General features: G+C 45.9%; 8 protein-coding genes and 1 pseudogene across 33 annotated transcripts; 6 read left to right on the top strand and 3 right to left on the bottom strand.

Moving 5' to 3' along the window:
• Positions 1-16,699: 16,699 nt before the first annotated feature.
• Positions 16,700-51,880, bottom strand: RIMKLA (ribosomal modification protein rimK like family member A). 2 transcript variants are annotated; one of them, XM_086382454.1, is made up of 6 exons: positions 51,718-51,880; positions 35,485-35,715; positions 29,548-29,634; positions 23,766-23,969; positions 21,898-22,005; positions 19,657-20,229 (listed from the first exon to the last, which is right to left on the bottom strand). In XM_086382454.1, exons 1-5 carry the CDS (start codon positions 51,878-51,880, stop codon positions 21,929-21,931), a joined length of 762 nt encoding a protein of 253 aa, XP_086238580.1. In that variant the 3' UTR covers positions 19,657-20,229; positions 21,898-21,928. The 2 variants fall into 2 exon arrangements, with proteins under 2 accessions (XP_086238572.1, XP_086238580.1); XM_086382446.1 differs by lacking the exon at positions 21,898-22,005 and having other exon boundaries at positions 16,700-20,229.
• LOC147375110 (uncharacterized) lies at positions 51,836-58,322 on the top strand. Of its 2 annotated transcripts, none has more exons than XM_086382481.1 (3): positions 51,836-52,290; positions 52,998-53,063; positions 58,256-58,322. In XM_086382481.1, the coding sequence occupies exons 1-2, from the start codon at positions 51,843-51,845 to the stop codon at positions 53,051-53,053; spliced, it is 504 nt and encodes a 167-aa protein (XP_086238607.1). In that variant the 5' UTR covers positions 51,836-51,842; the 3' UTR covers positions 53,054-53,063; positions 58,256-58,322. The 2 variants fall into 2 exon arrangements, with proteins under 2 accessions (XP_086238607.1, XP_086238596.1); XM_086382470.1 differs by lacking the exon at positions 58,256-58,322 and adding an exon at positions 53,666-54,756.
• A 66,104-nt stretch (positions 58,323-124,426) lies between these two features.
• On the top strand, positions 124,427-251,655 carry FOXJ3 (forkhead box J3). Of its 17 annotated transcripts, XM_086382430.1 has the most exons (15): positions 125,819-125,959; positions 147,295-147,355; positions 172,114-172,438; positions 184,759-184,833; positions 188,716-188,785; positions 202,284-202,367; positions 214,393-214,494; positions 222,225-222,278; positions 230,248-230,376; positions 233,664-233,838; positions 235,949-236,374; positions 237,608-237,709; positions 238,064-238,255; positions 248,213-248,320; positions 248,662-251,655. In XM_086382430.1, the coding sequence occupies exons 7-15, from the start codon at positions 214,432-214,434 to the stop codon at positions 248,775-248,777; spliced, it is 1,365 nt and encodes a 454-aa protein (XP_086238556.1). In that variant the 5' UTR covers positions 125,819-125,959; positions 147,295-147,355; positions 172,114-172,438; positions 184,759-184,833; positions 188,716-188,785; positions 202,284-202,367; positions 214,393-214,431; the 3' UTR covers positions 248,778-251,655. The 17 variants fall into 17 exon arrangements, with proteins under 17 accessions (XP_086238472.1, XP_086238524.1, XP_086238440.1 ...); XM_086382314.1 differs by lacking the exons at positions 125,819-125,959; positions 188,716-188,785 and adding an exon at positions 125,213-125,369; XM_086382294.1 differs by lacking the exon at positions 188,716-188,785.
• A 10,050-nt stretch (positions 251,656-261,705) lies between these two features.
• On the top strand, positions 261,706-263,706 carry GUCA2A (guanylate cyclase activator 2A). The gene is made up of 3 exons (XM_086394264.1): positions 261,706-261,834; positions 262,885-263,083; positions 263,448-263,706. Exons 1-3 carry the CDS (start codon positions 261,760-261,762, stop codon positions 263,510-263,512), a joined length of 339 nt encoding a protein of 112 aa, XP_086250390.1. The 5' UTR covers positions 261,706-261,759; the 3' UTR covers positions 263,513-263,706.
• Positions 263,707-267,199: 3,493 nt separating this feature from the next.
• GUCA2B (guanylate cyclase activator 2B) lies at positions 267,200-270,516 on the bottom strand. The gene is made up of 3 exons (XM_086394033.1): positions 270,387-270,516; positions 269,080-269,266; positions 267,200-267,362 (listed from the first exon to the last, which is right to left on the bottom strand). Exons 1-3 carry the CDS (start codon positions 270,477-270,479, stop codon positions 267,301-267,303), a joined length of 342 nt encoding a protein of 113 aa, XP_086250159.1. The 5' UTR covers positions 270,480-270,516; the 3' UTR covers positions 267,200-267,300.
• An 82,016-nt stretch (positions 270,517-352,532) lies between these two features.
• HIVEP3 (HIVEP zinc finger 3) lies at positions 352,533-913,261 on the top strand. Of its 6 annotated transcripts, XM_086382256.1 has the most exons (11): positions 352,559-352,689; positions 439,958-440,037; positions 479,731-479,842; positions 735,870-735,950; positions 811,692-811,889; positions 856,999-862,599; positions 866,958-867,103; positions 898,737-898,912; positions 905,239-905,325; positions 909,580-910,478; positions 912,017-913,261. In XM_086382256.1, exons 6-11 carry the CDS (start codon positions 857,539-857,541, stop codon positions 912,824-912,826), a joined length of 7,179 nt encoding a protein of 2,392 aa, XP_086238382.1. In that variant the 5' UTR covers positions 352,559-352,689; positions 439,958-440,037; positions 479,731-479,842; positions 735,870-735,950; positions 811,692-811,889; positions 856,999-857,538; the 3' UTR covers positions 912,827-913,261. The 6 variants fall into 6 exon arrangements, 4 of the variants coding, with proteins under 4 accessions (XP_086238403.1, XP_086238371.1, XP_086238382.1 ...); XM_086382277.1 differs by lacking the exon at positions 439,958-440,037 and having other exon boundaries at positions 352,533-352,689; positions 912,020-913,261; XM_086382245.1 differs by lacking the exon at positions 439,958-440,037 and having other exon boundaries at positions 352,533-352,689.
• An 8,599-nt stretch (positions 913,262-921,860) lies between these two features.
• On the top strand, positions 921,861-949,520 carry EDN2 (endothelin 2). Of its 2 annotated transcripts, none has more exons than XM_086394262.1 (5): positions 921,861-922,192; positions 944,098-944,260; positions 945,742-945,864; positions 946,920-947,018; positions 948,808-949,520. In XM_086394262.1, the coding sequence occupies exons 1-5, from the start codon at positions 922,111-922,113 to the stop codon at positions 948,899-948,901; spliced, it is 561 nt and encodes a 186-aa protein (XP_086250388.1). In that variant the 5' UTR covers positions 921,861-922,110; the 3' UTR covers positions 948,902-949,520. The 2 variants fall into 2 exon arrangements, with proteins under 2 accessions (XP_086250388.1, XP_086250389.1); XM_086394263.1 differs by lacking the exon at positions 921,861-922,192 and adding an exon at positions 943,470-943,745.
• Positions 949,521-1,057,503: 107,983 nt separating this feature from the next.
• Positions 1,057,504-1,082,377, bottom strand: FOXO6 (forkhead box O6). 2 transcript variants are annotated; one of them, XM_086382229.1, is made up of 3 exons: positions 1,079,062-1,079,306; positions 1,078,385-1,078,964; positions 1,057,504-1,059,700 (listed from the first exon to the last, which is right to left on the bottom strand). In XM_086382229.1, exons 1-3 carry the CDS (start codon positions 1,079,172-1,079,174, stop codon positions 1,058,426-1,058,428), a joined length of 1,968 nt encoding a protein of 655 aa, XP_086238355.1. In that variant the 5' UTR covers positions 1,079,175-1,079,306; the 3' UTR covers positions 1,057,504-1,058,425. The 2 variants fall into 2 exon arrangements, with proteins under 2 accessions (XP_086238355.1, XP_086238345.1); XM_086382219.1 differs by having other exon boundaries at positions 1,078,385-1,082,377.
• LOC147375104 (U2 spliceosomal RNA) lies at positions 1,080,493-1,080,615 on the top strand (annotated as a pseudogene).
• Positions 1,082,378-1,084,735: the final 2,358 nt, after the last annotated feature.

The raw sequence follows: 1,084,735 nt of genomic DNA, 5'->3' as shown, positions 1-1,084,735 counted from the left end.
TGCTGCACTATTTACAATAGTTAGGACCTGGAAGCAACCTAGATGTCCGCTTTAAGATGAGTGAATAAAGAAGCCGTGGTACATATATACAATGGAATATTACTCAGCCACAAGAAAAGAACACATTTGAGTCTGTCCTAATGAGGTGAAAGAACCTAGGGCTTGTTACACAGAGTGAAGTAGGTCAGAAAAACAGGTATCATGTATTAATGCATATTTATGGAATCTAAAATAATGGTACCAATGAATCTATTTGTAGGGCAGCAATAGAGATGCAGATACAGAGAACAGACTTATGGACACAGCGGTGGAAGGAGAGGGTGGGACAAGTTGAGAGAGTAGCATGGAAACATATACATTACCGTACGTAAAACAGTGGGAATTTGCTGGATGTCACAGGGAGCTCTGATGGGTGGAATGGGGGTGGGAGATGTGAGGGAGGCTAAAGAGGGAGGGGACATATGTATACCTATGGCTGATTCGTGTTGCTGTATGGAATCAATCCAACACAATGTTGCAAAGAAATTATCCTCCAATTAAAAAAACTTTTTAAAAAGAAAAAAATGTTACCTCAACATAACTTTAAAAAAATACATACTTACGGAGTGTTCATACTTATGACGGACAGTTATATATAAAGAAGAAATAGAAACCACTCAGAACTCCTCAGAGATGCCATAGCTAACATTTTGGATATTTTTTCTAGACATAAAAATATATCTGATAGAGATCAGTCTTACGTACACTCTGTTTCCTAATTTTTAAATGTATATTGCATCATCTCCCCAGGTGATAAACACAACCTGAAATGGCTCATTTTCCCTCACATATGGTTGTGTAAATGAATCACTTTGCTGTATGTCTGAAATTAACACAATATTATAAATCAACGATACTTCAGTAAAAATTTAACTATCCCCCCCCAAAAAAAGGACCTATCAGAGAGTTTTATATTCCTCACTGAAATTAATTCACCCAGACACATATAATATGAATAAAAATAAGTCCGCTGGCTACCTTGCCCCTTCGGATCTGTAAAATCCCCTTGGGGTGTACTTAGGATTCTCAAAGACTGCGAAGTCCCAGAGGCCTTACTTCTCTACCTGTCTCTTGCTTTCATTTTTACCTTCAGTTACCTTCACACCTCCCACATCTTGTCTTGTAGCTCTTTTTTTCATCTCTTTAGGGACGCAACTCCTTCTTGATTCTCACCTCAAATATGAGCCAGCGCTTCCAAAGAGATCTTTAATGAAGTTTGGGGGAGTGAGGAGAAGGATGAACAGCTCTTCAGCAGATAATTTAAAGGAAAATATTAGAAAGTCCTTATTCTAAAGAAGTCCTTCAACATCCCTTTCGTTAAACTCGAGCTCTCTTCTTTACGATAGTCACTGGCCTCTTTCCCCTCCTCCCTGTTTTCTGTTCTTTCCACACCTGAATTCTTCTTCAAGAATCCTTCTCCACTGCATATATTAATAAAATTATTGCTTCAATTTACTGTTCCTGTTGACTGATTTTCCTTTTGGTTATGGCCCATAATGTTCTGCTTTTTTGCATCATGTCTAGTAATTTATTTTCAGTCTTTTTGCTTTTCTAAGATTTGCGTTTAAAGCTATAATTTTATCTCTAAATACTGCTTTCATTGATCCCACATATTATTAAAAGTATTTTTACTATCATTTGCTCTAAATAGATCTTAATTTTTTATGACTCATGAGCCATTTAGAAGTATGATTCTTAATTTCTAAAAGATGGTGACTTTAATTACCTCTTTGTTGTTTTCCAACTTAATTTTATTGAGATCATAAAATATTCTGTGTACAATTTTGACTGTAAGAAATTATTTGAAGTTTTCTTTCATGGCCCAGGGTATAGTTAATATGTATTTGTAATTGTTTTGTGTGTGCTAGTAAAGAATGGAGTTATTGGGCCCTATATATGTCCATTAAATCAATTTTTTTCCCCACATTTTCAAACTCTGTATCTTATTGATGAATTTTTAATTTATTTCTGAGAGAGGTATATAAAATCCCTCCAATATGATTTTCCTGCAGTTCTATCAATTTTTGCATTACATATTTTTGGACTTGATTATTAGGCAAATACAAATTCAAATATTTTCCTGGTGAATTGAATCCTTATTTTTTGTATTTTGGAGTGATTCTCTTTATCTCCAGGAATGTTTTTGACTTTCAGTTCAGTTGCTCAGTCATGTCCAACTCTTGTGACCAATAGACTGCAGCACGCCAGGCCTCCCTGTCCATCACCAACACCCAGAGTTTACTCAAACTCATGTCCATTGAATCGGTGATACCATCCAACCATCTCATCCTCTGTCGTCCCCTTCCCCTGCTTTCAATCTTTCCCAACATCAGGGTCTTTTCAAATGAGTCAGTTCTTCACATCAGGTGGCCAAAGTATTGGAGTTTTGACTTCAATATCAGTCCTTCCAATGAACACTCAGGACTGATCTCCTTTAGGATGGACTGGTTGGATCTCCTTGCAGTCCAAGGAACTCTCAAGAGTCTTCTCCAACACCACAGTTCAAAAGCATCAATTCTTCAGCACTCAGCTTTCTTTATAGTCCAACTCTCGCATCCATACACGACTACTGGGAAAACCATAGCCATGACCATCCAGACCTTTGTTGGCAAGGTAATGTCTCTGTTTTTTAATATGCTGTCTAGGTTGGTCATAAGTTTCCTTCCAAGGAGTAAGCGTCTTTTAATTTCATGGCTGCAGTCACCATCTGCAGTGATTCCGGAGCCCAAAAATATAAAGTCAGCCACTGTTTCTACTGTTTCCCCATCTATTTGCCATGAAGTGATGGGACCAGATGCCATGATCTTAGTGTTCTGAATGCTGAGCTTTAAGCCAACCTTTTCACTCTCCTCTTTCACTTTCATCAAGAGGCTTAGTTCTTCACTTTCTGCCATAAAGGTGATGTCATCTACATATCTGAGGTTATTGATATTTCTCCTAGCAATCTTGATCCCAGCTTGTACTTCATCCAGCCCAGCATTTCTCATGATGTACTCTGCATATAAGTTAAATAAGCAGGGTGACAATATACAGCCTTGACATACTCCTTTTCCTATTTGGAACCAGTCTGTTGTTCCATGTCCAGTTCTAACTGTTGCTTCCTGACCTGCATATAGATTTCTCAAGAGGCAGATCAGGTGGTCTGGTATTCCCATCTCTTTCAGAATTTTCCACAGTTCATTGTGATCCATGCAGTCAAAGGCTTTGGCATAGTCAATAAAGCAGAAATAGATGTTTTTCTGGAACTCTGTTGCTTTTTTGATGATCCAGGAAATGTTGGCAATTTGATCTCTGGTTCCTCTGCCTTTTCTAAAACCAACTTGAACATCAGGAAGTTCACGGTTCACATATTGCTGAAGCCTGGCTTGGAGAATTTTGAGCATTACTTTATTAGTATGTGAGGTGAGTGCAATTGTGCAGTAGTTTGAGCATTCTTTGGCATTGCCTTTCTTTGGGATTGGAATGAAAACTGACATTTTCCAGTCCTGTGGCCACTGCTGAGTTCTCCAAATTTCTCCATTCACATTCCAGGATGTCTGGCTCTAGGTGAGTGATCACAGCATCATGATTATCTTGGTCGTGAAGCTCTTTTTTGTACAGTTCTTCTGTGTATTCTTGCCACCTCTTCTTAATATCTTCTGCTTCTGTTAGGTCCATACCATTTCTGTCCTTTATCGAGCCCATGTTTGCATGAAATTTTCCCTTGGTATCTCTAATTTTTTTGAAGAGATCTCTAGTCTTTCCCATTCTGTTGTTTTCCTCTATTTCTTTGTATTGATCGCTGAGGAAGGCTTTCTTATCTCTCCTTGCTTTTCTTTGGAACTCTGCATTCAGATGGGTATATCTTTCCTTTTCTTCTTTGCTTTTCACTTCTCTTCTTTTCACCGCTATTTGTAAGGCCTCCCCAGACAGCCATTTTGCTTTTTTGCATTTCTTTTTCTTGGGGATGGTCTTGATCACTGCCTCCTGTACAATGTCATGAACCTCCATCCATAGTTCATCAGGCACTCTGTCTATCAGATCTAGTCCCTTAAATCTATTTCTCATTTCCACTGTATAATCGTAAGGGATTTGATTTAGGTCATACCTGAATGGTCCAGTGTTTTTCTCCACTTTCTTGAATTTAAATCTGAATTTAGCAATAAGGAGTTCAAGATCTGAGCCACAGTCAGCTCCCAGTCTTGTTTCTGCTGACTGTATAGAGCTTCTCCATCTTTGGCTGCAAAGAATATAATCAATCTGATTTCGGTGTTGGCCATCTGGTGATGTCCATGTGTAGTCTTCTCTTGTGTTGTTGGAAGAGGGTGTTTGCTATGACCAGTGCATTCTCTTGGCAAAACTCTATTAGCCTTTGCTCTGCTTCATTCTGTACTCCAAGGCCAAATGTGCCTGTTACTCCAGGTGTTTCTTGACTTCCTACTTTTGCATTCCAGTCCCCTATAATGAAAAGGACATCTTTTTTGGATGTTAGTTCTAAAAGGTCTTGAAGGTCTTCATAGAACCGTTCAGCTTTGGCTTCTTCAGCATTACTAGTTGGGGCATAGACTTGGATTACCAAGTCTATGATATTGAATGGTTTGTCTTGGAACCGAACAGAGATCATTCTGTCATTTTTGAGATTGCATCCAAGTACTGCATTTCAGACTCTTTTGTTTTCTGTGATGGCTACTCCATTTCTTCTAAGGGATTCTTGCCCACAGTAGTAGATATGATGGTCATCTGAGTTAAATTCACTCATTCCAGTCCATTTTGTTCGCTGATTCCTAAAATGTCGACGTTTACTCTTGCCATCTCCTGTTTGACCACTTCCAATTTGCCTAGATTCATGGACCTAACATTCCAGGTTCCTATGTAATAATGCTCTTTATAACATAGGACCTTGCTTCTATCACCAGTCACATCCACAACTGGGTGTTGTTTTTGCTTTGCCTCTGTTTCTTCATTCTTTCTGGAGTTATTTCTCCACTGATCTCCAGTATCATATTGGGCATCTACTGACCTGGGGAGTGCCTCTTTCAGAATACTTTGGTCTGATACTGACATGCTGCTGCTGCTGCTAAGTTGCTTCAGTCGTGTCCGACTCTGTGCAACCCCATAGACGGCAGCCCACCAGGCTTCCCGTCCCTGGGATTCTCCAGGCAAGAACACTGGAGTGGGTTGCCATTTCCTTCTCCAGATACTGATATAACTATGCCTATTTCCTTTGGGGCTGGATAGCTTGTTATCAACTAGGTGTTATCATTTACCTCTGCTTAAGCATTTACCTCTGCTTCAGAGGGGAAGCATGGAACTACAGTTCCCATTATCTCTTTCCTTTGATGAATCTAGAATAAATTCAGCCAATGAGGGGCAATTTGCACAATATTTGGAAGCAAGATGAGAAGGAGGAGCCCTTAATCTTCCTGAGAATCACCCACTGTTGCTTTCCTGAAAGCAGATTTCCTATAAAAGAACCTTTCTGACCTTGGCTTCCTGATTATCCAACCATTTCAAAGATCATGTAAGATTCTAATTCCCTACATAAAATTAGTCTCTTTACTCAAAATGCTTAAGGAAACTACCGTTTTCCCAACTAAACCCTGACTAACACTATTTCTTCTTAAAACCTTTTACTTTCAAGCAATCTGTAACCTTACATTCTGTATGTACCTCTCATACAAATAGTATGGTTAGATATTTTTATATCTGTAGTTTTAAAAACTATCATTTAGTCAATTTACATTTTATTTCTGTGCTAAAGTTTTTGGATTTAAATCTATTATTCTGTGTCTTCTATTTGTATTGCATGTTCTATTTTCCTTCTTCTTTCTTTTAGACTGATAATGTATTTTTTCTCATTCCATTTTCTACCTTCCCCCATCTCCATCTGCTAGTTTGCAGGTTATACACTGTGTTTCTATTCTTTAAGTGATTACTCCAGAAACTCAAATGTTCATCCCTAATTTATCAAAGTCTAAAGTTATTCAGGTTGTTTACCCTCATCCTGAACCATACAAGAACTTTAAAACCTTTAAACTGCATTTTCTTTCCCCAACTTATGTATCACTACTTTTACTTATTTCATGTGTATCTTGAACCCACAAATCACAATTATTATTATTATTTTGTAAATAATAAAGAGTTTGCTGATAGAAAACTCTCAAATTTTGTTTCTTTCACTGATTCAAAAGTGTTTTATTTTGCCCTCTTTTTTGACTCTTCAATGAAAATGTATTTCACTTTCATACATGATACAGTGATGCAGGACATAGTCTAGTTCTGAAGCTCTCTATGAAATGTGATTTGTGTGCATGCATAAATGATCAGTTGTGTTCGATTCTTTGCGATCCCATGGATTGTAGCCCACCAGGTTCCTCTATTCATGTGATTCTCCAGGCAGGAATACTGGAGTGCGTTCCCAGTTCCTACTCAAAGGGATCTTCCCAACCCAGGGATTGAACCCACGTCTCCTGCATCTCCTGCATTAGCAGGCAGATTCTTTACCACTGCACCACTTGGGAAACTAAAATGTGATTTACTTGACCCAAAAAGGTATACACAGGTTCAAGAGAACCAGGAGTTCTTGGGTGCCGGGGACCAGCCCCGGCTGATCCAGGGTATTCGAAGGAGAGACGGCATAGGCGAGGATCAGGAAACAACTGCTTAATTAAATGTTAATTAAGGATATAAAGAGTAATAGAATGAGGATAGCTCAGTGAGGAAATTTAGTGGAGAAAAGAGGCTGAATAATTCAGCCAGAAGGTAAGAGAAAGAACGACATGGTGAGACCAAGTTTCGGTGAACAAGGCCCGCACTTTATTTTCCAAAGTAGTTTTTATACCTTAAGTTATGCATAGAGGATAATGGGGGAAGGGGTAGAGTCTTGCAGCAAGCCAGGCTTTCTTCCTGCAAACTTATCACATGCAAAAGCTTAGGTGATTTGCATCATCTTCTGGCCCGGAGGCCTGTTAACATTTTAAGACCCTTTCTTCAGAAAACTTATTTTTCTCTAAAGGTGATTGGTCAGGAGCCACCCTCCAAAAGCATTAGATAAAGTTGCATTCCTACAGAGCAAAGGTGTGGTGGGCTATAACAAGAAAAAGAATTAACTCAAGGGTCCCAGGTTACAAACATTAAAGCTACTACTTACACCAATTATATTAATCAATACACTGCCAGGGACACAGCAGGTAAGGGATATGGAAACTTAGCAGCAAACATTGGCCCAACAAGTGAAAATCCCTTCACCAATACAATTTCTAATCAATCTTTTAACTACTCAAAAGAATCTGTGTTTAGACAGTTTAGAACATCTCCTGCCTCTCACAGTTGGGAGGCTCTGAACAATCACATGTGGCCGGAAAAACCTATTCAGGCAGGCTAGACGATTTCCAAAGGAGTTTGTAAGTTAAACACCGTCACACCCAGGAATTATTAACTGGAGCTGTAAGCTAACTCTTTTTTCAGAGAGGTAGTGGGGGACAGCCCCCCGTAAAGTCAGAGGTGTAGGTGAAAGCACAAAGCAGAAAGTAGGCAGACTCTGGTTTTGGGGGTATATGCTCGAGAATTTCCAGGGGGACTCCTGAAGCTCGATCCCGCCTTTGCGAATGCCGAGCCTCCTTCCTCATGACCTTTGTCATGGGCGGAGTTCCTCACACTGGCTACCGGCAGTGATAGAATTCCAGTTGAGCTATTCCAGATCCTGAAAGATGATGCTGTGGAAAGTGCTGCACTCAATATGCAATATGCCGGCTCCCGGCACTTGGGAAATAAGATTATCTCTTATCTTGCCACCAGATAACCTTCCCTAAGCCTCTTCAATAGAATTTGCAGGTGTGGAGCTGAGGGATCATTTCTGAAAGGGCTGGATAAATGTTCTCTACTAGCAAGTACATATGCACTGTTACAAATTATGTCATTTTGTCTACGAACCTTTATGTAACAAAGATTGACACTGAGTAGCTGCTCTGAGTACCCACTCACCAATATTTTATCATTGCACAACTTTAGCACACCACAGTGCTCTGCCACCAGTAGGTCCTACTATAGATGTATGCCATGCAAGTGAGGTTTCTGTATTCACAACTGCTCTATGAGGCATAATATATCTCAGGAACAAGAGGTCACACAGAACACACATCTGGCAAAGTAGGTGCTTCAGAAAAGATAATGAAGCATTACTTGAATGACAAACAATGTCATCATTTTGTTTGCTAGAAAAAGTACATCTTTCCTGATATTCATCAGATGGATGATGATGAGATGGAGATAAATATTTTATTTAATATATATGCGTATACAGACAGTTTCAATAATTAATAAATATTTAAATAAACAGCAGATTTGAAAAGCATGTAAGCAATCTTACTATTGAGATCAGGATACAAAACCTAGATTATATATTATAAATGTTGTCCCTTGCTTGCAAACAAGAAACAATCCTAGAACATCTTCAAGAATAAGGAAGAAAAGTTTTCAACGAGCAAAGACTATTCAGGCCTTGAAAGTCAAATTTTACACAAGAAACAAACACTGGATGTTGGGGCAGGAGAGCAGCCATGAATGACTGCTGGGGTGTTTCCCTTTCCTCTGGTCTGAACATGTGGTCAGCATTGTGCCCTCACTTGAGGAGGCCTGGAAAAGGAGCAGGTTTGTGGGAGGGAGAGAAGAATGTGAATTCAGACTGGGTCATGGTGAGTTTAAAGATACTTATGAAACACTGAGGGGCGATGAAAAGGCAGGAAACTGGACATGCCATCTGACATTAGGAAGAGAAGCCTGGGTTTGAGAGATCAAGAGCATCATGTAGATGGTAATTAATACTCTGAAAATGAAGGAGACAACCCAGGGAAGAGAAGAGAAAGAAGGACAAGAGCCTCAGGAAATGCCCTGAAACAGAATGTTTAACGGAGAAGAGGCTGACATAATTTCAGATTTATCCAGAGTATTCATTCAAAGGATTCCCATATGTCTTTCACTCAGATTCCCCAGACATTAACATTTTACCATATTTGCCTTATCATTTTATCTCCATAAATACATGTTATTTTCTGAATTGTTTGAAAGTGAGTTGCAGACATGATGCTCCTTTATCCCTCAATACTTAATATGGATCTTCTAAACACCAGGACACTCTCTTACATATTCTCGTTAGTACAATCATTGAAATTGGGAAATTAATCATTAGTAGGATACTGTCAAAGAATGAAATACAGACTTTAATTCCGATATCACCCATTGTCATAATGATGCTCTTTAGAGCTGTGATCCCCAGCCTTTCTGGCACTAGGGACCATTTTCACGGATAGCAATTTTTCCACAGACAAGAGGGGGTGGAGTGGCTTTGAGATGATTCAAGTGCATTACACATTAATTGTGCACTTTATTTCTATCATTATTATATCAGCTCCACCTCAGACCATCAGGCATTAGATCCCGGAGTTTAGGACCCTCGCTTTAGAGCAAAAGAGCATCCCTGAGCGCAGTGCATCCGGTTGCTGTCTCTTTAGGCCTTTAGATGTGACACAAGGTCCTGCTACTCAAATCTTGTCTGACTTAGAAGGGATTCAGCCAAAATTTCTAACAAATGAAGAAGCCAAGGCCTCTTGGGAGCTCTAAAGAACCGTGATTCACTGAGAGTACCGTAGATTTGAGGCCAGGGGAAGAGCGGTAATCCTTGGGGGAAGCCTGTTCCCTGATTGAGGAAACTCCTGCAGTGAAAAACACAGCTGCAGGGAAAGCAGTGAAACGGGAACCAGCCTGACAGCCAGGTGGGTGTCAGCAGCACAAAGCAGGAACAGTCTCAGGGGATGACAACGGACCATCGGACACCAGGAGGGGAAGTCCCACTGGCTCTTTTCCTCGGGGAGAGGAAATCCCAAGCTAAAACACCAGGGGCAGGTGTCTGCAGCCAGCCTAAAGACCTCTCTGCTGGAGCCTCTTCAGCGTGGTTTCTGCCAGAGCCACAGAAGGGATGGTGGGAAAGCAGGTGCCACCCTTCCCAGGGACCTCAGGCCCCATCGAGCACACTGGTCCACAATGCAGTAAATCCAGTTCTTCTGAGACAACTTGGGGAAGTTTCTATGCACTGGGTATTAGAATCAAGGAATTACTGTTAATTTTGTTGTATGTGGTATAGGCATAAGGGAATCTCGCTCTTTTTTTTTTTAAGTGGAATAGACATTTTAAAATGTTTTAATTGGAGGATAATTGCTTTACAATACGTGCTGATTTCTGCCATACATCAGCATGAATCAGCCATAGGTATACATGTGTTCCCTCCCTCTTAAATCCCCCTCCCAGGTTCCACCCCATCCCACCCCTCTAGGTTGTCACAGAGCACTGGTTTGAGCTCCCTGTGACATGTAGCAAATTCCAACTGGCTATTGAGAGAGTAGCATGGAAATATATATGTTACCATATGTAAAATAGATAGCCAGTGGAATAGACTTTAAAAAAATATATTCATTTGGCTGTGTCGGGTCTTAGCTGCTGCACACGAGATCTTCGTTGCATCCTGAGGAAATTTCTGTTGACTCGGCGCGTGGGCTCTCTAGTTGCTGTGCGTGGGCTTGGTAGGTGCAGTGAGTGGGCTTAGGGGCCCTGTCCCGTGTCCCCTGCATCGGAAGGAAGATCCTTAACCACTGGACCATCAGGGAAGTGCTGGAAATCTGTCTTAAAAATGAGATGCTTGCTGAAGTATGCAGGGGAGAAAAGATATGGTGCGTGGGAACTGTTTTTAAATGCTTAAGAAAAGAAATAGGTAAAAATAGAAAATTTTGATTATTTAAAACTAGAGGGATTCATTAAACCAGCCTCTCTACTTTTATGTCATTTGAAGAATTTCATATAAAATAAAAAAGAAGTTCGGGTCACGTTTCCCAGTGTTTGGTTGAAGGACAATGTGGGTGGCACAGCAGAGCAGCAGCCTGGCTGCCACAGTGAAGCGTTATCCCTGTGCCTCTCTTCCTAGGCAGTGTGGGGTGGGGCTCCCTGACCCTCACCAGTTGGGGAACAGCCTTCGTTCAAGGTCCTCAGGCCTGGGGCTGCCTGGAGTTAGTTCCTGAAGCTCTGATCATTGTTTCTCCCAGGAAGTCTTTGGAAATGTCATGCAAACAAGTTCTAAAGGCTCTTGCGGTGGGTACCCAGATCCTTCCAGTGCCCTGGGACCCTTCCTGCACCACACAGCCATTCCCAATGGCTATCAGCTCTCACTTGCTATTTGCATTCATTCTAAAGTCAGTCCAGGAGAGTATGCTGAGCAGGCCCACGACAAGCTCATACCATCTGCATTAGTATTTTCCTCCATCATCTTGACAGTTGAGAGTTGGCAACATTACAATTCAGACAGCACTCTGCGTTTGAAAGGAAAATTACGGTTTTTCAGAATGCAGCTGGCGTGCAAGTGAATAGGACAAAGTTTCTATGAAGCCTTTTCCTCATTTTATGATATGAAAATAGTAAAATGTAGATTCAGCATGTGACTTTTACTGAAAAAGAACCACCAAAAGGGACAGAGATTTGGGGACAAAGGCAAACAAAGCATTCTGTTCCATGGCAATAATTTTAATCAAAATCGAAACCAGCAAAACAGTCATTTAGAAATGATTTCTTCCCTGTGGGAGAAGTTAACATTGTTATTACTGTTCAAACCACTTGGAAACAAGCTCTTTGGGTGACTAGTTAAGATATATTCTTTTTTTAAATATATTTATTTTTATTTATTTGGCTGCATTGGGTCTTAGTTGCACCCCGCAGGATCTTCATTGCATTGTTCAGGATTTTTCATTGCGGCACATGGAGTCTGGTTGCAGCACATGGCTCAGTAGTTGCGGTGATGCATAGGCTTAGTTGCTCCAAGGCATGTGGGATCTAAGCTCCCTGACAAGGGATCAAAACTCATCCGTCCCCTGCCTTGGAAAGCGGATCCTTAACCTCTGGACCACCAGGGAAATCTGGAGATATATTCTTTGTGGTACATCTTCCGTTTGCTAGTTAGGCAAGAAAAACTACATTCACTTTTCTGGGGGGAACTTAGCTGAAGTATAGCCCACAGGTGAGACAGAGCCTCAAAAACTCCTAAGTTCAGGAGCAAACCAAACAGATTTCTCATGTGTGAAAAAACAGAAAAATAGAACAAGCAGAGAAGCTGTGTTTTCAAGTGTTTTTCTGCAAGTCAGTTCTGCACATTATGACACTGGCTTCTGAGGAATCCATCACACATGCTACCTCCGTGGAACCAAGATGTTTCAGTTCTTCAGTATATCAGTTTCTTTCTTGGTTACCCACTGGCACTGGTATGCTGATAAACACCAGTTTTATCTCCCCAGGGGGGAAAACGATATATTGTGTTTGCCCATCTCTGTGCAGGCGGATATCCCCACCATGGTTGATTTCAGATTACCAATGTGATGTCACTGAACAGTGCAGTTGGGTATAGATGCTCAGCTGCACACCATTCTGTGGCATTTCCACTATACAAACACAATAGATATCAATAACCTCAGGGGCACAGACAATAGTAAAAGGTAGTAAAATAATTATGCAGTGATGAGTTTTGATTATTTTTTACCTATGTTTTAAATATACTTTAATTGTAGGTTTATATAATATATATTTAATTTGGGCTTCCCTGGTAGCTTAGCTGGTAAAGAATCCACCAGCAATGTGGGAGACCTGGGTTTGATCCCTGGGTTGGGAAGATTCCCTGGAGAAGAGCATTGCAACCCACTCCAGTATTCTTGCCTGGAGAATCCCATGGACAGAGGAGCCTGGCAGGCTTGCATGATGGCTGCCTTTAACAACCAGCTCACAAAATTCCTGAAAAGGTAACAATCCGCTCTCATGGGCTGGTCCAATCTGGTACAGCACACCACAGGTACTCTGGGGACCCCTGGGTAGAACTAAACAAATCAGCCACCTGCCTGGTCCTGCCACCATGAAGACCTTTCTTAGTTCTAGACTAAGAGACCATGCTCTCTCCAGATAGTAGAATCAGTGTTCCTTCTAAACAGGCGATCCTGGGGGTCCGATGGGGGCCAGGCCTAGGGCAGCAGAACTTTAGTGCTTTACTGGCTAGTTCCATCTGCTCTCAAGGCTGTCATCCCTGCCAAGTCCAGATGGTGCTGTCGGACTCTCAGAGTTCCCTACACAGTTCACCCCCCTCCCCCAGCCTTCTGACTCCCCTCAGCCTCTGTTTGAGAGATTTAATTCAAATCCCTGGCATCTCCTCCTTCCATTTGATGCAAAGCCAGTAAACCGAATACAGGAAGGGCCAAAGAAGCCAGGTGCTAAATCATCCAAGGTCACGCTGCTTCTCTGCTCTCCAGCCTCCCAGTTGTCTGTGGCAGCCTTTCCTCTAGGATTTTTCTAAGCCAGATACACCCTCTATATCTCACACTAGAGCATCACAGAATCTCAGGGATAGATGGGACCTTTCAGTCATTAAGCCTGAACCACAGCACGCTTGAGCAGCCACCAGCCCTGTGCCCTCCCTCCCCTGCATCTCTTTTCCCAGCTGTAAAGCTGCCGTCTGCCAGCTTTTATCCCTTGGCACTGAGCCATGATCACAAGCGGGAGCTGTTTGTGATTGCTGACAGTGAAGGAAGCAAGAAGAGGAAAACTGCTGAAAGCCAGATCTGTGGTTAAGAGCTTCACATTCAAGACTGTTTATCTACCATATTTACAGGTGACGATGCAAAGGTTAAGCAAGATTAAGTGGCTTTCCTGAGGTCACATAAGCCATAAGTTATCAAGCCAGGATTTGAACCTGGGTAACTCAAACCAGCACCATTTACATCCATCTGTGTTGGCTTCCAAAAAGCATGATGAGCCTGACAGCTAAGGGTGATTATGGTGGTTGTCATGCCTGGCTAGGGTAGTGGGAATGATCAGTGTATCACCCTAAGAGACAGCATTTGAGTTCCTCTTGAGGAGGGAGTGATCTTTGTTCAGGAAGATGCCTCTAATAAGCCACCCATGGTTGAAAGTGAAATCTTGAAGGTAGGGGTGTTGGCAGGAATCAAATTTTAAAAAATCAAATAAAAAAAGGAATGACTCTGCTGCCATCCATGAAAACATAAATGAATTTGGTTGGTCCCAAGAAGGGCTTCCCAGGTGGCGCTAGTTGTAAAGAACCTTCCTGCCAATGCAGAAGATGTAAGAGGTGTGGGTTCTATCCCTGGGTTGGGAAGATTCCCCGGAAGGAATGGCAACCCACTCCAGTATTCTTGCCTGGAGAATCTCATGGACGGGGGAGCCTAATGGGCTACGGTCCATAGCATCACAAAGAGTCGGACACGACTGAAGCGACCTAGAAAGGAGACAGATATTATGTGGGGTGGAAGGTGAGTGGATTCTTCTGTAGGATATCAAATGAGTGTTTTATGAATGGGGGCTCCATGTCTGCATTGCTGTAAAGGCTCCCATTTCCTCCCACATCACCAAAACACACACAGGAACCCACGCCCATGCTGACTCATTTGAAATTTGGTGTGCGTGGAAGTAGGGGTGAGAACTGAGCACGTCTCAGCTGAGGCAGTGCAGAGATGAGACACCACTGCCGCTTAAATGAGGAAGCAGAAGTCTGGAGTCAGCAGTGACTGCCCAAGATGTAAGTCCCTTAGAAATCACGGAGTTCCAAAGGCCCAGTCAGCAGACTTCTCTGGATCTCAAGGAGCAGGGTGTCCTCAGCTGACACATGGGCTACAGCAGGCAAGAATCTCTCCTAGTGGCTGGTTGTAAGGGGGATGTCTGTGGACCTGTGAGTGGAAGGAAACCTTTGACTTTGCAGCTGGTTGCAACTAACATGTTTATCGATCAGGATTCCCCCTCAGGTATGCCTGATGGGAGAAGCTTGGGGCCTTTATGCCCTTGGCATCCATGGGGGGTGGCACTAAGGCCTCTGGAAATCCAAGACATTCTGCAGTGAGGGAACATGAATCAAACTGGGGCCAAGGAAGCCTTCAGTCAGCTTGGCAGGGGCCTTCTCTCACATCCTACCACTGATGGGGTAAGATCTCTTGGCTGGTCGAAAGCACAGGTGATAAGCCAGCATGCACCTGGAAATCTCATATACACCTCTGCAGCTCTTACCTGAAAGTCACATCCAGGAACCGAATCCTTCACACCATGTTGATCCAGAGCAGAGGCTCAGCAGAAGGGGGATGGGTACAGGTTGGCTCCAGGATGGCAGAAAATATTGAGTGCCATGGAAGAACAGAGACACCCCTGGCAGTATGCCAAACCAGTGGGGAACCAGACTGCCTGGGTCCCAGCCTTGCTGCTGACCAGCTAAGTGAACACGGTCTCTAGGATTCAGATTTCCATCTATGGAATAAGACTGAACTGGTTCCAAAGTCCTGCTCTTCTGTGGCCTCAAATCTGGCTCGGTGGGTGACCTTAGTTTCACCTCCGAGCCCCAGTGAATATGAAATGACAGAGCAAGGCTTCCCAATAAGGTTGGAGTGCCAGCACAAGGTTTGGGACCATGCCACAGGTCAGTGTGGGAACTGCACCTGGAGAAGGAAGTGGAAATGCTTGAAGGGACAAGGTTTTCAAACTCAGCTGTGTGTTTCAGAAGGGCGGGCTGCAGTGTAGCCATAGACTTGGAAAGAAAATGCAATGCAGTTTTAAGAAAGGATTAAGACAACATACTCCTGAACTGGGTGGTCTTCTGGGTACAACATTTTAAGCCACAGTCTGAGCTGGAGTTTCAGAAGCAGCCATAACCAGCCCCAGGTTTTCTATTAATACTAGGCTACAGCAGCAGGTCTGGGAACGCTAACTGCAGGGACAGTGACAGGAGGGCTGCTGTCAGGGCTCTTGCCAAAACATCAGCATAAACTAACAGCAGAGAGAAGCCTGCTCAGCCTCGGGCGCAAAAGAAGTGTTAGACCATTTTGCTGACTTTGGACTCACGCTCTGACATGGTTCTGTGATCGCCTGCACGTGGCTTTCTTGGTCATTCACTTCCAGGAGGGTCAGCTCTTACCTGAGTGATTGAAGCTAGCTGCTTCAATCTTCCTCTGATTTACATTAAGAGTGTTCTCAAGACCAGCCTTCATCAGGACTTAAAAAAGGGATGTGTCCCAGTGCACCAGTGGGTTCAGGATGGGGAATGCGGGTATACCTGTGGCGGATTCATTTCGATATTTGGCAAAACTAATACAATATTGTAAAGTTTAAAAATAAAATAAAATTAAAAAAAAAAGAAAAAAAAAAAAGGGATGTGTCTCTCCTACTTCTGCCAAGGTAGATGGGAATCCATGTATCTCATTTTCTTTACACAGAATAGTTTCTAATCTAACAAGTAGGTTAGATCCCTACCTCTAATCAACGCATATTCATGATTCTTTCATTCAAACTCACCAAAGAGCCATTTCTTCCTTTTCCCACTAGAATTTCAGATGATCCCAACTTACCACTTCCACCAAAATGTCACAAAACTATTCCAGACCTTTCTCCTTCTCTTTCTTCCTCATCCTCTCCCCTTCTTCCTCATCCCTTCCCCAGTGGTCATGGAATCCCCTTTGAGTTGCAGGCACTGAGTCTGCAATTGTGACACTAATGGCTTATAATCCACTTACATTGTTGACCAGACCCTCAAGACCTAAAGCCCCAAATCCACCTTCGAGGGGGGATACCCATACCCCTCAGCAATCAGACAAACAGCATGAAGACATTTTTCCCAAGTGCAGAATCATATATATTCTGAGTGACTGAGCTATTGGCATTCAAGTTTTGACCAGTTTCAAGATGCTACTACCAGATAATGGGGAAACTGTATACAGACACCGCAATTTATGTTACATAAGGAAGACTGTTAGTTGATATAGCAGTCAAGAGTTTCAGGTTATATACGATACATCCAGAAGGCTGAATACATTACTCCTTTCAGGTCCTAAGACCTCTGAGAAGCTGCATCCATTTTCAGCCCCCCCACCACTGTTTAGTGTGCTAAAGCCAAGAATTTATGGTCTCTTTCCTTAACTCCTCCCAGAGGAGGGGTGATAGGAAACTGTTAAAAACCAGATGCTATAGGCATCTCTCTACCACCACCCATATAATGCAGTCTCATTAATTAACTCACTTCAACCTCAAAGCACACCGCCCTCAAGAGGTAAATAAAATAGGCATATCCCCTATCAGAAGAATGGAAAAATCGAGGTCAGAGTCAACTTGATTGTATAGGGTTATCAGCTGTTGAAGGGGAGAATCAGAATGAGGAGTTGGCTCTGTGCCCCATGTTCCCTCCAGCAGGCCCTGTGGGCAGCTGTGACGAGGTCGACCCAGCCATCTGGCTGAGGCTCACAGGGCCCACAGCCAGAGTGGGAAATCCTGGAGCAAGGCTACGACCCAGCTGTGCCCCAGCTTTCTCTGCTTCTAGACAGGGCTGGGTTCCGAGCAATGATGCCAATGACTACAGATGTCACTGGCAGCTGGAAAACAGGCCCCTCTTGACAACTCTGGAAGCATCCTCTAGCTGCTCTGCTCAGGATGGGGCCCACTATCATCCCCTTAGTTAAAATGGAGAGACTGAGCTTACACTAAACTGTGGGAAGGGGTGGATGCAGCTTCCAGAAGGTCGTCACTTGGTTCAAAGGTTTACATAGAAAGCATCTGGCCAATTCCAACGAGAACAGACCGAGAACCATTCTGCTAAACCCACCCTGAGTGGTAAAGATAAGGTACATGTCTTAACCTATACTAAAGGTGAAGGATTATCATTTTTCAACTGTACGGACACATGACTGGAGTCGCAGCTCAGTGGCATGCACCTTGTTTGACTGTATTTAAACTACTACTGTGCAGGGCGACATCTCCAGTTTTCAGTTGTACAACTGTTACTTAGTGAGATCTGATTTTAGCCACAGTTATTTTCAAAGCCAGTTTCTATTTAAATGTGTTGTGAAAGAAAACGGACTAGTTTGACTTGACACACATTTTACATTACAGAAGAAGTTCAGGAATTCATACACCCAAATGGGTGTTGCTGCCTTCAAACTAGTCACCTTGGGAAGATGTGTGGTTAGTCGAGGGAAGCTGGCCTTACTCAGAACATTTCTAGAACCCTCCTTGGAGCCATCCACCTGTACGCTTCCTTAATGTTGTTGGTGTTTGTCCTTTAAGGGTAGATTTCTTTTTTGAGGAAGGATTTAACAGCCAAAGAGCATTAGAAGATAAGTCTAAGAAAATGACTGATGGAGCCTGGGATAACCTCTGGGGAGGAGTGATGTAAAAAATGAGGTCTGACTATAAGGTGGTGAGGCCTCTTTTCTTGCATGGCTTCAGAGATAATTCCGAACAGGAAGTCTATGTGGTCTTGGCACATGGAACATTGCAGCTCAAGAGTAAGGTCTTCCAAGGAAGTAAGTACGAACAGGGTGACTCTTGAGTGCATATGTTCTAGTTTATTTGGTTAAAAAGGTAGCCGTGTTCATTTCTGTCATACTTCATACGAGCAGAAATGGAAAACTCCATCTCTGTGATTTCTCCCAAGGGAAGGGTCATCATCTCTGCTAGAAGAGCTAAAATGGAAAGTACTTGGTGTCATGTCAACATTATCTACTTCCCTTCACCATCCCCCCATAAGATGTGCAATGAGTTATCCTTGATACCTGAGTCTCCCCAGTGTGGAAAAGTGAGTAAAGACAGGTCTCTGGAACCTGGGTAAGACTAGTATGTCAATGGGACTGGAGTGTGTTTCCAATGGCTCTATCTACCCAACAGGCCCACAACACCAACTCGTATGAGAAAATCTCCTATAGCTAAGTACACAAAGTTTCAGCAGAGGAAGGGGGAATGATTATTTTTCAGTAGCTCTCTAGGATTAAAAACCCACTGGCTTCTGATGTCAAGTGAACAGGAGCCCACTGAAAAGAAGTCCGTGGTGTTCTAGTGCACGCTGAAGGAAGGAAGTGTGTGGCCACTAGCTCACTGAAATGCATTTCCAGCTGAGGCCAAAGGCAGCAAAGGTGCAAGGGGCTGCTGGGGCTGGCGGTAGTTGAAGCAGGGTCTATATACTTGGCAGTTTGTAGAAAGCTCCAGTTACAGAGCAGGATGTCTGCCAACCACTGAAGTCAAAGGACGCTCAATCTCACTTTCTACAAAGTGCTTCATTGAAGATGCTAATGAGGAAGCTCCCTTTGAAACACCATATCCTGAGTGTCAGAGAAATATGGTCAAGACGGCGATTGATGGGGAGCAGAGACTGATTCTTTTACAGCACTGGGACTGTGTATTCTCTGAGCATCTCTCACACACACACAGGCGCGCGCACACACACACACACACACTCTTAATAAAGAGCACACAACTGCAGTCACATTCCACCTCTTCTGCACGTGCCTCTGTCGGGTGGTTGCTCTTTTGTACAGTATCTCCAGAAGCAGTTCCAACTTAATGGGCTCCACTGCTAAAAGCCAAAGCACAGCACAGAGTTAGTGCCCCAAGTCAGCCGTAACATCCAAGTGCTCGCGGCAGACATCGGTCTCAAATCAATCAGTCGGGATGTTGTTCTCGGTGAGGGTTTTTATATTAGTGTTTCTAAAAACCACAAAGCTAGGCCATTTGCTTAAATCATCATTAGAAAGAATGCCGAGTGCCCAGATGGGATTTCTAGTTTCTGTGCAAATGAAATCACACTAGTCCAGATTTTATTCGCTCAAAACTACTAGGGAAGCAGTAGGATTTGGTTTCAGTGCTGCCAAAAAGCAGGAATTCACTTAAGTTTTAATTCTGAAGCAATCCTGGTGTTAATGTTGTAGCTGGGGTCAGGCAGCATGGGGGCCGGGGCCCCCGCTGTGCTGGCTGAGGAAGCCCGGATCTCTCCCAGTTCAGGCTCACTCTCGCTGGAGGTAGACCCGCTGTTGATGGCATAGACGCTCTCTGCAACTCCCTGAGCTGAAGCACAGCCATCTGGCTCTTTCTTCTCCCTGGGGCTAGCCAAGCCTGGGAGGACGGCCATCTTCCCGGTCTGCCTGTTGGGCAGCAAGGACATGGTGTAGTCTGCAATGATCCCGCCCACGTCTAAGTTGCATGCCTGGTCGAAGGCTAGGAAGCCCACGTTGGCATTTGCCTCACACACCACGAAGGAGCCATCGTCCATGATGAGAAGATCGATGCCACAGAAGTCCATGCCCAGGATGTTAGACACCTGGATAGCCAGCTGCTTGCCTTGTTCCGTCAGCGGGCACATGACGCCCACGCCACCTGTGGGGAAACCACAGTGATGTGACGGTGACACTGTGGCCGAGCAGGACCCTACGGGGCTTCCCAGAATGGACCCTCACCCATGCTCTCCGCTTGCCTTTTGTCTGTAGAAAAACCTTAGTCAAAGAATAAATTTAATCAGAGAAGTGGGAACATGCAGAAAGAAAGGAAAACAGTCCAGCAAGACAAAATAATAATACTTTAGCCATTAAACAAAGCAAGGACTTTAGCTTTCCCTCAAGGACTATAGATAATATTCTGAGCCATGTCCTTTGAGCTGTTTTGCAAATGCTGAAACCCTCACCAGATTGAAGAAGTTAACTATATGCTGTCCACCCCAGCATGTAGACCCCAGACCAGTAGGAACCAGAAGGTTGATGATGCTGAGTCCCCATTATCTCATCACTGATCAATAAGAAGAATGTCCATGAGCTGATCATGCTCAGCTCCCTGAATACTATGAGACTCCTCACTACCCCCTCCAGGCTGGGACACACAGTCCTGTGGGCATTAGCCCACTGTGGCCCCTTTTGCCTGGCAAAGCAATAAAGCTGTTTCTTTTGGTGCTGTGCTGTGCTGAGTTGCTCAGTTGTGTCTGACTCTTTGCAACCCTATGGACTATAGCCCACCAGGCTCCTCTGTCCATAGTGTGCTCCAGACAAGAATACTGGAGTGGGTTGCCATGCCCTCCTCCAGGGGATCCTCTCCTGCATTGCAGGAGGATTCTTTACCATCTGGCCCACCAGGGAAAGTCCAAGAATACTGGAGTGGGTAGCCTATCCGTTTCCCAGGGGAACTTCCTGACCCAGGAATCAAACCAGGGTCTCCTGCATTGCAGGTGGATCTTTACCAACTGAGTTACCTGTAGAATTTCTACTTCTCCCAAAACTCTGTCTCCGAGATTTAATCCGGTCCCAGCGTACAGAGGCCAAATTTTGGCAACAATACCAGACACCAACTGACCTTTCAAAGGTCTCAAATGACCTTTCAAAGGAAGGGGGGTATGCTGGCGAGAGGCAGCGAAATGGGCATTTTTATCACTCACAAAAGGTCTGCATGGAAATCAGGACACTCTTTGAGAGAGTAATATGAAAGCAATACTCTTTTTTAGAGTTTAAAAAAATGTTTATATTCTCTGACCTAGTCGTCACACCATGAAGGGAATAACCTTATATAATAGGGAAAAAAGCTTTATGCACAAATATGCTGACGGCACAATTATTCAAAATACTGGAAAATCAAAATACTGGTATACAGTAGTCATTTGATATTTGTTGATGAGTAAATAAAATATTATCATCTAAGTAGCTCACAGCAGAAGAAAGGAGCATAGTTTACAACCATTACTAAAAATGATGGTGAGTTTGAGATCACATGGGAAAATATTCACACTTAAAAGGTATAAAGGCTGTGCAGCATGACCATGATTATGCAAAAAAAACCCCAAAACCCACTGTCAGAAACAAGACCACCAAAATGTTAACAGTGGTTGTCTCTAGATGGTGGGATTAATTGATAAACATCTTTTTTCATTTGACTCTGCCATATTTCCTAACTTTTCTACATTGAGGATGCATTAGAAGAAACTAGAAGAAACAAAATTAACTTATTGTTTTCTGAGAGAGGCTTGTGAGACAAAAATCCCATACCAAGATAGAATCTACTTACTCGTACTTGTTAAAAAGCTAAGACCTCAGATTTAATTGTCTCCCTTTAGTCTTCCTGCAAAGATAACACTTGGGACTTCCTTCGTGGTCCAGTAGGATAAGAATCCGCCTGCCAATTCAGGGGGCACAGGTTAGATCCCTGGTCCAGGAAGATCTCACGTGCCTCAGGGCAACTAAACTGAAGCTGGCACTCTAGAGCCCGTACTCTGCAACAAGAGAAGCCACTGCAGCGAGACGCCTGCGCACTGTGAGGAGGAGGAGCGCCCACTCACCACAACCAGACAAAGCCCGTGCAAAGCAACCGAGACCCAGCAGAGCCACACCAAATAAATCAAGTGGTTAGAAAAAATGACAAAAACGCAACGCTTGCATTCTCATAAACTGATGACTTAAACCTTAACTCTGCCTCTCCACCACTTACTACATTGTATGAGGAAAAGGTTTTAAACAGCTTTAAAACAGTTCATCAAAAAAAAAAAAAAGTGCAATATGGATAAATTACAAAGCTGTGTATTTTCCAGTTAAAGAATGAATTCTGTGAAAGACAAACTGATAATACATAAGGTTTGACACTGCGGCAAGACACAGGAGTGTCATGAACACTAAATGAGATAATGTACTAGGTACAGTGTCAACCTCAGCCTAGCACTTGCTTCTTTCACAGCACTTCAGTCACTGTATCTTACGATGACCTGTTCGTACGTCTTCTTCTTTACTGGACTATAAACTTCCTGAGGGCAAGGACTCTCATTAATCCTTACGCTATCAGCAACTACCCTGGAGCCCACTCTGGGAGACCGCTCAACCACACTCCAGCTGAAGGACTGGATTCGTGTTTCGGCCTCTTCATTAGTCACCAGACTTGATACACTCATCTGGTGATTTGGAAAATAACAACTAGGTATTTTTTCACAATACCAACAAATTCCACTCATGACAATAGTTGACAATAGCTTTCTGTAACGAACATAAGAATTTCCATGCCCTTGGAACCATCTCCATTCACCACAAGAGAACACAAGCCTTATCAAAAGGTTAATGGGATGGGGTTATGCATTTGACCCAAACAAACTGCAGCTTTCTAATAACATCAAATATAGAAGAAAAACACAATTAAAGAAAAAAAAAAAGAAATACAATGTCAATTATCAATGCAAGGTAAAAGCATATGCTCTGTCTCCTGCCATTACCTTGGTTTACTTCTCACTTTCTTTCTTTTTTTTGTTTTTGGCCATACCACACTGCTCGAGGGAGTCCCAGACCAGGGATTGAACTCATGCCCTCAGCAGTGAAAGTGCAGAGTCTGAGCCACTGGAACCCCAAGGAGTACCCCCACCACCTTAGTTTTAGACTTTCCTTACTTCTGGCCTGAGCTGTTGTCGCAGTTTCCAAACTCAGCTCCGCTGCCTCCCTCCTACGCTTTCAATCCATCCTCTTTCCAGACGTCAGTTTTTCTCAAACACCAGCCCTCCCGTCACTCCCTTGTATAATGGGGACTACCAGGTCTTAACGCCTATGACATAGGGTTCACATCGCAGTGTCCTGACATTTCCTGGTTTGACCTCCGTCACAGCCCGTATACCCACCTGTCCCCCACCTGGACTGCTTCCTGCTAAGGGAAAAGGCTTGCTTCTAATTCCTCTCTGTGATCCTGGCACCTCGCAGAGGGTCTGACCAGATAGGAGGGATCAAGACACCTGGACTGGGTGCAAACATCCTGAGATGGTGAAGGACAGGGAAGCCTGGCACGCTGCAGTCCACGGGGTCACAGACAGGTGGACTGAGCAACTGAACAACAAAAACATCCTGATGAAAAGCCCCGGTGGCTTCCCCCTGACCAAAGTCCCACTCTGAGCTTCAGTGCCTCACCAAGAGAGCAGTTGCTCTGCATCCGTCCATCTGTGGAGCAGCGAAGCATGGAGCCTATCACCTGGCCGCCGACCACCACCACCCGGATATCTTTTCCGTGGGACTCCTTCACGTACTTCTGGAACAGGTAGGGCACGTCGTGGCGGATCAGGTGGCAGATGTCTGAGAGGTGGTGTTTATCTCTTGCAAGAAAAACACCTTTTCCTTTAAGAAGAAAGACAAACAGCAAAAAAAGGAGTTAGACACGCCTCTGAGCACGGTCCTTGCCATCCCACCTCCCGGTCCAGAGTCAACCATTCTTTCCCAACCTGCCTCACTCTGGCCCCTTCAACTTCTCTGAGTTGACTCTTGTGTCTTCTCAAATGGCCATCAAATTTTATTTTCCCTGGGTTTTGCTCACCTCCCTCTCTGTTCACAATGTTTTTTTTTTTTTTTTCCCAAAATGAAATCAAAATGTATCCCAGAAACACACAGAAGAGGCCAAAATAAAATCTTAAGAATCTAGTTAATTCGGTTCCAAAACTGGAGGATGCTGATCTGTCAGAGTCCATGCCTCACTCACTTTTGTTTAAATCCCCCAAACTTACTGTGTCAATCAATGTTTATGGAACATAATTAACTGAACATACTTTAGAGAAATTCCCAGTTGAGATGGAGAGAGACCATGAAAGATAACGACACAGCCTGATATGGCATTAGGAGAGGTCAGTGCTGAATACTATGGGAGTTCAAGAAGTAGCCACTGCCAGATGTCCTGAACTTTCAAACATAAGAAATGTATTATTTGGCTATATCCATTTCATTCTAAAAGGAATGACCCATACTTCTACTGATGTCTGGGGAAAGCATTCCTACTTGATTCCAAATTCTTTATTTTCTGCCTGAATCACTTACGCTTTTGAATTGCTTGACATCTGCCTTTCCATTTGCACATTAGCTAACAGATCTGAGCAGGGGGGCCTGAAGGGTTTCCCCTACAAATCTGACATGAACATACTATACCCTGAACCTTGTTAGCAAATATGGAACAAAGAGATGGTCTTCCTAAGATTTGTTACTACCTTAGAAAGAGTGGGACATTTCTGAAGTCTCAAAAAAAAAAAAAAAAAAAAGAGGGATGGGTATCAGTCCCCAGTGGCGAATAAGATCAAGAAGTAACCTCCAAAACACGGCGTGGTCATTGGACATTTGGCACCAGGAGATCTGGCGTCTGGCAGCAGATGGCTGGGATTCAGTGATAGGAGGATTTTCAGCAGAAATGAGGGCTAAAAACAGGTTCCTTGGTTCCTGGCACAGAGCTTCCAATATGGGGCTTAGTCTGCAGTTAATTAAGGAGCTACAGTTTTAAAGCAAGGAGGGAAAAAACTAGGGTGGTGTGGGGGAAGAGTACTAAGGTTATTTAATCATCTACTGTGCGCCAAATACTTGATATTTTAAAATTATATCTTTCATATTTCATGCTAGCTCTGTGAAGGCATTAGGACAAGTATAGCTATTTTTGTTTGACAGAAAAGGAACATTAGGCCCCACAAGATTAGTAACTTTCTGAAGGGCACATCTTGCATGAGTCCATCGCCTTCTTGAGATTTATTTCCATATACCAGAGCCTAACAGCTGCTGCAACTTTGCTCACTCCCTATCCACTGTCGCTCAGATGCTGCGTGTTACAACCAACCTGAAAATGAAATTAAGAACACCATTCCGCTTACAATAGTATCAAAAGGAATACATTTAGCCAAACAGGTTCAAGACTTATTCACAGAAAAGTACAAAACATTTTTGAAAGTAATTAAAGACTGAAATAAGTGGAAAGACATTCCATGTTCAAAAAACAGAAGACAATATTGTTAAGATGGAAATACTCCTCAAATTGGCCTACAGATTCAATGTAATCCCCACCAAAACTCCAGCTTCCTTTTACTTCAGAAATTGATATACTGGTCCTAAAATTTATATGTAAATTTATGGGACGGGTTTGGGTGGACTCCGGGAGTTGGTGATGGACAGGGAGGCCTGGTGTGCTGCGGTTCATGGGGTCGCAAAGAGCCAGACATGACTGCGTGACTGAACTGAACTGAATAGCCAACACAATCTTGAAAAAGAAGGACAAAGTTGGAGGACTTGAACTTCCCAATTTCAAAATTTTCTACTGGGGGCTCAGATGGTAAAAGAATAGGCCTGCAATGCGGGAGATCCGGGTTCGATCCCTGGGCCGGGAAGATCTCCTTGAGAAGGGAATGGCAACCCACTCCAGTATGGCAACCCACTCCATGCCTGGAGAATCTCATGGATAGAGGAGCCTGCTGGGCTACATACCTTCCACAAGGTCACAGAGAGTCAGACATGACTGTGTGACTGTTACATACATGCACACACAACAGTGTGGCATAAGGATAGACATATAGATCAATGAGACAGAACTGAGAACCCAGAATAAACCCCCCATACAGATGGTCAGTTTTGGATTTTTGACAAGAGTTCCCAGAGCATTCAGTGGGGAATCAACAGTCTCTTCAACAATAATACCCGGAAAACTGGATATTCACAGGCAAATGAATGAAATTTGACTCCATCACACCATATACAAAAATTAATTCAAAATGGATCAAACACTCCAAATGTAAGGGCTAAAACTGTAAAACTCTTAGAAAGAAAAATAGGTGTAAATCTGTATGACCTTGGATTAGGCAAGCACAAAATGACATCAAAAGCACAAGTAATCAAAAGAAAAAATTGGACTTCATCAAAATCAAAACCTTTTGTACATCAAAGGATGCTATCAAAAAAAAAGCAAAAAGACAACCTACAGAGTAGGAAGAAATCATGCTCAAATTATGTATCTGGTAAGAGTGTAGTAACCGCAATACAGCAAGAGCTCTAAAAAATGTAATACAAAGATCAGTAAACCAACTGAAAATGGGCAAAGAATTTGAAAAGTCATCTCTCCAAAGAAGATATACAAATGGGCAATAACCTGAAAAGATGTTCAACATTAGTCATTAGGGAAATACAAATCAAAATTATAGTACAATCCCATAAACACCCACTAGGATGGCTATAATAAAAACAAATTAGACATTTAAAAGTTGCTGAGAGAGTAAATCTTAGACATTTTTACAATAAGGAAAAAAATTCTGTACCTATGACGGATATTAACTTACTGTGATCATTTTGCAATACATACAAATATTGAATCACTATGATGTACACCTGAAACTAATATAATGTTTCACATCAATCATACCTCAATTAAAAAAAGATTTTAAAAATTTAAAAATAAATCTGTAAAACAGACCTATATATTACTAATGCTTGGCAAACATGCATTTTTGTTCTTTTTGCTTTGTGACTTGTTTTTATTGTGGAGGTATGGTGACCATTTAACATCACTTGCCTAGGCCAATTAATATACCTAATATAAAAGTTTTACTTAGTATGTGGTGAAAGTAGAACTCTCATACATTGCTGGTAGGGATATAAAACGGCATAACTGTTGTGGAACACCACTGTAGGGAAGCATTGGTGGTTTCCCTAATGTTAAACACAGAGTGGCCATATGACCCCGCAATTCCCTTCTTAGGTGTACATATACACCCAAGAGAAATGAAAACATATATTCACACATATGTGCACCAATGTTCACATCAGCATTATTCATAATAGCCGCAAAGCAGAACAACCCAAATGCCCATCAATGGATAACAGATAAACAAAATGTGGCATATCCATATAAAATATTACTGAGTCATAAAAAGGGATAAAAACCTGATCCATTCTCCAGCATGGATGATCCTCACAAACATTACACTAAAAGAAACCAGACACAAAAGGCCACATATTGTACAGTTCCATTGATAGGAAACATCCAAGAGGCAAATCCATAGAAACAGAAAGTAGATTAGTGTTGCAAGGGACCAGGGGAGGGACCACTGGGATTGATCTTTGACAAATACAGGGTTTCTTCTGGAGGTGATGAAAATATTGTGGAATTAGATAGTGGGGGCTACCCTGGTGGCTCAGACAGTAAAGAATCTGCCTGCAATGCAGAGGACCTGGGTTCGAGCTCTTGGTCAGGAAGATCCCCTGGCAAAGGAACTGGCTACCTGCTCTACTATTCTTGTCTGGAGAATTCCATGGACAGAGGAGGAGCCTGGCAGTCTACAGTCCATGGGGTTGCAAAGAATCGGGCATGACTGAGTGACTAACATTTATTTACACAATGGTTGTACAGCAGAGTAAAACTACTAAAATCCTCATAATTGTACAACATAAAATGGTACGTTTTTTGTTTTATGAATTATCTCTTAATTTTTAAAACATCTATAAGTACTACATCTGCTATTTAGTTTACTTATCATCTGTCTTACCTTTCTACAGTGTGAGCTCCTTGAGGGCAGGAAGTTTTGTTCTGCTCCTTTCTGTATCCCCCTAGCACTTTGTGGGCACTCAATAAATATCAGCTGAATTTTATTTCACGTATATTTCACCACAATAAAAAAACAAGTTGCGACACTGCATTTTTGCACTGCAGTATATCTGAACAGTATTCAGAGCCCCACCTCACCATCCCAACTCATTTCTCTTACTTCTCAACTCCTTTCCCAGGTTGCTCTGCCCACGCCGGCTTCTGCATGCTGCTTACCCAGTTCAAATTCCAGATTCCAAATGAAGTCTCCTTTCCTTCCACTGAAGCCTTCCCTGCCTCAGGGCAGAGCGGGCCCCTCCCTCCATGAGGCTGAACCAGGCGCTAGGGCCTGCATGGCACAGTGGTCATCGCCTGCAATGCAACGTCTCTACCCTCTACACAGCGAAGACCAAGAGCAGGCTGGGTGTCAGGTTCATGGGAACTGCTCATTCCATGTCCACCCAGGGTACCTCCTGTCACTCCAGATGCCCTGAGCAGTAAAGGATGCCATCTGGGTATCATCAGAAGGTACCCGCTCACATACCACAGGGGAGGGGAACTACTTCTGGCTGCACACATCCTCTTCAACTACTGTGTCCTGAGCACTGTAGGAGGTCCTGGGGACAGAGATGGGCAGGACCAAGTTCCCACCTCTGAGCAGCTGCAGTAGGAAAGGGGAAAAGGCACAGAAATCTATCCCTGTAGTAAAGCGTAGTACTATGCTGGAGGCAAGGATGAAGTGCTTCGGCAACATGAAGGGAAGAGTGATCAACTTTGGAAGAGAGGGAAAGAGACCAGGGTTGTGGAGGGAGAAGAAATGACGTGAAGCTGGCTTTAACACCCAGGCAGAAGCTCACTAGAGCACAGAGGAAGGCAGCATCCCCAGAAAAGGGAAGAGAACAAAGATTTTTTAAGAGAGCAGGAGACAGTCTAGGCTAGAATGGATTGTGGAGTGTTCAGGTAGCCAGAGAAGGCTGCCAAGGTATGTGGACACCCTCCAAGGTGAGGAATAGGAACTGTGTCTAACAGGCAACACAAGCTCTTGGGAAGGTTTTTCAGCAAAGGGGTGACAAGAAGAGATCTATGTTCCAGAGAAACTGTTTCCCACAAAGACGAGCGGATGCACTGGCAGTGGAGTTCAGGAAACCAGTCAGAACCAAGTCAGGAGTCTACTGCGAGAGTCTAGGGAAGGGCCGGGAAGGGTGTGGACAAAGCTACAACAGTGGGAACAGCGAGAAGGGGACAGAGCTAAGGACTACACCACAAGCTCCGCCAGGGGGAGCTCCGTCTCTCTGAGCAGCGCTTCTGCAGCGTGGGGGCGAGGGTCTCGTCCGCAGAGCTGCCGCCCAACCACAAGCCGGGGCAGAGGGCACTGACCCCGGTGTCCGCGCGTGCTCTTCACCACCACGGGGTAGCCCAGCGGCTCGGCTTCATCGATCATTTTCGAAAAGTCTTCATGTCCACCTGTCAAGAAAAGCGAAAGTCAGGGAAGGTGAGGCTGTTGGTGAGGGGCGGGGGGGGGGGGGGGGGGCGGTCTGTGGGAATTCTTTAGAGGCCTTAATTCTCTGATTAAGGCAATTTGAACCCATTCCGTCCGACAGACTATGTATTTGTACCTGTCATCCAAAAGGTGGGAGCAGAGAGAGAAGGTAAGTGGCATTATCAGGGGCTTCTACCTGGCAGAGGCTTCACGTGCTCCAGTCCATGTCATCCTCATGACAAGCCCATGGGCAGGGCAGGGATTTTTTTCCCTTATCATGGCTGGGGTAGGCAGACCTCTAAGGAGGCCCCCGAGATTCCTACCTGCTGGTGTACATGCCCTGGATAATCCCCCTCCTAAGTGTAGGAGGGGCCTGTGACTATGCTGGGACAGCATTCCTGTGATCAGGCTAATAATCAGTTGACTCGAATTAATTAAAAGGGAGATATTCTTGGTGGGCCCTGTCCTAATCAGGTGAGCCCTGTAAAAGAAGGTGAAGCAGCAGAGAAACTCTCCTGCTGGCCTTGGGGGAGTGAACTGCCATGCTGGAGAGAAGTCCATGTGACAGGGCCAGGCGGGCAGCCTCTAGGAGCTGAGAATGGCCCTAAATTAACAACCAGCAGAAAGAGGGGACCTCAGTCCTACAACTACAAGGAACTAAATGCCAACCAGTGAGCCTGGAAAATCCCAGACCTCAGATGAGATCTCAGCCCAGCTGCACCTTGATTTCAGCCTAGTGAGACCTGAGTATAGAACCCGGCTATGCCATAGCTAGACTTCAGACCTTCCAAAACTGTGAGTTGGTAAATGGGTGTTGTCTAAGCTGCCGAGTTTTCAGTAGATTGTTGTACAGAGGTAGAAAACCATTATCCAAAGAAACCAAGTCTGGGATTTGTCTCATCCAAGGTTAAGGCATGACTGAATTGGCTCCACTATACTCCTTTAAGCCTTCATTTAAAAACTGTGAATATATATATTAAAAAAAATAAAAAAAACTGTGAATATTAATATGTATTAAAATCCTTCTAAATTGTTTTATAAGCTTCCTTGATTTCCTACACTTTGCATCTTTGTTGTTGTTGTTTAGTTGCTAACTTGTGTCTGACTCTTTTGTGACCCCATGGACTGTAGCCCACCAGGCTCCTCTGTCCATGGGATTTCCCAGGCAAGAGTACTGGAGTGGGTTGCCATGTCCTTCTCCAGGGGATCTTCCCTACCCAGGGATCAAACCCACGTCTCTGCATTACAGGCAGATTCTTCACCACTGAGCCGCCAGGGAAGCCCCTTTGTATCTTTAGGGGACCATTATTCTTCCTACCACAGGTGTTATAGTTCATCAAATTTTTTGCAAAACAAAATACTCTGAAATACTAATAAGACCTGTCACAAAAGTGCTAATGATTATTAAAAATGAAAAGCAGCATACAGAGGCAGTGCAGATAAAACAGGGGCATCATCACATGAAAACATTTTATAAGAAGAGAACTCCTAGCTTCCTGATACCCACTGATAAAGGTAACTCCTCTCTAACGATCTTTCTGTCCTTCCCTAGAATACAATGCAAGGAAGGCCCTTTATTTATTTATTTATGGCTGATGGTATGTGGACTCTTAGTTCCCCAACCAGGCACTGCACCTGCACCCCTTGCATTGGAAGTATGGAGTCTTAATCACTGGAGTGCCAGCCAAGTCCCAAGAGGGGTTTTTCTTATCTGAGGCCATTCCTGTACCTGGGCCTCAGACTCCTTTCCCTCTCGCCTCCTCAGGGATTTTGCAATATTAAGTGTCCTCCCTCTGCTGTATCTTCAACCTCTCAGTTCAGAATGGCAGCAGTATTTTAAACACGCTCAGTCGTCTCCCATCTTAAACAAATAAAACCCATTCCTTGACCCTGAATCATCCCTTAGTTACAACCTTGAACACAGTAGGGAAAACCGCCAGACCATTCAGGTAAGACCTAAATCAAATCCCTTACGATTATACAGTGGAAGTGAGAAATAGATGTAAGGGACCAGATCTGATAGACAGAATGCCTGATGAACTATGGACGGAGGTTCATGACATTGTACAGGAGACAGGGATCAAGACCACCCTCAAGAAAAAGAAATGCAAAAAAGCAAAATGGCTGTCTGAGGAGGCCTTACAAATAGCTGTGAAAAGAAGAGAAGCGAAAAGCAAAGAAGGAAAGGAAAGATATACCCATTTGAATGCAGAGTTCCAAACAACAGCATGGAGAGATAAGAAAGCCTTCCTCAGCGATCAGTGCAAAGAAATAGAGAAAAACAATAGAATGGGAAAGACTAGAGATCTCTTCGAGGAAATTAGAGATACCAAGGGAACATTTCATGCAAACATGGGCTCAATAAAGCACAGAAATGGTATGGACCTAACAGAAGCAGAAGATATTAAGAAGAGGTGGCAAGAATACACAGAAGAACTGTACAAAAAAGATCTTCACGACCCAGATAATCATGATGGTGTGATCACTCACCTAGAGCCAGACATCCTGAAATGCGAAGTCAAGTGGGCCTTAGAAAGCATCACTACAAACAAAGCTAGTGGAGGTGATGGAATTCCAGTTGAGCTATTTCAAATTCTGAAAGATGATGCTGTGAAAGTGCTGCACTCAATATGCCAGCAAATTTGGAAAACTCAGAAACTCAGCAGTGGCCACAGGACTGGAAAAGGTCAGTTTTCATTCCAATCCCAAAGAAAGGCAATGCCAAAGAATGCTCAAACTACCGCACAATTGCACTCATCTCACACGCTAGTAACGTAATGCTCAAAATTCTCCAAGCCAGGCTTCAGCAATACGTGAACCGTGAGCAAGCTGGTTTTAGAAAAGGCAGAGGAACCAGAGATCAAATTGCCAACATTTTCTGGGTCATCAAAAAAGCAAGAGAGTTCCAGAAAAACATCTATTTCTGCTTTATTGACTATGCCAAAGCCTTTGACTGTGTGGATCACAATGAACTGTGGAAAATTCTGAAAGAGATGGGAATACCAGACCACCTGAGCTGCCTCTTGAGAAATCTGTATGCAGGTCAGGAAGCAACAGTTATAACTGGACTTGGAACAACAGACTGGTTCCAAATAGGAAAAGGCTGTATATTTTTACCCTGCTTATTTAATTTATATGCAGAGTATATAATGAGAAACACTGGGCTGGATGAAGCACAAACTGAATCAAGATTGTGGGAGAAATATCAATAACTTCAGATATGCAGATGACACCACCCTTATGGCAGAAAGTGAAGAAGAACGAAAGAGCCTCTTGATGAAAGTGAAAGTGGAGAGTGAAAAGGTTGGCTTAAAGCTCAACATTCAGAAAACTTAAGATCGTGCCCTGCAGTCTCATCACTTCATGGCAAGTAGATGGGAAAACAGCGAGAGATTTTATTTTGGGGGGCTCCAAAATCACTGCAGACGGTGCCTGAAGCCATGAAATTGAAAGACACTTACTCCTTGGCAGTAAAGTTATAACCAGCCTAGACAACACATTAAAAAGCAGAGACATTACTTTGGCAACAAAGGTCCGTCTAGTCAAGGCTATGGTTTTTCTAGTGGTCATGTTTGGATGTGAGAGTTGGACTATAAATAAAGCTGAGTGCTGAAGAACTGATGCTTTTGAACTGTGGTGTTGGAGAAGACTCTTGAGAGTCCCTTGGACTGCAAGGAGATCCAACCAGTCCATTCTAAAGGAGATCAGTCCTGAGTGTTCAGTGGAAGGACTGATGTTGAAGCTGAAACTCCAATTTTGACCACCTGATGCGAACAGCTGACTCATTTGAAAAGATCCTGATGCTGGGAAAGATTGAAGGTGGGAGGGGAAGGGGATGACAGAGGATGGGATGGTTGGATGGCATCACCAACTCAATGAACGTGAGTTTGAGTAAACTCCCGGAGTTGGTGATAGACAGGGAGGCCTGGCGTGCTGCAGTCCATGGGGTCGCAAAGAGTCAGACACTGCTGAGTTACTGAACTGAACTGATCCCTCTGATCAAACTATCAAAGGGCTTCCATTTCCTCACACCCCACTCACTTCCTCATCCCCGACAGGATGGTTTTTCTTTCCAATGCTAAAGTGAAGCTGTAGTCATTGAACGCCCTGTGCTACATCCAACACACGTCTCTGTGCTTATGTCATGTGTCTTTTTAGAATCAAGCACGACTTTTCGTTATACCACTCTCTGTGGCATGTTCTTCCCATTGGCGTCTGTCGCCTTTCTTCTTTCTCTTCTCACCTTTCCAGTTGCTCTCACTTGGCTTCTTGCATAAGTTCTTCTTCCTTTTCCTATTCCCTAAAGGATTCTCTCCCAAACTCTCTTTTATTAATTATTATTTTATTATGATAAAATAGACATAACAAAATTTACCATTGAACCATTTCATGCAGCTCAGGCCTCTCTTCATTCTGCATATTCTCCACTCTTGTGATTTCACTGAACGTAATGGAAGTTTCCACATCTACTTCCGTAGTCGACACCTCTCTCAGGAGCTCCAGATTCATTTATCTGGTGCCTACTGAATACTTTTACTCGCTTACTGTAGAAACCTCATATAGAATGTGTCCTAAACCCAAATAATCTCTCCCAATAATGCCTTGCCCTACCCACCCGTCTGTTTCTCTTCTTCCCTGGAACACTCATTGAGTTTTTGCTTTCTCATCTGGTGGCCCAAACCAGACACCAGAGTCACTCTTGATTCCTCTCCACTGTGCTAACACCCAAACAATCATCATGTCCTCATATTTGTCTCCTTAAATCTTGAATCTGTTCACTTCATACCTACTCTAACCACCTTATAGTTTCGGCCATCATTGCTCAGCTGCATCATTTATAAAGCCTACCACTGTACACGGCCTCCCTAATAGCTCAGTTGGCAAAGAATCTGCCTGCAATGCAGGAGACCTTGGTTTGATTCCTGGGTCAGGAAGATCCCCTGGAGAAGGGAAAGGCTACCCACTCCAGTATTCTGGCTTGGAGAATTCCATGGACTATATGGGGTCGCAAAGAGTCAGACACGGCTGAGCGACTTTCACTTTCACCACTATATATCCTGTCTCTCCTTTACCTCTGGTCTAATTCCTTCTCTGCAGTGTAGCCAAACTGACATTCTGACCTCTCATCAGGCCATTTCCTTGCTTAAAGCCCTCCAATAACTTCCTGTTAGTCTCAGGATTACCCCAACCTCTTTCATATACTGTAGATGGCAACTTCTTATCTTTCTAGCCATATACCTCAACTCTAGTTCCCTGATATTCTACAAATTACTCAAAATAACACCAATCGGTCATGTTCTCACTTACCTTTAGATCTTTCTATATTCTGCTTGCTTCTTAGACTGCTCCCTTACCCACCTTGCTTTAGCTCAATAATGTCAGCTTTATCTCTTTTGGGAAGTCTTCAATATCCTAAACTAAATTAGGAGCTCTCCTACAAACCCATACCATCTTGCACTAACTCTTATCCTGGCACTTACTACACTGCCCTGAAACTGCCTGCTTACTTGCTGTCCTCTGCCCCTGATGAACTGCAAATGCCTTGAGAGCAGGACTCTCCTGCTTACTGCTAAAGCAGAGTGCCTAGTGTGGTGCTTGGCACACTGCGTGTCCCAGCTACATATTTAATGAACGAATTCCAGAGAAAAAGGAGCAAAGACATTTCAGACAGAGGGAATGACTATGATACAGACTCAAGGTATTGACTCAACTAAGATGAACAGATTCACCTTGAAAGCCAACAAGAGCTACTAGAGGGCTTCTGGGGAGAGAGAACATAAGAGATGTGGGCAATTTGGAAAAACAAGGCTCAATTCTATTTTAAGGACACTCACCATAGGAGAAGGTGTCTGGCATGGGGACCCCATGCCCAGCCAGCTCCTGGAATGTCCAGAATTTGTTGATGCAGTTTAGAATGCTCTGTGGGCGGTTGACTAAGCGGCAACCCAGCTTCTCCAGGTGTCGCAGGACGGTGATGTCACTGTCCGACTGCACGGAGGGCGTGGGCACGCGGACAAGCACCACGTCTGGGAAAGTGGTGAGCGCCTTCTGGTTCAGCTGCAGGCCTGCAATCAAAGGAAGAAGTGAGCTGTGTGCTGGCTGTCATCTAATCCCACCAGAAGCACTGGTTCCAACAGATGCCTCAAGACTGAAGTTAGCAGAAAGAAGAGCCTTGAAAGTGGCACTTGAATATCCTGTTGTAATGAGAGGCTATTGTCCATCTTATACTCTAAGCAAATGAACACTGAGGAAATTCAAAACAGTGAATGGGGGCAGGGGAGGAGGGCAGTATACCGAGAATAACCCAAGTCAGAAAAATCCACAGGAGATAATATAGTGCAGTACCTCCTTCCATATAGCACTATTAATAGTATTCCCTAAAACTTGGTGGCTTAGGAGGCTGGAGACAATGATAGGGAATGCAGTATAAGACACTTAAGGTATTTTTACTACTCTCATGATTTCATCTTTAAAAGTCATCTGGAATATTATGAATATAATGAATGTAAAATGTCAATGTTAAGTGAAAAAGAAACAATACAAAATTATCGATATAAGTGAGAAAAGGTATATCAACATTTTAACAGTGGTAATGGTAATAGATGATTTCCTATAATTATCCATATTTTCCAAAATGCCTCCAACTGTATATTACCTTTATAACAAAAAACTTAAAAAATAATCAATCTACTAAAAGTCAATTTAATATTAAGAAACACTAGAATGCATCACAAAACAATTGATCTGTATAGCCAAAGGACTTAAACCTGCATGATACTGGATGAACTGGGAGTATTAGCTTGTGATGAGGACTCAGAGGAACAGGAGTGCAGTCTTCAATTATCTGTAGGGTTCCATGAAGAAGAATTACTTGGCTTGTCTTCTGTGACCTCAGGAGATAGAGCTGAGGAGCTATCCATAAGAGCATTATTTTGTCTGACTGCTCACTGCTGTGACCCCAGCCCCTAGAACAGTATCTGGTGCGTGGTAGGCACTCCATGTTTGTTTAATTGTATAGAAGCTACATAGAGATAGATATGGGCTCAACAAAAGGGATACTTTTCTGCTGTCTTAGGATGGAATGGGCTGAGGCTCATTAGGTCATTCAAGGATGGCACAGAAGGAATGTCACAGCAACCTGCTTGATCTCTTTCAACCCTGCTAGCCTATGGTTTGTATTACTCTTAGTAGTTAACTGGGCATCTCCAGTGCACTCAGCATTTGGGGATACAATGACAGAGACAGGAAGTGGACTGGAGAGGGCAATGAGAAGTGAGTTCAGGGAATTACTTGGTCTGCCTTAGTGAACCTTAAAGGAGTCTCTAACATGCTCCACAGAAAACCTTTTAAACACAGTTCGAGAACCATGTTATAGACTTTAACCTAAAGCACCTTTGATTTCGTAAGTGATAAAAAGTGCACAACCATATTAATTTCAAGAAAATAAAAGTTACCAAGGAAGTTACTATTTCTCTATACAGGGATGAATTATATCAATACAAAAACTCTAAGCAAAACAAAACAACAGCAACCAAACAGAAAAACCCAAACCACAGAACGACTACATGGATCTAACTTGCACAGTTTCCTCCCATTCTAGATGTTTCACCAATTTAAAGCAAAGAGAGTAAGTGCAATCATTAAGTTAAATTGTTTTCAGTACTTCTGTTGACAGCGTGAACCCAAGGAACTGGAACGTAATTCTCAGGGATGATGTCTAAAGAGCATTCAGGTTATCTTCACTTTGCCATCAGAAAACAGTATCATTTATATGTGCTTTTTCCTTTGCCACTAATAGCCCCTGGGGAAAATAATCTGAAAGGGGGGAAAAAGCAAACCCTGAGTAATATCCTCAAAATTGGTAGGAGAAGAAAGAAAAGTATTCAAGTTGGTGAAAAAGGTGAGGAAATACAGAACAGTCAGGGGAAAAGTGACAGCCCAGAACGACATTACATAATGAGGTAATATATGCAAAAATGCTTTAAGAACTACGAAATGCTATGCATATGCAAGGCACCGGCATTTTTACTGCACAGACATTCTACGGAGCAAGGTAGGACACTTTATGGAGATTTGCACCACCTGATGAGAAAAATGGCTTTGCAACAGAAAAGTGACCTAGAGAGATGAGAAGCAGCAGAAACATCTGGCTTTTAAATCTTAACAGGAGACCACAGACAAACAGTTAAACTTCTAAATGGGAAGAAAAGAATTCAGTCATTTCTGGAAATACCAACCACACGTGGACAGAGACAGCTCAGCCTCGACAAGCAGATTCACGTACACCTAGAAGTCTTACCAGGACTTCATCTCTCTTCTCCAAAGGTAAATCTTTGGGCCTGGCTCATTCCAACTGAAGCCTTTAATAAACGAAGAATGGAATGGATTAACGTGGAGCTGAAAAGGCTCTTGCAAGCAGTTAGACAGATGTGGCCTCTGACTGTGCTGGCCTCCAGCTCTGTGCAGAGAGGAGCATGATGGATTTAGGGAAAACATCAGTACAACCAGTTCTTTCTCTGCCCACTGACCCAGCTCCAGCATCCATGCTATGGGGCAACGTCACCTGCCCCCGATCACTCCCGTTTTCTTTGCTGTCTGTACCTTGGGCTTCCCGTGTGGTGCCAGTGGTAAAGAATCTGCCTGTAATGCAGGAGACGTGGGTTTGATCCCTGCGTAGGGAAGATCCCCTGGAGGAGGACATGGCAACTCATTCCAGTATTCTTGCCTGGAGAATCCTATGCACAGAGGAGCCTGGCAGGCTACAGTCCAGAGAGTCGCACAGAGTCAGACATGACTGAAGCAACTTAGCACAGCAGGTCACGGCACCTTGTCCAAATTAAACATTTCTAGAAGCAGGAGACAAGAGTCTGCAGCTTGTGATGGCATCCATCAGCAGCAACGGCAGTTCCGCACAGCCATGGCCAAGAACAGCTTGGATTTAAGGCTGCTGCTAAGTCACGTCTGTCGTGTTCGACTCTGTGCGACCCCATAGATGGCAGCCCACCAGGCTCCCCCGTCCCTGGGATTCTCCAGGCAAGAACACTGGAGTGGGTTGCCATTTTGTGCTCGGCAAACCTGTCAGTGAATTCTTGAGCCTTTAACCACTTAGTAATCTCTCTCCCTCTTCCCATAAATATCTCCTCTCAGGAAAGGATGGAGCTTAATGTGTCACCTTTCCTGGGATCATTAACATTCCCACTGCAATCTATGGGCCTTACGCCAAGGGAATGAAAGGCTGATGCAGGAACTCAGAGAGGGCAGGCTTCTGCTTTGCTGGCAAGGGATGGAAGGAAAGCCCGAACCATGAGGGGCTCATTCCCTCAATAACAAGCGATTTCATGTGATTAAGTGCCCTAGTGCTCTTGGGTATCACCTTGACCTGGACATCAGGGTGAAGGGAAAGAAGCTGAGTTGCTTCTGGGATATTTGGGATCTCTCAGGCTCCTAGACTGGGCTTGAAATTTACTATTTAGCCTCGAACCAATTTTTTTTTTTTTTTTTAATTAAAATGATCACTCTGTCCCCGAACAGGTCCATAAGATTGTGAGAATGATCCGACCCCAAACTAGTTAGTACAATGATGAATAACCAACCTTGCTTAAATCAACTTTTTGAAACCACAATATTTCCTCCATATTACTTCCAAAAAGAATAATATATTTTCATGGGTAATTACGTTCTGATTTCCTTTCGACTCTATTATTTATATTTGGAGATATGTTTAATGTATTAAAAACAAGATAGAAAAGTGAGTAACTTTTCCAAAGAATTGAGCCTGTTTTTCTTCCTAACCTATATATTGGATTAAATTAATTCTACAGAACTAGACTTTTGCATTTATATGTACAACAGCAGAGAAATGCACATAATAATACAGAGAAATAGCTTTAGAAATAAGTCATTATTGGAAAGCAGAGTTCTAAAAATTAAAACCCATTTTCAATCATTCATACAAATACAGGGAAGAGTCAAGGATAATAAAAGGTAGAATCATTCAGATCTGAATTTGCCTAACATTTTGTGTTTGAGGGACTTGGCTAAGAGCTTTCATATGTATTATCGTATTTAAATTAAAGATGTTTCGTTAAAAAAAAAAACAGAACAGACTTGTAGTTGCTGAGGCAGAGTGATGGCCTGGAGTTTGGGGGTGGTAAATGCAAACTATTACATTTAGAATGAATGAACAAGGTCCTACTGTACAGCACAGGGAACTATATTCAATATCCTATGGATAGTGGGAGTATCCACAGGAAACTATATTCAAAACCATAATGGAAAGGAATATAAAAATAGAATGTATATAAGTGTATAACTCCGTCACTTTGCTGTACAGCAGCGATTGGCAGAACAATGTAAATCAACTATGCTTTAATTTTAAAAAATGACATCTTGTATATGAACCCTTGTACTGGACTGATTATCAAAAGTCTTTGCATTTACACAGACCTGATGCCCAGTGGGTCACCACCCTTTAGATGTGTGGGCACAGAGCACTCATTCATATACACACATGTACATCCCTGGCTTCACAACAAAAATGCAAGCTTCAGAACTAAACTGGCAGGGCTTCCCCGGTGGCTCAGTCTTCAAGAATCTGCCTGCTAATGCAGGAGACGTGGGTTTGATCCCTGATCTGGGAAGATCCTACATGCTGTGGAGGAACTAAGCCTGTGTGCCACAACTATTGAAGTCTGTGCTGTAGAGCCCCAGAGCCACAACTACTGAAGCCCGTGTGCCCTAGAGTCCCTGCTCTGAAACAAGAGAAGCCACCACAAGACCGCACAACTGCAACGAGCAGTGACCCCTGCTCGCCACAACTAGAGAAAAGCCCACGCGACGACGAAGAGCCAGCACGGACAAAAAATAAATAATTGATTAACAACAACAACAAAAAACCCTAAACTGGCTTCTTGAATGCTAGGAAAAAAACACTTCATGTACAAAGCAAGTGGCAGAAATAAGAAAAAGCGCAGAACACCACAGCAGGAAAGCCAGCAAAGGACCTCACTTACGGGAGTTTTTAGAACCACTACATGTGAGTAGGATCAGGTTTACTACTAGCCATGGTTGGCGGTAAAGCTGAGAAAGGAATCAACACTATCAATTAAGTGGATAATAATCCATCAAGTGCTGCGCACTACCATGTCGTGTGAGGAGGAATATGTGTCATCCCAAACATGATCTGGCTCATCCCAATCATTCTCCACATTTTCTCCGGTCTTTTTCTACCCTACCCCCCAGCATTTCCTCATACGGAAGTTATTTTTATTCTTACTATGCCGCTCTTCCTTTCCTTTTAAAGGTCTTTGTTACAATGCTCCAAAGAAAATTGCACCTCCACCCCATTAAGACTCACAGTCATTATGAGGCCACCTTCTCTTTCCGCCAGATGCTATTTTGAGGTCATTTAATTCAGTTCAACCTTTATTGAACTGTTGCAATGAGTCAGACACAGAAATACAAAGATGAGCCAGGTGGTCTCTGCCTACCAGGAGTTTATTGTCTCTTTATGGAGAAAGATACTGACATCATTCAGTCACTCAACACACATTTATCATTTCACATAGTCCTTCAGTGAAGATTTATTGAGCACCTACTTTGGGCCAAACCCAGTGTAAGAGTTGGGTTTCCCCAGCAGGACTCCTGGAGACAAGGACTGAAGTACAGGAGGTTTATCATCAGGGTGGTAATTTCAGGAAACACTGGGAGGGGAGAGGAGAAGACAATGCTGCAAATAAAAGGTGTCTTAGGAAGTGAGTGATGACCTTGGCACCCAGAGCTTAATCCTGCTGGGCAACAATAAGAAATGGTTTAGTGCACACTCCTTGGTTACCACACCCAAGGGGCAAGGGAGCTAGTGATTTATAATTTTATATGTATTCTAAGTCTGGCTGAGAGCGGATCCAGGGGTGTGGTGTTAATTCCCTGGCCCTTCTGGCTTACCATACACGTGTGGACAAAGTGACCTCCTGTAAGCAGAGAAAGCTGTCAGGCAGAGATTCAGGTACTACTGATGGTTAGATGCAGGATGGGGCGGGGCGGGGGGGTAGGGGTGCCATCAAATGTAAGAGCAAAGCACCATGGGAGAGCCTCTGACAGTGAAGGAACATGCATCCAGGCACCGTCTTAAGGGCTGGGCACAGGGGCGGAGGTGTGTGCGTGAGATTTAAGAAGAAAGAAGACAGACAACTGTAATTAATGTCAGTGAGGTTCTACAGAGCACCTGGGTATTAAGAAGAGTTATCAGTCTGGTTTGGGCAGGGGCTGGGGAGATTCTAACACAATATTAGAAGTGCTCTCGCAGGTATATATATCAGGGTACAGTGACAGCAAAGGAGGAGGGGACAGCTAGGTGATTATTTCTAAGAAAATCAGGGCAAGTTTCAGACAGGAGATGTCGACTCACAGTGCTTCTGGCTCAGAAGAAACATGTGTAACTAATAAAAGCTTTATGTCTACCTCTTGTTGCAAAGGCATGACAACCCATACACACTGAGTTCAGGAATATCCCAGGGCTATTTGCAAAGGCCTTTCAAGAAGTTGAGGCCACAAGAGATGAAAGGCAATTATGACAAAGTGGATAAAGTCCTGGCCTCCACGTCAGAGACTTGATTTAACTTGTGCTGTCATTGAACAGCTTGGCAAGACAAAAAATGTCCCTGGGTCTCAGTTTGCTCTTCTGTAAAAGAGAACAACTTGAAAACCTTCCTCTCTCCCTCACCTCACCAACACAATCTTTCCTGCAACCACAAAGACAACCCTCATCAAGCCCTTCCCCCCTTTCACGTCAGTCTCTCAAGACTCCAGTCTCCAAGGCCCTGTCCCTGGACTCTGAGCCACACCCACCCCAGTTCTGACACTGCCTTTTCTACTCCCACCTCCGCCTCCCCTGTGTCCTAGGGGACTCAGTCAATGGGACTCAATGGGCAGCAAATCCCCTATCCTCGACCTTTTCAGTGAGTGTTCCTTTCCTCTTCTTTTTTGAGTCTAATTGACCCCTGCCTCTCCCCAGTGGCACTGCTTCTTACTCCCTCCCAAGCTGTGGTGGTTTTCTCTCTCTCACGCCGGGGGTCACTGGGCCTGGAGGTAGGAGAGACGTGCTCCTTGCTTCTCACTGTGGCTTGACCATCCCCCTTCTCTCCTCCTAAGACACCCAGTCTGACTCTCGTCCAACCACACCACATCTCCCTACTTGTGCAGGTCTTCTAAGGCTCCCAGTCACTCCCCTGTCCTTGAAGCTTTAGCTCCAGATTCACTGACTCTCTTGCACTGTCATAGATACTGGTGACTTCAATATCCCAATGCAGGGGACCTGGGTTTGATACCTGGTGGAGAAGGCAATGGCAACCCACTCCAGTACTCTTGCCTGGGAAATCCCATGGACGGAGGAGCCTGGTAGGCTGCTGTCCATGGGGTCGCTAAGAGTCGGACACAACTGAGCGACTTCACTTTCACTTTTCACTTTCATGCTTTGGAGAAGGAAATGGCAACCCACTCCAGTGTTCTTGCCTGCAGAATCCCAAGGACGGGGGAGCCTGGTGGGCTGCCGTCTATGGGGTTGCACAGAGTTGGACACGACTGAAGCGACTTAGCAGGAGCAGGGAACTAGATCCCACATGCCGCAACTAAGAGTCCGCATGCTGCAGCTAAAGATCCTGCATGCCGCAGGGAAGAGCAAAGATCCCATGTGTTGCAACTAAGACCCAGCGTAGCCAAAGAAAGAAGTCAATTAATTAAAATTTAAAAAAAAGAATTCTTCCGATGCCCAGGTCTCTCCATCTTTTGACTTCCTTTCCTCCAAGGATCCTGTCCATCACCCCAGCCCAGCCACCACTCCCAGTTACATTCCAGACTTTATGCAGTGATCAGAACTCCCATCTCCAACCACTGCGCCCTATATTTCCAGCTCACTCTCTCGTACCCCAACTCCAGCCACAGTTTGATACCATCTGGAACTACCATGCACGGGTCCCCCATCTTTTTACTGCCCTTCACCCGCTTCATGCCCTCACTTCCGCCCTTACACTATTTAAATTCCATAGTGAAGCACCACACATATTACCCTCATGTCCTTGCACCCATTTCTTGCTTGGCTAAACCACAATCCCAGTAACCCTGACCCCACTCTGCGTACTTCATGTGTTCTTCTATGCAATGCAGCATGGCTGGAGAAAAAATACACAAATCTGTTGGCTGGTCTCAAGGGCATCCCTACCGCTGCCTGGTAAGCATTGTTTCCCTAGTCCACTCACTCTCCCTCAACCCCAAACAACTATTTCACACTTTGTCTTCTTGCCTCAAATCTTTACTTCTTCCTACCTCCTTCTCATTCTGACTCTTCCTATTTCAATGATTCTGAAGCAATCAGAAAAGAACTTCTCTGTAAGTTTCCACTATCACATCTACTCACCTAGCTGTTCCTTTGCCAATAGGTTACCTTCTCTATTATACAGCGGCTGAAGTGTCCTTGTTCCTAGCTTAAGCCAACTTCTTGAAATATGCATTCGATCCCAACCCCTCTCAGGCATTTAAGGCAATGCTCCAGCAATTAATCTCCTTCTCCTAAATCTCCCATTTCCCTCTATCAGATCATTCACACTAACATAAAATATGGTGTTATTTCTCTCTTCTTTAATAAAAGCCTCTCAAATTCATCTTTGAGCAATATCTTAGCTCAAGCTGCTATTACAAAATATCATAGCCTGGGTGGCTTAAACAACAGACATTTATCTTGCACAGTTATGGACACTGGAAGTCTGATATTGGGGTCTGATACTGCCTTCTTGCTGTATCCTCACACGGCAAGGAGAAAGAGACAGAGAGAAAGATCAAGTTCTCTCAACTCTTGTTATAAAGGCATTAATTGGATCATGAAGACCCCACCCTCATGATCTCATCTAAATCTCATGACTCAAAGGCTCTACCTCCAGATACCATCACATCAGAAGTTAGGGCTTCAGCATATGAGTTTTGGGAGAACACAATTCAGTCCATACAAGTTATCAATCCATTCTTCACCTTTCCATTATAATAAAACTCCTAAGACAGTGCGTGTATTCACTGTGTTCCATTGCTTCATTGAAACTGCTCTTATCAGAGTCACTAATGCTAAGCCCATAGTTTAAATCCAATGGTCACTTCTCAGTCCTCATCTAACTTGATTTACCAACCACAGCTGAAATAGTCTCATCATGTCTTCCTTCTTTAAATATTTTCTCCACTCAGCTTCCAGCACACCACACTCTCCAGGGTTTACTTCTTTTACCTAGGATTCTTTGCTGGTTCCTCTCCCTCTCCCCAGAGCGTCCCCAATGGCTCGGCAGTAAAGAATACACCTGCAATGCAGGAGAAGTGGGATCCCTGAGTATGGGAGATCCTCTGGAGGAGGAAATGGCAACCCACTCCAGTATTCTTGCCTGGAAAAAACTCCATGGACAGAGGAAGCTGGTGGGCTACAGTCCATGGGGTTGTAAGAGTTGGACACGACTGAGTGACTAAGCATGCTTTCTCCTTCTCCCCAACCAGTGAACAGTGAAGTGTCCCAGAGCTCAGTCCCTGGATCTCTTTTCTGTCTGTAGTCACTCCTGGGAGACCTGTATGGAGATGATTCTACTTTTTATATCCTCAGGCCAGGACTTTCCCCTGAATTGCAACTGATATGACAAACTGCCTACTTACCATTTCCATTTGGATGTCTAATGGGCACCTTAGGCAGTCCTGATCCTCACCACCTACCCAAACCTACTCCCCTCGCACCCTTTGCATATGAATATAGTAAACCTGATTCTCACAGCTGTTTAGGACAAACATTGGAACTTTGAAGGCCTCCTTGATTAGTCTTTCTTACATGTCCAATGTCTGATCCAGTAGGCAAATCCTGACAACTCTGTCTTCAAAACATATCCAAAATCCAGTCTCTTTTCCCCTCCTCCCCTGAAATCATTCTAGTCCAACAATCAGCATCCTCCATCTCTCACCTGAGTTGCAGCAACATCCTCCTAGGGGATCTCTCTACCTCTGCCCTTGCTGCCATCAGTCTATTCTCAGCACTACGGCCAGTGTGGTCCTGTGCACGTAGGGCAGGTCACATCACCCCTCTGCTCAAAAGTCTTCAGCGGATTCCCAGCTCATTCCAGGGTAAGACAGAAAGTGCATCAGTGACTCACAAGGCCCTATATACAGGGTCCCCTCCCACCCTCACCTCTCTGACCTCCTCTCCTAATGCTCATTCTTACTCATTCTGCTCTGGCCACACTGGTTTCCTCGCTGTTCCCTCTCCCTGAACCACCCTATGCCCAGATATCCCAAACAGCTTGTGTCTTTATCTCCTTCAGGTCTTTTACTTGAACCTCATGCTCTGGGTGAAGACCACTCCAGCCACCCTGTCTAAAACTACAATCCCTTCTCTCGCCCCCAGAAATGCACTACTTTTTCTTCCTTCTTCCTTCCTTCCTTTTTTCCTCCTTAGCTCTTTTCACCATATGCTAATATATTTTACCTCCTTTGTATTCTATTTCCCCATCTAGAATGTAATCTCCTCGAGAGGCAGGGATTTCTGTCTGTTTTCTTCTGATGCCTAGATCAATACTCCACACATAGTAGGCAGTCAACAGATATTTATAAAGCAAATGAATGAACAAAATCCTAATAATGAGGGAGACTGTGTCTGTTCTTACTCTCCATTGTGTCTCCAGCACCTAGCACAGCACCTGGCCTGGCACAGAGTGGGCACCCAATTGATATTTGTGGAATGAAGTAAAGAAATGAATAGGATTGTTGTGAAGATTAACTGACACATAAATTATATTAAACTATTAGGAGGAGAAGGGGGCGGCAGATGATGAGATGGTTGGATAGCATTACTGACTCAATGAACATGAGTTTGAGCAAACTCTGGGAGATAGTGAAGGATGGGGAAGCCCGGAGCGCTGCAATTTATGGGGTAGCAAACAGTTGGATACAACTTAGCAACTAAACAATAGCAACAACAATTACAATACCAGAGTTATAGGAACGAGGAACCATTATTCCTGTTTATTCTTCAATGCATAGTAACTTAACTGTATCCCTTCCTCACAACGAAATCTTGAGTTACTTTTTAATAGTGAAGGATCGAGTAGAATTAGATTGAGAATTTTGGATTCTGTTGTAGTTTTGTAACAAAACAATATAAAATTCAAATAAGGTCAAGTCTCTCTGGGAAATAGGTACTGTGGCCTACCTATCTACTGGAGAAGTTGGTGGAGTGGGGATAAGCCTAGCAGTAATGTACCTGGATGTCAGTGGACTCTACTAAGAAGAGGAATGACAAGGGGGATGGATGGATGCAGATGACCTGGATCTCTCTGATGATGGCTGTATCCCTTCTACCAGGCAAGCTTAACCAATTTGGTGGAGGGTATGGTAGTAACAACAAGTGATTCAGAAACCTATAAAGTAGGGCTCTGAGATCCACTAAGGACCCCCATCTATTAGTTCTAGAATGTTTTCCAACACAGTTCATGAGCTGTCCCTAAAAATAGCTGTTAGGAACATCAACATAAACCACACTTCAACCCATCCTCAGTCCTGGAGGTCAGCCCACAGTAATAAATGTGGACCCACGGGGTAGAGCATATCCATTCAGCACTCACGTCAGTCTGGAAACATTATATGGTCGGTGCTTCCACCCACTCCCTGATCTTTCCACTAGTGCTGGATGCTGGTTTATTCGGATTACAGGGTGTCAGGCACAGGCCTTTAGCATGGACTAAGGTTAAAGATCAACCTTTGTGCACAAAGTTGAGCCTGGTATGCTTTCTTGCTAGTGTCTTCTTGCACAGTAATGGGAATCCATCCTTTCTCTACAAGGCCCCTGTCCTCTTTTGGAAGGCTGACAAAAGACCATTTTCTCATTCAAATTTAATTAAGATTTCTCCCCACCCAAACATTTTAAATCGTACACACCTGATTCCTACAAAGAACCATGTGAGAGTCTCGCAGAACAACTTAATGTAAAGAACCTGACCTAGAAACTGCCATATAGCCACCAAGGTTTTAACTCTGAAAGTAAGGGAAGAATGCTGAATCATCCTGCTCCTAGGAGCCAAACTGTAACACATCCTCATTTCCAGGTCAGACTCATCTCTTCTGTCTTGGTATCTGTTCCTGAGTTTGGGGCTATACTTGCTTCTTGAGACAGTTAATTGTAAAGACCTGTGGGTGGTCAAAACACTTGATCTGCACCAATGACTCTGCCCTCAAATAAATAAACATCCTCATCACGAAAACAGTTATGCATCCAGTCATGAAATCTCAGACACAGCACCTAATTACAGCACAAGTCTCACATACCTGCATTAGCCTCTCACACAGCTGCATTAGCCTTTAACAAATGTCAACTGAAGGTCTACTACGTACCTGTTCTGGAGCATACATTTGAGCAATATCCAGTCATTTTGGGGGGTGAGAGAAGATGAACTTTGTAAATACGTAAATTACAATAAAATACAATGAATGCTATCTTACTCGGCAGCAGATGGAAGAGAAAGATGCTTGGGGACCAGGTAAGGAGTCAAGACAGACTTTAGAGAAAAGAAAGACTTGAGATGCATATAAAGGGTGAATAGGAGCTCCCCAAGGGGCAGGGAGCTGGACCAGATGAGCATCTCAGGCAGAAGCAATTTCAGTGCACGGGGCAAGGTGAAGTCAGTACAGCTGATGCATGGGATGGAGTGGAGGCAAGGAAACAGAAAGTGCTGAGCCCAGAATTACTCAGTGTTGGTCCCCAACTGCCAGCCAGCACCATATGCCCAGACACCCTGACTGGGCACATAATTATCAGATTAATATGTAAAAAGAAACTTGGCCTATGGCATATGATAAATGCTCCATGTGTTTCATTTTGAATATTCCTACGTGCATTTTTGTGCATTATTCACCACCACTGTATCCTCACGATTGAGAATAATTAACAAAAATGTGTTGAATGAATGAAGAACTTGTGGTTTCTAAGAAGGACATGGCGATGCACAGATTCTCATAATGCTACATCCAGCAGGAAGGTGAACGGAAAGTGTTTTCTACAGGATTGCTTCAGTCACCTGAAGGTCATTCACTCCTCCCAGTAGTCTCCCCACCCGAATCTATGCTCAGTAGTTCAGACCACTGGGTTAAATAACCATAGAACCTTGCATTTGCAGCATTTCTTCAGTTTACTTGTATTATTCTGTTTAAAATAATTGCAGTGTTTAAATCCAAAACTTTGACCCTCTTGTCTGAATTCTACTTCATATATAACCTGAAATTCTTATCTCTGGATTTGGGTTCCCACTAGCCTCCATGGAGGGAAGATGGGCAATGAATTTAAGGAACTGGCGGAGTCACTGCCCGTTCTTGTCTCAAAATGACCCCTTCATCTACTCCCACATGAATCTAAAGAAAGAATGGAAAGGAGCAAAGATATGAAGCCTGAGTAAAGGTGACACTTTAACTTCCTAAACTATCACATTACTCTGCAACATCACGGTCTAGCCTCAATGTAATGTAATTCTGTTCAATTTCATATCTACTGAGAAAGGTATTGGGCTGGCCAAAAAGTTCATTTGAGTTCTTCTATAACATCTTACAGAAAACCCCAAACTTTTTGGCAATACTATAGGTTGCAGATGTCCAAGGATACACTTATTCCATCATCACTGGCTGGGAATTAGAGTAGGTTGTTAACCGTCACTCCATCTCTCTGATCATTAGGCTTTTCATTTATAAAATGAAGGGGTCAGAATGGATGATCCCAAACTCATTCCCAGCTCCCACAATAATTCTCAAATAGGAAAGGACATCAGTACCATTGTAACTATTTCTGGATTTCAAAGCCAGTAATTTCTAGAGTTTATTTCAGAGGAATACTTTGGCTTAACAAATTACCAACAGTTTTCTATAACTGACTCTAGAAGAAACTGGGAAATAGACTGCATATTTTAATTCATTTAAACACATTTATTGAGTGCCTAGTACGTGAGAGGCGCTATTTAGACACTGTTACAGCATTGAACAAAGCAAAGGAGCCCAGTCTTCTCATGGAACTCACTTGTGCTTTAATTAATCCCCCCACGTACCACGCACCGAATAAGTCTTCTGACTGCTTTGGACAGCAGAAACAGTGATCTAATAGGTTTGTTTTATGTGTTGTGACTTGTGTGGGGCAATCACTGAATTAGCAAAAAGTTAAAACTGCTTCAAAAAGTAACTGTGTTCATTTTCTTGATCGAGTAGGCAAATAACTATGTAGATCTTCTTGTAGTTTAGAAAGAAGTAACTACTGGCTTCTGAATAGATTGAGATACATTCACACATGAATTTCAGCAAAATTTTAAGACACTAAACAAAAGAGTGGAAATGTTTCCTGCAGCATTAGAATTTAATTTTCTATTTTCCTATGACTGTTTAAAATGGGGTTTTAGATACAAAACAGAGAGCATTCCCCTACTCTTTCACGGAATGCATGATGGGTCTATAAAAAGGAAAATGATGTAGGATGATGTGCCCGTATCTCAAAAAAGGCATCTTTACAGGCTGGAAAAAAAAATTTAAAAAGAGCAAACTCTTGGGGGTGGAAAGATGTATATACTAGATCTAGATCAGTAAAATACGACAGATCATTCCATTTAAGTACAGTACTGACAGATATGGCTGGAGGAACCCTAACCCTTAGCTTTATAAATGAGAAAGCTGAGATTCAAAGACATAAAGAGACCTGGTCAAGGCAAAGCCAAGATACTTGTTAGCAGCAAAACTGTAATAATCCAATCCTGCTGATTCCTCGTCTAGCAATCCAGCTCAGCATTAACTAACTGTGAGAATTTTTAGCAAATCAAGACTAGAGAGAGGGAGCCCTTTATGGTTGACAGCCACTCTTTTAGACTAAATGTATATGACACCCAATGTTTGGAGTATATTTCTCCAACAGACTGTTCAATCTGATACTACTTATGAAGGTTTTTGATTAATTTATGGATGAAACATCTGGAACAGATATGGTCCACTTAGAAACAGGTCATATTCAAAATCTCATATGTATGTAGCCTGTTCAGAAGTTGGGACCCCTTTCCCCTGCCAAAGAAAAGTAACAAATTATGAGTTTATTTAACCAGGCATGGTTGAAACAATATAAATGATATTCCAAGAAACACTCTCAGTGGGCCCAAAGCTCCTTGAGTCCTGGACCCCTGTGGATACCACCATTCTGGAGGCTGCAGAGACTCAAACACTGTAAGCCAGGGGAAGGTTCCTAAACCAGGATTCTTAAGCCAGAAACTGTTTATATTAGGATAATTAAGAATATCTAAAAACACACAACCTTTTGAGGTCATGGTCACAGCTGATAACCATGTCTTACCGCCCCTCTCCCATTCCCTACTCCCCAAATCTCTCGAACACAGTAGTGGAGAAATCAATGCAGCCAGAATGGTCTCTACCTGAAATCTTGACTTTTCTGGAATCAGAATTTAATACTTTCAGAGAGGAAGATCAGTTTAAAGAAAACCCATCAAAGGTCTCCTCTCCTACTTTATACTCGAGAGGTAATTCTAATCTTTCTCAGATATCTCCCCATCTGCAAGTTTCTAGCTTGGAAATAATAGTCTATGCAGTGCACTGCTGATGCTTGGACACTCTAGGAAAACTTTTAAAAACATTCATCTTAATGGCAATTTTGTAAATTTAGTGTTGGCTCTTATAAATCTAAACTGGCAGGGTACTGAAGCGAGCAGAATTTGCTAATTTGGGGTTAGCTTCATTTTCCTCGGACCTCCAGGCGACTTCAGGTGAATTCAAGTTCCTTCCAGACTAAGTCTCCTAAGTGAATTAAACCTCGTTCTCAAATCTTGCCCTCAGGGCAGATGCTGGTGGTCAAAAAAGCTTCCAAGATTAGGGAATTTCTCTAAACCAAAGAGGTCTCTCGGGGGAGAGCGGCAGGTTTGGGTGACCCAAAGGAGACTTGGCCGGGGGAGGCCCGATGCGCGGGGCCACCCGCTGGCTCTCGGGGACCCCGGAGCGCCACCCCACCCTCCCGGGCCCACCTAGCTCACCGAGGTTGCCGCCGACGATGGTGACGGCGATCTGGTCCATGAGCACCGCCCGGAAGCGCACGTCCTGCTCGGAGCAGCGCTGCCGGAGGGCGCGCAGGATCTGCACCTGCGGGTAGTCCTCGCGGATGCGCCGGTCCGTCAGGAACCAGAGCTGGGAGCACATGGCGGCCAGGGCGGCGGCGGCGCCCGGTGGGGCGCGGGCCCCCTCGGCGCCCCGGGCCGCTCGCTCGGGTTGGCGGGCGGGCGGCCGGCGTCCCGGCGAGCGCGCGCCGCGGCTCCGCTCCCGCCGGTGCGCCAGGCGCCTCTGCAGCCCTGACCCAGCGAATCTGCCCGGCCACTCAGCGCCGCCGCCGGCCCCGGCCAGCCAATCAGCGCGCGGCGGCGGACGCGGGCCGGCCACGGGGCCAGCTGCAGAGGCGGCCGCGGCGGGCGGCGCCCGGGAGGGGCGGCGGGGCCGAGGCCTGCGGCGGCCGGGGGAGGGGACCCGAGCGGGGCTGGTGGCCGGGGGAGCCCCGAGCGAGACCGGCGGCGGCGAGGCTGAGCGAGGGCATCCCTGCCCCGCGCTGGACCCCGGTGGGCGTGGCGCTGGCGGCCTGGGTGGGGCGACCCGAGCGGGAGGGATCCGGGCTGCTATCCAGGGAAGCGGGGAGGGTGTCCGGGCTGACGGACTAATGGTCCGCAGCGGGCAGCGGGATGCTTCCCAAAGGCCGTCCCGAACACCTAGGGGCTGAGTGCATCGGCGGCCCCTACAGAACCCGGGCAGGGCCCCGAGGACTTCCTAAGGGAGACTCCAGGGCCTGGCGAAGGTCATCCAGCTAGGCCCCCGGTTTAGACCCTGGCCTTGGACTCCTCTGCCCAAATCGTGGCCTTGAGCTAGGGAACGGGGAGAGAAGGAGGGAGTTGGGTTGTTTGGGTTGAGGGTCCAGATAAATTTGAAGGTGCATTTCTGAGGATCTCCGGTTTTCCCTCGGACACCCGCTCCCAGGTTGCAGCAGTTCTGGGTCTGCAGAACCTCAGTGTGAAGAAAACAGATATGAATCCTTTTAGTCAGAAGGATGACTAGCTGGTCTTCCCCCATCCCTCTAGACCATACAACTGAGTCATCATTAAACACTGTCCTTGGCCCTAGCCAATTGCAAATTCTGCCAGCAAACAACAGTGTTTGTAGCCAGACTTTCCTTTCCAAATCACTGCAGGACTGTAAGTTAGCCATCTTTGGAGACTGCATTTGCTCTTCCCTCTCATTAAAATATTTGTCCTTTTTTTTTTTTTTGGCTTAGGGAGGCAAGAGGAATTTCAAAGCAGACCAAGCAATAATAATTTAGAAATGGGGTAAGATATCTCAGGTAAGGTATAGGCTTCACTGCTGCTGCTGCTGCTATGTCGCTTCAGTCGTGTCTGACTCTGTGCGACCCCATAGACGGCAGCCCACCAGGCTCCCCCGTCCCTGGGATTCTCCAGGCAAGAACACTGGAGTGGGTTGCCATTTCCTTCTCCAATGCATGAAAGTAAAAAGTGAAAGTGAAGTCGCTCAGTTGTGTCCAACTCTTAGAGACCCCATGGACTGCAGCCCACCAGGCTCCTCCATCCATGGGATTTTCCAGGCAAGAGTACTGGAGTGGGGTGCCATTGCACTATATATATATATATATTTTTTTTTTTTGCAGGTGTGTGCATTTATTTACCCACTTGATGTGCCTTGTGCCGTTGGAAAAGTTCTAAGTAGAATTTCAAAAATTAATTCTTTTTCAAGCAGTGTTAAGTAAATCCTTTTGTATTGCAAAATACTCCCCACCATGAATGTATTTTCTTAAAGTAGCAGAAATCTAGTGCCCCATGACTTAGTAACTTTCAGAACTATCTTCTAACCACAGATCGACTTGGGCACTAGAGGCTCTATCTTCTACCTTGACCATTTCCTTAATATCCCATGTTATATATTTTGTAGACCCAGGAAGCAACAGTTAGAACTGGACATGGAACAACAGACTGGTTCCAAATAGGAAAAGGAGTACATCAAGGCAGTATATTGTTACCCTGCTTATTTAACTTATATGCAGAGTACATCATGAGAAACCCTGGGCTGGAAGAAGCACAAGCTGGAATCAAGACTGCCGGGAGAAATATCAATTACCTCAGATATGCAGATGACACCACCCTTATGGCAGAAAGTGAAGAAGAACTAAAAAGCCTCTTGATGAAAGTGAAAGTGGAGAGTGAAAAGGTTGGCTTAAAGCTCAACATTCAGAAAACAAAGATCATGGCATCTGGTCCCATCACTTCATGGCAAATAGATGGGGAAACAGTGGAAACAGTGTCAGACTTTATTTTTTGGGGCTCCAAAATCACTGCAGAAGGTGATTTCAGCCATGAAATTAAAAGACACTTACTCCTTGGAAGGAAAGTTATGACCAACCTAGATAGCATATTCAAAAGCAGAGACATTACTTTGCCAACGAAGTTCTGTCTAGTCAAGGCTATGGTTTTTCCAGTGGTCATGTATGGATGTGAGAGTTGGACTGTGAAGAAGGCTGAGTGCCGAAGAATTGATGCTTTTGAACTGTGGTGTTGGAGAAGACTCTTGAGAGTCCCATGGACTGTGAGGAGATCCAACCAGTCCATTCTGAAGGAGATCAGTCCTGGGTGTTCATTGGAAGGACTGATGCTAAAGCTGAAACTCCAGTACTTTGGCCACCTCATGCGAAGAGTTGACTCATTGGAAAAGACTCTGATGCTGGGAGGGATTGGGGGCAGGAGGAGAAGAGGACGACAGAGGATGAGATGGCTGGATGGCGTCACCGACTTGATGCACATGAGTTTGAGTAAACTCTGGGAGTTGGTGATGGACAGGGAGGCCTGGCCTTCTGCAATTCATGGGGTTGCAAAGAGTCGGACACGACTGAACAACTGAACTGAATTGAATGCTTTCTACTTGGCTTCTGCAGTATCCTACATAGGATGGCTATAAGATGATCAGAACCATAGTTGTCTGGAACAATAATGTGTGTATGAGTCAGTAAATTTAGGAATTGCTTACAATCCATTTTCATAGTCATCTTCATAAGTCAAGAATGTTTAATTCATGTGCAAATGGCTACTAAGATCTCCAATTTTCTCCAAAACCCAGGTTTGAGGAGAACATGATCTGGGGATCCAGATGTTGTCATCACTTCTTCACTGTCTTTGCTCACCCTCCCTAGAAGGTTGCTACCACCACTGTGATCTCTCTTTTCTAGGATGGATGATAAGTGAGGCCCTTGATAGTGACATATCCAGTTAGGAGATAGCTAAGCTTATGTTCCCAGGTGGTGCAGTGGTTAAAAAAAAAAAAAATCCGCCTGCCAATGTAGGAGATGCAAGAGATTCGAGTTCAATCCCTGGGTCGGGAAGATCCCCTGGAATAGGAAATGGCAACCCGTTCCAGTATTCTTGCCTAGAAAATTCCATGGACAGAGTACGCTGGTGGTCTACAGTCCATGGGGCCACAAAGAGTCTGACATGATTGAGCAACTGAGCACACAGACAGTATTTCTTCATAAGAAAAGAAAGAAAGAAAGTGAAGTTGCTCAATCGTGTCTGACTCTTTGCGACCCCATGGACTGTAGCCTACCAGGCTTCTCTGCCCATGGGATTTTCCAGGCAAGGGTACTGGACTGGGTTGCCATTTCTTTCTCCAGGGGATCTGCCTGACCCAGGACTCAAACCCAGGTCTCCCAACATTGCAGGCAGATGCTTTACCCTCTGAGCCACCAGCAAAGCCCTGGTGGGGTCTATTTATTTCTCTTTATAGTCTATTTCTTCATAGATGACTCCCAAATTCAGTTTTAACCCTGACATCTCCTGAGCTTCAACCATAAAAGAACATGCTGTCCTGCCATCACCTCCGTGTCCCTAGAGCTAAACTCATTCTTTCCCCCTTCGTTCCTGATTCAGCTGTCTTAAATACTAAGGAAGATGTATTGTCTCATGTAACAAAAGATCTAGAGGTAGGTAGCTCAAAGGTTTGTTCATTTAACAGCTCAGTGACCTTCTTAGGTACTCAAATTCTTTCTGTCTTTCCACTCTGGCTACCTAAGGCCAGTGCCCCTCATCGTTGCAAAATGGCTGCCATAATTCCAGCTGGCACATGAGTGCATATACTACCCAGTGGAAGTAGAGAGACTGTTTCTTGTCTTATTTAGCAGGGAAAACCTGTCTCAGAAGACTTCAAGCAGACTTCTCACACTCTCCCACATCTGAACCAGTCACCAGCAGGGAGTAAGAAGCCATCATGAGTTACTTAATCATGATTTCCCTCTGTGGCTGAGAATTGAAATCCCACCATCCTTAACAAGCACGTTTAGAATTAGGTGAATCCCTGGGCAAAAATTGGGGTTCTCTTAGAGCAGGGAAAATAGATGTTGGGAGGACAAACAGTGGTGTTTGATACAGATGGGTAATAAGGAAAACGTATCAGGAAAAGCCAGGTCAGGCTATGGTAACAAGTGACTCCAAAGTGGCTTACAACAATGAAGTTTTATTTCTGGAAACACTGAACATGGCCATAACAGATCAGTTTGGCATATTTGAGGTTGTCTTCATGCCAGGACTCAGACTGATAGAGTAAGCTTTTCAAAAAAATAATTGCATCTGTTTATTCAGTTTTTTTGGCTCCGCTGGATCTTCATTGCTCTGCGGTCTTTTCTCTAGTTGCTGAGAGTGCAGGCTGCTCTCCAGTTGTGGTGCATGGACTATTGCGCTGGCTTCATTTGTTGCAGAGCACAGGCTAGACAGCACATGGGCTTCAGTGGTTGCAACACATGGGCTCAGTTGTCGCAGTTCCCAGGCTCAATAGCTGTAGCACACGGTCTTAGTTGCTCCACTGCATGAGGGATCTTCCTAGATCAGGGATCAAACCCAAGCCTTCTGCATTGGCAGGCAGACTCTTTACTACTCAACCACCAGGGAAGCCCTAGAGTAAGCTTTATCTGGAACAATGTTGGTCTCATGGAAAGAGGAAAATGACAATAGTGAATCACGTGCTGATTCTTGATACTTCTGCCTGGCACTTCTACATGTTAGAGCTCAGTCTAAGGTTAGGGAAGTATGATCCTTTCCTGGAAAGAGCAGCAAAAATTTGTAAAAAAGAAACAAAACTGTGACCAACAATGTGGACTGCCACACTCAAGGATGAGAAATAGCCAAATCCTACTCCACTGATCATCCCTCTTCTGTTTAGAGTTCCCAAGGGAACTCTACAGAAGAAAGAAATTGAAATAGGAACCAAAGGATCATTTTATTCATAGTTGAGCTAACACCCAATAACCTCCAGAAAAGAACTCTGCCAAAAGACTGAATCACATGGCTTAGGTTTAAGGCTGAAGTGAAGCTTCGTAATTCCCTGCTCCACCTCCACCCTCTAGATTTGGGGACTGTCATGTGTAAGCATTCCTGCAGAAAGAGAGGAGAAGACGACCAGGTATGCTAGCAGACCGGCTTTACTCATCCAGGTGTGCATCAAGTAGAAAGTGGACCGGTCCTACTTGGAGCAAGAGCAGCACTCCTGACCATGTGACCCCTCAAAATAAAGTGACCCCAACCACTGGTGAAATGTGGACTCGTTAGTGTCCTGGGCTCTGACCAATCAGGTTAATAACTTCTTCCTTCTGAAGGTAGCTAGTCACAGGGGAGGGCAGAGGAAAAGGGAATTTCTTCTTGTTCTCACATTCTCACTTCTGTTTTCTCTGAACCATTAGGAAGAGGGGTAAACAAATGAGTATTCGTTGTCTATTTGCCTCCTCATCTGGACTGTAAGCCTCTCAGGAACAAAGGTCAATGTATTGAGCATCATGTTTCCACATGTGGTAGGAACTCAAGTTTATGTTGATGAAGTTACAACTGTCGTGTAAGAGACATCACTGCAATTTCAGTTGACAAAATTGTGGTCAGTTACAGATGTTCTAGGTTTTTGTGACCTGGGACTCTGGAGCCCTATTTCCTGTCTTACTTCCAACCTTTACTATATACTGACACAAAAGGATACTGAAATGTGGGTCCGCCCAGTGGAAAGAAAGTGAAAGTCTTCATAAATTTTACATGTGACCCCAAACAGATTGATATGCCAAGTTAGAAGATTTAATTGACCTCAATAAATTAGAGAAATGATCGTCAATAGCAGGTTAAAAAGATTAATGGAAAGTAGGACATTGAAAGGGCAAAAGAAGCATCACACACTGATAGGTTCAAGAGAGAAAAAACTGGTCACAAAAAACATGTGTCCAAGAAGACCTGATAGATGTGGCAGACCAGTAACAGAACGAATAGAAAATTGGCAGTAGCTTCCCTGGTGGCTCAGGCGGTAAAGAATCTGCCTGCATTGTGGGACCTGGGTTGATCCCTGGGTTGGGAAGGTCCCCTGGAGAAGGGAATGACTACCCACTCCAGTATTCTTACCTGGAGAATTCCATGGATAGAGGTGCCTGGCAGGCTACAGTCTGTGGGATTGCAAAGAGTCGGACACAACTAAGTGACTAAGACTTTCTTTCTTTCATGTTAACAGAAGTCGATGAAACCAAATTCATCTTCTTATCCCTGGGACCTAGCATGGTGCCTGGAATAGAGTGGACATTGATAAGTAGTTACTGGGAAAAAATGTATGGCTTTGGTCAGATTGTTCATGATATTCCATTCCTCTGCAAAGCCTTTGCATGACCAATGCCTCTCTACTCTTCAAGACCCAGCTCAGATGCAACTCTTCCGTGTGATCTTTCCTAAAATTCACCCTACGCTCACCTAGAAGAAAGTGCTCCAGTTCCAAATCCTCATAAGCAATTAATAACTGCTAGCTTACATTAATTAGAGTTAATATGTATTTAATTATAATTATAAAATATGATTAATTTTATTCTAGTCATGGGCTCTCAGTAATTATTGGGTGAATGGTAACTCTCAGATTATGACAATCCAATATACATAATTTCAAAATTATTGAATTAATAACTAAAGGAAAGTGTCTCAAATTCTAGAATTGTTCACCACTGGCACTGACTCTCACTTTTCTGGGTCTAGTAATCCAGATGTCAGCTTTTCCCACATCGTCTATTCAAGCTCCCACTCACTTATTCCTTCTCCCACCAGGGTCTTAGGGAATAAGGCAGAATTTACTGAAGGGGACACATGATGTACACCATGTAAACTGTAGCAATTCACTTGAAAATTACCTACAACATACCTCTTTTTCCCAGAGTACTCTCTGCTTCTGCCACTAGGGATCTTTTTCCACCCTACTCCCCAACCTCCCAGAGCCCGAGGCAGATTCCTCAACCTTTTATTATTGGGAGGAATGCATTTTATCCCAGCTTCTACTTCCAGACCTGCACTCCTGACAAGGTACTTGTTTAGCAAAATAGGCCTTTCAATTAGCAGACCCATCTTCTTCAAGAAATAGAGGGGGGTTACAAATAAATTTTCCCCATTGCAAATATGGTTAATACAAAATGACTAAGTGGGGTTAGTCAATGAGGTCTTCATTAGAAGCTTATTGGAATCAACTTTTTTTTTTCTTTTTAATCAGCTTTTGAAGATGAGAGTAGATACAGCTTTGCAGGGCAGAGTGCAAGGAAAACATTCAGGTGGTTGCTAGCAGCTGTCATGCTGTGGATGAACTGGGTTCTCAGAATCAGGGAGAAGTTTATAGTTTTCAAGGGGCTTTCCCTATCTCTCTTGAGACAAGGCTGCATATTTGCTTATCTTGTTCTTGGCCAGCCTTAGTCTCACTCAGCTGTAATCATTAAAGATAGATGTTTGTTGTCTCAGCCTTTTCTAGCTCCTTCACCATTTCTGACAAGTCAATAATTATTTTAGAAGCCTCAGCACTCTATTTGCTTCCCTCTTATGTTAGGATACAGGCTATACTGCTGTAACAAAGACCCCAAAGACAGTGACTCTACAAGGAATTTATTTCTCTCTCACTTAATAGGCCAGTAAGGTGATGTCCAGGATGAAGAAGTAGCTGTTCTCTCCTTGCTCAACCTGGGACCCAGGTTGCTTTCATCGTAGTGTGCTCCCTGCTCCAGGGGTGGTCATTGTTGGCATATTTGAGGCTGGCTTTATTAACTGCACCTGTATTTCAGACCTCTGGAAGGTGAGGGTAAAGAAAAAGTGGATACAAGTAGTTTCCTTTTAATGCTGTAAATGAACAATATACTCCTAACTTCCATTTACATCCCAAGAACTTGGTCACATGGTGACACCCACTGCAAGGGAGGCTGGAATATATTCCTTAATTGGACAGATATGTGTTCATCTAAAACTCAGTGGAGGAGGAGGGGAAAGTGCAAAAGTGAAAGTGTTAGTTCCTCGTTCGTGTTTGACTCTGCGACCCCATGGACTGTGTAGCCAGTCAGGCTCCTCTGTCAATGGAATTCTCCAGGCAAGAATACTGGAGTGGGTAGCCATTCCTTTCTCCAGGGCGTTGAACCTGCATCTCCTGCGTTGCAGGCAGATTCTTAACCATCGGAACCACCGGGGAAGCCTTGGGTGTCTATTACTAAAAGGAAGAGGAGAACTGGAGGTGGGGATTACGGTCAGTTTCCAACATACCGCTCTATCCCTATATGAGATAAACTTCTTAACATGGCATAAGTGACCCTTTGGACCTTTGGCTTTCCTGTAATAATATCAAATTACTTGAACTGCCCTGAATATGGTTTTATGTGTCTAACCTACATGGCTTTTCATGGTAAATCTTGCTCATCTTTCTTTGCCTGCTACAACCAGCTCAAGCAGCATCTTTTCCAAGAAGTCCTCCTAAACCTTACTTTGTTTGGCGTAAGTGAACCTCCTTTGTGTTCTCATAACAAGCTATGCATTCCTCTCCTCTCCTGTCAAATTCCCCCACTATCTACACAAGTTTAAAATCACCTCTATGATTCTGTCTCCATTTAGATCGTAAGCAACTTGAGAGCAAATATGCTATGTCTCAGTCTCATTTAGATCCTTAGCACCTAATTGAGCTAAATTCCTTTTACCCACCAGGTAAAATAAATTGCACATTCGCCTGATCCTTGCATGTCCACTGAGTTGTAGCTTTCATACATAACAGCCAAGCTGTGTAAGTGGGCACTTTTTCCATTTGAATGGAAGCACTAGCCTGAAACCCCTGCTGTTCTAAGATTCAGATCCTCCTAGATTTGGGAAATTCCTGCCCCTGGAGGCCCGAAGACCTGTTTTGTTACTCCTTAGGGGCCGACTGGTAACACAGAACCAGGGCCATGACAGCCACGGCTAGGTTAGTTTCTCCCAGTTCTACTCCGGGCTCTGGATATTTGCCCCTTATCACTGGTTCATCCTGCTAAGACTTTATTATGCCTGACCTATGAATAAATTTGTCTGTGTTAGGATTAATAAGTGTCATTGATACCTTCTGTTTGAAGCTAACTGGTCCAAGATGGGAATAGAGTCTCAGCTTTGTGACATATCACTGAAACAAAATGCAATCTTTACAGACTTAATTTAGTTGAAGATATTTATTTGTATATCTTTAAATATATGTGTCTTTAAAATATGAATATCTGAGTATGCAAAACCAATATATTGAGAGGGATCCTCATTTGGTAAATGTTCTTTATGTTCCAAAAGGCTTTACCAGAAAGATCTTAGGAATTAATCTCTTTTTTTTTTGGTATAATTTTGTTATTGTTCAGCGAGGCAGCTTATGAGCTTTCCTGGAAAATGTTCTCTGTGCACTTGAAAAGAATGTGTATTCTGTTGCTTTTGGATGGAAATTTCTGCAGATATTTAATAAGTCTATCAGTTCTAATGTGTCATTTAAGTTCAATGTTTCCTTATTGATTTTTCTGTCCATTGATGTAAGTGGGTGTTAAAAGTCCCCTAGTTTTATTATGTTACTGTCCATTTTTCTTTATGTTTGTTAATATTTGCTATGTATCTTGGTATTCCTATGTTGAGTGAATGTGTGTTTACAGCTGTTATATATTCTTGTTGGATTGATTGCTTTACCATTATGTAATGTCCCTCTTTGTCTCTTGTTATAGTCTTTGTTTTAAAGTCTGTTTTATCTGATATCAGTATCGGTACCCCAGATTCCTTTTTCTTTCCAATTTCATGGAATATATTTTCCGTTCTCTCACTTTTCAGTCTTTGTATGTCTTTAGATCTGAAGTGAGTCTCTTGTAGGTGGCATATACGTGGGTCTTGTTTTTATCCATTCAGCCACTCTGTGTCTTTTGATTGGAGCGTTTAGTCCATTTAAATATAATTAGTGATGGACTCCTTATTTCCAAATTCAGACTTAAATTGAAGAAAGTGGGGAAAACCACTAGACCATTCAGGTATGACCTAAATCAAATCCCTTATGACTATACAGTGGAAGTGAGAAATAGATTTAAGGGACTAGATCTGATGGACAGAGTGCCTGATGAACTATGGACGGAGGAGGTTCATGACATTGTACAGGAGACAGGAATCAAGACGATCCCCAAGAAAAAGAAATGCAAAAAAGCAAAATGGCTGTCTGAGGAGGCCTTACAAATGGCTGTGAAATGAAGAGAAGCGAAAAGCAAAGGAGAAAAAGGAAGATATACCCATTTGAATGCAGAGTTCCAAAAAATAGCAATGAGAGATAAGAAAGCCTTCCTCAGCGATCAATGCAAAGAAATAGAGGAAAACAATAGAAAGACTAGCGATCTCTTTGAGGAAATTAGAGATACCAAGTGAACATTTCACGCAAAGATGGGCTCAATAAGGGACAGAAATGGTGTGGACCCGACAGAAGCAGAAGATATTAAGAAGAGGTGGCAAGAATACACAGAACTGTACAAAAAGGATCTTCACGACCCAGATAATCATGATGGTGTGATCACTCACACTCACCCTGAGCCAGACATCCTGGCTATCATTCCAATCTTGAATATGAAGTCAAGTGGACCTTAGGAAGCATCACTACGAACAAAGCTGGTGGAGGTGATGAAATTCCAGTTGAGCTATTTCAAATCCTGAAAGATGATGCTGTGAACGTGTTGCACTCAATATGTCAGCAAATTTGGGAAACTCAGCAGTGGCCACAGGACTGGAAAAGGTCAGTTTTCATTCCAATCCCAAAGAAAGGCAATGCCAAAGAATGCTCAGACTACCGCACAATTGCACTCATCTCACACGCTAGTAAAGTAATGCTCAAAATTCTCCAAGCCAGGCTTCAGCAATACATGAATCATGAACTTCCTGATGTTCAAGCTGGTTTTAGAAAAGGCAGAGGAACCAGAGATCAAATTGCCAATATCAACTAGATCATGGAAAAAGCAAGAGAGTTCCAGAAAAACATCTATTTCTGCTTTATTGACTATCCCAAAGCCTTTGACTGTGTGGATCACAATAAACTGTGGAAAATTCTGAAAGAGATAGGAATCCCAGACCACCTGACCTGCCTCTTGAGAAACCTGTATCAGGTCAGGAAGCAACAGTTAGAACTGGACATGGAACAACAGACTGGTTCCAAATAGGAAAAAGAGTACGTCAAGGCTGTATATTGTCACCCTGCTTATTTAACTTATATACAGAGTACATCATGAGAAATGCTGGGCTGGAAGAAGCACAAGTTGGAATCAAGACTGCCGGGAGAAATATCAATTACCTCAGATATGCAGATGGTACCACCCTCATGGCAGAAAGTGAAGAAGAACTAAAGAGCCTCTTGATGAAAGTGAAAGAGGAGAGTGAAAAAGATGGCTTAAAGCTCAACATTTAGAAAACGAAGATCATGGCATCCAGTCCCATCACTTCATGGCAAATAGATGGGGAAACAGTGTCAGACTTTATTTTTCTGGGCTCTAAAATCACTGCAGATGGTGACTGCAGCCATGAAATTAAAAGACGCTTACTCCTTGGAAGGAAAGTTATGACCAACCTAGACAGCATACTAAAAAACAGAGACATTTCTTTGCCAACAAAGGTCCATCTAGTCAAGGCTATGGTTTTTCCTGTGGTCATGTATGGATGGGAGAGTTGGACTATGAAGAAGGCTGAGCACCAAAGAATTGATGCTTTTGAAGTGTGGTGTTGGAGAAGACTCTTGAGAGTCCCTTGGACTGCAAGGAGATCCAACCAGTCCATTCTGAAGGAGGTCAGTCCTGGGTGTTCATTGGAAGGACTGATGCTGAAGCTGAAACTCCAATACTTGGGCCACCTGACGCGAAGAACTGACTCATTTGAAAAGACCCTGTTGCTGGGAAAGATTGAGGGCAGGAGGAGAAGGGGACGACAGAGGATAAGATGGTTGGATGACATCACTGACTCAATGGACGTGGGTTTGGGTGGACTCTGGGAGTTGGTAATGGACAGGGAGGACTGGAGTGCTGTGATTCAGGGGGTTGCAAAGAGTCAGACATGACTGAGCGACTGAACTGACTGTTGGTGTCCTTATTGTCATTTTGTTAACTGTTTTCTGTTTTTCTAGTTCTTTTTTGTTCCTATCTTCTTGTTTTACACTCTTCCCATTTAATATGATGACTGTGGTCTTCAGTGCTATGTTTGGATTTCTTTCTCCTTTTTTATGTGTATCTCTCATAGATTTTTGATTTGTGGTTACCATACTTCCCAGGTCGTACTTGTGGTAAAGAACCTGCCTGCCAGTATAGGAGATGTAAGAGACACAGTGTCAATCTCTGGGTTGGGAAGATCCCCCTGAAAGAGGGCATGGTAATCCACTCTAGTATTCTTGCCTGGAAAATCCCATGGAGGAGGGCATGGTAATTCACTCCAGTATTCTTGCCTGGAGGTGCCTGGTGGGCTACAGTCAATAGGGTCACACAGTCAGACCCGACTGAAGCAACTTAACATGCATGCATGCATGTGGTATATAACAACCTATATATATATGTGATTATTTTATGTTGATAATCTCTTAAATTCGAATGCATTCTAACAGCCCTGCATTTTTACCCCTGGCCCCACATATAATATTTTTACTGCATATTTTACATCTTTTGATTGTATATTCCTGAACTACTTATTGTGGTTATACATGATTTTACTACTTTTGTCTTACTCTTCTGACTAGCTCTATAATTGGTTAATGTACTGCCTTTACTGTATATTTGCCTTTATCAATGAGATTTTTTCCTTTTGTAATTTTCACATTTCTAGTTTTAGTTTTCTCATTTGCACTTAGAGAAGTCCCTTTAACATTTCTTGTAAAACCAGTTTAGCGATGTGGAACTCTTATAACTTTTGCTTGTCTGTAAAACTCTTTATCTCACTTTCAAATCTGAATGATAGCCTTGTTAGGTAGGGTATTTCTGGTTGTATGTTTCCCCTTTCATCTCTTTGAGTATAATGTGCCACTCCCTACTAACCTACAAAGTTTCTGCTGAAAAGCATCAGGTAGTCTTATGGGAATTCTTTTGTATGTAGCTAGTTGCTTTTCCCTTGCTGCTTTTTAACATTCTCTCTTTATCTTTATTTTTGCCATGTTAATTACATGATGTTTTGGTGTGGATCTCTGGATTCTTCTTACTTAGGACTCTCTTTGATTCTGGACCTCAATATCTGCTTCCTTTCTCAGGTTGGAAGTTCTCAGCTATTATCTTTTCAAATAAGTTCTCTGTCCCTTTCTCTCTCTCTTCTCCTTCTGGGACCCCTATAATGTGAATGTTAGCATGTATACTTGATGTTTTCTCAGAAATTTCTTAAACCGTTCTTTTTAAAATTCTGTTTGTTTGTTTTTTCTGTTCAGCTTGGGTGATTTCTATTACTCTGTCTTCTTTTTACTCTTGATCCAGTCCTCTGTATTATCTCATCTACTGTTGTTTCCTCCTAGTGTATTTTTTATTTGAGTTATGTATTCTTTGTGTCTGTTTGGTTCTTTGTATTTTATTAACTCTTTGTTAACCTTTCCACCGTGTTCATCCATTCTTCTCCCAAGTTCATTGAGCATGTTTATGATCATCACCTTGAACTTTTATTGGGTGGATTGCTTGTCTCCACTTCGTTTAGTTCTTCTGGGATTTTATCTTATTCCTTCACTTGGAATATAGTCTTTGTCACCTCATTTTGCCTAATTCTCTGTTTTTATGTCTACGTATTAGGTAGGTTGGCTTTCTTTTCCAATCTTGAAGTGACCTTTTGTAGGAGACATCCTTTGCTGCACTGCCCCTCTGGTCACCATGCTCTAGGGGTGCCCTCTCTGTGGGCTTTGTTAAAGGGTCAACTGTGTGTGTGTGTATGTACTTAGTCACTCAGTTGTGTCCAACTTTCTACAGCCCCATAGACTGTAGCCCCCCAGGCTCCTCTGTCCATGGAATTCTCCAGGCATGAATACTGGAGTGGGTTGCCATTTCCTTCTCCAGGGTATCTTCCTGACCCAGGAATTGAACCTGCATGTCTTTGCGTCTCCTGCATTATCAGGTGGATTACCATTGTGCCACCTGAGAAGCCCTAAAAGGGTCAACTACTGTGGGCATATTGGTAAGTGCTATATTGGGCATATTGGTCCTGCTTCATGCAGAGGCTTCCAGCCTATTGGTAGGCAGGGCTGGGTCCTGGGGCATCTGGTTGTGTAGCCCAAAGGGCCCCAGGACTGATGCCAACTGACTGGTAGGAAAGTGCTAATAGGGGAGAGAGAGGACTCCAAAATTATGCTTGCCAATACCAGTATCTTAATGGTAGGATGAGCTCCCCAAAATGGCTACCACCAACATTTCTGTCCTAGGGAAAGTCAGTTGCTTTCTGCTTCTCCTGGAGGCTCTCCAAGATCAGCAATTTGGTCTCACCCAGGCTTCTTTCAAATTGGTGCCTCTATACTAAATCTCAGAGCATCAGATTTTGTGGGAGCCCTTTAAGAGTGGAACCTGTATTTCCCACAACCCTCTGACTCTCCCATATTCAAGCCCCCTTTAAAACCAGACGTTCTAGGGGCTCATCACCCCAGTGTAGGACCCCAGATCTAGAGAATCTGGTGTGGGGCTTGCTTCCCTTGCTCCTTGGAAAGAATCTCTGCAATTGTGATTATCCTCCCCTTTGTGGCTCACCTCTCTGAGTCTGGACTCCACTGTACCTCCATCCCTCCTACTTGTCTCATTGTGGTTCCTTCTTTATAGCTTTAGTTGTGGGAAATCTTTTCTGCTTGTCTTTAGGTCATTCTCCTCAATAGTTGTTCTGTGGGTTGTTGCAATTTTGGTGTGCCCATGGGAGGAGATGAGCTCAGGGTCTTCCTACTCTGCCATCCTGACCACACCCTCTCTAGTGTTCTTGATGAGATGAAGATGTATTGGCAATTTGTAATGCATTGAAGATTCCCAGGCTCAAAAGGTCTCTTGAATTAGAGGTAGTTGCATAGCTCAAGTTGCATAACTCAAGGCTCATAGCCCTTCCAAGTCTCCCTGCCTGTATTAGTTAGAAGTCGTTCATTTAGAATGTCAGAAATGCAGTTTAAACTAGTGTAAGTGAAAAGGAAATATACTGGCTTTCAGTCCTGGGAAGTGTAGGAGTAGACTTCAGTCACAGCTACATCTAGGGACTAAAATATATTTTCCAAATTGGTCTTTCTCACCTCTCAACCCCTCTCCCTTCCATTCTCTCTCTCTCTCTGGCTCACTCTCATTCTCTCTCACTCTAACTTTCACTCTCATTCTTCTTACTGTGTGTTGATCCCACTCTCGTCCAAGGATATAACTTCTTCCACATGGCAAGGAAGTTAGATCTCTTCACAGTCTTCTCAGTGTGCTTTATCTGGAAGACCAGATGCCCTTTTTTTTCTGCCTCAAATGAAAAGACTACCCCAGAGAAATTTGATCAACTTACCCCTTATTCTGGCCAAGGCTCCGTGGTACCTTGGTCGGCTTGGCACCATGACTGTGAAGTCAGATGGTATGATTACGAGCTTCACCAGACTCACACAGTTTGTGTAGGTTTGGGCAAACAATATAAGACATAATCACCACATTCTCGTGTGTAATGCCTGAGAGTTCCCAGTAAATATCTTAAGTGTTCCCACCAAACAACCCAGGCTTCATACTATTGCTGTTTGTATCCTTACCGTTCCACACTGACCACTGCTTACTTTCTGTGTGGATCTTTGCTCCAGCGGTTCCCTTAACACTGATACCACTTCTCTGGACCACTGTTGACCACTCTGCCGCTCAGGCCGATGCTCATGCTGCATTTTTTTCGCAGGTCTCCTCTCAGTATGAGCTTCTCAGATGCTCTAACAGGAACCAATACACACAGTTGTACAATTATGCACAGTTGTTCAGGTTGTTCAGTGCACAAGGGCACACACGGGGACTAAAATCTAGTGTGAAATGCAGTTCACTAAGCTCGAATTATACACCTTCCCACATGTATGTTCCAGGAGAATGAAGCACTTTTTCTGCTTGTGCAAGGGCACCAATCTATGCTCCCTAGAACTGTAACTCCCCCCAGACGGTTTTTTCTAATTCAGATGAAGGTTCGCTAAGGGCTTGCAGTAGTTCAGCTCTTGCCTTTTTCTTTGAAAAGGAGACAAACAGCTCCCTCTCCTCTGTTTGCCATTGCATCAGAGAGATGCCAACCACAAGCACAATGTTGGGAGAACAGCAAGGACCACAGGCTCCCCACCGCACCGTCTCACTGTAAAGTCCTCATGTGCCCTCCCAATATGCCAGGGCAAAAAATAGTGAAAAACGGTCACGAATGTGGCAGTGTTATCAAAAGCATACAGAAATTAGCTATGTAAATTGTAAGGCTTGTTGGGTTCTCTGTTTTATGACATTGGCAAATTTTTCATCAAGATAGAAAAGAAAAACTAAGAAAAACTAAGAATCATCTTAGACACTAACCACTACCATGCCCAGGCAACCCATGTTCACACTTAATCACACACTTGGATGGGAATAGCTCTCAAAGGCAGGTCTTTCAGTTTTACCTGCAGCCTAAGTGTACCCCTCACCCTCCTCCCCAGAACTTATGCAAGATACCAGTGGGCAATAGCTGGTTGAGATAAGTTTGGGTAATAAATGTTATGTTGGTTCTAGAACGACCATGCTGACCAGCCATCCAGCCCTGGTGCTGCTTGTGGCTGGGCACACCGCGCTGTTCCTTTGTGATGATTGCTCTCCTAGGAATCTGGAGTCCTGCCTGAAATTGGTTTCTGTCAGCTTCTCCTCCTGCCTGTTTTCCTCAGACATACCTGCATGTGAATTGTGGATCTGGTTTGAGTTCTTTCCCTGGAAGTCTTCTCCACTTGCACAACGGAGAGTGCAGTCGGAAACTGGAAGAGGCATCCTCTCACTCTCTTCTGCTGCTGCTGCTGCTGCTAAGTCGCTTCAGTCATGTCCGACTCTGTGCGACCCCATAGACGCAAGCCCACCAGGCTCCCCCATCCCTGGGATTCTCCAGGCAAGAACACTGGAGTGGGTTGCCATTTCCTTCTCCAATGCATTAAAGTGAAAAGTGAAAAGTGAAAGGGAAGTCGCTCAGTCATGTCACTCTCCTCTAGCCACATCCAAATCACAGTTCCACCCCAGGGGGCACTCCCTTCAGTAGCAGTGGACAAGAATGTGGCTGCTGGTGCCACGTGCTGTGTCCTCTGGACTGCTGACTCAGTGAGATCAAAGGTGGTCAAACACGTGTGCACATTTCTCAACCTGTGTCTCTCATATTGCTGCCCTATGACCCTGTTTTTCTGCAGAAGAACATGAAGCTTAAGAAGTAAGGGTGGTTCTAATCCACCACCCAGAGACTTTTTTTGTTCTCCTTCTGTGTTACCATCAGTAAAACTAGATGGGGGTTCTAGCCAAGGAGAGGCCAAGGGTAAGAGGGGGTGTAGAAGGGATGTATGCTGAGGAGTTCCTGACTATAGCAAAGAAGATTAGAAGGACCTAATGTAAAGATGGCTACCCACTCCAGTATTCTTGCCTGTAGAATTCCATGGACAGAGGAGCCTGGGGGCTCCAGTCCACGGGGTTGCAAAGAATCAGACACGACTGAGAGACTAACACACAATGTAGAGACAGTAAGAACTGTGAAGTAGATGGTCCTAACCACTGGAACTTAGTTCTTACTGCTGGGATGAAAGGAAATAAAAGATAATTTCAGGAATAGAAATGAAACAACTATGCATAATTGACTTTCAAACTGATCTGCTGACTGAGAGTCAGTCCTGTACCTACTGAGCTAAATTCTTGGTAAAAACCAAAGTTAGGTGACTCATTTCTTGGAAAAATTAATAGTGTCTCTTCTTGCCTGGAAAGCTGACAACATATTATCAGTGTTTGGTGTTTATCTTGTCATGTCTTGCTGAAGGCTTCAGATTTTTTTTTTTATCCTGAAGCCAGCTACAGGTTCCTAGGAATGGTTTTTATTTGACAGCATCAAATAAGTTGGTCATGTTCAGTGGAAGTGAATGCACACAGCAGATATCAGCTGGAGTATGGAGGAAGCAGCATAGGAAGTAGGGAAAAAACACTGAATGAGGAGACCTGATTCATGTCCTGTCTCACACTGCCAGCTAGCCAGCAATGTCACGTTAGGAAGGTCACTTAAACCTCACTAGCCTTTAGTGTAAATGAAGGATTTAAAATTATATAACCTATTATTTAAATTAAATAACTTCTTTTTTAAAGAGTGAATACTGTTATTAGAATTATGTTGAACCATTAAATCAATTTGGGAAGAATTAATATCTTTATGATGGCTTCCCTGGTGTCCCAGTGGTAACCTATACCAATGCAGAAGGTTTGATCCCTGGGTAGGGAAGATCCCCTGGAGAAGGAAATGGCAACCTGTTCCAGTATTCTTGCCTGGGAAATCCCATGGACAGAGGAGCCTGATGGACTATAGTCCACGGGATCACAAGAGTTAGACACAACTTAGTGACTAAACAATAACATCTTTATGATAGCTTTCAAATCAAGAGAATGTTTTTAATGGGGAAAAGAACAGCCTATTTCTCTGCCAATTATAATAATAAAGTACACAGGGGGAAATAATGATGCAAGATGGGGAAAACTGCTTGAGCAATATTCTGGAGTGGGCAAGAGTAAGTGGGCTCTGATGCCAAATGGCAGGATTGACATAGGTGGAAACATAGCAAGTTCCTAAATAATAATCTTTAGAACTGACAGAAGTAGTCCACTGGAGAAGGGAATGGCAAACCACTTCAGTATTCTTGCCTTGAGAACCCCATGAACAGTATGAAAATGCAAAATGATAGGATACTGAAAGAGGAACTCCCCAGGTCGGTAAGTGCCCAATGTGCTACTGGAGATGAGTGGAGAAATAACTCCAGAAAGAATGAAGGGATGGAGCCAAAGCAAAAAGAATACCCAGTTGTGGATGTGACTGGTGATAGAAGCAAAGTCCAATGCTGTAAAGAGCAATATTGCATAGGAACCTGGAATGTCAGGTCCATGAATCAAGGCAAATTGGAAGTGGTCAAACAGGAGATGGCAAGAGTGAACGTCGACATCCTAGGAATCAGTGAACTAAAATGGCCTGGAATGGCTGAATTTAACTCAGATGACCATTATATCTACTACTGTGAGCAGGCACCCCTTAGAAGAAATGGAGTAGCCATCATGGTCAACAAAAGAGTCCAAAATGTAATACTTGGATGCAATCTCAAAAACAACACAAAGATCTCTGTTCATTTCCAAGGCAAACCATTCAATATCATGGTAATCCAAGCCTATGCCCCAACCGGTAACGCTGAAAAAGCTGAAGTTGAACTGTTCTATGAAGACATACAAGACCTTTTAGAACCAACACCCAAAAAAGATGTCCTTTTCATTATAGGGGACTGGAATGCAAAAGTAGGAAGTCAAGAAACACCTGGAGTAACAGGCACATTTGGCCTTGGAGTACAGAGAGAAGCAGGGCAAAGGCTAATAGAGTTTTGCCAAGAGAATGCACTGGTCATAGCAAACACCCTCTTCCAACAACACAAGAGAAGACTCTACACATGAACATCACCAGATGGCCACACCAAAATCAGATTGATTATATTCTTTGCAGCCAAAAGTGGAGAAGGTCTATACAGTCAGCAAAAACAAGACCGGGAGCTGACTGTGGCGCAGATCATGAACTCCTTATTGCCAATTCAGACTGAAATTGAAGAAAGTAGGGAAAACCACCAGACCTAAATCGAATCCCTTAAAATTATACAGTGGAAGTGAGAAATAGATTTAAGGGACTAGATCTGATAGACAGAGTGCCTCATGAACTACTATGGATGGAGGTTCGTGACATTGTACAGGAGACAGGGATCAAGACCATCCCCATGGAAAAGAAATGCAAAAAAGCAAAATGGCTGTCTGGGGAGGCCTTACAAATAGCTGTGAAAAGAAGAGAAGCGAAAAGCAAAGGAGAAAAGGAAAGATATAAGCATCTGAATGCAGAGTTCCAAAGAATAGCAAGGAGAGAAAAGAAAGCCTTCCTCAGTGATCAATGCAAAGAAATAGAGGAAAATAACAGAATGGGAAAGACTAGAGATCTCTTCAAGAAAATTAGAAATAACAAGGGAATATTTCATGCAAAGATGGGCTCAATAAAGGACAGAATTGGTATGGACCTAACAGAAGCAGAAGATATTAAGAAGAGGTGGCAAGAATACACAGAAGAACTGTACAAAAAAGATCTTCACGACACAGATAATCATGATGGTGTGATCACTGACCTAGAGCCAGACATCATGGAATGTGAAGTCAAGTGGGCCTTAGAAAGCATCACTATGAACAAAGCTAGTGGAGGTGATGGAATTCCAATGGAACTATTTCAAATCCTGAAAGATGACGCTGTGAAAGTGCTGCACTCAATATGTCAGCAAATTTGGAAAACTCAGCAGTGGCCACAGGACTGGAAAAGGTCAGTTTTCATTCCCATCCCTAAGAAAAGCAATGCCAATGAATGCCCAAGATCAGATCAGATCAGTCGCTCAGTCGTGTCCAACTCTTTGCGACCCCATGAATCGCAGCACGCCAGGCCTCCCTATCCATCACCAACTCCCAGAGTTCACTCAGACTCACATCCATCGAGTTGGTGATGCCATCCAGCCATCTCATCCTCTGTCGCCCCCTTCTCCTCCTGCCCTCAATCCCTGCCAGCATCAGAGTCTTTTCCAACGAGTCAACTCTTCGCATGAGGTGGCCAAAGTACTGGAGTTTCAGCTTTAGCATCAGCCCTTCCAAAGAAATCCCAGGGCTGATTTCCTTCAGAATGGATTGGTTGGATCTCCTTGCAGTTCAAGGGACTCTCAAGAGTCTTGTCCAACACCACACTTCAAAAGCATCAATTCTTCGGCGCTCAGCCTTCTTCACAGTCCATTTCTCACATCCATACATGACCACAGGAAAAACCATAGCTTTGACTAGCCGGAACTTTGTTGGCAAAGTAATGTCTCTGCTTTTGAATATGCTATCTAGGTTGGTCATAACTTTCCTTCCAAGGAGTAAGCATCTTTTAATTTCATGGCTGCACTCACCATCTGCAGTGATTTTGAAGCCTAGAAAAATAAAGTCTGACACTGTTTCCACTGTTTCCACATCTATTTGCCATGAAGTGATGGGACCGGATGCCATGATCTTCGTTTTCTGAATGTTGAGCTTTAAGCCAACTTTTCCACTCTCCACTTTCACTTTTATCAAGAAGCTTTTTAGCTCCTCTTCACTTTCTGCCATAAGGGTGGTGTCATCTGCATATCTGAGGTTATTGATATTTCTCCCCGCAATACTGATTCCAGCTTGTGTTTCTTCCAGTCCAGCATTTCTCATGATGTACTCTGCATATAAGTTAAATAAACAGGGTGACAATATACAGCCTTGACGTACTCCTTTTCCTATTTGGAACCAGTCTGTTGTTCCATGTCCAGTTCTACCTGTTGCTTCCTGACCTGCATACAGATTTCTCAAGAGGCAGGTCAGGTGGTCTGGTATTCCCATCTCTATCAGAATTTTCCACAGTTCATTGTGATCCATGCAGTCAAAGTCTTTGACATAGTCAATAAAGCAGAAATAGATGTTTTTCTGGAACTCTCTTGCTTTTTCCATGATTCAGCAGATGTTGGCAATTTGATCTCTGGCTCCTCTGCCTTTTCTAAAACCAGCTTGAACATCAGGAAGTTCACGGTTCACTTATTGCTGAAGGCTGGCTTGGAGAATTTTGAGCATTACTTTACTAGCGTGTGAGATGAGTGCAATTGTGCGGTAGTTTGAGCATTCTTTGGCATTGCCTTTCTTTGGGATTGGAATGAAAACTGACCTTTTCCAGTCCTGTGGCCACTGCTGAGTTTTCCAAATTTGCTGGCATCTTGAGTGCAGCACTTTCACAGCATCATCTTTCAGGATTTGGAATAGCTCAACTGGAATTTCATCACCTCCACTAGCTTTGTTCGTAGTGATGCTTTCTAAGGCCCACTTGACTTCACATTCCATGATGTCTGGCTCTAGGTCAGTGATCACACCATCATGATTATCTGTGTCATGAAGATCTTTTTTGTACAGTTCTTCTGTGTGTTCTTGCCATCTCTTCTTAATATCTTCTGCTTCTGTTAGGTCCATACCATTTCTGTCCTTTATCGAGCTCATCTTTGCATGAAATGTTCCTTTGGTATCTCTGATTTTCTTGAAGAGATCCCTAGTCTTTCCCATTCTGTTGTTTTCCTCTATTTCTTTGCATTGATCGCTGAAGGAGGCTTTCTTATCTCTTCTTGCTATTCTTTGGAACTCTGCATTCAGATGTTTATATCTTTCCTTTTCTCCTTTGCTTTTCGCTTCTCTTCTTTTCACTGCTATTTGTAAGGCCTCCCCAGATAGCCATTTTGCTTTTTTGCATTTCTTTTCTATGGGAATGGTCTTGATCCCTGTCTCCTGTACAATGTCACGAACCTCATTCCGTAGTTCATCAGGCACTCTATCTATCAGATCTAGGCCCTGCTCAAACTACCCCACAGTTGCACTCATCTCACATACTAGTAAAGTAATGCTCAAAATTCTCCAAGCCAGGCTTCAGCAATACGTGAACCGTGAACTTCCAGATGTTCAAGCTCGTTTTAGAAAAGGCAGAGGAGCCAGAGATCAAATTGCCAACATCTGCTGAATCATGGAAAAAGCAAGAGAGTTCCAGAAAAACATCTATTTCTGCTTTATTGACTACGCCAAACCTTTGACTGTGTGGATCACAATAAACTGTGGAAAGTTCTGAAAGAGATGGGAATACCAGACCACGTGACCTGCTTCTTGAGAAACCTATATGCAGGTCAGGAAGGAATAGTTAGAACTGGACATGAAACAACAGACTGGTTCCAAATAGGAAAAGGAGTACGTCAAGGCTGTATATTGTCACCCTGTTTATTTAACTTATATGCAGAGTACATCATGAAAAACGCTGGACTGGAAGAAGCACAAGCTGGAATCAATATTGCGGGGAGAAATATCAATAACCTCAGATATGCGGATGACACCACCCTCATGGCAGAAAGTGAAGAGGAACTAAAGAGCCTCTTGATGAAAGTGAAAGAGGAGAGTGAAAAGATTGGCTTAAAGCTCAACATTCAGAAAATGAAGATCATGGCATCTAGTCCCATCACTTCATCAGAAATAGATGGAGAAACAGTGGAAACAGTGTCAAACTATTTTGGGGGGCTTCAAAATCACTGCAGACGGTGATTTCAGCCATGAAATTAAAAGACACTTACTTCTTGGAAGGAAAGTTATGACCAACCTAGATAGCATATTCAAAAGCAGAGACATTACTTTGCCAACAAAGGCCCGTCTCATCAAGGCTATGGTTTTTCCAGTGGTCATGTATGGATGTGAGAGTTGGACTGTGAAGAAAGCTGAGCACCTAAGAATTGATGCTTTTGAACTTTGGTGTTAGAGAGGACTCTTGAACGTCCCTGGACTGCAATGAGATCCAACCAGTCCATCTTAAAGGAGATCAGTCCTGGGTGTTCATTGGAGGGACTGATGTTGAAGCTGAAACTCCAATACCTTGGCCATCTCATGCGAAGAGTTGACTCATTGGAAAAGACCCTGATGCTGGGAGGGACTCGGGGAGGAGAAGAAGGGGATGACAGAGGATGAGATGGCTGGATGGCATCACTGACTCGATGGACATGAGTTTGAGTAAACTCCGGGAGTTGGTAATGGACAGGGAGGCCTGGCGTGCTGCGATTCATGGCGTCACAAAGAGTCAGACACGACTAAGCAACTGAACTGAACTGAAATAATAACAGAAAACAAGAAAGAGTAATAGTCATACATACAATTGGGTGAGCAAATTTGTGGTGTTGGGACCTTGTGAACATTCTCTTTTGATTGCTTCAGCTCTGTGAAATAATAGCCTGATTAGATGGTTAGAGTAAATATTCTTACAATGTCTGGCTTCTAATGAGAATGTCTCTTGTGGGGAATCATTAGATATAAAGGTGGCTGCTGGTTTAACAGAATTACTTTGTCGGTTTTTTTTTTTTTTGACATCAGTGATTTTATTTTATTTTTTTTGTTGTTATCTTGCTTATTTAACTTCTTCTTTTTTTAAATTTTATTTTATTTTTAAACTTTACATAATTGTATTAGTTTTGCCAAATATCAAAATGAATCCATCACAGGCATACATGTGTTCCCCATCCTGAACCCTCCTCCCTCCTCCCTCCCCACACCATCCCTCTGGGTCGTCCCAGTGCACCAGCCCCAAGCATCCAGTATCGCGCATCGAACCTGGACTGGCAACTCGTTTCTTACATGATATTCTACATGTTTCAATGTCACTCTCCCAAATCTTCCCACCCTCTCCCTCTCCCACAGAGTCCATAAGACTGTTCTACACATCAGTGTCTCTTTTACTGTCTCGTACACCAGGTTATTGTTACCATCTTTCTAAATTCCATATATATGCGTTAGTATACTGTATTTATGTTTTTCCTTCTGGCTTACTTCACTCTGTATAATAGGCTCCAGTTTCATCCACCTCATTAGAACTGATTCAAATGTATTCTTTTTAATGGCTGAGTAATACTCCATTGTGTATATGTACCACAGCTTTCCTATCCATTCATCTGCTGATGGACATCTAGGTTGCTTCCATGTCCTGGCTATTATAAACAGTGCTGCGATGAACATTGGGGTACACATGTCTCTTTCCCTTCTGGTTTCCTCAGTGTGTATGCCCAGCAGTGGGATTGCTGGATCATAAGGCAGTTCTATTTCCAGTTTTTTAAGGAATCTCCACACTGTTCTCCATAGTGGCTGTATTAGTTTGCATTCCCACCAACAGTGTAAGAGGGTTCCCTTTTCTCCACACCCTCTACTTTGTCGTTTTTTAAAAGTATGTTTTCTAAAAGTCATCAGGAAACTGTGTCTCTTTGCCTGTATCATTTGAGATTGGTGTCCATTTATTTTAAATACTTTTACTTTCTCCTATTAGGAAAAGCTCCTGCCAGAGGTGAAATTTTTTAGCTTCCTTTGGGTTTCCTTGTAACACCAACTCTAAAATGCTAGTCCCATAGTCTCAGTGGAAGTGTCACAAAGTGTTTAAGAAAGTCGTCAACAAACACCTGAATCAGGCACAAATTAGCTGAACTGAGCCAGCTCCCATGAGGAAAAGAACCCACGCTGGGGGAAGACCAGAGGTGTGGCTACAAAGCCCACACGTGTTTTCCAGAAAGGAGTGTGATGGCTGTCACGGGGGCAGTGCAGATAGCACCGTGAAATAGGTTAGTCATGGGCTCAACGAATGTTCCTTTCTATCTAGGTGTAATATACAACTAAACGTTTCCCATGATTTGTTTCATATATATATGTGTATATATTTGGTCTGTTATCACATTTCAAGGGAAATATGTCCACTCAGTAAAGTTCTTTGTGGTCCCTATAGAGGCGGTGTACAAAGATGAGTGGTAACACTAATGTAATAATTATGTTGTGGCCATTCGGGATGTACCAAAATGTGGCCCAAAGTTTACCAAGACCTCCTGGCCTTTCTTAATCTACACTACTGATAGTTTACCATGAATGATGTTGGATTCATGATCCCCGAAAAAGAAGATTTAGCTTCAGGACCAGGGACCAGGCTTGATCACTCAAGAGCTTTTGTGTAGCAGAGTTTTATTAAAGTAAAAAACGGACAGAGAAAGCTGCTGACATAGACATCAGAAGAGGGATGGAGAGTGCCCCCATCGCTAGTCTTAGAAAAGGGAATTATATACTTTTTCAATTGGTTATTACAATAAATCAAAATAATGTCTCAAGGTTGTCAAGGTTTTATAAGACCCACTCCCACAATATACATTTTAAGATAATGGGATTAAAACTAACAGTAGAAAGGTCTTACCAGACCCACTCCAATAATATACATTTGAAAAATGACAGGATTATTCAGAAGGTTCTCAAGAAGGAGAAACAGGTCCTCAAGCAGGATACATTGTTGTTATATAGTCATTGGTACAGAGTTTAAGGAAAAACATATCCTTGAGCAAGAGAGTTCCAGATAAACATCGATTTCTGCTTTACTGACTATGCCAAAGCCTTTGTCTGTGTGGATCACAACAAACTGTGGAAAATTCTGAAAGAGATGGAAATACCAGACCACCTGACCTGCCTCCTGAGAAATCTGTATGCAGGTCAAGAAGCAACAGTTAGAACTGGACATGGAACAACAGACTGGTTCCAAATCGGGAAAGGAGTATATCAAGGATGCATACTGTCACCCTGCTTATTTAACTTATATGCAGAGTACATCATGAGAAATGCTGGGTTGGAAGAAGCACAAACTGGGATCAAGATCTCCGGGAGAAATCTTAATAACCTCAGATATGCAGATGACACCACACTTACGGCAGAAAACAAAGAACTGAAGAGCCTCTTGATGAAAGAATGAAAGTGAAAGAGGAGAGTGAAAAAGTTGGCTTAAAACTCAACATTCAGAAAACTAAGATCATGGCATCTGGTCCCATCACTTCATGGCAAAGAGATGGGGAAACAGTGGGTAACTATTTTTTTGGGCTCCAGAATCACAGCAGATGGTGACTGCAGCCATGAAATTAAAAGATGCTTGCTCCTTGGAAGGAAAGTTATGACCAACTTAGGCAGCATATTAGAAAGTAGAGACATTACTTTGCCAACAAAGATCCATCTAGTCAAAGCTATGGTTTTTCCAGTGGTCATGTATGGATGTGAGAGTTGGACTATAAAGAAAGTTGAGCACCGAAGAATTGATGCTTTTGAAGTGTGGTGTTGGAGAAGACTCTTGAGAGTCCCTTGGACTGCAAGGAGATCCAACCAGTCCATCTTAAAGGAAATCAGTCCTGAATACTCCGAAGGACTGATGCTGAAGCTGAAACTCCAGTACTTTGGCTACCTGATGTGAAGAACTGGCTCATTTGAGAAGACCCTTATGCTGGGAAAGACTGAAGGTGGGAGGAGAAGGGGACAACAGAGGATGAGATGGTTGGATGGCATCACTGACTCAATGGACATGAGTTTGAGTAAGCTCTGGGAGTTGGTGATGGACAGGGAAGCCTGGCGTATTGCAATCCATAGCATTGCAAAGAGTCAGACATGACTAACTGAACTGAACTGAACTTAGAGTTCAGAAGATGAGGTTTTTTTTTCTTGCAGTCATGAGCTCTGGGCTTAAAGAAAAAAAGGTTTTATGTGACTAAGATTAAGGAATGTAGAGACAGAAAAAAAAAAAAAAAGACGTTTGTCCTTCCCTCCTCCTTGAGAATTCCAGACCCCTATCTCCTCTTTGAGAACCCCAAATCCCTTTCTCCTCCTAAGGAACCCCAGACTTCTTATCAACCTGCCTAGAAACTGACTCTCTCATTCCCCCGTTTTCTTTTAGGAGAATTATGTTGCCAAGGGAAAAGGGCGTTGTTTTCCTTCCATAACTATTTCCTGTTGTTGAGGGGCATTGTCCCTAAATTGTTGAGGCAACATATTCTCCTAACTCTCATATTGAGGGTCTCTGATCCAGGGGCCCCAAGTAATAGTTGGAGGAAGTTGTGGCACTTGTAGGGGCCTGGACAACCATTTGTAACTTAGAAGCTTTCAGAAAAAAATCCAGTTAACCAGTTACAGATGTAAGGCAAAATAGTCATTAAACCAAGCTAAAACATAATCAAAATTAAAAGTTACATTATGTCCATAGTTACATCAGTCCATCTGAGAATTGTTAGATGTCATCAAGAAGAGGTTTCACATATGATTTTTGTTGGTGAAGGTAGTTGCAGAGCTGAAGAAAGCCCTTTCTTTGAAGTGGAGAAACCCACCACGGGAAGCCTTCAATCAATGAGGAGGTTGAAAAGCTGAAAGCTGAGGCACATAGTTAATTCTAAGGCTTCAGGATCTATGACAGTTGCTATTGCTAAGTCACTTCAGTCGTGTCCGACTCTGTGTGACCCCATAGACGGCAGCCCACCAGGCTCCCCTGTCCCTGGGATTCTCCAGACAAAAACACTGGAGTGGGTTGCCATTTCCTTCTCCAATGCATAAAACTGAAAAGTGAAAGTGAAGTCGCTCAGTCGTGTCCGACCCTCAGCAACCCCATGGACTGCAGCCTTCCACGCTCCTCCATCCATGGGATTTTCCAGGCAAGAGTACTGGAGTGGGGTGCCATTGCCTTCTCCATCTATGACAGTATCTGTGTACAAAAACAGTCTGTCATTGAGATAATCCCATATTGGGTGGGGGGGGCAGTTCGAGCCCTCATTAAAGGTATGGGTAAAACTTTAAACCTATGGTCTTATGTTTCCTGAGTTAGCTTACACAGATGCCTCATAATAATGTCATTAGACTTTTCAGCTTTCCTGAAGATTGGGGTCTCCAGGAACAGTGTAAGTGATATTCTATTCCTAGAGCTTTTGAGACCCCTTGAGTTACAGCAGCTTTAAAGGTGGAGCATTTTTGCTCTGAGCTTTAGAGTTTAAGATCCCACTTACATCATGAGAACTCAGTACAGTAAGATTTTGCCCATTAGTAAACTTATGAGCTTTCAGTTCAGTTCAGTCACTCAATCGTGTCTGACTCTTTTCAACCCCATGAATTGCAGCACTCCAGGCCTCCCTGTCCATCACCAACTCCCGGAGTTCACCCAGACTCATGTCCATTGATTTGGTGATGCCATCTAGCCATCTCATCCTCTGTTGTCCCCTTCTCCTCCTGCCCCCAATCCCTCCCAGCATCAGAGTCTTTTCCACTGAGTCAACTCTTCGCATGAGGTGGCCAAAGTATTGGAGTTTCAGCTTTAGCATCAGTCCTTCCAATGAACACCCAGGACTGATCTCCTTTAGAATGGACTAGTTGGATCTCCTTGCAGTCCATGGGACTCTCAAGAGTCCTCTCCAACACCACAGTTCAAAAGCATCAATTCTTCGGTGCTCAGCTTTCTTCACAGTCCAACTCTCACATCCATACATGACCACAGGAAAAACCATAGCTTTGATGAGACGGGCCTTTGTTGGCAAAGTAATGTCTCTGCTTTTGAATATGCTATCTAGGTTGGTCATAACTTTCCTTCCAAGGAGTAAGCATCTTTTAATTTCATGGCTGAAATCACCTTCTGCAGTGATTTTGGAGCCCCCAAAAATAAAGTCTGACACTGTTTCCACTGTTTCCCCATCTATTTCCCATGAAGTGGTGGGACCAGATGCCATGATCTTCGTTTTCTAAATGTTGAGCTTTAAGCCAACTGTTTCACTCTCCTTTCACTTTCATCAAGAGGCTTTTTAGCTCCTCTTCACTTTCTGCCATGAGGGTGGTGTCATCTGCATATCTGAGGTTATTGATATTTCTCCCAGAAATCTTTTTTTTTTTTTTTAACTTTACAATATTGTATTGGTTTTGCCATATATCAACACGAATCCGCCAGAGTCTCCCAGCAATCTTGATTCCAGCTTGTGCTTCTTCCAGCCCAGAGTTTCTCATGATGTACTCTGCATATAAGTTAGAGCTTTAGGTATTAGCAAAACAATAGTAGCAATTACCCTTAAGGAATGTGGTCATAACCTTTTTTCAGTAACAAACAAACAAAGCTCTGATCCTGTGGGCAAGCTCAAAGCAGGAGTCTGCAAGAGAGCAGTTTGAACACTCTTAAAAGCCTTTTGAGTCTCTGGGGAGCAAACCAACTTGTTGGTTTGGGCCTACTGAGTCTCAGTTATAAGTTTATATAAAGACCAGGCAAGTTCCCCATAACCCAGAATCCAAATTACAGTAACCTGTAATGCCCAAGAATCCTCTCAATTGTCTTAAAGTCATGTTTGGCTCATTTAGGAATTTCAGATGATAAAGTATAAGGATTAGATACTTATTATTTGTATATCTTGATGAAGTCTCCATTTATCATTTTACTTTTTTTACACCCAAAATAGGAATGTTGCATGGACTATTACAGGAAATTAATAGCCCCTGTTCCTTTAAATTTTCAATGATGGGTTAAAAGGATTTTAACCCTTCCTTAACCTCAGACTTCAGTGGGTACTGCTTTTGATGTGGAAATAAGCGAGATTCATTGAGCTTGATAATGACAGGAACAGCATTTTGTGCTTGACTCACAGTTTTTCATCAGCCCACACTTTAGGATTTGCATTTTGTTCAGTTAAAAGAGTGGGTTCCATATTTATGAAAACAAAGGCCTGGACCTTGTTCAATACATCGTTCCCCAGAAGGAGTGAGGGAGACTCTGGCACAATCAGAAACTCATGAGAAAACAGCGTAGAGTCTCAGTTGCAGCTTAGAAGGTGACTGAAATAATAGCATTTGGCTCATCCAGACAGCCCCATTACAGTAGTGGATCAGGAGTAAAGTGGCCCAGGGACTTCAGTGAGCACAAAGAGAGTTGCGCCAGTGTCCAAAAGAAAATCACCTGATTAGCCCTCCACAGTTATTAATACCCAGGGTTCCTCAGGTGTAATTAGGATGGGAGCTTGTGTAGGGACCCCCAGGCACCTTCAGTCAGTCCTGATTGTCTTAAGAATCCACCCCCTGGGGCCTACACCTTGGAGGGCAGTGTCTTCTCTAGTACGGTCCTTTGCAGACTGGACAGGGAGCTGAGGGCAGCTTAGATGCCTGAGGGCAATCCCGCTTGAGATGCCCCTCCTTTCCTCAGTAATGACAAGTCCATCCCTTTTCACCTGGGTTCCTCTGGGCATTTTTCCTCAGGCTGTTTCAGAGTGGCTCTAACAGCCATTGCTGGGGCTTCAGTCTTTCGTCTGGTTCTTTCTTTGCTTTTTGTTTTCCTTCTTGTATTGTCTACCATAATATACCATCTAAGCCAGCTATAACAATTTTTCTAAAGACTGATTTGGTCCAAACACCTGTTTTTGTAACTTATGGCAGATACCTGGAGCCGACTGAGTGAGACATCTATCTTTTAAGATTATTTCTCCCTCTGAACTTTTGGAATCAATGTCAGTAAACTTGTGGAGAGCCTCCTGTAGTCTATCTAGGAATTTACCAGGAGTTTTTCTTCTCTCTGTTTTATGTCAGTCAACTTAGCAGAATCTAAAGTCTCATCATGCATGCTCACTTGAGTCCTTCAAGAATACATCTGACAAACTGGCTGTTATGGGAACCGCTTGGCTCCCAGTAGGGAGGAGGGCTAATTCGTGTTCCCTCTTTCCCCTTGTCTCAGTTCAAGCCATTCATCTCCAAAAGTAGTAGCTTCCCCCAAAACTCAAGCTCTAGAGTTAGGAGTCAGTGTCTGTCCGAAGACATGCATTATATCTCTCCAAGTAAGGTCATAAAGTAAAGTCAACCCCATAAATACTTCTATGTACTCTTTGAATCCTCTTGATAGTCTCGACTGCAATTGGTACTGTTTGAAATTCTACCAAGACTGAGGCAACCCCTCCTGGAGGGGTACCCTGATTCTCAGCCTGTTCATTTGGGAGCCCCAGATATGGGGCAAAGTAAGAGGACAGAAAGGAGCTGACGGTTTCACACCCAAATCTGCACCCTTAGGACACAAGTCTGGCATGTCTCACAGGGAGATAAAGACCAACACTTATGTCACTTCTACCCATTTCCCTTGTTTCCTACAGAACTGGTCTAATTGTAAAACAGTATTAATTGAGACCTTTCAACCGGCCAGCATTTCTCGTCTTCCAAAGGATACTGTGGCCATTCGATATCACAGAAGAAGATCAGGTGTGTCTTTTAAAGTTTGGGGGATCAAACCTGTCCCAGCTTTTAAAAATACATTTTAAAGGAGTGGTTCTGGAACTGTTAGCTCCCATCTGTAAGACAGAAAAAAGCGGCATCCACAGCTGTGGCTTTTTTCCCACCGGAAACATCCCTTCCTGTTCTAGATGGGGGTGTACACTGACTCTCCACCAAAGCTTTCCTTCCCTGGTCAGACTAAGCCTGTCCCTTACTGATGCAAGCACCATACTTGTCCCTCCCAGTTCTACTGCCGAGGTGGGGTGGAGATGCACAAGGGGTAGACCTGATGGCATACCAGATTGATTTTCAGTTCCTTACCGCCAAGACTTTTGTTTGATTTGCCCTTTTCTCTGATGCCACCCAGAGTGTAAGAGAGTAGCTTTCTGGAAGGTCTACTAGGGGAAGCATCCATGTTCCGTGTGCCAATGCACATTCCCAAGTACAGTCCTGAACACAATAGAACCATAGAGTTACAAAGGGATGAACAAAAAAACCAAAGATGTCTCTTCTGAGTGTCACCACACCAGTATATGTGAGAGCAAAAGGGGTTGTGGAGGGTTGGCCTGCAAGGAAAAAGTGATTTCTGTCCTCAAGTTACTCGGACCAACCCTTCCAGTTCACAGATTCCACAAAAAGACCATCTAGGGAGTTGAGACACAAGCTCTCTAGCCTTCTTTGGTCTGCTAAGAGCTAGTACTACCAAAAGAAGAAACCCATTTCATTTCCAGTCTGACCAGATCCTGAAATTCCCAATCTTTGTCCTCAAAAACCTCATGGTGACCAGCAATGCTTCTATCCACATAGATTGGAGGCACAGCCATGGCAAAGACTCACTTTCAGGTCTCTGGCCCCTGAGGCAGGCAGCCAAGAGAGTGACCTCTAACCTGAGAGACGTTCCTAAAGTCAGAGTTCTGTATCGCTCCCAAATGTACTCCTAGCAGGGCTAGGCCCTTTCATACATGGGGTCTAAGTAATACTACATAGTAACAGCATGGATCACAAGTCCGTCGAAAGTCTATGATCCAACAGATTAGGGTAGTAGTTCTAATTCCCCATGCAATTATGAAACCGTCAAAGAGACCAGGAAAAGCTGACCAAGAAAGGAAAGTTCAGTCCACAGGCTTCGCCCACTTCTGGCCACTCCCCTCGCAAGGATGTTGGGTATCTCTTGGCACTGGCAGGTGGGTATAAACCCCCGACAAGGCTCCCCTTTTGGGGGCTGCCTTCAGTCATTATGAGGCACCACGAAGTCACAGAGCAGGGTTCATCACTTGCTTCACACAGGGTGTGTCATTCATTCATGCAAGCACACGGTAGAGTTAGTAGGTTCAGTTCAGTTCAGTTCAGTTGCTCAGTCGTGTCCAACTCTTTGCAACCCCATGAGCTGCAACACACCAGGCCTCTCTGTCCATCACCAACTCCCGGAGTCCACCCAAACCCATGTCCATCGAGTTGGTGATGCCATCCAACCATCTCACCCTCTGTCGTCCCTTTCTCTTCCTGCTCTCAATCTTTCCCAGCATCAGGGTCCTTTCAAATGAGTCAGCTCTTCTCATCAGGTGGCCAAAGTATTGGAGTTTCAGCTTCAACATCAGTCCCTCCAATGAACACCCAGGACTGATCTCCTTAAGGATCGACTGGTTGGATCTCCTTGCAGTCCAAGGAACTCTCAAGAGTCTTCTCCAACACCACAGTTCAAAAGTATCAATTCTTGGGTGCTCAGCCGTCTTTATAGTCCAACTCTCGTATCCATACATGACCACTGGAAAAACCATAGCCTTGACTAGATGGACCTTTGTTGGCAAAGTAATGTCTCTGCTTTTGAATATGCTGTTTAGATTGGTCATAACTTTTCTTCCAAGGAGTAAGCGTCTTAATGTCATGGCTGCAGTCACCACCTGCAGTGATTCTGGAGCCCCCCACCCCCCACCAAAATAAGTCTGACACTATTTCCACTGATTCCCCATCTATTTGTCATGAAGTGATGGGACCGGATGCTATGATCTTAGTTTTCTGATTGTTGAGTTTTAAGCCTACTTTTTCACTCTCCTCTTTCACTTTCATCAAGAGGCTCTTTAGTTCTTCTTCACTTTCTGCCATAAGGGTGGTGTCATCTGCGTATCTGAAGTTATTGATATTTCTCCTGGAAATCTTGATTCCAGCTTGTGCTTCTTCCAGCCCAGCATTTCTCATGATGTACTCTGCATATACGTTAAATAAGCAGGGTGACAGTATGCAGCCTTGACATACTCCTTTCCTGATTTGGAACCAGTCTGTTGTTCCATGTCCAGTTCTAACTGTTGCTTCTTGACCTACATACAGATTTCTCAGGAGGCAGGTCAGGTGGTCTGGTATTCCCATCTCTTTCAGAATTTTCCACAGTTTATTGTGATCCACACAGTCAAAGGCTTTGGCATAGTCAATAAAGCAGAAGTAGATGTTTTTCTGGAACTCTCTCGCTTTTTCAATGATCCAACAGATATTGGCAGTTTGATCTCTGGTTCCTCTGCTTTTTCTAAAACCAGCTTGAATATCTGGAAGTTCACAGTTCACGTACTGTTGAAGCCTGGCTTGGAGAATTTTGAGCATTACTTTGCTAGCGTGTAAGATGAGTGCAATTGTGTGGTAGTTTGAACATTTTTTGGCATTGCCCTTCTTTGGGATTGGAATGAAAACTGACCTTTTCCAGTCCTGTGGCCACTGCTGAGTTTTCCAAGTTTGCTGGCATATTGAGTGCAACACTTTCACAGCATCATCTTTCAGGATTTGGAATGGCTCAACTGGAATCCCATCATCTCCACTAGCTTTGTTCGTAGTGATGCTTTCTAAGGCCCATTTGACTTTGCATTCCAGGATGTCTGACTGTAGGTGAGTGATCACACCCTAATGGTTATCTGGGTCGTGAAGATCTTTTTTGGATAGTTCTTCTGTGTATTCTTGTAACTTCTTCTTAATATCTTCTCCTTCTATTAGGTCCATACCATTTCTGTCCTTATTGTGTCCATCTTTGCATGAAATATTCCCTGGGTATCTCTAATTTTCTTGAAGAGATCTCTAGTCTTTCCCTTTCTATTGTTTTAGGGAAGTCCCTGGAAGGGACATTTGAAATTGAGAGGAAGTAGTGCTCCACCCAGCCTCCTTTCCCTGCTAACAAAGGCAACAACTTTTTCCCAGGCATGTAGGGAGGCCTAAAGTTTCAGCAGTAAAATGACACATTTCCCCTCATTCTAATCCACCCCTGGAGCAAAACAAATTAAGCACTCATAATACCCAGCAGAAAACTGTTCATTTTGGATTCACTGAACAAAGAAGGAAATAGTGTATCCATCCTGCTTTCTTGTAGCACTGCATCCAGGGGCCCTTCCTCCTTTGGGATATCTGTGGCTAGCACAGGGTATGGGGATGGTAACTCTTAAAGAACAAGTGCTTGGTAGCCTCTGAATTCTTATCCAGAGATTCTTGGGTAGGGGGGGTGGTTTATTTTAGGGAAAAACCAAAGAACAGAGTGGGACCATCCAAGAGTATGGGATTCACATGCCAGGTGACACAAAAGAACTTGCTTATCTTTGGTCCATTCTCCTCATGGATACTACATCGGAAACTAGAATTCATTTTTTTTCTTTTTTCTTTTTTTTTTAAATAAGCTTTCCATTTTATAGTATTAAATTTATAGAAAATTTTAGATGGTTTGCAATGGTAGTAAATAGAATTCCCATATATTCCAAACTCAGTTTCCCCTATTAGTAATATCTTATGTTAGTGTGGTACACTTATTATAATTAACTAAACAATGCTGCTAAGTCACTTCAGTCGTGTCCGACTCTGTGCGACCCCATAGATGGCAGCCCACCAGGCTCCCCCGTCCTTGGGATTCTCCAGGCAAGAACACTGGAGTGGGTTGCCATTTCCTTCTCCAATGCATGAAACTGAAAAGTGAAAGTGAAGTCGCTCAGTCGTGTCCGACTCTTAGCGACCCCATGGACAGCTGCCTACCAGGCTCCTCCATTCATGGTATTTTTCAGGCAAGAGTACTGGAGTGGGGTGCCATTGCCTTCTCCAAACTAAACAATAATGATACATTATTATTAACTAAAGTCTACATGGACTTCCTTGGAAACTCAGCAGTAAAGTAAATGCCTGAAATGCAGGAGACTTGCATGAGATACGGGTTTGATCCCTGGGTCTGGAAGATCCTTGAAGTAGGAAATGGCAACCCACTTCAGTATTCTTGCTTGGGAAAGCCTATGGATAGAAGAGCCTGCAGGCTACAGTCCACGGGGTTGCAAAAGAGGCAGACAGAAATGAGTGACTAAACAACAACAATACCTTATTCAAACCTGTTTTGCTTTTTTCCTTTTAGTTTTATTGAGAAATAGTTGACGTATGTCATTGTATTAGGTTTAAGTTGTACAGCACGATAGTTTGATTTACATGTATTGTGAAGTGATTACCACATATTAGTTAACATCCGTCATCTCATATAGATATGATAAAAACAAAGAAGAAAATTCTCCTTATGATGAGAACTCTTAGGCTCTACTCTCTTAACAGCATATCTATATATCATATAGCAGTATTAACTATAGTCATCATGTTGTACATTACATCCCTAACATTTATTTATCTTATGACTAGAAGTTTGTACCTTTTTACCACTTTTCCTCTAAGTCTCCCTCTCTTTGATCCCTCCCCTGGTAATCACAAATCTGTTTTCTTTTTCTGTGAATTTGGTGTTTTGTTTATTTTGATCTTTTAGATTCCACATATAATTGAGATCACACAGTTTTGGTCTTTCTTTGTCTTCTTTGTTTCACTGAGCATAATGCCTTCAAGATCCATCCATGTTGTCACAAATAGTAGGATTTCCTTGTTTTTTATGTCTTAATAGTATTCCATTGTGTATATATATCACAGTTTATATATTCACCCATTGAATGGACTCTTGGGTTGTTTTTGTGTCTTGGCAACTGTACATAATGCTGCAATGAACATTGGGGGCTGATATCTTTTTGAGTCAATGTCTTCATTTCCTTTGGAAATATTCCCAGAAGTGGAATTGCTAGATCATTTGGTAGTTTTATTTTTAACTTTTTGAGGAACCTCCATACTGTTTATCATAGTGTTTGCAGCAATTTACATTCCCACCAATAGTGAACAAGAGTTCCTTTTTCTCCACATCCATGCCAGCATTTATTATTTCTTGCCTTTTTGATGATGGCCATTCTAACAGGTATGAGGCGATCAGATTTGCTTGTTGTTGCTGTTCAGTTGCTAAGTTATATCTGATTCTTTGCCACCGCATGGACTATAGCACACCATGCTCCACTATCTCCCTGAGTTTGCTAAAATTCACGTCCATTGAGTTGGTGATGCTAGCTAACCATCTCATTGTCTGCCGGCCCCTTCTCCTTTTGCCTTCAATCTTTCCCAGCATCAAGGTCTTTTGCAGTGAGTCAGCTGTGTGCATCAGGTGGTCAAAGTATTCGAGCCTCAGCTTCATCACCAGTCCTTCCAATTTAGTTTTTACCAAATGCCCTTTTTCTGTTCCAGGATTCCATCCAGGATACCTCATTACATTTACTTGTTATAGTTTCTTAGGCTCCTCTTGGCTGCGCCACTTGCTCAGAACTTACCTTGTTTTTGGTGACCTGGACAGTTTTGAGGAGAATTGGTCAAGTATTTTATGGGATGTCTCTCAACTTCTTTGTCTGGTGTTTTTCTCATAATTAGACAGGGATTATGGCCTTTGGGGATGAAGACCAGAGAAGTAAGTTACCATTTTTTGTCACATCATTTCAAGAGTACCTACCATTAACACAACTTATCACTACTAATGTTAACCTTGATCACTTGGCTGAGGTAATATTTGCTAGGTTTTTCCACTGTAACATTACTCTTCCCCTCCCCGCCGCTTTCCATGTTTTTCTGTTTAGGAAGTTACTGTGTGCAGCTTGCATGTAAGGAATGGGAAGTTATGCTCCACCTCCTTGAGGGCAGAATATCTACATAAAGTATTTGGGATATTTTTGCCCAGGAGATGTCTCGTCTCTCTCACTTACTTATTTTTACAGTCACTTATTTATATCACCCAGTGACTTTTGCTTATATGTATCTTTAAAAACTTTATTTATTTTAATTGGAGGATAATTACAATATTGTGATGGCCTCTGCCATACATCTCCAGGAATCGGCCATAGGTGTACATGTGTCCCCTTACATGTGCTTTTTCACCTGGCTGCATGCTTAGAATTTAGAAGGAGGAAACTCAAATTGGATTCTAATGGATATTTGTTTTATATGTTGGTTATACTGATTTGATTATTTTGTTGTTTGCATTGTTCCAACTCCGACCCTGAGGATCTTTTTCAGTTGGTTCCCAATGGTCTCTTTGACATAGCCCCATCTTTGTCTTATTGTGCTTTTCTGTTTTATTTTGTTTGTTTGCATTTTAGCACCTCCTTACTTTCTGGCACTACAAGATGCTGCAGTCACACCTTGTGTATCCTCTTCCAATCCTAGAACGAGTCATTTTTCCAAAGAGCTAGAGATCATTCTTGATTTGCACATTTGCATCTACAACAAACTCATTAGCAAGTGGTGAGAGAGATTTGGAGCAGAAGGGGTAGGACCCTATTTCTTACTGATTTAACTGTTTTACCTTGCTTAATCCCCTGCCAAAGTTTGAAGCCTGTATTTGCTTCCTAGTGTTGCTGTAACATGTTATTTCTTATGGCTGCTGTTGGAGAAGGCAATGGCACCCTACTCCAGTACTCTTGCCTGGAAAATCCCATGGAAGGAGGAGCCTGGCGCACTGCAGTCCATGGGGTCGCTAAGAGTCAGACGTGACTGAAGTGACTTATCAGCAGCAGCAGCAGCATGGCTGGTGTAACAGATTACATGTTGGCAGGGGTGTATTTATTCTGAAGGTTCTAGGGGAGAATCAGTTCTTTGCCTTTTTAAACTTTTCATGGGTATCTGCATTCCTTAGCTCATGGCCCACTTCGCAATGGCATCTTGCTGCTGCTGCTAAGTCGCTTCAGTCGTGTCTGACTCTGTGCGACCCCACGGACGGCAGCCCACCAGGCTCCCCCATCCCTGGGATTCTCCAGGCAAGAACACTGGAGTGGGTTGCCATTTCCTTCTCCAATGCATGAAAGTGAAAAGTGAAAGTAAAGTCGCTCAGTCGTGCCTGACTCTTCGAGACCCCATGGACTGCAGCCTACCAGGCTCCTCCGTCCATGGGATTTTCCAGGCAAGAGTATTGGAGTGGGTTGCCATTGCCTTCTCCAGCATCTCACTAACCTCTGCTTAATCGCTAGCCAGTCTCCTCTTTCTCTCTCTTCAGCCTTCTTCTTCCATCTTTTAAGGACCCTTGTTGTAACACTGATCCCACCTAGATTATCTAGAATAATATTCCTATTTTAAAGTCTTTAAAGTTCCTTCTGCCATATAAGGTAACATATTCACAGGTTCTGGGGATTAAAACATGAACATCTTTGGAGGGTCTTTATTCTGTCTATCACAGAATCCTAAAACCAAAAAGTGACATTTGCTGATGAATCACAGTTTTAGCTGTTTCCTTTATACCATGCAAGATATTCCAAATCTAAACATTTTCAACAGTTTCAAACATTTCTCATTTTCCCCCAAAGAGCTAATAATGTTGTTAATATTATTTAATAAACTTTCCTAAAAACTTATGTCACTTTTTGGTGTTTTGCCCAAAAGAGTAGCACAGTTTTCCTCACTAATTCCAGTGCTATTTTCCCCCAGTAGAAATTTAGAACACGTGGGTTAAGTAGTTTATGTGAGTGACTTCCTACTCTGACCAAATGATCTCTCAACAAGAAAAGCTAAAGCCTTTATCCAAGTACACAGGGTCATTACACATGATGAAATACATTCATTTGGGGGTTTCCCAGGAGGTGCAGCGATAAAGAATCCTCCTCCCAATGTAGGAGACAAAAGAGACTCAGGTTTGATCTCTGGGTCAGGAGGAGGAAATGGCAACCCATTCTAGTATTCTTGCTTGGTAAATGCCATAGACAGAGGAGCCTAGTGGGCTACGGTCCAGGGGGTTGCAAAGAATCAGACATGACTGAGCAAACACGCACACACATGTGCACACTGTATACATGTTACACGTGATGATAGGGTCATGAAGTCTCTCAAAGCCTATTTATTCCTTCTGCATCTTTTCCATACTGCAAGTATAAACCACATCAGTCAATTACATAGATCAGAGAATTTCCAACTATATGTCCTATAAGATGGACCCAATATATTAGACTTAACGTTAAATAATTGTGGAGTTTTTCCCATGGAAAAAAAGTTATAGTAATGAATAGAATGTTATACATTTAAGTGTTTTTCATTAATTTTCCTTAACACTGGTACCTCCTACTGTTTGTCTGTTGGCACATGCTAGCTGACAACAAAAGAAATGAACAAGAAGCCAAGTAATATTACTAGAAAAGTTCAGAGATAAGAGATAACAAATCATGTCTAGATTGATAGCGTATAATGCTTTTCTATAATTTTATGTTGCATACATAGAAATATTTTGCTAGTCAAAATGCTTTCTTATGTACAGAACTCTGTATGCAAAGGATAAATATCTTTCCCTAAATATGATGGAGCCATCTACTATTTCTTCATTGTACTGAAGAGTCTTTACAAAAAGAAGCCATTTCTGTCTTGTAAAAAACTAATATAATTTTGGAGAGGCAAGAATATGGGCTTTGGAGCTAGGTCAATATGAGTATGAACATCTTACCAGCTGCGTGACTTCAAATATATTGCTTAACTAAACAATTTGAATTAGGAATTACGTTAGGTTATTTGCAGAAGATCACAGTTAAAGCAACTTAAATATGAAAGCATCTTATTTCTTCCTCAAAATAGAGAAGTGAAGAGGTAGGCAGTTTGGGACTGGTGTAGTGTCTCTTCAATTATGAAGTTTCTAGGTTCTTCCTTTTGCATCCCCCACCATCTTTAGTACGCAGCTTCCATATTCCAGGTCACTCGTGGTCTGCTGTGACCTCTGATGCTCTAGCCACCTCATCTGCTTTCCAAGCAGCAGGAAGGATAAAGAGCAGACAAAATGTTTCAGGAAGCCCTGCCCAATGACTTCTGCCTCTGTCTATCTGGCTGCTCCTCTCTGCAAGGGCAATGGAAAACAGTTTTTTAACTGGACAGACTGCTCAGAATTTGGAAAGAGAGAATCACATTGGGTTCTGTGGCAGAGATGCCTAAACAACCCCTAACACCCAAGATTTCCTTCTTCTTTTAGTAATAGAATCACCACCATACCTACCCACCACTGGTTTTACCTGGCTAGTGGCTACTAAGTAGAGGCTATATTTTTCAGCCTCTCTTGCAGTTAGTTGTAGCCATGTGACCATGACCTTTCTGGACCATGTGAACTGAAGTGTCTATCTGCAATTTCCTGAGAAAAGGAACTGCCTGTCCTTCAACTTCCCTCTTCCTCCTTCCCACAGGCTTGGACATGCCTGGGTAGCGGTGAGCCAGCTTTTACGATACAGCTGAGGATAACACTCTTGACAGTGATCAAGTAGCAGGAAAGTACTGGGTTCCTGGATAACTGTGTGAGGCAGAGCCACCTGCTATCCTGGACCTTTGGTGTATCTATGTTGTGTTTTATGAGAGAGAAATAAGCCTCCACTTTGTTCAAGTCACAGTATTTTGGTATTTCTTTGTTTTAGCAACTTAGCCTATATCCTATTGTGCCTCAATTTATTTTTCTGTAACATACCAATAGAATTATGTTCTCCAATGAGTTATTGTGAGGAAAGAAATATAAGTAAGACACCTGGGCTGTGGTTATTATATGTGATCGGTATTGACAAGTTTCACAAGAGAGTTCTGAAGAGGTGTCTAAAGAACTTGGGAGGATATAGTACCAGTGTAATGGAGGCCCATTACATGTGATTGGATCTTGATTTAGCAACAAAAGCATAAGAACAATAAATGCCTTGAATTTAAATGTGAGCAAGCTAGTTAAAACGTTTAGAAATACTACCTGAAACATTTTCCCTTCCTAACAATTTGGATTGTTTCCCTGCCTGAGGCTGACATGAGGGAGGGACAGAATGCTTGGAGGATGAATCAGTGGTAGATACCAGACAGATGCTCCAAAGAGAAGGTGGAAACAGCCTTCCCTTGGCAGGCTTCAGAAGTGGGATCCAGGAAGGAGCCTCAGGACAGTGTGGGTTTCTTCCTTTGCTCTTGTGAGGGGGGAAAAACAGTCAGCAGGAAGTGTGAATTCTGCATTGACAAAAATTTAATTTAAATTCAGTTGGGATGATCCCGTGGAGAAGCTAATGGCTACCCGCTCCAGTAATCGTGCCTGAATTCTATGGACAGGGAAGCCTGGAGGGCTACAGCCCATTGGGTTACAAAGCATCGGCCGTGACTTTTACAAAGTCAGAGAGCGACTTTCACAAAGACATAAACACGTTGTTTTCTCTGCTATTAGCAGCAGTAGAGGCTTGAGTCTAAGATAGAATTAGTTGTGAAAAATAACTGGGGTCACAAAGAGTCTGACACAACTCAGCGACTGAACAACAACAATGAACATTATATTCCTTTGCACACCTGAGTCATGGCATGTAAATTTCTATCCTGCTAGATGACACAAGGTTAATACAAAAAAAAAAAAAAAAACCCACTATTATAGGTCAATTTCATTTATGAATATGGATTCCATAATCTTGTAACATTGGCAAATTTAATCCTTTAAGATAGTTTAAAAAAATACATCACATCCAACAAATGCAAATGTGAAAAGATTTTAAATTAGAAGTTTCAGCCAGAAACGCTGAGGCAGTAGATATTAAATAACATGGTTGTCAGTAGACTATATGGTAAGAATTTCAGAGTAGAGTAAAAAACCAGTTTCATAGTTTCCAACTCCTTCACCTTCAGGGTGTAAAGGCTGTTGGTGCAGGACTTTTCAAGAGGACTTTTCTGGACAGAGCTATGCTATTTCTCTCCTCCCCTCTCTCAGTGAGTAGGGGTAGGGCATTCATTCCTGTTCTCAAGTCATGAGAGAGCTATTTCAGGGGGACCATCTGGATACCTTGGTGTAACTCCTCCAGGTAGTAGACCAGTCTCTGACTCATGCCTGGAACGTGTAAGAGGCAGAGATGGCCGGGCTAGGTGATGCTGTCACAAAGTTGAAGGGGTAATGAATCAAGTGGGCTGCATGGAGGGAGAACTGGTTTAAATCCTTTTAAATCCTGCCCAAGAGAACTGTCTGAAGGAGCCAGGGGACCCCCCCAGAAAGACCCAGTGTAGCGTGGGCCACCAAAAAACAAATGCTGAGGTGGGGAGCAGCCAGTGGAAGAGAAATCATGTCACCTGCATTGTGGTAGGAACAACAGAAATGTTCCCTCTGGGGGCCTTTGCAGAATCCTCAAAGCTACTTCAGGAGAGAAAGAGTCATCTTTGAATATCTGCCAATCCCAGAGAGCTTGAAACTGTTTAACTATTTAAATACTATTTATTTGGTTTCTCTCCCAAACCTGAGAGCCAGCTGGAAGAGAAGGAAATAGATACTCTAGGCAGAAAATGAGAATATAACCATGTCCCTACCTCCTTCCATTCCTGCTGTAAATGTTCATGCAGAAGGTCCAAGTTAGGGAAGGAAAGGAGTTTTTACTTTAAGGAAAGCTTGACAATTTGATCAGTATTTAGAATTGGGCATTCTAATGCCTGGACAGGGGATCTTCTCTGGTGGTTCAGACGGTAAAGCGTCTACGACAGAGACTCTCATGACCATGAGAACTTCTATTATCTAAGAGTCATGTGTATGCCCAAGATTTATTGGAACGGAGTGGAAAAATTCCCCAGTGAATAAGATTTAAAGGCACATTGTGAATCAGATCCAAAAAGCATAAACTTTGTAAAAAATTGGTAAATTAAATTCATGAGAATTTGAAATTTGGGGAATGTATCTACACAACAGAATGCTATTCAGCAAAAAAGCGTGTGAGCTACTAGCGACTAAATAACAGGTACAGAAATATGAGTGAATGATAAAAACAATACGCTCAGGGAAAACAGCCAGACACAAAAGCATATGTACTATATGATTTCATTACATAAAATTCTAGAAAAGGGAATATCAAACTACAGTGACAGGAACCAGATCAGTGATTGCTTGGGAGCTACAATGTTCATCATAGCACTATTCATAATCACCCCAAAATAGAAACAACCCAAATGTCCATCAGCTGATGCAGCATAAATAAAATGTGGTATAGCCATACAGTGGCATGTTATTTGATAATAAAAAGGAATAAGACACAGATACATGCTACAACCTAGATAATCACTGAAACATCATGCTAAGTGGAAGGAGCCAATTACATGGACCACATGTGTGACGCCACTTACATGAATTGTCCAGGACAGGCAAATCTGTAGTGACAGAAAGTAGAATCATGGTTGTCTCAGGCTGCAGGAAGAGTTGGGGTAAAAAGGGTTACAAGGTTTCTTTTGGGGGTGATAAAAATGTTCCAAAATTTATTTTAGTGATGATTGTGCTACTCTGTGAATATACTAAAAAAACATTGAATTGTACTTTTTAAATGTGAAATGTCTCTCAATAAAGATGTGGATTATCTCTCAACAAAGTTAATACCCCAAAAATGTTGGAGATGATTGGAAATCCTTTTATAGAAGAGTCAAGTTGAATTCTTACCAATACCACTAAAAATATATATTTCTAATAAATTAAAAACCTAAATATAAAAAAATGCTAAAAGGGACTTCCCTGGTGATCCAGTGGTTAAGATTCTGCACTTCCAATGCAGGGTGTACAGGTTCGATTCCTGGTCTGGGAACTAAGATCCCATATGCCATGAGGTGCCGCCAAAAAAAAAAAAAAAGAATGCTATTTTTTTAAGTCATGAATTTATTAGGAAAAAAATTGTAGAAAAATGTTAATGGCCTTAGGAGTAAGGAACATCTTACAGAAGATTCAAAGAGAAAAAGTGTATAAAAGTGATGCATTTGACTATATAAGTAATAAAAACTTTAAAACAGTAAATACCTTTATGACATCTAAAGCTTAAGGTATATAATAGACCAAGAGAAAATAGTTTTAAGTATCTGAGAATTAAGATTAATAATGCATAAAAAACTGCTGTCATTAATTTAAAAAGGTAAAGAAAATAGGATACCAACAATTTACAAATGGGAAAACACAAGTGCTAATATACATACTAAAATATACATTTGAGCAACTCTCCTAGGAATCAGAGAAATTACATTTAAAATAAAAAATTCTGGGACTTTCTTGGTGGCCCAATGGTTAGGACGCTGCCCTCTCTCTGCCAAATGTCCAGGTTCAGTTGCTGGTTGGGAATTAAAATCCTATAAGCTACATGGCATGGCCAAAAAGTAAATAAATAAAAATTTCACCCATCAGATTCTTGAGAAATTTAAAAGATTATTAAAACTGTTAAGAAGAATATGAAAAACTTTCACAGAGGTCACAGGTAATTTTCAAAAAGACTGCAAGTAGAAATATAAATTGGTGCAGCCTCTTTGGAAGGCAAACTGGCAGCACAGACTGAAATTTTAAATGTGTGTATTCTGTGATTTAGGAAATCCCCCTCTGGGCTTCTCTGGTGGCTCAGATGGTAAAGAATCCACCTGCAATGCAGGAGACCTGGGTTTGATCCCTGGGTTGGGAAGATCCCCTGGAGGAGAGCATGGCAACCCGCTCCAGTATTCTTGCCTGGAGAATCCCCATGGACAGAGAAGCCTTGTCGGCTGCAGTCCATAGTGTCACAAAGAGTCAGACACGACTGAGTGACTAAGCACACACACACACCTCTAGGCATCTACCAGAGTAAAGCATTTACCCAAGTGCACAAAATGCTTGTATAAAGGAGTTTACTGTAGCATTGCCTTCATAGGACAAACTGGGAACAATCTGAAGTCTATTAGAGGTAGACTGGCTATGCAAAATTTAAAAGAAAAGGTTGATTTCTATCTACAGAGAATGACCTCCAGGATTTATAACTGGGTGACAAAACAAAGCTAGGGAACAATGTTTGCTATGATGAAAGTGAAAGTGAAAGTCAACCAGTCCTGTCCAACTCTTTCGGACCTCATGGACTGTAGCCCACCAGGCTCCTCTGTCCATGGAATTCTTCAGGCTAGAATACTGGAGTGGATAGCCTTTCCCTTCTCCAGGGGATCTTCCTAACCCAAGGATTGAACCTGGGTCTCCCACATTGTAGGCAATTCTTTACCAACTGAGCTACCAGAACTACCAGGTTTAGTAAAAGTAAACTCACATAAAACAATGTTATCTGCAGGTTTATCTTATTTAAAACATTAGAGAAAGTCTGATACTATTGAACTGAAAATAATAGCGAATGGTTGCTTAAATTAACATGATATTGAATGTTTTCTAGTAAAGAAATTGCTCTAAGCCCTTTGTAACATTTAACACATTCAAGCTTACAACAACTCTATAAGGTGAAGTGAGGTTAAATAACTTGGCCAGAGTCATGAATAAGTTGCAAAATCCAGATTCAAACTTGGACACTCTAGCTCCAAGAGTTATCAATCTTAACTTTGGTTATGTGTGGGAAGCGGGACTGGGACTGGGGTATGGTTGAAAGCAGCCATGGCCTAATTTGTAATGTCTTTATTTTGTACTAAGTATAAAAACACATAAAGGAAAGCTAAACAATAAATTCAGGATGATTGTTACAGATGGGGAGAGTGAAATAGAAGTAAAATCAGTGTGGAGTGTGCAGAAGGTGCATGAACTTTTTGTATCAATAAAAATTCATTTAAAAAGAAATACGACAATTTACCAATGATTAAGCAGATTAGAGAGTGAACTCTGATCCCACTTAATTCATTATTCTTAGAAAAGACATAAGCGTTAACTTATCAGAATGCTTTGAAAACTGGAGATGACTACTTTCTGACACAACAATGAATAAAATGCTCTTAATTTGCAAACTATAGTATGTTAAAGTTGAGATTCAGACAAAATTTAAGCACCTCTTTCTTAAGTATTATCATAAACTATCTTTCCAACCCTTCCCTCCCCTCCTCCTACAAATGATAGGAGAAATCCATGCTCCATTTCCTGCCCATGTTTTGCTGAGTTCCCATTTTATCCTCTGCTCAAGATGTTTGCACCCCACTTCTTTGGTTCACTTAGTCCTTCGGGAACCATCTGCACCTAATCAATACGCAGCATGCAGGCCTTTAACATGTGTTAACAGATTTGGGAAAGATTGAAGACAAGAGGAGAAGTGGACAACAGAGGATGAGATGATTGGATGGCATCACCAATTCAACGCACATGAGTTTGAGCAAGCTCTGGGACATGGTGAAGGACAGGGAAGCCTGGCATTCTGCAGTCCATGGGGTCTCAAAGAATCGGACATGACTGAGCAACTGAACAACAGCAACAAATAAATCTGGACTGACTGCAGTAGAAATCTCTCTTTTTTTTTTCCTTTGCAGTAGAAATCTTATCCAACAGGAATCAGGACTGGAAATGGAACAATTCAGTTAAAGTCAGAAATCACAAAATGTGATCTATATTTACACTAAATATTTTTGACTTCAAGCATATTTATACATTCATTCACCAATGTTATAATGTAGAGAAAGGTTGAGAAGGAGGATTGAATCCCTGCATTAACTTTCTTGAACATACAGCATTCACAACATGCATTTTTATGATTTAAGTTTGGCTTTCTTTAAAGTGGAGCAAGAACTTAAACACACCTGGGAAAGAAATCTGTGTACAGGACTTTAAATTACTTAGAATTATTTACCCAGCTTCTTACAATTGTTTTACCCACACTTATTTCAATGGTAGCTTTTGTTTTTTTCACTAACACAGTCTTTATTGAATTTTTTCAAAGCATTCCACTAAGTTTAAAAACAATTTAATGAAATGATGCAAACACAGAAGGAAAATAGAAAGGGCACCTGTTCCCACACTCAGCTGTATGATTGTTACCATTTTGCTGTACTTGGTTCAGGTTTTTAAAAAAGGAATTAATATTACAGATAGAATTGGAACCTTCTGCACAGTCCACATTGATTTTATTTCTATGTCACCATCTGTAACAATCATCCTGAATTCACTGTTTAGCTTTCCTTTATGTGTTTTTATACTTAGTACATACATGTACCAATATTTATATAGCTTTGTCTTACATGTTTTGACTCTATGTGTAAATTGTATCATGCTGTGTTTTTCTCTCATCATTATGTGTTTGAGATTTATCCTTGTTGCTATTTGTAGCTCTAGTTTACTCATTTGAACTGTTGCATTGTATTCTATTTTGCAAATATTCCAAAACGTATTTATTTTCTCTCTGGTTGACTATTTGGGTTATTTCCATTTTCTCCCCCAATAAACAATACTGCGCTGATCATTCCTTCATATATCTCCTTGTATATATATGTGAAAGTTTCCCTAGCAAATATAATAAGAAATGGAATATGGGGGATTTCCTGGTGTCTAGTGGCTAAGACGCCACACTCCCAACGCAGGGGCCTCAGGTTCCATCCCTGGTCAGGAAACTAGATTCCACATACTGCAACTTGAACAAAAGATCCTGCATGGTGCAACTAAAGATCTCACATGCTGTAACTAAGACCTAGCACAACCAAATAACATGAATAAATAAATAAATATTTTTTAAAATTTAGTAAAAAAGAAATGGAATTTTGGTGTCAAAGGGCATGCACATCTTCACATATATTGTCAAATTATTTTCTAATATGGTTTTAACAATTTATGCTTTCACTAGCAGTGAGTTCACTGCTCTATAGCCAACACTCATGCTATCAGTCTTTAAAGATTTTTCCCATTTAGATGAGTGTGGAATGGTATCCCAGGTGGTTTTATTTTGATCTGGCTTATCTATAATGAGATGAATGATCTTTCCATACATTTGTTGGCCATCTAGATGTCCTCTTCTCATAATTGCTTGCTTCTCCCCTTGGCCAATCCCTCCATTATTTATAGTTTATTCCTGATCTGCAGAAACCTGGTTAAATTCTAGATACCTATCTTTGTCACTTAAATGAATTGCAAGTGTCTTTCTCAGACTGCAGCTCGTAATTTATCTTTGCTCATGTCATATTTTGTTGCATAAATATTTTTAAAATAGAGGTAATCACATTTAATAGTCTATTCTGTCATGGTTTATGCTTTTGAGGTTTAGGAAATACTTACCTGAGAGAAAGATTCTCCTTACATACTCTTCAAAATGTCTTGAAGCTTTATTTTTTCATATTTAGGTGGCTTGTTTTACTTAGATATGGTTTTCGGTGTGGTGTGGGGATAGGGACCTTCCATCTTTCCTTTCTCTCTCTTTCTTTCTCTTCTCTATATACATACAGTCATCTTACCCTGCTGCTGCGGCTGCTGCTAAGTCACTTCAGTCGTGTCCGACTCTGTGCGACCCCATAGACGGCAGCCCACCGGCTTCCCCGTCCCTGGGATTCTCCGGCAAGAACACTGGAGTGGGTTGCCATTTCCTTCTCCAATGCAGGAAAGTGAAAAGTGAAAGGGAAGTCGCTCAGTCCTGTCCGACTCTTAGCGACCCCATTGACTGCAGCCCACCAGGATCCTCCATCCATGGGATTTTCCAGGCAAGAGTACTGGAGTGGGGTGCCACCGCCTTCTCTGTCATCTTACCCTAGGTTCTCTGAAAAACAGAGCCTGAGGTACCACCTACATGCTGAAGTACAGAGAGGGGCAATCCTAGGGCAGCAATAACTAAGGAAAAGAGAAGTGAGGTGTGGGAGAAAGAAAGCAAGTACAAGCTTGATATGTTACCAACCTTGTCACGGCTTCCCAAGGGAATCCACCCTTGGTCACCCAGGACATTGTCCCAGCAAGTCCTGTGGAGGCACCACACCTCAGAACTGTCAGTCAGAGAGAGGAGGAAGGGGTAACAGCTTATCTGCTGGCTCCTCTTTTCTCCTTCCTCTTCATGGTTGAAAGTTACTCCACTGAAAGTTAAATCACTTCTGGGTTATTATACCAACGTAATGGGGAAGCCAGCCTCCAGAAGCCAAGTACTTGTGTGGTACTTGATGCTTTGTTTGAACTGATAGTGATGGAAGAGCCATATCCCCCATGAGTCCGGTAGGATGAGACCTGAACACCAGAGCCATTGTGTCTTCCGCCCTTTTGGGAGCAGTGGAGGCCACACCAAAGTCAGGCTCTCACTCTATGCTAACACTGAGACAGCTGGAAATATTAGGAGATGAAAAATACTGGTAGTGACTGGGGCTCCCAGTGGGGAAGTGGGTCCAGGTAAATTATTTGGATCCTTAACAACCAATTTTCTACTTATTTAATAGCTAATCTGTAATGACACCAGGACCCAGGAGAAAGAAGCAGTGACCCCACAAGAGACTGACCCAGACTTGCCTGAGAGGGTCCAGGAGTCTTCGGCAGAGACGTGGGTCAGCTTTGGCCCACTGCGGGGGTGGGGGCACTGAGTGTAGCAGGGCCTGCATGGGACCTTTTCAAGGAGGTCCCCATTATCTTCATTACCTCCACCATAGTTTGGCCTCAGGTCAAATAATAGGGACGGAACACAGCCCTGCCCATCAACAGAAAATTGGATTAAAGATTTACTGAGCATGGCCCCACCAATCAGAACAAGATCCAGTTTCCCCCTCAGACAGTCTCTCCCACCAGGAAGCTTCCAAAAGCCTCTTATCCTTCTCCATTAGAGGGCAGACAGACTGAAAACCACATCACAGAAAACTAACCAATCTGATCACATGGACCACAGCCTTGTCTAACTCAAGGAAACTACAAGCCATGCCGTGTCGGGCCACCCAAGACGGACGGGTCACGGTGGAGAGTTCTGACAAAACATGGTCCACTGGAGAAAGGAATGGCAAAGCACTTCAGTATTCTTGCCTTGAGAACCCCGTGAACAGTATGAAAAGGCAAAAAGACAGGACACTGAAGGATGAACTCCCCAGGTCGGTAGGTGCCCAATATGCGACTGGAGATCAGTGGAGAAGTAACTCCAGGATGAATGAAGAGATGGAGCCAAAGCAAAAACAACACCCAGTGGTGGATGAGACTGGTGATGGAAGTAAAGTCTGATGCTGTAAAGAGCAATACTGCATAGGAACCTGGAATGTTAGGTCCATGAATCAAGGCAGATTGGAAGTAGTCAAATAGGAGATGGCAAGAGTGAACATTGACGTTTTAATAATCAGCGAACTAAAATGGCCTGGAATGGGTGAATTTAACTCAGATGACCATCATATCTAGTACTGTGGGCAGGAATCCCTTAGAAGAAATGGAGTAGCCATGATAATCAACAAGAGAGTCTGAAATGCAGTACTTGGGTGCAATCTCACAAATGATAGAATGATCTCTGTTCATTTCCAATGCATTCCATTCAATGTCACAGTGATCCAATTCTACACCCAGACCAGTAATGCTGAAGAAGCTGAAGTTGAACGGTTCTATGAAGACCTATAATACCTTCTAGAACTAACACCCAAAAAAGATATCCTTTTCGTTATGGGGGACTAGAATGTAAAAGTAGGAAGTCAAGAAATACCTGGAGTAACAGGCAAATTTGGCCTTGGAGTACAGAATGAAGCAGGGCAAAGGCTAATAGAATTCTGCCAAGAGAACGCACTGGTCATAGCAAACACCCTCTTCCAACAACACAAGAGAAGACTCTACACATGAACATCACCAGATGGTCAATACCAAAATCAGATTGATTATATTCTTTGCAGCCAAAGGTGGAGAAGCTCTACACAGTCAGCAAAAACAAGACTGGGAGCTGACTGTGGCTCAGATCATGAACTCCTTATTGCCAAATTCAGACTTAAATTGAAGAAAGTAGGGAAAACCACTAGACCATTCAGGTATGACCTAAAGCAAATCACTTGTGATTATATAGTGGAAGTGAGAAATAGATTTAAGGGACTAGATCTGATACACAGAGTGCCTGATGAACTGGATGGATGGATGGAGGTTCATGACATTATATAGGAGGCAGTGATCAAGATCATCTCCAAGAAAAAGAAATGCAAAGGCAAATTGATTGTCTGAGGAGGCCTTACAAATAGCTGTGAAAAGAAAAGTGAAAGGCAAAGGAGAAAGGGAAAGATATAGTCATGTGAATGCAGGGTTCCAAAGAATAGCAAGGAGAGATAAGAAAGCCTTCCTCAGTGATCAATCAATGCAAAGAAATAGAGGAAAACAATAGAATGGGAAAGGCGAGAGAGCTCTTCAAGAAAATTAGAGATACCAAGGGATCATTTCATGCAAAGATGGGCACAATAAAGGACAGAAATGGTATGGACCTAACAGAAGCAGAAGATATTAAGAAGAGGTGGCAAGAATACACAGAAGAACTATACAAAAAAGATCTTCACGACCAAGATAATCACAATGGTGTGATCACTCACACTCACCTAGAACCAGACATCCTGGAATGAGAAGTCAAATAATCCTTAGGAAGCATCACTACGAACAAAGTTAGTGAAGATGGTGGAATTCCATTTGAGCCATTTCAAATCCTGAAAGATGATGCTGTGAAAGTGCTGCACTCAATATGCCAGCAAATTTGGAAAACTCAGCAGTGGCCACAGGACTGGAAAAGGTCAGTTTTCATTCCAATCCCAAAGAAAGGCAATGCCAAAGAATGCTCAAACCTACTGCACAACTGCACTCATCTCACATTATTTTGAGCAAAATAATGCTCAAAATTCTCCAGGCCAGGCTTTAACAGTATGTGAACCATGAACTCTCAGATATTCAAGCTGGATTTAGAAAAGGCAGAGGAACTAGAGATCAAATTGCCAATATCTGTTGGATCATCGAAAAAGCTAGTTCCAGAAAAACATCTACTTCTGCTTAATGGACTATGCTAAAACCTTTGACTGTGGATCATGATAAACTGTGGAAAATTCTGAAAGAGATGGGAATACCAGATCACCTGACCTGCCTCCTGAGAAATCTGTATGCAGGTCAAGAAGCAACAGTTAGAACTGGACATGGAACAACAGACTGGTTCCAAATCAGGAAAGGAGTATGTCAAAGCTGCATACTGTCACCCTGCTTATTTAACTTATATGCAGAGTACATCATGAAAAATGTACTGGATGAAGCACAGGCTGAAATCAAGATTGCTGGGAGAAATATCAATAACCTCAGATATGCAGATGACACCACCCTTATGGCAAAAAGTGAAGAAGAAATAAAGAGCCTCTTGATGAAAGTGAAAGAAGAGAGTGAAAAAGTTGGCTTAAAACTCAACATTCAGAAAACTAAGATCATGGCATCTGGTCCCATCACTTCATGGGAAATAGATGGGGAAACAGTGGAAACATTGTCAGACTTAATTTTGGGGGGGCTCCAAAATCACTGCAGATGGTGACTGCAGCCATGAAATTAAAAGATGCTTGCTCCTTGGAAGGAAACTTATGACCAACCTAGACAGCATATTAAAAAGCAGAGACATTATTTTGCCAACAAAGGTCCATCTAGTCAAAGCTATGGTTTTTCCAGTGGTCATGTATGGATGTGAGAGTTGGACTATAAAGAAAGCTGAACACCAAAGAACTGATTCTTTAGGCCAGTGGTGTGGGAGAATATTCTTGAGAGTTCCTTGGACAGCAAGGAGATCCAACTAGTCCATCCTAAAGGAAATCAGTCCTGAATATTCATTGAAAGAACTGATGCTAAAGCTGAAATTCCAATACTTTGGCCACCTGATGCGAACAGCCGACTCATTTGAAAAGACCCTGATGCTGGGAAAGATTGAAGTGGAAGGAGAAGGAGACGACAGAGGAGTTGATGCTTGGATGGCATCACCGACTCAATGGATGTGAGTTTGAGTAAACTCTGGGAGCTAGTGATGGACAAGGAAGCCTGGCTTGCTGCAGTCCATGGGGTCGCAAAGAGTTGGACACGACTAAGTGACTGAACTGAACTGAAAAGCCACCTTGGAATATATCAAGTCTGTGTATATTATGAATCTCTTTCTGGGGTCTCTTTTCTGTTCCACTGACTAATATGTCTATCCCTATACCAATATGAGGCCATCTTGAAACCTATATTTTTACACTGACATTTGGTGAGACAGTCTTTCTATTTTGTTCTACATCTTCAAAATTTTCTTGTCCTTTCCCTCTTCTATAGAAATTTTAAGATTAGTCTGTTTAGTTCCACAAATAGTCATACTTGGGTTTTATTTAGAATTATATTGAATTTATAAACTAATTACTGAATCTTCCAATTCACAAACATGGTATATCTATTTATTCAGGTGTGTGTGTGTGTGTTTTATTCAATTTTTATACTTTTCTTCATGATGATCTTACACACTTACTGATTAACTCCTAGGAATCTTGTTATTGTTGTTACTATTGTGAATGGGATCTTCTTTCTTCCTACAGTTTCTGATTATTTACTGATGTGAAAGGCTACTGATTTTTTTCATACTGATCTTGAGTAGGGCAAATTTGCTAAACTTCTTTATTAGTTTTTTTTTTCCTGAACTTTATTTTTTTTATTTATTTTAATTGGAGGCTAATTGCCTTACAATATTGTATTGGTTTTGCCATACATCAACATGAATCCACTACAGGTGTACACGTGTTCCCCACCCTGAATCCCCCTCCCACCTCCCTCCCCAAACCATCCCTCTGGATCATCCCAGTGTACCAGCCCCAAGCATCCTGTATCCTGCATCAAACCTGGACTGGTGATTCGTTTCTTATACGATATTTTTCCGAACTTTAAACTATTAGTTTAAACTTATTATTTTTAATAGATTCTATTGTGTGTATTACTTTTGGAATTTGCATGTAATCAGTCATATATTCTGTAACTGAGGATAGTGGCCTTCAGATCCCAGTTTTAAAGATTTGTAAAAATCACGAATGGGCGTTAAATTTTGTTGATGTACTTTTGACATTTATTGGAATGATAAATTTTCTCCTTTACTCTGTTTAAATGTTCAGTAGATTTTAGGATTCTGCACTTCCTAGTATTTCTGGGATAATCAACTTAGTCTTTGTAGAAACAGTTCTTTTGATATTCATATTACATTGTTTCACATAATTTTAATTTAAATTATGTAACTCTAATATCAAATGCACCTTGTATCAATAGGTTATGAACTAAAATACAATCTACCCTGGATGAGCAGAAAAGTGTACAATAGCCCCTTACCGAGCAGGATAACACTGATCGTTCTTCTAAGACAGAATAGGGGGCTTCCCCAGTGGCTCAGTGGTGGAGAGTCTGCCTTCCAATGCAGGAGACATGGGTTCGATCCCAGATCCAAGGTGATTCCACATGCTGTAGAGCAACTAAACCCATACACCACAACTGTTGAGCCTGTGCTCTAGAGCCTGGGAGCTGCAACTGCTGAAGTCCATATGCCTTAGAGCCCATGCTATGGAACAAGAGAAGCCACCACTCACTGCAACTAGAGAAAAGCCCACGCAGTGACAAAGACCCAACAACAACAAAAATGACAGAATGGGGAGTTAAGTAGAAATCAATTAACAAAGTGTTCACTGTTTAAGGAAATCAGTGGTGACAAAGCTCATGCTCTGTAAGTCAACATGAGTTGTCTCCATCCAACCACATTCAAGAAATAGTTATTGAGAAATCACTATATATTAAGTACCATGTTAGGCATCATGGTTACACACAAAAGTGAAAGAGATAGTTCCCTTTCACAAAATATTTTCCAGTCTAGTAGAAAGATTACGACTAAGTGCTTTTATACATCATGAAGAGATAGAAAGAGTAAGACAGATGTCTAAGGAAGCATAAAAGCTATCACGGGAGTAAGTAAGGTATAACTGGGAGGAAACAGTGATCAGGAAAGGAATCTAAGAGGAGGTAGATTCTGCTGTGAGCTATGAAAGGAGTTGGACATTTGATATCCACACCAACTGGCCCCTTTAACTGCTCCCTGTCAGTTGCCTTGAAAGCAGAGCTACCCTCTGATCTGCTCTGATGACCATTTCTTTTCTTGTTGGCCTTGCACACAGATTCTCCCTGTCTGTCCGGCTCTTTGAGATGAGATGTCCACTTTCTAGTCCCTGTAAACTGCCACCATGTTATCTTACATGACAATGGAGAATGAAGACGGAAGATGAAAAAAAAAAAAACTAATCAGCTGATTTTAAGATTGGGAAGTTAGCCTGAATTATCCTGATGGGCCTGGTATAATCAAAAGGGTTCTTTAAAGTGAAAGAGTAAGTGGAAGAATCAGTGCCACTGTGATGCCGTGTGAGGAAGACTTGACGGGTCATCATGAGCCAAAGAATGCTGGTAGCCACTAGAAACTGGAAAAGGAGAGGAAGTGGATTCTCTTCTGAGGCTGCAGCCCTGAGACACTTTGATTTTAGCCCAGTGCAACCCATTTCAGACTTCTGACCTGCAGAACTAGAAGATCATACATTTTGTTTTAAGCCACCAAGCTTGTGGTAATTTGTTACAGCAGCAACGAGAAAGCAATACAAAAGGTTAATAAAGCTGATCAGGAGAAAGAACAGGTTTTGAGAGTAAGTTTCTGGCTTTGTTGTTGCTGAGGAGCTGGTGGTTATCTGTGAAGGGGCCAGAAGGCTGTTGGAAATGCGGGTTTGGAGCTGAGAAAAGAGGTTGGGATCTGAAATTCTAGAATCATTTCATCAAGGAGATACTTGACAGCTACAGCATGGCTGTGATGGCTTTCGGGAGAAAGCTTAAGGCAGTGGTACCCAATAGAAATAAAACATAAGCCACAAATGTGAGCCAGATTTGCAATGTAAATTTTTCAGTAACCACATTAAAAACATATAAAAAATCATATAAAATTAAATTTTAATAATATATTTTATTGTACTCACATATCCAAATTATCATTTCAACATATAATTACTATAAAAATTATTAATGAGACATTTTACTTTCTTTTTCTTGGTTTAAAGTCTTTAATATCTGGTGAGCATTTTACACTCACCACATATCTCTGTTTGGGACTTCTATAATGAATTTCAAGGGCCCAAACCATCATGTGGCTAGTAGATACAATATTGGACAGTGCAGTTTAGAGAAGGTGCACAAAGAGTGGAGACTTGAGAGACTTCTGCCTTTAGGAGATAGGAGGAGGAAAAGGAGCCAGTGAAGGAATAGACAGAGGTAGTGCAATGTTTCAAAATCCAAGGGAATTTTACTTAGGAAAATGTGGTGGCGGAAAAGCATCACATGATTTCTTTCTTCAGTGCTCTGGCTCATTCACCTCTTCCATTTCAGAAGTATTCCCGCTGTCTGTAGTGAAGTTTTGCACTACATTTTCCTTTTCCCTGCCTTTAATGGTCTCATATATATATACATGTAGTCATAAATTTAGGGGCTCAGATAACCTGTTAGGGATAACAGGGTGACTAGCAGAAAGAAGAAAGGCACACTAAGGTGGTATGAGGTGGTTGGAGGATGTGATGATTTGGAACAGGTGCCTGGTGGGAGTAAGATGAAGATCATGTTGCCATGACAACTGATTATTTCATTGGTCCAATGACCAGTTGCTATGGTGACAAAATCTTTGTGTCAGTGTGACATGGATCCCAAGGGAGAGGATGCTTGTGCAAAGGACCCTTTGCTCATTGGTAAAGCTTTTATGTTTGCAATAATTTCTGCACTGTTTGACGAAACCTCCCCCAGGAACTCCAGTCAACATTGAGATCCTCCCTCCTTCCTGTTCATTTACAACAACCATTGCTTGTGAAATGCACACATTTTCATTGTTCATGCTTTATATGGTGCTTCCGTATCTGAGAGTCCTTAATTGTTTATTAATTTAACTCTTTCTTCTCCACAGATATAATCCTATTGAAGGTAGGGATCATTCCTATAATTCAGATGTATTTTCAAAAGCCTGGGGGTTAGTGGAAAAGACAGACTTTTGGGAGCCAGACATATGTGGGTTTACATACCACCTCTGCTTCTGCCATTTGCAAAGTGCGTGGCCTTAGGAAAGTCATTTCATCTTCTTGAGATTTTATTTTATTCTATAAAATGAGGATAATAAAACTTGCACTGTGAGATTGTTGTGATGATTACAGATAACCTACATAAAGTAGCTGGCTTACAGTAGGGACCCAGTAAATAGTCTTAATTATTATAATATCATGTCCAGCCCATGTTATAATGAGCACTCAGTAATACTTGATGAGTAATAAGATAATAATGACAGATGACAGGATAACAATAGGACTAAGTTTAATCTTCAGGATTCTTAAAGATCAGCTGTCCTATGGTAGTCCAACTATATATCACCTACAGTCTGAACTGTCAATCCAAGTTATGCTGGTTGTAACATCTTGGGAGAAAAGAATTTAAAGTATTTCATTAGAAAACATGAGGGAAGAGATAACCAAATATTATGTGCCTCCTGATGGAAGAACATGCAACCAATTAACTATTAATGCTGCTGCTGCTGCTAAGTCGCTTCAGTCGTGTCCGACTCTGTGCGACCCCATAGATGGCAGCCCACCAGGCTCCCCCATCCCTGAGATTCTCCAGGCAAGAACATTGGAGTGGGTTGCCATTTCCTTCTCCAATGCATGAAAGTGAAAAGTGAAAGTGAAGTCGCTCAGTCGTGTCCGACTCCTAGCGACCCCATGGACTGCAGCCCACCAGGCTCCTCCATCCATGGGATTTTCCAGGCAAGAGTACTGGATTGGGGTGCCATTCTAAAACAAAACAAAACATCACACATAAATGTAATTCAGCCTCTTGGCCTAATTACTGATTTCCAAGAAACATAGAGGACAGCGTGTGTGCATATTCAGCTGTGTCTGACTTTCTGCAACCTCATGGACTGTACATGGGATTTTCCAGGGAAGAATACCAGGGTGGGTTGCCATTTCCTCCTCTAGGGGATCTTCCTGACCCAGGGATCGAACCTGCATCTCCTGTGTCTCCTGCCTTGGCAGGTGGATTCTTTACCACTGAGCCACCTGGGCAGAGTCCATGTTAAAAACCAGCATAGGGAAGCAATCAGTAAGATTCAAATTGTAGGAAATACTATAGGAAAAATAATGTAGTTTCTTCGACAAACACATTGGGAAAAAAGAGGCAGAGATGGAACTTAAATATTAATAAGATTTAAGAGATGTATCATTAATTTCCATGTGTTATTTGAGCTCTGATACAAACAAACATTTAAAAAATTCATAAGGCGACTGGAAATTTAAATACTGAAAGAATGGGTCTAAGATATGTCTTAATGCCAGTGACTTCAGAAATTCTCATTAATTTTAGATAAGGGAATGATATGTTTTGATATAATAAGAGCTCTTATCTTTTTGAAATAAGACCCTGACGTTGGGAAAGATTGAAGGCACGAGGAGAAGGGGACGACAGAGGACGAGATGGTTGGATGGCATCACCAACTCAATGGACATGAGTTTGAGCACCCTCCGGGAGATGGTGAAGGACAGGGAAGCCTGGTGTGCTGCAGGCCATGGGGTCACATGGGGTCTCAAAGAGTCGGACACAACTGAGCGACTGAACAGCAAATCTTCTGGAAATACAGATTTAAAATATGTGTGTATTGATGAAGTATGATGTTGGCAATTTGCTTCAAAATAACATTGATGGGACAATGTCAGTGTGAGGGTAGGAATCAAAATTGAAAAAGATTAGCTGCTACTTAGTAATTGTTGAAGCTGAATGATGACTATGGGGGTTTGTTGTGCTATTTGTCTATTTGCACATCTGCTTGATGTTTCACAGAAAATAAAGATGTTTGGAAAACGTTAAGGAATCATATTTAAAACATTAAGTGCATTTATCCAAGACTGTAGGCACAATAAGGGCTTCTCTGGTGTCTCAGCAGTAGAGAATCTGCCTGCAGTGCAGGAGACACAGAAGACATGGATTCAGTCCCTGGGTCAGGAAATTCCCTGGAGGAGGAAATGGCAACCCACTCCAGTATTCTTGCTGGGAAAGCCCAGAGGGCCTTGTGGGCTTCAGTCCGTGGGACCGCAGAGAGTTGGATACAACTGAGCGACTGAGCACAGCACCCACAGCACATGCACAATAAAGATGCTCAAATGTAAGAAAATACAGAATATTCTCTGGTATAGTGGTGGACAAATGCATTTCTATGGCTTAATGAATAAATTCATGTATATTTCACTTAGCTAGTCCTCCAAAGTGCAATTTCTACATTGGACATATCAATATTTTTCTATTTCAAATTACAATCAGTACCATTCATGTGGTTGTAGGTTACATTCCTAGGAAAAAAAAAATTCCCTAAGAAGGAATGTGTAGACAAGATGTTTTTTAGGGGGAAGATAGAGAGGTGTGCTTTTGTGATCAGTCCTAGTCGAGGAGTAAAGAGGAGAGGGCAGAGGAAAGAGTTGAATGGTGGTGATACGGTTGTCAAGCAGATTTCATTTGAAGCAGCCTCCCAAGCCCCTGGGAGCTCAGGAGATGGAAGGGCCCTTTCCAGATGTACCACTTTGAGGAATGGGGGTTTATACTTGGAATCATCCTCCTGCCTACCTTGCCCCAACAAACTAGAACTCATCCTTTGAGGCTGAGTTCAAATGTTTCTGTGTCTGCAAACTCTTCCTTAAAACATTCATCCCCAGTCAGATTCATTTCCTTCCTTCACACTCCTTTCTCTATGAACCATACAGGGGAATAGGAAGAGCTCATATTTGTAACATTTATGATGAGCTAGGCATGGCGTTTGGAGAAGGAAATGGCACCCCACTCCAGTACTCTTGCCTGGAAAATCCCATGGATGGAGGAGCCTGGTAGGCTGCAGTCCATGGGGTCGCGAAGAGTCGGACACAACGGAGCGACTTCACTTTCACTTTTCACTTTCATGCATTGGAGAAGGAAATGGCAACCCACTCCAGTATTCTTGCCTGGAGAATCCCAGGGACGGGGGAGCCTGGTGGGCTGCCGTCCATGGGGTTGCACAGAGTCAGACACACTGAAGCGACTTAGCAGCAGCAGCAGCAGGCACGGCGTTAAGGACTCTAAATGTGCAGCTGCAGTTGGTTCTATTATTCCCATTTCCACATGAGGAAACTGAGTCTCAGAGAAGCTGAGCAATTTTACCTAGCTAAAGCCATTGAGCTAGTAGTGAACAACAGGGCTAGTGAGGGCGATTTAATGCCTAATGAAGGAGCCCATCCATACTCACTCACTTTTCACCATTACTCACTTATCACAGCACATACTCAATCACTATTGTGCTGGACTGCCCCCTAGCTACTGCTTTTATCCTTGTACTCCAAGCCCTGAGCCCAGTTACCCAACCTAGAGTTAGCATTTAATAAATGTTTACCGAATACATGGATAGCCATCTGATCAACATTTGTAGAAAATTTCATTTTGGAAACAAATCAAATCCAGAGGCAATTTACAGGCACAAGGAGGATGACATATTTCCAGGTAACAAGGAACAAGAAATCCCACTTTAAGGACTAAGATTGCTTATACCCAATATGGCAGAAAAAGAGATTGGGTGAAGGGAGTGAGCGTGTAGGCCATAAATTAACTGCTAGGTGGCTAAAAAGGAAAAACTGTACTTAGGTACTTGAGCCAAGGCTTTGTGTTTGTGCATGCTGGTCTTTTGTCATCTCTTGCTTTGAGAATCATTACAAAAAGAAACATTCCACATTCCTTCCACTATGCTGAACAGTGGGAACAAGTCACAGGTAGAGCATGAATTTAGATTAAACAAAATTAAAACTACTTCCTGAGTCAAGACGTATATAAAATAGTTGCTCAAAAGTGGAGATGAGAACCTATAAGGAGAAGAAGATACATGAATTATACATGTTTCTATTATATAGAAAAACAACTCTTCTCCTTTTCCATTAAAATTTTAGAATCTGAGAAAATATATTTAGACAATCAGTGTGGAATATTAGGAAAAGGAAAAATTTGGAAGTCATTGAATTGAGGCTCAAGTTTCTTTTTTTAATTGACTTGGCTGCACCAGATCTTAGTTGTAGCATACAGGATCTAGTTCCTTGACCAGAGATTAAACCCAGGTCCTCTGCATTGGAAGTATGGAATCTTAAACACTGGACCATCAGGGAAGTCCTAAGGCCTAGGTCTTTACATTGCTATTTACTAGGAATGTGACCTCAGTTTGGGGGTGTTTTTTTTTTTTTTTTTTTTTTGCCTGTAAAACGGGGACAGTGATCTCCACCTTTTAGGATCATTATGGGGATTTAAGTAAGGTAAAATATTACCACCTCTAAACTTCTATAGAAATCAGCATTTTGCCTGTCTTCTTTCATAGATCTACCACACATTTTTTCTGGAGTATTTCAAAGCAAATCTCAGTCATCATGTCAATTCACCTTAAGTATTTCAGTTGCAAGGATTTCTGTTATTTTTACCAAAAGAAACCCCAATGTAAATTCCTGACCAAAAAAAAAAAAGAGAGAGAGAATTTTTTTGTACATGTTACTAAGTTTGGTTTACCTGTTGAGTTTAACCCTAACAGGTTCACTGGATCACTCTTCATTTCTCTGCTTTGTGTATGTCCTTTGAATAAACTAATTATGCTCAATGCTGTTATAATTTGGAATCAGCTGCATGTCATGTATGTAGTGTCTTAACTGTTTAAGTGAGTGTTAGTAACGGTTTCTCTTTCTGGTTTTGAAGCACTGATCTGGGTAGTCCTAATTCACTTGCAGGGCTTTCTTCAATGCTTGCTTCAAAGATGTTTCATGGAAGGTTTTACAATTACTGTCCTGTACTCTTTGGAGATGCTCCTTCATTTGCCTGAGTTTAACCTTCACCTGTATATTCTCTTAATCAGGCCCGTTAGGAAACTTGATTCACAGTGCACTTCAAGCTATATTTCTCCTTGCCAAGTCCACTGGGCTCTTTTTCAACGTTTTCCACTCTTCATAATTTCCCTCAGGATATTTGTGCACCTTAATTGTCTATCTTACTCCAGCCCTGCAGATCTCAATGTCCCAGCTATTGTTCATTTAGGTGGCATTTCAAATAAATGAAGTGCATATCACTTGTAAAGTATTATATCAGATCAGATCAGTCGCTCAGTCGTGTCCGACTCTGTGACACCAAGAATTGCAGCACGCCAGGCCTCCCTTGTCCATCACCAACTCCCGGAGTTCGCTCAGACTCACGTCCATCGAGTCAGTGATGCCATCCAGCCATCTCATCCTCTGTCGCCCCCTTCTCCTCCTGCCCCCAATCCCTCCCAGCATCAGAGACTTTTCCAATGAGTCAACTCTTCGCATGAGGTGGCCAAAGTGCTGGAGTTTCAGCTTTAGCATCATTCCTTCCAAAGAAATCCCAGGGCTGATCTCCTTCAGAATGGACTGGTTGGATCTCCTTGCAGTCCAAGAGACTCTCAAGAGTCTTCTCCAACACCACAGTTCAAAAGCATCAATTCTTTGGTGCTCAGCCTTCTTCACAGTCCAACTCTCACATCCATACATGACCACAGGAAAAACCATAGCCTTGACTAGACGAACCTTTGTTGGCAAAGTAATGTCTCTTCTTTTGAATATGCCATCTAGGTTGGTCATAACTTTCCTTCCAAGGAGTAAGCGCCTTTTAATTTCATGGCTGCAGTCACCATCTGCAGTGATTTTGGAGCCCAGAAAAATAAAGTCTGACACTGTTTCCACTGTTTCCCCGTCCACTGTTTCACGTCCGAGGCCAGGGGCGGCGGCCGGGAGGAGCAACCCCACGCCTGAGGCCAGGGGCGGTGGCCAGGAGGACCAATCCCACATCCTGCACGGGAGCAGGAGGGCCTAGAGGAGCTATCCCACGTTGAAGGTCAGGAAGGGCGGTGGTGAGGAGATACCCCTCGTCCAAGGTAAGGAGCAATGGCTGCGCTTTGCTGGAGCAGCCGTGAAGAGATGCCCCACACCCAAGGTAAGAGAAACCCAAGTAAGACGGTAGGTGTTGCAAGAGGGCATCAGAGGGCAAACACACTGAAACCATACTCACAGAAAACTAGTCAATCTAATCACACTAGGACTACAGTCTTGTCTATCTCAATGAAACTAAGCCATGCCCGTGGGGCAACCCAAGATGGGCGGGTCATGGTGGAGAGATCTGACAGAATGTGGTCCACTGGAGAAGGGAATGGCAAACCACTTCAGTATTCTTGCCTTGAGAACCCCATGAACAGTATGAAAAGGAAAAATGATAGGATACTGAAAGAGGAACTCCCCAGGTCAGTAGGTGCCCAATATGCTACTGGAGATCAGTGGAGAAATAACTCCAGAAAGAATGAAGGGATGGAGCCAAAGCAAAAAGAATACCCAGTTGTGGATGTGACTGGTGATAGAAGCAAGGTCCGATGCTGTAAAGAGCAATATTGCATAGGAACCTGGAATGTCAGGTCCATGAATCAAGGCAAATTGGAAGTGGTCAAACAAGAGATGGCAAGAGTGAAAGTATTATATAAAAATTGGCTAATAAAATTACCACAGCCGTCCCCTCGAGATCCCTTAACCCAGTGGGCAATATACTACAATATAGAAGAGCCTTTGTTGGGGAGTTAGGAGACGTTAGTTATTTTCCCAGATAATTCCTTAGCATTAGTTTTAAAAAATTATAAAAATGTATTGAATGCCTAGTCAGTGCCAGGTACCCAGTAGGGTGCTAGGTTTAAAAATGAATGAGGTGGCTGTTGCTTCAAGAACAGGGACTATACTGCAACCCTCTTTGTAACTTCCTCTGGGGTGTGACACAGTCCATGGAACCTATCTTATAAAGGCTTGTCTAAGCCCACAGATCAGGATTGAGCTTCAAATCCTGTATTTTAAAACCTTTCACTATATTATACCATGGACATGAATCTGAGCAAACTCCAGGAGATACTGGAGAATAGATGAGCCTGGTGTACTGCAGTCCGTGGTGTTGCAAAGAGTCAGACACTACTTAGTGACTGAACATCAAGAAACATTACATTAACCATCCATTTCCTCTATTTTCACGTAATTCCCAAACAAACTCTTTTACCTGGGGATGACTCCAGAAATTTGGATCAGCAAAAGAAAAAAAGTTGGGAAAGCCACTAGGCCATTCAGGTATGACCTAAATAAAATTCCTTATGATTATACAGTGGAAGTGACAAATAGATTCAAGGGATTAGAATTGGTAGACAGAATACCTGAAGAACTGTGCACAGAGGTTTGTAACATTGTACAAGAGGCAGTGACCAAAAACCATACCAAAGAAAAAAAAATAAAAGAAAGCAAAGTGATTGTCTGAGGAGGCTTTACAAATAGCAGAGAAAAGAAGAGAAGTGAAAGGCAAGAGAGGAAGGGAAAGATACACCCAACAGAATGCAGGGTTTAAGAGAATAGCAAGAAGAGATAAGAAAGCCTTCTTAAGTGAACAAAGCAAAGAAAAACAGGAAAATAATAGGATGGGAAAGACTAGAGATCTCTTCAAGACAATTGGAGATACAAAGGAACATTTCATGTAAGGACGGGCACAATAATGGACAGAAATGGTATGGACCTAACAGAGGCAGAAGATGTTGAGAAGCGGTGGCAAGAATACACAAAAGAGCTATACAAAAAAGATCTTCAGGACCCAGATAATTACAATGTGTGATCACTCACCTAGAGCCAGACATTTTGGAGTGTGAAGTCAAGTGGGCCTTAGGACGCATCACTGCAAACAAAGCTAATGGAGGTAATGGAATTCTAGCTGAGCTATTTCAAATCCTAAAATATGATGCTGTGAAAGTGCTGCATTCAATATGCCAGCAAATTTGGAAAACTCAGCAGTGGCCACAGAGATGGAAAAGGTCTGTTTTCATTCCAATCCCAAAGAAAGGCAATGCCAAAGAATACTCAAACCACCATACAATTGCATTCATTTCACATGCTAGCAAGGTAATGCTCAAAATCCATTAAGCTAGGCTTCGGCAGTACATGTATTGACAACTTCCAGATGTGCAGGCTGAATTTAGAAAAGGCAGAGGAATGAGAGATCAAATTGCCAACATCCGTTGGATCATAGAAAAAGCAAGAGAATTCCAGAAAAACATCTACTTCTGCTTAATGGACTATGCTAAAGCCTTTGACTGTGTGGATCACAACAAACTGTGGAAAATTCTGAAAGAGATGGGAATACCAGACCACTTTACCTGTCTCCTGAGAAATCTGTATGTGGGTCAAGAAGCAGCAGTTAGAAGTGGACATGGAACAACGGACTGGTTCCAAATTGGGGAAGGAACACAACAAGGCTGTATATTGTCACCTTGTTTATTTAACTTATATGCAGAGTACATCATGCGAAATGCTGGGCTGGATGAGTCACAATCAAGATTGCTGGAAGAAATATCAATGACCTCAGATATGCAGTGATACCACTCTAATGGAAGAAACTGAAGAGAAACTAAAGAGCCTCTTGATGAGGGTGAAAGAGGAGCATGAAAAGGCTAGCTTTAAACTCGGTATTCAAAAAACTAAGATCTTGGCATCCAATCAAAGTGGAAACAGTAACAGATTTTATTTTCTTGGGCTCCAAAATCACTGTGGAGGTGGCTCATACATACAGACACTCCAAAATGACTGTAGCCATGAAATTAAGAGATGCTTGTTCCTTGGAAGAAAAGCTATGACAAACCTAGACAACCTGTTAAAAAGCAGAGACATCACTTTGCTGACAAAGGTCTGTATAGTCAAAGCTATGGTTTTTCAGTCGTGTATGGATGTGAGAGTTGGACCATAAAGAAAGCTGAGTGCCAAAGAATTGATGTTTTCGAATTGTGGTGCTGGAGAAGACTCTTGAGAGTGCCTTTGACTGCAAGGAGATCAAACCAGTCAAATTCTAAAGGAAATCAATCCTGAATATTCATTAGAAAGGACTGATGTTGAAGCTGAAGCTCCAATCCTTTGGCCACCTGACATGAAGAGTCGACTCATTGGAAAAGACCCTGATACTGAGAAAGATTAAGGGCAGGAGGAGAATGGGATGACAGAGGATGAGATGGTTGGATAGCATCACTGACTCAAAGGACCCGAGTTTTAGCAAACTCCGGGATATAACAAAGGACAGGGAAGCCTGGACACTGCAGTCCATAGAGTCACAAAGAGCTGGACGTGACTTATTGACTAAACAATAACAACAAGGCCAGGAGCAACTTCCAGTTTTCAATGGCCCTATCAGCAAAAGTCAGTTTCCTCACTTAGGTTGCATGTCATTCCCAGGTCAGCTTTGCTGCATGTGATCTTCCCGCTAGGATGAAGGCAGATGGATCACTCTCTATCCTGAACGTTGCTGGTCATCAGGGCAGCAGGAAAAGAAAACAAAGTGAAGTGCTCTGACTCAAAGCTTCCAGGTTGACGCAAAGCTTCCACCTGGAGGTGGCTCATCCAGTCACTCACATTTTACTGACTAATTCAAGTCACATAACCAAACCTGTTGCTGAGGGAGCGGGGGAAGTACAATCCACCCTCCCAGAGACACAGGAAATGTTTGGGAACAATAATGTTTGAGCGCTTTACCCTTTCTTGATTGCAAAACAAACAGATTTTTAGCCTTCTGCCCCCTCTCTCAGCAAAGAATATTTGGACTGTGTTTGTTTCAATAGGAAAAATGAAGAGAATTCTTTGGGATTTTTCGTGTAGAGGTTCCCACCTCAGCTGTGTCTCTGATATGGTTTGAAAGGTTTCCTGAAGTGGTACTTGGATGTAAATACACCCTCCTGCAGTGGCTAGCACCCAGGAGGTTACATTTCTCATATTAATGTAAACTGACCGGTTAGAGGGTCTTTGAAGATGAGCTTAGAGCCACAGTCCTGGGTTCAGATTCCCACTCCATCACTCTCAAACCACTGAGCATTTGTTTTCCCCCTTCTTTAAAATGAGGATGACCCACCTCATAGTTTTGCTTTAAGGATTAAGTGAAAATATTTGCAAAGGGCCTACCACATTCCTAATCACACAAGAAACAATAAATATTAGCCACTCCCTACCACTATTCCTCTAGCATAGGGGTTTCTTGATCATTCTTATTTAGCCCATCAGACATGGAGAGGTAAAAGCTCACAACTTGAAATCAAATAGTTTCCTAAATACCATGTTTGTACCCAGAGTTTCAGGATTCTTTGGGCTGCAAATCTTGGCTGCTCTTTCCTGCTCACCAGGTTCCTTTCCTTCTATGATTTCAAGAGATGCTCCTAAGTCACTGGAAGAGAGGCGGGTTCCTCTGCCCCCACTCCACTTGAACATCTTCTGACTCACCCTTTCTAGCATCACCCAAACTTCATCTTCACCATTGCTTGTATGTAATGTACGTACCTTATTTAATCTTTGCATTTGTTCTTGTTTGTTCAGCTGTCTCAGTGCCCTTGTGTCTTTCACTATGCTTTTAATTAGGTCGGTTGATTCTGAGAATGGAGGGAAGCCAAGGTTTAAACCAGGTGGTTACAAGGAAGATGGTTGGAAGGAGAGTATGGGGGAGGTAGGTGGTATGAGCGCACTAGTGTAAATTCATTGCTAAGAAAAAAGATTTAGCCTTCCACTTTCTATTGGTGAGATGTAGTTCAAGTTACTCCTTTCTTGTGAGAATGATTAAGTAGTAGAGTGTTTGGGAAGGATCACATTTTGCCTTAGTGATAAAATCTGAGGTTAACACCAAGCTCCTAGAGGGCAGGAACTCAATTTATGGATGGTTTACATAGAGCGATATGGTCTAGATTCATGAGTTAGCTCTTTTCATTAGCCATTAGTGTTTAATGACCACTTTTAAGACTGTAATTTCTGCGGCCTCTACTTTTCTTGTATCCACCCAATCCCTGACTTTGCACAGGCTTTCCTCCTCTACTCCAAATTTTCTTTCTTTACCCTCAGCCCTGCTTCTGTCCCTGTGGCAAATTCCTACCTATTTATTCAGACTTGGCCTTAATCTTACCTATGGGAGTGAAGCTCTCTTTGGTGCTTCCCCTCCCCAACTAACCTGACAGAGTTGAGTCTTGCTTTTCCTTTGTTCCTGTGGCACAAGTACAAATCTCTACAAACTGCACTGGGATTGACTGTTAACACGTCTGTTTTCCAGAAGCCTAGGAGCCCACTGAAGGTACAGAATTTACTTATCCCCTCTTGACTCCGTAGTGTTCAGCCTAATATCTCTTATAGAGTAGTTGCTTGATAAATGGTTATTGAATGCTATTTAAGTGTGCATAGTGACCAACACCAAACACCCAAGTATTATCATTAAATAGCAGTTAGTGGTGCTAAAAGCCTCCTAGTAGCCTCTGTATAGCTTTTTTTTTTTTTAATCTAGTACATGAAATATAAAGTATTATATAAAGATACCCAGGGAATCTGGAAAGCTCCTCCAGGACTGGGAATGATGGGAAGGGCTCTCTCCCCTTTGCAGGTCTTGTGTGTGTGCTAAGTCACTTCAGTCATGTCTGACTCTTTGTGACTCTATGGACTGTAGCCTGCCAGGCTCCTCTGTCCATGGGATTCTCCAGTAAGACTACTGGAATGGGTTGCCATGCCCTCCTCCAGGGATCTTCCTGACCCAGGGATCGAACCTGTGCCTCTTTTATCTCCTGCATTGGCAAGTGGGTTCTTTACTACTAGCACCACCAATTCATTCCTTATTTTCTGCTTTTGTTTTATAATAAAGAGGGAGAAAGGATCAGGCAAAGCCTCATTAGTCTACTTGGCTGTGGGTCATGTGAAGTGTTGAACATTCTGCTACTGACACATTGCTGGTGCTGAATTAAGGTTTTGTAGGGCTATGGCAGTCCAGTTTGGGATTTTCTTTCAGGAAATTTATAATCAAGGTCGACAGAGGATGAGATGGCTGGATGGCATCACTGACTCGATGGACGTGAGTCTGGGTGAACTCCGGGAGCTGGTGATGGACAGGGAGGCCTGGTGTGCTGCAGTCCATGGGGTCGCAAAGAGTCAGACACGACTGAGCGACTGAACTGAACTGATAATCAAGGTGAGGCTGGGAAAAGATTGCAAACAACACAAAACAATAAAACCTCTATGTCATTTCTCTTAAGGATCATCCCCTGAGTTGGATACCATTTTCTTTCTGAGGGCTCTCCCGCTCCACTCTCTCCCTTCCAGGCCACTCTCATTTCTCAAGACTATGAACTGCTCTTTTCTGTGCCGACACTTGACCTTGTACCTAGTAGTAGCTGTCTTTGGGGGCCTTTATTTCATGGCAACTTGTGCATGATCTCTTTTGCTATGCAACTATGGTTATTTTTCCTATTTAATACACCTGGAAATAGAGACAAAGAGAAACTAAGTAACTTGATGTAGGCACATAGGAAGTAAGATGTAAAACATGAGGTTGAACCCAAGTCTGCATTCCCAATCTGAGCTTTAAGCTTTTCCTGCCCACCCTGCTAACCCTGCCACTACTATTCCAGAACCACCCCACTCCATGCTATGGTCCTTACAACTTTTGGGGGGTGGCATAGGGGATAGGGTGGTCCTCAGCCTTTGACATTCTGGGGCTTGTGATTCTTTCCTTCTCAAAGGCTGCTGATTCCCAAGCCTCCAACCCCATTATGACAGCTATCCAAAATGTCTTTCTACTCTTTTATTCCATCATCTGGCTGACTCAACTCAAGTGGCTCAGAGAGATTCCTGGTTTGAGGACCTTGATTCCAAGTCCAAGTCTCAGATTAAAACCTTGACTATTGGTCTTGTTTTCTTCCTCTGGCAAATAAGGATAATCCCATTTTTGCTCATCTCCTTAAATGCATGACCCAGACTGTTCTTTAGTAACTTTCTGCTCATAGGACCACTCAGATGATAGTGGGGTTCAAGTCCTGAAGGGCTGGGAAGAAGACACATGTTATCTATGTTATCAAGGATCCACCCAGTGACCCAACAAAGAACACAGAACTTTCAACTCCCTTGGCAACTTGGTAGAAGAGGGAATGTCTACTCTGTCAGAAAAACTGGCAAGGGTGGCCTCTTCTTCAGGATACTATTTCCCTTATCACAGTGTATTGTAATTACTTATCTGCTTTCCACTACACTGTGAGTCCTTAAAATATAGAAACTGTATCTTATTTAACCCACTCACTGCTAATAGTTTGGTCCAAGCTATTATCCTGCACCTGACTAATGGAGCCTCTGGCATCCATCAATGTCCACTTGCTATCTACTCTTAGCACATAGCCAGGGTGATCTTCTGAAAGCACGAATCAGATCATATCACTCCTCTGTTCCACGCCCTGTAGTGTGTCCACTTTAGCCAAGATCCTTACAATGCCCGACAAGACCCCACTCTCTGACCTTATCTCCCATTCCTCTTTCATTTGCTTACCTGGTTCCAGTTGTCCTGGCCTCCACTATTTCTAACATTTCCACAAATACTTTCACTTCAGGGCCTTTACCCTAGCTGTCCTTTCTGCCTGGACACTTTTTACTATTCACTGCATGACTCACTCCGTAACCTCTTTCAAGTTTCTCATTAAAGTCGCCTCATGAATTGGGTTCTCCCTGATAGTCCTATTTAAAATCTCATTCTGTAAAACTGGAGTTGGAATTGGAATAAGCTATTATGAATCTACCTTCATTTTTCTTCCACTATATCTTCTTAAAGAAACTATAAAGGACTATAAAGAAAGCTGAGTGCTGAATGAAGGATTGATGCTTTTGAACTGTGGTGTTGGAGAAGACTCTTGAGAATCCCTTGGACCACAAGGAGATCCAACCAGTCCATCCTAAAGGAAATCAGTCCTGAATATTCATTGGAAGGACTGATGTTGAAACTGAAACTCCAGTACTTTGGCCACCTGATGTGAAGAACTGACTCATTTGAAAAGACCCTGATGCTGGGAAAGATTGAAGGCAGGAGAAGAAGGGGACAACAGAGGATGAGATGGTTGGATGGCATCACTGACTCAATGGACATGAGTTTGGGTAAACTCTGGGAGTTGGTGATGGACAGGGAGGCCTGGCGTGCTGCAGTCCATGGGGTCGCAAAGAGTCGGACACGACTGAGCGACTGAACTGAAGTCTTCTTTGCTACCCCTTTTCTTTGTTCTACATGTCTAGATTTTTGATGTCCCCCATGTTTTCCTCTAAATATTTTATTTTCTCCCTCCCTTTAGCCCCAATGCAGATCTAATGTCATTCAACTATATTCATGTATCAGTCTTCTTGATGAAAGAGGTAAGGCATGAAACAGAAAAATATGAGTTCTCAATTGAGGTGAAGCTGGAAAGGGAGCTGGACTCAGAAGACACTGAGTTTGAGTCCCAATTCTCAGCTTCAACTTCATCAGCTGTAAAGATGAACACAGGAGTTCTAACTGAGGGACTTGGTGAAAACACTGAAGGAGAGGGCAAGTGCAAGCACCTGGCATGTGGTCTCTACCAGTGGCAGAGCCTTGGCTTATTGTTCACTGAAGCCCCCCTGCACCTAACATGGTCCAGTTGAAGTAAATGAATTATTGATGAAGAAATGTTTGATGTTAAAAAAAAAAATCCCACTTTTCTTCCTTCCTCCAGATTTTTTCATACCTCTTACCCTGGTCTTTTTTTTTTTTTTTTTTTCTCCATAGCACTAAACACCTTCTATCATACCAAATTCTTTTCTTGTGTTGATCATCTTTCTCTCTATACTTAAGATGATAGCTCCAAGATGGAAGGGTATTCCCACCCTCTTCCTGCTTCTAGTCACTGATCCAACCCAAACACTAAAATGGGGTCTGACAACCTGATCAGCAAGTATTTGTTGGATGGATGAGTGAATGAATCTTTTAATCTTCAGAATCTCGCTGGAGTCTTAGGTATAAAAGGATATAGGAGTAATTTGAATCCTCAGGGCCTAGTACTACTTGGTAAATGGCAGGCGTTCAATGTTGGCTGAAGTTATTGGGTACTCAGCTCTTTACTTGCAGTCTTTATCTGGTTACTACAAGACTACGTCCGTCAAAAGATGTTCCCAAGGTCAATTCACTCAGGCCTCTCCTTTTCATCTCATCCAATCAACCTAGTATTCATCTAACAAGTTATCTGAGTTTCCAAATATTGAACACCTACTGTGAGTTCAAAAGCATACTTGGTGCTATATGTGACTAACATGAAGGAAGCAATAGCAAATAATACGATGTCTGATTGTAATTAAACGTGAAATTACAGGGCAGATACTTTAGAGAAAAACTCAGTAAAGACTGACGTAGAAGTAAATTCCAAAGTTCATAAGTCGCCCAACTACTCTTCTAAGTGCTCCACCTGTTGATAGCAAGGACCATAACCTGAGCAGCGGCTTAACAATCAGAAGGGCCTTTAGAGTTTCATCTCCTTTGTTTTCAAGAGAAGGAAACCAAGGCGAGGCACAGAAGAGGCCCCGGCAGAGAGATGGGTCTAGAACCCGGGACATGTGGCGTTCTGGAAGAAGAGGTGTCGTGAAGGTCCAAGGTGCCTTTGCTGGGGCCGTAGAAGCCGCGGTAACCGGTGTCCCGGAGAGGCTAAGGTACCTGTTGCTACGGTGAGGTAAAGGGAGCTTGGGGGAAAGTCGCAAGGCGCCCTTCCCCCCGGGACACAGGGCCCCGGAGTCCCTGGGGAGGGTTCAAGGCGGAGGTTCCTCTTGTCCTCAACTAAAGGGCCGCCCCAACTGCCTTCACTTCCTGGCCGCCACTCTGAGGGACAGAGAACCCGCTACTCCCCGCCTCAACAAGTCGCTCGGAGCTGTCTGCGGCTGCCTGACACCCGCTTCACGGAAGCCGGGGCCCGCTCGGAGTCCTAGGGTACTATTTGCCCCAGCGGAAGGATCTCGCGCGCATATTCGCAGCAGTGACCGCAGAGGGGCAGTGACGCCGCCGACGCCGTACCGGTGGCGCAGCGACGTCGCGGGAGGCGGGGGCGGGGGAGCTGGTCGGGAAGTAGTTCCGGGTACGCGGCCCCGGATGTTGGCTGCTGCCGCTGCCGCTGCCGCCGCCGCTCTCGGCGCTGCTCCGGGCCTCAGCGGCTCGCACCAGGCGCCGTTGGGACGTTTCCCGGGGGGCGGAGACGCACACAGCGGCCGGGGGCTCGGCCGGGCCGTCCCGGCCTGCGCAGCCTGAGGTGAGCGCCCGCCGCCGGGGCGGTCGGGCCGGGGCGGCGGGCGAGGAGGCGGGGCCGGGGCATCTCCCGGGACGGAGGCAGGGGCTGCCCTCCGCGAGACGCCCTCTCCGTTCTCTCAGCTGCGGCCGCGTCGCGGGGCGGGCGGCGGGCGGGGCAGGGGGCCTGGGCCCAGGCTGAGGCCCGGCGAGCGGCTAGGGCTGGGTTCCTCCCTCCCCCGCGGCGCTTCTCAGCTGCTGCTGCCCCTCAGCAGGGAAGCGGCGGCTCCGCGCCTCCCGCCCCTCCCCCAGGCGGGGCCCGAGGGAGCTAGACGGGATTCCCGGGGGCGTCGAGTCCGAGGACAGTGCCCTCCGTCTTCTCTCCGTGACCTGCCCCTGGCCTGGGCTAGCCCCCCTTCCCCGGCGCGATGCAGCTTCTTCCCTTCAAGCTCCGGGGTGCTTTTTGGCCGGCGAGGCGGCCAGCATCTCGCGCGTCGGGGGTGCCCTTCGGGGTGGGGAGGCCAGTGCGGGGGGCCTATGTTCCCACCCATCCTGTCGCCGTGTCCTCTATCGGCATTGGGCAGAGGCAGCAGTTCCATGCGGACGTGTTGCTGTCCTGTGTGTGTTGCATCCTGCCCACGTGGTAGGGTGTCTCCCCCCCCCCCCCCCCCGCCAACCCCCCTCCAGTTTGCAGCTGGTGAGGAGGGAGGTTAAAGCGGGCTGGTTTTTTCCTCTGTGATTTCCTCCGGGTGGCGTGGAAGGTGTTAGGGTCAATTTGCTGTGCCGAGGCCGCCGGTTGGGCAGCTGGAAGAAGCAAGACTTGTGCTCTCTGAGATTGAGACTAGTAAGGGACTTACTTTCATTGACATTTTCCCCTCTTCCTTGAGCTGCTCTTGTTCTTTTCTCTACAGTTTAATCCTAAACAGAATAATAAGCTCTAGCTGCTGATGCATTGAGGTGTATAGTTTTCACTTCTCCGTTGTACTTTTTTGTGTATGGTTGGCTAAGGTTTTTCTTTTCTGTATTGTGCAATCCACGTCTGTTCCTGGTTGGATTCCTGAATGAGCTTAGTTGGATTGACCAGCGAGTTAGAGATTGATGGGGCATCTGCCTTGTCTTTTTCTGACATTTATTTTTTCTTTCTGTTTTGTTTGCCAGTGAAACAGGCGTGCGTGTCATGGATGTGTTACATGCATAGCTCTTTACTTGCAAGGCAGCACTAGATAAGTTTCAGTGAGTCACCCATTTCGTGGGTGCTTTTTTATTTCACTTTCCCTCTCTTTCTATTGAGTATCATTGTACTGTCTGGTTTTTTAAACATTTGTTTTGAGTAATTTTTTTCCTTAATGTCTCTCCCAGGTTAAGGTTTCCATCTTCCTGTGTTTTGCTCTTTTATGACCACAGATTGCTCCCTTAACAGGGAACAAGCCACAGTAGCAGTGAGGGAAGCCTTTTATTTCTCCTAGGCTATAAACATATTTATAGACGAGCAGTGAGCGCCTTTTCATTTTTATGTTTGGGTAGCATCTAGAGATTTGATTTAATTTTTAATTTTTTTTTTTAGGTTTCTGTTTGCTTTTTGTGTTTCTTGAAGTTAAGGTGAATCTTGTTTTTGGTTTTGTGTTACTGAAGATATGAGGGCTTCCTCATGTTTTTATTAGCTATGTTTTTGGATGAGGTCGGGTGATTTAGACGATTCTCTCTCTTTCTTTTTTTTTTAAATCTGGTACAATTGTTAGTATAGTCTCCTTCTGTGTATGTAAAATAAAAATATTTAAAGACAGATTCTATCTGCCATCACTGTGCTAAGTATGGGTGGGGCAGTGGAAGATAAAGAGGGTTGTTCTGATACATTCTGAGGCATATTTATTAAGTCAGTATTTGTGTACTTCTGCAAAATACTGTGCTGTGTGTGAAGTAGTTTATGTGCTATGTATGAAGAGACACAGGAAATAAAATATGTGGTCTCCTCTCACTTTTGTTAGGGAAAGAACATATAACATGCATCTTTCAGAATTCCATACAACATCAAGCTCCTGGTTGGGATAACAGTGCAGCCAAAATCAAAGGTATAAAGTGAGATTTGGAGAAACTGAAATTTTCAAAAGGCAAGAGATGTATTCCAGGAGAGTGAAGGGGTATTTACCAAGACATACACTGACAGTGCATCAGTACAGAAGATACCGAGCAACTTGATTGGCATAGAGCATCTTATTGGTGAAATATAATAAATGAGTTTAGGCTTGGTAGAGTAGGTATTGATGGAGGACCTTATTAAGGATATATAGTTTAATTTGATGGAGTACCACTGTGGGTTCTAAAGATTGGGAGTAAGATGATATTCCTGAGGAAGATTTTCATAATTAGTTGAGCATTCTGGAGTAGGGAGACTGACTAGAAGGCTCTTGAAGAATTTTAGGAATAAGCTGATGAGGGTCTGAGATAAAATGGTGATGTTTGGAATAAAACAGTAACTAGCATTTATAGAGTACTGTATGCCGGGTACAGTGTTTTAAACTATATACATGTATTTAACTCCTAAAATCTTTATAATAAGCTGTTGTTATCACTGAAGAAACTGAGTTACAGAAAGGTTAAGTAATTTGCCCTAAATCCCATAGAGAGTAGGCAGCAGAGCCAGAATTTGAATCCAGGCAGTTCTACCTTTGAGCTTATGCATTCAGTCTTTAAATTATATTGTCCTGTGAAAGAATGTATAGAATATATGAGGATGTATATTGGAGTAAAAATTAATTTGAACTTAGTGATATCTGGATGTGTGCCAAGGGAAGAGGGCAAATTAAACATTAAAAGATTAAAGGCTAGAATTTTGGGAGAATGGCTGATAATGATGAGGAAATTAGGAAAGTGTCCCTATAAAGATAAATGAGCCAGGGTGGGTAATGGTTAACACTTAGATTGTATACAATCAATTTTTCAATAAAAGATTAGCCTCCTGTAACTCCTGATGGTCTTTTCTGCTTGCTGGTTTGACTTGGAAGTGTAGGCTAGTTTAGTATTAGCCTAAGCGAAACAATTAGAAAAACAGATCTGCTCAAAAGAAAAAATGTATAGGAACTATTTTGGTTGAGCCATATCACTGCTTTCCAGCCTTAGCAAAGATAATCAAGATTTGAATAGAGTAATCCTGTAGGGTATCACTGTAAGATGATATGAAATGTAGATTGTATATTGAGCAGGGCTGTATTTGGTAGTAAAAAAAACAAAACAAAACATGAGTAGATGAGTGTTGGAAGGTTAGTAGTGTGATGGCGAAAGAGCTTTGAGGTTTGGAACTGTGGGTGACATTATAGGCTAATAGATAAAGCATTTCTGAGAAGAACCAGGAAGTACATCAGTGCCACAGAAGCCAAGGATAGGAAGGGTAATATGGTAGACAGTATCAAATGCAGTCTTAAAGTTCAGAAACAATGATCATTATGAAAAGACTATTGAACTGGGACCAGGAGGTGATTTGTAACCTGTGAATTTTGAAAGGAAGGATAAGAGATTCCAGATTTGTTTTCTACAGAAGGCATGTAGAGATGTTATGGTCTAGTGTGGTAATTCTTAGTATTTTCTCCTAATGTTTCCTTCAGTCTCATTCTTGTCCACATGTCAGAGCTGCTCAAATATTAGAAAACTCACTTTTTTTCATTAAAAAAGAAACAACCTTGTGTTCTAAAGCCAGTGATTTTATACTTTAAAGTTTCTCTCAAACTTATTTTTCTTTTTTTAAAACGGTTTTATTGACATAATTCACATACTATACAGTTCACCCATTTGAAGTGTACAGTTCAGTGGCTTTTGTTGTATTCACCAAATTGTGCAGCCGTCATCACAGACATCATCTCAAAAGAGAAAGTCTGTGTCCATTGGCTGTCACTGTCCATTTCCCCTTCATTCCCCAGTCCTAAGCAAGGGCTAGTGTACTTAACATTTCTGTAGATGTGTCTTTTCTGAACATTCTGTATAAATGGAATCATACAACTCATGGTCTTTTGTGTCTGACTTTTTTCACTTAGCGTAGTGTTTCAAGGGTTGTCCATTTTTGTATTGTGTCAATATCTCATTCCTTTTTATTGTTGAATATTCTATTGTATGGGGCTTCCCAGGTGGTGCAATGGTAAAGAATCCACCTGCCAGTGCAGGTGATGTGGGTTCAATCTCTGGGTCAGGAAGATCCCCTGGAGGAGGAAAAGTAACCCAATCCAGGATTCTTGCCTGTAAATCCCATGGACAGAGGAGCCTGGGGGGCTGCAGTGCATGGGCTTGCAAAGAGTTGGGCACGACTAAGCACCAGCACGATTCCATCTTCTGGCTCTACCGCCTTTTGTTTCTCTACTTTTCAGTTGATGGACATTTGAGTTTCTTACTCTTTTATCATTGCAGTCCTCACCCTGTCAACTCCATCCTTCTTACGGCTTTCTTTTAGACTGTAACCTCTGCTATGCATTTTGCTAGGCATCGGGGATATGAAGATGAGTATCACATGGCTCGTGAACATTCATATAGTGTGTTTTTGGCTTACATATGTTTTCTCATGTGTTATCTGTGTATCAGGCAACAGCCCTGTGAGGTAGGCAAAGTGTTTTTTAAGGTGAGCAATTTGAAGTTTAGATTAGGTGACTTGCCCAAGATGAAGTCAGTGATGGAGCAATTAGATCATCTTAGTGCATGTCTGTTGCTATTTCCACTTCTTTATGCTGCTCTTCTAACTTAAAGGAGCCTCATGTGAATTACGGGAGAATTAGAGAGATTGGAAAATCCCGTTGCTTAGGGAATGAGTCGGAGAAGGCAATGGCACCCCATTCCAGTACTCTTGCCTGGAAAATCCCATGGACGGAGGAGCCTGGTGGGCTGCAGTCCATGGGGTCGCTGAGGGTCGGACATGACTGAGCGACTTTACTTTCACTTTTCACTTTCATGCATTGGAGAAGGAAATGGCAACCCACTCCAGTGTTCTTGCCTGAAGAACCCCAGGGATGGGGGAGCCTGGTGGGCTGCAGTCCGTGGGGTCGCACAGAGTCGGACAGGACTGAAGTGACTTAGCAGCAGCAGCAGGGAATGAGTAACTTTTAATATTAAACTTCAGGATTTAAAATGAGATTTTTCTTACTGCATTTTGTCACTTCTTTGTAATTTAGATAAGTCATTTCATATTTCTATCTTTCTTTCAGAACTTTACTGGGAATTAATATGATGATGATAATAGAGGTAGCGATAATAGCTAACATATTCTGAGGCTTTAGTATGGGCTCCAAAGTGTTCTGACTATATTATTCATATATTCCTCACAACAACTCTGGAAGGTAGATCTTATTATTACCAAAATTTTACAGATGATATAGGTACAGAGGTTAGATAAATTGGCTAAGGATATGTAGCTGGGAATGGAAACAGCCAGGATTTGAACCCCTGCAGTCTGTTTTCAGTACTCATTGACTCTTAATCACTGCAGTGTACTGTTATTGTGTTATGAATTAACAGAGGGTAATGTTTCAAATAAGGATATGACCAGAATATGAAGATGTGATTTTGAGTTTGGTTGGGGAAATAAACAGTAAAGTTGACGTTTTATCCACATTTCTTTTAAATACCGGTCTTTAACACTTCAGTGTAGAGAGATACGTGTTGTTAGGCATCCAGGTACCTTTTTTCCTGTTTATCCCTGCTGATAGCCTCTCAAATCAGAAATTGTGTTTTCAGTGTTCTTCACTGTCAGCTTTGCTAGTCACTTAGCTTTTCACATTGCCACTATTCAGAAACCTTGGCTTAGGACAGCTGAAGCTTACTATAACTACTCTCCTCAGCCTTCCTTTAGCTATGAATCTTTTTCATTTTGAACAGTTAGCCTTTCAGTCCTTAATGGAGGTACTCTTTGCCTCCTCCACCCCAAAACTCAGAAAACACCACAGAGGCATTTTATAGTAACTGTCAAAAATTTTGACCATCTTAATTGGCATAAATGGATTTTAGTGCACAAATAACAAGAACCAAAGCTTAATATTTTGGTTAAAGAGATTGACTTATACTGAAATTGGAAAAGGCATCTCCTATACAGGATTTTGGATTTAATAGAATTTGTTATAACCAGATCAGCAAAGCATTACTACTGTGGGCCATCTGCTGGGATATGGAAATAGCTTTGTTATTTGGAACCCCATGTATTTATAACAATGGAATTCTACTTATTTTAAGTAATCTTTTTAGTTAGGTACCTTTGGCTGCTGTTTTACTTGGCATGTCAGCTGATAACCTGAGAATGCAGTGTTTTTCAAAGTGATTATTTTCTATAGAATTGAGACAAAAGAACTGAAATGGAGAGCAAATGAGACTCATATATGGTGTCTAGTACTGTAACAAGAGAAAATATAGGGTAGATATGAATTTGATATAAGATAATTAGGGCCATATTCAGTTAGAACTCTGGCACTGTCAAGGTTAGTTTCTGATAATTATGAAACTGCTCTGGTTGCTCTCAGAATTTTACTGTAATCTAAGTGACTTCATTTTGGTATAATCAGACCTACATTAACATTGTCCTAGTCTGACTTTCTCAGGTAAAGAAGTCTGTTATGGGATGCAATAAGAGACACTATTGCTTAGAACATAGTCCTAGAAAACTCTTTTGAATTGAATGCTAATAATTTTGGAGATGGAGAAAGTCCTTGGGTGGAAGTTTTTAGAGAGTGTCTGTAGAAATCTGGTATTTTGACTGTCTTTGTTTGGGCTGCTGTAACAGAATGCCACAGACTAGGTAACTTATAAACAGCAGAAGTTGCTCACTCTTCTGGAAACTGAAAAGTCTAAGACCAAGTGCCTTCTGGTGAGGGTCTCCTTCCTGGGTCATAACTGATGCTTTCATGCTGTGTGGAAAGGGCAAGGGATCCCTCCTGGAGCCTCTCTCATGAGAGGCTAATCCTATTTATGGAGGCTCTGCCTTCATGACTAGCCACCTCCCAAAGACCCCACCTCCTAATATCATGTTTAGGGGTTAGGATTTCAACATAGAAATTTTGTGGGGGACACAAATATTTAAGCTATAGCATTGGCTATTCTTTCATTATTTTCAAATAATATGTATGTCATGGATTCTATTGAAGAGTTGACTGATGATCCTAGGATGACTGTGTGTCTGAAGGAGACTTTACCCAGTATACTGAGTTTTAGTTGACGTTTTTACCTGGAGTACAAAGCTGAAACCTGTAAATGAATTCTACTAAACAGAGTCCTGCCCAGAGGTGTATAGTGGTGTCAAGGATATAAGATTGATGTTCTGATTGATTGGTAAAATGTGGTGTCAATGTGACTTTATTAAAGATTTCAGAAGTTGGAATTGGCATGTGGTGCCAGTGACCTTATTAAAGATTTCAGAAGTTGGAATTGGCTTTTTCCTAAGGCTGAGACCTGGCCTTACTGTGGAACATAGATTTGTGAGAGAATGGATGAGCAGAGGAAGACTGCTAAAACTCCGTAATAACAATTTCAAATTCTGTTTGCTTATAGAGAGATAGGATTGGGTGTGGGGTGCAGTGTGATCCTAGATTTTGGCTGGTGTGTATATGGGAACTAAAATGTTTCTGTGGCTTGGCTGTACAACTTTGGGAAATTACAGACAGGGCAGTCAAATATGTTGCAGTCATGAGCAGGTTGACTTTTCTGAATGAAGATGGAGCAGACTGTCATGGCAGGAAAACAGTATATGTCATCAGCTTTTGCTAGTGTGATTGGGTCTGTGAATTTGTGACATGCTTTACTACGTGTGTAAGGAGCTGTTGATGGTATTGTCTCATAAGTGTGTACATAGATAGGAATCACTGTCAGAATGGCATCTGTGTGCATCAGGGCAAGTCATGTTTTCTGTTTATTATAGGGCATGTGTGTATTGGAAAGATATCCACCTTAATTTGAATAATACTTTATGAAAAGCTTTTTCTCTGAGCTGTTAGATTTTGGAGCCTCACTCAGTCCTGTGATGTAGGTAAGGCAACTAATACTTCTTTTGACAAATGGAGAAAATGAGACACAGGCTGAGACTGACATAGTGTTACTCAGTTATATAGAGCAGAGACAGTAGCCTGGATCCTGCATTCTGTTTCTAGTCTTGTACTCTGTAGTAGAAAGCTGACAGGATTTTTTATGAAGAACATACATGGATTTTTGAGGTAGAAATTGAAGTTTAAGAACATCAAAGGACCTGGGCTACTTGGAGTAGAACTTGTCTTATGATGATGTCAGACTGAGGGACAAAAACTGTTGGGAGCAGTGTCTTCCTTTGTTAAATTTGGATCCTTTTCCAGTAGTTGGATGTACTTTTACTTCAGCTTGCATTCTTTGTGAATTCTGAAGGTAAGAAGGAGATGGAATCAGAAGGGAAACATCAAAGGATTACTAAATAGATTTGGTCTTATTTTTATGAAAGTATACATCTGTAAAATTTAGAGATTGAGAAATTGTACCTGGAACGTGATTCTACCGAGGATACTTGGGTTACTGCCATAGTGTGAATCTGTTTTCTCTTGTGCAGTGGGTAGGGAGAGTGACAGTATATAAAGAATTTTTAACTCCATCGAAAAAAAGACTGGGAAAGAAAGCATTTTTACATTGGGTAGTCTTATTTTCCAAGTTCTCTACCAGGAGCAGATAATCATTTTTATAACCTTCTGTTTTCTAGTTTTTAACTACAAACAACCTAATTTTTATGGTTCAAATGAGAATTTGAAAAATGTGAAGCATGGCACTTTTGAAGAATAATTTAAGCACTTAGTAGTATTATAAAAGTATTTTGCTTTTTGGTCAGTTATGTTAATAAATCAGTTTTATAAATTATTTGATTATACTCTTATAGGTCAAGTTGTGGGTGTATTAAATGTTTTAGGTTTTTCTTTGCATTAGACATTTGTCATTTAAGCTTTGCTGATCAATAAATTAATTTTAGTCCCCCAGAAGCAACCAAGAACTTGGATTTACATATAAATAAATGACATAAAAATAGCACTTTTATAGTGAAAAACTAGATTTAAGAATCTACTCATTTTCTTTCATTTCCTTGGCAGATTTCTAGTAAGAAAAACAAAACTGTTAGTGATACTTTATAAAGTACTTGTTTTCATCCAGCAACACTGGACTCAGTTTTTCTCATTTGTTTGCTTATTTATTCAGCGTCTAGTATGTCCTGGGCACTGTACTAAAAGCTGGGGACACAAGTAACTGATAGGGTCCCTGCTGGCAAAGACGACCACTTTTGGTTTGGGAGAGACATCAGAGAGATATCCTAGGCATACGGAGACATCTATTTTTTTCTCTTTTCTAGTTTTTAACTTAAAAGGCAGCATGACTAGCTTATTTCTTTGAAGAACTTAATCCTTTTAGTGGTTTGGTTAGATGACTTTGAGAGAAGCTGATGGCTTCATAATTATTTTTTCTTACTGCAAAATACGAAAATCACTGACCTAAAGAATTTCCTTATCTAAGGAGCTCTGCTTACAGAGGTGGATGACCTACCTGTTTGTATCTGTTCTGCTTTGGAAGCATAATTAAGAAACCCTGTGTTGATTCTTCCAGAATGGATACAGTGTCTTTTTTTGTTTGTTTCTTCTATTCTCTCTGCTGGTGATCCTTGAGCAATAAGGGTTTGAATTAACAGGTCCACTTGTACGTGAATACTTTTCAGTAGTGACTGCTGCAGTACTACACGGTCCATGGTTTGAGTTCAGAGATGCAGAGGAACTGCAGATATGGAGGGGCAGCTGTAAGTTATACTCAGGTTAAACCTCACATTATTTGGGGATCAGCTGTACTAATAAATGAAAGGATATTTCATATTTGAGCTTAATTTTAAGAATTTAATGTATCAAAAGTTATCTTTTGTCTAATATACATATCCATATAGACATACATCTTGAGTTAATCTTTTATTCAGGCCAGTGAGATATCCCACTAAAATGCTTGATACAGTCATTCAGCTACTCTTAGAATACCTGTAGTCACTGTAGCTGAAAGGTAACTTGTTTGTTACTAGCTCTAATTGGGGCAAAATTTGCTTCTAACTTCATCTCTTTTTCCTTCTCCTTCTCTGTGCAACATTGGAGACCTAGTTTGCCTTCTTTAACAAGATAACTCTTTAAATATTTGAATGTGATTATTCATTCAGCAAATATTTTTTCAGCACCTACACATTCAAGACATGGTTCCGGGCATTGTGAGAGATCCAAAGGTAGTTAAGAGGCATAGTCTCTTCTCAAAGAACTGATGTAGAGAAAGAGTCAGGGTTTTGTTGAAAAGGGTGGTTTTTGCTTATGACCTGGAAAGCTTCTTGGAAACAATAATGTTTGAAATAAGATAATGAGAGGGTAGTCTACTGTGAGCACATAATTAGAAATCTAGAGGTGAGGAGAAACAATGCAAGTTAGAGAAGTAGCAAGAAGGCTCAGCCTGGCTGTTTCACAAACTGTTCTCAAGGATATTGAAAACGTTCATTATTGTATTCTCAGTGCCTGGAGAAGTGTTGGCAGGTAATAGGGGCTCAGTAAATATTTGTTGAATGAATGGTTACATTTGGGAAATACAGAATTTCTTGAGTCATAAAGTGCTCTAGGATATAGAATATTTTGCTAAAGTCCCTTAGAAAAGTATTTGACTCAAACTTTCTTGATTATGGAATGCCTGTTAACAATTTTTAAAACCCTCTGGAAAATATTATACTGGGGTCTCTATGTTAGAGCTGACATGGAAGGCTGGAAAGTGTTTGTTTTTTTTTTTCAAGCTAAACACACCCATTTTCTTCAGTCATTCTACATTTGACATTTGGCTTCTAAACTCCTTGCCAGTCTGATATCCCTCCCTCCAAACTTTCTAGCTCCTAAGTGTTCTTAAAATGTGGTACTCAGAATACAATATTCCACTTGTGAACTAACCAGTGAAGAGTGAATGGGACTGCTACCTCCCTGATCTCGATACTGTTCTTCTAATGAACCCTAAGATTGTATTTTCTTTTCAGCAGCTGAGTCACTGTCTTGGCTCATACTCAGTCCTCATATTAATTTACAAGAAGTTCTTTGAGTCAATTCAGAGAGATTTCCTATTAGTAGAGCTAACAAATGAATGCCACCCCCCCCTTTTTTTTTCCTGATTGAGTCTAGGCTGTTTTCTCAGAAGTACTAGTCATTCTTAAGCTTCCTGAAATGTGAGGAAAAAAAGAAAAAGAGTTGATTGTACAGTGCTGCTGGAGTAACATTAAAGTCCAGCTGTACTGCTGAGTGCACTCAAAGCTAGATAAGATGTAACGAATCCCCCTATACCTGTTACAGATTTAATAATTATTAAGCTGTTGGCCATATATGCCTCAACTGCCTTTTTTCCTTTTTTCTCTTTTGCTTGAGTATTTTAAAGAAAATTGTAGACATTGTCTTTTCACCCCTACAAAGCTTAGTATGCATGTCTAAAAAATATAGACATTTTCTTACATAACCATGTGCTGCTATTGTAGCTAACAGAATTAGCCGTATTTCCTATTAGTGTTGTCCAGTGTCAGTTCATAGTAAAAATATCCTTGATTGTGTCTTTTTACAGTTTTTAATTGAATCAGGATTCGGACTAGGTCTACACATTACATTTAGTTGTTATTGTTTGTTGTTTCTCTTAACCTGAGTTCCCCCCTTTCTTTTTGGCATAATTTCATTCTGTCCACTTCTTTGGATTTTCACGTTTCTGTACCAAGTTCTGTTACTATTATTTTGGAAATAGCTGTAAGAGTTTTACTTCATTTATAGCAATTTAGTAAACGTTTTGGACTATTACGTACAAAATATGTGCTCAGGATTACGGCAGGTAGAATGGTTAACTTGACATGTCCCTGGCCTACTAGGAGGCCTGCAATCCAGTGGCAGAGACAGGTACATACAGGAACAATAGGAAAGAGATTATTTGTCTTTACATGGAGCATGCCTTGATTATATAACCTCCCATTTATTTTCATGGTAAATGCTGCTAGTGGACATTACTTCAGTCATGTCCTGATCAGAAACCCACAGTTGATTTTTGTCTCTTGATTCAAACTAAACTATACTGTTTCAGGCCTGGCAGTCAGTGCTCCACTAATTCTCACCTTTACCTAAAGTGAAACTCCTCAAAGCACAAATACCTTTTTTTTTTTTTTTAAGACCAAGTGTATATTGTCATGTAGAAATTTTCATTTCTCAAGCAAGATTATAGACATTTTGAGAGCAAAAATCTTTGTATATTATTGGAAAGCTTTATAATTACTTTTGAAGAGTTCTGGCACACATGTTGGTGGGCCTGCTCTTACTGCCTATTACCTTCCCGGAGAGAGCTTCTGCCAGTTAAAAGTAAATAATCCAATTCTGGATCTCTTACCCAGAAGCCTCCTTAAAAAAAGCCCATTCGGTCAGTGATCTGAGTCACGATGGCAGATACATGGTTTGCATGTTATCACTTCCCGATCACCGTGTCCATGGCGAACTACTAATTTCTTGTTTTTTTAAGACATGACATTCTCATTGTAGCACTTTAGGCAACTACTACCTATTGAACATAATTGGCAAGTGATAGGAAACCTTTCTGCTATCCCAGTCCTAAAGCAGTAGTTCCTGAATTAAGCTGTGCAACCAGAATCACCAGATACTTGTAATTAATAGATTTCCTAGGTTTCACCCTAGACTCTTGAATCAGGATTTCCAGGAATAGGATAGAAACGATTCTTAAAAGTTGGCAGTGGTTTGTTGACTGGCTTTGGGGACCAGACAGGCAATTCTTCTTTTGTGAAAAAGCTGTAGCAGTGGAGACTATAGCTTCCCATCTTTCCCAGGTGTAGTACAGTGTCTCATTCCTCTAACAGTCATGATGTTCCGATGTGTTCAATTTACGTTTCAGGAGTATGGTGGATCTCTTGCTTTGAATTATACCAGGCGAAGCACATGAATCAAATGCCTGAGATAAAGATACGGGATCCAGAGAGGTGGCATCTTGGTTTTCTAAATATAACTGAGCATAAATTTAAAGCCTCAAAACTGTTCAGTCCTCTGAGAGCTTCTTCTTTCTCTGTTTAGTGAATACCTTTAGAAGTTTAAAATGAAAGAGTTCAACGTTTTTGGAGTGAACAGGTCTTTAGAATTTTTTTCATATTTCTTGTATATTCTTTAAAGATTTAAACATATAATATGATTTAGTTTCATATACCTTTGTCAGATTTTTCATGAAAGTAAATCTACAAATTGGGGAAACATTCTTTATTAGACCACATGATTTGATTTTGGGACCGGAAATTGTGGTTAAGTTATTGAGCAAAGTAGACAGACTGAAGTTTCAAGATTATCCAGTGAGTTAATAACAGACCCAGAAATAGAATCCTGTGTTATTTACTTGGGTTATGATTTGGTTTGAAGAGGAAGGCCTGTGATCTGTTTACATAAATTTAGGGATTTGGAAGAAGTTATAATTCTGTGATGTTTAGCCAAGAAGCTCCCCTCCCCCACATTTACCACCTGTTTTATTGACACTAATCCTACGCTATAGAGGGTAAAGAGACAGTTCATATTTACACTTCCTACTTCTAAAACAGTCTTGTAAAGCCGAAGCTGATTGTTGGTTTGCCTTCTTTTTTTCATCTTCTGTTATTAGAGAATAACAACACCTTGCCCTAGTTTTTGTTTTGTTTTTTTTTTTTTTTTTTAGGAGAGGTGGTATAGCCTAAGTAGTTGTTTTATAGGTAATGTTAGAGTGGTTTCCTATAGCATTTTTTCAGGGTTTATACGGATGTATACCCAAGTGTATCTTTGTTAAACATGTTTAATTAGTGTGTGGTTTGGAAATGGTGGAGACCACCAGAAAACGAACTTTCCTGAACCACTAATGGTTGAAGGGGTTATAGATTTCAAAGTAATTGCTATAATAGAGTTGCTTTCTGATGAAGTCATTACTTTTACTCTCCCCTTTTCCATTTTGTGGAATAGGGTGGGGGGGAGGGGAGTTTCCTATGGCACCAGTGGGGAAAGAAGCAGGAACTTACAGAACAAGACAATATTTGTGTGTGAATGTGTGCTTAAACTTGTGAGCAAGTTTAAGAAACTTAGGAAAAAACACAAAGGACCCCCCCCCAGCTTTATTGAGATAAAATTCACATACCATACAATATACCTATTTAAAGTGTAAAATTCAATTTTTTCTAAACATTTTCGTAGGGTTGTGTATGTTTTCCTCTCCCTCTAAAACAAGCCCCACACTTATTAGCAGTAAGTCCACTTTACCTGCCTCTCTGTGCTTAGTCACTCAGTTGTGTTCAACTCTTCCACTCCATGGACTGTAGCCCACCAGGCTCCTCTGTCCATGGGGATTCTCTAGGCAAGAATACTGAGTGGCTTGCCATGCCTTCCGCCAGGGGATCTACCCAACCCAGGGATCAAACCTAGGTCTCCCTCATTGCAGGCGGATTCTTTACCATCTGCCTACCAAGGCCACCTGCCTCCCTAGCTCTGCTGCTGCTGCTGCTGCTGCTAAGTCGCTACTAACCCATAATCTAATTTGTCTCGTTTGGACATCTGATATAAATGGAATCGTGTAATATATAGTCTAGTTACTGGCTTCTTTCACTTAGTATGTTTTCACGGGTCATTTATGTCATAGCATGTACCATTCCTTTTTATTGGCAAACAGTATTCTGCTGTATGATTATAACATCTTACTTATCCATTCATCAGTTATTGGGCACTTGGGTTGTTTCCACTATTTTACTGTTATTTAATGCTGCTATGAACATTTGTGTATAGATTTTTCTGTGGTGGTATGTTTTCATTTCATGGGTATATTCCCTGTAGAATGGCTGTGTTATATGGTTACTCGATGTTTAACTTTTTGACAAACTGCCAGACTGTTTTCCAGAGTGGCTGCACTGTTTACATTTCCACTGCCAGTGTATGAGAGCTTCAGTTTCTTCAAATCTTTGCAACTTTTGTTATTGTCTGTTTTTTTTTTTATTATAGCCATCCTAGCTGAAGTAATATCTGATTACTTAGTATCTGATTACCTAGATGAAGTAGTAGTGTGATTCTGATATGCATTTCCCTAATAACTAATTATTTTGAACATCTTTTCGTCTTATCGGACATTTTAATATGTTTTTTTAAGAAATACGTATTCAAGTCTCTGCCCATTTTTTCTTTTTTTACAGTCAAATGCTCTACCCCTTTGCTCTGTCTCCAAATCTTTGGGCGTTTTTAACTTGGGTTGTTTTTGTTGAGTTGTAAGGGTCCTTTATATATTCTGGATACCCAACTTGTTCTTCTAACTGTGAATTTGTCTTAAATTATTTGCTTCAGAGGCAGAGAGAATTAATGGATACAAAGACTACATTTAAAAGATTTGGTGAATTTTCAGTTAGATCTTAGCTGTACTTCTTTTGGGTTTATTCTCTTTCCAATCTAGAGGAACTTGGTTTATTAATTCATTTGAACAAATATGACCGCAGACTACATACTAGCGTTTGGGGATATAACAGAGACTGAAACAGAAACTTAAATCTGCGTTCTAGGGGGACAGAAGCAGACAGTAAAAGAAAAGTCATTATCAAGTCGTATCAGATGACAAGAGCTATGAAGAATAAAACAGGGTAATGGGGATATAGTGTGATGGATGAGCTTTCTAATATGTTCTTCACCTTTCTTGATTTCTTAATCCGTTCCTCTCTGCTCTGTTTGACCTTATTGCACTTTGTTTATTTTCATTTTATGTAGTTTGTAGCTAATTTTTTATTTCACTCTTTCCTGGTTCTTAACACCCTTCCAGTCTAATTTTTGTTCCCACTAGTCTGCAAACCCCACCCTCTATAGTATTAAATGATCTTCCGTTAAAAGCCTGTTTTGTGTTTTCCATTTATGTCCATCTTAATCTGTGTGTAACACTTGCCTTTTTCCCCATTAAATCACTTGCTGCTATTTCCAGTACAGTTTTCTCAAGGGTGTTTTTTAAAACTTGTTCCTCTTCTCTAAATCTGAGTTCTCCAAGTTTAAGTTTTGGCCTTTCTTCTCCCTCTAACATTACCATGGTGAATTGATCATTCTCACATGATTTTGCTTTCTGAGAGCATGTGACTCTGAGTTCTCGCTTTTTAGCTATAGCTGCATCACTGCCTTTAGGTTCAACGAGTGGAGCTGCGATGAACAGCTGATTGCTACTCACTCAGCAAGATTCTTTTCCCTTTACTCCTTCCTCTGGCAGATTTTTCCTGTTTAGAATGATTAAGACACAGGTTATTTCCATGACTGCTTTAATGATTACCTGTGAGTAATGGTATAGCAATTCACGATGTTCAGTCAAGGAACCTGACTCAACAGGGTTGTTCCTTCATGAATGCTAGTAAATTTTTATTTTCAAGTCTTAGGAAAGATAGAGCTGAATTCAGAAGTTTATTATTTTTTTAAGGAATGCTTTCTTGACTTACAGTGCTCTAGAATTTATTTTCAACAGACTTAATTCTTTTATATGCCACGGTGGTGGCTTCATTAAAGCTCCTGTTACAGTAACTTGAGGCATAACTTTTCCCTTTTAACAATATGCCCAAAATCACAGTTGGGATTGCAATCAAGGTCTTGGCTCAAGGTCTTTATAAGGTCTTGGTTACAAGTTCTTTATAAATAAAAATACTTCCATTTCACCTCCTCCTCTCAAATAATATATTTTATACACCTGTTAGTTTGTTAAACATCTGCTTCCTAGATATGAATAGTTTGTAACTCAGTTTAATGTACACTTGATGACTGCTTGTATTAAAAGAAATTCTGAATTCTTCTGTTAGTGATGACATGTAATACAGTAGTTTCTATTGGAGTTTGTGCATCAGTGCATGACTGATTTTTACTCCCCATACTCTGGTTATGTTATGCTACACAAAGTTTCTTGTTTGTTGATTTTCAAAGGGTTTGCAGAAAATGCTAGTTGGTACTGTTGGCAACAACTTAAACTGTATAAATTTTGGATGAAGTTGAATGAATTAATATAATTGTTCAACATAGTTGACTTCAGAAATGTGAGTTTGTGATTTGGAAGAGACTGATTTCACTATGAATCTTAGCCTTCTTCTGTGAGCATTCCATGTTTCTGGACATTTGCCTGGGTAGGGAGAATAATATTGGTGTATTTGTTCTTTCAGCTAACCTGACTGGTGTTCAAGACACCATGTAGGAGCAATAATCTTAAGTTAAAAGAGTGAAGAAAACTGAAATGAAGGCATCAAGGCTGCAGTAGATTAGAAAGATAAAGTTCACCATTTAAAAGTGTAAAATTTGGTGATCTTATACTAAAGGATTTTATTCACAAAGTTGTGCAACTCTCACCTCTATCTAATTGCAGAGCATTTTTATCAACCCTGAAAAAAACCAGTTAGCAGTCACTCTCTATTCTCATCCCTCCTCCCATCCCCCTATCTACTGGCTAATCTACTTTCTGTCTCTTAAGATTTGCCTGTTTTGGACATTTCATATGAATGGAGTCATGCAGTATGTGGTCTTCTGTATCTGACTTCTTTCTTAATGCTAAGATGTTCAAGGTTCATTCATGTTGTGTCATGTAACAGTGTATCATTCCTTTTTATGGCTGGATAATATTCCATAGTATATGGATACTGTGCAGATACACCACGTTTGTGTACGTGTTCATTGGTTGATGGACATTTGGTTTCTTTACACTTTTTGACTTTGTAAATAATACTGCTATGAACATTTGCGTGCAGGTTTCTGTGTGAACATATGTTTTAAGTTCTCTTGGTGGAGAGTGTATATCATATGAGTATATATTATATAGTCCCAAGAGCATTCTATATATATTCATGTATGTATATATTTGTGTGTATATATAATTTATATATGCAGTATAGATATCTCTAAGGGTAGAATTGCTGGGTCATATGGTAACTTTTATAAGAATTTACCTTTGTTCTTTGTAAAGCTGATAATGCAGAATGTAGTTTAGGTTTAAGAGCCAAATGTGCTGGCTAACTTTCCACGTCCTCTTGTCCCTACCCACCCAATATAGACAGCTCCCCTGATGTCTAGATTAACTGTTGGAGTCAATAGGGCAGTCATACTCAGATAACTACCTTGCAGAATCCTGGATATAGAGTCCTGGAGTTAGCTCTACCCACTTGGTGAGGAATGGCCTGAGAGCCCAGGGGTGTTTAAAAGTCATTCCTCATAGAAATCAAGAGTTAAAGTGTTCACCTCTAACAAGGAAAAAGAAAGGTGTTAGGCTAGAAACCTGAAAGCCATTCTTAGATAAAGGACCCTAAAGGTAGGAAATACTACTTTAAAGAAAGAGGATGAATTCAGCTTTGGACATAGTAAATTTGGGATTTCTGGGAGAGAATGTTAGTTATGTGTAGAGATTAGGAGATTGATACCTAATAGGGATGTGGATTTGAAATTCATCTACATGTAGGCATTTGAAATATAAGAATGGGTAAATCATTCATAAAATAAAAACAGTAGGGAAAAGTCTCATAATTCCCATATCTGAAGTCTGAGTTTTTGAGTCTGCCACCTGATGTTTCAACTGTATTTTACTCTTGAGTGGCTTGTTTCCTTCTGGTTTTGTGATTTTTGATTGTGAATTTATTTATCTTGGGACCTTATCCTTGAGAATTCTTCCAAGCCTAGATCAAAGGCAGATTGCCAGAGAGGATTTGCATTTGCATCTGTCAAGGTTGGGGGGCAGATAACACCATTCTAGGACCATTCTAAAATTCTGAGTATGAAGCTTTTTAAACCATAATCTAGGTGAGGGTCAGCTTCTGGTTGTATCTGAGAAGACACTGTTGAACCGCTCTTTTAGCCTCAGTCCCTCACCAACACTCAATGCCAAGGTTAAGAAATTTTCGTTGAGATTCTCTTGGATAACATCTGGACTTTGCCTCTTGGACCTTGAGCCCTAACAAACTTTGGAATTGCAAGCTGAAATTCAGGGTTTGGCGCAGTGCCAAATGAGTGAAAGCTGGTTTCAGTACTCTGCATACTTCTCTGGTTTCCGTCTTTCACTTAGTGTTTAGTCTTGATCATACTTTATTTCCTTTCAAATTATTGATTAATATATAAAGGTTTAAAATTATCCGGTGTTTGTATTTTCACTGGACATGTTGATCAAGCTATCTATTCTGTTGTTCTGGCAGAAGTAGAACATCTCTTGACAATTATTGATAGATGCAGGGAGTGGAGTCAGCCTCTAAAATAAAAGTTATAAACTTGGGATAACCACCAGTGTTTTGTTTGGCCCACATAGTGTTTAGAAAATAAAAATTAGGAGATTTCAAATAAAATTTTGGATATTTTGCTTTTCTTGAAAAATTAGATGTTCTTAACCATATTTTTGGGGCTCCAAAATCACTGCAGATGGTGATTGTAGCCATGAAATTAAAAGACGCTTACTCCTTTGAAAGGAAAGTTATGACCAACCTAGACAGCATATTAAAAAGCAGAGACAGTACTTTGCCAACAAAGGTCCGTCTAGTCAAGGCTGTGGTTTTTCCAGTGGTCATGTATGGATGTGAGAGTTGGACTATAAAGAAAGCTGACCGCCGAAGAATTGATGCTTTTGAACTGTGGTGTGGGAGAATACTCTTGAGAGTCCCTTGGACTGCAAGGAGATCCAACCAGTCCATCCTAAAGCAGATCAGTCCTGGGTGTTCATTGAAAGGACTGACGTTGAAGCTGAAACTCCAATATTTTGGCCACCTGATGAGAAGAGCTGACTCATTTGAAAAGACCCTGATGCTGGGAAAGATTGAGGGCAGGAGGAGAAGGGGACAACAGAGGATAAGATAGTTGTATGGCATCACCGACTCGATGGACGTGAGTTTGAGTGAACTCCGGGAGTTGGTGATGGACAGGGAGGCCTGGCGCGCTGCAGTTCATGGGGTCGCAAAGAGTCGGACACGACTGAGCAACTGAACCCGAACAGTATGGGGCTTACAATCCTGCTCAGCAGCAGTTGGCTAGAACTGGAAAAGGAGCCAATCCTTTTAGAGTGAACCTGTTTTCTTTAGTTGCAAACAATTGTATGCATATTATACTCTTCGATTCCAGCTTCTCTCATTCATATTACTTGTAGACACTGAATGATCCTTGCACTGGAGAGTAGTGCTAATAGATAGTTTCACATTTGTTCAATGATTTAATTCTAATAACAAACCTGCAGTTTATCTCTTGATAAAGATCTAGGTGATACTATCCCCAAGCTACAGATGGAAAAAATGGAGGTTCTCTGCTGCTGCTGTTGTTAAGTCACTTCAGTCGTGTCCAACTCTGTGCGACCCCATAGACGGCAGCCCACCAGGCTCCCCCGTCCCTGGGATTCTCCAGGCAAGAACGCTGGAGTGGGTTGCCATTTCCTTCTCCAGTGCATGAAAGTGAAAAGTGAAAGTGAAGTCGATCAGTTGTGTCCGACTCTTAGCGACCCCATAGACTGCAGCCTACCAGGCTCCTCTGTCCATGGAATTTTCCAGGCAAGAGTACTGGAGTGGGGTGCCATTGCCTTCCCCGGGAGGTTCTCTGAGGCTATGTAATTCTTCAAGATCTCAGTGTCATAGCTAGAATTTGAACAAAGCCTTTTCTGTTCAATGTTATTCTTAACTTTTTAATTAAGCCGTGGAACTGTTCTTCAAATCAAGTCTTATTGAGGTCCATTCTGTGATACCAACAAAGATATCACTGCTTTGATTGAAGGGTAGATGAAGTGGGAGATGGGAACCTGTGAGGATGGGGACCTGCATGCTGAGCTGTTTGGTAGCCTTTAGGCACCTCTCTGGAATCCCTCAGTTCAGTTCAGTTCAGTTCAGTTGCTGAGTCGTGTCTGACTCTTTGCAACCCCATGAATTGCAGCACGCCAGGCCTCCCTGTCCATCATGAACTCCCAGAGTTTACCCAAACTCATGTCCATCGAGTCGGTGATGCCATCCAGCCATCTCATCCTCTGTTGTCCCCTTCTCCTCCTGCCCCCAGTCCCTCCCAGCATCAGGGTCTTTTCCAATGAGTCAGCTCTTTGCGTGAGGTGGCCAAAGTATTGGAGTTTCAGCTTTAGCATCAGTCCTTCCAGTGAACACCCAGGACTGATCTCCTTACACTCTACTAAACCATTTGGACTCTTTATCTGTAACTAAGCTTAATTTGTTAAATTTTGTGAGTTTTTAGCTTCTTTGGGTGTTACAGTTATAGTGTGCCTATTTTTCCTGTGCTTCTTGGTATGTCAGTCTTCCTTAATGTAGTTCATCATATTGCTCAACAGCATTTTCAGTATATTTTGATTTATAGTTTAATTTATTTTGGAGCATCTGATAACTAACTCTTCTTTACTTTTCAGATTCTCTTTGTGGCCAGATGGGTTTGTATGGACAGGCTTGTCCATCTGTAACTTCATTAAGGTGAGTACTGTTTTTTTTGTTTTTTTGTTTTTTATTAGAACATGTAACATTTTAAAAGTTATGCTGGTCAAGTCATATTAGAATCAGTTTCACTGTAAGGTTCACAGTAAAACACTGTAGTTTGTTTTGGGAAGTAGTGCTGTTTTGTGAGATAGGGAGATACTTTGCTTAATAAGACTAGATAATAATCGAAATTCCTTTCTAAAGGATGATATAAACAGGATACCTAAATTATCCTCATTTACAATAAGTAAGTAAAATGTAAAAAAGTAGGAACTAAGTTGTATTCAACCCAGTGGTTTTGTATTTTTTTGAAGTTTCTAAATACTTTCTTCAAATTAAATCTTAAGTGAAATCCTGTGAATAAATAAAATAGGTAAATGCTGGGCTTAGACTTCCATGTTCTACCCCCATAGTTGCCCTTGAGGGATTACTGTAGTTCTCAGAGCACAGTCTGAAAACATGACGTAGATCTAACCTGTTTATTAAAATTTTTCAGACTGGAATGTGAAGTGTTGATGGCAGCACCCACCAGCTGCGTGTGGTGTTGCAGCTAGCTACCATGTGTGGTTGCTGCCATTTCTTTGTTCAGCATATTGATCACCTAATATAGTGTCAGGAGCTGTCTGAATGCTGAGGCTGCAGTAGTGAACATAACGGATTAAAAATCCTGTAATCGTTGGGTTTATAGTTTGGTGAAGGCATAATTAAACAAAATAAGAAGTGTTAGACACTGATAGTGATAAGAGCTAAATGAAAAATAAGAGAATGGGATTAGGAAATTCAGAGATAAAGTGTTATTTTAGATAGGGTAGCCAGGGAAAGCTTTACCAAAAAAATGACATTTGAACGAAGACTTGAAAGAGTGATGGAACAAACCTTTCGTTGGATAGTAGAGGATGAACATTCCGGGCATAGGGAACCTAAGAAGTGCTGGGGCAGGAGCCTTGCTTTGTATATTGGAGGAACAGTGAGGTCATTGTAGCTGGAACAGAGCAAGTGATAAAGAGAGTTGGAATTAACCAACTTTGGAGGGCAGAAGAGAGAGGAGGGGTACAAAATTATTAAGAGTCATTAATGTGGAGTCATGGAATCTTCAGGCTTGAAAGAAATTCTGGTGGTTTAGAATGCCACAAAAGAAAAATAAAGTTGCCTTTTTTGTTTTCATATGCTTGAATTTTTATCAGACTAAGGCTGATATCCTTTTTCCTCAGTGGGAAAGCTTTACCCTATGCTGTTTTGGCATTTCCCTAAGAATACATCTTCCAGCTTATAATGGAAATAGGTGGAGTGATGCGTTTCTACCTTGTTGGAGTCCATATGCCCCCACACCCCCACAATAGACACCTGTACAGTTTTGAAAAGAACTTAAAAAAAAAAAAAAAAGGACTGTTATCTTTAATCTCCAAAGCTGCTGTAGAACTAATTTCATTTAAGAGTGATTTCTGCTTAATATGTTGGGAAGAATCATTTTACCCTTTTTTTTGAATATTTAAAACTTTAGATATGACCAAATCAGGTTATTTTTGTAGACTTTGATTTTCCACTGATCATAGATTTCCTTAAAGACACTCGTTTGTGGGTTATGTTAACCATGTATTAAAGTCATTTACTGAGATTTTATATCCCTCTGTTTGAATAGTTCTGTCTAGGTGAAGCTTATATATGACATTGGATTAGGAATAATAGATACCTAACTTTTTTTGCTTGATAGAATTATATTATTGAAAGGGATGATGAAAGAGAAGAGATACCATGAATTATTTTATAACTTGCTCACTGTGTTTAATTCTTGTGTGTAATACTCTATAATCAAATTTTTATGGATATAGCTATAAATTTAGCATTTAGTTAATAAACTGAGAAGCTCTGTGACATTTGAGCTGAAATACTTAGGATCCTTCTATCCTAATCTTTCATTTTTTTGTAATCTGTATGGTCCAGTCCATCTGGGAGGCAGAGAATTCACATTCTCAGATATATGGGTAGACCATTGTTTGTCATTGATTTTTCTAACTGAAAGCCAGCTTTGGTTTGATATAAGGAGGAGAAGAAAAGAATGACTATTTTTTTGGTGATGGGAAGAGAAACTGAATTACTTAAAACCGCAATCAATTTTTGTCTGCTTTTGCATAGTCTTTCCCAAGCCAGAAATGGCCTCTAACTACACTATCCCAATAGAAGTAGAGTAAGAAGTCTTAAAGTAACTCAAACCCAGTGACCAACACTGCTTATTTGCCATAACTCTTTGTATATATACCTTTATGTCTTGTGTATACTTTCATATGCTACCTATATATCTAGAAGGTGACTAACTTCAAGATAGGAAAGCGTGGGAGTTGTTGGAGAAGAACCACCATATGGCTGGGAATGAGAAAATGGTTAAGCAGGTGGTGGGGAGGGTTGTAGGCATAGATGAGAGTGGGAGTGGATTACTTACGTGAAGTAAAGATAGGGGGTGGAATGAAATCATGTGACAACTAAAAAATTTGTTAGGTAGGAGAAGGTGCTTAGTAAGTGATTTAAAACTCTTCCTCTGCCCTTTAAGGTAAACAAGTTAAATATTGTTTTCTATAGATGATATTTGATCCTTGTTGAATTTGAGCATGTTAGAATTATTTTAAAAATTATGCTCACTGTATTTTCATGATTAAAAAGTAATCATAAAGCAATTATTATAGAAAATTTGGAAAAACAGAGATAGCCATTGTTGATAATGTCTTATCATGTAATTTTATTCCAGTGGATACTGTGTGTGTTAAAAAAGGTGCCCCAAATTTTCTCTAAAAGAATGGTTGCAAAAGATTTTGTTATGATAGCTAAATACACTCAATTTTAGTCCGATTGCTCTTAACTAGCATTTTGTTCTTTACTTTATAGTGTAGGTAAATTGCAGTTTCACAGAAGTTACTATAATAATATCATATACTATTACAGTATAACGAGATTGTTTTCTTTTTATCAGGATTCTGTCAGGCAGAAACCACACCAGTTACATGAACAGAGACTTTAATAGAGTCATTGAGTAGATTTGAAGTTGTTAACTAGATAACAGAATGGATAAAAATAAAACTACTTAAATTATCATGGAGATAGATACTTCCAGAAGCAGCCATGAGCCCTAAGAGCTTGGGCACCAAAGGGGAAACCTAGAGACTTAGAGGAAGGGTCCTGTGGAAACAATTCAGATCTCCAAGGTGAAGGTACTACATGCTAACGCTTGTATTGAGTTCAGAATAGAAATCCCATAGGTTTGAAACCCAGAAATTTGGGGAAAGGGTGCTGGCTGGTGCTGGGGTCTTTGAGTAGGGTATGATTAAACTAGTTTCATAAGTGTTAGAAAAACTGCTATGGGGAAGACTTTCTGTTGTAGGGGTGAAGAAACCTTTGCTGGGATAGTGCTCCTATGAAGCCCAAAGAAGAGATGGGAAAGCACAAGTATTTCTCTTTCTTCTCCAGGTTTGCAGTCCATTTTTAGTGTTTCCTCTTGGCAGACCCTTATAGGAAATCAGCTGGTAAAGCAGAAATGTGGTTTGCAGGCAGAGTTCCACTTCCAGCATCATTAAGGCAGATGGGGAAGAAGCAATGCGGGTTTGAAACTGAGGGGCAGTAACTTAATAAATTGTTTCAGCAAACTACTAAGAAATACAGTGTTAAAAAATGTTTTCTCAGCTCTGTTCTGCAGCCAGTGTTTATGTGATTTTAGTAAGGTATTTGCATGTTGCTAAAAAAGTGCTAATTTTATAAATCATGTGATATATATGAGTTACAGATATTCCTTGCAGTCTGAATCTACTGCATTCATATCCTAAGTTTGAATAGTAGGAGTCTGGATAGTGAATACTGAGTTATGCTACTGCTGCTGCTAAGTCGTGTCAGTCGTGTCCGACTCAGTGCGACCCCATAGATGACAGCCCACCAGGCTCCCCCGTCCCTGGGATTCTCCAGGCAAGACCACTGGAGTGGGTTGCCATTTCCTTCTCCAGCGAGTGAAAGTGAAGTCGCTCAGTCGTGTCCAACTCTTAGCGACCCCATGGACTGCCGCCAACCAGGCTCCTCCGTCCATGGGATTTTCCAGGCAAGAGTACTGGAGTGCCATTGCCTTCCCCACTGAGTCATATACATTATTTAAGTCCTGAGTTTTGAATAGCAAGAGTGAGAGTTCAGGTAATGATGGATATAGTTTCTGTCAGACAGTAGAATCTTAAAAATTTAGCAGAATCTGTTTGCTTACTGAGTTTATATAAGAGGCTTTGAATCCTGAGGTGAATCTCCTTTTTATTTCCAGGTACAGACTCAGTAATAGCAAAAGCTTACTGAAAAAGCCAAAGTTTTCCTTGAACATTTGTTTTATGTAGACAGGTAAACACATATATGTATGTAACATACTACTTTTACATATTGTAGCATTAGATTTTTTATAATTTGGTTTGATTAAAGCAAAATAAAATTTGATATTTCTTTGGACTTGTTAAAGCATATCTGAATTGCCCAGCATTTATGAGGACTGATTTTTTTGGTTCACATGTGCGTTCAGCCTAGGGCACTAGGTTATCAGTAATACTTTCAAGTATCAGTAGTTTTTGACCTTCTGCCTGAGATTTTTCCTTTCATTATCTTTTCTGTTTTTATGGTTCACACTTAAACCTTTTCCTTTTTGTTACGCTTCTCCCTTAAAGATGCCTTTTATTATTGATCCAGTCTGTCTGTTTATGAGGTTAGGGAATAGACAGGGATTTTTAGCACCAGAAAAAGCTTGTGTGTTAGTGTCCCAAATGAATTTCCTGTCCATCCATTTTGTCATTGCCCTCCATTTGATATTGATAACTGTGCAGTTTAGAATGACCAGAGAAGGGTAGATTTATTTTAAGGCTTCTTGCTGCCTGGTTTCTAGTTGCAGATTTGGTATTGTTAAGGCAGTTCTGCTATATAGTTGTAGAATCGGGTAGGTACAGGTTCAGATCTCTGCCACATATTATTCATAAGATCTTGGGTAAGTTACTTAACTTTTCCTAAGTTTTTTTGTAATAGAGTTGTTAAGGTTTACCTCACTGGCCTGTTTGAATTCATGGGATACATACATAAAGCATCTGGCATAATTTTTCCTCTCTTGTGTTTTCCAGTAGTAGAAAGGGCTTCCCAGATGGCGCAGTGGTAAAGAATCCACCTACCAATGTAGGAGACGTGGATTCGAGCCCTGGGTCAGGAAGATCCCCTGGAGAAGGAAATGGCAACCCACTCCAGTATTCTTGTCTGGAAAATTCCATGGACAGAGGAGCCTGGCAGGCTATGGTCAACGGAGTCGCAAAGAGTTGGACACGACTGAGCACGCATTCAAACCCTCAATAGTAGAAAGCAAAAGGGATCATTATTTTTAGAACAAAAGAGGACATATTTGTATCCTTTGCTGTCAGCTCAAGAACGTGGGGTAGAAGAGAATTTCTTTCCTCCTTCTATTTCCCCTTTTCCCTCAATTCTTATTTTTAAAATTTCTTAAAATTTTTTTTTAAGAAGAATGGTTGATTTTCAATGTTTTTGTTTTTAGTATATAGCAAAATGATTCACTAATGCATACATATATAGGTATATTCTTTTTCAGATATTTTTCCCACTATAGTTTATTACAAAATATGTTGAATATAGTTCCCTTTGCTACAGTAGGACCTTGTTGTCTATTTTATATAGAGCAGTGTGTATCTGTTATTCTCAAGCTGCTAATTTATCCTCCCCCATACCTTTCCGACCCTCTGGTAACCATAAGGTTTGTTTTCTATGAGTCTGTTTCTGTTTTGTTAAGTAATTTTTACATGTTTTTTTTAATTGTACATATAAATGATATATATTTACCTTTCTGTCTGGCTTAATTCACTTAATTTGGTACTCTCTAATATGATAATTTACCAGTAGTGTTGAGGTTTGCAACTGACCTTAGGCTAAGGATCTTGCTGACATTGAATATTAGATTTTTATCGTATTTATAATTAATACAGTTTCATGTTTTTATATCAGTTCCACACAGTGGCAGGAATAACTTGTATTATCATAGTCCATTATATTTATCAAACTTTTTGTAATTGAAATCTATTAATTTGTGTGTTTAGTTCTGACATGTTCCAATTAAATGAAGAGTAGTAATTAACCATCTTAATTTTGACCATTACAGAAACTTTTCTAAAATCTGTTTTGAACTTTCTGGCTTATCTTCTAAAGCTTGTGTCTCATGTGGTAGCCAGTAATGTCATGTGGCTCTTTAAATTAATTAATTAAATATCAGTTCCTCAGTCACACTAGCCACATTTTAAGTGCTTGATAGCCACATGGCCACTGACTGTCATATTGGCTAACACACTAACATTTCCATTGTTGTAGAAAGTTCTGTTGGATAGTACTGGTCTAGAGTATCCTAAATGTAATTTAATCTTTGATTTACACTGACTTCTAGGGCTTCCTCTTCTGAGCATCAGGTATTGAAGAGTACCATTGGCTATTCACTGACTTAAGGCTGTATAAAAATTATTATGGGACTAAACATTGACTTTGATAAGGGTGGTGTCATCTGCATATCTGAGGTTATTGATATTTCTCCCGGCGATCTTGATTCCAGCTTGTGCTTCCTCCAGCCCAGTGTTTCTCATGATGTACTCTGCATATAAGTTAAATAAGCAGGGTGACAGTATACAGCCTTGATGTACTCCTTTTCCTATTTAGAACCAGTCTGTTGTTCCATGTCTGGTTCTGTTGCTTCCTGACCTATATAAGGTTTCTCAAGAGGCAGGTCAGGTGGTCTGGTATTCTCATCTCGTTCAGAATTTTCCACAGTTTATTGTGATCCACACAGTCAAAGGCTTTGGCATAGTCAATAAAGCAGAAATAGATGTTTTTCTGGAACTCTGTTGCTTTTTTGATGATCCAGTGGATGTTGGCAATTTGATCTCCGGTTCCTCTGCCTTTTCAAAAACCAGCTTGAACATCTGGAAGTTCATGGTTCACGTATTGCTGAAGCCTGGCTTGGAGAATTTTGAGCATTACTTCACTAGATGAGATGAGTGCAATTGTGCGGTAGTTTGAGCATTCTTTCGCATTGCCTTTCTTTGGGATTGGAATGAAAACTGACCTTTTCCAGTCCTGTGGCCACTGCTGAGTTTCCCAAATTTGCTGACATATTGAGTGCAGCACTTTCACAGCATCATCTTTGAGGATTTGAAATAGCTCAACTGGAATTCCATCACTTCCACTAGCTTTGTTCGTAGTAATGCTTTCTAAGGCCCACTTGACTTCGCATTCCAGGATGTCTGGCTCTAGGTGAGTGATCACACCATCGTAATTATCTGGGTCGTGAAGATCTTTTTTGTACAGTTCTTCTGTGTATTCTTGCCACCTCTTCTTAATATCTTCTGCTTCTGTTAGGTCCATACCATTTCTTTCCTTTATTGAGCCCATCTTTGCATGAAATGTTCCCTTGGTATCTCTAATTTTCTTGATGAAAGTGAAAGAGGAGAGTGAAAAATGTTGGCTTAAAGCTCAACATTCAGAAAACTAAGATATGGCAACCAGTCCCATCACTTCATGGCAAATAGATGGGGAAACAGTAGAAACAGTGTGAAACTTTATTGTTTTGGGCTCCAAAATCACTGCAGATGGTGACTGCAGCCATGAAATTAAAAGATGCTTTACTCCTTGGAAGGAAAGCTATGACCAACCTAGATAGCATATTCAAAAGCAGAGACATTACTTTGCTAACAAAGGTCTGTCTAGTCAAGGCTATGGTTTTTCCAGTGGTCATGTATGGATGTGAGAGTTGGACTGTGAGGAAAGCTGAGCGCCGAAGAATTGATGCTTTTGAACTGTGGTGTTGGAGAAGCCTCTTGAGAGTCCCTTGGACTGCAAGGAGATCCAACCAGTCCATTTTAAAGGAGATCAGTCCTGGGGTGTTCATTGAAAGGAATGATGCTAAAGCTGAAACTCCAGTACTTTGGCCACCTCATGTGAAGAGTTGACTCATTGGAAAAGACTCTGATGCTGGGAGTGATTGAGGGCAGGAGGAGAACGGGACGACAGAGGATGAGATGGCTGGATGGCATCACCGACTCAATGGACGTGAGTTTGAGTGAACTCCAGGAGTTGGTGATGGACAAGGAGGCCTGGCGTGCTGCAATTCTTGGCGTCGCAAAGAGTCGGACACGACTGAGCGACTGCACTGAAATATTGATTTTGATAGCTAGCTTTGTGGTATTCTTACTAATATACTCGACCAGGCATTTAAGAATTTTAAAATACATTAATTAAACTTCCCCTCACAACTCTTTGAGGTTGGTGTGATTATTATTTTCATGTCACAGATGAGAAAACTGAGTAAAAAGCAACTCAAAACATACAGTGAATAAGGGACAGAGCTGGGTTTCATTCACAGGTCTTGCTCCAGGGTCAGTGCTCTTAATCACTAAATTCTACCTCTTGGCTAATCAGTATTTATCATAATTTGAGGCTTTCTCTTAAATGAGGAATGCTAAAAAATATTCTACTTAATTGAAGACACTGTTAAAGAGTAAGTGCAAAGGGGAAATACCAATGCAGGAAACAAGGAAAAATGATAGAAAAATAGTGATTTAATTTTGAAACACATTATCTAAAATTGAAAAAACCTTGAAAGGCAGCAGTTTTTTAAAAGGTGGGTAGAGAAATGTAAATTGTCATGAATTCATATACATGGAGGGAAATAATATCAGAGGTAATAGAGACTACAAAGCATCACTGGATATACTGGCACAGTAAAGGAGGTGTTAAATATAAAATCTGTGCCTACCAACAGTGCACAGAATGTAAAATAATAGTACTGAACGATAAAAAAATTTTATGATTTGATTCAGTAAAACATATTTTAGTCAAGTTTTGCTTAGTTACAAGTAAAGGAAGCCAGCACTGGATATATATCCAAAAGTAAAGGAATTTATGTGGTGAATACTGCAGTATTTCTTGGAATCCAGAGATAGCTGGATCTCATAATAGAACTTACGTTCTTAGGAACCTAGGCAGTGTATTTTCTTCTCTCTTGCTTTTCCCTGAATGTAACGTATTTCTTCATTTTTTACAAACCAACTTTTCTTTGCTTTTCTGGCACATGGCTATCCCATACTTCACAAGTACATAGCTTGTTCATTCAGGAGACCAGCCCAAACTGTTTTAGTCCTAATACTGAATTTCCTGAAGAAGAAAATTCAGGCAAACAATTTGTGTCAGGTACAAATCCTTTAATCTGTTGCTGTGGCACTGACTTATAGGGCCCTGGAAATGGAGCCAACACTGAGAAAGGGCTTGATGAGTTAGGCAAAACTCAACAAAAAGTTTGTGATACAAAGCAGCATGTGTTCAGTGTTGGGTGATAAGAGTTAGGATTTCAAGAGAGGATATTTTTAGGGTTTAGAATTTTCCTTACTATTACATTGGTAGTGAATGAAAAACTTGATTCCCGTCTTCATAGCAGAACAGAATATCCTTAGGATTGTGTATTTGAAATTGGACTCCTGCTTCAGTTTTGTTCGGTTTGACGTATATATGTGTATGTTTATTTTGTGTATGTGTATATATACAGACACACATACATATATATTTTTTGCTCAGGGTTCAGGATCCTAGTCCCCTGAAGGAATTGAACTCATGCCCCCTGCAGTGGAAGCCTGGAGTCTTAACCACTGGACTGCTCTGAAGTCCAGAGTTTGACATGTATATTGAATACTTACTATGTGCTTATTTGTATTCAAGATTCTCATAAAGGCAACAAAAGCAGGGAAAAAAGGTTAGTCTGCTCATAGTAGGGCTTACTTGAGAACCTGAGGGATAGGTGCTATGGACAGGTCTCTGTGGAAGGTTATGTCGCTAAATAGAGATTTTAAGCAGAGGAACCCTTTTCTTTGTAGTATGTTAACATTCTTCCTTCCCACCTTCCGCATAGCTTAAAGTGGGGGACAGCTTAAAGTGATTAGCTGTGTAAAAAAGCATAGTCCATGCAGGTTATGGAAAGATGAGACTATTTGAGTAAATGGAGACTGAGATAAGCATAGTGCTTCTTAATATATTACAGGTAGGTCTGTAGAAAATGGAAAACAGGAAGAAAAAACAAGAAAAACAAGAAGAAAAGCCCATGTAATATAATGAGAGGAATGCTGGTTTGGAAGCCATATAAAATGGAGATAATCATTCATTATTTCCTTGCAACACAAATCAGTTATGTTTGTTTTTGATACCAAGAAGAAACCTAAAGGATATAAATTCATGAAGATTATTACTGCCTTTCAGATTGATTTTAGACATTTTACTGAGTATGGAGTAGTATCTCATTATGATTTTCCTGATGACTGATGATGTTGAACATTTTTAATGTACCTAATGACTACTTGTATGCCTTTGTTCAAATCTTTTGCATATTTTAAAACTATATAGCTTGTCTTCAAATTGCATTGTAAGAGTTCTTTATATATTGTGGATGCAAATTATTTTGTTAAAAAGTAAAATTTTGATAGCATCCAGTTTACCAATTTTTTCTTTCATAGTGTTTTGTTTTATGTCTTAGCTGAGAAATCCTTGTTGTTGTTCAGTCACTCAGTCGTGTCTGACTGTGACCCCATGGACTGCGGCATGCCAGGCTTCCCTGTCCTTCACCATGTCCCGGAGGTTGCTCAAACTCATGTCTTGAGTCGGTGATGCCATCCAGCCATCTTGTCTTCTGTTGTCCCCTTCTCCTCCTGCCTCCAGTCTTTCCCAGTCTCAGGGTCTTTTCTAATGCGTTAGCTCTTCGCATCAGGTGGCCAAAGTTTTGGAGCTTCAGTTTCAGCATCAGTCTTTCCAGTGAATATTCAGGGTTGATTTCCTTTAGGATTGTCTAGTTCGATCTTCTTGCTGTCAAAGGATAAATCCTTACCCACTCCAAATTGCAAAATTTTTTTGTTTTATTGAGATATAATTGACATGGTACAGTTTGATGTTTGACATATATACATACCCATAAAATCATTACCACAACATGTCCATCATTTTTAAAAGTTACCTGGTGTCCCTGTGATTCTTCCCTCTTATCCCTCTCTCTACAAGATAGCAGTTGATCTGTTTTTCTGTTTGTTTCTATTTTCTAGAATTTTATAGAAATGGAATCATACGGTATGTATTCTTTTCTGGTCTGGCATCTTTTATTCAGCACAGTTATTTTAAGATTCATGTATGTCTCTGCAAGTATCAATAGTTTATTCTGTTCCATTGGATTTATGTATAGCAATTTGCATATTCATTTACCTGATGATGGATTTTTAGATTGTTTCCAGCTTTAACTGTTACAAATAAAAATGCTGTGAACATTTGTTTTTATGTCTTTGTGTGGACATATGATTTATTTTGGATAAGTACCTTGGAGTGAAATGACTCTTAGCACTTGGTGGGTGCATGTATAACTTTAGCAACTGTCAAAACTGTTTTAGAAATCGTGGTACCATTTTATATTCCCACCAGCAGTGTATGAGAGTTCCATTTGCTGCATGTCTTTGTTAGTGCTTTGTATGGCCAGTCTTTTGATTTTAGCCATTCTAGCAGGTGTGCAGTGATACCTCAGTGTAGTTTAATTTGCAGTTCCTTAATAACTAATGACGTTGAGTATCTTTTCATGTGCCATAACATACTTACTTTCTTAGTTGAAGTATCTATTCAAATCTTTTGCCCATTTTTAAAAATTGAATTTTCTTTACAGTGAGTTTTGAGAGTTCTTTATATATCTTGGATACAAGTTCTTCTTAAGATACATGCTTTGCAAATGTTTTCTTCCAGTCTGTGGCTTGTCTTTTCGTTCTAACAGTGTGTTTTGAAGAATATAAGTTTTTGATTTGATAAAGTTTGTCAGTTGTTTTATGAATTGTAATTTTTCATGTCATATCTAAAAAATGTTTGCCTAACCAAAAGTTATAAAGATTTTCTATTATGATTTCTTTTGTAAATTTTATAGTTCTAGTTTTTACATTTAGTTCTGGGATTCGTTTATCAAGTTTTTGTGTATGATGTGAGGTAAGGGGTCATTGTTAACTTTTCTTCCCATACAGGTAGCCAGGCAGTTGTTTCAGCACCAATTTTTGGAAGTCTTTCCTTTCCCTGCCAACTTGTCTTGGGACATTTATCAAAAATCACTTGGCTGTATATGTTGGGTCTATTTTTGGATTCTGTTCTGTTGATTTATGTATCTATCCTTTCACCAGAACCACTTGTCTTGATTACTGTAGTTTTTCAGTAAGTCTTGAAATCTGAGTCTTAAGTACTTCATGCTTTACAAGTTGAGGAAAGAGCTCGATAATCCTGTATTTGCTTAGTGATGGGTTAAACATTGAGATAAAGACAGACGTTCATATATATGAATTACCAATTAAATTTTTCAGAGATGATAAAGAACTATGGCTTCCTTGAGCACGTGGGAGGAAATACCACTGAGGAAAGATGGTGGCCATTTATGGAAGAAGTTTCTGTAAGGAGAAGAAGATAAAGTCTATGTTAAAGACAGTAAAGATAGGCTTTAAAGTGATGATGGCAAGAAACAAGAAGTAGAAACAAAGAATATAAAATCCTTATGAGCCAGTAGTGAAATAAGCAAGATAATTCTCCCCTGGAGTCTAAGCTGCAACAACTTGAACAGATTTTATTAGTAAATATTTCACCCTACATTGCGTGCAATTTCTATGAAAATTAATCCTCTTCATACCACAGAATGGTAATCAGTATTAATGTATTATATTAATTGATAATGATTCATGGGCACTTAGAAAAGAAGGTCTTATTTATATATTAACTAATGGATAGTATCTTAAACTTTTTGGTATCAAAAATTAGTGTTGAAAGAGCATGCGTTTGTGAATTTTATCTATCAAAATTGATTGTATTGAAAAGTTAAAACTAAAACAAAATTAAAATATTTATTAATTTACATACATATATAGTAAACTAATTATATGTTAACATAGATAACATTGTATGAAAAATCATTGTATTTTCCAAAACAAAAATTTAGAAGATTAGTGTTGCTTTACATTTTTGCAAATTTTTAAAATGTCTGGCTTCATAGAGATAGCTGGATTATATTCTATGCCTCTTCGTTCAGTCTCTTTTGATAGCACCCATCACATAGCATCTGAACAGCTCCACTGTACACTTTTGAGAGGATCACAATGAAAAAGACAAGTAATATCTTACTCTGAAAACTGTTTTGATCCTTTAGATCCCCTGAAAGGGTTTGGGCTACGCTTGAGGACCACCGAGCCATAAACATCATATGTAGCAGCTTAACCTGTTTCTTTAGCATTTTCTGTGTATCACACTTAACACTTAAAAATTAAATGGGCTCACATTCCATGATTTTAACCTTCTGCTAACATAGATGGCATATTATTGGTATAATGTCATGGAGGCAGTGTGTATGGAGATATCAAGTAAATGTTGTGTATCGTGAGTTGAAGCAGTATGGTTGCAGAGAGGTCAGGATAAACACTTAAATGAATAAATACATGTTACTCAGAGGACGTTTATTATTGCATGAAAGTGAAAGTCACTCAGTCATGTCCTGACTCTTTGCAACCCCACAGAATTCTCCAGGCCAAAATACTGAAGTGGGTAGATTTCCCCTTCTCCAGGGGATCTTCCCAACCCAGGGATCAAACCGAGGTCTCCTGCATTGCAGGCAGATTCTTTACCAGCTGAGCCACAGGGGAAGCCCGAGAATACTGGAGTGCATAGCCTATCCCCTCTCCATCGGATCTTCCTGACCCAGGAATAGAACCTGGATCTCCTGCATTGCAGGTGGGTTCTTCACCAACTGAGCTATGAGGGAAGCCATTATTATTGCATATACACATATTTTTAGAAAACTGAGTATAAGAACTATTGTGATAGCAGATTCTGTCTTGGTTTTTAAGTAACATGTAGAGATGCCTTTGAGTATTCTTATATCAAAGGGATTCTTGTTCCTTAGCTTTCCAGCTGCTCAAGACACATAGAGATTCTAATATGTAGAGTGAAATATAAATGTAAAATACAGTACTTACATGATGACAGAATGTAGTTCAGTGGTTAATGTCCAGAAATAATTGTTTTTTCCTCCTCAAATTGTAGAGTAAAATATTTTTAAGGTGAAAATTACATATATAGCATAAAGGTATCTTTTGAAAGTATGATCCCTAAGCTTTAGCTCAAATGGACTTTAACTTTGAGTATGGCTTGTATGAATTTATGAATCTCAGATTATATATTTGAATAATAGAGTAATTTGGAGAGAATCTAGAGAAGAGCAGTAACTATATTATGGTTCTTAATTCAAATCCTGTTGGAGTTCTGGACATTAAACTTTGAGAAGGAACCCAAATGGTGTTAAAACTGTAAATAATCACAATTCTGACCAGGTCTCATATTCCAAGATAGACTTTAAAGAAGTTTTCTTCTGTAGCGAGGGAGATATAGATTAGCCTGTTAAAATATTGTTATTTCAAACACAATGAATTACTACATACTTTTTGTGAACTTTTCTTCCCTTGGAGATAAAGAATATTGTTGGTTTCCAAAACAGGTCTCCAAACCAGGGCTTTTAAAAATGATATAATGAAGTTCTTTTTCATCTCTGATTTTATGATAGATATCTCTGAAACCACAATTGTGTTTGCAAATGGCAGTTGCCTCACTAAATCCAAGTTTTTGCATAAGCTTTGTTGTGAATATTCTTGGAATTATAAGGGTAAGACAAAAGTTGTGAAGGTCAAGAGTTTTGACTTGTGAACTTGTACTATTTGTGTATTGGATTTCTTATCCTAAATTATGATTCTTCCACCTGTATTCTCACTTCAAACCAGTGAGGATTTTTGTAGCTTGTCTTTTAAAAAGATCATTATTCATTGGAAGTTTAAAGGCTCAGTCATTCATACCTTAGTGGTGATTAGTTTGATGCTGTCCACTTTCCTCCTAAATACAGCAGAGATCAACTGCTTTGAAAAGATGAGAGTGTTTACTGGAAGAGAAGAGCAAGTTATTAATTTTGGAGCTTATAATACCAATTTCAGGGATGAATTTTGGAGGCTTATGTCAGTGTGAGATGGGAGAGCCAAGATAAAGATGCTTCTTAGAAGTATGCCTGATATAAACCATGTACATTGAATTTTATTGGGAACAAACTGGTTCTATACCAGGAAAATGGAAAAATTTATTTCTTTTTTTCCCTTGTTATACTTCTGTCTCTTTGCTCCAAAATATCCAGCTGGGACTTTTATACTTTCAGAACTTTGGATTTTTAGAACTCCTTTATAGAATAAATAAGATTTTGTGGGCTGTTTCAGGAATCATCATTATAGAATCTTATTTCTGTGGGAAGAGCATATTTTCAATTTTCATATGCAGTCTACAAACAAAATTTAAAAACACAACCCTTTCTGGGTCATTTCTTTGGAGTAAATAATTGAATGAGGGGCTCATTTCCATTGAGGTTGATAAATGATTATTGTCCCAAAGAAAGGCAATGCCAAAGAATGCTCAAACTACCGCACGATTGCACTCATCTCACATGCTAGTAAAGTAATGCTCAAAATTCTCCAAGCCATGCTTCAGCAATACGTGAACTGTGAACTTCCTGATGTTCAAGCTGGTTTTAGAAAAGGCAGAGGAACCAGAGATCAAATTGCCAACATCCACTGGATCATGGAAAAAGCAAGAGAATTCCAGAAAAACATCTATTTCTGCTTTATTGACTATGCCAAAGCCTTTGACTGTGTGGATCACAAGAAACTGTGGAAAATTCTGAAAGAGATGGGAATCCCAGACCACCTGACCTGCCTCTTGAGAAATCTGTATGCAGGTCAGGAAGCAACAGTTAGAACTGGACATGGAACAACAGACTGGTTCTAAATAGGAAAAGGAGTACGTCAAGGCTGTATATTGTCACCCTGCTTATTTAACTTCTATGCAGAGTACATCGTGAGAAACGCTGGACTGGAAGAAACACAAGCTGGAATCAAGATTGCTGGGAGAAATATCAATAACCTCAGATATGCAGATGACACCCTTATGGCAGAAAGTGAAGAGGAACTAAAAAGCCTCTTGATGAAAGTGAAAGTGGAGAGTGAAAAAGTTGGCTTAAAGCTCAACATTCAGAAAACGAAGATCATGGCATCCAGTCCCATCACTTCATGGGAAATAGATGTGGAAACAGTGGAAACAGTGTCAGACTTTATTTTTGGGGGCTCCAAAATCACTGCAGATGGTGACTGCAGCCATGAAATGAAAAGACGCTTACTCCGTGGAAGGAAAGTTATGACCAACCTAGATAGCATATTCAAAAGCAGAGACATTACTTTGCCAACAAAGGTCCGTCTAGTCAAGGCTATGGTTTTTCCAGTGGTCATGTATGGATGTGAGAGTTGGACTGTGAAGAAGGCTGAGCGCCGAAGAATTGATGCTTTTGAACTGTGGTGTTGAAGACTCTTGAGAGTCCCTTGGACTGCAAGGAGATCCAACCAGTCCATTCTGAAGGAGATCAGCCCTGGGAGTTCTTTGGAAGGAATGATGCTAAAGCTGAAACTCCAGTACTTTGGCCACCTCATGCGAAGAGTTGACTCACTGGAAAAGACTCTGATGCTGGGAGGGATTGGGGGCAGGAGGAGAAGAGGATGACAGAGGATGAGATGGCTGGATGGCATCACTGACTTGATGGAGGTGAGTCTTGAGTGAACTCTGGGAGTTGGTGATGGACAGGGAGGCCTGGAGTGCTGCAGTCCATGGGGTTGCAATGAGTCGGACACGACTGAGCGGCTGAACTGAACTGAACTTAGGGCATGTCAGATTAAAACCACTGAGTAAGAGTGACAGTCATTTAAAATTTAGAAAATTCTGAAGAGTAGGAATTTGATGATAATAGGTAATATTTATTGAATGATTATTTACAAAATTCTTCTTCAGTCAGTCAGTTCAGTCGCTCAGTCGTGTCTGACTCTGTGACCCCATGGACTGCAGCACGCCAGGCCTTCCTGTCCATCACCAACTCCCGGAGTTCACTCAGACTCACGTCCATTGAGTCGGTAATGCCATCCAGCCATCTCATCCTCTGTCGTCCCCTTCTTCTCCCGCCTTCAGTCTTTCCCAGCATCAGGGTGTTTTCAAATAAGTCAGGTCTACACATCAGGTCTTCTTAATGGTTTGTATATATATCTCACGTAATCCTCACAACAGTTCTTTGGGGTGGGTACTGTTTTTATCCTCACCTTAAGGTCATATAACTAAAAGTGAAAGAACTTGGATTTCAGTACAGGCAGTTTGCTCCAGAGGCTGTGTTCTTTTTTTTTTTTTTAATTAATTTATTTTTAATTGAAGGATAATTGCTTTACAGTATTTTTTTGGTTCTTGCCATACATCAACATGAATCAGCCATAGGTATAGTATGTTCCCTCCCTCTTGTAGGTCCCTCCCATCCCCTACCTCACTCCACCCCTCTAGGTTGTCACAGAGCCTGGGTTTGAGTTATTTCAGTCATAAAACAGAGCCTGTGTTCTTAATTACCATATTTTTTCTAAAGTAGGATGTTGGCCATGTTATTTTGCTGAAATTGAACTAAGAAACTTTGGCTTTGCTGGTATATGATAACTAATTTTGAAAAATAACAGCAGCTCCTTTTGCTTGGAATAACTTAAATTGCTTCACTTGCACATTAAAAAAAAATTTTTTTTTTAATGTCACATGCTTCCAAAATGTAAGGTCAACCTGTAGTAATTATTTTTTTACTTTTTAAGGTTCTGCTGCAATATGCCTTGGGTACCCAAATATCTACATGTACTCTTCTTCCTATAAGTAGAACTCACTTCCCCCTTTCCCAAGAGAAACAACCTAGAATTTTATTCATTTATTATATCCAGCTGAAATTCTAAGCTCTCTGGGTGCTTTCACTTTCATTAGATCCCAGAGTGGCTTCTTGGTTTATGGTAGAGGAGAAGGAATAGAATAAAAGCAATAAAAGCCATTAGTTAGAAAATGGGATAATGAGAAGCACAAAATACTCACTAGGCCATATTGATTATAAAATCTTCCTGGGTAGCAGTGGCAGAGCCTCATGCCATGACAGTATAATAAGTTCCTTGATTCTGCTTTTGGGCTCTGCATTGTTCCCTGTGCCTTCTGAAGGGGCTCACCTTGTGGCCACATCTGAGGTGGGTATGGGTGAAGATGCCCTTTCTGGGAAATGCACAACTTTATAGCTCACTTCTTACTGATTAGCTTGGGTATTATTTTGGATACCTAAGAGACTTTTGCAGTCTAGGCATCCCCCTGCCCTCATACAGTTATTTTAAAAAGCTTAATTTTCTAGACTTTTTGCTACTTTGAGCCAAAGGACATGCCTAGGCAGAATTTTTTAATGTGAAGACTCTGCCCTCTGTGCTTGGAACTTACCCCAGGGACTTCTAACCTTCTGGTGCCATGGAATCCCTTCAAAGTCTGGTGAAACCTGTAGACACTTCTCAGAATAAGGTCTCAAAATTCATAAAATAATATACTTAGGATTATAAAAGAAACCAATTAATTATATTAGCAAAATATTAACTTTATAACAGTAATATATGTATCTTTGAATTAACACATTAAATAAAAAATCTAATGGCAAATCTTAATACACTGTCATAAATTTGAAGTGAATTTAAAAAGTTGAGATTCTGTAACATTTATCACAGTATATGAATATATTAGTGATTTTTGTTGATGGCAGAGTCATGGGTACTGTTAATGCTACTGTGATTTGTTGTCTACTTTCCTAATTAAAGAAAGTGCTTAGTTTCAGTTACAAGTTAGTAGAAATAAAGGTTATATTTTCCCCCGTCCAAGTTCTTTTACCTCCTGAGGGAATGATGGCGCTGGTGAGGCCATTGAAGTGTAATAGTCTTGGGTAGAAAGTCAGCACCTCACAACATTGCTTTTGTTTGGCAAGACAACACTCTTCTCTATTGCTAAGGCTGCAGTTTTGCAGCCATCAGTCAGTTACTTCGGTTGGCTCTTTCAGAAGCAGTATGTGTTTTTTTTTTTTTTCAACCATGTAGGACTTGCAATTGTAGGACTTTTATCTTGAACTGCAGGCCATGAGCAGAGAGTACCTCCCTTAGCAAATCTGCGTTTTCTCCATCTCTGCTTGCAACTCTATTTGAAGTTAATTTTTCTTTTAGGACTTTGTTTTAATTAACTAGAAGGAGGCAACACATGCCAGTATTCTCAATTTTTCCTATAGTAATTCTCTACTTGCTATATAGCCTCAGTTGGCATATGATCTGTTTTCCAGTTACAGTAGGTGACAATTTGACCAAAGCCTTTGTCACTTTAATAAGTGTTACCAACTGTCCATCCTGCAGTTTTAGAGTTCTTAATGTTTACCTCATCCTCTCCTCTAAGAGAGTGTCTTTTTTTTTTTTTCCTATTTTATGTATGTATCATAATTTATTTCTATTGAATATCTAGGTTATTTTCAGTTTTTACTATTATAAATATTTATTTAAAAATTTTTTTTTTTTTAACTTTACAACATTGTTTTGGTCTTATTTTAGGTCCTATTACTTGTATCGCTTCACTTCCGTGTCCCACATTCCATGTTTGTTAGTAGTTGCGTTCACCTGCTGGTAGAGTTCTTTTTATAGTACTTAAACACGTAAAACTTCCCTGGTAGCTCAGCAGTAAAGAATCCGCCTACAGTGCAGGAGATATGGGTTCGATTCCTCACTTGGCATTAAAGGAAATGGCAACGCACTCCAGTATTCTTGCCTGGAAAATACTATGCACAGAGAAGCCTGGCAGACTACAGTCCATGGGGTCGCAACAGTCAGGCATGACTTAGTGACTGAGCAACAGCAAACATATAAAAAGTCTGGAAGGTAGCAGTTCAGGACTAGGATGGCAGCTTCACAGTTGGTTCACCAAAAAATCAGGGACCCAGATCCCTTCTTTCTGCTCCATGCCTTCAGCATATGACTTCCATTTCCATAGATCACTTTATGGCCAAAGATGACTGTTGGCACACTAGCTGTTGTATCCACATTCAGGATAGGGCAAAAGGTGTAATAGTATCCAGAATAAAATTTGGGTTGTAGTCTTAAGGAAGAAGGCCACAACAGGTATTAGGTGGTAGTTAGTGGTCTCTGCCATCGACCTTGCTTCTGATTGCCTTGAGTGCTGAGATGCAGTAACAGGAATTATGTTTTAAAATGTTTAAGTATATATATGTATTTTGACCCCTTGAGATGCATGTGATCAGAATTACTACTGTGGTAATTACAAGGATTTCTTTTAAGTTCCCAGTTGCTCAGTTTTTCACATGATACCAAGTCTTAAGATAAAATGGCAAGTGCTAGGAATGGAGGGGGAACATTCAGGCATATCTAGGTCACAACATCATAATACTCATTACTCTTATTTTCCTTGATGTCTTCCTCTTAGGTCCATTTAGGAAAGCCAACAGTACCTCTACCCATTTCCCACCTTTTCAATCCTATTGAAGTCTTGAACTTTTTCTTTGTAAGCTTTGGTTACTCCTCAGGTATTAGAGAAATTACAGAGGGAAGCCAAGCAACAGGCTGAAGTAGCTAAAATGCGAATTTGTGAGCATATCATTGGCAGTATGTCATTAAGTGAGGTCAGAACCCCTTTCTTCCTCCTGTATGGTGGAGTTGTTAGATCTTGATACTCTTTACCTTTTCATTGTATGCAGAGAAAATTCCTCATGCAACTCCTTTTAAGCAATAGATACCATTATAGATTTAAGAACTTCAGACATAATTTCTTCATGCCTTGCTTTATCCTGCAAGTAACATTATCTTCTTACCTTTACTTCCGTCTCCCCATTTTTCTCTCCTCTTGTAGTAGAACTTTCTGTCTCTGTGTAGTGCTACTTGTCAGTCTGTGCTGAGTCACATTTTTTTCCAGTTCATAAAGGACTTCAGTCCTGTGGTTTTCCTTCCTCATACTGTTGAGTCCTCTTTTCTTTTACCTCTTCCTTTTAGCTTGAAAACATGTTTGATCTTGTTTGTTTGGGGAGGAGCATACCCACCTTCATTGGATAGTCACTATTCTGATCATTTAAGCACCCTTTACCCACTGTATTCATAGGCATTGCAGGAGCAGAAAAGAATCAGAAAGTTCCTTCTTCTAAGGAGCTCATGGCCTCATGAGAGAGTTAAAGATAATTTAATTCTGTGTAAGTTCTGTAATAGAAGTATTTATAATCTGTAGGGGTAAGATCTAGTTCAATTTAGGAGATGGAGAATGAGAAGAGTAGATTGACAAGACTTTCTGGAGGGGGAGGTGGAAAAGGAAGTGAGGATAGAAAGCTTATGATGTAATTGTACATGTGAAAACAGCATGGTTGAGCCAAACTGAGGTTATAATTGCTCTAGAAATTTATCAAGAAGGATTAACAAAAGGCAAATGAAAGCTAATGTAGTTGAAAATGAGGCATTTAGAATTAGTATAATAGGAGAAGAGGAACCATTGAAAGTTTTGGGGCACAGTGGCAGGAAAACATTGCTGACTTCTCTCTTGGAGTATATGCATGGACCCTGGAGGTGCTTAGCAGGGAGGAATCAGAGCCTACAAGGCCAGCTAGGAAGCTTTTGGAATGAGGTGAGGTAATGAGGGCCTGACATTTCTTAACCAGATTTCCATAACCAGATTCCTCAGAGCCTCTCCTGCTGTTTTTAAATCTGCCACCATCTGTTCTCTTATACAAGTGGACTTCTGTCATCACCATTCCATTGAGAGGTTTCTTTCTAAAGTTACTTGATGATCTGGCCAAATCTAATGGTCATTTTTTTGTCTTCTCAGTAGAGAACCACTGCAGCAACCAGCCTAAGCAGCAACAATGGAGACACTTTTTATCTCCCCACCAAGGATATGTAAAATTGAACAAACAGCAAAGAAAACAGAAACCCAGTTTTTCAGATTTTAAATTTAAGAGAGATTTTTATAGTCTACTTCAAATTAGAACTAGTAGACATAAGCACAACAACGGAATACTTTTTACTCATGATGTCTTTGACTAGGCACAAATTCTTTCCAGACTATTTAGATCTTAACTTACTTCAAGTCTTAGGTAAAGTTCTTCTGTTTCTTAAGGCTGCAGCCCATGTTGTCTTCTACTTTTTTCTGAACCATTACAGAACCCATAGCTCTTTTTCAACTCTTTCTTGTATTTGACTTTCCTAATTGGAGTATAGGTTCCTAGAGGATAAAAATTTTATCTTAATTGCTGTGTGTATAAAATTTTACTCTAGAATAATCTTGTATACATGTGTAATCACAAATTCTTATTAAATGTTATAACAGTATTAAGTACCTACTTACTGTATGTTCATGTTTTATTACTGAGATTCTCATAAAGTCAGTGGCACTGGTGGAAGGAAACAGAAGTTAAAGATGATTTTCAATAGGAAGCATCCGCAATATCTGTTATATTCCAGTTTGCAATGTACTTTTACATTATCTTTGAAAATGTATATGACTAGTTGCGTGGGGAATTTGAACAAAACAAAGCTGTTTGGTAGAGACTTAATTGAGACCAATACGATGACAGCCTGGTATAATAGCCAATGCTTGTAGAATAAAATGTGAATGATAATAGCAGCAACTATCAATACTGTTATCACCACCACCAAGAGCTAATATTTATTGCCTGTTTATTGTTTGCCAGTCACTGTACTTTATGTCAGCGAGAGGTAGATACTATTATTCTAATATTACAAGTAAGTATGGTAGAAAAACTGCTAGACTGGGCATCAGGAGCTCTGAGCTCTGGTTTTAGTTCTGCTGTTAACTATTTGTATGAATTTGTTTTTCATCTTTAGATTGAAGCGATTGTTCTCTGATCTCTAGGGTACTTTGCCTACTCTTTGACATTCTGTGATCTCTAAATTATCTTGGCTTCTTATTCCACAAGTTTCTATAACTTATTTCATTCTGGAAACAGACGTTTCTGGCTGAGATTGTAGAACAGGAGGGTGAGGTTTTTTTTTTTAGATCTCTGAAGGTGCTGTATAGAGGAATTTAAAGTTCAGGTTTCAGAGGAATGCATACTGTAGAGATGGGAAGGGAGAATGAAAAATGTAAAACTGTTAATCAGAATATAAGAAAAAGAATATCTGGTAATGCAGATAGAATCCTCATGGCTGTCTCTTGATTGCTTGATCTTGTTTACTTTATGGTTCATTAGTACCTTCCCTAGATACTCCTAGAGCAATATTATTAACTAACACTTATTGAGTGTTTCTTCCTAGTGTAAGTTACCCATTTAATTTTTAATTCTCAAAGTAGTATTTTAACCATAAGCATTATTATTGTTTCATTTCACAGATGAGATGGGGTTTAGAGATACTAACATTTTCATAGTCTCACAGATAGTAACTGGTAGATTATGTACTTGAATTCTGGTCTACTTGACTCTAGAATCTGTTCTTTATCAGTTCTACATTGCCTTCCAGAAGTTCAGATCCTAAGCACCAAGTGTAGATTGTTTTTTGCCTGTGGCCATTTGGAATGAAGGGTATATGTGGGATTTTCTTTGCCACAGTTTTTTTCTTTTTACTGAGATATTTTAAGTTTCCTATTTTGTTTTCTTTTTTCCTTTATTTTCATATCAGTTAGAAGTCTTTCATGCCTCTCTGCTTTGTTGTCAGGCTCACTTTTCCTGCTTCTTTGATCCCAGGATAGGAAAGTTTGTAGCCCTTGTTGAAAGTTAGCCATGCTAGTGTGAAGTGTCAAGCTTTGTTTTATTTTATCTTTCATTCTTAGGGCAGCTTCCTTCTCTCTCCAGAATATGTGTTAACCTGGCAGGTGTTGTTTTTTCTTTCTTTGAGTGGTAATGGTTTGAAATTTTTCGGCCTTGGAGAGAGAGAGATTACAGAATCCAGATTACTGGATGTTTTTGTAAGCCTGTCCTTGAGTTTTTAATGCTTCTTTTCCTGCTTTTCATTTATGTGACTTTATCTCTTATATCCTATACTCCCAGATCTTAGTTTTTTAAAGCTTGTTCTTTGACTTTTTTTTTTTTAAACCGCATGGTGCTGCCTATTCTCCATTTCTGTATTTCATCTGTGTCCTTGAGTTTGCATTCCTCTTTTCGGTCAACTCCCCCAGCTAGCTTGTCTCCTTGCTATTCTTGTCTACCCTGCTTTACTCTTCCTACCTCCCACCTGCTCAGCTATACCTTCTTTCCTCCATGTAAATTCCTGTGCCTATTTCTCAGTTACTTCTCTGACCTCTTGCCTACACTTTACTTTTGGTATTCTTTTGTATGGTTTCCCTAAAATTTATGTAAAAGAAATGCCAGATATGTAGTCTTAAGTTTTAAAAGGGCCTGTGGTGTTGGTGAGTAAAGAGCTGGACTGCAGACAGATTTTTTTTTTTTTCACACTGTGATCCTGTCTATCTGTTCAAAGTGACAGATAGTTGTTTTAAGAAAACTGACATAAAAATTTTTACACTTTGTATGTTTGCATTGTTCTGTCTCTTGTATAGTTTCAAACCAAATTTGTTGTTTTAGAGAGGAAGAAATTAAGAAAAAAAATTGGAAATGTAATCCCTTAAATATTTGGTTTGGTCATTAATATACTCAATCTTTTTCCTCCAGATTTAACTCAGGCTTTCCCTCACTTTGGAAGTCCTAGATTTGTGAATATTGGATATTTTGAGAAGCAGGGGTTCTTTCCTTGATATTGACTAAGGAGTCTATTTACCTTCAGGATGACATCTGAACTGGAGAGCAGCCTAACATCTATGGACTGGTTACCACAGCTCACCATGAGAGCAGCCATCCAAAAATCTGATGCTGCACAAAATGCACATGGAACCGGAATTTCCAAGAAGAACGCACTCCTTGACCCAAATACAACCCTGGACCAGGAAGAAGTCCAACAGCACAAAGATGGGAAACCTCCATACAGCTATGCCAGCCTCATTACATTTGCAATCAATAGCTCACCCAAAAAGAAAATGACTCTGAGTGAGATCTACCAGTGGATTTGTGATAACTTCCCATATTATAGAGAGGCTGGCAGTGGTTGGAAGGTAAGGATTTTATTTAAGTTTTTATTTTTATACTGTGAACAAGAACAATATTGGCTTCTACTGAAGGTAAAGCTTTGTGGAGGTTTATGTAATTAAAGGTGAAATTCTGATTACTAGTCATTTTTAGGATGTAAAAGAAATGTTTTTAGTTTGATGAATAACTATTTTTGGTGGAATATTAATTTGTTAGAACTTTATTGCAAGAGCATAGCATGAAGTGGGAGTAGAGATAAAGTAGCATTCACTGGAAAACCATACCCACAGTTCAGGTAAGTTGAGAGTCTAAGGTTCGAAAAAACCAACATAGTATTGCAACTAGTATTGTTTTCACGACCCAAGATTTTTAAAAAACCTTTATTTTGAAAGAATTCTAGATTTACAGAAGAGTTACATAAGTAGTACAAAGCATTCCTGTATATCCTTCAGCCAGTTCCTCCATGGTAACACCTTATATAACTAACCATTAACAAAACTAAGAAATAATATTTTTGACTTAGCAGTACTGTTAGCTTCTAAGTACATTACAGACTTTATTCAGATTTCACCAATTTTTCCACTTATGTCTTTTTATGTTCCAGGATTCATTTCAGGATCTAATCTAGGATCCCACATTGCATTTTGTTGTCATTGTCATGTCTCCTTAGGCTTCTTCAATCTGTAACTGTTCCTCATCTTTTTTTGCCTATAATGATCTTGACACTTTTGAAGAATACTTGACACTTTTGAAAAGTACTTGTCTGGTATTTTGTAGAATGTTCCTTGGTTTGGATATGTCTTATATTTTCTTGATTAGATTGAGGGTAGTGCATTTTGGGGAGGGATAATACAGAAGTGATGTGTCCTTTTCTGTATATCAGTCATATCGGGGTATCTTGACGTCAGTATATCTTATTACTGATAATGTTGACCTTGGTTCTTTGGTTAAGATGGTGTCTGTCAGGTTTCTCCACTACGAAGTTACTATTTATGACTTTGTAAATTGTGTTTTGGGGGAGATACTTTGGCATGCAAGTACCCTGTTTTTTCCTTAAAACTTTATTCATTTCAGCTTTCATTGGTAGATCATTACAGCAGTTTTTGTTTTTTAGCTGTGATTTTCTCTTTTCTTTTATTCCTCCCATATTAATTGGGATTCTTCTGTAAAAAAAAAACTTATCCCTACTTCCCCTTTTGTTTATTTATTCATTCATTCAATCATTATTTGTAACAGTTGGCATCCATGGATATTTATTTTTTGTATTGCTGTTATTTGTTCTTCAAATTGGTGCTGCTTTTGCCATTGGGAGCTCTTAACAAGTTGGCTCCTGTAACTGTTGATATATGGTTCAATTCTTTTGTTTACTTCTTAACTTTGTGACTCCACAAGATGTTCCAGGCTCATCTTATACCTTTCCTGTCCCAGCTCTAGAATCAGCTACCTTTTTAAGAAGTCCTACTTCCTCACCTAAGCTTTTTCAGGAACCTTCAGGGTAGTTACCTGCCTAACTTACGTTATACAATGGATAATTCAACTTTCTTTTGTATCTACACATGTTGCATTCATATTCTTATGTAGGAGTTACCAAGTTGTGTGCTTTGTGGAGGTGTGTGTATTTGTTTATGTGCATGTGGAAGAAGGGGATTTACAGAGGTGCCATCAGCTGGTAGTTACACTTGCTTCTCTTAATCTTTCCTGTCTTAACATCTTTGTCTTTTTTGTTTAAATGTATTTATTAAAGGCATTTACTAAACTACTGTGTACCAATGATGTGCTCTGTACTGTGCCAGATAACCAAGTGCCTTATGGGAAGGGATTTTTTTTTTAATCTCTTCCTCTATTCCATGCCCCAGCATAGTACTTCTGTTTGCTGCTGCTGCTGCTACTAAGTCACTTCAGTCATGTCCGACTCTGTGTGACCCCATAGACGGCAGCCCACCAGGCTCCTCCGTCCCTGGGATTCTCCAGGCAAGAACACTGGAGTGGGTTGCCATTTCCTTCTCCAATGCATGAAAGTGAAAAGTGAAAGTAAAGTCGCTCAGTCATGTCCAACCCAGAGCGACCCCATGGACTGCAGCCTTCCAGGCTCCTCCGTCCATGAGATTTTCCAGGCAGGAGTACTGGAGTGGGGTGCCATTGCCTTCTTCCATACTTCCATTTAGTAAGCCTTAATAAATGCAGTTTGAATGAAAGCCAGTATCCTGGTTCCAGCTTTCTTTCCTAGCTTTATCTTTTGTTAGTTCCCTCTCATATACTCTTTCTTCTTCTATCTAGTCCCACCTATTAGTTTTCCTAGATAAAGATATTTTGATTTCTTGCTTTTTTCTCTTACTTGTCCTTAGACTTTCTTGCCCTTTTTTCTGTTAGCTTTATTCTGTTTATTCTTTAAGCTCATATGTAACCTCTTTTCTCCATGTAGAAGTCATCTTTTGTGTTTCTATATGTTTTATTAATAACTCTATTACCAGGTGGAACCTGTGGCAAAGAACCCGCCTGCCAGTGCAAGAGATACAAGAGACGTGGGTTCGATCCCTGGGTTGGGAAGATCCCCTGGAAGAGGAAATGGCAACCCACTCCAGTATTCTTGCTTGGAAGAGAATGAATCCCATGGACAGAGGAGCCTTGCGGGCTGCAGTCCGTGGGGTCACAAAGAGCTGGACATGACTAAGAGACTTAGCACACAGCACTATTATAGAACTTAGAGTTTTTTGTTCAGAGATCTTATTTCATCTGAGTCCACCTGTGAGTGCCAGATTCGGTCTGTTGTATTTCTGGCTGCTGGCCAGACCAAGTTATGGTCTGAAACTGGTTTAGAAATAGTGATATTTTACCTGGAAGATACATGGTTTGAATGTAATGAAGGAGAAAAATGGGACTAGGTGGAGAAACGATGCTGCTTTTTAGAACTAAAGGATATGCCGAGGAGATTATCTGGTTCAGTTTGTTATATTAGGAAGCCCTTTAGTATTTCCAGGGATTGCTATTTCATAATTATTCTTTTTTAAAAAGTTTTCTTCGACCCAATTTTAGGAGCCTAGAACTTGCCATAATTACTTTTAAGTTTTATTTTTGTAAACATAGAAATGTAATATTTTGAACATTTGAAATGGAGATACATGGAAAGTGATTTATCTTCTCCTTTGCCAAGGTCTTATCTCTCTTTTCATGTTTAAAAGTTCCCATTCATGGTCTTTAGATTTGTTTAACATTGCTTGTGCAATTTTCTGTTCACTATTTCTTCTTCAGGTATGGAGGAGATGGGTTAGGGAAGGTCATGTAGAATTTGTGAAATTAGCTTGTGTTGCATGAAATGAGAGTTGAATAAAGATCCTAAAGCAGTTGTCATCCATCTTTCCAGAAACATAGAGACAGTTAAAGTTACCCAAAGGAGAAAATGTTGCTGTGCTTGCTTAAAAGATTCAAATAGAATTTTAATATTTAGGTGAAGTGAAAGTCACTTAGTTGTGTCCGACTCTGCGACCCCATGGGCTGTACAGTCCCTGGAATTGTCCAGGCCAGAATACTGGAGTGGGTAGCCTTTCCCTTCTCCAGGGGATCTTCCCAACCCAGGGATCAAACCCAGGTCTCCCGCATTGCAGGCGGATTCTTTACCAGCTGAGCCACAAGGGAAGCCCCCAATTTAGGTGAACTCCCTTTCATTTTGTGCCAAGGCATTGAAGGGAGATTACATATTAAAAACAATCCTTTGAATAATCCATGACAGTTCAAAAAACTATATAAGTTTCTATAATTGAATGATTTTATAATCTGAACTAGAAGAAAAGGAATTTAGATTTTCGTGCTATCCACCTTACTGAAGAAAGCTAACCTGTTACTGGAATTTAAGGTAGTAAAAGAAAAATATGAAAGAGTGGTATTGGTATGTGGGGTATATTCTACTTTTCTGAGTGAAGGAAAAAGAAATAAGAGTATATTATGTATTTGCTTATTGTAAAAAGAAATTTAGGAGTAATAAACTAGAAATACAGTAAATATAGTTATCTATAGGTGTGTATAGAACTGAGGTAGAAGAGAGAGAGAACGGAATGAGATTGTGAGTGTACCTTTTTATATAGTTTTGAGTTTTAAAACATCTTAAGTGTTTCACACATTCAAAAACTATATGTAAGGAAATAAAAAAAGGTTTAAAAAAAATCTTAAAACTGAATAAAAGTAGTAATAGTTGTAACTCAGCTAGTAAATAATCTGCCTGCAATGCAGCAGACTGTGGTTCTATATCTGGGTCGGGAAGATACCCTGGTGAAAAGATAGGTTACTGACTCCAGTATTCTTGGGTTTCCCTGGTGGCTCAGACCATAAAGAATCTGCTTGCAGTTTGGGAGACCTGGGTTCGATCTCTGGGTTGGGAAGATCCCCTGAAGGAGAGCTTGGCAATGCATTCTAGTATTTTTGCCTAAAGATCCCCATGGACAGAGGAGCCTGGCAGGCTACAGTCCATGGGATTGCAAAGAGTCAGACACGACTGAGTGACTAAGCACACAGCACATACACACAGTTGTTGTTCAGTCAGTCTTCTGGATTCTCTCTAGACTGAGATGTTTGCTTATTTTCTTAAAATCCATTGTTCCTAGACTTTTGTGGTCATCTCTTCTTGATCCTTGACCTTGATTATTGTGTTCTGGTTTTTGTTGTTGTTGTTTAGTTGCTCACTTGTGTTCAACTCTGCAATCCCATGGACTGCAGCACGCCAGGCTTCCCTGTCCTTCCCTATCTCCTAAAGTTTGCTCAGACTCATCTGTTGAGTTGATGATGCTGTCCAACCATCTCATCCTTTCTCACTTCCTTCTCCTCCTGCCCTCAGTGTTTTCCAGCATCAGGGTCTTTTCTGATGAGTCAGCTCTTTGCATCAGATGGCCAAAATACTGGAACTTCTGCTTCAGTATCAGTCCTTCCAATGAATATTCAGGGTCAGTGTCCTTTAGGATTGAGTGGTTTGATCTCCTTGCAGTTCAAGGGACTCTCAAGAGTCTCCTCCAATTCTCCTTTTAATCCACAGTTCAAAAGCATCAATTCTTCAGTGCCCAGCTTTCTTTACAGTCCAACTTTCATATCCATACATGACTACTGGAAAAACCATAACTCTGACTAGATGGACCCATTTGTCAGCAAAGTAATGTCTCTGCTTTTTAATATGCTGTCTAGGTTGGTCATAGCTTTTCTTCCAAGGAGTAAGCGTCTTTTAATTTCATAGCTGCAGTCACCATCTGCAGTGATTTGGGAGCCCAAGAAAATAAAGTCTGGCACTGTTTCTATTGTTTCCCCATCTATTTGCCATAAAATGATGGAACCGGATTCCATGATCTTAGTTTTTTGCATGTTGACTTTTAAGCCAGCTTTTTCACTCTCCTCTTTCACTTTTATCAAGAGACTCTTTAATTCCTCTTTGCTTTCTGCCTTAAGGGGGTGTCATCTGCCTAACTGAGGTTATTGATATTTCTCCCGGCAATCTTGATTCCAGCTTGTGCTTCATCCAGCCTGGCATTTCTCATACAGTACCCTGCATATAAGTCAGATAAGTAGGGTGACAATAGACACCTTTCTCGTTTGTGACAGGATGACAATATACATACTCCTTTTCCAACTTGGAACCAGTCAATTGGAAGTGATCAAACAGGAAATGGCAAGATGTGAACATCGACGTTTTAGGAATCAGCGAACTAAAATGGACAGGAATGGGCAAATTTAATTCAGGTGACCATTGTATCTACTATTGTGGGCAAGAATCCCTTAGAAGAAATGGAGTAGCCCTCATAGTCAACAAAAGAGTCTGAAATGCAGTACTTGGGTGCAATCTCAAAAATGACAGAATGATCTCTGTTCGTTTCCAAGGCAAACCATTCAGTATCATGGTAATCCAAGTCTATGCCCAACCACTAATGCTGAAGAACCTGAAGTTGAACGGTTCTGAAGACCTAGAGGACCTTCTAGAACTAACACCCCCAAAAGATGTCCTTTTCATTATAGGGGACTGGAATGCAAAAGTAGGAAGTCAAGAAACACCTGGAGTAACAGGCAAGTTTGCCCTTGGAGCACAAAGTGAAGCAGGGCAAAGGCTAATAGAGTTTTGCCAAGAGAACGCACTGGTCATAACAGACACCCTCTTGCAACAACACAAGAGAAGACTCTACACATGAACATCACCAGATGGTCAATACCGAAATCAGATTGATTATAATCTTTGCAGCTGAAGATGGAGAAGCTATATACAGTCAACAGAAACAAGATTGGGAGCTGACTGTGGCTCAGATCATGAACTCCTTATTGGAAAATTCAGACTTAAATGAAGAAAGTAGAGAAAACCACTAGCCCATTCACTTAGAACCTAAATTAAATCTCTTACGATTATACAGTGGAAGTGACAAACAGATTCAAGGGATTAGATCTGATGGACAGAGTGTCTGAAGAACTATGGACAGAGGTTAAAGACATTGTACAGGAGGCAGTGATCAAGACCATCCCCATGAAAAAGAAGTGCAAAAAGGCAAAATGGTTGTCTGAGGATGTCTTAAAAATAGTTGAGAAAAGAAGAGAAGATAAAGGCAAAGGAGAAAAGGAAAGATATAAGCATCTGAATGCAGAATTCCAAAGAATAGCAAGGAGAGATAAGAAAGCCTTCCTCAGTAATCAGTGTGCGTCGTGGGATAGAACAAATGACTACAGATATTCGTATTTTGGGAGTCCCAGCTCTCACTGTGGGAGAAGAGAAATATATGTGGGAACATGGTGATTGATGGAATTAGAGATGCCAGATTAAACTCAAGTTGAAAATAAAAATCAGTAAGAGTGCTTTTAAAATTCAGATTTCTGGGTCACAAGTCCAGAGATTTTAAATTAGTCATCTTAGAGCCTAGTAATCTGCATTAATATTCATCTCAACTGATTCTAGGGTAAGTAGGCTGTACTTTTGAGAAGCTGCCTTTGAAGATGTGGTTTCCAAGGCCAAGCAGTTTGCCTTTAACAGTTATTTTAGTTCAGTTCAGTCGCTCAGTTGTGTCCGACTCTTTGCAGCTTCATGGACTGCAGCATGCCAGGCTTCCCTGTCCGTTACCAACTCCTGGAGGATGATGCCATCCAACCATCTCATCTTCTGTCATCCCCTTCTCCTTCTCCCTTCAGTCTTTCTGAGCATCAGGGTCTTTTCCAATGAGTCGGCTCTTCACATCAGGTGGCCAAAGTATCGGAGCTTCAGTTTCAGCATCAGTCCTTCCAGTGAATATTCTGGTTTGATTTTCTTTAGGGTTGACTGGTTTGATCTGCTTGCTGTCCAAAGAACTCTAAAGAGTCTTCTCCAGCACTCCAGTTCAAAAGCATCAGTTCTTAAGTGCTCAGGTTTCTGTGGTCTAACTCTCACATCCATACATGACTACTGGAAAAAAAAATCCATCAGTTATTTAACCTGGGCCATTTTTCTCCACCTTTAACTTGGCCATCCTGATTATGTCTGCCTCTACTCTTTGAGCTTTTTTCCTTAGGGTTGTTAGATGTAGTGTGTCTCCAAGTTGTGAGGTCTGAAGTAATCTCTTTTCTCTGTTGTGTACTGTAAATACATGTCATGGCTCTCATAGCTCTCTGGGTGTTTTTATTTTCTGAATATGCTCTTGGTATTTTTCCAGAAGATTCATGATTACCATATGAAAAGCATTATATTCCATTTTCTGAATTGGTAGAAAAGATCCTTACTTAGGAGGAAGAGCATTAAACAATCATTGCGTAATGTGAAATGTACATTTTGCCTGACCTAATCATCTATGAAAGTCAGAAAAGATTTCCTTAAGGAACTAACATTTAAACTAAGAATGAATTGGAGATTGAGTAGACTCAGGTGAAGGGAGTGAAGGAAGGCTGGAGGCCGTAACTTTTGCAGGAGACGGAAAGCCTACAGGTGAGAGAGAACATTGGAGAGGATGAGGGTAGAGTACAGACAGTATAGACTTACAGATAGCAGGTTAGGGTGAGGTCATGAAGACGCTTCTGGAGGCTTTAGGATTTTAGATTTTATCCTAAGTGCAATGAGAATTTACTGAAAGATTTTAATTGAAGCGGTAAAGTCAGATTTGCCTTGTGAGGAGGTAACTGCCTGCTGGGTGGAGAATACTGGAGAGGGGTAAAGAGAGGACTGCAAGGAGATCCAACCAGTCCATTCTGAAGGAGATCAGCCCTGGGATTTCTTTGGAGGGAATGATGCTAAAGCTGAAACTCCAGTACTTTGGCCACCTCATGTGAAGAGTTGACTCATTAGAAAAGACTCTGATGCTGGGAGGGTTTGGGGGCAGGAGGAGAAGGGGACGACAGAGGATGAGATGGCTGGGTGGCATCACTGACTCAATGGACGTGAGTCTGAGTGAACTCCGGGAGTTGGTGATTGACAGGGAGGCCTGGCATGCTGTGATTCATGGGGTCGCAAAGAGTCGGACACGACTGAGTGACTGAACTGAACTGAAATGAAAGAGAGGAACGAAGCTATTGTACTAGTTTTTGGTGCGACTGGTGTCCTAGACTGAGATGGTAACAGAAGAGATGGAATAAAGAAGGTAAATTGAAGGCAGACTTAAAAAATTTGGTGATGGATTTGTTTTAGATGGTAAGGAGGAGGGAGGAGTTAAGGAGGCTTGACAGGTGTCTGATTGGAGCAGTTATATGAATAAGCAGAGAAGAGGAAACTAAAGGAAGACCACATTGGAAATAAAGATTGAGTTTAGTTTTAAACATGTTGGGTTGGAGTTTCTGGCGATGTCTAGTAGATTGTTGAAAATTTATGTTAATTTAGGAGAAAGGTCTGTAACAGATGTTATTGAAGCCATGGCTGTGGATGAGATTGCCTACACAGCAAATGTAGAAATGAAAAAAGAACAGTGGTAGAATCTGGAAGATTTCCAGCTTTTAAGCTTTTTATAGAGGCGGAAGACCCAAGTAGAGATGTGTTCTTACAAAGCCATTTAGAAAACATGACCATTTTGATTTCATCTTGATTTTTTTTTTCCATCTTGAAGTTTTTAGATGGGTAGTTTTTCAGATTAGTTCTTTCTTTCCTTTGTCTTCTTTTGGATTTGGACTGAGTACTTTTTGTGATTTCATTTTATCTTCACTAATATTTTATTAGTTATATCTCTTCCTAAATTTTGTTTTGGGAAGTAATTATTCTAGAACTTACCACCCATATATTTAACTTATCACACTCTACCTTCATTATACTATTTTCTATATGGAGTGAGAACTTTATAAACCTTATACAGTTGATCCTTGAATAGCCCAGGCAGTGCAGGCTGACTCCTCCACAATCGAATGTATAATTTTACAGTTGGTTCTCCATATCTGTGGTTCCACGTCTGCACATTCAACCAACCTTGGATTGTACAGTACTGTAGCGTATTGTGGTGGTGGTTTAGTCACCAAGACATGTCTAACTGTTGCAACTCCATAATTGTGGCTCGCCAGGCTCCTCTGTCCATGTATTTCTCAGGCAAGAATACTCAAGTGGATTGCCATTTTCTTCTTCAGGGGATCTTTCTGACCCAGGGATCAAACCCATGTCTCCTGCATTGCAGGCGGATTCTTTACTTCTGAGCCATCAGGAAAGCCCACTATAGTATGTATTTATTGGAAAAAAGTATGTTTAGTGGACCGGTATAATTCAAACCCATATTGTTCAAGGATCTGCTATACTTCTGATTCCCCTGAGCCAGCCTTTATGTTGTTACCATGTTTTCCTTTTACATGTTATAAACCTCATAATAAGCTGTTATATTTGCTTTAGACAGTCATCTTTTAAAGGCATTACAAATAAGAAAAAGTGATTTTTGAAAATTTGCCTTCATTTTCACAGTTTCTGGAACTCTTCATTTCTTCTTGTAGTTTCAGGTTTCCATTTGGTATCATACTTCTGCCTGAAGAACTTCCATCTGACATTGCCAGCCAACTGGTGGTACAAAAAGTGAATTTTTTCAGCTTTTGTGTCTTGCAGAGTCTTTATTTTGCCTTCATTTTAGAGAGATATTTTCACTGCATATAGAATTGACTTTTTCTTTTATTATTTTAAAGATGTCGCTTTTTTGTCTTCTAACTTGCACAGTTTTTTGAGACATCTGCTATAATTCTGATGTTTATTTCTCGGTACATAATCTTTTTTTTTTCTCTTGCTTCCTTCAAAATGTTCACTTCATTTTGAATTTCAGCATTTGGGCTATAATGAATATAGGTGTGTGGATTTTTAATTCCTTCTGCTTGATGTTCTCTGAGATTCTTGCATCTGTGATGTGTCCTGCATTATTTTTGGAGGACTCTTGACTGTTACTTCTTCAATTTTTTTCTCTGCCCCATTCCATTTCATTTCTTCTTCTGAGACCCTAATTACATGTATTGTTAAACAACTCTTGGATGACTTTTTTTGTATTTGTGCATGTGTACATGCCCGCATGCATATGTGTTAGTCTGGATAATTTCTACTGATCTAGCCTCAAGATATCTGAGCCTTTCCCTAGTTCTGTCCCATCTACTGATGAATCATCTAGGGAATTTTTTATCTTTGACCATGGTTTTTTGAAACATAATCATGTTACATTTGACCCTTTCTTATAGTTTACGCATCTCTGTTGAAATTCCCCATCTTTTGATGCAGTTGTGCACTTTTTCTGCTTGTTGCTTGAACATATAGTTTTCTAAAAGTGCTTGTCTGATATTTCTGACATCTGTGTCATTTCTCAGTGGGGTTTTTCTGATTACTTTATCTTTTGATAGTGGATTTTTTTTTCCCCCTTCTTTTCCATGTCTCTTGCAACTTTTGACAGTTTTAGCTACATGTGTAGAAGAATGGTTGAGATAGAGGTAAATAGTATTTATAACTGTAAATGGACAGTCATCTTTTTTCACAGGCCATTTGTGTCTGGGTTGAATTACTCTTACCAGAAGTTGAGCTGGATTTGAGTTTCGTTGTTGGTACCTTTACCTTTAGTATGCCACAGACTTTACGTTCTTCCACAGTAGACTCCTGTTACCTTGTGCTTGGAGACAGGCTTGGGTATTGTAGAGTTTTCTCAGTGTTCCTGCTTTCTCTTTAGGTTTTAGTTGTCTCTGCCCACCTTGCTGCAGATGGGGGGCTCCATGCTTCTGCCCCTCCTCTGTCAGTAGATTATTACTTCTCATTCCTGCCAGGCTTGTGCTAGGGTCTAGTGGTTTTGTGTTCTTTTTTTTTCGGTCTTGATCCAGACTTAGTCTTACTCAGGCCCTTGGACCTGTGGGGGAGGGGTGTCCTTTTTCAGTGTTTTTTTGCCCCCTCAGCCAGATCAGTTATCCTTGTTTATCCAGTTAAATTTGAGTGGGAGTTTTGTGCCCCTTTCCAAGCTATAGTCAACCTCCAGCTCAGTGTGGTATATTGGAGTAGAGTCCTGGCCCCAGGGCAGTTTCTGACACTTGTCCCATTGTTGTTGCTGTTACTGTTCAGTCTGTCAGTCATGTCCGACTCTTTGCAAACTCAAGGACTGCAGTATGCCAGGCTTCCCTGTTCTTCACTGTCTCCTGGAAATTTTGGAGCATTTCATTAAGAAGAAATGGCCTGTAGGTATTTTCTTTAATAATTGAGGCATAGTCCTGTTTATTCATGAAAGATTACCTGTTTCACAGCTTCTTCAGGTCTCTGTGTTTTCCTTCTGTCCAAGTTGGTTTTCCTTTCCTGCTGTCATTGAGGAACCTGCATGTTCTTGCTGACTTCTGTAGCCCATGTCTTCCCATGTGGTTTTCTTTCTTACATATCGTAGTGAGAACCTAGTTGGTTTTTATGTGCTGCTCTTGTAATGGAGCACATAAACTTTTTAAACTCATTAAAAAGTGGTAATATATGTGCCTTGTGGATCATTTGAACATGATAGAAAAGTGAAAGGAAGAAAATAATCTTCACTTATAATTCCGTGTAGAATAACTCCTAGCATTTTGCATTCTGCCTTGTTTCTAAGAATAAATAAATTAGCTAATAAATATATACCACAATTAAAATCACAATATGCATATAATTTTTTATTTGGTGTTTAACATTGATCATAGACATCTTCTTGCATCATTAAAAGATCTTACTAAACATTTAAAAAGGGACATTTACTCCTTGTTTGGAGTTTTGTAAGATTCACTGGAACTATCTTTTCCAATAACTATTTCCCTTTGCAGCATTCATAATTTGAAAATCAGATTTAAATTTGAAGCTCATTTAAAAAGCTTATTCCATTTGTAATGATATGTCAGCATATAGAGATATTTAGGTTGCTGATTCTGTTTTTAAAGGGGGTTTTGGTTTTTGGATTCCAATGACCCTATAGCTTTTCTTTTTTAATTTCAGAATTCCATCCGACATAATCTGTCACTGAACAAATGTTTCCTTAAAGTGCCTCGATCCAAGGATGACCCTGGAAAGGTAGGATTCATTTTCTTAAAATAATTGGATTCCTCATTGTATCTGTTGGCATGTTTGAATCTGAGTTATACCTATTATATAAAGAAAAAGAATTGGGATTAAAGCTTCAGGACCTTGTGTAGTTCATTGATAAGATACCTTTGTGAAATAGCAAGTCCTCCGTTACCCTATACTCCCTGTTCTACTTCACCTCGCCTTACCCTATTTTAGTTTGTATGCTTCAAGGAAACAGCAGACAGGAAGAGATTTCTTTTCAAGCAGTAAGAAGCTAGCTAGCTACTGAAGAGTTGGTCTTCTGTTCCAGGTTGCTGTTTCTAATCTAGTTTTTGTTTGGTTATTTTTTTAAGTGTTATGTATTAAATTAAACATGACTTTTGAATTTCTTGTTAGAACCACAATTTATTGTTGCATATAAGAAGTGAATCTGGGTCAAGGGGGAAAGGAGTGAATCTATATGTAATTGACTAGTGGAAGTAATTCTTACCCTGAAGTAAAATTTTTCTCTGTTTTATCCTTGTTTTCTTGGTTCTCGTTTTTTCCTCTTCATTCCATTTATCTTCTGCCATTGTTGCATTTTTAATATTTTATCTGCAGAAACTTTCTTTTTTTGAGTTTCAAACTGTATCAACTGAATTGTGGCCTGAACTTGGTACTAGTTGTTTGGTTTCTGAAGCTCAGAGTACTTGCTTGCACCATTTTTCGTTGTCATGATAAATTGATAGATTAGGACTTTTGAGATAGTCTATCTTTTGGAAACCGCACATTCTTTTTCTGTTGGTTAGACTCTTCGTCACCTTCTTCAGGCTACTGTCACTGAAAGAATTTTTCTAAAATGTAAGCCTGATCATGATATCACCCTGTTTAAAAGCACTCTCCAGTGTCCTGGAGGTGTTTCTTACATCCTTTACTATCTTTTCCTTATCTTCCTTTCTAGCTATGATTTTACCTTACTCAATATCCATTGTGAGGAACTACTTGAAGTTTTCCATACATACCTTTCATATAGTTTTCTCCTATTGCACAAACTCCCTCTACTTGTCTTCATACTCCTTGTCTTTTAAGATTGAGCTGCAACATTACCCTGTGAAGTTTTTTTGTTTTCACGTACTTCAATTGAGTTTGTTGTTCCATCTTTTGAGTTCCTGTTACTTTGTCATCACTATAGTAGCTTCTAACTGATTTCTCTATCCTATGCTATGCTATGCTAAGTCACTTCAGTCGTGTCCGACTCTGTGTGACCCCATAGACAACAGCCCACCAGGCTCCCCCGTCCCTGGGATTCTCCAGGCAAGAACACTGGAGTGGGTTGCCATTTCCTTCTCCAATACATGAAAGTGAAAGTGAAGTCGCTCAGTCGTGTCCGACTCTCAGCTACCCCATGGACTGCAGCCTACCAGGCTCCTCCGTCCATGGGATTTTCCAGGCAAGAGTACTGGAGTCGGGTGCCATTGCCTTCTCCGTTCTCTATCCTAGGGCTTACTATCTCCAGTATATAGTAGCCAGCCATCTTTCAAAAATGGCCATATGGTCTATGTTTAAAAATCTTCATTGGTTTATTTACTGCCTTTAGGTTAAAGTCTAAATGTGAAGAGGATGGGGATAGTTTGTATATAGTTCAGTTTTTTAGCCCCAGTTGCTTGCACAGTGACTGGTGGCACTGAGGAGACACTCCTGTTGAATGAATGAATATAAAGCTGACCCCTGAACAATGCATGGGTTAGAGGCATTGACCCTCTGCCAAGTATAATTTGTAGTTAGCCCTTGGTATACATGATTTCTGTGAATCCACAGTTCCACATCTCCCAGATTCAACCAACTGCGATTATGTAATATTGTATTTAATATTGAAAAATGTGTGTATAAGTGGACCCGTTCGGTTCAAACCTGTGTTGTTAACCGTATTGTATCCTCTGTTAGACTGTTGACTTCTTGAGGTTAGGACATGGAGAGTTATTCATCTCAACTGTAAAGCAGGCACTCTTAAATAATGTTTTATGGCATCTTCTATGATCTGCCCCATCAAGTTGATTCTCAATAAGATTGAATAAATTATTGTAATAGTCTTGTTTGACACAATTTACTATTTGTGTTCATAACTCTCTAAGGTTGTGAATAAGAATTGGTAAAATTTTTCTTAGCTTTAAAGCAGGCTTATTATAAAAGAAGAGGAATTGTAATTTATATTTGCTTTATTACAATTTCTGATGAGTAATGAGGGTATATGAATCTGACTAAAAGTCTTCTTAATAGAGTTTCAAGATTATCTGTGTTATTAGAGTTCTATGAAGCTAGTAATTGCAATCAGATTTAATTTTTAAATGATATTTAAATCATTAAAAAATAAAAAACCAACACCCATGAAGCTTAACTATATCATGTACTAAATTTTAACCAGTTGGAGATTTGTTTAGTAAATCTTGTGCTGTCAGCTTTTCTTTTGTGCAGAACTTAAAAGCTTTTCTCCACTTTTAATTAAATAATATCATGGGGGTATGGCAGGTGATTAAGTAATACTACATTATTCTTTGCAACTGTTCTTTTTGAATCAGGATTGTCTTACTATTATGCAGCCAAAACAGTACAGAAATTGAATCCTGGTAGGTTAATAAAGTAGAAGGCAATGGCACCCGACTCCAGTACTCTTGCCTGGAAAATCCCATGGATGGAGGAGCCTGGTAGGCTGTAGTCTTTGGGGTCGATAAGAGTCAGACACGACTGAGCAACTTCCCTTTCACTTTTCACTTTCATGCATTGGAGAAGGAAATGGCAACCCACTCCAGTGTTCTTGCCTGGAGAGTCCCAGGGACGGGGGAGCCTGATGGGCTGCCGTCTGTGGGGTTGCACAGAGTCGGACACGACTGAAGCGACTTAGCAGCAGCAGGTTAATAAAAGCTTTTAACTTTTAGCAGTAGTCTTTTTAAAATTTTGTTTTTATCAAATACATCATTTGGAGAAGGAAATGGCAACTCACTCCAGTTTTTTGCCTGGAGAATCCCATGGACAGAGGAACCTGGCAAGCTACAGTCCATGGGGTTGCAAAGAGTAGGACACGATTGAGCAACTAACACACACAAATACATCATTGTTCTTATTGATTTTAGTCATTGTAGTAAAATATACATTTGATATGATAAATATCATACATTTGATAGTGTATTTATACTAATAGTCATTTTTATTTTCAGTCTCAAGGTGAGATTTAAATACCAGTTCTTAATTGATTTCGGTCAGAAGTAAATGTAAATCTCATAAAGTAGATTTATATGAATAAAATCATTTTGGTTTTTAATATCAAAATAAGATTTTTTTTTTAAATAAGTTCTGTTGCTTAAAACAGTTTGGAAAACGTTAAATTTAGCCCATTTTATAGATGAGGAACTAAGGTCCATAAATGAGGAATGACTCACTCAAGTTCAGTGTGGAATTAGAACCCAGGTGTATTGGCTAGACTTACTTGCAAGTCACAGGAACCTATTACAGACTAACTTAAGGGAGAATATATCTGCAGGAGGGACTGAAATGGGAGCCAGATTCTTCAGTTGTATCACTGGGGATGTCTCTTTATATCTGTTAGTTCTACTAGCTTCTCTCATGGCTTCATTTTTAGCCAGATTTGTGGCAGAGATGGCCGTCAGCAGCTTCTGGCACATATTCACTTAGTTCAGTAACCCTTAGCAGTGTTTGGTGCCCACCCCACCAAATCCCTGGAGTACAGCAAACATCTTAGAATGAATGCCCAACAAGGAGACTACAATTGGTTTCTTGGTTCCTACTACTGGTGCCTTTTCCATTCTACCAGTCAGTCTTCCTTGAAAGGGAAGCCAAAATGTTAGTTAAGTTTTGGTACTTATGAATTGTTTTTTTTTTCTTTTTGTATTACAGTGTTTCCTGGCATTTGAGGAGCTTTTCCAAAACCACCCTCACCACAGTGGGAGAAAACCATTGAGCCAAGGTGGGGTGGGAGTAGTTTTTGGTCTTGGGTAATGGGTGTATTTTAACCCCTTAGGATTTGCAGGCTTCTGCCATGATCCAGATGGGTCCAAAGAGGTTGAGTTAGAAGTAGCTCATACAGCTTTTTTTCCCATAATTCTGTGGTATATAACTCTGTTCAGTGTATCCACCAGAGAGGTGTAGTGACCAACTTAAACTTGAGAAGTTCTTGTTGAATTACAGGTGCTTTTATATGACTACTTATTACTGACTCAATCCTTATTTTCTAGTAATTTTTGTCATAAAAGCCCTTAATATTTGATACTCTCCCAATATACCCTAATGGTCTGAAATCCATTTTTCTTAGTTCCCTGAAACTAAATGCAAACAGCTACTTTATTGCTCTCTTTAAAAAGAAAATCAAAATGAAATTGTATTTTGCACTCATAACTCTGCTGCCTTTTTTGGGACAGATTTGTTTCCTTTCCCCTGATGACAGCCCTGTTTCTGCATCCTGTAATCTGTCTGTCTCCTTTTTTTTTTTTTTTATTCCTGTCTTTTATCTCCTCGCTTACCATTAGCTTTGTATTTTTGTCTGTTTTTTAATCTAATTTTTGCCAAAAGTCTTCTCATTCTGCAGTTCACACATGCCTCTTTATTTTAGAAATAAGTATTTTTGCTCATATTATGAAAAGACAAATTCTATCAGCTAAATTTTGTTTTAAAAAAATAGAGTTCTCTTTTTTTGCTTTCCAGCTTAATCTTTTCTCAACCTTGTTTATTCTTCTCTAAGTCAGGAAAATGATACTTTGACTTTAAAGGAGATAAAAGATTATAAAAGGTAGTTTCAGCAATTGTATAATTAATAGCAGGAGTGGGCTCTGGAGAAATTAGATGATAATTAAGACCCCATGAAGGCCACCTGCCTGGCGTGGGAGAGATAACTGCAATGAATTCATTGTAAGAAGAGTTCTTTGTTTTTTGGTTGGTTTTTCTTACCTGGATTGGGGAGGTTGTAAAATGCTCAACGGCTGTGGAGATTGGGGATCTCCTGATTTGTAAAGAAACAGCAAACTTACTACTAGAGGGTTAATTTTTAAAAGCTCTGAGATAGTGATTATTTTCTACTCCTATCCTCTGTCGTAGTATAGGAGACCATAACATAGTTGACAGATTGCTTTTGTTCAAAGTGTATTCTTTTTTTGGTCCATGTTAGTACTGTATTGTATTTATTTGTAAATTGTCTCTTATTTATTGGAATTCTGTTTGGGTCATTTCATTTGTAAAGCGTTGTAGAAAAACTGGAAAGGTTTGAGAAAACATAAGATACAGCATTGAGTGATAAACAGTGTTGCGAGAATTATAGATATGTACCTTGAAGAAGGAAGATAGTGTAATTTTAATACTAGCCTTAAAATAGATGCATGATTTTTGTGAGGAAGAAGTTGACCTCTTATCTGTGTCTTTGACTAAAACCAAACACGAAGTGGAATTTAAAGATAGGCAAAAGTTTTCTTGGACAAAAATAAGGACGTTACGTTTATTGGGGTGAAAAAAAAAAACCCCAGGGTTCCCAAGGGAGGCTTTAGAGGTTGCCACTTTTAAAGCACCTCAAGGAGAGAAGAAATTAGCAACTTTCGTAGTAGCTTTAACTCATGATAGGTAAGAACACCAGTTGAAGACTGAGAAGAGGACTTGATCAGGTTTAGCTGAGGGACCCATCAGAACACAGCTGAGATAGAATGAGTAATTAAGGGAGCTAATGTAAGTACTAACATGAAGTCAGGAATGAAGAAAATGCGTTGGTACCAAGGGTGCATGTTAAGACAAGAGTAGTTATGAATGTGAGACAGTCCCTTAGACAAACCAAGGTTAGAAAGCCCAGAGTAAGCGTTAAGAGGGGCATTCAGAGAGGGTTTGAAAGATTGGGATAGATAGGAGGTGAGGGTCTGATTCAGAGAGATAGCACTGCAGAAACAGAAAGAAGTACTGGCATACAACGCTGACAAGACACGATTAGTCAAAGCAGTTTAGTTAAGAACTGTGTTTTATTTGCACATAACAGTATTCTCTATTCTCTTCTTAGGAGCAGTATATATAACATTTTGTTGGTGGTGGTCTCCTTTCCATATCTACTTTTTTAAAAAATAATTTTTTGCCCTCAGATTAATTTTTTAATTGCCCCTTGGTAGTCAGCACTGCCTTGTCCCCCACCCCAAGCCCTGGCAACCAACCACTGATCTATTTTCTGTTCTTATAATTTTGCTTTTTCCAGAAATTCAAATAAGTGGGACTCATTCAGTAGGAGGCCTTTTGAGTCTAGCTTCTTTTACTTAGCATAATGCATTCGAGATTGATCTTTGTTGTTTGGAGTATCAGCAGTTCCATTTTGTTTCATATAGCCAGTCTTATGGATTTGCCACAATTCAATCACCATTTGAAGAACATCTGGGTTATTGCCAGTCATAAGTTCATTTGAACGTGAAGTTTTCTTTTAGACTTAGAACAGTAATTAACTTGATAAATCTAAGACACAAGACAGTGTTGAATTTAACCTGAACTAGTAACGTATATGTAATAGTTATTATATGTGAGTCACTCAGTTCAGTTCAGTTGTTCAGTCGTGTTCGACTCTTTGCGACCCCATGGACTGCAGCACGCCAGGCTTCCTTGCCCATCACCAACTCCCGGAGTTTACTCAAACTCATGTCCATTGAGTCAGTGATGCCATCCAACCATCTCATTCTCTGTCGTCCCCTTCTCCTCCTGCCTTCAGTCTTTCCCAGCATCAGGGTCTTTGCAAATGAGTCAGCTCTTCACATCAGGTGGCTAAAATATTGGAGTATCAGCTTTAGCATCAGTCCTTCAGGACTGATTTCCTTTAGGAAGGACTGGTTGGATCTCCTTGCAGTTCAGGGGACTCCCAAGAGTCTTCTCCAGCACCACAGTTTAAAAGCATCAATTCTTCAGCACTCAGCTTTCTTTATAGTCTTAACTCTCATATCCATACATGACTACTGTAAAAACCATAGCGTTCACTAGACGGACGTTTGTTGGCAAAGTAATGTCTTGACTTTTTAATATGCTTTCTAGGTTGGTCATAACATTTCTTCCAAGGAGTAAGCGTCTTTTTATTTCATGGCTGCGGTCACGATCTGCAGTGATTCTGGAGGCCCCACCCCAAAAAATGTCTGCCACTGTTTCCCCATCTATTTGCCATGAAGTGATGGGACCAGATGCTGTGATCTTAGTTTTCTAAATGTTGAGCTTTAAGCCAACTTTTTCACTCTCCTCTTTCACTTTTGTCAAGAGGCTCTTTAGTTCTTCTTCACTTTGTGTCATAAGAGTGTTGTCATCTGCATATCTGAGGGTATTGATATTTCTCTCACATGACCTTCTAAATTTTGTATAAATATACCTCATTTTATTGTGCTTTACAGATATTGCATTTTAAAGAAATTGACGTTTGTGTCAACCCTGTATCAAGCAGGTTTATTTGGCATCATTTTTCCAGCAGCATATGCTCACTTCATGTCTCTGTGTCACATTTTGGTAATTGTTGCAGTATTTCAAACTTATTTTTATTACTTTATTTGTGATGGTGATTTGTGATTGGTGATCTTTGATGTTACTCTTGTGATTGTTTTGGGGTACTAGGAACCACATTCACATAAGACCACAAACTTAATTGATAAATGTTGTTTGTATTCTGTTAAACTTACTGGACTTTCCTCCAATTTTCATTTCTCTTCTTCTCCTTGAGCACCCCTATTCCCTGAGACACCAATATTTAAATTAGGCCAACTGATAACTCTGCAGTGGCTCCCAGGTGTTCACGTGAAAGGAAGAGTTGCATGTCTGTCACTTTAAATCAAAAACTAAAAATGGGCTTCCTTGGTGGCTCAGTGATAAAGAATCCTCCTGCCAGTGCAGGAGACATGGGTTCAATCCCTGGTCCAGGAAGATCCCACATGCCATGGAGCAGCTAAGACCTTTGTACCACAACTTTTGAGCCTGTGCTCTGGAGCCTGGAAACTGCAGCTACTGAGCCCTCGTGCTACAAGCACTGAAGCCTGTGCGCCCTAGAGCCTGTGGTCAGCTACAAGAGAAGCCGCTGCAGTGAGAAGCCCATGTACAGCAGCTAGAGAGTAGTCCCCACTTGCTGCAGCTAGAGAAAATCCTGAGCCAGCACAGCCCAGAAATAAATAAAATTTTTAAAAAGTTTCACATTGAAAGAAAAATGATTAAGCTTAGTGAAAAAAGCATGTCAAAAGCTGAAATAGACTGAAAGCTCTTGTGCCAAACATTTAACCAAGTTGTGAGTGCAAAGGAAAGGTTCCTGAAGGAAATTAAAGTCCTCCTCCACTGAACACACAAATAAATGATAAGAAAGCAAAAATAGTGTTAATATTGATATGGAAAAAGTTTTAGTGTATGGATATAAGATCAAATTAGCTACAACATTCCCCTAAGCCAAAGCCTAATCCAGAGCAAGGCCCTAACTCTCTTCAATTATATGAAGGCTGAGAGCTATAAGGAGGCTGCAGAAGAAAAGTCTGAAGCTAGCAGAGATTTGTTCATGAGGTTTAAGGAATGAAGCTGTCTCCATAACATGAGAGTGCAAGGTGAAGCAGCAAATGCTGATGTAGAAGCTGCAGCAAGTTATCCAGACAGTCTAGCTGAGATAATTCTTTGTGATGGCAACACTAAACAACAGATTTTCAGTGTTGACAGAACAGCCTTCTACTGGAAGATGATGCCATGTAGGACTTCTGTAGCTAAAGAGGAGAAGTCAGTGCCTGGCTGCAAAGCTTCAAAGGACAGACTGACTCTCTTGTTAGGGGCTAATGTAGCTGGTGACTTTAAGTTGAAGCCAGTGCTCATTTATCATTTTGACCACCACAATACGTCTGACAACATGATTTACTCAGTATGTTAAACCCACTGTTGAGAAAGAAGTGTGTTTCGTAAGGATCTAGCTGCCATAGTGATTCCTCTGATGGATCTGGGCAAAGGAAATTGAAAGTGCTCTGGAAAGAATCCAGCATTCTGTATGGTGTTAGAAACACTCACAAATTCATTGGAAGAGGTCAAAATATCAACAGTAACAGAATTTTGAAAGAGGTTAATTCCAACTGTCATGGATGGCTGGGAGGGGTTCTAGACTTCAGTGGAGAGGTAACTGCAGATGTGAAGTGGAAATAGAGAACTAGAATCAGAAGTGGAGCCTGAACTACTGCAAACTTTTGACAAAACTTCAGTGTTGAGGAATTGCTCCTTAGGGATGAGCAAAGAAAATGGCTCCTTGAGATGGAATCTACTCCTGGTGAAGGTGAAGATTGTTGAAACAACAGCAGAGGAATTTAGCATATTACATAAACTTGGTAGAGAAAGCAGCAACAGGATTTGAGAAGATTGATTCTGATTTTAAAAGAGATTCTGTGGGTAAAATCCTATCAAATAGCATTACATGCTACAGAGAAATAGTTCATGAAAGGAAGAGTCAGTTGATGTGGCAGACTTCATGGTTGTCTTATTGCCACACAGCTACCTCAACTTTAGCACCTACTATGTTGAATAGTCAGCAGCCATCAGCATAGAGGCAAGACCCTCCCTCTGCCAGCAAAAAGATTGTAACTACCTGATGGCTCAGTATTGATGGTTAGTATTTTTTAGCAGTAAAATATTTTTAAGTTAAGGTTGTACATTGTTTTTTTTAGACATAATGCTGTTGTACACAATAGACTACAGTATAGTGTAAACATAACTTCTATATGTACTGTGAAACTAAAAAATTCATGATTTGCTTTATTGTGATATTTGTTTTAAATTGTAGTGGTCTGCAACTGAACCTGCAATATTGCTGAGGTATGCTTATAGTACTTTTGTTGGAATTTAACATGGTGTATTACTTAGGAAAACTTTTATAGGGAGCTTGCCTAGCAGTCAGTGAAGGAAGTTAAAGAGACTGATGTCAGTGTGACTTTGATAAGAGTTGAAGTTGCCTCAGCTCCTGAATCAGGTGAAACAAGTGTGGATTTAGCAGACACAGATTTCAAAACAGCCATTATAAATATGTTGAAAGAATTAAAATAAAACATACTCTAATAATTAATTAATGAAGAGAGAGGGAATTTGAATAGAGATGGAAACTAGAAAAGAACCAAAGAAAAATTGTAGAGATGAAAATACAATAACTAAATGAATAATTTACTGAATGGCTTTAACAAAATATTGGATACACCAGAAGAAAAGATCAATTGATCAGGAACATCTGAGAATTATAAATGTATGTGGCCAAAAACAGAGCTTCAAGAAATCAAACAAAAATTATCAGAACTAAAAAGAGAAATCAACAAATCCACAATTTTTAAATTGTGGTGTAGTTGATGTAGTGTATTATAGAAGTTTCAAGTGTATCACATAAATAATAGTGATTCACAATTTTTAGTCATATTTATAGTTATTATAAAATATTGACTATATTCCCTGTGCTGTACAATATATCCTTGTAGCTTATTTATTTTACACATATACCCAGGAGTGGAATTGCTGGATTACATGGTAGTTCTATTTTTAGTTTTTTGGGGGGAACCTCCATACTGTTTTCCACAGTGACTCCACCAATTTACAGTCCCACCAGCAGTGTACAGGAGTCCTCTTTTTTTTCACATTCTTTCAACATTTGTTATCTGTGGTCTTTCTGATGATAGCCATTCTGGGTATGAGGTGGTATCCCATCAGCATTTCCCTGATGATTAGCGATGTTGTGTGAACTGTTAAATTGACATTAATCCCTTCTAAATGATGAAGTCTTTGAGATGTATATTTTTTGACTAGAGGAATTAGATTAGGAAGAAAAAACAAAAAGATACTTAGGAAATTCCAAACATTTAGAAATTAATGTAGTTCTAACATATCTCTGGGTCAAAGACATCATAAGAATATTAGAAAATATTTGAACTGAGTGATGAGAGCAGAAAATATAAAAATTTAAATACTTTTATTTGAAAAATCAGAAGGGTCCAAAATCCATTACTTTAAGCATCTTTCTTAAGAAGTTAACAAATAAGAACAAGTTGAATCCAAAGTAAGTAGAAGGAAGGAAATAATAAAGGTAAATAAATAAAATAGAAAATAAACAAAAAGCAGTGAAACAAGAAGCAACAATGCCAGTCTTACACAAATTCTTACCAAAAAAAACATGAATGAAGAAACAGTTCATTTCGTCAGCATCACCATGATGGCAAAGAAGTAACAGATCTATAGACCAGTATCTTTGTGAACTTAGACCCAGTAATCTTTAACACAATATTAGCAAATTAAATTCATTGATATATAAAAGGGAAAATAGATCATGAGCAGGAAGGATTTGTCCCAAGAATGCATTGCAGGTTGAAATTAAAAAACCAATTGATTTAACTCACCGTGTGAGTAGAAGAAAACTGAAAAAAATAATATCTCAAGTGTAGAAAATTTTTACAAAATTTGATACTTATTCAGCAAGCTAGGTATATAAAGGAATTTCCTTTATTTAAAGACATCTATAAAAAAACCTACATTTTATATCATATTTCATAGTGAGACACTGAATGCTTTTGCTCTGAGATTGAGAAATAAACAAAAATGCTTATATTCACTGTTACCATTGTTCTGTTAAAGGTTCAAGCCAATGAAGGCAAAGAAAAAAAAGACATCCAGGTTGAAAAAGAATATTTCTTATGTTTGCAAGTGACTTTATTGCATATGTAGAAAATCCTAAAGAGTCTGTGGAATAGCTGGTAGAACTAATAAGTGAGTTTCGCAAGTCATAAGATACAAGTCAGTACAGTTTTTTTTTAGTTTTAATTTTTTAATGCTATCAATTAATGGTTGGAAAATGAAGTTTAAAAGAAAAGCAGTTCCATTTACAATAGCATCCAAAATAGTGAAATACTTTAGGGATACATTTTAACAAAATATATTCAGCCGATTTATTGAAAATTGTAAAACACTGCTGAGAGAAATAAAGCAAGACCAAAGTAAATGGAAAGATATAGCATGTTTGTGGAATAGAGGACTCGTAGATGTCCGTCTTCCCCAAATTGGTTTATAGAGTTAATGCAACCCCAATAAAAATCCTAGCAGGCTGCTTTTTAAGAAATTGACAGACTGATTCTCTTAGTCGTATGGAAATACAAAAGACCTAGAATTGGCAAAACAATTTTTTTGGGGGAAAAAAAGATTGTAGGACTATAGTGCTTGATTTCAAGACTTTCTATATAGCTATAGTAATCAAGACAAAAGGGTATTAGCACAGGGGTAGATGTGTAGATCAGTGGAACAGAATAGAGTTCAGAGGTAGACTTACATATATATCCAGTTGATTTTGGTAGAGATGCCAGTGTAATTCACTGGGGAAAGGACATAGTCTTTTTCAAGAACTGTTTATGTCTTGGTGGAAGAAAAATTTATATTGATCCTTAACCTCACACTTACACAGAAAGTTAACTGTATATCTACCTCAGACAAAAGACTTGTTATTTAAAAAGTATAAACAATTCTTAAAAATAATCAAAAGTCTTATATAACCTAAATAAACCATATGGTCAAAGTTATGAATGACTGCTTTGCAAAGGATGATACCTGGATGCCAGTAAGCACATGCAGAGATGCCTGTCAACATTATTCATGATGGAAATGCACGTAAAAATCACTAAGGTACAACTGCACATCCCCTGCTGCTGCTGCTGCTAAGTCGCTTCAGTCCTGTCCGACTCTGTGCGACCCCTAGATGGTTGTAATTGGTAAGACTTAAATACCAAGTGTTGTCAAAGACATGGAGCAGTTCAACTCATATATTGCTAATCAGTTCAGTCGCTCAGTCGTGTCCGACTCTTTGCTACTCCATGAATCGCAGCACGCCAGGCCTCCCTGTCCACCACAACTCATGGAGTTCACTCAGACTCACGTCCATCGAGTCAGTGATGCCATCCAGCCATCTCATCCTCTGTCGTCCCCTTCTCCTCCTGCCCCCAATCCCTCCCAGCATCAGAGTCTTTTCCAGTGAGTCAACTCTTCGCATGAGGTGGCCAAAGTACTGGAGTTTCAGCTTTAGCATCATTCCTTCCAAAGAAATCCCAGGGCTGATCTCCTTCAGAATGGACTGGTTAGATCTCCTTGCAGTCCAAGGGACTCTCAAGAGTCTTCTCCAACACCACAGTTCAAAAGCATCAATTCTTGGGTGCTCAGCCTTCTTCACAGTCCAACTCTCACATCGATACATGACTACTGGAAAATCTACTCACATCCATACATGACTACTGGAAAATCCATAGCCTTAACTAGACAGCCTTTGTTGGCAAAGTAATGTCTCTGCTTTTTAATATGCTGTCTAGGCTTGCAGTTAGTCATTGTCATCTCCAATGGCCAGCCACTGTGCTGCTCATCTCAAGGCTCTTGTCTCCTTTGCAAGGCTTCTTGAACCACCACTGCACTATATGTTAGCAATTCCTGGGCCGATTGCATTGTTGATGTTGCGAGTTGTCTCTGCTGCTTTATGACCCATTTTGAACTTGAATAAAATCACTTGAATTTGCTTTTTGTCTAGCATCATTTCTGTAGTCTAAAATAAATGTAAAATAAACAGCAAGTAATAAATCATTGGTTAAAAAAAATAGAAAAATGCACATTGAAATGATGTATAACATAACCACATTTGTTTAAGAATGTATTCCAATATCAAATGGCAAAGTTCATCAGTGCAAAACCACCATTACGTTTGCACCAACCTAATAAACACGTAGTGGATAGGGTTAGGCTTATGAACAGTTGTTTTCTCTTTTGTTGATCTATTTGTGATAAATTACAGCCAGTCATATTTTGTGTGGAAGGACCGGTACATATTAGTTTTTGTAGTTTTATTAAAATGTTTAATAACAAATCACTGTAATGTTTGGACAGTAAGTGGTTTCTCAGATTAATACAAATATACACACTCATGCAAAACAAACTAAATACTGAAATTCATCATTTCCATGAACAGTGATTTAAACTGTTGTCCATTGAATTTGAGTATTTTTCTTCCTGCTTCACTTTCAACTTTAGTAACAGCTGGGTGTAGAACTTTTTCTTGCTTTGCTTATTTTGAGACCTGCTAGCCTGAACCATAGTTATGAAATTGTTGTTTTAATTGTTAGTGCTTAATTTCTGTAGCATTTACATTTTACATGATTCTTGGCAAGTTTACGTCAGGTCTGGTAGGCTTATTAGCTGAAATGCAGTGACCACTTAGAAAAGATAACGTGGAAGAGTGCCCCAGTATGGCTGTGTGTGAAGTGAGATACACTGCCTAGATTAGGACCTGGGGAAGCCTGATGTTATACCCCGTACTTGGCACGGTTTGTGCATTATCTTCCCTCTACCCCCATTCTAACACATGTTTATTGAGTACTTACTCTGTGTCTGATGTGGTACCTGGCACTGTTGATATAGAAATGAGTTTCTATGCTTTAAGGAATTTGTAGCCTAAAAAGGGTGTGCTGTATGTGCATGTGTGTGTGTGCTCTAAGTCACTTCAGTGGTATATGACTCTGTGACCCTAGGAACTGTAGCCTACCAAGCTCCTCTGTCCATGGGATTCTTCAGGCAGCAATACTGGAGTGGGTTGCCATGCCCTCCTCCAGGGGATCTTCCCAACCCAGGGACTGAACCTGAGTCTCTTATGTCTCCTGCATTGGTAGGTAGTTCTTTACCACTGGTGCCACTTGGGAAGCCCCATAAATAGTATAGAGAGAGCTTGTAGAGAGAGAGATGAATTCTTGAGTATTGTAAAAGGATCAGAGAAGGATTCCTTTAGATAACATCTGAGCTAACATTTGGAGGTGGAATATGAGTTTGTCAGTGGTAAGGTAGCTGTTATAGGCAAGGAGATAAGCATGTAGGACAGGCACAGATGCATGAATGAACATGGTGTATTTAAGGAGGTATATTCAGATAATTCATGCGGGGTACCACAATTGATAGATGAAAGCTGCACTTCCCCTCATTGTCAAATGCCAGTTTCAGTTCAGTCGCTCAGTATCTGACTCTTGGCAACCCCATGAACCCCAACACACCGGGCCTCCCTGTCCATCACCAAATCCTGGAGTCCACCCAAACCTATGTCCATTGAGTCGGTGATGCCATCCAGCCATCTCATCCTCTGTCGTACCCTTCTCCTCCCACCCTCAATCTTTGCCAGAATCAGGGTCTTTTTAAATGAGTCAGCTCTTCGCATCAGGTGGCCAAAGTATTGGAGTTTCAGCTTCAACATCAATCCTTCCAATGAACACCCAGGACTGATCAATCTCCTTTAGGATGGACTGGTTGGATCTCCTTGCAGTCCAAGGGACTCTCAAGAGTCTTCTCCAACACCACAGTTCAAAAGCATCAATTCTTCAGCGCTCAGCTTTCTTCACAGTCCAACTCTCACATCCATACATGACCACTGGAAAAACTATAGCCTTGACTAGACAGACTTTTGTTGGCAAAGTAATGTCTCTGCTCTTTAATATTCTGTCTAGGTTGGTCATAACTTTACTTCCAAGGAGTAAGCGTCTTTTCATTTCATGGCTGTAATCACCATCTGCAGTGATTTTGGAGCCCAGAAAAATAGTCAGCCACTGTTTCCACTGTTTCCCCATCTATTTGCCATGAAGTGATGGGACCGGATGCTATGATCTTAGTTTTCTGAATGTTGAGCTTTAAGCCAACTTTTTCACTCTCCTCTTTCACTTTCATCAAGAGGCTCTTTAGTTCTTCTTCACTTTCTGCCATAAAAGGGTGGTGTCATCTGCATATCTGAAGTTATTGATATTTCTCCCGGCAATCTTGATTCCAGCTTATGCTTCTTCCAGCCCAGCATTTCTCATGATGTACTCTGCATATATGTTAAATAAGCAGGGTGACAATATACAGCCTTGACATACTCCTTTTCCTATTTGGAACCAGTCTGTTGTTCCATGTCCAGTTCTAACTGTTGCTTCCTGACCTGCATACAGGTTTCTCGAGAGGCAGGTCAGGTGGTCTGGTATTCCCATCTCTTCAGAATTTTCCACAGTTTGTTGTGATCCACACAGTCAAAGGCTTTGGCATAGTCAATAAAGCAGAAATAGATGTTTTCCTGGAACTCTTCCTTTTTTGATGATCCAGCAGATGTTGGCAATTTGATCTCTGGTTCCTCTGCCTTTTCTAAATCCAGCTTGAACATCTGGAAGTTCACGGTTCAGGTATTGCTGAAGCCTGGCTTGGAGAATTTTGAGCATTACTTTACTAGCGTGTGAGATTAGTGCAGTTGTGGGGTAGTTTGAGCATTCTTTGGCATTGCCTTTCTTTGGGATTGGAATGTTGTCATTGCATTGTCATTGTCAAACATTGCCTGGAAAAGCAACCTGGGAAGACTAATTAAATAATAGAGGCCAAGATTAAACTTGATTCTGGTCCTGGCTCTCAAATTCTTGGTTGAACAGGCTTTTATTTTTTTGAGCTTGGATCTCCTCGTTTGTATATGTGGAAACTATATAATATTTGCTTTTCAAGATACTTCTCGAGGAAGTCACAATTTGAGGGCCTGGAATACAGTAGGACATCAACATGTATTTTTGAAAGAGTGGTCTGAGAACTTGTATCAAAAAATAAGGGAGAATGAATAGTTAAAATTAGAATAAACAATAAAAGATATATCTATAGACCATTGCTTCCCAGGGTACACTTATTGTATAAAATGTGATCAAGAAAGTTGTTTTATAAAATGTTTCACTTACTTGTTTAGTTTTCGTGAGGTCCCAGGTTGCAGAAACTACACATCAGATTCTGGCAACTTCCCTGGTGGTCCAGTGGTTGAGAATCCTCCTTCCAGTGCATGGGGCGTAGGTTGGATCCCTTGCTGGGAACTAAGATCGTACATGCCATGGGGCAGCTAAGCCTGTGCACCGCAACTAGAGAGCCCTTGTGCTGCGGTGGAGCTTGTGCACTGCAATGAAAAGATACTGACGTAGCCAAATAAATAAATATTTTAAAAAGTTGTGTAGGCATTGCAAGTTATTACTGCAGAGAAAAGCAAGGAAGCTGGGAAGGAAAAGACCATAAAATAGCAAATTAAAAAATAAAATTAAGGGAAAAAATTAAAAGAAACATTCTCTTTCCCTTGAATGTCATGTGCTGTTGTAATGATCACATATGTTCAAATAAGATTTAGTATATGTACATTTTAAATGTCTTTGGATGGTCATTTTCCTGTTTTTATTTGCCTGTGACATATTTCTTGGACTTGGCTTCTTCAGATTGTGATTTTTTTTAATCTTTAATAATTAGTTATAAATGGACTTCTTTTCTTATGTAAATGTTTACTTTTCCCAGTTGAAAATTAGTGTTTCCTCTCACTCTACTCTCCCATTGTATCTGCAGAATGTTTTCTTTTGAAGCACAGGATTGTGAAAGTCCATGTTTAATGTTACAGAATTGCTGTAATATACTGTTAATATTTGTTTCTTTACCTTTAGGGGTCCTATTGGGCAATAGACACCAATCCGAAGGAAGATGCGCTGCCTACTCGGCCAAAGAAGAGAGCACGATCTGTAGAACGGGTAAAAAGCTCTTTATCACTAGTTTAGTATGATGGGGTTATTATTTTGGAAATATAGATCTCAAAAATTCATATTTGTATAATGCTGTAATTTCCAATATTACAGTAAGTATAACTGTAATGAAGGTAATATTTTACTTGGGTGACATTTTCTGTTTTTTTTTTCAAAACATTTTGAGACTTATTTGATCCTGACAGCTCTTGAGTGAGGTGGGCAGTTTAGCAATCAGGTAAAAGGGTTTTTGTTTGTTTATTTGTTTTGTAATTAGGGCACAGTTATCTAACTGAAGGTTGAATCCAGGGCTCTTCATTTGCTACTCTTCCCTCTCTGCATCATTGAGGACTGGTTTTAGGTAACAAAACCATTCACTTTGACTGCAGATAATCAGTCTGATTATATTGAATTTTCCTGATTATCCTCAAAATGCCTTTTCCTGATTCCAACTATGTAATAATTATTTTGTGCACAAAACTGTAAGGACCTCAAGCTGGGCTTAAATTGGGATTGGATGAGCCATGAGGTACGGCAGCAGTGGAATTTAGTCAGGCAAATTTATGGTGCCAGCAGAGGGAATTCAAGTACTCTAGTTACTAAGCTTTGCAAAATTAAAAGTGAACTCTCAGGTCAGAACCCTTTTTGGTTTTTTACAAACCAGAATTTAAAAAGGTTTATATTGATGGTATAGTTTTATGGTAATAGAGTTTTAAGGCTGAGATGATGAGCTCTGTAGGTAATGGTTTGAGAGGAAATGACCTTTGGTTATTGCTGTCAAGCTTTTGTTTTTTTTAAACATGCGACTTGTTTTTTTTTTGGTATCTTTTTAAAAATTTATATTCTATTTTTTAAAGTTTATTTTTAGTTAGAAGAGAATACGGACTTTTATTGTGTGAAAATGTGGAGAACACAGTGTTTAGCAGCTACTGCCAGAATTTGAAGGAAGGGGAGAAGAGTCCACATCATTTAACCCAGAGCGTTAGCATGGATGATTTTATCTTGAGGCTGAAGAATTGTGGTCTCTACCATTTGCTCTCTCCTTCTGAATTTCCTGGAACTTGAATATTTTTGGAAATTTGAATTGGTAGTTGGGTTGACAACTGGGCATTCTGTTTGGATATGAAGCCTGGCTTTTATTCTGTTACCTTGTTTCATAATTCTTAGAGCAATATTTCTTTATTTCTAAAAGCATTCTTTTTTTTTTCTGAAGACCATATTGTCAGTTTTATAATGGAAGTCTATGAAAATATAGTATTCTGATTACAGAATTACATTTTATATACTAAGTATATGTTTTTGAATGTGTATTTGAACATGTATTTTCTATATTTTCTGCTGTTTATATTTTTATCTTTTAAGTTTAAAGCATTTAAAAGATCCAACAATTTGCCTTTGTAATATAGTGCCATAAAATATCCAGTACCAGAGCCTTTCAGTTAATATAGTATATTTTTGCCTGAGCTTTGTGTTGGTTGCTACTGTAGGAGAGGAGCCTAAAGAAAGAGAACAGCTGTGAGCAGAGTATGTCTAATCAGGGAGACAGATGTTGTTTAATACAGAGTACAAGCTCTCACAAATACTCTGAAAGGTAATATTTTTACAAAACATAATTTTGTGCCCTGATAAACTGATGTGTCTGTACTTGTTTATTTAGAGGGTTTTTGGGGAACAGGTAGTATTTTTATTAGGACACAATTTGTATTTAAGTGTACTTGTATTAAAGTAGTTACTGGGTTTTATCTAAGGGAGTACCTATGGTCAAATAGTATGATTGTTAAACATTTAGAACTTTTTGTCAAAAACTAAACATGACCCACAGGTTGAAACTTGAAAGAGTTTTAAAATGTAGATGGTAAAATATGTTGACATCCCTGAAAGCTTATTAAACTTCTGAAATGTTATTTCTTTGTCCATGTGTAAACATCACAGTTCTATGTGAAATATTAATGTATGTCACAAATTTTTGAAGAAAGAAGAGTTTTTAATGTAAGAGAAGCAATTTTTAAAAATGCACGTAATAGTATCTTCATGTCTTAAAGGAAAAGTAAAGCCTGATTGTTATCTCCAGCCTAGTATTCTTAACACAATTGTCTGGACTATCTTCCTGTTCCCTCCATTTACTTGAATAAACCTCTGTTCTCTTTTGTCCATTGTGGTATTACTTTTTTCTTTTCTTAATCCTTGAATATGTATCAATAAATGCCTTTCATTTTACTTTTTCTGTTTTCTTTCATCATCTTACCATGTTTTCTTTATTTATCATAAAGTAGACATGAATACCTAAAAAGAATTATTAATAAAGTTTAGCATGGTGAAGATGAATGGGCTCCATGACTAGGATTCCTGTGTTTTCCTTCTGGCCTTACTATTTACATCTTTTGTGACTTTTGGCAAATTGTTAGAATTTTTGAGCTTCAGAATCCTCAACTGTAAAGGAAAAGGATAGAAGTCTTAACAGCTGCCATGGACTAAATGTGTTCCCCTAAATTCATATGTTGAAACCCTAATCCCAGTGTGATGGTATTTGGAGTTGAGGCCTTTGCTAGGTAATTGGATCAGGACTGTGAAGCCCTCATAAATGGAATCAGCGTCATAATAAGAATAGGCCAGAGAGCTGGCTAGCTCTTTTCTGCCATGTGAGAATACCAATGAGGATACCTGCAAAAGAGCTCTCACAAGAACCTCAGCATGCTGGTACCATGATCTTGGACTTCCAGCCTCCAGAACTGTGAGAAATAAATTTCTGTTTTGATAAGCCACCAGTTTATGGTATTTTGTTATAGCAACCTGAATTAAGATAACACCATAATAAAAATATAATTGAGTTTATGTGGTAGATGTTTTTTAAGAATTTTATGCATATTAAATTATTAATTTTTATAGCAAATCCAAATGATGAAAGTGATAGACACAGATGTTAATTTGTCCAAGGGTACAAAGGACAGTAGTAAGTACCAAGGCCAGAATTACGAACTCAGTCTGCCTTAAGGGTCTGTGCTGTTTACAGTTGCACCACACTGCCTCTAGTATTTGCTGTGCTGAAGATCATAGCACTCAATCAGATTTCTTTTCATCTATACATATCTTATTATGAGATAATGGGCTTTATTTATTTTTGGATCTGAATACTAATTTTTTTCTTTAATGCTATTTAAAAGTATTTTTAAGTCAGTTGATATACAACATTATATTAGTTTCAGGAATATAACATAGTGATTCAATATTTTTATAGATTATACTCCATTTAAAGTTATAAAATAATGGCTATATTGCCCTGTGCTATACAATATACCTTTGTTGCTTATTTATTTTATACATGGTAGTTTCTCTTAATCCCATACCCTTTACCTTGCCCCTGCCTTCTTCATTCATCTCACTGGTAACACTAGTTTGTTCTCTATATCTAAGAGTCTGTTTCTCTTTTGTAATTTATTTTTGTTTGTTTTTGAGATTCAGCATATAAGTGATGACATAGAATGTTTGTCTTTGACTTATTTCACTAAGCATAGTACCCTCTGAGTGCATCCATATTGCTACAAATGGCAGAATTTCATTCTTTTTTATGACTAATATTCCTTCATACACACACAGATTTATATATATATATATATATCTCTCATTTCTTTATCCAGTCACCTGTTGAGGGACACTTACATTGCTTTCATATCTTGACTGTTGTAAATAATGCTGCTATGAACGTTGGGGTGCATGTATCTTTTCAAATTAGTGTTTTCGTTTTCTTCAGGTATATACCCGGGAGTGGAATTGCTGGATCATATGGTAGTTCTTTTTTTATTTTTTGAGGAACTTTCATATTATTTTCTATAGTGCTGTACCAATTTACAATCGGAGAAGGCAGTGGCATCCCACTCCAGTACTCTTGCCTGGAAAATCCCATGGATGGAGGAGCCTGGAAGGCTGCAGTCCATGGGGTTGCTGAGGGTCAGATACGACTGAGCGACTTCACTTTCACTTTTCACTTTCATGCATTGGAGAAGGAAATGGCAACCCACTCCAGTGTTCTTGCCTGGAGAATCCCAGGGACAGGGGAGCCTGGTGGGCTGCTGTCTATGGGGTCACAGAGAGTCACGACTGAAGTGACTTAGCAGCAGTAGCAGCAATTTACAATCTCACCAGCAGTGTACTAGGGTTCCTTTTCCTCCACATCCTTGCCAGCATTTGTTTGTAGACTTTTTGATGATAGCCATATTTACAGGTATGCAGTGATATTGTGATTTTGATTTGTGTTACTCTGATGATTGGTTACTTGTTAAGCATTGTTTCATGTGCCTGTTGTTCATCTGTTTATCTTTTCTGGAAAAGTGTCAATTCAGATCTTTTGCACATTCTTTTAATTGGGTTGTTTGTTTTTTTTGATGTTGAGTTGTTTGAGCTTGTTAATATATTTGGGGTATTAACTCCTTATTGGTCACATCATTTGCAGATGTTTCTCATATTTAGTAGGTCTTCTTTTTGTTTTGTTGATAGGTCCTGTTTGTTTACTTTTGCTTTTGTTTTTGCCTTAGGAAACAGACCCAAAATAATAATGCTATGATTTATGTCAATGAATGTTCTACATATAGCCTTTTCTAGGAGATTTATGTTTTTTGGTCTTACATTTAGTTTTTAATCCATTTAGAGTTTTATTTTGTAATAGAGTTTAAGTTTGTAAATGATGTAAGAAATGTTCTAATTTCTTTTTACATGTAGCTTTCCAGTTTTCCCAGTTTTTCATGTACTGAAGAGACTCTTCTATTGTACAGTATATCCTTGCCTCCTTTATCATAGATTAATTGGCCATAGGTGTATAGGTTTATTTCTGGGCTCTGTTCTGTTCCATTGGTCTTTGTATCTGTTTTTGTGCCAGTGCCATGCTATTCTCATGACTGTAGCTTTGTAGTATAGTTTGAAGCCAGGGAGTGTGATTTCCCAGCTTTGTTTTATTTTTCCCCCTCAAGATTGCTTCGGCAAGTTAGGATCTTTTGTGGTTCTGTATAAATTTTAGGATTAGTTATACTTCTGTGAAAAATGTCATGGGTATTTTGATGAGAATTGCATGAGGGCTGTAGATTGCTTTTGGGTAGTATGGTTATTTTAACAATACTAGTTCTTCCAGTCCATATACATGGGATATCTTTCCCTTTCTTTGTATATATCTTTCGTTTCCTTCATCAGCATTTCATAATTTTCACAGTATATGTATTTCATTTCCTTATTTAAGTATATTCCTAGGTGTTTTTACTGTTTTTGATGCAATTTTAAATGGCATTTTCTTGCTTTTTCCTTCTGATAGTTCATTATTGGTGTCTAGAAAAGCAACAGATGTCTAAATATTGTATCTTACAGCTTTACTGAATTCATTTCCTAGTTCTGAGAGGTTTTTTTTTTTTTTTTTTGGCTACAAACTTTAGGGTTTCTATATATAGTATGATGTTATCTGCAAATAGTGACAGCTTTACTTATTACCTTCCAATTTTTTCCTGTCTGATTCCTGTGGTTAAGGCATCTGGTACTATGTTAAATAAGAAATGGCAAAAGTGCAAATTCTTAGCTTATTCCTGATTTTAAAGGAAAGGTTTTCAGCTTTTCACTATTGAGTATTGGCTGTTAGTTTGTCATGCATGGCCTCCTTTATGCTGATATATTCTTTGTATACTAACTCTGATCAGAGTTATCATTGTATCATAAGTGAATGTTTAGTTTTGTCACATGCTTTTTTTGTGTCTTTATATGTTGTTGAATTTGGCTTGCCAATATTTTGTTGAGTATTTTTGCATCTATATTCGTCAGAGATACTGGCTTGTCATTTTCTTTTTTTGTAGTGTCTTTGTTTGGTTTTGGTTCACCAGATCTCTTCATTTTGAGAGAACCCACCACATTTAATCTATATCTATATATGCGTACACACATATATATAATTCTCATAAATACTATTACAAATGACAACAAATTACTATATAATTAAAGCAACATGTTAGAGCAAGCAGTGGGAACTAAAGTGACTCAAAGTAGAAAATGCTTCTGTGGGAAGGCCTATAGGAAGAGGAGTAAGACTTATAAATTTGATGCAGAAGTATAACTTTTTTACATAGAAAATAGTAAAAGATTGGGGACTAACCTAGTTGGTTCAGTGTTTAAAACCCTGCACTTCCACTTCAAGGGGCACAGGTTTGATCCCTGGTTGGGAAACTAAGATTCTGAATTGTTACACAGAGTGGTTTTGTTGTTTGAAGTGAACTCTTACCACTTGCCTTTCTCTCTGAGGCTGAGTCTGAATGAGGGAGGCTTTAGTTAAAGGTATATATGGGCAGAGGAAGGAATGCAGTCTGCATACTCTCAGAACTCTTAGAACTGGAAAACATTTCAATGGACAAACATATACTGAGTGTACATTGTGTGGGAGGTACTACATGTTGCCTCCATGAGATACATTGAAATATAATTTCTTGAGAAATGCTACTCATTTTTGTAGACCAGAAAGTGTTTCATAAGGGATTATTTTGATCAATGGGTAGGATTTACTTTTTTGTTTTTTAACAGTATTGTTGGAGATAGTTTATGTACAGCTAATTGAATGTTTAAAATTTACAGTTTGAGGATTTTTGTCATGTGAAGTTATTACTAGTTGACAGTATGAACATTTCTTTCACACCCAAAGTTTCCTCATTTCCTGTTGTAACTTGTGCTTCCCGCCAGTCTTATCCCAGACAACCCGATCTGGGGAGAATTAACATCTTAACAATATTATTTCAAGCCATGAAAGTGTGATATCTTTCTATTCATTACATTGTTAATTTTTCTCAGGAATATTTAGTTTTCAGTGTAGAGGATTTGGATGTTTCCAGTTCAATCATGAATATTTTAGATTTGGATGCTATATGTTTAAAGTTCAGTTTTTTGCTGCTAGTGGTAAAAATGTAATTAATTTTTGTACATTAAACTTGTATCCTGCAATCTTGTTAATTCTAGTATTTTTTAAAGATGCCTTGGAATTTCTATAATTATGTTATATGCAAATAGTTTTCCTGTGTCTTTCCTTCCTCCTCCTCTGTCTCTTCCTAGAACCTTACTGCAGTGATGAGAATCTCTCATTTCAAGTCTTTACTTGAAATGAGAAAGTGGGCATCCAGCCTTATTTCCATTCTTAGGAGGAAAGTATCCAGTCTTTCACCCCTAAATATGACATAGTCTGTAGGGCTTTTGTAGATGCTGTTTATCAGATTGAGGAAGTTCTCTAGTAAGCCCAGTTTATTGAGTTTTTATCATGAATGGGTGTAAATTTTTTTAACTGCTCTTTTTGTTCTTATTGAAGTGATTATATGACTTTTCTTTTATTCTGTTTGAGTGTTGAATTACATTGATTGCATTTGAAATGTTGAACTTGTATTCCTTGGATGAACCCTTACTGAGTCATGATATATCATCCCATTAACGTATAGTTGGATTCGTTTGCTAATATCTGAAGGATTTTCATATCTGTGTTCATGAGGGATGTGGACACAACAAAAATCAGGTAGTCAGAACATTAAAAGATTATGTTCAAGAAAACTAGACCTCTCAAGTTAATGAATTTAGCACTTTTCTATGTATGGGAAGATGCAAGAGTCTGGGCTCATTGAAATCATTCCTTTGATAGATTATGCACCTTAGTATCTAGGGTCAGTAGCCTGTTTTTCTCCATCCTGAATCGCCTCAGGGTGCACAGTTGACGGTGGCTGCAGTGGCTGATGGCTTGATGGCCTTATCATCTTCTGTTTACTGATTTGACAGGTGACATTTTTCGTCTCTAGTAATATTGGCTAGGTTTTGATATTAGGGTTATGCTAGCCTCATAAAACTGATAGGGGTATATTCCTTCTATTTTCTGAAAAATTAATTGACTGGTAGATTGATATATCTTCCTTGAATATTTGAGAAAATTCATCAGTGAAATCATCTTGACCTGAAGCTTAAGATTTTTTTATGTGTGTGGAGGCTCAGCTTGTAAAGAATCTGCCTGCAATACGGGAGACCTGGGTTCGGTCCCTGGGTTGGGAAGATATCCTGGAGAAGGGAAAGGCTACCCACTTCAGTATTCTGGCCTGGAGAATTCCATGGACTGTTGTAGTCCATGGGGTGGCAATGAGTTGGACACAACTGAGCAAATTTCCCTTTCAGTTTCACTTTTAATAGTTACTTTGTTATGGGACTGTCACATTTTCTCTTTTTATTCCAGTTTTGGTAACTTATGTTCTTAAGGAATTTTGTCCCTTGTATCTAAATGGTTATATTTGTTAGTATAGAGTGGATCATAATATTCTCTTACTTTAATATATATAGAGTCTGTAGTAATAACTCTTTTCATTCTTGATATTGATTATTTGTTTTCTCTTTTTTCTTCATTGATATAGCTAAAGGTTTGTCAATTTTGTTAGTCTTTTAAGAATCGGGTTTTGTCTTTAAAAGATTTTTTTTCTGTTGGTTTTCTGTTTTTATTTCTATTTTTATCTTTATCATATACTTCTTTTTTATTTCTTTCTCAGTTCAGTTCAGTTCAATCACTCAGTCTTGTCCGACTCTTTGTGACCCCATGGACTGCAATACACCAAGCTTCCCTGTCCATCACCAATTCCTGGAGCTTACTCAAACTCAGGTCCATCGAATCGGTGATGCCATCTAAACATCTCATTCTCTGTCGTCCCCTTCTTCCACCTTCAAGCTCTCCCAGCATCAGGATCTTTTCAAATGAGTCAGCTCTTCGCATCAGGTGGCCAAAGTATTGGAGCTTCAGCTTTAGCATCAGTCCTTCCAATGAAAATTCAGAACTGATTTCCTTTAGGATGGACTGGTTGGACCTCCTTGCAGTCCAAGGGACTCTCAAGAGTCTTCTCCAACACCACAGTTCAAAAGATCAGCTCTTTGGCACTCAGCTTCCTTAATAGTCCAACTCTCCCATCCATATATGACTACTGGAAAAACCATAGCTTTGACTAGACGGACCTTTGTTGACAAAGTACTGTCTTGACTTTTTAATATGCTATCTAGGTTGGTCATAGCTTTTCTTCCAAGGAGTAAGCATCTTTTAATTTCATGGCTTCAGTCACCATCTGCAGTGATTTTGGAGCCAAAAAAAAAAAGTCTGTCACTGTTTCCACTGTTTCTCCATCTATTTCCCATAAAGTGATGGGACCAGATGCCATGATCTTAGTTTTCTGAATGTTGAGTTTTTAGCCAGCTTTTTCACTCTTCTCTTTCATGTTCATCAAGAGGCTTTTTAGTTCCTGTTGACTTTCTGTCATAAGGGTGGTGTCATCTGCATATCTGAGGTTATTGATATTTCTTCTGCAATCTTGATTCCAGCTTGTTCTTCATCCAGCCTGGCATTTCTCATACAGTACCCTGCATATAAGTTGAATAAGCAGAGTGACAATATGCAGCCTTGATGTACTCCTTTCCCAATTTGGAACCACTCTGTTCCATGTACAGTGCTGTTACTTCTTGACCTGCATATAGGAGGTAGGTCAGGTAGTCTGGTATTCCCATCTCTTTCAGAATTTGTCACAGTTTGTTGTGATCCACACAGTCAAAGCCTTCAGCATACATAGAAATAGATGTTTTTCTGGAACTCTCTTACTTTTTCGATGCTCCATCGATGTTGGCAATTTGATCTCTGGTTCCTCTGCCTTTTCTGAATCCAGCTGGAACATCTGGAAGTTCATGGTTCACGTACGTTGAAGCCTGGCTGGAGAATTTTGAGCATTGCTTCACTAGCGTGTGAGATGAGTGCAATCGTCTGGTAGTTTGAACATTCTTTGGCATTGCCTTTGGGATTGAAATGAAAACTGACTTTTTCCAGTCCTGTGGCCACTGCTGAGTTTTCCAAATGTGCTGGCATATTGAGTGCAGCACTTTCACAGCATCATCTTTTAGGATTTGAAATAGCTCAGCTGGAATTCTGTCACCTCCGTTAGCTTTGTTCATAGCTTTGCTTTCTAATGCCCACTTGACTTCACATTCCAGGATGTCTGGCTCTAGGTGAGTGATCACACCACTGTGGTTGTCTGGATCCTGAAGATCTTTCTGTTTTTCTGTGTATTCTTGCCATCTCTTCTTAATATCTTCTGCTTCTGTTAGGTCCATACTGTTTCTGTCCTTTATTGAGCCCATCTTTGCATGAAATGTTCCCTTGGTATCTCTAATTTTCTTCAAGAGATCTCTAGTCTTTCCCATTGTATTGTTTTCCTCTATTTCTTTGCATTGATCGCTGAGGAAGGCTTTCTTATCTCTCTTTTCTATTCTTTGGAACTCTGCATTCAAATGGGTATATCTTTCCTTTTCTCCTTTGCCTTTAGCTTTTTTTCTTTTCTCAGCTGTTTGTAAGGCCTCCTCAGACAATCATTTTACCTTTTTGCATTTCTTTTTCTTGGGGATGGTCTTGATCCCTGTCTCCTGTACAATATCATGAACCTCCATCCATAGTTCTTCAGGCACTCTCGTCTATCAGATCTAATCCCTTGAATCTGTTTGTCACTTCCACTATATAATTGTAAGGGATTTGATTTAGGTCATAACCTGAATGCTTTTTGGTTTTTCCTACTTTCTTCAATTTAAGTCTGAATTTGGCAATAAGGAGTACATGATCTGAGCCACAGTCAGGTCCCAGTCTTGTTTTTGCTGACTGTATAGACCTTCTCCATCTTTGACTGCAAAGAGTATAATCGGTCTGATTTCAGTATTGACCATCTGGTGATGCATGTGTAGCGTCTTCTCTTGTGTTGTTGAAAGAGAGTGTTTGCTATGACCAGTCCATTCTCTTGGCAAAACTCTGTTAGCCTTTGCTCTGCTTCAGTTTGTACTCCAAGGCTAAATTTGCCTGTTACTCCAGGTATTTCTTGACTTCCTACTTTTGCATTCCAGTCCCCTATGATGAAAAGGACATCTCTTTTTGATGTTAGTTGTAGAGGGTCTTGTAGGTCTTCATAGAACCATTTAACTCAGCTTCTTGGGCCTTAGTGGTTGGGGCATTGACTTGTATTACTGTGATATTGAATGCTTTGCTTTAGAAACGAACAGAGATCATTCTGTCTTTTTTGAGATTGTTTTTGAGGGTATTAGCTTCAGCGTGCTGATTATACAGGATCACTACCACCACATCTGTGTCCCAGGGTTGCAGGGAGAGGGAAATAGAATGGGGGATAAGCAAATTCTTTTCAAAGACATGACCCAAAAGTTGCACACTTCACTCTTGCTCAAATCCCATTTGTCACACCTTAGTCCCATCAGTGCAAGTAGTTGCAAATGAGGCTGGAAAAGGTGGTCTTTAGCTGGGCACTGATGAATTAATGACTACAGAGGTCCATTACTAAAAGGTAGAAGAGGGAGGGATTGGCATTAGGGGACTATTAGCAGTATCAGCTACAGAAGTTTCTCTCTCATTGTAAACTCATTCCATAGCCCATGGTGATTATCAGGTCAGTGGGTGTGTGCTACGTCACTTCATTTGTGTCTGACTCTTTGCAACCCTATGAATGATAGCCCACCAGGCTCTTCTGTCCATGGGATTCTCCAGGCAAGAATACTGGATTGGGTTGCCATTTCCTTCTCCATATCCGGTTGCTGCTGCTGCTGCTAAGTTGCTTCAGTCGTGTCCGATCTGTGCGACCCCATAGACGGCAGCCCACCAGGCTCCCCGTCCCTGGGATTCTCCAGGCAAGAACACTGGAGTGGGTTGCCATTTCCTTCTCCAACGCATCAAAGTGAAAAGTGAAAGTGAAGTCGCTCAGTCGTGTCCGACTCTTAGCGACCCCATGGACTGCAGCCCACCAGGCTCCTCTGTCCATGGGATTTTCCAGGCAAGAGTACTGGAGTGGGGTGCCATATCAGGTTAGTAGTAGCCTATTAAAATATAGTAGAAGATAATTCAGCAAGGAATTTATTTTCAGAAACAAAGTACAAAACTGGATGTTGGAGAATTTTGTGAAATAACTTCAAATTGTGTTAAAGTTGGTGGTTTTATGAGCTAATAATTATTTATTTTGTTCTTGTATTTTAGGCCTCAACTCCATATAGCATAGATTCAGATTCTTTGGGAATGGAGTGTATTATTTCGGGAAGTGCCTCTCCAACTCTGGCAATCAACACTGTGACTAACAAAGTAATTCTTTTTTTTTGAACATTTTTGAAATGTCATTGATAATACATTTTATTCACTTATATAGTAACAACAGGTTTCTTTATGGTTGAGGTTCAAGAAGATATCAGTTTGACCAAACCATACATGGCAGTTTGAAAGCTGAATCCTCAATGCTTTTTAGCTTTACGTAAGTTAGAAGTAAATAAATAATGCTCTGGAAAATTGAAAAATACTTATTGGGAAGCTCTATATTAAATCTAAATTCTTGACATTTCCGGTCCCAAAAACTTTTTTTGAGTACAGCATTTTATTGAATCAGTTTGTTTCAATATCATTGGTTACCCCTCTAAATATGTGATTTAAAAAAAGATTGACAAAGTCCCAGGGCATCAACTGAATCCAGTAAGGTAAATAGTTCAGGCAAACTTCTAGAGTTGATTTGAATGTTGGTCAACATCTTTCATGATATTCAAGTCTAGGTACATACCCAGAAATAATATGAGGTAGTCTACTGCAATTTTTTCTTTTTTAGACAAGGGTCAAAACTTTGTGCCAGCTCATTATTAAGTATACCTGCTGCTGCTGCTAAGTCACTTCAGACGTGTCCAACTCTGTGCGACCCCACAGACAGCAGCTCACCAGGCTCCCCCGTCCCTGGGATTCTCCAGGCAAGAACACTGGAGTGGGTTGCCATTTCCTTCTCCAATGCATGAAAGTGAAAAGTGAAAGTGAAGTCTCTCAGTCGTGTCCCGTGTCCGACTGTTCGCAACCCCATGGACTGCAGCCTACCAGGCTTCTCTGTCCATGGGAGTTTCCAGGCAAGAGTACTGGAATGGGGTGCCATTGCCTTCTCCAAGTATACCTAGTGGGATACAAATATCTCTTTGTATCAAGAGATATTTGAAATGAAGGTAATTTCTTAACTTCATATCTCAAAACCCTATAAAGGCTGTGGGAGGTTCATGAAGTAACTCAGTTCTGTGCATTTGTTTCCTCCTTACTGGACCATGATGGGCACCTTGAGGATGTATATTTCCCACACTTGTACTCATATAATCTGTCAGTCTTGCTTTTACCCTCTCCTCTTGTTTCCCTTGTTTTCACTTGCTCTGTTTTTTTATCTCTCATGCTTGTACTCTCTTGTGCACCTACATAAACACAAACACATACACATACTCAATTGCTATATGTAGTATCTTTCTATTTGTTAAAGTTAATGGACTAACAGAAGACAGGTTATATCAGAGTCAGATTTCTAATTTAGATAGGGAACTTGCAGCTGAGATAAAGAGTAATAATTTTTGTCAGATAACAATATACAGGCTGATGGCACCAGAATCACTTAGGAGAGGGGTGAGTATGTTAGTGTGTATGTTTGTTTGGTGATGGTAGTAATTCCTAGATTCCATTGCAGCCCTACCAAATCAATTACTTTATCTTTATGGAGAGGACCCAGAAACCTGTACTTTAAAAAATCATCCCTGAGGGTAGCCAGCTAGACTTGAGTATTTCTGGTGAAATCTATGGGCTGGAATCAGAAGTATCCAGTACTGTTCTTTGCAGTGGTCCAAGTAGGAGATACTGAGTTCTAAACATGGAAGTTGTGGCTGTTAGGAAACAATTAGAAAATAATAATGCTGAGACTTCATGACTATTAGCTGGAGTTTTTGGACTTCTACTTTCAGATATGATAGAATAGCTAGTATCAGATTAACCCTTCTCCCTATCTATATAAAATTACCACTCCATCCCCCACCCCCTGCCTACCAGTTAAAAAGAGGGGAGAGGCATTGGAGAAAAAGATAGAATTTCAGAAGTGAAAATCTCAATAAAAAGGGTAGCACACTGAGATAAGCTATACATATTTTCCTTTGGGACGTTTCCCACTTCTCAGTGCATGGCATAGGGGCTGAACAGAAAACTGCAAACCTTGAGCAGTCATTGAGCTAGGGAGGTAAAAGCTGAAGTTTGAGGTTGCCAAAGAGCCAGGGCTTAAGGACCATTATCCTGAGGAATCTCAAAAGTGAACCTCAACTTTTAGCAAGCAGTATCCACTTAAGGCTTTTGCTGACCACTAACCTGTGTGTGCTTGGACTCGGACACAGACAAATCAGGTAGAGCTGGCACTAGCCAGGATTCAGCAGTCTCACAGAGAAGGGGGAACAAAAATTGTAGTTCTTCCAGAAGGGAGCTATGGTAATCACCCCAGTATTTCAGATCGATAATTCAGAAAGATTATATTCTATGAGTAAGAGCAAACCAAAAATAACACCAGTTTCAAACTGTTATTAGCGTGGTATGCTAATCTACTTGCCAAAAGGAAACTAAATTCTTTCTGGAAGATAACATATCCTCAGCTTTTTCAAGTTTTCATAAGTAAGGTCTCATTTTCAGGAAAGAATTGTCAGACATTCCAGGAAACAAGACCAAATAATTAAATGCCAAGACAGGGGAAAGACAAAGGATATCACAGTATCCACAAGTGATCTAGATACTGATTTTTAAATAACTGTGACTAATATGTTGAAGAAAATAGGCAAATTATAGAAAATTTAATTGGAATCTGTGTGGAAGAATCAAGAGAACTAAGAAGTATAACAACTGAAATTAAGAATTCAATGGATGGGTTTAAGAGAAGATTAGACCCACCAGAGGAGAGAATCAGTGAACTGGAAGATAGTACAAGATATGCATACTGACGCATGATGGAAAATCCTGGACAATTCATAAAATTTAGGAGATAAATGGGATATCGGGAAAAGCTCTACTGAACTTGCCATTAGGGTTCCAGAGGAGAAGAAAAGGAAATAGAGAAGAAGCAGTGTTTTAATTTTTTAAGACTGATAAAAGATAACACAGTACAGATTCAAGAAGTCCTGAGAAGCTCAGGAAAGACCAATTAAAAGAAATCACTATTAGGCAAATAAAAATCAAACTACAGAAAAACAAGAATTAAAAAAAAAACCAACTTAAAATCAGGAAAATAACAGGCAACTTTAAAGAAACACACTGAATTCTGAATAGAAATGATAAAAGACCACCAGAATGAACTTTTTGTAGTGCTGAAAGGAAATACCTGCTAACCCAGAATTCTCAAATTAGAATTTCTATGAAAAAGGGTTAAAAAATAGTCTTTTACAGAAACAAAATGTGAGGGAATGTTACTAGTTCACCCATATTAAAAAAATTAAAGGAGGTTAATTTTTCACATAGAAGGAAAATTGCCCTGTGCAGAAAAGAATGAAGAAAACCAAAAGAATATGTATGTCAGTAAATAGAAATATGTATTCAGTGATTAAAACAATAGCAGTGCTGTTGTATAACACAATGATTTGGAGTCTAAAATGCTTGCAGAAGTTAAAAAGTACATGACAGTACTAGGGTAAGACAGGAAATGCATGTACTTAATGTCTTCACATTGTGTGGCAAGTAGTAAAAGTACTAACTCAAAGACGTGTAGCAAAATAGAGGGTACTGATTCTTAATACTTCAGTATATATCAGAATAACTAGGAAGGCTTGTTAAAAACTCAGATTCCTGGGCCCTACTCTGAGAATTTCTGATTCTCTTAGTCTGGATTGAGATCTGAAAAACTGCATTTCTTTGAAGTTCTCAGGTATTGGTCTTGTATTGGTTCAGGTTGCTTACCTTATAAACCACTGGTCTAGCTTACTACAAGAATAGTAAAAGAATATTACCAAGTAAGGAAAAATAATAAATCCTTGATTAATCCAAAGTATCCAAGAAAGGAGAAAAAAATGAACAGAGAAGAAATGGGAACACAGGAGAATAAATAGTATTTAAATCTAATTGCATTAGGAAATATGTTAAATGTAAATGCACTGAATATTCAATTTAAAAGCCAAAGAATCTTTTCTGACCACAATAGCATGAAACTAGAAATCAACTGTAGAAAGAGAAATGAGAAAAGAAAAAAAAGATTACATGGCAGCTAAACAACCAGTGCATCCACAATGAAATCAAAGAAATTTAAAATACCTTGAGACAAATGACAAACAACCATACAAAATCAATGGGATGCAGCAAAGCAGTTCTTAGAGGGAAGTTCATAGTGATATAGGCGTTCCTCAGAAAAATAAGAAAAGTGTCAAACAACCTACCACCCAAAAGAATTAGGAAAAGAATAAACAAAACCTAAAGTCAGCAGAAAGAAAGAAATAGTAAATAGAAATTTTTAAAAAAAATAGGAAAAAATAAATAAAACCAAGAACTGGTTCTGTGAAAGGGTAGACAATATGAATAAACTTCTGGCCAGGCTCACCAAGCAGAAGAGAGGACCCAAACAAAGTAAGAAGTGAAAGAGAAGTAATAACTGATACTGCAAAAACACAAAAACCCATAAGAGAATACTTTGAACTATACTAAGAAATGGACAAGTTTCTAGAAAAATACACCCTACCAAAACTGAATCAAGAAGAAATACATAATACACCAGAAGTGAAATAGAATCTGTAAAAAAAAAAGAGAAACTCACTGCAGACAACAGTCTAGGACCAGATGGCTTCACTGAAGAAAGCTACCAACCATACCAAGAATTTATACCAGTCCTTCTCAGACTCTTCCAAAAGATTGAAAAGGCGGGGGGAGAACTCTTCTAAAGTCATTCTATGAAGCTCTTATCACTGTGATACCAAAAACAGACATAGACAATAACAAAAAAATTACAGGACAATATCTTTGATTCATATAGATGCAAAAATTCTCAACAAAATATTAGCAAGCCAAATCGAAGAATACATAAAAATTCTTAGGTGGCTCAGAATCTGCTTGCCAATGCAGGAGCCACAGGAGACGTGTGTTTTTATCTGGATTGGGAAGATCCCCTAGAGAAGGAAATAGCTACCCACTCCAGTATTCTTGCCAGGATAATCCCATGGAAAGAGAAGTCAGGCGAGCTACAGTCCCTGATTGTGAAAGAGTTGGACATTGCTAAGCTGAGGATGATACTATGATCAAGTCGGATTCATCTCAGGGTCACAAGAATGGATCAGTATATGCAGTATATTTTTAAAATCGCTATACTATTCAAAGCAGTCTACACACTTAATGTGATCCCTATAAAATTACCCATGATGTTTTCCACAGAACTAGAATAATCCTAAACTTTATGTGGAACCATAAAAGAAACAGAATTGCCAAAGTAAACCTGAGGGAAAAGAACAAAGCTAGAAGCATAACCTTCCCAGACTTCAGACAATACTGCAAAGCTGTTGTAATCAAAACAGCATGATATTGACAGAAAAACATACATATGGATCAGTGGAACGGAATACAGAGCCCAGAAATAAATCCACCCACCATAGTCAATTAATCACAAAGGTCCATCTAGTCAAGGCTATGGTTTTTTCAGTGGTCATGTATGGATGTGAGAGTTGGACTGTGAAGAAAGCTGAGTGCCGAAGAATTGATGCTTTTGAAGTGTGGTGTTGGAGAAGACTCTTGAGAGTCCCTTGGACTGCAAGGAGATCCAACCAGTCCATTCTGAAGATCAGCCCTGGGATTTCTTTGGAAGGAATGATGCTAAAGCTGAAACTCCAGTACTTTGGCCACCTCATGCGAAGAGTTGACTCATTGGAAAAGACTCTGATGCTGGGAGGGATTGGGGGCAGGAGGAGAAGGGGATGACAGAGGATGAGATGGCTGGATGGCATCACTGACTCGATGGACGTGAGTCTGAGTGAACTCTGGGAGTTGGTGATGGACAGGGAGGCCTGGCGTGCTTCAATTCATGGGGTCGCAAAGAGTTGGAGACAACTGAGCAACTGAACTGAACTGAAGGAGGCAAGAATACACAATTGAGAAAAGATAATCTCTTGAGCAATGACAGAAAGGGAAGAGGAACTGAAGAGCCTCTTCATGAGAGTGAGAGAGGAGAGTGAAAAAACTCACTTGAAACTCAACAATAAAGAAACTAAGATCATGGCATCTGGTTCCATCACTTCATGGCAAATAGATGGGGGGAAACTGGAAGCAGTGACAGATTGTATTTTGGGGAACTCCAAAATCACTGCAGATGGTGACTGCAGACATGAAATTAAGGACACTTGCCCTGTCTTGAGAAAGAAAAACGGAACTGGAGGAATCAAGCTCCTTGACTCAGATTATACTACAAAGTTAATTAATCAAAATAATATTGTACTGGGACAAAAATAGAAATATAGATCAATGGAATAGGATAGAAAACCCAGAAATAAACCTTTGCACCTGTGGTCAATTAATCTGTGACAGAGGAGGCAAGACTATACAACAAACAAATGGTGCTGGGGAAACTGGACAGCTACATGTAAAACAATGAAATTAGATCATTCTTTAACTCCATACAGAAAAATAAGCTCAAAATGGATTAAACACCTATTTGTAAGACTGGATGCTATAAAATTAGAGGAAAACATAGGCAGAACACTCTCTGACATAAATCACAGCAATATATTTTTCATTCCATCTCCCAGTATAATGGAAATAAAAACAAAAGGAAACAAATGGGACCTACTTACACTCAGGAGCTTTTGCACAGCAAACAATAAATAAACCGTAAAGACAACCCACAGATTGGGAGAAAATATTTGCAAATGATGTGACAGATAAGGGATTAGTCTCCAAAATTTACAAAGAGCTCATGACACTCAACAGCATCAAAACAACCCACTCAAAAAATGGACAGAAGACCTAAATAGACATTTCTCCAAAGAAGGCATACAGATGGACATTAGGCACATGAAAAGATGTTCAACGTTGCTAATTACTAGAGAAATGTGAATCAGAACTACAATGAGATATCACTTCACACCATCAAAATTTCACAAACAGTAATTGCTGGAGAAGGGTAGAGAGAAGGGAACTCTTGTACACTGATGGTGGGAATGTAAATTTGTACAGCTACTATGGAGAAAAGTATAGAGGTTCCTTAAAAACTGAAAATAGAGCTACCATGTGACCCTGCAATCCCACTCCTAGGCATATATCTGGAGAAGAATGTGATCCAAAAGGATACATGCACTCCAGTATTCGTTCATTGACTGTTTACAATAGCCAAAACCTGGAAGCAACCTAAATGTCCATTGACAGAGGAATGGATAAAGAAGATGTGGTATGTATATACAGTGAAATACTACTCAGTTGTAAAAAAGAATGAAATAATGCCATTTGCAGCAACATGGGTGGACCTAGAAGTTATCGTGCCAAGTGAAGTAAGTCAGAAAGTTCTAGACAAGAATCCTATGATATCACTTACATGTGGAGTCTAAGATACGACATAAATGAACGTATTTGAAACAGACTGACAAATGTGAAAAAGTTATGGTTACCGAAGTGAAAAGAGAGTGGGGAAGGGATAAAACAAGAGTTTTGAATTAGCAGATATACACTACTATATATAAAGTAAATAAACAACAAGATCTTACTGTAAAGCTCAGGGAACTATATTCAATACCCTATAGTAAAGTATAATGAAAAAGAATGTGAAGAAGCATATATGTGTGTGTGTGTATAACAATCACTTTGCTGCACACCAGAAACTAATACAACATTGAAAATTAAATAACTTCAATTTTTTTAAAATGCTAAAATTGTCAGACTGGATGGAAATACAAAAATTAAACTATGTTCTACTTATACAAGATAAATTGTAAAAGAAAGAAGACACGTCACTAAAAACAAAGATTTATTTTTGGAAAAGGACCATTTCAGTAATTAACTGTAACACTACTAAATTTGCATATGCTTAATAACAGCCTCAGAACCTGGCAGGACTGAAAGAAGAAACGGATGGATCTTTGACCAGTGAGGTGGGTTTTAACATGTCTCTGCTGCTGCTGCTTAGTTGCTTCAGTTGTGTCCAATTCTGTGCGACCCTATAGACGGCAGCCCATCAGGCTCCTCTGTCCTTGGGATTCTCCAGGAATCTCCAAGAATACTGGAGTGGGTTGCCATTTCCTTCTCCAATGCATGAAAGTGAAAGTGAAGTTGCTCAGTTGTGTCCGACTCTTAGTGACCCCATGGACTGCAGCCTTACCAAGGTCCTCCATCCATGGGATTTTCCAGGCAAGAGTACTGGAGTGGGTTGCGATTTCCTTCTCCATAACATGTCTCTAGAAATCATAAAACAGCAGATCAATACCAAAACACAAAAATCAGACAAATCCTATTCAAGATATTTAAAAGAATTGAACTACAAAATTAGGAAATTTGACTCAACTGATATATAGAATGTCTTATCCAACGGTTGTAGAATAGACTTTTTTTTTTAACGTATGCATGGAATAATTACCAGAATTGATCATGTTATACTGACTTGTGCTAGAGCATTAAAGTGATTCTCAGCAAATTTCAGAAACCAACAACATACAGTGAGTATTTTCAAATGCAGTGGAATTAAAGGTAGAGATAATAGCAAGGACGTAATGAGAAAATCACCCAAAGTTTGCAAAATAAGCAATATAGTTACACAACCCGTGGATCAAGGAAGAGTCATTACAGAAATTAGAAAATAGTTGGATTGATGAAGAACAGAAATATGAAATATCAAAGCCTGTAGAGCACAAAATATTAGCCTCAATTGCATGTAGTAGAATACAATAAAGATGGAATGTTAACAGTTTAAGCATCTAGAAAAAGAAGAGCAAAATAAATTCTAAGGAGGAGGACATAAAAATAGAGGTCAGTGAAATAGAAAGCAGGTGTACTGAAGCCTGAGTCAACAAACAGACATTCACTTCTTTATAAAAGATTAATAAAGTAGATAATTTGTTTCTAGCCAAGGTGGAAGAGCAGGGTCTAGACTTAATTTGTTACTTCAGACAACTGAAAAAATAGACAATGTATATCAAACAATGGTTTTCAAGAGATTGGGTCATAAAGACAGTTATCCCCTGAGAAATGGTGAACAAAGTGAGTCCTGTGGTTGTACTTACTAGATTACTGCCTGGAGAAAGTTTCCAGGACACAAACTGGAACTAGAACCAGGAGAACTTGGTGGCTGGCGTTGCCAGGGCGGCATGTCAGAGGAGAGAGCTGCACAGAGAGGAATTTCAGAGTTACACAGAGGGTTCCTCTTGAGTCTTCCGGACTGTCGCGTACCAGGCTCCACAGTCCATGGAAGTTTTCCAGGCAAGAGTACTGGAGTGGGTTGCCATTTCCTTCTCCAGGGGATCTTCCCAACCCAGGGATTGAACTTGGGTCTCGGGTCTCCCACATTGCGGGCAGACGCTTTACTGTCTGAGCCACCAGGGAAGCCCTATTAACTGGGTATTTGAAGGTAATTATTGAGACTGAGGAAAGAACCACCTGAAAGTATTGGTGTCGGCAGTCATTGACATTCAATGGGCCAGAAGTAATTACTGTTCCCACCACAGTGAGATGCTTTGTAATTCAGTCTTTTGCCCTCGTAATGGAACAAAATTGGCCCTAGTTTAAAATACTGATCTGGTCCTATTTATACACTTTAAAAGAAAAACCCAGAAGGCTCAAACTGTTTTAAAGTAATAGCCTTTTTCAAATTAATTTTTTTTTTCCCAAATACAATTCAAAGCCCATAAATTCACCCTTTTAAAGTTTACAGTCAGTGGTTTTTGGTATATCCATAAGGTTGTACGACCATTAATTATTATCTAGTTCCAGAACATTTTCATTACTCCCAAAAGAAAATTCCATACCCCTTATCATTCATTTCCCATCTCCTCCATCCCCTGGTAACCATTAATACATCTTCTAAAACTGTATTTGCATATTCTGGACCTTTCATATAAGTGGAATTGCAGAATATATGGCCTTTTATGTCCAACTTCTTTCACTAAATACATTTTCAGAGTTCATCCATGATATAGCTTGTAACCATATTTCATTCCTGTTGTCAGATAATTTAACTGTGTCCCAGAATAAAGCCCAAGAACATTTATAGGAATATAAAAATATAGCACTTAATAATGTAAATTCACAGTAGTCCAGCATTCAATAAAAAGGCCGTCAAAAAAGCAGTAAAAAACAGTCCCTAATGAGAATTACCAGTCACTCAGAACTGACCCAGAAATGTCACGCATGATAGAACTAGTAGAAGAGAACGTTAAACCAGTTACCATGAGCCAAGACATGGACTAACCTAAAAGTGTCCGTCAGCAGATGAATGGATAAAGAAAATGTGGTACATAATTTATAATGGAATAATGCTCAGCCATGAGACAGAAATCCTGCTATTGGTGACAAAATGGATGGACCTTGAAGGCTTATGCTTAGTGAAATAAGTCAGGTAGAGAAAGAAAATACTATATGATGATATTACTTGTATGTGGAGTCTTGAAAGGCCAGACTCAGAAAAACAGAATAGAATGGTGGTTACTGTGGGCCTAGGGGGTGGGGAGAAATGGGGATATGGTCACAGGGAGTTTTTTTTTTTTGTTATAAGATGATAAAGTTTTAGAAATCTAATATATAGCTTTGTGATTACATGCATGGTAATACAGCACTGTTATATACAGAAAAGTTTCTGGGAAATTAGATCTTAAATGTTCTTGCCATTAAAAGGAATGATGATCCTGTGAGGTGATGGAGTTGTTAGCTAACGTTGTGATGGTAGTGATTTTGTAATATATATCAAACTACACCTTAAACTTACACAATGTCATATGTCAGTTATATCTCAATAAAGCCTGAGGCTAGGAGTTAGTGGGAACTGTTATTATATTTTATGGAAGTTCAGGTTGAATATGTATATAGACACTTGGAAGACATTTTAAAAACCCAAATCAAAATCTTTAGGGATAAAATTTATGTTTAGGGAAAAATTATGTTTGAGTTGAAAAATAAGCTAGATGGGAGACCTCCCTGGTGGTCCAGTCATTATGACTGGAGTCATAACACAGAGTATTAACTGAAGTTATGACCCGGAGTCAATCTGTTTAAGAGATAACTGTGTAAAGCAAAAATTCCAAAAACAAATTGTGGATTTGTAACACATAAAAGTAAAATATATGACAGTCATAGTGTTCAGGCAAGGAGAGTAGAAATTAGTTACGAAAAAAGAAAAAGTTTAAAATTCAGGAAGTCAGAAGTAAAGCTGTCACTCACAGATGACATGATTGTTCATACGGAAAACTCAAAAGAATCTATAGATAAACTCTTAGAATTAAAAAATGAATTTACAAAAGTGTCAATATTAGATCATTGTTGGATTTTGGAAGTCATTCGTATTTCTTTGTATTAGCCATAGACAGAAAACAAAATTTGGAAGATAATGCTTACATTAGCATTCAAAAGCATCAGGTATAGAGATACCTTGTTTTATTGTGCTTTGCTGTATTACCCTGCCCAGATACTGCACTTTTTACAAATTGAAGTTTTCTGGCAACACTGTGTTGTCAGCTGATGGTTAGTTTTTTTTTGTTTTTGTTTGAGCTAATAAAGTACTTTTAAATTAAGGTATGTACATTGTTCCTTTAGACATAATGCTGTTAACACACTTCATAGAATTAGTACAGTGTAAACATGACTTTTTTATGTACTAGGAAGCCAAAAAAATGGTGTGACTCACTTTATTTTGATACTTTCTTTATTGCAGTGGTCTGAAACCAAGCCCACAATATCTCAGATATCTAGGATTGAATGCAAGACAAAAAAAACTATAAAGAATTCCTAAGAGAATAAAGGGTATAAATTAGTAGATATGTAGTTTTTGTAAAGAAGATTATTGTAAAGAAGTCAGTAGATTTAATATCCGAGTCAAAATTCCACAATGCTTTTTTTAGGAAAAGGAAGTTAGTAGAAAATGAACAGCTAATTTTGAAATATAAATGAGACTCCAGATGGGAAACAGTAATTGAAGAAAATATTGAAGATAAAGGTAAAAGAGGATTTATACTTCCAGATATCAAGAGTAAAGCTATAATAATTGAAAGTGTAATATTAGCATAAGAACAGACAGACAGACTTATGGAACAGAGTTCAGTGATGTCTTTCAACAAATGATGCTGAATCAGTAGTAAAGTGAGATTTTTTGTTCACAAAAATCAATTTCAGATGGATCAGAGACCTTAATATAAAGTTCTCAATTGTGTGAAAAAAACCCCAAATTTTTAAAAATGGAATGAAGGAAGTAATAAAGATTAAGAGCTGATACTAATGCTGTATGAAACAAAGCTTATGTAATCCTTGAGCTAAATTTGCTGCAAAAGGATAGAAAAGGATATATACATAGTATGAAACTAATCATTAATGGTAGCTGTCTGTATAAAGGTTACCTGTAACAGGAGATAATGTGGATAACTAATGACTGGCTGGTGAATGATGATTGGGGGAGTTTATGAGCAGGTCTTTGGTGTGCCAGTATGTTCTATGTCAGTAGTTCTGTGATCTGTGGACACCTGACTAACAAGTACTCTTTTTGGGATTCCATGATAATACTAAAATATTACTTGCCTTTTTCTTTGTTTTTGTGTTTTCATGGATGTAGCAGGAGCAATACAGGTAAACATCAGCGCAAGGCAAGGCAGTACTGACTGTGCTAGTACTCACTGTATTCTTCACAGCCACACACCCTTCAGATTGTGGGGGGGACATAACGTTTTACCTCAGAATATCCTTGGTGATGCAGGAAAAATAATTTTATTAAAGTATGACCTTTGAGTACATATCTTTTTAAGAGTGTGCAGTGAAGCTGCAGTCCATGGGGTCACTAAGAGTCGGACACGACTGAGTGACTTCACTTTCACTTTTCACTTTCATGCATTGGAGAAGGAAATGGCAACCCACTCCAGTGTTCTTGCCTAGAGAATCCCAGGGACGGGGGAGCCTGGTGGGCTGCCGTCTGTGGGGTCGCACAGAGTCGGACACGACTGAAGCGACTTAGCAGCAGCAGCAGTGAAGTGAGAAGTATGCGTAAAACACGGTGTGATGGCTTCAAGGAAGAGCATTCATGTTGAACTAGCTGCTCTGTTAATGGAGATGTGATTTTACTTGAAAGACCAACTGACACTATTACTCAGATTTGAGTACTTGGCAGATATTTTCTTGAAAATGAATAAGCCTCTCACTTCAAGGAAAACAATTAACAGTGTCTCTTGCCAATAGTAAAAGTTGAGCTTTTAAGCAAAACACATAAGTTTGGAAAACTTGTATCCACTGCAGTGAGTCTGATAACTTCACAGTCTTTTCCAGTGAGATTATTGGTGATGTTAACAAGTGTGATGTTTTGAAATACGTCAGTATTTGGAAGATCTGCAAAGCTTCGTGAACAGTATTTTTCAAATGATCAATGTATAGTGTTATAAAATCATAAATGATGCATTCAGAATACAAAGTGGAAAGTGGATTATAATGCAGAAGAGTATGATAATTTATTCATGTGGTTTCAGGTTCTCCATTGCAACTAATCTTTTAAAAATCGCCATTTGTTGTATTTTAGTGTCGTATCAAAAAAGACTAAAGTTATCTGAAAAAGCTATTAAAATATTCTTCCCTTTTCCATATGTGTGTGTGTGTGATGCCGGGTTTTCTTCCTATCCTTCCACCTGAACAACATATTGCAACAAATGGAACGTAGAAGCAGATATGAGAATCTAGCTGTTCTCCCTTTAAGCCAGGGTTTGAGATTTACAAAAATGTGAAACAGTGACACCCTTCTAATTTTACTTATTTATTGAGAGAAAATTTTTTTATGTTATATAGTTGAGTTTGTGATTATTATTTTTAGATTAATAAATACTTAAAATTGTTAATTTCTGATACGCCAGTTATTGATAAATATATCAAAAACTTGTTGACTGCTTAATTTTTAAGACTGTAAAATGCTTCTATGATCAGAGTTTGAGAACTGTTGATTACATGAGTATGATTCTATGAATATGCCCATTTTTTAATTAACAAACTATAATTTGTATATTTACTCTATGTTACATTTTAGTAAATCTTATCTTCCTTAGTTGTGAGGATTTGTCTAAGATGATGGGAAGTATTTCTGGCTTGAGTAATAGGTAACAGCATAGACAGGAGAGAATGAGCAGCCAACAGAAGGACTATAGAAAGGATGGTTGTAATTTGTTGATATTTTATTGTTTAAGAGCCTGTAAGGTTGATTTTTTTAAAAAATGAAATTTATACTGGAAATACCAGAAAAATCTTTGCCATAGTTTTATTTCCTCTCATTTTCCCTTATCCACTTTAATTAGTTCGTAGACACATAATTATTCCTAGCTGATGTGAAGGTGAGACAGTTTGGTTTTACTTGAAATATAGAGGCATATATGCCTCACCTCCCTGGTAGCTCAGCTGGTAGGAAATCCACCTGCAATGCAGGAGACCCCAGTTCAATCTCTGGGTCAGGAAGATCCCCTGGAGAAGGGATAGGCTACCCACTTAAGTTTTCTTGGGCTTCCCTGGTGGCTCATAAGGTAAAGAATCCACCTGCATTGTGGGAGACCTGGGTTCAGTCCCTGGGTTGGAAAGATCCCATGGAGAAGGGAACAGCTACCCACTCCAGTATTCTTGCCTGAAGAATTCCAGGGACAGAGGAACCTGGCAGGCTACAATCCATGGGGTCACAAAGAGTCGGACATGACTGAACGACCTTCACTTTCAGCTTTTGACAGATGAACATTGGGCTTGACCCCATTTTTAGTTTAGACAGAAGAGTGGTGATAGATCAATTGGTCATTAAATTCAGCAAGTATTATTATTTGTATACTGAGTAGAGAGCATAAGTGTAATGCTTACACTTATTTTGGGGGGAACTCAAGTTGCTAACAGTCTACTGTTGGAGAAACATTTGGGGAAGTGGCTAAGAGTCTGAACTCCCAATACCAGGGGCCCAGATTTGGTCTGTGATCAGGGAGGTACCGCATGCCATGTTAAAGATTGAAGATCCTACATACTGCAGCTAAGACCCTGCACAGCCAAATAAGTATATATATATATTTTTCATTTAACAAGAATTAATTAGCCCATAAAATCAAATGAGGGCTTCCTAGGTGGCACTGGAGTTACTGCCTGCCAGTACAGGAGTAATGGTTCCCACGAAAGCAGGAGCACAGAAAGGAAAGTAGTAGCAGATGAATAGAACTTTAAAGGGTAGTTGGGCTAATTTCCTCTTTTAAAAATATCTTTTTGTTCTTATTTCTAATTAAAAATGATAATGCATATTATATACAGACTTAAGCATTGTAAAAACATATACCATCAGTGATGAAAGTCTTAAGGGATACCCAGCTGCCTACCAGTTAACCATCGATAACAGTTTGATACATAGTTCTTTCATATCTAATGTACATGTTAGCATATTATTTTAAAATCAGATCACATATTTATTGATTGTGCAAATACGTTGGATAGTTAAGTTTCTGCTTTTCAGTATTATAAACACCATGATGCCTAAATTCTGGTTTTTGTATTCTTTTTTTGATGCCTAAGATTTTGAAAGAAGGAAAGATCAGTTTTGCTTAAAGCTTGAGTAAAAATAAGTTTATGCATTATAGAAATATTTAACAATAAAAATCTATTATAATCCCCTTATTAAATGTTGATGAACTAATTGTACCATTTAGAAAGTTGAATTTATGTACCTCTAGATGGGATCTATCCTTCAGTTTGAAAGTATTTTGTGGTGAACATGGAATTAGTGAGTATAGAGCACAGATCACACCAAAGGAAAGACCAGTAATATTTTGCCTTCCTTCCATAGTCCCGGTTAGTTGTATTTTTGTAGAGTTGTTTAAAATGTAATTTTTATAGTGGGAATTGCTCATTCAAATGTTGCTGTTCTTTTCATTGTAGGTAACATTGTACAACACTGATCAGGATGGTAGTGATAGCCCACGCAGTAGCCTTAACAACAGTCTCTCAGATCAGAGTTTGGCATCCGTTAATTTGAACAGTGTTGGAAGTGTGCATAGTTACACACCGGTAAGTCTTAGTGAAGTTAACTCCTTTGTTGAGTACTCATTTAGTGCTTAAAACTGAACAAAATGTAATTGATAATGCAAATAAAAAGTGAATATGTATATTTCTCATTGGTCAGTTCATGATCATTAGCTTAGATAAGTAAAACAGATTTTTATTATACCTTAGCAAGTTAGATACAAACATATTGTTGTACTATGTTATATATTTTGGTCTACTTAATCTGTTCCATGTCCAAGTGAAAAACAATTGGAATAGGAAAAGAATTTTCACTTTACTTTTCTAAAGCTGTGTTTGATGGTATTTTATAGCCCTTGGTTAAAAGTGCTTAGAGGATATGTATATCACCTTGTTTCCCAGAAGTGGATCTGAGAATAGGATTCTACAAACCCCAAAAGTTAGGATGACCTGGTACCCAGTTGCTTACCAGTCTTGTATTTTTAGATTGGGTCTAGAAAACTAAGGTATGCTATAAAGGGACCTGTGTGAGTCTTCTTGTTCCTATGCTGACCCTTGTTATCTGATACTTCTTTTCAAGTCATCTTGAAACTATCTTCCCCAGTAGACAGAAGCCCAGGAGAGTCACACACCAGCCACACTGTTCATGGTACAAATTTGATCTCATCAAATCACTCTCTGTTCCAAGATGAATAAATAGATAAAAGCCTACACAGGGAAAACGTAAAAGGGACAGAGGGGACCCGAATTTAAAAAATAAGAAGAGGGAAACAAAAACTTGTACAGTTCACATTGAATGTAGGAAAAAAGATGACTGAAAACCACTAACAGTGCTCTAGGGGAAAAATATTTTTCAAGAACGCAGAAAAAAACAGATAAAAGAATAACAATTATGTAAAAGAATGCAGTAGGTATGGAGAACTGCAAATTATAGGTGTCCCCAAATAGTTGGTACAGAGCAGTTTTCAAAAGAAAGAAAGAATAAAAGGGTTAATGAGCTCTAAGAAAAGTAAATGGAAAAAACTATCTAGACACATCATGACAAATTTTTAAATGAAGTAATCATAGATACTCTAGCAAAAGAAATAAGGTGCATACAGAGAAACACAAATCATACTTTTCTTCCATAATACTAAATGCCAAAAGATAATGGAACACTTTTATACAGAGTGTTGAGGGTATAGATTGAGAATTACAAATACTATGCCCACCAAATTGTCATTCAGTTGTGAAGTCAAAAAAAGACATTAATTCTTTAATACAGAGTTTGGAAAGCATCCTACCCTTGTTTTCATGCACGCTTCCTGAAAAAAAGTTACATATTTAGCTGATTGGGTGGTGAATTAACTCAGTAATGATGAAGTCATGATAGAAAAGGACTAGTATTGATTGGGAGCATTGACGCAAACTCAGCAAAGATTTAATAATTTTAAGTTGTTTTAAAATAATTAGAGTAGACAATTGTGAAATGAAATCAAAGAACACAGAATTCGGTATTACAGAATATAAGAAGAAAAAGAAGCCTTTATAGAAACAGGTGACAGAAGTGGGAGCAGACAGGTCTGTTATTCCAGTACATGTAAGAGGGTTAAACTCCCCTGTTAAAAACTAGACATTGTAGACTACTTTTTTTTTCTCCTTCATTTAATAAGATAATCAGTCATCAAGAGCTCCTAAAGCAACAATACAATGTGAGCTTCTGGTTGGGCTTATCACGTATCCATAGATTGAGCCTTTAAGGACACAGTAAGGCTAAATGCACTGTGACAGTTTTGTTACTTATGCATACTGTATAAGCCAGATCACTATGGTGTCAGCTCCCTGGGTCCCACAGGATGACACTAAACCAAAGGAACCAGATGAGAAACCGTGCAAGTGATGGGTGCCTGTTGTGGAGGAGTAAATTCCATTCTGTACCTAAATTGTTACACAACTTGCAGCTGTACCTTAGAAAGTACCCCTCCCCCCCACCCCCATTTGGGAACAAGGAGGTAGATGAGAAACCATCTCTTGGCAGATTCCTGCAAGTTAGAGAGATGGACTGCTTTCCTTCAAGTAGAAAAATGGATGAAAAATATCAGATAATAATTTGCTGCTTGTAAGGCCACTCATCATCCCTTGTTCTGGGGTAATCACAGGATTTTCAAAGGCCTAGATTATTCTGCCATTGAGACTGGCTTACATGGCCTGTGTGGAGACAACGTTTAACGTCACCAGAGTGCCAGTTGGTGAAGCCATTGCCCTACACAAAATTCATATTTTTTCAGGTTATTGTAGACTCCTTGTGAGTATCATTTTGAAAAGCTCTATAAACTTACGGTCACTGAAAGTGAAAGTTGCTCAGTCGTATCTGACTCTTTGCGACCTCATGGACAGTATGTAGCCCACAGGCTCCTCTGTCCATGGGATTCTCCAGGCAAGAACACTGGAGTGGGTTGCCATTCCATTCTCCAGGGGATCTTCCTGACCCAGGGATCAAACCCAGGTCTCCTGCATTGCAGGCAGATTCTTCACCATCTGAGCCACCAGGGAAGCCCACTTATAGTCACTGCTCATGTCTTATTTAATTTTGCAAAACACTAAAACATATGGTAGTTTGTCACTGCTTGATACAGTCTTTAAGAGATATTGCTGATCATGTTTCATTAATTTTATTTCTAGTTGTGCTATTTTCAGAGATAATTCTTACTTTAGTGTTCATGGTACTCTTTTTCCCTTTCAGAGCTCAAGGCCCTGATCTGTTTTTCTCAGCATCTCCTTTGTCTTTTATCCTTCACTTCTCATTTCCCCTAAGTTTCATTTAAAAAAGAAAAATTTACCTACAAATGAAGAGTTAGATGAATTGAAGTTCCTTGTTTCTTTGGGCAGTGTCATACAACCTGACTCAGCAATACTCACAGTATATTAAGTACTTAAAGGTTAATTGAATAAACAAATGAGAAATGTTAGTTTCAGAGTATAGTGCGTTTGAGATGAGATTGCTTCTGTGGAAATTGAGATGAAAATTTCACAGAAACTGGAAGAGTTCCAGGCTTGATTTATCACTTATTATGACCTTGGGAATCTCCTTTAATTCCTTTGAATACGTAACTCCTCCTGTGAAATGTGGAGATTGGATTAGATTTCTGTGATTCTTTAAGAGACAAGTTAATAATTTATGGTGTACCCTTTATGTGTATACAATTTAATAGATGATAGGAAAGCCAAAGACAGGGAAGTTAATTCCTTTGGATTCTATTTTCAGTTCTAGTATTTTTAGTTACATATTTTATGTAACAAATCAATTTTGATATAAAGCTACTAAATTAGTAGGTTTTTTCTTTTCCTGTTAGGTGACAAATCATCCAGAGCCAGTTCCTCAGTCATTAACGCCTCAACAGCAGCCACAGTACAACCTTCCAGAGCGAGACAAACAGTTACTTTTCTCAGAATATAATTTTGAAGATCTCAGTGCCTCATTTCGGAGCCTTTATAAGTCAGTTTTTGAGCAGTCACTTAGTCAACAAGGTGAGTTTTAATACTTTTTTGTTAATATTTTATTGAAATTTTTTTAAGAATTATTTTCAGATAACACTGTTATTTTTCCTTAATCTTAGAACATTACCATCATGATAAGGATTGAATGCCTTTTGCGCCTTTACTATAGTCTGTATATATAAGAAATCTATCTTGTCATGCGTGCCTACCTCATTTGATTACTACTGATGTCCTGGAGCACTGTGTTAAAGAATTCTGACACTGCATTTATGGCATATGGGAAGGCCTGTCATGATTAGTTAGTGATGTCTAGCATGTGAAATGTTTTGAGTGGTAAATGTGGCATCACAAGAGTAGATGTTCCTTGCTTTTCTGTCCTGACTGCTGTTATCAAAGAGATAGCTATTAGAGTATGGTAGCACCAAATCTGCGATTTCATGTATGACACTTACAAGTAAACATTGTAGTTGTCATTATTTTGTACAACATACTTAAATCAGATTTCATGCTAAAAGAGATACTGGTTGAGATGCAGTATTTTATTTCAAACAAATACTAGATTGTTGCATTATTGTTGGGGTTTCCCAGGTGCATTTATGTATTAATGTCCTGTCAGCTGCTGGTTTAATCAGAGTCATATGATAGAATCAAGATGTCTCATTATTCGCCCATAGAACACCAGTCAGAAATTGTCGGGAACTCAAACATCGAAGCATTGCTTTGTTTGGCAGGTTAACTGTATTCCAGGTCAGAGAGTATACCTGTTCACAGCAGTAGACAAAATAGACAAAAATCCCTTCCTTTACATTTTAATACATATCACTGACAAATATTATGAAAGTTAATGTTATACATAAATATTACATATATTGGTGAGTATCCGTAGTTTGTATAGGAAGTTAGTTTTCTGGTTAAAGTAAGAGTCACGTGTTTTCTCAAATTTTATATTAAAATTTTTTTCCTATATAAGTACCAAAATAAAAAAACCCATGTAAGACTTTGCTAAGCAGATCCAGCTTTGCTGATCTCAGTACAAAAATACTGGCTTTGAAATATCAGTGGTAAGTTTCTCATGTTTGAGCCCAAGATGGCTAGAATCCTTACGACTAAGCAAAACAAACGAACAAACAACCAGCCATCTCTACTGCTCTGTTTCATTACTTTTATGGAACATTCTTGAGACAGACACAGTTTAGTGGCTTGTAATCCTAGCAACAACTCTTACGAAGCACGTACCATTGTCATCCTATTTATAATTGAGGTGATTGTGACTTGACGAGGTTAATAATGCTCCAGAGTTACAAGTGTATAAATTGTAGTGCAGAGATTTTAATTATTCTTTTCTGGCATTAAGAAATATGTAATCTTAACCCTTAAACTGCCATATTGGACTTAAAGTTTTTGGAGTAGTCAGAGAAAGAGATCAGAAATCAGTGAGCTTTATTTCTACTCTCCTCTTTTGCCGAAGGTCTTCAGACCTGTAGAGAGCCATCTTGAATGTGACTCAATACCTCTTCCTCTTTTCCCTTAACATTTAGTCATCTTCCAAGGGGCTTCCTTGGTGGTTCAGTCAGTAAAGAATCCGCCTGCAGTGCTGGAGACCTGGATCCCTGGGTTAGGAAGATCCTCTGGAGGAGGGCATGGCAACCCACTCCAATATTCTTGCCTGGAGAATCCCCATGGACAGAGCAGCCTAGAGGGCTGCAGTCCATGGGGTTGTAAAGAGTCGGACATGACTAGTGACTAAGGACAGCACAGCACATCTTTCAAGACAACCCAGATACTGCCTTTTCAAGGAGGGCTTCTTTGTATTTCGATGCCCCTTACTAGGTAGAACAGGGAAGAAGAGATTCTGTATTCCCTCTGATTACTTTTGCTTTAGTACTTATAATGTTGACAAAATCTCCTCAAGTGTTTGTCTCTTCCCCTTGACCATGAACTATTGAGGACAGAGAATGATGTTTCTTCTCGGTAACCCCAGAGCCCAGGGTATGGTGGATATTACATCAGCATTTGTTCAACTGAACCAGAATTGCTTCCTGACAGCATATACTTTTGCTCTGTAAATAATTTTGCAAATGTCTGTCATAAAATACAACTGAAATCTGACCATCACTGATCTTGCTTTCTCTGTTCTCAGGTTTGATGAACATCCCTTCCGAATCTTCCCAGCAGTCCCACACTTCTTGTTCGTATCAGCACTCTCCCAGCAGTACAGTGAGCTCTCACCCACACAGCAACCAAAGCAGCCTGACCAACAGTCACGGCAGTGGCCTCAACACCACGGGCAGTAATTCGGTTGCACAGGTCTCACTGTCACATCCCCAGATGCACACACAGCCGTCTCCACATCCGTCCCATCGACCGCATGGTTTACCGCAGCATCCACAGCGTCCCCAGCACCCAGCACCACACCCACAGCAACACAACCAGCTCCAGTCACCTCACCCCCAACACCCCTCTCCACACCAACACATACAGCACCATCCGAACCACCAGCATCAGACGCATCAGACATTGACACATCAGGCGCCTCCACCCCCACAACAGGTATCCTGTAATTCTGGTAAGTTTTTGTCTTCTGACTTGTTGTGTTTGGCTGTGAATTCCAATCTTTTATCTGGGGCTTGTATATATTTTCTGTCTGTACTCATCTGTCTTCTTTTATGTTTCCTTGCTGTGGTCCTGTAGTTGTAAATCGTTTAATCCATAGATTAAACTGGATTATTGTCTTGATTACAGTTTATTAGTATAACATAAGCAAACTCAGCAACCCTTGCAGGTTTTGGTTTTTAACTCTTGTCCTTCTGGAAAATGAGCATTTTAAAGAAGAATGTAATGCACAGTCTGTCTGCAATCTATTGTGATTCATTGTGGTATAGAATAAAGAGTATAGATTTGTGTCTGAAAGACCTGCATTTCAATCCTCATTATGACTCTTAGATCTTTGGTGCAGTAGCTCTTTTAGTCTTGTTATTTTTTTATCTATAAAAATAAAACAGCCCTGGTATACAGTGCTGTTATGAGGATCACATTGGGAATACAGATATAAAATGCCTAGTCTGGCATGTGTGCTTAGTCACTCAGTCATGTCCAACTGAGCGATGCTGTGGACCATAGCCTGCCAGGTTCCTCTGTCTGTGGAATTCTCCAGGCAAGAATACTGGAGTGAGTAGCCATTCCCTTCTCCAGGGGATGTTCCCAACCCAGGGATCCAATCCTGGTCTCTTGGATTCCAGGCAGATTCTTGACTGCCTGAGCCACCAGGGAGGTCTAGTACTTTGTGTTTATGTATTTGGTGAATGTTCCTACTTTTTCTTTCTTCGCATATTCCTGCCAAGTGTTTCCTTTAGAATGATAGATTCATACCCTGAATTTTTTTTTTTTTTAAGTCTGCTGCTCATAAGATAGGTCTTGATGGTTTCTGGTGAGATGTTTAACTGACATAGCTCACAGACCAGGCAGTCTCTGCATTGCAGAACTCCAAAGGGTGCTATGGACTTCTGCAAGGTGAATGGGGCCTCTTGGAATTTTGCAGAATACAACTGGGTTCAATTCTTAGATACATCACAGTGGCCTTGTTAAGTTATGTCACCTCTAGGTTCAATTTCATTTATTTGTAAAGTGCAAAGAAATAATACCTTTCCTTCCTGTCTCACAGAACAGATTGCCCAACACAAGATATAGTGGGTTTGAATCCATTTGTAAAACTGGATTGGGATCATCCAATACCAGGAATAAGGCTAGCTCAAACTTTCGCTGTCCAAGATTTATAATATTGTCAGTATTATTTTTATAGGTGTTTCAAGTGATTGGTATGCAACACTTGATATGCTCAAGGAAAGCTGTCGAATTGCCAGCAGTGTTAATTGGTCAGATGTAGACCTCTCACAGTTCCAAGGTGAGTATTGATTCCTTCTTCCTTATAACCAAATACACATGATCGTGTGTTTTTGAGTACACTGTAAGTTTCTTTGAAGTAAGCGTCTCCTTATGTAGTGTTTCTTTTACAGTTGGTAGTATGCTTAAAAACAACAATTTGTAAAATTCTTAATTAAGTCTTCTGGCCAGTTGATGTAGTAGATGGTCACAGACAAGAGATCTGAGGGAAATAAGAATCAGTCTTTGAATAATTTAGAAAATGTCATAAGCAAAAGATTACCAGTGGAAGTTTTGAGGGCTGGAAAAAAATTGCTGGTTTTTTTGCAATGTTTGCAGGACCATGCTAACAGTATTTTTAATGTTTTCCTCATAGGTTTGATGGAGAGTATGAGACAGGCAGATCTCAAGAACTGGTCTTTAGATCAGGTTCAATTTGCTGATCTCTGTTCTTCTCTTAATCAGTTCTTTACACAAACTGGCCTTATCCACTCACAGAGTAATGTTCAGCAGAATGTCTGTCATGGTGCCATGCATCCAACAAAACCTTCCCAGCACATTGGAACAGGTATGGCTTTAATTTTCTTCTTGATTTTCTCTTTTTCTCATTCATACTTAGTAACTATTTAGGGAAACTTGATATGTTGTTAATGATAGAAGTGATCCATTTATATCTTTTTATTTCTAAGAAATGAAATCAAGTAATTTAAGGTATATCTTAGAAAAAGTAAGATAAAAGAAACTATGTTTTTATCTCGTGATTTACTTGATTATTTTATTGTTTGTGGTCTTTAACCTTTCAAGTTACCAATCGAGAAAATGTCTTAAGGATATGTACATTTTAATTGTACTAAGAACATAGTTTTAAGGTGTTATCAATTTAAATTTGTAGAGACTTGCAATGAAAATCAACACATCTTTTATATCTTCTAAGAATGTTAAAATTAAAGTTAATTTATTTAAATAGTATATACATAATGGAAGTCTCATTTAAGTTTTACTCTGAACTCAAAATTTGTGCTCTGCATTTTTCATCTCACTTTCTTCTTTTATTCTTTCCCCTTATGGCCAATCTCATTTATTCTGTGAAATTGCGGTGCTTACACTTTTCTCAAATTTATGTTCTGTTCTTTGTATCCAGGTTCTTTCTCTCTTCATCTTAATTTCTTGATGTCTTTTATCTCCAAGTTGACTTCTTTCCTGTTTGTTGTCTTGTTTTAAAACTTGATGCTGAAAAGCCCTCTCTTTCTATCCTGAGTTGCTTCATTCAGTTGTTATCCTAGCTTATTTCACATACTTGATCTTTCCATATTCTCTAGAACCCTAGTCCTTTTTGTGAATCTTCATTTCTGTGTCTTTTTTTTTTTTTTTCAGTTTATTTTTTAATTGAAGGGAATTGCTGTACAGAATTTTGTTGTTTTCTGTCGAACCTCAACATGAATCAGCCATAGGCATACATATATCCCCTCCCTCTTGAACCTCCCTCCCATCTCCCTCCCCATCCCACTCCTCTAGGTTGATACAGAGCGCCTGTTTGAGTTTCCTAAGACATAAGCAAATTCCCATTGGCTGTCTATTTTACATATGATAATGTAAGTTTCCGTGTTACTCTCTCCATACATCTCACCTTCTCCTTCCCTCTCCCCATGTACAAAAGTCTGTTGTTCTCTATGTCTGTTTCTCCATTGTTGCCCTGTAAATAAAGTCTTCGGTACCATTTTTCTAGATTCCATATATTTGCGTTAGTATATGATACTTACCTTTCTCTTTCTGACTTACTTCACTCTGTATAATAGGTTCCAGGTTCATCTACCTCATTAGAACTGACTCAAATGTGTTCCTTTTTATGGCTGAGTAATGTTACATTATTCAGTAATTAAGTCTACTGAAGCCACTTAGCAGCAGCAGCAGCAGTGTTACATTGTGTATGTGTACCACAGCTCCTTTATCCATTCATCTGTCAGTGGACATCTAGGTTGCTTCCATGTTCTAGCTATTGTAAATAGTGCTGCAGTGAACACTGGGGTACATGTGTCTTTTTCAGTTTTGGCTTCTTCAGGGTGTATGCCTATGAGTGTGATTGCTAGGTCATATGGTCATTTTATGTATCTATACACATCACATTTATCTGTTCATCTGTTAATAAACACTTGGGTTGCTTCCATGTTTTAGCTATTGTAAATAGTGTTGTGTGAACATGAAAGTACAAATATTTTCTAGGCCCTGCTTTCTGTTATTTTGGGTATATACTCAGAAGTGGAAATGTTGGATCCTGTGCTAATTCTTATGTTTCATTTTCTGAGAAACCATCATCCTGTTTTTCATAGCAACTGTACCATTTTACATTCCCACTAACAGTCAGTAAGGGCTCTAGTTCGTCTACATCCTTGCCAACATTTGTTATTTTCTCTTTTTTTTTAATAGTAGCTATTTCAGTGGGTGTGTGGTGGAGTCTCATTATAGTTTTGATTTGTATGATTAATGATGTTGAGCATCTTTTCATCTTATTGGCCATTTTTTTATCTTCTTTGGGAAATGTTCTTTGCCCATTTTTTGATCAGGTTTGTTTTTTTGTTGCTGAGTTTTAGGAATTCTCTGTATTTGTGGATATTAACTCCTTATGAATTATAAGATTTACATATATTTTCTCCCATTCTTTTGTTTTCTTTTTTACTGTGTTGTTAGTGGGTTTTTTCTTTTGTTCTGTATACCTTCAGTATAATATCCAAGAAATCATTGTCAAATTCAATGTCATGAAGCTCTATTAAAAGAGTTTTAAAGTTTTAGGTCTCACATATAAGTCTAACCATTTTGAGTGAATTTTGTATATGGTTAATATAACAGCCCAATTTCATTCTTTTGTATGTGTGTATACAGTTTTCCTGTTACCATTTGTTGAAAAGACTGTCTTTTGCTCTATTGAATGGTCTTAACACCTTGTCAGAAATCATTCAACTAAATATATATGTGTTGCTGGATTTTTTATTCTGTTCCATTGGTCTTTATGCCAGTACATTGTCCAACTATGGTATCTTTGTAGTAAGTTTTGAAATAAATGTGATGGAACTCTGCTTAATGTTATGTGGCAGCCTGGATGGGAGGGGAGTTCAGGGGAGAATGGATACATGTATGTGTGTGGCTGAATCCCTTCACTGTTCATCTGAAACTATCACAACATTGTTAATCAGTTGTATTGCAATACAAAATAAAAAGCTCAAAAACAACAGAAAAAGAAGTGTGAGTCTACCAGCTTTATTCTTCTTCTGGATAGTTCTGACTGTTCAAGGTCTTTTGAGATTCCATATGAATTTTAGGATGGGATTTTCTATTTCTACAATGGTCATTGAGATTTTTTATATGGATTACATTGAATCTGTAGATTGCTTTAACATATTAAGTCTTGAAGTCCATGAACATGACGTGTGTGTCTATGTCATCTTTAATTTTTTTTCATCAGTGTGTTGTAGTTTTCATTGTACAAGTTTTTAATCTCTGTAAGTAAGTTAATTTATTCCTAAGTATTTTATTCTTTTTGATGTCACTGAAAATCGGATTTATTGTTATTTCCTTTTCAGATTGTTCATATATAGGAATCTGGTTGAATTTTTCATGTTGACTTTGTATCCTGCTATTTTGCTGAATTCATTTCTTATAACAGTTTTTTTGTGTGTAATCTTTAGGGATTTTTACACATGAAATTCTATCTGTGAACAGAGATAAATTTACTTCTTCCTTTTCTGTTTGGATGCCCTTTGTCTCTCTTCCTTGTCTAATTACTCTGGCTAGGATGTCCAGGACTGTGTTGAATAGAAGTGGTGAAAGTGGACATGTTTGCTTTGGCCTTAATAATAGTAGCGGAAAACTTTTTCAGTCTTCTACTGTTGAATATGTTTGTTGTGGGATTTTCATACATGGCTTTTATTATGTTGAAGTGATTTCTTTCTATTCCTGATTTGTTGAGTGTTTTTATCATGAAAGGGCTTCCCTGGTGGCTCAGACAGTAAAGAATCTCCCTGCAATGCAGGAGATGTGGGTTTGATCCCTGGATTGGGAAGATCCCATGGAGAAGGAAATGACTACCCACTCTAGTATCCTTGCCTGGAGAATTCCATGCAAAGAGGAGCCTGGCAGACTACATCCCATGGGGTTTCAAAGAGTCAGACACAACTAAGCAACTAACACCTTCACACTTTTATCATAAAAGGTGTTGACTTTTGTCAAATGCTTTTTCTGCATCAGTTGAGATGATTGTGAGGGCTTTCCCCCCTTCATTCTGTTAATGTGGTTATATTACACTTATCGGTTTTAGTTCTTCTTCAAATATGTGGTAGAATTCACCCATGAAGCCATCAGACCCTGGGATTTTATTTGTACAGGTTTTGCTTTTTTTATGTATTGAATCTTCTTACTCATTATAGGTCTGTTCAGGTTTCTTCTTTTTTCATTATTCACTTTTTGTTGATTTTGTGTTTCTAGTAATTTGTCTGTTTCATCTAGGGTGTCCTGTTTGTTGGTATACAGTTATTAAAAGAGTTCTCATTCTTTTGATTTCCGTAGAATCAGTAGTAATGTTACTATTTTCAGTTCTCATGTTAATAATTTGGATCTTTCTTTCTTAGTCCATTTAGTTAAAGCGTTGTCAGCTTTTTAGTTTTTAATCTGAAGAACCACCTTCTGGTGTTAACAGATTTTTCTGCAATGTTTTACTGTTCTCTGTCTCATTTATCTCTGCTCTAACCTGTACTACTTCTTCTGTCTGCTGGCTTTGGGTTTGGTGTCTTCTTTTTGTAGGTCTGTTTTTTAATGTAAGTCTTTATAGCTATAAATTTCTGTCTTAAAACTGCTTTTGCAGTTTCCTGTAAGTTTTGGTATGTTGTTTTTGTTTGTATTATCTCTTAAGTATATTCTGACTTTCCTTGTGACTTCTTTTTAATCCATTGGTTAAGTGTGTTATTTAATTTCCACAAATTGATAATTTTCCAGTTTTACTTCTGTTTTTGATTAATTTGTCCCACTGTGGTCAGAGAAGACACTTTGTATGGTATCTATCATTTAAAATCTATTGAGGGACTTCCCTGGTGGTCTAGTGGCTAAGACTCCACGCACTGTATGCAGAGGGGCCCAAGTTCAATCCTTGGTCAGGGAACCCATATGCCACAACTAGGACTGAAGATCTTCCATGCAATAGCTAAGACCTGCTGCTGCTAAGTCGCTTCAGTCGTTTCCGACTGTGCGACCCCATAGACGGCAGCCCACCAGGCTCTGCCATCCCTGGGATTCTCTAGGCAAGAACACTGGAGTGGGTTGCCATTTCCTTCTCCAATGCATGAAAGTGAAAAGTGAAAGTGAAGTCGCTCAGTCGTGTCCGACTCTTAGTGACCCCATGGACTGCAGCCCACCAGGCTGCTCCGTCCATGGGGTTTTCCAGGCAAGAGTACTGGAGTTGAGTGCCATCTAGTTCAGCCAAATAAATAAATATTTTTTAGAAATCTGTTGAGACTTGATTTGTAGCCTAACATGGTTTATTCTGGAAAATAACTGATGCACTTGAGAAGAATGTTTATGCTGTTATTATTGGGTAGAATGTTCTATATATGTCTAGTAGATCTAGTTGGCTTATTGTGTTAAATCCTCTGTTTGCTTATCTTCTGTCTGGTTGTTCTATCTATTATTGAAATAATGGGTATTTAAGTCTCCAACTATAATTGTAGAGCTGTTTATTTCTCCTTTCAATTCTGTTGTGCTCCATGATTTTTGCAGCCTGTTATTAGGTGCATAAATGTACATAAACAATTATAAATGTTTATAATTGTTCTGTCTTCTTGCTATTTTGCACCTTTTGTTGATATATAATATCCTTTAGAGGGAGTAAGACTTTACAAGATATCTCTTATAACCTTTTTTGGTTTAAAGTCTTTTGTCCGTTATTAGTACAGCAGTCTCTGCTCTCCTTTGGTTGCTGTTTGCATGGAATATCTTTTCATCCTTTCACTTTCAATCTGTTTGTGTCTTTGGATCTCAAGTGAGTCTCTTATAGTCAGCATATGGTTGGATCATGTGTTCTTATCCATTCTGCCAGTCTCCATCTTTTGATTGAGAGGTTTGATCTGTTTATATTTAAAAGAATTATTGATAAGGAGTGACTTTTATGTTTTACTATTTCTTTGCTATTCCTTGTGGCTTTTTTTTGTCCCTTATTTCCTGCATTACTGTCGTCTTTTGTGTTTAGTTGATTTTTTGTAGTGAAATGTTTAAATTCCTTTCTCATTTCTTTTTGTGTATATTCTGTAGCTGTTTCTTTGTGGTTACCATGGCAACTGAGTTTAACATTCTAAAATTACAACACACTAATTTGAATTTATATCAGTGTAACTTCTGTAACATATGAAAACTCTGTTCCTTTTCATCTTCACCTCTGCCTCTGTTGGTTGTCAGTGTCTCAGAATTACATGATCCTACATTGTATGCCCAAAACATACACTGATAATTATTTTAAATGTGTTAGTCTCTTAAATTATGTATAAAATATGTGAAGCTGCAAGCCAAAGTTACAGTAATATGAACTTTTATACTAATAGCTTTTAGAAACATATTAGCATCTTAAATCATATATAGAACAAAAAGTGGAGTTAAAAATCATTGTTATGATAATGCTGTCTCCATAATTGCCCATGTATTTTACCTTTATTGAGATCTTTATTTTTTCTTATGGCTTTAAGTTACTATTTAGTGTCCTTTGATTTCTTCCTGCAAGACTCTCTTGACCACTATCTTCCAGGACAGGTCTAACAGTAACAAACTGCCTTAGCTTTTACTCATCTGGGAATGTCTTAATTTCTGCCTCACTATTGAAAGTACTCTTTTACCAGCTGTAGGATTCTTTGTTGACAGTTTTTTTTTTTTTTTTTTTTTGGTCTCTTTTGGCACTTTGAATAGATTGACCTTCTGGCCTCTGAAATTTCTGATGAGGAATATGCTTATTGTCTTAATTGAGGATCCCTTGTATGTGACAAGTCACTTCTTTCTTGCTCCTTTCAAAATTTCTCTCTTTATCTTTGGCTTTTGAAAATGTGCTCACAATGTGTCTTGGTGTGGGTTCCTCTGACTTGATCTCACTTGGAGTTCATTGAACTTCCTGGATGTTTATATTCCTGTCTTCCATCAAATTTGGAAGGTTTTCACCTATAATGTGTTCAGATAGTCTTTCTACCCCCTTTTCTCTCTCTTCTTCTGGAACTCCCAGAATGCATAATTGGGCTGCTTGCTAGTGTCTGACAGGTCCCTTAGGCTCTGTTTGCTTTTCTTCAGTCTTTTTTCTGTTAATCTGTCTCAGTAATTTTCATTGTCCTATCCTCTCTTCAAGCCTGTTGATTGTTTTCCTGTGCCTACTCAGGTCTTCTTGAGGCCCATCCACTATTGTCCTGTCAGAGGGGCCAGGCATCTCTTATGGATTCTCTCTTGACTGAGATCCTGGATTATTTTCTTAAAACCCTTTGTTCCTAGACTTCTGTGGTCATTTCTTTTTGATCCTTGATCAAAAGGATCATTTGTTCTGGATCTGTTGTGTTCTGGTTTTTGTTGTTGCTCAGTCGTGTCTGACTCTTTGCAACCCCATGGACTGTGGTACACCAGACTTCTGTCCTTCACTGTCTCCCAGAGTTTGCTCAGACTCATATGTCCATTGAGTCAATGATGCCATCCAACCATCTCATCCTCTTTCACACCCTTCTCCTCCTGCCCTCAATCTTTTCAAATCTCAGGGTCTTTGAGTGGGCTCTTTGCATCAGGTGGCCAGAGTATTGAAACTTCACCATCAGTCCTTCCAATGAATATTCAGGACTGATTTCCTTTAGGATGGATTGGTTTGATCTCCTTGCAGCCCAAGGGACTCTCAAGAGTCTTTTCTAACACCACAGTTCAAAAGCATCTATTCTTCAGCACTCAGCTTTCTTTATAGTCCAGCTCTCACATCCGTACATGACTACTGGAAAAACCATAGCTTTGACTAGACGGACCTTTGTTGGCAAAGTAATGTCTGTGCTTTTTAATGTGTCTAGGTTGGTCATAGCTTTTCTTCCAAAGAGCAAGCGTCTTTTAATTTCATGGCTGTAGTCACCATCTGCAGTGATTTTGGAGCCCAAGAAAATAAAGTCTGTCACTGTTTCCCCATCTATTTCCCATGAAGTGATGGGACTGGATGCCATGATCTTAGATTTTTATTTGTTCCCAATTACTCTCTGACCTTGTCTTCTTTTCCCTTCCCCTCCTGTCACACCCCTGCTTCTGCACTGCTGGCCTCCCTACTGTTACTTGAACACTCTGGACACACACCACCTACCTCAGGGCCTTCACACTTGCTCTTTCCTCTGTCTTGAGTGACTTCCCCAGATAGACACATGACTCAAGTTTTTCCCTAAAAAAGCACCTATTCAAGTGATGACTTCCCTGATCATCTTACTTAAATAACACCTACTGTTCGGCACTCCTTTTCCCCCTCCTTGCCTTATTTTTCTCCATAGTGTATATAATGTACTATTTATTTTCCTCCCTTCCTCCCATCTTCATCCTTCCCAATAATCTGAAAACAAGTTCCACAAAGGCTGGGAATTTTATTTTTCGTTTATTCTTATTAGCACAAATACTTCTTAAATGAATGAATGGTCATTCAACAAAAGTCTGCTTTCAAAAAACACGTTTTGTGATTAGATTTGTTGTTGAAATATAGTTGATTTGCAATATTAGCTTTAGGTGTGAAGTACAGTGTAGATTTTTAAATTCTTATGACTACATTCTAAATATTATAGGATCTCAGAAATCTTTAGAAGCTGCTTTATAAGTTAATTTCTTGCTTAGAAAGTCCAACTACACTCTCATTGTTCAGTCTGTAATGAGAACATGGAGGTGGGGGGAGATGAGAAGTAATGAGAATCTCTACATGAAAATAAAAGTGTTAAGAATGTGACAGTTTCAAAAAGTTAAGGCCATTTGTTTAATTTGGGTGTCAGTTTATGCCCATCGTCTTGTTTATTTTCATGATTCTTCTCTAATTCTCACCTGTCTCCTCCTTTACTCAGAGGAGTGAAGCCCCATAGCCTGATTCAACCTTAAGAAAGAACATGAGCCACAAATGTGAAGGCTGGTCAGCACTTGGCAGAACTTTTTCTCCTGCAAAAATATACTAGAGCTATAACTTCATATAACTTTTCTCTTCTTCTGAAGTCTTCCGTATGGCAGATTGGTCAAAGACCTCAGTTCTGACTTTAAACTTTTCTATAAAAAAGCATGTCATCTTGGGAGGCGGTAGCTGGAAGTCAGAAGTCTTGGGTTGTCTCCCTGGTTCTTTCCCATCTTCTCTCATCTCACTTCCTCACCTACATGAACAGAAGTAGGGCTGGGTTAGATTATCTCTGAGACTGTCTCAAGCTTGGACAGTCTGACTTTCCAGTGGCAGGTGGAGACTCGGAGTGGCCAAAGATAGTGTGCCCTACCTTGAATACAAAAGGAAGACTTTTCTTCTCCTTCTGTTTTCTCTGGGGAAATGATCACTGTTTCCTAGTTTGATTACGGTATTCCTAGAGTGCAAGTGTAGTCTGTGTGAAACACCAGCGTACCTTAGGGGAAAAGCCTTTCCAGGATTCCAGATGTTTCATAATGTAAAACCGATGTTACCATGGTTCTTCCCCAGGAGTTATTGTGGGTGCCTGTGTGATGTATCCTCCCCTCCCTTTCTGTTTTGCATTAGGATGCAGTGTAATTGACATTTTACAAGAATAACAAGAGCTGTTATTCTTGATGACTGCTGTCAATGAAAGCATATTAATATAAGAACCTTCTGAAATGCTATTTAAATAAGATCTATATTTTCCATCTGCACACTTCTAAATAATACATTGTTAATCACTTTGGAGGTGGCTCTTTTACTTCATATAATAAATCTTTCCTATCATTTTGTGCCTTCAGTCACTTTGTTAATCAGGTTGTGTGCACTTAGGTCTGCTTTCAGGATAAGAAAATCAGGGCAGTAGAGACAGCTGTTACTGGAAAGAACCTGTGAATTAGAGCTGAATTGTAGCCCTAGCCTCTGTCAGACTGATGTGTCTTTGGACAAGTCAGCTCAACCTTCTGAGCGTCAGTTGCCTCATCCATAAAATGGGATAATCCCTGTCTTGCCTTCATTGTGGGCCTAGAGGGAGACTCAGATGAACTAACGGATATGAAAATGCTTAAGAACTATGATAAGGTATGTAACAACAATAGACATAATTGGCCTGCAAGCTTCCAGAGAATTAGAGACAGTGCCAGAATTAGTACCAGGGTATCCACCCATCCTGGCACCCTGTCTGAAAATCCAGCATTACCTCTGGCAGAGTTTTAGCATCCAGAAGGAGACATTCTCCCTTCTGTTTTCATCTTCACTTAACCTGCTTAATTTAGTTTTAGGTAACAATTCTATTAAGATTTTTATGCTTGATTGTTTTACTTATGGTAATAGGTTTTCCTTCTTTGTTCTTTTCAATCTGATTAGGAAATCTGTACATAGACTCCAGGCAAAATCTCCCTCCTTCAGTGATGCCGCCCCCTGGTTATCCTCACATCCCACAGGCACTCAGCACTCCAGGAACAACGATTGCAGGTAATTTGAGGCGTGATGTGTTGGGGTTGAGTTTAATACTGAAGTTTTAAACAGAGTTTAATACTGAAGGGCTTTTTTAGCTTTCCCAGCAGTGAATGAAGCTACCTCAGGAGGGAGTGAACTCCCTGTTTCAGAGAGAGGGGTGGGGTGCAGAATACGTATAAAATGAGGATCATTTATAGAGAGACTTTTCATTTATAGAGATCATTTATGTAGAGACTTGAGGGTGGATGAGTGAGAGCATGTGCGTTGAGTTCCTGGCATGAAGGAGTGTTCAGTAGGTGTTTGTTTCGTCTTCCTTCCTTCTCTCGCGAGTCACTGCTGATGTTGGTTCCTTCCAGGCCATCACGGAGCCATGAGCCAGCAGCACATGATGCCTTCCCAAGCCTTCCAGATGCGGCGCTCTCTGCCTCCAGATGACATCCAGGATGACTTTGATTGGGATTCAATTGTGTAGAGCTTGTTTCTCAAGGCTCCAGACCCAGTGTCACCTTTCTGTGCAGTGGAAGGGAAAGGTTTAAGAGAATCCAGTGGAGAAAACAAAGTTGCTAATCATTTTACCAATGTTATCAAAATTTTTTTTGAAGACAATCAAGATTTTAGCTGGATGACTTACTGCTTTTATCTGACCCAGACAAGTACTACATGTTTGTCTCCCTGCCAGCTGCCCTATGTAGCTCCTAACTGTTGTGTGATTTGAACGGCTTTTGCATATTGTGTCAGTTTGATGTTGACCACAAGTGCCAGACTGATTTTTCAGACAGAGCCTGTTTTGCTGCAAGCAGTTTATAGATGCATATGTATAAGTATGTGTACAAACATTACTAAAAGGCTTCAGTTTTTTTCTAATTGGATTATTGTGTCTTGAGAAGAAAGTTACTGTGAGTTTTTATTCCTTGTTAGGCTATTTTATGCAGAATGCTTTTAACTGATGTAGGCAACTGAAAGGAAATAGATTTTTTTCAAAGCCCAGTTCCCCTTATTTAAAATCTTTTTTGGAAATGTGAGTATTAAGTTCTCCTTAGTAAGTCATAGAGAACCCAGAGTTTGATACTCTCCAAACAATCTAAAGGGGCACGTTGTTCCCGAGTAGCAGGAAGGACTGACCGGATGTGTTTTGATGCTTGGGGGATTCTAGAGTTCATGTTATACCTTGTCAGCATCTGTTTTTCTAAGTCTGCACTGTCTGCCAGTTCTAAATGTGTTTGATTGATTAGAATCTGGGCATTCTTGGCTTTTTAAACAAATCAATGTCTCCACATTCACTTACGTATTTATTATTCAAAAGTGTTATTTTAATATTTATTGCTATCTTCTGTGAATGCTCAACTCCTGTTGGGTTCATTAAGAAGAAATGCAGTGTCTGCAAGCACAGAATTAGTTTTCTTGATAAGAGTTTACAGACAAGACAATCAGAGAGAGATTGTGTCTTTCTCTTTGTCATTATTCCTGCCTTGTGAGTATATTCTCTATCTTTGCGTTTCTGCTGATTGAGACATTAGCTCAGTAAGATTTTCTGGAATTTGAATCTGAGCTCATTTGGGCTACAGAACAGCAGGGCAGTGCTTATCAAGCAGCTTTCCCCCATTCTCTTTCCATTTAGGGAGCGCTGAGAGGAGCATAGAGCCACACGTGGGTTCTGTGTGCCTCACTCTCCAGTGCAGTAACTGTCGCGTGGCCTGCTGTTTCTGTTGTCCTGTGTGCCTGTGTATGCATGCCGTTTGGTTCCTTTCTTTGAATGCAGCCTGCATCTTAGGATTTTTTATTAGTTTGGTTTTTTTTTTGTTTTATATCACAGTTATTTTGCATGGATTGATTGTCTTAGTTTTATAATGAAACTGAGAGAAATGAGATTTCTTTTTTCAATGAATAGATTTTGAATTGGTTCTTTAGACCAAAAACAGATTTTTTTTTTCTTTCAGTTCTAATGGTGAAATAAAATGTTCCATGAAATCAAGGAGTACTAACTGCTCACTGGTTGCTCTTTAGCATTACTAGTCTCTGTCAGCCATGCCTAAGTCACTTTAATTACCCTTACTGATTCTGTGATTGAGTAATCTCTACTTGGACTAAGCAAAACATCTTTATTTCTCTGTGTGTATGTGAGAGTGTTTGTGAACGTCTGTGGGTATTTTTTTAATGGAGTGTTGCCTTGAATGAATTACTGGGAAGCCAGCCATGGTAAGGGCTGGTGAGGGTGGGGAGAAAGGAAGGGCTCTATGTTCCTGTTGTTTGGACCCTGCTTGGCATGGGAAAGGAAATTCAGTTCCAGCCCCTTGGATCAGTAAAAATCGGGGGATTCTGGAAAGGCAGCCAATAGGCCCCTCTTAGATGGATCAGAGGCAAGATGAGATAGCGGCCTGCAGAGAAAAAGCTTGGAAAAAAGGGGGGAGGGTGATTCTTAGTCTGCTCAAGTCACTGTTCTCTAGATACCAAAATAGCTGTTTTGAATCTTTAAATCGTGTGGGTAGCAATGTGCACTTTAAACAATTTGAGTATTGGAATGCAGTAGCTTATACTGAGTGATTCAGATAGAAACCACTGATGAAGATTTTACAAATTGTGTGAAGCTAATTTCCCATTCAGCAATCATTTACTGATGTGCAGTGATCCAGATTTTTGTGAGAATTTAAACTTAGCATGAATGGCCCTGGAGGCAGAGCCTCCACCCAGACCCATCCCACTCTAGTTAATGCACAGGACTGGGCAGCCCAGGACGGGCTTCCTGGCAGGTCCGGCCAGCACAGCTACCTGGTGAGGTGCACCGCGTCCCTCTAGTGGCTGTCTCAGTGGGTAGTTGTTAATGCAAAGCAAGTTCTGTCTTGGGCTTAAATTGACTGAAGACTTGGGGAAAAGAATCAAATGCATATAATCAAATGGGGGCACTCTGTCCAGGAGAATAATCCGACTGGCATTTGTGGCAGTTTTTGAAATGTAAATGTATTCATGTGTGTTTTTGTAAATACGTGTCTCTCAGATGTCCTTTGAAGTGGGAGGGAATCAATCTGGGGATTATTTCAAATGGAATAGAGTATTTTGATATTGTTCATTCAGAGGGTGACGTGTACATATCTATATTGTATATATGTGATGAAATGCATTGCTTTCTGTGCACACACAGTCTGCTCTCTGTACTGCTGTTGGCCAGTCAGTGTTTTAATGTTTCTACAGTTTTGCTATTGCACGATTTCATATTTTGCCTCTATGATGAACGGCACCCATTCTTTGTAACTGTTTAGTGCTGTAAAGAAATATTCCAAGTGTCATTAGGATTGTTGCTGCCAGAAGTGATATGCATGAATGGCACTTAAAATAAATATATTATGTTAACTCTATTTACAACACCAGTGGGTCTGTGTCATTTGCTGCAGTTGAGGGAACAAGACTGGAGCTAGTGCAGAAGCAGAAAGCCTGCAGTCTGTCCTTCCTTGGAGTCTCGGAGATCGTGTCCCACATATTGCTATCTCAGAACAGTCATTGCTGCTGTTTACTGACCATCTCACTTGCTCTGTGAACTTGGGAAAATTATTTCCTTTCTCTCAGCCTCATTTTCCTCATTTACAGTTCCTATAAAGTGAGAATAATGCCTGCCTCCTAGAGTTGTAGAGGGATTAAATTAATTAAGGCATTTAGAACAGTACCCGGAACATAAAAAGTACTCAGTATGTGCCAGGTGCTACGCTAAGTAGACCCTGTTATCATCATCTTACCTGTGGGAACAACTCACACAGAGGTGTGAAGGCATCCCCAGATCCTTTGTTGACAAGAGGTAGAGCTAAGGTTTGAATCCAGATCTTTTGACTCCAACCTCATGTTCTCTTAACACCATCCACATTACTCCAGGGGAATTCCCCCGGACCCTAGTCTTGCCCCCAGCACTGCCTTCCCAGAGAGCTCCTTCCAAAAGGTGAAAGTGGAGCTTCTTAATATCTGTGGAGCCCAGAGTGTCAGGCATTCCCCTGCGAAATCCAGAGATGAGAAACCCACAGTTCCTGTCTGTAGGGGGTGCAGACTTCCCATGACAGGGAGCAAATGCCAACACGGGGACACTGCCCAGGGAAGCTACTCTGAAGGTGCCACCTGGCAGGAAGATTCTGGGGGTCAGCAGTTAGGTCATACTGAGGCTGGGGCATTGGCTTAGGGAAAACTTGGAGTGGGTATGGGCTATTTTGAGTCCTTGTAGGATCCTAGATAGACAGGGAAGGCATTTCCATTTATATCACTATGCTGAGCCAGGCTGGGAAGCTAGAGTAGCATGGAGAAGGGGTGGGGTTGAAGCTAGAGAAGTGGCGGATTGCTAGTTAAGAGCCAAGCACCAGCGATTCTATGGGATGAGTGGTAGTGTCCCAACCTGATGATGGAAGCATGCTCGATGACACTGATGGAAGACCAACAACACTGGTGGGAAATAGACATGAAGCTGTGGTCTGTCTCAGGAGCGGGAGGACTTCCTACCAGTCCCATGATCCTGCCCAAGACCTCTCCCTGCTTCTGACTTAACCATACAATGCTGTCTACTTCAGGGTCCCTTTTGTCTGAGCATCTCAACACTGAGTGTCATTCTACTGGGTAAAACATTGCCCTTGGATGCAAGTCAGCTGCTTCCAAGACAGACTGTAAGCAAGAACTGGGAAAAATGGCCATGTTGGGCTTACTGAGACACTGTGTTTATCTCCAGCATGATTTTCCAGAGGATTTTGGACTTAACCTCCTGGTATCTCTCTCACCATATGATAAGCAACTAGTCAACCACACATTTGGTAAGGGACTGCACCAGAGCCAGAGTCCAACCCCAGGTCAAGACTGCTTTGGCCCTGCTCTCAAGCTGTGTCCCCGAGCAACGCTGACCCCAGAAGTCAAGAGTAGGGCAGTCACCATGTATTCCTTGTTTCTTTATGTACTCCAAGTACTTGATACAGGTGATCAGATTTCCCCTTCAGCTGTGTGGTAGACACTCTTGTTATCAACCTACTGCAAAGGAAGAATCTGAGCCGCAAAGTGATTAAGTCACCTGCCCTGGGCCGTCCAGCCCCATATCTCAAACCCAGGTCGTCCAGCCCCAACGCCTGCACTCCGCTGCACTGCTCTGTCAGTCCATACCAGGCAAGGAACGGGAGCCTTAGAACAAAGCCATGAGGCTGCAGTAAGGAGCAGAGGCCGCCAGAGGGCGCAGGGCCACCAGCTGTGTGCTTTTACTTGTTTGGAAGGCTTCCTTTACCACAAGTGCTGTGTTCTATCCTCTGCAGCCCCCACAGAGCTGGGTGCTCCTCCAGATAGATAGGGACCCCCAGGGCCCACCTCTCAGAATCTGTTCTTTCATCATGAAAGCTTGCTGGAGGGAGCCAAGGAGCCCCCTCTAGTCTGGAGTGGGGCCCACTCTAGAGCAGCCTCTGAGCAGAGACATCACTTTGCCAATAAAGGTCCATCTAGTCAAAGCTATGGCTTTTCCAGTAGTCATGTACAGATGTGAGAGTTGGACTATAAGAAGGCTGAGTGCCGAAGAATTGATGCTTTCCAGCAGTGTGCTGGAGAAGACTCTTGAGAGTCCCATGGACGGCAAGGAGATCAAAGCAGTCAATCCTAAAGGAAATCAACCCTGACTATTCATTGGAAGGACTGATGCTGAAGAAGCTCCAATACTTTAGCCATCTGATGTGAAGAGCTGACTCATTAAAAAAGAGCCTGATGCTTGGAAAGATTGAGGACAGGAGGAGAACGGGGCAACAGAGAATGAGATGGTTGGATGGCATCACTGACTGAAAGGACATGAGTTTGAGCAAACTCTGGGCAAGATCGTGAAGGACAAGGAAGCCTGGCGTGCTAGAATCCATGGGGTTGCAAAGAGTTGGACGTAACTTAGCTACTGAACAACAACAATACCTGAGCCTGCTGCCCTGGCTCAGCCCCAGTGGTGCCCACTGTCCCCAACTCCAAGGTTAGGGTGGGGAAGGTCACCCCGCCATCCACCGCAGCTGAGTTTCCTGAGGCTCTGCTCTTCTGGGACCTCAGCTGATGCATTATTTGGGCAGGTGTGGGGAGGGCCGTGGTCAGGCCAGCCACAAGCCTTGCCACTGTACATCCACCCTTGTCCTCCCACCCCTCCCTCCGAGCCCCCCCCCACCTCCGCCCGCACTCACACATCAACCCCTTTGGCCATCACGAACATTATGATTATTGCCACTATTTGCCAGGCCCTGTGCCCAGCACTTGACAGCCGTTATCTGAGTTAGCACTCCCAGTGCCTTGGAGGTTGATGTCATTTATCTCCCTTTTACTGCTGGACATTGCCATTCAGAGAGGTGAAGTCATTTGCCCAAGGTCACCGTCGTGAGAGGTTGGCAAGGGGATGGAAACCCAGAGCTGGCTTACTCCGGTCTGCTCTTGGCACCAAGGCCTATGACCTCTTCCTCAACACTCCCTGGTTGCCCTTGACCTTCCTTGGGGCCAGTCTCCACACCCATCCCAACGCACCCCACCCTAGCCTGAGCTGACGTCACTGGGTGAATGCCACCCCTCTCAGGACGCAGCCCCCAGAAGGTCAGAGAGGCAACTTCCTGTCCCAACAACGGCAATAAAGATGTCCGAGGACACTTCTCACCCTTCCCACGCCTGAGTGACGTCCACGGGCAGAGGCCTTCCTGGGAACGGTCCTCCGAGAGCGTGAGTGTGTGAGCTGTGACTGGGGTGGGGGCAGGGGCCGTGTGTGTGCAGGTCCCGTAAGTCAGGGTAACTGCGGGTGCTGATTGTGCTCGTGTGGCCTTCCGCACATGTGCGCAAGGCCTTGTATGTGTGTGCTTGTGTGTCTGTGCCTGGGTATGTGTGTTGCCTGTATGATTGTGACTGTGTGCCTTGGTGTGCCTGTGTGTGACCACGAACCACAGACAGGAGGGAAGCATTCTGTCGGAAGGGAGGGCCGGATGGCTCCTAACCTCATCAGCCACTCGTGTCTCCCTCTGTGGCCCCCGTCCCGGGAGACAACTTGCCTGGGATAGAGCTGGGCTTAGGACCCTCAGATCTATTCTTCCCCCTTTCTCATCATATTCCTGGCCTGGCCCCTGTCACTGCTCCTCCCTGCTGTGGTCCTTTGGACAGGCACCCAGATCTATCTATACTACCCGTTCCTGCCCCCGGGCAGTTCCTACCCTCCTCCTTGTCCTCCCAGCCCCCAGATTTCCTGGTCAGACCAGAAACTGGTCTACTGTGAGCTGCTGGCCTGTGCCTGAGCATGTTCCCTGCAGGCCTCAAAGGCCAGAATCACACCTGAGACCATGGAAACAACATAGATTCTGCAGTCAGAAGAACATAAAATTCCATCTGGGCAAGACATTGCCCTCTCTGAGCCTCAGTTTCCTCATCTGTATAATGGGATTAAAGTGTTGATGAGACCATCCATGAGCAGTCAGATGGAAGCAGCCAGCCCAGGCCCTGGAATGTTGCAGATCCCAAGGGCCCATCTACCTCCCCTTCTTGCCCCCTTCTCTTGCTTCTCTTCCACAGGTCAAGACCCATCATTCCCCTGCAACACCATCCTTCCAATCACCCCTGGCTCTCTCGGGGCACCATGAGGGTGGGACACACCCCTTTTTTCCTAGACCAGTGCAGCAACCATGCATAGACGGTCCACTCCCAACACCAAGGGCCATGATGGTGTTTCTAAATCACAGCTCCCCTCTTCTCCCTGGCTTCCCACTGTCACCAAGTCGAGGGCAAAACGCCTCCACTTGATGTGTAGAGCCTCCTCTGGACTCCTCACCCACAGCCAGAGGGTGTCACACTCTCTGCTTCAGCCCGTCCTCCTACTTTGGGCTTTTTGATGCCAGCCTTTGCTATGCAGCCCCCATCTCTGTCCATCCAAATCCTCCCATTGATCAAGGCCCAGTTCAAACACCACCTGGTCTGGTAAGTGTCCCCAGACCTGGTCTCAGGGGCACCTTTTTCCCCGAGGAGCCTCAGAGGAACTGTGCCTGTGTCTCCTCCCTCTAGCCTGTGGGCTCTGGGGCCCATGGCAGGAGCTCCAGATGGGTCTCCTTCCGTCCCTGACAGCCTTTGGGAGCAGCGGTTGCTTCTGTGGTCAATGCCCACAGGGGGCCAGGGTTACTGGGGGTAGTTGCTGGGGGGATGAGGCAGCAGCTGGCCTGCCATGTGGGGAGCAGATGGTGAATGGAGCTCCCCAGGTGCCTCATCCTCACCAGGCCACGGGGATGTGAGATGACACTGCCAAGCAAACAACCAGACACACCCTCTGTCCACTCCCCAGCTGCCCCCCCAGAGCATCACGGGAGACATTCTGCCCACCCCAGCACCTGGGAGAGGGAAGGGCACCCTGAACCCCAACCTGGACTTCAGCTCGAGCCCATAGGCTTCACATTCCCACTCTGTTGTCCACTTTCCTTCTCTGTGAAATGGATGTCGCTGTAAAACAGGGTCTGACTCAGAGGCTTCACCCTTCTTCTCCTCCTTCTGCGAAGATGGAAGTCTGAGGGCCAGGAAGACAGGGCAGGAGGTACGAACCAAGCAGAAGTTTCAGCTTTTCTTTGGCACTTGGGAGAACTGGCCTCTGCTCTGGAATTTACAGCTTTGTGACCGCAGCTGCTGCCAAGCCCACCTTGGCAATGAGTCTGAAAAGCTGCGCCTTCCTCTAGGCTGAGCCGGCCTGCCCCATGCCCGTGTCTGTGCCTCCCTCTCTGTTGGCTAGGTGCCCTCATGCCGAGCACCATCAGGGCAACTGTGCCCGAAGCTTCTGCCCGCGCCCTCGGGAAAGTTGTGGCGTCTTAACCTCTCCGGGCCTCTGAGCCTCAGTGTGCACACCTATAAAGTGGGGCTCTACAGTGACTCTTCAGGCATTCCCAGAGCTGGTCGGAGATTCACATACATCCGGCTGTCTTCCTCAGGCAGTTCTGGGCTCTCGGAAGAACGTCCAGGACGTGTTTACAAGCGGGATGGGGAGCCTGTGAACTGTGGGCCGCACCCTGCTCCTGGCCACACAGATCAATATGGGAGTCTCCAGCCTCCCACCTGCGCTCTGCTCCAGGCCTTCCTTCATGGGGTCAGCTGAGGCCTCCCGCCCTCAGGGGAGCAGAGCCAGGCCTGGGAGGACTGGGCCTCGGGGCGCCCAACTTTAACAGGCACACTGGAACCATGCTGAGGTCACCCCAACCCAAGAGTTCAACAACCTCTAGGCCAAAAACGATGGCAGTCGGCAACCTCACAGGGTCCAGAGGGCACCCTAATAACGGGGAATCCCGGCAGCTGCCAGAGTGGGTAAGGGGTGGTTGGGCTGCAGGCCCGGGTCTGGTTTCCACACCCGTAAAGCACGTACCCAGACCGAGTGCTCAATCCTCACTCCCTGTTACTGTTGTGATTAGTTCAAATACCACAGCCTCTCTGGTCTTCAGGCTGCCCTGGTGGCTCAGACGGTAAAGCGTCTGCCTGTAATGCAGGAGACCTGGGTTCAATCCCTGGGTCAGGAAGATCCCCTGGAGAAGGAAATGGCAAACCACTCCAGTACTCTTGCCTGGAAAATTCCATGGATGGAGGAGCCTGGTGGGCTACAGTCCATGGGGTTGCAAAGAGTCGGACACGACTGAGCGACTTCGCTGGCTCACTGGTTCGGGTCTCCTGTGGGATCAGGGGTAGCCACTAAGTACCCAGCCTTGTGTGGGTACTGGGGCCGCTGCGGAGCAAGACATAGGCTCTGCTCTCAGGACTTTGCAGGAGAGGGGGCGGGACAGATTGGTAGATTTTATCAGGGGAAAGAATAGGAAGCTGGTGGAGCCCAGGGGACAGATATGGTCTTAATACAGGCTTGCTGGGGCTGGAAGTCAGTGAGGAAAGTCTTCCAGGCAATCCAAAATCTACAATATAGTTGTCATTGTTTCCATTTTTCTGATGTAGACACTGAGGCTCAGAAAGAGCACACCACTCTTCACTGATGAGCAGGGACTCTACCCCAGGGCTGCCTGGCTCCCAAACTGGAGCTATTCTACCAACATCAGGAATCCCCAACCTCTGGAATCTAATGCCTGATGATCAGAGGTGGAGATGATGTAATAATAATAGAAATAAAGTATACAGTAAACGTAAGCACTTGAATCATCCCTAAGCCTTTCCCCACCCACCCACCCTGGTCCATGGAAAAATTGTCTTTCATGAAACCAGTCCTTGGTGCCAAAAAGGTTGGGACCGCTGACCTACAGGGCCCCAGGTCTGGGCTCCTTCTTTTTGGGCCACTCCTAGGGAGACTTGGGATCCTGGGTGAAAGGTGAGCAGGGAGCTGACCATGATGAGCTTTGAATGCCAGGACAGGGAGTCTGGGCTTCCTTCTGAAGGTGTTGGGCAGCCACTGATGGGTTTTCACATGGGGAGGCAGATAGAGGTGGTATGGCCTGGAAGGCTATGGAGGTTCAGGAGTTTGTCAGAAGAGGTGGCCTTGGATGTGAGCGTCCCCAAACAACCCAGACTGACCCACTTGCCTGTAAGGAATGATGAGGGGTGTTGGGGTGCTGGGGAACCAAGACCACAGGACTCAGGTGTGGGCCTGGGGTGGTCCAGAACCCCAGGCTTCCAAGGGGGCCCCAAGATCCAGCAGCTTCAATGCAGGAGAGGAGGGAGGGGGCCTGGATCCACACCTGGGCCCAGGCTGGGCCAGGGAATTGGCGGGGAGAGAGAGGGAGGGTACTGGTTTCCATTTCCCAGGGAAGATGTCAGAGGCAGGGTTGGGTAGGGTCAGGCCCAAAGGGCTGAGGCCTGGGAGCCATTTCCTCTTTCCCACAGTGCGGAGCTATGTCACTGCCACACACCTAGACCCCCACCCACCCCACCCCTGGTGTGCACCAGGTCAGCCCTGGCTAAGGGCGTATGGGAGAAAGAGGCTGCAGGAACCAAAGCCCCCTCCCTTTACCCCTAATCCCATGGTGCCTCAGGAGGGAAAGGACTGAGAACCAAAGGGAACCAGAGACAGGGCTCCTCAGCTCACAGCAGCCTATTCAACCCCATCCTTGATGCTAAACTGAATCCCAGTCCAGCTCCCCATCCAACCCCAGTCACAGACCTGACCCCCACCCACTCCTCCATCTCCGCTGCAGACTCAACTCCAACCTTAACCAAGCACAGAACCTGAACCTCACTCCAGCCAACCTCCATGTCAGGGACAGTCCCTACATCATCCTAGCCGCACCCCCAGTTCTAACCCTGACCCTGACCCTTACCCCATGCCCAAGCTCAGCTCCACCCTGACCCTGACCCAAACTCGAATTCGAGTCCTAACCTGAACTCCTTTCACTCTCTGCTACTTCATCTTGCCCTAAGGTAACTCCAGCCCCAGCTGGAAACCTATGAGTGGTCTTAACCCAGCTTCTACGCTAGCCCAGCTCAAGTCCACCCAACCCCAGTTCCAAAGGCAGCAGCAACCTCAGCTACACTCCTCCTGGTCTGTACCTGTGCTCACCTCCATCCCAGTCACAATAAATTCTACCCTGATTCTAGCCTTACCTTCAACCCAAACTCCATCCTTAACCCTACTGTACCCTGTCTATACCTAACCCTCCACTGGTGTTCACTCCCACCCAGCTCTCAGCTAGCAGAGGCCACCACATGGCTGTTCTGGATACGTAGACTTCAGCACATATACACACCCCTCATACACACTAACACACTTCAGTCCACACACACACCTCTGTGTACATACACACACACACTCTAGAAAAGGAGGGAAGTTTAGTCCGGTTCTGAGGATTAGCCTGAGAGGGCAAGTTAACCAAGTGTTTCTTGCTCCTCCCTGGGGTTGAACCCCTTTGAAGTTCCCTCCAATTTCCCCTTCAGTGTTGACTCTCCCCACCCAGGGATTCCCACCCCTACCTCTTTGTTTGGAGCCTCCTTGGCTTCCAGCCAGATTGGTTTGTAGATTAGAACAAAGCAGCTCCTGGGGCTGCCCTTCCTCTGTGTCCAGGAGGCTCTGCTTAAAAAGAATACAATAAACATGCACTCTGCTGGAGTACAGAGTTCATGGGGGTCAGAGTCTAGAGGGGCAAAGACGCACACCCAAGTAACTCAACTCGACCAGATCCCAGGTAGGGAATGTTATCTGGTTCTGTGAGAACAAAGAGAGGTTATTTAGCTGAGGATGCAGTGGGGGCTACTGGATCTGGACCTTAACGTTTAAGTAGGAGTTCATCTAGTGATGAGGAAGGAAAAACCTTCCAAGGCAAATGGAACCACATATTCGAAGTCAGAATTGAGCTTGGCAGGAAAGGCCAGGATGGAGGAGATTAGGCTGAGTTAGTTGTGGGAGGGGGAGCAGAAAAAAAAAGGGATGCGGTGGAGGGAGGGGGGAGATGGTGAGAGAAGCAGGGGTCAAGGGAATCAGGAAGGAGGAGAAAAAACACATTTGAGGAAGATATGAACCTGCTGGATGGACAGGGCAGCAGACCCAGCACAGGATGAGAACAGACTGGCTCAGACCAGGAGGCTGATCCCCAGAGGGGCCAAAGGGAACCAGAAGCTGCTGCTACTGTTGACCAAAATAATGATAACTCAGAGGTCTGAACTGTGTGCTTTCTGCGTGCCGGGCATTGAGGTAAGCGTCTTTCTAACCTCATTAATTCTCACTCCCATGAGATATGCATTATCATGTTGGTTCCCAGAGAGAATACAGGGAGCTCTGAAATTCAGAGATGGAAACAATTTGCCCAAATTCACATACATCGAAATGGGGCAGTAGATGGGGCTTGAACCCAGGCCTACGGATGACAGAGCGGAGTCCTCTCTCAAAGTCACAGTGGTTAAACCTTGTACCCGCCTTGGTTGTGTCATCTCTCAGGACTCGAAGCCCCCTTGAAACCTCCTCCTCCCCCCAGGCTGAATTACTCACATTTCCCCACTTCTACCAGGCCTATTTTACTTCCCTGCTATCCCACACGTGGCATTCTCAGCAAAAAATGGCCTTCTACCCTTGGCCCCTTCTCTAAGAAAATTTTCACCCATTCTCTAAAACCAAGTGCTGGCATAACCTCCTTTGGGAAAACTTCCTGAACTGCCCTGCCCCTGGGCTAGGTGAATGGCCCCTCCATTCCCCTTGCCCACCCACTCCCCTAATAACCCTGCACTTGCCCCTGCCTGGGCCACCCTCTTTAAGGGCTGGGTGCAGTCTGCAGCCCCACCCTGGCACAAGGCCTGGTGGTGAATGAATGCAGAACCCAGTCCAGTCGTGGGTTAAAGTGGGAATCCAGGGAGGGGCTGGGGCTCTGACGCTTCCCTGGACTGATCTCTTATCTGCCAGGGCGGTCTTGAGCCTTATCTGATTAGGATTGAATTGACCAGCAAGCAGCTGAGATGCTCATCAAGACTCCTGAGTTACTCAGTAACCCTGCCCTCTTTAAAAGTCCCAGTGTTTCCCCCTGGCATCCAGAACCAGTCACTCTTCTCTCTTGGGTGCTGCCACCATGAACACCTTCCTGCTGTCCGCCCTGTGCCTCCTTGGAGCCTGGGCCACCCTGACAGGAGGAGTCATCGTGAAGGTAAGTTCTCTGTCCCCACCATTTTCCAGACTGCTCTCTACCTATAGGGTGCAGGGCCTGTCCTCTGATAAAGCAACCCCTCCCTGGGGACTGAGGGTGCGGTATGTCTAAGGCTTGGCTCTGCCCCACGGATCTCCTTCTCAGTCCTGCCTCTCACACCTTTCGTTTTCAAACTCATAGAAAGATCAGGAAGAGAGAAGAGAAACAGTCAGGGAAACGCAGGTGACCAGCCAATTTACAGAGTGCTTGCCATGACCAGGCTCCACTGGGGCCCCAGGATCACTTTGGGAAGAAGAGATTGCTAGCCCCATTTCTTAGAGGTGGGGGGAAATGGAGCCTTAGAGTTTGTAATTTGTCATGGGCACGTGGTTGGGAAGTGAAGGAGCTCAGTTTCATTCCAGACCTTACTTCTCAGCCAAAGCCCTGACCTGGGTCTCAGAAATCACCTGGACACCCTGAAGGTCCTGACGGGAGGGTGTCCCTACTGGTGTGGATGCCAGCTAAAAGGCCAGTCTGGCACTCATTAGGGGCCCCACTCTGGCTCCACAGCCAGGCCCCGGGAGGCCTTTTATTGCTTCTCAAACATCAGCCAGGCACCAGGCTGGAGCTGGGGGCCAGGGGATCAGCCCACACTGCTCTCAGGCAGAGGTGAAGACAACCCGGTACAGCCACGTGGATTCGGGAAGCCTGGATCTGGTCCCAGCTCTGGTCCCCACAGATCAACACCATGGCTCCCACTAGTAGACACCTATTGTGTCCCTGACACTTCGTGTCTGTTTTCTCCATTCCTTATATAACATGCAGAACCTAGGCTCCCGGAGTGTAATGACCTGTTCATGATTCCAAAGCAAAACCAGAATCCAAGCCTAGTGTCTGGCTGTAAAGCTTGAACTCTGACTACCTCATATTGCCCCACGGCGGAGTACCTGGCTCCCATATGCCGCAAACACTGCTCAAGTGCCTCTGGGCCGGGAGAGGGGTCACTTCTGGAGGAGGCAGTCAGGGAGCAGGCTGCAGCCTGGCCTCACACTCCGAACATGTCTCTCTCAGGATGGAGACTTCTCCTTTTCTCTGGAGTCGGTGAAGAAGCTCAAGGACCTCCAGGAGCTCCAGGAGCTCCAGGAGCCTAGGATCCCTAGAAATCCTGGTGGACACATCGCTTCCAACCTTTGTAGCTTGCCTACTTTTCCCGAAGAACTCAAGCCTCTTTGCAAGGAGTCCAACGCCCAGGAGATCCTGGACAGGCTGGGTGAGTAACCCTCTCTCTGAAGAGCTGGGGGCCCATGGATTCCCGGATTTGTAGCTCTTGAAGGAGAGGTGTGTTCTGATTGGTGGGATTCCGAGGACGGGCTCTACTCTGATTGGTGGGTCTGTTAAGCCCTCTGTTGTGCTTCTGGGTTCTTCTGGTCTCAGCTGTAGCAGCTGAGTAGACTCTTCTAATTGGCTGGCTTGAGTGGTACTTGTGTCCTGGTTTGTTGCTGAAAGCCCCGCTGGTCAGAAAGGACAGGCCTCGGTTTCTCCTGGATGGCGGGTGTCCAAACTCTGGCTCAAGTGAGGGAGGGAGCTTTGGGGAAGGGAAGCTGCGCTCACGGGGCTCCATCTCTCCCGTCCAGGGGCCATCGCGGCGGATCCAAGCACGTGTGAGATCTGTGCCTACGCGGCCTGTGCTGGATGCTAGAACAGATAGTACTCCCTGCCTCCTGTCCCTTCCCCGCAGGGCGCTCCTCCTCCTCACAGCTCAACCTACCCCGAATGCAGGAGTGAGGAGAGAGCAGCCTGAGGGGTGCCCAGCCCCTGCCCCACCGGAGCTGCTGATGCTTCCTAAGATCCATGCCCACCCGCGGCTAATAAACCAGATTCCAGAGCCCTCTCTGTGTTGCGTTCGTTCCTTCTTTTATCCGTCAGTCTACTCATCATCACACTTTAGGGATGCCTACCCTGCCCTCACCAGCTCAGGATTCAGTGTGCTATGTGCAAGTATGCCACTCTTTCTGCCAAGCCAGCACCCCTTTGGGCTGCCTCCTTGCACAGACGCTGAGGGGACTTAAGTCCACCATCCATCAATGGGCAGGTGGAAACTCTGCTTTTCTTTCACCATCCTCGGAGTCATCAAGCCCACTAAACCACAGGAGAGCACCTGAGCTGCTTTGGATGACCAACACAGGCACGGAGGGGCTATGCGGTCAGCCCCTGGCTGGAGAGTGTTCAAGGGGCCTCACAATCTAGCCCCACATTGACCACTTAAGCGCTGCCTCCTGCCTGCCGCTGCCCCCCAGCCCCCGCCCCACCCCCACCTCCTACCCACCCAGCCCTCCCCGCCCCGCCCCCAGGGCCCACACCCCAAGCCATAGTTCTCACCATATCCTTTGTTCCACTTTTCACATTCCTGACCACATCACTCCTGCTCGGGGCCGAGTCCTCACCCCCGTGCCTCCTCTCAGAGGGCAGCCTTTCCTCACCCCTCCAGGAGGAGTCCTTATGCCCCCTCATCCTTGCTGCTCCCTGGGCCTCCCTGTGGATTAATGGCTTCGGAGTCTGGGGAAGTCCCTCTGAGCCCCGGGGCAGGTGAGGCCCGCCGGGCTGATCCTGTACACAGGGGGCAGGGCAAGCAACAGCTGCACCGTTTCGGCCCTGTGGTCCTGCTCAGGTCTTCCACATCCTGCGTGATGTTTGGAAAGTCGCTTTCCCACTCTGAGCCTCATCTCCTCCTCTGTAAAACCGGAATTGTAATTGTACTGACTTCCCAGGAGGCGCTAGTGGTAAAGAAACCTCCTGCCAGTGCAGGAGGCATAAGAGAATCGGATTCCATCCCTGGGTCAGGAAGATCCCTTGGAGAAGGAAATGGCAAGCCACTCCAGTATTCTTGCCTGGAGAATCCCATGGACAGAGGAGCCTGGTGGTAACAGTCCATGGAGTTGCAAAAAGCTGGACATGACTGAAACGACTTAGTGTGCACACACACAGCACACACCCAGAAATAGTGTGTGTGAATGTGTGTGTAATGCAAGAAAAGTTCAGATGCAAACAGAATGCAATAAGTGGTCAAAACAACAAAACAAAATACAAACAACAGAGAACGGTAGAGGGAATGAGGGAAAAGGAGGCAACCAGGGTCCTTCTTAGGGAAGGAAGAAGTGCCCGGGGTGATTCTGGCAGGATTCCCTGGGCTTCAGGAATCAGAGGGTGAGGCATCTTCAGGGCAGAGGTCAGTAAGGCTCTGTGAATGGGGAGAGAAGGCAGGGCGTTTGCATTGGCCCTTGGAGTTTGCACTGGGATGGATGTAATTTCAAAATCAGTGTGAAGGGAGAGAGGCAGAAGGCATTTCAGAAAATGGATGGGGTTTAATGCAGACACAGAATCAGGAAGGTCCATGGCACTGGCATGGTTCAGCCTGGATGATGTAGAGCCCAGGAGATGCACAGGGCTGGGTTTGAGCCTGATCTTGTCATTGATAGGCTCTGTACCCTTCTCTGAGACTTGGTTTCCTCATCTGAGAATGGAGATGATAACAGATCCCTCCTCCCAAGGTTGCAGGGGCACTTGATGAGAATGGTGGTGGGGCAGAAACACTTAATGCTCCCACTCTGAAGCCACACTCCGTCAATTCAGGCATCGCCCGTTACCAGTTGTGTGACTTTTGGCAGGTTAGTTAACCTATTCATTCCTCAGTTTCCTCATCTGTAAAATGGGAATGACAAGAATCCCTACTTTGTAGGGTTGAGTGAAGACTAAAATGGGTAATAGAGGAAAGGCTTTTAGAGGTCCCTGGGGGCCCATGTGAGCACTTTGCTGACGCTGTTATTATTTCTGTGCAGATGGCTCCACCATGCGCCTCGCATATAGTAGGTGCTCACTCAGTGGCAGTTGCCTTTACTGCCTCCTCCCCTGGCAGGTGGGAGATGAGGCCAGATGGTGCTGGGCTCAGGTTAGATATGAGAGATGGTACTGGGGAGCCTCAGAAGGGTAAGGGGCACTGTCGGAGCAGTGCTATGGTGTACATCTGGCATGGTGGGCATAGAGAGCCTGCAGGGTGCAGGGCAGGGAGGAATCTCTGGGCTGGCAGGGGTTGTAGGAGTTGGGAGGCAGTGATGACAGAGGAAGGAGAGGAGCCCAGAGAGATGTAGGAGGCCTTGCAAAGGCCCCCAGGCCTCCGTGAGGGGAGCAGAGGAAGGAGCCAGAGTGGCCACTGGCCTCAGGCAACTAGTCTGGAGGGATTCACCATGGCCATGGCCCTGGGATCTGTGTTCAGAGGGCACAACCCAAGGGTTTTCTCCTCTCTGGTTACCTGGGACAGAGGCCGAGGAGGAAGCCACCCTGGGAAGCCCTTCTTCCAGGAATCCCCAGCCTCAAGAAGAGCTCGGAAGGCCCTTGGAAGAAGGCGGTGGCTGCAGGGCATCCTCCCTTGGATGTCCTCAGCTGTGGTCAGGGCCTGGGGTCACAGGGAGGCAGTAACATGGCAGTTCAGAGCAGAGACCCTGGCCCAGACTTCCTGGAAGAAGCCTGCTTTGCCATTGTGCTGAGCCTGTGATGCCGGGCTCACTAGCCCTCTCTGTACCTGGGTCCCTCACTCATAAAGTGGATGTGATAATAATGAAGTATCTGCTGCACTGGACTGTTGTGAGAACTCAGTGAGTTAATATCTTCAGAGAGTTCAGAGCAGTGCCTAGGGTGTAGCAGATGCTCAGGAGATGCTGGGATCATTAATATTCCTTGGGGCCACCAGGGTGAAGAGAGGGAAGGAAGGCCTCCCACCTGGAGCTGGCCAGATGGTCCTGGGGAGCCCAGGAAGGGGGACAAGGGTGCACTAAGGCAGAGGGGGTTGGGGGGCATGGGCAGAATCAGCCCAGAAGGTGCACTGAGTGGCTCTTCTCTCCACCTGTCCCACCCCACTCCCACCTTCAGGAGAGAGCCCCGTTCCTCCTCCCATTCTCTCCTCTTCTCCCCTCATCGTCCCCCAACTCCATCAGGAGCACAGAAGCTCTGGCTCTGTAGCTGGGCCAGGCCCTGAGCTTAGCTTGGGGGTCAGATGGGTCTGGGTGCTCTGTGCCTTCCCAACTCTGTGATCCCAGGCGACTCATTTCCATTCACAGCCTCACTCTTCCGATATGAAACAGAGCTTAATGAATCAACTCCACAGACAAGGAAACCAGAAAAATGCCTAACTCAGGGGTTAGGGAAGCTAACCTAGGGAAGTTCTGCTTAAGCCTCCTGGGGATGAACAAATGGACGCCTGCCTCCGAGTGTAGGTGGAGAATCTTTATTCAGCAGCAGGGCTGCTCCAGGAACCAAACTCTTCTCCAACTGTGGTTCCAATTGCTTTGCACCAGATCCAGCTGTCGGGCCCTGGAGGAAAGGGGATGACTGTGGTGGTGGGGACCCCCAGAGCCTGGATGGGAGTGGAGGCTCTGAAGGCAGCGGACTGGTGGGGGCAAGGTTCCTGGATGAGTTCAGGGCACCCAGGCCATCTCAGCTGCAGCCGGTACAGGCAACATTCACACACAGCTCACAGTCGTCGTTAGCGATGGTCCCTGGGTGCAGGAAAACACTTGTCAGCTGAACCTGAAACATCTGTGGTCCAGAGAGTCACTGACCAGGCAGCCAGAGAAGGCCTGCCTCTGAGAGGGTCTGAGGGAGGGGCCTGGTATTTTTGTCACAGGTTGAGAGCAAGAAAGTTTAAAAGCAGAGTGAGAGGCTTGGGCTCAAGTCCCATGTCCTGTCCTCCTAGCAGTGTCTGGGCGAGTCACTCAAACCCTGCCTGAGTTTTCCTGCCTGCTCAACAGACAGTATCAGCCTGGCCAAGGGGTAGTGAGGATAGCAGGCAGGCAAAGGGATTGACCCAGGGCCTGGTACTTAGTAAGTGCTCAGTAAATCCTGGCTACTAGAGATGATCATACTAAGTGAAGTAAGTCAGGCTTCCCTGGTGGCTTAGAGGTAAAGAATCCCCCTGCCAATGCAGGAGATAAATGCTCAATCCCTGGGTTGGGAAGATCCTCTGGAGAAGGAAATGGTAACCTAATCCAGTATTCTTGCCTGGGAAACCCCATGGACAGAGGACCCTGGTGGGTTACAGTCCATGGGGTCACAAAGTGTTGGACAGGACTAAGGGACTAAGCAACGGAACAACACCCATCAGACAAAGACTATCACCACAGAACACCACTTCTATGTGGAATCTAATTTTAAAAAATGATACAAATGAACTTATTCACAAAATAGAAACAGACTTACAGATACCCAAAACAAACTTATAGTTACCAAAGGGGGAATGAGGTGGGAGGGATAAATCAGGAGCTTGGGATGAGCGTATACACACTAGTATACATGCATGCGTGCTCAGTCACTTCAGTCGTGTCCGACTCTGTGACCCCATGGACTGTAGGCCAACAGGCCCCTCTGTCCATGGGATTCTCTAGGCAAGAATACTGGAGTGTGTTGCCATGCCCTCCTCCAGGGCATCTTCCCCACTCAGGGATTGAACCCATGTCCCCTGTGTCTCCTGCACTGCAGATGGATTCTTTGCCCCTGAGCACCACTATATATAGGACAGATAACCAACCAGGACCTGCTGTACAGCATAAGGAACTTTACTCAATATTCTGTGATAACCGATATCAGAATCTATAGGTTATAGATTAACCTATATAGATATAGGTTATAAATTCAGGTTACAGAGAAAAGAATCTGGAAAAGCAAGAGTGAATAGATGTATATGTATAACTGAATCGTTTTGTTGTATACCCAAAGCCAATACAACATTCTAAATCAATGATACTCCAATAAAATCGAAAGGAAAAAAAATAAGTGCTAGCCAGTTCCTGCATTCTCCTGATCAGCTGTTTCATCCCGCACATTTCAGCTTAGATGTCACCCCCTCTTGGAAGCCTTTCAGATTCCCTTTCATGTCCCCAGACATGAGCCATCTCTCTCCTGAGTCCCCGCTGTGCCTCCCTGGTCGCCCCATGTATTGCAGAGATTTTTATGGATCCTTTTCCAGTGTCCCTTCCCCCCGACCTGTTAAGTCTTGGAGGAGGGCTGATTATCCCAGCCAGGTTGCTAGGGACTGAAGGGGCTCCTTGAATGGCTGATTTCAGCGCCCTAGCCGGGAAGGGCAGGGGCTGAGTTTCTTGAATCTCCCTATTCTCAGCCACTAGGTGCTTAACAGAAACCTCATGAGGTAGAGGACCTGGGGTGCAGGGAGGCGAGAACATGAGGGTCAGGTGGCTCCGTGGGGGAGGGGGGACTCACTCAAGGCCTGGAAGATGCTAGCTACATCCTTAGAGGCACAGATGGGCCGGAGGTCCAGCGGCAGGGCCGGGTGATGGCACACAGAGGGCTGGGGACTCTGGTCTTGCAGGCCGGGGCTGGGCACCCATTGACCCACCAGGTCATTCAGCTGCTTCACCGATTCCAGCTGGACCTGGAAGCCTTGGTACTGGAGGAGGAAGGAGACCTCAGGCATCTCAGCCTGAGCAGGGAAGGGGGCAGGGTGCTGCCAGGAGACCAGGGAGCATCCCTGTTCTCATGGAGTTGAAAAGTTGAGGCGTGGAAGACCACCTGGCAGGTGGGAGGTGCTGCCTGACACTTCACATCCCCCTGTGCCACAGGCGAACTGGGAGATAAGGTTGAACAAGGCTGTGATCATGGTGGTTCAAGGCATGGGCTTTGGAGACGGGGCTGGGGGGGACTTTGATTCAAATTCCACCGGCTGCCCGTCTCTTCCCCACTCTGAACCTCATCTGACAGAGACAGTCACACTCCACTCCTCCCAGGTGCCTGGTACCCAGGCACCACCCCCCCCCCACCCCTGTAACTGCGTGATTGCCCCTGAACCAACATGGAAAAATGATGGCAATGCCTAGTCCAGCTGGTTGGCTCCAAGGCCAAGGCTGCAGGGGGAAGCTGACACACCCCACCTCAGAATTTCCTTATTCCTTCCCCAGGATGCCCAGTTGAATGTGCTACCCAGGAGCCCAGTGGCAGCTTGCCACAGTGCAGGCAGGCCCTGCCTCCATCGATGGACTCCTTTTAGCCTCACAGCTGCCCTGCGAGGAGACCTGCACCCCCTGCTGTCTTCTCCTGGGGCCTTTCTGTATGCTGGGGCTTTCTCTTCCTGGAGCAGTCCTGGTCCCTGTGCCTAGATCCCTCCTGCTCATCCTGCAATGTCAGCTCAAGTTAACTCTCTGAGCAAACTTCTCTGGTGGCCATCATCCCCTCTCCACCCACACGTGGGAGGATACACAGAGTCGTGGGAGCATTAAAGAAGTCTCCCTCCCCTTCTGGGCTCTTCAAGGCAGGCACTATGTCTGATTCCCCATCTGACCTCTGACCGGGATGGGCTCTTGAGGAGAGCAACGCAGAATGACCACATTTATTGTTATCATTACTGTCATCGCTGTCATTGGCATTCTAGCTGCTTCCACCCACCTGCTCTTTTGGCCCCTGTGGTGTGATTGGGTGTTGGGCTGAGCCCTGGGTCCTGGACTGTCCTTAGTGAGTTTCCCAGCATTCCCTCTCCATCCCAGCCTCTCGCTGTGGGGACCTTCAGGACAAACCTGGATGTAGACTGACTGTGTGCCCTGCAGCAGCATGAGGAAGACCAGGGCAACCGCACACAGCAGGTACCCTGACACCGCCCTGCTGGCCATCTCGCTCTCTCTGTGTCCCGCCGCCGTCCACCTGGCTCCCACCTGCTTCCTCATCTGGCAGCTTTTTATAGGCTGGCCTCCAGCACCCTGGTCACTCATTAACTGGCCAGTGAGGGCGGGGTTGACAGCTGGCTGGCACCCTGACAAGCCCAGGGCCCACTCCCAGGACGGGGGTTGGGGCTGATGGGGGTAGAGAGGTCCAGAGAACACAGGAGCATGATGCTGGGTTAAGTGCCTGCCTTGTGTGCAAGACATTTTGCAGGTGGAGTGAGGGGAGACCGTTTCATAGCCAGGGAGAGCGAGGCTCCAGAGGTAGAGCACCTGGTCTCAGGTAACAGGGCCAGTCGATAGTAGAGTGGGGACTCAGGCATCTGCCCCAGTTGAGCCTAGGGTTTTTCCTCAGGTCAAAAGGTGCAGGCAGACAGGTGGGCAGATATCAGGCTGACCTCAGGGTTCTCCATCCCTAGATCTTGTGTCTCTCATCTCCTCTCCCCAGTTTTATTGAAGGACCATCCTTGTGATCAGTGCCTGCCCAGCCCCTCATCCTGCCTCTGCTGGCCATCTCCCAAGTGATGGGTACACCTGGGCCTGGTATCGTCCATCTCACCTGTCGATGCCTTTTAGAAGCCGAAGTCCTAACCTGGCCTGGAGGAAAGAGCACCTGCTTTGGGAACAGATTGACCAGGGTTCAAATCCTGATCCTGCTGCAGCCGAGTGATCTTGTCAAGTCGCATCAACTCTAACTGAGCTTAGTTTCCTCTTCCATCACAGGGGCATTGTGACAGGACCCACCACATGAGGCTGCTATGAGAGTGATGAGGCTGGCTCCTCCTGAGCTCGTCCTTGTCTGGGGGTAACGCATGCCACTGAAGGTCCCTTGATCTCACAGCTGCCATTCGAGGCAATGTGTGACCTACCATCTCCGTGATGGAAGGTTGGGTCAAAGTCCGCAAGGGCGTCATCACCACCGCCAGCCAGGACAGCTGTCAACAGTGCCCATCCCATGGCTCTGCCCTGCCAGGCACGGAGCCTGGCATGCAGGAGGTACTCCATGCTTAACGTTGAACTGAAGCCCAGATAGCCCATCTGGGTATTCCGGGCCCACTCTCCAATTTGTGGCTAAAATCTGATGTCACTGTGTTTCCTAAGGCTGATCCTTTTTGCAAAAGCTTAATCCCATCTCATGCTTTCAGGGCTGCTCCCCACCGGTCTGCATGCTCATCCCCTTCTTTCTTATCTTGGGATGAAATGGAAAAAGTTTGAGTGAACTTTGGTATTCCCATTGTCTTGCTTTGAATCCAGACTTTGGCCTACTCTTCTGAGTACAAAGAATTTGATAGACTCTTACATGACTTCTTATCTGTAAACCGAAATAACCGTCAGAAACAACAACTCTCTTCTCAAACACGCAGGCACCATGCTGTTCTATGAGCAGAATCCCCTTCAATCTGTTGCAACAGGTATCACTGTTGTCTTTCTTTTACAAATGAAGTTCATTTTACAAGCCCAGCGAGTTCAAGCATGTGGTGTGTGCAGCACGTTTTCTCTCTGGAATTCTTGTCTCTGCTCAGCTTATGGGAGAAAAAAGGAACATGGGCCTTGGAGATAAGGATATCCATGTTCAAACCCAGACCCCAGCACTTCTGAACTGTGTGACCTTGGGCAGCTTCTCCAAGTCTTCATCAGTAAGTGGAGGGAATAATGGACCACCTCCCAGTGGCTATTGGGAGGAAAACCTGGACAGTCCCATCCCAAAGGAGCCCATGACTCTCCCTTTCCCCAGAACGTGCTTGGCCCTTGGGGCCCACATTGTGAGTCGTGGTCTCCCCGCCTGCCTCTCCTTCCCCATGGCGGCCTCCCTGATAGGCCCCACCTTTGAAGCTGCAGCTGCAACACTTCCGATCTTCAAATCCCCCGTCCCCGCTCTCTCCATCAGGCAAGCTCAGCCTCCCTGGCCTGGCCCCAAGAGACAAGGGCCAGCCTGTAGTATTTAGAGGATCCTATGTCTGTGGCCTTCTTCCCCTCTCTGTCTTCCCCCTCTGCCAGCCAGGGACGTGCCATTCTTTCCCTGGGAACAAGGTGCAACTTCCCCATCTGCCTAGCCTGACTCAGATTCATATTTCAACCCTGTTCTTCCTAATCTCTTCACCAATCCATCATGCCACAGACGCACACTCCTGCCGCTGCCCCCATCAGCCGGCATGTGTTGACATTTCTCAGGGCACTGCCTTCTTGAGGGACATGGGAAGTGACTGTCGGGCCAGCCTGGACTCCGGTCCCTGTGTGGAAGCCTCAGACGTGGAGACAAAGTGAGAAACAGTTTGCCTCTGTGTGTTTTGGGGCTGCTCCTCTCTCCACAATGGATCCCCTGCCCAGTGCCCACCGCCACAGTCCTCCATGACCCCAAACTGACCGTTTCCCAGCAGCATTTGTCACAGCTGACCACGCCATCACTCTTGGAATAAAGCGTCTTCTTGACTTGGCTTCTAGGACACATGCTCTTCACTTTTTCTACCAGTTTCATTGGCCCATTTTCTCAGTTTCCTTGGCTGTTTCTTTCTTCTCTTCTTGACCTCTAGAGCTTAGAATCCCCAGGGGCTCCAGAGCTCAGTCCTTGGATTACTGTCCTCTGTCTATAATCACCCCCTTGGGGATCTTCTCCAATCTTAAGGACTTGAATGCCATAAATACCCTAGCCTGACCTCTCCCCTCGGCTCCAGACTCATTTATCTATCTCCTCAGCATCTCCCAGAACAGGTGTGGGTACTATCATTCATCAAGTTGCTCAGGTCAAAAGTCTCGGGGTCATCCTTGATGCCTGTCTTTGTTTTAACTGCCAAATTCAACTCATTAACCAATCCAGTTTATTCTACCTTTGAAATGTTTCTGGACCCCAACATGTCTCACCATCTCCATTGCAAATGCCAAGGTGCAAACGATCATCATTGATCATTGGTCTCATGGATTATTGCAAGCACTTTGTATTAGAATTCTCCAGAGAAACAGAACTGATTCTGTTAAATATTTATATATATTCTCTTCTCTCTTCTTATCTGTCTTCTATTTCTGTTTAGTTGTTCCATCGTGCCTGACTCTCTTGCAACCCCATTGACTGTAGCCTTCCAGGCTACTCTGTGCATTGGATTTTCCAAGCAAGAATGGTGGAGTGGGTTGCCATTTCCTTCTCCATCTTCTGTCTCTACCTGTCTAGATTTTATTTACTTTCAACAATTTTTATTGGAGAATGGTTGATTTGCAATGTTGTGTTGGTTTCAAGTGTACAACAAAATGAGTCAGTTGTACATATACATATATCTACCCTTTTTTAGATTCTTTCCCCATAAAAGTTATTACAGAGTATTGAATAGAGTTAACCTGTACTATACGGGCTTCCTTGATGGCTCATCTGGTAAAGAATCTGCCTGCAGTGTGGGAGACCTGGGTTCAATCCCTGGGTTGGGAAGATCCCCTGGAGAAGGGGATGGCAACCCACTCCAGTATTCTGGCCTGGAGAATTCCATAGACTGTATAGTCCATTGGGTCTCAAAGAGTCAGACATGACTGAATGACTTTGATGGAGGTTCTTACTAGTCATTTATTTTATATATAATAATGTGTATATGTTGGACTTCCCTGGTGACTCAGCAGTAAAGAGCTCACCTGTCAATGCAGGAGACATAAGAGACTCAGGTTTGATCCCTGGGTTGGGAAGATCCCCTGGAGAAGGGGATGGCAACCCATTCCAGTATTCTTGCTTGAGAAATCCCACAGACAGAAGGGCCTGGCGGGCTACAGTCCATGGGGTTGCAAAGAGTCAGAAACAGCTTTGCTACTAAACAGCAACAACCATGTGTATATGTCAGTTTCAATTTCCCAGTTTATCCCTCCCACCCTCTTACCCCCTGGTAACCATAAATCTGTTTTCTACTCCTGCAACTGTTTTTGTTTTGTAGGTAAACTGCGTAGATTTGTTTTAAAAGATTGGCTCGATTTGCCAGCTGAGGGTGGCAAGTTTGAAATCCGTAGGGCCGGTTGGCAGCTGGAAATGTAGATGCAGTCGTGTGTCTGAATTTTGAAGGTCAAGCCAGCAGGTGGGAAATTCAGGCAGGGTTTCCAGGTTGCAATCTTGAGGCAGGATTCCTTCTTCTTTTTCGGGAAATCTCAGTCTTTCTAAGGCCTTCAGCTGATTGGATGCAGCCCACACACATTATTCACTTGAACTCTACTGACTGTAAACATGAATCACATCTGACAAAAATATCTTCACAACAACATCTAGACTCATGGTTGATCAAACATCTGGGCACCACAACCTGGCCGAGAGCTTTCCAAACAGATCTCTTTCCTGTCTTCAGGCCTCCTTGCAGCAGCCGTCGCAGTGATCCTGTTGAAATCTAAGACCATGTCTCTCCCGGGCTTGTTGAGCACACTAATGATTTTCCACTTTACTCAAGGTAAAATTCAAAGGCTTCCACTGGCCCTGAAGGTCCCTTTGGCCCCCTTCATATCTCTGAACTCATTGCAAAATTCTGCACTTCACCCTCTTGGTTCCAGCCACACCAGCTTCCTTGTTGTCATCCAAACATGTTAAAGGTAGCTTACCTTGGAAGTCTGCTCTTCACTCACGAACTTATATGGCTCTCCTGTCACTTCCTCCACGTCTGCTTAAATGCCACTTCCCCAAAGAGATCCCTCCTGACCATCCTACCTCAGAAAGCCTCCGCATCACTCTGGTCCCCTTACTTTTTTGTAGCACCTGTCATATATGAGCATTTCATTTCTTACATTTCTCTTGCCACTAGAAAGGAATTTGTCTGTTTTCCGCAAACAATACCTGGCACGTGAAAGTGAAAGTGAAAGTCGCTCAGTCGTGTCTGACTCTTTGCGACCCCATACAGTCCATGGAGTTCTCCAGGCCAGAATACTGGAGTGGGTGGCCGTTCCCTTCTCCAGGGGATCTTCTCAGCCCAGGGATCGAACCTGGGTCTCCCACATTGCAGGCAGATTCTTTACCAGCTGAGCCACAAGGGAAGCCCAAGAATACTGGAGTGGGTAGCTTATCCCTTCTCCAGAGGATCTTCCAGACTCAGGAATTGAATCGGGGTCTCCTGCATTGCAGGCGGATTCTTTACCAGCTGAGCAGGGAAGTCTATAATTGGCACATATCTGGCACATAATTGGTGCTTCAGATCAGATCAGATCAGGCGCTTAGTCATGTCCGACTATTTGCGACCCCATGAATCGCAGCACTCCAGGCCTCCCTGTCCATCACTAACTCCCGGAGTTCACTGAGACTCACATCCATCAAGTCAGTGATGCCATCCAGCCATCTCATCCTCTGTCGTCCCCTTCTCCTCTTGCCCCCAATCCCTCCCAGCATCAGAGTCTTTTCCAATGAGTCAACTCTTCGCATGAGGTGGACAAAGTACTGGAGTTTCAGCTTTAGCATCATTCCTTCTAAAGAAATCCCAGGGCTGATCTCCTTCACAATGGACTGGTTGGATCTCCTTGCAGTCCAAGGGATTCTCAAGAGTCTTCTCCAACACCACAGTTCAAAAGCATCAATTCTTCAGCGCTTAGCCTTCTTCACAGTCCAACTCTCACATCCATACATGACCACAGGAAAAACCATAGCCTTGACTAGACGAACCTTTGTTGGCAAAGTCATGTCTCTGCTTTTGAATATGCTATCTAGGTTGGTCATAACTTTCCTTCCAAGGAGTAAGCGTCTTTTAATTTCATGGCTGCAGTCACCATCTGTAGTGATTTTGGAGCCCAGAAAAATAAAGTCTGACACTGTTTCCACTGTTTCCCCATCTATTTCCCATGAAGTGACGGGACCAGATGCCATGATCTTCATTTTCTGAATGTTGAGCTTTAAGCCAACTTTTTCACTCTCCACTTTCACTTTCATCAAGAGGCTTTTTAGTTCCTCTTCACTTTCTGCCATGAGGGTGGTGTCATCTGCATATCTGAGGTTATTGATATTTCTCCTGGCAATCTTGATTCCAGCTTGTGTTTCTTCCAGTCCGGCGTTTCTCATGATGTACTCTGCATGTAAATACCTATTGAATTGAATAAATGAATAGGATTCAAAGATTAACTCCACCAAGCACTAAATGTTTGGCCTTGGAAAACGTTCTACTTCTCTGAGCCTCATTCATCTTGTTAGCATCTTCCTGTCATATGCAAGGGGCCTGGTGACTGTTCAAAAAATGTGAAAACATTGTGAACTAGTGTTCTTAGCTGTGAAATTATTTATCAAGAAACAAAATTCTTTTTGTGCCATATGTGCACATAAATTATTCTAGGGCATACAATAATTTAATCAGCACGTAGTTGCTGGTGGCCCATTATGTTCCAAGCACTATTCTAGGCACAACGGGTACAGTCACCAGCAGACCAGACTAGGCCACGGTCCACAGAGCAGTGCCAGTTGCTTGGATGGGGGGTCAGAATGGAGATGCTGAGAACAGGTTGGATTCTAGACATTCACTGAAGTCAGAGCCCACAGGATTTTCTGTTCTTTTGAATGTGAAGGGTGAATGAAGAGAGGAGTCAAGGACAATTGTAATGTTGACCCACATCAAATGCGGCTGCCACTTACCCAAATGGGAAGGAGGGATGAGCAGGTCAGATGAGGGTCTGGAGAGTTCAGTTTGAACATGTTAAGTATGAAATGCCTACTTGACCTCTGAGTAGAGACGTGGGCCACTGATGTACATGCTGTGGTCACCAGGGAGGATCTGATTCTTAGGGTCTTGGAACTGGACTGAGAGAGGAACTGGAAGGAGAAGAGGCCAGATCCCAGGGCTGAGCTGTGACAGGGTCCTGCAGCATTTGGAGGTAAAGCAGAGCATGAGGAACCAGCTAAGCAGATGGAGAAGGAGCAGTAGGTAGAGCCCCCCAAAGAGAGATCAGTCTTCAAAGCCAAACAAAGAAACATTTCAGCTACAAGAGCCTGCTCTGTGGGGTCAAGTGCTGGGTTTGCTCTGGTAAGATGAAGACAAAACTGCCATGGGATTTGACAACATGGAAGTGGCTGGTGACCTTGACAGGATCAGGTTCAGGAAAGTAGTGGACGAAACCTGATTGGAGTGGGATCGAGAGAGGAGAGGAGGACAGGAAGTGGACACAGTGAGAATGGAGGTCTGGTTCTAGAGCCAGAGTTCTTAATGTTGACCTTAAAGTATGCAATGGAGAGATGACAAATTTAAAGAAAAATCAGTGTATTGGGTCTAGCAGAAGATCCGGTATGGTGAATTGTTTAAACTGAGGTGTAGTGGTTTTCCAGTTTCCCAAATGAAATGGCATTTCCCTGAAGAAGTAGGTGACCTAGTGAATGGTTTCATTTTTTTGCTCTGGTCAGTGGAAGACTCAGAGTAAGCTTGTACCCCAACATTAATGACACCGAAGCTCATTCAACCAGTGGCTTCCCTTTTAATCTATTGATCTATTTCCCCAGTCTACCCATATGGTACTGATCTTGCCGCACCCCCCTCACCTTCCCCACCTCCACACACACAGCCCTTTAAGTCTGTTTGTATTCTCCCCAGCTTCATTGTCTAGATGGACTGGGGGTTGGGTATGGTTTTCAAAAACGCAAATAAGTGGATCAGGGCTGCCCCCTGGTGACAGTCAAGGAACACTGCAGGCAGAGGAAGCCAACTGTCCTTGTTCCTTAGGGCATCATTGTCTCAGCCAACCCTTTAGAGGTAAAGGGTGAGGAGACAGACTGATTTGAGACGCAGTGGGAAGCCCCAGTCCGCATGTCTATGTCTGGCTGTGAGGGGTGTCCTGCAAACATGATTGTGACAGTCTACAGAAGGGGAAGCCTGTGAGGTCGTCAGGAAAAAGTCCCTGCTTGCTAGCTGGGGTCTGAGTTCTGTGGTCTCTAGATAGTGGATGCTGAGGTGAACAAGAGGGCCGCAGTGGGGTGGAGAGGGAGGAGAAAGTTCAGGCCACAGGCAGGACCCAGTACTGACAGCAGGGCTTGGGGGCAGCCAGGGGGCAGCCCGAGGCAGCAAGAGAACCGTGGTGAAGCGGGGGACGCTGGGCCTCCAGGGTCTGGTGAAGCCTGAGCTGCAGACAGAAGCTGGCTCAGACAGAAGACTTGAGTCTTGCCCTCTTGGGAGGGGACGGTGTGCTTCTGACCTTGGCCTCTGTCGGCGTCTCTGCCTTCCTCCCCTTGGGGTCAAAGGTGTGTGTGAGCACGTGTGTGCATGCCTGCCAGCTGTGAACATGTGTATGTATGGGTGCTCTTTGTGTCTATAGGGGAGCAGGTGTGTGCACATGTGGTAGGTGAGTGTGCATGTCCATGTGCATGCGTGTGTAAGAGCACGTGATCACGAGTAGGCTGTCTGCGTAGGCATCTGCATGTTGCTGTGGGTACATGTGCAGACGTAAGCGTGTAGGCATGTGCATGTGAGCATGCGTGTGTGCTTATGTCTCTATGGAAGCGGGGTGTCCCAGTGTGTGCCAGGTGCTGGAAGGGAGGCCTCTATCGCCTGGATGTGCACAGGGGCCGGGTGGTGGCCAGGGTCCCACCTGAGGCAGGCCTGGGCCCGGGGGTGGGGGTTCCGGGATGGAGGGTGGACGCCGGGGCTGGGGGAGCAGCCTTCACACAGCTGCGTGGAAGCTGGGGGACTAATGGAGGACCCGGGAAGGCGTCCAGCCCAGGGCAGCCGGATTGGACTGTTCTCGCTTCTTCACCTCCAGCAGAAGCCCGAGTGCTGTGGCTTTGAAGTCTGTAGAGCCGAGGTCACACGGCTGTGGACTCCTGGGCAAATCCTTCACTTCACTGAAGGCTAGTTGTCTCGATAGTGAGATGGAAACAGCACAGCTTGGTGACCGAAGTGGGGTGATGAGGGCACAGAAAGGCCAGTGAGTGTTCACTGGGGGCTGACAATGAGCCAGCCCTGATCTAAGGGTTTTACAAGTACAAACATATGGCTTTCTCACACAGCCTTCGGTGGTAGAAAACTCTCCTTTTACAGAGAACACAAAGGCACAGAGAGGCTTATTAACTTTCTTGAGAACACACAGCTTATATGTGGCAGAGTTCCTGAGCTGGTGTCACAAACACTATACTGACCTGTATGAGCGGTGAGTGGATATAACGCATCCCTCAAAGTGCTGGGCACATCGTAGACCCTTGATAGCTGTCTCCTCGTTCTCTCTACCCTCTATCTCTCTTAAGGGTTCAGGGCAACAGTTGAAGGAAAGAGTAAGTCCTCTTCATGATTGCTACCTCACAGAAGTTCTTGGGAGTCGTGGAATCCTGATGTATCAAAGAAATGATCTGGATGTTGGTTCCTGTAACCCCACCACCAGCAAGGTGATAATAGCAACATATTGTTATATATGCTGATACATAAAGGTTGGATGTAGTCTTTCATTCAATTGACATTTATTGAGCTTCAGTTCTTTGCTGGACATCAGGGCTCAGAAATAAGGGGCTGCCCTGTTGGCTCAGACAGTAAAGAATCTGCCTACAATGTGGAAGACTTGGGTTTGAACCCTAGGTTGGGAAGATCCCCTCCTGGAGAAGGGGCTGGCTACCTACTCCAGTATTCTAGCCTGGAGAATTCCATGGTCAGAGGAGCATGGCAGGCTACAGTTCACGGGGTTGCAAAGAGTCAGACACGACTGAACGACTAACACTTTCACTTTCACGGCTCAGAAATGGATAAGACGGTCCCTGATCTCAAAGGGCTCATCATGGTCGATGAGGACAGGTGAGGTCAATACTGTGTGGCGGACGTGGGGAGTGGGGAGGCTCAGGAGGCGGCGGGAACCCCGAGGAGGCACCGCCTACCTCCAACGAGGAAGTGGGGAGTTGTCGGCCCCCTCCAGCCCTTTGCTCACGTCTCAGCCCCGGGATGCTTCCCCAGTCCTCTCCCATGTCCGGCCTAGCACCCTTCTTCCGGGAAGCCAGCCCAGACCATGCCCTTCCTCTCCTTCTTGGGAACTCCCGCGGTCCTTGTGCCCCCTCCATGGAATCTAGCTTCTGCTACCTTGTTTCTGGTTTGGGTGCAAGGGACCCACCTCCACAGATAGCATCCTCTCCAGGGCTCAGCCTTCATCTCACATTCCTCAGAGACTCGGTGCTCAGGTGGCCCCACACAAGCCTGGGGCACATCATCTTTACCGATGCTCCAGTTGGGGGTTCTTTGTTTGCAGCACCAGGGTTGAGCCGCTGAGGAAATCCTAACTGCTGAGTCAGGGGCCCCCGCTTTGCCAAGCAGGACTGAGTTTCATTAAGTGAGGATGAAATACAAATTCCCCGCAGCATTCATGGGATTGATGTCCAAGGCGCAGCTGCCATTTATGTTTTGAAATTTGCAGTTGGGGATCATTGTGAAACTTGATTGCTCGGTCTTGGGGACTTCTTAAAGTCCAACTCTCACAATAAGGCCAATCAGACTCCACCATCAAATGTCAAATAGGAGCTAATGAACCATTCACGGGCTGGAGAGAGAAATCAGGCAATCTCTTATTTCGGGATTATCCCTTCCAAATATTGAATCTGAACTGTAAGCAGAATTTGCTATAATTGCATCCCCCTCCTCGCGGGTATGGGGGATCATTGGCATTCGCTTTGTGTCTCAGCTTTCTGGAGAGAGGCTTGACAAGCCGACCCACTGCTGTCTGGAGGCACGTGCTCCTGGGGCACTGTTTAGAGACAGAGTGGGCAAGGCGTGCTGGGAGTCTTCAGCTCCCTTGGCTGAGTCGGTTGAGCCTGATGTTGGCTGGGTGTCCCTAGGTGCCTGTATGGCAGCCTCTTTGTAGGAGAGAGTGGTCCCCAGCAAGGAAGGAGGACACCTTCACATTGGCTCCACTGGGAGCCTGGCTTTGGCTGCAGGAAGGTCATTCTAGCTCAGAGACAAGGGAATGTGTCTGTTGCATTGGGATCTGCAAAGGCTACCCGCTCGGCTGCTGCCCTGTAGGCTGATGCCCAAATACGTATGTTGCTCTCTGACTCCCCTTTGAAACATGTGGCTGGGTGACTTTGGTTATAACAGATGGTTTGCCATCACTTTGACCTGGGACAGTGCTGTGATATGGGAGGCATTTCTTTTCCTCTTGGTTTCTCTTGGAACGGAGGGTAGCAAGTGGTGAGCCACTCCCTGCGGCAGAGGTGGCGGACCGTCTGGCAGTTTCCTCTCCCCTGTCAGACGGCACAGTCCTGGCTGGAAAGCAGCTGTCCGGCCAGCGATGTGCAGTTAGGCTTAGTCACATGGCTGGCTTTCATCACTAAAACGTGAGAGGCGGCGATGTGGGCTACTCACACTCCAAGGATCTTAAGGGGCAGTGCACCTTCTCCACCCCAATTTCCCTCCTTTACTAAGTGGTTTCGGGTGATGACAAGGCTCAGCGGGATGAGCTCACAGATGGGAGGAGCCAGAGTCCCTGAATCACCCACGCTCAGGCTAGGCACCCGTAAGTGGAGTGCATTTAACCGTTCATCCCTCCCTGTAGCTGTTGTCATGTGAACTTGGAGTAACCCCTGTAAAGGTGGAGCGTATTGGTCAAATCAACGGCCTCACAGCTTGTGGGATCTTAGTTCAGCAACCAGATACCTGGGGCCATAACAGTAAAAGCACAGGGTCCTAACAACTCTGGGAATTCCCTCATTATTTTCTTGAATCAGGTTTGCCACAAAATTAAAGGAGATTTCCCCTGGCCCCACATGGGCATAGCCTGTCCCATGATCACCAATGCTCACCAGAGTGTTACTGTTGTAAAACCAAGAGTGAATTGACACTGACACACCCTGATCACCCGAAGTCCATAGTTTCCCTTAGGGTTCACTCTCGGTGTTGTGTATTCTGTGGGTTTGGACAAGTGTATGACATCCATCCATCATGATACTGTACAGAGTATCTTCACTGAACTATTTTGCTTTTCTCTTTTTTTTAACCCCATCATGCCATGCTTGTGTGCTAAGTTGCTTCAGTTGTGTCTGACTCTTTGTAAACCTATGGACTGTAGCCTGCCAGGCTCCTCTGTCCACGGGATTTCCCAGGCAAGAATATTGGAGCGGGTTACCATTTTCTCCTCCAGGGGATCTTCCCAACCCAGGGATTGAACCAGCATCTCTTATGTCGCCTACATTAGCAGGCAGGCAGGCTCTGTACCACTAGCGCCACCTGGGAAGCCCCCATCATGCCGTCAATTCTCAGGAAATGGGTTCCAGTGGCTCAGGCTCCTCTCCATGGGTCTCACAAAGCCTGCCTCTCTGGTTGGCGCAGGCTGGCACTTCCACTAAACCCAGCACCTTCCTCCTTGTCTCATTTCTATCCTGGCTCTTAGAGTGCTTACTGCATTCAATGCATTCACTCCTTCTCTTGGCAAGTATCTTGTCCTTCTCCTGTTTGTTCATAACAATGTCAGCAACAAGCAGGCCCGTGTCATAGGCTCCTCCAGTTTTGCTGTGGTGACACTTACAGTGCATTCCTTTTGAACAGTCCTGTTCTTGGATGTCGACAACATCACCTTCTTTGTAGGTTCACGTGTACGTGGCCGAAAGAAAAACTTCCTGTTTTCTAAAAGCCTGGAGAACATTTAGTGGGTGCCCCTCCTCTTTCCCTTCATGTTGGTCATTTTGGTGAAATTACTGGAAGATGGTGGTTCCGGCTAAAAGGCCATAAATGCTTTTCGAATGAATGAATCAAAAAAAAAAAAAAAGAGTCTTGAAAATAGTATTGGGAAAAAAGATCAGAACATATAGGCTGAAACAGCTGTTCAACAGGGTTCTACTGTACAGCACAGGGAACCATATTCAATATTCTTCAATAAACCATAATGAAAAAGAATATGAAAAACAATATATATATTTGTATAACTGAATCACTTTGCCATACAGCAGAAATTAACACAACTTTGTAAATCAACTATACTTCAATAAAATACATTGGAAAAAAAAAAGAAGCAACCGTTTAAATCCAGAGTGGCTCCTAGTCCACATGTGGCTTAAATCAGCACCATCCTCACGGTATTTCAGTGCAGCGTATTTGGACCTCAGGGGCACCCCAGCTTGGTCCCTGCCTTCCTTCCCACGATTGACAGTGTTGCCTAAAATTCTCAAGCATCGTTGATTAACACACTAGTCCGAGGTGATACACTTGAAGGGGCAGTGTTCTTCGATACATCTTTTGACCTGTTTGCTTAAAAATGCACCACGTTACTGAAACATGCATTGTCCCAGTTCCTCTTCCATCATGATTTGGAAGAAGACTTGGCAGCAAATCTGGATGTTGGAATCTTTCTGGAAATTGTCGTCATCATATTGTCTGTCAGCGGGGGCCGGGCACCTACTCTGCAGGCAGTGGTGAGTCCTTTAGTCCTCTCAACGCCTCTGTGAGGGGTCCCTCCTGCTTGTTGTTTAGTCACTCAGTCGTGTCTGACTCTTTGCGACCCCATGGACTGTAGCCCACCAGGCTCCTCTGTCCGTGGGACTCTTCAGGCAAGAGCACTGGAGTGAGTTGCCATGCCTTCCTCCAGGGAATCTTCCTGACGCAGGGATTGAAGCCACGTTTCCTGCATTGCAGGTGGATTCGTTACTGCTGAGCCACCTGGGAAGCCCCATGCCAACTTTAGAGGTGGATAAACTGAGGCTCTGGGAAATAGAGCCAGGTGCCAAGCTGGCAGAGCAGGAACTGGTACAGCGAGGATCCAACTCCAGAGTACCAGGTGGGGCAGGTATGGTATCTTCTATAGGCCACATGTCTTATTGAAAAGGTCAGGCAGATGCTGCACTAGAAACCCTACTCATTGACACCCCATTGTTCCAGAAACGTTGGCTGAGGGTCTTCCCTGTGTGAGGAGGTTGCAGGGAGGCAGACAAGGTGTCTAACAGTTGAAGCTGGAGAAGTGGAAAGCCTCCTGGGAGGCTGGGGCCTTCCTCTCACCTGAGCAGGGCCAAGTGGCTGACCTGGGGACCCCCAAAGTTCTTTCCTTCTTGAGCCTATGGGCATATGTCTGACTTGTATCCAAGTGACCCTTCAAGCTGTGCCCTTTCTGCTCTAGAAAGGAGCCACGTCTGGTAGGGGCACCCACAGGGGCAGGCTCCCTGCCCTGAAACACTCCTGGAGCTGGTTTGCTGTCCTGTAAGCAAGGTCAGTGGTGGAAGACCCACATGACTTTAGAAACAGCCTGCTCTACTCCTAGGCAAGGAATCCTTTGGTTGATAGCACAGGTTCGAGGCCCAACAGACCTAAGTTTGAATTTTAGCCTAGTTGTTCCCTAACCAGGCTTGGTCCTCCTGTGTAAAATGGGGATAACAGATTGAATCTCCTTCTCTGAGTTGTTATGATGGATGAATGAGTAATGCATTTAGTCCAAGACTGGCACAGAGATGAATATTTACCAAAACAACCAGAATTGTTCAGGTATTTTGCCCAAAGTGGTGTCTTTGGCCTTCGTGGAAATCCTTAGCATGAAGTAATAATCTTGATAACATTTGTTTGGCACAGACTAGGTGCCAGACTCTGTTTTAAGAGTTCTAGGTGTATTAAGTCATTTAATTCCTATGTCAGCTTCATGAAGTGAGTATTATTATTATCTTCATTTCATAGATAAGGAAATTGAGGCACAGAGAGGTCTGTCCTGGAAATCTCTGAGGAGGTTCCATAAGGCTATAGGCTGCTCAACAGGAGGGTGGTTTGGTTTGAGATGGGGAACCCATTCTTAACATCTACCAGAGCAGTCTTTTTAAAACTCTATTATGTGTAAAAAATATATTTTTTGGCTGTGCCCCACAGCATGTGGAATCTCAGTTCCCCAACCAGGGATCAAACCCTGCGCCCTCTGTGTTGAAAGCCAGGAATCTTAACCACTGGACTGCCAGGGAAGTCCCTAGCAAAACAGTCTTAATGATATCCCCAATATTTGTGAGACCACCTCACAGTAAAGTGAGTATTTTTTTAAGTTACAAATTAAGAACTCTTGTCCTTTGTAAGACACTGTTAAGAGAATGAAAAGACATGCAACAGACTGGGAGGAAATATTTGCAAGTCCTATATATGTTAAAATATTTGAATCTGGATTAAATAAACAACTTGTGAAAGGCCATAATAAGAAAACAGCTCAATATTTTACAATGAACAAAAGATTTGAACAAATACTTCAACAAGAAGATAAACAAATGGCAAGTAAGCACATGAAAAAAATGTTTAACATCAGTTGGCATGGTTGTAGTGCAAATTAGGACCACCCTGAGATACTACTTTATACCCCTTAGAATAGCTGGAATTTGAAAGACTGACTACACTATGTGTTGGCAAGGTTGTGGAGCAACAGCTCAAACACTGCTGGTGGGAGTGTAAAATGGTACAATCCCTTTGGAAAACTGTTTGTCAATTTCTCAAAGAGTAAAATTCGCACCTACCTTATGATTCCAGCCACTGCTAGATAACCACACCCAGGTATTTATCCAAGAGAAAGGGAAGGACAAGTCTACGGGAAGACTTGTATCTCAATGCTCACAGCAGCTCTAGTTGCAACAGCTCATCAAGTGATGGATCAACAACTTTGGTACATGCGTGCTATGGAGTACTCTCCAGCAAATGCTGTTCAATGTGGATGAGTCTCAGAATAGTTAGGCTGAGTGAAAGAAGCTTGGTAAAAAAAAAAAAACAAGTAGATCTCTGCTGCTAAGTCGCTTCAGTCGTGTCTGACTCTGTGCGACCCCATAGACGGCAGCCCACCAGGCTCCCCCGTCCCTGGGATTCTCCAGGCAAGAACACTGGAGTGGGTTGCCATTTCCTTCTCCAATGCATGAAAGTGATAAGTGAAAGTGAAGTCGCTCAGTCGTGTCTGACTTTTTTGACCCCGTGGACTGCAGCCTACCAGGCTCCTCCGTCCATGGGATTTTCCAGGCAAAAGTACTGGAGTGGGGTGCCATTGCCTTCTCCGAGTAGATCTCTAAAGTCCCATTTATATAATTTCAGGGAATACAAATGAATCCATAATGACGGGAAGCAGGCAAGTGGTTGCCTGGGGGTGAGGGGAGAGAGGGTTGGATTTCCAAGCTGGGAAGACATATTCCCAAGACAAAGGCCCATAGGCTCAAGAAGGAAGGAACTTTGGGGCTCACCAGTTCAGCTGCTTGGCCCTCCTTAGGTGAGAGGATTTCATTTCCTTAAAGAGGAAACTTTAAGGGAGGAGGACATATTTGCCATCTCAAGTCTGGGGGTGGTTTCACAGGTGTATATATTTGTCAAAACCTACTCAATTCTAAGCTTTAGCTATCTTCAGGCTTTAATGTTAATTATACTTCAATAAGGCTTCCCTGGTGGCTCAGCTGATAAAGAATCTGCCTGCAATGTGGGAGACCTGGGTTCGATCCCTGGGTTGGGAAGATCCCCTGGAGGAAGGAAAGGCTACCCACTCCAGTATTCTGGCCTGGAGAATTTCATGGACTGTATAGTCCGTGGGATCACAAAGAGTCAGACACAACTGAGCGACTTTCACTTTATACCTCAATAAAACTGTTAAAAGTGAGATTTAAGTGTGATGAATAAGGGCTTGAAGAGTTACTAGATACCCTGACTGACTTAACCCAGGGTCTGATGCTTTTAAGAAATTCCTTTTTTTTTTTTTTTCAATTTTTAAGTTAAAAAATTTTTTGGCCATGCCTGCAAGGCATGTGGGAGAAGGCAATGGCACCCCACTCCAGTACTGTTGCCTGGAAAATCCCATGGATGGAGGAGCCTGGTGGGCCGCAGTCCATGGGGTTGCTGAGGGTCGGACACGTCTGAGCGACTTCTTTCACTTTTCACTTTCATGCATTGGAGAAGGAAATGGCAACCCACTCAAGTGTTCTTGCCTGGAGAATCCCATAGACAGAGAAGCCTGGTAGGCTGCAGTCCATGGGGTCGCACAGAGTCGGACACGACTGAAGTGACTTAGCAGCAGCAGCAGCAGCAGCAGCAAGGCATGTGGGGATCTCAGTTTGATCCTCGAGCAGGGATCAAACCTGTGCTTCCTTGTGTTGGTAGCATGAAGTCTTAACCACTGGACCACCAGGGAATTCCCTGGGGAATTATTTTTTAAAAATTAAATCTCCAGTGAAGGGCAGGCCCTGTACTAGGCACTTTCACTTCGTTCTCTCAGGACCTGGTCAGAGCCCATGCAGCCAGTGTCCCTCTAAGGTGCATGGGGTGGGGGTGAGGATGCTGCTCAGAGCTCACATGGGGAAAGCTTGGGGAGATCTCGTCAGATTTCCAGCTTTCCACTTTCCAAATGTGTAGTTTCGGCTCTTTTAGGGCTGGTTCTTCCTTTGAACCTGACACCTCTCCCCTTGGCTCACTGCTATTGCTGTGGAGCTGTGTTCCTTAACTTCCTCCTGGAACGATGGGAGGCAGAGGAAGGATCAGCTCTCCGTCGGCAGCACCAGCCTACCAGTTCAGAGCTGAGTGAGGTGAGGAGGGCAGGGCCCTGGAGTCGTCTCTGCCCCAGGCCGCATGCTCATCCTTTTGAAACAGCCCTGGGGATGCTCAAGCATCTGTCTCATGCATATTCCAGCTGTCTCCTGAGGAGGCAGACTCGGCAGGCAGGCCAGGAAAGGGAGGGACGGTGCATCTGTTCATGGTCTGGTGCTCTCGTTCTCCTTTCACAGACCCAAGTGAAGATTTTAAAAGATGCTCAGAGATGTTTGCAATGGAAATCACTGCTGGGTCCCATCCCCAGTGTCTTGGTGTGCGTGTGCGTGTGCGTGCATGCGTGTGTGTGTGTGTACACAAGCCCAAGGCCAATGCAACTTGGCTCCCTACCTCCTCCCATGATGCAGGTGTGAAAGCCCCTCCTCTCCTGGTTTGGCAGTCTGTTGGGAAGGACCTGCTGGACTGTTGGATAAACGCTGGCTAACCAGGGATGGAGGCTGTGAATCTCAAACAGGCACAGCTGTGAGTGTAGACAGCAGGAGGAACAGGCTCCGGAGGGAATGAGGGGCTGACCAGTGAAGAATGCATGCACACGTCGCAGAGTCTTCACCTCACCCCGGGCGCTACTGGTGTCTTTGGCTGAATTGCTCTTTATTGTGAGGTGCTGCCCTGTGCCTTGTGGAATATTTGGCAGACACCCTAAGATCCCACCCTGGGAAAGTCATGACAATCAAAACTGTCCCTGGCTGTCCCCTGGGGGAGAAATCACCCTGGCTGAGAGCCACGGGACTAGCCATTTTGGATCTCAGTTATACCACCTGAGAAATGGCCACACTTGCTCTCCCTGAGGGCGGGAGATTGGACTAGATTTGCACTGTCCAATGCAGTGGTCACAAGCCACATGCGGTTTGAACACTTGAATGTGGCTAGTTTGCACCTGTGAAATGCAGGCTGAATTTTTAAGATTTAGGGCTTTCTCAGGTGGCACTGGTGGAAAAGAACCTGCCTGCCAGTGCAAGAGACATAAGAGACACAAGTTTGATCCCTGGGTCAGGAAGATCCCCTCGAGGAGGGCATGGGAACCTATTCCAGTATTCCTGCCTGGAGAATCCCATAGATAGAGGAGCCTGGCGGGCTACAATCCATAGGGTCACGCAGAGCTGGACACGACTAATGCAGTTTAGCACAATAGCATGAGTGGGATAGAAATGAAGTAACATATCTCACTCATTTTTGTGTTGCTTACACGTTCAAACGATAATATTTTGGACATATTGGGAAAAATAAAATATATTATTAAAATTAACTTTACCAGTTCCTTTTTACTTTTTAAAATGTAAAACTTTTAAAAATTTCTCTGAGGAAATCTGAAACAACCCACGCTCCTCCCACCATTCCTATTAGACAGTGTTAGCGTGGAGGAGTTGTTTAGTCACTAAGTCGAGTCCAGCTCTTTTGCAACCCCAGGGACTGCAGCCCCCCAGGCTCCTCTGTCCAGGCAAGAATACTGGAGTGTGTTGCCATTTCCTTCTTCAGTGGATCTTGGCTACTCAAGGATCGAACCCACATCTCCTGCACTGGCAGGCAGATTCTTTACCCTTGAGCCACCAGGGAAGCCCCAGTGTGGAGAAGCAACAAACGTCAATCAAAGAATCAGTTGGCGTGAGGATTCTCTGATGAGGAAAGAGACATGGCAGATGCGAGCATGATGGGGGGATGCTCAGGAGTCAGGAAAGGCTCACCTGAGGCAGTGATGATAGCAGATCTGAGGGAAAAGGAGGGGAGGAAAAGGAGGAAAAGAAGAAAGAGAGTGAGGGGGAGTAGGAGGAAAAAAGAGGGACAGGAGAAGGAGAAAAAGGAAATTCACGCAGAGGAAACAGCACCAAGGCACGCTGTGGTGGGAGGAAGCGCGGTGCTGAGACCCGGCCAGCAGCCAGGATGGTGGAACACAGGGCTGGACTTCGTGGGCTGGATGAGGAGCTGGTCTTCATCCTTAGGGCAGTGGGAAACCACGGAAAGGAGTTTAAGCAGTGGGGTGACACCGTCTGATTTGCTTTTTAAAAAGTTCACTTCTTCTTTGATGTTTTACCTCCACTCTGAAGAAGTCACAGAGGGCTCCGGACAGGGACTGCTGGGTCCAGATCTGAACCCTGTCATTCACTCGCTCAGGAATCACCAGCAGGGAACTCAAATGCTCAGTGCCTCAGTTGCCACATCTGGAACATGGGATGATGATGCTAAGAGCATTTACCGCATAGGGTTGCTGTGGCGATTAAGTAAGTTATCATGAGAAGAACACGGTAGAACCGGGCTGGACACACAGTAACCACTCAGAGTTTTCCAACAGTAACTTCCTGAGCTGGGAGAACTATCTTAGAAATCTTGCCTTTCTTTGTCCCGGGTATGAGTACAAATATGCCATATGTATATACATAGTCGGGGCAAGGCTTTTGAGGGCTTAGTTTCCATATCAGGGATGGAACTGGTGCCCTTGGCAGTGAGCGCTCAGAGTCTCAAACCCTGGACTGCTAGGGAATTTCCATGTCTTGTATTCTTACGTTTCTCTTTCCCTTGAGCCTTTTTCCTCTGTTAGGAGGAAATCTCAGCTGTTGGAATTTTTGCCTTCTGTTCCTGGTTCTTGACGCATGAAGGCCTAGAGAACGTGAAGAAAGGAGTTGGGAGGCAGGCTGTCAAGGGACACAGGGAGAGGATGTCATTCAGGGCCACGATTCCAACTTCTCCCCAATGGCAGGATCTCTTACAGCTTCTCCCAGTGTTGCTTCCTTTTAAAGTTAGTCTGAAAAAGAAGTGCTACCCCAGCAGGAAGGAAAAGAAAAGTGAGCTTCCCTTGGCTCCTGCCCACTGGAGAGCCCCAGCTGCTGGGCCAAGGCGGGGAGAAAGTACAGCTTTCACAACTTTATGCACATATTTGGAAAAGTCCTTGATTGTTGAGTTCTTTGACCACCTTCCAAGAACCCAGCAGTGCCTCCTTGGAGGGTGGCCCCTGGGAGCCAAGACTGGTCTAGGATATGCTGCAAATTACCCAAAGGTTTATAGCAGCTTTGGCGGCATGACAGGTATACAGAGGAGCTCAAAATCTTAAAAATCCATCTGGGTAAATAAAACCAAGTTCTTCTGCAGCTCTACATTTTAATTCAACCTGAAGTTTCTTAACAGTGCTGGGTCACGGGCCTGACCTGTCATCAGTGGACAGCTTTGATGACAATCCATTCAACTTGTCTCCTGGGAGGAGGGTGTGCTTACCGTGTGCAGTGAGGCAGGGAAGAGAGGCTCCTGCAGCCAAGACCCAGGAAGACTTGGACTCGGCCATCCATCTTCCTGTTCCCGACACAGTTAAGAGCTGAATTTGGTCCAGCTTTCTTAAGAACTTAGCTCACCCTGGGTTAAAGCTTGGGCGCTGGGCCCTTCAGGAATCCCAGGGGATTCTAGATCAACTTCATTCTCTCTAAGGTAAAGCCTAGGGCTGATGTGATCCAGTGTGTTTCTGAAGCTCCAGGCATCACATCCCCAATATGACAGTTTACCAAGTAGAAAGGAAGGGGCTATGGACAAACCTTCTTGCTTGCTGTGATGTAGTAAGAGATATATTTATCTCTGTCTCTGATTCCTGGTACAGAGCACCTAAAACCCTGGTAATCTCCTGAGTGATGGGAGACTAGGAACATCTTTTATTCTAATATTTGCTCTTTGACCCTGATTCTTGACATAAGGACTTCTAATACCCTTGGAATCTCCAGTGTGATGAGTGTCTCTTTGGATGCTAAGGTGAGGACTTGTGACTGAGGGTCCCTTGATAGCTTCAGAAGTCACCAGAAAGATCAAGTCATGATGCGAAGCTTAGAATTTTCAGCCCTATCTCCCAAGTTCTAAGGAGGCTGGGGGGCTGCAGGTTGAGTTGGCCATTGATTATACCTACATGATGAAGCCTCCATCAACATCTCTAAACTATGGAGTTTGGAGAGCTTCCGGGTTGATGAATACATGGAGGTGGTTGGGAGGGTGGTGTACCCGGGGAGGGCATGGGAGCTCCACTTCAATTCCACATTTACTGCCCTTTGAACATCTTCATCTGGCTGTTCATCTGTATCCTTTGCAATATCCTTGATAATAAACAGTAAACATGAGTAAATGTTTCTCTAAGTTCTGTGAGATGGTCTAGAAAATTATTGATCCTGATGGAGGAAGCTGTGGGAACTCCTGATTTATAGCTGGCTTCCCTGGTGGTTCAGATGGTAGAGAATCTGCCTACAATGCAGCAGATGCAAGAGACCCAGGTTCTATCCCTGGGTTGGAAAGCTCCCCTGGAGAAGGAAATGACAACCCACTCGGAAGGAATGAGGAGCCTTCCGAGCTATGGTCCATGGGGTTGCAAAGAGTTGGATATGACTGAGCACTTTACAGGAGGGTTAGAAGTACAGGGAGATTGAAATTGAGTCAGAAGTGAGGTGTGGCCTTGTGGGACTGAGCCCTTAACCTGTGAGGTCTGCACTAATCCCTGGCATTTAGGGTCAGAATTGAGTTAAGTTGTAGGGCATCCAATCAGTGCCCATTGTGAACTGTAAGTGGAGAATTGCTTGGTATGGAAACCCCCACAGATTTGATGTCAGAAGTGTTCTGAGAGTAGAGGAAAACGTAGTTTTCTTTTACATGCTCTCTCTTAGGTTGGAAGTTTTCCCCAAATCCCCGACACTCTCCTTCGGTCTTAGTGGAACTGTGTCACAAATCCACCTGAGTCACTGGTGTAGGGTTGCTGTGATTGGCTTAGACCAGCCATGGTTCACGCCCTGCAGGCACGCTGGGCTTGGTGGCAAGGAAGAACTGGGCTGCAGCTAGAGAGGAGCTCAGTTGTCCTGCAGAGCCTTTATCCTGAGAGCAATGGGGAGCTATTGTAGAGCTTTAAGCAAGGGAGCGACATGATCAGATTTGTGTTTTTCAAAGACGATCTGGCAAGAGAGTGGAGAATGGGTTGAAAAGAGGCAAGAATAGAAGTGAGGAGATTAGTTCCAAGCTGTCCAAGCTTGTATAACAATGAATCAAGTCAGATAGGATTTCATTCTATTTGCTGTAAAGACTTTTTTTTAAAGGCTTTAATATGTTGCAGGAAAATGCTTTGAAAAACCTCCTGGTATATTTTCCCTTCTTGGTAATTTACTCTTTGCTCTCTCACTGCCCTTAAAGCTGAGCCAGGAGACCAAGTTCATTGCCCCAGGAGAGAGGAGGAAGAACGCTGTCTAGGACAAAGAAGTCCTCGCAAGCTGTAAATTTCAAACTAGACTTTCTAAATCCACAGACAGACAATAGTCTAGGGCAGCAGTCAGCACACTACAGCCTTCGGACCAAATCTGGCGGTTTGTTTCCAGTTAAGTTTTATTGGAGCACAGCCGTGCTCGTTTGTCTACAAACTGTCTATGGCTTATCGGCGCTACAGCAGCAGAGCAGAGTGATGAGGACTGGGAAGTCTGAAAAATTTACCATCTGGTCCTTTAGAGAAAAAAGTTTGTCAACTCTAGTTTAGAAAGGCACAATTTGGAAAGAGGACGTATTTTTAAAAATATATTAATTTTTGAAATTAATTATTTGGCTATGCCGGGTCTTAGTTACGGCCCTCAGGATCTTCGATCTTCATTGCAGAATGCGGGATCTTTTTTAGCTGTAGCATGTGGGATCTAGTTCCCTGACCAGGAATCAAACCTGGGCCTCCTGTATTGGGAACGTGGAGTCTTAGCCACTGGGCCACCAGGGAAGTCCTGAGAGGAGGCATTTTCTTGGAACATGCCTGGAGCTAAATATTTCCTCTCAGGAGCCAAGGCTTGGAAGACGCAGTGTGAAGTAGGAAGAACGAGGGTCTACTGAGAGGCAAGTGTTGACCACATAGGACGGTGGAACGTCCTTCCACAGTGCTGAGGCAGGCAAGGCGGGTGGACCTTAGATGTGACTGTCCTGGCTTCCCCTTAAGGTCGGGACTTCCAACTGTCCAGGCTCACAGCACTGGGAACTTCGAGGTACCCAGAAAATCTTGCATTTTCATGGTGTGGTGCCAATGTGGTTCAGTGACAGTGAGTTGTGGTTCTTAGAAAGGTGCCTGAGAGACTTCCTTGGTGATCCAGTGGCTAAGACTCCACACTCCCAATGCAGGGGGCCTAGGTTTGATCCCCGGTCAGGGAACTAGATCCTGCATGCTGAAACTAAGAGTTGGCATGTCACATCTAAAGATCCCCCACGTGGCACGGAAAAGCCTGAGTGCCACAACTAAGACAAATGCAATGCAGTCCAAAAAAAAAAAAGGAAAGAAAAGAAAAGAAAAAAAAATTCAACCATTAAAAAAAAGAAAGATGCCCAAGAGCAGCCTCACCTGGCCTCCCACACTCTAGTCTCTGTTTGGACAGCTTTCACCTTTCAGGAAAGCCTTGCCTAGCTCCACGAAGCTGTTGCTGCTCCTGCTAAGTTGCTTCAGTCATGTCCGACTCTGTGCGACCCCATAGACGGCAGCCCACCAGGCTCCCCCGTCCCTGGGATTCTCCAGGCAAGAACACTGGAGTGGGTTGCCATTTCCTTCTCCAATGCATGAAAGTGAAAAGTGAAAGTGAAGTTGCTCAGTCGTGTCCGACTCCTAGTGACCCCATGGACTGCAGCCCACCAGGCTCCTCTGTCCATGGGATTTTCCAGGCAAGAGTGCTGGAGTGGGGTGCCATTGCCTTCTCCCCATGAACCTAGCTCCTTCTTTTATATACTTATAAAGAACTCCAGACTTCCCCTTCCAGAACACTTGTTATATCTGTAATTATTAATCCAGTATCTATTTAGCTGACCTGATCATTAATTCTACAAGGTGGGGACCATAACTATTTATGGCTCTAGTGTCATCCTGTAACTCAGTGATTGCACTCAGCAAAGTGGTGAGCAATGAATGAATGAGCATGCGTGCTCGCTAAGTTGCCTCTGGTTCTTTGTGACCCTCACGGACTGTAGCCCATCAGGCTTCTCTGTCCATGGGATTATCCAGACCAGAATACTGGAGTGGGTTGCCATTTCCTCCTCCAGGGAATCTTCCCTACCCAGGGATCCAAACAGCATCTCCTGCGTCTCCTTCCTTGGCAGGCAGATTCTTCACCACTGAGCCACCTGGGGGGCCCAAATGAATGAGGAAGTAACTCTAAAGACCACATCCTGGCTCATCCCTGTCTGGTATTTTATGGTCTAGTTGCGCTTGGCACCATCATTAGGAAAGGCAGGATCACCATCTAAGAGAGGAGATGAGAAAACCATTAACTTTGTGGCTTCATTTGCAGGCAGCACTCAGAAACCACAGAAGGCCTCAGAGCTAAAATGTGCTGTTGACGTTGAAGCGTCTGCATTGACATATACCCACTCCTGGATGCTCAGATAGGCTGTTGTAGGTACCTGCAGGAAATAAGGCTGTTCTACTTCAGTTTCTAGGTCGGAGAAATGAAACCAACAGACCACCATCTAACAACCAATCAACCTAAGGTGTGAGCACGGCACAGATGGTTGGAAACAGTATGTTGCAGAATGGATCAGGTGGCAGAGGTGTCCTTAGACAAACAGAAGTGGAGTTGGGGTGCTGCCAAATAATTCAAATAATGTGCTTTTATGTACACACATTAGATTTCAATAACAAGAAGTGAAAAAAAGAAAACAAAATAATTTTGACAAGTTACTACCCCAATCAATAATGCCGATAAAAAGCAACATTTGTTTCACAGTCAACAAGGGTCAAATGCTCTGCTAGGCACTTGACATGCATTTTCCTGTTTGATCCTGATGACAACCCTATATGATATTCATCATTCATTACAAAATTAGATTCTGGGAGCCTCCTTGTGCCAGGCATTGACCAGCTCCTGAGATAAAGCAGTAATAAGAGAGACAGGTCCCTGCCCTCATGGAGCTAACATTCTGGTGGATAGGGACCATTATCAGCCCCAACTTGTAATTTAAAACCCGAGATTCTAGAAAGTCCAGTCATTTGCCCAAATCCTGTGTCTAGCTGGTAGCTCCTCCTGCAATGCAGGAGACCCTGGTTTGATTCCTGGGTTAGGAAGATCTGCTGGAGAAGGGATAGACTACCCACTACAGTATTCTTGGGCTTCCCTGGTGGCTTACCTGGTAAAGAATCTGCCTGCAATGCAGGAGACCTAGATTCGAACCCTGAGTTGAGAAGATCCCCTGGAGAAGGGAATGGCTTACCCACTGCAGCATTCTGGCCTGGAGAATTCCATGGACTGTATAGTCCATGGGGTTGCAGAGTCGGACCTGACTGAGTGACTTTCACTTTCATTTTCAGCAATTGATTAGGTCAACATTCAGTTCCAGATATCTCTGACTCCAAAACTCCTAACCATTCCACCATGCATTTTCTTCATGTTGATTCCTCCCAAAAGGTTGGGCAGATAGCCCTCTATACCAGCTCAGGCTTTCTTCAGTACATTGTGATACAGACACATTCTTTTTTACTTTGAGTGCCTGATACTTTACTGTTAACTCTGGGCACATGTTTTAAAGCACATCTCTGGGACTTATCCATCCTGTATAACTAGCTTTATACACTTTGAACAATGTTCCATTTCCTCCTCCATCTCTGGGTACATTATAGTGTATATGTCTATACATCTGACTATGCTAGATGCCTCATATGAAAGGAATCATGCAGTATTTGTCATTCTGTGACTGATTTATTTCTCTATGTCTTCAGTGTTGTTGAAAAGAGAAGGATCTCCTTCTGTTTTTAAGACAGAATAATATTCCATTGTATGAATATACCACAGTTTTCATATCCATTCATCTGCAGGTGCCTATTTGAGTTATTTCCATTTATTGGCTGTTGTGAATAAGGTGTAATGTATGTGGGAATGCAGATATCTCTTCAAGATCCTTATTTCAGTTCAGTTCCAGAAGAGGGATTGCTGGATTATCTGGTAGATCTATTTTTAATATTTTGAGGATGCTCCATACCATTTTCCATAGTGGCTCTACCATTTTACATTCCCACCAAAAGTCTACAAGAAAGATCCCAATTTCTTCATATCCATCCTCCCCAACCCTTATTTTTTTAATAACAAATCTTTTCATTGATTTACTATTTTCATTGTTCATGCACTCAGTTTTGGCTGCACTGAGGCTTCACCGCAGTGCGTGGGTTTCTCTGCGGCGGCCTCTCTTGTTGCGGAGCACAGGCTCTAGGCACTCGGGCTTTAGTAGTTGTGGTACACGGGCTTAGCTGTTTCTCGGCACGTGGGATCTTCCTGAACTAGGGATTGAACCCATGTTCCCTGCATTGGCAGGCGGAGTCTTATCCACTGTGCAATCAGGGAAGTCCTATTGAATAAAAATTCTATATTTTTCTTTTCTTATTTTAAAAAAGAAAATGTTCGTGTGCTGGCAAGTGCTGGGAGGCTGGATTGAGGTGCTCCAACATTGTCCCAGGGACACCCCTAGGGCCAGCTTCCTATTCCAGAAGGACTCTACATGGTAGGTGCGTGGTCACAAGAATGACCCTGGTGAGTGGCCATCCTGAGACAGTCAGCGTGCCTCTCTCCTGAACTCTGGGAAATGCTGGGAAATGCAGCGCCTGGCTGGGGCTTATGCCTTTCTGAGAACTGCTCCCAAGGCCAAGGGTGTGGGTATTCTTTTTATAACTATATTTTTTTTTCTTTGAGTATGCTATATATTCACATGGCACAAAGTTCAGGAAGTTAAATAAAAGGTTTACGAGAGAAAGGTGCCCCTCCCACCCTGTCCCCCAGACACCCAGGTTTTCTTCCTGGATCTCCTTGTTTCACATGTGTGCAGCTTGGGAAGATTCTAAGGTAAAAGGAGTGGAGATATCATGGAGTGGCCATGCTTAATAGATAAAGAAATATGAAGAGACTTACTCTGAGGCCTCAAAGACTGTGCTGCCAAAGTGTGAGGGGATCCTAAATTATCTCCTAAATTTGGGCTGAACCACCTTTACTGGAGTCAACTTCTTTCCATGAGGCCTGCATTCCAGAACCTCTGGGAAGTCATGGTCAATGACTAGGAAGAACAGTCCCCTCAGGAAACAGATTGATACTCTGCATCACATTTTGGGGTCTTGTGATTTGGTTTACTAAGTGCTACCTTGGGGCTGGTGCCCAGGCAAGAGTGTCCACAACAGCAGACAAGACCCAGGAATGGAGTGACCACTTAAAATTGTTAAGTCCTTTAAGCTCTTATGAGCAGCAAGTTCTCCTCTCTGTTGGTGTTGGCTACTGTTCAACAAACAACTCTTCAAAACACTGAATTCTCTGTAATACAGTTTTTATTCAGATAAGAGACATTTGAAATATTGAGCTATTGGTTTTAAGAAAAGCCAAGGTAGTCCTAGCCAGAGCAACTAGGCAAGAAAAAGAAATAAAAGGCATTCAGATTGGTAAAGAAGAAATAAAACTGCCACTATTTGTGGATGGCATGATTTTATATTATAGAAAACTCTAGTAGTGAAAGTGTTAGTCACTTAGTCGTGTCCAGATCTCTGCAACCTCGTGGACTGAGTCAGGCTCCTCTGTCCATGGATTCTCCAGGCAAGAATATGCAGAGGAAGCTAGTCAGAAAGAAAAACACCAATTCAGTATATTAATGTATATATATAGAATTTAGAAAGATGGTATAGACAACCCTATATGTGAGATAGCAAAAAGAGACACAGATATAAAGAACAGACTTTTGGGCTCTGTGGGAGAAGGCGGGGTGGGATGATTTGAGAGAATAGCACTGAAACGTGTATATTACCATATGTGAAATAGATGACCTAAGGTCGATGCATGAAACGACACTCAAAGCTAGTGCACTGGGACAACCCTGAGGGATGCAATGGGGAGAGAGGTGGGAGGGGGTGCAGGATGGGGGATGCCTGCACACCCGTGGCTGATTCATGTCAATGTACGGCAAAAACCACTACAATATTGTAAAGCAATTAGCCTCCAATTTAAGTAAATAAATTAATTAAAAAAAAAAAAAAGAATACTGGAGTGGGATACATTCCCTTCTCCAGGGGGTCTTCCTGACCCAGGGATCAAAACTGGATCTCGTGCATTGCAGGCAGATTTTTACCATCTGAGCCATCAGCGAAGCCCAGAAAACTCTCAAGTCCACAAGAAAACTATTAGAAACAATAAATGAAATAGTAAAGTTGCAAAGTACAAGATCAACATGTAAAAATCTGTTGTGTTTCTATACGCTAACAATGAGCTAGCAGAAAGAAAAATTAAGAAAACAATCCCATTTATAATGACAACATAGGCAGAGGAGCTGAATATACACTTTTCCAAAGAAGACATACAGATGGCCAACAAAGACATGAAAAGATGTTTAACGTCACTAGTTATTAGGGAAATGCAAATCAAAACCACAATAAAATATCACCTCAAGCCCGTTAGAATGGCTGTCATCAAAAGAGCAAGAAATAACAAGTGTTGGAGAGGACGTGGAGAAAAGAGAATTCTCATGCACAGTTGGTGGGAATGTAAATTGGTGCCGCCACTATGGAAAACACTATGGAAATTCCTAAAAAAATGAATAGAACTACTATATGATCCAGCTGTCCTGCTTCGGGGAATTTATCCAGACTATGACAACACTGATTTGAAAAGATTTATGTACTCCTAGGTTCACTGAGGCATTGTTTACCATAGCCAACATATGGAAGCAACCTAAGTGCCTAGAAAGAAATGAATAAATACAGATGTGGCATATGTATACAGTAGAATACTACTCAGCGATAAAAAGATGAAACCTTGTCATTTGTGACATCATAAAGGGGCGTTGAGGATATTATGCTAAGTGAAATAAGTCAGAAAGAGACAAATGCTATATGATTTCACTCATATATGGAATATAAAAAACAAACAAATGAGCAAGCCAATCCAGGTCAATACAGAGAACAGAGTAGTGGTTACCAGAGGGGAAGGGGCAGAGGTGGAGGGTTAATTGGATAAAGGGGATCAACTCTACGGTGAAGGATGTAAACTAACTTTTTGGTGGTCAGCACACTGCAGGGTATACAGAAATAGAAATATACATACGAAATTCAAGTAATGTTATAAACCAATGTCACCTCAATTAAAAAAAATTGAATAAAAACTGGAAAAAGGGGCAAAAAAGCCAAGGTAATCCGTCCTCTGAATCTTATGTGTTAGAATATACAGAAGGATTCCACTCACCAACAATAAGCCATCTTCTGGGATTGGGTGGGCTTGTGTGCATTCCACAAGCTCACGGATGGGGTTGATTTACGTGACTGTCAGGCCATTTGGCAGGACAAAGCAATTATTATTCTCAGTGTCTACTGAACTTATCTCTTTCTTCATTTCCAATAGGACCGAGAATATGTGTTGGGAACAGATATCCTTGACCATGTATTTTAACTCAAATGTATAATGAAATAAACATTCAACTTTATAAAGTTGGCCTGCTGCTTTGTTTTATCTATTATTTAAGTGGATATTTTCCTTTGAAATGAAGTGTACTGTGGACAATGACCATTTGGCTCTGTTTCCATACCCCCACTGAATTCTCTAGACTCTTGCTAACCCAGACCCAATATGAATAAATCATATATATATTGGTATTCTGTGGAAACTGGGGTCACAACAAAAGCTGCCCATTTTCCTCTCCTGCCAATCCTCGAAACATTCTCTCTGAGTTCTCTGGCTGTGGCTGCAAGCTATCAGCAAAGGACAAGAGGGGTTTTCCGTAGGAGGAGTGGATGACAGGTCAAGCAGTGGCCTGGCAAGAGGGCTTCCCTGTGGCTCAGCTGGTAAAGAATCCGCCTGCAGTGCGGGAGACCTGGGTTCGATCCTTGGGTTGGGAAGATCCTGTGGAGAAGGGAAAGACTACCACTTCCAATATTCTGGCCCGAAGAATTCCATGGACTGTATAGTCCATGGGGTTGCAAAGAGTTGGACATGACTGAGTGACATTCACTTTCACCAGGCGAGAATCAATGTTCAAGTTCAGAATTATTCAGAGACTGGCTGGAGATCTGGGGCTCTCACAGGGTCAGCTGAAAAGTGTTGATAGGGATGGAAGATGATATCCAATGCTGGGTTAAGAGCTGAGGCACATAAAGATAATTGAGACATGGTTCTATGTTGAGCATCCTACAATTTTGGATGGGAGATGAACATTAACTTGAGAAATATTTATTGCATATCTACTATGTGCCAGGCATTAGGGAAACAGACAGAAAAAGATGGGAGAAGGCTATTCACTTATAGCCTATAAGTTGATGCAGAGACAGACATGCAAACAGAGAACTGTGGTTTCAAATGAGAAGGGAACGCCATTGTATACATATGCCACATCGTCTTTGCTCATTGATTTCTTTATGGTTACTTAGGTTGCGTTCGGATCTTGGCTATTGTAAACAATGCCTCAGTGAACCTAAGGGTACACGTATTTTTTCAAGTCAATGTTTTCATTTGTCCTTGTTGTTGCTGTTCAGTTGCTAAGTTGCAACCCAATGGACTGCAGCATGCCAGGCTCCTCTGTCCACCAATATCTCCCAGAGATTGCTCAAATTCATGCCCATTGAGTCGGTGATGCCATCTAACCATCTCATCCTCTGCCACCCCCTTCTGTTTTTGCCTTCACTCTTTCCCAGCATCAGGGTCTTTTCCAACAAGTCGGCTCTTTGCATCAGGTAGCCAAAGTATTGGAGCTTCAGCTTCAGCATCAGTCCTTCCAGTGAATATTCAGGACTGATTTCCTTCAAGATTGACTGGTTTGATCTCCTTGCTGTCCAAGGGATTCTCAAGAGTCTTTTCCAGCACCACGATTTGAAAGCATCAGTTCTTCGGTGCTCAGCCTTTTTTATGGCTAGGGGCACATATATTTTTTTTTCAAATCAGTGTTATCATAGTCTGGATAAATTCCCAGAATCAAGACAATTGGATCATAGAGTAATTTTTTAAAAGGAATTTCCATACTGTTCTCTATAGTGAAGGCATCAATTTACATTCCCCCAAAAATGTGCATGAGAATTCCCTTTTCTCCACATCCATGGCTGGATAGGAATTTGTTAGGAACATTAAGCAGAAAGGACATTGGGGTGGGGCGGCTGGCAGGGAAAAACAGAGCAACTACAAGCTGGAGAGTTTGGGAATAACCGTAATGATGATAACACTAGTTTACACTTATGACTTATGTAGCCCCATCCTCACACTGTTGTTAGATTTTAGGTATATTGGCTCACTTCATCCCCACAACAGCCTTAGGTACAGATGAGACTGGGTCACTTACCCATGATCAGTGTTTATTGGCAGCAGAGCTGGGATTCAAACCCTGGCAGGCTGGCTCTGAGTTTGTACTCTTCGCCACCACACCGTGTCACCATGTGACACAGAGGTGGAGGGAAGCCCCATAGACGTGATTGGCACATGTGATGGGCCTGAGTGGTGGAGAGCTTTGCCTGCCTGATTTTGGAACTGAAACCTGACCCTATAGCAAAGCATTCTGCATAGCAGAGTTTGCAACCGGATCTGGTCTTTGGAAAAATCACCTTGGTAGTTGCGATGATGAACAAGGGCAGAAAGACCTGGAGGCTGGCTTAAGGCTATTGCAATTGTCTAGGTCAGATTGGTGAGGCCTGAAGGGCAGGAGCCACGGGCTGGAAAGGAGCGAAAGATTTAAGAGCTATTTAAGGAGTAAAATGACGAGGATTAGGAGAGCAATCGGATACTGCACGGTGGGGTCAGTAGTGACCAGAATTGTCGATGACCGAGGCTTGTAACTTAGGCACCATTTGCAGCTGCCAGCTCTGAACTGCTGTTCTGGGCTTGTGGAATGTGGGGTACATTCCTCTACTGAGGTGCTGCTACACCCGAGGCTGTCTCAGTTGTGGACCAGTCAGTTCCCTCAGGGTTGCAGACAGGAGGCTGCAGAAATAACAAAGAAGAAAGGCTATGGATGTAACAGAGAGGCATTATAGCACAGGACTGGCTGTGCCCTCACCTAGGGGTCTAAAGCTCTTCCTTTGTGCCTTGTGCTCAGTCCCCTATCCATGGAATTTTTCAGGCAAGGATACTGGAGTGGGTTGCCATTTCTTCCTCCAGGATATCAGGGTATGGTCTGGACCCAGGGACCTAATGTGAGTCTCCGGTGTCTCCTGCATTGCAGGCAGATTCTTTACCTGCTGAGCCATTGGGGAAGTCCCTTTCCTACTGCAGAGTCTGTTAAACCCAGAACCCTCCTTCTCCAAGTTCTGGGGCCCCAAATCCCCATTTATTTGCACCCAAGAAAGGAAATATTTAGTTTGCATCATTATAAATTCTGCATCCAGGGATATTTTTCGTTTGCTGGCAGTGCAGTTATCTCTTCCTTGTCTCGACCTTTCCTTCCAGGTTAATTTCTGGGCCTCACCTTTGCATACTCAAGAGGCTCATTAAAGCATTTTCCCAAACAAAAGAACAGTCTTCTCCCAAAGATGAATTATGCTGCCACCACTAGAAAGCAGAAACAGCTGCAGGCACCTTTGAAAACTGCAACGTTTTCATTCCTCCCATCATATTTAAATATTGCAAAAAGGCCAAGAATGAAGACCATTAAATTTATTCAGTGTCTCATTGAATAAATATTTATTGAGGGAGAGTGTTCACCTCTGGTAATAGAGGGTCAATCCTCTTGCTGAAGACAGAAAGAAAAACTAGAGATATTAAAATTAGTCTGTTGTATCTGAGAGCTAAACCAGCTCTTGCCTGGGCTCGGTAGCCCATCTCTAAGGCCCCAACAATCTCAGCTCCTGCAAGTGGATTAAAGTGGTTCTGGACTCCAGGTACCCCTCCTCCCTTGCCCCTGCACCTGGCTAAAGCAAATATAAACCTTCTTACTGGAAGTTATCATCATCTGAAACCTTATATTATACTTACAAACAATTTTTGGAATGCAACATTCGACATCAAAGGAGACCAGGCATCAGAGTAAACTTGGTAATATCATGACTGTCATTCATCAGAAAAAAAAAAAAAAAACACAACAAAATAGAAACACAGAAGCTCAGATATTAAAATGATCAGACCCAGATTTAGAATGGTTATTAAGTAACTATTACATGCCAAGCACTTGTGCTAAGCATTGAGGATAAAATAGTGAACAAACAAAACATAATTCCTGCCTTTATAGTGCTTTTTAGTCTCCTGGGTGAGACAGACATTAATCAAATAAATCATCCTGTGGTAGATTGATTGCAAAAATGGGGCCCAGCTTTGAATGTGAAATGGTACAGCTGTTGTGGAAAACAGTATGGAATTTCCTAAAGAAATTAAAACTAGAAATGCCACGCTGCTGCTGCTGCTGCTAAGTCACTTCAGTCGTGTCCGACTCTATGCGACCCCACAGACGGCAGCCCACCAGGCTCCCCTGTCCCTGGGATTCTCCAGGCAAGAACACTGGAGTGGGTTGCCATTTCCTTCTCCATGGAGTGAAAGAAAAGTGAAAGTGTGCTGGTCCTGAGCCCAGATCTCCAGAGGCCCTATACTATCTGCTTATACTCTTGGAAAGCTGACATTAAGAATAATTCTGGGCTATCTTGTTGGAGAAATGCTGTCCTAGCCGAGGCATCAGAGTCGACAAAGAGTCCAGCCAAGATCAGCACACTTGTCTATTTGATCTGCACTGACCACATATGCATGAGTGAGTCCCACCACACATCTGCTGAACTGCCTGAGAGACCCACAGACTTTAGAGAACAAGTATGTATTGTTGCGTACCACTTACACTTGGTGATGGTTGTTATGCAGCATTATTGGGTCAAGGGTGACTGATACAAACATGAGTAACTATGATCAGAGCAATGATTTTTTCACCTTCTTTTGCAACTTTTTGCATCTTTTGAAGGTACAGTGAACTAGAGGAATATTGAATAGGAAAACTTGATCTAGTCTGGAGAGCAAAGGAAGGCTTACCTAAGGAAGTGATGCTTGAAGTGAGATCTAAGCAATGAAGACCGTTAAGTGAACAAAGAGGAAGACAGTGTCCCAGTTGTCCATGACTCACACTCGAGCAGAGACGGTGAAGATAACTGAGGTGCTGAAGGAAACCAGGAGGCACTGCAAGAAGGTTTAAGACTAGATTAAGATGGTAGACAAGGACTGGATCATGAAGGGGCACATCTTTATTTCCTATTCTAACAAATAGAGGCCGTACCTGTTGATTCTCTTCTTTGTCAGATGAGGATATCAGGGTCTGTACTCATCCCTCCAATCCCTTTCCCTCTTTCACACCCCACGTTCTGTCGTTGATATACTTCAATCTTTAGATTGTCAAAGTCACAATGTCAATGGAAAGCTCTTTAATTATAATATCCATGCTTTAGCTCTAGGTTGATTCTAGTAACTGAAGGTCAACAAACTGTTTACATATCAAGGCTTTATACTATTATGACAAAGACCTTATTCCCAGAACAGCTAAGTGATGTATTATAATTTTAACTTTCTCACCTGAATTTAAATATTAAAAATTGCCTTTCACTTTATCTTTTGAAACTATTTATAATAATAAACATACTATCAGGGAAAATATTTCTCTAGAAAATTCCCTCCTGGGACCTCTGTCCCCTTTCTCCAATCTAGAGTGGTTGTCCTGATATCATTCTGAACTTCTCTTCTCTGTATTTATGGGTTATATCACTATTTCTAGAAACTAATATTTCTTCTTGTTTTACTCCTACCTTGTTGAAGAATTTCTTCAAGAAACTTCCTACACAGGGTTGTAGAAGGTGAATTTATTTTTGTTCATCAGTTCAGTTCAGTTCAGTCACTCAGTCGTGTCCGACTCTTTGTGACTCCATGGACTGCAACACGTCAGGCATCCCTGTCCATCACCAATTCCTGGATCTTGCTCAAACTCATTTCCATTGAGTCGGTGATGCCATCTAACCATCTCGTCCTTTGTTGTCCCCTTCTCCTCCTGCCTCAAATCTTTCCCAGCATCAGATGAGTCAGTTCCAATGAGTCAGTTCTTCATATCAGGTGGACAAAGTATTGGAGCTTCAGCTTCAGCATCAGTCCTTCCAATGAATATTCAAGACTGATTTCCTTTAGAATGGACTGGTTGGATCTCCTTGCAGTCCAAGGGACTCTCAAGAGTCTTCTCCAACACCAGTTTAAAAGCATCTGTTCTTTAGTGCTCAGCTTTCTTAATGGTCTAACTCTCACATCCATACATGACTATTGGAAAAACCATAGCTTTGACTAGATGGACTCTGCTTTTTAATATGCTGTCTAAGTTTGTCATAGCTTTTCTTCCAAGGAACAAACATCTTTTAATTTCATGGCTGCAGTCACCATCTGAAGTGATTTTGGAGCTCTGTAAAATAAAGTCTGTCACTGTTTCCATTGTTTCCCCATCTACTTGCCATTTTTGTTCCTTTATGTGTGAAAATATTTTTATAGTACCCATGCTGCTGCTGCTAAGTTGCTTCAGTCATGTCCGACTCTGTGCGACCCCATAGACAGTAGCCCACCAGGCTCCCCCTTCCCTGGGATTGTCCAGGCAAGAACACTACCCATACATTTGATAAATAACTTGTCTGATTGTAATAATGTAATAATCTGCATTGAAAACAATTATCTCTTAGCATTTTGAAGATATCACTCTTGTATTCAGACTTGCTGGTGGAAAGTCTGATGATACTCTTTTTCAGTTACTTAATATTATTTAGTATGGAATATAATGCACAAGCAAAAAAAAAAAGAGTACAGAATTCAGAGATTCATCACAAAGCAAACACTTGTGTAACTACTGGCTTTATCAAGAAAACAAAACATCTCTAGTGTCCCTTGTCACCTGCTCTCCCCAGCCCCTCCTCTCACCAGTTGCTACTCCTTCCTTGCTTCTCACATGGTAATGAATCTGCCTGTAATGCAGGACACCTGGTTCAACTCCCGGGTTGGGAAGATCCCCTGGAGAAAGGAGTGGCACCCCAATCCAGTATTCTTACCTGGAGAATTCCATGGACAGAGGGGCCTGGAGGACTATAGTCCAAAAACCTGGTGGGTTTTCAAAGAGTCAGGCACGACTGAGCAATGAACAGTTTCATGTTTTTACTTTTCCCTTCCACCAAAGGTATCAATTATCTTGACTTTTATGGCAATTGTGTCTTTGCTTCTTTTTAACTTTACCACTTAAACTCATGACTCTAAGTTGCATTGCTTAGTTTTGCCTAAGTAAAAAACTTAAATTTATAGAAGAAAAGAAAGTTTTCTTTGAGTCATAGCTTCTTCCACTTGACATTCTGTAGGTGAGATTATCTATCTTGTGTGTAGCAGTAATTTTTTTCGTTTTTCACTACTGGGTAATATTTTATTGTTTGGATATACCCCAAATGCATTTATCCATTCTATTGCTGATGGAATTTAGGTTGTTCTCAATTGTAGGCCATTACAGGTAAAGCTGCCAGGAACACTGATTATTTATACACACACACACACACACACACACACACACACACACACACACATATATAATAACCATATATGTTTTCTGTTGGGTACGTATCTAGGCAGAGTAAAATTTTTGAGTCACAGGGCTGGTAGGGACATCTTGTAACAATTTGCATTTTCCTGATTATCAGTGATGTTCCGCACTGTTTCACATGTTATTGCTCACTTTCCCTTTTTCGATGTACCTGACAAATTTTTGGGGGGGCCATTTGTTGATTCTAGTTTTTTTCTTATTAATTTGTAGATGTTCTGGATGGAAGCCATTTTGCCACTGATACCGTTGCAAATAATTTCTCCCATCCTGTGTGTACTTTTAGTTTTTCTAATGGTGTCCATTGAGGACGTGAGGGAGCAAAACTTACCACCCTAAAATGTCTCTTCAGCATTCAGATTATGTTGAGCTAAAAATAATCAAGACCCAAAAAACTCAGGGAGAAACATGCACCTTCCCCATAACTGCTTAAAAGAATTTAGACAGAGGGCCTGCCCTGGAATAGAGTTATAACCGGAGATATCTGCAATGAATATGGGCTAGGTGTGCTGGTGAAAATTTTCAGAGATCAGAGTCCACTGTGTCCCATCATCTGTGCATGGCCCAGCAAACATTTATTTACCAAACATTTACTTTTCCATCTTCCTGTTAATTGCCTTCTTCCCTCATGACATCCTAAACCACTACCCCAAATATCCTCTTCTGTCTTTAGCTGAAGTTAGTATTTAAAGTGAAGATTTTGGAAATTTTGACAAGTTACTCAGTTTTTCTGGATCTTTCCTGCGTATACATGTTATTAAACTTTTGTTTGATTTTCTCCTGCTCATCTGTCTCTTGTAAATTTAATTCTTAGGTCAGCCAGAAGAGCCTCAAAGGGTAGAGGAAAATTTCTTCCTCCTCAACAAGGAAGATATGTTTCTAAACAAATGTAGCCAAATTATAAATATTTTATTTTCTTTAGCCCTTCTTATGTCCTATTTCTTAAGCTTTTCTCCACTCAGATATTATGCAGATCTCTTGTATCATCTTCTAAAAGTGCTATTGTTGCCTTTTGCATTTAGATACACAATCCACCTATAATTCTTATTTTGTGTACAATATGATGTAAGGATCAAGATGATTTTTTCCACATGCATATCCAATTAATTTATGTAAAAGCTATTCTTTTTCTGATTCTCTTCACTATCATTATCAATGATTGTCACTATCATTGTCAATGATTAATTGTCATTAATCACTTGTGTGTGTGTGCATGCGTGCACACGCACATGTTTGTGGGCATGTGTATTTCTGGGCTCTCTAATCTTTTCCATTGGTTTATCTAGTCTTGTACCAATATCACACTCTCTTCATTACTCTAGGATTATAATAAACTCTGTAATCTCATAGAGTAAGTGTTCACCACTTTAAGTTAATGAAATAAGAGTTCTTCCCTTCTCAAATCCTGTCTTAGGTTGCAAATTGTTTTAAGGAAAGAATGGTGAAATTAATATTTCACTTGAATTCCTGAAGTTGGACACATAATAGCATAAAGAATTTTTGTAGCTTGACTGCATGGTGATAAATTAAAGCTTTCTTGCAGCAGGGGGATGGTTTGATTGAGGTCATGCTTTCAAGCATGACCACTTGGAGGGATGGAATCACTGAATCAGAGGTAGAGAAGCTCTGAAGATGCTGGGGATGAGGGAACCAGGTTTGCATAGATGCCCACCCAACTCCAAGGTGGTGCAGGGTTGCTGGGTTATTTTCATGGCCACCTGGAGGGGCGTGAGGTGGGTCATTTCACATACAGGGAAAACAGGTTCAAAGAGGGCCACTTACCCAAAGTTACTCCTCTAGTGAATGGAAGAATCTTGAAAGCAGATCTGAGCTTTTCCCAGGAGCCTCATACTTGCCTTGAGTCTTTTATAGATAAGGAGACTGAGGCCCAGAGAGATGGCAAGACTTGTCCAGGGTCAGAGGAAAGAGTAAGCCCAGATGTGGTCACTCTCCTCGGCAGTCTCTCAGTCATTTGTCAGAACTTACCTTTCATCCAATTTGCCTTCATTTTTTAAATTGTTTTTTTATGTCTTCAAATGCAGTAGCACATTATGATTCAAATATTTGATAAATTCACCCCATAAAAAGAGAAAGTTCCCCTTAATTTCCCTTCTAAAGAAAGCCACCATCATCATGAAATTAATCTCCACGATTTTGCTCTAGACACACTTACACGCACATGAGTCATTCTACATGTATAACCCTCTAATCTGCTATTTATACCTCACAGTCTCTTTTGATAATCTTTTTATGCCAACAAATGGTACCACCTCAGTTTAACCATGGCATTGTATTCCATATACAGGTGTACCATGTACCATACTTTAAGAAATTACCTACTGGTGGACATTTACATTTCGATAAACTTCCAAAATATGGAAGTTTTGCTTTTATACATTTAAAAAATTTTTGATTTTTGCCACCATGTAGACAAAGCCCATTTCCTCATACTGTCCCCAAAAACGTGTGTTAGTATGGGAAGAGAATTATGACTCCGGGATCAGCCTGAGGTCAGGAGAATCAGGGGACTCAGGGTACTCTGGAGACTCGGCAGGGATGCGGGCAATGTTGGGCAGGGCCTTTGAGGGGGAGTGTGAGAGCAAGGAGGTGCTGGCAGGCCACCTGGCTATCACCAGCCTCACAGAAAGTGTTCCATCTCTAATTTTTTCACACCACAACTCACAGCTCTCTCACGTTTATAATCCTGCAGGGGCCTGTTACTTTATTGAAAGACACATTCCTGAGCAGAGTCTATGAGGTCCTCTGGTGTAGCCTCTACCCCTCCATCCTTAACCTGCACACTCCTCCAGGCACTCTCCACCTTTGTGTTTCTCAAAGGGGTGCACTGGGGACATTGTTTTCATTTCCTGGTCCCGTCCCAGTGCTGCCATGGGCTCTGCCTCCAACACCTGCTCCAGCCTCCCTGGGAGCAGGAACACCACCCTGTGTTTGGGAGTCTGTGTGTGACCTGGGCTGTTGAGCGTGGGGCAGCTCCAATGAAACTGAGCACTACTTTGGGTCTGGGAGAGTGTCACTTTTCTGGTTCATCATGGGTGATCTGCAGGAGCTGGCAATGAAAGGTCCTCTCCAGAGAGTGGTGATGGCGCTGCTTATGTGACCCCTCAGCTGGGGAGACCCTTCCAGCCCTGGGGCTCCCTGGATGGTGGTCTCTGAGCATTGCTATGGCTTCCACATTGCCTCCTACTGTTGGAGAGAGGCATGCTCTTATCTCCTCCTCTCCTTGCTGTTCCCTTTGCCCAGGACGCTGTCAGTTTTCTTCCTGGAAGATGTCTCATCCAATTTCCCCATCCAGTGCCCAGGGGAAGGTGTGTCTGATCTCTTCTATCCTCTGTCCATTTTGCAGCTAAGGCTTAAATTCGACATCCTTTTCCTTTGGAGTCTAAAGAGATACTCCTTGCCTCTCTCAATGAAACCTAGTTCTATCAAATTCAAAACTTTGGCTTTCAAAACTATCATTTCTGACATGGGGTTCAACACAGGAGCCTATTTTAAGAAATTGAAAAATAGAACATTAAATATTTATCTCTGCATTCCTCATATGAAAATCCTAATTACTTTTGCAGCAACCCAAGATGCTTCTGACTGATTTCGAAATCTTTACAGGTAAGGACATATGCAAAAGAAAAGAAAGGTGATCGTGTCTTGATGTTATCATGTGACAGGCAACTTTCTTTTCACCACAGGCCCTTTGCACATAATTCAGCCTCTGGCTTGATAGGTCTCTATCACTCTACATGGTGATGCTTCCACCCAGTGCTCGCTCCCTCGGGTAAGCTGACCCTGTCTGTACTCCAGCTCTGTGACCTCTAGGCACCATATACTGCCCCTCCTTAGCATTCATCACAGTTATAATTTTACATCTTTTCATAATTTTATCATTGAATGTCTACCTCTCCACTAGACTGTGAGTTCTGAGAGGATGAGGACCAAGTTTTCTTTTCCTTCCTATTTATTCCCAGTATCTAGCACAATGACTGGCTTATAGTGGGGCTTCCTCAGTAACGCAGTGGTAAAGAATCTGCCTGCAATGCAGGAGCTGCAGGAGACACGTGTTCAATCCTTGGGTTCGGAAGATCCCTAGGAGGAGGGCATGACAACCCACTCCAGTGTTCTCACCTGGAGAATCCCCATGGACAGAGGGACTTGGTAGGCTACAGTGCATAGGGTCGCAAAGAATTGGACACAACTGGAGTGACCTAGCACAAACGCATGCCCTGGCTTATAGTAGGCACTTGATATAAGAAAGAATAAATAAATAATCAAGTAGCAGAAACCTCATTATGGTGTGTGCTGGAGCTGCTTCATACCTACTCATGGAACCCATTATCCACAACTTCCCCCATCTCTGCATTCAGTGATGTCACAATAACTTGAAATCAGCCCTGGTGGCAGCATTTCCACTACAGAAATCAGCAACTGCTATGAGCCAGACCTCCTTTGCTCCCCTCCCCAACCCCCACCCTGCCATCTGTCCTTAAAACATTGACCAGCTCTCCACTGGCTGATCTAATTTCTGAGAGGTTCTCCTTAACATCTATATATTTCCTTCTACCCTTTTGACGCAATGTTATGTAAACTTAACATATCGATGGTCAGTTCTTTGCCAGATTTTCTTCTTATTAGCATGCATTCTTTAGTTTAGGCAGGCATGTAAGGTCAAATCAATAGGAATTGAAGTGTGTGATATTTAAACTGCTATAACAGCATCTAAAGACTTTACTGCAGATCAGTAAAGCTTTGGCAGGAGCGGTTTAGCTTCCTTTACTAAGAGAGGCACCAGAGAAAATGCACCTATTTGGTGACAAGAGAGAGGCTGTGATCAAGGATGCAGTGATCAACTCCCTGCCTTGTTCCACCATGTAAGGGCTGTGCAGCTATAGAAAATCACCTAGACTCTCTGGTTCTTTTCCTCAAGTGATACACGAATGGGAGGAATTTAATGACTCAGTGACAGGCTTTACTGAACAAGGTAGGGAAGAGATTAACCATGCAGCCTCCAGGTAGAGAAAAGCTGATGGATTTGGGCAGTTAGACCTCATATTGATGAAGCCATTTGTTCATTTCTGTTTACATCTGCCAGTGTATTTTGTCCTAGGGGAATATTTTGTATTTTGTCCCACTAGGGAGTGTATTTTGTCCATTGAGAGCAGGGGTCCACCTTAGGTATGCTTACTTATTACGTTTTGTGGTATTTTTGTGCATTCAAAATCTAAGTTAAAATGTTTGAGAAAAGGGTCCTGGGCATGGAGGTGGGGTGAGGGAGGCTCCAGACGAAAACCTTAACCATAGTTAGCTCTTGAAGAGATGTGTTCATTCTACAAAGACTATGATTACCTGTCATATGTGGTCTCAGCCATGTTATGGATTTATTCCCGAATTTATGAGATTGTGCATGGGATCTACTGTGCCCAGTTATAGCTATGATTGGCCTCAAAGCAACACAGGGTACAGCTCTGCTTTTTGGGGATCACGGTTGATTCTGTAATGCTGGTGGAGTATTTACCTGGATAAATTTAGGGGAGACATTTCTAAATTGTGTAGGGAAGAGAGATGGAAGAAGAACCATTGATATTTTTAATCATCCGTGAATCTAAATACAAATGAGCTTTGAAAGACTTTAAAAGACTTTTACAGTGAGCCACCTGCGGATGATGGGTGTTAGCTCATGAAGGCCCTGGGAGGTTCAGAGCCATTTTAGAAAGAATACAAATGACACACAAAGGCGTTTCGTACGATCTTCATAAGGAAGGCCTTAGTTAAAAGTGGGAGTCCCTGAACCCTCTTACACTGTTGGCGGGAATATAAATCAGTGCAGTTACTGTGGAGAACAGTATCGAGTTTCCCTAAAAACTAAAAATAGAGTTGTGGTGTGATCCAGGAATTCCACTCTGGAGCGTATATGTGGAGAAAACCAGAATCTTACATATGTACCCCAGTGTTCACTGCAGCACCACTTATTCTAGCCAAGATAAGCAAACTGAATGTCCATCAACAGATGATCAGATAAAGAAGATGGGGCATATATACTCAGTGGAAAACTATTCAGTCACAAAAAGCGTGAAATAATGTCATTTGCAGCAACACAGATGGACCTAGAGGTTATCATACTAAGTGAAATAAGTCGGACAGAGAAAGACAAATATAATATTGCTTATATGTGGAACCTAAAAACTGATACAAATGAACTAATTTACAAAGCAGAAATAGACTCACGGACATAGAAAACAGATTTATGTTTACCAAAGCAGAGCGGGAGAGGGATGAATTCGGAGTTTGGAATTAATAGGTAAAACTATTATGTATGAAATAGATAAACAAGGTCCTACTGTGTAGCACAGGGTACTTTACTCAATGTCTTATAATGACCTATAATAGAATCCAAAAAAGAATACACACACACACATATATACATCTGAGTCATTTTGCTGTATACCAGAAAGTAACACAATATTGTAAATCAACTATACTTCAATAAAAAAATTAAAGGTCCCTAGGTAACGCATGCGAAAGTGAAAGTATTGGTAGCTCAGTCGTGTCTGACTCTTTGCAGTCCCAGGGACTCTCCAGGCATGTGGAATTTTATGATTACAAGTGGCTATGGAAATCACATGTCCTGATCATTAGCAAGTGAGGCAAGCTCTTTGATGGTCTCCTTGAAAATGATCACCCAGTTCCTCCTTAAAAATTTCCAGCAAACTCACCACATTACAAGGGCAGCCTGTAAACTATCTGAAACTCTCAGAATGAGCTGAAGCCAACCTCCCAACAATTTGCATCAACTTTTTAACTGCTCTCACTCACTCAGCCCTCATTTCCCTCTAAGTTTTAGTAAATCACCTTTCCCAAATTCACCCTGAACCCTTATTCCAGCTCTGACCCTTCCTGTCATTTACCATCAAGAGCTGTGACTTAGAATTTTTTACGCTCCAGAAGGCTCCCAGGTACTTCCCCCAGATTCCACGGATTCTTCTATCACAGCTGGTTTGTCTGGCAGCTGAGAGTTGACCAGGGTTTAGAAGAATCATTTCAAGAATGACTTAAGACATCAACATATGTGATTGTTACTGTTATCCATCTCCCTTGGACATCTCCCCACCCCTTTACTTAGGAAACATATGCAAGCCCCAAATGTAGACAATAAAAGTTTTGCTGTATTGGTGCTGACTGTCTATTGAATCTTTAACTTCAACAATATACAACTCTGAGAAATCACACAAATTCTATGAGACTTTTTAAACTGCATAAAGCAGAGTGATTGTTATGCTGCACACTTTGGCTACAGTTTTCTAATTTTCCTTTGGTCTTGGTGCATGTTGCATAGTATCTGGACAATAGGTCATCTCTGGAAGTAAGGCAGGGCTTCCCTGGTAGCTCAGCTGATAAAGAATCTGCCTGCAATGCAGGAGACGCCGGTTCAATTTCTGGGTGGGGAAGATCCCCTGGAGAAGGGATAAGCTACCCACTCCAGTCTTCTCACCTGGAGAATCCCCATGGACAGAGGTGCCTGGTGGATTGCAGTCTGTGGGATGGCAAAAAGTTGGACAGGACTGAAGACTAAGCACAGTACAGGAGTAAGGCAAGTGTATAAAGGTAGGTTCTTTTCACTGTGACTGGCTGGAGAAGTGGCAGGACACTCGTAATCAACCATTAAATAAGTAGTGAGATAGGTCTTGCTCTCAAGGATCTTAAACCCAGTTGGGAAGAGGCTGGCAGGACTTCTTGGGGGGAAAAGTCAATGTAAGCACACTTTAAAAAGTCTTCCCAGTTCCTATCTCAAGTTTTGGGGCTGAAATAAAGAGGTCTCAAAATGCAGTGCCATAAAGAAGGAAGACTTTTTTCTTTTATCATATAAAAACACAGCTGGATGTTCCAGAGCTAGTAGACGGTGATTCTGGAGCATCAAGGATGTGAGATATCCACTATCTTATTTTTTTGCATCCTGAACATTCAGATTCCATCTCATGGTCTAGGATGGCTGCCCCAGTTCCTGCCATTGCATCCATAATCAGCTGCGCAGTCTTCTGCGTCCAACAGTCTAGCAAAAGGGGAAGGGGAGGGAATGCCCCTTCCCTTTAAGAGCACCACATGGACATCACACACTTCTCTTATGCCTCCATCTGGCCACATGTATGGCCAGATCTCAGTGACATGGCTACACACTCAGCTTCAAGAGACTCCAAGGAATATCTCTAGGTGGGTGAACAAATGCTCAGCTAGGAATTGTACTGTGTTGGAAGAGTGGATTAAAGGGATTGGATTCAGGAAAAGAACTGGCATTCTCTGATCCCCACTAAATTTAACAACAACAAAAATTAGAAAAAATCCACCAATTGGAGTGGTTAAAATTAAAGTGATTTCATCTAATATGGGTGAGTGTGCAGGGCAATGGGCGCCCGGTACACTGTTGGCAGGAGTGTAAAGTAGCCCAAGCGTCTTAGGTGGCAACTGGCAGCATCCAGCATTCCATCCAGATGGGCGTCCTCTGGCCCAGCAATCACACTGCCAGAAACTCCTCCCACAGAAGCACTGTACAACATACTGTGATAACTATTGATGAGGGTCTTCATGGAAACAGTGTCAGTGACAACTAATGACCCATCAAGAGGGGGCAAGTTTAAAAAATGATGAAGCATCTGTATAATAGAGTATCATATCATCACTGAAAATAATAAAGTAGATCAATATGTATCGATGCAGAATATGTCCAAGCTATATTTGTAAGTACAAAAGCAGGTTTGAGATGAGCATACATAGAAAGATTCCATTTTTGTGAAAAGTATATATATATATATATATATATATATATGCCTATTACTGATGAGGTATCTTATAATATGTAAGAGTGGTCAGAATCTAAAGGAATAGTGGAAACAAAAATTCCGTTGCTTTGGACACAGATCCTGCTGGTTCAACACACTGTTACATAAAAAACTTTCTGCAAATGAGAGCTCTTTTCGCTCCTGGGCCCTGAGTGCCAAGAGCTCAGGGGTGACACCTGTTTTGCTCATTACTGCATATTCAACTCCTGGTACAGGGTCTGGCGTATGCCACATATTCCATACATATTTGTTGAATGAATCAATGAATGTTAATAAAGCAGAGCAGGCTTCAGTGTGAAGGGGTGAACTTCTTGTGATGAGAAGGATGGAAGCAGGTGGTCCCTGGGGTGGACTGGCAGAGGGGCTCCACTTTGTTGGAAAGACTGGGCAGTTGGTGGCTGTGTTTCTTTCCTGCCTCCAATTTCACGTTCTCAGCTTTGGCATGGCTTTTCCACCCTCCCAATAACAAATTAACACTAAGTCCGGGATAAGCCCCGGGTTTTAGAAAGGATGTGTTTTTGTTTCTACTCTTGCTTTTTGGCAAAAATGAAATTATTGAGCAAAGTGCAAATCTCTGTGCTTAGTGTTATCCTTATCTCTTATCCTTGGGACAAACCTGTACAGCAGGTATTATTTTTAATCCTTAACTTCTGAGAGGTTAAATGATTCACTCAAGGCCATTACCCTAGATAGTAAGTTATCAAGGTGGGATTCAAATAGAGGATGAATCTGCTTAGGAGATGGGGTGTGGGATCTACAATAATCTCTCCTTATTAATGAGGTGGGAAGCTTTTCCAGGCACATGGACCAAAAAGTTCAGATGGTTTAGGGGAAAATCTTGTGTGATTTTAGGACTGGAAGAGGCAGATTTGGAGAAGCAAGAGGCCGTACACTCAGAGGGCTCTGGGGCAAAGAAAGGAAAGAAATCAAATATCAAGCCCCTTATCTGCCTTTGCAGGTAGGTGTTGAGGCACTCTGGACGATCGTAGTCTTGGGGCACAATGCCCTCCAAGTCCGTCCATGTTGCTGCAAATGGCAAAATTTCATTCTTTTTTGGCTGAGCAGTATTCCATTGTGTATGTGTACGTATGTATGTATGTATATGTGGGCATGCTTGTTGAGTTGTGTCTGACTCTTTGGGACCCCATAGACTGTAGCCTGATGGCTCTTCTGTCCATGGGCTTTTCCAGGCAAGAGTACTGGATTGGATTGCCATTTCCTCCTCCAGGGGATCTTTCCAACACAGGGACTGAACCCATGTTCTCTGTGTCTCCTGCATTGTATGCAGATTCTTTACAGCTGAGCCAGAGAGTCAGACATGACTGAGTGACTGACACTTGCATCTATAGTAATATAAGTGATATTGTGTCTATAATTTTCTCTTTTTGTAATGTCTTTATCTGGCTGTGGTATTAGGGTAATACTGGCTTCATAGAATGAGTTGGGAACTATTTCCTCTAGTTCACATGTTTTTGGGAATAGTTTGAGGAGGATTGGGATTAATTTCTCTTTAAACATTAGGTGGATTTAACCAGTAAAATCAGTTGGGCCTGAGCTTTTCTTTGTGGGAAGTTGTCTTTTTTTAAAAATTATTATTACTAATCTAATGTCTTTACTTATAGGTTTATTCAGATCTTTTGTTTCTTCTTGAGTAAGTTTTGGTAGTTTGCATCTTTCTAGGAATTTGTCCATTTCATCTAGGTTATCCTCAAACTTAGCTGATCCTTGGTGTAATGGAGTTTTGAGCAGGCATTAACAATGATTCTGTAAACAAGTATTTAGTGAGAGGGAAAATGTTCACAATAGATTGTTAAGTGAAAAAAAATAGGTTTCAAAATATGATTACATTCTGGTTCTGTTTTTGCAGAAATCATATATTATACATCTATATATGTTTAGGGAGGAAAAGCAGTCCAGAAGAACAGGTTAGTAGGGATTAGCAAGGGGTGATGAGATTATTGGTGCTTTGTTTTGTTTTTCTTCTTACAGGGTGATTTTTATAATCTTTGAACCTCTCTGTACTTACTAAATTAAATATTTCTCAATTAAATATGCCACTTATATGAAATAAACAGTATTTTTTAAAAAAAGTTTTTAAAAAATTCGACTAAAGTTTGTTCATTTGGGTAAGGCTCTGTATCTTCAGTATAACTCATGATTTCAACCCATTTTTCAGGCTGTATCACCTTGACAGAACTCTAGTCTATTAGAAAACTGTCACCTTGGAAACAAGGAAGTGGGCCATCTTGGTCCTAAGAGGACTAAAAAGGACAGGTTGGTTTTGATGAGGTGAAATGGAAGGACCTGTGAGAAGTGACTGTCAAGTAAGTTTGACCTTGGCAATGTCTGGACAGTTAGAAATCAGGATAAGGGTGGGGAGGCAGCAGTTGGAAGAGTTGGCAGAAGGACTTTACAGTTTGTTTATGGTGAGTCCGGATCTCAGTGCACATCCAGAATTTGTGGCGTGCCTGGTAAGTCTCTCAGTCGTGTCTTACTCTTTACAACCCCATGGACTGTAGCCCACCAGGCTCCTCTGTCCATGGGATTCTCCAGGCAAGAATCCTGCAGTGGGTTGCCGTCTTCTCCTCCAGGGGATCTTCCAGACCCAGGGATCAAATTTGTGTCTCTTGCATCTCCTGCATTGGCAGGCAGATTCTTTACCACTGTACCACCTGGGAAGCCCCTCAACTTTTAGTACCAATTCGAAAAACTTACATACCTACGCTCTCTATATTACTAAAAAGAAACATGAAATCCTTGTATTACCAATAGACGCTGGGAACTTCAGACTTCATTCTCTGAGAGGCAGAATTCCATTTGCAAGAGGGCTGTCTAGTCCTCTCACCCTGGATGGGTCAGCTCCCTCCCTGACTTCATGGCTAAGAGCACAGGGGCCATGCGACGGCCTTTCTGAGCCACACGCAGCACATGGTGGATCCTCAATATACACGAAGGAAACATTGCACACAGCAGCCTGAGCACCCAGGGAGGAGCAGGGGCCTGAGTTTGTAAAACTTAAGGATGCCCTCATTAGGAAAAAGAACTTACAAATTACGTACTAAAAGTACTTTAAAAATGCCAAGTATTTTCTTAGAAGTAAACAAAAATCAAGAAATTACTGGGCTCAGGAGTTCTAGGTCCCTTTCTTCTAAGAGTTCTATAGGTAACTGACCAGGGTTTGTGAGTGTGCTAAGTTGCTTCAGTCTTGCTTGTGGGCCCTTCATATCCCAGATGGTTCCACACTCTTAAAGCAGAGGCTTCTATTCCCTTCCTGCTTTCCCTGGAAGAAGAAGGAAAACTTAAAACTAGCATTTGCTAGAGAGGAGGTCAGTGATTCTGTCTGAGACAAAAGCTCTGGAAAGTATGTACCTTCCACTAATTCGTTATTTTCCCCTCCCTGATATGAATGTGGGTGATTCAGAGTTTATGGCAAGTGTCAAATCTTGATTTCACAAGTGGCCAAATTATAAGTCAAGGGGTCACACAGATAGGCCCAGAGTACTAGTTCATATTTAGGTAAAACATGTAGCTGGGCATTCCAAGAGCTCAAGGAAGGTGTCACTGGAATATATATTTCCCTGAGTGGTGAATTTCCAAGTCAGACTGAGTATCATTTGCCATTTTTTTTTTTTAATTTGAGAAATCCAACATGTGTAGTAAACATCTATTACTTAAGCCTCTATTGCTTACGTGAGGAAGGTTCAGCAAACACTGTCTTGCTACACAGGAGCTAAAAAACGGAAGCATGATGCAGTTACAGGGATATACGTCAGGTCCCTGCAGTGAAGCTAGGAGACCTAGGCTGCTCTGCCATCCACTTCCTCTTCTCCCTTCCTTGGCCCATTGCTCAGGGGAGAAAGTGTGAGGACGCTGTGTAACCAGCTCCTTTGCCCAGTTAAGTCAGGGCACCTGGAGTCTTTCTGCTCTTGCTCTTCATGAACTGGAAAATTCAGTAGCGCTCTTTTGGTTGTAAAAAAATAAAAATCCAGTTGAGTAAGCATAACTGGGAAAGGGGGACTTTATTACAAATACAGAGGAGGGCTTCAAGGAACTCCTGAGTGGGCACACGGCCACCCAAGGGACAACTGAAACCAGGCTCTGGAAAGTCCAGGCTCCTTTCACTCCACCCCTCGTCTCTGTTTTAGTATTTATCACTGGAGAGCAGCTTTCTCTATTTCTTCCATTCACGGGAAAGACTATGTTTCTCACTTTCAGCTACAGGCTGAGACTAATCTGCTGGTTTCTCTGAGCTGGTCAGAGAGTCGGATTGCCCCAGGCGCAGATGCTCACTCCTGGTTCAGTCTTACCCTGTCACGTGGCACAAACATGGCTGCCAGCAGCCTGCCCTGGGGGATCAGAGGCAGTTCCGAGACAAAGGGGCTGGGGGATTAGGAGCTGGGCCAAACACTCCCAAAGTGTTTATTTTAGATGGAAATTTTATGAGAGTGCTGAAGGCCTCATTAAGGGCTGCCTTGGGGACATCAATCTTCACTTTAATCAAAATAGCACAGCAGGCTCTTCCCTCAGAAGACTGCCCAGTCCTTCCGGTGCTTTCTAAATATTCACAGTCTGTAAATAGCATTAGTAGTAGCTATACCTTTAAGTTGCCTGGACACCCTTTAAAAGAAGTGGTCCTGATCCTTCAAAGTTCAGGGTGAAACCGCCTTCAGCTATGACGGGACTGGAGAAGCTGGGCAAGATTTTCTGAAAAACTTTATAATGCCTTCAGAATTTAATTATTAATCTTTCTAATAAATACTGCTGAAGCACTGGGAATACAGTAACGGGTGAAATATCATCCCTGCCATCAAGGAACTCACAGTCTATTGGGGGTAAAACAGATGCATAAACAGGAAATTAAAACACAGCATGGCCGGTGCTGGAATGGACGAGTGTACTGGGGAGGGAAGGATTTGACGGGGACAGCGGGGACCCAAAGCACCCCACCAGACTTGGGGTGCGGAGCAGGACTCAGACAGATGGGAGAGCTAGAGGTTACAGGGCAGTCTCTAGGAAGCAAAAGTATTTAAGCTGAGCCTTGAAGGGCACAAGGGATTTCTGAGTCCGCGAGTAGAAATGAGAAGAGTAAGTCAGAGAAATCAGACTAATCCCATAAAAAGGCACATGCATAGAGCTTCTACTCTAAGTAAATCTGTACCGCATACTTAAGACATTTGCTGATAAACACACCATCGAGTTCTCATACATGTACCCACTGACATTTACTCAGCCTAGTTAGTGAAGGAAACTGGAATCAGGGCCAGAGTTTCAGGAACCTTGAATGCTGGGGTTGTTCTAATTGTATTTTCTAATGTAACTTAAGAGAAAATGTGGTTGTCTCATCTGGTCCAGTTAAAAATGGTACGTGAGATGAGCTTGATATTTTTGCAATGATATTGTGTGTGTCGTGTGCTGGTTAATTTCATGTGTTAACTTGGCTAGGCCACAGTAATCAGATATTTGGGCAAATACCAGGTTGCCTGTGGCCATGAAGGGTTTTTTGTTTGTTTGCTTTTTTAGATGAGATGAACATTTAAAGCAGTAGACTCTGAGTGAAGCAGATGACCTTCCATAAAGTAGATAGGCCACATCCAACCAGTTGGAACCTAACAGACAAAAAGACTTCTCAGAAGGAAGAGGGAATTGTGTCTCCAGATAGCTTTCAACTCAAACTGAAACAAACTTGGGCCTCAGCCTGTTGTCCTACCCTGCAGATTTGGGACTCACCACCAGCCAGCCTCCACAACTGCATGAACCAATTCCTTAAAATCTCTCTCTAAAAATATATATATTAGTTAGAGATATAGATCCTTTGGCTCTGTTTCTATCAGATCAGATCAGCTCAGTTGCTCAGTCGTGTCCGACTCTTTGCAACCCCATGAATCGCAGCACACCAGGCCTCCCTGTCCTTCACCAGCTCCCGGAGTTCACTCAGACTCATGTCCATTGAGTCAGTGACGTCATCTAGCCATCTTATCCTCTGTCGTCCCCTTCTCCTCCTGCCTCCAACCCCTCCCAGCATCAGAGTCTTTTCCAATGAGTCAACTCTTTGCATGAGGTGGCCAAAGTACTGGAGTTTCAGCTTTAGCATCATTCCTTCCAAAGAAATCCCAGGGCTGATCTCCTTCAGAATGGACTGGTTGGATCTCCTTGCAGTTCAAGGGACTCTCAAGAGTCTTCTCCAACACCACAGTTCAAGAGCATCAATTCTTCGGCGCTAAGCCTTCTTCACAGTCCAACTCTCACATCCATACATAGAGAAGTCTAATACAGTGTGTCTACTTTCATCCTCTAAAGTGTGGTTTTATTTTAAAAGAGAACTCAATGCTGCCTACTATATTATCTCACTGGTTAGTCACTCAGCCATATCTGACTTTTTTGCGACTCCATGAACTGTAGTGCGCCAGGACCCTCTGTCCATGGGATTCCCCAGGCAAGAATACTGGAGTGGGTTGCCTTGCCTTCCTCCAGGGGATCTTCCCAACCCACGGATCCAACCCAGGGATCGACCCAGGCCTCCTGCATTGAAGGCAGTTTCTTTACCGTCTGGGCCATCAGGGAAGTCCACTATATACTACCTTCGGTTCAGTTCAGTCACTCAGTCGCGTCTGACTCTTTGCGACCCAGGGACTGCAGCATACCAGGCCTTCCTGTCCATCACCAACTCCCGGAGCTTACTCAAACTCATGTCCTTCGTGTTGGTGGTACCATCCAACCATCTCATCCTCTGTTGTCCCTTCTCCTCCCGCCTTCAGTCTTTCCCAGCACCAGGGTCTTTTCTAATGAGTCAGTTCTTCGCATCAGGTGGCCAAAGTATTGGAGCTTCAGCTTCAGCATCAGTCCTTCCAACATATTCAGGACTGATTTCCTTTAGGATGGACTGGTTGGATCTCCTTGCAGTCCAAGGGACTCTCAAGAGTCTTCTCCAACACCACACTTCAAAACCATCAGTTCTTCAGCGCTCAGCTTTCTTTATAGTCCAATTCTCATATCCATACATGACTACTGGAAAAACCATAGCTTTGACTGGACGGATCTTTGTTGGCAAAGTAATGTCTCTGCTTTTTAAAAAGCTGTCTAGGTTGGTCATAACTTTTCTTCCAAGGAGCAAGCGTCTTTTAATTTCATGGCTGCAGTCACCATATGCAGTGATTTTTGGAGCCCCCAAAAATAAAGTCTCTCACTGTTTTCCCATTTGTCATAAAATGATGACCAGATGGCATGATCTTAGTTTTCTGAATGTTCAGTTTTAAGCCAATTTTTTCACTCTCTTCTTTCACCTTCATCAAGAGGCTCTTTAGTTCTTCTTCATTTTCTGCTATAAGTATGGTGTCATCTGCATATCTGAGGTTATTGATATTTGTCTCGGCAATCTTGATTCCAGCTTATGCTTCATTCAGTCCAGCATTTCGCATGATGTACTCTGCAGAGAAGTTAAATAAGCAGGGTGACAATATACAGCCTTGATGTACTCCTTTTCCCATTTGGAGCCAGTCTGTTGATTCATGTCCACTTCTAATTGTTGCTTTCTGACCTGCATACAGATTTCTTACGAGGCAGGTCAGGTGGTCTGGTATTCTCATCTCTTTAAGAATTTTCCACAATTTGTTGTGATCCACACAGTCAAAGGCTTTGATGTAGTCAATAAAGCAGAAGTAGATGTTTTTCTAGAACTCTCTTGCTTTTTTGATGATCCAACTGATGTTGGCAATTTGATCTCTGGTTCCTCTGCCTTTTCTAAATCCAGCTTGGACATCTGGAAGTTCACAGTTCACAAACTGTTGAAACCTGGCTTGGAGAATTTTGAGCATTACTTTACTAGTGTGTGAGATGAGTGCAATTGTGCAGTAGCTTGAGCATTTTTTGGCATTGCCTTTCTTTGGGATTGGAATGAAAACTGACCTTTTCCAGTCCTGTGGCCACTGCTGAGTTTTCCAAATTTGCTGGCATATTGAGTGCAGCACTTTCACAGCATCATCTTTTAGGATTTGAAATAGCTCAACTGGAATTCCATCACCTCCTCTAGATCTGTTCATAGTGACGCTTCCTAAGGCCCACTTGACTTTGCAGTCCAGGATGTCTGGCTCTAGGTGAGTGATCACACCATCATGATTATCTGGGTCGTGAATCTCTTTTCTGTACAGTTCTTCTGTGTATTCTTGCCACCTCTTTTTAATATCTTCTGCTTTTGTTAGGTCCTTACCATTTCTGTCCTTTATTGTGCACATTTGCATGAAATGTTCCCTTGGTATCTCTAATTTTCTTGAAGAGATCTCTAGTCTTTCCCCTTCTATTGTTTTCCTCTATTTCTTTGCATTGGTCACCAAGGAAGGCTTTCTTATCTCTCCTTACTATACTTTCTTGCTTGCTAAGTCACTTCAGTCATGTCTGACTCTTTGCGACCCCTTGGACTGTAGCCTTCCAGGCTCCTCTGTCCATGGGATTCTCCAGGCAAGAATACTGGAGTGGGTTGCCATTTCCTTCTCCAATACTACCTTATTGTACTACCTTGCTGCTGCTGCTGCTGCTGCTAAGTCGCTTCAGTCGTGTCCGATTCTGTGCGACCCCACAGACGGCAGCCCACCAGGCTCCCCCGTCCCTGGGATTCTCCAGGCAAGAACACTGGAGTGAGTTGCCATTTCCTTCTCCAATGCATGAAAGTGAAAAGTGAAAGTGAAGTCACTTAGTCATGTCCTGTGTCCGACTCGTACAACTAAATAGGAAGGATAGAAAGTGGAATCTGATACCAGTCTCTGATTGTGGTGAGATTTAAGTGGTGCAATAGGGGGTGTCATTCAGGTGAGGTTTTGGACTGAACTTCTCCCACTCTGGTGGCATGTCTTCTTGCTTCCCTTTTTTATTTTTTTGTCTTTTTGCTTCCTTAACGGCCCTTTCATAACTTAATTGCCCAAGCTGTCTGTAAGAATGCATTCTTTTTCCCTTTCTTGGTCCTTCTTCCTTCTCCCTTCCAATTTCCTCCTACCCCCTCCTACCTGCAGACAACTCATGTTAATGATCTGCTTATTTATAATTATAAACACACATGCTATTTTTGTCTGTTGTTTTTATTATATAATCCCTACATCTTGCTTCCCACTTATCAGTAACTTATGGAAATCTCTCCAATGAAGTAGGCAGAGAAGCAGCCCATTTTTTATCTGCTGCTCATTTTCCATAGCATGTATGTGACAACACTTACTCAACAAGTCCCTAATGATAGCCTTTCACTCTGTTTTGAGATTTTTTTTTTTTTTCCTCTATAGTGTTGCAAAGAACATCCTTGTACATATTAACTGCAAGAGTTACAGGTAGTAACTGCAAGAGTTGTTACTACCACTTAATTACTTACAAAATATGACCCAATTAACCTACTTTGGCAGAAAAAACAAAATGTGTTGTGATTTTTTAATAAAATTTTATTTAATTATTCACCCTCAAACAGATTTAATATTCATGATCTTGTATTTAGTTTCTCATATTTTATTATTTTTCAACATGTTACTCTTATTTTTTTAATAGTTAAATCTGAAAAAGTTTTAATTTAAAAAAATTTTTTAATTGAAGTATACATCAGTTGCTTTTATTTATTTTTTTCATTTCATATATGATGTTATACATGTTTCAATGCCATTCTCCCAAATCATCCCACCCTAATATGTTCCTCTTATGCTTAAGGAAAGATACAGGGCTCCCCAGCACAGTGTTATCTTTAAAAAGTCAATCTTCAAGAAGTTTACTTATAATAATATAGATTAAAAAATAAAACCTTCCCATCTTGCAGCCCAAATTTTGAACATGGTTTTAAGATGTGCAGATTTAAGGGTATGACCATGAAGTAAGAGTTATTCGTATTTACATAGATGGCATTTGAGATGATATTGTCCCAGATCACCTTTTAGAAAATTTTATAAATAGGTTGAAAGAGGCACTTGTCAGCTTGTCTGCTTGCAATAGACACAAAGATTGCGGCTAACCTTTTAGGAAAAAAACAATTAACCACAGAATTCCAGCTTGTGTCCAGGGCTCCATCAGCCACTCAGGGCCTTCAAACGTTACCACAGGGCAATGGAATCAGCAAGGTCACTTTGGGGAAGCAATTTATGGAAAGGATCATGCTCTGTAACCTAGAAATTCAAGTTCTAAACTAATACAAAATATATACATAAAATACACTTAAAATTTTGTCATGGCCTTTAATTTACATAAATATGAAATTGAAGGAAATCTACATGTTCAAAAATAGGATAAAGGTTAAATAATCATAGAAATATTTGATGAACTATTATGTACATATTATAAAGGAAGTTTAGGAAGAGTAGGAAGACTATGTAGCAATATTGATCTGAGAGGATAACATAGGCTACAAAGTTATGTATGCAAACTAGTTACAATATACACAGGGATAAAAGTCTAGTGAGAGATATACTTAAATCCTAATTGTTGTTTGTTGTTAAATCCTAAGTCCCATATGGAGTTTTGGGGAGAAAAGGATTCTGAGTGACTGAAAATTTTATTTCCCCAAATTTCTATAATTGTGTTATACTACTCCTATACTTCTTTTTTTTTTTCAAGAGAGAACCAATTTAAAAGTTTGATTTCTTATAAGATTAAAAATTCACCTTTGTGAACTTGTGATAATTATCTGAATTCAGTTCAGTTCAGTCGCTCAGTCATGTCTGACTCTTTGCGACCCCATGAATTGCAGCATGCCAGGCCTCCCTGTCCATCACCAACTCCTGGAGTTCTCCCAGACTCACATCCATCGAGTCAGTGATGCCATCCAGCCATCTCATCCTCTGTCATCCCCTTCTCCTCCTGTCCCCAATCCCTCCCAGCATCAGAGTCTTTTCCAATGAGTCAACTCTTCGTATGAGGTGGCCAAAGTACTGGAGTTTCAGCTTTAGCATCATTCCTTCCAAAGAACATCCAGGACTGATCTCCTTTAGAATGGACTGGTTAGATCTCCTTGCAGTCCAAGGGACTCTCAAGAGTCTTTTCCAGCACCACAGTGCAAAAGCACCACTTCTTTGGTGCTCAGCTTTCTTTACTGTTCAACTCTAACATCCATACATGACTATTGGAAAACCATAGCTTAGACTAGATGGACCTTTGTTGGCAAGATAATGTCTCTGCTTTTTAACATGCTGTCTAGGTTAGTCATAGCTTTTCTTCCAAGGAGCAAGCGTCTTTTAATTTCATGGCTGCAGTCACCATCTGCAGTGATTTCAGAGCCCAAGAAAATGAAGTCTGTCACTGTTTCCATCGTTTCCCCATCTATTTGCCATGAAGTGATGGGACCAGATGCCATGATCTTAGTTTTCTGAATGTTGAATTTTAAGCCAGATTTTTCATTCTCCCCTTTCACTTTCATCAAGAGGCTCTTTAGTTCCTCTTCACTTTCTGCCTTAAGGGTGATATCATCTGCATATCTGAGGTTATTGCTATTTCTCCCAGCAATCTTGATTCCAGCTTGTGCTTCATCCAGCCCAGCATTTCACATGATATACTCTGCAGAGAAGTTAAATAAGCAGGGTGACAATATACAACCTTGACATATTCCTTTCCTAAGTTTGAACCAGTCTGTTGTTCCGTGGCTGGTTCTAACTGTTGCTTCTTGACTTGCATAAACCTCTCTCAGGAGACAGGTCAGGTGGTCTGGTATTCCCATCTGTTTAAGAATTTTCCACAGGTTGTTGTGATTCACACAGTTAAAGCCTTTGATGTAGTCAGTGAAGCAGAAGTAGATGTTTTTTTCGAACTCTCTTGCTTTTTCAATGTTCCAATTGATGTTGTCAATTTGATCTCTGGTTCCTCTGCCTTTTCTAAATCCAGCTTGGACATCTGGAAGTTCACGGTTCACAAACTGTTGAAGCCTGGCTCGGAGGATTTTGAGCATTACTTTACTAGTGTGTGAGATGAGTGCAATTGTGTTGCAGTTTGAACGTTCTTTGGCATTGCCTTTCTTTGGGATTGGAATGAAAACTGACCTTTTCCAGTCCTGTGGCCACTGCTGAGTTTTCCAAATTTGCTGGCATATTGAGTGCAGCACTTTCACAGCATCATCTTTTAGGATTTGAAGTAGCTCAACTGGGATTCCATCACCTCCACTAGCTTTGTTTGTAGTGATGCTTCCTAAGGCCCACTTGACTTTGTACTCCAGGATGTCTGGCTCTAGGTGAGTGATCACACCATTGTGGTTATCTGGGTCATAAAGATATTTTTTGTAGAGCTCGTCTATGTATTCTTGCCACCTCTTCTTAATATCTTCTGCTTCTGTTAGGTCCCTACCATTTCTGTCCTTTATTGTGCCCATCTTTGCATGAAATGTTCCCTTGGTATCTCTAATTTTCTTGAAGAGATCTCTAGTCTTTCCTATTCTATTGTTTTCCACTATTTCTTTGTATTGTTTACTTAGGCTTTTTTATCTCTCCTTGCTATTCTTTGGAACTCTGCATTCAGATGGGTATATCTTTCCTTATCTCTTTGCCTCTCTCTTCTCTTCTTTTCTCAGCTATTTGTAAGGCCTCCTTAGACAACAATTTTGCCTTTTTGCATTTCTTTTTCTTGGGGATGGTTTTGATGACAGCCTCTTATACAATGTTACAAACCTCTGTCCATAGTTCTTCAGGCACTCTATCAGATCTAATCCCTTGAATCTATTTGTCACTTCCACCATATCATCGTAAGGGATTTGATTTAGGTCATACCTGAATGGCTTAGTGGTTTTCCCTACTTCCTTCAATTTAAGTCTGAAGTTTGCAATAAGGAGTTCATGATCTGTCAATTTAGTTGACTGCAACTCACATTTTTTAAAAAGAAATAAGAGTAGAATGAAACAAATTGTATCAGAATACATCATTTGTATTAAAGGCGAATTGCTTGTAAAATTCTGTCTCTCTTTGTGCATTTGTCTACTAAATTTTTACATAAAATGATTTCTTAAAGGGACCACATTAAAAAAATTTGCAGATTCTGTATTATATCATAGTTTAAAATTTTGTTATTCAAGGGACTCCTCTGGTGGTTCAGTGGTTAAGACTTTGTGCTTCCGCTGCAGGGGTCATGGGTTTGATCCCTGGTTGGGAACTAAGATTCCACATGCCACACAGCACAGCCAAAACAAACAGACAAAATTTTGTTCTTCAAACTTACTATAACTTTACCAATATTTCGCCTGCTTTATTTATCTGATTCTAACTGTGTGAATAAGTGTTTGACATTTTTGGAGTCTAATTATGAGTTTGTCCTTTTCCTTGTAATTCTATTTTGTTTTACATATTTTGAAGCTATGTTTTTAGATGCATATAAATGCATGATTTTTATATCTTTCTGGTAGATTGTTTGTTAGAGTTATGTAATTCCCCTCTTAATTCCCATTAACTTCTTGCATTAACATCACCTTACTAGTTTTATGTGGATATAACTTTTATCAACTCTTTACTTTCAGTCCATTCAATCCAATATGTTAATCTCTGTTTTGTAATAAATTCATTTACTACAATTGCATTTATTGTGATTACTGACATACTTTAACTTATTTTCTGATTTCTTTTTGTTAGCATTTTCCTTGTGTTCTTCCTTACTCTCCAACCCAGTCCTTTTGGCTTTTTATTAGATTGGCATATTATTTTTCAAATACTTATTTTATTTTATCCTCTGTTGGCTATAAATCTATTCTTTAAGAGATTTTCCTAAAATTTTTAGCATATCCTGTATGAATTTAAAATATTCTAACAAGCATACTGTTTTTTAAAATATTTCTATGCTTCTAAACAGAGCATATGTACAATTAATACTTAATTAATCCTAAAATATATTTAATTAATTTTTTCTCATCATTATTTAACTGTTTCTTCTATTCTTTAGTAATTTCACATTTCTTTGTATTGAAATAAATACTAACTGTGTAAACATGGGAATATATGTGGGAGGACTCCTTCAGTCTTTGTGCCTTGAAAATGTCTCTTTTTTGCCCTCACTCTTAAATAATGACTTAACTGAATTTCAATTCTAGACTGACAGCTATTTGACTTTTGCATGTTAAGGATATTACTACATTGTCTTTTGGCCACAATTATTGCTGAAAAGAAGTCATTGTCAGCCTTATGGTTCCTTCTGGGTATTTTTTGCTTTTTTCTCTCTGGTAGCTTTTAGGAGTTTCTTCTTATCACTAATGATCTCCACTTTCACATAATATGTCAGATTTTGTCCACAGCGTGTCCTTTCGCCAGAGGACACATATCTTTTGCAATCATGACAATTCTCAGCTCTAATGTCTAAACATGACTCTTCCATCATTCTTTTCATTCTCTTATTTTGGAATATTTCTCAGGAATGGGTTGGAGCCTCTCAGGTATCTTCCATGTCTGTTAACAGGCTACTATACGTGAGTCTCAGTGAACTCCCGGAGTTGGTGATGGACAGGGAGGCCTGGCATGCTGCGATTCACGGGGTCACAAAGAGTCGGACACGACTGAGCAACTGATCTGATCTGATATTAAAAATAATCTCATTGTCACTCAAGACTATATTCTGTGTATCCATCTCACAACTTATTCTTAGTTCACTGCTCTTTGGATCTAATCTGTAGTTTATTTAGTCTTTCAAGTTCTTATTTTGGTAACCATTTTTTTTTTAGTTCCAATGTGTATACCTGGTTTTGTTGCGTATATATCTCTTTTCTTTTTCAGAAGTTCTCATTGTTAATGGACATGATGCCTTGGCTTATGGTTTTGAACATTCTAGGCATACTTATTTTAAAGTCTTTGTAAGACCATTTCATTAAATTACTTTTATCTCTAGGCATTTCACGCTTCATTGAATGATTCTGATGGTTTTGTAGGCTATCTTCTGTAGTATTCCACTTTTTCATTTGTTTCGGCAGCCACAGTTTGAATGTGAGTGTGTTTGTGTGTGTATTTCTCTCATCTGCTTTGTCTAGCAGTTTGGGGGACTTGCAGTTGCTTCCATCTAACCCTCCTCCATGTGCCCAGTACAGCATGAGGCAGCAGGTGGCTGGCTCATTTCCTGCCCAGGAAGTCATGTCTACAGCCTGCTTTCCTCAGCCAAGAATTCCCTGTGAAACTGTAGTCTCAAGAAGTGAGTTGATAATCGCTTTTTCTCAGTAGACTTCTTTCTGTAGAGGAAACTTCCCCATCCCAGCCTCTGGCTTCGAGTGGCGAGCCTGATTTTGATTCACTATTGTGCATGAAGCATTTTTAGTTCCCATTACATGGTAGCAGCCAAAATTTGAATGGTCACCATTTGTCTGCAGACTTGGAACAAAACAGACCTGTGCCTTCAAACCCACTCAACACTTGGTAATTCACTGCCAGGTTTGGTCAATGGAGATGTTTCTCCTCCCCCACCTCTCTTGCTTTGTATTTGGAGGAAAGGGGGTGGATCAAAGCATTCATCCTGGATGCTTCATCTCGGCTGGAAGGCCAGCCTACACCGCAAACTTCTTTGTTTTGTTTGAAAATCCATTTTAGTTTCTGAAAGCTACATTATAGCTGTATAGTGACATGCTTGAAGTAACATTTTATTAAATAATTTTACTTATATTTATTATAAAGTTTTTCACAAATGTATGAGCACTTTCATTGCTTTAGTGAGAATAAAGCAACTTAAAGTCTGTTGTTTTGATGGGGGTTTCTGTGCTCTTCGGATTAACATGGCACCTCCCCCAGCCAAACCACTAAAAAAATCTATGACTCCTGCAGAACTTCATGGAAAAAGTGCACGATCTACTTGTTGATGGAAGTCAGCCTACTGGAGTGGCTAAGAACCTTGGGAATCTCTGGGAATCCCTTAGTCCTGGCCACTGATTACTAGATGTATGATTTGGGCAGATTACAGAACATTTTAAGCTTCATTTTCCCCATCCTCAACGTGTTGGTAAAAATAGAAACTCATAGAACTCTTTCCTGAGGATCAAATGACATAACACACGTGATGTATTTCCACACAGCACTTGGCACATAGTCAGTGCCCCATAGATGCTAACCATTGCTATCATTATGATTAAAATCATATGTGTCAGTTAGTTTTGTGAAATAAAACAACCAAATCATGAGGTTAAGGCATAACTGGAAAGTTCACCTGAAAAATATAACAGCAAAATAAGCTCACTCTTTCACAATGGATTCTGTATAGTCCAAACAGTGAAAAACCACATCAATCTGCCCATGAAAATAAAATTACATCGAACCATAGTAACGAGTTTTAGAAAGAAAATTTGACTAAATTGAGTTTTCCAGACTAGTAATTTTAATAAAATATTTATGTCCTAGCCTCTAATGACCAAAATATCACTTTCAAATTTTCCATGGCTATGAGTCAAACCCTTGCCAGGGGAAAATCTAAAAAGTAAGCATCTCAACACTTTTGTACTCTTCTGTTTTTATCAGTAGTTTCTATTAATGAAGAGACCTTCTTTATTTCATCCTTCCTGAGTAAAAAAAAAAAAGATCCCAACAAACTGAAGGATGATCTCAGTCTGAGAAGAGCAGTTCAACTATGCGATGACGCAATGCCTATAAATATTGTCCTATTAGACAAAGGCTCAGTGGCTTAAGTGGCCTAGTTAAACAATTAAAGCTAACCTGCTTGGTCTCTCGGGCTCACAATACTAAGAACCTAGGGACTCAATACAATCCCAGGAGACTCAACTTTAAAGGCACCTTATTTAACTTGCTTTTAAAAATAGCACACCATATTTTCATGTGTTTTTCTTGGCAGACGCACTGACTGGGGGTGGGGTTGGTCTGTCTGCCTGGTTTAGCATCAGCACAACACCTTTCGTTAATGGATGTAAGCGGGAAGTATGCTAAAACGAGGCACTGGTGCATGTGTGAAAGCTTGTCACTTGTTCGCAGAGGAGTGAGACAACTGTAGGGGAAAGGAGAGGTCAAGAGCATGGTTTCTGATGAGAAGAAAAAGAGTTGTGTCTCTAAGGCTGAATTCGTACAATACTTGGAGTGAATGTCAATGTTTGAACACAAAACACCTCTTTCTTTGGGACCTGGATAGGAGCCTTGACATACTGGGATTTTAAGGGCATGGTCAGAGGCTTACATAGGTTCACCTTTAAAACTGGCAGGATGGTTACCAGTTCGCTGTTTCTTGTGTCTCCAACGTGAACTCCACTGAAGAGTAGGCATACTCTCCTCTCCTTGTGCTTAAAGTTAGAAGGAATATACAAGCACCACGGTACGTGGGCGATCAGAGTTATTGACCCTCTGGTCTTGTTATTGACAAGGAAGAATGTCAGGGAAAAAATAGAGATGTTGATTTTTTTTTTTTTTTTTTGTATACTTGTTGACGTTTAGATATCTGCTTTGGAGAAATGCCTGTAAAGTCCTGAGCCCATTTAAAAAATTGGGCTATTAGTTTTTTCCTGTTTAGTTGTAGGAGTTACTTACATATTTTGGAGATTAAACCCTTATCAAATCTATGATTTTCAAATATTTTCTCTCATTCCACAAGTAGGATTTTCACTCTGTCAATTATTTCCTTTATGGAAAAAATGCTTAACATCACTAATGATCAGGGAAATGCAAATCTAAAGCACAATGAGATAGCACCTAACACATGTCAGGATGGCTATTATCACAAACCAAAATACAAGTGCTGGTGAGGGTGTGGATACATTGGAACACGTATGTACTGTTGGTGGGAAGGCAAAGTGGTACAGCTGTTATGGAAAACAGGATGGAGGCTCCTCAAAAGATGAAAAATGAAACCATGAAATGATCCAGTAATCCCACTTCTGGGTATTTATCCAAAAGAAGTAAAATCAGGACCTTGAAGAGCTATTAGCACTCCTGTGTTCATTGTAACTGTACAGTAGCCAAGGACATTTGGGAAACAACCTAAATGGCCATTGACAGATGAATGGATGAGGACAATGTGGTGCATATGTACACAATGGAGCACCATCAGCCTGAAAACAGATGGGCTTCTGCAATATACAACAACATGGATGAACCTTGAAGACAGTATTCCAAATGAAATAATCTAGTCACCAGATAACAAATGCTGTCTGTTTCCCCTTGTATGACGTATCTAAAACAGTCGTATTCATAGAATCAAGGAAAGGAATGGTGGTTGCCAGGGGTTGGGGAAGGGGAGGATGAAGAGTTATTAATCAAGGGACACAAAATTTCAGTTAAGCAAGATGAAAAAGTTCTAGAGATTTCTACACAGCATTGTACCTATGCTATGCTATGCTATGCTAAGTCATTTCAGTCGTGTCCAACTCTGTGTGACCCCATAGACGTTAGCCTACCAGGCTCCCCCGTCCCTGGGATTCTCCAAGCAAGAACACTGGAGTGGATTGCCATTTCCTTCTCCAATGCATGAAAGTGAAAAGTGAAAGTGAAGTCGCCTAGTCGTGCCCGACTCTTCATGACCCCATGGACTGCAGCCTACCAGGCTCCTCCGGCCATGGGATTTTCCAGGCAAGAGTACTGGAGTGGGGTGCCATTGCCTTCTCCAGCATTGTACCTAGAGTCAACAATACTGGATTGTAACTGGAAAATTTATTAAGAGGATTAACAATTTAATTTGTTAAGGTCTCATGTCAAATGTTCTTACCAAAATAAAAATAAAATAAAATAAGAGAAAATAAAGGATCCGAAGAGAGAACCTTGGTGAACTAGAGAACAACCTGAGTTTGTAAATGTGCAAAACAAATCTTCTTATGGTCTGGCATTCCTAACTTTGATGTCTTTGCTTAGACTCTTTTCTCATCTTTGGATTCCTTACCACCTTTTTTTTTTTTTTCTTACCACCATTTTTAAATGTTGGTCTTCCAGTGTCTTGGAAAAGCCTCTTGATGAAAGTGAAAGCGGAGAGTGAAAAAGTTGGCTTAAAGCATCTGGTCCCATCACTTCATGGGAAATAGATGGGGAAACAGTGGAAACAGTGTCAGACTTTATTTTTTTGGGCTCCAAAATCACTACAGATGGTGACTGCAGCCATGAAATTAAAAGATGCTTACTCCTTGGAAGGAAAGTTATGACCAACCTAGATAGCATATTCAAAAGCAGAGACATTACTTTGCCAACAAAGGTCCGTCTAGTCAAGGCTATGGTTTTTCCTATGGTCATGTATGGGTGTGAGAGTTGGACTGTGAAGAAGGCTGAGCACCGAAGAATTGATGCTTTTGAAGTGTGGTGTTGGAGAAGACTCTTGAGAGTCCCTTGGACTGCAAGGAGATTCAACCAGTCCATTCTGAAGGAGATCAGCCCTGGGATTTCTTTGGAAGGAATGATGCTAAAGCTGAAACTCCAGTACTTTGGGCACCTCATGGGAAGAGTTGACTCATTGGAAAAGACTCTGATGCTGGGAGGGATTGGGGGCAAGAGGAGAAGGGGATGGCAGAGGATGAGATGGCTGGATGGCATCACTGACTCGATGGATGTGAATCTGGGAGAACTCTGGGAGTTGGTGATGGACAGGGAGGCCTGGCGTGCTGAGATTCATGGGGTCGCAAAGAGTTGGACACGAGTGAGTGACTGATCTGATCTGAATCCTTCTCAACATGATATTTGCTCCTCTTTATTGGTACTGATTACTGTCTCCTTCATGTTAAGTTATTTGTACCATTACATATATTGTCAGGAGAGTGAAAAAGCTGGCTTAAAACTCAGCATTCAAAAAACCCAAGATCATGGCAACTTGTCCCATCACTGTTTGCAAATAGAAGGGGATAAAGTGGAGATAGTGACAGATTTTATTTTCTTGGGCTCCAAAATCACTGGAAAAATGCTTGCTCCTTAGAAGGAAAGCTATGACAAACCTAGACAGTGTATTAAAAAGAAAAGACATAATTTTGCTGACAAAAGTCCATATAGTCAAAGCTATGGTTTTTCCAGTAGTCATGTATGGATGTGAAAGGTGGGCCATAAAGAAGGCTGAGTGCCGAAGAATTGATGTTTTCAAATTATGGTGCTGGAGAAAGCTCTTGAGAGTCCCTTGGACAGCAAGGAGATCAAACCAGTCAATCCTAAAGGAAATCAACAGTTAATATTCATTGGAAGGACTGATGCTGAAGCTGAAGCCCCAATACTTTGGCTACCTGATGTGAAGAACTGACTCATTGGAAAAGACCCTGATGCTGGGAAAGATTGAAGGCCAAAGGAGAAGAGGGCAGGAGAGGATGAGATGGTTGGATGGCATCACTGACTCAATGGACATGAATTTGAGCACACTCTGGGAGATAGTGAATGACAGGGAAGCCTGGTGTGCTGCAATCCATGGGGTCACAAGGAGTCGGACAGGACTTAGCAACTGACGAACAACAATAATAACAACATATGTGTCAGGGTCTGTGATTTCTAGTGGCCAGGAAACTCAACTTCCTGTTCTGTAGTCCAGATCCTGGCAGCTTGCTTCCTAAAGAGGATGATACTAGTGAGGAGGAAGATAAAGATCATGATGATGATGGTGTCACATCAGAGTAGATATGCAGCTTTGCAAGTAGACCATCCTTGGTTTGAACTTGACCCTGCCATATGCTAATTGTGTAGCACTTGGTAAGTTCCTCAACTTAGCTGAACAGTTATTTTGAGAATTAAATACATTAACCTACACTTATATGTGCTCTATTCTAGGGCACACAATAGATGCTCCAGAAATAGTCAATTCTGTTTTCTTCTCTATACCCAGTCCACAATGGTTCCTAGTTTCCAAAGAAGGTCTATCTTTAATGTACTTGTTAGAATCCTTTCAGTTGTAAGTGACAGAAACTCAGCCTGAGTAAATTAAAAAACAGAACATTTTGCTAGCTTGATCCAGGGCTCAAATGATGTGCTCGGAGCCCAGTTTGTCTCTCTTCACTTGCTAGCTGTGCTTCCTCTGTGATTGTTCACTTCCCAGGCAGGCTCTGTGCCTCATGGCAGACGGCCACCAAAGCTTCGGTTTATGTCCCTGGCAACCTCAGAGGCAGAAAAGCATCCTTTTCCCTAGCTGCCCCAGGCAAATCCCCAGAATTTCATCCTAGTGGTTTTCATTGGCCTGGCTTAGATCCCATGCCCATCCCTGAACCAACACTAGGGCCTGAGGTAGGTGATGTTCTGAGTGGCCAAGCTAGGATCTCTATTTCTTCTGAGTTGAGGGTGAGAAAAGCCCCACCCAATCACACGTACCGAGAGAAGGGATGAGATGGCTCCTCAAGGAAAATCAGGGGATGGTGACCCTAAAAAGGGGGCCAGTGACAGGCAGGCAAAACAACAGATATTGACTGTTTCTACATGACTTCAGTGAATCTGGACACATCAAGGGAAGACGCCTCTTCTGCTTGATGGGATTCCTAAAAACTCTGTGAAGTCATATAGATGCCTCCATACCTCAGTGGTTTGGGGATTCCCTGTGCTATGCATGTGTGTGTGTGTGTGTCTGTGTGTGTGTGTGTGAGTGTGTTCATAGTGAGCTAAGTGACATCTTAAGAATGTGGTGATTTTCTCAGTGTCCTGGAAGCAAGGAGATGGCTCACTCTAAGGGGTTGAGCGTAAACGATCATTTAGATGTGGGCAGGGTTAGTCAGGGTGGGGTGGTGAGGTTCCCAGGGCTAGGCTGGAGCAGTGAGAAGGAGGAAGGGGCTTACCAAAGTCCAGTGAGAGCTGGGCTGTGGTCTTATGGGGAGCTCCCCATAAGTCTTATGCTCCCCATAAGACCACAGCCACTGCCTGAGCTCCAGCAAGCAAGGAAGGAAGATGAGGAGTAATTACTCCAGCCTCTCACTATTTCCACCCTCCCTTTTCATGCTGCTGCCTCTCACTGGCCAAACCCAAACAGAAGCCAGCGTGCAGGAAAATCCAGGTGAGCAGGGCAAAGGGTGGAGAACTACTTGCTGGCTGGAAGGTTTATTATCTGGGAGGAAAGTGTAGTGTGTCAGACATTTAGTGGATGAAAAGTGCAGCTGGGGGGAGGGGGTGTGTAGTCAGCGTCTGGCTAAATTCTGATTTATTCTCTTTGCTTTTGGAAATGTAATAATCTCTCCATCAAAGCTCCATCTATCTGCCAAAATAATGCATGTCCTTTTGTACAAATGAAAGAATTACTGCTATTATGCAAACACTGAAAGGGTACCACATTTGCATGCAAAGGGGAAAAAAAGAAGAATCCTATTTGCAATAAAATTAATTATACCAATGTGGCAAAGAGACACATGAGTATCCATTTAACATTTGGACAGGAGCAGAACTAACTTTCCTTGCCAACCCTGATGAAATAATGGAAGCCAAAAAAAAAAAAAAAAAACCCTCTGAAAATAGAGGCCCAGGGAGGATATACAGGAACTGGGAATTTCTGGCCACTTTAAGACTTCCCCCTCAACAGAAAAAAAAGATTGAAATAAAGGCTTTTTACAAATACTAACCATGAATATTAATGCTCTATAGTGATGCCTGAACTGAGTTCCTCATTAAAATGGCCTTTGGGTAGAGGAGTGTTAGCATGCAGGGTTTGTGACTGGCGCGAGATGCTTGAGAGGATGTTCCTTGTATCTGAAACCAGAAGGAAGGTAGATGCATTAGGGTTAGGACTCGTCAGATGTTTCTTACCTGATTGTGTTTGATCATCAGCAAATAGGAACTATGAAAAGAAGACAAAGGAATCACTTATTCTGGAGAATTAAATCTGAGGGGCATTCAATTCATAAAATTTTGCTCCCCTGTGTTCCAGGATCCTCATGTTATATACATGCTGTTGGTTTGCTTATCTGTCTGCTTATCTGTCTCCATCTCCAACCAGATGGAGAGCTTCCTGGGGTTAAGGAAGGTATCTACCTAGGTCTTATCTACCCTGTATCTCCAGTGCTTGGCACACAGGAAGCACTCAGTAAATGTTGACTTGAGAAGTATATTAATGAATGAACCACAGAATCTTACTCTGAGCTCAACGTAGTTTCAGAGATCATGAATTCCAATGGTTCTGAAAGAATAAATGTATTTGGGGTGAGATGTTGGACAGTAGTGGATGGCAAGGGGGCAGGATAAGGGAGATGAAATAAGTCTGGGAGAGACTTTTAAAAATTTGAATTGTTTTTTTCTTCCAATTTTATTGAGATAATACTGACATGTAGCACTGTATAAGTTTAAGATGTACAGCATAATGATTTGACTTGCATATATTATGAAATGATTATCATAATAAGTTTGGTGAACATCCATCCTCTTATAGAGATACAAGATTAAAGAAATAGAGAAAAATTTTTCCTTGGGGTGAGAACTCTTACAATTGATTCTCAGTAACTTTCATGTATAACATGCAGCAGTGTTAGTTATATTTATCAAGTTGTACATTACATCCCTAGTACTTATTAGTCTTATAACTGGAAGTTGGTACCTTTCATGCAACAGAGTTTTTGAAGCATGTGTCCCTCAAGTTCACTTACCACCTCAGCCTCCACTCAGATATCAGAATCCAGTGAGAGTGAACACTGTATTTTGAGAAGCTGCATTAGGTGACTCTTGACCCAACAAGGCTGAGAACCACTGGCTGCCCACCCACCACCTCCCCGCTCCCTCCAACCCTCTCTGCTTCCAGGGTTCAGCTTAGCACTGCCACAAACAGATGCCATCAATAGTTGCTGGGTGAATGAGTGTCCCAGGTAGACTACTGAGAAGCCTTGATCATTTGCCTAAAGCCACACATTGTCAGACTTTGGTGGTTCAGATATTCTATCAACATGCAGGATCCCTGCAGAGGGAGACCATCTTTTTTCAACACCTTCCCCTCTGTCCCCAAAGTCAGGATTAAAGTTGAAAGTTTCCAAATGAGATAGAGGATGTAGGTCAGCACTTTCTGAAGAAGGGATGTTGTTAAAAGGTGGGACCAGCCCTCGGAGGAAGTGTTCTCTTGCTAGATCCTCCACTGAAACATTAAAATGTGATGGAAACTCATCTTTTGAGATTTATTAAGATTAGATGCAGCCGGGGTTTCCCTGGTGGCTCAGTGGTAAAGAATCTGTCTGCTAATGCAGGAGACATGGGTTTGATCCCTGGGAATATCTCACATGCTGCGAAGCAGCTGAGCCTGTGCACCCCAACTATTGAGCCGGTGCTCTACAGCCTGGAAATCACGACTGCAGCAACTACTGAAGCCTGCATGCCCTAGAGCCTGTGCTCAGCAACAAGAGAGGCCACTGCTGTTAGCAGTCCCCACATAACTAGAGAGTGGCCCCCACTCACTGCAACTAGCGAGAAGCCCACATAGCAATGAAGACCCAGCACAGCCAAAAGATGAATAAAATTATCAAAAAAAGATTAGATGCTGCCTTTACGGAGGCAAAGAGTGGATGAGAAGTAGAAGCTACCTGATACCATGAATCACACCACAGCTCTGTAACTGCCACTGGGAAATTACACTGCTACCATCGAATTTAGGGGAGTGGATGAAAGAACTGACTGCTGCATCTCATAGTCTCTCAGTCTGTAAAACTGAAGGGAAATTGGGTTTATTTATTTGATGACATATATTGTTGTTAAAAATCAAAATATAGCTAATTTACAATGTTGTGTTAGTTTCAAATGTATAGCAAAGTGATTAGTTATATGTACACATATACATCTATCCTTCCTTTTCTACTGTAGATTATTGCTAGATATTGAGTTTGGTTCCCTGAGCTACACAGTAAATCCTTGTTGTTTACCTATTTTGTACATATTAATGTGTACCTGTTAATCCTAAGCTTCTAATTTACGCCTCCCCACTTGCCGCTTTGGTAACCATAAGTTTGTTTTCTACGAATGTGAGTCTATTTCAGTTTTATAAACAAGTTCATTTGTATCATTGTTTTAGACCCCTTACATAAGTGATGTCATACATTTGTTTTCCTCTGGCTTATTTCACTTAATGTGATAATCTCTAGGTCCATCCATGTTGCCGCAAGTGGCATTATTTTATTCTTTTTTAGGCTTAGTCATATGACATATATAATTTTGGCAACATAGTGTTTCATTAAAAGCACGGATTCTATTAGTGTACTAAATGCCACTGAATTGTACACTTTGAAATGGCTAGAATGGTGAATTTTGTGTTCTGTGTATTTTCACACACACTCACACACACACACACACACACACACAGCAGTTGGATTCTGGAGCCAGAACCTTTGAGTTTGAATCCTGGCTCTGTCACCGACTAGCTGTGTGGACCCTGGGCAAATTACCTAACCTCTCTGTGCCTCTGCTACTTCATCTATAAAACAGCACTTGCTCCATGGGGTTATCATAGGGATTAACTGAGAGCTCCACGTGAGAACTCTCACTAGTATGATTACTGCAGATGGTCTACCCCACAGGGAGATGAGACTTTTGTTAACTTCTACTGCTTGTCTGCAAGACTGTGCCTCATTTAATAGATGAAGTCAAGATTGACAACTGAGGTTGTCTTCACTGTATGACACTGACTCAGACAGAACCTCTTTGTGAGAAAGAATGCTTTGTTTTCCCAGGCACATTGCTAATATAAACGATTTCCTTTGCGTTTCCTGAATCACAGAATCTCAAGCACTGGAGAAGGGCTCACAAATCACGTCAGCCCGCATAAAGAAGAAGCTGACTTGCCCGAGGATGCGTTACTGGTGTGGCCTGGTCTTCTAATTGCTGGAGCAATGCTCTTTCTGCCCATCACCATAGTTACAGTGCCTGGAAATGCATTTTGTTTTCACATCTGTAATGTTTAAAGTGAAATACACACACTCTTAGACACACACACAACAATCAAGGTGCAGAGAGCACTTCGGCTTTGCAAGGAGCCGTCTGCATTTAATTGGGACACACCATATTTTCTGTTTGGAAGGGAGGCAGTAAGGCTATACCCATGTTCCAGGGTTCTTAGTTACAAGTAACAGAAACAAGTCCTGGCTAACTGCAGCAGTCAAGGATTTACTGGAAGGGTGTCAGGTAGCTTGAGAATTGAAGGGAGGCTGGCAAACAAGTCTGGGAAGATAACCATGACAAGAGGGCGGGCCGTGGCTACCACAGTCGAGGTCACCCTCAAGGTCAGTGTGGTGGAGATGCTGCTAGGTGCAGATGTCCCTGGACTTCAATCTCAAAGCCCCACGCTCAGTCCAGTGCTGCCTCCAGTGAATTCTCATCCTTGCGCTTGGTGTTGTGAGTCTCCTACTTTTGTGTCTTTGCATCACTCTCCGTGATTTGAAGTTCCAGAAGGAATAGCCCATCAGCTGAGCTGGATGGGATGTCTGAGGTTCAGCATGGTTAGCAGGGGTATGGGGCTTAGAGGAAAAGTCTCTGGCCTTCTCAGACTGAGGACTAGGAGGAAGGTCCCTGCCTCTGGCCAAGATTTACAAAGGAGGAGTCCACCCACCCACCTCCTGCTTGCTTGCTTTGAATTCTTCCCAGATAAGGAGGTGACAGAATGCTGAGGAATCAGAAACAAACAAAGGAACAAAAACTACAGAAAATTCATGACATTAGGAGAATCCAGGAAAGGTGCCTGGCCCAGATGTCTGCTCTTCTCCCCTTTCTGGAGTCAGCATCCTTTACTCATCCCGCTCTCTCCCTAACTCTTATTCATCCCGATTGGTCCCTATGTTCGAGGGAACAGATGCTCCAAGAAGGATTCCGAGGTCCAATAATTCTCTTACAGCTCTGTGTACTTTGGTCTCCATCAGAGTCACCCTGGAACTCCTGAGTGTCTTCTCTGTCCAATTAAAGTCCAACAGCCTATTATTTTTATTGTGATAAAATCCACATAACATGAAATGCACCATTTTAGCCATTTTTAAAGTATACAATTCAGTGGCATTTAGTACGCTCACAGTGTTGTGCAACTATCACCGCTGTCTAGTTCTGGAACATTTTCACCACCCTCCCACCCATGAAGCAGTCACTCCCCATCCCTGCCTCCCTGGAGCCCCTGGAAACCATTCGTCGGCAGGCATTCTTTCTCTTTCCAAAATTGATCTATTTTGGAAATTGCATATAAATGAAATCATATGCTATGCAAACATCTTCCTATTTATCTTCACCTCCTTCTGCTACAGGTTCTTCATGACCTGTCTCCCCACTACCTCTGAAACCTCATCTCAGCACAGGACAGGGAACCAGCACTGGTTACTCAGCTTTTCCCCAACAAAGCCACAGAAGGAAGAAAGAGGATGATGTATCTGAGAAACCATCAGAAAGATGGTGAGGCTCCCCTAGGGAGACAGAACATAGTTGGGTGTCTCTGTAAGGATTAACAACCACACAGAACTGGGGAGGGCTAGGTAGGAGGCTGGGATAGATGAGGAGAAAGCCTTTTAGCTGAGTTGAATTCTTTCTCTCTCTCTCTGGGCAGATCACTGCCCACCCCTTCATCTGTTCAAGACAGAGAAAGAGCAGGACCCCAGGAGTGCTGGCTGAGAGTGGAGAGTCAGTGGACCGGATGGGGCAGGAGTGAGTCAGAGCAGGTTCAAGCAGTAGTACCATCATCTGAGTGTCCCAGTCTTTCCTCCAACATTGAGGGAAAACACTTGACCAACAGCAGTGCCTGAAACTGAAGCCCACGGGAGGTTTGCTGAGGCACAACATTGCCCTGTGGGGAATGTACAGCAAACAGGTGATTTGAGCACGGGTTACAGTGTCAGAGGCTCTCCTCTTTCTATCCTCCCTGCCCCGTACCCGCCACCCCCCCATCATCCCCACCCCTGCAATGCAGTCAAAAAGAGCATAAGCTGGGGCCGTGCTAACAGCCGTGATTGCTATCTTAGAGCCAAAGTGACGCTCCCTCCCCCACTACGCCCCCACCCCCCGCAAAGAGAATGGCTTAAAGAACATAGGCATGTATTTCTTTCATATATAATAATTCTGAAATCTGCAGGCAACTCTGCTCCATATTGTCATACAGGAAAAAAGACTGACAGCATCTTTGTCATCTTCAATATAAGGCTTCTGAGGTGTCTGTAGCGAGGGGCCAGTAAGCCATCTGGGATGTGATCCCATGCAAGGCTTGAGCTTACCTGTAGGATGCAGTATAGGCTTTAAATCAGCAATCAATAGCTGGTGCTGTTACCATGGCAACAAAAAGCACGTGGGCTAGGAACCAAAAGGGAAGGGTTCGGAGTGGTCCTTATAACAATTACAATGAACCCTCTCCTTAATGGAACTTCTTTCTCTGTGATCTTGGACTTCACAGGTTTGGGGTGTTGGTTCTAAGAGAAGAGTATTCCCACCACGGAATGCAGCCTTGGTTCTGATGAATTGGAAGCTGAGCTTGTCTCTGACCATTTGGGGACTCCCCATGCCACTGAATCAACAGGGAAAGAAGTGGATCACTGTCCTGACTGTCAAGGGGAAATCAGGTTTCTGCTATGTGCTAGGGCTGAAAAAACTGCTTGGAACCCAAAGGGTTCATGGGGTCACATTATAGAATCTATTCCAGTAATAAAGTTCAGTGGAAAACTGGCAACCCAGCTCAAAGAGGATTAGTAAGGGTTCAGTTACTTTGAGATGAAGATTGGGTCTCCTTACCAGCTGAGCTGCTGGTAGAGGGTAAGATGAACACAGAATGGATAATTGAAGAAGGAGGTCATGGTTTATTATGAGCTCTGGCTTCAAGACAAGTTACAGAAGTGGTGACTCTAATTGTCATAGTTATGTTAATTTAGTCCTTTTTTCTCTTCCTCCTTACCAACTACTTTATATGAAGAACACTGGTGGTACCTAACCACAAAATTTAGATTCCAGGTGGGGGTAAACTCGACATCCCCAATGATAATACAGTGGCTGATGACACGTGTTTCCTTGTGTTTGGGATGAGATTTTTATCACTCAAGTGAAAAGCAAAAACGGAAGCTGGATGGTAAGTGGGGTGGAGTGAGCTGATTGTTCTATATTTACGCTGCGTATCCATTCTCCTGTCTTCCCTGGTGGCTCACTGGTAAAGAATCTGCCTGCCAATTCAGGAGACACAGGTTTGATCCCTAGGTTAGGAAGATTCCCCTGGAGAAGGAAATGGCAACCCACTCTAGTATCTCCAGTATCCTTGCCTGGGAAATCCCATGGATAGAGGAGCCTGGCGGGCTATAGTCCATGGGGTTGCAGAAGAGCAGACAAGACTTAGTGACTAAATAACATCACTATCCACCTTCTCTGCTTATTCTTTCCCCGGGAGGCTGATCCCTATAAACTGTATCATCTGGACTCCCTTGCTGATGGGTTTTCTGTTCAAATGAGCCAGTGCTGTAACCTGTCTGATCCAGTGGCCATTTCTCGCCCCAGTTTCTGAGCTCCTGGAGAATAGGAACATTGTCTTAGTCGTCTCAGTATACAAAGGGGATCTGGTCATAAAATGTTAAAGGAATGAATCAAAATTGTGCTGAAGACCTTTCCCCATGAATCTTGAAAAGCCAGAACAAAGGACAAACTTCATTAGCAGCATGCTCTTAACTTCCATTTCCAGAAAAGCAACCTGGATTCTTTCCACATCGCCTCTTCCTGGGGTTCCCAGTGCCTTTAGCCCCAGTGGCATACCTAACAAGGACCCAGATAACGCTTTTTCAAATTAGGATGTTGACTACAATTGCATGTCCAAATGCATTATTGTAAATGAGCTACATATCCCGTATGTGAAACCTTTCACACATAATTGCTGGTGCAGTGTATCAAACGATTTGCTCAACCCTTTGGGCTTCCAAGGTGCTTAATCTTTTTTATTAAGTGACTCTCCTCCATTAAATAACCATCCCAGGCTCCTTCCTCTAGGTCCTGTTTCTACAAATAAATGAATCTGTGCTCTGGAATTATTGGTTAATACATCACCACTTCCGGCTGATTGAAGGTTGTCAGGGCTGGGAATGCAGACGTGAGGGAAGGCTGGCAAGTGAAAAATATGACTCAGAGGTCAGAGCTGGGAAGAGAGAAAAGGCACATGGAAGGGCTCAGGTCAAAGAGTTCAAGTAGAAGAGGTTAGAATCTGAACAAGGGGTCCAAAGCTGTGGGCATCACCGCCAAGAATCCAAGGTCTCCTAAAGCAGGGCCACCTAGGTGCATTCTTTCCAGATCGCCCCTTCTTCAATGGGTATTCTCAGAGTATAGGAATAAGTGGCTGAAGTATAGTGGGAGAGGGTGGAGATCAGGGTAACCCTTGGCATAGGTTAAAGATTAAGGATTTTTGTTTGCATTTTTAGTCTCAGCTATCTTTTGTTGCGTTAAATTATAAAGTCTTAATTTCCTTAGTGAAAGTGAAAGTGAAGTCGCTCAGTCGTGTCCGACTCTTTGCGACCCTGTGGACTGTAGCCTACCAGGCTCCTCCGTCCATGAGATTCCCTAGGCAAGAGTACTGGAGTGGGTTGCCATTTCCTTCTCCAGGGGATCTTCCCAACCCAGGGATCGAACCCAGGTCTCCCGCATTGGAGGCAGACGCTTTAACCTCTGAGCCCCCAGGGAAGCAAAATTTGTCCAGATTTTCTTTTTGTCCCCATTAGGAGAATGGGCTTGAGTAATCTGGTCTCCTTTGCAAGACGTTGCAACTGAGGAACACATATTTTTATTGCAAGGTCACACAGCTTAATAAACTTAGAAGTACTATGATAGAAAGTGAAAGGAAAGTGAAGTCGCTCAGTCGTGTCCGACTCTTTGTGACCCGGTGGACTGTAGCCCACCAGGCTCCTCTGTCCATGGGATTCTCCAGGCAAGAATACTGGAGTGGGTTGCCATTTCCTTCTCCAGGGGATCTTCCCAACCCAGGGATTGAACCCCGGTCTCCCGCATTGCAGGCAGACGCTTTATCCTCTGAGCCACCAGGGAACTCATTTCCTTAGTGCTTACTAGTAAATTATAATGCACTTACATATTTATAAATATATTAACCCTTTGGAGACTCAGGATGTGAGAGCTGGCAAATTCCTAGAGATTATTCATATGACCTTTATTTTGTTTATGAGAATATGGAGAGCCACAGAGGTTGTTAACTGTTATTGTTAGGACAATTTATGTTATAGACAGAAAACCAAACTCCAACAATGTAGGGAATTTATTGACTCATATAACTGGAAAGTTTGGGCTAACAGTTTCGGGGTGTGGCTTGATCTAGTTGCTCTCTACTCAACAATGTAGCTGAGGTTCTGTTTATTTTCCATTTTCCCATTATGCATTTCTTAATACTCATCTACTCTCTGGCAATCTAGTCTTTATCCTTGTTGTCACATGTGATTGCATTAATTCTAGACCTTATATATCTGATAGGAGCTATAGCAGGAGAGGAATCTTCTTTTTTTCAGAAGTCCTTGAAACTGTCTTCTCAAATCTCATTTCTTTGACTGAATTTCATGTCTTACTTTGAACTAACTTCTGTAGCTAAATGATGTATAATGATAGATTTAAGCCCCTGGAGTTTGGGGTCAGGTTGTGTGTGCTTAGCCCCTCAGTCATGTTCAACTCTTTGCGACCACATGGACTGTAGCCTGCCAGGCTCCTCTGTCCATGGGGATTTTCCAGGCAAGAATACTGGAGTGGGTTGCCATGCTCTCCTCCAGGGGATCTTCCCAACCCAGGGATTGAACTCAGGTCTCCCACATTGTAGGTGGATTCTTTACCGTCTGAGCCACTAGGGAAGCCTGGGGTCAGGTCAGGTGAGACCATATAGATTTGAATGGAGAAAAAGTGGTTTTCCAAAGAAATTTTGTGGTTCTGGTGGTGGGACAATGGAGGAATAGATATTGGAGAGGCTGACTGCAAGCATCCAGGAGCAATGACTTACCCAAGGTCAAGTAGATGGTCATGGCTAAGTTGAAACTAGAACCCAGCTCTTCCCAGTCAACATCAGCATATGGCTGGTTCTATAATTCCTCTTAAGGTGGCACGTGTTTCACAGTAGACATCAAGATGGAACTATGGATTTGCGTTTCATGTTGTTTATTCTTCAGCTATGATTACAAAAAAAAAATCTTGCTATTTAGTCACAATAATGAATACAATTGTCTAAGTTACTTAATTTTGCATCTCATTAAGCCACCATGAAGGCTTTCAGGAGAAACTGAGTAGATTTTAGAGATGAGAGCTGTGTCATTTAAATAAATACCCTTTAATCATATTGAGATTTTAGCCACCTTCTGGAACATTTTTTGGAGTTGGAATACAGTTTGGGGCCAACTGTACGAGGTGCTTTAGGCCTGAATTTCTGCTTTTCATGTCTCTGGGGAAAATGCTTGTTAATGTCCCTCAGTGAGATCCATTTCATTTATTCAGGAATTACAGTGGCAAAGAAGGAGAAAGGAAAGGTCTGAGCACCTGCCACGCCAGGATATGACAGAGAAGGGTATAGCCCTTAGGAATGCCAAGTTTAGTGGTAGAGGAAGGTAATTAAATGGGTAAGTAAAATACTGCAGCATTAAGTGTAGTAACAGCTGAAAGAACAGGGTGTTTGAGGACATAAAGGAAGCAGAATCTTGAGAGTAGGGAAGGCTTTCTGAAGGAGAACTCCTTAAAGAATGGTTGAAGTTAGCTGGGGGAAAATGGGGAAGGCTCTTCTACAGATGGCACTCAAAAATGTTGAGGCCTGAAGACTTACAGCAAAATTTCATGAAACTCCAAGTAATTCGGAAGGGTCAGGCAGGGAGCAGAGAAAGAAGACATGGGAGGGGCAGGCAGGGACTGGGTCAAGAAACTTGGAGTCTATCCCATGGGGATAGGATGCCTCTAGACTGTTTTAGGTGGGGAAAGGCATGGTTTGTGTCTTAAACATATTACTGTCTGCCTGGGGTTCTCTGGCATAGAACCCAAGGCTGGTTAAATTCCAAAAATGGAATTCATTGGAGAGCTATGGGATTCATTCAGGAAACTGAAGGAAAAGCTACAGCACCCAAGCTCTGAAAGGACTTCCCAGGACAGAATTATCAGGAATTGACGGGCAGTCTCCTTGGTCAGGGAAAATCAGGTGCAAACACTTTCATTTTTTTTCACTATTATTTTATTCAAATTTTAGAAGAAGGATGCTGTATTGCTTGAGGGCACATCCAGCCAGAACCAGGTAAAGCTGGCGTCTTGATTAGCAGTCTCACCAAGGGAGGGGAAGGGTGAGTTCTTGAAGCAAAATCAGAGTATTACCATCATAAGAGGGTTTTCCTGGTGGCTCAGATGGTAAAGAATCTGCCTGTAATGCAGGAGGCCCAGGTTCAATCCCTGGGTCTGGAAGATACTCTGGAGAAGGGAATGGAAACCCACTCCAGTATTCTTGCCTGGAGAACTCCATGGACAGAGGTGCCTGGCAGGGTAGAGTCCATGGAGTTGCAAAGAGCTGGACACGACTGAGTGACTAACCACTATCATAAGAAAGAGGAATGCTCATTATGTCAGCTAAAGCAGTGGGCAACTACCTTAACAGCCGTTTGGGAGCCGAATTTGAAGGAGACAAAAGACGAAGAAAATTAAATTATGAGGGAATGTGGGCCAGTGCTATGGTAGTAGCAACAGAGAAGAACAGTGGGATTTAAGGACATCTACTGGATAAAGTAGACCTATATGCAGGTCAGGAAGCAACAGTTAGAACCAGACATGGAACAACAGACTGGTTCCAAATAGGAAAAGGAGTATGTCAAGACTTTATATTGATTGTCACCCTGCTTATTTAACTTATATGCAGAGTACATCGTGAGAAACGCTGGGCTGGAAGAAGCACAAGCTGGAATCAAGATTGCCGGGAGAAATATCAATAACCTCAGATATGCAGATGACACCACCCTTATGGCAGAAAGTGAAGAGGAACTAAAAAGCCTCTTGATGAAAGTGAAATAGGAGAGTGAAAAAGTTGCGCTCAACATTCAGAAAACTAAGATCATGGCACCTGGTCCCATCACTTTATGGGAAATAGATGGGGAAACAGTGGAAACAGTGTCAGGCTTTATTTTTGGGGGCTCCAAAATCATTGCAGATGGTGATTGTAGCCATGAAATTAAAAGACACTTACTCCTTGGAAGGAAAGTTATGACCGAACTAGATAGCATATTCAAAAGCAGAGACATTACTTTGCCAACAAAGGTCCATCTAGTCAAGGCTATGGTTTTTCCAGTGGTCATGTATGGATGTGAGAGTTGGACTGCGAAGAAAGCTGAGCGCTGAAGAATTGATGCTTTTGAACTGTGGTGTTGGAGAGGACTCTTGAGAGTCCCTTGGACTGCAAGGAGATCCAACCAGTCCATTCTGAAGGAGATCAGTCCTGAATATTCATTGGAAGGACTGATGCTAAAGCTGAAACTCCAGTACTTTGGCCACCTCATGCTAAGAGTTGACTCATTGGAAAAGACCCTGCTTCTGGGAGGGATTGGGGGCAGGAGGAGAAGGGGACGACAGAGGATGAGATGTCTGGATGGCATCACTGATTCGATGGACATGAGTTTGGGTGAACTCCGGGAGTTGGTGATGGACAGGGAGGCCTGGAGTGCTTCGATTCATGGGGTCTCAGAGAGTTGGACACGACTGAGTGACTGAACTGAACTGAACTGGATAAAGACTGGTGCTTGACTCTAGAAGAATGAGGGAAGAATCCAGGATGATTTCCAGGTCCCAGCACGCAGTGATAGATATCACTATTAGAAAGACAGTAGCGTGGGGGATTGGGGGTTGGGGGTTGTCCTAAATTACTTAGGACACATCAAGTTTGAGAAACCTGTGGGACATCAGATGGATGTACAAATTTGAAGCACAGCAACTGGACTCGTGGATGTGGATGGTAGAACCTAGGAAGGATTTTGTGATGAGCCACGGAAAACACCAATATTTAAAATAGGTTTGCCAAGGAAAGGAAGGTCAAAAGATAGAATGGAGAGAAGGGGGAGAACTGGGAATGTTCATAGAAAGCTGCAGGATTTAGGAAGAGAGCAGCTTTGAGCTCTAGTGCAGGCAGAAGCCACATTCTATGGAAATAACATAAATGGGAGATAAGGAAGTAGGAGTAAAAACATGCAGACCACCCTTGCAAGAATCTTGGATGAGAATGGCTGGGAAAGTGCATGGTAACTGGAAGTCATACAGCCTCAAGGTAGTTAGGTGTGGATTTTTAAAAAATTGTTCAGTTTTTTAAAAAATTGAGATAATTCACATACCATAGCATGCACTCTTTCAAAATGTATTATTCAGTGGTTTTTTAATATATCCATAAAATTGTGCCATCATCACTCTTAACTGCAGACCATTTTCATTACTCCAGAAGAAACTCCATGCCCATTTGCAATCACTCTCCATTTTCCCTTCCCCCAGCCTTTGGCAACCACCAACCTATTTCCTGTCTCTATAGATTTGCCTATTCTGGATACTTCATACAAGTGGACTTATATACTATCTGATTTTTTGTGCCCGGCTTCTTTCACTTAGTTTTCAGTTTCGTCCAAATTATAGCAGGGATCAGTTTTTTTTTTCACAGCCCAGAGAAATTCCACTGTATGGATAAATCATTATTTGTTTATCTAGTCATCAAACAATGGACGTTCGAATGTTTGACTTTTGGGTTATTATGAATATGCTTTTGGGTCATTATGAATATGCTTTTGGGTCATTATGACATTTGTGTACAAGTTGTTGGGTAGATATAAGTTTTCAATTCCCTTGAGTAGTACTTAGAAGTGGAATGGCTGGGTCAAAACTGATTCTTGTTGGGAGAGACCTGGTCTTGTTTACAGGCTGAGGGTGGCGCAGAGGGAGCAGTGACAGATATAGGGAGGGGCCGGGGAGAAGGAAGCTGGCGCTGGAGAAGGGTTACTTTCTTCAGCATCCCTCACTTTCTGTTGGCACAACCTTAATGCTCTAACCTCGCTTCACAACTGCTGGACCCTCCGCACACACATCATACTTGTTGACCAGGGATAGAATCCAGAGAGTGAATAAAGCACCCCCAGACCTGGCGCAGATGCATCCGAGCCAGTGGTACGTTTTTTTTGCAGCAGTTTCTAGTTTGGGGGTCTCCTTTGGTTAGAGCCTGGCCCATTCTGTTTTTTTTTCCCGTAGATTCCTTCACAGGTGAATAAAGACAATTCATCGTGGAGTCTGAGTCTGACTTCTGATTCTTCAGGTTACCCACGGCTCCCAGTCGTGCCGGATAAAGTAAGATGCCCAGCACAAGAGATGGGGGACCAACTACGCCAGCACTCAGCGCTATGCGCTGCCCATCGTAGCCACTGCGCACGCGTCGCTTCGCAGCCAAGGATGGAGCGGGGGAGTGGGCGGGGCGGTTACCTCCCGGACCAATCGGAAGCGAAGGCCCCCGCCCCCCGGGCCGGTGGACCGAGCTTGACCCCGGCGGTGGGCGGAGAAGGCGGGGCCAGCTGCGCGGCCGCGGAGGGGGCGGGGCCCGGGGCCTGGAGGCGGGGCCTGGGGCTGTCAGTCCCGCGCCCGCCGCTGCCGCCGAGGTTACTTATATGCCGTGGCTGGGTGGCTGCCGGCGCTGCCGACCGCCGTCCGCCGCCTCGGCATCCCGAACCGCCTTCCGCCGTGCCGGGCCGGCGCGCAGGTAAGGCCGGCCGCACTGCCGAGCCATCGCGTCCCCAAGCTCGGCAGCGGTCCGCCGCGCGGGCGCCCCCTCCGGGCTGTGTCAGCTCCGCGGCTCCCTTTGCCTCCCGGGGGCGGTCCCGGGGGGCGGGACGACCGTTCTCCCCATCCCCCTCACACCTCCCGGCGCCGCGCCTGCAGAAGGGTCCCCGGGCCGCGCCTCCGCATCCCGGCGTGGGGCTGGTCCCGAGAACTCCCTTCTCAGGTCGATTACACAATCGCTGGGGCTGGGAGCGGGGGTCCCTTCCTGAGCCTCGGCCCCACACCTGTCCCTGCGCCGCGCTCGCAGGCAGAGGGCAGACACCCAGCACGACGGTGGGGGCCCGGAAAGTTTCACTTTGTGGTCCGGGTTTGTTGACATCTGAGCGATGCGGGGAGATGGAGGCTGAACGGCGAGGATGCGCCTCTCCAGCAGCTTTGGCTTTGCCCCGGGTGGCCCTGGTCCAGGTTTCCTTTCCAGAAGTCCTGCCGAGAGCCCTGCTCTGGGCTGGAGGCTGCTGCAGGGCACACGGGTCTCTCCGCCTTCACGTTAGCTGGCCCTTGGCTTGCAGCATTCTGGGGACAGCTGAGCCTCTAGCTCTTCCGCCTTTCCTAATTGAGCGTTGATAGAACATGTAGGTGAATTTACTTAGCATTTCCCTGACACTTTATATTTGTGAGGCGCTTTGCCACCCCTGATTAGTTAATTAACAAGGTGGGAAAGCAAAATAGATCCTGAAACGCATGGTTAATGCCTTTAGTCTAGCAACTCTTTTAAGAACCACTGAGAGCTTTAGGCTGTTTGCGGTGAGAGATGCTTTTGGCCGAGGTGCTGCCATGAGAGCTATTCAGTGTCTTCTGGTTGCCTGAGAAGGCTTTGGTGATCACGGCAAGGCTTTCTCTGCCTCTCCCTGCTTATACTGTTTATTAAGGGTCGCCAATCTATGGTGGATTATTTGGATCTCTTCACTTAAGCAAAGGAGCAATTAGAAGTGTTGCTGACAAAGCAGTTAAAAAAACAAAAATCCTGAGATTCAAAAAAGTTGGATGGTTGTGTGCTTTACCAGGTTACCTCTTCTGTGCAGAAAACCTTGGTTCTTCCTAATCTCTCCCCATCTTCCTGGTAGGACTGTATCCAACTGGGCTGGTGTTACTAGTTTCTCATTTAGTCCTTAGACCTCTTGCTGCCTGTGGTTTGTAGACCTGCCTAGGGACATCCTCTAAGAGTGGGCTTAATTAGCACTTTTATCTGCCCATTAAGCAATATAGCTTGAAATCTCTTGTAATCAGGCACTGTTGTAGTGTTGAATCTTTAATAATACCTAATTCATTTTAATAGTGTTTCTTTAATAATCTTTCTATTAGTATGCCAGTTCTGTGACACCAGTACTTTTAGTATAGAAACAGCAATTTACTCGAAATATTATCATGGCAAAAACAATTCTCCAACAGATTTGCAGCCCATTTTACTTAGATAATTACTGCTAGAGGCTGTTAAGGTTTTTTATTCTTTGGCACGGTAGGTATTACAATGCGTTTGATCTATGAGGTCATTATGAGGTCATTTCTCTTTGTAGAAATGATTTCAGTCACTGTGTCACTTAAATTTTTGTGGACTAATAGCATGTGAGTTTTCCCCCATGTGATTTCTTTTTGAACAAGGAACAAATTCAACAAGATTTAATCTTGACTTTCCAGACTTAATTTTAAGAAGGATAATATTTACTGTATTTTGAGGGCTATATTAGAACTATGATGCTGATTTTATTAGCATGGGTAGTAGGCATTGTTTTGGGTGCTTTATAGGTATTAACTTATCTAATTCTCACAACAACCTGTAAGGGAGGTACTATCATTACCCCAGTTTCAGACAATGAAATTGAGGCCCAATTGATTGACTCAGGTCACATAGTTAAGTAAATTTTGCAACCCCATGGACTGTAGCCCGCCAGGCTCCTCTGTCCATGGAATTCTCCAGGCAAGAATGCTAGAGTGGGTTGCCATTTCCTTCTCCAGAGGATCTTCCTGACCCAGGAATCGAACTCCTGTTCTCCTGCATTGCAGGGGGAGTCTTTACTGTCAGAGTCACCAGGGAAGCCCCAAGTAAATGACAGCTACATCCTAATGACAGCAGCCTGAGTTCAGAGTCCATGTACTTAACCCTGTGCTATCCTGCCTCTGTAAGTTATTTTTTTCCCAAGTAATATTTCTACTTGCTTCCTGAACGTGCTCTGCACTGTGTGGAAAAGAGCACTTACAGTGTAATAATGAACACTGGGAAAGGAGTTCTTATTCTGGTTTTAACTATGTTGCCAACTAATCTGTGATTTTAAAGTGGGTACCTGAGTTCCCTGCCTCCCATTTCCTCATTGGTGGGATAATTGCAATTGAAGCAGATGAACTAACCAGGCTTAACCTCTTGGGGAGCTAGAGAGATGAGTCAATGCATGTAAGAATTAAATCTTTTCCTCCCTAAGGCACAGTATAAGATCAAGTATCAAATGAGTAGGGTGTGTATGTGTGTGTGTATGTGTTATGGAGAAGGAGTGGAGGGCACATGTCGTATGCTTGGAAGTTGTCACCATGGGAGTGCAGTTGTTGAGACACTTCATCTTAAAATATTTCAGGACTGTTTTAATTCTGTTACCGCAAAACCATTCCTTTGTAATTGAAAAAAAAAAAAAAAAGACAAGCAGAAAAGAAGTTATCTTATGGAAGTGGGGTACCATGTGCTGGACTACTTCAGGAACATTCACGGGTGATCATTTAGTATCACATTGCAGGATGCTTGGGGTCAGATGGCAGGACCTGAATGGCAGATCTAGGAGTTCCCAGCGTCATGGCAAGTCAGGATTAAAAGGAAACTTTACGGTCCTTGCATCTAACACCCTCTTCGCTTCCTCACTTCACCACCTATCCAGTGGATGAATCCCCCATGGGTGCACACCTGTTTCACTCAATGCTCATTCTGCTCCTGCTTGGACACCTCCTGGGCCATTTATTTGGTGTGCTTTGAAAATGTGCTCCAAAGAAGAAGGGATTGTATCCAGTGATAGGGAGCGAGAAACGGCAGAAGGATTCTGGTCTCTTCTGGCTTGTGCCCTTGAAAGATCATCGTCCATGTGAAACCTGGGTTAGAAGGGAAACTCTCAATCAGGGAGATCAGTTAGGAGGCCTTGGCCAGAATCTAGGACTGAGGGGATCCAGGCTGAGACAGGCAGTGAAGTGGGATTTCAGGAGGAATGGAGCCCAAAAGACAGCATCCCCTGTGCCCAGCACCTGGCTGTCCATAGCATCAGAGAGGAGGAACATGTTAACATCTCCATGGGGTCAGGGGGCCATTGGGAGTAGAGCTGGGAGAGACAGCTTTGTACGTAAATCCTCCGAAGCTGAATAATGGACTGACTAGTGTAAGGCCTGTGCAGAACAGAGAGCAGAGAGCAGATTTTCTTTCTTCTGAAGGGGAGTGTACCACAGGAAACTCCCTCTGTGTAATGAAGTAATAGAATAGTATTTCCCCTTGAGTGTTGTCACCTCGCATGCTGCTTGCTTAGCCTTTTGTTTTGCTTCTTGGCCATGATGGCAATCTATTGATATTTGAAGCTCTACCGGGAGGATGGGTTCTGGGTGCTTTCTTCTGATTTCTTGGGGAAATCTTCTCTTGGGGCTTCTGTTCTCCAGTGACACCTGTTGACTATGTGCTGGAAGGCCAGCACACCTCACTTCATTAGGAGTCTCCCCTCCCAACACAGATGAAATGATGTCTGCATTGGCTTGAAAACAGAATAATCTGGAGGAAACAAATAAGATTTACACAGGAAGCCACAAGACAGAAGAAATAGTTACAAGTGTTATGAGTTCATTTTTCTCTTGTTCCTTTATGTGTTTCTGACTTGGGATGTGATATTTCTTCAGTATTTTTATTTAGAAATATATACATTGAAATATGTTATCTAATAGTGTATGTGGAAATAAACTGTATATCTCAATTTTTTTTTTTTTTTTTTTTTTGCCAGGACCCTATTGATCTTGGTTTTTCACTCTTTTAGACCAGTGGTTTTCAACAAGGAGTGATTTTGCCCCCTAAGGAACTCTTGGCAATGTCTCGAGACATTTTTGGTTGTGGCAGCTGGGGACAGCATATATGCTATGGGCATCCAGTGGGCAGAGACCAGGGAAGCTGCTGAACACCCCACAATGCACAGGTTGGCCCCCTAAACAGGAAATGCTGAGATGTTCATAGGGTTGGGTTGAAAAACTGCACTTTAGATGATGAAAACAACTTCTTATTAGGAGCAAATTGAAGTTAGAAGGAAGAGGAAGAAGAAAATATAAAGTGTTCCTTGGCTCCTTGAAAGTGATAACAGCACCCTTCTGACTCTCAGGAGGGAGAACTAGCTTAACAGACGCTCGTCTGCCACCCAGGAGCTATTTCAATAACTGGATTGCTCAACACGGTAGTTTGGAACAGGAAGTAGAGGCCCTTGGAGTGGGTTGAGGTTGTCAGGGTAATTTGTGGAGGCACAAGGGTTTATAGGTCAAGAAGGGAAGCTGGGTCTTGCCAGAATAATTCTGAAAAGTTCTAGGGAATTTTTCAAAGGTGGTTTGTTGAGGACACTGAGTGTAATGCCTCGAAGATACTATCTCTGTTCTGGGAGTGCAGGAACCCTGGAGGCTGTCGATCTGAGCACTTTCCAGATTCTTCTGTGTCCAGACACAGAATGGAGAGGGTTGAGCACCTGATATTGTTTTCAGGTTGTAGCTGTGTTTTCCTGAAATCTTTGTTTCAAAACTTTTATATTATGGAAAATTTGAAACATACCCCAAAATGGAAAAAAAGAGTATAATGAGCTTCTATTTGCCCAATGCCCAGCTTCAACGATTGCCAGTTCCTGTCTATCTTGATCTATACTCCACTCATGTTAGACTACTCTGCACCCCCACCTTTTAAATCTAGAAAATAGCTTAAATAATTACTGATGGCCTGCCTATCTGGGGAGACTTGACAGTGAAGGAGATAAGTGATTTTCCGGTGCTTGGTACCCCCTGGAGGAAAGCTGATAATGGACGTGCGTGATTATAACAGCCGTGAGGGCCTGAGGAATAGGAATAGGCCCAGGCAGATCTGGGATGGGGGAGGTCAGGTTTCCTTGGTGGGGAAGCACAGCCAATCAGAGACAAAACTCTTTTTAAACCTCATGGAGGGCGAAACCTATTTAGAGTTCCCTGCCAGGAGAAAGGTGTTTCTGATTTCTGCAGTCCAGGGTGCTTTCAGTTCCTGCATTGAGCTTCATTTACATGTTTCATTTTAGGATGACCCCTTTCCTGTTTCATGACCCTTTAAGTGTGCGTTGTGTGGCCCTCCAGCTTGCACCTGGCTCCTTCCTGGAAAGTGCAGGGCAAGGTGGGCGAGAGAGGCATTCCTCCTGATGGCTTTGGGTTCTCTGCCATAGCAGTCGCTCCCCTGCATTTGATGGTGGATGTCGGACAGTCCTGCTCCAGCCCCCTGGCAGCCCACAGCAGATGGAGTCAGCACTGCCCTTTACACCTGGCCAGCAGGGTTCTTTTTTTCCTCCTGGTTATGTCTCCTTGAGCTACAGGATTAAATTTTTTAGGCCATTGGAGAATTGGCATGCATCTACTTGACTCAGTGTTGTGTTGTAATATGCATACAAAACCTGGCTTCAAAAGTTGAGAGAGTTCTTGAATAATCAGATAATTGATGTCTATGAATTTTAATTACTGCTGGTTTCTACAAATGTATTCATTCTGGACTAGGTTCACCAGTATTTCCATTAGTGTGAAGACCTGGGCCCTTGCATGACTGTATTTCTTATCCACATTTTATTTATTAAATGCATCTTTCCCCTCTACTTATCCCACAGAAGATTTAGGTGGTATGAGCTTGTGAACATCCTGTATCACAATTGTAGATTTTCAGCTATCATGCCTTTCTATGGGAAGACTGCCTGCTACTCTATTAATAAAAGTTACCTATTCTGTGCCTCTATTATGTACCAAGCACTTTGCTTATATTCATTCCTTAGAATGCTTCTAGGCAGGAATTAGTATTCTCAGGTTGCAGATGAGGAAACTGAATTTTAGAGAAGTTAAGGAAAGCTAGGAGGTAGCACTGGGTTTTAACCCGATTTATTTGATTCCAAGGCTGTAATTCTTTCCACTAAGCCATGTCTCTCCTGGGTAAAAGTTGGTGGGCATTTGCATCAGGACTGGCAGAGAAGATAGGGCAGGTGCTGTAAAAGGGGACTGAAAGTTCTGGTTACTCCAGCTAATGAAATCTTCACACTGAACCCCTTGGGAAACATTGCTCTTGAGTGTGATAAATTACCTGTGTCCTATTTTTGAGCTGACTGTGTAAAACAGAATTGCTCACAAGTAGCCCTGAGCCAAATTTGATCAGCAAATGTGTTTGATTTGGTCTGCACGGTGTTTTGTTTTTCAAAAATTGGATTAGTTGTCATCATTTTTAAAGTGGGAGATTTCACACTACAATTTCCAAATTTCTTGGCTTCTCTTGAACCATCAGAAGATCTGGCAACTCCAGACCCACATTCCTCCTTGGCAGGAGTTAGTTCTAGTAGCTGCACTTCTTTGGATGTAGCAGAGACTCCTGAGTTGGCCATCTTTACCACCTTGCCCTCTTCACTCATTTATATTACTCACAGGACTCTGAAGACACTTGTTAGAGGCACCCGTGTATCAATAGAATTCATGTACATTCTCTCTGCCATTGTCAGGGATGTGTTCGTGGAGGCTTGTTCTGCATCTGAGTTAAAGATTGCCAGCATTTTCCCCATTTTTAAAGAGTTTGGAGAAGGTGACTCTACTTGGCATGTGAATAGACATATTTACCCCCCACCCCCCATCTGTCCCTCAACAGTGGTTAATTGGATTCTGGGTGGGTTCTTGGACTAAGGCAGACCAGTCAGATATTTGGGATTTAGACACTGAGCCAAGGAACCTCAGGTGGGAAAGACTTGTAGACTCAGCTACAAGGATGTTGGAGGTGCCTGATGAGCAGAGAAGGTGGACGGCAAGTAGTGAGAGACGGTGTGACAGCAAAGATGGAGGAGCTGTGCAATTTCTGCTTTCACTGTACTTCTTGCAGTTGGGTTCCTTTGTAGCCATAGCATTCATTCAGTGGCATTTATTGGGTGCTTACTATGACTCCAGGTACCGTTTACATGCTTGTGATACATCAGTGAGCAAAACAGACAGAGGCCCTGTTCTCATAGAGTTCATATTTTGGTTGTAGAAAACAACTCCAAACAAAAAAGCAAGTATAAGAAAAATAAGGTGGTGATAAGTGCCAAGAAGAGAAATAAACTGGGTAAGGAGATGTGGAGTGGATGTGTGGGGTAGTGATGTGTGAGAGCAGTTGTTCAAGGAAGACCTCCTGACAAAGTTATATTTGAGCAGAGATGTGAAAGAAGTGAGGAGTGAACCATGAGGGAACTAAGGTTGTAACAATTTAGCAAGTGCAAAGGTCCTGAGGTGGGTATATGCTTGACCTGTTTGGAGAGCAGCAAGGAGGATATTGTGGCTGGAATGCAACAATAATGGGAGAGGAGAGAAGGGAGAGAGGGGATTAGGGCCTCACAACTGTGTTAAATACTTTGAATTTTATTCTAGTGAGATAGGAAGCCATTGGAAGATTTTGAGGATAGGTGGCATGGTTTGGCTTATGTCTTAAAAAAATGTAAATGTTGCTATTTATAGTGGCCAAGACATGGAAGCAATCTAAATGTCTTGCAGATGAATGGATAAAGAAGATTTGGTATATAGATATACAATGGAATATTAGTCATAAAAAAGAATGAAATAATGCCATCAGGAACATGGATGGACCTAGAGATTATCATACTAAATGAATGAAGTCAGACAGAGAAAGATGAATACCATATGATATCTCTTATACAATATATGGAGTTTAAAAATAATACGCATGAATTTATTTATAAAGCATAAACAGACTCATAAACATAGGAAATAAACTTAGGATTACCAAAGGGAAACAGAGTGAGGGGAAGGATGAATTAGGAGCTTAGGATTAGCAGATGCAAGCTGCTGCATAGAAAACAGGTAAGCAAGGGCTGCATACACAGGCAACTCAATTCAATATTTTGTAATAACCTAAATGAAAAAAGAATCTGAAATAGGGCATATATGTATTCTCAGTATAACCGAATCACTTTGATGGATACCTAAAACTAACGCAACATTGTGAATCAACTCTACTTCAATTAAAAAATTGAGAAATGTAAATACCTTACAGAGAATCAACCGCAAAGCACCTAAGGTATCTGTAGGACGGCTAGTTAGGAGGCTATGCAATAAACCAGATAAAATACAATGGTGACTCGGACTAGGGTAGAGATGGAGGAGGTCAAATTGGACAAGTTATGAATATATCTCAAAGACTGAGTTGACAGGACTTAATGATGTATTTTTTGTACTGCATATGAGATACAGGAATCAAGATGATTCTGACCTTTGAGGATAAACATTATTTCAGTAGTTAGCAATTTTCCCCTCTCTCCCTTGAAAACGTTCAAAAACAACAAGAAAGGTGAAAAAGTAATAATAAAAATCTTGCAAACTCCATTTCCAGCTCAACTAGGAGAGAAATTTAATCTATAGACTTCAAAATGTGTGTAAAAGACTGTCCCAAATAGATGAGATTGAGGGAAGCCAGGTGGGAAGAAGTGAATGAAGGCGGTACAGAGACAGAGAGAGAGAGAGCAACAACAAAGATCAGATCTTAATAAGTACCATAAACATCACATTCTATAAGGTGAAAAGTGTACCATGATGTGTAAAAGCTATATCCCTTGCTTGCAGTAATTTTTGTGGAAATTGGATGTATAGCTGGTAGAAGCAGTCTCCTGACATAGTTTGATTCAAAGAGGAAAAAGAAGAATGACTGTTAAAGAATCACATAGGAAAGTAGCCATATCTGTAGGAAGTATTCTGTCTCTATGGTAGCAAGGAGGAAGAGAGCCTTTGGGTTGTGAAAACAGGTAATTTGAAAGGGTATCCTGGTTGTCCTCCCCTCTCCTGCCAAGAGGCTGCTGCTGCTGCTAAGTCGCTTCAGTCGTGTCCGACTCTGTGCGACCCCATAGACGGCAGCCCACCAGGCTCCCGTCCCTGGGATTCTCCAGGCAAGAATACTGGAGTGGGTTGTCATTTCCTTCAATGCATGAAAGTGAAAAGTGAAAGTGAAGTCGCTCAGTCGTGTCTGACTCTTAGCGACCCTATGGACTGCAGCCCACCAGGCTCCTCTGTCCATGGGATTTTCCAGGCAAGAGTACTGGAGTGGGGTGCCATTGCCTTCTCCGCCTGCCAAGAGGAACCTCATGCAAATACTGTAGCTGTTAAGGAAAACGAATTCAGTGATCATGAAAATAGGAAATGGTAGACATTTGTTTCTGATAATGATAGGTAAGGTTATTTGGACCACAGTTCCCTTTGAAAAATATTAAAATGTTGGAGATATTTTTTAAAATTTAAAATTAAGACAAAAACTCTAAAGAGCTGAGAAGAGAAAAAAGAACTGTCAGGCCAAAATCTATGATCCAGTGAAATCATAGAGAGAGATGTACAAATCACTAGAGCACTTAAGTAGGTTTTATCCTGAGAAGATTTGTTGATCCTAATAAATACGGGCTTTGGTTTTGGCAGCCTTGAAGACAAGGAATTTAGCGCTCAAAGTTCAGGGGTTGCTCAAGGTGGATAGTCTCATAGGAGACTGTCTCCAAACAAAGCTGGAACTATTCAGGGTAGAGGTGAACCAGAAGTAAAACCATGCCTCCCCATCCTAAGTGGCAACAGGGAAAGTGCTCAGGTACTGAGAAGAGTGAGAGAGAAAAGAAAAGGTAGGTTGTAGTCACTGGCTGGCCTTTGTACAGATTTTGAGGATGGTTTTGTATCACCTTGATTCAGAGAACTTCAAACCATGAATTAGCTTTAAGATACTTCCAGTGCTCCCTTCCCCTACCCTCCCCTACCCTGGCAGAAGATGAATCTTCTCTAAAGGAAGTAATCTTTCTGGTTTTCCAGGTCCAGTGAGCAGTAACAGTCAGAAACAAAACATGATGAGTGAACAAAAAGACTCCTAAATTTTTTATGTATTGAATTATCAGGGACAAATAAATAACTATGCTTATTATGTCCATAATAATTAAAGCAAACTTATAAATGTCTTCAGAGAATGACTAACAGTTAAAAGTTACTTAACAGGTTAGAAAAAGACCAAATTGAACTTCTAGAAATAGAAATACAAAACTGAAATCTAAAAACCGAATGGATTACTGTTAGACAACATATTAGATCAAAGCAAAAAGAGATAGTGAATTGGATGCTATATTATAAGAAATTACCCAAAATGCTGCATAGGGAAACAACAAGACAGAAAATATGGAAGAGATGTTAAAAGACATCTAGAGGAGGAGTTCTAATGTACTTTTAATTGAGGTTCTAAAAGGAAATGGCGAATGGATCAGAAGCAACTATTTGAGGAGATAATGACTGATGTTTTTCCAGAATTAATAAAATATGTCAAGCCAAAAGTTCACAAGAAGAGCACTAAAGGCAAAGAGAAAATTCTAAAAATATCCAGAGAAGAAGACAATTTGCCTTGAAAAGAGTGATTTGCACACTTCCCAACGATGGAAGAGAGAAAGCAGTGGAACGTTTTCTGTAATGAAGTAGCTGATAACCTAGGATTCTATGCACAGAGAAACTGTCTTTCAAGAAGATGACAGTATGAAGACATTTCTATGTAAAGAAAATGTAGTTTGCTAGCACTTTATGAGTTTGCCTCCCATTAACTTCACTGATTCTTTTTCCTTTAGGCAGAATGAAAGTGATTCCAGTGGCAAAAGTTGAGAGATAGTAAGAGGTAAACTACGTAGGTAAACAAAAGAAAGATGAAATATAAAATAGGATTTTAATAGCTTATGCATTAAAATATGGAAAATTGAATATAAGACAACAACAGCATATAAGTTAAGAAAGCATTCTAAGGCCTTGGTATTTCCTTTAAGGAGAGTAAAGATTAATAATTATTCGTAGACTGATAAGTGAATAATGTATGTTGCATTTTCTAGAAGAACCAGGGAAAGAATAGAAACAGAGTATATGATATCCCAGCTAGTTGAGAAAGACTTATCTACAGCTTAAAACTACACAAAGAATGAAAGGGAAAGAAGGTAAATGTATACTGTCAAATGATAAGCACAACATCAGGTGAATCAGATATTATGGTTCAAAACATCACTAGGGATAAAAAGTTATTTTTACCAGGAAAAATATCAGTTTGAAATATTAAATATATGCTCATAGAATAGCACAATATATAAAGAAAAGGATGACAGAACTCTAAGGAGCAATAGAAATATCTGCAATCATAACTAAAACATTTTGAAGAACTAGGTCAGAAGACTTGCTCTATGGATATCAAGTCTCTATGGATATAAGTCTCTAATGATATGGATATCATTGCTCTATGGATATAAAGCTGTAGTAATATCGAAAGAGTGGAATTGATTCAAAGATAGCTTATCAATTAGCACAAAATAGGGTGCCCAGAAACAAAACTGTGCATTTATGGACTTTTTATGTATTGCAAAGTACACATTACAGGTAAGCATTGAGTTTTCTGATAAATGGTATTCGACCCATGGATATGCATATGGAAAAACACAATCTGACTATCACTGTGTATAGTATGTAAAAATAAATTTCAAGGAGATTTAAAAAATTAAACATGAAAGGAAAAACTATAAACATTTTCATAAACAAGAGAATGCTGTCATAATCTCTGCATGGGAAGGACTTCTTAAATAAGATGCAAAGAGTGTTAAATTTAAGAAAGGATTAAGAAAATTGATTCAGTTCAGTTCAGTTGCTCAGTCGTGTCTGACTTTGCGACCCCATGAATTGCAGCACGCCAGGCCTCCCTGTCCATCATCAACTCCCAGAGTTCACTCAACCTCACGTCCATCGAGTAGGTAATGCCATCCAACCATCTCATCCTCTGTCGTCCCCTTCTCCTCCTGCCCCAATCCCTCCCAGCATCAGAGTCTTTTCCAATGAGTCAACTCTTCACATGAGGTGGCCAAAGTACTGGAGTTTCAGCTTTAGCATCATTCCTTCCAAAGAAATCCCAGGGCTGATCTCCTTCACAATGGACTGGTTGGATCTCCTTGCAGTCCAAGGGACTCTCAAGAGTCTTCTCCAACACCACAGTTCAAAAGCATCAATTCTTCGGCGCTCAGCTTTCTTCACAGTCCAACTCTCACATCCATACATGACCACAGGAAAAACCATAGCCTTGACTAGACGGACCTTTGTTGGCAAAATAATGTCTCTGCTTTTGAATATGCTATCTAGGTTGGTCGTAACTTTCCTTCCAAGGAGTAAGTGTCTTTTAATTTCTTGGCTGCAGTCGCCATCTGCAGTGATTTTGGAGCCCCCCAAAATAAAGTCTGACACTGTTTCCACTGTTTCCCCATCTATTTCCCATAAAGTGATGGGACCAGATGCCATGATCTTAGTTTTCTGAATGCTGAGCTTTAAGCCAACTTTTTCACTCTCTTCTTTCACTTTCATCAAGAGGCTTTTTAGTTCCTCTTCACTTTCTGCCATAAGGGTGGTGTCATCTGCATATCTGAGGTTATTGATATTTCTCCCGGCAGTCTTGATTCCAGCTTGAGCTTCTTCCAGCCCAGCATTTCTCATGATGTACTCTGCATATAAGTTAAATAAGCAGGGTGACAATATACAGCCTTGACGAACTCCTTTTCCTATTTGGAACCAGTCTGTTGTTCCATGTCCAGTTCTAACTGTTGCTTCCTGACCTGCATATAGGTTTCTCAAGAGGCAGGTCAGGTGGTCTGGTATTCCCATCTCTTGAAGAATTTTCCACAGTTTATTGTGATCCACACAGTCAAAGGCTTTGGGGTAGTCAATAAAGCAGAAACAGATGTTTTTCTGGAACTCTCTTGCTTTTTCGATGATCCAGCGGATGTTGGCAATTTGATCTCTGGTTTCTCTGCCTTTTCTAAAACCAGCTTGAACATCAGGAAGTTCACGGTTCACGTATTGCTGACGCCTGGCTTGGAGAATTTTGGGCATTACTTTACTAGCGTGTGAGATGAGTGCAATTGTGCGGTAGTTTGAGCATTCTTTGGCATTGATTAGGTTAAAAGTAAGAATTTATTTTAATTAAAACTATTATGAAAATAATGTAATAATTAATGACAGCACTGGAAAAGAAAGTTTTGAGCTTTATGAGGACAGGCACTGTGTCTATATTATCCCTCACTGTTTTCCAGCACCTTGCACGGTATCTAAAACCAAAACTTCAGCATCCAGGGTTCTATTGTAGTAAGTACCTATAACCATTCCCAAATCATGAGGTTCACCTGCAGAGCAGAATCCACATCATAAACCACATGCATTAATTATTACTTTCTTCTACTGCTCTTCATTCTTTTGAAAGGAAGAGGAGAAAATATAGGGGTGATAGCTTAACCAGCCCATGGTTTAAAAATATTCAGTATAGAAACTATGTGTTTAGGGTTGGGCAGATTGCTGAGAAGCTTATATAGAAATATGAAAATAAGGATTTCCTCCTGGATGAATTTATAGTCTAGTTGGGAGACTGACAAATAGGAAAAGATACTTGACAAATCTGGATCATTAAAAAACTGTTTTTTATGCTATTAAGTACATGCGAAGACAGAGATAACAATTCCAGATGTGGTAATTGAGAAAGATATCATGGAGGGGGGGGAGATTTGATCTGTGTATTGACGGAGGGTCAGCTTATCATTAGGAAGAGAGAAAAGGAGAAGGTATTCTAAGAGAGGGATGAGGATGAAGCTTGCTTGTAGGCAAGAAAAACTTAAGGTGCTTTGGGGAAGCAGACCCCTATGACAAGAATGGAAGGAGACAGATTAGAAGTATAGATTCTTTCAGAATAAATATGAGTGAATAGCTGGAAAATTTTTTTTAAAAGAACCATAGTGATGTGAACTTAAAAGCTTTACTAGTTACTAATAGTGTGTCCATAGGTAAAGTAAGTAAACCCCTTTGGTGTTGGCAGAGGAATTGTAATTGTGGTGGACATCTGTGGACTCTGTGCCCAGCAGAATTCACTCTTTTCCTGCTCATGGGACTCCAACTCTGGCATTATTACATGAAGCCGAGGATGAGGCCCCCATGGGGGAGAGCATAACAGACGTTATTGGAGTCACACTTGGTTTTTCTTTCATTGCTGATATAAATTTGAGTTGGGTTGTCTGTTATTTGGAATTAAAAGAATGAAAACGAACACAGAAACAGACAAAAAGATCAGGAGAACAGAGTGGAGAATTCAGAAACAGGCTCAGAATACACATGAGAATTTTACCCCACTGGATGCTCCTCTGTCTTCTTTGTTATAGATCCTCTCTTCCTGGTTTCTGAAGTTGGAGTATCCCAGAGTGAAATGTTGAAAGTTTTCTCCCTGGGGTATCTGCTATCACCACTTTTATTTAATTTTGCATTAGAAGTCCTAGCTATTGCAGCATGGGTGGAGAAAGAAATAAGAGGCATTGGAGAGTAAGAAATAAAATTGTGATTATTAGGAGTAACATGACTGTGTATTTAGAAAAACCAAAGATAAACTCTTAGAATTTATAAATAAATTTAGCAAGGCTGCTGAATATGAGGTCAATACATAAAAATCAATTGTACTCTATGTTTTAGTAACAAAAATAGAAAATGAAAATTAAAAAATGATACCGCTTATCCCCCCCCACACATCACATTTATAGGAATAGACGTAATAATGATGTATAAGATCTCTACACTGAATACAAGAAGATGTATTGAGAGAAATTAAATGAGACTTAAAGAAATGTAGAGATATACCATGTTCATAGAATGGATGACTCAATGTTGTAAAGATGTCAGTTTCCTTCAAATCATTCTATAAATTACATGCACCATTCAAAATTGCATTAGGCTTTTAAAATGGGCATTGGCAAATGGGTTATAAAATTTGTGTGGAAAGGAAAGGGGCCAAAACAAACATGAAGGAAAAGAACAAAATTGAGAGAACTGTCAGATATGTAGATAATTATAAAGCTATAGTAATTAAGACTGTGATGTATATACCAGAATAGACAAATGGCACGGTGGAACAAGGTAGAGGGTTTAGGGAGAAATTCTCACGTGCTCACTGATTTACAAGAAAGGTGAAAGGTGATGCCGAAATGTAGTAGAGAGAGGATATGTTTTCGATAAATTGGTGCTGGTTCAAAATTAATAGCCATGTAGGAAAAATGAATCTCGATCCCCTTCTTCAAACCATTCATAGAATTCAATTCCAGATGCATTGTAGATCTAAATATGGTAGTAAGATAATAAAGCTCTTAGAAGAAAATGTAAAAGAATGTCTGCAACCTTAGAATGGGCAAACGGCTCCTGAGTAAGACACCACAGCACTAACTATAAAGGAAAATATTGATAAACTAGATTAGATTGAAATTAAGAACTCACCATCAAAAGACATCATTAAGAGAATGACAGAACAAGCCACAGAAGTAGCTGGTGCTGCTGCTGCTGCTGCTACTAAGTTGCTACAGTCGTGTCCGACTCTGTGCGACCCCATAAATAGCAGCCCACCAGGCTCCCCCGTCCCTGGGATTCTCCAGGCAAGAACACTGGAGTGGGTTGCCATTTCCTTCTCCAATGCATGAAAGTGAAAAGTGAAAGTGAAGTTGCTCAGTCGTGTCTGACTCTCAGTGACCCCATGGACTGCAGCCCACCAGGCTTCTCCGTCCATGGGATTTTCCAGGCAAGAGTGCTGGAGTGGGTTGCCATTGCCTTCTCCAACAGAGTAGATGATACTGCAAATAACTACAAATCAATGAGAGAAAGGCAAGTAATCCAGACTAAATAGAAAAATGGACAAAAAACTTTACACAGCAGATGTTCAAATGGTCAATAAAAAGTAACCAACATCACTAATTCTCAAGGAAATGTAAATTAAAGCTACAATAAGTATATCTTGGTATCCACCAAAGTGGCTAAAATTAAAAAGTCAGGCAATTCCAAGTGTTGAAAAGAATGTGGAACAATTGGAATCTCATATATTGTTGGTGCCTTTTCATACTATTCATGGGGTTCTCGTGGCAAGAATACTGGAGTGGTTTGCTGTTCCTTTCTCCACTCTAATGGCAGAAAGTGAAGAGGAACTAAAGAGCCTCTTGATGAGGGTGAAAGAGGAGAGTGAAAAGCTGGTTTAAAACTCAACATTCCAAAACCTAAGGTCATGGCAGCCTGTCCCATCACTTCATGGCAAATAGAAGGGGGAAAAGTGGAAGCAGTGACAGGCTTTATTTTCTTGGGTTCCAAAATCACTGCAGATGGTGACTGCAGCCATGAAATTAAAAGATGCTTACTCCTTGGAAGGAAAACTATGACAAACCTAGACAGTGTATTAAAAAGCAAAGATATCACTTTGCTGACCAAGGTCTGTATAATCAAAGCTATGGTTTTTCCAGCAGTCATGTACAGATGTGAGAGTTGGACCATAAAGAAGACTGAGTACCGAAGAATTGATGCTTTTGAACTGTGGTGTTGGAGAAGACTCTAGAGAAAGCCTTGGACAGCTAGGAGATCAAAGCAGTCAATCCTAAAGGAAATCAACCCTGAATATTCAGTGGAAGGAGTAATGCTGAAACTCAAATATTTTGGCCACCTGATGCAATGAGCCAACTCACGGAAAAGACTCTGATGCTGGGAAAGATTGAAGGCAGACAGCAAAGAGTATGGCAGAGAATGAGATAGATAGCATCACTGACTCAATGGACATGAATTTGAGCAAGCTCCAGGAGATAGCAAAGGACAGGAAGCCTACCACGCTGCAGTCTATGGGATCACAAAGAGTCAGACACAACTTAGTGACCAAACAACAAGAACATTATTGGTAGGAGTGTAAACTGACACAACTACATTGGAAAACTGTTTGGTAGTATATACTAAGGCTGAACACTCTATACCCTACCCTAAATTTCATTCCTAGCTATGTACCCAACAAAAATGTATATTTATATATACATATGATTACCAAAAACATGTGTAAGAATGTTTGTAGCATTCACATTATTCACAATAGCTTCAAACTAGAAGCAAATCAAACTGTAGAAAGGATAAATAAATAGTAGTATATTCATACTCTAGCAATATATGTAGAAATAAGAATAAGTAATCAAGCTACATGCAGAAACTCGATGAATCTCACAAGTATAATGCTGAGAAACAGAAGCCAGACACCAAAACAGGCAGAACTAATATCTGGGGTGTATAAACCAGGATAGTGGTTACCCAGAGGTGATAATGACTGGAAGGATAAATGAGGGCACTTCTGAGGTGTGGATTATGTTCCATCTCTTGATCTGGATGGTGTGGTACATGGGGGAGTTTACTTGTGAAAATTCATCCACCTGTACATTTATGTGTTGCACACTTCTCTGTATGTATCTTGTATTGCATTAAAAATTTTACTGAAAGCAACCTGCATCTTTGCTTCATTTCTTAAACTGAAGGAAATTGTAGGTAGATTCAGTATTTAAATATAAAACAAAAGTTACACAATTAAAAATAGATGAACATTTTTACAATCTTAGAAATGTAAATTGGGCTGCATACAATTAAAGTTTTCTTTGTAAAGCAAAATTAAAATTATAGTAATACCAAAATCAAGTGTCAGCCTGAGAAAAGCATTTGTAAAATAATAATATGTGTTGCCAATCATATTAAATATTAAAAGATCAATAATAGCGAGTATTGCTGACATTTGGCTAAAAGCTACTCTCCTCCTCTGTTACTGGAACTCTCTGTTTCCGTAGTATTTTTCAAGGAGTTTGACAACATCCTTTAACATTTAAAATGTGATTCCTATTTGGCCTAACAATTCATTTCTAGGAATTTTATCTTAGGAAATATTTTCATAACTGCATGGAATTATATATATATATATTTATCCATATGTACACATATACATACATATAAAAATATTCACTAAAGCATTTTAAAGTTGGACATGACTGAGCAACTGAACTGAACTGAACTGAAAGCATTTTTTGTAATAGTTAAACCTGGAAATGTTTTTAATTTCTATCAGTGGGCACTAGTTAAATAAGATACATCCCATGTAATAAAACATACTGTGGTAGAAAAACTGAGGTTGATCTCTATCAACTGAAGAAATCAGATGACTGGGGGAAATTGATTGTGAAATGAAAAGAGTAAGTTGGTGAACATTTGTGCAGTGTATTACTGTTTCAATAAACATCTGTTTCATTGGAAAAGTCTGGGAAAATCTATACCAAACTATTAACTATGATGATGAGATTTTGGGAAATTTCACTTTATAAGGTATCTGTTTGAGTTTTTTAATAGTGATGAGCATAATATTTCTGTAAGCAGTAAACAATGTAAATAAAAATCACACAAGAGCAAAATAATTATTTGTACAGAATGACCCCATGAAAGTAAAAATATTTAAGTACATGTATTCAAATTGGTAGAAAATATACTAAAATGTCATCAACATTGGCTATTTCTTGGGAATGAGATTACTAATTATTTTCATATTTCTTTGTATTTTCCAAATCCCCTACAGTAAGTGTGTGTTGATTTAATAATCAGAAGATACTAATCAGGGCCCTCAAATTCTGTCTGTATTTTACCAGCTTTACAATAATGATCAAACTCCTTGTGAAAGCATTTCTTTTCATCTTTCCTGCCTGTCTATCCATCTTTATCTGCCACTCATCTTCCACATGCGTCCTGCTTTTCATTTTTCTACAGAACACAGATTCCTGCTCTTTGGAAATAATGTAAAGAAAATAAAGCATACAGAGAAAAAGCATGGAAGTTCCCTTCCCAATTCCACTGCCCTCCCAAGATCTTTTTCTGTAGCTTCACTCACATGTGTATGTCCATGTACAAATACAGTCTTTTTTTAAAGCATAAAGGAAATACTTGCCCTCTACTTCTTAACCATGTTCTGTTGCTTGCTGTTCCTTGAACTGTTCCTGCTGTTTCACCCCTGCATGACTAGCCAAAAGCCCCCTTTGCCCTTTTCTCTAGTCCCTGTGCAAACAGCAATTACAACACCTAATTATTTTGATGCTTTCACTAAGGACTTTGAATGGGAGAAGTTCAAAAGGGACAAAGCATGAAAGGAAAGCAGACAGAGCCCTAGCCATGTGGACAGCTGAAGGACGATGGGGAAGGTGGCAGGATACCATTTCAAGTTATTCACTGAGGTTTTTGTTCCTCTGGTTCTTCTTAGTCATGGCACATCCCCCTGCCTAGGCAGCTAGGGCATTTCACATTCATTGCCTCAGGGGACAGGTGACACAGTGGAATTTAGAAATGAGTGCCTGACTCTTGCTTTTCCAAAGCCTGGTCCTCTTGGGGGCACCAAAGAACTCAGCACATAGACAACAGATTTTGAAGGATGCCTGATGAGTAAGAGAAGTGCTCCTCAGACATTCCCCCTCCTAGTGGGGTCATTATGCCCTTGGTGAGGGGTGGGGATGGGGGAGAGGAAGGAGTAGAGGACGATGTTTATGACCCTTGAGGAGGTAGGCTGTCCCCTGTGTCTAGGATGAGTCCTAAAGGACAGTGAGTACCAGATGCTGACAAGCCTGGGGAACCAGAGTGCAGTGGAAATCCATGCCCCTGTGTTTAGGCAAAGTCTGGAGAGGAGGTATGACTCTAGTTCCCATCACCAATATGGCCCTGGAGGATTCAAGTAGAAATGGCTTCAAGTCTTAGGGAGGCAGAAAAGCCCCCCAGCACTTCCCAGGGCCCTTGCTCAGCACAGGGGAAAGTGCTCCTAAAGGGGCATGGAAGGCTTGGAGGTTGGCTTAGATAGTGGCAGAGAAATCCCTGTGGTTAGGAGAGAAAGTCTCCATGGTACCCAGAGAAGACCAGTGAAGCCACCCTCTGTAGGCAGATGGGAGTGGGGAAAAATTGCAGGACCAGGCGCCTCTCTGCCTCTGGCACCTTGGCATGCAGTAAGGAAGGCCATGGAATTTGGATGTTACCCTAGGAAGATTGGGTTGGGCAGAGACTTTGAATTGCGTACAATTACCAAATGGAGAATTTCAAAGTACATCAGATTATCAGAGAACAGTAAAGTTGCATTCCTTACACACCTGAGTCTGAGAACAGAGAATTGTCTCCATTATAAATAGAAGAGGTTCAGTTTTATTTCTTTGCTTTCATTTTGGTACTGTTGGGTTTTGATGTAATTGGCCATGATCCCAGGGATTTCCTTAAGTATGGCCTGTGGAGGCTGTCTCACTTTTTGTCCTGATATACTGATTTTAGTGGAGGGAGCTGCCATGGACCTTCGGAGGCCGACACTGATTTGACAGTCACAGATGTCTTTTCTGTCACATCTGTACACGAGTAAAGCAGGGAAAGATGAAATCAGTGGAATGGGACTTTTTAGGGCAAGAGTATAAAGGAACCCAGCTTGGAACTCAAGGAACTCAAAGCACTTGCTGAATAATCCAAGAGATGTAAATGAAAACCAACAAGGAATCATTTCTTAGCTTACAGAATGTCAAGGACAGTGCTTGTCATGGACTTAACATTAATTCAAGGGTTGGTTGAGTAATTTTCAGACTTACACGCAGCACTGATTCATAGAATTTAATTTTGGAAACCACCTGGCAACTTCAGCATCGTCAGTGCCCAGAATCTTCACTCAAGTAGATGTCACAAGACAACAAGCTGATGGAAAGAAGACAGAATAGCACCACTGGACACACAGTAGAGGAAATTGTCCCTCACCCCACCCTGCGACTTGTGGGATCTTAGTTCCCCAACCAGATATTGAACCCATGCCCTTGGCAGGCAGTGAAAGCTTAGAGTCCTAACCACTGGACTTCTAGGGAAATCCCAAGGAAGTTGTTTCCTCGTAGCAGTTCTGGGTACTTTCTGAAGCTCAGGCCGAGGATGTTTTTGCTTGGCTCAGCTGTATCTGTGCTCTGCTGTCCCACTACCATTTCAGACTTTGCTGACCTTTGCCACAGAGTCTAATCTACTCAACCCTTCTTCCCGTGCCCTTTCTGCCTTCTTGCGTATGCTTTGCACACTCTGCTGACTTCTTTGCTTTGTGCTGGGCTTTGCTTTTTCTTCTCCTCCCTGAACTCTTACCCCATTTGCCCCTGGCCCTTCTGTCCCCTGGTTGGTCCCATTCTTTCCCTGTGATGTACTCATCCTTGCTCAAGAGCAGCTCCATTGTTAATTTTGTGGCTGGCCTTTTTCTCTTTACCTCGCAGACTCTTCCCTCAGCTGGGGAGGAACATGTATCTGCTCTTCAGGAAATGCTGTCCTTTGGTGGAAAAGGACTGGTTTCCTGGCAGTACCAGCATGAAGCTCCTTCTCCCCTGGAAACAAACAAAACCCCTTTATCTGTGGAACTTCCTATTTCCTCCACTGAAAGCTGTGCTTTTCAAACATGGGGCATTAAGCCAGGGGCACATGGAATCGTAGGATAAACTGGGCACATCTTCCTGGCTGTCACTTGAAACTTTGAGGGAAAATAGTTTTGCATTTTTCTTCCTCATAAATACGATTGCCACGTATGAGTTGAAGAATATTCTGGAGGGCAACATAAAATTCCAATGGCATTTAAAGATTAAACTGAAGATACAAAAATTTCTTGCTTGGGTAAGCTGCTTTGGGTTATGTCTTCAAGATTCTTGGGGTGTCTTTCCACTCCTCAAGAATATTGAGCAGCACAAAAAGCAGTCCCTGGGAAGTAGCAGATTGTTATGGGTTTGACCCAGTGAATTTGGCACCTCAGCCTGATTTAATGAAGTTGGGGAAAATTTTGAAATATTAATAGAGATTTCTTTTCTTCCCACCCCTTAAAGTTTTCCTATGTCCTGCTTATTCTGTTATTAATTTATTGTTTGGGGAGCACTTGGATTGTTGTGAGGCTTCCCTGGTAGCTCAGCTGGTAAAGAATCCACCTGCCATGCAGAAGACCCCAATTTGATTCCTGGGTTGGAAAGATCCCCTGGAGAAGGGATAGGCTAACCACTCCAGTATTCTTGGGCTTCCCTGGTGGCTCAGCTGGTAAAGAATCTGCCTGCAACATGGGAAACCTGGGTTCGATCCCTGGGTTGGGAAGTTCCCCTGGAGGAGGGAATGGCTACCCACTCCAGTATTCTGGCCTGGAGAATTCCATGGACTGTATAGTACATGTAGTCTCAAAGAGTTGGACGTGACTGAGTGACTTTAACTTTGGATTGTTATAGCAGGAATGTAAGGATAAAGAGACAATCAGAGATCCTAGTGAGATTTATAAATAAATGTAAATTCATAATGACTTCTGATTTGTAAGAGCTGGCATTTGAGCATCAAAAGCAAATCTTTGAGGGAATCACGGTGTTAGGGTTTAAATTATATCCCTCCAAAATTCATATGTCTTAACCCCTAGTACCTGAGAATATGACCTTATCTGGAAATAGAATATTTATAGAAGTATTCAAGTTAAAATGAGATCTTTAGGATTGGCTTTAACTCAGTAAGCCTGGTGTCTTTATAAAAGGGGAAATTTGGATACAGAGATGCTCATAGAAGGAAGGTGATGTGAAGGGACATGGAGATATGGCCATCTATAAGCCAAAGAGAGAGGCTAAAACAGATCTCTTCCTAATTCCTCAGAAGGAACCCCCCTCACTGATACCTTAATCTTGAACTTTAGCTTCCAGAACTATACAGTTAAGTTGCTCAGTCATGTCTGAGTCTTTGCGACCCCGTGGACTGTAGCACTCCAGGCTTCCCTGTCCATCACGAACTCTCTGAGTTTGCTCAAACTCATGTCCATCGAGTCGGTGATGCCATCCAACCATCTCATCCTCTGTCATCCCCTTCTCCTCCTGCCTTCAATCTTTCCCAGCATCAGGGTCTTTCCCAGTGAGTCAGTTCTTAGCATCAGGTGGCCGAAGTATTGGAACTTCAGTTTCAGCATCAGTCCTTCCAATGAGTATTCAGGACTGATTTCCGTTAGGATTGACTGGTTCGATCTTGCAGTCCAAGAGACTCTCAAGAGTCTTCTCCAACAGCACAGTTCAAAAGCATTAATTCTTTGGCACTCAGTTTTCTTTACAGTCCAACTCTCACATCCATACATGACTACTGGAAAAATCATAGCTTTGACTAGACAGACCTTTGTCAGCAAAGTAATGTCTCTGCTTTTGAATATGCTATCTAGGTTGGTCATAGCTTTCCTTCCAAGGAGCAAGCATCTTTTAATTTCATGGCTGCAGTCACGATATGCAGTGATTTTGGAGCCCAAAAAGTCTCTCACTGTTTCCATTGTTTCCCCATCTATTTGCCATGAAGTGATGGGACTGGATGCCATGATCTTCGTTTTTTGAATGTTGAGTGTTAAGCCAACTTTTTCACTCCCCTCTTTCACTTTCATCAAGAGGCTCTTATTTCTTCTTTGCTTTCTGCCATAAGGGTGGTGTCATCTGCATATCTGAGGTTATTGATATTTCTCCCAGCAATCTTGATTCCAGCTTGTGCTTTATCCAGCCCAGCATTTCACATGATGTACTCTGCATATAAGTTAAATAAGCTGGGTGACAATGTACAGCCTTGACGTACTCCTTTTCCAATCTGGAACCAGTCTGTTGTTCCATGTCTGGTTCTAACTGTTACTTATTAACCTGCATACAGATTTCTCAGGAGGTAGGTGAGGTGGTCTGGTATTCCCACCTCTTGAAGAATTTTCCACAGTTTGTTGTGATCCACACAGTCAAAGCCTTTGGTGTAGTCAATAAAGCAGAAGTGGATGTTTTTCTGGAATTCGCTTGCTTTTTCTATGAACTGTAAACTACAGTTTTTCCAGAACTGTTGGCAGTAACTTTCTGTTGTTTAAGACAGTTAATGGGAGCCCTAGCAATGTAAGACACACGATGTAATAGTTATACTAGAAGCAACAGATTGGAAATTGCATGTTTCATCGAAGTTAAGATGTCATCAGTTGGAGGAGCTGTGATAGAGCTTATCTTGCCATGGGTTCAGGGAAGGAGGTCCAGTGTCCTACCTTGATGCAGTAAGGCTGAGCCTTGAAGGTGGCTTGAGGTGAGTCCAAGAGCAAGACTATTACTACTGTACTTCCCGTTCTGGCTGTTTCCTGGGTAAAAGCCCTGTAGAGGGCTGGTACAGGACCAGCAAGTTACAAAACGTCAGAGTGGGATGTTTAAGTCTAATGTGAGACTGTAGCTCAGAACAGCATCCAAAACTCCTGGTCTTCAACGTAGTTTTGAAGTAGCAAAGAGAGCTGTGGACTAAGAGATGGAGTATGAGTGAGCCAGTGAACCCGTGAACCTGAAATTTGTGATTGAGATTAAAAGAATACAGATAACTCCTCTGGACTTGATGCTTAGAGGCTAACATGAGGACCAGACATTAGTGAAGGATTTGGTGAGGAGAGAGACCAGTACCCAAAGATCAGGTGGAAGGAGGTAAGTGTGACGGAGGCCAGAGCAGGCACCATGTTCCCAAATGCTTGAGCCATGCTGGACAGAACCCTGGCAAGAAGGATGATTATGGTGTGATATTTTGAATTGACAAGTTGTAGCTTGAAATGCTTACTTTTACCCAGAAGTGACTGGGCTTACCTGGAAATAACCTAGATTAAATTTCTGACTTTGGAGGGAATTAGGAGAGAGGTAGCTCAAGACAAATTAATTCTGATTAAAATTTATTTGAGAAAAACATATTTGGCTTTATGCATTTCAATCTATATTAAATTTTTTTTACACAGAACATTAATTTTGCTTCTAACCCATTACATTATATAAATTTCACTTGCACCAGAAACACTCGGTTATTTGTCTTATCCATTTCCTCTTGGTTTCCTAATATGTTTTGGATTACAGGCCACTGAGAATGCGATGAAAACTGAGTGCTTTCCCAAGAAAAATGCACATATGCATGTACATATCAAATTTGGCATACAATTTCAGGGACTTCCCAGATACTCTGAAACCTCTCACATTGTCAAAAATGGGAATAAAACATTGGTTTGTGTTAATAGAAATCATTAATAATTCTGGTTTAAGATGATAGACTTGAGCGCATTCATTTTCTTTCCCTGCCTTCCTAGGACCCACTGAAATGACAATTAAAGAAATGTAGAAAACAATGAACCCATGACAGCTCTGAAAATAGGAATGTATGCCATGGGTAGATAAGAAATTTCATCAAATTTCTGGAAGACAGAAGTGAGATGGGCTTGCATTCTGTTATTTCACACGTGCAATGTATAATAGGAATCCACGGCCTAGATCGCAAGTGGGAAATTGTGTTGGAGTGGGAGCCTTTCTTCATAGAGTTAATAGAATTGTTACATGTAGAGGATGAGTAAACTTTGAGGCAGCATCCGGGTGGTTAACTAGAAGGATGTCCTCAGGACATTTTGGCTAAGTAGCTCCTTCCTTTCTTAGGTGTGCATAGAGCAATTTGAATTCTAAGAATTGTTTTCTGAACTTGTAAAAGATTTGCAAAACGACAGTCCAAGTAATGAAGTTGGAACAAGGCAGCAAGGCAGGCTGATATTTGAAGGAGACCCATGGGATAAAATGGAAATTCTGGGGAAGAGCTAGAAGGTTAAACAAGAAAGTCATCTCAGACTAGGAAGGAAATGCACTTTTCTTTGACAGTGGTGGGGTTTCCAAATCCATCTGCTTGTTTCCTACTGAGATACACTGAAAAGAAGGACCTCTGTCTACCCAAAGATTCAGTCTGCCTTCACATTCAGAACAAACAGACCTTCTTAACTACAAAAGGAAGTCAGACATGTTACTCACACTAGCCCACAAAGTCCTTCACCAGTAAATATAAATGGTTAACTAAGGACCACCAAATGTCTGAGGGAAGTCAACATCATAAAAGACAAGGATGAAAATAAACAAGTCACCTGAGCGAATATGAACTTGTAAAAAACAATTCAGGTATTTCACATAGATAAAACAATGACATAGAAGACAAGAAAAAATTCTCAGGAATTAAAAATATAGTTATTGAAAATTTGAAAGCACAGTAAAAATGTCTAAATAATAGAAAGGACACTGATAATTTCCAAATGAGTGAACAGGAAGATTAAGAAAATATTTCAGAATCTAGAGCCCAAAAAGGTGGCAAGATTAAAAGATATGAGAAAAAGACAATAGATATAGTTTGAGAAAGTCTAACATCTATATAACCGATACAAAAAAATAATCAAAGAAAAAATAAACTTTCTCTGAAGAATCAAATTCTTCAATTAAAAGGGGCCATTGAGTATTAAGGGAGAAAAGATCCAAACCAAGACACATTCTGATGAAATTTCACTACCCTGAGAATGAAGGCAAACACTGCAGAAGCACATACAGAGGAAAAACCAGATTATTCACAAGGAAATGAGAGACAGATTGCATATCATTTCAGTAATCAGTGGTAGATGCTAGTATATAATAGAATAATGCTTTCAAAATTCTAAAGGAGAGTGAACCAAGAATTCTATACCCAGCTGTATTAATTAGGGTGTTTTTGACTGTAAGGAACAGAAAGAAAACCTTGAGTGGCTTAAACAAGAAGGAAATGTATTATATTACATTATAGGAAATTCAGACATAGGACAACACCAGGGTTGGTAAATTAATCAGCTTAATAATGGCGAATAACAGTCAAGATTCTTGATTCTTCTCATTCTACTGTGTCATCCTCAGCTTGTTAGCTTTGTACACAGGCTGGTTCCTTTCTGTTGACGAGATGTCCAGTCATTCCAAGCATCACATCCAGAAACAACAGTCTCTAGAGGAAGATGAGAATGTTTCTTGTTCAGAAGCTCCAACAGACTTTCCTTCATGTTTTGGCCAAAATTTTATCACACACTTATTCTAAAACTAATCATTAGGTAATAGGATAGCCATAATTGATTTAGACCAGCCAGGAAGTACCCCTGGTGGATACATGGAGAAGGAGGATACCCTGCATAAGAGAAGAGTCTACTATGAAAAGTGCGGGAGTGGAAGCTTGTGAATATTGTGAGATGCACTAGTGCACCAGATCTTGGTTTCCAGACTAAAATACATTGTGGAAAATTTGTTTATTGTGGTTTGATCATTTGAAGCAAATGGGGAATAGAAAGACTATGGAAACATCTAGCAATGAGCCAATGATATTTCCGAGTTGGTAAACTTTCACTTTTACCCTGTAGTGACCTTAAAGCTATCTGAGTGAAATAATTTTATAGAAAAATATCTAGATCTGGAAATTCCTAGGAAAATCATAGAAAATAAGTTAGTTATGAAAGATGATACCCTACTTCCAAATCATTCCTGTTGAGCCAGCCAAGAAAAGATCATAGGCATTTGGCACTGTGTCACATTTCCCACTTTAAGCTAGAAGCAAGAGCGTTGAATTTCAGTTAACTCTGATGATTGTGCAATTTAGCTAATAGTCTTAACTTTTATTTTATTTATTTTTATTTTTTTAATTTAATTTTATTTTTAAACTTTACAATATTGTATTAGTTTTGCCAAATATTGAAATGGATCTGCCACAGGTATACATGTGTTCCCCATCCTGAACCCTCCTCCCTCCTCCCTCCCCATACCATCCCTCTGGGTCGTCCCAGTGCACCAGCCCCAAGCATCCAGTATTATGCATCGAACCTGGACTGGTGATTCGTTTCATACATGATATTATGCATGTTTCAATGCCATTCTCCCAAATCTTCCCACCCTCTCCCTCTCCCACAGAGTCCATAAGACCGTTCTATACATCAGTGTCTCTTTTGCTGTCTCGTATACAGGGTTATTGTTACCATCTTTCTAAATTCCGTATATATGCGTTAGTATACTGTATTGGTGTTTTTCTTTCTGGCTTACTTCACTCTGTATAATAGGCTCCAGTTTCATCCACCTCATTACAACTGATTCAAATGTATTCTTTTTAATGGCTGAGTAATACTCCATTGTGTATATGTACCACAGCTTTCTTATCCATTCATCTGCTGATGGACATCTAGGTTGCTTCCATGTCCTGGCTATTATAAACAGTGCTGCGATTGGGGTACACGTGTCTCTTTCCCTTCTGGTTTCCTCAGTGTGTATGCCCAGCAGTGGGATTGCTGGATCATAAGGCAGTTCTATTTCCAGTTTTTTAAGGAATCTCCACACTGTTCTCCATAGTGGCTGTACTAGTGTGCATTCCCACCAACAGTGTAAGAGGGTTCCCATTTCTCCACACCCTCTCCAGCATTTATTGCTTCTGGACTTTTGGATTGCAGCCATTCTGACTGGTGTGAAATGGTACCTCATAGTGGTTTTGATTTGCATTCTCTGATAATGAGTGATGTTGAGCATCTTTTCATGTGTTTGTTAGCCATCTGTATGTCTTCTTTGGAGAAATGTCTATTTAGTTCTTTGGCCCATTTTTTGATTGGGTCATTTATTTTTCTGGAATTGAGCTGTAGGAGTTGCTTGTATATTTTTGAGATTAGTTGTTTGTCAGTTGCTTCATTTGCTATTATTTTCTCCCATTCTGAAGGCTGCCTTTTCACCTTGCTAATAGTTTCCTTTGATGTGCAGAAGCTTATAAGTTTAATTAGGTCCCATTTGTTTATTTTTGCTTTTATTTCCAATATTCTGGGAGGTGGGTCATAGAGGATCCTGCTGTGATGTATGTCAGAGAATGTTTTGCCTATGTTCTCCTCTAGGAGTTTTATAGTTTCTGGTCTTACATTGAGATCTTTAATCCATTTTGAGTTTATTTTTGTGTATGGTGTTAGAAAGTGTTCTAGTTTCATTCTTTTACAGGTGGTTGACCAGATTTCCCAGCACCACTTGTTAAAGAGATTGTCTTTAATCCATTGTATATTCTTGCCTCCTTTGTCAAAGATAAGGTGTCCATATGTGTGTGGATTTATCTCTGGGCTTTCTATTTTGTTCCATTGATCAATATTTCTGTCTTTGTGCAAGTACCATACTGTCTTGATAACTGTGGCTTTGTAATAGAGCCTGAAGTCAGTTCCATTCTTCTTTCTCAAGATAGCTTTGGCTATTCGAGGTTTTTTGTATTTCCATACAAATTGTGAGATTATTTGTTCTAGTTCTGTGAAGAATACCGTTGGTAGCTTGATAGGGATTGCATTGAATCTATAAATTGCTTTGGGTAGTATACTCATTTTCACTATATTGATTCTTCCAATCCATGAACACGGTATATTTCTCCATCTATTAGTGTCCTCTTTGATTTCTTTCACCAGTGTTTTATAGTTTTCTATATATAGGTCTTTAGTTTCTTTAGGTAGATATATTCCTAAGTATTTTATTCTTTCCGTTGCAATGGTGAATGGAATTGTTTCCTTAATTTCTCTTTCTGTTTTCTCATTATTAGTGTATAGGAATGCAAGGGATTTCTGTGTGTTGATTTTCTATCCTGCAACTTTACTATAGTCATTGATTAGTTCTAGTAATTTTCTGGTGGAGTCTTTAGGGTTTTCTATGTAGAGGATCATGTCATCTGCAAATAGAGTTTTACTTCTCCTTTTCCAATTTGGATTCCTTTTATTTCTTCTTCTGCTCTGATTGCTGTGGCCAAAACTTCCAAAACTATGTTGAATAGTAATGGTGAAAGTGGGCACCCTTGTCTTGTTCCTGACTTTGGAGGAAATGGTTTCAATTTTTAACCGTTGATGATAATGTTTGCTGTGGGTTTGTCATATATAGCTTTTATTATGTTGAGGTATGTTCCTTCTATTCCTGCTTTCTGGAGAGTTTTTATCATAAATGGATGTTGGATTTTGTCAAAGGCTTTCTCTGCATCTATTGAGATAATCATATGGTTTTTATTTTTCAGTTTGTTAATGTGGTGTATTACATTGATCGATTTGTGGATATTGAAGAATCCTTGCATCCCTGGGATAAAGCCCACTTGGTCATGGTGTATGATCTTTTTAATGTGTTGTTGGATTCTGATTGCTAGAATTTTGTTAAGGATTTTTGCATCTATGTTCATCAGTGATATTGGCCTGTAGTTTTCTTTTTTTTGTGGGATCTTTGTCAGGTTTTGGTATTAGGGTGATGGTGGCTTCATAGAATGAGTTTGGAAGTTTACCTTCCTCTGCAATTTTCTGGCAGAGTTTGAGCAGGATAGGTGTTAGCTCTTCTCTAAATTTTTGGTAGAATTCAGCTGTGAAGCCGTCTGGACCTGGGCTTTTATTCACTGGAAGATTTTTGATTACAGTTTCAATTTCCATGCTTGTGATGGGTCTGTTAAGATTTTCTATTTCTTCCTGGTTCAGTTTTGGAAAGTTGTACTTTTCTAAGAATTTGTCCATTTCTTCCACGTTGTCCATTTTATTGGCATATAATTGTTGATAGTAGTCTCTTATGATCCTTTGTATTTCTGTGTTGTCTGTTGTGATCTCTCCATTTTCATTTCTAATTTTATTGATTTGATTTTTCTCCCTTTGTTTCTTGATGAGTCTGGCTAATGGTTTGTCAATTTTATTTATCCTTTCAAAGAACCAGCTCTTGGCTTTGTTGATTTTTGCTATGGTCTCTTTTGTTTCTTTTGCATTTATTTCTGCCCTAATTTTTAAGATTTCTTTCCTTCTACTAACCCTGGGGTTCTTCATTTCTTCCTTTTCTAGTTGCTTTAGGTGTAGAGTTAGGTTATTTATTTGACTTTTTTCTTGTTTCTTGAGGTATGCCTGTATTGCTATGAACTTACCCCTTAGCACTGCTTTTACAGTGTCCCATAGGTTTTGGGTTGTTGTGTTTTCATTTTCATTCGTTTCTATGCAAATTTTGATTTCTTTTTTGATTTCTTCTGTGATTTGTTGGTTATTCAGCAGCGTATTGCTCAGCCTCCATATGTTGGAATTTTTAATAGTTTTTCTCCTGTAATTGAGATCTAATCTTACTGCACTGTGGTCAGAAAAGATGCTTGGAATGATTTCTATTTTTTTGAATTTACCAAGGCTAGATTTATGGCCCAGGATGTGATCTATCCTGGAGAAGTTTCCATGTGTGCTTGAGAAAAGGTGAAATTCATTGTTTGGGGATGAAATGTCCTATAGATATCAATTAGGTCTAACTGGTCTATTGTATCATTTAAAGTTTGTGTTTCCTTGTTAATTTTCTGTTTAGTTGATCTATCCATAAGTGTGAGTGGGGTATTAAAGTCTCCCACTATTATTGTGTTATTGTTAATTTCTCCTTTCATACTTGTTAGCATTTGTCTTACATATTGCAGTGCTCCCATATTGGGTGCATATATATATTTATAATTGTTTTATATCTTCTTCTTGGATTGATACTTTGATCATTATGTAGTGACCATCTTTGTCTCTTTTCACAGCCTTTGTTTTAAAGTCTATTTTATCTGATATGAGTATTGCTACTCCTGCTTTCTTTTGGTCCCTATTTGCATGGAAAATCTTTTTCCAGCCCTTCACTTTCAGTCTGTATGTGTCCCCTGTTTTGAGGTGGGTCTCTTGTAGATAACATATGTAGGGGTCTTGTTTCTGTATCCATTCAGCCAGTCTTTGTCTTTTGGTTGGGGCATTCAACCCATTTACGTTTAAGGTAATTACTGATAAGTATGATCCTGTTGCCATTTACTTTATTGTTTTGGGTTCGAATTTATACACGGTTTTTGTGTTTCCTGTCTAGAGAATATCCTTTAGTATTTGTTGGAGAGCTGGTTTGGTGGTGCTGAATTCTCTAAGCTTTTGCTTGTCTGAAAAGCTTTTGATTTCTCCTTCATATTTGAATGAATGAGATCCTTGCTGGGTACAATAATCTGGGCTGTAGGTTGTTTTCTTTCATCACTTTAAGTATGTCTTGCCATTCCCTCCTGGCTTGAAGAGTTTCTATTGAAAGATCAGCTGTTATCCTTATGGGAATTCCCTTGTGTGTTATTTGTTGTTTTTCCCTTGCTGCTTTTAATATTTGTTCTTTGTGTTTGATCTTTGTTAATTTGATTAATATGCGTCTTGGGGTGTTTCGCCCTGGGTTTATCCTGTTTGGGACTCTCTGGGTTTCTTGGACTTGAGTGATTATTTCCTTCCCCATTTTAGGGGAGTTTTTTAAAATTTCTTCTAGGTCCTTGTTAAACCTTTCTTGCAAGTTCTCAATCCTTGTCTCCAGGCTATTAATGTGTGATTCCATTTTGATTTCAAGATTTTGGATTAATTTCACTATCATTATTCGGAATTCTTTATCAGGTAGATTCCCTATCTCTTCCTCTTTTGTTTGGTTTGGTGAGCATTTATCCTGTTCCTTTATCTGCTGGGTATTCCTCTGTCTCTTCATCTTGTTTAAATTGCTGAGTTTGGGGTGTCCTTTCTGTATCCTGGCAGTTTGTGGAGTTCTCTTTATTGTGGCGTTTCCTCACTGTGTGTGGGTTTATACAGGTGGCTTGTCAAGGTTTCCTGGTTAGGGAAGCTTGTGTTGGTGTTCTGGTGGGTGGAGCTGTATTTCTTCTCTCTGGAGTGCAATGAAGTGTCCAGTAATGAGTTATGAGATGTCTATGGTTTTGGGGTGACTTTGGGCAGCCTGTATCTTGGAGCTCAGGGCTGTGTTCCTTTGTTGCTGGAGAATTTGCTTGGTATGTCTTGCCCTGGAACTTGTTGGCCCTTGTGTGGTGCTTGGTTTCAGTGTAGGTATGGAGGCGTTTGATGAGCTCCTGTCAATTAATGTTCCTTGGAGTCAGGAGTTCCCTGGAGTCAGGGTTTGGACTTAAGCCTCCTGCTTCCAGTTATTGGTCTTATTTTTACAGTAGTTTCAAAACTTCTCCTTCTATACAGCACCATTGATAAAACATCTACATTAAAGATGAAAAGTTTCTCTACTGTGAGGGTCACCCAGAGAGGTTCACAGCATTACATGGAGAAGAGAAGAGGGAGGAGGGAGAGGTGACCCGAATGAGATGAGGTGGAATCAATAGAGGAGAGAGTGGGCTAGCCCGTAACCACTTCCTTATGTGCACTCCACAACTGGACTGCTCAGAGATGTTCACGGAGTTATACAGAGAAGAGAAGAAGGAGGAAGGAGACAGAGGTGGCCAGGAGGATAAAAGGGGGGAATGAAAATGAGGGAGACAGATCCAGCCAGTAATCAGTTCCCTAAGTGTTCTCCACCATCTGGAACACACAGAAATTCACAGAGTTGGGTAGAGAGGGGTTAGGGAGGAGACACAGGCGACCTGGTGGAGAAAAAGGAGAGTCCAAAGGGAGAGAGAGCAGTCAAGCCAGTAATCTCGCTCCCTAGTGAAAAATGGGTACTGAAGATTGGGTTCTTAAAGGTACAAAATTGGTAACAAATACATAAAAGCAAAAATTAAAAATCTAGAGTAGAGTTTGGAATTTCAAAAATATGATGTTAAAGAAAAGAAGAAGGAAAAGAAAGAGAGAAAAAACAAACAAACAAAACAAACAAGGTCGTGAAAATTATAAAGAAAATATAGGTACAAAATTGATAACTAATACCAAAAAGCAAAAGTTAAAAATCTAGAGTAAAAATACAATGTTAAAAAAAAAAGAAGAAAAAGAAATAGAGAAAAACAAAACGATAAACAAAGATAAACAAAAACAAACAAAGTCACAAAAATTATAAAGAAAATACCAGTACAAAATTGATAACAAATACCAAATAGCATAAATTAAAAATCTAGAGTAGAGTTTGGAATTTCAGATATACAATGTTATATAAAAGAAAAGGAGAAAGAAACAGAGAAAAAAAAAGTCACAGAAATTATAAAAAAAACTATAGGTACAAAATTGATAACAAATACCAAAAAGCTATAATTAAAAATCTAGAGTAGAGTTTGGAATTTCAAAAATACAATGTTAAAGAAAAGAAGAAAAAAAAAAACACAAGGTCAAAAAAATTATAAAAAATATATATATATGAAGTTTGCTTTAAAAAAATAGGGTTTTTTTTTTTTTTTTGCAAAGTAATAGATTATAAAAGTGAAAATTAAAGGAATAATAGAGGACTTAAAATTTTTTTAAAAAATTAAAAGAAAAAAAAGAAAGAAAGAATGATTGTAAAAATAGTAAAAATATATCTAGGACTTTCTCTGGTTTTGTTGTGAGTATTGTGGGTTCAGTTCATTTTTGGCTAGTTCCCTGGTCCGACTTATATTTCTCAAGATCTATAGGCCCCTTACTATGTAGTCGGTACTAACCACAGGGTTTAAATCTATTGCCTGTAGCTTCCAAGGTGGTTCCCTCTGTTATAGCTTCTTCTGTTTGCTGGTCTCTTCAGCGTCTGGTTTCTGCCCTGACACAAAGGGGTCGGTGGAGGACGCTTTTTTTTTTTTTTTTTAGGCTCACTTGTTCAGTTGCGCTGTGGGGAGGGATGGAGGGATGCTGCAAACAAATAACACTGGCGTGTGCTCGCAGTGTCTCAGCCACACTGGATCTGCCCCCGCTCAGGGCACGTGTAGCCTCCCTGCCCACACTGCTCAGGCTCTAGGTTGTTCCGCCAGGAACCATCCGTGGCCGGCCCTGGGCTGCCTGCATCTCCCAGGTCCAAGCCGTTCAGGTTCAGGCACTTGGGTAGTCTTCAGAGGCGCAGACTCGGTTGGGCCTGCGTTTTGTGCCCTTCCCAGGTCCAAGCAGCTCAGGTGATGAGGTGTGTGGTGAGCGTGATTGCTGCGACTTATCGCCTCCCCGCCGCTCAGTTATCTAGGTGTACAACCGGTGCACCTTCTCAGGCAGATGTTGACAGTCCAGACCCCCAAGAAGTTTTAGTTAGCAAAGAAGCCTGCTTACAGTTTTATAGATAATGTCTCTTTGGGGCTGCGATTGCCCCCTTCCGGCTCTGGCTGCCTGTCACCAGAGGGGGATGGTCTGCAGCCGGCTATCTCTGTTCAGTCCTTTGTTCTGTGTGTGGGCCTCGCGGTGTCTTAGGTTAGGGCTGGCTTTTCGCGTGGTAGATATCCCACAGTCTGGTTTGCTAGCCCAAATTATTTCGCTCAGATAGCACTCAGGGTATTCAGGCCCGATCCTTACTCTAAGCGATGCAGCCCGTGCCGCGCCTCCCTGCCAAGCCCCCGCTTGTTAGTGGCGTGTGCAGGCGTCTGTGCTGCTTCTCCGCTGGGGGAGTTACCATAGGGCTCGCAATCTGAAGGTTTTAATTGTTTATTTATTTTCCCTCCCTGTTATGTTGCCCTCTGTGCTTCCAAGGCTCAGCACAGATTCGGCAGTGAGAAGGTTTCCTGGTGTTTGGAAACTTCTCTCTTTTTAAGACTCCCTTCCCGGGATGGAACTCTGTCCCTCCCTCTTTTGTCTCTTTTTTTGTCTTTTATATTATTTCCTACCTGCTTTCGAAGACAATGGGCTGCTTTTCTGGGTGCCTGATGTCCTCTGCCAGCATTCAGAAGTTGTTTTGTGGAATTTACTTGGCGTTTAAATGTTCTTTTGATGAATTTGTGGGGGAGAAAGTGTTCTCCCCGTCCTACTCCTCTGCCATCTTAGCTCCTCCTCCGCCTAGTCTTAACTTTTAAACACTGGAGAATGGGAGAAAGTTTTGTCAGATGCGTGGTGCATTCAATTAATGGCAAAGCTTTCTACACTCAACACCTCAACTACTGATTCATAGTGTGCTTCTAACAATTCACTCTTTCTTAATATTGGCTGAAAAATCAGAAGGATCATCTTCAGAAAGATACACTGTGGCACCAATACTGGGACCTCAGGTGAGGTGCTACAGTACCAGTCTTCCAGTCTTCCAAGGGAAATAGAAACCTCTTGCATTCATAAAGGTAGCCTCTCACTTGAATCTTTACAAAATAAAGGAAGGCTGTGCACCCCCAAGGTTTGTGCTGGGACTTGCTTGATTCATTTATCATTCAACAAATATATGAGGGTCTACTATGTGCCTGACACTATTCCAGGCTCTCCTAATAGATGAAACAAACTACAGTCATGCAACTTACTTTTTAGATAGTGTATTAAAAAGCAGAGACATTGTTTTGCCTACAAGGTCCATATAGTCAAAGCTATGGTTTTTCTAGTATTGATGTATAGATGTGAGAGCTAGATAATAAAAAAGGCTGAGCACTGAAAAACTGATGCCTTCGAACTGTGGAAAAGACTCTTGAGAGTCCCTTGGGCAGCAAGGAGATCAAACTAGTCAATCCTAAAGGAAATCAAGCCTGAATATCCATTGGAAGGACTGATGCTGAAGCTGAAGCTCTGGTACTTTGGCCACCTGATGCAAAGAGCTGACTCATTGGGAAAGACCCTGATGCTGGGAAAGATTGAAGGCGGGAAGAGAAGGGATGACAGAGGATGAGATGGTTGGATGGTGTCACCGACTCAATGGATGTGAGTTTGAGCAAACTGGGGGAGATGGTGAAGGACAGGGAAGCCTGGTGTGCTGCAGTCCATGGACACAGCTGAGCAGCTGAACAACAACATACAGAAAACCCTATATAGTAATAAGGAAGTTTTTTGTTCTTTGGAAGGAGATAAGAACTTTGGGACAAGTAGAGCAGGGTGAAGGGAATCAGAGGTACAGGGTAGGCCTCACTGAGAAGGTGACATTGGAGTCAAGTCCTGTAGGGGATTGGGTGGAGAGGGCAGTTCTCCAGCAAAAGGAATGGCCAGGAGAGAGGCCCTAAGGTGGGAGCATCCAGAACAGCAAGGAGGACTGTTGTGGGGAGGTTTCTCTTCCTCCCTAAAACAGATACTATTGGAGGTAAAGAGTCTAGAACTGTATATGACAGACATGCTGGCAGATAAAGCTAATACTTGAAACAAATGGGTTTCTCAGGTGGTGCTAGTGGTAAAGAACCTGCCTGCCAATACAAGAGACATAAGAGACACAGGTTTGATCCCTGGGTTGGGAAGATCCCCTGGAGGAGGGCATGACAACCCACTTCAGTATTCTTGCCTGGAGAATCCCATGGACAGAGGAGCCTTGTGGGCTACAGTCCATAAGGTTGCAAACAGTCGGACATGACTGAAGCAACTTAGCACATTGCACATGTTTGCTAAGTGAATCACTATATTAGTGCCTCAAGAATTGCAGATTACTGGGCTCCATCCCCAAGGTTTCTGAGCCAATGGGTCTGGGTGGAGGGCTCCAGAATTTGCCTTTCTAGAAAGTTCCCAGGTGTGCTGATGCTGCTTCTTTGGTCACCATTCTTAGAGAACCACTGCTCCATGGACAAAGGGATTTCTCTAATAGTGAAGTCTGCAGTATGTTTTAGGTATAACCTCTTGATGATATGTTTAGGGATATATCTTTCACATGAATAAAGTCAATACCTCAGTAGTTTGTATAGTGATATGTTGTGAAACTCAACGGGTCATCTGGCCAAACCATTTGCCTTTTGGCAATCATTCTTACCGTTTTAGGGCATCCCCAGGTGGCACATGGTAAAGAACCCATCTGCCAGTGCAGGGGGTGCAAGAGCTGTGAGTTCAATCCCTGGGTCGGGAAGATCCCCTGGAGTAGGAAATGGCAACCGGGACTCCAGTATTTGCGCCTGGAAAATTTCATGGACAGAGGAGCCTGGCAGACTACAGTCTATAGAGTCGCAAAGAGTTGGGCACAACTGAATGTGATAACATGACAACCCCATTTTTACTAATGAGGCAGTCAAGACCCAAAGAGGTTATGTCTTGCCCAAGTCACATACTTAAGTTTTAAGATAGAAGTTGCTTATGCAAAAGTAATGAAGATTAAAGTCCCCCCTCCCCACCTTGTTTCTAGAACCAGGAGATGCAAACCTGCATAAGGTTTGCTTTGTGGTTGGGGAAGGGACACATTTTGGTTTTAAAGGAGAAAACCACAGCTCCAAAACCCCTGCTTTCTGTTTGCTACATTTTTAGGCCTGGAATGCACTTTAGGATCTGCTTGTTTGGAGCGCGTGTTCTTCTGGATTTCTCCTCTGGCCCTGGGATTCATGTCCTAGGGTTACTTCTCTCTCCTCCTTGGCTGCGCCCTGGGGCCTGTCCCCTCCCTTGCTTGTCATCGTCTTTGTGAAGGATGTCCTCTGGGCAGGAGGGGTGGCCAGGCTGTATTCTATGACTGGCCTCGTCAGCACTGACAGTATGGAGAGGAAGCCTGCCGCACAGGATGCCTTGTCACTCTGCCCAGCATTTGTGCCCAACCTGGGATGTTGGTGTTGATTTGGCCCTTTTTTGGTGGCAAGATTTGTGAGACAGAAAAATCACATATTTAACAGCAGTTTCAGTTTAGTTCAGTTTAGTCGCTCAGTCGTGTCTGACTCTTTGTGACCCCATGAACCAGAGCACGCCAGGCCTCCCTGTCCATCACCAACTCCCAGAGTTTACCCAAACTCATGTGCCTCGAGTTGGTGATGCCATCCAACCATTGCATCCTCTGTTGTCCCCTTCTCCTCCTGCCTTCAATCTTTCCCAACATCAGGATCTTTTCAGATGAGTCAGCTTTTCGCATCAGGTGGCCAAAATATTGGAGTTTCAACTTTAACATCAGTCTTTCCGATGAACATCCAGGACTGATCTCCTTCAGAATGGACTGGTTGGATCTCCTTGCAGTCCAAGGGACTCTCAAGAGTCTTCTCCAACACCACAGTTCAAAAGCATCAATTCTTCTGCATTCAACTTTCTTTATAGTCCAACTCTCACATCCATACATGACTACTGAAAAAACCATAGCCTTGACTAGAGGGACCTTTGTTGACAAAGTAATGTTTCTGCTTTTTAATGTGCTATCTAGGTTGGTCATAACTTTCCTTCCAAGGAATAAATGTCTTTTAATTTCATGGCTGCAGTCACCATCTGCAGTGATTTTGGAGCCCCCCAAAATAAAGTCAGCCACTGTTTCCACTGTTTCTCCATCTATTCAACATGAAGTGATGGGACTGGATGCCATGATCTTAGTTTTCTGAGTGTTGAGCTTTAAGCCAACTTTTTCACTCTCCTCTTTCACTTTCATCAAGAGGCTTTTTAGTTCCTCTTCACTTTCTGCCATAAGGGTGGTGTCACCTGCATATCTGAGGTTATTGATATTTCTCCCGGCAATCTTGATTCCAGCTTATGCTTCTTCCAGCCCAGCATTTCTCATGATGTACTCTGCATATAAGTTAAATAAGCAGAGTGACAATATACAGCCTTGATGTACTCCTTTTCCAACCAGTCTGTTGTTCCATGTCCAGTTCTAACTGTTGCTTCCTGATCTGCATACAGATTTCTCAAGGGGCAGGTCAGGTGGTCTGGTATTCCCATCTCTTTCAGAATTTTCCACAGTTTGTTGTGATCCACACAGTCAAAGGCTTTGGCATAGTCAATGAAGCAGAAATAGATGTTTTTCTGGAACTCTCTTGCTTTTTCAATGATCCAGCAGATGTTGGCAATTTGATCTCTGGTTCCTCTGCTTTTTCTAAAACAGCAGTTTAATTTAACTGAAATCTCAAGTTTACATCTGCCGAATACACAACAGAGGTTTTTTCTCTCCTGTGCTCTTGAGGTGCTGAAGGTGACATTTTTTGCCCTGAAAAGACATTTGCCCATTGAATCAGTCTCTTTACTTCCTTGAACCTTAGGTTCTTTGTCAGCAAAGCAAGAAACATGATCTTTCTTTAGAAAGGAGACGTTTGAAGGTTCTGGGGCACCATGGCTTGGTTCCCTGCCAATCTGGAAAGCCTCAGGGGAGGGGCAAGATTTCAGGATCTGTGCCAGGAAGGAGTGCCTGAAAGACTCGCTTCCCAGAGCGGGTTCTCTTCCATCGCCTTCACCCTGTCTCTGGATCCATTGGCATCAAGGGTGTGTCAACAAGGAGCCCTTTGCTGAATTAAGCACATTGTGCTTGGCAGAGGGGCTCAGAAGACAACGAGGACTCATTTATACTATGTATTCTTTTCGCCCCTTTTGTATCACATTATCTTTGATAAACCATTTATTTATTTACTTTTATTGATGTGTAGTTCATGTACAATATTATGTTTCAGGTGTACAACTGAGTGATTTACAAGTTTTACAGGTTATCCTTCATTTATAGTTATTATAAAATATTGGCTGTGTTCCTTGTGCTGTACAATATATTTTTGTAGCTTATTTATTTTATACATACTAGTTGGCACTTCTTTTTTTATTCAGTTCAGTTGCTCAGTCGCGTCCGACTCTTTGCGACCCCATGGACTGCAGCACGCCAGGCTTCCCTGTCCATCACCAACTCCCAGAGCTTGCTCAGAATCATGTCCATTGAGTAGGTGATGTCATCCAACCAACTCATCCTCTGTTGTCTCCTTCTCCTTCTGACTTCAATTTAAAAAAAAATTATGTTTAGCTGCACTGGGTCTTTGTTGCTACATTTGGCTTTCTCTAGTTGCAGTGGTGAGTGGGGCCTACTCTTCATTGCTGTGTGCTGGCTTTGTGGAGGGTTCTGTTGTTGCAGAGCATGGGCTTCAGTAGGTGCAGCTTATGGGCTCAGTAGTTTTGGTGCATGGGCATAGTTGCCCTGAGGCATGTGGGATCTTCCCGGACCAGGGATCAAACCTGTGTCCCCTGCACTGGCGGGCAGATTCGCAACCACTGGACCACCAGGGAAGTCCCTAGCTGGTACTTGTCAATCTCCTACCTCTGTCTTGCTCCTCCCCCTTCCCTCTCTACATTGTTAATGGCTAGGTTATTCTCTATATCTGTAAGCCTCTTTAGACGCCAACTATAGTTTCTGTATAGGTCACTAACATTAAAAAATTAAAATATTAGTTGGTGGTTAGGAAAAAAACTCCAAATCCCTGGAAGGCAATAATGAATGATAGTGTTAAAATCTACAATCTCCTCACCCATGATAAGGGCTTCCCAGTTGGTAGTGGTGGTAAAGAGTCTGCCTGTCAATACAGGAGACATAAAAGATGTGGGTTTGATCCCTGGATCGGGAAGATCCCCTGGAGGAGGGCATGGGAACCCACTGCAGTATTCCTGCCTGGAGAATCCCATGGACAGAGCAGCCTATCAGGCTGCAGTCCATAAGGTCACAAAGAGTTGGACACAAATGATGTGACTTGGCACGTACTCATACCCATGATAAAAATCTCTTAACAAATTAGCAATAAATGGGAATTTCCTGTTCTGGTAAAGAGTATCTACTAAAACTCTCTAGCAAACATTTTCCTTAGTGATGGGATCAGAAATGTTACAAGAAAGCCTGTTACCCACCAATTCTATTCAACATTTTACTGGAGGGCCTAGCCAGTAAAATAAAACAAGGAAAAGAATTAGGGACTCCCCATGGTCCAGTGGTTAAGACCCTGAACTTGGAATGCAGGGGCCATAGGTTGGATCCCTGATTAGGAAATTAAGATCCCATACGCTGCATGGCATCACCAAAAAATAAAATAAATAAAAAGAAAAAAGTTAAAAGAAAAAGAATTAAAAAGCATGAATATTGGAAAGGAAGCATAAAGACCACCATTATTTCCAGATAATGTAATAATTATATATTTAGATAATTCAAAAGAATTGTAGAACTTTATCAAAGTTACTGACACAAGGATAATATTTTAAAAATCAATTATGTTTCTGTATGCAAGCCTCGAATAAATAAAAGTTGAATTTAAAAAACAGTATCATTTACAATGGTGTCAAAACCATAATGTAGTTGGTCATAAATCTAATAAAAGATATACAAAATCTCTATATGAAATTACTGTAAGCATTATTGAAATAAAGAAAACCTAGATAAATGGAGGGTTATACCATGTTCACAGATTATAAAGTCAGTATTTTAAAGATGTCACCTCCACATTGATCTACAGGTTTTTGTTGCTGAGTTGCTGAGTTCTGTCTGACTCTTTTGTGACCCCGTGGATTGTAGCCTGCCAGGCTCCTCTGTCCATGGGATCTCCCAGGCAAAGTGGGTTGCCATTTTCTCCTTTAGGGGATCTTCCCAAACAAGAGATGGAACCCACCTCTCTTTGCACTGGTAGGATTTTTTACCACTGAATCACCAGGAAAGCCCCATCTATAGGTTTAGTGCAGTTATAATTTTTAAAAAGAGCTGCATTTTTTAATAGAAATTGACAAGCTTATTCTAATATTTATATAAAAGTAGCCAAGGCAGTCTTGAAGAAGAACAAAACTGGAGTAATTACACTGCTAGGTAATGTGCATGCCTGCATGCTAAGTCATTTCAGTTGTGTCCAACTCTTTGCGACCCTGTGGACCAGAGCCTGCCAGGTTCCTCTGCCTGTGGCATTGATTCTCCAAACAAGAATACTGGAGTAGGTTGACATGCCCTCCTCCAGGGGATATTCCCAACTCCTGGACTGAACCTGCGTCTCTTAGGTCTTCTACATGTCAGATGGGATCTTTACCACTAGCGCAACCTGGGAGTCCTGTGCTAGGTATCAAGATCTATTTTAAAGCTATAGTATGGCGCTAGAAAAGACACATAGACCATCGAAAGAGGGTCTAGTTCAGAGCTAGACTGACACGGAAATGACCACCGGGCTTTTTGACAAAACTGACACTTAAGTGCAGTGGGGAATGGCAGTCTTTTCAATAAATGGTTCTAGGTCATTCACAATCCACTTGGTATCTATCTACCTACCTATCAATCTGTATGGTTGATGTATACTATGACAATCCAGATTAATTACAGTTTTAAATATGAAAGGCAAAGGAAAACATCTTTATGACCTTACAGTAAGCAAAGATAAGTAAACAGGACACAAAATATACTAACCACGATAGGGAATGTTGGCTTCATTAAGAGTAAGAACATCTGTTCATTAAAAGACACCATTAAGAGAATGAAAATGTAATCCTCAGAGTAGGAGAAGATAACATATATTTGACAAAGGATTTGCAACAAGGGTATATAAAGAACTACAAATCAATAAAGAAAAATAGAAAACAGTGGAAATATGGCCAAAATTATTGAACAAGAACTTCAAAATAAGGGCTGTCCCCATGGCCATAGACATTAAGAAAGGTGCTCAATGGCATTAGTCATCAAGGAAATTCAAATACCTGTGTACCCACTAATGTTTAAAATTTTAAAAAGACAAATAACAGCAAGTGTTGGCAAAGATGCAGAACATGTAGAACTCTCATATACCATTGGTGAGAGCATATAATAAATTGGTATAACCATTTTGAAAATCCCTTTGGTGATATCTACCAAAACTTAATATATGCATATTATTCTATGACCAAGCAATTACATCCCTAGATACATATCCAACAGAAGTGTGGACATCTGTTCAACAAAATATAAGTACAAGAAGATTTTTAATAACTCCAAACTGGAAGCCACCCAAATTTCCTTAAACATTAGGGTGGATAAGTAATTTGTGGCACAGAAAATTTGCACTCTCATCTTAGGATCTAAATAAGTATCTCTCTTGTTTTCACTGTCCTGCTACCATGTGTGAGCAAAATGCCAAAATCAGGGAGCCTCCAGACCTTGACCAGGCAGAAGGAGGACACCTCTCATGGCCCATGGCTCAATCTGCTGTATGAGTGCATGGATAGGGTGGGCAGGGAGGACCTGCAGCCAGAATGACATCTGAACACTTTCCACCTGGACTGCAGGCTTGTCTGTAAGAAAGGGGAATTCTTGGGGTATAACTGATCCATGGAGTCAGTTCACAGGTATGGAGCTCTCTACACCACAATAGGTCCCAGTGGATTGGTGGTCAACACGGTGGTGCCCAGCTGTGGCCTGGTCTCTATATTTAAAGCACCTCTAGTTGATTTTATGGGCTTCCCTGGTGGCTCAGACAATAAAGAATCTGCCTGCAATTCAGGAGACCTGGGTTCAATCCCTGGAAGATCCCTTGGAGAAGGGCATGGCAACCCACTCCAGTATTCTTGCCTGGAGAATTCCATGGACACAGGAGCCTGGCGGGCTACAGTCTATGGGGTTGCAAAGAGTTAGACACAACTGAGTGACTATCACACACGAACACAGGTGATTTTAAGGGGCAGCCAGAACTGAGAGTGTAGTAATAACGGGGAACCTGACTGCTTTTTGCAGACCTCTCTTTGCAGAGGTCTGCAAGAGAGTCTGCTTTGCAGACTGCAGGGCCAGTCTTCATCTTTTCTGGCACTGGGCAGGTAGGGGGATATCCCAGTGAGTGAGGCTGTCATGTGAACAGACAGGTAAAACTCTCTGACAGGTGTGATTTGCATTCCTTTGTGACTGATGTAGCCAGTAGGAGTCTGAGCCGTGAGAGGCCCCTCTGGTTACCTTGACTGCTGGGCTATCTGGGTCTGGCTTACCGAAGTCTATTCTGAAGCTGTCTGTTGAGAGGAGCTGCAGTGGGTGGCAGGGGCGGAGGAGGTAATTTGGTCTCATCTTGGCAAGACGTCCTCTGAATCAACAGGCGGTACTCAGACAGTTGCTGATTGTCACATTGTGTGTCTGATGCTTTTCGTTTTTTTTTTTTTTTTTTAAACATAAAGAACTACTGTTTCTAAAGAGAACTGGAAATCAACCAGGAAAGTGTGAGTTTAAAGCTTGTCTAGAGGTGGGGAGACACTTTTTGCAATTTGGCTGTTTTTAGTGCATATGAACAGAGGCATGGGTACCCACCGATCACACTGCATGCAGCTCACGTGCTGGAGAGCATCCTGGAGACCCCTGCTTGGCCTGGGTTAGTCCTCTAGTTAATGGATTGTGAGAACATTCCAGGGGGTCCTGGGAAGGAGGCCAGGTTAGGGCGTGCAATGGTGGGGCAGTTAAGAGATTTAGGTAATGGCTATTTACTAAACAGTGAAAAATATCTGGGCTTCCCTGGTGGTTCAATGGTAAAGAATCCGCCTACAATGCAGGAGATGCAGGTTTGATCCCTGGGTGGGGAAGATCTCCTGAAGAAGGAAATGGCAACCCACACCAGTATTCTTGCCTGGGAAGTCCCATGGACAGAGGAGCCTGGCGGGCTACAGTCCATGGGGTTGCAAAGAGTTGGATACACCTTAGTGACTAAACAACAGTAACAAATTCAGTATTTTACCAACTGTGTACCTGTCAGGTACATACTGTCCAGATCCCAGGTCTGCTTGTAAAAGATGCTAGAAACTCTAGTTAACCTCAGCTAGAATGTGAAGCAAATCGGGGCTAGGTGGAAAGCATTATGAGGGTGTGGCCGTATCTCTCTGGTCATTGTCCTATGTCCTCAGAACCTAGCCCATGGCTGGCACATAATAGGTGCTCAATAAATACGTATTTGATCCCAGAACCTAGTCTCTCTGCCCTTGTGACTCTCCTAATAATAGGTGCCACAATATTCAAGGAACACTATTGCACATGGCAATGAGCTGCCTTGGGTCCTGTGTAAAGAGGTGAGCCTTACATGCGAGGCTGCCTTTGTGGGCCCAGCATCTGTGGCAGGGAGAGGATGTTTTCATGCCTTTGGTGCAGGAGGAGCCCTTAATCTGGATTAGTTAAAGCAGATTGCTTCCAGCTTCTCTTGACAGTGTGTCCTGGTGTCCTAGCCAGTGTTGGGACTATGCCCGTGGGTTCATGCTGTGGAGCTGACAGTTCTGTGTCTAGATTATGTTATTACATCTGCTTGCTTGTTCTCTTGTAGATTACTTCTTTCAGTGTAGTATTCATCACTGTTTTTTTTTTTTTTCTTTCTGTCCCCTGGATCTTCATTTTTACTTTATGATCTGTCTTGAGTGGGGTGACTCCAGGGTTGGGATTAACAGCATGGACTCTGGAGCTGGACTGCCTGGGCTCATATCTGGGTGTGTATGAGTGTGGCCTCTCTCTGGTTTGGCTTCCCCATCCATGATGGAAATAATAATAGATCCTGCCTCATGGATCATTGAAAGTATTACTGTATGTAACAGACTTAGGACAGGGCCTGGCACATATAAAGGGACATATTGAGACAGGCTGGGACCTGAGACCAGGGACCCTTTCCTGCACTACTGCAATGCTTGCATCAGGACAAATGTCTCCTCTAGCAACACAATACAAAGAAACTATAAGGAGCTAAAAATAACCATGTGCCCCTGCAGTTGGGGCGAATTATGGACAACATGTTACAAAAAGACCAAAAAAACTTCAGCTGCCACTTCTGAAGAGCCAGGAGCAAAACCAGGGTGTCAGGAGCAAAAGCAACGGTCTATGCATGTCTGCTGCACTCAACACATCAGGGTGGGCAAACTACCTAAGCCAGCCCTCTGGCCTGACCCCTGATACACTGCTACTTTTACCCCATTTAAGGAACCAGCTCACCCTGACTCAGGGAGCCAGCAAGCAAGGGAACCTGCTCCTTGTTTTCATTCCCTCCTGCTGTAGCAGAAGCCCCAATAAACCCTTGCCTGCATTTCTTATCTGGCCTCTTATCAATTTCTGTTGATGGGGGGAGGCCAGGAACCCTGGTTGGTAACAGTATGAATGCTTGTTCAATCTCTGATCTGATTTAAATGACCATATTTTAAATATTCTAACCTAAGACACAAGAGCTGGACATAGATAGCTCTTATACTTGGGGGTATGGTTAGGGAGTGATTGGATCCTTTGGTTCTCCATTTTGCAATTTGGTGAAGCTTTCTGTTTTGAGTATTTTGTGAAAATCTTTGTCAGGGGAGTTGTTTAGGTGCTAGCTTGAGTGTGTCTTTAGTATACCTCTCAGTAGCATGTATTGTAGGAGAGCCACCATCCACCAGCAGTGAGGCACACTCACACTCAAGTCTGGGGGACTGTGAAGATATTTGAGAAGGAAGAAATCCTCCTAAATATCTGGGAGATAGACTGTGATGGTTAAAGCTGCTATGTGCCAGACATACTCTCCCGTCCTTCTCTTCTTCCATGGGAAGCTGCTCCCTCACTTCATGTGGTCCTGGTGGGGCTGACTATGAAGGTGACATACACCGCTCACGTGGCATGAGCAACTGTCACGTGGGGTATGTGACCTACAGTTGGCTGGGCCGACTGTAGTGCTATGTATCCTTCCAGCCATGGTGGGTGGTTTTAGGGATGGGTCACAGAGATGCCTCCCTGAGGCTCTTCTACCAGATATAGGGAGGAAGACTGTTCTCTTCACTTGTGCCAGCAAGTGGTAAGGATGTTGGCCTGGGGCTGCTAGAAATTCTCTGTCCTGTGTTATGGGAAGAGTCCATTTACAGCAGTAAAGAATGGAGCTAGTCTGCAAAGAGAAGCAGGAACAAGCAGAGTAGAGAAAGATGGAAACATGAGCATCATATAAGCACCTAGATCAAGCTTTACCTGAACCAGTCAGCTCACTAAATTTCTCAATATGTGAGTTAATAAATTCCTATTTTTTGCTAGTTTGAATTGAGTTTCCGTTAACTGCCTTTAGAATAACCCCATCTAGCAGAGTTCGGAAATGTTTGAAGATGCTAGATTTTCTAAAGTGCCCTGACATGGACTCATAAGAAAACACTGGAAAAAAAAAAAAAAAGATGGATCAAATTGCTTTCTGGTTTGACTTTCTTGATGACTGAAGAGTGGGTCACCAAGCCATTTCTTCTGTGACTTGATCACTGTCCTTACTGAACGTCACAACTAACTCTGTGTTTTCCATTGTGTTCCCTGTCCTTTGGAGTGCGTTCCTTTGACTTCTCAGCTTCTTGATAGCTAAGGTCACCATTCACGGGTCCACTCAATGCTTCTTTTCTGACACAGTCTCTGATCCTGCTAGTCAGATCCCTTTTCTTTCTTCTCTGTGTTCTAAGTTTTCTCTATCTGTTTCAACTTGCATTATGTTTTAATGAATTTTCCACATGTCCCATTTGTTCTCTGGAGTTTTCCTGGCTTTGAGATTCTGATGGTACTGGCTTGAATGCCCACTGATGTGGGGAGGGGGGGAATGCTGATAAGATCCTTGGGGTGGGATTGCTGGGGAGGTACTCATAAAAAATCCACCTGTATCTCCCTCCAGCACTTTTATGAGTTAATTTTTATGTTTACCTTTTTGCTCCAATTCTAATTTCTTTTGAATTCAGGGGCTTTAAAAATTATTATGGAGGATTTTTACTTTTTTATTTAGTTGGTTTGTGTTTTCTAAATTTTCTACAATGAGCATGTGTTGCTTTTATAATTAGACAAGAGTATTAAAAACATGAAAAATGATTCCCAATTATGTAGATGAGATCAAAATAAGAGTGGCAAAATAGCCTGAGGGAAGTGCTCAGGACAGCTTTTGTGATCCTCTGGCAATCTTCTTATATGACAGGAGTCATAAGAAAACCATTCATGAACTAATGCTTGATTATTTCAAATATTTCAGGTGGTTTTGAATGGTCAGATCTCAGACAAGGGTTTATGATCTTATTTTCAGCTATTAGCTTTGGCATCTAACACTCTCTAATGTAGATGCTCAACTTTACATTTGACAGAACTAAGCCATATACCAACTACTTAACTCTCAGGATGATTAATATCTGCTGGGTAGTAGACAAACATTCACTTAAGGTAGAAGACAGAGGCCTATTTGCAATACTTAGCATTCTCAAAGAATACATAAAATTGAGCACAAACCATGAAGTCATGAGGGTATACATTTTGCTTGATCTCCCCTTCTCATTTGTGTGAAATAGCCAGGATCAAAAGTGGAAGGAAACAGTGATGCTCCATTTAATGGGGCAAAATTCAGTGTCCAGTCCCCTGAAGGTACAATAGTGAGACAAAAATGATTGAATCCCATACTTAATTTAGAGAAAATTAAGACAGAATAAAGACTTTTTTGATATGAAATGTGAACTTAATGTATTATGTTCATATTTTTATGGTAAACTGACTTTCCTTTTAAATATTAGTCTTATATTTTACCCCATTGCTAATCCTTATTTTTAATAGGCAGGCTTTTAACACCCTAAGGAGCATTTTGTTCACTGAAGTTAAGCCAGAGGACCTTAGCATATTTTAGAAACACATCCACTGAAATTGCTGACTTCTCCAGTTTTGACAGTTTACTAAACTGATACAACAGGTAGTTCAATTTAGCTGCTGTGAGGAGAGCAATTGTTTAGCACAGTTTGATATTTAACACTGCAGCTTAACCATAAAAAATACAATTTATGCTAATATGTTCTATTCAGGCCTGTTTCCAACAAAGCCTACAATTTAGCCACTTCGAGTTCTCACAACTGCTGTTTACTAATAATGCTTGATTTCAACAGCAAAAAACATTCCTTCAATTCAAACAGCATGGGAAACTCGTATTTTGAAGGAAGTTAATCATTTGGTGATTCTTTAATCCTTATGCTGAAAGTTGCTTGTAATTTTCACATCTCCTCTGTTTTCTTTCTTCGTGTTATATTATGTTTTGGACCCTCACAGAATCAAAACAAGTACAGCGTGTTCAGAGTTTATGTAAGGGATGCATTCTGAAAGCACTCATGTAATTCAAAACTCACACAGTTCAAGTCTGATTCTTACAGAGGAATACATTTAAACTAGGATTTGCTTGACTGCATAAAGAGCAGAGGGATTAATTGTTTTACATGACACTGTTTAAAATTAGCCCAAACTGTAACTGCACTGTGTATCTTTCACCTTCTCTCACATGTCTGTGGAATCGTTAGATTGTCCATCTCTTTGCTGTTGCTGAGTGAAGAAAGTAATGGAGCTCCTCCCTGCCCAGGAAGCATGGAGCAGCCACACAGGGGTGGTGGTGGGATGTTAAAAACATGCCACAGAGTCATTGGCACTCTTTCCATTGAGAGGCTGGTCTGTGCCCCTTCCTCTTGAGTCGGGACTGGCTGTGGTTGCGTTGATTACTAGCGTAGAGCAGGAGTGCCAGTGTGACTTCCAATGTGTGGCAGGCAGAATGATGCCCTCCCTCCATCCCTTTGTGGATGTTCATGTCCTAATTAGTCCCTAGAAACTGTGAATATGTTGCCTTACTCACAGAATGGGCTTTGTCAATGTGAGGAAGGATTTTGAGATTTTGGATCCAGTGTAATCACAAGGGTCCTTATGAGAGGGAGGCAAGAGTGTTAGAGGTAAAAAGAGATTTGAAGATGCTATGCTGCTGGCTTTGAAGATGGTGGAAGGGGCCATGGGCCAAGGAATGCAGGTGGTCTCTAGAAGGTGGAAGAGGCAAGGGAACAAGTTCTCCCCTAGAGTCTTCAGAAGAAATTCAGCTCTGCCAGAACCTCAGTTTTAGCTCAGTGAGATCCATTTGGGACTTCTGACCTCTGAAACTATAACCCAACAATGATAATCTCTCTCATCTTTCATTAAACCCACCTGCATCTTTCCTTTTGCTTAAGATAAAGCCTTTGAAACGTACATATTTTGAATGATATATGTGTCTACTCTTGTGTATGTGTCTATATCTATATATTGATATCAAGTTTCATTTGGTATTTGAATTCTATATCTTTTCCAAATTTCTTTATAATTATTTTGCAAATGGCATATATACAGCAGGATTTTTTATGTTCAGTCTGGCAGTCTGATTTTTAGCTGGAATATTTAGCTCATTTATATTTAATTTTACCTCAGATCTGTTTGGCTTCCCTGGTGGCTCAGAGGTTAAAGCATCTGCCTGCAATGCGGGAGACCTGGGTTCGATCCCTGGGTCGGGAAGATCCCTGGAGAAGGAAATGGCAACCCACTCCAGTACTCTTGCCTGAAGAATCCCATGGATGGAGGAGCCTGGTGGGCTACAGACCACAGGGTCGCAAAGAGTCGGACACAACTGAGCGACTTCACTTTCTTTCACTTTCAGATCTGTTTAGGTTTACATCTCTTATTTGGGCCTGCTGTTTTTTCTACCTGTTTCTATGTTTTGTTTTCTTTCCTTTCTTGCCTCATTTTGGTTAGTGGCTCAGGTGATAAAGAATCTGCCTGCAGTGCAGGAGACATAGATGTGATCCCTGGGTCGGGACAATCACCTGGAGAAGGGAATGGCAGTCCAGTCCAATATTCTTGCCTGGATAATCCCATAGACAGAGGAGCCTGGTGGGCTACAGCCCATGGGGTCACAAAGAGTCAGACACGACTGGGTGACTAGCACTTTCACTTTCACTTTCATATTCCATTTGTTTCCCGTTCCTGGTTCTGAATATAGGCACTCCATTTATATTCTTTTAGTGATTCTACATGAAGTTATAACATACATGTTTCACTCATCAAAGTCTAAAATTGATTAATACATTTCTTTATTCTCTTGAATGGTACCCTGACCTCAGAACCCTTTAATTTCATTTACCTCCCTCCTGATTATAATTCATGTCATCATGTATTTTTTTCCTTAAAAAAACAAGAAATTTTTTTAGTTTTAGGCAAATAGTGTTAATTTAGATATATTTGTAACTTTGTTACTTTTTCAGCTTTTCTTCCTTCTTGTTGCTCACATCTTTTACCTGGGGTTACCCTTCTCAGAAAAACATCATTTAGAATGTCTTTCAGCGAGTAACTCTTCATAGCAAATTCTCTCAGTTCTTGTTTGAAAATGCCTTTACTTTGCTCTCATTTTATTATTTTACTTATTTACCAGTTTTTGGCTGTGCTGGATCCTTGTTGCTGCATGTGGGCTTTCTCTAGTTCAGTGAGCAGGTGCCACTCTCTAGATGTGCAAGGGCTTCTCACTGCTCTGGCTTCTCTTGTTGCAGAGCAGACTCTAGAGCATGGGCTCAGTAGTTGGGGCTGCTGCTGCTGCTAAGTCACTTCAGTCGTGTCTGACTCTGTGCGACCCCATAGACGGCAGCCCACCAGGCTCCCCTGTCCCTGGGATTCTCCAGGCAAGAACACTGGAGTGGCTTGCCATTTCCTTCTCCAATGCATGAAAATGAAAAGTGAAAGTGAAGTCGCTCAGTCGTGTCAAGCCCTCAGCGACCCCATGGACTGCAGCTTCCAGGCTCCTCCATCCATGGGATTCTCCAGGCGAGAGCACTGGAGTGGGCAGGCTCCTCCATCCATGGGATTTTCCAGGCGAGAGCACTGGAGTGGGGTGCCCTTGCCTTCTCTGCAGTAGTTGGGGCACACAGGCTTATTTGCTCTGTGTGGAATCTTCCCAGAGCCAGGGATTGAACCCGTGTTCCCTGCATTGGCAGGTGGATTCCTATCCGCTGTACCACTAGGCAAGTCCACTCCTATTTTAAAAAGGTGTTTTCAGTGAGGCTATATTTCTAGATGGGCAATTGTTTTCTCTTAATACACTGAAGATGTCATTCCATTGTCTTTGACCCCCATGGTTTTTACTGGGAAGACAACTGCCAGTGTTTCAAAGTAATCTGTTTTTTCACCCCTGGCTATATTTAAGATGTTTTCTTTGTCTTAATCTTATGAAGTTTCACTATGATGTGTCTGGTAGTGGATTTTTCAGATTGTGTTTCACTGAACCCTTTGAATCTGTGATTGTTCATTTGTCCTGCAAAATTCTCAGTGATTCTCTTAAAATATTGCTTTTACCCCTTTCTCTCTTCTCTACCTGGGACTTGAAATAAATTCATGTAGGACTATATCCTCTCTATATTTTAATATCTTCTCTGTATTTGCTCTGTTATTTTCTCTCTTTGCAGTATTTTGGTTAGTTTCTTTGGACTTTTTCACTAATTCTCTCTCCAACAATGTCTAATCTATTGTTAAACCCAGACATTGATCTTTTGTGCTTTTTTTTTTCTTGGAGATTCTCTTTAGTTATTTTCCAAATCTTTCATGTCATTTCCAGATTCTTGTTCCCTGCAGATATTGTCAGACTTGTGCTTTATTTCTTTAAACAAAGTAAGCATGCTTGTTGTATACTTTGCATTTCATAATTACAGTAATGATAATCTTGGCTTATGTGTTTCTCCTGATGTTGTCTGCTTATAATATATTGTTTACTAGGGTGCTTTGGTGGATTTTTTTTCCTTTTCTCATTGTCCTTTAAAAAATAGTTTGTGAGAATCCTTTGAGATGAAGATGCTCTTCTCCAGATAGATTTTTTTGTTTCTCTCTTTGCCTAGGATTATTCCTGCTCCAATATCATTTTAAAATAAATTTACAGCTTGATTTTTTGGGGGGATAGGGTCCTACACAGGGGAAATACATTTTGGCAGTGAATTCTTGCAAGTACTGCTTTTTCTCTTTCTCTAGTTCTCCTTTCCACTCTTTTCTTAACTCTCCACAGAGCTCTGCTCAAATATCACATCAGGGGAGCCTTCCTTAACCACTCAATATGAAATACTGTTCTGGGGACTTCTCTGGTGGTCCAGTGGCTAAGACTTCATTCTCCCAAGGCAGGGGACCCCAGTTCAATCCCTGGTCAGGGAACTAGATCCCACATGCCTCAGCTAAAGATCCCACATGTCACAGTGAAGACTGAAGATCCCATGAGCTGCAACTAAGACCCTGTGCAGCCAAATAAATAAAAAAAAACAGTAAAATATTAAAAAATTAGGTTGGTGCAAAAATAATTGCAGTTTTTACATTATTGAAATTTGCCGTGATAATTGGAGTACATTCTAAAATACTTTCTAAAGTGTGGTTATTCTAACCACGTTCTAAAATGTGGTTATGTTATATATCATTTTAATGTACACTTATTGCTTTATGTTTTTTTGCTAATGAGTTATTACTTATATTTGTTTTAGACTATGGAAATGATGTTAGACAAAAAGCAAATTCAAGCGACTTTCTTATTCAAGTTCAAAATGGCTCATAAAGCAGCAGAGACAACTTGCAACATCAACAACGCATTTGGCCCAGGAACTGCTAACGAACGTACAGTGCAGTGCTGGCTCAAGAAGTTTTGCAAAGAGATGAGAGCCTTGAAGATGAGGAACATAGTGGCTGGCATTGGAAGTTGACAACAAATTTAGAGGCTCTCAAAGCTGATCCTCTTACAGTTACACCAAAGGTTGTTGATCATTCTATGGTTATTTGGCATTTGAAGTAAATTGGAAAGGTGAAAAAGTTCAATAAGAGGGTGCCTCATGAGCTGACCACAAATAAAAAAATTCGTCCTTTTGAAGTGTCATCTTCTCTTATTCTATACAACAACAATGAACAATTTCTTGATCAGATTGTGACATGCGATGAAAAGTGGATTTTATATGACAATCAGTGACAACTATCTCAATGGTTGGACTGAGAACAAGCTTTAGAACACTTTCTAAAGCCAAACTTGCACCCAGAAAAGGTCATGGTCACTGTTTGGTGGTCTGTTGCTCATTTGATCCACGACAGCTTTCTGCATCCCAGCGAAACCATTACATCTGAGAAGTGTGCTCAGCAAATTGATGCTGCTGCTGCTGCTGCTAAGTCACTTCAGTCGTGTCCGACTCTGTGCGACCCCACAGACGGCATCCCACCAGGCTCCCCTGTCCCTGGGATTCTCCAGGCACGAGTACTGGAGTGGGTTGCCATTTCCTTCTCCAATGCAGGAAAGTGAAAAGTGAAAATGAAGTCGCTCAGCCGTGTCCGACTCTTAGCGACCCCGTGGACTGCAGTCTACCAAGCTCCTCCGTCCATGGGATTCTCCAGGCACGAGTAGTGGAGTGGGGTGCCATTGCCTTCTCCACAGCAAATTGATGAGATGCACCGAAAACAGCTACACCTGCAGCAGGCATCGAATTCTCCACGACAACGCCTGACCACATTGTACAACCAACTCTTTAAAAGTTGAATGAATTGGGCTACAAAGTTTTGCCTCATCCGCCACATTCACCTGACCTCTTGCCAAGTGACTACCACTTCTTCAAGCATCTCGACAACTTTTTGCACGGAAAACGCTTCCACAACCAGCAGGAGGCAGAAAATGCTTTCCAAATTTCATTGAATCAAGCGTGGAGTTTTATGTTACAGGAATGAACAAACATATTTCTCATTGGCCAAAATCTGTTGATTGTAATGGTTCCTATTTTGATTAATAAAGATGCGTTTGAGCCTAGTTGTAATGATTTACAATCCACAGTCCAAAACTGCGGTTGTGTTTGCACCAGCCTAATACTATCCCTGGATAGTGCTGCTTTCCTCCCACCTTATTTTCTTCATGGTGCTCTTTGCTATAGAGGATACTTCAGAATTACTCATTTATGTGCTTGTTGAGACTCTCCTTTCCCTATCACGTATGAGTGAACAAACATTCAGATACTCAGAATCTTTTAGACTTGATTTGATATGATACAGCGTGCCTGTGTGCGTGCAAAGTCACTTCAGTCACGTCCAACTCTTTGTAACCCCATGGACTGTAGCCTGCCAGGCTCCTCTGTCCATGGGATTCTTCAGGCAAGAGTACTGGAGTGGGTTGCTATGCCCTCTTCCAGGCCTCCAGGGGATCTTCCTGACCCAAGGGTCAAACCCTCATTTCTTATGTCTCCTGCATTGGCAGGTGGGTTTTTTTTTAACCACTAGTGCTACCTGGGAAGCCCATAATACAGCAGACAGAAAAAAAAAAATAATACAGCAGACAGATTTTTTAAATCAAATAGCATGTGGAATAATGTATTGCCATATATAGATCTGCTAAACTAAAAAATAAAACCTCTTTATCTCCCCACTACTAACTCAGTTTTTAAAACATCACATTTTAAATATAATTGAATAGTTTGCATTGAATATTCTGCCAGAAGTTGAATGCATATTCTAAATAATAGTTTGTTAAATGGACAATGCTTAATAAATATATTTGTGCTAAAATTTTCCTATTCAACATAGGAAAGCTATGTCACTAGTTCAACAAATATAGAACCTCTGTTATACATGGAAGACTTGCTATTATGGAAATTAATATGATAATGTTTTTGTTAAAATAATATTTAGTATCTTGTGCAAGGAAAAACCTGAGCAGATTACTTCAGTTTGGCATTAAAATTGTCCTCCACTTCTGTCAGCAATAAGCTGTTTATATACAAGTGGGCTCTCCTCTCTTGGAAATTTTCTGTGTTTTAAATTCTAAAGGGGGCTTAGAGACCAGGTTGTTCTCTCTCCCCAGGGCTTTACAGATGAGGAAACTGAGGCACAGGTAGTATGACATGAACGAGGTCACGCTTAAGAGAGGATATTAAGATACAGACATGATACAGTCTGGCAACAGAGAAGAGAGAGCAAGAATGGGATAAAGGATCCAGGTCTCAGCTCAGCAGACTTCCTGTCTGCTATGGCTGCCTCCTCTTCTATAAAGATCTTAACTTTGAACTAACGAGACTATGTGTGTGACAAGGTTAGCATGAATGGATGGATTAAAAAAAATGGTTATTGGAGTATTGTTGCTTTACAATATTGTGTTAGTTTCTGCTATGCAGCGAGGTGGATCAGCCATACATTTATCCCCTCTTTGTTGGATTTTCTTCCCCTTTAGGTCACCACAGACCACTGAATAAAGTTCCCTGTGCTCTACAGTAGGTTCTCATTAGTTACCAATTTTATGCATGGTTGGTGGTGGGTTAGTCATTAAATTGTGTCAAGCTCTTGAGACCCCATGGTCTGTAGCCCACCAGGCTCCTCTGTCCATGGGATTTCCCAAGCAGGAATACTGGAGTGGGTTGCCATTTCCTTCTCCAGGGGATCTTCCTGACCCAGGGATCAAACTTGCGTCTCCTTCCTTGGCAGGCGGATTCTTTACCACTGAGCTAACAGGGAAGGCCCATATATGTCAGTCTCAATCTTATGCATCAGTCCCAATCTCCCAATTCATCCACCCCTCCTCTTCCCCCTCAGTGTTCATACGTTTGTTCTTTGCATCTGTTGTCTCTGTTTCTGCTTTGCAGATAGGTTCTTCTGTACCAGTTTTCTAGATTCCACATATATGTGTTAATATATGATATTTGTTTTTATCTTTCTGACTTACTGTGTATGACAGTCTCTAAGTCCAGAAAGGATTGCTTTTTAAATTCACTTTTGTATTCATAAAAGTGATTTGATACCTTAGCCCTGGGCTGAAAGTTTTGCTAGTGTGACAGTGAAAGTTGTTCAGTCATGTCCGACTCTTTGTGACCCCATGAACTGTAGCCTGTCAGGCTTCTCTGTTCATGGACTTCTCCAGGCCAGAATACTAGAGTGGGTAGCCATTCCCTTCTTCAGAGGATCTTCCCCACCCAGGAATCAAACCTAGGTCTCCAACATTGCAGGCGGATTCTTCACCATCTGAGCCACAAGGGAAGCCCAAGAATACTGGAGTGGGTAGCTTATCCCTTCTCCAGGGGATCTTCCCAACCCAGGAACTGAACTGGGGTCTCCTGCGTTGCAGGCGGATTCTTTACCAACTGAGCAACCAGGAAAGCTGCTAGTGTATTAGGAGGCAAAGTTATAGCCGACTACATCTAACACAGGCAAAGGGGCAAACATCTAACACAGGTCCCTTTGAGCCACTCTCTTTGGTGGCTGGGTGTGATGGCACAAAATCCCCTCCTTCTACCTACTGGTCATCCCCCTGATCCGACAAGCAGGGGGAACTCAGCATTTCTCAGAATAAACATTAAGGAGACCATTCAAATTCTTTACAGTGGCCTCCAAGATTCCATGTGACCAGGATTTCCCTGGTGGTCTGCTGGTTAAGACTGCGCTTCCAATGCAGTTGGCCCAGGTTGGATCCTTGGTCAGTGACCTGGATCCCACATGCCACGGCTGAAGATCCCTCATGGTGCAATGAAGATTGAAGATCCCATGTGCCACAATTAAGACCTGGTGCAGCCAAATAAATAAATGAATGCTAAAAAAAAAACAAAAAAAAAACAAAGATTCCATACGACCCGGCCCCTGCCTGTTGTTGTTTCATCACTAAGTCATGTCTGACTCTTTGTTGCCCCATGGACTGTAGCCTGCCAGGCTCCTCTGTCCATGTTATTTCCCAGGCAAGTTTACTGGAGTGGGTTGCCATTTCCTTCTCCAGGGGATCTTCCCCACCCAGGGGTTGAACCCACTATCCTGCATTGGCAGGCAAGTTCTTTACCCCCGATCCACCAGGGAAGTCTGGCCCCTACCTACTTCTTGCATATTAATTTACACTGCTACAATCTAGCTCCTCCTGGAACTCACCATGCTTTTCATAGTTCATAGCCTGGCCCTAGCTTTCCATTCTTCCCAGGACTGGCTCCTTTTCACCCTTCATTTCCCAGCTTAACGTTGTCTCCTTAGAAGGACCTTCCCTGCTGCTCTGTCAAAAGCAGGCTCTTCTTTTTTGTTTGTTTTCTGTCTCAGCACGTTGTTTGTTTCTTATCTGTGACAGTTGGTAATTGTTTTATTTGTTTCTCTATTATTCGTTCATGAATTTATTCATTCTCTGCTCCTTTACTAGATGATGTGCCCCAGGAGGACAGGAACCTCTTGTGTTTGATTTAGTGAGCCTATGGGCTCCTTGCATATAAAAGGCAACCAGTAAACTCCTACTGAATGAATGAATATATAATTAAATGACCTCAGAGTTACCTCTGAACTCTCTATCCTGTGGCTTGCAGTGAACTTTCCATGAAGCAAAATCAGATTGATGTGTTAGAAGTGAATATACTTTTTCACAATAAACAAAACTTCTATGCCATCTTGTCCTCCATAGTTTCTCTATTTATCCTTTATCTCTTTATCCGTCTCCTCTGCCTTTAAGGTGATTTTTTCCCCCCCTCCTCTGAAGCCAGGCTCCTTACCATGATGATTTGATTTTCTGCAATGTTAATCCTGCTTCTGGATGTTTCTCCAGCATTTTTTCAGTTCTGAATTCATATTGCTTTTTTCTTCATTTCCCATTAGCTCTAGCATGTCAACTTTGACTTTACAGCATTGATATCTTCGTTTTTCTTTTCCACTAAGGTGTGTGCATGCCAGGTTGCTTTCGACTCTATGGACTGTAGCCCTCCAGGCTCCTCTGTCCATGGGATTCTCCAGGAAAGAATACTAGAGTGGGTTACATGCCATCCTCCAGGGGATCTTCCCAACCCAGGGATCGAACCTACTGTTCTTAGGTCTCCTGCATTGGCAGGCAGAGTCTTTATCATTAGCACCACCTGGGAAGCCCCTCCACTAAGGTGATGCTCCTTTTAAGTTTCCTTACGAGAACAAAACATTGTTTAAATTCTTTCTTATATTTTTTCTTGTAGTTTTGAAGGGCCCTTATTTATTGTCTGCTTATTCTTTTTTTTTAACCAAAGAAAATTCTACCAAGACCTAATATTTGGTCTGAAAAATAGTTTGAAGTTTTTTTTCTTGATTCCTCTACTTCCTTACCTGGCTATGCTGGAGTACTCCACTTGGCATGTGAGAGTCTTTATATTTTTGTTAAGTCCTTCCATTGCCCAGGAAAGTGGATTGAGGGCTGAGCCTTTAGATAGCATAGTCATCATCAGTAAACTATGCTTCTATTTTTCTCTCTAGCTAAAAATAAAGCTTCCCCCTTCCCCAAACAAAATAAAACCTCCAGGAGCTATCCAGTCACTCAGAGGGAGGTGAATAACGGTGTCCTAGTGCTTCTCTTTAGCTCTGGTGTCCTGTCCCATCCTACTTGGGGGTGAGCTAGCCACGTGGGAGTGTGTGGAACTTGTGTTTCCAAGGCTTGGCTTGGTGTGATTGTATTTTTTTCTCCACCCAGCTGCACCTCTGTTTGCTGTTGCTGTTTTCTACTGAGACCGTTAATCTTTGTTGGTTATTCTCTCATCCCTTTCCTTCCTTCTCATTTACTTTCCAGACAGGGGTGGATCTATCTATCTGTGTGTCTATACTTAGGGAAAAGGATAGCAGTGTGCACCAAGTTTTGAACTATTGAGTGTGTTCCCTACTATACAGTATTTGCATACTGAGTTTTAAATGCATCACAGGGGACTTCCCTAACAGAAACAGAAGGTTAAGAAGAGGTGGCAAGAATACACAGAACTATACAAAAAAGATCTTAATGATTCAGACAACCATGGTGGTGTGATCATTCACCTAGAGCCAGACATTCTGGAGTGCAAAGTCAGGTGGGCCTTAGAAAGCATCACTACAAACAAAGCTAGTGGAGGTTATGGAATTCCAGTTGAGCTATTTCAAATCCTAAAAGATGATGATGTGAAAGTGCTATACTCAGTATGACAGCAAATTTGGAAAATTCAGCAGGGGCCATAGGACTAGAAAAGGTCGGTTTTCATTCCAGTCCTAAAGAAGGGCAATGCCAAAGAATGTTCAAACTACTGCATGATTGCACTCATCTCATATGCCAGCAAAGTAATATTCAAAATTCTTCAAGCTAGGCTTCAGCAGTACCTGAACCTAGAACTTCCAGGTGTTCAAACTGTAACTAGAAAAGGCAGAGGAACCAGAGATTGAATTGCCAACATCTGTTGGATCATAGAAAAAGTGAGAGAATTCCAGAAAAACATCCACTGCTTCATTGACTATACTAAAGCCTTGGACTGTGTGGATCACAACAAAATGTGGAAAATTCTTCAAGAGATGGGAATACCAGACCACCTTACCTGCCTCCTGAGAAATCTGTATGCAGGTCAAGAAGCAACAGTTAGAACCATATGTGGAACAACAGACTGGTTCCAGATTGGAAAAGGAGTACGTCAAGGCTGTATACTGTTTGTTGCCTTGCTTATTTAACTTATATGCAGAGTACTTCATATGAAATGCCAGGCTGGATGAAGCACAAGCTGGAATCAAGATTGCTGGGAGAAATATCAATAACCTCAGATATGCAGATGACACCACCCTTATGGCAGAAAGTGAAGAGGAACTAAAGAACCTCTTAATGAAGGTGAAAGAGGAGAGTGAAAAAGCTGGCTTAAAACTCAACATTCAGAAAACGAAGATCATGGCATCTGGTCCCATCACTTCATGGCCAATAGTTGGGGAAGCAATGGAAACAGTGACATATTCTATTTTCTTGGTTTGTAAAATCACTGCAGATGGTGACCGCAGCCATGAAATTGAAAGACGCTTGCTCCTTGGAAGAAAAGCTGTAACAAACCTAGACATGATATTAAAAAGTAGAGATATTACTTTGCTGACAAAGGTCTATCTAGTCAAAGGTATGGTTTTTTCCAGTAGTCATGTATGGATGTGAGAGTTGGACCATAAAGAAAGCTGAATGCCGAAGAATTGATGCTTTTGAACTGTGGTGTTGGAGAAGACTCTAGGGAATCCCTTGGACAGCAAGGAGATCAAACCAGTCAATCCTAAAGGAAATCAATCCTGAATATTCATTGGAAGGACTGATGATGAAGCTGAAGCTGCAATACTTTGGCCAATTTATGTGAAGAACTGACTCATTAGAAAAGACCCTGCTACTAGGAAAGATTGAAGGCAGGAGGAGAAGGGGATGACAGAGGCTGAGCTGGTTGAATGGCATCACTGACTTAATGGACATGAGTTTGAGAAAGCTCAGGTGATGGATAGGGAAGTCTAGCATGCTGAAGTCCATAGGGTTGCAAAGAGTCAGACATGACTGAGTGAATGAACTGAACCAAGGGGATTTGCCTAGTGGTCCAGTGGTTAAGACTTTACCTTCCAATGTAGGGGGTGCAGGTTTGATCCCTGGTCAGGGAGCAAAGATCCTGCATGCCTTGTGACAAAAACAAAAACAAAAGCAAAAAAATCCCAAACATAAAACAGAAGCATTGTTGTAGCATATTCAATAAAGACTTCAAAAATGGTCCAAAAGTTAAAAAAAAAAATTTAAATAAACGCATGGTGAAAAGTGAAAGTCACTCAGTTGTGTCCGACTCTTTGTGATTCCATGGACTATACAGTCCATGGAATTCCCTAGGCCAGAATACTGAAATGGGTAGCCTTTCCTTTCTCCAGGGGACCTTCCCAATCCAGGGATCGAACCCAGGTCTCCCACATTGCAGGTGGATTGTTTACCAGCTGAGCCACAAATGCATGGTAGGTATTTATGAAAACTTAAAGAGCATCATTTCCTCCTTCAGGGAATCACTCATGTTGATCTTTTGTTTTGTTGGCATTTATTTAATTCAACCAGCATCTACTGGACACCTGCTTTGTACCAAGCAGAGCCCTGGGAGTACCCAATGGTCCCTCTTTGTCTCCCAATTTATTAACACCTATTTTTATTTTAACTATTTTTTTTCTAAATTGACATGTTTAATGATATACCTCCAATCCTATCACCTGTTCTGTCAGCAAGTAATTAATGAAAATGTTAAATAGTACTGGGCAAGAACTGACCCTTGTGGAACTACATTTGTTAAATTCCCTCAAGCTGACATTTACACTGACCTGTTAATCAATTTTGTGTTCACTGGATACCTAAATTATAGTTTCCCAGTTTCATAATGGGTAGGTCAAAAGAGATAAAACCTTTGGCATTAACCAAATTTCTTTCCTTGAAGGACAAGAATCATCAGATTTATTCTCAAGACCATGTTGATTTTCACTCTAGCTGCTGCTGCTGCTAAGTCGCTTCAGTCATGTCTGACTCTGTGCGACCCCATAGATGGAAGCCCACCAGGCTCCCCTGTCCCTGGGATTCTCCAGGCAAGAACACTAGAGTGGGTTGCCATTTCCTTCTCCAATGCATGAAAGTGAAAAGTGAAAGGGAAGTCGCTCAGTCGTGTCCGACTCTTAGCGACCCCATGGACTACAGCCTACCAGGCTCCTCCATCCATGGGATTTTCCAAGCAAGAGTACTGGAGTGGGGTGCCATTGCCTTCTCCGTCACTCTAGCTAGAGCTGTTTATTAAAGTAAATAAGAGCCGGGTTTCCTTTTTTCCAGACTTTGAGTGCTATAATAGGCAAGGAATTAGTTCCACTAATGCCTTTGACCATTTATATTTATAAGGAGGATTTTGTTATCTTTGAATCCCTTTTAAAATTTCCATTCTGAAAACTTTAGCAATAATTATCACTCAAGTCAATACTGACCTTTCCAGCCCCTTTGACATGAATGACATATTAGGCTCCAATTTCAGTGCTGTGCATTTGTTGCTAATTAGAAATAAGCACGGAGAAGGCAATGGCAACCCACTCCAGCACTCTTGCCTGGAAAATCCCATGGATGGAGGAGCCTGGTGGGCTGCAGTCCATTGGGTTGCGAAGAGTCGGACACAACTGAGTGACTTCCCTTTCACTTTTCACTTTCCTGCATTGGAGAAGGAAATGGCAACCCACTCCAGTGTTCTTGCCTGGAGAATCCCAGGGACAGTGGAGCCTGGTGGGCTGCCATCTATGGGGTCCTACAGAGTTGGACACGACTGAAGCGACTTAGCAGCAGCAGCAGCAGAAATAAGCAAACAAGGAAAGCTTGTAAAATACTACCATGAGGCAATTCACTTTGGAGGTACATGCTTTGATGTATGTGTGGGGGTACTCACAAGAGGAGTAAATAAATTCCCATCCCCTTATCCTTTTGTCCCCAAAGCATTTCTTGACTTTCAGAAATACCTGCTCCTCCCTCTGTTTAAATTTTAGGTAAGAGGCACCTTTGTCATATCTCCTACAGCTGCTAATTGCTAGAAGTTTATGCCCCAAAGTGGGAGGGAACTCTTTGTTGATCTTGGACCTCCATGCATTTCCCATGTGGAATTAAAGTCATAGTTTATAGTAAAGAGGCCTTTTGGGAGTCTTCTAAAATTAAGATGTTTAAGTTTTAAGTATGCAATCTCAGCAGGGAATGGGTTCTATAGCCAGGGACTGTGCTAAGCCAGTTGAGAGAGGGATACTGTCTGAAGAAGAAATACCAACATGTTTTGCAGCCCCATACAATGGGCTTTACCCTCACTGGACTGTTGGCATAAGCAGGACATCTTGACCCAGTGCAGGTTTCTCTTCCTCCAGAGTGGTTGACTTTACTTGCTCACTCACTTCATGCTTACTTTTCTAACTGTTCCTGGATATTGGTTCATGATAATCTTGGCATAATGTGAAATACGATATTTTCTTTCATCTTTATCTTTCTTTTCCATTACCTTTACGGGGATGTAGAGGAATGGGAGTCCCAGCATGATGAATCCAGCGGTGGAACTGTGAAAAACTCTTTACGTTTTCATTAAGATACAATACCCTTTTCTTTCAGTGCCTTATATTCCCTTGTTAATCCCCACAAAGACTTTTTGTAGTGGATAAAATCTCCATTGCACATCTGAGGAGATGGTGGAGGGTGGGTTCCAATGGCCCTGTAAGTTGGGGAAGGTCCCAGAATGAGTCCAGTGTGGAGGAGGATTCATGGTGGCCATTTGAGTCCTGACTCCTCTCTCTACGCGCAGCCCAGCAGACCTGACTCAGCCAAGCCTCTGCCTTCTCTCCCCTTCCTCCCCTCTTCCCATAGTCCAAGGGCCTGCAATCTTTTGATTTTATTTTCTGATGAGGCTCCCATGAGCTTTCTCCAGGTATTTTTCCAACATCATACCCAGCCCAAGAGAAGTCTGAGGTGGTGCCAAGCTCCCTGAGGGAGCTTGCTGCCTGGGGACCACAAGCTTCCTGTCGCTTGCTGTTTGCTTTCCCCCCTCCTGGCTGCTCCCATGTGGGAAGCGCTGCCCGTCTCCCCTCGTTCTTGGGCCCTGCCTGCCATGGCCCACCTGCACCTTGTGATCACTGGGTGCCTCCACTTTTGCAGGCCGTGGATCCCGCCTGTGCTTCTGACCCAGGCTTCTCCAAGACTCGCTCAGCTCAGTCGTGTGGCATGAACCTGGCTGGGCACGGCTCGCCCTGGACTGAGACTCCAGCAGGTCCGTCCCTACCTTGCTTGCATTTGTTCTGGAATATTTGCTCAGCCGCAGAGCTTCTGCCTCCGTGGAACTGTTTCCCCCAGGTTATCTTTCAAGCCATTTATCAGAGAAGAAAATGATGACAACCTTTCCTCTCCCTGGGGCTTACCTGTGTGTTAGCATTAATAAGCCTTAGTTGTACCAAGTCCAACAGCTCACGCCTGTGCACCTCAAGTGTCCCATTGACAGCGCCCTTTGTAAAAACAGCTTTATCAAGATGCAATTTGCATGCCACAAGATTCACCAGTTTCAAATGGGAACATAATGGTTTCATAAGTTGCACAGCCATCACTATAACTGGTTTTACATTATTTCCATCACCCACAAAAGATCTGTTGTTACAGTTACAGTAATCTCCATCCCACTCCCACAAAGTCTAATCTACTTTGTGACTGTGCAGAGCTGCTTTCTCTGGACATTTCGTATAAATGGAATCACACAGTATATACTGTTTCACAGCTGGCTTCTTTGAATAAGCATGTGGTTTTTGAAATTTGTCTGTGTTGTATCCTGTATTGGTAGTCCGTTTCTTTTTATTGCTGAATGGCGTTCCTCTGTATGACTGGCTGACGTTTTGTTTATCCGTTCACCAGCTGATGGACATTTGGGCTGTTTCCATCTTTTGGCAATTGTGAATAAAGCTGCTGTGAACACTCACGTACACGTCTTTATGTGGACACGTCCTCATTTCTCTTGAGTAGATACTTAAGAGGGGGAGTGGCTGGGGTCATAGAATAAGTTTACGATTAGCTTTTTAAGAAACCGCCCAACTGTTTTCCCAAGTGGTTGCACCATTTTATGTTACTATCAGCAATATAGGAAGGGTTCTGTTTCTCCCCATCCTTGCCAATATGTTCCCTTGTGTTTCTGACTCAGACACATTTTGAAAGCCTGCTACTCAGTCTGTTCCTTTTCTGGGCAATGTTCCCTTGCTGGACTAAAGATTTATTCATGTGGGCATTTCTGCTCCCCCAAAGCAAGTCTAAAATGGCCAGGGATAATAAAACTTCCCAACGTTTTTATTCTCGCTTCCCTAACTAGTAGTGGATTCTATTTAGTTTTTTTTCTTTATGGTAGTTTGCTGCCGCTGCTGCTAAGTCGCTTCAGTCATGTCCGACTCTGTGCGACCCCATAGACGGCTCTGCCGTCCCTGGGATTCTCCAGGCAAGAACACTGGAGTGGGTTGCCATTGCCTTCCCCAATGGTAGTTTAGGTTTTTTTTTTGTCCCTTTTCTCCTGTAAAGAAGGGAAAAGTATCCCATTTTCCTGAATAGTATAGTGAACTTAGTAATATACTGTACATGAGAAAGGAGATTTTCGTATTAAATTTTAGATGAGCATTCTGAATGTGTAGACATCAATCAGAATTACTTTCAAAATGCAGACATGGCTAAACCAAGGGAAGGTGAGCTGAATCTCATTAGGTCAGTGGAATCTGACTGTAGGGTGCTGCAAGAGCCTGAAAAAAGAAAGGAAAAGAAGAAAAAAATGTACTGATAGTAATAGGAAGAGAGAACAGGATGGTGAAAGGCCTGAGGAAATGCTTGCATTCTGGCCCTTGCATCGGTACCCTGACTGTGAGTCCTTTAGAAGGGAAAAGGCTTCCTTGAACCCCAGTTTCCTCTTTAGGACCTTGGAGTGACTATGTCCACCTTGTGGACCCTGACAGCTTGGGGCCAGTGTGCAGAGTGCCTTGCACAGAGCCTGGCCCTCAGGGGTGCTAGAAAAGGACTGTGGAGGAGGCAGTAAGGCTGGGTTCTGGGTCAAGGTGAACGCTATGGAGTGTCGACCAGGCATTCTCAAACTTCCACATGCCTAATAATCACCTGGAGGCTCAGGTGGCACCCCTAGTGTTCATGATCTAGGTGGTCAGGGTGAGGCCCGAAAACGGGCATTTCTAGTAAGCTTCTCGTGCCGCTGAGGCCACCATGCCCATGCTGCTTCGGGTGCAGAGGGGAGGAGCTGCTGGGAGCCAGGTGCCTGTTCCCAGGGAAGCGAGGGTGCCTCCTGGTGCCTTCTACACCCCAGACTGTTTAAAAAGATGAGTCAGACACCGTCCCTGCCCTCAACCTGCCATCTAGTGCTGTGAGTTTTTAGTGGAGTGTGGCTGGTTTACAGTGTTGTGTTAGTTTCAGTATACTGCAGAGTGATTTGGTTATAGTATATATGTATATATCTGTATTCTTTTTTCCATTGTACTTTATTGTAAGATATTGAATGTAGTTTCCCTGTGCTGTGCGGTCAGCGCTTGTTGTTTATGTACCATGATTCTCGGGGGCTGGAGGGAGGCCTGAGAAGGCGGTTCCTGACGTCCATGTGAGATCCTTCATGGGGACCCCTCCAAACTCCCCCTGTCCACATCTCCCTCCCCTACAGCTTCGTCTCTTTTGTTCAGTGCTGAATTTTGGTAATCAGAAGAGTGCCTGGCACCTAGTAGGTGCTCCTTAAATATTTGTTGAATAAATGAATGAAGGTTGAGAATTACCATTTGTTATTTGCTTACAAGGCTTGCTGTCACAAAATACTACAGAATATGAGGCTCAAGCAACAGAAATTAATTTATTTTCTCACCTTTCTGGAGCCTGGAAGTCTAAGATCAAGGTGCCAGTAGGTTTGGGTTCTCGTGAAGCTTGTCTCCTTGGCTGGTAGATAGCCACTTGGTCGCCACTGTGTCCTCACATGGCCTCTCCTCTGTGTGTGCATCACTGCTGTCTCATGCTCTTCTTATAAGGGCACCAGTTCTGTTGGATTAGGGCCCCATCCTTATGATCTATTTAACCTAATTATCTCTTTTAAGGCTTCCCTGTGGCTCAGCTCGTAAAGAATGCGCCTGTAATGCAGGAGACCTGGGTTCGATACCTGGGCTGGGAAGATCCCCTGGAGAAGGGAAAGGCTGTCCACTCTAGTATCCTGGCCTGGAGAATTCCATGGACTGTATAGTCCGTGGGGTCGCAAAGAGTTGGACACAACTGAGCGACTTTCACTTCACTTCTCCAAATACAGTCACATTAGGGGGTAGGGCTTCAACATATGAATTTCAGGGGGACAGAATTTCGTCTATATCACCATGAAGCACAGCTGTGGACTGGAGGAGTCATATTTCTAGCTTGGGGTTCCATAAAGGTTGAGAACCTCCAATCTAGTAGATTCCTTTGTTTCTTACTGAAATGCTGAGTAGAGACATAAACTTAGGTTTTAATTGAAAAAAAGAAATAGAAATACCAACAGACAAAATTTTGGTGGGGAACCACTCATTTAAAAAAATTATGTATTTTTGACTGTACTGGATCTTCGTTGCTGCATATGGGCTTTCTCTAGTTGTGGAGAGCGGGGGCTACTCTTTGTTGCAATGTGCAGATTTCTTGTTGGACTGGCTTCTATTGTTGCAGAGTATGGGTTCTAGGATGTATGGGCTTCAGTAGTTGCAGCTTTTGGGCTCCAGAGCTCAGGCTCTGTAGTTGTGGTGCATGGGCTTCGTTGGCCCCCCCCATGTGGGATCTTCCTGAACTAGGGATCGAACCAGTGTCCCCTGCATTGCAAGGTGGATTCTTAACCACTGGACTCCCAGGGCAGCCCCAAACTACTAATTTTTTAAAATTCCAGAGCCATTGCCTATGCGAAGTATAATTAATTTTTCTTGACTATACAACATGAGACTGTGAGATGATTCCTCAGCTACACGTTGTTCACAACCCCAAATTTTCCCATGCTTCTAAAATTTGACTGTAGAGCTAAAGTGCTAAGGAGAAGTGTCTTGCCCTGAATGCAGTTAGGGAAAGCCGGCTTCCTGGAGGAATCAGATGAAGCGTAGACACAGCAGGGAGTCTTACTGTTTTGCCTTTGGGTGGAGGGAGGAAATGTGGAATTTGTCACTTAAGCTTTGAGTCTCTCAGCATCTAGTCCCCCTACAGCATAGCCCTGAACATTGCAGGTTCTTATCAAATCCTTTAAACTGGAGGCCTCTAGTTTATTTGCAAATGTTATGATTAATGACTTTGGTATCACTGGGGTGACAGCCTGATGTTTCCGGAACTGCCTGCTCTCCCTCCCTTGTTCATGCTCCGGTAGGAGCATCAGTCCATCTGGGAGCTACAGGAGGGACAGTGCTCACTTCTTTGCAGGCACCTGCTTCCTCCCCAGACTGGCAGATTGGGACCTCCTGAGGCCAAGAGAGGAAGGAAGGCAGGCAGCTGGGAGGTGGGAGAACTGGGGGTCGCTTCGCTCTCCTAGCGTGGTTATTTCCCTCACTTGGTGGTAGTAGCAGGTGCCAGCTACAACCAGCTGGTGCCTCTGGATCGTACAGTTGCAGGAGCCAAGGATGGTGATCATTCTCATACTGTCCCTGCCAGGCCCTGTACTGAATGCCCATTTGGTTTTGCTTTTGCCCTGCCTCTTTCTCTCTCCTTTTCCACTTGAGTCAACTCACCCTACTTTACAGACTCTACCTGCCCAAGCTCCCTCTTCCCAGTTCTCAGCTCACCTACTTCCTTGATCCTTGAGTCCTAAACAGGTAGCTGTGGGCACCGTCAGGGTTTTAAAGTTGTAACTCTGACACTCTGTACTATGGTCATATTCTTTAGCTAGAGCTGCTGGAGCAAAGTGCCACAAATGGGGTGGCTGAGCTTTTTAGAACAACAAAAATTTATTGTCTCTCATTTCTGGAGGCCAGAAGTCTGAAATCAAGGTGTTGGCAGGGCCATTCTCCCGCTGACGGCAGTAGGGAAAGATCTGTTCCACGCCTCTCTCACAGCTTCTGGAATTCCTTGGCTTGTTGGCAGCGTAACACCAGTCTTCACATGGCATGTGTGTGCGTGTCTGTGTTCAACTTTCTTCTTTATTAACGTTTTTATTTTTTAATTGAAGTATAAATGATTTGCAATGTTGTGTTAGTTTCAGGCACGCATCAAAGTGATTCAGGTATATAGTCTATGTATATTTTTTTTTCAGATTTTTTTCCCTTATAGTTTATTACAAATATTGAGTATAGTTCCTTGTGCTACCCACTAGGTCCTTGTTGGTTATCTATTTTATATATAGTGGTGTGTTCACGTGTATCTCAAACTCCTAATTTATCCCCTTCCCCACCTTTCCCCTTTGGTAACCATAGTTTGTTTTCTATGTCTATGAGTCTGTTGCTCTTTTGTAAATAGGTTCATTTGTACCAGTTTTTAAGATTCCACATGTAAGTGATATCATATGATTTTTGTCTTTCTCTGTCTGACCGACTTAGTTTGATAACCTCTAGGTCCATTCATGTTCCTGCGTAGATGGTTTAGTCGCTAAGTTGTGTCTGACTCTTTGGGACCCCATGAACTGGGGAAGCCCCTCTTGTTGCTGCAAATGGCATTATTTTATTCTATTTGTGGTTGAGTAATATTCCATTATCTATCTATCTCTATCTATCTCTCACATCTTCTTTACCATTCATCTGTTGATGCCCATTTAGGTTGTTTCCATGTATAGTGTTGTAAAGGCTATTGTAAATAGTTAAGTTTCCCGTTTTTTATAAGGACACCAGTCATATTGAATTAGAGGCTCACTCTGCTCCAGCATAATCTCATCTTAATTTAACAAACTACATTGTCAATGACCCTATATTCACAGCAGTTTTGATTTACTATGAGAAATAACTTTAGATAGGCTGAGTCAGGGTTTCTAAGAATATGCTTGTAAATAAGCCTCCTACATTTTTATATCATCCTTACTTTTAAGATAGTAAGAGATGGAAGTTACCTCTCATTTACATTCAGAAGCAGAGAAAGGGGCAGTGACATTTGCAGGTGTGACATCTTGGAGACGGAATTAGAACAGATGATTTCAGGGGATGGAATAACACTGTCTTGGAGAGGAGCAACAGGAATGAATGCGTTATGTGTTTAGGAGATCCTCCCCCAAGACAGAGTCATCTAAAGCTCAGAGAGGATAGCAGTTGCCTCAAGTGGAGACATTTGAAACCAGAAACCCAACTGGGAGCTCCCAATTCATAGCCAGACTTGATGGGCTTGCTTGTTCCAGAATGCTACCCTGAAACAGGCAGCTAAAGGACCACTCAGTCTCTGGTCTGTTCTAATTCTGCCTCCAGGAAGTCACACCTGCAAATGCCACTGCCCCTTTCTTTGCCTCCTAACTGATCTCCCCAACTCCAAACACACTGTCTGCTTCCAGTCCCTCCCACACAGTACTGTGTGATCTCTCTGCAGAGAAACTCTGCTCCTGTCATTCCTGTGCCCCTGAAACTGTCATGGGATCCCCACCGCCTAGTAAAATACAAGTTCCCCTCACTGGTATTCAAGAGTCTGCACAGTATGATGCCATCCCAGACAGACATAAGATGCCCCCCCCAGTGATCTCCATCTCCTCATTCCCTGTGCTGACTGGACCTAGTGACTTGCTTCCAGTGAATAGAATAGGGCAAAAGTGATGGTATTACTTCCAGTATTAGGTTACAAAAGACTGTAGCTTCTGTCTTACCAGCAGACTCTCTTTCTCTCTGTCTTGTTTCTTTGATGAAGTCAGCTGTTAGAGAGGCCCATGTGGCAAGAAACTGAGGATGACCTCTGGTCGATAGCCAGCAAGGCATGGGATCCTGCCAACAGCCTGTGAGTGCCAACAACTGCTGAGTGAACTTGGAGGCAGATCACACCCCGGTTGAGCCTTGAGAAGACTAGGGCCCCAGCAAGTGCCTTGATGGTGGCCTTATGAGAGACCTGGGGTGAAGACCTTGATTGCAGCCTGAAGAGACCCTAAAGCTGATAATGAAGACCAAGCTAAACCTGCCCTGGATTCTTGACCCAGAGAAATGGAAATAATAAATGTGTATTGTTGTAAATTTCTCAGATTGGGGGGTAATTTCTTATTCAACAGTTGATAACTAATGTATGCTCTAATGCCTTTGTCCCTTACCAAGGCCTCATACATCTTTGGAAGTAGAGTCCATGCTGTCTGCTTTCTTGCCTTCATGATTTTCCTGTGGACTTTACTTAGAAGGCTTTCATCTGTCTTCTTCACATGAAAAATTCTTGTTTGCCTTTATGTCTTAAGCACTTAAACACTTGCATATCATAAGGTTTCAATCAATGCTTTTACATTTTAATCGTTGAAAAGGATTTCAAAAGTAACAATTATTATTTGAAAGAACCCACTTATAGACAAGGGGCTTCTTGGGTGGAGTTAGTGGGGCCACAAAGAGTTGGACATGTCTGAGCAACTGAACACACACAGCCCCCGCCCACACACACACACACACACACACACACAGACAAAGTGCTTGAGTTCAGTTCAGTCCAGTCGCTCAGTCGTGTCCGACTGTTTGCGACCCCATGAATCGCAGCACGCCAGGACTCCCTGTCCATCACCAACTCCCGGAGTTCACTCAGACTCACGTCCATCGAGTCAGTGATGCCGTCCAGCTCGGATACTCAAACACTTTAAACAATTTAATTCAGTAGGTGTTTATTTAGAATCTGCCTGAGTCAGGTCCTGTGGATAGGAAGATGCCAAGAACCAGAAAGCTTTGTTTCGAACATGGAGTGCTGCTTTCGTACACGTTCAACCCACAGCTGATTAATTCCTACTTACCTTTCACATCTCATCAGTTATGTGTCACCCATTTAAGGCACTTTTCTTTGACTCTCAAAATAGATCAGGTCTACTTGTTAGATGCATTCATTGATTTGGAAACATGCCCTCCGTTGTAATTAAACAATTAATTGTGTGAGTGAAAGTTTAATATCCATCATCCCTATTGGACTGTGGGCTCCGGGAGGCCAGGGACCTTCCCTTTCCTCATTCATCCTTGAATCTTTATGACTGTTTGGTCCCATGCCTTGACTCTCGTAGGAGGCTAATAAATATTTGCTGGATCACTGTTGACCCAGTTTTCCCTGGACCACAGAAGATTACATTCTGGGTGGGTGGCTCCAACGGCAGTCCAGCATGATGGCAAGAGCCATGACATAGGTCTTGGTACTGGGTGCAGTGGGGGTAGGGGGGATGGCACAGCTGAGGTATGAAAGACATCAGAGATGAAATGGTCATTGAGCTGGATTTTGAAGTAGAAACAGCAGTTTGTGAAGTGGAGGAAGGTGGACTCAGTGAGAGGTAGGGCTTTCCTACATGAGAACAAAGGCAGGGACGATCCTGGTGGATTAGAACAGAACTTCCCAGCACAGAGTGAGCTGTGGTGACCCCGGCTGCCTTGAAGAGGTACGGGTTTGCCTCCTTATTGACCCTTGTCTATTTATCCCCATGTACCCTCAAAGATTATTATTTTCTGAGTGTGCCTTGACCTGAAAAAGTTTGAGAGGCACTGGATCAGCTTCAGATGAAACAGAGCAGGTAGGATACAGGATTTGGCGAAGATGAGCCTAGAGAAAAGGCTGTGAGTGGACTGCAAAGTGCATCCATTCTCTGCTCATGAGTTTGAATTTTGCACCGTGGGAAGTGGTAAGACAGTAGCAGTTGGATCTTCTCTCTTCCAGTCTCCTCCTCAATCTTCTTAAGATTATTCCTAGACTTTGTATATGTGTTGTAGATTTTATTAATGTGGCCAAAATGAATAACTTTTATAAGTTCTACCTGTTGATTCTCAGGGGCACAACACCAAAATCCTGTGCTGTGGCAAATTTCACTCTCGTGTGGTGACACGTTGGTACATTGGATCAGCTATGATTGCATTATTAACACAAGTATTGTGTTAGCCAAAAAGTTTGGGTTTTTCCATAAAATGTTACAGAACTTTTGGCCAACCCAATAATTTACTGCAACTAGTAAAACATTGTTGATGTTTTCACAATATGCCATAATTTTTTTTTAAAGACTTAATTTTTTCTAGAGCATTTTTATGTTTACATCAAAATTGAGAGGAAGGTACAGAAATTTTCCACATACTCCTTGCCTCCTTTATCAACATCCCCCACCTGAGAGGTACATTTGTTACCAAGGATGAACTGACATTGATACAGCATAATTACCCAGAGTCCACGGTGTACCTTAGGGTTCACTCTCGTACATTCTGTGGGTTTGGACGAATGCATGAGGAAATATACTCATCACTATACTATCATGCAAAGTATTTTCAGTGCCCTAAGAATCCTCCCTGCTCTGCCTGTTCATCTCCCCTCCCTTGACTCCTGGCAACCACTTATCTTTTCACTGTCTTCATAGTTTTGCATTTTCTAGGAAGAATGTCATATTGTTGGAATCGTACAGTATGTAGCCTTTTCAGATTGGCTTTGCTCACCTACCAATATGTGTTTAATGTTCTTCCATGTCTTTTCATGACTTGATAGCTCTTTTTTTTTTAGTTCTGAAAAATATTCTATTGTTTGGCTATACCACAATTTATCCACTCACCTACCAAAAGACATCCTGGTTATTTCCACATTTTGATAATTATTAATAAGGTTACTGTAAACTACTATGTGCAGGTTTTCATATGGAAATCACTAAATTTAAAAAATTAAATCAGGTTTACAGTTTTTCCTAGATCAAATCATAGGGCTGCTGTAGTTAAGTATCACAAACCGAGTGGCTTAGAACAACAGAAATATATTATTCCAAAGTTCTGGAGGCTAAAAGTCCAAAATCAAGGTGTCAAGAGGGTCATGCTCCCTCTGAAACCTGTAGAGTTATATTCTATTATATATATATATATATATATATGTCACATCTTTTTTTTTTTTTTTGGCTATACTGCGTGGCTTGCAGGATTTTAATTCTCCAACCAGGGGTTGACCCTGCACCCTTGACAGTGACAGCATGAAGTCCTAACCACAGACAACTAGAGAAGTCGTGTATACTGTATCTTCTTTATCCATTCACCTGCTGATGGACATTAAAGTTGTTTTGGCTATTGTTGATAGTGCTGATATGAACATGGAGGTGTATGTACCTTTTCAAATTAGGCTTTCCTCTGCATATATGCCCAGGAGTGGGATTGCTGTTAGTAGATCAGATGGCAACTCTATTTTTAGTTTTTTAAGAAACCTCCATACTGTAAGGTTTCTTAAAAACCTTCACACTGTTTTCCATAGTGGCCACCCTAATTTACATTCCCACCAACAATGTAGAAGGGTTCTCTTTTCTCCACACCCTCTACACCATTTATTATTTGCAGGTTTTTTGATGACACCCATTCTAACTGGTGTGAGGTGATAAATCATTATAGCTTTGACTTGCATTTCTCTAATAATTAGTGATGTTGAGCATCTATTCATGTGCCTATTGGCCATCTTTATCCACATATCTTTTTTTGAGGGACACTGTTCAATCCATAGAAACAAAATTTTTACCACTTTGGATTTTAATATTCTTTTTTGGTCAGAATAAACTGGTAGAGTTTTGCATTTCACCTACAGTCATAGTATGTCAGAATCTGAATATGTCCATGAAAGTGTTACACTTGTGAATTTGAATCTACTAGGCAGACAAAAAATTTTGAGAACCGGTGCTATAATATAACCTTGTCTAACTGATGATCCCCTTAAATCTTAAAGACTTTTGCTTCTCTTTCATCCATAGGAAGCTGGGCCTTTATGGCTAGGCCACACTGAGGCACTGGTCATCAACTGGAGAGATTTTGCCCGATGGGATATTTGGCAATGTTTGGAGACATTTTTGGCTGTGACAGCCAGTGGCTGGGGTGAAGGGCTACTGGCGTCTAGTTGGTAGATGCCAAGGATACTACTAAATAAACATCAAGCAGTGAACAGGAGAGGCCCCCACAAATAAGCTGTTTGGTTCAGAATGTCAGTCGTGCTGGTATTGAGAAATCCTGAAACGGTGGGTTTTGTGGGCCTCCAGATCTAGGGTGGTCATAATAAAATGGTTGATCTGAATTAGATCAGGCTCTGGTGATTCCTTCTCTTAGAAATGTTTCAAGGTTGACTTTCTAAGAGACTCTGATAGTCTCAATTCATTTGCCAGTCTGGTTAGTGTGATGAAGTGAGTTTGAATGTAGACTCAAGTCAGTATCCCAGAGTCAGTATCTAAAGTTGTTCAAAAATGAGTAAGAGTTTCAGTATCCCATCTGGTCCCACTTTATGGACTAGAGAAAAGTGAAAGTGAAGTCGCTCAGTCATGTCCGACTCTTTGCGACCCCAGGACTGTAGCCTACCAGGCTTCTCCATCCATGGGATTCTCCAGGCAAGAATATTGGAGTGAGTTACCATTTCCTTCTCCAGGGGATCTTCCCCGACCCAGGGATTGAACCCGGGTCTCCCACATTGGAGGCAGACGCTTTATCCTCTGAGCCACCAGGGAAGCAGAAAGATACATAATTACTTTCATATACTCATGGTCCAGTGAAGCCCCAGGGATACTCAGTAAATACAGTTTTGATTAACAACAAGGCTAATGTGAAATTAACATTAACACCAACACATGAGTTGTTGAATAATTTGATATGAAATTTCCTTTCCCAATCAATTTATATTCCATTTTAAAAAGGCACTAGATAATGATTATTCTTTGTATATTGTGAATTATCTTCAAATATTCATTTGGATCACTGGACCCAGGAAAGCTGAGCCCTCATAGCCAAGACTGACCCTGAATAAGCCCCGGATTTGACGTCTACTTTCGTCTGGACACCTGGCCCCTGGTTCCTCTTCTTGTTTTGCATGGCTCTTCACTTTGGTCCTGATCATGTATGGGTAAATATCTACAGTCCTTTCTCTTTTAGGTTTAAGTTTATTTTCTATATTCCTGGCTTAAATGAATCATTGGTGCTTTTTACTTATAACTATTCTTGGATGGATCACTATCTGTCCCTTTTTGAAGGGATTTCTGATCTCTTATCTCAAGGGACTTATAAATTAACTCTTGGCTTCTGTTGCCTCTCATTCTAGGTAATGGCTGCTGAGGAGATTTTCTGTCTATCCATTGTCCTCTTTTTCAGGCACTCAGGGCACCTGACAACATTTCATTCTATGGAGGCTGATTAATGAAAGCCCTTGAGGTCATTTGTTACATGTCTTTAGGGCCTCAGAAAAGGGACCTATATCACCAATTGGGCTTAGTTGAAATGAAAGGAGAGGAATATTGAAATTTCAGGATAAGTGTGTTATTGGAAAATGCTGCTATGCTAAAGCTGAAACTCCAGTACTTTGGCCACCTCATGCGAAGAGCTGACTCATTGGAAAAGACTCTGATGCTGGGAGGGATTGGGGGCAGGAGGAGAAGGGGACGACAGAGGATGCTGGATGGCATCACTGACTCGATGGATGTGAGTCTGAGTGAACTCTGGGAGTTGGTGATGGACAGGGAGGCCTGGCGTGCTGCGATTCATGGGGTCGCAAAGAGTTGGACACGACTGAGTGACTGATCTGATCTGATCTGATCTGGTATTAATAATCATCATGAAGCCCCTTTAATTACAAATTATGAAGTAGCCTATTCTTGGGAACAGGGAATGTTTTCCTCTTTCCTCTTGGATCAGTTATTGCCATCATGCTATATAACAACAACAACAACAACAAAAATCCCACAAAATCTCAGTGGCCTAGAGCTATAAGCATTTATTTCTCATTCATGCATCTGCAAGTCAGTTTGGCTAAAGTTAAACTAATCTGGACTGGCTATAGGTTGCATGTTTTGTTTATGTCTGCTACACACATCTCTCACTTTTCTTGTATCTGTGACTTGTTTGCACCCAAGACATGCTCTTCTTCTGATGATGGCAGAAGTACAAGATGCAAAATCCCATTGGCCAAAACAAGTGATGTGACTAAGCTCAGTATCAGTAGGTATCCTGGTTACTATTGCTATGGAAAAAATTTTCCTAAACCATAGTGGCTTAAGTAGTAGCAATCATTTTATTGTTTCTCATGGTTCCTCTGGGTCAGGAATTCAGGAAGGGTTCCACTGGGTGGTCCTGGCTCAGGGTCACTGGTACAGTTGCAGCCTGAAGATGCTTGGGGTTGGCATAAGAGGGGGCTGGCCATTATTCTTAGGCTTCTGCACATGATCTTTCTCTATGGGCTAGCTTGGCCTTTCTCAGCTTGGTGACTGAAGGGCTGTCAGACTGCTCACAAGGAGGCTTAGAACTCTAGCACAATTGTTCTGGAGAACCAAGTGGAAGCTACGCTGTTCTTTCTGACCAGCCTTGGAAGTCACATAGCATCACTTCTGCCGCTCTTGTTTGGTTAAAACGGTCACGAAAGCCTGCCCACATTCAAGGGGAAGAGATACAGTTCCCAACTCTTGATTCAAAGGGTGTTAAGGTTACATTGTAAGAAGCACATGAGGGATGGGATACAGTGCTGCAGCTATTTTTGGAAAATATAGTCTGCTGCAGTGGAGCAGATGGGATTCTCTGCCCACAGTGGAGGAGAGGAGAGTAGATATTTGCTAAACACAAACCTAGACTATCTTATGTCTTTAGGATTTTATGTGGAATGCACACGGCTTCCCAGGTATCACTAGCTGTTAAGAACCCACCTGCCAGTGCAGGAGACATAAGAGATGCAGGTTCAATCCCTGACTTGGGAAGATTCCCTGGAGGACGGTGTGGCAACCCACTCCAGTATTCTCACCTGGAGAATCCCATGGATAGAGGAGCCTGGAGGGCTGCAGTCCATAGGGTCACAGAGCGCTGGACACGACCGAAGCGACTTAGCCTGCAAGCATGTGGGATGATGCACAGAAATGTACACTGGATAGCTCTACTAGGTTGGGTACCCAGAAGCATGGTGAGATGGGAGCATGTGCAAGAGATTTATTGAGGGATTGCTCTTATGAAACGCCTAATGGGATGAGAGAAGCAGCGTAGGACAGGAAGAAACTAGTGCTGGATTTGGAAGAAGTCTGGCTTCAGCTTATGTTAAGGACTGAAAGTTTGTGTTCCCCCAGCTCATATGTTGAAATCCTAACCCTTAATGTGATGATATTAGGAATGGGGCTTTGGGGAGGGGGGTAATTTAATCATCATCATGATGGTTGGGAATGCGTTTATAATGAGGTTCCAGAGAGTGTTCTAGCTTTTTGTCCCGCCATATGAGGATATAGGAAAAAAGCAGTCTTTAACTTGTTAAGGAGTTACAAGTTGTGTTTCATCAGAACACAACCATGTAGCACCCTGATCTTGGACTCCCAGAGATGTGAGAAATCAATTTCTGTAGTTTATAAGTTATTGCTGACTCATTGGAAAAGACCCTGGTGCTGGGAAAGATTGGGGGCAGGAGGAGAAGGGGACGACAGAGGATGAGATGGTTGGATGGCATCACCGACTCGATGGACATGGGTTTGCGTGGACTCCGGGAGTTGATGATGGACAGGGAGGCCTGGCATGCTGTGGTTCATGGGGTCACAAAGAGTTGGACACGACTGAGCGACTGAACTGAACTGGTAAGTTATCAGTCTATGGGACCTTGTTATATCAGCCTGAACTAAGAACTTAACTCCATGAGGAAGAAGCTCTAGAGTGTGAATTGTACTATAGAGTATTTACTACCTTGAGGCAAAGGGGTTGAACTTTTATTTCCCTGCATCATTCAGTCACGGGTATCCCTTCAGGGAGCAAGGAAATGCATTTCTAGAAAAGGCAGCTCCCATTAGCTAAGAAGAATCCTCTAGAGAGGGGTACAGGTGTGACCCATAAGCAGCCAACACCTGTAGCAGGAGGATGGGTAGACCTGCTGGTGAATGGGGATCGGAGGGGACACCAGTAGTGTCTGCCGCACTGTACCATTCAGATCCTTGCACCTTGTACCATTCAGATCCACTGGTTCTTACTTTAAGTTTACTCTGTCCTCTCACACCTTGTTCAGGATTCTTCTTGGTCAGAATTTGGGGGTTAGTGGGATAAACTACAGCTTCCATTGTTGTGGTGGGTCCTGAGACTCTAACTTGGACCCATCATCTCCCTTGTCTGCTATCCTTTCTAAAATTTCCTCCCTTGGCTAGCACATCTGCTGATTAAGGTGGCTTGTCTGGTAAAGTGAGTCATCCCTGAGGGGTCTGAGCCTCTGGTTACCATGCCCTTGTCAGGCAGTGGTTGATGTACTTGACAATGTGCAGTTAAGGTTGGGCATTGACATACCAAGACATACTCTGTGGATCATCTGTCAGGCTATCACATATCATCCATATTCCTTTCTGTCCTGTTATATAGCAGCATCACGACTTTCTTATGATGGTCATGGTCAAACCCCCTTGCCAGTAACACAACTCAATTTCTTTCTCTGCTTTAGGAATGCATAACCAAGAGTAACCAGGCAGGCAGCAGCTATAGCTTTGTTTATAGCTTTAATTTTAGCAGAAACTGTGTCCTGTGATGGAAGCATCTCTAAGACCCACAAAGGCTAAACTGTTAAATATAAACACAGATTTCACAAGTGCTACTGGGAGTTTTAGTGAGTAGGGTTACTCTCACTCTGCCTCTCTTGGCTCCCAGACCTATATTCTGTTCATTGGGATCAAGCCCCATATTATGGCTCTTATTTAAAGTGTATGTTGTTCAGTCACTCAGTTGTGTCCTACAGTTTGTGATTCAATGGACTGCAGTATGCTGGTCCTCCCTGTCCTTCACTGTCTCCTGGAGTTTGCTCAGACTCATGTCCATTGAGTCAGTGATGCCATCCAACCATCTCATCCTCTGTCACCCCCTTCTCCTCCTGCCCTCAATTTTTCCTAGCATCAGAGTCTTTTCCAATGAGTTGGCTCTTCACATCAGGTGGCCAAAGAATTGAAGCTTCAGCTTCAGCATCAGTCCTTTCAATGAATATTCAAGGTTTATTTCCTTTAGTACTGACTGGTTTGATCTCCTTGATGTCCAAGGGACTCTCAAGAGTCTTCTCCAGAACCATAATTCAAAAGCATCAATTCTTCAGTTCTCAGCCTTCTTTATGGTCCAACTCTTATAACCATACACGACTACTGGGAAAACCATAGCTTTGACTTTACGCATCTCTGCCGGCCAAGCGAGGTCTCTGCTTTTTAATGTGCTATGTAGGTTTGTCATAGCTTTTCTTCCAAGGAGCAAGTGTCTCTTCATTTCATGTCTCCTGTCACCATCCACAGTGATTTTGGAGCCCAAGAAAATAAAATCTGCCATCATATGCTGCCTCCCCCCAAATAGTGTCTCATCTGTGCAGGTATAATGTCTAAGCTTACACCTTAGCTGTGCTGCCACGGTTATTGCAGTGTTCTGGCACGCCAGCAGTTTCTGAAGGATTGCTAAGTAGTGGGACCAGAGGGCCACACAATCCTGTGCCCATGTGCACCTTCTTCGCTGCAGAGTGATTTCTTTGTCCAAAGTGAATTTATGCAGGATCAGGCTTTCGAATCCTTGGATGATGGTGATGGCTGAGGCCTACAGGCAGGAAAAGTAAATTCATATCTAGAATATTTGACAATCAGAAAGTTGAAATATTACCCTTTTCAAGATAGAAGGGAAGCAACTCATTGCCAACTAGCCAGTTGGTCTCCTCTAAGGACATACCATGTTGGGGGCCCAGTACTGGCCTTTATGTTCGGCAGATTGAACATTTAGCAGCAGAGTAGCTAGAGAAGGCTTGGAGAGTGGGAGCCTGTATGTTGGACACATGTGTAGCCTATGTTCCTGTCATCATGGTGGCTCCATTCATGAAACTGCCCCAGCACATTCCTGGGCAACTCTGAAAACTAGTAGCCTTCTATGCCTCCCATTATACAGATGAGAAACGTATGTTCAGAGGAGGTAAATAATTTTTCGAGGTCTTGGAGCCAGTGCACGGTGGCTCAGGAGTTTGTAGGCACCATTTCCGTGGAACCATGTTGCCTCTTCTGTGCTTTCAGACCGATTTCCATGGCATCTATGCACAGAAGGAAAAGTCACCTGTGGTTGATTCAGATAAGATCAGATCAGTCGCTCAGTCATGTCCGACTCTTTGCGACCCCATGAATCGCAGCACACCAGGCCTCCCTGTCCATCACCAACTCCCGGAGTTCACTCAGACTCACGTCCATCGAGTCAGTGATGCCATCCAGCCATCTCATCCTCTGTCGTCCCCTTCTCCTCCTGCCCCCAATCCCTCCCGGCATCAGAGTCTTTTCCAATGAGTCAACTCTTCGCGTGAGGTGGCCAAAGTACTGGAGTTTCAGCTTTAGCATCATTCCTTCCAAGGAAATCCCGGGGCTGATCTCCTTCAGATTGGGCTGGTTGGATCTCCTTGCAGTGGTTGATTGCATGTGGGTAAACTGGCTTGCCCTTGAAATGCCAGATGTAGATCAGTTTTAGCTTTTCAGAATAGGCTCTGACTCAGGTAACTGTACTGTTCAAGGACAGGGGCTGGTGTTGTGTCCTGCCCTGACTCAGGGAGTGATTCAGACTATGAGCTGGCTAAATCTGGGAGGATTTTTTCATTGTATTATAACCTTTTAGGTATTCATCTTATCCCTTAGCTAAAAATAGATCTGAACCATGAACAAACCCTTCTAAAACCCTTCTCCTCCACTACCCTTCTGAGTTTTCTGTGTCCAATCTAGACAATAGGATGACTGCATCTTGAACTTTTCTCTGTTTGCCCAGTTTGTCCTTGAATGGTGAGTTCTCCCAGGTACTTGCAGATGGACTAGAACATTAAGGACATGGTTGGCTCAGAGAGCTTCATTCACTTGCCTGAGCTGTTTGTATGTGGGAACCAGGACTTGACCCCAAATGGCTTGGCTCCAGAGCCCCCACTTTGTTCCGCTGTATCAGACTAGGGCTGTGCAAAATATATTTTATATTTATTGGCAACTATGGATGAGAAACTCCTACCTACTTGTTTAGCAGTGTTTTACAGAATTAATGACTGTTTGGGGATTGGATCAAGATTAGTGTAATACAATTTTGGATAGTATTCCACTTGCTTTGATGGAATGGACTTTTAGTTACCTGCATAAAGATTTTTATGGCAAAAATTTAACTTTTCTTGGGATGTAAGACTTTTTTTTTAACTTTCGTTTATAGTGGCTTATGGATTATTGGGAGGTAAATTTTTAGAAAGGATGGTAAAAACATAAATGATTTCCCTTACTTTATTGAGTAAAGAAAAATAAATCACTGGATCCTTCCATGCTAATATAATTAATTTCACATGTAAGTTTACCTTCTAAGTGTGTCTGTGTGTATATATATGTATCAGTTCAGTTCAGTCGTTCAGTCGTGTCCGACTCTTTGCGACCCCATGAATCGCAGCACGCCAGGCCTCCCTGTCCATCACCAACTCCCGGAGTTCTCCCAGACTCATGTCCATCGAGTCAGTGATGCCATCCAGCCATCTCATCCTCTGTCATCCCCTTCTCCTCCTGTCCCCAATCCCTCCCAGCATCAGAGTCTTTTCCAATGAGTCAACTCTTTGTATGAGGTGGCCAAAGTACTGGAGTTTCAGCTTTAGCATCATTCCTTCCAAAGAAATCCTGGGGCTGATCTCCTTCAGAATGGACTGGTTGGATCTCCTTGCAGTCCAAGGGACTCTCAAGAGTCTTCTCCAACACCACAGTTCAAAAGCATCAATTCTTTGGCGCTCAGCCTTCTTCACAGTCCAACTCTCACATCCATACATGGCCACAGGAAAAACCATAACCTTGACTAGACGAACCTTTGTTGGCAAAGTTATATCTCTGCTTTTGAATATGCTATCTAGGTTGGTCATAACTTTCATTCCAAGGAGTAAGCGTCTTTTAATTTCATGGCTGCAGTCACCATCTGCAGTGATTTTGGAGCCCCCCAAAATAAAGTCTGCCACTGTTTCCACTGTTTCCCCATCTATTTCCCATGAAGTGATGGGACCAGATGCCATGATCTTTGTTTTCTGAATGTTGAGCTTTAAGCCAACTTTTTCACTCTCCACTTTCACTTTCATCAAGAGGCTCTTTAGTTCCTCTTCACTTTCTGCGATAAGGGTGGTGTCATCTGCATATCTGAGATTATTGATATTTCTCCTGGCAATCTTGATTCCAGCTTGTGCTTCTTCCAGCCCAGCATTTCTCATGATGTACTCTGCATAGAAGTTAAATAAGCAGGGTAACATTATACAGCCTTGACGAACTCCTTTTCCTATTTGGAACCAGTCTGTTGTTCCATGTCCAGTTCTAACTGTTGCTTCCTGACCTGCATACAAATTTCTCAAGAGGCAGATCAGGTGGTCTGGTATTCCCATCTCTTTCAGAATTTTCCACAGTTTATTGTGATCCACACAGTCAAAGGCTTTGGCATAGTCAATAAAGCAGAAATAGATGTTTTTCTGGAACTCTCTTGCTTTTTCGATGATCCAGTGGATGTTGGCAATTTGATCTGTGGTTCCTCTGCATTTTCTAAAACCAGCTTGAACATCAGGAAGTTCACGGTTCACGGATTGCTGAAGCCTGGCTTGGAGAATTTTGAGCATTACTCTACTAGCGTGTGAGATGAGTGCAATTGTGCGGTAGTTTGAGCATTCTTTGGCATTGCCTTTCTTTGGGATTGGAATGAAAACTGACCTTTTACAGTCCTGTGGCCACTGCTGAGTTTTCCAAGTTTGCTGGCATATTGAGTGCAGCACTTTCACAGCATCATCTTTCAGGATTTGGAATAGCTCAACTAGAATTCCATCACCTCCACTAGCTTTGTTCGTAGTGATGCTTTCTATGGCCCACTTTACTTCACATTCCAGGATGTCTGGCTCTAGGTCAGTGATCACACCATCGTGATTATCTTTGTCGTGAAGATCTTTTTTGTACAGTTCTTCTGTGTATTCTTGCCATCTCTTCTTAATATCTTCTGCTTCTGTTAGGTCCATACCATTTCTGTCCTTTATCGAGCCCATCTTTGCCTGAAATGTTCCTTTGGTATCTCTAATTTTCTTGAAGAGATATCTAGTCTTTCCCATTCTGTTGTTTTCCTCTATTTCTTTGCATTGATCACTGAAGAAGGCTTTCTTATCTCTTCTTGCTATTCTTTGGAACTCTGCGTTCAGATGCTTATATCTTTCCTTTTCTCCTTTGCTTTTCGCTTCTCTTCTTTTCACAGCTATTTGTAAGGCCTCCCCAGACAGCCATTTTGCTTTTTTGCATATCTTTTCCATGGGGATGGTCTTGATAAAAAAAAAATAAATAAAACATATGTACATATATATGTGTGCACACACACATATATATGTACATATGTTTTATTTTTCTTTTACAAAATGGATATAGGTTTCTTTTGACTAAAAGAAAATTTCAGCCCCCTTCCCCACCCCTTGAAAGGCTTTTTGACAATCTGAGGGATTCACTTCCTGTCAACCTGAACACAGAGAAAGCCATTTGGAAAATGTATGTAAATGACAAAACACAAAAGCAAGAGGACCTTCCCTTTCCTTCAAAGTTGATATTATAGCTTTAGTAATTTGTTTCAAGTACTACTTAAAAACTGTGCCACTGTATAATTAAACAAAAATAAAAATGACTTTTCAACTCTATACATACCTTTTAGGCCCGTATCTCTTTTTATTACCATTAGTGGAAATACTTTTGAGTTGTTCACGCCCCTCCACCTTGCCAAAGCAATTGCTCTGTGTTCTAGAAGAAAAAATAGAGTAGCCTTGGCGCTCTATGAACGCCGAGCACACTTGCATGGGAACAAGACACTAAGATATCATACTTAGATTGATGTTTGGCATGAATTTGTACCTCTGGTGTATTAGCATAGCCGACCTGGAGTGGCTGCAGTTACAGAAGCTCCTGAAATAGTCAAAGGTAGAACCTGCTTTCTGTTGCTTTCATTTTAGAGATCCTGACACAAGGAGTCTTTGAGTTCTTGTTTCAGATCAGCCCACATTTCTCCTAAGAACTCATAGCCCCCTGGACTATTCTATCTCCTCCTGACCATACAAGAATAGATTGTTGGCTACAGACTAGTACGTACTCTTCTGCAGACTACCACAGCTCAGCCTCCTTCTCCTAAAGGCAGAACATGGTCATCTTGCCTGGTTTCTCTCCCCAGCCAGGCGTCCACAGATACAGAATATTTCTAGGTTTGAGCTCAAGAGAGAAAATCCAGTGTGATGCTGCCTTAGCTTTTCATGTTCTCCTAACTTATAATTTCCTGCAGGATATTTACACCAGGGAAGTAATTGATGCTAGAGCCTTGTGCTGTTAGCACCAAAGGGATAATGACTCCCTTGGTGAATTCAGCCTTTGCTATTTTCAACTTCTGCTGGAAGTGACTCCTGGCTACCAATCTAGATCATTTGAGGAGGGAAGGAAGGGATCCCGGGTGGCTCCTCTGTCTCTTTTGAGTGTGGAAGGGTTCCAGAATTTTCCTTTCATTTCCAGATCGTCATCAGAAATAATTTAAGTCCCAGAGGCCCTTTTCTAACCAGCCTAACCCCTGAGTCATTCCTGTGTACTCCCCATCTCCTGCAATGATTGTATTCCTCTGTCCATTCGTAATTTTAATTATGCGTTTACTCAATGGGTTTCCCTTCTGGTGAACTTCTCCTGGTAACTCATTAAACCTCTGAGTCACACATTCATTATTAAAGAGGGGGTGAGGTGGGGGAATGAAAGAACGGAAAGGAGCTGTGCCCTGGGAGGAACTTGGGGAGTATCTCTGTGGTTGAGTGTAGCTGAGTCTCTGGAGGCCTCAGTTAGCTCTTCTCCCGTCTAGGATGTACCCCGCACTGCAGGGCGCTGTTCCGACTGTAGGGAGGTTATTGGTCAGGTTGGCTTGAAATTGAGTTTTTACCATGGTAGGAGACTACTTACAATTTTGGTGAAAGTCCTTCCCTCCTGCTTAACCCTGCCCTTTGGAATTCAGATCAGATCAGATCAGATCAGTCGCTCAGTCGTGTCCGACTCTTTGCGACCCCATGAATCTCAGCACGCCAGGCCTCCCTGTCCATCACCAACTCCCGGAGTTCACTCAGAGTCACGTCCATCGAGTCAGTGATGCCATCCAGCCATCTCATCCTCTGTCGTCCCCTTCTCCTCTTGCCCCCAATCCCTCCCAGCATCAGAGTCTTTTCCAATGAGTCAACTCTTCCCATGAGGTGGCTAAAGTACTGGAATTTCAGCATCATTCCTTCCAAAGAAACCCCAGGGCTGATCTCCTTCAGAATGGACTGGTCGGATCTCCTTGCAGTCCAAGGGACTCTCAAGAGTCTTCTCCAACACCACAGTTCAAAAGCATCAATTCTTCGGTGCTCAGCCTTCTTCATAGTCCAACTCTCACATCCATACATGACCACAGGAAAAACCATAGCCTTGACTAGACGAACCTTTGTTGGCAAAGTCATGTCTCTGCTTTTGAATATGCTATCTAGGTTGGTCATAACTTTCCTTCCAAGCAGTAAGTGTCTTTTAATTTCATGGCTGCAGTCACCATCTGCAGTGATTTTGGAGCCTAGAAAATAAAGTCTGACACCATTTCCACTGTTTCCCCATCTATTTCCCATGAAGTGATGGGACCGGATGCCATGATCTTCGTTTTCTGAATGCTGAGCTTTAAGCCAACTTTTTCACTTAGGTGATCTCAAAACAACGATGGAGCCACTAATTAAAAAGGAATTCCAATCTAAACTTGTGACTCTGAAAGAACATTAAAGGAAACGGATTCGCAACCCACAGAGGCACTTTGTAATATTCCCTTTCCTTTCCACCACAGTTTTTTAAAGAACCACTCCAACTTCCCTGCCCATACCGCTCAGCCCAGGGAACTATCTCCTCTCTCACCCTCTCCTCAAGGTGAGTAATTGTATGCCCTTGAGTAATCTTACACCCCTCCGTAAAATGGGGTCCGTGGTAGTACTTGGATGATATATTGTTGTGAGGATTAACCCAGAGAAAATATGTAAATGTCACCTATACAGTGCCTGGAACATTGTCAATGCTCCTGCTGCTGCTACTGAGTCGTTTCAGTCGTGTCCGACTCTGTGCGACCCCATAGACGGCAGCCCACCAGGCTTCCCTGTCCCTGGGATTCTCCAGCAAGAATATTGGAGTGGGTTGTCAATGCTCCTAACAGTCTGCTATTATTATCATTTCCAATTCTGCATCCTCAGCCTCAGATTTGACTTTCTGTCTCAGTGGAAGCACTAGAGAAAAAAATCTGGAGGCTGAGAAAATGATTCCTAAATAATAGTAACAGTAGCTGTCATTTAGCGAGTGTGCCTGTGTGTTCAAGTGCTGTCCTGCATCCTTTCTACGCATTATCTGTTTAATCCTAACCACCACCCTCAAGGGTGAATGCTATTATTATCCCCATTTCACAAATGAGGAAACTCAGATTTAGAGAGATGAGGCAACTCGCCCCGGGGCCACATAGCTAGTAAGTGGTAGAGCTGGAATTCAAACTCAGGCCTTACTGCCTTCCAAGTCCACGGCTTAATGGTTTTGCAAAAATCTGCAAGCCAGTGGTGCTGCCAGCCACCAGGAAGGCGTGTGTTCTTTCTGTGGATTTTGACCCCTGAGGACTGTGACCCCTGGCTCAGAGACTCCGGGCCTCTGGTGATGAGTGAACTGCCCTTGAGAACAGCTGTTGGCATGGAACCGGCCCCCACACCTGGCATGAAACCATCAGGCCTCAGCCAGGGTGAAGGCCCTGAAGGCCTCTTTGATACTCAATCAGAGACAGAGAGAAATGTATTTTTTCTGCAAAGGTTGGCATTTATTTCTTAATAATCAGTTAAAAATTTATGTAGTCTCCCTAATCAGAAAAACAAAGGCTTTCTGTACTTTTATGTATGGTAGAAACCACTTATGATTTCTTGGGGATTTATCACTGCATCTGGAATAGAAGTAGAAGCCAGGATATCTGGAGTCAGTAAAAGCAGATTTTGCCAAGCTACTTCTGCTGCAAGGGAACCTTAAAATATTCCGCACATATAGTGCTACATCCGTCCCCAGTCACGTGAGGATGAGATTATGCCCTCCACAGGATGCTTGCCGTGCCTTCTTCTTCCCCAGCTGACCCAGAATTTCCTTGGGAGGCCCTGTTCAGTCGTGGTAGACTTGAATCTATCTAAGGGCCTGCTCTCTGGGAAGAGTCCTGGTTATACAATTTGGTTGTCCCAGGGTCCAGAATGTAGTGTGGAGTTTTGTACTAAGCTTAAGGATGAATGTATTCCTGAGTTTCAAGGGGTTAGCAGCAAGAGGCGAGCTGGAGTACTGTGCTGGCTGCTGCCTGTTTTCTGTGCACACAAAACTCAGATACCATTGTTAGTAGTGTCAATTCATGTCAATGTATGGCAAAAACCATCACCGTATTGTAAAGTAATTATCCTCCAATTAAAATATTAGTAAATAAATTGATTACTAATTAATAAATTAATAAAAAAATTCCTTGCTCGCATTTGTTTCTTCCTCCTCCTTTCCACTTTATTTCCACTTCCTCTTCCTCGTCCCCTTTCTCCTCCTCACCTCCTCTTCTTCCTCTGCCTTCCCCTCTTCTTCTTCCTTCCTCTTTTCCTCCCTCTTCTCTCCCTTCTCCCTCTCCCTCTCCTGCTTCTTCTCATCTTTTGTCTCTTCTTCTTCCTTTTTCTCCCCATCTTCCTTCCCCTCTTTTTTTCACTATGGGAGTATGTATAGCAAGAGTATATGTCAGGAAGATTTGACAGATCATTCATTTATTTCTCATACATTTATAAATCACTTCAAACTGAGCATAGGCAGGAGGTAAAAAGACGGAAAAGAAATCCTTCCTGTAGGATGTGCGTGGTGTAGGGGGAGGAGACAGACATTTGACAATGATAATAAGTAACGTTCTGAGGACTTATTATGTGCCTGGCATCGTGCTAAGTGACAAGATCACCTCATTTAGTCTTCGTAGAATTACTCTGAATGGAGTTCTAGTTTTTTATCCTTTTATCCCTGAGGCTGAGGCAAAGACAGAGTAAATAATTGACGCAGTTACATACCTGGCAAGTCACAGATCTGACTTGAACCCAGGCAGTCTGACTCCAGAGTCAGCATTAACGCTGCTTCCCACACAGTTACAGCATGTTGTGACAGGCGTCACGTACGTAGAGTCTAGTAGAAGTGTGATCTTTAACCTGGCCTTGAAAGGTGTTTAAGGATGGAGAGTTGAAGAATGAAGAGGGAAGGGCCCTGTGGACATTGGGGATGGTGTGACCAGAGACAGGGTGGCTCAGAACATCTGCATCCACAGGCCATGACCACTGTCCCTTAGTGGGTGGAATAACTTGATCCCTTCCAAGAAGAGAGGAAAATGATCAGATTTGTGTACTAAAGAGAGAGATATCATTTCAAAAGTTATAAATAAAATGGTCACATTATTAAAAATCTTTGAGTATTAGAAATATGAATGATGGAGTATGAACGATAGTCCTTTATATATTTTCCAAATTTTCTTTAATGAGCTTCTCTTGCTTACTTAAACAGTATGTATGGATTTTACCAATGTGCCCATATTTACATATATGTTGGAGAAGGGAGTTGTGAGTTGGTGGCAGTGCAGAAGGAAGATTGAATTGAGGAGGAAGCTTGTTGGTGAGACTGTGTAGAAAGTTTCATCTATGTAGGAAGCAATTAGAGTCCAGGTGAATTTGGTAAAGTTTCAGGTTACAAAATTAATGCACTGAAATCTGTTGCATATTTATAAACTAACAATAAAAGATCAGAAAGAGAAATTCAAGAAACACTTCCATTTACCATGGCATCAAAAATATATGTATCTGGGAATAAATCTACCTAAGGAGACAGAAGACTGGTACTCTGAAAACCATAAGATGCTGATGAAAGAAATTGAAGAAGGCACAAACAGATGGACACACATACCATGTTTGTAGATTGGAAGAATCAATATTGTCAAAATGACTATACTACTCAAACCAATCTACAGATTCAGTGCAATCCCTATCAAATTACCAGTGGCATTTTTTTTTTTTTCACAGAACTAGAACAAAAAAAAAAATCTCAAAATTTGTGTGGAGGCACAAGAGACCCTGAATAGGCAAAACAATCTTGAGAAAGAAAAACAGAGCTGAAGGAATCAGGCTCCCTGACTTCATACTATACTACAAAGCTACAGTCATCAAAGCAGTATGGTACTGGCAGAAAAATAGAAATATAGATCAATGGAGCAGGATGGAAAACCCAGAAATAAACCCATGCATCTATGGACAATTAATCTGTGACAAAGGAGGTAAGACTACACAATGTTGAAAAGAATCTCTAAAACAAATGGTGCTGGGAAAACTGGACAGCTACGTGTGAAAAATGAAATTAGATCATTCTTTAACATCATACACAAAAATAAGCTCAAAGCAAGTTAAAGAACTAAACATGAGACTGGACACTATAAAACTCCTAGAGGGAAACATAGGCCAGGACACTCTCTGACAAAAATTTCAGCAATATCTTTTTCAATTCATCTCCCAGAATAATGGAAATAAAAATAAACAAATGAAACCTACTTAAACTCAAAAACTTTTGCACAGCAAAGGAAACAATAAACAAAACAAAAACAACTGACAGATTGGGAGAAAATACTTGTAGATGAGGTGACTGACAAAAGATTAGTCTCCAAAATTTATAAATACCTCATGATGCTTAAGAACTTCGAAACAACCAAATCAACAAATGGGCAGAACAACTAAATAGATATTTCTGAAAGAAAACATACAAATGGCCAATATGCATGTGAAAAGGTGTTGAACATTGCTAATTATTAGAGAAATGCAAATCAAAACTATAAAGGGATATCACCTCATACCAGCCAGCATCAGTTAGTCAGTTCAGTCACTCAGGCGTATCCGACTCTTTGCCACCCCATGGACTGTAGCACGCCAGGCTTCCCTGTCCATCACCAATTCCCGGAGCTTGCTCAGACTTGTGTCCATCAAGTTGGTGATGCCATCCAACCATCTCATCCTCTGTTCCCCAAAGGATGGTATCCCCATCTCTTGAAGAATTTTCCACAGTTTGTTGTGATCCACACAGTCAAAAGCTTTAGTGCAGTCAATGAAGCAGAAGTAGATATTTTTGTGGAATTCTCTTGCTTTTTCTGTGGTCCAACGGATGTTGGCAATTTGATCTCTGGTTCCTCTGCCTTTTCTAAATCCAGCTTGAAGTTCTCCACTCACGTACTGTTGAAGTCTGGCTTGGAGAATTTTGGGTATTACTTTGCTAGTGTGTGAGATGAGTGCAATTGTGTGGTAGTCTGAATATTCTTTGACATTGTCTTTCTTTGGGATTGGAATGAAAAATGACCTTTCCCAGTCCTATGGCCACTGCTGAGTTTTCCAAATTTGCTGGCATATTGAATGCAGCACTTTCACAGCATGATCTTTTAGAATTTGAAATAGTTCAGTGTGAATTCCATCACCTCCACTAGCTTTGTTCATAGTGATGCTTCCTAAGGCCCACTTGACTTCACACTCTAGGATATCTGGCTCTAGGTGAGTGACTACACCATTGTGGTTATCTGGGTCATTAAGATCTTTTCGTAGAGTTCTTCTGTGGATTCTTGCCACCTTTTCTTAATATCTTGTCTTTAATATCCCCAACCAGAATGGCTTTCATCAAAAAATTCACAAAAATTAAATGCTGGAAAGGGTGTGGAGAGACAGGAACTCTTCTACACTGTTGATGGGAATGTAAATTGGTACAGCCACTATGAAGAACTGTATGGATGTTCCTTAAAATAAAAATATAGCTATCATATGACCCTGCAATCCAATTCCTAGACATATATCTGGAGAAAAAGGTGATCCAAAAGGATACATGCACCCCTATGTTCTTTTCAGCACTGTTTACAATAGCCAAGGCATGGAAGGAACCTAAATGTCCATTGACAGAGGACTGGATAAAGAAGATGTGGTATACATATATAAAATGGAATATTACTCTGCCAATTAAAAGAATGAAATAATGCCATTTGCAGCAACATGAATGGACAAAGAGATTATCATACCAAATGAAGTAAGTCAGTCAGAGAAGGAGAGATATTGTGAAATCCTAATATGTGAAATCTAAATAGAAACGATACAAATGAAGTTATTTCTATACAAACAGTTATTTCTATATATAATAAATGAAGTTATTTATATAAACAGGAAGAGACTCACAAACTTAGAGAATGAACTTATGATTACTGGCGGAGGGGAAGGATGGTTGAAGGGATAGTTACGGAGTTTGTGATGGACATGTACACACTGCTATGTTTGGAATGGAGAACAAACAAGGATTTGCTGTATTGCACATGGAATTCTGCTTAATGTTATGTGACAGCCTAGATGGGAGGGAAGTCTGGGGGAGAGTGGATACAGGTATATGTATGGCTGAATTCCTTTGCTGTTAACTTGAAACTATCACAGTATTTTTTGTTAAGTGACTATACCCCAATAGCAAATAGAAAGTTAAAAAAGAGAAAGTCATGTCTGACTTGCCTCCACAATCATCAGCCCCTCTCAAAGGGACCAGAATGCTCTCCACATTTCACAAACATACGGTAGGTCAATGAATGAATGAATGGACAAAAGAGGAAAAATGAAAGCAATGTGGCTGGAGAAGAGGGCATAGACCTGAGGAAGGCTTCTGAGGGAGAACCTCTAGAAACTGCATAATGCTGCCCCAGGGATGAGGTTTCTATTAGGTTGGTGCAAATATAATTGCAATTTTGGACCTTAAATTTTAAATCATTATAACTAGCCTCAAACACATCTTTATTAATCAAAATAGGAACCATTACAACCAACACATTTTCACCAAGACATACATTTGTTTATTGCTGCAGTGTAAAAATCTGTGCTTCAGGATTCAGTGAACTCTTGAAAAGCATTTTCTGCCTGCTGGTGGTTGTGGAAGCATTTTCCCTGCAAAAGTTATCAAGATGCTTGAAGAAGTGGTAGCAGTTGGTGAGAGGTCAGGTGACCATGGCAGATGAGGCAAAACTTCATTCAACTTCTGAAGCACTGAAGTTGTGCAATGTGCAGTTGGGTGTTGTCATGGAGAAGAATTGGGCCCTTTCTGTTGACCAGCGCTGTCTGCAGGCATTGCAGTTTTTGTTGCATCTCATCAATTTGCTGAGCATACTTCTCACATGTAATGGTTTCACTGGAATTAAGAAAGCTTTCGTGGATCAGACTGGCAGCAGACTGCCAAGCAGTGATCATGACTCTTTTTAGTGCAAGTTTGGCTTTGGCAAGTGCTTTGGAGCTTCTTCTCAGTCCAGGCACTAAGCTGTCATATAAAATCCACTTTTGGTCACATGTCACAATCTGATGGAGAAATGGTTCATTGTCACTGCATAGAATAAGAGAAGATGAAACTTCAAAAAGACAATTTTTTAAATTTGCGGTCAGCTTACGAGGCAATCACTTATCGAGCTTTTTCATCTTTCCAATTGGCTTCAAAAGCTGAATGACTGTAGAACGGTCAACGTTGAGTTCTTCAGCAACTTGTGTAGTTGTTAAGAGGTTCGATGATTGCTCTCAGTTGGTCGTCAACTTCCAATGGGCGGCCACTACACTCCTCATCTTCAAGGCTCTTGTCTTCTTTACAAAACTTTTGGAACCACCTTGTACTACGTTCATTAGCAGTTTCTGGGCCAAATGCATTGTTGGTGTTGTGAGTTGTCTCTGCTGTTTTATAACACACTTTGAACTTGAATAAGAAAATTGCTCGAATTTGCTTTTTGTCTAACATCATTTCCGTAGTCTAAAATAAATATACCCTTAGACTGACACTGCTATAAAGACTCTGAGGCTTGAGACTAGCAAGAGGGGGAGGCCCAATGCCCCTCGCCATCCCAGCTCAGAAGTAGCCAGGAAGTACATGAAGTAGCCAGAGAGACCTCAATGCCCCTATTCCCAAAGAATTGGGCCTCCTTTCTCTTGAGGGGGGAATATTAGGTAGACAGAATAGAAAAAGGAGTCCAAAATGGCAGCTGCTAAAGGACAGACAAAGAAAGGGGAAAGCCCATGAAAAGGAAACAAAGGAAAAATCCTAGGACTGGAATGGGAATGTCAGGTGAAAAAAAAAAAAAGGAAGAAAAAGCAAACACCCCTCCTTCCTGATGGATGATGGGTATGGGTACTAGCCTTAATTTGCATAGGGCAGGCTCGGGGTGGAGGGGTGGGGAGGAGACAAAAAGTGTAAGAAGAGGGAGCCGAGGCGGTTGAGGCCACTCCTTTGAATTCAGCCACCCTCACACCTTGGGGATGTACTATCCTTTGTTGTTGTCGTTCAGTCCCTCAGTTGTGTCTGACTCTTTGTGATCCCACGGACTGCACCATGCCAGCCTTCTCTGTCTTCCACTATCTCCCAGAGTTTGCTCAAACTTATATCCATTGAGTCGATAATGCCATTCAACCATCTCATCCTCTATCACCCCATTCTCATCCTGCCCTCAATCTTTCCCAGCATCAGAGTCTTTTCCAGCGAGTCAGCTCTTGTTTACCAAATAAAACCCTGAACTATAACCCCCAAAATATATAAAATAAACAGCAAATAATAAGTCATTAGCAAAAAAACCATAAAGCAGTAAGTACGCATTAAAATGATGTATAATATAACCATCTTGATTTAAGAATGTATTCCAGTGTGTTAGTTGCTCAGTTGTGTCTGACTCTTTGTGACCCCAGGGACTGTAGGCCACCAGGCTCCTCTGTCCATGGAATTCTCTAGACAAGTATACTGGAGTGAGTTGCCATTCCCTTCTTCAGGGGATCTACTCAACCCATGGATTGAACCCAGGTCTCCCACATTGCAAGCAGATTCTTTACCATCTGAGCCACCAGAGAAACCCTGTTTTCTTATAGAGAACATCTTAGGTGATACCAAACATTTTCATTAATATTTTCAAATACTTTTAATTTTTTCCTAGTAATTGATGTCTTAGTATCTTTTATATAAATTAACTTGCATCACTTAGCTTAAATTGGAGCAGCTTTAGAATCTTAAGTTACCAAACATCTAGAAAGATCATTTTAAGTAGACTAAAACATGATTAAAGCTTTTATTCAAAAATTTTTATCTCATTTACCTGGACGTTTCATCATGTCCAGTTATTTTCTTGCAAGAGATTAGTAAGGTCTCATTTATTCAAACGAAAAAGGTCAACAGTGTAAGACCGAAATTACTTTTGCACCAACCAAATACCTTCATCAGCAGGAAGTTGATGATCCCCATATTTGTGATAGAGACTATGGGAAGGAAAGCATGAAGGGAGAAATGACAAATGGTGAAGAGTTTAGTCTTGAATATGTTAACTTTGGGGTTAAACTGTTAAAAAATCTAATCACTTGCTGCAAATCCAAATTGGATGTGGAAGACAGGGACCAAAGAGAGAGAGAGATAAGAGCTCCAAAGGGAGCTGCTATGAGTGAATCACAATCGAACATTGTCTCTAGAACCTTGTAGTCCAGGTGCCCTTTGCCCCATTGTTATGGAATGTTTAGTTGTCCAGATAATTTACTTTTCTAACTACTGTGAGTGTTTTGGTTACTTTCTATTCAGGCGCATTATACCTACACAAATCTTAGGTATACAGTTTGTAGTGCTCAGTTCACAAAGTGAACACACTTCTCCACTGTCCACCCCAAAGAAGACTAGAATATTCTGATATCAGAAATCTTGCTTGTGCCTTCTCTCAGTCATTATCTGCTTCCACTGAATATCACCACTATCCTGGGTCACATCACAGTCATCTAATTTTACCTGGTTTTAATCTTTAGAATCATATAGCTTGCTCTCTTTTTTGTCTCGCTTTTTACCTCAATATTATATTTATAAGCTTCTTTTTTATTTTCTTATAGTATTGCATTGGATACAGTGAAAGAGACCATTCTGCTATTGGTGGACATTTGGGCTATTTGCCATTTGTGCACGTGCTCAGTCCCTAAGTCATGTCTGACTCTTTGCAGTCCCATGGACTGTAGCCTACCAGGCTCCTCTGTCTATGGGATTTCCTGGGCAAGAATACTGGAGCAGATTGCCATTTGCTTCTCCAGAGGATCTTCCTGACCCCGGGACTGAGCCTGTGTCTCTTGCACTGTAGGCAGTTTCTTTATCACTGAGCCAGCTAGGAAGTCCATGTTTGCAATTTAGACTATTATAAACAAGGTTTTTATGAATATTCATATCTGTTATCTTTCAGTTGATATAAACACTCATTTTTTTGTTATGTGTACACCCAGGAATGGACTACTGGATCACAGGGTATATGTATGTTTAGCTTCTGTAACTTCTACATAACAACATTTCAAAGTATTTGCATCAATTTACATTTACACCAGCAGTTTTTGCAGTGCAAATTAATTTATGTCCTTATCAATACTTAATGTATTTTTTAAACAAATCTGGAAGATTTGTAGTGCTATCTTGTGATTACTAATGATACTGAGTTTCTTTTCATATACTTATTGACCATTAAAGTATTCTCTTTTTCTTGTGAAGTATTGGTTTAAGTATTTTGGCAGTTAGTGGAAAACCCATGTCTGGTAACTCCAGTATATGGATCACCTTTGACTCAGTTTATCCTGTCTATTTTTCCCCTTGGTTTTCAGTCATTTGGTTCTGTTTTAACTGAAATGTTTGGTATTTTTCTTTGAATGCTGGACATTGTATATGAAAAATTGTAGAGTCTCTGCATAATATCTTCCTTAGAGAGAGTTTAATTTTCCGAGATAGAGCATGGGAAAATCACCTTGAGCCGGTTGAGGCCGGTCCATTTCTAGTTTTTTCTTAGTCATAGGTCATGGCTCTTCTAGAGTCTCAATTGAAAGCCTACTGTTTAATGACCCCCTTACTCCTCAGTTGTCCATAAATCTCAGGTGTTATCTTTCCAGCCCAATGAGACTGCACAGTCTCTAGGCTGCTAATTTCTGATTTCCATGCTCTGCATTGTATAGTATTAAATGTCCTGAGGGAAAAATGTGGCTCTGCGAAAGGGTTCTCTTCAGGGAGCATTTCTGCTCTTTGGGATCTTTGTCCCCCTAGTCTTGGCTGTTTTACTTGTTCTTCATTATCTTCAAGCAGTTGGGGTGTGTGTGTGTGTGTGTGTGTGTGTGTGTGTGTGATATTTCCCTCAGCTTTTATAGATGTTCTTAGCAGGAAGATTAGTCTGATACCAGCTACGCCATCATAGCTGAAAGTGTAAGCTTGTTATCTACATTTTAAATAACTCTTAGAAGGGCATTTCAATAACTTACTCCTTCCAGTATTTAATTGCCTCTAAGGTCAAGGATTTCAACATGTCTGTTTCTATTCTCTAAATGGCAAGAGAAAAGGAAAGCCATGAGTTGGAGATGTGGAGTTTCCAATGCAGACTGGAGCAGAAATTATGGGGTTATAACTTGGGGATTGATTGCATTCTTACAACTTTTTTTCCCCCCTCTCCTAATGTTCAAATATATTTTGAAAAATGACTGGCTAGCAAAATATCCCTTAATTTATAGCCAGATATATTGCATATTAAAGGAGAATGTATTTCCTTATTAAGAAAGCATCATTTTACTTACATGGATCAATATGATTATTTGCTATACCAACAGCAAAGGGAACTTAAGATGCAGAGCTTTAGTTTTTCAATTAATAGACTATGTTTTTTAGAGCAGTTTTAGTTTTACAAAAAATTGATTGAAAAGTGTAGAACCTTCCCACATACCTCTTATCCCCCCGCCAACAATGTCCCCTATTATTTGCATTTTGTATAAGTGTGGTGCAAGATGCAGAGTTTTACCTTGTGAAGGTAAATTCTTCCCAAGGGGTTTCTCAACCTCAGCAGTAACTCACTGTTCAGTGATTTTTTTCTGTGGGAATGGAAAGGAAGGATAGAGCATTGCTCTACTCAGAAGCATCAAAGCAAATATTATGGATCAATGCCAATACAAAGCTTTGATTAGAAACAACTATCAGAGTCTTAGAAACACCTTTTAAAGTAATCAGCTGTGTGTAACTTCTGGTTATACAAAGCCCAGGGGGTAAAGCAGTCCACAGGCAGGATGTTTCTGTTGGAAATACTCCTCTAAGGGGAGAACATGGTACCAAGTTTAAAGCAAAAAGCCAACTTTCTCTTCCCTAGGTCATCTTTAATGGCCCTGGAGGGATCAGTTCAGTTCAGTTCAGTCACTCAGTCCTGTCCAACTCTTTGCGACCCCATGGACTGCAGCATGCCAGGCCTCCCTGTCTATCACCAACTCCTGAAGTTTACTCGAACTCATGCCCATTGAGTCCATGATGCCATTCAACCATCTCATCCTATGTTGTCCCCTTCTCCTCCCACCTTCAGTCTTTTTCAGCATCAGGGTCTTTTCAAATGAGTCAGTTCTTTGCATCAGATCGCCAAAGTATTAGAGTTTCAGCTTCAGCATCAGTCCTTCCAATGAATACTCAGGACTGATTTCCTTTAGGAAATTTGGTTAAACTGTTTTATATTAATATAAGGTATTAAAGGGCTTCCCAGATGGCACTAGTGGTAAAGAACCCACCTGGCAATGCAGGAGACATAAGAGACTTGGGTTCAATCCCTGGGAGGAGGAGGGCATGGAAACCCACTCCAGTATTCTTTCCTGGAGAATCCCATGGACAGAGGAGCCTGGTGGACTACAGTCCATAGGGTTGCAAAGAGTCAGACACGACTGAGCGACTTAGCATGCACCCACACACAAGGTATTAAAAGGTCACCATTAAAATGTTTTCTCGTGGCTCATTTTCTTTGCTTTAAATTTAAAAAAAATTGTGATAAAATATACATAACATAAAATTTACTGTTTTGTCTATTTTTAAGATTACAGTTTAGTGACATTAGGTACATTCACTTTGTGTAACCATCACCACTATCTATCTCCAGAAGTGTTTCCATTTTACAAAATTGAAGTTCTGTACCCTTTAAATAATATTTCCCTACTGCCTGCTACTCCAAGCTTCTGGCAACTAGCATGCTCCTTTCTGTGTCTATGAATTTGACTACTCTGGAAACCTCTTACACATGAACTCACATAGCATTTGTCCTTTTGAGACCCATTTCATTTAGCATAATGTCTTCAAGGTTCTTCCGTGTTGTGGGAGGTGTCAGAATTTCCTTCCTTTCTAAGACTGAATAATCATCCATTGTATGGATATACCATATTTTTATCCATTCACCCGTAGGACCCTTGGGTTACTTCCATTGTTGTCTTTGTTTTGTAACTAGAAAGTTACACTTTAGCCAGATATTTGATATACTATTAATATCAAGGAACTCTGGCTTCCTTGAATTCTCCAAAATAAATACAAAATTTCCAGCCAGTAGCTTTCAGATGCCAGAATTTATCACCAATTTATGTTACCATATGGTAATTCTAGAGATTGAACATTGACGGTTTCCAAAATGGATCAGAGGTGGGTTTCATTTTCAAGAGGTGTATGATCTAACTGGGGAGATAAACTGGGTGCTTGGATATTAGTGGTTAGTCTGTGAGTATGTGATGCCAGGGGTGTGGCAGGGTGGGAAACATCAGAAAGTAAGATGGGGGTGCCTGGCTGGATCAGCCTCGGAGCCCTGAGACAACATTGAGGAGTTTGGATCTAGTGGGTAGGTAGTGGGAAGCCACTGAAGATTTCAGATTTGATGTTTATTGATTGCTTTGTGGTTTTTCTATTTCATTTTATGTTTTGATTATATAGAACATTTTAGTGCTTTTAAAGTAAAAACTATAAAGTATGGCACGTGACTTCCATGCCTATCCCCTCCTTGTTGTTCTTTCCTTTCTGTTATAGGTAATCCTTTTTTTAAGGTTTTGATTTATCCTTACATTTCTTCTTTTTGACAACATAAGGAAATATGTATTACTATTCTTTCTCTTTTTTATTTAAAAAGCAAATAGTATGTATGCTCTTCTGCGTCTTGCATTTTCACTTACATTCTTTCCTATCAGTATGTAGGTAGTATTTTTATGTCTGCATAATACTCCATCATATGAACATATTGTAACTTATTCAGTAGTCCCTTCTTGATGGACATTGAGGCTTGTTTTGAATCATTGGTTATTATAAATCGTGGTACAGTAAATGGGCATGTGTACATATCATTTTATGTGTTGCCAATGTGTTTTTAGGATAGATTCCTAGATCAAAAGTCAAGGTGTAGGTAATTGTGCTATATTATTGCAAAAATCCACTCCATAAGAATTGTGCCATCTTTAATTCTCACTAGCAATGCATGTAAGTCTCTGTTTCTCACAGTCATTCTAGCAGAGTGTCAAACTTTTGAATTTTTGCCTGTAAGCTAAAGGGAAGTGGTATCTTGGTGTAGTTCTAATTTGCATTCACTGAAGTTACTAATACTTTAGGAATAAATCAATGGGTCTTAACAACTTCTTAAATGTAGAAGGCAGAGAGTAAGAAGAATCAATACATTGAAAGACCAAGAAGAAGCAAATATTGGGGGCAATTTGTTGTTTTAATTTCTGGTGGGACACTTATATGGATGTGTCCATTAGGCCTTTGGAGCTAAGAAAGGAGTCATCATATCCACATAAAAATGGCGATTGAAGCTGTGAGATTGTATGATGTTGCCAAGCCTGGAAATGTAGAAGAGAAGAGGGGCAAGAAAAGGTATTTCCAATATAGACACTCCTCCATCTTCTCCATGCTTCCCTCCTTTTTAATTATTATCATTTTAATTTAACTGTTTTTTATTATTTTCAGACTTAGAGGTGACAGACCTGCTCTCTACTTAAGTGCTTGAGAAGAAAATGACAAAGGAATGGGCTCTAGTCCCTTGTCACTTCTCGGACCATCAATACCTTCGTCTTTCCCAGATTATCCCCATCAGTAGGCAAACTTGATCTGATGTCAACTGCCTTTTTGTCTTTCATTTTTTATTGTGGTAAAGTGTACATAACATCGGAGAAGGCAATGGCACCCCACTCCAGTACTCTTGCCTGGAGAATCCCATGGACGGAGGAGCCTGGTGGGCTGCAGTCCATGGGATCGCTAAGAGTCGGACACGACTGAGTGACTTCACTTTCACTTTTCACTTTCATGCATTGGAGAGGGAAATGGCAACCCACTCCAGTGTTCTTGCCTGGAGAATCCCAGGGACGGGGAGCCTGGTGGGCTGCTGTCTATGGGGTTGCACAGAGTCAGACACGACTGAAGCGACTTAGCAGCAGCAGCAGCAGTACATAACATAAAATTTACCATTTGACAATTTTAAGTGTGAAGTTTAGTGGAATTAAATATGTTCAAAATGTGCAACTCTTACCACCATCCACCTCTATAACTCTTTGTACTTATAAAACTGCAGCTCTGGTCCTATTAAACAATAGCTCATTATTCTCCCTTCCCCCCATCTCCTGGAAACTGTGATTTCACTTTTTGTCTCTATGATTTTGACTACTCTCAGTATCTCATATAATTGGAATCATACTGTATTGGTCTTTTTGTGATTGGCTTATTTCACTTAGCATAATAGGCCCAGGTTTCATCCATATTGTAATATAGGTAAGTATTTCCTTCCTTTCTAAGGCTGAATAATATTGTATTGTAGGTATTTACCACATTTGGCTTATCCATTCATCCATCAATGGACACTGGTTGCTTCCATATTGTAACTACTGTGAATAGTGCTGCTATAAAATATGGATATACAAACATTGCTTAGATACCTTACTTTCATTTATTTTGGGTATATATGCTGAAGTGGAATTTCCAGTCTCATGATACTTCTATTTGGAAGTTTTTGAAGAGCTTCTGTTTTAAAGTTTTCCATAGTGACTGCACCACCCATTTTATACTCCCATCAATGGTACATAAGTGTTCCATTTTCTCCACATCTCTTCCAACATTTTTTATTTTCTGTTTTTTTTTTTTTAATAGTAGCCATCCTAAAGTATCTTATGTAGTACCTCAATGTATTTTTTTAATTTAAATTTATTTACTTTAATTGGAGGCTAATTACTTTACAATATTGTATTGGTTTTGCCATACATCAACATGAATCCGCCACGGGTGTACACGTGCTCCCCATCCTGAACCCCCCTCCCACCTCCCTCCCTGTACCATCCCTCTGGGTCATCCCGGTGCACCAGCCCCAAGCATCCTGTATCCTGCATCAAACCTGGACTGGCGATTCATTTCTTATATGATATTATACATGTTTCAATGCCATTCTCCCAAATCATCCCACCCTCTCCCTCTCCTACAGAGTCCAAAAGACTGTTCTACACATCTGTGTCTCTTTTGCTGTCTCACATACAGGGTTATCATTACCATCTTTCTAAATTCCATATATATGCGTTAGTATACTGTATTGGTGTCTTTCTTTCTGGCTTACTTCACTCTGTATAATAGGCTCCAGTTTCATCCACCTCATTAGAACTGATTCAAATGTATTCTTTTTAATGGCTGAGTAATACTCCATTGTGTGTATGTACCACAGCTTTCTTATCTATTCGTCTGCTGATGGACATCTAGGTTGCTTCAATGTATTTTTTAATTTGTGTTTCCCTAATGAACAAAGCTAGTGGAGGTGATAGAATTCCAGTTGAGCTATTTCAAATCCTGAAAGATGATTCTGTGAAAGTGCTACACTCAATATGCGAGCAAATTTGGAAACTCAGCAGTGGCTACAGGACTGGAAAAGGTCAGTTTTAATTCCAATCCCAAAGAAAGGCAATGCCAAAGAATGCTCAAACTACTGCACAATTGCACTCATCTCACACGCTAGTAAAGTAATGCTCAAAATTCTCCAAGCCAGGCTTCAGCAATACGTGAACCGTGGACTTCCAGGTGTTCAAGCTGGTTTTAGAAAAGACAGAGGAACCAGAGATCAAATTGCCAACATACGCTGGATCATCAAAAAAGCAAGAGAGTTCCAGAAAAGCATCTACTTCTGCTTTATTGACTATGCCAAAGCCTTTGACTGTGTGGATCACAATAAACTGTGGAAAATTCTGAAAGAGATGGGAATACCAGACCACCTGATCTGCCTCTTGAGAAACCTATATGCAGGTCAGGAAGCAACAGTTAGAACTGGACATGGAACAACAGACTGGTTCCAAATAGGAAAAGGAGTACGTCCAGGCTGTATATTGTCACCCTGCTTATTTAACTTCTATGCAGAGTACATCATGAGAAATGCTGGGCTGGAAGAAGCACAAGCTGGAATCAAGACTGCCAGGAGAAATATCAATAACCTCAGATATGCAGATGACACCACCCTTATGGCAGAAAGTGAAAAGGAACTAAAGAGCCTCTTGATGAAAGTGAAAGAGAAGAGTGAACATTCAAGCTCAACATTCAGAAGATGAAGATTATGGCATCTGGTCCCATCACTTCATGGCAAATAGATGGGGAAACAGTGGAAGCAGTGTCAGACTTTATTTTTTTTTTTTTTTGGACTCCAAAATCACTGCAGTGGCGATTGCAGCCATGAAATTAAAAGACGTTTACTCCTTGGAAGGAAAGTTATGACCAGCCTAGATAACATATTCAAAAGCAGAGACATGACTTTGCCAACAAAGGTCCGTCTAGTCAAGGCTATGGTTTTTCCAGTGGTCATGCATGGATGTGAGAGTTGGACTGTGAAGAAAGCTGAGCACCGAAGAATTGATGCTTTTGAACTGTGGTGTTGGAGAAGATTCTTGAGAGTCCCTTGGACTGCAGGGAGATCCAACCAGTCCATCCTAAAGGAGATCAGTCCTGGGTATTCATTGGAAGTACTGATGCTGAAGCTGAAACTCCAGTACCTTGGCCACGTCATGCAAAGAGTTGACTCATTGGAAAAGACTCTGACGTGGGAGAGATTGGGGGCAGGAGGAGAAGGGGATGACAGAGGATGAGATGGCTGGATGGCATCACTGACTTGATGGACGTGAGTTTGAGTGAACTCCGGGAGTTGGTGATGGACAGTGAGGCCTGGTGTGCTGCAGTCCATGGGGTCGCAAAGAGTCAGACACGACTGAGCGACTGAACTGAATTGAACTGAATGATTAATGATATTGAGCATCAATTCATGTGTTTATTGGCATTTGTTAATATCAACTGTCTTTTAAAAAACTGCCTTACTTGATAGCTTGTCCCACTTTAATGACTGCCTGATTTCTTTGCGCCCTTCAGAGTAAAACCTCTTAAAAGAGTTGCCTTCATGCTACCTCTATTTTTCTGTTTTCTATCTACTTTTCAAAACATTTCAGCCTGGCCTCCAACTCCAGCACAATGCTGAAACTGCTCTTGTCAAGGGTACCAGTGACCTCAGTGTTGTCAGATCCAGTAGATGCTTTCAGCAAAATTTGACACAGTTGGCCTCCTACTCCATCTTGAAACATTTACACCTTGTGGCTTCTGGGACACCATGCTTTCTTGGCTTTTCTCCTATCACAGTGGTCTCCCTCTACCTGCTTCTTCTACGTGACCTCTCAGTGTTGAAATTCTGGAGTTCCTCATTGTGCAGTCCTGGTCCTTCCCTTTCTTTTCTCTTCCCTCCTCTCACTCTGCACTCTTCTCCCCACCACTCCACCTCTGTCTTCTTCCTCCTATCTTCGCATTGTGTATCTTCTCTTTTTTCATTCTTTCTCCTAAAATAAAAAATAACATTCTCTTCTTCATTGCTTGTTGCCTTACACTCAACTTGTTTCATGCATTTACACTGTCTGCTTGGCTTCTGTATATTGTAGGTATTTAGGTAAACATGTCCCTCTATCTGTTGCTTGTATGTTCTCTAAGAGTTGTTTCTGTATCTGCTTTGTTCTCAGCAGTGCCTACCAAAATGCCTGGAGAACAATGGAAGTAAAATGTGTTGAATAAGATAAATAAACAAATGAATAAATAAAGGCATTCTTAAAAAATCTTAAATTGGAAACATTTTTATCCTGAAGAAGATATATGTCTGGAACAGTGTTGGCAACCTGATAGGCATTCAAAATGTTTGGTTAACTAATTAAATAGTAGCAAGGTGGGTAGGTTCCTGATATGGCAAAGAACTTAATGATTATCATCTCTACCTTTTAAAAGTATGCTAAAGTATCTTTATTTTTGAAGATTCAGCTCAATTTTGTATTTTATTAGAAGTAGAAATAAGGTTGAAGAATGTAAGGATATAAAATAAGTATGATAGAATATTCACTGACTTTTGATTGAAAGCAGAAATGCTGTTATGAATAAGATAAAATGTTTTGCATTGACATGAGTATATATCCCCTTTTTATATACCACTCAAAATTTATTTTTTATTAATATTGTTAAGTGAAAATGCTGATACTTTGTTCCGGCCAGATACCTCAGACTAAAGTAAGATGGTCAATAATGTGATCAAGTTTTTAATAATGAAAATCTATCAATGATGGGAATTAAATAATAGGAAATAAAAATAATTATTTAGAGACTAAAGACATGTATTTAGCTGAATGACTTTGTCAAGTCCTATACCTTGGTTTTCCCAGCTATAAAATGAGAAGATTGGATTTAATTATCTTTAAGATATTTTCCAGCTATCAAATCTGTGTATTTCTGTAATAAATCAATGGTTACCAGCTCTATGATCCTGATGTTTGCTTTCCTAGTGCATATCTGATGTTATTAAGAAAAAATACCTAGTAAACCCTAATGAAAGCCAACCGGTAGAAAACGGAGGAGACAGAATTGCAGGGCTTTGTACCTGCTTCTTCTATAAGTAGACTTCCCTGGTCCTTCCAGCAGAGAGAGGAGGTATGTAATTTTTTAAAAAGTTGAGAGGAGAAAGAGAGAAAGAAGAGGAACACTTCCTTTTCCCTCTAAGAGATGGTAGCTCTCCCAACTTTCTGAAGACTCATCAGCACCTACAGGGTGGACAGCACCAAATCTCTTCCAAAGTTCTCACCCCACTAATCTAAGCCTAGGTGCCTGGGGTTCACTGATTAAGTGGTTTTTATTTCAAAAAATATATGAAACCAGGGAGGGCCATACAGAGGACTTCAAAGGTAGTAGTCTAGATCTTAAATTGGGTGCTTGGTTCAAGAATGTCATTTTTCTCTTGTGATTGTATAATAACATACATTACATGAATTCTGTTGTGTCTATCAATTTTTCATAATAAAAGTAATGCATTAAAAATATGGCTCAGGAAACTCAAACAGGGACTCTGTATCAACTTAGAGGGGTGGGATGAGAAGGGAAATGGAAGTCAGGTTCAAAAGGGAGGGGATATATGTATGAAAGTGAAAGTGAAAGTGAAAGTTAGTCGCTCAGTTGTGTCTGACTCTTTGCGACCCCATGGACAACAGTCCACCAGGCTCCTCCATCCATGGGATTCTCCAGGCAAGAATACTCGAGTGGGTTGCCATTTCCTCCTCCAGGGGATCTTCCCGACCCAGGGATCAGACCCAGGTCTCCCACGTTAGAGGCAGACACTTTAACCTCTGAGCTACCAGGGAAGCCTATACCTATGGCTGATTCATGTTGAAGTTTGACAGAAAACAACAAAATACTGTAAAGCAATTATCCTTCAATAAAAAGTAAATTAAAAATGTATCTCATTAAAGCAAAATGAAAAGACATTCTCATTAAAGAGAGATCTCATATTCAAAGGAATAATTAAGAGGCTTATATATCAATCTTAAAGAGTTTCACTAACTAACCATCCTCCTTCCCTGACAAATAAAGTAAGGTGAGTAAACCAAGCAAGGTAGATCCCATGGGAGAACAAGAATGTGAACAGAAAAAGAGCAGATATTTTCACTTTTATGGAGCCCAAAAAGGCTGGTTGGGATATGGCCAGGTCAGCATTTCAACCAGGCTCATGAGAAGTTCCACAAAGCAGAGGTCAAAAGTGTGATCTCGTCCTTAGAGCAGTCAGATGAGAGCTTTTAGAGTAGACCCTAGATCCTTCCATATTTTTGCAGTCAGGTTATAAAAAGGAGCCTAAGAATCACACTGTCTCTAAATCAGAACAAAACCTTAGGTAGAATTTTTATTGTGTGAAGTTCAGGAATGCTTTGTACTGCAGGCTTTACCTTTTGAGTCTCTGATCATTTACTTTTATGCTTGGGGGAAGGTCCAGGGAGCTGTTAACTGTTGAAATCCTTCCAGACCTGTTGTTCCTTTGTCAGTTCTCATCCTTACTTTCTTTATGGTTCCGCTAGACAGCGTGAACCATAAAGAAGCTTTCCTTAGCTTGGTTATACTGGGTTATCTAGGCTCCCTTACCACATTACTTCACCTTCTCCTGGCCTTCTTGTTTCTCCTGCTCCCTTTAACATCCATGCCTGGCCTTCAGAAAATGTTTATTGAGCACCTACTATGTGTCCAGGTGCTAGGGATGAAAAGAAGAACCACATAGCCATGACATGCTCTAATGCAGGTTATGGTATAACAGGGGGGGGAAAGTAGATGTCAAACAGACATCTAAGAAATTAACATATATTTTGCCCTACAGATATAGAGAAGGTGAAGTGCTATGAGAGGCAAGTACAGGGTATATTCTCTAAATTGAATGACCAGGGAACTCACCTTTGAGGAGATGGCACTGAATTTGCAACTTGAGGGAACAGGCAAATGAGAGGACAGCATGTTCCAGGCAGAAGGGAAAGTGTGTGCAAAGGTCCAAAACAAGAAAGAGCATTGATGCTGCGGGACCTGTAAGAAAGCTGGTGCCATACACTGGGCACATCCAGTGGTGTTAACAGAAACAAATGGCTGATTGGTTCACATATGGAATACTTTGTGCACAAACATGCCCATGATCTTTCAGTCAATGAAGAGTGGTATCCTGGAGACTACTGGGTTAAGTAGTAGGGTTCGTCCAATGGTTTAAGACTCTGTGCTTGCAGTGCAGAGGGTACAGGTTCAATCCCTGGTTGGGGAAGTAGGATCCCACAGGCCATGTGGTATGGAAAAAAAAAAGTTTCCTGAATGTGCAGTATGTTTCTTCATATGACTATACATTATCAGTTAAGACTTTCAAGTGCAAGTCCTAGAAAGCCTAATCAAAATTTACTTAAGCAAAATAATTTGCATTAGTTCACATAGCTGAAAAATCCATGGATAGGGCTACCACTAGGCCTGGCTTTATCAGGAATTCAAATATTTTGGACCAGCCCTGTTTAGTAGTTCACTATGAGCCACATGCATCATCACTTTACCATGTAATCAACAAAAATTATTAGTGAGATATTTTATGTTCCTTTTTCATATTGTCTTTGAAGCCCAGTGTGTCTTGTACACTTACATCACGTCTCACTTTGTACTAGTCCCATTCCAAGGGACTAGTTGGACATGTAATGCACATGTAACGCTCAGTCATGCCATGTAGCTAGTGGCTACCATCTTGGACAGTGCAAGTCAAGGCTTTAGATCCTTTCAATTTCAGTACATGTGAGAGTGAGCTAGAGAATGAGTCTTCAAAGAAGCCCAAGTAAAAGTTGCTTTGTATCTCGGCTCTAAAAGAATTCTGTGACCGTATTGAACCATACAGTTGAACCAACTGTATGCCCAGGGAAAAAAGTGATTCACCTAATGGTTTAGACCTCAAATCACCCAAATCATAAGCTGAACCCCAGAAGTGCAGGAAAGGGGTAGGTCCCGTCTGAACTCAGTATATGGGGTAGACATTTGCAATTTTTGGCCATTTGGTACTCATTCATCTGGTCTCAGATAGTAGTGTTTGGGAATTCTGTCCTTTCTGTGTGGAGGGGGACTGGAAGACAGACTGTTAGTGGAAGTTATATCTGAGGATGAGATTCTAGGGGTTGTAAAGAGCACACTTTTTATTTCCTGCTTTATATAGTTCAGTTTTTACTTTCTTGCTATTATTTTATTTTTATTTTTAAAGAGGAAGATATGTGAACTTAGCTTTCCTTGTTCTAATATGGGAATGTGGTCTCATGCCTGAGTGGCCAAGTGTTTTGGTTACTTAGGAGTTGTTGTTTAGTTACTAAGTCATGTCTGACTCTTTTGCAACCCTATGGACTGTTGTCTACCAGGCTTCTCTATCCGTGCGACTTTCCAGGCAAGAACACTGGAGTGGGTTGCTGTTTCCTTCTCCAGGGGATCTTCCCAACCCAGGGATCAAACCTGCGTCTCCTGCATTGGCAAGAGGATTCTTTACCACTGAGCCACCTGGGAAGCCTAGGAGAGCCCTGGCTTATTCTTGTTATTACAGAGTAATTACTAATAGAACTCTCTTCACCTCTAAAAGTCCCAGCATTGAAGCATATGGTCATTCAATCTAATGCTTTAACTCCATGGTGAGTACTGATAAAGTTGATTCAGATTTTAAAACAATATTTTGAGATAGTAGGCTGTTTTGACAGACAGCCCAATAAAAAGCAGAGTATTCGTATCTGGTGTTTCTGCATCCTCAGGGAGGAAGGCATTCCAAGAGTTAATTTTTCTAATAATTGAACAAAATGCTTGAACATTAATTTCTTTTGATGAAAACATTGCTCTGATGTGTTATATATGCTCCTAACTTTAGTAGAGTAAATCAAACATGCTTGGAGTACCTGTTGACACATGCTATTGCAGAGCTTCCCCTGCTGAGCAGCTGCTCACTGGTGTGTCATGAATGGATTACAGATGTGTGGAGCTATGCTCTCCTCTTCACCCCCTACCATCGTCATTTCTCAGGAAAGCCAGGTGGGGCTTGGGGTGACAGAAGCCCCTGACTGTTTCCCCAATGTGTTGTCTAAATAGACTCATTTTCCATGCATGCATGCATGCAAATTCGCTTCAGTCATGTCTGATTCTTTTAGTCATGTCTGATTCTTTGCAGTCCTACAGACTGTAGCCCTCCAGGCTCCTCTGTCCATGGGATTCTCCAGGCAAGAATACTGGAGTGGGTTGCCATGCCCTTCTCCAGAGGATCTTCCCAACTGAGGGATCCAACCTGTGTCTCTTACATCTCCTGAACTGGCAAGCAGACGCTTTACAACCAGCACCACCTGGGAAGCCTCATTTTCCACGTGTGTCTTTGTGAAAGGTCAGGAAGAGCCAGTTCCTGCTTCGTGTTGTCACTCAGAGATTCCGGCAGGGCTACCTGGTGAGGTTCTCCTTCGTGGGTGAAATCCCCCAGATGGCTACTGCTCTTTGTTTTTTAGGAACTCTTCTTTCCTTGTCTGGTGATTGTCACTACTTCTTACTGTTTTTTTTTTTTTTTTTTGTATTTCACTTACTATCTTGTTTTACACAAGCTTGTTAGGTAAAGATGTGTGGAGCTTGCTTCTTCCAGCTGAAGATTTAGTAGTGGCTGTTTGCATTATTATCTTTGTAACTAACTCATTTCTGTGCTGTTGCTGTACTCCATATATCTAAGATAAGTTTAGGATGTCATGTTATGCCTCCTCATTAGAGATGGTTCTGTTCAATTCAGTCGCTCAGTTGTATCCGACTCTTTGCGACCCCATGAATCGCAGCATGTCAGGCCTCCCTGTCCATCACCAACTCCCAGAGTTCACCCAGACTCACGTCCATCGAGTCAGCGATGCCATCCAGCCATCTCATCCTCTGTCATCCCCTTTTCCTCCTGCCCCCAATCCCTCCCAGCATCAGAGACTTTTCCAATGAGTCAACGCTTTGCATGAGGTGGCCAAAATACTGGAGTTTCAGCTTTAACATCATTCCTTCCAAAGAAATCCCAGGGCTGATCTCCTTCAGAATGGACTGGTTGGATCTCCTTGCAGTCCAAGGGCCTCTCAAGAGTCTTCTCCAACACCACAGTTCAAAAGCATCAATTCTTCGGTGCTCAGCCTTCTTCACAGTCCAACTCTCACATCCATACATGACCACAGGAAAAACCATAGCCTTGACTAGACGAAACTTTGTTGGCAAAGTCATGTCTTTGCTTTTGAATATGCTATCTAGGTTGGTCATAACTTTTCTTCCAAGGAGTAAGCATCTTTTAATTTCATGGCTGCAGTCACCATCTGCAGTGATTTTGGAGCCCAAAAAATAAAGTCTGACACTGTTTCCACTGTTTCCCCATCTATTTCTCATGAAGTGGTGGGACCAGATGCCATGATCTTCGTTTTCTGAATGTTGAGCTTTAAGCCAACTTTTTCACTCTCCTCTTTCACTTTCATCAAGAGGCTCTTTAGTTCCTTTTCACTTTCTGCCATAAGGGTGGTGTCATCTGCATATCTGAGGTTATTGATATTTCTCCCGGCAATCTTGATTCCAGCTTGTGTTTCTTCCAGTCCAGCGTTTCTCATGATGTACTCTGCATAGAATTTAAATAAGCAGGGTGACAATATACAGCCTTGATGTACTCCTTTTCCTATTTGGAACCAGTCTGTTGTTCCATGTCCAGTTCTAACTGTTGCTTCTTGACCTGCATACAAATTTCTCAAGAGGCAGGTCAGGCGGTCTGGTATTCCCATCTCTTGAAGAATTTTCCACAGTTTATTGTGATCTACACAGTCAAAGGCTTTGGATGGTAGATGTCTCATAAAGAGTTCTTTATTCTTTATTTTTTTATACATTAAAAAATAATCTATTTATTTTATTTTTTGACTGTGGTGGACTTCGTTGTTGCATCCAGGCTTTCTCCAGAGGTCAGCAGGGGCTACACTTGTTTGAGCTGTTCAGGCTTTGTTGTGGCGGCTTTTCTGGTTGCAGAGCACAGGCTCTAGGCACGCAGGCTTCGGTAGTTGCGGCGTGTGGGCTCAGTAGTTGTGGAGCACGGGCTTATTTGCTCTGCAGCATGTGGGATCTTCCTAGATCAGGGATTGAAAGGGTGTCCCTTGCCGTGCAAGAGGGATTCTTAGCCACTGGACCACCAGGGAAGCCACTTTATTCTTTATTTTTATTGTTGAATGAACCAATTGATTTTTAGTTAAAATTTTTGTGTATTTTATTTGTTTTTGAGCTCTTTATTCTTAAGAGATAGTTGTGGTTGAGATAGATAAATATAATTTCAAGAAGACTGTAAAGTAAATTACTGATGACAGCATTGTAATGCAGTGTCATGTGGAAGAGAAGAATATTCAATACACACACACACGTGAATAAAGAGGTGGCCAGGGAGAAATTCGAAAAATGTGGAGGACAGTTGTACCCTCCTTTCAAACTAACCGCATAAAGGTCAGTTGTCATCCTCTCTCAAAAACTGATCCCTTATTACCATTCTGAAACAGAGTAACTTTCTGATTGGACAACTGCTGTTAGCCTGTATGGCATTTCTGCTGCTTTTGTGTTTTTATGCTAGGGTGGACGTCTTCCAAACTTTTCGTTGAGAAGGAAATACTCAGTGGGCCACACAAAATCTTAACTAGTATCATTCTAAGGCAGTCTCACTCAAGCTAAAAGCAAGATCTTTTAAGTATGACCTGGGTTTGAATTCTGGTTCTAGCACATACTAGCCCTGTGTATTGGACAACTTTCTTAATCCCTCCGAGTTCCATTTCTTTCATTGAGTTTTGTGATGATGAAATGAGAAAAATCTTGTATTATCTCTGGCTTGTCATAAGTGATCTCTAATTGTATTGTTCCATTGCTGCTGCTAAGTCGCTTCAGTCGTGTCTGACTCTGTGCAACCCCATAGACGGCAGCCCACCAGGCTCCCCCGTCCCTGGGATTCTCCAGGCTAGAACACTGGAGTGGGTTGCCATTTCCTTCTCCAATGCATGAAAGTGAAAAGTGAAAGTGAAGTCGCTCAGTTGTGTCCGACCCTCAGCGACCCTATGGATTATGGTTTATACTCAAAGATGTAGAGAGCTAGAAAGAGAATTACTTCCAAACTTACAATGCGAAAAAAATGGACCAACAGCAGATTCATATCCTTTCTTGAACATATTGAAGTATTGAGGTTGCTGGGAAACCAGAATTTAGGAAGAGACAGGTATCTGCAGGGAAAAATAAAACATAAGCCCTGATTTACCTGGGCAAGAAGCAGCTAGACCCTTGTAAGAATTCAACTAGGGTTGAGTAGGTGGAGTCTGGCTGAATGCACACTGGCAAGAGAAGATGAATCTAGGGGTCACAAATAAAGGGGGGCATACCTTCTTATAGGCATTTTCCCATGAATCCCACCATGAGCTCCCTGAAATGATTTGGAACATCTACAGAAAGTCTCCCTTGTGCTGCACAGGGAGCAAAGCTGCTGTGGGAGGGAAAGAAAACTGCCTGGACCCTTCTTTCCTGTGAACAAAAGCCTTAAATTGTGGTGTGTGTGTGTGTGCATGTGTGTGTGTGTGTGTGTGTAAGGGGATGGACACTATTACCCTTAGGGTACAGATGAAATCCTGTCATTTCTGGAGCAAGGGCACAGGAAAACAACTCTTGACCCCTGGAAAAAGAGCAGGTATAAATGCTGGATTCAGAAGTAACCCAGAGAAAGGGTGGGATCACTGAGAAGGCTCAGTGATGTAGTGCTTGTCTAAGACTAAGTCTTAATCAGAACAACAGGCAGTGTTTCCTCCCTTATTCTACCCTTAAACCAGCCAAATGAAAGAATGCAGAAAAAGAAAAGAAGAAAGAACAGATAAAAGAAAGAAAGAAACAACAAAATAGGTTTTTATCCAACCATATAAAAATCATTGAGTATGAATGGTCTAAACACACTTGTTAGAAGACAGGGATTGTCAAATTGGATAAAAAAGGCAAGAACAAACTATACACTGTCTATAAGAAACTCACTTCAAATATAAAGACAGGTTAAAAGTAAGAGGATGGAAAAGGGCTAACTAAGATAAAGCTGGAGTTGTTCCGGTAATATCAGACAAAGTAAACTCCAGAACAAGGACTATTCTCAGGGATAAAGAGGGACATTAAATTATTGTAAAGGCCCCAATTTTCCAAGAAGTAGGAACCCTAAATATGCATGTACTTTACAACAGAGTTCTGAAGCACATAATGCAAACGCTGATAGAATCGAAAAGCAAGTTAGACAAGTTCACAGTTAAACATGAAAACTTCAGTGCTTTTTTCCTTAGCTAATTATGGCATAAATGGGAAGAATATCAATAAAAGCCTATTGATCTGGACAGCATCATCAAGCAACTTGACCTAATTGACATATAACACTACCCAACAACACATCTTTCTGGAGTGCACATGGAATATTCACCATGGGATACTATATTTTGGGTCATGAAACAGACCTTAACAACTTTAAAAGAATAGTAATTTCAGAAAGTTTGTTCATGAACCATAGTGGAATTAAACCAGAAATCAAAATAGAAATATGTCTGGAAAATCCCCCAATATATGAAAAACAAACAACATCGGTCTAAATATCCTATGTATCAAAGAAGAATAATTAAAAATATTTTGAACTGAATGAAAAGAAAATATAACTTGTCAAATTTGTGAGATGCAGCTGAACAGTGCTTAGGTGGGAAATGATAGTGTTAAATGATTTATATTAGAAAAGAAGAGAGGTCTCCAATTAGTAATAGAAATATCTGTCTTAAAAAAAGCAACACTAGAGAAATAAGAAAAAATTAAAACTAAAGCCATCAGAAGGAGGGAAATAATAAAAATAAGTTCAGCAATCAATGAATTGAAAACAGAAAAGCAATTCAGAATTATTAATCAAACCAAAAGCTGGTTCTTTGAAAAGATAAATGAAATTAATAAACCTCTAGCCAGACTGACAACCACTAATATGGCCTAGAAACAATGCATTCTGGTAGCAGTGAGCACACTCAGTGCTCAAGTCTCGGTTTCTAAATGCCATTATCCAAGAAGAGGATATCCAAGTTTCTTCTTGGAAAAATAAACTCCAGGACTGAGCAGGGAAAATACAAGATGATTGTGGAGCATCTTGTGGTGCTAATCAACAGCAAAAAAACCACAGCAGGATTGTGTCAAATACAGGAACCAACATAAAACAGCTCCCAATGGCCAAAGTTGAGACAATTTTAGCTGAAATAAAATTTTAAAATTTGGTCATAACTCGGAGAATAAAATAACTATCCATGAGTCCATATTTGATAAAAATAAAAGTTGGATGAGCTTTTATTTTATAGGTAGAAAGGACAACTCTTCCTTACAGAAGAATTCCAATTAAGTATAGAGGGATAAGGGGAATAGAAAATCCCATTAGAACCATAGTCAGTGTTGTAGATAGCTCACCTGAAGGATGCTAAAATTAGTGGGTGACAGTGTTAAGGAGTAGCAAGACCATTTCCAAAGTTTCAAAGTGGGGTTGTAGATTCTGACTTGCTTTTTATTATGGCTTTCCCTTGTTTGTTCTTGCGGCATTCTTAGGCGGGCTGTGAGTTGCTGAAAGACAGCCTTTCCCCAACCCTGTACCCTGTACACACATGTAGAGTTGATGTTGCCAGGATATGCAAACAGAAGCCAGGTGGTCACATGGAATGGGAGCTGTGAGGTCTGTCTCAGTGCGAGTTGGCACTCAGAGTACCCATTTGGGGCACCTGGATGCCACGTCACTGGCTGCCCACAGTAGGGTCTCACCAGGTCTGAGAAGTTTGTTTTGTGTTATACTACACTCCTTTCGCACTAGAAACTTTTCCGATCTTCTTCCCTGGTTACTGAAGTCCCAGATGGTGCCTCTCATATCTTAGGTGTAAGAGGTAAAAGAAAGGTTAAGAACCAGTGCCCTAAGGTTTTGTTTGTTTTGCCTGTGTGTGCCTTTAGATTCTGAAAAATGCACTTTTAGGTAACCAGAAGCAAGAAAGGAGATACACATTGACCTTGGCTGGTTTTTTATGTATTGGAAACCACCCTACCAAGATCCAAGACAGGGTGAATGACTGTCAAAAAGGATTGGGTCTTGAGCCAGCACTCTGTTTTTTAAACACCATTCTAGGGTGTTGTTCCACCCTAAGTGATGGAAGCTCTGAAGGAAGTTAGAAGAAAACCTCATTATCCTCAGTTGTCTCTCATCTCAAGTACCACATTAAGAGTTTTCTGACCTTCCCTCTGGTGGGCAGGTCATCTTTTTCAGCATGATTCAGTAACTTTATTTTCTATCTTTCTCTTTGATCATATGGGCATGAGGTGGGAATCAAAAAGACCTAAGGTTTAAGCCTCATGCTGACATTTTACTGGATGATTACTTTCGGACAAGGACATACTCATGATCATATTCATCATCTGCAAAAAAGGGGGTGGAAATCTGCCTTGGAGATGGTTTGGTAAGAATAACATGTCCCCATTTTGCAGATAAGGAAACCTGAGGCAGGAAAGGATTAAGCAGTTGGCTCAAACCCAGAGGGTTTGAATCCGTATAGTCTGACATTACTCAGAGCCTACACACTCTTTCTGCCATCCTGCTTTGTAGAAGGCCAACATGTACTTACTTCTCACCTGTCTTAAAATGGCAGAGGTTTCTGAAAATACTGTCCACTGTTCTACACTGAGCAGTTCCTGAGTTTGGTGCTTGGGATATTTTTATCTTTGACTCTAAATCTTGCAAGGAAAGCCAGCAATAAACTCTTCAGGTGTCCAAAGAGGGTGGGTGCCCATGGTCTTAGATAAAGAGAGCTTTGGATGGGCTCTGTTTTCATCAGTGTTTATGGGTAATAGTTTTCTGCCCCAACTGGGGTATTAGTAGTTACTGTTTCAAAAAATTAAAATTAGTGCTTTAAAAATGAATGAGTGAATGAATGAATGAGTGAAATATTTAATAAATGAGATAATGCTGGATCATTGAAAAAGCAAGAGAGTTCCAGAAAAACGTCGATTTGTATTTTATTTACTATGCCAAAGCCAAAGCCTTTGACTATGTGGATCACAATAAACTGTGGACAATTCTGAAAGAGATGGGAATACCAGACCACCTGACCTGCCCCTTGAGAAACCTATATGCAGGTTAGGAAGCAACAGACTGGTTCCAAATAGGAAAAGGAGTACATCAAGGCTGTATATTGTCACCCTGCTTATTTAACTTATATGCAGAGTACATCATGAGAAACGCTGGGCTGGAAGAAGCACAAGCTGGAATCAAGATTGCTGGGAGAAATATCAATAACCTCAGATATACAGATGACACCACCCTTATGGCAGAAAGTGAGGAAGAACTAAAGAGCCTCTTGATGAAAGTGAAAGAGGAGAGTGAAAAGGTTGGCTTAAAGCTCAACATTCAGAAAACTAAGATCATGGCATCTGGTCCCATCACTTCATGGCAAATAGATGGGGAAACAGTGGAAACAGTGGCTGACTTTATTTTTGGGGGGCTCCAAAATCATGGCAGATGGTGATTGCAGCCATGAAATTAAAAGATGCTTACTCCTTGGCAGGAAAGTTATGACCAACGTAGACAGCATATTAAAAAGCAGAGACATTACTTTGCCAACAAAGGTCTGTCTAGTCAAGGCTATGGTTTTTCCAGTGGTCATGTATGGATGTGAGAGTTGGACTGTGAAGAAAGCTGAGTGCTAAAGAATTGATGCTTTTGAACTGTGGTGTTGGAGAAGACTCTTGAGAGTCCCTTGGACTCCAAGGAGATCCAACCAGTCCATTCTAAAGGAGGTCAGTCCTGGGTGTTCATTGGAAGGACTGATGTTGAAGCTGAAACTCCAATACTTTGGCCACCTGTTGCAAAGAGCTGACTGATTAGAAAAGACTCTGATGGTGAGAAAGATTGAGGGCAGGAGGAGAAGGGGACAACAGAGGATGAGATGGTTGGATGGCATCACCAACTCAATGGACATGAGTCTGGGTGAACTCTGGGAGTTGGTGATGGACAGGGAGGCCTGGTGTGCTGCGGTTCAGTTCAGTCACTCAGTCGTATCCGACTCTTTGCTACCCCATGAAACGCAGCACACCAGGCCTCCCTGTCCATCACCAACTCCAGCTCAGTGTTTCTCATGGGGTCTGAAAGAGTCGAACACAACCGAGAGACTGAACTGAACTGAACACTGAGGAAGTTCACAGAAGAGTGCCTGGAACACAGTAAACTCCTCATAGCTGCTTGTCTCCATCCTCCACACCTTCTCCTTCATTTGACCTTAGTTTAATCTGTTATTTTCTTCCCCCACAAACTGAGGTCACACTCTTCTCCATTACATTATACTTAACATTTATCATGTACTTTGATAAGCACTGTGTTTAGTTAGAGTGCCACACCTAAAGTGCTTCTTGAAAAATGACATGAAATTAGAAAGGACAGTAGCTACTTTGGATGACAGAATTGGGTCCCAGATGTCAGGGTAAAATGATACACCGATTCTTACAAGGTCGATGCAACATCTTGCGATGGTGTCCAGAAAATTAACTGCATGATTGGAGAGTGGAGGAGATGTGTGTCTTAGCGGCCACAAATATATAAAACACTCGGGAGTTAAAATTGATAGTTGTATTGGTTAGGGCATAGATTCGCTTGCTGTCACAAAGATCTAAAATAACAATGGCTTAAGTAAACTACAAGTTTATTTCTCTCTCAGACTGAGAATAAGCAGTATTGGGTAAAATGGCAGCACCAGAGACCCTTGATCCTTCTGTGTTGTTGCTCTGCTAATTCATCACAGGACTGTCAGATCCACATTCCACCCAATGGGAAAGGGGAATGGGAAGGGCATGAGCCTCCCCTTTAAGAGCAGGACTGGAAAATTACACTGGTCATGTCTGGTTACATCCCATTGGCTAGAACTTTGCCTCCTGGCCGCACCTTGTGACAAGGGAGACTGGGAAATGTAGTATTAAACTGGTAGCCATATTCCTAGCTAAGATTTTTATTACTAGGTAAGAAGGGGAGAGAGAATGGGTACTGATTGAATAATTAGCAGCCTTACAGTTAAGTTGGTATGATACAAGAGTGCAAAAGGCTTTTTTGTTTGCACAAATGTCTTGGGTAATCTTACATTGCATTGATAGAAGTATAGGATCTTCTAGAACAGGAATTGGTAAACTTTTTCTGAAAAAGGCCACACAATATTTTCAACTTTGCAGGCCATATATAGTTCATATTGAAAATTCTTTTTTTTTTTTTTTTTTTTCAATTCTTAAGAAATGTAAAAACCATTCTTAGCTCATAGACTATTAAAAAATATAACCTGCATTGAGGGCTAGTTTCCCAACTGCTGTTCTAGAACAAGAATGGTGATAAGTCTGGGATCTTATCTAAAGATATGCAAGAATATGTCCAGAGGAGGTGGTCAGGATGAGAAAGGAGCTATGATGCATTCACAAAAGCGGTGATTGAAGGCATTGGTTACTTTCAGTCTGGAGAAGCTGAGACTTTTTAAAAATTTTTTTAAAAAAATTTATTTATTTAGCTGTACCAGAACTTAGTTTTGGCACACAGGATCTTCAGTCTTTGTTGTTGCATGTGAGGTCTGTTAGTTGTGGCATGTGGGATCCAGTGGACCGAACATGGGCCCCCTGCAGTGGGAGTGTAGACCACCAGAGAAGTTCCCAAAGCTGAGACTCTTAATGAGATGATCATGGGCTTTAGATATTTGATTGACAGTCAGGTGGTTTGGAGAGACTTTTGTTCTATAAGTATCCAAAGGGAAGAACTAGAATCAATGAGAGATGCTCTGGGAGACAGACTGCTGCCTGGCATAAGGAAGAACTTTCCCATTATTAATTATTATTTGTGGAGTCTTTATTGCCAGGCAGTGTTCTAAGCCCTTTACATAGATAGTTTCACTTTATCCTCAACAACCCCGACAGTTAGGTACCACCTCTACTTTATGGATGAGACAAAGCAGCTTTAGAAGTTTATACAGCTTGCCCGGGCATACATGCTACTACGTGGTGGAGCCATATTAACTTCAACTCTCTATTGCCACCTTGCATGTGAATTAAATGAGATTAGATCTGTATATAATTTAACAGTGCCAGGCACACAGTAAGTATTGTTGCTGGTAATCATAATTATTGTAATCCCTAGGAAGTACTGTCTCTCATCATGGTGGATGATGTTTTTGGTGGATGGTGGATACTAATGGTGGATACTAATCACCAGTATTAGTTTATTATGGCTTCTATAACAAATGACCACAGACTTTGGGGCTTAAAACAATATTTTATTTCCTTAGAATTCTGGAGTCCAGAAATATGCAATCAGTTTCACTGGGCTAAGATCAAGGTGTCAGCAGGGCTGTGCTTCCTCCAGAGCCTCTAAGGGAGGATCTGTTCCTTGCCTCTTTCAGCTTCTGGTGCTTCTGGTTTCCTTGGTCTGTAGCTGCATCATGCCAATCTTGGCCTCTGTGGTCACATTTCCTTCTCCTCTCTGCCTTCTGCCTCCCTCTCTGTTTTCCTTTCCTTTTTTTATTATTCATGTGCTTTATTTATGTTTTCAAACTTTAAACTTTTTATGTTGTGTTGTGCGTGTGTGCACTTAGTCACTCAGTCCTGTCTGCCTCTTTGCGACCCCATGGACTGTAGCCCACCAGACTCCTCTGTCCATGGGGATTCTCCAGGCAAGAATGCTGGAGTAGGTTGCCATACCCTCCTCCAGGGGGTCTTCCCAACCCAGGAATCGAATCCGGGTCTCCCGCATTGCAGGTGACTTCTTTACCGTCTGAGCCACCGGGGAAGCCACGTTATAGTGAAGTATAGCCAATTAACAATGTTGTGGTAGTTTCAGTAAAGAAACTCAGCCATACATAAACGTGTATCCATTCTCTCTCAAACCCCCCTCCCATCCAGACTGTCACATAACATAGAGCAGAGTTCCATGTGCTGTACAGGAGGCCCTTTTTGCTTATCCATTTTGAATACAGCAGTGTGGACATGTCCATCCCAAACTCCCTAACTATCCTCCCTAGCCAGAAACCATAAGCTCGTTTTCTAAGTCTGTGGGTCTCTTTTCTGTTTTGTAAGTAGGTTCATTTTGTCATTTCTTTTTAGATTCCATATATAAGGAATGTCATATGATATTTTTCCTTCTCTTCCTGACTTACTTCATTACAGTATGACACTCTGTAGGTGCATCCATGTTGCTGCAGTTGGCATTATTTCATTCTTTTTAATGGTTGAGTAATAGCCCATTGTATATATGTACCACATCTTCTTTATCCATTCCTCTGTTGATGGACACTTAAGTTGCTTTCATGTCTCGGCTATTGTAAAGAGTGCTGCAGTGAATATTGGGGTGCATGTATCCTTTCTGATCATGTTTTTTTTTCTGGATATATGCTCGGGAGTGGGATTGAATTGTCATATGGTAGGTCTGGTTTTAGTTTTTTAAGGAACCTCCATACTGTTCTCAATAGTGGCTGTACCAACAGTGCAGGAGGATTCCCTTCTCTCCACATGTTCTCCAGCTCTTGTTGTGGATTTTTTGATGATAGCCGTTCTGACTGGTGTGAGGTGATAATCTCATTGTAGTTTTGATTTGCGTTTCTCTAGTAATTAGCAATGTTGAACATCTTTTGTGTCTTTGGCCATTTATATGTCCTCGTTGGAGAAATTTCTATTCAGTTCTGCCCATTTTTTGAGTGGGCTGTTTTGATGCTGTTAAGTGTCATAAACTGTTTGTACATTTTAGAGACTAATCGCTTATTGGTCATGACATTTGCAAACATTTCTTCCCCATCTGTAGGTTGTCTTTTTGTTTTGATTATTGTTTCCTTTTTCAGCCCACATCTTATAAGGTTACTCTGATTATATTTAGTACCTTCCCAGGCAATGGCACCCCACTCCAGTACTCTTGCCTGGAAAATCCAATGGATGGAGGAGCCTGGTGGGCTGCAGTCCATGGGGTTGCTAAGGAGTTGGATACGACTGAGCGACTTCACTTTCACTTTTCACTTTCATGCATTGGAGAAGGAAATGGCAACCCACTCAGTGTTCTTGCCTGGAGAATCCCAGGGACAGGGGAGCCTGGTGGGCTGCCATCTATGGGGTTGCATAAAGTTGGACACGACTGAAGTGACTTAGCAGCAGTAGCAGCAGATAATCCAGGATAAACTTCCCATCTCAAGAGTCTCCAATTAGACACATCTTCGCCATATAAGGTGATATTCAGTTTCCATAAGTGAATGTCTCTGGGGGGCCGTTATGTAACCTACCACAATGGTATTTAAATAGACTGAATAACCACTATTTTTCTATTCTTTCCACTATTAGGGAAAAAAAACCCAGCAACTTTATAACATTCCATGATTTATTGGTCAGTCGTAGCACCTGTTTTTCCTTGCAGTATTTTGTGTGTGTGTATGTGTGGAAATAGAATATATTTTGTATAAGATATGAGTTAGAAGCAATACCGAACACCACACTGACACTGTTTATTGGGCAATACATTTTTTCCTCCCATTGATTTGAAATTCAGTTTTTATCACCTATCACATAGCAAACACTATACTTGAAGCTGTTTCTTAACTTTATTCAATTCCATCATCCATTTTTAGGTTTCTGCAATTGTGCTATATTATTTTATTTATTGTAGCATTTAAGTAGATACTCATAGCTGATAAATTCAGTTCCTCTCTATTCTTCTTTTTCAGTTTTCTTGGCTAATGGCTCTTCTACTGTTTTCTTTCTCGTTGTGTATTTGAACTTAAAAAATTCTTTATTACATTTTAATGTGGTCTTGGGAAGAGAGGTGATGATAAATGGAGTTGTGATTGCCTTCCATAATGATCCTCCCACCCTATTTTTTTATTCTAGTGATTTTACTTACCCATCTCCATTGAGATTTTCCAGTATTTTGGATGAAATCATATGGAAATTTAATTCCAGACTTCTTGATTTTTTTCTCTAGTCCTCTCTTTCTACCTATCTTATGTTAACAAGTAAATTAAACTTTACTACCACATGATCAATTGTATTTGTACTCAACCATACATTTTATTGGCTTTATTCATTACATTTTCTTATATATCTTTTTTCTTGAGTTTATTATTCTGGCTTATTTTTTCCATTGTCTGGAACAGATCTTCAAGTAATCTTTTTTTTAAAGTGAATAAAGATATTTCTGTGTCTTTGAACATGCCTTTCTTTTGTCATCACATGTGAGAGAAATTATAATTTGGCAGATGGTTGAATTCTTGAGTTTCAATAAGATTTCCTGAGAATTTTATAAAAATCGTGCCACTGTCTTTTAGCCTCGTGTTGCAGATGTGAGGTATGCTGTCAGCCTGATTTTCTTTCCTTCTAAGCAACCTGATTTTTCTCCTCTATCAGGAAGCCTGTAGTTGTTTCCCTTTGTTCTTGGAGTCAGAGACTGCATCTAGAATTGTGTATTCTTTCAGTAATCCTGCTACTCAGCACTCAGACCCATATGATCTAAGGCCTCCAGTCTCATCAGCTCGAGGAAATGTTCTTCTATTTCTCCCTTGATTGTTGCTTTTCCCCTTTCTTAATGATGTCATCTCCTTCCAGTACTTCTATTAGACTAATATAGGCTGTTCTGGATTTCTCTGTTATGACTTGTGTCTTATTTGATTATAAAGATTTTTCTTCTTTTGTTTTTTCTGTCTTCTTCATCTTTGTGTGTGTGTGTGTGTGTGTGTGTGTGTGTGTGTATGTGCGTGTGTATGTGTGGGATACCTAAATAAAATGGGGTGCTATCCCTATTGAGACTTTGACTTTTTCCTATATTAGGGACAAACTTCCCACTTTCCAAAGATGTTAGGGAATAATTGCTGTTCTGTGTGGAGAGAATCTTCCTAGTTCCTAACGTCCTTTCATTTGCCTCTGAGCTGATGCCTGTGACCCTCATGTGACCTTTGATCCTCTGAGCTTGGGGTTTTCCAGGACCCTTTTCTGGAAGTCTGTGTACTTTCTTCTTAAGGGGCCTAGGCAGAATCATGCGTGGACTTATCAGCACTAATCAGCCTTTCCTAACAGATGTCTCATCCACTTCATATCTTCCCCATATTCTTCAAAATGTTGGCTTTGTTGATGGCGTCTTTCTCTGGGTCCCAGCACAGCCACTATTGTTTCAGTCATGTACATGTGGGGTTTTGTTTTGTTTTGTTTTTGGAGAGAAGGAAGGCGTAAATGTCTGAGCCCAATTTTCTCTCCCCCAAACCCAAAACTCCAGAGTAGAAACAGCCAACACGAGTGAAGCATCACATGCATGGCTTAATGGAATAAGCTTTGAACTACATCAGCTCTGGGAGGCTTGTCTCTGAAGTCTAAAGAACAAAGCAGCATAATTAAAGGTTTGAGAAACAACTTTTACACCACAGTCCAGAGAGATGGGGTTTAATTTAACCAGGAGAACACAGTGAGGTGAGACTGAAATGGTGAGTCACACTGAACCTGCTAAAGATACAGCCGGAGAGACTATGCTTCACTTACAGTCAAAATGACTCAGGTTGGTCACTACAAAGACCAGTTAACTCTGAAACACTTGTGTGGCATCACAAAGCATTGGGTAGCCAAGTTAGGGAGCCTCTTTTTCTGGTGAGTTTTCCTGTAGGGTTAAGAGCTGTTCTATTTAAGGGAAGAGGATGGACTAAATTGTCTTCCGGTTTCCCTTGGGATATTATGGTTATGATACCTTAGTGCATGTGATATTAGGTGTGGGATAAAGAGCAGCAACAGATAAACTGCTGAGGATAAACAATCTTGTTTTCACCAAGCCTTACTGATAAGTTTTCTTTTTCAGTGTGAGGAGAGATAGTTTTTTATCAGGAACACTTTCTCTAAATTTTTAAAACCAAATGGAGACATCTTCCTGCTGGGAAGAACAGGAATTTCAGTGGCTCCCTTCCTCCCTGCAGTTGGAGGCAGTTCAGCTCCTAGCCTGGCTGGAGAGACTGGATCCACATCCCCTGGAGGTCCCCTCCCCCAGGGGGGTGTAGGGAGACCAGCAGGGAGGAGAGGGCCTGAGGCAGATCAGGGAGAAGAGTGACAGGCTCCCGGTGGGAGGTCTTCGCCTTGTCACGGAGCCTCCTGGGCTCAGGTCTGGGGTGGCCGCGGGAGAGTCAGTTCCAAGCTGTGTGGCTGTTGACATTTCCGGCTGCGGGTGCCCAGCCAATCAGTGAAAGGCCCAGCTAGCTTGGGTGATGACACATGAAATATGATAATTTTCTGCTAAAGAGCCCTGGAAGCTGGGAGGGAAGGGAGTGTGTGTGTGTGTGTGTGCGCGCGTGCGTGTGTGTCTGGGAGCAGGCAGTGCAGGCAGTGGCTGTGATGAGGTGAGAGGGTGACAGTGCATTGGTTTTAGTGCTTTGCCCAGGGAGGGTGGGCTCTGAGGCCAGGGCCAGAGGGACTGGCCAGGAGTGGCTGTGGGGACATCGGGGTGGCTTTTCAGGTAAGCTACTAGTGTTGTTGCTGCTGGGCGGGAACCAAGGGACCAACAGCCAGCGCCATTCTGAAGCCCTGGGGTTCTTGGGGTGAAAAAGAAACTGTAAAAGGCATTTTCCTTCCTTCCAAACATACATGAGGTGGGGAGTTTTGGTTTCTTCTCAGTGCTGCTTCTTTAAAAGCCAAAGCAAAACTGGATTAATAAACACCACCTGGGTGGCTAAAGTACTTAATTAAAAAAAAAAAAAAAGAATTAGGGCAGGGTGGGGGTTGTTTATCCTCAATCCCCAGCACCCATTTTTCTATCTTCATCTTAATCTAGCCCTGGTGAAAAAAAAAAAAGAAACAAAAACCCAACAACCAAACAAAACCCTCTTGTTAACAAAATCTTGAAGAAGGACTTACATCTGGATCTTAGAGATGGTGGAGGTTCAGGTTGTGGTTCTGATTTCAGATTCTGGTTGGAAAAAAAAAATGTGTGTTGGAACAAGATCTGGTTCTAGATTACATTATAAGTAGTGCTAGAGGTTTCTTTAATTTGAGGACGTGGCAGTGCCCTGTGGTTAATTTTGAGCTGGCAGGGCCCCCCACTTCCTTCAGCTGCCCTGCCAGGCTTCCTGGTCCTTTCCCAGCAGGTAGGGGCTTCTGAGGGGTGACACTCATGCTGACAAGTGTCCCTGGAACTGTCTCACCCCATGAACGTGTGTGTTCCGAAGTGAAGGATGGTAGTGTTTACATAACATGATTAGTCACTGAGGAACTCCTCACTGCAACAACTATGTGTCTAGTTTTATGGCTTGCCTTTGCTAGTTCTCTGTGTGTGTATGTATATATGTTTGTATGTTTGTAAAAAGGCACCGATGAATGGAATCATTATCTCTGCGTGCAAGCCTGCCCTGTGGCTTTAGGCATGGGACTGGCTTCCTGCTCTTGGAGTGACAGCTATTCAGAAGTGATAATTGGTGTACTGTATCTTTAAAAGGTTAAAACCCCTTTCAAAAAAGGTCTGAACTCATAGTGGAAAAGACAGGGTAGGCAGGGGTTGGCTCTGGATTCAGAAAACAGCTGCTGATTAGATGCCGTGTCTCTGGGCTGCGTTTATTCTGTGTTTTTCAGCAGCAGGAATTCAAGAGGGATGCTGCTGTTTGGGTTTCTGATCGTGATTTATATTTATTCAGAGGAATAACAGAGGGTGGATCTGTTCCCGGCGCGAGCATGCTCACAACCAGCCGACTCTCCCATTATCCAACTGCCTAGTTTGGTGCTTCAATGTACATGTATATTTCGTGTGCATATGTGTGTATACAAACACGCATGCATGCCTGGATGGACATATGTGTGCACAGCTTATTTTTTAAGGACAATTCTTTCAATAAGGTCTTTACCCCTTACTTGAAACAGGTGTTCAGGAAAAAAATGCACAAAATCCTGACTGACCGGAATAATTCATGAAGAAGGGGCTGGATCCGTGGGTCAGAGAACACAGGACCAGTGTGCCATCCCAAGGCCGAAGGTAGGGGACTCTGGATTTTTATTCGGCTGATGGTTGCCTCGCATTTTATTTATTGTTTTTTGCCGGCGGCCGCCACGGGCAAGTGAAATAGCGAGCTGCGATTCCATGTTGTCGTGGCCCTTCTTGGGCGAGGTGTCCGCGGGCAGAGGCGCGGGGAACGACCGGGTGGGCGGCTGCGGGGCCTGCGTTGCCCTCGGTGGGCTGAGCGGGCTGCCCGGTCGGGTGCCGGGGGAGCGGCGGGAGCCTCAAGTGACCCCCGCGCGTCAATCACGGCGGCGGCGGCGGCTGTAACCCTGTGCGCGCCGCGCGCTCGCAGCTCCTGGCGGCCCGGCTGCACCCGCGCACTGGCGGCCGGCTCTGCTGTGAACCTCAGTGGTCCGGCGGATGCCTAGTCCGCCGCAGAACCTGCAGTTTCTTCAGCTGCCCTGGCTGCGGCTCCAGGATTGTTCAGCAACCCCCAATCCCCAGCCCCCCGCGAGCCCTCTCTGTCGCCGAAAATGAAATCCGATCGGAGGATGCTAGGTGCCCAGGCAGATGGGAGATCTCCAGCTCCCTGAAATCCTAGCGCCCCTCTGCAAATGTTCCCAAAGCAAAATCACAACCTCGTGCCCACCCCAAGAAAACCAAAGCAAACCCAAAGTCTTCCTCTGTTGGGGAGTCTTGCCTTACCGATAGCAAAGCAAGTACCCTCTCTCCCAGTTGTGTCCCACATTTTACCATCCTTCAAAATTAGAAACACCGCTGGTGCTAAGTGGCTTCCGCTGAGACGGTAGGAGCTGCTGGAGGACTCTTTTCCTGAGCGTGTCAGACAACCTGAACTCGCCGAGACTTGGACGAAAGTCGTGGCGAGGCGCTGGGGGCCAGGCTTAGATTTGGTTGATCGCGGCTTTTTTGGTTCATGTTGCAGGTTCGCAGGTCTGGATGATTTCTTTGGCTCAGCCCGCCCTTGAACTTTGGGGGTCGAGGATGCAGGCAGGAGGGTCTTCGGGGTCTGGTTGCTGGGTGAGCGGCCGCTTGGCGCTCTTTCTGCTATACACCTCAAGTTTCGGGCCACCATTGGAATTTTAACCTCAGCAGTCGGCTGCTCGCCACCCCCCAGCCGTGTCTGGTGCTTCGGTTGTGGTTGTGTTAAAACTTACTTGCTTTCAGGCTGTCGGGGGAGGGGAAAAGGGGCGCCTGCGGTGTGCGCTAAACTGATCTCCATCTAAGCGGTTCTCCAGCCCTTGTTTGCATGGTTATGTAATTGCAACTAATGATCAGACCATGCGCCCCAGCAGCTCCCACCATCTCCTGGTCCTCCCCCAGACTGAAGAAGTTGGGTCCTATGTTTAAGATGCTTTTATGTAACTGTATGTATTAGGGGGCAGGGAGAGTGTGGGAAAGAGAGAGAATGATTTGAGCAATTTATGTGTGAGGAACGGAGGTGGGGTGGGAGGCAAAAATCACGTGTCCGTTGGGATGAGCTTGGAATTGGGCTTTGGGTTGGTGTTGATCTAAAGATCCTCCCACATCCCTCTTGGCCAGTCATTGCTTGTCTGGACTTTCATGTGGTCATTTCACCCCTGCTTGAACCCTGGAGAAGGTTGACCGTCATCCCTGCAAGAACCCTGAGTGACTAGCTCGATGCACAACCGGAATCCTGAATCCAGGGTGACCACCAGGTTCATTTGTTTTAGGTCCTGGCTGTTCCTCGTGCTTCCTGCTAAGGGAAAGAGTTTCTGCCACGCTTAGAGTTTCAGTTTTGCTCTGGGGTTGGGCCACACTGTATGGCTGAATAGCAGAACCCAGATGCTGGCTGAGCTGCTTGACATATGCTCTTTAAAGTTCTGATAACTTGCAGACACTGGAGGCCCTGTACATTCTTGCATTAAATACTGTGGGATCATTATTACTTTTTGCAAGGTAGGAGAACAACTGTCTCACAGAGATATCTGCAGGCAGAGAGGAAAAGGTGGGTATGACACTTGGCGCTCTCTCCTTCTGTTTTAGCTAAGGCACTCACAGGACACAGAACTGTTGCAAGTTCGTATCACACCCCTTAGTGCCTCAGCCTGGGCAGACATTAATTTAATGAAAAGTCTGGCCCCTTCAGGGGCTTCCCAGGTGGCACAGTTGGTAAAGAATCTACCTGCCAATGCAGGATTCTCGGGTTTGATCCCTGAATTGGGAAGATTCCTTTGGAGGAAGAAGGAAAAGGCAACCCACTCCAGTATTCTTGCCTGGGGAATTCTATGTACAGAGGAACCAGGCACGACATGACTGAGCGTGTGCGTGCGCGCGCGCGCGCACACACACACACACACACACACGGACTGGCCTCTTCAGCCTCAGATGGTTTTACTGTCCTCAGCACCCCGCCGTATCTGCTCTGAGGGCCAATGACAAAGGGTGTGCACTTGGCAGTGGATGATGTGCCCACGGGCGCTGCTACTGAACTGTTTTACCCACTGTCTCAGTGGCAGCCACTCTCCTTAGAGTGGAGAAGCATGTGCTGCCTTTGGGCTTTTGCCAAGTGAGCCATTGAAGCACTCAATGTGTGAAAAATACCGGCAAGCAGAAGATGCATTTAGTCTGAAATCCTGGCAGATTCCAGACCTCGACTTGATGGAAGATAATGTTAAGAAAGCTGTGTGACAACTGGATAGCTTTTAACTTGTCTCTAACTTGCTTTGTGAGTTCTCTGATGCCTCTCAGGTCCTTTTCTGCTCTCCAAGCTGCCCATCAAGGAGACTCAGACATGCTGTTCTTCATTCTCTTTCTGGTGAAATCAAAGCATATTTATAAATCAGCAGATAAATAAGCAGGGCAGGAAACGCTGGCTATATGAATAGACAGCACTGGTATTTCAGACCAGAGTTAGACAAAGCCCTTGACCAAAGTCATTCTTCATTCTGTAAAGAGGGTGTCACCATGATAGCCTTACCGAGTGCAATGAAATATCTTTAAAAGAAAATGAGTTGGGCTAAAAAGAAGCATGTCCCCTATAGTTGCTGGGTGTTAGGATGATACCATGACCATCTGGACTGCACATTGATAGAGTGTCACTTATCCAGTTGGGACCTAAGTGGTAAAGCAAGAGAGATGTCATAAGACATGAGCTCAGGTCAGGTATTATAGCCATTGGAAAATTTCAGTGCAGAAAACTTCATACCCTCTTGCAGGATTCATTTACACAAAGTTCTAAGAGGCTCTGTGATTAGTTTGCAAATACACCCAGCAAATTGGACAAGATTGATAAACTAGTGTACAAGGGTTCTAATAGTTCTTTTGTAAAACATCACTAAGAAGTATCAGTAATGTAAGACAGAAATACTGAACAAGTTTAAAATAAAATTTAAAAGGCACGGGAATTCAAAGCATAGAATTTAATATAAGTATTTAATGGGAGCAATTCAGTGAAATCTTATGCATTTTGATGGGTCTTCAGAACTCTGTTTTGTAGCTTAAAAACTGATGCTTACCGTGACCTATATGCACCAAGAGGAGTTTAATTGACTTTTTGTGTGACTGGTTTCAAAAAGCATAAGAATTTGAAGTATACCCCTAATGACTTTTTTCAACATGATGCTAAAAGAAAAAAACTTCATTTATGCAGGACAACAGAATATCTGAGTTTTCTGGACAGCCAAGGACTTACTGATCAAAATTATAACTGTAATCACCCCCCTCACTGAAATTAATTGAGAACTGTATGATATTTTGCTGAAATTTGGCAGGAAACTATTATGCTAGAATTAGTAGTGCTTATGTTCTCACATTTGATGTTGTAGAAAATTCTAAGAAGGAGGCATGGGAGCCTCAGCCTGTCTTGTGACCAGAGACACACTTAGAACTTTCCAACTTGGCAACTTTAATGCTGGAAATAATTGGAAGAGACTGGATAGTGGAAAAGATGAAGTAGGAGAGGTGTGTGTTTCTTATGTCAATGTAGGGAGTGTGGACTCCCCACCACCAGTGTGCTGTTAAAAAAGTTCAAGGTGTCATGACAACACCCTCATGTTAAACTGTGTTGTTGGCTCAATTCAGACATGGTGCTCAAAACTGGAAGGATGTGTGAGTTACGCAAGCAGTGTTGAGCTTTGTCTAACCCTCTGCCAATTTGCTTAGTTACAGTGTATTCCAAGACGAAGGCAACAGGAAAATCAAAAGTAGAAGAAAATGAATGCTGACACTTTTTAAAGAGTACTGTTTTTTAAGTTTAATGCGTATGTTGAAAAATGTGAAGACCCTAATTAAAAGGAGCGGAAGAGTCTGTCTTGGTTTCTAGACACACAGAAATTCATCATTTTGGTAAATTATTTGAAAAAAGTTTTGAACTTGTTAAAAGAAATTGTCAGTAACAGGCCTTTGAATATAATCAGAAATGTTCAGAACTAGCCAAAGTTTCTATGTATATAAGCAAAAGGATACTGATGTAGTAAGATGGATAAAACACTATTGTCTGAAATTCCTAGGGGCTTGAAAGGCAGAGGAGGTAGGAGTTCGTTGTGGTTGGTTGGTGGTCCTGGGGTAACTGAATCACTCTCTCCAAGGGGCTGCCCGCTTGGGAGGATCACATCTGGGAACTGGGCTTGGGCTATTGATCTGGTCTGTCCATGAAAAACATGCATGCATGAGAGATGTGATTCCTCTCTTTGTTACTTTTAAAAAATACCAGGTGTGACTGGTCACCATCTGAAAAAAAAAGAAGGGTGGAGCTTTACATCTAGATGTTCAGTAGAGGTGAACTGAGAATGTATCTTAGATTCAAGTAGCGAAGCCAGGGAAAAGCATACAGAAGTCAATCTCAAGAATCTTGGAGCTCTCTGGATGTCCATGGGTCCTTGAATTGGAGGTCAGGGCCAACATTTAAAAAAAAAATGAGTACTATACATGACTGGGATCCAAAGAAAAACTTGTAAACAAAAAATAGAGATGGAAAAAAAGAAAAACAGTGTTATAAATACATGGGATGCTCTGCTGAGCCTCTGTTACCAAACTTGGTCTGTTCAGGACTTGCAGGCTCAGTGTTAGATGCTGAAGCTCTCTTTAAATCCGAGGAGCCCTGATAAAAATGAACCAACAATTTTATTAGAAGAAGAATTCTGAAAACCTCCTCATTCAAGATTCTATACAGTAGACTCTTGACATTCTTGATGGATGCACCTCAGACCCTTTTCAAATTCCCAAATTTGCAAATGCAGAAATATTTGCATAGGCTCTTGACTTCCTTCTGAATCAGGTTTCTGTCCAGAGAGGAGAGGTTCCCATAATTATTCACGGCCCTCCAATGATTTGCCTTCTCAACTTGCGCTCAGGGAAGTAATTTCCCATCCAGGGAGTTTCCGTTTCCCTGGTGGTGTGTTGGGAAGGGGAGCTTTGACAAGACTCCTCTCTGACTCATGTCTTGCTCTTGTGCTGTGTAGTTTTGCTACACAGTTCACGTCTGTGCTTTAGGAAAGACAGAGTTGCCGTGTGGTGTGCTCTTAGGAGTGGCTCACAAATAACTGAAAATAGTGAATGGTGAGTCTACAGATGCCAAGCAGCTGTTGGAGTTGCTAAAAAATCACACATGTCTGCACCCTCCCAAACATACTCTTCGGCCCTCGATATAGATTTAATACACTCTTAGAAACTTCCCCTGACTGTCAGCGTATTTCATGAGGAGAACTGGGGCATCACACGGCTGAAGCGTATGGTAAAAGACAAAATGAGAACATCACCATTTGAAATCTAAGCAAGAGAGACAGAATGTAGTCATTTGCACCGTGCTCTCATTTGAAAGATTTCAAAATCTGAGAAGATTCTAGATTAAAAACAACAAAACTCACTATGCTTATGATTATATTAAATAAAAGAGCCAGAGCAGAATGTACTCTGGAGGTTGGACTTTGCTGCTTCTCATCGGAGGGATTCTTACAAGAATGTTTGTGGAGTGATTTGCAGAGAAGCTCATAGAATTTTAAATAGATTTAAGAGTTCCACCAATTACAATTACAATTGAGGAGATCATTTTTGCCAAGCCCCTAGAAGAGTTATATCAGGAACCATAGAGATATGATATGAGAGTTTCTTATTAAATTTTTCCTAATGAATTCCTTTTAAATGATTTTAATGACATAACCACTGGATACAAAAGAACACTTGTATACTATATATAAAGAATAATCATTCTTTATATTATATTAGGACCAACACTCATGTCCTTGCCAGTCAATTTAAGAAAAAAAAAGACAGTTACTTTTACATTGGAAGAGTGGTACCTCTCTCCATCCCATCCTACTTCTCCTTTTTAGGGATAGCCATTTTTCTGGATGCATTTGTATCCTTTCCCCATGCTTTTCTTTATTGTCTCACCCTTTATATTTGCATCTCTAGACCACAGCTTTAGTTGTACTTGTTTTTGAACATTACATCAGTGGAATCATACTGTTTATATACTTGTGTTCCTAGTTAGCCATGCATACCAGAGGCACTGGGTGACAAACAACAGAAATACTGAAATATTTCCATGTTAGTTGGTGGTGAATTGCGGCTTACCTGAGTACTCCCATGAGACTTCAAGTCCCTTCACCTTCCTAAAGGGATTACACCTGGCACAGCAGTGGGTATTGGTCATCTCTGATATTATGTTTGGAGTCCCTTCTGACTATCAATCCCTGTGCCAACTAGTTGTTAAATATTTCACTCCTCAGTTCAGTTCAGTTGCTCAGTCATGTCTAACTCTTTGTGACCCCATGAATCGCAGCACGCCAGGCCTCTCTGTCCATCACCAACTCCCGGAGTTTACCCAAACTCATGTCCATCGAGTCAGTGATGCCATCCAGCCATCTCATCCTCTGTCATCCCCTTCTCCTCCTGCCCCCAATCCCTCCCAACATCAGAGTCTTTTCCAATGAGTCAACTCGTCACATGAGGTGGCCAAAGTACTGGAGTTTCAGCTTCAGCATCAGTCCTTCCAATGAACACCCAGGACTGATCTCCTTTAGGATGGACTGGTTGGATCTCCTTGCAGTCCAAGAGACTCTCAAGAGTCTTCTCCAACACCACAGTTCAAAAGCATCAATTCTTCGGTGCTCAGCTTTCTTCACAGTCCAACTCTCACATCCATACATGACCACTGGAAAAGCCATAGGCTTGACTAGACGGACCTCTGTTGGCAAAGTAATTTCACTCCTAGAGTTGTCCATGTTGTTGAGTACAGCTCGTTATTCATTTTGCTGAACTGTAATTCCATGGAATGAATATAGTATGGTTTATGTATATATTCTGTTATCAATGAACACGAATTATTATTATTTCCAGTTTTTTGCTGCTGTAAATGGTACTGCTGTGAACTTCCCCCAGTGAGCATATATATAAGTTGACTTAGGGAATATACACAGGAGTAGAATTACTAGTCTCAATTATGAACATCTTCAAAGCTTCCAGAATAATTGAAAATTAATTTCCATCGTGTTATGTGAATCTCACCTTGATAAAAAATTTCTGAGCAGTTTCTCAGCTTGTGAGTCATTTTAAAAGATGTTTTCTCTCCAGTATTCAGTTTTCTTAGTTGTTTTCAGTACAATTGCCTGTATACTTGACCTACCATAGCACTGAAAATAAAAGTCTACAGAGTTTTTTCAAATACCACAGTAAACCTTAACTCTTGTTAATTATGAAAGGCAATGCTGAGTCTTTTTACAGAATGTATATATTTACACATGTCGATCCCCTGAAGAAGAGAATGGCAACCCATTCCAGTATTCTGGAGAATCCCATGGACAGAGGAGTCTGGTGGGCTACAGTCCATGGGTTCACAAAGAGTCAGACATGAATGAGCGACTAACACTTTATTCAGTTCAGTTCAGTCACTCAGTCGTGTCCAACTCTTTGTGACCCCATGAATCACAGCACGCCAGGCCTCCCTGTCCATCACCAACTCCCGGAGTTCACTCAGACTCACGTCCATCGAGTCAGTGATGCCATCCAGCCATCTCATCCTCTGTCGTCCCCTTCTCCTCCTGCTCCCAATCCCTCCAGGCATCAGAGTCTTTTCCAATGAGTCAACTCTTCGCATGAGGTGGCCAAAGTTCTGGAGTTTCAGCTTCAGCATCATTCCTTCCAAAGAAATCCCAGGGCTGATCTCCTTCAGAATGGACTGGTTGGATCTCCTTGCAGTCCAAGGGACTCTCAAGAGTCTTCTCCAACACCACAGTTCAAAAGCGTCAATTCTTCAGCACCCAGCTTTCTTCGCAGTTCAACTCTCACATCCATACATGACCACTGGAAAAACCATAGCCTTGACTAGATGAACCTTTGTTGGCAAAGTAATGTCTCTGCTTTTCAATATGCTATCTAGTTCGGTCATAACTTTCCTTCCAAGGAGTAAATGTCTTTTAATTTCTTGGCTGCAGTCGCCATCTGCAGTGATTTTGGAGCCCCCAAAAATAAAGTCAGCCACTGTTTCCACTGTTTCCCCATCTATTTGCCATGAAGTGATGGGACCAGATGCCATGATCTTCGTCTTCTGAATGTTGAGCTTTAAGCTAACTTTTTCACTCTCCTCTTTCACTTTCATCAAAGGCTTTTGAGTTCCTCTTCACTTTCTGCCATAAGGGTGGTGTCATCTGCACATCTGAGGTTATTGATATTTCTCCTGGCAATCTTGATTCCAGCTTGTGTTTCTTCCAGTCCAGCGTTTCTCATGATGTACTCTGCATAGAATTTAAATAAGCAGGGTGACAATATACAGCCTTGACATACTCCTTTTCCTATTTGGAACCAGTCTGTTATTCCATGTCCAGTTCTAACTGTTGCTTCCTGACCTGCATACAGATTTCTCAAGAGGCAGGTCAGGTGGTCTGGTATTCCCATCTCTTGAAGAATTTTCCACAGTTTATTGTGATCCACACAGTCAAAGGCTTTGGCATAGTCAAAAAAGCAGAAATTGATGTTTTTCTGGAACTCTCTTGCTTTTTCCATGATCCAGCGGATGTTGGCAATTTGATCTCTTGTTCCTCTGCCTTTTCTAAAACCAGCTTGAACATCAGGAAGTTCACGGTTCATGGATTGCTGAAGCCTGGCTTGGAGAATTTTGAGCATTACTTTACTAGCATGTGAGATGAGTGCAATAGTGTGTTAGATTGAGCATTCTTTGACATTGCCTTTCTTTGGGATTGGAATGAAAACTGACCTTTTCCAGTCCTGTGGCCATTGCTGAGTTTTCCAAGTTTGCTGGCATATTGAGTGCAGCACTTTCACAGCATCATCTTTCAGGATTTGGAATAGCTCAACTGGAATTCCATCACCTCCACTAGCTTTGTTTGTAGTGATGCTTTCTAAGGCAAACTTGACTTCCCATTCCAGGATGTCTGGCTCTAGATCAGTGATCACACCATCATGATTATCTGAGTCATGAAGATCTTTTTTGTACAGTTCTGTGTATTCTTGCCACCTCTTCTTAATATCTTCTGCTTCTGTTAGGTCTATACCATTTCTGTCCTTTATCGAGCCCATCTTTGCCTGAAATGTTCCCTTGGTATCTCTAATTTTCTTGAAGAGATCTCTAGTCTTTCCCTTTCTGTTGTTTTCCTCTATTTCTTTGCATTGATCGCTGAAGAAGGCTTTCTTATCTCTCCTTGCTATTCTTTGGAACTCTGCATTCAGATGCTTATATCTTTCCTTTTCTCCTTTGCTTTTCGCTTCTCTTCTTTTCACAGCTATTTGTAAGGCCTCCCCAGACAGCCATTTTGCTTTTTTGCATTTCTTTTCCATGGGGATGGTCTTGATCCCTGTCTCCTGTACAATGTCACGAACCTCAGTCCATAGTTCATCAGGCACTTTATCTATCAGATCTAGTCCCTTAAATCTATTTCTCACTTGCACTGTATAATCATAAGGGATTTGATTTAGGTCATACCTGAATGGTCTAGTGGTTTTCCCTACTTTCTTCAATTTCAGTCTGAATTTGGCAATAAGGAGTTCATGATCTGACCCACAGTCAGCTCCCTGTCTTGTTTTTGTTGACTGTACAGAGCTTCTCCATCTTTGGCTGCAAAGAATATAATCAGTCTGATTTCGGTGTTGACCATCTGGTGATGTCCATGTGTAGGGTCTTGTGTTGTTAGAAGAGGGTGTTTGCTATGACCAGTGCATTTTCTTGGCAAAACTCTATTAGTCTTTGCCCTGCTTCAATCCATATTCCAAGGCCAAATTTGCCTGTTACTCCAGGTGTTTCTTGACTTCCTACTTTTGCATTCCAGTCCCCTATAATGAAAAGGACATCTTTGTTGGGTGTTAGTTCTAAAAGGTCTTGTAGGTCTTCATAGAACCGTTCAACTTCAGCTTCTTCAGCGTTGTTGGTTGGGGCATAGACTTGGATTACTGTGATATTGAATGGTTTGCCTTGGAAACAAACAGAGATCATTGTGTCGTTTTTGAGATTGCATCCAGGTACTGCATTTCGGACTCTTTTGTTGACCATGATGGCTACTCCATTTCTTCTGAGGGATTCCTGCCCGCAGTAGTGGATATAATGGTTATCTGAGTTAAATTCACCCATTCCAGTCCATTTTAGTTCGCTGATTCCTAGAATGTCGATGTTCACTCTTGCCTTCTTTTGTTTGACCACTTCCAATTTGCCTTGATTCATGGACCTGACATTCCAGATTCCTATGCAATATTGCTCTTTACAGCATTGGACCTTGCTTCTATCACCAGTCACATCCACAGCTGGGTATTGTTTTTGCTTTGGGTCCATCCCTTCATTCTTTCTGGAGTTATTTCTCCACTGATCTCCAGTAGCATATTGGGCACCTATAGACCTGGGGAGTTCCTCTTTTCAGTATCCTATCATTTTACCTTTTCATACTGTTCATGGGGTTCTCAAGGCAAGAATACTGAAGTGGTTTGCCATTCCCTTCTCCAGTGAACCACATTCTGTCAGATCTCTCCACCATGATTTATTCAGTTTATTCCATGATTCATTCCATAGATTAGGATGGTGTGCTCTTAGTAGTATAACATAGACAGGTTTCTTCCAGGTTTCTTTTTTCTAAGATAGAAGATGAGTTGGTGCTAGTGGGCTGAGTGTGAATATTCTAAACCTGCCAGTAAGAGCCTGGCAAAGTAGAAATGGGTGATATTGAAGAGGTGACAGACAGTTTAGCCTTGTAATGGAGAAGGAAATGGCAACCGACTCCAGGATTCATGCCTGGAAAATCCCATGGACCGAGGAGCCTGGTGGGCTACAGTCCATGGGGTCGCAAAGAGTTGGACATGACTGAGCGACTTCTGTGTGTGTTTATGTGTGTGTGTGTGTGTGTGTGTGTTAGCCTTGTAAATGCAGAAGCGCATCAGCTACTAGGGAATTTGTTCTTTCTTGGTAACCTGGGGGAGCTGATGGTTTTTGGTTGCTTTCCAGTTCCACACCTTGACAGTCCTGTTTTAATAGAACAGTTCCCCGAGATCCAGTTCTGTTCCAAACCTAGAACAGAGTGAATTCAGGTTAGGGACTGCCTCTGCTTTCTTTCATTTACTAAGAACTAGGTGCCTAGAATCACTCACCTCTTCTCCTCTGGATGCCTCTGTGTGTGTGTGTGTGTGTGTGTGTGTGTGTTTTCCCCATGTCTTGGGCTGGAGTTCTACCTTCATGCCACCCTTATGTCTTTATTTTTAGCTTGTTGTTGAATGATAGGTTTCATCACCTGGAGACCAACTCTCTTTGGGGAAAAATAAAAGTGCTGTCATCTTGTTCTCTAAGACTGGCTCGCTCCATTTCCAGCAAAAGGCTCAGATGGCAGCTGGCATGCCCTGCCCCTCCCACTGCCCGTGTGGCTGGTTATGCTTCGCTGAACTCAACTTTCAGGCCTTTTGGCCAAAGGCTTTCATAGCTCTCTGCTGCTGTGAGGGGTTCGTCCCAGAGAGTCCTGATGGATGACTGCGATGTGATTTACCCCGGGCCGGTGGGCCCTCACTTCCCGGTGTGACTTCTGAGCAAAGGGCCTTCAGGTCGTCATTGTCCCCTTCCCTTCCTGTGAAGCTGCTGGTGGTGGGGCACAGCAGATGGACATTCCGGCTGCCTCGAGCCTCCTGCGGGCCCAGGGGAGGGACCCGTGCCAGTCTCGTGTTCTGTTCCCACGCCTGCTGCCTCCCTGCCCTGTCGATGTCTCTGGTCCTTTCTCATCCAGCCTGGGGAAAGGGTACCCTAATGTGGTGCTATCTTAGGTAGCCAGGTGAGAACGGGGTGGGGGCAGGTTTCCTCTTCTACCTCCATCCTTTTCAGGGTTTTGGATGCTAAGAGCTCATCTTGTTGCCACTACAGAGCAGTATGACCCTCTCCACTGCCCTTTCTCCCATGCTGTAGCCCCTCAGCCCCACCCCCTGAGGGTTCTGGAGAGAACAATTCAAGGGTGAGTGAACATTTTTTCTTGGACAGAGACAAATGATCTCCCTCCCTCCCCAGGCCAAGTGAATCTTGGAAAGGTGTTTCCTCTTTTTCATCTAATATATGCATAGTTTCTACCTGGGAGGCCAAAGTCACAGAGGAGCCCAAGGAGAGACTCGTGGGCTTGCCAGCCTTCTCTGTGGGTCACTGGCCAGTCTTGCTGAACATCTGCCCCTCTGAGGTCAGCTGCGAATCAGTCTGCCTGGGTGTCTGATCACTTCCACTAATTTGTAATGGCAGCACTGGGAATGCTCAGAACTCAGCAGCCTGCCACGAGGCTTGGCTTGGAAAGGGCTCTAGAGAGTAGGCTTTCAGGAGAGAGAGAAAGGAAGGAAAGGAGAAAGGAAGGAAAGGAGAAAGGATGAAAGGAAGGAAGGATGGAGAGAAGGAAGGAAGGAGAGAGGGAGGGGGGAAGGAAGGAGAGAGGGAGGGGGAGAAGGATGGAAGAAAGAAGGAAGGGAGAAGGGAGGAAGGAGGGAAGAGAGGAAAGAAAGTGGGAAAGAAAGAAAAGAAAAGAAAAGAAAGAAGCGAAGGAAACAGAACATATACACTGTCACTCCGAGCACCTCAGAGGGGGCTGTATCACATCAGGTCTCTTTTTTGAGTATAATATACAAATAATAAAATTCGCTCTCTTACGTGTCCAATTCAATGAGTTTTGAAAAACGTCTTAACACCCATGTAGCCACATCACAGTTAACATGTAGAACATTTTCATCATCTCCCCAAAAGTTCTCTTGGACCCCTTTCATTCATTTCTTCCCTCCTACTCTCTTCCATTGGCAAGCACTGATCTGTTTCCTGAAATTGGAATGTGCCTTTTCTAGGACTCCATATCTGGAGATGGGAATGGCAACCCACTCCAGTATTCTTGCCTGGAAAATGCCATGGACAGAGGAGCCTGGTGGCTACAGTCCATGGGGTTGCCACGAATTGGACACGACTGAGTGATTAACACACACAGAACTCCATATAGATGGCGTCATAAAATAAAGCATTTTTTTTTTTTTGCTCTTGATTTTGTTCCCTATATGGAATCATAAAATAAAACACCTCCCCTTTTTTAAATTTTGATTTTGTTCCCTCAGCCCAAGGCTTTGAGATTCATTCCTGATGGGAGCATCAGCTATTCATCTTCTGTGTGGCCAAGCAGTGCTCTGTTATATGGATGTACTGCAAATTGTTGATCCATTCATCTCTCGGTAGAAACTCAAGTTGCTTCCAAATTTTTGGCTATAGTAAAAAGAACTGCTGCAAACAATCACATAAGATCTTTTTGTGTACATATATTTTCATTTCTCTTGGGTGAATCAAGTTTCTTTTCTTCTTTATCTCTCCAGCAATTGGAAGGTTCATTTTATCTGCCTTTGTGACTGTCAGGCTGTCACCAGGTGGCTCCTTCCATTTTCTTTCTTATGTTCAGTTCAGTTCAGTTCAGTTGCTCAGTCGTGTCTGACTCTTCGTGACGCCATGAATCGCAGCACGCCAGGCCTCCCTGTCCATCACCAACTCCCGGAGTTCACGCAGACTCACGTCCATCGAGTCGGTGATGCCATCCAACCATCTCATCCTCTGTCGTCCCCTTCTCCTCCTGTCCCCAATCCCTCCCAGCATCAGAGTCTTTTCCAATGAGTCAACTCTTCGCATGAGGTGGCCAAAATACTGGAGTTTCAGCTTTAGCATCATTCCTTCCAAAGAACACCCAGGACTGATCTCCTTTAGAATGGACTGGTTGGATCTCCTTGCAGTCCAAGGGACTCTCAAGAGTCTTCTCCAACACCACAGTTCAAAAGCATCAATTCTTTGGCACTCAGCTTTCTTCACAGTCCAACTCTCCCATCCATACATGACCACTGGAAAAACCATAGCCTTGACTAGACGGACCTTTGTTGGCCAAGTAATGTCTCTGCTTTTCAATATGCTATCTAGGTTGGTCATAACTTTTCTTCCAAGGAGTAAGCATCTTTTAATTTCATGGCTGCAGTCACCATCTGCAGTGATTTTGGAGCCCCCAAAAATAAAGTCTGCCACTGTTTCCACTGTTTCCCCATCTATTTGCCATGAAGTGATGGGACCAGATGCCATGATCTTCGTTTTCTGAATGTTGAGCTTTAAGTCAACTTTTTCACTCTCCTCTTTCACCTTCATCAAGAGGCTTTTGAGTTCCTCTTCACTTTCTGCCATAAGGGTGGTGTCATCTGCATATCTGAGGTGGTTGATATTTCTCCCGACAGTCTTGATTCCAGCTTGTGCTTCTTCCAGCCCAGTGTTTCTCATGATGTACTCTGCATAGAAGTTAAATAAGCAGGGTGACAATATACAGCCTTGACATACTCCTTTTCCTATTTGGAACCAGTCTGTTATTCCATGTCTACTTCTAACTGTTGCTTCCTGACCTGCATACAGATTTCTCAAGAGGCAGGTCAGGCGGTCTGGTATTCCCATGTCTTTCAGAATTTTCCACAGTTTATTGTGATCCACACAGTCAAAGGCTTTGGGATAGTCAATAAAGCAGAAACAGATGTTTTTCTGGAACTCTCTTGCTTTTTCGATGATCCAGCAGATGTTGGCAATTTGATCTCTTGTTCCTCTGCCATTTCTAAAACCAGCTTGAATATCTGGTTTCACGGATTGCTGAAGCCTGGCTTGCAGAATTTTGAGCATTACTTGACTAGCGTGTGAGATGAGTGCAATTGTGCAGTAGGTTGAGCGTTCTTTCTTATGAGTGAGCATTAAATAGTGGGATTTTGGACACCATCACCTATGCTCATCCTTAGTATATCCTGTAGACATGTTATTCTAACTGTCTGTTGACGCCCTTGCTAGACTAAAGACAATGTGGCATAGGATCTGAGAGCACAGGCCTTGGAGCCAGGCTGCCAGATTCATAGTCGAGGGTTTATATTTTACTCTGTCACAGGTTAGCTGTATGACCATGGACACATTACTTAACCTCTACATGCCTCAGTTTCCTCATCTGCAAAGTGAGACAATCAGAGTACGTATTGAATGGGGCTGTGAAATATTGATCAGTTGATCGATAGATGGATATGCTTAGCCTATAGTAAATACAGTGTTCAAAATTCCCCCAACGGTACAATGGTTTGAACTCCATGCTTTCACTACTGTGGGCTGAGGTTTGATCCCTGGTTGGGGAACTATGATCCCACAAGCCATGTGGCTAAATAAAATCAAATAAAAATAATAAATAAATACTGTGTTGTTGAATGGCTTGACAAAAAGGGATTTCAGAATCTGGAACACACATGATCAGATTTCTCTCTTTTTTTTTTTTCAACTCATGGTGAGATTGGAACAGTCTCCATCCAGCTCTGTTGCCTGGCACCCTGGCATCCTAGCTCCCATTGAACCGCAAGCACTCTCTCTCCACTGTTGGGCAGCACTGTTTTCCTTTGTCACCCAGCAGTTCTTCTTCCAGCTAGGATGCTGGCTACCCCCTTTTTATTCCTTGAATTGAAGTTCTGTTCATTTCTCCCAAATGTTTATTTCAGAAAAAACAACTGTATAACTGTAAGTTGCAAGGGATCCCACTTGTTTGCTTTGTCCCAGTTCCTTTTCTGGACACACCAGTAAGGTAGGAAACAAGGCCTGGAAAGGAAAGGCCCCTGCTACACTCTGAAATCCTCACACCCAGGTTTGCACACATCTTCATGTATTACAAGCTTTGAAGCCCTGTGTCAATGAATGATATGGTAGGGGAGCCACAGGCCCAGAACTGTTTTTCCTACAACTCTATTAAGGATGTAACTGTACAGGCAGCCTCCTGGGCAGCCAGGGCTGTGGATGCCCATCCCTGGGCCCTGTCACCCCTGTAAGCCAAGGACTCAGGCTTCCTTTGGATGGTGACTCTCTTATTAGGATGAGGGACAAGAGGTCATTGAGTGCATAATTGGAAATGAGGACGTAGCTTCACAACCCTACATCCAGAGAAACTCTTTCTGGGTCTGACCATTTTCTCTCTTGAAGAATAAGATGATTCAGGGCCAGGATGATCAAAGAACTAGAGATACCACAATGTGGGTTTGATCCTTGATACTTGCCAAAATGAGGCATCTGAACAGAAGTTTCCTGTGGAAAGAATGAAACTCCCAGAGTATGATCCTCTGTGGGTCTGTGCAGAGACCTCTGAGTGGTATGATGTGTTAACCACCTTTGCTTGGACACTGTGTAAAACATGTTATTAAACATTCCCATGAGTAATCTCAGTTAATTCATTCTGATGAGTAGATGATGGCCATGTGCCCTTCAGCAGTGTTTCCCATCTTAGGAATTCTGACTTTATTGGTCTGGGGTAAGTCCTGGGCATTTGGACTTTTAAACACTCCTGCAGTGATTTTAAAGTGTAGCCAAGTCTGGGAACTGTTTTACAGACTAGGGACTCGAGCCTCCAGAGGTCAAAGTCACTGGCCCAAGGTCACACAGCTGGAGTGGAGGTGCAGGATGGAACACACGTATGATCGCATCGCTTGGGCCTGAATGACCCATTCTGTTGCTGATCAGGAACCTGTCAGCACTGGCTCCCAGGTTCTGGGCAGGAAAGCATTGATAAGGATATAAAGATGCTGATGACTTTCCCAGTGCTTCCTTACTGACCCAATGCTCTCTAGAGTCTGAGCATTTATGTGCTTCATGTCTGATAGGCTCCCAGGATGGAAAGCCACCGGCCTCTACCCCAGGCCAGCCCAGGAGAGGTGCATGCCATGTCCCAACTCTTGATCCTTGCTTAGTTTTCACTTGTGTCCAGGAAAACAAGGATGGATGTTTCTTTTCTTTTGTAAAATTAATTTATTTTTTAATTGAAGGATAATTGCTTTACAGAATTTTATTGCTTTCTGTCAAATCTCAACATGAATCAGCCACAAGTATACATTTATCTCCTCCCTTTTGAAACTCCCTCCCATCTTCCTCCCCAAGAAATAAATTTCTTATTTTTAAATTTACTTTTAATTGGAGGATAATTGTTTTACAATTGTGTTGGTTTCTTCAGTGCAACAGTGTGAATCAGCCACAAGTATACATATATCTCCTTCCTCTTGAGCCTCCTTCATTTCTTGATTTCTTGTCTGGTATGGCCCCTAGCCAGGCATAAATGTCTGGGTCCTTCTTGAACAGAGCCAGATAGAAGACAAATCGGGTGATTTTTCCATTCCTCACCTCTGATAATGGCTGCAGCAGTGAAACTCCCAAGGACTGAGTGCTTACTGTATGCATAAGGCGTTGCTCTAAGGGCTTTACACAAATGACTTCATTTTATTCTCAGTAGAACCTTGTGAAGGAAGTACTATTATTACTCCGTTCTGCAGATTGGAAAACTGAGGCAGAAATTCAAGTAATCCCAAGCAGTCTGACTCTGAGGCCCCACTTTTAACCATCAAACTACATTGCCTCCCACAGGTCCTATCTTGTCTTGTTCTTTATTTCAGGAATATCAATTGCTCTCTGGCCTGATGATGAACTTCTAGCACAGAAGTCATTTTTCCACATCACCTTTTCTGGCACAGAGCTGGATGTACAGCAGGTGTTCAGTAAATATTAGTTGGTTGATTTTATTTCAATTGATTTTATTTCTGAGGATGCCATAGTATCACATTCTGCGATAATAGTAAATATGTCCCAGGATTGTAATGCAGGTTCTGCAGTTTCCCCCTTTTTGACTTTTAAGTATTTCTGAACACTCTACATACTTTCTTGAGAATTATACATCATATTCAGTATTAGTAGCAGGACTAATTCTTGTCCTTATCATTTTCCAAGAAGAACACTTTTGTGTGCTCTAGCAGCCTTGATAAGGGCTTTTTGGTGGCTCAGTGGTAAAGAATCCACCTTCAATGCAGGAGATGCGGGTTTGATCCCTGGGTCAGGAAGATCCCTACAGAGGGAAATGGCAATCCACTCCAGTATTCTTGCCTGGGAAATCCCATAGACAGAGGAGTCTGGCGGGGTTGCAAAGAGTTAGATATGAATATGACTTTGGACTAACAATAGCAACAACAAACAGCCTTGATATCTTTCTTTGTAGGATTGTTTTCCAGAACAAAAGTGATTCTAACTGGTAACTAGCCCTGTGCCTTCCAGCCTCCTGGAATGAAGCTGTTTGTTGGGTGGCTCTTCTGGGGTGATCGGGACAGATTTAATAGACATTGTAGTGCTCTGCCTGGACACCCGGGGATCACTTTGACCAGTTTTGTGCTCCCACCCCACAGCTTCTATGGCCTTTGCTGCCCCTTTAAAGAACTGACCTCTTGACATCTTGGTGTCTCGGTAGCCAGTATTAACTGGTGTGGGAATGAGAAACTCAGCTGCCTTGCCTTGGGGAGGAGGGAGCAGATTCGGGAGGAGGCCAAGTTTGTACTCCAGGAGTCTCCTGGGGTCAAGCTGAGGCTGGGACTTCACCTGAGGTTAGAGTGGCTTGGCTTCTCCCCGGACTCTTTTCCTAAGTCCCTTGGGAGCATTCTTTAATGAATCACCTGGCCAGGAATCCTTGTCCTACTCTGGGGGAACATGTCCTCAGGCCAGGGCTATGGGTTAGATGTCATTTAGACCAGAAAGATATCTCTCAGTCTCTGTTTTACCTCTCATGTTGGCGAGGGTGAATGCAAGGCACTGTCTCCCTACACCCAGTACCCTACCGTCTCAGGGGCACCCATCCATCTCTCTCCTCCTCACCAAAGGCTCATTCCATCAGTAGCTTCTGCTTGCAGCCCACTCGTTTTCCAGATCCCCCTCTCACTTTTTATTTACCAAACTATCACTACTGTCTGTTTCTATTTCAGTCGTTCAATTTTCAACAGGTATTTCCTGAGTCCCTGTTTGGCACCAAGCATTCTGCTAGGTGTTGGGGGATACAACTGTGCAGAAAACTAAGTACTTATCCTAACAGACCTTACCCTTCTGGGAGGGAAGAAGGCAGCAAGCAAGCAAACAAGTCAATAAGCAGGATAACCACACATTAAGATCAAGGCTGGGAGGGAGATGCTGAGTGGTGCTGAAGGAGGGTAATGTTGGGGCAGCTGCCTGAGATCTGAGTGCCTGTCTTCCCTCCCACTCCCTCTTCAGCCTTTGTGTGAATCACACCCGCTCCTCATAAGACCTCTGACCTGCATGCCCATCACAACCGGTGGAGTTCAGACTTCATCTTTCTTGCTTTCTGAGCAGCATTTTATTAAGTTTCATTAAAACTCTGCATCCTCTTTTCTGCCCTTGACTTCTGAGCCACCATCCCCTCCTGGTTTCTGTCCCATTTTCCTGGCTTTCTCTGCCTGGTCTCTTTTGCCATGGCTCACACCCCCTCTGCTTTGCCATTAAGGGCCGAAGTAGCCCAGGACCTGTTCTTCCTGTGGACTCCCCGCTGGGTTCAGTTTCCGAACATTCCATCCGGACCACTCTTCGGAACACCTGACTATCTCTACAACTGTCTTCTTGACATCTCTGTTTGGATGACCCCACGTGTGTACAACATGGCTCAATATCTGCTCACACCCACTCCCCGACCCTGTCAGCCCCACCCTCGGCCTTTGAGTCTCTCCTTTTTGACGTCCCCCTATCAGGAAGGTGCACCTCCAGCCGCTTGAGTCAGAAACCAGACTTCCTCCTCTCGTCTTCACTGCTTATCACACCTATCATCACGTCCTCTCCATTCCTCTTCTTAAGGCCATGGGTTTGGATCCATCCACTTGTCTATTCTGACTTCCATCCCTTTGTCCAGGCTTGGCTTTGGCCAAATCTTCCTAACTGGTCCCCCAAGCCCTACCTTGATCCTTTCAGACTGTTCTTTGCCCTGGCCCTGATCATGTCTGCGGTTTCTTGCTGAATGAAAGATGATGGAAAATTCTTAATACGAGCTACACAGCCCTAGAAAATTGACCACTGACTCTTTCCCCAGCCCAGTCCCTCCTTTCCCCCCTCACCCGACCCTGCCACCACCAGCCTTCCTAACCAGCATATTCTTTCCCAGTGATGAGCTTAGCTTTGCATGTACATCTCCCTCTCCCTGGATAGCATTTCAGGGAGGCCCTCTGTGGACAGGCTCACATGTGTATGAAGGATCTGCTGTCTTTATCCCTGAAGTGTTAGGATTGCCATGGCGGGGTGGGGGATATGGCCACTATCTCTCTATTCCCTCTCTGGGGAAACGAAGCCATCTAGGCTGTGTCATGCATCTGGTGGGGAAGGAACTTGGAGCGGGAGGGAGGGAATGGGAGGAATCTCCCACAGGTGCAGGCAAGAAGGAGGTACATTGTCTGTAGAGAATTTAAAAGCAATAATAAAACCCATTAAAAGTCTGTTTGCTTTTTACTCTCACCATGCACCAGAAATTCTAAAAAGTGCTGATAGCAAAATGCTCTCCCCCACTGAGGAGGGCTGCTCTCCTCTTCCCTCAGGTGGATCTAGACATAAGTCTGGGACTCCACCAAGAAATAATAGCAATAATTGCATCATTTACCGACCAGCGTGTGCTAGGCATCTTGTCAGATGTGGAAGGATTCTGCCACTGACTCCTCATGGCAGCCCTCTAGGACAGGCATGATTGTATGTTTAAAGGCAGGCACACCGAGACGGAAAAGGCGAAGTCGACAAAGGCCCCTCTCGAACTGTTGCTGAGGAAGCCCTGAGCAAAGGCAGTTGGTCCTGAAGCACGTGGCTGTGTTTCGCCAGATGCAAAGTAGGCTTCCTGATCTTGTTCTGTTCTTTCTCCTCATGGGTCTCACAAGGCCTGCACTTCCAAGAAATCTGCTCTAGGGAAGGGCTTTGTAATTCAGAACTAACCCAGAAACACTCCTGGGTCCAACCTTGCCAGGATGCCAAGGTTCTGTTGACTGGGGAGAGGACTATGGCCTGGAAGCTTTCTGGTACAGGGCCAAGACCCTAGATTTGGAGAAACTTGGGCTGGATTAGAATTCTGGCCCTACCGCTTTACAGGACCTTGGGAAGACTGTTCTTAGAGCCTCAGTTTCCTCATCTGTAAAATAGGGATAATAATAAAACTTATTTCATAGAGCTCTTGGGAGAGCCAAATGACTCAGTGAGGGTGAAGCCTTTACCACTGTGCTCATTAGATTTTAGACTCTATTGTGTACGTCAAGCTCAGGGTAGAGTAAATGATGTGTAAGGGACATGGGACATACATGTTTTCCTTCCACACAGAGGTCATCAGGAGGAGTTTCAACATCCGTATTCCTAGGAAGACACCCCTCCTCAGCGGGGTCATGAAACAGACAGGAGGGAACTAAAAATGCACAAAACCCATCAAACAAGCAAACAGATTTCTGGTTGAAGCAGTCTCCTGGTGGAAAGAGGGCCTTTCTGTATGAATAATCAGTAAATGGATGTGTTCCCTGAACATAGCACTTTGTTAAAAAAGGAACTCATTGATGCAAATGAAGACATCATGGCAGAGGTTTGATTTTTCCCAGTTTTTATTTGTATCCCCTTACCAGTGATACAAGGAAACATCCACAATGACAGGAGCTGTGTGCTCACCTTCCCTGCCTTGAGAGGTCTCTGTGGCGAGGACGCCACCCCACGGGATGGCCGGCCCTGCATCTCTGCAGAGAGAGCATGGCTGCTGTATTAATTAAGCAGTGGGTATTTAATGCTTGTTGAATGAATAGATCTGGTTTGTCTTCTAGCATGGGAACCAGGACTCTTAGATTTTATGTTATTTCCCCCAAACTGTCAATTCTTACAGCACTCCAGTGAGAAAACAAAGCCTCTATTTGCTCCAGCTGGAAGGCAGCTTCATTTGTGTCTCTTCCTACCTGGAGACAGTTACTTTCAGAGTCAGACATACACACAGCTCTGTGCATCCCTGCTGATGGCTGTCCAGTGCCTTTGTGAATCCTTAGAGCGGTTCTGTTGCTTCTCCTGTGCATCTTCAGTGTGCAGAGGTGTATGTGTGTGTGTGTGCATATGCATATGTGCATGTGGGCTTGATTGTGTGGTCAGGCTGACCTGAAGACACAGCTTAGCCCTGAATGCCAGAGGGTTCTCCTCTGAGCCTGGTCTAGGATGTTGGGGAGAACGTCAGAAATCCTGGGGACAGTTCTGAGCCTTTGCTCTAGGGCCGTGGAAAGGCACTAAGCTGAGACAGGTGCAAGGCAAAGCTTTTTGCTGACATGGTGTCAGCAGTTCTGGGGTGGGACTCCAGCTCACTCCTTCCTCTCGCTCACCCCACCCCATCCCCCGCACCACTCCACTGCAGAGAAAGACCATCTGGGGAGGAGAGGCCTTTTCTCTGTCCTCTTGGCTTTGTGTCCATTGACATTGACTCACTGGAAACCACATTTTTCTTTCTTATGTTGGATTAAAAGAGCCTGAATTAGTTTGGTATCCATACAGTGAAAACTTTGATTCCGACGTGAACCAAGAGGGAAACAAATAAACATGAAACCAAAGGATGAAACCATCCTGGCCTTAGGATGCTGGGAGGCTGAACGACTGCTTTATCCTTTACAGAAGTTGAACCATCTTAAGAGCAAAACTGTCCATGCTGATGGAAGCACTTAGGCTCGGTCTTTCCCCCAGGGCCACGCCCCTTCCCCCATGGCCACGCCCCTCCCCCCTTCTTCCACACCCCCTCCTTCCCAGCCCCTGTATCCTCCTTCTCCCAGCACAGAAGTAGCTCATTCAAAGACTCATATCTCCTTAAGAATGTGGGCCTCATTCACAAACACTGTTCTGGAGGCAGGGCCTGACAAAGATTCTCTTGGTGACCAAACTTTAGGCAGGCCCTTCTTTTTCAATTAGTTTTTGCCTTTCGAACCTCTGTGTTTGTTTCTGCATTGTCCAGTTTTAGCCAGTCTTGCTAAGTTGATTTAATCAGAATCCTTCATTCTGCATGTCTGATCAACCTCAATATCTGATCAGGCTCCTTTTCCTCCATCCCCTTCCCGCCATGATATCTCATCACCCCAGCCTGTCTTCAGCAGGAACCTGTTGGGTTGGCTTAGTCAGAACACCCCCGACCCTTGATGTTTCCTCTTAGTAATTCTCCATCCACTAACCCATGCCTTGCTCTGTGGTTATAACTTTCCCCTTTTCTTTATTGTATTCAGAGTTGAGCCCCACCTCTCTCACCTACTGCAAAACCCCATGACAGTGGTGCCTGCATCTATCATGATGGCTCTCTAATAAAAGTTTGCCTTTTATGCTTTAACAGACGTCATTAAATAGTTTTTATCCAACAGGCCCTACAAGGGTGCTCTCAGGATCGTCTGTCGTGGTGGGGTCACCTCTTCTTGAAGACTTTTTGAGGGACCTTGGGCAGAACAGTAAAATGTAACTAAGAGGCCTGACTTTTGTAGGGATGTTCAGGGGACTTGAAAGTGAGACTTGAGGGGAATTCAGGTCTAGCAGAATAGAGATCAGAAGAACAGTGGGCCAAGCAACTGATATGGTTGCCTCCACAGACAGACAGACAGGAAAGGCTGTGTCCCTGGATGTAACCCAAGCTCATTGGTATGCTTGTATATTAACAACTGAGGGTGCGTTTTGACCAATAAACAGTCTTTCCTTTGGAATGTTGCCTGTTGCTGTCCTTGACTTCTGGAAAAATCACTCTAGAATTGGGAGTGATTTTCTTTTCTTTTTTTAATATAAATTTATTTATTTTAATTGGAGGCTAATTACTTTACAATATTGTATTGGCTTTGCCATACATTGACATGAATCTGCCACGGTGTACATGTGTTCCCCATCCTGAACCCCCCTCCCACCTCCTTCCCCATCCCCTCCCTCTGGGTCATCCCAGTGCACCAGCCCCGAGCACCCTGTATCATGCATCGAACCTGGACTGGTGATTCGTTTCACATATGGTAATATACATGTTTCAATGCCATTCTCCCAAATCATCCCACCTGCACCCTCTCCCACAGAGTCCAAAAGACTGTTCTATACATCTGTGTCTCTTTTGCTGTCTCTCATACAGGGTTATCGTTACTATCATTCTAAATTCCATATATATGTGTTATTATACTGTATTGATGTTTTTCTTTCTTACTTCACTCTGTATAATAGGCTCCAGTTTCATCCACCTCATTAGAACTGATTCAAATGCATTCTTTTTAATGGCTGAGTAATACTCCATTGTGTATATGTACCACAGCTTTCTTATCTATTTGTCTGCTGATGGGCTTCTAGGTTGCTTTCATGTCCTGGCTATTATAAACAGTGCTGCGATGAACATTGGGGTACACGTGTCTCTCAATTTTGGTTTCCTTGGTGTGTATGCCCAGCAGTGGGATTGCTGGGTCATACGGCAGTTCTATTTCCAGTTTTTTAAGGAATCTCCACACTGTTCTCCATAGTGGCTGTACTAGTTTGCATTTCCACCAACAGTGTATGAGGGTTCCCTTTTCTCCACACCCTCTCCAGCATTTATTGCTTGTAGACTTTCAGATAGCAGCCATTCTGACTGGCGTGAAATGGTACCTCATTGTGGTTTTGATTTGCATTTCTCTGATAATGAGTGATGTTGAACATCTTTTCATGTGTTTGTTAGCCATCTGTATATCTTATTTGGAGAAATGTCTGTTTAGTTCTTTGGCCCATTTTTTGATTGGGTCATTTATTTTTCTGAAATTGAACTGCAGGAGTTGCTTGTATATTTTTGAGATTAATTCTTTGTCAATTGCTTCATTTGCCATTATTTTCTCCCATTCTGAAGGCTGTCTTTTCACCTTGCTTATAGTTTCCTTTGTTGTGCAGAAGCTTCTAATTTTAATTAGGTCCCATTTGTTTATTTTTGCTTTTATTTCCATTACTCTGGGAGGTGGGTCATAGAGGATCCTGCTGTGATTTATGTCGGAGAGTGTTTTGCCTATGTTCTCCTCTAGGAGTTGTATAGTTTCTGGTCTTACATTTAGATCTTTAATCCACTTTGAGTTTATTTCTGTGTATGGTGTTAGAAAGTGTTCTAGTTTCATTCTTTTGCAAGTGGTTGACCAGTTTTCCCAGCACCACTTGTTAAAGAGATTGTCTTTTCTCTGTTGTATATTCTTGCCTCCTTTGTCAAAGATAAGGTGTCCATAGGTGTGTGGGTTTATCTGTGGGCTTTCTATTTTGTTCCATTGATCTATATTTCTGTCTTTGTGCCAGTACCATACTGTCTTGATGACTGTGGCTTTGTAGTAGAGCCTGAAGTCAGGCAGGTTGATTCCTCCAGTTCCATTCTTCTTCCTCAAGATTGCTTTGGCTATTTGAGGTTTTTGTATTTCCATACAAATTGTGAAATTATTTGTTCTAGCTCTGTGAAAAATACCATTGGTAGCTTGATAGGGATTGCATTGAATCTATAGACTGCTTTGGGTAATATACTCATTTTCACTATATTGATTCTTCCAACCCATGAACACGGTATATTTCTCCATCTATTTGTGTCCTTTTTGATTTCTTTCACCAGTGTTTTATAGTTTTCTATATATAGGTCTTTTGTTTCTTTAGGTAGATATATTCCTAAGTATTTTATTCTTTTCATTGCAATGGTGAATGGAATTGTTTCCTTAATTTCTCTTTCTATTTTCTAATTATTAGTGTATAGGAATGCAAGGGATTTCTGTGTGTTGATTTTATATCCTGCAACTTTACTATAGTCATTGATTAGTTCTAGTAATTTTCTGGTGGAGTCTTTAGGGTTTTCTATGTAGAGGATCATGTCATCTGCAAACAGTGAGAGTTTTACTTCTTCTTTTCCTATTTGGATTCCTTTTATTTCTTTTTCTGCTCTGATTGCTGTGGCCTAAACTTCCAAAACTATGTTGAATAGTAGTGGTGAGAGTGGGCACCCTTGTCTTGTTCCTGATTTTAGGGGAAATGCTTTCAATTTTTCACCATTGAGGATAGTGTTTGCTGTGGGTTTGTCATATATAGCTTTTATTATGTTGAGGTGTGTTCCTTCTATTCCTGGTTTCTGGAGGGTTTTTATCATAAATGGATGTTGAATTTTGTCAAAGGCTTTCTCTGCATCTATTGAGATAATCATATGGTTTTTATTTTTCAATTTGTTAATGTGGTGTATTACATTGATTGATTTGCAGATATTGAAGAATCCTTGCATCCCTGGGATAAAGCCTACTTGGTCATGATGTATGATTTTTTTAATACATTGTTGAATTCTGTTTGCTAGAAGTTTGTTAAGGATTTTTGTATCTATGTTCATCGGTGATATTGGCCTATAGTTTTCTTTTTTTGTGATATCTTTGTCAGGTTTTGGTATTAGGGTGATGGTGGCCTCATAGAATGAGTTTGGAAGTTTACCTTCCTCTGCAATTTTCTGGAAGAGTTTGCGTCGGATAGGTGTTAGCTCTTCTCTAAATTTTTGGTAGAATTCAGCTGTGAAGCCATCTGGTCCTGGGCTTTTGTTTGCTGGAAGATTTCTGATTACAGTTTCAATTTCTGTGCTTGTGATGGGTCTGTTAAGATTTTCTATTTCTTCCTGGCTCAGTTTTGGAAAGTTGTACTTTTCTAAGAATTTGTCCATTTCTTCCGAGTTGTCCATTTTATTGGCATATAGTTGCTGATAGTAGTCTCTTATGATCCTTTGTATTTCTGTGTTGTCTGTTGTGATCTCTCCATTTTCATTTCTAATTTGATTGATTTGATTTTTCTCCCTTTGTTTCTTGATGAGTCTGGCTAATGGTTTGTCAATTTTATTAATCTTCTCAAAGAACCAGCTTTTGGCTTTGTTGAGTTTTGCTATGGTCTCTTTTGTTTCTTTGCATTTATTTCTGCCCTAATTTTTAAGATTTCTTTCCTTCTACTAACCCTGGGGTTCTTCATTTCTTCCTTTTCTAGTTGCTTTAGGTGTAGAGTTAGGTTATTTATTTGACTTTTTTCTTGTTTCTTGAGATATGCCTGTATTGCTATGAACCTTCCCCTTAGCACTGCTTTTACAGTGTCCCACGGGTTTTGGGTTGTTATGTTTTCATTTTCATTCGCTTCTATGCATATTTTGATTTCTTCTGTGATTCGTTGGTTATTCAGCAGTGTGTTGTTCAGCCTCCATATGTTGGAATTTTTAATAGTTTTTCTCCTGTAATTGAGATCTAATCTTACCGCATTGTGGTCAGAAAAGATACTTGGAATGATTTCTATTTTTTTGAATTTACCAAGGCTAGATTTATGGCTCAGGATGTGATCTATCCTGGAGAAGGTTCCATGTGCACTTGAGAAAAAGGTGAAATTCATTGTTTTGGGGTGAAATGTACTATAGATATCAATTAGGTCTAACTGGTCTATTGTATTGTTTAAAGTCTGTGTTTCCTTGTTAATTTTCTGTTTAGTTGATCTATCCATAGGTGTGAGTGGGGTATTAAAGTCTCCCACTATTATTGTGTTATTGTTAGTTTCCCCTTTCATTCTTGTTAGCATTTATCTTACATATTGTGGTGCTCCTATGTTTTGGTGCATATATATATTTATTATTGTTATATCTTCTTCTTAGATTGATCCTTTGATCATTATATAGTGTCCTTCTTTGTCTCTTTTCACAGCCTTTGTTTTAAAGTCTATTTTATCTGATATGAGTATTGCTACTCCTGCTTTCTTTTGGTCTCTATTTGCATGGAATATCTTTTTCCAGCCCTTCACTTTCAGTCTGTATGTGTCCCCTGTTTCGAGGTGGGTCTCTTGTAGACAACATATACAGGGGTCTTGTTTTTGTATCCATTCAGCCAGTCTTTGTCTTTTGGTTGGGGCATTCAACCCATTTACGTTTAAGGTAATTATTGATAAGTATGATCCCATTGCCATTTCCTTTATTGTTTTGGGTTTGAGTTTATACACCCTTTTTGTGTTTCCTGTCTAGAGAATATCCTTTAGTATTTGTTGGAGAGCTGGTTTGGTGGAGCTGAATTCTCTCAGCTTTTGCTTGTCTGTAAAACTTTTGATTTCTCCTTAATATTTGAATGAGATCCTTGCTGGGTACAGTAATCTGGGCTGTAGGTTGTTTTCTTTCATCACTTTAAGCATGTCCTGCTATTCCCTTCTGGCCTGAAGAGTTTCTATTGAAAGATCAGCTGTGATCCTTATGGAAATCCCCTTGTGTGTTATTTGTTGTTTTTCCCTTGCTGCTTTTAATATTTGTTCTTTGTGTTTGATCTTTGTTGATTTGATTAATATGTGTCTTGGGATGTTTCGCCTTGAGTTTATCCTGTTTGGGACTCTCTGGGTTTCTTGGACTTGGCTGATTATTTCCTTCCCCATTTTAGGGGAGTTTTCAACTATTACCTCCTCAAGTATTGTCTCATGGTCTTTCTTTTTGTCTTCTTCTTCTGGGACTCCTATGATTCGAATGTTGGGGTGTTTAACATTGTTCCAGAGGTCTCTGAGGTTGTCCTTATTTCTTTTAATTCGTTTTTCCTTTTTCCTCTCTGATTCATTAATTTCTACCGTTCTATCTTCTACTTCACTAATCATATCTTCTGCTTCCGTTACTCTACTGTTGGTTCCCTCCAGAGTGTTTTTGATCTCATTTATTGCATTATTCATTATATATCGACTCTTTTTAATTTCTTCTAGGTCCTTGTTAAACCTTTCTTGCATCTTCTCAATCCTTGTCTCCAGGCTATTTATCTGTAACTCCATTTTGTTTTCAAAATTTTGGATCATTTTCACTATCATTATTTGGAATTCTTTATCAGGTAGATTCCCTATCTCTTCCTCTTTTGTTTGGTTTGGTGGGCATTTATCCTGTTCCTTTACCTGCTGGGTATTTCTCTGCCTTTTCATCTTGTTTATATTGCTGTGTTTGGGGTGGCCTTTCCGTATTCTGGCAGTTTGTGGTTCGTCTTTATTGTGGAGGTTCCTTGCTGTAGGTGGGGTTGGACGTGTGGCTTGTCAAGGTTTCCTGGTTAGGGAAGCTTGTGTTGGTGTTCTGGTGGTGGATCTGGATTTCTTCTCTCTGGAGTGCAATGAAGTGTCCTGTAATGAGTTTTGAGATGTCAGTGGGTTTGGTGTGACTTTGGGCCTGTATATTGAAATGGAGGGCTGTGTTCCTGTGTTTGGAGAATTTGCATGGTATGTCTTGCTCTGGAACTTGTTGGCCTTTGGGTGGTGCTTGGTTTCAGTGTAGGTATGGAGGCATTTGATGAGCTCCTTAAATCCCATGGACGGAGGAGCCTGGTAGGCTGTGGTCCATGGGGTCGCAAGGAGTCGGACACAACTGAGCGACTTCACTTTCACTTTATTGATTAATGTTCCCTGGAGTCAGGAATTCTGTGGTGTTCTCAGGATTTGGACTTAAGCCTTCTGCCTCTGGTTTTCAGTTTTATTCTTACAGTAGCCTCAAGAATTCTCCATCTCCTTTCGAAGACAATGGGCTGCCTTTCTGGGTGCCTGATGTCCTCTGCCAGCATTCAGAAGTTGTTCTGTGGAATTTACTCAGCGTTCAAATGTTCTTTTGATGAATATGTGGGAGAGAAAGTGGTCTCCCCGTTCTATTCCTCTGCCATCTTAGGACCACCTCCTGGGAGTGGTTTTCTAAGGATCTGCTACAGCAAGAAAAGTTCCATGTTGCCTTTCTTGTCTTTCTCATTTTACCCAAACCCAGTCTATCTTTAGCCCTTTTTCTTGCCCCAGCACTTCCATTTCTCTGCCCACCATGTCCTTATTCTCCTAATCTAAGACACAGTACACGTTTATCAGCCACCTGCAGCGTCCCCTGAGATGGTTGCAGCCACATCCTGTCCCGCTGTCTGACTTTCTATGCCCAGAACTTCCTCAGCCTTGACTTCTACTCGCTCCTTACCATTGGCCAGAACTGCCTTACCTTGAGGCCACTGCTGCTCATGAGGCCCCCATGGGGAGGGATCCACAGTCACACTCAGCTGGCTGGCCCCTTCAGCATCCCAGGACAGTGTCATTTGTCAGTGAGCAAGAGTAGCAGCCCCTCACCCAGTTTGATTCTATCCTTTTCTGTACCCCAGAATGAAAGATTCTCATCCAGTTGTACTTCTAAACCAATTGCAATCTTCCAAGTCATTAAAAAAAAAGGTATATTTTAATTTAATCAGAGATGTGCCTTTCTGCCAATCAGCACTGCTGATTGGCCTGAGCTTGCATATGCTAGCATGTGGCGGGTGCCAACAGTCCAACCCTGAGTACTGATTCATGTGAATATCTTCATCACAGGTAAAGGTTGGGCAATGTGAAATATTCAGAATAACTATTGGACCTTCAGTTCAGTTCATTTCAGTCACTCAGTTGTGTCTGACTCTTTGCGACCCCATGGACTGCAGCACACCAATCTTCCCTGTCCATCAACAATTCTTGGAGCTTGCTCAAACTCATATCTATTGAGTCAGTGATGCCATCCAACCATCCCATCCTCTGTCATCCCCTTCTCCTCCTGCTTCAATCTTTCCCAACATCAGGGTCTTTTCCAGTGAATCAGTTCTTCACATCAAGTGCCCAAAGTATTGGAGCTTCAGCTTCAATATCAGTCTTTCCAATGAATATTTAGGGCTGATTTCCTTTATGATTGACTAATTTGGTATCCTTTCAGTCCAAGGAACTCTCAGGAGTCTTCTCCAATGCCACAGTTCAAAATCATCAATTCTTGGGCACTCAGCTTTCTGTATGGTCCAACTCTCACATTTATACATAACACTGAAAAAACCATAACTACTTAACTTTGACTAGACAGACCTTTGTTGGCAAAGTAATATCTCTGATTTTTAATATGCTACCCAGGTTGGTCACAGCTTTTCTTCCAAGGAGCAAGTGTCTTTTAATTTCATGGCTGCAGTCACCATCTGCAGTGATTTTGAAGCCCAAGAAAATAAAGCCTGTCACTGTTTTCATTGTTTCCCCATCTATTTGTCATGAAATGATGGGACCAGATGCCATAATCTTAGTTTTTTTAAATGTTTGGTTTTAAGTCAGCTTTTTCACTCTCCTCTTTCACTTTCATCAAGAGGCTCTTTAGTTCCTCTTAGCTTTCTGCCATTGGATGGTGTCATCTGCATATCTGATTATTGATATTTCTCCAGGCAGTCTTGATTTCAGCTTGTGCTTCATCCATCCTGGCATTTTGCATGATGTACTCTGCATACAAGTTAAATAAGCAGGTTGACAATATACAGCCTTGATGTACTCCTTTCCCAACTTGGAACCAGTCCATTGTTCCATGTCCAGTTCTAACTGTTTCTTCTTGAGCTGCATACAGATTTCTCAAGAGGCAGGTAAGGTGGTCTGGTATTTTCCAGTTTGTTGTGATCCACACAGTCAAAGGCTTTAGCATAGTCAATGAAACAGATGTAGTTGTTTTTCTGGAATTCTCTTGCTTTTTCTATGATCCAATGGATGTTGGCAATTTGATCTCTGGTTCCTCTGCCTTTTCTAAATCCAGCTTGAACATCTGGAAGTTCTCGGTTCATGTACTGTTGAAGCCTAACTTGGAGAATTTTGAGCATTACTTTGCTAGCGTGTGAGATGCGTGCGACTGTGTAGTAGTTTTAACATTCTTCGGCATTGCCTTTTTTTGAGATTGGCATGAAAACTGACCTTTTCCAGTCCTGTGGCCACTGCTGAGTTTTCCAAATTTGCTGGCATATTGAGTACAGCACTTTCACAGCATCTTTTAAGATTGGCCCTTACAGATCTAAATAGTGTGGGAACTGTTCTAATGAAAGGGGGTAGAATGAAGGCTTGGACCAGATGTGGGATGTGTGGGGGGAGAGTAAGAGAAGATGGAAGGAAATCCAGATGTGGAAGAGAGGGAGGTGGAGTCCTGGAGCATCCTTCCCACGGCTTAGAGCTGGAGAGAGGAGAGCCTTCATGGGAGGTGTCTGTGCAGGCAGGGTGAGCCCTGTGCTTCTTTCCCACATGAATCAGCTGAAACTGTCTGTCCTCTCATAAAAGTATCCACTTGTCCAATGTTTGGCTTGGCTAATTACTCACTTGCTGTGCTTCCAGACCTGGCCACATTCAGACTTGTTCTGGGTTTTTTTTTTTTTTTTTTTTTGTCCCAACTTGCTGGTGCCAGCTGAATTTCTGCTTCTGTGTAGTGGCTGGCCTGGGTGCCCTGACAGTGTGCTCCTGAGAGCGTGTTTTTCAGATTGTTTAGGAAGGACTGCTTGTCTGTTAAATATAGATGGCGTCTGACAATGTGTTTCCAAAGAGGCACACTTGGGACCTTCTAAGGCCAACGTGTGGAGGAACCAGGGGGCTGGCAGAGAGCAATGTCATGTCTTGGATGTTGTTCTCAGTGACCCTGCAGTGCTGACCCTCCTGGAGCCATGACAATGTTTGGGAACATTGTGTTGGAGTGTGTTAGTGCCAGCCTGGCTAGAGCTCAGTTTGCATTTCTGTTGGTGTTGCTGGCTTTGGGGAAATGGGAGTGTTTGAATGTTTGCCATTTTTTAGATGCTGGAAGGGAAAGAGAAAAAGCGAGTGTCACGATCCTTGGTGTCAGTGTTGAAGACAGTACAAACAACAGGGAGAAAATGCTGAAGGAGGGCTGAGAAGCCCTGCTTGCTTCATGTCTTTGTACCAGGGACTAAGTTAGATAGTAAACATGAGCTCTAATCTATAAGGCAACCTAAGAGTGGAGTAATGTGAGAATGTAGGCTGTGCCTCCACATTGCGAATCCTGGTTCTTCCACCTACTAGTTGAGTAAGCCTGGCCTCAGTCTCCTCATCTGTAAAATGGGGATAAGGATGGTATTGTGGCATGGGGTGGTTAGGAAGATTAAATGAGTTCTGATGTGCAAAGTGCTTTGAATAGTGCCTGGCATTTAAAAATTTCTACATAAGATTTATTAAATATATATGGTACTGGGGCTATGAGAGGAGAAGCAACTTTTCCAAGACCCCTAAACTAGTAAGTAGTGGAGTTGGTATTTGAACCCAGGACTCACTGGCCCTAGAGCAGGGCTTCTCAACCTCAGCATATTGGACCAGATAATCCTTTCTTGTAGGGGCTGGCCTGTGCATCTTAGGGCATATAACAGCATCTCTGGCGTCTGCCCACTAAATACCAGTAGCAAGAGCTTGACCCTAGTTATAACAGCTGGATCTGTCTCCAGATCCACTCCTGGCTGAGAAGCACTAGGTGAGAGGGTCTAATGCCCTGGAGGGAGTAGCAACAGTCTGATGTCTCAGTTAAAAGTCTGATTCCCAGTTATCAAAATTTTTAAAAATTGACCAGTGGTGGGAGAAGAATTGGGACCCTGGTGGCTGGTGTCTACACACACTGCAGCCAGGAAGCCCCTGCATCCAGGCCCAACCAGCAGCTTCTCCGGCATGTTTTTGAGACGTTTGCTGTTCTTTTGGCTATACGTATTTTCACCAGACCACAGGGTAGGCTGAGCCATGCGGCTGGTTTGAGTTTCTCTCTGTGGCAGTGCCAGTGTCTGTGCTGCCAGACTGTCGGAGGCAGGCGCTTCGCAGAAGCACAGCTGGTGGGTTTAATTGGAGTCCGTGCGCGGGTTCCAGAGGGGAAAGGGTCAGCGGACGAGGAGAGGAGAGCTGACATCCATTCCTGCTGTGTCCTGAAGCCACCCCACTTGGTTCCTGCTCTCATGTGCTTCTTTCTGTGTCTTTTTCTCCCCCTCCTCCCCTTCTGGGTGCTCTCTTTCAGTTTCACAAACTTGAACGTGTGGCAGGGATGGGCTGTGCTTCAGAGCGTCAGGGCAGATGCGGGCTGTGAGTGGGGCTGACGCGTTCTTGGCACACAGCTGCTGATTCCGCTCTCTGAGCCTCATTTGCAAGAAATACGTTGGCCAGCCACTCGGGGTCTCTGACCAGCTTCTTAGAAAACTCTGACTTAGCAGCACATGTGGCTTTTGGCGGGTGCAGGGGAGGCTTGGGGGGAGGGCAGATGGGGAACAGATAATTTTTTTTTTTTTTTAAGTAAAGCTCTAGTGTTTGGGCCACTGGTCCTATTCAAATACTTGTTATTGTAGGCTGACGGTTTTACATCAGTATTCACAGGTTGGATGGCCAACATTTTTTGTGCTGATCCAGATCTTGCTTGCCCCTCATTTTGATGCAGGCTATCTTCCCAGCCTGCTCTCGACCTGTCAGCAGAAGGACGATGTTTGCCCTTGTGTTGAACTGCGGTTGGGAAGCAGGCAGTCCTCAAGCGTTGACAGGTCTGGAGGTGCCATTCCCATGAAAATCCCTCTCCAACACTTGCTTCTTGTGAGTTTGACTGCTCCTCTTTTCCCATCGGAACCCGTTGCTTTTTACAAGCTATGAGATCAGGATGCCGGAAGACTTCACTGTGGGATGGACTGTGGAAGACAGCTCCGCAGTAGACACAATTAACCCCTGATCTTCTCTGGGGTGGGGAGGGGGCGCCTTTTGAGTGAGCTTGTATGCTAAACCAGCCCACAGGGATGCTCAGAACAGAGAGAAAAAGTGAATTACCAAAGACTTCTGGAGGGTTCTCTGAGCAAGAGCTTCCCTCCTTACCTGGAGGGAGACTCATTTGTCAAACTGCCAGCTAATATTTGCTGAGTCCCAGCTGGATACTGTGCTGGGGTCACACCCATGACAGCCTGCAGGAGCTCCTGGTCCTGGGGACCCAAGCGGAGTGGGTACCCAGAGCAGGAGAGCGCAGAGCCAGGCAGCTGGTGTAGGCACACACACCATCATGGTTTCTGTCCCCTTGATGTCATCGTTTGGGGGTTGGGATGCGCAGTTAGGGGAAATGAGTTTTGTGTTTTGATGACATTTAATTAAAACTCTCAGTCCCTCCGCTTGAATGTAAACTCTCGTCTGTGAGTAGAAATAAAAGTGAAATGCAAGGTTGGGATTTACATTTGGGGCTCTGAGTGTATGGCCTGCCTACCGTTTCTTTGGTTTTCTATGTGATTTTGAACCTTTCCTGAAATTCTTGTCCCTGTTAGCCCAGGGTTGAAGTTGGGACACATAAATCAGATAGCAGGTGAGTCTCCTGGAAAAGGACCAGATTGGGTGTAAAGCTGGGGCCCCTTCTTCTGGCTAAACGCTGCTGTGAGGTAGGATGGTATGCAGTCTGGGGGGCCTGGAGCCTCCAGCTGAAGAAAGTGTACGTGTCAGCCCGTGTTTCCAATTTGCCTGCTCTTTTCAGGAGTCCCCCACTCCCCGGTTGGAACAGGGCTGTGGAAAACAGGTCTTCAAGCTGGATAATAATTCAAACCTCCTCCTAATAGATTATCCAGTAATGACATAGCGAGGAGCAGGATATGTGCAAGAGTGAACTGTTTGTTTCCAGGTGAGGGCACTAGCTTTTTGGGCCCATGTAGGGCCACTGGGGGAGAAGGCAATGGCACCCCACTCCAGTACTCTTGCCTGGAAAATCCCATGGGCGGAGGAGCCTGGTGGGCTGCAGTCAGCGGGGTCACTAAGAGTCAGACATGACTGAGTGACTTCACCTTCACTTTTCACTTTCATGCATTGGAGAAGGAAATGGCAACCCACTCCAGTATTCTTGCCTGGAGAATCCCAGGGACGAGGGAGTCTGGTGGGCTGCCGTCTATGGGGTCGTACAGAGTCAGACACGACTGAAGTGTCTTAGCAGCAGCAGCAGCAGCAGGACCACTGGGACTTCCCTGGTGGTTCAGATGGTAAAGCATCCACCTCCTATGCAGGAGACCTGGGTTCAATCCCTGGGTTGGGAAGATGCCCTGGAGGAAGGCATGGCAACCCACTCCAGTATTCTTGCTTGGAAAATCCCCATGGACAGAAGAGCCTGGTGGGCTACAGTCCATGGGGCTGCAAAGGGTTGGACACGGCTGAATGACTAAGCACAGCACAGCATAGCACAGGGCCCACTGACATTTCATTTTGCACAGACCAGTGTTAACTAGCCCCATATTTCTCATCACCTTTCCTACCCCGTACTGCTGTAGAGCCCCTTAGAGAACTGTCCTCCAGGCAGCTGCCTGGCTGGTCCCCACATTGAACATGGACTTGAATCTTGGCTCCAGCACTTACCAGCTGGGTGACAGTGGGGAAGTGCCTTAACTTCTTTGAGCCTCACACTCTTTGTCAGATGGGCCAAATATTCAATGAGAAACTGTACTAAAAGGGCCTGGAACAGTAGCTGTCTGTGGTTCTTTGACACTTAACAGAGTTGTTGCTTTGCCCAGAAATCAGGCCCTTTCTGGCTTCAGGGTTCCTCCTTTGTGCCCCCAATCACCCTTACCCTCTAGTACTCATTCCTCTTTCTCTTAAGCTCTAAGTTCCTCGAGGGCAAGTACTGTGTTTAGTTGTCTTCATGTTGCCAGTGCCCGGAACAAGGCAGCCAACACTTCAGGGTTGCTTATCCCACTCCAGGCTCAGTTCTCTGTGCTTTACATATATGCATTTAATCCACACAGCAACCCATGAGGTAGGTCCTGCGATTATGACTCCCATTTCACAGACGAGGAAGCTGAGGCGTGAAGTAAATGAATACCATGCCTAGTGGCACACAGCTAGCAGTTGGCAGAGCCGTGACTTGAACCCACTATGCAAGCTGTCTCTTAGGAGTTGTTCGTTGCGAGGTGAATGGCTGAGCAGTATTATGAGGAGGAAGTGGGCTGATGACTGTCAAGTAAATGCTGCCACCTTGTCCCAGGTGTGGGGAGCCGTTGCTTTAGCAGTGTCACCATAGTAACGAGAGCTCCTTCCTTTTGAGAGCTCCATCCTAGAGTTGCTCATGAGGGCACAGTTTGTTACCATCATCCTTCTCAGGACGGATCTGCGTCTCCATCCCCACACCCTGACATAGTGGAGAAATGTGGGTCCCACACTCTGCCAGGCCCTCTTGCTCTAGAGTTCATTGCACGTGTGCCCCTGGCAGCCAGTGAGAGGAGGTGGAGGCCCCCTGGCTGTCCTTTCATCTCAGAAATAATGGGAGACTGGATGTAGGATTTATTCCCTAAGTCAAACCCAGAAGAAAAATTGAAGTAAGGGGTCCCTTCAGCCTTAGGAGCCTCAAATCTCTGCTGAAGCCTGGAGTTGGTGGTAGCTCTTTGGGAAGTGGGGTGGTGGTGGAGGGAGAGGCCTGAGGTATAGGATGATGTCCTGCCAGTAACCCTGTGGTTCATGCCTGTAGATGTTCCAATTGCACAAAGCTGTCTAACTGAGTCCCCAGTAAAGACTCTCCTTGCTAAGTACACTCTAGAACGTGTGTGTGTGTGTAAAGAGAAAATAACCACGATCCTGGAGCTAATAATATTTCTACTTCTTACTCTTTCTTGGGTGCAATTTGTGTCATTTTCCTGGTGCATGTGTCTAATGATGCCTTTCCTCTGTTTAAGTCTGCACTTCTCGCTAGTCTGGGTTCCCTCTCCTCTCTGGCTCTCCCTTGGCCCTTCTCTGTAAATGAGCTGCCCCACTTTGTTTTCCTTTGTGAAGAGGGCTTCCCTTCTCACGTGTCTGCCACGGACACTTAGATGTGTCTTGCTAATGAAGACTTAAAGCAGTTGAGCGAACAGTAGGACTTATGGGGGCGATGGAAGCAGTCATCTCTGAACTGTCCAGTACAGTCCCCACTAGTCACGTGAGGCTGCTGAGTGCTTCAAGTGCAGCCACTGCAACTAAGACAGTAGATTTTTGATTCTATTTCATTTTAATTGAACTTAAAGAACCACACGTGGCTAGTGGCTGCCATTTTAGTACAAATCTAGGGAATACAACACCTAGAAGAGTCAAATCAGGTTTAATGAGGCTGTGTAGGAATTTGGGATTATTTATCCTTAATCTGGGTGCTTGGTTCTAAAAGAGTCAGATTGCAGATGGGCACTCAAGTCCTCAAAATGCCTCTTGCCCTTGCCTGCCTACCCAGGTGAAGTAGAAACTTAGTGTACTGGGTACGGTAATAAGGGTTTCCCAGTGGCTCAACAGTAAAGAATCTGCCTGCAATGAAGTAGGTTCAATCCTTGAGTAGGGAAGATTTATATTTGCAGTTTACAAATACAAACTTATATACGATCACACAAATTTCCTTAAAATGAGAGAAGAAATCACATCCAACGTAAGCCTTAAGAGCCTGATATATATCACAAATTTTACAAAATCAAGAAAAATAAAATATTTGTATTAGTTATTTGTCTATCAAACCTCTATACTTTTTTCCCCTTAACATCTTTTGGCTGAAAACTCATTGATCACCTCTTCATGCAATAATGATTTTATAATTTTTCTAAATGGAAGCTGAAAAAATCCTTTAATTTTCTTCTGGCATGGTTGATTTTTTTTTTTTTTAATTACTGATAGCCTTAATGCATAAAACATGACTTTGTACACAGATTCACTTTTTTTGTTGTACAGCTATGGGTTTGGGTCCCATAGTGTATAAATTTTGATAAAACCTGTTTTGCATAATTCCCATCAAAAAGAAAGAAGTGTCTAGTATGTTTATAACCATATTTGATGTATTATCAAATATATTTCTGACAGGAGAAAACTTCCCTTTTTGAGTAGGCATCACTGAATGACAACTAAATTCTCCTCCTACAATTCTGCACGCCTGATGAATGGGAGAAATGCCCACCAACTAGCTTCTGGCTCTGTGTATTTCAGTCTTCATCCTTCCTCCACTTCGCACATATCTCAGGTACCAGATGGTGCACCTTCGAGTCTCTGTGACCGTGAGTGGGCCCAGTAGGTGGATTCCTGGAAGCCATGCGGACAGCTGCAGAGGCAGCTAGCAATAACCTGCCCCTGTATTAAAGTGACTAAACCACAGACCTCAAGCCCACTGCACCCAGACTAAATTTATCCCCAAGTCGACTTCTGCTTGGCTGGATCCCCAGTGTCTGTAGCTGCCTTAATATCTCTTGACATAAAGGGAAATGCAACAGGAGGAGACATCAGAATGGAAAGAGACAGTGCTCCTAATAAATTGCAGCTAAAGTACCTTAATTTTATAAATTAAAAAAAAAACAATTATATGATTTTGCAAATACATTGCTAGGGCCTTGAAAGAAATCCATCCAAGAGAGGCCCAAAGCTTTCCTCATTCACCTCCCAGTAAGTCTGCATCTGTTCATTGCTCTGAGCCACAAAGTTTCATCTTTAAAATGGGAAGAATGAGGCCCATTTCATAGTCATAATGAGCATTAAATGAGTTGTATTTGAAACGCCATTAAGACATGCTCAGTGTGGAAGAATGAATGAATGTATGAATGAATGACAGAATCAATGTTTGTTAGCAGCTGTTGCAAGTCTAGTGGCCTGCTTTAATTCACAGTGTGCCCCGGACTGCTGAGCAGTCCTAGGGGAGCCGTCACCCCAACCAGAAATGGGAGTGGAGAGGCAGAAGCTGAAACCAAACTCACGTGAGTGGAAATACTCAAGGTATTTTTTTTTCCTCAAGCTATTTTTTAAGTGGGCAGAATTTGATGATTTTTTTTCTCAACCAAGTCTTGCCGTTCATAACTCTCCCATGTGTTGTGGTTCAGGGGCACTGTGCCTGCATTATCACATTAAGGCTGGAGAACAGTCTTAAACAGCATGAGACTGGAATATAGTTCTCAGCTGGTTCAGAGCCTCCTTTGTATAAAGGCTGTTTGGCCAACAATGTGGGGACCTGATGCTTTTGGAATCCAATAGCCTTGACCAGGATACTCCCCAGCAAAGTTCTATGGCCAGACTTAGATACCCTTGGATCTGAAAATTGGTTGTTGGATCAAGAGCTGTGGTGATGATATTGAGAGACGTTTGAAATTTGAAAGGTGTTTCCTGGGGCCTTGATCCCCACCTGGGCCTGCCCGAGGTAGCTGCTGCCCTCTGTCAAGCCTGGCAGGCAGCAAGGGGAGGGAGGCTGGAGAACAGAATCCAGGCACAGATGGCAGGCCTGGGGGACCCTGAGTATGCTGAGGAGGCATCATGAGAATCCAGCTGAGGCCAGATTTGTCTTGACTCCGGTTTCCTTATTTACAAGTGAGGAAATTAGTCCAGTTAGCCTCTAAGATTTCTTCCTCTGCTAAACTTTTAGGATTAAAAAATATTCAGGCATATTGACCCACCTCCAGGTGGTAGTCTTCTGAGGTTGGCGAGATGGCTAATATCAGCAGAAACACATTTTCAATCCCTTGGCACCCTGACTCCATTTCCCCATCCTCCTTCTGTACCGGTGCTGCTTGCCTGGCATCCTCTGGTGGTCACTGGCAGCCAGAGGACTGTAGGTCAATGGCCTGCAGGACACCCGTGTATCTTTGCAGGTGGGAGAGTCCCACGTGTTCGTGCTTGGCTGCATGAGAGAAGCAGGTCTCTGAACAGTGCAGTTTAAGGCTGTTTATAGGAAAACCGTATCTGTGTCCGTACGCATAGAAAAATGCCAGAAGGAATTAATCCAAAATAATACCTGTGCTTCTCTCTACGTAGTAAAATAGTCAATTAATTTTTTTAAAAAGTTTATATCTACAGCTATCTATAATTTTTAAATGGATTTCTTGATTTTTCAGATTTGGAAACTCAGATAAGAGTTGAATAAAGAAAAATTATTTGATGTGGACTCTGATTTTAAAATATTAAATATTTTTGTAACATTAAAAAACATAACCTAGATGGGTAAAGAACTTGAAAAAGAATAGGGTTAGGGTTAGGGTTAGGGTTAGACATGTATATGCATAACTGGATCACTTTGCTATCTACAATTAGCACAACATTGTTAATCAACTATCAGTTCAGTCCAGTTGTCACTCAGTCGTGTCTGACTCTTTGCGACCCCATGAATCGCAGCACGCCAGGCCTCCCTGTCCATCACCAACTCCCGGAGTTCACTCAAATTCATGTCCATCGAGTCGGTGATGCCATGCAACCGTCTCATCCTCTGTCGTCCCCTTCTCCTCCTGCCCCCAATCCCTCCCAGCATCAGAGTCTTTTCCAATGAGTCAACTCTTCACATGAGGTAGCCAAAGTATTAGAGTTTCAGCTTTAGCAGCAGTCCTTCCAAAGAACACCGAGGACTGATCGCCTTTAGAATGGACTGGTTGGATCTCCTTGCAGTCCAAGGGCCTCTCAAGAGTCTTCTCCAACACCACAGTTCAAAAGCATCAATTCTTCGGTGCTCAGCTTTCTTCACAGTCCAACTCTCACATCCATACATGACCACTGGAAAAACCATAGCCTTGACTAGACGGATCTTTGTTGGCAAAGTAATGTCTCTGCTTTTCAATATGCTATCTAGGTTGGTCATAACTTTCCTTCCAAGGAGTAAGCGTTTTTTGATTTCATGGCCGCAATCACCATTTGCAGTGATTTTGGAGCCCAGAAAAATAAAGTCTGACACTGTTTCCACTGTTTTCCCATCTGTTTCCCATGAAGTGATGGGACCGGATGCCATGATCTTCATTTTCTGAATGTTGAGCTTTAAGCCAACTTTTTCACTCTCCTCTTTCACTTTCATCAAGAGGCTCTTTAGTTCCTCTTCACTTTCTGCCATAAGGGTGGTGTCATCTGCATATCTGAGGTTATTGATATTTCTCCCGGCAATCTTGATTCCAGCTTGTGCTTCTTCCAGCCCAGCATTTCTCATGATGTACTCTGCATATAAGTTAAATAAGCAGGGTGACAATATACAGCCTTGACGAACTCCTTTTCCTATTTGGAACCAGTCTGTTGTTCCATGTCCAGTTCTAACTGTAGCTTCCTGACCTGCATATAGGTTTCTCAAGAGGCAGGTCAGGTGGTGTGCTGTTCCCATCTCTTTCAGAATTTTCCACAGTTTATTGTGATCCACACAGTCAAAGGCTTTGGCATAGTCAATAAAGCAGAAGTAGATGCTTTTCTGGAACTCTCTTGCTTTTTTGATGATCCAGCAGATGTTGGCAATTTGACCTCTGGTTCCTCTGCCTTTTCTAAAACCAGCTTGAATATCTGGAAGTTCACGGTTCACAGATTGCTGAAGCCTGGCTTGGAGAATTTTGAGCATTACTTTACTAGCGTGTGAGATGAATGCAATTGTGCAGTAGTTTGAGCATTCTTTGGCATTGCCTTTCTTTGAGATTGGAATGAAAACTGACCTTTTGCAGTCCTGTGGCCACTGCTGAGTTTTCCAAATTTTCTGGCATATTGAGTGTAGCACTTTCACAGCATCATCTTTCAAGATTTGAAATAGCTCAACTGGAATTCCATCACCTGCACTAGCTTTGTGTGTAGTGATGCTTTCTAAGGCCCACTTGACTTCATATTCCAGGATGTCTGGCTCTAGGTGAGTGATCACACCATTGTGAAATAACTCCAGAAAGAATGAAGGAATGGAGCCAAAGCAAAAACAATACCCAGTTGTTGATGTGACTGGTGATAGAAGCAAGGTCCAATGCTGTAAAGAGCAATATTGCGTAGGAACCTGCAATGTCAGGTCCATGAATCAAGGCAAATTGGAAGTGGTCAAACAGGAGATGGCAAGAGTGAACATCAACATTCTAGGAATCAGTGAACTAAAATGGACTAGAATGGGTGAATTTAACTCAGATGACCCTTATATTTACTACTGTGGGCAGGAATCCCTCAGAAGAAATGGAGTAGCCATCATGGTCAACAAAAGAGTCCAAAATGCAGTACTTGGATGCAATCTCAAAAACGACAGAATGATCTCTGTTCGTTTCCAAGGCAAACCATTCAATATCACGGTAATCCAAGTCTATGCCCCAACCAGTAACGCTGAAGAAGCTGAAGTTGAACGGTTCTGTGAAGACCTACAAGACCTTTTAGAACTAACACTCAACAAAGATGTCCTTTTCATTATAGGGGACTGGAATGCAAAAGTAGGAAGTCAAGAAACACCTGGAGTAATAAGCAAATTTGGCCTTGGAATATGGAATGAAGCAGGGCAAAGGCTAATAGAGTTTTGCCAAGAGAATGCACTGATTATAGCAAACACCCTCTTCTAACAACACAAGAGAAGACCCTACACATGGACATCACCAGATGGTCAACACCGAAATCAGATTGATTATATTCTTTGCAGCCAGAGATGGAGAAGCTCTATACAGTCAACAAAAACAAGATGGGGAGCTGACTGTGGCTCAGATCATGAACTCCTTATTGCCAAATTCAGACTGAAATTGAAGAAAGTAGGGGAAACCACTAGACCATTCAGGTATGACCAAAATCAAATCCCTTATACAGTGGAAGTGAGAAATAGATTTAAGGGACTAGATCTGATAGATAGAGTACCTGATGAACTATGGATGGAGGTTTGTGACATTGTACAGGAGACAGGGATCAAGACCATCCCCATGGAAAAGAAATGCAAAAACACAAAATGGCTGTCTGATGAAGCCTTACAAATAGTTGTGAAAAGAAGAAAAGTGAAAAGCAAAGGAGAAAAGGAAAGATATTAGCATCTGAATGCAGAGTTCCAAAGGATAGCAAGGAGAGATAAGAAAGCCTTCCTCAGAGATCAATGCAAAGAAATAGAGGAAAACAACAGAATGGGAAAGACTAGAGATCTCTTCAAGAAAATTAGAGATACCAAGGGAACATTTCATGCAAAGATGGGCTCAATAAAGGATAGAAATGGTATGGACCTAACAGAAGCAGAAGATATTAAGAAGCGGTGGCAAGAATACACAGAAGAACCGTACAAAAAAGATCTTCACGACCAAGATAATCAACTATACTCCAAGGTAAAATAAAAATTTAAAAAAAAAATTAAAAAAATTTCCCCCAATTTTTCTCTTAAGTATGTACTGTTGCAATTTTGGAAATGGGGGATGAATGGAAGGTGTTCTTGGGGAGTTGGATTTGGGAGACCCTAGGACAGAGGCGCCCCACATTTGCTGGCATAAGGGTCATGCAGGGAACTTGTTACGACTGCAGGTTCCTGGGCCCTTTTCTAGAGATTGTGACTCTGTGGGTGTGGGGTGGGGCCCAAAATCTGCCAGTTACACAAACATCCCAGAGACCACCCTTTGCGGAACACTGGTCTGGGAACTCATCCTTTATGTGGAATTGGGTTAACAGAAGTGTCGGGAGAGATGTAGTTAGAAGCAGACAGGTGAGCTGAACATCTGCTAAATCAAGCTGAGACTCCAATAAGATGATGTCTCCAGATAGAGGTGACTCCAGGACAGAGGTCAGGACAGGCCTGCCAAGTTCTTCAAGGAGCCGGCTGTGCCAGCAGCCTCTTGCTGTCAAGTTCTCCACCCCATCAGGCTGCCTCTGCAGCTGGGAGGGCAGACTGGATCCCATGGGGCCAGAGGTTCTCTTTTGATCCCGGCGAAAATGAAGAGTTCTGGTTCTGCTGCTTCCCAGTTGTCTGCCTGTAGGTGAGTTACAGCTCTCAACTGAGTTTTGTGTAAAGTCAGTGATGCCACCAACTGCATTTTCATGGGAGAAGGAAGTGGCCCATAGCAGGAGGTCATGAACATTCATTGTCTATCCAGGAGGTCATGAACATTCGTTGTCTATCCTTTCTTATTCGCCATCTGCTTGGGAGAAGGAAGTACCAGAGACCTCTTAGCCAAGGGGAAGGACACAGCCCTGCCAACAGTGTGCTGCAGTCAGATTGTCTGCCCGGGTCATTTTCACAACAGCTCCTTCATTACAAGGCACAATATTCCTGGAGGAGGTTTACTGGCAGAACAAATAAGTAGCTGGCCCAGCCTGACCCAGCAGCTTCCTTCTGGCCCTGTCCTGGTCTGTTTGTCTGTGCATCCTCAGAGCTCCTAGGTGGTCTGGACACTGTCCCTACTATTGTCTGTGTGGCTCAGGGTCCCCTTGGATGGTCTCCCTCAGACCACCTCCATTAGGACTTTGCTTTACCCTCCATGCCCCCTAAGCAGCCAGCTGGCTCCTTTCTCCTAGATGGTTCCTTATTGTAATCAGAAGCTTCTAGCAAGTCAGTTCAGCTCTGCTCCTCTTTGGTATTTTTCAAAGTCTGGCTTTATTTATTTAACCCTGCTTACAACATGACAAACCAGAGCTGCATTATAGAGTCTTATCCAATGCCAAGCATTTAGCAAGAGACTTTCCGAATGGAAAGTCATGTTCTTTCATTCCTTTTCTATTTCAGTCCTTCAACAGATATTTCTTGAGAACACACTAGCAATGAGAATTATGTGTTACGCTATATTTAAAATGGATAACCATCAAGGTCCTACCATATAGCACAGGGAACTCTGCTCAGTGTTGTGTGGTAGCCTGGGTGGGAGGAAAGTTTGGGGGAGAATGGATACATGGGTATATTTGGCTAAATCCCTTTGCTGTCTACCTGAAATGATCACATTTTTGTTAATCGGCTATACTCCAATATAAAATAAAAAGTTAAAGAATTATCTTGTATTGGGTATCAATGCAGGAGACTCGGGTTTGATCCCTGAATTGGGAAAATGCCCTGGAGTAGGAAATGGCAACTTACTCCAGTATTATTCTTGCCTAGAAAATTCTATGACAGAGGAGTCTGATGGGCTATAGTCCGTGGGGTCACAAAGAGGTGGACGTGACTAAGCAGGCACACAAACAGGGGCTCTTTATGTGCCCAGGGTGGGTGGTCCCTGCCGAGTAGAAGCTCACCTTCTGCTGAGGATACAGACAGGCAGGTGGTTATTTACAGGATGGTGAGTGGTGTGAGAAGGAAAGAATGGGCTGCCTTGGAGCAAGTAAATATGGCCACTCTTTCCCACCCTCTAGCCCCACTCCTCCAGAGCCCGACTATTGTGTAACATAGCTAACTGCACAATGATCTCTTTTCTGAGTGAAATCTACTTCTGCATCTCCTAGTTTAGCCTGCTCTCACCTGCCTACCTAAAGCACAGAAGACCGTGAGGCCTCCATCCAGAGCTGGGGTGTTGAAGCCCCAGCCCCCGCAGGTCCTGGAATTGGCCTGTCTGCATAGGTGTAGACTGCCTTCTTCCTTTTCAGTTTAAACAGAAAAACAGAAGTGCCAGGCAAACAGGGACAGTCCTGTGCTTCCTTTTCCCCCTGTAAGGCAGCAGGCGGTTGTTTATCACAGAGAAACAGGTTTGCCCAGTGGAACGTTTATTTGGTTTCTCTGGCTGATCCTGGGAACACACCTGCCCCTTTGCCACTTCCTGCGAACCAAGCAGTTTCTTAGAAAAGGGACACATTCCTTAAAGTACATTGTGTGGTTTGGGGGTGTGATATGGCTTCTTGGATTTTTATGATTTAATGTGTCTGCAAAAACATTAAGCCACAGATAAAAATACACTGACTGCCCTTTATGAGAAATTGGACTTTCCTTAGCATTAGGGGACTGGTCATTTTAGCTTTTATGCTGGCTTTTGTTGTTGTTGTTTGTAAGTTTTCATTTGTTCCTCCTCCTGCTTCTCAGCACTTCTTTTAGACACATTATGAGGGGGCGATCATTGGTACAGTTCACTGTTGTGAAACTTCTACTGATTAACCAAAATAATTTGGACTGAACTTTTACAAGAGAAAGGCAAATCATGAAATCAATTTTCTTAGATATATTTTTTAACATGCTATGAGGATGCTCTGAAAGTGGGATATTAAAAAATAGGATATAATATAAATTATAAAAAAATAAGATATAATATAAATTATAAAAAGATGTGAATTATAAAAATAAGATATATAACAAATATATGAAACAATATTTTAAAAATATATTTTGTATACTATTATATAGATCTTTCTTGGGGTTTTCTTGGGGTTTCATCTTGATAAAGCCACCATAATATGAAGATATTGTACCTTGAAAATATATTTAATATACCTAAACTACTGAACATCATAGCTTAGCCTGGCCTATTTTAAATGTGCTCAGTACCCTCACATTAGTCTACAGTTCAGCACAATCATCTAACATAAAATCTGCTCTATCATAAAGTGTTGAATATCTCATGTAAATGATTGAACACTGTACTGAAAGTAAAAACAGAATGGTTGTTAATGTATTGGTTTTCTACCCTTATGATTGTGTGACTGACTGGGAGCTGCCACTACCCAGCGTCATAAGGGGATTGGTCAGCATATCATAGCCCCAGGCAAAGATCCAAATTCAAATTTTGAGGTATGGTTTCTACTGAATGCATATTGCTTTTGCACCATTGTAAGTCAAACCGTTATAAGTCAGATACCATGTGTATGTATTATATATTTATACACACACATACATATAAATATATGTTCGCACACGCACACACATGTATTTATATACACATGTGTATAAATATATGTGCATGCATGTGTGCTAAGTTGCTCCAGTCATATCTGACTCTTTGTGACCCTGAAGACTGAGGCCTACCAGGCTCCTCTCTCCATGGGTTTCTCCAGGCAAGAATACTGGAGTGGGTAGCCACTCCTGTCTTCAGAGGATCTTCCCTAACCAGGGATCAAACCCAGGTCTCCTGCATTGCAGGCAGATTCCTGACAGTCTGAGCCACCTGGGAAACCCATATCTGAAATACTGTACAATCAGACCTGGTTGTTATGGCAAATAGCAAGGAGATAGCCCTGAATGTATCTATTCATAAAGTACAAGTACATTTATATTTAGTATACTATACTCATTAAGACAGGAAAGAGGACCATGAACATTGTGGAACATTTTTAAAATGAGTATTTAGAACTGATTGCCCATATATTTACCAGAAAATGTGAGCAATCAGCAAACCCTGTTTCCAGAAATTTCTACAGTAAGGTTTTTTTTTTTGTAGAAAGACAGTTGAACATTACATAAGAATATGAAATTATAGAGTCAGATTGGCCCAGGTTCATATTGTGATTCCAACCATGACACCTTGACCTCTGGACCTCTCTCATCTGATTCCCCATCTTTAAAATGGGTCTTGTGACATATCTGCCTCTCATGGTTGCTGTGAAGGTTAAGACAGTGCAAGAAGAATCCTCAGCACGGTTCCTGACCCATACTAGATGTGGCACCGATGCTGGCTCTCGTGATTGTGGCTGCCACTGTCTTCTCCATCGTCATCATTGCCATCACCTTTTCAATGATCATCCTCTACCTGTCAGGCCTTTGCTGCAGTCACTTCCTTTCTCCAAAGGGACCTGGGTTTGTGGGACTTGCATTGTGCAATGTTATGATTCAGTGTTTCTAGGAAGTTAGGCTAGGATAACAAGCAAGTTTCTGAGTCTTAGATAGAACTTCTAGAAATAGTTAATTGACCTTGTATGTCTTAGGTTGGTTATCAGTCCATTTAGATAGATGCCACCATGTTAGCACTCGGGAATGTGACATCAGCTGTCACAACCTTCCAAAGCCTAATGGCACTGATACCTGATCCGAGAGGAGGAGGATTTTGGCTCCTCAGCTTTCCTGTTCTCTGTCAGATCTGAAAGCAGCATCTTGAGAGCAAGGAAGCCACACAGAGGTCAGACTCCTGTCATGCTTCCCCTTTCAAATGACCTACCGCCTCAAGTCTGGAGACCTTGAAAACTGATCTTGAAATCCAGGGCTGGATCTGTTCAGTGTTGTTGTTTTTTTTTAATTAAAATAGGATCTTTCAAGGGCAGAAGTCTCTTCCCCCTTCTCCTCACCCTGAGAAACCCTGCTCTTCCTGAAGGTGACATGTAAATACATACAAATGTAGCTTATACATGGCTTGCGAGGTATTCATAGAAGTTAATGCTGCATAAAAGTGCCTTTGCTGTCATGCCAACAGCATTCCCTTCCCAGTGAGCTGCACCACCAAGATGGATGACAAAGGTTCAAATCCTGGCTGTACTAATTATTAATTGGATGACTCTAGGCAAGTTAATTTCTCATAACCTCTTTGAGAGGTCTCACTTTGATTACCTGTAAAATGGGGGTAATAAATAAGACTGCCTTATAGGGCTGTGGTGAGTTTTAGTGGTTAGTATATGTAAAATACTTGGAACCCTACCAGGCACATAAACAAGGCTATATGAGAGTTTGCTGTTGTAGCTAATTTTACTTTTACCAAGTAACTACTTGGGCTGTGACCTTCCCTAATTTTCTAAAAGCTTGAATAAAGGGCCCAGATGTTCTTCAAATACAAGCTGTAGAAATGGGAATAGAAGCAGAGATTTCACACAGTAGTACTCCTTGGTCTGAAGGATGTAAAATATATCAGATGTACTCTTTCAAGTTGGGGAAACAAGAATTTGACAGGGAGCAGTGGTCTGGGGAGACCAAGAGGGGACTATTTGCCAGAGTCCTGGAAACAAAGGGAGATTGGCCCGAGAGGCTGTGGTCTGGAGACCAGCCTTCGTGCTTAATTTAAGGCATGCTGTAAAGCGCTCCAGGGTATGTTAAAACAGAATTGGTTTTCATATACTTCAATTGAGAAGCCTATGGTATTATCACAGGAAGAGAGGAAGAAAAGGTTGTAGGTAATACGCAGCCCAAGCTAACAGATGTAATGCAGGGTTGGGGTCTGTTTATTGTGTGATCCATGGAGGGAAACAATCCTTGCAGGGCTTGAAAGTCTTACTTGAGACTTGGCCCATCAATGGGATGCCCAGGCTTAATGTGGTGAATGGTGCATCCTGTCCAGTTAGGACAGGCAGCCCTTCTTGCCAGGGTAACTGGTGAAGGGGAGGACTCCCCTAGAAAACTTCCGGCACATGGAATAGAGCATGTGAGCAAACTATGATCCCCCATTGATCCCAGAGTGCTTTTTGTCCCACTGAGCTGCTCATCCCATGAGGACTTGAGAACAGATAAGAGTCTGGGCCTTCTTCATCTCTGGATTTCCAGGAGGGCTCAAGAAACGCTTAGGGGCTTGTGTTGTGCATAAATTACAAATTTGGGATAACCTGGAAGTAAAACTTTGAAGTGGGACAGATGCTGGTAAAGGCATTCCCAACCTCTGAAGGTCACATCACTTGCCTTCTCGCATGATCTACCCCCTTGTTACTTGAAGTAGGGTGAGTGTGAGGTGTTTCCACAGTCACCTGGCCTTGTTGATGGAATAGAAAAGGTAGGACACAAAGAAAGGGAGGAAACACTGAAGGTAGGAAGGAAGGGAGGGAGGGAAAAAGGAAACAAGGGAGAGGGAGGGAGGGAGTCTTGTGCACACATTCAACTTGGACCAGTTCTGTGTTCACCTCTGCTTGTTGAATTTGGGTCCTGTGATGTGTGTGAGTCTTATGTGTGTGTTTGTGATGGATGTGTGTTGTTTTCCTTTCCCACCCTCTCCCCATCAGTCAGTTTCAATCTTGTCACTTGCAACAGGGTTGTAAGCTAAAACAAAATGACCAATATCACACATTCAAATTTATGCTAATAGAGTGATTGTTCAGAGATAATCTCACCCATTTTACTTCTGAAATGGTGTCTTTCAGAGCCTTAACCCTTTGGTTCGGAGAAGGCAATGGCACCCCACTCCAGTACTTTTGCCTAGAAAATCCCATGGATAGAGGAGCCTGGTAGGCTGCAGTCCATGGGGTTGCGAAGAGTCAGACACGACTGAGCAACTTCACTTTCACTTTTCACTTACATGCATTGGAGAAGGAAATGGCAACCCACTCCAGTGTTCTTGCCTGGAGAATCCCAGGGACGGGGGAGCCTGGTGGGCTGCCGTCTATGGGGTTGCACAGAGTCGGGCACAACTGAAGCGACTTAGCAGCAGCAACCCTTTGGTTCCATTGAAACACAGCAGGACGCTGATACACTTTTGGAGAGAATGAAGATGAATCCCTACAGAATTAGAATGTCCTTAAAACTGGTAGTTGGGGCCACGGTTTTCTTGTGTTGTAGGGTAAAGTTTCACAAATTGATTGCTCTGTGGGGGCAGAGACCTAAATTCTCCACAGTGCCAACTAACTGGTGATGCTTAATTCATATTTGTGCATTGCTAGATGTACAGTTAATTAAAAAACACTCCTAGTTGCTAGATTCCACAGGAACTTGCCAGGATTCCCTGGTGTATTTTACAAATGAAATTAGGCTTTGTGGGAGTTGTAAAATTATAGATGTATGTATATTTCTTTTGATCTCAAATGCAAGAATATTATTTCAGAATCCAGTTCTGCTTCCTGCCTTTGGTTTATGCTTTTATCTTTTCTCTGTAGCTGTGCTGTTTATTTGTATGTATTCTCCAGGACTTGTTTAGAAATGAGGAAATTTTGTTGATTCTAGTCAGAAAATTTATTGATTTGGTTTTCAGGTTCTATATAATGAACAACATTAAAAAATTACAAAGACTCTTCTATTTTCTCATCTTTTATTTTGGCCTTATTAATATCTACTTAACAATATTATTTAATTTAATACAGGCCCTCTTTAACATGAGGCATTGGCTGTATACCCATGTACATTTGCATACTTGGAATGTGGGTGTGTGATATTACTGAGGGTAGGGAAAAGCATTCTGAGCCTCAGAAAGTCAAAACTTCTGAGTAAGAATTCAGTGGAATTAACTCTGCAAATCGAATGCTAGAATTCATTCACAAATATGGTTTTCAAATGGCCTTGTGTTGAAAGGAAATAGAATTCAGTTAAAATTGCTTGAGTCAGAGTGTAAATGGCTGTGAGGAAGAATGGTGTCTTTGTCCAAGGCTAAATTCAGAAATATCACAGCTTCAAAAGCCAATCCTGCCTCAGGAGCAGCCTGCGGGTGACTTGCCCTATAGGTCATGTGAATACCCCCAGAAAGGAATTCCCTCTGCACAGAGTGTGAGGAGTTGGTGCCCCCTGACATATTAACCCCACTCTTCTAGGCAGGGGCTTGAATGTTTGACAGATCTTTAGGAAGAGACAATTCTGCCGGGAGACCTACATTAACGTGTTAGGTGAATTATAATATAGATGCATTATGATATAATTAACCAAAAAAGAAAGGAGTGTTTTAGGAGCTTGCAGTGTGTGCACCTAACTCATTAGGACTACAGTGATCTCTCAGTACATGTGACCTTCCCACTCAGCAGACAAGGAGAATGAAGCTCAGGGTGTTGAGTGCTTTGTGAGGACAGAGGGAGGCTCCACTGGGGCTGCAGAGCCTCAGACCTGTGGTGTTTTCATTGTGGTGTTTCTGGGATCTGCAGCACCATGCCTTTTTTGTGATGATGCTCCTTTCAAAATTGGTTAAGAAGTAGGAAAGAATAATATGTTTTACAAATGTGTTATTAGGGTGGGCACTTAGTTATCCAGAAAATCTGGTTGGCTGGAATGGGGTAGTTTTCTAAGTGCTGAATTTTGACCTGACATTTAGGAGTGGTTCATTTCAGTTCAGTCGCTCAGTTGTGTCCGACTCTTTGCGACCCCATGAACTGCAACACTCCAGGCCTCCCTGTCCATCACCAACTTCCAAAGTCTACCCAAACCCATGTCCATCAAGTCGGTGATGCCATCCAACCATCTCATCCTCTGTCATCCCCTTCTCCTCCTACTCTCAGTCCCTCCCAGCATCAGGGTCTTTTCAAATGAGTCAGTTCTTCACTGACCAAAGTGAAGTGACCAAGTGGCCAAAGTATTGGAGTTTCAGCTTCAACATCAGTCTTTCCAATGAACACTCAGGACTGATCTCCTTCAGAATGGACTGGTTGGATCTCCTTGCGGTCCAAGGGACTCTCAAGAGTCTTCTCCAACACCACAGTTCAAAAGCATCAATTCTTCGGTGCTCAGCTTTCTTCATAGTACAACTCTCACATCCATACATGACCACTGGAAAAACCATAGCCTTGACTAGATGGTCCTTTGTTGGCAAAGTAATGTCTCTGCTTTTGAATATGCTATCTAGGTTGGTCATAACTTTCCTTCCAAGGAGTAAGTGTCTTTTAGTTTCATGGCTGCAGTCACCATCTACAGTGATTTTGGAGCCCAAAAAAATAGTCTGACACTGTTTCCACTGTTTCCCCATCTATTTGCCATGAAGTGATGGGACCAGATGCCATGATCTTAGTTTTCTAAATGTTGAGCTTTAAGCCAACTTTTTCACTCTCCTCTTTCACTTTCATGAAGAGGCTCTTTAGTTCCTCTTCACTTTCTTCCATAAGGGTGGTGTCATCTGCATATCTGAGGTTATTGATATTTCTCCCCACAATATTGATTCCAGCTTGTGCTTCTTCCAGTCCAGCATTTCTCATGATGTACTCTGCATAGAAGTTAAATAAGCAGGGTGACAATATACAGCCTTGACGTACTCCTTTTCCTATTTGGAACCAGTCTGTTGTTCCATGTCCAGTTCTAACTGTTGCTTCCTGACCTGCATATAGGTTTCTCAAGAGGCAGGTCAGGTGGTCTGGTATTCCCATCTCTTTCAGAATTTTCCACAGTTTATTGTGATCCACACAGTCAAAGTCTTTGGCCTAGTCAATAAAGCAGAAATAGATGTTTTTCTGGAACTCTCTTGCTTTTTCCATGATCCAGTGGATGTTGGCAGGCGTGGTTAGGTAACAGTTGAAGAGAAAATGTTGAGAGATAATATTTTAAAGAGATAACAGTCCTGGTGGGGGATTTAGAAGACCTGGTTTGATGGTGGTGATGGTGGTGGTGGTGATGATGATGGTGGTGGTAATGATAGTGATGATGGTGGTGATGGTAATGATAATTATGATGCTGCTGCTGCTGCTGGTAATAATGAGCATGGTAGTGGTGATGATAGTGAGGGTGATGGTGATGATGGTGGTGGTGGTGATGATGGTGATGATGATGCTGCTGCTGCTGGTGGTAATGAGCATGGTGGTGGTGATGATGGTGATGGTGATGTGATGATGATGATAATGGTGATGAAGGTAGCACTAATATTTGCTGAACATTTTTGTGCTACAAATTTTTTGTTCAACGTTTATTGAACAGTGCCAGGCACTGTTATTAATACTTCACAAGTATTAATTCATTTAATTCTCACAAAAATCCTCTGAAGTAGATTCTATTATCCCTATTTTACAGAAAAGAAAACCAAAACACATAGAGGTTAAATAATCTGCTCAGAGTTTTACAGCTGCCAAACGAGAGTGGGGACTTGAAGTCAGCCCCTGAGTCTGACTGCAGAGCCTGCCTCTTCCCCGTCACTCAGTTCACCTCTCAGGGGCCCAGCACTGTGACCTTTGAAGCTTTGCTTAATCTGGGATAGCATTTGTTGTTGTCGTTTAGTCGTTAAGTCATATCCAACTCTTTTGTGACCCCATGGACTGTAGCCCACCAGGTTTCTCTGTCCATGGGGTTTTACAGGCAAGAATATTGAAGTGGGTTGCCTTTTCCTTCTCCCTTGGATCTTCTCGACTCAGGGATCAAACCTGCATCTCCTGCATTGGCAGGCGAATTCTTTACCACTGTGCCACCTGGGAAGTCCATGGGATATCATAGACTCATAAAATTTCAAAAATATTTTGGGAGAACTTGTATAAGGTTTCCATTTAATATTTTTGATAACTATCATATATTTTTACAGTCATATCATGAAAGAAAGGACCATATTAACAACCTGTCAGCAAAGTAAGGACACAATCTCACTTTAAAGGACAGTCCTTCCATTTATTGAAACATACACTGAGTTGTTCATCTGACAAATGTGCCTGGAGTACCTCTTCTGGGGGCAGAGTTTGAAAAGCCGACCTAGTTCCCACCCATGTGGAACTTCTGTTGTTAGGGTAGGGGAGTTAGTCATTTTAAAAGTAAACAAAAAAATTACATAATCCAGCATTTATGAATTTGTTAAACTCTGGAAGGATGTGAGCACAGTTCAGGGACAGAGAATAAAATGGAAGATGTGCACTGTTAAGGAAGACCTCTTCCAGGAGATGAGGAGATAGCGTTGGGCAGGCAGAGTGGCAAATACCAGGCAGAAGGACCAGCAGGTGTTAAGTCGTAGCGCTGGGAAGCGCCTGGAGTAGAAGGAAGGAGAGGAAGCCTTGTGGCTGCTCAGGGTCCATGAGGAGGCTGCAAAGAACAGCCTGGGTCTAGTGTGCCCTCCGAAGTCAGGGGAAGAGCTTTGATTCTACTAGGGGCTACAGTGGAAATCATTGCGAGATTTGCAGGTGTATGGTGTGATTTGATTTACATTTCATGGATAACTCGGCCTGCTCCAGGGGAGAAAGTTGAGGAAGGGCCAGGAGGAAAGCTGGGAGCCTGTTCAGGAGGCTTTTGTAGCCATCCAGCCTGAAGAGGCCAGGGCTGGAATAAGGGTAGATGGGGACCTGGAGGGGGTCCCATTTAGGTGGGAACAGGAAACAGCCTTTTCATAGGAGGACAGTTCAGGAAGGACCAGCTACAAAGGCAAGGCTGTGGGGGAACTACAGGGATGATGCTGGGTGGTAGGATGGAGCTGTTACTGTGGAGGCCTGAAGGACCGGGGAGAGGGGGAAGTTACTGGAACCCTGAAAGAGGGGCTGCCTTGAAGGAAGCAGTGGCCATCAGGGGAAGGTCAAGCCAGGCCAGTGTCTGACTCTCTCCCTCGAAGGCAGGGAGATGGGGAATTAATCCACTGACCTCCCTCCACCTCCTGTGATCTCCTGTGGGACTGCCCCACTGGCTGCAAGCCAGACTGCAGAGCTGCCCATTGATGTGGTCCTCCCACGTCAGCCCGTGGGCCAAGAGCAGAGAAGGTGGAGGGCAGATCTGGTGAGAAGCAGGACATAGCCAGCACCAAGACGACTCCCAGACCTGTGTCTGAACAGCCAGGTGGAGGGAAGGCCTTCTCCTGTCGTGGAAAGACTGGGAAAGGCAGTCAGGGAGAGGAGTCAAGGTGTCCTGTCCCCGTGGAGGGCTGAATCCCTCCAGGGCTCGGAGCTCTCCTCTGTAAAAGCAGTCACTGGACTGAATAACCTGGACAGTCCTTCCAGCTGTCTTCCTAGAGCACCCTACAAGGCCTCTCTGAGCATTTCTCATAGAGAGTCCCTCTGAGTCTCCAGAATCCAGCCCTCCTCGCCCTCTACCCATCACCCAGAGAAAGGTCAGGGAGGACAGTGATGGGGAGTCTGGGCCTGGCTTTCTGTCAGAGCAGAAGAGCATTTGGCAGCAGCCTCACTTGGGAAGCCTCATGTCAAGTCTGTTGCTGTGTGTGGCCATCCTGCTCATAGAAACCATATCTCTGAGGCTCTGCGTGGTCAATACAACGAGCCAAGAAAGAGAAAGACTTTTGTCTTTACAGATTATGTGCAAGTCAGCCAAGCCTAACTCAGGCAGAATTCTCTGAGTAAGAGGGAATTAGTGGGAAATCTTGCACCTTTATTTTGCTTTCCAAATGGACAGCCCATGAAATCCATGCAGGTATTGGGTTAGCCAAAAATTTCGTTTGGGTTTTTCCCTAACATCTTACATGGGCTTCCCTGGTGGCTCAGTGGTAAAGAATCTGCCTGCATTGTAGGAGATCCAGTTTCAATACCTGGATTAGGAAGACCCCCTGGAGGAGAGCATGGCACCCCACTCCACTATTCTTGCCTGGAGAATCCCATGGACAGAGGAGCCTGGTGGGCTAGAGTCCATAGGATTGCAAAGAGCTGGACATAACTGAAGCGAGGACAGCATAGCATATTCTCTTCCATTATGCACACACGTTCTCTTCCATCATAGGGTATTACAAGACATTGAGCATTGTTGCCTGTGCTATATATTAGGTTCTTGTTGGTTATTTATTTTAGATATAGTAGTGTGTATATTTCAATACCAAACTCCTAATTTATCCTTCTCCTGCGTCTCCTTTGGTAATCACAAGTTTGTTTTCTTTGTCTGTGATTCTCTTTCTATTTTGTAAGTAAGTTCATTTGTATCCTTTTTTAGATTCCACTTATAAGTAATATTATATGATATTTGTCTTTCCTTTGTCTGTCTTACTTCACTTAGTATGATAATCTTTAGATCCATCCATGTTGCTGCAAATAGCATTATTTCATTCTTTTTTATGGCTAAGTAATATTCCATTGTATGTATGTAACATACTTTCTTTATCCATTCCTCTGTTGATGGACATTTAGGTTGCTCCTTGTCTTGGCTGTTGTAAACAGTGCTGCAATGAACATTGGGATGCATATATCTTTTCAAATTATGTTTTTCTTTGGGTATATTTGGCTCCCTTTTAAAAACACAGTGAATAAGATGAAAATTGCAAATAGGCACTTTGCAATCTGCTCATTTCAGGGACAAGGGAATTTTAAGCCACCTTAACTACATTTCTGGTTACTTAGCAAGGCAAGAAAGAACAGCTTCAGTGAAGTCAGGGGAGTCTGCTGTACAAATAGTTGTTTCAGGCTCAGGAGGTGGTGAGTTGGGGCAGGGATAGGAGAAGGGAGGGGAGGATGGGAATGGGGTTCCTGACCCCAGCACAAGGCCAATATGAGGTCCCCAGAGCCAGCAGCTCTGAGAAGCTTCTTTACATTCCAAGGGGTCTTTGTTCCCCTTGGGCCCGCAATTTGATCTCTTTGATCCCTGAGTATCCTGACTTTTTAAGCTTCAAAGCTCTAAGATCCCTGCCTTTGGGGAATTACAACCCACCCCCTTATCATTTTCTCTTCTTTCTTCTTTTCTGAAGGTGATGGGAATTCTGGTAGGATTTTAAGGGGAGTTTATTATCTCTTAGAAAACAAGATAAAGCCTGTGTGAAAAATATATGTCAATGAATAAATAGAAAACCTACAGTTATCAAATTTCAGTTTGGTGTCTTGGGAATTTATCTTGTATAGAAGAATGAAAGGCCTCTGAAATAATAAAAACAGGCACCTGATTGTTAACATATAGGTTTTTGTAGTTCAGATGCAATTTTTGTAACATGACATTAAATGAGACATTTCCTGGCCTGACTAGGGATGTGGCTGTTGGGATCCCCCGTGTTCTCAAAAACATGCTAGGTTGTGGGCAGGCCTCACTGACAGGTGGCTGATGCTGGGTCCTGTCAGGCAGAGGGAAATGCTGGAGTCCCCACTGTGAGCTTTGCCTGGCCCCTCTCAAGGGGGAGAAGTCGGGAAATACCCCTTGCATATGCCTTACGCTAATGAGAGGGCTCCATAGCCTGTTGCCGTTACGGCAGTGGAACCGGGTAGGGGCCGGGCTGATGGCCCCTCCAAGTGCTAACTCTCCTAGAAGACTCTGTCAGTGACATACCAGTCAGGACTTCCCCTGAAGACAGAGTGAAGAGACAACACTGAGGGGGAACACATATCCACTGAAGGTGGGGCAAAAGTAGCCATTATCCTGGGGTGAAGTGGGCACAGGGGAGGTGGCCAGTAGAGCTGTCTGGAGAAGATCCTGCCAGCTCCCCCAGCAAAGCAGCTGAATGTGTTTTTGAATGCTCTTCTTGGCCTTCCCTACTCTAGATTCCTCTCTTATTTTTTGTGTATAACTATTTGTGACCCCACGAACTGTAGCCTGCCAGGCTCCTGTGTCCATGGAATTCTCCAGGCAAGAGTGGGTAGCCATTCCTTCTCCAAAATCTCTTTAATTAGAGCTTTAAGAGTGAATCTATTGATGATTTCTGTTACTCAGGATAAGTTTGGCATTTTCCTATGAAGTTAAACAGCTAACAGCATATGACCCAGCAATTTTTCACCTAGGTATTTACTCAAGAGAAATTTATGTTGGCAAAAAGACTGGTACATGGATTTTCATAATAGCTTTATTCACAATAATCCAAAATTTGGAAGTAATCTAAAGCCAAACACCCATCAACTAGGGAAATGTATAAGCAACTTACTATACACTCACATGCAGGAATCCAATCAGCAATAAAAGGAATAAATTGTGAATACAGGCAAGGACAGGCATGAGTTTTCTTTTTGTTTAAAGAGCTGATATAAAAGAGTGTATATTGCATAATTCTACTTATATGAAATCTTATAATAGTCAAAACTACTCTGTGAGGGGAAAGTGGAAGAATGGTTGTCCTGGTGTAGGGTGGGGGAGATAGGACCAGGGGCTCACCAGGAAGGGGTATCCGGGAATTTTCTGGGATTATGGAAATTGCTGCATCTTGATTGCAGATAATAGTTACCCCAGTGTGTGCATTTGTCAAAAACATCCAACTGTTCACTTGAAATATATAGATTGTATTATGTGTAAGTTATACCTCAGTAAAGTTGATTTTTATGAAAGGACCCAATAAGTATAATATAAAAGTTTTCTTTAAAAGTTATGTAGTATATAGAGCGGAGAAGGCAATGGCACCCCACTCCAGTACTCCTGCCTGGAAAATCCCATGGATGGAGGAGCCTGGTAGGCTGCAGTCCATGGGGTCGCTACGAGTCGGATACGGCTGAGCGACTTCAGTTTCACTTTTCACTTTCATGCATTGCAGAAGGAAATGGCAACCCACTCCAGTATTCTTGCCTGGAGAATCCCAGGGACGGGGGAGCCTGGTGGGCTGCCGTCTGTGGGGTCACACAGAGTCAGACACGCCTGAAGTGACTTAGCAGCAGAAGTATATAGAGATTTGCTTGTTGACAGTCTGGGTTCACTGATTTGCCTGGGTTTTGCCATAATTGCAGTTGAGGATTTTGAGCTTCTTGACTTTGAGTCTCTCCTATCTGTTCACAATATTTTCTATTGACTCACTGAAGGTGTTCTGAAATCATTGATAAGACTATTATTTTATTGCTTGAGTTGTCAGATAATGCACAGATCACTGAAAGCTGGTTGTTTCAGCAGGTGAGACTGATGCTGTCCTCTGTGGGATTGTGTTCATCATTGAATTCATTATCAAGGGGATTCTGCATTCACTTTTCTATCGTCCACTTAACATCTGAAGATCTCAGAGATAATTATGTATAGTTACCTTCAGTTTCATCAAGCAGCTCTTCCTCACTACTGCATTTTGTTCTCCTGGGAGTGTGTGTGTGCGTGTGTCTATACACATGCCCACATATACATATATGGTGAACAATAAGATGTATAGACTTTGGAAGGTACAGTTTTCTCAGCCTTAAATAGTGTTCATTATAAATTAATACAGTGAGCATTTTCTAAACTTTAAACATATGCTTTTCATTGTACTGGGCACCTTGGGATGTGCAAAATAAAATTTTAGACTCTAGGTCTAAAAACACCTTGAGGGGGTTATTTAGTTCAGCTTTTAGTTTAGATGGGCATAGCATTCTTAGGGCTTCCCCGATGGCTCAGTGGGTAAAGAATCTGCCCACAGGTGACATGGTTTCAATCCCTGGGTTGGAGAGATCCCCTGGAGAAGGAAATGGTGACCTGCTCCAGTATCCTTGCCTGAAAAATCCCACAAACAGAGGAACCTGGTGGGCTACAATCCAAAGGGTCTCAAAGAGTCGGACAGGACTGAGTGACTAAGCACATACAAGCACACACGTGGCATTCTTACCATTTCAACTGTTAGGGATTAGATTATGCCCTCCTCCCAAATTCATGTGCTGAAGCCTTAACCTCTGTGTAACTGTATTTGGATATAGGGCCTTGAAAGAGGTAATTAAAGTTAAATTAGGTCGTGAGGGGGCGGGGACTAGTCCAATAGGATTGGTGTTCTTAAGAGGAAGGGACAGCAGGGCTGCAGTGCTCAAAGGACAGGCCGCATGAGGACACAGCAAGAAGGTGGCTGCCTGCAAGCTGAGGAGAGAGGCTTCAGAACAAATCAACCTGCTTGCACCTTGATCTTGGACTTCCAGCTTCCAGAACTGTGAGAAAATAAACACCTGTTGTTTAAGCCACTCAGTCTGTGGCATTTTATTATGATAGTTTGACTATGACCGCAACTGAGGCTGAAAAGTTGGAGTAAATAAACCATCACTTGCCCTTGACTTACTTAATTTAAGTACTAGGGGTATCTTGGAGATTTGTTCGGAGTGGTTTGCGGACTTAATGAAAGCACATCAAACTCATTGGTTTTAACCTACCTTTCTGCTCATTCTTCAAAAGCATAAAAATAACTAACATTGTGTGCACTTAGCACGTGCAAGGCACTGTTCTAAGCAGTTCATATGTTCAAACTCATTTCATTATTCATTCAGTTATCTGAAGATAATATTCTTATTATTTCCAATTTCCAGTTTGGAAACTGGAAGACAGAGAGGCTCCATAGCTTGCCCAGAGTCATACAGCTAGTCAGTGGTGGGGTCAAGACCCTACCCCAGGCAGTCTGGCTCTTTCCACCTTCCCCTTAACCACTTCTCTTCACTACCTCTACCAATCCCAGGAGAACACCCACAGTCCTGTTCTCTAGTCTTTCCCATGGGGCTGCCTTTCAGGGAAAATAACCTTCTGCCAGTTGCTATAGATCCTATTGTTTTCCTTTATTCCTAAATTTATACATAAATTAACTTCCTTTAGTAGATTTACAAGTCCTGCAAAAGCAGTTCTAAGGGGGAGGTTTATAGCAATACAAACCTACCTCAAGAAATGAAGAAAAACATCAAATAAACAACCTAACCTTACACCTACAACAACTAAAAAAATAACAAAAACCCCCAAAGTTAGTAGAAAGAAAGAAATTGCAAAGATAAGAGCAGAAATAAATGAAAAAGAAATGCAGGAAACAATAGAAAAGATCAATAAAACTAAAAGCTGATTCTTCGAGAATATAAACAAAATTGACAGAATCATCAAGAAAAAAAGGTAGAAGACTCAAATCAATAAAATTATAAATGAAATGAAGAAGTTACAACAGACAACACAGAAATACAAAGGATCATAGGAGACTACTACGAGCAACTCTATACCAATAAAATGGACAACCTGGAAGCAATGGACAGGTTTTTAGAAAAGTGCAATCTTCCAAAACTGAACCAAGAAGAAACTGAAATCATGAAGAAACAGCAAAATTGAAACCGTGATCAAAAATACTCCAAGAAATGAAAGCCCAGGGCCAGATGGCTTCACAGATGAATTCTATCAAATGTTTAGAGAAGAATTAACACCTATCCTCAAACTCTTCTAAAAAATTGCAGAGGGAGGAACACTCCCAAACTCATTCTATGAGACCACTATTATCTGATACCAAAATCAGACAAAGATATCACAGAAAAGAAAATTACAGGCCAATATCACTGATGAATATAGACACAAAAATCCTCAACAAAATACTAGTAAACAGAATCCAACAACACATTAAAAGGATCACACACCATGATCAAGTGGAGTTTATCCTCGGGATGCAAAAGTTCTTTAATATGCACAAATCAATCAATGTGATATACCATATAAACAAATTAAAAGATAAAAACCAAACGATAATCTCAATAGATGCAGAAAAAGCTTTTGCCAAAATTCAACACCCATTTATGATAAAAACTCTCCAGAAAATGGTCATAGATGGAACCTATCTCAACATAATAAAGGTCATATGTGACAAATCCACAGCAAACATTATTCTCAAGGGTGAAAAACTGAAAGCATTTCCTCTCAGTTCAGGAATAAGACAAGGGTTCCCACTCTCATCACTACTATTCAACATAATTTTGGAAGTCCTAGCCACAACAGAGAAGAAAAAGAAATAAATTGAATCCATATGGGAAAAGAAGCAGTAAAATTCTCACTGTTTGCAGATGACTTGATACTATACATAGAAAATCCTAAAGATGCCACCAGAAAATTACTAGAGTTAATCAATGAATAGTAAAGTTTCAGGATACAAAATTAATACACAGAAATCTCTGGCATCCCTGTATGCTACCAATGAAAAATCTGAAAGAGAAATTAAGGAAACAATCCCATTCACCATTGCAACAAAAAGAATAAAATACCTAGGTATAAACCTACCCAAGGAGACAAAAGACCTGTATACCGAAAACTATAAGACACTAATGAAGGAAATTAAAGACAACACAAACAGATGGAGAGATGTATCATGTTCTTGGATTGGCAGAATCAATATTGTGAAAATGACTATACTACCCAAAGCAATCTACAGTTTCAATGTAATCCCCATCAAATTACCAATGGCATTTTTATAGAATTATAAAACAATGGAATTAAAAACAATTTCACAATCTGTATAGAAACATAAAAGACCCCAAATAGCCAAAGGAATCTTGAGAAAGAAAAATGGAGCTAGAGGAAAAGTTACAGTAATCAAGACAGTGTGGTACTGGCACAAAGCCAGAAATATAGATCTGTGGAGCAGGAATGAAAGTCCAGAGATAAACTCATGCACCTGTGGGCACCTTATCTTTGACAAAGGAGGCAAAAATACACAATGGAAAAAAGACAGCCTCTTCAGTAAGTGGTGCTGAGAAAACCAGACAGTTATATGTAAAAGAATGAAATTAAAACACTTCCTAACACCATATACAAAGATAAAGTCAAAATAAATTAAAGACCTAAATGTAAGGCCATAAACTATAAAACTCTTAAGAGGAAAACATAGACAAAAACAGTCTTTGACATAAATCACTGCAATATCCTCTTCGACCCACCTCCTAGAGTAATGGAAATAAAAACCAAAAGTAAATAAGTGGGATTTAATTAAACTGAAAAGCTTTTGCACAGCAAAAGAAACTATAAACTAGATGAAAAAACAACCCTCAGACTGGGAGAAAATAATTGCAAATGAAACAACTGACAAAGGAGTAATCTCCAAAATATGTAAGCAGCTCATGGAGCTCAATACCATAAAAACAAACAACCCAATCAAAAAGTGGGAGAAGACCTAAACAGACATTTCTACAAAGAAGACATACAGATGGCCAACAAACATGTGAAAGGATGCTCAACATCACTCATTATTAGAAAGCAGAAAGTATTAGTCACCCAGTCATGTCCAACTCTTTGGACACCAGGCTTCTCTGTCCATGGGATTCTACAGGTAAGAATACTGGAGTGGGTTGCCATGAGCTTCTCCAGGGTATCTTTCTGACCCAGGGATTGAACCCGGGTCTCCCACATTGCAGATGGATTTTTTACCATCTGAGCCACCAGGGAAATCCATTCATTATTAGAGAAATGTGAATCAAGACTACAATGAGGTATTACCTCACTCTGGTCAGAATGACTGTCATTAAAACATATAAAACATATAAAACAATGGAATTTAAAACAATTTCACAATCTGTATAGAAACATAAAAGACCCCAAATAGCCAAAGGCATCTTGAGAAAGAAAAATGGAGCTAGAGAATGTTGTCAATGTTGTCAAAAATGTTGTCGAATGTTGTCAAAAAATGTACAAACAATAAATGCTGGAAAGGATATGGAAAAAAGGGAACCCTCTTGTACTGTTGGTGGAAATGCAAATTGATACAGCCGCTATGGAGAACAGTATGGAGAGTCCTTAAAAAACTAGGAATAAAACTACCATATGACCCAGCAATCTCACAAATGGGCATATACCCCGAGAGAACCATAGTTGAAAAAGACACATGTACCCCAATGTTCATAGCAGCACTATTTACAGTAGCCAGGGCATAGAAGCAACCCAGATGTATATCAACAGATGAATGAATAAAGAAGCTGTACATATATACAATGGAATATGAACTTTCTGCATTTGAGTTGGTTCTAGTGAAGTGGATGAGTCTAGAGCCTATTATACAGAATGGAGTAAGTCAGAAAGAGAAAACCAAATTTCACATATAAAAGCATATATATATGAAATCTAGAAAATGGTAATGATTAACCTATTGGCAGGGCAGGAATAGAGACACAGACATAGAGAATAAACTTTGGATACAACAGGGGAAGGAGAGACTGGGAGGACTTGAGAGAGTAACACTGAAACATATACATTACCATGTATAAAATAGAGAGCTAATGGGAAGCTGCCCTATAACACAAGGAGCTCAACCCAGTGCTCTGAGACAACCTAGAGGGGTGGGATGGGGTGGGGGTGAGGGTGGTAGGGAGGGGGTTCAAGAGGGAGGGGACATATGTACACTTGTGGCTGATCCATGTTGTGGTATGGCAGAGGCCAACAGAATATTGTAAAGCAATTAAAAATAAAGAAAATTCCCATTGATTACATTATCAGTTATAGCTGTGTAAGGCAGACAGCAGGATGCATTTTGGTTTGGGCATAGGAAGGGGAGCTTTTGAATGCTTTGACTCATTTATACATTCATGTGATGAATGCTTACAGAATGCCTGCTCTGTTCCAGGCACTGTGCCAGGCGCTGGGGATGAAATTTGGGAGCTGAGAGTCTAGTGAAAGGGAGTGCAAGTAAATTGGAGGGTTGTGCATAAAATTATTTAATTGTAAAGTTGAAAGTAGAGAGTAATAAGGAGACTCTGACCCATAGTAGGTGCTTAGTAATTATTTGTTGAATGAGTGAGGCAATGAATGAATGACCTGACCTAGTGTTGGGAGGCTTCTTTGAAGAAGGGGTGTTTCGGCAAAGGTCTGAGGCATGGGTGGGGTCAGTGGGGCGGGGATGGTGGGGTGGAGAGTGGGATTTAGGAGAGCGGCATCTTTCTTCTTGGAGGAGCAGAGGCACTGCTTTTGGGCAGCAAGAACCTCAGGTCTTGGACTTTCGACTCACATCTTAAGCAAAGCTTTCTTGTCTTACTGTCACCCATACTCATGTTCTGCTTCTTTTCAAAGCTGTTTAGATGTTGTTTGGGCTGTCTCCTCATTATTTGTTCTCTAAATTTCTTACCTAAAATGTCTATTCCTTAATAATTCGTGTTTTCATAGCATCTGAGGCCAATTGTCTTTTTCTCCAGAAGGAACACGTTTTCAGATTTATGATGATGGCACTAGTATAGTATAAAAATTTACTTTATAGGTAGGATTGTTGAATTTTTTCCAGTAGTCATGTATGGATTCGAGAGTTGGACTGTGAAGAAAGCTGAGCGCCAAAGAATTGATGCTTTTGAACTGTGGTGTTGGAGAAGACTCTTGAGAGTCCCTTGGACTGCCAGGAGATCCAACCAGTCCATCCTAAAGAAGATCAGTCCTGGGTGTTCACTGGAAGGACTGATGCTGAAACTGAAGCTCCAGTACTTTGGCCACCGGGTGCAAAGAATTGACTCACTGGAAAAGACCCTGATGCTGGGAAAGATTGAAGGTGGGAGGAGAAGGGGATGACAGAAGATGAGATGGTTAGATAGCGTTACTGACTCAATGGACATGAGTTTGAGCAAACTCCAGGAGACAGTGGAGGACAGAAGAGCCTGGCATGCCACAGTCCATGGGGTTGCAAAGAGTCAGACATGACTTATCACCTGAACAGTGGTAACAACAACATCTCCATTTAACAGATGAGATAACTGAGGCCCAGAGAGCTTGGTACCACATCCAGATCAGACTACTTGTACAGGCAGCTCTAGGATTTGAAATCTAACCTGCCACCAAAACTGGAGCCCCCCCTGCCCTTTCTGGGCCTGCCGTTTGGTTGTGGTGAGTGAGGAAGAGCCACGAGCACGTGTGTTCTAAACCTTGAAGCGATCGTTTGTTTTTTCCTGTGGATAGGTGGTTAGTTTGGCTGAAATCTGAGTTTTTTGCTGCTTTAGGATTGAATATAAACAGTTTGAGACTGCTGGCTCCAGGGGTTTATCTGTTTTCATTGTTTTGTCCTGAGGGGGCTTCAGAGCCAGATGTTCATTTGCATAAAGGTATCCAAGTGCGGCTGAATACGTAGTGTCATGGCAAGGCTGCCATCTCTCCCCCATCAGCAGGGGACCTGTCCCCGTGCATTCTACAGATATTTGTGGAGCCCCTCCTCTGTGGTGAGCACTTGGCCCTAGGGTACCACATTGTAGAAGTTAAACTTCTCGCTGATGGAGCTTATATTCTAGTGAGAAAAGCAAAAAGTAAGACAAAAAAAACATGAAAAATTATGTGAACCGTTGGTGATCAGTGCTAAGAGGAAAAAGAAAACCTGGGTAAAGAAGGAGGCCAGCGTGGTTAGAGTTGGCATTAGCCAGGAGGAGATGGGAGGTGAGGCCAGGCAGGTAGCCATGCAGACCCAGGGGACTTAGTGAGCCAGTGGAGGGGCCTCGACGTTGGGTTTATTTTCACTGTCCATGTGTGCGTGCTAAGTCGCTTCAGTTGTGTCCGACTCTTTGTGACCCTGTGGACTGTAGCCCACCAGGCTCTCTGTCCTTGGGATTCTCCAGGCAAGAATACTGGAGTGGGCTGCCATGCCCTTCTCCAGGGGATCTTTCGGACCCAAGGATTGAACCCACATCTCTTATGTCTCCTGCATTGGCAAGCAGGTTCTTGAACACTAGCGCCACCTGGGAAGCGCCTTCATTGTTCGTAGGCATTGATTTTACTGGGAATGAGATGGGAAACCCTTGAGGCTTTAAGAAAGAGGGAGGGAGAAGGGCAGGGATGGAAGGAGTGGGCTTAGTTGGGAGCCTGGCAGTGGTACCGGGAGAAGTGGTGGGGCCTAGTGATAGCAGTGGACACGTGGGAAGTGATGGCTCCTGACCATGTTCCAAGATGGAACTGGTGGGATTTGCCATGCTCTGGGTCTGCCGGTCCTGTGCTATATAGGAGGTAGAGTAGAACGAACCCAAGCTAAGTCGTTTACTAGATGGGACCACCGTGGCAGGGAGATGGATGAACAGGGGTGATCAGGCGAGACTGCACAGTGCAGGATGGAGCTGCCTGGGCCTTCAGCATCTTGGTGTTAACCACACGGAGGACAGGCTAGCTTACCATCTGCATCTGTACTGTGCTTTCTCAGTGAAATGCGTGCTGCAGAGAGGCTACCCTCGGTCTGAGCACAGATGCCAGGTGCAGCTGGAGCAGTGTCAGGGGCAGTCCCTTGGCTTGCAGGAGGGTCTAGAGACATCCGGGCAGGGAGGGAAGGTGGCAAGGGGCTGCTGGGTGGAGACCAGTAAAAAAATGTTCCAGCTTCTTCCTGTTTGCCAGGGCTCTACAAACTGCAGCCTGTCTGTTGGCCAAATCTGCCTACCGCCTGTGTTTGCTCAGTCCCTCAAGCTAAGAATGGTTCTTACATTTTTCAAAGAGTTGTTTAAAAAAAAAAAAAAAGACCCTGAAGGGATAGAGTTTGCAGCAGAAGTGGCATATGACCCTGCCAAGTCTAAAATATTTCCTATTGGCCCTTTATAGGAAACGCTTGTTGTAGGCAGATGATGGCTTGGAGAAACTGGGGTCAAGACAGGAATGCCCCATCCATTCCACTTCTTACAGATCCTAGGAAGATGGTGTTCCAGGATGCTGGGGGCGCATCTGGTCCAGGAGTACCCAGTACAGAACAGCGTGCTCCCTAAGAGGGAATCTTGAGTAGCATTTAAAGACTGAATGATTGGGACTTCCCTGGTGGTCCAGTGATTAAACATCCACCTGCCAATGCAGGGCACACAGGTTTAATCCGTGGTCCGGGAAGACCCCATATGCCCTGGGGCAACTAAGCACGTGTACCATGACTACTGAAGCCCACACCCTGTGCTGCACAAGAGAAACCACCTCGACGAAAACCCCGAGCACCGCAGTGAAGAACGGTCCCCAGCTGCAACTAGAGAAAGCCCATGAGCGGCAAGCAATACATCCAAAAATAAATAAATAAATTAAAAGCCTGATTAGAAAGACCTGTCCTCGCTGTCCATCAGGTTGGCTGTGAGGAATCGAATCTGGGGGGAGATAGTGTTGGAGAAACCCTGCGGGTCATAGTTTTGCCCATTGTGTTTGAAATACTCAGAGGCCGCCCTTCCTCTCATAGGTCTCCCAGCAGTGATCACCCTTGAGAGAGAGTCTGCCTTTAAGGCAGGATGTATATGGTGAGTCAGGACTTTTAGAGTCTTGTCCAGCTCTTCAGGTGACCTCTGAACTAACTGTAAGACATCAGGAACTCACTGTGCGGCTGACTGTCCAGGGGTGGTTAGTTAGCTGGGGGAAAAGACCAGCCTCCTGCCTCTCAGAGTGCCTTATGGATCAGCTGTGTTCCTCCAATAAATACCCAGCATCCCAGAGGTCAGTCAAAGTCAGAGAGAAACTGATCGAAAGGCTGATTTGGAGCTGGAAAGGTAGTTGGGGAAGGAAAAATTAGGGGACAGGGGCTACCTTGTTGAGCCTGCTTGACCTTCTACATCAGGCAAGACAGAGGGGTTCTGGGTCCAGACCCAGTGAACCCCACAAGGAGCAGCCAAGCTCACTGTGACTCCTTGGCAAGGAGCCTGCCGTTGGGACCAGCCGTGCTTCAGAGGCCAGGAGGCAGGCCAGGCAGCAGTCGGTCTGGGTTGGACCCAGAGCTGCAGCTCAGCCTGACCTCTCTGGTGTCCAGCTCTGGATCGAGAAGGGAGGGTCTTTTGCACCTACTACTGCTGAGGCAGTGGCACCAGTGGTTTCTATTGATTTATTTTTATTGGAGTATAATTTCTTTATAAGGTTGTGTTAGTTTCTGTTGTACAATGAAGCAAATTGGCTATATGTATACCTATATTCCCTCCCTCTTGAGCCTCCCTCCCAACCTCCCCTCCCACCCCTCTAGGTCATCACAGAGCAAGAACTGATCTTCCTGTGCTATTCAGCAGGTTCCCACTAGCTATCTATTTCACACATGATAGTGTGTATATGTTAATCCTAGTCTCCCACTTTGTCCCACCCCCCCCTTCCCCACCCCGTGTCCACATACCCATTCTCTACATCCACATCTCTATTCCTGCTCTGCAGGTAGGTTCATCTGTACCATTTTTTTTAGCTTCCATATATATGTGTTAATATATGATACTTGTTTTTCTCTTTCTGACTTACGTCACTCTGTAGGACAGACTCTAGGTTAGGGTTAGAGTCTACATCTCTACAAATGACCCAATTTCATTCTTTTTTATGGCTGGATGTACCATACCTTCTTTATCCATTCCTCTGCCAATGGACATTTCGTTGGCTTCCATGTCCTGGCTATTGTAAATAGTGCTGCAATGAACATTGGGATACGTGTGTCTTTTTGAATTATGGTTTTCTCAGGGTATATGCCCATGACCCCCAGCCCTGGGGACTGGCCAGAAAACAAGCCTCTGAAGAGCAGTGGCCTAGATGTAAGGGCTGGGATCTTCATCCCCTCCCCTGACCAAGGCATGTTCATCCCCCATTCCCCCAGTTCATTGTCCACAGACTTAGGGCATCTGCACCCCATACTCTGAGAACTGTCGGTGTTAGTGGGACTGAAGATTCCTAGACAGTTGGCCTTGTATCTTCCTCTGATGGTGAACTTTGACTCAGCTGGGTAGTTATCCATCTTCCTGCCTGTTCACAGGCAGCAGGAGGGCTGAGATGCCAGCTGCAGTCACAGCAGGGAGGAGGGCAGGCACAGAGGGGCTCAGATTTTGACTGTCTTTTCTACCGCAGAAGCCTTTGTTAGTTGACTTGTCAGCTCCTTCAGGCCTGTTTGTGAGCCTAGAGTTCTGTGTTATGTTTTCCCCCACATCCTGAAGTGATGTGTGATAGACAGATATTGTCAGCATTGGCAGTCACCGTAGTAGAAGCTGCTGCCTCTGCTCATCCACCTCCTTCTTGCCCCAGCTGTAACTTTTCATTTTTAAGACTATTTCCTCCTAGCAAATATAAGGTTCTACCAACTACTTAAGACTGATTTTACTCCTGTCTAATAATCCACAAGGGCTTCCCAGGTGGCACAGTGGTAAAGAATCTGCCTGCAATGCAGGAGATACAGGAACGTGGGATCAATCCCTGGGTCAGGAAGATGCCCTAGAGTAGGAAACAGCAACCCACTCCAGTATTCTTGCCTGGAAAATTCCATAGACAGAGGAGCTTGGCAGGCTATAGTCCATGGGGTTGCAGGACGACTTCAGATGACTGAAGCGACTGAGCACACATACAATAATTTACCAACTGAATTCGAATCTAAAGTTGCCTGGTCATGTCTTTCTCTGCTTTAAAATAATTCCCATCTGTCCAGAGTACAATCCAGAAAATGTTCCCGGATCATTTCTAACAGGGAACACAGCACCCAGAGTCGCCCTATTTTAAAGGCAATTGGAGGAGACAGTGGCAATGCCCAGAGCAGACCATCCCTGTGGTTTGGGGTGTGGCAACTCAGCAGAGCATCCTCTGAGGGCAGGGCCCGGGTGGCCGGTGCTGGCTGCGCTTCTGTAAGGCCATAGGGTTCTGGGTTCCAGCCCCAGCTTCCCTACTACCACCACCTAAGAGGGCGTAGCCAGAGAGCTTTTGGTGGGAGGGTCGCAAGGCGGGTCTAACTCATTGCTTGTGCCCTTGGTCCTACCAGATCTCTTCTCTGTCGCTGTCCTTCCTACCCTCTTGTCTCCTAATCTTTGTTTAGCTCCAGATGCTGTTATGGCTCTGGACTAAAAGCTGGTGTCCAGGAGGGTATGAGCCAGGGCTTTAATTTCCCTGGATACCAAGGAAAAAGTGGATTAAAAAAAAATAGACCCAAGTGTTTAAATGGAAAAGATACTTGACCTCACCTCTCGTGGAGTCAAGTCCAGAGATGAGAAAGTTTGTGCACCTATGACACATCCTTTCCCTTCTGCTGTTTAACTGCCCCAGCCTCCAGAGCTGGCAGGAGGCACGCTGCTTTCATTAATCTCTGCAAGACTTCTCTGGGAACCCAGATTAAGTAGCTCTGTGAAGGGAATCTACTTATCAAAATACTGATGAATGGTCTGGGTCAAGGGTGAGAGTCAGAGGCAGCCAGCACTGAAGCATAAACCCCTTGGATTAGTGTGAGTTGCTCTATCTTTATGCCTGTTTTAGCTGCTAAAGCAATTTGCAATCTGGATCTGATGCTCCTTTGATAGTTTTTCTTATACGGAGTTTTTCCAGGGATCAGCTGCCACTCAGCTATGTCTGAGGGTAGCTGCTATCAAGACATCTTCTGGGAATTCTTTTCCATCCTGACAGAAGCCATTGCTCCATCCTGTATATCTGAACTCTCTCCCCATGTCTCAAAGTCCTTCTGAGAAGAGAATCAGGTGAGCTGCGTAGTCACCCGGATATGCTTCAGTGCCTATTCATGGTTGATCCAGTCCCTTTGTCCAGAGGTCACCCATTTGTGGAGTAAGAGATGCAACTCACTGTGAGAAGACCAGCCTGAGGTTAGCCAGAGGCCGCTTCATTGTTCTGTTCTTTGGGGGGGCTTTAGAAATGGTAAGAAGTGATACCACCTTTCTGGGTCTTCATTTTCTTATCCATAAGAAGGGTGATAGGGATATTGGCTGGCTGGTTCTCACATCCTCAAAGTCTTTGCAACTATCCAGCTCTCTCTGGATGGTGTCTGCACCCAAGCATGAATCGTTTTTCTCCTCCCCTCCCAGGATGAGCCCTGCTGCAGGCACCTGGACATCACAAACCCAGAGGGAGTTTGGAAGCAAGGGAAGAGAACTGTGTGTCCCAATCTTGAGGCCACTAGGGAATTTCAGGAGGAAGAGGTTAAGAGAGCCTGTAGGGACAGGTGATACTGCAAAGGGAGTGATTGTTGGCCTCTTTCCTTGATGTGGAGGATGGCATCTTCACCTCTATCCACATTTGGTTCCAGGATGGATGATTTTGGAGGAGTTTTCTGCAGGCAGCAAATCTCATTCATAAATTCTTAGCTTGCATCGATGATTGTCATGCTTCTTAATCTGAATGTACTGCACATTTCCTGCCACAACCAGCTCTTACAATTATAAATTTTACAGCCATGTGGCACTTAGAGGCTGGCTTCTTAGTTTCAATTTGACAGATGGGGAACTTTGGGCCACAGAAGGTTAAATGACTCATCCAAGGTCACATAATCAGTTAATTGGGAGAGCCAGATTTACTGGTATCTAAGGAATATAGAAAAGACCCTGATGCTGGGAAAGATTGAAGGCAGGAGGAGAAGGGGTGACAGAGGACGAGATGGTTGGATGGCATCACTGACTCAATGGACATGAGTTTGAGCAAGCTCCGGGAGATGGTGAAGGACAGGGAGTGAAGCTGCAGTCCATGGGATTGCGAAGAGTCAGACCTGACTGAGCAACTGAACAACAATTACACGGAATGTACAGTGGAATATACAGATCAGTTTTGACAAATCCACGCACCTGTGTAATCCACACCCTCAGCAGCAAACTAGAATTAGAATCATTCTGTTGGCCACAAATGCAAGAATACTGAAAGCATGAACCTAATGGGAATTCAGTTTCCCTTTAGGAAAACCCCCCTTTCTCTGCTTGTCCCCATTCCCTGAAGTGGCATGTGGCATCATCTTCTTGCCTTTCCTATTTTGTCCCATTCCCAGGACCTGTATTATTTTCCAAGCAGGAGTTCCAATTTCCACCTGGTTTAGGCAGAGTTGTCTAGGAAACTAGAAATAACAGCAGGTTCCAGGCTGTGCAGTTGGAGTGATGCTCGGCTCCTTCAGAACAACGTCAGACCAGCCTTCTCTGCTTTTTCTCCTGTGCTCAGCTCACCTGCCCTCAGGTCCCTAGAATCATCCCCACGTGGCCTAGTTTGTTTTCAACTCCCCAGCGGCAATGGAGCTGTCCCTCCAGCTTAATTTACAAGGAGGTGGTGGCTGGTAGCTCTAGATGCTGGGTGACATGGGGATGGATGAGTCTGTGTCTGGGAATGTGTGTGACGAGCGGAGGAGGAAAGCCTGTGAAATTAAGCTTCTGCTTGACTCATCTTTGTTTTCCAGGAACTGGAGGAGGTGTGCATTTCAGACTGTTCACATCCATTCCACCTTAAGCATTGCCCTTTTTTTTTTTCTCGCATTCATTGTTTCCTTCCCTCCCGGTGTCATTCAGAGCAACTGCAGCTGTGAGCACTGCACTTGGGGTTACCTCCCTGAAAGGGAGCTGCTTATCACCCATCTGTATCTGTGGAGGGAGAAAACTTGTCTACGCCAGCAGAGCTGGGGAATCATGAGCCCCTGGTCCCTAAGGATCTTTATCTGATTCCCTTGCTTGACTCTCCAAACTCAAGTCTCCTGACTTGTCTCAATGCTCTTTTCACAACAAGCCACCTGTCTTTGTTGAAATCTGTGGTTCTCTGTCCTGTCGAATCTGGAGTTCATCTCCTACTAGACTCCCAGCATTTCTAAAGAAGAAGACAAGCTCGGAGGGAATGGGAGGTGCACAGGGTCACATAGCAGTGTGATGGAGAAAACCGTGTGCAGTGGTTTAGGGGGTGGAGGATGAGGTGCTGGTACTGGTGGGAGGGGAAGACGGAGTCGAGAGGGGAAGGGAAAAGGAAGAAGTGACTCAGTACTTACACACTGAGCTCAAAGCATGTGCCTAAGTGTGAGAATATGGCGTGTCCTCATCTACTGGAGGCATAGCCTGAACTTTTCTTTCTGATGTAATGTGGGCATCCTTATGCAGAGGCTCCTGGTGGAAGTTTAGGTATTAAATCTATCCTGGGAAAGCATGGGGACCACTGATCTCAGACGGGTTTGTCAGCAGAAGAGAGGATTAGAAATCTGGATTTCTGCATTTTCTAGGTACTGTTCTCTATGGCCGATCACTGCTTCTAGCCTGAGAAACTGTCTGGGGAGGCTTGCAGGCAGGGGAGGCAGAAAGAGTGCACAGAACCCACACTAACTGGTTATTTGTTTGGACAGACAGCTGTTTCATTGACACTGGATAAAAACTTCAGTCATATTTTTAATTCCCTTGAACAGAAATTACAAAAATCTGTGGCCTTCTGCTTCCAGTTTTGCTGCCTGTCTTTTGGACATGTGGGCCTTTTTAAGTTCTTGTAAGACGGCTGTTACTCTCCAGAGCTGAGCCCATCACTTCTTACCTCCTCAGCTGCAACCTGTTTCTTTGCCTTTGACAAGGCCACCTCTACTTCACAGCTACCAAGTTGCAAAATTCACAACTGCCTCTGACTCATCCTCAAGCCCTCTTGCCAGACTCTTCTCCCTTAGAGATTCGCTTTGTGGTACCTTTCAGATCTCTTTCTCTCCCATGGTCCAGCTCGATCACAGCCACTGTGAAAAAATTTCTAGCATGCTCCTTACCCTAGCCTGTTCTGCAGCCCCACAGAAAGCTTGAAGCCTTTAAGATCCTCCTTTAAGTGTGTTAATCTGCTATTCACATGTCTCCAACTGCTCCCTACTGCTTACTGGATAAAACCCAGACTTCTCTGTGTGGATTCAGACCTCTCTGAAATCTGGCCTCCTCCCTCCCTGTGTCTGCCTTGCAGGAACCTTCCTCCAAGGGCTGGGAATGCAGGCAGCTTGTGCCTGTGCTCAGCTGCTCTCCCCGTCTGTGCTCTCCCCCACAAACCAGCTCACTTCTTATCAGCTGGCCTGAACTCCACCCCGCCTACACTCCAAGGTGAAAGCACCCGCTTTCCCGGAAAGGCCAGGCAGCCTCCTCCTGAGTCTGCCAGCCTCCCTCAGGGGTGTTTAGTGGCGCCCACTGCTGAGATCTCTTTCTGGCACCTGACTTGCGAGCTACTGTTATGAACATAATCTCCTCAGTGAAATCACAAGCCTTTAGAGTGACTTGATTTCTTACCAACCCCAGTGCTTGGCCCAGTGTAGCACATTCACCGCTGGATATGGCTTTGGTGGATTAGCATGCATTGCTAAAGCAAGCCACCAAGTGACTCTGTATCCTCTGCTACAATGTGATCCCAGACTGGATGGAGAAGGGTCTTCTTTGGGGTCATCAGCCAGTCTGCCCATCTCTGAGGGTCACATGCACAGCACCCAGCTCCCCACACCCTGTCTGCCTCCAAGGGGTGTGCTAAGTAAGAGGCTGGCAAGAAGCACTCCCCTCCAAGTTTGGGGTTTCACTCATATTGCCAAGAACCTAGTCCTGGCTTTGCCTCCATCTGATTCCACCTCCCTCCTGGAAGATGGTCTTCTTTTTGCTTTATTTTGGCTGCTGATTTTACTACTCTGCAGCTTTCAGGTTTGTGGGCTTACCATGTGCCCGCAGGAAAATTCGCCAGGGTTTTCACCCCACACGTGACTCCTCCTGCAGAGCAGTCATTTAAGAGATGCGAGTGTTCTGCTTCCAACTGCCGTTAGGCCAGTGGGGCCAAACCCAGCAAGAAACTCCAACTGTGACAGCAGAAATGGGGGAGGTTTTAGAGGAGGAAAGTCCCCTTGGTGAAAATGAAGAGGTCCTCTGAAAACAGTGCAGAATTCTGGCTGGAGGAGTCAGATACTTTCAGGCCCATTTCTAATCCAAGAACAGTAATGCTTTAAGAGCAGACAACTAGCAAATCTGGGTCCAGGTGTCTGCTTACTGCAAACACAGTAGACTCTCCAAGTCTGGTGGATTTTTGGCCAGCTTAGGAGAAAAGTTCTGCGTAAATATTAATACCCGTCGGGGGGTGAGATACAGAGGAGGTTATATGTCAAATTATTGTCCCAAAGCCAATGCAGAGCAACAAGGAAAATTATATAGATATGGCTTGAGATAAGCAGGCCACAGCCACACCTTGGAAATCTTGTGTTCCATCAGCCTGGAGTGTGAAGGTGTGTGTTGTAGCAAGGTTTGGTCTGTGGCCCTCAAAGGTTTCATTCTTGGCAAGGGGGAGAGTTAGGGAGCTTCCCCTATTGTGGTGTGTGCTCATCTACTCGAGGCATAGCCTCATCACCTGAACTTTTCTTTCTGATGTAATGTGGGCATCCTTATGCAGACGCTCCTGGCGGAAGTTTAGCTATTAAATCTATCCTGGGAAAGCATGGGGACCACTGGTCTCAGAGGGGCCTAGAGTCCAGCTGTTGATTTGCAGGGATTTTTTTCCTATCAGGTTTGGTGACTCCCCTTGCTGGTTTGAACCAGAGTTAAATCTCAGGGTTAGGGAGGACTGTGGAGCTCGCCTAGTTTGACTCTCCACAAGATAAAGAGATGTGAAAGTTCCATAGTGTACAACCACTTGGCTCAGTGTGACTGTTCCCCGTAGCAGGGAATTCACTTTAAGCTGCTTATTCTGCTGCTTCTAATTACTAGAATGGACTTCCATTTTAAACATTAGCAGGCAATTCACAAGAGAAGCAACACAAATGAAAACTGTTCCACATCCCTGGTAATTAAAAAAAAGGCAAATTAAAACAATAAAATGTCCTTCTTTCCCCCAACAAATTGGCACAGATTTTCTTAAAGTCTAGTACTGAGCATAGATGAAAATTTGAGGAAATGGATCCATACTTGTATTTTGAGGACAGTGTGGCAGCTGTGTTAAAAGCCTGAAAATCTGTATAACCTTTGATTTGGCAATGCCATTTCTAGTGCTTTCTCTTGAGGAGAGAAATTCTGTTTATGTTACAAGAGTTTAGCTATAAGGATATTTCTAGTGTGATGTTTATTATAAAACCTGAGAAGTAGTCATGCCTCTAACAAAAGGGGATTGGTTGAGTCAGTGGTGCCACAGTCCAAGAAGTACTTAGGCATTTTGTATCAACTCAATTTTCATGATACTACAACAAGGTTGGCCTGTTATTTAGGAGGTTTTACAGATAAAAATAACTGAGCCATGAAAAGGACAAGTAACTTCAGTGAAATGATATAGATGGCCAATGATGGGGGCAGGATGTACATCCCAGCAGTCTCTCTAGATCCCACACATTCTTAACCCATATGATCCACTACTTCTCATATCAACATATGAAGCAGAAAATACATCTTAAGTGGTGTGTAGAATAAGCTTCTATATTGGTTTCAAATATCATAGACTCACAGAATATACATAACATTATTTTTATAATTAGAAAAAAGTTTAGTTAAAACAAAATCTATCTTTTGTATTCTATAGCCTTTTCCCATTTTTCAACTCATTCATTTACTAAATTTTCATTGAGCTCTTTCAATTGGCAAAGCATGATGACAGCTGCTCTGGATAAGCAGAGTAGAAGACTGGCTGTGCCCAACTGGTAGAGAACTTCCATGCTATCGGGAGATCAATGTTAAAGAAGTGAACAGATACCAAAGGCTGCCATTTATTGACATAAGCTGTGTGCTGTGCATGCTTCTAATTAATATTGATGCTTCATATGTTTATTCTTTTCATCTTTTACCTGTGTGTATTAGCCACTCAATCATGTCTGACTCTTTGCAACCCATGGACTATGGCCTGCCAGGCTCCTCTGTCCATGAAATTCTCCAGGCAAGAATACTGGAGTGGGTAGCCATTCCCTTGTCTAGAGGATCTTCCTGACCCAGGGATTGATTGAGCCTGGGTCTCTTGCATTGCAGGCAGATTCTTGATGGTCTGAGCCACCAGGGAAGCCTATCTTTTACAGAAGTCTTTTATAACCCTGAGCAGCATGTGGCATTCATCTCTAAGTTCACTCAGTTAGTAGGCACTGTGGCTAGGCTTTGTCTCTGGCAGGGACTTTCCACCCATAGCTTCTAACTTCTCCAGCCTGTCTTACTACAAACTCATTATAGTCCAGCCACCCTGGCCTCCTCTCCTGCCCCGGGACCTTACACTTGACGTTCTCTCTGCCCAGGGCACTTACTCTCCAAGTAGACCTTAGCAAGGTGGTCTCCTCATCATGCAACTTGCAGAGACCTTCCTCGAGGTCCCTATGTGTCTTTCCTCTCACTCCCACAGTCATTCACTATCGTTTTCTATCACGACACCCTGTTTTATTTACTTTGTGGCTATTATCACTAGCGGACATGATCTGACATTGTTTCATGGACTGCACTGTAAGCTCCATGGAAGACAAGATCTTTGTCCTTTTTTTTTGATATAAGAGGTCTCATTTTACTTATTTATTAAAATATATTTATCAATGTTATGTATTTAATACAATGTATTACGATATAGTACATGGCAACCCACTCCAGTATTCTTGCCTGGGAAATCCTGTGGACAAGGAGCCTGGTGGGCTACAGTCCGTGGGGTCACCAAGAGTCAGTCCCAACTTAGTGACTAAACAACAACATGGTGTTATTACTGTTCCTGACAGTGTGAGCATGGAGCATTGTCAAGGCAACATACAGAGGGCTACCTAACTTGTCTTGGGGGATTGAATAATTGTGAATACTTACATTTTCAAAAATTGCTTTGTTAATATTAGTAATGATTGTTTTTAAGTCTTTATTGAATTTGTTACAATATTGCTTCTTTTTTATGTTTTGGTGTTTTGGTCATAGGGCATGTGGTATCTTAGCTCCCCAACCAGGGGTTGAACTCACACCCCCTACATTGGAAGGTGAGGTCTTAACCACTAGACCACTGAGGAAGTCTCAGTAATTATTGTTTCTAAAATTATTCAAGAGTACACAAGCTCTTATTATTAGACCATTAAAGCAACATAGTCAGTCGCAAAGAGCCGGACAAGACTGAGTGACTGAACAGCAGCAGAGCAACCAGTGGCTGTGGCCCTGATGGTCATTTTCCTAATAGATGCTGGAAGAGTGGCCGCCGAAGAGCTCACAGTTGACTAGCTAGAGAGAGTAGTTTCCAGGGAGTTTAAATAAGCTGTTAATGAGTGTGGTTAAATATCCAAGTTGCCCTTGCTTTCTGAGCTGCAAAAGTAACCTGAAGAATAGAAAAATAAATGTCTTCAGACTCTGGTCTCCTAGCTAGACGGGCAACGGGGCACGGCAGTGGAAGAACGTGGGCTTTGGAGTCTGGCCAACTTGGGTCTCCCTGAATACCAGGGGTCTCCCTGAATATCATTTCCTTCCTAGTTCCTCTGTTTAAAGAGAAAGTGCCATGCACTTAGAAAGGACTTCTCCATCCTTCCGAACACCACCAAGAACATACTTTTTTCTTTTTGTACTTGATTAAACTGAGTCCTGCTTGAATATGTTCTTCTTTAAATAATTTAAGTTGACTTCGTGGAAGCCACAGCCATCCTTCCTGAGGCTGTATTGACCTTTGATATTTTGCTGGTGATGCTATCAGGCTAACCTTCTTTTCCTTCCTTGGCTGAAGTTTGGCTACGGCGGCAGCTGGGCTTCTGCACGACAAATAACTCCCGTCTTCTGAGCATGGAGGACTGCTGTTGGCTTGAAGCAGAGTAAACAGAGAGAAGCTGGGACCTTGGCCGGGGAACCACCTGTGTCCAGGCAGCGAGGCCTCTTGTGGAGTGGGGGTGGGGGGCTGAGTGGCCTGTTTGGAGGAGAGGAATTGGATCAGGAAGGGGAGGATTGAGTTGGGCAGAACTCAGCAGATTCCTTGGCATGCACTGCAGAAGGATTCCCTGAAGGGCTGCACAGAAAAGAAATGTGCTGTGTGTTTGGCAGGCCAGAAACCACAGAGAAACTGGCAGTGCTTCTGGAGGATTTGGGAGCAGAAACGCAGCCTCCCTGGGCGGTTATTTATAGAGCCGGCAGCAGTAATGATCGGTTAGAAGAAATAAATTATAACTCAGTTGAACCTGAAATAACTTTTCTTTTGCAACCCCAGGCATTCCACCCGGGCAGCTTGCACACCACTCCCTCCTGATAGAGTTCCTGGAGGCTGAGGGTCCAAGCCAGGCTCACTCATGGCCACCCCCACCCGAGGCTTCAGTGCTATCCACAGGCGGCAGAGAAGGAGTTTTCTAGCTAGAGGCAGAATTCTGGCTGGATGACTCTTTTCTTTCCACCTTGCTCCCCTCAAATTGCAAAATCGCCTCTTCTTTCTTCCCTTGGCAGAAGGTGGACATCTCTGGGAATGTGGAATCTGCGGCATGCCTGAGCCTCCACTTTTGCACACCTTGTACAGTGAGTGTGTGCACACCAGTTTGTTTGCTGTGTCTGTGTTTTGGCTGAAGTGAGAGTGCCTTCTGAGAACTGGATGCTGACTCTGAGTTCACAGGCTCCGAGTCTCTCATCCCCGCCCCCCAACCCCAGTCAGCCAGCAAGACCACCATGATGTTCACACTGACAGCTTGGCACTGGGGTCACCTTGAGCTGCCCGACCTGCCACTTGGCATCTTGACTCCTGGGCATCCATCCTGTTTCCCCTCTCTCAGCCATCTGCTCCTTCTTTTCTATTCATTCATTCATTTGCTCATTTGCGTTTCAATCAACAAGCATTTATTGAGCGTCTACAATGTGCCAGGCACTGGCAATGTGCAAGAAATCTAGAGGCTGCAAATGGGTGGCACTCAAGTCAGTCTGGCCTGCAGATGCATTCATTTGGCTCACAACGTGGTGTCTTAAATTTGAATTTACTGCTGACACTAAAGATGTGATTTCGCATGAGAATGCTGATACCTTCTTCTCCCTGAATATCTGAAGTTCTGGCAATATGTGCCCACACTCCCACATGGTAGTATTTTCAACGAGAGCAGTTACCCCTTTAGGTGAGGCAGGTCCCCTCCCCCATTCATTACAGATCCTGAGACTCCCAGTTTTCTGGCCCACACCAGGATACATACCATCCTGGCCCCATAAAAGAACTGCATCTCCCATTTATGGGATCTGCCTGGCTGCCTGTGCATTTGAATCTGATGTGGACCCTCATCTGAGGGATTTTCTGGTCCAGTGGGGGAGGGAGACAGATCCACAAGTAATTTTAGGAGATGAAGAGTGTTACAAGAACTGTGTCCTTTGGGAGAATGTGAAAAGGAAAGATTGTTATTGCTGAAAAGAATCAGGGACTTGATGGGGAAAGTGAATTTAGACCCTGACTTCGGGCTTCCCTGGTGGCCCAGATGGTAAAGAATCTGCCTGAAGTGCGGGAGACCTGGGTTCGATCCCTGGGTCAGGAAGATCCCCTGGAGAAGGAAATGGCAACCCACTCTAGTGTTCTTGCCTGGAGAATCCCATGGACAGAGCATGGGATTCTGTCCATGGGGCCACAAAGAGTCAGACATGACTGAGCAACTTTCACTTTGAAAATACAGTGAGAGTATGCCAAGATGTAGCTGTGAAGGGCACCCCCGACACAAGGATCGGTCTGTACAGCAGCTCAGAGAATGAAGGAGCATAGAAGTCCAGTGGGATGCTCTCAGCCAACCCTGCCTAAACCCAAACCAGAGACCCCAGGGCCCTTCACACCTGTTTCTGACTAGCAGACATCCCTCCCCCAGCACCTGTCCCAGGTAGCTGGGTGGCCTGTGAGCAGGTCCCAACCTGCCCACCAAAATTTGGAGTAACAGAGCCCTGCTGTTTCTCTCTGCCCCAGAACAGAACTCAGGGAGGGGAGGGAGAGAAGGAAAGAACAAGGCAGGCCTGTCTTCACCCTCAGGGGCAGTAGATGGCCCTAGGTACAGGCCCAGGAATTGGACAGACTGAATAAGCCTCCATGGTCCCCTCCCTCTATGGCACCTTTTCTCCTCATCCCTTGAAAGCCAGAGAGCCTTAACATGTGCATTCCCTTGGTCCTCCCTTGGCACTGCCACATTCATCATCACTTACAGTGGTCTGGTGTCTCCCCAGGTGGCATCCTCAACCTAGAGTGGGGAGGGGTGGGGGAGACTTGTATCAATAGCTTCTGTATGATTCTCCTTAGAGAGTTCATAAGAGCCTCCCATTCTACTAGCTCTCATCCCTCCGCATCCCAGTCCTGACTTTGCCCTGGGCACACTCTTCGCCCCATCTTTGCTTTTCTCACCTCCCTCTGCCTGGACCTCCCTTTCTCGCCCTTCTGACTTGTTGAAATCTTTCCTTCTTTAAGCCCCTTGATGCATGATGCCTCCCTGAACATCTCTGATTTGGGATCCACCAGCATCAATCACTTCATAACATTGCCAGAAAGAAAAGAATTCACCTGTGATCCAGATGACCCAATCAATGCAGCATTTCAGAGCCAAAAGAGAACTCAGCCACTGAAGATGACCCCCTGGCTTTATTCCCCACCCTGTGTGGCTTTTTCCTGGTGATGAACATAGGGGTTCACAGTGAGGGTAATGAATTCTGTGCCTCCAACCAGGTCATGTAGTGCTCCAAGGTGGGAGCAAGCTGTTGTGTGTGTTTTCCTGAGGATGTACTCACTGCTGTGTGACAAATATGCCCAGTTGTATGTGGTTAGTAGCCAGTTGCCCCATGAATTGAATTCTTGGTAGAAGGGATGAGAAATTACTCTTTGCATGCAGATTTGTCATTAAGGTAACCACTGGAGGAAGAATGATTAATGATTTGGGAGTGACTGGGTCAGAGGAGGTGACACTTGCAATGTGAGGGCACCTTGTGGCCAAGAACTTTTTTGCCTGCAGTGTGAAAATTTGACTCTGTAATGAACTATATGGGAAAAAAAATCTAGGAAAAAAGTGGATATACATGTATGTATAACTGATTCAATCTGCTATACACTTGAAACTAACACAACATTGTAAATCAACTACATTCCAATATTTTTTTTTTAATTGGCGAATGGGAAATTGGTTCATGCAGCACCCAGGTTAACATAGGGTTGGAGAAAGGAAGGAGTGTAGACCCTGCACTACCCCCCATCCCACCCCCCAACCAAGGATGTCGAGAAGTCAGGGTGATAAGCGGCAATCTTGGCTACTCTGAAGTCGCCATCTATGGGACTCTAGGTTATCCAGAGATTTTGGCCAGGGATCTCAGACTATTTTCTACCACTTGCCCTGGTTCAGTTCCACTGACGGTTTCCCCAGGCTCCTCTGTGGCTTCCCACAGTGGTCTTCTCCTGGGCTTCCTTCTGGCCGCACCATCTGTGGCTGTGATGCTGCTGGCAGCTGCACCAGGGCTTTGAGTGGCCCGTGCCAGCACCCCAAGATGGCTACTGTTGGGCTAGGGTTTCCACCCAGCAGCCTGAGACCTGGAGGCACTGGGGAGAACTATGAGGGGACAGAGCAGGAACCAGTGGACATTTCTGCCCTGGTACGTTTCATCAGCTTGGATCCCTCCAGAGACTACCTGGTCTTATTATTGATCAGCGAATAGCAAGTTATAGTCTTTTACTGTTTACAGAGAGTTTCTATTTATGCTAATTTCCTTGAAACTCACAAGTACCCCATGTCTTAGGTATTTTTTAATCTATTTATTAAAAAATTTGAAAAAAAATTTTGGCCATACCACGCAACATGTGGGATCTTAGTTCACCAGCCAGGGATCAAACCTGCACCCCTGCCTTGGAAGCACAAAATCCTAACCAATGGACCATGATAGAAGTCCTGTCTTGAGTATTTTTACTATTCCTATTTAACAGATAAAGAAACTAATGAACCTCAGAGAGATTGAAATGACTTGCCTCGGGTTGGAGCCCAAAGTCCTTGACTCTAATGCGTCTCATCCTTCTGTTACACCCTTTGCCTCCCAAATCCTGTGCCCAGACAGACTCACCAGCATCCTTTCTATGTGAAGGGGCACCAGCGCTGGGAAGTGATTCAGCACCAGCCCCCATCCCTGGAATTTCCTGTCTTTTTGCTCTTGTCATCAAGGACACCAGCCTAAGGGGACATTTTCTCCCTCCACATCCTGTTGAAGCACAAGGGGTCCAACTCCTACTGTGCAAAGGGAGAGAAGAGGAAAATCTCAGATTCCAACTTTGGGAACCACTTGGGAAGAAGATGCTCCTGGTGCTTTAGGGGCTTTTGTTCTCTGTGCACTTATTTATTTAACAGAAATGTATAAATAACTGGCTCTGTGCCGGGCACAGTTGCAGGTGGTGGGATCACAGTGGTGAATGAGACAGGCCGAGTCCCCACCCGCTTGGAGCTCACATGCTAGTGAATGATGAACACTGTTTCACACCATGCTGGGGCCTGTAAAGAAAATAGAGAAGGTGACGGGGTAGGAAGAGTGGGAGTGAGATCTGCTTGGATTAGTTTCTCAGGAGTGACTCTTGAAGAAGAAACATATAAGCTGAGACTTGGGTGACAGAAGGAGCCTGGCATGAGAAAAGTGGGTCAGGAAGAGGGACCAGGAAGGGCAAAGGCCCACGTGGGAGCTCAGAATGAGATTTTCAGTTCAGTTCAGTTCAGTCGCTCAGTCGTGTCCGACTCTTTGCGACCCCATGAATCGCAGTACGCCAGGCCTCCCGGTCCATCACCAACTCCCGGAGTTCACTCAGACTCACGTCCATCGAGTCAGTGATGCCATCCAGCCATCTCATCCTCTGTCGTCCCCTTCTCCTCCTGCCCCCAATCCCTCCCAGCATCAGAGACTTTTCCAATGAGTCAACTCTTCGCATGAGGTGGCCAAAGTACTGGAGTTTCAGCTTTAACATCATTCCTTCCAAAGAAATCCCAGGGCTGATCTCCTTCAGAATGGACTGGTTGGATCTCCTTGCAGTCCAAGGGACTCTCAAAGAGACTTCTCCAACACCACACTTCAAAAGCATCAATTCTTTGGCACTCAGCCTTCTTCACATATTCTTCATGGTGTTAGATCACTGTGGTTCAGTAATACTGTGCCTACTGGGAGGAGTTATCCCCAGGCCCTACACATGTAATAAGGGGATTTCTGTGAGAAAACCAGTCTAAGTGCCAGACAATGGACTCATGGTTGACTTTGGAGACCCAGAAACTGCTTCTATCATAGGTTTACTAAGAAATGACCATGGCATGGAATGAGTGCTTTGTTGGGGAGGACAGGAAGAAAGCCCAAATTCACCAATTGTAGAAACTCTTGATCCTTGTAGTCCAGGTTTTCTGAGACTCCATGTTTATGATTTGACCTTGTGCTGTGGGGGTTTCAAGTTTGGGTTCTGCTTTCGATTATCTGTGTTTTATTGTTTTTTGGGTGAGTCATTTAATCTCTGTAAACTTAGAACTATTAAATGAAGCGAAGGAGAGAGATGAAATGAACTCTGAGGTACTTCTTTCCCTTTTGATGCCTTAAAATGAATGCATTGACCAGCAGTTAGTTTTCTCTTTGTCACAGGCTTTTCTGTGCCTCTGCTTTGAGTGAGGTTAGAGTACTAAGTCTGAGTCATTTGTGATGGTAGTGATTCCTTAACATAAGCCAGTGCTACTGTTGACTTCTCTTGGTATAGTAGACCAGTGGCTCCCGAAGTGTAGTCCCTGAATCAGTGGCCCCTGGGAATTTGTTAGAAATACAGATTCTCAGCCTCCACCCCAGACCTACTGAATCAGAAACTGTGAGTGTGTCACCCCAACATCTAGATTTAACAAGGCCTCCAGCTGATTCTGAGGTATGGTAAAGTCTAGTATGAAATGTGTACTCTTTGGGGACTACCTGTGATAGATTCTTATATTTCAGTCATTCTGGTGGCCACAGGAAATGCTTGCATTTGTAAGATGTTTATCCAACTTGGCTTAGCAAACACTCCTGTGGCTGAAAGGCAGAAGGAAGGCTCATGGCTTTTGCTGGGATTGGGTCCAAGGTCTTCTGTTGGCATTGTGTCCTGTCCACTACTCCAGGCAAGGGCCTGCTAGGAGGAGGGTGTTGGCAAGGGGGCATGCTCATCCTAGAGGAAGCCTTGGCAGAGGGACTGCGGGACCTGCCTCCATGGAGGCTGATTCAAACTGAGCTGGTTGTTGATTACATTAGTGTTCACGTGGTTTTAAAGCATGAAACTGTCCTGCTTGCACCTGTGAAGATCCATGGTGATGAAAGGTCTTGGGTGCCAAGTAAAAAGTAATCTGGTGGCCCCGTACACTTCTGTACACTGGATCTAGAATTCTGATCCCCCTTAGTCTCCTTGTCTAAATGTCCACTCATAAAACTAGAATGAGGTGACCAGATGGTCCAGATCACCCAGGACTGTCCCATGTTTCCCCTTCCTGTCCTCTCAGTCTGGTGTCTCGGATTTGACCCCGCGTTGCCCACTCCTGCTGGATCTTGTCCTGTCGAAGGACAGAACATGCTGACGCCCTCCTGAAGAATGGGAAGAGAGGAGATTTTGAAAGCACAGATTGCAATACTCTGCCAGAGGCCAAGGAAACCGATGCCTGGAGGGATTGCCTCCACACCAAGAGGAGCATCAAGGATACTGGAGCTGGAGGCACACAGGCCCAAGAAGGGCAGAAGTAAGTTTATTTTCCCGGTAGGGCCTAGAGGAGGGTTAGTACTAGGTAGGGGTTGGGAGTGGGGCTGGGACGGACTCTACTGACCAGAAGGCAAGGCATGGGAGGCAGATGGGCAAAGCAGGAGGTGACAAGGGCATGGCAAGGAGTATGATGAGCCTTCCAGCCCAAGCTGGCCTTGCCTCTCTCCTCCTGCCTTCTGCCCCTCTTCCTGATCCTCCTGCCTTCTGCCCCTCTTCCTGAATTCTTTCATCTCTGACCATGTCATTCCATCCTGGGGTCCTTCCTTCCTCCTGCCATCCTGGCAGCCCTGATACCCTTGTTATCCTCTTGCCTGGCTCCCTCCCCAGGCTCCTGCTGTACCCTGCCCACTGCCCACTCCATCCTCCTCGTCCTGCGCCTGTGTGTCGTTGACATGATGGAAATGGGAGAATGGTAGAGTCCCATCGTGATAAGCACTCTCCCTGTTCACAGATGCCAGCAATGACCAAGGGCCACCCATAACAGTTCCCTGGCTGTCTACCCAGGACCCACCGAACGGAGGTCATGTACTCACTTTGCAACCACAAAAGCTGGAACAAAGGCCAGAGAAGCCGAAGAAGCAGCAGGAGTCCAGAAGCTTTCAGAATAACCCTGAGAAAAGTATCTATTGACTTACAACCACTTGTGTGGATGGATAGTATGAGAAGACATCCTCCCTCCACCACTGGGTTCCACCCTACCCGGATGCCCGTCCTTACGGACTTTGATCTCCTATCTACCCTGAAGCATGTGGTTCCTGCTTCAGCTGTGGTAGTTCTGGTTAATCATCTCTATGAGAAAATGTTAATTTTTTCCCCTCCCTCCACATTCTGGATTGAATTGTCTTCTTATCTGCTGCTGCTGCTGCTGCGTCGCTTCAGTCATGTCCGACTCTATGCGACCCCATAGACGGCAGCCCACCAGGCTCCCCCGTCCCTGGGATTCTCCAGGCAAGAACACTGGAGTGGGTTGCCATTTCCTTCTCCAATGCATGAAAGTGAAAAGTGAAAGTGAAGTTGCTCAGTCATGTCTGACTCCTAGTGACCCCATGGACTGCAGCCCACCAGGCTCCATGGGATTTCCAGGCAAGAGTACTGGAGTGGGTTGCCGTTGCCTTCTGCACTTCTTACCTGAAACTGGGTTATTTTAGGCTAGAAGCACCTCTGGACATGCCTGTTTCTCAGAAGTTGCCATGTGCATGTCACAGTTGTTTCATTTGTGAACAGGGGTCCGTTTCTGACAGATGCTGCCTGGTCTGGGCAGTGTGTCTCCTGGCAGCTCCCTGGTACCTTTCTCCCTCCCGCACCCTGTTCCAAGGGAGACTCAGTAATGATCCTGCCACTCCTGGTGAGGACCACATGTGTGGTAGATGTGCTTGGACTTGAGGTGTGAGGGCAAGTGTGGTCTGGTGGAACTGATATCTTTGTAAATTTGGAGGTGACTGGAGCAGGGCTTTATCTCAGGGAGAAGGCAGCTTCAGCGAGGCTGGCTCTTTTTTCCATGTTCCTCTTAACTCTTTTTCTCACCTTTTAGTGTCTTTCTTAATCCAGGGTAGTTGTTCTTTTCTTTTTTCAATTAGAAGTAACTTTGGTTGTTATTTTTCTTTTTTTTTTTTTTTTTATTCTTCCAATTTTATTTTATTTTTAAACTTTACATAATTGTATTAGTTTTGCCAAATATCAAAATGAATCCGCCACAGGTATACATGTGTTCCCCATCCCGAACCCTCCTCCCTCCTCCCTCCCCATACCATCCCTCTGGGCCGTCCCAGTGCACCAGCCCCAAGCATCCAGCATCATGCATCGAACCTGGACTGGCAACTCGTTTCCTACATGATATTTTACATGTTTCATTGCCATTCTCCCAAATCTTCCCACCCTCTCCCTCTCCCACAGAGTCCATAAGACTGTTCTATACAACAGTGTCTCTTTTGCTGTCTCGTACACCGGGTTATTGTTACCATCTTTCTAAATTCCATATATGTGCCTTAGTATACTGTATTTATGTTTTTCCTTCTGGCTTACTTCACTCTGTATAATAGGCTCCAGTTTCATCCACCTCATTAGAACTGATTCAAATGTATTCTTTTTAATGGCTGAGTAATACTCCATTGTGTATATGTACCACAGCTTTCTTATCCATTCATCTGCTGATGGACATCTAGGTTGCTTCCATGTCTTGGCTATTATAAACAGTGCTGCGATGAACATTGGGGTACACGTGTCTCTTTCCCTTCTGGTTTCCTCAGTGTGTATGCCCAGCAGTGGGGTTGCTGGATCATAAGGCAGTTCTATTTCCAGTTTTTTAAGGAATCTCCACACTGTTCTCCATAGTGGCTGTACTAGTTTGCATTCCCACCAACAGCCAGGCCCGCGCACGGAACAATGGTTGTTATTTTTCATCATTGCAAAGCACCACATGCTTATTATGAAGGAATCAGAAATGTAAGACAAACGAAAGAAGGAAAAACCAGGCCCAGATCCTATTTACCCCAAAGACAACCACTGAGCCTTCTAGATCCCTCTCTAGACATATAGTATCATATATATTAATATATATCATATGTCAATATGACTTCTCATATTGTGATATCATGATACCACATATATTCTTTAATAACATATATTGTCATTTAATGTCAATGTGAACAGCTTTTCTATGTCAACGAACTGTTTTTTAATGATTAAGTACTTTGCCAACAAAGGTCCGTCTAGTCAAGGCTATGGTTTTTCCTGTGGTCATGCACGGATGTGAGAGTTGGACTGTGAAGAAGGCTGAGCGCCGAAGAATTGATGCTTTTGAACTGTGGTGTTGGAGAAGACTCTTGAGAGTCCCTTGGACCGCAAGGAGATCCAACCAGTCCATTCTGAAGGAGATCAGCCCTGGGATTTCTTTGGAAGGAATGATGCTAAAGCTGAAACTCCAGTACTTTGGCCACCTCATGCGAAGAGTTGACTCATTGGAAAAGACTCTGATGCTGGGAGGGATTGGGGGCAGAAGGAGAAGGGGACGACAGAGGATGAGATGGCTGGATGGCATCACTGACTCGATGGACATGAGTTGAGTAAACTCTGGGAGTTGGTGATGGACAGGGAGGCCTGGCGTGCTGCGATTCATGGGGTTGCAAAGAGTTGGACATGACTGAGCGACTCAGCTGAACTGAACTGAATGCCTTTAATTACAGAAGAGAAAATGTAGGCCAAAATGTAAAGTAATTTACAAAAAAATGAGACTGTTAAGTCATTTGGTATAAGGGAATAAAACCAGGCAGATATAGCTCAAAGAATGCACACCGCCAGTTTCTGGGCTGTGAGTTATGTGAGTCTACAGCAACTGTCATGTAAGAGTACTCAATTATAGAGTTATCCTATCGTTTATTTATTTAATCTCATATGGTTCCATGTTTAGGTTATTTCCAGATTTTCTCTATTTTAAAATGTTCTATAATGAACATGGTTCTGGTTTAATCTATATATAGTTATTTCCTTGAGGTGAATGCCCAGAAGGAGATCAGAGGACAGTTAGTGAAAGTTACTAAGACCTCTAAGCATGAAACCAGCATTAACTGCTTGGCATCCAATTACGTTAAAGGCTGGGCCACTGAAAGGCTGCATACACTCTTTCTTAGATGATGTCACATATCCATGCTTGGGTAGCTCTGGGCTCCTTTCCCTTGCCCAGAACAGAACTCACCCATGAATGATGGCTAAAGTAAACAGATGGGAAACAGAGAGTAGGCATTGGCTCTTTAGGTTAGGTACTGGGGTATGTCTTGCAATTCCTCACTGGATGCTGAAAGATAGTCCTTCATTCATTCATTATCCACTTACGGAGTAGCCACTGTTGCAAAGTGCCAAGTTGGAGTCTGAGAACACAAAGATGAAGTAAACATTCTCAGGAAGGTCACAGCCTAGAGACCTTGTTTCCTTGTTCCTCTCTTAACTCTTACTCTCACCTTTTAGTGTCTTTCTAAATCCAGGGCAGTTGTTCTTTTCTTTTTTTAATTAAAAGTAACTTTGGTTGTTATTTTTCGTCTCAGATCACAGCCTAGAGAAGGTCAGTGATGAATAACATATGTTTACTCCACAGTATACTCTTCCTGGGGAAGCTTAAATGGTGAAGAATCTGCTTGCATTGTGGGAGACATGAGTTCAATCCTTGGGTCGGGAAGATCCCCTGAAGAAGGACATGGCAACCCTCTCCAGTATTCTTGCCTGGAGAATTCCATGGATAGAGGAGCCTGGTGGGCTACCGTCCATGGTACCCACAAAGAGTTGGATACAACTGAGGGACTAACACTTCCACTCCACAGTATAGTAAGGGAGAAAAGTTGTAAGTTCAGTTGTACATCTCAGGGCAGAACATTTGGGACAATTTGAACACCCCAAAGGGAGAACATGAAAATTGCACATAAACCACTGGCCTGTTCATGACAGCTGTCCTCTTCAAGTGTGTTCTTTGGGTCTTGCTTGCTTGTGATTGTCCTCATTGGGTGAAACCTCCGTGAAGGCACTGTCTGTTCTTCATCTGCACCTCCAGAGACTCTGGCACCATCTTAGACAACTTATTCAGAAATCTGTTCCATGTGAAATCCAAATGGGAGGAAACAAAATTAAAGGTAAAGGGATTCAGGAATTGAAACAGAGTCTCAATGTTTTATGTATGCAGAGAAATTTGCATTAATTCATATCCTTCTGTTGATGAAAACTTTTTCAAATATTTCATTATGAAAGTAACAATCTCATTTAAGAAAATATGGAAACTAGAGAAAAGAACCACTTTCCACCCTGTCTCACCATCCTAACCCATGGCTGGTGGTGTTTGGGTCAGCTTTACCCAGAAAAATGTGTATTAAGATGATATTGAGGATAAGAGTGGAGGAATATGTGAGCGGTTTTTTTTTTTTTAGTTTTTTTTTTGTTATTTTAATTTTTAATTTAACATGTTTAAAAGTTAATTATATTCATGTAGTTTAAAGTTCAAATAGTATAGAAGTATAGAGAATGAAAAGTCTATGCCCCAGCCACCTAGGTTCCTGGAGAGACCCAAGAGGATCAGTTTCTTGAATATCCTTCTAGAGTTTTTTCATGCATACAAAACCATGTGTGTGTGTGTGCTCAGTTGCTCAGATATGTCCAACTCTTTGCGACCTTATGGACTGTGGCCTGCCAGGCTCTTCTGTCCATGGGATTTTCTCAGCAAGGATACTGGAGTGGGTTGCCATTTGCTCCTCCAGGGGGATCTTCCCAACCCAGGGATCAAACCCACATTTCCTGCATTACAGGCAGATTCCTTACCACTCAGTCAATGAGAAGTCTATACAAAACCATATATGCATATAAAATATGAATTTCTAATGGAGGACTTGGTAATATCAGTATCTTTACTGACTGTTTTAAGTTTAGTCTAAACTACCCTGTGGCTCTTAGTGGCAGGCCTGAGATATAGCTGGCAAAGAGGAGAAAGGGGCAGACTGGGTTATGTGTGTATATGTGTGTGTGAGTGTGTGTGTGTGAGAGAGAGAGAGAGTGTGTGTTGTGAGGGGAGTAGGTAGTTGTTGCTAAAGGAGAAAGGGAAGGGACAAGGAGCAGAGGGAAAGAGTAAGCATTCTTTCATTTATTCCACCAGTATTTATTGAGCATCTATTATATGCCAGACACTATTCTAGACCCAGGGGAATCAGGAGTAAACCAAAAGAAAATTCCTCTTCCTCATGCATATTTATTAGAAACGGAAGGTGGTAGATAATAAATGTAATAAATACATAAAGTGTATAGCCTGGTTAGAATGTGAAATTACTATGGGGAAAAATTGAGTAGGGTTCAGAAGATTGGGAGTATCAGGGAACGATTTAAAAGTGAGTGGTCAGGGTGAGCTTGAGAAGGCAGCGTTTGAGTACAGACTTGAAGGAGGCAAGAGAGTGAGCCCTGTGGATATCCAGGGAAGGAGCATCTGTGGAGGGAAGAGGCAGTGCAAAGGCCCTGAGGCAGAAGAGTGAGTCCTGGCGGTTGTCAGCAGCATCCACTCCCAGGCTGTTCCTGGGGACCTCTGCCCTGACGCTGGGTGCCCTCAGGTCCTGAAGAAGCAAAGGTCAGGCTGGTGGGTTCTGTCTGCAGTGCTGAGATTATTGTATACTGGATGTTAACGTTTCCTTTATCTAAATTTTGATCCTAATGTTTAATTTTACTCCTTTCAAGATAATTCTGTGGTTTGGGTGTTAATTTAGTCCAAATAAAGAAAGAAGGGGAATAGCATCATTGTAGTAGAAAAAGCAAGGTTAAGACTCCCAGGGTCTTAGGTTATATAAACAAATACTGCCACATAGTTTAAAGCCTTGGGACACACTTCTCTATCTCTCTGATCCTCGGTTTCCTCATTTAGAAATTGCAGGGGGCATACTTAGATGGCTTTAGGGCTGTCCTCAGACTCTGTAACCAGTTAAGATAGGAAGTGGTGTTGGGTGATGTCTAGTGATACTGCAGGAGAGGCGGTGGGGGCTTCTGCCTGCGGAGGACTCTGTGCACGTGCTGTGTGCTGCCACCCGATTTTCCATCTTGGACTAGAAGAGCTCAACTTCACCCTTAAAATAGAATATTGCATCTGAGCAAGTCCAGAATCCCTGATGATAACAGGGGAGATTCAGCAACACTGCTAATTGCATTCCTCTCCTTGTTTCCTCTGCGCCCTTGAAGGGTTGGTTTTCCCCGTGCCCCTGAGCTGCACTGGTTCTCTGTCTGCAGTGGACGTCACCGTGGCGGGTCCAGGGCTCCTTCTTTTGTTCTTTCTCACCTCAGAGGTCCCCTCCCCATCTCACTCTACTCAGTTTGGATGCCTGGAGTCTTTTGTCTGTGCTGCTGAATTAGGCAGTGGGGAGGAGAGGGAGTGTGTCATTGATATCACCGTTGTTCTATGTGGAGCAAAATTGCTGTGAATTTCAAAGTGGGAATGTGTGTTAAAGGTTGTGGGGGCAGAGCTGGAGTCTTTAGGAATCTTAAGGAGCAATCTTTCCTCCTCACTTAGGAGGAAAAATGTTAAACATGAATAGGAGCCTTTTCTCTTTCACTCTTAAAATGTGAGTCACTTTGGTTGTCATTCCTTCCTTGCTTATTCCTCAGTGCTACCTGTGGTTTTTCTTAAACTACCCATCTTTATTAGCATCCTTGGCTGCCGTTAAGCAGGGCTTTTTGGAAGAGTGGCTTCCAAAACCAGGCTTCTCTTCTCTTGTGTGTGTGTGCGCTAAGTCTCTTCAGTTGTGTCCAATTCTTTGTGACCCTATGAACTGTAGCCCACCAGGCTCCTCTGGCCATGGGATTCTGTAATTAAGGATATTAGAGTGGGTTGCCATGCCCTCCTCCAGGGGGTCTTCCCGACCCAGGGATTGAGCCCGCATTTCTTATTGGCAGGTGGGTTCTCTACTAGAGCCACCTGGATTTTTTTTAACGAGGGAGGACCATGTTCCCTCAGCATTGTGTGAGAAATGTACACACCCATGTGCCTTTCGTTGAGGATGGATTCTGAGATTGTTTAATTTGTTGAACTTCGGATTTATGCTGTTTTCCCAATGCCTGTTTAAGATATATATGTATGTATGTACACACATACACACATATAAATACAAAAATCCCTCTGTCACTTCTCACATTTCCTGTGATGCCCTTTGTCTCTATCAACTGTCGTGGAGAGAAATGTTATTCGGAATATTCATAACAAGTCTATCGCTAATTATCACTTTAACAATGTGTGATGGAGTGTATCCATGCAGTCATCTGGAAAGGCACATATGCCATGAAATTTGGGATTTGCTGTGTAGGGCATGTGCCCACTTTTAGTGTTTCACCAGCTCTTTGGTCTGGGAGGAAGTCGAGGTGCTTTGTGAGTGAGACTGGAGTACCGACTTTGTAGCTGAATGCACGCATCCTTCCTTCCTGTTCTCATAGCAGCAATTTCCAGGGTGAATCGTTTTCCAGTGTAAGAAAAGCCTTAACTTTCTCGCACCTAAGTCCCATTCTGGAGAGCCACAGATCAGGTCCGAGGTCACCACCCAGGATCAACGAGGTCACTACCCAGGATCAACGCCGGGCGGACAGATCCCAGCCATAGTTCCTATCGCAGGTGAAGGAGAGGTTACTGGCCTTAATACCTTCTTGATGCTCTGGCAAGAAGGATGGTGCCAAAATCCCCATCCAGTTAGCAGACCTCAGAAGCAAATGCAAAGGAACGTTACCCTCTCAGGAGAGGACAAGAATGAATGCTTATCTTTTTTCTCTCTTTCCTCTTGGGAAGAATGAACTCATGCTGGGTTGCTTCCTCAGGATCCTCAGTGGGTCTGCATCTTGAGAATCGAGAATTATATTATCACGGGGGTGCATGGAACTCTTCCCACCAAGACTTCCTGATGGAAGTGGATGAAGCCCCAGAGGCTGCCTGCAAATGAGGTTGAGAGTAATGGAGCATAATGGAGCTGAGCTCCTGGTCGAAGAACTCAGTCCTAGTGTGGTAATAAATCAAATGGCCTCTATGAGGTCCCGGTAATGGGACGGTAGGGAGCGATCTGCCAAACCTGGCTCCCTGGGACTCTGTGGATCTTTGTGGTCCTGCTTTTAACATGAGTGGGCGATTCAGTCTCAGTCTTTTTGGGGGTGTTCTTGGAACGTTTTTAGGGATGTAATTTAGATGGATGTTGAGTTGAATCTATTATAATGAGCTGTTTATAATGAGTTTTTATTGCACTTGGAACCTGGTTTTGCTAGATGTTACTTTAGAAATAATAACAGTAATTATTGTTTTTGCTGAGTACTTACTATATGCTGGGCACATTATTCATCAAAATCATTAACAAGCAACATTAATGGAGCATTTATGATGTAGCAAACTTAGGCACTTTAGATACTTATCTTCCTAGGTATTCCTAGAAGGAAGGTCCCGTTGGAGTCATCATTTACATGGGAAGAGTCTGAGGCACCAAGCATTTGATCAGCTATCCAGAGCAGCAGTGCTAGTAAGCTCCAGGAAGGAAAACAGTGGTTCCAGGCCTGTCTGTTCAGAGCGGAGCCCTTCTTTTCCATTTTAAAGCAGTGGGAAAAAGCACTCCAGAGAGTAGCCACAGGAAGGTAGGGTGAGGGGCAGAAAGAGCCAGGGGTGTTTTCTGGCCCTGTGTGGTCAGAGGGCGATGCTGGATCAGGGCTCAGCTTACCCATGCTGCCCAGCATTGGGCTCTGGGGGCCTTGCACCTGTTTATAATGTGTTGTAAAAACTTAGGGCTGGCTGCTTCCTTGAAGGATGAATTCAATAAACCCTGGATTTCTGGATGTTTGGTTTCTTTGTGTTTCTTTGGGGTCGTGGAAGAGTTGGGTGGGAGTGTATTTGAGAGCGATAATTCTGGGTGTATTTAAAAAGCAAGCCAAGGCAAACAGTCTGCTGCAGCCTTCATCCACAGGCGGGGGGCTGCGGCAGGTGGAGGGAGGTGGAAATGCAGGCCGGCTTTGTTGTGGTCCGGCCTGAGCCCGGCCAGGTCACATCCATTAACCACGCCAACCCCACGCTAATAGGTGGGTGATTCAGCTCCTTCCTGACTTTTATTACCGGACAGAGACTATAACAGCCCTTTGATTTAGCAAGTTAATAAAGTAAGCTATCAGGCTCCACTGTTTAACCACCGACTGGATCGCCTGGGGCTTTTTGCTTTCTGGGAACCTTGTGATATTGTTTTAGAATGGAAAAGAGTGAGCGTGTGGGATTTGCAGGCTCTACAGGAGTCTCCTGGCTCCTTCGTGGGCAGCCCCGGCCAGGCCCACCAGCCCGCGCCCCTCCAGTGCCAGGCTTCCTCACCTTGTGCAGTGACTGGCTGGCTGGTGTGGTTGAGGAAATGTTTGACTCTGTGGGTGTCATGTCTAGAGGTTAATATCCGAAGGAGCCAGTGGTCTGAGATGTCTGGGAAGGAGGGAGCGCTGTATGAGAATGTGGAGGTCTCCAGGGAGAGGCCTGTGTTAGTTTCCTGTGGCTGCTGTAATAAATTACTGCAATCTGGGTGGCTTTAAACAACGAGTTTATTCTCTCTCAGTTCTGGAGGCTGAAGTCCAAGGTCAAGGGTATCAGGAGAAGCATGGTCTCTTCCTAGCTTCTGGTGGCTGCAGGCGGTGCTTGGCTTTCCTTGTAGATATGTCCTCCAGTTTCTGCCTCTGTCATCACATGGCCTTCTCCTGCTGTGTCTCTTCTTATAAATCCTCCTGGATTTGGGCCCCGTTCTAATCCACTGTGACCTCATCTTAACTGGTTACATCTGCAAAGACCCTCTTCCAGAATAAGGTCATAGTTTGGGTGAACATGAATTTAGAGGGGCACCATTCACCCCAGTCCAAGCCCTTTAGGAACAAGTGGTAAAGATGTGGGGACCATGGTGGTGACGGATTCATAGGAGGAAATTTGGAGAAGGCTGAGCTCAGGCAGCACTGTCCAGATGAACTTAGGGTGATGATGGAAATGTTCTGTAACTGTCTACTAGGGTATCCACAATTGAAATAGGCCTAATGCAACTGGGGAACTGGATTTTAAATTGTATTTAATTTAAATTTAGCTTAAAACGACAAGTGGCTACCCTAACAGACTTGGGCAGTCATTTGCATCGATGATGATTACCAAGTGTTAACGAAGTTGAGCAAGATGGACTGTTACGTCTTTGCCCTTCTGGATTAGGAAAGGATGTCACACAAAGTCTTCTGCAGTGACTGTGTCACAAAGTAAGCCATGCTACAATTCACGTGGGGTCCTCTCACTCCCAGTGGTGCCCATTTGTCGGGGCTTGGTCAGCCCCTCACGGGTATTCACACACACAGAGCATCCCCATCACCTTGCTGTTGAGGTGCTCAGGCTCTGGACCTTGAGATACCTTAGTTCTACACCTAGAATGCTCCAGTGGGCAAGTGATTGCCATGCATGTGGCCACAGGTGACCCTACCTTTATCTGCGAGTCAGAGAAGTTCTCTTGGAGGACTTGGTGCTGAAGCTGAGACCTGTTTCTTCTTTAGAGAACCCCGTGCTTATTCACGAGAGCAAGTACTCAGGATCACACACCTTTAGAGCTAGAAGCAGTGTTAGTGTTAGTCGCTCAGTCATGTCTAACTCTTTGCAACCCCATGGACTATAGCCTGCTAGGCTCCCCTGTCCATGGAATTCTCCAGGCAAGAATACTGGCATGGGTAGCTATTCCCTTCTAGGGAATAGAAGGGGCTTTTCCCAACCCAGGGATTGAATCCAGGTCTTCTGTATTGCAGGCAGATTTCTTTACTGTCTGAACTACCAGGGAAGCCCAGGTAGAGAAACTTCAGCAATTATCAGGATGTGGTCTCAAAAGTTCTTAAACCACCAGAGCTTTTTCAAAGGAAAACTCTCCTGGACTCTTTTTTTTTTTAAGTAAAGAAATGTTTATTTTGATATTGTGAATGATGGAAAAAATTAGAATCCAGCATTACAGACTGAGTTAATAATGTGACATCAACACAATGAAACATTATAAAGCCATAACTACAGTTTTTCTATAGGAAAATCTAAAATATTTATGATGAAACATTAAATGAAATCACAAAGAAACTTTAAGTGTGTATAATATGGATAAAATTATGACAAAATATATACGATTTTCAAATTATTTGTACTAAAGTAATGGATTTTCTTTCCTTTTTAAAATAAATAATTTATTTTTTATTGAAGTATAATTGCTTTACAGAATTTTGCTGTTTTCTGTCAAACCTCAGCATGAATCAGCCATAGGTATACATGTATCCCCTCCCTTTTGAAACTCTCCCATTTCCCTCCCCATCCCACCCCTCTAGGTTGATACAGAGCCCCTGTTTGAGTTTTCTGAGCCATACAGCAAATTCCCCTTGGCTATCTATTTTATGTATGGTAATATAAGTGTCCATGTTACTCTTTCCATACATCTCACCCTCTCCTCCCCTGTCCCTATGTCCATAAGTCTATTCTTTATGTCTGCTTCTCCTTTGGTGCCCTGTAAATAAATTATTCAGTACTGAAAGTGAAAAGTGAAAGGGAAGTCTCTCAGTCATGTCCGACTCCTAGCAACCCCATGGACTGCAGCCTACCAGGCTCCTCCGTCCATGGGATTTTCCAGGCAAGACTACTACAATATCTGTCTTTCTCTTTCTGACTCACTTCACTCTGTATAATAGATTCTAGGTTCATCCACCTCATTAGAACTGACTCAAATGTGTTCCTTTTAATGGCTGAGTAATACAGATGACACCACCCTTATGGCAGAAAGTGAAGAAGAATTAAAGAGCCTCTTGATGAAAGTGAAAGGGGAGAGTGAAAAACGTTGAGGAAAGCTCAACGTTCAGAAAACTAAGATCATGGCATCTGGTCCCATCACTTCATGGCAAATAGATGGGGAAACAGTGGAAAGAGTGTCAGGCTTTATTTTTGGGGGCTCCAAAATCACTGCAGATGGTGACTGCAGCCAAGAAATTAAAAGATGCTTACTTTGTGGAAGGAAAGTTATGACCAACCTAGACAGCATATTAAAAAGCAGAGACATTACTTTGCCAAAAAAGGTCCATCTAGTCAAGGTTATGGTTTTTCCAATAGTCATGTATGGATGTGAGAGTTGGATGGATAAAGAAAGCTGAGTGCTGAAGAATTGATGCTTTTGAACTGTGGTGTTGGAGAAGACTCTTGAGAGTCCCTTGGACTACAAGGAGATCTAGCCAGTCCATCCTAAAGGAGATCAGTCCTGAGTGTTCATTGGAAGGACTGATGTTGAAGCTGAAACTCCAATACTTTGGCTACCTGATGTGAAGAGCTGACTCATTTGAAAAGACCCTGATGCTGGGAATGATTGAAGGCAGGAGGAGAAGGGGACGACAGAGGATGAGATGGTTGGATGGCATCACCTACTCAATGGACATGAGTTTGGGTAAACTCCGGAAGTTGGTGGTGGACAGGGAGGCCTGGTGTACTGCAGTCCATGGGGTCGCAAAAAGTCGGACATGACTGAGCAACTGAATTGAACTGAACTGAATGTTCCATTGTGTATATATACCATAACTTCTTTATCCATTCATCTGTCGATGGGCATCTAGGTTGCTTCCATGTTCTAGCTATTGTAAATAGTGCTGCAGTGAATGGTGGGATACGTGTGTTTCTTTCAGTCTTGGCTTCCTCGGGGTATACGCTTAGGAGTGGGATTGCTGGGTCATATAGTGGTTTTATTCCTAGTTTTTTAAGAAATCTCCATACCATCTTCCAAGTAGCTGTATCAATTTACATTCCCACCAACAGTGCAGGAGTGTTCCCTTTTCTCCATATCCTTTCCAGCAGTTATTGTTCGTAGACTTTTTGATGAGGGCCATTCTGACCGGTGTAAGGTGATATCTCAGTGTAGTTTTGATTTGCATTTCTCTACTAATTAGCAATGTTGAGCATCTTTTCATGTGTTTGTTAGCCATCTGTATGTCTTCTTTGGAGAAATGTCTGTTTAGGTCTTTTTCCCACTTTTTGATTGGGTTGTTTGTTTTTCTGGTATTGAGTTGTATGAGATGCTTGTATATTATAGAAATTAATCCTTTGTCAGTTGTTTCATTCGCTATTATTTTCTCCCATTCTGAGGGTTGTCTTTCACCTTGCTTATAGTTTCCTTTGCTGTGCAAAAGCTTTTAAGTTTAATCAGGTCCCACTTGTTTACTTTTGTTTTTATTTCCATTACTCTAGGAGGTGGGTCATGGAGGATCTTCCTTTGATTTATGTCATGGAGTGTTCTGCCTATGTTTTCCTCTAAGAATTTTACAGTTTCTGGTCTTACATTTAGGTCTTTAATCCATTTTGAGTTTATCTTTGTGTATAGTTGTAGGAAGTGTTCTAATTTCATTCTTTTACATGTAGCTGTCCAGTTTTCCCAGCACCATTTTTTGAAGAAGCTGTCTTTGCCCCACTGTATATTCTTGCCTCCTTTGTAAAAAAAATAAGGTACCCATAAGTGCATGGGTTTATTTCTGGGCTTTATGTCTTGTTCCATTGGTCTATATTTCTGTTTTTTTGTGCCAGTACCATACTGTCTTGATGACTGTAGTTTTGTAGTATAACATGAAGTCAGGAAGGTTGCTTCCTCCAGCTCCATTCTTCTTTCTCAAGACTGATTTGACTATTAGGGGTCTTTTGTGTTTGCATATGAATTGTGAAATTTTTTGTTCTAGTTCTGTGAAAAATGCCATTGGTAATTTGATAGGGATCACATTAAATCTGTAGATTGCATTTGGTAGTAGAGTCATTTTCATAATATTGATTCTTCCTGCCCAGGAGCTTGGAATACCTCTCCACCTGTTTATGTCGTCTTTGATTTCTTTCATTTAGTGTCTTATAATTTTCTGTATACAGTTTTTTCTTCTCCTTAGGTAAGTTTATTCCTAGATATTTAATTCTTTTTGTTGTAATGGTAAATGGGATTGATTCCTTAATTGCTCTTTCTGATTTTTCATTGTTAGTATATAGAAATGCAAGTGATTTCTGTGTATTGATTTTGTATCCTGCAACTTTGCATAATGTCACTGATTAGCTCTAGTAATTTTCTGATACTATCTTTAGGGTTTTCTATGTACAGAATCATGTCATCTGCAAACAGTGAGAACTTTACTTCTTCTTTTCCGATCTGGATTCCTTTTATTTCTTTTTCTTCTCTGATTGCTGTAGCTAGGACTTCCAGAACTATATTGAATAATATTGGTGAAAGTGGACACCCTTGTCTTGCTCCTGATCTTAGGGGGAAAGCTTTCAGTTTTTCACCATTGAAAATAATGTTTGCTGTAAGCTTATCATATATGGCCTTTACTATGTTGAGGTAAGTTCCTTCTATGCCCATTTTTCAAGAGTTTCAATCATAAATGTGTCTGAATTTTGTCAAAGGCTTTTTCTGCATCTATTGAGATGATCATACGGTTTTTTATCTTTCAATTTGTTAATATGGTGTATCACCATATCACCATATTTGATTGATTTGCATATACTGAAGAATACTTGCATCCCTGGAATAAACCCGACTTGATCATGATGTATGAGCTTTTTGATGTGTTGCTGAATTCTGTTTGCAAATATTTTGTTGAGGATTTTTGCATCTATGTTCATCAGTGATATTTACCTGTAGTTTTCTTTTTTTGTGTTGTCTTTAATTTTGGTATCAGGGTGATGGTAGCCTTGTAGAATGAGTTTGGAGGCATTCCTTCCTTTGCAATTTTTTAAAAGAGTTTTAGAAGGATAGGCATTAGCTCTTCTCTAAATGTTTTATAGATATCTCCTGTGAAGCCATCTGGTCCTGGGCTTTTGTTTTTTGGGAGATTTTTGATCACAGCTTCAATTTCAGTGCTTGTAATTCAGTTGTTCTTAGTTTCTATTTCTTCCTGGTTCAGACTTGGAAGATTGAACTTTCCTAAGAACCATTTTTCCAGGTTATCTATTTTATTGCCATATAGTTGTTCATAATAGTCTCTTATAATCCTTTCTATTTCTGCATTGTCTGTTGTAACCTCTCCTTTTTCATTTCTAATTTTGTTGATTTGCTTCTTCTCTTTTTCTTGTTGAGTCTGGCTAAGGGTTTGTCAATTTTGTTTCTCTTCTCAAAGAATCAGCTTTTAGTTTTATTAATCTTTACTATTGTTTCTTTCATTTCTTTTTAATTTATTTCTGCTTGGATATTTATGATTTCTTTCCTTCTACTAATTTTGGGGTTTTTTTTCTTTCTTCTTTTTCCAGTTGCTTTAGGTGTAAAATTAAGTTGTCTGTTCAATATTTTCCTTGTTTCTTGAAGTAGGATTGTGTTGCTATAAACTTCCCTCTTAGAACTGCTTTTGCTGCATCCCATAGGTTTTAAGTTGTCATGTTTTCATTGTCATTTGTTTCTAGAAATTTTTATTTCCCTTTTGATTTCTTCAGTAACCTGTTGATTATTTAGAAACATGTTTAATCTCCATGTATTTGTGTTTCTTACAGTTTTTTTCTTGTAGTTGATATGCAGTCTCATAGTGTTGTGGTTGGAGAAGATGCTTGATATGATTTCAGTTTTCTTAAATTTACTGAGGTTTGATTTGTGATCCAAGATGTGGTCTATCCTAGAGAATGTTCCATGTGCACTTGAAAAGAAGATATTCTTCTGCATTTGGATGGAATGTTCTGAAGATATCAATGAGATCCATCTCATCTAATATATCATTTTAGACTTATGTTTCCTTATTAATTTTCTGTTTTGATGATCTGTCCATTGGTTTGAGTGAGATGTTAACGTCTCCTACTATTATTGTGTTACTGTTAGTTTCTCCTTTTATGTCTGTTAGTGTTTGTCTTATGTATTGAGGTGCTACTATGTTGGGAGCATAGATATTTGCAATTGTTATGTCTTCCTCTTGGATTGATCCCTTGATCATTATGTAGTGTCCTTCCTTATCTCTTGTAATCTCTTTATTTTAAGGTCTATTTTGCCTGATATGAGGATTGCTATTCCAGCTTTCTTTTGCTTCCCATTTGCATGGAATATATTTTTCCATCCTCTCACTTTCAGTCTATATGTGTCTTGAGGTCTGAAGTGGGTTTCTTGTAGACAGCATATATATGGGTCTTGTTTTTGTATCCATTCAGCCAGTCTGTATCTTTTGGTTGGAGCATTTAATCCATTTACATTTAAAGTGATTATTGACATATATGTTCCTATTGCCATTTTCTAAATGTTTGGAGTTGATTTTGTAGATCTTTTTCTTCTGTTGTATTTGTTGACTATATAAGTCCATTTAACATTTGTTGTAAAGCTGGTTTGGTGGTGCTGAATTCTCTTAACTTTGGCTTGTCTGAAAAGCTTTTTATTTCTCCATCAATTTTGAATAAGATCCTTGCTGGGTACAGAAATCTTGGTTGTAGATTTTTTCCCTTTCAGTACTTTAAATATATCCTGCCATTCCCTTCTGGCCTGCAGAGTTTCTGCTGAAATATCATCTGTTAAGCTTATGGGGTTTCCCTTGTATGTTACTTGTTGCTTCTCCCTTGCTACTTTTAATATTCTTTCTTTGTGTTTAGTCTTTGTTAGTTTGATTAGTATGTGTCTTGGTGCATTTCTCCTTGGGTTTATCCTGTATGGGATTCTTTGTGCCTCTTGGACTTGATTGGCTATTTCCTTTTCCATGTTGGGGAAATTTTCAACTATAATCGCTTCAAAAAATTTCTCATACCCTTTCTTTTTCTCTTCTTCTGAGATCCCTATAATTCGAATGTTGGTGCATTTTATATGGTCCCAGAGATCTCTGAGACCGTCCTAAACTCTTTTCATTCTTTTTACTTTATTCTGCTCTTCAGAAGTTATTTCCACCATTTTATCTTCCAGCTCACTGATTCGTTCTTCTGCTTCAGATATTCTGCTATTGATTCCTTCTAGAGTATTTTTAACTCAGTAATTGTACTGTTTGTCTCTGTATCCTTATTCTTTAATTCTTCTAGGTCTTTGTTAATTGATTCTTGCATTTCCTCCATTTTGTTTTGAAGGTTTTTAATCATCTTTACTATCATTATTCTGAATTCTTTTCCAGGTAATTTCCCTATTTCCTCTATATTTATTTGGGCTTCTGTGTTTCTCGTTTGCTCCTTCATTTGTGTAGTATTTCTCTGCCTTTTCTTTTTTTTTAAGTTGTGTTTGAGGTCTCCTTTTCCCAGGCTTCAGGGAAAGTTGAATTCTCTCCTTGAAGGTTGAATTCTTTCTTCCTTTTGGTTTCTGCCCTCCTAAGGTTGGTCCAGTGGTTTGTGTGAGCTTTGTGTAGGGTGAGATTGTGCTGAGCCTTTGTTTGTGTGTTTGTTTTCCCTCCGATGGGCGAAGCTGAGTGAGGTGGTACTTCTGTCTGCTGATGATTGGGTTTGCATTTTTGTTTTGTTTGTTGTTTAGATGAGGTGTCCTGCATAGGGTGCTACTGGTGGTTGGGTGATGCCAGGTCTTGTATTCAAGTGGTTTCCTTTGTGTGAGTTCTCACTATTTGATACCCCCTAGGGTTAGTTCTCTGGCAGTCTAGGGTCTCAGAGTCAGTGCTCCCACTCCAAAGGCTCAGGGGTTGATCTCTGGTCAGGAATGAAGATTCCACAAGTGGTTTGTTATGGCATTGAGGGAGAGTAAAACAAATATCCAAAAACGAGAAACCAAAGATGAACCCCCAGGCCAATGGCAGTTACCAAATCAGGCAAATAATAATTAAAATAATGGAATATACACGTATACATATACACCCATGAGCAAAGTGAAAACACTCCAACAAAAATAAAGTACAGTAGATTGATCCAGCAAACAAAGGAAATAAAAAGTTGTATTTACCAGTTAAGTACAAAACTAACTTAAGCACAAACTGGGAAAATAAGGCAAGGTGCCAAGTGGGGAGAAGAGCAATAAAAACATAACTAACAAATATGTTGAGAGGAAAGGAAAGAAAAGAAAAGAAAGAATAGATATGGAAAGTTAAATAGAGGTAGATGAAGAAGATTTATATACATTAAAGATTAACTGCAAGGGGAAAAGAACAGTAGGAAAGGCAAATGAAAGAATAAGTATAGAAAAAGTATAATAGGTTTAAAAAATTAAAAATATAAAAAGAGAAAAAAACAGAAGAAGAAAGAAAAAAGTGGGGAAAAAAGGAAAACTCCACAGAACCGCAAAGCCCAATGTAGAGGCAGAGGTTTATAACAACAGTAGAAAATGTTACTGAATATACACATATACATATACACTCCTAAGCAAAATCAAAACAGTCCAACAAAAATTACGTACAATAGATTGACCTGGCGAACAAAGGAAACTAGAAAAATTATATCTACCAGAATAAAACTAACGAAAGCACGAACTGGAAAGCAAAACTAAATCAAGGTGCCAACTGGGGAATAAAGCAATGAAAATAAAGCTAAGCTAACAAATATGTTGAGAGGAAAGGAGAGAAAGTAAAGAAAGAAAGAATAGATATGCAGAATTAAATAGAGGTAGACAAAGGAGATTTATATATGTTAAAGATAAACTGCAAGGAGAAAAGAACAGTAGGAAAGGCAAACAAAGGAATAAATGTAGAAAAAATAATAATAGGCTTAAAAAATTAAAATTAAAAAAAGAGAAAGAAAAAAAAGAGGAAAGCTCCACAGAACTAATACATAGGATCAGTAATAGAAGGCTGCTTTGGGTTGGTGGGTGAGGGGAGCAGGAGGCCAGAGTTCTTCGTAGGACCCTGCCTTGCCCTCCCCTGTGGACTCTGAAGCACAGGTTGAGGAAACCATAGATCAAGACGGGCTTCACCTGTGGCAGACCAAGAAGTGGAGGTTCAGAAAAGTAGAGAAACTTGACAAGGGCACACAGCAAGTTGTGTGATGAATGTTATTTATCGGTGGATTTTCTAATAATCCATTCCTTTCCAAAATCTTGGATACCCTTTTTGAGAGAAGATAACAGCCCAGTTTTCAGCTACGGTGTGTAAACTGTAGGAATTCTGCACCAGGATGATCCTTTCTGACTTTAATCCCATCAGGAAATGGCGTTTTGTTTAGTTATTATTTTATTTTGCAGACTGGCTGAGATTTGTAAGTGTAATTTATAAATTACATACAGTTGACCCTCCCACCTACCAGGCATTAAATGTCCACTGTGTGCTAGGTAATGGGAAGTTCCTTCCTTATGTCATTTAATCTCCATGGTTCAAGGAGGTTGGTATTACTGACCCCATTGTGCAGATGAGGAAACTGAGGCTGAAAGAAGTGGAGACAGTATTCAGAGCTCCTGCTTTTTATACAGAGATATACTGTCCACCCAGAAAGATGGAGACACATGTGAAATACCCTGAATACAGTAGAAAGAAGTTGCTAAAAAAAAATCAGAGTGCCATTTAAGGGTGAAGATTGGACAGTGTGACTCAGGAGGAAGAGGGGGCCAGACCTGAGGCTGACCACAAGCGGATGCGAGACAGCCAGCATCCAGCAGCAATGACGTGGGGTCTGAAAGTGTGGTAAGAGCACCAGGAGGGAAATGACAAAATTATAGAAAAGGGGGCCTTCAGGGGTTGTCAGAGTCGGAGAGGGCAGTGGTTGTGTTCTGAAAGGGCCACCTGAGTGATTGTGCGGTGACAGAAAGGCTGTGTATCATGCAGTATTGATGACAATATCCAGACACTGAGATATTATGACATAGTTTTGCAGGATGTTACCACTGGGGGGAACTGGGTGAAGCGGATGTGGGATCTCTTCGTGTTATTTCTTTAAGCTCCCTGTGAATCTACGATGATCTCAACAAGTTTACTTAAAAATATGTCTACTCAATACTCTGTGATGACATACATGGGAAAAGAATCTAAAAAAAGAGTGGGTATATGTATATGTATAAATGATTCACTTTGTTGTACATCTGAAACTAACACAATATTGTAAATCAATTATATGCCAATAAAAATTATTTTTTTTAATGTATATAAATCCTGAAACAAAGAAAGCAAGGAATTCATGGGGCCATCTGTGTCAAAGGAGCAGAATCCTGATGCCTTTCATGCCCTGGATGCAAAACCTGATCATTTTGTTCTGCAGCAATCTGTACCAGAGGCATTAAGGCTTGATTTGGGTGCTTCAGAGCCAATGGAGCCACCCCTGAGTGGAAGCTGTCATGACCCAAAGAAGTGAATAAGACAGAGTGAGGAAGGCCACTTATAACCCCCAGAGGTGGTGGGATGTTTGGTCAATACCAGTAAGGCAGGTAACAAACCCTCACTGAGTACCTTCTGAGGCATCAGGCCCTGTTCCAGGGCCGGTGACTCAGCAGTAAGAAAACCAGCATGCCTCTCTGTAATTCTTATATTGTAGAATGGGAGACAGGCACTAAACACAGAAAAAGTGAATCCGGCTTGTCAGCTGCTGACAGGTGCTTTGAGGAAGATGGAAAGGCAAAGTGTGACTAAGTGACTGAGGGGCTGCTTTAGCTAGAGTGGTCAGGGCAGGCTCCTCAGAGGAGGGGACATTTGAGGGAAGGCCTGAATGAAGAGGTTGAAGAGATGGGCAAGGGTGAGATCCTGAGGTTCTTGTAGGCTGGGCTAAAGAGTTGGTATTGGGAAGCCCCTGGAAGTTTCTAAGTATGTGAGCGACATGATCTGCCACATGGGGATGGATTTCAGAGGAGCAAGAGTAGAAAAAAGGAGAACATTTATGCTACTGGAATAGTCCAGGCAAGATGGTGATTGTGTGATAGGCCTTCGGCAGTGGACATGGAAAGAGCTGTCGGTTTGAGGATACTTTGGAAGTAAGGCCATCAGGGCTTTCCTGGTAGTCTGAACATGGGCGGAGTGGAAACGAAAGAAGCCAGGGTGACTTCCTAGGTATGTCAGCCATATCCTACCACAGTTGACCCCAGGGACCTGGTCATATTCTTCTGGATCTTACGAGTTGCCGTCTGGGCACAGCACAGGAGGAAGCAGAGGATCAGCTGAGACTCAGTAAGTTTGCAGTGGTGTGGGAATCTATGCCACCAATTTCACTGGTCTTAGTTCTTAGGCTCATTCTTGCTGCAGAGAACAGAGGACACACTCAGATTGTCTTGTTGATGGGGTTAATTGTAACGATGGTGAGGTTTACTGAAAACATCCTGGCAGCTGCCGCTTGAGCACCAAGGAGAATTACAGCACGTTCTTCATCACCCAGGGCCATCGGCAGCTCTTCCAAATCAGTACATCTCTACACAATGGCTCCTGGGAGCATCTGCTTGGATTGGCTGGTATACCATAGGGCATGTCTGCAGGGCAGAGGGCTCAGGCAGCTGGAGTCCTTGAATTTCTCCTGAAGGTCATTGTCTATGGCTTCTTCACATATTCTTAGCCTAGTCCTGGGCAGAGGATTATGGTACATGAAACATGGCAGCATAGGTGCCAAGGTCCAGCTATGGCCCTGCGAGGACATGCAGGCACCAGTGTTTGTAGACGCACTGGTTCATGGATTATCCTATGTACAAACATCATACAATCTAGTGAGACAAGTGTCAGGTGGATGAGAAGGAGTTAACATGGCAGGTTAGGTTAAAGCATTTTTGTTGAAAGTATGAGGAACACAAAATCACCTTTTATTTGCATACTCTATCTCTAGGGACTTGGAATCAACTTTATTATTGGTGCTGCTTCTTAGTATGGCCCAGGGAGAGTTGTAGTCATCCACCATCCATCAGTCCATTGAGGATGCTTGTTAACATGTACTTTCCCTGGGCCCCGTCTGTGCTTCTGAATTAGAACCACCCCAAGGTAGAGAACTGCTGCCCTAGGGTTACTGCAGAGATCTGCTTCCTTTCTCTGTGTATTTGGCTGACTCTGACTTTAGCATTGATTTTCTCCATCAGCTCTTCTGAAGCTAACCATGAAGGAACAGAAAGGATTTTTTTCCTCTAGTTCTTTAGGAGTACAGTTGCCATGGGAGGAATTGTGTACTCCTCAACTCCCATTGTGACTGTATTGGAAATAGGATCTTTAGGAGGTAATAGGAACTGGCAACCCACTCCAGTACGCTTGCCTTGAAAATCTCATGGACGGAGAAGCCTGGTAGGCTACACAGTCTATGGGGTCTCAAGGAGTCGGACAGGACTGAGGGACTTTGCTAGTTCACTATGGTTAAATGAGGTCCTAAGGGTGGGGCCCTGATCTGATAGGATTAGCATCCTTGAAAAATACCAGAGAGGTTGCTTTCTCTCTGGCTCACCCCCTGGAGTGCATGCACTGAGGAAAGGCCGTGTGAGGACACTGTGAGAAGGTCACCATCTGCTCTCACCAGAAACAAAATTGGCTGGCACCTTGATCTTGGACCTTCCAACATCCAGAACCATGAAAAATTAATTTCTGTTGTTTAAGCCACCCAGTCTGTTATTTTTTATTGTGACAGCCTAAGCAGACTGTGACAATTTATTTTCAAAACAAATTGCTTTCTGTACAAGGGTTCCTCTAATGCCTCTAGATGTCCTTGGAGCTCACACGGGAGATCAGTTATTCTGGTCCCCAAACCATGTGGACTGGATAGTATCAGTGCTGTGCTCAGGGTTCTCCAGTGTCTCCCATGGCGCTTAGAGTAAAATCCAGAGATCTTACTAGGGAAAGTATAATCCTGCATGTTGCACCAGCTTCACTTCTCAGCCCTTCAACTTTTATCACTGCTTTCTGGCTCTAAGAGCATTCCCACCTCAGGGCCCTTTGCACTTGCTATTCTCTCTGTCTGGAATACCGTCTCTGGCCATCCCATTTCAAATAACATTCCTTAAAACTCTTTATTCTCATGTGTGCGTAGTCACTCAGTCGTGTCTGACTCTTTGCGACCCCATGGACTGAAGCCTGCCAGGCTCCTCTGTCCATGGGGATTCTCCAGGCAAGAGTACTAGAGTGGGTTGCCATGCCCTCCTCCAGGGGATCTTCCCAACCCAGGGACTGAACCCTAGTTTCCTGCATTGCAGATGGATTCTTTACCGTCTGAGCCACAGTGTCACTTTATTGCCTTTATTACCTTCCTTTCGTATTTTTTAAGTGCATTTGTCACTACCTGACACTATATAACATCTTTGTTTATCTCTTCCCCTAGAATGTAAGTGCCGTGAAGACGAGGACTAGTGTCTGTTTTGTAGATTGTCAAATCCCCACATAGTGCCTGCTCCTAATAGATGATCAGTAAGTACTTAATGAGTCGGTGCACGCCCCCAGTAGAATTCTAGCCTGGCTTTGTGAAGGAGCTCCAGCATCATTGTCTTGTGCTGTTAAGACCGGAGAACTGTTTCTTCCCCAGTGTTCTCCTGAGTCAGACTCTTCACACTGTTGCTGTCATTGAGCCAGCATTTACTGAGCACTTGTTGTGCCAGAGAATGAATAGACTAGGTGCTGATGAAAGCTGCATTTTGTTCTCTGTATTGTACAGGGTAAAGGGGTAAGGGGCAGCCAGACAGAGCCCACAGAGCAATGGCAGTGACAAGGCCCCCTGGGGAAGGGGCCAGGGAACTGTCGACTCAGAGCAGGGCAGTGGGGGTGTTGGTGAAGAGTCCCCATCTCTGCCGAGAGCTGAGCAAGGAGCAGTTGGTTCTAGGTAGAACAAGAGAGGTTCTGATAATATCAGAAGGCTGACAGGGCTCCCAGATGGCCACCACGCAGCCTGTCCTCCATAGCTTCAGGCTTTTCCGACCCATTTGTGAGAGGGTTAAATGAGGGGACATGTTATGTAAGGTCCTAGGGCTCAGCTGATAAAGAATCAGACTGCAATGCAGGAGACCCTGGTTCGATTCCTGGATCCAGAGGATCCCCTGGAGAAGGGATAGGCTACCCACTCTAGTATTCTTGGGCTTCTCTGGTGGCTCAGATGATAAAGAATCTGTCAGCAGTGTGGGAGACGTGGGCTTGATCCCTAGGTTGGGAAGATCGCATGAAGAAGGGAACGGGCTATCCACTCCAGTATTCTGACCTGGAGAATTCCATGGACAGAGAAGCCTGGTGGGCTACCGTCCATGGGGTTACAAGGAGTTGGCACAGCTGAGCAACTTTCACCTTTCACTCCATGTAAGGTCCAGACACAGGCCCAGAGGAACAGGGTCAGCTGGTCTCATGACCTTCCAGCCTCCTGACCTTCCTTATTCTGTGATTGTGCCGGGCCTGCTGGCCACACCTCTGACACAGAGGACAGCAGACCCCTGGGATCAGGGTTCTTTCTGGGGTGAGAGCACCGCTTCCTGCTCCTGATGTTGTGTCCCCATCTGGGGCTTACTGCCCCACTGGTTCATGTGCTGGAGGCTCCCACGTTGAACGGGTTCGGCAGCATCTCCTCTGAAGTGATTTCCTTTGAGGGTTTTTCTCTCTGTGGCCGGCTTGTGTTTAGTCCTTGTCCATAGGCGCTGGGGGCCACCAGCAGAAGGAGCCATGAAAGCGGAAGTGCCTTTTCACTGTGGCCGCAGGTGAGGCACTGGTCACCATTATACTTGAAGCCTGCAGTGTTTGGGGGAGCCTCTAGAGCCCCACCCAGCTCTTTCCTGGGCTCCGGGGTCCTACTGCCCTTTTACAGATAGAGGGAGACAGAGGAAAGGACATAGACTTTGGAGTCATGTGGCCCTGGATTCAAGTCTCACCTCTACCATTCACTCCTTTGTGCTTTGGACTAAACTCCTTAGCCTCTCTGAGCATCCATTCCCTGCCTCTAAGATAAGGATGGAAATGGCTGCCCATTCCAGTATTCTTGCCTGGAGATTTCCATAGACAGATGAGCCTGGTGAGCTATGGTCTTTGGGGTCACAAAGTCAGACATGACTGAATGACTTTCACTTTCACACACACACAAAATAAGGATAATGTCATCCTCTCATATTACTTTCTTCCTGCCTTAAGCCACTGGGCCTTAAATATATTTGGTTAGTGGACGATTGACCTCAAAAACCAGGCTTCCCTTGTGGCATTGTCTTGTGTGGGAAGCTGGACTCAGTGACCTCTGCATTTCCTGCCAGGGCCAGAGCTTTATATCAGTGTCAAGGACAAATATCGTGGACAGTGGGGCCATCGGGAGACCCTGATGACCACTTTAAGAACAACTGTTTCAAGTATTTGCTCCTTTTAACCTTTTAACTTGTCATTGGCTTTTGGGGTCCCTGATAATAAGCCTTTGACTTGGTTTCTCATTGCAGAATACTTAAAGAGTTTATTTTAACCAGATAATTGTTCCACGCCTTCTCCAACCCCTAAAATGAATCTGTCCCCAGGCCAGAGCCCACCTTTTAGGGTCCTCATTTGTTCTATGTGCAAGTGACTTAGACAGCAGAAGTAAAATCTGACTGACTTAGGTGCAGCAGTAAAATCTGGGTCCATTGGGAGAGTTCAGCCAAGCCTCTCAGCTAAAGGGGTAACAGGAGTGAGGGTGTAAACAGCCTTGGTATAGGAACCAGGCAGACCTCAGCTTGAGTCCAGGGTTCAGCATGGATGGTTTGGGGTGTGGTCAGTAATGTCTGTTTCCTTATCTGTAAAAATGGGCATCAAAGATGTTTGGGGAGATTAAATTAGATAATCTCTTAAAGTGTTTGGCTCTCTGATTGAACACTAATTACCTACTATGTGCCAGGCACTCTGCTGGTGACTCCTCAAGGACCTGTGTCCTAGGGAACTAGAGACTAGTGGACAAGCACATTCCTGCCCCTAGCTTATTCTTATGAGTTTTCTGGTTTATGATGTGCTTACACACACACACACACACACACACACACACACACACCCTATGCTTTGGTCACCAGGAGCATCTTGGGCTGTGGGTGCAAAGGTGAGTTCAACTCTACATTGTAGGCAAGGATTCTGAGTCCCAGAGAGGTGAGGTGCTTCCTGGCTATGGTCTCATCACCAGGGTTTGCCCGGGCTGGGCCAGCAGCTAGTCTCTGACTTTTAAAAGGAGTTCCTTCTTCTACACTTTTGCTACTCAAAGTCTGGTGGCAGTGGCATGAAGGGCACCTGGAAGCAGTTAGGAATGCAGGTTTCAGTCCCCAAATCTTCTGAATCGGAACCTTCCTTTTGAGAAGATCACTCAGCTGATTTGTGTGCACATAAACGTTTGAGAAAGTTGTCTCTAGAACAGACCCGTTACCCCTAGTTGAGAGTCAGGTGGTGACTTATCCCCAGGCCAGGATTCCCGTCTTTAAAAAAGAGAATAAACCTCCTGTGGCTGACAGCATTGTTCTGGGGCTAAATGGCAAAGCTCTGGACCAGACTATCCAGGTTCAAACCCTGACTCCACTGCTTATAGGCTGTATGACATGGATGACTGTGCTTCAGTCTCTGTAACTCCAGGATGCCTAATAAGAGTCCCTGCCTCAAAATGACTGTTGTTTGCCTTCAGAGAACTAGACTTTCAGAGCCAGCATCCCTTGAGGGCTTGCTCCGGGCCAGGCACTGCTCCTAGGGCTTCATGTGAGCACAGATTCCCACTGGCTCTCAGGCAGCCTCCTGCACTGCTTTCTTTTTGCCTTTACCTCACAGGACTTGAGAAAGAGACTTCACACGTCTCTCCTGGTGTTTATGGAAAGACGAAAATAGTTATTTCCTGGTGTTTAATGCTTTGATGACCCGTATGTTAAGTATATTGTTTAATGCAGGGTCTCCCATGGAAATTTCTCTAGCACTTATAAAATCATGAAATTGGCATTTGAAAACACAGGAAATGGCAACCCACTCCAGTGTTCTTGCCCGGAGAATCCCAGGGACGGCGGAGCCTGGTGGGCTGGCGTCTATGGGGTCGCACAGAGTTGGACATGGCTGAAGTGACTTAGCAGCAGCAGCAGCAGCAGCAGCAGCAGTCATTGGATATGGTGAAATGCTCTGGGAAGCTTCTTTCCAGCTAAAACATTCTATGATTCCTATGTAGTTTATAGACAGAGTAATTCCAAGTTGCATAATCATATAAAATTATAGCATGCTAGAGCTGCCAGAATCCCTAGTGATTACCACATTCGGCCAGCTCATTCTACAGATGAGACTGTTGGGTTTCAGAGAGGTCAAGGCACTTGACTGGAGTCACACAGGTGGTTAATGGCAGTCACAGAGCTAGAGGTAAGGGCTGTTCACTCTCAGCCCAGTGCTTTCCACTGAGAATGTGTATACATCTTCTCATTCATTCATTCATTCACGCAGCAAATATTTATTAAGGGTTTACATTGTGCTGGGTGTAGCTTAGAAGCCGGGCATGTACTGGTGAGCCACCTAGCAAGGTTTCTGTCCTCTGGAGCTTCCATCTGGCAGGAGAGCAGGGGAAAGACCATGATCAAGTAAGAAAGCAAAGAGTAAGAACAAGGCAGTTTCAGATGTGATGACTGTAGAGGAGATAAAGTGAGATAATGTGCTAACATTTGATATAGGTGGAGAAGCATTAGACAGGATGTTAGAGAAGTCTTTTTGAGGTGGTGCATCTGGGATGAGCCCTGAATAAAGTAAGGCAGTCAGTCGTGTGAGTATGGGGATGAGAAACTTCCCGGAAAAGCCAACCTGCTTCCACCTCCTAGCTCTTAACCCTGGTACCAACTGTCACAGGCCATGCTCCCCAGGAAACAGACTTGGAGATGGAGATCTGTGTGCAGAAGGCTTGCTGGGAGTGAGGGAGCAGGGTTAGGCAAAGGGAAAAGTTAGACTGTGATGCAGTTGCAACAAGGTCAATTCCATACAGTTCGTTCTGGAGCTGAAACGGAACTTCACAGAGTTGGTCCACGTGGAGGCCAAGGGGCCAGGCTTTGTCTCTGTGCAACTGACCGGTCACAGGATTCAGGCTGCTCGTGGGGAGGGTTGTGGTGGGTCATTTTAGGTAATGCAGTTCCCTTTGGTGAAGGCACTTCCTAAGGAGGGATTCAACTGTGAGCTGTCAGCTAGCAACACTCCTGGCATCTGGGAGAATGAGTACCTTTATCTTTAAGGGGCATCAAAGCAGTGTCGCAGCCTGTCACTCAGGCGCCAAGACTTATTGCTGGCAAGACTGTTCCTCAAACCAAAATAAAGAATCTTTATCTTGGTTTGTATTTGCCTTGTCTGAATATTCGTTTCTGTATCTCAACATTGGCGTTGTTTACTGACTTCCAACTATGGGACTGGACACTGAAGGTGCAGGAAGGAATTAGGCACATTTCCCATCCTGGAGTTTATAGGCTTTTGTGGGGAGAAAGAAAAGTAGACAGAGAGAGAGTTAGACAAGTATCTCCATGTAGCTCTTCCAACCAGTGAATTGTACACAAATGCTTCTTCTGTAATAGACACGATAGTTATGTAAACCTTTAAATCTGTGGGTTCAACAAGAACTTTGCCCAAAGTGTGCCACAGCTGAACATGTTCACCTTTACTTAATGGACAGAAGTCATGGGCATTCCATAGACCCATTTGATCAGCTTCTTTTGGGCAAAGGAAGGAGAAAAGGGAGAGCTGCATTGCCTTAGATACCTTAATAATAATAATAATTGCAGATACTAATTGAGTCCTTTACTCTGTCCCAGAGCTCTTCTCAGTGTTGCATATGCATTAACCCTTTCAGTTCTCTCAACATTTCTGCACAACAGATACCATTGTTATTCCATTTTACATGGAAAACATGTAAAATATGAGCACAGATTCCCACTGGCATTCAGGCTTGAGGCTTTTTTTTTTTTTTAAATTAGGAACATAAAGGAAACATTTTTGAAAGAGGCTAATTAACCAATCTAAAATTATGTGGATCCCTGAAATTTCCTTCTGACTTTTGTTGACTGTATATGAATATGTTTCATAGTTTCTATCTGTATGTGCGAGATTACATGCTGCCCCTTGATATCCTTATTATATGTTAGAATCACATTTTCTCTTTTAATTCTGCATCTCTGAGGATTATTCTGAGAAGCAATAGGACCAATGCTTCCTATGCTCATGGCTTTCTGTTTCGACTGTCTAGTGGCCACTGATCTGGATTTATATCCAGACTGTTTTCAGGATGTGGTTAAGCAATAGAGTTAGATGGAGACAGAGAGGGAAGGATTTTTCTAACTCAAGTAAGTTAAGGTGCATGAAAGTAGTTTGAGAATGATAAAACACTGTCATTGTGGTATTTTCCTTCTGTCATTATAATCTGAATTTCTGTGTATCGGGTCTCATTCCCATTTCTTTAGGTAAGAGCAAAGACTGATTTTTCCTGAAATCATGAGATATCTAAGATATCTTCCTGTTTTGTGAAGCATCACCTCTATTCGTGATATAAAGCAGAGGTCACAAAAGTGGATGTAACATGAGCAGACATGTCAAATCAACGGCCATGCAGGATGGGGAGAGGGTAGCCTTCAGAGAGCCTGAAGGGGGGTGTCCCAGGAGGGGATCAGCAAGCCAGCAACAGGTGAGCTCTGCCTTGTGGGGGTGCTGCATAGTGGTGGCCCCAAATCCAGAGTTTTAATGTAAAATCTTTTTCTGAGCCAACGAATTCAGACTTTTATAAAGGCCTGTGAATGTCAGATAAAACAGATGCACAGACTGGATTGCCTGGGTGCACTGGATGTAAACTCTGGTACTGTGGCTGGGATCCTGGTTGGGGATTAGGAGATTGACCAGGGCACAGGTGCTCAACAAATACCCCTGAAGGAGCCTAGCTGGCACTTTTAGCTCTGAGATCTTGGGCAAGTCATCTATTCTTGATCAGCTTCTACAATGAGGGCTTCGCAAATTTACAAAATTCATAACATTCAAGTAGGCATCTAACACCAGCAGAGTGGGGTACCCAGCTTCTGGGTTTACAGTCCCAGTGCTAAGCAGTGGTTCCCCAACTTGGCTACACATTAGAATCACCTGGGGAGTAAAAATACCTCCATCATGCTGTGCCCCAGACTTCTTACACCAGAGTCTCTGGGAGTAAGATTTTGGATCTGTATTTTTTTTTTTTTTTTAGTCTTCCCAGTTGGTCCTATGGTGGACAAGGTGGAGGAGAGTCACTGCCTTAATTACCTCCCAGAAATGCCTCCAGAGTCTATGATTCTTTCCTAGGATTCCCCAGGGAAGGCCATTCTATATCTTTTAAGTAATGGTCATGTTTTGGAAATGGTTGAAAGGCAAAAGTCCATCAAATTGGTAAAGCTCTTTGGATTGTTTCAAAATGTGAGTTAGGAATTATTCTGAATAAGGAGAGTCAGTCCCTGGTGCGGTTAAGAATTAGCTCTGATGAAGGCAGTTCCTTCCAGAGACCTTTGTGAGCATCTGTGGATTGCAGGCCTGATGGAACATCAATGAGGGGCCTTGAGGAGTCCCCCAGTCCAGGGAGGGGCATGGTCTATGCCCACCCAGTGGGTGCCCTGACCTCCAGAACATTCCAGCTGCCTTTATCAGAGTCCAGAGTGCACTTGAAAGAATTAAAAGCATTCTTGCCTGCTATGTACAGGGGGGTGAGAGGTCTGGGATGTAGAGGAATTCTGTGAAGTGGAAAGAGCCTTATGAAAAGGGAGTGTCATCTCAAGGAGGGTATTATGCAGACAGGGTGAGTTTTGGGTAGAGATCACCCCCCTGCATTCACTTGCTCCCCCGCTTCCCATTCTTTCTCACTAGCTTTACAGCCTGGGACTTCTGCCCCTCTTGGGTCTCAGCAGTCTTGCCAGATGGTTGGGTTGGGCCAGGCAGGTTCACCTGTTAGTGAGGAGTCCCTCTTCAGAACTGCTGTCTGGATGGAGCTGCCCGTTTTCCCCTGCGCTTCCAGTCAACGCAACTGCCAAGAGGACCATATAGCCCTGTCGTGTTTCTGAGACACACAAACTGGCTGGACGGGAGTGGTTGAAGAACTGTGAGTCTGGAGAACGCTCTTCCTGTGGTTTAGTCAGGAAGCTGCCGTGTCTGACTCTGTGGCCCTGTGGACTGTAGCCTGCCAGACTCTTATGTCCACAGGATTCTCCAGGCAAGAATACTGGAGTGGGTTGCCATTTCCTTCTCTAGGGGATCTTCCCTACCTGCCTGCATTGCAGGCAGTCTCTTGTATTACAGGTGGATTCTCTACTAATTGAACCATAAGGGAAGCCCTATTCCTGTGGGAATCAACTTTTTTCTTTCTTTCTTTTTTTTTTTTTTTTGAGCAGCTCCTGTTATTGCTCTTCTTTTTTTATTTTTGCCCATTTTAAGCTTTATTTTTCTTTTTATTTTTATTTTATTTTTTTATAATATATTTTTTATATATTTTTATATATATATTTTTTATATATTTTTATATATATTTATATATATATATATTTTTTTATATATATAATTTATAATATAAATTATTATATTTCTTTTTATTATTGATTTGTAAGAGTTCGGGGATCACTTTCTGATTTTATTTCAATGTGGTAAGAACACTTAACATGAGATCTACCCTTTTAACACTTTTTTGGTGTACTATAGAGTATTGTTGACTATAGATGCAGTGTTCTGCAGCAGATCCCTAGAGCTTACTCATTTAACTGAAGCTTTGTACCTATTGAACCACAACTCCCTGTACCCCGCTCCCAGGTTCCTGGCAACCAACATTCCATTCTTTGAATCTATGAATTTGACTGTTTTAGATATCCCATATAAGTGGAATCATGTAGTGTTTGTCCTTCTGTGACTGGCTTATTGCCCCTTAGCATAATGTCCTCAAGGTTCACTCATGTTGCCACATAGGGGAGGGTTTTCTTTTTTTAAGGCTAAATAGTAGTCCACTGTATGGATATATCACATTTTGCTTATCTATTCATCCACAGATGGACACGTAGGTTCTTTCTACCTCTTGGCTATTGTGAATAATGCTGCAATGAATATGAGTATGCGTATATCTCTTTGAGATCCTGTTTTCAATTCTTTAGGATAGATATCCAGAAGTAGGATCACTGGATCATATGGTAGTTTTATTTTTAATTTTTTTGAGGAAACTACATACTGTTTTCCTTAGCAGCCATACCACTTTGCATTCCCACTGATGGTGTGCAGGCTTCTGATTTTACGTGGGTCACTTCTAATTGCTCCACCAACTTCCTCCTTACTCTTCTTGTGACAGTCTGCTGTGCTGGGGGAGCTGGAGGGTCATTGGCTAGAACACTTTCTCTCTCCGTTGTGAGTACAGTCACAGGGTCAGGCATTGCTTGAGGGGCTGCCCATGTATATATTCAGTCCATTCACTCATGCAACGATGTGTATGGAGCACCTACGGTGCCAGTTCCTGTTGCATGACATCCCTGCCTCCTTGTGAGGGAAGACAGCCAACAGATAAACAAGATAATATGCCATTCATCAGATGGTGATGGGTACTATGGAGATAAATAAAGGTAGGGAGGCCAGTCAGTCCCCCCAACCACCCTCTGGTGGGTGGCATTATACCCATTTTATAGGTCATGGAACTGAGGCTCTGGGGATTAAGCAACATTCTAAGGTCCTGCACCTAATGAGTAGCTGAGCCCAGACTCAAACATGGGACTGTCTGACTCTGCAAGAAAGCTGTATGGCCAGGTGTCAGGCCTGGATCTGGGCTTGGAGTGCAGAGACGACAAGGAGGACTCACGTTCTCAAGGAGACTTCAGTCTAGCATGGAGAACAAGCAAAGGGTCATCCAGCTAACTCGCAACTGTGACCATTTCCACTGGGGTTTGCACATGGAGGTGGCTCCCACGGGGTTGGGGGTGGGGGTCGGGGGTAGGATCTGAGCCAGGTGAGGTCTGAGCAGTTTACAGGCTGAGCCAGTGCAGAAAGGACTTTCTAGGCAGAGGAAATAGCACCTGCAAAGGCAGAGAGGTCAGAGTCATGGCTTTTTGAGAAATTGCAAATAAAAATTATGGACCTTCTTAAAAGTGCTCTTTGGTATCAGTGTTTGAAGAAGTTCTCCTGGGTCCCTGACTTCCCTCCTGTCCCCTCCCTCTTTTCCCCTCTCTCCTTCCTGGTCCTCTCCACCCTCCCCCTCATTTCACTCACCTCCCGTGCCCTGTGGGCTTCCCAGGTGGTGCAGTGGTCAAGAATCCAGTTGCTAGTGCAGATGTGGAAGACGTGGATTCAACCCCTGGGTTGGGAAGATCCCCCAGAGGAGGAAATGGCAGCCCACTCCAGTATTCTTGCTTGGAAAATTCCACAGACAGAGGAGCCTAGCAGGCTACAGTCCATGAGGTCCCAAAGAATTAGACGTGACTGAACGACTGAGCATGCACCCACACACCCATCCCTCCTACCCCACACACACTTTCCCCAATAAGCCTTTAGAAAAGGTAGGCCTTGCTATAATTGTCCAGTGAATTAGAATCAATGAGGTTTAAGTGCAGCCTTGAAAAGAACCATCCTCATGTTCTGTACTGTGATTTAGTTTTACAGGAACAGTTTAATTACTGGAGTGTTTACTGATCTATTAATGATCTAGACCTGTTTGTAGCCTCCGGTCACTCTCAGGTCCCTTTTGCAAACAAAGCCCAGTATTCACCCAAAGATGGATAATGGCTGCTCTGCTGGGGTGGGGGAGGGGAGAGCAGGCCCAGGCTAGCCCTTGTCACTGTCCCCAGCCCATACTTTCCCAGTGGTGCCTTGGATGTCCTTTGTGGAACCTGTATAGTACCCTGAAACAATGTTAAAAACAGCTTATCTAGGATTAGGCAAAAGCGGGTATTTGTTTGCAGGTGATGGTAAATTAGTAAAGTTGGCAACAGCAATGAGGAAGAGGTGTCACAAAGCCGGCCAAGAGGAAAAGGCATGGACACTGATTCAGGAAAAAAAAAATCGAGTTGTTTTTAGGTTTTAGGTGTTGTCAGTGAGGACATGCAGTGAAGTGCTCTAGTCAAAAAGCTAGTGGGGGACTTCCGTCGTGGTCCATGGTTAAGACCACACTCCCAGCGCAGGGAGCCTGGGTTTAATCCCTGGTCATGGAGCTAGATGCCACGACTAAGAGTTTGCACGTGCAACTGAAAAGATCCCACGTGCTGCCATGAAGACCAGAGATCACTTGCGGCAACTAAAACCTGTGGTGGCCAAAGAAATTAATAAATAAAATATTTTTTTTTTAAAGCGAGTGGAAAAGCTGAATGTCATGTGGATTTTGTCTGAGACGAGAAAGCACTTCTCCATCCATCCAGGCTCATGTCTCTTACCTATTTCAGGAAGAATTCCCTAATCTGTTGTCAGCAGCACCTGAGCTTTGGGGCACCTTCACTGGTGACACTTCTCCTTGCTAAAGTGATACATATTCACTATAGAAAAGTTGAAAAGGATACACATGAATAAAGAAGAAAAATCTCCCCATTGTCTTAACACCTAGTGACAGCTGCTATTAATGTTTTGGTGCATTTCTTTCTACTGTTTCTTGTGTGTATCCACACATATACTTTTAAATCAATTTTTACTATATATAGTTTTAGATTCTTATATCACAAACATTTTCCCACGTCACAATCATCTTGAAAACCTGAGTACTAGTGACCGCATGATATCCTATTATTTGGATCCACCGTAATTGACTTGGCCATTTCCCCAGTGGTCATTTAAGATGTTCCTTATTTTTTGCCATTCTCAATTATAGTTAATAGCAATATCAATGATTAATGTTGTGATGAATTTCCCTCTACACATTTAGGCCAGTCTCATTATTTTATTAGAGTAAATTGCAAGGAGTATATTACTGTGTCAAAAGGAAAATACGACTCCTGCTATTTGTTGCCAAACAGAAAGGTTGTATCAGTTCACACCTTTGAGCTGGGTTTTGAAGGATAAGCCATTTTTGAAGTTATGTTTCCTCCTCTGTAAAATGTAGACAGTGGTATGGATTAGGCAGTGTTTTCTTTGGTGTTGAATGATTTTGAATGGCACAAGAATAGTGAAGTCCCTCTCCTGGTGCCCTTCTCCCTTTATCTTCTCTAATTCCCAGCCTAATTATTGTATGAGATAAACCATACTGTAATTACGTGTTCCTTAAAAGCCTGGGACATCTCATACCCGTGCACACATACGGAATGAGAGCTGCTACACATCCAAGGCCAGGTACTCTGTGTAGAATCTCCTATTTCCTCAAGTCCCTAAATTCCTCATTCATCCTCTCCCAAGGGGAGTGTACCCTCGTTGCTGTGATGGTGACTCCTGGGAAAGCAACTGCAAAAGAGAAATAAGGCGTTTACAAAATATTTATTAATGAATGATAAGATATGCAGATGGCTCACAGACTGGGAAAGAAGGGAAGCAGCCTTATCTGTGAGAGAGAAGGCCTAAAGTAAGCCCTGTACCAGAGCAAGGAGGGTAACAGTGGCATAGGCCAGCAGGGCGGTCATGTTCAGTTGCACAGGCTGTGTGCTGCGTGACAAGGGTGAATCATTCACATTACAGCCCGTCACTCTTTTAGGGTTTCAGGAAGGTGAAACTGCTATGGGACCAAGGGGTCTCTGGAGGTCACATCAAAAGTAGTGAGATTTAAATGTTACTACCTGCCAAGCATTTGAAACAGGGGACACAGAATCTGGTGATCACCAGTACACGTTAACTCTGATTTCTTTGAGTTACTGTTCCTCATGTTCCTGAGAAGGACTAGCTTGTCACAAACAATACAGACGGGTGCAAAAGATCTTTCCTAGTTGGTTAGGTGTGAATGGACTTCCCTGGTGGTAAAGCGTCTGTCTACAGTGCAGGAGACCTGGGTTCAATCCCTGGGTCGGGAAGATCTCCTGGAGAAGGAAATGGCAACCCACTCCAGTATTCTTGCCTGGAAAATCCCATGGACGGAGAAGCCTGGTAGGCTGTAGTCTATGGGGTCTCAGAGAGTTGGACATGCCTGAGTGACCTCGCTCAGGTATGAGAGGGTTTTTAATGAAGGTTTGGGGTGGTTGAGGTTAATTGGAAGGTGGGTTGTGTGGATTGCATGGAAAAATGGCAGGACTAGAGCCTAGGCCACTTATAACATTAGCTGTGTGATCCTGGCCTCAATTGAAAAGGGGGTATTACTTTTCCTTTATTGACTACGCCAAAGCCTTTGACTGTGTGGGTCACAACAAACTGGAAAATTCTTTGAGATGGGAATACTAGACAACCTTACCTGCCTCCTGAGAAATCTGTGTGCACGTCAAGAAGTAACAGTTAAAACTGGACATGAAACAATGAACTGGTTCCAGTAGGTCAAGGCTGTATATTGTCATCCTGCTTATTTAACTTATATGCAGAGTACATCGTGCCAGTTTGAATGAAGCCCAAGCTGGAACCAAGATTGCCAGTAGAAATATCAATAACTTCAGATACACAGATACCACCACCTTTATGGCAGAAAGTAAAGAGGACTTGAGGAGCCTCTTGATGAAAGTAAAAGAGGAGAGTGAAAAATCTGGTGTAAAACTCAACATTCAAAAAAACTAAGATCATGGCATCTGATCCCATCACTTTATGGCAAATAGATGGGGAAACAATGGAAACATTGACATACTTTATTTTCCTGGGCTCAAAAATCACTGCAGATGGTGACTGCAGCCATGAAATTAAGAGATACTTGCTCTGCTCCTTGGAAGAAAAGCTATGACAAACCTAGACAGCATATTAAAACCTAGACAGCATATTAAAAAGCAGAGACATCACTTTGCTGACAAGGGTCCATCTAGTCAAAGCTATGGTTTTTCCAGTAGTCATGTATGGATGTGAGAGTTGGACTGTAAAGAAATCTGAGTGCCAAAGAATTGATGCTTTTGAACTGTGGTTTTGGAGAAGACTCTTGAGAGTCCCTTGGACAGCAAGGAGATCAAACCAATCAATCCTAAAGGAATGTTCATTGGAAGGACTGATGCTGAAGCTGAAGCTCCAATACTTTGACCACCTGATGTGAAGAACTGACTCACTGGAAGAGACCCTGATGCTGGGAAAGATTGAAGACAGGAGGAGAAGGGGACAACAGAAGATGAGATGGTTGAATGGCATTACCTACTCGATGGCCATGAGTTTGAGCAAGCTCTGGGAGTTGGTGATGGACAAGGAAGCCTGGGGTGCGGCAGTCCATGGGGTGGCAAAGAGTCGGACACAACTGAGTGACTAAACTGAACTGAACTGATGATTAAGTTACAAGATGGTAGGTGGTAGCTTTGATAAAGCAAGAAGATGATTAGTGGAAAGTAATAGAGATTTCTATTTGAAGTAGTTAGGAAACAGGTGATGACCATCTCGATGTTAGAGCCTTCTAAGATGGAAAGTTGAGAAGGCGATGGCACCCCACTCCAGTACTCTTGCCTAGAAAATCCCATGGACAGAGGAGCCTGGTAGGCTGCAGTCCATGGGGTCGCTAAGAGTCGGACACGACTGAGCGACTTCACTTTCACTTTTCACTTTCATGCATTGGAGAAGGAAATGGCAACCCACTCCAATGTTCTTGCCTGGAGAATCCCAGGGATGGGGGAGCCTGGTGGGCTGCTGTCTATGGGGTCGCACAGAGTTGGACACGACTGAAGTGACTTAGCAGCAGCAGCAGCAGCAAGATGGAAAGAGTGTTACACTCTGAATGAGAGGCTCTGGGATGGATTCTTGGTGCTTTCTTGGGCTATTAATAGCATCTTACTTCCTATGTATTCATTTCCTCTCTATGAAATGGGGATCATAATACTCAAATACTCACCTTACTCATGCCTGATGTGAGCATAAAGCTCAATTGGTATAAACATGCCCCGAATTCTGAAAAGTCTTGTACAATGGTGGTTTTTACTAGAGATTAAATCTGTCACTAGAGCTAACAAACCAGCTTCTTTGCTTCTGCTGCCTACTTTGAAATAGCAAGTAACCAGACTTTTATGTGCCAAGAGAGAAATAAATGGATTTTAAAAATATTTGGTTCCAGGGCTTTTGAATCACTGACATGAGTGTGTATGCTGGTGTCCTTGCGCCCTCTCGGAATGACCAGGACCTAGAAAGAAGCTGTGTGTGTACTTCCCCAGAAAGGAAGACAAAAGCTGCTGTCTCCCCGCCCACTTACATACTCCGTGCTAATTGGGCTTCTTTGTTGCCCTCCCCAAAGGCTGGGAAGGAATGTGCAGCCCAAGCAGAATTCCTCTTCTCTCTGTCCCCCCAAGGTCAATACTCTGGGATGGCCTGTTCCTAAGAAGAGGGTAGAATGAAGCAGAGGGCAGGGCCAGTCCTTCCCTAAACTACAAGTTACCAGGAGATACACTGGAGGCAAAAAGGTGACGCTTGAGTCTTGGGACCAGGCATTCTGGGTTCTGATCTGTCACTCATCGGGTGGCCTTGGTCAACTTACAGTAGTTAAAACAGGTCTCATTTTTCATCTGTGAGGTGTGATACCTGTCTTGTTGGGTCCCTGTGAGGAGATTTAAGCCACTGATGCAGTGTTGTAATCTGCTCAAGCTGACTTAACAACATACCACAGGCTGGGTGGCTTAAACAGCAGACATTTTCCCCCTAAAAATTAGGGAGGCTGAAAGATCTCTTTCACTTCCTCTTCTAGGAATACCACCAGTCCTATCGGATTAGGGCCCCACCCTTCTGACCTGGGTTTCCCTGGTGGCTCAGATGGTAAAGAATCCCCCCGCAACACGGAGACCTGGTTTCGACCCCTGGGTTGTGAAGATCTCCTGGAAGAGGGCACGGCAACCCACTCCAGTATTCTTGCCTGGAGAATCCCTATGGACAGAAGAGCCCCCAAGCTACAGTTCAGGGGGTTGCAAAGAGTCAGACACGACTGAACAACTAAGGATGGCACTTCTGACCTCATTTAACCTTAATTACTTCCTAAAGACCCTATCTCCATATACATTCCCATTGGGGGTTAGGATTGTTTTTATTTTTTTTATGGTTTTTTTTGTGTGTGGGTGGGCCATTTTATTAAGTCTTTATTGAATTTGTTTCAGTATTGCTTCTGTTTTATGTTTTGTTTTGTTTTTTTTGGCCACAAGGTATGTGGAATCTTGGTTCCCCGACCAGGGATTGAATCTTCACCCCTTGCATTGAAAGGTGAAGTCTTAACCACTGGACCACCAGGGAAGTCCCAGTGGTTAGGGTTTTAACACACTGATTTGAGGGACATAAATCAGCCCTTAGCATCAGGGAAAGTGAAACTGGACAAAATCATCAAAAGGATGTGAAAATGGCAAAGAATAGAATATAAATGCTTGAACTAAGGGCAAGTCTCTACTGCATTCTGCAAACATTAGCAGGCCTCTTTCAGGCTCAGAGCAGTTGTGCACCAAATGGTAGGAAGATGCTTGAGTTGATGGAGAGCTTCAGTTCAGTTCAGTTCAGTCACTCAGTCGTGTCTGACTCTTTGCGACCCCATGAATTGCAGCACGCCAGGCCTCCCTGTCCATCACCAACTCCTGGAGTTCACTCAGACTCACGTCCATCGAGTCAGTGATGCCATCCAGCCATCTCATCCTCTGTTGTCCCCTTCTCCTCCTGCCCCCAATCCCTCCCAGCATCAGAGTCTTCCAATGAGTCAACTTTCGATGAGGTGGCCAAAGTACTGGAGTTTCAGCTTTAGCATCATTCCTTCCAAGGAACACCCAGGGCTGATCTCCTTTAGAATGGACTGGTTGGATCTCCTTGCAGTCCAAGGGACTCTCAAGAGTCTTCTCCAACACCACAGTTGAAAAGCATCAATTCTTCAGCACTCAGCTTTCTTGACAGTCCAACTCTCACATCCATATATGACTACTGGAAAAACCATAGCCTTGATTAGATAGACCTTTGTTGGCAAAGTAATGTCTCTGCTTTTGAATATCCTATCTAGGTTAGTCATAACTTTCCTTCCAAGGAGTTAAGTGTCTTTTAATTTCATGGCTGCAATCACCATCTGCAGTGATTTTGGAGCCCCCCAAAATAAAGTCTGCCACTGTTTCCACTGTTTCTGCATCTATTTCCCATGAAGCGATGGGACCAGATGCCATGATCTTCGTTTTCTGAATGTTGAGCTTTAAGCCAACTTTTTCATTCTCCTCTTTCACTTTCATCAAGAGGCTCTTTAGCTTCTCTTCACTTTCTGCCATGAGGGTGGTGTCATCTGAATATCTGAGGTGATTGATATTTCTCCCGGCAATCTTGATTCCAGCTTGTGCTTCTTCCAGCCCAGCATTTCTTATGATGGATTCTGTATATAAGTTAAATAAGCAGGGTGACAATATACAGCCTTGACGTACTCCTTTTCCTATTTGAAACCAGTCTGTTGTTCCATGTCCAGTTCTAACTGTTGCTTTCTGACCTGCATATAGGTTTCTCAAGAGCTTGCTCTTCCACGAAAAGCAGTTTTGTGTGATGAAAAGTCAGTGGAGGAAATTTTGAGAAAACCCCACTGTTACTCCCAAATATGGGGACTCTGGTAGTGTAGCTGAACTGGGAAAAATGCAGAGCAGCCTTCTTGGAGCCCCTCCTCCAGTTAATATTACCATCCTAAGGCCTAGGCCAGGTGAACCTCTAACCACACCATTATTTTCTTTGTCCCATGCAAAGGATGGAAAGTAATCTCTAAGGAATTAGCAAGAAGTATGAGCAGAAGGCCAGCACTAATTCTAGCTGGCTGTCCACACTTTCTCCCAGCCCCCTATGTACCCACTCTTCCTCCCATCCAGAAGCCAGTTCTATGAATCTGGACTGGCTTTTGACTTGCTTTGTTCAATCGGATGCAGTAGAAGTGAGGCCTGGCAACTTCTACCTTTGTTTTCTCAGGACTCAACTGCGAAGTGAAGAAATCCAGGGTCTCTTGCTAGAGAGAAAGGCCCTGGAGGAAAAGAAGCCCCATAGAGAGAGAGAGACCACACAGAGAATCCCGGGGCCCATGGTTTGTGGAAAGGGCTCATCAACAGGAAATGCTGCTGCTTGCTCTGCTGCCGCTGCTGCTCAGTCACTCAGTTGTATCCGACTCTTTGGGACCCCATGGACCCCACCAGGCTCCTCTGTCTGTGGAGTTTTACCTGCACGAGTACTGGAGTGGGTTGCCATTTCCTCCTCCAGGGGATTGAACCCACATCTCTTGCTCTTCTGAATTGAAAGTGGTTTCTGTACCACTGAGCCACCGGGAAAGGCAATAGGAAATGAGAAGCTTAATTCCATTCATCAAGTATGTATGGAGCTCCAAGCACTGTGTGGGGCTCTGGGGATACCAAGAAAAATGATTTGGAGCCGGAGCCTGTCTTCATGAATTGTATTGATATTAAACATGATTATAGTACCCACTGAGTGTTACTGTGGGAAATGGACAAGGTGCCCTGGAAACACATTGTGGGGAGAGATTGGGGCGATGGCCAAGTCTCCAGGTCAGGGAGCATTTCCTCCCTACCCCGCCCCTCTGAACACCCCTCCTGTCCATTTGCAGTTCATCTTTGTTCCTATCCCCAGCCCCAGGCAACCACTAACCTACTTTCTGGCTCTATAAATCTGCCTTTTTCGGATATTTTGTTTAAATGGGTGCATACATTACGTGGTCTCTGGGTTGGCTTCTTTTACTTAACATAGTGTGTTTGGGTCATTTTCATTCTTAAAGGATATTTTCACTTGATACAGAGTTCAATTTTTTTTTTCTTTCAGTATTTTAAGGATGCTGTTCCATTATCTGGCTGCCATTTCACTTTTTTTCTAATGAACAGTTGCCTGAAATTTGAAGTTTGACCCTCTGTATGAGATGTGCCATTTTTCTGTGGCTCCTTTTAAGATTTTCTATCTTTGGTTTTCAGCAGTTTTTCTATGACAAAAGGAGGCATCATTTTCTTCATATTCTACCTACCTGAAGTTCTGCCTGAGGTTCCTAAGTCTAAAATGTATGTCTTTTACAAAATTTGGGAAAGTTTAAGCCAATATTTTTTCAAATTTTTTTCCTACCCTGATTATTTCACTTCTATCCTTCCTGGACTCCAAATACATATACATAGGTCTTTTCATATTATTACTCTAGCCCCTGAGGCTCTCTTTTTTTGGCATTTCTTTTATTAAACTTTTTTTTTAAATTTCAGCTTACCACGGGTGGGCTTTTTTAGCTGATATAATTAACATATAATATTATATTAGTTTTAGGCGTACAACATAATAATTTGTTATATGTATACACTGTGACAGAGAAGACAATGGCACCCCACTCCAGTACTCTTGCCTGGAAAATCCCATGGACGGAGGAGCCTGGTAGGCTGCAGTCCATGGGGTCGCTAAGAGTCGGACACGACTGAGCGACTTCACTTTCACTTTCCACTTTCATGCATTGGAGAAGGAAATGGCAACCCACTCCAGTGTTCTTGCCTGGAGAATCCCAGGGACGGGGGAGCCTGGTGGGCTGCTGTCTATGGGGTCACAGAGAGTCACGACTGAAGTGACTTAGCAGCAGTAGCAGCAGCATACACTGTGAAACAATTATCACAATAAGTTTAGCCAGCAGTTAGTTACAATTTTTTCCCTTGTGTTGAGAACCTTTAAGTCTACTCTCTTCGCAACTTTCAAACAAACAATAGAGTGTTGTTAACTATAGTCACCATGCTCCTCGATTCATTCTCAGGATTTATTCCTCTTATAATTGGAAGTTTGTGTTTTTTGACCACCTTCACTCATTTCATCACCACCACCACCACACCCCCCACCCCCATCCTGTGGGAACGAATCTATTCTATCTGTGAGTTTGATTTTTTTTTTTTTTTAGGTTCCACATGTAAGTGATGTCATACAGTATTTGTCTTTCTAAATCTGACTTATTTCCCTTAATGTAATGCCTTCCATTTTTATCCATGTTGTTGTGAATGGCAGGATTTCCATCTTTTCTATGACTGGATAGTATCCCACTGGATATATTCACCACATTTTCTTTATCCATTCATTCTTTAATGAACACTTAGGTTGCTTCTGTGACCTGGCTATTGTAAATAATGCTGCAATGAACATGGGATACAGATATCTTTTTAAGATGGTGATTTCATTTCCTTTGGATAAATACCCAGAAGTAAAAGTGCTGGATCATATGCTAGTTTTATTTTTAATTTTTTGAGGAAACCCCACACTGTTTTCTATAGTGGCTGCCCCAGTTTGCATCCTCACCAACAGTGCACAAAGTTTTCCTTGTCTCCACATGTTTACCAACACTTGTTATTTCTTAATGTTTTGATAATGGTTTGATTAGCATTTCCCTAATGATTAGTGATGCTGTTCACCTTTTCATGCACCTGTTGGCCACTTGTATGTCTTTATTATAGAAATGTCTATTCAGATCCTCTACTTATTTTTTAATCAAATTGTTTATTTTTGTTATTGTGTTATATGAGTTATTTTTATATTTTAGATATTAACCTCTTATCAGATATATGACTTGCAAATATTTTCTTCCACTAAGTAGGTTACCTTTTCACTTTGCTGATGATTTTTTTTTTTTTTTTTGCCCTACAAAAAACTTTTTGGTTTCATGTAGTCCCACTTGTTTAGTTTTACTTCCGTTTTTGGTATCAAATGCAAAAAAAAATTATGGCCAAGTCTGATGTCAAGAAACTTTCCCACTAAATTTTCTTGGAGTTTTATGGTTTCAAGTCTTATATTCAAGTCTTTAATCCATTTTCACTTGATTTTTGGGTATAATGTAAGAGAGCAGCCCAGATGAATTCTTTTGCATGTAGCTGTCCAGTTTTCCCATTACTATGTATTAAAGATACCATCCGTTCCCCTAGTGTATATTTTTGGCTCTTGTGTCATAAGTTTATTGACCATATGTACATGAGTTTATTTCTGAGATCCCTAGTCAGTCTTTGTGTCTGTTTGATTGTTGCATCAGTTTTGATGCTAATACCATACTGTTTTGATTATTATAGCTTTGCAATATAGTTTGAAAGCAGGTAGTATGATGCCTCCAGCTTTGTTGTTTTTCTAAGACTGCAGTGGCTATTCAAAGTCTTCTGTGATTCCATACAGATATTAGGATTATTTTTTCTACTTCTGTGAAAAATGTCACTGGAATTTTGATAAGGATTGTATTGAATTTGCAGATTGCTTTAGGTAGTATGGATATTAATTCTCCCAATTCATGGGCATGACTATCTTTCCATTTCTTTGAACCCGCATTTTCTTTTATCAGTGTCTTAGAGTTTTCAGGAATTTCTGCTCCTTGGTCAAATTTATTCCTAGATATTTTATTCATTTTTGATGCAACTGTAAGTGGATTGCTCCTTAAATTTTTCTTTCTGATAGTTTGGTAGTAATTTGTATAAATGCATGTCTGATTTTTGTATATTGAATTTTTATCTTACAACTTTACCAAATTCATTTATTAGTTCACTCTGTTCATTTAAAAAAAATCTTTTTCTCTTTATTCTTGAGATTTGAATATTTTCTGTTGATCTGTCTTTGAATTCACTGTCTCTTCTGTCATCTCCATATGCTGCCAAGTTTAGACAATGAATTTTTATTGCAGATATTGTGTTTTACAGTTCTAGAGTTTTCATTTTGTCCTTCTTTTATAGCTCATGTTTCTTCAGTGATGTTTCCTATCTTCTTCACTGTGATTGCATTTTCTTTTACATTATCAAATATAATTATAAAAGCTGCTTTAAAATTCTTGTCTGGTGGTTCCAGCATCTTGCTTATCTTGATGTTGATCTTGTTGATTGCCTTTTCTCTTGAAAATGGATCATTTTTTCCTGCTTTCATATATCAGGTAATTCTGAACAAGTATCAAGAATCCTAGACATTGTTAATGTTTTACAGACTTGGCCCTTCAGTATTCTTCCAAAAATTGTGTCAATTTTATTTGTTTGTTGGGTGGTTTTAGCAGGCAATTAGCTTGGTTGGATCCAAGCTAAAAACTTAATCTCTTGGGTTGCAGTTTAAATATCCATCTAGTGAATATCTGGCAGAAGAATAGAGCTAACTTAAGTCTTTTTGTGCATAAAAAAATCTTAATTTATTATGAGGCACTTATAAGTCATAGGTCAAATTCATAGACTCAGAAAAAATACTTTTCTAGATGCCAGGGGCTGGTATGGCAGGATGAGGGTGGGTGGGATGGGGACTTAGAGTTTAATAGGGACAGAGTTTCAGTTTAGGAAAGTGAAAAATTTGGGAGATGGATGATGGTGAGGGTTGCACAACAGTGTAACCACTAAAATGTACAGTTAAATATGGTTAAAATAGTATGTCTTATGTTATGTGACTTTTACCACAATAAAAAAACATTTAAAAAATCTTAAGATAAACAATAAAAAAGGCATTAGGAAATACAACTCAAATAGGATGTTAAATGCAAGTTTTGACAGAGGCCAAGATATAATAATCTGCTCCTTTCAAAACAAGGTGCTTGATCAAGATGCAGAATTTCCAGTGGAAATGTTGATCCCCCACTCCATGACTCTGAGACCCAAGAACAAGCCCCAGGACTCACCCAGAGGGTGAAGATTTAGGAGCGGGGATCTTATGAGGCGGCTTTGAAGTCCATCCCCTAAGGATCAATTCAACCTGAGTATCTATGGTGCTGGAATGGGGGTAGGGCAGAGACTTCAACCAGGCAACTCAGAGAGCCTGACTTTGTCTCCTGCAGGTGGGAGGCACCTGCTCTGACGTCTGACATTGGACTGAGACACCAAAGTGGAGTTTGGCCAAGAGGAGAGTGTAGAGGATTGCGTTTGGGAAGTACCTAAGACACTACTACCAGCTGAGGATGGCTTCCATGGATGAGATATAGATCATGCAGAGAGTCAGATGGGAATCTTAACATTTAAGACCCACTGGAAAAGACAGAGTGAGATCCTGTGATATGGACCTCTGGAGGTCTGGGGGCAGAGGGGTGGGGCAGTCAGCGGGATGGGATGCAGCCCCCACCTCAGGGGACTCGCAGCCAGAGGAACCCAGCTGTAACTTCTGCTTGGCTCAGAGAGTGTCGAGTCTCTCGGACCACCTAGTAGCCAAGTAAGAGAGTCACTGCCCCTGCTTCTCCCCTCGGCACCCAACTCCTTCTGAGGCTTAGAGCCCTGCTTAATAGACTAGGTAGGGGCAAGAGGGTGAGAGGAAAAAGAGGCTCATCATACTTTCCTTCTCTGATCCTGTATTCCCACCTGCCACAGGCCCTGTTTAGGGAAGGGAGAAATCACCTTTAACCAGCCAATTTGGGGACAGAAGAGCTTTTACTTTGAAATGGAGATTCAAAAGTTCGGTCTTGAAATAAATATGTATTGAGTGCCTATTCTGTGCCAGGTATTGCTCAACACTGGGGATTTCTTAGTGAACAAGATACATAAAAATATCTTCCTTCATGGAGCTAACAATTTAATGGATTAATATCTAGGACTAGACATTTTGAAGTTGATATTTTATGTTGTGATTTAAAGTGACCACAAAACTGTTTGTTACCAAAAACAAAATAGAAATTTGAGGAGGTAAGTAAATATAAAATAAACATTTGAATTTTAATGGATGGTTATTTACCAGACAAATACTGCCAAAAGAAAGTATATTATGATCAGAAAACAGTCTGTAAACAAAGAATGTTGTTAAGGACTTTTAAAAAGTTCATGAAGCTATAACAATTCTAAACTTGTTTCTACCTAATAACATAACTTCAGCAAACATAAAACAAAAATTTGTAGAATGATAAGGAGAAATGAACAGATCCAGTATAATAAAGGGGTATTTAAACATCACTCATAACTCTGTAACTGACAGAGTAAACAGACAAAGAATTTATTAAGGTTGGTTACAGAATATTTTAACGCACATCTGACAAACTTGGTCTAAAGTCAAGATTGACATGTTATGACCCGTGGGCAAATTTCAGCCCATTGCCTGTTTCTATAAATAAAGTTTTATTGGAAGAAGCCTTGTTCATCTATTTAGTATTGACAACAGCTGCCTTTGTGCTGCAATGGCAGCGTCGAATAGCTGTGACAGACAGTATTTGCAAAACTGAAAATATTTACTAGCTGGCCCTTTACTGGACGTTTGTTGACCTCTGATAGAAAGCATTTAACAAAATCCTGCTTCTAACAATTGAAGAATACATGTTCTTTTCAAGCATGCATGAACATTTGTAAAAATTAATAATGTAGCAAATATTGACTAATAAAAAAATGGCATATATATCACTAACCACAGGGAAAAAGCCAGTATCATATAATCTCTTATTACAAAGCAATTAAATCTGATAATGAAAAGATAACCAACCCTGTCAAGTTAGAAATTTTCAAAAATTTTCTAAATCGTGAATCGAAGAAGAAATCATAATAGAAATTATATGTTTAAACTGAATGAGAGTAAAAATGCTGTGTTTCAAAAGTGAGTGGGAAATGGCTGAAACAATTCTGAGAGGAAAAGGTAGAACTATCATTATTTATATTTGAAAAGAAGAATCCAAGTCCAAAAGTAAGGGAAAGAACAGAAGAGCAAACTCAAAGAAAGAGGAAAGGAAATGTTAAAGACTGAATTAATAAAATAGAAAATAAAGAACCAATAGAAAAGATCCAGTAAATCAGAAAACAAAAGATAAAGAATCCTTCAGTAACACAGACCAAGGCGGGGAAAAAAGACAAGAACAAATAAACACGATTGAGAATGAAACGCTTTGTAGTCAAATGGCTGTGGACTGGATAGACCCGGGAGATAGGCACAATGTATTCTTTTTATTTGTCTCTGTACATTTCTGTATGTTTGAGAGATTTCCTTATACACATGCGCACACATAAAATCTGCAAACAAAGAGAGTGGATTCAAACTGCCTGAGCTTTGAGACCAGTTCTAGAATTTGATAGTGAGTGCCTTGGAGAAGGAAATGGCAACCCACTCCAGTGTTCTTGCCTGGAGAATCCCAGGGATGGGGGAGCCTGGTGGGCTTCCATCTACGAGGCTGCACAGAGTCGGACAGGACTGAAGCGACTTAGCAGCAGCAGCCTTGGGGCAAGTTTCTTAAATCCTCTCCATCCCCTCCTGTTCCTGTCTGTAAAATGGAGATAATCCCAATATCTGCTCACAGGCCCTTCTTGAGATGCTGGGCTTTCATGCCAAGGTTTCACTGACATTGTTTTTCAAAACTCTTTCTCTAGTCTTAAGCTTGCCCCAGAATCACTTAATCCATCTCCCTCACCTTGAGACAAGAGTGTTTAAACTACTCTGGAGACTTTAGGAAGTTCTCTTGTTGCGCTAGACCTGACCTGGGAGGAAGGGGAGGGCTTGTCAAGGGAGGCTGTAGAAGGAGAACCAGAGCTGGGAAGTTGCCAAGAGCTTAGATGCTTAGTCGTGTCTGACTTTTCGTGACCCCATGAACTGTAGCCTGCCAGGCTCCTCTGACCATGGGATTCTCCAGGCAGGAATACTGTGGGTTGCCATGCCCTCCTCCAGAGGATCTTCCTAACCCAAGGATCGAATCCAGGTCTCCCACATTGCAGGTGGATTCTTTACCATCTGAGCCACCAAGGAAGTCCAAGAACACTGGAGTGGGTAGCCTATTCCTTCTCCAGGGGAACTTCCTGACCCAGGAATTGGACTGTGGTCTCCTGCACTGCAGGCGGATTCTTTACCAGTTGAGCTACCAGAGAAGTCCAGGTAAAGAACCAGTATTTACGGAATCCCCACAGTGCATCAGCTGGTGTGCTAGATGTGAACACCTACTTCCTCCTATGAAAGGTGATAACTGTGTTATCTACCACTGGCTCTATTTATTTTCATTGGCATTACTCATCAAGTTATCTCTGTGCAGCCATGCATCTAGTTAGGGCCTCTAATGACTGTGTGATACTTTAGTGGTGAGCCAGATCCTGCCACAACCTCTTCTTACCCTTTCCCCTAGTCTCAGGAACCTAGATTGCCTTTAATTCCTGGCCACAAGAAACAATACTTGGGAATGTCTTCATAGATGACCTCTTGTGGAACCTCTTATGTGAACATTTCTCTGGGATTGATAGCTGGGGGTGAACTCTCTGGGTCACAAGGAAGATAAACACCGACTTACAGTAAGAATTTTCATGTGTTTTTCCAGAATGTCAGCAGGGACTCGAGCACCTGCAGACATGGGTATCCTCAGGGTGTCCTGCAACCAAGACCCCACAGATACTGAGGGGTGATATTGCATTGCCAGCAAGTGCTGTAGGGATGGATGTTGTTAGTTGTTATTAGACTAAAAATTTGCCTCTGGGGTTTGTCTGAAGTAAGAGAAATGCTGGACTCCTGTCTCACCAGGTTTGGGTGGTCTGCTTTCACGTACCCACCCAACTGTACATAAGGAATGCGCTACATAAGACTACACTCTGCATTCAGCGTTGTGATTCCTTTTTCCATATTATCTTTACGTGTGTTCCATGTCTAAACTTTACATGGGAGCCTGGAGCAGAGAGAGACTCAAGATTTTGGAGTCAGGCTGATAGGAGCTCACATGATGGGTGTGCCAATTTCTATTACACTTACCAGTTCTGACTCTGCCTCCAAGGCCACCTTGATTAGTTTGGGGTGCTTTGCAGTTCTTTGGATACTCACTCCAGGAACCAACAGGTGGCTGGTTACATCAACTGTGTGTAGGTTTTATGGTTTAATTCTGAAGATGATTTTATTCCTTAATTCTGGGTGCACATGCTACATTTAACTAAAAGAAAAGCCAGGCCTCTTCCCTTGGCCCAGAGTCTTCTGTGGATGGACATACCTCAGCTTCCACTGCTTTCTCTGAGCTCTCCAAGTCCCATTAACACTGGCCAAGGTCATTGCTGCCTCCGGGATTTTGTGCTTACTGTTCTTTCTGCCTGCAACTTTCTTTCACCTGATTTTTATAGGGTTTGCTTCTTCTTCATTATCAGTTCAAACGTTATCTCTTGCTGCCTCCCTGGTCACCTGTTTTTATTGTAGCACTTATTACCTGAAATCGTCTTATTTATTTATTCACTTCTCTCCTCTGCTAGAATGTAAGTTCTGCCTGAGCAGGGATCTCATCTGTCTTGATCACTATTATATCCCCAGAACAGTGCTGTGTACACACTCTTCACTCAATAAATGTATAAAATTTGAATGCATGGGAGATGGAGTACATAGACTTACTGTAAGAAGAAGCAGCTGTCCATTTAAAAAATATGGAAACTAACTTCTTCGGTGCCTATCAATATGTGTCGAATTGAAACATAAATATTTGTGGAACTGAAACACATTAATGCTTAATAAAGCTTTTGGTTGAGAGCACCATGGAAAGTGGTCATAAATGAGTAATAATTACCAGATTAGCATGCTGTGGGAGGCACTGGGGATTGAGCCTAGCATATTTTAGGACAACTCTTGATTCTGAAATAGAGTTTGAGAAAGTGTTTCACCCAGGTTATATAAGCTCTGTGGCTATAATGTGGTGGGAGGCACTGGCCTTAGAGAATAAGGCCCGAGTTGAAGTTCTGCTTCTGTATCTTCTTAGCTGTATGGCTTTGAGCATTTCCCTTCAGCTTTGGGGGGCTGTATTTTCTCATCTGCGAAATGGGAGCATTCTAATTTGAATTTCTGCCAAATTCAGAATTTGACATCCTGAACAAAGTGATGGATATGGTGCATGTGAAACAAACGTCGGGAGGGAGCAGGGATTGTGATCACATGATCCTGCTCTGGGCAGCTCTGGCCCTGGCAGTGTGAGCTCAGAGGTCATGCCAGATAAGTGTCTGCTGAGTGCTGGCTGAGGGCACTCTTCTCCACCCTCTGAGGTCCGAAGCCAGCTTTCTACAACTTCATAGACATGACATCTTGGGGCTTGAATTTTATTCATGGCTGAAAAGACAATCCAGGTCAGGAAGGCTCTTGCTGTGTCTTCTGGGGATTTTTCTTAGAACAAGGTTGTCAAGAAATGAAGCGCCCCACCATGGGAGGATGAGCTGAGTGGGGGTCAGCAGGTGGCTGCCATGGGTCGCTGCAGGCAGGCACAGGAGTCCCAGACACCCCTTAAGTGGGAAGGCCCAGATCGCCATCCAAATGGTTAAGGAATCTGGGAGACAGATAAATGATGGTTCTTTGCTATTTGTGCCCCTTTTGGGGAATAAAGGTAGGGGCTGACTAGGAAAGACCCCATGTGCAGACCTGCTGCTCTGACCTAGAATTAAAGGGAAGGTGTTAAGTGGCCTGATGTCAGCTTTCCAGTTTTAATATCATCTCTCATGTGTTAGAATTACTTGTTGGACATCGTGCACAGAGTTGGAGGGCACTTGCTGACTTCTGACAGCCATTCCTATTTGATGGCTCTGTAACTCTAATCCATCTCCTTTTGGCCTAGAAGATACATTCTTTCTGGTCAGCAGCAAAGAAGAGATTTCCATAGCAGTTTCTGTTCACTGTGGTCCTAGGGAGAGAAATAGCACCTTGGTACATGGTGAGAGGGAGATAGCTGGGAGAGAGCATCTCTGAAGCTCCCTCCGGGTAACCGAGTCTTGGTTGTGGTGTTCGGGAGGAGGACCAGCTGGTGGTGACTGCCTGGCACATGTGTGAGTCACTGTTTGGGGGCTGCCATGGCAGTGCTGCTTCTGGGTCACCAGAGAGACAAGATGTGCTTGACATGTAGTGGCTGCCCCTGCCGGTAGAGGCTGCAGGCCAGACATTAAGAAAGTGCTAGATGGGGGTCTCAGTGACTGGATTCCAGGCCCACTTCTGTCTCTTACTGGCTGTGGGGCCTGGGACCTCAGAGTCCTCATCTCTAGAATAAGGACATTGGACCAGGACCTGGAGACGTGAAGGCTTGCAGTTCCTCTAACAGTCTCCGAGGCCCTGCAGAACACAGGCTCATGGGCATGGCCAGGCTGATCCGGGTCCGGAAAACTGCTGCTGGGGACACCCTCCCTCCTCCGCCCCCATCCTAACAGGCTGCATCTGTACTGCAGAGAGCCTTGTTCTGTCTCACCTGTCTGAGGTTGGGGGTGGTGGTTGGGGCGGGCAGAGATGCTTCTCATTCTCAGATGGGGCAGTGGGTCCCTAGACCAGTGGTTTGCCTTCTCTGAGCTGAGGAACCGCAAGTCCTCCCAGCAGCCCTGGTATTTGCTAATTTCCCTTCCTGGGGACACTCATCACTATCACTCCTGAAATGAGGTGTCCAGATGGGAACACAATACAGATGTGACCCAGCTATTACAGAGGGGATGCTTGAAAGCTGCTGAGCAGTGTCTGGAATTGAGACACTTCCCCAGCTGGCCTTATCCTCCGTTTGTGCCAAATCCGGGGCATCCTATTAGACATCTGCCCGTTTCAGGCCGAGACAGTTCTCCGTTTGTGTTTCTTATGTTTGTAAGTGTGTGTGAAGGCTCCATTTAGAGACCAGGACTGACTCTGGCTCCCCCTGGAGGACAGCTGGCTGCGATTAGGATGGGTAGCCTCACACACTGCCTTGGCCCTGCACTGCTGTCTGTCCTAAGGCAGCAGGTATTTTTATGACCTGGGTTGTTTTGTTTATTAAAATATCATCTTGGGGGTTCTTTATACCCTCATAAGGCAGGTTTGACTGAGTATCTATCTGTCTTCTTAAGCAGGTGCCTCTGAGTATTTCTCTTTGTAACTTGGCACTTAGGAGCTTCTCTGGGCCTCTGCTTACCCGGCTTTAAAATAAGGCAATTTGTCTAGCTCTAAATTATATGACACTTGGGGAGTTAGATAGGATCTGCCTTTATAACTACAGTAGCTTCTATTTTTTTATAGTGTTATTTCTCTTGCTAGAGTTTACTGTGACCCTAAGAAAAAGAAAAAGGCTTCCCTGGTGGCTCAGATGGTAAAGAATTTGCCTGCAATGGAGGAAAACCGGGTTCAATCCCCAGATCGGGAAGATATCCCAGAGAAGGGTATGGCTACCCACTCCAGTATTCTTGCCTGGAAAATTCCATGTACAAAGGAGTGTGGAGGGCTACAGTCCTGGGGACCCAAAGAGTTGGACACGACTGAGCAAATAACACTAAGAAAAAGAACTCATCCTCTCCATAACTTTCTACCTGTTTATCACCTCCTCCTGATGCTTTGCCACTTCCCATCCCCTAACCTGAAGATGCTCTGAGTTCAGCAGGAAGAGCAACATAGCACAGTGGTTAAGGACAGTGTCTCTGGAGGGGTCCAGCCTGGATGTATGGTCTGGGTCCATCACTGACCATCTGGATGACCCGGGGTGCATCACATAATCTTTCTGTGTCTACTCTGTTATCTTTTTTAAAAAAGTGGCATGGGTGGGGGCTGTGGATAATTCCAGCACCTTATAAACAAATGCACATAAAGTGCTTAGAATAGTATTCCAAAGATCCGTTTGTTGTGATTTTGTCATGGCTGCTTTCTTATGGGGTGAAATGGGAAGTGTAACCCTGGGTCACTATCAGCCTCTTTCCATCTAGAATATACAACAAACAAACAAGCAAACAGAAAACATGGACCCTAAAGTTGCCAGTGATGCCTGTTCTGAGTGCAAGACCAGTACAGGCCACTGTCCCCACCGTCAGGAGAGCCCAGCTGTCTGGTAGGCAGAATGGGCCACAGAGAGCAGGTCAAGACAAGGGTTTAAGAGATGGGGTCACAGTCAGGAGGTTATTCATTATCTGTCTATAAGGCAGTAAACACTGAGGATCCTGAGGACCATTCCCTACAGTGGGGATGAATAAGCATCTGGTCATTGAAAGACTCAAACCAGTGGAAGAGATAAATGGAGTGCCCTTTAAGGGCTAAAAGCAGCACCCTAGGAATTTGGAGTTCCTAGGGAGGGGTGCAAAGTATCCAAGGCCAAGATAATAGAACAGGCAAGATCCAAGACGTGAAAACTTGGTGAAATCAAAGGTTCAAGGCAATTGTAGGCAAACCCATGGCCCACATGCCACACTGGCCTCCTGGTTTCAAAAAAAGACCCACACTTTAGATAAAAAATTAGAAATCTGCTTCTCAAAGTGATAAGAACATTCCTTTTATTCCCACTATAAGACACATAGGGCTTCCCTGGTTGCTCAGCTGATAAAGAATTTGCCTGCAATGCAGGAGACCCCAGTTTGATTCCTGGGTTGGGAAGAGCCACTGGAGAAGGGATAGGCTACTCAAGTGTGGGTGCTCGGTTGTGCCGGACTCTTCATGACCCCATGGGCTATAGCATGCCAGGCTCCTCTGTCCATGGAATTTTCCAGTCAAGAGTACGGAGTGGGTTGTCCTTCCCTACTCCAGGGGATCTTCCTGATCCAGGGATCAAAACTGCATCTCTTACAAACCTGCATTGGCAGGTGGATTCGTTACCCCTGTGCCACCTGAGAAGCCTATGAGACACAAATAGGTCAGCAATAAAGCTAAATTTATCTTAAATTGATTCCTTTTTAAAATAATGTAATCATTTAATTGTACTTCACCTTAATGCATTTAGCAGATTCCATGACTTTTACAAATTGAAAAGGTATGGCAACCCTGGATTGTCAGATGATGGTTAGCATTTTTAAGCAATAGAAATTTTTAATTAAGGTATATACTTTTTTGAGACATAATCTTATTTCACACTCAACAGATTACAGTGTAAACATAACTTTTATATGTATTGGCAAACAAAAATTCACGTCACTTGCTTTGCTGAAATATTTGCTTTACTGCAGTGATCTATAACCAAACCCACAATGTATCCAAAGTGTGCCTGTATATTACATAAACTCTGAAAAACCACTGTTCACCAGGGCACGGTTTTTAGGGGCCCAGCCAGGAATGAGGGTCAGTACCTTGGAGAGTTCCAAGGGGGTTCCAAATAGCTGAGGAAGACAACTTGTTCAGCATGAGGCAGAACCCTGCTGTTGGACTGCCAAGGTACTGTGGGCATTGGTTTGTGAAGGCTGGTGCTTCTCTAGATGGAGACCCCAGAGCCAGGATGGTGACAGATGGGGAGCAAGATGGAGTTTGGGCATCTGCCCTCTCCCTGGTTGCAGTCTTCCTGGTACCCAGGAGAGATCATTGCCCTGATCCTGGGGTCAGCTGTTAGATCCTGACACTAGGGTGATTGTGGCATTTTGCTGGCTTAAAGGCAGTTGGTAGCGTTTCTCCTCTAATGGAGGTGACTTAGTTATTTGAAACAAGAAATTGAAAGGATTGTTGCCGCCTGAAGGCAGAACCAAAGAACTGGGACACGCTCAGCGGCAGTTGTGCTGTTTCAGTCTCATGGATTTGTGGATTTCTCCAGTGAATCCATTCACTTCTCGTGGGTGGCCGGGGACTGTCTGCGAGACGCAGGGCGAAGCTAGGCTTTCGCACGTTGTGATTGACTGCTGGCCCTGAACAGCGGAGCCCGGTTAAGTTTGGCGTAAAGCTTGGCTGACTGCAGTTTGGGAAGATGCACCCACACGCATCTGTTGTATGTGTGCAGATGGGCGTGCGGTTTGGGTATTTCTCTTCTGAAACAAAGCATTAAAGTATAATTTATAGGTTCAGTCCACAGCCAGGTGTGGACCCTGGTGAGATGGTGATGTCCATGGATTTTATCCTCACTGCTCCTCCACTTCCTCGTCTCAGTTGGTTTCCCCTTCAGGTTTCCTTGGGCATTTATTGTCTTTTCTGCACAAGGCTGAGAGGTATGCACCCCTGGTCACCTGTGGCAACCATATGACCTAGATTCTCAGGGACATTTCTGGTTATGGGTACTTTGATTCTGTTCATTTAAAGTGATTTGCTAAGTGTATAACTGAATGTGATTTCATTTTATGCTTTTATAAAACATAAATGAATTAATAAATCAGGAAAATAACCTTCAGTCAAACCACACATCCGAACTTTGCATGTAGGAAATGTGGTCACCATATGTCGTAGACTGAGAGGGAAAATAAGTCTCATCTCCTGGGTCAGTTCAATCCACTACAGGAATCACCTGTGTTGAGAAGGAGCCTGACGCTCCACTGGGAAAGAGGGTCATGACTGATTAGTGATGTCTATGTCATATGGCTTCCGGTGTTGTCTTTGGCACCAGGCATTTGTGTTCCAAGGTCCTCCTGCTCTCAGGCTGTTTCAAGTCTCTTTTGTCAACAGAAAAAAGCTGTCTTAGTCATCAGGGGTGAGGAATTATTACCTTAATGTGTAACCACAACCAGAGGATGGAAGAGACTCATGTCTCAACTGAGCCTCCAGAGATAGACTTGGAGAATGGGATACTTCGTAGCTTCTCAGCACTCATTGCCAAGCGCTGGTTCTGAATCCTAAACTGAGTTCTTACCTTGAGACCACTTAGTTTGGAAGCACACAGACTTGGCTGTAAATCTTGACTGTTCCCCGTACGTTGTATGACCCTAAAGAGATTACTTAACTTTTCTGGGGCCTTCCCAGGTGGTGCAGTGGTAAAGAATCTGCCTGCCAATGCAGGAGACACAAGAGATGCATGTTCAATCCCTGGCTCGGGAAGATCCCCTGGAATAGGAAATGGCAACCCACTCCAGTATTCTTGCCTGGAAAATTCCATGGACAGAGGAGCCTAGTGGGCTACAGTCTATGGGATCGCAAGGAGTCGGACAGGACTGAGCATGCACTCACACACACACCACTTTTCTGGTTTTCAGTTTATTCTTCTCAAAGAAAGGAATAATCTGTGTTATGGTCTTATTATTATAAGAATTAAATCATATAACATACTTAAAGCACCTATAAGTGGTTCCTGGCACAGAGTAGGTACTCCTTAAATAGGAACCCTTCTAACAAATTGTAAGAACCTGGACTATATCATTTGCTCCTGATTGGCTATTTGGATAAACCTATTTTAAATAATGGATGTCACTTGTACTTTGGGCAGTAATTTCATCTCACTGCTACTCCCAAATCCAAAAAATAAATAAAGGAAATGACCTTTACTAAGTGATTTGGAATTTCAGCGGAAGGTTCCATAATTGCTAGTTAACAGGCCTGGGAAACCGGCTCTTGCACAGTAATTGGAGGTGTGCAGGTTGGGACATTTAATTACGGCCTGGCCTCCTGGAATAGAAACCTTGCCACCATGACAACACCTTTCTGCATCTGCCTGATTAAGTCAACAAATTGTTGGTTCCCAGCCCCAACCAGACAGTGACAAGGGCTTTCTGCTGCTGGAATCTTCAGGTCCGGACATGCCAGTCAAATTCCTTTAGGAAGACCAGGCGCAGTATCAGGGGAGACAGCCAGGAGGAGGAGGAGGAGACACAGCGCCTGCTGCAGAGGTGCCTGCAGCCTGGGTGGATGAGACTAGCAGAGATGGACCTGTGGGGAGAGGGAAGGCAGGGCGGGACTGTGGAGGCAGCAAAGCAGCGTGGTCCGCAGAGCTGCCTGCTGGAGCCTGCTGGTCAGTTCAAATCCAGCCCCACCGCTCACAGGGGCACATGCCTTGGACCTTACTTAGCCTCTTTGGCTCAATTTCTTTTTTTTTTTTTTTTTTAATTTATTTCTGTTTATTTATCCAGCTGCTCCAGGTCTTAGCTGCAGCATGCAGGTGTGGGATGCAGATCTTTAGTTGCAGTGTGTGAATTCTTAGTGGCAGCATGTGGGATCTAGTTCCCTCACCAGGGATGGAACCTGACCCCCTGCACTGGGAGCTTGGAGTCCTAGCCACTGGACCATCCGGGGAGTCTCAGGGCCCAGTTTTTTTTATCTGTAAAGTGGGGATATTCATCACACTTACCTCTTTGAGTTACTGTGAGAATTAAACAGGATGGTGTTGATCAAGTGCTGAAGACCATGTCTAGCAGATGGTGTACATATTTGATATTATTATTATTGGAGTTATAGCTCTAATTATCTGAAAACAGAATGACTTCTGGGGTCCAGGTGAGCAGGGAAGACAGCAGGGAACGCTGGAGGCCTCCTCCACCATCTTGCCCTGGGCTGCAGCCCCTACTTCTGGACACCTCTGGGCCTTTGCCTCTGCTGTTTGCCCTCTTGATCTAACCTTTTCCCAGGCATGCAGCCTTCAAGACCCAGGCCAGACATCAGGACTGTCATGAAATCCTTCGGGTCCTCCATCTCCCCCCATAGGGCTGGTCGGCCCATCTCCAAGCTCTCCGAGCACCTTTCACTCCTGGCCTGGTGATCTGGCTCCTCGTGTGTATCCATCAGCCACCACATTGGAGGCAGCAGACCTGGATGTGCGTTCTGACTCCCAGCTCGTTAGGAGTGAGACGCTGGGCAACTACCTACCCCCGACCCCTGTGTCTTTGCAGGTGGGCGCAGCCACCTGGCACGGTGTGTAGAGACTGTGTCTGGGCCATCACTGAGCCCCTTCCCTCCCTCCCTTCTCACCTCGGTCTCCCTGATCTAGCAAGAGCCCACACACACTGGCTTCTAAGCATCCTTCCTCTCTATCCCCTGGGCTTCTGGGATCCATCTCAAGGTCTAAAGCATGAGGGGTGAACTATCTTTGTATTTTTTTCCCTTCTCCCCTCATTTCACGTCTTCATTCTCTTGTATGTGTGTGCTCAGTCGCTCAGTCATGTCCGACCCTTTGTGGCCCCATGGACTGTAGCTGAATTTCCCAGGCAAGAATACTGGGTCGGGTTGCCATTTCCTATTCCAGGGGATCTTCCCGACCCAGGCATCAAACCCATGTCTCTTGAGCCTCCTGCTTTGGCAGGCAGATGCTTTACCACTGTGCCACCTGGGAAGCCTTCATTCTCTAGCATAGGGCTATCAAATAGTGGGGAGGGGGACCTCAGTGTGAAGCTGAGGAGTGGGGGGACCAGAGGCCAAACGGCAGGGGGAGAGTTCTGGGAGCCAGGCCCAGACCCTGTGCTTGGCTGAGCCTTGTTCTACAGTGGGGAGAATTAAATGCCCTCTACTTTTAATTTTGAAGCATTTCGATGGGCACGATCCCTCCCACATCAGAGCACAGGAAAGGGACAGGGGTTGAGAGTGGGAGGGGAGCTGGGGGTCTGATACATCAGGAGGAAAAGAGGAAATTGAGCCCCAGCAGCCTGAGCTGCTGGCTCAGTGACCAGGTGATCCGGGGGTGACTCATCCTGAACTCTTGGGGGTGTAGGGGGTGTAGGGGGTGTGGGGGTGGGAGTCGGGTTGAGAGTGGGGGTGGTGAGCGTGTCACAGTCTAGATTCTGTCGGGTTGACCTTTCCTGGGAAAAGGAGCAAAGGCACTGAGCTGGGAGTCCCCCACCCCTGGATTCCCCTCAAGACGTTCCTTCCCTCCAGCGTCTGAGTCAGGTCTGAGCCATCCTGCTGGCCCTGTCCCTGCCCCTTCTTCAGAAGGGAAGCCCAGACATGTCCCTTCCTGCTCAGCTTTTACTCAGAACCACGCTGTGACAGAAGCCGCCGCTCACTGGCCTTGGCTGTGTGCCAGGTGCAGCGTAAGCATTTCACATTCTCACCACAACCCTCGGGGCAGGGACCCTGCAGCCCCACTGAACGTATGTGGAAACAGAGGCTCGCGGAGGTGAACGCACTTGCCCAAGTTCTGAAAGGGCCTTGACATAGCGGGGACTCATTCCTGAGTCTGTGGGCCCCCAGCGCAGTTCATCACCATGACACTGTCTCTGAAACTGATGGGATGGGGCAGTGATGAGGGGAGCAGAGGAAGGGATACACCAGGAAGATCATCTGTCCCCCTGTGTGGTCAGGTTGCTCACCACGGCTGGGTTTCCTGAGGGGATGCCACCCAAGGCTGTGGGGAGACCTGAGTGGGGCAGATCAGTCCTGAATTGGAAGGACTGATGCTGAAGCTGAAACTCCAATACTTTGGCCACCTGATACAAAGAGCTGACTCATTTGAAAAGGCCCTGATGCTGAGAAAGATTGAAGGCGGGAGGAGAAGGGGATGACAGAGGATGAGATGGCTGGGTGGCTTCACCGACTCAATGGGCATGAGTTTAAGTAAACTCCAGGAGCTGGTGATGGACAGGGAGGCCTGGCGTGCTGCAGTCCATGGGGTCACAAAGTGGACATGACTGAGCGACTGAACTGAACTGAACTGAGTGGGGCAGTTGTGGGAGGTGCAGCTGATCTGGGCTGAGAAGCAACTGTGGGGCAGTGAGGAAGCTGGCTCAGAAAGCAGAGGGGAGTGGCCCGAGGCCCCAGAACCTTCAGGAAGGGAGGGAGTGGGCAGGTGCCCGGGCCCTATCTGGTAGGGAGGACAGAGAACTGACATCTACTGAAGATGCCTGCCATGTGCCGAGCTGTGTGCTGGGAGCCGGGCACCCAGATCAGGATGTGTTTCAGCCTGAGGAAGCCCAGTGGAGTGGGGGAGGCAGGCGAGGGTCCATAGCTTTGGGATAATACCAGACGCACTGCCAGAGACAGACATGTATAAGATGGACTGGTAGCGCAGAGGGGTGGTGGGTATGGGCTGGGAAGGATGTGGGAATGACTAAGAAGGGTTCCTGTTTGAGCTGAATCTTGAATGGCAAGCAGTAGTTCACCCACCAGGCAGCATGGAGAAGCTGTTGGGAGGTGGGGACAGCACCTGGGCAAAGGCAGGGAGGGGGAAGACAGATGGGCTGGGGCTCTGGAAGGAGCAGCAGAGGGTTAGGGTTAGAGTGAACCCAGTGGAGAACGACCACAGGGTTCATCCCATGGCTCACAGGTCAGTGGAGTGTGAAGCTGAGGAGCGACTGAGATAAACCCTTGATAGGTATCAGAGAAGTGACTCTGGCAGTCAATGTGGGAGATGGACAAGCGTGGGGGCTGGGACTGATGGGGAGGCTGGGAGATCCTTTCTTGAGGATGACAGATGGAGAGTCCTGCTAACAGTTACAACTGATGCCCAGCCCACCACGTCGAATCTGGGCATCTTAAATGGGGCAGGTGCACACCCCAGCTCTCTGCTTCTGGGTGCTGACCAAGGAAAAGGTGAAGCTGGGTGGCCCAGGATCCTGCAGATGGAGGCAGGAGGACACAGGCCAGAATGAACTTGTCAAGGGCCTGCTTTGTGCCAGACACTAGGCTGGGCGCTTTGCCTGCCAGGCAGATGTCTTATGCTCACACTTAAGATGAAAAGCTGGAGGGTCAGAGAGAGTGAGTAAGCTACCCCCAGGGCACCTGGCTGATGAGCTGAAACTGCACACTGAGCCCCTCTGACCTTAGAGCTTTTGGACTCTGTCAGGCTTGTGGTTTTCCCCAGCTCTGAGATAGCTGCTGCTCTCATCGATTCACTCAGCGAATAATGATCTCAATTGCATGCCAGATGCTGGGGGTGGGGGTGGGGGGATCTGGGTGAATTAGGCATGGCAGCTGGGTGCAGAGTCCACAGTTCCATATAGGAGAGGCACTACACACACACACACACACACACACACACAAGATATAAAATGGCCCAAGGGAAAAACAAACATAACCCTTGGAAGAGACAGTCTCCACTGGGACATGGAATGCTCCTACAGAAGTGGCTCAGAAATCCTTTTCCTCCCTCTCTACGCAGATCTTATGCCGTATTCCGTTTTCTTTCCAACTTTGCTCTCACTGTAAAACAAGGGAACACAGGGTCTGAAAAGAGGCTCCCCATTCTTGCTTGCATATGCTTTGCCTGAAATGCAGTGATAATTCCCTGCTGTGCTAGCCCATCCTCTCTTTGGCCCTGGGAGGCAGTACTATTCTCATTCCCTTGAAAGTGAAAGTGTTAGTCGCTCAGTCATGTCCGACTCTGTGACCCCATGGACTGTAGCCTGCCAGGCTCCTCTGTCCATGAAATTCTCCGGGCAAGAATACTGGAGTGGGTTGTCATTCCCTTCTCCAAGGGATCTTCCCAACCCGAGGATCGAACCCAGGTCCTCCGATATGGCAGGCATATTCTTTACCATCTGAGCCTGCCGCTTAGAGGGAGGGACCTGGACGTGTACAGGTTCATTTGGACCCAGATCCAGGCAGCCTTCTGCGGTTTTGCCTCCCAAGTTGAATGAAAATGCACTGGTCTATGTAGTAGGAGTTTTAATTTAAAAGCATCAGACCAATGAGGTTCCCAACTGGAACATTAAATATTTAAAATTCTTTCATAGAGTTTAGTTACAGTCTGGCCACTGTAGAGCTGAGGAGTGAATGGCCTCATGGTTCACGTGCACCTACTCATCAGGAAAGTTGACCTTACCGTCTTCTGGAAGCTTCTTGCAGAAGTAGCTCTTGCTTCTGGTTTCATTTTATTCTGTAACCACTTCCCAGAATTTAAAAATGTGTGTGTATGTTTTGAGGGGTGAGGATGGGGATACTCGGAAACAGTCAAGCATGTGATTAAATTCCCTAATCTATTTGTTCTAAGCAGCCTATGGGAGGGTAAGCATGAGGGAACCACAATTAAATGTGTGTAAAATTTTCCAGACAGTTGTAGAGAATGGATTTTTATAATCCAAGCCATATTTTAAATGGTTCAAGTGGTGTGGATGGGTTTGGAGTCCATAGTAAATTATTTAATAATCTAAGGAAATCTAATTTCCTTCCCTCCTTCTCCCTCTTATTTTCTTTTATGTAAAGTTCTTTTTCATATGTTGGGTCAACTTAGGGACATGAACCCAAGACAAGGTTAGAACACCGAGGCCTGGTGTCAGCTCTGGCCCCAGTGGCCCTGTCTAAGCATCTTGTGTTGCTGACCCTTGGTTTCTTCAGTTGTAGAATGGGCACAACCTTCCCTATCTGGCAGGTTTGTCTTAAGCAGTAAACAAGCTGACCTATATGGAGCACTGGGTACCAGTTTTGGCAGAAGGTAAGCTCTCAGGTTTTACATCCAAGAACCTTCTAATCTGATGGTGGTGAGAGTGGGGAAAACAGGAAGTACAGAACTGTGGCTGAATGCCAGTCCAGGGAAGTCCACACAGGGACTATGGGGCCCCTGGGGAGGGGAGCCCCGCTTTCATGGGGTGGTTAGGGAGAAGTCAGAGTTAGGGACCTTCTAGGTGGGTTTTGCAAAGTAACTAGGAGCTGTTTAATTGGTTATGTATGTATCCTCTACCTTATTCCAGTGCTTCCTTGGTGGCTCAGTGGTAAAGAATCTGCCTGTAATGCAGACGACTCAAGAGACACAGGTTTGATCCCTGGGTTGGGAAGATCCTGTGAAGGAGGGCATGGCAACCCACTCCAGTGTTCTTGGCTGGAGAATCTGATGAACAGAGGAGCCTGGTGGGATACAGTCCATGGGTTCACAAAGAGTCGGACACGACTGAGCAACTGAGCATGCATGCACACACATCTTATTCCGCATAAAGATTTTAAATGATGTACAGATATTCTACATGAAAGTAAAATAAGGTAAATGAGGAAATAAGGAAAAAGAACTAAAATAAAACCATGGGACAGGTTACGACATAAAACTGGTAGAGGTGATTAACACATTTGGCACTAAGCTTCTTAGCCATGAAAACAGAAAAGGAACATGATCAGGTTGGCAATTCTTAATCACTGTGTTCACAGGCTAGAAACAGATCAAGAGCCCACGATGTGCACAGCTTTCCAGAGGCCAAGAACTGAGACACCTTTCCTTCAGGACTGATCGATAAAGGAACTCTGTGATAAAATGTTGTTGTTGTCATTTAGTCACTAAGTCGTGTCCGACTCTTTGCGATCCCATGGACTGTGGCCTGCCAGGGTCCTCTGTCCGTGGGATTCTCCAGGCAAGAATACTGGAGCCATTCCCTTCTCCAGGGGATCTTCCTGACCCAGGGATTGAACCCAAGTCTCCTGTGTTGGCAGGCCGATTCTTTACTGCTGAGCCATCTGGGAAGCCCTGTTCTTAGTGATATCACTGCAGTAATCGAGTCTTCATTCCAATATGAGTGTTTTCGAGGGGCAGTGTATCAAGCAGGGAACAGTGTTCTTGGCAGAGGGAGTAGCATGAGCCCAGCTCCATGGCTTTATGGTTCTTTGGAGGGAATGTCTGCTGGCCAATTCAGCATGGTTCTCAGATGTGGTGACCCATTAGGGACTCTGGGTACCTGTGGAAGAAGTGGGTGGATGGGATTGCATGGGAGGCTGCACAGGAAGGGCATTGCTGGAGTGTGGAGACCTACTTGGACAAGACAGGGATCTGGGCTTCTCTGGCCCTGTGGTCTGACCATTTACAATCATATAGGAGACTCGGAAGGCGGGGCCTTGGCGATGGCGCAAGAAGCCTGATTGCCTGGGCTGCCTCCTGGCTTGGGCCCCTGGAGGCTAGCTGCCTTTATAAAGACATTGCAAGACTTTTCTCTGGTGAAATTAAAAAAAAAGAAAAAAAACACACATTCTGCAGGCTGTCAGGAAGCAGTGTGAGAAACCTGAGCTGCCCCACTGTCAGAGCCTCATATTTTGGGGTTTTTGTCTGTTCTATTTTTGAGGCTGGTAAACTGGTTTCCTGTTTGTTGCAAAATGGGTGGTTGTCACTGTCTGTGCCTGGCCTGGAGGGAGGTGGCCTCACCCACTGAGGCCCTTCGTTCTCCCTTGAGCCAGTTACCTTCTGAGCAGGAGCCAAAGAGGAACCCAGGATTGTGGGGGCAAGGGCCGGGGCACCCTGCCAGCTACTTCCTGGGACACCCAGAGGTTTGAAGTCGCCACACTCAGTTCTGCAGTGCCCCTCTCTGGGAAGACTAGCTCTGTGTTACAAAAGGGGGGATGGTTCATTCTCGAGGGTCAAATGAGAGACTCAGAAAGAGCATGAGGGTGGGACTTGGAAGAAAGAGCAGCTATCATTAGAAGGATCAGGGAAGAAGAGAGAAAAGCTAACGTTAATTGTAGGAGGCTGTCATTTTCACAACTCCTCTCTCACTTGTTACATATGATTCCCATTTGTAGATAAGAAGACTGAGACTCAGAAATGTTCTGTTGACTAGAGTCACTTACTCAGGAGCTGGCAGTCTGACCTCCCTCGGGAAGCAAGCTCAATATTCCTCACCGGTTCTACCTGCCCTCATCCCTTCTTACTGAAATTTCAAGGAGCAAACAAACAAACAAACAACTCATAGAAACTCACATAGCTAGTTAGTAGCAGAATCATAAAGTTAATTCATGATTTCTAGACTATTGGTTTTCTAGACTGCCTGAGATACTTTCTAAACTGGCAGGGAAATGATGCTAGTTTGACCTGGGACAGAGTTGGAACTCTAGCAAGGTACCCAGACCAGCCTGTGTGTGTGTGTGTGTGTGTGTGAGGGGTGCCTTTGTGAATATTGCTGCTCAAAGCAGCCTGATGGTGACAGACCATCAGGGGATAGGGAAAGGGGATAGGGTTCTGCTTCTCCCTGCCCCTCCCCCCACTCCTTTCATGTGTCATCCCAGATCCTGCAACTCCGCCTCTGTCTTTTGGGGTAAAATAAGGATGATCCTTCTAAAAGTGTGTGTGTGTGTGTGTGTGTGTGTGTGTGTGTTAGTCACTCAGTCATCTCCGACTCTTTGAGACCCCATGGACTGTAGCCCATCAGGCTCCTCTGTTCATGGGATTCTCTAGGCAAGAATACTGGAGTGGATAGCCACTGTTTCTTTCTCCAGGAAATCTTCCTCACCCAGGGATCAGACCCAGGTCTCCTGCATTGCAGGCAGATTTTTTACCTGTTGAGCAACCAGGGAATCCTTCTGAAAGTGTAGGTATGTTTTATTTGCTGGCTATTTTCCTTTTACTGGTTTTTGTTTTTGTTTTTGTTTTTGTTTTCCCAATCTCCCTCTTGACTCCTGGGGGCATTACTGTAAAGAGGATTGAACTCTATTTTCACAGGTATATTTTCTCAAGCAACAGATTCTAACAGTTACCACTAATTTCTTGCAGGAATTCTTAAATTCCCAAAGCTAGAACCAGTACCTGGGGACATTCTCAAATTCTTCTCAAATGCTTAGTTTTCCAGATTAACTCAGCCCAGAGCTGGGCACAGGGTGGGGTAGAGGCAGAGTAAAATCCATCATCCAAGAGGGCATTGCCTTGAGGGGTGTTGGAGAGGGAAGAAGGGAGACTAGCTTGGGGGGAAGAATGACCTGGGGGGTGCTTTTGCTTTCTGACAGTGTCCCCTACTTTTCTGCCTTTTTCCCACTCCCTCTGCCTTGGATAATGTCCTGTCTCTGAGACCGTGTAACTCAGGTTGGGGCTTGAACCTAGAGACTTTTAACTGAGATCACACACCTGGTCTCAGGAAGCTCAGGTTCTGGATGATTCATCCCAGAAAGAATTCAGTGAGAGACAAAGTGATAGGCAAGAAGTGGATTTATTTAAAGAGAAGCACACTCCATAGGGGCTTCCCTGGTGGCTCAGAAGGTAAAGAATGTGCCCGCAATGCAGGAGACCTGGGTTTGATCCTTGAGTTGGGAAGATCCTCTGGAGAAGGGAATGCAACCCACTCCAGTATTCTTGCCTGGAGAATTCCATGGACGGAGGAGATGGGTGGGCTAGAGTCCATGGGGTCACAAAAATTTGAGCATGATTAAATGACAAACACTTTCACTTTCACACTCCACAGTCAGAGTGTGGGCCATGTCAGGAGGCAAGAGTGGCACAAGGGTGTGGGGTTGTCAGTTTTTATAGGGCTGGGTAATCTCATAGGCTAATGAGTGGGAGGAGCATTCCAGCTATTTGGGGGAAGGGATAGGGATTTCCAGGAACTGGGCCACCGCCCACTTTTGGAGCTTCATTTTCAGCCTTGGAATTGTCTGAGCACCTGTAGGTGTATCATTTAGCTTGCCGATGTGTTGTTCGCTGTTCAGTCGCTAAGCCCTGTCTGACTCTTTGCGACCCCATAGACTGCAGCACACCAGACTTCCTTGTCCTTCACTGTCTCCCAGAGTTTGCTCAGATTCATGTCCATTGAGTTAATGATGCCATCCAACCATCTCATCCTCTGTCGCCCCCTTCTCCTCCTGTCCTCAGTCTTCAGGGGCTTTTCCAAGGAGTTGGCTCTTTGCGTCAGGTGGCCAAAGTATTGGAGCTTCAGCTTCAGCATCAGTCCTTCCAATGAATATTCAGGACTGATTTCCTTTGGGATTGACTGGTTTCATCTCCTTGCTGTCCCAGGGACTCTCACGAGTCTTCTCCAGCATATACTGAGGCTTGAGATCTAGTGGAAGTTGACTCTTCCTACATCTTGGACCTATTTTGTTCTAATAAGTTTATGTCGTGCCCTTGGGCTGTGTCATTCTTTTAAAGGTCGTGCCCTGCCACATTCCCTCCTGTTTCATCTCCATCTCTTCCTGCTGAGTTTTCCCTTCCTTCCATGCTTAGAACAGAGGGAAGACGCCTTGTATCTTCTCCTTCCTCCAAATCCTGCTAAATCTTTGGTTATACTGCCTCTCTTCTGACCTGCCTTCATTGTATTTGCTTTTAAGTTATTTGTGACTTTAATTCCACTTGGCAATTGTAGCTCCTTGCATGTAAAGGTATTCTAATTAGAGTTTATTCTCTCCACATCATGGTTCAGATCCTGAGAATGTAGAAAAAGGGAGCCAGGGCAGTTAGGCAGTTAGGTTGTTCCTTCCTTCCTTTGCCTCAGGGTAAACTCTGGCTGTGGTGTTGGAGAGGACTCTTGAGAGTCCCTTGGACTGCAAGGAGATCCAACCAGTCCATTCTGAAGGAGATCAGCCCTGGGATTTCTTTGGAAGGAATGATGTTAAAGCTGAAACTCCAGTACTTTGGCCACCTCATGCGAAGAGTTGACTCATTGGAAAAGACTCTGATGCTGGGAGGGATTGGGGGCAGGAGAAGGGGACGACAGAGGATGAGATGGCTGGATGGCATCACCGACTCGATGGATGTGAGTCTGAGTGAACTCCAGGAGTTGGTGATGGACAGGGAGGCCTGGCGTGCTGCGATTCATGTGGTTGCAAAGAGTCGGACACGACTGAGCGACTGAACTGAACTGAACTGAACTGAGACTCTGGCTGGAACATTATGGGAGAGGCAGAGACGGACAGTCCCAGGTCAAGCCCACCTTCCACATCTGGGCCTGTCATCTCTCTGTTTGGGGAGGCAGTCTTGTCATTTGGGTTTCTGATACCTCAATTCTGTGGAGATTTTGTGGAAAAGGCACACCTACCTTGCTTTTGCATCTTCTCTCCTATGGTCTGCCACATGTATACTCTATCCTTCATCCGGAACCTTCCTTCCATTTTTTTGCTATCTATTGCTGCCTAACAAACTACCCCAAAACTTAGTAGCTTGGGAAGTGATTTATTTCTCACAGTTGTGGGTAGGCAGTTCTCCCCTGGGCTTGGCGGGGCTCACTCTTGTAGTTGCACTCAGCTCATGGTGGGGTAGGGAGGTCCGAGAGAGCCTCACCCCCGTGCTTAGGGTCTCAGTGCTGGCACTTCTCCTGCATGTGGCCTCTCGTATTCCAGGAGGCCAGATCAGCTTCTTCACAGTGCGATGGTCTCAGGGTTCCCAGAGTTGTGAAGGCAAAGCTGCTAGGCTTCTGAAGGCCTAGGCCCAAACTGACACAACAGCACTTCCGCCACATTCTTTGGGTTAAAGCAAAAATCAAGGGTGGCCATATTCAAGGGGAGGGGAAATAGACCCACCTTTTGCTGAAAGGAGCAGCAAAATCACATTGCAAAGCCTCGGGGAGTGTTTAGCAATGATCTGCTGCACCCCACTTCGTTTGCTTTGAAAGATAAAACCCCTTTTTTTGAAACCTTTGTGAAATGGTTTCTAGGGGAGCATTCTGAATATGGCATGGTCAGGTTCAGGAATTGATACTGGTCTCAGCCTGCCCCAAAGCTCTGGAAGAGTCTATTTGCATAGTGGAGCTGGGGATGGCTGCTTCTAAGGAATGAGGGCACCTACCTTCTTGATTAACAGGAGCAGCACCTTAGTGCACACCCCCCCACCCCCAACCAGCACTGGACAAAGGGCTTTCTCAGGATAAGAGTCACAGTGGGGACCTCGGTCACCACTCAGATCATGCTAAACTTTCCCTGGAGTCCTGTGAGCGTTAATCCCCCTGTGAAAATAGACCTGATTTTTTTATTTTTTTTGCCATTTTCAATATCTGTTTCTTGAGCTCAATATATTTTAAAACTCTTCTTTCTGGATATAGAAGTTAGTTTTACTTTTTTGTTTGTTTTTTGTTTTTAAATCATAAGCAACAGAAACTAATTCTCATTAACTTGAAAAAAAAAAGAGTGTATTAAAGTGGAATAGGGTCTCATGGAATTGAAGGGAGGCTGAAGAATTGGGCCAGGAGAGAGCAAGAAGCAAAGCAGAGGACTGATAGGTTCAGTTCTGTCACTCATTCATGTCCGACTCTTTGTGACCCCATGCACTGCAGCACATCAGGCCTCCCTGTCCATCACCAATTCCCAGAGCTTGCTCAAACTCATGTCCATTGAGTTGGTGATGCCATCCAACCACCTTATCCTCTGTCATCCCCTTCTCCACCTGCCTTCAATCTTTCCCAGCATCAGGGTCTTTTCCAATGAGTCAGTTTGGAAATATACATTTACAGTCTGAGGGCATGCTCACAGGGGGAAGGCAGAGAGCTGCTGGAGCAACAGGGCTGGTATGTCTCTATCAGCCTGAGGGAGCTGGGGGCATTTCACAGAATGAGCAGTGTTGACCTCAGAGGACAAGCAAGGAAAAGCATTTAAAAAAAGCATTTCAGGCTGGCGGAACAGCATGTGCAAAGGCACTAAACCTTGAGGCAAGGTGATCTTGTTTAGGGACTTGCAGGTAGTTCAAGGGTGAGTGGCAGGAAAAGCATAGGAGAGAGACAGAGGATGAGCCTGGAATGGGAGGGACTCACTAGATGAGAGAAGGCCTTTAGTGACTATTAAGGAATTGGTATTGTATCCTGTCGGAGAAGGTGATGGCACCCTACTCCAGTACTCTTGCCTGGAAAATCCCATGGACAGAGGAGCCTGGTGGGCTGCAGTCCAGGGGGTCGCTAAGAGTCGGACACGACTGAGCGACTTCACTTTCACTTTTCACTTTCATGCATTGGAGAAGGAAATGGCAACCCACTCCAATGTTCTTGCCTGGAGAATCCCAGGGATGGGGGAGCCTGGTGGGCTGCCATCTATGGGGTCACACAGAGTTGGACACGACTGAAGTGACTTAGCAGCAGCATTGTATCCTGTAGGCCAGAGTTTTCCACACTGGATTTCTGGAACCATACTGATAGTGACCTGAGAGATGCTAGTAGATGCTCCTTGAATAAAGGATTCCATGAGCACATAAGTTTGGGAAATCTATATATCATTATGTGTTAATATTTCTCTCTTGGCTTGATCATCAAGATACGAAAGGCTCTGAGAAGTTCTGTAGTAAAAGCAACAAAAACAAAAACACAGGAGGAGACCAACTGAGAGGCTGAAGTGGTGCTCCAGGTGAGAACTGCTAAGTGCTCTCTGTCAACAAGCTAGAAAGGAGGCCTTCTTCGCTTCCTACCTGTTCTATGGGATGGTACAAGAGCAAAGCACCTTAATTCTTTTGAAAATGGAAGAGGCAGCAGAGGGGAACTTGGTTGTAAATCCATTCGAAAGGGATGAAGCTCATGTGGAGGATGAGCCCTCTGACAAAACACTATTTTTTTTTTTTAATGAACTCAGTATTTCCAGATTTATTTTCACGACAAGCCTTCAGTTCCTTTTGGTTTTGCTGAAAATGATGCATTTTCTCTGACTTGCAGTCTTTGCTGGTTGAACATCTCTGCGTTCTCGGTTCTAAAAATTCAGAATATTTCCTCTCCTTTTGAGTGGTTCTCTTTCATTTTTTTTTTAATTGAAAAAGGTATAGAAATTAAAATGCTCTTTCTTCCTTCCTCTTGGAAGAAAGGAAGGGAAAAGTTTCCCAGAGGAATTCATCGAGGGTAGAAGAAGAAATAAGGACTCTCTTTAAGCCAGGACTGCTGGATGGTGACATGTCACCCGAGGGTTGGGTGCTTTGCTGTGTTTGCTCAGAGGCTGCAAACCCTGTGACCCGTGGCCTTCCAGTGCTGATTCAGGAGAGTGATGGAAGCTGAGCTCTGGTTGCAGATGAACAGAGGAGCCTGGAGTTTTAACCGGGGCCTCATGCTGGGCTGGGAGACACCCAGGCATGGGCCTTGGGAGTGGACCCTCCTTGTCCTCAAGAATATTCCTACCAGAGACCTCCACCATGGGAGTGCACTGATAGGAGGATTCCACATGATGAAGAAAAGGGCTCATTTGATGACTTTTTGCTATGGTCATCCCTGCTCAAACCTGGAGAAAAAAGGAGAGGAAGACTTTTTTCATCCATTTCACACATAGCACCTGGAAGGATCAGTAAAAGATAAGAAAGAAAATGGCAGCCAACACCTGTTAAATGTCTGCTTTATGCCAAGAACTTGCAGCTCGTGTGTGTCTTCCTCCACACATGCATACTGTCCTTAGAGTGTCCTTCAGAGTGCAAGCCTCTGAAAAGCTTATTAATATTAATTGTAGGGAAAAGCGTGAGAGATGCTATTTTGCTGTTTTTTTAATTGTTTTCTCTTATTGTTTATAAAACATGTTTGTTTTAGACAATTTAGAATTACCAGGAAGGAAACAGCAAGTGCTGAGACCTGAAAAGAGTATTTCACCCACCCGTGTGAGTGAGTGATGGAATGTGGATTTGAACCAGAGAGAGGCCACAGCATGTGCCCAAACCCACTCATGCACTCGACTGCCAGTGATTAAGCACTTTCTGTGTATCATAGAAAACATTATCTAATTTAATTTCACAAGAAAATAATCTGTCAGGAGATAAAATTAATGATAGGGCTGGGATTTTTTCTTTTGAGCGTAAGTACTTAGTTGTGTCTGACTCTTTGTGACCCCATGGACTGTAGCCCACCAGGCTTCTCTGTCCATGGAATTTCCCAGGCAAGACCACTGGACTGGGTTACCACTTCCTACTCCAGGGGATCTTCCTGACTGAGGGATCACGTCTCCTGTGTCTCCCTCATTGGCAGGCAAATTCTTTACCACTGTGCCACCTGGGATATATTTTTAATGTAGAAGGCTGAGTGCCGAAGAATTGATGCTTTCAAACTGTGGTGCTGGAGAAGACTCTTGAGAGTCCCTTGGACAGCAAGGAGATCAAACCAGTCAATCCTAAAGGAAACCAGTCCTGAATATTCATTGGAAGGACTGATTGAAGAGCCCACTCATTGGAAACACCCCTGATGCTGGGAAAGATTGAAGGCAAAAGGAGAAAGGGGCAGCAAAGCATGAGATGGTTAGATGGCGTCACCGACTCAATGGACATGAGTTTGAGCAAAGTCTGGGAGATAGTGAAGGACAGTGAAGCCTGGCATAGTGTAGTCCATGGAGTCGCAAAGAATCGGACACGACTTAGTGACTGAACAACAACAAAATACAGAAGTAAATAGAGATGTGTGTTTATGCTTGGGTTAGGACACACATGTTTTTTTTTCCCTAGCTTTGACCATTTGTAATGATACTCCAGTTAGAAATGAGCACACTCCACTAACAGATCTTAGTTTTTGAGTACCATTCTCCAGTGAAAGGAGCCAGGGCTCTTTGGAGAAATGGCTGATTCTGGAGTTGGGCAGGGAAAATACACGAGCCTGAAACATCTTATAGTTCTAGAAAGTAAGACAGTGCTTAAAACCAAAACCAAACCCAACAAAAAATACAAGTATGTCTTAAGGACTTACAGGCCAACTAGAAAGAACTCTCAATGACCAAAACCAAGCATTTGAAGCAATAAAATAAATAACAATAGTACTGAATTATAACCAAAAGAAGCCTTGAATCCATGTATTACAAATTAACAAGTGAATAAATAAATTGAAGTAGGGAAGAAAGCGCATATCTTCTTTTTGAGAATTTCAATTAATTTATGCTACTCCCCTTCCAGTAGATGGAGCTTAATTCCTTTCCCCTTGTGGGTAAGCTAGACTTGGTGACTCATTTCCAAAGAATAGATTGTGGAGAGAGAAAATAGTAACTCAAAGTTGACGAGCCGGGCAGACACCAGCCTAACTAAGTGAGTAAGGTTAGCACCCTCGGTTCTAAGTCATGTTGCTCTCATGTGACCCCAGAGCCGATGTAAGGAGGAGGGCACACCGCCTCTGGGGTATTCCTCTCAAAGGCTTATAACCCAAATCCAGCCATGAGGAAACGTCAGACAGACCCACACTGAGGGACATGCTACAAAATACTACACCTGTGTGCTTCAAAAATATCATGGTCCTGAAAAACAAGGAAAGCTGAAAACCTGGCCCAGGTTTTGTCACGTGAGTGGGGAGGTATGACAGCTATGTTATAATGTAGGATTCTGTATCAGATATTGAAACAGAAAAAGGACATTAGTGGAAAAAAACTGGTCAAATCCAAACAGAGTCTAGAGTTCAGTAAATAGGATTGTATTGAAGTTAATTTTTCAGTGTTGACAACATATAGCTATGGAAGACATTAACATTAATGAGAGCTGGGGGAAAGACATAGGGGAACATTCTGTACCATCTTTGCAGTTTTCCTGTAAATCTAAGATTATTTCAAAATAAGTTTTGAAAATTCTTCCCTTATAAAATAAGTGGTGCACAAAAGAAATATAAAAGCCCAATACACATTGAAAAAAGTTGAGTTTACCTAATAATAAAAAAGGTGCAAGTTACAATAATGAGAGATAGATTTTATCTGTCACATTGGCCAATTTTTAATTATAAACCCTAAACACTCATAGTGCTGTGTAGGGTACGAGGTACCTGGGCATTGCCGCCAACCACTTGTAAGGGTACAAGCTTCCACAGGCGCACAGCTGATATCATACTCAGTGGTGAAAAGTTGAAAGTGTTTCCTCTAAGATCAGGAAAGAGACAAAGACGCCAACTCTTGCCACTTTTATTCAACATAGTAATCGAAAGTCCTAGTCAGACCAGTTAAGCAAGAATCAGAGATAAAAGATCAAATTGGAAAAGAAGAAGTAAAACTCTCTCTTTGCAAATGACATGACATTATATATAAAAAGCCCTAAAGATGCCACCAAAAAAAGAAAAAAGAAAAAGAAAATAATAATGTTAGAAGTAATGAACAGATTCAGTAAAGTTGCAGGTTACAAAATCAATATAAAATGTCTATTGCTTTTCCGTGCTTCTGGGCAGTAGGTGACCCCAAGAGGGTAGATTTCAAGAATCTGGGTGTTTTCCCCTTCACTTCTTGAGCCTCCTGCCTTGGAGGGTGAGTGCCTGCAGCAGAGAAGGAACAGGGGAGGGACAGATGGTGACAGGCAGGGCCACCATGAATAGAAGTCAGAGCTCTAGACAAAGTTTCTGTGAGCACCAGAGAAGCTGGGAGGGAGGTTGAGCTGCAAATTCATCCTTTCAGCACACATTTCTAGGGTCTTATGCCCGAGACCAGGCCCTATTGCCCAGCAGGAACCCCCATTCTCCCCCAAGGACACAGCTCTGCCCCTAAGCCCACCTCCCAGGCTTGAAAAGATGAATCCTGTCCTGGAGAATGTTCCTTGAACAACTTCATTTATGCCTGGTGTTGCCAGGTTCTGGGCTGGATGCCAGAGACAAAGATAGGTGATGTGGCTCCTGCTTCAAGCAATCCAGGACCTGGGATGGACAAGACAATGATGACATGGCAGAGGTACCATAGTGGTGGTTTGGGAGCATACAGACAGGGGGAGTGCTTACTCCCACCCAGCTAGGCTGTGGCAAGCTTTTCTCGACATGCTTCCTGGAGGAGGTGTCCCTTGAGCTGGGTCTGGAAAGCTGAGGGACAGGTAGCTGGAGGAGGGGCACTGAAGAAAGGGCAGAGGGTGTGATACCTGAGAAAAGCATGATGCTTGAGGAAACTAAAAATAAATAAGTAGGTTTGCAGCAGGGAAGGGAAATGTGTGTCTGGAGAAAGGGGCTTCCTGGAGAGAGGAATAGGAGCCAAATCAGGAAATGGCTTGTATGGCTGTTGTATTGAATAGGATTAGATTTTCTGCATATAAAACAATGAAAAGAAACTATGATGACAGTGGTTTAAGCACATAGGGTTTATTTTTCCTTTCTCATAAAAGAACCAAAGGTAGCCAGCCTAGGCTTCCTGTATGGTGATTCTGCAATATAAACAGAATCCAAGCTCCTCTCTTTCAGGCTTTCCATCCACAGAGCCTGGCTTTCATGGTGAAGGCCACCTCACGTTCTAAGATAAAGTGCCAGCCATAATCCATTTTCTATAAAGGAGCAAGAGAAAGGCAGAAAGGATGCAAAGTCCTCTGTGCTCCTTTCAAAGAAGCTTCTTGGGATTTACCCCTCAGTGATTGGCACCTACATCTTATTGGTCAGGGGTTAGTTACCTAGCTGCAAGAAATGAGGGAAGGTGGGAGTTTGTAGAACAGAAAACGTCATTTCAGCAAGGTGTTCAAAGGTCAGTAGGAATTTGCCCATCAGAGAAAGGCAATAGGGTGTTCCACGAAGAAGCAGCAGCAGGTGCAAAGATGTGCACATATAAAGGAGCCTACGCTTTTGGAGACAGTGAATGGGTGTGGCTGGATTGAGGGTAGACTGTGTGTGTGTGTGTGTATACACGAAATGTGTATGTACACATGCATCTGTACATATGTGTGTCATATATGCGGGGAAGGATTAGGAGGGGTTCTGAGAGGGAGGATGGGGCAACTATGAGGAGCTGGAGGGAGTTGGGACTTGATTCTGCAGGAAAGGGCAAATCATATAGACTTTCAGAGGGCATGTTAACCAGATAGGGGTCTTAGGAAGGTCAGTCTGAGCACTCAGGACAGGGAGAGAAGGCGGGGGCTGGGGGCACTGGTGTCAGAATGCCTGCATCTTATTCATGGGGCAGCGAGGGAGCGTGGGACAAACTAGGATGGGTGCTGGGGTCAGGGGAATGAAGCTGGCTGGGAGGGAAGGGCCCGTGTTGTTGATGATGGACCCTTGCTGATGATGGGTGGCCTCTTACCACCCAGAGACCTACTGTGGTAAGAAACAGGGAGCCGCTACAGGTTTGGGAGGAGGATTTCCCCACAACTAGTGGGGACACGTCTTCAGCAGGGATGCTTGCTCTGGCTTTTGGAGGAAAGAAAAAAGGAAACTACTTTTTTTTTTACTGAGTACTCTATCTCCTGGGCTTCCCTGGTGGCTCAGTGGTAAAGAATCCACCTGCCAATGCAGGAGACATAAGTTGGATAGCTGTGTCAGGAAGAGCCCCTGAAGTAGGAAATGGCAACTCACTGTAGTATTCTGGCCTGGGAAATCCCATGGACAGAGGAGCCTGAAGGGCTACAGTCTATGGGGTCTCAAAAGAGTCAGACATGACTGAGTGACTAAGCAACTCTCTCTACTAGGCTTGCTGCTGCTGCTGCTGCTGCTAAGTCGCTTCAGTTGTGTCCAACTCTGTGCGACCCCAGAGACGGCAGCCCACCAGGCTCCCCCGTCCCTGGGATTCTCCAGGCAAGAACACTGGAGTGGCTTACCATTTCCTTCTCCAATGTATGAAAGTGAAAAGTGAAAGTGAAGTTGCTCAGTCGTGTCCGACTCCTAGCGACCCCATGGACTGCAGTCTACCAGGCTCCTCCGTCCATGGGATTTTCCAGGCAAGAGTACTGGAGTGGGGTGCCATTACTGCCTCTTATCTCCTTTTGCAGATCTTCAAATGAAAACACAGAGAGGTTAAGCAACAAGTCCATAGTCACACAGCTAGGAAGTGGCAGAACCAGAGAAGCCAGTTCTACAGTTACCTCCGACCCTGGAGGAACACCTGATGCTGTGTCATAAGACTGGTGGCTTTTACTCTGTGGGGTTATTTTGTTTTACATGACATGGGATTTGACCCACATGTCATGTGTGATCCAATCTGGTATAAGCCTTGTATTCAGAGCTTCTTTTACATATACTTATTCAAGTGAACACATATGAGTCTCTTGCTGAGGCAGTGGGACCTGGAAGACAGGGGAAGACAGTCTGGTCCCAGCCAGTGACTACACGGGTGGCCGAGGAGCCAGGTTCCTGTTCAGAGTTTCCTTTTTGGTAAACTAGAGGGTTCAGACTAGAAGAGTATTTCCCAAATTGTCTGTGTTTTCCACCATCGCAATTCATATCGCATTAGCTTGTCCCCTACACTGTTTTTTAAATTCTTCTTTGAATATATTTACATTGACTTTTTTTTTCATCCAGTTTTGACCTAAACATGGGTCTGTAAAGGGCTTCCCTGGTGGCTCAGACAGTAAAGCATCTGCCTGCAATGCGGAAGACCTGGGTGCGATCCCTGGGTTGGGAAGATCCCCTGGAGAAGGAAATGGAAACTCACTCTAGTACTCTTACCTGGAAAATTCCATGGACGGAGGATCTCGGTAGGCTACAGTCCATGGGGTTGCAAAGAGTTGGACATGACTGAGCGACTTCACTTTCTTTCTTTTCTTTTGGGTCTGTAAAATCATGGGTTTATTTTGATTTGATTTTCTCTGAGTAACATTAAAATAAACTCATAACTATAAATAAAACACAAAAGTTTGTCTTCCTAACAATCTGACTCTTTGCAACCCCATGGACTGTAGCCCTCAAGACTCCTCTGTCCATGGAATTTTCCAAGCAAGAATACTGGAGTGGGTAGCCATTCCCTTCTCCAGGGGTTCTTCCCTACCCAGAGATTGAACCCAGGTCTCCCGCATTATGGGCAGATTCTTTACCATCTGAGTCACCAGGGAAGCCCAATAGTAATAATAACAGCTAAGAAAAGTTGAACTGCACTTGCCTAAGCAGAGTAATACATGAGCTCAGTTCGTCTTCAGTTCATCTTCAAAATAACTCTGTGAGGTCAGTAACTTTATTAGTCCCATTTCACAGGTGAGGAAACAGGTACACAGAGTGACTGTGTAATGTGCCCAAGATCACGCAGTTAGATCAGCCTCAAATAATTTTATAATTGGCCAGCGGTACCTGCTCCCCATCTTAGGAAGCTCAAGGCAAGGCCTGGCTCTGTCTCAGGAGCCATAATATTACAGTGGATTTTGCTGCAGTAGGATTGGTGATGTGCATGTGAAGTGAGCTGGCCCTCTGTGACCACAGTCCAGGGAGGGAGGCGGTACCTAAAGAGGCAAGGAGTGGAAGGATGATGAGGGACAGGGAGCAGGGAGGTGCGGAGGCTCCAGGGTTTTGCTCTGATGTCCCTGGAGCTGGAGGGATGCCTGAGAGGAAAAGACTGGATTGGCAGAGGATAGGGGGTTCTGCTGATGTGAGACGAAGGCTGGGCTCAGCTGCTGAGTTGAGATGGAGGACAAAGAAGCAGCTGATTGACATGCCCTCCTTTCCACGGGCAAGTTTATAGGCACTTGGAGTTTTCCTTATGCCATTAGCCATCCATTTCTAGCAGAATGATTTCCACCATTCCCAGCTTTCTTCAAATTTCACTTCCCTGGATGAGATACAATATGGAGAAACCCTTGTGCCCAGGGCACTAATTACCTGGACCACATCCCAGGACGCCGTTGCTAGCAGGAGGCCTGGTGACTCACCTGTGCTTCCCTGTAACAAATGGACCTGGCCGGGCCCCAGAGCGCATCAGAGCTGTGGGATCCACTGTGCTTTGTTCCCAACCGGGAAGGGGAACCACCTGGCCACGCCCTCCCGCTCAGGCTTCTCTCTCCCTCGTCCCCATGGGGTCCCTGGCTCCTGACCTGTGAGGGGTCACTGGCTGGGTTACTTTGCCTCTCGGGGTCAGTGCTCATCTGGTTGCAGCCCAAACAGTCTCCTAGTGATTTTGAGGCATTCTCCAAGGGGTCTCCCATGTACCCACCACTCTGCTCATCAGCTGTGGTCTCCACAGGCATCTGTTCCCTTCCTCCGTTCCTGCTTCGGCTTCCATTTATGTGCATCTACCCACCTTGAAGCTGCTCAGAGAAGCTTTATTCTTGCCTCCACCTAGCAGACAGTGGCCACACGTTGCCAGGAGGGTTGGTCTGGACAGTCCCAAGGCCTCTAGTCCTCAGACATAGGACAGTCCAGACATTGGACAGAGATGAGAGGCTAGGTAGAGAGAGAGGTGGCACTTTATCCCCTGAGTCCCAAAGCAGTGTTTCTTGGGCCCAAAGTCACAGGAAGCCTCTCTTGAGTAGTTCTTCTGGCTTCTGTCTCAGACCTCTGTCTCTGCAGGAGCTAAGAACTGGCCAGAGGACCGAGGGGCATCCACTCTGCCCCTTATTTCTCTCACTATCTCTGCTTTGATCCTCACCCCACATTCTCCTTTCCCAGCTTGAAAATCCCCTTGCATACGGGCGGAACCACACACGAAGTAACGTGCTGCGTCTGTGGAAGGGTTGTAAGCACATGTGGGGAGGGGTCATTGTGCAGGTCTGTGCTGTCCAGTATGGTAAGCCCTTGAAGCGTAACTAGTGCAACTGTGGGACTGGGTTTTTTTTAAAATTTTCATTTACATTTGAATTTAGAAAATAAAGCAGCCCAGGGACTTCCCTGGTGGTCGGGTGGTTAAGAATCTGCCTTCCAATGCAGGGGATGCTGGTTTGATTCTGGTTGGGAAGCTAAGGTGCCACATGCCAAGGGGCAGCTAAGCCCACGAGCTGCAACAGAGAGCCCGTGTGCGTGACTAAGACCCAATGCGGCCAAAAATATATAAATAAGTAAATATTTGAGAAGGAAAAGAAGAAAAGAAAGCAGCATAGAACACTTTCTCGTGAAATACAACTTTATTGTTTTCAAAGTATTACAGTTCACTTTTTAACCTCCGGTGCGATTCATGGGGTCGCAAAGAGTCGGACACGACTGAGCGACTGAACTGAACTGAACTGAAGCTGTTACTATTGTGTACAGTGGGTATGTCAAATGCCAGCATTGCTTCTAGTACCTCATTAATTATTTTTTTATTTCTCAATGAAATGAGAATATTTTGGATATGTGAGTTCAATGAAACATGTCACTAACGTTAGCTTCACCTTGTTTCTTTTCCCTTTTTAATGTGGCTATGAGACATTTACTTGTATCGCTCATATTGTATTTTTATTGGACAGTGTGGATCTAGAGCAGAAATTGGCACGCTTTTCCCATAAAAGGCCAGATAGTAAATATCTTGGGCTTCGTGGGACATCTGGTCTCTGGCACAATTGCTCAGCTCTGCCGTTGTAATGCTAAAGCAGCCGTAAACAATACAGAAGAGAATGAGTGAGCTGTGTTCCAATAAAGCTTTATTTATAAAAGCAGGTGGCGGGTTGAATTTTACCTGGAGGCTCTCATCTGCAGACAGCAGTTCTAGACTCCTAGTAGGCAATAGGAAGTGAAGTGTAAATGTGAAACTGGAACTGGTGAGGGTTAAAGGAGCATCCGAAAGAATGGGCTGCGAAGGAGGGACAGACCCTGAGCAGAAGATGGAGTAGGAACAGTCCTCCTGAAAGGTAATGCGGGAAAGGACACTCACAGCTGCTGAGTGCCGAGCATGTGCTGGGCATTTTTCACATATTTGCTTGTATTGACTACGTTAATCCTCTCAACAAAACTGGAGAGTGGATTGTTATTGTTTTCAGTTGCTAAGCCTTGTCCAACCCTTTCTGACCCCGTGGACTGTCTCCTCTGCCCTCCCCTGTCTTCCATAGTTTGATCGAATTTATGTCCATCGAGTCAGTAATGCTATCTAACCATCTTATCCTCTGTTGCCCCCTCCTCCTTTTACCTTCAGTCTTTCTCAACATCAAGGTCTTTTTCAGTGACTCAACTCTTCACATCAGGTGGCCAAAGTATTGAAGCTTCAGCTTTAGCATCAGTCCTTCCAATGAACGTTCAGGATTGATTTCCTTTAGGATTGACTGGTTGATCTCCTTGCTGTCCAAGACTCTCAAGAATCTTTTCCAGCACCACAATTCAAAACCATCAGTTCTTTGGCACTCAGCCTTCTTTAAGGTCCAACTCTCACATCTGTACTTGACTACTGAAAAAATCATAATTTTGACTCCTCAGACCTTTGTGAGCAAAGTGATGTCTCTGCTTTAAAATATGCTATCTAGGTTTGTCATAGCTTTCCTTCCAAAGAATAAGCATTTTTTACATTTCACTCACCATCTTCAGTGATTTTGGAGCCCAAGAAAATAAAATCTGTCACTGCTTCCACTTTTCCCCCTTCTCTTTGCCATGAAGTGATGGGACTAGATGCCATAATCTTAGTTTTTTTAATGTTAAGTTTCTAGTCAGCTTTTTCATTCTTCTCTTTCACCCTCATCAAGAGGCTCTTCAGTTCAGTTCAGTCGTTCAGTCGTGTCCGACTCTTTGCAACCCCATGAATCATGGCACGCCAGGCCTCCCTGTCCATCACCAACTCCCAGAGTTTACTCAACTCATGTCCATCGAGTTGGTGATACCATCTAGCCATCTCATCCTCTGTCGTCCCCTTCTCCTCCTGCCGCCAACCCCTCCCAGCATCAGGGTCTTTTCCAATGTGTCAACTCTTCGCATGAGGTGGCCAAAGTACTGGAGTTTCAGCTTTAGCATCATTCCTTCCAAAGAACACCCAGGGCTGATCTCCTTCAGAATGGACTGGTTGGATCTCCTTGCAGTCCAAGGGACTCTCAAGAGTCTTCTCCAACACCACAGTTCAAAAGCATCAATTCTTCGGCGCTCAGCTTTCTTCACAGCCCAACTCTCACATCCATACAGAGGCTCTTACTAGTACCATAATTAGTTTTCTAGATGAGGCACCAGGATGCATGCCCAGGAAGCCTGGCTCAGAGCCTGTGCTCTCTCCTGCTTCTTATGTGCTGTGTCCTTTCCTCATTGCATCTCCCAACATTCTTTTTTTTATTTTGGCTGCATTGGGTCTTCATTGCTTTGCGTGGGCTTTCTCTAGTTATGGTGAGCAGGGGCAGCTCTTTGCTGGGGTGCGTGCACTTCTCGTTGTGGTGATTCCTCTTGTTGTGGAGCGCAGTCTCCAGGCATGCAGGCTTCAGTAGTTGCAGAACTCAGGCTCAATAGTTGTGGCTCACAGGCTCTAGAGTGCAGGCTCAGCAGCTGTGATTCACAGGCTTAGTTGCTTCACAGCATGTGGGTCTTCCCAGACCAGGGATGGAACCTGTGTCCCCTGCATTGGCAGGCAGATTCTTATCCACTGGGCCACCAGGGAAGTTCTTCCCAACACTCTTATGAGGTGGGTGTTAGCAACCTAATTTTAGATGAGCACCTGCGGCTGAGTGGGGACCAGAACTTGCCTGACCTCCACATCTGTACCTGAGCCTCCCCTTGGTCCTAGGTCACCTGCCTTCCAGGTGTCCATACTCCTTCTGATGTGTGTCTCCTTGCAAGGAATACTCTTGTCTGTGAAGGCAGGTCTTCATGTCTCCTTGTTCAGGGCATTGAATTCCTGGCCCATGTGGTGAAGGTGAGGTCTTTGGGTGGGGGTCAGATACTCTTCCTGCTCCTCCTGGATGCTGGTGGGAGCCCCCCGGAGATTGGGAGCTGGCTGGGCTCCATGTCACCTCCTGTCCTCATCATGGGCCAAAGAAAGGAAGGTTACACCTTGATAACCCACTTAAAAAAGTCCCTTCACTTCCTGCTTTTCAGTTACTTTCTCCTGGATTCTTACTGATTCAAAGCCGCAAAGAGCCTGGAATACATGACACCAGAGAAGCAGTTTTCAATATACATATATAAGTGAAACAAAATTGGTATCATAGTTTGTATACAGCTTTATATTCTAGTTTTTGGTCTCATTTAATGTTTAAATTTAATTAATTAATTTATCAGAGGCAATTTACCACACCAATAAATATTTTCAATAACAGAAGTTTTTGCATCCTCCCAATATTCCAGTTTGTAGAGTTTTTAATCATTTACTTAACCACAACTCCTTGGTGGATATTTAGGTTGTTTCCAGTTTTTTTGCTGTTATAAACAATACTGTGGTCCCCGCCTTTGAACCTGAATCGTTGATCTCTTCTGCTGTTGATCCATTTTAGATTCCTAGGAATGGAATTGCCCAAAGGTTGTAAAATTCTGACTGTGGAGCCCCATCTCCTCACTCATTTCTTACCTCCTCAGCCAGTCGTAGGGCCCCTTGGGCTGATCAGATAATGGCAGACGACATACCGGAGAAGAAGAGAAAGCAGCAGAAGGAGCTGAACTGATCTTTATGCAGAAGGGTCTGGAGATACGGCAAGAAGAGAGAGGTCCCAGAGGAAGGATGAGCTGAGAAGAGCTTGACTAGAAGGAGGGGGACTGAAGAAGGGAGCTGGCAGGTGTAAGAAACAGGAGGGAGCCACCTGAGCGGCTGCCTGATGGAGTGATCCTTGCACACGAGAGAAGGAGGGCTGCAGGTGTTGAAGAAACTTGGCTGGGACTCATGCTGGGTAATTTCCATTTGCTACTTTCTTGGGAGAGCTCAGTCAGGAATGAAGAATACTTTTCAAAACTTGGGGATCTCAGTTTGCACTTCTTTTGGATGGAACACCATGCCGAGATGAGCATTCAGATCCAGTTTTATTTAAGTTACAGGGCTCTGATAGAGATTATTGATTTACCAGCTCTCCCCCCAAAATTGTAAAAACTTGAGCTCTAATCAGGAGCCTGTTTCATGACACCCTCCCTAAAATGACTAATGATTTCTCAAGAGCAGTTTCTATGTAAACTAGGATGTGATGGTAAGAAGACTACACTAGAATTTATGAAGCTTGATTGTAAGCCAAGATCTGATTAATTTGCTTGAGCAAGTCATGGAATCACTCAGATCTCTGTCCCATTATTTATGTCAGCAGCTGGCCTAACCTAGCCTTTCTCAGTGTGGGGTGCTGCTACTGCACCCCTCAACATCTCCAGATTGCCCCCACCCAGCCAGTGTTAAGAGCAGTAGGTCTGGAGCCATCTCTCTGCCTATTCTGTGTCTAAGAATTCTTCCAGAGTGGCATCGACTGATAGAAACATGATGTGAGCCCCCAGTGGGAATCATACGTATCATTTAAAACTTTCTGGTCACCACATTAAAAAAAGTAAAAGGAAACAGTTGAAATCCATTTTAATAATACATTGTCTTTAACACAACGTATCCAAAATGGTTTCATTTCAACAACATCAATATTAAAAAATTAATACGCTATTTGACATTCTTCTTTTTTAAAACTATGTCTTCAGATGCCAGGGTGTTTTTTACCTTTAGAGCAAATTGCAATGTGGACCAGTCATGCTTCAATAGCCACAGGTGGTTTGTGGCTTCCATATCAGGCAACATAGCCCCACAGCCTGGAGTTCACCCTCCGCAGTATCAACCCAAGGTGGGCAGGGCAGGCGGGGGATGGGGGGAGCAGGATCTGGGCTTCCTGATAGAATGATGTTCTCCAGAAGCACAGCTGCCTCTGCAGGCTCCAGGTTGCCCCGGGCAACTCGGCCTGATTTGATCACGTGTCTCCCTGCCCCTCTGCAGACCCAGAGTCCCCATCCTTCCTCTGCAGGAACATGCAGACCCAGGCAGCTTTTCACTCTTAAGCCCCGGAAGCCAAAGGATCATATTCTATGCCCTTCCCCAGGTAATGGGCTACTTGCCCCATCCTGCACCTCTGTTTGCAAAGAGCTTCCTTCCATAATTCTGGCCATGACCATTTACCTGATTGACAAATGCAAGGGCAGTGACCTTCATCAATTCTGGAGGGCCTTACATCCCCTCACCCCCCATTTTAAAGGGATCTCTGTCCTCAGTGGATGATTTTCATTAACAAAAATTGTATCTATGTATTTATTGGCTGCTCTGGGTCTTTGTTGCTGTGCTCAGGCTTTCTCTAGTTTTGGAGAGAGGTGGTGCGCAGGCTTCTCTTGTTGTGGAGCACAGGCTCTAGATGGGCGGGCTCAATAATTGTGGCTCAAGGGTTCCAGAGCAGTAGAACCCAGTGGCTCAGCAGTTGTGGTGCACGGGCTTGGTTGCTCCAAGGCACATGGGATCTTCTCAGACCAGGGATAGAACTGGTGTCCCTTGCATTGCAAGGCGAATTCTTAATCGCTGGACCACCTGAGAAGCCCTCCATGGATGATTTTCTGGTCCTGTCGTTCTGAAGAACAACCATAAACGCCATCTCCAGCAAGGCAGCCTGCTGTATTTACAAAGCAGGGCTGAAGCCGATGACCTTGAGGGTCTCCTCCATCCCCAGCCATCCTTATGCTGTTATTCTCGTGACCCCCATGCTCTCAGGAAGCTTGGGGGAAAGATGATCCTGTATTTTTTTTTCCTTTGCATTAAAGAACAGTGACTGGAGAGTGTCCTGAACGTGCCTGGTGGCTGCAGGGTTGCCGCCCCCCCATCACCATATATTGCTCTGAAAGCCCCTCGCCCTGCAGTGCCCAGCCGCCCTCCTTCCCACTCTCCTTTTGTCATGTGGCACACGGAGATATTATTTATTGTAGCATTCTGACAAATAAAAGCCATTCTTCTGATTTACAACCCTGCAGCCTCCTCTCTTTGAGTCAGTGTGTGATTCATCTCTTTAATGCGATACTTCCGAAGCGTGCGGCTCACCCGGGGGATGAGTGTGGAGTGAGCCCTTCCTGCCAGCAGCCTGCCCCCTCAGGCTCCTCTCTGCTCTCCTGACCCCAGCACCCACGCCACACAAACACCCAGCCCCGGGCAGCCTCTGCCAAAGCGCTGAAGTTTTCCTGCCTTGATGCTGCGCTGCGTGTTATTCTATGCTGGGTCCTAGGAGGATGTGGCAAGTCCCTGAGAACAAACACTGATTCACATCCAGCTGCAGCCCCAAAAGTTCAACTTGGTTTGGGAAGTCTAGGTTTGAAAACCATGTCCTGGGCACTGGGAAGACCCCTTGCTGGAAGGGACAGTGTTAGAGAGGGAGGCCACCCTTGTCTCCCACCAATGTCTAGGCTTTTCATTCTGACCTAGTTACATAATCCCCTAAGTGCTTTGTGGGGGCTCCAATGATTTCCCTTGGTTAATTACTCATTCTCTCACTGATTCACTCAATAAACAGTCATTAAATTTCTCTCTATGCTCACATTGCTCTTTTTTTAAACTGTGATAAAATATATATAACCTAAAATGTACCCTTTTACCCACAGTGAAGTGTACAGATCAGCGGCATTAACTAGATTCCCACTGATGGACAGCCACACTACTGTTCATCTCCGGAATGGTTTTCATCTTGCATAACCAAACTCTATCCCCATGGAGAACTGCCTCTCCCTCCCCCACCTCCCTGCAGCCCCTGGCATCCACCATCCTACTTTCTACCTCTGTGTAGGACTTCAAGTATCTCACGTAAGTGGAATCGCACTGTGTCTGTCCTTTGTGACTGACCTATTTCACTTAGCACAGTGGCCTCGTAGTTTAGCCATGTTGTAGCGGGTGTCAGAATTTCCTTCCTTTTTAAGGCTGCGTACTATTCCATTGTATGGCTCTACCACATTTTGTTTATTTATTCACCCATCGATGGACACTTGGGTTGCTTGCACCTTTTGGCTATTGTGTCACACTGTTCTTGATACTGGGTGTTTCTAGATGCACAGATATTCTTTGCCCTTGAGGGGTTTCCAGGGTAGGGGAGGAAGGCTGAACATTCATAGAACAGGAATTGGCCACAGCAGAAAACATCGTGGGGCTAGAGGAGAGGGCTGAGCTAAGACACAGCAGGAAGGCTGATAGCAGGAAAAGACTAGAGAACTGAGACTTGAAGGGAGATGGTGACAGAAGGACATCGCAGCAAAAGGAAGAGCGCATGCAGATGTTCAGAAGCAAGAAAATCTTGATTTCTTCCAAACTTGCCAGTAGTGGGGCCTGGCTTCAGGCAAGGAGGTATGGGGAGCAGCAGAGGAGACTGGGGTCGTGGGTGGAAGGGGAGCCCATCACTAGGTGCTGGCACACCTTCCTGTGTCCCATTGACCTTGAGAAGCCACTGCAGGATTGTCAGGAGCCCTCAGGAGGTGGAAGCGCCCCCCCTGTGGCTGGTGGAAGATAGCCTTAGTGTGAAAAAGACATCAGAGGCTGGAGGGAAAATTGCTACCATAGTCTGGTGAGAAAAAAAAGAGTGTTGAATGGAAGCAGTTGAGTGGGGAGGATGAGGCAGCCTCTCTTTAGGAGGAAGAAGAGGTGGAAACAGGAGTTGTTGGATGGGTTCTCCTTTCATGTCAACAGCATTTATTGAGCTGGGTGAAATGGCATTTATGGCTTAGTGTGGAATGGGCAGGAGAGTGGAACCGAGAGTGACTTGGTATCTGACTTGGATCATCCATTGTCATGAGGGTAGCTCTCCCTGCCTGGTTGCAGGGACTCCCTGGCTATCAGAGACCTTAGGCCTGGTCTGGCTCAAGTTCTGATTTTACAAAACAGAGAAGAAAAGCTCAGAGAGGTGTCTGATCTACCCAAATGGGCACAGCCAGCCCATCTCCTCCCTCAGGTTAGCTCTAAAGCCACATGAAATGGCTCTCTGCACTACACACCCCTTCTGTTTTAAGAGCTTTTTATTGCCAGTCACCCCTGGGAGATCCAAAGTCTTTAGCAAAATTACAAACAATGGGGAAGCAAGAACTTGTAATTAAAATTCTCAGTTTTGTTATCCTTGCTGTTCATTAAACCTTGGTGGAGCTCAGCCAGCCAGCACACTTTTCTTGCACAGGCACTTGCCTTGGTCATCTCTGGGGAGAAGGCCCCTGCTTCTGTTTTGAGAATCAACCCCATGCTATCTTTTTCTGCCTTACTTAACCCAGAGCTGCTCCTGGCTCATGGGAAGCCCTCGGTGTGTGTTCTGGCACTGTGGTTGCTGATCCAAGCTGTTCAGACCCCAGGGACCCAACAGAATCTGATTGACCTCTCTGGGGTCAAGTGGTATCTCCAGCTCCTTTCTTTTTATTATTATTATTTTTGTTTATTTTAAAATTTTATTGGAGTATAGCTGATTTACACCCTGGAGGAGGGCATGGCAACTCACTCCAGTATTCTTGCCTGGAGAATCCCCATGGACAGAGGAGCCTGGCATGCTACAGTCCATGGGGTCCCAGAGTCAGACACGACTGAGTGGCTAAGCATAGCACAGCTGATTTACAATGTGTTAGCTTCAGATATGGAGAAGGCAATGGCACCCCACTCCAGTACTCTTGCCTGGAAAATCCCATGGACAGAGGAGCCTGGTGGGCTGCAGTCCATGGGGCTGTGAAGAGTCGGACACGACTGAGAGACTTCACTTTCACTTTTCACTTTCATGCATTGGAGAAGGAAATGGCAACCCACTCCAGTGTTCTTGCCTGGAGAATCCCAGGGACGGGGGAGCCTGGTGGGCTGCCGTCTCTGGGGTCGCACAGTGTCAGACACGACTGAAGCGACTTAGCAGCAGCAGCAGCAGGTATACAGCATTGTTGTTGTTCAGTTGCTCAGTTGTGTCCAACTCCTTGCAACCACATGGACTGTAGCATGCCAGGCTTCCCTGTCCTTCAGCATTTTCCGGAGCTTGCTCAAACTCACATCCATTGAGTCCGTGATGCCATTCAAACATCTCGTCCTCTGTCATCCCCTTCTCCTCCTTTATACAGCATAGTGATTCGGTTATATTGTTGTTGAGTCACTAAGTCGTGCCTAACTCTTTGTGACCCCATGGACTGTAGCCCGCCAGGCTCTTCCATCCATGGGATTTCCCGGGCAAGAATACTGGAGTGGGTTGCCGTTTCCTTCTCCAGGGGATCTTCCTGACCCAGGGATCCAACTTGTTTCTCCTGCATTGGCAGGTAGATTCTTTATTGCTGAGCCACCAAGGAATGGAGTCAGGTATATATTCACATATATTCATTCTTTTTCAGATTCTTTTCCCATATAGGAATCCAGCTCCTTTCTGCATCTGCTCCTGCTCTCTGCTCTGGTTTGGTTTGGGCTGGGAGGAAGGTCTTTATACTTCCCCCAGCGCTTCCTGCAGGGTTATCAAAGGGACCTGCTTTGATACACACTGTTAGACTATTATATTGACCCCTGACTTGGCCACTTTAAAAAAGACACAGAACATCCCAGAGTCAGTCTCAGACCTGCCCTGGCCCCCTGGCCCTCACATGATTTGACTCACCTGGCTAAGTTGTGGCTTGTCTGGGTCCCACCGTGGGTGCCCTGACTGTTTCCTGGGATTCCTAGTAGCCGCCGCTCCCCTTTGGCATTGGCCTTTGGCACCTGGTCCTTTTGGCACATGCCTCCACTTGGCAGACGGTGACCTGGCCCGGCCTCATCCACCTCCCCATCACCCCAGATCCTGTGACTGGTCCGGCTCTCTGCTGCTCGGGGGAGCCTCTCTGCACAGTGTGAGCTGGTTGCCCCTCCTTGGGCCCCTCCGTTGAGTCTCAGAGCTGCTGCTTCTCTTTCTGTTTCTGAAGTCTGGTTCTCTCTGTCCTGATGGTTCTGAAACCTTGTCACTAGCTCTAGAGTCAGGCTGGTTCTCCATCAGGAAACTGTCCTGAGTGTGTCTCTGGGCCTACTATGTCATTTCACTTAGTCTTTTCCAAGCCTGTGAGGGACAGACTGTTATCTCCATATTAAGATGAGGAAAAAGATTCAGAGAGGTTGTGTCATTTGCCCAAGAACACCAGCAGGGGCTCAAACCTACATCTGTCTGACTCCAAACCTGGGCCATTTTCATTTTTCTTCTCCATGCAGCAAGCAGAGGAGAAAGTAGGAGAAAAGACTTCCTTACCCTAATAATTTTCCACTACTACTTGTGGAGCATTACTCCGTGTGCTCTTTGCACATGTAATTCATTTGCTGTCACAGCAGCCCCTGTGATAGATACTGCTGTATCTCCATTTCCCAGTTAAAGACACCAAGTCACAAAGAGCCATTTGCCCAGGCTTCCCAGGTAGGAAATGATGGAGCTAAAATTAAAATCCAGGCAGTCTGACTCCAGAGCCAGCAAGCCCCTCTCCTTGGCTCTAGGAGGACGTGGGGATGTGGGGAAGAGTCAGAGGCATCTGAGCAACCCATGCCCTTTGGGAAGGTCCCAGCAGGTGGGGGTGGGAGAAGGCAAGCCAGGCAGCAGGATCTGGGCTGTGACCGGAGTGACCCTGGCAGGTGGGCATCCTCTGGTGTTGGAGAGTCTGAAGCAGGGTGCAGAGGCCCAGGCACAGAGACGCAGGAGGGCATTGATGGGCTCAGCTGTCAATATGGGCGTATTCCTCGAATACGCCAAGCACGCTCTGCCTCGGGGCCATGTGCATATCCTGTTCCTTCTTCCTGTGATGCTCTTCCCCCAGACACACACCTTGCCTGCTCCCTCTCACCCTTTCTGTGTCTTCTCAGGTGTCTCCTTCTCCAAGAGGTCTTTCTTACCACACTAACATGGGGCTTCCATCACGTTCCATCCCCTTTCCTGTTGTATTTGTCATCTCATCACTTACCACCCGTTGACATTTATTCATTTCTCTCTTTCACTAGAATATAAACTCTCTAAGGGCAGGGACCTATTTTTGCTCCCTAGGGTATGCCCAGTCCCTAGAGTAGTGCCCAGTTCCTATTCCTGCTCAGGCAATATTTCTTTTTTTTTTTTTTGAAGTCATAAAGAGCCATTTGCCAGGCTTCTTCCCATGTAAGAAATGAGGTCCTGCCTTGACCTCTGGCCCTGATTTACAATATTGTGTTAGTTTCAGGTGTATAGCAAACTACATATGTATATGTCTGTATTCTTTCTTTCAGATTCTTTTCCATTATAGATTATCACAAGATATTGAATATAGTTCCCTCTGCTGTACAGTAAATTGGGCAATATTTCTTGTATGAGTGAATGAATGAATGAGTGAATGAGACAAGTCCCTAGAACTGAGATCGAGTGTCAGAGCAGGACCTGCTGTCAGCTGACCTGCCGTACCCCTAGCAATGTGATTAGATTCCTGAGCCTGGAGCAAGGCTGAGCCCATATCTGGGGGTCAGGGGGGCCCAGCTACACTGTCAGGCATTCACTGTCACTTCAGATGTTCTTACCAGCGACCCTCAGCAGCCTGCCCAGTGTGAGCTCAAGAGGCTGTTGTGGTGGGCGTCTGGGACTCCCCCCAGGGCCTGCCAGGCTGACTGCACCGCACTGCGTATCTGGAACAGTGCAAAGGGAAGTGTGTCCTCCTCTCTTGCAGGCTGAGAATGGCCACTCAAGGGGAGCCCTTGGCAGAACAGCCCCAGTCCGCTCAAACTCCAGGGAATGACAAGCACCCCCTTGGCTCGGCTCCTCTACTGTACTAGTTATGGAAGATGAGGGAAAAGTCATCTTTTGTGTCACTGCCTGACTGACAGCATCATCTGCCGTCTCTGAGCCTTTGCTGAGTGTTCTAGAATGTAAGCTTTAGGGGGATAGGGATTCTGTGGGCTGTGTACAGTGACTGACATGAAGTGGCTGCTCTGGAACCACCTGTCGAATGAATGATGTGGTCCTCGGTGAGGCTCTCAGTGACCCTGGTGCCTACTGCTTTTGTGGGGCTACTTTCTACCTATGCCCAGCATCTCTGGGTTCTTCGCAGAGGGTGAGGGAAGATGCATGTGGTGTGTAGTACAATGTCTGTAATGGAGGGGTCCTCGGCAGACATTAACTAATGAGCCACTGCTCACATTTGGAGGATAATGACATTGAACTTGGTGAGGTCTGGTAAGTGACCTGCATTGACCTCCAGCCCGAAGCTCTTTCCCCTGCATGTCCAGAAAGTGCACACATTTGAATGGTGACCTGTCATTTGGGTTTACTTGATCAGTGCCCAGTGGAATGTTCGTCTACATAATATTAATAGTGAACTATCAGGGACCAGGGATCCGGCTTCCCCGGGTGATGGGTTTGGGGATTAACAAGCAGTCTTGTGGCTTTGTTGGCCCATCCCACTGGGCCTGGAGCCTGGAGTGAGGGGCCGGAGAGAGTCCTGGGCACACAGCCGCGATTCTGCAAGCAGACAAACACCCAGTGTTCCTGCAGACAGGCCACAGAGATGGGGCTGCGTGGCCAGAACAGCTGGGCGGAGGCTGGTGGCAGGAGGCAGTGTGAGGCCCCGCTTTGTTCCTGGATGGTCATGGGGACTATCAGAAACATAGAGAAGCCCCTTTCCTTTCCCTCTGGGCCATAGCCCAGGATTCAGAGCTTCCTGCTCACTGGCCAAGGAGAGCCACCGGGAGAGCCCAGCTCAGCTTCTGCGCTGAGACTGGCAGGCGACCAGCAGCCCGGACTGCCTGGCCTGAGTCAGGGCCTCTTCACTCCCACAGCCCTCGGCGGGCTCAGGAGTGGGTGCAGGGCAGAGTACCCACACCAGGAGTCTGAGTCCCCAGCTATGGTCCTTGTGCTGCTGCTCAATGTCGTGTGGCCTTGGGTGGGTCACCGACTTCCTGCCCCCGGGTGTCCTCCCAGAGCTGCCCTGGAGCTCAGGAAAGGACTTAGTTCCACATCTGCCTCCTAGTGTATGTGCCACACACAGTTAGGTTTTGGGTGAAGAAAGAAAGGGAGGCACGAATAGCATGCACTCCCTAATTATGTGAAGCAGCTGGGGTGCTTTCCAGAAAGATGGCAGAGTGAGTGCCTGATGGTCTCTGAATGAACAAGAGTCAGAAATGGAGATGGAAACGACTTCTTTAATGCAAACAGACGACAGCCTCATGCCCCAACCCTAGAGGCTGTCTTGAAGCAATGGAATCTGGATGAAGTGACAAGGGCACCGAAAAGCCAGCACCAACCTGGATGACTTGTCACAGCCTCACCTGCACCCTCATCTTCTTCAGCTGCTGAGGACAGGTCACCTTTCAGAAACACACAGGCAGAAAGATTCAAAGACAGACCCCGATCCCCTAGGGGCAGCAGTGGGAGGAGACTATCTCTGGTCCAGATCACCCTGGCCTGTCCCCTAGCATGTGCTCACACACCCACGTGGGCACACCCATTGCCCTGAACTCCGGCTCAAGTGGGGACACAGCCCAGTGTTGCCCAGCACAAAGGGCTTGCTCAGGAAATGTCTGTGCACCTGAACTGATCGCCTCTCAAGGCTCTGACCTTTTCTCCATGGACACGTGGCAGGTGTTCTGGGTCCCCAGCATCAATGACCGGACAATTCTTATCCTTGGAAAACTCTAGAGTCCATTAGCTTTTTCTTTGTGAACCAGGTGGGCAGAGCCTGATTGGGCAGCCTCTTTTCTTTTGTCCACATTCTGACTGAAGACGTTGTTTAAATGCCAAGGGGCTCATCCCTTTATCATTGTTTTTACTGCAACTGCAAGAAGCCTAAACTTGTAGATCTCCCCTTGAACCACATCCTCTGTGATCTATTCATCGCTGACAATGAACACTTGGCATCGGCTTCAGGACGCATGGGACGCATGTAACTGTGTCCCCATGTAACTCCTGGGACGTTCCAGGAGCTCTCCAAAACCAGGCAGGCAGAGTCTGGGGATGTCAGGTTATTTGCAGAGTAACCTGCTGGTCCTTCTGGTGGTTTGACATCAGGAGCAATGTGGCTTATTGTGCCACACAGCGGATCCATGAAATCCTGAAATGTCCATGTTGGAAGCTCAGGTATCAAAATTGCTCCCTCCATTCCCCTGGAGTCCTCAGATGATCTGAAAGAATGCCAGTTTCTGGTAACTTAGATTCTGAAGCCAACAACTCTGCCTGAAAGAACAATATAATGTCTAAAGCTCCTCATATGGGAATCTGTCCTAACTCAGATTTATATGCTCCACAGAAATTTCTTCTCCCACAATGACAACTAAGAGAGGGTTTTGATGTTTGTCTTATATCAAGAACACGATGGTTGTCTGGCTGTCTAGCTGACGGGGTGGGTGGATGGATAGAGAGAAAAGCAGTGAGTGAGTTTGTTTCAAAGTCTTCATGCTTCCACACCTGGAAACAGAATGTGCTTTATTTATTCTATTTACCAAAAATAAGTAATTGTGAAACTTAACTATGGGAAAATACACATGATCTGAGTTGGATGCAGTGCTCCTAAGATCCCATCTCTAAAATGTATTCTTTTATCATTCTCTGAATTGAAGCATTCCTTTTATTAGGCAAGAAGTGTTTTTTTCCCCCCTATTTCTGAATAATCTACCCAGAAACTCTGGAGTTCCGTAAAATATACAGTTCATGGTTTATCGATTATAAGACTTTTTGAAAACTATGTAAAAATATTTCTGGACAATCCAAATAGCTGCTAAGTAAGTGTCCGTTATGTGCCTGAATTCTCTCTCAGAAATGGTGTTTAACTGGAAGTAACAGACCTTTAAAATCTAAGACTCAATTCACTTTTATTCTTACAATTTTTCAAAGCATTCTTTTCTCCTAGTGTATCCGTCAGCTTATACTGCAGTGACAAACATCCCAATATATTGACACACAAAAATAAACATTCATTTCTTGTTCCCTTTACATGAAGACTGTGGCACCTCTGGGCCCCGAGGCCCTTCAGGGCCTATCTTCCTATCCTGGGACCCAAGCTGAAGGAACAGCAGAACCTGAGACATCCTGTTTTCCTGCTGCAGAGGGCAGAGAGGCCTGCTCATTCGAAAAGCTTCTACTGAGTCCCAGAAAACGTCACATTCCCAATCATCTCAGAGACAAATCGTGTCTCAGTGCCAAATCATGACAAATCAGGCCCAAGCCAAAGAGGCAGAAACATGTTTCTAGAACACTCAGGCACGTCACCTGGCAGTGGGCAGAGGTGGACTCAGAGGGAGTACACGGTGGGGAATATTAGTTCCATCCACTGCAGTTGCTTGTATGTGTAACGTGTTCTTGATCTTTCAATTAAGTCTCAGACCTAATGAAGCTTCGCCGATAGCACTGAATTTATTAACTAACAAGTCTCTTTCTAAAAGACTCATCCCTAATCTGTGACATTTTCTAATTTAATCTATTTTTTTTAAATTTAACTCTACAGAGTGTAAAATTTTCTAGTTGAGTGACTATAGGCCATATAATACAGAAAGAACTTGACCAGGAGTCCAAGGATTTAGGGTTAGACACAGCTCGACTCTTAACCAGCCAGGCAGCCTTCTCTGGGCCTTAGCTTTCTCATCTCTGTACATTAGAGGTAATGACCACAGAAGCGTTTAGGACAGAAAGGAGCATCAAAGAAACAATTAGCTAAGGCTGATACAGGCCACGGCACCAGAGCAGCATCCCAGAGACCCACTTTCACTCTTTAGAATCTGGATTGTGGGGGACGTCTTGGCAAAAAGAGACAGAGTGGCGTTTGAGGATGCTCAGAGCAAGGTTGGTTACCAACGGGTACAGAGGGACATCAGCATTTTAGCAGCTGGCACAGCCATTTCAGGGCACCTCAGCTGCATGTCAGCCCTGTGTGATGTTTTTTCCACATTCCTGCAGATGAAGAAAGGCAGGGTTGCTGTGCAGAAAGAGTATTAAACTAGGCAATCACAAGACCTGCACTCTAAGCTTAGCTCTACCAGTTACTTGGCAGATTACTTAACTCTTATGTGCCCAGTTTCTCTGGAATGTAGGAAACAATCTCTGCCTGATGCAGTTGGCGTAAAGATGAATGGGGTAATGTGAGTGATGTGCCTGGCACAGCATCTGGGTCACCAATAGGTGTCCGAATTTGCACCTAAACCTGATTAGACCATGACCTGAATCTGGGTCCCAAATCTACCACTTCACTAATTCTGTGAACCCGTGTTCCTAGAAACACCATAAAACGGGTCCATTTATGGGACAGATGAATGGTGCTTATAAAGTGTTAAGAACAGCGCCTTGTACGTAGTCAGCACACAAATAAATCCTGGTTTTATTCCTTGTTGCACTGAGCTCTGTACTGGTTTGCTGAGACCATCCCCATTAGTCTCTGTCATTTCTGATATATTTTGCTCCTGATGGCTACCATCTTCCTTCTTCCTTTTTCTTTTATTTTCTTTTGTTCTTTTCCTTTCTATGTCTTCTGTACAAAGTAAGATTGGCTTTGAGAACAGTGATATATTTGCCTGCAGATAACAGAAACCCCTTTTAGCTGGCTTTGCTAACGTGGAGATAGGACATGTTACACAGAAGGGAGTAAGGGGTGTCATGCCCATCGAGTCAGAAAGGCTCTGTTTCATCCAGTCTTTCCTCTCCTGTCAGTAAGACTGCCCTTGTGATTAGAAGAAGGAGGATGCCATTTCGCAATTAGGATTAAGTGTTCCAGGTGTGGATAGATATTGGGAGAGAAACAAGGCACAAGCCAGATCCATTTGTAATGGGTGTCCCCAGGAGTGTGGCCTAGAGGAGTGAGCGTGGAGAACCAGGTGGTCACACATGGCATCACTCATAGCTGGGGGCTGCAGGAAACATATCAGGGTCTCTGAAGAATCTCAATCAGCCCAAGAGAGGAAGAGTCAGCTTAAATATCTGCCAAGCCCAGAAGCTCAGAGGGCAAAGCATCTGCCTGCAGTGTTGAGAGGCCAGGGTTTGATCCCTGAGTTGGGAAGATCCCCTGGAGAAGAAGATGGCAACCCACTCCAGTACTGTTGCCTGGAAAATCCTATGGACAGAGGAGCCTGACAGGCTACAGTCCATGGGGTCACAAAGAGTCAGACACAACTCAGTGACTAACAGTGTAAGCCCAGGGAGAGGCACCATCAGCTCCCGAGAGCATGGGACAAACAACCTTTCCTGCCCCTTACCTTGTCCACCGACCCCCACCCAGACCAGGAAGGGGCCAGAGATGCCCAGCAAGGAGGGAAAATGGACACCCTGGCCAAGGAGGAAAGCAGGTGACAACCAAATGCTTTCCCATCAACCATGGCTATCTTGAAGCAGGCCTGAACTGGGGAGAGGAGAAGCTCCAATTTGGTTAAGAATAATTTATTTTTATTATTATTGGCTTTATTAACTACCTAATTGAAACTGTTTTATGTGTACAAATGACCAGAGGATGGATAGATTATCTATCTATCTATTGTGGTAAGGACCTCACAGACCTACTATTAGTAACATTTAAGAAATATTTTGAAATACTCTTATATTTACGGAAGAGTTGTAAAGATAGTACATCTAGAGTAGAATTTATCAACCTCCTTTTTCTTTTTTTAAAAGATTTTGAATTGAGGTACAGTTGACATATAACATTATGTTAGTTTCAGGTGTGCAACATAATGGTTCAATACTTGTGTATATATTTTGAAATGATCACCACCATAAGTCTAGTTAACATCCATCACTGTACAGAGTTACCGTTTTTTTCTCTTGTGATGAGAACTTTTAAGATTAAACCTCTTTCTTCATTGTCACCCTACCCCACCCCAGGAGCCCTTGTAGATCTTCATTTCTGTAATTGTTTCCTCATGAAAATTTAATACCACAAGTGTGTTGTGTATCTATGTATGTGCTGTGCCTTTTAGAGGGCCACCAACCATGGTAATAGCTAAGGTTTTTTTTCTATACAACAACCAATTTTCACCCTTTAAGAGCACTTCTTCCATTGCAAATGTACGCTCTGGAGAGTCTCAGCACACTCTTCACCCGACAGCCCTGATGTTAGTATGTTACATAATGGTCGTGTGTTCGTCAAACCTGCAAAGCTAGCACTGGTGCAACAGCATTAACTAAACTACAGAATATACCTCGATTTCTCCAGTTTTCACAAAAATCCTTTTTCTGATCAAAGATGCCGTCCAGGATCCCATGTTGCATTTTGCCATTGTGTCTCCTTCAGTTTCCTCCATTCTCAAGCTTTTCTAGACAATATCTCAAGCTTTTCTTGTCTTTCATGACCTTGACACTTTTGAACATTAGTACTGATCCGGTATACTGTTGAATTTCCTCAATTTGGGTTTGTCTAAGGTTTTCTCATGATTAGACTGCAGTTACGGATTTTTTGGGAAATACCATATGGCAGGGAATGCCCCCTTCTCATTTCATCATATCGGGGGTACATGACACCAGCGTAGCTTATTGCTTGTTATGTTAACCTCACTCACTTGGCTAAGGTGGTGTCTGACAGCTTTCTCCACTGGGAACTTATCTTTCCCTTTCCATACTGTCTCGATGAGAAGCAAGTCCCTGAATCCAGCTCAGACTCAAGGAGAGGCAATGTAAGCCCCAGCTTAAAAGAAGGAGGAATATCAAAGAATCTATGGACCTCTTTTAAAGTCACCACAGTAATTTAAAAATAACTGGGGGGAGACGCTTTGAGGCTATGCCGATGTCCTGCTTCTCCTTTGAGTTTTACTCACCAGTTTTAGCCTTCATAAGGTGCATTTTGCCTGCAGCCATTATTACTGTGGTGTCTAATAGTGATTTTCATTTTTCTCATTTGTTCATTTGTTATTTGGAATCCTTTTGTAAGAAAGAGATAGCCCTTATATTTGTTTATTCAGTAGGTTATTTATATTAGCATGGGTTCCTGGATTTTTTTCTTTTTTGAGTTTTAATACAATACTATCATTATTTACTTTGTTATTCATATTGTTCCAGCTTTGGTGATTGGAAGCTTTTTCACATTGGCTCCTCTGTCCTTCTGACATGCCTCCAATCCTTCCTTTCTTCCCCTTCCTTTTTTTCTTTCTTTTTAAAATCACTTTCTTACTTTCTGGCACTACAAAATGTTGCAGGCTCAACTTGTATTTTCTATACCCCAGCCCTGCTGCTGCTGCTGCTGCTAAGTTGCTTCAGTCGTGTCTGACTCTGTGGGACCCCAGAGATGGCAGCCCACCAGGCTCCCCCGTCCCTGGGATTCTCCAGGCAAGAACACTGGAGTGGGTTGCCATTTCCTTCTCCAATGCATGAAAGTGAAAAGTGAAAGCGAAGTCGCTCAGCCGTGTCCGACTCTTAGCGACCCCATGGACTGCAGCCTACCAGGCTCCTCCATCCATGGGATTTTCCAGGCAAGGGTACTGGAGTGGGGTGCCATTGCCTTCTCCATACTCCAGCCCTAGCATCAGACATTTCTCCAAGGAATCCTGGTTCCTAGAAACTTTTTAAAAATATATTTATTATTCATTTATTTATTTGGCTATATCAGGTCTTAGCTGTGGCACATGGGATCTTTCATTGTGGAGCACAGACTCTCTAGCTGTGGCTCGTGGGCTTCAGTAGTTGTGGTCCCAGGGCCCAGTTGCTCCAGCATGTAGGATCTTAGCTCCCTGGTCAGGGATTGAATCCATGTCCCCTGCGTTGAAGGGCAGATTCCTAACCACTGGAACATTAAGAAAGTCCCCCTAGAAACTTTTAATTACCAAAGAGTGACCAGAAAAATCATGGAATATGCTCTAGATTTCTTTCAAAAGTCAAAGAATAAACAGCTCTTCAGGACAGGTTTGATAGGACAGTGGGAGATAAAAATGAAGTTGCTTCTTGATTGTATGCTGCATACTCCCTTGCCCAATTTAACAGTAACCCTGAGTCACTGTCCCTCCTAGGGTTGACCAGTTGGACTGATGGATGTGACATGCTTTGGAGAGTGAACAACACTTAACAAGTGCAAAAGCTGAGACATGTGGTCAGCTTTGGATATTTTGTTGTTTCAGGGCCTGAGGTCTCTGAATATCAAGTAGAAGAAATGATTCTTGCTACAAAAGGGAACCACCTGCTGTATTATTTGGCCTCTTGGGGTCATGGTGCTGAGAGGTGCTAACCAGAAAGGGCTTGCATTGCAACACCCTGGCCAAGTGCTTCGGCAGCAGAATGGACGTGAGGTCAGCGGGACTTCCTAACATCACGAGACTGCTCTTCATCTAAGAGCCAGAACAAGGAGTCTTTAGGGGAGATCTGGTGGACACCTGGCCATGACACTGGCCCATAGCCCTAAGGAAAAGCCCTGCGCTCAGAGGTCAAGTTTCACTGGAACCTCTCTGGTCAGGCCCAGCAAAGCCAATAGGAGAGGTTTTAGACTTCCAGTGAACTAAGTTATGTTTGTAATGGCATAAACAGAACCCGCCACCCCCACCCAGCTTCCTCTCTGATGACCAGAAGCAGCAGCTCTTCGTCTGAGATGAGACAAAGACAGTTCCTTCTTCTGAGCTGGTGGGTTTCCTCCTGGCCCCTCAGAAGAGTTCCTCTCATCCCCGAGAAGAGGATTTTTCACTTCACAAGAAGGGAAGCTGATTAACAAGGGTCTGTACCTCAAAGAAGACAGATGATTTGACTGTGAAGATGAATTCCATCACCCATGTTTTCTGATTCTGCCCATGTACAGATTGGTAGCACTGCCCAGTTGGACTCCATGGGAAGTTTGCATGAGACAAAATCAGTGTGAGAGGACAGAGAGAAGCATGGCTCAGAGTCAGGCCTAGTGGGCAGGTTGTTTTAGTCTTTTGACCTCAGTGTCTCTGTCTTCAAAGTGAGAATGAGTGGAATGGTGTTTGCTATTTTCTACTTGACTTATGCTTGTGAGGATGAAAGATTATAATCAAGAACACATGTTGAGCTAAGAAAAAGTAATAATGAATCCTGAGCAAACTCAGCCTGAAGCTTCCTGCTTATTGCCTGACAAATATAATTTAGTGAAAAGAGACTTCACTGAGGTTGGGAAAATTGAGACTGGATGAACAAAAGTCTTACCAGCTCAGAGCATCTGTTATCCTGGCTATTCTTGGGTTCCTGACACACACCAGGCACTCAATGAAGATGTGTCAACTGAATGAAGGAAGTGAGAGGGGAGCCAGTAAAGCAGTATTTGAAAGGGAGATTCCTTCAGTTCTGGGAAGGTCAGCAGACAACACTGGCTGAGATGCCACAGGTCCTGAGGCAGAGTCTAGGGACAGCCAGGCTCACCGGACAAAAGACAGGGAAACAGAGCCTGGAATGGAATTCTGGACATCAGAACTAGTAGGTCCACGCCCCCCAACTCAAATTCTTCACAGTTTGGGGAACAAATGTAAAGTGTCCCCCTCTGGGAAGCCTGTCCTATGCACAGACCCACACTGCTCTCTGCGCCCATCCCTCCAGGAGGGCAGGGAAGGACTCAGTTCCCTAGTCCCTTTGTTGCCTCTTGTGTGTGTGCATGCGGTGGGGGGGGGGGGGGGCGGATATCTCTGCTTTGTCTCTGTGTCCTCTTCCACACTCAGCACACAGCTTCCTTCCTAGTGAAGGCTCAGTAGAACTTTGTAGAGCTGAGCTTAAAATCTGGAAGGAAATTGAGTCTGGAGGAAGGAGCATAAAAAGGAGAGGGATCAGGGTGTATAAGGATGCCCTGATGATGCACTTAATATCATGTGGGTGTCAGGCCAGAAGTCGAGGGGATTGAATGAGAGCCATCATGGACCCCAGATGGCTGATGTGGAGGAGGTGGGATCTGGAGCTGAGTAGGACCGAGGCTGGGATCTCAGCCAGCTGTCAAAGCTGTAGCCACAATTAAAGCTGGTGGGTGGGTTTGTATAAAGTGTCCATTGGCAGAATAATTTGGGGGAGCCTTTTATATCTGGGGAGTTGGTTGAGGGCAAAACTTGGCGGCAGGAGGGAAACCACAGGTAACCCAAAGTCAGCAGATGGGAGCTCCATAACGATTCCAAGAGACTGTTCATCCTGACATGGCCCCAACAAGGCTGAAGGTGTATGGAGATTCCTCAGAGTCAATCAAGCAGATCTGGCAGGACTTCAGAGGACGGAGTTCTGGGCAGGAAAACCAGAGTAAATGTCCTGCTGCATACTATTCTGAGCCAATACAATGGAGAAGGAGTTGGGAGCACCAAGGTACAAATGCTCCAGGTATGCCCAGGTTGGCACTTAAGAGCATGACCAGTTCAAATGCTGACTCCACCATTTACTAGCTGGGCATTGTTGTGCAAGTGTCTTCACCTTAGGTGTCTCTGTTTCCTCATCTATGCAACAGGAAACGACCGAGCCTGTCTAACCTGATGGTGGTGAGTGTAAATGAGAAAGTGCATGTAAAGTGCTTAGCACAGCCCCTAACATGCAGTACGTGCTCAATGAATATCCTGTCTTATTTTTTTAATTACCACTGCCCACAGTTTCTCAACCTTGCACTATTGACATGCTAGGCAGGATAATTCTTTGGTGTGGCAGATGTCCAATGCATTGTAAGGTGTTTAGCAGCATCCCTGGCCTCTACCCACTAGATACAAGTAGCAAATTTCAGTTATGAAAATCAAAAAATGTCTCCAGACATTATCAGATTTGCTGATGTCTGGAACAACAACAAAAAAATAATCCCTGGTTTGGAACTACTGTGCAAACTCTGGACCTGCCAGGTGCTGGTCTTCAGATAGTATTTTTCTGATGGGGCTGCAGTAGTGAGTATAGACCACACATGTCCTGGTCAAGATTGCTCAGATCCTAGGGTCTCCTTGATCTGGCTGAGGGACTCATCACAGGAGGCCACCATAGGAAGCTGAGGCAGAGGTGCAGCAGTGGCCAAGCCCCACTAGCGGTACGTGTAGAAGCAAACTGTCACCAGTCCAGGAGGTGTATCCCAGCTACCATGGGTCAATGCAGGTTCAGAAAGACACTCGGGAAGAAAGAAGCAACAGGCACTGCCCAGGCAAAGGCATTGCCCCGAAGGAGAAGCCATAACATGGGTCCTCACTGCCAAACAGGTAGGGAGAGGCAATGGGATGAAAAGAGGGAAGGAGTTGTCATTATGAGCACCCACTGTATGCCAGGCATTGTACAGGCATTATCTCACTGACTTTTCAGATAGCCCCATAACACCCATTTATTTATTCAGTCACCAATAAAAGTTTACTGAATGGCTGACACACAGGGAACTGTCCAAGGTGCTGAGGACACAGCAGGAAACAAACTTCCTGCCCTCATGCAGCTTACATTCTGGGGAGAGAAACTGACAACACTAGGAAGAAAAGGAGTCTGATGCACAGCCTGCCATATGTGATAAGAGCCATAGGGAAGATGGGAAAGGGTGCTGGGGAGCTGTGGGGTTGTGATAGTATATAGGGTGATCAGCAAGAGCCTTGAGATCTCATGCTAGAAGTTCAATTTCAGTTTGCTCGTTGCTCCAAATTTACTGGCATAGCACTTGAGACTCAATAACAAAATGGATCAACACTAAATGTTAACTCCTCAACAAACGATATGGTGGAGAACCATATTGTTCTTAAGGGTACTGAGGCTCAGAGACCTGCCCAAAGATTCTCAGCCGCCAGGTGGAGAAGCCAGGTGTTGACCGATTTCCAACTGACTCAGAAGCTTAGGCCCTCCCCACAGGGCTAAGTTTCAGGACTTGTCAGAGTTTAAGCAACATGGGATGATCCAGGGGTTGGATGATGGGGATCTCCCTCTCTGGGGAGACCTTACAGCAGGAGAACTCAAGAGTGAGAAAGGAACAAAGATGTAGGCTGAGGGAAGAAGAGTTTATAAATATCTGGGAGGATGAGGAAGGCTGAAAAAAAAAAAAAAAAGAAGGCTGTTGGGACCAGGGAGGGAAAATTATCAGTTAATTAAAGCAAGCCAAACTGTTCAGACATACTTGTTCAGTCCTTAGAAGCCTGGGATCTTCCTTCCCTGAAATTGCCAGGCACTCCCTAATCCAGAAACAAACAAAGGGATGTCCAAGAAGCCTGAGAGGCAAGAGTGGAGGAGGATTGTAAACTCCAAAAGCCATGGCACTGCACATTCTGAGGCTGGCTTACTTGGCAGAGGGTGACACAGTTGACATCATGCAAGGTCATGGGCACCCAGCACCCATGCCAACTCAGTCGCTGTCCCCTGCCACCCACACCTGTGATGATGGTCTAAAAACTGATTATGATGATGACCCTGAGTCATGAAGAAAGGCTGAGGTTGCTCTCAGGACATGACTGTCTACTGAGCCAAACACAAGTGTAAAAGGTCACCTCTGTACAACCTCTTCTGGCCTCATGTTAGAGCCCTCAGCCAACAGCTCGTCAAAGACTTCTTCATGTGGTTGTCTCCCTACAGAACTGGGGATCTTTGAGGACAGGAACAGAATTTCTGCTTCCTCTCTCTGTCCGTCCTGCCCAGCATAGGGTCGTTCCCATAGGAGGGATGCAAAAGTGTTTGTAGAATGAAGATGGAAACCTAGTCCCATCAAAAAGGTGCGTATGAAAGCTTTAGCCCTTGTAGAATTCATCTTCTGTTTACAAACCACCAACTCAGACCCTGTAACCTGAGAATCGTCTTTCCAGACAACAGAGGCTATCCTGCACCTGAATTTTCTCTCAAGGGCACCTCCTACCGTCATCCCTTGGGTTTACTCTGCACTGAATGTTGAGTCATCCCTTGCCTTTCCTGTCTTCACTTCACTCCCACTTTGTTATGTGTTCAGTTGAATTGGCTTCTCTGATATTTCTGACACCTGCCTCCTTCTTTCCTTTCTCTATTCTCCCGATTTAGTTCAGGCCCTCTGGGTCAGGTGTGATGCTCACTTTACATCTTCCAGTTGTTATCTAGTCTCCTCAAACAATCTTTACATTCCCCTTCCATTCAAATTCCAAAGCCCAGTAGGATCACATCTCTTTCCTTCTTGGAGCCTCCATGGGTTCCCTTCTGTTGTCCCCGTTTCAGTACGTTCCCCATAAGCCCTGCACATCCCTCCTATTCAGAGCTCCTTCTCTGTCATCTATCCCCAGCCCACCCTCTGTCTTGTCTCCTCCTGATTTTCCGGTGTGTCCCTGGACCCTGAGGTCTGGCACAGCGCCCACTCTGTGCTCCAACTCCTGGGCCTTTGTTCCAGTGTCCTCCGCTGGGCAAGCCCTTCCTTCCCATGGCCACAGGCCTCAGCCCCAAAGCCACCCCTCCTAAGAAGCCCTCCTGATTCTCTGCCTGCCTTCTCTTGGTAGTGATCACATCCCTCCTGAATGTCCACAACATCTACCTTTCACCCTTGTTGTGACATTGGTCACCAAACACCAAATTATAGCTGTTGTTGTTCAGTCGCTAAGTTGTGCCTGACTCTTTGCGACCCCATGGACTGCAGCACGCCAGGCTTCTCTGTTCTTCACCATCTCCCAGAATTTTCTCAAACTCATATCCATTGAGTTAGTGATGCCCTCCAACCATCTCATCCTCTATTGTCCCCTCCTCTTCCTGCCTTCAATCTTTCCCAGCATCAAGGTCTTTTCTAATGAGTCAGCTCTTCGCACCAGGTGGCCAGAGTATTGGAGCTTCAGCTTCAGCATCTGTCCCTCCAATGAATATTCAGTGTTGATATCATTGTATACCTCCCCTAAAGTAGTCTCCAAACTTTATTGATTTTCTTACTCCACTAGTAAAAGTTTGAGAATGCACACCAACATGTACACTCTTTATTTACTTATAAATTGGACCATTGTACTAAAATATTTTGTACAACCTGAAACACAATAAGAATAGGAATTTATGGAAGGATGTGATAAAAATAGTTGATATAGAAGCCTGGTGTCTTTTACCTGTGCCCCCAGAACTCTGGTGTGTGCTGCACTTTGGAGATCACCGGTCTAGCGGGGGAAGGACTCAGACTGCGGAGGCATGAAGCTGAGGCTGTTCATGGGGTGAAGCATCCATTGGGGAAGAGAAGCAGGTGGCAGAGCCAAGCAGTTCTGGGAGAGGAGAGGTGCTCTCTGGATGGCTGCTCCTGCCCACTGGCTCCAGGAAAAGGCTCAGTAAAGCGTGGCAACCCAACCAAGCATGGCAGTTGGAAGCAGTTGAAGAGGATCCCTGGGCAGGAGAGGAACAGCAGCTGGGCAAAGTGGCTGCCTGGGAATTCCAGGCCCTCTTTAGATGCCAGGCCAGGTCCTTGGGGAGTAGAGGCCTCAGGGGAATGGAGCAGGCTGTCAGCACCGTGTCCCCCTGAAACTTGCGTCTCAGCCAACAATGACAGCTCTGAGCAGAGATGCTAACACAGTGTGGCTCCCACGGTATTTGATGGACAGGAAGCTAGAGCCCAAGGGAAGGTGCCCAAGGTGACCGTGGCGCTGATGATGTGTGAGCTCTCTTCACACTTGGCCTCTAGTTTGTGTGTTAGCATTCACACTCTTGGGGAGGCACCCTGTCACCATTGACAGGCTTGCAGCCCCAGCTGCTCAGACCAAGCTGCTTCTGCAAAATGGAGCTGGTTGGGCTCTGAGAACAAGAGGCAGCTTCTGCTAATGCCCTGGCCCCAAACACACGCATGCTCACACGCACACACACACACCAGGTGGGACCTCTCTCTGTTAGTACACCTTCAGCAATGTTTTTTTCCCTATAATGCCCCCTTCCCCCATCATAGTGGTTTCAGGGCCTCTATGTCTGGTATGTACACAGCCTCTCAGAGCATGTTTTATCTTCAACAAAAAGCATGACCTTCCCTCCCAAAGGGAGGTAACTTGGGGAGACAGATGGGGTACGGTTGAGGATGGGGAAGGAGGGCCCCTGCCTGCTCCTCACCATCTTCTGAGCCACAGGAAAGCTAAGGAAGGTTGGGGGGACAGTTGGCTTGGCCTTGTCACTGCTCTGCGTGTCCTCCGTCCATGACTTTGACTATGCTGTTTGCCAAGTTGCAAGACTGGGGAGAGGCATTGTGGGAGGATTCTGGTGCATTCCTGGTTCAGCTGTGGAAGAGAACCCCCAAGCATCAGGTCTCCTTGCCATGATCAGCCCCTGGGGCCAATGCCTCAATGGAAAGGAAATCCATTCTTTCCTTTATTCAATCAACAAGCATATGATATGTACCTACCATATAATAAGCCCTTGAGAAGATGCACAGAAAGAATAAGCTAGAATCTACACTCACACTGAATGTAGCAACGTTTGTTAGGGGGAGGATTAATCTAGGATTAATTAACCTATGTGCACCACCCTGTCCATTGGGAGAGAAGGGTCCCAGCAGAGATGCCTAGAGAGAGAAGAAAAGAAGGGGAAGAGGGGAGAGAATGAATGGGTTCAGACAGAGAAAGTGAGCGCACGCCCCTCCCAACCGGTATTGCTAAGCGGTGGCAGCATTTTATCACAGCAGCTAAACTGGTATGGCTTTGTAGTTAATGTTTTACTTGGATTGACTAATTTAATACAACAGTCCTGTGAGATGGGTACTCTTATTCACTTGCCCCATTTTTTGGATGGTGAAACTGAGGCTCAGAGGGCTAAGCAGATCCTGCCAAGGATCTACGATCACTGAGGGACACTGCTCTGACACATTGCCTCATTGCCTCTCCTCTCATCTGCAGTCTCAGTTAATGTCTGATACCCTGTTCAGAGCACCCTACGAGATTGTACACAAAAAAATGAATGACCAGCATGGAGTCTCACAGCTCTTAGGGGGTCATAGTCTGACCTACGCCCAGGTCTCCTGATTGCCTCACATATTTTTAAATTCTGACACAGTCTCCCAGGTTGCCAGGGCACAGGCTAGGATGCCAGGTGCCTTATAAGAGAGAGTAAGGGTGGAAATGGAGAAGGCAATGACACCCCACTCCAGTACTCTTGCCTGGAAAATCCCATGGACAGAGGAGCCTGGTGGGCTGCAGTCTGTGGGGTGGCTAAGAGTCGGACATGGCTGAGCGACTTCACTTTCACTTTTCACTTTCATGCATTGGAGAAGGAAATGGCAACCCACTCCAGTGTTCTTGCCTGGAGAATCCCAGGGATGGGGGAGCCTGGTGGGCTGCCGTCTATGGGGTCGCACAGAGTTGGATACGACTGAAGCGACTTAGCAGCAGCAGCAAGGGTGGAAAAGAGTTTGGAGGTTCATGAATACGTTAAACATAGAATTATCATGTGGTCTAGCATTTCCCCTCCTAGACATAGACCCCAAATATTGGAAAACAGGTGTTCAAACAAAAATGTGTACATTAGTGTTGAAAGCAGCTGGAAGATAGAAACAGCCCAAATAGCTATTAACAGATGAGCAGATAAACAAAAAGCGGTATACAGTGGAATGTTCATCAGCCATAAAAAGGGATGGGATTCTGACACATGCTACAACATGGATGAACCTTGAATACATGATACTCAGTGAAAGAAGTGAGACATCAAAAGGCTATATATTGTATGATTCCATTGATATGAAATGTCCTGAGTAGGTAAATCCATAGAGAGAGAAAGCAGACAGGTGATTAACAGGGACTGGGCAAAGGAGAGAATAGGGCGTGACCGCTAATGATTACAGGCAACTCGATAGTGGTGATAGTTGCTCAGCACTATGAGTGTACACTTTAAATAGTGAAAGCTTGTATGTTGCATGTGTTTTACCACAATAAATAAAGAGGCAGTTCTTAGAATCAGCAGGGACTTCTTTCTGAGAAAGCAGAGGGTCACAGAGCAACAAAGAGGAGCGATGCAGACAGTAGCCCAGGTTCTCTTAAAGGAGAGGTGTCTACAACTCAGGGAACGTCCTTAAAATTTCCTGAACTCTTTAGAGAAAAGGCTTCTTACAAATCAGTAATCATTAGGTCTCAGGTCACTTCATCACAGATGGCATTACAACTAACCATTTGTCCAGTGTGATTCTGTTTTGGATTTCTGCCCCCAGCCTGGAGTTTCCCAGACTCCACTGTGCATCACAATCACTATGGACATTTTGTGAAATGACAGATTCCTGGGCCTCGTTCCCAAAGACTCGGGTTCTGCGGGCTGAGGTCAGGGAACTATGTTTTACGAAGCTTCCTGGAAATTGTGGTGCAGCCTGTTTTCAGTGGGTATTTGAGACCCACCGTCCTGGCCCACTGAAGTGCACAACTCCATGCCTGAACAAGACCCTGCTGGAGAGATGTGTTCTCAGGCTGCCATCCTGCATCCACCCTCAGCCTTCTGGCGAGCAGACTTGCCCGTGGACCCCATATCCAGCATTGGTCCTGCTTTGAATGTCATCCCATCAAATGTCTTATGAAGGTCCTCATTTTAAACACAGTATCCCCCCAGTCCTTGGGAATGGTCCTGGGGCCTCATACAGCCTGTGCATTCTTGGGCAGGTAGCCCTGGCTGGAGGTGACCCAGTTGTATCAACACCAGGCTTGTCCACTTCAGACTAGAGGGCCTCAGAGGACATTCTACACTTTGTTTACTTTAAAAAAAATTATTTAATTAACAATACATAATTTTTATTAAAGAGAAAAATATATAAATAGGCAAAAGGGGATTTAATTAGTTATTCCTAATCCCTCTATGCCCATTATTAGTATCTTCTTGTATAACTTTCTAAACTTTTTCCTATACAAATGTGTGTGCACGTGTGTGTGGGTGTGGGTCTCTGTGTGCTTTATGTGTTTATTCAACAAATATTTATGGATTGCCTACTCTGTTAGATACTGTACTGAGAGCTAATAATAGTGGTCAAATGATACACACAACGGAGAAGGCAATGGCACCCCACTCCGGTACTCTTGCCTGGAAAACCCCATGGACAGAGGAGCCTGATAGGCTGCAGTCCATGGGGTCGCTAAGAGTCGGGCACGACTGAGTGACTTCTCTTTCACTTTTCACTTTCATGCATTGGAGAAGGAAATGGCAACCTACTCCAGTGTTCTTGCCTGGAGAATCCCAGGGACAGAGGAGCTTAGTGGGCTGCTGTCTACGGGGTCGCACAGAGTCAGACACAACTGAAGCGACTTAGCAGCAGTAGCAGCAGCAGATATACACAAAAATCCCTGCCCTTAAGGAACTTGCAGTATATACATTTGTTTAAACTTAAAAAAGAAAAAAGAACGGTATACAACTTTTAAGGGATCTTTTCCCCTTAATAGTATATTGCAAATGTCTTTCCATGTTTTATCAATGAATGTAGATTGATATCATCATTGTAATGATCATACACTATTCCATTGGCTATATTTATAACATTTAACCAATTATACATAAAATGACTTGGTCTAGTTTCTCACCGTTATAAGCAATTTTGTGATGATCATGTTTGTCTAATGATCTTTGATGCCTTTAGACATTATTAGATATTACTATTTACTTAGCATAAATTCATAAAAATGGAATTTTGAGGTCAAAGGGCATGCACTCCTTTTTCTGTTTTCAGGACAGTTGTTAAGACTTTTCATTTTGAAATATAAATACAGATTCACAGGAAGTTGCAAAGATAGTACAGAGAGGTTCCATAGACCATTCACCCCGTTTTCCCCAATGGTTACATCTTGCAAAACTATAGTACAATGTTAAAACCAGAAATTTACACAGTGACAACGTATGCAGTATTGTTCTATGTGATTTTTATTACATGTAGATTCCTGTAACCACCGCCAAACCACCAGACTGTTCCATCACCCAGAGTCCTTCCTCCTGCTAATCCTTTATAGTCATTCTCATCCCTCTCTCTTCAACCTTCCCAGATGCTGACAACCACTAATTTGTTCTCCATCTCTAATTCAGTTATTTTGAGAATGTTTTGTAAGTTGAATCAAACATTATATGGTCTTTTGAGAAACTTTTTACTCAGCGCAGTGCCCTTGAGAGCCATACCAGTTGTTATATCTATCAGTAGTCTCTTCCTTTTTATTGCTGAGTGGTGTTCTGTGGTATGGATGCACCACTGTTTTAACCCTCATCTATTGAAAAGCAGTTGTTGGGTGTTTTAAAAATATAGCTGCTGTGAATATTTGCCTACAGGTTATGTGGGCAAAAGTTTGCCTTTCTCTGAGATAAATGCCCAGGAATACTATTGTTGGATCCTATGTTAAGTGTATCCTTAGTTTTTAGAAACTGCCAAACTTCTTGGAAGGAAAGTTATGACCAACCTAGACAGCATATTCAAAATCAGAGACATTACTTTGCCAACAAAGGTCCGTCTAGTCAAGGCTATGGTTTTTCCAGTGGTCATGTATGGATGTGAGAGTTGGACTGTAAAGAAAGCTGAGTGCCAAAGAATTGATGCTTTTGAACTGCGGTGTTGGAGAAGACTCTTGAGAGTCCCTTGGACTGCAAGGAGATCCAACCAGTCCATTCTAAAGGAGATCAGTCCTGGGTGTTCTTTGGAAGGAATGATGCTAAAGCTGAAACTCCAGTATTTTGGCCACCTCATGTGAAGAGTTGACTCATTGGACAAGACTCTGATGCTGGGAGGGATTGGGGGCAGGAGGAGGAGGGGACGACAGAGGATGAGATGGCTGGATGGCATCACCGACTCAATGGACGTGAGTCTGAGTGAACTCCGGGAGTTGGTGATGGACAGGGAGGCCTGGCGTGCTGCGATTCATGGGGTCGCAAAGAGTCAGACACGACTGAGCGACTGAACTGAACTGAAACTTTTTCAGAGTGAGTCTTCCATTTTATATTCCTACCGGCAATGTCTGAAAGACCAATTTCTCCACATCCTTGCCAGCGTTTGGCATTATCACTGTTTGTTATTTTGGCTGTCTCAGTAGTTGTGTAGGGATATTTCACTCAGGTTTCACTTTGCATCTGGATGATGGATAATGCTATTGAGTATCTTTGCATGTGCTTGTGTACCTTCTGTATATCCTCTTTGGTGAAATGTTTGTTCATATCTTTTGCCTGTTTTTTTTTTTTTTCTTTCTTTTGCCTGTTTTTAATTGGATTGCTTATTTATTTATTTTTACTGCTGGATTTTGAGAGTTCTTTATATGTTTTCTAGTCCTTTGTCAAATATGTGGTTTGTGAATATTTTCTCCTGGTCTATAGCTTGTCTTCTCATCTTCCTAATAGAGTCTCTTGCAGAGGATAAGTTTTTCGTTTTGAAGAAGTCCAATGTATTGATTTTTTTCTTTTATGGATCATGCTTTTGATGTTATATCTAAGAACTCTTCACTGAACTCTAGGTTTTGAAGATTTTTCTCCTATGCCATCTCTGAAAGATTTATAGTTTTACAATTTATCTTTAAATCTGTGACCCATTTGGGGTCAAATTTTGTGTAAAATGTTGGTTTGTGTTGAGTTCCACAGTTTTTGCCTATGGCTGGTCAATTGTTCCAGCATCACTTTCCGAAAAGACTGTCCTTTCTTCATTGAATTGCATTTCATCCTTCGTCAAAGGTCTGTTCTTGTGTGGAACTATTTCTGGGTTTGCTCCTCCGTTCCAGTGATGTATGTTCTGCCAATATCACACAGTCTTAATGACTCTAATTATATAATAAGCCTTAAAATCAGGTAGAGTGATTTCTCGCACCATAATTTTTTCTCAAAACTGTTTTAGCTGTTCTAGTCCTTTTGGCATGTACTTTTGAAGGCCCTTGATAACATATTGCCCCAGTGCCCCCAAAAGGTGGTGCTAATTTAAACTTCCGCTAGCAGTGTGGGGAGGTGCTGTTTCCATACACCCACACCAGCCCTGGCTGTTATCATTCTTTTTAAATCTTGGCCTATCTGATAACTGAAAAATTATATCACATCCTTATTTTCAATTGCATTTCTTTGGTTACCTTTCAATCTAGGAAGGCAGCCAGGGCCCCCAGATCTTAGGTATAAAAGTTTGGTATCCTTGAAGCTTCACATGGAAGATTTCAGAAATGTCCATCAGAGAAAGCAGACGGGTTTGTGTGGCATCCATTGGTGACGCCTTTTCCTTCGATGAAGGCATTTCACACCCTCTTCCTAGTTTGTTCTTGTTCTTCTGGCTTCTGGAGAGGAAATCATCTGTTTAGCCACCATACACGTTCATCTTCAGGCAGGCTTCCCTCCACTGAAAAGCCCAAATGTCCCTTCAAACCATAGTCAGAAATTGACCATGTATTGCTGTAGAACAGAAGCTGACAACATTGTAAAGCGACTATGCCCCAGTAAAAATCAATCAGCCAATAAATAAATAGATAATAAAATACCCCCCCCCAAAAAAAAAAGTTAACCATGTCTCACCTCCATCATTCCTGCTGTGGTTCGTATGCTGCCATCTCTAGCATGGATAATTGCCAATAGTCTTCCAACCGTGTCCTGACTTCTACACTTGTCCCCCAGCATCTGTTCTCAACCCTGGAGCCAGAGGGTTGTCTAAAATACAGATCTCTCCTATGCTAAACCCTCTCTTCTCCCCCAGGGTAAAGCCAAAGTTCCCAGATGACCTGCCCACTCGCCGTGCCCCATCCCCTCCAGGACCTCTGCTTGGTCCCTCCGCTTTAACCACCATGGTCCCTGCTGTTTCTCAAACACACAAACATGCTCATACGCAGTCATGATTATTTCCTCAGGATTAATTTCGAAAATCCAATTGCTGGGTTGGAGGATGTACATTTGTAAAAGCTTTTGGCAGTTGTTTCTGCAGGGAGGCAGTATCCATTTCCACACTTACCAGCAATGTGTGAGTGTGCCTCTTCCCCTACTCACCACCACGGGGTGTTGTCATTTTTAGAAAGCCTTTGCCAAGCTGTTCCCTGCTACTGTATTCTCCATGTGAGATTTAAGGAAAGAGTTTTGTATGACTGGATCAAAATCCACCCTTTTACAGCAATTCAGAGACAGTCTTCGTATGGATGTTTCTTGTAACCATCCTTGTATCAGCCAAGGGCAAGAGCCTAGAGATGTAACCAGTGGAGGTGTGACAAGCTGTCTGGACACGGAGCTTTGCAGGAGTCTGACACATTGTAAAGGGGGCACTTAGGGGTCTGGGGGAGAGGATGGGTGGCATATGTTTTATGTGCCATTTTTCTGAATTGTGGCTTTTCCCAGCCAAGCTCTGGACAGGACCTAGAGGGCTGACATTTCAAGCTTCTGCTGTTCTTCCAAAGGCCTGCCTCAGACCAGTGGTTCTCAAACTGAGACAGTCTCAGAATCACCTGCGTCAAACAGAGACCACTGATTTAATATGTCTGAGATGAGGCCCAAGAACTTGCATTTCTGACAAGTCCCAGATGATGTTGATGCTGCCAGTCCAGGAACCATGCTGGATAACCACCAGCCCCATGGAACCTCCATTATGGCATGGACCACATTATAAGGCTATGCAGTCTTTCCTGGGTCTTTCTCCCCTACTTGGAGATGGACCCTAGAATGGGGGTCATATTTTATCTCAGCCCCTCCAGGGCCTGTTGAATTTCTCAGCACAGAAGTCTCATTGAAGTTTTCCCAGGAGAATGAACAGGGACCGAGTGATCTCTGCAGGTGATTATGTAAGAATCGTGTGTGTTGGTCAGTAAAGAGGCGAAGGGTGGAGGTCCCCCTGGGGTGCAAAAGTTGGAGAATTATCCGAGGATTCAGTCTCACTTCCTCTGACAGTCAGATTCTGATGTCATCAAGAAGATACTCAGACATGAAACAGAAAAGGAGAACAGTGGACTTGTTTTACAGGTGAGGTCTTGAAGACCCCAAGAGGGGAATGACTAACTCAAGGTCACAATCCTGAGTGATGACACAGGTGAGACTTGACCCCTGACTTCCCTGACAGCCCCCTGTAGAGGAGGTAGGGTGGGAAGGGAAGGGTGGTTTGAACTCGGAGAACGAACTCGGAAACTGGCCAGGGTTCTCCATCCATCACAGACTTCTTACACCTCCCTGCAGCCCTTTGGGCCTCGACTTGCTCACCGGCAGCCTGAGTATGAGGCCAACCCAGTGATGCCTTGGGGTGAACTGAACTTGGCTGACTGTTGTGAATGGACCTAGCACTGTACCTGCCATGTGGAGGGCGTTTGAGACTTCCCTGCCTCAAGTAACTTCTGCTGGACTTTCCAGGGTCCCCTCACCCTCACTCAGTGCTGTGATTCTAAAGGGTAGTGTGGTCTCTGGCTGCACTTTGACCCTGTGAGTCTTCTGCTCCATGAAGGGGCCGGGGGAGAAGCTGAAGAACCTTTCCAGTTTCTTCCAGGAAGAACACACACCTGAAGGTGCAGATGGGACCTCATGTGATGTCAGCCCCTGATCACATTTTGTCAACTTCCCTTCCCGCCTCACCACATCCTCCTGGGGTTTTCGGTGTCAGAGCTCAAGTGGAAGGTGCAGGCAGATGTTAAATATAGAAAGGCACCTACTCATGGTGAAATGCGGGGGCCGAGCCTCGGGTGAGGGGGCGTAAGCACATGCTAAATTTAGCGGCCTGACTTCCTCTTCTGGCCCCTTACAAGCCATTATGCAAACACCGATGCTTGTCAGTTTCCCGCTGAGGAGGACTTCAAGGGCTGAAGACGAGAACTTGGCAATGAAGCCTGCCGGTTAATCATGGCCCTCCGCCCCTCGATGATCCCATCTGTTATCACTTTTTACCCTCCCGGCAGTCATGAGAGCTGGGCATGGAGGGTGTTGCTGATCTCAGTTCACAAATGAGCAGGCCGGGGGACTTGCCCAACATCATCGCCCGGCAGAGCCCAGACGTAAACTCAGGGTTTCACCCTGACTCCCCTCTCAGTTCCTGAGAACCCAGCACAAGAGTGCACTGGGCTTGGTGGTCCAGTGGCTGATAAATAGCATCCCAGCCTGCAGATGTTCCCCAGGGCCCTGAGCAGTTTGGTAACTACAGGTGGAAAGCCGGCATGCTAAAGAGTATGACGAGGGACGGACCAAAGCCTTGCTACTCAAAGTCTGGCCTGCAGCCCAGCAGTGTTGGCCTCAGCTAGGTGCTCAGAAATGTCAGTGCCCAGCCAGACCCCAGACCTGCTGAATCAGAGTCTGTATTTTAATACGGTTCCCAGGGGACTCGTGTATATATTTAGGCTGATGAAGCTCTAGCCTAGTGCTCTGAGTGGTGCCCACTTAAAGAATCAATTCATAGGATTTTCAGATTCTAGAAATGTGTTCTTTTACTGTCTCATTTATTCAGCTGCCATCTATTGATTAAATTCCACATTTGAGGCCTTGTGTTAGAATCTGGGGGCTTCCCTGGTAGCTCAGAGGATAAAGAATCTGTTTGCAATGCAGGAGACCTGAGTAGCTGCTAACCCTTATGATTACTTGCTGTGTGTTTGGAGAGCTGTTTTGATTTTTTTGTTGTTAATTAAGATGTAATTGACACATAACATTGTATTAGTTTCAGCCATAAGACATGATTCAATATTTGTATATGTTGCAAAATGATCACCACAGTAAGTCTAGTTAACATCCATCACCACGCATGGTTACAATTTTTTTTTCTTGTGATGAGAACTTCTAACAACTTATTGACCAAAGACATATTAATACATCTTATGTTACCTGAACATTATTGACCAGAGACGTATCAATATTCACTTACATAACAAATTGCCAGCCACAGGCATTAGTTTCTGCAAAAATCGTTAATATCTTAAGATCTACTCTCTTGGCAACTTTCAAGAATACAGTATAGTATCATTAACTATAGTCACTTTGCTGTACATTATATCCCTGCTGCTAAGTCACTTCAGTTGTGTCCGACTCTGTGCGACCCCAGAGATGGCAGCCCACCAGGCTCCCCCGTCCCTGGGATTGTCCAGGCAAGAACACTGGAGTGGGTTGCCATTTCCTTCTCCAATGCATGAAAGTGAAAAGTGAAAGGGAAGTCGCTCAGTCGTGTCCGACTCTTAGGGACCCCATGGACTGCAGCCCACCAGACTTCTCCATCCATGGGATTTTCCAGGCAAGAGTACTGGAGTGGGGTGCCATCGCCTTCTCCACATTATATCCCTAGGGCTTATTTATTTTATAACTGGGTGTTTGTATCTTTTGACCACTTTGATCCATTTTGCCTGTCCCTCTATCACCTGCCTCTGATGACCACCGATCTATTTTCTGTATATATTAGTACCATTTGAGTTGTTTTCTGTCTTTTTGATTCCATATGTAAGTGAGATCATATGGTATTTGTCTTTCTTTGTCTGGATTATTTCACTTTCCATAATGCTCTCAAGGCCTATCCCTGCCATCGAAAATGGCATCATTTCCTTCTCTTTGAAATAGTCTGAATGATATTCCATTGTATATATCACACTTTCTTTATCCATTTATCTATTGATGTATACTTAGATTGCTTCCCTGTCTTGTCTGTTTTGAATAATGCTGCAGTGAACATGGGGGTGCATTATCTTTTCGAGATATTGTTTTCATTTCCTTTGAATAAATACTCAGAAATGGAGTTGCTAGATCATATGGAGGGTCTGTTTTTAATATTTTGAGGAACCTCCATACTGTTTTCCGTAGTGGCTGCACTAATTTACATCCCCACCAACAGTGCATAAGGGTTTCCTTTTCTCTACATCCTCATCAACACTTGTTATCTCTTGTATGAGTTTATTAATCATCACAGTGGCCTATGAGGTAGGTGTGTACAGTTCGTAGATGGGCGGCAGGAGACTTTAGGCAACATGCTTGAGGTCATGGTGCTTAGTAGGTAGCAGAGCCAGTATCTACTTGGGCATGTGGCTCTTAACCAAGAGGCCGCTCCACATCTATGGATTAAAGAAGAATCAGAGCAGCACAGCCCAGCCAGAGCCCAGACTCAGTCAGGAAGGACCTGAGCAATCAGTTGTGCTGGGGCTTTCATTGAATTTTGGCTTTAAGCTACAGAGCCAGTTACTTGAGTAACATCTCCTGCAGGTTCTATGAGAGATGGAGCTGCTCTGATTGGGTGGAGGTGGCCCCCAGGTCATCCCTCTCTTCCCCCCAGGCCACCACCCTTGCCTGTGCCCTCTGGAATGCCACAGAGCGTAGAGTGAAAGCTGCTTACAGGCCAACTTCTTCAGATGCAGGAACAGGAGCGAGAGAAACAAGATGCCTTGTCCAAGATCGCAAAGCTGATGGAGACAAAGTGAGCCGGGGCCTTGTGGGGTAAAGGTGAGCTCTGTTCCACACAAGGGCCAATCTGTTTCAGAGAGCACGTGGCTGACTTCTGTTGGAGCATTTCTGAATTGCATTAGAAATTAAGGAACCCTAATGAGATCATGGGAAATAGATGGGGAAACAGTGTCAGACTTTATTTTTTTTGGCTCCTAAATCACTGCAGATGGTGATTGCAGCCATGAAATTACAAGATGCTTGCTCCTTGGAAGGAGAGTTATGACCAACCTAGATAGCATATTGAAAAGCAGAGATATTACTTTGCCAACAAAGGTCCATCTAGTCAAGGCTATGGTTTTTCCTGTGGTCATGTATGGATGGGAGAGTTGGACTGTGAAGAAAGCTGAGTGCCAAAGAACTGATGCTTTTGAACTATGGTGCTAGAGAAGACTCTTGAGAGTCCCTTGGACTGCAAGGAGATCCAACCAGTCCATCCTAAAGGAGACAAGTCCTGGGTGTTCAATGGAAGGACTGATGCTGAGGCTGAAACTCCAATACTTTGGCCACCTGATGCAAAGAGTTGACTCATTTGAAAAGACTCTGATGCTGGGAGGGATTGGGGGCAGGAGGAGAAGGGGATGACAGAGGACGAGATGGCTGGATGGCATCACCGACTCAATGGACATGAGTTTGGGTGAACTCTGGGAGTTGGTGATGGACAGGGAGGCCTGGTGTGCTGTGGTTCATGGGGTTGCAAAGAGTCGGACATGACTGAGCGACTGAACTGAATGGAACTGAATGAGGTCACATTGACTACTACAGGCCCTTCCCCTAGAATTATTCTATCTGTCTGTTTCTCTGTCTCACACACACACACACACACACACACACACACACACACACACATGAGATATGTCTTAAGAGTAAGAATGTTCAGAGAGCCCCTGAAGCCAAGAAGCAACCCGGAACTCTAGGGTCTAGAATCTTTATGTGGGGTTTTTGTCTTCGCTGAAACCCATGCAGAGGGACATGAGAGGGTCTCAAATAGGCACTGGGTGAAGGGCCAGCCGTGGATCCCAGAGGGCGGCTAACACCCCAGCCACCTAATAGTGCCAAGTAGAAAGTCACATTTCAAACAAACCTCTTTTGCACCCACACCTCCCAGCTGATGCCATTCCCTGCCTCGGACTTGTTGGAAGGTTGGAAGGGAAGCCCCTGCGGGCCTGAAAATAGAACCCTCATTCTGTCTCTGGCCTCAGTGGAAGAGAGAAGGGCCACGTGTGTTGACTGGAGCACATCACCTTTGCATGAACATCAGGTTTTGCTAAAGCAGGCCGCCTCTTTACTGCTGCCTGCTTTAGCATCATGGGTTCTCTGCCGGGAGAAGAACCACCTACTCTGTGCAGGTTGAGGGCTGAGCAGTGATCCCCCTACCCCCACCTGGGATGCTCCTATACACATCAGTCCACAGAGTATCCTCACCAATCAGTATCTATGAGTTACAGATAGAGAAACTTAAGTCTCAAAGAGGCTGAATCAGCAGCCCAGAGGAGCCAGCTGGTAGGTGGCAGAGGGCATGTGGCATTCAGATTAGTGGCCCTGGCAGACACTGGGTGTAGACCCCAGTGATGCAGCCAACCAGCTGTTGGGCCAGCTGTGTGACATCTCGATTCATGTCTTCATCATCCATGCCATGTAATAGCATTGATGCCAGAGAGCTAGCATGAAGATTAACATAACCAAAGCACTTAGAATAGTACCTAGTGGGTAACAAAAATGTTAACCGCCTTTATTAAGGTTGCTGTGATGATGAGGCTGATTCTGTTACCTTAAAGTCTATATAGGTGGTCCCTGACTTAGGATGGTTCAACTTAATGATTTTTTGGCTTTATAGTGATACAAAGAAATATTCAATAGAAGCTGTTTTTCTTATTTTGAATTTTGATCTTTTCCCAGGCTAGCATGCATAGCGCATGCTCTCTCATGATGCTGGGCAGGGACGGCCACAGCTCCTAGTCAGCCACGTGATCACCAGGACAAACAACAGATACACTGCAGATGACCATTCTGTTTTTCACTTTCAATACAGTATTCAGTAAATTACATGAGATATTAAACATTTTATAATAATGGGCTTTGTGTTACATGACTGTATTCAACTGTAGGCTCATGTCAGTGTTCTGAGTATGTCTTAGGCAGGCTAGGCTAAGGAATGATGTTCAGTAGAATAGGCTTATTAAATGCATTTTAATTTACAGTATTTTCAGTTTACAATGGGTTTATCAGGACATGATCCCATCATAAGTTGAGGAAGATCTGTTTTCAAATGTTACCTCCCTGATGGCTTTTTGTAGGTAGGTGGACCACAGTTTCCCATTCAGCAGTTGAAGGAAGTGGGGCAGGGAGAGGGGGAATGACTTCTCAATGATCAGGGGCAAAACAAGAATGCATTTGGTTTTACTGTGTCATTTTTCCATAAAGGCAGGGCTTCTGGTCACCTGCCTAGCCCCCAGACCCTTTACTGCTCTCCTTGAGACTAAAGGCTGCTTGGGACCTTAGACCAGTATGTCTTGGTCTTGCTGTTATGCCAACTTTTGCAAAGACACAGACTTTTAACTAGGTGCTTCCCTTGCATTTGAAACCAATCTCACACTTTATTCCGAATCCATTAAGTGCCAACTCCATGCCAGGCACTCAAGACAAAAATACACATGATATTTGCATAGAAGCCCTGTTCCTACTCTTGAGGCCCCATCCTCAAGAATGGTATATCCTTCCATTGCTGCGTTGCTCCCCGTGTTGGTAATGTGCTGGTTTTCCAGGTCTTCTGGGTTCTCCATGCCAGCAGCCTTTTCTCATCTGATTACTTCCTTAGGATGAGCAAACACTTCGAGTGGAATCACTGGATCAAAGGAAATAATATCTTTTTAAGAGTTCTGATCCACATTCTTAATTGGCCCCAGAAAGACACCATCTTAAAGATGTTTGTTCATGTTCTTTACTGTACACCCAGCAATAGTCTATCAGTAAGGGGTTATTTGCTTTAAATGTGATCAATCTACACAACACAACACCACACAGCTATTGAAGGGGGGTGGGCATATTGAAGACACAGGTGGACATTCCATGATGTGAAAAGGCACTGACATGGATAAATAAAAAACATGGTAAATCTAATAGACAAAAAGTAAACCCAAACTGCACCAGGCATAGAAAAGAGCATATCAAGAAGGATACCAAGTGTGAACCGTGGTGATCAGATCTCTGGGGTAGGATTGTAAGCCATTTTAATGTTCTCTTTATACTTTCTGAAATACAACATGTACTGTTTTTATAATTAAGAAACAATGGATTCCATCCCTTTTCCTCATCCCCTTGCCATTTCTACGTGGGTGGGGGTTGCCAGCGGCCTTGGTGGCAGGCAGCTGCCTGATGAGTCTTCGGTAAGCGGCACTGACATGGGTACTTGGTGGAAGCTAGTGAGCTCAGGCTGGGGTTGGGGGTGCCCTGCACAGTGCCCTCTGGGTCCCAGCTGGGCCTGTGTGTCCTCAGGATCAAACGTCTTGCCTGCTCAGGGTTTCCTCCCCGTCATTGGCCCTGATTCTCGTGAGCAGGACTTTACTGCTCAGGAGCTGTGAAAGTTCTTCCTCCTCATTTTATTTTTCCTCCTCCTCCTAACCCTGAGGTCTGCACTTTACCTTTCACTGCTCATCCTGGTCTGTGTTGCCCCTGGCCCATGGTTATGCCATTGCCCCAGGTCACATGCTGGCCCTGCCTGACTTTCTCATTACCTGGTCTGAGTGTGAGGGAGCCAGGGTATTTACACCCTGCATCCATCAGCCGGTAGACAGAAGCTGGCCCCTGGGTGGGAACGCACCAGCTCCCAGGCCCTTCCAGCCCTCAGTGCAGGCGGGAAAGTGAGTTCCAGAGACTGAGGCGCAGTGCTGGCTGTGGAAGACAGGCTGGCGCGCAAGGAAATGACCAGGGGGCCAAGTAGGATGGACAGAGCCCCGACAGCATCTGCTGCTGGTGGGCTTAACTCAGTGCCATCACCCCCATGGAATATGGCCCCCCTACATGAGATTCCCTGGGTTACAGCAACCTAGGGACAGGTACCCTGAGTCTGGAGCCAATGCAGCCCAACTAGGACCTGCCATCTCCATGCATAGCTTCCTTGGACAGCTTTTGTGCCCCATGCTCATGGGGTTAAATAATACTAAGTCCCTTAGACTCTTCTTCTCAGGAGGACCATGGCCAGGAGGTTGGAGGGGGAAGGGGAGCCAGTTCCACTGCCTTACTTCTCACCGAGGAGAGACTGAGGTCTTCATGGCCAGTTCAGGGCCCTGTTTCCTCAGCAAACATGCCACCTTGTGAAGTCCCTGATTTCTAACCCCAAAATGGTGTTGATGAGAGGTTGGTGTGAAAAATAACTGGATAATGGATGTGAGGAGATTAGCAGAGGCCCAGGCATTTGGTACCTATTATTACTGTTGTTTTTATGGAAGGTGATTTTTGTCTAAATATAATTAGTGGTTTATAATCTATTGCTCTTTTTACTGCATTAGCCACAGAGAGAAACCATGGGGCCGGCAGGCAGTACATGAAATTGCTTATTTAGAGTGGGAACAGGAGGGGTGGTATAGCCACCTCAAATATGCTATTTAGGGCCAGAAAGGATTAGCATCATCTAGGCTGGCGGGAGTCACTAGTTCTTTGTGATGTAGCTGTTTATTCATTCATTCGCCATTGATTCATCTATCCATTCAACAAATGTTGATTAAGGATTATTATGTGCAAGGTCTGTGCTAGGTACCAGATCTCCTGGAAGCTACTGGCAGTTGTTGGTCCCCAGCTAGGAGGCCTTTGACACAGGTTCTACATCCCCCTTCTTAGGGGATTTGCTATATTCCTTCCGGTGGAGAGGGGAGAGCCTCTGGCCAGAACATTCTTCCCAGATCCCCACTCTTGCACCCACACCTCTAGCTCCGGTTTTTGGTCATCCACCTCGTGCTTCCCTGCACTGGGATCCTCGGGGTCATGAGCTGCCTGGGAAGGTGGAACCAAGAGCCCCAACAGCCCCTCTCTTTGTTCAAGCAACGGCATACAATGTGTCCATAGCAAGTGATGATTAGAACCCGAGGCTGGGGTTCCTCTGCTTTGTGCATCTCTATCCTGGGTGCCCACGTCCCTGGAGTCCATGCAGGATGCCAGAGGCCCGGGGAATCACATGTAAACTTAGCTCATCTTTCAGGAGAATGATTAAGTGCAGGCATATTTCATCACATGGAGAGTCACATGTATAGATCATGAAGCAGAATTGTATATGTGCATTTTAAGGATAAACAAGAGACTGAAGGCATTTTGGCTTGTGGGACCAGCTTTGACCCATGTCGCTGGACTTCCCCAAGGGAGACCTGCTGGTGTCCTCCCTTCTTAGGGTTTCTTTGATGGAAAGATTTGAGAACTTCACCAGGATGATATTCAGGTGATGGTGACCCTGTGCTCCACCTCCTTGTTGGGGTGAACATGGAAGGAGAGTCCCAGACTTGTGAGAGGATGGAAGGAAATCACTGTCTAGGGCTCATTTGGGCTGAAAGTCCACAGAGAAGAGACTCAGGAGAAATATCCATCTTCTTCTTTGGTGGTGAGGCTTCCCAGGTGGCGCTAGAGGTAAAGAACCCTCCTGCCAATGCAGAAGATGTGAGAAACGTGGGTTCGATTCCTGGGTCGGAAAGATCCCCTGGAGAAGAGCATGGCAACCCAGTCCAGTATTCTTGCCTGGAGAGTCTCATGAGCAGAGGAGCCTGATGGGCCATGGTTCATGGAGGTGCAAAGGGTTGGACATGACTGAGGCAACTTAACATGCAGCATGCATCCATGGAGCTCCTAGCTTTTGACCAGAGCCCAGCACTTCCCAGAACTAGGACTCATGACACTCTGGCTGACGCTGAAGCTCCTCTGAGATCTATGCTGCTGGCTCCTTCTCTTCCTTCAGGCCCCTGCTCACATGGCACCTGATCAGAGAGAGCCTCCCTGGCCACCCTTCCCCCTCCCCCCTCCCCCACCAGCCCCCGCCATCTGCCCCATTATCCTCAAACAGAGCTGGCCTGCTTCTGGCACTTGGCAGGACCTGACAGGTTAGGTAGGCGTGTGTTGGGATTTGAGCTCTGGAGGGCATGGACTATCTTCTTGTTCACTCACTGAATGAACATACCTTATAAAACCAGGATTAGCCAGGATCTTACTGATCAATACCATCTGTTAAACAGAATTTGCAGAAAACCAAAATCAAAATGAACAATAAAAATACAACTAAATGCAAGGACTTAAGTTTCTATTAAACTTTCTACCCCTAAAACATACCTTCTGAGGAGTGTCAGGGACTCAGCCCCCATTTGACATAATCTCCCAGAGCTTCTCCATCCTGCCTGTCTGGCCAGCACATTCAGATCATGGCTTTGTTGGTGTCTGGCTGTCTCCCCAAAGACTGGGAACCTACAGTATCAGAGACCTCTTTCCACTGCATCAACAGGCACTTAGCAAAAGCTCAGTGGCCTCTGAGCTCCACATGATAGGGAAGGACTCTATTTGTTACCAAAGAGGAGAGGGGACTAAGGATGGAAAATGTTTGATGGGAGTTTTCTGGTTAATCCATTTCTGCTTAGACTATTCAGGGGCTCCCTCCTCTCATCTCTACCCCTTCCATTTCCTAAGGACTCTGCTTGATCAGGTGTGTCCACATTAATGTGATGGTGCCTGATTGCATACATGCAGGGAAGAGAAGAAAAATGCATCTGCTCAGATAGCTGCCAAGCCTTACTTAGGATTAGGTCCTCTGCGCCCAAGAACATAGAGGAAAGCAAGGAGGGCCCTACTCCACATTCTGGTTGGGGAGAAGAGAGGAGCCTTTATGAGCAGACAGTATTCACCGGTGAAAGGCAGCTGCCAGCCCCCCAGGGACCATCTCCAGCAGGCTCAGGCCTCGAAGGAGGCTGGGAGAAGACGTGCAGGGGCAGGCAGCTGTTCCTCCACCACCTCCCCTTTTCCTGTGGTCTGGAGCTACTCTGAAAACACAAATTGTGATTGGAATTGATGTGTTTCACCAACTGGCCACTCACCAGTTACTGACTGAACGCATACCATTCCTTCATTCGTTCATCCAGTGTCTGCCATATGTTGGGCCCTGTCCTAAGTGCTGAAGATTTGGCAACACGGAAGGAGACAGACCAGGCCCTTTCCCGCTCTCACGGAGCTTCCATGGCAGGGGCCAGTAAACAAGTCATAGCTCCCATCGTGGTGATGTCTACCATACATTTTCCATACAGAGTTTCTCAGGTGGGGGGTGCAGCTGGCACTTTTCAGGGCAGTTGTTTGTTTGTTCAGGCTGACTAGCATGTTGCAAGGTGTAGTATTTCTTGTTCTGTGTCCTATTGTCAGTGACACTCTTCCCCATGCCCCACTCGAGTCATTGGAACACCCAAGTACCCACTCACAATTAAATATGCCTTATCAGGATGTGATCCTGCCCCCCAGTGGAAATATGACGTGATCTCATTTCATCCTCACAACAACCTCATGAAAGGGCTGTAACCGATGCCCATTTGTACAGGTAGTGAGACTGAGGCATCGGGATGCTCAGCAGCTTCTTCAGGGTCACACAGTTGGAGGGATGGATTCGAGCCCCAGGAGCCTGGCTTCAGAACTGTACTCTTGACTACTCTATCACATAGCCTCTCAAATAAGCACAGAAACTGGAGATTCTAAGCTGGGAGGGAGGCTATGCTGAAAATAAATGAAGATGATATAATAGCAGGATGGAGTGTTTCCTCTGTGAAGCATTATTTTAGCCCAGCAGGGCGATAAGGAGGAGTGATGAGAATCAGCAGCAGGCCTCTGGCTGTGCTTTGCACACAGGTACTCTGGACATACCACTGAAAATTGGGGGCTGGTAGGTTTATGCGGTGTGTGCATGCGTAGTGATGTTTACTTTAGTGAAACCCTCTCCCTTACAGGGAATATCCTGCTCACTGAGAAATAATTATTCACGTGAAAGACACTTACCAGGAGACTCACATGTGGAACAGAAGGAAGGCCACGTTGAGCAAGCCAGATACTGGGAAGGGAGGCAGTCCTTTTTCTGTCTCCATATCCAACCAGTGGAAAAGTAATTATTGACTGTCCTATGGTGTGGGTCTGAGTCAACAGTAACGGGGAAGCTTTGGAAGCTCCTTTTGGTTTATAGCCTCCACTGTGACTGGCGTGTAGTAGGTATTCAAATGTTGGGTGGATGGATGGATGGACAAACAGATGGAAAGATGGATGGACAAATAAATGGGTAGATGTAAGAGTGGGTGATGGATGGATGGGTGGGTAAGTGGGTGGATGTGTGGACAGGTAGATAGATTGATGGTCAGAGAGTTGGACAGATGAAATCTGGTGCCTGTACAGAACTTCTGATTTCAGAGGCTGGATGTGTTCAGGGACCAATTCAAGATGATTTAGAATTAAGGTCTAAGTTACAAATCAAGATCAATTCTAAAAAGTGTTTGTTTATCCTTTCTCAAATAAAATCAAGCCTAAGGAGAGCATTTCCTATCACTTTTCTTGGGTGGCCAATGTAAATGAATGCCTGGAGCCCTCAGTCCTCTTAGTACATCTCAGGCAGTTGAAGGAAAGATGTAAGGCTTGCTGAGAACCTGCTATGTGTCTGTCACTTAACAGACATCCTGGCTTTTAGTTTTCAAAGTAGCCCTGCATTTGATACATCAGGAGTTTGAGGCCGCTCAGATAACCCAAGCAGTGGACGCAAGGTCACACCATCAATGGTTGAGCTGCAAGTCAAAGCCAGGTTGTCCATTTCTACAGCCCCACCCCCTCCCCCAGCGTGCACAGGAAGGCAGACAAATAAGGCGACGTTTCTTCCAGCAGCAGACCTGTGTGGTGTGGTTACAGCCTCCTGTGACTCACCTGTATTGTGGGTTATCTCCCAGCGCAATGCAGGGCCTTACCAGAGACCCAAGGTCAAGGAGATGGGGGTGACGATTAAAGAGGAAGGAAGGAGCTTGGGTTTGTTTCCACTGGGGAGCCCAGAGAGGGTGGCTTTGTCAGCCCCAGGGCTGGTTAGTCACTGAGGCAGGGGTGGGTGGGAGTGTGGGGGGAGGGGTCAGGGTTGTGGGGGTGAGCAGACTCCCACCACGGAGAGCCAGTCAGGGACCCAGATTCTGCTTGGAGAGTGCAGGGGCGGGGGATAGTGGGTTCCCTTCTGGTTACTCCATGGCTCCTCCAGTTCTGTCTAACACAGTTTAGCTTTAGAGGAAGAGGGGGAGGGCTGGGGGACAAGGAAGAAGGAAAAAGAAGAGGCGGCTTACCTTCTTTCTTTGAAGGCGAACAGACTTGTGTTCCTACTGCAGCCCCTCCCTGTTCTAGCTGTGTGATCTGGGGCAAGTCACTTTCCCTCTCTGAGCCTCAGTCTGGGTGTCCCTGGGTTATCTTATAAACTAGACAAGATACAATGTGAAAATGCTTGGCTGGGGCTGACCCAGGGTAGTCCCAAAAGTTCGTTCCTCTTTTTCCTCTCCCTTCTCTGGCTGAGTCTAATGAAGAGAGAAAAGTGCCAGTCTTTGGCTGGGCTCAGGGAGAATGAGCCCTCTCTCCAGCCAGCTGCCCCTATTCCTTCTTTCCTTCTCATGGGCGTGGCTGTCCTCACCAAGGATGCTTCTGCCCACCCAAGGCAGAGACCATGAGTCACGACAGGTGACGTCTGAGAAGGGGCTACTTCATGCACTCTGAAAGTGAACCTTCCCTCAGAAGCCTCAGAAATGAGACCATGGCCCCACGAGGGCACAGATTTATGTGGATCACACAGCGAGCAATGAGTGGCAGAGCCAGGCCAGCCCCAGGACCACAGACCCCTCCCTACTGCAGCACTCGCTTCCCAAGTTATCCCACCTCTCTGCCTTCTCAGCATCTGTGTGGTGAAAGGCTTCCTTGGCGCTGCTTGTAGGAATCAATGAAAGAGGAAATGTGAGAGCTCCTAGCCCAGCGTGTTTATTAATATTTGTAGAATAAATGAATGAATAAAAGGATCCCTCATCCAGAGATGAGCTCTCTGTCCATGTCAGTTTTCTCCTTCCCCACTCCTTGTCCCCTAAAATGCTGTTGGGGTGTCACCCTGCCAGGAATGGAGAGACAAGTGGGCAGTGTCACTCCAGAACCTTGTTGAACATCCGAAAGTCTCTTCCTGGTTCTCCGAGTGTGGCTACGTGTGGGCGATGGCCAAACTGCAGAGGACAGGGAGTGTTGTCGATGGTCCTGCCCACCTGAGTGCCCTTGCAGGCTTCCTGGTTGCTCTGCCCCCAGCAGGTCTTGCTAAAGCTGCTTTCTGGTGACCTTGGGGATAGTGGCTCAGGGCCGTGGGGCCTGGGAGAACAGGGGACCAGGACCACACTGTCACCAGGGTCCATATCTTCATCCCACTAGTATGAAGATGGCCAGGAGTATGGTTTGGTGAACAGAGTATGGGGAAGCTGGACAATGTAGGTTTGAGACCTAGTTCTTGTTCAACTGTTAAGTTGTGTCCGACTCTGCAGCCTCGTGAACTGCAACATGCCAGGCTTCGCTGTCCTTCACCATCTCCTGGAGTTTGCTCAACTTCATATTCATTGAGTCAGCGATGCCATCCAGCCATCTCATCCTCTGTCACCCACTTCTCCTTCTGCTCACAATCTTTCCCAGCACCAGGGTCTTTTCCAATGAGTCGGCTCTTCACAGCAGGTGGCCAAAGTATTGCAGCTTCAGCATTTTCCTTCCAGTGAATATCAGGGTTGATTTCCTTTAGAATTGACTGGTTTGATCTCCTTGCAGTCTTGAGTCTTGTCCAGAAACTCTCAAGAGTGTTGCCCAGCACAATTCTGAAGCATCAGTTCTCAAGCACTCAGCCTTCTTTATGATCCAGCTCTCACATCCATACATGACTACCGGAAAAACCATAGCTTTGACTATACAGACTTTTGTTGGCAAAGTGACGTCTCTGCTTTTTAATATGCTGTCTAGGTATGTCATAGCTTTTCTTTCAAGGAGCAAGTGTCTTTTAACTTCATGGCTGCAGTTGCCATCTGCAGTGATTTTGGAGCCCAAGAAAATTAGACCTATCACTTTTTAGCTGTGTGACCTTAGGCAAGTCACTGTAACTCTCTGATCCTTTTTGTCATCTTTAATATGGGAAGAGACAATTTCCCACTTACATGGGGATTGTGGGTCAGAAAGGGCTGTCCATGACTAGATGTTGGGGTGGCTGTGAAAACACTTTAGAAACATTTGAGTCATGGTCATGTAGGAATGTGGCTTTGCTGCCATTGTGCTGTTGCTGGTGGCCCCTCTTCTGAAGTGACCTGGGTGGCTGGACTAGAGAGCCCGAACTTGAATCTTGGCCTTAAGTGAGTCACAGAGTCTCTGAGAGCCTCAGGTTTTCTCATCTGTCAAGTGGACATGATAACCCTGTCTGCCTTTCCAGGGTCATCTGTAGCCATGTAGATAAGATTGGGCATCTGTGGTTGAGAAGTACTTTTTAAAATAGTAGCTGGATTTGGGCACAGTTGTGGAAGGGTCTCAAGAAGCCCGGACTTCCTTCTGAGAAAGGCAGATGGAGGAAGGGGGAACCCTGACTCTTTCTTTCACGAGCTGATTAACTCCCAAGGTTCCACTACTCATGCACCCCGAGCCTCCCGGTTCACATCTGACAAGACTTACGGGTGCCCAGGGCTCGGGAGGGCGGTCTCTAGGACAGCCTGTCATGCTCGCCCTGGCTCCTGGAAGGAGTGGCTGGCTGACCCTGGGCTGGCCTCTCTGGCCACCACCACCCAGACAGCAGAGCTTTTCTGACCTCACTCAGCTCTTGCTAAAGTGCTCCCGCAGCCTGGTTTTCTGGAGTTCCCTGGTCTCCACCGATGCTCTGCTCATGTGATCTCCAGCTCAAGATGTCGAAACCCTACCCCAGGCTCCCCGGAAACCCCCTGTCGGCTGGGCCAATGGCACAGGGGCAGTGAACACTCCTTGGGTATTGCCACATGGGGCATCTATGAGGATACTGTTGTCAGAAGTTCCTGTTTCCCCCCCGCCAGGAGAAGTGCACAGACGGCTGAGGGAACTCGGGTTTCCGGTGGCTCTGAGATTATTCCGAGCACGGTATCATCCTAGGGAGGCTGGATCTGGGGGCCCACACGGAATGATGTGGTGTGATGGTGCCACTGTCCATTACAAGTGGAAGCAAGATACCGGAATCCCCCTTCTTGGAGATCTGAGTGCTGATGCCTGCACTTTTCTGCTCACACGTTTCCTTACAGTGTTCACAGGGACAAAGGAGGGCAGGGAGGCTGGCTGTTTGAGGCGAGACTGTGAATCCTTACAGTGTTAGTGCATATGCCACTGTGGCCCCACTTTACTGATGAAGAGACTGAGGCATGGGGGAGAGAATTGACTAACCCCAGGCAGGACAGTTCATAAGCAGCATTACCTTACCTGGAATCCAGGGCTCTCCAGCCACAGATCCACTGGGCTCAGCGGGGGCTTGTTGGACGACCAGGCCTCGTCCAGGTCCTGGGAGAGAACTGCTGTGTGACCTTGAGCCTGTCACTTGACATCTCTGGGCTCCGGTTGCTTTCTCTGTCTCACGAGAATATTGGAGTAGTTCAGTATTTCTCAAGCTTTTCCACAGAGAAGGTTAAAATGAATTTCTTGGAAGTTTTATGTTTTCCCGTAAGCATACTCATGTTTTTGTGTTCTTCGCCATGACTTTATGAGTTGGTTTTAATTTTTTAAGACCTTGTGTTTGTTTCTTCGCTAAATGTCCATGTCGACATGGTGCTCTGAGATGCGTCATATGCTCTGGGCACAATTCCAAGGTTCCCTTTGGGGTTGACCAGCTCCTCCTTCCTAGAGGGAAAGGTCTGGGGCAGATCTGCTGCACTGGGCATCCATCCCAGCCATCAGCAGCGCAGGACTCAGGCCTGGGCCAGAGTGGGATGGGAGAGGACCCTCTCAAGGGTGCCCAGCACCAAATATGAGTCTCAGTGTTACCAGCTGTGCAGTAGTAGTAGTGTTAGCTGCTCAGTCGTGACTGACTCTTTGTGACCCCATAGACTGTAGCCTAGAAGGCTCCTCTGTCCGTGGAAATCTCGAGGCAAGAATACTGGAGTGGGTAGCCTTTTTCTTCTCCAGGGGATTTTCCCAACCCAGGGATCAAACTCGGCCTCCTGCATTGCAGGCGTATTCTTTACCATCTGAGCTACCAGCTATGACCTTGGGCACATCACATGTGCAAACTTCTCGGTCCTCTGTAGATATGGACATGGATCGGATCCTTCGTCATAGGATTATGGTGGCACGGAAGAGAGCGGAGGTGTGAGAGGTCCCATCATGGCCTGGCATGAAGGATGTGCCAGGACAAGTTAGGATGCCTGTTATATTTTAGGACTGCAGAGTCCCACAAGTCTGTAAACCCTTTCCCCGTAAAAAGCCCCTTTTCCAAAAACATCTCCCTCCCCAGTTTTGTCACCAGTCTGGGATTCTCAGGGTCACCGAGGCCTTGGGTTAAGGCCTGGACAGCTCTTGTTAAAATGCAATTGTGACAAAGAAATGCTGGGGCCAAGTTCCACGCCCCACCGTCCGTGTGATTAACCACGTGGCCTCAGCAGGTCATTCACTCCTCTGAACCTCTGCCTCTTCATTCATAAGCCAAAGGTACTAGAGCTAATGAGTCACTATAAACTAGGCTCTTTTGAAGGTGCCCAGAGATTAGGGGCCAATGGATGAGTCAAGGGGCTGCTGCAGCCTGGGACAGGAACTCCAATGACAGGAAGCCCAGGGGTATGTCATGGGCCCTTTGGGGACACAGAGATGTACCAACCAGGCTTGGAGAGTCAGAGACCTTTCAGAGCTGAGATGAGGTCTCCTCTGAGATGGGTAGGATGGCAGGAGGAAGCCAACCAAAGCAGGGCTTTGGGACAGGGCAGACAGTGGACACAGCGGAAGCTGAGCTGAGGCACTGCGCTAAGCTCTACCGTGTACACACAGCGTCTTAATTAAGGCTGCACACAACACACCAGTACTTATTTGCAGATGAGAAAACTGGGCTGAGGGCCATTAAGCAGCTTGCTTGAGGCCAGCTAGCCTGTGAGCGGCCCCAATGGGCTTCAGAGCAGACCACTCAGATCCCAGATGCTCCAGAGTGGGGAGCTCCTGCGAGCTGGGGACAAGGGACTCGGGTTTCTCAGCAGATAAAGGAAAATGTGAAGAAGTCCTCACTCGGTGCTTGGTGCCGGGAGTGGGGAGAGTGCCTGAGGTCTGAGAAGCAGAGGGTGGCTGGAGTCTGGAGAGGCTGGCCCTGGGGACCCAGAGGGCCTTAGGCAGCCATGTTGGCCTCTCTGTGGAGAGAAAGAACCAGAACTCCTTCTGGCCCTTCACTGCTCCCCTCAAGGCCTCACCTCTGACGGGCTGTTGTGTCTGAACTGCTGAAGTACACATGTGTGGTCACCTCCGCGTCTTACCCCGGGGCCTCCAGGGGAGTCAATGAGTGTTTGCTGAAGGAAGCCGCAGGTGTATGCAGTGGTTTCCAGCACTGCCTTTGCCTGTGGTGAATGCTCACAAAATCGGGGCTGCAGTGCGGCAGGGCATGGAAGGATGGCATGTCTGTAGTTCATCCCTTCCTTTCACAAGTGAGAAAGCTGGGGTCCAGAGAGATGAATGTTTGTTCCTGGGATCACCCTGCTTCCCTGAGGGGAGAAGGAGCTGGGTGAGCAGTGGGACCACCTTCTTCCTCTTCAAGCCAGGGTGCCTTGTCATCCCAGGACCCCACCCCTTCCAGGAGGAGCTGAGCATCTGGCACTTTGCCCAGGGAGCTTGGCCTGATGTCATCCGTGGGAGATGCACCTCCCAAGGTGCTGTAGGAGAGCAAGGCTCTGGGTACCATGGGGGGTGGCGGCCACCCAGAACTGGACAGTTCTTAGGCATTAAGCCTGGGAGCTCCTTTCTTCTAAGCAGGATGGGATCAGAATGGGGAAACCCTCGGTTTGCCCCCTATATGGGAGTATGAGGGCTGGTGTAATAACCATGGGCTCCCAGACACTCCGGGCAGGCACTGGCTGTGATGCTGCCCATTGAACGGGGAAAGGTAGGTCCTTGGAGGCAGCATCTCCCCCGCACAGCCTACAAATCATTTTTAATGAGTTGTCACTTGGACAATGGGGCTGAGTCTTGGCCCTGATTCAGTGTTGTTGCCTTTTTCTCCTGCCTCCCTTCTAGATTTTTTTTTTCTTCTTCCTTCTCCTGCTTGCTTTCTTCTCTCTCCAGCCTCCACTTACTGGAAATGAAATCTCTCAGTGCATGAATGGCAGGGAGGGAGGGAGGCGCCAGGACAAAGAGAAGGCTTTGTCTGGCAGTGAATTTAGATAGCACGTGGGTGGCGGGGAGCACGCAGACTTCCTTCATCCGCCTGTCACGGAGCTTGCCTAGTGTTGGTGGAGAAGGGGAGATGGGTTTGATCCTCTGGCGAAGCCTGGATCTCCAGGTATGGGGATGGGAAGACAGGGCCCCAGCAGGCAGCCCCTGTTGGGAGCAGGGCACAGCGGGAGCAGGCTGCTGTGGGGAGGGATGCCTCTATTTTAGGGCAGGGAGCATGCCCCAAAGATGATGCTGGTCTGTGCGATCTGAGCTCACCTCCTCATGACCCATGATCTCACATGCCGTTACTTCTCTTTCCTCACAGTTAGGGGACCCTAACCCCTCTCCCTCACAGAATTAAATCAAATAGAAGAAGAGAATTCTCAGCTCTCCCCCATCAGCACTGTCATCTTCTTCACCATCATCATCCCCAACATAGCAAGCATTTATAGATCACCTACTGTATTGGAGAAGGAAATGGCAACCCACTCCAGTGTTCTTGCCTGGAGAATCCCAGGGATGGGGGAGCCTGGTGGGCTGCCATCTATGGTGTCGCACAGAGTCAGACATGACTGAGGCGACTTGGCAGCAGCAGCAACTGTGTGCCAGGCACTGTTAAAGTCCTTATAAAATGAAAGGATTTCCTATACAGTAGGTGCTCATTAGAAATTATTTGTAACTGACTCCAGTTTTCTGCTTGGTCGGTAACTTATTGGACAAGATCACATCACCTCTCTGGGCCTTGAGTTTCTCATCTGTCAAATGGAGATAATAATAGTGCTTTCGGCAAAGAGTTATTGGAGGTTTAAATGTGTTGAAACACATACAATGCTTGAAAGAAGTCAGAGAGCTGGCGAACTATTCACTAGTGTTAGAGCATGTTGGTGGGGCAGTCACTTGATATTGGAGAAGGAATACATTATTTGGTGTCACAAACATTGTGCCTGCAGGCCAAAACTCACCCTGGATGCCCTAGGAACATCCTGTTAACACTCCCAATGCCAAACACACCACTGCATCATTTTTGCTGCCCATAGCCCTCAGTTTGCTTTTCTTCTGCATTCTACATCTCACCTGGCAGTATCTGCAGCCACCCATGTCAATGAATATTCTCTTCTCTGCTTCCCCCACCCCATCCCAGACCAAAGGGCCCAGGTACCGTTGCTGCAAAGAATCTGCCTGCAATGTGTGAGGCCCAGGTTCGATCCCTGGGTTGGGAAGATCTCCTGGGGAAGGAAATGGCAACCCACTCCAGTATTCTTGCCTGGAGAATCCCATGGACAGAGAAACCTGATGGTCTAGGGTCCATAGGGTCGTAAAGAGTCAGACACAGCGACTTTGCATGCATGCATGATCAGCTGCCAGGCAGGGAGGAGTGAGGGTGAAGGCATGAGCTGAGAGGAGGAGGGGGTGTAGATTCTGTACCCACCGAGAGCCAGGATCAGGATGGGGGGCAGCTGGAGATGATGAGTATAAGTGTACTTGTGGGACACCGGCTTGGTGGCCAAGTAGGATGTGACAGGACAGTAAAGAGACAAAGAGAGTGAGGCGCCACGGAGGTCTCCCCACCCTTCTCCGTGTCCTCTCTGAAGCATCCCTCACAGCCACTGTCCTTCTTCTTCTTTCATTGGCTGCACAAACTCACCTCTTGGAAAGTTGCTCAATCACTCAGCTGTGTCCAACTCTTTGTGACCCCATGGACTGCAGCACACCATGTTTCCCTGTTCATCACCAACTCCCAGAGCTTGCTCAAACTCGTGTCCATCGAGTCGGTAATGCCATCCAACCATCTCGTCCTCTGTCATCCCTTTCTTCTCTTGCCTTCAATCTTTCCCAGCATCAGGGTCTTTTCCAATGAGTTGGCTCTTTGAATCAGGTGTCCCAAGTATTGGGGTTTCAACCTTCTCTGCAAGCACAATTGGCCCTGTATCACTTACCCCACAGTGGCCAGACTCACTGGGCACAGGCTTGCTTCCCCACCAGGGCTGAGGCCGAGTCATAGGTCCCAGTTCCTGACTCCATCTATGTTTGCTGGGTGATGAACAGGAGACAGGAGTTCCAGCTTCCACATCTGTCTCCATCACCAATTCTCACATGATCTTTGAGAGCCTCTGCCCTGGTGGGGCCTCAGTTTCCTCTTGAGTACAGGGGGAGCTGGGTGGTGGCCCCAGAGGGCCCTTCCCACCAGCACGAGGCCTGTGATGTGAAAGCGGGGGCTGGGGGACATGGAGTAAGGCATTCTGCTCCACTCTTCACTGTCAAGCTCCTGGCTTTTTACAGTGGTTACCACTTAGTACCTTGGTGTCAGGCAACTGGCTGTCAGCATTGGGGTTTCAGAATCAAAGGACATCCCATCCCTTGGCTCCTCCTTGGCTGTGTTCTCATCCTCCACATTCCCACCCCCACCACTTGGTCTTAGCACAGCCCATATGGCCTGTTGGCCATGCAGCAAGGAAGATACCAGTGGCCCCTGGGGGAGATGACAGAAGAGACTTGGATTGCCAGGGGTCAACATGAAAATTCATTGCCACAGCATTTCCTCCCTGTGATTTCCCAGAATGCTCCGAACACTTGAACTTGGCCGGCTGGAGTACTCTCACTTTCTATGGGGGCTGGATGTCCTGTGTTCTCCTGCCCATCCCAGGACCTAGCTACATCTAACCCCCCAGCAGGGGCTCTTTGGTGAAGATAGGGCTCTGGACAGTGTCTCTGGCTTTTGTATGCTTGTGGTTCTGTTGAGGGGCAACCAGGCCTGAACTGGGGGCCAGTCCTAGAGGGTGGAGCTTCCTGGTCCAGGAGCTGGCTGATGGGGAGTGGGCAGAGCTTGAAGAGATTTGTTCAGCCTGGGCATAAAGCTCCGTAGGAATAAATGGTGGACATCCTGCCGAGAAGTGGGGCTCAGCCCGCAGGTGATGTTGTGCTTGGGGACAAGTCCACCCAGCCCTCAGCTCCTCACCCATCTGCTCATGGCTGCAAAGCTCACAGGGGCTCATGGGGCCCTGTGTGGGCTCAGGGCTTCTGGTAGGGATTTTGCCACTGTGGTAGGCCAGAAAACTGGCCAGGTTGGTGGCCTGGAATTACTTGAGGACAAAGAAGACCCTCAGGAATAGGACTCAGGACCTCTGTCTCTCCTGTCAACTCTTTTATCCAGCTTCCTGACTCACTCAATCAATATTTAGTGGCACTTGCGCTCTGGACTGAAGTGTACAGCTGTCCCTGTTTCCACAGTCAGACCTGCTCAGAGATAGGCTGTGTGTCATTCTTGCAGGTAGTGAGTATCCTGTGCCTAGGGGTATGCAAGCACTGGCTGCAGAGCTGCTGAGCAGAGGAGCCACCAGGGAGAGATTCTGACTGGGCTTCTCTCAGCCCTGACCTCTAAGACTCCTCCCTTTTTTTGTGACCTGTGCACAGAGGTTGGGGTCCTTCCTCCTCTTCATCAACAGCCCCCTGTGGGAATCTTCAGCTCATCCCATTTGATCTTCTGAATGGAGCTATGGGCTGTGGAAGCTGCCCTCTTACACCCCCCGCCTCCCACCTGTAGGATCTAAGTGCCCGGAATCCTGGCTTCCCGCCCATGCTGCCCGCATTCCACTTGGGAGCCTTCCCCACATAATCAGGACCATTAGGAGCCTCCTAATGCCACCTGACCTCAGGCCTGTGATGGACCCATGCCGGCTGTGCATGCATTATTAATGTGCAGAGAGCAGAGAGAACCACGTGGATATATTACACCCTGGCGTCCCCCGTGCATTAGTTTGCAGCATTGGTAGCATCCTTTTGGTGGTCCAGCAATGCCCCCTTCCTAGATTGGCCCCAGGAGTGAGTGCTGATGGGGGAACTAGCTTTCTGGGTACCCAGTACCTGCAGCAGCAGGAGCTAGGAGCATTGACACCAGGGATTGCAGCCTGGGCAGGTCTGGCACATCCAGGTCAGCAAGGAGAGCAGGTTGAGGGGTCAGCTCATCTACTCCTCACCTCTGCAGGGAAGGAGGGCAGAGGCTCCAGGAGGGAAGCAGCCTGTCCAAGGTCATGGCAAGGTGGGGTAGAAGCCAGCCTCCTGGCGCTTTCCCCATACTGAGCCTTCCTTGATCAGAGCCTTGTCAACTTCTGAACGTTAGACCAGGCCTCCTCGAGTGGACAGAGGGGAATTTGGGGCAGGTGGGGGCTTCCTCCTCTCCACATGAAGAGGTAAGATGAAAGCACCCTACTCTGCCACTGGATTTTCTAAGGTTAAAACCAACTGGCTGTAAGACCTTGGCCTAATCACTCTCCCTCTCTTGGCCTTAGTGTCCTCATCTGGAAAACGGGCCCAATAATTCCTGCCTCCTTCCTTGGGCTGGTGTGAGGCTCAGGAGTGGTAAGACTGGAGGCTCATGTAACACACGATTGCACATCAAAAGCAGGAACACATCTTCTCTTTCTCGGTCTCCAGCACCTTGTACCTTTCGATGCAGAATCAACTGTTGGGCTAGTGGGCTTATAGTTGCATTGAAATAACAAGAGGAGTAAGCACGGTGGCTGTGAGTCTACAAGGACTGTAATATTCATGAGGCCATGGTCTCAAGTGCAGAGCTGCTATTTACAAGCCACCGACCCCAGCCACAGCCTTTTTTCTCCCCCTCTTCTCAGTTTCTCCTTCTGTAAAATGGGTCTGGGGTTGGGAAGGAGATTAGAGTCCTTCTAAAAATATTCCAATTTAAAAGGTACCGGAGGCTCATTTAGACTAAAAGGTAAATGACTAACATCAGGTCCTTTTCTAACAGCAAATTTGGGAAGGGGGATCAGAATCCTGGGAAGCACCTGGTTCGTGTAGAAGTAGAAGGAGGGCTTGAGGGGATAAGCTTTCCAACTGTCTATTTTTGCCTGAAGAACAGTGCTGCTCAGTTTCTTCTCTACTTTGCAGGTGAATAAACTGATATATAGATAGTGGATATATAGTTGCCTCAAGCCACAGAGTTGGAGCGAGGGAGAGAATGGGCCTGGGTCTGGCCAGTCCCTCTAATGTGGTGGAGGAAGTAGATGGGTGAGAAACGGAGGAGGCCCCCAGTGACTGATCCCCTCTCTGGGTTCTCTGCAACGTGCATTTCCTTCAGGACCTCTTTTCATTCCTACAACCCTCCTGGGAGGTAGGTCTGGTTATTATCTCCATCTCACAGATGGAGACCCTGATGCTTGGGCAAGTGAGCAGAAGGGTGAAGAGCCAGTGGTCTGATTTCTGGTTGCTCCTGGATGGCTGTGTGGAAGGCCACACAGCCAAGGCAGCCTGAATAACCCCCAGGCCTTCAGTGGGGGCTGTGACTGAGAGTGAGAATGTAGTTATATGGAGGCAGGTGATGTGGCCCCAGACGGGCAGCTGTCCTCTATGCAAACAAGGCCTGGAGCACTGAGCAAAGGCATGGCCGAGAAAGCCCCTCCTTCTCTCCCCATGACCCCAGCCGTGTGACACCTTCACCACAGCAGCTGCCCGCATTCTTGGCCTTGAATCTCAGGCCAGACCAGTTCACAAGAGCCATGTGCACCCCCTGGGGAATTCCCCGGGTCCATCTGGAGACAGTCACAGCCTGAGCAAACGTCTGGCTGGATGAACCAGCCCTAGAAGCCTCTCTGACCAGAGCATCCCCAGATGCATGTCTGTTTCACTTCTGGAGCTGGTCTGGGCACTGTTGGAGAGCCTTGGACTAGAGAGCTTCTCACCCTGGACAAACCCAGCCTCATCCGTCACTGCTGTGCACAAACACTTCACGCTCTGCCTGGCCTCCAGGCCTTTGCTTCTGCTGTTCTCTTTGCTGGACCCTTTCGCCCAGCCAGCTCCATCTCCTTTCTGTCCATTCCGACACCTTGGCAGAGCCAGCCCTGCATCCCTGCCGAGCCCTGAGTGCTCCAGCTCTTGGTGGTACCTGCCATTACAGGGCTGCCCATCTCCCTGTAGAGCACCCAGCTTCCCACCAGGCTGGGCACTGCCCCACTGAGGCTGATGGATTTGTGGCTGGCTCTGGACTGAGTGTTTTCTGCACAGTCTTACTGAATCCTCACCACCTAGGAGGGAGGTAGGCTTCTTGGTCTCGCTTTACAGATGAGGAGGGGTGCTCAGAGAGGTCAAGTCACTTGCCCGAGGTGGCACAACTAACAAGTGAAAGAGTCGGGAGAAGGAGCTGGGAGTCCCTCTGCAGAGCCTGTATTGGGAATAGACTCACCCTTCTCAGCCTTTTACTTCCAGGGCCAACAGCGCATAGAGAGATTAAGGACCCACAGGCGTCCAATAGGTAAATGGTCAAGAATGAGACAATGGGTCCTCCCTCCACAGCGCCCCCGCCACGCGCTCCTCCCAGGACTGCCGATGCACATCCGGCCGCCCCCTCGTCCCCTGTGTGCTCCGCCAGGCGTAAGCAGGGCCCCCAGGGGCCATTCTCCTTGCTCCGGGCTGTGGCCCCGTGAGCCGTCCCGGCCGTGCTGTGGGCTTGGGAGGCTGTACCCACTTTATAGAGAGGAGGCAGGCCCAGTGAGGTCTAATCAATGTCCCAGAAGCGGCCAACAGGATGTGGTCAGTCCAGCCCCCGCCTGGGGTCCTGGGCTCGGTGTCGGGGCTCCGTCTCTGGGCTGGCGGGAGGAGGCCTTCCTCTCCAAAGCTGCCTGGCAGCCTCTGACCCAAGGTGTCGCGGTGACAGCACCGTTGGTCAGCTGCCCCCTACCCCCTGAGAAGAGAGGAAACACCAGGCGGTGGGGGATTCCTCTGGCGGCGCCACGCCCCCTGGCCACTTCCTCTGGACACTCTCGTTTTCTTTGTCACTTGTTTTAGTTTCTGCTTTTCTTCCCTCCTTCCTTTTTTTCGAGGCCACTTTCATTTCCGTCTGGCAGTGTCTCCCCACCCCACCCCCAACCATCCTTTCTAGTCGGCTGCCCGCCACCCCCCCAACCCTCCTGCCACCTCAGGATCCCCAGTGGCCCCAAGCCTGCCTGGGCCTCTGTTCCCACAGGGGGAACACCGAGGTGGCTCTCAGGTGCCCTGGGCCCCCCAGGCTCTCTGCTTAGCCTCCCTGGGCCCTCGGGCTCCTCTTCCGTGTGATGAGAGTAAGAATATCAACCTCAGTAGATGTGAGGAGAAAAGGAGGTGACACATGTAACACTCAAATAACTAGTACTTAGAAAAACTCAGTAAATACCAGTTCTGTGTCTCCAAGGTCTGCCTCTGAGTTCTCTCCCCTGTGTCTGTGGTCATCTCTCCCACAAACACGTCTTCACTGGGGCCCCACATCTGGCCGGAGGCAGAAATTACCATCTCTGCCTTCTGTACGAGCCACTGAGGCCTGCACAGAGGGACAGTCTGGGAAAGGAAGAGAGTATTATCAGTTTTGACCTCTAAGTACAGCCCTCTTTCCAGTTCAGGAATTCCCTCCACCCTGCGCAGCACACAGGCCTCCTTCCTTGCCAACTGCTCATGGCAAGGAGCTTGGTCCTGCCCAGGGCAGCCCATCCACTGTCAGATAGCTCTGCTTGTTAGAAATTTCTTCCTTCCAGTGAGCAGAGACCTGCCTGCCTTTACTTCCATCTCTAGTTTTGGCCATCCCCACGGGACCACTCCCTCCGCCCCTCACTGTTTCAGATGTTTGAACGTTGCCCTTGGACCGCTCCAGTCTTGCCCTCAACTCCCTCTGCCCTAGTCTGAGATGCAGTGTGGTGGAATAGTTAAGATCTTGAACTCTAGAGCCTGGCTCTCCCAGTTCAGATCCCGGCATAGCCCCTTGCTAGCTATGTGGCATTGTGAATTTCTACACTTCAAAGAGACAGCTGCGAGACTCCTTCCTCCGGTCATCGTCTCCCATCTGCAGAGTGACTGTTCCTCAATGGACAGTTTTATTCACTTTGTGTGTATTCTCTTTGTAAATCGTTCAGTCGTGTCCGACTCCTTGCGACCCCATGGACTGTAGCCCACCAGGTTCCTCTGCCCATGGAATTCTCCAGGCAAGAAAACTGGAGTGGGTTTCCATTCCCTTCTCCTGGGAATCTTCCCCACCCAGGGATCGAACCTGGGTCTCCTGCACTGCAGGAAGATTTTGAGCCACCAGGGAAGCCCTTATTCACTTTAGTTGGCAGCAATTGTACCTCATAAAGGAAAACAGCCCATTCTTTTGTTCATTCAGTCCTAGACCTTACATGTGAAGGCAGCCTCTGTCTCCCAGGGGGAACCAGTCTCCCCCTGCCCCAGCAGCTGTTCTCAGAGGAAGACCTTTCAAACAGTGTTCTGGTGGAAGTGAGAGCATATTGATTTATCTTCAAGCTGCATTTGCAGAGTCAGCATACTTTTTAACCTATATTTTGTGTTTGTTCTATAGGTTGAATGTGTTCCCCCAAATTCATATGTTGAAACCTAATGAATGTGATGGTATTAGGAGGTGGGGCCTTTGGGAGGTGCTAAAGTCATAAGAGTAGAACCCTCATGAGCAGGATTGTTATTGTTTAGTTGCTAAGTCATGTCTGACTCTGCAATCCCATGGGCTGTAGGCCTTCCAGGCTCCTCTGTCCATGGGATTTCCCAGGCAAGAATACTGGGGTAGGTTGCCATTTCCTTCTCCAGAGGATCTTCCCAACCCAGGGATCAAACCTGAGTCTCCTGTGTCTCCTGCAGTGGCAGGAGGAATCTTTACCGCTGAGCCACAGGGAAGCCCCAAGAGCAGGATTGGTGGTGGTTTAGTCACTAAGTCGTGTCCGACTCTTGTGACCCCATGGACTGTAGCCTGCCAGGCTCCTCTGTCCATGGGATTCTCCAGGTAAGAATACTGGAGTGGGTTGCCATTTCCTTCTCCAGAGGATCTTCCCAACCCAGGAATCGAACCCGGGTCTCCCACACTGCAGGCAGATTTCTTTACCAAAAGAACTCCCTTGTCCCTTTTACCAAGTGAGGACGCAGCAAGAAGACTGCTGTCTGTGAATCAAGAAGTAGGTCCCCTCCAAACACTGAATCTGCAATCTCCTCCATTTTGGGCTTCCTAGTCTCCAGAACTGTGAGAAATAAATTTCTGTTGTTTATATGCCACCTGGTCTATGCTGCTGCTGCTGCTAAGTCGCTTCAGTCGTGTCTGACTCTGTGCAACCCCATAGACGGCAGACCACCAGGCTCCCCCGTCCCTGAGATTCTCCAGGCAAGAACACTGGAGTGGGTTGCCATTTCCTTCTCCAATGCATGAAAGTGGAAAGTGAAAGTGAAGTCACTCAGTCACGTCTGACTCTTAGCGACCCCATGGACTGCAGCCTACAAGGCTCCTCTGTCCATGGGATTTTCCAGGCAAGAGTACTGGAGTGGGGTGCCATTGCCAGATTTCTGTTATAGTGGTCTGGATGAACCGAGACAGTTTGCTTTCTTGGAGTGACTTTGGAAGATGACAGAGGTGATGGAATGGAAGCGAAAGTCCACCCCAAGACACTATTTGGTGCTACCCCTGCAAACATGGAGAGGAAGGTTCATGTTAGGGCTGCCCTGAGGCTGCTGTAATCCCAGGAGAAACTGTCCATCGGTGGACAGGCCGATGATGGCATTTGAAGAAGTGGGGAAAGCTACTTGCCCTCCATCCCTTAACCAAGCTGCTAGTACCTCCAGGAGGGGTCCAGGTACCCTGCTGGTCATTCATTCTTTAGCATGAACTACTTGATCAGATTGCTGTCCAATGCTGACTGGGAGAAACCTATAGGAGGGCTTTACCTCATGCTCTGAAAATTGTGCTGAGATGTTCCACTACTAAGCTAAATTGTTATCTATCTCTTCCCAGTTTGCATTAAAGAACAAAACTACTACTTAGAATTATCTCAATTTTTCGGTTTTCTCCTGTTGGTTTTTCTTAAGCTCCTGGCACCTGCTTGACAGCTAATGAGTGCTCCCAGGAAGTAAAATGAAATGTACAAATCACAAACAAATATTAATGAGAATTATCAGAGTCAGCCGGTTCTGCTGAGTTTCATAGAATATTTTAATGGTGTACGTGCATGACAACCCACTCCAGTGTTCTTGCCTGGAGAATCCCAGGGACGGCGGAGCCTGGTGGGCTGCCGTCTAGGGTCGCACAGAGTCGGACACGACTGAAGTGACTTAGCAGCATATGTGGGTTATGATTTAACAGTGTGGGTACATTTTCTGCTGGTAAAATTGTTTCCAGTTCATGGGATGGAGCACATATTTGATATTATACGGAGTTCCCCCAAGAATTCCGTGACTTTTGGTTTGGGCAATGGGATGAGGATGGACATAGTGGCAAAGAGAAGATGGGGCCTCCAGAGGGATGGGGTGCTCCAAACTCAGGACTGCACCCAACACACCCTCCACCCCATCCAAGGCTCAGGTCCTGGTGGCTCGAGACCTTTCAGGTCTGCCCCCTCCCTCTCCTACTTCTAACAACCTCGTCTCACCGAGATTTCCGTAGCTGTTTCTATCACCACCTCTGTGCCCCTCCAGTCTTTTCTCCACAGCACACCAGGGGGGTCTTTCAAAAACACCAATCTGGTTACATTGTCCCTTGTAAAAAATCTTCTAATTTTTTATTTTATCTTGGAATATAGTTGATTAATAATATTGTGTTTGTTTTAAATCACAGCAAAGAGATTCTGTTGCAAAACAGAAACAGATTCACAAACTATGAAAACAAAGTTATGTTTCCCAAAGGGGAAAGGAAGGGGAGGGAGATAAATTAAGAGTTTGGGATTAACATATACATACTACAGTGTGTAAAGTAGACCATCAACAAGGACCCACTGTATAGCACAGGGAACTCTACTCAGTACTCTGTAATTGCCTATACGGGAAAAGAATCGGAGAAAGAATGGATATACGCATAAAATCTTTTTAAAAACCCCTGTGGCCTCTAGGGATAAACACCAGATTCCTTTTTAGTGTGATTTGCAAGGGCCGTTGGGATCTTATCGCACTGTTTCGCTCTCCCTTTCCACCTCTGTGCTATACCCACCCCAAAATGTGATGCAACTCTGTGTCTCAGGGCTTTAGCAAATATGATTCCCTCTTCCTAGAAATTGCTGGACTTAACCACTCCCCTCATCTGGCAGGCAATACATATGTGTGTGTGCACACACACACACATACACTTAGACTAATTCCTATAGATCTCAGTTTAGATGCCAAGTGACTTGAATGCCTCCCAACAACTGACATTGCCCATCTAGTGCCCTCCTATGCCCCCTGGACTCACTTATGCCAGGACTAGTCAGTCACATTACCCTCATCTTTTTGCTGGTCTCTCGCCTCCACTGGACTGTGAGTACCTGGAGAATAGGATTGTCCTGCCATATCCCAGCTGTTTCATGTAGTGGATACTCAACAAATACCTCTTGAAAGGAAGGAAGAAAGAAAGAGGAATTCAACTTTATTTGGCTAATCTCACAGTCCAGACAGGGCCAACCTGGTCATTTGTAAGAAATTCATGTCAGTTCAACTTATAGTTCACAAGCACAGCTACATCCCAGGTCTGTGCTGGGTGCTGAAGGAGGGAGAAGGGGGTAGGACAAGGGGTCTGCTCTGGAGGGATTTGAGACGAGCCTACAGCTACAGCAAAGCAGACTGTGTCCATGCTGCAAGCTACACACGCCAAGAGCCCTGGGAACTTGCATCTGGAGGAAGGGGACCCAATGTCAGGGTGGGGAAGGTGGGGATCGAGGGAGCAGAGACTCCTCCTGTGCTCCCATGCGTCTGTTGGCTCCATTAGTCTTCAGAGGCGATGGGTTTCTGTTGAGAGTCGAGGTCAGGCATCACTCCCTGGATGGAATCATTCATGCACGCCTCTATACTGCCCAATGCACAGCCCTGTTTGGGAATATGTTCCCGCTTACCAAGCCACTGCCCAGTGTAGGGCTAGGAGCATGACCTTGGAGTCGACTGCCTGGGTTCCGATCCCAGCTGTGCACCTGCATGCAGAGTAACTGTGACGGTGGGCGAGTTCCTCCACCTCTCAATGCCTCGGTTTCCTCATCTGTACAATAGAGATGATAGTAATCCATTTTTCATAGTCTCATTGCCAGTGTTAAATGAGTTAATACAGTTAACAACTCAGAACTATGCCTGGCACAGGACACAGATTATATACATCTTTCCAGCAGCATTATTAATTAGCCTGTGTGCCTATAAATCTCTTTTTCTAGTTTATGAGCTTTGTTTTTCACTGTCATTGAGCTCTGTGTGCATAAGCTCAGTCACTCAGTCTGACTCTGTGCGACCCCGTGGACTGTAGCCCGCCAGCTCCTCTGTCCATGGGATTTTCCAGGCAAGAATACTGGAGTGGGTTGCCATTTCCTCTTCTAGGGGATCTTTATGGCCCAGGGATTGACCCCACGTCTCTTGTGTCCCTTACATTGCAGTTGGATTGTTTACCACTGCACCATCTGGGAAGTCCTCATAAGAGCATTTAGTACACTTAACAACATTTTATGCATGCAACACATTATCATTTACTACAGGCATGATGTCCAACAGATCCCGAGAGCTTATTCACCTTGTTGAACTGAAACTTTATACTTGTTGAATGGCAGCTCCCCACTTCTCCTCTCCCCCTCTCTGCCCCCGGCAACCACCATTCTGTTCTCTGCTTCTGAGTCTGACTGTTTTAATACCTCGTGGAAGTGGAATCCTAAATATTTGTCCGTTTGTGACTGGCTTTTTTCACGTAGCATAATGTCCTCCGTGTTCACCCGTGTTGTTGCACACGGCAGGATTTCCTTTCTTTTTAGGGCTGAATACTATTCCATCGTGTGTAGACGCCACCTATTTGTTATCCGTTCCCCTGTCCGTGGACCCTTAGCTGTTTCTGCATCTTGGCTACTGTGAGTAAAGCTGCAATGAGCATGAGAGTGAGATGCCACTTTGAGATCCTGATTTCAGTGTTCTTGGGATAAATGCTCACATGGAATTGCTGGATCACATGGTAGTTCTATTTTTATTTTTTGCATGAACTGCCATACTGTCTTCTGTAGTGGTCATGCTGTTTCACATTCCTACCACCAGTGGACAAGGGTTCCAATGTCCCCACTTAGGAGCTTCTTGGCATCAGAGCCTGATTCTGGTTCTGTTTGCAGGTCCCTCAACACCTGGCATAGGAATTGCACATAACATGCTTTGGAAAGGTGGATTAGTAATAATAATAATAATTCAGTGCTTGAATTGGCTGAGCCAGGACTGAATGAACTCAGTTTTTCTAGATGGATTCAAAGCTATTCTGTGTGTGCCCAAATGGAATCAACCTATGAACAAACCATCCTATTGTGGGATGGTCCCAGTGAAGAAAACTACAGCATCTCCCTTCCTCTTGGCCTTCAAGAGTTTCTGTCTGGAACCTGGAAGCAGCCCCAGGGGACTGAACAGAGGTGGTGTTGCGAGCACATGGGGTTTAGCAAGCTGTTCTGGGAATGGAATTTCCTGGCTTCTCTGGAGACTTTTCAGCATCTGGGCCATAGAGGAGGGCCTGGGAGGATGAATGAGGGTGGACAGGGGCAGCATAGGAGGGTCCACAGTGGCTTGGAAAGGACACTTGACTGAAAGCAGGGCCAGAGTCCGCCATCTCAGAGAGGCTGAGCCTCCAGCATGGCAGGTGTGGCTGGGCCCCAGTCAGCCTGCAAAGTCCCAGTCCTGTGTGACTCAGAATAAATTGCTTCCTATCTTAGCTTCTCCTCTAAGGGATGCTTGGGTATAGATATGGGGCTACTCTGCCTGTACGTGGTGGGTGCCCCCAGCCTTGGCAGCTTAAGGCAAGAGACAGCCTGTCATGATGGAAAGGACTTGGGGTCTGGGAGTCCCATTGTCCTGGCTTCGGATCCTGACTCTGCCACTTAGCTGGGTGGAAGACCTGGACGAGACATGGAGCTCCTCAAAGATTCCGTTCCCCAGTGTGGTACAAATGTGAGTTGTTGTCCCAACTGGGGCTGCATGAGGTTGAGATTAAGCTCAGGAAGGATGCTGTGTCCCCCTGAGTCCGGGCATTGCCTCATCCTTCTCTGATATTGTGGCTTTTGCTCCAGGAAGATGGATGTCCCAGCTAGTCCAGGGCTTTCAGATGAGCTAAGACTTCCAGCAGGGACTTTGCTGCAGACCTCCTGAGCAGTGTGGGCCAGTGAGGTCCATCCTTTGGTCAGGAGCAAGTGCCCTGGGGCAGTCCCCCTCCCAGGACAAGGACGCGCCCATTTGGGAGATGGAGGGACACGCCCATTTGGGAAATGGAAACACTGAGGCACAGGAAGGAAAAATGACTCACTTAGACTGCCTCAACTCTGTCTAGGTAGGTGAGTTACTCACATGAATGAAAGAACCATTGTTCACTCAAGGTAAACGTGAAAATTAGAGGCAAAAGGTCTTCTTGCTCCACCTTCCCCCTCACATTTTACTTCCAACTTAGAGAAAGTCTAGGTGGTCTATGAGCCTTGCTGTTCTCTGCCCTGGAAGTTCCAGCCTCTGTGCTTCTGTACTTTTGTCTCATTTCATTTTGTTTTCTGCTTGTGACACTGTTTTCCATATTGAGCAACGAAGTCTGTTTAGCCAAATCCTCCGCATTCTTTAAAGCTCAAATGAAACCCTTCTCCTTTTCCTCCTCCTCCTCGAGGACATCCTCTGGGTTCAGGCCTGGCTGCCCTTGTGCAGCTGCTTTCCACGGCTGCTGCAGCGCATTCTGAGCCCTCTGTTGCGGCTGTCTGGCCTTGGTCTCTCACCATGCCAAGGGTGTGTTTCTTACCAGTTCACCAAGTTACGTGCTCTTGCCCTCCCAACCTTCGGGTAGGTCCTGGTACCATCAAGGCTAGTTTCAGCACAGTCAAGAGGGAGAGTTGGAACACGCACCTAGATCCCTAACTAGAATCCGCTGGAAGCTTCTTTGCTTCCCTTTGGTCTCAGCTCCCACTGCCCTAGGGTGGCTCAAGGTCTATGGTTATAATTGCAGCACATGCCTCTGTGTGTGGGGCGGGGGCGGGGGGGTGAGGGGGGGAGTGGAGGGGAGAAAGAGATACAGAGAAACACAGAGACAGAGGAGGGAGTGGAAAGAGAGTGAGGGGGATGGGGACTGGAGCAGGGAGCAGGCTCTGCCAGGCCACACAGGCCATGTTTCTGTTTCGAGGTGAGAGTGAAGCAATCCTTCTTCTCCATCAGCTAACACGCCCCGCAGATGCTCTGTGGGATGCTAAGTCTGCGAGCTGGAGCAGGCCAGCCATTCTGATTCCAGCAGGGTCCAATCTCTGTCACCTATAAAGACAAATACCAGTGTCCTTAAAGGTTCACTAATAATTATAACAACAGCTGCAGGCATCTAGGGCATTTACCATGCTAAGCACTTTACATGTGTTATTTTAATTTTTCCAAGATCTATTTGAGGTATTCTGATTTTTCAGTTGAGGAACTCAGGGTTCAGAAAGATTCCATGCCACAACAAGCAAAGGATGCAGACCCACAGCAGTCTGTCTACCCCCAAGCCCATGCTCATCTCCATTGCCCAACAGAATCCTATGGCTTAGGAGCCTGGACTCCTAGGTGTAAGGTCCTGGCTTTCCTGCCAGTCTCCATCTGTGGGACATTAACTGCACCAGGCCTCAGTTTCTTCCTCCTTAAAATGAACCAAATGCTGCTGAAGGGCCCCGCCAACTGTCACATGCTGAGAAGCTGATTCTGAATTCTTGATGCTAAGATGCAGTCATTTTCATGCTGTGATTCCTGGATTCTGGCCATAGACTTTAAGATCCTGGAATCCTGTGATCCCCGTACCCTTCAATGCTCGTTAGAATATAGGTTCCATGGGGACATTAACTTCTGTCCATCCATACATTCAGTTCAGTTCAGTTCAGTCGCTCAGTCATGTCCGACTCTTTGTGACCCCATGAATCGCAGCACGCCAGGCCTCCCTGTCCATCACCAACTCCTGGAGTTCACTCACACTCATGTCCATCCAGTCAGTGATGCCATCCATACATGCCCTGCTACAAGTCAGGGCCCAGCAGAGCCAGCACTTGACATCAGTCAATATTTGTTGGCTGAATGACTGACCCACCCCCACTTCTGCCTCCCGCTATGGTCAGCAGTCCGTGCCCACACTCTGGCTGGAGCCTATGTCCTGAAATGTGGCCAGTTAGCCAGTGATGCACTAGCTCTGGACCAGCAGGCAACAAATTTGCCCTCTAGCCCTGCTTGGCCACTAACCAGCAACATGACTCCAGGCAAGTCACCTAACCTCTCTAAGGATCTCTTTCCCCCATGAAGACTAGATGAAGAGTCAGAGAAACACACCAAGCTCATTCCTGCCTCCGGACCTTCGCGTGTAGCACTCCCTCTGCCTGAAACACTCTTTCCCATATTCATTTACTGCTGTCTATTTCCCCTATTGGAATTTGGACTCCAAGAGGGGTTTTGTTTACCTGATTCAGTGCCTAGAAGACACATAATGGGTGCTCAGTAATATTTGTTAAGGCAGAGACCAAGATTTGTGGACTTGCCCTGGCCCTGAGACCTCTGCCCAAGTTCTGGTCCCCAGATGCTGAGCCACTTGGGACAGCTCTGTGCCCAGGGGCTAACTTAGCCTGAACTCCCATGAGGCCCAGGTGGAAAATATACCCATTTTTTATGGTGTGTTGCTTGAGGTCTGGTGTCTGTTGCTGTCACTCACACAGCCAGAGAAGAAGGAGGATCCTATATTTGAGAGTTGGGAGAGTAAGGAGGAATAAGATGTCTGACCCTGCTGGGCTTCCACAAACTGCTTTGCTCACGTCTTCTCATCCTTCCCCAACTCTTCTCAGCTCCACGCAAGTCTTCACTGCCCATAGGAGAATGCAGACTCTCAACCTGGAATTCATGGCTCTCTGTGACCTAGCCCTGCCGTGATTGCCAATCTGCTTTTTCCCAGCTCTCCTAGGAGAGGTCTCAGCTGCAGTGTGGTCCAAGAACTACTTTCTCCAATGCACTAGACCAGTCCTCTCACCAAACTCTGCTTGTTTGTGCTATATTGTCTGCCCAGAATGCTCTCCACTGCTCCTCCTCCAGGAAGCCCTCCCTGACCACACCCGCCCAGAGACCTATCCCTTGTCTGGGCTTCTCCAGCTCTCCTAGACTTGCTTGCTTCTAGAGGATGCTCGAGAGTCAATATGTAGCTATTCCCTACATGGTGGGTGCCCCTCCCCTATGGGAAGCCCCATAGGCAGGAAGGGGAAAGGACTTGTTCCCTCTGTCCATCCTGGGCTTGATCAAATGAGGTCATGGGTGCGCCTTGTAAGCTGTAAAGTCCTGTCCCACCTTGGCCCAGGCCCCTTTATCTCTTACCTTAACTCTTCCACCAGCATCTCTGTGGGCCTCCCTGCCTCCAGTTCACATGGCCCATCTAGCATCCCTGCTGAGCTAGACACGGGGCCCTTCTGAAACACCAATCTGATCATTTCCCTTCTCCAGTGACTCTCCTTGCCAGTAGCTTCTGGCCCCATGAGCTTGTCCCCTGCTCTCAGACCCTCCTCCTTGCCTTTGTTCAAGTCATCCCTCTGCCCAGAATGTCTTTCCTTCTCCTTCTCCTCCTTGTTCTATGAGACCATCCCCTTCCTCCAGAATTCCCTGACCCTCCAGGCACATCCAGCCACCCTGAGGGCCTCCGTGACCATCTCTGTGTGATGGCACCTCCCCAGCTGTGCCTCATTCCTCATTCATTCGCACAGATGCCTCCATGGTCTTCAGAGTTGGCTTGAAGAGAGAAGTGCTAAAGTAAGAGTTTCTCCTGGTGGGAGGTGTGATCCACTGAAGATATTCTGTGAGCCAGGCCTGGTGCTGTATAAACTCCAGTTTACTTAGGCCCACCTGCTGTCCTGAAAAAAAAAATCACTGTCTTTTTACCTATGGCAGGACTGAGGTCCAGAGATGCTGAGGGCCTGGCTCGAGGTCACGCAGCAGATGTGGCACAGGGATCCTGGTTGACTGATTTCACAGTTCCCTCCAAAGTGCATGATCGTGACAGAGGTAAAAATAACAGATCTCTTTCCAAAACGTAACTGTTAATGAACTACCTGGGGATTTGGGCTGTCTGGTTCCTCCATGTCTCCCGTGGGTGCGTCCATCTCAGCCCTGACAAGCATCTGGCTGATGTACAAGGGGCCACAGTCCCCATCCACCTTCCTGTCGACTTGGTCAGGCTTGCTCTGGGATCCTCCAGGTTACCTAGGCCCAGGCTCCAGACCAAGGTTAGACCTAAGGTGTCTCTGCAGGACTCCTCAGAGAGCCAGGGCCACCCTGTGCCCATGTCTGCCCAAGCCTGATATCCATGTTGCAGATCAATAAATCTGTCTCTTGCTCTTCTCTCCCGACCATCTGTTCTCCCTGGTGGTCCCCAGGGAGTCTGCCAGGCTGGCTGCTATCTCCCAGGTTGGAGGGAAGAAGCTATTTTGGGGCCATCTGTTTGAGAGGTGCCTCCGGCTGGGGTTCCACAGCTGAGGGAAGCTGCCCAGGCAGTGGGGGGCTGTCAGGAGGGGACAGCAATCTGAGAATGAGAACCACCTTTATCTTTAGGCTTGGGGCCAGGCCATGCCAGCTCTCCCTTGACTTGGGCAGACCTGTGAGATCCCAGGCCTGGCTGAATCTTGGACATGTCACGGGGGCAGCTGGTGCCAGAGGGAGTGGTGAAGACAGTCTAAATGCTGTCTCCCCTCTCCTCCCCACCCCCTCCCTCTTTTAAAACACATACACACACCCTTAAAATTGGGTTGCCAGTGACAACCTGGCATATCATCTTCTTTTTATATTATTCTTAGCCCCTCTGTTGCCATAGCAACCGAACAATGCTTTTAAATATAGCAGTTAATTTTTTCAGCTCCAGAAACAAAGTTCTGGTGCTGTCCAGAAGGCCGAGGACTGGTTTCTCTCCTTGGGACAGAGTCCTTCAGACTCATCTCACCGGATGTCAGCCCCAGAGTGTAAGCTGGGGCTGGCTGTCCTCCAGCTGGCAGGAACCCTCGCTGTGTTCCCTCACCTGGTGACCCTTCAAAGTCAAGGTGTAGCAGACAGAACCCAGGTCCTTTCTATAGCCCCTCAACCCCTGAGACCCTCACTTTTCCTCTTTATGCCTCAGTTTCTTGAGCTGGGTAATGGGGGGGATGCTATATGCTTCCCAGATTTCAGTGGGGCTCAGAAGGATCTAAAGGAGGTGCAGATGGCCCTGGGAGACACTCAGTAAATCATCTGTGCTTCTTTTCCTTTCTCCTTCCCTTCCCCCATCCCTTTTCTTCCTTTCTCTGTTTCTGTCCTTACCTCCCTCTCTTTTGCATTTTTCTCAACCCCTACTCTCCACTGCTTTGAATTATTGATGTTAAATTCCCAGCCAGTAACATCAGAGGGTTAAAATCCATAACCAGCCTTCCTCTGGCCTCCCCTCGGATCGACCCTCCCTCCGTGGGCTGGTGAGCTCATCAGAGTCATTAATCATACATCATGGCTTGAGAACCCAGGGCCCTGTGGTCCAGCTGCTGAGCAATCCCGGGCAGGAGGCAGCCCAGGCAGGATGTCTTATGGAAGGGCCGGGCTGGCTCTGAAGCCTCGGGCAGAGTAAGATACCGTTAGTGGGAGGTTACCTGGGAAGGGGGTCTGACCACTGGTGGAGGGGCTACATGAGAGAGTGCTCCCTGGCCCAGTAGCAGGAAGTGTTATTTCCAGGTGCCCTTGACTCCTGACTTACTCCCACCATCATCTCAAACCTCTCCCCAGACCCTCTCCCAGGCTTGCTCACCACCCACTCACCTCTCTGTATTCCAGAGTTCAGCATGGCAGGGCTTTGAACAACAGGCATCAATGTTTCTGATGCTCAGAAGCAGTCAAAATATGGTAGGGACTGCCCATCAGGGAGTAAGTTTCCCATCATTGGAGAGGTCAACTAGAAGAGGTTGCCCAGGGGTCAGGACGTTGTGGAAAGGATTGTAGTACCAGGTTACAAGTAGAATAAACTCTGCCCTCAATCTATGATCCTATAATGAAAACAATAATATTAAAATCACCTTATAATTTTGCAGAACCTTTGCACTGATTATTATCCTCATTCATAATTTAAAAAAAAATAAAGTTAACTTGCCCAGTGTCATTAGGCTGATAAGAAGCTGACTCTGAATCTGCTTGTCTATCTTCCTCATGATTCTTCAAGTTCAGTTTTCCATGCTGGAAGCTGCATGGTGGGGGGTGTTGATGGAGCAGTGCTGAGTGTGGCTTTAAGCTGAGTTCCCAGCCAGTGGTGTGGAGACATGCAGGAGCCAGAGGCTGCTCCGGGTGCTGGAGATCTTTTTCTCCAGCTGGGACCAACAGCAGACGCAGGAAGAGACCATGAGTGCTCTCGGGGTTGTGGGAGCCTTGAGGAGGGACAGATGCTCTGGGATGCAGCCCAGGCACAGGTTGTGAGGGGGCAACTGTAGGAAGGGGAGGTGGCCGCCCTCTCTAGGCCGCTGTGGGCCACAGATTCTTGTGGACATTTAGCACCTCACTTTATTTAATCCCCCTCTGCTCTGTGAGTGCAGTACAACAGCCGGTTTTGACAGATGCTGTGCTGAATTTGTCAAGGTCATACAACTCAGAAGTGCAGGCACCGTGTGTGTCTGACACCAAGGCACCACTGACATCAGCGGGAGGTGACGGGGGGAGGGGCAAGCCTATGGTGTCTGGATGGCCCAGGGTCTGGCTGTCAGTCTTCATTGTCTCAGATGTGGGCGACTGGTGAGCCAGGAGGTGGTGACCGAACGGGCCTGGCCCCCACCCGGCACAGCTGCATGGCACTTTCCCCAACCCCGGGGCAGGATAGAGGTGGGGAAAGCGGTTGTGGGCACAGAGGGCATGCTACGCCCTGGAGAGGAGACCTGGGGCAGTTTCTGAGTCCATGGCTGGTCCTCTGTGACCCCTGAGGCAGGTTATCTCTGGGCCTTGGTTCCTTCACTCCAAAGGCAAAGTATTCACTACCCTGTGTATTTCTTGTGCTCAAGTTCATTTTTCATGGTTGGCATCAATCTGACTGTCTCTACTGAAACATCAGCCACAGCAGGTGCCTACTCTTCCCGTATCCTGGGGTTGTTTTCTCTGTAGCACCCTGACATTCTATCATATTCCTCTTCATTTATCTGACTACCTTTCTCTGCTGTGAAACTGTACATCCCACGAGGGCTGGGACTGAACTTTATTCAGGGCTGTGTCTCCAGCACCTAAGCAGCGCCTGGTACAGACAAGCCCGGGCACATAGTGAATGAATGAACGAATGCTTGACCACGTGATCAGGGTGGCGTCCCTCCTTCCTGCTTCGCCGGCTCTGTCCGTGCCTCCTCCTGGCAGTTGTCACAGGGCACAGGGTTTGCATGTGTGCCTTCTGTCTCCCCTATGCTGTCAGGTTCCTGGGTCTGAGCACAGAGCCAAGCCTAAAAGAGGTGCTTGATGAACGTTCGTGGAAGCGCTGAATGGAAGCCTTCCCCCCACCCAGGTGTCAGTTTCCCTATTTGTAGACTGTGAGGGTGCTCAGAGGCCTTTTAAGCGCCCTCCCTTGGTGACAGTCCGGGATTTGTCACCTGTTGGCTGGCATTTCTGCACCTGCCCTTGGGTGTATTTGCTGCTCCAGTGCTTGTCCTGACCCTCCAGGGTTGGTCACTGGCCAGAGCCTGACTTCCCCCTGTTGAGCAATTAAAACCCCAGAATAGCCTTTTGTTCAGAAACAGGTGCCTGGACCCTGTATTTATCTCCAGCGTGCATGCCTAGTGTTCTTGGGGCCCTGCCAGCCATGTGGTGGGCATCACTGGGACCACGCGGACTTCTCAGCCCCAAGAGGCCACCCCTGGCATCAGCAGACAGCCAGGGCCAAGAGGAGTGTGCACCCCTGAGAGCCAGGCACTTGTGGAAGACATCTCATGTCTCTCAGGAAGGCTTTGCAAGGTTGGTGTCATCAGCCTCATGTCACAGATGGGGCTCGAACACTGAGAGCGGCACCCTCCCTGTGGATGTGCCTCAAGCTCGCAGAACACGAAGGGACAGGACTGGGGTCCGAACACAGGGCCATCAAGCTTTTTCACTGTCCTGCTTGGCTTTCCCTGGTTGGTGGGTGCCATCAACACCCTGAAGCTATAGCCCAGCGACCACGGGTGAGTGGGTAAGAGAGGGGACCAACTCATGGATATACTCGTGGGGTCTACATTTGCAAGTAACCAGACTTGGTTTTTGATCTCACCTCTTGCCCCACTTCCATGCCCTCTGTGTGTTCTTCCAGGTTCTGTGAAATCTCACGTCCTCTCTGAAGGACATGACAGCAATCTAAAATGCTAGGGAGACAGACGCCTGGGACTTGAGATCAACCATGCCCATGGGGCTGGACAAGCACTCAGGGCCAGCCCAGGGGTTGGCAGAGGGAAAACCCAGTCCAGGCCTGCAGCAGGGACCAGAGAAACGGCCAACGTGGGCTGTCAAGGGGACATCCAGGCACTGCCACTTACCAGCCAGGTGACCTTTGGTAAGCTGGCCTTCAGATCCCTTTTCTATAAAATGGGACGAATGATAGCAACTGCCAGATGGGGCCCTCTTTGGGGATTTGATAAAGTGATCCCTGCAAAATGCTCAGATGGGCACCTGGCAGGGAGCACGTGCTTTACAACCACTGCTGACACTGCCGTCTCACCACCCTTCTGAGCAGTCTCAGCACCGGGCTCGTGGGGCTGCAGCTGGGAGCTGAGCCAAGGCTGAGAAGTAAGGTGTGTTGGGTCTTGGGAGCAAGGTGAGGCCAGTTTCAGAAATAGAGCACAGTGTTAGGGCAGGAAAGTGTGAGCCAGGGTTTCCTTAGATGATACTCACAATGGGGTGGAACAAGGGGTGGGACTAAGCTTTCAGGTGTTTCAGGGGACCCAGCTGTTGGAGGAGGAGAGATGAGGGGGAGGAGTCAGCCCTCACTCCAGGCTGAGGTAGGGGCCATTCCATCTGGCTCTGAAGAGTTAATTTACCATTTCACACGTGCTTGTCCTTTTGAAGCTGAACCATGGAACATGCAAGCTGGCAATGTCATTGACCACCCAGGGTCACACAGCAGGTTAAGAGCATGCCCCTGTTCTCTGTGCTTCTGTTTCCCCTTTGGCACTCCAGATGACCTTTTTAGGATCTTTGCAGCCAGGAAAATGGCCCCTAAAGACTTTCTGTGGTTTGTTCAGTGCTGGGTCAGGGTGGTGGGAGCTCTGAAGACATAGATGAGGATGCAACGGGAGGAAGCGCCTGATCCCTTGCTGATGCATGAAGAACAGGGTGGCGGGAAGAGCGTGGTCCATCTGCTGGGCCTTCAGACCAGAACAGGGTTGGCTCTCCAAGGCACGAGGTTGCTTACATACTGGCAGAAGCAGAGTGGCATAAGCTAGAAGTCTCACCGGGGATCTCCCAGCTCCTGATGGAAGTTGCTTCCTGAACTCAGCCTCTGTTAGTCCCTGCCTCCCCTGCTTCTCTTAGGCGCCATCCATCCAAGCTGCCAGTCCAATGCCTGAGCCAAAGCCAGTAGGGGTACCCAGGGGGCTGGCCTGGAATTGGCATGGTTGCCCTGAGCTCTGCATCTGGCATTCCTGGGGGTGGAGGTGGTGAAAGGGGAGTATTTACGGAGTTTCAGCCTCCACTAAACTCTGCCCTGCTGGTGACTCTATATAACTGGGTGTGTTTCTTTCTGCCTCTGCTTCCCTGTCTTAACCTTCAATTCCCTGAAAGGGTCAAAGACCCATTTGAACTTCATACCATGAGGCTCTGGCTAGTTCTTACTATTCCATCCAAACCATACGTTGAGTTGGATCTTATTCATTATGCCCTCAAGCTTCTGGCTGGGTTCTTGCCCCAAACAAAGAAGATGGCCAGGAAATGGCACTGCCATTCTTCTAACTTCAGAGACTGTCACTGCCAGAGGCTACCCATACTTACCCATAAGTGGCCCCCCTTGGACCTACCCACCCTCTGGATACTCCCTTCCTCAGGCTTCCTCCTGCCACTGGCCCTTGATGGTACAACCCCAGCCCTCTGGTAGGTACATGCTCTCAGATATGAAGTTCTAGCTGGGTACAAGGATGCTGTGGGCTGCAGATAACAGAAACCCAACTGCAGGTGGCTACCAGGGAAGCCCCAGCTTAATACAATGGAGTATTACTCAGCCATTAAAAAGAATACATTTGAATCAATTCTAATGAGATGGATGAAACTGGAACCTATTATACAGAGTGAAGTAAGCCAGAAAGAAAAACACCAATACAGTATACTAACGCATATATATGGAATTTAGAAAGATGGTAACAATAACCCTGTGTACAAGACAGCAAAAGAGACACTGATGTATAGATCAGTCTTATGGACTCTGTGGGAGAGGGAGAGGGTGGGGAGATTTGGGAGAATGGCATTGAAACATGTATAATATCATGTATGAAACAAGTCGCCAGACCAGGTTCGATGCACGATACTGGATGCTTGGGGCTGGTGCACTGGGACAACCCAGAGGGAGGGTATTGGGAGGGAGGAGGGAGGAGGGTTCAGGATGGGGAACACAGGTATACCTGTGGTGGATTCATTTTGATATTTGGCAAAACTAATACAATTATGTAAAGTTTAAAAATAAAATGAAATTTAAAAAAAAAAATAAAAGGGGTTTATTAACTCCAGAAGCCTAGAGATACGGACAGTTCCAGATTTGAATAACCCAGCAGCCCAGTGATGACAAGGGCCCATCCCTTTCCTGCTTTTCCTGCTCTGCCCACCTTCCCACCGACTCAGCATTCTCTCACCCAGGTCATAAGATGGTCCCAGGGGCCATTTGCAGGCACGATGGTGGATGGTGCAGAAGAGAATCATCTTTTCCAAAATCTCTTTCTTATCCCAGAGATCCTTCTTTTAGCTATAAAATGGGAATAAAAGGCCCCATTAGCCAGAATTGAGTCACATGCCTATGCCCGAACCACTCACGAGAAAGTGAAATGAAACTAGCATCACAGAATTGGACTAATGGTCTACCCTGTGGGCATGGGGAGGGGCTGGCCCCACAAAGGAAGGCTTCTGTATTCCACTTGAACTCTTCCTGTTTGCATTGCATCTTCCAGAGCCCCTGGTCGTAGCCCTTTGTAGCCAGGGAGGCCATTTTGGCTTCTTCCTCTCTGCATCTGTTAGGGCTCTTAGGTGTAAGTGACAGAAGCTGACTTTAGACACCTCAAGTGAAAAAGGAGTAAGTTGGAAGGATAATGAGACTCTCACAGAATTTGTAGGAAGGCTGGAGAACCAGGCTCAGAAAAGGATCCAGGGCCCCCTGGAGGAGCAGAAAACAGGAACGAATCACTGGCGGTCCTGTCCTGGCTGCAGAGATGGAAGATTCAGAGGCATGGGAGGAGCAAACAAAATACCTAGCTGAGCCTCACGTCATCCCTTGGGCTGCAGGGAGCCTTGCCTACCTGTCCATCAAGAGCAGGAGAACTCATTCCTCCAAAATGAAATCAGTGCTATTGCAGAAGTAGGGAGTGGCCAAAACCCAGCAAATGTCCACAGTAGCCCGTGATGCCTGACCCTAAGCCAAAGCAGAGATGGCACGCTTCATGTCCCTCACGTGGAGTAAAAGCTACATGACCTTAACTGCATGGGGATGGCCACTCAGAGCAGGAGACACATGAGCACCCCGTCACGACAAAGGCAGCCCTCTCTGACGTCACCCTGACAAGCAGAGGATTCTGTCAAGTCATTCTAGAGGCAACCTGAGACACTCATCTGAGGGATGGCTGCTCCTGGCTCCTCCCAGCTGCTCTCCAAATTCTTCTACTCATCAATTACAGGGAACTGGTGACAGCCCCAGAACATCCCTGAGACTTTCCTCAAAACTGCATAATTCAGAAGTCCATGCCCGGGTTAACCAAACTCCAGGAAGGATGGGTTACAGGCTTGGCCAGGTCCCTTGGGCCAAATAGCAAACTATGATGGAGCATCTACTATGGGGCAGGTAAGGCGGTAAGCACTTGGCAGACACTATTTCGTTTAATCCTCCCAACTGTTCTATCATATGGCTACGATTTTCCTTTTCTACAGGTGAGGGAACTGAGGCTTGGGAAGAGTTGATGATTTTCCCATGGGCAAGTCAGTAGCAGAGGAGGATTCAAATCTGATCCAGAGCCCCCTCTTTACCACTTCAATATACTGTCCCACATCCTGTTGCTAACTATGTTTTGTTCTTCAGGTTTCAAACAGAAATGAGATTGTAACCTTGGTTCATATATTTGTCCTCTAGGCTTATCCACCCGCCAAAGACCCTCCTCCTCGCTTGTTAGAGCCTCAGATGGCTCCAGAACTGCCACTCCAGAATGCCGAGTCCTTCCCTACCCAACCCAACACCCATAACGAAAGCACAGTTATGACGTGTGCTTTTTAACATCCCCAGTGAAACCTCGTCTTTGTGCTCGTAGTTGTGTCTTCTGCAGGACAGGGCTCTGCCTTCTGTGAGCACAGAGCATCCTTTCTGCTGCCCTCACCAGTGCCCTCAACCTGGCAAAGGACCAGGGGCTGTACAGGTCTCCAAGGGGTGGCGAATGGAGCCATTTGCCAGCTGGGCTCCAAGAACACCTAGAGGTGACACAGAACCCCATTCAGGGGCAGTCTTGGAGAAAGTTGTGAGGGTGACCTAAAACATGCCCTACTCAACTTCTACCAAGGCACCTCATCTTTATCTATTTTACACACTGGTCTTCAATGTAAGTTTTGTTTTCTGAGAAAAAAATTCTCTGCAGAAAGTGTATGCATTTATTGGATCCATTAATGCTATTCCCCACAAGATTCCACAAGTTCTTCCTTGAGCTATAAACTCCTATATCACCCTGGCCACTAGAATTGTCTTAGCTTAGCATTTTCTCTTTGACATCATTTGAAGGTCAATACTTGAAGAATAGTCATATATGCATGGAATACCTCAGTACATTAGTAAAGAATAAAGTTGTGCGCTGTTTTTTTTTGATACCCTTGACACAAAGACCCTGTTGACCAAGTCTTTCAGAAATCTGGGCCAGGAGGATTGTATTTCTGTAGTTCTCTGGCTCCTTCTTAACCACTGATGATAAAACCCATCTTGTTTCACTCCTTACCTTGGCTACTAGGATGCCCAGAGCTGAGATGTTCAACTATGCATCTCTCTTTTTAAAAGGTGATTTTTCCATCGTATGATACTTGTGTGTTTCCTAAGAATTAGAAAGTAAAGACAAGTACAAGGAAATAAAAAGCATAAATCACTTACTGTGTTTCTATCCCCCCAAAACTATTAATAATTTCATCTATTTTTCTGAGTTTTTTATGTTCAGTTTTCATGTGGTTTTGTTATATAGGGTTCTTTTTACATAGGCAAAATCATCCTGTATATAAAACTCTGTAGGTTGCTTTTATCAACCTGAATTGAAAGATAATCATGTTTTTAAAGGATGCAGAATATTTCATCAAGTAGGTCAGTCAGTCAGTCAGTCAGTTCAGTTGCTCAGTAGCGTCCAGCTCTTTATGACCCCATGGACTGCAGCACACCAGGCTTCCCTGTCCATCACCAACTCTCGGAGCTTGCTCAAACTCATGTCCATCGAGTCGGTGATGCCATCCAACCATCTCAACCTCTGTTGTCCCCTTCTCTTCCTGTCTTCAATCTTTCCCAGCATCAGGCTCTTTTCCAATGAGTCAGTTCTTTGCATCAGGTGGCCCACATAATGGAGCTTCAGCTTTAGCGTCAGTCCTTCCAATGAATATTCAGGACTGATTTTCTTTAAGATTGACTGGTTTGCTCTCCTAGCAGTCCAAGGGACTCTCAAGAGTCTTCTCCAACACCACAGTTCAAAAGCATATGTTCTTCAGCATTCAGCTTTATAGTCCAACTCTCACATCCATACATGACTACTGGAAAAACCATAGCTTTGACTAATGGACCTTTATTGGCAAAGTAACATTTCTGCTTTTTAATATGCTGTCTAGGCTGATCATAGCTTTTCTTCCAAAGAGCAAGCATCTTTTCATTTCATGGCTGCAGTCACCACATGCAGTGATTTTGAAGCCCAAGAAAATAAAGTCTCTCACTATTTCCATTGTTACCCCATCTATTTGTCGTGAATTGATGGGATGGGATGCATTGATCTTAGTGTTTTGAATGTTGAGATTTAAGCAAGCTTTTTCACTCTCCTCTTTCACTTTCCAAGAGGCTCTTTAGTTCTTCTTTGCTTTCTGCTGTAAGGGTGGTATCATCTGCATATCTGAGGTTATTGATATTTCTCCCATCAATCTTGATTCCAGCTTGTGCTTCATCCAGCCCAACATTTTACATGATGTACTCTGCATATAAGTTAAATAAGCAGGGTGACAGTATACAGCCTCGATGTACTCCTTTTCCAATCTAGAACCAGTCCATTGTTCCTTCTCTGGTTCTAACGGTTGCTTCTTGACCCGCATACAGATTTCTCAGGTGGCAGGTAAGGTGGTCTGGCATTCCCATCTCTTTAAGAATTTTCCACAGTTTGCTGTGATCCACACAATCAAAGGCTTTGGCATAGTCAATAAGGCAGAAATAGATGTTTTTCTGGAACTCTCTTGCTTTTTCAATGATCCAGCAGATGTTGGCAATTTGATCTCTGGTTCCTCTGCCTTTTCTAAATCCAGCTTGAACATCTGGAAATTCTTAGTTCATGTACTATTGAAGCCTAGCTTGGAGAATTTTGAGCATTATTTTGCTAGAGTGTGAGATGAGTGCAATTGTGTGATAGTCTGAACATTTTTTGGTATTGCCTGTCTTTGGGATTGGAATGAAAACTGATCTTTTCCAGTCCTGTGGCCACTGCTGAGTTTTCCAAATTTGCTGGCATATTGAGTGCAGCACTTTCACAGCATCATCTTTTAGGATTTTAAATAGCTCAGCTGGAATTCCATCACCTCCACTAGCTTTGTTCATTGTGATGCTTCCTAAGGCCCACTTCCCTTTGTATTCCAGGATGTCTGGCTCTAGGTGAATGATCACACCATCGTGGTTATCTGGGTTTGAAGATCTTATTTGGATAGTTCTTCTGTATATTCTTGCCACCTTTTCTTAATATCTTCTGCTTCTGTTAGGTCCATACCATTTCTGTCCTTTATTGTGCCCATCTTTGCATGACATGTTCCCTTGGTATCTCTAATTTTCTTGAAGAAATCTCTGGTCTTTCCCATTCTGTTATTTTCCTCTATTTCTTTGCATTGATCACTGAGAAAGGCTTTCTCCTTGCTATGGGGCTCTGCATTCAAATGGGTATATCTTTCCCTTTCTGCTTTGCCTTTAGCTTCTCTTCTTTTCTCAGTTCTTTTTAAGGCCTCCTCAGACCACCATTTTGGTGTTTTGTATTTCTCTTTCTTGGGGATGGTCTTGATCACTGCCTTGTGTACACTGTCATGAACCTCCATCCATAGTTCATCAGGCACTCTGTCTATCAGATCTAGTCCCTTGAATCTATTTGTCACTTCTACTGTATAATCATAAGGGATTTGATTTAGGTCATATCTGTATGGTCTAGTGATTTCCCCTACTTTCTTCAATTTAAGTCTGAATTTGGGAATAAGGAGTTCATGATCTGAGCCACAGTCCGCTCCCGGTCTTGTTTTTGCTGACTGTATAGAGCTTCTCCATCTTTGGCTGCAAAGAATATAATCAATCTGAGTTTGGTGTTGACCATCTGGTGATGTCCATGTGCAGAGTCTTCTCTTGTGTTGTTGGAAGAGCATGTTTGCTATGACCAGTGCATTCTCTTGGCAAAACTCTGTTAGCCTTTGACCTGCTTCGTTTTGTACTCCAAGGCCAAATTTGCCTGTTACTCCAGGTATTTCTTGACTTCCTACTTTTGTATTCCAGTCCCCTATAATGAAAAACACATCTTTTTGGGGTGTTCTAGAAGGTCTTGTAGGTCTTCATAGAACCGTTCAACTTCAGCTTCTTTGGCATTAGTGGTTGGGGCATAGACTTGGTTTACTGTGATATTGAATGGTTTCCCTTGGAAACAAACAGAGATCACTCTGTCGTTTTTGAGATTGCATCCAAGTACTGCATTTTGGACTCTTTTGTTGACTATGAGGGCTACTCCATTTCTTCTAAGGGATTCTTGCCCACGGTTGTAGATATAATGGTCATCTGAGTTAGATTCACCCATTCCAGTCCATTTTAGTTCACTGATTCCTAAAATGTCGATGTTCACTCTTGCCATCTCCTGTTTGACTACTTCTAATTTCCCTTGAATCATGAACCTAAGATTCCAGGTTCCTATGTAATTTTGCTCTTTATAGCGTCAGACTTTACTTCCATCACCAGTCACATCCACAAATGGGTGTTGTTTTTGCTTTGGCTCCATCTCTTCATTCTTTCTGGAGTTATTTCTCCACTGATCTCCCATGGCATACTGGGCACCTACCCACCTGGGGAGTTCATCTTTCAGTATCCTATCTTTTTGCTTTTTCATACTGTTCATGGGGTTCTCAAGGCAAGAATACTGAATGGTTTGCCATTCTCTTCTCCAGTGGACCACGTTTTGTCATAACTCTCCACCATGGCCATCTTGGGTGGGCCTACGCAGCATGGCTCATAGTTTCGTTGAGTTAGACAAGGCTGTGGTCCACGTTGCCTGCTTCTGTTAGGTCCATACTATTTTCGTCCTTTATTGTACCCATCTTTGCATGAAATTGTTTCCTTGGTATCGCTAATCTTCTTGAATAGATCTCTAGTCTTTCCCATTCTATTGTTTTCCTCTATTTCTTTGCATTGTCACTTAGGAAGGCTTTCTTATCTCTCCTAGCTCTTCTTTGAAACACTGCATTCAGATGGATATATCTTTCCTTTTCTCCTTTTCCTTTCATTTCTCTTCTTTTCTCAGCTATTTTTACGGCCTCCTAATACAACTATTTTGCCTTTTTGCATTTCTTCTTGGGGATTGTTTTGATCGCCACCTCCTGTACAATGTCATGAACCTCTGTCCACAGTTCTTCAGGCACTCTATCAGATCTAATCCCTTGAATCTATTTGTCACTTCAAGTAGATCAGGGGTCAGCAAACTTGTTTTATAAAGGGCCAGATAGTAAATAATTTAGTCTTTTGGGCTTATACTGTTTATGTCCCACTGCATCATGAATACTTTTTATTTCTTATTTACTGTAGTCAAACTCCAAATGGTTTTATTTTATTATTTATTTCTTAAAAAAAAAATCTACAAAAAGAGAAATAAAGAATAGCAAATAAAGAACTTGGACCATCTTGTTTTGCCAAAATGATGTATGATGATACTCTTTAATATTTTTTATTGTTTGTGTGTCAATGTTTGAGTTGAGGTTTACTATGTTAAAATTCTTGTGAACACTTCAAATAAAGTTTTTTTTCTTATTAAAAAAAAAAGAATAGCAAATAAACAAGCAAAAACTTTTTAAGAACCTGTCAATACAATTTTATTCAAAGACAAAAAATATATTGACTTCTGTTAAGTCACTGTGGTTTTAGAAAATTAAAAATACAGTTTCAGTATGATACCATAATACCATCTATGAATGTTTTTTTTAAAAGAGAGGGAGTTTGGATCCAGTGTACAGTACTGGGTGGGCCTTCAAAACAGAATTGATGATGAATGAATGGGTGGAACTATGAAGTCGTACAGCTCCAGCTTCATCACTTGTTAGTTATATGGCCTTGGACAGAGCACCTCCCTCCCCACAGTGCTTCAGCGTCTTTCTCTGCAAAACAGGTTCACTGAATAAGGATATTTACCTAGTGCTCACAGGTGAGAAAAGGGAGGCATGGGTGATTGACTAGTTTGTTCAGGGTCTTATAGCTGGTCCATGGAGACCTCCAGGTGCCCACCTGCAGGCTTGCTGTGAGGATTACATGAAATCAAGATTGTAAAATTTCTGGCTCAACAAATGCCCATTCCTTCCCATAAGCAGGCCAACTGGTGAGTCTGGGGGTCTTGAACAGGGAAACTGAGCACAGCAGGGTCCGCACCCCCATAGGGACTGGGACACAGTGACTGTGAGATACTTGCACTGGTGCTTGGGAGGGGCGCCCCAGGTGGATTCTTTGGAGACCACCTTTCCCAGGGGACCGTTTCCAAGGAGCCATGTCACCTCCATGGAGCCCAATCTGCGCTGGGACCAAATAGAGAATTTGCCTTTTCTCAGCAGCCTTTTGGCCAAGGGTGCAGCTAGCCTTAGCAGAGGAATGCAAAGCCCACATGAGGGAGAGCATGGTAAGAACAGCACTTGGCATAGGATGAACTGGCCCATGGGACGAGTTCATCGTGGTCAGCTGCTGTTGACCTTATTGGGCTAGTCTTCAGTATTTCTGTGAGCCAGGGCTGGGTATAGGAGGCTTTACCTCCTCCATAGGATATCTGATCAACCCAACTTTCCATCAAGGTAGGTATCCCCATTTTATAGATAAGGAAACTGAGGCAATATTAGGAAGTGAGTACACAACTAGTAGTAACAGAGTGAGTGAGGACTTGAATTTCAATATCTGACTCTAGAGCCCATATTCTTAACTATTATTAGTCATATTTACTGCTCTTCATAGATTCCCTGGTGGTGCAGTGGTAAAGAACCCACCTGCCAATGAGTCTCCAGTTCAACCCTTGGGTCGGAAAGATCCCCTGGAGGAGGAAATGGCAACCCACTCCAGTACTCTTGCCTGAAAAATCCCATGGCCAGAGGAGCCTGGTGGCCTACAGTCCATGGGGTCGCAAAGAGTTGGACACGACTGAGCAGCTGAGCGCACAGCACATACACAGCCTGACATGCATTGGACATAAAACCTCTTGAACCAATCTCCTTCCTCCTGGTTTCATCTGACCTAGGAAGTCGGGGACCCTAGGTTCTCTGAAACCGGAGCTCCAGCTCCCTTTGTGACTGACTTATCCATCCTGGAGGCACGGCTGCCGACCTCTTTCCAGGGAGTATTTCATGCATTAACCCATCCAATAAATGTTTTTTAGGGATCTTCTCTGTGCCAGGCCTTGTTTGAGGTGCAGAGCATGCATCACAAATAATAATGATTACAGGACTTTCCTGGTGATACAGTAGTTAAGAATCCACCTGCCAATGCAGGAGACATAGGTTCGATCCTTGGTCTGGAAAGATTCTACATGCTGTGAGGCAGCTAAGCCCACATGCAAAAACTACTGAAGCCCACACACCTAGAGCCTGTGTCCTGCAAGAAGAGAAGCCACTGCAATGAGAAGCCTACGCACTGCAACTAGAGAGGAGCCCCCACTCACCACAACCAGAGAAAGCTCATACACAGCAACAAAGGCTCAGTGCCGTCATAAATAAATAACTAAATAATTTAAAATATTAAGATATAAATCTGTATAACATAAAAAGTATTAAAAAAATAATAATGATTACAACTAACCCTTTCTATGTACCAGGTACTGTTCTAGATACTGCACATAAATTAGTCCATTTAACTGTTACAGTCCCGCAGGTAGCTGGAATGAGTTTTCCTTATGGATGAAGAAATCAAGGCCCAGAGAGCTTAAGTGCTCTGTCCAGAGCTCTGTCCAGTGCTCTGTCCATTAGCTCTGTCCACAGCTAATGAATGTCAGAGTCAGGATTTGAACCCAGACCATCTGGGGTCAGCACCCATACATTTAATTGCCCTATACTGTTGTGGCTCTCATAGTCCCTGATTCATGGAACTTCTCATCTTTCTTTTCCAACAGGCATGTTAAAATAGCACCAAAATAACTTAATTCAGTTTCGTTTGCTGAGAAGCAAAGTGGGCAGTGAGAATGAGCGATTCCAGATTTGTAAAGTGCTTGACATCATGGGGCCAGTGGGAAGGAATCAATGTCATGAATGGGACCCTGGTCTACTTTCCACTATGTCCTTGACGGTTATGTGCCCTTTGGCAAGTCTCATCACCTCTCTGAGTCTCCAGTTCTTTATTTACAAAATGGATTGTTCATACCTGTTCTAACTGCCTCCAAGCATTTCTGTGAAGACCAACTGGTGTGCCAGATGGAAGTAAGATTTAAAATAGGGGGGAAAGACACTGGGCAAGGATTTGTTATTGAACCAAATGAGATTTTGGTCAGCTTGATGAATGAATGGATGGCTGAAGGTCCTAGCAGACCTGCAGATCGGCTCCCCAGGTAACAAATGGCTCCCTTCAGGAGATCTGTTGGAAGTCTTCAGAGTCTCATCAGGGCTCTGTCCTCCTCTCTCCTTGACCATGTTCCATGCTCCTGGCCCTTGAGTTATTTTGCATCTGATTTTGTGTAAGCCTCCAAGACTGTTTCAGCAAACATTCATTAATGTCTGTTGGGAGAAAAGTCTTGTGCTAGACTCTGTGGGGAGACTGAGATGAATTTGGCATGGTCTCTGCTTGCAGGGGCTCAGAGGCTAGGAGGAGAAGTGTAATAATAACAGTAATAATGACCAGCAATTATTAAGCATTTACCAAATCCCAGGTATTATGTTGAGTTTTTATACGCATTTACATTGCAGCAATTCCATGAGTTACTAAAACTTGTCCCATTTTTACATGCAGAAACAGATTTAGACAGGTTAAGTACCTTACTCAGTTTCACACAGCTCTGAAATTATAGAGCAGCACATGACTTTGAGAAAGAAAATGTGCATACACATCTCTCTATTATAAGGTGGAGACTACAGAGTATCCTGCTGGAGGGGCAAGGACAGGCCTCTTGGGGCTCAGCAAGAGACGGAAAGGATGATGTGATGGTGGCGGTGGTGGTCTGACAATGAGGATGTTCACAACGATGGTGGTGATAATAAAGGCAATGATGATGATGAGGGTGATGGTCGATGATGATGCTAATCCTCTGGTGCCCATCTGTTGAGCTTCTGCTTTATGCCAGGCCCTGACCTGGGTGCTTTCTATCTCATTTCATCCTATTATGACTTCCCAGGGTCAGAGTGATCATCTCCACTTTACTCATAAGGACTTTGGGCTAGAGACAGGCCACGTGGCCTGCGAGATCCAGTCTGTACTGGGTTGGAGCTTAAGGACCCCACCATGCAGAGCCACTGCTCTTTCTCCTACCTGGACCCCTAACCTGTCGCCCCAGAGCCAGGCATCCCAGAGATGCCCCTTAAATACCCATTGAACAAATATTGAATGAATGGATCTCCCAGGGGTCAAAGCATGGTTAAACATGGAAGACAGAAATAACATGTGTCAAGTGTGGATAACCATTATTTAACTAGTAGGGGTGCTGTGATCACTAAAAAACAAGTTAATTGCAAGGCGTTATGTTCTTGTAGGGCTTTCCAGGTGGCGCCAGTGGTAAAAACCCACCTGCCAATGCAGGAGACGTAAGAGATGCAGGTTCGATCCCTGGGTTGGGAAGATCCCCTGGAGGACGACATAGCAACCCACTCCAATATTCTTGCCTGGAGAATCCCATGGACAGAGAAGCCTGGCAGGCTACAGTCCATAGGGTCTCAAAGAGTCGGGCACGACTGGAACAACTTAGCACATTCCTGTAGCTTTTGTATTTTTTTTTCAAAGAAGAGATACTAAGGGCACCATGAAGGGGTGGGGAGTTTTGAGGAATACTTTCACCTGAAAAGGAGTCCTCATGCTAAAATTGATGGGAAGCATCCTGTGGTCCTGCATGGAGTGTAAGGGCTTTGCCCAATGTCTAGCACAGGATCACTCGGAGAGGGGAGCCCACCAGGCTGGGGATTGGGAGCTGTAGCATTTGCACTGGGTGTACAAGTGACTTACGAGACCTGAGCTGTCCCTTTCCATGACTGCTTCCATGAGACCTCACAGCAGCAGTAAGAGATTCCCCAAGTGGCTAGGGAATGCTGGCATGAATGAATGGATAATGGAAGAAAGAATGAATGAGTTACAACGATTGGTGCTCTGGGAGCCCGTGAGGGGAGGTTTTTCTCAAGGAGTGCTTGAAAGTGAGAGTTCCTCCACTGGGAAGCAGAAATAGAACACAGAAGCTCCAGCGGGGGCTGTTGACTCCAGACTTTCAGCTCTGGGAGTGGGGTCAGGAGGCTACGATGGCACCCCCGGGGAGTCTGATCTTGACCCTGGGATGACCCTGTTGGAGAAGGGGTGGTGGCCGGAGCTCAGCTGTGAAGCTCTTCTCAGCGAGGCTGTGCTCACCATGTGGGGATGCATTTTTCAAACTCAAGTGCAAGTTGACAGATGGCGGTGGTATAATATTCTCACATTCTCTGCTTCCCACAGGCCTCCCTCCAGCACAGCCCTGCAAGCTCTTAAAAAGCTCTGACATATCTCGACCATGAGACCACGGCTGGCCCTTAGCAGGTAAGCTCTCCATCACTCCCTCCCACCATGGGACGTGGAGCCATTTCAGCACAACCCTAAGACCATGGGCGTGTGTGTGGCCAGGAGGGAGGTGGGGCTGCCTCCAGCCTTGGCAGGAGAATGGAGCCCCGCACTCTACCAAGACTTCAGGAAAACACTGCCAACTGTCCAGAGTCCTGCAGCTGGCATTTCTACCCATGGCAGCATATGGCGCTAGGAACGTGTCCTGGGAGAGGAGCCAGGGAACTGGTTCTGACACCATGTCAGCCTTCACTACTCAGGAAAATCTCAGACGGAACCTGCCTTTCTTTGTTTCTGTTTTTCTGTGTGAATGTGAGGGAATAGGATTCAGTGAATGGGGCAGGCCAGAAGTCAGCTCTTCCAGGCTCTGATCAAGGCCTTGGGCTGGGAGGAGGGACCACGGGCACAGCAGTTGTCTGCCACTGCCCTAGGGCTCACCTCCTATTTGATTGTTCCGTGGACCTCCTGCACGTGGAGCCTGGGTTGGGCTTCGCGTGTGCCCTCTGTGTGCATGTGTGCTTTGGGGGCCAGGACCTGTGTCCCTTCCAGCAAACTGTGCTTGAAGTCAAATTCAAAAATGGACAGTCACCAGCCTTGCATGGGCCCTGTCACGGCTGCATAGCACACCATGGTCACTGTAGACTGCAGTGCCCAGATGGGAAGGGCAAAGGCAACCCACACACGCGGAGAGCATGGGCAGGCCTGCAGCAGAGTGTGGGTGTGAAAGACTACAAAGGGTGGGAAAGCAGGTTAACCTAAGAGCAGGGCCTTTCTTTGTGTGGGAGTGAGTGCAAGGCCAAAGCTTATTGGCTGATCCACGAGGAAGCCCAGGAGAGCTGCCCAGGAGATGAGACCAGAGGGCATTGAGGCTCAGAGACAAATAAAGCACATCATTGGTCTGAAAAAGCTTCCCGTCTGAAGGAGGAGACAATGTGTAAATAGCCATGGTAGAGGAAACCTGTGAAGGCGGGAGGGGTCCATTCTGTCTGGGTTTGGTTGTGGGGGTGGTTCAGGGAGGACCATTGGAGGGCAAAACTTGAACTGGGCTTTGAAGGATGAATAGGAGTTCACCAGGCAAGATAGGAAGAAGGGCCTTCCAGGCTAAGGAGACAACACATGCAAAGGTGGAATAACTGGGATTAGCAGGTACAGAGAAAGAGTAGGGAGAAGTGAGCCTAGGAGAAACAGTTGGGCCTTTGAATGCCAGATTAAGGAGCTCAGGTTGGTCCCTATATGATTGAGGAAGGAAAGCAGATGGTCAGTCTGGGGTGCCAGGAGAAGACTCTGGGCCCCAGGGAGAGGCTGAGAGCAGCAAGGAGATGCTTGTGTCAGAACCTTGAACATCAGCCATGGGAGGCCCAGCACAGGAACCCCTCATTGAGCTGTCTGTGTCCCACTGGGGCCCTTCAGATCTCCTAGTGAAAAGCAGCCACAAGGCACCCTGGGGGCCTCTCTGGTGGAGGGCTGCTGGACTTGCCATCAGAACCTCTCTTCTCAACCGACCCGGTTCCCCTCCTCCCCTGCCCCTGAAGAACGCTGGGCCGCCTCCCCCCAGACAGCAGCCCTGTAAGAATGCAGTGTTGGGGCTTCCTTGGTGGCCCAATGGTTAAGACTCCCTAATTCCAATCCAAGGGGTGCTGGCTCAATCCCTGGCTGGGGAACTAAGATCCCGCATGCCATGCAATGCAGCCCAAAATATAAAAAGCGAAAATTTTAAAAATGCAAAAAAAGAACTGTTTGTTTAAAAAAAGAATTCAGGGACTTCCCTGGCAGTCCATTGGTTAAGAATCTGCCTTGCAATGCAGGGGACGTGGATTTGATCCCTGGTCTAGGCAGTCAGATCCCACAGGCCGTGGGGCAACCAAGCCCACATCCCACAGCTAGAGAGTCCATGTGCCAAAACAAAGAACCCCACGCAGCCAAATAAATGAATAAATATTTAAAAGAAAGGAAGAGAGAAAGAATGCAGTACTGTTCCTAAAGCCCTTCTTCGTCAGCCCTCCCCCCTCCACTACATACCCAGGTGGCTCCCGCCCTAGAGTCGTTTTAGTGTGGCGGGTAACACTCTGCAATTGTGTCGTTTTGCAGTTTCCTCTCTTGGCAGGACTCGAAACGCCTTCACATCTGTTGTCTCCTGGGAGAGACGGAAGAGTAGGCTCTGGGGGCCAGAGCACTGGACTCCAGCCCTGTCTTGTCACTCCCTCGGGGAGCAGTGTAACCGCCTGTGCCTGGGTGTCTTCATCTCCCCCATACCCACCTCCTCGGGTGGTTCCAGAGTCAGGGGCCGGAGCTCTGTGAAAGGCCAGCCCGCTGCCCGTCACACGGGACGCTTAACGTTCTGGGCTGCTCCCCCAGCTCCCGTCCCAGCGATGAAGCAGGTGTCCTGGGAAGGCCTGTGGGTTTTCTTGGTTCAAGTGTGGCAGTTCTCACCTGTGCCTTCATGGGCAGTCAGACCAATGGACTAGATTTTCCTTTGAAAATTTAGGTTGGCAGAACTTTCCTGACACCTCCTCTGTTCCAGGCGCTGGCAGACACTGGGGGCCCCGACGGGAATAAGATGGTCCCTTCTCCAGAAGGGGTGTGTAAACAAATAACAACACCCTGTAAGAAAGGAAAAGCACTGTGGGAGAGGGGGTGTGGAAGGATCAGTAGGAGTTCATCAGATCAGGAGGACTGTGAAAGGCAAAGAGTGCGCTCCAGGCAAGGGGACCGGTAGGTAGAAAGGCACCGCCATGGGAAAGATCCCGATTGGTGGAGCATCCGTGTTGGTGTTTAGGATGACCTGCCCTGCAGAGCTCCCCAGCTCCCCAACACAGAGAAGCATTCTAGGAAGCCTGGTACCTGCTCCCTTGTCAGCTCAGGAGGGTCGGATCCAGGGAAGGCTTCACAGTTTGAGGAATATCAGTGAGCTCAGAGATATGGCCAGATGTGCCTCCTCTAGGACTCAGGCAGCGAGGAGCTTCCGAGACTTTTCTTGGTTGGAGTTGAGGGCACGTGTTACCCACCAACTCGACAGTAGCCCTGGAGACACTGTTGCTGTGTTTGTGCCAGGGCCTGGGATGGAGATGAATAAATATGGTCCCTGCACCACATACAGGAATGAGGATGAACAGTCCTCAAGGCCCATATCACATCACTACTGATGCTCTATGGGGCTGTAGAGGAGGGGCAGCTAGAAGGCAGGAGCAGGGGCCATCATGAGGAGGGAATCTGAAAAATATGCTAATAATAAGAAGAAAAATTATAATGATGAATGATTATTGAGCACTTGCTATGTGCCAGGCACTGCTCTAAGAATATTTTTAAGAGCTAATCCAAGTTTATTTTTATATTAATTTATTTTAATTGGAGGATAATTACTTTACAATACTGTGATGGTTTTTGCCATACACTGACATGAATCAGCCATGGGTGCACATGTCCCCCTATCCTGAGCCCCCCTCCCACCTCCCTCCCCACCCCATCCCTCTGGGTTGTCCCAGAGCACCAGCTTTGAGTGCCCTGCTTCATGCATCGAACTTGCCCTGGTCATTTATTTTACAAATGGTAATCTACACGTTTCAGTGGTGTTCTCTCAAATCATCCCACCCTCGCCTTCTCCCGCAGAGTCCAAAAGTCTGTTCTTTACATCTGTGTCTCCTTTGCTGCCTTGCAATAGAATTGTCGTTACCAAATTTCTAAATTCCATATACATGCATTAATATACAGTATTGGTGTTTCTCTTTCTGACTTACTTCACTCTGTATAATAGGCCCTAAGAATTTTATACAGACTTACACTCTACCTACACAACAGTGCTGTGAGGCAGGTGTCTATCATCCTCTTTTACAGATGAGGAGAACTGATGCAGAGAGGCTGAGTGACTGTCTTGGGCACACACAGCTGGGAAGTGGCCAAGCCAGGCTAAACCTGGGCAGTCTGACCTCAGAGCCCTCACTTGAATGACCTGGTGCAGCCTGAACACTAAGCCTTCTCTAAGAACTCGGCACCGCCAGGGCTGGGACTGTGTCTTGCTCTAATGCATAGTGTCAGTGTTGGTCACTCAGTTGTGTCCGACTCTTTGCCCCACGGGCGGTAGCCCGCCAGCATCCCCTGTCCATGAAATCCTCCAGGCAAGAATACTGGAGTGGGTTGCCATTTCCAGTAGGCACTCAGCAGGGATGTGTCGAGCCCTGAAAGAGCAGGGGCAGTAGAGACAGGGACAGGCGCTGCAGACAGATGTTGTAGCTGGAGCAAAAGCCTCAGATACCAGCACATGAAGTGGCTTCAAGGTATTTCCAGAGCTGGAACACTGGAAAGCTGGAGGGGGCCAGTGAAGGAATGCAGAGCTTGAGAGTCAGCTTCCCTGGCTGACTCTTCCTGTTTTGAAGACCTGGCACCTGCCTGCCTTCGCCTGCAAACCTTCCCCCCGCAACTGACCCACATGGAGAAAGGGGGGCACCGTGACTTTGTGTCCCCACACCACTCTGTGCACTTGTTCCTTCAAAGGCTCCCAGGGGCTGGGGCGGCCTGCACCACCCAAAGGTCTCAGGAAAGATGGTCAAACATGTTCCTGTGTGGGATGGCTTACTGAATGCTTGAGGCTTCAGGGAGCTAGTGGTTTTTCTTTTTCTTTTTTTTGCTTTTTAATTTTTATTGGAGGCTAGTTACTTTACAATGTTCTGTTGCTTTCTGCTGTACAGCAAAGTGAATCAACTATATGTATACACATATGCCCTCTTTTGGGACCCTAAATCCTTCCCATTTAGGTCACCACAGAGCACTGAGTAGAGTTCCCTATGCTATACAGTAGGTCCTCATTAGTTATCTATTTTATACATAGCAGTGTATATAGGTCAATCCCAACCCCCCAATTCATCCCGCCCTCCCCCTTTGCCCCCTTGGCATCCATACATTTGTTCTCTACTTCTGTGTCTCTTTTTTTGCTTTGCAAATATGTTTATCTGTGTCATTTTTCTAGATTCCACATAGTTGTGTTAATATACCATATTTATTTTTCTCTTTCTGACTGACTTCACTCTGTATGACAGGCTCTGAGCCCACCCACGTCTTGGCAAATGGCATAATGCTATTCCTTTATATGGCTGAGTAGTATTCCACTGTATATATGGACCACATCTTCCTCTAATGATGGATGTAAAGCTTGTTTCCATGTCCTTACCGGTCAGAATGGCCATCAACAACAAATCTCCAAACCATAAATGCTGGATAGTGTGTGGAGAAAAGGGGACCCTCTTACACTGTTGGTGAGAATGTAGATTGGTTCAGTCACTATGGAGAACAGTGTGGAGATTCTTTTAAAAACTAAAAATATGGAGAAACAGGCATAGAGAATAGACTTACGGACATGGGGAGACTGGAGGAGAGGGAAGAGAGAGGTATGGAAAGAGGAACATGGAAACTTACATTACCATGTGTAAAAGAGATAGCCAACAGGAATTTGCTGTATGGCTCAGGAAACTCAAACAGGGGCTCTGTATTAATCTAGAAGGGTGGGATGGGGCGGGAGATGGGAAGGAGGTTCAAAAGGGAGGGGATATATATGTATACCTATATTGCTGATTCATGTCGAGGTTTGACAGAAAACAAAAAAATTCTGTAAAGCAATTATCCTTCAATAAAAAAATTTTTTTTAAGAAAAACTAAAAATAGAGCTACCATATGACCCAGCAATCCTAATCCTGGGAGGAAATCATAATTCCAAAAGACACATGCACCCCAGTGTTCATTGCAGCTCTACTTACAATAGGGAGCCAGTGTTTTCCACAGGTCCTTCCCTCCAGCTCCCTGGGCTCTGGATAGGAAAGCAGGGCTGGGACTTTGCTCTGTGACTTCCTAGCTGGGTGCTGTGGGGTGATCAATTCTGTGCCTCAGTTTCTATCTCCATAAAGTGGGAGTAAAAACAACAACAGAATTAAAGTGGGCAAGATTTGGGGAAACTCCTGTCAGAATGAAGATCAGTGAAAAGTAGTTTCTCAGCATCCTGCTTTGCTTCTGGGACTTCAGTTTCTTCCATAAAAGGAAGACTTGGACAATGTTTCTCTTTAATGCCAGTCAGGCTTGATATTCTGGAATTCAAAGCGATGAACATCAGTGGACTAGATATCTAAACACATTTTCATACACGTATGTGCCATATGACTATGTGTGTGTGTGTGTGTGTTAGTCACTCAATCGTGTCTGACTCTTTGCGACCCATAGACTGTAGCCCACCAGGTTCCTCTGTCCATGGGATTCTCCAGGCAAGAATTCTAGAGTGGGTTTCCATGCCCTTCTCCAGGGTACCTTCCTGACCCAGGGATTGAACCCGTGTTTCCTTCATTACAGGCAAATTCTTTATAGTCTGAGCCACCAGGGAGTTTATATGACTATAAATGTATACAATTTAATCACTTTTATAAATTTAAGATATATGCAAAATAATATTTAATATAAACATATAATGGATGGCATCTTTGGTTGTGTTTTCCTCCTTTAAAAAAATTACGTATGTATGTATTTATTTATTTTGGCTGCACTGATTCTTCGCTGCTGTGCGTGGGCTCTCTAGTTGTGACAAGTGGGGGCTACTCTAGTTGTGAAGCACGGGCTTCTCATTGCAGAGGCTCCTCTTGCTGCAGAGCATGGGCTCCAGGGTGCACAGGCTTCAGTGGTTGCCCTGCATGTGGAATCTTCCTGGATCGGCGATCAAACCTGTGTCCCCTGCATTGGCAGGTGGGTTCCTAACCACTGGACCACCAGGGTAGTCCAGTTGTGTTTTCTTCTGATTGAAAAATTAGTATGTATTTGTTGAAAATGTTTTGAAAAATACAGGAAAAGAAAAAAATTTAACCACTATTCCATATTTGATACTGCCTCTTGGATATTTAATAATTCCTCTCCCACCTTTTTTTTCCTATGAATGTACACAGATTTAAAAAAAAAACAAAAAAAAACATGTTTGGGGTTGTACTCTGCATCCTATTTTTCAATTCAAGCCGAGCTGTGGAACCAGGACTCTGGGCAGGACTTCATCCCCATGCCCGAGAGGAAGCGGAGGCCGATGCTGCCACAGCTGTTCTGTGCCCGCTCCCTGGCTCCTGCCCGGGTGGCTGGCTGCAGGCATCTGACCTTCGGATGTTCTGTGTCTCTGGCGGGTGCGCATTTTTACACTAATTTTAGCCTAGCCTCTCAGGCCCACTGGCCTTAGGGGCAGCGCATAATGGATGCCTTATGTAGACAGCTGCCAACGGTGCAGGAGGAAGCGTCCCACCTTAAATGTTCCTCCTCGCCGGCCAGTCTTCTGCTCTCGGAGAACAAGCCGGCTCCCTGTTCCTTCTCTCACCAGGAAGGGGCCGATGTTGACGTTCCCAGCCCAGCAGGCCGGACCTGGCGGGCAGGTGGCCCACCGAACACATGAACGATTGCTTCTCTGGACAGGGCCACGTTTTCACAGGACAGGCTTGAGTTTGAGCTGAAACAGCTGAGAGAGAGACTTCTCAAGAAATGGATGGGTGGTGAGTTTGCAGCAGGGTATCTTAAACATCTGTGGGCATGTAGAGAGAGCCTTCCAGACCCTCGCGTTACTGTTTGACCTTTGTCAAATGTGTGCAAACATACAGTGTCCTCTGACATCCCATTTTGTTCTGATGGCAGCCCTGTGTATGAGGTAAGAGAATTCCCATTTTACAGGCAAAGGAACTGAGGTTGAGATGGGGAAGTAATTTTGCTCAAAGTAATCCAGCATGTCAGCGGCAGGAACTTGACTGTGAACCGTAAGCCCAGGGTTCTTTCCATTCCCAGGCACCATATGGGTCACCGGTTCATCTGGGTTCATATCCATCTGCTCTGTGTTCTCTTAGGTTTGGTATTATTTTTACAAAATGGAGATGCTTTAATTTTCACCTTAAAAACTATACATGTTTATTGAAAATAAAGATCAAGTATAGAGACATATACAAAAATCTGACTTTATTTAAGACATTACCAAAATATAAAATAATATGTAAATATAAAATAATACCACTCTCTAAAGTTTTGTTGGAAAATATAATTGTTTTAATTTAAAGTAGGTAATTTATGTTAAGAAATACACACACACACACATATATATACATATATATACACACACACACATATATACATACATATACACACACACACACACCTGGGTGGTGTGTTTCTGAAGCACAAACCTGTTTGTGTGAGGCTTTTGCTTCAAAACATGGGACAGCTCCCTTTGTCCACCAGGTGAAGTCCACATGCCATAGCCTGACATCTGACCTTCACATCTTGGTACCTGCTGAATCGTCTCCCCACTTTCTCACCATCTAGGCTCCCCCAGCACTTAGATATCTCTACCGCAGCACCAAGGTGGGGCTAGAAACTTTCCGCACACTCTGCTTCCTGAGCAGAATGGAGCCACAAAGGAGGAAGCCAGTGGCTTACTCATCTCCACGTCCCTGGGGCCCACATGGGGTCAGACACAGTGCCAAGACAGTTGAATGTATCGATCCCCAGCCCACAGTCCTTCGTAAGAAACTGGAGCTTTGATCCAGGCTTAGAAGTAAGCTGAGACTGGCCCAGCAGCTGCCAGCCCCATAAGGAAGTGGCTGCTTGGCCAGACTCCCAGGAGGGGCCTGCAGGGCCAAGTCGAGAAACGCCAACCCTGGGCAGACTGGGAGGAGGAAAACGGAAGGGCGTCCCCAGATGTGTGCTGGAGACCAGTCCCTTCCCCCATGGCGAACCTTCCACCTCCACCCCAGATCCCCTCCCCAGTCTCAGGGTGACAGCATGGCCAGTGTAACACATCCCCAGCCTGGACACTGGCTCTTAGACTGGAGTTCAGTGCTCTTCAGGCACAGCCCATAGGCATCACTGCTGCTCTGGAGGAAAAAAGTTCTTGAGGGACTATCTTGGCCAGTGAAGGCAGGACCCTCTCTCTCCAACGCCATGTGGGACTCTTCTCTGGGCCCCTTAGCCTCCCAGACTCTGGGCTCTGGACATTGTTGTGGGAGAGGCCAGGCCCTTAGAGTTCCACAGCTTCAGCTCCTGCCAGTCTTGTCAAGTTATTAGATCAGGGCTCCATCTCTCCGAGCCTCAGTTTCTCCATCCACAAAATGGGACTAGTGATACCAACCTTTCAGAAGTTTTGTATCTTCTAGGAAAGTGCAAGCAGGCACTTCATGAATGCCTGTGCTCCTCCTTCTGGAAAGTCCGCAAGGCCTTGAGAGTCTCCCTGAGAAATGCCTAGGCTTCTCGGCAAGGGTGGTAGTCTCTGGGGAGAGGTGCTGGGGCAGGCTGCACTTGGCACATCACCCTAGGAGCCACCACTTCTCTGATTCTGGCGTGGTCTCAGGAATTTAGCCGAAGACAAAGCTTTTGTTTTCTAATGAAAGTCTATGGAAAAGTAGAGTTGTTTTTGTTTTTGTTTTTTATAGAAAATCTACTTCACTTTCAGTTTTCTAGGAATATGTCTTTCCTTCATTTGTTTTTTTTTTTAATAATTTTGTTTATTTATATTTGGCTGCATGGGATCTTCATTGTTTTGTGTGGGCTTTTCTCTAGTTGGGGTGAGTGGGGGCTACTCTCTAGTTGCCATGAGCAGGCTTCTCATTATGGGGGCTTCTCTTTGCGGGGGCCTCTCTTTCCGGGGCCCTCTCTTTCCGGGGGCCTCTCTTTCCGGGGGCTTCTCTCGTTGCAGAGCAAACGCTCTAGATGCACGATAGTTGCAGTGCACAGGCTCAGTAGTTGCGACGTGTGGGCTTAGTTGCTCTCCAGCATATAGAATCTTCCTGGCCCAGGGATCAAACTGGTGTTCCCTGCACTGGCAGGTAGACTCGTATCCACTGCAGCACCAGGGGAGTCCTCATTCACTTACTGATTCATCCAGTTATTCGTCCTGAAAATATCTCCATGGCCTTGGCCGTCTACCAACATATGGCGAGAGGTGCACAAACAGACCACGCAGGGACCCTGCCTTCCAAGAGCCCGCTGTCTCACTAGTAATTGTCATTCAGGGTAAAAATGTAAGAGTGACATGGGAAGTGTTGGGGGTGAGAGTGACTGCTTCCTGCAGGGTTGGCTGGAACAGAAGGTGGCATCAGAATGAGCCAGCTGGGAAAAGCATAGGGAAAAGACTCCAGTCTCCAAAGATACCAAATTCCAAGAATAAACTTGGGAAGGCATTGTGAATTAGTCTATAAGTTAAATGAAATTCCAATTCCAATTCCAAAGTGTTTCCATTAAATGATTATAAAGTATATCTGGAAAGATAAACTTGGAATAATAGCCTAGAAAAAAATCAGTGTTGGTAAAGGAATAGGCTTGTGGATCGGTGGACAAGAACAGAGCACCCAAAAGTAGATGTAAGTGAGCACGGTGTTTAAAATTAGAGACAAAAAGGCAAATGATTCCTAACATACTATAAGACAACAAGTTAGCTATTTTAGGACAAAAATAAAAGAATAAAACTAGATCCAAATCTCAGTCCTTGCATCAAAGTACTTCCAAGCTAAAGAAAAAGCATGAAACCAAAAAGGTATTAGAAGAAAAACAGTGAGGGAATATTTATACCCTGTTGGGATGGAGAATGCCTCCTTAAGTAGAAAACTAAATCCAGAAAACATGAAATAAAATATCAATAATTAAAGACCCATGGGCAAAAAAAAATCCCACAGTAATCGGGGTTAAGCAATAATAATGAACTAAGAAAAGTATGTATGATGGGTGAACACGTGTATGATGGGTAAAGGGTTAGTAGCACTAAGACAGAAGAGCTTATAAATCACGTAAAGACAGATCAGTAGAAAAATGGGCAGAGGATATGGATAAGCAGTTTGCAAAAGACAAAACACAGGGCGTGGCAAGCATATGAAGGGTAGCTACCTGTAGTCAAAGGATGTGCATTAAAGAATCAAGATGCACTTCTGGTTGCCTATTTCAAAGTGTGAGAATACCTAGGGAAGTGAGGAGTGGGACACAGGGGCACTGGATTGTGCCCCTGTTGGTGGATTGTGAATTGAATTTAACAATATGTATCAACATTTTCAAATGTGCACAGCCTTCAACTCATCAGCCCCCTTCTAAACAGCTATCCTAAGGAAACAGTCCAAAAGTGCCTGGAATCATGCATATAAGAAGGAAGCAGAGCATAGTGGTTAAGAAAGAGGCATCAGAGGTCAGAGAGACCTGGTTTTAAGCCCTGTGATCCTGTAAAGTTACTTAACTTCTCTAAGCATCAGATCCCTTATCTGTAAAGTGGTTATGATAATAATACCACCTTCATAGGCTTGTTGTGAGATAATATTCAATGAGATAACACTTATAAAAACCATAGATATAATTTATATATGTGTATGTAAATTTATATGTATACTTATTATAAATAAAATTCAATGACATAATACTTATAAAACTCATAGCAGAGTGCTGGGTAAGCACTGAATACCAGAGTGCATACCAGAGTAAGCACTGAATAAATGTTGACTATTTTATTATTACCAATCAGACTGTTTATCATAGTGTTGTTTATAATAGTGAATAATCAGAAGCAATCAGTTCGTCCATCAGTAGGTTAATAAGTAAAAGAATGGCCATGGAAATGCAGCCATCTAGAGACCTGTATGTATTTATGGGTCCAGAAAGCTGCTTTTCACGTAACAGGATATGGTTTTTAAATTTTGTCTATTTATTTATTTTTGGCTATACTGGGTGTTCATTGCTGCACGCGGCCCTTCGCTAGTTGCTTCGGGTGGGGGCTACTCTCTGTTGCAGTGCGTGGGCTCCTCACTGGGGTGGCTTCTCTTGTCACGGAGCACAGGCTCTAGAGCACACAGGCTTCACCTGCTGCGGTTTGTGGGCTCACTAGTTGCGTCTCGAGGGCTTAGTTGCCTTGCAGCATGTGGAATCTTCCCAGACCAGGAATCGAACCTGTGTCCCCTGCACTGGCAGGCTGATTCTTAACCACTGATCACCAGGAACGTCCTGATTACTGGTTTTTGTTTTTTAGATTGTCAAAATTATGTGTAAAGTATGGTCCAAATGGTATACATCTGTGTATCTAGACAAGTTCTGTTGATTCTTGTTATTCACAGTTAAGTCCTATAAAGGTCCACAGACACTGACCCAGTGAGCACTGAACCATCGCTGCTAGGGGAAATATAACATTAGGTGCCTGGGAGCCTCTGGACATTTTTGTCAACCTGTCAATACGTAACCTTGTTTTATGTGTGTTTCTATCAAATACACTTTATTTAATATATATTTTTGAACTCTCTCTCTATATATATAAATATTAAGACATTGAACTCATGGCGAATAGCCCTTGCCTGGAGGAAGCTTATCTAACACACGTGTTGTCTCTGTAAGGCACATCACAGTGAGATCACTGACAAAAAGCACAAAAATGGCACTAAATAGACTGTGAAAGGGACACTTGTTGACATAGGGGAGCAGAAAGAGGCAGTGGCACCTTTTCGACCTCAGCCGGGAACATGCACGTGGAGAGGCTCAAATCGTTTGCTCCGTGTGCGTCTGCAAACACACAAAGGCACTCTGAGTGTCGATTTCGAGATTAAACCACCTTTAGAGAGTCAGTGAGTTTGCAAATGCAGAGTCCTTGAATAATGCCAGTCAATTGTATCTAAAAAAGTTAGTCATGTTTTAAGAAAATATTGATTTATTTATTTGGCTGTGTCAGGTCTTAGGTGCGTCATGTGGGATCTTTTGTTTTGGCACGTGGGAATCTTTTGTTGTGGTGCTCAGGCTTTATCTGGTTGTGGCAAGTGGTTTAGTTGCCCTGAGGAACGTAGATCTTAGTTCCCCTATCAGGGATCAAACCGGAGTCCCCTACATTGGAGGGTGGATCCTCAATCACCGGACCACCAGTCATGTTAATGATAGTTATCTGCGGGTCAGCGTGAAGGATAGTTTCCCTCTTTCTTCCTTGTACTTATAATGCTTCAACTTTCATGGTAGACGTGTGTAAGTAAAATCGGGCAAAGCAGTAAACTTATTTTTATTTTGGAAAGAAAACCTCTTCCCTGATGGCTTTCCATTGTCAAGATAAAAGCCAGATTCGGTAGAATAATAAAAACAGCTAATAGTTGTAGATGTTTCTTACCAGGCACCCCGCAGACTTCTAAGCCCTTTACATGTATTAATTCATGTACTTCTCACCAAAAGAGATAGGTACTATTATTATCCTCATTTTAAGGTGAGAAAACTGAGGCAAAGAGAGGCGGGTAACATGCCCAAGGTCAGAGCTAGTGAGAAGCAGAGTTCAGATCAGAACCCAGGCAGTCTGGTTCCAGAATCCACGCTTTCAACCAAAATTCTGAGCATCTGCTCAGTGCCTAGCCTGGCTCTGGGTTGCATAGATGCCCAGGAGAATCTGACTAAGGGACTTCCAGTCTGGATTGATGGCAGCAACAGGGGTGTAACAGTGCCGTAGGCTCAGAAGGGAGCCTTCCTGGCCCAGCCTGGGGCTCAGAGAAAGTGGCATGCTTTAGCTTAGCACTCCATGCCCCCACAGTCTGGCTCCCCTTTCTTTCTCATCTTCTTACAGGCACACTCTCCCTCCCAACAGGGCATCCCACCCCGAGCCATATCCATCCATCCCCCTCTCTCTCAAGCCATCAGGAAGAACCGAGGGCTCCTTCTTCAGGTCACCCGTCTATTTAGGAACCACAAGGCCGTCGTCCCCACTCACCTGTCGATCTACCCCCTCAAATGAACTTGTCTCATTTCGTCTATCCATAAAAGTGTGTTAAAGGAATAAATGAACAAATATAGGCCAACTGGATTGGAGCACAGTTGTGGTTGAAGGCTGCCAAGGCTCCGGAGGACTCTGGAGGGCTGAGCTGTCTGGCCTGGAGCCTCTGTGACCGCAGGATCGGGAGGCAGAGCTGACAGGGCTGCTAGACCAACATTAGCCCAGGTGTTGTTTCTGTGGCTTCTGAAAAACCCCCACCCCAGTGGGGAAGACTAAGAAAGGTCCCATTCAGCTCCTCTTGGCATTTCCAAGGGAAAGGATGGGGTTTGGATTGGCTGGGCTGGGCACATCTTTTCTAAAATAGCTTCATGCATATTCAACTGCTCCCTGAAATAGTCGGGTGGCTATTTTAAGCGGCTTCTACTCAGATGCCCACACATAATGGCATCTACCTTGAGCGTGTAAACCAGCAAGAAGCAAAGAAAAGGGTATGAGAGGACAATGCTGGGACGCCTTTGATGGATTCCTACCACTCCTCCCCCACCCCTTGGTGTGTTTTCCTCTCAGGGACTCCCTTGCATGAAATTGAAAGTCATGGTTACTATGACAACTGACTGGAGGAGTTTTCCCATCCAGTGACCTCACTCACTGGATCTCAGAAGGCACAACTACACCAGAACGGCCATCACTTAAGGCGCAATAACCTAAGTCCATAACAGAAGTCCATCAGTTTCCTCCTAAGAGAATCCCTTAGTGCCTATTTCCTTGTGGTTTACACACAGCTCTAACAAGTTCCCAGCAGAATGGAAGTGGAGGCAGTGGGAGGGCAGGGGGTTGAGATTACAACCGACAACCCAGCTCTTAGGGTAAAGAGAGAACAACTCTACAAAGGACACATTTATTAACAAATATGTACTGAAGCATCAGTGTGTACCCTGTGCTGTTTGCTGGGGAAATAAAGATAAATAAGACACAGGTCACGGGATGAACAGGTAAACAGTTGTGTTTATCTAAGCTCTACCTTTGTTTCCCCTGAAAAAGTTTCGAAAAAGAGGTTGGAAATGCATTGTTAGAAGCGCTGAGTTCAGAAATACAATGTCCCAGGTGCCACGGTTGAGGTAAGGACCCTGGATTTGCAAAGGAAGGAAAGAGATCTTCTGAGGAGGTTGGGAAGGTGAGGCTTGTGCAGAGGGATGGGAGCTCTTGGAAGGCAAGCAGGTGGTGGCCTTTGTGTGAGGTGGCAGCCACAGCACATGCAAAGGAAGAGAGGTGGGAAACAGCGGGTTTGTTTGGGGACTTCCCAGCTTCAGATGGCCAGAGCCTGGTGTTGAGCGGTGGGGTGGGGTGGGGGGAAGAGAAGGGCAGAGAGGGAGACCTATGAGAGAAGAAGTGGGGGGCCCCTCAAAGCCTTGTCTCTGGAGCCTTGGAGACTCTGCTCTAGCAGAAGAACTCTCTGGGGCTATTGCATGTTTGGGCAGAGATCCCTACTCACTCCAGTCACATCTGAAGGTCTCCCTCCGTCATAACATAGTACAGTGATTGGAAGAAAATGAGATTATGTTAAAAGCCTCACAGGGAGAGATGCAGCTATTAAGAATGAGTTGAAAGTTCATTCCAGCATTTTAGGACATATATCAGAAAAGTAAAATGAAGAGGGAGGCTGGAAGCCTGGGTCCCAGCAGGCGGGTAATGATGGGGAAGGACTGACTTGGGGCTCCAGGTCTCAGCTGGCTCAGCTGTGTGTCAGGAAGAAGAAATGGCTTACCTATACGTGTCTGAATTTATGCTTGCCCTGTTGCCCCGTAGTTACCCAGAAAAGATTCTTCTTTGTGTAGGGCACCCTGGGAATGGCAGGAAAGTGTGTGATACCTTTGGGAAAGATGGTCACTCGGAAGGGCTGGACGAGAGTGATAGATAAAATTTAAGGAAAAGAGTCCATGCTGCAGTCCATGGGGTTGCAAAGAGTCAGACGACACGACTTAGCCACTGAACAACAACAAGGAAATGAGGTGCTCTCTCTGGAGGACACCTATCCAGTAAAAATTCACCACATGCTATTAATACCCCTCAGTTGGCCTCTTTGAAGCCTGCAGGAGCCATCAGCAAGAATCCAGGTGTTCAGAGGTGCTGCGTGTCTGCCCTCGCGCTGCCTCGCGTCCCCGCGCGGCCACTTCTTTATTCTCCACTTGTTCTTCCATCGCATCATTCGCTCACTGCCTTGGCACTACAGACAGAAATTGTCCGCATAGACATTAGTTTCATTGCTGAATTTTCAGGGATCTGTGAAAGCCCTGAAATTAAAAGAGAATGAATGTATATTCTGTGTTCATTTTCTGAAGAGACAGCGCACAGCTTTCAGCAGATTCTCAAAGGGGCAGGTGACCCACAAAAGGTTAAGGAACCACTGATAGAGATGGGAATTGTTTCCTTTTAGAACAATTGATTTCACCTTTTGGTAAACAAACAGGGCAAGGAAGTACTAAATGAAATTCCTAGTTCTGTGCTGAGCTGTCTCAGATGATTCAGTGACCATGGGGACTCAGCCAGTGTCCCCGGCATCACTGGGCACCCAGCGTGTGTGCCCACTGGAGCGGAACCAGGCCCAGAGGCCTTCCAAGCACTGAAGGAGAGCAGAATCCCCTGTTAAGGCTTCTCTCTGTTTCTCTCTCTTTCCAACCACAGTGTCTCTGCAAGGCCCCTTTCCAGCCCACATTTGGCAGGACAAGCAGAGGTCCTCCTGGTTTGGGTCGATTTAGAAAGCTGGTAGAATGTGAGAAAGGAGAAAGCCTATGAGCTGGAGTGGTAGAGGTCTGAGTATTGAATAAGGCTTTGAAGGGAAGGTGTGGCAGAAAGGTATTGATCAGTTCTAAGAGTCAGGTTGTGTCAACCTGGAAAGCCTCCAGGGCTTCCTGTCTATGAGTAAAAGCCAGAGGTCTTATAAATGCCTCCACAGCCCCAGTGAACAGCCATCAATAACTTCTAATACCCCATATCCTCTGGCCCCTATACTGTTCTTTAAACTGGTCTCAGGGCCTTTGTACTTGCTGTTTCCTCTGCTGGGAAAAATGTACCCAGGGTTCACTCCCTCATTTCCTTCAGGGCTTTACTGAAATGTAAAGAAGTCTTGGTAAAGACGTCTCTGGCCCCTATTTAAAGTGGCCATGCCTCCTGCCCCCCCCATCCTATTCCCTGCTTTCTTTGTCTTAATGCACTCACATGCCATTGCCTGTATACTACTTCTGGTGCCAGGAACAGCACTTGGCCCATGCGTGCATGCTAAGTCGCTTCAGCCTGTCTGACTCTTTGCTACCCCATGAACTGTAGCCCGCTAGGCTCCTCTGTCCATGGGCTTCTCCAGGCAAGAATACTGGAGTGGATTGCCATGCCCTCCTCCAGGGGATCTTCCCGACCCAGGGATCAAACCTGCATCTCTTCCTCCTGCATTGGCAAGCGGGTTCTTTACCACTAGCGCCACCTGGAAAGCCCACCTGGCCCATAGTAGATGCTAAATTAATGTTTGTGGAATGACTAAATTTGATGCTTACTGTGCTCTGAGCTACTTTGAACATCCTATCATCTCATACTGGTCCTGTAGGAACTCTGCAGGGAGGGTTTGAGTTTCCCTCTTCCCAGGTGAAAACCAGAGACTCATAGAAGCTTGGAACCACTTCCTGGCTCTGGGGTCTAAGAAACTCCTGCTGTCTGCTTGCTCTCCCCATCCCGCCCCTGGAAGCCTTTGATACCGCTTTTCCCAGGGTTCCTGAGTCAGACAAGAGGCAGGGTCTGTGCATGGTACAGTCAGTAGTTAAAAGGCCACAGCAAACTCTCACAATCCAGCTGTCTGCAGGTCAGACAGTGTTTGGTATGTCCTAGAAGTGGCCAGTCATTCTTTTCAGGAGCAAAGTAAAAGAGAAAAGAAAACTTTATAGGGCTTTTGATGAATCCCTACTCCTTGTTTAATTGCTAACTCGTGACTGACTCTTTTGTGATCCCATGGGCTGTAGCCCACCAGGCTCCTCTGTCCATGGGATTCTCCAGGCAAGAATACTGGAATGGGTTGCCATTTCCTTCTCCGGGTATCTTCCTGACCCAGGGACTGAACTGCGTCTCCTGCATTGGCAAGCAGATCCTTTACCACTAAGCCATCAGGGAAGCCCCTGCTCCTTATTGCCACCCCACAATGGATCTTCAATATCAGCTCACTTTTCTGCAAAAGATTACTTAAACAAGGACTTTGCTCTTTGAAAATATAGCCCAGAACCCAAAAGTAAGCCCAGAATGTGTCAAGATAGATATATATAAACCAGCTCTTTTGATAGTAGTGGAACCTATCAGTGTCTGTTTTATTCATCATTCTGATACATGCCCAGCCTGTGGGAGTTGGGGGTATGGGAAGATGGTGAAACAGGACACAGGCTGCGTGGATGAAGGGAGAATGACACCACCAACCCCCAGGCACCCTGTGCTGGTCTTTGAGAATTATAAATATGACACAGAATGAACCTTCAAGGGACTTGCAATCCAGCAAGAGAAACAGATGGAAAACAATTAAGCTTAAGTCTATTTATTTATTCAAATCCTCCCCTTGCTCCAACAAGAATTCTAGGTTGAAATAGGACATATGGTATGATAATATGCTGCAGTTGAGGTGGGGATGGGGGCTCACAAAGGAGGGGATGCTATCTTCTCCCTGGGGAGTCAGGGGATCTTAGAGGTGGTGGTGATGGTCTGCTTGGTGACCCAGCAGGTGGCCCATGCGGCTGGAGCTTGGGGGCAGACTGTCCTCCATCCAACATCCAAGGCCTGTGCTGTGAGCTGGTCCTGCCCCTTGGGGAACTTCTAGTCCAGTGAAGCAGAGAGACTTGTGATGTATTTACAGTCTGTTCCTCCTTGTTCTCGGAGGCCTGTTCTCAGCATATGGAAAGCCCCCAGGCTAAAGAAGCTGTGGCATTTTCTGTTGGTGACCAAGAAAGACTCTCCTCGAGGCTTGGTCTTCCTGAACCCCCAGCTTCAGGCTGCACTGATCACAGTTCCAGTAGTTTTTCTGATTGCAGGAATAACACTGTGAGTTCAGACAGCATGGTTTGCAAGCTTGGGGCATCTCATTTCCTCCTGTGTGAAGAGGGCCAGGAGAGAGCCAATTTCCAGGCAGTGGATGGGACCATAGAGGCTCGGAGACTCCCTGTCTCACTCTTAGGAAGTGGCAGAGCCAAGACTCTAGTCCTGGGGGAGGGGACAGAGGCCCTGCCCATGCAAGCCTGTAGCCAGGAGTGCAAACACCAGCAAAGGACACCTAACACCAAGAGAAGGTGCTGTAACTCGTGGGGAAACACTTGGGTCCTGGAATCAGATTGTACCAGATTCAAATTCTATCTCCACCAGCCATGAAATAGGTGCCCACTCCTCCCTGAGCTTTGGGTGTCTCTCCAGTTAAGTGAGAATAATTTATCTACTTCTCAGGCTTGCCATGAGAATTAAATGAGATGATGTGTGGCAATCTACCTAGCAAAGGCAGCGATGACAGGGGCTACCGTGAATGGCTCAGTTTATGGTAGGCTTCATATGTAAGATCTCAGCTAATCCTCCAAGCAACTGACGAAGTAGGTGGGATCACTTTTTCTTAACAGATTTACAAAGAAACTGAGTTAACCAAAGCACCCAGAGACAGCAGCCGATAAGCCCAGGGTACTGGCTCCAGAGCTCCAGTTACAAAACACGAGGCTGTAATTCCTCCTGGTTTCATTTCATTCATGAGCCTTTGACCCACACAGGCTCGGCCACTCGCCAAGTCTGTGGAAGTGACCCCCTGACCTAGCAGAGGGAAGCACCACGGGAGTCCCTGGAGACCCCAGAGAGGTCAAGTGAGTCTCACCCTGGAGGAAATGGTCAGCAGCTGTGGCCTTGGGAAGGAAGGGCTGAAAGGCCTCGGACACCAGGCAGAGCCGCATGGCCAAGGTGGTTGGTGGCTTTGGGCGAACAGAGTGGTGACCTGAAATCCAGCGGCTGGGCTTCCCTTCCCCACTTCCTTCCTGTGCTGACTGTCTTGCTGAGTCACCTCCAGGAAGTTGGGGTGGTGAGGTGGAGAGTGAGGAGCCCTGGGTCCTCCTGCACCCTCACAGTCGCCTCACCACGTGACCCTTAGGCAACCACTTCCCCTTCCCCGGGCTCAGTTTCCACATCTGTCACACAGGAGGCCTGACTGGATCTCCCAAGTCAGGAAAAGGGCTTTTTCAGAGGGCATTGCCTCCTGGAAGACGTTTTAGGACAAAGGGTCACTCAGCTGGTGAGCAGTTAAGGATTGGGTAGGGATTGGATAATCACTGTGTGATTTAAAAATATATGTGTGTGTATAACTGAATCACTTCGCTGTATGCCTGAAACTAACACAAGCTTGTAAATCAACTATACTTCAGTTTTTAACAAAGAGGAACTTCCCTGGTGGTCCAGGGGTTAAGACTTCACCTTTCAAGCCAGGGGTGCAAGTTCGAGCCTTGGTCGAGGAGGTAAGATCCCACATGCCTCATGGCCAAAAAAAGCCAAAACATGAAACAGAAGTGATATTGTAAAACATTCAGTAAAGACTTTTTAACAATAACCCACATTAAAGGTAAGTAAATAAAATAGAAAAAGAAAAAAGGAGCCATGGGGCCTCATGGAAACAGCCCTTTGTTCCCATACAATTTGCTGGGTTCTGCCATGGGTCCCAAGTGTCACCATCGGGAGCTGGGGCCAGGAGGGCAGTAGTGGGCAGACCCTCCAAATGCTGCGATGGTGATAGCCACACGGGATACCAGCCATAAAGCTACCGAAGCCTCTTCTTCCCTAGCTCCATCGCTTGCCAGTCTTCTATGGTTCATGCTTCTGAGTTTTTACTGAGTCCTGGAGCCTGGTGAAGGTCCAAGTAGTTCCTCCAGGATTCTTGTGTAGGTACAATCTTGTAAGGAAATGCACAGCTGGAGTGGGCCTTCTCTCAGCTCCAAACAGAATCCCCTTGGAGCCCTGGGCCATGCAATAACCCTTTCATTCACTCAGACTCAAGAGAAGCTGCTTTGGCTGAAGTTCCAAACCTGTTGATGAGGCTTATCCCTAGCCTTCCCTGGTGGCTCAGACGGTAAAGAATCCACCTGCAATGCAGGAGACCTGGGTTCAATCCCTGGGTTGGGAAGATCCCCTGGAGAAGAGAATGGCTAACCACTCCAGTATTCTTGCCTGGAGAATCCCAGGGACAGGGGAGCCCGGCAGGCTTATCCCTAAGAACACCATATTCTAAAGTCAACTCATTTCTGCAAGTAGCAATTCTTAGCATAGTACAGCTCCTCCAGCATCTAAGATGCAAGGCTCTCTGTGGCCAAGAAGAGGACCTGTGAGTTGGCCCTGAGGGACTGCCTGGGTAAATGACCGAGTAAGGTTATAGCATCCTACCTCACTGGAGATGGTGGAAGGACAAAGGAAGGGGGATTGTGGGGCATATAAACTCCAGAGATAAGGTTTTTTACCTGCAAACTGGAGTCCAGTTGGATGAGCATGGCTTTCGAGCCCCTCTTGATGTGCCTTGACCCCTGTGCCAGCCTCCGAGGGCAGGTTCCCTCTGTACTGAGGGCTTCAGCCTCACCACTGGGCTTGCGCAGTTCCCCATCCTGCTGTATCATTTCATGTTTCTGTGTCTTTGCGCATTTCTCTTTCACTGGACCACCACTTCCTCTCCTCTCTCTCATCTCTGTCTGAGTCCTCCTCATAAATTCTCATTTAAAACTCAAATTGGATGTCACTTCTAAGATGTCTCTCCTGACCTCTCGCATCCCCCTGGGTGGTCCCTCTGTATGAATTTCTGCTGCTTCCTTTCACCCTCCTTTGTAGCTCTTTAGGTATATGTCTGCACAGCAACTTGAACACCAGACTGGGTCTTGGGGGCGTTTGTGTCCCAGGTTGAGCCCAGGATGGTGGATTCATTACTGAGGAAATGAATCCCCCAGAGCCTGTTATCAAGGTTCAGGGGAAGCATGGTAATACGGAAAGGCCTGGGGGGAGCTGGGTCGAGTCCCTGGCTCTGCCACGAACAGGTGGCACCCTTAGCCACCACCTGTCCCCAGCTGGGCTTCAGTTTCTGCCCTGAAAAGTGGATTGATTTCTCAATCTCTCTAGAGCTGATGTTATATGGTGCTTCTGGGAAGTCTATAAGGCTGCTTTTACAGTGCCCCCCAGGCCACCTATTACAGGGCATCCTTCTCTTCATTCACTGAGCCCTTCATCCACTTTCCCAGTGCCCACTCAGGACCAGACAGATTCAGCTGCTGGGGGCACAGGGAGGAATCTGACTTGGTCCCTTCCCTGGAGAGGTCATAGCCTCCTTAGGCAGACAGAAGCAGCCATGGGGAGTGCACAGTGCTGTGGGAGCCAGGAGGAGACCAGCCATAAGCCAGTGGTCAAAGAAGACTTCCTGGTGCGAATGGGCCTGAATGACCCAGGGCGTCGTATTTCACCATCAACACAAAGCATGTAAGCTACTGGGCATGGCTGATTGCGTGGACAGAAGATGTGGCCTCAGCTGCTCCAGGGTGCCTGGGTGTGTCTGTGTGTGAGAGAGAGAGAGACCACAGTGAGGGTTGAGATGTAGGAAGGCCTGGGCTGGCACAAGTTTCCCCAACGCCCTTGGGAAAGAGCTTTCCAATTAAAGATCTGGGTGGGGGCTGGGCTCCCCTGATTATGTAATAGCTTGGGAAATAGTGTCTGGGAGAGCCTGAGAGGGAAAACTGATGTGTCTGAGCAGGGCTCCACCGTTCCCAGAGGTGAGCTAGGAGCAGATTCATAAATGAACCAGATTTGCAGATAGTCAGAATATGCAAGCTGGGGCAGCTAGACCATGTCAAGAAGAGCATACACATCAGCCACAGGTTGTGACAATGGGATTCACATGGACTGAGACACAGGATCTCTCTCCTGGTTTGTCCTTTCTTGGGTGCCCCAGCCAGCTGGAGCCTCTGCCCATCCCATTAGGGTGGTCTCTGGGAACAGTGGGTGGGGAGAGGCCAACTCAGCACCAGGCTGGCCCAGAAGATGTGTGCTGAGTGAGCTGTGTCCGTGGCAGAAGGCAGTGCAAGGACTCCTGTCTCCTGCGGCTCCTAAGCTGAGCCCAGGGTCAGGTGGGAAGGAGGCCTGAAGCAGGTGCGTGCCGGCTGAGCACTTCTGCTTTGCTTGCTGGGGGAGAGCACGTCACAATTTGGCATCATCACTTTGAATCACCACCCGGTTCCCAAGAAACAGCCCCCAAAGGCCATTGATAAAACACACAGGTCAGTGCTCAGCTCCTGGGGGATGGGCAGGACTTCAGAGTTTTAAATATGGACTCTGAGCTTTGTTTTCCTCACCTGTAAAGGGGGAATAATATTAGTACTGCTTCCTGGGATTATTATTGTGAGGGTTCAATACAGGTGAAATTTTGGCATGGAGCTTGGCACATAGTAAGTGCTCCATAATTGGTGCAGTGATTATTTCCATAAAAAGCAAGCTTCCATGTCCTTTTTGACTTATACTCTGCATACTGACATACTGTTTTAAAAGATTGGGGTAGCGGGGTAAGTAACCAACGTAAGAATGAGGTGGCACAAAGCCATTTCTGGGCAGAAGGGCAAATTGTACCTCCTGGACCAGCAGAAAAGAGATCCCTTCTCTCCAGGCTGGGACTCAGACAGCCCAGCAGTCAGTTCAAAGAAAAATAATATGGAACATGGCCTGGATCTATAGGCTGAGCCAGACCAGGTGACTAGGCTGAGACCCTGTACATTTCATGCCTGGGTGTAGCTCAGTGCCCCACTGTTCCCGCCGTGTTGGCACTCTGAGCGACACCCTGCTGCAGTTAGAGTTTGGACGATGGGTATTAGAGCACAGGGCCAAGGTCAAGGCCAGAGTGACCCCTTTGTCACTGTGGACCTGTTCAACACTGAGGAGACCTGGTGGGTAGGGGGGTTTCCCCCTCCCCAGGCCAGAGAGGCATGGCCCGGTCTCTGGCCTGCTCCCCAAGATGGCCTGCAGAGAAATGCTGGTGTCACAGCCGTGGCTGTCCAGGCCTGTGTGTGTGCTTCAAGTGTGACAATCAGTGCCTGTTAGAAGGGGACTCAGCAGTCCTGGCCCCTCTCTCTTCACGGCAGTGTCCAGACCTCATCACCATGAGTATGAGGCCCAGGTGCCAGCCTCTCCGTGAAGTGAGCTGGACTCAAGTTGTGATGAGGGCAGCAGGACCAGCCTCAGGTCAGACCCCCAGGGAGATGCTCTGCCCCTGCCCCCCAAGGCACTAAAATAAGACCGTGACAGGTGAGCCGAGGCAGGCCCAGGGCACCCACAGGGCATGTGGCTTATGGTGAGAAAATTAATTCTAGCCCTCGGTGGAACTGGGTTTCCCCACATCCTCCCAGTCTGGGGCAGGAGGAGCTCGGCGAGGGGCAGGGTTGGACCTTCAGGTGCTGAGCCCAGAGCCTGGGGCTGAGTGTTGCTAGGGGGGAAGGAGGGACACCCTGGTCTGCAGACTGCCAGCGGAGCATCAGTGCCATGTGGACTGGTCAGCTCCCTGCCGCTCCAGGGGTGCAGACTGTCCCCCGCCCCCACCAGCCCCCTTCCTAAATGCCTGCAACTGGTCTCTGGACCACTAGGAGAAGGTGGGGAGAGACCAGCAACTTTCACTGCAAGTACAGGCACAAAAGAGTCCCAAGGCACCCAGCGGGGGAGACAGACTCTGTCTTCTCTCTGTTTGACAGCAGCCATGGTCCCATGGCAGGACTCCTGGGTCTAGGAGTTCTGATAAATGAGTCCAAATCCAGGCTCTGCCTCATCCTACTCTGGGACCCTGGGTGTAAACTTTGGTTTCCGGAAGCTTCAGCTTCTCACCCACAAAGTGAGGTGGAGTTCTAAAAGGTCCATATAACGGTAAATCTTGGATCGTCCAGAAATGGATGCATGTCAAAGGAATTGGGGAGTGGCTTTGGAGAGGTGAAAAAATTAGTGGGAGAAAAAAACAATATCCACCCAGCCTCAAGGATGCCTCCTCTACAAGGGTCTTTAACGTTCCAAATGCCTAGTCATTTGAGGTTAGGTCCCCATGAGGTCCCCTAACCAGGATCCTCACGGTCCATCCCTGGTGAAGCATCTTCTCCCTGGGTCCTGTACTACAAACACCTTACTTCATACCTGGAAATGTCCTTCCCCCCGTTTTTGTTGTTTCTCTCTTTTGATTGCCAGACCCTGATGCCACGAATTCCTCTCTGCCCAGAAATCCAGCCCCAGCAGGAGGCTGGGAGCAGGCTCTAGGGTGAGCTGGCACAGAAGCTGGCCTGATGCCTCCACTTTTACCTACCTCCTCTTTGCAATTAGAGATGACCTCTTGGGTAGAGGACTTTGTGATCTGAGCGGGCACAAACACCAGGCATGCAGGGTCTCGGCAGCCCTAGGAACCTGGCCTCGGAGGGGTAGGATAGTTGTCACAGTCACTGTAACCAAGAGACATGGTATGTTCTGGCCCCTTGGGGATGGGTTTTCTCTCAAGAGGGCTCGGACAAATGGGGGATGGGTGGGAGACAGTGGCCTTGCTCAGACTGCACGGTGCCTGCTCTGTGGTTGTGGCTCCAGGGAAGAGGTGAGTGGGTGGAGAAAAGCAGGAGCAGGAGGCCACCCTGGGAAGAGGAAACGGACAAGGCCACATCTCTAGGCCCGCAGGAATTCCAAGCCCCTGGCCCAGAGCAGCTCAGCTAATTACAGTTTCCCCCTAGTTGGTGGGAACGAGGCTCCTAGGAGAGCACCAGCCTTGGCCAGCACTGGCAAGGGAGGGCAAGGTGGAACCGGAAGGTGGGGAGGGTCTGGTGGCTGGTGCCTAGGGCATCTTTGTAATCCGACCCCCAGGAAGGACTGGCCGGTACAGCCTCTGTGAGGAGGAGTATCCAGGTCCCAGTGGCCCAGGAGTGCAGCAGACACAGCTGCTTGCCAGGAACCAGCCGTGGGGATCTCGGGGAGTAAACAACCAAAGAGCATTGCCTTGCAAACCACATTCAATGGAAATCTCCCCCACAGTCACATCGCAAAATGCAACCAAAATATTTATTTGGAGCAGCAGTTTTCAGAATTGTTCTTTGGAAGGAGACACAGATTGTCCAACTTCCCAGACAGCCCAGCCCAAACGGGCATACCCTACCCTCACTCCAATAAAGCTGACAACCCATTAGATGGGGAATCGGGGTCAGTTCAGCCTTTGCAGAGCCCTGGACCATCCTTTCCCACCGTCCAGAGAAACTGGAAGCAGCTTAGACCCATGTGGAAGCCATAAACAGGCTCCTTGCCTTGGCGACCTGTCACCACTCAGCTGGAGCTGCCACCCCTATGGACACATCTTAGTACCCAGCATGTGAGGAAAGAGACCCATCAGCCAACCTTGTGCCCCCAACAGTTGGCAGCCAGTGGCCAATGTCAGACGTTCACCACATACTGAACTCCAGCTGGGAGGGTCTCACACACGCCTCTCCTCTTTTACCCATGACCAACACTACTTATAAGTGAGACATATAGAACTATCCTTCTAGAAACGACTTCTGGATTTTCCAGGTTCAGCTAATGTGTATGAAGGCTCTCCTAGTCAGAAACGCTGTTTGTTTTGTCTCTCATCATTCCTCATGGCAGCTTTCCACACAGGCATCGCCACCCATAGGGGAGGAAAGATAAACTCCTAGAGCTTAAGAAACAAGCTCAGTATCACCCAGTTAGTGCATGCCAAAGCCAAGATTAGAGCTGAGGTCTTTAACACCCTGTTCTAGTGTTCCTAATGCCCATTGCACCATGGTGTTTCTCTGTTATTGTGTAGGCTTGTTGTGAAGATTAGACAGGATGGCACACATGAGGCATGTTAAAGTGGTACAAAGTTCTTAATGCATGCTCGTCTTCACTCAGTTCAGTTCAGTTCAGTTCAGTCGCTCAGTCGTGTCCGACTCTTTGCAACCCCATGAATCCTAGCACACCAGGCCTCCCTGTCCATCACCAACTCCCGGAGTTCACTCAGACTCACATCCATCAAGTTGGTGATGCCATCCAGCCATCTCATCCTCTGTCGTCCCCTTCTCCTCCTGCCCCCAATCCCTCCCAGCATCAGAGTCTTTTCCAATGAGTCAGCTCTTTGCATGAGGTGGCCAAAGCACTGGAGTTTCAGCTTTAGCATCATTCCTTCCAAAGAACACCCAGGGCTGATCTCCTTCAGAATGGACTGGTTGGCTCTCCTTGTAGTCCAAGGGACTCTCAAGAGTCTTCTCCAACACCACAGTTCAAAAGCATCAATTCTTCAGCGCTCAGCTCTCTTTACAGTCCAACTCTCACATCCATACATGACCACTGGGAAAACCATAGCCTTGACTAAACGGACCTTTGTTGGCAAAGTAATGTCTCTGCTTTTCAATATGCTATCTAGGTTGGTCATAACTTTCCTTCAAAGGAGTAAGCATCTTTTAATTTCATGGCTGCAATCACCATCTGCAGTGATTTTGGAGCCCAGAAAGATAAAGTCTGACACTGTTTCCACTATTTCCCCATCTATTTCCCATGAAGTGATGGGACTGGATGCCATGATCTTCGTTTTCTGAATGTTGAGTTTTAAGCCAACTTTTTTCACTCTCCACTTTCACTTTCATCAAGAGGCTTTTTAGTTCCTCTTCACTTTCTGCCATAAGGGTGGTGTCATCTGCATATCTGAGGTTATAGATATTTCTCTCGGCAATCTTGATTCCAGCTTGTGCTTCTTCCAGCCCAGCGTTTCTCATGGTGCACTCTGCATATAAGTTAGATAAGCAGGGTGATAATATACAGCCTTGATGTACTCCTTTTCCTATTCGGAACCAGTCTGTTGTTCCATGTCCAGTTCTAACTGTTGCTTCCTGACCTGCATACAGGTTTCTCAAGAGGCAAGTCAGGTGGTCTGGTATTCCCATCTCTTTCAGAATTTTCCACAGTTTATTGTGATCCACACAGTCAAAGGCTTTGGCATAGTCAATAAAGCAGAAATAGATGTTTTTCTGGAACTCTCTTGCTTTTTCGATGATCCAGCGGATGTTGGCAATTTGATCTCTGGTTCCTCTGCCTTTTCTAAAGCCAGCTTGAACATCTGGAAGTTCACGGTTCACATATTGCTGAAGCCTGGCTTGGAGAATTTTGAGCATTACTTTACTAGTGTGTGAGATGAGTGCAATTGTGCGGTAGTTTGAGCATTCTTTGGCATTGCCTTTCTTTGGGATTGGAATGAAAACTGACCTTTTGCAGTCCTGTGGCCACTGCTGAGTTTTCCAAATTTGCTGGCATATAGAGTGCAGCACTTTCACAGCATCATCTTTCAGGATTTGAAATAGCTCAACTGGAATTCCATCACCTCCACTAGCTTTGTTCATAGTGATGCTTTCTAAGTCCCACTTGACTTCACATTCCAGGATGTCTGGCTCTAGGTGAGTGATCATACCATCATGATTATCTTGGTCATGAAGATCTTTTTTGTACAGTTCTGTGTATTCTTGCCACCTCTTCTTAATATCTTCTGCTTCTGTCAGGTCCATACCATTTCTGTCCTTTATCGAGCTCATCTTTGCATGAAATGTTCCCTTGGTATCTCTACTTTTCTTGAAGAGATCTCTAGTCTTTCTCATTCTGTTGTTTTCCTCTATTTCTTTGCATTGATTGCTGAGGAAGGCTTTCTTATCTCTTGCTATTCTTTGGAACTCTGCATTCAGATGCTTATATCTTTCCTTTTCTCCTTTGCTTTTCACTTCTCTTCTTTTCACAGCTATTTGTAAGGCCTCCCCAGACAGCCATACGGCTGTCCTTATCAGAGATTTTTTGTTTAGTACTATGGGATGACTTTGGACCTGGGTGTATTAGGCAGCATTCTTTCAAAAGTAATAGATATAGAATTCCATCTGCCTTAAAAGATAGAGAGTTGGAAAGAGATTGGGTATTGCCTGACCATCTCATTTTGCTGGATGGATGAGTGGGTGGATATCAGGCATGGCTAGATCCAGGAAGTGATACAATATCATCAGATCATCAGACTCCTATTTTCCCTACGTTTCTCATATTTACTCTTCCTCGTGCTGACGTCAGTTGTATCTGCTGTCTCTAGGCTTCTTGCTCCACATAGCATGACACAGTGGGAGGCAGTGAAGGGTGATAGGCTTCCGGCCTTCACTGTCCCAGCCGGTGACTCCAGATAGAAACATAACCTTTCCTCCAAGCGGTTACAGGGGGAGGAATCCCAGGGAGGTGCTCTGACTGGCCCTGCTTAGGTCACCTGACTACTCTTGGTCCAGCGGACAATAGTGTTTGGCCAAGTAGGTAGGCTGCTGCCTGCCATGGACAGGGTGGTGGGGTCCTGTGATGGGGACCCCTGCCAGAATCACGACTGAAGTTGAGGAAGACAGTTCCCTGAGGAGCTCTTACCAGGAGAAAGGGAAGAAAGGATACCAGACAGACACCCAGCAGTGGTGCCTCTTACCCTGGGATTGGAAGAAAGAGCTGAGTTAATAACGTGATACAAAACTGGGAGTCAGTCTGCATTGGCACGTCCTTTGCATCTTGCCGATTAGGAAACAGGCTCAGAAGCATTCTGTGACCTAGTAACTCTCTCAAGGTGAATTTCTGAAACACACAAGGCTGGAGTCTGGGTCCCCTATTCTTCCACCTCACCCAGCACGGGGAGGAGACTGAGGTCACTGTGACCCTCTCACCATCCCCTGCTGCCCTCAGGCCGTGCTGGGAAAACCTGTGGGCCAGCAGCTACTGTGGCAGGTTCTGGGGATTTAGTGGTGAGCAGAAGGCAGTGGCACCCCACTCCAGTACTGTTGCCTGGAAAATCCCATGGACGGAGAAGTCTGGTGGGCTGCAGCCCATGGGGTCGCTAAGAGTCGGACACGACTGAGCAACTTCACTTTCACTATTCACTTTCACGCATTGGAGAAGGAAATGGCCACCCACTCCAGTGTTCTTGCCTGGAGAATCCCAGGAACGGGAGAGCCTGGTGGGCTGCCGTCTATGGGGTCACACAGAATCAGACATGACTGAAGCGACTTAGCAGCAGCAGCAGAGTACACACATCACCCAAATCATGGCACTTATATTTCAGAGAGGGAACTGGTCATCAGACAAAAACTTATGGGAATAAAAAGAAGTTACAAATGTTGATACTTGCTGGGCTCTGAAGAGGAAGCATGTGATGCTGAGCAAGCGTAAGCAGGGTATGAGAGCATACAGGTGTACTGGATGGACAAGCGGGTAAGCATTAGGCATGGCTAGATACAGGAAGTGATAGTATGTAGAGAGGGTGTATACTTGAACATCGGGTCAGGGAGCGCTTTCCTGGGGAGCTGATGTGCAAGGTGAGATTGGGAGTTTGGAGAGGAGTTAACTGGTAAAGAAGGGTTGTTCAGGAAGAACATCCCAGGCAGTGGACATGACATGTGCAAAGGCCTTGAGGCAGAAGAGACTGAATGCCTTGCGTAAAGTAAGGGGGAGATGAGGCAGCAAAGGCAGGCGGGGTCCCTGAAGGAAGAAACGTGGTCTTGGTCTCAAGAGCAAAAGGAAGCCACTGAGAAGATTTAAGCAGGACAGGCCTGGGGCCCATGAAGGATATGGATTAAAACCTGGAAGAGAGAACATTTGGGGTTTTGGTGCGAAAACAGGGATGCCCATGGGAAGATGGATCTCAGAGGGGCCTTCTAGGCAACTCGTGCTGAGAATTGCAAGAACCCTGTGTGCTTAAAAATCGGGTGCAGAGAATGGAGCCTCTGGTGGGGGGAAGAGGAATCTTTGTTCTTTTCTAATAAGAGTAGATTAAAGATGAGCTGTTTTCTTTACTGGCTCCCTTCTGCATTTTCATCTATCAGTGGGTGTACACTGGGAATCTCCAAGAGGTCTGTGTAATAATCAGTTTTATCATGTTTCCCCAACATATTTGACCATGAGAAGGGCTGAGGGCAAAGACAGTCCCCAGAGGTACTTGGAAAGTGACTGATCTGATCCCAAGAGGAGGACACAGCCCTTGTGGCCTGTGGCCAGGTCAGCCTGGGATGAGACAAGTTATAAAGATACCTGGTAACAGGCCATTATAAGCAATCCATCAATAAACAGAACTTTCTGCAGACTTTCCAGAGAGTGCTGGGTATAGGAGAGTAAGGAAGCTCCAGAGTGGAGAGTCATACCTTCTCTGCCCCGTCCATGAGCCCTTTCTCCTTTTCTCCCTGGTTCCTGCCCCGAGAATTTATTCCACATCCTTAGAATATCCTAAGCAGAAAGTGAAGAGGAACTAAAAAGCCTCTTGATGAAAGTGAAAGTGGAGAGTGAAAAAGTTGGCTTAAAGCTCAACATTCAGAAAACGAAGATCATGGCATCTGGTCCCATCACTTCATGGGAAATAGATGGGGAAATAGTGGAAACAGTGTCAGACTTTATCTTTCTGGGCTCCAAAATCACTGCAGATGGTAACTGCAGCCATGAAATTAAAAGATGCTTACTCCTTTGAAGGAAAGTTATGACCAACCTAGATAGCATATTGAAAAGCAGAGACATTACTTTGCCAACAAAGGTCCGTCTAGTCAAGGCTATGGTTTTTCCAGTGGTCATGTATAGATGTGAGAGTTGGACTGTGAAGAAGGCTGAGCGCCGAAGAATTGATGCTTTTGAGCTGTGGTGTTGGAGAAGACTCTTGAGAGTCCCTTGGAGTGCAAGGAGATCCAACCAGTCCATTCTGAAGGAGATCAGCCCTGGGTGTTCTTTGGAAGGAATGATGCTAAAGCTGAAACTCCAGTACTTTGGCCACCTCATGCGAAGAGTTGATTCATTGGAAAAGACTGATGCTGGGAGGGATTGGGGGCAGGAGGAGAAGGGGACGACAGAGGATGAGATGGCTGGATGGAATCACTGACTCGATGGACGTGAGTCTGAGGAATCACTGACTCGATGGACGTGAGTCTGAGCGAACTCCGGGAGTTGGTGATGGACAGGGAGGCCTGGCGTGCTGCAATTCATGGGGTCGCAAAGAGTCGGACACGACTGAGCGACTGAACTGAGCTGAAGCTTAAAATCAGCACCCCTAGAGCTCTGGACAGGATGTAAGTATGTGTCCCATTGACAAGGCTAAAGTGTCACCTGAATAAATACATCAGTGTGAAGGCCTTTACCTACATCCACATAACAATGGTGGGAGGGATGGAGAAAAGAGAAGGGATGAGGATGCCCCCTTCCTCTTCGCCCACTGATATGTTTAATTGTCATTTAACAAACATTAGGAGCGAGACTAGACACAAGGGACCTGGCCGTGCACAGGACAGACTCGGTGCCAGCCCTCTTGATGCTGGGCCAGGCTTGTGTCTGTGTAACATTTAATTCTCCTGACAAGCCTGCTTCTGGTTAAGCCCTAGCTGGATTGGGGGAGGAGAGAGTAAAAGTTTAGGACAAGGGCATTGGCCTACTGTGGGAGGGGCCTGGGTTAGGAATGCAGCAGTGTACTCTTGGGAGCCTTACCTCGACTCTGCACTTGGGTGTCCTTCTCTGGGGAAGAAAATCTACTCTGCCTTCTAGACAGGGTGAGGGTCCAGGGAGGTGCCACGCTCCTGGCATCTACCACAGTGTGCAGTGGCTTTCCTTCTCATCCTCTCTCTTCTCCCCTAAAACCAGACCTGGCAATTTCTGATCATCTAATTTTTCCCCACTTGAGCATCACAGACCCTCTCCCCCTAGCTCAACACCACGTGCAATTTAGAGTCACAACCAAACCTGATATATTTGTATCTGGGGAGTCCCCCAAAACACCCTTCAACTTAAAGCAGCTGACACAATCAGGATTTGTTTTTTTTTTTTTTTAACTTTCAGAGTTAAACTGGACCCAGGCGCCCATGTTCAGTTTGCTTCAGGCAGCGAGGTACAGTGGGACCAGCCCTGGGCGTGTGACAAGGAAATCCAGGCTGCGGTCTGGTTTCCTGCCTGCCAGCTGTGTGGGGCACCCAGCCCTTCTGAGCCTCAGTTTCCCCTCCTGTGAAGCGGGGGTGGGAGAATTGAGTGAGGTACAGAAGCATTTATGAACGGAAACCCCACCTCAGAGTGCCTAACTCCCTGGCACTTCACAGCGTCTTCTCAGAAAGCACCTACAGTTTTCCCTCTTGGGAAACTGGCAACCCCTCTGCCTCCTGCCACCTGTGACCACCCATCTGGTCTCTGGGAGACCCCAGCCACTCCCGGCACAGCTGTTTGGCACTAACTGTCCTGTGGTTAGAGCAACAGGCCGGCCGTTCTGGGAAGCCTCTTTCTCAGGCTGGGACCCTGGGGCAGGACTGAGCCCTGTTTGGTGGTGGGGAAGACAGAAGCTGGGGAGGGTAGAGGGGAGGGCCAGCTGGGGAGCTGTTAGGTGAGCGCTGTGTCATGTTTTTCAAATATCTCCAGGTCCATAAAGCTCAAAGTGTGGTCTGGCCTTACGTGTGTGTGTGTGTGTGTGTGTGTGTTCCTGGTACATTTCCTTCTAATTTTTAAAAACCATACGTAACGTCAGGGACATTTAATCCATATGGTTCTGATTCCTTAACACTTAAATCATCCAAATGTTGTTTTGTAGATTCTATTTGCAAATCTCTTTACATAAGCTCTTAACTCCTTCTTTCTCAAGGGCATCAAGGTAGGATCTCTGAGAGAGGCTTCCTTTAATGCCAACTTTCCCTTCTCCACCCAAGTTGGCCAGAGGTCTTATGACTGCCTATGCTCTGGGCACCGACTGCCCAGGTCCCGCCCTCAGGGCTGGGAGGACGCTGGTGGGAAAGGACGAAGGACAGACTGGGATCCGTCCCCACTTCCACCACTTCCTGGTTATGGAATCAGCTGCTAGTTCACCTCATCAAAGCTTTTCTTCCTCACCTGCAAAAAGGGATACGTAATAAACATCTGAAAAGGTTGTTAGAGGACTTAGACGAGGAAGCATACAATGCCCGTAGCCTGGAGAGCATGGTCTGCTGTCCCATGTACCACATCGCGTTGCTGAGGTTAGAGCAGGCCGTGTCAGACCACAGGGTCCTTCTGTAGGAATCTCAGATGGCAGCACTTGGTGGCAAAGCTGAGTCCAGAGAAGCCAAGGGGGAACCTGCCCACAGGACTTGGGGGTTGAGGCAAGGATGGAACAATGACCATAGTGGCCGGGGAGTGGAGGAGGTAAATGATGCCTGGAGATGCTCAGCCCAGTGCTCAGGTGGGAGTCTGGGAGGGAGTAGGCACGCCCAGCATTCCCTGCATTTGGTGTCTGAGGGGGAGGTCGTAGGGGAGGACCCTACAGGCCATAACAAAAGGGGACAAGGAAGGTGGCCCTCCCAGATTCAAAGGCCCTGGGTTTTGCCCTGAAAGCTACCACACTCATCTGTTGGAGCCCAGGCTCCAAAGGCCCCTTCCAAGTCTCTTCCACATGCTCCACATGCAGGCACCAGCCCAATTCCTCAGCCTGGAGTTCAGTCCAGGGTCCCCAACACACCCGGAATCCCCACTTTCCCCTCCCTCTCTTCCTTGGGTCATTCCCAAACATTCAATGCTCTTTTGAGCTTTTGTTTCTTCACCTGTTTCCCCTGTCATGGTGGCCTTTTCCCCTGATAAATACCTACCCATTCTTCAAAGTCCAACTTAAAAATCACCTCCTCTGAGAAGCCTTTTTGGGAAGATTTGCAAAACAATAGCACCTTCCTTAGTGCTTTTCCTGGTCTTGGTCTTTGTAGTCTGTAGGTACTTGGGATGAACTCCTGAGAGCCTATGCTGGGAGCAGTGGGTGGAGGATGGCCAGGAAGCCTCAGGAGGTTGGCAGGCCCACACGTGATGCACCTGCTGGAAGGCAGACTGGAAATCCAAGATGGCACTCAAAGGACTCCATGGCTGTCGGTATGTGACGTGAGGCCAGCAGGAGGACACAGATGCCCTGGTGCAGCGTGGCTCCTGGGGCCTCCCCATGGCAAGGGCCCATTGGCCAGCTCTGATCTGGACGCCACCCATGTCTGTACCTATAGAACAGAATTTGTTTCTCTGGCAATTCCAGACGGAGTGAATCCCAGACAGAGCTGAGTCTTTGGGACAGAAGAGCAGATGCTCCATCTAAAATTAGGCTGCTGACTGCGACTCCCATCTAGGCTGCATGCATGGATCTGCTTCTTACATCTGTCATTGTGTAGTGGAGGCAAAGCGGAGCCCCTGCCTCCCTGTCGAGGCTGAGTGGCGATGTGACAGCCAGCCAGGGGCCAGCATGGTACAGTCTACCTGGAGTGCTTCCCACCCCCTCGCTGGTTGACTCCTCCCACATCCCCCGAGAGGGCTGTGTCCCCTCGCAAACAGCCCTCAGAAGTTGGGTCTCTCTGACTTTGGTTCTGAATGCTTCCCCTAGGAGGTTAACCTGTCCAGTACCATCCCCACCAGGGAGAGTCCAAGCTGCTCTGGAACCCAACATCAAATTCCAGCAGCAAGAAGACAGGCCCATAGGGATGATGCAGGTAAAGTCACCAGCTGTCTGGCTGAAGCTGAGGAAGGTGATAATCAAGGAAAACCTCTTTGGGCCTCTTCTTTGTTGTTCCCTCCTCCTTACAGACATCCTGAAACTCTTTCATTGCCATCCCAAGCTGGGTCCTGCTCTCTGGGAAGAGGGGTAACCATTGGAAACCTGCTGAGGGGGCCCAGCCCCCAGCTGTAGCCTTTATTTCTCCAAAAGCTACAGTTCTCACAATGGCCTGCAAGGCCTCATATATGCCTGACACTCTCTCACCTCAGGGTCTTTGCATTGGCTGCTCTCTTTGCCTGTAAAGATCTTCCCCCAATATCTACAGGACTCAGTCTTCATCTGCTTCAAGTCATTGCTCAAACGCCACCTCCTCAATGAGGCTTACTCTAACTACCCTATTTAAATTTGTGGCCCATCTCCCACTCCTGCATTCCTGATTCCCTAACTGTTCTACCTTGTACTTTCCATAGTATATACTTCCTGCTATCATGTTATATGATTCACTTATTTATTCAGTTTCTTTATTATCTGGCTCTTCCTTCTAGAATGTAAGCTCTACAGAGCAGGGCTTCTTGTCCCTTTTGTTTACCGAGGTACTTATTCTTAAGCCCCCAGAATAGGGCCTAGCCTGTATTAGGTGTTCACTGAGCATCCGTTTGAGGCTGCATGTGTTCAGGTGAGGTCTTGGCACCTGGGCCCAGGGCTGCATCCTTCCTTGTCCCCTCTGCTGTTGGGGTACCTCTAGGCCCTCTTTGGGCCTCCATTTGCTCATCCAGCAACAGGGGTTGATGGTCCCTCTCCTGCCTCTTGTAGAGCCTTGGCAATGACATGAAGGACCAGGTGTGATTGTGCCCAAATCTATCAAAAGTTACCCAACAGACCCTGATCCTTGGAAAAATTGAAGGCAGGAAGAGAAGGGGACAACAGAAGATGAGATGGTTGGATGACATCACAATTCGATGGACATGAGTTTGAGCAAGCTCTGGGAGTTGGTGATGGACAGGGAAGCCTGGCATGCTGCAGTCCATGGGGTCACAAAGAGTCGGACAGGACTGAGTGACTGAACTGAACTGGCCCAAATCCGTGTAAGGTGTCTGTTTTGTTCAGCTAGCACATGGAGAACCCACTGGGCTCTGGGCCCGTACTGAGTGCTGGGGGTCCCCAGAGGAGTGACAGCTTGTGTCCCCAGCTGCAAAGAGGCTCTCCTAGACTAATGAGGCCAATTCCAATGTGAGGAAGGTAGGAAATGCCCATTTATTAGAGAGTTGTCGGACAAAGAGAAGCAAATGTGGGACCCTCCTGAGATTTGGGAAATTTATACCTTCACCTTCTGTATTAGTTAGAGTTCTCTAGAGAATCAGAAAATAAGATACATACACACATATACACATATACATCAGAAATAGTGTGGCTCAAAGGGTAAACAATCTGCCTGCAAGGCAGGATACCAGATTCAAGCCCTAGGTCAGGAAGATCCCTTGGAGAAGGAAATGGCAACCCACTCCAGTACTTTTGCCTGGAGAATTCCATGGACAGAGGAGCCTGGCAGGCTACAGTCCATGGGATTGCAAAGAGTCAGACACAAATGACTAAGGGAATAACGTTCTTTCCTATAAAGTACTGGCGCACACGAGAGAGACTGAGACTTATTATAAGGATTGACTGTGTGATTCTGGACACTGAGGAGTCCTGAGATCTGCTGTTGGCAACTTGGAGACCCAGGAGAGCTGCTGGTATAAGTTTCAGTCTGAAAGCCTCTAGGCTGGAGACTCAAAAAGAGCTGATGTTTCAGTCTAAGTCCAAAGGCTGGAGGAAACCAGTGCCCCAATTCAATCAGTCAGGCAGCCAAGGAGTTCCCTCTTCCTCAGCCTTTTTGTTCTATTCAGATTTCCAATGGATTGAATGAGGCCCCCTGCATTGGAGAGGACAATCTGCTCCACCCAGTCTGTCGAGTTGAATGTTAATCTCATCCAGAAACAGCCTCATAGAAACACCCTGATGTTTGGCCAAATTCTGGGACCCCAGAATTTGATGGCCCAGCCAATCTAACACATAAAATTAACCATCACATCCTCCTCCCCACTTCCAGATTGCTGTTGACCATTCACCTCCAAGCTCAGAACCAGCCACCAAATCCACATGCCCACCTTTCCTTCCCCAGGTCCCCAGCTCTTCTGGTCTGCCGCCCTTGAAGACACTGCCTCTGCTCCCACTCCCCTGACTCAGCTCCTTCTATGTGGCACCCACTAGGTGCCCCAGGATACTTGCTGGGATTCTCATCCAGTCAGATTCAGGGTAGGGTTGAGAGTGGACTGCACAAAGTCAACAGGAAGTCCTGGGGAGACAGCCCTCAGAGGGCTCATTTTCAGGCTAGAAGGAGCATGGCTGATTGCTTTGAAAGTCTGGAGCTCCCAAGGGATCAACAGGGCTCCGTCCACACACCCAGGCAGAATAGAAGATGCTGCCGTGTTCCCCAGTTCTGGGAGGTATGGAAGGAAGCTGTCCAGGTCCTGTATATGTCAAGCACTGCCAGGCATAGACCCCTGGAGCTCTTCCAACCTAGTGGGGGCGTGAGACACAAAGGCTTTGTTATTATATGATAGATGCTCTGATGATGTGTGCAAAGCAAGTTACAGGAACATTGAGGGAGGTGGTCTTTTAATTCTACTGAAGGTAGGAGATGGTCAGAAAAGAAATTGAAAAATAGAACATTTGAAGGAGGCCTTACAGGAAGAGTTCACTAAATAGCCAAGGAGAGTTAATAGGAGAGCTGAAGGGGAATGGTGGATGGCAGTCTAGGGGAAGAAGGAAGGGCATTCCAGGTAGAGGGAACAGTATGAGCCAAGGCATGGAATGTGAAAATTCCTGTTGCATTTAGGGAACTAGTGAATGATCTAGACCAGCCAGGCTCTCCTTGCAGGAGGACTCCAAGACCAAAGGATGGAGGTTTGGGGTTCTCACCACCTGCCCTGAGAGATCAGAAAGACCACAATGGGAGGGAGCCTGAACAGGGGTGGAGTGAGACCATTTCTAGATTTCTTTATGGTTGTTAGATGGAGGCTTTCATGTAACAAAAATTTCATCTAACAAAAATTAGCTTTCAGGACAAGCCCCACTCTCTCATATGTATCTCTCTTTCCCATCCCTTCTGCACCATCCATTGCTTCTATTCACTGTTATTGCAATTATTTTCTGAGTGTGCAAGTCCTCTTGGGAACGAGACTGGCAGAGGCACAGGCCCCATCACACCTCACTGGTCCTGCCTGGGGGCTCCTCCTTGACCATCTCCTGCCCATCTCCAGGCCCTCAGACTCTGCTGGCCATATAGGTTGGATAAAATTCACACAAGGGGAGATGTTTTTATGGCAATCCCAGAACTCCCCTATTCTTCTTGCTGCTCTTGAAACTTTTTCTTGTCAGACCTGTTACAGTTTATCTTGTCTTAATGTTTACGGGCCTGATTAAATTCTCATTTCCTCCCTTCCCTCACTTTATGAGCTACTACAGGATACCCTCCAAAGAGCTTGAATGGAAGTGGGGGAGGGGCTCCCTTTACTGAGCATCTACTACAGGCCAGCTACTTGATACTCACAATGCACTGACTCCTTTAATTTCATCACTTTCATTTGCTCTTCATCATCCTTCCCTGAGATGCGTTATCCTCCCCATTTTACAGCTGTGAAAACTGAGACTCAGAGTTAAGCAGCTAGTAAGTGTCAGAGCCAGGACCTGCGCACAGACTGTCTTAATCCAAGCCTCAGAAGCTGATGCTCTCCTGATGTACCTCCCATTGGCAGACATGAAGCCATACTCAGAGTAAATAGTGCTTGTTATTGATGATCTTGCAAGTCGGCCCCTAGGCTTGGGGAAAACCTGTTCTCACAGCTGCCAGGGGGAGTGACTAATCTGATTTCCTGGAACCAAAGGCCCCACCCTCCCCACCTGGGATTCAGTGGGCCCTGCGGGAGTCCCCAGAAATGCTGGTGGAAAGCCAGAATGAGGCAGACCTGGGGTTCAGATTGAGCCAAAACCTCAGTCTGAAGTGTAGGAAAAGAGAACATTTTTGTCATCTGGGGGAGACTGGTCAGTGGCCTGGAGGCCACGTGGCCTCTTGTAGTTGCCTACTGGACAGGATGGCCAGTGGCACAGAAGTCTATCCTGGGCGTGCTCTGCATACCCGTGACGTTCCTAACACTGAATAAGACGTGGTTGTGCATGGAGTTGCAGAAACTAAAGGGGCAACAGATACATCATTGAAATGACTGCATACAATGGGGCACAAGCCAGAACATCTGTTCCAAAGGCTGGAGATTCACAGAGAAGGAAGCAGCCAATGCCACCTGGAGGACCCAGGAGGCTTTCACAAGGGAAGTGGCCTCTGAGCTGACCTGGAAGGCTGGATGGGAGCCAGCCAGGCAATACAAATGAGGGGAACAGTACTGAGGACTGAATGCACAAAATGCACTCGGCAGGTTCAGAAGCAGGGAGCGGCTCTGTATGATGGGAGCGTGGGGGGTGTGCAGAGAGAGGGAGGCTTGGGCAGGTGAACTGAAGCTGTTGAAAGAGGCACTAATAGACAGGGTAAGTTAGCTGACCAGGTACCCACTTGAATTTGTCTTAGAGAGTTCTGCCTATGTGGAGAATGGATGCAGGGGATGGGGGTGGGGGGAGGCCAGGAAATGGGCAGGGGGACCGGACAGAAGGCTGTTGTAACTGGAAGGTGATGGTGGCCTGGACTCGGGCAGCAAGAATGGAGAAGGGATTCTGGTTCAGGCTTGGAATGACGGGTGTCCCCACTGGTGAAGATAAACAATATGGGAGGAGCAGGATTCTGGGTCACAATATAAAGCAATTGTTACTTCCATTTATCGAGCACCTGCTAGATGCTGGGTATTCCATCAAGGGCTCTATTGCGGTTTCTTGTCACATCTTCACAGCAGTTCTTTAGGATCAGGAAGTCAAAATCAGTGACATCATGTAACATGCCCAAGATCGCACAGTAAGTGTGGCTGGGAGCTGAAGCCAGATCCATGTGGCTCTGAGGCCCATGCTGTTACCCACAGCATCAGATGAAGGATGAAATGAATGCCTGACTGAGACAGGAAGCCGGAAACACAGCTCTCAGGCTGGGAAGGGAGGTTGGGGCTGAGTCCTCTGGGACCCCTGAAGGTGATCTCCATAAACTGTAAGAGTCCCTCAGCCTCTGTCCCAGGAGAGAGATAGCTACCTCTGTGAGAAGTGAGGACTGATGTAACAGATCTATCAAGAGAGCACCCGGCAAACACACACACACACCAACAAACAGTAAAACAACACAAAGCATGCGAGTCCAGGGAATCAGAGCCATGGAGGAAAGGAGGTAGAGGAGGGGTGGCTGGTAAGTAAGTACAAAACCCAAACATGAAGTACCTGGAGAGCCTACTGGGCGAGTTGCTTAGCTCCGCCTTGAAAGCTCCAAGACCATGGTGGTCCCCAACCTTTTGGAATTGTGGTGTGTTCCAAAACTGTATCTGTAATTTGGTTGTTAGGAGTTGGAAGGAAAATTTCACAGAGACAGCCTCTTAGATGACAGATCCGATGCCAACCATCTCCTCTGCTCCAATCTCTTTTGGTTTATAAATTCTCTACAGCGTGATATTGGCTTCACAGCAGAACCAAGCCCAGTGTGTGTGTGTAGTGTACTGTTTCTATGGAAACAAGCATTCAGCACTCTAGCCTGGGACACCTGGACCACAATCTCCCTGAATTGTAGCCCCAGAAGTAGAATAAATCTTATCTCTCACCTCATATGCCCCTGCTCTGCCCCAGGCTTGGCAAACAGTGCTGTAGCAGTTAGCAAGTTGCACTGGGATGATCTGTTTACCTGCTAGTCTCCATCCTTGGATGGAGCTCCTAGCACACAGGTTTGTGTGAGTGTTGCACGTTCCCAGAACAGAGAAGGAGCCTGATTCATGTTTGAGGAATGAAGGAATGTAGGAAAGCCCCCAGGGCCAAGCTCTGGGGATTTCTCAAGACCTGGCCCAGCTATATGCAGGGGAAGGGCTGACAGGAAGGAACTGGCACCTGGCACCACCTGCCTTCTCACCTGGGGCCCGTCCAGCTGCAAGGTGGGAAAGGTGCCTGGGGCCCCAGGGTAGGGGTGATGGCTCATGGAGCAGAGTTGGGCTCCGGCTCCTTGCCTTGAAGCAGCGCTGCCTGCCTGCATCCCATATCCCTGAGCTCTGAGGCTGGAGCCTTGAAGACCTTCTGGCCTTGGGTGAGAACTGGCACCAGAACTGGGATGGAGGCTGAATCTTAAGACAGGAGACTGGGAGCTCTGGTTGAAGGAGAAGCTGAGGGAGGGCTTCTGGGTCGACACTCCTGGCCTGGAGGATAGCTACCAGCTGGGAAGTGTGACCTGGGGGGTAAAAAGCAGGGTCTTTGGGGGGAGTTCCAGAAAATCCAGAGTGACTGTGTCTGGCACAATGAAAGTACTCAATAAAACACTTTTCTCATGCCTTCCTTTCTACTTCGCTATAGCCAGTCTGGACTATATGTTTGAAGGTTGGGATGGGAATGTCCCAGCCTGCCTTGATGGGGCGGCGCTGAAGTTTACCTAGAGAAGGGCGGGGAAGACAAATCCCAAGCCACAGAAAATTGGAACAAAGGAGCAGTCCAAGGAAAGGGCCTCGGCAGGGCAGCCTCTGCAGGGCTGGCACACTGGCCCACTTCCTAAGCATCCAGTCCAGTCTGAGAACCCACCTTCCACCCCAGGACCCTAGCCAGGGCCCCTGAACCTCAGTTGCAGCTCTGAATTGGATCATTCTGCCACTCCTATGGTTAGTTTATCTTTCCATTTGCTTCCCTCCACCCCCCCAGGATCATTCATTCACTTAACAAACGTTTGTAGACTTCTCAGTCTTGGCAGGAGAGAAGAACCAAGATGGAAAGTTCCTGGCAGCTTCCAGACTGGAAAGAGGGGAGGTCTCTCTCAGCTGACTGCAGCTTGGGGTGATGGGCAGGAAGCATTGAGCTGCCAGGGGCAACAAAGGAGGGTGACTAAATCCACTGGTCGGGCCACCCCTCAAAGGTGGAGAAGGTACTCATCCTGGGGTAGGAACAAGCCTGTCACCTGAGCCTTTCTGCCTGTGACAAAATGTCACCCCTCCAGGCATATGAATTATAACAAGATACCCACTTGCTCCCACCTGGAGCTGCTCCCAGCCAGAGACAGTAATCTGGGCAGAGAGGGAAGGACAGGAGTGGAGTGAGGGGCAAGGTCTTGTTCCACGGGGTACCCTGTCTCACTTGCCCTAATTAAGAGGAAGACTATGTCAAAGGCAGGCTTGATTCGGGGTGTCAATAACACAGGACAGGTAGAGAGGGCATTTCAGACAGAGGAAAATCTATGCAAAGACCCCCCCCGCCCCGCTCTCCCCCACCCCCGCCGCCCAAAGTGAATGCTGGTGGAAGGTTGAAGAGAGTGTTGGAAAAGGACATGGACGGTTGAACCCCGGGAGATGCAGCTGGTTGAGGGGCCTTGTGTGCCAGATCAGAGAGTGTGGTCCTTCCCTTTGGAGCTTTGTCAGAAAGAGGATGACCCAATTGGAGCTGAGATGGAGTTCTGGGTGCTACTGGAAGATGGGGAGGACTGAAGTGGTGGTGATCAACAGAACAGCTGGGAGCCTTGGCAACAGGCCCATGGGTATGCAGTTGTACGCATGAGTGTGCAGGCACAGTGAGTGTCCGGCTGTGATCACACCTCCCTCCACCCCCTGCAAGTCGTGGAGTTGTGGTTTCCTCCTGCAGGCACCTAGGAGTGAGGTTCCCCTGTGGAAGCTGCCATTCCTCTACTAAAGCTGGTGGTCTGGGAGGGGCTTGTTTGCTCTGCCCTGGCTTTGGAGGGAGGCAAGAGGCTCTGCTGAAAGCTGCTGTATGAGGATGGCACAGAAATCCCCAGGGCCACTAGCTTGTCCCCTGGGCCTAGAGGAAGCCCACTCCCTGTGACAGGCAGAGCCTTGAATTTAGGCCATCACTTCAGAGCCAGAGGAAGCCTGGGGCCTCCAAGGCCTTTTTGGAAGCCCTGAGCAGCTTTGCCCAGGTCAGCTTGTCAGTCACCCTGTGGGTCCTTGAACTTCTGTGACCTGGAGAGGGAGTGCCTCTTCAGCTGGCACTCTAGACACTCAGTTTGCCTGACTCTTGTCCTGACTTTGGTCCCAGGCTCCACAACCTCCTGAGGCTATTCCCGGGCAGCAGAGGCCAGCCCTGGAGTCAGCCAAACCCAGGGTCAGCTCAGGTTCAGCAGAGTTGACCTCCCGCAAGACACCTGACAAGTCAGAACCTCAGTGTGCCGCATCTGTAAAATATAAATCCTGGTGGCCAGTTCTGCTCCCTCGGGAAGCAGGCCAGTGGGGCCCCTGGTGGGCGCTGGTGCAAAGGTGGACCAGAGTGACTCAGGTCCCAAGGCTTGGGATCCGGTAGCTTCTGCAAAGTCAGGCCACTGGGAAGCCCCGGGGAGCCCCCATCCCCACCCCGACCCTCAGGCTGGAGCCCAGGGAGCCCGGCCAGGCCCGCCCCGCCCAGCACTCGCGAAGGCATATTCCCGCCTTGGGAGGCACGGGCTTCCCGGAGCAGGGCTGGCACCCGGGAGCAAGGCGGGGACCTGGCACTTTGGGGACGGCAATGGACGCCCGCCGGGCCGGGTTCACCCGAGACGGGGCCCCGAGGGGCACGGCCCCAGCGGCGGCGACGACCGGGGTTCCCTGACTGCCCTTCCCGGAGGGCCCGGGAGGAAATGACAGCGCGGGAGCCGGGGCGGGCGCGGAGGGAGGGGCGGCGCCCGGAATGACACGGCCTGTCACCGCGGAGGCCGCTGCACAGACCCTCCCCGCGGCCGCCGGGAGCCGGGGATTCCCCAGACGCAGACCCTCCCGGGCGGCAGCCTGCCCGATCGCCCTCCTGGACCCGGCCGCGCCGGGACCCCCAAGCGGCCGACAGCGAAGCCCTGTACGCCAGGGCCGAGCCGGCCGGAGAGGCGCCCGCTGCGGGCGCCGGGGTCCCCCGGGCTCGGCGACAGGAAACTCTGGGGAGTGAATGGAAAGAAGTGGGTGGTCCGGCCCCTGCGACTTCCCCTGACATCACTGCCCAAATAAGGAGCTTCCAAGCGGCCGCGGGGCGGCCCAGAGCCGCGCCTGCCGCCGGCGCCCGCCCGCCAGCCCGCCCCGCGCCCACCCCGCGCCGCGTGGGCCGCCAGCGAGAGCCCCGGGCACCGCCGGGCGGAGCCGAGCCGGGCGGAGCCGAGCGAGCGGGCGCTGCCGAGCCGCGCGGAGGCCGGGCGCGCAGCCCAGCGCAGCCCAGACCAGCCCAGCGCAGCGCAGCCCGGAGCCGCGGAGTCGCGGCCACCCGCAGGTAAGCAGCGAGCGCCCGCGCCCCGCGCCCCGCCGCGGCCTGGCAGCCGGGAGCCGGGCACCACCAAGCGCGTCAGCAGCCACACTGGCCCGCAGCGGGGCCACCCTCGGGAGCGGAGCGGGTGAGAGAGGGCTGGGCGCGGGCGCGTGCAGGAGCGCGTCGGGCCAACTCCCCGGACCTCCGGGACGCCTCCGCAGCCTGGGGTTGCCTGGTGCACGCGCTCTTCGCCTGCGTTTCCCAGACGCTACTTCTGTCATCAACCCGGGGTGACACCAGCGTTCCCGCGTTCACACTTCTCTCGCACACCAGCGCCTGGCACAGCCTCACTCGGCCTCTGTGCCCGGAGCAGCCCCGCAGCCCGCCCCGCCTCTCGGGCCTCTCACGGCCGGACAAGGCGGGACAAGGCACCCCGGTGTGAACCGCTGAATGGCTTTGGCCGTCCTGGCCACGCTTCCCCCTGGAGGCGCTGGCAGTTTCAGACTGTCAGAGCAGATCGGACTTGGGCTCCTCCGGCTTATTGGGAGTGAGTGAAACTAGCACTGATCTGGCTCTTCTTGCCCTCTTGCAGAGTGGCACCTGGCGCGGGGGGTATAGCCCTGAGGGGAATGTACCTGGCATGGTGGGGAGGGTGTGGCCACCGGCAGGGAGTGACTCCCGGCCTCCTAGCCTGGGTGTTTCCAGAGCGGCTCTCATTCCCTGGGCTTTTCTCTGAGCGCCCTCCCCTCCCCTCTCAACCAGGGCCGGCTGCCGGGGATCCTGGACAGCAGTGGTGGCTGCTGCAGAACAGGTGCAGGTCCGTCAGCCTCGGCTCTGGCAGGGGGCTCTGCAAAGTGGCTGCAATTGCTTACCTATAAAATATAGAGCGTATTTATTGACAGCTTGATTAAGGTCATAGGGAAAAATGATAAAGGCAAGTACTGGGTCCATCGTTTAGTGGCTCTGGGCAAATTCCCTAATCTCTTTCGGGCTGCATTTTATCCTCTGGAAAATGGGGATGAAGGTCCTCAGCTGAATGTTGTCAGGGAAGACTGAGATCATATGAGTGAAAATGTTCTCTAGATATAAAGCCTTGTATACAAGCCAGTTGCTGTGGTTTGGATGGTTCTGGGCTGATATTTGCCATGGCTGTGCTCTCTGATTTAGGGAGACTGAACACCATTTCTGTGCCGTCATCTGCAAGAAAAGGGGCATTGAGAAATGTCCCATGTGCCTGCTAGCAGATCCCCCGAAGTAGGTTCTGTGGAACATTAGTTCTAAAAGTTGTGCCGCGAGTTAGGTTTCCCTGTGCTAGTAAGTCTGGCAAATTCTGCAAGCTCTCTATAACCCTTCTAGCCAGTCACAATTCATATTGGCAAGTTAAAGGCTCTGAGAAGTGCTGCAGTAAAAGAACCTGTTTAGCTTTGTCCGACCCAGAATTTCTCTGGTGGATCCTGTTGCTCTTTTCGGGTCACACATGCTCTCCCAGGAAGCAGTGCTTCTGTAGCTACCAGTAGATATGATGTGTTTTCATCCAGTCGCTGAGTTCTACTTGCCTTCTTGAGTGAAGAGTAAACAGAGGCCCAGAGGAGCTGAGTGCCTTACCTGAGATCACAGCTGAACAGTGACCCAGGATTACCCAGTCGTCAGCAGTAGAGCGGGCAACAAAACCCAGACTCCTCATCCAATGCCTTATTCCATTCAGTTGTGGCCAGAAGTTGACGCTTCTCTTCTGAAACCAGTCTTGCTGCTTTATGTGGACACTCTGTGGAATATATTTGGCAAACATAAAGACTTAAATGGATTCGATGATGATCGGGTCCCTACTATGCGTCATTTGCGGGGTGGAGGGGGGATCTTGAGCAGGTAAAGTTCTACCAGATGTGGAAGCTGTGCTGAAGAGTAATGGTGCCAGAGTCCACACACACACACACACACACACGCATGTGTACTCCCACATACTCAACCCGTCCACACACTTACACACTTGACCCCATATACTCACTCACACATGTGCCACTGCACATGAATACACACTCCTACACATGCATACACACCCTCACTCTCCAGTCTCACCTCCCTCACATCCACTCCTGTCCATGCTCTCACGTGTAGCCATCTTGCTGTGCTCCAGGCTGCGGCCAGGAGGCACTTGTGGCAATGGGCATGTGCCCTTGTCCTCATGCCCCCAAAGTTGGGGTGGTGGGGGGCTGCCTGGCACCAGCTCCCCAAGATGAGTACTGTATTGAGCACATGGGAGGGCCTGGCAGGGCTGTCTATTTGCATTTCCCCAGTGTCTTCTCCTTTCTCCCGTTTTCTGCCATACTTCTCCCCCGACTTTCCTTCGGTCAGCTACTGCCTGGTCACACATGATGTGACCGAAACAGCTCTGGCTTCTATTGTGTTGATTGTTTTAATCAACTGTCAAAGCTTGATTAGGGCAAGGGCTTTGTCTCAGCTGGATTGGAATCCCCAGCTCCTAGGAGAATGCCTGGCACAGAGGAGACGTTCAATAAGCATTTATTAAATGAATGAGTGAGTGAGTGAGCAAGTGAGTGAAGGACTGCTGGCTGCTAGAATGCCCGTGACCCAGGCTGACATCCAGGGGGACTCGCTGAGCATGTTTGCTAAGTGCCTGCTGGGACCTAGGCACCATTCTGGGGACTAAGACAATGAAAGTGAGTGAATCCTCTGTTCATGGAGCTTGCATTCCAGTGGGAAGAGAGAATGAAGAATAATGGACAAGATAATACTCACCGGTGATACACACCGTGAAGACACCATGAAGACAAGGCTGTGCGATGGGGAGTGTCAGGGAGGAACTGGAGAAGCCAAAGCTGGGGTCTAGGGCATCCTCTCTGAGGAGCTGACCTGAGACCTGACTCAGGAACATGTGATAGCCATGTCAATATCTGGGGAAAGAGTACTCCAAGCAGAGGAACAACAGGTACAAAGGCCCTGCAGCTGGGTTGAGGGTCGATGGAGAGGCCACACTTACAGCCACTGCTGATTCGCTTCCCAGCACCCTTTGGAGTGGGCAAGTGCTGGTGTCGGATTATCTTGGTGGTTCAGTCACAAAAGCCAAACTCGAAACACTTGGGGCTTTGGGATGTGGGGCTCCGTCTGCTGTCTCAGAGGGCTGCCCTCCCATCTTGCCCACTCCCCACCCCTATAAATGAGGAAAGAATTGGACTCCTAAGACCCCTCCCAGCTCTCCCATGATAGAATGTGATGCTCTGTGTGCGGGAGGTTTGCAACAACTCAGGTGGTCCCTCTGCAGGGATGGCGAATTTGTTGTGCCACTTCCATTATTAATAACCATGATGTCATACATCTGTGCGGTTCCTGATGGACTGCAGAGCATTCTCTCCTGTTATCCACTCACTCTGTGGACTCATCTGCCAAGTGGAGAATGGTTAAGAAGGGAGGCGGTGGTGGCAGTGGGCAGAGAGACCACAGATAGCGCCACAGATGCTGCTATAGGCTCACCCAAGCCACTTCACCCGTGAATCCCTGCTTCCTCACCTGCAAAGCAGGACACAGGACAGCCTGCTTCCTGAGGCCCTGGGGCTGTGAGTGAGAACCCATCAGCATGTGGGGGCCTGCACGCTGTCATATACACTTGGTAGTGGTTGGTTCCGATTTTACAGATGAGGAACTCAGAGCTAAGAGCATTATGTCTTTTCTGGTCCACTTTTGGGTCTTCATTCTTTCAGCCCAGAGCGTTGAATAACTATTTTGTTGAACTGATTTGCCTAAGGCTGCATGGCTAATAAAGGGCAAAGCTAGGACTCAAACCCAAGGCTCTGAGCTCCCAAGTCCTTCTTGTCAGCATCACACTCTTTGGGAATAATTGTCGTGGTTAACAAAGATCTTCACACCCCATCTGTGGATGATCAGAATTATTGTTGCTTTGTTGAGAATTCTAGAATTGTAAGGTCTTCCATTCTGAGGCATGATATCCTTTGTAAATAATGCAATGAATATCTTAAGAAACATGTTGGAACCTTCTGGAAGAGCATGTAGATGTGAAAGCATGACCCCCTGAGAATTGAAAGCAGTGGTTTAACCATGGGTGTTTTTTCCTGTCACCTGAGGGCTTGTAACATAAGAATTCCTAGCTATACCCGCACTGTCTGATTGAGAGGTTCTAGGGATGGTTTCTGGGCATATGGAGAAGCCCCCTGGCGCTAGAAGTTCAGCCTGGGGATGAGAAGTCCAGCCAACTGTATGTATGGGAACCCTGGCAGGCCCTGAGTCTGCCTCTCCAGCTATAGCTCTAACCCCCCAGTCCCCAGCTCACATCAGCAACGTGGGAGGAACACTGCTATGGAGCCCCACAGACCTGAGTTTGCGTCTCCTGTTTTCTAGTATGTACCTTGGCCAAGTTCCCTTACCTCTCCCAAGCCTCAGTGTCCTCATCTGTAATATGGGAATCCTCACTCTTCCCTGCAGGGTGGCTGAATGGGTTACAGGAGGCCGTTTATGTCAGATATCTTATGAGATATCTGTGCCTGGCATGTAGTAGGTGAACAGGAAACAATAGTTTTGGTTATTATTATGATAAATGAATTACAGTAATAAAAACAATTGCAGTATTTGTGAATTGGTTGGTACTAAAGGGTTCACTGGACTTCCCTGGTGGCTTGGTGGTAAAGAACCCACCTGCCAATGCAGGAGACACAGCTTCCATTCCTAGGTTGGAAAGACCCTCTGGAGAAGGATGTGGCAACCCATTCCAGTATTCTTGCCTGGGAAGTCCTATGGATAGAGGAGCCCAGTGGACTACAGTCCATGGGGTCACAAAAAGAGTCGGACATGACTCAGCGACTAAACAATGACAGAAAGTTTCACTAAAATTAGACTGCTGCAAATACCAGACTTTTGAGAAGAGTGTCCAGTCCACGTTGTAAACGCCAGTCCTTGGGCCAAAGAATGACCAGTTCGGCTGTCTTCCCGCTCCTCTTTATGGCTCAGGTCCAGTTCTGGTGGGGAGCCGCAGGCTGCATGGGGACCAGCGCCAGCATCACTAACCATGCCTCTGATAGATGCGTGGGTCCAGACAGGGGTACGTGGGGTTTGAAAGTCATTGTTGAGTTCAGGTGGTGCTTGCCTGCATCAGCCTGGTCTTGAGTCCCTGAGGTCACAGTTGAGGGACAAGAACATGGCATGTGGGAGTCACAGGATGCTGTACCAAGTCTGTCATACACTCACGTATTCACAGACGGTAGATGGAGTCCTTCCGTGGGCCCAGCGCAGGCCTAAGCTCTAGGAGTGTGCCTGCGTCCTCCCGAAACTCAAGAGTCTAGCTGATCCAACCACTCCCTAGCCACGTGGCCACAGACAAGTTGCATTTCCTCTCCAGATCTCAGTTTCCTCATCTCCAGAATGGGATTGTTCTGGCTTCTTCACCAGGGGCATAGTTTGGTATTTTGAGGCCCTGCCCCTCACTGGAGTGCTGTTGAGGCTTCAGGGTCCCTCCTAGAGCTGGCGGGCGAAGGCCAGGGCTTCGGAACCAGGAAGACCTCCCCTCTGCTTCTGGTTCTGCCATGTGCTTGCCGTGCAGTTCGCCGCATTGCTCAACCTCTCTGTGTTTTCTTTTCCCTGCTTATCTCATGTGGTTATGACACTTCTGTCGCGGGGCACTGTGAGAATGTGAGACGACGATAAAGAGGACCTGGCTCTCAGCAAATGTGACCCCCATTTCCTTTCTGTCTGGCTGTTGACTGTCCTGTGCTTTGCTGCTCCTGGAACAAGACCTCCACCCACCGCTGCCCATGCTCATCAGGTCCCCAGGGTCAGGCAGGGGCAGGCAGACAGCCAGCCTGGTGCTCAAGGAAATAAGCACCTGCCCCTCATGGTGACTGGGGAGGTGGTTATAGCCCGAGAGGAAGCAGGACCAGGATGCAAAGCCAGGAGTCCTGGCTTCTGTCTGGAACCTGCCACGAGGTCACTGTGTGTCCATTTCCAGTTCCCCCTCCTCGCTGAATCTCGTTGTCCTCACTAAGGCCAGTCTTCCAAATCCCCTGGCATCTCCCTGCCCCGACAAGCCTGTGGGCCTTTGATGTGCATGCTGAACAGCCTCAATAATGGAGCACCACAGCGGGCTGTGGGGGTTTCACCAGCTTCTTCCAGCCTGGGCTCCACAGGAATTGATTGTATAGAGAAGCCAGCAGACAGACTCTGGACAAGGAAGAGACTGTGGTTTCTAATTGGCAGAACTACTCATGGGAGGGGAGGTAGGTGAAGGGACATTAATGGCATGAAATTATATTAAAGGAAGGGTATTACTCCTGTTTTCCCCCTTTAAAGAAGACCCAGAAGGCTCTAAGCCACCTGCTTCCCAAATAGCTTTTTACCTATTCGAGTTCAACAGTGTGTTCAGATGGGGACCAGTTTGTTTACAGATGATCGGGATGGACGCAGAATGTTGCAGGGTGACCCTGGAGATCCAGTCATTTACTGAATATCTGTCGAACGCTTCCCAAGTCCTCAGACCAGGGATGAAGCAGTGATCAGAACAGATGATGGTCAGTGCTCTCCTGGAGCTTATAGACTAGCAGAGGGAGGCATACCATGAACAAAGGAGTGCATGAATGTGTAATATATCAAATGGGATAAGTGCCATGAAGGAGAAACCAATAGGTTAAGAAGTAAGAAAATGCCAAGGGAAGGATACCAGGATGTATGTAGGATGGTTGGAGAAGTTATCACTATGGTGACATTTGAGCACAGCCATGAAGGAAGTATAGAAATGAATAGACTAATTTAAGCAGAATTGCCTTTCTTTATGGTGTACCTGAGAGCCTATGGAAAGATCTCATTTGTGGCTGAAATGGTCAGCTCAGCCAGGCAGCTCAGACTCTGGACCATCCTGCTTTAGATACATGATACCAAGCCTAATTCATGATCCCCCTGTCAATGATCATAACACTAGGCTGGATAGTACTCTAAGTGAATTGGGCTTTAAACCTTCAAAATGCCTGTCCGCATAGACTGTCAGCCTTCTAACAAGGAAAAGGTACCATCTCCACGTTGCAGCTGTGGTTCAAGAGCTCTATATATGGAGTGACAAGACCAGGACCGTTCCCCAGGTGAGGGATAAAGTGGGCAGTCAAATCCAGACATTGCTGCCCAGCAGATCTGTGTTTCTCCTGACAGGGCATTTGGGGACCCAGCATACCACCTTGCATGCAGTAGAGGATGATATTTATTTTTTTGAAAACAAAAGCAAATCCATAGACTAAGAAGATATGATGACTAAATGCAATACGGGATCCTGAATTGGACCCTGGAACAGAAAAAGAACATTAGCCGAAAAACTGGTAAAATATGAATAAAGTCTACAGTTGAGTTAATAGTAACTTACAAGTATCAATTTCCACTTGACAAATCTGCATTGGTTATGTAAGATGTGAACGTTAAAGGAAGCTGGGTGAACGGTGTATGGGGACTCTCTCTGTCTTTGCAATTTTTCTGTCAATATAGGATTATTCCAAAGTGAAAATTTTATGGAAAAATAAATGAGCAAATCCACATACACACCAACTAGCTGGCCTCCTCAGGGTTAATGAGGAGAGTCATAAAGGGTCATCAGGTAATTGAATCCCTAAGGCTACTGTCACCCCTAGAATTGCCTGTGTGAGAAGGAGCAAAATTATAAACCAATGCATATAACCATGATGAAGGAGGAATGTTCCTGGGAGGTATCTCCCCTGGAGACTGCTCCCAGGTGAATGTCTCCTGTACCACATAACATATATTTTAGGCTATACCAAGTATGCCCTTTACATGTGATGAAAGTTCACTAACTCATTTACAATTGATGCTGTCACAGACAGATGGAAACCTAGTTTTATTCGTAGGGCTACCTCATGTGATTATATGAATCGGAGTGACTAATGGCAATGAAGGAGTGGTGTGAGGCAGAATAGAATCAGAGACGGAAGGTGTAATCCTAAGCTAGTTTTCTCTCATGGTAGAAAACATCAGGGTCTGGGAACAGTGTCTTTTGGAATGAAGGAACGAAACCAGGATCAAGAGCTTCCTTGCAGTGATTTCAGTGTCTTTTGGAATGAAGGAACGAAACCAGGATCAAGAGCTTCCTTGCAGTGATTTTGCACTCACAAAGCAAGCAACCTTAGATGAGTCTCTGGGGATCCTCCAGCTGAAAACCACTGAGTCCAGAGCAAGTGACTGGTCCAGCTTCTCTGTGCAACTTGCTTGGGAGACACAGCTTAGCCTATCTGGGTGACCTGATCTCCTTGCAGGTTCCAGAGGGCCTGTGGCTTGGCATGTGGGCATTTGGTGTCACCCTGAAATATAGGAAAGGCAAAAGATGCTCAAATGAACAGGAAACCATCACCATGAGTCTGTTAGAAAGTATCTAATGTTCAAAAGAGTAGGGCAGTCACTCCAAGATAGAGTCTTTATTTTAAGCAGGCTCTGATCTTGTGAAGTAAAGTCTGGCGTTTCCTGTAGTGTGTTTTCTACAGCACAAGTGCCATGGGTGGAAAGAAAAGTGCTGTAGCCAAATCAATAGACCCTTATATACTGCAGGACTTCTGAGTCTTTAATATGCGACAGAGCGTTGAAAATCTCCCCAGAAGTGTATGTGTGTGTTTGTAGAGGTAGATATTGTGTGCAGTTTTCCAAGCGTGATTAATCAAAGAACTCATATATATTCAAGTACGTGTGTGCACGCTCAGTCACACCTGACTGTGACCCCATGGACAGTAGCCCGCCAGGCTCCTCTGTCTGTGGAATTTTCCAGGCAAGAATACTGGAGTGGTTGCCATTTCCTACTCCAGGGGATCTTCCCGAAGCAGGGATTGAACCCATGTCGTTTGTATCTCCTGCACTGGCAGGTGGATTCTTTACCAGTGCATCCCCTGAGAAGCCCATACGTATGAGTATATATATGGTTTTTTTATATATACTTATATCTGTACATATAAGGAATAGGTTTTATATGTTTGTGTGTATATAAGGAAGATGCACACATATATAAGATTGCTGAACTAGAGTTCTATACAAAAATATCTGGGGAATGATAAAGTTATCTGAGGTCAAAGCTGAACAACAGTAACAACAACAGCAACAAAAAAAGCATGCTAATTTGTGCCTCTAAAACTTGTTTCTGCATGTTAGTTTTAGCAAGTCAGTTTCCCACATTTTTTCCTATTCTGTTAACTTAATTTCTCTTTTCTCAGAAGAAAAATGGCAAATGGCATGCAAATGATCCTTCTCTCTCCACTGTGTCTTGTATCCAAGGAAGTCAAAAGTATTGCACGTGTTCCCTGAGATGAGGGTAGCCGAGCCATGTGACAACTTGGTGGTAGGTTTCTAACCCAGAAACCCACATGCAACATTGGTATTTGGGGAGTTAAAAAAGAACCTCATTAAAAGTGCCACTAAAACCCAAAAGCCTGCCTCTGTCAAGTGTGGATTTCACACAAGGGATCCCCAGCACTTCCACATACACACATATGTCTGTCGCCCTGAAATAGGAGCATCTTTACTGTTCCTAGTGCCAGGTCACTGGACATGCTGAGCTGGGTGAGGTCGCCCTTTGATTAGGTGATGAGTTCTAGCTAAGCTAATCTTCACCCTATTCCCTGGTCCCAGACTTTCTCACCCCATGTTGCCCCCGGGGTAGAGTCCTGGAAACTGCCTGCCTGCCCTTTGAAGCCCTTCACAGAAGGGGGTCCTGCCTCAACCTCCACGTCCCATGACACTTACCCCTGTGCATAAATCCTGCTGCTGCTGCTGCTAAGTCGCTTCAGTCGTGTCCGCCTCTGTGCGACCCCATAGATGGCAGCCCACCAGGCTCCCCCGTCCCTGGGATTCTCCAGGCAAGAACACTGGAGTGGGTTGCCATTTCCTTCTCCAATGCATGAAAGTGAAAAGTGAAAGTGAAGTCGATCAGTCGTGTCCGACTCCTAGCGACCCCATGGACTGCAGCCCACCAGGCCCCAGGTCCATGGGATTTTCCAGGCAAGAGTGCTGGAGTGGGTTGCCATTGCCTTAAATCCTGCCCCCACCCCAATCCTGCTCCTCACTGCAGGCTTGTTCTCAACATTTCCCCGTCCCACCTAAGGTACTTGGTCTAATTCCATGTTGTTATTGCCTCTGTTAGAAACTGAACTTCAGTTTCCTACCTGGAATAGTAAATCAATATGCACTTAGATTCCACAGATAAAGTGAAGATCAAATAACAGAAAGAGGGAAAATTTACAGAGGGAATTTTCTTTCTCTGTAGGTTAGGGAGCGGCTTTTCAAGCATCTCATTTGAGGATGAAATAGTTGGTTCAGCTAGTTCCTCAGACTGGCCTGTTCCTCATTGGACGTGCATGACCTCAGACGTCATTTGAAGTCTCCGAGCCTCTCTTTCCCCCACCTTAAACATGGACTGACGCTACTACTTCCCTACTGGAGTTTTGATTCACTGCTGTGAAGCTTGCAGAAAGCCTAGAGCAGTGCTGGGTGCATAGAAAGTGTTAGTTGTTATTCTTATGATGCAAATTCCATCAATCAACTAAAAATTCACCTAAGTTTAATAAAAATGTGCAAAGGTGTAAACAGGTAATTCAGAGAAGTGAAAATAGCTCATAAACATATGATTGATGCTCTACCTACTAAAAAACAAAGGATTATAAATTAAAATGGTTAGAGATGGCAAAAATGTGAAAAAATAGAGACAAGCTAGTGCTGGCAACGGTCAAGGGCACTTTGAGCTTAATTTGGTGTCAATGAAAATGATAAAGGCACGTATTCAGGTTTGATCCCAGGGTTGGGAAGTTTCCCTGGAGAAGGAAAATGGCAACCCACTCCACTCTTCTTGCCTGGAAAATCCCATGGACAGAGGAGTCTGGTGGGCTATGGTTCATGGGGTCACAAAGAGTCAGACACGACTGAGCACACGGGCACAAATGTGTATATGTATGTATGTGTATACACATACATACACACACGCGTGCGCGTATAAAGGGTGTTCCCTTGCACATTGTTTGCAATAGAGAGAACTTGGAAATGACCTCAGTGTCCAGCATTGGCAATGCTTAAGAAAATTATGGTGAATTTGCACCACGGAATACTTTTCGGCCATTTAAAAAGAAAGAAGTGCATCTGTAGGTCCTGACGTGGGAGGACGTTTACAACATATTCTTAACTGGAAAAAAGGTTTTCTGTGTGATATGTGTTACCAGATCCCATTTTTATGCAGAAATTGTTAAACAGTTGTATATGCGTGTGCATGTGTAGATGAGATTCTGTGTTCATGGAAACAACATGGGGAAATACCAGGGAACTCTTAGTGGTACTTTTATCTGGGGAGGAGAAATTGGGTGGGTAAAAGGTGACTGGTCCACGTTTTACTTTATGTACTTCTGTATTTTTTTTTACATTATTTTTGAACAAAGAAAGCAAAAAAGAAAGCCCAGGAAAATAAAGAGCAAAGACTAATCTTTATAGCACAGGATTATTGAGAAGATGAAATGAGGTCATGCTTGGCAAACATCTAACATGGTGTCTGATGCTTACTAAGTACCCAATAAATGCTTCCATCCCTGCATAGACTCTGTGCCACCCCTGCCCCTCCAAGTCCATCCTGGTGTTTTCTGAAAACCACGAGCTCAGTTAACACACAGTGGTGATCACCGGTTGCACAGCACACAGGGTGCTGTGTGCACCACCCCAGTGCCTACCTTCCTGGGACCCCTGGTTTGGGGAACCCAGCCTGTCTCGTTTCCTAGCCATTCCCTGGGTCCTTTCTTCTTGGTCTTCTTGTGAAAGGCTGCTTTCCTTCACTGGTTGCTACCGGCCATACCTCCTGTCTCCTGGAAGGAGCCTCTCACCACCTTGTAGCATGGGGCTGGCATATTCCAAGGGTGACTCTAATCATCTGAATCAGGTCTGCTCACACGTTTATTTCTTTTCTGTCTCCTCTCACGGCCAGGCTTTCCCACCCTGAGGCGGGTGTGCGGGCTTTCCTGGGTCCCTTCCCCCACTAGCTTCCACCTGGCTCTGATGAATTCCATCATGTCTGCTTAAAATCATTTTACTTCCAATTTGCTAATTTAATTCTAGTCTTACAGAATTTTGGCAACCCTGCCAAATTGGGTGCCAGATGCAGATTTAATGAGCATATTTTCAGTTCTTTCTTTCCTGTCTGCATGAAGATGCTGAAGAGACCGGGGTGTGGAATGAGTCCCTTGGGGGCCCCCGGGATCACCCCTCCCTACCTTTGACCCTGAGCACCCCCCCACCCCCGCCTACCCCTGCTCCACCCCAGCCTGACTCTTCAGCCAGGTCTCTCCTGTCTGACAGGAAGCACTCAAGTCTGCTCCTGGGGGAAGGGAGTTATTGCGTCATCTTCTCAGTCCTAGAATCCTCAACCTAGTTCCCATCATTTGGGCTTCACAGGAAGTGTATTTGGAGAAAATTACTTATTTCCTCCAGCCCATGTCTTCCAGCAGCCATGTGCAGCTCAACAGATGTTCACAGATCCCTGTCTTCTACAAACACACATTGAGCACTTTCTAGACCGATTTCTCCAAGCGTGGTCTGCAGATAACCTGCAGTGGAATCACCATAGGGGTGGCAGGGGCGGGGAAATGCGTATTCCTGGGTCCCGCCCCACAGCCGTAGCACCACCGGCCTGCATTCCACCACCGAGGGAATGCTTGTGCCTCCAGCATTACCACGAGCTGTCTCATTTCAAACTCCTACCGACCCCTTACCGAGACACTGTAGTCTCCAAGAGTTAAGACTCAGAAAAGTCCATCTTCTCTGTGTGGGTGGCTCAGTATACACAGGGGCGAGTATCAAAGTGGGATGGGACTTGGCTCGAGGCTTGTAGTTCAAAGTGAAGGACTCTTGCCATCTTGGGTAGCGGTGTCTCAGGGCCGAGAGCTGTCGTGCTCCATCATGACGGGTTCACCGCAGGCCTGTGCCGGCCCTCATGCTTCCACACATGCCCTGCTTCACAGAAGAGGGAACGGAGACCGCGATCTCACCACCCAGCCAGCAAGTCTGCCACGTTGTCAAAGCAGGGACCATGACCCACACCACATCTGGTTGTAAATTCTGTGCCAGGAGGGCAGGGGGCTGAAGGGAAGAAAATGGATGATCCCCCCCAGGACCAGGAGAAACGTGGACCTCTCTGGTTTCAGCTCGGAGGCCTGCCCTGCTTCTGGGCAAGTCGCCTCTATTCCTGAGCCCTGGGCTGGTCATCAATATGGGACAGGGTTGGCTACAGTCAGTGGTTTCCAGTGGCACCTCCCTCACCCTCACTTCTTCATGGCCCCAATAAAATCTTATTTAATATATACAGAGAGACAAAACTGGAGGTGCCAGGAGTGGCTCAGAGCTTTCTAGGAGGCAGCCTGGGACATCTCCTGTAGCATTAGCATGCATCATCTGGGTGCTTCCTCTGCTCACCCCACCCCTCAACATGACTGGTAGCTACAGCCTAGGTTTGAGGTCTGGCACCTTGGGCTCAGACTGGGCCCTACCACTTTCTGGCTTTGTGACCCTGGCAAATTGATTCCCTTCTTTGAGTCTCAGTTTCTCCTCTGCAAAGTGGGGGTGATAGTAATAGAGTTGAGGTGAGGATAAAATGAACTAGTGCACACAGATTGCTTAGCACCATGCCTTGCAGGTAGAAGGTGTGGTGACTTTTGTTTTCCTTTGACAGGATAGGACCTACCACATGAGAAATTAACCAGCATGGCTGAGACTTCCCAGGGCCCTAAAAATACCATGTCGTATGAGTGAGTGGTGTGGACGCTGAGGCCTGCATATTTGCGGGTCTATATATTTCAGCAAAATGTTGAGCCCATGAAGGGGGTGAGCTCTTCTAAGAGGGGAAACTCCCTAGTGGGTGAGGGGCAGGGTTTCGATCAAAATTCCCAAGTGGGAGTCGTGGGGCAGGAACACAGAGCAGCCTGGCAGGGCTCGCCCCAGAGCAGAGGCTGGGCTGGTGTGAGTAGTCACTTGCCTCTGTGGACCCGGCTATCTTGGGGCAGGGCCCAGCCCCATCCTAGAGGCCTGAGGACAGGGCCAGATTGGAGCACCGTGGGCTTCAGGCCCAAGGGGGTGCCCAGTGGCTCGTGGCAAGAGGTCAGAGAAGGAAAGATTGGGACACTGCACGGAGGGGCCTTCTGGAACCTCCTGTGCCCACGGTGCCACGCGGTGGGGACTGTGAGTATGAGAGAGTGAGTGGCTCTGAGGAGGGGATGTTTTCCATCTCAGTGGGGCTATTTCTGGCTCTGCTTCTGCAGTCACTGTGGAAACTGCACGTGCCCGGTTCAGTGTAGAAACATGACGAGTTTTTCAAGGGTGATGTACACTAACCAGCCGGCCAGGAAGCTGCCGCCACCGCTGGCAGGGTGTGTGTGTCTGCCCGCCTCTCCCCTCCCCCATCTCCTTCTCTCTCGTCCTGGGCCGCCTTTCTCCTGGAGCTGTATTCAGGGGAGATGTGTTCCTTGCAGTGTGATAGGTAGACAGAACAATGATCTTTAGAGGACATCCGCCGCCTCATCTCTGTTCACGTGTGCTCAGTCGTGTCCGACTCTTTGCAACCCCGTGGACTGTAGCCCACCAGGCTCCTCTGTCCATGGGATTCTTTAGGCAAGAATACTGGAGGGGGTACTGGAGTGGGTTGCCATTTCCTCTTCCAGGGATCGGAACCACGTTTCCTGCAGCTCCTGCATTGTCAGGTGGATTCTTTACCACTGAGCCACCCTGGGAAGCCCGTCCTCACCCTAGAACCTGTGGATACATCACTCTACTTGGCAAAGAGGAATTAAGATTTCACATGGAAATATAACTGCTAATTAGCTGCATTTTGGGTAGGGAGATTATCTTGGCTTCCCTGGTGGCTCAGAGAGTAAAGAATCTGCCTGCAATGTGGGAGAACCCAGGTTCGATCCTTGGGTCAGAAAGATCCCCTGGAGAAGGGAAATGCTGCCCACTCCACTATTCTTGCCTGGAAATTTTCATGGGCAGAGGAGCCTGGTGGGCATAGTCCCTGGGGTTGCAAAGAGTCGGACAGGACTGAGTGACTAACACACACACTCCGCCTGAGCCCAGTGCTATCACAGAGGGCTTTAGGTGTGGAAAGGGAAACCAGGGACTCAGTGTCAGGGATGTGATGGGAGGAAGGCTCCACTGCCCTGGCTGGCTTTGAGGATGGAGGAGGGGGCTGTAATACCAGGAGTACAGGCAGACCCCAGAAGCTGGAAAGGGTGAGCAAGTGGACTCTCCCAAGAAGCTCCAAAAGAAACAGAGCCCTGCTAGCACCTTGACTGTAGCCCAGTGGTCCATTTTGGACTTGTGACCTCCAGAGCTGGAAGAGTATACATTTGCGCTTTTTAAGCCACTGATGGGTGCGTGTTACAGTGGCCGCAGGCAGTGACCCGGAAGGCTGACTGAGCCTACCATAGGGAGAGGTCCTCAGAGAGGAAAGCTGCAGGCATGATCTTTTGTTTTCTTGGGGTCTGATCATTGCCTGTTGCCTCACTCTGGACGCAGGTCCCCTCTGACTAACTTGTTCTCTGAGGGGAAAGTGACTGTCCCCTCAGTAAGCACCCAGCTCTTCAGACCCCAGAGTAAGGTCTCCTGCAAGCGGCCTGTGCAGATGCCCATCTGTTCAGTCCGGAATGCCACCCCCATGTCCCTCCATAAGCCCTCCAGTTCCTAAAGGCCCCCTATCCTGTCTTCTCTAACTGACTTCTCCTTCCTTTGACATTAGTGCCACTCATGGGCTTTCCTGGTGGCTCAGATGGTAAAGAATCCATATGTGATGCAAGAGACCCAGGTTCAATCCCTGGGTTGGGAAGATCCCCTGGAAATGGAAATGGCAACCCACTCCAGTATTCTTGCCTGGAGAATTCTAAGGACAGAGGAGCCTGGCAGGCTACAGTCCATGAGGTTGCAAAGAGTCAGACACAACTGAACAACTAACACACTTTAGAATTATGTCACTCACTTGAGGACCTTGCATTGTCTGTTTTAACCACCAGCAGGCTGCTGCCCCTCCCACACTCTACCCTCCCCTCTCCCCGCCACCACCCATCCCCTCCGACAGCCACAGGCCTAGAGCATTGCCAGAACCTAGGTGAAGAATAAGTGACTTCTAGCCGAGTTTCATTGTTATGTGGCAGCTTGGATGGGAGGGGAGTTTGGGGGAGAATGGATCCATGTGTATGTGTGGCTGAGTCCTTTTGCTGATTACCTGAAACTATCAGAAACTATCACAGCAGTGTTCATCAGCTATACTCCAATACAAAATAAAAAGTTTAAAAAAAAAAAGAATGAGTGACTTCTGCCTGTTGAAATCAGTCGTGCCCCCTACTAGTAGAAGCTGTGTTCTGTGCCGCGTGATGAAAGGGCCCAGACTTGAACACAGGATGCCCGGTATTTGGTCCTGGTTGTGGTGCCTGGGACCTTCGGCCCCGGCCAGATCACTCCCCTCCCCCTCACAGACGGGCTGCAGGTAAACAGGGCTGGTGTGGAAGCCTCTGACAGCACTGCTGTCTCGGTGAGTGTGGCTATCACTGTTGCTTTTCTGCCCCAGGCAGAGTCCGGCAGGAATAGCTCCCCTCCCCACTGTGGCATCTGTCTCCACCCTGCCTGGAGCCCTTCTCCCCTAGAGTTAGACACTTCCTGCACTCCTGGACCTGGGGGAGCCCGCACAAAACATAGAGAACCAGGGTCGGGACGTAGGTGAGGCGAGTGAGGTGCCCAGGGTGCAAAATTTCCAGAGATCCTAACCTTCAGCATCAGGCGAATGTGGCAGGCACATCTAACCCACCCTCCCGTAATAGACAAGGAAACTGAGGCCTCGCTTAAGGGCACATGGGAGCTGGTGGTAGAGCTGGGACCAGAACGCAATTCTCTCACTTTCAGCTCCAGGGCAGGTCCACTCTTCTTCCAATTAAATGCACTAGCGAGTGGCTGAATGACTTTATTACTCCAACACCTATCTATGGAGAACTTATTTTGTGTTAATAGCATGCTAGGGTCTGGGCTTCAGCTTGGAAACAAGACAAACAGAGTCTGGTCCTTCCCTGAGAATGCATATTCTGTGAGGAAAGAATAATGAGTTAGGTCTTTCATTACAGTGATGATTAATGCTATGCAGGGACTGATCGGAAGCTGTGAGCTGTGGATGGTTGTGCAGATTTCGCACTGCACAACTGCACATAGCGGTCCTTCCAAGGGGCCTCCAGTGGGAGTTTACAGTATAATTGGGAATACCAGACCAGTATATCCTTAAAGCACCTGTACAAGATCATGGATGACAAATGGGAACAACAGGCTGGAAGAAGGGGCCAGAACTGCTGCACTTGTTCCTTCTTCCCCAGGGCTCTGAGCCCCCACCTTTTCTCCCGCCCTGTTTGATAATCAGATCACATGCAGTCAAGCTCTCACTGGGAGTCTCAGGGGAGGAGCCCTGCATCCAGAGGGCCTGGAAGACCAGGAGGATTGAGGCATTGCCCGACCTTGGGGGGCAGAGATTCTGTTGTCCTGGACAGGGTTCAAAGGCATGGAGGCCTGTGGTAGCAGGTGGGATTGGAATCTTCAGAAATAAAGGTTTCTCTGCTTAGAAGAGTTGTCTGTCCAGCTCTCAGCATCATCTATTTTCTAGAATAGCGGGCCTGGAAGGGGCCTGGCTTCTAGAAATTCGGCGTCTCCCTCCCACCAGTGTCCTGTGTGGCCTTGTACTCCACACATCTTTGAATGTGTCCACATGTGTGACGGAAGCACACGGAAAAGCATGGGCAGCTGGGTGTTGCTTTTCTAAACTGTTCTGGCTGTCTGTCGGGCAAGGCCAGCTCCCTGGCAGCCGTGCTGTGACATCCTAGGGGCCAGTGCCACTCCTCCCCAACACGAGTTGGGGAACTTTAACCATCCCCTCACCTCTCTGAGCCTCACTTTATCTGTTAGATGAGAGTGAGAAAGACCCATCTCACCAAACTGTTAAATTCAAAAGGAAGAATCGATGTGCGCAAGGGCATTTTAAATCCCTGGTTTATATGGACATAGAAATTGCCACCCAGTAAGGGCTTTCCTTCAAGAATCAGAGGACAATATAACATATTTCCAGAGTGAGAGATCCATCCTGCCTTACAGGATGCTGAGAAAGACACATGTTTTCTCTGCTTGTTTTCCTTTTACTGGGAAGAGTTATTCTGACTAGTAAATAACTCCTTGGCAGGGAGTTGAAACAGAAGGGGACCTCAGAGGTGGGCCTGTTCTAATCTTTGACAGAGGGGAACCATCCGTGCTTGGGGGGAACATGACTTCTCCTTGGTCACATCGCCAGTTAAAGGCAGAGCTGAGATCCTGCCCACCTCCTGTGCGCCCCCCACCCTCCCCTATATTCTGGGAGTTTAGCTGTTTAAAGAATGGGTAGGTAGACTCAGCCTGGCAAGGAAACAAGAGGGTGGCCCCCATGAGGAGTAAGAGGACTAGAGGGTGGGCACAGTCTGGACAGGAGTGCTCAGGCTGGGCAGGAGGGAGGCAACAGCATGGACAGTCTTGGTTCTGAGTAGCCAGAGGCAGAACACCTTTTAGATTCTCCTCCTCCTGGAAGTGCCCCAAAGCCTCAGCCCAACTCCAGGTTCCCAGGATGTGCAGCCGCCACAAAGGCAAGCCTTAGGCTGCCCAGGGTCTGGGGCCGCAGCATAGACGGAGATGCTGGGGACCCTGGGAAAGCCCTTTGGTCTCAGTGGACCCTGGGCCTGCTGGTTTGGCAGGGTCACCTGTTGCTTGTCCTGGAAAGTGAGTTCCTGAATGTGATGATGTCAGGGGCAACACCCTGGAAGGCAGGCCAGTAGGGGTTGTTTACTGGCTGTTTCTCATCACTCATTCACTCCGCACACCAAGCGCTGTGCTAACAAGCACAGAGGTACATGGATGGTACACGTTGTTCTTGCCCTAAAGGCACTCGCTGTCTGCAGGGAAGACGGACTCACGGGAAGATAATATCACTGCGTAATAGGGTCAGTGTTGCACCACAGCTCTGGGTGGAGGGTCAGTGGCAAGAGAGAAAGAGGTTCCAGCGCAGTGCCTGGCTGTTGGAAGGGCTAAGGGAAAAGGAGGCATTGCCAGGGCTGAGCTTTCAAAGGATGGGTAGGAGTGTGCCTGGCGGAGAGGGGAGGGAGGACCTTCCTGAACAGAATTTGGAACCTGGGTAGAAAGTGGCATGTCCAGGTATTAGGTAGCTGAAGAGTAAGGACTGAGCAAGAGTGTCATGTGATGAGTGAGGCTGGAAGGTTATGGGGACCATATGGAGAAGAGGGTCTGACACTTTCTTAAGGAATCTGGATTTCTAAGGGTGGTCAGCAAGCGTCAGAAGTGGTTATGGCACACCGTGATACCCACTTACTCTGCAATGTAGGAACACCACTCTGCATGGCATGGAGAGTAGAGCCAGGGGCAGTGGGTGCACAGGAGCCCAGGGGCTTGAGAGACTTTTACAGAATGAATTCACTGAAAACCTGGGGAAAATTGGGGGTGTGGAAAAGGAAGAAGTCAGCCATGGCTCCTGGACTTCTCAGGATGCCTCGTGGGGTCCCTGTGCCGAGGCTCAGGGTCCTGTCCAGGGTGATGGGCTGCTTACCTGGGACTCAGCAGTGGAACTAGGGCTGGGCTGAAGCTGTGAGCCCATGGAGGTCCTGACTGATGGCTCGTCCGCTGGTTCCCTCAGGAAGAACACGTGGATGCTGTGGAGTTGTTGATTCATCTTCACCAGCACACCTACACCCAGGGGCGGTCAAGTGAGAGAACTCAGAGTATATCTTCTCACTCATTTTCATGAATGATGCTCAAAGCTCTGTATGTGATACAAAGATGAATCACACACATTCTAGTCCTGTCCCCAAAGGTCGTGTGGTTTGTGTGTGATGCTGACAAATATTTGTATCAGTATTATATTCCACAAACACAGGGGAGAAAAGGGAAAGGCCACAGGAAAGGGACATGCTGTAAATGAGAAGTCATTTCTGGCCAGAGAGGGAAGGGTATGGAGGGCTTCGTGGAGGAGGTGGCATATGAGCTAGGTTCACTTGGGTGATTGTGGTTGTATTTGGCCACAGTGAAATGGAGAAGAGCGTTTCAGACAGACAGAGCTGTACAGAAACAGACAAACTGTGAGCATAATAGTTTGGCTGGAGCAGGGGTTGTCTAGGAGAGCATTGAAGTCAGGGGCAACCAGGCTATTAGTGGAGGAGATCCCAAGTATAGACTTTACAGGAAGAACCACTGAGAACTTTGGGACAGGAAAGGGCATGGTAAGAGCTGAGTGTTGGGACAATTTATCTGACCTTATGGAGAGGATGACAGTTCAGAAGCTGCTGTGTATTGGTCCAGAGGAGGGGATGACCACTGAGGTCTTTACAGGGTGGTGGAAAAAGAGGACTCTATCCATATTTATTGACTTTCATTGAGGCTTTAGGCTGGGCATTGTTCTAAACATTTTATGTGGATAAACTGAGTCTCCGCTTAGTCCAGCCATGCAGGTGCTACAGTTTTTCCCGTTTTACACATTAGTTCACTGAGACTCAGAGATATTAGGTAAGTAACCTATCTCTAGGAAGATCACACAGCGAGGATGTGGAGGAGACAGAGATTCGAACTTGGGGCCTGTCCTCTTAAATTCCACCTTAGAAATAGTTTCCCGAGGGGACTGAGCCAATGAAAGGTGGCCCAGCCGGGGCTGAGACAGGTCCTCCCGCCTGTCAGACCCCCAGCCCCGGACCGGTGGGGGTCTCTGGCTCTAAGGGCTGCCCCTGGAGCTCCCCATCCCCCTGTGGGGGGCAGGGCGGGGCCTGGGCTTGGGCGTGATTTGGTTCACCGATTCGAAACAGCCTACGTATATAGGTGGTGACGATGTAAATAACTGATGCAATGGAAACTTTCTATGGAAAAAGGTACCCGCTCTAACAGCCGCAAAGTCCAAAAAAAGGAAGAACAGCAGAGCAGACCCAGAGGGCTCTGTAGCAAACAGCTTCCTTTGGCACAGCCTTTTCTGTTGGCCTGAGCTCCTGAGCTGGTCGGGGGAGGGGATCAGCAGCACTGGGCAGATGGAGAGCTAGACCAGAAGCTCGCCCGATCCCTGGAGGGTCTGGGGTCATCAGGCTTCCCCTCTTAGCTCAGGGGGCAGCCATGTGGATGCAGAAAGCAATAATTCCTCCAAACACACACCCTGCTTCGCATTCTGCCCTGAGGGCCTTGATTGTGATGCCTCCCCACTGTGGGCCAGTGGTTGGGGGGTCACAGTCTGCAGGTCTCCCAGGGCCTCAACCTGCTTCTTCTTTTTTTTTTTTTCCCCTCCTGTGCCATCTCTGTCAATAAGTTGCCATAGTCTTGGAATCTGAAATCATCTTAACTTACCAGACAAAACCATTGTCAATATAAGTAAAGCTAAAAGATTGGTAATAACCGAAAGAGGAAGAAGAGAAGGTCATTTTTTGGAAAGTTGGCTCGGTATTATGCAGTTCTTACACCCACCCGGGCTATGCACTATTGCTCCCATTTTAGAGAGGAGAAGACTAAGCCTTGAAATGTTAAGTGACCTGCCTGAAGCCACGCAGCAACAGAGACCAGTGGTGCCTGGTTTTAGTCTAACACCAAAGCCTAGGGCTGTCCTTCAGCTGTGCAGGACTGTCTACATGCCTGTGTTTCCTCAGCTGTCAGATGGTAGCATCGGTGTGACAGGAAGGTAATAGGACTGACGCTGGCCCATGGTAGGCATTCAGCAAACGCGAGTTTCCTTCCCTGCCCCTTTTTCCTGTCTCTGCAGACTAGAGGTATGTGATGAGCCTTCCAGGTGGGGAGAGGGTGGGAAACAGCCCAAGTCTGGGGCTCCTCGGGAGAAAGGGTGGTAATCACTGATTTTCTGGCCCAGCTTCCCTACTGGTTGGAGAATACCCTGTGGCAGGGGCCAGTCCTTCTTCACCTTTGCACCCTAGGGTCTAGCCCAGTGACAGGGAGTGTCTTGTCCATGGTGGCTGGGTGCAGTTGGCCCTCGAGTGTGGACCAGTCCAATGGGCTGTCTATTGTACCCAGCTGCAGGAGACTTCCGGTGAAAGAGGGCCTCCACTAGGTGTGGCCTGGTATGGCAGGAAACGAGTCCTTTACCCCTCTACCCCTGGCAGCTCTCAACACCTCAACCTCACGTGCAGTCCCTGGGGTTTCATCTGCACCTCCTCTTCCTGCCACTCTTTATTCTCCTAGACTCCTGGGCTGAGCGTCCTCCACATGCATTCAGTGTCTCTCTCTCCCCATTCCCTGCCGTATCTGAAAACCATGGGTGTTTCTCCTGCCTAATCCCCAAATAGTTTGTGGGACCAGATAGTCTCACCTATCACTAAACGGACTCCATTACCCTGCACTTGAAGTTCCTCTTTTTCTATCTCCAATACAAGTGGAAATATATCACCATCCTCTATTTTTATACTCTGCTTTTACTGGAAAACATTTCCCAGGACTTCTCAAAGCATGTCCTGTCTATCTCAAAGGCTCTGAGCTCCCTTGCCTTTCTTTCTGCTCATTTTCCTTGTTTGGGGTCACCTCATTACTCCATGAAAAAGAGAAGCTTCTTGTCTGGAGAATGGGGTCAGGAACCAGGAAGGATCCAGGGGTGGCCCAGTGAATGTGGCACTGTTCTCAGACTGGAAAGCACGTGTTTGAAGCAAAGGTGTGCATCTCAGCAAAGGGAGCTGAGCCTGAAGTCTGTCAGCCTAAAGCCTGAAGCCTGACCACAGGGAAGGAGGCAGGAAAACTTACAGAGCCGATCTCAAAACAGGATCCAGAACGAGGAGAGGTGGACAGCAGGGAGGATGGCTTGGAAGGTCTCCCACTGTCCCTGAAGAAGAGCACAGGCATTAACCGAGTGCCTCTCGTAAGCTGGGTCCACGCTAGATCTCTCACACTTTGTCTCATCCAGTCCTCACAACAAACATTGGGAGGGGTGATGTTCTTCACTTTTTTACTCATGAGGAAAGAGGCTCAGAGAGGTTAAGTAATTTAGCCGAGGTTGCACAGCTATTAATGAGTGAAACCAGGGTCTGTCTGAAACCAAGTTCCTCTGATATCAGGGCTGACTCTCTGAGCTTTTCCTGTGCTACTACTCTGATGTTAGGTAAATGAGGCAGTAATTCTCTCCATTTCCCCTCCCGATTGCTAAGTAGCTGCTCATGATCTCCCAAGATTATTCTATGGGATTCTGCATGTGTGTCCCAGTGTCCTGGATTTTGGGGTTTTCTTAATTGATTTACAGACCACCATAACAGAAATAAAAATAACAGCGATCCATCCCGCAGTTCCCTGCCCCAAGCAGATCAGACTCAGCTTATCCATATGCCGGCCCTGTCTGCAGATTCACAGTGGAGGACAGGCTGTGTGTCAGGAGGGCAGCCGTGGCCTCAGAGCTGGCCTTGTCCACTTCCTCTGGGATCAGGGTGTGAGGCCCCTTGCTGGAATCCCAGGCCCCCAGGCTTCCCTGCCAGCCCTTAGAAAGTAGCTTTGTTGTGCTCTAGTGAGGCTGGCCCCTATGGGCATCTGGGGTTTTTCTTTAACTCTTCATCAGCTGAACTTCCCCTGCAGGGATGCACCTCCAGTGCCCAGGCCGGATGTGGGGCGCCTTCCACCTGCCAGCAGAGGCCATGCTCTGATGCTTTGGTTCCACAAGGAGGGTGGGGAGGGGAAAGGATGGGCCTCCCTCCTTGTGGTTTTGGGTGGGGCCGGCAGAAGAGCTGGCCCTGGCCGTTCCTGCCCTGGGTGGATACCACCTTGCAGATTGGCCCCTCTTGCCCTAGTAAGACCTGCCCTGTTCAGCTGCTTTCTAAAAAGAAGACAGTTTTATATCATCTTAAAATTACAATTTTTAAATTCTAAAAGCCATATATGATTTAAAAAAAAAAAAAAGGAAAGGAGTATAGGAATATGTAAGGAAGAAAATGCATGGTCTGAGCCCCATTCATGCAGTCTCACCCCTAGGATGTGCTGACAACTTCATCCCGCAGGTCCTCTGTAGCATTAACAGCTACACAGATATGCATGTGTCTGTGATGCTGCTTTCCCCCTTTTTGCACACCACCCCATTGGTGCAGTCATAAAGAAACTGCCTAACGATGCAGGAGACACAGGAGATGCAGATTCAGTCCCTGGGTAGGGAAGATCCCCTGGAGTGGGAAACGGCAACCAGCTCCAGTATTCCCATCTGGAAAATTCAATGGACAAAGGAGCCTGGCGAACCACAGTCCATGGGGTCGCAAAGAGTCGGACACGGCTGAGCACGCACACACACGCGCATTGAGGGAAAGTGTGTGTAGCAGCTAAGTGTGCAGGCTCTGGACGGAGACAGGAACCAAGGTTCACCACCTGTCAGGTCTCTTTTGCTCACTACGTCTCATGTGGAAAGTGGGGCCAGCAACAGTGCCTCCCATCCAGCAGGCTGTGACAAGTAAGGGAGGTCACCCCATACTCAACACATAAAGTCACGATGAATTTCTGTCATCAGTCAGAGCAGGTATTTATTTTTAATTAAGAAAAAATATTGCCCCATTATTATACCATTGGGTGGGTTTACCATCATTTACTTATTAGACCAATTCCTTGTGATGGGTATTAAGGTCGTTTCCATGTTCACCGATAAAAATGGTGCTGCCGGCATCATGTGTGCATCTGTGTAAGCTGATTTGTGTGAATTTGTGTGCGTGCACTTGTGAAGCTGCTGGATCAACATAAACTGTGACCACTGCTTTTCTCCAACACTGGATGGGAGCAGTCATTTTCCTCTTTGCCAGTCAAATGGGCAAAAGGTGATACTGACTTTTAATGTATATCTTTTGATTATTAATGAGGCCAAGCATCTTTGCATATATTTATTACACATTTTAATTTCTTGAATAACGATCTGTTTATTTCCTCTCTCCATTTCACTAGCTGTTCGTCTTGTTGTTTTATGGGTGCTTTTTCCATATTATAGATATTGACCCTGTTTTATGTATGTTGCAGACATTTGTCTGTCATTTACTTGGTAACCGTCAGCAGGGTCTTCTGTTATATGTAGTGCTTAATATTTTTGTGTGTAGTCAATTTTGTTAATCTCTTCCTATAAGAGGACTGAGATCTGCTTCAGGCTTTGAATGTTATTCTCCAACACTAAATTATACAAATATTCTAATAGTTTTGGTGTTTTCGTGGATTTGCTTGTATGTTTTGTTTTTATCTTTAATTCTGTTGTAAGTGTGGTGCGTGTACTCTATTTAAAGTAGAATTCTCCATCCTCCCTCACTCTGTACCCCACTTTATTATCACACCTTTTATTTTGCCTATGTTTCTTTCCTGCTCATCTCCCCTGGCCAGACCCTCAGCTCCTCCAAAGGCAGAGACCTTTACTGGTTTGTTCATTGCTGCATATGCAATGCCAGAATAATGCCCAACATATAGTAGGCACTAAGTAAATATTTGTCAAATGAATACACAACCAGCCAGTGGTCACCGTTATCTTATTTAAATACTCCCTTCTTTCTCACTAATTTGGAATTCCATCTTTGGTAGCCTTTCCTGTTTCTTCAATTGTTATTGGCCTTTCCAGATTTTCTCCCTCTTCTTCAGTTATACAATTTATAATTTTCTAAAAAGTCATCAGTTTTCAAATTCACTGACATCAAATTATGCATTTAAACTTAAAATAATTTCTCTTAAATTCCCTTAAATGTAAAGCCATATTAATATACGTGTTAATAGTGTCTTTCTTAGTGCTTATTTGTGATTTTACTGTTCTCTGCTCGTCAGATTAGCCTGCGGTTTCTCCGTGTTGTTTGTCTCAGAGAACCAATTTCTTTCATTGTGGTTGCTGTACTTTTCTCATTCATTCGTTTTTGCTTTCAACTTTGTTCATTTCTCCCTTCTAGATTATTTTGCTTTATTATTTTTCAGCTTCTTGGATTAGATGCTTGATTCATTTAGTTTCAGTCTTCCTTCTTTTATTGTGAAAGTATTTCAGGTCTAAATGCAGCTTTGGCTACATTCCACAGGTTTTTTAAGTAGGATTCTCAGTCTTGTATGTTTATACATGTTCTGCACTTTCAGTTTTGCTGTCCTCTTTGACTCAGATTTAGTTAGCAAAGCATCTTAAAGTTGTCCTGTGTGATTTACTTTATTATTTGCTACTTGTTAGTTTCTAATTCTATGGTATTGAAAACTGACTTTGTGATATCTATGCTGGAATTTGAGACTTTCTTGTAGTCTAGTACAAGAGCGTTTAAGAAAAAGGTGTTTGGTTTCTTGAGTATATATGAAGCTAAGCTTACTATCTGCAGATCCTCTGTGTTTTTCTTATATAAGGTTACTTGTACCATCAAATCTTGAGTCATGAACTTGTTTTGTTTCTTTTGCCTTCTCTTTGTAGTGCTAAGAATGTGTTATTTCATACACTTTATGGTTATGTTGTTCAGGATGAAGGTAAAGGTTTGTGATTTTTGTTTCTTCTTAGAGAAAGACTCATTAGCAATATAAAATGCCCCATTTTATTCTAACATATTTGTATTTTGTCAGATATTAATACTGACTTGCCTGCATTCTTTTTGTTACTATTTTGCCTATTGATGTCTTTTTGCTGTTTCTTTGATTTCAACCTTTATTAATTTGTATAAATAGCATATGGCCAGATATTTTTTCCCCTACATAATCTCTTGTCTTAAAGTAATTTAATTTGTTTACATTCTTGTATTTATGATGTTTCGTCTTACTCTATATCTTTTGTTTATTATACTTTTCCTTTCTTGTTTTCTTTTCCCTTTACCAACTCTTGCTGGATTAATTGAATTTATCCCCCCTCCCCCACAGTGGGATGGGGAACACATATATACCTGTGGCGGATTCATTTTGATATTTGGCAAAACTAATACAATTATGTAAAGTTTAAAAATAAAATAAAATTAGAAAAAAAAAAATTTAAAAAAAAAAAAAAAAAAAAGGCCTGTATCTTATCTTCCTTCTAGAAATGGTTACCCTTAAATAAAAAACTAAAACCCGTGTTTCTATGTCAATGTCAAGAATTAAACATTATCTAATTTCCAATAAGATGAGACCAATATTACCCACATTTGTTTAGATTCGACTGTACATTTTTCTACTCTCACTGTTCATCATTGTTTCCTGCATATCCTGCCTTGACCTTTCTTGAATTACTTATTCTGATACAGTTTTTATTTTGTTGGAGTAATTCCTTGAGTAATTTTTTTTTAAAGAAAAGATAAGTGGGTGGCATTCTATTTTTAGTGCTTCTCTGTTTGGCTTTGAGACTCGGCTGAGTAACAGTTCTCAGGGTTTTAACTGTTTCCCCTCGATCTCTGTAGTCTTGGCTCTGTTGCCCTCTAGCAATTAATGATGTAGATGTCAAGCCCAAAGTCAATTTGATTCTCAAAATTTGTATAGACGCTGTCAGAGAGGAAGCTGAGTTCATCACTCACTGGGTAAGGGGAAACTTCTCTTCTATAGCATCTTGGCATGTCTGGAGGAAGGAGGCAAGATCTGGATTTTGTTGACCGTTGGAAGTCCCTTAAAAAGGTATGTCAATGTAGAGCTTGACTAGGATCATGTAAGGAATACACTACAGCAGTCCCAGACCTGTGGAAACAGTGATGAGGAATGTTGAGATGAGGCAAGAGAATCAGAGAAGAGCTGATGGAGCCTTCAGCACATTTCTGTAATGAATAGTCAATCCATCTGCCAGGGCTGGAGTCTCGTGGAAGTGAATCATGCTCACGAAGGCAGTAAGGTGTCTGGGCTGGTGGCTTCTGTCCCCTGCCCTGTGCCCCAACTGTGGTGTTTCTGGCAACTGGAAGCATTCACTCATTATCTGTGGCTCTCAGGAATCCCATCCTTCCCGCCCTGCCCTGCCTCCGTGCCAGTTTCCTGGGTGTTCGGCAGGTGGGCCTTCCCTTGTCCATGTTGGGTGAGACTGACTGAGCTCTGATTAGATTCTCTGTCCTTCCTACTCATCTGCTTTTCCTCAGACTTGCTGGCCAGCGGATGCTGCAATGGATCTTTTCTTTCTTGTACATGTCTCTCTTCATTTCAGTGGTGTTTGGGGGAGAGGAGGGAGATGGATGAGCCCGGTTTGCCATATAGAACCTCAGGTGTGTGTAACATTCCTGGTGACCCTGATGCAGGTGCGTCCACCTGGCTCTCCCACTGGCCACCAGAGGCCAAAGTGGCATTGAGGCGATGCTGAATGAGAGTGAGGAGAGCTCTGGCTCAGTCCTCCCACCTCACCCCATCTTCTCCTCCAGCCACACCCTTGGGCCTGACCGCATTACCTCACTGACTAAAACGGTTCAGTGACCTCACTCCCCTACAAGATCAAGGCCAGACTACCACATATATCAGGGTCTTTCCCTCCCAACTCTCCCCTCATGAGTTACCACTGCCCCTCACCTCTAACCAGAGGGACAGAGTGCAATTTCTTGAACGTTCGGTCAGTTTGGGGGCGCGCCCGTTGTTTGAAACGCCCCTCTCTCACACATTCGACACCATCGGAACTGACTGCTCCTTCCTTTACACCTTTACCGCGCAGCTTAGAACCAGGGATGCTATAAGGCATTCCTTTGACTTCTTGCCCCTCCCACGTCCTTACCCCCAGCTGTGATCCCCTTGAAGGGAGGGACTGAATCTTTGCTGTCTTTAATCTCCAGGATCTGCTACCCAGCCTGGCCCCAAGTAGGCACTGAATGCACATCAGTTAAATGAATGAACAGCCAAATTAGGGTCTAAAGAGAATTGTTCTATGCTGACTGTGTGTGACACACCATGCCAGCTCTAGGGGTAGGGGGATGAGTCAGATGGCCTGCCTCAGCTGTGTGTGTGTGTTTGCACGCACATGCATGCTCAGTTGCTCAGTACTGTCCAACTCTGTGACTCCATGGACTATAGTCTGCCAAGCTCCTCTGTCCATGGGATTTTTCAGGCAAGAATACTGGAGTGGGTTGGCATGCCGCCCTCCAGGGGGTCTTCCCGACCCAGGGATTGAACCGACATCTCTTGTGACTCCTGCATTGGTAGGCAGGTTCTTTACCACTGTGCTGCCTGGGAAGCCCTACCAAGGCTTTTTAAGACTCCTGGAATCTGTGGGCATAGAGGGTGCTGTTACATATTCCGAGAGGCCAGCAAATGTGCTGTGGGTATTCTGGGGAGGCAGGGCTTGAGTCCAGTCTGGGGTGAGCTGGCTGAGCTTTCTCAGAAAGGTGGGGAGGATTTGGCCAGAGAGACACGGGTATGGGGAGGGGAGTAAATGTGAACTGGACAAGGTTCAGAGGTGGGAGAGCCTGGACTGTGTTTATAGGATAACATGTTCTGAGACCTTGGTGTTTTTAAACTGGGAGGGGTAGAGCTAGCTCTTTTTATTAATAATTTGAGATCTATTGGAGGGCGTGAGATTGGATCCGGGGATGGTAGAAAAATGTGAAGTCGTGAAAAGTTTAGATGACTTGGACAACAGAATCAGGGAAGACTAGACAGGAGCCACAGCACAAGTTCCGTTACTCTGCTATGTGGTGGTGTGATGCTGCACCGGAGCGTGGGATGGGGCTGGCTGGATTGAGAGCAGTGGTAAAGCAGGGAGGGGACAGCAGAGGGGCTTAGCTGTGCCTTCATAGGAATCAGCAGTAGGATGTAGTTGCCAAAACATGAACTATCCCAAAGCTGTGTCAATAAAAACATGGTGCCCGAAAGAAGGAAGATGGCAGTGCCCCAGACCTGCATGCAGGTTACCTTAGACCTAGATTACTAGAGTAATGAAATAGTATCCATAGTATAACATGGACTGAGCCACGCACCAGGTATTGGTCCAGACCTTCTAGGTGTATGGAATCATTCATCTCCTGGGAGGTACTTGTCATTCTTAGCCCCTCTTATCAGGCACAGCAAGGCTCAGCAACTTTGCAAAGCAGAAGTAATGAGGAGAAGGCCTTAAGTAGAACCCAGGTATCCTGGCCCTAGGAGCCAGGATACCCGTTCTCAGTTGCCAGTCCACATTGCCTCCAGCAGACACACCAGAGTATAGAGTGGTGACTCTAGATTCAACTAGAATGCCTAGGCTTTCTAGATCTTGAAACACGTTCCTCTGCATGTTCTTGTTTGATTCTTAAATCAGCCTGGTAAGCTGGTTATTAAAAACTGATGCAGTAAACGTTGCCTTCCTTGGCCCTCAATGCTCTGTTTTGTTTGGTGATTTGGGGAGTACAATGAGCTCTTATGTCTATTATTGTGTTTAATTCTCACCCAGGCCCCACTATGAGTCACTTTTGCAGGTTGTCTTGGTTTTCTCTTGCTGTGTAACAAATCACCTCCAACCCGGTGGCCAAAAACAAGCCTCCTTTGTAAGCTCGAAGTCCTATAGTTCTGAAGTCTGGCACAGAGTGGCTGGGTTCTCTGCACAGGGCTGCAATCAGGGTATTTGTAGCCTGAGTTCTCATCTGGAGGCTCAGAGGGAAATTTCACTTTTCCAGACTCATTCACTTGTTTGAATCCATGTCCTAGGGAGTTGCGGGGGTTCAGCAGGGGGTTGCTCTCAGCTCCAAGAGGCTTCCCTCAGGTCCTTACCAGATGGCCTCCTCCATCTGCAAGTCAGCAAATGCATGGCGAATCCCTTCCCTGATTCTGAGCCCTATGACTTCCTCTTTTGTGACCAAAAAGAGACAACTCTGCTTTTAAAGAATTTTCTCAATTAGGTCAAGCCCACGGAATAATCTCCCTATTTTAAGGTCAAGTGTGCCTATAACAGAACCTAATTGTAAGAGTAAGATCCATCATATTCACAGTACTGAGGATCATGCAGGATGTGTTCCCCAGGGAGATGGGAAACCTAAGCACCGTCTTAGAATTCTGCCTGCTTGCTGATGAGGAAATAGAGGCTCAGAGAAGTTCGGTGTCTGATACAAGGTAGAATATGGTAGGCACCAGGGCCACCACCATCTCCCCAGGCCACTTGGGAATCTGTCCCTGCCCCAAGACAAGCAGGCTGGGAGGAGCCGGGGGCCTGGGCCCTCTGGGATCAGGCGGACAGTGTTCTGTGTGTAAAGAAGTTGACCAGGCAAACTCTTTGATCATGTTTCTTGACCATCCCCTGCAGGATTCGAAGCACGAACCCGGCAGCCTCCAACTAGTTCATGGAGGAGCCTCGAGAGATACTGGCCAGGCGAGCTCTCCCTTGCAGAGGGAAGAACAGAGTGTGAGAGGAGGCAGCTGCCACAGGAGTGGACATGAACGCTGGTTTTCAAAGAGAACAGCGTTTTAGTTTTGGTCATCGCAAGTGGTGCCTTCAACACAGGTAGGAAATGGGCAGTCCTCAAATACGCGGCCTTTCTTGCCTGAGCTTGCTAGAGTCCTTCCTCTTTATAGTGGATGATGGTGATGATGGTGGTGATGATGATGGGGTTGAGGGTTGATGGTGACGCCTCCCTTGAGCCTCCGTGAAAGCTGGACCTCCTCGGGACTTCTGTGGTCAGGAGTACAGCAGAGACCTTGAAAATCAACACTCTTTTGCTCCACACACTGTCTCCCCTCAGATGCAGTTCTGTCTCTCCAGCCCCTCAGATTCCAGTCTGTCCTCGGCAACAACTCCTCTTAAGGGCCCACAATCTCCCTACGCATGCACCTCACTGTATCTCTTGCTGCCGGAGCTCCACTCACTTCTCTGTGCCCCCCGCCCCCCGATGGCTCTTGCCTAAAAAACCCCCTGCCTAGTCAGAGGATCACAACAGAGCAGCATCTTTCAGGGTCCTCCTGGATGTGAAGAAATGAAAGGATATTGGGTTCTCGGTTTGGCCTGCATATGAGAATCACGTGGAGTTTTTAAAAATTCCAATGGCAGGGCCCCACCGTCAGGGAGACTGACTAAATGGGCCTGGGAAAGGCCCCAGCATGGCTAGGCGCGCGCTCTCTCTATATCTATATCTATATCCATTTAATTCATTTTTAGCTCTTCAGGTATGAGTTGTGATTTCAGGTTATAAGTTCACGCTGTGGTTCAGTTTAGGTGTGTAGTGTTAGAAGCTCTTTAGGTCAGGAATATAAATCTCTGGATGTTTTGTCTGGCCGTGGAGTACATCAGAATCATCCAGGGAGGAGAGGGAGGGAGGGAGTGCCTGGGTTTAAAAAAAAAAAAGGAAGAAAATAGATTTCTTGGCCCACCCAGACATGCTCTCTGCATCAGGCTCTTGGGGGCTGGGGACACAGGGATCTGTATTTTTATGTTGGTCTAGCCAAGGTCTGGGTGCTTGGGGTCTCTCTCTGGGGCCCCTGGAGATGCCTGTCCTGTGTTTGGGTCTGTGGGCTCAGCTGTGAGTCCCAGCCGGTGCTTCCCAGCCTGATGTGCCATGAGCGGTGCTCTTTCTCTTCCTCTAATCAAAAGTTTTCCCACGTACAGAGAGGAGGATAGGGCCTCTGGAAACCCTCAGAAACAGCTGCCTGAACTGTGGGGGGCCTGGGCCTGGGCCTCTGCACACAGCTCAGCAGTGCCACGTGGACCTCCTAGACCCAGGCTATGATCAGGGTTCTCCAGCAGAGATGGAGGAATCATCCCCCGGATTCTAAGGAAGGGTGCCCTGGCATGTGAGCCTCAGTTTGAGGGCATATGTAAATGTGGAACTTAATAGTGGAAACTCTGGATCTTCCCAAGTGCAAATCACAGCTTCAGCATTTACTGGTTTGGGAGGCAGGTTGCTTAGTTTCTGCCTCATGTTTCTTGCTTGGAAAATAGGAGAGTCGTGGCCCTTGCTGCACAGGGCTGCTGGGGAGGTACCGGTGAGGCCCTGGGATGTTGCCAGACACCTAGCCAGGGCTCCCCAAGATGGGGAGCCCTCCAGCTCATGCAAGCAGGTTGGCTCCACTCCACCCTCCTCACTGTAGACCTGTGTGTATCAGCCAGGCTGTGCTTCCTAGTCCCAATGCCTGAGTTCCTCAGAGAGAGTCAGGGTGAAATTAAGGGCCGATGCTGCACACAGGGCCTGGGCACATTGCAGACAAGATTCAGTCCTGCAGAAACCCCAGCGAGGCTGGTTCTATTGCCTCTTTTGTACAGAAAAGGAAACTGAGCACAGAGAGGTCCAGTAATTTAGACAGTCACACATCTAGCAAGGAACAGAGCCTCTGGCTACAAAAGATACAGTGCTTTCTTCTCCACTAACATGCTTCCTGAAGAATGGCAGTAACAGCTTCAAGGCTGACTCCTGCCCCAGGGATATCTGTGTTTTAATAGAAATCAGTAGGACCATAATACATACGAATGAGTCCCCCTTCCTCGGCATCCTGGGACACCTCATGGTACCTTGATTTAGCATTTGTCTCCTTTCATATCCATCGCGGTTAGCTGTACATGGTCTGCTCCACTGGCAGTCTCAGGGCAGGGTCTGGATTTAGGCAGCTTGGTGTACAGTAGACATCTGAACTAAGCTGGAAATAGAAACTCCTGAGGGTTGCAGGCAGAGATATGGGGACACTATCGTGGGAAATGCAGATGGAGAATCCTCCCCAGACCCGGCACTAGCCCTCTCCTTCTTTACTCTCACACTCTCTTTTTCTGTCCACGGAGTCCCTGCCAGCTGCATGGAAGAATCTTTAGGAGATGGGACTGACCCAGAGGGAAACGAGCTATCAGTTCCAGCGAGAGATCTCGTCCCCACCCCTTCCCGTGCTCCCTCTGGGGAATACAAGCATATGTGACTCTGCTGACTCAGTGCTTCTGGAGTGTCCAGGCACACAGGGCCCACTGCTGGCACAGCTTCCCCCAGCCACCAGCGGGGAAGCTAGAATACCTGGCATCTGAGTGAGGTGGAGGGCTCAGGCCCAGGCTGGCAGGGGTGCCAGGCAGGAGCCAACCATGTGCCAGCCTTCAGTGACCTTGCAGAATCCCTCGTGCCGGCGGTGTGGGTGGGGGCGGGGGGCGGGGGCCGGGGGGCATGGGGGGTGGTAATTAGCATTATTTGAGGCTTGGAAATGAATATGTTACGTTACATATTTGTGGAGTCGTGGCCCCTCACATTTAGTATAGTCCTGGACTGGGGCTCTCTCCAGAATAAATGTGATTTCTGAATGAGTGATTAGAGGGTGAATCTAATTTGGAAATGAGTATGAAAGCATTTTCTCAGCAGCAAAGCTTTCTGCTAGTAGTTTTCAAGCTTTTGGAGTTTAAGAAACCATTTAAAAAAGTCAAATCCTGCACGGAATGCCAAGTTAAAGTGGTAGTTTATTAACACCCATTTATTTTCTAAGTTCAAAATTTTAACATCTATTTATTATGAGCATCCATTAACAGAGCAATGATTCAGCTTTGATGCATAAAAGCATTAGAAGCTCAGGGTCTAGATCAGGAATCAGCAAACTACAGCCTATGGACCTAACCCAGGCTGCTGCCTGATTTGCGTAAATGAAATCTTTTTGGAACACCGCCATGCCATTCGTTTAAACATTATTTATGGCGACTTTCCCACTCTAATGGCAGAGTTGAAGAGTTGTGACAAAGACTGTCTGTCCCACAAAGCCAAAAATATTTACTCTTTGGCCCTCTATAGAAGAAGTTTTCTGGTGCCTGTTCTAGATGGTCGTTGAATCGGTATATCAGCTGTAACATCCAGGATCACTTTGTCTTTTTTTGTTTTGTTTGGCTTGGTTGCATGGTATTAAGAAAGTTCTAAATCATGTCACTAAAACGATGTGAATTGGTAACAGATTTGTCACAGCCGACCGTGCAGCCCAGGATGGGCCTTTAGTTTAATGTTATGTGGACATTTGGGGAGGAGGAGAAGGGAATTCTGGTTTGTATCACTAACAGTATCAAACATTTGCTTGAATTCCTTCTTCTTACAACACTCAGGAAGCATACAGTCATTTGTGACATCTTCATGGTAATCCATGTAATCCATTCTCATATCACTGAAAGCTTTAGCATGTACTGGTTTGTGTGGTTTTACAGAGGTGTGTATCGTCCTGAATTTCAAAAACAACAACATAAAGATGCCCAGTAAAGAGCTCCAATCTTTCTGGTTGAAGACACATTTCAATCCTGAAGTTCCAGATCCACCAAGATCTGCACAAACCACATTCAGCTGGCCACACCCATTGTTAAGAGTGCCATTGAACACCTTTGGATGTGCAGGTCCGTTTTCCCTAACAGTTTTAACAGGATTCAAACTACATTGTCACCTGACATTTGAAGAACCTCTGAAACACCTCTGCAGAACACGATTTGAAAACCGGTCCTTTGGCAAATATTGGTGGTTCTCTTTTCTGTGCTGAAGGACAGAGGATGCAGCCAAGGATGCTGAGGGTTGGGGCTGGGAGGCTGAGCAGGAAGTAGTGAAAGTTGGCTAAGGACAGAAGCGAGGTGATGCTGTCAATGGTGGAGAGGCTCAGGGGGCAGGGGAGGGGCATTGGTAATGGAAAAAGTGCTTGGGAAACACAGAGAAGTCCAGGAGCCCCCTGCTGAAGCTGGGAGGTGTCTCCTAACAATTGATGACCTAAACACAGTTCTCCAGGGCTGCTCTGAAAGCTTCCAGCCGTAGGCTTGGAAAGAAAGGTCCAGAAGATTAAAATATGCTCCAAGAAATGGTAGGGGAGGATGTGGAAGGCACATACAAATCGCTTCTAATCATCATGCTGAGGACCTTTGAGGCCAGTCAGCAGATCAAGACACGGGAAGGGAGCAAGGGAGATGAAGAGGGGTGGCAGAGGGGTCCTCTGGGTCAGCTCACTAAATCAGTTTATGCAGGAGGCAGACACGTGAGCATGGGCGATACTTGCCAGTGACCTGAATGGGGACAGATGTCAAGGCCCCAAGGAGGGGGTGACTGGGGCTGGACAGTGACTTTGAGCATTCGAGGCAAAGCCCACACAGCCAGGAATAAAACCCAGGAGTCCCAGCTCCCAGGCCCCCTGCTTTCCCTGGGTGGGTGCAGAGAAGGGAGGGGCAGGCTGGTGGCTTTGGGAGGCTGTGGGCTGGAGAAGGCCTCTCACAGATAAAAAAGCATGAGTTCTTTCTGAGGTTTTGCTGCTCACCCCATAGAAAAAGAACATTTTTAGATTTTAAAAGGATGACCTCATTTTTTTTCTTATTTACATAGCCCTGTTTGTTTATATAGCCCTTTAAAAATAGCCAGCGTGTGCTAAGCTTAGTGCTCTCTCCCACCACCAGCGGCAGAGCCACTGTGTGGGGAGAAACACCTTTTCATCTAAGAGAGGGGCAGCCTTGTTTCCGAGGACAGATGGGAGCAAAACGGGACAGGTAGGAAGTTTCGTGGTTTTTCGTGTCGCTCTTCCAAAATAGCCACACGCCTGCCTCCCACTTCCTGCCTGACTCGACTCAGATCGATTTTCTCCTGCCGAGGACTTGTGTTCCGTGAATTCTCAGCTAAGCTTGAAGGGATCCGTCAACAAGCAAATAGGCTTGAGCCCAGAGACCTTGAGCTTGGCATTTTGCATCCCAACTCTGCTTCTTCCCAGCTGTGTGACTTTGGGCAAGCTGCTTCACCTCTCTGTGCCCCATCCGTGAGATGGGGATACCTGCAGTGGCTGTGCAGATTAAGTGAGGGAGTACATGTAAAAGGCTTAACCTGAGGCGGGCACACAGCAACTCTTAATAACCCTCCTAATCAACAACAGCAATTGTGATAGCCATCTCCTCACCTGGACAGTTCGTTACAGCAGTCTCCCAGCTGTCTTCACTTCCTGTTGGCTTGTCTGCTCCAGCCCATCCCTGTGCTGGCCCAGAGTAATAAAAAGATGAAGCACCAATCTGACCATGCTGTCTCTTGCTTAAAATCCACCCACAGTTTTCAACCACTATGGCCTGGATCCGCAGAACTTTCTCAAAATGGCCAGATGTAAATCTTTTAAGCTTGGCCACCCGTACAGCCTTTTGCAGCTACTCATCTTCACCATTGTAACATGTAAGCAGCCATGAACAATGTGTAGAAGAATGGGCATGCCTGAATTCCAGTAAAACTTCACGGACAAAAACAGGCAGCAGGCTGGATTTGCCAACCCCTGACCTACAGGACGAGTCTAACTCCTTAGCTCAGCATTCCCAGCCCAGCGGTTCCTGTCTTCTCCATCCCTCTTACTCCTCCTCCCCGGCTCTGGTGGAACTCCTCATGCTTGACTCCTTGCACATTCTTTCTGGACTTTCCTCCTCTGCCTCCAGTGTGACCCTCCCCCATGGCATTAGGAATCTTTGCTCTGGGAGTCTGTGGTCCCCTGTCTTCACGTCTACTCTGTTTTCACTGTTAGAGAGGGCATCCCCAGGCAGGGACTCTGCCTTCCTCCTTCCTATGACACTGCAGTGAAGCTTCGGTCTTTGTAGAGGCTCAATAAGCATTTGTGTTTGAACACAAATATCTGTGAGACAGATGGGCACCCTCGGGGAGCTTACGGGATGGTTAGGAAGCTAGAATGTGAGCTGGTGAAAAGCCAGCCAGGGTACTGATTACAAATCAGAGGAAGGAGAAGGCATTTGAGTTGGACCTTACAGTGTAGACAAAAGACTATCAAAGATAGGGAGGTCAGGAAGGCTTTCTGTGCTGGGGAAATGGCAGGAGAAGATCAGACTCAGTTTTGGGTTCAGGGTGATGAATGGACAGACCAGTAGGGTGAGGGTCTGATCAGGGGCTGGGGTGGGTCGTGAGGGAGTTTGGACTTTCTCCTGTGAGCCAGAATTTCCCTAAGTGTGATCCACAGCTCTCTCTCTACTCGAACAGAATTTCCTCGGCTGTTACTTTAAAATGCAGCTTCGGGGATTCTGTCTCAGACTGGAAGCTAGGAGCTGCAGAGGGGTTGAGGCCATGGTCTATAAGAGGCTGCAACATGTTCGGGGGTGATGGTCATAAACTGATGATCTTCTCATGGACATCACCTGCAGGTATCACCGCCAGGCTTAGGAGAGGCCAGGTAGGAATTTTTATCTTCTCCCAAAGCAGAGGAGGACATCCAAGCTCAGAAACAGCAAAGAACTTGCCCGAGGTCACACCACAAATTACTTGCAGATTTGGGCCTGACTAGTTTTGGAACATGGCCTGGGGTGGTCCTAGAGGTTTCACAGAGGGAGGAGGACTCATGGGGACTGTCCCCAGTGACAAGTCAGCGAGAAAGTGAAAGTGTTAGTCACTCAGTTGTGCGCCCCTCTATGTGAGCCCGTGGACCAGGCAGGCTCCTCTGTCCATGAAATTCTCCAGGCAAGAATACTGAAGTAGATACCATTCCCTTCTCTAGAGGATCTTCCCAACCCAGGGATTGAACCTGAGTCTCCTGCATGGGAGGCAAATCCTTTACTGTCTGAGCCACCAGGGAAGCCCCCAGATGTTGAACAAATGAGGGAATGGGTGGGGCAGGTAGACGGATGGACAATATGGGGGCAGAGGAGAATGGAATTCTGAGGTAGTTCTGATGTTGCAAGCCTGGAGGTTTAGGAGAATGGTAATACCAGAGGCAGAGGAGGAGAAAAGATGAGTTTGGTGCTAAGCATATTGAGTTTGAGAGGCCAGCGGGATGCCAATCCAAGATGCTGGCCGCTGGAAATGTAGGGTTGGGGAGTTCCAGGGAACAGGGCTGGTGTTCTACGCAGCTGTGGAAGCTGCTGATGGGATAAGGTGAGAAATGCCAAGAGAGACAAGTAGGGGATTAAGGACCAAAGCTTGAGGACTGAGCACAGGCATCCAGGAAGAAAAGGCTCGGATGAAAGACTCAGAGAAGTGCTCAGAGGGCCAGGAGCAGAGTCAGGATGGGCCAGGGCAGACAAAGAAAAGAGATTTCAACAGTCAGTCACCTGGGTAGCTCAGCTTGGGCCCCTCTTTAGAATAAAACCAGCCAACCTCAGAGAAACTGTGCCATAGGTAAATAAAAATGTCAATCCAAATGAAACCCAAATCACGAGTTTCTGTTTGCTTGGGATTTGTGCTCCTGGCCAGCGGAGCTGCAGGTATGGGAGAGCGAGTGAATCCTGGGCCCGCCTGTCCCACCTGTCAGGACAAGCCCTGCCCTTTGGGCTCTGCCGGTTCTGGTTGGCATGCTTTCTGGGGATCCCTTTGTTGCTCGGAGCCTTCACCTTCCTCTCCTATGCCTAACTGTTCCCCTTCCCTTCCACTTCCCTCTTTATTCATTCGACAGATATTTCTTTGGGGGAATAGAGCTCTGTGCAGAGGATCTTAGCTGAGGCCCCCAACCCCAGTAGGGGCTACCACTCACCCACTGGAGAGCTTCAAGAAACAGAAAGATTCCTGGGCTTGCAGATTCAAGTTGCCTCAAAGCAGGGAGGAGCCAGTCGTGCCTGGGCCCTCACACCCCCGTCTGGGCAGCCTCTGTGTGGCCGCCTCTGTGAATGAGCCATTCTGGGTCAGCTCTGCCTGGGCCGGGTTGGGGAAGCACTGAGGCCCGGGTGTCTGGGTGTTTCCCCCTTAAGTCCCTGTAAATATAGCATCTGGGCCGTCTCCCAGCTGGCCTTCCGGGAGGCTTCAGAGTCTCTGATTTCGCTGATCCTGCATGTGCCCCTAAACTCATCCCCTCCCCCAACTCCTAACACATGCACATACTCACACACACTATGCCACAAGGACACCAGGACCTCCATCACCAGTATCCACCCTAACAGGGGTATATCATCCTTAAAGCCCACCTTGCCTGGACAGAAGTTGCCACGTACTGTATTAAGAGTCACCAAGTCGTTAAGATACACAAAGAGTTGGACATGACTCTAGAGACTGAACAAGAACAACAGCAACAACCATTTAAGGTGACAACACACACAAATGCCTGCCTCTTGCAGGGGGAAGATAGACAAATATGTTGTCACCTTATCACACACTGTTTTATGAGATATTAGAGATACGAATCTATTATCTATAAAAGAAGTATAAAGATATTATCTTTTACTTATATAAAGTGTGTGGTGACAGTGACAAGATGGCATCAGGAAAGGAATCAGGTGGTCAGGATGGGCCTGCCTGAGAAGTGGCATCTGAGCAAAGACCTGGGCATGGACAGAGGAGCCTGGCAGGCTACAGTCCCTGGGATTCCAAAGGAGTTGGACATGACTTAGTGAGTAAACAACAAACTAGCAAAGGGGTGAGGGAGTGAGCCCTGGGGCATCCGGGCAAGAGTGTTCTGGGCAGAGGTGGGAACCTGCCAGGTGGGGACAGCAAGGAGGCCAGCGTGACTGGAGGGGTAGGGGTTGGGGAAGAGGAGGAGCAGAGGCTGGAGAGGTGATGGCAGAGGGTGAACGTGTGCAGGTAATTGAGAAGCTACTGGAGGTCCAAGCCCTGGAGTGGCCTGGTCTGCTGAATGTTCTAGAAAGGCCACCTGGCTACGCGTGAAGACCACACTGCAGGAAGCCAGGTTAGCATGGCAGGCTGGTGCTCTCATCAAGAGGTGATAGTGCAGCCAGGGTGGCAGCCTTGGGAAGTGGTTGGATTCTGCGTGCAGTCTGAAGGCAGAGCCGACGTGATCCACCAACAGATGGGAGGTGTAGTGTGAGAAAAGGAGATTGGGCAGGAGAGCCCTGCTGGTGCTCGAATTTGCTCACGTTGCTCTCAGGCTTGTCAGCTTCTCTAAGCCTCAGTTTCCTCATCTGGAAAATGGGGCCATTGGATCGATGACTTCCAGGTCTCTTCTGGCTTGAAAACTCACCACTTCAGCTTAAGTCACTGATGGCTAGGGATCTTAGCCAGGCTAAGTCACTGGTGGATCAGGGAAGGCTTTGAGAATGTGAGGTGGGACCTGGGCTTTAAAAGGGGGGCTTATACCAGACACAACTGACCGAGAAAGAGACAGGAGAGGGGAGTTCCGGGCAGAGGAAGTGGCTGGAACACAGACTAGTAAGCGTGGCCATGAGGCCAGAGAGTGGTGCTGGGGCCCAGGACCACGTGAGGAGGATTCCAGGGCTACAGGGATGGGCAAGCTATGCTCTCTGGAATAAACCAGCAGGTTCAGGGCCCGAGCATTTTCTGCAAACACTGAGGCCCTCAATTTTGAGCCTGTTCAGATGGATACACTCAGGCAGGAAGCAACAAGGCTTGGCTGCTGTCCGGGGAGAGTTCACCTCCTGGCCCGGCATTGCATAACCGCAGAGTCTGCTGAGTGCAAGGAGACTCTTCTGTGTGGCAGCCAGAGTGGCAAGCCTGGTGGCTCCGGGCTCTGGCACCGACCCGTAGCGGAACAAACAGCCTCCCTTCCCAGATAATGGCCCTCATTGAGCATTGTGTCTATGGCCAGCACCCAGCGCTGGGCAACTCAGCCTGGGTAAGTTTCCTCTCTTGGCTGCTTAGCAAAATATTTACACTACGCCTTTCTAGTAAGACGGTTCCTAGGAACCAGCAGGCAGACAAGCTAGAGAAAAGTGCCCCCCAGTGACCTTGCTCCTGACTCAGAGAGATGCTTTTGAAAACCCGGTGTGTGAACCTGGGTTGGTCATTGCCCTCCAGGGCTCTTTCATAAAATAAGGTATTGAGCTGAAAGATATGTGAAGTTCTATCTGGCTCCAATATTATTGGCATTTTCTCTAAGCAAAGAATAAGTCCGTTTTCTCATTGGGTGAGGGTAGAATTGGTCTGTCCTTTAATGTTTCACAAAGGGCCTCTTTCTCAGGAAGGCCTGTGTGTGAATTGGGGGAAACTGAGATAAGAACTCTGAACCCCCACTGACTTGGATCTCTCCTCCCGCACTGTTCGCACCAGCAAAAATGCTGCCCCTCTGTGTGTGTGTGTGTGTTTCAGTGGGGAGGAGGTCATTCTAGAGGATGCTGCACTTTAAGAGGTATCTGGACCAGCCATAGGGACAACCAACCATGTGATCAGAGGCTACTGCTCCTAAGTCGCGTCAGTCATGTCCGACTCTGTGCGACCCCATAGACGGCAGCCTACCAGGCTCCACCATCCCTGGGAGTCTCCAGGCAAGAACACTGGAGTGGGTTGCCATTTCCTTCTCCAATGCATGAGACTGAAAAGTGAAAGTGAAGTCACTCAGTCATGTCTGACTCAGCGACCCCATGGACTGCAGCCTACCAGGCTCCTCCATCCATGGGATTTTCCAGGCAAGAGTACTGGAGTGGGTTGCCATTGCCTTCTCCAGTGATCAGAGGGACACTTGGGAAAACTGGGAAAGAGGACTGTCATCAACCATCACAAGGGTCATCTTGGAAAAGAGGGGGTCAGAGGTATGAGGTGGGCAGAGAGCATTATATTAGCAGAGAGAAGGCACATTTGCTATAAGACTGCTGCTGCTAAGTCACTTCAGTCGTGTCCAACTCTCTGCGACCCCATGGACCATAGCCCACCAGGCTCCTCCATCCATGGGATTCTCCAGGCAAGAATACTGGAGTGGGTTGCCATTTAGTACTGATTTATTCATGTATTAATATTTAACAAATATATTTAATTTTTAAAAAATATTTCAAACAGCAACAAAGCACACAATAATAGGAAAAACAGCAGTAAACTCATCATTCCACTTAAAAAGACTTCAACAAACAAAGCAGAAGGTACTGCATATCTCTTTGCAATTGCAGACCCTTCCCTGCCCAAACCCCCAGAGAAGATGATCATGCAGACCTTGGTGTTAACATCTCAAGGTTGTTCCCTGAGCGCTTACTATGTGCCCAGCAGACTTCACCCTGGGGAACAAAACAGACACAGTTCCCACCCTCACAGGGCTTGCTGTGGAGTTGGGTGAGACCCCGGTCCCTCTTATAGAGGGCTTCAGTAGCATCAGTCTTTGGTTATGTAAATGGTCACCAGGCCATCTGGGGCAATGATACAGACGAGGCTGGAAGAAGTCCTGACAACTGCCATCACCAGTCTTGTGATCGGGGCAATTCTTCTGCTCCCTGGCCCCCTGCATGTCTGTCTGTCACACGTGGGCTTATAATAGGATTACACTCTTGGGTCCTTCCAGCTCTATGATTATGGGATGTGATGGGGAAACCTAAATCACATCTGCCTGGGGACTGGCTCCATCACTCGCAGGCAGAGATAATGGGCAGTTTTGCTTTTCATGAAAGGGGTACACCCCAGTGCCTTGGGAATGTAAAGGGAGGAGGGGCTCTTGTGCTGGACACAAATCATTAGTAGAACAATAGGTGGTTTTAGGGAAACACGGGTGGAATCCTTATTTTTTTTAAATTTTTATTGGAGTACAGTAGGTTTACCGTGTTATGTTAGTTTCTCAGTTCAGTTCAGTTCAGTCGCTCAGTCGTGTCTGACTCTTTGCAACCCCATGAATCGCAGCACGCCAGGCCTCCCTGTCCATCACCAACTCCCGGAGTTCACCCAGACTCATGTCCATCGAGTCCGTGATGCCATCCAGCCATCTCATCCTCTGTCATCCCCTTCTCCTCCTGCCTTCAGTCTTTCCCAGCATCAGGGTTTTTCCAATGAGTCAGTTATTCGTGTCAGGTGGCCAAAGTACTGGAGTTTCAGCTTCAGCATCAGTGCTTCCAAAGAATATTCAGGACTTATTTCCTTTAGGATTGACTGGTTGGATCTCCTTGTAGTCCAAGGAACTCTCAAGAGTCTTCTCCAACACCACAGTTCAAAAGCATCATTTCTTCAGCACTCAGGTTTCTTAATAGTCCATCCATACATGACCACTGGAAAAACCATAGCTTTGACTAGACGGTCCTTTGTTGGCAAACTAATGTTTATGCTTTTTAATATGCTGTCTAGGTTGATCATAGCTTTTCTTCCAAGGAGCAAGTGTCTTTTAATTTCATGGCTTCAGTCACCATCTGCAGTGATTTTGGAGCCCAAGAAAATAAAGTCTCTCACTGTTTCCCCATCTATTTGCCATGAAGTGATGGGACTGGATGCCATGATCTTAGTTTTTTGAATGTTGAGTGTTAAGCCAACTTTTTCACTCTCCTCTTTCACTTTCATCAAGAGGCTCTTCAGTTCCTCTTCACTTTCTGCCATAAGGGTGGTATATGAAACAGTATGAACAGTACTGTTCCTACTGAACAGTATGAAAAGGCAAAAAGATATGACACTGAAAGATGAACTCCCCAGGTCGGTAGGTGCCAATATGCTACTGGAAAAGAGTGGAGAAATAACTCCAGAAGGAATGAAGACATAGAGCCAAGGCAAAAAGAACACCCAGTTGTGGATGTAACTGGTGATGGAAGTAAAGTCCAATGCTATAAAGAGCAATATTGCATAGGAACCTGGAATGTTAGGTCCATGAATCAAGGTAAATTAGAAGTGGTCAAACAGGAGATGGCAAGAGTGAACATCGACATTTTAGGAATCAGTGAACTAAAATGGACTGGAATGGGTGAATTTAAGGCAGATGACCATTATATAAATCTGACACTGTTTCCACTGTTTCCCCATCTATTTCCCATGAAGTGATGGGACCAGATGCCATGATCTTAGTTTTCTGAATGTTGAGTTTTAGCCAACTTTTTCACTCTCCTCTTTTACTTTCATCAAGAGGCTTTTTAGTTCCTCTTCACTTTCTGCCATAAGGGTGGTGTCATCTGCATATCTGAGGTTACTGATATTTCTCCCGGCAATCTTGATTCCAGCTTGTGCTTCTTCCAGTTCAGCGTTTCTCATAATGTACTCTGCATATAAGTTAAATAAGCAGGGTGACTATTTTGGGGGGCTCCAAAATCACTGCAGATGGTGATTGCAGCCATGAAATTAAAAGACACCTACTCCTTGGAAGGAAAGTTATGACCAACCTAGATAGCATATTCAAAAGCAGAGACATTACTTTGCCAACAAAGGTCCATCTAGTCAAGGCTATGGTTTTTCCAGTAGTCATGTATGGATGGGAGAGTTGGACTGTGAAGAAAGCTGAGGAAGAATTGATGCTTTTGAACTGTGGTGTTGGAGAAGACTCTTGAGAGTCCCTTGGACTGCAAGGAGATCCAACCAGTCCATTCTGAAGGAGATCAGCCCTGGGTGTTCTTTGGAAGGAATGATGCTAAAGCTGAAACTCCAGAACTCTGACCACCTCATGCGGAGAGTTGACTCATTGGAAAAGACTCTGATGCTGGGAGGGATTGGGGGCAGGAGGAGAAGGGGATGACAGAGGATGAGATGGCTGGATGGTATCACCGACTTAATGGACATGAGGTTGAGTGAACTCTGGGAGTTGGTGATGAACAGGGAGGCCTGGCGTGCTGCAATTCATGGGGTCGCAAAGAGTCAGACATGACTGAGTGACTGAACTGAACTGAACTGAGGGCAAGAATCTCTTCGAAGAAATTGAGTAGCCCTCATAGTCAACAAGAGAGTCCAAAATGCAGTTCTTGGGTGCAATCTCAAAAATGACAGAATGATCTCTGTTCATTTCCAAGGCAAACCAGTCAATATCACAATGATCCAAGTCTATGCCCCAACCACTAATGCCGAAGAAGCTGAAGTTGAACAGTTCTATGAAGACCTACAAGACCTTCTAGAACTGACGACCAAAAAATATGTCCTTTTCATCATATGGGGACTGGAATGCAAAAGTAGGAAGTCAAGAGATACCTGGAGTAACAGGCAAATTTGGCCTTGGAGTACAAAATGAACCAGGGCAAAGGCTAACAGAATTTTGCCAAGAGAATGCACTGGTCATAGCAAACACTCTCTTTAAACAACAAAAGAGAAGACTCTACACATGGACATCACCAAATGGTCAATACTGAAATCAGATTGATTCTATTCTTTGCAGCCAAAGATAGAAAAGCTCTATACAGTCAGTTTCTGTTAGTTTCTGGTATACAGCAAAGTGAGTCAGTTATACATATACATGTATCCACTCTCATTTTTTTGATTCTTTTCCCATATGGGTTATTGCAGAGTATTGAGTGGAATTCCCTGTGCTATACAGCAGGTCCTTATCAGTTATGTATTTTATATATAGTGGTATGTATATATCAGTCCCAATCTTCCAATGTATCCCTCCCCACCATCCTTTGGTAACCATAAGTTTATTTTCTACATCTGTGCCTCTGCTTCTGTTTTGTAAATAAGTTCATTTGTACCGTTTTTCTTTAGAGTCCACATATAAGCAGTATCATGTTATTTGTCTTTCTGTGTCTGACTTACTTCACTCAGTATGACAATCTCTAGGTCTATGCATGTTGCTGCAAATGGCATTATTTTGTTCTTTTTATTACTAATATTCCATGGTGTGTATATATATATATATATATATATATATATACCACATTTTCCTTATTTATTCATCTGTTGATGGACATTTAGGTTGCTTCTGTGTCCTGGCTGTTGTGAATAATGCTGCAGTGAACATCGGGATGCATGTATCTTTTTGAATTATGGTTTTCTCCAAGTATATACCCAGGAGTGGGATTGCTGGGTCACATGTTAGTTCTATTTTAAGGTTTTTAATAAACCTCCATACTCATCTCCATAGTGGCTATATTTACATTCCTACCAACAGTGTAGGAAGGTTTCCTTTTCTCCACACCCTCTCCAGCATTTCTCGTCTGTAGATTTTTTGATGGTGGCCATTCTGACTAGTGTGAGGTGATACCTCATTCTAGTTTTGATTTGTGTTTCTCTAATGATTAGTGATGTTGAGCATCTTTTCATGTGCTTTTTGTTCATCTATATGTCTTCTTTGGACAAACTTCTATTTAGATCTTCTGTCCATTTTTTTAATTGGGTTATTTGATTTTTGGATATTGAACTGCATGTACTGTTTTTATATCTTGGAGATTAATCCTTTTTTGATTGCTTCTTTTGCCAGTACTTTCTCCCATTCTGAGGGTTGTCTGTTTGTTTTGTTTATGGTTTCCTTTGCTATGCAAAACTTTTAAGCTCCATTAGATCCCATTTGTCTATTTTTGTTTTTATTTTCATTATTCTAGGAGGTGGATCAAAAAAGATCTTGCTGTGATTTATGTCAAAGGGTATTCTGCCTAAATAGATCTTTAATCCATTTTGAGTTTATTTGTGTTCATGGTGTTAGAGAGTATTCTAATTTCATTCTTTTACATGCATTAATAGCTTTCCAGTTTTCCAAACACCTCTTATTGAAGAGGCTGTCTTTTCTCCATTTGTCATAGATTAGGTGACCACAGGTGTGTGGGTTTATCTCTATCTATCTTGTTCCATTTATCTATATTTCTGGTTTTGTGCCAGTAACATACTGTTTTGATTACTGTAGCTTTGTAATATAGTCCAAACTCAGTGAGCCTGATTCCTCCAGCTCAATTTTTTCTTTCTCAAGATTGTTGTGGCTATCCAGGGTCTTTTGTGTTTCCATGCAAATTGTAAAAAATTTTGTTCTAGTACTGTGAAAAATATGACTGGTAATTTGATAAGGATTGCATTGAATCTGTAGATTGCTTTGGGCAGTATAGTCATTTTGATTCTTGCAATATTGATTCTTCCAATACAAGAACATGGTATATCTCTCCATCTGTTTGTGTTGTCTTTGAGTTCTTTCATCAGAGTCTTATAGTTTTCTGTGTATAGTTCTATTGCCTCCTTAGGTAGGTTTATCTATTCCTAGGTATTTTATTCTTTTTGATATAATAGTAAACAAGATTTTTTTCCCCTTAACTTCTCTTTCTGATCATTCATTGTCAGTGTATAGGAATGCCAGGGATTTCTGTGTATTAATTTTGTATCCTGTGAGTTTACCAAATCCATTAATGAGCTCTAGCAGTTTTCTGGTAGCATTCTTAGGATTTTCTATGTATAGTATCATGTCATCTGTAAACAGTGACAGTTTTGCTTCTTTTTCCATTTGGATTCCTTGTATTTCTTTTTCTTTCTGAATGCTATGGCCTGACTTCCAAAACCATGTTGGATAATAGTGATGAGAGTGCACATCCTTATCTTGTTCCTGATCTTAGAGGAAGTGCTTTTAGTTTATCACCATTGAGAATGATGTTTCCTGACATTTGTTGAGTATAGCCTGTATTACGTTGAGGTGGGTTTCCTCTATGCCTAGTTTCTGGGGAGTTTTTTTTTTAATCATTAATGGGTGTAGAATTTTGTCAGAAGCTTTTTCTGCATCTATTGAGATGATCATACAGTTTTTATACAATCTCCCAAGACTGAACCAGAAAGAAATAGAAAATATGAACTGACCAATAACAAGTAATGAAATCAAAACTATGATTTAAAAATCTTTCCAAGAAAAATCTTTCAACAAACAAAAGTCCAGGTCCAGATGGCTTCATAGGCGAATTCTATCAAACATTTAGAGACGAGTGAATATCAACTCTTCTCAAACTCTTCCAAAAAAGTTCAGAGGAGGAACACTCCCAAGCTTATCCTATGAGGCCACCACCCTGAAACCAAAACCAAACAAAGATATCACAAAAAAAGAAATTGCACTGATAAACACAGATGCAAAAATCCTCAACAAAATACTAGCAAACAGAATCCACCAGCACGTTAGACAAATCATACACCACGAAATCCCTTATTTTTAAGAGTAATTTCTTAGTATTATTAAAACAGTTCCCTATGATCCCTATTACTATGATGAGGCTGTGTTTTAACAAGTCAGATTCAAGTCAATGTAAATAAAAGTTTTATATAAATAACAGTACAGATGGTATGTGTTTCTGGTGAAATGTGGCACAGTGGACACCAAATCCACCAATTTCCCAAACAAGAACTAATGATGTAAAGGGTGGGGCCCACCTGGCATCTTTAGAGGCCAGCAGAGCCAGCCCGGAGCTGGCGCGTCACAGCCCAAGAAGTATTAGAGGAATGACTCCGTGAATGGCTCCCTATTTGAAACAGGACGAGAGAAATTCCCTTCAGATCTTAATGCCAAGAAGGGCTGCACTTTCTCTGAGAAACTGCTGTGCTTATCGTCCAGAGACTGGGAAGGTACAACTCACTGTGTTGTCCTTACTTCTTTTACTGCCAGGAAGCCCTGCCCTGACCTGGGGCCCAAACAGAGCCAGTACGTGGGGCTCCTAAGTTTCTCTGCTATGTTCTTCACCCCCCTTCTGCTCTAGACCTTACGTATTCCATTTTCCCTTAGTCCATGTGTCAACTTGAACTTGAACTCCAGTTTTGTTTGTGTAAACTACCTCAGGTCCTCTGTGGAATAAAGCAAGTTAAAATTGGGGGCAAGTTAAAATTGAATGAAACAACTAACTAATGAATTAATCAATTCCTATACAAGCTGCTTAAGACCAAAGCGCTGTTGGCTCCGCCTAGCCTGTTGGGATTTCCTGCCAGGAGGCGCTGCTTCCCAGCTATGCCTGGGTTACACAGAGACGGTAGCCACTGCCAGTCCTGCACCCCTAGATCTGAACCAGCCAAGCCCTGGGGATTTACACCTTAAGGATTTAAGCTTTGAAGCCACCTCAGAAGTGAGACTCTCCTTCCAGACTCAGGGCTGGACACCCCTCTCTCCGCACCAGAGAATGGAGTTTGCAGGCAACTGTTCCCTTAGGCATCCCTGAGTACACTGCAGGGCTTCGAGCCCCTGTGTAACTGGCTCTTTCCCACTGGTTCTGCTGCTGACCCCAGACTGTGCAGGCTGTGATACCATCTCCTGTCTGACTCCCACACTTCTCGTCTCCACAGATCTGCTGCCAGGCCCCATGCTGTCCTGATGGCCCACAGTGCCCCCTCCAAACTGCATAATCTCCCTGGCATTATGGCCTCAGAACTTCTGGGGGCCAGGGTGCTCTGAGAAGCACCATAAACACTAATATTTTTAAAGCAATTGGCTAAAAGCATTATGCTGGTTAAAGAAGCCAGACACAAATGACCACATACTGTATGGTTCCATTTATATGAAACAGAAAGTAGATAAATTAGCAGTTGCCAGGGAGTGGAGGGGAGGGGAATGTGGATTGACTGTTAAGGGGTATGAGCTTTCTTTTTGGAATGGTGAAAATGCTCTGAAATTGCACAATGATGGTTGCACAATCTCATGCATATACTAAAACCACTTAATCGTACATGTTAAAAGGTGAAATTTACTGTATATGAATTATACTAGAGATCATCTGATAGAGTATGTTCCAAAAAGCAAGTTCCAAATAGAGCATGTTCATGACAGAGGCACTCAAAGTTTAGAAAATTCTATTTATTAATAGATTAATATATTCTCTGGGCTTCTCAGGTGCTGCTAGTGATAAAGAAACCCCCCTGTCAATGCAGGAGACATGAGAGACATGGGTTCTATCCCTGAGTTTTGAAGACCTCTGGAGGAGGGCATGGAAAACCACTTCAATATTCTTACCTGGAGAATCCCATGGACAGATCGGCCTGACTATATTCTCTAGTTTTGAAAATGAATATACCCCCTTTTCCAGAAAGGAATCAAAGTGACTTCTGTAAACTATTCATTAGCTAAGGTTTTCCATGATTAAAACTTCATTCATTCTTTCACTTATGAACACCCATAAGTGTTTACCATTGGGCAGGCACAGAGAACATCAAGGGGATTAAAACACAGCTCTGCTCTCTAAAATCTATAGCTGGGGATATGACATGTGAAACTATCAGTACAGTGAGGGATACAACAGAAACTGTCTTGAGCCCAGCATGTACTGAGCAATCAAGAATTGGCAGCGGTATTTGCCATAGGCGAAGGGAGCTAGGAGTGACCTGGGCAGGGAGACAGGGATATGATCCTGTTTGGGAAAAAGAAATCACTCACTTGGGCCAAAACCGATTATGAAACCCATTTGGAGAGGTTTGCGGCATGTTAGAAGGACTTGGAGTTCTTGGGAAGGGAATGGGGAGTTCCTGCAGGCCAGTGAGCCGGGCTCTGTCTTGCCTGGAACCCTGGGAGGTGACTCAGCAGTCAGTGGTCCTGGCTGACCTCCACCACTCCCTCCCCAGGGCATCCCTGTAGTTTCCCCTTCCAGGCACCCCAGAGCCTCTCAGCCTGAGTCCTGGAAGTGGACATACTATAAATCCTGCCAGACTCAAGGGAACAACAAACAGAAGCCACCCTATTTCTGCATGACAAACAAGAAATGCCACTCACTGGGTCTCCTGAAGTTCTGGGTGAAGTAAAAAGGGACCAGGATGTCAGACTCTCAAGGCCCCACCTTTGCCCATCTTCTCAAGGCATAAAGAGAAGCGAGGGGTGGGGCTAGCATCATAGGGCTCTGGAGGGAAGCACTTGGAAGGTGATTCTAGGCCCTCATGAATTAATTTTTCATATCAACACACTGCTCCTGGTTCCTGAGTTCAGAACACCAGCTTTTTGTCAGAGCTAAGGGGACAGGATAGGAATATGGGACTGAGTCAGATCCTGGGTGCATATCAGGGAGTAAGGTACCCTCGAGAAGCATTGGTCTGAAAATGAGAGGCCTGGCTCTGGATCCCTCCTGGTTACTTTCCAGCCCGGTGGTCTTACTGAACCTCTGTCTCCTCATCTGCAAAATGTGATGATAAGGCCCTAACCAGAGGGCGCTCTTGAGGAGCTTTTCCATTGTGATGTGATGCTCAGACATCGTGCTTACAATCTAAGCTGGGAAAGGTAGCATAAACAGTAGGTCGTCTCTGCAAGGAAGAACCTGGTAAATCAGAAAACAGAACGACTATAAAAATCTTTAATGAACTATAATCGTGGCACTCATACAAGGGGGCGTTATTCATATTATTATCTGAAGTAGAGGTGTAAGCACAACTCAGAAGGGGGGATCTGGTTGTGTCAGGGACCCTGGAGACCCCAGGGAGGAGCTGGCAATAGTGACAAGTAAGATTTGACCGGACAAAGAAGGGAAGAGGAACCAGCCAGCAGGACCGAGGGGTCCTTGAGCCCCAGCCAGGAGGCAGAAAGAGTTGGGGGAGGGGGACAGAGGTGGGAAGGAGTGGAAGTAGGGGTTTGGGAAGCTGAAGAGGTGGAGGACATAGGGCTCAGGGTGGAGCATCTCGGCCAGCAGGAGGGTCTGGTGCTGTAAAGAAGCTGAGTGTCCAGAAAGGGTAGGGGCTGGTCTCTATCCACACAGGTCTTGGCAGAAGGCTCGGGAAGGACCAGACTCAGACCTTCTGGGAGAGAGGGGCTCAGAGCAGCTGGCAGACCCAGGTTAGGGAGCAGAAGCATCTAGAATATCAGGGTGGGTAAGGTCCCCGAGCCCAACTATGGTCTATATCCTCTATTTCAAATATGGGAACAGATAGCACAGATCTGGGATGACTTGCTCTGGTAGCTCAGTGAGGTGGGGCAAAGTCATGTCTCTAGATCCTCTGGCCTAAGCAGAATTCTATTTTTTCCTTATTTCCTCAATTAAATGTGCTGGTGCCGCATGTGAAACTTATATGGGGAGGCGGTTACAAGCAGAGCATACACTTCGGAGCCACCTATCTGCCTGGACTCCCAGCCCACCTTTTATTGAACATGTGCCTCTTGGTTGCCTCATCTGTCCAGTGGACTTAAAAACATTCCTACCTCATGGAACGGTGTATTTCAAATGCTTAGCAGAGTGCCTGGTGCATAGCATTTAGTAACATCAGCTTTTAAAGTTATCCAAGTTGATCCCCAGTTTCTCTCTTTGTCACAAGATCTGATTCATCTTTCTTAAACCACCAATCCCTTTGATAAGATATCCAACTTATCTTTTCTTCTGGCTCTTTTCCTTTTTCCTGAGTTAAATGCTCTTGGCCTGAGCTTGTTTTACGGGGAGGAACTTGGGACGTGTTATAATCCATTGAATTTAGCATCTGTCTGTTCAAAACATTCACTTATTCATTTGTACCTGATTCATTGGGGATCCAGCAACCTGCTTGGACTTTGGGGAAGCACAGAGTCCAGATTCCCAAAGAATCCACCTCCTGTCTTGCACCCTCAGTCCATGATCTTCTGCCAGGTGGAATTTTCAAAATCATCTGGTGCAGACGGAGAAAAGGATGTATAGATTGCAAAAGCCTTTTTTTCTGTAATGGAGTCTCAGAAAATTATACCTGACTACATCTTCTTGCTCGGTGAGGACAGAGCATGAGTGGTCTAGGGATGGGGGTTAGAGAAGGTGACCCTCCAGGATGCAACAGTGCCCCTCCACCAGTGCTTACAGAGTTCGGCTGTCATCAAAGAAGGAAGGCTCGATCAGGCCCCAAAGTGAGACTCCTAATAAGGGATTAAGTTTAGAATTTAGTCGGTATTAAATTAAGCTGCGCTCCCTGGGACTGGAGCAGCTTGGCTGGTTGTACGCTGCCATGCAGAGTCCTCCCATAGGTTAAACTCATAGAGGCCCTCATGATGACCTATATTTAGGAGTGGTGCTATGAGCCTGGTTTTTGGGAACTAGTTATCTTGTCCCTCTCTGGACCATTTTACAGGGTCTCTTTCAAGAGTCTGACCTGATTCCCTTATCCAGTAAGACTTCCACCTGCCTTGACCCTCGCTTGTTCTCACTAATTTACCTACCCTTTGCCCAACATAGTTATGAAGAACTATATATTTGTATGCCTGCCACTGCGCTAGGTACCAGGGATACAGTGGTGAATGAGAAAGGCTCTTGGCCTAAAAGAAGTCTGTCTTTTAGGGGGAGAAAAGCTCATAAATAAATTACAACATGGTGTGAGAAGTACAGAAGTGTTTGAATGCATGAGGGTCACAGAAAGCTTGCTGAAGGATTTGCTGTCTGGGGTGATGTATTAGTCAGGCTTCTCCAGAGAAATAGAACCAACAAGACTTAAATATATAGAGAGAGATGTTTATTTTAAGAAATCAGCTCACATAATTGTGGAGGCTTGGCAAGTCCCAGATCTGCAGGGTGGGCTGGGAGAGTGCAGACCCAGGGGAGCTGCAGTTGGAGTCCTAAGACTGTCTGCTAGCAGAGTTCCTTCTTGCTGGAAGAGGTCAGTCTTTGTTCTGGTTGGCCTTTAACTGATTGGGTGAGGCTCACCTACATTACAAATAAGGCAATGGCAACCCACTCCAGTACTCTTGCCTGGAAAATCCCATGGACAGAGGGGCCTGGTAGGCTCCAGTCCATGGGGTCACTAAGAGTTGGACATGACTAAGTGACTTCACTTTCACTTTTCACTTTCATGCATTGGAGAAGGAAATGGCAACCCACTCTAGTGTTCTTGCCTGGAGAATCCCAGGGACGGGGGAGCCTGATGGGCTGCTGTCTATGGGGTCGCACAGAGTTGGACACAACTGAAGCGACTTAGCAGCAGCAGCAGCACCCACATTATGGAGAGTAACCTGCTTTACTCAAGGTCTACAGCTTTAAATGATAAGCTCATTTAAAAGAGACCTGCATCTAGAATAATGTTTGACCATACATCTGGGTACAATGGCCCAGCCAAGGCACCATTGCAGTGGGTTTAGGGGACATCTGAAGGAGTTTCTCACATGTCTAGAAGGGCCAGGGCATTTGGATTGACAGGAAAGACATGTGTTCTGAGAACTTTTCAGCTCCCTGTAGCCAGAATACATAAAGGAGAGAAGGAAGAGAAGAGGCTGGAGATGCAGGCAAGAGCCCGTTGAAGGGAAATTTGAAGCTTACGTTTTATATAGAGTATCTCTTCCTAGGATGGGGGTTGGGCTTTCTAGTATTATCAGAAAGGTATGAGAAAAAAGAATGGAATCCCAGTTACAACTCAACTGTTGTGTAAAGAATTTTGTAATCAGCTTTCCAGAAATGCCACATATAGTAGCTGACTTTGTAGAAGGAAGACCCGGAAAGAATTGATGCTTTTGAACTGTGGTGAAGACTCTTGAGAGACCCTTGGACCGCAAGGAGATCAGACCAGTCAATCTTAAAGGAAATCAGTCCTGAATATTCACTGGAAGTACTGATGCTGAAGCTCCAATATTTTGGCCACCTGATGCAAAGAACTGACTGATTGGAAAAGACACTGATGCTAGGAAAGATGGAAGGCAGGAGGAGAAGGGGGTGACCGAGGATGAGATGATTCGATGGCATCACTGACTCGATGGACATGAGTTTGAGCAAGCTCCAGGAGTTGGTGGTAGACAGGGAAGCCTGGCAGGCTGCAGTCCACGGGGTCACAAAGAATTGGACACAACTAAGCGACTGAACTGACTGACTGACTGAACACATATACTGTCTTCACAATGCAGTTCTTCATTTATAAATATATATCTCAGGTGGTTCAGTGGTAAAGAATCTTTCTGCTTATGCAGGAGACACAGGAGACAGGGGTTTGATCTCTGGATCAGGAAGATCCAGAGCTGCTGCTGCTGCTGCTGCTGCTAAGTCGCTTCCTCTGGAGGAGGAAATGGCAACCCATCCCTGGAGGAGGAAATTCTTGCTTGGAGAATTCCGTGGTCAGAGGATCCTGGAGGTCTACAGTCCATCGGGTTGCAAAGAGTCAAACACAACTGAGGGACTAAGCATGGACAAGGTCACCAAGCTTTAGAAGAAAACCAAGAAGAAAATGGAAAAAAGAGAAAAAGAAGAGCTCACTCCAAGGGAAACAGAGACTTCAAATGTAAGAGAAGCCTAAAATAAATTATCATTGGTATTTCATCTCATTTAATAGAAAGGAATCAGTTGCTATGAAGATGGAGCAATTAGAGAAAAAGAAATAATTATTGAAAATTTAAAATATGACTTTTACAAAACCACAGTGCGTAAACTGACTCAATCAATATAGATGAATGTACTACACAATCCATGGACTTCTCCAGGCCAGAATACTGAAGTGGGTAGCCTTTCCCTTCTCCAGGAAATCTTCCCAACCCAGGATCGAACCCAGGTCTGCAACATTGGAGGCAGATTCTTTACCAGCTGAGCCATAAGGGAAGCCCATATAGAGGAATACCAAATTGATAATCCAGAACTTCCAACTAGGGAAATATCCCAGAATGTAGAGCAAACCATCAAGGAGAAAAAGTTGGCAGATGGATCCAGAATGTTCAGTATCCACTAAATAGGAAATCTGGAAACAAAGATGACAGACAATGACAGAGGGAGAAGGATGTTACAAAGATGTAATAAAAGAAAATTCCCTAGGTTGAAGAAACATGCACAGATTTTTTAAATGGAAAAATCACATTGAATTCAGGACAGGAATCAGTGAAAAGGAACATTTAGACATTCAATCTTTTTGACATTTCAGAACATCAAGGATGAAAAAACAAAAAGCTTCCAGAGAGAATCAAAACTTATATCAGAGTTTCATCAATAAAAAAAGAAAAAGATGCCCAAGGAGAGTCTACCGGTGCTTTCAGAATTCTGGAGGACAATGATTTTGAACTATAAATCCTATCTCCTCAAACTCTGAAAGCAAAATAAAGACTTTTTATGTGTAAGTCTTCAGAAAGTTTATCACTCAGTCATCCGTATCACTGAAAGGAAAAAAAGCTGGAGTTATTTCTGTCAATCAAAAAAGCAATCCAAAAAGATGATGATGTGATTGCGAAAAGTGAAGGAAGGCATATATTACTGTGTAGGAGGATTGCTTGGTTTTTAACTTGTGGAAGACTTTTCTTCTTATGACAAAGCCTTAGTTATGTGGAATTACACTTCCTTCTCTGGGGACTGTTCATATGAAGTGGTTCCTCAGGAAATAATCTCTTTGCGATCTTATTGTTTATTAGCTTCAATTTTTAGAATTAGCCTGTTGTTGTTGTTGTTCAGTTGTTTTGTCACATCCAACTCTTGGCCCCATGGACTGCAGCATGCCAGGTTTTGCTATCCTTCACCATCTCCCAGAGTTCACTCAAACTCATGTCCATCGAGTCGGTGATGCCATCCAACCATCTCATCCTCTGTCATCCCCTTCTCCTCCCGCCTTCAATCTTTCCCAGCAGCAGGGTCTTTTCCAGTGAGTCAGCTCTTCTCATCAGGTGGCTAAAGCATTGGAGCTTCAGCTTCAACATCAGTTCTTCCAATGAATATTCAGGGAAGGACTATAGGAATTAACCTATAGACTAGACTCAATGATAATATAGAACAGAATGTAAATGTTATGAAACTTGACAATGTAAGAATAATAAATTTTAAACTAACAGGAATTTAAAGGTGGACCGAAGAAACCAGGTAGGAAGGAGGGATTGTGCACAAATTCCTTCATTGTTCATAGAAATGAATAGATACTGTCAAAAGTTGACAGACCAGGAAATAGCAATTTAAGTATATTATTAGAAGATGTTAAAGGCAACTGCCAAAACAACCTAAAATATATAATTATCAAAAATGGCGAGATGGTGTGGAAGGAAGTTGGCGGAGAGGGTAAATTATAAAAAAAAATAATCCCTCAGTGTTTGTAGCAGAGTGAGTTAACTGAGTGAGGATGTTTTCTAATTCTGGGACCTAGAAGGTATTGAACTTTGGGGAAGTTAACAGTCTTAGAAGAAATGGGCTGCACAACCGCACTGGGGCTGTATCTCATCACTACTTGTTGCCATGCAAACATGACATGCCTGCTACCCCAGGCATCAGATGATCAGATGTGCCGTACTTGTGGGAAGGTTCATTCATTCACTCAGCAAGTGTTTTGGGGGAGCTCGTTTAAATAAACAAATCTGAAGACTAACTTGATTCATGTCCTCAGCTTCCTCTCCCGCCACTAACGATGCTGTACACCCCCAACCCTCTAACCACACTGAGCTACCTTCTCACACACTCAAGGTTCCCCCTCATCGTCCTGCCTGTGCTCACACTAGTCCGCTTTTCTGCTTGGTGAAATCTCCTGCATCCTTCAGAGCCCAGTGTACCTCCTCTAAAGACTCCCTGCAATGAGTCCTTCCTCCCCATCCCCAGCCTATACTCAGAACCTCTTTCTATCACAGAGTCTATCATACCTTATGATCTATTTTTGTTTGTGTCTCTCTTCATAAGCTTTGTATTTTTCAAGTGTAAAAGTCTATGTCTTTTTTTAAATTGAGGCATAACATATATAATTCTGAACATGTATCACAAAGTTACAACTCAAATAGATTTTACATATATTTTTGTTGTTCAGTTGCTAAACCATGCCTGACTCTTTACAACCCCATGGACTGCAGCATGCCAGGCTTCCCTGTCCTTCACTATCTCCTGGAGCTTGCTCAAACTCATGTCCATTAAGTCAGTGATGCCATCCAACCATCTCATCCTCTGCCATCCCCTTCTCCTCCTGCTTTCAATCTTTTCCAGCATCAGCATCTTTTCCAGTTAGTAGGCTCTTTGCATCAGGTGGCCAAAGTATTGGAGCTTCAGCTCAGCATCAGTCCTTCCAATGAATATTCAGGGTTGATTTCCTTTAGGATTGACTGGTTTGATCTCCTTGCAGTCCAAGGGTCTCTCAAGAGTCTTCTCCAACACCACAGGTAAAAAACATCAATTCTTAGCACTCAGCTTTCTTTATGGTCCAACTCTCACATTCATACAAAACTACTGGAGAAACCATAGCTTTGTCTATATGGACCTTTGCTGAAAAAGGTCTGACTCATGTAATATATATAACCAAATCAAGATGTAGAACATTTCTGTCACCCCAAAAACTCCTACGTGCCTTTTCCTCATCAATACTTACCTGCCCCACCAGAACTAATCACTATGCTGATTTCTAGTACAATAAAATTAATTTTGCCAGTTCTTTAGGAAAATGGAATCATGCAGTATATAGTTTATTTTATCTGAACTCCTTTGCTTATTATTTTATCTGTGAGAGCCATTTTTGTCTGTAGCTGTACTTTGTTCTTTTTAATTACTGTGTGATAATCCTTGTGTAAATATACCTCAATTTATTTATCTACTCTGTTTGTTGTTGGCATTGGGTTGGTTCCAGGTTTTTGCTGCTTCATAACGTAAAGCTACTATGAGCATTCTTGTGATTTTTAGCAGATATATATATATATGCGTTTCTGTAGGAAATATTTTTAGGAGTGGAATTTTTAGGTCATGGGGTAGGTGTATGTTTGCCATTGAAGATTTTGCCATTCAATTGTCCAGATGGCTGCATCTACTTACCTTCCCACCAACAATGTACTGGAAGAGGTCCATTTGCCCCACATTCTTCCCAACATTTCGTGTCATTTTGTTTCCTGTTAGTCATTCTGGTAAATGTGTGGTGGATTTGATATATATTTCCCTAATGAGTAATGGTGTTAATCACCTTTTCATATGCTCGTTGACCATTTAGATAACCTCTTTGTAAATTACGTGTTGAGCAGCTTGCCTGGTGGTCCAGTGGTTAAGACTTTGCCTTGCAGTGCAGGGAGTGAGCGTTAGATCCCTGGTCAGGGAGCTAAGGTCCAACATGCCTTATGGCCAAAACATAAAACAGAAGCAATATTGTAAAATACTCAATGAAGACTTTTTTTTTTAATGTGGCCCACATAAAAACTCTTTTTTAAAAAAGTGCCTGTTGAAATCTTTTGCCATTTAAAAAAATTCTGGTAAAATACTTGTAACATAAAATTTGCCATCTTAACCCTTTTTAGCTTCCCTTGTGGCTCAGCTGGTAAAGAATCTGCCTGCAATGTGGGAGACCTGGGTTCGATCCCTGGGTTGGGAAGATCCCCTGGAGAAGGGTACAGCTATCCACTTCAGTACTCTGGCCTAGAGAATTCCATGGACTGTATAGTCCATGGGGTCGCAAAGAGTTGGACATGACTGAGCGACTTTCACTCAACCCTTTCTAAGTTCAGTAATATTAAGTATTTTTGCATGGTTGTGCAATATCAGTGAATCTTGAGAACTCTTTTCATCTTGCAAAACTGAAACTCTGTACTCATTAAACAACAAATCTGCTTGCCCTTTCTCTGCCAACCACTGATAACCACCATTCTTTCTGTCTCTACAAATTTGACTCTTCTAGGTAATTCATATAAGTGGAATTGTTTACTATATGTCTTTTTGTAACTGGTTTATTTCACTTAGTATAATGTCCTCTGGATTCATTCATATTGTAGCATGGGTCAAATTTTCCTTCCCTTTGAAGACTGGATAATAGTCTATGCATGTATATACCACATTTTGCTTATCCATTCATTCATCAGTGGACACTTGGATTATTTCTACCTTTGGGCTACTATGAATAGCCCAAAGGTGTACAAGTATCCTTCTGCAAATCTATTTTGTAGTATGTATCTGGAAGTGGAATTGTTGGGTAATATGGTAATTGTATTTAGGAAAAAAATTTCGAGGGACCACCAGATTGCTTTCTGTAGAGGCCGCACCATTTTGGATTCCCATCAACAATGCATAAGGATTCCAGTTTCTCTATATCCTTGCCAATACTTATTATTTTCTGGGTTTCTATTAAAATTTATAGTAACCCTTCTAATGTGTGTAAGGTGGTATCTCATAATTTTGATTTGCATTTCCCTAATGATAAGTGATGCTAAGTATCTTTTCATGTGCTTCTTGACCATTAGTTTATCTTCTTTGGAGGAACTCAAGTTTTTTGCTCATGTTTTAATTTGGTAGTTTTGTTTTTTTTTTCCTTGAGTTGTAGGAGTTCTTTATATATTCTGGATATAACCCCTTATCACATATATGATTTGCAAATATATTCTTCCATTCTGTAGACTGCCTTATCACTCTGGATTATGTCCTTTAGTACATGGAAGTTTTAAATTTTGATGAAATACAGTTTATTTTCACATTGGTTGCCTGTGCTTTAGTCTCATAGCCAAGAAATTGTCGGTAAATCCAATGTCATGAAGATTTCCCCCTGTGTTTTCTTCTAATAGTTGTATCATTTAGCTCTTACATTTGGGGTTAACTTTGGCCATTTTTAATTGGGTTGTGTGCCTTCTTAAAATTAATTTTTAGGATTTTTTTAAATTCTGGATGAGTCCTTTGTTGAATATGTATTGCAAATATCTTCTCCCAGTCTCTAGGTTGTCTTTTTACTCTGTTATTCTTATCTTCTGATGAGTAGACATTTTTCATTTTAATACAGCCCAGTTTACCAATACTTTCTTTTATGATTATGTGAGTTTGCTTTTTTTGAACTGTGTAAGAAATCTTTGCTGGCCTCAAGTTCAGGAAGATATGTTTTTGTGTTTTCTTCTACAAGCTTCATTTTTTAATCTTTTGTATTCAGGCCAATGATCTTTTTCACATTAACTTTTGTATGTGGTATAGCCAAGGTTTATTCTTTTTGATATAGATCCAATTGCATCAGCACCATTTATTGAAAAGACTAACATTTCCCTCAGCAAATGCAGTCATACGTTAGTTATAAATCAGGTAACTGTGTGTATGGAGTCTGTTTTCTTACTCTGTTGTTTCCATTGATTGTGTTGTTGTTGTTCTCTCTCTTGTGTTGAGACCACACTATCTTGATGACTGTAGCTTTATATGGATAGTAAGGTCTATAATTTATGTCTGTTTTCATATTACTGGCCTGGCATTGAGAAGGTCCATGTAATACTTGAGTAATGAATAAATGAGTTTCAAAGCAATCATTATAGCTGCTTCATCATTACTAGTACAGTTATGGCCATCTTGCCACGTGGGCAGGAATGGTGGAGGCCATAGGTAGTCCCTATGTTGTCATCGTCCACTTTGGAATACACTACGTGTGTCACCCAGTGTCTCTGGTCATTTGTCCTTATAGAATTGATCCTATAATGTGTATTGTGGGCTGTAGTGTGTTCTATATATTACCCTTTAGAGTGAACCAAAGGACCTAGTTAACTCCCTAGGAAGCTTGTAGGCAGGTGTTCCTTTTGTACCATGGACATTTGTATAGAGACAGCTAGACCTGCTGGATACTGACGAGAGAGAGGCCACTGGGACAAACAAGGAGCACAGGTGTTTCTTAGGCAGCATCCATGAGCAACTGGCAGGATGTGAGTGGCTGGAAGACAAGTCTGCCTGACTGTGCTCAGCTTTCATTTCAGGCTCTTTCACCCATAAGTACTTCCTGGACCATTTAAGATAAGCAGGTTGAGTTAAGTTCAGAAGCTCAGGAAGTTCTCACAGGTGTCCAGGAGGCTCTTTTAATCCTTACCAGAACAAGGAGGTTATAAATAAATAACAAGATAGGTGGGTGGATAGATAACTAAACTTTTAACAGTAGATATCTTCATAGATTAATTAATTACAATCATGTAGATTTCACTGGGCCCTTGCTGAGTTCAGGCTACAGTTCCTGACCTTAGTTCATTTTTAGTCTCAGTGGGAACAAGAGTTAAACACAGTAGATACTTCTTTTAAGTGAAAGGGGAGAAAAAAGCTCTTCTTAAGGCTAGTCCACAGGATGGGAGGGACTCACTAGGAACAGTGTCTGGTGACCTGAAGTGTTAGGAGCGATTCAATCTTAAGTCCTGTCCACAAGGCTGGCATGGCCCCAGCTGCCTTGAAGTTCTCCATGGCAGAGGTCACTGATGGCCCAGGCTTAGGTTCCAGTTCTGCCATTACCAACTTTGTGATTCTGTGCCTCAGTTTCCTTATCTGTAAAATGCAGATGATCATGATCCCTGCCTGATAAGAGTTATTGTGTAAAACACTAAGAATGGCCCTGACACATATTAAAAGTTCAGTTGTTTGGTTTAGATAAAAGGCATTTGTTAGGACCATCTTTGCGTTACTTATCACAGCCACAAATAAACAGTGCTGAGTCTGGGCTTCCTCACGTTGGAGAGAGTGGAGTTCTGACTGCACTGTTGCTTGGTCTTGACTGTAAAACCTGTTTCTCCCCTCCTGGGGATGTTTCTCGAGACCAGTGCTTCCCCCATGATGTTAATTCCCCCTCAATCCCTGGGCTTTCTAACAGGAAGACAAATATTAGCCAGATATAACTCACCTGGAGTTACCTAGGTTTCTCTTTGCTATAAATAGAATTTGCTTCTCAACCAGAGTGCATAAATTCCAAACCTTGTCTGGGTCTTGGAGTTGGGAGGGAGGAGGAGAAGGGAAAGTAGGAACAACAGACAATCATCCAAGGGAAATGATTTAGGAGCTGCCCAGACAGTGAATAATCTACCACTCATAGCTGATAAAAGCATGTATCAAGAAACGCAGCCCTGAGGTGAACAGGGTCATGCAGAGTGATTGCACATAGGGAGGAGACTTTGGCGCAAGTGGAGATGGCTGTGGTTAACTGGGAAGACTTCCTGGAGGAACTGGGGTGCTGGGAAGGAAGGCAGAACCCACCTGGGCCCTTCTGACCAAGGTCAGCACTCCTGGGGGTTTTCTAGGCCGTGGTCTAAACTCAAGATTCAGATCTTACCTCTGCCCTTTCTTGTATCATCTGAAGCAAATAGCTTCATCTCTATGAGCCTCGGGCCTCTCCTCTGCAAAAGGGGACCTGTATGAGAATCAATATGTTCATGTTTAGTATAGCTTAGGCATCAGCAGATACTCACTGAAGTATTTTTAAAGTATTTTAAATATTTTATTAAGGCTGAGTCCAGTGCCCAGCACTGAAATACAAAGGTAAATAAGGCCCAGCCTTTGCCCAGTCCAGAGAGAGACAAATTTCCCAGGAAGGTGCTGATGAACTGGTTTAGACACAGGTCTGATCCAAGGCAGATGTCTCAGGCTTCTCAGGGAAGTAGCACGATTTGACCTGTTGGATTAGTGGAAAACTTTCTCTTCCTAGCATAGGCAATCCATCAGACTTGAGGCAGTGCCTGTTTTCCCATGAGTGAATCCAGGCCAGAGAGTTATTGTGAGGGACTGGTCATCCTGGAAACCTGATCTAGCCCAGCAACCTGCTCCTGGCCACCCCATAGGACCAGACTGTGCCTTCTCCCTGCTTTCTGAGGGTCAGCACTCACCCCCGCTCAGCTGGAAGATCTGTTTGGCAGAACCAAGTGTCCATAGTTTGAGGCTTTTTCTTGTCATTCTAGGGCCTAGGAGGGAACTTGTGAAAATTCTGCCCCTGCCCTGAGCCCCACTTCTACCATGGTGTGCGGCCCCTGCCTGCACACGTGGAGCCCCAAGCCTGGGAGGGAAGAGAGACTGCAAATACAGCATTCCCTGTGACCACATTCCAGCCTCCTGAACTCTGCATGTGTTGTACCTCCCTCTTAGACTAGAATCCTTTTCTTTCAAGTCTAACCATCAACACTGTCCCCATCTTTCAAGGCCCAGTTCAAGCACAGATTCTTTCAGGAAGCATTCCCTGACTCCTCTGTGGAATTAGCCTTCTGGGCTCCTTTCTCTGCCTGTTCTCTGGGGAACAGCAATGTGATTAAGCAGAGAGGTCCAGAGCATGTGGGTTTGAGCTGATGCAAAGTCAAAGTGTAGGGTGGAGAGAGGAGGCTGGGAGGGGCCTGATTGTGATGAGGCTGAAACGCCATTGGCTGCATCTCCATGTGGTTGGGAGCTATTGAGAGTTCTTGGCAGAGGGAGAGGCCTGGTGAGGTTGGCAACCAAAGAGATTTTGCATTCTGCAATAAATGGTGGGGTGGAGTGGAGGAACACTGAGGACCTAGACGCAAGGTGATTAGTTAGAGGAGGTAATTAGAGGAGTTCCATCAGTTTCCCCAAATAGTGGACAGTAGAGAAGCTTATGTCAGATTTTTACATAGGGAGTTTTGTAAAAATATAGATTCTGGGGCCCTTTTCCCATAGATACTGCTTCAATGGATCTGAATGGGGCTAGAACCTGGGCTTTTAAATGCCCCAGGATATTTCAGCAGAGTGAGGGTGGACTATCCAATAATACTGTTAGGACAACTGGTTAGCTATATTAAAAAAAAAAAAAAATACTAAGCTTTATCTCTACCTCACTCCTTACACAAAAATAAATGCCAGATGGAGCCACGATAGAAATGGAAAGGAAGGGAGGGAGGGAAGGATGGCAGGAGGAAAAGAGGAACAAAGGGGTGGAGGGACAGAGAGAGAGGAAAGAAAAAAAATCATAAAGGGACTAGAAGAAAAGGGGGCGACATTCTAAAAAAATAATCTTGGACACAAAACCTAAAAGTCATAAAAGGAAGGATTGATGATGCATTTGACCACATAGAAACAAAATTTTCCGGTTCAGCAAAGTTAAAGACTAACGATAGAAGTATTTGCACCTCATATTGAAGAGATTAATACCCCAGTATTGGAAGAGTTTGTATAAAGAAATAAATATATAATCCATTAGGAACATAAGCAAAGGATATGAAAAATAATTCACTGAGTGAAATAATTGCTTAATAAGCTTATGCAAAGTTCTAAGCCTCACTAGAGAACAAGAAATACAGATTTAAAAAATACTGAGATAGCACTGTGATAAGCAGAATAATGATTCCCAAAGATGTCCAGATCCTAACCTCTGGAACCTATGAACATGTTGCCTTTCATGAAAAAAAGGCATGTTGTAGATGTGATTAAATCAAAGATGTGAAAGTGGTGAGATTTTTATAGATTATCTAATCTCCAGGCCAGAATCCTGGAGTGGGTAGCCTTTCCCTTCTCCAAGAGATCTTCCCAACCTAGGGATCGAACCCAGGTCTCCCACATTGCAGGTGGATTCTTTACCAGCTGAGCCACAAAGAAAGCCCAAGAATACTGGAGTGGGTAGCCTATCCCTTCTCCAGTGGATCTTCCTGACCCAGGAATCGAACTGGGTCTCCTGCATTGCAGGCAGATTCTTTACCAACTGAGCTATCAGGGAAGCCCTATAGATTATCTAGGCAGGGCCCAACATCATCACAAGAGCCCTTATGGGTGAGAGGGAGGTAGGGCAGTCAGTGTTATTCAGTGTGAAAAGATGGGGCCACCACTGCTGACTTTGAAGATGGAAGGGGCCAGGTGCCAAGGAGTGTAGGCAACCTCTCGCAGGTGGACAAAGCACGAAAATGCTGAGGGTCACACAGCAGAGTTGTGTCAGGGGTTTCCTCTACAAGTAACGGGGTCCCATGACAGGATCTTGACTCCAGGCCTCTTGCTCTGCCCTTGCTGGAGGGAACTCACAGATCCTGAGAAAGGTGGGGAGTATCTCGGGAAGCAAGCCAGCCGTGGTGAGGAGTCCTGCTATCCTGCCCCCTGGTTCTCTTCAGGTGCCCTAATTGCCATCCTCCCTGCAGCCCAGATCTGTCTGCCCCTGGGGAGCTCCCAGGGAAGCTTAATCAGCGTCAAGACATCCCTGCCATTCAGGGTACATGGCCCCAAACAGAAAATTGGAGGGCTCAGGAATTTTCTCCCTTTTGGCCTGAATACCTCTTTGCTGGCTCTCCATGAACAGATTGCATCTTTCCTCTGGGCCTCAGTTTCTTCCCAACAGCAAATGAAGATGATGGGTACAAAGTGCTGTGAGTCTGAAGACAGGATGTACTCATGCAATTCATCCTTTTGACCGTAATGGAAGCCCAGGTTCAGGCCCCTTGAGAGCTGCCCTGCCCTGGGTCTCACTGACTTGTCATCATTTCACAGGAAACTAGTGACCACGAGGTACACTGGAGGCTCCAGAATCTCCAGCCTCAGCAGGAGAACCATCTAGTGCAGCGTGGAGGCAGGGGGATGGGCCAGCCAATCTGCGTGTCAAGACTATAATGACTTAATCCATGAGTGTCTTCAGTTCTAGCTTAAGCCCTAGGGTGGTATGAAAGGTTCAATCTGATAAGTGTCCCAGACCATCAGTTCAGTTCAGTTCAGTTCAGTTCAGTCGCTCAGTCCTGTCCGACTCTTTGCGACCCCATGAATCGCAGCACGCCAGGCCTCCCTGTCCATCACCAACTCCCGGAGTTCACTCAGACTCACGTCCATCGAGTCAGTGATGACATCCAGCCATCTCATCCTCTGTGGTCTCCTTCTCCTCCTGCTCCCAATCCCTCCCAGCATCAGAGTCTTTTCCAATGAGTCAACTCTTCACATGAGGAGTACTGGAGTTTCAGCTTGAGCATCATTCCTTCCCAAGAAATCCCAGGGCTGATCTTCAGAATGGACTGGTTGGATCTCCTTGCAGTCCAAGGGACTCTCAAGAGTCTTCTCCAACACCACAGTTCAAAAGCATCAATTCTTCAGCGCTCAGCCTTCTTCATAGTCCAACTCTCACATCTATACATGACCACTGGAAAAACCATAGCCTTGACTAGACGGACCTTTGTTGGCAAAGTAATGTCTCTGCTTTTGAATATACTATCTAGGTTGGTCATAACTTTTCTTCCAAGGAGTAAGCGTCTTTTAATTTCATGGCTGCAATCACGATCTGCAGTGATTTTGGAGCCCCAAAAAATAAAGTCTGACACTGTTTCCACTGTTTCCCCATCTATTTCCGATGAAGTGATGGGACCAGGTGCCATGATCTTCGTTTTCTGAATGTTGAGTTTTAAGCCAACTTTTTCACTCTCCTCTTTCACTTTCATCAAGAGGCTTTTTAGGTCCTCTTCACTTTCTGCCATAAGGGTGGTGTCATCTGCATATCTGAGGTTATTGATATTTCTCCCAGCAATCTTGATTCCAGCTTGTGCTTCTTCCAGTCCAGCATTTCTCATGATGTACTCTGCATATAAGTTAAATAAGCAGGGTGACAATATACAGCCTTGACGTACTCCTTTTCCTATTTGGAACCAGTCTGTTGTTCCATGTCCAATTCTAACTGTTGCTTCCTGACCTGCAGATAGGTTTCTCAAGATGCAGGTCAGGTGCTCTGGTATTCCCATCTCTTTCAGAATTTTCCACAGTTTATTGTGATCCACACAGTCAAAGGCTTTGGCATAGTCAATAAAGCAGAAATAGATGTTTTTCTGGAACTCTCTTGCTTTTTCCATGATCCAGCGGATGTTGGCAATTTGATCTCTGGTTCCTTGGCCTTTTCTAAAACCAGCTTAAACATCTGGAAGTTCACGGTTCACATATTGCTGAAGCCTGGCTTGGAGAATTTTGAGCATGACTTTACTAGCGTGTGAGATGAGTGCAATTGTGCAGTAGTTTGAGCATTCTTTGGCATTGCCTTTCTTTGGGATTGGAATGAAAACTGACCTTTTGCAGTCCTGTGGCCACTGCTGAGTTTTCCAAATTTGCTGTCATGTTGAGTGCAGCACTTTCACAGCATCATCTTTCAGGATTTGAAATAGCTCAACTGGAATTCCATCACCTCCACTAGCTTTGTTCGTAGTGATGCTTTCTAAGTCCCACTTGACTTTACATTCCAGGATTTCTGGCTCTAGGTCAGTGATCACACCATCGTGATTATCTTGGTCATGAAGATCTTTTTTGTACAGTTCTTCTGTGTATTCCTGCCACCTCTTCTTAATATCTACTGCTTCTGTTAGGTCCATACCATTTCTGTCCTTTATCGAGCCCGTCTTTGCATGAAATATTCCGTTGGTGTCTCTAATTTTCTTGAAGAGATCTCTAGTCTTTCCCATTCTGTTGTTTTCCTCTATTTCTTTGCACTGGTCGCTGAGGAAGGCTTTCTTATCTCTCCTTGCTATTCTTTGGAACTCTGCATTCAGATGCTTATATCTTTTCTTTTCTCCTTTGCTTTTCGCTTCTCTTCTTTTCACAGCTATTTGTAAGGCCTCCCCAGACAGCCATTTTGCTTTTTTGCATTTCTTTTCCATGGGGATGGTCTTGATCCCTGTCTCCTGTACAATGTCACTAACCTCCATCCGTAGTTCATCAGGCATTCTGTCTATCAGATCTAGTCCCTTAAATCTATTTCTCACTTCCACTGTATAATCATAACAGATTTGATTTAGGTCATACCTGAATGGTCTAGTGGTTTTCCCTACTTTCTTCAATTTCAGTCTGAATTTGGCAATAAGGAGTTCATGATCTGAGCCACAGTCAGCTCCTGGTCTTGTTTTTGTTGACTGTATAGAGCTTCTCCATCTTTGGCTGCAAAGAATATAATCAATCTGATTTTGGTGTTGACCATCTGGTGATGTCCATGTGTAGTGTAGAGTCTTGTGTTGTTGGAAGAGGGTGTTTGCTATGACCAGTGCATTTTCTTGGCAAAACTCTATTAGTCTTTGCCCTGCTTCATTCCATATTCCAAGGCCAAATTTGCCTGTTACTCCAAGTGTTTCTTGACTTCCTACTTTTGCATTCCAGTCCCCTATAATGAAAAGGACATCTTTTTGGGGTATTAGTTCTAAAAAGTTTTGTAGGTCTTCATAGAACCATTCAGTGTTAAACTTCTTCAGTGTTACTGGTCGGGGCATAGACTTGGATTACTGTGATATTGAATGGTTTGCCTTGGAAACGAACAGAGATCATTCTATCATTTTTGAGACTGCATCCAAGTACTGCATTTTGGACTCTTTTGTTGACCATGATGGCTACTCCATTTCTTCTAAGGGATTCCTGCCCACAGTAGTAGATATAATGGTCATCTGAGTTAAATTCACCCACTCCAGTCCATTTCAGTTCGCTGATTCCTAGAATGTCGATGTTCACTCTTGCCATCTCCTGTTTGACCACTTCCAATTTGCCTTAATTCAAATCTGCCACCATCAGTGGCAGCATCTCCTGCCTGTGCTTTTGACCCCACTGCCCTGCCCAGCTCGGGAACCGATGTATTTTTTGTCTGGGGAAATTAGAAAGGCTGTACTACTAGCTGAGTGGCTCAGCATCATATTGACTTCTTTGGAGACCCTGCTTTGACCTCTAGATTCAACATCTGTTCTTATTTCTTGAGCATCAGCCGTGCGCCAGTTAGAGGAATACCCTGAAGATGTGGGTTTGCTTCCAGGTCACCACAATAAAGTGAGTCTTAGTGCCTATAAAAGTTATGTTCACACTACAGTGTAATCTGTAGCTTCCCTTGTAGCTCGGTCGGTAAAGAATCTGCCTGCGGTGCAGGAGACCCGGGTTCGATTCCTGGATTGGGAAGATCCCCTGGGGAAGGAAATGGTAACTCACTCCAGCATTCTTGCCTGGAGAATCCCATGGACAGAGGAGCCTGGCAGGCTATAGTCCGTGGGATCACAAGAGTCAGACACGACTTAGTGACTAAACCACCACATAGTGTAATCTACTAAGTATGTAATAGCATTATGTCAAAAACAAATCCATGTATATAACTTGATTAAAATATACTGTATTGCTAAAAAATGCCAACCCTCTTCTGAGCCTTCAGTGAGTGATTCATAAGCTTTTGGTGGTGGAGGGTCTTGCCTTGATATTGGTGGCTGCCAACTGATCAGGGTAGTGGTTGCTGAAGGATAGGGTGGCTGTGGCAGTTTATCAAAGTAAGACGGCAATGCAGTTTGCCGCATTAATTTACTGCTTCCTTTCACGAACGATTTCTCTGTAACATGCAGTACTGCAGTACTCTTTGAAAGGAATTTACCCTCAATAGAGCTTATTTCAAAATTGGAGTCAGTCCCCTCAAACCCTGCTGCTGCTTTATCAGCTAAGTTTATGTAATATTCTAAATTTTTTATTGTTGTTTCAGCAGTCCTCACAAAATCTTCACCGAAAGTAGATTCCATCTCAAGAAACTACTTTCTTTGTTCATCCCTAGGAAGCAACTCCTCATCTGTTAAATTTTATCATGAGATTGCAGCAATTCAGTCACATCTTCAGACTCCACTTTTAATTCTAGTTCTCTTGCTATTTCTACCACATCTGCAGTTACTTTCTCCATGAAGTCTAAGCCATCCACGAGGATTGGAATTAACTTCTTCAAAACTCCTATTGATATTTTGACCCCTTCCTATGAACCACACATGTTCTTTATGGCATCTAGAATGGCGAATCCTTTCCAGAAGGTTTTCAACTGCCTTTGCTCAGATCCATTAGAGGAATCACTATGGAAGCTGTAGCCTTGTGAAATATAGTCGGGTTCACCTCCGCTACTGCCTCCAGGTTCCTTCCTGAGCAAATGAGGACGTGGAGGGCAGACACTGTTCTTTCTGGCCGTGACCTGCAAGCTACAGCTGTTGACCAGCACTAGCTGCAAAGGATGTTGGTAGATGCAGCCTAGGTGGGTGACAAGAGACTCAGCTGATGCTCAGGGGCTTCAGTTGCTAAAACAAAAAAGGGAGTGGCTAGTGGGAGACATTTCAGGCTCTGCCCTGTTCCCCGTTACCAGCCAGAACCCCACCATTGGCTTTGGCCACTCTCTGTCCAGACTTCCTTCACTGGCTGTCTGACAACCTCTCCTGTTAGTTTCCAGACCCACATCTTCACACTTACCCTCTCTTGCCACCATCCGAGCCCCCAGCCACTTTCACTTTTGTTTGCTGCGTAAGAATTCTGCCCCATCTCGTACGCACACAGACAGTGTCGTACACACAGATTCTCAGAAGGGCCACTGGTTTGGTGTTGGGTTCTTAAATGAAAACACTACTTGCCTCCTGTCTAGGCTGTGGCCTTCTGTGCTTGCTTTCAGCTTCTGAAAATAAGCAAAAGGTTTGCTTTCCTGGTGTTTTCAACGTCAGTGTGTTTTATTACTTACGGTCAGTAAAATTTTTACCTGATTTTGGGATATTGGGGTGCATGCATCCATGGGTATATGTAACTAAATTATAAGAACTTTATGCCCCAGGTCTGGGACCTAATAGCCCTCTGAATACCAGGCCTCTGTCCCTGTCTTGCTGGAGTCTCATCTATCTTGGCTGGTGATTCAAGCTCCCTAGTCTACAGCTCATGCAGACTCAGGCTGGCCTTCTACCAGGACTAGTGAAGCTGACCACCTGCTAGAGCCCACCTCCTATCTTCCCTCTGTGGGGGTCCACTCTGGGCAACGGCCTTGTTGTCCCCACACCTTGGATGTTGTGTCCTGGAAGAGGTGTCCAGTTGGTTGCAGAACTTCAGGCCTCAGCCCTGTTGCCTGCCCCTCATCTCCCTCCCCTGAGGCTTTCGTGGCTCCAGCCCCAGCACCCTACTGTCTTCCGTGTTGGGATATCCTACTAGCTAGACCTATGGAAGCCTCCAGAAGTGAGAGCCAAGTAGTCTGATATGTTAGCCAGCTGGCTCTTAAAACTCAGGTTCTTCTCATGGTTCTAAGCTGGTTTCTAAGCCAGAGCTCTGAGGGCTGTGACCTTAGGAGCAGGCAAGGTGGACTCCAGGTCCGTTCTGCCACCATCAGCAGAGAACATCCATCTTTCCCCTGGCCTGAGGCTCAGACTCCTGTTGGCCCAGCTTCTGGGTCCTGTAAGGAAAGCCCCCTACCTCTGACCTCATGTCACTGGTGATTTTTACAGGTATGTTCACCAGTTCTCTGCAGAGGCAACTTTTCCTTTTGTTACTTCTAGCTAGTATTAAAATTTTACACACACCTTCAGAAGCACAGAATGTAGAAAAGAGCCATTTTCTTAGCATCACTTGGTCCCAGAGATTGGAAATGGTCCTTCTAAAGGGGTTAAAGAGTTAAGTAAAAAAATGTTGATGCCAGTGTGAATTGTAACCCATTCCAAGGCTGAAGCCTTCTTAGTTCTTGTAGGTTTTCCCCTGTTCTGCAGCCAGTCCCAGCTGCCCCCTCCCACTGCCTCCTGTATCAAGGACCTCTGACATGTCATGAGGTATGGAACAGGGCAGCAGAGAGCACTGGCCCAGGAGTCCGAGGACTTGTGTTTCCTGGGCCGGGCATTGTCTCCCGCAGCTCAGGTGCCCTCTGTGCAGAATGAAGGGGTGGGCCTTTCGGCTCTCAGGCCTCCCTGACTCCATGATCTAGGCGGCCGATGGTGCTGATGTGTCCTGCCTGCTCCTTTCCCAGAGGCTGCCAGCATGAGGGCCCTCTCCAGAAGAGTGCCAGGCCCTGCTCACAGGTGCAGCCAGGCAGGTGCTGACCCCAGGCAGGTGGTGCTGGCCCAGTGAGTCACCTAATGACACAACAGCCACCTGACTGTCTCCCTCATGCACCCCACCCTCCTGCCTGGCCTGGGAAATGCTCCAAGCCCCAGCCTCTGGGCACTTCTCCACCCACCCCTGTGGCTTAGTGAAGGGAGAAACACAGGACTCGACAGTGTAGGGTCCTCCTTGGCCAACTGACTGTCACTCAGACTGATCACTCCCCATTCAGTCATGCAGAGGGGCCCATCCATCCATCAGAAGAAGTGAATCTCACCACTAGCTAGTATTTGGGGGGTACATTGAGATCCTTGCATGAAAGGGTCAATAGACATAGTTGGTATAGTCAATGCTTTATTATCCATCCACAGCACCCAGGGGCCTCCTCCCCTCACACAGGTACAGCCAAGCCCAGGAGTCACAGACCAGCCCAGAGCACAGTTCTGTCTCATCTGACTTCCATGACTCAGAGCTTTGGCCCACATTAGCTTGGATAAACAAGGCCTGGGGTAATGCCACCAGGATGGACTCCCCAACCTCAGTCTTCTCCCCATTTCTCCCATCCAAGAGCCACAGCGAGGTTAGGACATAAGTTGAAAGGGCCCTTTGACTGTTAAGCCTCCGGACACTGTGGTCACTCCTCGCCAGGGATACAGCCACCTCCTGTGGGGCCAAGCCGGTGCCTTCACAGAACTGGGAGCCATAGACTATGGTGCCCAATGTGCCACAGAGCCATAGGCTATGGTGCCCAGTTATTCACGGAGGTGGGGATGAACTCTGGCCAGCAAGCAGGTGGTGGCACAGGGTGGTCTTCCTTGGCCACCATCACTCTGCAGTCTTTAGGGAAAATCACCTTATTTCTCTAGGCCTCAGTCTCCTCGTTTGTCAAGTGAGGGAATGAGACTAGATTCCCAGTCTTTAAGGATCCATAGGAGACCATGGTGTCAGTTCAGTCCTCATAGCAGAGGTCAAAGTTTATGCCAGACTCCCAGAGATGGCGCTTGTGCCTGGTTTGGATCACAAGGTAAATATTGATCGTAAGGGTAACCATTCGTTCTGGTTTGCCTGAGATGACCTGGTTTATTCCCATTGCTCCTCCAGAATGGTTAATTGTACCCCTTTTACTCTCCAAAGTGCCCTAGTTTGGGTGACATCTTACATGGCCACCCTATTGACAGTAATATGATGAAATGAAATTCCCCTGCCTTTCCCACGTTCATCCTGCTTTGGGAGGATGCTCTCTGCCTAGGTCAGAGGAGGCCTTTGACTGCTCAAAGAATAGCCTTTGCTGAGTTGTGACCTTCCACTGAAGAAACTCAATCACTGCATTTGCTCAGTTCAGTTCAGTTCAGTTCAGTTGCTCAGTCGTGTCTGACTCTTTGCAACCCCATGGACTACAGCATGCCGGGCTTCCCTATCCATCACTAACTCCCGGAGCTTGCTCAAATTCATGTCCATCATGTCAGTGATCCATCCAGCCATCTCATCCTCTGCTGTGCCCTTCTCTTCCTCCCTTCAATCTTTCCCAACATCAAGGTCTTTTCCAATGAGTCAGTTCTTCACATCAGGTGGCCAAAGTATTGGAGTTTAAGCTTCAGCATCAGTCTTTCCAATAAATATTCAGGACTGATTTCCTTTAGAATTGACTGGCCTGATATCCCTGCAGTCCAAGGGACTCTAAAGAGTCTTCTCCAACACCACAGTTGGAGGAAAAAAAGCATCAATTCTTTGGCACATGGCTTTCTTTATAGTCCAACTCTCACATCCATACATGACTACTGGAAAAACCATAGCTTTGACTATATGGACCTTTGTCAGCAAAGTGATGTCTCTGCTTTTTAATATGCTGCCTAGGTTGGTCATAGCATTTGCTGGAGGGATATTATTTGAAGACATAGGTGATCTCATGCATCATTCGCTGCCCCTGTCTGAAGTACCATATGAAAAAGTTCTTTTCAGGTAATGCTTTGCCTCCTGCAAGGAACTTACATGTTTTCTTCTTCGCTGGTTATAATGACTCTGCTGCTGCTGCTGCTGCTAAGTCACTTCAGTCATGTCCGACTCTGTGCGACCCCATAGATGGCAGCCCACCAGGCTCCCCCGTCCCTGGGATTCTCCAGGCAAGAACACTGGAGTGGGTTTATAATGACTCTACAAGGGACCATGTCTCCCTTTTATCCTTGGCTGCCAAGAATCTCAGATATCAGTGTATAGTTGAACTGTAGAAGCACTGTAAGCCCTCATGATTATTATATCAGTGCTCTTTCCATCTTACCAGTCCTGACCTCCTACCTTATCTACGCTTTCCTTTGTTCTGATTTGTCATTCTTATTTACAGATTTTTTTAATCTGGATTCATAGCTTGTCATTCTTTTAAAAATATTTATAAAATTTTATTATAGTGATATTGAAGTTTTTATAGAATTGAGATGAAAAGGAAACAAAAAGAATAAATTTATAGAATATACCTTTTGGCTAGTTACTGAACTCCTTGCCCTTCCATGGCATGTCACTATGTCTGAGGTCCTGCCATTTGAGCAACAATTATTTGAGTCTTTCAGAGTACTCTATGAAAGTAGAAAGTGGGAACTTTTCAAGACTGTATCAGCAAACACCCAGTGAAAATAAAGGTGAGGCCATGAAGGGTGCCTGTGGTCAGTATGCCAAGGGCAGAGCATGCCTACAGGAGAGGGAAGAAGGCTATAGAGATGCACCGGTCAGTCTCCCAGACCCTCACCCTGGGTATGGACACCTGCAAGGTGGCTGGGGAATCAAATCTGGCAGTAGGGAGCCTAGATTCAAATGCAGGCCCTACCTCTTAGGACCACAGGACCTCAACAGGCCCCCCTCCCCCTGCAGTGCTTAGATTCATCCACTGGAAAGTAAGATGGCTGGCAGGACAGAGTTCACAGTGACTTCCAGCTTTGAAATTCTGTCTGTGTTCTTGGGAAAAAGGGCCCTGCAAGGCCCTCAGAGCCCAGGAGGCCTTGGCTGCCCAAATTTCAGCTGACCCTGGCAGAGCAGACATACGTGGGGCTCCACTCTGACCAGCTTTGTCCCTCAGTTTGACAAGGACCTCTATTCTGAGCCACTTCTAGGGTATCCCTGGGCCACTGACTAAACAAAAAAAAAAAAGGCTGGAAAGTGGAGGGAGCTTCCAGAATGACCTTCTAGCTATTGCTTAGTGACCCTGATGGTCACCCTGTGTTAGACTGTGAACCACCACATGGATGGTGGTTTTAGCTTTTTCATTAAACCCCAGGCTTGGAAGGTGGGTTAGCAATGGTTTGCAAAGCCATAAGCCTGGATACCTTCAGAACCCAGGGCCAGATAGAGAGAGAAATACTAACCTGAGAACAGTCCCTCTCATAGAAAGCTCATCTCCAGATAATCAACCAGCCCCAACTCTTGCACTGGCCACGGGACCAGTCAGCATTCATCCAGTGGCATCCATGTCCATTTTCACATTGGATGCACTCTCGAGATGGAGTTGAGCCAGGAATTGCTATTATTTCATACATACTATTTCATTTCATAGGTGATACAACTGAGGCTTAGGGAGCTGAAACCCATTCAGAGTTGCTCTCTGCACAAAGACTGGAATCCAAGCCTGTCATTCCTAAGGGCCCCATGGTTCCCAGAGTCTACTCTGCTCCTGACGCCCCACAGAGTCACAGTCCTCAGAACCACAGTGGACATTCAGAGTCACTGGCGCCTCTGGAAATGTGGGCAAAGGAGGTGCCAAGTGCTTTGGTGCACAGGGTCTGGGGCTGTGGGTTTGGGTTGAGTCTCCCTCGTTAACCTTTAGGGATCACCCAGGTCTCACCGGAGCTGCATGAGCTGTAGATGAGTTACAGTAACCCTCTCTTCTCTTCTCTTTGTATATTTCTGTGTGTGTGCTCTGGTCAAGTAGAAGAGCGTGAGTTCCCCTCTGCGACTGTTCATCTCCAACACGGGACGAAAGAGCAGAAGAGGTGGGACGGAGCTGCCCACGGCATCCAGCGTGGCTTCTCTCGTGCCAGGACCAGGGATGCCTGGACCATGCACACAGCCGTCTCTAGCCGTCCACGGATCGCATAGCACACGGGGGACTTGTGGGGGGCCACTTGCCACTGCCAACTGAAACAATATGATGGCGACTCTGACATCCTTCATGACGTTTCCACGACAGACATTCAGGCAGAAAGTGCTGGTGCATTTTCTATCTGTGAAGTAGAGGGCCATGCCTCACTGATGTGAATAGTCTGGGCCCTGATGACCTGCCCTGAGTCCACTTGCCACCAGTGACATTTGGAAAAAAATTTTTAAAACTCCCCAAACCACCTTGGGTTTGACTTCCATAGCTCTTGACCAATGTTACCCAAGCCAGACGCCTCCTTGGGACGTTTGGAGTATTCATAAATGCGGCCTGCTCCAACCCTCCCTTAATAGCATCTGAAGTCCTGTGGAGGTCATGGATCCTGAACAAAGTGTCAAGGGCACCAAGAAGGCTGAGGGAAGTCCCCGGAAGCGGCTGACCAAAGGAGAGGCCATTCAGACCAGTGTCTCATCTAGCGCCCCGTATCCTGGCAGCAGCACAGCCACCACTCAAGAGGGCCCCCTCCAAGAGCTACTAGCCCCGCAGCCCTTCCCAGGCCCCTCGTCGGTTCTTAGGGAAGGCTCTCAGGAGAAAACTGGTCAGCCACAGAAGCCCCCCAAGAGGTCCTCCATCGAAGCCTCAGTCCACATCTCCCAGCTTCCGCAGCACCCTCTGACACCAGCATTCATGTCGCCCGGCAAACCCGAGCATCTCCTGGAGGGATCCACATGGCAGCTGGTCGACCCAATGAGACCTGGACCCTCAGGCTCTTTTGTGACCCCTGGGCTCCATCCTCAAAGCCAGCTCCTCTCTTCCCATGCTTCCATCATTCCTCCCGAGGACCTGCCCGGCATCCCCAAAGTCTTTGTGTCCCGTCCCTCCCAGGTCTCCTTGAAGCCCACGGAAGAGGCACACAAGAAGGAGAGGAAACCACAGAAGCCCGGCAAGTACATATGTCAATATTGCAGCCGCCCCTGTGCCAAGCCCAGTGTGCTCCAGAAACACATCCGCTCACACACAGGCGAGAGGCCCTACCCCTGCGGCCCCTGTGGCTTCTCCTTCAAGACCAAGAGTAACCTCTACAAGCACAGGAAGTCCCATGCTCACCGTATCAAAGCCGGCCTGGCCTCGGGAATGGGTGGCGAGATGTATCCCCCAGGGCTGGAGATGGAGAGGATCCCTGGGGAAGAATTTGAGGAGCCCACCGAGGGAGAAAGCACAGATTCGGAAGAGGAGACGGGCACCACTTCCACACACCCCACAGAGCTCTCCCCGAGGCCCAAACACCCACTCCTGTCCAGCAGTTTGTACAGCTCCGGGAGCCAGGGTTCCAGCCACGAACGCTGTTCCTTGTCCCAGTCCAGCTCGGCCCCGTCGCTCGAGGACCCAGCTCCCTTTGCGGAACCCTCATCCGAACACCCCCTGAGCCATAAACCTGAAGACACCCACACGATAAAGCAGAAGCTGGCCCTCCGCTTGAGCGAGAGGAAGAAGGTGATCGACGAGCAGGCGTTCCTGAGCCCGGGCAGCAAAGGCAGCACCGAATCTGGGTATTTCTCACGCTCTGAGAGCGCTGAACAGCAGGTCAGCCCCCCAAACACCAACGCCAGGTCCTATGCCGAGATCATCTTCGGCAAGTGTGGGAGGATCGGGCAGCGGACTGCCATGCTGACGGCCACCTCCACCCAGCCCCTCCTGCCCCTGTCCACCGAAGACAAGCCCAGCCTGGTACCTCTGTCCGTGCCCCGGACGCAGGTGATTGAGCATATCACCAAACTCATCACCATCAATGAGGCCGTGGTGGACACCAGCGAGATAGACAGCGTGAAGCCCAGGAGGAGCTCACTGTCGCGGCGGAGCAGCATGGAGTCACCCAAATCCAGCCTCTACCGGGAGCCACTGTCCTCCCATAGTGAGAAAGCGAAGCCCGAACAATCACTGCTGAGCCTCCAGCGCCCGCCCAGCACCACCCCCCCTGTGCCTCTGCTGAGAAGCCACTCAATGCCTTCTGCCACCTGCACCCTCAGTACCCCCCACCACACCTTCCGAGGCAGCTACTCCTTCGACGACCACGTCGCCGACTCGGAAGCCCTGAGCCGCAGCAGTCAACTGTTTACCTCCCACCCCCGGATGCTCAAGCGCCAGCCGGCCATCGAACTGCCTTTGGGCGGAGAGTACAGTTCTGAGGAGGCAGGGCCCAGCAGCAAAGACGCAGCCTCCAAGCCTGCAGATGAACCGGAACCCAGGGAAAGCGACCTCACCAAAAAGACCAAGAAGGGTTTGAAAACGAAAGGGGTGATCTATGAATGTAACATATGTGGTGCTCGGTACAAGAAAAGGGACAACTATGAGGCCCATAAAAAGTACTACTGCTCAGAGCTTCAGTTGGCAAAACCAGTCACCGTGGGCGCTCATGTATCTCCGGAGGCCGAGAAGAGCCAGGCCGAGCATGAGCCCTGGTCCCAGATGATGCATTACAAACTGGGGACCACCTTGGAACTCACTCCACTGAGGAAAAGGAGGAAAGAGAAGAGCCTTGGGGATGAGGAGGAGCCGCCCAGCTTTGAGTCCACCAAGAGTCAGTTCGGCAGCCCTGGGCCTTCAGAGGCTGCTCGGAACCTTCCCTTGGAGTCCAGCAAGTCACCAGCAGAGCCGAATAAGTCAGTGCCCTCCCTGGAGGGATCCGCAGGCTTCCAGCCAAGGACTCCTAAGCCAGGGTCCAGTTCAGAATCAGGGAAGGAGAGGAGAACCACGTCCAAAGAAATTTCTGTCATCCAGCACACCAGCTCCTTTGAGAAATCTGACTCTCTGGAGCAGCCCGGCAGTTTGGAAGGGGAAGACAAGTCTGCGGCCCCCTTCTCATCACCCCCGCCTGCCCCGCACGGACGCTCGGCCCACTCCCTGCAGCCCAGGTTGGTCCGCCAGCCCAATATTCAGGTTCCCGAAATCCTGGTGACCGAGGAGCCCGACCGGCCAGATACAGAGCCGGAGCCACCCCCTAAGGAGCCAGAGAAGACAGAGGAGTTCCAGTGGCCCCAGCGCAGCCAGACACTTGCCCAGCTCCCAGCTGAAAAGCTGCCACCCAAGAAGAAAAGACTGCGCCTGGCAGAGATGGCCCAGTCATCGGGGGAGTCCAGCTTTGAGTCCTCCGTGCCTCTGTCTCGCAGCCCGAGCCAGGAGAGCAGTGTCTCACTTAGTGGGTCCAGCCGCTCTGCCTCCTTCGAGAGAGATGACCACGGAAAAGCCGAAGCCGCCGGGCCTTCATCAGACACACGCTCCAAACCCTTGGGCACCCACATGCTGACCGTCCCCAGCCACCACCCGCATGCCCGTGAGATGCGGAGGTCAGCCTCAGAACAGAGCCCCAACATCTCCCACTCCACCCATATGACCGAGACACGCAGCAAATCCTTTGACTATGGCAGCTTGTCCTTGACAGGCCCTTCAGCACCAACTCCAGCAGCTCCAGTGGCCTCAGCAGCCCCACCAGAGAGAAGAAAATGCTTTTTGGTGAGACAGGCTTCTCTGACCAGGCCTCCTGAAACCGAGCCAGAAGCCACCCCCAAGGGAAGACAAGAGAGTGAGGAACCAAAACCCTCATCCAGTAAATCTTTGGCCAAAGGCGCATTGCTCCCAGTTTCCTCTGCAGCCACCTCGCACAGCGGGCACCCAGGAGGCAAGAGCCAGGTGCAAGACAGACCAGCGCTGGGGGCCACTCCGCCCTACACAGAAGCACTGCAGGTGTTCCCCCACCCCATCGCTCAGCTCCCGTTGCAGGAGAAACCCTACCTGCCCCCGCCTGTCTCCCTTTTCTCCTTCCAGCACCTCCTACAGCATGAGCCAGGACAGTCTTCAGAGTTCTTCCCCACCCAGGCCATGTCCAGCCTGCTCTCCACACCTTACTCCATGCCGCCCCTTCCTCCCTCCTTATTTCAAGCTCCCCCACTTCCTCTCCAACCTACTGTTCTACACCCGGGCCAACTCCACCTCCCCCAGCTCATGCCTCACCCAGCCAACATCCCATTCCGACAACCCCCTTCATTTCTCCCCATGCCTTACCCTGCCTCCTCAGCACTTTCTTCTGGGTTTTTCCTGCCTCTGCAATCCCAGTTCACCCTTCAGCTCCCCAGTGAAGTGGAAAGTCACGTGCCCCAGATCAAAACTAGCCTGGCCACACTGGCAACAGGAACCCCTGGCCTCTCCCCCAGCACAGAGTACAGCAGTGACATCCAGCTGCCCACTGTGGCTCCCCCATCCAGCTGCTCAGCACCCACATCAGCCCCTCCACTGGCCCTGCCTGCCTGTCCAGACACCATGGTGTCTCTAGTTGTGCCCGTCCGCATCCAGACCAACATGCCATCCTATGGGAGTGCCATGTACACCACTCTCTCCCAGATCTTGGTTACCCAATCCCAAGGCAGCTCAGCAACTGTGGCTCTTCCCAAGTTCGAAGAGCCCTCATGCAAAGGGACGTCTGTGTGTGGGACAGATGCGTATGAGGTCGGGCCCAGACTGGCTGGACTAAGTGAAGAACAGAGCAGAGGTTTCCCGACTCCATTCTTGAGAGTGCCTGTGACATTACCTGAAAGAAAAGGCACTTCCCTGGCATCAGAAAGTGTCTTGAGCCTGGAGGGGAGTTCATCAACAGTGGGAGGAAGCAAACGTGTCCTTTCACCAGCTGGCAGCCTTGAACTTACCATGGAAACCCAGCAGCAAAAAAGGGTGAAGGAAGAGGAGGCGTCTAAGGTGGATGAAAAATTTGAACTTGTAAAACCATGTAGCGTGGTGCTTAGCAGCACCGAGGATAGCAAGAGATCGGAGAAGTCCTACTTGGGCAGTCAGGGCCAGGGCAGGAGGGAACTAGAAACACTCTCCAGCTTGTCCTCAGATCCATCTGACCCAAAGGAAATTCCTCCCCTTCCTCAGCCCTCATTGCCCCATGTGACAGCCTCAGGCTCAGAGGCTTTGAAGGAATATGCCCAACCATCTGGTAAACCTCACCGAAGAGGATTACTCCCATCAAGTGTGAAGAAAGAAGATTCCAAGGAACAAGCTGACCTCCCTCCACTGGCACCTCCCAGCTCACAACCTCTGTCAGAAACATCCCCCAGACCAGCCAAGTTGCAAGAAGGTACGGACTCAAAGAAGGTACTGCAGTTCCCCAGCCTCCACACAACCACTAATGTCAGTTGGTGCTATTTAAACTACATTAAGCCAAATCACATCCAGCATGCAGATAGGAGGTCCTCTGTTTACGCTGGTTGGTGCATAAGTTTGTACAACCCCAACCTTCCAGGGGTTTCCACTAAAGCTGCTTTGTCCCTCCTGAGGTCTAAGCAGAAGGTGAGCAAAGAGACATACACCATGGCCACAGCTCCACATCCTGAGACAGGAAGGCTTGTGCCATCCAGCTCCCGCAAGCCCCGCATGACAGAGGTGAGTTCAGTCTTGTTTTTCTTCTACTCCCTGATTGTAAAAGCCTTTGCTGAGCTTTTAAAGCCACATTCTCCTCAAGGTCCATTTGCAAAACGAGAGCCAACTGAGTGGACAGATTTCCTCTCTATCAGCTGTGACTGGCCACCTTATTTATTGGATTTCTTTGTCAGTGTCCCTCAAATCATTGGACTAGATGCATTTCAATAAAGTGAACTTTAAAGTGACCCACTTTCCCATTAGCTTCTATTGAAATATCAAAGAAACAATCTTATCCAAAAGACTGAGTTCGTAAACCTTGCTGATGGGAATGCCTGCAACAGTTTGAGAATTTTATGCCACTCCAACATATATTTCTTCCTTACAGTGTTAGTCTTTTCCTGCTTTTTGTATTCTCTGCATCTACTATTTCTGTTCTCTGGTGCCACTTGAGATTTTCTCAGAGAGTCTAGAGTTTGACAAAAAAGACTCCTGAAATATTCCTTTTTTCTTTTATGTGAGTAGAAGAGCAAATAGACCTTAACTGTAGTATCCCTCTTTACCGGTAGGTGACAGTTCCACAGCTTGACTCATCTTTGCTGATGGTAGTGCACAACGCTGGAAATGCTCATGTTTTATCCTCCATTGCCTCTGACCTGAGGCTGCATTAGGAGGCATGAAATCTTGATCTCTGCAAGTTCAGGAAGATTGACATTTGATAATTCCGAGTTTGTTTCGGACTGGTGACACCTCCATATCCTGGTGTCACCTTGTCAGGTGACAAGGGCAGCGTAAGGATTCAAGTCATGATGTGCTATGCTGACTTGATATTTGTGGAATAACAGTTGGTCTTATTGGTTGAGTAGCCTCACTGTGCCAGGCATTGTTCTGGGCACTTGAATCCAGTTGATGTTCATCACTGCCTGTGAGGTAGCAGTACCATTTCCATTCTGTAGATGAGGAAACTGAGAGTCAGAAGGTGAGAGAGGTCCAGAGCACATGGCAACTATTTGGCAAACCCAGAATTTGGACCAAGACCTGTCTGACTCCAGAGAGTCTATTTTCTTCTTTCAATTATTCAAGGAAAGAAGACTGTAAAAGTGACTGCAAATTTAAAGATCTTCATTAGTAAGTCTTTAGAACAGATCCTTTGACCAAATAAATCCCCCTAAACTAAATCCTGATTGCAGATAAATGAACAAACTATGTTCATTAACTTCTGCATTTGCATCCTCTTTTATTGAGTGATGCTTGTGCATTGAATTTCTCCTTAGCTCGCCTGGATATTCTGCACCAAACTGTTTCCCAAATTTATTCTCTAAATATCCTTGTCAGTCTTCTGCTGCTGCTGCTGCTGCTGCTAAGTCACTTCAGTTGTGTCTGACTCTGTGTGACCCCATAGACAGCAGCCCAACAGGTTCCCCCGTCCCTGGGATTCTCCAGGCAAGAATACTGGAGTGGGTTGCCATTTCCTTCTCCAATGCGTGAAAGTGAAAAGTGAAAGTGAAGTTGCTCAGTCGTGTCCGACTCTTAGCAACCCCATGGACTGCAGCCTACCAGGCTCCTCCGTCGGTGGGACTTTCCAGGCAAGAACACTGGAGTGGGTTGTCATTGCCTTCTCTGTTGTCAGTCTACAGACATCCTTAAATGAGATTTCCACTATTGTTATACACATCATGACTGATTTTCTCTCCAGTGTCTCTTACTGGTTGTGGCTACTCCTGAGATGCTGTGGTAATTATAGTCATACTGAGAACTTATTGTGCACCTATTATGTACCAAGTACTATGCCCAACATGACTTTTTTCCTCACAACCACATTGATAGGTTTCTATATCATGATTTGATGGATAAAGAGACCAAAGCATAAAGAAGTCAGGTAACTTGCACAAGGTCCCAAACATAGTAAATGGCCTGGATTCAAAACTAGATCTCACTCTAAAGTTCTTTTGGATGATCTGAACTGCCCCTCTGTTTTAATGACTGAACACTGAAAGGTGGTTTAAGAAAAACAAAGAATTAATTTGGCTTAACTGGGTTTGACAACAAGTTGTTTAAAACGCTGCTTTCCTAAAATGAGCTGCAACTTTTTCCTGGAATATCTCATTTGGTTCACTTGGATCAGCTGATAAAGAATCTGCCTGCAATGCAGGAGACCTGGGTTCAATCCCTGGGTTGGGAAGATCCCCTGGAGAAGGGAATGGCAACCCACTCCAGTATTCTGGCCTGGAGAATTCCATGGACGGTATAGTCCATGGGGTCGCAAAGAGTCAGACACGACTGAAGACTTTCACTTAAACACTTAAACTTAGCGTGTTTCCTACCAGAAGCTCACCAGTCTGATACATTACTGTAACTGCATAGCCCACTGCTTGATGCCTTTCTACAATCATCCCTCTCTCTGGTCTCTGCTTGCATTCCAGTGATAGGTTGCTCACCACCCCTTAGTACAACCCAACCCATCTTTGGGCAGTGCTTTAAGAAAGTTCCCTATTATATTTACCTGACATTTGTTATCCCATAGCTTCCATTAACTGTTAGTAGCTCTGAAAAGGCCCTTTGGGTGATATCAGGATTTCAAAGCTCTTCCTAACCATCTTTATACAGGAATAGACCACCCAGTCAGGTTTGAGTTTGGTCACATACATTTTTTTTTTTTCATATGTAAACCATGGGGAAACCCAAGCTTATACAAGAGTTCACTTTGCAGCCACATTTCGTTCCCCAAGTTTCTCCTTCCTTTTTCCTCCTTGGCAATAATTTTGACAACCGCATGCACTATTGCAAAGAGATTAAGAACAAGGGCTTCAGTGCCAGATTGCCCAAATTTGAGTTCCCCGATCTCACTTACTAATTGACTTTGGATCAGTTACTTAACCTCTCTGTGCCTTGGTTTCCTCATTGGTAAGACAGAGATAAAAAGCTGTAAGATAGAAAATACGTAGCTCATAGGAATGTGGAGATAATTAAATGAGTTAAAATATGCAAGGTGTGATTAGAACAGTGGTTGGCACACTGACACTTGATAATCACTACCTTCAGTTACTCACATTATTATCTTTAAAACTTAAAGTGTATCCCTGGTCCCCTGCTCGAGTCCAGCCATGTTTCCTGGTAGAGTGTCTGCTGCCACCAACACCAGCCTCCTCCAGTTTGGCTCTGACATCACAGCTATCAGCCTGAGGGAGGCCTCTTGGTCATTCCATGGATGGCCCAGATGGTAGGCTGACATGGAAGTGAAAACAGCATGCTCTGAAAACCTTTGAGTATTGCATAAAATCAGCGATCTTTTGCTGAAGCGGCACACCATACCTTCTCTTGGTTTCCACTCCCCATCTCCAATTCAGAAGAGATTGTCAGTGAGTCACTGAATCACTGAAGCTGATCCTGGAATGAATCTTTAAGATGGTCTAATCTTGACTCTGAGCCTCAGAGAGGTGAATTAATCCACCCAAGGTTGGCTCAGTTTGCAGTGGCCTATGTGATGCAAGAACTCAGATTCCTTGATTTCCAATCAGCTACTTTTCTGTTCAGCCCCTTGTAGGAGCAGGTGTGGTGGCTGAAGCAGGGATTTCTGTCCTTAGATTGTCGCAGCACCAGGGGACACAGTTGCTGCTCCTACTGGCTATAAACAGGGCAGTTCCTCCTGACCTTAATGAAATGGCATGAAGCAGGATGAGAATATCACTGCCGGCCTCAGCCCCCAGCCCAGCATCACTGCTCTCTATTAAAGGTGCACCCATCCCTGCCACCATCAGAGGATCTAGGGGACAGGTTATCCACCCAGCTCTTAACACCAAGGCCTATAGCTCATGAAGAGAATGGGTTCCCTAAAATGCCCACCCCCCCAGACACATGCCCATCAGTGGGCAGCACAGCCTCTCTGTGTCCAGCTCTGGCAGCAGTCGGGGGTGGGGTCAGGGCCTTCAGGAGACCTGCTTTATGCTCCTAGAAATGCCCTTGACTTGCTGTGTGGCTTTGACTTCCTGATGTATAAAGGAGAATTGGGCCAGTTAATCTTCAAAGGTGAAGTCTTCATTTCTGTATGCAGCATTCCTCTCACACACCTTCTCTGAGGTTGGCATGACCCAGGAGACCAAGATGAGGACCTGTCCCCAGAAGCCCCTAGACTAGTGTGAAAAAAGAGAAGAAACACAGCTCTCATGGGAAGGCCTGGTCTTCCCTAGAGAAAGGCCTGGGCAGAGTCCTGGTTCTGACTTCACCTCTGGGGATTTGTTTCCCTTCTTCTGTAAAGTGGGGCAGGTGGCATCTTGTCTCCGGGTAGAGGGAGAATGAATGAAGTGAGCCATGGTGAAGCGTGGGCATCATTCCATGACGGCGTGTTAACCAGCAGTGATTTTGTTGTTCCTGCGGTGGGCCAGGTTCGCCTCCCTTCGCTGGTTTCCCCGGAAGGACAGAAAGAGATAGCTAGAGTGGAGAAAGAAGAGGAGAAGAGAGGGAAGCCGGAGGAGGACGCTCCCGCCTCCAAGAGAGGGGAGCCGGCGAGGATCAAAATCTTCGAAGGAGGGTAAGAATTATGTTTGGTTTGCAGTGTCTGCTCTCCACGCAGTAAGCGCTCGTGCCCGCCCGCAGGCTGGGGGTGGTGCCTGCCTTCTGTGTTCAGAACGGTGATCTGTGTTCAGAGGTGGTGAGCATCTCATCTGGCAAGGCTGTGTCCACAGGAGCCCTGGGCTTTCCACCTTCCAGGAAGTACCATCTTTGTGGGACTTGCTGGCCACCTCTGTTAAGGAACATTGGCTCCTTGGTGGGGGCTGGGGGACACCAGGTATATGCTGGGCACTGGAACAGTCTGGGTCTTCCCCCAGCCCCTCTTGCCTCAGATGCTGGCTGGGTTCCTAGACCCCACATTGGGGTTGATAGTGACCCTCCCGGGTCCTATGCGGACTGCCGTCTACGTTGGTACATGTTCTGCAGAAGTCACCTCTGTCCTGCCTAAGCAGCCACAGTGACAGGTCTGAGGTCCCATGGGCTCTGCCAACTGGGATGCTTACAGGGCTGATGGTGCACTGCACTCATCAGCTGTACATACTGGTCTCTGGGTCTCTTCCTGGACTGGCCGGATCCAGGACTTGTTGGTTTGTAAACATTTAGAGGAACGCCCCTGGTTTTTCACCTTCGGTGCTTTGTGTTTGTCAACCTAATGACTGAAACAGCTCAGAATTCTCAGCTGTGGGGCTCTCGGGGCTCCCAGAAGGCTGCCTGCTTCCAGGCCTGCTCTGTGGAAGTGTCATGCGAGCTGTGTTCTGTGTGACCACGTGCGTGCTCCCTGGGATGTGGGTGTCTGTACGCAGGTCCCGTGGTGTCTGTCTCAGGGTCCTGTGTCTGTGTCCCCAGTGTAATCAATGCAGCCCTCTTCCTACCCAGTCCTGAGGGATAATGGCATGGAGGAAAACCTGCCTCCCAGGGAGGAGGGTCCCTAGGAACCCATGTTCCCAGGAACATGGAATGTCACTGGAGCCTACAATCCTCCAGCACTTGCAAGTGCCCAGCTCACAAGATCAAAGTGGGAGGTGCCAGGTTCCTCTGGAGCACTGGGAGAGGAGACAGTGCCCAGCTCCCGAGGCCACTGGTGGGCATCCTTCAGCACTGACCAGCAGGGTCTCCCAGGAGAAGGGGTGTTTGAAAACTGAACTTGGGGACTTGTGTTGTCACAGCAATAGGGAGGGGAGTCAGGGATGGCAAGCATCCTTCAGTGGCAAGGACACGTCCCCAAAGGGGAGAAATATCTTGCCCAGAGTTCCCGTAACTTCTCCATTGAGAAACACTAGACCAGCGGGTTTTCGAAACACTGTCTTTCCACCTGGGGACTGGCGGGTTTCCTCTTCTGCTACTTGGTTAGAGCGCCCCCGTGTGTCTCTGTGTTCGCACATCATCGGATCCTCCAAAGGCCATGTAACATTTCACCCCAGGATTGGTGGATCAGGCACAGCCTTCTCCCCGCAGCTTCAAGGACCATCTGTGGGGTCCCAGGGGTGGCTGAATGTCAGCTGGTGTGAACAAAGGGGTCTGCCTCTGCCTTGAGAGGCAACAGTCCCCAGACTGGAGATCTGGTTCCCTGAGGCAGTTCCCTTGTTCTGAGCCCCGAAAGGGCAGCTGGAAGGAGCCTTTCCCCAGCCCAGTTAGTTAACAGCTCCAGCCGCCTCCTAGAGTCTCTGCCACACGGTCTACCTTCAGCTGAGAGGTGAAGGCCACGTCTGAGTCCTCTTCTCCTCTTTCTGCAGTCTGGCCAGGGGTCCCCACTCTAACCCACCACCACCATTCCATCCAGGTCATCACTTAGTCCCACCCACTCTGTTCAGAATCTCCCTGTCTTGCCAGGTCCAGCATCCCTGCCCCAGAGTGGCTCTCCCACTAACCTGTTCCACTGGGACAGTCTCCTCACCTCTCCAGCTCTGCCTCCCATCGGTAAAAGGGGTAATTACATACTTGGTGGGTTGTTGGGGGATCTTGTGCTGCCCTATGTAAAGACCAGCTCAGTTCATGGTGCTAACAAATGGGTATTAGAGTACTTTTTTCATTTTTGTGTCCATTGTTTTGATCCCCTCCAGGATAATCTCACTCTGTCGACTGTGAGGAACATCACCCTCACTCTCTCCACTTGTCACATTTAATTTCAGCACTTTGGTAGGGGGAACGGGGTTATGTAATGCCACCAGTCAGGTCATCTTCTCCCACAGCCCCGCTGTCCCATCTGGGCCCCTACTGTACCTCCCACCTTCGCTTCTGGTGACCCCTCAATATTTATGGTTCTTTGGGGGCTGGTGTCACCCTCCAGGAGAGTTTGCAAATGTGGACTTGAAAGTTTAGGGTTGTCACAGAACTTCCAAGTGCTCTGTACCAGAAGATAGCCAGAGCCAGGAGGGTCAACTGTGATCCTGCTCTCATGGAGGCTGGCTCAGGGGTAGCAGAAGGCCTGGAGCTGAAATGTGGGGACCCCTGGGCCCAGAGTAGCCAGAGAGGGCTTCCTGGAGGAGGTGGGCTGGGCCTGGAGGGTATATGAGACCCGGACAGGCAGAGAGGAAAGGTGAGTCAGACGGCAGTCTGGGTGTCCTGGTGACTCATGCACCTGGTCAGTCGGACTCGTTTCCTGTGGCCTTGAACGGTCTCCCTAGTCAGTGTTGTCCGCTTCCTTGGCTAAACTTCATCCCTGCACCAAGGACATGAAATCTGAATCTCCAGCTAGGACCTTACTCCTGAACTGTAGACCGTTGCTTCTGATGCCTCATGGGCACCTCTGCCTGGAAGACTAGGGCACCTCAAACTCAGTATGTGCTGACCAGGCTCTACAGGTACCACCAACAGCATCTCCTTCCATCTTGGGAACCAGATCCTTAGGCTCAAAACAGCTCTGTCTCATCTCCATTAACAAATCCTGTCGACTCACCCTGTGAAACCACATCCAGAAGCTGCCCATTTCTCCCACGTCCCAGCTCAAACCACTGCTGAGTTTCATCTGGATCGTCACAGTCTCCTGCTAGAATCTCCTGCTTCCATTCTTACCCACTATCATGTACTCTTAACCCAGCAGCCGGAGCAATCCCATTTAACATCAGCAGACCCTGTCACTCCCACTCTGCACCCTTCACAGACCTCCAGTAGCCTGCGTGTTCTAGCCCCAGATCCTCCCTGCCCCTCTACCCCTTGCTTCTCCTTTTTCTTTTAAATAGGTCTTTTAAAAATTTTTATTTATGTATTTATTGACTGAGCTTGGTCGTCACATGAGCTTTCGCTGGTTACAGCAAGCAGGGGCCACGCTCTAGTTGCAGTACGTAGGCTTCTCCCTGTGGCAGCCTCTCCTGTTACGGCTCACGGGCTCGAGAGTGCAGGTTCAGTAGCTGTGGTGCATAGGCTTAGTTGCCTCACAGCACGTGGAATCTTCCCAGACCAGGGACTGAACCTGTGTCCCCTGCATTGGCAGGTTCCTACCCCTTGCTTCCTGTGCTCCAGCCAAGGATCTCTTTGTCTGACATGCTGCTACCTTAGGGCCTGTGCACTTGCTGCACGCCCTGCCTTGAACACTTTTTTCAGAGTCCCACAGGTCCCTCACTTCCTTCAGTCACCTTCAGAGAAGCCTTACCAGATCACCCTCCTCTCTGTATCCTCCTCCAGCATTTCTTATCCAGCTTCCCTTCCCTGCTTTATTTTTCCCCAGTCACTAGTTTACTTCTGTTTCCCCCTCCAGAACATACACCCTGTGAGAGGTCAGGAATTGTGCTTTATTCATTGTCATATCCCCAGTGCTGAAAATGGTGACTGGCATGTAGGCAGCGCTGGTGAATGTTTATTAACTGAAGGAATCTCCCTTTACCTCCCTGAACTCAGCAGCCCTTAGAATCCATGAGCAGTGGAGACTCTGGGTCTCAGGAAGGAGGAAGGACAGAGAGTCAGGGCCAACCCACCAACCTGACGTCAGACTTGGCCTGGGAAGGTGAAGTCGGGTGGCTTCGGCTATGGGGCAAGCACCCTGGGGCTGGGAGCCAAGGTTGTTTGCTTGCTGACCTGCCCTGCAAGTGTTACAGGTAAAAAACGAAACATGATTCCAAAAAGGGCTGGCTCATGGGTTACCAGCTTCCTGGCCAGTGCCTGCTCTGAATAGATCCTTTCTGTCCTGGGGGCCAGAGAGGAGTGGTCCTGGGCACCCAACTCTGGAGACAGGCCGCTGTCCTTCCTGGGTGAGTCCAGGCTATCAGGGCCGTGTCTTCTTTCTGACTCAGTGCCTTGATCTCTCTTGAATGCTCAGGCTTCTCCCTGGAGTATAGATGTGCAGCTTTGAGTGTGGCCCCTTGGGCCAGGAGCGAGAGGTCCGGCTTCTGTCACATGTTCCCACACTGGCTTTAGCTCTCTTTCTATTTCTCCCAAACCCTGTTGTTCCATCTCTCCTAGGGAAGACCTGGGCTTTTGTGGACACAGAGGAGGGTGGGATATTGCAAAGTACAGGTGCGATATTCAATGGCCCAGACCAGGGAGATGGCAGTGGAGATGGGGGTGGAGCTAGAGGACATCTGGTGAATCGAATACAAAGGGTAGGGATGAGAAGCTTGGAGTGGAGAATGACTGCCACGTTTCTGGCTCAAGGGTATATGAAGCTGCCATTTACGGAGATGGGCAGGGATGGGAAGGAGAGTGAGAAAGAGGTTTGGGGAAGGAGGGGTCAAAGCTTGGTGGACAGTGTTCAGTTTGAGATGCCAGTCAGACATCCAAGTGTTCAGGAAGGCGTGTGGCAATTGGATATCTGAGCCTGGCCTTCAGAGGACAGGAAAGATACATTTGAGATATGTGTAGATATTCACATTTTTCAGTGCATAGATGCTATTTAGGAGGATGCAACTGGATGGGGGATCACTTGGGGAAATGGAAAGAAGAGAATAGGGCATCCAGGACGGAGCCGGGATATGCCAGAGGAGAGGTAGAGATGAAGCTGCAAGAGTCTGAGAAGGAAAAGCCAAAAGAATAGAAGAGACCCGGCAGAATGAGAAATCCTGGAAGACAAGGGCAGAGGGAGTTCAAGGTCAGCTGTGCTGAGGGCCATTTAAAGGCCAAGGACAGGGAGGCCAGGCAAGTGTCCGTGGGATATGGCCACATGGGGGTCACTGGTGACCTTGATGGGAGCTCTTTGGGGAGATGGAGTTCTAAAGGTGGCACATGTAAACCTGTCCCAAGAGTCTGGTTATGGAGGGAAGGAGGGAATCACAAGGAGGTGAGGAGCAGGACCCAGACATATGTGTGTGAGGCTGAGCAGGCGATATTTACATGGAGAGATCCTCCCTAGGCTTGTGCTGCTAGGAATGATTGACAGTAGGGGTGGGCGGGGGAGGGCTTGGCAGATGATGATGCTGGGAGAGAAGGGGCTGAGTGCAGGCAGGGTCCTAGAGGAGGTGCAAGGTGTGGGGCCAAGCACTGATGAGAAGGGGGTGCTTCTCCTAGAGTAATGGTGCGGGGTGAGGGGAGACAGATGCTGACGCACTGCAGGCAGAACTGATGGTTTGGATGGGGGAAGCGGGGAGGGTTCTCTCAGCCCCCATCCAGACCTCTTCTCGCCGTTCCTAGATACCTACATTCTCAACAACAGATCTGTGAATGGCTGTTCTGTTTCTAGGAAACCACTTAGATTCTTGGGAAAGTTATTCCTTTGTAAAGATTATCCTCCAAATAGATATCTCAGATGTAAAGCCATCTAGTTAGGTCGACTCTCCATGCTGGCCTAGCATCATTCTACTGAACACTCAGAGGACTTCACAGGGAACACTCACTCCAGGCATTAGACAAAACTGATTATGTCACTGTGAAACCCAGTAAACACTGTGAAACGACAGTAAAAAAAAAAAAAAGAAAGAAAGAAAGAAAAGAAAAGACATATTGATCAAGGGGCAGACTGAGTGTCTGAGTCTGCTGGGGCCGGAGTCCCCAGGGTCTTGAGGATGGTCAGGGAAGACCTAAATGCATCCTATTAAAATTTAAAGGAGAATCCATTTCTTAAGCGGATTTGGCCTCTGGTTGCTATGGGGTCTAAGGCAGCAAGAGGCTCAGCTGAGGGGGTGGGGGTGGGAAGTGGAGTCCCCACCCCAGTGTGCGATGGCCGCCAACAGCTGCAATGAGCACTGGGCATCCCCTGGGCCTGGACCGCATCTGCCTGAGTCTCCACCTGCCTCCTCCCTGTCCTGGGGGATCCCCTTCTCTCCTGTGGGGGAAGCGGCCTCTTAGCAAACAGTGGCACACACTCTCCCTCTTTCTTTCAGTTTTTATTTTTTTATTTATTTTTTAAAATGTATTTTTATTCGTGTATTTATTTGCCTGTACCAGGCCTTAGTTGTGGCATGCGAGAGCTTCCGTCGTGGCATATGAACTCTTAGTTGCGGTATGTGGGATCTCGTTCCGTGACCAGGGATCGAACCCAGACCCCCCCCCTGCACTGGGAGGGCTGAGTCTTAGCCACTGTGTTTATTTTATCTAAATTTTACATGCACAGAGTTGAAAAAGCCAAACATCTCTATAAATTTTGTTATGGAAGACGATAGTACCCTTCTTTCCCCTACATTTTCTGCCCTGCCCCACCCCCACCCCAGAAGCAATAACTTTCATCTCTTCTAGCTGATTATCTTGGTTGACCTTCGTATCTCTGAATAATGTGCCTGGGTTGCTACTCTTGGGCTTTTCAGCTTTAGGTGCTAGCTAGTGACTCACGAGCCTTTCCCCAGTCTACACGTGACCCCTCATCCCCCATCCTCTCATCAGAGTTGTACCATTTATGCTTCACAGCTATCTTATATGATACTTTTGCTTTCCTATACAACTTTTATTTTCTCTAGGAATAAAAGTTGTATGTGTGTTAACTTCATCAGTTTTCTATATGCTGTGTTGTGCTTAGTCGCTCAGTCATGTCCAACTTTTTGCAAATCCCATGGGCTGTAGCCTGCCAGGCTCCTCTGTTCATTCTCCAGGCAAGAATACTGGAGTGGGTTGCCATGCCTTTCTCCAGGGGATCTTCCCAACCTGGGGATCAAACCCAGGTCTCCTGCATTGCAGGCAGATTCTTCACCAGCTGAGCTACCAGGGGAGCCCCAGTTGTCTATATATTTATTGTTAATTCAACCCCCAGATTCTCACTTCACAACTCTCCCCTGAAGACATTCAGATGCATCGGGTCCTCTGTAAATCATCTTGCAGACACAGTCCCTCCCTGAGGGATCCTGTGGACTCCAGGCCACACGGGCTGCTCCCTCAGCCTGGAACACAGCTGCTACCCCAGGGCTCCCTCACTCTCACCCTAGAGATTCTCTTGCCTCCTATGCTTGATTGCCTCATAGCCGTACATCTTCCCTTTTCCTGGTTTACTTCCTCATTTTCACAGAGACCGTCCTTCAGCATGGTCTTCTTGAGAAAGGGCCTGTGAGGTGAGCTTTTTCGATGCTTTGCGTGAGTGAATGGACTGAAGTGTTTTTATTATGTTCCTCAGTCGACTCAAGTGTCTAATTCTGGGTTGGAAGTCATTTTCCTTTAGAGTTTTGAAAGTGTTGCTTCCTCCTCCTCAAGCTTCTGGGTTGTTCTCAAGAATTCCAGATCCATCCTGATTCTTGTTCTATCCTCTGTGACTGTCTGAGGGTCTTCTCTTCCTGCTTAGAGTGGCGACTTCTCAAGCATGGGTCTCGGTGTGGAGCAGTTTTCATCACTCGCTGATGCTTTCAATCTGGCAAGTCAGGGACTTCTGCTTTAGGAAACTTTCCTGAATGGTTTCCTTGAGGATTTTCTCTCCTCTGGTTTTCTCTCTCCTCTCTGTGGTACTCCTGTTATTCATGCGTTGAGTAAGTCCTGGCTCGTTCCTCTAATTTCTATGCCTCTCTGCCAGAATCCCCATCTCTTCGTATTTTTGCTCTCCTTTCTGGGGACCTCTACTTTATCTTCCAACCATTCGTGTTTTCCATTTCTGCTATCACATTTTTAATTTTCCTTGCATGTTCCTCTTATATTAATAGTATCCTATTCTTTTTTTATTGAGAATATCTTTATTTATGTACTTCTGTTAGTTAAAATATTCTCTATTTTTTAAGTTGAATGATTTTTTAAAATTTTTATTGGAGTATAATTGATTTACAGTGTTGTGTTCGTTTCTGCTGTCCAGCAAAGTGAATCAGTTATGCGTATACATATATCCACTCTTTTTTAGAGTCTTTTCCCATCTAGGGCTTTACAGAGTATGGAGAAGAGTTCCCTGTGCTATACAGTAGGTCCCTACTAGTCATCTATTTTATATATAGTAGTGTGCATGTGTCAGTCCCAAGATTCCAATTTATGCCTCCTCCCTTTTGCCACCCTGGTAGCAATAAGTTTGTTTTCTACATCTGTGGCCTTATTTCTGTAGTGTAAATAAGTTTATTTGTACCAAGTATCCTATTCTTATTTGACTGATTCCAGGCCTCTCGGAGGCTATTAATGTCAGTTGTTTTGTCTTTAGTGTTCTTTTCCCCTTGATTTCTGTTTCCTTCAGGTTCCCCTCACCCTTGGCTTTGTTTAGCCTCTTCTCTCAGGTATCTGATAACCTCTGGTGTCTTCGCATGTTAAGAGCGGGAGGCTCAAAGATGCCTGGGCACCTGAGTGTGAGAGCAAGGCTTCCCCGAGACTAGGCTGTTCTACTGCGGAGGCTGCAGTGGCAGTCTTGTGTCTTTCTTCTTGGATGAAGACTCCAGCCTCCCACCTGAAGGTGGCAGGGTTCATTTCCCATAATCTGAGAGCCACAGAAAGGAAAAAGGTGGGACGCAGAGCGAAGGGGGATCTCAGCCTCCAGTGATGCGTTCACTGCATCCCTTCAATTGTTTGCAATCCCCCATCCTGCCATCACCTGGCCTGAACCCCCTCAGAGGCCTTCTATCTCACCCTTTGCAGAGAATAAACCTCCAGGCTTTTTCAGGAGTGATCTGGCTGCTGGAGTTGAGGAAGGTGAGGTCTGACTGCTTCTAACAGGACTTTCCACTAGTTGTCCTTATCTTGGTTCTCCCCGTATGCACCTCCAGAGTCCTTGAGGGGCCCTGTGGCATAAGTCGAGTTTATTCTCATATAACCTGCTGTCAACTTAGATTCCATTCTGTTGGGTCTTCAAAGTCTTGTTCAGCCATCCATCTCTTTCCAGCTTCCAAAACTGCATTGCCAGTACCCTCTCCTGCTCTTCCCTTCTTTGTGTGTTTATTATGCCGAGAGAGAGAAGCAAGGGGAAAGGAAATATAAATACTGTTTCCCCACCATCTTTAATAACAGGCAACTAGTAGGGTTGATTTTTAGAATGTTTTAGGCACAGAACTCATTCTTCCAAATAGCTCTTCTGAGAAGGTCACCCTGCAGCCTTCCCTATAGGTCCTTGGAGCCCCTGTGGCACTTCCTTGAACTTCTGGGCTCAGAGGAGAACAGGGGAAGGTGTTGGTGTTCCATAAAGTCTGGGAAGTCTTTGGGCATTGGCCTGAGACAGAATGGGATTCTAGGCCCACCTCTGGCAATTACTGGCTAGTCCCTAAAGTAGGTTCTTTAGTGAGAACTAAATGGTAAGATTCTATGGGCTCTTTACTGTGGCATATAGGAAGTGCTTAGCAAAGGGTTCTCTGCCTTCCTTGCTTCCTTCCCCCTTCACTGTTCTTTCCTTCCTTCCATCTTCCTTTCCTCCCACCTCCTTCCCTCTCCAGCATGACCATGATCTTCCCCAGGCTCCAGTGGCCTTTCTCCCCAGGCACTAGAGAGCTGCTGAAGGTGTTAGCCAGGCTCTGTCTCTAACAGCTGTATGTGAACAGTATATCAAGAAGGTGAGAGTTGGAGACTAATCTGTGGACAATGAAAATGAAATCAAAAAAGAGAAATGACACTTGGGTTGGGCAGGTGGAAAGTTTGACTCTGGGGTTGAGCATGGGTCCACCTGAATTTCATTATCTGCAAATCATAGGAAATTTTGCCTTTTCCATCTTTGGGCATTGTTTGAAATGAGGCCTTCTTGTCGGAGGGAGGGAGGTAATTGGGGTGGGTCCCAGAGCTGGAGACTTTGGGCAAATCATCTTTTCTCTCTGGACTGCAGTCTCTCCCTCAGTAATTGGAGGATGTGGGAAAGGGCTTGGGTCTTGGAGTCCGGGACTGGGAGCTGCATCCTGACTCTGCCTTTACTGGTGCTGAGGCCTTGGGTAGGCCTTTGCTCTTTGTGAACCTGGCTTTCTCATCTGTAGCATGAATGGTCACTGTGCGGCTTGGGTGAACCATCTCTGGCTCTCATGATGTGCGGGGTCTTTCCAGCTCTTGTCAGTCAGTGAGCTGTTTCAGCTCTGCACTCAGTACTTGAGGAAGATGTTGCTCGGAGACAGTTTACAGGGAGGGGTCTGAGTGAAGGGCCTATGCAGGCTGCTGCAAGTCCTTGTCTCTCCCTCAGAGAAGCTGCCTTCTCTAAAGGTCAGGAAATCTAAGCCGAGCTCATCTGCAGGGTGCCCCTGCCTGGGCAGGAGTCTTTGGCAGTGTGCCCCAGCCTGAGATAAGATATCTGTTGGGAAGAATTTCCTCTCGGAGGCCAGAGTTGGGTGTTGTGTACTGCTTTGCCTGGACATACACAGGTGAGGAGATGAGGGGGGCAATAGACATATCAAATCTCTAGAACTTGCCAGAAAAATGAGGAGCTTAGAAAAATTAAGACAGAGTTGGACCAGAATCTCTTGGAGGAGGGGTCCCTGCTGTGGTCTGTCCCCCACAAGCATCAGCTGCTCCTTGCTGCCCACAGTGGGGAAGGCCCAGCCTCGGGATACCCTCCAGAGGCCACATCCTGCCTCCTGTGCCCACCGACCTGAGTATCTTCAATCATGCTCTTCAGTGCCTCCCTGGAAGTGGAGATACCTCTCCATGCCACTGTGAATCTTAAATAGAATCAGACCATTAAATAGAGTCAGCTGTCCAGGGTCTGGCCCAACCCCTCCCACTGCACTGCCAGACAGAGGGGATGAGTGGCACCTTTCAGTCCCACCCCCTGAGCAGAGCCCTGCATCTCAGTTGAGCAGAACATGGGGATGAGAGCATAACTTCGGCATCAGCCAGACCTGGGTTCAAATTCTGGTTCTGCCACTGATTAGAAAATCATATAACATCTCTATGGCTCAGGTTTCTCATCTGAAAAATGGGAATAATAATAGCACCTGTTGAGCAAAGCTGAGAATTGAAGGAAATGATGTTTGTATATCCTGTGCCCAGCATATGTTGGACCTCTTAATCTGCCATGAATGATCGGTACTTACTTACATGACGGCCTCTTCCACTGAGGAGTCAGCGGGTGTCTCTCTCTTCCGCAAGCACTCTGTGGTAGAGTGAGCGCTGAGGCCAGACCACCTGCGTGGGAACCCTGGCTCTAACATGGCAACCAGCTGATCATAAGTGAGTTAGGTAATTGCTCTGTGCCTCAGCTTCCTCATCTACAGGATGAGGACAATAATAGCAATTATGTCTCAAAGAGTCCATATGAGGCTTAACTAAGAAGCCACATGTAAAGCCTTGGCAGTGCTTGATGTGTAGTAAGTACTTAATCAAAGTCCATTGTTATCATTATTTTGAAAGGGTCCCTAGAAATCATTTGATCCAAATTCCTCACCTTGCCAATGAGGAAACCACAGCCCAGGGAGGCATTAACACAGCATAGCAATAATAGAAGCCAGCCTCTTGGCCTTCACTCAGAACACACCAACAGGAAGAAGGGAGGAAGGCTGTGTGGTTGAGTGTGTATGAGGGCACAGGATCTGTGCCATCTCGCTTCGGCCTTGCTGATGGCAGGGAGGTGGCATTGTGGTGAATTAGGCTGGGATTCTGACGCACTTTCAGCTCCCATGAAAAGAGACGTTTGACTCCAGAGGATCCCTTGTGTTCAAGAGCTAACAGGGTGGCCTGGTTGGGGAGACACACCCTAGCGGTTTAAGGAGGGCCTCCCCCCGCCATGGGGTGGACCCTACATGGAGAGTTAGAGCCCGACCAGACAGAGAGGCCTGACGTGGCCTTGGATAGAAGGAGCATACCCTGGAGAATTCAGGGCTGATGGTTCATGGTGTTGGCAATTTGCACTTAAACAGTTCCGGAAAAAAAGAATTTTTTTAGAACTATACTTTCAACATGTTTGTGATTGTTTAAAAATAAAAACTTAAAAAAGAGAACGAACTAGTTTGGCTCAGAAGAAAGGAGACCAGGGAAGCCAGGAATTGAGGAAAGAGTTTAAAAGGGCAGAGGCTGTCAGGGGCTGCCGGGCAGAGCTCCGAACAAGCAGAATCAGCCAAGGCCAAGAAAGGGAGCTAAAGGCATCAGATCAGACAAAGAGCCGGGCCTGAACTCCAAGCAGAATGTTGGATCTGTGTGGTGGATGGGCGTCCTCTGTCACCATAGGCGGCTTGCAGACCAAAGAAGGACAGCCCAGCTGGTGGGAGCTGGGTCCCGGGGCACAGCAGCCAGAGAAGGCAGCCTGGGCTGGAGCCTGGGTACCAGGCGGCGGGCGTGCTGGGCAGGCCTGTTCCCAGGAACATGGTGACAGCAGACAGGACGGACACGGGAGGCAAAACAAACCTAAGGCAGCCAGGGAGGAGCCAGGCTGTGAGCGAGGCCTTATGCCCCACTGGCAATGCAGCTGGCAGACTGGGGCCAGGAGGCGGCCAGCCAGGGGCCAGGCCGGGCTTCTGGGAACTGGAGCCAGGAGCAGACAGGGCGCTTCCCCGGGGAAGGCTGCGAGGAGTAGGGACGGCCGACAGGGCAGAGGGCGGAGAGGCTGGTCCGCCGGCTGTGCTGTTCAGCTGAGAGGCAGGACCTTTAGGGGCCTGGGAGGGCAGTGTGTTCACCCAGTCCAGTTGAGCCCAGGCTGATTCAGAAAGAAGAGGAGCCAACCCCTAGCAGAGAGGAAGAAACCAGTTCCCATCAGCTTTCTAAACATCAGCAGATGGAGCAGTCGGGCTGTCTCTCGGAAGCATCTGAGACTGCTTAGCTCGGGAGCTTGGGCCCAGACCCTACAAACCACGATTTTTCTGAGCTTTGTCACCTCCCAGCGTCTGCCCTCTGTTGGTTCTGATTTCACCAACGAGTGGTGAACCCTTCCCGTGAGGAGGGCAGCTGAGGACGCATGTCCTCCTCTCAGTGGTCAGGGGTCGGGAAGGAGGAGGGGAGGGGCTGAGAGGAGGTGGTGGTTGGATGGGTCTGGACCTGGGGAACAGAGTGTCCCTGAGGATCCAGCCATAGGCTGAGCGGTGACCCAGGAGCTCCAGCTGAGGCTGAAGGAGCCAGCATGCTGTGGATTCATACAGGCTGGGCCGTCCCCCACCTGGACTCCAGCAGGGTGCCCGTGAGGTCTTGTTGCTGCAGGAAAAGGCCCAGCAGTGACCCACGGATGTCCCCATGCTGGTCCAGGCTCTTTCCCTTCCCCCTTCTAGGGGCCAGAGTGCCTTTAGTCAGCCAGCCCTTACCTGAGGGGAGAGGCTATTGTGAATGCAGTGGGGCCTCACCTGGGGTCCAGCAGGACAGGGCATCCATCATGCTTGCTCAAATCCTCACCAAAGAATCCTACCCCTTCACCCTCTTCCTTGGGTCTCCTCTGCCCAGTGTGCCAGGAAGGGCCATCCCAGCGCAGACAACACACTGAAAGCAGCCAGCTGGGCTCCCCAGGTGTTGGACCGTCTCCCTAGTACAACCATGAGACTCCTGGATGGCGTCAAGCACTGGGTTCCTGCAGGAAGTAGTAAGGAGGAGGTTGGGGTTCCAGCAGGCTGTGCACACAGGCCTGGCCATGCACCATAGGGACCCCTCTCTACACCCCACCTGCTGGGTGGGCCTGGGTGCCATCCCTTTCCTCTCGAGGAATCAGGGTGCTTTCACCCACACCACGCTGGGAAGGTTGCTTCCATCCTCCCAAGAATCCTTCATGTGTCTTGTCCCCTCCCTGGACTCTTGGGCCCTTGGCTCCCACCCACTTTGGCCTGCTGCATAGCCACTACCCGGTGAGAACCTCCTGCAGGCTGTGATACAAACCACCGGGGTGATTTCAGGCAGCTCCCACGAATGCTCCTTATTACATTTGTCATGTTTTATGCTAATATGTGTTAGGAAGACGTAACCAGCGTGTGAAACCTGTGATTTTGTGACTGTGAGCCCTTGGGGCAGGAACCTTGGGCTTCTGCTCAGGCAAGCCTGTCTCTGAGCTCAGATACCTGGAGGGCCTGAGGCACCTGGCTCAGAGAAGCATCACTGCAGGCCTTTACGCAATTCCTGGGAAGATCACTTCCGGTGGGTGGGTCGGGTAGGGGGATAATTGGGAGGGAGGCTGGGCACGCTGGTCTGGGTTGTTGTCTACGGTCTCGAGGAAGATCACTGGGCCTGACAGACCCAGGAGCCACCCTGGCTCTACCCCAGTGAGCTGGCTGATCTGGGACGAACCGTTAGCCCACCTGTGCAGCTGCTCCTTTTCTAGGGGGTGACTGGAATAGGGCGGCCTCCTGGGGTTGAGGTGAGGCTTAAATGAGAAAGCCTCGATCGCATCGCCCCAGCGGCATGGAACCAGTGTGTCTAGAGATGGAGTCTGGCACGCCTGGAAGGACGCTGGTCAGGCAGGACAGAGGCAGGAATGGTGGCGGCAGGGAGGGATCAGGAGTGTGGCCTCTGGGGCCGGGTCCTTCTCCATCACTGCTGGGTGTGTGACCTGGCACAGTGGCTCAACCCCTCAGTGCCCCCTTTCTCATCTGCCGTGTGGGAAGAGCTCTGCTGACACAACCAAGGGCTTTTCTGAGGACCAAACGCATAAACGTGGCAGCTTGGTGAGTCCCACAGCTCCGCTCCTGGCACCTCCTGGCCGGCTTTGCACACGCAGCTGTTGACCGGGAGGCTGGGCGGTATGTGGGAAGCACCTCTCAGGGTGCAGCAGTGAGCTGAGGATGAGGGGCAGGTAGCAAAGGCAGAGGGTGGAGGAGGGAAGATTTTTCCAGATGGACAAACTGGCCCAAGTGTGGTGCTGGCGAGGCTGGAGAGGGACAGGAGTTGCAGTGAGTGGGAGATGAGTAAGCCATGGAGGGGCCTGTGATGGGGTCATGGGGTCACAGGTGTCAGTGGGGGCGGGGAAGGACCTCTGTCGCTTTTCCATTAAATGGAAAAGGCCATATTATTCATCCCTTTTTAAAAAATGGGAACGCATAAATGAAAAAATAACTATAAATTTTATAGACACTCCATGCACTGGGGCTATTTTTAAATCCCCTGTTATTCCTATAACTCCATTAGACAATTGGCCAGAAAGCCTGGCTCAGAAAGAACCCTGACTGGCTCCCCAGTCCCCTCCAGAGCACCCCGTGTTTGATTAGGCCCCAGACCACTTCCCTAGGTGCCCCAGTCCAAGCTTCCAGACATCCCAGGCTTCTCTGCCTCTGCTCTTTATCTTGATGTTCCCTCCACCTGGAGGAACCTCTCCTCTTCTTTAGCTCCATATCCCCACAGTGGACTGTCCTCAGAGCTCGGGTCAAATGGCCCTGTTCCATGGAGTCTCCCAGACCTTTCCCCACCCTGCTGCTGCCTGCCATACACTGCCTCTTCTTCCGCAGCCCCCCAGACCCATTGTCTCACCTTATCTTGACTTGCATTATTTTCTGTTTGGTTCAGACAAATGCATGTTCCCCTTCATGGCCAGCCTTAGAGCCCACAGGCAGGGGAAATCCTTTTTATAAAATGCACTTACAGTTCACAACTGTAAACTTTAAAATGTAGGCAGTGGGCTGATGAGAATGATCTTTGGCATGCTGTGGTGCCACTCACTAGCTGTGTGGCTGAGGGCAGGTCTTTGTGCGTCTCTGGGCTCAGTTTCTCCGTCTCTGGAGCACAGACAGCCATCTCTGCCTCCCAGGCTGTTGTGAAGCCAGAAGGCTGGAGGACACATGCGGTACCTGCCTCCAATCTCAGCAAACACTGAGGAGAGCTGTGGGAAACCTTAGCAGGCTCTGTTCTCATCCAGCCGCTCTGAGCTGATTCTACATCTCATCTGGGTGTCGTTCTGATCACAGGGTTGCTTTCTTGCCGACGGTTGCTCTGGAAGGCACTTCACGTGGTGTGAACGGCAGATGTAAGTGATGTTCCAGGGCCAGTGTGCTAGAGAGCTGTCCTCAGGCCTCCAGGAGAGGCTGTGCACTGACTCAGTTCTCTACTGGTGCAGGGAGGTGTGGACTCATTGGGATGGAGCAGCCCTTTCTGAGGAGGTCACACCCAGTCCCGTCAGCACCAGCCCCACTTTGGAGACGGGAGTCTCTGGCCAACATGGTCCTGGCTCTGCTGTCAATGTTAGTCACTCAGCCATGTCCAGCTCTTTGCCACCCCATGGACTGAAGTCTGCCAGGTTCCTCTGTTCGTGGGATTTCCCAGGCAAGAATACTGGAGTGGATTGCCATTTCCTTCTTTGGGGGATTTTCCAAACCCAGAGATCGAACCTCTGTCTCCTGAGTCTCCAGCTTGGCAGGCAGATTCTTTATCACTGAGCCACCTGGGAAGCCCTCTGCTGTTAATGCCTGTGTGAATTTGAGGGGGGACCTCAGGCAACTTACTGATCTCTGGTGACCACTGATTGAAATGCAGCACATGGCCCCCTGGACTGAGCCCTGTCCACTCCAACAGTCCCCTCGCCATCCTGTCCTTCCCTTGCACCCGCCTACCCTCCCATCAACCTCTCCCACCCTCTCTGCAATAATAGCAGCCGTGGCCTATTGAAGGCTTGCTGTGCCCCAGGTACAGAACTCAGCACTAAACCCTTCACAAATATAATTTCTAATTCCATCACCCCTTGATGAATAGTGTGTGTGTGTATATATGTATATATATATATATATATATATATATATTTAGACACACACACACACACACACACATACAACCATTCTCCAGATGAGGGGGTTGAGGCCCAGAGAGGCGAAGGAACTTGACCATGGTCACTTGGGTAGTGAGGAACAGAGCTACAATTCAAATTCAAACCTCTGTGGCTCCAGATCCTGGGTTCTTCCCTTCACAGCCCCCTGCCACTAACTGGGGACCCTGCTTTCTGCATCTTCTGATTCTCAGTCACCTGCATGGCAAATCCCAGTTGAATCCTGTTCCTGCCCCTCCACGTGCCCCTGGCCAGGCCCTGAGTGGACCCCACTGAGTGTTTGTGGATAGAGATGATGGTGATGGTGATGGTGCTGCTGGTGCGGTGCTGCCCCAGGGCCCGTGGTGAAGGATGGAATTGGCAGGGGGAGGTATCCTCTCCCCTCTCATAAAGAAGACTCTTTGGAGGCCGTGTCAGAAGCTGTAATCTTTTGAGACTTGCATCCCCAGGGTGAGCAGTGGAATGAACAGAAGTGAGGACACCAGCTCCAAAAGGTGAGGGCTGCGCGGGGCCGAGGAGAGTGGAACATGAGGAAGGCCTCAAGGAGATGGCCCATTGTGTGCTTGGGGTGTAACTCCCAGTCCTTGAAAAATGTCTTCAGGGAGGTTCAGAAGCGTCTACTTCCCCTTTACATTAGATGATTCCAAAAGAGCCGTGTCCGTGGCGGCCAGCACCTCATGTTCGTTCTCTGGGTTTGCTTTTTCACGTCCAGTGCCTGATCATGGCCAGGTTCACTGAACTGGAGGCAGATGAGACCTGACAAGTTTTCACAGACATGGCATTTCTGAAGGATAACCGAGCTAGTGGTGGCAACAGTCTGAACTAAATGTATGAGCTCTGGAAGCTTTCAGCAGCCACATCTCTCACCCTGCCTCCCTCTATGCAGTGCCCGTCCCTTCTATCATGCTAAGAACTCTCCAACGCATTCAAAGCTTTTAACCAAAGAGAAGATGAGATGTGATCAGCCAGCAGGAGCTCAAGCTGTCCAGGGACCATTCCTGCCTGTGGATGTGCCGTGACCCCAGCCCCATCCTCCAGTGGTGAGGACCCTCATTTGGCTGCAGCTTCGGTCAGTCATTTAAGGTGACAGGTTGTTGAAAGGCTACCTGTAAACGTAAAGCTCACATGGTCCAGTCTGCCAGGCCTCCAGGGAAGCCTTGTTTTCTGGTTTTCAAGTGCAAAAACTCAAATCTCTTTATTCTTAAACTCAGAATTTCTTCTAAATCTGTTCACCATCTTGCACCTCTATCATCCTGATATAAATCTGACAGTTTGGTTAACTTCACTGAGGCTTTTATTGACCCTGCATTTTCTTTATTGGGTCTTGATCTTTCATCACATTGATTTCCATTTCACATTGATTTCAAAAGCTGTCTCACATGGACTGCTAGAGTATGTGGTACAAACTCCCTGTCTGATGGATCCTGTGTTGTAGGAGGAACAAATGCTGCCTTCAGCCATGTATTCAGTAGCCAAGTATGGATACTGGAATGCTTCATGTTCTGAGTCAGCAATTCCATCTTCATCATTGGAATTTGGTCCTCACCATCATCCTCTTGCCTATAGTCGCAGAGGGCTTCCAAGGGCTTCAGCATCCTCATCAGCATGTTCTGAATTCCTTTGTAAATTTGCCTGTGGCTGGGGTGGAGGAGGGGATGATGGAGCTTCAGCCCTACCGCTTTCTGTATGACTGGTCAGTATATGCCGGGGATGGACATTCCACTGGCATCTTAGCCCCAAACCATGGCTTCCCCTTTGAGTTGGGAGGGAAGGACATCTCTATGCTTCACAGTCTATCAAAATTGGGGACATTTGTTTTCCTTACGTTATTTTAATCTTTTGTCCGTACCACACAGCATGTGAGATCTTAGTTTCCTGACCAGAGGTCGAACCCAGGCCCCCTGCATTGGCAGCACAGAGTCTTAAGCACTGCACCACCAGGGAAGTCCCTCCTCATATTGTTGAAAATTAAACCTAACTGTGATGAGCGCTCTCAACGCAGAGCGCTAGACAGCAGATCAGATACAGATTGATCCCCTGCTATGTGCTAAGCACAGTTCAAAGCACATAACCTAGACTAACAAAGTTAACCTCACAATAACCCTGTGAGTATACATTGTTACTTTCAATAATTTAAAAAACTGAAACAGACCATACACACAAATGGAGAAGGCAATGGCACCCACTCCAGTGCTCCTGCCTGGAAAATCCCATGGATGGAGGAGCCTGGTGGGCTGCAGTCCATGGGGTCACAAAGAGTCGGACACGACTGAGAGACCTCACTTTCACTTTTAGCTTTCATGCACTGAAGAAGGAAATGGCAACCCACTCCAGTGTTCTTGCCTGGAGAATCCCAGGGACGGGGGAGCCTGGTGGGCTGCCATCTATGGGGTCGCACGGAGTCGGACATGACTGAAGCGACTTAGCAGCAGCAAACACACAAAAGCAATCCAAGTCATAAAAGTACAGTCTATGAGTTATGACAAAATGATGTATAATTTTGTATAATTATACAAATTATGTCCAGTTACCCCCAAGTCAAGAAACAGTACAGGATCCTCACTTTACAGATGAAGCAACTGAGGCACAGAGAGGTTAAGTAACCTGTCCAGGATCACACAGCTAAGGGTTCAGCCAAGAGGTATAATAATAAAGCCATACCACAGCCACAGCGAGCTGCTCTGAGTCGTCAGCACCAACCCTGCCATGGGGCAGGAACATGCTCAGGGCTACAGAGCTGGTGGCAATGAGGCAGGATTTGAACCCCAGCAGTCTGACCCTACCAACCCCCCAACCCATGCCTAACCACTGCACTCTGCAGCATCCCAAACAAAGCAAGTGGATCCCAACTTCACCACACTGTAGCTGTGCAACCTCAGACAGGTCCTTTCACCCTCCGAGCCATGACCACATCCTTCCTTCCTGTTTTCTCACCTTATCCCCCTGCGGGCTGTTTGAGGCTGGAACTCCAGGTTGGATACTGGCCATTTAGATTCCAACTAGGCCCACCTCAAATCCAGCCTCTCTACCATAGGAATCTATTTTGCCCAAAACCTGACTTTTAGTCTGTGCTTACACTATCCATGGTGGGGGGCTCACTACCACCCAAGCTTGCTTTGCTCCAAGTTTGTAGCTCTGGGGTTGGAATATTCTATTTTAAAATGAACCCAGTCCTTCCTACCTGTCTTGGTTTTGCCTGTGGACTGAACCACCTCCCAGGAGACTGCATTAATTGTACTTGTGACCCGAGGAATTTGTGGACAAATTTCTATGAGCCTGGTTTCTCCTCTACTCCCAGCTGGTAGAGAGCAGATCTGCTCAGAACAAGAGCCAAGAAGGTGCCTGCCATCATGGGACAACTAGAACGGAACTCTCTTCTCTTCCCCTGTAAGATTTGAGTCTGTAAGTCTGGGGCCCAAATACACAGCCCCCTTGTGTGCTCTGCAGGTTGAAGCAGCTGGTAATGCCAGCTGGCCCCTTCTTGAAAAGGGGTCTGATGGGTTGCAGTAGCTACCCTGGTGCCTTCAAATATTTGGGAAAGCCTTGCTGTCATTCAGTTCAGTTCAGTTCAGTTCAGTCTCTCAGTCATGTCCAACTCTTTGCAACCCCATGAATCACAGCACACCAGGCCTCCCTGTCCATCACCAACTCCTGGAGTTCACTCAAACTCATGTCCATCGAGTCAGTGATGCCATCCAGCCATCTCATCGTCTGTCGACCCCTTCTCCTCCTGCCCCCAATCCCTCCCAACATCAGAGTCTTTTCCAATGAGTCAACTCTTCGTATGAGGTAGCCAAAGTATTGGAGTTTCAGCCTCAGCATCAGTCCTTCCAAAGAACACCCAGGACAGATCTCCTTCAGCATGGACTGGTTGGATCTCCTTGCAGTCCAAGGGACTCTCAAGAGTCTTCTCCAACACCACAGTTCAAAAGCATCAATTCTTCGGTGCTCAGCTTTCTTCACAGTCCAACTCTCACATCCATACATGAGTACTGGAAAAACCATAGCTTTGACTAGATGGACCTTTGTTGGCAAAGTAATGTCTCTGCTTTTGAATATACTATCTAGGTTGGTCATAACTTTCCTTCCAAAGAGTAAGTGTCTTTTAATTTCATGGCTGCAATCAGCATCTGCAGTGATTTTGGAGCCCCCCAAAATAAAGTCTGACATGTTTCCACTGTTTCCCCATCTATTTCCCATGAAGTGATGGGACCAGATGCCATGATCTTAGTTTTCTGAATGCTGAGCTTTAAGCCAACTTTTTCACTCTCCTCTTTCACTTTCATCAAGAGGCTTTTTAGTTCCTTTTCACTTTCTGCCATAAGGGTAGTGTCATCTGCGTATCTGAAGTTATTGCTATTTCTCCTGGCAATATTGATTCCAGCTTGTGCTTCTTCCAGCCCAATGTTTCTCATGATGTACTGTGCATCATGGGATGCAGGGTATACCCTTAAATAAGCAGGGTGACAATATACAGCCTTGACATACTCCTTTTCCTATTTGGAACCAGTCTGTTGTTCCATGTCCAGTTCTAACTGTTGCTTCCTGACCTGCATACAGGTTTCTCAAGATGCAGGTCAGGTGCTCTGGTATTCCCATCTCTTTCAGAATTTTCCACAGTTTATTGTGATCCACACAGTCAAAGGCTTTGGCATAGTCAATAAAGCAGAAATAGATGTTTTTCTGGAACTCTCTTGCTTTTTCCATGATCCAGCAGATGTTGGCAATTTGCTGTCATTGCCTCACAGCTATTCCCCAGCATAGAGACACCTGACATTCATTGTGGGAATCTGATGTAGTTCACAGCCTTTTCTTATTTGCATCTTGAGGCATACGAATCTCTGAGCATTGAGGAAACCCTGAGGTTCCCCAGAGCATGGTGGCATGGCGCCTCATAGCCATTGGCCTGTAGGCATTGATCAGGCACCCAATGTCTACACATATTTCATCAGCTGCTATCACAGATGGCCTTGGTCAGGCTCCCCTCAACTCGCCCTTGCATGCCAGCCTCAGGGGGTGCTTCCAGAGCACGGCTGTAAGAGAACACTGTCACCATCCCCTCTGACACAGGCCAGGCTTCTGTACCAGCCCCTGAGGTTTGTCTAAGCCAGCTTCCATCCCTGCTTCTTGCCATATAGAATTGCCGTATAGAATCATGCCAAGGCTTGATTATAATTCCTATAATACACGCCTACCAGAGAGTAAACACAGCACAAATGCTAGCTGTTTCTTTTTCCCTAACAAAAAACACCTCTGATCCTGGCTGACGTTCTTTTTGTGCTTTTTAGTAAAGAGTAAAACATGCGTCCAGTCTCCAGGATCTGGTCACTTCCCCATTCTTGACCTGTTTCCTGTCTGGGGAACAAGGAAGTGAAGCTGGGAGAACCAGCCAACCATAGTCCTGCATCAGGCTAGACTGGCTCCAGTCACAACAGGGGGCCTCTGGGTGCTCTGGGCCATCCCATCTTAAGAGGGACAACCTGGAGGGGTTGGGAAGGTCTGGGGAGGAATCTGGAATCCATCTTGAGCACATCTGTTTGAGGCCTGGAGCAGAGGAATCTTGGCTAGAGCAGCATCCTTTAGGGACCCTCATGTGCAAGAGGGCTTGCACTGAACTGTGCTCAGACTACAGAAGGTCAACTTTAGCTTAGTTAAGGGGAGCTCTGCCCAGAGTGGAAGGTGCTGCCTGGGACACCATGAGACCCCAGGTGCCAGAGGTGGACGCGCCCAAGGAGGGGTGTGGATGGGCTGCCCTAAGAATGACCTCATCAGAGGGTGCACGAGGCCCCTCCCACCCAGGAAGTTGAAGGTTTTTAGGTCCTTCCCAGCATGAATGTGCTTTAACAGTGATTTTCAAATTGATTTTAAATTCACAGAACTCTTTTTTACAAATAGATTCCTATTCTGAAAAATAGCTCAATGCAATGAGGGACATGGGGGCCCAGAACCCTGCTGCTCAGCCTCCCCTTCCATAAATCCTGAGCACAGCGTGAAAGGCCCTGCAAGTCAGGGCCTGCTAAAGGCTGGGGCACCCCCATGTAAATGGGCACCTTTAAGAAGTGCACCCCTTGTTGGTAGTTTCACTTCTCTGAACACAACAGGCCCAGTTTCTGGCATCCTGCCTCCCTCCCTAATGTCACTGTCTGGTCGGAAACAGGGCCTTGGCTGCATTCTTTGGGCCTGAGCTGGTTTCAGCCCAGGCTGGGTGCCTGCTCGGTGGTTCTTAGGCTTCTGCACTCAGTCATTCATTGCACAGCGTCTCAAGTCATCGTATTGATTCCTTTAGAATAAAAGCCACCTCCTCTTTTTAGACCTGAGTGCTGTGTGTCAGACCCCTGAGCTGCTGTCTTCAGGGCAGCTGATGCTGTTTGCTGTTGTCCCCCTAGAATGACAAATCACACCAGAAAAATTGAGAAAACAGCCCAAATGGCACAGATGCAAGCCTGCAAAATAGACATGGGCTGGCCTCCGTGGTGGGAGTGCTTCTGAAAAGTGTAAAGAAGGCTTCTTGACCTGCCTCCCCTCCTGTCTCTGTCAGGCAGCCTCGACTCCTGGAATCTGTGTCCTCTTTCCTCTCGCCCTTGCCTCTGCCCCATCTTGGGCTCCATACAATTACACCACCATCCCCCAGCTTCCAGGCCTCCCAGCCCACTCCATCCCCAACCCTGCACCAGATGGGGACTCCCAAAACAGGAGTCTCCCCAGTCAGACCCGATTCACCCACAAAAGCCACCTAAGACCCACCCGATCCTCCATGGTACTTTGTGAGTTGTCTGTGTTACAGGTTCTCTGTCTTTATTTTACCATCTTTTAAGTACCTGTTATTCATTCTGGAGACCAAGGTCAGAGTCTTATTTAGCTTTGCTTTTCTGGGCCAGGCTCAGACCAGGCCTTTGTAAGTATTATTGAGTAAATACACAGAATACTGCTTAAAATAGACCCTGCTCTGTCAGGCTCTGAGCCTGGGCTTGTATTACACATGTGCCGAGGAATTCTTGGCACAGCAGGTCTGTCCCTGGACCCCGCATTAAATGCCCCCCACCCCTACTGGCTCAGTGGTAAAGAATCTGCCTGCCAATACAGGAGACCCTCAATCAATCCCTGGAGAAGGAAATGACAACCCACTCCAGTGTTCTTGCCTGGGAAACCCCATGGACAGAGGAGCCTGGCAGTTCATAGTCCATGGGGTCGCAGAAGAGTCAGACATGACTAAGCAACTAAACAACAACCACCCCAGATGTAGTGATGTGACATGATTTCTGCAGAATCCTGACAAAATGAGAGTCCGTAATGTGCCCCGAACCCCGTGTGAACTTGCCCCATGACCCACAGCTCAGCTTCCCCAGTATACTTGTCACCAAAGGGTGTGTTCCCAACCTCTTGGCAACAGAATATTTTTAGCAGATACACAGCTCAGTGCCACCTGGCGCTTGCTCCTCTTTCCACAGACATCCCTTCCTTTCTGAGCCTCACCCAGAGAGCAACGAGTCACTGCAAATGAGCTGGTGGGCTCACTGTGGCCGGACCTCCGGGGGGCCAGTGACCACCAGGAACCAACCCTGAGCCTCACTTCATGGGACACAAGCTGCCCGCAAACATGGGTCTTCTCAGAGGAACAGTGAGCACATTTCTGGCCGCATCTTCCTCTCCTTTTGCATGATCATACCCAGGCTGTGTGCCCCTGGGGGAAAGCATATTTGGCTACAAGATCATAATACAATCAGAATTTTGACAAGACTTTAAAATATCCAAATCTGGAGGAGAGTTGAGAATTTTTAGAATAAAATATTAACAATATATGAAAACATCAATAATATACATTCAGAACAGCCTCCTCAGAGCTCAAATTAGGAAGGTCACACCAAGGTCATTGAGTTTATCCCCCTCATTCAAGAGAAAAATGAAGCTTGGTGGAAAGAGAAGTCATGGGTTTAAAGGTCAAGACAGGTATCTACTAGCCACATGACCTTGGGGAATTTACTTTGAGCCACAAGTTTAGCTCTGAGCTAAATCTGCCTCTCCTATTTTGCTTGCCTGAAACTGTTTTTTTTTTAAAGAGGAGATTTTTAAGTCTTAAAATTTCATAGCAACATGTGACCTTAGTTCAAATTCTGATTCTGTGAACCTGCTGTCTGTGACCTCAGGCAGGTTACTGAGCCTCTCTGTGACTCCATTTTCTTATGTATATAGGAGGATGATTAAATTCCCTGTGTCACGGGGCTACCTTGTGGTTTAAATGAGGAAAGGTATGCAAAGCATTTAAAATAGTGCTCGGTACCAAGTAGGAGCTATCTAAGGGTATGCTAATATTATTATTATTTTAAATCTGGATTGGTGGTTTTCTTGAAAACCCAGAAGATCTGGCAGCCTCATACAACACTTGGCTGGAAAGGTGTAGCCGCTCCCCCTTTAGAGAGACTGTGCCCTGCCTTCTAGCTCTCAACCTCTCCCTCCTCCTTGTACCTCCTCTGTTTCACTCAGCGGGTGTGGCCAGCTCACCGCTCCTCCCCAACACGCTCCCTCCCTTCTAGGGCCCTGAGCCCCCTGTTTGGTCAGGAAGCAGTATTTCTGTTTATTGGATAAATTTAGAGGATAAACAGGGCTTCCCTGGTGGCTTAGACAGTGACGAATCTGCCTGTAATGCATATGACCCAGGTTGGATCCCTGGGTCAGGAAGATTCCCTGGAGTAGGGAATGGCAACCCAGTCCAGTATTCTTGCCCCTCTGTCTCTGAGCTGCCATAACCACTCATTCTCTTGCTCCAGGGCCTCCCGGCCTGGCTTCTGGGTGAACAGCACTAGTGGCAGGCCGCTCAAGACCTCACAGGGCAGCTTCACTGCTGAGTCTTCATCTTATGCAGGGCCCAAGAACAACAGCTCACCTATCACCTTGCCTGAGATGCCATTTAATTTCCACTGCATCCCCTCTTCTGGAATCCAGAGCAGAGGGATATGCCATCTCCTTTCAGAGCTGTGCGCTGAGTTCCCAAGTGCTTGGGCAAAACTTCAGGTTTCAGAAATGCCTACAAAAAGGCTGGAGCCACTACCCAAGGGGTCACGTGCTGAATGGTCAGAGTCAGGCAGCTCAGCATCTCCAGTGGCAGGACTGGAGGGGAAGCTGCTGAAGGCAGGGGGTCAGACTGTGTCATCCGTAAGAGCACTGGGGTCAGAGCTGGGTTCCGGTTCCTGCTTCACCACTTTCGAGCTGCCTTTGTGGCTTTGGGCAAGACACACAACCTCTCTATTTCTGTTTCCTTCTCTGTCAGATGAAAATAATAAGACTCCCATGATGAAGGGATTGTGCAAGATTCTCTTTCTTTTCCTTTGAATCCGTGAGTCTCAGAGCTGCAGCATAAGAATGAAAACAGACCCAGAAGATTCTGGCAGCTCCACTCCCCTCCTGGGAGCCTCACTCCCCTCCTGACCCAGGGCTGTGGAACAGGAAAGCTGCTTCCAGGCGAGGGTTCGGGACCCCTGGTGCTGAGTAGTGACCTCAGGCCCTCACAGCCCTGGGCCTCAGGCAGTCAAGCTCAAGGTCTCTCTAAGACATTTTGGAATCCACAGAAACAGCTTTTTTTTTTTTTTTTTTAAGACAAAACCAAGCATTTTCCAGACTGGCTGACATCCCTGGCTCGTCAGAGCAGCAAAAGACAGGCAGGTGGTGGGGCTCAGACAGCCGTGAGTCAGCTGTACCCAGGCTAGGCACAGGTAGGGGGCCAGGAGGGCACTTCCTCTGCGGCTGAAGGGCTGCCTCAGCTGGAGGGTGGAAGGGCCAGCAGACCTGGGAAGCAGGACCATGCCCCTGGGCGCCGCACCATGCATTTCTGGCTTCCTTCCCTGGCTCTTTGCAGGGCATTTCTCTGCAGCTGTCAACACCCTCAGTCCCATCCAGCACTGGCAGCCTTTCAGGAGGGCTGCAGAAGAGCAGTGTTCTTCTCTTTTTTTTTTTTTTTTTTTAAATTTAAGGACCCTGTTCCTGGGAGGCCGGCAGAGCCTTGTGGAGAACAAGAAAGAGCTCGCGGCTGGAGGAGGTCGGGCTCTGAGACCTCAGTGTTCTTCTCTGTCTGCAGTCCTACAGGCCCCTGGGCACCCCAGAGAAGGAAGGTGCTAAGGAAACCTTGGTCAGCATCACCTAAAAGCATCCAGGCAGCGTCTGTGCAGGGGCAGGGGGACAAAGTGGAAAAGTCGCTGGTGGTGTGATCTTGTCCACATCACTTGAACTCCCTGGGCCTTGGTTCACATTTGTATAAAATGGGAACAGTGGCCAAGGGCTGGTGGGAGGGCTGAATGACCTCAAGCCTGTGGCAGTGACTGGTACACCTAAGGGCAAAGTTTGACTTTTCGCTGGAAGGGAAGTGATTTTTCCAAGGTTGCCCAGCACGTTCACACAGGAGCCAGGACTCAGATCCAGCTCTCATGCTGACCTCTCCATGCACAGAGAGGTCCCTACCAGAAAGTGGGGAGCGTTCTGGCAGCCAGTCCACCGTGGTTGGGAGGGACTGGCTGTGTGCCACGTCCGTGGGGAGCCCACAGTGTCAGGCTGAACTTGTGCTCAGGGACTCGTGAGAGCATCTTGGCTGAGGGTCTCTAGCAGACATGAGGAAAGAAGGCCCTGGCTTGGCTCCTGTCTGTCCAGCAATGCCTACCGGGCACTTGCAGGGCATCAGGCACTGTGCTAGGCCCGGGGGATGCACCAGTGGTCTGAGGCAGACGTGTCCCCCCTCCATGGGGCTAACAGGGACCACCCTGTGAGAGGCCACGACAGTACACACAGCTCGACAGGTGCCGTGAAGGAGGAGTGGGTGGGACCCCCAGGCCCACGGGTGTGTGAGAGAGGGCTCTGAAGGAAGGGACCCATTGGCAGAGCCCTGAAGGAGACAGACAGACTGTAGCCCGCGGTGGCTGGCGGGGGTCGGGGGAGGGAGTGCAGGGGGAGGTGGAAGGCCAGAGGAAAGGGACTCAGAGGCACGGGATGACATTCGGTGTGGTTGGCGGAGAAGTGCCGTGAAGGGAAGAGCTGGAGGGGTAGCTGGACCAGGAGGTGCCCCGGGGCCTTCAGCACCCGCTGAGTGAGGGGCGGGGCTTTACCGGAGCGCAGTGGGAGGCGCATTTGAGTGGGCCCTTGGGCTGCGAGGAGCTGCCGGATGGGCGGTATTTGGGGAGAGTTCCCTCTGGCTGTCTTGTGAAGACAGCAGGGTAGGAGAGAGGATGGTCTGGCCTGTGGCCGCCCGGAGGTGGGCCTCCCTGGAACACATGTCGCATGTGGTGTTGACGGGCCGTGGTGATGGACTGACCGACAAGACTGAAGGATGTGGAGGCACCAGGGATGCTGGCCTGGCCACCACCGGGTGTGCATGCCATTTACTGACGCGGGGACCCAGGAGGCAGTGGTATAGGTGGGGGGCATGGAAACAGGATTCTGGGAACGTGGGTTGCAAGGTGCCTGAAGACCACCGGGAAGACGCCAAGGGGGCAGCTGGATGTACAGCAGAGCGGTCAGAGCTGGAGAGACAAGAGGAGCCTTCAGCATCCAGGGGGAAAGTCAGGTGTGTGTGGAGGAGCTCACCTGGAGGCAGGTGTGAGGGGAGAAGCGTGCAGGTTGGTACAGGCAGGGAGGGTGGGGGTGCAGAGAAGGAACTTGCCGAGGAGACCCGGTCACCAAGCCAGCAGGGATCTCCAGATGGTAGGCAACGGGGCTGACAGGGTAAAGCCACTGTCACTCAGATTTAGCAGCCCGTGACATTGACAGGAACAGTCAGCAGGGGAGCTGGGCTAGGGTGGCGAGGAGGCGTGACTGCCAGCAGGACGGCCCTTTCCAGACTTGGGCTGAGAAGGGAAGCAGATGGAGTGGTCGCTGGAGCCGGCTGAGGTCTGGGGGGCGGGGGCTGCTGTTGCTTGGTACCAAGAGGACCGAGCCCGCGCGCACAGTGGTGGGATGTGTCCAAAGGTGGAGGCCTGAAGCTGCAGGGGAAGGGGTGGGATCTTATAGGGAGACCCCTATAAGGGGCCATCCAACCTCCAGCACAGACTGGAGGGACTGAGCCCGGGCTGGGAAGGGGAGGAGGGCCCAGCCGACACCGGACAGCTGCCCCACACCTGTCCCTGGACTTGGTCTTTTGGGAACCACCAAGCTGCACAACCCCAGTACTGGCCTTTGAGGAGCAGAGAAGTCAGAGGCTCCAGGCTGGCCAACCAGAACTGCCCTCTCCAAGTCCTGGGAGCCCAGGGGCCACCCTTCCCCTGCTCTCCATCACCTGACTGCCTCCTCCTCTCACCTCTTTTCTCTGGCTCCCCAGTCACATTCTCTCCTGGTTCCTTATCAGGATCTCTCTGCTTGGGGGTGGCTTTTGGCACCATCCTTCTACCCACCCTTACCTTTGGGTGCTTCCTGGGCCCTCTCACTATCCTTTTTCTGTTTTCATACTCTCTTGAGTAGTCACCTGCCTCCTCACAAAGCTGCAAGTCCCATCCTGAGTCCCATGGAATTCTGGTTGTGTGTGGACATTCCTTCAATTCTCTCATGAGCATCTCACATTCAGTAATTAAGGACTAGACTCCGGTACCATTTCTCTCTAAGCCGTGGCTGGTACCACCTGAGCTAGCTAAGTTGAAATCTTTGTTCCTCCTGCCTGGTGCCCCCTGTATCATCCAGACAGCCACCAGGATTTGTAGATTCTACATCCAGAAGGCTTCGAATCCCTGTCGTACAACACGTGTGTCTTGAACCCAGACTGTTTCTCCTCTTGCAGACCGTTCCCCATGGCACCAAGGAAGTATCTTCTGTTGAGACTTTATGTTTACCTTTAAGACAACTTTAACCAAGTCTCAGCTTTTGGGCATGGCATTCAAGGCTGATGGTGATCCAGTCTGCCCTGCCCACAAACTCTCCAGGCATCTTAACACTCATGCCTGTGCAGCTGGAGTCCCTGCCTGGGGTCCTCCCTTCTTGCCTCCATCTCTCAGCATCCTCTCTAGCCTCTCCCAACCCAAGGCTGTGTCCCAGCAGGCTGTGCACTTTCCATGCAGTGTGACAAAGTGGTGTCTGGGGTTGTGTACCTGCCTTCTCACCCCACCCCCCAAGTCACAGCACCACCCTCGGGGGATCGAGCAGAGTCCTTTCTCTGTGTACCTGTGTGTCTCCACTTGGGCACCCACCTGTGGTTTAAACTCGCTATTGAGGGAGAATGAAGGGGCTGAGAGTAGCCAAGGTCGACGGACTGTCTGCCTTCCTCCGAGCTGTCTTATGTACAGAGGGAAGCACACATGTGGTAGAAATTGGGGCATCTGTAGGCCTGGGTGGGAGGGGGTGAAAGACAGGGGACCCATAGGCTCCATCGTGGTTGGAAGTGAGAGGGGAGAGGCTGTCATGGAACCTCCGAGCAGGGCAGTGTGGAAGTGGTGTGGTGTGTGCGTGCATCTGAGCGTGAGCACTGGTGAACACTGTGCCTCTGCCTGCCGGCTCCCTCCCTCAGAGACCCCTCCTGCAGGCCCATCCTGGTGACATCCTCTCAGCTGTGAGCTGATGGTCTCAGTGGAACAGGACTGAGTCCCAGCCGCTGTCACTTCCTCACCTTCCCCTACTCCAAGTCCCCTCCCTGCCTCTCTGAAGCCCCACCCAGAGGCTGGGTGGGAGGGAGATGTACAGGTGAGTGTGGGCATAGGCAGGCCTCCTGCTTGGCATAGGAGGCACACTCTGCAGGCTGAGAAAGCCACACCTCTCCTAAGGCGCCTATGCCCTCGGACCCTGGGTCTCACAGTCAGAAAGCTCTTCTCCTGGAATTATGCCAGGATTCCCTCCATGGGCCCTGCCGCAGCCTTCCCATCCCTGCCAAGACACTCACACGCACATCTACAGTGTTAGGCCAACGTGGCGTTCTGACAAGGACGGTATCGAGTGAGCTTGTGGGACTCATGGGTTCCTTCTAAGTGGAAATAAGAGCATTCTGATTCACGGCCAAGAGCGCAGTGGCCCTGAGGCCCAAGCAGGCAGGCCAGCCACCCCAGGAGGCACCCGCAAGCTGTCGGTACTTCCTGCTAGGACCCCAGGTGATCCCCGGAGAGAGACCTGGTGGCTGGAATCTGGGTCCTGAGAGCTTCCCGCTCGGCTCAAGACGGAAAATACTGGGGAGAGAGCTTCGGGCCCCGGGTGTCTTGACTCTGAGGACCGGGAAATAAAGTGCCCTCCGCTCTCCCGTCATGTGCGCGTCTGGCGGGCCTGCGAGCAGACTGTTTCGGTGCTGGTCGCCCCTCGTGGGGGATGGACAGGCTCTGGGGCAGGCAGATTCAGAAGTTCTGTCCCTTTCTAGCTGTGGGAGCCTCGGGCTCTCCATGGAGGTTGTGACTGAATGTGGGCAGGTGTCCGGCACAGGGTGAGCATGGCTCAGTGGTGGCTGCCGGAGCTGTGGCTGTCATCTCTTTTAGTCTCTTTGTTGCGCGGTGGCCCAGAGCGGCTGCTCTTTGGAAGCAGAAGCTGGTGCTGAGGCTGGATCTGGGCCAGAGACCCTCTGTGCCCCTGTGGCTTCCCTCCCGGCCCGGAGCACCAGGGCCTGTTGCCTCTGAGGGAGAGGAGGGGGTGCACCCCCCGCACCCGTCTGAGGTCAGGGCAGGTGCAGAGCTCCAGGCGGATTCCCCACCCCTGGCTGTCTCTGCTCCGCGTCCCCCTCTCCCCCCGCCCCTAAGAGCTGGATGTGGCCAGGAAGCGCGTGCATCTTCTGAGGTGGGAACCTGCCTCCTCTCCTCCTGTTTTGTTCCTTTACCATGACGCCTGTTGCTCATAGGTACAAATCAAACGAAGAGTATGTATATGTGCGAGGCCGCGGCCGAGGGAAATATGTTTGTGAGGAGTGTGGAATTCGCTGCAAGAAGCCCAGCATGCTGAAGAAACACATCCGCACCCACACTGACGTCCGGCCCTATGTGTGCAAGCACTGTCACTTTGCTTTTAAAACCAAAGGTAAGAGACGGTCAGCGGAGCGCTGGCCCTGCCCGCTGCAGGGAGCTCCCCTCTGGGAGCTCCAGCACAGAGCCCGAGGCCTGGACCTCTCTGCCTGGGGCCTGAGCAGCCCTGATTTCCGGGCTCCCCAGTTACAGAGCAGCCCACTGCAGACGGGGCAGTGGCACCGTCGGCTGCCCAGCCTGTCCTCTTAGATCTCACACTGGCCCCGTCCACCCTCCACCTATGCGATTCCCACCACGGCCAGGCAGTGGCACTCCAGCGCACAGCTCCTGGTTTTGTATTTGATCTCATCACCCTGCTTCCTTTTGCATGTCTCCTTAGCCCTTTATCCACCGACCTGATGAGTTCCAGCATCCACACTGGTCACTGCCACTCTTGAGTTTGGAAATCCATTCCACCCTGAGCCACTTAACACACTTGCATGGTCACTTCTCATGCCAGACTTTGCCTCCACCTCGCCTCACCACTCAGACTGTGTTCCTGCTCCACCCAGCTTCTCCACAGGCCTCAGCACTGGGCCCGGCTCTCCCCTCACCTTGACTGGCAGCCCTGTCATTCTGCCCTGGCCACGCAGCACCTCAGGGTCAGCTCAGGCTCTGGCAGTCACCTGTGAGAAGAAGGCAGACTGGCCAGTGAGGGTATGAATCCAGAGGGCTGTGTTGGATGATGAGGGCAGCCATGGCTGCTGCAGCCACCCAGGACCCAGGCGTGAACCAGTGAGGCTGAGTCTGCGAGGCTTGGACAGAGTGTTTCTCTATCCTCCCACGGGCTGCTCCTACAGGGCAGGAAAGGCATCGTGACCCACTTCTTCTTTCCTGGTAGCCGAGTAGACCAAGGTGCCTCAGAGGGAGGCCTGGGCTCTCAGTAACCCTGGTGGCTTCAGCCTCTTGTGTTTGGCAGATTCCTGGCTCAGGATTTGGGCACGAGGGTCCTGCCTTCCCCTTCGGGCAAGTTGGGGGCCTCCACAACAGCCCCCTCCAGGGCCACATGGCTTTTCAGTGGATGCAACTTGAGAGCAGGTTCGGCTTTGGTGCCCATTAGCCTTCCTTTTGTGGGTATAGCTGCTCCCAGAGAGAGAGGCTGGGTGGCTTTGAGGAGGCCCCTCCGGACTTTGAGTCTTCCTTCTTCCTCCTCCTGATCCCTTCCATTCTGTCAGTGCTAGGTTGGGGGTCAGTTTATCTCACCCCCTCGCTCACGGCCCCCTCTCTGACTGGGTGCTCATCTCTGATCTGCTGACCCCATTAGCCTGTCCTCCTCTGTCCTCGGCGCCATCATTCCCAAGTGGAACTCGAACTTTTCCGCCAAGGTTTTGGTTCGAATACAGGCGACCATCCTCCTTCCTTGCCCTGACCCTCTTCTTTCTTGGTGTCTCATCAACAACAGTCCAGAGGGCCCAGAGAGGACCGACTGGCCTGCAGCCCAGCCATGTGCAGGACAGCTCGCCTAGCAGGCCTCGGTCCTAGTCGTGGGCTCCGTGCCCCACACACCCCCTTCAGCCCCACTTCCTCTGGCCTTAGGGGGCCAGTTGGGACTTTCTGGAGGAGAGAGGTGGAGATTCAACAATTGGATAGCCATTGACCAACAATTCAGATAATGGTCTTTGACTCTGAATGCCAAAAGCTGTTTGTCCAAGCCCCACCATGAAGGGAAAGAAAATGAGTCCCCCCGCCCCTGCCCAAGCCAGAAATGACTGTTAAAGCTGGAGCTGTAACTATCAGCTAGGACCCCTGCCTCTGGGGCATAACCCCCACCACCTTCCTCTCTTCCCCTTGTCTGGACGGACTGGCAAAATCAGGTGGCCTCCAGAGTGGATCACTGCTGGCCCAACTCCCAGGCTGTCCAGCGGACCACACCATTCTGTTCTCAGCGTGACGAGCCCAGTCCTGAGAGCGCCCCCTCCACCGCACCCCCACCCCCACCCAGCCCAGGGCCACACAGAGCTGCCTACCATCTCGGGGAGCCATCATCCTCTATGTGAGACTGGAAAGATCCATTGAGCCAAGTCCCCAGCCAGAGCAGTCTCCCAGAGCAATCTCTATTCAATTCTCTCTGGCTTTATTGAGAGCAAAGGCCTGGTCTTTTTCTGCCAAGTCTGAAAGAGGTCTGGGTCCCTGGCAAGAACACCCCTTTTCCAGGAGATTCCTGCATTGGAAGCCACATAGCTGAGCTATCTGCAGTCCCTTCCTGGGTCCCCCTGAGCCCTGGAGGGTCCAGAGCACACAACCTGCATGGAATGTCAGTGGGCCCTCTGAGTGCCCAGGGGGCGGAGCCTGGGATGAAACCTGGGGGTGGAGCCCTGAAGGCCCCACCCAGGAGGATTTCCTCTCACCCTGTGATGGGGCATGTGCTGAGCTCTCTGCCAAGGCTCCTAGACCCTTCTGAAAGACAAAAACCTTCCAGAGCCAGAGCATTGAGTGCATCTGAGATAGTGGAATCTCAAACTCTGGGAGGTAGAAAGGGGCTAGTATGGGCGGTGACAGATGGAAGCAGAGCCAGCTCACTCTTGGCTCTCTCTGCATGAGGCAGGAGAGTGAGGGAAGCCATGAGACACTGAAGCTCCCTTGACTCCTCAGACCCTTCAGCCATCAGCCCAGATACCAAAGGAGCTACCCTCCTCTCAGGGCTCCTGCCTCCGTCCAACTGCCTCCGTCTCCTCCCTCCCCTTGTCCTTGGGCTCAGACTCGCCAGGCTGCATGAGAAATGAAGCTGGGCCCGGTGGTCTTCAGGGCCCTCCGTCGCCACTACCTGGCTGCACCGGCTAGGGAGCCTTCCTGTCCGTCTCTGTCCGCCTGTCTGTGTCTCCGTCTCTGTGTCAGACGTTGTGACAGCAGCTCCGGTCCTGGGTGCTAGCACCGGCTTGTCTCAGTGAGTGAGGCCGGGGAAGGCCCACTGGGATGTCCCTATGGAGGTCTGGGGTCCTGTGTCCTCTTCTGAGAAGGTTCCCCGAGGCCAGCAGAAGGGCTGTGGTGGGTACAGGCCCTTGCGCCGATCGCCTGCGGACAGAGCTGGCAGTTTGGAGCAGCCCTCAGGGGCTGAGGGAGGGTGGTTGGTCAAAGCCCAAAGCCGAATGGGGTAGACACGGTTTTCAGCTTATGCTCTTGGTGGAGGATCCACCTGTGTTCCAGATGCCCATCATTTCCATCCGCTTGCCTTTCCTCCTTCATTCCAGGATGGTCAGGTTTGGGGTGAGGGGGCTGGGATGATGTGAAAAGCTGTGAACTCTGCTTGGAAAGCTGAGGCTCTGACCCTTGACAAGGAAATGGTGTCCAGGCCAAAAAAAGACACCTGCAGCCATTGGTTCACCTCCTTCAATTCACAGAGGAGCAGGCAGGCATACAGAGGGGACACTCAGGGAGGGTGCTGGGTAACACTCAGGGCTGCACATCCGCCCCTATGTCCCCATGGCCTATCCCAGCAGCCACTCAGACTCCCAGCTCCTCCCTGCAGCCTCCGGGGCAGGGGCAGAGGAGAAGCTGGTGTCCAGGGGCTGCCTGGTGCCCTCTCCTGGGATTGCTGAGCCCAGACAGACTGGTGGAGGCATTTACATCTCAGCCATCATCTCAGCATCTCTCTCCTCCACAACCAGTGCGTGGCTGTGGCAGAGTCTCCCGGGTACTCAATGAACACTGACCGTTGGGGCAGGGGGGACACACAGAATGGGAAGGAGGGAGGTTCCATGCAGTGGCATCTGCTCTCTGCCAGGCACGCTCTGCTGCCACTCTACATGCGTTTGTTCGTCCACTTCTCCCAGCATCCCCATGAGGTAGGTACAACTTTACAGTTGCAGAAACTGGGGCTCAAAAGTTTAAGACACTTGCCCAAGAACACATAGCTAGCAAGCGACAGAGCCCAGACTCAGACCCAAGGCCACCAAGCTCCTACATGTCTTGGTCTGTCCCACCAGTATGGAGCACGCAAGGCACCTGCAGTCCTGAGACCTGGCTCCAGACGGGGCTCTGCGCTAGCTGGCAACGTGGCTTTGGCTGTTTGGTTCTCCGTGATGGTGAACAGGAGCTGTCCCAGAGCATCCCGTCACCTCAGACAGCGGATTATCTCATCCAGTGGCATCATTAGCACCAAGGCCAGGAGTCAGAACAGAAGCAGGAAGACCCTGGGCCTGGTAGGGGGTGGGTCACATGGTCTGGGAGGTTCCTCCCGACACTTTACTTCTGTGATGAGAAGAACATTTCCCACTCACGGTTATTACGCGCCCATAGTGTGCTCAGCACCTAACTTGGTTGAGTAAGAGACCCAACCCTTCCGGACAGAACAGCGCCAACAATAATGTCATAGCCAAAATGAGCAGTGTGCATAGTCCCCTGGGGTCTGGGGTATTCGGGGGATGGCAGGCTGGTCTCAGAACCTCAGGGGACGTTTGGTCTCTCTGGCCTATGTAACACTGCAGCTGCCTTGACCGCCCCCTGACATCCTGCTCAGGCTTTGCCTACTCACAACAGTGGGGCCAGAGGCCCATGATGTTGGACAGGGACGTTGGGGGTCCCCCAGCCCTGGGATGACTCTGGAAGTTATGGCTGTGCTCCCCATTTGGCCAGGAGTAGAAGATCCAGTTTTCTGTCCAGTTAAAGGAAGAAAATCTGAGGGAGAGATGGAGTCATAGACCAGGATGAGCAGGAGGGAAGGGGCAGGAAACAGCTCCTCTCCATCACTGCTGCCCTTGACCTGCACACCTCAGGCAGCCTCAGCTTAAGGCTCCTGTTACCTCTGAGCAAAACCTTAAGGTTCCTTAAAATTCTCAGAATAATTAAGAAAAACCCTTTGGTTCATGCATGGGTGCTCTCTCCCTAGTCACCCACCCATCCTCCCGTTGATCCATGTCTCCCATCCTCGCATCCTAAGAGCTTGTCTTCCTCTCATCTTCCCATCTTCCCCTCTCGTCTGCCTCTCCGCCTCTCTCCTTTGTCCTCCCACCATCCACCCTTCCATCCTGCCCGTCCTTTCATCCCCCTCTCTGTCTGCCTTCCCTATTGGGTGTGCTGCCTCCATCTCTCCATCCAACCAGCCCTCTCCCCCTTTCCCAGGTCACCTTCTCTTCCATTCTCCATCTTCTCATCTGTTTAGGGATCTACTCCCCATCTACCCTTCTATTTATTTTTATCCTCCATCTGTCTGTGCATCTGCTTATCTGCTCATCGAGTATCCCACCCATCTGTCTGGATTCTCCCTCTTCATCCTGTTTGTCACTCCATATTTCCTCTTACCCACTTCTCCATCCATCCATCTATCTGTCCACCAATCGTTCTATGCATCTGTTCCTGGAGTCCCTTCTTCTCTCTTCCATCCATCTGTTCAAACCTGCTAATAAGATGAGTGAGACAGAGTTCCTGACTCAAGGGCCTTGTGATGTATTATATGAAGGACCATGGAAATATAGCCATCCCTAGAGCAACAGTGAGCACATCACAGTTGGAGGCGATTGGTGAGCCCAAAGGAACATCGTGAGGCATCTGGCCAGCATCCTGAGGCGAGCTGGGGCTCTCCTGCCGGTCCTTCGCAGAGCACTCCTGCCCATAGGGCTTTGTGACCTGTGAAGCGCTGTGCACACGTCAGGAAGAATCGGTGTCACAGAGTTTCCCCTGATTCCACAGAGCTTCTGGCTCTGCTCTTCAGCCCACTATGGACAGAGTCAGCCACCCCCCGAGGGCTTTGTAGTCACGGGGAGGACGGAGCCTTTGCTCAGCCTTCCCTGTGCCCACCACCCTTGGCCATGTCTGCATGGCAGTGACTTTGGAGGCCCAGGAAGGGGACATGACTCTCTAAGGAAGTCAGGACTTGGACCCCAGCCTTGTGGCCCCTAGGTCCCTGTCTAGCAGACTTCGCTATGCTGTCTGCCCTTTCTCCATGTCTATTAATAGCAGTAACTTTGTCCTGGTTCCTCCTCCCAAACCCTAAGATCCCTCCCTGTGGGCTGGCCTAGCAGTGTCCTCAGCCAGAAGGACATCCTCAGCACTCACTCCCATGCTAGTTCATGGGCTGGGTCCCTGCTCTCATCCCAGCATTTGAAATGATCAGTAATCCTGTCACCAGCTCCTGGGCCCAGGGTTAAATCAGAAAAACTTTTGCATATGACTTGTCTTTTAATCTCCTTTTGTTTTTTTAACCAGCATCTCAGTTCCTCATTATACCCTCTGTCCGCTCACAGCCCCTCACCCACCCTACCCCGCTCCTCTGTACCATCGTGCACGGCGGCCGTGGCTGCACCCCTGACCTGAGCACGCGGGCAGAGTGATGTCCAGGCGCCGCCAGGCGCCACCCTGGCCCCCTGCCCTCCAGCCATGCCTGAGTCTGTTCTCATTCCTTTCCAGGGAATCTGACTAAGCATATGAAGTCGAAGGCCCACAGCAAAAAGTGCCAAGAGACGGGGGTGCTGGAGGAGCTGGAAGCCGAAGAAGGTAATGAATTGCCAACTCCCTCCTCCCCTCCCCCCTGCCCACCTTCCCCTCCCTCCCCTGGCCCCCTTGCCCGCCCTCCCCCTCCTTTCTGTCCTCCTTGCCTCTACTCCCCCTCCCCTTCTCCTTCCTCACCCTCTTCCTCACCCTCTTCTCCAGTCTTCCCAAATACAAAGAGACAAAGGCTAAGTTCACGGAATGATGGCACCCACGCCCCTCCTTCTTACAGCACGCGCCTGGAGCCAGAGCACTTGAGCATTGCTGACTGTCATGCAGGTAGAGCACCCGGCACCCGGTGGGTGCTCAGTGAATGTATGGTGGTTACATTAATACACGAGTATTATAGTCAACATCGATTGAGCATCCACCTGTCAGGCATACTCTAGACACGTGCCGTGGTTACCTTGGCAAACCCTCACAATGACACAGTGAGGTACATACTTTTATATGCTCCACACCCACACTCACACCTCCACACTCTGGACATGGGCTTGGTGCTCAGGTCTTTTAGAGCTAGGGGCTTTCAAGAGACCCAAAGCCAGGCAGAGCTGACAGCCCCCTATCACCTCTCAATCCCACCCCACGTCCCAGCACCACACCCCAGCCTCAGTCCCCCAGTAGCAAGATTAGAGCCATATTAGGGCCAGTTTCTGTGAACACAAGGCAGAGTGGAAGGTGAGTCCAAGTCAGCATGTCTGGCTGGGCCCTGTCGGGCCTCAGCATCCAAGAAGGAGGCCAGAGCAGCTCTGGGGGGTAGATAAGCAACCAGAGATATTCTTCTGCAGTGAGCAAACCTTTGGCCAGATCCCCTAAAATCAGGGTCAAGAGAGTGTGAAAAAGAGAGGTGTGTGTTCCTGTGTCTTGTTTCTTTCTGTTTATCTGATTTGGGAATGTATGTGCAGTCTTAAAAACAAGTTAGATCATATTTCCTTTTAGGTGAAATGAATCAGCTTTATTGAACAGAATACAGTAAACTCAGAGCTGTGGCCTCCAAAATGAGAATGTGGGGTTACTGAGTTGATCAAGAAAGCACGTCAAGCCATTTACAGATGTCTTATTAAGTCCTCATAACTGTGGTAGAAACTGGTGTCACTCCTTTTTAAACTGAAGACATTTATTAAAGCTCAAACAGGTTATGGAAGTTGCCTGAGGTCAGACAAAAACCACTCCATGTGGCTCCATGCCACTCCAGTGCCTGGTGGGCTGGACAGGGGAGCTGCACCCAAGCCCAGAGCCCTGCCTGGGTGGGAGGCAGGGTGTGTCCACTAGCACCGCACCAGGGGTCCACTGGGTAAGTTCAGCTTCATTTTCCCAATGAGGCCGAAAATGATGACCAGATGACCTTATTTGAGAATGCATGAAATCAGTGCAGTCGTTCTAGAAATAATTCCTGCCAGCACCAGCCCTATTCTAAGTCCTACTCTAGGTGCTAGAGATTCTTCAATGAATGAAATATAGTTCCTGTCCTCAGGAAGCCTGCATTCTAGAGGGGAGCCGGGTAGTGAACAAATGTGGAATAGGGCAAGGGCCTTGAGTATGAAATAAAGCATCCATGACAGGTAGGGAAGTGTGGGGAGTGGCCTCTCTGTTCAGGTGATGTGAGCCGCGAACATGAGGCAGGGGGTCAGGAAGCCACGTGGAGCCTGGGGAAGGGCTCTCTCTGCAGGTGGAACAGCGGGTGCAGAGCCCCTGAGGACAAGAGTTGGGAAGTCAGAGACAGCTGCGGCTGTGAAGGTCAAGGGATGGGTTTAGCCGCCTGCTGGAGCGACTGCCCTGACTCTGTACGCAGAGGATGGCCGGTAGGGGGCGCGGCTGGAGGCAGTGATGCAGGCTGAGCACGTGTTGGACTGGGGGGGCGGAGGGAGGTGGAGAAACGTGCTGTTAGGTTTTGCTGACACATCAGGGCGGGGGCAGGTGGAGGGTGAACGCATGAGAATAAAAGCTCCAAGGATGGTTTCCGAGGTTTATGGCCTAGGAAACTGGAAGGATGGAGTTGCCATTTCCCGCGATGATGAAGATTCAGGGAGGAGCTTGTCTGTTAGACGCGAAGTGGTTGGGAGGTGGCCAGGCCGGCGCCGCAGCCCCGCCCCTGAGGGTGAGGAGGTTGAGCACCAGCGCCACCGTGTGGTCAGACCTCCCCAGCGCCCCGGCGCGCTTCGTTCAACCCGTCCCTTGGCTCCAGAGAGGCGGGACTTTGTGGAGATTGACAGTGAGGAGGGGGAATTGTTGATCGGCAGGGGCCTCCCGTAGAGCTCTGCAAGAGCCCAGATGTGGGGGGCCTGGCGAACCTTGTGCTGGGCAGGGGACTCTTGGATTCCGTCACTCCTGAGCTGGGTGCCTAGGGCAGGGCACCAGCCCTCTGTCCCTCAGCGTCTTCATCTGTTACAGACTTTAGGATCTTTCCTGCTGAATATCAGGAGCCGCTGATCCTGACTCCCTGACTGGTAGCACTACCCCTCTGACCTTCAACTGCAGCATGAGATGCTGCCCGTGCTGCCTGTGTGTTGAGGTTGTGGGGTACTTGGGGTGAGAAGAGCTGAGGTTTATTGGGTACTTACTAGGTGTCAGACCCTCACAATCCTCTCAGCAGCTTCATGAGGTGGCTTTTATTATTCTTACCCCTCCCCCCCCCCCACCATTTTACAGACAAGGAAACTGAACCCAGAGAGAAAAAGTAAATTATTCGACATTGCACAGTAAGGAAGGGGTGGGACTGAGATTCAAACCCAGACCATTTCCTGCTTCTCAGTGCATAAAAACATTTTTAAACTGGCAGTGTAATGATGTAGGGGTTATAAACCTTAGTCCTGACTCAGCCATTACTTTCTGGGTGACCTTGGGGAAACATTTGCCTGCTCTGGGCATGGGTTTCCCCACAGGTTGACGAGAGGTGAGGCTAGGTGAACTCCTGGAGCTAAAGTCTTAGGGCAAAGCTTTAGGGTATGTTTTGCCTCCCCCTCACGACCCCTGCTCTGTGGTCCCCAGCCCCTTCCCCATCTCTGGTCATTCTGCTCCCAGCTGCCAGGAGGTCATGCCCTTGGCCTCCCTTCACCTGACAGCTCCACCCCGCAGTTTTTTATCTACATCCTCTTGCATGCCCGACTGTCATCCATTTGCTGAGTGCTGAGCTGTTTGAAAGCACAAATGCTGGGCTTTCTGGTCCCGGTGCAACTTGGCATAGTGGGGTCCAGAGAAGCATGGTTGTACCAGTGACCTGAGTCAGCTCGTGTGTCCAGCTCTCTTAGTTAGTAGTTGAGTGGGTGCTGACATGAGCGTAGTGTTGGGCCAGCAGGACCCAAACCCTCAGGATCCTGCCAGGTGGGCGAGATGTTAGCGGAGCTCTCCCCAGAGTCCTGATTGCTGCCAACTTCAGAGATGCCCAAACTAGGCCTGTGTCCTGTTAGAGCTGACCCCGCTGGTGGGGCTGCCCCAGCAGAAGTCAGACCAGGAGGCTGGTATTTCAGAGCTCTACTCTCCTCCCCAGCTGGGAGCACCAGGGGTTCTACAAGCACCTTCTCTGGACATGAGTGGCTGGGAAGAGGCCCTCTCCGCAGGCTGAGGTCAGCTTAGCCAAACCTTCCAAGGGAACAGGGCTTGCCACCTGCCAGATGCTATTGTGCCAGGCATCAGCAGCGTGGCCACAGTGGCAGGTGTGTATGTGAACTGACCGTGCCCAGTGCTGCTGGCCCCGCCAGCATGGCTGCTGTATTCCAGAATAATAGATGTCTCCATGAATGCGCTGAGTGGCTACAGTTATTAATATTTGAGCCCTTGATATGTGCCAGGCTTGTGTTTCCTCCTCCTAGCAAACCTTATGAGATGAGACTGTCATATTCATTTGACAAAGATGGAGACAGAGGCCCAGCAGAGTGACTTAACTTGCTCTTGGTGAAGCCAGGACTGAATACTAACCAAAAAGAAAAAGAAAGGGAAGGCCTGTCTTGTTTGCTGTGGTTTGATGCCAGCCTTACTACTTACTTTGCCTGGGCAAGGTAAGGTGAACTGTCTCATCTTAGTTCCCTGTCTGTAACATGAAGATAGGAATAGTGCGTACCGGGCAGGATTATTTGTGGATTAGGTGAATTAACGCACATGCAGGCCCTAGAGCTGAACCTTAACATGGTAGATACGAAGTCATTTTTGCTGTTTACAAAGTGCTCCCATACCCTCAACGATCTTGGCCGTCAGGCGGGGTTTGTGGCACAGAGCAGCGTGGGGGGCGGCTGTAACCTCGGGCCTCCTGTGTCTGTCCCTCAGGAACCAGTGATGACCCATTCCAGGACTCGGAAGGGCGAGAGGGCGCAGAGGCCGTGGCAGAGCACCAGTTTTCAGACCTGGACGACTCGGACTCGGACTCGGACCTGGACGAAGACGAGGATGAGGACGAGGAGGAGAGCCAGGACGAGCCATCAGGCCCGTCCTCGGAGGCGCCCCCACCTGGCCCGCCAGCCACGCTGCCCGCAGACTCCTCACCCGTTCAGGGCCCTCAGCCCACAGAGGCCACCCGGGGCAGCTCGGTCTCAGAAGCCGAGCGCTCGGCACCCAGCAGCTGCTCCACATCCAGCCAAAGCATCCTGTGCCTCCCCCGGCTGGCACCGGCCCCCCGGGGCCCAGTGGAGAAGGACACAGGCTCGGCCCTGAGCTCCCAGGCCCTGTCCCCAAGGAGGCCGTGGTCCCCAAGCAAAGAAGCAGGCAGCCACCTACCACTCACCCCAAAACACTCACTAACCAAAAGCTACTCGTCTCCCCAGCGACATTCACCGGCCCGAGAGCCACTGGCCTCAGCCCCGAGTCCGCCTGGCTCCCAGACGGGCACTCTCCCCTGCGGGTCCCCGAGACTCGAGCTGTCTCCTCTTGCCCTCCACCCCCTGGGAAGGGAACTGCCTCTTCGAGCGCGCCTGCCCCCCGAACGCAAGGGCGCTGCAGACCCAGGCCCCCCCAGACACTCGCCCACCAGGAGATGGTCTCCAGGCCAGGCCGAGTCACCACCACGGTCAGCGCTGCCAGGGAAGTGGGCCTTGGCAGGGCCGGGCAGCCCCTTGGCGGCTGAGCGTGGCCCAGGCTCAGGGCTGGCCCCCCGGGCTCTCTACCCGCCCGCGCCTCTACCTCACAAGCTTCTCGGCAGAAGCCCAGCGGAGACCTGCACCTCCACATGGGTGAGTTCCTGTCCCCCAAGTGGCTGATGGGTGGGGGGCCGCGAGCTCACACCTCCCTGAGCGTCACACCCAGAGCTGGACCCCTGCCAGTTCAGCGGTTACCAATAAGGCGTGCATTGGGCACCACTTACACAGGCACTGTGCTGGGTGCCTGAAACCAGTCAGCTGTGTGTCAGAAGCAGCGGAGCATGGACTGTGGAGCTGGACTAAAAGAAAGTGAAAGTGGAAGTGTTAGTTGCACAGTCATGTCCAACTCTATGGACTGTAGCCGGCCAGACTCCTCTGTCCGTGGAATTCTTCAGGCAAAAATACTGAAATGGGTTGCCATGCCCTTCTCCAGAGGATCTTCCCAACCCTGGGATCGAATCCAGGTCTTCAGCATCACAGGCAGATTCTTTACCGTCTGAGCCACCAGGGACTACCTGGTAGTTTTTAAATTCTGGACTACCCAGAATTAAATCCGGGTTCTGTCACTTACGAGCCGTGTGGCTTTAGATGTGGTACAAACACTCATGCCATCTCCTCCCACCCCATTTCCATGTATTCTTTGAGCAGATGGCAGAGCCCAACCCAAATCTCCACGTCTCCAACATGACTGCCACCAGCACCTTCCAAGTCACTTGAGCCAGCTCCTTCCCATCTTCCCATCAGCACCGTCACTGTCACGTCATCAGTGCCATCTGCCATCAGTACACTCCAGCCACCCCATAGGCTTGATGACCGTGGTCACAACATCACTGCCACCACCACAGTCACGATCCCCAGCACTGACACGTTATCATCATCGGCTTACTTTTCCTCTCCCAACACCTTTTCTGTCACTGGAGTGTCACGACCCAACATCTCTGCTCACCGCCAGCAGTGTCAGCACCATCACTCAAGCGATTCAAGCTCCAGGAGTAGTACCATCCAGGAATCTTAACTTGGTTTTTAATTTGGGGCTCAAGTTAAAATTCCTGGTGGTGAAAAAGTGAAAGTCGCTCAGTTGTATCCGACTCTTTGTGACTCCATGGACTGTGTAGAATTCTCCAGGCCAGAATACTGGAGTGGGTAGCCTTTCCCTTCTCCAGGGGATCTTCCCGACCCAGGGATCGAACCCAGGTCTCCCGCATTGCAGGCGGATTCTTGGTGGTGGGAGGAGGTTAAGAGCCTGGGGTGGGAACTCATGTTCAAGGGTAAAGTTGGGTCAGTATTGTCTGAGGAACAAGAGAGGCAGCAGAAGCAAGAGAGAGGGCCAGCGCACAGAAGCCAACAGAAGGGGCAGCTCCATTCTCTGAAAACGAACGCGCTGGCCAGAAGCGTGGGGACCTTGGTTCCTGAGTGTGCCTATGGCCACTATAGGGCTGGAGATGGCCCATTCCAGAGAGGGCACCCACCTAGGGTGCCACCGTAGGCAAGGGTTGGGACTCAATGGTGGCCCAGCTCAGCCAGGACCTGCTCTGTGATCTCGCCGAGCCCCCTCCTCACTCTAGTCCTCAGGGTCTCCAGGTGCCCAGCAGGTAACCCTCGCCTTCCTCTGTCTTCTTTTCTGACCCTAGCAGAAGGCCGAGTCGCCAAGTCCGTCCTGTTCACCTGCTCCCGCTCATCCTCTCTTCTCCCGACCCTTCTCGGCCCCCCATGACTTCCACGGCCACAGCCCGGCCCGGACGGAGAACATCTTCAGCCACCTGCCTCTGCACTCCCAGCGCTTGACCCGCGCCCCGTGCCCCCTGATTCCCATCGGCGGAATCCAGATGGTGCAGGCCCGGCCGGGGGCCCACCCTATCCTGCTCCCCGGGCCCAGCGCGGCCTGGGTCAGCGGCTTCTCGGGGGGCGGAAGCGACCTGACAGGGTCCCGGGAGGCCCAGGAGCGAGGCCGCTGGAGCCCCACCGAGAGCTCGTCAGCCTCCGTGTCCCCCGTGGCCAAGGTCTCCAAATTCACACTCTCCTCGGAGCTGGAGGCCAGGGACTACCCCATGGAGAGGGGGAGGACGAGAGGGGGCCTGGGCAGACCTCCCGACTGGGAGCCCCGTGCGGCCCAAGTGCCCACAGAGCCCACGCCGACGCACAGCCCCCGCACCCCACCAGAGACCTCACCCCGGGCACCCCCAGGCCACCGGGCAGAGTCCCGGAGCCCCCACCTGGAGTCACCGCAGGTGCCGGCCAACCCTGCGGCCTCCGCCACCCCGCCGCTGGACCGCAGCAGTTCCGTGGGCTGCCTGGCCGAGACCGCTGCTCGCTTCCCAGCCCGGAGGAGGAACCTCTCCGGGGAACCCAGGACCAGTCAGGGCTCCCCCCAGCCCTCGGGAAGTGGGGGGTCCGGGACACCTCCACACCAGCCCGAGGAGCGGGGGCCCCGGAGCACTTAGCCTCTCCCTGACCACTTCAGCATCTGGTTTCTGGTGTTTGGCAACAGACGTTTCCAGCCGACTTCCTCGAGTCATCTTGCTGTCACGGGCTCCCTGTCCCATCTGTTGATCTTTCCAAGCAGCTTCTGCTCAGCCCCCATCTGTCTTATCTTCCCACCTCGTATGCAGTTACCTGTGCCTTTTTCTATGACCTTTTGTTGCTTGAAAAGAAACAACACACACACAGACATAAAAAAAAAAAAATCCCACGAGGAGACTGAGGCTGTGAATATTTAGATGGGACCTCACCCTGGGCCACTGCGATCAGCAGCCCCCCACAAAGCTGGCAAGAGGCAGTCAGTTGCTGAAAGAAAGGGGATGCACTGAGGGAGAGACAGAGAAAAAAAAAAGAAACTTTTAAAAATATATGAGTAAATGTAAAAGCAAGCACTCCTATGTACAGAGTTTATGGTTCCTATTTATTGCTGCTTCATCCCACCCCAGCTAGTGGCCTCCCCTGGCTGCTAGCAGAAGGGTCAGCGGCCCAAGGCAGAGGGACAGGCTGGGAGACTCCATGGGCAGGTCCAGAAAACTCCAACTTTCCTTTTCCAAAGATAAGGTAAATTTTCCTAGGATTTCAACACAAACTGTTTGGAGCAGGTAGAAGGTAGTTGCTGGTTGGGTCCCCAGGGCTCGCAGACACCCTGGTGGTCTGACTCGTGATCCCATTCTGGCATTTGACCCATAGACAAATCCCCCCACCCCGGCACCTCTACTCTGCACCCTGCCCTCAACCTTTGGACTGGGGAAGGAGCCCTGACCACCCATCTCCCGGTTCCTGAGCACCTGACCTCGGCCTTGCTCTCAGGGCCCCAGCCATTGCTGCGCCTTTGTTCTAGTAACTACCCACAAGGCTGAAGGGACAAGGCCTAACCCCTGGGGGTCAAGATCCAAGGTGCATTGCCTTGCCATTCCCAAGGCCAGGCTTGGGCTTCATTTCACATTTGGTCCCTGGGGTACAAAGGGCTCTATTTCCTCCATGACTGGGCTTTTCCGGTACTTAGCACTGGAAGTTTCCAAGGACTCATTTCTGGACCTCTTTGCAGCAGGACCAGTCCTCCTATTGGCGTGTCACACACTGTCAGGCCTCTACTATCCCCAGGAAGTACCCAGAACCATGACTGGTGGGAACTGCCCAGGCCTCCTATTGGTTGGCTTAAATCTCTTTTAAAAAATAAAATTATATATGTGTATATATACATATATATATATAGAAAGAGAATGGTGTTTGATATTTCCCCTAGCCTCCTATTGTCCGAGGTCATTTCAATTCTTCTCCAAAGCAATCAAGAATAACTAGTGCCTCATTTCTCATCCCCATCTCCTCCTTTAAGAAGCTGCCCTGTATTTTCTGGGGCAAAAGCCTGCTTTGTAAAAAATACTAATAAATAGTAATAACATGACTAGAAATTAAAATCCCAAGTTGAAATATAGAACTTGAACTCTAGCATGTTTACCCAGCCCTGGGATAGGTGGGGTTTTCCCCAACCTCCAGAAATTATTTTCTTTTGTCTCTACCAGGGGGAGAAAGCACAAGGACCGTGGTCACAGCCCAGCCAGGCTAGGTGCTAATGCCGCAGAGCAGGGACCTCCTTGGCCGGTCCTCATTCCTCAGCCAGGCTGTATGAATCCTGTGGCCAGAGGGGGCTCCTGGGCTGTTGAAGTTGCTTAGACAGGACACCATAAGGTGCAGAGGGCTACACCATGCAGAGGCACCTCTGTGGGCTCCTACCCTTGGGCGTAATTCCCTCTTCCACCAGTTCAGGACTTTTCCTTCCTTGGACTCTGCTGCCAGGACAAACTAGCCAGGCCACCTGGTTCATTTCCCTCTGGCTAAGACAAAAAGGGGACAATAGGGATGGGCTTCCCTGGGAGGGGGTGGCTGGGCCCCAGGGTGCTGAGGCTAGGGTTAACCAGCACTTCCTGGCTGCCTGACCCAGGGTCTGAAGCTCTTGGTCCCCCTGGAAGAAGGCTAACAAGCCCAGCCTTGGCTATGCTGGCACTTGTGGGTCCTGGCAGAAAGCTGGAAGGAGCCCCGGACCCCAGTCACAGCCTTGGCCAGAGGCTGGGTTTTTCCTCACCCTTGCTTTCCAACCTTACCCCAGGGCAGAGGCGAGGGACATGGGAAGGTGGCTGCCTAAGGACTGGAGACTTCAAGGGCCGAGGCCTGGGAGCTGAATAAAGGGCATTGCTTCAGCCCAGGCTTGAAATCTTCCTGGGCAAGATCTTCCAGCTCCCAACCTACAGAGCAGCAAACAGGGGGCTCTGCTAGAGTAGCCCCTGACCTTGGGGGTAGCCAGGCCCCTCCTCCAAGCCCTGCCCCACAACTCTCCCTGGGGCATCATTCCTCTGGTACTCAGACAGCCCAACTACTAAGGTTTCCTTCCTGGAGCCGTAGTCATGGCTGGTGGTGGTCAGCAGGGGAGAGTCAGGCACAGGCAGAGGGGATGGGGGCCAGGAGTCACCAGAGACCCATTTCTCAATGACAGACACAATGTGCAAGCAATCTGGCCAAAAGGTTGTTGCCCTGCACAGGCATCCAGAGAAATGGACTTGATGCCACCCGCCTGGGCTGTATGTCACTGGGCATGGCTCTCACCCCCTCTGCCTCACTCAACTCCTGCTCCCCCAAACACAGAGCTCCCAGCCCGCACGCACACCTGCATGATAAGGGAAAGACTCTCACATCACACCCTCCTCCTGCCCTGCTCCCAGCCACTTTCACATTTCCAGCCTGCCTGTGACACTGTTGTCCCTGTTAAGGGACACAGTGTAGAAAGCAGTGCCCATTGTTGGCACAGACACCTGTGCCTGTTCTGCTGAAATGTGCAGGACAGTCATTCCTGGGTACAGGCTGGCTCTGGTCCTCGGGTGTTGGCAGCCTTGTGGGCTGGAGACCAACTTGCTGGGGTTTCAGAGCCAGCTCTTGTCATGGGGATTCCAAGCCAGCCGGCCCCCAGGTCTACCCTCCAGGATGCCCTTCACCCTCAGGACAAGCTCAGGGTCATTCTGGGCACTAACCTGTTCCTCTCCAAGGCACCTTTTACAAGCCTACTTCCCCTGCCCCACCACCCACCAAGGCCCCGACTACTAAGACCCTCCAGGAAGTCAACAGCAGCGAACTGCCCACTCTCCCACCTCCATCACCTCCAACTTCCAGACCCAGCAGTCCCTTCACCTCTCTCTGTGTTAACAAGTCTGAAAGATTTAATTTCTGGGTCCAGGTAGCCCCTGCTCCATCCTCACCCAACCCTTTTGAATAAGAATAAGCAAGATAACTAAGCTGAATTGCTTTCTAGTCCTTTCTCCAGACAAAACCTCTTCAAAATAAAAGTCCTGCCTGGACAGTCGTCCTTGGAGACAGATCTGCAGCACTGACCAAGGGGAGAAAGTTCCCAAAGACCTGTTCCACCAATTCTGCTCCTGAGTCGTGAATCCTGTCTGCTTTCCATCAGAAAACTGCTTCGGCACTTATGATCACTTTACTAAGCCTAGTGTTAAAAAAGGAAGAGAAAAGAAACAGAAAAAAGAAATGTATAGGCAAATGTAAGATAACACGCTCTCTGTAAGATAGAAATTTGCCTTTTTTTTTTTTTTTCCCTAAAAGGTGTATGTATTCTGTATGTGAAATTGTCTGTAGAGAGTTTCTATGTTCTTAAATGGCAATACATTCCAAAAATCGTACTGTAGATATGTACAGCAACCACACTGGGATGGGGTAGTTTTGCCTGTAACTTTATTTAAACTCCAGTTTCTCTACTTGCATCTTGCAATGTCGGTATGGTATATATATCAGTGCAAAAGGAAAAAACAAAAACTCCCACAGGTCTAAAGCACAGAGTCTGATGTACAAAAAGAAAATACTGCTCAGTATTGATGTGTGACCTTTGTTGTAAATTACATCTGTACTGTGAATGAGAAGTTTTTACAAGTATAATAATTGCCTTTATTATAGCTCTGGCTGAGTGTTCAGCCTGAGGATATTTTTTAAAAAAAAACAGCACGTTGGAATAAATTTGAAAATCCCAACAGAGGCCTGCTTGCCCGGCTCATGATTTTTCTTAGGGCTGTAGAATGTCAGAGCTGGAAGGACACTCGGAGTCCCAAGTGCTTCTTCTGCTACAGAGAAATCAGGGCCAGGGAAGGCGAGTGGCCAGGCCATAGTCACACAGCCTGGGATTCCAAGGGCCCCGCCCTTCCAGGCTTGGCAGGAGGCACAGGTACACGGCCATGTGGTTTGGGGTCTGTATTCATTTCCTAGGGCTGCTGGATCAAATGAACAAACTAAATGGCTTAAAACAGCAGAAATGTGTTCTCTCACATTTCTGGAGGCCAGAGGTCTGAAACCAAGGTTCCTGGGGAGGCTCTGAGGGAGGCTCTGGGCCAGACCTCTGTCCTCACTTCTGGGGGCTGCAGGCCATCCTTGGCCTTTGGTTTGTCGTCGCAGCACTCTCGTCTCCGCCTCTGCCTTCGTTCTCGCTGCCTTCTCTGTGTGCTGTCTAAGGGTCCTCATCACTGGACTTGGGGAACACGCTCATTCAGTATGATCTCATCTCTAGATCTTTAACTGAAGTATATCTGCGAACACTCCTTTTCTGAAGGAGATCACACTTACATGTTCCAGGGTTTAGGACATGGACTTACCTTTGAGGGGCCACCACTGAGCCCCTCAAGGTAAGACCTGGAATCTGATCGTGACAGTTATTCACTGCCTGTGTGACACTGGGCAAGTTACACAACCTCTCTGGGCTTCTGTTTCCTGTTCTGTGAAGTGGAGGGTTTCCTGTGAGGATTAAATGAGAGAGTATATGTGCTAAGTGCTAAGTCACTCAGTCGTTTCCGACTCGGTGACACTGTGGACTGTATAGCTCACCAGGCTCCACCATCCATGGGAATCCCCCAGGCAAGAATACTGGAGTGGGTTGCTATGCCGTCCTCCAGGGGATCTTTCTGACCCAGGGATCAAACCTGCGGCTCTTATGTCTCCGGCATTGGCAGGCAGGTTCTTTACCACTAGCACCACCTGGGAAGCATGCATACAGCATGGTTAACAGAACCTTGAATATGGTAAGGCGTCAACAAGTGTCCTCTGAGCAGACCTCACACAGGGTGCTGTGGTTACAAGGATGAAAAAGTCAGGTATAGGTCCCCACCTTTTGTATGCAACAATGACTTGCTCTGCGCCAGTGAGGGACTAATCATCAGATACAACAGTGAGCAAATCAGACAGCCCTGCCTTCAGAGAACTTTCATTCTAATGGGAGAGGCTGTCCTTAAGCAAATAACGACATCATCAATTCCTCAGTCCCAGTGGCTGTAGTTGTTGCTACAGGAGAGAACAAAGCTCTCACACAGAGTAAGTCCTAAAACTCCTGTGGGCTCTGGAGCCTGGGTGGGTTGTGGGGAGGGCTGCAGGTGGAGGTGGAGTGGAGGGGAAGCCATGATAGGAGCAGACAGAAGAAGAGGTACGTGGACAAATCAAGAGAGGCCTTCGGGGTAAAATGCTGGACACAAGTTTAGCACTAAGAACCTAAGAGGGCCTGCTTGTTTCAGCGGCAGGAGGATCATTGCTGACTTGGGGAAAAGCCGGCCTGGTCCAGCGCCCGGCCTGCAGGCCCTTCGTAAACACTGCCAGTGCTGAATGGATTGTGGAGGCAGGGGGTGGAGGCTGGAGAGTGAGGAGAAGAGGGAAGTGGGGACGGCAGACCCAGACATCCTCCCCAGGACCTGAGGGGAGGGCAGGGGAGAGCTGGGCAGCAGCTGGAGGGCAGCAAGGCGTCCAGGAAAGAACGGAGATGGGAATGAGGTGGTGAGACCCCAGCCTGCTTGATTAGGAGGAGATGTAAGTACCAGATGCAGAAATTTCCCCCAGTGTGACCCAAGGGAAGAGGTGCAAGTGATAACAGTTATCGGAAGTTGAGAACATTTCCGCCACGGAATTTTCTCTGTCACCTGCTGAGAGGGGAAGAGGAAGCTCCAGTATAGGGTAGGGGGTGTGGAGCAGGGGTGGTGTGGACTAAAGACTTGAGAAAGAAAAGGTTGGAAATTGTCTTTGTTCATTATTCCAGAGGCAGGACAGTTGTGGATGAAGGCAGTGTGGACCACACAGGCGTGGGTGCTGGGCACAAGAGATGAAAAGGCTGGGAAGCGAGTATCCATGGTGCCAGTGACCTGAATGTTCATCTCTGCTGACCACAGGGCTGGACTGGAAACCCAGGCTGTGAGCTAGGCTTCATAATCCAGGATATGGGCTGTCACGCTGCAGAAACAAGCAAGCCAGAAACTCCAGAACTGAAAACAATGAAAGTTGAACTTTCCCCTCTGCCATCTGTCCCATGTGGGTCAGCAGCTGAAGTGTACTCATCCTCATCATTTGGAGACCTAGGCTGCTGGACGCTTTATCCCGTGTTCCTGTGACCTCAGAGGCAGAAGAAAGGAGAGAGCTGTGAAATGTTGCATTGACAGCTAAATGCTCTACATGGGAAAAGACATCTCTCCTTTCAAATTTCACCTGCCAAAGCAGATCATATTGCTGTGCCTAGTGACCGAGATGAGGAATATGTGTGACAGTCACACAAGGATACGACTTCCCAGTGTCAGAAACACCCAAGGGCTGAGCAGATGTCAACGATGGGATGGGGGCAGGGACAGGGCCTCATGGCATCGGCCTCAAAGGTGCTGGGTTTTTACAGGGAGTGAAAAAAATAATGGTGTGCAAGGAGGCCTGGAAGAAAATGGCCCCTGGCATTTTGATCATGGGGTGTGGAAGGCAAGGAGCAGCTGTCTGGGAGCGAGTCCTTGGGGAGATCCTGAATTTCATTCGAGACCAGTGGGAAAGTGGAATCCCAAAAAGGCCCAGGAGAAGAAGAGCACAGAATGGAGCCAAGTCTGGCCTCCAGCATTTTACAAGCCCTATTTATAGTCCTTGGGCTTCCTTGGTGGCTCAGTGAAGGAAGCCACCTGCCAATGCAGGAGAGATAGGTTCAATTCCTGGGTCGGGAAGAACACTTGGAATAGGAAATGGCAACCCACTCCAGTATTCTTGCCTGGGAAATCCCATGGCCAGAGGAGCCTGGAGGGCTACAGTCCATGGGGTCTCGAAAGAGTCAGACATGACTGACTAAACAACAACAATGTATAGTTCCCAGCGACAACCCAGGGAGATGAGACTTACGGTCCCCATTTTTAGAGAAGAAAGTGGAAGTTCCAAAGAGTCCCCACCAAGGACTTCCCTGGTGGTCCGGTTGCTAAGACTCTGTGCTCCCAATGCAAGGGGTCTCAGATTTGACCCCTGTTCGGAGAACTAGATCCCACACGCCCCAGCTGAGAGTCTCCACGCCACAACGAAAGATTCCACATGTCACAACTAAAGATCCGACAAGCTGCAAAGAAGATCCAGGATCCTGAGCAGATCCTGGAAAGATCCACTTTCCAAGTTACAACAAAGACTCGGTGCAGCCAAATGAATACAAATAAAGAAAGAAAGAAATATTAAAAACAAAAGGACCCCCACCAGCCAAAGATGCAGGGCTGGTTAGAGGCTGTGTGAGACTGACTCTAGCCTGACTCTGGTGCAGCGCCTCTGGGAGCCCCAAGTTCCTCGCTCTCATCTCCTCCCTGTGCTCTGGCCCCAGGGGAGCCCTGGATCTCAGACTCTTCACCTCCTTCTCCCCAGGAACCCAGGGGAGGAGGCAGGCCCAGGCCAAGACTTCTTCCCAGCAGCTGCCTGGCTTCTCAGCAGCCATCCAGGATAGCCCCGTGTGTCCCCATGTCTGAGGCTGAAGGCGCAGGGATGGACCATCAGACTCAGGGGCTGGGATTCCAGTGCTCGAGACCATGCCAAGTGCATGCAAACTCTCTGAAGAACCTGACTCCCCAGCCTGCTGCTGGCACCCAGGCCCACCTGTCACTCACACCAAGCCTCCCATGGCCTCTCGTATTCACGAGGCAATTTCCCTTTTGGAGTGAGGGAGATGGGGCAGCTACTTCCACTTCACAGAAGAGTAGATCCCAAGATTGCACCCTGGCAAGTGGCAGGGCCACCGACCCAGGTCACACCTGACCCAGAACCTCAGGAAGGCTTGGGCTGAGCCTTGCCATTACCCATCAGGGCTGGGCCTTCTCCCTAGGCCTAAACCCTCTCTGGGCTTAAGACCTAGAGACCATGCTTACTCCTAGAGATTCTCAGGGACAAACCACGGCTGGCTGGATGGCCTCAGAAGGCAGGCCAGCCTGAGATGGGCATGAGCAGGGAGAAACAGGAAGCAAAAAGAGTCAAATAAGGATGGGGGCGACTGAGGAGGGAGCAGCCCAGGGCTGCCCTGCATGGGACTCATCACTGCCATCTGGCCCGGGGAGAGACTTATCACCTCGTCACTTTGTAAAGGAGGAAGGCTGGGGCTTGGACAGGTGATGCTGCTCATAAGGCCACAGTGGTCAGGGGCAGAGCAGAGACTTAAAACCAGGCCCACACATTCAGGGAGTGGTTGGGACTATGGAAAGGGAATCTGGGCCTCTTGGCTACCTCTTAGTCCTGAAATGTGGGTTGGGGGACCCCAGCAGACATATCCTTTAATTCCATCCAGCCTCAGCCACTTTACAGAGACCCAGCTACCAACCTCCCCCTTTTATAAATGAGAAAGTTGATGTCCAGAGCCGGGAAGAGCTTGGCCCAAGGCCAGAGCTAGGATTCCCGAACCCTCAGCAGAGCCACCTGGACCACTCCGCCCACCCCTCCTTACCCCAGGCCCAGGTTCACCTGCCCAGATCTGCCTTTTTAGGAAAGGAAAAGAGCAGCCCTGGTGGGGGCAGGCGGGTGGGCAGGCAGCCACTCTAATCCACTAGCTCCCGGAGGCTCTGGTTACCGTGGTTTGGGGCCCGGGCAACCCTGGCTGGGAGTGCCAGCCCAGCCAATCGGTGCTGCCGCTGAGCTACTCTGCCAGAGCCATACAAGGCTTTGCTGCAGCCCTATCTTGAGCCACCACAGGACAGCCCCAGCGTCGGCAGCCGCCCCGCCCGGGAGCCTGCCAGCCCGGCACGTCCTCGGACTCTGCCTAATCCAACCTGGAAGCAGGCAGGGCTGCAGCGCACGTGCACCGGGCCCAGGGTTCCCCAAGGTCAGGAAGGTGGCACTGCCAGGGCAGAGGCCAGAATCGGGGCAAAGACCTAGCCGGGCATCGGAGATCCTGGCTGGGGTCAGGGATGAGCTCAGGTCTGGTCCAGGCTGAGCTGTATCTCTCTGTAAGATGCTCTTCTGTTCCCATCACCCCTTTGGCCTGACTGACTGCTTATCCTTCCCCATTCACCGTGGAGACGGGGCTCAGCACAGTGAGTATCTGGTCCCTTCTGAGGTCTTCTCAGGGTCCAAGTCCCAACTACTCTAACCCATCCAGGGTCTGAGGCTGCATGCACCTCTCAGAATTGGGGCGTCCATTTCTAAGTGCACGTTGTGAGCATCAGGCACATACAGCCCCCTCTGTGGTCTTTGGGGGTCCACTGTCACTGCCATGGATCTGGGCCTTGGCTGTGGAAGCAGGTGGGGACCGGTGACCCCTGCCCAGTGGAGCCCATCCCATCTGTCAGTGCATAACACCTGAGTGTTATGAATTCACAGGACCCCCGAGGAGTGGAAACTATTGGCCTTGTTTGGCAAGCAAGGAAATCAAGTCACAGAGAAGTTATTTGTCTGAAACTGGAGTGTCAGGATTCAGCCCCAGAGTGGTCTGACTCTAGATCTCTAGAAATTTCCGATCCTGGAGGGACCAGGGGCTGCCATTTACACTGAAGTGTGAATGGAGGCGAGAAAGTCATTGTCTGAGATAAGAGGACCCTTTCTTTAAAATATGTATCTTTTTATTCTTTCTTTGTTTTTGGCTGTGTTGGGTCTCCGTTGCTGTGCACAGGATTCCTCTGGTTGTGACGACTGGGGCTACTCTTGGTTGTGGTGCATGGGCTTCTAACAGCGGCGGCTTCTCTTGCGGAGCACAGGCTCTAGAGCACACGAGTCTCAGTAGCTGTGGTGCACGGGCCCAGTTGCCCTGCAGCATATAGAATCTTCCTGGACCAGGGATTGAACCCGTGCCCCCTGCACTGGCAGGCAGATTGCCAACCGCTGGACTATCAGGGAAGTCCAAGGGTGCCCTTTGTTCCTGAATTGGGTAGGGCCAGGCCCCCAGTGCACGGCCATTGCCCAGGCCCTGGTCAGGTTGCCCACGCATGCAGCGGCCCCTGCAGAGTGTCCCAGGCCACCACTGTCAATTAGATTTGTCACGGAAGTTCACTGGGTTCCAACATCCTTGTGTGTCCTACGTGGGCCAAGTCGAGCTCAAAGCCAAGACTGCGGTACTCCCCAGGGCCACCCTGCAGGTGAGAGAAACGTGCCGACCTGGGGGGTGGCAGGCCAGGCTGGCATCAGGCTCTGTTTGCTCACCCAAGAAAGGAAGAGATAAATATAGACACAGGATTACTCAGACACAGCCTGGGAAAACCGGCTCCGAACCTCGACTTCAGCCCTGGCCCGGTCTCACCTTCACCCGCCTGCCCCCTCGGTGTCTGCTGCCAGGCCTGCCCCACCTGTTCCCAGGACGCCCCACCTGCAAACTTCAGGACAGCCGTTCCTGCCTGCCTTCTGGGGGCAGGACAGAAACTGAGGCCCAGAGAGAGCAGGGCACCCGCCTCACATCCCACAGCGGGTTAGGAGCTGGTGACGCGAGGGCTGCACTGGGGGAGTCAGTTTATCAGGTCCAGGCAATGCACCAGCCAAGATTCGGTTTCCATATTTGTGAGATGGGGACCTGGTACCCCCGGCCCTCAACGCCCTGGAGCCTGCGTGTAGGGTAGAGTTGGAGACCACACAGCAGAAAGGGGATGAAGCTGGAGGCTCAAGCACAGGAAATGCTGGCCCGAGCCGCATGTGTAGGGCTTCAGCACTGGGACTCTGGAGCCAAATGACCTGGGCTCAATATCCCCCTCCACCATTTTCAGCCAAGAGATTTGCGGCAAGTTTCTTAACATGGTGCCACAATTTCCTCATCTCTAATATAAGAATAATAAGAATTGTTATTCTATACAATAAATAATATGTACAGTATTATTTGGGCTTCCCTGGGCGGCTCAATGGTAAAGAATCCACCTGCCAATACAGGAGACATGGGTTCGATTCCCGAGTCAGGAAGATTACCTGGAGAAGGAAATGGCAACCCACGCCAGTATTCATGTGCTTAGTCACTCAGTTGTGTCTGACTCTTTGCAACCCTTTTGACTGTAGTCCACCAGGCTCCTCTGTCCATGGAAATCGGGGGCAAGCATACTAGAGTGGGTTGCCATTTCCTCCTCCAGGGGATCTTCCTGACCCAGGGATTGTATCACATCTCTTGTGTTTCCTGCATTGGCAGGTGGGTTCTTTAGCACTACTGAGCAACCAGGGAAGCCCAAATAATACTGTCTATAATACTAAAATCCCATGGACAGAGGAGCCTAGTGGACTATAGTCGAGGGAGTCGCAAAGAGTTGAACACAAGTATGATGTTATATATATGTACATGTATATGTGTACGTATATACACATACATATATGCATATACACATAGGTATTGATACATATATACATGTAGACATGTGTGTCTACCCACATTTGGGTCTCGCAGGAGGTGCTAGTGGTAAAGAATCCTCCTGTCAATGCAGGAGACATAAGAGATGCGGGTTCAGGTCCCTGGGTGGGGAAGATCCTCTGGAGGAGGGGATGCCAACCCACTCCAGTATTCTTGCTGGAGAATCCCATGGACAAAGGAGCCTGGTGGGCTATAGTCCATAGGGTCATAAGGAGTCAGGCATGACTGAAGTGACTTACCATGCATATAGGCACCGGTATTCTTGGGTGGGAAATCCCATGGACAGTGGAGCCTGGCGAGCTACAGTCTATAGGGTCACAAAGAGTTGGAAATGACTTAGTGACTGAGCACGCAGGCACATATATGTAGATGTATTATTTACATATCATTACAATAATAATAGCCTAATAACAATACCAACCTCTCAGAGTGTTGGGGTGGATTAGGTGAGATTAGTACAAAGCACTTACCCAGGGCCTGACACAGAGCAATGACTCCACATGCATGTTTATGATGATGCAGCCACTGGGGCAGGTGGGGGCCTGGGCGCAAGAGGCGTGGGTGGGCGTCTCCAAGTCTCCTGCCCTCCAAGGGAAGAGCTCAGCCCTGAGCTCTACGGTGCATTGGTCTCTCCTGCTCTGTGACCCTTGCAGCAGCTCCCTGCTCTGCCTGAAAGCTTCAAGAGTCAGGCAGACATGGATTTGAAGGTTGGCTCCCACTTACGGGCTTCCCTTGTGGCTCAGCTAGTAAAGAATTTGCCTGCAACGTGGGAGACATGGGTTCGATCCCTGGGTTGGGAAGACCCCCTGGAGAAGGAAAAGGCTACCCACTCCAGGATTCTGGCCTGGGGAATTTCATAGACTGTAAGAGTCAGACAAAACTGAGTGACTTTCACTTTGCCACCACTTACAGACTGTGTGACCTTGGGCAAGTAACTGGCCCTCTCCAAGCCTCAGAATCCACTTCTATCCCTCTTGGGATTGGTGTGAGGGTTAAACGGGGGAACAAGTGCGAAACTCTCAGTTCAGCCAGGCAAGTGGACTCTCTATGCTTGAGCTCATCCTGAGCCCCATCTCTTGTTTCCTCCAGTTTCTCTCAGTGGCTATGAGCTGAGCCCAGGACAGGTGCATGACCCTCTGGGTGCATGACCCTCACACATGCAAGGGTTCTCAGTTATGGGAAACACTCACCAGCCCCTACATCATGCATGAGCTCATGTTCCTGCTCTTGGGTCCCTGGAGCCATCAGAGATGCGCAAGTTCCCCCTGTACTCTTCATGCACTCGTGCATATCCACACAGGCTCCTTCTCCACATTCCTGCACACACACATGCGTGCATCTATGGACACACAGGGCACAGCTGTGTGCGAGCTCGGAGAGGCTGGTGCCCACAGGTGTGTCCCTGCACACCTCACCAGCACGCACGCTGCCACAGTCAGGGGTGTTCTAGCCAGGCCTGCCCTAGCCAGGCCTGCCCCTGAGGTGGCCGTCTTCACAGCAGAGGAATGCAGACAGCTGGGGATGCTCTGCCAGCGGACGTGAGGGAGAGGCCCAGGGGAAACCACACGGGCAGGAATCCAGGCAGGCGTTCCAGGCCAAGGTGGAGTCCTAGGGTGTCAGGAAGTGCGGGGGGGCATGTGCAGACTCTAACTTGCTCCAGTCTCCTCTCTCATCACCCTATGTCCTCAGCCTCTAGGACTTGGAGGCCAAAGGGTTGCACAGAACACCGTTCTCCATCCAAGACAGCCAGCCAGCTCTACCTGCACAGCCTTGCTGCCTGGCAGAGCACTGGGTCTCTGGGCTGCAGTGGCCTGGTCTCAGCTAGAAGGGATCATTCTTGGCATAGGGTCTTTCTTCCTCACTGGGGAAGAATCTATGATCACAGAAGAATCTATGGGGAGAATCTATGGGGAGAATCTATGACCCAGAAGAATCTATGACTGCAGAGATCAGCAGAAGAGGAGTGGATTTTTTTTTTCCTCATTTTTATTAACATATAGTTGGTTTACAATGTTGTATTAGTTTTCCTGTACAGCAAAGTGAATCAGCAATATGTATACATATATCCCCTCTTTTTTGGATTTCCTTCCCATTTAGGTCACCACAGCACACTGAGTAGAGCTCCCTACTCCCTACTACTAATAAGTAGATTCTCATTCAGTTCAGTTCAGTTCAGTCACTCAGTCATGTCTGACTCTTTGCAACCCCATGGACTGCAGCATGCTAGGCCTCCCTGTCCATCACCAACTCCTGGAGTTCACTCAAACTCATGTTCATTGAGTCAGTGATACCATCCAACCATCTAATCCTCTGTCATCCCCTTCTCCTCCTGCCTTCAATCTTTCCCAACATCAGGGTCTTTTCCAACGAGTCATTTCTTCGCATCAGGTGGCCAAAGTATTGGAGTCTCAGCTTCAACATCAGTCCCTCCAATGAACACTCAGGACTGATCTCCTTTAGGATGGACTGGATTGGATCTCCTTGTAGTCCAAGGGACTCTCAAGAGTCTTCTCCAACACCACAGTTCAAAAGCATCAATTCTTTGGCGCTCAGCCTTCTTCACAGTCCAACTCTCACATCCATACCTGACTACTGGAAAAACCATAGCGTTGACTAGACAGACCTTTGTTAGCAAAGCAATGGCTCTGCTTTTCAATATGCTATCTAGGTTGGTCATAACTTTCCTTCCAAGAAGTAAGCATCTTTTAATTTCATGGCTGCCAGTCACCATCTGCAGTGATTTTGGAGCCCAGAAGAATAAAGTCTGACAGTGTTTCCACTGTTTCCCCATCTATTTGCCATGAACTGATGGGACTGGATGCCATGATCTTAGTTTTCTGAATGTTGAGCTTTAAGCCAACTTTTTCCACTCTCCTCTTTCACTTTCATCGAGAGGCTCTTTAGTTCTTCTTCACTTTCTGCCATAAGGGTGGCGTCATCTGCATATCTGATTTCTCCCAGCAATCTTGATTCCAGCTTGTGCTTCTTCCAGCCCAGCGTTTCTCACGATGTACTCTGCATTAGTTATCTATTTTATACATAGTATCAATAGTGTATATACATCAATCCCAATCTCCCAATTCATCCTCCACTCTTTCCCCTTTTGGTGTCCATACATTTGTTCTCTACATCTGTGTCTCTATTTCCGTTTTATAGATGAGATCACCTACACCATTATTTTCAGATTCCACACATATATGTTAATATGCAATATTTGTTTTTCTGACTTCACTCTGTATGACAGCCTCTAGGCCCATACTGTCATCATTGGCTCAAGTCCGAGATGACGGAGACAATGTGGAAGTCACTAGAACTCTTCAGGCAGGACTCATACTGACTCAGAAGCCAGTGTATGTTAGGTAAGGCACTTGCATCTAGCAACTCCCTGAGTGCTTACAAAAGGGCCTCTGCTCCCATGTACAGATGGGGAATCTGAGGGGCAGAGGCGGCGTCACCTACCCAGATCCCCTAGCTGGCTGACTCCAGACACCGGTACGTAACCACTGGGCCATGCGGCCTCTGTCAAAGGGCACATCTCACACCCTGGAGGAGAGGTTTGCAAATGAGGCTGAAACAGTGCTGGCACACGAAAGCCACTGTCCCACATGCAGGGGCAGCCCAGCCCAGGTGGCAGAGAGGGCTCTCCCAGGTCACAGCTACATAGAGATGGCAGGGGGAGGCTGAGAGCCATCCAGGCTTTTGGCATCTTCTGGCAGCAGCCATCCCTGGGGACCAGCTGAAGCTGGGGAACATGTCAGGGTTCCAAGAAATGGCAGGCATGAAGGTGGGACATGGCCTCTGCAAGTTCAGCCCTGGGGTGGAGAGAGGTCATTCTCCATCTTCATACAGAAAACATGGCCTAAGAGGGACAGAGACCAAAGAGTTCCAGAAGAGACTGAACAGGGAGAGGGGCTGCCAGTGGAGACCTGCCTCCAGTTCCTGAGTCTCTGAGGCCAGGGTGACAAGTGGTGGCCTCCTGTGAAAGGCCCCCGAGCCAACTAGGTCCCTCACCCTCCAGCTCTAGCTATTTGCTGGGTGGAACTGCTGGGGAGGAGCATGCTAGGCCCTGGTGCTCAGGACCTCATGGATGAGGGAAGGAAGAAGGGAGTCAGTGCTTGAAAAAAGTCCATCTGGGGACCTTCCCTATACTCCACTGGCCACACTGCCTGCCCCCTACAGGTTCTGTTTACAGACCTGGCCATTTATTTACTTGCTGGGGAGCAAAAATGGGAAAATGACAGTGCTGTCATGGGAGGACCTGGAGGCAAGGGACATGCCCAAGGCCACACAGGGCAGAGGATTCTGACTTGTCACAACTGCTGCTTCCGGGGACAACCAGATGCGTAGCCCCAAGGCGTCATGCTACACTCACCAGGGCTGCCCTGGGGAGCCGAGCCTGCCCTCCAACTCTCTGGAAGAACAGGGACCCAGGCACACTGCCCCCGGGGCAGATGACTGCACTTCTCTGCGCCTCTGGTTCTTCAAACAGCAATGCCTTCCACTCAAGGCTGTTCTCATCATCCAACGGCATCAAACTTAGATCAAAGCATGACCTGGCACAAAAAGCCTCTCAGGCGCCTCCCCTCCGCCCGAAGTTTCCAAAGACTCCTCTAGGCCTCTGCACTCCTTCCCAAGGCACAGCTGGACTTGAGACCTCGTTGTCCAGCACGAGACTCAGGGGAGGAAAACAAACCAAGAAGCCAGCGTCACCCCACTTGGTCAGCTGGACAGACCCGCGGTCCAGAGAGGGGCAGTGACTTGGGGGAGGCACACAAGCAGGCAGGACTTCTCCCATACCAGCTTCATGGAGAGAACAGGCCTTGGACCCCACGTAGTGTCCCCAGGGGACCCTGGGGGTCTCGCTGTGGCTAAGCGGCCTCTCATCCCACCCACCGGCCCTGCCCCCAGGGATTGCTGTCCTGTGACCCACACAGGGCGCTCGGGCTGCCAGGGCCTTTTAGAGTCAGAGCCGCTGAGACTTGGGAAGGGGGCTGGCCTCCCTGAGGTCTCCTGGGGTCCCCAGCAGGGCAGCTAAGACCTGAGTCCCCAGCGGCACGTGGCGGCGCTGCCCGATCGGTGATGTCAGGCCCACCACACCCGGGCCCCAGCACGTTCCTTCTCAGAGTCGGCAGAGCAGAGAACAAAGCGTCCTGCGCATTCTTGCACGCTGACTCATCGCCTGCACGTAGAGCCACAGCGGCTGCTTTGCCCAAAATTGGTTGGGAGGCGGGGGCGGGCCAGACATGGCAGCCTGGGGTCCTCTGCTCACTCACCTGCTCCACGCTCTCCAGGAGCCCCCAGTCCCAGGATTTCCCAAAACAGGCAAGAAAGCAAGAGGCACTGGGGGGCATGCTGTTCCCCAGGATAGCCAGGGCCACCCCCTGGGGGAGGGCTCGTGATCAGGCACAGGTGGCAGGCTAGGGATAAGGCGTAGATGCAGGCACTGCTTGTCTTTGAGCCTCAGTTTCCTCATCTGCAAAATGGGGATGTGCCAGTTACCATTTTAAGCGTTTGATATGAGTTCTTTCCCCATATTCTTACACCAACCCCAAAAGGAAATACTGTTATCATCATCATCTCACAGGTAGGGAAACTAAGGCACAGACACTGATTTGCTTGAGGTCAGGTGCTAGTGGGCTTCCCTGGTGGCTCAGTGGTAAAGAATCTGCCCACAGTGTAGGAGAGGCAGGAGACATGAGTTCAGTTTCTGAGTGGGGAGGATCCTCTGGAGGAGAGCATGGCAACCCACTCCAGTATTCTTGCCTGGAGAATCCATGGACAGAGCGTCTGGTGGGCTACAGTCCATGGGACTGCAAAGAATTGGACACGACTGAGCACTCACCCAGGCACAAGTGCTAGCTAGCTGCAGAGGTAGGATTTAAATATGAATTGTAATGTTCCAGAATCTGCATGTATCCCCTATATGCTAAAATGAGGATTGAAATATCTGGTGCCCAGCAGGTGTTCTCACTGTGCCCTGACCCTTGGTGGTTGAGCCTGGTCCCTCACTTCACCTCACTAAACCTCTAATCCCTCACCTGTAAGGTGGGGTGACTGTGAAGGATGCCCTCAAGGGATTGTCAGGGAAATTACACTGAAGGTTCAAGTGTGATCTGTGGAAGAAAAGGTAGATTTGGTTCAACAAGCCTTCAAACCACCTTTGGTCATCTAGGCCAATACCAAAGTACAGAGAGGAGACGAGCTATGCCTGGGGTCACCAGCCAGGCCAAGCCATACTCGTCTGGGCCTCCCCAGGAGTCTGGGGAGCACGGAGTTGCCTGTACTCTTTGGGAAAGTGAGGGAGCAGGGGGAGCCCTGCCATATTCCCTCTGCCAGCCTGGCCTCTCGCCCCCAACAGCCTGATTTCAGAGAAGGTGGAGTTCTTTGGATCTGTCCTGTGTCAGGGTCAGAGGCTTGCCCTGAGTTTGTAGGAATGAGGTGGCCACCAGGTGGCTTTGTTCTCAGCTCTTACCCAGGTTGTGGTGTCCCCCATCTGAGGCTTGTCTGATAGTCCAGAGAAGGCCCTAGAAGGAATTCAGCACCCCCACCACCACCAGCCCCCGAGCCAGGCCTGGTCTGGGTCCCGGCGGGTCTGGGCCACCACGGCACAGATGCGCAGGACTCCACTCTGTGTGCTCAGTCGCTCAGTTGTGTCTGACTCTGCAACCCCATAGACTATACATAGCCAATCAGGCTCCTCTGTCCATAGAACTTCCCAGGTAAGAATACTGGAGTGGGATGCCATTTCCTGCTCCAGGGTGTCTTCCCATTCCAGAGATCGAACCCACGGCTCCTGAATCTCCTGCATCAACAGGAGGATTCTCTACCACTGTGCCACCTGGGAAGACTCCACTTTAAGCTCAGGAGGAGGTCAGCTCGGGCTGGGTGCGCACGGCCTGTGCACTGGCCTCCAAGCTCCTTTCATCCCTGGATCCTGCACACTCTTCGCTCCAGCTCCTAGCACGTGCCATGCTCTTCCAGGTCTCCCAGCCTTTCCCCATCCCATACCTCTTGCCTGGAATGCCTTCTCCACCTTCAGAGCCTCTTTTGGATGCCTCTTCTGCTGGAAAGCCATCCTGACCTTTCAGGAAGAGGCAGGCACTCATTCCTTTGGGGTGCTGTAGCTCTTTGTCCTCCCTCTTTGGCCAACAGAAAGACTGACACAGAACACACACTGGCCCTTATCCCATAGAGCCCCCCCCCCCCGCCGGGTCCATATTCCAAGAAAAGGCCTTCAAGGGCCCTCCCCCCAAATCCCAACTGGGACAGAGACCCACAGACCCAGCCCAGGTCTTGCAGAGCAGGCTCAGCCTGTCTACTGCATGATGGCAAAAGGCACAGCAAAGGCGCCTGAAGTCCCATCTCTTCTGCTCCTGGCTGTGTGGCCTTGGGCAACGCCTGTAGCTTCTCTGAACTTCTTCATTCCCAGGCCTTGCCTTGCCCACTTCCCAGGCCCGTTTGGAAGATCAAATGAATGAAGGCAGAGAGAATGCTTGGCGCGTGGGCACAGCTCCCCACACAGCTGTCATTATCACCGAGTCATTATTACGGACCTGCCTTGTGCCTGGGGGGGGCGGTGCCTCCAAGGCTGGGCAGCAGGCGGGCAGGCAGGCGATGAACTCAGAAGCAGCCGCAGCCTGGGCTGACTCAGGCTGAGGCACTGGGAGAAGTGGGTGCTTTATGGTCAGCCTGAGCCAGCCCAGCTCTGGCCCTCTCCTCCTACCCCCAGGCGTCACCCAAATCTGAGGCCACAAGGCCTTCCAGGCCCTTTCAGGGCCTCTTATCTGGGAAGATAAAGGCCCCCTCCCCTTGAATGGTGGATCTATTCAAATGGCTTCTGTGTGACCTTGGCAACAGTCACCCTCTCTGGACCAGGCTTGGGGAGTTCCGGGGTGGGGGGCAGGCAGTGACCTCAAAAGGCTCCCAGTGTGTCTTCCAGGTGCTTAGTGGGGGGACTCTCCCACTGCTTTGGGCCCCAGAGGGATGGCTCCTGTTCTCTCCCTCCCTGACACTGACCTGCTGCTGCTGCTCAGTCACTTCAGTCGTGTCCGACTCTGTGCGACCCCATAGACGGCAGACCACCAGACTCCGCCATCCCTGGGATCCTCCAGGCAAGAACACTGGAGTGGGTTGCCATTTCCTTCTCCAATGCATGAAAGTGAAAAGTGAAAGGGAAGTCTCTCAGTCGTATCCAACTCTTAGAGATCCCGTGGACTGCAGCCCACAAGGTTCCTCCGTCCATGGGATTTTCCAGGCAAGAGTAGTGGAGTGGGGTGCCATTGCCTTCTCCAGGTGATGGAACTCCCAGTATCCTCCCTAGAGTCTGGAGTTATTATTTTCATCTGACGCATAAGAAAAATGAGGCCCAGAGATCAAAAGACCCTCACCTAAGGCAGCACAGTCAACAGCCAGGACACAGGCATGTGACCCTGCCAGGGTCTTCAGGGCCCACCTACTGCAATCCTCTATTCTCCTGTGGCCTCCTGGCTGGCGACGGCTGCCTCTCTCTTTCCCTCCCTGGTGGCTCAGAGGGTAAAGAATCGGCCTGCAACACAGGAGACCTGGGTTCAAGATCCCCTGGAGAAGGAAATGGCTACTCACTCCAGTATTCTTGCCTGGAAAATTCCATGGACAGAGGAGCCTGGTGAGCTACAATCCATGGAATTGCAAGAGTTGGACATGAATGAGCTACTAACACTCTTTCCCTACACCCTAGGACACCAGCTCTATGCCAAGGCTTGGACAACAGTCACCAACTTATGAGATCTTCACATGAATGTAAGACAGAGGAGGAAGTCAAAGCTCAGAGAGCTGGAATTGCTTGGCCTGGTCACACAGCACAGTGGTGGCTGGATGCTCAGTCTCCCATACCTCTGCTCTGTGCCCTAGAACAGCTGCTACCCCAGGATGGTAGGGGTTTGACCAGGCCTCAGGGAGCCTGCAGGGCAGCCCTCTGGTTTCACAGACACCCCCTGGCTATGGGTGGGCCAAAGAGGAAGGGTACCCATCCTGCCAGGATGGACCTACCAGGCCCACCTGGGCCCGACGCTCCTTGCCAGGCTCAGATGGAAGCATGAGGTCATTGGGCCATCCCCGCTCCCTGTTGGCTCTCACTGCTGTGACTCAGCCCTGTCTTCCCCAAACCTCCTTCTCCAGGGAACTCTAGCAATGGTCTGGCCTGGCCAGGGCTGCTCCCGCTGCCTGTCCACCCTCTCAGGGCCTCCCAGCCTGAGTCACCGCTCACCTCACCACCTGGCACAATGCTCACCGCATAAACAGACTATTCCCCTCCCCCAGGCTCCCAGGGTTCCGCTCCCTACAGCCCAGGAGCCAGGCTGAGGGGTGGGGGCACTTTTCCTGCTGTCCCCAGACTTCGGCCCTGAGGTCCATCCCCAGAACCTACTTTCAGGGACTCTCTGGCCTTGATAGGAAAATCTAGAATTGAGATTGAGGCCTCAGGCCCAGAGCTCAGACTGACCTGGGCTCAAATCCCAGCTCCTTCCTTGTTAGGTGGGTGACCTTGTACAAAATACCTCCATTTGAAGGAGGGCAACAGTAAAACAAGCTGCAGCCCATGAAGATTTCCTACAGCATCACCGAGGCCAGGATCCTGCTTAAAAATGCAGGTGGCTCTAGATTCAAATGGTGGTATGGCCTCGCGTAAGCCACTTTGCCTCTCTCAGCCTCAGGGTCCTTACCTGCAAAATGGGAACGAGAGGAAGAGAGCCCTCCTGCTGTGGTGACTAAATGTGATAAGACATGAAAAAGGTCAAGCCGTGTCTGGCACCCAGGGACCAAACACGGGTAAACGTTTATGTGGATAAACGGTAGCTGTAATTAAATCTTAAAGTGACGTGTGCATAACACATAGCTCGTGGGAAGCTGCCACATAGCACAGGGAGCTCAGCTCAGTGCTCTGTGGTAACCTAGACAGTGGGATGGAGGGGGCAGGCAGAGGGAGATCCAAGGAAGAGGGGATATATGTATACATATAGCTGATTCATTTCACTGTATAGCAGAAACTAGCATAACATTGTAAAGCAATTATACCCCAATTAAAAAAAAAAAAGTGCCAGGCATTAAGTGATCCCAGGATGGTTTTAATGAATGATGGGGAGATGGAGAGCAATGGTCTGGCTCTTTGCTGGATGATGGAGTAGCATCAGGGAAGGGCTTCCCAGGTTGGAAAGCTCCAGCATCCCCTCTGCAGGTTGACCACCCCACTTCCCTTAGTGGGTCCAGAAGGCTCTCTCAAGAGTCTTTCTGGCTGGGGCTGGCCTCACAGTTTTCCAGTTTCCAGGCCACTCAAGAAGCACTTCACTTTACAGAGGACAAAGCTGATGCTCAGACAAGGGAAGGGGCTTGTCTGCAGCCACCCAGCTGGAAGCTGAGCCCAAGCCTGCACTTCCGTGTTCCCCTTCTTCCCAGCCTGGGAGCTGCCTCCCTGGACTGGGGATACCCTCACCTCCCAGTCTCAGAGAGCACTCTGGGAGAGTCTCAGAGCTTGTCTGCACACTGGAGACTCTTTATCTTTGTCTCTATCTTCCCCCGTAATGCTCGAGAGGCAGCTCCTTGGGCCATGGGGCCAGTGAAAGAGGAGAGGACCCAGGAGAAAACTTCTGTGACCTCCTCATTTCCAGTTCAACGGGTGATGTGTTGAGCATGTGATCTGAATGAGGGAACAGAGGCTGGGGGAGGTCGCATACGTAAAGGGTGAGGGGATAGAAATAACACTGACCCTGGGGTCAAACAGACCTGAATTCAAACCCCAACCATTACACGTCAAGCTCTCTAACTTCTCAGAATCTGAAGTTGCATCTGAAAGCAGATGCCTTGAGACGCCTCAAAGGGTTATGCTGCAAAGATGAAGTGAGAGCAAGAGTGTGACCAGGCTCCGTAAATAGGGATGAAAGTGAAAGTGAAGTCGCTCAGTCGTGTCTGACTCTTTGCGACCCCATGGACTGTAGCCTACCAGGCTTCTCCGTCCATGGGATTCTCCAGGCAAGAATACTGGAGTGGATTACCATTTCCTTCTTCAGGGGATCTTCCCGACCCAGGGATCGAACCCAGGTCTCCCGCATTCCAGGCAGATGCTTTAACCTCTGAGCCACCAGGGAAGCCCGTAAATAGTTATAGTCAGTAATAATGATGGCTACCACCGATGGAGCTCTTCCTCATTTAATCCTTACACAGCCATGTTACTGTGATTATACCCATTTTACAGATGAGCAAACTGGAGCTCAAAAAAGGAAGAAAGGGCATATGTGATGGGGAAGAAGGGGTCTGACACCAGAACCAGAGACCTTAGCTACTAGCCAGCCCTCAGAGACATAAAATAAAGCCTAGCCAGAGGTGGTTATGGGCGTGTGTGCTAAGTTGATTCAGTCGTGTCCGATTCTTTGTGATACCATTAACTGTAGCCTGCCAGGCTCCTCTGTCCATGGGATTCTCCAGGCAAGAATACTAGAGTGGGTTACCATGCCCTCCTCCAGGGGATCTCCTGACCCAGGGAATCAAACCTGCATCTCTATGTCACCTGCATTGGCAGGCAAATTCTTTATACCACTAGTGCCATCTGCAAAGGTGGCTATGGATGAGAATATTGTGGGTGTTCAGAGATGAGTTAGATCTCATGTCTTGGATGGAGTTGGGAAGGCTGGTCCATGGGGTCACAAAGAATCACACATGACTGAGCATGCACGCACGCACCTGGGGGAGGCAACCTTTTTGATGGGCCTTGAGTTTGGGCAAAATAAATCAAGTAAGAATGGAAGGAGGAGGAAAGGCCCACCTTGCACAGAAGTTGGGAGGCGAGAAAGTGTGCAGTGTGTTCAGGAAGTGACAAGCCTCTGGGAAAAGGAAGGAAAGACAGGTCCAAGTCAGGTCCCAAGCAGGCCTTATGCCAGGTGGGCATTTGGACTGAACAAGATGCTTCACGCTGACACCAGGCCAGGTCCTGGCTCCAGAAGCCTGGTTTTCATAGGAAGGCAAATTGACCCAAGTCTCAATACCCCTCATGTCTGTTGTGGCATCAGGTACTGTGCCAAGGCAAATGTGGGTGAGTGGAGCAAGCCAGGCTGGCCTTGGGCACTTGGAGGGACTGTGTGACCCAGGGCAGTGGAAGGGATGCTCGTGGTGCAGCTGGCACATGGTGTATAGATTCACACACTTTCTACTACATCCCCCCAACACACACATGCACACATCACTCTTTTGCAGGAGTATGTCCACACCAAGAGGCCCACACACACCCTGCAGCCTGAGGTGAGGGAGGGAGAGATAGCAGAGGCCTGCTGAAAGAAACTCCTGTGCCAGGCAATGGGCCAAAGCGTCCACGAGCTCTGCCACAAAGCCTCCTTGCAGCTATGAGGTAGGACTTTTCTTCTTAGGAGTCTGGGATGGATGTGACCTCTGATACTCAGGAAAATTAAACAGTGCTATACGCTTGGTCCCAAGGTTGGTGAGCAGCAAAATGAAAGCACAGACTGGCTGCCCCTGCCCTGAGCTCTGTAGGGCCTGACACAGTGCTGGGCACTGGGGATAAGTGGAGGATTGGAGTCTGAGTCACAGGGCTTTGAAGCTGGCAGCCAGAGCAGCAGAGCCTCAGAGATTCCAGGGGTGGGCTGGCCCCTGACTCACCCCCACACCCTGAGGCTGCCCCAGGCAGTGGCTTTAGCTCCTGGCCGCCCTCCTGCCTGCCAGAGCCCAGCAAGGCCTCTTCTGAGTCTGTCATGGCTCAGGATTCCCAGGAGCTGGGCGGGCAGGGCCAAAGCCTCAAGGCAAGGAGGTATCCTGGGCACACCTCTGCTCAGGTATGTAGGCCTAGAGTCACAGTGGGAACCCCGGACCTCACCAGCCTGATGTCAGAGGCAACTAGGCACTTGGGGATAGCTGTTAAATGAAGAATGAAATACTGTATTTCTGCATGGCCCAGACTCCGGGTGGCTCACCCCTTCCCAGAGGGAAGACAGCCGCCTGGTGAGGTGCTGGGTGCGCCCTGGAAAGTATGGGTTCTAGGCAACACGGTGGGTGTGACTCTGCAAAACCACCAGCTGCGTGTCTTGGCTGGTGGTAGTGGAGGGAGGAGAAAGCTGGGGTTCCAGCCCCTCCAAGTGCAGGGGCCTCAGAGATGAGAATCCAGGCATTCTGGATCTCCAGGATCTCTGGTGGGCTGTTCCTTCTCCCTGTACCTCAGTTTCCTCATCTAGGTGTAGGCCAAGGGACTTTCCCTCTCTGGCTGCCTGTCTTTTGCTTTTAGAAATTATGTCCAAGCCTTCATCGTTAGAGCATTTTGAAGATGTAATCAGGCAGAAAAGGGGACATAAGTCTTCTTCATCTTAAGCGGTGTCTCTGCAAGGGCAGTTTTGTCTGATGAGATTAAGTCATCTTGTATATTCACTCCAGCCTTGGGCCTGGACCATGTGCCCAGGCCTGTGTGCTAGGCCCTGGAGTTGGGATTGCAAAGAAGACTGTGTCTCAGTGAGTTCATAATTTGGGGGGAGAGACACCTCTCCCCCAGAAATAACCAGATATTTCCAGGACAAGTTTAACATGCCTTTCAAAGCTCTTTGACCTTTCCAATCTCTCTAACCACATCTGTCATGATGGAGGATGGATGGGTGAGAGATTGGTTGTATAGGTATATGGATGGAAGGATGGATAAAATGTCAGATAATGGATAAATGGATGGATCAATAGAAGGGTGGATGGATGGCTGTGGACATGGGAGGTTGAATGGATGGATGGAGGGAGGGATGAATGGGTGAGTAGGTGAATAGATTGTGGGGGTTGGGGGTGGGAATCATTGAATGTGTGATTTAGGTTCCTGGTCCCACAGCAGATGAATATAAGGGGAAAGTTCCAGTCCTGCCTCTTGTTCATTGTGTGACCCTGAAGAATTCACTTCTTTAGCTGTAGAGTGAGAATCTTGTCTGGAAAGACCTCACCTATCAAGTGAGAGTCATGAGCCCAGCCTGCATCCCAGGTCTGTTGTGGGTATCCAGTGAAAGAGGTATGGACTGCCCATGCCTACATAACGGCTGTGACGAGTCCTCAGTCAGTGGCCTCACAGGCACCGGCAACGTGAGGTGTTTTTGCTGAGGGAGTGACGCCCCTCTGTGGTTGCTGGTGTGTTCCTAGGCTTCCCACTTCCTCCAGCCTGCACAGAGTTCTCTGCCCAGTTAGGAGCAAAGGAGGTGACCTCTGCAGAAGTGTTGCTGCCAGAGGCTCCCCATATGCTGTACTTGTCAAGGAGTAATTGAGGTGTCCTGTTTGTTATTCATCTCAGGGTAAGAGTAGGCTCAGCAAGGGGGCACCCAGGGCTCGGGATTAGGGCTTTGGAGTTACATAGATCTGCCTTCCAGCCTTGGCTCTGCCACTTCCTAGCTGCCTGACATTGGACAAGGCATGAGCCTCAGTTTCCCCATTTATAAAATAGTAACAAATTATAGTACCTACCCCTTAGGTAGGTTATGACAATTAATAAGCATAACTTATGTAACCACCTAACATAGAGCTCAGAATATATTAAATGCATGTGTATCCAAGTGCAGAATTGCGCCCTTAGAACTTTGAAGAAAAGTCCAAAACTTCAAGTCTAGAGACCTCCATCTTGAATGCTCAGTCCTTGGATTAGTTTCCTTATTTCAAAATGTTCAGTGGGACTGACATTCTTCTTGACAAGTGTGCCTTGACTGAACAGTGTCTGGTTTTGGCTGCAATTCCAGCAGTTCCATGGGCCTCGCTGACCCTGTCCTGATTACCCTTAGGTTAATAGCAGACTGGGCACATGAATTATCCCTTTAAAAGTGGTTTGTGTGGGAGCTACAAATCTTTCCAATGGGCTGAGCTGTAGGGAGGAGGAGAATTTAGAAGGGGGTGTCCTCCCGGGGAAGCCGCAAAGACCAGGAGAGCTGGTCCCACAGGACCGAGGCTACTCTTGCAGAGACCCAGTGTGGGGACGATGCCGTGGGCGGTGGCAGGCCCTGCTGGCTCAGGGTGAGCTGCAGCCAATGGCAAGAGGCCCAGACCACCCACCAGAAAGAGGCCCTGAGTCTGAGTGGCCCTAGGCTTGAGTGGGGGCAGTCCTGACCTGTAGCCCTGAGGACATAACTCGGGAACAGGTCATTATGGGAATGTCTAAGCTCCCTCAGTTCCGAAATCCCCAACTCAGGCTGGCTCCGGGGCCATACCCTCCCCAGACCCCTATTCCTTGCAGGGTCCAGACATCCCCCTTGGCCAGCCCCATCTGCCCATCTGCTTGCTCTGCTATACTGCCTGCATGGTATGTGCCTGCGACTGAGACTCTGTGTCCCTTCCATTGGGACTGCAAACAAGAGAGCTTCCTGAAACCTGGTGGGGCCAGGTGACAACAGGGAAGTGGCTGGTTTTCCAGAAAGTGAAAGAGCAAAGGGTTCCAGGCTGGGAGCAGGACTGATAACAATGAAGTCACAGAGTCTGCAGAGCTTGCATTTTGGGAGCTGGAAACTCAGGGCAGGTTGATTCTGCCTGTCGTAGGCTATCTGAGCTGAGCAGGCCCCTCACAGTCGATGGGAAGAGAGGAAAGCTGTCCAGGGAAGCCAAGGAAGGGACAGGACTTGCCCAAGGCCACACAGCGTGAATAGCAAAGCTGGGGACAAAGCTGCCCACTGCTACAACATCGGGTAGCTGCTCCAGCCCTTTCCTGCCCTGTTGGACATCATCAGAAGGATGTTTAATCCTCACTCCTGTACATCCTCCATCCCATGCCACTGGACAGCTATTCGATGGGACCAAGTTTATCATTAGTACAGGGGCAATCAAAGGAGCTTTGGGGTCCCCAGGAAGGTGGCCTAGGCCCATCCCAATGTCCCTGCCTTCCTGCCAGTGGGATCCTTCCTGACAGCCCTTCTCAAAGGGACCCAGTGGGGCTCAGCTTGGACCCCTGGGAACTACACTGGTGTGCAGGAAAAGGTGAGTCTGGATTAGTAGCCCGGAGAGTGTGTCCAGCCCGTCACTGTCTTGGGCAAGTTGCTCCTCCTCTTGGACCTCAGTTATCTCATCTGCCCAATGGGAGTGAAAACCAGAGAGAATTTCTAGAAGGCAGTTGCTAGCATGGTATATTTCTTCACCCAAAAATACACCCCAACTATCCTCTTCTGCCAGCCCGCCCTCCCCACAAATCTCTGCTTCTTGGATTAGGCTGGTGCCAAGTGTAAGTGAAGCAAATTATTTTGTGTGCAAATCAATTCCTCCAGCTTCTGACAGGGTGATCTCCTGTGAATCCCTGTGCCTCAGTCTGCAGCCTTTACCAACCCAGGCAGGGAGCGGGGCCAGGTGGGGTTGAGGCAGTGCAGCAGAGCAGCTGGTGGGGGCAGTCAGTAGGAACCAGAGCAAAGGAGTTGAGGGTCCATGCAGCCAGGTCAGCCAGGAGGCATAGAGGTGACTGTCGGGGCCCAGGCTTAGAGACCTAGGGTGGATATTCTTGTTGTTCTTGTTGTTTCTTAGTTGCTAAGTCATGTCCAACTCTTTTGTGACCCCATGGACTGAAGCCCACCAGGCTCCTCTGTCCATGGGATTCTCCAGGTAAGAATACAGGAGTGGGTTGCCATTTCCTTCTTCAGGAGATCTTCCCAAACCAGGGATCGAACCCACATCTCCTGCATTGGCAGGCAGGTTCTTTACCACTGAGCCATCTGTGAAGCCCACGGGCCAGGAACTAAAGGAAATTCATGTGTGTATTGGAACAGTTGGCTTGTGCAGACAAACCATGATCATGTCAAAGGCAAGGGAAGAGGGAATAAAGAAAACTGCTGTTTTTAACTCGGCTTGATTTTCTCTACCTGGAAACCAATCTTGCCAGTGAGGTGGTGCTGTTCCCGGAACACTTTCAGCTGCTAAGACCGGGGTTCGCTCAGGTTCCCAGGTCCGGCGTCTCCATTTCACAGGAGCCCTGCTCGCCCGGCTGGAGCAGCGGGCAGGGAAGGAGGGAAACTGGAGTTGGGCGCAGCCTCCCAAGCTGACCCTGCCAGGCCGGGCGGTGGCCCCTGTCCTGTCGTCATCCTCCTTTCACAGCAGAGAGGGATCCTGTCTCCTGGTCTCGTTAATTCTTCTATCATGTTTCCCAGACTCGGAGCCTCTGGTTGCCTATTGTCCTGAGCAGGCATTTTGCATTTATGTAAAGATTAGACAGGTTAGAGCCTTCGCTCTCACTCCGATGGTCTTTTTTACTTTCTCAAATCCAAGTTCTTTCCTTCTCACTGCGCTCTGCTTCCTTATTCTCTCTCTCTCCCTACCTGTCTTTATCAGCCTCCCTGTCTATTTTCTTCCCTTCCCTGACCCCCTCCTTCTCCCCACTGACCTGCTTTTCCTCTGTCATCTCTTCACAGTTCAGTAGTTTGAATCCTCTTTCTCCCCCCTCCACCACCACCACCACAACCCTAACCTTGCTTAGTTCCACATTTATATTCTCCCGGAGCCTCATAGAAATGACTGAAAGCATTGCTCACCTCATTCCAGAAATAACTCTTCTAAATTCTTAGAGAGGCACCACACGGGGGAGGGTGTGAGCACTGGACAGGGAGTCACTGTGGTTTACTGGAGAGAACAAGACCCAAGTTCCTCTGTGGGCTCTTGGGTACACCAGCTGTGTGACCTTGACACAGCTGGCCTCTGGTCAGTCTCTGTTTTCTCCCAGGCAGCAGTGGAGCTGGTACCCAGATGAGAACAGCTGTGTGTAAGGTTGTGAAGGAGAGAGGATGGTGGTGCCCTGCACACACACTTGTGCTCTGAAATGTTTTTCCTGCTTCCACTGCAGCCTGAGCCAGTCGGAGGGAAGGAAGGGGATGCTAACTGGTATCTCCCTCCTTGGTTCTGCTCTGCTCTACAGGGATCACACATGCGCGCACACACGAACATGCCCTGGGAAGAAACAAAGCTGTTTCTTCACCGTCATCTACTTCTCCCTTCCAAAATGTCTAATGATAAAATCCCAACTGAACACAGGAGCAAAAACTTGGGCTTTAGTGGGTTCCTGAATTTCTCCATTTCAAATCCAGGCCTTCATTCATTCACCGCCCCCTCCCTCGGACAGCACTCACTCAGAGTCTCCTACTGTGTGCCAGACGGGCTCCAGGGCCGGCCTTCTCTGGAGCTCTGGACCTCGAGATTGTTGGGGAGATAAGCCCAATGTCATGAGTCAGGCATGAGAGAGAGCACGGGTTCTGGGAGTTCCAAGAAATGAGAGGGCCTTTCCTCTTGTGCCTGGAGACAGGGTCCCTGAGAAGGAGGGACTCTGAGCCAGCCGAGGGGGAGGAGCAGGATGCTGGCCCCCAGGGAGCCCCTCCATCACTCTGCCTTTTTTGCAGAAAGTCACAGAGGTGAGCCAAGACATCCTGTCCTGGTCAAGGGGTGAGCCAAGACATCCTGTCCTGGCCAAGATGGGAGGTTTTCCCAGGGGCTTTTGGTGTACATATCCACAAGCCACCTTTCTGGAAAGAGCTCTGAGGGCCCCTTCTTAGCATCAAGGAAATCTGTGGGTCACATAGGTTAAGAAGAAGGAAAGAAGGGCACTTCCTGGGGGAGGTGGGGAGGAGGCGGCTCCAGGCTGGTCAGTGGTCAGGGGTAAACTGTGTCCTTCCCTAAGGAAAGCAGGCCCAGAGAAGGCTCTGACTCTCCCAAGTCCACACAGCCTTGTAGGTCATTTACCTCCCACACAGCAGAAGGGACACCCTCCACCTGGTTGACAGTAGGCAGACAGGAAAGCAGGGTCTCCTCCAAGGAAAGGGAGGGTTTTGCCCATGGGACCTCTCCCTCCCAACTCTGAGCTCTGGGCAAGACCCATGGAGAGTGGGGAGGGGCTCACGGCATTTGGAGGATGACTTGAGGGGGTCCAGTGGGACTGAAAGGGGTCCCTGGGGACAGCAGGGGAGCCTCAGGACTCCAGGAGGTGCTCCAGGCTCAGAGGGAGCATCCTCCCCCCTTTTTCCTCCCTCATCCTGCCCTCCTCCCTACCGCAGAGGCTGGGGCGGGCCGGGCGCCCTGGGAGGAGGCGGTGTCCCTGGCTCCCTGCCCACCGGTGCAGGGCTGGACGGGCAGGGGCGGAGCCATGCCTGGTGTTATAAGAGGCAGCCAGGGCACCGAGGCAATGAGCTGTCGCTCAGCTTGGCAGCAGGACGCTGGCAGCAGGCACACTCCGCACTCCAGCCCAGCCTGAGCGTGCCTCACCACTGTGGTCGCCATGCCCACCGCCTTGTGCTCCATCGCTCTAGCCCTGCTCGTGGCCCTGCACGAAGGTGAGCACCCCCCACGGGCTCAGCAGCTGCAGCAGCCCTGAGGCTGCTTGTCTGTATCTCCTGCTGGGGCTCTGTGCCCCCCAAGCCAGCCGGGGGCCTTCAGGGGCAGGAGTTAGGCGGCTTGGGGGCTGCAGGAGGCTGTGCTATTAGAGGTGCTGCCGTCCCAGGACAATCACCGGTCCTTCCAACCCAGAGGTGCTGGGGCTTCCCCAGGCTGGCCCAGGGCTCCTGAACACTGAGAATGCCAACTTCCTCGATTATGCAAGAGGAGGAGCCCGGCGGATCCCCCATCCCAGCTGTGCCAGGCGCCCTGACCCACCTCTCCACTTTTCTCTCCCTCCTGTGCATGCAGGCAAGAGCCAGGCTGCTACCACCCCCATCCCAGAGCAACCAGCGCCCTTGCCCCGGGCCCGAGGCTCCCACCTGCGGACTCGACGTTGCTCCTGCAGCTCCTGGCTCGACAAGGAGTGCGTCTACTTTTGCCACCTGGACATTATCTGGGTGAACACTCCCGGGTGAGCTACTGGAGGGATCCAAGAGGGGTTGCAGGGGGCAGGGGTGGGGAATGCTGGCATGCTGGGGAAGCCCTGGCACACTGCAGCTCTCTCTTGGAGTGTGGGGCTAACAACAATAGCAATCAGCTATTGCTTCAGTTCTCACGTGGGGGCTGCCTGAGCAAGACAGAGGGCTGTCTCATGAAAATCCTCACAAAAAGCCTGGTCAGAAAGTGTTGGCTCCATTTTCCAGATCAGGGTACTGAGGCTCAGAGAAGTTAGGTGCCTTTTCCAAGGTCACACAGGAAGAGTAAGTGGTAGGTAGGAGGCTCCAGCCTAGGTCTGCAGATGCCAGAGCGCACAGCGGCTCTGCCATGCTGCCTCTGTATAATCTTCCAAGAATGATATGATTAATGACAGCACCCATGTCTTGACTGCGCCAGGCCCTATGCCAAGCACTGCTGGTGCGTTATCACCTCGTGAACGCACCCCCATCCTCCCCAGTGAAGCGGGGACTGCTGCTGTCCCCAAATGACAGACAAGAGACCTGCCCCATGTCACCTGGCAGAGCCGGGGTGGGGTCCCAGAGCTGTCTGTTCTGTCTGCACCCGCGCTGCCTCCGGGCCACTGCATACTTCAAGTTGAAGTTTCTCTGTGTGTTTGTATTTTTTTTTTCCTTCTCCAAATTGCAAAAGACAAGAGAAGCCCGGCACGTAAGCGTGTGTGGAGCTAATCCGCATCCAAACACTGGCTCAGGGCGGGAACCCTGCCAGTCCCTGCGTGCTGGGTCTACCTGGAGTCTCTGCAGCTCCAACCACACCGTCTAAAATTAGCTCAGGCATCCGAGGTGCTGGTCTGACCGGCCACGGGGCCCTGCCCTTCGCCTGGCCCGCCTCAGCCAGACGGAATCTGAAATCAATCTCAGCCAATCTAATATATCTATGCACACACACGCACACGTGCAGGTCAGGCACACTCACCATTTTAAAGTCAAAACTCTAAGAAACACTTGGGTCACCCTTCCAGGCAAGTGGTGACCGGATGGAGGCAGCTGAGCTGTGAGCCTGAGTGTTCACTTCTGTGAGAGGGCACTCTCTCCCTTTCTTCCAGACTAGTTGGGGGTCTTCTTTGAGAACAGGGGGACCAGCCTGACTCCATCAGTTCAAATTGCTGTCTGGGAGTGAGAGGGGCAGGGAGGACAGCTTCCACCCCTCCCCCCCCATGCTGAGCATCTTACTGAGCAGGACCAGGGCAGTTGGGAGGGAACAGAGGCCGGAGAGGGTAAGGGTCTTGCCTGAGGCTCCCTGGCATGTAAGGAGGAAGCTGCAGTGGGAATTCTTGAGGGCAGGAGCTGGTTACTTTTGCTGCCACCCTGGTGGCATGGATGGCTATCCCAGTGTGCAGTGTGGACAGTCCCAGCTTGCCAATGGTCCTGGTTTATCTAATCCTCTCTCTGTCTCTCTCCACCCTATACCACTACCTTGCTGGCGGCCCGCCCACAGACAGACAGCTCCTTACGGCCTGGGAAACCCGCCAAGACGCCGGCGCCGCTCTCTGCCAAGACGCTGTGAGTGCTACAGTGCCAGGGACCCCGCCTGTGCCACCTTCTGCCATCAAAGGCCCTGGTAAGTGGGCACCCAGCCTGCAAGGGGCCAGAGGTGACTGCTGGCCTGGACCTGCTCTGGAGGGCAGGGTGTCTGGAAGGCCAGCAGTGGCGGACTGTTAGTCCCTAGGTCGTGCCCGACTGTTTGTGACCCCACGGACTGTAGCCTGCCAGGCTCCTCTGTCTATGGGATTCTCCAGGCAAGAATACCGGAGTGAATTGCCATTCCCTTCTCCAGGGTGTCCAGGAGGCCAGCAGAGGCGTGGCTAAATGGTGGAGGGGGGGCCAGGGGAGCAGGGTCCTGGGGGTCCAGAGGCTGCCCTGGGCTGTGGGGCAGCCTCCCTTCCTGCAGGGAGCCAGTCACCCTTGAGTCTTCCCCCCTGCCACTACCCCCAGCTCTGGGGGCTTCTGAGACCATTGCGTCCCCACTCCTGGGCAGGAGGAATCCTCCCCAGGTGACAGCTGAGGCAGCACAGATCCAGAGAGGAAACAGGACTTGTCCTGTCAGGCTACACAGCCAGTCAGACGAGAGCTGGGCCTTCCGCCTTAGTCGCTGGGGCTCTGGGACCTCTGGAACTTTCTCAGTGGAGAAGCAGTAGCTGGAGTTGGGAGGCCATGGCACCGTCCCCGAGCTGCCACAAAGCGCCTTTGCCAGTCTTTCGGCCCTCTGGACCTCCCTCCCTCCACGCGGAGCGTTGGGAAAGCAGACAGTGACTTCACCCTCCCCTACCTCCCTCTCCCATGACGGCCTATGGGAAACTCCTCCCCTGAGACCTCAGCTGTGGCTGCAGCCCTGCCTCAGTTTCCCTGCCGAGGGTTCTGCTTGGCTGCAAGTGGCCAGACTCTGGGAAGGCCAGCCACCCCACTGCCTCTTTCTGAGGCTGAGAACGCATTCCCAGTGGCTCAGTTTTCCTCAGGCCCCACCCCACCTGGGAAAAGAAGGGTGCCAGGTGCACAGGGTGGAAATGGATCTGCTCCTGAGGGCGGGTCGGGGCGGGGGGCTGGGCTGGGCCTGCAGCCAGGCAGCCTGGGGGCCCTGGACAGCCCCTCACTTGGGCCCTAATGCTGTTCACTCAGGACTGATGCGGTGGCAGTCCCAGGCAGCGGGTCCCCTGCAGCTGCGTTCCAGGATGGCAAGACGCAGGCCACAGCAGGAGAGCTCCTCCAGCGGCTGAGGTGAGGGGCCCCTACACTGATTGAGTGCCTTCTGTATGCCTTGCACATTTCCCTTATTCTCCATATGACGCCTTGGGTCCTTACGGGGCAGCCAATAGCAGCTCAGACAGATGAAGGTGTTTACCCAAGGTCACACAGCAAGCTACAGCATCTGGCTGACTCAATAGCCTGTGTTCTTAACCACTATGCTCTTTGTTACCGCCAGGCCTGGAAGTGGACTTTTATTGAGGGTTTCAAGGCTTGTGACTGTGGAAGGTTCCCAGGTGTTCAATCAGGCTGTGTCTGAATCAAGCATCTCCCACATGCTGGGGTCCAAACGGATGCTACCCAGCCTGTTCCCTCCCTGGGTCCCAGACTGGACTGTCTCCCTGGTAGCTACAACATGGCTCAGCTCAAGGCTTGGCATCCAGGAGGTGCCCATGAACGTGTGTCCAACCAAACTGACTTGAGAACAGAAACCTATAGCCAGTCATGTGGCAGGGTGGCTGAAGGGGCAGCATCTGAGCTAGAAAGTCCCAGCCCTGCCACGAGCAAGCTTTGTGACCTTGGTCTGCTCACTGAACTTCTCTGTGCTTCTGGTTCCTGTCTGTGAGGCAGGGACACCGCTGCTATCCATCTCACGGGCTTGTTGTAGGTTAGAGCAGTTGACATACATGAAGAGCCCCAAGAAAGCCCAGGCCCTACGGGAGCTCTGAAGGTTTTAGCCATCCCGAACCTCTGTCCCTGAGGGTTCCTCAGGGCTGCCCAGGGCCGGGGTGCAGCCTAGCCCCTCAAGGGTCCACATCTCTGTGAGGAGGCGGAAACATAGGCAAAAAGACAGGATGGCCGGCTAGGCAGGACCCAGGATATACTGAGGAACTGTCTTAAAAAAATAATAATAAAATGAAAGTGTTAGTCACTCAGTCGTGTCTGACTCTTTGCAACCCCATGGACTATAGCTCACCAGACTCCTCTGTCCATGGAATTCTCCAGGCAAGAATACTGGAGTGGGTAACCATTCCTTTCTCCAGAAAATCTTCCCAACCCAGGGATCAAACCTGGGTGCCCCACATTGCAGGCAGATTCTTTATCATCTGAGCCACTAGGGAAACCCAGGAAATGTCTTAAGATGAAAAACTTCAAGGTAAGACTTTGCAAGTACTTGGCATTCCATAATCAGCAAAGAGTGTTTTCGCCAGTCTGTACTCAGCCTCACACCAGTTCAGGCCTGTGTTTATTTTACAGACCAAGAAGGGGGTTCAGAGAGGTTGAGACCTTTGCCCAAGTTCCCAAAGCTGGGAACCAGCCTCCCAGTTCCCAGGCTAGAACGCCTTAAGCCAGAGTGAGGCCACCTAGATGACGGCAGAGCCCCTACCAGGGTCTCAGCCAGATTCAAAGGACTGCTAGGATCCATACATATCTGGAGCTGGACCTTGAAGAATGGGAATTTTAGGGCACGGAGTATGGGGTGAGTGGAAGGTCAATAGCCTGAGGAGCCACAGGGATAGAGGTGTGGAAGTGAGAGGGCAATCAGGGGAGAGCCACGGGGCTACTCTTGGCCGTGCAGTCACCCTGGTGGCACTTGATGTTGAGCATCAATTTTGTCAAAGCTCCTTGTGGGCAGAAAAGCTTCTAACCTGCCCCGACCTCTCCTTGAGGTTCAGACCTTGTTTTCAGGGTCGGCTGTGACCACCCTCTGACCTCTTGGCCATGAATAAGGAATCCAGACCCTATGACCGCTGCCTCTCATGGGGAACTTTCAAGTGATCTATATCTCCAGAGATGCTCAATTGACCTCTTTCCATTTCAGGGTTATTTCTGCAACCAAGATCCACTTTGCTAGGCAACAGCAGAAGCCGATGAGGGAGACCAGACCTACACACTCCAAGCAGAGGAAGAGATAGCTCTCGACTCTGGGAGAACTTTGGGAAGGAAGCCTGTGTGGATACAGGAGGAGAGGGGCATCCCAGAGCTGGGAGACCTTCTGACCTGTTTCCTGGGCCAGAAAACCCAGCTGCTGGAGCAGGCACAAGCTCTGGCCTCCTCGCCCTGGGGAGGGGGCCTCGCTCAAGGCAGCTCCGTGACACCAGGAAAGTCATCAGGCCCCAGGCTGCAGCGTGGCCTCCCACACTGGCTCCAGTTCCAAGGCCCTGCTGAAAGGAATGGCATGCGGAATGTGCTAACCTGGAGGTGTCCTGTCTGGCGGCTGTGAACCAGGAACAACGTGCAGTGGCGGGCACTCACACCTAAGCCAGCCCGAGTCCTTCCAGGGTTGAAGTCCCGGCCGCCCCCAACCCCTCACCCCCGCTCTGTCCCCTCCAGCCCTCGCTTTCCAATGTCCTTATTCTCCCTTCATACCCTCGGGGCACTCTTGGTGAGAAGGGCCTGCACCACTTCACCTGTCTGTATATAACTTATTTGCTCTAAGAAATTTGACGATTCCGATTATTTATTTTAACGTATTTTTTTAGACTCTCAATTATTTACCTGCGAACTTGTGTTTGTAATAAACAACAAAATAATGCTCTAGCATTTGGTCTTGGTTGAGCAGGAGGTGGGAGGCACTTTTCAGGAAGGGGCTACTTAGAAGTGAAGGGAACAAAGGGACGGCGGGGAAAGAGCCTGAGGCAGGTGTGGAGCCCTGAGTTCCACACCCCTGTGTCCCGGCTGGGCATCACTGGCTGCTGACCCACCCTCTCTGGACTTTTGACTATCATGTGCCTAGACAGCCATTTGCAGCTTTGATATCCCGGGTTCCAGGACCTGTGTTTCTATCAGGCCGGTAAGTGTTGGCCAGGCCTTTCCCCAGAGCATGTTTCATAGGAGCCAAGACTATAAGGACCCACTTCTGCTCTGGTTGCCACCCCTGAGATTCAGAGCAAACCTGTCCAGTGAGGGCTGTGTGCTGTTCCAAGACTGTGTGCAGCCTTACTGGCCCAAGGATGGCTGTTGTAACGGAGTCACAGGCTGGTCCTTATCCCTCACCCTGGGCTTGGACAGACCCTGCTGGGGGCGCTCAACACTTCTCTCACTAAAGAAGCCCAGGGCTCTAGCACTGGCTTGGCTGATCCTGCCAAGGCCCCAGGAAGCTGCTCACCTGAGTCCCAGGGACAGCCAGAAGCTACCCCCGCTGGCAGCTCCTGAGACCTACAGCCTCCACTGCTGCCAAATCCCCCTGCGAACAAACTGTTCCCTTTCCCCTGGCCGGCCTCTGCTGGGAATGGTACGCTGTGGCCTGAGCCAGTTATTGAAAAATAATTATTTACACACTACTCTAAGCCTGCCTTGTCCATGGAGCCAGCCCCAACTCCCTCCTGGGAGAAGAACATGTTGACGCATATTGAACTCCTACTGTTTGCTGGCATTTTATGCAGATAAACTCACTTCATCCTCATGACAATCCCATGATATAGATACTTTTATTATCCCCATTTTACAGATGAGGAAACTAATGCACAGAGAAGGCAACTAATTTTCCTGGGGTCTCACAGCAAGTAAGTGGTAGCATCAGGATTTGAACCCAGAGTGTATAGTACACATGTCTATATGTACTGACTAAATATTTGTTGATTGAATTCATGGATTACCACTGTAGTATGACATTGAACAAATCTTCCTCTTCCTGAGCCTCAGTTTTTTAATCTATAAAATGGGAAACAGTACTTTCCACTTTGTAGAGCTGGTTGTGAACCCTAAATGGATGAGTTATGGTGCTGGGCTCAGTCCTGGGCCTGATGAGAGGCAAAGCCAAATGTCAGGCCATTAGAAGTGGTGATGTAACAAGAGGGACAGGCACAAAGCTGCAGGACCTAAGTTGGGGGGAGATTGGGGCTGGCTGGTGTGCAGAGGCATGGTCAGAGAAAGATGCACGACTAAGGTGCCACTCCCACAGCCTAAGGAGAGTGAGACTCACATCAATAGAAGGAAAGTGAAGAGGGAGCCCCAGACAGAGCAGACAGGAAGGGTAAAAGGTTTTGGCAATGGGAGTGACAAAGGGGTTTCCCATGGAGGACCCCATGTGGCTGGAGCATGGTGGGGAGAGAGCAGCAGGAGAGGAAACCAGGACTCCCTGGAGGCCAAAGTAGGGAGCCTGCACTTTCTCTCATGGGCCATGGGGACCCTCGAAAGGTCTGTGGGCAGCAGGGACCTGGTAAAGCCAGACTTTGAAAAAATGCCAGAGGGCCACACAGGGGGACCCTGAATGGGGAGACAGAAGGCAGGGAAACAAGTCAACCGCTGGTCCTTAGGGATCCAGCCTGGGTGGCTGGGGTTGGCGATGGAGCCACACAGTCACTTCCTACCCAGGATTCCGGCACACCTCTGAAATCTCACTGAGCCTAACGCCAGGTGAATCTCACTCCCCAGCATCCTGTTCAAAATAACCCTGCCCCCACGGAAATCCCAAAGCAACGGCCAACAGTCAGGCTAGGCAGTGGTGTGGGGCAACCCCAGCATGGCAGGAGTGATCGAGACCAGGTAGAGGAATGTAGGTTGAAGGTGTGTCAGAGGCCCAGGGAATTAGGCATTCACTGCCCTGGTCAGAGTTCAGAGATCAGCGACCAAATGATTAAGTAAGAGACAATTAGAGGGAGGCCCAGAAGGCAGGTGAAGGCAAGGCGATACCATAACCCCCAGGATCCTTACTCTCAAGAAATGGGGGCCCCTGGCTTGGGCCCTGCACTCTAGCCCTCTGCCAGCCATATCTTTCTCTCCAAATGAGAAGTTTGCAGGGTGAAGGGTCATGAATACCCAAAGTCTGAGCCTGCTTCTAAACCACATTCCATGCAGCAGGGGCCTCAGAAGTGTGGGGGAAGGTGGGATAGAGTTTGGAAGAAGCAGAGGAAAATTTATGAAGAACTGTTGCCAAATCAAACTGAACCCTGGGAAGAAAGGCGTCAACATTTTAGAAAGCATATCTGGATTTTATGGGAAAAAATCGTCCTTTTTCCTGCCTTTTTCTGCCTTTTCCATAAATACTTACAGGTTTGGTTTAGGCTTTCTGAGTTAAACTTGTGTTCCTTTTAACTGGAACACCAGGCGGAGATAGGCCAGAAGGGGGCACAGGGTGACCCAGATTTATTCGGGTCATGTGCATGCATGGAAGCAGAGTCAGAGGGGAGTGGAGTTCCATGTCCAGGACTGTGCAGCCTGATACATATCCAGGCTGCAGACTGGCCCTTTCCTGTCCTGGACTGCCTCTCCCTCCACTCTCTCATTCAGCAAAGAACCCCAAGGAACTAGTTTCACTCTTGCCATCTCACTCTCTCTCTCTGAACCTCAGGGATTTCAGTTGAGAAAAGTCATTTGCCTATCAGGGCAATGAATCATTGGAGTGTGGCCATCCATGCGTTCAACAATTATGAACAATCACCGTTCAGAGACTCCTGTAAACAAGGCAGACACAGCCCCTGCCCTCACAGGCCAAGAGGAGAGCCTTTCAATAAAGCACTGTTACTATGAAGGTAGAAGTGAAAGCATTTATTGAGTGCTCATCAAGCTCTTCTTGCACATGGATTCTTTGGATCCTTGCAGCAACCTTACACAGCAGGTTCTATCATCGCTATTCCCAGTTGAGAGAAGAGATAACGGAGGTTAAGCAGCTCACCCAAAGTCTCATGGCTAGCATGTGGCTGAGCTGGGATTTAAATCTCAGGCTCTCAGCCTGTCTGCTGTCCTGCTGCTCTAAGCAGGTAGATCCATAGTGTGATTGAGCCCCTCGGGTGGGAGAGTCTGGGAGGCTTCCTGGAGGAAGTGACAGTTGATCAAGAGAAGGAGCGGGTGGACAGAGTGTTCAGGCAGGGGGAACAGTGTGTAGGAAGGGAGCTATATTCTCTGTGCTTAGTCATTCAATCCTATTTGGGACCTCTTGGTCTATAGTCCGTTAGGCTCCTCTGTCCATGGGATTCTCCAGGCAAGAATACTGGAGTGGGTAGCCATGCCCTCCTCCAGGGGATCTTCCCAACCCAGCGATTGAACCCAGGTCTCCTGCATTGCAGGTGGATTCTTTACCAGCTGAGCTACCCAGGAAGCCCATTCTCAGACCCTATCAGGGAACAAAAGAAGGAGGCATGGGGAAGACTGGAGAGGGGTTGCTAGCGGGGTCGGGGGGGTGGTGGGCGTGCGGCTACAAGCAGGGAAATCCACAGCTGCTGTCACCTCACCCCCAATCTGTGACAGCCTCAGACAATGTCCCCCTGGAGAATATTGCCATGCCTGAAACACACCTTTGGATCAAACCATGCTTGCGCCCCTTGGGGTTTCCCTAGGCTGGCAAGGAAGACAGACAAGGCAAAGTGAAGAGACAGGAGGTGGATAGGTTACGGGCTGCCCTTCCAGCTGTGTGCCCTTCCTGTCTCCCTGGGATCTCTGCTCATTTCATCCCAGGGGCGTTGTGGGTTCACAGGGAAAGCTTGGGGAAGGAGTAGGGTTTGCACACGCTGGGATGAGGGAAACAGCCGGAGCATAGAAGAATCCGAAAAGAGGCAGCAAGCCTGATTGGCAAGGGCCAGGCTGGGAACAGCATGCAGTGCCAGGAATTTGAACTTGAGTGATGGGGAGCCAGCGAAGGTGGCTGATCAGGGGAGAGAGCCAGGACAGGAGCTGGCCTTGGGCAGCTGGCTTGTCCTCGGCTCTTCCTGCCTCCCCGGCCAGTGCTTCCAGCTCAAGGGGGCCCTCCCAGCCCCTCGCAGAAGAGACAAAGTGTGGGCCTTGCCTCCGCCTGCCAGGGACCGGAGCCAAGAGCCCTCAGCAGCTCGGAAGGGGGCCATGTGCGGGCCCGCCAGGAGCCCTGGAAGAGGAATGTGGCCTAATTAATTCTCCAAAGCTCAGAGGGCCTCGCCTTGTGGGAGCAGCTGCCAGGACAGGCCTGCCAGGACGCCACAGGCCCAGCCCGTCTATCATTCAGTGCTCGGGGACAGCAGGCTGGAAGCCTGGAGACAGGGGCCCAGGGGGCCAGCCCCTTGCCTCCAGGTACACACGTGTCCTCCAGCCCCTTAACAGCAAATAGTGCGATAATAGTAATAATCGCCAACAGGCCTTGAGGGCTTAAAGTGTGTCAGACTCTGTGCAAAGCCTGTTATACTCACTTCTCATCTATTCATTACGAAGGACCAGTGACAGGGGAACTGTTACGATCTCCATTTTGCAGATGAGGAAACTGAGGGACAGATGGGTGAATTTCCCTGGCCGAAATCCTGCAATCAAAAAGCACACGCAGGGAAGCTAGGATTGGGATGTAGGCAGCCTGGGTCCCACAAGCATGTTGTCATAAGCACTGCTGAGCCAGCCCAGCGAGGACATGGAGGCCCAGGGTGGAGCAATACCTTTCCCGGGGACAGCCGACTAAAAACAGGCCCTGGGACATTGAATAGGGAAGAAAGACCACACCCCTGTCCTCTGCTTGAACTGCCTCCTCCTGAAGTTTCTCATAGGGCTTTTCCTGTCTCAGCCCGTAGGTCATCCTCAAAGACATGTGACTCGCTACTCCAGGCAGATGGGCTGGAAGAAGACATGCCGTCTCCCTGGGATCCCTGCTCATTTCATCCCAGTGGCGCTGTGGTGGCTGCACTGGCAGCTGGGCGACGTGGTCTCACAGCTTCCTCCTAGCCCGCTTTCCATCCGCTCCACGGAACACATCCCCTCCAAGGCGGGCTCTGAATGGTGCAGGGATGGCTGTACCAGGGCCTTCCAACTAGAAAGTGACAGACCCAGGAGAAGATGGGCACACAGACTGGCCCGAAGCCAAGACTCTGCTCTTTCTCAGCAGCAGAGCAGGAGGAGGGCAGTGCAGCCACATCGCATCCCCTCTCTGGGCCTCAGTTTCTCATCTGCTGTATGGGCCTAAGAGCATTAACTGTATAGTCTTGTCCTGCATTCATGCAGGCTAAGTTGCTTCAGTCATGTCCGACTCTGTGCGATCCTGTGGACTGGCTCCCCAGGCTCCTCAATCCATGGGATTCTCCAGGCAAGAATACTGGAGTGGGTTGCCATTTCCTTCTCCAGGGGGTCTTCCCAGCCCGGGGATGGAACACATGTTTCTTACATCTTCTGCGTTGGAAGGCAGGTTCTTTACCACTAGGGCCACCTGAGAAGCCCCATAGTCATGTCCTGGAACTCATTCATGTGTCAAGTACTGTCCAAAGTAGTTTACTTAATTTTTAAAAATTTTCCAAAGCAAGATTTTTTCATAGCTTTGTAACATATCACCATAAGGCTGCACCATATGCATCTGTTACTCTGTAGGTGTGTATTTTAGTTTGTCCCATTTCCCTCCAATGCAATGTTTACATGTGTGCTACATTTATACACAAATTTTATATTCATTCCTAATTCTTTTTTGCTGCATATTTTTTATGGAGACATAATTTACACCCCATAAAATCCACTCTTTTAAAGTGTACAATTCAGGGGTTTTTTTAAAATATATTCACAGTTATACAACCATCACCACTATCTAATTCCAGAACGTTTCCATCATCCCAAAAAGAAATACCTCACCTGTTAGCAGTTGCTCCCCAGATCTCACTTCCCCGGCCTCTGTACACCACAAATCTACTTTCTGTCACTATGGATTTGCCTGTTCTGGACATTTCATATCAATGGAATCATAACGTCCGTGGCCTTTTGTGTACGGCTCCGTTCACTTAGCACAATGTCCTCAAGGTTTGCCTGTGTTGGAGCAGGTGTCGATACTTCACGCTTTTCCAGGACTGAATAATATTCCCTTATAGAGACAGATCAGGCTTCCCGGGTGGCTCAGTGGTTGAGAATCCCCCTGACAATGCAGGAGATGCAGGAGATGTGGGTTTGATCCCTGGGTCGGGAAAAACCCCTGGAGAAGGAAATGGCAACCCACTCCAGTATTCTTGCCTGGGAAATCTCATGAACAGAGGAGCCTGGCAGGCTACAGTCCATGGGGTTACAAAGAGTTGAACATGACTTACAACTGAACACACACACACACACACACACAGATCACATTTTGTTTATCCATTTGTCTGCGTTGTTTCCACTCTTTTGGCTTAAGCACTTTACTTTAGCCTTCAGTGACCCTATGGGGAGGTGCTCTCTTTTCATCATATAAACAACAAGACTGACATCCAGAGAGCTTAAGTAACCCATGCAGGTCACTTAGCTAGTGAGTGGCGGTGGTGCAGAGTGGCTGCAGAGACAGTGGCCTCAACCACTGAGCATCACTTTCTCTTCAGTCAGAGTAAGATAGTATAAGTCAGCACCCACAGCAACTGTGCCAAAAGTGATACCCACAGGGCACTTAATAGAGGGTGGCTTTTCTCAGCAGCATTTCTGACACTGGCAGAGCCAGGGTCTGCCAGGCAGGGCCTGAAGCTGGAGCAAGAGTGTCTGGACAGCCAGTGATAACAGTGACTATCTCAGTACACGGGTGGTTCTTCCAGCAATGGGGACATCTCTCCACACTTGGTGGGGGGCCGTGGGCACTGACCCCTCTGCTGCACATCTCTGGCCTGCACCCCAGAGCCCATCTCTCCTCCCACCTCCACCTACAAAGTCATGGCTCCCCTCCTGTCCCCAAGGCCCTGACACTGAGTAACCGAGGCAGCATTCTTGGGTGAGGTCAAGGTCAGAGCTGCAGTGGAGGCTGCATGGACCCTTGAATGGGTCTCTGTCTCCTCAGGCCTCCACCTACTAAATAATTAGATAAGAAATCTTAATACTTCCTTTTTTAATTACAAAGCAATTTAAATAGGACAATATAGACACAAAGGCTTGTGGCTTTAAAATAATGAAAAGACTATGGGAACATCTAAAATAAAATGTCTCTTCTGGGCCTCCCACTCCAAGGCAACTACTCTGAGAGTGGGGTAAATAGCCTTTTTTTTTCTATGGGTTCAGATATATGTTTTCTATCTAACGTTTTAGAGGTATTAAAAATAATGCACTGCAACATAAGTTTCTCTACTTTACAACCTTTTCTTCTCACACCAAAGGCATCTTTCCAGACCAATACAAGGCTTTTACCGCCTCTTAATTTTAACAGCTCCACGTGGCCCTTGTTAAGGACAGGCAGTTGTCACCTGACCGTCCACCCACTGAAGCCTTTTGGATGGCTTGCATTTCTTGTTTCCATAAGCACACTACAGTAAGCACCTGGTTTATACATCTTTGTCTACAGAGGACAGATTTTTAGACACGAAATTTCTAGGTCAAAGGATGAGCACATTTTAAGTATTCTGCCAAGAATGAGATTCCAATCTGCATTCCTGTTCCCACTGGGTATGAGTGCCCTTTTCCTCACAAGCCTTCCAGCACTGGGTTTTATCCTTCTCTTATCGTTTGCTGCCCTGATAGCAAAACCACTTCTTCATAAGGAATACGATGTGCAAAAGAGCTTTGCTTGATGCCACCCAGGGTGAGGAGGGTGAGGGGTCTGGAGATGCTCCAATGTCTCACTCTGTCCCCTGGTGCAAAGAACTCCTCTAGGGACTTCCAGCACTGCTCTCCAGGATTCTGTTTGGCTCTAGGGTTCTGTCTCTCAGTTTCACTCAGGGGTTGGCCCTCAGGGAGCTAAGAATGGAGGAGGGGCTGGCCAGTCTTCCTGCTCAGTTGGCCCCAGCCTCCCCTAATAGATGTGTCTTTGAGTAGGCGCTCCTGGGAACAGCGTCATCATGGGAAAGCGTGTGTGCGTGTTGGGGGCGGGGGGACTCTGGGCACCTGAACCTGCAGATGTTCCTAATGGGGGAGCCTGGGGCATCCTGGTTCCCTCTCAGCCTGCCATCCAAACTCACGTTTTGGAAAAGACTGAATCTGGATCTTGCCTCTGCCCAGGTCTTGCTGTGTAGACCCAGGCAGGTCACTGTCCTTTCTGGACTCCAGGCTCCCGGCTGCCAGGCTGGGGGAATCCCTTTACAGGGTAGATGCCGAATTTGCTCCCTCTGGAGACTCCACACTGGCCACACCATGCGCATGAGTCACCCCCAAGTTGGCAGGCTGAGGGCAGGGGAGGGGCATGGAGGCAAGAGAAGGGAGGCTCCCTCCGGATGACTTTGGTGCCACATGGTGAGTCTGGCGCAGTGGAGTCTTGCCTGGCTAACGTGAGTGTGTGAGCACAGGCGCACAGGGCACACCGACGTGTGAAGTGCATTCTTGTATACCAACCGGGGATCCTCCTGCTCAAGTCTGGGCATTCAGGTTTACAGCTCAGGTGATGAGTGTCCATACACAATCCATGTGTGTGCACATTCTTGTGCGTGTCAACACATACACGCATGTGTGCCTGAGTGCCCCTGAGCTTGTAAATCTTCACCTGGTTGTGGCTGCCTAGATGTGTCTGCATGAACGTGTGAAAGTGTTAGTTGCTCAGTCATGTCTGACTCTCCTCTGTCCATGGGATTTCCCAGGCAAGAATATTGGAGTGGGCTCTCTGGGGCATTTTCCCGACCCAGGGATCGAACCCTTGTCTCCTGCATTGCAGGTGGATTCTTTACTATCTGAGCCACCAGGGAAGCCCAGATGTGTGTGCACACATGTGCCTAAATCCCTGTGCATGCGTGAGGGTGCAGGTGAGCCTGCAGGATGTGCGCACATGTCTATGATTAGAGATTACGGGTGTGTGGGTGCACAAGTGTCACAAGCATACACACTAATGTGTGCGTCTGTGTCTGAGCACATGTCGAAACACATGCATAGAGTATCCATAGTGTAGATGGAGTGCATCCACATGTATGGGTCTAGAAGGGCTTCAGTGTGCATATGGGCACAGCTATGTATGGAACTATTACAGTGTAACTCTGTTGAAGTGAATACACATGAGTGTACATTTGCACCCAGGAGGGGCCACCTCAGCGTCTGCAAACTATGACATCTCCTCCAGGGCCCATCCCACCTGGCCTGGACCTCTCCCCTCAACCCACACTGAGGAACCAACAGAAGGACAGTGTCATTGCTTTAATTACAGGAAGACTAAGTATTTTAGTAATTAGTAAGTCATTATAAAGCTTACTGCTTTTAAGAACAAAAATGGCTATATTATAGATACAAAATGCATATGGAATCTGAACAAGAAGCATGGAAGTGCAGGATTTTCCACCCCAATCTGGGTGGGAGGGCTTGAAGACCAAGTATACACAGGGCTCAGGAAGGCAAGGGAGGGAGAGGCCAGAGCAGAGAGCCCCTGCCTCCATTTCCAAGGCTGTCCACACCTGACCTCCATCCCTACCTCCATCCAGCAAGATATCGTTCTGGGCCCAGAGGGCCCCAACCCTGGCCTGAGTGGAAGTCAGGGAGTGAGTGTGTCAGACCAGCTCTGACAGCAACCAGTCAAGGCAAGGCCCTTCTCATTCTCCCTTCCGTGGCCTATAACTCTAAGATAGTCATACCTACCTGGGTTTTCTCAAAGAACCTCAAAATATAACCTCCGACACGTGCCTACCTCCTTCATCCTCCCAGAACAATTTCTACCTCCCACCCCCAGCTCCTGTCCTTCTCTCTTGGTCTGCACTGCCTCCTTGCCACAGGTCTGACCCACAAACTTCTACTCATTGGTCCAAAACCACGCCTGTGTCACCACCCAGCTGTACAATTGTCATCCCAGCTGGACTGTGAACTCCTGAGGTAGGGAAGGCTCGGGCATTCTTGGGTCCCCAGAGCCCACCTCAACCTGGCACAGCTTAGATATCACTCACTATCTGATTTTAGAAACTGAGATAAGAGGAGAAGAAAGGGAGAGCCCCTGGGCGCAGCAACGTTTGGTAAACACGGCAGGTCGTTGGGTGCCCCAAGACTGGATGAGTCAGCCTGACCCTTGCCCTGGAGGAGGAAGAAAAAGCGTCATTTATCAGGCTCCACCTGGTGCCAGCATCAGCCACACACTTGATCCCCACCACACACCTGAGAAGTAAGCAATATTTTTATTCCCATTTTATAGATGCAGAAACTGACCCTCACAGAAAGTGAGTCAGCAGCAGAGCTGGGACTCAAGCCTTCCTGACTCAGCACTTCCTACAGGCTCATCCCCCCAGGTTCTTTCTCTCTGCCACAAGCCCTGCCCACATTCTTGGCACTTAGGAGTCTGTGGCTCTGTCCCAAGGGCTTGGAAGATGCCCTCAGAGCCTCCCTCAGGAACAGCCCTTAATCATAAAGGATTGGGGTGGTGGGTAGATATGCCAGCTCACTTGCACCATGGGTGGAGCAACTCTAAGGCTGCTTCCACACCCTCTCCCGGAGGTCTCTGGAGGGGCTAAGCCCTGTTTCCACCTGTTGCTCATTAACTTGTCTGTATTGGCTGCGCTTCCTTTCTCCCTTCCACATCTTTTATGGATCCTAGAATCACCTCGAAAATAAACTCCATGCCCTCGAATCTTAGTCTAGGTCTTCTCTGGGGACCCCAACCCAAGACCAAGGGGCAGCAGCCACAGGGACTGTGAGTCTGGGAAAGCCAGGGGGACATTCTTGCAAAGAGGCCTCGGCCACAGAGGCCCAGAGACACATGCAGGTCCAGACCCATGGGAGGAGCCCTGGCAGGCGGGAGGCCAGCCTGACTGCAGCTCCAGAGCTGCACACAGTGTCAGGCTGGCGCATGAGGATGCAGGAGCACCAGGGTAAAGAGGGCACGGGTGTGAGCACAGCAGCTGATGGCAACAGGGTTTATCTCAGGGCCCAAGACCACACCCACACCTCCCTCCCTTCTGCAGAAATGGGCCTGGAACACCTGTGCCCTGGCAAGCCCTAGGGTAGACCCCGGCTGGAAAACCCCAGGGCTCCCAGCTGGCCTTCTACTGCTCAGCACCTCTGGCCTGGGTCCTGGCAGAGCAGGGAGGCTGCCTGGGGAAGGTCTTAGATGGCAAATCTGTACAATTCTGTGCCTCTCTGTCCTTTCCATTCAAGAAATGGCACAGGGCCTTGGTAGGGCCGAGGAAGTGAATGGAGGGATACCAGCACCTCAAAGGGCCCCTGTTCTCTGACTCTGCCAGGACATAGTTTGCACACAGAACATTAGATGTGGCATATCTTGCTTCCCCACGCTTTTCAGAAGAGGGTGGGCTTTCCTGATGGCACTAGTGTTAAAGAACCTGACTGCCAATTCAGTAGATGTAAGAGATGTGGGTTCAATCCCTGGATTGGGAAGATCCCCTGGAGGAGGACATGACATTCCGGTATTCTTGCCTGGAGAATCCCATGGACAGAGGAGCCTGGTGGGCTACAGTCCATGGCATCGCGAAGAGTCAGACACAACTGAAGTGACTTAGTATGCACGCACATTACTTAACCCTGAGGAATCAAGTTCTAACGGTGGAAATTCAAGCATTGGAAAAGACATGGCTTGATTTTAGGGGTTGGCCTTCCCTCAAATCACACCATGTCAAATCTCAGACAGGCAGCATCATGAAGCAGAAAAGGCACAGGCTGTAGAACCAGACAGACCTGGGCTCAAATCCTTGGAGACAGAAAAGCCCCTCATCCTGAGCTTTGGCTTCCTTGGCTGTGAAATAAGTTGACAATGTCCACTGGCGGGAGACCTGGCTTCAGTCCTTGGGTTGGGAAGATCCCCTGGAGAAGGAAAAGGCTACCCACTCCAGTATTCTGGCCTGGAGAATCCCATGGACTGTATAGTCCATGAGGTTGCAAAGAGTTGGGCACTACTGAGCGACTTTCACTTTCACTTTCACTGGCCCCAGGTAAGCATCTTCAATCTCCTTCAGTCCTCAGTCTGCTGAGGAAGTAACTCCAGAGATGAGCAGATGGGCACTAAGGCGGCCAACTCCTGCTCAGGTGGGTCCAGAGTGATTCAGAAGCCTGCTGCCCCCTGCCAGGGGCCTCTGAGGCTGGGCTGTGCCCTGTCCACTTCACCCTCCCCCTGTTTGGCTCAGCCCTGACCCGAGACTCACCCACTGCCTGGTTTCGGCACCTGGCCCACAGTTAGCCAGGGCTGGGTCTTCAGTATCAACATTCCTCTGGGATAAATACCTTTGGCCTCAGGAATGCTGGGAACTGGGCCAAGAGGTCAAAGGGCCTGGACTTTATCCTGAGAAGCTCTTAAAGCCTCACAGCACCTAGACAAGGCAGGCGTAGCCCAGTCACAAAGAGAAACTGAGAGCCACTGATTTCATCCAAGAAAAGAAACCAGGGGCCTCCTTGGTTATCCTCCATAAGAATCAGCACAGCAGAAGATGAAAAAATGGACTCAAAGCAAGCAATGGACTGGAAATTCCACTTCTGGGTATTTACCCCAAAGGAGTGCCTAGATATGTTCATCTGAAGATACATACAAGGTTGTTCACAGCAGCATTGTTTATAATAGTCTCATACTAAGTGAAGTAAGCCACAAACAGAAAGACAAATATATGATTTTCCTTATATGGGGTATAAGTGATACCCCATATATCGCTTATACAAATGATAAAAATGAACTTATTTGATGAAAAAAATGATACAAATGAACTTCTTTGCAAAACCAAAACAGACTCAGAGAACAAACTATGGTCACTGGAGGGAGGAGTTGGACGTCAGCATGTACACACTGCCGTGTTTAAAATAGATAACCAACAGGGACCTGGTGTATAGCACAAAGAATTCTGCTCAATACAGTAATAACCTAAATGAGAAAAGAATTTGAGAAAGAATAGATGTATGTATATGGACAACTAAATCACTTTGCTTTACATTTCAAACTAACACAACATTGTTAAATAACTATAGGTAGGTAGGTAGATTTAGCTGCTAAGTGGTGACCGAATCTTGCCTGCCAGGTTCCTCTGTCCATGGGATTCTCCAGGCAAGAATACAGAGTGGGTTGCCATTTCCTTCTCCAGGGATCTTCCCGACCCAAGAATTGAACCTGAGTCTCCTGCACTGCAGTCAGATTCTTTATCAACTGTGCCATGAGGGAAGAAAACTCCTTAATGTAATTAACTATAGTTAACATAATTAGTGAGTGAAGTGAAAATTGCTCAGTCACGTCCGACTCTTTGCCACTCCGTGGACTATACAGTCCATGAAATTCTCCAGGCAAGAATACTGGAGTGGGTAGCCTTTCCTTTCTCCAAGGGATCTTCCCTTAACTAGAAGTTAATTAACTACTTAGAAGTAAATCTAATCAACTATACTCCAATATAAAATTTAAATATATACTAGAATGTTCATAGCAGCACTGTTTATAATAGTCTCAAACTGGAAACTATGCAAAAGGGCAGCAACAGTAGAATGAATAAGTAAATTGATCCCTGGTGGCTCAGATGGTAAAGAATCTGCCTGCAATGCAGGAGACCTGGATTCAATCCTTGGGTCAGGAAGATCCCCTGGAGAGGGGAATGGCAACAAACTCCAGTATTTTTGCATGGAGAATTCCACAGACAGAGGAGCCTGGTGGGGTCCTTGGGGTCAAAAAGAGTTGGATACAACTGAGCAACTAACACTTTCTTTCTTCAGATTGAACTACAACTGATAAAATCATATGGATGATCTTACAAATGAAACAAGATTCCATCCTTTAAGATTCCGTATGTCTATATCTATATCCATATATATCTATATATCTCCAGTTTTAGTGGTGCCAGAACTCAGCAAAGTTGTTTCCCTTGGGGGAATGAGGGCAGGCAGTGACTGAAAGGGAACTGGAAGGGAGCCTCAGAGCAGTCATGTTCCATTTTTTGATATAGTTTCAGGGTGCATGGGTGTTCTTGTTTGGGGAAAATCCTTCAAGTCGTACATTTATGATCTGTACACTTTTCTATATGAATACTATGCTCTTGAATCTTGTGTTGGAATCTTAGCGATATGCCCTCTTCTACGTATGGCCTCTTTTGTGCAACGTTGTATTTTTGACATTCATCCATGTTGTGACATGTAACAAGATTTCTTCTTTTTCACTGCCGTGTAGTATTCTATTACCCGAATAGACCACAATGTGTTCATCCATTCTACTGTTGATGGAAGGTGGGTTGTTTATGGTCTAGGAGCTATTACAAATTAGTGCTGCTTTGACCATTTTTTGCACCTGAGTTTTGATGAACAAATGTACATATTTCTGCTAGGGGTATACCTAGGGGTGGGATGGCTAGCTCATAGAATATATACATCTTCAGCTAATGGCACCCCACTCCAGTACTCTTGCCTGGAAAATCCCATGGATGGAGGAGCCTGGTAGGCTGCAGTCTATGGGGTCACTAAGAGTCAGACACGACTGAGCAACTTCACTTTCACTTTTCACTTTCATGCATTGGAAGAGGAAATGGCAACCTACTCCAGTGTTCTTGCCTGGAGAATCCCAGGGATGGAGGGGCCTGGTGGGCTGCAGTCTATGGGGTCGCACAGAGTCGGACACGACTGAAGCGACTGAGCAGCAGCAGCAGCAGCAGCAGCAACGCTTTGGAAGGAATGATGCTAAAGCTGAAACTCCAGTACTTTGGGCACCTCATGAGAAGAGTTGACTCATTGGAAAAGACTCTGATGCTGGGAGGGATTGGGGGCAGGAGGAGAAGGGGACGACTGAGGATGAGATGGCTGGATGGCATCACCGACTCGATGGACGTGAGTTTGAGTGAACTCAGGGAGTTGGTGATGGACAGGGAGGCCTGGCGTGCTGCGATTCATGGGGTCGCAAAGAGTCAGACACGACTGAGTGACTGAACTGAATTGAACTGAACTGAATGATTTTCCAAAATGTTTTACCATTTTGGACTTCCATCAGCTGTATATGGCAGCCTCATATTCTCACTAGCACAAAGCATGCTTTGTCTTGTAGCCATTCGGGCAGGTGTGGGATAATTTGCATTTCCCTGCTGCCTAGTGAAGTTGAGCACCTGTCTTAGTTTGGGTTCCCTAGGTGGCGACCCTGAGACAAGGATTTGAGAGCAAGTAGTTTCTTGGCAGGTGTGTTCATCTCCTAAGGCTGCTGTAACAAAATACCATAGACTGGTGTCAAAACAACAGACCTTTATTTTCTCACAGTTCTGAGGCTAGAAGTCCAAGGTCAAGGTGCCATCCACGTTCGTTTCTGGAGAGGCCTCTCTTCCTGCCTTGCAGATGGTTACCTTCTCACCGAGTCCTCACATGGTTGCTTCTCTGTGCATGTATAGAGAGGTGGAGCAATATTTCTGGTGTGTCTTCCTCTTGCCTTCAATGTAAGGACACCATGAGGGCCTCAGGCTTATGACTTGGTTTAAACCTTAATTATCTCCCTAAAGGCCTGATCGCCAAATACAGTCACTTGGGAAGGTAGGGAGACGTGATTCAGTCCATCACAGCAGACGATCCTAGGAAAACTCACAAGGGAGTGAAGAAGTGACAGCGTGCGAGAGGAGGCTCTGGAAGTGCGTGTCCACAAGCCAGTTGCCACCCTGGGCATCTGGAGTTGAATCCCACGGGGAGATTCTGAGAAACCACGTAAACCACGCCCTCGAGGGTTATCCCACTCAGGGCGCCGGGGAGGTGGACTTCTATACATCGACTCCTGCGGGTCACTGGTTGAGGCCTATTTCAAGGTATGGGGGTGTGGGGTGGGGGCGGTGATGTTAGCTCCGTGGTGCCTCCCAGGCTCACAGAAGCCCTGAGGCTCGGAGCTGGGGGTACACAGGCCACAGCACGTCTTCACATGCTAGTAACGGTCGAATCCTCACTTGAGTGAAGTGGTTACTCTTTTGAAGCTGAGTTTTGAAGGATGTATACAGATGGGCCAGGCAGGAGACAGCATTCCAGCAGAGGGAACGGTGTGGACAAAGGCCTGGAGAGAGAAATCATGCTGTCCAGTCTGGGGATGTACAGGGAAGGGGAGAGGGATGAGTCCGAGGCAGGGTCAGCAGAGATTGTACCCTGAAGGTCCAATGAGATGAGGCACCATCCATGTGCATATCTGCTCAGACACCCAAGCTGGGCCATGTACTGGAGACCATCTCAGAATGTGGTCTTCCAGGGCCCCCAGTCCTCTGACTCTCCCAAATCCTGACTATGTACTGCAAGCACCACTGAATGCCAGAATGTCTCCCATAGCCAGAGACATAGACGAAGTTCCCAGCAGAGAGGCTGCAAGCCAGGTCGGGGCCGGAGCAAGGACAAAGGGACCAGCGTTCCCAGGGCAACAGAGGCTCAGGCCACAGGATGGGAATCAGAGAAGTCAAGGCAGATCTCAAGGTTGACATTAACAAAGGACCTTGAGCTAAGGTATGGGGTCCTGAAGCCCTGAGAAAGGCCCACTTATACTCACCCCCATGCCACCTGAGTTCAGACTGTGCTGATCCTCCTCAGTGTCCTCCCAGGTCCGAAAAGCTGTGCATGTTTACACTGTCTGCAGAGCCTAAACCAGGAAGGCAGAGGGTTAGGGAGAGGCGGGGCCCAGGGCTGTGGGCTTGGATGAGAACCCCCTAACCATCATTTTGACCTGAGGGGAACTGGGAAGTGGGAACCTAAGACAGGTCTGAGCAGGCTCTGACTGCTCTGCAGAGCTATCAGCTTGGAGTCCAGCCACATCCAGTTCTGTATCCAAATAACAGGCATCTCATCTGCAGAAGTATAACCTGGCAGGGCCCAGGCATCGTGAGTATCTGTCAGTCCAGCCACACTTTGGCAAGTCATGTCCCCCCTACTAATCCTGCTCTGTGTGGCTTGGGTGGGGCAGTCTCCCCACACCCAGGCGGCGGGCTTGTGAACCATGCCTGGCCAACCATGTCCCCACCCCCAGGTGCCGTGATTGACTCAAGGATAAACACAGGACCCTACCCAGGCCAATAGGAGTCTCCCCTGAGACTTTTACTAGCGATGTCTGGAAACTCTCTCATCTGCTGAGATCCTGAGCTGTAAAGAAGAGATGGGAACAGCTGGTGGACAGCTTGCAAGATAGAGAAAATCTGCCCAGAATAAAAGAAAGAAAGAAAAAAAAAAAAAAAAAGGCAGGCCTAGCTGGAAGATGGAGAGAGAGAGAAAGAGTCTTTGTGGTGTCAATTAAACACCTGGGTGCAGCATGTCTGAAGTTCCTGGACTCCTCATTTGCATGAGCCAACACATTTCCTGCTGCATTTATGTTTCATCATGGTTTCTGATGCTTGCAGTCTGAAAGGATCTGATGAAAATACTGGGTGAGAACACAACCAGTGTTCCTTTCTGCACCTTCATATCTCAGAGATGTGCACGGAGTTTCTTTAAAAAGGGCCTTTGCGATTGGAATGTTGCAGTGAGGCCAAGATCCCTGTCATGCTGCCCTTCTTTGCCAAATGACAACTAACTGACTCAAAGTGGAGTAAACACTGCCAACAGCTTACATTCAAGAGTTCAGGATGCTACTCCCACTGGAAGACCTGTCCTGGAAAGCTGCCCTCTGCCTGACTCCCCAGAGTATTCTGGAAGGTGCATTTTTCTGACCAACAGTCAGGATTAATTACTTTTTCATTTGTTGAAATATGGGGGTCAGAGTTATATAGACTTAAGAGAGAGGGAAGAAAATAGTGCATTTTTGCAACTCCAGCCTGAATGGGCAATATTGCACGTTGCACGACTTGATTTGTTTAATTCAATGAAGCTCGACAATCCACCCAAATGTGTTTAACCATAGGGGTTTGGTTAAATAAATTATAATATATGGATTAAAAAAGAAGTAAGGTAGCTCTGAAATATACCATCATAAAAATATGTCTCATGTATGAAGTGTTAAGTGCACTTTGCACAATCACACCTCAATAAAGTGAAGTTTTTTCAAAAATCAATTTGCCCAATTATATGTATAACATATGCCCATTAAAAAATAATACAACAGTCCTATAACTTGCAAAAGTTTGTCATTTATATGATTAGGTGGGGGAGGTGGGCAGGAAAGGAAGGCAAAAACAATTTGCAATTAAAGTAACTCACTCTCCTTGGACGATTCAGTCCATGCCAGCTTTAGTTCCCTATCAGAGCTATTTCCCCTTCACAAGCTATTTCCCAAGACGGAAAGAAGTATAGGCTTGGGAGGCTATGAACTAGAAACTTGGGCGTCTAAGAACTAGAAGCTGGGATGTCTTTAGGACTTCAGGGAAGAGTTCCTCCCTGGCCTCACATCTCTCTTGTAAGAATGCCTCATACTATGGGTTCAGAGTCTCAGTTTTCATCCCAGCTGCCATTACCTGTGCAGCAGGCAGAGCCCAGGGCTGATTTTAACCTTGCAAAGACTGTAGATGCTCCAGAAGAGGAGTGCTGATCAGGATCCCTGCAGTCTGGCTAGGACTTGGGGACATTGTGACCCTGTCCAGGGTCCTGACCGGCAAGTGACACACCAGAACTCAGTGGCTTTCTGTGTCCCCTGAGGGGCTGGGAAACCAAGGCAACCCCTTCACATCACACAGGAGACAAACGTGAGACTAGAGGGTACCATTCCTGGTCTTCTCTCTGCCTGAACACTCTGTAGTGGCTTGAATGCTGACCCCTCAGATGATATGTCCACATCCGAACCCCTAGAACTTGTGGATGTTAATTGGCCAAAGGGTCTTTGCAGATATGGGGCTGCCCTGATAGCTCAGTTGGTAAAGAATCCATCTGCAATGCAGGAGATCCCGGTTCAATTCCTGGGTCGGAAAGATCCCCTGGAGATGGGATAGGCTACCCACTCCAGTATCCTGTTATTCCCTTGTGGCTCAGCTGGTAAAGAATCCGCCTGCAATGCAGGAGATCTGGGTTCGATCCCTGGTTGGGAAGATCCTTGGAGAAAGGAAAGGCTGCCCACTCCAGTATTCTGGTCTGGAGAATTCCATGGACTGTACAGTTCATGGGGTTGAAAAGAGCCGGATACGACTAGTGACTTTCACTTTCTTTGCAGATATAATTAAATTAGGTCTCAAGATGAGATCATCCTGAAATATCTGGTGGGGGGAGGCTCTAAACCCAATGACAAGTGGCCTTTCAAGAGAAAGTCCAAGGAAGATGTGACATGGAAGAGATGACTCAGAGGAGAAGAACATGTGAAGACAGAGGCAAAGACTGGAGTGATGGAGCCATACAACATGCCACCAACTACCAGACGCCAGAAGAGGCAAGTAACAGACTGCCCCCTAGGGCCGGAGCATAGCCCTGCCAGTACTGAGATTTCAGAATTCTGGTCTCCAAACTTGTGAAAGAATAAATTTTTAAACCACTTGTTATGGCAACCCAAGAAACTCATGCACATTTCCTGCTCTCCTTTCTACTCTACTGTGGGTATGGACCAAATAGCCCTCCAGACAGCATCCTACAGAGTTCTAGAAGTGGGCAGAAGTCCCCTCTGGGGTTTCTAGCTTTTCTACAACCGCTCCCAGGCTGGGGCTCAGAGAGAAGGGTGAGGCACAGGCAGCCTCTTGGCATCACTCTTTCCTCCTACAAATCTGTTTTTCCAGCTCTCTAATGGCTCCTCTGAGAAATGGAAGCTCTGCCTACATTATTCCGAGCTGGGCAGGCATTTCACCCTGCACTGCACCATAAATTCTTTCTACCTGTGCCTTACAGTAAAACTCCATGTTCAGTCCTCCAAGTTTGCGCCTGGCATCTGCAGGAAGTCCTGGGAGCAGACAACTCTGCTTTCTCTCTTATAGTAGGTGCTGCTGATTCTCTACCCACCTTCTCTTTCCCTGCTCCATCTCTTTAAAATGACCCAGTTTTCATTCCGGAGTCCATCTTGCCCTTACATCACCCACGTGCTTCAGGTGAGGCTAACCCCAACCTCAGCTCTGGGGGCTGCTCTAACTGGTGGCATGGAATCTATCCCACGTGGTCCAGAAACCCAAGCCTGAGTGCCAGTGCAGGGCACCTCTCTGGCCACAGAAACAGGCATGCAACACCAGCCACGATGCCAAGGGAAATATACTGGGACCTGCTGGAAACAGGTATTTCCTTGCTGTTAGAAGGATCCACCAGAAGGGACATGTTCTCCTTTTCCCTTGGTGTCCTGGTGGTGAATGTCTGGCAATTCTGAGGGGAGCCAACCCCAGGATGAAGCCATCAGACAGAGCATAGCCAAGGGGCTACTGAGTTCTAGGCCAGAGTTGCTGGATTAAGCCAGTCCTGAAGCCCACCCTGTCTCTGGAATCTGGTTACCTGAGCCAATACATCTCATTGTTGAAGCCACTGTGTCTTAGACTTACTGTTACCTGCATCCCAAAGCATCTTGCCAATATACCACTTGCCACAGCCAGTTTTTTAAGACTACTGTTCTGTTTTGGGTTTTGAGATCCTATTTTGGGAGTCAAAAGCTAACTAAGCATTGTTCCTTATTCCTCTTACATTATTATTGTAGCAATTTTTAATCCTCCCTAAGGCAGATGGATGCCTCTGGCTCAATAGGAGGAAAATTCACATAAGGAAGCTTGAGAAAAAATACACGTTACTGTATTTCAAAGAAATGATCCACATTACCCTAACATTCACACAAAAAACCTGGGGGAAGAACTTCTAAACTGTGAGCAGGAGCAGCTGAAGAGGACTTGGGGGATATGTGTCTCCCTTTCTAGGCTGGTATCACTGTAATGTTTGAATTTCTAGAGTAAGCATGTATTACACTTGTAATTTAAAATCCTGAGGATTAGAGTCATCTGAGGCATCCAGAATTCCCCAGGTACCGTCCATGGCTCAGCTGTCAATCCTGCAGAAAGTTTATTTGTGGATCAGAGCAATGACTTAAGAAGAATAGTCACAATGTTTCTTTACAATTTAGACTTTTTGTTTCAACAGCGTACACTGATCTAGCTGAGTGCATGTTCCCCGCCACAGGAAACCCTTGCCAAATCTTTGCCAAGTGGTAGTTAACAGGACTTTGGTGTCTCCTGGGGTCAGGAGAGGGGCTGCAGCTCTGAGTCAGCCACGGTCTGGCTCCTCCCTTCCACCCCAGGATCTCTGGCACAAAGCGCCCATGCCTCTGTGAGGTCTGAAGGGCCTCCTTGCAAACTCCAATCCTGTGTTTATGCTCCTCCTGCAAGAAGGATGCCACCTCCTCCTTGGACAGAGATGAGGACCTTCAGTATCTCCAGAGGGGTCTCCAGACTCTGGGGGCCAGAGACCACAGCCCAGACCCCAGTGCCCCGAGAGCCCCCTGCTCTGCCCCAGGGTCCCCGTCACTCCCTAGGGGTTCTCTTCTCGGCTTAGTCCTGATGCAATCTCCAAGCTCAACTGGCCTGTCTCTGTCATTTCCCCCAAGCTGATAAAGCCAGAAACCTCAGAGTGAGTGGAAAGAGCCTCTGCCCTGACCAGAAGAAACCGCAGGGCTGACCCCATACCCCACAGTAAGAGCTGGAGAGGCTGGGCTCTGGGCTCAACGCCTGGGGAGAGGAGGAAGAAAGATGAAAGAGCTGAAGAAAAGACCATTTGCCATCACCCGCTCACACCTGTCCACCACTCTCTCTTCCCTGGATCTTTCCCTGTGCTTGGTCCCTGGACTCTGTCCCTCTCTAAAGCCTCTGGCTCCAGGATCAGAAAAAGCCTCAGTGCGAGCCTCAGTTCTAGAATCTCAACTCTCAGAAAGGCTAGTATAGGGGGCCTCAGCACTCCCCTGCCCAGACATGCCTGGGGTAGGTCTGGGATTCCTTCATGCTCACCTCCTCCGTTAAGGGCTGGGCACCCACTAGAAGACATCCTGTTCCCCATGGGTATCCAGAACCCTCAAATGTCCCAAACCTCCTCATCCACCCTGACCTCTGCCTGGATGGGCAGTAGATACCCCAGGTCTCTTGCCCCAGTCAGACCCCTATGCACCAGGCCCTGTGCTGGGCATCAGGTTCAGAGATGATGCAGGTCCCTGCTGCAGGACAGTGGGGGGCAGAGGACAGCAGGTGGGCCAATGGCCAGATGAAAGCAGTCACAGTAACTGCCAGCTGCTTGGCCCGACGCCAGCTGGGGACGTGATATTGAATGGTCACCAGCCCCTTCCCCAACAAGCAGGTCAAGTTCCCAGCAGTGGTCTGTACAGAAGCCCTCGCCAGATGCAGCATCGCTCAGAGAGGTCCTCCTTGTTCACAGGATTTAACAAGTAACCCCTGCTCCACGGTCCTGTCGCCCTCTAGCATTACGTGCTCAATTTGCTCTTCCAGTCACCCACTCCCATCACTGGAGTGTAAGCTCTTGGAGGCAGTATCTGGGTCATTCTTACACCCCAGACCCTGGGATGCTGTCTGGGCACTCACAGTGTATTTGTGGATACACTAGATGTGCATGAAAGGTGGTTGCTGGATTCTTGTCCCTCCTTCTACCCTATCAGTCACCTAGCCAAACCACCCCCAAGACCTGCAGAAGCTGTCTCTTCTGTTCTGTCATCTCTCTTCCTCGCCCTCCCCAGACTCTAAGCCCAGCCTCCCCAGCCCTTCCTTGGTATTTCTTAATCTCTAACTGCTGCTGCTGCTAAGTCGCTTCAGTCATGCCCAACTCTGTGCGACCCCATAGATAGCAGCCCACCAGGCTACCCCGTCCCTGGGATTCTCCAGGCAAGAATACTGGAGTGGGTTGCCATTTCCTTCTCCAATGCGTGAAAGTGAAAAGTGAAAATAAAGTCGCTCAGTTGTGTCTGACTCGTAGCGACCCCATGGACTGCAGCCTACCAGGCTCCTCCGTCCATGGGATTTTCCAAGCAAGAGTAGTGGAGTGGGTTGCCATGCTTTCTCCGCTTAATCTCTAAGCCCAGTTCAAACGTCACCTCCTCTGTGAAGCCAGCTCAGATCCCTTTGTGGGCACATTGCCTGTCACATGATCCTACTGGGCGCTGCAGCCACGTGTTTATGTGTCTGCGGCCCCCGCCCCCACCACCACCTCCAATGCTGAACAGAAGACCTTCAGAACTGGGCTGGGGCCCAGGTCTCTGCGTCCAGGGCTTCTACAGAGACCAGGGCTGGGCATAATATCAGAGCTCAGGAACGATCTGTCAGATGAATAAAGGAGTGAGTGGAGAAATGAATGGATGAGCCGCCGTTAGTGAGGGATACGTGAAGGAGCAGGCGGATGCATGAATGAGCAAGGGAAGAAGCTACCGAGTGAATGAGTCAGTGACTTGGGGTGGGGGGGAGGGGGAGTGAGCCTGTGAGGGGGAGAGAGCCGTGAGGGTTTCAGTCCGCTCCAGCAGCCCTGGCAGCAGCCAGCCCCCGCCGCCCCTGGGCCTGAGCTCCGTGCCAACCAGACCTCCCGATGCCTCCTCCCAGAGCCAGCTGCCGTCAGCACCGCTCAGCACGCGCTCCCGATGCTGGCCAGCCCCTGCGCTGGGCCATGAATCAGACAGGGCACTGCCCCAGGGCTCCCAGGACCCAGGGCAGACAGACAGCCTCATAAATAAACCCGATGCCATGCTGGGCAGACATGTGTTCCAGCAGTGCAGTGAGCTCAGGGTTGGCTCTGGAGCCGGGGCCGGCAGGGCAGAGCCTGATGGAGGAGCCTGGGAGAGCCTCAGGAAGAGGGACCTCAGGGCTGGGCCTGGAGGAGAAAGGGCACCCGGGGCAGGAGGGCTGGCAGCAGCCAAGGCACAGTGGCTTCGACAGACACAGGAGTGCAGGGGGAGGGCGTGGTGGAGGTGGGACCATGGGGAACGCAGGGCCTGAGTGGTGGGGTCGAGAAGTTGGGATTGGCAGAGCCAGGGCTGGGGACACAGCAGGATGTAAGCAGAGTGGGGCACAAGGACTGCGGGCTGGCGGCGCTGTATCTCAGAAGGAAAGATGGGAGGCTATGGGGAACAGGTCTGTGAGTTTCTAGGGCACTCAGGGCTGTGTCCTGCTATAGCTGTTGCATAATTGAGCTTCTGGCTTCTCTCCACAAAGTCACCATCATCCTCCCAGCCCTAATACTCACCACCAGCAGCTTGAGGCTTTGGAGCACCCAAATTAGGGAGGTTACTTTGGTGAGAACACTTCCAAGTGAGTGTTTTTAAGCCAAGATTGTTTTATAATGGTTCAGATCACAGGGAAGATCCTGGGGTTTCTGAAGCAAATCAGGGAATTTCAGAATTTGACAGGAAACCTCCCAGTTGAATGGGTGGAGGCCACCAATTCAAAGATGCTGAGCATCCTACAGTGCACAGGACAGCCCTTCACGACAAAGAATGACCTAGTCTAAGAGATCAATCGTGCCATGGTGTTCAACTCTTTGCAACCCCATGGACTGTAACCCTCCAGGCTCCTCTGTCCATGGGATTCTCCAAGGAAGACGACTGGAGCGGGTTGCCATTCCCTTCTCCAGAGGATCTTCCCAACTCAGGGATCAAACCGGGTCTCCTGCATCACAGGCAGATTTTTTACCTCTGAGCAATTGGGAAAGCCCAGTGTCGAGGTTAAGCAACCTGCTTTCACAGGTGGGAGAACTAAGACTGTGAGGATGCTAGACCAAAAGGTGGTCTCCAATAATTCACGTGGGTCTTCATACGTGCCAGGAGCTGTTCTGAGAGCCTACCCACATTCACTCACGCATCTCTTCCTGCTTTGAGGATGAAGATTAAAGACATATGTGATTTTCCCAGGGTCACACAGCTGGTGGGTGGTGAAGGCAGGATTCCCACCCGGATTGTCTGGCTTCAAATGCTGTGCTCTTGATCATGACATCCCATGGTCTCCCACATCACCCAGCAGCTGGGACAGAGCTGGGCTTGGGCCCAGAGCCCCCCTCTCCAGGCAGATGTTCCTTCCACTCTGCTCTGGGCCCCAGGTCCATGTAGGAGTCTTGGGCTCCTCCACCACCACAGACGTGGAGCTTAGCAACCGGGACTTTGATTTGTGAGGGATGCAGTGGGTGGGCAGGAGGCAGATCCCAGGGACAGAGGGCCTTTGTCTGCCTGCAGATGGGCAGGGGCCAGTTGGGTGCAAACTCATTAGACAGCTGCCGAGGCTGCCAAGGAGACGGGAGCAATTAGCGGGCTTGGCTGAAGCCAGGAAGTGGAAGCCGCTCTGTGAGAGCTGCTGAGCCTCCCTGCCCTCCACCAGGACCCAGCTCCCTAGGAGGCAGCTGCCAAGTTTATGTTCAGTTTGATAATGGCAGCTCCAACCATCCTTACAGGTTGAACCTACTATGTGCTGGGCTAGGCACATTCCATATCTTGTCTTTTTTCATCTATAATCACCCCCACCCACCTTGGGAGGCTGGAATGACTAACTCCATTGCATCCACTTAGTCATCCTTCCATTCATTCGACAGGTATTCATTTATTGGGTGCCTACTATGTGCCAGCTCTGTGCTAGGTCCCAGAGATGCAGCAGCCAACACAGCAGACAAAAGTCTCCACTCCAGTGGACCTTCTGTTCTGGAAGGGGAAGACAGGCAACAACAAAGAAGAAACAAACAAGGTAACTGCAACTTGTGATCAGTGCTATGGAGGAAGTGAAGGGGCTGATGGGAGGATGCTGGGGATAAAGGAATCAGGGAAGCTCTCTCTAAGGAGGTGACAGTTCACAGGGGAGGGACTTGGGCTCCGAGAGGAAAGGTGACTTTTCCAAGGTCACACAGCTGGAAGGTGGAGGAGCTAGGGTTTGCCTCCAGCCTTGACCTGGGCACCTGCCTCACAGGAGCCCCCGCCCCTCCACCAGGCCACCATCCACAGGTGTGCCACACACTGGCACCGTATCTCCACCCCTTCCTCATGGCAGCCTCATGAAATTCGTGGGGTTATCACCTCCATCTTACAGGTGGAGAAGAGGCCCAGAGGGGGCCTTCACAAACCCAGGGCCCTGCAAAGGAATGACAGACAAGGGGCTTGAGCGTCTTTTGATCCCCAGACCTGTGTTCCTTCTGCCACACCTCCATCCTTCCTGGCCAAGCACTCGACGTGCACTGAGCGTTTAGTAGGCCGATAAGAAACAGATGGGTGCATGGACTATGGGGCCTTGGGCATCATCTCCTTTCAGCGCTTCCATTTCTCCATTAGAGAAGGCGAGAGGGTCCAGACCAGCTTCAAAATGCCCAAGTTCATTCTACTCTGTTGACATTCCTTGAGGAGCGTGGTCCCCTATGGAGAAAAAGATGAAAGGGACTCTGCCTCCCGCAGACTATTCTGGGCGGAGCAAACTGCAGGCAGAAGCACGGAGGTGGGAAAGTAAATGGCGAGGAGTCAGCAGACATGTTTAGGACGCGGAGAGCCACCTGGAACTCTTATCTAAGTGTCCCCTTCCTTTTCCTGCATTCTTACCACCTGTCACCTGCATAGGGTCTTAGGCCACCAGAGCTTCATCTCCTCTCAATTCCAGCTCTTGCTTGAGTCCCAGAGAGTCTCCCAGAGGAGGGGCTGAAGCAGATCCCAAATATATCTGTGCCACCAACTATGCACAGTGTGATCTTGGTCAGGCAGCTGGTCCCCTCCCTCAGCCTTGGTCTTCCTATCGATTAACTGGGGAGACAGTGATCAGAGCAAGTCGGTAGCACAATAAAAGGTGAGGTTTATGAGCACATTCTCCATGTCAGGCAGTCATCCCTTGAGACAGGCAATTTTGTTATCCCTGATGTACAGATAAGAGATCTGAGGCTTAGGGAGGTGAAGTCACTGGCCCAGGGCCACACACTAGGAAATGGCTCCCCCGGGGGATTCACGCCCAGGTCCATCTGATGCCAGAGCTCTGCTCATAACAAAAAGCTCATATGAAGCAATGCCCTGCCCTTTGACCCAAGCAACACTCAACCCCCAGGACTTTACTCATAGGAAATAATCCAAGAGAGCCAAAAACCTGTTCACAGCGGGCCTATTTACAGTATGGCAGATCACTGGAAGAAATCTGCATGCCCAACGACAGGGCTCTGTTCACTTTAGAAATTAGGCAGCTTCAGATGGACTGTGGCTTACTGAGCACCAGCTCTTGCCAGTTGCTCCACTGTAACCCCCACCCTAACCCTGCAAAGTGGATGTTGCTTTCTGCATCCTGGGTGAGGCCTCCAAGTTCAGAGTGTGAAGGATTGGCTGAGGGCTCACAGCCAGTGTTGGGCCAGGGCATGAGTGGTGTGGCCAGGCCTGTTCACAGCCACACCCCAGGTAGCTCTGTTCTACAAGAAAGGAAGCTAAGGCAAGTAAGTGACCCAGTACCACACGGCTGATAAGCAGAGAGCTGGAGTTTGACCACAGGAACTGGGACTGCATACTCTGGGACCACTTCCCCACACTGCCACCTACTGACTGGGAAACTGCAGGCGAGTCATTTACCATTCCCAAGCCTCCTGGGCTCCTCATCTGTAAAATGAGAATAAGATTGTCTGTTGCGCATGGTGTCACCATGTAAGCAGTGGTAACGATAACAATGGCAACACTGGTAATACTGCTATTCACAGTCGATACCACCGGGACAGCGTTCTGCCGTGAAAGGAAACCTTGCCTGAACGTTAGAAGGACTGGCTGCAAACCTCAGCTAGGACACGTCTCAGCTCTCTCTGGGCCTCAGTTTCTCCATCTGTAAAATGGGGGAGGGCACACTTGAGCATGTCTCCGGCTCTGATGGTCTCTGAGCCCAGGAACACTGCTATCTCGGGTTTTCCCTGGGGCTCTGCCTGCTGACCCCTCATCACACACTGGTCTGGGGGAGCGGGGGCGGGACGCAGTGGGTCTGGGCTTGAGGACACATGTACTGGAGGAGGACAAGGAGCCCTTGGACAGGGAAACGGAGGTTAAGTCAGGAAGCCCCAACACTCAGCCCCCCAACACACAGCCCCTGCTCCTGGCCTAAGGGCCACTCAGGCAGCATCTGCTCTAGGTCCTTTGTACCTCTGCATGGGACCTGCCTCTGCCCCACGGCCTCAGTCTCTCCCCTCCCTGCCAGCCCCTCAAGGAGATGCTGAACCTTGGTGAAGAGAAAGCAGAGGAAGGCAAGGAAGGAAAGGCTGAGGGGACCAGGAGAAGAGGAGAAAGCACCCTGAGAAGGAGGGGTGAAGAGCATGGTTTTACATAATGGATGGTAGGGGTGGGATGAGAACGAGGCTTGGGACGGGTAGGGAGGAAAAAGAAGAGGTCAACAGAGGGGCTGAGAGGGTCTCTGACATTTTTCAGAGTTCCCTTTACCAACCCTGGTGACCTTCGGGTGCCCTCTCTTTATGTCCTGTGACTGGATACACTGGGAGCCAGGCCTTTCACAGAGGTCATGCCAGCCCTGAGGGCAGGCCTCCCACACGGCTCCAGCCCCATAGGCGGCCACACAGAAGGGCCAAGGGATGTTTGCGGGACAAAGGACTTGGTTCACTCTCCCAAAGGCTCTGAACTGAGAAGAATGTAGACATCATCCAATCCACCTTTCCTCACCTGCCGCCCCACCCCACCCCCACCAAGGGAGGAAGGACTTTCTCAGGGCTCCAAGGTGGGGATGTCAGGGCCAGAACCGGAACCCAGTGTCCTGTGTCTTGGGCCTTTCTCCAGCCCAGCCCTGGAGGGTCCCAGCAGCAGGAAGAATCCCTGCCTCTGGTTCTGGCTTAATAACCAGCCACGAGGCGGGGCTCAGGGCCTGCGGCTCAGCTGCCAGTCTCCCCAGGTTGCAAGAGCATTAAATGGCCTCAGTGATGCACAGCTTTGACTCCTGAGCAGGCGAGGCTGGTGGCAGAGAATACACTGATGTGACATCTGGGGGCTCCTGGGAGCCTGAGCCCCGGACAAACCTCCACCAGCGTCTGAGGAACCTCAGGTTCTGCAGAGTCAGTGGCACAGAGGCCCGCAGCATCCTTGGAATTGAGGCCTGGTGTGGCAGAAAGAGGAGAGGCCAGATGACCCACCGAGATACCCCAGAGGCAGCAAAGCTGAGAGACACAGCCAGCTGCAGGTTAAGAGCTTTCAAAAACTTTCAGCTACAGCCAAAGACAGGAGATCAGTTTGTAAACAGACAACAAAATCCCACAACACCCTCAGACATGTCTTAACTCATCTCTCTGATGGGCTCAGAGCTGGAGCTGGCCTGCTCAGATTCCTCATCCCTTTCCAAGAAAGGGGCAGCCTAGCCTTGGACTTGGAGAGGCCAATGCCTTCCTCAGGCCAGTTCTTCTATTCCCTCCCCATCCAAATGCATCAACAAATCCCCTCTGGGTTTATTTTCTTCCCTCCTTCCCTGCAGGACTCCAGCCTCATCCCATCAGTGGTGCTCACCCTTCCTCCCAAACCCTCCCTGGCTCCCATGTCAACAAGGTGGCATTCAGACTACTTGACTTGACATTCAAGTGTGATCTGCTCTCTGACCTCAAACCCTACTGCTCCCCTCTGCCCCAACCATGACTCTCAGTCTTGGGATGTTCTTGCCACAGGAACTGCGCATTCCAATCTGGTAGTGGGCATGTTTTTCCTCTGAATGCAGGTGACCCATGCGTCTGCCCCAATCAGTGGGGCCATGGTAGAGGGGACTCTCAACCCTACCACTTCCTGGAAGTGTGACCTTGGGGAAGGGAGTCTCACTTTTCTCATCTGCAAAATGGGAATGCTGATCCCTTCATGGGATTCAAAGGTCTGGGCACAGTGCAGATCACAGAACTATTATTAGCTATTATTTAGCTATTATTGGATTCCCTGATAGCTCAGTTGATAAAGAATCCACCTGCAATGCAGGAGACCCCAGTACAATTCCTGGATCAGGAAGATCTGCTGGAGAAGGGATAAGCTACCCACTCCAGTATTCTTGGGCTTCCCTTATGACTCAGCTGGTAAAGAATCCTCCTGCAACGCGGGAGACCTGGGTTTGATCCCTAGTTGGGAAGATCCCCTGGAAAAGGCTACCCACTCCAGTATTCTGGCCTGGAGAATTCCACGGACTGTATAGTCCATGGGTCGCAAAGAGTCAGACATGACTGAGCGACTTTCACTTTCACTTTAGCTATTATTTATCAGGATCAGTGCTGTTATTACCTCGTGCGGTCCCACACAGCAAACATCCTAAGCACCGGGCCACTGGCAGGCCCCAAGTCTGTCAAACTAACCTCACATGATAATATTAGAAACACTCGCCTCCATCTCAACTTGCATATGTGAAACTGAGGCCCAGGGGCCCAAAGCCCAGCTAACAGCAGAACAGACCAGAAGCCACATCTCCTGATTTCCAAGCCAGAACTCTTTCCCTACAAGCTGCCACTACTAAAAGCCAAGTTCAGACGCCAAACTTTAATTGTGATAGTCTCAGTTTATACAAGAAGAAAAACCTTTGCTCCATATAAGAATCTTTATTATTTATTCTCACTTTTAATGCCCCACCTTGAACATTCCTATGTACCTTCAGAGAACACCCCCCTCCTCCTGCTCCTGGGCAAAGCTCACTCCTCCAGCTGCTCTTTCTCCCCACCTCTTTTCTCTCTCCATCCCTGGGGAAGCCTTTATCTGACCTTCCCTGGCGGAGCCAAAGGGCAAATGCTGGCTTGCCTTTTTGCTGCTCAGCTAAAAAGCTGACTGCCTTTTCTCACTTTCTGGATTGTGTTGTTGTTCTTAGCCTCAAGGGTCTACCCTGTAAGAGAAAACCAGAACCTCCCTCTCCAAAGCCTTTATCTATTCCCAGTTCCTCCCATCTTAAAAAACAACCAGGGACCAGACAAAGCAAACCTTCTTCTACCCTCTTCTCCTTCAGTCTGGCCCCGTTTCTTGGTGGTGACCTGTTATCTCCAGGCTCCATCTCCTTGGCTTCATCTCCTACTCGCCAACCCATGGGGTTGCCTCTGCTGTGTCTTCTGTTCAGGTCTGCAGCGACTCCATTTCCCCCAGGTGTGCTGGGCTCTGGGTAGCCTTCAATCTGCCCGATCTGTCTGCCTCAGTTTCCTCTCTGAGCGCTCTCTCCTGGGGGTTGTCTGACACTGTCTCCCCACAGCCCTGCCAGTAACTTCTCAATGCCCTTTGTTGGGCTCCTCTTCCATCCAAGCCTTGACATTCTGTCTTGGGTCCTCTTGTCTTCCCATGCTCCTTCCCTTGGCCTCCTTATAGGCTGAATTTCCATCTCTAGCCAATGATTGCTAGAGTCCACCTCCAGCCCAAACTTGTCTCCTGAGGCCCAGGCCTGGGCACCCTGTTGCCTCTACTGGATGTCTCTTGTCTTTTTAATGATTATTTATTTGTTTATTTGGCTGCACTGGGTCCTAGTTGAGGCATGTGAGCGCTTAGTTGCAGCATGTGGGATCTAGTTCCCTGACCAGGGATCGAACCCGGATTGATTGATTGATCCAGGGGTCAAGACAGGGATCAAACTCTCCATTGGGAGTGCAGAGTCTTAGTCCCTACTGGGTGTCTCTAAGGTAGCATCAACCGAGCACATCTCAAATCATCTCATGATTTTCTTTTGTGAAACCCATCTCCCCTCCCGAGCCCCCAGCTCTACATTCAGCCCCACCACCCACCCTATCTTTGAAGTTGAACACCTAGAAGTCCCTGATGTGTCCTCTTTCTCACCCCCACACCCAGTCTGTCACCACACCCTGCTCAGTCCATCTTCCAGAAGCCTGTACAACCTGTCCAGGCGTCCTGAGTCCACCACCTCGACCTCAATCCAAACACTCCACTTCTCCCCTAGTGGAGAGTCCTAACGGGTCTCTCAAAGCCACACATACCCTGTACTGCATTCTCACAGCAGCCAGAGGGGTCTTTCTAGAACACAGATCTTTGCATGTCATTTCCCTACTTAAAACTCATTACTGTCTGCCAAATGTTCTCCAGTGAAACCTCCAGATGTTTGGCGTCTGGTCGCACCCTCCCCACCCACCCCCCAAACCCGGCCAGCTCTCTGAGCACAAACCACTCTGTCTTTTCAGCTTTTCTTTCAATTTGCTGTATTTCTTCCTGCCTCTGAGGCTTTGCTGTTGCTGTTTTCTCTGTCCAGAATGCTTCTCCTTCAGCATCCCCACCAACCCATCCTTAAGAGATGAGGCCAAGGGTTGCTTCCCACCTTCCCCCCAGGGCCTCTAGGATTTCGACAGCTGCCAGGCTGTTTGCGCTCACCCCTGGGAGCTTGTGGTTGCTTGATTCATGTCTGTCTGGGCTCCTGGACTGCAAATCATGAAGGCCAGGGGCCATGTCTGTCTTGCTCATCCTAAAGCCACACTGTGCCAGGCCCACAGCATCCCACAGCCCCACCTGCCCAAGCTACCCCCAGTCCACAAAGCCAGCATTAACTGCCCCAGAGACCAACTCCAGGCTGGAATTCAAGGCCTCACCCTTCCAAAACTCCCCATCCTTAACCCCTCACACACACCTTCCCCATCCACACTGGGGAGCCTCCTCTCTCCTCCCTTTGCTCCCCCCATTTTTCCTTCATCCTTCTTTCTCTAATGATATTCAAGCTCACCATTCTCCAATGATGCTTCTGTTCCCTGACCACACAGCCCATCTTCTTTTGGATTGACAGGCATCCTCCCTAGCTTCAGGATGAAATTACAAGGCACTTGAGGTTCTCCATAATCTGGCTCCAGCCTACACTCTCAGATCTCCCCCACCCACACAAGAGTAATCTGGCACAAGAGGACTTAGCCGTTAAAGGATTCTTGGCCTTTCTGGATTCAAGCCCTGCTTGCACTTCTTACAAACTTCAGGATCTTGAGCGAGTACTTTGCTAAACCCCAATTTCCTCACATGTAAGACAGGAACAGTTAAGAGTCTCCACCTCATTGAATTCTGTAGGGATTAAATAAGGAAATCCACAAGAAGTATTTAGCCCAGCACTTGGCACCAAGAAGCTCCAAGCTCCTTTCCTCTATCATGGCCCTAATTGGTTAAGAACCTGTCCTTCCCATGGGTCCTATGTTCAGAGGGGATCCTGGGTGCCTTTCATCTCTGTTTCCCCTTTGCCTAGCTCAGTGCCTGGTCCCAAGAAAACTCAATAAATGCTTATTAATGCATAGATAGACCACACACTTGGCACAAGTCATCTCATTGTTCTTCACTTTCATGTGTGTAAATCTTATCTCTCCTAACAGAGTTTGAGCTTCAGGGTATGGGGGAGGTGGTGCTGGGAGAGGGTGGTGAGGTGTCTTCATGTCAGAGCATCCAGAATGGGAGGGATCTCTAAGCTCTTGACATCCCTGTACCCCCCATGGTGCCCAGCCCGGAGCAGGGAGTCATGAAGGCCTTGTTGACAGATGGGCCTGTCATATTCCCCAAGAAGAAGGCACGTCTCCCGCTCTGAGATATCGCCCTAATTACTCCCTGGTCCCTCCCCTCCACACACACATTGGCTTTCTTAGGCAAGAGCCTGCTTGACTTACACACATGGAGTTCTTTTAGCTGGTGGTTCTGAGCCAGCTCAGCCAGTTTCTTCAGAAACTACAGCAGAAAGAGAGGAAAGGTTTTTTAAAGCCATAGGGCACAAAACCAGAGTGAGGGATGGGTCAAGTTTCCCCAGCAAAAGGCCAGCAATGGACCAGCATTGGTCAGATCATCTCAGCACTGTTCCAAAGGCAAACCTGGCGGCATAGTAGAAGGGTTAAGTGTGTCGGGCTCTGCACTCAGAGACTCTCAGGTTTATTCCAGGCTTTGGCCCTAACCCTCTGGGTGATGCTGCACAATTGACTTACCCTTTCTAAGCTCAGTTCCCTTGGCTATAGAGTGGGGACAATGTTAGTACTAGGAGGATTTAATTAAACAAGATATCAAGGGGTTGGCTATCACTATGATTATGATGATTTTTGTCATTATTATTATAATACCATTGAATATAAGATCCAGAAGGAACCTCAAAGGTCATGTGAGAGGAGAGAACACTACAGCCAGCAGAGGTGGCCTGACTTTGCTAAAACATACAGCAGATCAGTGGTTTTTTCTTTACCTCTTTCGCTGACATCTTTCAGAGAACCAAGGGAGTTTGCTCACTTACCCCTGACCTTGGAGTTGGTCCCCTACCTTGACTTGAAGAACACAGATTTGGGGGTCTTGAAGCCAACAACGACCAAAAAATGGGCATTGTTTTCACCAATGGGCCCTCGCCAGTTGGAGGTGGCCCAGCCACTGCTGACACCATGCTGTAGGATGGAGCATGGCCTCTACTTGCTATCCATCCTTGAGGAAGGGACTGTGGGCTGGGTTCACTATAGGCACAGCCTGGACTTGGGAGGCAAGGCACTGTCTGCTCCCCCTTCTCCAGCTGAGTTCCGCACTCTGGCCTCTCCTTAGCCCGGCCCAGGGGCTCTGCCTGCCCACCTGCCTGCCAAATGGAATCCCTGCTTCCACCCATCCCAAATGCCTCTTCCCCACTGCCCTCCCTCTCCCTGAGGCTGGGAAAGACCTGGCTGGTCCATCTAGAGGACGGACACTGGGCAGGGGGCAAGGCTTAGGGAGCTGTGGAAGGCCGCTGCCCCGGGTCAAGAAGACAGGTCTCCAGCAATCTTCAAGGGAGGTGTGCTCTCAGGGCTGAAGGGGAGCCCAACAGCACTGGGAGAAAAACAAAAACAGGAAGGCTTGCCATCCAGTAGGCGGCTACTCTCTCCTTGGCTCAAATCACATGTCATTCCAGTCAATCTTGGCAATAGCTCCTTCTCCACTGGGTGGTTTGTGAGGACGGAGTGGGAAGCTACATCCACAGCAGAGTACCTGGAAAGAAGAAGCTTGTGTTAGGGGTGCATGGTGAGAGAGGCTGCCAGCTACTTCTCTGTCGAAGTACTAACAGAGGTGCCCCTTAGAACAGACCGTCCTTGTTCAGGTACATCTCCCTTGGCCAGGGTGGAGGAAGCACGCTCCTCTTAACTCCCCAAACACAAAGCCAGGAGGTCCCCGTGGCCTGACAAAGGCTTCTACTACTCCATTGGCTACAGAGCTGGCCTCAGAAGCATCAGTGGGCAAATATGCATGGGGCCCAAAAAGCTTCCATGATCAGGGCCTGCGTGGGGCACGCATGCTCAGGCACTTTAGTCGTGTCTGACTCTTTGCAACCCTATGGACTGCAGCCCGCCAGGCTCCTCTGTCCATGGGATCCTCCAGGCAAGAATACTGGAGTGTGTTGCCATGCCCTTCTCCAGGGGATCTTCCTGACCCAGGGGTCAAACCCAAGTCTCCTGCTTTGCAGGCAGATTCTTTACCAACGAGCCATCAGGGAAACCCTTCTATGATCAGTACTGTGTCTTAAAAGTTGGGATAACCCATTGTCTAGAAAAGACTCCAAATAGCTGGTCCCCTCTCCATGAGGGAAGGGAGGGTCTGAAAGGAGGACCAGATTCAGCACAATGTCTGGGATTTTGGTAGGAGAGCTGGTTCTGGCTTCCCAAGTGGCTGAAGTAGAAGCCTCTCTTGGCCTGGCATGGTGGTTTGCTTTGAGGCCAATGGCTAAGAAAGTGCTAACCTTGGACCCAAAGTGCGGAGATTGCAGGAGCACAGGCTCCACTGAAAAGGAGAACAAGGGTCCGTGAAGCTGAGCAGAGCATGTCTTCCACAGCGCCCCCATTGTCAGCAGCAGAAGTTAGCACTGATGGCCTGGTGAGAACTAGTTTCTTTCTTCCTGACACTGGAAGTAGGAGTCTTCCCTTGGGACAGAGAAACCTTCTGGGTCCTTCTGGACAAGGGACGGCAATGGCTTCAGTCAGGAGACACTGAACTTCCATTAAATTCCACAGGCAGATATTTGAGCAATTAACTGAAAAATTAAGAGACTTAAGACCAGTCCTCCCAAACTAGTGAGGTGCATGGTTCTGGTTATAGCATAGAACTTGACTATCTCGTTGGTTCCTCATAACAGCTCAATAAGCAGGCATAATTATACACACTAAATATATGAGAAAATTGAGGTTCCAAGGAGTCAAAGACACGTGCCAGTTCACTCAGCTGGGAAGTGTTGGACCTGGGACTGGAATGATCTCTGCTCAGTGCCCCACGAGATTGAACAGAAACCTGAGGACCCAGGGCCAGCCCTTCTCATACTGACTCTTTCCTGTCCTTCAGATTACAGCTTAACCATCTCCTCCTCAAAGAGGCCGCTGAGCCCCAGAACCTGCAGTGTGTTCCCCCCACCCCATGACATCTATACATCTGGACAATATTTCTTCCTTTCTTAGAATATTATCATAATGATCATAACCTCATTTTTACTTGTGGTTTTAAAATCTCTTTGATCTGCTTCTCTCTGGAGAACGTTTGCCCCACGAGACAGCACATAATGTGCAGTGTGCACCACTGAGCCCCAGGGCCCAGCACAGGGCCGAGCACATGGTGGAACCCTGTATATTGTTTGAAGGAATCATTGAGTAGATGGTTAACGGGTACTTGAAAGCATGTCCTCTTTGGATGGCATGAAAAATCAAGATGATCATAAGAGAGAGGAGAAAATCCAGGAGAGACACAAGACCCCGTCTCCAAATTCTAAAGGGCTGTCCTGTAACTATAGGAACAGGTGGGGTGGGAGGCACAAAACTGGGGTTGCTGGAAAGCAGGACTCTCAATGGTTAGGGAAACTGAGCCCCTTTCGAGGCTCCTGCCCTGTATAAGCACACCCTGACCATCTATCCCTTCCTGCCCCACCTGGGAAGGACTCCAGCCATAGCTAAAGGAGGCTTGTCAGGCCTGAGTGGTGGCTGCTCAGGGACTCAAAGCAAAGCAGGTTGTTGGGGCGGGCTCCAAGGAGGAGGTGAGCTGCAGGGCTTCCTGGGGGATTATCAGGAGCAAGGATCTCTGGGCAGAGACATGGGTCTGTCTGCTGAAACTTGCTCAGAGCAGCTTCTGGGCTTCCTGGTCAGATAATTGCAAACAAAATAGACCAGGGACTGGGCAGCAGCTACAAACCCCTCTTATATAAGAGAAGGGCCTGGGCTGAGGCATGCAGGAGCAGGCAGCAGGGCCCTGAGTCATACAAGGAACGAAACCCATTCAGAACAGCTAAGATTCTGGCCTCAGAAGCTTTCAGTGATGATGCTGGTGGCTTTGCCTTTCTCTGGCCACAGGCTTCCCATTTGCAAACTGAGAACCACTGGACATCCACTCTGTACCTGGCCAGCACTGGGGAGAAGGAGGCATTGACACTACCTCCCAGACACCCAGGAAGGAGCACCAACTGACACACTCTGGTTCAGACCCGGGGTCAGGGAAAGGCAGTGGGGTAGGGGGATCAGCAGAGTACTTCCAGAAAGAAGGTGGAGGACCCATGCTTTAAGCTCTTTCTCTGTCCCTCTTAAGGAAACTCTGACCACCCAGAAGAGACTGGAAGGTGGCCAAGAAGGATCTAGCTGCAACTGGCCAGCAGTACCTGGGACTCAGGTGCCTGGGTTTCCTCGGGGAAGTGCACATTTATGCTCATTTGTATTATGCTGCAATGTACATATATATATATGCAAATCACATATTTGTGTGTTTGTGTATGTGAATCTCTATACTCCTCTGTGTGTGTTTGCTTCTAACTAGGTTTAATTCCAACTCTATGTGCCCATGCATATGTGTGTGCCCTTGTGTGTTTCTAGGTATACACAGGAGTCCAAGTGATTACGTAAGTTATACACATTTATTCATTCCAGATATTTATAGGGTGCCCATTACATGCTACGTGTTGTCCTAGGGCTGAGAATGCAGAGGAAAAAATTCAAGGTCTCTTTCCTCATGTAGTTTGCCTGCAGCATAAAAGATAAGCAATAAATGAGGGAATAAACAAATAAATAAATAATTGCAGATTGTGATCACTTACATGAAAGGGAAAAAAGCAGGATAATTAGAGAGTGACTTGACTTTACATAAAGAGGTTAGGAAAGACTGCTTGGAAATACAGAAACTCAGGCCTCAAACAAGACCTCCTAATTCAGAATCTGCATTTTAACAAGGTCCTTAGAGGATCTGCATGCACATCAGACATTAAGAAACTCTCATTAACATACACATGACATGGAGGACAAAGGGAATAGAGGCAAATGCCACAGATCTCCTTCTGCTGCTCGCCATGAGATAATAGTTGGGATTGATTGATCAGTTTCCTTCTTCCCTGGGCAGAATTCTTTGCCCACAAAAATCACCCAAGGATCTGAAACCTTGGAGGCCCCGCCCAACTAAGGCTACCGCCGTCTTCAGCTGTTGGTGTTCAGTCGTGTCCAACCCTTTGTGACCCCATGGACTTCAGTAAGCCAGGCTTACCGTCTTTCACTGGCGTTCCCTGTCTTTCTCTACCTCCTGGAGTTTGCTCAAACTCATGTCCATTGAATCAGTGATGCAGTCTTCAGTTAACTTTTAGCCTAAGACATTTTCCACCTCTGTTATTCACTGCCCCCACTGAGAATCAGAAAGCTGATTTCCCCATGACAGAATCAGTAACCCCAGTCACACCGAAACCCCCTTTTCTACTAGCTTGCCCAAAGACATAAGGAGTTTTCAATGGTCAGCTGGCGTTCTTAACTTTCACTTGAATGCAAATATTCTTGCATCCTCTAGTGGAAACATTCCTTCCTTGGGCACCAAAACTTCTGACCCCAAGTCTGAGGGGCAGGTCCTTAGGTGGGATTGTAGGCACTGCCACTGTTCCTGCTGCTGCTCAGCCCCTGGCCCTGTATTCCAGCTCTGGGAGAAATAGTACCATGTATAGCCAGCTGATTAAGAGTGAATACAGCATCTTATAGGATGCCCCTTCCCCACCACCAACATCACAGTGTCTTTTAATTCCCTTTGGCTCTGGGACCTAGATTTTTATTAGGTCATTTCATAATTTTATAGGTCCATTGATTTCTTGGTAATGGGGTACCCGGGATGACCAATGGATCCAATTATCTTCAGTCCATTGGCTTACTCCTCTCCCTGTAAAATGGATTTCTTGATCTACAGCAATGTTGTATGGGATATCAAGACAGTGGATGAGGTATTCACAGAGTCTGCAGATGGTTCTGCTGGAAGAATTATGGCAGGCAGGGGAAGCGGATCCAAATCCAGAGTAAGTAGCTGTTCCAATGAAGAAAAATTGCTGTTCCTCCCATGAAGGAAAGAATCTGATGTCGTCTCCCCCCAACCACATGACAGCCACAGCTGCTTTGTCACTGAGTCCACTGAGCAAGCCCTGGGGTGACCAGGAAAAGACACTAACAGGCATCCACAGGAGGTCATCTTGACCACCTGTTTCTTAAAGCCCTTTCTTCCAGGGTCTTCAGGTTTCATTAGAGTGAGTGTTCTTATAGGACACAAGTAAACTCGTGATGTTGGATCCATTCTGAGGGTCCAATCACATGCCTTTTCTCCAAGCTTCTCTTTCACCAACCCTTCAGTCCTGTCTCTTCCCAGTCCCTGTCCCTCTGACCAAATCATTAGCCACTTCCCATACATCACTGTAGAACATAAGCCTCTGTTCTTCCAGACCGAGACAGTGAGACACACCAAAGTGCTGCTCACTGCGGGGATTTCTCTATTCTGTCCTCCAGGGATACCTCTAAATGGGGCTGTAATTACACAGCCTCACACTCTACTAGCATAACACGCAGAGCCATTTGTTAAGCAGGCTCAGAATGCTTTTCTCCTCCATACATGGGCTATAGGGAATTCCTGTGAGAGCGTAAGTGTCTGCTGAGAAAGATGCAGTATCCAGCAGGTGTGAGCCACCTCTTAGGCAACATGCTTGTGCTTTCAGGACCTGCTTGGGTCCAGACCACTTTACCACCTCCACTGAAGGAGGGAGTACTGTTGGGTGTGCTCAGTTTAATGGGTAGGTGGACCTGATAACACAGTTGTTCTCTTGGACTAAATGATTGCATCATAGTCTATGCTCAGGTGGTTAGCCTCTGTTAGTGCCAAGGGGCAAGCCAAGAGTCATTTCTCAAGAGGTGAACATTTGCCAGAGAAGGCATGGTCTTGCTCCAAAAATGAAGCATCTCCAGCATGATGCTGCTCTCTGGTCTTGCCAAAAGACTCCATGCAGCATCTCAATCTGCCACAAACTTTCAGTACCTTTGAATCTAGTGTATTATAAAAACTTGGCTTGAAGTCTTAACTAGCTCAGATCCCATTTAAAGCCAACAGCTTTTTTGCTCACTCAGGAGCTGGCTTGAAGTAGAAGACACAAGTGTGGTAGATGTTGCCTCTAAAACCCAAAGCAGCCCACCGAGTGATAAGTCCCTTTCTTAGTGATCTGCGATGTAGAGTGTCACAGCCTGTTCTTCACTTTGAAGGGGATATTCTGAATTTCCCAGGCTGATATTTTCCCAGAAGCTTAATTGAGTTCCCTGTATTTTCTCAGACTATTTTTCCTTCACCATGCCTCTCCAAATACAATTGTATTTCAAGATACTTATGATCTTATGATCTCTGTGTCCTATGAGTAAGATATCACCAGGACGTCTCTGGCAGTCCAGTGGTTAAGACTCTGCTTCCACTGCAGGGGGTATGGGTTCCATCCCTGGTTAGGGAACTAAAATCCCACATGATGCACTGGGCAGCCAAAAAATCACCAGTGTTCTAGATGAATGATGAAAAGATCGATGTCCCTATGAACTAACTCGTTAGAGGGCCAGACGTGAAATTAGAGTTGACACAGCATCATGGCGAAGTGGGAGGTGCACTGCTGTTCTGCCGCGAGAAGTCTACACACTTTTGATGTCCTCTGATTATTACCATAGAGGAGTGAAAGTATTCTCTGAGTGTTAGGTTTGCATTAATTTGTTATAGCCACAAAACCATACTTGAAGCATCATGGGACTATAATTGGAGTTACCAATATATATTAATGATAACAATCCCACGTTAATTTTTAAGACTTATCTATCTTACGCATTGGTCAAACTAGAAAATTTTGACCTTAGCCTTAAGCTTTGTGGTCCCACCAAAGAAGTGTCATTGCACTGACTTACTACTTTGATGTTGTTTGAAAACCTACAGTGGCTTTCACTTAGGCTCCATGGGTCAGGGAGCCAGTGTAGTAAATCTGCCAATTCTGGGGTTGTCTATTCTAACTCTACACTTGGAATCTGGGTAAATAACCACAGATAGTACTGCTGTGTGCTATGGAAGAGGCTCAGATCAACATTCCAAATTAAAAAGTTTATCTTATCCAAATAAATCCCTAATCTAATCAGGTCAGTCTCTGGGGTAACTGATTTCTTTAGAAATACTGGAGTGGGTTACCATTTTGTTCTCCAGGGGATCTTCCCAACCCAGGGATTGAACCCGGGTCTCCTGCATTGGAGGCAGAAGCTTTAACCTCTGAGCCACCAGGGAAGCCCCTTCATTCAGGGCTAGTATCTACTAATTTTCAAAATATCTAGGGTCTTTGCCTGTACTCTGTTACCTTGAAACATGACCACATATCCCTTTGGGGAAGGACAAGAGAAGTTTTAAGGAATTAAATTATTACCCAATGTGTTATTACATAGTGTTTCTTCAAGGGGGTCCCCTCCTCTTTTATACAACAGACTGTTTCTGCTTATTGACTAGGGGAGGTTCTGAAAATTTTCCATTGTGATAGTTCAGCTTATTTTCTACTCATAAGATGCATGTCTATTTTATTATATGAATCAATATAGGGCTTTTGTGGGCTCTCCACCTCTTCTGGCCTTAAACTCATGATCATTAACCATGTCCAAAAAATTAAGAGTGCCCTGTTGTTTGAACCATTCCAATTACCACGAGGCTCTGCTCACTATGATGGTCACACACCCAGCCTCTAACCTCGAAGTGCCACCACATGGTCTCTGCCACACTACGATCCTCCCATTTCCATTGACACCAGGGACCCATTCAGCTATGGCAGGCTCTGCCAGGATGCCTAGCTCACAGAGCACAGCCATTGGAGGGGTTTTTCAAGGGGGTTGGCTCTTCCTTCATCAGTGTTTTCCCCCAAGGTCTTGCTGAAGGGACTCCTAGGCTTTCTTAGGAGTCAAAGTTTAGAGTAGGAGGACTCTTCTTTCTTCTGAATTTTTACATCAAGAAATTCTTTCAGCTCCTAAAACCAGAACATTGAATCCAGAGCTCAGCAACATCAGGAAATTCATCCAGATCGAGAATTCATCCCCACATATATTCCCTAGAAATTGGCCAAGATAAATTAGCAAAGTCTTACAATTCTGTCAGTGAGTAAACTCTCTCCACTAAGGTTTGCCTTTGTAATTTGTCCCCAGGAACATACTGGAATCTGATCTAGTCATAAGCCTGGGGGACTGTGAGGAATGTTGGTTTCCCTTTGTAAGATAACACCCTTAGGCAAGCAGTCTTTAACTAAGGCCAGTCTTGTCTACTAGGGTAGCAGGGCCAATTTGGCAAACATGGAGGACTTCCTGGGGTTTGGGAGTCTGGATTGTTGAGTCTGTCATTCTCCATTTGGATTCTCAATTCTCACCTTTTTCGGATTAATTTTTTCAATTTTATGGAAGAACCCTGCAAAGGTTGAGGATTCAACCATTAGACTTCAGCAACTACCAGAACAAACCTTTCCAGGTGTGTGTATTCTCAGTCACTTTAGTCACGTCCGACTCTTTGCAACCCTATGGACTGTAGCCCGCCAGACTCCTTTGTCCATTGGCTTCTCCAAGCAAGAATACTAGAGTGGGTTCCCATGCCCTCCTCCAGGGGATCTTCCCGACCCAGAGATTGAACCCACATCTCCTGTGTCTCCTGCACTGCAGGTGGATTCTTTACCTGATGAGCCACTAGGGAAGCTCCTGGTGTCTCAGAAGGTAAAGAATCTGGCTGTAACGCAGGAGACCCAGGTTGTAGGTTGGGAAGATCCCCTGGAGAAGGGAATGGCTACCCACTCCAGAACTATTGCCTGGAGAATTCCATGGACAGTGGAGCCTGGTGGGCTACAATTCTTGGGGTCACAAAAAGTCGAACATGACTGAGCAACTAACACTTTTCACTTTCACCAGAACAGACCGGCCCTGCCTCAATAAAAGATGAGACTCTTCCCCAGTCATAGCAAGTTCCTGAACTTCAGTCCACGCCTTCAATCAAGGCTCTAGGGACTTTTGTTCATTATTTTCTTTCCTTAAGCTATCCAGTGCCATTAAAAGCAAACATTCCACCCCACAGTCCTCAGATTCCTCCTGCCCTTTATTCTTCTCTGTGGCACAGGTCGTCCAAGCCCCTGATGGCTTGCCTTCCATGGGTACTTCATTTTAGGTGACCACAAGGGACACTTTAATTAGCTGTTTCAGCACTGGGGACCATGGGCTTCTGGGTCTCCTCCCTTTGTGCTAGCTGTTATCTCCCAGCCTTCAGCCCTAACTAGGGCAGGAGCCAATCCCAGATCCCCAGGATTCCCTCGGGGTCTGTGCCTGCACCCCAATTACGGCACCAAGATTTGTACTAATCAGGGTACTTGTTTGCAAACAACAGAGAGAAATTCTGTTTGACATACACTGAAAATACACTTACCACACAGGCATCAGGATGTTCATCGAACCTGTGCAGAAGCCAGAAGACCAGGCAGGATCCAGAGAGTCACAGACGAGGTCTTGCCACAGGAATGATGCCTCAGGAGCTGCTCCGGGGGTGTCGCCACCAACCTCCTGTCCCACCACAATGATCCTCAGTGACCCTGCACCTTAGGCCACTCTTTCTGTTGGGCAGTCGAGGGTGAGTGTGTGTGTGTGTGTGTGTGGGTACAGGCGCATGCATGCAGGTAGGAAGAGAGGAGGACCAGTGAGTAGCTAGCTCTCTTATGGGATTTGTAGGGTAATTAGCACTAAATTAGACGTGACCTATGCCAGGCTGAAATCCCATCTCTACCATCAACTTGACCCAGTTGTGTTATCTTGAGCAAATCTCTGACCATCTCTAGATGGGCCTCAGTTTCATCATCTGGAAAATGGGAACAATATCCATTCTTCCAGCCTCACTGACGTGTTGTGCTCCCACACCCTCCTTTTCTCATGGATAGGACTTAGTTCAATGTATAACGAGACATTTATTTGTGAAGGTACCACTAATGTTCCTCCAGTAGACGGTAGGCTCTGTGAGGTCAAGGACTTCATCTATCTGCTTAGTGCTGTTACCCCAACACCTAGAAAATTGCATGAAATGTAGCATGGGCCCAAGAAATATTTGAATGAAAGACTAAACAAGGTAAAGGATCAGGAAGGGGATTTGTAAATCGTCAAGGGCCGCACATGTGTAAGTGCTGGTGCTTTGGAGCCAGAGAAACCTTGAAAGTGAAAGTGAAAGTCGCTCAATCATGTCTGACTCTTTGTGACCCCGTGGACTGTAGTCCATGGAATTCTCCAGGCCAGAATACTGGAGTGGGTAGCCTTTCCTTTCTCCAGGAGATCTTCCCAACCCAGGGATAGAACCCAGGTCTCCTGCATTGCAGGCGGATTCTTTACCAGCTGAACCACAACGGAAGCCCAAGAATACTGGAGTGGCTAGCCTATCCTTTCTCCAGTGGATCTTCCCGACCCAGGAATCGAACCGGGGTCTCCTGCACTGCAATTGGATTCTTTACCAACTGAGCTATCAGGGAAGCCCTGCTGCTGCTGCTAAGTCACTTCAGTCGTGTCCAACTCTGTGTGACCCCCATAGATGGCAGCCCACCAGGCTCCCCGGTCCCTGGGATTCTCCAGGCAAGGACACTGGAGTGGGGTGCCATTTCCTTCTCCAATGCATGAAAGTGAAAAGTGAAAGGAAAGTCGCTCAGTCGTATCTGACTCTTCGCGACCCCATGGACTGCAGCCTACCAAGCTCCTCCGTCCATGGGATTTTCCAGGAAGCCCTAGAGAGACCTTAATTATCACTATTATTGTTGTTGTTATAACCCTTGAATTATATATATTCAGACACACAGAATTATTTTTAGTGCAATAAATGTACCATTCTCTCTCTGTCCCTGCCTGAGACGCTCTTTCCCTTTCTCTCCCTCTACTCTTGTGTCTTCTTTTCCTCTACACTTAGGGGAAGTCACCCAGTGTCCCCATGAGTTCCCGCCATCACCTGCACACCAGTCTCAGCAGGGGCCCCCTGCCCAAGACTGTCTGGGAGTCATCTGCCCCACCCCCTCCCTCCAGCTACTCCAGGACTTACTCCAGAACTGCAGTTACACCTCCTTGTCTGGAACCTCGGGACCTGACCCAAGACCCAGCCTACAATGGAGGTTTAGGAAACAAATGGATAAATGAATGACTCTCTGTTTTCAAAATTATAAAACCAATCTCTGTCTTTGCTTGAGGACAGAGTCTGAAGAAATGACCTAAACCCACAGAAAGATGCACTAAAATTAGACCCTAACAGAAACTTCCCCAGTCGTGTTATTTACTAAGCCCTACAGGGGAGAGACAGAGACGAGGGAGGCTTTCCTTCCTCCTGGGGAAAAGCGAGGGGCTAGGGAGAGGAAGTGAGACCCTTGGGAAAGTATACCTCCATTGGCAGGGAGCTCATTACTTGTTGAAACAGGCTCCTCCATTACCAACTTCCTTCAGCAACCAGAGTCCACTCAGTCCTCATGTTTCTGATCCCTACCCTTCACCTCTCCCACCATCCCCTCTCTAAGGAGAGTGTGACTTTGCAGAGCTGGCAGCCAGGAAGCCTGCCACCACTCCCAAAAGAAGACAGACCTTCCTAACGGCAGTGGAGCAGGCTAACTCAGAAGGTAATCAACTCCTCGATGGTGGAAATGGACACAGACCTGCCAAGTAGGACCTGTCTTTGTAACACAACCTCACTTATGGGAGCACTTTAAGCTTAACCTTCTCTCTTGTCCATTTGCGCTGGGTTTTGAAGCCATTTTTCCAGGTAAAAGCTGAAGGAAGGGCATTCAAGACAGAAGGAATGGCACGTATGGAAGCATAGAGATAGAAAACGGCCCCATGTTTGCAAAAAGACAAATCATCTTGACTTTCAAGGCCGGAATGTGGGGCCCCAATATTTACTGAGCACAGACTCTGCACAGATGCAGGGGTAGGACCTGGAGAGATACTACAAATAAGACAAACACACAGTCTCCACTCTCATGGAATTTATAATCTAGTGGGGGAACAGAAAAGAAACAGACAAATAAGTGTGGGCAGTCTTTTCAGATGGTTCCACATGCTGTTAAAAAAAAAAAAAAAACCAGGTGACACACTGGAGAATGACTGGTGGTTGGGGAGCACCTCTCTGAGCAAGTGACATGTGAGCTGAGATCTGAAAGCGGCAAAGAGATAGTCACGCAAAGAGCAGGCTGAAGAAGTTCCTAGCTAGAGGCCAGCAAGTGCAAAGGCCCTGAGGCAGAGACAAACTTGGAATTACAGAGAAACACAGGAGGCCAGTGTGGCTGAAGAGTAGGGGGAGAGTATCTGGTGCTCTGCTGGTCTCACCTGCCCCAATCTCTCCCTTCTGCTTGGACACTGGGCCTCCAAGGCCAGCTGAGTGTTCAGAGCAAGACACTCACTCCCTGCTCCCCAGTCCCCACTGCTTCAGGATCCTGGTTCATTCTGGCAGCAAATCTCTGCCCATCTCAGTCAGCTCTGCAAACTCAGCCTGCTGCATCCTGCATAAGCAGCCCAGCATCTCAGCCCCTCCTCCCCCAGCCAAGACCCTAGCACCCACTCCAACCTCAATCCAGAAGCCAGGGTTCAAGCCTGGTCCAAAGGGGCTCCAGTCACCAAGCTGGACAGCCCTTTAGACCCAAACCAACTGAGGAGCCAGCTCTGGAGGACAGTGTGTGGGGCGGGGGGGTGTCAGGAGCGGCACATTGTTCGGAGATGGCAGAGCCAGACACGAGATCCCAGACTAGATAGAGCTGGGAACGAGGAGGGGGGCTGGGCTTGGCGTTCCTGGGTGGTGATGCCATCTCCCCGGCAATGGAGGGCGGCAGGCAGGAGCCTCCCATTCCCCCAGAGGACTCGTCCTGCCTGCTATCTGATGAGGGAGCTGTCGGTTACAGGAAGGCAAGACTGTTCACAGGACAGCTCCAGGGAGCAGGAAATTAACCCACCAGCCAGAGACAGGGGGAGGGGGGCTGGGCGGGGCAGGTAATTAAGGGGCCCTGCAATTACTGTGCCTTCAATCTGGGCCAGAGTTCTCAGGAAGGGGATGGAGATGCTGCTCAGTCGGAGGCCCCAGCTGACTCTGGCAGGGGGCATCAGCCCTGTCTCACACTCTTCCTTCCGTTTCCACTCCTGTCTCCCCTGGGCCCCATCCCTACCTCTGTCCAACCACAAGTGATCCACTCATTCTCATCTTTGCACAACTGTTCCTCCCACCCTAAAGGCCTTTCCCACTCACTCGATCCTGCCCTTCCATCGACTCATGCAAAGGACTGTTCTCCAAGAAGTCTTCCTGGAGCAGTCATATCGGAAGGGATTGCTCTGAGCTCACATAACACAGCCCTTTTGTGTTACGATAAGGGAACAGACTCAGAGAGGGCAACGATCGGTCCAGGGTCACCCAGCAGAATCAGGACTAGAACCTGAGACTCCTGCATTTGGGACTGGATTTTTTACCACCACCCTGTGAGCTCACTAACCGATAACCAGCCCAGGCGTCATCACATGCCAACCACGGACACAGACTGAGGACCACAGAAGGGTCAAGGGGCCCATCGCATTTATCCAGCATCTACTTGCTCTGGATTGCGGCTGGGGATTGGGAATGCTGTGACCAGCAGACACAGACACAGCCCTGCCTTTAGGGAGTTTAAGGACCCGCCACAGGATCACCCAGAGGTATGTTCCAAGATAAACTAAGAAGAACCTTCAAAAAAGAGGCCCCAGGCTGGTGAAACCTTGTGACAAAGACATTTAACCCAACCTGGGGCCCGAGACAGGCCTCTCTGGAGATGCTGGGCCTGGGCTGCAATCTGGAGAGTGGAAGACAGCAACCAGATGAAATGGAGCAGGAAAGAACGTTCCAGACAGGGTGTCTGGCATGGGCACAGTCCAGCAGAGGAAGTCCAGAATGGCTGGAGCTCTGAGTGAAGAGGTAGCCTGAGATCCAGCAGGGAGGCCATAGGGCCCCAGCGATACAGGACTTCTGGCTTGGGCATTTGATCTTTATCCTAAAAGCACTGCAAAGCTACTGTAGAGTTTTCAGCAAGGGAACTCTGTACATAGGGAATGCCACTGGCTGCAGTATGAGGAAAGGGTTGGAAGGAGCCAGTGAAAGCGGGGCCTGCCGAGAGGCTCCTCCATAGTCCAGGTGATGGTGGCCGGGACCAGCACTGTGTCAGCGGGCAGTCAAGGAAGGAGTGTTGAGAAGGGATGTGTTGAGGATGGAATCTCCCGGGGCAGGGCTAGGACAGGGGTGGGGGACAAGCTGGGGACGGAGTGGAGGGAGAGGAAGGAGTCAAGGTAACCCCCGCCAGGCTTCTGGTTTGTGCAATGAGATGGGGGTTAACCACCAAGCTGGGGGCAGTGTGGGAGGAGGGGAAAAGGCTGAGCTGCAGATGCTTCTGAGAGACTGGCGTCCATTGGAGCTAGAGACCAGGGGTGAGGGGGTAAGGAGACGCCACCTGGGTCGTGTGGTGAGTGCAGGCCTGAAGCAGCTACTCGGAGCCACACCTTCTCTGTAGCTCCTTTAGCACGACGGGTGCCACTGCTCCCACTTTCCAGAAGAGGAAACTAAGGCTCAGACTGGAAAACTGCTTACATAGAGTTCCACAGTGGCAGAACCAAGATCTGCCCTCCCTGAGTTTTTCTCACTTCAAGCTGCCTCAGGATGCCTCTCTGGCTCGAACCTGGCCCAGAGGAGAAAGCAGAGCCACCCACATACACAGCTGGGACTACAGGGAGCTTTAAGCGTCTGACAGGCCCTTGGTGGGAAGCTTCCCCTGCAGAGGAGAAAAGGGTAGGAAGGCAGCCTGGAGATGAGCAAGGGCCCCACCTCCCCACGGTCAGGGCCACTAATCTCACGCTCCTTCTGTGCATTATACAAACTTACTCTGCTGGGCCCTTCACACCCAAGAAGGAGTGCTGTTGCTATTCAGTCGCTCAGCCTGAACTGATACCCCATGGACTGCAGTATGCCAGGCTTCCCTGCCCCTCACTATCTCCCAGAGTTTGCTGAAGTTCATGTCCATTGCATTGGTGATGCTATCCAACCATCTCATCCTCTGCCACCCTCTTCTTTTGGCTCCGATCTTTCCCAGCATCAAGGCCCTTTCCAATGAGTCGGGCTTCACATCACGTGGCCAAAGTATTGCTGCTGCCCCCATTTTACAGCTGGGGAAAGAGAGGCCCAGAGAGAGGACAGTCAAGGTGAGTTTGTGGCAAAATACAGAAAGCCAGGGATGTCTGGTGCCAGGTTCCCAGCTCACTCTCTCCAAGGACTGGAGGGGTTTAGTGAGCAGCTAGGGGAGGCAGAGAGTGAGAAGCCCTGGGCTCAAGGGCTACCCAGTCCCTCCTATCCCCCATCAACCCCTCAGTGGGCCTGGGCCTCTGGGGTGCAGACCCGAGGGGATGGGGAGAAGGATGGTATCGAGTCTGCCAGGAAGCTTCTGAGAGCCTTTGTGGCCACCTGAGCATCCCCACTAGCATCTCTTCACTATTCCACCTGCCCTCACCTCCAGAGCCAGGCAGCCTCTCGAGCCCAAGCAGGGGAAGGGAGAAGGCTGACAGAGGTCTTTCCCTGCCCGCATCGTGCCTGTCTATTCAGTTATCCTCCTGTCGGGGCCTTTGGGGGCAGTCCCGTTGGTGCTGGACCCTCTGGTCCCTTTGTTCAGAAGAGACCTGAACAAAGGGGACCGAGACCAAGAAGCAGCAGCCAGCTCAGGTGGGGAGGGAACAGGAATCCTGTGGCCCACGGGAGGGTGACTGCTGGCCCAGCCTGGAGAAACCACACGCTGGAGAAGGCCAACCCTGTCCTGTGAACCTTGGGATTTGGAGGTGTGATGGGAAGACCCAACTGCACAGAAGCAGTTGCTTCCCTGCAGACCCCAAGGGATAGCAAGGAGAGGGCAGAGCTTAGAGGGTCAAATATGTGTGTGGGGATGCCGAGGACAAGGACGAAGCAGAAGGGGTCCTGGCCAGCAGTGGGCGCCAGCGCAACAGAAATCCAAGCAGGTGGTTTGCAAGGAGCCTGAAGGCCTTGTCGCAAGTCCGGAGGTTACCAGGGCTAGAACATGAAGCTAGAGCACCGAATGAAGAGGCACCCACTGATCAGACCTGACTGTTGAAGCACGACCCCAGCACAGGGGGCCCGGTATGGTGTCATAAATAAGAGCCCAGCCTTCAGAATCTGCAAGGACAGATGAGTTGGAATCCTGGTTGCTGCTGTGCGGCCTTGGGCAAGTCTTTTCCTCTCTGATCTTCAGTCCACCTCCATAACAGGAAGATGCTCATTGCACTTCCAGCCTGGGGTCCTGGCGTGCAGTAAGTCCCCAGTAAATGGACAAAGTGCTTCATAAAAAACAAAGAATGCATTCAGACACCAGGACTGGCAGGAGGATGCCCACACCCGCCCTCCCCCCACCCCCAGCCACTGACCCAGGGTCCTTTACCTTCCCATACAGGTTGGGGTGGGTACTCACTTCCTTCAGAGCCGGAGGGGGTTCAGTGCAGGAAGAAGGGGCCTCAGGGACAGAATGCCAGGCAACGCACCAGGGATGGAGCTGGGACCTTGGCCACTTGACAGGTTTGCTTCATTTGCTCAACAAAGTTATCAAGCATTCATCAAGCACCTGCCCCCTGGCAGGCTCTGTACCAGGCACAGAAGTGTCAGGTGAGAAGGCACACAGACCCAGGTAGTGACACCTCCTGCTGGCCCCAGGCGGGTGGGGCCGGGTTCTGCCCGTCCTGGCTTGCACTAGTTGGACACATCCTGGGGCCACTTGAGCCACAAGGCCCCGCTACTGCCCAGGTAAGATGACCTGTGACTCAGTAGTCAAAGGCTCTTGAAGGCTGGAGGTCAGGGAGTGGGCTGGAGGCAGAGGTGGGCATCTCCCACTCTTGTGCTCTCTTCCCTGCAAAGGCCGCTGCTTGCAGAGACTCTGGAGCTGACAAGGCTTGGTTCACATCCAGGCTTTCTACATAATTCCCGGGGCCCCTGAGGGAGTCACTTTCTACCCTCTCAGCCCCAGATGCCGCTAGGAGAATACAGGAAACACTTTAAATGATTTACTATATGATTTCTCTTTCTCTTTCATAAAGAAAGCTCCTCTGCTACAAACTAACTCTGTGAGGTTGGTATTGGTACCCAGCTACAGCAAAGGAAAGGCTCAGAGAAGTTAAATGACTTGCACAAGATCACACAGTATATATCAGGCCCATCAAACTCCAAAGCCTATATTCTTTCTAGAGCACATACTAGCTCAGGGCAGATTGATTATTCCTTCTTGATAATGGGCTCATCTGAGACCAAAAGAATCCTCAGTTCACAGAAAGCTGTCAGTGATGAAGGGCCCTTCTGGGGTCCCGACCCCCACCATCAGAAGCCTAAGGTCTTGGTTGATAACCCTGGCACTGCTGCAGACTGGATGACCTCAGGCCAGGTCAAGGTCCAAAGCTCATACCAAGCCCCAGGCTCCCGCTCCTGAAATGCGGGGGAGGAGTTAAGCATTGGACACAGCATTCCTGGCCTTTCTCTGCTTCTCACCTCCACCTGCTCCATCACAGAGACTGACCCCCAGGCTTCCCTCTCCAGGGAATCCATGAGACTAGCCCACACAAACATGGCAAGAAGCTGCTCTGCTGAAAGGTGCTGCAACTTCTCAGAAGCATAGTGCCTGCCCGGGGCTGAGGCTGCAGGAGCTCAGCTGAGATGCCCTCCTGATGTATCTTGAGTTTCCCCTGAGGATTTCCTGCAGGTCCTTGAAGCAGACCTTCCAGCTGAGGAAGCTCTGCATCTGGGAACACAAGAGACCCTGCGTCTGTCTGGGCAGAGAGACGCAGTGGGCTGAAGTCTTCCCTAGCCTGTTCTGGGCTTATGTCTTGGTCGCTGGCACTGCTGGATTCTCCTGGCCACAAAGGAGGTTAGAGGCTCAGCTGAAATTGTAAGGGACTCCCAGACCTGAGATGCTCCAATTGTAATTAAATTCCCTGATCAAGCCATCAGATAAACTGGATTGCCTTCACAAGAGCACGGAATCAGCCAGCTATAATGCCAGACCCACAGCTCCCCTTCCCCAGCCTGCAGGATGATCCAGCAGGGGGAAGGTACTGTCATTAAAAAGGACTTTGGGGAGAGAACAAGGAAGAATCAGATGTGGAAGAGAATTGCTAGGATGCCCCACAGCCAAGCCTGAGGTCAGACGGCAAGTGCCCGGGAAGGAATTCCTGGCAAGCCTGCATCCTCATGTTTCACCAAGACGTCCAATGTGCCTCAGAGAAGGACAACATCAGTGGCTAAACATCTCTTTTCCAGGTGGGATCTGGCAGCTGGAAAACCTGTGCTGTAGCCAGAGTGGTACCCTGGGTTCTTGTTTGCATCCGGAGCAGTTTTAGTTGCATAAAAAGGAAGGTGTGTGTGTATGTGTGCGTGCGTGTATGAGGGTGTATTTCCCCCTCAGTATAACATTATTGCTGGTTAACAGAATAAATTGGGAAAATGCAACTACAAAGCGAAACCACACAGCCCTGTCTCCCCCAACACTTTCAGCCTTCTAGTGACTTCTGTTTGTCCTCGGGCTTTAGAACACTCTCTGCTGTCTCCCTCAGCACACTTAAGATTTTAAAGTGAGCATTTTCCTCTCACTCTGAGCCCTTCCTCTGCCCAAAGGCTGCTCCCTGGTTCACAGTCTTAAGGTCGTTTCCATCTTCTGCTATTCTGGATACGCCTACCACAGGTGCCTGCATGTGTGGGAAGCTTTTCCCACGTTCTCAACTATCCCCTTTGGATGAAGGCTCTCCATCCGAAGATCCTCTTTGCAGGTTGATTCTTGGAGCCTGTGAGAGCTGGAGACCACGCCTCCCAACCTGGGAGCCCTCCACGTTCTTTGTCCCCAAAATGGCCAGAGGGCATACCTACAAGACTTTCCCTTCTGCTCAAGGCCCACAGGGATGCGGGTGTCACCCCGGTGGCCCTGAAAAGGGGACTGAGGCTCCTGAGGAGACAGGTTCTCGTTTGCTTCACGTATGAAAAAGCAGCCCATCAGCTGGAGATTTCTCTTTGGGGTTCACGGTCAGGTGCATGGGGGTCTTGTCTCTGTCACTGGCTAGCTGTGTGACTTTGGGCAAGTTATTTCCCCTCTCTGAGCCTGTATTCTCATCTGGAGAGTGGAGATGATAATGGCACCTACTTTTCTCGAGTGGCTGTACACATGAAGTGCAATGATGCAGGTAAGGCCTTCAGCCCAGAGTTGGCTACAGCACTGTAAGTGGTTAACACATTGGAACCATTGTTGTTACTTAGCCGCTAAGTCGTCTCTGACTCTTTGTGACCCCATGAACTGTTGGTTGGAACCACAGATGGCTACTTTAGCTGCATAGCCCTTTCAGTCCAAAAGGTGTCCTCTGACTTCTCCGGGTGTTCATTTCTCCAGGGCTAAATGGGACTGAGGATGATTTCTGCCTCCCAGAGTTGCCAGGGAGCAAATGAGCCCACTGGGATAAGAAGGAACTCCTTGTCAACTGCAGAGGGCATGGTGGTCATTTACTTTGCTTGTAGTTGGAATCTTCTGGTGGGAACTCACTACCTATGGATGGGGCCCCAGGGGCAGATCTGGCTAATACAGCCTCCTCCAGGAAGACAAAGCCTGTCTCTAGCTCTACACAAGCTGGCTCCAACTTCCACAGAAACCCCCCATCCCAACCCCCGGGATCTGGGTTCACACAGCGCTGAGGTCCAGCCCTGGATGCATCACTCCCATCTGTATGTCCACGCCCACTGGCCCTTCTGTCCCTCAGGCTTCTCTCTGTAAAGTGGCGGCTCCCCTTCTGCCTTCTTGTTAGACAGAGCAGGTGAGCTCACAGTGCACCCCGTGGGTGCTCATTCTTCATAAATTTCCTTTTCCCTGAAGATCCACAGGCCAGAGGGCCCCTTCTCCCAGCTGCCTGGGTGCATCTAGAATCACCTTCCTGGTGCTCTGCCCGCCACGCCTGATGTGACCAGAGTGGGGGCCAGGCTGGTCTGTGAAGGTCAGAGGTGTGGATGGGCTCGGGGTCCACAGAGAGGGGGAGACCAAATGGGACCCAGACATGCCAGCTTGTCCAGGCCCTCCCCAAGGTGAAGGTGTAGCCTGGGATGAGAGAGCTCTTAGGGGGGCAGCAGGAGGCGGGATACACAGCCCTGCCCTGTACCAGAGCTCTCACAGTGGAGAGCTGTGGAGTGTGTGAGTGTGTGTGTGTGTGTGTGTGTGAGTGTATGTGCACCCAGTTCAGTCGCTCAGTCGTGAGCGCTCTGACTCTTTGTGATCCCATGGACTGCAGCATGCCAGGCCTCCCTGTCCGTCACCAATTCCTGGAGTTCACTCAAACTCATGTCCATTGAGTCGGTAATGCCATCCAACCATCTTATTCTCTGTCGTCCCCTTCTCCTCCCGCCTTCAATCTTTCCCAGCATCAGGGTTTTTTCCAATGAGTCACCCACCTGCAATTATAAAACCAGATGCAGTCAGGAATGTTTCAGGAGTGCTGGGGGGCTGTAGCACAGGTGTGGGCAGTTGCCCCTGGGGTTAGGGTGTGGAGGCAGAGGTGGGCTTCTGGAGGAGGGCATACCTATCTATGGGAGCGGGTGTCTTCCAGGGCCCTGAGAAGCCCCTCCCGACACTCCCCTTGGTGGTGGCTGCACAGCTCCCGCCCAGAAGCCAGAAACTGACCGGAAGGGCTTAAGGCAGCCTAGACTCCCTCCCAAGGAGCCCGACTTGGCCTGCTCCTACCTCCTGACCCTACCCCCATCACCTTACCAGAGCCTGGGGGCCCTGGGAGTGTGGCCAGGACCACGGGGAGACCGGAGGCAAGACCCAAGAAGGCAGGCATGGGTGAAAGTCAGGAAGCCCAGGACCCAGGCTGGTCTTCGTGGGCGCCTCCTGCAGACCTGGCAGCCTCTATGCCTGAAACCTCACAGCACCTTCCAAGGGCGGTGTTGTCATGACCCCCATCTTACAGAGGAAGAAACTGAGGCCCGCAGAAGTGACAGAACCATTCTCCCAAGCCAGCGCTGAGCCTTGAGCCCCATCTGTGACAGAGTGTGGCACACAGAGCCCCTCACCACGACGCTGCTGTGGGCCAGCTTGCGGGTCGGTGTGCCCACCCCTCCCCCCGGCCCTGTAAGGCAGGCGGCTTCAGCTCCCACTAAACAAACAGGAACAAGACCCCCCAGGGGCACTGCCCTCTCGGAGTGGAGCTGGCTGTGGCAAGTGAGGACTCAGGGCTTTTATTGCCATTTCAGACACACAGGAAGGTCAAAGCAGAGAGAGGGGATGGCCGCAGAGGGGCCTGGGGTCTCCCCACTGGGAAGCCTCAGCTTTGACCCCACCCATAAGGACAGCCATGTGCCCTTCTCAACCAGGAGGGCAGGTGTGGGAGGTCTCCAGTACATGAGATGGGTCAGCAGACACCACCTGGCCTGATGAGCAGGTCCACCCAGGGTGACCTCGGCCTGGCAGTCACAGCCCAGTGCCAAGAGGAAGGCCTGGGCTCACTGGCATTTCCAGAACTGCCAGGCACCAGGGTGGGGGCCTAGGGTTGGTACCCATCACAGCTCTCAGCTAATGGCTGAGATGTCAATCCACCCTCCAAAGTCGGTCCAAAATAACTTAATTAGCTTGAAAGAGCTGCTGGCAGCCTGCCAGGGTGGGGTGGGGGAAGGGTAGCAGGACGAGGGCCCCCCAACACTGCAGGGAAGAACCTTGACAGGAAGACAAGAGCACCCCCATTCTGTGGACTGTACCCTTTCCTCATCACAGGGACTCGACCCACCATGGCTCTGCCAGGTCCAGCCAACTGAGCCCACTGGACAGATGAGGAAACTGAGGCTCAGAGGGGGCCAGGATGCGCTCTGCTGTATTCATGGCAGATGGGCACTTTGAAAGTGGGGTGATGCTACTTGGGGGCAGGAAAAGTTCAGCCCTAGAAAAGCTGGTGGGGTCTCTAGGGAGAGAGATTAAGGTGCCAGCAACGTACCGTCAAGCCAGAGGGATCCCAGGTTGACATCGGAAGGGACTTGAGGCTGCAGGAAAGGACCTGAGCCTAATCTGGAAGAAAACAGTGGGTGGCATGAGGCAGTATCCACCTTGAGAGTCCCAGCGCTGGGGGTCCTTGCCCCTCTGGCAGAGGGGTTTAGCCAGAGCCAAGTCTCTGATAGGGTGGCACCTAGGATCCCCTGCTCCCTGCAGCCCCCAGGACGCTGGGAGCCCAGGCATGGCGGTGATCGGGTGCGATCAGGGTGAGACAGACACACAGCCACTGCCCTCCAGACCCTGATGCTGCCCTGTCAGTGCCAGGCTGGGCACTGCCCCAGGATCACAGGCAAGGGATGGCTGTGTGTGCGGCAGCCCAGAGAGGAACATGGGACGCCCAGTGAGCTGGAGCTCTGCCCCAGGTGTCTGCTCCAAGGCTGAGCTCACTACTGGTCCCACTGGACACTTGCTCCTCCCACCTCAGAGAATACACTCCGTCAACCACCCAGGTTCCCAAGTCAGACACTGGCTGCCTCCCTCCTGCTCACCCCACCCCCAGTCCTGCCCAAGTCACCTCCCGAACTTTTGTAATCTATCTATCCTGCACCCTGTCCCCCATCCCACCCAATCCAGACTACCACTGTCCCTCTGGATCACTGCCAAGTCCTTGTCACCCATTTCTCTGGTCTGCACACTATTCTCTCTCTCTCTCTCTCTCACATGCATGTGCCCCATGAATTATCAAGGGAATCTTTCCAAAACTCAAGTTCAACCAGGTCAGCCTCATTGCCCTCCCCAACCTGGCCTTGGAGACTGGGGGGATTTTCCCACTCACCTCACTGAGGTTGGAACAGAGCAACTGAAACCCTGGGCTCCAGATCAGCCAGGTCTGGGTCTGCATCCTGGGTGGGCTGTTTGGTGACTGTGTGATCTTGGATGAGTCACACCACCTCCCTGAGCTCTTTCCTCACCTGGGAAGCAAGGCTGCCACGACCTTCATCAAGAAGACCTCATGGGGCACCAGGGTGGGGCCATGCTGAGCGCCCGGCTCAGAGCAGCCACACCACATGGCACCGACGGGCACCGGCCAGCTCCCGGCTGCCTCTCAGCACCCGCCTCATGTGCTGCAGGCTGTGACCTGATCCGGCAGCTGGTCCTCCCTCTGGCTCCAAGAGCCCCGTAACACCTTGCTCTCCACCTATCGGTTCTCTGGCCTGTCTCTACCTGTGAGCAGGAGTAGAGCCTGGGACAGGCTCGATTTACATTTGATGAATGAATGAATGCAGTACGAGTGTCTACAGAGGGACACGGCCACGTAGAGAGGCGCACAACACACACAGCCACCTGCGGCTCAGACGGGCTGAGGGCCAGAGGGGGCCCCTAGGTTGGTCCATTATTACACACCCCTCGGTGCAGCCCAGCTCAGCTTGAGCCTAAGAAGAAAGCTCAGGACCTGTTTTCTGAGGGTCCACGAGGGTGTGTGCCCTGCCTCCGTCACGAGGCATCTGAGCCTAACACACTCGGGACTACAAGGAGCAGCCCAGGGGGCCACAGCACCCCCCTGGGCAGGGCTGCCTAAAGTGGGGGTGCGGGGTGGAGTGGTGGCTTCCAGCTGGCGAGCGCCTGGGCCTGGCAGTGCCGCCGATCGCCCACTCGCACCAGCTGTTAGTTTCCAGGGCCTGCCCACCAGCTAGCCAGGATGCTGGGCCCAGGCTGCCCTGGGGTGTCCTGCCAGGAAGAGGCAGCCTCTAGGAGGGTGGCCTGGGCAGAGGGGAGGGCAGAGGAGGGGCAGGGGAGAATGAGGATGCCAGGCTGGAGGAGGCCAGGGCCACCCTCCGCTCACAGTGTGGCCCGGAACAGGCTGCCGCACTTCCAGCGCCTCAGGCGCCTCTTCTGGGCAGTCCATGAGGAGCGGGAGGTGGGGATGGTGCCCAGGGCTCCTTCCTCCGCTCAAAACACCCAGCAACAGGGATTCTGGACCCTCGGGAGGGGAGGTGCTCCGAGGTCTGCGACCACAAGAGGGCGCCCGAGCCTCACCTTGCAGGGAGCCAAGGCCTGAGGCCCGCGGTGGAGCTGTGCCTGGGAGAGGGCCTGGGAGCTGGGACTGAATCCCGGGGCGTGGCATGCAGCTACCTGCGTCCATTCTCAGGCAAGACCCCATCCACACTTTAGCTCTTTTTTCAACTGATGGCAACACTACCTGCTTCAGTATACGTCTGCAGAGTAAGCGCAGGAACACGCTGCTGCTAAGTCGCTTCAGTCGTGTCCGATTCTGTGCAACCCCACAGACGACAGCCCACCAGGCTCCCCCGTCCCTGGGATTCTCCAGGCAAGAATACTGGAGTGGGTTGCCATTTCCTTCTCCAATGAATGAAAGTGAAAAGTTGCTCAGTCGTGTCTGACTCCTAGCGACCCCATGGACTGCAGCCTACCAGGCTCCTCCGTCCATGGGATTTTCCAGGCAAGAGTACTGGAGTGGGGTGCCATTTCCTTCTCCAGGAACACACTAATTGAATGATAACGGTGATGTAGTATTTTACCGATGAAGAGAATGGACTCAGAGAGGTTTAGTGATTTGCCTAAGTCACACAGCAGTAGGCATGGAGCAAGTTATTCCCTCTGGTGCTGGGTGCTGGCAGAGCTTTGGAAAGAGTCCTGGCACCAACTCACAGGGGGTTAGCAGCACTCAAGTCCTCAGGGTAGGGACCAAGCCTGATTCTGGCTCCCCCAGGTCACCCTGTGCCATAAAGACCGACCCTTTTCTGGGCAATTACATTAATGAATAAGAGGTCCCAGCTGTGAGCCCTTTACACACCCATGAGGCATCCTCGTCCTCTGACTCACAGATGAAGGAGGAAGGCATGAGAGAAGTTAAGAACTTGCCAGAGGCCACAAAGCTTAGTTCCAGTACTTTGGCCCCAGAATCCACCCTCCCCTCACCATGCTATGTCCTGGGGAAACTGTTTTTCCCAAAGGAGCTTCTGGCCACCTCCGTCCCTCTCCTGTTCACCCAACAGCTTTCCCACCTATTCAGTTGGGGCAGAGGTGAACACCAGGCCCGGCCCCATGGACCGACCACCACCCAAGGGGAGACAGACAAGGTGCACATGACTCATTCAGGGCCGGAGGGCCCCTAACCAATCAGGGGTGTCAGGGTCTTCTGTGGGGAGGCAACCACTGAGCTGAGTCGCAAGGAAAAAATGTAGCACAATGGCCCTTGCTGGCCTCCCATTCTGGGCCCAGGGGGAGCTCGTGAGTTGGGAGAAACTGGCCCTGCGTGGGTAGGAGGAGTGGGCACCCCAAGGGCGAGTCCAGGCTGGTTCCCAGCACCCTCCAGCACCTGGTCATCACAAAGTCATGGTGGGCTCATCAAGGAGTCACCACTGGGTTGTGATTGGTTATGGGTGTTCATGGAGCCAAGCCCTCCACCAGCCTTCCCGCCTTTCTCTCAGGATGGGTACCCCCTAGGGCTTCCTCGATTCTATGCGGACCAGAGTTGGCGGGGTCACCACCCTCTGGGTACACCGGGCACAGACCATTGGGCCACCAACGCAGCACCTGGAGCCCAGAGCTCAGAGTCTGAGCAGAGCCTGGCTGGAGGGAGTGGGGGCACCAGCCAGGGTCCCAGCCTGCTGCCTTTTGCATCACCAGCCTGGAACCCAGCCCAGGGCCGGCACCTATGCCTCAAGGCACCTTGAGGACCTAACTGCGCCCCTCTGAGACCCTCTTCCCCTAATGGGGCAGTGAAAGCACAGCCAGCCCCAGTGCTCCCTGACCCTCTTGGTCTCTCAGGGCCTCCTGTGTGGTTCTAGAAGCAGGACTCAGGCTGTGGCAGCCACCTCTCTCCACCAGTGGCCACCGACACTGAGGTGCAGAGGGAGCCTGGGGGCCGTGGAGGAGGCTGCTCCCCCTCATCGTGCCAGCAGTGGTGAGAATCAGATTTCCCCGTTCAAGGACCTCCAGCTGATGTTCTTTGTACCCCTGTGCCCAGCCACCCCCTGCCCCTCAGTTCTGGGGTCCGTCAGCACCAACAGCCCTCTCCTCCTCTGCACTCTCCCAGCCATCCCCACCCCGGACACTGCCTGCCCCCAGAACCACCCCCTGATATTTCCCCCCCTCCCACCCAGGACTGGCTTCTCTGTCCACCATCCTCCACCCTCCCTGTTGGGCTGGCTTCACTCTCCTGACCCCGCTCTCTGACCTCATCTCACCCCCCTTTCCTCCTCCTGGACTCCCTCCCTATCCAGCCTATATCCCAAGGGACCTTTCTGCACCCAGAGTCTCGAGCACACCGACCCTCAAAAATCTCCCACCCCATTTTGCAAATGCCCAGCCTGGGGCAGACCCACAGTGCTCCTCCTAGAGGATCCCATCTGTCCCCAGGCCCCAGGGTCCCCCTCCCTTGTCTCTCCCCACTTCTACCTTCCATCAAGAAACACACTCACCTCTTGATAATGATCTTTCAAGCTGCTCTCTTAGCCCTGCACATGGCTCCAACTGGGCCCCATTCCTTCTCCCCAGCCTGGTGGAGCTCTTCAAGCGTTACTTGTGTGCCCATCTCTGCCTCCTCAGCCCCCTGCCCTCTGCACCGCAGTCCACCAAAACTCTTCTCATCCGTCACTCCTGCTACATCCCGAGAGAGTTGGGTTCCCATCCCAGGCTGGGGCCAGAGAGCTGTGCCCTGCTCTCCCCCTCTTCCCTGCCCCCTGCTCGTCTCCATGGCCCCACGCCCTAGTGAAGGTCCCCTGGCTGCTCCTTACTCCCCCAGTAGGTCCTTCTGCCATCCTGTCCCACAGACGACGGAGCTCTCTTCTAGCCCCACATGATCATCCCATACCACCGCCCCCTCTTACCCGGTACCAATGTTCCCAAACTCGCCAAGGCCTGTCTCCACGCCCAGGGATCCAACTGCGTCTTCAGTGTGGGTCAACTCCATCCAAGTAACTTAATCGTGACACAGTAACTTCATGAAGGAAGTACTATTATTATCCCCAATTTGCAGATGGGGGCACCAAGGCACAGAGAGAGTTGCCCAGGGTAAACAGCTGATCAGCCTCTGAACCAAGGTCTCCTTCCTGGAGATCCCTCAAGAGCCTCAGATTCACCATAAACAGAACAAGCTCACGGGCTCTGCACTGAATGTCTTCTTCCTGGCCAAGCTGGCCTTTGGACCGGACAGTGACAAGCGTCTGGACCGTGGGCAATTTTACTTTCTGTCTGGGAAGTACTTAACCCAGAGCTCAACAGCAGTAAGTGGCCAGTACGGGCCAGCTGCTGTTGTCACCATGGCCCTCCAAACCTCAGCTGCTTCTAGAAGATGGGGCTATTGGGGGAATGTCCGAGCTCAGGGCCTGGCCACACGGGGGAGACTATAGCCCTGGCCACTCCGCACAAGAGCCTTTTTGCAGTAAGTCAAAGCAGCATCAATTTATAATGCTGCAGGTTTGGCACAAATGCACGATTTTTCTTAAGCCAAAATAAAGCTCCAATAAGATGTAAAAGCCCTGGAGTTGGGAGGATTCTCTGCGGGGTCAATTAGGGTGAGTTAGAACCTGCAGCTGTGAACTCCTCAGCCACACATGGCACCCTGGGTGGGTACACCCCAGAATGCTAATGAAGGCAGCTGCTCAGGGTCGGGGAGCCAGCTTTGCTCTGGCTTCAGGCCCCAGGGAGAGGGAAAGCCATGTGGGGTGAGACAGGACAGGACCTCAGCCACCCTGGGCTGTGTGATCTGGGCCAAGCCCGGGCCCCACTCCAAGCTGCAGCTTCTTCCGATGGGGTTCCGAAGCATGACTCAGAAGAGGGAAGTTCAGGGCCTGGGGTGGGGACTTCGAATGATGTGTGCAGGCATTTTCATTCCTTAGGCAGAGATCTCAGGATTTGTAATAGTGTTGTAGGAAAAATGGGATTAAACACGCCAATATTTGCTTATGTACACAACCGTTTCCATAAAGCAGGATTGTGCCCCATCTCAATGGAAGCAACCCCAAAGTCCTTCTTGTTTGGGGCAGGTGAGCATATGGGAGGCTGGATTTGATCCCAAACTCTGCCCTTTGCCAATCACGGTCTCCCCAAGGGACGGTTCCCCTTGCCCGTTCCACAGGTGAGGAGACTAAGGCCTGACTCTAAAACGCAGCATCTTAACTTGTGTATATGCATGTGACCCAGCTCCCAGTCTCTCTGACCTCTGGCTTGGTGAGGTCACCTCTGCCCGAGGCCCTGCACCCTCCCCCAATTCCCTGGTGCCCGGCAAAGAACCCAGATCTTGAAACTCCAGAGCTCAGCTCTGCACATACAAGTTCACGATCAGAAACAAGTAGGTACCCTCTCTCTGGGCCTCCGTTTCCTCCTCTGAGCCTTGGTAAAATGAGGGTGATGATGGTAGCTACCCCAAACAGTTAAGCTAATTCGTGCAAAACACCCTTGTGGTGCCTGGCACAGGATAAGTGCTCAACCAGCATTCAATCCGTTCAGGAGATAGGATCTATGACTTGTACTCTGAAGATAAGTAAACAGAGAATTGGAGAGGTTTGGCCACTTGTCCAAGGTCACAGAGCTCAGGAGCTGTGATGGCAGGGGGAGGGTGTGAGGGAGGCACGAGCTGAGGCTCAAACCAGGTCTCCTTGTCCCCATCGGGGTCCAGATGGAAGGGGAGTCACCGAGCCAAAGCCCCCAGGGCAGGGACAGGGAGAGAAGGGAAGGAGGAGAGAAACAGGAAGGCTACCAGGACAGAGACGGGACCGGGAGCAAGCTACTGCCTGGGGCAGAGGGCCCAAGCCCGCAGGGGTCACGGGGCACGGTTCCCCGGGCTGACAGTGGGCACTCTCACCTTCACCCTGTTCTCTGGTGGCTGGTGACCTTGACAACTCAACCTGCATCACTCACATCCTAGTAAGGCCCTGAAGGCAGACGTTTTGGGGGTGGCTCATCTACATGACAGCCTCCCACACCTTGGGCCAGAGCCAGGGTCCTGCCCCCTCCCCTGGAGTTCAGGAGCACCCTGCCCACCCAGGGGCTCCCATTCTGGGCTGCAGGGGCAGGAGGTGAGCCGGAGCCCTGAGAAACCAACAGCCTACCTACCTGAGGTGACCTCCAACCAACCTCAAGACCTAGGGCACCTGGAGGGTGGGGGGAGCCTCCACCTACAGCAGCCAGCCTCCATGTGCCCACCCGCAGGCCTCGCCCATCTCTCCTGACAGCTGGGAATTCCTGCCGTGTGACCCAGTTAGCCTTTCAGGGCTGGGATCCTGGCCCAGCCACCCAGACACGGTTATAGCTCAGGCCGTGAGCTGCCTATGAGGCCAGGGCAAGTGATTCCCATCTCTGGGACTTGGCTTCTCCAGGTCAGAGGAGGGATGAGCTGCGAGCTGAAACAACTCTTCCCACCCAGAGGATCTCGGGATCTGGAATCCCAGAAGCCAAGTGTTGGAGAGAACTTCGGGCTGCGATTTCCTAACACTGGCCTGCAGCCTGACAAAGTCAGGGTCCCCGGGGAGTCCTGTGAACATGTACACGCGGGGGCTCCCTTCCACCCCCAGCAGATCAGCAGATGCGGAGCCGGGTGTTCTGCAGATTTAGCTAGTGCCCTGGGTCCATGCCTTCTGCTGACTCTCAGGGGTGGGGGCAGGGGAAGGAAGGGGAGGGTGGGGCTGAGGGTTCTTCCCGAGACAAGGTGCCCAGGGATCCCTGAGCCTCCCAAAATCTTTACTGCTTCATCCCTTGAGTGTCCTCAGACCCCCTCCCACCCGCCATCCAGGGCTGGAATCCAGCCTTTGCTCCATCAGCAACTCCTCCACAGAATTCTCCACCAGCTTCTCCCCATCCTGGTCCTCTTCACCCAGGAGAGGCCACAGCTACTGGCCCTTCCAGCTTCCCCTCCCACTCAGAGCAGGGGCCTGCTTTTTGTTTTCTTCCTCTCAAGCCTGCATAAAGAACACTGGATTTAGATGAACAGCTCTGTGCACAGGCCCTGTCTGGGCCCCATGTAACTGCCACCCTGTTGAGCTCTAACACATTTCCTCCACCCCAAAGAGCCCCCAGTCAAGCCCCCTGCTCACTGCACCTCCCCGGCCCCCCTCAGCAGACCTCTAGCCCCACAGATTAGAAGGGAGAAGCCTCTTGCTAAGCAGCTCTTCTGTGCTCATCAGGTTGGACTGAAACCCCTGAGGACAGCAACTGGGCTGTCCTGCTGGCTGGCAGTGCCTGGCACAGAGCAGACATTCGGGAAGGGCTGTGAGAGGAAGGACAAGGTGGCTGCAGGCTGCACCCCTGCTCCAGCTGCTGCCGTGATGAGTCTCCTTGGCTCATCATCCCAGCTTCCTTCAATGTCTACCACACTCTCAGCCCCCAGCCCCCTGCAGGACGCCTGGCACATGGGCACGCAGGTGCAACACCCCCACCTGCCCCGGCCAGGCCTCTGTCAATGCTCAGACACCTCTTTCCCCACAGGGCTCCTGCCCCATCCCCAAGCCTTGGCTCCCAGAATCCTGGAATCACAGGCACACCGAATTCCTGGATCTGCACTCTCTCCCCAGTGCCTCCAACCCCTACCCACTCTGGCCTCACTTGTCCTGGAAGGCTGTCTTCTGTCCCTGTCCCAGCACCATCTCAGCCCCCACAGCAACTCAGAGCCTCCGCGCTAAGCTATTAGCAGGAAGTCAGCTCTCCCTCATGCCCACAGGCTCCCGCATGTGACCTGCGACGAGCACCCTCCCCTCTCCAAGCCTCAGCTCCTCCGTCTGTAAGACAGCCCCATCAGGCTATGTGGATTCAGTGGACTCTTCTGGCTCTGATGTTTCCTGCAGATCACTGCCCACGGTTAGTGTAAATAAACATTTATTAGATAAATAACTAGCCCCAAAGAATGAGTCATCATTGATGGTGGAACGGTAGACATCAGCTGCAGGCCACTTAGAGGCAGAATTCAAGAGTGGTGGTGAAAGCTGGATTCAGACTGCCTGGGTTGGAAACCCTGGTTCACGACTTCCTCATCTGTAAGATGGAGATCACAGTAGGGCAGGGTGAGGATGAAGTGCGATAGTGTACAGAAGCAGCCAGAAGAGCACCTGGCACTTAACCAGCGCTCAGGAGAACTTAGCTCCCATTGGTACCCCCAGCGCCACTGTCCCTCAGCAAGGCTCGGGAGTCCACATCAGCGACCTGCGGGTGGAGCCAAGCGTAGCAGCAGTGCCTGACTAGTGCCACCAGAGGGCACCATGACGCAGCCAAAGCCGCCCAGCTGAACCGCGGGCTCCCTGATTCATCCTGAGTGGCAGTGCCAGCCAGAAGCCTCCCAGCTGGGAGGACGAGGGTGGGGCCTGGATACCCGAGGAGTTCTTTCTGCAGGAGATGCCCGCACCACCTTGGCTTGATATTCTGCCCATTCCTAGCACAGTCTGTGACCAACAGCAACCCAAAGTGTCCCTAATCCTTCCCTCCAGAGCCATCAGACCCATTTAACAGATGAGGAAACAGGCCTGAGAGAGGCCAGCTCCAGGTCATGAGGTGAACTCTGGCCTTCCTGCTCAGACTGACCTCCCAGTACACCCCACTAAACACTATGGGTGTGGCGCCCACCCCCACAACCAAAGCTGGGAGCCAGCACCTGTGCCCACCTGACACTCCTTGGGCAGAGGAGAGACACCAGGGAAAAAAGCACATCTAATGGTGGGGAGATCTCAAGGACGGAGGGCCTGGGGAAAGTGCTGGATGTGAGAGGAAGAGACAAAGAAACACGAGGCGAAACAGGGTGGGGTGGGCACGGAAGACGGGAGATGCAGGAGAGACATTCGAGAAAGTGAATGGGTGGAAAGAGACAGACAGGGGAAGAGCCACAGAGACAGAGAATCCCGAGGGAGAAGGCAAAGAGAGAAGCAGAGGCAGAAGGACGGAGACAGAGGCAGAGGGAGCGATTGAGGAAAAGAGAGATGGGGATGGGGTCATGGTGACAGAGAGAGACGGGAGGCAGACCCAGGAACAAAGACCTGTGGGCAGGGGACCCTGGAGGGCCACCGAAGCGGCTTCACTCTGGTCTGGAGCCCCCATGCCCTCCTCCCAGGCACTCAGCCAGAGCTCTCGCCCTTGCATTTCTGTCACACCCCCTACCCCAGCAGGGCTTGCCAGACAGACACCCCCTCTTGGGGGTGGTGGTTGAGCCGGGTTCCCTAGGGCATCTAAGGCAGACAGGTAGGGTCCCTGGGGCCGTGTTGCTAGGAGATCCAGCCCAGGGCCCCAGCCTATCTCCTGAGCCTCTCCTAGGGCAAGGCTCAACACTCACCTGGGGGCTCACCTGAGACCTGGATTCCCCCTAGGTTTCACCCCGCCTGGCCCTGGACAGCCTCTGCCCTGCATCCTCTTGGCAGAGGGAAGGCACACCTGGTGACCCAGCCAGTTGCCAGGCCTCCCTGGCTCCTGCCTCAGGCCCCGGGGCCTGCTGTGTTCCTTAGAAGCACTAGATTCCCGGGCTTGGGTGCAGGTGGCAGGGAGATTGTTCAAATCTCAGCCTGCCTTTTACCAGCTGTGTGCCCCTGGGCAAGTCACTCTCCCCCTCTGAGTCTTATCTTTAAACAAAAATAATAACAGTATCCATTCCATAGGGTCCTCTAGAGGAGGAAGAGCCATAATGAGGGCACAGCAACTGGGATGGGAGACTGGTTTTAAGCTCCATCCCTGAGCCACCTGGGCTGCAGCTGGGAGCATCTCCCTGCAGTCCCTGTCTCCCCTTTGCACCTCCTTGAGCAGGCTAGAGTCTGATTCACAGCAGCCTCAGGGGAAGGGGCTGCCCAGAGCCCTCCCAGGGAACTCAGATACCAGGAGACATGAACACTAGGGGCCCAGGCAAAACCACGCCCACATGGTTGTTCGGGCCTGTGTGCTGCTTTGGGGCCTTAGATGAAAGCAACTTCAGGGCTTCCCAGGTGGTGCTGGTGGTAAAGAACCTGCCTGCCAATGCAGGAGACATAAGAGACATGAGTTTGATCCCTGGGTTGGGAAGATCCCCTGGAGGAGGGCATGGCAATCCACTCAAGTATTCTTGCCTGGAGAATACCATGGACAGAGAAGCCTGGCAGGCTACGGTCCATAGGGTCACAAAGAGTCGGACATGACTGAAGCACCTTAGCAGGCATTCATGTAAAAGCAACTTAGCTTCCAGGCCCAGTTGGCCTATGGGCAGGTCTGACCACAGTCTCCATTTTACATATGAAGAAACAGACGCAAGAGCTGTGCCTTTGCCCAAGTTTTCACCAACAGGTCTGATGCAGCTGATGCAGGTAGGTGGCTTCCAGAACCCAGCTCTTAACTTCCACCGCTGGTGTCAGGCTCCCCACAGGGAGAGAGAGGGAAGGCAGAGGGCTTGGGCTCACCCCTGATGCCCCCATCCCAGCTCCGGGGCCAGGCCAGTGAGGAAGCCCTGAAGGCTGCAAGCAGAGCCAGCCCAAGGCCAGGCTGTGGCTTGGGCCTCCCAGCTTTGATTTACCGTCTGCCTCCAGGCTGCGGCTCACCTCAGTCATAAATCTGAGGCTGCAGTGCTGGCCAGGCCCCTGGCAGGCGGCAGGGGGCAGCTCCAGGGAGCATTGGAGCACGCCAGCAAGAGGAGTCCCTTCCCCAGCCAACTGGAACTCCCACTTGGAGGGGATCTAAGAACTGGGCCCCCAGCTAAGGCGGGGGCTTCACCAGGATACTCTGGGATTCCAGGACCTACACACTGGGCATTCAGCCCAAAGTCCCTGACCTGGGGCCTGTTCTCTGCCTGTGCCACTTCATTGCCTCGGACCTCAGCAGTGTCAGTCCAAGGCGGTGTGTGGGTTGGAGGGGGTTGGAGCATTTATGGCTTCATGCCTTCCAAGTCAGCCCATGGTTTTGTGGAAATAGATACTTGAGGTCGAGGCCAGCCCTCTCCCACCCTGGCCCCCTGAACCCTGCAAACACCTTGACCTTTCACTTAAAAATGTAATGAGATGAAAGAGGCCAGCACCATGCCAGGCTGCCAGCATGAGCCCATCCACAGATGCCAGCTCCCTTCCATTCCCTCTCTCTCCCCACTGGCACTGGGCACAGAGTCAGGCTGGTCAGGAGCCTTCTGGATACTTTTCCAGGGACACTGGGCCCTTGGCCAGAAATGCCTTCCCTGGGCCTCAGGAGATGGGTCCTAGGAGCTGAAAAGAGAACCAGAGGGGCCATTGGGTGGGATGGGATGGGGGGACCACCTGGAGTAGGGGGACACATGTGTCAGCCACGTGTCTGGATGGCTTCCTAGGTGAACTTTCAACCAGCATCGCCCACCCTCCCGCTCTCTGGTATGTGGGTCTCAGGGGGCTCCTGATGCACCTTCCACTGCTTTGCCTCCCTTCCCCCCAGACCGGGACACCCTCCAAAGTGAGCTCAAAGCCTGGCTCCAGCTCTTTCTAGCTATTCAACACTGTGCAAGTCACAGGGCTGTGCATGAGGCTGATGTAAGACAAAGGGGCATCTGAGATGCAGGTATGATCTGGAGACCGGTGTGGTCCTAGGTCTCAGGCTGTCTGTGAGAGACCATAGAAGAGTGTGGGGGGCCATGGGCAGACCAGCTGGGGGAAGAGGGATGTGAGTATGCAAGTGTGTGTGCATGTTCTCACACTTGTCTCTGTGCACACATGTGTGTGGTGTGCTTGTGTCATGTGCTCATACATGTGTGCACATGCACACACGTGTTGTGTGCATATGTATGCACACATACGTGTGTGGGCACATAGCATGTGTACATGTGCTTGTGTCCATGTCATATGAGTACACTATGGGTGTGCTCTGTGCACACGTATGTGAGTGCAAGCATATACATGTAGCGTGCAGGAACGTGTTGGGGGCACTGCAGGTGGGTCTTCCTGGCTGCCCTGTGTCCTTCCCCGCTTTGATTCCTTGCCTTCTCCCTCCCTCTGTCTTCCTCAGCTCCCACCGCTCCCTGCTTCCTTCCTTCCAGGAGGCCCAGCTGCCTGGTCTCCAGACAGTGGCCTGGGTGGCAGTGAGTGGGAGCTGATCACACTGTGCACTCACGAGGACCCTCTAATCCTCTTAGCTCCCACTGAACCCCCCGGCCCCCCGGTGGAGACAGCCCATGCCCAAACTCAGCTGGCCTGGGGTCACCACAGCAGAGGCTCATGGGCTCCCAAGCTGGCCCTCAGCAGGTTAATTAGTAACAATGAACCCCAAATCCTCACTGGGGCTTCAGAGGGATACTTCTCCATCAATAAGGCCCTTTTCTGGCTGTGATCCCTTTTGGTCCTAACAGTCTCTTTTGAGGTGGGGATTTGAATTGCACATTTGATGGTGAAGGGCATTGAGGCCTTGGAGAGGGAGGGGGCCTTTCTGGAGATCACACAGCAGGTCAGTGGCAGAATTCACTCAACTCAGGCTGCTCCCACACCTAAGGCCTCACGGAAGGCTCCTCCCGGAGCCCCAACCCCCCAAAGGGGTCCCCGCTCTTTGCCTCCTGCCTCCACCCACCATCCCAGGTTTCCTGGAATCTGACTCTTGAGAGACCTACCTTGCCTCCGTCCATCCCTTGGGGCCAGGGGTGCTGCTCAGAACCACCTGGTAACAGTGCAGCCTGCATGCCAGTTCCCTGTGCTGCCATTCCAGAGCTCCAGTGGCTCGTTGGTCACACAGCAGTCAGACCTATGCTAATCTGCTCTTGCAGTGGGAGCACAGAGAGCTGGCGTCACCCCCCAACACCCCACGCTCCCCCGCCCTCCCTGTCCACATCAGCACCTCTGCTTTCTCTTCACTCACAGCACCCAGACCACTCTGGTTTCCTTCTGACTTCCCATCACTCCCACGGTTTTCTTCTTGTAGGTTTTGCACCCTCAGACCCTTGGGCCTGCAATGTCTCCTCCAGAAGCTCTTAGTCTGCCTGACCCCTCAGTGCTGGGCCTCAGTGTCCCTGCCCCGGAGAACCTTCCCCGACTCCCAGTCTAGACTAAGCATCCCTGCCATTTGTCTCCAAGGCACATTTCCCAGTGTGCCTGAATACATCCCTTTACGTATTTATTTGCTTCATATAAGTCTCGCCACTAGAGCATAAGCTTCTTGCCTGATGTCATGGGAACTCATATGTCCCTGTATGTCCAACACAGGTCGGAGAGATGCTAGGAGCGTAGTAGAGTGTAAGTAACTCCTCAGTGAATAAATGAAGGGTGGAGAGATGAACAGGCAGGATGTTCCTCCTACACGCCTGCATGAACGAAGAGCTATGGGGTAGAGAGAGCTGGGAGAGCTGCTGGGTCCGGCAGAAGCAGCCCTGGTTAATTGCTCACCCTCCAGGAGGAGGTGGGGAATGGGGGTTCACACACACCCCCAGCCAGCTCTCAGAGAGGTCGTTTGGCCTCAAGTCCCCACCCTCTGCCCCCGGCTCTGGGCTGGATGCCTGGCCTCTGCCTCCTGAGGGCTCTCCTCCTTTCTCTGGGCACCCCCAGGGGACAAGGCCCCTTTCCTCTGGGCCCATGTAGACTCTGATTCTATCCCAGGCTGGGGTCCTTACTTGCTGTGTGGCCCCAGGCAAGTCCATGCCCATCTCCAACTCAGCTTTCTCACTTGCACTGCTGCTGCTGCTCCTGCTAAGTCGCTTCAGTCGTGTCCGACTCTGTGCGACCCCATAGACCACAGCCCACCAGGCTCCCCCGTCCCTGGGATTCTCCAGGCAAGAACACTGGCGTAGGTTGCCATTTCCTTCTCCAATGCATGAAACTGAAAGTGAAGTCGCTCAGTTGTGTCCGACTCTTAGCGACCCCATGGGCTGCAGCCTACCAGGCTCCTCCATCCATGGGATTTTCTAGGCAAAAGTACTGGATTGGGTTGCTATTGCCTTCTCCTCACCTGCACTGCAGGGGAGTTGAAAAGGATGATCTCTGTCTGTCTAGCTTCCAAGGAGGCCTCCGACTGTTACCTCCGGTATTCACACCCCTGTGTAATCACTGAAGAGACTGAATCAGTGTAACAGATGGAGCGGCGTGAACGTGAGAGTAGGGCTCCCGAAGCACAGGACAGGGAGGCTACGCTGCTCCTCTGATCACAGGCTCTGGGGACCCCAGTCGCCATGTGGTAAGGATACTCAAGCAGCCCAGTGGAGAGGAACGGAGGCTTCCCACCAACAAACAGTACCAACCAGCCAGGTGAGGGGGTTAGTCACCTTAGAAGCAGATCCTTTATCCCCAGGCAAATCTGCAGATGACCCCAGCCCCTGACCCCAGCCCCAGCCAAGATCTTGGCTACATGAGAGACCCTGAGCCAGAACCACTCAGCTAAGCCAATCCCAAGACTCCTGATCCCTAGAAGCTCTGTGAGATAATAAATGCTGATTGTTCAAAGCCACAAAGTTTTAAGGTTACTGGCTACACAAAATAAAGTAATGAATATATTTCCACCTTCTGCTGCCTACCCCCAGAGTTCTGGTCTGAATCATTGGTCTTTCAGAAAAGCCCTAGGTTGGTGTCACCAATGTCAAACTCAACTAAGTTCAGGGAGGAGCTCATCATATCCCCCCCCATCTACTTCCACAATTAGCCATTGCCAATGGACGTCCTCTAGAATCAAAGACAGATACGTGGTGTGCATTATTGTTTAGTCTCTAAGTCATGTTCAACTCTGCAGCTCCATAAACTGCAGCGTGCCACGGTTCCCTGTCCTTCACCATCTCCCAGAGCTTGTTCAAACTCATGTGCATTGAGTCAGTAATGCCATCCAACCATCTCATCCTCTGTCACCCCCTTCTCCTCCTGCCCTCAATCTTTCCCAGCATTAAGGTATTTTCTAATGAATCAGCTCTTCGCTTCAGGTGGCCAAAGGATTGGAGCTTCAGCTTCAGCATCAGTCCTTCCAATAAATATTCAGGGTTGATTTTCTTTAGGATTGACTGGTTTGATCTCCTTGCAGTCCAAGGGACTCTCAAGAGTCTTCTCCAGCACCACAGTTCGAAAGCATCAATTCTTTGCTGTTCAGCCCTCTCTGTGGTCCAATTATCACAACCATACATGACTACTGGAAAAATCATAGCTTTGACTAGACAGACCTTTGTGGTGTGCATTATTGCCTTCCTTATCCCAGCATTCAGCCACTGACAAACTTGGCCTCTTTTATCTCCTGCCCATCTCTAGAATCCTCCCTCTCTTTACCAAGCCTACGTGCCCTGCCCCAGCTCAGGCCACACCCTCTCTTGCCAGTTCAGCGGCTCCTCTCTAGTCTCCCTGCCTCCATCCTTGCTGCTCTTACCACCCATCCATCCTCCACACTGGCCGCTAGAGGGAGGGACTTCCTAAAACATAGATCTGATCATGATGCTCACCTGCTCATTAATCTTCCATGGCTCCCCTGTTGCCTAAGGCCCGAACTCCTTGGCCTGGCTTTGAAGGCCTTTTTTCATCTGCCCCTACCCCTTACCTCTCCATCCTCATCTCTAGTTTTTCTTTGTCTCAGTGTTCCATTGATACTGAGCCACCTGCAATTCTTGGAACACAAGAGTTCCATACTTCCACACCTTTGCTCACACAGTTCTCTCCACCTGGATTCCCCTCCCCTTCTTTACCTGGAAAATTCCTACTAATCTGTCAAGCCCTAGCCGTCTGATTCCCCGTGAGGAGCTGGTCTCTCATTGCATCTTATTGGACTACAACAAACTGTTTACATGTCTATTCACCCACAAAGTGACAACCTCCAAAGCAGGATGTCTCTTTCATCTCTATATTCCTAGTACCTTGCTCAGTCCCAGCATACAGAATTCCATAAAGTTCTTAAAATGGAAGACCTTTAGATTGAACTTTAAGGTCAACTCATTTAAAAATCATTTTGGACGGGAACACCTCTAAAAGGTATTACAGACTCTCCTACCTTTTTAAACTAGTTTATGGGACATGATTGAACCTTGCTCGAGTGTATGGGTTATGTCAGTACAAACCCCGGGTTTTTCAGAAGGTCCTTCCAATAGAGGAAGGACCTCAGGTCTGGAAAGATCACGTGACTTGCCCAAGGACTTTGCATGACGAACGTTAATGAACATCTGGGCTGCAAGATGGTGATCTCTTTGCTTTGATGAAGGATGTCAAGCCCTTGCCTTGCCACGGCACTAAATGGCCCCTTTAGTCAATGTCTTTAAGGTTTCTGTATGTTTTAGAATCATCCCATTTCAGCACTAGGCCAGTGTACCTGTCCCCCACTTTACCCCTCTAGTTTGTTACTTCTGGTCCACTGGAGGCAGGAGGATCAGGTAACCAAACTTGATGGAATCACATGGAAAGGAAGAGTTACAGCCCTGGCCTGAGACCTGGGAGCACTGCTCCTCGGGGGAGTGTGGCAGGACGATGGGACTTTGTGGCCCTCCTGCCTCTGCTGTGCCCCAGATATGACAGCTGTCGTGAGGAGAGACTGAAGGGTTGGGCTGGTTCTGGCGGAGGGAAGTGTCAGCATAACCAAGAGATCCTGCAGGCAGTTCACTCCCAGGCAGATGACTCCACAGGGAGGACAAAGAGGCGGATCCTGGACCCTGGGCTCCATAAGCTCCCTTCCCACACTCCCTCATCAGAGACAAAGTGCATAGTGCAAGAGGCAAAAGGAAGCAGGGCCTCTGGGGTGGGGTGGGGAGAGGGGGACTGGATAGGTGGGAATAGCTCTGTTTATCTTATCCAGCGAGCAAACGAATGAGGGTGGAACAGGGAGCAATGAACTAAGAGATGAGGATTCTAGTCCAGCTTCCACTACTAACTGGATGCATGTCAAGGGGCAACTCAACTAGTCAATCTAGGTGTCAGTTTCAGAATCTGTGAAGTGGGGATGTGTGTGAAAGTTTTAGTCGTTTAGTCATGTCCGACTCTATGCCACCCCATGGACTGCAGCCTGCCAGGCTCCTCCGTCTATGGAATTCTCCGGGCAAGAATACTAGAGGCGGTAGCCATTCCCTTCTCCAGGGATCTTCCCGACCCATGGATCATACCCACATCTCCCACATTGCAGGCAGATTCTTTAAGATCTGAGCCACTAGGGAAGCCCTGAAATGGGGATAATTCCTACATCATGGGGTTGTAGTGGGATTAACAAAAATAATGTAAAAAAGAACTTAGTTCTAAAGTGCTGCCCAAGGGAACATGGCCTTCATTCACGCATTGCACAAACACTTACTGATTACCTACTATATGCCAGCTGTTCCAGGAACTGGGGCTGTGGCCATGAACATGACAAAGCCCAGGTCCCATGGAGCTGACTTTCTGGGGCGGGAGACACATAAATGAATAATAATGTACTAAGCAGTATCTCAATAAAGGACAGAAACGGTATGGACCTAGCAGAAGCAGAAGATATTAAGAAGCGGTGGCAAGAATACACAGAAGAACTGTACAAAAAAGATCTTCACGACCCAGATAATCATGATGGTGTGATCACTCACCTAGAGCCAGACATCCTGGAATGTGAAGTCAAGTGGGCCTTAGAAAGAATCACTACGAACAAAGCTAGTGGAGGTGATGGAATTCCAGTTGAGTTATTTCAAATCCTGAAAGATGATGCTGTGAAAGTGCTGCACTCAGTATGCCAGAAAATTTGGAAAACTCAGCAGTGGCCACAGGACTGGAAAAGGTCAGTTTTCATTCCAATCCCAAAGAAAGGCAATGCCAAAGAATGCTCAAACTACCGCACAATTGCTCTCATCTCACATGCTAGTAAAGTAATGCTCAAAATTCTCCAAGCCAGGCTTCAGCAATACGTGAGCCGTGAACTTCCTGATGTTCAAGCTGGTTTTAGAAGAGGCAGAGGAACCAGAGATCAAATTGCCAACATCTGCTGGATCATGGAAAAAGCAAGAGAGTTCCAGAAAAACATCTATTTCTGCTTTATTGACTATGCCAAAGCCTTTGACTGTGTGGATCACAATAAACTGTGGAAAATTCTGAAAGAGATGGGAATACCAGACCACCTGATCTGCCTCTTGAGAAATCTGTATGCAGGTCAGGAAACAACAGTTAGAACTGGACATGGAACAATAGACTGGTTCCAAATAGGAAAAGGATTACGTCAAGGCTGTATATTATCACCCTGCTTATTTAACTTCTATGCAGAGTACATCATGAGAAACGTTGGACTGGAAGAAACACAAGCTGGACTCAAGATTGCCGGGAGAAATATCAATAACCTCAGATATGCAGATGACACCACCCTTATGGCAGAAAGTGAAGAGGAACTAAAAAGCCTCTTGATGAAAGTGAAAGAGGAGAGTGAAAAAGTTGGCTTAAAGCTCAACATTCAGAAAACGAAGATCATGGTATCTGGTCCCATCACTTCATGGGAAATAGATGGGGAAACAGTGGAAACAGTGTCAGACTTTATTTTTGGGGGCTCCAAAGTCACTGCAGATGGTGACTGCAGCCATGAAATTAAAAGATGCTTACTCCTTGGAAGGAAAGTTATGACCAACCTAGATAGCACATTCAAAAGCAGAGACGTTACTTTGCCAACAAAGGTCCGTCTAGTCAAGGCTATGGTTTTTCCTGTGGTCATGTATGGATGTGAGAGTTGGACTGTGAAGAAGGCTGAGCACCGAAGAATTGATGCTTTTGAACTGTGGTGTTGGAGAAGACTCTTGAGAGTCCCTTGGACTGCAAGGAGATCCAACCAGTCCATTCTGAAGGAGATCAGCCCTGGGATTTCTTTGGAGGGAATGATGCTGAAGCTGAAACTCCAGTACTTTGGCCACCTCATGTGAAGAGTTGACTCAGTGGAAAAGACTCTGATGCTGGGAGGGATAGGGGGCAGGAGGAGAAGGGGACGACAGAGGATGAGATGGCTGGATGGAATCACTGACTCGATGGATGTGAGTCTGGGTGAACTCCGGGAGTTGGTGATGGACAGGGAGGCCTGGCGTGCTGCGATTCATGGGGTCGAGAAGAGTCAGACACGACTGAGCGACTGAACTGAAGTGAAGCAGTATCTCAGTCAGAATGGGCACAACTATGTTGCCATTAATGATTCTTAAAGCCACTAAGAGTCATTTTCACTCACACTGTATGTTCTTGGAGAAAATCCCTGTAAACCATTTCAAGCTGCCCCCATCTAGGGACCCAGGCTGAAGGAGGCTCCATCCCGAACTTCCACAAAAGGGCACATGGCAAGTAGCACCAAAGTCCAAAAGCCCCAACCCTAGCCCTGAAAGTACACAGATCACGACTATCCCATTTCACTTCCCGCCATCTAGTAACGTGGTTATGTTCATCTTCTGCAAGAGGTGGGGGAATGCAGCCCTACTGTGTACCCAGAAGATGTATGTAGGTGCAGTGTATTTGGTAGACAGCACTAATGCCCATTATGGATAGAGTCTTGGCTAAGTACCACGAAAAAAAATAGTGTAAAGAGATGCGAGGTTGGGGATGAGGGAGTCTGGGAAAGGCCTCCCGAGGAGGTCACGTTCAAACAAATATGTAAACAAAATCTGGAGCAATCCCAGAGGAAGAGCACAGGAACGCAAGGGAGGAGTGAGTGTCCTAGGACAAGTGGAGAGCAAGGAGCCCAGTGGGCTGGGACAAGGAGCCAGGGGCAGTGTTGTAAAGAGAGAGGCATTCAGGGAAGGAAGCAGACCACACGGCCACTAAGTCAGCCAGGGCTTGGTCTTTCCTCGGTGAGATGGGATGTTGTTACAGGGGGCTGCAGATGAGCAGGACCTTTAGTAGATAAAAGACAAACAGTCCCTGGTGCCAGAATGCCTGCGGCCAAAGCCCAGCTCCATCCCCCACTAGCACAAGACCATGGGCAAGTTACTTGATCTCTCTGAAGCTCAGCTTCCTCTCCATAATCAGATAAGATCAGATCAGATCAGTCGCTCAGTCCTGTCCAACTCTTTGTGACCCCATGAATCGCAGCACGCCAGGCCTCCCTGTCCATCACCAACTCCCGGAGTTCACTCAGACTCACGTCCATCGAGTCAGTGATGCCATCCAGCCATCTCATCCTCTGTCATTCTCTTCTCCTCCTGCCCCCAATCCCTCCCAGCATCAGAGTCTTTTCCACTGAGTCAACTCTTCACATGAGGTGGCCAAAGTACTGGAGTTTCAGCTTCAGCATCATTCCTTCCAAAGAAATCCCAGGGCTGATCTCCTTTAGAGAGATCAGAATGGACCTTAGAATGGACTGGTTGGATCTCCTTGCAGTCCAAGGGACTCTCAAGAGTCTTCTCCAACACCACAGTTCAAAAGCATAATAGTTGAGGTTAATACAAAGACCTACCTCCCAGGGTTATTGTGATGGTAAAATGCTTAAAACAGGGCCAGTGACAGGAATGGAGACTCAGACAAAGAGAGCAGACTTATGGACACGGGCGGGGTGGGGCAGGGAGGGTGGGACAGGACTGAGAGAGTACATTGAAATACATACATTACCATACGTAAAACGTGTCCCAGGGACGGGGGAGCCTGATGCGCTGCCATCTATGGGGTCGCACAGAGTGGGACACGACTGAAGTGACTTAGCAGCAGCAGCAGCAGTCTTTATCTTGGAGAAGGAAGTGGCAACCCACTCCAGTATTCTTGCCTGGAGAATCCTACGGACAGAGGAGCCTGGTTGGCTGCCTTCTATGGGGTCGCACAGAGTCGGACACGACTGAAGTGATTTAGCAGCAGCAGCATAGGTAAAATGACTGTGGCTCAGATCATGAACTCCTTATTGCCAAATTTACACTTAAACTGAAGAAAGTAGGGAAAACCACTAGACCATTTGGGTATGATCTAAATCAAATTCCTTACTATTATACAGTAGAAGTGACAAATAGATTCAAGGGATTAGATCTGATAGAGTGCCTGAAGAACTATGGACAGAGGTTTGTGACATTGCACAGGAGGTGGTGATCAAGACCATCTCCAAGAAAAAGAAATGCAAAAAGGCAAAATGGTTGTCTGAGAAGACCTTACAAATAGCTGAGAAAAGAAGAGAAGCGAAAGCAAAGGAGAAAAGGAAAGATATACCCATCTCAGTGCAGAGTTCCAAAGAATAGCAAGGAGAAATAAGAAAGCCTTCCTCAGCGATCAGTGCAAAGAAATAGAGGAAAACAATAGAATGGGAAAGACTAGAGATCTCTTCAAGAAAATTAGAGATACCAAGGGAACATTTCATGCAAAGATGGCCACAATAAAGGACAGGAATGGTATGGACCTAACAGAAGCAGAAGATATTAAGATGAGGTGGCAAGAATACACAGAAGAACTACACAAAAAAAGATTTTAATGACCCAGATAACCATGATCATCGTGTGATCACTCACTTAGAGCGAGACGTGCTGGAGTGCGAAGTCAAGTGGGCCTTAGGAAGCATCACTACAATCAAAGCTAGTGAAGGTGATGGAGTTCCAGCTGAGCTATTTCAAATCCTAAAAGATGATGCTGTGAAAGTGTTGCACTCAATATGCCAACATATTTGAAAACTCACCAGTGGCCATCAGTTCAGTTCAGTTCAGTCGCTCAGTCATGTCTGACTCTTTGCGACCCCATGAATCACAGCACACCAGGCCTCCCTGTCCATCACCAACTCCCGGAGTTCACTCAGACTCACGTCCATCGAGTCAGTGATTCCATCCAGCCATCTCATCCTCTGTCATCCCTTTCTCCTCCTGCCCCCTATCCCTCCCAGCATCAGAGTCTTTTCCACTGAGTCAACTCTTCACATGAGGTGGCCAAAGTACTGGAGTTTCAGCTTCAGCATCATTCCCTCCAAAGAAATCCCAGGGCTGATCTCCTTCAGAATGGACTGGTTGGATCTCCTTGCACTCCAAGGGACTCTCAAGAGTCTTCTCCAACACCACAGTTCAAAAGCATCAATTCTTTGGTGCTCAGCCTTCTTCACAGTCCAACTCTCACATCCATACATGACCACAGGAAAAACCATAGCCTTGACTAGACGGACCTTTGTTGGCAAAGTAACGTCTCTGCTTTTGAATATGCCATCTAGGTTGGTCATAACTTTCCTTCCAAGAAGTAAGCATCTTTTAATTTCATGGCTGCAGTCACCATCTGCAGTGATTTTGGAGCCCCCAAAAATAAAGTCTGACACTGTTTCCACTGTTTCCCCATCTATTTCCCATGAAGTGATGGGACCGGATGCCATGATCTTCGTTTTCTGAATGTTGAGCTTTAAGCCAACTTTTTCACTCTCCTCTTTCACTTTCATCAAGAGGCTTTTTAGTTCCTCTTCACTTTCTGCCATAAGGGTGGTGTCATCTGCATATCTGAGGTTATTGATATTTCTCCCAGCAATCTTGAGTCCAGCTTGTGTTTCTTCCAGTCCAACGTTTTTCATGATGTACTCTGCATAGAAGTTAAATAAGCAGGGTGATAATATACAGCCTTGACGTAATCCTTTTCCTATTTGGAACCAGTCTACTGTTCCATGTCCAGTTCTAACTGTTGTTTCCTGACCTGCATACAGATTTCTCAAGAGGCAGATCAGGTGGTCTGGTATTCCCATCTCTTTCAGAATTTTCCACAGTTTATTGTGATCCACACAGTCAAAGGCTTTGGCATAGTCAATAAAGCAGAAATAGATGTTTTTCTGGAACTCTCTTGCTTTTTCCATGATCCAGCAGATGTTGGCAATTTGATCTCTGGTTCCTCTGCCTCTTCTAAAACCAGCTTGAACATCAGGAAGTTCACGGCTCACGTATTGCTGAAGCCTGGCTTGGAGAATTTTGAGCATTACTTTACAGGACTGGAAAATGTGAGTTTTCATTCCAATCCCTAAGAAGGGCAATGCCAAAGCATGTTCAAACCACTGCACAATTGCACTCATCTCACACACTAGCAAAGTAATGCTCAAAATTCTCCAAGCCAGGCTTCAACAGTACGTTAACTATGAACTTCCAAATGTTCAAGCTGGATTTAGAAAATGCACAGAAACCAGAGATCTTCAAGAGATGAGAATACCAGACCACCTGACCTGCCTCCTGAGAAATCTGTATGCAGGTCAAGAAGCAACAGTTAGAACTGGACATGGAACAATAGACTGGTTCCAAATTGGGAAAGAAGTACGTTCACCCTGCTTATTCAACTTACATGCAGAGTACATTGTGCAAAATGCCAGGCTGGATGGAGCACAAGCTGGAATCAAGATTGCTAGGAGAAATATCAACAACCTCATATACGCAGATGACACCACCCTTATGGCAGAAATCAAGGAAGAACTAAAGAGCCTCTTGATGAAAGTGAAAGTGGAGAATGAAAAAGTTGGCTTAAAACTCAACATTCAGAACACTAAGATCATGGCATACAGTCCCATCACTTCATGGCAAATAGATGGGTAAACAATGGAAACAATGAGAGACTATTTTCTTGGGCTCCAAAATCACTGCAGATGATGACCGCAACCATGAAATTAAAAGACGCTTGCTCCTTGGAAGAAAAGCTATGACCAACCTAGACAGCATATTAAGAAGCAGAGACATTACTTTGCTGACATAGGTCCATCTAGTCAAAGCTATGGTTTTTCCAGTAGTCATGTATGGATGTGAGAGGTGGACTATAAAGAAAGCTGAGTGCTAGAGAATTGATGTTTTTGAACTGTGGTGTTGAAGAAGACTCTTGAGAGTCCCTTGGACCACAAGGAAATCCAACCAGTCAATCCTAAAGGAAATCAATCCTGAATATACAGTGGAAGGACGGATGCTGAAGCTGAAGCTCCAATACTTTGGGCACCTTATGTGAAGAACCAACACATTGGAAAAGACCCTGATGCTGGGAAAGATTACAGGCAGGAGGAGAAGGGGATGACAGAGGATGAGATGGTTGGATGGCATCACTGACTCGATGAATGTGAGTTTGAGCAAACTCTGGGAGATAGTGAAGGACAGGGAAGCCTGGTGTGCTGCAGTTTATGGGGTCACAAAGAGTGTGACACAACTGAATGACTGAACTGATATCTAAAATGGAAAGTTGCTGTATAACACAAGGAGCTCTACCTGGTGCTCTGTGACCAGCAAAATGGGAGGGAGGTTCAAGAGGGAGGGAACACATGTATGTGCTGTGCGTAGTTGCTCAATCATGTCTGATTTTTTGTTACCCCAGGGACTGTATGTAGCCCAGCAGGCTTCTCTGTCCATTAAATTTTCCAAGCAAGAATACTGGAGTGGGCTGCCACTTCCTCCTCCAGGGAATCTTCCCAACCCAGGGATCCAACTCCCATCTCCAACTCTGCATTTGCAGGTGGATTCTTTAGCACAGCACCACTTGGAAAGGGCCACCACCACGATCCAACTCCAACAGAGATTCATCTCCCGTCTCTTGAGGCCCAGAGCCTGCCAGACATGAGTCTTTCCCCACCTCTCCTCAGCCTCCACATCTGCTAGGAGGGAGCAGCCCTGCCCAGCTGTCTAGGCAATGGAGCCTGGAGCTCCCTGGGGAGCACAGTCTCTCCTCCTGCCCTGCGCAGCAGGTGGGTGCTCCCACACTGCAGGACAGATTTCTAATTGCCTGCACTTTCTGCCCTCTATCCCAGGGTGGGGGGCTGGGGAAGCTCTGGGTCCCTCCCCTACAGTCACCCCCCAGCTTCGTTCTGGCAGCTAAGCTCTCTCTCGGGCAGGAGCTGGCACCTCACCCAGGAGGGGAGAACAGCTGCGGAGATGGTGGGAGAATTCCTCCCGCTGCTGGATTTGTAAAACAATTGATTAAAGACAATGCAATTAATTATTCCTTGATGAAATAGTGGAAATTACCCCAAGAAAATGAAGATTTCAGCAGCAGAACATTAAATCCCTCTAATTATGTCATTTCTAAAAAAGGGGGGAGGGGGATAAAAAGGGTTGAAATGGTGGGCCGGAGGGAGGAAAAAAGTGTAAAAATAGATGGGGTGACTCTGGGGCTCCTGCAGGGTGAGCAGGGGCAATAGAAGGGGTCACCGCCCTGGCCTGGACCACATTGTTTGAGGGGAAAGTCTGAGGTGACAGAGCTCTCGGCGGGGGACAGCAAGCAGCCGTCCAGACACTGGGATACGTGCCTTGGGTGCATTAGCAAATTATCCTCACTCTGAATCCCGGTGCCTTATTCCCGTTGTACATAGGAGAGAATGAGGCTCGGAAGAGGCACGTGACTTGTCCAAAGATGAGCTACTAATTAGTAGAGACAGGCCGTGAACTTAGGTTTAACTCCAGAACCGGTGCTTTTTCAACCCCACCTGCTGCAGTCTATGGCAGTAGCCACTGCAGATGCCCTTGGCAGAAGTGGCTGTGACCACTAGCTCCCTGAGGGTCTCAGTGGCTCACTGAAGGGCTGGGTGTGGCAGGGCGGGTAGCTGCCAGGTGTTGCCACCTCTGCCAATAGGAATTGGGCTTGAGCTCCCCTGGGAAGCTCTAGCCCTTCATCCTCTCTGACACCCCTGGGCATACTTTTGGAAGCCAGGGAGGGGTGGCAGGTGGGGCCTGCCAGGGGCCTAGCCTGGCCTGGTTCTCTCTCCCTGGGAGACCCAGATGCTCCACTAGGGTGCTGATGGCCTAAATTCCAATCTGGCCTTGCTGGGGTTGCCATGTGGCCTCGGGCAAGTTCCCCTGCCTTCCTGGACCTCAGTTTTCCTATCTATATTAGGGGATACAAGATCAGTGGATGCATGGGTCCATTTGAGGGTACCAGATCCAGCTCTTCCTCAGCTCAGTTTCAAGAAGCCAGAATCAGCTCTAGAGTGGGCAACGGGAGGAAACAGACAAGGGGAAGTTTGAGAGCCAGCAAAGAGGAACTCTGGGTTCTAGCTTCTGGGGCTAGGCTAACAGGAATCAGGAGGAATCCAGGAGGTCTGTAAGGGGGCAGTGGGTGGAAGGCTATCCCAGGAGGGAAGAGTGATCTGAGTGGGAGGACAGAAGAAGAGGGGCCTGGATTGAAGTTAGACCACTACCCCCCATTCCTGCCTCAGGACACCAATCAAGGGGACCCATTGCCTGGAATGGCTGGGCCTGGCAGGGCCTAAAGCAGAGGATAATTGATTCTCAGCATCGCTGAGGTTCTTTTTAGAGCTTGCTTTGTTGTTTCCCTCCTCTTGGACCATATCTGAGCATATCCCATAATTTTTCTGGACACTCTCAGGCACTATCAGTCTCATTTTTATGAGTTAAAATTTCCAATCTAATCTAGCATCAAAACTTCAATTTCTCATTCAATCTAAAGATTTGCTCTTTCCCTCTCTAGCTCAGGCCCAACCCAGCCTAAGAAGCATTCAAAAGGGATGGAAGGCCTGGTCCTCCAGGATATTGGGGCTACCAGATCCTCTCTGTGCAGTATTTTTGGTGGGACTTTGGAGTCCCCCTCACTGGGATCCTTCAGCTAGTAATTCCCTGACATGTGCAATGATGCTCCTGCTTCTGGGGCTCATCCCACTCAGTCTCCAAGAGGTCACCTGGCCTCAACAGGCAGGCCCTTCCTTCAGCATGCCTTGGTGTGGCCACTCCGACCCACAGAAGAGCCTGGGCTTGCCAGACTCTCCCCACCATCCTAGACAGCTCCAAGTCACCACCCTCTTCTAGACTCTTTTCAAGCCAGAGTCAGGCCTTGGCCACTGTGCCAACCCAATGCTTGGGGATACATGTCAGCTTTTCCAAATGTTTCCCCTGAAGCTCCCACTGCTCACACAATCAAGGTGAGGGTAGCAGGGCACAGTCCTCACTGCCCATCTCCCCCTGCCTCACCTCCTCACCCTCACTTTCCTCTGTGTAGCCTGGAAGTAAGTACTGAGGGTCACAGAACCAACTTGGGGGCACCAACCTTGCAAGGCCTGAAGAGATCTACATCCCCATTTAAAATGTGGGAGTTCTGGGCACTAGTTACTCTCCAAGCACTCCAAGTACGCCGTGTCCCATTTGGACAGCCTATTATGAAAGCAAGCCCCTGCTTCTCCAACTGGTTCTGCCTCTTCTTTGGCCATACCCCTGTCCTTGTCACCTACCCCAAGTCCCAACCCTCTCTCTGTGGCAGGACCCTACAGCCTCATGTCCACTACTGAGAAGCACATTCACTCCAGCCATCCTGCAGTGCCTGGATGGAGATTGTGGCCCCAAGCAGGCTGGCTGCAAAGCCAGGCCTCAAACCTGGGTGCCAACTCACAGGCCAATGCTTCTTCCACCAGCTCAACCCTTGGCCATCCTCTCTCCAGGAGGGATGAGCTGACTGATGGAGCGGCTGGGGCAGGGAAGAGTCCTTTCCCCTCTCGACACCAGCAGTGGTTCCTACAAGAGCAAAGTTGGGAGTTTGAATCCTGGTGCTCCTACTCCCCAGCTGGCTGATTAGAGGCAAGTTGCCTCATATTTCTGCAACTCAGTTTTCCCCTCTGTAAAATGGTTATGATAATACTGAACCCAGAGGGTTGCCAGGAAGGGTAAGGGAGATGAGGTCCTAGTCAGGCATTGGCACAAAGCAGGTTAGTCCCCTTAGGACCCCTCCCTTGCAGTCAGGATACCAGGGTTCCATTCCAAACCCAGAGACTAATTTTCTGGCAGAAATGGGTCTTGAACTTCCCATTTGTGTCCAGGAAAGAAAGGCCACAGAGTGGTGAGGCAGAGGTGGGAGTCTGAGGGGTTAAGGAGGGGACCCTGGAAGAGAGACTTTAGCATTAGGGGTGGTAGGGGCACAGCTCAGATGGGAAGGGCTGTTCCTCCCACCCATCTGCTCCCAGACCCCTCCCACCAGAGATGGCATTCTAGCCCCTCCCCCAGCTCCAGCACAGATGGCAGGAAGGAAATGCCAAGGCATGGAGGTAGGGAGGGGCCACCCAGCCCCCGGAGGCTCCAGCCCTTGCCAAGTTTCCCAGAGGAGGAGGATGCAAAAGCCCCCTCCCTTGCTATGGCACTGCCCTCCCAGAGCCACAGCCCACTGATGCCCTGGTGCCTTGTATCCCGTTGTCATGGTAACCAGGACTAGCTGACGTGCCGACAGGCAGACCAGGAGCCGCTGCCACATGAATCACTTGAACTTGATGTGACAGACCCAGGCGGGTGGCCTGCACAGAGGCAGAGGGATGTGGTGCCCTGTGGGCAGGGACGGCTCAGGCTGAATCTCTCCAACTGTGACAGGTTTAGGGGCTCCAGAAGCTCATGAAACCCTAAAGGTCCCCACTGAAGGTAAGGCTGGCCCTTGAGCCAGCCATGAGTCCTCTCCAAGCCCCTATCGCCTCATTTAAAAAAACTGGGAGAATAGATTGGATGATAAAGATCAAATAAAACAATGAGCTTGCTTTGTAAATTCAAACCTGACACAAACAGATGTTTGGGAGAGCTTGGAGGCTCAGTTCTCATGCAGACCTGGGCTCCAGTCCCTCCTCTGCTATATGCTGGTTCCATTCCAGCACCAACTTTCTATTCTGTACAATGGAGATAATAGTGCCTCCCCCACTGGATTCAACTCTTCACTTAGCCGTTTAATATTTATCAACTCCATTTATGTGCCAAGCACAGAGTTAGGTCCTAGGGACACACAAGAGTAAATGAGGCAGACCCATTTCCTGCCCTCACTGAGCTTATGTTCTAGTGGGAGAAACAGACCCAAAACAAGTACCCAAACCAACAAAATGCCCCAGGAGGTGATGAGGCTCTGAAGAACACAGACAAGGAACTGGGCTGCAGAGCAACTGGGCCAAGGGCTTATTTTAGGAAGGATGATCAGAATGGATTTTCTGAGAAGATGACATCTCAGCTGAGACCTAAGTGATGAGCAAGGGCTGAACTCTCAAATGAAAAAGAGAGAGTTCCAGGCCAGGGACAGCAAAAGAAGAATCCTGAGATGTGGTTGAAGCACAGGAGGAGGACCACTGTGAAGACAGTAGGGCAGACAGGTTAAGTGTGAACGGTGATTTTATCCCAAATGCAGTGAGCGGTGGAAAGTCAAGGAACTTTGAATAAAGAAGCACCATGATTTGATTTCCAGGTACATGCTACAAAAGCTCTAGCTGCCGAGTGGAGAACAGGCCTTCTGCAGCAAGCCCAGGAAGAAGCCCGCTGCAGAAGTCCAGAGCACAGAGGAGGGTGCTGTGAACCCACAGGCAATAACAGAGAAGGAGAGAAATAGCCATCTTCAAGAAAATTCTCGGAGACAGAAACTCCAGGACTTGTTTCTGGTCCATATAAGAGAGGTAAGGGAAAGGAGAGAAAGAAAGACAACATGTGGGCCTCTGGTTTGAGTTTATGGGTTGTTTGCTGTTGTTCAGTGGCTAAGATGTATCCGATTCTTTGTGACCCCATGGGCAGCACACCAGGCCTCCCTTGTCCTTCACTATCTTCTGGAGTTTGCTCCAACTCATGTCCATTGAGTCGATGATGCCATCTAACCATCTCATCCTCTGTCACCGCCTTCTTCTCCTGCCTTCAATCTTTCCCAGCATCAGGGTCTTTTCCAATGAGTTGGCTCTTCGCATCAGGTGTCCAAAGAGGGTGGTTAGTGGTATCAATTTCTAAAATTAGGAGAACTGATTAGTTTGTAGATCATCTGTAAAGACAGGGCTTATGTTCACGAGACAAGTCCAAGGGGCTAAAGTCTTCTCTGAAGGGTGGAAACCACACTCCTAACAGAGAAACCTTCAGGATGGGCCACTTCCTCTCCACTGTCCCCAGGCAGTCCCCCAGCCTTTCCAAAAGAAGTGTTTGGAGAGGCTACATGGCCATGGCCCTCGGTGAGAACTCTGTTTTGAAAGTGACAGAAACCTAACTCTGAATTTCATAGGCACAAAGGACGATTTAGTGGCTTGCAGAATGCAAGGAATTAACCCATGGGAATGGACCAGAGAGCAGCTGGGCCTGTTCTCCTCTCTGCCTCTCCCCACATCCCAGCTCTTCCATTCCAACCACAAACCAACTTCTTCCCCAAGGCAGGAAGCACTGAATCCTCAGGATTTTTAAAAAAGAGGAATCAACTTTTTTCAAAATTGTTTTTCTCTTCAACAGACCACCTTTGGTCTAAAAATATTAAGAAATGTGACAATGAAGTTTGTGAATGAAACCACGACACAAATGCAGTAGTTTGTTTACTACTCAAAATCACATTAGTAAAAAACTTCACTCTTCTAAAAATGATTCACATACAAAAGTAGTAAAACTAGTCTAAAACAGGAAAAATATAATGTGAAAAAATTTATAAAAGCATCCTCTCAGTTTTTATATTCTGTAACTTCCAATGACTCTCACTTCCAGTTGAAAAACTTAAGAGAATTTTAATTGGCTAGGGTTGCATTATATGCTACTGTTGGGCCCATCAGCTTTGCCACGGGTGGGGTTTCTATAAGAATATGACAGCTCACACTATGTCCACAGCTCACACTAAGGAAGGGCTATGATGCCCAAGAGACAGAGATGATTAGACAATGCTCTTTTACATGATATGGGTCAGCAGAATTCCCAGCCAGAGAGATGAAAGGAAACCATGAGAACAAGGAAAAATTTGCAAATTTTAGAGAACTGAGCAGTTTTTACTTGGAGTTCCAGGAAGGACAGCCAGAGAAATGCCCACGGCCCTCAAAGCTATCTACTGAGAGCAGAAGATAAAAATCATTGTCCTGATGGAGTTTGTCTGTGTGTGTGAGAAACCAGAGGGGCAGTGTCCAGACTCGAACTGGTTGAGTAGGGTTCCGATGATGCACAACTGTAATATCTGGTAAACCCTTATCTCCCCCCAGAGAGTGGCGTTGCCAGTCAAAGAGCCTGCAGATGGAACCTGAATTGGCAAAGCAGACAGAAGTGGAAGGTAGTCAGTCGATTGCCTTCCAATGAGTGGGAGGCTCTCGAGCCCCTCACTAGCCATGCAGTCTTGGATAAGTTAGATTTCACATCTCTGAGCCTCGGTGTGCTCTGATTTTAAATAGTGAATGTGCAAAAATTAAAGAAAATGGTGAAAGTGTAAAATTAAATAAGGTATAAAGGAGAGTGCCTCTCTCATAAGGTCAAGTGAAGAGATGATGATATAATGCAAGGAAAATACCTGCTACAGAGGCTGGCACATAGTATGTGCCCAATAATATCATCTAATGCTTTCATCACTGCTACAGAGGAGGTGTGTGAAGTGGGTAGGTCTGAGAGCTTTCCGTTAACGTTTAAAAAAATATTTATTTATCGCTGTGGGTGAGCTTTCTCCAGTTGAAACGAGTGTGGTCTACTCTCTGGTTGTGGTGTGCAGACTTCTCTCATTGCAGAGCAAGGACTCTAGAGTGCGCTGGCTTCAGCAGCTGTGGCCCACAGGCTTAGTTGCCTTGAGGTGTATGGAATCTTCCCTGACCAGGAATTGAACCCCTGTCCCCTGCACTGGCAGGCAGATTACCAGGGAAGTCCTTCCATTAACTTTTGAGTGCCTCCTAGAGGACAGTTTCAATATGGGAGGCTTTCATTCTTGGCATTGACTCCACCCCAGGCAACTGTAATAGCAACTTTATTCTCTGATCCACCTGCTAAGTGTCAGGCACTGGGCTAGGTACTTTACCTCTATTATCTCATTTTTGAGCATTATCAGCAATGACTCGAGACAGTGTATCAGTTAGCTTCTGCTGCATAATAAACCACCCCCACACTCATAGCTTGTAACAGCAACCCCTTACAAAGCTCATGATTTTAAGGTTGGGACATCCAGCGAGGCTCTTCTGGTCTTGGCTGGGCCTGCTCATACATCTGCAGCTGCTAGTTAAGTGGCTCCACTTCTGGGAGTTGCCTGGCTGTCATCTGGGTGATGGGAATGACTGAGCCATGTGTCTTTTTTCATCCAGCAGAGTAGCCCGAGCTTTTTCACAGAGAAGCTGGGCAGGGTTCCAAGAGAACATATGAAAGTGTGCAAGACCTCTTAAGGCTTGGGTTCCAAACTGGCACTGGCGCTTCCACCACCTTCAGTTGGCCAGAGCAGGTCACAGGGACGTCCCAGATTCAAGCCGGTGGGGAGAAGCTTCACGGTGAGATTGCATCAGGTGGGCTCAGAAAGAGGCGGAGAAATGTGGCTGATCTTGCAGTATCAGGCTTTCCTTGTGACTCAGCTGGTAAAGAATCCGCCTGCAATGCGGGAGATCTGGGTTCGATCCCTGGGTTGGGAAGATCTTCTGGAGACGCAAAAGGCCACTCCAGTATTCTGGCCTGAAGAATTCCAAGGACTGTTTAGTCCATGGGGTCACAAAGAGCCGGACACGACTGAGCAACTTTCACTTTCCTTCCTTTGCAGTATACCACTGGTATACTACAAGATAGGTACTGGTATTACTGCCATTTCACACGTGAGAAAATTGAGACTCAAAGGGGTAAAAATGTCTTGCCCCAGTGATGCTGCTAGTAAGCATGGCAGAAGCAGGATTTGAACTTGGGGGGTCTCCACACTCAACTGCATTGGGACATGCAAACTCCATTCTCTCAACAGAAGCACCCTTGTCTGGCACAGTCCACAAGGGCCCAATCTAACAGGCACCAGAGGACTTGACTGAGATGAGGGTGGGGCGGGAGCAAATAAAGAGATGAACTGGAAGAAGGACAGGAGCAAGGGATTCAGACAGAGCCTGTGGCCACGACAAGGATGCCAGCTTGGCGACGTGGACATCAGCCTGCCTCATGAAGCCACAGAACTGGACAGGCCAGGCCAGGGCTGACCTTCTTCCAGGCAGAAACCCTGCCTGCACCTCACGCTGACAGGGCCCTGCGGTGAGCCTACGGTAAGGGAGCTGCCTCTGCTGCCTGCTGCCGAGTCCTCAGACCATGGGTGGTGACAGTGCTGGCCAGAAGATCAAAGAAGTGTCACAGGTGAAAGCAGAGATCTGTTCTCCTGTGAGCATTCAGAGCACTCCAAGCTGGTCTCTGTGTCTGTGCCGAGGGTGAGCAGAGAGGCACTGGGCTGGCCGTGAGGCGCCCCACCTCCTCACCTCCCCTGTGACCGGCCCCTCCCCCACAGAGAAACCCACGCCAGGAGCACAGCTGTGCCCAGCCAAGCTGCCGGGTGCCAAGCCGGGCCTGGCGGGCTCCCTCTCATCTGTCTCTCTTTAGCAGGAACAAATGGGAATGAGGGAATCAATTAACAAGGCTCCTTAGCCAAATGACTGCTGCTCCCTCCTTCCCCAGCCTGTTAACCCTTCGCTGCCAGGGCCGGGAAGGGCTGCCCCGGCTGGCCGACCGCACTCAGCCCTGGGGCCCCCATCTGGATGCCGCGCTCCTGCCTTGTCTGTGCCAAGTGCTGGCAGCAGCTGCCAAGCTGAGGAACCAGAGCCAGAAACACAGACACCTCCATTCAACCTCAGTGGAATCTGGGGTCAGGCTCAAAGGATCTTCAGGGCCTCCAGCCTGGCCCTTTCTTTTCTCTCCAGAGACCCAGGGCCTCCTCCTGCATCAAAAACCACTGAGAAGAAGGTTCAGGCCGGGAGGGTGGCTCACGGCCAAACCTGACCTGGGGCCCCCACTGGGTCTAGGAAAGGGTAGGGGCCCAGGGGACAGGGCAGGACACCTTGGGCCACACTCAGGAAGCCCTGACACCTCGAATGTCAGGAGCAAATGGTCAGTCTAAGAATCCTCTCAGCGGAATTTGGACAGGCAACTGTGGGGGCCTGGTTGTCAGGAGGCCTGAGTTCAAGTTCCGGCTTAACAGCTGACATGGGGTCTGATGATATTTTGAATGATTAATCAATAGGCCACTCTTTCTCCCACCCACTCTCACCAAATGTCTTTATTTGTCCTCCAAGGGTCTTTTGTCTTTCACCATTCCCACTGTCCCTTCCCCACCCAACCCCAACCCGCCAGCCCTGCCTCAGCAGTCAGGCTTTGGTTTGAGCTGCTGCTGCTTTACCGGATTCAGGACTGCCATGCAAAGCCTGATCCACCATATGCTGCGGCACTGGGGTCACAGAGAAACAGGGGTGTGCTCTTGGCCTTTTTTTATATTCAAAAGATACTCAGGTTCTAAGTTCAGACCAAAAAACTCAGATGCAGCTCACATGGAGAGAACCACCTGCACCCACCCCCTGGATTGGATAAAAGACTCCAAAGGCTGGAAGAAGGTGGCAAAGGGGACCAGAGAGGACATGTCAGCAGGAAGGACTGCCTACCCAGCCCTGACACTGGAGAGTGAGCTCTGGGCCCAGCAAGGCCTGAAACACATTCATCCATCCATTAATTCATTCATTTGACAAATGGACAGTGACTACTTTCTGTATGCCAGACACTGTTCTGGGCACAGTGGATGAGCAACAAGGACCCTGGCCTTGGGCAGGGTGAGGCTGAGGACATGAGAGTCACTCAGTGATGGCCCTCAGCCATTTATCCAGCAATTGTCCAGCAGGAGGGAGGCTGTTGGTGCCCTGAGTTTTGCCTCAGCAGCACCCTAGGTCACCCAATGGACACGGCACCATCCTGCCCGGCTTCTATCCCCAGGACACTTGTGAGCCACCTGGGTGAAGATGGGTCCTAGACAAGCAGGGGATGATAGAGGAAGGGAGGAGAGGCCTGAGAGGAGACTGCCAGCAAGCCAAGGTCATGCTGAAGCCACAGGACTGCCCCTCCCTGCCCCTAACACATTGGCCAGTCTCCTTTCTAAAACTCACCTTGGGCCCAAGTTCAAAACTCCAGCCACAACTGGCCTGGTGTGAATCAGAAGCCCATCACTAAGCCAATCAGCACTGCCCAGGAGTAGGGATCTATAAACAATGGCAGCTCCCATTCCCAGAGCAGGGTGAGCATGGGGGGAAATGGTTCCCTGAAGACAAAACCACCAACGGCCACAATACTGACCTTGGTCGGGCAGGTGGAAATAGGTTGAGCCTCACTTCTCTGACCTGTAAAATGAAGCTGATGAGAGTGCCAGCCTCACTGGGCTATCTTGAGGGTTAAAGGAGCCCATTCAGACGAGAGCGTTTTGCACACAACAGGTACAGAAGGAATGAGAGTCAATTCTCTGTCCTCAGTCACTCCCTCTCTAAAATGGGTGGGTGCCCTGGCTCATTTCCCCAGCCCTGATGTCCCAGGATCCCACAGCCCTGAGCCTCCATGACAGGCATGAGCGATCACAGACTCTCCTCTCAGAGGTCAGGATCCCCTTCTGTTCCTCAGGACTGGGAAAATCCTCCGGCTGCTCTTCATCTTCCCCACTTCGGTCTCCCCAGCCCCTATGACTGTCCCCCCCACCCCCCAACCCTCTGAGTTTCTGCCTGGAGAAGTGGATGTGCCAATGTGCAGAGCTTGAACCAGAGTTCAGATCCCAGTTCTGCTGCTGCCTCAAGGCTGGATGATCTTGGTCAGGCTTCTTCACCCCTCAGTGCCTCCACTTCCTCATCTGTAACAGAGAACTTAATTACAATAGACACTGCCCCGTGGGGGCGCTGTTTCTGTGTCGGGCCCTATGCACACGTGCTAAGTCACTTCAGTCATGTCCAATTCTTCACTACCCTATGGACCGTAGCCCGCCAGGCTTCTCTGTCCATGGGATTCTCCAGGCAAGAATACTGGAGTGGGTTGCCATGCCCTCCTTCAGGGGATCTTCCCCACCCAGGGATCGAACCAGCATCTCTTATGTCTCTTGCATTGGCAGGCAGGTTCTTTACTGCTAGCATCACCTGGGAAGCCCTTAAGGCCCTATAAGTATCAGCTATTCAGGTTCTCATCTCTGTTGGCTCCTGGACCACCCCATTGGGAAGTAGCTTGGATGGTAGGAGTGAGCCAAGCACTGGGCACAGAGGGGTGCCCCAGACTGACTGCTGCCACCCTGGCCTCCTTGAGTTCCCCACCTGGTGGAGGCAGATGCATCAGCAGGCAATTTCAGTGCAGAGAGACCAGGGCCACTCTCTAGGGAAGCCTGGGGAGAAGTGTGCACAAGATTGGCCCAAGACAAGGAGGGAAACCAAGGCCTGCTGGGGCTGGTGACAACCGGAAGCTAGTACAAGTGGGCTGGGTGAAGGGGGGTTCAGGATAGGGGTCCAAGCAGAGGGGTCAACTGTATAGGGAACTCAGCCATGAGGGCGGGCCAGGAGACAGCATGGAGGACCCAGGGTGCTGGCAGCTGCACTCCAGATTGTGGAGCCTCAGGGCCTGCCTCGCATAGGACTCTGTGTCTGGGTGTGACTTTGTGTAATCGACTGGGGCTGTGTGTGTATGTGTGTGGCTGTGTGGTGGCTGGTGTGCTTGTGGATTTGTTTCTGTGAGGGACTGTGTGTGACAGTGTGAAATAGTGTGTTTCGAAGAGGGCGGAGCTTGGCATGCCTGTCTGAGATGGTTTAGGGGGCGACCACTGCGGCTGACCACTGTGTGTGACTGTGTGTCCATGGGTGTCCCTAAGGTGTAGATAAGTAGCCGCTGGCTGTGAGCAGGAGTATATGCATGTATGGTATTTATAGGTATATACATGGAAGGTGAATGTGTGCGTATCTCTGTGTAGGTGTGTGTGTGTGTGTGTGTGTGTGTGTAGACATGTGTACTGCTGTCTGTGGAGTCCAGGGCAATGAGAGCTGCTCCTCCTTCCAGCCTGGCTGCACACGCACGGGCGCGCGAGCGCGCACACACACATACACACCACACACACACACACACACTCACGGGGCTGGGAGGGGTGGCTGCCCGTTGCTGCCACAGCCAGTCAGAACTTGCTAATTTGCATGTTAATGAAGCTCGGGAGCTCTCCAGCTCGAGACTGACAGGAGCCCCCGGCGCCCCCCCACATCCTTCCCTGACGGGCCTGGGAGGAGGGGAGTGGGGAGGGCTGAGAACCGGCGGAGGGAAGAAGAGGCGGAGGAGGCTCTCACTGTAGCTTCCCTTTCTCTCTCCCTTTCTCCCTCTCCCACCCCTGTGCCGGCCCCAGGCCCCACCACGTGTCTGCCCGCCCCTCAGCCCCCCTTCACTCTCCCTCCTGGCCCAGCACAGGGAGAGGGGGCTGGGGCAAAGCCCCCGGGGCAATGGCAGAGGAGGCTGCCAAGGTTCCCCTGAGGTGAGGCTGGGTTGCCTACCCCTGCCTCTCAGGGAGCACCCAGCAGACCAGCCATAGGCACCCACCCAGGAACAGACACCCCGGGGTGGGACATCTGAGAGTGGGGGGGTGCCAACACAGGCAACAGGCCGCCCTCCTGTCTCCCCCGCCCCGGCAGGCTTCAGTGCGGCCAAGGTGGGTCACCACGAGCTCTTCCGCCTGCACCCCCGAGAAAGGGTCAGTCCATGCGAGGTCAGAGCTCCCGCCCAGGGCGGGGTCGGGGGTGGCAGGGATGGCACGAGGACTCTGGAGATACAACGTGGGGGGAGGGACTGGGGTACACATGGAAGGTGCCTCCCTCCCCCCAGGGCTGTGCTCGCAGGGAAGGAAGGCTGGGTGGGGTGGTGGGTAGGAGATGGGAGCCCTCACGGCTTTGATCAACAGGTCAGTCCTGGTTGCGCGGCTGTCTCCTGCTCAGTCTGTTCCTTACCGCATTCTTGTCTGATCCCGGTCCTTCACCGTCCCATCCCCCTACCACTCCTGCCCCATCCCCTCCTTCCTTTCTTAATCAGCCACATCCCACAGGAGGCTGAGCTCTCTGGGGAGCCCTTGGCAGCCGCCTCCTAGAAACACTGTCTGGTTTTGTCTCAGAGGTGTGTCCCCTGCCTTGACAGAGAGCTGGTCTGGGCTGGGGGTCCTGGCTCCTGCCCTCTCAGCCTGGCTCCCAATGAGCATTTTCTCCTTCCTCTGCCTTCCCTTCCCCAACATTGCTCTGGGCACTGGGTCTGGCTCCCTGCCCCTCTGTCTCTCCCTGAGCCCAAGTCTCTATCTCTCCCTCCTTTTCCCCAGATGCTCAAATATTCATCTTCTCTCCCCACCCCCAGTCTCTCTTTCTGCCTTGCCCTGTAGGTCTCTAAACACCCACCCCTGCCCCTACTCCCATCTCCCCCTGCCCCCCACCCCCGGTGGCAGGCCTGGCCCCCAGGTGTGTCTTTGCCAGAGAGGGGAGGCAGAGAGGTGAGGACCCCTCAGGCCCTGAATCTCTGCAGGTGAGAGGGGAGCTGGGCAGTTGCTGGTGTTAATTGCAGGGAGGATGTCTGGCAGAAATAAGGTGGTTTTTCTGCTTCAGTGACGACTGTTACAATCAAATTGTCCACAGACAATTAGCGGAGTGGGAGAAATAAGAATTAGATTTCTAATTATTTTCCCAGTAAAAGCCGCCCTGGACCCCGTGGGTGAGGGGGAAGGGCTTCTCAGTGGAGCCAACAGGCACTTTTGTAGGCCCCGCTCCCTGGGGTGGGGGAGCCTCATGGGAGCTCCCCAGGCAGGCAGGAAGGGGCTGGAAAGGGCAGAGAATCCGGACACTTGGATCTCAGAACCAGCCGCCATGGGACTTGCTGGCACTTCTCATTTTTTGAGCCTTAGTTTTCTCTTTCCAGAATGGGGGAACAACCATTCCTAAGTAGCCGAATTGTTGTGAGGAGTCAAAGAGGTGAAGCAGCCCCCAGTACAACTCACGACTCACACACGCCTCTGTGGACTTGCAAGCTCACACACTCACACACTGGGGAAGTCTCTCCTTCCACCCCCTTTGCTGCTTTGGGTCTGTGTGTGTGACACAGGCCGGGGACTCAGGGAAAGGGGGCCTGAACCCAAGGAGAGCCTCACTCAACAGCGTGTGCCTCCCTGAGCTGTGAGCCTCCATCTCCACATCTCTCACATGAGGTTACGCATGGTGCCTTCCACCTGGGCTGAAATGAAGGTTAAGTGACACCCACGATGGGGGCGAGCCTCAGACCTGGCCCCACGGCAAGTGCTCAGTAAAGTGAAAGTCCTATCCAAGGGGGCCAGCCCAGGCCTGCGGGGCTGGACACAGGGCTCTGTGCAGAGTGTTCTGGGTCCACCAGACCCAACTTTCCTCTGGGGCCTAATCACTCAGAGAAGTGAACAGAAAACCAAGCCAAGAAGGACCCACCCTACGGATCAGATAGTTCTGGGTTGTGTCTGGGCTGTGTGCTTTCTAGCTAGTCAGGCAGTGTCTACATCCCCTCTCTGAACCTCAGTTTTCTCTTCTGTAAAGTGGGACGACAGCAGTAGCTTCCTCTAGGAGTTGCTCCAAGGCTGTGACATTAATTTGCTCCTGGTAGGTGCTTTAGGAGCGGGAGGGGCTAGAGGCACAATCGCCCTGACTGGAACACCATCCCCCATCCCCCACCCTTGTCCTGCACAGAGTCAAGGACTAAGGGTGGGAGCCTCCGGGTTGCCCTAGGCCTTTAGGACCTACTCCCCATGGAGCAGAGGGAACACCCAGCTCACTAATGTCCTCAGGGCCCAGACTAGTGACAGTCAACACACCTGCACACAGAAGCACCCATGCAGGTGCCACACCTGACCGCACTCTTGCTGTCACGTTTGTGCATGCATCTCACACGCTCACCCGCACACATACACCCTTCCTGATGCGGCCAGAATGTCCCCATATGAACCAAGGGGAAGCTCATGGCCACACCCAAGGGGGATGAGCCGGGAGAGGCAGCTGCAAGCCAGCTGTGGGGTCTGGAGTGGGCGAGGGGAGCTGCTTGGATACCCAGCTGGGAGTCGGGCAGGAGGGCTTCTCAGCTGTCTCTTGGCTCCAGGCCCCCTTCCTACCTCTGGGGGCCAGCTGGCCCAGCTGGGCAGGGTGGAGGTCACCTGCCTGGAGGTGGCCAGAGCCTCTACCTGTTTCTCTCTCACCCTCCCCGCGGCCTTTCATTCAGCAACAATACCCGGGACCCCGCCCACCTTCTGTGCCATCTCCCCCCTCCCTTCCCACTCTCTGTCTCTCTGTCTCTCTGACTCCTTCTGTCTCTCCCTGGGTCCCTGGATCTTGTCTCTCTGGGCCTGGGTCTCCCCGCCCCAGTGCTGGGCTATGTAAATGTGGTATTTCCCGTGTCTCATCAGCAGGACTGCCTGCTTGGCTCACATTTAATTTGATCTGTGGCGGCGCCTCTGCGGAGCCACTCATCAAAGCGGGAAGACAATTAGGTGAATGTCAGGGTGGCCTAGGCCCCACGGGGTGACCAGGGCCTGGGGCTGGGGCCATGAAGTGTGAGGGGCAGGGGCCTGGCTGCCACCCTCATCTCCCTCGGGGCCTGTCCAGACTTGGCCCAACGTCTGCGGGCTGGCCAGCCGCCTGGATGGCCCCTGTGAAGACCAAGCTCCTCTCTGCCCAGGACCTGCAGCACTGAGGAACTGCGGGGCATGGCTGGAGCTCCTGGACTTGGCAGAACCCCCCCTCACCCCTAAAAGGAGGCAGCTGTGTGGCTACAGTCAGGTGGACTCCTGGGCTGGGCCCTCGACAGGCCTGGTAGAGGGTCTGAGCTCTGAGCTAGCTCAGGGTCCCCTGAGAAGGGAATGCATTCTTTCCACCAGCCCCGCCCGGCGCGCCCTTGCTGGCGCCAAGCCAGCGGTCCTCTCCTGAGCCTCAGCTTGGCCTTTTCTCCTCCCTCCTCTGTGTTGCTTCCTCTCCTTCTGTCTTTCTTTCTCTGGCTGTTATTGTGTCTCTTCCCCCTCTCTACTTCTTTCCTCAGTCTCATTCCTTTATTCCCAACCTCTCCTTTTCTGTATCTTATACCACCCCCACCCACCCCCATCATGTCCTTGGCCTCCTGGGACCCTTTAGCCTCAGCTGCTCATCTGTAATTCCCCATCCCTGTCCCTGGCTGATCCTTCCCCACCTGAGGCTGACCTGCCAGGTAAATCTGAACTCCCTGCCCCAGCCTGACTTCCTCCTCACTGCCCCCGACCCTCAGGGATCCCTGAATCTCTGACACCTCCCTCCCTACTGGCGTCTTCATGTTAGCTGTCAACACATTCAAGTCTCTCCTGTTTTAAAAACGATAATAATAATAAAACGCCTTTTAAAGAGATACTCTCCTTGATGGCCCCACTGCTTCCTCCACAGCCCCTTTCTCTCCTCTCCCTCTAGGGAAGCTTCTGGGAGAGCAATCTACTCTTGCTTCTGACCCCCTTCCAAGGTGGCTTCGGGACCACCCCTCAGGCCCTAGAAACAGTCCTCAGGAAGGTCACCAGCAACCTTCTCATCACTCAGCCCCCTTGATCACACCTCACTTGGATGCCCAGACAGCATCTGAACAATTGACTTCTCTCTTCTTGACTCTCCCTTATTCACACAATGCCTCTGGGTTTTGCCTCCACCCCTTTGGCCTGCCCCTTCCTGGACCCCACCTCTGCCCTGGCCTCACAGTTGCCCTCCAGAGCCATCCCAGCTCCTCTTCTCCATTCACCCTCTGTACAGCTCCTTAAGTAATTTAACCCATGCCCTGCTCCCCCGACCCAGGCTTCAGTCATACTTGTGTCTACACCTTTGGCCTTCTGCTCTAGCCCAGCTCTTTCTTCTGCGCTTAGGATGCAACTATTCACTGCCTCCTGGCCCCTCCCTGCGTGTTCCATGGCCCTCCCAAACCCAGAGCAGCCCAAACCCTGACCTTTCAAGCCTGTTTCTCCTTTTGGGTTCCCCAGTTGGATGACTGGCACTTTCATCTCCCAGTTTCCCAAATCAGAAACCTGGAGGTGAAACCAGAGCTCCTTTCCCCCACCACTTCCACACAGTGGGTGATAACAGACGACAGAGTCTGCCTCCAAAATATTTCTCTTCTATAAAGCCTTGAAAGTCCACCCTCACTTTCCCCATCCTCCCTAGGCAGACCTGCTCAAGCCAAGATGTTCTCATTGTTCCCTTGGAGGCATCTTAATGCTTTTCCACCTGCAAGTGTTTACTACTCTTTATCCCCACATGGAATGCCCACTTTCTCTTCTTTGCCTAACCCATGTCAAATCCATCTTGCCCCTCTTCTTAAAAGCCTAGCTCCAGCCCCCTGCAAGGAAGTTCTCTTCCCTCCACCCCAGCTGGCAGAACCTTCTCCCACCCTAAGCTCATGAACCCTTCTTGTCTGGTGCCTGGACACACAGGATCATCTCCGCTCTTTCTCCTATATACATGGTCTCCTACATTTCCCAGGCTCCTTGGTAAGTGGGCCATGTGACTGCTTCTGGCCAATGAGCTAGAGATAAAGGTGAAATGGTCACTTCCCAGCCAAAGCATACAAGAGCTAGTGTGCAATCTTCTAGCTGCCACAGCAACCAACCTGTTTGGAGATGGTGGAGCCTCAAGATCAAAGCAGCATGGAAAGCTGAGTCCCCTCATGAAGGACAAGAGCCCTCAGATGCCTGGTCCTGCAGCAGACTTTGTTTAAGCAAGAAATAAACTTTTGTTGTGTTCGCCCACTGTGATTGAGGGGTTGTTGGTTACCGCAGCATAGCCTTTCCTATCCTGACTAATACAGGCCTTTTGGAGTGTTATTTTCCCATCTCTTGTCTGAGGATAACATTTTGCTCTCACTGTGGTAGTGAGAATTAAAGTATTAAAACATCCACATTCAGCTTCTGAGTGCCTGCTGCATGTCAGACTCAGTATAAGTACCTGACTATGAGATCTCCTAGCTGGAAAAGTATTATGAACTGAATGCTTGTGTCCTGACCGCCCCCCTCCTCAAGTTCATATGTTGAGACCCACTACTATGGTGTTTGAAGGTGGTGGGCCTTTGGGAGATAATTAGGCTTATATGAGGTCATAAGCGTGGAACCCTCCGTGATGGTATTAGTGTCCTCGTGAGAAAAGGAAACCTTAAGGAAGCCATTGCAAGCCAGGAAGTGTTCGCACCAAAAATCAAATTTGTCAGCACCTTGATCTTGGACTTCCCAGCCTCCGGATGTGGGAGAAATAAATGTTTGTTGTTTGAGACACCCAGTCTATGGTACTTTGTTACAGCAGCCCAAGCAGACTAAGACAGCAGGGCTCCATTTATCAGAGAGAAGAGAAGATAGCTACATTCAGCTGCTCAGGTTGGGAACTGAACAATCCCAGCGGGGAGGGGCACTGGCAGAGATTATAATGTGGAAGTCACTCCCTGGAGCTGTGAACTGTAGAAACCCTGTTGTCCTCCTAGTTACAGTGTTGCTTTAAATCACTGATAAACATTGACACTAATTTTATAGTTATAAAGAGGAAGAGTTGGGGTGGGGAGGGGGCTTGAAAAAGGCACGGGAGAAACAGGAACAATGCTTGTAATTTCATAGTATTAATAAAAAATAATGATGTCAGGAAAATTTCACATCGTGCTGCTATGTGCCAGGTACTACTCCAAGGCTTTCATTTACATTTATTCATCCATTTCTCACAGCAGCCCTATGAGATAAACATCATCATCCCCCATCTTACAGATGAGGAAATTGAGTCAGAGATAAATAACCCAACATCACATGGCTTATAAATAGCAAAGCTAGGATTTGAACTGGGGCTTCCAAGGTAAAGAACACGCCTGCCAGTGCAGGAGACATGAGACGTGGATTCAGTCCCTGGGTCGGGAAGATCCCCTGGATGAGGGCATGGCAACCCACTCCAGTATTCTTGCCTGGAGAATCCCATGGATAGAGGAGCTTGGTGGGCTGCAATCCACTGGGTCACAGAGTTGGACACAACTGCTAAGTGACTTAGCACACATCCACAGGATTTGAATCCGGGCGTTTTGGTTTCAGAATTGCTCTCAATCCCTCTCCTGTTCGGGCTCCTAAAATGAGGATAATGTGCAATTCCTCCCCCACCTAGGACCTGGCCTGGATTTGAGCTTCCAGGGTTAGGATGAGGGCAAATGCTAAAGAAACTGATTTTATGAGGGTGTCTGAGAGGACATGTGCACAGCTCTCTGGGGCCCAGGGCACAAGGCACAGAGCTGAGCAGGAACTCAGCCCCCTTCACCACTTCCATTCCTGTAACCCCCACCTCCTGCTACCTTGGCCTCCGTACAGACCCCAGAAGCACCGTGGCATCCAAAGGGCAGGGCATTTGAAATATTCAGGGGCCACCCCTTTGGCCTGGCATTGATGGGAGGGACAGAAGGGAAGATTCTCCACACATGTTGAAGGGTGGCAGATGGGCATAAACAGGAGTTTGGGCAGGACAAATTCCAAGCCTGAATCCTTTGAGCATAATAATAAATGCAAATGTGACCTCTCACATTCTCAAAGGTCCTTCAGCTTGTGACATATCATGCTACAGACAGGAACTCATTCAGTTCTTATATCAACCCATTTCACAGATGAAGAAACCAAGCATCAGAGAACTTGAATGCCCAGAGTCATTCAGCCATTAGGTAGCAGAGTCTGGCAGATCCAGGGTTCACACAATGTCCACATCTCCAGCTACCCCCAGAAGTGCCAGTCCTCTTGAGAGAATTCCCCATGTCCCCAAGGGTACCTCCTACTGGGAACCAGGGTATCCAGGTCTCCTGCAACCTGGCAGGGGTCTGTCTACTAGGGTGAGCCTTTGCTTCACCCGCCCACCCGTGTGCTAGGGACAGAAGGGGGACTTTATGTGCAATCTGCCTGACTCTCCAGAAAGCACTTAGGTTTACGATGTGCATGAAATTGATCGCCAGTTGGCGCGGCCCCCGCGCGCTCAGTGCCAGCCCAGCACTGGCAGGAGGCTGCCCCCCACCCCCCGCTTTCAAGGAGCATCAAAGCCGCCTGCCAAGGCCCCTCGTGAGGGTCCTTCTCCACTAACAAGTGCTGAGTGGCGGGGGGAGCTGTGCCCAAAGACCTTTCCACAGCACACATACCCCCGCCCCACAGTAGTTAAATAGCTCCATGTTTTATGCCAATTCCTGCCTCTTCTGCTTCCTCTCTAACAAGCTGATGCTTTCAAAGGCCCCACTAATTGGTGTTTGCACCTCACACACCACGACACTTTGATAGTCACTTAGGACATGGGTCCATCCATCACACCCTTGGTACAGAGGGTGGTTCACCTCCCTGCAGCAAGGTGCCCAGCCTGGGTGCTCCTGCTCCTGTGCGCACACAGGAGAGGGCCCGCGTGCCTTATGCTGTATGTGGAGGACACGTCTGCACATATATGTGCACGTGGGTATAAAAACTCCTTCAGAATATCTCTTGTGTATATTCCTGCTTGCGTGTCAGTGCGCGTGCATGGGTGAACACTACCATCTGTGCGTGTGGGAGTATGCAGTGTGTGCCTGTACATTTCCCTGGGCGTGTTTGTGTACCCACGTGATAGAGCTTGTATGTGTTTATGCATGCACTCGTATGCTTTGCATGTTTGTGTGTGGATATCTGCTTGCAGGCAGACCGGTACTTGCGAATTTTTGCAAGTTGACTAACAAGGTACATGTTCATGTATCCATGGGTGTATGGGTTTGCATGCCTAAGTGCAGGGGAGGGTAGACACGTCCATCTGTGTGCCCATGCACAGGCAGGGTGCAGGGATGAGGGAATCTCTGGTTGGGCGATCTACATAGCACGCATGTACTTGGGCATATGCTGTGTGAAGAAAAGGTGTAATACAATAGTCAAGGGCCCACAGGCTTTGGGTTCGAGACCCGGCTCTGCCACTTTCTAGCTGTGTGACTTTGCGATGACCACTGAACCTCTCTAGTCACATCTGCTTATCTGTAAAATGGGGATGATAAAAGCATCTGTCTCATATTGCTGTTCTGAGAATCAAATGAGATAATACACGTAGAGGGCTAGTCCGATCTTCTCTCATTGCTGGGCACACACAACCCCATCTGGCCTCAACATGGAGTTGACTGCCCAGGAGAGACCCTGGGCACTTGGGGAGAGAAATGGCCAGCCCCAGACCACACAGTAACAGCTACAACCTCTGAGATCTTCATCACATCCAAAGTGATTTCACACTTTTATTACCTACCTTTGAATAGGTGGGAAACTGAGGTGCAGAAGTAGGTGGGAGTCGGTGGCAGAGCAGGAACTTGCTGTCAGAAGACAGCCTACAGCTGAGCTGTGGGAAGCTGGGATGTCCCTCATTTCCAAGGGAGAGGGGGCGGCTTCAGAAGGATGGAGTAATGCACACACCCTATGCACCAACACACGACTCAGAACAAAGGGGTTTCCTTACCTGTCCCAGCCTGGGGTGCCTGCCTCGGGGGAGCATCCCTGCTGGGGACTCAGGCTGAGTACTGCCACCCCCAGGGTGCCCAGCCATGTCCCTTCTGTAAACCCAGCTGTAGTTGTGTCTGATCTGTGTTATCTTCTCACCAAGACACTGAGGCACAGAGAGGGGAAGAAGCTTGTTCAAGGACATGGGACAGAAAAGAGCAGAAGCCCCCAGCAGGCAGGCCAGGATTCTCATCTCTTGCTCTCCTCCTTCACCATGCAGCCTTCACTGCACCAACCAGGCTGGCGAATCAGGGGTCGGGGCAAAGTCCTCCCCACGGCAGGTCATAGGGCCTTCAAACCCACCCAAAGGTCATATTTTGCAGAGTGATTTTTTTATGCTACTTTTTAATAAAATTTTAAAAACATGAAAACTTAAAATCACAACCAGTAGCAGCAGCAGCCCTGCTTCCTTGCCAGTCAACATTGCCTCTGTCATTAACACTGCCTTCCCCCTGAGCCATCACCCTCTCCAGCATCAGTCTGACTGTGCCCCCACCTCCAACTCCCACCCCTTAAACTGTGGTTACCCCCAGCCCTTCATTAGTGTCTCGGACTTGGCCCCAAAACCAAGCAGAAATGGTCTTCTGCCACCCTTTGCATTTCATTTCTCCTCCCACCCTCGGGGCTTATTCCAGGATCATCTGACCTGAAGCCCTTCCCAGATCTGTAACCCTCCCTGCTCCCCTGAGCCCCTGGCCTCGCCTGTCCTGCAGAAACTGCGGGCTGGGCTTTGGCCCTGAAGGCCTCACTGGGGGCTGGCAGCCAACAAGGGAGCCAGGAGGGGCAGGAGGGCCAAGCAGCCCCCTCCCCAGGCCTGGCGCCCCACCCACCCAGCCGGCGGCCTGTCTGCCTTCCTGAGCTCATTAACTGCAGGTCACCGTTCAGCAGGAAAGACAAGGCGTGGGTTCTGCGGGCGTTCATTAGCCGTGAGAGGAACAGTGTGTGTGAAATTAGCAGTCACCTGAGGACCTCGATAATTTCATAATTAGGAGGCCTAATGGCTCCAGCTCTGGATGCCAAATGACTTAACCCCTTGCCTGCTGAGCTCCTAACCCCGAGTCCAAGGCTGCAGTCCCCTCCCCCTGTGCCTCAGTCCTGTTCATTTCCACCACCACGGTGCCCAGCACCAGAGTTGGCACAAAGGGGCTGTGAGAGCAAAGTTGATGGAGCAAATGAATGAATGAATGAATGAAGACGTATCTGAATGGGAAAAGAGCTTCAGCCCCCACTGCAGGTGATCAGGGGAGGAATGAGTCTCCATCTGTAGGCATAGATGTGTGGTTGTGTGTGTGACTGTGTGTTTGTGTGCACGCACACACGCATGTGTGGGCATAAGGGCACACACACATGTGGATCTCTGCTGTCCGCTTCTAAGAGCCTTGTGTGTGTCTGGGTGCACACTCACATCTATGATACTCATTCTGCTGCCTCCTGTGCTCTGCAGGTGCTCTGCGATGAGGCCCCATGTGCCTCCTTGAAGTCAGCCTCCCTTGGCACCGCCTAAATACTGGTGACTCCATAATTTCTATATGGAGCACTTGGAAGGAAAAGCAGGCCTCGGGAGCTTAACCTGAACCTGCATTTGCATAGCCAATATACCATTTTTATTTAGACTGAATGTTCATTTGGGGGGCTGGTGTTAATAAAGACAGGGGGCTAAAGCCATGTCGTTTAGTATGGGGAGCTATCCTGACAGCCTCCAAAACCCCCCAGCCTCTCTCAGCCTGCTCTTCTTCCTCCCAACCTTTCTGTGGCCCTGAAGAGGTGGGGGCTGAGGTGGAAGGCAGATCACACCGGGGTCCAAAGGCTGGATCAGGCTCTGCCTAATCTGGGAACCACCGATTCTGAGGATCTGGTGACCCCGCCTCCCTCCGCAAATGGTGGAGTGGTGGTTGGAGAAGAGGTGAGTGTGGTGAAAGAGGAGGGGAATGAGAAGAGGGACAGGAAGAGGTGGGGGAGAACAAGAAAGGGATGGGAGAACAGAAGGGGAAGAGGGCAGAAAGGATGGGAAGTCCCAAGGAGGTGAGAGGGAAAAAGAGAGGAGAGAGAAGAGAGGAGGGGAGGGGCGAGGAGGAGAGGCAAGGAGGCTGAGAGCATTATCAGCACTTAAAAAGCGAGCAGCTCAGTTCTTCTTTGGCACAAATAATGGCTTTTTATGAATAAATCATGTGTCAGACGCCTCCCAGGGAGTGGGCATGGAGGGGGGCGCGTCTGCTGGGCTCCGAGGCTGGCGGGGAAGGGCCGGTTGCAGACCCCCGGCTACAGGGGTACTGCCCGCTTTCTCCTCATGGGGCCCAGCAGGACAGAGCTGTCTCTGGAATTACCACTGGCCTGAGCCAGGAGGAGATCAGCCCTTCCTCTGAGGTGGTCCCGCTGCTCCCTGCGCAGGAGTCCAGCCCATCCCAGGGCTGGGAGTGTCCCTCCGCTCTGCTACCCTCCCATCGAAGAGCCGCCCAGAAGATGCTCCTGGCAGGGGGACACCAGCTCTCATCCACCCGGAGAGAGGGGGTGGGCCAAGACAGGAAGACACACCCAGAGAGGGAGGCGGGCAGTGCACACAACTCACACAGGCATGGTCTCTACCACCCAGGGCGCACATGTGGGCACACTCGGAGATGGAAACACTGTCATTCCTACCACACATACACACATGCATGCGCACACACATACAAATGCTCAGACGTGTGCACACTCAGACAGGGAGACCCCAACCAACCCTCAGCCCACCCTCTCTCCCAGCACACTTACACTTACACTTACACACACACACACACACACACACGGGCCCACACAGACAGATACATATGGTGCTTCATGGACACACACAGACCTGCACACGCACAGCAGCCACCCACACTCCATCAGCCTAGGGTGGGGGCAGTTTTGCAACCCATCTGGAGCCCAGACCCAGCTGGGCTGTCCCTGAGTCTGGGTGTGGGGTGGGGCTGGGGCATCAGTCCTTGGAGAGAGCTCATCTCTGTGGTCCCCACCCAGCAAGGATGACACCTGCCACACCCCACAGGGAGGTCCTGCCATCCTGAACCAAGACCAGAACCAGTACAGGCTCTGCTGGCTCCGATCTCCTTGACTGTCTGCTCAGCCACCTCCAGTCAGTGGGTGCCACAGGACAGCCTGGGCAGCTCTGCCCCTTGCCAGGAGTTTGACCTCGGGGAATAATTCCAATTTCATATGCCCCTGAAAACAAATCTAAGATAGGTGCTACTGCCCCATCTTCCAGACCTAGAAACTGAGGCTCCAAGAGTAAGAGCATTGGGCATTTCTCTCAAAGACCACGCCCTTTCACAAACTCTAGGAGCCCACAGTGTCCTGGTCTTCCTTCTCTCCCTGTGCCAAGGTGTTCTGAGGTGTTCGCCTGAGCAGACCTGGGTGGCCTGCTCCTCCCACTCTGCACCATCCCCCAGGCCACTCCCAGCACCTCCACACTCTTGCTTCTCTGACCTCCCTGTCCAGCCCACACCTTCCTGGGCTTCTGACCTTATTATCCAGCTGGACATCACTGGGTCACCATGTTGCCCAACACCAGGGAATGCCATTCACGCAATACATACGTTCCCAAACATTCCCCCCAAATCTCAAGGGGTCCCATAAGACACACTGAAAAGTCAGCCCATAAGGCTGAGCGCACTGTCTTCCCCAGGACTCTCCCTGCGTCAGAGTTCTCAGGGGAAGAGCCCTGTCTGCCCAAGTGCCCAACCAGAATCAGACATCATTTGATCCTCATTCCTTATGTCCAACCTACAACCAAGTCTCAATGACTCTAGAGCCAAAATATATGTGTGAAACTATCCTTTCCCCTCCAGCCCCACTGCCCTCCCTTGTCCCTTCTCGTGTGAGTCACCACCAGCACCTCTGGCCTGGCCACTGGCCCTCTCCCATTGTTGTCCCTTCTGGTCTACCTGCCTCCCTATCACTGGTCATCCTTCTATCTCTGAGCTCTGGCCATGCTAAATTGCTTTTTGTTCTGGAACCCAAATGATCCCTTGACTCTGGATCTCTGATCAAGCCATTCCCTCTGTCTGAATTCTTTCCTTTCCCAGTGACAACTCACCCTTTAAGGCTTGGCTGAGACAGCACCCCCACCCCCACCCCAGGCACCTTCCCTGAGTCCTCAAGCCCAAGATGTGTGCAGCTGTGTCATTCGATTCTCCTCCATTCATTACATCTCTGATCTAAAATTGCCCATTAACTCATCTCTGTCCCCCTCAAACCTCTTAGTTCCTTCAGAGCAGAGACTGTGCCTGTGCTGCTCTCCAGCAGCCCCAGTGATTGGTATGAGACCTGGCACATAGCAGGTGCTCACGAAATCTTCCATGGATGAACGGATGGATGAGTGGGCACAGGACCTGTGCTGCCACTTTGCATATCTCTTCTCATTTACTGCTCACAAGGTGTGCCAGCCAGGAAAGCAAGGTTACAGAGGTTGAAAACTTGTGCAAGGTCACACGACTGGAAAATAGTAGAGGATAAATTCAAACAGAAGTCTGTGTGCCTTCCAGGGCCTCCTTTCCACCATCCCAGCCTGCCTTGCCAGGCCATTTTCCTGCTCCGACTCTATTTTCTCATCTGTACAATGGGAACAAAAATTACACCTAACCCAGGATCTGACACAGACATGCTCTCAGTTAATATCTGTGCCTTCTCTTCCAACTCTAGCTTTTTGGGGACAGAATATCCCCAGACCAGAAACTTCCCGCAAGGCACATGTTCACAGAAACAGGTGGAGAGTCCACCCAGGCACATCTCCAGCATCCAGAACTCAGTAGGCGCTTAACCAATGTGTGTTGAGCAAATAGGCATCCGTGAATGCTGACACAGATGCAGACACAAAGTCACAATGGGCTCAGGCACAGGGACCCCCGCCTCCGCGATCCTTGCCAATTATCTGCCTCCGCCGCCGCTCTCCTGCTAGCCCAAGGCGCGGGAAATATTTAAAACAATTTTATTCATGAAAATATGCTGTACAATGCACTCTACACGGCCTCGACACGGCACACACGCACACGCTGACGGCACGGCCACGGTACACTGCCTACGATATGCGCCGGGGACACCGCGCCCACAGCCCGCCCCGACCGGACACTTATAAATATGGGAGAGAGGAGCCAGGACTGGCACGGAGAAAGGGGTGATGGGTTGGGGAGTGGATCCAGAGCTGAGGCTAGCTGGAGAGGCTGAAACCAGTACTGGGGGACGGGCAGGGGTGGAAGGGGAGAGGGACTTCGACCGGGAGGGGAGAAACAAGGGCAGGCGAGGATGAGTGGGAAGGGCTGAACCGTGGGGTGGAGGTCGGAGGGTGGTTCAGGACTTGAAGGACAGCTCAAGGTGAACAGCCGATAGGTGAGTGTGGGTGTGTTTTCAGGAGAGGGGTTCCTGGCTTGGGGTGGGTGACGCAAAGACCAGTGGGAAAGTGTCAATAGGGAATCAGCCCCGACTTTGGGTGGGCGATTAGTCACGCGAGAGCCCTACCAATGATACTGAGGATTCGGAGACGCCCCCCTGTCGCATCTCCCAGTCTGCTTCCCAGACCAGCGCGTCCCACCTCATTCCTCCCCATTCCCACCCAGCCGGGAACCCAGCATCCACCCCGCAGGCTTCCCGTCTTTGGGAGGAGGCAGAGCTGGCCTCTGGGGCTTGGGCAGGAATAGCAGGGTGCTCCAGCGCCTGCCTACCACTTCCCTCAGCGGTCAGCTTCTGCGGGCTGTCTCTAGCTGGGTTGGGGCTGCCTCCTGGATCCCCCCGTGGAGCGGAAATGGGAATGGGGACCCGGGGATCAGGATGGGAAGACAGAGGCCCCTGGGGGGGTGGGGTGCGGGGCAGGGCACCTGGGGCGCGCGGCAGGCGGCCCTCAGCCTGGCACCCAGCTCTGGTTGGGGGGCGGGGCTCCGGCCAGGCCGGGCGGCGGCGGCGGCAGGGCCGAGTCGAAGTTGAAGTCCATTTCGTCGCTGTCCATGAAGTCGTTGAGGATGATGGACTCGACGTCGCACTCGAGGCTCCCGCTGAACATGTCGAGGTCCAGGTCGGCCGGGAAGCGGTCGGGCGCGGCACCCAGCGGCCCGGCGGCGGCGGCGGCGTACGGCCCGGGCAGCGCGTCTAGCAGGAGGCCGCCGGGGGGTCCCCCGAAGACGGCCGCGTGTCCCGGCGGCGCCAGACCCGTCGCGCCCGCCTCGCCGGGCAGCGTCATAAGGCTGATGGGGTGGGCTAAGGCACTGCGCGAGGGCGCCGGCGGCGCGTACGGGGCCACCCCTTTGCCAGGGTAGGTGCCGGCAGCGCCCGCCAGCGCCAGCTCCCCGGGTGCACCAAGCACGGGGCCGGGCCTGGGCGCGGGTGGCGGCGGCGGCAACAGCGCGGGCAGCGCCCCGGGGCGGTAGGGCGCGGCGGCCGGCGGGAAGCTGGCCTGCTTGTTCTCCTGGATGGTCTGCATGGGCAGGCGGCGCAGAGCGCCCAGCGCCGGCGGCCCGAAGCCCCCGCCCCCGCCGTAGGCACCGCCCTTGCAGCCGCCGAAGTAGGCGGGCGTCCCGGCGCGGGCCCGCGGCCCGTACGCGTCCTGCGAGCCGTCCAGCAGCCCCTCGGGCAGCCCTGCGCTGCCGCCGCCGCCGCCGCCGTGCAGGCCCAGCGGGCCCCCCAGCTCAGCCAGGCGGGGCAGCTCCCCCGGGCAGCGCGCACCCAGCGCGGGCGATAGCGCGCTCGCCGGGCTCGGGTACATAAGCGGCGACGACGGCGCCAGGGCCTCCAGGGCCTCGTCGTCTTCCAGTTCAGCTGCCTCCCCGAGCAGGGGTCTCCCACCGCCGCGGAAGTCGGCCCACGCCTCGTAGTCGTCGCTGGCGTGCGAGGCTGGGCTCGTGGCCCACTTGGCCGCGGCAGGCATGGGCCCTGGGGCTGGCGCGCCCGGGGGGCTGTCGTCTGGGCTTCGCTCTGGTGCCTGCAGCTGCTTCTTCTTGCTCGCTTTGCCCTTGATGCGCAGGAATTTGGCCCCGTTGTCCATGGACACGGCCCTGCGCCGCGGGGTCTTGCCCGTCTTGCCGCCCTCGGGGTTCAGCATCCACCAGGAACTCTTGCCTGTGCCCTCGTTCTGCACGCGGATAAACCGGGTGTGCAGAGACAGGTTGTGCCGGATGGAGTTCTGTGGCCAGAGACAAGGACAGGGGTGGAGGAGTGGGCAGTGAGGGGATAAATGATGGGAAGAGGAGTGGGAGAAAATCGAGGAGAGGAGGAGAGAAGGCGAAAAGAAACGCCAAAAAGCAGAAGGGGAGGAAAGAGGGAAGATGAAAGGGTACAGCGGGGAAGAAGGGGGAACAGGTGTAAGTACCAGGTAGGACAAACTCAGAATATCCATCCCCCACCCCAGAACCGCCCCACCCTCCCTGTTCGCAGCCCGCACAGGCACTGTCTGTAGGATGGGGCCGGAGCTTTGGGTCTAGTCTTGCCAGGGAGGCTACTCTTGAGGAGCCGCCTGCAGCAGGGGAGCAAGACCCCTCTCCCCAACTCAGCCAAGCTCTGCCCGGGGCTAGCCAGGCTGCTAGGGCCCCCCAACAGATTATGTAAGGGCTCATGCCGCTGCGGCTCATTTGTCCGCCCCCCCCCCCAGCCTGGCGTGGCGCCAGGAGCCCGAAAACCCAGGGCTCCAGAAATCAATCTCGCGGTGACTGATTAAGCCCTGTTTAGAACTAATTGCTCTTTCGTGTGTGGGGAGAATAAATTACCTGCTTTAATTTCGTGTCTTTAAAATGCAACTGCAGGTAGAGAAGACTGTTAACCCTTTGCTGGGAGGGTCTGGCCAGGATAAGCAGAATCGGCTGGGTGTCCCCAAGGTGGGCAGAGGCCCACATTTTCTCCCCAATTCTCGGAGCTTCTGCGAACTCCACTCCGATCCCAGGACACCCCTCAAAGCACATCCATCAGCCGTGGAGACCTCAAACCCCACAGCTGCTCAGTACCCACCTTCAGGTCAGCCCAGTTCCTTTCCCTCCCCACCCACCTGATGCAAAGTAGCTTTGCTCTCAAGCCCCTTCCTGCACAAAATCCCCACAAAGCAGGTGACATCATGCCCATTTACAGACAAGAAGACTGAGGCTCAGAGAGATGAAGTGGCTTGCCTTAGGCCACAAAGCTCTCCTGCTGTCTCTGGTCCTTCCTCGGGCTTCACCTTAGCCACACCTACACATATCTTCTTGTAAATTTCTGTTGGGCTCCATATCACTGCCTACTTTTGCCAGGCCTGGCCTGGGGACAGAGGGAGGCAGGGGAGTCCACAGCTCCACTGACCTGGCTCCTCACAGAGAACCTGGAGGACTAGAACTACTGCAGAGCCTACCACGCCCCACCTCTGGGGCCTCCCTGCTGGAGGCCTGGACTCCCTGGCTCTGGCACTGTTGTGGAAATAGCAGGGGTTTGGGTATCTGAAGGGCTGGGCAGGATGCCTGGCTCTTTTCAGCCACCTAGCTATGTGACCATGGCTGTTGACTCAATCTCTAGGAGCGCATACCTCGGTGAGCTGCTCTGAAAAAAATGGGCAACATACAGTAACCACCTCGGAAAGCTGTTAGATCATTACCTGAGATAATGTGCATACTAAGTGTTTGGTGTTCATAAATGTTGGTCAAATCCCTCACTCTGGCCAGAAGACCTCACTTCTTAGATCACTCCACAGACTTACTCCTTCTCTACAATTCTTAATATCAGGCCCTGAGTGTACCTGCGCTGGGCACAAACAACTCTGGGGAGCTGGCATTACCCCATCTCCTGTACCAGGGAATGGAGGCCCAGAGGCATGATGTAACTTGCCCACGGTCCCACAGGCACCACTCCAGGTCTGCCCAGCATACGGACCTGCTCTCATCCCCCCAGCCCCAGAACCTCTGATCCGTCCAGGCTCTCCCTGCTGCCTCCTTCCCACCTGACTGCAGAAGGAGGGGTCCTCTCTGCTGCCCAGGGCGCCCACTTGCCCCTCACCCCCAGCACCAGGCACGCACCTGACTTCTTCAGGGCCCCAGGCTCCTTATCTCTGGCACTTTCTGGTCTTGGGAGACAACAGCTGGGGCCCCAAGGCTCCTCCCAGCATTGCCCTGCCTGGCTCCTCCTGGGGCCCTGAGAGGAGGGGAGCCGGACCCCCAGGGAGTGGTGCTCCCTGGAGTAGAAACCCCCCTTTCCTGCTCCCGCCCCTGCACCTGGCTCCCCAGCCCCTCCCCAACACCTGTGTTCAGGGACCTCTGAGGCCTCAGTTCTCAACCCCTGTGGGACTAACTGCCTAGCCAGAGGCTCCACCTCGCAGCCCCTCCAGCTGGAGGTCAGTCAGGCCACACCTCTTTATCCATGTCACTATGTGCCAGCCCGGTTCTGAGTGCTGGAGGGTGGGAGGAGAAGGAAGGATGTCACCAAGTAGGGCATCTCCTGAGTACCTGCCGGGTCAGCCCTGGTATTGGGAGTATTTTATCCCATTCTCAGTACTTTATGATCATTCTGTCAGTGTTCATATAACTCAGGGACTGTGACCCCTATCTCAAGATGTTCTAGGGAAATAGCAACCCACTCCAGTATTCCTGCCTAGAGAATCCCACACACAGAGGAGCCTGGCAGGCTACAGTCCATGGGGTCGCAAAGAGTCGGACATGACTTGATGACTAAACCACCAACCATCTCAAGGTGAGGTGACTGAGAGAGATTACGTAAGTTGTCAAGATCATACAGTTTTAAGTGGCAGAGCCAGGCACTGATTTCAGGTTAGACTCACTCTGAGTCTAAAGGACCTCACATTCCACCATGGGAGAGAGAACAAGTCAGAGAATTTCCAAAGAATCTTAGGAAACCAGTCCTCCATTTCTTCTCAAACTTTCCATGATATAATCAACCCTAGAAGCTGGTAGCATGGGAAGCTGGGGGCATGTTAAAAGGTCAAAATTCTCTAAGAGTCTTGCGTTTCCTTTTTAGAATTCAAGGGAATCTTGGCTTGTATTCCACGAGACTTCCAAATTTTCTGAATATCAATACAAATGTTTTAGATCACCGTCAAGAACACACATTCCAGGCCTATGAAGGTCTCTATCCTTCCCCACTCTGTTCCTTGCCCAGCCAGGTACCCCTAAGCCCCAGCCTGAAACCACAGCTGGTTGGACCCAGAGAGAAAAAAGGACTTGCCCTGCATCACCCAGGACCTGGTGGCAGAGCTGGGATTCGAGCCCAGGCCTCCTGACCTGCAGCTTGGTGCTCCTCCCTGTCCTCCAGCAAGCCTGATCTGGGGCCACTCCCTCTTCCTCTCTGGGCCTGTTTCCCTCCCCAGAAATTGATGAGATGGGCCATGCACTCTAGGCACCTTTGCAGTTGACAACGAAAAGTTCTTGGAATTGTTCAGGCCAGGGGTTTTCAAACTTTTTTAAGTAGTGGAACTCTTGTAGTAAATGGAATCTAACACAAAACATGAGTGTTCCGCACTCAAGCCACTGGGGCTGGGGTGGGGGTAACCTGGAACCTTTTCTGCTCAGCACCCTCCCTTGGCACTCTCACAGAAAATGGCCCTTGGCGAGGAATTCTGCAGGCCACCTGGATGGGGCTGACGCTTAGTAAGGTGCCATTCTTTGCCCAAGGTCACCCAGGGAGGTGGCCCAGAGCTAGGTGAGGACTTAGGCCTTGGTCTGCTGAGCAGGGCTCTTCACCAGGTGTGCACCAGGGCTGTGCCCCAGGAGGCCAGGCCAGGCCCTGCAGCTCATTCTGGCTCCTCAGGGCCCAGCCACCTGGTACCCATCAGAGCTCCCGGCCAAGATCCTGTGGCAAGCACTGATCACATCTCACCCACACAAGGCCTCCTGGGAGGCCAGAGGCCACGGAGGAGGTGAGGGAGGTGGGGCAGGGAGACGCCTCTGCCAGGTAGCAGTAACCAGGGTTCCCTCTCAGAGTTGCCTAGCAACCCGCCACCACAGCCAAGGCCCCGGCATGCCCAGGCTCCCCTGGTGCCCAAGCTGGGCTTCTGGGGCCTCACATCTCCCACACCTTCATGCAGGCCTGGTGCAGTTTCCAGGATGGGACCTCCCTGACTTGGTGCCTCAGTGAGACTATCGGGGGTGGGGGCAGAGGGAAGGGACAGGGGGTTACATCCCAGCCCCTCCTACTGTCCTGCAGAACCTGGGTGAGAGGCCAGCCTGCTGGGGCCTCAGTCACCAGGGCGAGGAGGCTGGTGCAGGACAAAGAGCAGGGCTCTGGTGTTGGATCCAGATTCCAGTCTTGGCTCTGACACCCACAAGCAGTTGAGCTGCATGCTTTGAACCTCCAGTTCCTCAAACAGGCTACCTGCCTCCACCCTTGTTTCCCTTGAGCCTTCCACCAGGCAGCAGCCGGAGGGATCCTATAAATAACCCAGATCACGGTCCAGTCCTGCCCAGAACACTCATATGCCCCCATCTCACTCAGAGTAAAGAACAAAGGCCTTACCATAGCCCACCAGCCCCTCTGTGACCTCCTAGGCTCCTCTCCTGACACTGTCCTGCTTGATCCCTCCCATTCTTCAAACCTTCCAGGAACCTGCCAGGTACCATCCCACCTTGCCCAGATGCCCACGTCCATCTCTCAGCTCCACAAAGTCTCTGTTGAGATGCCACCTACGCAATGAGACCTATCCTGTCCGCTCTTAACAGATGTTCCTCTGCCTTGCCGTTTCTTGGCTCCCTAACCCTGCTCTGAGTTTTTCCAGAACAATTAGCACTTTCTAAAGTACTGTATAATTTCTTTATATTATGTTCATTAATTTGTTATCTGGGTTCCCTTGTTTTAGAATCCAAGTTCCATGAAGCATTTCTGTCCCTTTCTTTTTCTTACCAGACCCCATGTGTTTGCTGTATGCCAGGCGTTTCATAAATGTTTGTTGAGTGAATGAATGAGAGACAGCAAAGGAGGGTAACATAGTCTTGCAGGGAGAATTAATGAGATTGGCAGAGTGACTTGCACAGAATAGGGGCTGCTCCAAACTGAGAGAACACAGGACAGAATGGGAGGCAAGCAGGGGTAGAGAAAGGCAGGAGCATCCTGGGCCACAGAAGGAAGCACAGAGAGGAGGAAGGGCTTTGGTGAGAGGGAAAGTAGGGCTCCCAGGGTGAACAAGGCAGCTGCCCACCCTGGCCCCCTACCTGCTCGCTCCTGCTGCCCGAACAGATCTGGGTAACCCAGGGCTTGCTGCGGCCAAGGTCTCTCGCAGCCTGGACCATCTGAGCCAGAAGATGCTCCAGGAGCCCCCAGGGGAACAGAATAACCTCGTCCTTGCTGATGGTGCCTCCCCCATGGACAGGGTCTGAGCTGTTTGGTGGCGGCAGCTCATCCATCCAACGGGACACCCTCATCTATTCCCAGGACACCCTTCGCCCACGAGCAGTAATGCATTCATCTGACAACACAACCCCATTTATCCAGCACACCAGTCCCATTTATCCAGCAAGTACAACCTCATTTGCTAACAGCACTCCATTCACCTGACGGGCCCCCTCATTTATCCAGCAGGACACCCTCATTTATCCTCCAAGTCGGAGGCTCTCCTTCCTCCTGTGGTGTGGCTGTGTTCTCTGATGGTGCAACCCGCCTGATCCAGCAGGACGTCATCTCTCCTACAAGTACACTTCATCCCCTGATACTGCAACCTCATTTATCTAATAATGCAGCCTCACCTTGCCTCCAAGTACCACCTCATTCCTTGACAGTACAACCTCGTTTATCTTCCAGCTCAACCTCATTTCTCCTCCCAGCACAGCTTCATTCCCTGATAGCTCAACCTCATCCAATCTCACTTCTCCAGCCAGAGCCCAGCAGATCTCAGGGCTGGGGAGTGGGGGGGAAAGAGGAGGGGTTTGGAGCAAGAAGAAGGGTCCCACCATTTGCTGTCCCTGGCCTATGGAGGGCTGCCTGGCACTATGACTATATCCAATCTTCCCAGGCCCCTGGACTTTGAGTTCTAGGTTGCATGGTCCAGCCAGTGCTCCACCATTGCCCCCCACCTCCTGTTTGGTCCCCTTGATGGCTAAAGAGAATCCACAGGATGGATTTTTTTTTTTCCAGCTCTCCAACAAGGAAAAAACTCCACCTGATTAGATTTGTAGCATTTGCTGGTTTCTGTGGCATGGATATTCCCATCGTAGCCAATTTTAAGCTGGCAGCATGATGTCACTGAGCGCAGAACTGGGAAGAAGTTCTCCCTGATCAGCTCTCACGAGCTAGTGCAAGCCCACTCTCACACACCACTGGCACACACTCACATACCAAGGCGGGAGAAGGGCACCACCTACCACGTGCCAGACCTAAGCTAGGTTCTTCAGATACATTTCTTCTGTGAATTCTAAAAACCATCCAAACTGTGGATTCAGTTCAGTTCAGGCACTCAGTCATGCCGACTCTTTGCAACCCCATGAATCGCAGCGCGCCAGGCCTCCCTGTCCATCACCAACTCCCGGAATTCACTCAGACTCATATCCATCGAGTCAGTGATGCCATCCAGCCATCTCATCCTGTCATTCCCTTCTCCTCCTGCCCCCAATCCCTCCCAGCATCAGAGTCCTTTCCAATGAGTCAACTCTTCGCATGAAGTGGCCAAAGTATTGGAGTTTCAGCTTTAGCATCATTCCTTCCAAATAACACCCAGGACTGATCTCCTTTAGAATGGACTGGTTGGATCTCTTTGCAGTCCAAGGGACTCTCAAGAGTCTTTCTCCAACACCACTGTGGGTAGGTAATGCTATTTTATGAAGTGGGGGTAGAGAGGGGAACTAAGGCTCAAGTAGGTTAAATGACTCCTGAGACCACAAAGCTGGGAAGTGATGGAGCTAGGTCTGGGTCTCAGGGCTCTTGTATTCCAAAGCCAAGGTTCTTCTCACTCACATCCCTAATGAGGTGGGGAACGCTGCCCTGCTGCCCACCTCAGTGGCCATCCCTGTCTTGATTCTCAAGCCCAAGCTTCCTGGCTTTCATCAGAGACAGGAGACCCAAGTGTTACGCTGCCCACCCATAACAAGCCCTGTGCTACCCCCTGGTCTCTAGTACCGAGGGGATCCCAGGACTCTCCCAGTTCAGTCCTGGATCTTGTGTCCATCCATCCAACCTAAAACCAGTTATGGTTGCCTCTCCAGGTTCCATTGCTGTCCAAGGTTCTGCCTGGCCCTGCCCTCAGGAAGCTGGCCCCACCTACCCAATGGGGATGTGACCCAGCTCCTCCCTTTGGTGCCTCCCAGAGCAGAGATCACCTGTGGGGCTGCATGAGTGCTCTGATTCCCTCTGTGACTCCTGTTTCCTCTCTCCTTCCTTCCTTCCCTCCCTTCCTGCATGAAGAAGTACTGAGGGCTAGAATTGGAATCCCAGCCTCATCCATGTGACCTTGAGCATCTCCTGTAAAAGACAGTAACTATCCCAACATCCATGGGAAAGGGAGTGAGGCCGGGAAGGGCATGACATCCCACATCTTATGGAGTCCCTATCTCAGGCCCAGGAGCAACCCTTGTACCACCCTAAATCCCCCACCCACCTCTGACCCAGGAACACACCTGACTCAGAGAGAGCCACAAAACCGGGGGTGGGGGGTGGGGAATCTAGGTAAGGAGGAGGGTCACTTGCTCTGCTGCTTGGAGTACTCAGTCCAGACAGACTTCCTGGGAGAAGGAGTGACCTAGATGACCTCAGGGCCCTGAGGCCACATGCAAACCCTTGGTACTAGGGTCTGCAGGGAAGGAGGGGTGGAAGGGCAGGCAGGAGCATCAGAGCCACAGGTGTTGACAGGTGAATGGCTTGGAGTCATTAGTGGAACAGAAGTGGGCAGCCAGGGGCCAGGAGGAACCAAATAGCCAAAGCAAGGCAGGAGGTCAAGAGACAGGCCCTGGCATCCCCCACCCCTGCCACCCCAGAGACAACAGAGCCCACACACTCAGCCTGGACAGCAAACAAGCCAACAGCAGAAGTCCCAGCTCACCCCTACTCAAAGACCCAGGGCTCCTCATCCTCCAGACTGACAATCAAGGGCCTCTGATGCTCTCCAGCCTCGTCACCTCCATTGCTTACACCCACCTGGAACTCCAGCCACCCTGGATATCTCACATTTCCTGCCTTTGCACACTGTTCCCTGTGCCCTTCTCTCTTTCTCTGTGCAACTGGGTCCTGCTCTATCAAGGCGAGCTTTGTGGTGTCTTTCCCCTCTGCAAGCCCCCAAAATAACTATTCCCTCCCCATTTCTACTGAAAAAATCTACCTGTGCACTAGAGTGTAATTGTGGATGAGTCTGCCTCCCAACTTGAACTTTGTGGGCAATCCTTGGCTCACGGTAAGTCAATACATAGGTTGGAACTTTCAGCAGCCATGAACCACTCAGGCCTGGCAACTTTGCCATTTCTGTTCCGCCAAACCTCAGGCTGAAGTTCCAGGTATTGGCTCCTCCTCCTCCTGGTTTTTCCTCCAGTTCCTGGTGCCTCTGCCACCTCCCTACTCTCTGCTGACTCCTCCGGAGACTTCAACAAGTGGAGAAGGAAAGACACTACGATTTGCTGAGCATTCACACACATGCTGGCACTCAACAGTTTAAGTCTTACTGAGTATCTGTAACAAACCTCTGAGTTAGTTTATTATTCTGATTTTACAGAGGAGAAACTGAGGCTTCAGGGAACAATTGACCTGCTCCAGGGGATAAGTGTTGCGGCAGGAATTCACACCAGGGTCTGTGCTCTTCCGCCTACCCTGAGACACCTCTAGGCGAGCCTAGGCCAGACAGAAACTCTCCTGGGGAAAGGGCGCCAGGAACTGCCACGCTGGCTCAGCAACCCCTGCACAGATCTCCTCTCTCTTCCAGGATTAAAGGGGATCCCCAGTTGCCAAGCCATTCAGGCCCCTCCGAGCCCCTCCTCATTCTGATCCCCTCCCTCACTCTGCTGGCAGCACCTCCCACACCCCTGCCCCAGGCCTTGGGAGCAGCTGCAGTGACCTCACCCGGCCCTGCCCTGAGCCCAGCTCTGGGGAGGGCTTAGCAGCTGTGCCCCAGCCCTGCAGGCGGCTGGGGGGCAGGGGGTGGAAAGGAAGAGTGGGCATGGTGCCAAGAGAACCATCTGCTCTCCCAGGGGCATGGCCACCCGCACAGACACTGGCCTCACCCCCAGGGGCTGCCCTTGGCCCTCTGTCCCCATGCCAAGGGGCTCCAGGAGGCCTGAGCAGCCCACCCAGACTGGGGCACCAGCCCTCATCTGCCATCTGTCTTCTCCCGGAGCCTGAGAGGTCCTTGCAGGGCACATTGGAGCATGAATGTCCGCTGGAAAATGAACAAGTGCTTGGGGTAAGTTCTAGGGGGCAGAGGCCAGAGGCCAGGGCTGGGTGTGCTGAGCGCTGCCCGCCCAGCCCCAGTCTTGTCAAGCCAAGAGCAGACAATCCCCTGGGGGATGAGGGCCTTCATCCCCTCACATCTGCTCAGCTGGCAGGTGCCGCTGGCAGAGGGCAAGCCCCTTCCCCCACAGCCCCAGCTCAGGTTACAAAAGGAGGCAAGGCCAGCTGAGGACAGGGGGAGGGGACAGGAGGGGTGGAGGAGGCCTCACAGCTTCCCAGAGTATTGGGGGAGGGGAGCTTGGATCCCTAGATGGGACTTAGAGCCAGAGAGGGAAGGACCATGCCCAAGGTCACACAGCCTGCCAGTGGGTAAAGAGGAGCCAGCATCTAGGGGCAGGCAGTGCTGAGTTCAAGGGTAACCTTGGGTAAATCACTGCCCTCATTTGTAAAAGCACAGGGCCTGAAACCTGCCTGCTTGCCCTCAAGTCCTCAGGGAAAGCTCTGTAGGCTAGAGAGCAGCATATGGAACCTCCTGATTCCCTCACACCCCAGGGACAGAAAGGGAGGGACTAGAAGAAGTCTTGCCCCCACCCCCAACACACACAAGTCAGTGTCTCTCAGGGATCAGGGCCCAGGACCCCCACCCTACCCAGGGCATGGACAGTTATCTCCTTTCCTTTGCCAGAGCGATGAACAACAATAACAGTATTTGCTCAGATTTCACTGGGGACTTTACATGTAACTCTCCTCAGATGTAATTCTCACAGCAAAGTTTGGACATGTCTTATCATCTCATTTTGCAGAAGGGGAAACTGAGGCTTGGATGCTCAAGGCTACACAGGGTGAGTGGCAAAACTAGGACTGCTCCTCCCTGCTTGCCTCGAGACTCTTACCCGCACTCTGTCTTACCTCTGAGATCCTCGACGCACCAAAGGGTGCTGCCTGGCACTTCAGGCCTGGGATCTTGGGGCCTCTACTCTTTCTCAGATTCATCTTCTATCCTGGATCGCAGTATGAAGTCTACAGTGGCCCCTGAGCCAGTCTCTTCCCCTGCCCCAACCCTCCATACCATCCTTTCTGCCCATGTCATCCCTCATCCCCCACAGCTTGGAGTGCCAACTTCTTGGTGTGGCATTCAAGGCCACTCACTCACCAGCCAGCCCCTGCTTGCTTCTCCAGCCTCAAGTGCTGCTGGGCTCTGGCTAACATAGCCAGACCCTGTGAGGCTCCCAAAGAATCCTGACTGAGGGTTTAACTTTTTTGCCTCATTCTCTTCCCTCACCTCCAAATACCCACAGCGAATTATCTGTCCCTCCATCATGACCCTGGGTCATTTTTATCCTCATCTTATTTCCCCAGCTGGACCTGCAGGCATTTTGAGGGCAGAGAGCCAGTCCAGTTCCTCTGAGCAGCGCTGCACAGTGGGTGCCCAGTGGGTGTAGGCCTGGATTAAAGTGAGTGGAGGAAGCAGCCATCAGCCCCGGGGCCTGCAGATGGAGAGGGGGCCGATGTCAGCTCCCTCCCTCTGGGAGCTCTGGGTTGCAGAAAGGGAGTCAGGATCCCAGAGCCAACCCCCAGGCTGGAAGCCTCAGGGCCAAACTCCAAGGGAAATCAGAGAGACAATGTTGCGGGTGGAGGCCAGCCTGCACTAGCCTGGACAGAGCACTGGGTTAGGGAGGAATGGCCCAGGGGAGTTTCATCTCTGTCACTGCCAGTGGGATACTATGAGAGCCTACTTTGTGTCTCTCAGCCTCACTTTCCTCATTTGCAAACTGGGGACAGTAGCGGTACCAGCTTCACAGTTTGCTATGAAAATTAAATGGGAGCACGCCTGTCATGGCCCATGGTGGCTGCATCTCCAGCTGGAAGAGTTCTGTGTGTGGCTGAAGCAAAGGTCAGAAGACAGGGCTGAGTGATGTGGCTCGAGAGGTTGACTGGGGCCAGGAGGCCAAGACCTGGAGTGGCTAAGGCCCCAGAACTGGTCCCTGTAAGAACAGCACACGTGGTCTCACCTCCCCCACCAGACAGGGAGCTAGCAGAGAGCAGGGACTGCGACTTTCCGGTTCCTCACGGGCCAGCGCCAAAGAGGTCTGCCGAGGATTCACGCCATGACCGTTCCCCTCCCTCCTGCAGCCAAACGCTCTGTGGCGGAGCACAGGAGACACGGAGGGCGGAGGGCGGGTGAATGGATTCTGGGGGGTGGGGGGTGGTGGGAGTGGTTTCAGTCCCTTGAAGCTGACTGCATGGGGCTCAACTCCTGGAGGACCCAGAAAGAGTGAGGAAGAGAGGTGTGGGCTCAATCTGGGCAGCCTGCTTGGAGGAGAAGGTGGTCCACCCTGGGAACAGAAGACAGGAGGGACAAGCAGGAGTCAAGGAAGATACCATCGAAGGCATCAGTTCAGAATCTGACCTGTCACCAGACGGACCTGTTAAAATACAGATTTCAAAGCTCACCCGCTGACAGTCTGATAAGAGGGTCTGAGACGGGGCTGCAGACTGTACTATAAAAGCTTGTAGGTGACTCAGATCACCAGCCAGCTCCGCCAACACCTAAGGACTTAAGGCAGGATTCTCAGAAAGACACATTGGGTTTCAGAATCACCTAGTAGGTAGGTTTTTGTTCAAACTACCCAAGCACCTGCCTAGTTTCTGAAGGGTGTCCCCAGGGATCAGCCCCTGAGAGTCAACAGCAGTCTTGGCGAGCAGTTGACAATGGCAGTGGTCTGGGTTGGCAACTCCAGTGTCAGGTATAAAGATGGCAGTGTGAGGGCAGTGTGGGATCGATCAGAGGCAGCAGGGGCAAACAGGAGAGAGGGCGGGGCCTGGACCCGGCCAGCAGAGGGCCCAGGGGCCCGATCAGAGCAGTTTGGGCTTGGTTGGCTCCCAAGGGAACTGAGTAGCCCTGGAGGGTTCTGGAGTGAGCATGAGTGAGCCCTGGGGCAGGAGGACTCATTGGGATGTGGGCTGACACTGCACCGGCATTGGGAGATGGTGACACATGGTAGAAACAGACAGGTCTGCATCTGAACCCAGGCTCAGCCTCGTTTCAGCTGTGCTGCCTTGGCAAGAGACTTGCCTTAGAAGAGACTTCGTCTTTTCCTCAATTTCCTCAGCTGCAAAATGGGGCTATTATCACATACCTGGCAGGACCCAGGGAGGATGAAATGGGAAGATTTATGTGAAGTGCCCAACTGACTGCCTAGCACCCGGGAGTTAATTCTCTTAATTCTTGTTCCCCTTCCCACAAGAGGCACCCCTCTTAGAGACCAGAAAGGTTTCTCTGCAAAGACGGAGGCCCTGGGTGGGGGGAGGGTGTGGGAGGCCCCTCCCCCACAAGCCACCTGGCCCCCCTCCCACCTCCACATATGGGTTGGGGGGTGGGGAGAGGCAGCAAACAGCCAAACCCTCCCAAACAGGAGTTGGTTTCCATGGTAACGAGGGTGCCAGGAGGAAGGGGGGCGCTCCAGATCCAGCTGTCCCCCCTGAGCGCCCTACCCGGGCCCCAGAGCCTCTGCTGATGCCCACCTAACACCCTGGACCCCCATCTGCCTGCTCTGGGGGGACAGCTGGGACCGCCACGAGCACTCCCTTCACTGTGCTCAGAGTACGTCTGCCACCTGGGTACCGCCAGGGGCAGGGTAGGCAGCCCCAAGCAGGAGCCCCCAGTTCAAGTCCATCCACACTGCTACTCACCTGCGTCCAGCCACGAGAAGCCCCATCAGTACTCTGCGCCCCCAGGCCCAACTACCCATCATGGCTCTTAGAACGAGAGGGTTTATCCAGTTACAGCTCCCAAAAGGGCCAGAGACTGGGTGAGTTAAGGCCCTTTGGCTATGGATGAGAACACAGAGGACCAGAACAGGAGAGAGCTTTGCTCCAGTTCAACACACTCGAGATGACGGTCCTCTACAGGGGCTGTCCCCACACCTCACCCACTCCCAACTCCACAGCTCCAACAGACCCTGAGGGGCTGAGCTAGGGCACCTGGCACAATGCTCCAGAGAGATGGGCCATGGCCAGAGAGAAGGAAGAAAGGCCTAACCACCCAAAGGCCTGTCTAGTGACAGAATGGGCAGTGCTGGAGGCTGCAAGCTCCCAGCACCTCGGAGTGTGTGAGAAAGGGAGTAATCTAGGAAGGAGCCTTGACAGCAGGTGATGGGCTCCATGACTCCCCAACTCTCCTGGAGACGGAAGTCAGACTTGGACGTGATAGGAGGAGGCACCAACGTGAACCTGTTTCTCGGGGACACATCCACAAGATGGTAGGCAGGCCACAGGCTCAGATAGGGAAGGGGTGCTGAGGAGTCAGCTGCGAGGTAAGGGAGACAGTGGCGGCGGGGCGGGGCGGGGGGGGGGGGGGGGTGGGGGGGCGGGGCTCTCCCTGCTACAGCCATACCCTAGAAGCCCTCACCCACACTCGAAGCCTTCGACTACACCTGCACTCCTCACAAGACACAGAGGGGCTTCCAAAGCTCTTTGGACCCCATTTAGCGGCCACCACCAGCCACCACTCAAAAGATAAGAGAAGGTGGGCTGCTAGAAACAAGCTTGCCCCCTTTCCAAATCCCTCCCCACCCCAGCCCTAATGGCACAGGAGGAAACACGTGAGTTTGGGGTGTATAAGGGGGTTCAGTTCTCAGGTCTGCCAGTTCTTAGGAAGGTGATCCTAAGACAAGTCTTCTCCACCTGGGAAAGTGGGATGCTAATACCAGCCTGGACCGGTGGGCGCTTGCTCCCCAGCCCTCTGAGCCCTTCCCCTTCTCTGGCAGAGCCCCTCCACTCCACTCAGTTCTGAAGCTGGGTCCTCAGGGCCTGCAGACAGGGGAGCCCCAACCCGCAGAAAGTGGGGGCTGGGGGGGTGGCACTGAACTTTCGAACCTGCACACCCCCCTCCCCGCGCCGTTCATTACCTTAACAGGAGTTAAAAATAACCGTCTCATCTCTTTAAATTAGTCTGTCTGCAATTACCGCCTGGCACGGCGCTGCCCGCCATCGTCCCGCTGGAGCGGCGCCAGGTGGCAGGCGGGGGCCCTCACCCTGTCTGTCGGTCTGTCTGCCTGCCTCCGGGTCCGCCCCTCCTTCTCCCCTCAGAGGTGCAGCTACCCCAGGGGCCTCCTGGCGGCCCTGCCTCTCGAGATCCCCAAGTTGCTGGGGAGGGGCGGCCCGGGGGGCCACGCACACGGCTGGCAGAAGTGAGGGGGCCTTCGTTGAACAGAGGACTGGGAGGGGATGGGGGCGGGGGGGGGGGCGCGGTAGCGGGGGAGGGGCGCCGGGAGGCCCGGGAAGCCGGAAGGGCCCGCCGCGCGCCAGCGCTCGTGGGTGGGTGTGAGCAGGTGGCCGTGGGAGTCTGCCGGGCGTGCCAGCAACTGTGCCAGGAGCGGCTGGCACGGGCTCGTGCCCAGGAGGCGGGCAGCTGCCAGCCCCCCGCTCGTGCAGCGCGGGGGGTGAGGACACCCCCCAACCCGGGCTCACACCGCCTCCTCCCACACCCCCACCAGCCCTCGGGGCTGGGGATCCCCGGAGGACAAAGGAGGAGGAGGGAGCCCTGCTGGAACGGGCTGCGGGGAGGAGAGAAGGGGGAGCCCTGCAAGCAAACCACTGCTCAGCCGGGCTGTCGCAGGACCCTCCTCCTGGCCTCAGGGAGCAGCCCCTCCCTTCTATACCCCACCCCACCTAGGACCTACTGGCCAGCCTGGGCGGGATGGGGGGTAGGGCACCACCCCTCCTGATCCCACCCCACAACAGCCAAGCTGCTCCAGGCACTGAGGGAGAAGGGAAGTCCCCCTCCACGGGGCTCCTCCCCACCCATCCTGGGGACAGGAATGGGAGGCACCCAGGTCTGGCCTGAAAGCTCCCAGGGGAGCTGGCAGCCAGGAAACACAAAAGCAGGCAGAACAACTCCAGGGGTGCTAAGTGGAAGGAGCACCAAGATCCAGAGTAGCCTGGAAGGCTTCCTGGAGGAGTCCAGCACTAGGGAAGGAGGGGCTAGAGTGTCAGAGGAAGTGGGAGACCCTACTTGGATGGTAAGGGACAGGGAGGCCTGGCACGCTACAGTCCATGGGGGTAGCAAAGAGTGGACATGACTTAGCGACTGAACAACAATAACAACCTGGATGTGGGACAGCCACACTTCCGGACCCTGTAGAGGGAGGGAGACTTCCTGTCCAAGCCCTCGGCCCCGGACCTGGAGACCCTATGCCCTGATGGCAACTCTTCCAGCCTCTCCGGCACCAAGCCCAGTCTCTCTTCGGGCTTCAGCCTGCTGGGTGCCTTGCGCCTGCTGATGATCTTGCCTCCTCCAATTCCTCTCTGCAACACCTCTGAACTGTCATCCCACATCCCTGGTTGGGCCACAGGGCAAAAGTCAAGCCCTTCCTGATCTGGCCCACTCGGCCTTTCCCATGACACAGCCCTGCCCCCTCCAGGAGCCCTTAGTTCCAGCCTGGCACGCCCAACAGTCTCCCAAACCCAGCGTATGAATTCCACCTCCCTGTCTTTGCATACACAGTCAATATCCCTTGGAAGTCTTTCCCCCAATTCTACCCGCCTTCCCCACCCAGTGAAGACAGACCAGACTGCCACCCAGTGAAGACAGACCAGATCGAGTGCCATATTCTCTGGGAGGGCTTGCCTGGCTCCCCAGGGGATCTCCCTGCTTTCACCACACCCCTGTCCCCCAGCCCTGTCCCCCCCAGTCCCCACCCCCCAGCCCTTCCTGCCTGTAAAACGCAGGGCTTGGGTAGCCCTGATGCATCCTGAAGGTAGGTCCAATGCCTCCCCCACTGGTCCCCCCACTCTATCTATCACAGGGTTCAGTACACGGCAGGGGCTGAAGGGCAACACTTATGTGGGGGAGGGGAGGGAAGAAGGAACAATGGGTCCCTGGCCCCAACCCTGGCACCTGAGGTGTCCCATAGGCTCTGTAACCAGAGGGTGGCTGGGAGTTGGGAATGGCCCCTCCACCCAGCCCCTGGAGGGACTGACTGGGAATGGGGGAACAGGTGGTGGGAGGGGCGGGAATGAGAGGGGAAAGAGGCTCCCTGGGGAGCTGGATGCAGGTGGGATAGAAGGAGGACAGCCATTGAGGGGATGAGACGGGAAAGGCCAGAGGTCTTTCTGAACAGCCCTCCTCCGCTGCTGCGGGGGTCTCTGCCAGGGTCTAGGTGAGGAGCCCAAGCCTGAGGACCCCTCACCAATGCCCCAGCCCAGGGCAAGCCTTCCTGAGCCCAGGCACAGGGAGAAGCAGTGTGTCCCCAGCAGTGTGTCCCCAGCAGTGTGGTGCAGAGGAACCCGCATCCAACGGGCAGGCGGGAGGCCTGGGCCATCATCCAGGGCCTGCCGCTCACTGATGACCTAAGAAGAGTCCCATTCCCTGCCAGGGCCTCAGTCTAACAGTCTGCAAAATGAACTCATGGGACTATATTATCTCCAAGTACCTTCCCAATCCCATTCTCAGATTTAGATCCATCCCTGTTTGAAAGTTGCCAGTGTCCCCCTGCCACACCCAGGGCAAGCAGGACACTATTCCAGAGGCTCTGGGTCCCTGGAGGGAGACACACAGAGATTGGAATCCAGCTTTCCCATCTACTGACTGTGACCTTGGGCAGTTTGCTTCTCCACTCTGTGCCTCAGGGCCCAGTTCTGTAAGTAGTGACAGTAAAACCCACCTCAGGCAGTGCAGAGGGCATTAAAGGTGACACCTGGCACAGATGCCTAAAGCTGCCTGGCAGAGGGCTTGGCCCTGAGACCCTCAGTGCACTGTAGTTTTTTCCCAGGTTCAAGCCTCATGTTCCCTCTTGCCATCTTCCCCATCATCCCTAACCCTTCAACTCCAATTGGAGCTCCGCCTCCTGCAGGAAGCCCTCCTGGCTTGCTCTGACTCACAGTATCCTCCCTGGTCTCAGCACCCTCTGCACTATCCACTCACTCCTTTACTCTTTTACCAGACATGCACTGGTAGCTCCTGGTGCCAGGCTCTATGCTTGGTGCCATGGGCACAGAGATTGATCTAACCAGTGCCACTGTTTTCCAAAGAGGGTGGGGAAGGGAAATGAGACAGGACACAAAAGACTAAGACTTATGACAGGTAGGGAGAGGACCTGAGCTAGCGAAAAGGGGTTAGGAAAGGCTTCCTGGAAGAGGTGTCTGAACTCTGCCCTTGAGGACAGGAACTATCCACAAGGAGAAGCGGAGGGTGGGACAGTGCAGGGGAGGGAGGTGGGAGCAAAGCACAGGACCCACTTAGGAGGAACAAGTGTTCTGCTGGGGGCTGAGCCCAGGGGGACCAGCTAGAGGATGGAGAGAAAGACTCAGGCCTGCTACTCCAGCCTGCGTCCCCACCCCGTAGTGGCCAGAGAGACAGAGGAGCTGCCAGCATAAAGGCTGAGAGCCATGGGCTCCCAGGTCAACTCCCAGGTCAACACAGCCACCGGGCATCTCGTGCTGTTCATGTCCACAAGCCTCCCCTCCTCCACTGGCACACCTCCTTCCCCTGACACTGCCTACCACCACCAGCCACAGCCCTTGCCCTCCATTTAGGCATGTCTCCCTCATAGAGACCCCCTCTTCCACAGGGAGCCTGACAGCTTACAGGCCCTAGGCATGGCCTGACCACCCCTACCCCCCAGCCTCCTCTCCTCCAAAGGCATTGACTATCCCCATTCCCCAACAAGTTAGCCAGGGGAGGATCTGGAGGCCACAATCCAGTCAAGACCCCGTCCTCTCCCAAGATGGCTCCCCCCTTTCCAGTGGTTGGTACTGAGGCCTCCCTGGGGTGCCCCTCCCCCTTCCCCCACCCCCAAATGCATCTGGGCTCAGAAAATCAGGGAAGTGGGAGACAGACAGCCTGGGGTGGGCACAGACAGATCCCCAGGTCTCAACACCCTGCCCTCACACCAGCAGGGGTCATCACCAGCCCACCATGCTGATCCAGGCAAGGGGGGGACAGCAGCTGCCCCATGGAGAACTCAGATCACCTGACCAGTTCCCCACCTTAGACTGGCTGGTGCCCTAGGGTGAACTCCTGGCACTACAGAAAGAACTGTGGGCCTAGGGTCGCATTCCTCACCCTGAGGCCAGCTTCAGGGAGGGCAGTGGGAAAGATTTGGGAGGAAAGCAGCCACCGGCCCGGTCATTATTTCAGCTCTTTAAGGAGGGTGCCCTGGTGGAGAGGGTAAAACAAGAGTAACAGAAAGCAAACTCGGGAGGTAACAGAGGGGTCCCCAGTGTCTGAGGCCTGAGAATAGGCTCTTCTGCTATGCCCCCAAGGATGGGGTGAGGGTATCCCTCGGCGGTGCCTCAAAGTGGCAGTCCCTTGTCACCCTACCAGACCTCCCACCCTGCATCCAGAGCATGCACACAGCTGCTCCCAGCACGCCCCCGCCTGTCTGCCGGCCGGCCCCACGCCCTGGGCACACACTCTGTGACCCCTGGGGGTGCCCCAGGGTTTCCCTCCAGACCAACTACCGGGTGCCCAGGGACATCTAGCAGCCCTTGGAAGCCCCAGCCAACGGCTCTAGCACCCCTCCCAGCCGGACGCCCCCACCTTCCAGCCGGCCGAGCTGTTGCTGTCGCCTTTATCCTTGAAGTAGGGCACGTAACGGACCATCCAGTCGTAGATCTGCGAGAGCGTGAGCCGCTTGTCCGGGGCGCTCTCGATGGCTTTGGTGATGAGGTCGGCGTAGGACAGGTTCCCCCACGCGTTCCGCCGAGAGCTCTTCGCTTTCCGCAGCGGTCCGACCTCCGCGCCCAGCGGCGGCGCTGGGGCCATCGGCGGGGCCGTGGCCCGGCGCTCCGGCCCGCAGTCCTCGGCGCTCTCGGCCACCCCCGAACCCAGCGCTCCGTCCTCGTCGCCGACCAAGTCGGGCTGCGGCAGGGGCCAGGTACACGAGCGCGGCCGGCTCTGCGGCGCGAAGTCCGGGTCCACGTCCACCTGATGCGCTCGCAGCTTCGCAGCCATGGTCCCGCCCGGCTTGGGCGAGGAGGGGAGGGGGGCTCCGCGGAGGGTGGGCGGGCGGCTCCGGGATCTGCGCGCCCCGGGGAGGCCCGCGGGAGGGGTCCCTGGCGGCGCCGGCTCAACCGCGGGGCGCCATGGGCCAGGTCGCGGAGACAGGGGGCTGGACGCGCTGAAAAGCCCGAAGGGAGGAAAAGAGGGGGGCAGTGAGAGAGCGGCGGCCCCGGAGCCCAACGGGCACACACCTCGCCCAGCCCCGCTTCTAGCACCTGCCGCCTGCTTGTGCCTGCAGCCACCACCGCCACCGTCGCTGCCGCCGCTCCCCCGGCGCCGACCCCGCACGCTGGCCCCGCTCTCCCGGGAGGAAGCCGGACTGCACCATGCCGGAGCCCGAGCCCTTGCCGGAGCCCGCGCCGCCGCCGCCGCCGCCGCCCGGTGAATGCCGCCGCCGCCGCCGCTCCGGCTCCAGCGCCAGCTCCCGCGCCTGCCGCGCTCAGCGCCGGCTGCACCTCGGATGGGCGGGGGACGGGGAGGGGGGCGGGTCCGGCGCGGGAGAGGGCGGGGCGTGCCCGCCCGCGGCCGCGGAATCCTCAGGCGGGCCGGGTGCCCCGCCTGCGGGCTGGAGGCGGAGGCGCGGGGCTCCCGGCCGGGGGCGACCCCGCCGCAGCCCCTGCATGCAACAGCGCCGCCTACGGAGCAGGGAAGACAAGGCAGGCGCGACCCCGCCCCCTGCTTTGCTCTAGGGGAGGGCGCGCGGGGGCGGGGTCCGGGCACTCTCATTGGTCCGAAGCAGGGCTGTCCCGCCCACGGACTCGGCTGGATCCCTCCCCTGAGCGCGTCAGCGGGTTATTGTTACAACCCGGGGTTTCCCGGGGCAACAGGGATGAGGCGGGGCTCAGAGCACATGGCCCCGCCTTCTATTCCCGGGAGGAATGCCCCGCCCTCTGTTTCTAGACCCTTGGTATTTCCAAATCTCCGTTCCAGAAACCTGGTGGGGTGGATGATGGAGTTCTTCTGTTCTTTGTGCCCCGGGCTGGGGAAAAGGAGAGGGTCAAGAACACCTGGGTTCTGGGTCAGGCTTGGCCACAATTTTGGCTTCTCCATCTGCAAGTTGTTTTTCGTAGGCATTCAGAGTGCCTGGTTTAACGTGTAGTAGAATCAACCTGGAGAGCTTGTTGAAACGTTTTACTGGGCCCCAGCCAGATTACTGGGTTGCGGCTTGAGACTTTGCATTTCTGACAAGGTCCCAGGTGATGCACCCGGGACCATACTTTGCAAACCACTCTTTTAGAGTCTGTTGCAGGCTGTTGCCAGGGTTGTTGGAACAAACACTTGCCTCAAATTTCATCCTGTTTGGGGAGAAGTTTCTCGTTCACTTACTGTATTTATTGAGCACCTTTGATGCATGTGCACTGTTCCAGCTACTAAGGCGAGAGCAGCAATGGAGACAGATGAGGTCTCTACAGCATAGGCTGTGAAGAAGTCAGGTGTTGTCAGATCACTGTATGGCCTCAGTAGTAGAGAGGCCAGCTGAGCAATTGGGCAGCCCATGATCTCATCCCACAGGGCCCTAGGCTAGGTTTCCAGCCAACACTCCACCTGCCAGCCTTTGCTTTGTGTATCCCCTCTGCCTAAAACACCCTTTCCCCCACTCAGAGGCTGTCATTAGAGATTCTCCCATCCCTCAAAACTCAGCTTAGATCGCTTCTCGGCCTTTTGGCTAAGATCAAGTGTAGTATCTGTTCTTATCAGTTTAATATCTGATACGTCCTCTATCCGAGGAAAGAAATTAAAAAAAAAAAAAAAAACTCAGCTTAACTCATCCCTGATCTCTTCTTTAACCCAACTCCCAGCACTGTCCTTGTCCATTGCTTGCGCAGATCACTGTCTTCTCTGCCAGTAATTTCTGTGTCCCTCTAGGACAATATTTCTCTTTTGCCAATCAGGAAACTGAGGTCCAGAGTGGGCAAGTGAATTGCCCAGATGGAATGGCCAGGATTAGACTCAGACTCACCAGCCAGTACCACATTCCTGGAGAGGCTGGACACTGCAACTTGCAGAAAGTTCTCTGTGCAGGACTGGGCCCAGGCCACAGGAGACAGCCCTCTCCAAAATTCCTTCCTTTCAGCCTAGGTCCCAAGGAGTAGGGCCAAGGGTGAGGATGGGGGTGGGGCTGGAGAGGCCCCTCCTTGCCAACCCCCCCCCGCCCCCCCGCCGCCGAGGGTGGGAGCAGGTCCAGCTTGCAAATGCCTGGCGTGGCATCTGCCTGAGTCACATTCCGAAGGCAAGGGTGGGCATGGAAACCATTGGCTGCCCCTCTTCTGCTTACGTATACACACCCTCCAGGTGGTTCAGTTTAGAGACACAAGGGCCCTGAAATCATTGCTGGACTCCCTCCCACAGTTCTCATATGCCCTCCGTGCCCATGCTGGAGGCTGCCCCCTCAAGTTCCCTGGAAGCCAGGCAGGCCTCCTGCTAGTCTTCAGCTCTGGCTTAGCCTGCTCTGTGAGATGGGGCCTGCTGGGGGCCATACCAGAGCAGGGAGGATCCTTAGCTGGGGGCCCTGGCACAGGCTGCTGCGGGACTGGGAAGCCAGGTTGGCAGAGATGCCCTAGAGGCTGACTCAGGCTCTGCTCTGGCCCCTGCCCTACCCAGTGTCTACAGCTTCTGCCTGGACTCTAGTCTGGGTCCCACACTGGGCACACTCAGCCCCCACTCTACATAGACACACACACATTCCCCACCATGTACACAGACACTCACTTTTCTCTACTCACAACTTGGTTCCTGCTCATATGTTCATTGTGAGGCAGTCTAACATTAATGATTAAAGTATGGACAAGTTCCTTAACTGCCCAAATCCACTATTTCCTAATCTATAAATGAGTAACATCATAGCACAAGTTCAGAGGCTATTTGGAGAATTCAATAAAATCATGAATGTCAGCATCAGGCTCATAGTAAGTGCTCAATAATCCTAGCATTTTTTTATTACTGTAGGTGTTACCTTCCCTCCGTTTGTCCCAGGTCACATTGTCCCACCTGCTGTCGCCACACACATGATGGTGTCCATTCACACACTCGGGCTTGCTCGCAGGCACACCTGTCTATGTCCCTCACACATGTGTCCCAATTACATAGACCCTCAAGTTCCTGTGGTCCCAACCCCAGGACTCTCGTCCACTCCCTTCCCCTCCCCCACACCTGCCCTCAAGCTCCCAATTACCCTCGCTGCTACTCCCACATTCATTTCTGCTCACAGACAAGCCCCCACTTGCTCACCCTCGCTCTCCTCCCCCTTCCACACACAGGCACGTTTGCTTCTGCTCCACCTTCCCTTGGACTTAACACACTTGCATTCCAGTGCACACACACTCAGGCACACTCAGATGCCTGCTTTACCGGGTCAGCTCGTACTTGGATCACAAAACTTGTGTACATACATACATACACCAGACAATCCCAGGGCATGTCTCGTACCTCAGCGGGTCCATCCCTCCCAGCGATGAGCACGTACTACCCAGCTCTCCTAAGGCACACTGCCCTTGGCAGATCCCTTCTCAGGCCACACAGTGACACTACTGTCACCCCCCACAGGACTGTGTCTTCCCAGCTGCTTCCCCTCCTCCAGTCTCGCTCCCCATGCCCTCCCAGCTCTCAGAATAGCCCCTGCGTCTGTGGCCACCGCCACCTCCACCGCTGCCACTGCTGAGCTGTCAGGACCCGCCGGAGCCTGCTTCCCCAGCGCAGTGCCAGCTGTCCCGGCTCACTCGGGGCAAGTGAGGACAGAAGGGCAGGCTTCGCTGAGGTCTGACGGGCATAGCTGCTCTGCACCCCTGGAAACCTCCTTCCAGAACCCACCTAGAAGACAGTCAGCTCTCTGGAACCCACTGCCACTCGCCCAGCACATTCCCAGTCCCTGAAGGATTTTGCCTGTGTCCCTTTTTATCCTCAAGAGCCCAGAGAGGACTGCCTCCCCTTCGTGGCTCAGAGAAGCTGAGGTCTGGGGAGGAAGGAGTTTGGTCAAGGCAGAGCAGAGAGTCGGGAGCAGAGCCAGGCCAGGACCAGCCCTTCCTAGCCTTTCCTGGGGGACCCCCTCCTTAACCACACAGTTATCAAGAACTGCCCCTCTGTCCCCGCCTGCTGATGCTGAGCAGAGCCTGGTTGACATCTGATGCCACAGTTGTCAGGAAAAGAGAATAACACAGGGGTGATGTCTGGGGATGCCTCTGGATGGGGAGGGGCTGGTGCCCAGCTGAGGCCTCCAGGGGTGGAAGAGGGAGAGTCTGTAGGAGCCAGAGGGGACATCAGGACAGCTGGGAGAGCCTCCAGGGCAGGCTCGGGCCTGGCCCAGGACCACGTCAGAGAGTGGGTGGGGCTGAACTGAGGCTGTGTGGCTGAGGGGGGCAGCGCAGCAGGGCAGGGCTTTGTGACAAGACCACGGCTCCTGCAGTTGCCTCCACAGTGCCGGCCTGGGACAGAGAGTCCTGCTGGCTTTAGGGAGGTGACTTAGACCAGCTCAATGCCCCCAAACATGAGCCTCCAACCAAGAGAACCTTGTGTCCTCCTGGGCCAGGGAGCTGGACCACCACCAACAGTGGCAGAGAAATAGTGCTGAAGTGAAGAACTCTTGTAGGTCAAACCTGTCCCACCCACCATCCCCCTTCAATCCTGTATCCTTATCCCCATCAATTTTTTTAATTTATTTTTTTATTGAAGGATAATTGCTTTATAGAATTTTGTTATTTTCTGTCAAACCTCAACATGAATCATCCATAGGTGTGTATATATATATATATATATGAGCATCCGTTCAGTGCCAGCCCCTGCAGAGACCCTGCCAAGCATGATAATCCTTGGGGGCAAGAACTCTGCTTATCTTGTTCGCAGCTATACCCCCAGGACCCAGAGCAGGGGCTGGCACAGAGACGTTCAATAAGCATTTGTTGGATGACAGAATAAACTCATTTTGTTCTCACAAGCACCTGAGAGGCAGACACTGTCACTCCCATTTTCTAGATGAAGAAAATGAAGCTCAGAGAAGGGAAGTGAGTAGCCTGCTTTCCTGGAACTCAAACTGGAGCCTGGGTTTGCTCCTCGCCAAGCACTAGAGACAGGGGAAAACTGAGCTTTGAGGCCAATCGTTTCCCTTCTCTGAGCCTCACTTTCCTCATCTGTGAAATGGGACTATATTTACATGTTGGGGATGATTAAGTCCATCTGTGTAAAGTCAAATGTCAGACAAATGTATGCTCCTTTCATCCTTCTCCTCCTTGAGTTAGCCCTGATAGTCTAAACTTCCACACAGCCACACCTGGGACACATGAGGATTGCAAGTCTCCCTTCTTTCTGTACAACAGGAAGGAGGTGTATTTGTTTGCTGGGGCTGCTGCAACAAAGTGCCGAAGCGGCTTAAAAGAACAGGAATTTATTGTCTCACAGCTCTGGAGACTAGCAGTCTGAAATCAAGATGCTGGCAGGGCCACACTCTCTCTGAAGGCTCTGGGGGTGAGTCCTTCTTCGCCTCTTCCTGCTTCTGGGGCTTGCCGGTGATCCTGGCAGTCCTTGTCATATAGACACATCACTCCAGTCTCTCCCTCTGTCTTCACACAGCAGTCTTTCCCGTCCCTTCTCCCCGTCTTCACATGGCGTTGTCCTCTCTGGGTCTGTCTCCTCCTTATGATGACACCAGCCACACTGGGTTTAGGGTCCACCCTACTCCACTATGACCTAATCTTAACTAATTGCATCTGCAAAGACTTTGTTTCAAAAAAAAATATATCCAAAGCTAAGGTTTCAGGAAGAGCGTAAACTTTGGGGGTGGGGAACACTATTCAACCCACTACAAGAGGTGTACTAGAAAAGGTGGGGGGTTCGGAGACCTGCAGGAAGGGCTTCAGATTCTGCCTCTTTCACCAGGAGGCTGGACTGTAGACTGCTCTG

The sequence above is a fragment of the Bos grunniens genome, chromosome 3 (assembly GCF_055505025.1).
Source record: "Bos grunniens cultivar Pamir isolate PY7600 chromosome 3, Bosgru_T2T1.0, whole genome shotgun sequence".
Lineage (NCBI taxonomy): Eukaryota > Metazoa > Chordata > Mammalia > Artiodactyla > Bovidae > Bos > Bos grunniens.
This window is presented reverse-complemented; position numbering and strand designations above follow the sequence as displayed.

Bases quoted from the DNA above. Each gene is read 5' to 3' on its own strand.
- HIVEP3 (XM_086382245.1), top strand. From the start codon at position 857,539: ATGGATCCTGAACAAAGTGTCAAGGGCACCAAGAAGGCTGAGGGAAGT. The intron at 867,104-898,736 runs GTAAGAATTATG...TGTTGCTCATAG, and splicing joins ATCAAAATCTTCGAAGGAGG to GTACAAATCAAACGAAGAGT. The intron at 910,479-912,016 runs GTGAGTTCCTGT...TTCTGACCCTAG, and splicing joins AGACCTGCACCTCCACATGG to CAGAAGGCCGAGTCGCCAAG.
- GUCA2A (XM_086394264.1), top strand. From the start codon at position 261,760: ATGAACACCTTCCTGCTGTCCGCCCTGTGCCTCCTTGGAGCCTGGGCC. The intron at 261,835-262,884 runs GTAAGTTCTCTG...TGTCTCTCTCAG, and splicing joins CAGGAGGAGTCATCGTGAAG to GATGGAGACTTCTCCTTTTC. The intron at 263,084-263,447 runs GTGAGTAACCCT...TCTCCCGTCCAG, and splicing joins GGAGATCCTGGACAGGCTGG to GGGCCATCGCGGCGGATCCA.
- LOC147375110 (XM_086382481.1), top strand. From the start codon at position 51,843: ATGCGCCGGTCCGTCAGGAACCAGAGCTGGGAGCACATGGCGGCCAGG. The intron at 52,291-52,997 runs GTGGGCGTGGCG...TTTTTGGCTTAG, and splicing joins CTGCCCCGCGCTGGACCCCG to GGAGGCAAGAGGAATTTCAA.
- EDN2 (XM_086394262.1), top strand. From the start codon at position 922,111: ATGCTCTTCTGTTCCCATCACCCCTTTGGCCTGACTGACTGCTTATCC. The intron at 922,193-944,097 runs GTGAGTATCTGG...CTGTGCATGCAG, and splicing joins TGGAGACGGGGCTCAGCACA to GCAAGAGCCAGGCTGCTACC. The intron at 944,261-945,741 runs GTGAGCTACTGG...GCCCGCCCACAG, and splicing joins ATCTGGGTGAACACTCCCGG to ACAGACAGCTCCTTACGGCC.
- RIMKLA (XM_086382446.1), bottom strand. From the start codon at position 51,880: ATGTGCTCCCAGCTCTGGTTCCTGACGGACCGGCGCATCCGCGAGGAC. The intron at 35,716-51,717 runs GTGAGCTAGGTG...CTTTGATTGCAG, and splicing joins CATCGTCGGCGGCAACCTCG to GCCTGCAGCTGAACCAGAAG. The intron at 23,970-29,547 runs GTCAGTGCCCTC...TTCTTCTTAAAG, and splicing joins GAGCACGCGCGGACACCGGG to GAAAAGGTGTTTTTCTTGCA.
- GUCA2B (XM_086394033.1), bottom strand. From the start codon at position 270,479: ATGGCCAGCAGGGCGGTGTCAGGGTACCTGCTGTGTGCGGTTGCCCTG. The intron at 269,267-270,386 runs GTTTGTCCTGAA...TTCCTCCTCCAG, and splicing joins CACAGTCAGTCTACATCCAG to TACCAAGGCTTCCAGGTCCA. The intron at 267,363-269,079 runs GTGAGTCCCCCC...TCCTGCACCCAG, and splicing joins TAGCATCTTCCAGGCCTTGA to GGACCATCGCTAACGACGAC.
- FOXO6 (XM_086382219.1), bottom strand. From the start codon at position 1,079,572: ATGAGAGTGCCCGGACCCCGCCCCCGCGCGCCCTCCCCTAGAGCAAAG. The intron at 1,059,701-1,078,384 runs GTGGGGGCGTCC...CTCTGGCCACAG, and splicing joins ACAGCTCGGCCGGCTGGAAG to AACTCCATCCGGCACAACCT.
- FOXJ3 (XM_086382314.1), top strand. From the start codon at position 147,312: ATGGGTTTGTATGGACAGGCTTGTCCATCTGTAACTTCATTAAG. The intron at 202,368-214,392 runs GTAAAAAGCTCT...CTTGTATTTTAG, and splicing joins GAGCACGATCTGTAGAACGG to GCCTCAACTCCATATAGCAT. The intron at 233,839-235,948 runs GTGAGTTTTAAT...CTCTGTTCTCAG, and splicing joins GCAGTCACTTAGTCAACAAG to GTTTGATGAACATCCCTTCC.